Genomic DNA, 923,633 nt, shown 5'->3' with positions numbered 1-923,633 from the left:
GAAAATTGAATGCAATTTTGTACGTAGCCATCATGGTTGAATTAAAATCCCCGAACAATAATTGTTCGAATCATTCGTGGACCACGAATCGTGGTCAGGAATTCAAAATGGTCTTAAAGTCACTATTTTTGTTCTCCTTGCAGTGCACAATAATGGACCGAAACGATGATTTGGCTGGAAAAAAGTGATGCTTCTTTCTGGAAAAATAAATGATTGAAATTTAAATTTAAAATTGAACATTTGTGTTTGATGTTTTTTGTTGTTGCTTTCTTCGGCAAACATGTGGATCATGTAATTGCAAATAACTTTGCTGAAGCCACTATTGACGTTACTCTGCATTTGCACATTGTAATTTTTTTTAGTTATAACTTAATGTGGCCTAATGGTTATAAATCATTTTGCGGGCTCTAACTTTTTTATTTAATTTTTTTTCGTACAAATGGCGTTTGGAAAACTTTTATAGCAGGTTATTAGGCACATTTTTGCTGAACACACTATTGTAATAAATCTTGTCATTTAAAAGTTATCTGTAATATTGACTAAAATTTAGTTTATCTCAGAGCATTAATATCTCACAGAGTTTGATAGATTTGTTTTTCTGACACGGCAATTGAAAGGCTACCTCCCAATGCAAAGCTACAAAGACGTAATGACGTTATGAGAGTTATGATTGTATCTTATAACTTTTTTATATTACGATTGTTAAGAAAATTTTCCGTTTTGCGGTAACCGCCGAGTTCTACTGCTGCTGTCAAAGTTCTACCGCAGGCTTCGAAATCATTCTATCATTGAAGCAAACAATTCAATCATAGTATGCTTGAAAGCGAAAGCGCTATGAAAAACTCCAAGAAACAACAATCATCAAGACGGTATCCAAGGTATCATTGCATTGAAGCCTACTGATGATCTACCAGTGCAAATCAGTGATGTGTCAGCTGCGGTAGCTTTCCGTTGAACCGTAAAACGGAAAGTTTTCTCTGAAATTGCAATATTAGTAATTTGAACTTTGAAATGCATTTGGTACTCAACACGAATTTCGGATATTTTGTCCATTTTCCGAAATTTTTTCTATAGTGTGATTTAGCAAGGCTTATTTATTGCTGAATAATGTGTTTATCAATCGTTATTTTTGTCTCTTTTGGATCAACTGTTCTTATAATATACCGAAGCTGAATTAGGATTTTATAAAATACTTGTGGGCAGGGTCCGTCATTGATTTCGCAATTTTAAAAGAAGTTTTTACGCTCAACATCAAGAAAAATTGCACGAAAATATGTTCATTGTATTCTATTCTCCAACCGAAACACAGTGAACATATTTTCATCAAATAATTTACAATTTTGAACAGAAACACTGCTTTAAAAGTTTCGATGATGACGATGACGGATCGTTGAACGTTAATCATGTTTATGTAAAACATGTGGAAACTGCGAAGCAAGTTGAACGTTAGTTCATCTTCTGAATATCTTCTTATACATTTACATTTTGGTGGAACATTGGCTTTTCAACATGACGAAACATGTCTTGTTCAGCTCATTAGTAAGACAATCTTCACTAGTCGAATGAGAATATTTGGAAAAGATTTAGGGATTTAGGGCATTATAGGGAAAAATTTCTATTCAGCTGTCATTATCATTATTAAACAATAATGAAACATGCATGCTTATTTGTGGCTCTGAATTGTTAGTTGGGGAAACTCTACACCCAGATGTTGACAAAACCACATTGCCTCGTTATGGATGATGAGACGTATGTAAAAGCAGATTTCCGTCAGCTTCCGGGGCAAGCAATTTGCTCGTGTGGATAGCGGAGCACCCAATTCGTGACAACTGGAGCGGTCAATGGGTAGATGTACCTACAGGAATGCCTCCAAAAGCGTCTACTTGCTCTTCTGAGGTCACACGATGGTCCTACCATTTTCTGGCCGGATTTTGCCTCATGCCATTACTCGAAAGGTGTTTTGGAGTTGTACAAGGCTATGGAGATCAATTTCGTGCCGAACCATCTCATCCTCAATTGAATAAAACAAACTTGGGGAAATATTCTTAACTTGTGTTATTTTACTCCCTGAAAGTCTGAAGATGATCGGTTGAACGTGCAAATATTTGTGTCGCAATTTGATTCCGTACACCCTTTATGAGCCATTTCAGCTCAATTCCTTCCATTGATGGTAGATTTAAAACTCCGTGCAGTAGTCAACATTTAATACACTTTATTTAACGAGAACCAACATTTATCAACCAGACTTATTTACAGGAATTGATCACAAACTAAAGATTATTACATGATACGACACTCGAGACCTTCTTCTTTTTCTTTCTGGCGTTACATCCTAACTGGGACAAAGCCTGCTTCTCAAATTAGTGTTCTTATGAGCACTTCCACAGTTTCTTTGCCAATTGACCATTTATGCATGTGTATATCGTGTGGCAGGTACGAAAATACTCTTATGCCCTGGGAATCGAGAAAATTTCCTTTACGAAAAGATCCTCGACCAGCGGGATTCGAACGCACGACCATCAGCATGGTCATGCTGAATAGCTGCGCGTTTACCGCTACAGCTATCTGGGCCCCTCGAGATCTACTAAATGCAATTAAAATGCCCTAGAGATCATTCGTTCTTTGTAAAAGCTGAGGTTGTCCTAGATGCTTATTATATAACTCGCACTCAGTGGAATTAACAGTGCAGACCAAAAGGATTCTCCTATCTATTAATAATAAGGTATGCTACTCTCGAACACATTGTTCCATAGAATTTCCGAGGCTTACGTATGCATTCGCATTGCCTAGGGTTACCATCCGTCCTGATGAAGCAGGACATGTTCTGATTTTGAGCTTCTTTTTAGGTGTCCTGATTTATTTTTCATATTTCAAGTTTCGTCCTGCTTGGCGAACAACGTGAGATGTTGGAGTTATTTTGGAATTTAGGAAATCCTAATATGGAAGAGCAGCAAGAATTTTCAAACGCGATCTATCCAAAAATCTATGTTTAGTTCTGTGGTTCAGAAACCGACTTCAGCTGCATAGAAAGTTTGGGATGCGTTTTATACTGTATAACAACACCTACAAGACCTGAAGTCTTTTTACTACAATAAGGTAATCGAACAGGTTGTCGTATTTACATATGTTGTTTGAACATTGTATAAGTATTTTTCTTGCCTTCGCTGTTGTTAAATATTTTTTGTGAAAAGGTCACAAACTCAGGACTTATCAAAGCTGTCAGCTTGCTTACAGTTTTATAAGGGATGGTACACAAATTATGTCACGCTAAATTTCAACTTTTTCGACCACCTCCCCTCCCTTGTCACGTTTTTTGTATGAGTCCTCCGAAAATATTGTAAGGAGTTCTGTTTGATCTTTCGACCTTGACACTTGCTTTTGCCGGGGCGAGCGACGAGGGCAGGATCAAACATGTCGCGCGTCGGTCTCGTAAGTGAAAAAGTTGCGTGATCGGTGAGTTCGGTTGAAGAAAGTGAAAAAGTGCCGCGATCAGCTAGTTCTGTTTGATCTTTCGACCTTGACACTTGCTTTTGCCGGGGCGACTTGCTTTTGTGAGTGTCGACACAAACTCTGATTCATGATTTATTTATGTTTAACATTTTTTTTTTCAGAACACCCCTTATATACCTTTATTTTTGTAATTAAAAAAAACTTTGAATGGTTCGACACTACAAGTGTAGACTTGCGAAAGGTTCACTTTATTCAACAAACTTTGGATGGTTCGCCACTGTAAGTGTCGGCATAAGAATAAGAGTGTTCTATGATGTCCCAACCAATCGAGTTTTTTGTTTCTTTTCAAATGAGTAAAATATAATAACACATGCTTTCGTCCTGACAGCTGTAGAAATGTTACATTTAGGTATTTGTTCAACAAACTTTGAATGGTTCGTCACCTCAAGTGTCGGCATAATTTTCCTCTACATAGAAATTGTTCATATCAAATGAAAATATTATATTTACGTATAAGCATGTATATATCTCACAAATCATTGTTTATCATGGTCTAATCGCTTATCAAAGTGAATCCTATGACCCAACGATCCTCCCCATTAACAAACATCCCTCCCAGTAACCTTTGTGGAGATGCAGAGGCAAACACGGTCTCCAAAAAGCAAAGGTTACACACTAACATTCCTTCCCCCAATCCCACCTGACTGCAAGGACGTGGCCGGCGCCGTTATTGACCCTGTATAAATAGAGGCACTGAATTATGCACACTGAAGAAGATTATGGCCAATCCCAGTCGAACTTCTAGTTGATTCTTTGTGCATTTTCACTGACTTCGGTCAATCACGGAATAGCAACCATTGATATGTGTAGTCAGTCTAAGCTAAGCTAAGCTAAGCTGAGTCCTCCGAAAATATTGTAAGGCTTGTCACGCTTGGCTTGACCCCCTCCCCCCTTAGAGCGTGACGTAATTTGTACATGACCCCTAATAGACGAAAACATATGGTTGAATTAATACTGTACATAGGCTGGTATTTTGGGAGGCTGACCCATTTCGCATAAAGACGTTTCGTACGAAGCTGAGAAGTAGCTTTGTCATTATACGTACACGGCTGTGATATCTACCGTTTGAAATTGTGCACATTGTAACATTTATTTTCCTTTATTTTTCTTTCGTATATAGAGAAGATACAAAGGTTGTTTATCTTTATTTATTCGTTACGTGTTTGTTTTCATGTTATTATTCTCTTCTTTCTGTCTTCTCTCGGGAGCACTCTGCTTGCTCTTCTTCTTCTTCTCTCTAGCTTGTTCTTTGCTGAATTGGTATTTGATAAGTGCCAGAAGTGTTGAAAAATGTTTCAAACGTGGAACGTTCCTGTGGATTTATTTTTCTATTTTGTATTCGTTCGAAATGTTGATGATCAATCTCACAAGAACCTTCCGAGGTTGATTTCAATTTATCACTTTCAGATTTTAGGATCTTTTTGTTTTTGCTTGCATTGGTATTTCTTACATGTTTCTTGTTTGCTTTCTATGCTGTTCATTTTCTTGAAAGTGCGCCGCTATTGATGTCACGTACATTGTTCTTGTGTCTTTGTGTGTGTTAGTGTCGAATCAAAATTGCCAACCAGATCCAAATGAAAGTATGGAAATTGACACAGAAGAAAGGTGATTCAAAACAATAAAAAAAATCTCTTTATAACTTTCCTGCTTGGTTAATTACAAAAATGAAAAATGGATTTGAAGTGAAGAGTGATATTTGTAAGAGCACAAAATAAATATGAAATGGAATAAAGTCAAAAAAATGCTGAATCATCGAACGACATTACAAAACAAAACTGTGAACATGGGAAAGGTCAGGGAATGTGCGAGGAAAGAACAAAAACTGCTGTACCCGTTGGACAAAGTCAGCGCGCGGAGTAGCAGAAGAGAATGCTTTGGTAACAGGGTCGAATGTGTATGTAAGTTGACATGAAGGCGGTATTAGTAACTTAAATGGACAAGAAACAATAATCTTAGTTGGCTGAACATAAAATGGCGTCTGGACAAAGTTGGCTTTGACTGTTGGTGGCTGTGTTTGGTGTATCTTTTCCTATACTTCTCTCTCTTGAATTTTCGCTTTATTGCTGCCTGCTATGAGGTTGTTGTTGGTGTCTCTTCTTCTAGGATCGAGTGACATTCTTTCCTCCTACTGGCTACTGGCGTGTTCTATCCATGGATGGCTCTCAGTTTTCGCTCATTTGAGTAGTGTGATTGGTGAAAATGATAACGAACGACGTTCTGATTCGAGGTCACCATTGTAAATGTTCTTTGCTTTTTAAATCAAGGGGGCTATAATCATCGCAGTTGTTTTGCTATCCGACGTTCTCTGTCTCTGGATAAGGTTTTTGTGTTGTTCTTCTATTTTGCTTGGGATCATTTGAAAAGGTTAGTTTGTTCTGCTTTGAGCATTTCTGCTTCTGTTTAGATAAGGAGATTAAAACTAGTCTGCTTTACTATGTTTAAGATTAAAATTCTGTGAATAATATATTATGCTTCTTTTGTTTTTGCGATTCCACATTTGTTTTGTTTTGCAGTTCAACTGTTTTGGACCACGTTCGCTAAACTAGATTCATGTTCAAAAATGAAAATTGAAAAAGGGTTTGTAGTTGTGTGTATGCAATAGGTTATGTAAGTTGTATGTTGCTTCACGTAGACGTATCGTTTTAAAATTAAACCTTGTAAAAATTAAATAAAAATAGTGTGTGGAGGCTTTTGGATAATTTAAAATTAATGAATTATTTGAATAAGGGAAGTTTTCTATTCGTTATAAACGGTAGAAGGTGGAAATCGTTCATGGGGTTCTGATTTACCTTTTCTGGAAACAGTTAATTTTTGCTTATTTTGCTGGGCAGGTTTCTTCTTGTATGAACTAAAAATAAGGTAATTTTATCTAAAATAATTAAAATTTACGTTATCAAAATACAATATAAAATAAAAAATATATAATTAACATAATAACTTCTCAATATATATTTTTATACAAATATTTTTTCGCATTCTCTGATTTTCACGTTTTTTGCCTTTATTTCGTCTCGATTAGTTCTGTCAGTGTTTGATTTTCTTTTCTTTCCTTTATTAGTAGCTTCTTCACAATAATTGTTCCGATCTTTTTTTTTCATTTCTCGGTATAGCGCGTACAATTAAGAATAACATCTAAAAGTTAATATTTATTTAATTAGGTTATTTTTTCCGCCGAACGTACGCGCTGAGTCCGTCCTGACAGTAGACCATTCTCGCCCAAGGCAACCGCAAGTGCCACCAACTGAATCGAAACATTTAACCAACAATGGTGAACAAAAACAAAGTACAGGTTATGGCTAAGAAAGATAACGATTAAAAGGTAACGAAAAAGAAGTAACTGAAAATTACTAGCTACAAATAGATAAACAAAGGTTAACGAGCTTTAGTTTTTGACAAAAACAGAAATCAAACAAAGAGGACTTCAATATTGTAGCTGGCAACACTGGCGTAGTTGTCATCGGTGGGCACGGCCTGCTGCCGTTCAGACCATGATTTGCACGTGTTTCGAAAACCTTTCTAGATCCGTTTCTGTCGACCTGGAAAACTTGTTTACAACTAAATTTATCGATTCACTTTTACAATCGTATTTCTCGGTTACATATTTTGTTTTGAGTTTTAGAACGTACACAAAAAAAATATTAAAAATAATGATTGAATATTGCATAATTTTACTTTCTTTCACTTTTAGCGTTTTATTTGCTTCTCTCTTTACAGGTTTCGACCGTGATTTTGACAGAAAAACAAATAGTTATCGAACGTTCCTAGCACACTATTTGAAAAAGGGGTTGACGAGTCTGCGTTTTGTCCTTCCGATTCGCGTCTGGCGTCCTCCGACATCAGAGTTGACCCTCCGCGTTCGCGCTTCTCAGAGATCTTGGCTCCTGTGCAAAATGGGCGGCTCTGGACGATCATTGCCGCCATCGTTGTCTTTGCATTCTCCAAACGGAAACGTTCTTCTTCTTGTTTTGCTTCTGCTCCTGCTCCTCCTAATCCTTCTTCTAAATAATTTGAAATAATTTTCATTCAGTCTTTTCTCCCACTTTTTAATTTGCTTGTTTGCTTCGGTTGTGTATCGCTCCTCTCGTGCCTTCTTCACCGTCTCTTGTTCGCTTTCCCGCTTGACGCTCTCTTCCCGTTCCGCTTTTAGTGTGTTTGCGTGTGGTAATTATGCTGTTTTGTTTCCTGTCGAGTGTAAATTTTGTTTAAGGCAGCTTTTTGGGGCACCATTCCAGTGTTTTCTGGCAAATTGAAAGTTAAATACCAAGGCGACTCGATCCCAGATCATGCTCAGCCTGTTTGTGGCGTTTTATTGGAGCCGAAACGTCGGCCTTTTTGCCTTCTTCGTCGCTTCCGGTCGCATGATTTTGCTTTTATTCTCTTACAACAAGGTCTAGTTTGCATTGAACGATTTCTGCTATTCTTCTATGGTTGTTCTTTTTTTTATAAGTTTGCTTTGAAATAATGTGTTTGAAATCAACAAATAACAAAGTTAACTAAACAAAACTTGATTTTAACTCCACTATAGTTCCAGCGCTAGGTAAATATATTTAGGTATTAAAAAGAACACTGTTGCGTATTCTCTGAAACAACTATTGTTTTTTGGAAAATTCGTGAAGCTTGCCATACATCAGTTTTACAGTGTTGCCAGTTTTCAGTTTAAATGATTATTATAAAAATTAACGTCTTGAACATAAGAATAATAACGACGCTACGACAGCGGTGAGCATTACGTGTTTACCTACTGAGTTTTTGCCGTCACTCCGTGTTTACCGCAATAAGTGTTGCCAGATAGGTTTAGTGAGACTACTTTCGCTTCCGACGTTCCAAAAGCTATGCCGATTTGGTACCGATAGTTATCCGAATATGATGCCTAAACTGTTCTTCTTTTTGCCTAAAACTGAACTAATTTCGATTAGTCTTTTCAAAGTTTAAATTTTTCGTGTTTCACACTGTTGTTCTTCAGGTTTAACCCAAACGTTTGTTCAATCACTACCGAATTTGTGTGTTTTTTTTTCATGCCGCACCGAAAATTTCGAATTTTGTCGCGTATCACTTCTGTTATTTTCGTTTTTTTCCTGCTTCATAGTTCTCTTTTTGAAAGATTTTTGATAATCACTGGTTTTGTTTCTCGCGTTCCGTCAAGCCAAATTGATAAATCTCTTTCCATCCCGAAGAGCCTAAATCCTACACATTCAAATTTTACAAGTTTTTTTTTCTCTTTTATACAATTGTTTCTTTTCTTTAGTTAATCACATTTCACCATATTAATTTTTATATACTTTTTTAAATGTTTGTTAATCTTCTTTATTCAAAATAAATCACTAGTATGTTTCTTATATTTTTGCTTGTTTTCTTTTTTTTATAATTTTCGAGAACCATCCAAATTGAATTTTCTTCTAATTTTTTCCCGTTATTACTAAATACACGATTTCGCACTTTCCGAAAGTTTATTTACACTTCTGCTTTGCCAAAGAGTCACCAAAATAAAAGTTTGCAATGTTTCTTCGAAACGTCATTTTTTTCCGAACACGATCACTTCCAAAACGATTATTTTCCCTTTTTCCTGTAATTTTGTTTCCCCTTCCTATTTTCGACATAATTTTGAAGCACGGTTAAACTTTCAATCTAACTAAATTTATTCACTTTGAGTTTGATTTTTTTTTGCTTGTGGTTTTTTAATCATATTTTTTCTTATTACGACTTAGGCATTGTTATAAGCAATTAGAAAATATTGGTAATAGTGTGGCAAATAAACGCCGAAGGAAACGTTCGCTTCCATCGAAGACAAAAACGAAAACTTATCACGTTCGCTTATCTACCCCGTAGCCCTTTCCTACGATAGGTTGCATGTGTGGCGGTGTGTTCGTGTGTATCACAACGTGTCGCTCCGTCGGTGTGTATGTGTGTATTTATGTTAATGAGCTTGTAAGCTTGTGTTGGTTTCGATTCCGCATCAATTCGAAACCCAAAGAAATCGAAACGAGTTCCAAATCAAATCGGCCTAATACGAGTTTTATCTTTTAAAGGTTACTTTTGCGATTCATAATCTCAAAGTTCCGAATGTTTGAATAATTTTAAAATCCTACAACTGTGTTGATTACATTACCGTATTCATTTGCTTTATGCTGATTTTGTTTAAATTTCTATATCTTAAATATTAAGAATCATGAAAGTTCAGTCATTTTTACCGTTTTCTTATTATTGTTTTCTTGATGATTAGCAAAAGATATTTGTTGTTGCTTTCTATACAGTTTAATTAGCGATCTAATCGTGTTTTATTCCATTATTAAAAGAAACTGTTAATCGTATAGTAGTAGTACGTTTGCAATTTAGAGTGTAGCTACGATTGTATTGGTGAGAGCTTTTCGCATTGGTTTTCTTATTTTTTTTTTCCGAGAATTTTGATAAACCAATAATCGCTACATAATTGTTTACTTGCTTTTTGTTTGCTTGTTTTAGATAATTCTACTAGTATTAGTAAAAATCGTAGCCTGGGCGATGATGACTGCGTTTTCCATACCATCAACCGTTGATGTCGATCCAGTGTGTGTGTGTTTATGTAAATGAGTGTGTTAGTGAAAAATTCCATTCGAAGTGAGTTTGTGTAAGTGTTTTAGTTGTTGATACGAGTTGCTGACGTTGTTGGTTTAACTCCACACCGAGTAGGTGCTGTCGGTGTACCACTGCTCCCCACCGTTGGTTCCGAGGGGCTGTTGGGGCAAAGGTTGGCTGCCCCAGTTATTACCAAGATTCCCTAATGCTGCTGCTGCAGCCGCTCCGTAGCGCCGTTTGATATCCCCTTGATTTTGGTGACCTCCGTCGAACTTACGTTTACCGATTGCTGCTGCTCGGCGGGAACGGAATGGTCAAATACGAAACGTAATCGGAAATTTGTTTCAGTGTCGAAGAGCACAGTTGAGAGCGGATTGTGGTGGAAGAGAAAAACAGAGAAAAGGAGAGATGAATTATGGCTGTTAGAACTTTTTTTTTATTTCAGCGATTAGTATATCTCTTTAAATCTATCCTGATTTATATCCCTGCTGATTTCATTTTTTCAAATTGCAATTTATCGATCTTTACTGCTAACACTTCTTCGGAAGTTGCATTCGATTGACTGTTATAATTTTCCAAATCTAAGCTGACGCCGCGCTTCTTCTGTAAATTTCTCGGATATCAGCAGACAAATTACATGTTAGTCAGTTTACATTTATGCGCAGCTCAATCCAATCAAAGCCTTGTTCTTTTCAGCAGCTTGCCTTTAAGAACTGCAGGCAAATCTGTTCGGCAGCTCTAAACGTTTCAAGTTTTCATTTGAATTAATGACAACTCTGGCAAAATTGTTTGCTCCGTCTCGGAAATCTCGTCAATCTAATAAACCACACTCAATTCTGATACTCACATTCATTACTTTTTTGACGAAATCAGAACGGTAGAATAATAAGGACCTAAAGCTCTGGTCCAATTTTAGTACCAAATGCTTAAGTTTAGGCTAGAAACACATGATAACTCGATTTTTAAAGGTTTCTCGTTTGCTTAGGTCCAAAAAACATTTTATTACGATTTATGTGATTTTGTCACACCCCTTAGTTTAAACTCAAATGTTTGGTGTATTATGTTTTTCGTGTCTCTACAAGAATGTTAGATAACAACAACTTCTGTTGTTGTTAAAAAGTCAAACCCTTATAGCGTTTTTGACGGCTAACCGAGACTCAGCTAACAAATTATCCGGTTGCTTAGCAACGAAGCACAATTTACTGATACTCGGCTTTTATTTCCCGAGATCCCAGTAAATTTGTTTGCTGACTACTCGGCTGTGCAGATCTCGGTTAAAATTAACCGAGATTCGTCATTCTCAATTAAATGTGCACATAGTCAAATGTGTCAAGGTTCAAATTTGGACTCATTTTTTAAATTAAAGTTTAAATGTGATATAACGATTATTTGAGCTGAAAAAATCGCAAAAGTAATTTGTTATGTGTGTACTGGCCAAAAATATTTGCCAAAAAAATAATATTTGTACCGAATATATGTCGGATGTTTGTGTAACGTGCACTGACAATAAGGATGTGTACTCCGCTATAATTCTTTTGTTCTCTTCACTTTTACTGCGAGCCCTGTGTTGGTGCTGTCTCACTCTCGCTCACGAGAAATTTGAAAACAAGGCTCGTAGTGAAATTCAAAAATGTTGAAAAATGCAAAACTTAATTGGCAAATAATAGGCAAACGGCAAGCATTGGACAAATGTCTGAAATGCCAAATAGCCAAATATTTGTACAATACCTATAGTGTATACTGAAGAAGAAACTTTCGTCTTTTGCAAGAATGTATTCCCGGAGCCAAAAACTACTGTGAGATCTTCTTCAGTAATACCGTTTTGACTTATACAACTGTAAAATCAAATGTATCTGATAGGCATAAATTTGTTGATATTTGTGAAAATTTTAATTTCTTTGCCAAACCTAAGTGTTAGCTGTTGAGTGTGCCGATATATTTTTTTTATTTAAGCACTTGTGTAGTATTGTGTTTACTTAAAAGTATGAAAAATCATTTTGATTCAAATGCTGAACACTCTTTTCATTCTATCTCATATTCCGAACACCTTGATTCAAATTCCGAATAGCACGATACAGAGTCTATGAATGGAGAGTTCGAATATATATTTTTTTTAGGACTGCTCGCATAAATTATTAAGCTATTTTTTAGACTAAAACACATAGTTAAAAGAAGTAGCTATGGAAACATCTTGACAGACGAACGTAATGATTGCAAGCATATGCTGGAATAAGGGCGTAAGTCGCATGATCGATTTCTCTTCATCGATGCTCTCTTCTGTGAATAATGGTGACAAGATGCAAGCATTTTTCACCTCAGGACGCCAGATTGCTTCGCTGCCAAGCGGTCTGAAGTGAAAAAATGCTGAAAAATTTGCATCTTGTCAATATTATTCACAGAAGAGAGGATCGATGAAGAGAAATCGATCATGTGACTTATGCCCTTATTCCAGCACACTTTGGATTGAAAGTCGAAAGCATTACTTATATTGACAGTTTAACGATAAACTTGCGACGATCGACGCGCCACCATATTTCATACAACGGAGGCTATTAAAACTAACTTGGAGGTGGTGATTTGGAGGTTATTTGGCAAGTTGGAGGTTAAAATCACCTCCAAACACTAGCGATTTTGCGGTAAGATGTTGACGTTTGATCACGAATTGGGGTTTTTAGTTTTAACACTGAGGATGTTCCCATCTGACATTTCGGAAGGGACACGGAAAACAAAATATATCCAATATTTGAGTTTATACCAAGGGGTGTGACAAAACTTTGGTTTTTGGGTTTAATCATTTAAAAATTTAGTAAACAAACAGAAGAGATTCAAATCATTTAAAATTTAGTAAAACAACTTAAACATTTGGTACTAAAATTGGGACAGGGCTTTAGGACCCTATTTGCATGCTTCACAGATGATATTGGTTTTGACGGTCGAACATTTGAAGAAGTATTATGTATCCGGTAGAAATTAAGACCAACATTTATTTAAAATTATTGGCCCCGAGTGTCGCAGCTAATATGTGAATAGTGCGCTGTGTTCATAAAAATCGTAAGAATGCAGCGCCACATTAAAAAACTGATTTCAAAATGCGACGAGTTGAGGCGCGTCGCGAGTCTCACTGGCGCGATCCGGTCTGGTGGCGGTGCGACAATGGTATATCCGTGTAGAGGTCTTTCTTCAACCTTGTGGTAACATTGATTTTTTGATTTTCTTTATTATAGAGGCGTTCAGCCTCAGGCGGGTTCACCTCTTAAGTAACATTGAAAAAGTCATGGTAAAGGTTTCTGTATGCGATTTCTGTAATAGTTCATCACGAAACTTATTTCAGTTGCGTAATGACTCATAACACAATGCTATTTCATTACACAACTGTTTTAAGAAGTTTCAAAATAATGGTTAATGCATCCGATGATTTCTGATATTTTGAAGTGGTAATTTACGAAATTGTTTTGCAATATCTCATCGTAATAGGCTGTTTTTCATCACGCCAATCTGTCATGAAACGGTCTACTTCCCTGTATTGATTAATGCTGTATCGTTATAGTAGATTACGCAACAAATTGCAGAATAATGATTTTTACAGAACGAGTCGTAAATTGTAAAAAATCGAGTTCTGCAACGAGTTACGTACAACATTTTTTGCAATTTCGTATAAGACCACTTGAGGGTATCAGAAATTATATCGGAATGCATTCATCATTATTTTACAATTTCTGAAAAATGGTTGTGTTATGATTCATTACGCAACTCAAAACAGTTGCGTAGTGAGAAAGCGTTGCGTAATGAATCATTACAGCACTGGTTTCAGTTGCGTAATGACTATTCCCGCACAGCATACATAAGTGCAGGAAAGTAGGCTGTTCCATGACAGGTAGGCGTGAAGAAAAACAGCCTATTACGATGAGAAATTGCAAAAAAGTTATTACACAACTACTATTTTGCTTCTATACCGAATCTACAGTGACAATTACCACACAGTGTCGTGGGACCAAGCAGACAGATTCCAGTTTCCAGATCGTCATGAAATTTAGGACAAGATCGGTCAGTTGAATATTAGCCATCAAAGCAAAAATGTTGCATCTGTAGAACGTCTATTACAGTTGACAGATGACTACACCCATCAAGTGTAGAACTCACCAATAAATACTTTTTCTACAACAAGAAAAAATGAAATCAGCAGAGACTCCTTTCAATTGTTAGTAATATATAATTTAGTATTCCGTAATAGTACAAAGTTAGTATCTAGCTTTCAAATCCTATCATTTCGCTCATTAAATAATAACAAATCTGCCGCAAGCCCTATCCATTGACATATTCAACATTGAATTTCTCTAACCTCTTGGATTTTTTTTAAACAATGTGTCTCCTTGAATTACTCATTTGAAACAAAATCTCCCGTAATTAATGAAAAACAATAGTTTGACCAAGATAAACCGAAACTCAAGTCTTGATGGGAATTAACGAATTGGAAAACAAAAAAGAGTGCCTAAAGTAATCCCTATCTGCCTTTTCTGAAAGCTGCTTCCGTTTCGCGAGCGATTTCTTGCTTCTTTCGGCGCAACGTTTCTTGTGCCTCGACTAATCTTGCTCTCTAGCGAAACGACGAGTAACCGTGCCTGTCCGGGCCGTCTCCGCTGTACGATTGGAACTTGATTTTTTCTTGAGGTCATGTAAAAATCGGAAAATTGGAAACGATGAAAATCAAACATCTGATCAACACAAAGAAAATAAATAATGTGCGTTGTTTCACTGCCGAAGCTTCGTCTCGGTGTGTGTGTGTTGTTACGATCGAGCTAAATTTATAGTGTATAATGTCGTTTTGAAAGCGGATTTTCAAATTTCAAAATGTCGCTCGTCTTACGGCCGGTGTCCTCTACTGTCCTCAAGACGGATGAAAAGAAAAATACCTTTTATTTCCACAAAGAGAATTGGATACAGATATAAATGGGAAGCTAGAGAACAAAGATTTCTTACTACAACAAAACCGAAGACACTCAAAACTACTAAGTTGACGTCAATGGTAAACAATCAGAGTGAACATTTAAAACTAACACAAACAGGGATTCGTTTCCGGTGGGAATGTAAACATAAAACTATGATAAACTGGACAAGAAAATTTTGTAGGCACTTACCTGGAAAGAAGGACGGATCGTGTGTTCTTGACAAACTCGGTCTGTTTGTATTTTGGTTTTATTTTCGCTAATAGTTACATACAAATATGAAGGGATGTGGCCAATTGAGTTTAAAATAAAAACGAAAGAAAAACAACTGAGAGGAAACAAACTAAACAACGAAAACAAAATAGACCGGACAAAGACAGTCCCAAACTGAGGATCAACATTTATAGCGTACTGCATCCAAATCCAAAGTGAAAATAAAATCGTACTTTCTTTCTGACGACTATCATTCGTTGCACTTCGGAGCCGACTTGAAACGAATGCCACCGAATAAAGAAGAAATGTTGTGTCAAATTTGAAACAAAAAATACACATATATTTTGATTCACTTGTTGTTGTAGGCTAGTGCGCGTTTTGCTCACGTGGAAAATAGTTGAAAAAAATAAAATAAAGTAAATCCTTCTCGATCAATGCTAAAGTCGCACAAAAAGCTTTGTGTTTATTTTCATTTTTTTTATTAATCATCTTTATTTTATCTCTCTTTGTTATCTAACCTAAGTTTTGCGAAGTGTATGCATATGATTTATTTTCTCTTTTCTCTAAATAATAGGGGACACAAATAATAGAATAGAGGGGGACAAGGGAGTTACTTAAAACAAAGGAAAAATCCCTTCTCACTACTTATTACCGATACTATATAAACATGTTTAATTCTCCTTCCAGTTTCGTTAGATAGACCCTAATGGCTACTACGCTCAATTAATAAGGCATTTCGTTCTTTTTTGTTTGTTTGTGTACGCTACATATTTCCTAAACGTCAAAATTTTTCCCCTAATAAAAATTGCGCAAACGAATCGATTAGTATTTTTAGACGGTTGGCCGAAATTGTCAACTTGATTGGTCAACTTCCCTTTTTTTCGTGTTGGATAGGATCAGAACACTGACTGGTGGTGCGATTTTTTCAATTGACTGATTTGGTTGTTGTTTATTATTTTGACGGAAATGATCTGCTACTGGCGGATAAATAGAGACACGGTTGTTTGGTTTCCGAGCAACAGAAGAAACCACCCGGCGTTGCATTGGTTGCTCGGTTTTCACGGTTTTTAACGTGATGCTTGCGGAAACAAAATGAAGGAAAGCTGGCATGGCGGTGCAGGATTTTGGGTTCACCGAATGATGGATGCGTCTCTGTGGGTATGATCGTATGCGAGTGTTCGTGTGTGTTGGTGACGGAACAAATGAGCATGTGTTCTGCTGTTAGTCGGGTTATTAAAAAATGTTTGCTTCAATGTTGGCAATTTGGAAAATATATGCTTCATGTTAGACTAGAATCCATTGGATAAGCTTAGCACTGGGAAGATAGCGAGCGATTTCGGTAGATCGGCGCTCGATGGTTATTCACTAGAGCTAGAGAAGGATTACAACGAGTTGAGAGAGGAGATCTTACACTAGAATTTAGTCGATAATATTAATTTAATAACAAGAAAAACTAAAGAAAGTTCAACAAAAACGAAATAAGTGAAAACTGCAAAATAACTAGGGCGAAAACAGACTTAATAAATTCATATCTTCTCAATTTTCAGTTCTTCTCAACGTGTCGTTCTCGATTCATAGGGTAAAAAGAGATGTTGATATTTTTTGTTTTAAATACTAATCGATTCATCGTCAAAACAACTTGCTTCTAACATTGATCATTGCTTCATTCCTTTTTTCTTTACTGTAGCTTCATAGTACGGCCCTCGACACATAAAAATAAACAATTACACTATAGACTTGGACTACTAATTTGTGTGTGCATATGTGACACCTTACGCACTACGGGTTAACTTAAGTATAATCTACATATTTATTCTCATTCGATTTTTTTTTCTCGTTTGTATATTTTCAGTTATACAATGCTAAATTTGTGTTACAATAGATGATATATCAGGTTTACAAATGTGTTTTCTTCTATTCGCTAGTGTTAGAGTAAATAAACGTATAAAATGTAAAATATAAACGTTATTCTTAAAAGATAAAATTGCTCAAGAGTGCTGAAGTGACGCTCGGCAAAAGCCGCTTCGGAACGATGTCGGCTTACTTTATGGGCAAGCCGACGAGTCCAGTGAGCGTATTCGCGAACTCTCGCTTCGGCGATCCGATGCGCGAAACAAAAGTAAAATAAACGATAAACAAGTGCACGATCAGCGGCACAGTGTGCTATGATCGTGCCACCTTCCTGCCTCTTTTGTTCCATGCCGCCTGCTACGCTCAGACGGATTCTATCAACAATTTCCTTTGCTTCTACTACTGCACCTATACGATCCTCCTCATCGTGTACAAATATCAACAGACTCCTAACAACGTAACGCCTACAAAATACATCTCATTTCGCAATTGTTTCCTACTTTTGACTCTTTTGTTTGTGTCCTTTTAATGCTTGTTTTGCTTTTCATTTCCTTTATATCCTTTTCTGCTATTATCACTCGGTTAGTTGATTTTTTTTTCGATTTTTTTTCGTTTGTTTTCAAATTATAAAATTATCAGAGAAAAACAAAAAAAAGTAGAACAGAGAAATCAAAGCTGGCCGTCCTCACCTGGTATATTTGGTAGCGTTATGACGTGGCACCCAGCGCCCTTGAGAGTGAGACCCATCCCACAGACCACCACCGCCGCCCCGACTGGTACCGGAGCCCCCACGGTCCCTCGATGACCCAGCAGGACCCCCGGGCGGTTGCTGTTGCCACGGTGCCCAACGATTCGGCCACGTGCTGTGATTCCACGTCCATGACCAACCCCCTGTGTGATCAATTCGATTTGAGTGTGTATGTATGTGCGTGTTTGTGCGCGTGAGTTCATAGTTTCCATTGTTGATATCGTTGTTGTCGTCGTCGTCGGTGTCATTGAGTTTGGCAACGCGTTCATTCGGGTAACGCGACAATGACCGACAATACCCGAATCGTTTCGTTTTTTTATGGTTCGTGTTTTCATACGAACGGGCGTTCGGCAAATTCAGTTTGATAACGATTGATGGGTGGTAAGTGTTTGTGTGTGATTGAATTGCGTGATCGATTTGAGAACGCGCATCATCGGTACAATAGAAATGAAAATAAAAGAGAAAACATAAGAAAAAAGAAAAGCGAATAACGCGTTAGAAATTGTTAATTCCATTCATCAATGGATATAAATCATAAAAAATCCTAAAACTTAAAGTGAAAGTTCTTCTTTTCTTCTAAGGGCTAACCGGAACGTAATTATACATTAAATCGCCTAACAACTTGTTTCTCTATCGATAGACTTCTTAGTAAGGGTACATGTTTATTTTCGTTTCTTGTATGAAAATTGAGAAGAATTACTGAAAAGTATTGAGCAGCTCGGTGCAAATACCCCTAAGAACTCCGTTTCGTTATTTTTTCGTTTTATTAAGTTTCACTTTCTAGAAATTAGAGGGTGTCAGTTTTGAAACAGTTAGTTGCATGAAAAAGAGTGAAAGTTGCGTTACGTATGAACGATGTGTTAGGTTGAGTCGTTAATCCGATTTGATATATAATTAGCAAATGAAAAGATAAGACTGTTCTCCTAATGGGTTTCGTTGTTGGTAGATAAACACTGCAATCATGGCCAAAACAGAATATAAAACAGTTCCGAAACAATGAGTCAGAAAAAGATGTGATGAACAAAAGCCGAAACATTCAGAACGGGAGAGGTGTTAGAACGTTGAACAAGAACTGTTAGTACGAATTGATGCTGAAATAATTAAAGCGATGGAATAAAGCGTGTTGTGAATAACTAAAATAAGCGATAACTAAAAAGCATAAATAAGCAAATAAAAAGCGTTAAACATAAGCTACGGTGGCCACCTTTTAAAATACCTTTATTCCCTAGAACGGTCCTAGTAACTGATTAACTAAAGCAGAATGATACTGAAACCTAGACTAAATTCGAAAATAAAATACGAACAAACCAAGTAACCTTTTGCTCTCAAACAAGTTTCCGTAGTTTCGAACCGACCACGTTGTTCCTAGCGGCCGCCGCCGCAGCAGCAGCTGCTGCCGCCGCCACTGAATGGTGATGTGGATGATGATGGTGGTGGTGAGAGTACGAGTGATGATGATGATGATGGTGGTGAGACGGTCCACTACTACTGCCGGCACCTACGCCGCTACCACTGGGACCGCCTCCTCCGGGACCCGTATTGCTACCCTGACCGTGATGATGGTGGTGGCCGTGATGGCTTGACGAGGAACCCGCGACGGCAGCCGCTGCAGCGGCGGCAGCAGCTGCCGCAGCCGCGGCTGCCGTCGCCGCACTAGGCGGATAGTCAAAGTAATAATCGTCGCCTCGGTAGTAGTCATCGTAGAATGGCGGATCGGCGAAGCCACCGCTTCCGCCGCCGCGATGCGGATAATCCGCGTACCCGTAATAGTCGTAATCAAAATCTACGGTACCAGTTGCCGGATTGGTTTTACACGGTCAGAGCAACCCAAGCAGAAAACCCCGATCCGATTCGAAATGAGTGTGCCGGTTAGGTTTTCGAGTTTATACCGTGTTTTATGAGTTGCGAACAGATGGCGCAGCGGTCGGGGTTTGTGAGTCGCGTCGATGCCGCCATTTTGTGGTTGCGCGCGATTTTGAGTGTGTGCCAGCGAGGAAAAGAAGAGAAGATAGAACCAACAAATGCGCTCAATCAAAACATCATGAAGTGCGGTACGGGTTTTGTCTCGACGGTTGCCTAAACTGGGTCCTAGAAATGTAAATTTTGGGTTTTTTTGGTTTCAAAAGGTTTGTTTTTGGTGAATTTTGAATTTCGAACTACTTTCACGATGTTTTACTGGGGGTGACTTCAACTTGGTTGCATTTGTGCAGTACTATTGGTAAGCACTAGACTAGACTAGACATCATGTCAAAAGTGTGAATTGGAAATTTGGATTTCTCTTCTCCCACATGGTCACCGAAAGGGGGTACGGGGGGCGTACGGACGGGGGGTTTCGCTCGGTTTGTGGCCAATTCGGTGGTGAACTTTACCAGAAAATTATAAATAAATTAACAGAAGAGTACTGCTCTGAACGGATGACAAACGAAAAAATGTAAACTACTAGGGGTAGTAATGTTCTACGAGAACAACAAAATATGCCACAAAACATATAGGATGATAGCACAAATAGTTTAACGGTAAATGTTGCAGTCGGTTACAGGGTTTGACCTGCCGAGAATGGAAGGACACGATACTTACCGCGTGCGGGAGAATTGTTAATGTTTTAGCATTGATTTGTATGTCCGGAAGGGAAAGTTATGAGGCTTTTTTACTTTTAAATACTATTGCTGTGTGGAAGGTACCTTACTGTCATTAAGTGAATGACAAATTTGATTTGAGCAAACTTTGTAAAGTGGCAACCGAAACAACATCCAACATTGCAATTGGGTCCTAAACTGCCCATAACTGCATAACAGTCACATTCGACATTTTTGACAAATTGGAATTAATACCATGAAGCGTCATTAAATGATAAATACTTTCGTTCAACTTAATTAAATCTGTGATATTGTTCTAGAAAATTCGAAAAAAATAACAAGTTGTTTTGTAACATTGGTAATTATAACCGCATAACAGTCACATTGAGATTATAAATGTGCCTCGTAATGTAAAAGCAATGAAATTTCTATCAGAATTATTTTCTGACTATTCACCTAGGATGCGATATGAGTTGTACAAAATATCAGCCTCAAATAAGCACTTTTGAGTTCCCGGTTTTTTTTTTTAATTTTAGTTTCCTCCTATACTGCGATAAAATGCACACTTGATTTTCCATTTACTCAATGCCTACTTTTGTCGAATGTTACAAATATGCAATTATGGGCAGTAAAGCCCTGTCCCAATTTTAGTACCAAACGCTCAAGTTTAGGCCAAAAACACAAGGTTACTCATTTTTTAAATGGTTTTAGTTGGTTCAAGTCAAAAAAAAAACATTTTTCTCCGGTTCTTGGGATTTTGTCACACCCCTTGGAGCCCATTCACAAATTTCATAACTCTGAAGGGGGAGGGTGGGTGTGCTTAAGATGTTACAGCTCATATAAAATTTCAAAAATATTCATACAAAATGCGTTACAAGGGGGTGGGTGAGTGTCAAAAATGGTCATTTTTGGCGTTGTAAAATTTGTGAATAAACCCTTGGTTTTAACTTAAAATTTTGGGTGCATTTTGTTTTCCGTGTAGCATCCATCCGAAATGTCAGATAGGAACAACACCAGTGTTAAAAAAAGGTAATAGAGAAACCCCCGTGGCGTTTTTTCGGCTCAAACGTCAAACATGGTCCAAAGTGTCAGGGTTAAAATATGGACCCATTTTTTAAATTGAAGTTTAAATATGATGTAGCCATTATTTGAGCGGAAAAAATTTCCAAAGTAGTAGCGGTCTATCGAGTTATTCAACTATTTTAGGACCCTATTAATGAAAAAACGCTTTGTAGCATTCAAAAAACCCCACTGCCCAAGTGGATCAAAAGTGCCAAGAATAGGATCCGGCTCCCTATCATGTGTAACAGAGAAAAGCGTTTTGGATCATTAACATAACCAAAACGGCCTCCATGGAAAGCATAGCTAGCGCCACCGTAGCCTTGTGTGTTTGACAGAACAGCAATGCTATCACAACGTTAAATCCCATATACAGTGGCGCCTTTGTTTTGTTGCGGTGAGCACTTGCAAAAACTACCTTCAATAAGCCATTTTACGAGACAGTCGGTTGACTTTTTCTGGCGGGCTGCTCATTGTTATTGTTTTATAAACAAGCATGATATGTGAATTGCGCTGGTAATGTTTTTGTTGGTTGTGAAATTTTCGCCTTTTTCTGGCTATTTTTCTACGCGGTTACATGTCTGATGTTGCCAGTAAATAAAATAAATTCTTCCCTGGGGGTCATGCACAAATTACGTCACGCTCCAAGGGGGGGGGGGAGGTGGTCAAGCCAAGCGTGACAAGCCTTACAAAATTTTCGGCGGGCTCATACAAAAAGTGTGACAAAGGGGGGGGAGGGTGTCGAAAAAGTTGAAATTTAGCGTGACATAATTTGTGTACCATCCCCTGCCTGCTGATTTTAATTTTACTGGGAAAGATTGAAAATCTCGTTGAACGCCATTAATGAATGAGCTCCTCCTAAATGTGGCGCTAGAAGAAACGTAAATAAATGGGCCCGCCAGTAAGTTTCAAAGCTGGTAAACAAACAAAAAACGTATCATAAAATGGCTTATGATCCATTGGTATTCAATAAAGCGAAGTATGGACTTGAAAAGTAAAGCACTCAAGTAAAATATTTAGACAGCTGATTCAGAGTGAGCAAAATGTCTCTTTTAGTGGCTGAATAATTGAGCAACACATTTTCCGTGCGGAAAAGTGACAGTTCCATTTGATTTGCATGGCAGGCGTTACCGACGTTATGAAATCTGCTGTACTTCTCAGCAACTAACAGCTCAAGTACTTTTGATAGCGGAATCATTCCTTGACCGTTTCTCGTCCTACCCTTTTGCACAGTACTTATGACCAGCGCGTCAGCCATAAGGCAAGGACTGTTTTCAGCGACCGATAAAGTTGAATAAGTTGAAATTGTTACGAAACGCAGTACCAAGAGGTTATTGTCATACCTTGTGGTAACGACGTAAAATAATGGCACCAAATAATGCGAACAGTAATTAAAATGCTTTTCAACTGAAATTTAGGGATAATTGATTTATAACACTAGCTTGAATGACACTAGGCCGAACGACACTAGTCCGAATTGTACGTGCTCGAATATCCTTAGATCGAATATGAGCAGCTCGAATGCAACTGTCGTTGCAGCGAGAGAACAATATCTCTTTCGAAAGAGCAACAATTTCATCTGACCCTCTGTTAGTCGTAGCACCAAAGGTATAAGCCAATCTGACGTTTAATCACCTTTCTCTTTCATGCACACGCACGCATATGGATTGTTTTCATACGGAAACCGTTTCCGTATGAAAACTACAAACAAAAAATCCCATATGATCTTGTTGCTGGAAAGAGAAGGGTGAGAGAGCCTTATAGACCAATCCAATCTTCTTGGTTTGCTGTGAGAACTGTCAAAACATTACTTTTGTTTGTTGTAAGAATGTAAACATAAACAGAATTGCTGCCGAGCATTCACTTTCTTGTCGGACTGACAAGCTCAAGTGACGTCAAACAAACTTCGATACGTTTTCATTCTTAGAAAACGACTTGTGTAAGATTGATCGTGCGTTGGTATTCGTGGCACTTTGCTTGTAGACCTCTATACTACAAGGTGATAATTTTGGCCGATATTTGAAAGGAAAAAAAAACACTGATTAAATATAATATCATTCTCGCGAAGAATAAACTATGTTCATCATTCTGCCAAGTGGTATCCGGGCCAATGTTGCTATCAGGCTTGCGACATTCATGCAAGTGTCTTTCAGGAAAATCTGTGATAATTCTACATCATTACCCCGAAAGTTACTTTCACGAATGCCAGTAGCCGAAAGTAACATTAGCTCGAATGCCACTTGCTTGAATGCTGGCCCAATAGAGTAATTTACGGCTTCGTCTACTATCGGCATCCGAATTTCAAACGCCAAATACTCAATGTTTTCCTATCAAACCACAGCAATGAAAACATTCAGATGATTCCTTGTTCTGTCAGCTTGCCGCTAACGCGATTTGCGAGACTGAACAAACAATACCGCCAGAGATGTCATCAATTCAAATGGAGACACCTCAAAATGCTGCCGTACAGATTCGTCTGCAGTTCTTATGGGAAAGCTGCCGAAGAGAATGAGGCTGCCGACAGTAGTCACACTGACAAGTGATGTTCAAAGCGTTGTAAAAACGTTTCTTAAAAGCTTTTATCAAGTCTGTCGGTGTGAATCGATAGAGGATTGAGCAGCACATAAATGTAAACAAATAAAAACGTAATTTGTCTGCTGATATCCGAGAAAATTACAAAAGAAGCGCGGCATCGGCTTACCCTGCCGAGAATACGTAAATTCCCCTAGTAATTCTTCGTAAAAATACGGAAACTGCAAGAGACGTCCTCTGGTGAAGGTATCTTCAACTATGAGTCTCAGAATGTGGCGCAGCGTTGAGAATCCAGCCAAATTGACCGAAGCTGAACAGTGTCCAAGTAGAAGTAAGGGGTTTTGACTTCGCTAAGCTTGGACTTGGACACATTTTTCAGGAAAATCTCATATAGGTCAGTTTTTATCCATAGCTGATTATGATCTGACTCGACAAAATATAAAATGTTTCAACATCTAGGGCATTTAGCTAGAAATTAGGGGTCATGCACAAATTACGTCACGCTCCGAGGGGGGAAGGGGGTCAAGCCAAGCGTGACAAGCCTTACAAAAATTTCGGAGGACTCAAACAAAAAACGTGACAAAGAGGGGAGGGGTGGGTGGGGGGTAGGTGTTTCAAAAAAGTTGAAATTTAGCGTGACATAATTTGTGTACCATCCCTTACTGAAAATGCTAAACATATTGTGTCTACTGCAGATGAACCGTATCCCTTCAATGTTATTTACGTGGCCATCGTCGTTTTGAATAATCGAAAACGTGAACAACTAATTACTTCAATCTAGTCTATTTACCATGACTTTTCACCGAACATACAAATCAATTACCCCATTTGCGCATCTTGTATCTCGACCGAGAGTAACATTTTGCTTTGCTCTAACCGCTAGCCAAAAACGACTTCCCGTGTAAGCGACGAACCTCGAAGTTGTCCGAAGGTTCCCATCCGTTTCCTTTTTTCGGTTGAATAATGGCCTTATGGAAATTAAATGGCACGAAAATAGTCCACTCGTTCAAAACAAAGGAAACCCCCTTCCTTGTTGGGAGATTGGCGGACAGGAAACTTTGGCTGTGTAGGAAAACTTTGCTAAACTACTTTTACCGGAGCCGGAATTGCATGCTACGATCCCATATACCTGCACCACTAGCTAGAGAATGGATGTTAAGCTACGGAAGTTTCTACGGAAAGTTGCACTATTGCTACTGGATGGAGAGAAATTACACTGAACGCGTAACAATTGGGAATGACTTGTTGTGGTTAACGGGGGTGGGGGTCAAAGATGGAATGTGTGGTTAGATGAGAGGGTTATCCATTAAAAAAACATATATGAGGTAGTCTACATAAAACAAAGCCGAAACAAACTAAATGAAAGTTACAGTAATTACTATCGATCTGTTTTGCGTACGCTCGGTTTCTAGCTGCTGCTATTATTCTAGAGTTGTATTATTATTACGAGGGGATGCGCTCTGGAGTTTTGCCTACAGTTCAACGGAACAGGGGTAAAATCAGAAACCTTTTTTTTTTACCGCGGTTTTTGATTTTTAATTGATTCTATTTTTTTGCCGAGCTCTTCGCTCTTTTCAATATAGGTCAAAAATCCTGTTGTTCAGTGACGTGGGTGGTAAGGAGTGAGGCATAGTTTTGCCATATGATACGGTGGGGACAAGGTATTATGTGTGGAAAATTTTGAAATGTTTTCTTTTCGATTGGAGTGGGTTTTGTTTTTTCTCTGTTGATTTTTTTGATTCATTTTCAAGATAATAAACAACAACATTTTTACAGAATATGAACAGAAAAAAGTCAATTGAAAAATCATGCAGTGTCTTTCCTTTGATTCTTTTGATTTTTATTTGAGTCAATCATTTTTCTATTCTGACGTTGACTCTCGCGACGGAATCTCAAAACGGTTTTGGATAGAATACCTAGTAATATCATATATTTTTATCAGAGTGCGATAAAATTACCGACGAAATCAAATCCTACATGCACTGAAGGAAGAACTTAGAACAGTAAAATGGAAATAAAAACTAATTCGTAACAGAAAACGGAAATTTTCCTAACCAAGTTAAATGATAAAACACGAACGAAAAGAATTTGTAACTTTCCAATTTCCGGTGTAGAGAGAAGATACGTTTTGTCTGATTTCTGATTCGCTATACACTCTAGTCTGACTGTACTTAAGAATTCGATTGTCGAGATGCCACTTGGGCCACTTGCAATTTACATGTATAGGACTACACATAGATAATCTGGTTCAGTTGGTGGAATAACAATTCTGTTCCGTATTTTTCTCTAATTGTATCACAATTCATCTACATATCGGACACTCTGCCTTTCACGGGATAATCGTGAAACTGAGGCAGACAACGTTCATATATTGCAAACCGGGAAGAACGTAGGTAAGATAGAAAGAATAAAACGTGTTCACTTACCGTAGTCGCCACGGCTCATCGGACCACGCATTGGAGCTCCTCGGGGACCACTGGCGCCGCTTGGAATTCGCATCGGCGGCATTGCACTTGGCATCATACCGGCATGCTGGGGCGACATGCTGTAGGGAGGAACGAATTCACTAAATATTAGCATGGTTTTAGCTACTGTTCTATAACTTCGCCGAGCAGAGGGCAATGGAAAACGTGTATAACAGTTATATAAATTTAGATTGATTATTCGCCAAAAAAGGGGGAAAATCTTTTTATGTTTTTTTTTATCATTACCCAACAATTCCCATCCTGGACGTCAAAAACTGGTTCATGCGCCTTTCCCGGGCTCGAAGGATTTCCTCTTTCTTCTTCTTGTCGGACGGAGGTTTCGCTAGGGACACCTGTAAGCAAATGTATTTCCATTGTAGTCATCTCACCCTCGCGAAACGTGTTGAAAAAACTAACACAAACCTCCAAGTTAGAGCCTCCCAGATCCTTGCCGTCTAGCTCCTTCATCGCGTTGACCGCGTGGTCACGATCCTCGAAATGAATAAACGCGTAGTCTTTGATTTTCTTCACTCGTTCAACTTTGCCAAACTGTTCGAAACTTTCCTGTTGTAGAGAATCGATAGGAAAAAAACAAACAAACAAGCATTAAAACTTCTGATCACAATTCGGCACATCCGGCAACACTTACCTTCAACTTTTCTTCGCTGGTGTCCTGTGTCAGATTGCGCACGTATAATACTTTAACCTTGCTCATCGTCTGTTCATCTGGTTCTTCCTGGGGGTCCGCCCAGTCCACTATTATATCACAACCCCACACCTGAAAGAAGGGACAGCGAAACGTCAAAATTGAACAACCGATTTGGCAACACTTGGACTCACCTTTATCCTTCCGGTTCCGAGTCGCCGCTTCGCTAGCGAAGCCGCTTTGTGTGATTCGTACTCGAGGAAGCAGAATCCTCGGTTCTTCTTCTTGTCGTCCGGGGAGCTGTAGATTATCACTTCCATTAGGCCGGCTGTTCGGATTGTGTGTGCGTGGTGCGACAAAGCGGAGAAGCAACGCAAGTAAGGGCAAAAGTAAGAAAAGACATCATGTTAGTACTTTTCAAAGTTCGCTAAACTTCTAAATCCTTACAAAGCTAGATAACTGTTTCACACTAACTTAATTTTATCATACGATTGGTCAATCAGAACCAATTCAACTCACTGGATGCCGATTGCTTTATGTTTGTCAACATAATTTAGCCGGGTCCTGTTTATAACTAGAACGCAAGGAATCGAACAAAAGCTCAATTCATCGAAATTTAGTAACCGGTGTTAGTTTCGATTCTGAGGTCCGAAAAAAATACTGTATCAAATCCAATTTCAGTGCCAAACTGCTTTTGTTCCTGTTCTTCTGATTGTTGTGCAAGATTTTAGCCGAGTTTCCGGCAACACTGCCGTATGACAGTTATCACGTGTTTAACAATTAAGATCTAAGCACTCAATTTCAAAGGGGTTTCATCATTCCTGTTGCAAAGCACAAGTTGTAACACAATGGAGGAGTTGGGGGATCAGAGAGGATTGCAGAGGGTTGATTATTTACACTTCTGGGGCCGTTGTTTACAAACATAATTAATTTAAAATCGGTCGATGTTCGGACACTGGTAAGTGTGTTCCAACTTCAAATGGTGCTGTTTATATACACATAATCATTGGTTTACATGGGCCCTGGGATCCACCACTCCGAAGGATTACGCTAAAGGACATTCTCCAGTCATTACATATTCGAGAGATCAACTTCCACTCTTGTACTCGGTAAGGCCAATCACGCCAAATCGTTATCGTTCCCAATTGGTTCCAGATAGGCCGAAAATAGAATCCTGCGATATTCGCGGTGCGCGCACACACAAGTTTCTTACTGGTAATGTATTCAAGTTCTGATTTTTATACACAGCGGTACACAAACATTTATAGATAGAGAAAGTAAAAAGATAGGAAAGAGCAAATAGAGATTCTGGGGTTGGTGGTAGTGGTTGGTGTATGTAAATCCGATTGAAAGAGAGGCCTAATCATTTTGAAATGGATGCATTTTACATTGTACACCGTCCAATGGGAAATCGTTGGGAAGGCCATTCGATTTGACATTTTGGTCAAAATCAGCGATCGATTTGTCATGTCCACTGAGTAGCTGTCAAGGAGTTCCAAAATCAGCTGTGATTTACGACCTTTCGCGGGTGGGCCCTATTGGTCCAATCAGATGAGTAAACGAAGACGGTGTGTGTAGAAGGCGCTGACGTAATCGTTACTATTCCGATATCCAGTTTTGTCGTACTGTAGCTTGACAATTCGGATTTAAGTATGCCGGCAAAAATAGTCCAATCCAATCAGGTGTGTATGTGAATGGAAGTTTGGAATTTTGACAGTTTGTCGAATGGTCGGAAAGTTGGGGCGCACTGATTCTAGGCCAGACCAATGGGTTGATTTTTGTTGCTGTAAAGGGAAAGCCGAATTTGACCAATCCATGATGAATTTTACTCGGGTTTTTCTTCTTCTGGTTTTATTATAAATTTGAATTGGTTTTTAAAATTCGAATGAAGGGAGGGAACAAAAGTGCAAATTTGGCAATGATTTTGGATTTTTCAGTAAGTTTCCAACGTTTAATACAAATCTCTCTTCTTTTGGGGAAATTGTTGAGCTACAGAACCGTTGGTTTCAATTTTGCAATTTTCAATCGACGAGCCTTTGTTTTGAGATGTTGTTAGATTCCCGCTATTGTCTCAACGAAGATGTCTCCAAAAGTAATGTTATTCGTTGTTATGACATATTTCTGGAAACACCTTTGAATCGACATTACAAAACAATTTTGAGATGTAAATTTTGAGAACAAAAAACAAACCAATTCTCAGCAAACCAATCGAAACAATAATTCGGATGCGAATCAAAACAGAAAATTCATTTGGAAAAACCAATCGCACTTGATGCTCTTACGATGTACGAAACAAAACAATAATAATAATAAACAAAAGTGTGTTCTGTGACAGATAAGCCAATAAAATGCGTCAAATTCCAATCGCTAAAGTACGAGACAATACCAAATCACACTTGTCCACGAAGGTCGTCGGTTTTTCTATTGTACTTTTCGCTGTGGTTGAGCTTTCGGTTCCGAATCAAACTATTCTACTACACTGTAAATTTTCGTTCGTTTTTTTTTTCAAACTGCCAATCATCGTCGTGCAACTACGTAGGTTTTGTACTTTTTTTTTTATCGTTCCTGAAAATTTTCAGATGGGTGGTGGGCGTGGTCGTCGTCAAATTTAGATGCGTGTTGATAAATTTAGACAAACTTCCTACTCAATCGAGACAATAAGAAAACAACAATAAACAAAGGTTACAATGCTCAAATTTTGATGTTTTTTTTCTTTTTTTCAAACTTCTAACAATGTGTTGGTGGTAGTAGGTTGTTGATTTGCAGGATTTTGTATTGGACTTACGTGCGTATTTAGCAAATTCCTCTAACAACTCATCGCGATCTCTATTCTTAGGAATATTTCCGACAAAGAGCCGGTGATTGTTAAATGATATCGTTACACCAATCTTTTTGCCTTTCCGAATTTCATAATCATTCAGCTGGAATTGGAACGAGAGAGAGTTCAACAAACAAGGGAAGAGAGAGATTTTTGGGTTCAATGCATACTCATTATTTTGTTGTTTTTTTTTGGTGAATAATTATTTTGATTAATGATTTTTGGAGCTTTATGCGAAACTAAAAATGTGATGGGGAATGTCAAAATGAACTCAAAAATTGATGGAATATGGAGGAGCGATGAGGATGACGCTGATCTTGCTTAATTTGTTTGAGGTTGTGACGCACTTTGGATGACAGTTGGATTTGACGTTTGGATGGATGAAAGCGAAGTTGTCATGTATTTACTCTTGTGTTGCACTTTTTTTCGTTGTTTTTTTTTTCAATATTTTGAGAAATATTTTATTTTCTTTTGGAACAGATAATGACTGGAGATTATTGGTGATGAATTTAGTGTTTGTTTACATTGCTATCGGGCGTATTTTTGTGCAAGTGGTTGCGGTTAGAAACAGTATCTATCTATTGGCACCATTATTAGCGCACTTTCGGTGACGGAATACTGAACACGGCTGACACTATTCAAGTCTATGAAGTTCGGAACGTTGTAACGATGATAAATTAACAAACAAAGAATATGACATCAGGAACGAGGGAAATCGAGGTTAGGTGTAGCAAAATTAGATTTTTTTTCCGCCGTAGGCTGTGGTAAGTTTTATGAGGTGACATTTGATTGCATTCTAGTAAGCAAGTAGTGTATCGTGGTATTTTTTGATGATATATGAATTTTGAAGCCAATGAGGTTAGAACATAAATCTATTCTAAATCATAAACCTACTTTAAACTATAAATCTGTTGTTTAATATGTGACAGCAGAACATACAGGAAGATTTGTTTGACTGATCTTTCATTGCGGATGAAAGCATCAGTTTTCATCATACACTGAACGAAAACAACTGTTTAATTCATCAAACGATCGGTCATTGACCGAAACTGATGATGGTCAAAAATATAAACTAAACACAAAGTTGTAACAAAGAGTTTAAGATGGCAGCATCTGGTACTCGACCGCAGGAGATGTGCAATTACAGGAAAAGCGAAAAACAAAACTTAATCTGCAAGTGCACGCACTTCCCTCTCTAAAAAAATACGGGGGGTGCATCTTACTTTTGCAAGACAGGTGTTGAGCGCGGCCACCAACTGATTAAAATGTATTTAGCTTGCCGTTGGATGCAATTTTTGCAACAAAGAACACACCTTTCGCAATCGAAAGGGCGAATGCTGTACGAAAGAGAGCAGGAACAGAAAAAAAATGTTGCAACTAAATCTGCCTCGAGAACCAGTTTACAGATGTTTCCCCTTGGTGTATAGGGGGTACTTGAAGGCAATAAATTGCGCTTGAAAGTGGGAAGGGAAGAGAGAGAGAGAGCGAATGGCGATGAAGAAACAGATAAATTCGGTGGGAAACTGAGAAATTGGTGGTCCTCGATGCGTGAGAACCGCGAGCCAGTCCATTAGAGCGCTGTTCGATCCCTAACTGCCAAACTGGTGGCGTTCATATGTAGTGTAACCGAAAATCGACGCGTAAAGGTGCTTGACTTAAGTAGTTTGTATGTCAAATGACATTTTTGTGTAAATACAAGGTGATCATTAGAAGGTGTTACTGTTGGCGCGACGATATGGTCAATCATCCATCAAAGACCTTTTCACGTCGGGACATCTGTGTAAAAACAATGGATGCGATGAGCTTACGAGTCGTGCATGGAGTACATAAATGGGTTGACGGTGTGAGTGTGCGCAAATAGACGAGAAATGGGAGAAATTTACTGCATTCAACCGCCGTTACTGTAACGTTACGTTTCAAACCACGTGCAAGGGGTGTCAAGGGGATACACGCAAAAAGATTTGATGTGACGTGAGACGACGATGGCAGGAAATGACGACGACTGGGACGCAAACCGACTTCGCGATTAATTGTCTATCTATTGGTGAAGGATCGATTCCTGCTTGAGCTTAGAGTTGCCTATCAGTAGAGCTTTCGATTGGTTCATTGTTCTCAAGGTTTACTTACGCTCACATTGTTATTTAGCTAGACGCTCACACAAACCGCATGGTGCTCAGTAAGTGGCGACAGGTGGAAACAAATCCAACAAACTTAACCGTAAAATAACTTAACTTAAAATCAAAGGAACTAGAGAGACAAAGTAGTTGTAACACATAAGCGTAAACCGAAAAGTTCCAGTAAAGTCGCGCATTATCGTCGTGTAAGTTAAAAAAAATCAAACAATTTCGGGTTTAGCTTCGGTACGACTGACAGTGTGTGAGAGTGAAAGGAAAATAAACAATTCGAACGGTAGCCAATTGGGTGTTCGTGATTTTTACCTGTTAGTTTACCGAACTCGTCTAATATCTCCTCTTTGCCTTTTGATTTAGGTATGTTGCCTACAAAGAGGCGCAGATTCGGTACGCTTACGTTAATTTTCAAACATTTGCCGGACTTTATTTCATAGTTATCGAGCTGTGGGGAAGAAAATGGTACAAAATGGTGAAGAGAAAAAAATGAAAAAATAAAAACATAAGAAATGAACGAATGGATGAATGAAAGAACGTAAAAAGTATAAGGATAATGAATGGGAAGAATAATGATACTCGATTAGTTGCTTTTGTTTTTTTTTTGTCGGACGCCAATATGGGAGAGATAAATGGGTAGATCGTTTTGCTTTGGGAAGGAGGAGCAGGGGAAATTTTGATCAATTGTTTGTAAATTTTGACAGATGAGGATGGTGGAACTAAAGAAACAGAATATTTTTCTAGTAGAAAATAATTTATCAAACTGAAAAAGGAAAAAATGGTACTAATAGTCAACTACTGGAAAACCTAAGAATTTTAAAAGAAACTAACAAAATAATTGGAATAAAACATGCTCGTAAATAAAATAAAATCTGGTACGTCTACAGAAGAAGTCTTAGCTTGTGATTTGTGATTGTTTCGACTAACTGTCATGAGCTGAAACTTCTTGCAGCAGGTGCCAACTGTGGTAAAAAATTTCTGTTGCAATATACTTTTCCAGTCCCAATTGTTACGTAAGTACCCATCAGCTAGAGGAAAGAGCAATAGACGCTAGACGAAAGAGCCCATCCTCAAGAAATAATCATGACAAATGCTGATCTATCGCGGAAAGCCTTCATAAAGAATATGCAGGCTACACAAGTATCGTTTACATTGTAGTACGGTAAGCGACATACAGAAGCTTTCTCGCTGTGGATTTGTGTGCAACTCAATTTGATGTGCTTGTTTTGTATGATTGATGAATTCTAATCTACAGTATGGCCCATAAAAAATGCGAAAATCGTCATATCATGTGTCATGGTAGTTTTTACATAGAAAATGTGAATGAAACATAAATATTACTCATTACTTGTATTGTTTAATCTATTTAGACTCAGTTTTTCGCTTTGGACATGATTTTTATCTGTTACTTTCACCCTACCAGAGAGGAATTGGAAGCATACCTTCAAATTTTATCATGCGGACGTCGAGTTCAATATCTGTGTGATGAAAGCTTCTAAAACATCAACGATGGCGTGAGATTCTTCACAGGCCTTGTCTCATGCATACGCCCATATCAAATGAAAGAATTGGTTCATACCTGGGTAATTGGAGACTTAAACATATTTTCGAAAAAACGGCTCATTTTGGAGAGCTTTGATTGAACCTTCATATAAGTGTGATAAGCGGCTCCGTTCTGCTCAAAACCTATGAGTTAGTATTGATATAAGTTGTCTCTAACCGAAGGAACAAATTTCATCCTCAAAAATCCATTATAGGCTTCCGTATTTATTTTTCATTCAACCTTAACAAAAAATAAAGACATATCAAACCTATAAGACCCAAATGCCCTCAAAACTATGACCCTGGCAAAATATTTTATTGTGATCATGAAGAACACGTTCTCTGAGAACACCTCCATCCTCTGATACCAAACAAACTAAAATTTTCAACAATAAAGTGTGATTTTTGAAGGTGGAAAGTTTATCACCAGAGTATACGACAATCAGACGCTGTTTCTAGCTTTGGGCGGACAAAACCTTTGAATTAATTTGCTTTATTACATTATTTAGAACAGTAAGAAAAATATGACAAAAATTGTCCTGGATAGCGAAGTTGTGTCAGAATATACTACAATAATGAGAAATTACATTCACTATCAAAAATAATGAAAATATCGCTTGTAGATGTTATATTTACGTTCAAACAATTTTCGCATTTTTTTATGGGCCATACTGTAGCTTATAACGAGCGGGAATGACTGCGACAAGCAATCTCACTTTTTGGTAGGGGTGTAATAACGCATGTCAAACGTCATATCGTTCGATCCCTACCAAAAAGTGAAATTGCCTTTGGCAGCCACTAACGCTTTCATATTTGGGGAATACAGTGATACCTCCATGAGTCGATGTTCCATGACTCGATATCGACTCATGGAACCATACTAGAAACAAAATTTCATGGTTACTATGATGGTCCCTAAAAACAGCTTTCCAAAGGATTGCTGTTCCATGACTCGATATTTCCATGAGTCGATGGTCCCTTCAATATCGACTCATGGAGGTTTCACTGTATACGTATTCTCGGCAGTCTAAGCCAATGCCGCGCTTCTTTTGTAGTTTTTTTGGACATCAGCAGACAAATTACGTGTTTGTCTGTTTGTATTTATAAGCTGCTCAATCTTCTTTCGATTCACACCGACAGACTTGATAAAAGCTTTTTGAAAACGTTTTTACAACGCTTCGAACATCTCTTGTCAGTGTGTCTATTGTCGGCAGCCTCATTCTTTTCGGCAGATTTTCCATAAGAACTGCAGGCGAATCTGTTCTGCGGCTCCAAATCAATCGAATTTTGAGACGTGTTCTTCCTCCTATAGTAGTAATTTAGTAATTCTGGGAATCACCCATTAAGGTTTCGATCGGCCTTGCTCCAAACCAACACCAACTCAATTATAAACCTCTAAAATTCGACCTTCTGCGCTGCTGCCGTTCTTGCTTCCGATGCCACACCGCGTCCGTGCTGACTAAACTGCACTTCAGAGCAGCAAGCAAAACAGAAATTAGCAACAAAGCGAAACTGTGTGGAAAGTAGGTAGTAATTTATTTCCCCTGGGCCCAAAAGCCCCCGCCCCTCCGAATCCTTTCCGGGCAGAGCTTACAGCAAAAGTGGCAGCTGCTATCAATTTCTCCTTTTGACGGGAGCCTTGCTGCATCCTGCTCGTTCGGTTTGTTTGTTTGCTGCCCTGCTGAAGTAGCGGAAGCCAGCTGACTTGCCACAGGTCATTAATTTTGACCCCCACCCCCGCCTTTTTGGGGTGGAGAGCTCACGCGGAGAAAGGGTGAAAGACTTTTCCGCGAGTTGCCGTATGGGCAGAAAGAAAGTTGAACCTGCTGCTTGGCTCTACGAAAGGGGAGACAGATGTCCGTTTAACACGTAAAGCCATCAATCTACTCCACGTTGCAGTTTCCTGTGCGATTCCTCAAGTCCCGAGGATTATCGTACGAATTGATCATCGACCTTAATAGCAGAGGTCGTAATTGGAAAAGTTTGCACATTGCAAAACACCACAAATTGAGTTGCACAAGTCGTACCAGCTAGCGTAGATAGAGTTTACCAATTGTTTTGTGACTTGCAGAAGTTGAACGACACAAGGAAAAGGTCAAAGGGGGTGAAGCGTTCAACCGCGTCCAGGTACCGTTAGGTCTCCCTGGACAAAACCGACGAAGCGTAACTGATCGATGCAATAAAAAAAAAGCGAGGCACACGCTGCATCGATTCTGCAACACCACGTGCTGCCAAAGTGCAGTTATTCGAGTCCTTTTTTCGCGAACCTTCGCCGTCCTCGCCAATGCAATCGGTAGCAAATTGGCGGGTCCCACTGTTGCACATCCTGTTCTGCCGTAGTGCACCGTATTGTTGCTGATGAGCTTCCTAGAAAAGGCTGCCATCGGACTCGCCGGGTTTGTATGTGCAGGCTGTTTTTTTTTTACGAACACAACGACGAAGACACGGTAGCAATATTCCAGGTATCGGACGAAGATGGGATAGAGGAGACAGACCGAGGAAGAAAAGGTCGCGCGTCACGTGCCCTCGGGAAACGAACGGGACTTTTTGGTGTGGCGTGTGCCATCCTCGTTGTGAAGAGCACGCGTTTTGGCTGTCGCGCGCCACCAAGGTTATACCTTCCGAGCCGAGCCGATCCGATCTGATGATGATTACGACGGGACGGTCGGATGTCGGTCGGGTGATCGCCGGCTTTACACGAGTGAAAGGGGAATATGCATTTCGGGAATGCTGTTTGTGGAAAAATGAAAGGTGAACAATGCAATTTGTTGCTTTTGTCTACAAACTACTCCGTTGTTGTTGGTGTTGTTGATGTAAGGTAGCTAGTCGTTGCAAACGAGCCGTGAAGTGACAGGGGAATAACGGGGTTAATCACAGGTGAGCTGACTGAATGCTGTTTGTTTTTGAGTCCGTTTGTTATCAACAACCATCTGGTGCAGGAGCTGGCTGTACAGAGTCCTGCGTTTTGGGACATTTATGGCATGAATCAATCTGCTTGAGGAATAGAAGTATTCGCTAACTACGATAGGAACATGCTTGAGTTTGGAGAGCTCATGAAAGTAGATTTATTGAGAGAAATTAGATTGTAACTGTAGATTATCATTACCAAACATCAGATGTTAAATCATCATAATTGTTGTAGAAAAGTAAGAAATCGAAATAAGCAAGGTTCGACTTCTCTAGTTTGTTAATTCTGAAATCGATTGAATTCCGCACTAACATTGATTAAATTACGATCGTTTGATCTTATCCAGCTTTTTAGGAGCGCCAATGGCCGCCCAAAGTTAGCTCGATTTCTGGGAAGGATTGATCTGACGTTTGGCTAGGGTCGTTTGACAGCTGATAGATAAGTTTGATGATCGCTCAATCCCTACCAGAAGCGAGCTTACTAGTGGTGACCATTAGTGTTCTAAAATAGTTGGATAAAGTTATGAGTACCCCTCAACCAAAATCTAAGTGAAATAATAAAAAATAACAAATTCCAAAGTCAGATAGAGACCTACTTAATGCTAGTTCGGGAATCCATCGAAAGGATGAATCCCAACCATCGGCAACTGATGGCCTGAATAACCACGAAACACCAATCACCTCTACTCGGAAAACTGCGTCATATGTTAGCTTGAGTTGTTATAAAGACCATCCATGTGCTACCTAAAAATTACCCTTGCACCGTTCAAGTCTAATCTACCGAAAGATTTCCAAAGTAGGATTAACCAAGAATACGTTTTCTACTCCGCGTTACTCAACTTTCTACGTTTAACTGTTGAGAAATGGTTAGTTGCCCCTGAATATTAGAAGGCGACTACACCTTACTGTGCTAGTGAAACATTCGGTCGTTTCAACGATTACTCTTAAGAAGTATCTGTTAAATACAGGGTGCGGATAGGCCGAAACAGTTGAGTGGTAATGAGAAGAAAAGATGAAAGTATCTGTTTGGGTGAAGTTTCTTTTGTTTGTTTTTCCTTTTGTTTAAGAGAGGAAAAAAGTTGGGATCGGTAGGATCTTTTTCTTAAAGGAATGAGCTAGACAAGACTATACCTATACAAATGAACAGTAAGAAACAGTGGGGAAGCATCGGGAGTTGGGTTTTCAGGACTAGGGGAAAAGGGATTCATCAAGCATCTTACAAGAACGCACGCAATGGGGGCGCTCTAAACGAGTGGACTTACCTCCCGCACTGCATTGGAGGCGGCATCCCGTGAGGTGAAGGTGACGAACGCGTAGCCTCGATTCGTGCCGGTCATCGGGTCCATCATCAGGCGGAGGTCCCAGATTTTGCCGCACTTTTCGAACAGCGGTATCAGCTCATCTTCGTACATGTCTTTGGGTATTTTGCCGCAAAACACCTCGCACCCGTTGCCCGGGGTGCCACCTTCCCAGTTCGGAGGCGGACCGCCGTACTTTCGTTGTCCTGTTGTCGTTGGGAAACAAAGATGTGTTAGAAGACCGGAAGAAGGCCGGATGGTGTCCTGGATAGTTACCTGTGGTCACATCGAGTGTGTATCCTGTGCGTTCCAGAATGGCTTTGATCTTGTCCTCGTCCGGACCTTTCGCTTGTACTGTTATTGCAGGTGTGGGTAGTCCCTGTTGGCTGGCTCTGCTTTTCTGGCTGTAGTTAGATAGCAAGAAAACAATGAGAAAAGATTCTACAACTCCAGCCGTAGCAAACTTACCGGTAGGTTTTCATCACCCCACACAGGTAGGCCGATTTGTTGGATACATGCTCCAGGTTGGATTCTAGGAACTGGCTCAGTACGTTCAAGGCACCATCGACGGGAAACTCCTTCAGCGCGTCCAGGGCCCGCTCGTCCAGTTCGGTGTGAGCGAGCTTGCCGGTTTTGTAGATGTCATCTAGCTTGCCAGCGACCTGTTCGGGAAAGAAGGATGACACAAGTCGGTAATTAGTGAAAAACTATGAGGGTTATCATTGATGATTCGATCATTCATTGATTTATGTTTTTCCGTGTGTAATTTACCCAAATTTGAGTGTTTTTAGCGTGGTGTGTTTAACGTCATATTATCGTTCATATTGTATTGTATTTTTTGGTAAAACCCAGAATGCGATCGCAGCTCTATTTGGAGCAGCGAACTTATTTACACAGTGAGATAAAATTGCTCAGAACAAAGTATAAAAACCCTCTTGATTTCTTACACTACATGCAGCAAAACTAATGAGACTTCACAAAGATTATCAATATTCCTTGCCAAATTAGAGTAATACACATCACAATTGATAAAAATAAAACAGTTTTCAGTGAAATTTCGACATCAGAAATATAAATTTTACAAGTTGTGTAACATTTCATTGAAATTCGTCAATAATGACTTAGTGTGTAAGAGGTCAGTTTAGCCGCTTATTTACATTTGTTAAGGCCGCCCGGGGTCGTCACAGCCGCCGTTTCATTGTCTCGACTTTGACATAAGCTTCGCATCCAGACAATTCAGCATCACATAAGCAGGTGCGATAACAAGTTGCATAACTATCGAGCATGGTGGCAGGAGATAATGGTTTATGTGTGGTGTTGTGTTTTTGGTCGGACGATGACGTTTGAAGAGGAATGTTATGAACCGCGTAGTGCGATGGACGCGTTTTTTTTTCCGGACGGAAAGGTGTTCGTGTTGTCCGTACGCTGGATGATTGTTCCCAGTATCGTCGGGAGTATCCGTTTAGTGGTTCCTAGCCGAATAGTGCCGACCGACCCGCGGTTCGGGAACAAAATTAGTACTGATGAGTAGTGCAAAAGGGAAAAAACCGCCACTATTTTAGAAGAGCTAACCGTAAAGGAGTTGTTTGCCTCCTGGTGGTCAAGCCAAAAATTCTCAAAACCCATCGTATTTGCCACTCGGCTAAGGAAGGCAAAGTATCGTCCGTGTAGCTAATCGCTAAGGAGGACGAAGATAGGTGTGTACAAAGAGGCATACCACCTGTGGCAGAATTATGCAGAATCTGCTGGGACTGTCTACGACGAGTAGGCAGTTCGGTGTTTCTACACCAGTATCGCTAGGTGGGGTCCGACAAAGGAGTCAATCTCCTCCTTCTAGCTAAATATCAAGAACCGTCGCTTAGGCGGCGCATTGGCCCAAGAAGGAAAAGAAGAAGGAGAGAAGCTTTGTATAGTCCGTATACATTACTGAGAAGGTTAGGAAAACATGGAAAAATCTGCCGTAAAATCCTTGATTTGACAGGGCATCTTTGGGTGTGTCAAGAAGTGGGTTATTTTTGTTTAAACATCAGCTGTTTTTGCAAAGGCCAGACGTTATTTTTGCCGGATTTCACATTCTACCACTACGCGCATCCTGTGATAGATAGTCACGGAGATAGCAAGCTATTTGAGCACTGAAAGATGTCAAACCTGCGAACTCGCTGGAATATTGTCCTATTGAAAAGTTTTTAGCCAACAATGGTCAAACATTGTTACCGAAGGTATTAGAAAATGAGGGGACAGTGGACAAAAGTGTTAAAAAATGTCTGCCCAACAATTGCCGCAAAGCTTCTGACTGATTTCACGGAAAAAGTGTAGGCATTTGTTTCTTGTTATATTTTTCTGCACAGTACTTTTCAAATCTGTTGTTTCAATTTGTTACAGTAAAACCTCCATGAGTCGATGTTCCATGTCTTGATATAGACTTATGGAGCCATATGGAAAACAAAATTTAAGGTGATTATAAAGCGAGGCCAAACTTTGAATTTTCAAGTGCACAAGACTGAAAAATCTGGCAACAGTTTGCGTTGAAAACTAATCAAAATGCTTGCTTGCTGGTGGAGACCAATGGGATAAATTTTCAACGCTGAGCGCTCTTTGGTTCTCGAGTCTTGTGCTCTTGAAAATTTGAGCTGTGGCTTCATTCTATAATCACCTTAACGGTTGCTACAATGGTCTCCTCAATAAGCTTTCCACAGCATTTCTGTTCTATGACTCGATATTTCCATTAGTCGGTGCTGCCGTGAATCGCAAGTCAGTCTCATTTGCATTTTTGTCAAAATTGAGTTGAGTTAAGTTTTCAACATATTTTCCAATGCTCTTTGAGCTCCACTCATAAGATAATATGATTTGTTCGGAAAAATATTATAAAAAACAGCAAGTCAAATTGTCCCATATTGAAAAGTAATCGCATATCAGTCCCACTACAGATTTCCGCCCCGTGTAACACCAAAAAGAACCGTGCTTGGATCATCTCTATAATTTTCTCAGAAAGATATCAAAGTGAAAAGCAAATAGTAAAAGTTTCGTTGAGATCTGATCATGTTTCAATACTCTGGGATTTTTTGAATATTAGTATGGAAAACAAGTTTGGAAACTTCACAGCCCATTTTCTCAATGCCTACTTTTTACAGATGGGACTGACTTGCGATTCACGGCTGGATGGTCCCTTCAAATATCGATGTATATCGAGATACGGAATGAATCTAGTTGTGCTATGGGAATTTACGTATTCTCGGCAGTCTAAGTCGATGCCGCGCTTCTTTTGTAATTTTCTCGGACATCAGCAGACAAATTACTATCTATCGATCCACACCGACAGGATAGCTGATTGGAAACGTTTTTACAATGCTTCGTAGATGTCTTGTCAGTGTGACTATTGTTGGCAGCCTCATTTTCTTCGGCAGCTTTCCCATAAGAACTGCAGACAAATCTGTTCGGCAGCTCTAAATCAGCCGCATTTTGAGGCGTCAGCGAGAAGCTGCCAGAACAAAGACTCGTCTGAATGTTTTTATTGGTGTGTTTTGATAGAAAACTTTTTTTGTGTTTGGCGTTTAAAATTTGGTTGCCGATAATAGTCGAAGGGTGCCGAAGCCGTAAATCACCCTACTTGAAAATTGCTCGAATTGAGCAGGAGTTTCTTTATTTTTCGAAGGACTAACTTTATGGCCGTTAAAGTTGGACGAGGACTTTGAAAACAGGAAGCACAATCTGGATGACGATATTGAAAATTGCAGTGTCGCATCTGTACACACTAAAACTTATTCAGCAAGTTTTTCTGCAATGTGCCGATCTGAAATTTTTACCAATCAAAACTACAGAAATTCAGTAAAAATTCAATAAAATTGCAGCTGCATCTTCTTGTAACATTTACAGATAAGATTACGAAGGTCGGAATCGCACGGATAAAAACCTGATTCCCACACCATGATTTACAAGTCATGAAATTCATAAATTGGTTAGGCCGTGATATCAGGACGACAAATTATGGTTCCTGTAGGCGAATTTCAGCGCGAATTTTCTTCGAAGAAAAGAAAATTTTCTTCCTGGTGGATTATGGAAGAAAATTTCTTCTCTTCGAAGAAAATGTGCGCCAGAATTCACCTACTGGAGTCATAATCATGAAACGTAATATCCATAGCAACAACAAAAAGCGGTGCACTTTGCTTCAAGTCATTCGCATCCATCATCAACTATTCATCACGATAGATTGGTACTATGGTAAAGTACGTGGCTCTCAATCAGAAGGTTCTTGGTTTGAATCTTGCTTTTCCAAAATTTGTTTCTTCTTTTGTTTTCATTTTATCGGATTGACTGACCGAAATATAAATAGATCTGAAATGGATGCGCATTCGATGCATGATTACGAGCACTCAGCTGCAACTTGTGTCGCGTTACGACAATCTGACTCATGATATCGTGAGTCCAAATCATGGTGTATTTTCATAAGATGAAAACACACTGGAATCATGATATCCGGGTGCATAATCATGATTTTGGATTGTCATTTCTACCCGTGCGGGATCCCATTTCCTTTGTGAAATACTTATGATCGTGACATCATAGAAGCATAAGCGAGTCATGTGATTTGCACCGTCATTTTTGGATTGCGTTGGGGTTCTAGCATTTCATAATTTCAAGAAATCTTGAATAAACAAACTTGGTAGATATTTTTCAGTAATTTTAAACATATAACGATATCACAAAAAATACAATATTCCAGTGAAGATTTCAAGGAAGCGTCACTGATCTACAAAGCGACGAAAGCTTTCTTGTTTTGACTTGCTTGAATTAGGAAACATGTTCTAGTTCATGAAGTTCCCTTGGTATACCGAACGATAATGTGTTTATGCCAAGATAAATCAAGCAAAGCGCTTAGTCATCGTTCAAAGAGAGAGAGAGAGTAACCGAAGCTTGACTTTCAATGTCATTGACATTGATATCATTTCGTTTCCATCTATCCTGCTAATCCGATACGTGCGAATGCATCGCCCACTTACCTTTTTGTCGAGCCCGTATTCTAGCAGTTTGGTGTAGTCTTCTGTCCGTTCGCCATCGCCAGCTCCTTCCATTTTCTGGTTTGCCATTTCCTCGACCAGTTCACCATTACCTTCGGCCATTTCTGTAACAAAAAGCAGATAAGAGAAAACAATAATCAATCATTTAATCCTCGAACGGAGCGATATGAGTGCGTTTGCACTTAATCATTATATGTCATCGTACATTGCGTGTGCAGGAGAGGAGAACCCGCCCGCCAAGTAGCGAAACGCATTTGTTTCGTACACACAAAACTGCCGAAATTCAGTCCAGCCGAACGGACCGACGAACGAACAGAGGGAGGCATCGACGAGAGAATTAGCGGAGGAAGCAACAGTGCGTCACGCACCGTTTTTGCAGGGTGCGTTTTTTGAGCAAGGTCAGGTTCGGAAGCCTGAGTCCAGAGAGAGTGGTCAACCGGGCAAAGGCATCATGGTCAGCAGTTAAAAATCCGTGGGGTGCGTAAGCTAATGCGGTTGGACCGCGCCACGAACCGAAGAGAAAGAGAGAGTAGCGAGAGGTGGTCGGGTCGCTCTCACGCACTGTCCTCCTCGTTGAGCGAGAGAGGGTGGGATTCAAAAAGTCACGCTAGGTGACGGCAGCTTGAATTCGAATAATGGGAAGGGTGCTTTCCATTACGTAATCCCCTAAAAAGATACCGGACCGGATCGTCACTGAAACGGGAAGGGGTCAGACTGTTGCTGCCACCGTCAAATGCTTCCGGTCAAAATAGAACCGGACTAATAAAAATAACCACTCCTAATCGAGCGTCGGAATGGGAAGAATGGGATCGTGCGTTGATATGGGGTGCGTTGCGTTCGTGCGTTTATGTGCTGGTCGCATTTGAATCCATTCGGGAACGGCAGACGATTGACGACCAGTGCTATAAGTGCTCGGATGGTTTCGTGCGAATCTAGCTCAAGGTCGCGCCGCAAACGCGAGCTCGCTTGCAAACGCATACACGCATTGTGCGTTTAGTAGAAAAAAAATCGCACATCTACAAGCACCATCCATCGCAGAAAAAAATGTAAACATTATTAAAATATTAGCAGCTTCGCTAGTGCGTATAGCAGTGGAAGATGAATAAAATAAAATCGCGACTCGGCAATTTTTTTTCGCGAACATTGTGCGAAAATTAAAGAGACCGAATGTGAGTATGCGTTTTTTGTTTTCGCCACTTCCTCAGGTGCGTGCGTCTGCGTGTGACGCCAAAAATCAATGCGAAAGCCGAGAACGAAAGCGAGAGTAAGCATTTTGGCACTATGAACAAAGCAAGCGTGCGTTTCGCACTCTTCCACGCAGTCAGCATGGATAGCAAAAAAAAAAAACCGACGCAGCCGGGTATTGAATCACCGATCTGCGCGACCGGCGAAAGAAGCAAAGCAAGAAGACCGAAATGCTCACGCATAATCGCGGTCGCGGCTGCTGCACGTTTGTTTCTCGTCTCTTTTGGGAGCGGGTGCGTCTGGTTTCGCGAAATAAATCGCGAACCTGCGCGCGCGACCCCCGCACTCGCTCGCGTCTCCGCTCTCTCATCCAGCACGCACCGGGCGGTGCGTTAACGCAGCGTGGCCTCGAAATTTGCGGTAAAAAGTAGGTCACGATGCGTGTATTGGTCGTTCGCTCGGTCGGTTACTAGTCGATCGTCCGGCGACGTAGACGATTAGATGTAGGAAAGGCAAGCCCGAAATGTGCGTTTTTTTGCGAATGCGAATGCGTGTGGCCGCTTTTTTAGGAGGGGGACCTTGTATGCGTGAGTCGCTTCTTTTTGGCAGTTTGTTAGATTTCGCACACTGCAGGTTGGGCCCGTTGAAAGTGAAAACAGGCCCCACAGTGTTTGCAGTTACGGTGTCCCGAGTGGGTCGAAGTCGGCTCTAGATGCGGTTGAAGAATCAAGGAGAATTGGTTCAAGTCGAGATGGGTGTGCGAGTGAAGTGGAGGCGCGAATAGCTCCGGTGACACATTTGACCTACTTTTCGGTGGACGTGTTATCTATGGAAGAAATGCGAGACTTGTAAGTGAATCTAATGAAGATCCGCATGGCTACGCGAATAAGATATGACTCGATTGATTTCGGAAAAATAAAATATTATCGTCTCGGTTTGAAATTTAAAATTTTGAATGGATGGTGGATCTGACGCCGACTCTGGTGTGTTCTAAGCGTGAGTTCTTCGTTGGGCGCCATTTTCGGTCTTGGAATTTTGGGCAGCTCGGAACTTTGGAGTCGTCCTGTGAACAACTGCTATAAAGGATCAACAAAAAGCATAGTTTGGTGATAATGTGGCACGTATTTGTATACAAAATCGTGAAATTTTACAATTTTGAAGGGTGTTTTCGAATTTGTGACGTCATCGGGTCCTGCTACGCAATGTAGCGTTTGACCAACACTGCGAAGTGGATCTTCTGAAGATTCTAGAGGAATTGGAATCTAACGAAAACAGGATTTTCGCCGAAAAGTGCCATTTTGTCCACTTATGTTGGACACATGATATCACATCAAGTGACTACAAAATCATCAACAGTTTGATTACGTGATAAGGTGACGTATCGAAGAACGGAAAAATCAAGATTTAATGATAGGTTGCGATTTAGTTGGGACTATCTGGTGGTGGTGTTGGTGCTTATGGCAACATCTGTATCATACACATGTGCTTCCATTCAATTCGAGAACTCCCCCCGCGGCCCGGTGAGTTCTTTGTGGGGGTAGACCCCCGAAAAAAAGAAAACGGCCCACCTCATTCGGTGTATGTGTGCGCCACACAGTGTGTGAGGAAGAATTTCGCACACTCGTATCGCGAACCACGAAATTCGCAACCTTTTGCAATTTTCTTCCTTCGAGTTTCGGTACGTTTTGCAGCCGTGTTTCGCGCGTATACTCACACCACTGGCCCTAGGTCCAGCAGAACTGGACTTTTTGCCAAAATGGACTTGACGTTGATGGGTTCCTCGTTCGTCCGGGGAGGCTCGGTTGAAGAACATGTTCGCGTGTTTCTTCCCATTATACCGTTGTTTCATGTTTCGGAAACTTACTCCCGCACCAACACAGCTTCAGTCCGAACTCATACAGATGTGGCCGTTACACAGCCCCAAATTGGCATCAATCACCACCACCCTGCCGCCTCTTCCAACACATTCTCATCGGAAACCAGGAAAAAATCGCGCGGGGTCAACGACCTAAAGAGTCTAATGACCTTCGCTTACGCAGTATTCTGGCCCGAAATTCCGTCGTTATCCACCCAAATAGCCCTCCAGAACATCCACAATGTCAATTCCAGCCATTTTCAACCCATTTAACAAGAAAATTCTTACCAATTACGATGTAATCGCCTCGAATCCACTCTCACTCCAAATTTCTTCCACTTTTCGTGTGCAGGTGCATCCAGTGGACGTATTCTGCGTCAACCACCGCCAATTAGGACTACGTATCTTTTCCGGAAATAGCCGGAACTTGACACACACGTTTTCGACCTCTTAACTGCCCCGAACTTAAATCGCTCTATGCCAAACTATACTATTCTCGTCACTAGCAACTGGTGGACTCCATTACCGTAGTCGTCGTCGCCGTCGTCCCGTGAAACCAAGAGGAGAGTGTTTGAGCTCTAGTTTGAGTGTGGAAACTGCTGCTGACTGTGCTGTGCTGTGCCTTCTCTATTGATGTTGCTGGCTGATGATGAACAACGCGTTTGCTATGCTGCTGCTGCTCTACCGCCACCACGCGCGCCGTACAACACACGTATCTACTGTGAGCGGTGTTGTGCCACCGCGCTCACTGCCCTATTTAGGCAGGGCTGGGCGGCGGCGGTGGCGCAAGTCAACGAGGATGGGTAGCAGTGCCAACAGGAGAGGAAAGGAAAAACGGGATACGCGCCATACACACGCCTAGCGAAAGAAGAACAACGCAACTCCCGCAGACAAGAAGATTCCCACGTCGATTCGCGATTCGCGAGGTTCGCAAAAATTAATTACCTCCTCTCGTTCCCCTTTTCATCGAGCTACCTTGGTTCGCAGAAAATTGATTGATGTTTCGCGATGTGCTTTCTTTTAGGACCGATCGGGGCCCGGCTTCTCGGCTAACCTCAGGACCGACCTGCGGGAGGAATCTAATCTGCGAGCTGCAACCGAGGGCGTAAAGGTCAACTGCAGTTTGCGAAAGGTAAATGTTGATTGGGAGATTGGGCGGAGAAAATGTGAACACATGGGCATTTTGGGTCGAATTGCGATTAAACTTGAGGGTAGTTGAAGTTTTGACTTTTTTTTGGGTTTGAATCATGATCCATTTATGGTTCAAAGCTGCCTGGAAAGTTTTATTGAGATGAATGAGCCATTGTTGAATGACATTTAATACGAATGGGGTGACGCGTGCAGAATTTTTGGTGACATTTCACTGTGTAATATTATTTTTGGAATAGGAAGCCGTTCAATAGACTGCCTGTTTGCCATTTTAGCATCAGCATAAGGAGAAGTTCAATTGAAGTTACGACTTTAATCTTCAAGAGCACATGTTTAGCGAACTGGACAGCACTTCAGGCTGACAATTTAATCGATTGATTTATCGCTGGTGTTCTTGAATATTTCAGGCGTTGCTTCTTCCTAAAATGAAATCTATTATTTATGTTTTTAATGCACAACGCCTTTTTCACATCTTATAAACATAAACATAATTGATGGCTCTTGTAAAAAATATTGATTTGTCAATACCAACATCACAAATTTCAAGAGAATCTTGAGAAGTGCGACACAATTAGATTTTATAAGTAGAATGTATGAAATTTATGATAAATTTACTAAAAACGTATCGGCCGAAATTCGTAGCTGATATTTCTAAAGAATATTTAATTGAAATTACAGAAAAGTATTTGTCAAAAACCTTTCAGATTTTTTTCCATGAACTTTTCTAAGAGTTCTACATCAAACTTCTCTCCAAAAATTATAGTATAAACGTCTCAATTTTGACATCCATCGTTGGTGTGAAAAGTTAAATTGAATGTATGAACTTGTTGAAAAATGATATACAGTTGAATGTTGAAAAATCGGAAAATGATAACTTACCCTTTCAAATGAGTAATAAATTACTTCAATATTTTACGGAAAATACGTTACAATATCATGAAATCCTTCAGATTTACGTTAAACTGGACAGCTTCTTACAAAGATTCTGTACAACACATCATTTTCATCAGATCTTACCCACATTTAATTATTTTATCTTGGAAAGAGAACTGATAAGCCATGAAAACCAACTTTTACTATGGTTCTCTAACTCGATATCGCATCTCGAGATGCGAAATATCGAGCAAGGGAAAGATGACTGTATCTCCGACAATTGTTGGCTGGGTTTAAGCCGGAAAAGGATTGATGAATTAGAAAATTTTACTGTAGAAAACATCGATTACCTGACCGGGCTTGCCGAAGCTGAATGCGCGAACAGAACATCTTCCGGGTCTAGTGGCCGTTGATTCTGCTTCTGAGTGCTGTAAACTTTCGACATTTCTCGCGATGTCCGTTTCGTTTCCATCGTCAGTAGTAAATTGATTTTCCTGAACTCTTCTGCTACCGTCACCTCTCACAAACGACACGAGCGGTAGAATGAACATCGAGAAACACAAAAACTGTGGAACGAATGTCGTCTGACACGATCACAAATCATAAATTTTGCATAGATTTCAGAAATTTCCTATCATAAACAACAAGAATTATATAATCCTGCTTGTTTTGTAGAATGTGTCACACATACAGTGAAAGCAGCTTTTATTACGAAAAAAATAGCAATAAAAGGCGTCGCCATCGTGATCAACTACATTCATTTGACATTTTTCTTATGTACGTTCGTTTGACCGCTGGTATTGTGAATGCTGAAGGCAAAGGCTGTCGAATGTCGACGAAAACGTATCAACTACCGTGACTGCTTACAACACTGCTTCTGCATTTCTAATATGTATTTGTTATTGTCTTTGAAGCATCTTCCTCTTGCTGTTTCATGTCACTCTTAATGATGATTTCGAAAACATTGCATTGATGTTTTGGCAGATAAAACATCTTTTGGAAGAATTGAGGAAGAAGAACTTTAGCTCATCAAGTTCTTTAAGATGATGAATGATGTTCACGATAAAGTAGGGAAAAAGTTCGACTTGAACTTGTTCTGAACCAGTGAATGAATTGTCACCCAACACACAGCAACAAAGAAGTTGTCATCTCCTATTCTTGTTGCAACAATTTAATTCCGCAACATCAGTTTATCACCACTTGAACAGAATATGACAAAGATTGATCACCACGTACGCAGCGATTTTCTGGGCTTTGCATTGCAATTTTCGAGAACTTTTTCTGTGTTAGTAACCATTGGCACAATATCGAACAGCACGCCTAAAACGAATTTGGTTTTGTGTTCAAAATAAATAATCCATCGCGAATTGAAAAGGTTGCAACAATGTTGTGCCCTGTGATTGTCATGACTGTAGTATCCGGACACTTTCCGACTGCTTTCAGCCATCAGCCGATTCTCCACTTCGGCTGAAAATTCAACAGCCGTTTTCACCACCGTCATCCACAACAATCTTCACTAAACTGAAGTCTCGATTCGACGACCAGCCTGGAAGCTGTTTTCGCGCTCATTCAAGCTGTCAATAGTTACACTCAAATCAAAAAGTGCTCATATAGAACATGCACGCTAATATCAAACATGCACGCTAAAATCAAACATGCACGCTCAACTAAATTCAAGTTATATTTCAATTTAAAATCAATAAACCCGCTCTAGCTACCACAATGACAATTTTGCTTCTGATTGTATCCCAATCCGCAACAATATGGATAAACGGGTTGTGAGCGACTTGCTTTGTTGTTTGTTTTTCGTCTCCTTTGATGACAATTTGATTCATTGTTCTGAACTATCTAGTCGTTGATATTATTCGTTATGTTCTCTCATTCAGTGAAATAGTTTCGTTGAATGAATTGAAAATCTACTGGAAGTAAACTTTTGAGTTCACTCCAAATCCGAAATTTTGGTTGCTTGGGTAGTACCTTTTCCATCTACTATTTACAATTGGTTTTTCAAAATGTTCAAATTTATGGTCGTTTGACTGCTCCTGTCGAGTAAGTAAAGAAACTGCGTTTGGATTAACAAATTGATGGACCCCTCGGAGATTATTGTCAAAACTTTCATTGAGGACCCCTCAATTCTTGGTTCACTGAAACTGCCTAGTAAACAGTTTGGTTGGTACTAGTTTTGCTATACAATTCACTCGTATAAAATGCTTGGAAAGGCTATATACATAGCAAAGTGGAGGCCGTATTCGCAGTTCGCACGACTTTTTTAGACTATCCGTGGTCAGCAATACGAAATTTCGATGAAAATGAAAAAAAGTTTTCACCTAGTCTCCAAAACAGAGCAAGAGAGGAAAGAATATATTAGTTTTACATAGGTTCGCATCGGTATCGGTCAATGATCGGGAATGTTTCGCAAGTTGTACCAAGCTTGATAAACAGCAGCTGCGAAAGAGAGCCCCAAAGAGAGAGCGACGGTAATCTCCTTTTTTTCTCGCCTATTTACCATTGGCGGTAGGTGTTCTACTTCACTGGCATAATAAACAATATAGCAACAGTTTTCCCCAGATTTGGAGCTTGTTTAGATGGGTTGTATCATGCAATCTTACTTATACCCCGATATAAATCAATGCAGTAGCAATAGGTAATAAACAGACTCTCATCATGCGTTGCGGATCATGATTGTTACCGAGAGCGATAAGTGAGAGATACTCTCAATTTTCCCAGAATTCAACCCCTGGATATGTGGTTTACTGGGTGTCGTAAGCGTAAGCATAAAGCATAAGCATTGATGACCGTACAATTCGTAGCTGCTACTCCGTGATTGACCAGAGTAATCGAAGTTGCCAAGTATTCGAAGGAACCAAGAGACGTAGCTTCAAACATTAAAAAGTCAATAACGGCGCCAACCACGTCCTTACGGTTATCGGGGAAGGGTAGGAATGTTATTGGGACATCCATTGTTACTAGAGTCTGAGATTACCTCTGCATCTCCACGGTTGTCAAGGGAAGGAGTTTTGTCTGTAGGAAGGGGTCATAGCTGCATGATCTGGATTTATCTTGGTAAGTGATGGGATTCATGCAACCTCAGTTCGAAAAAAATCACCTATCAGTACGGTAAGTCGACACTTTTAGCGTCGAACCATTCAAAGATTATTTTGTATAATGGTAAAAATCAGGTGAAAGAAAAGATATAAGGTTTTAATGTTTTACAAGAGTGTAAATCGATGCAACATTCCCATCTTTGTCATGGTAAAAATACGTTTCATTATATTTTGAACATTGAAAATAAAAACATTAAACGAGCTCAAAAAACTGATCATTCATCCTAAACTGAGCAGCTGTAAGCTACTTTCATCAGCATACTCATTTCACAAAAAAAACAAAATATCACTTCGGCGACGCGAAAACCTGAACTTGATCCGCTGTCTGGCTCTCCAGTTTTACGTGGTTTACTGGGTATCATTGTTCAAAAATTTCCAAAACAACTCCTTCACAATAACATGTTTTTGATAGCGGTCGCCATATTGGATTTTATCGAAAAAAAAAAAACTGTATGCTGTTTACAAAGACCATTTTCAAAAGCTTTTGAATCATTGGAAAGCTGGAGCTAGTTTTACATAAAATATGTAAAAATCAGAGGAGTAAGATTTTTTTAAATCATAAATTATAATGGAGGGATAGAAAGAGGGTTGACTCGATATTGAGGCACGAAACATCTAGTTATAAAGAATTGACTTTTCCGCGTTTTTCGGGTATTTTTGAGTATTACGATTGATGCTAGTACTCATATCATATGTTGATTTATTTGACGTATGTCTATTGCATATGTGAGCAACGTTAACTATTTCTTTGAATTTTATAATTTTACCCGAATTATTTTCATGGTTATAGTATACCTATGTTGACAGGTATGCGTCTGTTTCAATTCAAAACTCTTCAGAGCAGGTCTGCCCAGCCTGTTTAAACCGCAGGCCACACCTTAGCAATAAAACTTGGTGGCGGGCCATTTGTTTTTGTATTCATCCAACAACCCAATTTCAATAAAATCAAACAAAAATCAGTCAATAAAAAGGTTATAGTAAAAAAAGACACACACGTTAGTGCTGGTGTGGACGATTTGCCCTTTGAAGGAATCACCACACTAGGCTACGGGCTAGTATGCTACACCCATTGGCACTGTCGGAGTACGTTTCTGGTGAAAAGTTTTCCGGACTGAAGCGGGAATCAAACCCACGCTACTTGAATCGATGCGGCTAAATGCTTGGTAACACTAACCGCACGACCACAAAGCCCACAAAAAATACAGTTTTTGGAAAATATCAAAATTATAATTGTTACTTGGCACCTTTTCTGAGGATTTGGTGAGGACTAAAGAATCGTTTAGTATTTTTTATGGGAATGAAGTCCAAGTTTTCATAAGAAAATTTTTCAGAATTCATTTAGAATCCAACCTGGCACTGAGAGTGCTGCCCAGGATTCAAAAAGAATCCTGTCCTTGATATCTTGAAAAAGCCACCCAAGACTTTGGGAAAAATTTTGGAAAGGATTGATTAAGGATTATGCGCAGGATTTTGTGTAGATTACGCTTAGAATTGACATAATGCTGCTGTTTTGTTATCTTGACCAGGGAACTGTGAAATTGCAGTCTAGTGTTTTACATGAATTCTGCTCAGAATTCTATTAGTCATTGTGAAAATTATGTGCCAGATTCTGTTTTTATTTCATCAAGGAAAATGCAAAAGATTTTGTATGCATCTTGTCTAATACTCTTGAGAATCTTGCACAAGGTTTCCATACAATTCATGTTAATAATTTTGGTAGAATAATGCCCTAGATTGTGCGAAATTTACTCTCAGGATTTTGTGAGATATTGTTGACTTATATGACCTTTAATTGGAAATTCGATTTATTTATCTAAACTGGGCTGTCTCATTAAGAACTTGGTAACATCAAACAAAATTAATATGCAGAGCAGTTCTAACGGATATTCAAATTCTGAAAAAAGTGCATTGAATCCAGCTACTAAACTAATTTTCAAAATTTGAAATTTTAGGTAAAGTTCATTTTGAAAGTAAAATAAAACGAAAGAAAATGAAAATAATTGAATAACTTGAGATTTAACTACAAGTTGGTAGAATAAGCAACAAACAGGGCAGATATGGAACGAATCCTCAAACTCTTCGCGGGCCGCACAAAATGAAGGTACGGGCCATACTTTGGGCAGCCCTGCCTTAGAGCAAATAGGTACATGGAGACACTTGGTTGTTCACGTTTGTTATCTATAGTGCGTTTCCAATGATAAAATAGTCATTATGCCCATGGAAAACCGTAATTTTAATGACTGAGGGGGGAATGGCTGGAAAAGCTTAACTGGTGTATTGTGGAACACTCTCTCTTAGAGCCAATTTTCGCTTTAAACCCTATTGAACTGGGTCAAATGTTTGAAAAAATGTTATTTAAGACCAATATTCTTCGCCATTATTTTGTAAAACTTTGGAACAAACGCATAGGAACGCATGATGGCTGATTCTTCTTTCTGGCGTTACGTCTCCACTGGGCCAGAGCCTGCATCTCAGCTTAGTGTACTTCCACAGTTATTAACTGAGAGCTTACTATGCCAATGACCAGTTTTGCATGTGTTTATCGTGTGGCAGGTACGAAGATACTCTATGCCCTGGGAAATCGAGAAAATTTCCAATCGAAAAGATTCTCGACCGGTGGGATTCGAACCCACGACCCTCAGCTTGGTCTTGCTGAATAGCTGCGCGTTTACCGCTACGGCTATCTGGGCCCCATATGATGATGGCTGATGATTGTTTCCAATTCGGCGTTTTCTTGTCTTTAGGCATATTTCGCCTAGTATTTGTCCACTAATCAAACTATCAAAACAAAGCCTTTCTTGTCTATTGACATTTTTCCTTTAATTGTTGTGCACTAATCAAACTTCCATAAGTTGATGTTCGATGTTTGAAATTACATAATTACTATGAAGATCCCCTCAAACAGCTTTCCAAAGCATTTCTGTTCCATATTTCCATGAGTCGATGGTTCCTTCAGTATCTACTCATGGAGCTTTGATTGTACCAATAGAAGGAAGAGCTCTATGGTCGGGCCTTAACTTGTTTTGACTCAAATTTTAGGCATTTTTTTTTGTTTTCCGTGCACCTTTCGAAATGTCAGATAGGAGCTACCCCAGTGTTGAAAAGCAAAACCCCTGTTGCGTTTCTGTCGACTAAGTGATCAAAAGTGTCAAGATTGATATTTTGACCCATTTTTTAAATTAAGGTTTATACAGTCAACTCTCCCTTACTCGATATCGAGTTAGAGAACCATAGTAAAAGTTGGTTTTCATGGCCGTCCCTTGGATCACATTTGTACTGGTTTTGAGTTCTATAACTCGATACCTCTCTAACTCGATGCTACCTTCAATATCGAGTCAGGGATTGTTGACTGTATATGATATAGCCGTTATTTTAACGGAAAAATTTGTCAGAGTAGTAGCAAAAACACGCCCTAGCGTGTTATATGATAAAAACAAGATGGTATTAAAAATTTTAGGACCCTATTTGATGCTGAAAACTAACAAATTTCGGAAAACCGTTCGATTTCGACGGTTTGATAGTTGCCAGAATCGAACCGTGGTACAATCAAACGGGCCCTGAATACCTTCTGAAAGTGATAAGGGTATTATAATCAATATTTCGCGTATTGAATGACAATGCTCAATACTTTCCCAGCACTAATAAGCCCCGAAAATCAGATGTTAACCGAAACATTCCCACATACCTTTGGTCGCCACTTCCATTTTGAGAATCCTTACTCGGATCGCTTCCTGTTCTCCAACCGTTTTTTCTACTCACACACCTCACAATTATCACACCAATTATCACCAGGGATCCCCACCAAACACCGTAACACTGGCACCAGCAGTTTTGGAATTTTCGGACCCTCCCTTTGGGAGAGGGGGGGAAGATTTGGTTTTTTGGGGAAGATTTTTTTGGAGGAAAATTTTCGCTCCTAGACAAACGCACACACGTCGTCGTCGCGTTGACAGTTCGATCCGAAATGAGCCCTCCGCCGAGTGCCATGGCGCACTATGATGTGTCCCGGTGCGATAAAAATGGGCTGAGCGGCCCACGTGGTTGGAAAGCGTGGATAACATACTATGCCTCAAATAAATTGAGTGTGGTGGATAAACATCATAATGCGACCGGAGGATTCCCAGACTGGAAGGGTGCCAGCCGTTTCCTATTTCCACATGAATTGCACTGAATAGTACGACGGTGCTGTTGTGGGAATATTTATAACTGCCGTAGCACATCATTTCACATAAAGGCATAACTATCCTATTTGGATTTTCCAACCGAACGCATGTTTTCATCGAATAACCCTTTTTTCCACAAAAAAAAAATCGTGAAATAAATGAGCGTCGTAACAAAAATTATGACCATTTGTATGCGAAAACAAACTTCGAACTTTGTGCGACATTTTCTCAATGCCTCAATTTTTCGTATGGGACGATTTCGCTTCTATAGGCAGATCAGTTCATCGGGCACTGAATACGATTGGCGTATTCTTCCGGGTTGCAGACAAAATCCTGGCCCCCTTCCAAGAAGCGGTAAATATGCTGCAAAATGTGGCATTTTGTATGCAAAAGTACGAGTAGACGACTGCCAGCAGCATCCACAAATCGATTCCTCCTAATTGGATTACAATTCATAAGTCTACAAACGGTTTCCGGTTTCTCAGATTTAATGCCATATAATTAATGCGGTTGAGTGTATAGCCAACTCCCAATCGAATCGGTTTGTTCCAACATTCGCAATTCTGATCAGGAAAATCACCTGCAACATCGTCTGGGCCAGAAGTTCGTCGGTTTCCGCGCTCGGAACTCACTCCCACAGTGACACCACCAACACATCCGAATCGAAGAAAAGCCGGCCGTCTTTCGGTGTTGGTGAAACCTGCGACAGGACCTTTCCAACAGATTTTCCCAAACCCCACTCGCCCATCATCCCACCGGCACCCGGAATGGGGTGGTTCGGTTTTCCCACAACCGAACCGAATCGGTCGGGAAAACCCCCGTCTAGACGGTCTCATCGTAGCAGGAAAACCATGCACTACCACATGGAAGCGCTGCAGCAAAAGCGCCTTCCGGACGACGTGAATGGTGTTGGTGCCAGACGACATACGCCAGACCGGACCAGACCTGACCGAACCGGGGGGAAAGGGTTTCCATGGAAAACCCGGCGAAAACAGCGAGCGCGGCAGACAAAATCAATATTGTTGATTACGGAGCTACGGAGCGCTACCGGGTTCGTTGGCGTAGTCACTGTAGGCTGTCGAGGTCGGGTTGTGCGACGGGTTTTGTTCCTGCTTCGATATCCTTGTTCCATTTTGCATTGTGGGGGGTGGAGAATTGGATCACAAAGGGAAATCAGTGTGAATTTTGTGAAGGGCTGTTTTTTGTGCAAAAAGCGATGGTCATGGAAAATGCAATAAATTTAGGGAGACGTCGATTGCATGCAAGTCTACCATCTTGTAGGAAAATTTAATTGCCTTTCACACGACTTTGATCGAATATTTCTTTACGAAAAAAGCGTTCTTATAATAAGTGCTTGAACAAAAAATGTTGCGGATGGCCTAAATTTTTTGGTTTCAGTTCAAACTTTATATGATTGTTTTTCAATAGTAAATGAATTGTTTATCAATAGTTTTTTTTTCTGCTAAACCAATTAATTTACTATTGAACTAACCTGATGAGTGTGAAGTCATATTCTTGTAACTATTGCACATTATTCATACTGATGCAGTTTCTTAAAGTTTGTCGAAAATCAATGGAGCTCTGAAGCTACCATGACAAAGAGAGGGTTAAAGTTCATAATCATTTTGATGTTCAATAGCTGAAGCACACAAAAATGTGTATGGAAATCTGATCAGAAGAAAATAGCAAGCCTATAACAAGCACATACCAATCTGAGGTACAATACTTCGACTTGTTTTTGACTTGCTTTTATATGGAAATGTATTAAGTATGGCGATCTGATACAGACCATGACCATATTATGCAATCATTACAGAGTTAGCTACTGATGAGCCATTCTTTTTGATTTTTTTATGAGGAAATATAATCAAAAGAGGAAATATCTAATTGCTAATCGGGATGCTTTCAGCACTTTTCACGAGGTCTATTCTTCTAATTTAAACCTTTCTTATAGATACTTTGTCACGTAACTTGTGCTTCACAAATTCATTGACTAAGTGCGCATAGTTTTCAATAAACGCAAATATATTTTTGTCATAAAATTCATTAAAAAATGTTGCTCAGACCTTGATAAAGGTTTGAAAATGGGAATAAAAATAAACAGTTTCTGCTTTAGCGTTAACGTTCAGCTTTCAATTTTTTTATTTTTCTTTGAAAATTCATGTTTTGGCCAGTTTTTATTAAATGATATAGATAAAACATTTTTTAATCAAATGTGCTGGATACAAAGTTTAAAAACAACTAAATTAGCTAAACGAGGTAGAACCGACTTGGAATCGGTTGAGTATTCATGAAGTTATGATAAAACAAAGATGATATTTTTAGTAAAATAAGGACAAAATGGTGAAAACTGCTTTCAACTACTCAACTCAATTTTTTCATTTTTCGACAATTTTGATGTTCCACGAGCTTTTCATAAACTTAAGTTTGAAGGATTGAATTATAACTTGAAAATTCGCCTTTAAGTTGTTCTTAATCTAAACATTTTTGGCTCAAACTTGGAGAAAAAGTTACACGTCTTCTCGATGAGAATCGAACTCACGACTCCTTGTTTACTAAATAGGGCGCGTTATCCATACACAAGCGGACTCATGGATGCAGAAGTTATCTAGTGAATAGGGAGTCCTATTTAAGTCGTGAGTTCGATTCTCACTGAGAAAACGTGTAACTTTTTCGCAAATCAATTTGTCCATTAAATCAAATTGCAAATTATATGTAATGTTAAGTTTTTGGGTATTTGCTCAACTTTCTACTCGGCTGATTAGCTGTAATCCACGAATCAAAATTAAAAAAGTCAAGCTTGCAGGTTTTCCTCATTATGTGATTTGAATTCAGAAGAACACAGATTTTTTTTGGTTTTAAGAACTGTCGAGAAATTAGTCACAACCTATTGGAAATTTACAACTCTACAACACTCAGAATCGGGAGAATCGGGAAATTGATCTCAAAGGGGTGGAAATGATGCTCGCTCGGAATGAGTAATAATCAATTGGTGAGACAGAGAAGACTCTTTGGCGTGGTGGAAATTCAAAATTTGATAATGTATTCAATTCTAGAACTTTTTGAGTGATGTTTAGAAAGATATTTTGAACTTTTCTAACCCGCTTTAAGATAGAAACACAGAGTAGTTTATATAGCTATACTTGAAAATTTAGAAAGACTTTTTAGCAAAATATCTCAGGAGTAATTGAAAGCAAAAGTGATCGATACAATCTCAAATGTCTGGCAAATGGGGTCCTAAAGCTTTTGATGAAACATTAATTTAATAAAAAAAAAACTTTACAACTCTACAACATTCAAATTTTGACAAAATCTTCTGGGGGGCTGAAGCAATGAATATTGGGGCAGAACATTCGATTTTTCAGTTTAGCTCTTTTCGCATCAATTTGGGCCAACCTTAACAACATTTTTGAATATTCAATGTTTCTGACTGTGTACTGACCGTTATTAACCAATTAAATTACATTAATTTTCGTCAGCAATATCCCTCTCAATGCCCATAGTGTTATCCCCGGTGGGCGGCCAACAACCTTTGAGATTATACGACTCCATAGTGTTGAATTGGTTTGTTGCGAAAAACCAATCTCCCCCCCCCCATGAGGAAGGACTTCAGGGCAACCCGATTCGGTCGATTTATATTACACGCGAGCAGCATCCTGTAAATTCCCAACTCCTAACTTTCCAAAGGGTGATGTTGGTAGTAGTCATAAATTAGGTTCAGAGTTTCGACGGAGACGACGTCGACGACGACGACGACGACATCATCATCAATGTCGTTCGTGTTAGGGGTAGGTTATGGGGCTGAAGTCGTCGTCATTGTCGGGTGACACAGCAAAAAATAAATTGTCATTTTATCTGCACATTAGTCCAGTTGTAAATTTGGTGTACAATTGGGCGTTTTAAACGTATAATACTAGCCGGCGACTACTGAAAATCTGAGTCTAGAAACTGATGAAACCGATTTGGTAAGGTAACAAGAAAGATGTAAGAGTTTGATCAGGACTTGAATCGTGATCCATGGACAAGCGCGTGAGAGTCGCTCTCATGATCCACTGCACATCCTAAGAATCTGTTTATCGTTTACTGCTACAACTCTGATTATATCGGAGGGATAACAGTGCAGGATAAAACTATCTAAACAAGCTCCAAACTGAATGGACACTATTGCTATAGGATGTTCGAGGATTGTTTACCATGCCAGTTAAGTAAAACACTTACCCCCCATGGGAAATGAGCGATAAAAATGGACATTTATCATCGCTCTCTCTCTCTCTTTGGGGCTCTCCTTCGCTGCTTCTGTTTATCAAGCTTGTTACAACTTGCAAAACATTGCCGATCATGGTGTTTTCCTACGCTCGCTGTGATCAAACTTCGAAATCAATTGAGAAGGAATTCTGATGTTTTCAATAGGTAGCAAAAAATCCGTTATTTTTCACTGTGTACCCTTGTCTGTCTCACTCGTTCCAACCGTTCGAATCGAACCTGCTTCCTAACCTGACTGGGACTGAATGGGTGGAAGTTTGGCAGTCTCATTTTGTATCAACAGGATACATTTATTTAAAAAACGGAAAATCCTGGCGAGCGACGGGGAGGGGACGCAATCCAGACGCACCGCATCAGACAGTGGAAAACATTTATCACGTGCGGGGGTGGAAGTGTCTGCTGGGAAATTTGGTGGGAGCGAGTTCGTTCACTGTGGCGGGAGAGTGCGTATGTTTGATTGTGTTTGTGTATGTTTATATGGGTTTGATGCACTCCGACCGGCGGCAGCGCGGAAAAATACAATGCCACTGGGATGGAAATTTTCCACTATGCGGGAATTAGGTGTAAAATGCGCTGTCGGGCCGGAACGCGTCTGTGCGATATATGCAAGATAAAAGGTATTCTAGTCAAATTTGATCATTTCATACGATATATCTATCATTTTTTGCGCTTGTAATGAGAAAACGTTTTCCAGTTTCCACATGACAAAATAACGGTGGTTTTGGCAACCTTAGGAGCAAGAGTCGTGTGGCAGAATGCGTCATGCTTAATGGTTGCTTAGAACAAAAAAATCACAGTTAAAATTGAGTTTTTCCTTCTGGGGCGCATATTACCCGTCTTCCCCATACAAAGGAATGGCCGGCACTGAGAAGTGCTAGGTTTGGGACGACATTAATGTATGGCCGGAAACCGATAAGATTTTCGATGGGGGAGCAGGGAGTGAAATAGTGCCAAAGGGCTCAATTTGGGACGAAGCGCCAAGCAATCGCTCCCGTCGCTATCGAACGGTGCATTGAATTTTGTGACACTAATTAATTGGATTTCCCTGGTGAAGCGCGGTAAATGAGCGGTTGATTGGCAGGTTGGAAGCTGACGCCGCGTTTTGGGGTGTTGGGCTCTGGTGGGAGAATCGGGAAATTGATCTCAAAGGGGTGGAAATGGTATTCGCTCGGAATGGGTAATAATCAATTTGTGAGACGGGCGAGACTCTTTGACGAGGTGGAAATTCAAAATTTGATAATGTATTTCATTCTAGAACTTTTTGAGAGATGTTTAGAAAGAAAAAGCAAAAGTGATCGATACAATCTCAAATGTCTGGCAAATAGGGTTTTAAAACATTTGTAAAACAGTGTTTTTATAAAAAACATGAAAAAGCGTGTTCTTGTTACTACTTTGGCGAGTTTTCCCAATCAAATAACGGCTACATCATACTTGAACATTTGGATCTTGACATTTTGGATCATGTTTGGCGTTCACTGAGTCGAGGAAAAGGCCACAGGTGCTTTACTTTTTAACACTGGGGTTGTTCCTATCGGACATTTCGGAAGGGGCACAGACAACAAAACACACTAATAATTTGAGTTTAAACCAGAGAATGTGACAAAATCTTAAGAAAAAACAGGAAAAACTCTTTTTTTTTATTTATTTTTGTTGAACTCGGGAAATTCCCGGATGAATCTAATTAAAAAAATTAGCACGTTCAATCTTAATTCAAAATCTTAGCTTTCTCACTATTTCCGTAAGACATTTTACTAATAAAATATTCTAAAGATTATAACAAATCTTCGATCTGTGTATTGCAACATCAATCATCAAATAATAAAATCGAATCTAGCATCGCACAATTTATTTTAAATTGTCCACTTTGAAAGTATTTACAGTGTGATCACAATATAGCTCTTATACTATGTTGGAGCATTATCAACAGCTTCTCCCTTCCCCTCCTTTTGGGACGTTTCACATCCTTCCACTTATACTTTTATCATAGATGCTTCCCAAAAACATTCTGGCATGTTAACGATATCAAACATGGCTACAACGGCTAGAAGAATTTCCGATTGGATTTACATCGGTAACTCATTACTCAGATGCCTGATTTGAATACAGTCTTTGGCAAAGTTATACCTGGTGAATGTATCTAACAGTCTCAGTGTAGCTCTAACCCTCAATGATTTTACCCATTTAGTCATAAAGACGTTAAGCATAACCCAGGTATCATTGGTAGCTGAGTAACAGTTTATTTAGCTGAAAAGGCTGTATAAACCGCATTTTAGCTGAATAAGCTGTTATTCAGCTCCCAATGTTACTTGGAAAGGATGTTAGGCACGTTTCTCCGAAAGTCAATTCTTCAAACAACAGATCTCCGAATGCCCATTTTGCTCGAATGCCAATTTCCCCGAATGAGTCGCTTTCCCGGAAAGTGATAAGGTTCAAAAAGGTGCAGGAATTATCTTCATCTGAAAGGGTGGTGAACTAGAAAGAACAAATAAAAGAAGGTCATTCTCGACTAAAATACTATCAAAGATGCAGAGGAGGGTGAAACTCAAAAGAACCACCAATCAAATAAAGAAGGGTGCATTTCAGACCACCCTGAAATGTATGAAGTTATGACAAATGTGAGTACCTTGAACTTTTCGGGGAACAGGGTTATTCGGGGAAACGGGATATTCGGGGAACTGGCATTCGAGGAACTGACGTTCTGGGAACCGACATTCGGAGAGAAGTAGCACAACCGCATAGAATACGTTTGGAATAATGGACGTATGGCATAAAACAACTCGTGTATGCCATTTGTCAAGTTTTTGATATTTGGCACCCATTGACAAATTATCGTTTTGTCTCAAGTTCCAAACATGACTCATATTCCGAGCAATGGCGATATCGAAGGTAAAAATTAGTATTTTCACAACATTTGAATGAAAAGAATTTGAATCATAGAATAATTGAACACCCTGTGAAAAAAATTGAATGATTTTCTTGAAAGTTTGCTATACATAGTCGAGTATTCGGAATATGAGTCATGTTCGGAATTTGAGACGAAACAATACATAACGCTGAAGGAGATGAGTGGGTGTCCCTGAGATGTTACAGGCAAAAATATAAACATATTTACAGCTATACAATGCTAAAAATTATTATAACATTATGGCTCGAACAGTTTAATATGAAAGAAGAGAAAACATAAAATTATTTAAGTGGCTTTTGCCTTCATTGAAAAAATTATAAATGTAAAACTTTGAAGAATAGCCTATGATTTCAAGAAAGAAGATTGACTGATGAGAAAAATATCAGTAATAACTGCATTATTTTCTGAAATGATGTGACGTAGATGAGCAGCCTAAATCAAATGAAGAAGATACATATGCTCTAAAATATCAGCAGTTCTAAAGTCAATAATACTCTCAACCAGATAGCTATGACAAACAGCCAGAAGAGAAAATCTTTGATGGAAGCAATAGTAGCTAGTTAAATGTGTATAACCATACACAAGAAGAAAGCATCAGACCATGTACAGTAAATTTTCCTTGTACTGTATCTTCTCAGCATTACATCCCTTTTGGGACAGATCCTACTTCCCAGTTAAGTGTTATAGGAGCGCTTCCACAGGTGACTAGGGGCTTCCTTTGATTTTTAGACGCGGACGTTATTACGGAGCTAAGGTACGCTCTGTACATTATCCGCATGACTTTAATCGTGCCCTCTTCTAGAATGTGATTGTCAGTGGATTTAAAACTATGAAGTGACTGTATTGCAATCGCTGAAAGAATTCCATTTTCCATTTCGAAAATTTTGCCTCTCGTCCAATTTGCCGAACGTCCATTATGTCTATCGTATTTATTCGTAGTAATCGTAGTAATTCCCATACAAACTTTGCATGATTTCACGTTAAAAGTGTATTATCATAAGCATGAAACGAGCTCACCACTTGCACAACTCGAACCGGACACAACGGAATGAAAAACCATGCACTGCTTAAGTAGCTATCCGAAGCTTCCGCTAACGAGGTTTCGACTGTTCATTGCTTATTTTAAGACGACGTGGTACATTCATTCATAGCAACATAAATCGTATCAACTGTCAGAAAATTGAGTCGAAAACAAGGCTGGTAAAAAAGTATCGGGGCAAAACAAACACCTTTGTCGAATTTAGTGAGAGCAATGTTATCAATGAGTGTTAACAGTTTGGATATATAAAAGGACTCTCATTTAACCATACTAGCGAGAAAACCTTTTCCGGGTTCGTCATTTTGCTCGAAAATTAGATTCTTCCACCTCCTTGAATATAAATCAATTTTTGCAAGAGAGAAACTTGAAGTCAAAATCCTACTGACAACTAAATTATACAGATTTCACTTAGTGTATAGTTTTTGTTTATGAAAAATGCTCATTCTCAGAGAATTTCTCCATTTCGTAGCATATGTTCATTATGCCTCTTATTCCCCTAATGATGTAGCTATTTAGTATGGATCAATTCCCACTTAGTAAAGTTATCAGTTTAACTTAAATATGTATAAATACTATAAAAAAAAACATTTTTTTTATATGGGACCATAAGCCACGTGGTCATTTATGAGAAAATTTGAAAAAAAAAGATTGCGTTGCATATGGACAGCCAGTATCGAGTGTTTAGCTTAACATTTACGTTGTGGAGTGTAACGTCTATTTAGTTTAGTACAAAAAATGTGGCTTGATTCAAAAAAAAAAAAAATGTTTGATTCAAAACATTTTGTTTGATTCAAAAAAAAAAAATGTTTGATTCAAAAATTTTTGTTTGACTATTACTAATATTTAGGTTAGATTTTGTAATCAAGCTCATATGAAAACGTTTTAAAATTTATCAATGCAATTAAATGTGCTTACCTAATAACATTAGCGTGAGGCCCGATTTAATGAAAAATTTAATTGTACGTTCTGTCAACTTTTCAGGTCCCATCCCCAGCAGAAATTGATAGCAAAATGATAAGAGTTATTATTACCTCGTAATCATCATTCGATAATTAAGTTTGTTGAAATTAACAGCCAGCATAAGCAGAATGAGAACTTAAGGCCCAAGTAAAATCAAAACAAATGTAGTAATTGAACAATCACTTTTCTAGAAACTAATCAGTAAATCAAAAAACGTAAAAGCACACAGCAGTTTTATTTCAAAAATAGAACAGCTGTGTGTTTTTACTTTTTTTTTGAATTGTCGATAGTTTTAGAGAAAACTGCCTTTTCAGTTGTGGCATTTAGTTCTATTTTACTTGGGCCTTCAATTTGTTCGGAATATCCAAATCGGGTAGGTGTACCATTATTCGTCACCGTTTGACACCTAATTTATCGATATATGGAGAGAGAGCTGTGTGATAACATATTTTGTTATTAAACTATTATCAAACATATCTGTCATGGATATTGAATGATAACACACTTTGTGATTATTCAGCCATCATTGATAATAAAACATCAAAACAATAACAGCGATAATAATTAAATCATATCCAAAAGTCTAATTTTCAATAATTTGTTGAAACGATTATAACAGTTGAAGACCAACCACAAAGTCAGTTTTTGGAAAAAAATAGATGATCATTTCAGAGAAAATTCCCTTATAACATTCCTGGTTGTGGAGTTGAGATGAGATAGAGGCGTTAGGTGATAAATCTCATTACGGTATGAATCAAATTTGTCAGCCCATTTCCGCAACAAGTTTTTTTTTGCTGAAATCACTTTCCAATCAAATTTTTTTGTTAATCTCTCGAAATATGGGCAAGGTTGAAAACAATAAGGAATAAAAATAACATTTTTGAAATTTGAAACGGTTGAGAAGCTTCTTCTATGGCAGTTTTCTGAAAGTCATATTCAAGTTTGTAGCAAATTTATAGAAAACATGCTTTAACCCTCTAATACCCAAATTTTTATTTTCGATTTAAATATTATTTTTCGTTATCTAAAATCATTCTAAACACGTTCTGGGCAATTATTTATTTTTATTCGCAAATTTTTGAATTTGGGTTTTTGATTTTTATAATTTTTATTTTTGAACATCCCTAACTTTTTTCATTTTTTCCTGAAGCCTTTTGTGATTGTTGATTTTTGGCAATAATAAAAATTTAAATTTTTGTGGTACTTTTAAAAATATTACATTTTTAATTTTTTTTCGGAGCGTATTTTATTTTCCGTGTAACTAACGAAAAAAACAGGTTTGAAATTATTTTGATACCACCTGGCTCTTCTTTTGTGATAGGTCGATCGTATAAAAATATAAAAGGTACGATTTTTTATATTACACGTTAAATTAACCCCGGGCATTTATAGGTTATATAAGAATACAATTTTTCAAACAATTTTCAAAAATACAAAAAAGTTTCAAAAGTCATAAAAAACTTTTCTTATATGCGTGTTATGAGTCAAGGTTTAAGCCAAAAATAAAATAATTTTGATTTCCGAGCTACGAAAAAATACACAAAATTCCAAAGTGTACCCCGTCTAAAGGCGGGGTTGGGTATTAGAGGGTTAAAGTGCTGATGAAAGTCTATTGATCAAGATACACCTGCCACGTCAGAACGCAGACCATTGAGGGGAATGGGGAGGAATAGGGCAATATTCAAACCTGAAAAGACGATAGATGGCTCTTTTCCAGTGTAAGGAAATCTGAAATCCTGATACAAAGAAAGCAACACGGAAGATGAACTGAACACAAAACAGTTTTATATTCACATTACGCTTGATTTCTAATCACTACTTTTGCGATCCAGCTTTCTAATTGCAAGTAATTTACGTTCGTAATTATTTTCAATGCGTTCTGAGAACTCTCTACTATTGAAAACTGAATTTTAAAAAAATTCGCTGGCGCCAACTGTTAGTATTTATAAACGATGTAAACAGTCGTTACCCTTTTGATGTTGCATTCAAAACTGGTCCACAGTAGACCGAATATACCACTGCATCTACGCCAATTCATGCGAGAAGGCATAGGAGCACGGTAATTTTATGGCAGAGAGGCTTGCTTTTGGTTAGCAGATTGCATCAGGCGTAAGGAAAGGCGTGCTATAATGATAGAATAATGGAAAAGTAAGGACATAGTTTTTTGTCCGTCTCTGGTTCTAAAAATACCATATCCTAGAGGGCTGCTAAAAAATCTTCAATTCTAGGTACAATGGAATGGAAACATACGAAAAGATGTAATTGAGAAGGTCTCATTTCTCAGAACCAATTTGGATACTGATACTTTCCAGAGGCAGTTACATTGTTAACGATTTCATCAGAAACGGGTGTCCGACGAAAAGATGTTATTCGGAAGCAACCTAATGAGAGTGTGCTCAGTTTGCGAAACCTAACAATGTTTTTAATTGAGTAGGTTTGTTAAACGTTTCTTCTGAGAAGAAGAAGAGCATCTCTCTTATAATTCGATGTATGAAACCGATTAGAATAGATTGTGATGTCAGTAATTCGCAATAAAAAGTGGATTTTCTCGCTGTAATGCTGTAATGTAAATATGCATTTTTCTGTCATTTTTCGAAAATAGTTCCGTTAAACCCTTGATAAAACCTTAGTTTCAGACAGCTGATACAAGCAGTTAAAATTTTTCGATATTTATGGGTTGATCTTTATAGTTGACAGTTTTCGATGTTTCGACCATTGGTTTGGGTCCTGATGGCCCTGATAAACCACAAACCGAAAAGTCGGAAGCTGTTCAAAATTCTTCTTTAAAACCATTGCAAATCCATTTACAGTAAAGTTCCGTCTCACTCAAAATTTTCCATCATTTCAGATTTCATCGCCACCCGACATTGTCTGAACTGTGTGTGCAACGGTGCAACCATATCGCTCGGAACCCCGCTAATCCTGGTCCCACACAAGTGCAACCAACAACGGTGCGACTGATAGCGACCCTCCGTAACGCATTCGACCCCGCGTTATCAAATGGCCTCGCGCGCTGCTTCAACCGCGAGCATTCGACGAGACATTATTGGCATCGTTGTCGCGCTTTCCAATGTTTGATTACAAACACAGCAGCATAATAATCGGCACCCTCGGCCCTGGACGGACACCCTTCTTCGTGTGAAAGGGACGCGTCACATCATCAACCCTAGGTGGACAACAATGACCCCGCGCGCGAAACTAGTTTTCCATCCTGTCAGGATGATTTTTTTCAGCCACGCCGAAAATTCCCATCCTATCCTGCGCCTTTGCCTGAAAAAGGGATTTAAAAGGGCCGAACAGGTTCATCGCAGCTGATTTGGGATTCCTAGAATTTGGGATGATGAAATGCATCCCGTGTGCGCGAAGCGAGCGATGCACACGAACCACAAAGGTAGCAATTTCTGCGTCTCGCGGTGTGTTGTTCTTATTACGGTTTTCTGGCGGTTTTGACGTTGATTTTTTCCCTTTTTTTCTTTGTAGGCATGTGTTCCGACCTTCGGTCCCGATCAAGATCAAGGACTTTGACGAGGTGGGAGGTTCGTATTTGGACGAATCGCTAGTTCATCTTCCGTCCGAGTAGGCGACGGAAACACGTGTTTTTGTTCTCGAAGGCGAAGCTTCTTCGCTCGGCAAAATGGGAAATAAGTAATGAAAGTCGTCGGGAGAGGAAGCCAAGACCACGACGACCAAGACGATGGTCGGGCCGCGACGCGCCACGCGATGATAGTATAAGTGCAGCGTATGTATTAATGCACTTTTTTCGCATTCCGACGACGGCGGCACACGAACTGCACACTGCAAGGGATGGTTGTCTCGTTCTAGCCGGAACGAGCTCGGATTCACACAAGCAGCCCGTTCGGTAGCATGGATCGCAGAAGGCGATGACGACGACGACCACGGCGATCGGCTCCGGTTGCACTTTTCACGGTTGCTTCGATTGCCGGCGCGCGAGGGGTGGCCGAAGGAACTTCGAGGAATTGCGAGAAAGAGCAAGTATCAATACGGCGACGACGAGTGCGAGGAAAAAACAAAATGGTGGACAAATTGCGGTCGGACTCGGTGCAAGAAATGTTGCAGCCGGGGAACGGAACCGGGAACTGCAATGTGCTGAAAGAATCGATGCGGAACTTTGACTCCGGGATAAGCTTCTCGGGGGGAAAGTTAAAGACAGTATTCCGGGTTGGGCTAATCCAATTAGACTGGGGACGAGGCCCCACACGCATACATAGCTATAGGCAGACGAAAGTCTCGGCCCGATACGGGTTCCCCTTGGCAACAGAGATCCAAAATTGACAAACCTGTGAGGGTAGGAAATCAAAACTGCTATAGATAAAGTACCTCTTTCTGCGGGAGATGTGCGAATCTTTATGTAATCGCTTCACTGGACGATCTGGGTTGCTATCGACGGATTCGACCGTGGATAGTTTCGCGAATGTACAGTTAGTTGCTCCAATTCAACCCAACAGCTCACACTATGCTTTAAACTTCACCACTGCCTGCCTGCCCGCACGCTTTCACTCTATCTCGAATATCACAAACGAATCTCAGTCGTCTCACTTTTGATTCATGATTTCGGCAGACGCTCTCGACTGTGTGGAAAACTGCACTGCCCGCGGAACACAAAACACTCACTGGTCGTATCGCTTCGATTCTAAATCATTGCACTCCGAATCCGAAATTGCCCTTCACTGTCGCGCTTCCGGTGAATCCGAACTAACTTTCGGTCGCTAAATAGCCGGCAGTGGTGCGAGAAACGCAAGGAGCGGGAGGAGGGATTCACCACCTTTCGCGGTAAGGTTCGATCACCTTTGTCTGTCCAAAATCTCACTCACTCACTCACCGCTTTGTTGCTCACCCGCGCGAACTACAGTCCCACTATTCAAACCAGAAATCAAATCGCCAAAAAAATCCAAGTCGGCGCGGCGCGTAGTGTAATGGCGGTCGCGCTACGTCACACTCTTTATTTTCCTCACTTATAACATTCACTGCTGTGCGACCCGTATCGGTGTCTACGGCCGACTTCTTGAACACTGACACTCTCGGTCCTAGAGAGACGGAGGGATCGGATTGCGGATCCTGAATCCGCTGGATTTGTTATGTTGCTTTTTTTATGCTGCTGCGAGGTCCCTCAGGATCCTAGGTAACGCGAGGAGGTTGGTTTGCTTTGATGGGTTGGAAGATATGGGAAAAAAAAATGTCTAGGACTAGAGCGGTCTTGAACCTGTAGTCCTGACGGTAACCAGTCGGCAGCAGCGCGTGTATGTCGTTTCACACCCGGTCGTCGCGGCTGCCATCCACTGCTGTGGTTCAAACTTTGTCAGAGTGGACAGAACCAGACGCACGAGACACACAGAGAGTTCCAACACACTTTACAGCACTCTACAGCAGCTACGGTACAACTGGCTACTGCTAGCCGAACTGTACACTTCTCACGGCACATACATCGCTGCGCTGCTGGTTGCTTCCGTAGGTCAGTGTATGTGCGAAATAAATAAACATAAAACTCGCCACCGAAGCACACAAACACAATGCAGGGAACCCACCAAGTTCCACCCAAGACTCGTTTTTCCGCGACCTCCCTACGAAAAAAAACTTCCTCCTCATTCCTCAACTCACTCGACAAGGAAGGCACAAAGACAGCTCGCTTCTCAGTCTACGAACCTGTCAAACTCACACACGTTCCCACTCGCACCAACCCCCCAAACCGTCACCCCCATCATACCCAACCTTGATCCTCACCTAGGACATCAACACCCCACAAACCAAGAAAAAAAATTCAACTCACTCACCCAAAAACCATTCAGCAGATCGCCGCAGTCTCAGTCGTGTTCAAACTCCTAACGCCGTTCCCGACAACTGCCTAACTTCCAAGTTCTTTCGCCCAGAAGACCACTATTCCATTCGCATCCCAAAACCCACGAGCTCACATTACAGCTCACACGACTACGACACTACGGAGCGCGTTGTTCTTCGACCATTCAACAATACATCGCCCAATGGCGCACACACCATCAAACCCCAGTCCCTGTACGTGTGCGACATTGCGATTTCCCCCCCTCGCTAAGGGGGGTGGTGGGTGCGGAGTGGAAAACCCATCCTTCGAAGAAGGAGGCACTCACTCTGCCGCGCACACACCGAAACCTTACAAACGCTCACACATCGAAAGTTATGCAAAAAGCCGAACCTCTCCGCGCGGTTTCCTTGTTCCCCTCATGAGGTACTCGAGTTGCTAAACCCGTTCGGATCTTGTGAGGGGACGGCAGTGACGGCGCGGGGGGTTGTTGCGAATTTTATGCGCTCCGTTCGCCGTTCTTTTCGCGCAGCGCATGCACCAACACACCGAGCGAACAGAACTCAGCATCGCGAATTTTTTTGCACACAGCTTGCAGGCGAGATGCGAACCCGATTAGGGGGTTGCGAAATTCTGGTCGAATCGTCGCCACCACTCGCGAGTGCACACGGTGTGCACTAGTGCGGACTTTTGCGACGTGTGCGAAATGCGATGAAGAATTGCATCGATTGCGTGCGTGTGGTGCCATTTGGAGCAATGCGATTGCGAGCAAACGACCAAGCAAGCGGTGGAATGGTTGTTTGTTTGGGCGGTTTTTGCAGTGAGCGCTGAACAGGTTCGATGTTGGGAGCAGTAGGCCGTGCGATGCCATGCGTCTCCATTGCGGGGGTATGGGAGTTCGTCTTCGCCTTCGGGAGACTTGAGCGCGTGATGGCTAGAAGACTCGTGAAATGTGGAAAGCGGTTCGGACGAATTTCAATCAATAGGTCATATGACAGTGATGATTATCAATGAAGTCAATTGAATCACTTAAGTATTAACGCACTTTTAGATGATCATATAAAGCGTTAACTTATGTTAAATTGGATTTAACCCGGAGACGGAGCTGTTCGAATCTAAGTCATGGTAAAGGTCCCTATCTGCGCTATCGTGTAGCAAGTTCAAAATTGTACATTATTTACCCAAACTATCTTCGAAAGCACTCCAAATAATTTGGTATCAGTTAAGAAGTAATTAGGATGTGGGAAATTATAGTGTACTTGAGAGTCAAGAAAATGCTTTTTGCAGTGCCATACTATCACATGTTTCACATAGCCAGAAATTTTATACTTGATAGAATGACACTTGAATGATGCAAACGATTTGAAAACTGGTCCATTTTTGGCTCATATTACAGTAACAAAATGGAACTAGATTTTTGGTTTCATGTCGGCTATGTAACTCAGCATTGTGCATGTTCCATAAGTCATTTTGCGAGTATTTTCAGCACTTCTGCAGCTGGATACACCTAACATGCCTTTAGAGAGCGCTTTTGAAGCATTCTTAAAAGCTGTCATACCTAACGTTATAGTTTTCGATGCCTTCTTAGAGTGGTACCATTGAATCGTAATATTGATCAAAATCCTTTTTATACACATTCTAGAAGTTTGAAACCCCGCCTTATCCCGGAAGCCTTCTTAATACTCTGGTATTTTTTTTTACAAAGTGGAATTATGATGTTACCGAACTTAGCAGTTTAAACACCAGAAAACCAATCAAATTCACATTCGAAGAAGAGCTTACATCCCAACTCCGGTTGAAACTGCAGTCTTCTGCATATCCAGAAAGCATTTCGTGTCCTTAAAATCCAAATACAATTGGATTACAAGATTAAGCATAAGTGTTTTTTTTTCAAGAAATGTAAAGAAATTTTCTTGCTGAAAAGGGTTAAGAACTTTTCTACGGATAGTTCCATTTGAAATTACATATGTTTTCAACTGTGTACTGCGATAAAAGAAAACTGTTTTTTATTATTTCTGACAAAAAAATTCCCCATGTAATGGGACAGTTGATTACTTTTCTTCTCAGGAGCATAGCATAATGCTTTGATTGACCTTATGATTTTTTGGGTTGATTTCCTTGAACACATAACCTTGAAATGCGTTGTATGAAGTGAAATTATTATGTTAGCAGTCCAGTAATAAAATTTTCATATTAATTTCAGTGGAAAAAATTATATCTTCAAGTAGCTGTCAGTTATCGGAATGTATCACATTATTAATATTGTATACCGCAGTGGCGCGGGAAGTGTATTAAACAGGTTCTAGATAGATTTGTTCAATATACATACAAACCCGATCAAGGTCGTACTTATTCTTATGAACGATTATAGACACGATAAGGTTTTTTTTATGGTTTTCTCATGCCTAATGAAGCGTAACATGGTTTGTGCATGACCCCCATGAGTTCTGGCTCGTTTGAAGAACGATTGAGAATATCTATAGCGAAATTCCTGGGAAACAAACTGTAAAATTTGTTACAAGAAACTTCTTGCACCGCATCAAAAAAAACGAATAGAGCAATCCTCTATGGCATTTCTGAATAAATCTAGGAATGGTTTTGAGAAAATCTACGATTAACCCAGTATATGGTCTGGGACAAATTGCCGAGAGCATTCCTGGAAGTAATTCTTGAGAAGTTTATGGAACATCCATAGAAAATTATCAGAATATTCTTGACGATTCTGTGGAAGAAGTAATGAATTAATCTAAGAGCAGTTGCACCGTGTTATACACAGCAGGAGAGTGCTGCTAACGATTTCTGAACATGCTATCACTCTTGATATAATCTAACAAAGCGTTGCTGAGTCTCTTGACGATGGCAAAACAATTCCTATAGAACGCCCACAGCATACTTTAAAAGTTCTTGGCTGATTGAGGATTGCCGTAGAAATTTTTGGAAGAAGTGCTTAGTTAATTTTTTGTTAAATAATTGGTCAAATTCCCACTAACATTTTGTGGTATAATTCGTAAAAATATTAAAAGTAGATTATAAAGTTCTTCCGAAAGATTTTATTTTTGTAGAATTGTTGAAGAAATATCAGCAAACAATTGAAGGAGTTTTCAAAAAATCATCTCTGAAGTTTTTTCAGCAATTATTCAATCGATACAAATTGTATGAAAAAAAAACAAATTCTTAAAATTGACGAGTTCCATCCAGAATGAGTCGAAAAAATAAAAATCGTGCTCGATAGTCTTCGACTTGGATTAAATTTTGCACATGATTTTGGTATGATAGAATAAGTGTTTTCCATAGAAAAAATTATCATTTTTACTCAAGAATAACTTTTGAAAATGGTCTATCAATGTTTGCATGCAACTTATTTGAAAAATTCTAACTCCGAAAATGTTGATTTTAGAGGAAAATGTTCTTTATAAAAGTTGTAGTGAACCGTTTGGACTATGAAAAAAAATATACACTGGAAAAATATTTTATGTTTTTTTCATTAAAAATTCAAAATAAAACATAAATTTTCAATTACGCAAAAACCCCATTTTTAATATTTTTTAAATTATCACTATCGAATCTTGATAGTATACAGATGTTTAGGAAAAAAATTTCATGATGGGGAAATTTTTAATAAAAATGTTTTTCTAAGAACAACTTTTGGCCGATTTTTAAAAATTTTATTTTTGGCAAAATTTATACGTTCTGATGATACAATAAGAATCTTGAAATGATTATAATGATTATATGGATAATTTCTCTAGAAGTAGCCATTTGAGAATTATATCGAGTTAAATGCAAAAAATAAAATTTAAATATTAAAATAGTGCATTCTTATTAATTATTCAAGGAAAATAAGTAAGTGGAAAGAAATAAGGTCTTTACTCAGGAAAACGCATTATTGTAGATGAAGAATGGCGAATAAATTATGAAAATGACCTATTTTAATATTTAAATAATATATTTTGCATAAAACTCGATGTAATTCGAAAATGGGTACCGTAAAACGGGGTAACTTTGATAATGCGGGTAACTTTGATAATGCGAGACTCTCAACATACTAAACGAAATAACAAAGTTCCTGTTAATCTGTTAAGCAAAACGAATGCAAAAGTAAAGAGTATAAGTATGACACTTCATGTTAAAGCTATTTCCGTTGGAATCAAGTACATTTGAGGATTTATATGCGTATATGGAAAATTTATAAGATTTTAGCAATTTTGAAATGCTCTCAAACAATCTGTTCTACGATCACTATTTGATGAAGTCATAATGAATTCGTCACTTATACTTGATAGCCTAGTTATAGTAGAACTCGAATTCTGTCTCAAAACTCTTAGCGAATACTATTTTTACAAACTGGGACCATTTTTGTAATCTAAGTCAGAAATTTCCATATAGCGTTAAACGCCTAAAGATATGCAACGCCCTACAAATGTTCTGTAATTTATTCGATTTTGTTCGAGTGATGCTCCATTATCAAAGTTACCCCAAAACAGAAAACCGACTTTCGATTATATGAAAAATTATATATCCATTAAGAATAAATCTTTTGGAAATCTATCAACTGGAATCGATAGTTAGGATACCAGTACTTGTTTTAAAAATAAGAATTAAAATTCTTTGAAACAGCATGCATAAATATTCAAGTTTTCTTCGAAAAAACTATCAAAGTTACCCCGTTTTACGGTACTTCTAGATATATAATTCATATAATCATTATAGTTCAGAATCATTTCAAGATACTTATTGTATCATCAGAACTTATTTATTTTGACAAAAAACCAAAATATTGAAAATCGACCAAAAGTTATTATTTGAAAAACTTTATTTTTTATCATTTCTCCATCATGAAATTTTGTCCCAAACATCTGTATACTATTAAGATTCTATTGTGAAAATTTAAAAATATTAAGAATGGGGTTTTTGAGTAAATTAAAATTAAAATTTTATTTTGGAATTTTTCATGAAAAAACATAAAATATTTTTTTAGTGTATATTTTTTTATTGTAGGCCAAACGTTTCACTACAATTTCTTCATAGAACATTTTTCTCTAAAATTAACAGTTTCAGAGTTAGAATTTTTCAAATAAGTTGCATGCCAAGATGTATAGGCCATTTTCATAAGTTATTATCGAGTCAAAATGATTTACTTTTCTATGAAAAACACTTTTTGTAACATACCAGAAACATGTGCAAAATTTACTACAAATCGAAGATGGTCAAGTTCTGTGACTGACCGATTTGACATGGAATTCGTCAAAACATGCCAGTCTTCTAAGAATTATGTTATTATTTTCTTTTGAGCGGAAACATACCCTGTACATATCGTTAGTAAGCTTGGAAACAGGAGAATTTGTTTATATGTAACTCAACTCAAAACTGACCAAATAGCACATACACCCTTTTGCATTTGGGTCCCTAAAATACAGTCACTTTCAATTTCCAGCCCAGAATTTCATAGGTTTGAAATTTTTTTAGCTTCACTGTGCACAAAATATTTGACAACGTTTGTCCTACCCATGGCTTCGAACGTGGACGCGCCTCTTGTACCCCGTAGGGTAAGCGTTCCTAAGTTCCATCTGTTAAACATGTAGGAAAACATGGAACAACAGAATAAAACAATACACTATTACAGGTGTTTCCAGCCTTTCTGGCTCGCGGAGCACTTTTTGAAATAAAATTGTTGCGCGGAGCACCGTCATCACTCTGTTTGAAACCCGGTTTTTTACTCGCTTAAATCGATTTTATAATTCGTACGAACATTAGGAAGTAAAAATTATATTGAACAAGCTTTCATTAAAATTTAAACTTTTGATTATAATCTTAAGAGATTTGTTTCGTTTGATTGAGTTTGTTTCTTATGCAAGGCCTTTAATATCCTTGGTTTTCCGTCAAATATTATAACATTTCAGGCCAGTAAAATTGCTTTGATAAGGAAATTTTTCGATTTTTTAGTTCACCAGAATTTCAACACAAACGGAAATATTGATAATTTTGATATAATTAATTCTGTGTAACTTCGATTATGAATGAAGTGTTATGTACCTCGAATATCAATAAACTTCCGACAAAACTTTGACAACCTGAAAGTTCCAATATATTCAGTCTGAGAAAATTGGACTTCTTCATCTTTAAGGATGTTTTTCCAAAGAAAAAGTCAATTTTACAGCTAATCTGTCTGAACCAAAAGCCATGCAAAATGTATCTGGAAAAAGACTTAGAATATTTTTAACCTTACATGTTCAATATTTTAGCCCACATGATGAACGTTTTCATAAAAATATCCGAAGTACATGAAAGCTCGATAATGCTTCAGATAACGACACTGTGTGTATATGACTCGTAAAAACTGTATTTTGTCATCCATCATAACACGTAGATAACATTAGAAGATAAATATGCAATAAAATGACCTCCAAATATTCAAGCGCACAAATCTAGAGAAAAAAGGTGAACTTAAATGAAAATTATATAAAATCTTGCTACTAACGTATTCTCACAATTAAGAGATATGAGATATTGTCAATCACATTTCGGCATAATCAGTACTTAGTTGATCTCTATTAGTGTTACCGTTTTGATTCATATTACGGACAGCTTCAAATTCCGGACACTCTCGTTTGTATGGGGAACATTTCACACGAAATGTTTCAATTTTTGCCGTCCAAAAGTTCTCATTTTCGAGGCTCGTTTTATTAGGTTTTTTTCCATAAATATCATTGCAAATTTATAATGCCCAACTACCTTAGACGTCTCTTAAGTGGTTGAACGATTTCAATTGATGATTTGACTGTTTCATTAATGATTATCATGAGCTGTCCGTAATTCGAATCAAAGCGTCCGGAATATGAGGCAAAAGTGAGGGAGCGTCCGGAATAAGAATCATGAAAAGCCCACTCGTTTTGATTTATTAAAATTATTCAAGTTGCGGACGCGTATTCTTTACCCACCATCCGAAAGTTAAGGGCTTCCGACGCTCGATAACGCTAAAAAATCATACAGAATGATTTATTTTGTATGGTCCAAGCTGGATTATACTTCACTGAGGCCTTAAGTGTCCGTAATATGAATCAAAACGGTATCTATTATTTGTTATTACAGCCGACTCTCCACAACTCGATGTTCTATATAGTGAGAGATCTATGTCGATGATTTTTACGGTCCCTTCAATCTGCATACATTTTCACTCTCCATATCTCGATATCATCCATATCTCGATATCTACCTATCTCGATGTGATTTTCTTTAACGATTTTCTCTCGGTATGTTGATATGCCCATTATCAAAGGTTACTAGACTAGATTTTAGTGATTCAAACCAATTCTCGATTACTTTTTCAAATCGACGTGAGTAGCTTTCATACAGTTTTGAGAAAGTTAATTAAGAAGGATCACAGCCTGTCTTCTAAAACTGTTTTCAAATGAATCCCCTTTTTAACATATTTTTACCGTGTACATCTCTTAAATTTTGCATGCAATCAGTTCAAACTGAAACACTCGGTAGATCCTATCGTTTCCCACAAAAATTGTATGACAAAAAATGATAAGCCGTTTCATTCAGTTGCTTACGACGATTTTGTACCAGTGCAAAATCGTGTTTTGTTTTGTTTCGTGGTTGTCACTTTTTTTTCTCCATACAACGGATCAGCGAAAGTAATAGTTAGGTTGCGAAAGTTGAAAATATTACTTACTCCGTTTTGAAATTAAACGCTCCAAAAGTGAGAAATCGAGTTGGTTGAGAGCGGAACGTATAGAATTTCGTCTGCGAAACACGTTGGACTGATAAAGTAAGTTTGTTAACTTTTATGACTTTAGTCTGTTTGAATAAGTTTCCGAGAATTTGCGAAGACGAAATGACATTTGATTGTTTTCAATTTTCCTGATAACGGAGTGATTTTCAATCTAGTATTAACGGAGGACATATAACGGAGTAGCAACTATTTAAGAATTGTACAGTCATCCATGCTCATGCACATTCCAAGTAACATTAGTAGCTGAACAATAGGTTTTTTCAGCTGAAATGTACCTGAGACCATTAAAATGTTTGTTAAATTTTATTTTTTGGCAAAAAGCTTAAGAGATTATGAAGGTCCAAGAAAAAAACTAAAGCTGAATAGAAAGACTGTATTCATGGCAGAATTTTTTAGAAAACTGTATAATACTATCCCAAGAATTAATGAAAAATTTACAAGTTATTTTCGTAATATATTCGACAACGAAATCTTTGAATTGTACGGAGACAAATCGATTAATTGTATTTATTGTAAATATAATTAATATTGTCATTAGGATCAAGGCATGCTCAACACACTCCCCTTTTGCCACTTAGCACAAATAGCTTCTACAAGCTAGTAACAACAATTTTCAACGATACACGATCGTAAATCACCTTGAAATCTAAGCAAACACAGCTCATACAAAAACAGCCAGTTTGGTGCATCGCTGCACCCGTTGAAGTGCATAGAACTGCTGCACCCACCCAGTGTAGTGTAGTGGTGTGACATAAACTCTAGTGCTCCGGCCTATCACTTCTGCCCGCATGATGAAATTTGTATTCTGGAAACGTAGATATTCAAATGGCAAAACTCCCGCTAGCAGCGGTGCAGTGGGTGCATAGTTGCATAAGTACCGCCGCAACCCGTTTGGGTGCACTCTCACCAATACCCACACGGCCAACATCCCCGACGACGGTCGATAGATGCAAGCCACTAGATTTGCAGGCCAGTAGTTGGCCTTGACTGGAATCTCCACCAGCAAGTCAGTCAGTTATCCAAGTAACCCACTCCCATAGGGCAACTCGACGGTCGCCTACGAGCTGCGATCGCATGACGAGGAGTGGTGAAAGAGTTGCCCATCCGCGAAGCGCGCTTGCAGCCTACCTACCTAGATCACGATAGGCACATCACGTGGTTCACACAAAGCTTCGGCTGCACTCACCGCTGGCCAATCTATAAATTGATTATTCTATCAGCGAACGCAGCGAGAATTGCAACTGGTAAAAAGAACAAAATCAAAACAAAGAACTCGGCACACGGCCGGCAGCAATTTGCCGTGTAGGGGAACATGGTCCAAGACGCACTGATGGGGTAAAATGGCTCAACTCATTAAATCATTCCTACAGCGTTTCCATTTGTATTTTTTGCCAAACGATGTTAACATATGTTTACCCAAGAGTTGCCGCTACAACCCATGAACATAAACTCATAGATTTTTCCTTAAATTCCCGGTGAAATTCAACATTTTTCACTTTTTTGCCTAAATATTAAGGTTTTTCGATGATTTTATTAACGAATAAGCGTTTCCATACCACAGAGCAAACTCATGGAGTAACATGGTTGCTTACTCCTAGTTCTCCATACTAAATGGCATTTTACCCCATCCATTCGGTCGTTTTGAACCATCCCCATTTTTTAACCAACTTTTCTAAACGATTTTAGACTATTAAAAACCTCAAATGTGGAAAATGTTTCCAATGTGGAAGCTAGCAAATATTGTAAAGTTACTGTTATGACTTAGAATGGTGTTAAATGTAGATCTAATTAAGAGAAAACGACACAAATCCTTAAAGAGGCATTTTGGACCATTTTGCCCTACTCTTGTTTGCTTTGCGATAACAGAGGCGGACCGATGTGCAGAGGGGTAACTGGAGCAAGTTCGTGATCATAATTTCAGATTTTAAATTATTGATTATAGTAACAATTATAGTAACATATATGGCCGAAATTGGTTCTGGTGGCCTATCTATATTGATCAACGCGATTTTCCATGCGTAAAAAGGTTCTCAGTAAATAATACGAATTGAATGTTTACACTTGACATATTGGAATTGAATATAAAGTTTTCCATTTATTGTTCAAAAACATGTCCTCATAAGCTGGCAAAACCGGGGCTGCAGATTAAGGAGACATCAAAAACACCTAAGAGGTATGATGAAATAGCAATAAAATGTTGGTTTAAGGATGTGTTCAACTCTTTCCATTTTAAATTAAAAAATATTTTTTTGTTATCAGTACAAAAACAGCCTTTGCACAAAATTTACCACGTTTTTTTTTGTTTATATCGAAGGCAGTATTGAATAACAAGTGTGTAGTCATTTTTTAAACAACTGCGATATTGAAAAAGGGTTCCATCCAACTACCCGCATGCCATCACCCCAAATTTTATTATCCTGAATGGGTTATTACCCCGAATGATTTCTCCTCGAATTGATGATTACTCCGAGTAGTTCAGAAGATAGTGCAGTAATTTGTTTTGCGATGCAAAATGTGAACATTACTGTAATATTGGTGATTGTTATCTACACATGATTTTGATCAGCGATTTTGATTTCATTTGAACCCAAGCCGTTCTTTAGATTTTCGTTGTTTAAATGATGATGGACTTTACATTTCCGATATTACACACCTCAACTTTCTTGGCACATTTGTTCCACATTTTGGTCATCTGAGTCACGTCCCGAGCCGTTCTTTCACTTTTCTTAAGCTTCCACTTCACTATTGGCCAAAATCTCTCGATGGGCCGGAACTGTGGGCAGTTGGGTGGATTTATGTTTTTAACGATAAAATCTTTGTTATAATCACGGTACCACTGGGTGACTTCCAGACTAAATCTGGCCAAAACTTCGCGAGACCTTTATGGGATTTAATATAAGGTAGTACGTGGTTTTTGAGGCATTCTTCCTTGTACAGCTTCGATTCCATCGTTTTATTCTTCACGAACTCTTTAGTCTTTGCTCCGCAGCTGCATATCCCTTGCTAAATCATCAGTTTTTTTTTGGCAAATTTGTCCATAAAAGCAAACTTATACTTCACAGGAACACCTCCTCGTGCCGTTGTTATGTAGAATTTTTGGCCAGGAAGCTGTTAGAAATCCATTTTGGCATAGGTTTCATCGTCGATGAACAGGCATTCTTGATACTTCGCCGAAACCTACTGGTACAATTTCCGAGCTCCGAGTTTTAGTAACGAAACTTTGCTTCAACGTTCTGTTTGGTTGCTTGCTGGCTCGATAAGAACTTTTGCTTACAAACGAATCCTTTGAACGGTACCCGCGAGCAGCAGCTTATTTCATTATCTGATAGTCCATCAGAGTTTGAGCACATCATACACGGTTAATTTGACGATTTTCAACGTTCTTGCGATTTTTTGTGGACCACTTTGGATTATCAACGAAAGATCGTGAAATTTATACCACTGAAAGTGGGCGCTTAGGTAAACAAACCGCTGTAAAATAATTCTTGCGTTGGTCACTTTCCGTGCTGTTGCAACACAATAAGTGATTCCGGATTATAACTGGACAGAACTTTACTGTTCTTTCTAAAATTTACGATACTTTTTAGTTATCAGTGGTAAAACTAGCCACTAATACTAACATATTTCGCATAACTTGTGATCTCGCCCTAAAAGCTATTGGTAACCGATTGTGTAGCTTGTTGTTACCGAGAAAGAGAAGTGATTTAAACGTTATTCAAATATACTTCGATGAAGAGAAGATCCTCCTCTATCTCCCAGTGGTGATAGTTTTTATTCCGATTTATTCATTTGATTAGAAACAAGGAGCTACACACTCTGCTACCAATGGCTTGTAGGGCGAGATTACAGGTTATGCGAGATATGAAACTGTTAATTCATCTGGATTTTTTTTTATTGATGTTAAAGCTACTGTAATTTATAAAATAAATGTTCCATTTTTTGAGCATAGGCTTCTCTTTTGATTTGCGTTGTAACAGTTAAGTCTTTTATAGGAAAGCTCTACAGCATTTAATTCGTCGTATCATTGTCATTTCTGTCGCAATCAGTTTTCGGATACGTTTCACAACTTACTGCTCACCGTGATATACTGAGCGGTCAAAATACAACACATCAACGCTAATAAAATGTTTTACAAGTTCAGCTCATACATATAAACAAATTCATTTTGACCGAACAATCATGACAGCTGCTCACAGTGCAGCGAAAACAACACAATCAAAGGAATCGTTTTCTATGCCGAGCATCGTGCACACATTGATGCGCACAAGCTTTTTTTCTCAGTACGACGGATTGAACTTTGTTTACGTTCTTAATTATACGCAATGAGGAAATTTCATAAAATTTCGTGAATTATAGAACTTATACGGTGTGTGATTGGAATGTAGGACATTGAAGAAGTACGAAGGTTTAGTAGTGAAAATAACCCGGCGAAGTCAGTCACACAGGGGGCGGGAAGAAACTTGTATCGTAAAGTGGTGTAACTGGTGTCGATCGCTAAGCATTTCTCTCAAATCGTATTCGTCCACGCGATTTAGGTAAAAAAGGGCAAAGTGTATAATTGAACTGAAGTTATTTATCGGAAAACAGTAGTTTTATTGCATTTTGGTTTATAAGTGTACGAACTGCAACAGCGTTCACAAAATTACACTTGAAAAATGAATCTATGTTGCAGGTAAGTTTGAATAACCATCGTAGTGGAACTTTTAAAGTTTGATACGACGAATAATGGCGCTTGAGACGAAGTAGAATGAAACCCTGCCACATTGAAACGACTTTCTACCGGTTGGTCTTTTGAACGCTGTCATTTAAAGATCTTTCCTTAAAAATTTAGTTATCCCCTCTAAAATCAACAACGGTATCATGATTTATTTTTAAATATGGACAAGTCTAATGTAACATTGCACTGGTCCATAGGTTTGAATATTTGAATTTGCCAAAACAATAGGTTGAATATTTGAATTTGCCAAAAGGATTGTTAACCCAAAAGGATCTTAAGCCAAATGGAGTGTAGGTCATATGGGTTGTTAGGTATTTCGTTAAGATGATCTGCATTACCACTTTCCTTGGTTTAAAAGAAGGGAAAGCACTGATAAAAGTATTAGCCATTTGAATCACTAGTTTGTATTTTTCACCTTAAATAGTCAGATGATATTTCGGCCTAACAACCCTTGCGGCCTAACAACATTTTCGGCCTAACAATACAATTCGGCCTTATGGCATTCGGACTAACAACCTGCATCCGCCGGTGATTGCTGAAAATTGGCTGTCTATAGAATCAGTTTGAGAAGTTAACATAAAATATCTAAAATATTGACCGGGAATTGAACTCTGATCTGGCGAGTGAGCGCTGCGCCTTATACTGCTCGATTATCTTACCACGCTGAGGGAAAAGAGTTCAATTTGCTACAAACTTTGTGATGGTACTTGAAATAAGTTGCTTAGCATTTTTGTGGATTTACGTTTATGGATATTATGCTATTCAAAGTACTGTGCAAAAGGATAAGAAGGATAAAAATAGTTAAGGAATGAATCCGCTACCGAATTTACTTGAGCAATACGCTGTTGATAAGTAGAGTCGATTTTGTAACTTTGGTAACACCTGCAATGTAAATCAAATGTAGATGTCACTTTTCCGAACGGAAAAATGTTCTGCTCAATGGACCAATGCACGAGTTCATTATTTGACGTTTGAGCGGTGCCGTGTTATTAACGTGACCATGGCAACGAGTGAATTCGGCACCGCTCAAACGTCAATTAAGTGAACTCGTGCATTGGTCCAGTATTCCGTAAGTGATAGTGACATTTCGCTCATACTGGATTAGTTGTCAAAGATTATAGGTTATAAGGAGAAATTTTACTTGAATATTTTACTTTTGAAGTTCATACTTCGCTTTAATGCGGAATTTTGTTGTGAAATGGATAAAATCTAAATCGACCGTTAATTATTTAGAGTCGAAATTTTCATCAAATCTTTTGCCTCTTCCTTAGCCGTGTGGTTTGAGTCTTCGGCTACAACGCAAAGCTGAAGGTGTCTGGGTTCGATTCTCGGTCGGTCCAGGATCTTTTCGTAACGGAAATTTTCTTGACTTCACTGCTACACGAACTACGAATGCGAAAATGGCAACTAAGGCAAAACTGTGGAAGTGCTCTTAGAACACTACGCTAAGTAGCCGGCTCTGTCCCAGTGGGGAGGTTATTGCCAAGAAGAAGTTTGGCCCCTTGGCGAACCAGGGATTCATAAATTTGTTTCAAACGAATGAATTACCATCTATTGTAACAACATTTTAATGAATGGGTATCAAACACGATCTCAAAAACTATGTAACGTAATGTTTTATTATACAATTACCCAGACAACTAGAATGTACGTATAACAAAATCACCTTTTGCTTATGCGATGCTTATATATGCAAAGTTTCAAGATGTTGTCAAGAAGCCTTAGTGTAAGGTGGGGCAAAAGTTCGACCTTAGTGGTATAATCAAAGTTTCCAGGAAAACAATAGCAGTTGAAACAAAACAAATACCATGCAGTGAACCGTCAACATATTGGCTATAATTTTACTGAACAAACTTGTGTCAAAATATTTACCCATTTTTAGTTATAACAGTTTCAAAATTAATTGTCTTATTCGAACTTTCGCCCCACCGGTGGGGCAAGAGTTCGAATCTAGCGTGGGGCAAAAGATCGCTGGCTTAAACACAAAATATCGATCCTTTTATGATAGGCATACTTTACACCAGCCGTAAACTTAAGTTTGACGAAAAATACACACTGAATTTTCTTTAAAAAATTTCCCAAAACCGGGTTAATTGTAATATATATTTAAAAATAGCAGTTTTTCACAAAACTATGTGGAAATGTAAAATTTAGGTGACAGTTTTCACACGATCAGACAAATTTAACTAAATTTGAAGATAATATGTGGATTTCATGCAATTTGCAATTTTTTCCGTGATTTTATACATGGGTCGAACTTTTGCCCCGCTGATTCGAACATTTGTCCCACTATTGGCCAAAAATTGTTTTCAAGCATCTATGCAAAAACTAATATACCTCAAAGCAACCTTATGATAGGCCTAGAAACGCCATTACATAAAATATTGAAAAAGATTTTATCTTCAATTGGTTCCATGCAACGAAAGTTTGACCAAACATTACAATATTCACGTCAAAAAACAACAAATACCCATAACTTTTCCAAATCTCAATCGATTTTTATGATATTTGGATTGAGTAAGAGACTTTACTTGAATAGCATTCGAACCACCATGACATTTATAAGATTTGTTTTTAATTGAGCAGGAAATCTTAAAAAGAAACTCTTACCCCACTCGAACTTTTGCCAGACTTTACTCTATACGTACAAAAGTAGAAACGACATGAGTGCATATTTTATATGACGAAAAATGGAATACAATGCGAGTGCATAGATTTTATTGCGAAGTAATCTATAACCTAATGCGACTTAACCTATAATAACAAACAAGATTTGGCAGTTGCTACGGATTGATTCGACTAATGAACTGGAAAAAGTAGTGTCTTATGGAAGGAAACTCGTCATTCAAACGATTTCGTCCACCATGTAGTGCGGGTATGATGCAACTTGTACAAATAAACGACTTTTCACGTCAATTCTTGTGCGACTTCTGATTGCCTGTGTACTCACTAATGGGTGGATCAAAACTCAATCAATACTAGTATGGCTCAAACCGTGTTTAGTAAACATAAGAGGATCAAAAAAGACCATTAAGGACAGACAATAATTTTGACCACGATTGACTCAAACTACTCCTGTGTGCGTCGGACGATGAAAAGTGCATTCTCGTTCGCGGTCGGTCGATTTGTGCACAATTGTAGACGACGACGACGACCGGCACTGGAATTGTGCGCGCCCGTACAAAATGAGGCCAAGTCAATATTAGCACTCATCACTTTGTCTATTTTCTTTTCCTACTAAACTGACAACGGCTCTCTGTGACGACGACGAAGAAGACTCGGACACGGATACGGACAGTTGCAACGGAATGCAGCTGCGCTCGTCGACTACGTGGCAACGTCTTCTAATTCGGTGCAATTCTTCATCTGACGGCGGGTTCTCGGGTGCAAGTTTTGCACCCAGTCCTTGCGGTCCGGGTGAATGCAAATGTGCAGCATGCATGCATGCATGCATGGACCGAATGCACTCCGAACCGGTCTTAGAAGCCGCACCCTATTTTTAATTCGTTTAGCACAGCGGCAGCGCACTGCGGAGACCCTGGAGGTGTTCAACGGGTGTATGGAGAGCGGGTTCGGTGTAGACAGTAGACTGAGTTTTGCATAGAGATAGGTTCGCTAATTCTAAGGAGCAGTTCTAGTGGTGCGGCTATGGGCGGGCTACAACTGAGGTGATGCTGTGGTCGGAGAACGGGGTAAGATCACGATGGCGCGACGATGATGATCCAACAGAACGTCGGCGATGAAGATTATGAGTTATCGCTTCGCTGGAAATGCCAACCCGGCAGCAGCACTGATGATAGTTCTAGACTGTTCGGTCATCATTGCATTGAGTGTAACTGGAAGATGCGGTTGACATTTACAACACGGAGTCGGGAAAGTATGTCATATGATCTTACGACACGGAAAAGTCGTTTGGGAGGAGGCAAATAGCTAGCGATAGTTCGCATCTAGAGTTTCAAGATCGTTAGAGGAGGTATACATGGTTTCATTTTCATTCAATTGGAAATGGATTGAGATTGCAATTGTTGAATTTGAAATTAGTTATTGAGAGCAACGACTGGACATTTGAAAAATATAGAATGTATTTTGACAAAAATCATGTCATTCGCATTCTAGTTCTCATCGTACCTTCGTGCTGTGCGTACACAAATTATCTCTGTCATGGTGCAAAAATTTGCCGCATGGATGCTAAATGCATGATTTGCTGAGTTTCTTTTCACGCTAAGTACGTCTATCCTGTGAAGGAAGATTGAAAACATATTTGTATGCGTAAGTTCTGAGGCAACCATAAGTCTAACTTTTGGGATTGCCCTTCACGTAGACGAATCGTCGAGGCTTGAACGCAACGTTTTTCAATCCCAGGCAGAATCTTTAACAATGCTCATTTTTCAGTAAAAGATCGCTTATTTGCCTTTTCAGTGCTCTGAGCAGCAAGTAAATTTGCTTCAAAATGAATTGCGGAAATTGACTCGCAATAAGTAAAAAATTTGTCATTGGTGGTTTTAACACGAAACATCGCTCATGGAATAATTCGAAAAGCAATTCTATCGGCACAATTTTTTTTGGTGAGTGTTCTTCAGGATAATTTTCAATTCAATACGCTGATAGCCCTACTTGTTTTTCCTCTTCTACAAGCCCTTCTACGATTGATTTGGTCTTAACCGGCTCTAGCCACATTTGTAGCTAACTGGTTACTCACGCTGATTTTGATTCTGATCATGTCCCTGTTAGATTGCAAATATCCCATGAAGCGATTCTCAATCCTTTCAGCTCCGCTTTCAATTGTTTATGAGCCGACTGGAATATATGTGAAACATACCTCGATAGTAGTCTTGATGTTAATTTTTTTTGCAATCAAAATATATATATATTGACAACACTCTCAAAACTTAAAGAAATTCCATTGTTTAAGTTGTTTTAATATATTATTCAAAATCTCAATATTAAGAATAATTAAAATCGTCTAAGGCTATTGAATTGATCGACCTTCACATAGTACTGTATTACACTCTCGCTCACATGCGCCCATCAATCGTCCAAACTCCCTCGCAATCACCAACAAGAAGAAAATCCCTTCCCAGACGAGTACCAAACAATGCATCCCTCCCTAAATAAAAAAAAAGAAACCTCAACCCAAAGTTGGGCCAAAACAAACAAAAGAATATCCTCCGCCACCATCCGGCACACCGACTCGGCCCTCTGACTCGGCACCGTTTCCCGAGCTCGCATTCATCCTAATCGTTTCGCCAAGTACCCGTTCTCGAGTTTCTAATTAAAGCAGAATTGCAGGACACGGCCGACGCATTCGTCTGCCTTCCATTCCATTCTATCATCAGCGGCGACGACGACGACCGACCGGTGAGTCTCAAGTGGCCCGTTCGTTCCCTGTACGAAGGCGAAGATGATGACGACGACGACAACGGCCCAAATGAAATCCATACCCAATCGAGTGAAATCGGACCGAGTTGCGCGCAAAATGACCCCTCCCCCTCGTTCTTACCTCCCCCGCTCATTCAGCTAGTGGAGTAAAACGATAAATTTGCATTCCCGATCGATGTCCCGAGAAGAGATGCACGACGACGGGCGACACAAAAGGCATGCGTGTGTCTGCGCGTTGAACAATCGTTTGACGCGCCTACTCTTCTGGTTCTAGGGCAACACTGATCCGCTGTTCTACTATACAATCAGGGCGACCGAGAACTTGATAAATCGGAAAGGACGGAACCGAGACACACAAAAAAGGTACCAACACAGCGAATTTCGCGAATTTATGCCGCAGTGACGAAGACGATGGATGGTCACTAGAGTGAGGTCGATCGGTGGTCGGTCTCACGGGTCTGTATGCGCGTGTGAGTCCACCGATGCAATGTGCGCTCGCGAGACAGTGTGAGTGGTCGAGATTTTGGCGGTGATTCGATTTGATAGTCTCGAATGAAAGGGGAATAGCCTTCCCGGGGAGGAAGTTTTTTTTTTGCTAGATGCGTTTCTTCGCTTTGGTTAGAATTGGAACTTGTCAGGATTTTACGGAGACGAAGGAAATCCTGATAGGCAATCAATGTGGTGGACTTTGGGATGGGATTTTTTTCATTTTGGGTTTGCTGGGTGAGTTTTATAGGGAGAGACGTTTTTTTCGGCAACACTAATAAGAAGTTTGATTGGAAACCAAGGGGTCCGAGGGGTGATAGGAGGTTTCGGGACTCAAATCATTATTATGTGTTTCTTGTTTCGGGATTTTCGCGTTTTGGACGGGTGAATGAACAGCCAGTTTTGAGTGTTTTAAATCGTTACTGTAGTGGATTTTCAGGTTGCGAGTTTTGCTGGCAGGTTGAGACAGTTTTGAATTCACGGTCATGGTCAAGCAGGATTGTGTTTATTTTGAACCCAGAAACGATGAGTTTGAGAAGACACGAAGAAGCTGTATTTGGATTCTTCATAAAATTTGATATCCTGTCGTTTTGCTCTATTACAGGCACACATATTTCAAGATACAGTCAATTTTTGACAATAAATTGAAATTTCAGTTTTACTGTTCTTTTAGAAATTTCATTTTGATTTCTGAATTTTTCTATGTAATTCACAGAACAATAATTGGGATGGGCGAGCGGCAAAATACGGATCAATTGTGTCTGGTTCGCGTATTGCGGTCACGAAAAGAGTATCGGTCATCTTTGTTAATGTTAACGTATTCATTTTTAACTGTATCTTTTTCGTTAACCAATGCAAATCCCTTGAACAATCCTTTCCCATACCCAAACTCCCAGTGTTTTCTTGTGGAAGTGCAGAGGACTCTTCGGCTTCTTTATGGAGGCAACACGTCAACATTTCACTCCCATCCCCAAATTGATCTACAATAGGGCGCAGCCGGTGCCGTTATTATTTGTTATAATAATTAGAACACCATCACTTGAAAGCTTGCATCCATTTGAAAGCATGAACGTAACAAATTTCGTTCCACCCTACTTCAGCTTTAACTTAAAATTTTCCAATAGAATTTCCGCAATTGGGCCATTTGCTCTTTACAAACTTTCAGGCAAATAGATTCTTGAATTAAAAAAACATGAAAATAAGCCCGTTAAATGTAGCTTAAATTAATCAGTTTTAAAGTTTGTCGTGTCAAACTTGTTTCCAGTCTGTATCTAACTTGTACATTCTCCTTTGTTATTTTGTTTTGTTTTGATCTAACCGATTTACAAATGATTTGTTTGAAACAATAATGATTTGGTTATTCCAATCCGGAACATGCTGTTTCAAATGAAGGTCCATTGTATAAGCATGATAACTTTGGGTTCGTCCATTAATTACGTGAGGAGTAATGGGGGGAGGGGGAGTTTGAGATTTCTTACACGCCATACAATATATTTTCAATTTCCATACAAAAAATCTTACCATGGGGGGAGGGGGGTTGAAAAATCCGAAAATTGTCTTACGTAATTAGTGGATCGCCCTTTTCTTTGTGTATATTAGTTGACAAGCTATGGGTGAAGTTACCTAAAGTGGAGTTATTATGCCAAATATCACAAAAAGTCACTGGAATAAATGTTCATTGCCCGAATGGTTGTTGAGTAGGGTGCGGCTTACTTTTCGAAACTTATCAAAACCAAAAGAATCATGTACTCTAGGGTGCGGTTTATTTGTTAAATGTTCTCAAAACCAAAAATTCGTGTGCTCTTCTGAATTTAAATCACATAAAAAGAGAAACTTCAGAATTCAAGTGACTTGAAGGTGAATCTTCTAGTTATAAAAAATGACCTTCAGTAAAGTAGACATAACTTTGTTATTTTTCAACCAATTTTAGCATCATTCCCTTCAGAATTGAATTTTAGAAAACTTTGTAGAATACCAAATTTATCTAAAATTAAAACTTTGTAATTTTAGTTAAAAACTACTCCAAATTTTTCTTCATTTTACTAAAAATTGCATCTTTGTTTGACCATAATTTTATAAATACTAAATCGATTCCAAAATTTGAAGCAAATTCAGTTGTTTTCAAACTGTTCATACAATAGATTTATCTTGAAAATTGTTTTGACCAAGTTCTCCAACAAAAACTGCAAAAAACATGATTTTTCATGAAAAATACCAGTTTTTTTTTTCAAATTTTTGAATAAATGAATGAATTGTCTTTATTAACGAGACTTTCAGCCGTTTTCAAAGTTTTGCCAGTTAAACATTATCTTTAAAGCTGAAACTAGTTTTTCTCATTTGTGGAACCTGATGATTTATAAACTCAAGTTTCATAGAAAAAATGGAAAAACTTAATTATAAAAGAAATTTAAACTTTTCCTTCAGAAATCATGCTTTTGTGCAGTTTTTGTTGAATAACTAAGTCAAAACTGTGTCGTATGGACAGTTTAAAAACAACTAAATTCGCTTCAAAAACATGTAAGAAGATTTGGAATCGATTGAGTATATATGAAGTTATGGTCAAACAAAGATGATTTTTTAGTAAAATGAGTAAAAATTTGGAGAAACTATTCTTGATATAGACTAGTTTCAATTTAAGACAAATTGGATATTCTCCAAACTTTCCATAAATTTAATTTTGGAGACAATGGTGCTGAAAGTTTAGAAATTGGTTGAAAAATAACAAAGTTATGGTGATTTCACTGAAGGCCATTTTTTATAACCTGAAAATTCACCTTAAATTCACCTAAATCTCAATATTTTTAGTTCAAACTTTGAGGTTTCTCTTTTAATGTGATTTCAATTCATTAGAGCATACGAATTTTAGGTTTTGAGAATTTTCGAAAAATAGGCCGTACCCTAATGTACTCCTCTTAATGCAATTCGCATAAAAAGAGACACCTCAGAGTTTAAATCAAAATTATTGAAATTTAGAGGTAGCGTAAGCGAATTGAAGGTGAATTTTCAAGTTATAAAATATGAACTTCAGTAAAGTCTACATAATTTTGTTATTTTTTAACCAAATTTAATACTTTTGGCATCATTCTATTCAAAATTGAATTTATGGGAGGTTTGTGGAACACCAAATTTGTCCATATTTAAAACTAGTATTAGTTAAAAGTAGTTTCTTTAAAATGTTTCCTCTTTTTACTAAAAAATCATCTTTGTTTGACTATAACGTCATGAGCACTCAATCGATTTTGAATCTTTCTGCATGATTTTTTCGTTATTTGTAAACTGCGTATACAAAATAATAAAACCAAAAACAAGGTTTTTTTTTTCTATCTTTATTAACGAGATTTTTAGCCCTGGGCTAGTTCATCTCGGGACCAACGGCTTTACTTCCCTTCCGAAGGAAGTCGTCACTGAGATTTTTAGTGACTATCTCGGGGATGGGATTCGATCCCAGGTCCTCGGCGTGAGAGGCGTGTGTGTGACTAAGTTCGGCGTGAGAGGCGTGTGTGTGACTAAGTTATTCAACCAAAATTATCCAAAAACATGATGTTTAAATGAAACAAATCAAATTTGTTTAGATTATGTATGTTTTATCGCCGTAAATTACATTTTTACTATTAAACTGAAGTCTATAAATCATCATTTTATAAATACCAGTAGAATAGTGTGTTTTTTAATCACACACAATTTTTTCATTACAAAGGCTTAACAATTAAGAAAAACAAATTTCTGCTATAGTTAATACTTTAACTTAAAAAAAAAGAAATTGGTATTATCGTTAAAATTTATGTTTTTGTACAGGTTTTTTAAGAGACCAAGTCAAAATCATTTTTTAGTAAAATGTACTGTATATAGTTTGAGAACAACTAAATTACCTTCAAAAGTGTGTTTAATAACTTTTTAATAAGACATTTTTTAGTAAATTGAGGAAAAATTTGAAGAACACTACTTTTACCTAATACTAGTTACCATTGTCCAGATATTGCGAATTTATCTTAATTTGTTCGATAGAAGCAGAAATGTTCTGATTTTTTTCATATGATTAACGGGTTTGCTTAGAAAGATGTTGCTTCTTATACAGGTCTATAGCTGGTAGATATCGTCATGAGCTTTAATACTGTTTTGAAAATTTGATAAAAAATGGATGAGTTATTTCTGAAAATATACAAGTGTATAAAAAAATTCCAAAAACAATTTTTATCCTTCAAACTTGGGGGTGTCTGAAAATTTTCAAACTGGTTTGCTAACAGTTTCTAAACATGCCTCGAATGTTTCCTTTTCGATACAGTTTAGCTGTTGATTTTACAAGTTAGATAATTTTAAAATAACGTAAATTGTTCAAACTATCAGACCCACAATTACATTAATGTTCAATTTTTGGAAATAAAAAATTATTCCAGAACAAACATGAGTTTTTGTTCTTGAACAACTTATGTGCGTTTACATTGTTTGAGTGCGCTACGGAAAGTCCAAGCAAGCGGTTTCGTTTTATGTGTCGCTGTCGAGTGTTTTCGCATTTTACTGGGCAGCTGTTTATTGCGCTGTCGAGTATGAAGTGTCAACTGGTGAGCTCGTTTCATGCATCTGTTTCAAATTTTAAGATTTTTATAATAAATGTTATGCGACATCTGGTTGTCTCGGGCGGATTGCCACTGGCAGAACTACCACGTTGATGCTGTGTACGATAAGCGAGGTTCTATCTCCACGGATGTGCAAAATGGAAAAGCGTGACTACTGATATATTAAAAGTTATTTAATTTAGGTTTACTAAATCAGGATGAAAGCGTTGCGTAACACCATGCAACTAAATATAATGATTGAATTTTAGTAATGAGGTCCAAAATCCACCTTTTACTAATACTCTCATTGAATATATTTGCAGCAAATCTCGCAAGATTCAAAATAATTTCCCATACATTCACTTAACTCCTCGTAAGTAACCATCAAGGTTCTGAAGGATGTGTGTAAATTACTTGATGATAAAGTAGCAATGAAGGCGGTCGCAATAAAACCATGAAAAAACAACAAATTTTCTCCGCAAATCTAACACGGTATTCTCACGATGATAATGATTGCAAATGAATGAAAGTTAAATGGTTTTGTTACTAATAGGTTAATTTTGTCTATTGCAATGGTCCGAATCGACAAATTAGCAGGAAAAAGTATGTTTTCGGTTTTTATTGATTTCAGGCGTATGACGTTTTCAGAGAAGTTTTTCGAAATTGAGTTTTGCATCTTCTATCAAGAAAACTCAATAGGGTGATCCCATTTAAGTTTTAATTTTGACTGAAATTTGTTTGTTTGAGGAAATTTTGTGATTACGCTCTTCTGCGAACTTTAAAAAACGTTTTTTTGAACAACTTTGTCCAAGACACTTTTGATCTAACTCTTCATTTGAGCTAATTCTTCTTAAATTATTAAATTAGGGTGGAACCGACAAATCAGTTTTTTTTTAGTCTAACTTTTTTGTTTTCAGTTTTACGTGGTCTCCAGAAGAGTTGTATAGGAAGTAATGAATGCTTTATATTACATTTTTTTCAATTCTTGTAATTTAGAAGTTATAAGCAAAAACTGTGAAGAATTTAGATATCCATTTATCATAGAGTTAGATATATAACATATTTAATTCAGCAGCATTTGAAAGACCATAAATTAGGCAATTTTGCTGCAAAAACTGTGAGGACGTCTTTTTTGTAAATCTAAAAAACATTTAAAAATTCGGAATGCACCTGTAACTCATAAAGATTTCATTGTTAACGGCGTTTAGAGAAAATAATTGCTTAACGTATAGGAGAAATCTCACAAAGCAGGCAACCTGTATAAATTATGGTGCATAGTTTAATACATACATAATGTGTTGTAATAGTATGGCGATGCATAGTTAACGCAATAATAATAATTGTAAAAATTAAACATATAAATCTGATTGTGTTTTTCGAGAAGTTTGACAGTCTGAAATGCTTTTCACAAATACCTCGTGAACACGAATTTGCTATTTCATGAAGAATATCAAACAATTGGTGACGGATTTCATTTAGTTATTTATGGAGGCATAGCAGTAAGAGTGTTTGGAGAAAACATAGAGAATCTGACGGCAATTGCAGCATAATGTGAACAATTATTTCATTTTGCAGATTTTACGGAAAATCTCGCAAAGATGCTGTCGGTTATTTTATCCATACTAGGGCCATGGATAATTTTCCCAGAGGCAACAAATGGTGGAATGCTTGAGAACGAAAATTCAATTTATTATTCAACAACAACTCAAAAATCACTGTAAAATCTTTAAGGCATATACGTCTTATCAATTTTGCATGCTTATTTTCCAAGAATTCATTTAAAATCTGCAGGTGTTCTTGTAAAAATAGAAGCTCAATGAATTCCTCATGAATTTCAACAACAAGTCTTTCCACGAATAATTCATTCGAAATTCCGTTGCACCTTATGATGCTGCAACATTTCCACTGAAAAATAGTTAAAGATAAGTACACCATCTCCTTCAAAAACTTGCAGAGATCTTGGCATTTTTTAAGAAAAAAAATCTTCTCTTTCTTCAACAAAAATTTGTCATGGAATTGAGCTAGAAGTAACTTTAGAATTGCGTTTGGAAAAAAAACAGTCATGCCGTTAAAAATTGTGTCCAACTTCTACTTTTATTTTTAGTACCAGTAAATCAAACATAAATTAGATTACCTTAAGTTTTTAGGGTTACATTGTTTGAAATACCATCTGATAATTGAAACGATATATACACATAAAATCTGATGGACATTACTTCTATAGTTTCCAGTAACGTGTCTATAAGGTCTACGATATAACTTTTTTCATTTACATAATTTCTGGTTTAAAAAAATTAATGCAATTCTGTCCACATGAGATTACAATCCTAACTTTACCTTACTAGATTTGATTTTTTTAGTGCAAACTAGAAAACGAAATTAACATCATCCCTAGTGATATGCGTTAAAATTCTTGGCATACTTTAGCCCTTATCTAGAAGAAGGTATCGAGCGTGATTGTTTTTATTTCAATTATTTTATGGCTTTAGCGGTCATGCGACTCAAAGCTAAACGGAGTCAATAGAAGCAAATGATGGAAATGAATAGGTGGATAGGCGTCACAAGGGAGCGACAAGATTGAAATTTAATTAGGTGGTGAAAGTTGAGCAAGCCATTTTAAAGTCAGAAAGCATCTAAGCGTCCTGTATTTTGCCTAGCTTCTCTAGTGGAAAAGGGTTGGCTCAAAGCTTTGAGCTTTGTTACCAACACAGGCCCTTATCCTTAAGAGATCTTGCCAGACTTTAGGTGAGATACTCGAAAAGTTTCTTCTTTCTCTATTTACGGGATTGGGAAAAAAAATGAAATTATTCACTGTTTCCAATCAAACCATTGCGTTGAAAATATCTTCTCAAATGAATGGGCAGGATTTTTTCTTGAAATTCGAAGGATATTCGTGGTAGTGATCTTTAAAAACAAATACGAAAAATATTTACGGATATCAGATAATATTTTTGAAGAGTTATTGTTGAATATTCCAACAGCTTTTGCAGAATTTCTAAAAAGATAATTGGAAAAGTTTTTTAGAATATCCAAAGAAGCTTGCAGAGGAGGAATCCTAATTTATATTTGTAAAACTTCTTTGCGGATTCTGGTACAACTTTTGATAAACCCAAAAGAATATTCAAACGGTTGTATAAAAAATACGACGATTCTCGGATATATCTTCAATGTAGGCATCTTAGGAAATATTTTTTGAAAAATATTGCTTGAGGTAATTTTTGTTGAAGTTTTCTCAACTTACTGGATTTTGGTCAGATCCTTGAGAATTTTATAGAAATTTTTTTTGGGTGTGTCTGTCGATTCATAAAAAAATTGAAAAGTTTTCATTAATTTTCGTTTAGAAACCAATAAGTTTGTAAAATTTTGAAGGGAGTCGCAACGGCAAAACAATAGGAACCACTAATGTAGGTGCTTGGTGGTGCTACAGTATGGCCCATAAAAAAATGCGAAAATAGTCATATCATGTTTTATGGTAGTTTTTACATAGAAAATGTGAATAAAACATAAATATTATTCATTACTTGTATTGCTTAATCTATTTAGACTCTGTTTTTCGCTTTGGATATGATTTTTATCTGTTATTTTCATCTTACCAGAGAGGAATTGGAAGCATACCTTCAAATTTTATCATGCGAACGTCGAGTTCAATATCAGTGTGATGAAAGCTTCTAAAACATCAACGATGGCGTGGGATTCTTCACAGGCCTTGTCTCCAGCAAACGCCCATATCAAATGACAGAATTAATTCATACCTGGGTAAATGGAGACTTAAAAAACGGCTGATTTTGCAGAGCTTTGATTGAACCTTCATAAAAGTAAAAGTGTGATAAGCGGCTCCGTTTTGCTTAAAACCTATGAGCTAGTATTGATATAAGTTGTCTCTAACCGATGCAAAAAAATTCTTCCTCTGTATTTATTTTTTATTCAACCTTAACAAAAAATAAAGGCATATCAAACCTATAAGACGCAAATGCCCTCAAAACTATCACCCTGGCAAAATATTTTATTGTGATCATGAAAAACACGTTCTCTAAGAACTCCTCCATCCTCTGATACCAAACAAACTGAAATTTTCAACAATAAAGTGTGATTTTTGATGGTGGAATGTTTATCATCATAGTATACGACAATCAGACGCTGTTTCTAGCTTTGGGCGGACAAAACCTTTGAACTTATTTGCTTTATAACATTATCTAGGACAGTAAGAAAAATATGACAAAAAATGTACTTGATAGCGAAGTTCTGTCAGAATATACTACATTAATCAGAAATTAAATTCACTATCAAAAACAATGAAACTAGCGCTTGTGGATGCTATATTCACGTTCAAACAATTTTCGCATTTTTTTATGGGCCATACTGTAGTTTCGATAGAAAGCATTGAAAAAGTTCTAGGAAAAGGATAAGCGTGGTTACACTCATTACGGTAATAATAATTATGGATTATTTCTTCTCTTCTTTCACCTCATATTACTGACATTTTATTCCAGCTTGTAGAGCATTAAAAGTTATTTATGAAACACTTTTTTCATTTAAGAACTTTCTTCATTTTTTTTTGCATAAGAGTATTGTGTGATAACGAAAATAAAAAAAAATTGAAAATATTTGGTACCTGAAACGATTCTCTCAGATATTTTCGCTGCATTTTCTGAGTTTTTTAAGAGATTACAATGATGAATACATAAACGTTTTGGTTACACTCATTACGGTAATAATAATTATGGATTATTTCTTCTCTTCTTTCACCTCATATTACTGACATTTTATTCCAGCTGGTAGAGCATTAAAAGTTATTTATGAAACACTTTTTTCATTTAAGAACTTTCTTCATTTTTTTGCATAAGAGTATTGTGTGATAACGAAAATTAAAAAAAAATTGAAAATATTTGGTACCTGAAACGATTCTCTCAGATATTTTCGCTGCATTTTCTGAGTTTTTTAAGAGATTACAATGATGAATACATAAACGTTTTTAATTCCAAAATTTGGCAATATTCCAGATTTTTCAAAAATTCACGGCTTGTTGCCAAAATCGATGAGACACTGTAAGTCACTATAAGTGTTACAGGCTGATGCAAATTTAGTTCTATCCGCCTCAATTTTAGATTTTCCGCACAGAATTTTTTTTACTAATATCGGAGAATTTTTAAGGATTTCGAGGAGCTTGTCCAAGAAGTTGTTTATTATTATTAACTTGGGTAAAGTCTCTCTAAAAAAAATTATTAACCTTTCCACCAATCAAACAACAAAAGAACAAAACGTTTAAAAAATATTCGGTTTGCCCTGATTGGTATAAAATATATAGTAATGATATCAAATGACATATTTATATGAATATTATTCCGAATGTTGTGAAATCCCATAATTTAGACCTAATTTTAAAATTTTGAATTTGTTTCAGGGATTTGTTGAGCGATTAAAAATTGAATTATGAAGATGTAAAAGACAAAAAATAAAAGTCAATTAAATTTTGATTCTGTTAGCAAAACATTCCAGAATCGTGGACTTTTTATTCAAAAGGTTTGAACTAGAGAAAATTCCAAACATCTGCTTGGAAATCAAAATCGCAATATTGCCACTCCAAAAAGCGAGGAAGCAATAAACCACGCCACGTGTTCGCACTTAAAAAGTTACATTCACTTACCTCTCTAGTGTTTTCGGTCGGCTGGTTGGTGTCCAAATTAGGTATAGGAGGCGATCGAAGCCCTCTTTTTAAGTGTGGTGTTAATCCGGGATCGGGTATCGGGTGGATAATTTCCTCAGGGTATGATTATGCCACGTTTTTTTTTCCTTGGTGGCAAGCTGGACTTCTTCGATGTCGGTGCGTCGAAATTGAGGTTTTCCGAATTTTCCAATTATTGCGGGAATTTTTCGTGTCCGGTGAAGCAGGGGTTAGCATGAATCGGTCCAGCCGTATTTCAGGTTTGTGTCTGTTCCGCAATCGAACTCGAGCCAATTTGCCAATTTACTTGACCTTCCGATGGGACTTTTGAGTTTTTAAACCAATGCCAATCTTAGCTATGTGCGAAAATTTGCTGCCAGCTTTTGACGACATTGGACACTGCGTTGCTGCGGCGGTACTCCTCGGTTATGCCGGATCCGGAAACGATTCCATTCACTACCGATTGTTTAAAGTTTCTTCTTCACACTACGACAGAGGGTTTTTAAATTCAATTGTTTTCCTTATGGACACTTTGCGAGGGCACTTAAATTTGTCACTTTAAATTTTCAATTTTCCCGATCACTTGAATCAATTCCACTGCTTTGTCTCGTAATATCGAACAGCGAAACAGCAAATGCACTCTTTGTTCGCTAGCTCTATCCCGTTCCGGGGTTGTGCCTTTCGCTTGCACTCCCACTCACATACACTTCGGTACAATCCTTTTTCCGCTTGTCGAGGTCGGGAAAATGCTTTTTCCAATAATCAACTGCAGCAGCTGCGCTTTTTATGTAATCACTTTCTTTGTTCCCACACTTTGCCGGGAGCTCCCGTTTTTTTTTGTCTTCCGGCAACTTTTCCGGAGCTCTTCTTCACTCGTTTAACTCGACTTAACGGATTATCTACGTAGGGGGTAAATAGTGTATTATCCAAAATGCTCTTCACACACTTCTGTCTGGCCTTAGCGCTAGCAAAAAATCTTATCCTAGGCACTAAGAAGCTAACAGAGCTTACGCGTCTAAATCGATGATCAACAGATCTAACAACTAAAAACCACAATAAAACTGCTTACTCCTAAGACAAAAAATCTACATTGACTTCAGCACTCTTGGGTCTGGTTTTACTGCCTAGAATCACACTCAGTCTTCTCTCCAGTCACATTTCTTCTAGCTTCTAGCTGTGGGCAAAAATCGCGGAAAAAATCACAGTCTCAGTGTCACAGTGTCGTCCTCACTGCCGGAGAAGGAGCTGCTGCCGGCTTTCCACCACGGTACACGATCGAAAAAATTTAGCCACACCTTTCCGAACCGAAATTTTGAACTCGAATGAGCCCGGATTCCTATATCTCGCTTCGCACTCTACTGCGCCGCGTCTCCTCTGCTTCTGCTGGCTCTCCCAACAACGTCTTCGTCGTCTCTTCGTTTCCTCGCGACCAACCAACAGCCCTAGATGCAAATTTTCACACTTCGCAAAAGGGTTCAGACAAAAAAGCGGGTCGCGTCGCGGCGAATGCAACAACTCAAGTAGCCACCAGAAAAAAAATCCTTGCCTACCGCACACAGGACACCTCGTCACGCTCTCTGGCAACTGCTGAGGAGTCGCGAGAAATGAACGTCTCTTCGGCTAAGGAACTCGAACGCGAAAGAAACGAGGGAGCCCGCTAGCTTCTACAGCTTCTCTCTGTGTGTGCGAGCGCGAACTAACACACATAAGTTCGTAGACGTCTTGGGTTGCGAACTTGATCGGGAGAATTTCCCAGCGAAGGCAACGACGGCACACAGTGGCGGAGAGCCGGACAAAACCTTGGAAAATAATATCAAATTTTCTTATGCAAAATAGTTTCCTTGTGTTTCACATGCTTCAACTAAGAAAGAGCCAAATTTTCAACCAAATCGAACAAAATTTGAGTCTTCAGGATTTTTTCAAAGTTAGCAGATGTGCAAACGTCACAAAAATAATGTACACAAAATTTCTTAATTTTGTATAAAATTATGATTTGTACAAAGATGAAACAAATGTGTCCAAAATTGATATTTCAAAATTGAGTTCTCACTTGGCGGTTCCTACTCCTAGCAATATTTTACTCTTACTTGTTTAGTTTTTCTTCGCAAACATGCTGTTTCTGTTTTTTTATCTGTATTAATGAAATTTTTGGCCTTGGGTAGTTCATCTCGGGAGAGCTATTACATTTTTTTTTCAATTTTTCATTAGTATCATTCAAAATATTACATTCTTTATTTTTATCTAGGTGTTCTATGTTACATAACACTACCATCCTAATTTGGTAAAACAACATTAAGATTTTATTAACATTTCGTTAACAACATATTACATTTTGTTTGTGGTAGCAGTGCAGAATTTTTTAGATGAGTTGATTTCACCTGCTTATAAGAGAAAAAAAAAAACATTTTCAATTAACTTTACCTTAATATATAACGCATTTATCGTGGAAATAGATGATTGCACGATTTTTGTTTAAAATAATTAATTATTTTATTTCACATTTGTTCCAATGTTTCAACATTGGATATTCTATGTACACTGATAGGCAAAATAAAGTGCCCACCTTACCAGTTTTCGAATTTCTCTCATTGATTTGGTTCAAAATAAAGTTAACTTTTCTTAAACCTTTTTTGATATTTTATTTTTGATATTCTTTTAAAGTTGCACTTACGAAAATTTGACAAAAAAAAAGAGTTTTACTCAGAGAAAAAGAAAATCAATTTGTATTAAAAAAAAAAACAGTGACAACAAAAAGTGCCCACTTCCTTCTTGGCCCCAGAAAAGATGATTTAAGAAAAATAAAAAGTAAAGGAGGTGCTTCGGCATGCTTTTCACCAGGTTTTGTAGGTGTTGTGGATCTAGTTCTTCCCAGGCGCACTCCAAGGCTTCAAAATAATTATTTTTGTTGATAACACCAGTTTTGTCAACCCTGGCATCGAGAATCGCCCACAAATTCTCGATGGGGTTGAGGTCTGGGCTCTGTGGAGGCCATTCCAGTGGTTTAATCCGACAAGACCGGAAGAAAGACTTGGTCTTCTTGGCAGTATGCTTCGGGTCGTTGTTCTAGAGAAATATGAATTTCTCTTCAAGGCCCGTTTGGATCAGCGAAACCTCCAGATTTTCCTGCAAGATGTTAATGTAGGAATCTGCCGTCATTATTCCGTCGAGGCTTCCTACTCCACTCCATGAAAAACACCCCCAGACCATCACATTTCCTCCTCCATGCTTCACCGCTCCTTGGATATGGCGCTCTGCACCACACATGAGCCCGCCGCTTTCGGTTAAACAGCTCGAGCTTCAGGAGCGCCACATCCAAGGAACGGTGACGCATGGAGGTGTGATGTGATGAAATGTGATGGTCTGGGGGTGTTTTCCATGGAGTGGAGTAGAAAGCCTTGTGAAAATGGACGGAATAATGACCGCAGATTCCTACATCAACATCTTACGGAAAAATCTGGAGGTTTCGCTGATCCAGACGGGCCTTGAAGAGATATTCATATTTCTCTAGAACAACGACCCGAAGCATACTGCCAAAAAGAAAAAGTCTTTCAGACATGGAGTTCTGATAATTAATCTGTGTAGTATAATTAAAAAGTGTACGATTTGACAGATAACTATTCTAACAATGTATGTTAGAAAATTAAAGTTTTTCAATTTTACAATTAAGCCTCCATGCAAAGCACTGTCGAATGTTTTTTCTATGTCTAGAAGAGCAAGACGAGTAGAATAGCCTTCAGATTTGTTGAAACGAATCAAATTTGTTACACGTAAAAGTAGATGGGTGTACGAAAGTCCATGGCGGAATCCGAACTGTTCATTGGCAAAAACTGAATTTTCCTTGATGTGGGCCATCATTCTGTTTAAAAAAAACCTTTTCAAAAAGTTTACTGATGGAGGAAAGCAAACTGATTGGACGATAGCTAGAAGGTTCTGCAGGATTTTTGTTTGGTTTTAAAATTGGTACAACCTTAGCATTTTTCCATTTGTCAGGAAAATATGCTAATTGAAAACATTTGTTAAATATATCAATTAAGAATGATGAGCTTTTAACTGGAAGTTTCTTGATGAGGATGTAGAAAATTCCATCATCGCCAGGTGCTTTCATATTTTTGAATTTTTTAATAATAGTTCTCACTTCTTCCAAATCATTCTCCCAGAAATTTTCGAAAACGTTCTCTTGATTGAGATTTTTTTCGAAGTCCTGAGTAACTTGATTTTCTATTGGACTAGTGAGTCCTAAATTAAAATTGTGCGCGCTTTCAAACTGCATGGCAAGTTTTCAAGCTTTTTCGCAATTAGTTAGTAATATTTGTTTTCCTTGTTCAATGTCTTTATATGCTCTTGAGTTTTTTTTTTTTAATTTTAGATAAATTCCGAAAGGACTTATAGCCACAATCCAATCGAGAAATTATGTTTTCAAATTTTTTGTTTCTTAATTGTGAAAATCGTTTTTCAATTTCTTCCTGCAGATCCTGCCATATGATTTGCCACGATATTTGCAACGGCGCATGAACATCATAGTTATAATGCTATGAATTGGTTAGGGCCTCAGAAGATACTTTTGTAGCCCTATTCACTAATATCGTGTGACTCTCAAAATTCATGATTTTTAATTTTGAACATCATAGCTATAATGCCATGCAATATGAGGTTCTGGTAACATGTGATTAGTCCAGAAATAGATCTGATAAGGCTTCATATTCACCCTTTGTAATCCTATCGACTCATGGAGGTTTCACTATGGAATGCATGTTTATTGAATACAGTGGGATTCCGTTTTTGGCATGCTCCATTTTTCGCACCCTCCGATTTTGGCACCAAAATGGATCCGTTTTTGGCAACATTCTTACAATATGGTTATTGGTCACGCAATCGCAAATTTTCATGATGTCATTAATCTCTACCAGTATCTCAACCAGAGACCAATCTTCTTTCTCAGGAATACTGTGTGACCAGCCCACTTGAGTCTGCCAGTAGGTGATTTACATGAAAACCACTTTTCTTCAAATTTGGAACAGCTCGTTTGAACAAGGTACAAGCACTGATAGAAGAGCGTTAGCGTTGTTACATTATACTCAGTAGATTGAGCACTAGCATAGGAGCAATGAAAAATCTATGACTCATACAGAGTTGTAATCTTAAATTTTGTCTTACCTTTTCATCTCATAGTTCTTATTATTATGGAATTACTTGCAATTTTATGAAAAAAATGCGTTGTTCTAGTGAATTTCGGAAGTATAAAACCACGATTCTGTTTTCACTCAAATTTTTTGACACGGCCGTTCAAAAATAAGCATCCATATTTTTTTTACGTACGTTACATATCCCCCGAGTAATTCATTGAAAGAATGTGTGTGTTTCATATCATCTGTTAGATTTGAAATGCGCCATTTAATACCACTCTCATAACTAATGCGAACACAGTCTTCTCTTATTCACGCGTTTTAAAATGTTTAACAACTTTATAGAAGACATGAAAAGTGTTAAGTAAAAGAATTACGAAATTTTAAACATAAAGTACACAAATTTGTATGAAAAATACTCGTTTAAAACCATTTTTCTTCATAACTTTTTTCTTAAACTTTTATTATTTTCCGTGTCTTTTACAAAGTTGTTAAACATATTAAAACGTGTGTTTTTGCTGAAAATTGTACCTCTCTATTTCTTAAAGTAAAGGAATTATCGGTCGAACTCATTTTAATAGAGCTTATTTGTTTGAAAGTAAAAACCCATGCAAAGACGCTTATAGACATAAGTTTTTATCAACTGCCGAAAGGGGAGATATGGTACTTTCATGATTTGTAAGAGTTGTCTGCGCCATTTTGCGTCGAAGGCAGTTATAGAGGCCTAAACTACCCCTTGAAAAAATAGTAATTCATCAATAACTTTGTTACTTCAAAAGATAGCGTGATAATATGTTCTGCAAAAACATGGGATTTTTCATGACAAACAACTTTGTAGAGAACGCAAAAATGTTAAAAATCTTGGAAAAAAGTTATGATAAAAAGTATGATTTTTAGGGACCATTCACATACAACAGCATATATCTCAAAAAGTATAAGATATAGAAAAAACGTGTCTTCGACAAAGTTGTTTCAAATTGCCAATTCTACAACTTTGCCGAAGACACCATATGTCTAACTGAATGTTTTGAAAAAATAGTTTTTCTATCTTACTGCTAGGTGGATTGATCACAAAACTTTTTGCATCAAAAGTTGCGCTTTAATATACCAAGAAACTTCTCTGAACAAACTATATCGCTAAAATCAACGGTTTGGGCGCTATTCAAAAAGTGCATGAAATCGAGAAAATAAAACGCAGTGCAGCGGGATCTATGGACTTTGAGCGACAATCCTAAAATTTATAGCTAACCTTATGGCATATGTAAATTCCTATCGGAATACTGAGCAAGACCCTGAGAATTCTAAGTGGGACAATGTGGATTCCTAAATTTTCGTTGATCATAAGGTAACATTTATCAATTTCAACTTCTAAAAAAACAATAAATACTTATTTCAAATATAACTCTTATTTGTGTATTCTTCAAAATTACGGGCCGCATTTATGGATCATGAGATGTAGTTGTTTATGCTTGCCCTATTGACTGCGGTTAATCATTATATATGATTTGTTTGTCAGATACGTACATTAAAGAAGTCATGCTAACTTACCAATTTTTGTCAAGTTTTACGAGAGGGCTTTAAAGTAAACTGATGTTCAACAATGAAAAAACTCATGCAGTTCTGTTAAATCCAAATATGTTTTATACAGAAATGGATTTTATTGTGTTTTCGTATTCTAACACAGTTTCAAAGAAATGTCCAGTTCTTGAATAAAGGTCACTTATACGATTATTGATTTCACAAGGCCCACTCATAAAGCGTGCGAGAAGCTTATAAAAAAAAATTTAAGATATAAAAAGTATGTAAAACGTATGTCACAATGAATATTACGGGGCTATACATTCATAGCATAGTCCAACCTAACGAAAATCGGCTACAAAGAGGACCTTGATAAAACTGACCAGAGCTAAGTAATATATTTTCAAAGTATATCAGTTAATCTGGAGGCAAACACCCTTAATATTTAAATAAAAAATAATTTTTAACATGACTTCCCGAGTCATATGTTGAACTTCTATCATTTGTAAACATTTGCTGAGGTTTATAAACTGGAAATCTGAGCAGGGGCCTAAAATAGCCGTAGCGGTAAATGCGCAGCTATTCAGCAAGACCAAACTGAGGTTCGTGGGTTCGAATCCCACCGGTCGAGGATCTTTTCGGGCTGGAAATTTTCTCGACTTCCCAGGGCATAGAATATCTTCGTACCTGCCGCACGATATACGCATGCACAAATGGTCATTGGCACAGTAAGCTCTCAGTTAATAACTGTGGAAGTGCTCATAAGAACACTAAGCTGAGAAGCAGGCTCTGTCCCAGTGGGGACGTAATGCCAGAAAGAAGAAGAAACTGGAAAACAACGCAAATTAAAACATTTTTGAGAAATTAAATTTTGTTCTCATTTGAGAGTTGCGTGAAAAAATTGTACCTTGAATTTTTCATTTTCTTAGTTTGTACTAGCTGATAACTTGATGGGCTACAATCAGTTTCGTTGAATCTACGCCGAATGGATAATCCTTCTCCACTGGGCTCGGTCCTGAGCCAATCGTTTCCAGTCGCCCTGAACGTTAAGTGCCCTTAAGTCCTCTTCAACTGCAAAAAGCCAACGTGTGCGCGGCCTACCACGAAATCGACGACCTCGTTCAGGTTCTCTACTGAATATTATTTTTGTTCGTTGTTCTTCCGGCATTCGTACCACGGGACCAGCCCAACGCAGCCTGCCGTGTTTTATGAGTTTGATAATATAATATAACTATAACTTCTCTATATACTTGGTACAACTCATGATTCATACGATGCCGCCAGATGCTATTTTCTTGTTTACCGCCGAGTATTGTTCGCAGCACTTTACGCTCAAAAACTCCAAATGCTTTCCGGTCGACCTCTTTTAACGTCTAGGGTTCATGGCCGTATAGAGCAACCGGCATTAGTGTCTGTCTTCTTCTTTCTGGCGTTACGTCCCAACTGGGACAAAGCCTGCTTCTCAGCTTAGTGTTCTTATGAGCACTTCCACAGTTATTAACTGAGAGCTTTCTTTGCCGATTGACCATTTTTGCATTTGTATATCGTGTGGCAGGTACGAAGATACTCTATGCCCTGGGAATCGAGGAAATTTCCTTTACGAAAAGATTCTCGACCAGCGGGATTCGAACCCACGACCCTCAGCATGGTCATTGGCGAATTTCGTTTTCGTATGCAGGCTACGTGACTTAAGCTGATTACGGAGCCCGTAAAAAGCCCTATTCGCAGCTGCAAGACGCCTTTTCACCTCGCGGGTAACATCATTATCGCAGGCACGAATGCCTCTTTTACGGATCGACGATCAATTCCGATTATATCGATATCGTCCGCAAAACCCAGGAGCATATGTGACCGGGTGACGATAATAGGCGAAGGGGTGAAAAAATGAACACAATGAACAAATGAACTTGTTACGCATGAACAACAAATTCCAATAATTTTTATTACGCACGGATGATTTAGAGCATAAATAAAAGTGTTTTTGTAGATACGGAGATAAATTGAAGTCAGAACCACGTTTGTGATATTGATGTAATTTTAGGCACGGAGGTGGTGAGGTTTTTCAATGAGGTGAATATCGTAATGATATGTTATCGAAACAGAAACCTTTAAAACTGTTTTCATTTATAGATGTATTTTCAGGACTGTGATAAGAAAATTTCAAAAATGTTTGTTTTGCTCGTGCTCTTTGGGTACATTCAGGAACCGGTGCCATGTGACCGGATATCCGAAATGGCCAGATAAAATGAGAAACAATGTCATTCGACCTTATTGCAGCTTTTTACTAATAGGAAGTACACAGTGAATAATTTTCTCACCGCCAATCTTGAAAAATCTACGTGAACCATCACTTCCGGAACGAATATATGTACTCCATTTGAATCCGAAATGACTCCGGAACCATGTAGCTAATCCCTTTTTTTTCTTGAAAATAATAAATCTTGATGAGCTTGTGGTTTGCTTGAGACAATGGATCCAAAATTGTTGGCCAAGTTATGATTTTTTAAAGTTCAGTTTCGATGAAAAGTCAGACGTTGGGGGTTTGAGAATTTAAGAAGTTTTTTCAACGTATTTTTTTCAATTTTGATATTACACTTTTAGATACAGATGTTCTATAAGGTGAAGATAAACCGAAGCCAAACCTCAAATTTTCAAGAGCACGGATCTGGAGAACCAAACATCCGTTTAAGCTGAAAACTTAATCGATTGGTCACTATATTATGATTTCGCTATAAGCGAAATCATAATATTCAAAGTAATGAAATTTATTTACATTTGAAGGTATTTCCAAATTTTAGTTAGAGAGGTTAAATTGCATGGGAAACTCAAACAAATCTCGTAGAGTTGGAGAGGTATAGATTCACAGAGTGATCAAAGTATGATTAATTGAAAGGACCGCGCATTCTATTGAGTTAGGGGGAATATCGAGTTACAGCATGTCGAATAAAGTAAAGTTAAGCAAAGGTATTAACATTTCAAAAGTAATAGAAACATGATACACGAATGTTTTTAAGTGTTCGTGTTAATACAAAATCTGTTTGCAACCCATTAGCATTGTTTTAGAAAACACCATTAGTTTAGAATAATTTTACATACAAAGGTATCGACCGTGATAATTATATATTGAAATTGTTTATCGGCACATCGGTCTATTTTGCTCGAAGTAAGAGGGAGCATGGAGAAGCAATGATCGATGGATAGGTACCGTAAGGGAACGGCGAGATAAATTGGAGTTTAGATAATAACACCAACTTCCAGCATATTCGTCTACTCTAGTTGAAATTATAGATTGTGTTTGGTTTACCGGTTTCATATGATTGTTTAATTTTTTGGGGTCCAACGCGTGGCCATAACCCACGGAAATATCTCAGGCTTCATAACTTTTCTAACTAACTACACAATTTATTTTTGAAACAACACCTTAATGAGATTATATTGTAGAGAAATGATATAAGTTTGTGTCACCGTTTTTGAGTATCTTATGTGTGTATCTGGTACCACTCTAGCCACAAAAGACCTCGAAAACTAAAAAAATGTATTGTTTGATATCTTGGAGACAACTTAATCGATTTGTATGATATTTTCAGAGAAGCTCTTTATTACCTGATATTATATAGCCCGCCTTTTATTTTTTGATTAACTGACTAGAAACAAAATGGCGACCACTGAAATTTGATATGGGAAATGTCGGTCCCCCAAGGAATATCGGAATTTCTTCAAAACCAGATGACTGATGGTCAATATCGACACAAATTCTGAAAATAGAGGAGCTTTTGGAGAACTTGCGAAAAATATTGAGAACCAAAAAAGTTTTCACGACATGAATATTTTTTGTGGAGAAAATACGAAGCTGCTGGTAGAGGGGTTAAGAATCAATCAATAAGTTGGGTACTATGACTGAAAATACGCATGATATGTAATAGTTAACACCAAACATGGAATCAGCATACCTAAAAAATAGTGAATGATCAAGTGTCCAGTCATTTTCGACGATTTTTGAGGTTTTTGTCTGACTTTCATATGAAGGCCCGCCACTGTGCGACGGCGACGACGAGGACCCTCGTCGTAAATCGCGAAGAATCCGCTCTATCGCTTGCTGGTGGTAGTTGGAAATGCTTCCGAAGGATCTTGCTTACTCGCTCACACCGAGCACCAACACACATCGACTGTAGAGGGTTATGCATTTGCATTGCATTGACGAGGGGGACATAAAACGCCGGGGTCACAGGTGTAGGGGTCTCGTTGTGGGGAGAAGGGAAATGCATCTCGCCGCGACGACGAACGACGGCCGACCGACGAACGAAACGGTGGTGAAAAGGTTTATGATGTGTTGGACTTGATGCTTGCATGCAGCTTGCGTTGGACGAGGAATGTTTGTTTTCCGGTGAATGTGTGTGGATTTTGCGAATCTTGCACGGATGGAACGATGGAGAACGGTTTGGTTGGATGCAGTTTCGCTGAACTGAGGTGGTTCTAAAAGCTTTGTGCAGATAATGAACCTTTAATCCACTGGTGTCTTTGTTGGAAGTGGATTATAGTGCACCTTGAATGCACCGATTTTTTTTGGCGAAAATGATTGTATTGTCAGTCAAAGTACCATGCGTCTCCGTTCAGCAGTTTATTCTTCGAATGGTTAATGTTCACAGAAATACAATTCTACCTCGTAAAATATCTTCTTCTTGTTTCCCACATTACGTCCCTACATGGACAGAGCCTGATTATCAGCTTAGTGTACTAAGTTCACTTCCTCAGCTATTAACTGAGAGCAATGTTACCATTTCCTTGTTCGTATATCGTGTGATAGGCACGATGATACTCTATGGCCTGAAAAGTCGAGAAAATTTCCTCCACGAATCCTCGACCGGTGGGATTCGAACCCACTAACTTCAGTTTCGTCTTGCTGAATTGTTGCACGTTTACCGGCTACGGCTATCTGGGTCACATTTTCCATACTACCGTCGCTGGAAGGAAAAAGAGGTCAAAACAATATCTGAAATAAGTCAACGAAGCTGATACTGTCTCTGAATTTCTAATAATTCTTGGGATTTTCAACTTATCAGTTTATGCAGCTTCCGGGAAACCATGTTTATATACAAGCTATCTTTTTCAACTCACACAAAAGTTATCTCGGTTTATCTGGTAGATCTGGTCGCACTCTTGTACTCACCGATAAAGGAATCCTCTATTGGTCTCAATTTGTTAAACTGCATTCCTTACGTTGAATCAAAATGAGGGGATCTGTTCGAATAGGCAAATCCCAGTTCAAGCCTTTTTCTATAAATAAGCCATCCAACCAGCCAATTGGCTTTTTTTATAACTTACTTGATACTTGATGGGTTACAATTCGCTACGATGAATCTAGGCCGGATGAATGAGAATTCTCCCTAGGGTTCGGTCCTTAGCCAATCGCTTCCAGTCGGCTTGAATGTTAAGTGCCCTATTTTACAAGGGGGGAAATCTGCAAACAGATCCCCCGAGAAGGAAAACCAGGGAATGTGGGGATGACGCACCAACGACGACTCACTAAAACCAGCCCATTCTCGCTGAATTGCTCAAGTGATGCAAAGAGTGCCCCGACATTACCCTTGGCCTCAGACCCTAATCTCTCCGGAACCACCTTACGGTATTTCTTCGGGGAGGGGCCAGTACATATAGCACAACACAGCAGAAGGAGCCTAGGCAAATTGCTTTTTCTAGCTGGCTTAAACAATGCTACAAGGGACCAGCCTCGGCAAAGCTAATCCTCTGCATAGGATTATATTGCCTTCCACATATAGCGAACATGCGATTTCTCACAACAATGAAACGCGGGAAATCGAACACGACACGCTCCGCTGTTTCCTCCACACCAGCACAATAGGGGCACACAGGAGATTCTGAGTGTCCGAACCTATGCCGGTACTGCCTATAGCAACCATGTCCTGACAGAAACTGCGTCAGGTGGAAGTTCACTACCCCATGGTTTCTTTCATACCAATCTGACACAATTGGTATCAGCTGATGGGTCCATCTACCTTTGGTGCAGTTATCCCATTCCAGCTGCCAACCTTTGAGCGTTGCCTCTTTACACGCGTTGCGGACTCCTTCTGGTACATTGACAATTTGAGTGACAATTAAAAGTTCGGCAGTCAAAACTTCGGCTAATGTTGGCGTCGGCATTCTAATTTAGTGCTTCGCCGACGCATAAGGAATGCCTTTGTCGGCGTAGCACTTCGGTAGAATGCCGATGCCGAACTTCGGCGAACTTTTGTTGGTGATATTTAATTTCTCTTATGAACTTCGGTCTAAAGCAGGGTTTCTCAACCGGTGGTCCGCGGACCCCCAGGGGGCCGTGACGACTTTCCAGGGGGTCCACGAAGCCATTGTAGAGTGTGCTCTTTGATCGATGAATAGATGTGAGTAGTCTCTAACTTAACTTGCTTTACTGGAGTTCATTATTACCAAATTGCAGGTTTTTGTGCGTCCTTTAACGTCATTGATAGCCAGGTATTTCCTTACCTGCGTTGCTTAAATACCATATCAGCTTCAACTTAGTATCTATGTAAGAATCCTGGCAATTTGTGTTTTTTCTTGCAAGATTTGATCAAAAATCTGCCAGAAATTATTCACTCTTTCCACTCAAAACATGGGCAACCTTAAATCTATCAGCAGAATTTTTTATTAGATTTTCCAATGATACCTTCAGTTGTTGCAAAGTTTTGTAGTAGTGTTTGGTGAAATTTGTAATTGTGGATGGTTTACTCATAAAAAATGGGTTTCTTTCCTAAAATATGAATAGCAACTTCCGGAGCTGATTTTTGGGGCCACCTATTTTTTTAACCCTGAGAGCGGCTTCCTTGGATTACTGGAAAAACTTTGTAAAATATCCAGCGAAATATTCAAAGATCCCTGAAGAATTCTCCAAAAAGCTCCGTTGTATGCAATTGATAAGCTGGCGGCAGGATTTCTGTTAGAAATAAATGATTATTTTTATTTGGTAAAATACGTTTTGGAGGCTAATTATTGGCCGTTTTCCATGCAACATTGGTAAAAATAAGAGGTTTATGATTAATTAAAACTTCGTCTGTATACTGAGATTCAGGTCTCCAATTTGTATTTTGTTCAGTCCAGAATTATACTTGCAGACTCCTGGCTTATTTCCTAGTGAAGCTTCCCACAGGATCATAGCCGAATTCTTGAATTACGGCGCATTGCTTGGGTTTGTCTGCCAAGTGTATCTATTGATTCACTTTGAGATCTTTGGCAGTTCTCCACTAATACAGTCGACATTGCATATGTCGAAGGGACCATCGAGATAGGAAGAGATCGAGAAAAAAGAACATATTTTCAATGAATACTAGATTGAAAATCTCTCCATTACCAGGAAAACCTAAAACTAACAGACGTCATTTCGTGTTCGCAAATTATTTGGCATCCCTAAAATCTAGTCTAGTAACTATTGATAAAGAGCATATCGACATACGGAGAGAAAACCGGAAACGATAATTACATCGAGATAGGGAGATATCGAGATATGGAGAGCAAAAATGCATGCAGATTAGGGATGGCACACAAATTATGTCACGGTAAATTCCAACTTATTTGACCCCCCCCCCCCTTTGTCACGTTTTTTGTATGAGTCCTCCGAAATTTTTGTAAGGCTTGTCACGTTTGGCTTGACCCCCTCCCCCCTTGGAGCGTGACGTAATTTGTGCATGACCCCTTAAAGGGACCGAAAAAATCATCGACATAGGGAGGAGATATGGGGCGATCCATGAATTACGTAAGACAATTTTGGCGGTTTTTCAAACCCCTCCTCCCCCATGGTATGATTTTTTGTATGTAAATTAAAAATAATTTGTATGGCGCGTAAAAAATCCCAATGTAGATGTAGAGTCGACTGTATTGTGAACAGAATCCAATTGATATTTTTAGTGCTTAACAAGATCATTCGCGATAATCCCGCAAGATACCGCTATTTCAGTCATTCAGTTTGGTTCCCATTTTGAGCTTTGTTCATTGGACTTACACTATGGGCTTCGGTTTCTAGACAATTTATTATTAGGGGTTGGCAAGATGTTTGTAGACCTTCTGAGGGGGCCGCAACTTCAAAAAGGTTGAGAACCACTGGTCTAAAGTTAATCTGAATGCACAATATCTTTGGTTGAAGCGTTGAATATCTTGATGATGAGCCAGATGGGCGTCATACCGGCGATGATGCACACGGCCTTTTTAGAAACCGTACTCTTATACATGTGATCCTATACGTGCTCTCCCACCACCAGGATGCTGCCCGTTCTTAGCGCTTCTGACCAGATTGATCCTTCATATCATGCTAGGAGCTTGCGTTTGCTGGCAATTTCAGCAGAGCTGTTAGACATCATCTTCGATAGCGCCGCTATAGCTGTAGATGCCCTTTTACAGGCATATTCAACGTGGCTAGCGAAGTGGAGCTTGTCTTCCATCATTACCCCAAGATGTCTGGGGGATCACTTGGACTCTATGGTGCAATCACCTACTGCGATAAGCGCTCGTTGCCCGAACTTGCGATTGTTGATCTGCACCACCTTAGTTTTGTGACGAGCCAGTCCTAGTTTCCTAGACTTTATCCATTTTTCAACTATGGAGATAGAGTACGCTGCTGTCAACTATACTTCCTCCATCGATTCACCATAGACCACTAGGGTGATATCGTCGGCGAAGCCAACCATCTTAACACCCGTCGGAAGGGGCAGCCTCAGTAGGTCATCGTACATCGCATTCCATAACAGCGGGCCCAGGATTGAACCTTGAGGTACTCCCGCGGTAATTTCAACGCTTTTCTGCCCCTCCTCTGTGTCATACAGTAGAATCCTACCATCAAAATAACTTTCTAGAAGCTTACATGACTACACCGGTACCTTGAGGCTGTAAAGTGCGTGTGGTATTGCTTCCCAGCCTTCGCTGTTGAACGCATTTTTCACATGCAGAATGACAACCACGCAGTAACGGATGCCGATCCTTTTGTGCTCTGCACGATCGATTGGATAGAGTCTAGAGTAGATTTACTTCTCCGGAATCCAAACTGGTTATTGGACAGGCCAACCACACTCTCCGTTTACGGTACTAGCCTGTTGAGGATCAACCTCTCCAATAACTTGTCCATCGTACCTAAGTAGTAGACAGATAGGTCTATATGCCGATGGGTCACCTGGTGATTTGCCTGCATTCCTATCGCTTCCATACATCCAGGAAGATTCCATGATCTATGCAGCGTTGCATCGTAGTTCTGAACATGTCCGGATCCGCATTCATTGCCGCTAAGACAACATTCGGGATACCATCGTGTCCCGGTGCCTTGATGGACACGAATGATTTCACAACTTCTGTCAGCTCTTCGTTCATCCCCTCGCCACTTCTCCATCATCTGCCGCATACGGTGCTGGGGGTCATGAGCTTGTGGGATGATGTGGGAGAAGTACATCGATTCTCGATCGCAGCATCTCGGGCCACTTTTCTTGGAGCGCTATGGCACCTTTGGCCTTAGTCATTACCAATTTGTAGGCGTCACCCCACGGTTTGCAATTGATTCGCACCACCGGTACACCGGCAGCCTGTTCTCTCTAGGAGGGGCTTTTCTCAGCATGGAAGCATCCCACGCTCGTCATATCACAGCAACTAGCTCTTCACCGTTTAGGTCCTGAGTCTTCCGTTCGCGCTTTAGGACTTCAGTGAATACTGCGCCGTCGAAGCGCGCTGTTTTCCAACCTCGGGCTTGGGTCGAGTTACATTGCACTGCCCTCCGCTCGCCTGGTATTATACTATAGCGAATCGATTGATGATCGCTATGAGTATTACCGTCATCAACGCGCCAGTTCATGGTACCTAAAAGGATAGGATTACAAAACGTCAAGTCGATAATCAATTCTGCACCATTTCTCACTGTACCCACATTTGCCAGCTCTACATTTAATGCAGCCAGGGATTCCAACAATAGTTGGCCTCTTTGGTTGATGCAGTGACTACCCCACTTCACTGCCCATGCACTAAAGTCGACAGCTATCACTACTGCCAATTAGCTAGTTCGGCTATCATGCTGTCGACCATATGGGAAAATTTCTCAATCGACTACCTTGAGGGCGCGTAACAACTACAATAGAACACTCTGTTGATTATTGAACTGCAATAGAACATCCCGTTGTATGGGCCTGTCGTCCCTATAGCTGCTAGCTGTTAAGACCTATCCGCCACCCAGTTCCCGTTGTTGGCTGGCATGGGTCCGATAGTAACACCACGTCGGTCTTCGTTTCAAAGACTAACTGCCAAAGCAGCTGCTGGGCTGCATCACAGTGGTTTAAATTCAACTGTGTTACTTCCGTTTTGGCTGCTTTGATACTCCGCTCGTGCCAGAACATTTGGGTTCACCCGTGAGATGTCTGTTGTCTGCTCTGTCGACACATAATAGGCACTTAGCGATTTGCTTACAATTGCTTGCCCTATGGCCTTCGGTGCCGTATTTTCTACACAGCTTACTTCGGTTTCGACCATTGCACTTCCTCGACTTATGGTCCTTCCCGAAACACTTGAAACAAACTTCAGAAGGCTGTTGTATGCTAAGCTGGCAAACCGACCAGCCTACTTTGAGTATGCCCAAGTTCTTCGCTTTGTTGGCCTTTGCAACCGGCAGGCTCATCGCCGCCACTTGAGTACCCTGCAGGTCCTGGACAGGTGAGGACTGGCTACGTCGATGTCACACTGCTCTTTGCGGGCAGGGCAGCCGAGACCTCCGCTGCATCGGTGACCTCATCCAGATTTTTACTCTGGAGAGTCGCTTTAGCAGTCAGGGATCTTACATCAAACTCGTCGCCAAGTACTTCTTGTGTCAGTTGCTTATGAACTGCGCCCTTTTGCTTGACGTCCTTCTTTAAGACTAGGATCATTTCATCAATCCTAGTCCGCATTATGCTCTGCACATCTGCGCCCAATGGCGATAACTTTTCCGTGCTTCGCATCGCCTTCAGAACCTCGGCGTGTTTCGCTTTCTTCGTTTTGATATCGAGGGCCTTGCCTAAATTCTTATGTTTTGCTGTTTTTGGTTTAACAATCTCCTTGGGCTCCGTTTTCGATTTTCCTCCTTTCTTTCTTTTTTCCCAACTCGTATCCACGGGTTGCTGTTGCCTTGCGCTTGTGGTTCCATAGTATCAGATATATTCGCGTTGCCTGTGAATTAAAACACTTCGGTCTGACACGCCTTAGTGTCTCTTTTGCTCATTCCACCTGGCGGTCACCATTGTTTTATCCATCAGCATGTTTTTTCTCGCGGTTGTTGCACATGGCGAGAGACTGCGCTGTTTTTTCCGCACACCTTTGACAGATTCATAGAGCCGTCGCATATCGTTCTGTTCCATAGCTTCTTGCGCCTGAGTAATTACTGCCTATGCATGATCTTTTTTCTCCCAGCGATAAATCGTTCAGCTGCCCTTGCTTCCTTGTACAGCTCTCTGCTCTGACGGGTACCAGACATCAACATCCGGCTTCTAATCACGTTCTTCTCATCTGTCATTCTCTGGCACTCCTCGTCGAACCAACCGTTCGTTGGTCTTCGTTGAGCAATACCCATACTTCTCGCGCTACTGTACTCACTGCTCCGTGGACTGGCTCTTACAGATCGTTGAGGTTGATGTTCTCGTTGATTTCGCTAATCCACTCGTCGAGCTGCTGATGGTAGTCCGCTACAACGCCATCTGCTGACAGATTGCCGATTTTTAGAACTCGAAACAGTTGATAACCGCTCGCGAATTTTGCTTACAACGAGATAGTGGTCCGAGTCGATATAAGGACCCATGAAAGTTCTAACATCGATGACGCCGGAAAAATGTCGGGCGTCCACCAGAACATGGTCAATTTGGTTGCAAAGTTCGCTCTTTTGGTGTCGCCATGCATGCATCCTTGCATGCAAGCATGGGAAAATTCACTCACTCACTCGAACGGTATTGATTAAAAATAGCAAAGTATCTACTGCCACCGAAAGTTCAGTGACAGCCGAACGCTACTAGGGTGAGCGTAATCCCGACGAATCGCAAACGATTAAGATAACCCGAAAATCAAAAGACTCACAGAGCGGAGAAAGAACTAATCCGCTCTTAACTGGGAGACACGTAAGAACGCGTTCACCATTCAATCACTGAATGTACGGATTTCGCGTTCACTGAATCTTTCCGTCGGGTGTATTTCCAGTCAGTGAGCGCTCATCAGCACTCAAATACAAATACCACTATAGCGGAATTGGAATATTAATAATCATTTGCTACTGCAATCGAATGCCTTCGGCACACGGAGTCGGTAGTGAATCATTCTGTTGCTGTTTTTGTCTAATGCAGCTCACAGACGCTCATACGGTTTGACCAACATTGACTCCGCCCCCCAGGTTGATGCTCATGTTGGTGCTATGTTTGACCGTGTGTGATGCTGCTTGACGAACCAATTTGACAGTTTGTGAAACCGATTTGACGGTTGACGAATCGGTCGGCCAAAATCAAACGAGTTTGATTTTGCTCAAACCACCGGTGGGCGGAGCCAAATGTTTGACGAACCGATCGTACCGTTTGTAGGGATGTTGCACGAACACCGACGTCATCATGTCAAATTGAAGCTTCGACGTCCCATGAACTACCGATGCAGATGGGTGGAAAGTCAAAATGCGTGAATTTACGTAGCGTCGGTGCCATAGTGATCTATCAAATGCGCGCTCTTGAGTTGTTTCTATATAGATAGTAAAATATCGTTTCCAACTATCTCTAACCGTTTTCTTTAGCAAATTCATCAAGGATTCTTTAATTATTCCTGAATCAATTTCTCCAGAAATATCTTCAGAGAATCCATCAGCAGTTTTACCTGTGATTCAAAAAAATCCATCCATGGATTGTATTTGGATTTGTACAACAGGGATTCCATCAAGAATTTTATCAGGAATTTCTCCAGGTAATTCTCTTGTAATATCTTTAGGAATTCTTCCAAAACTCCTTCATGATTCCACCAGGTGTTCCTCCAGAAATCCAATCAAGATTTTATCTAGTGATTTAACAAGAAATTTCTATAAGAATTCCTTTATAAATTCCTACCGAAAGTTTAACTGAAATTCCTCATGGGATTCTATCAGGTGTTCCTACAAAGATTCCATCAGTGATTCCTCTGAGAATGATGAGTTCTTCTTCTTCTTGGCGTTACGTCTTCACTGGGACAGAGCCTGCTTCTCAACTTAGAGTTCTGTTCTAGAGATTCTACAATTTTTAACTGAGAGCTTCCTTTGCCAAAGTTGTCATTTGCGCATTCATATATCGTGTGGCAGGTACGATGATACTCTATGTCTAGGGAAGTCAAGGAAATTTCCATTACGAAAAGATTCTGGACCGACCGGAAATTTAACCCAGAAACCTTCAGCATGGTGTTGCTTTGTAGCCGCGGACTCTGACCACTCGGCTAAGGAAGGCCTCTCGAATCAGGAGTTATTCTAGGGAATTAAACACAATTTCATCCAGGCATTCCATCAGGAGAACTTCTATAGATTCAATCATAAATTTCACGAAGGTTTCATTTAGCAGTTCCTTCAGGGTTTTTATCAGGACTAGCTCTAGGGACTCTAGTTCCCCTAGGAATACCATCAAGAATTCTTCTGGGTGTATCATCAGATGTTCGGCTAGGGATTCCATCAGGAATTCTTTTAGGGATTCCATCTGGAATTCCTCCAGAGATTCGATCAGGATTTTTTTCAGAGATTGCACCTAGAACTCAACTAGGGAGTTCATCAGAAGCTTCTCCAGGGATTCTATCAAGAGATATTTCAGAGATTTCATCTGGAATTCCTCCATGGACTCTATCCGTCGTTGCTCTAGTTCTAGGAGTTCTTCTCGGGATTTCAACAGGAATTCCTTCAAAGATTCCATACAAAGTTCCTTCAAGAATATCTTTACAAATTCTTTCAAGGATTCCTTCAGGTGTTCCCCAGGGATTTCATCAGGGGCTCCTGTATCTATATTATCTGTATTTATGTATCTGCATCTGGATTCTATCGGGAGTACCTTTAGGGCTTTCATCAGAGTTCTTCTGGAGATTTCATCGGGAGTTCCTCCAGGGATTCAAGAGTTCCTTCTGAGATTTCACCCGGAATTTTAAAAGAAATTAAATCAAATGTTCCTCGAGGAATCCCATCAATGTTTCTTCTAGAAATATTATGAGGAGTTCCTCTAGGGATTCTATCAGGAGTTCTATCTGGAAACTTATCAAGATTTCTACCAGGGATTTTATAAGGAGTTCCTAAAGGGATTCCATCAGAAGTCCCTCCAATGATTAGGAGTGTTTTCAAGAATATCTATAGATAGGAGTTTTTCCAAGGATTCCATTAGGAGTTCCTCCAAGGATGCCATCAGGAGTTCCTATAGGGATACTATCAGGAATACCTTTAGGGCTTCCATCAGATTTCTTCTGGGGATTGCATCAGGAGTTCCTCCAGAGTTCTTTTAGAGATTCCACCTGAATTGCCTCTAAACATTTAATCAGGATTTCCTCCAGAGATTATATCAGGAATTCCTTGAGGAATTCCATCAGGACTCCTTCTAGGGATATCATAAAGAATTCTTCTAGGTCCTTACAGGAGTTTCATCAGAAATTTCTTCAGGGATTCCATTAGGAGTTCCTTCAGCGATTGCAACTGGAATTTTTCCAGGGATTCCATCAGGAATATATCTAGCAATTCCATTAGAAGTTTCTCCTGGAATTTTTCCAGAGATTCTATCAGGAGTTCCTCTAGGGATTCCATCACTAGTTAATCTATGAATTTCATCAGAAATTCCTCCATCAGGAGCTCCTTCAATAATATATTTAGGATTTCCTCCAAGAAATTCCTCCAGGGTTTCTTCTGAGATTTCACCCGGAATTCTTCAAGAGATTCTATCAGGAGTTCCTCTATAGATTATATCAGGAATTCCTTCAGGAAACTTATCAGGAATTTCTCCAGAAATTTCATGTGGAGTTCATCTAGAGATTTCGTCGGGACTCCTGATTCTATCAGGAGTTCCTCTTACAATTTCTTTATATTCCTCCAGTAACAATTCCCTAACCTCAAATCTACCTGTCCCACAAATATAAATTCTAGAATTTCAGCAACAAATTTGCATGCAATGAGCAGAGAGTTGTTAGAAAGGACAATTTCAATAATTTACTCTTTGATTATTTTTTGATTTATATTCTAAATTTGTCGAAATAGTCATTTTTAGAATCATGGAACAGGTAGAAAATGAGGTTACGATTTGCCACTGATTCCTCCAAGGATTCCATCAAGAGTTCCTCTAGGGATTCTATCAGGAATTCCAATAGGGATTCTGTTAGGAGTACCTTTAGGGCTACCATTAGAGTTCTTCTGAGGATTTCATCACGAGTTCATCCAGGAATTCCATCAAGAGTTCCTTCAGAGATTCCAGCTAGCATTTCTTCCGAGATTCTATTAGGAGTTTCTCCAGAGTTTATATCAGGAGGTCACCTACGACTAACATCAGGATCTTCTAGGGATATCATAAGGAATTTCTCTAGGCATTCTATCAGGAGTTCCAGCAGGAATTATATCAGGAATTTCATCAGGAGTTCCTAAAGTAATTCCATAGGGAATTCTTCAAGGGATTTCGTCAGGAGTTCCTCCTATGATTTCATCTGGAGTTCCTGCAAGAATTCTTCATCTTCTTGGCATTAACGTCCCCACTGGGACGTAGCCGGCTTCTCAGCTTAGTGTTCTTATGAGCACTTCCACAGTTATTAACTAAGAGCTTTCTTTTCCAAAGTTGCCATTTTCGCATTCGTATATCGTGTGGCAGGTATGATTATACTCTATGCCCAGAGAAGTCAAGGAAATTTCCTTTATGAAAAGATCCTGGACCGACCAGGAATCGAACTCAGACACCTTCAGCATGGCGTTGCTTTGTAGCCGCGGACTCTAATCATTCGGATGGGATGCCTCCAAAAATTCTTCAAGGAATAAATATCTCCAAGGATACTCAAAGGTTATCAGGAATTCCTCCTAAGATTTTTCCGGAAATGTCTCAGGATTTTATCACCGGAATAACTCTACAGATTCCATCGGAAATATCTCAAAGAATTTCTCACATAATATCTTCAGAGATTCTGGGGGGTTTTCAGAAATTAATTCAGCAATTTTACCAAAAATTTCTTATAAACATTTCACAAGTAATTAGGGAATCCTCCCCACAGATAATTCTCCATGATTTCTATCAGGAAAATCTTCAAGGAATGAGCTGAAATTCTCATAGGGGTTCCACTAAAAATTCTTTTAGAAGCTTCGGCAATATTTTTCCGTTGATTTCACCGGAAATTCAAGAAAATCTTCTGAAAGTTCTTCCAAAACATTCTGGAAAAAACCCTTCGGTTCCTTCAGAGATTTCACCAGTATTTTATCTAACTATTTCTTCCGGAATGGTGTTTTTAAGAAATTTCGCCATGAGTTCTTCCAGGGTTAAGAATATCAATAGAGTTCGCTAGAAATTCTTTACCAGAAAAATCTAATACAGCTTCGCCAGAAGTTCTACCAGAAAATACTTCAATGATTTGACTAGGATTTTCCTTCTTCGAATTTTTCGGGATTATCAGAAATTCCTCTAGGGTATCAATAAAAAACCACAAGTTCAAATGACTTTTTTTTTCTGGAAAACCGCGAGAGAATCGACCAGCAATTCTACGAAGGGTTGAATTTCGAGTTGAATTCCTTGAAGTATTTTTTGAAAAATTTCTGGAAAAAATCATGGAATAGTTTATACTGAAATCATTGGAGGCATCACCAAAGAAAACACTGGAGAAATTCACTGGGGAAATTCCTTAATATATCTCCGTAAGAACTTTTAAAGCAATCCCTGAAGGAGTTTCTACAGGATTCTCTAAGGCAATTCCTGGTGGATTCCTTGGAAAAAAATCCTCCAAGATATACTGGAAGGAATTGATGGATAAATTCCTTTAGGAATCCTCGGAGAAATATCCGGTAGATTCTTGAAGTAATTCCTTCAAAAATCCGAGGACGAATGCCTTTGCATCCTTAAGGGATACAAAGAAAAATCTTTTAAGGAAACACTGGAAGAATTCATAAAATAATTTATTGAAGATTCCCTAAAAGAATCCCCTGAAAGTAAGAGGTTCCTCTCTCGAAAAATTGCAAGCGGAATTCCTGGTGAAATCCCGTGTGTGAAATTTTTTTTGAATTCTTTTGCAGTATTTCTTGCTGAATTCCCAAAAGCTTCCTGGTGGAATCTCAAGATGAATCCCTTAATGAATCCTTGGAGAAATTTTGGGTGGAATCACTGTAAGAGTTCCTGAAGTGAATCTCTACAGTTTTTGAAGAATTTCTAGCAAAAATCGCGTAGGAATCTCTGGAAGAATGTTTGCGTTAATCACTGAAAGATTTTTTGGAGGTATTCCTAGGGAAAGGTTTTTGATGCATAGGAGAAATTTCTGGTGGAATTATTGATGGAATTCCTGTAATAATTTCTTGAGCAATCTCTTTAAAAATTTCGTGAGGAATTCCTAGTAGAAGCGCAGGGAAAAAAATCCTTATATAATCTATATAGAATTTCTTGAAGTTTCGATGGAGGAATTCCTAAATACATCTGTGGAGGATATTTTGGAGCAATTCTTGAAGGAAGCATTGAATTAATAAATCCCTCGGAAGTTTTTGTGTAAATCTTTGAAGGACTCTGTAGAGAAAATTACAAGAAAGAATCGCTGAAGAAATTCCTGATGGTTGAATTTAAGGAGGAGTCCTAGGAGAAGCCCTGAAAAAAGTTCTGGTGAAATCCTTATGGGAATTTCAGGTGATAAATTTATTGAGAAGTATCTGAAATAATTCGTTATGTGATTCCTGAATAATGATATAACTTTTAGAGGAAATAAAGGAATCTTTGAAAAGTTGTGATAGCAATCTCCGGAAGAATTCTTGAAGTCAGCCTTGAAGTAAACTCTGAAAAAATACTGAAGAAATCACTTGAGGATTTTTTGATCTTTGAAGGAATTAGTAGAGGAAACCCTGAATAATTAGCGGAGGAATCTTTCAAGGAACCTCTGGAAGAAAGCCAGCCTGAAGAATTTTCCTCGGAGGAATTTCTGGGTAAATCTGTGGATAAATTTCTAGAGGAATTGTTGATGAAATTCTTGGTAGAATCTCAGGAAGACGTTCTGGTGGAATCCCTAGTATAATCAATAGTTTTGGAAAGACTTCAAAGTAGAATAACTAGAGGAATCCGCTAAAGACTCCGGATACAAACTTTTAAGAAATTACCCTAGCCATTCTCATATCGATGACTGCTCAGAATAATCCCCGATAGAGATCCCTCATATTATAGAGTTCTGCCGGAATACTTTCTGCGAATTGTAATTGTAATTTCTCCTCAATATCCATTTCTTCCGGTTTTTAAATTCTAAAGTTCTGCTCTTTCTCACAACGATTATTGCCATAGAAATATTCACCCACAGCCACAGAAATCGAAAAAAAAATAACAATAACATATTCACTAGGCTTGCCGAGAGCATTCAAAACATGCGAAGAAATATGGTGTTGCTGCAACAAACTTTGACAGTTGGTCAAACGGTTGCAGCAACATAAATCGGTTTGACTAACTTGGGGGCGGAGTCAATGTTGGTCAAACCGTCTGAGCGTCTGTGGGCTGCATAACTTGTCGCTCGGCAAAAAAATAGAAAGCGCATTGGAAATTGAAACGTTCAGCATGATTGGAGAAACGGCAAACTCGCTCTTGACTGCGTGTAGAAGTGAGCGAGGGAAACGCAACGATCGAGTGAGTGCTTTCCATGCCTGCTTCCATGCAAAGTAAATGCTATTGATGCCCATTCTCCTGGTGGCAGCAAAGTTTACTTAACGTAGACCGTTGTCGTTAGTAACGGAGTAAAGGCTCTCCGTACCAATGCAATGATAGGGCGGAAGAAGTCTTCTCTTCCGATCTGCGCATTAGCGTCGCCGATGAAAATTTTTTCACGTGTTTTGGGCATTCTACATAGGTCTTGTCGAGACATTCGTAAAACGCATCTTCACGTCATCGGGTTTGTCGTTTGTCGGTGCATACGCGTTCATCAGACTGTAGTTGAACCTGCCCCAAATCCTAAATACGCTGATCAGCCCGTTAATCGGCTTTCACCTCATAACATGTTTGCACACTTCATCAGCTTCCCGATCACTATGAAGCCGACTCCATGTTCAGCTTTATCGCCACTGCTGTACTAGATGTTATTGCAATTCACGAGCAGGTCATTTAAGTCGTCCATGTTCATTTAAGGTCCTGATATTCCAGGTTCCGAGTTTCCAGTCATAGTCCTTGTTTCCTCTTTACTCTAGCTGATGTTAGAAGGACAACAGTGTGCAAGCTGCACTGCCAGCTAAGTACGCAACCCTTAGCTGGCGGTTTTTGTCATCCTTTGTCCCGTGGAAGCGTGAGGTAGGAACTTGTGAGGACCAGAGCTGTTTTGGTCGCTTCCTGATTGTCAACTCACCGTTTTGCAGTTTCCATGTGTCTTCCTTCCCAGCAGTTGAAACAGATTTTTTCGGGATACTCTATGACTTCCAAAATGTTCTGGGGCGATCACCATTCTAAATTAGGCTTACAAAGTGTTATTATACATCATGTCTAGTTTTCTGTCAGCTGTGATAAACGAGCTCGTGGAAAGTTATCAAGCCGGCTTCTTAGACAGCCGATCTTTACAGTACGGCAAATTCTTTGAAAATATCATTTATACCTTATCCCAACAATGGTTAGCGTCCGCGGCTACAAAGCAAAGCCATGCTGAAGGTGTCTGGCTTCGAATCTCGGTCGGTACAGTATCTTTTCGTAATGGAAATTTCCTTGTATTCCCTGGGTATAAAATATCATACGATGTGCGAATGCAAAAATGGCAACTTTGGCAAAGAAAGCTCTCAGTTAATAACTGTGAAAGTGCTCATAAGAACACTAAGCTGAGAAGCAGGCTATGTCCCGGTGAGGACGTAATGCCGAGAAGAAGAAGAAGCTTATCCCAACGCATCAGCTTTTCATCGATTTCAACGCAGCTTACGATAGTATCGAGCACGTAAAGTTTTGGAAAATCATGGACGAGAGGAGGTTTCCCGGGAAGCTCACGAGACTAATACGAGCAACGATCTGAAAGGTGTGCAAAATTGTGTGAAGGTTTTAGGCGAACATTCCAGTTCGTTTGAAACTCGCCGGGGACTACGACAAGGTGATGGACTTTCGTGCCTGTGTTTTGATATTGCGCTAGAAGGTGCTATTCGGAGAGCTGGGCTTGACAGCCGGGGAACAATTTTCACGAGAACCAGTCAATTTGTTTGCTTCGTGGATGATATGGACATCGTCCGCCGATTATTTGAAATGGTGGCAAACTTGTACACCCGCCTGAAACGCGAGGCAGCAAAAGTTGGATTGGTGGTGAATGCAACCAAGACAAAGTACATGCTAGCTGGTGGGGCCAAGCGCAACAGGGCTCGCCTAGGTAGCAGTGTTACGATAGACTGGGATACATTCGAGGTGCTCGACGAGTTCGTCTACCTTGGATCCTTGCTGATGGCTGACAATTGCGTTAGCTGTGAAATAGGGAGGCGCATCATCAGTGGAAGTCGGGCCTCAAAAAAGATTCACACCCACACCAAATGTACCATGTACAAAACGCTCATAAGGCCGCATGAAACGAGGACGATGCTCGAGGAGGACTTGCAACCACTTGCAGTCTTCGAACGCGGGTGGTCTTTGGCGGTGTGTGGCGGCGAAGGATGAACCACGAGCTCGCCCAACTCTACGGTGAACCCAGTATCCAGAAGGTGGCCAAATCTGGAAGGATACGATGGACAGGGCATGTTGCAAGAATGCCGGACAGCAACCCTGAAAATATGGTGTTCGCTTCGGATTTGGTTGGCACAAGTAAGCGTGGAGCGCAGCGAACTACCATGCCCACACAGTTACGGATCACCCACAGTGACGGATCACTTTGGCGTTTAACATCGGCTAACTGGCTCAAGACATAAACGTTGACGTAAAACATATTTTTCCCAAGTTATACTATTTGTCTTCTACCATTTGCAATGTTACGCACAAAATTCAACCGCTAAATAACTGTGTATTTGACAAATGTTTAGTTTGTACCACACAGCTATCATTATATGGTCGTTCTCTGTAAGAAGTGCCGTCAGCATTCATAAGCTCCCACAGGTGGTAAAATTCAAATTTTATAGCATGTTTTATGCTCGTTTGCTTCGATTTAGTATGAATTCATCTTTGGAAAACATTTTTCTTGATTGTTGATTCTAAATACCGAATATATGCACTTCTAACTGGTGATCCATAATATGGACCGGGTAATGATTGTTTACCACAGTTATGGATCACTTCAAAAGAATGTAGATTTCTGACATTTTATGCATTGGATTCAACATTTTTAGACAATAGCATTAAGGATAAAACTAATAAAACATCAAGGTTTGTAAATTTCATTTTTCAGCAGACGAAAATGGGTGGAAAACTTGATGTAGAACGAAAACAGTTCATGTGTCAGTTACTACAATGCAGTATCACATAAAAGGGCATTTTACCCTTGTTTCCAGCTCCAATACTGCTATTTTTTGCAGTAATATATGACTCATTGTTAACTTTCGACATACCATGCAATACAGATGCATTAAGTTGAAAATCTCTTGATTTTGCGCACTGATCCGTAATATGTCACAATTTGATCCATAATATAAAAATTGATCCATAATATGGTTTTCAGGAACCGGTACAATTTTTAATTTTTATGCAATCCTTTGTAAATATTACACTCAAAACAGTTTACTAACCGAAGTTCCAATTTGAAACGATTAGATTCGTGCTTTTAAATTACATTTTTACGTTTTCCATGTCGTTGTATTGAATTTTATAGAATGGACTCCACACTATTTGATCCGTAACTGTGGGGTCATGGTAGTTAGGCGGAACAAGCGGGCAACGATTTGATAAATAAACGAATGAATGAAGTTTGCGATGAATTTTTTAAGCTTGAAATTTTTATAATAAATTGAATGAAACGCATACGTGTTTGATAATTAGAAAACTGGTTTACGCTCTATTTAGCCTCATCTGTCAACGTTATCTCAAGCTCGCGTCCACCCTAGTGCCACACTCATTGCATCCAATGAAAAATCCATTAACCCAACGCTCTTTTCTCGCGTACCGTCGCATAGTCATTACCAGCCGTCTAGCACACTTGCACATCTACCCATACAGCCACACGCACCTCTATCATCGTTCGTTGCAAATCGCTTCACTCACGTAAACTTGTGCAAAAATCGTTGCACATCTCATCCAACGGCACATCGGAGCTCCATCGGAATTTGAATTTACTCGTTCTGCCGAAGACGACGATGCGATGACGATGCCTCGCAGATGCCTCCCGAGCTCGGTTGCATGTGTGCTTGGTCTTTGCATCCGATGCATCGTGTGCGACTGCAGTGATGTTGGTTGGTGTATTATTACCGGTCACCATCAGTGCGATTTGAAAATTGTACCCCGACCGGCACCCACCACCCAACACCCAGCTGAGCAGCCCTCACCTTGCACACGGTGACAAGCTACCTACCTCCGAGCCGAACGCATTTCGTTTTGTGCTTCCGATTTTTGTCGCACACGGTGAGCCGGGAGTGCATGACAAACGGTTTAGATAGGGTAAAATATTATCGTGCCCTAGGGAAAGGAGAACCACCACTATATCCAAAAACTGCCAATAAAATAATTCTGAACAATCAATAGTTGGGTTGAAATTAGCGACTAAAAATTCTAAAATAGCATTTAAGAATATCTTTATCGCCGGAAATATCACAATCACAATCACATCAGTAATAAAACAAATCAAAATACAGCATTCAAGAATTAATTTTTGAAATCAGCACTACCATATTAGAAAACATTCAAAGAAAAATTGAAATGACACTTGAAATCTTATAGATAGCAATAAGTTTTTACAATTTTTATTGACAACCTGTAGATTCTAGAATTTTTTTTTCAAGGCCGTTTTTCGATTTTTGAGCACTTCGTTTCAATTTTCCATTGAATTCCTTTTTGTTTTTTAGTGCTAATTTTATTTTTTCAGCTTAAGTTATAATTTTTATTTGAATAATTTTGATTGATTTTCTATTCCTAGATAGTTTCCAATTTATTACCAACTCTTCAATTTTTATTTTAATCAATTTATCGTTGGACATAGCTCTCAATGCAATATGGTGATTTTTTCAGCACCAGTCGTACATTTATTTGATGAGTGCTATTTTGTTTTTTTATTGCTTAAAATATTCAGAAACACGGAGTTTTCCCCTTCTCTTAAAGTTTGTTGATTTGCCTGCTGATTAGATCGAGGGATCAATCGTGAATAGCGAATGACGATGAAGTTATATTCCGGTTGCATTGGGGACAGATGAAAGCTGTAAAAGATAGATCCCCGCACCCCACCCTGGTTGCAAGTGCAATTTATTACCGGCGCAAATGAAGCTATCGTGTCTGTACTAATACACGATTAGTTCGGTTCATATATTAACGAGAATTTCAGATCTAAGCAGTGATAGTAGGCACCAGAGTCGGATCAATGGAATGTAAACTTGCTGTTACGGTGTTCCTCGGACTTTTATTTTCAGAATAAATTATACAGCCCAATATTCTTTTCAACCTTTAGCTGCAGATTCTTCTTCTTTCTGAAATTACGTCTTTGCTAGAACGAAGCCTGCTTCTTAGCTTAGTGTTCTACGAGCACTTCCACAGTTAGATATTATTGCAGGTGCGACCATATTTTATGCCATGGGAAATAAAAAATCTATTGAAATTGAGAAGTTTCTGGACCGACCGGGAATCGTTACCAAACACGTTCAGCATGGCTTTGCTTTAAAGCCACGGACTTTACAGCCTAGGCTAAGGAAATCCCCTAAGCTGCATGTCTGGGCAAAATCGAAAAAAAAAACATCATAAAGCCTGTTCTGATGTTACCGCTTATCGATGGTTCAAGTAGACAAATCATATTTTAGTTGTTGTTATTACCAGAAGATTTAGTCCATCAAACCATTTCAAGTTGGTTTATCAAGTTTTTAGTAATCTGGGCGGATTAAAAAAAACAAACCTATTAATAAAATTCAGAGATATGCCTTTTTCGTCAAAAAAATCATAACTTTTGAACCACTTGACCGATTTGCATTTTTGTTGGACAAAACGTAAGCTAAAGATTTTGACTTTTAAAGAAAAATATAAAATTTAACAAAAGTTGGTTTTTTACGTAACAAAATCAATAATTTCCGTTTTTTGTGTTTTGAAGGCCTCGATAATAAAGGGGATATGGGTGTTCTATTTTTTTTTCTTGAAAGTTCTGAAAATTTTACGTTTACTGTAAAATTTTCAGCAAGGCATAATATTTATTTTTGCTCTATATTTTTTTTAATAAAAAAATCAGTCATTTTTTATCGACACACTCTTTAGGCGCATTAGATTTTTTTTTAAAAACGTCATAACTTTTGAACACCTCAACCGACTTTCAATCCTATTTTAATGAATGAAAGCTTAAAATTTCTGCTCTTAGAATTATATAAAACTTTGAAAATGATTTTTTTTTCAAGAAAAGATATAAAAATTTCATAAAAAACCAGAAATTATTATTGAAAATAAAAAATCTAATGCACTGAGACTTATAGAGTGTGCCGATAAAAAATGACTGATTTATTATTTTTGAAAAAATATATCTCAAAAAATAAAAAAAAAACATTCATTGCTGAAAATTCGACAGTCAACGTAAAATTTAGTGAACTTTCAAGAAAAAATGAGAACAGCTATAGCCTCTTTGGTTCCGAGGCCTTCAAAACACGAACAAACGGAAATTATTGATTTATTTACGTAAAAAACCCATTATTGTTAAATTTTATATTTTTCTTGAAAAGTCAAAATCTTTAGCTTACGTTTCGTCCAAGAAATTGCAAATCGGTCAAGCTGTTCAGAAGTTATGATTTTTAAAAATATATAAATTTTGCAAAATCGCGATTGTCCTGCTCACCCTATTTCTGAAATGGTCACCCTAATCAAAAATTCAAAAACACGTGTATCCTTATTTCGGATAAGGCACAAAATAGCAAATTTTCACAGAATTCGATGACCCAGTAGATCGGGTTTCCATGGAATGGCTGAATAATAAAAAAATATCTTCGTAATGCTTGTAATCACTCGAGCCTACAAAAGTCGATTTTAGACGTATGATGTCTTCAGAGAAGTTGTTCGTAATTGAGTTTTTTTGTCTTCCAAGAAAAAAAGTTGAATAGGGTGGCCTTTATCTAGGGTTTATTTTTGACTTAAACATTTTTGTTTGAGGAACTTCGTAGTTGTGCTCTTCCTAAAACTATTAGAAAATGTGCTTTTGAACAACTTTGTCAAAGACACTCTTCTTCTAGTCTAGTCTAGTTCTTCATTTTTGCTAAGTAAATTGATTCTGAAAGTTTTTACTTAGAGTGGGCCCGTTAAACCAGTTGTTTTTTCTTACTTTTTTGTTTTCAGTTTAACGTGAATGTGGTCTTCGGAAGAGTTGTAGAGAAAGTAATGATACACATTTTTGCTAAACATTGTAAGTTTGTAATTCCTGTGATTGAGAAGTTGTAAGCGAATTTAGGTAAAAACTACGAAATCTAGATGCCCATAACTCATGGAGTTGGTTCAAGAACGTCATTTTTGTAAATGTAGCCTGTAACTCTTTTGATTTCAAAGTTAACGGTGTGCTACTTTTATCAAAGTTGTAAGTTTTATCTAGATCTACAATTTTTCCATATGAAACTTTATAGAGAAATGGGAAACAAAAATTGTAGAACCTACAATATACTTCACATTAAAATTTTCTTCAGGTAGTAATAATAAAATTTTACTCATTAAAATTCTCCAAACCTGTACACCTATTGTTAACCTGGGCTTCTTCAATGATATTGGATTATTCCACCACTTCCACCGTTCTGTACCTCAGGACACTATTGTATGCATTCGGTACTAATAATAGCAGTTATAATGACAAAACACTTAAAGTATCTGAAGATACATTGGCACCATTTTTTTCATCTGTGAATTATATCACTGAGTACTGATAATATAATAATAAAATCACCAAACTACAGTCGACTCTCCACAACTCGATATTCTATAACTCGATATACTCTATAACTCGATGGATTTTTCGGTCCCTTCAAATTTCCATACATCGTGCTCTCCATAAGTCGATATTTCTATAACTCGATATCTCTACTAGTCGATGTCACGTGGGAGGTAATTTTCTCTCCATAACTCGATATATATTCAAAAATCATTCTTATTTGAGGAAACTAGGTCTAATCCACGTTTGGAGGTGAATAAATACTTGCAAGCTTTAATGAAAGTTGAAAAACATGAAAAAAGTGTTAGTGAAAATAAGGTGATTTTTCGAGCATTTCGAAAAAAGTCTTTAAATAACAGTTTGTAAAATACTATCAACAAAATAATATTGCTTTCTTACAGAAGTGATCATATATGTATTGGAAATACAGAAAAATTTTCCTTCGATTTTGTGATTTTTTGTATTGGTATATTCTATAACTCGATAATTCTATAAGTCGATGGTCCTTTGAATATCGAGTTATGGAGAGTCGACTGTACTTAAAGTTTACAACAGTAGTGAATTACCATAAGATGTAATTTTTCATAGATTTATATACAAGATGACCTACATTTCAATCGCACCATTATTTCTACATATTTTGTTTCACAAAATAGTGTATGGCTAGGTTGTAGATTTATTTAAAGTATACAACTTTGCCGAGAGCTACACGCCGATAAGTTTAAAATTTGGTGAGTAACAAGCGAATTTCGATTTTTTTTTTCAAAGTGTTTTTGAAGTGAATTTACTCAATTTACAAAAATTCGAACCAACTTGTTGAGATATTACATTTAAAAATTTCATAGTTTTTTACTTGAATTTGCTTATAACTTTGAATGGATTTGGATTGGATTTGGATTGGATTTGGATTGGATTTGGATTGGATTTGGATTGGATTTGGATTGGATTTGGATTGGATTTGGATTGGATTTGGATTGGATTTGGATTGGATTTGGATTGGATTTGGATTGGATTTGGATTGGATTTGGATTGGATTTGGATTGGATTTGGATTGGATTTGGATTGGATTTGGATTGGATTTGGATTGGATTTGGATTGGATTTGGATTGGATTTGGATTGGATTTGGATTGGATTTGGATTGGATTTGGATTGGATTTGGATTGGATTTGGATTGGATTTGGATTGGATTTGGATTGGATTTGGATTGGATTTGGATTGGATTTGGATTGGATTTGGATTGGATTTGGATTGGATTTGGATTGGATTTGGATTGGATTTGGATTGGATTTGGATTGGATTTGGATTGGATTTGGATTGGATTTGGATTGGATTTGGATTGGATTTGGATTGGATTTGGATTGGATTTGGATTGGATTTGGATTGGATTTGATTGGATTTGGATTGGATTTGGATTGGATTTGGATTGGATTTGGATTGGATTTGGATTGGATTTGGATTGGATTTGGATTGGATTTGGATTGGATTTGGATTGGATTTGGATTGGATTTGGATTGGATTTGGATTTGGATTTGGATTGGATTTGGATTGGATTTGGATTGGATTTGGATTGGATTTGGATTGGATTTGGATTGGATTTGGATTGGATTTGGATTGGATTTGGATTGGATTTGGATTGGATTTGGATTGGATTTGGATTGGATTTGGATTGGATTTGGATTGGATTTGGATTGGATTTGGATTGGATTTGGATTGGATTTGGATTGGATTTGGATTGGATTTGGATTGGATTTGGATTGGATTTGGATTGGATTTGGATTGGATTTGGATTGGATTTGGATTGGATTTGGATTGGATTTGGATTGGATTTGGATTGGATTTGGATTGGATTTGGATTGGATTTGGATTGGATTTGGATTGGATTTGGATTGGATTTGGATTGGATTTGGATTGGATTTGGATTGGATTTGGATTGGATTTGGATTGGATTTGGATTGGATTTGGATTGGATTTGGATTGGATTTGGATTGGATTTGGATTGGATTTGGATTGGATTTGGATTGGATTTGGATTGGATTTGGATTGGATTTGGATTGGATTTGGATTGGATTTGGATTGGATTTGGATTGGATTTGGATTGGATTTGGATTGGATTTGGATTGGATTTGGATTGGATTTGGATTGGATTTGGATTGGATTTGGATTGGATTTGGATTGGATTTGGATTGGATTTGGATTGGATTTGGATTGGATTTGGATTGGATTTGGATTGGATTTGGATTGGATTGGATTGGATTGGATTTGGATTTGGATTTTGGATTGGATTTGGATTGGATTTGGATTGGATTTGGATTGGATTTGGATTGGATTTGGATTGGATTTGGATTGGATTTGGATTGGATTTGGATTGGATTTGGATTGGATTTGGATGGATTTGGATTGGATTTGGATTGGATTTGGATTGGATTTGGATTGGATTTGGATTGGATTTGGATTGGATTTGGATTGGATTTGGATTGGATTTGGATTGGATTTGGATTGGATTTGGATTGGATTTGATTGGATTTGGATTGGATTTGGATTGGATTTGGATTGGATTTGGATTGGATTTGGATTGGATTTGGATTGGATTTGGATTGGATTTGGATTGGATTTGGATTGGATTTGGATTGGATTTGGATGGATTGGATTGGATTGGATTGGATTTGGATTGGATTTGGATTGGATTTGGATTGGATTTGGATTGGATTTGGATTGGATTTGGATTGGATTTGGATTGGATTTGGATTGGATTTGGATTGGATTTGGATTGGATTTGGATTGGATTGGATTGGATTGGATTGGATTTGGATTGGATTTGGATTGGATTTGGATTGGATTTGGATTGGATTTGGATTGGATTTGGATTGGATTTGGATTGGATTGGATTGGATTTGGATTGGATTTGGATTGGATTTGGATTGGATTTGGATTGGATTTGGATTGGATTTGGATTGGATTTGGATTGGATTTGGATTGGATTTGGATTGGATTTGGATTGGATTTGGATTGGATTTGGATTGGATTTGGATTGGATTTGGATTGGATTTGGATTGGATTTGGATTGGATTTGGATTGGATTTGGATTGGATTTGGATTGGATTTGGATTGGATTTGGATTGGATTTGGATTGGATTTGGATTGGATTTGGATGGATTGGATTGGATTTGGATTGGATTTGGATTGGATTTGGATTGGATTTGGATTGGATTTGGATTGGATTTGGATTGGATTTGGATTGGATTTGGATTGGATTTTGGATTGGATTGGATTGGATTTGGATTGGATTTGGATTGGATTTGGATTGGATTTGGATTGGATTTGGATTGGATTTGGATTGGATTTGGATTGGATTTGGATTGGATTTGGATTGGATTTGGATTGGATTTGGATTGGATTTGGATTGATTTGGATTGGATTTGGATTGGATTTGGATTGGATTTGGATTGGATTTGGATTGGATTTGGATTGGATTTGGATTGGATTTGGATTGGATTTGGATTGGATTTGGATTGGATTTGGATTGGATTTGGATTGGATTTGGATTGGATTTGGATTGGATTGGATTTGGATTGGATTTGGATTGGATTTGGATTGGATTTGGATTGGATTTGGATTGGATTTGGATTGGATTTGGATTGGATTTGGATTGGATTTGGATTGGATTTGGATTGGATTTGGATTGGATTTGGATTGGATTTGGATTGGATTTGGATTGGATTTGGATTGGATTTGGATTGGATTTGGATTGGATTTGGATTGGATTTGGATTGGATTTGGATTGGATTTGGATTGGATTTGGATTGGATTTGGATTGGATTTGGATTGGATTTGGATTGGATTTGGATTGGATTTGGATTGGATTTGGATTGGATTTGGATTGGATTTGGATTGGATTTTGGATTGGATTTGGATTGGATTTGGATTGGATTTGGATTGGATTTGGATTGGATTTGGATTGGATTTGGATTGGATTTGGATTGGATTTGGATTGGATTTGGATTGGATTTGGATTGGATTTGGATTGGATTTGGATTGGATTTGGATTGGATTTGGATTGGATTTGGATTGGATTTGGATTGGATTGGATTTGGATTGGATTTGGATTGGATTTGGATTGGATTTGGATTTGGATTGGATTTGGATTGGATTTGGATTGGATTTGGATTGGATGGATTTGGATTGGATTTGGATTGGATTTGGATTGGATTTGGATTGGATTTGGATTGGATTTGGATTGGATTTGGATTGGATTTGGATTGGATTTGGATTGGATTTGGATTGGATTTGGATTGGATTTGGATTGGATTTGGATTGGATTTGGATTGGATTTGGATTGGATTTGGATTGGATTTGGATTGGATTTGGATTGGATTTGGATTGGATTTGGATTGGATTTGGATTGGATTTGGATTGGATTTGGATTGGATTTGGATTGGATTTGGATTGGATTTGGATTGGATTTGGATTGGATTGGATTGGATTTGGATTGGATTTGGATTGGATTTGGATTGGATTTGGATTGGATTTGGATTGGATTTGGATTGGATTGGATTGGATTTGGATTGGATTTGGATTGGATTTGGATTGGATTGGATTTGGATTGGATTGATTGGATTTGGATTTGGATTGGATTGGATTGGATTGGATTTGGTGGATTGGATTGGATTTGGATTGGATTTGGATTTGGATTTGAATTTGGATTGGATTGGATTGGATTTGGATTGGATTTGGATTGGATTTGGATTGGCATTTGGATTGGATTTGGATTGGATTTGGATTGGATTTGGATTGGATTTGGATTGGATTTGGATTGGATTTGGATGGATTTGGATTGGATTTGGATTGGATTTGGATTGGATTTGGATGGATGGATGGATTGGATGATTTGGATTGGATTTGGATTGGATTTGGATTGGATTTGGATTGGATTTGATTGGATTTGGATTGGATTTGGATTGGATTTGGATTGGATTTGGATTGGATTTGGATTGGATTTGGATTGGATTTGGATTGGATTTGGATTGGATTTGGATTGGATTTGGATTGGATTTGGATTGGATTTGGATTGGATTTGGATTGGATTGGATTTGGATTGGATTTTGGATTGGATTTGGATTGGATTTGGATTGGATTTGGATTGGATTTGGATTGGATTTGGATTGGATTTGGATTGGATTTGGATTGGATTTGGATTGGATTTGGATTGGATTTGGATTTGGATTTGGATTTGGATTGGATTTGGATTGGATTTGGATTGGATTTGGATTGGATTTGGATTGGATTTGGATTGGATTGGATTGGATTTGGATTGGATTTGGATTGGATTTGGATTGGATTTGGATTGGATTGATTGGATTTGGATTGGATTTGGATTGGATTTGGATTGGATTTGGATTGGATTTGGACTGTCTTCTGTCTTATGTCTTCTGTCTTCTGTCTTCTGTCTTCTGTCTTCTGTCTTCTGTCCTGTTCTGTCTTCTGTCTTCTGTCTTCTGTCTTCTGTCTTCTGTCTTCTGTCTTCTTCTTCTGTCTTCTGTCTTCTGTCTTCTGTCTTCTGTTCTGTCTGTCTTCTGTCTTCTGTCTTCTGTCTTCTGTCTTCTGTCTTCTGTCTCTGTCTTCTGTCTTCCTGTCTTCTGTCTTCTGTCTTCTGTCTTCTGTCTTCTGTCTTCCTGTCTTCTGTCTTCTGTCTTCTGTCTTCTGTCTTCTGTCTTCTGTCTTCTGTCTTCTGTCTTCTGTCTTCTGTCTTCTGTCTTCTGTCTTCTGTCTTCTGTCTTCTGTCTTCTGTCTTCTGTCTTCTGTCTTCTGTCTTCTGTCTTCTGTCTTCTGTCTTCTGTCTTCTGTCTTCTGTCTTCTGTCTTCTGTCTTCTGTCTTCTGTCTTCTGTCTTCTGTCTTCTGTCTTCTGTCTTCTGTCTTCTGTCTTCTGTCTTCTGTCTTCTGTCTTCTGTCTTCTGTCTTCTGTCTTCTGTCTTCTGTCTTCTGTCTTCTGTCTTCTGTCTTCTGTCTTCTGTCTTCTGTCTTCTGTCTTCTGTCTTCTGTCTTTGTCTTGTCTTCTGTCTTCTGTCTTCTGTCTTCTGTTTCTGTCTTCTGTCTCTGTCTTCTGTCTTCTGTCTTCTGTCTTCTGTCTTCTGTCTTCTGTCTTCTGTCTTCTGTCTTCTGTCTTCTGTCTTCTGTCTTCTGTCTTCTGTCTTCTGTCTTCTTCTGTCTTCTGTCTTCTGTCTTCTGTCTTCTGTCTTCTGTCTTCTACTGAGACAATATAATAGTGTTAGCTTTTTCGATTATGATTTTTTTCTATAATAGTCTTGACAAATTTTGTAAGCAAGTTTCCTTGTGGTGAGAATGAGTAGGAATAGAAATTCTAGAAAATTGTGAAAATTATTCAAAGAATTACAGAGATAAATTTCTATTGGTAGTGTTGAAATTCAATAAGTTACGATGCCACTCTGGTACAAAAAGATGGAAAATTATAGCGTATGATAGGTATTGTTATTCTGATAGGACTTTTGGGGGAAGTTAGAACAGAACAACCGTTTTTTTCTTCACCGTCTGTTTCCTTTTCACCGTTTTTTCTCTCTTCTCTTAACTAATAACTGATGTAGCTAGATGAAATTAAACTTTGTCATTATAAGAACAATGCATGAACATAAACTTTGTAATACGAGAATGACAAAACCATTGTTGAGTTATTGAAAACAGAACAACAACAGATTAAGTTATTCTCTTTGTTATCTAAAGAAGGGTAAATATTGTTCTTTGATTTTAAGGCGAAGTAGGCCGTCATTGAAATTTGTACGCGTCGTTGATGATTGTTGCTAATTCATCTCACGATTTCAAATCAAAAAAAAAAATCAGTTGGTTTTGCACTGATACAGCTGAAAAAGTATCAGCATACTTTATGCATGTAAGCGCGTACAGAGATACTTTTTCAATCTAATATGAAACTATCAAGACTGAGTTTTATCACATTGAAATGCTAGCTGAAAAGGCATCATTGTTGCCAAAACGAATGACGGGCTACTTAGCCTTAATATAGAACTGAACAAATTTTCTGTTTTTTCGTATTCAAATTGTTGGGATCTGTCATATATCTAATAAAAATAACGAATTTTGTTACCAAATTATTTCAAATAGTTGTGATTTGAATACGAAAGGACAAAAAGCTTAATAACTTATCCTGGGCTTCATGACCGTGCGGTTGTCGACGTCAGTCGTTTGGGCGTATTGTAATTGTCTCGTGGGATTCCCGCTCTAGTCGGTCGACGAAAAATTCTGATATCTCATGAATTGCAAAATCAAAATTTGACAATCAGTAGTTCTTCCACTGGACCTACGCTAAGGCATTTAATTCGGAGAAAATTAAGAATATCGATCACTTATGGTTCACTGTAACAATCATGATCTGCAGTACATTATGAGAACCTATTTATCAACTACTGCTACAGCTATGATTGCATTGGAGGGTCAATACTGAATGGTAGAACCCTTCAAAACTAGATCCAAATCTGGGGGACACTATTGCTATTAGATCTTCGGGGATTATTTGTCATGTCACACCTACACCCAACGGTAAATGAACGAGAAACAGCAGAGAAGAGTTTTATCTCTGCTCTCTCTTTGGGGCTCTCGTTCGCAGCTGTTATTTATCAAGCTTGTTACAACTTGTGATACATTGCCATTCATGGACCGATGCATATAAGACGTTTTTCTTCGCTTGCTTCGATCGTGCTTCTAAATGAAATGAGAACGAATTCAACAGGTCGTAACTTAAAAACGGACACTACGATTTTTTGTTTTTATTTTTTTTTTTCAGGCATTCATGTAGATCGACGACACAGACTAGGTAATGAACGAACCATGCGCTATCTGAACTATTTCCTGCTTTCATGACTATGGGTGCAGCTCACCCTGCTATCGTCTAGCTCTGTACTAGTTACAACGACCAACAGACCAGTAGCCTAATCGCATCACCAATGTTAGGGTAGCATTTTTGCAAACCGCACACTAACTAGCGACTGCGGATCTGCGTGTGCGTCTAAAACTGCATCGAAGCTTCCTCCCAACGAGCGGAGTTCTGGAAATGTAGGGGCTCTGGTGACGTAAGCCGTGAAGCGAAAAAAAAGCTGCGATGTTTACGTACGGGAACCCGCATTCTGACAAACAACAGCAGAGGAATTTTTTCACTCGTCCTGTCATTCTAATCATAAACGTAAAGTTTTGGCTTAAATATTGCAATATTCATTCTTTAAATGTTTTATACCTGAAAGATTAAAAATAAACTGTTAGGTGGATTAATTCAATTTTTTATTGTCAATTTGACAAATTTAAGCTAGGAATGAGAAAAGTTAAAGGAAAACAACATTTGCGGATATTAAAACTTATTCAAATTCTCGTAAACAGTGTGTCAACAAATGATAATAATACTTGATCCACTTACCCCACCCCATTCAAAACTAGGGGTAAGTGTACTATGTCCAATATATTTGTATTTATTTATAAAAATCTCATATTTTTCATTGTGATTCATTCAATTAGAACTGAAATGCTCACCATGTGATGAAAAAACTAATAGTATTCGATTTAAGACAGAGATACAATGGATTTTTGATTGATAGAAAACAATTTCAAAATAAAGCATTTTTGCGGCTCACAAGTTTGCTTGTGTTAGTGTACGTGTAGTACCAGTTTTGCAATAGTATTAGTGTGGACGTAAGAATATAACCTAAAACGAAGCAATGGTGCAAAAAAAAATCAACATATTCAAGTATTTAAGCTTAATATGGACAAATAATCGACTTACCCCACTGATACACTTCCCCCACTGTACCTTAAAATTTTACAAAAATTGTTTAATTTTTACATGAAAAAAAAAATCAAAAATTTCCGTTTTTTCGTGTTTTGAAGGCCTTGGGAGTAAAGGGGCTATTGCTGTTCTAATTTTTTCTTGAAAGTTCAGAAAATTTTACGTTTACTGTAAAATTTTCAGCGAGGTATAATTTTTAGTTTTTGCGATATATTAAAAAAACAAGTCAGTCATTTTTTATCGACACACTCTGTAGGTCTCAGCGCATTAGATTTTTTATTTTTGAAAAAAAAATCATAACTTTTGAACAGCTCAACCGACTTCCAATCCTTTTTATGGCATGAAAGCTTAAGATGTCTGCTCTTAGAAAGATATAAAACTCTGAAAATAAGTTTTTTTTTACAAAAAATAAAACTAGAAATAATTATTCAAAATAAAAAAAATCTAATACGCTAGGACCTACAAAGTGTGCCGATAAAAAATGACTGATTTTTTATTTTTGTAAAAAATATATCTCAAAAAATAAAAAAAACATTGCTGAAAATTTAAATATATAAATAAAAATGGAGTGGTGTTTGTATGTCACGAAATGGCTGGAGAACGGGACAACCGATTTACACAACTCTTTCACTGTTGTTTACTTGAAGGGTTCCGACGTGTTCGTGCGACGAAAAAGTTTAGAGAAGTTTTCGGGAAATTTGGTAAAACGGGAGAGTACTAATATGCCATTTTGTATGGGAGGTATCATTGACATCTTCCAACAGCCTACTTGATGGCAAGACGAAGTTTGCCGGGACCACTAGTATCTAATAAAAATAACATATTTCATTACCAAATTATTTCAAATAGTTGTTATTTGAATACGGAAGGACAAAAAGTTTAATTACTTATCCTGGGCTTCGTGAACGTGCGGCTATCGACGTCAGTCGTTTGGGCGTTTTGTAATTGTCTCGTGGATTCGATTCCCGCTCTAGTCGGTCGACGAAAAATTCTGATATCTCAGGAATTGCAAAATCAAAATTTGACAATCAGTAGTACTTCCACTGGACGTACGCCAAGGAATTTAATTTAGAGAAAATTGAGAGTATCGCTCTCTGTAACAATCATGATCCGCAGTACCTCATGAGAACCTATTTATCATCTACTGCTACAGCTATGATTGTATTAGGGGGCTAATACTGAATGGTAACCCTTTAAAACAAGATCCAAACCTGGGGGACACTATTGCTATTAGATCTTCGGGGATTATTTGTCATGTCACACCTACATCCAACAGAAAATGAACGAGAAAACAGTAGAGAAGAGTTTTATCTCTGCTCTCTCTTTGGGACTCACGTTCGCAGCTGTTATTTATTAAGCTTGTTACAACTTGTGATACATTGCCATTCATGGACCGATGCATATAAGACGTTTTTCTTCGCTTGCTTCGATCGTGCTTCTAAATGAAATGAGAACGATTTCAACAGGTCGTAACTTAAAAACGGACCCTACGATTTTTTGTTTTTTATTTTTTTTTTTCCAGGCATTCATGTAGATCGACGACACAGACTAGGTAATGAACGAACCGTGCGCTATCTGAACTATTTCCTGCTTTCATGACTATGGGTGCAGCTCACCCTGCTATCGTCTAGCTCTGTACTAGTTACAACCACCAACAGACCAGTAGCCTAATCGCATCACCAATGTCAGGGTAGCATTTTTGCAAACCGCACACTAACTAGCGACTGCGGATCTGCGTGTGCGTCTAAAACTGCATCGAAGCTTCCTCCCAACGAACGGAGTTCTGGAAATGTAGGGGCTGCGGTGACGTAAGCCGTAAAGCGAAAAAAAAATACTGCGATGTTGACGTACGGGAACCCGCATTCTGACAAACAACAGCAGAGGAATTTTTTCGCTCGTCCTGTCATTCTAATCATTCCTTGTTTTTTTATGTTTCTCCCCTTGCTCACACTAATAGCCCTGTGGGTGAACATGCAATTTTCGGTGATTAGGAACCGGTGATGGTGGCTGTCGGGAGGGGGAACCGTAATTGCTACCTCAAAGGCAAAACATGCTAAGGAACTCCAGATTCAAACGAGGAGGGCATTCGATTGCGCCATATAAAATCAAAAGTTAAACAATAAACAATAATAATAAATCTTCGAGCTATTAAGGTGAAGATAAATCAAAACCAAACCTGAAATTTTCAAGAGCACAAATCTGAAAGACTAAATATCTGTTTAAGCTGAAAACTAAACCGATTGGTCGCTAGCTAATGGCGACCAATCGATTAAGTTTTCAGCTCAAACGGGTATTCGGTTCATCTGATTTATGTTTTTGAAAATTTAAAGTTTGGCTTCGATTCATTATCATCTTAAGATATGAGAGATATGCATATTTCGACCTCAACTGTAAGACCGTCTTCAGTATTTTGGCACTTATTGGAATCGATCATAGGTCAGCGGAGGAGGCCTTCGTGCCTCTAAAGCGGGAGACAGGTGGTTGTATGGGGATTGTTTGAAGATGTTGAAGAATTTGTTTACCTTGGAACACTTGGGACATGTGACAGCGACGTTTCCCGCGAAGTGAAAAGATGAATTGCGGCTGCGAATAGGACTTTTTACGGACTATGTAACCATCATAGGTCCCTCAACTTGCAAACAGAAACAAAATTCGCCCCGTATAAAACATTGATTCTTGAGGCAGACTGGAAAGCTTCCAGCATATTTTAACGTAAATGGCTGCGGAAAATACTTGGTGGAATTCTCGGAAATGGTGTGTGGCGCAGATGCATAAATCACGAGTATCAAGTGTATAAAGATGTGACTATTATTAAGCGTGTGAAATACGGCAGACTTCAGTGGGCTGGACACATAGTGTGAATGCTGGAAGAAAGGATTGCGAAAATAATATTCAGCAGGAAACCAGGTAGAGGTCGGCGACTTCGTAGAAGACTACGGCTGTATACAGTGGAAGAAGTCTTGGCGGCCCTTAACGTTTGAGGCAACTGGAGATGTACATATTACCCAAGATCAAAGGAGATGAAACTCTACAGTATTCCCGGCAATTTTGTGACGCTACAGCGACACCATGAAAAGCCCAAGCATTTCAAATTGTAGAATTCTGAGAAATAAGGAACCCCATTGAAATAGTGTTTAAACAATAAATTATTTTGAGTGTTGTGAAGTTCACAATGGTTAACACAATCGACTCCCTCATACATTATGAACCCTTTACATTATTATCTTACATACACAGACCACAACATTCAACAGCACCAGCAGCTAAGTATCCTGTTAGAGAAGCAAAAAACATAATTCTTGTCTTTGTTGCTTGCTCCTCGTTTGTGGGAATCCAGAGGACAAATTTTCGTACATAATTGTCTCCCCTCACCGAGTGTACAAACCACCCATTTCCGTTTCCCATTGAAAAGCAAAACCATACTGCCTTCCCATTGCAATTCTTCAGGATCATAATTCTCCCAAACCCGAAAAGATCCCGACCTTTGCTCGTGTCCCTGTTTGGTACCCTCATAGACCCACAAAAACTACAAAGTCAAAGATCCCACAAATCGGGGAAAAAATAGGATCCTGTACCTGCCACGGAACAAAAGTTAATTTGTTCTGACTCGCGGAACGACCCTTGCCAGGTTTTGTTGAGACCCTCGAGGATAACCTAACTCGCTACACAGATTATTCGCGAACCCGGCGCAGGCGAAAAAAAAAACTCGTTTGCGAAAAGATTTTCATCGCTTCGTGATACCCATAACCTGACCCAGGCCGCAAATTTCGGGACCCCTCATGCTCTCGGCCCGGAAAGTCGTTCCGGTTCAACGCACTGCTGCCTCTGCTGTGGGTAAGCGAATGTAAGAAAAAAAAATCGTGTGTGGTGTGGCGTAGGGTTACTATCCGTGCTCTTTTTAAAGTTAAGGCAGCAATTTAGAAACCGTGTGCTTTTATTTTTTGATCAATGGCATCAAGTGTACTATTTTGAGATATTAACTGGAGATTTACAATAACATTGTTCAACATATCCTGCAAACCCAGACAACAAGAAAACTGAGTTTGAAGTTCTATCAGCAATTTTTCGTTCCAAACAAATTGTATGAGGGCCAGTAAAACAAGCCAATCTCCTACGAATAATGTTTTTTTTTCCCTGTTGGACGAAAACATCACCTAAGAAATTCTTTTAGAAAGCTTGCGAACAGTATAATTTTCCAATGTTTTTAACTTAAAACCGGCAAAAAGGTCACTTAAACCCATCTGAACTTAAGCCCCTCAATTTTAGAAACTTTGTCCAAGCTTATGTGTTTTCAAACTGTTCCTTTTGACCATTTAAGCTTTTACGACTATGGTAGACTAAGGCATATACGCGCAGCTATTCAGTAAGGCCAAACTGAGGGTTGTGAGTATGAGCCACGCCGGTCGAGGATCTCTTCGTGAAGGCAATTTTCTCGATTTCCCAGGGCTTAGAGTATCTTTGTACCGTTTACATGATATAGGTGGATTAGGTGCATAATGGACACACGGGGCCAGATGGAATCCCCCGATCAACTCTGAGAACATCAAATCAAATCAACAGTGCATGAAATCTGTATTGCATTTGTAATGTTTGATGGTATAACAGTTTTTTTGTTTCAATTGTCCTTTGAAATTTAACATAAAATTGTCTCAGTTTCAAATTGGCATACAAGCAAGGCGGTGGGAGAAACTAAATTTTAGCAAAGTAGCAAACCCAGAATGGTTTTTTTAGCTCTTATGATTGAGGAAGAGCCCTTTTAAACATAGAACGGTTGACAGCCATTATGCATTTTATTACCGAACTGTTCCTTCAGTATTTTTTTTTTTTGAAAACATTTAGGAACGAAAATTTTGTAACTGAAAGGTCAAAACATATTCTGCGCCCAAAAATTAACCCATACAAGGGCGTAGCCAGGATTTCCGTCAAAATGTGATATCTGGAGTGACATTTTGTGAAATCCATTAAATTTCTGTATGTTTTTTCAAAGATGTTCAAAGATATTATCGGATAACGTCTTGAAAAGGAATACCTGGAATAATTTATAGAAGTATGCTTACAGTGATTGCTAGTAAAGCTATTAGAATAAAATTCTTAGCAATTGTTCTTGAGTAGGGTTTTGGTACCGGGAGTACCGGTACCGAAAGTACCGGTACTACCGACCATTTTTTGGTACCGAAATACCGGTATTGGAAAGCATTGAGTACCGGTATTTTCGGTACTATAGAAAAATTCAATAATCGTTTAAATCAATAAATGGTACGTAAGTTTGGTACAGTTCGTGGCCATGGTGAGTATAACATAAAGAATAATTCTAATTAGCATTTTCAGCACTAAGGATGATATATCTCCGTACATAAAATCTTTAGAAGCTTATTACTAACATTTTGTTACCGTTAAAACATGTTTTGGAACTTTAAAAAAACTGAAGGTTAAGTTATTGAATGGAAATGTTTCAGCATATCCTATGGTTACCAACAGGATTATTGAATTGTCAATTATCGAAAACATATAAAGCTGCTGATAGTAAATATCAAGCTTTCTAGACAGCTAGGAACAAGTATGAAGAAAGGCTTGAGGATAATGAAGCATTTAAACGTGCTTCAAGTAGGGCGCAAAGATTGATAGAAATTTTTCGGAATAATTTGTCTATTACGAGTATGTTCAAAGCGAAATATATGTTGATACTTAACGATGCATTGGCAACAATTCGAGCAACATCCGGATGGACCCAGAAAGAGTTATCTCCGTGTCTGTCACACACGTATCAGTTAAATATTGAACTTTGAATACACCTTGCTACTTTATGAATAAAAAGCAAGGTATGACATGGAAATAGGCAACAAATTATTCATTTCAAACGATTTTCCGCACCACATACAATATTACACAATTCATCTGCAACTTTTCGAATCTCCTATAAGACGGTCAACTGTGGATGGTTCAAGGACAAATTTGAATGAATATAAACCACCATGCCAAACAAAACATGAATTTCATCACATATTTTTAAGTATTTCACGACTTATAGTGCAAGGATGGTTTACTCGTTGTGTTTATTGAAAAATTTGAAAAAGTTGCATTTTTTTGTACAATACTGCAAAAAAAATCTTCTAGTACCGGTATTTTACCGGTACTACCGGTACTGAGAGTTACAGTACCGTAGAACCGGTACTCGTCAAAAGGGGTCGGTACTAGAAACCCTATTCTTGAGGAACGTCTTATGAAAGAATTTTTAGGAGAACTCCAGCAATAACATTAGGCGGAGTTAAAAAAAATGTCTCTTAAGTTTGGGACGAGTCCAAGAAGAGCTTTATGGAGACCATGAAGGATAAATTTAATAAAATTGTAAATTATCTGAGGAATTCTTGTGAACTTCTCAGATAAATCATTATTTATTTGTTTATTAAGAGTTAATTTTAAAAGAGGGAAAAACCTCTTTGAGTGCTTTCCTTTTGAAATCTTTCTCAAAGAGGCACAAAACCTTTTTTTTTTTCTTATGACGTTACAAAACAAAAACAAAACTAAAACTAGAGGCTCATACGGTAGAAAGAAAAAAACATAACGAAGCCATATACTGCAACATAATGTGGATTTGAGTGTGTATTGATATCTTGAAAAAAAGGGACGAGGGAGGGGGTTTAGGGTAAATGATCCCTTAGTTGTGAGCGTCCCTATAGTTGCGGTAGTGCCATTTACACTGATTCAATTGAATTAGCTGCAGATCCGACACCACCAATCGACGTATTGGCTTATTGGTACACGAAACAGCTGAAAACATCGTTCAAATAGCTCCAAAATGGATGAAATATCATCAAAACTGCTTATACTTTTGCTTTTTGTACCAAAAGTTGCGGTAAAGTGTTTCTATAATGGAGGATCTCATAAGAAAACGACGGATACCGCAACTATAGGAACACAAATTAAAAATTTACCTCAACTAAAGGAACAGTTTACCAATAGTAGAGGTCTGGGGGTGCGAACTAGATATCAACAAGCAGCCAGGCTGCTGTCAAGCTGAAATTTTCATCAAATTGATCCGAGTCTGCCTAGGAGTGTGCGGCCATTACTTCGTCACGCTTAAAAACGCTATGCATTTTATGGGACACTAAAACTATCAACTGTTACAAAAATGTTTGCTTCGTCTTATTGATGCATAAGTTTTCCAGAACTTTTGTGAAAGATATTTTAACTAACACATGGTCAGTAACTATCTGATTCAGCTGATTTATTGGACTTATTTCCTGCATCAAACGGCAGAAGCATTGTGTAAAATATTTGAAGTGTGCATCATGAAAATGGTTTCCTGCGAAAGAAGCAAATAATCAACAGTTAGCACTGGTAGAAAAAGTTGAGTTCAAATTGAATGACTAAAATTTTAGAGACCGCACACCTCAGGTTGAGGTATCATTTTTCACTGACATACTACGATTGAAGTACGATGAAATGAATTTTCTTATTTAGTGAATGATCATTACTTCCGATTACAACAATAATATGTACAATTATTCCGCTACTTGAATTTAGAGGGGATAATGAAGTTGAACAGTGCTTAATACCTCCACTATTGGAACATTTACCCTACTAAACATCATCTTGGGAACTGAAAATAAAAAAAAATACAGAAAAAACGAGTATCAAACAATACATGAGATCTCAATTAAAAATTGATATAAGAGTTTAAGTATAGGGTAGTAGTCTATTAAGGTAGAAGGTAATTGTTTTATTAGAATGTTTTCTGGAAAACATTTTTTTGAACTGAAAATGAAAATCCATTCTTATGAGTCCATGAATCAATATTATTCAAAGCACATTACATAAAATGTCTCATAACTTCTCTTTTTTTGCCGCAAATAGAAATAACATTATCATCTGAAAGCTGAAGCAAAAACAACCATTTGGAATAATTGATGCAATATCCATAGTGAACAAGTTGAATAAAAACAGACTCAAACTAAATCCTTGTAGAAGTCCAAAAAACTATGTCTTGATAATTTTGAGGATCCATTTTGCAAAAAAAAACAAACATGATTTTAAAAGAAAATAAATTCTAAATGAAATTGGTGATTAAATTTGGAATTTTTAGATGATTAATCTTTTCGAAAAGTAATTCAATAAGTACGGAATCATAGGCTCCAGAAACATCAAGATAAGTGGAAACTATATTCAGTTTTTTATTAAACGATAGTTGAATTTGTGAAACTAAAAGTGAAACACAATCACGAATACCACGACCTCTTCTAAATCCAAATTGAGAAGACGAAAAAATGCTTTTATTCTCTGCCCAATCGAGAAGATTTAGTATAATTTTTTCTAGAAGTTTTCGCAAATATAATAACAAACTTGTCGGTCTCCTACTATCAGCTAATGAAGGATCTCTACCAGGTTTAAGAATACTGATGACTTTGATGAAACGCCATTCATAGGGAATTATATTTTGAGATAAGAAATTATTATATATTGAAAGTAATTGAAGTTTTCCTTCATCAGGTAAATTTTTCAAAACAATAAATTTAATATTATCAATTTCTGTTCCTATTTTTAGTAATTATAATACAAAATTAAATTCAGCTTATGAAAGCGGATTACAAACTTCAGGAAAATGACTCCTATTTTTAAACTTGATGGATTGAGGAACAAAATCAGGGCAAATTTTAGATGCAATTTCCTCTATCCATTTTTCTGAATATTCCAAATCAGTAGGAACAGTTGAATCATAGTTTCTTAAATTTCTGGCAACTGACCACAAAGTGAATAATAATGTTTCCTGTAGGTGAATTCCAGCGAACGATTTCTTCGAAGAGAAGAAATTTTCTTCCATTACTCACCAGCAAGAAAATTTTCTTTTCTTTGAAGAAAATACGCGCCGGAATTCGCCAACTGATCTAGATTTTGGAGAACATTTTTCCAATAATTTCTTTTCTTGGATTAGTTAGTCTAATGAACAATGCTTCAGCTTTACAATACATAAAAAATAATGATTTCTGGAGCCTGATCTGCAATTTTTTTTTAAAGCATCTGATTTTGTTTTAAGGGCAATGGAACATTCATTATCCTATCAGAAACAAAAATTATTGTAATTTTCAATTGTGAGGAACATAAGAATCGTGTAATAATATACCGCGAGCTGGATTTTGAATGTTCATTAAAATTTGTAAATGATCGCTACTATTAGGGCCATCAATAGTTTTTCAAGAAGATTTAATTGACAAGCTATTAGAACAAAAAGAAGTATCAGTACAAGAATGAAGAATGATTAATTGGTGGTACAATAATCCTAGTAAAAGATCCATCATTGAGAATATGTATGTTTAATTCATCAATTAAATCCATAATTAATAAACCTCTACCATCTGTTTTCTCGCTACCTCAAGCAAAATTATGTGCATTAAAATCACCTAATATGTAAAATGGAGGAGGAATTTCATTTTAAATACTTCTAATTTGTGACAACGTAAATCTGACATTAGGTGGGATATAAAAACAAATAATAAAAAAAATCACAATTTTCTCTTTTAATAGAAACAGCAACGTATTCAATTTGCGAATGCAATGTTACATCTAAATACATAAATTCAATATCGTCGTGAATTCCAATAAGTACTTCTCCATATGAAGAATCCCTATCTCTCTGAATTATATTATATTTTGGAATACGAATGAATTTTGAAGTAGTTAGCCAAGTTTGATTTAGGCAAAACAAATATATATTATGACTGTTAATAAGTGCTTTTAATCTATCAATTTTGGGAATGATACCGCGGCAATTCCATTGTAAAATATTCATGTTATTAATACTTATAGAAGCCATTACGATGATTGTGAAGAAATGAGGGGTCCAAATGAATTCAATTTGTTTAAAAAAGAAACCAAAATAGGTAAACACATTTCGATTAACTTTTATCATAGATCACTTAAGGCCTTTTTGTGCGTCATCACAAAATGGCTTTTCAAAAATCATTAACATATTGCTAGATGAAATATAACTGATCATCACCTGATTTTATGGATAATTCATACGAAGAAAAATGCTTCAGGTGGTATTTCAATATTTAATCAACACTTTCAAATACAGCATTATCAATTTGGCGACAATATACTTAAGATTTATATTCTAAAAAAAATCTCCGATCTTATGCCGCATTTCATTGCCTCACACAACTACATTTGTAAATAGAAGATGCTTAGCTTTTCCATTGTAATTTTGGAGCAAGCAATTGTGTCTTAGATTTAATACAACACTTTCACTAAACAAATCTTTCATTCACTTTCCTTAAAGGAACACATTTCAAACGGGAATCAAATATTTATACAGTTTCATTATCCGCAACACTCAAAACTATTATGGCGGTGATTCTTACTTGCTGCAAATCGAACTCACCGCCGCACACTGAGACATGCCTGTGTTTATAGTCTAATATATCTAACATTTTTTTCTGTTCGAGTAATTTTCAGCTTCGAAAGGTTGGATAAAGTATATAAACTTAAAACTCATACGTTATTTGTTTGCAATTGTCTCAAATTACAGGAACGATCTATACGAAGCATAAAATCATACCAAGAGTTTATCAATTTGGATCACCCAAAATAATGACAAGCTCTACAGTGCAATGCGTTGAGACGCGTCTATCGTTGATCGTTGAGCGCAGTGATGTCAGAGTTGCTATTCGTAAAATCATAGAATTTAATGTGAATTCTCGCGTAACCTGTGATCTCGCCCTAAAAGCCATTGGTACTGAGTGCGTAGCTCCTTGTTTCTAAGCAAATGAATGGACCAGGATGAAAACTATCACCACTGGAGATAGAGGAGTATCTTCTCTTCATCGTTGCATTGTTGAATAACGCGTAAATCAATTCGTTTGCACGGTAACAACAAGCTACACACTCGGTTACCAATGACTTTTAGGGCGAGATCACAAATTACGCGACAATTGATCACAAAAATAATTAAAATTTTATTAAATCAGTGATCATGTGATGGAAAACTATTTGCATAATGATAAGTTTTTATGATACGCAGCAAATGTTTAGAAAACAAGCATATAACGATTGGTAAAAAGAATCTGTCACCAATTACTTGGCAACACGGTCATCTCTTGCAAACATAAACCGTACCGGTGCATAACCAAAATATGCGATAAATCCAATAGAAAACAGAGAAATTCCGTTGCCCTTCATTAAACTCTAATGTTTTCTTTAGATATGTACGATTGAAGAGTAGATTTTGATTTCCACTCAATATTCGTCAATCTACTAAATTTCCAATGTGTTTACATACAAATGTACTTAACACAAATGTTATATTTTTTGTTTGTTTGTTTTGAAAATGTACATGGAAAGGCGACACTACTACTATTACATCAATGATGATTGAAATGATTCTTTGAGTTACACGCCGCTTCACCTTAATCCCAAAAAAATGTATTATTTCCTCTAAATTGCCTAGAATTTAATTCTCAGATTTTTTCTTATGTTTTTCATCCGGCAAATTGTTTGAATTCTGACTATTATTATTGAATGTGTCTTCTTCTACTTTAGGATAGTATTTGTTGTTTTAAGATTACCATTTATAAAACAAACACCGAGACGTTAATACTTCCAGTGGACGATTTGTTCTTTGAAAGAAGCACCACACTAGACAACAATAGACTAGCATGCAACGCCCAGTGGCACATTCGAAATACATTTCTGATTAAAAATCAAATCGAACCCACACCCCTTGACTTGATTCGGCTAAATGCTTGGAAAGACTAACCGTACGTCCACGAAGCCCACAATGTAAAATAAATGAAAATCATATAATTTTCGTAGCGTGACCAATTGGGATTCGAACCCAGACACCTTCAGCATGGCTTTGCTTTGTAGCCGTGGACTCCAGCCACTCGGTTAAGGAAGGTCCTTTTGAGAGCTTTCTTTGCCAATTGAACATTTTTGCATGCGTATATTGTGTGACTAGGGCCTTCATTAGCCGAGTGGTTAGAGTCTGTGGCTACAAATCAAAGCAATGATTTGTGTCTAGGTACGATTCCCGGTCGGTCCAGGATCTTTTCGTAATCATGATTTCCGTGACTTCCCTGGTCACAGAGTATCATCGTACGTGCCACACGATATACGAATGCAAAAATGGCAAAGAAAGCTCTCAGTTAATAACTGTGGAAGTGCTCATACGAACACTAAGCAGAGAAGCAGGTTCTGTCCCAGTGAGGACGTTAATGCTAAAAAGAAGAAGATATTGTGTGACTGAAACGAAGATGCGCTATGTTCTGGGAAATTAAGGAAATCCTCGACCGATGGGATTCCAAAACCTACGCTTGACCTTACTGATTAGCTGCGCGTTTATCGCCACGGCTATTTGAGTGCCATTACCATCTATAGAAAAATCTTATTTGAAATTTAATAATTAACGTGTATTATTAAGCAGTACCATTTATATGATTGATACATTTGCAGAAACATGGTTTTATTGTAATTGAGAAAAATATGGTGGTTTTACTTAAATTAAATTTTGTTCATTATCGTCTTTGCAGACAGGGCAAATATGGTAACCCTAACACGATGCACACCTTTGGTTCCTCTTCTAAGTTGGACTTTTTTTTTTTGGCATCGACAATTTATGGCCAGCTCACTCACAGATTTTTTTCTGAGGGGGAGACAGCACCGTGGTGCAGTTTTTTAGGCAGAGGGACCCCGCGAATTCGCGAATTTTGTTTAGTCTGCTCGCTTTCGCGTCGCCACCTTCTGTTGCCGCTACCTGTTCGCTGGAAAGCAGGGTTGGGGTAGGCGAAAGAAAAAAAAACTGCACAACTCGAACGAGCAAGTGGTAAATAAAACCGCATGGTTTTGGGTGCGTGTTTTTTTCGCTTTGGCTTAGACCAACGAGCAAGAGGACGCAATGAGTGACAGCGGGGAAAATGCTTCATTTATTGCAGCAAGTAAAAAGATACTGGTGTTTAGGTACAGTTTTGGACGGCTGTCGAAAAGCGCAACGTGTTTGCGCTTCGCGGTCATCGATCGCAGATCGGGAGAATTTTGACTTTTGGCGTTCTGCATGTGTGCGCAGACGATGACGACGGGTGTGTTTATTTTCGCTGATGCACTTTCAAGGGTATTGGCATTAGGAGCGTAATTCGAGTAATCTTTAATAATTAATTACTTTAAACACTCCAACAGTTTGTAGATACAGGTCGGACTCGATTATCCGGAGACTCGATTATCCGGGGTTTCGATTATCCGGGATTCGATTATCCGGAATTTTAGACTCGATTATCCGGAATTTGATTTTTGATGTTCTTGTTTTTCAATTTGTATGTATAAATCTGAGATAATTTGGTATTGCAATAAACAACATGAATGGTTTTGCAGTTCTGAACGTATTTAAGAACATGGGGGTTTGAAAAAGTGTTTTTCGTGTATGCTGGTCTAAACATTTTTTTCTTGTAAAGACCCCTACTGTTCCTAGAAATAATTTCTGGCTACGCCACCGCATTTTATATGATAACAACAAAAAAAGATAATATTTAAGTTCTTTTATCGAAGATTTCAATTTTTTTCTTAGTGATTTGATTATCCGGAGGATTCGATTATCCGGAGTGAAAAAAAAATCGATACTCCGGATAATCGAGTCCGACCTGTAATATGATTTCTTTCAGTGATGACCTCCGAACTCATTTCAAATTAAGTCTTCATTTGGATTTCTTGCAGATCCTTATGGATGTTTTTTTTTGCAATAAGGGCTTGCATGTTTGCTTTTCCCCAAATGCCAGTTCCCCGAAAACCCCGTTTCCTCAAATAGCCCATTTCGAAAAAAGTTTTACACTCATAATTGCCATAGCTTTTTACATTTCAATTTAGTCATCTAATATCACCCTTCTTTATTTGATCGGTGGTTCCTTCGAGTTTTATCGTCCTCAGCATTATATGTAAGATGTGTTTAGTGGAGAATGACTGAATATTTCCTTTTTTGTTTGCTTGTCATTTTTTCTAGTTCACTACCCTATCACGAAGAACTATTCTTTACCATTTTTGAACTGCATCATCATCATGATTATAATCATCATCATAATCACCATTATCACCATCATCATCATCATCATCACCCTTTAACTTTCCTAAGACGGTGCTCATCCATCTGATTTCCCGTTGCCCATGAAAACATTTTGCATGCAAGTATGCTTGAAGCATTTGAATTTTTCCGAAATTTTGACATTCAACAGCAACTTAACTGGAAAATATTAAATCCATCAAACCAAAACTAAACATGCTTACATAGATCCAATAGAGTATACCCCATTAGACATAAAGACGTTAGGCATAAGGACGTTAGGCATAAGTATGTTAGGCATAATGGACGTTAGGCATAAAGACATTAGGCATAATGGATGTTAGGCATAAAATACGTCAAGCATAATGGACGTTTGGCATAAAACAACTTGAGTGTGTGTCATTCAAAACTCTTCTCATATCGAAAATTGTTCGGGTACATTTACAAATTCAATTGGAGATAGATGGGTGTCCTTAACATGTAACTGCTCATAAAAAATAGTGAAAAATTCATACAAGAAGTGTAACGAGGGGGTGAGTTAATTGGTTGATTATAAATAACTATTTTCGATGTTATGAAATTTTACAATGAATTCATTATCGCAAGATATAGAAGTAGATTGTTGTCGTGGTCATTGTTATCATTCTTATGTCCAGCACAATCCATTATTGTAAATATTCGTTTATGTTTGCGATGTTCAAGTAATTTTTATTTCTAGAGATGTTTAGTTTGGTGAGTATATGACATTTTTTGTTATATATCTTTAACATAATTACGTTAATTCTAAAGAAGGGAAATCTTCCATATAATTATTGATACTTATTATGCAAATGATTAACTTGAAGACAACAATCTAGAGTCAAGTCAAAAATTCATGTTATGATACGTGACATCATCTTCAACAATAATATTCTGATAGTTTGACGCCAAGAAAGGCGTTACATTCGCACTCCGAGTCTGCTCATCACATCACATTTTGAGCCACATATGTAAGCATTGCCAAAAGCTGCTTGAAAATATTTGGAATTCATCGAGTTTGAAAAGTAAAATATGATTTCAAAGTCAATTTAACAGTCAAGCTCAAATTTACCATAGCATAGTATTCAGCATTAAGTATGGCGTGCATTTTTGATGGAAATACTTACATCTACAATTCCAATAACTATTAGAACAGCAAGAATCCACAAAACAGAATATTATTGGAAGAATGTCTCTTTCTTCCAGTCATTAAGTTGACAGTATGAGTATAAAGAATAGCCTATGATTAAAGGAAGGAAAAATGTATGATGGAAGTAAAAAGAGCAATAATGTAATTAATTAGTGAATAAATATGACTCGAAAGAACAGTTCAATCATAAAAGAAGAAAAACATGCTGATTAAAACATTAGTAGCACAAACTCTAATAATTTTGTCGTCAGTATAATTATTTAGAACAGCCTTTAATTTAAAGAAGGGATAATCTCTGATGAAAAATTTGCCAATCATATGTGTACGACCGAATTCGAAAGATGAGTAGCAGTTACAGCGTCGTTCATATTCTTGGCATTACGCCCCAACCCAAGTTTTTAGTTAAATGTGCTAGGAGCACTTCCACAGTTATTAGTCAAAAGCTTTGCCAAAGTTGTCATCTTGCATTATTTGTGCACGATACACGATTTTACTTCATGGCCAAGGATCCTATTTCAATTTTCGTTTTGGAAATTATGCCTATCGTCCATTATGCCTAATGGCCATTATGCCGAACATCCATTATGCCAAACGTCCATTATGCCTATCGTATTTATGCCTATCGTACTTATGCCTAACGTCCTTATGCCTAACGTATTTATGCCTAACGTCGTGCACCCGATCCAATAACCTTATGCATTTCTTAAAACTTTGTTTTATAAATTGCATCGTCCATTCATTCTCTTTTTTTTCTTTTCAATCATTTCAGAAACCATTACCCAACGACCACAAAAAGCCATCCCAATCTACGGTACTCCATCTTGCATCTCTCCTCTAAACGCAATGCACATGTCGTTTTCCGAGACATGTGCCCCCTCGTGTCGCTGCACCGCAGCCCCTTTCCATCTTCAGAGCCACCACCCCCGATCGCCCAGAGCGCAACCCAACTGCAAGGGTAAGAAAACCCGAAAATCTCTTTCAGCCGTTCATGAACTCTCGGAATCGAGCCGAAGAAAAGAACTTAATGTACAGACCCCTTCATTGTCCAATCTCGCCAGAAAATTTCCGAACACGCATACAACCTTAGGGCAGAGCAGGCAGCGGTGTGGTCAGCGACAGAAAGTGAAGGTACTTGGTAAAAAGGCCAACTCAGTGTCCGAGAGGAAGCGCAAAGTAAAAATCTAAAATTTTAGAACCATAAAGCCGGCAGCAGGAAAGAAAAAAAAAAACAGCACCGGAGTAAATCAAAATTCGGTTTCTTCGCGCCGGTATTATTTTCCGCCACGAAGACGACGACGACCAAGACGTTTTCCTCCCCAGTTTTGGCGTGGACATGTCCAGCAGAACCAGCAGCAGCAAGGCACCGGCGAAACGCAATAGCACTTTTCAAACCAACATTGGGGGAAAAAGATGATAATATGAAATGTCTTACTTTTGGGCTGCAATATTACACTGCACAGTGGTACCGACCATAGGCCTGAAAATGTATTTTTGCAATTTCTCATCGTAATAGGCTGTTTTTCATCACGCCATTCTGTCATGAAACGGCCTAATTTCCTGCACTGAAGTATGCAGTGCGGGAATAGTCATTACCTAACTGAAACCAGGGCTGTAATGATTCATTACGCAACTGTTCTGAGTTGCGTAATGAATCGTAATACAACAATTTTTCAGAAATTGCAAAATAATGGTGAATGCATTCCGATATAATTTCTGATACCCTCAAATGGTCTTCTACGAAATTGCGATTTATACAGCACTCGTCGTTATTATCCTAGTCGGCAAGCCTCGTAAAATAAATTTACGACTCTCGCTGTAAAAATCATCATTCTGCAACGTGTTCCGTAAATTACTATTTTATTTAACTCGCATACGTTTTCGTCGATCAATTATGATCTCCAGAATGTACAAACATAACTTTTGTAGATGTTTCTGTTGGATATCATAATAGGGCCATGAACGATGGAGTTAAAGTCTTAATATTTTATATTGTGAAAAAATCAAATGATTTCTGTGTTCTGTATATTGTATATTCTGTATATTTCTGTATATTGACTCTGAAAATAAGCAACAAGTGAATTTTTAAACAATTAAATGTACAGTGCCTCACATATATGTTTATCACTGGTACATACTGAAGCCTTTTGTGACATCTTCAGTATCGGACATATAAAATGCACCTATGCCGTTTTTCCATACAAAATGGTCAACTTCAAAGGGCTATATCTCTGCCGTTTCTCAACCGATTCTTTTCATTTTTTCAGTGACGAACTACAAATTAACTCAATTTTTGATAACTATTGAAAAAGTTTTAAGAAAACTATTGATTCAAAAGTTGCAGATAGGTTGAATTTTGACATTAAAAATGCACTAAGACACGAAGTGGTGTAGCAAAAAAACTATGGGTCAAATCATCTTGGTTTCTCAGCGCATTTGTTCATTGAGTGATAAGGATCAAATGCGCCGAAGACAGCAAAATGGTACGACGTGTAGTTTGTCTGCTACATCACTTTTTGTCTTGGTGCATTTTTTATGTCAAAATTCAGCCTATCTGTAATTTTGAATCAATAGTTTTCTTAAAACTTTTTCAATAGTTATCAAAAATTGAGATAATTTGTAGTTCGTCAAAGAAAAAATGAAAAGAATCGGTTGAGAAACGGTCGAGATATAGCTCTCTGAAGTTGACTATTTTGTATGGGAAAACGGCTTTGGTGCATTTTATATGTCCGATACTGTAGGTGCTAGAAGTTAAGTGATTAGTAAGCATAAAAATAGAATTGTTCAATAATTACATCACTTCATTAGAAGTTGGGTTTTGAATATGTTCTTAACCACATTTAATCAAGCATCAGCCACTAAATGATAATGTTTGCCTAGAAAAATGAACAAGCTAAGCAATAGATTGCAGTGTTGCCAAATATGCAACGTGTGGCTGAATAATTAAAATTTCATGTTAATTCAAATAAAGTCAACAAAAAATGTCTATTTTGAAAAATAATTATCATATCTGATAGCAGGTTTTGTTGTCTAATAGGATAGCGAATGGATCGAAAAAAAATATTAAAATTTTTTTGTAACAATCAATGTTCTGACAACAATGCTCTCCATCGTTTGATTGTTTATTACTTGTTTAGATTTTAACCAGCCCAAAATGGTTTAGTTTTGAATTAAACCATTACAACGCAAGTTTTTAGGATTGGCTCAAAACACCTCTGGGAGTTTGATGTTTTCGACATAAATCAGGCATGAAAATTAATGAAATTATTCAAATCAAATGACCCATCGAGATAGGCAGAGATCGAGTAAAAGTGCAACTGTTTGAGGGATACTGGATTGGCCATTTACTAGGAATGTATGAAACATATGTTATTTTGTGATTATAAATTACTCTGAACCACAAAAATCTGGTCCTTTGATAACGGTCATAACGATACACAGAAGATCAATTCTTGCTGAAACCAGGCCGCCATCGGTACACATTGTTAGAATTCCAATTTAATGTTACTAATTGCTAGTAGGTATATGCTACAACTAGAGGGTGGTCGTTTCGGTTCGCGAAAAAGCCCCTTTTTCAATAGATCATAGGTATTTCTTCACGACATATCCTCATATTTCCTTTGAAACACATATCAAACTTAGTGACATCGTATAGCGGAAGGTTGTAGCTTTCATTTGGAAGCTGAAACACAATTTGGTGACCATTTTCCACATGGGCTTACGGACAAAAGGTCGAAAGCATAGCATAGCATAGCATAGCATAGACTGACTGTACATGTCAATGGTTTCTACTCCGTGATTGATCGGAACTGGTAATAATTACACTACGATCCAAATGAATAAACGATGGGAGTTTCCGCTTACTCTCGGAGTGCAATTTTAGCAGATCTAATATTATTGATCAATAACGGCGCCGGCCAAGTCCTTATAGTCAGTTGGGATGGGGAAGGAATGTTAGGGTGTAATGATTGTTGCTTCTAGAGACCGAGAATACCTCTGCATCTCCACAATCACCACGGGAAGGGTGTTTATTAGTGGAGTAGGAAAAGATCTGGGAGTCACCTTTGGTCGGTGATGCGATCTATGGATAAGGAGGAAAAATACGGTTTATACTTAAAGCTAGTTTTTAGTTTTGTCTCAAAAAGTTTTTGGTAGAAGATTTGAAATAAACGTCAACATCTGTAATGTCGAACCATTCAAAAGAAGTTTTTATTAATGGCGAAAAGAGAAAAATATATGCGTATATTTTAAATTATATGAAACAGGAATAATGTCGACACTTGTAGTGAAGAACCATACATAGTTTGTTTGAAAATTACAAAAAAGTATTACTGCACATTTATGCCTCAAGAAGAAAAGTCTTTGGTAGAAGTTTCAAAATAAACGTCGACATTCATAATGTCGAACAATTCAAAAAATATTTTAAGTAATGTCAAAAAGTTTCTATGTTAATTAGAATTGTATAAAACAGGCATAATGCCGACACTTGTAGTGACGAACCATACAAAGTTTGATTGAATATTACAAAAAAGTAACGTTTACATGAAAAAATGTGTTATCATAAGCATGAAACGAGCTCACCAGTTGGTAATCCATCCTCGACTGAATACGAATATCTTTTCGCACTCAAACAGCGCGAACAGCAAAACTTTTCGGCGCCTTGAAAACGAACCGTCTTGCTTGGGCTTTCCAAAACACGCGAACCGAAAACCGAACTCCCGGCGTCCCGAAAACGAAGCGTCTTGTTTAGGCTTTCCAAAACACTGCCCAGCAAAACCCGCGAACCGGAAACCGAATTCCCGGCGTCCCGAAAACGAAGCGTCTTGTTTGGGCTTTCCAAAACACTGCCCAGCAAAACCCACGAACCGAAAACCAAACTCCCGGCGTCCCGAAAACGAAGCGTTTTGTTTGGGCTTTCAAAAACACTGCCCACCAAAACCCGCGAACCGAAAATCAAACTCCCGGCGTCCCGAAAACGAAGCGTCTTGTTTGGGCTTTCCAAAACACTGCCCAGCAAAACCCACGAACCGAAAACCAAACTCCCGGCGTCCCGAAAACGAAGCGTTTTGTTTGGGCTTTCAAAAACACTGCCCACCAAAACCCGCGAACCGAAAATCAAACTCCCGGCGTCCCGAAAACGAAGCATCTTGTTTGGGCTTTCCAAAACACTGCCCAGCAAAACCCACGAACCGAAAACCGAACTCCCGGCGTCCCGAAAACGAAGCGTCTTACTTGGGCTTTCCAAAACACTGCCCAGCAAAACCCACGAACCGGAAACCGAACTCCCGGCGTCCCGAAAACGAAGCGTCTTACTTGGGCTTTCCAAAACACTGCCCAGCAAAATCCACGAACCGAAAACCAAACTCCCGGCGTCCCGAAAACGAAGCGTTTTGTTTGGGCTTTCAAAAACACTGCCCACCAAAACCCGCGAACCGAAAATCAAACTCCCGGCGTCCCGAAAACGAAGCATCTTGCTTGGGCTTTCCAAAACACTGCCCAGAAAAACCCGCGAACCGGAAACCGAACTCCCGGCGTCCCGAAAACGAAGCATCTTGTTTGGGCTTTCCAAAACACTGCCCAGCAAAACCCACCAACCGAAAACCGAACTCCCGGCGTCCCGAAAACGAAGCGTCTTACTTGGGCTTTCCAAAACACTGCCCAGCAAAACCCGCGAACCGGAAACCGAACTCCCGGCGTCCCGAAAACGAAGCGTTTTGTTTGGGCTTTCAAAAACACTGCCCACCAAAACCCGGGAACCGAAAATCAAACTCCCGGCGTCCCGAAAACGAAGCGTCTTGTTTGGGCTTTCCAAAACACTGCCCAGCAAAACCCGCGAACTGAAAACAAAACTCCCGGCGTCCCTAAAACGAAGCATCTTGCTTGGGCTTTCCAAAACACTGCCCAGAAAAACCCGCGAACCGGAAACCGAACTCCCGGCGTCCCGAAAACGAAGCATCTTGTTTGGGCTTTCCAAAACACTGCCCAGCAAAACCCACCAACCGAAAACCGAACTCCCGGCGTCCCGAAAACGAAGCGTCTTACTTGGGCTTTCCAAAACACTGTCCAGAAAAACCCGCGAACCGGAAACCGAACTCCCGGCGTCCCGAAAACGAAGCATCTTGTTTGGGCTTTCCAAAACACTGCCCACCAAAACCCACCAACCGAAAACCGAACTCCCGGCGTCCCGAAAACGAAGCGTCTTACTTGGGCTTTCCAAAACACTGCCCAGAAAAACCCGTGAACCGGAAACCGAACTCCCGGCGTCCCGAAAACGAAGCATCTTGTTTGGGCTTTCCAAAACACTGCCCAGCAAAACCCACCAACCGAAAACCGAACTCCCGGCGTCCCGAAAACGAAGCGTCTTACTTGGGCTTTCCAAAACACTGTCCAGAAAAACCCGCGAACCGGAAACCGAACTCCCGGCGTCCCGAAAACGAAGCGTTTTGTTTGGGCTTTTAAAAACACTGCCCACCAAAACCCGCGAACCGAAAATCAAACTCCCGGCGTCCCGAAAACGACGCGTCTTGTTTGGGCTTTCCAAAACACTGTCCAGCAAAACCCACGAACCGAAAACCGAACTCCCGGCGTCCCGAAAACGAAGCGTCTTACTTGGGCTTTCCAAAACACTGTCCAGAAAAACCCGCGAACCGGAAACCGAACTCCCGGCGTCCCGAAAACGAAGCATCTTGTTTGGGCTTTCCAAAACACTGCCCAGCAAAACCCACGAACCGAAAACCGAACTCCCGGCGTCCCGAAAACGAAGCGTCTTACTTGGGCTTTCCAAAACACTGTCCAGAAAAACCCGCGAACCGGAAACCGAACTCCCGGCGTCCCGAAAACGAAGCATCTTGTTTGGGCTTTCCAAAACACTGCCCAGCAAAACCCACGAACCGAAAACCGAACTCCCGGCGTCCCGAAAACGAAGCGTCTTACTTGGGCTTTCCAAAACACTGCCCAGCAAAACCCACGAACCGAAAACCAAACTCCCGGCGTCCCGAAAACGAAGCGTTTTGTTTGGGCTTTCAAAAACACTGCCCACCAAAACCCGCGAACCGAAAATCAAACTCCCGGCGTCCCGAAAACGAAGCGTCTTGTTTGGGCTTTCCAAAACACTGCCCAGCAAAACCCACGAACCGAAAACCAAACTCCCGGCGTCCCGAAAACGAAGCGTTTTGTTTGGGCTTTCAAAAACACTGCCCACCAAAACCCGCGAACCGAAAATCAAACTCCCGGCGTCCCGAAAACGAAGCGTCTTGTTTGGGCTTTCCAAAACACTGCCCAGCAAAACCCACGAACCGAAAACCAAACTCCCGGCGTCCCGAAAACGAAGCGTTTTGTTTGGGCTTTCAAAAACACTGCCCACCAAAACCCGCGAACCGAAAATCAAACTCCCGGCGTCCCGAAAACGAAGCATCTTGTTTGGGCTTTCCAAAACACTGCCCAGCAAAACCCACGAACCGGAAACCGAACTCCCGGCGTCCCGAAAACGAAGCGTCTTACTTGGGCTTTCCAAAACACTGCCCAGCAAAATCCACGAACCGAAAACCAAACTCCCGGCGTCCCGAAAACGAAGCGTTTTGTTTGGGCTTTCAAAAACACTGCCCACCAAAACCCGCGAACCGAAAATCAAACTCCCGGCGTCCCGAAAACGAAGCATCTTGCTTGGGCTTTCCAAAACACTGCCCAGAAAAACCCGCGAACCGGAAACCGAACTCCCGGCGTCCCGAAAACGAAGCATCTTGTTTGGGCTTTCCAAAACACTGCCCAGCAAAACCCACCAACCGAAAACCGAACTCCCGGCGTCCCGAAAACGAAGCGTCTTACTTGGGCTTTCCAAAACACTGCCCAGCAAAACCCGCGAACCGGAAACCGAACTCCCGGCGTCCCGAAAACGAAGCGTTTTGTTTGGGCTTTCAAAAACACTGCCCACCAAAACCCGGGAACCGAAAATCAAACTCCCGGCGTCCCGAAAACGAAGCGTCTTGTTTGGGCTTTCCAAAACACTGCCCAGCAAAACCCGCGAACTGAAAACAAAACTCCCGGCGTCCCTAAAACGAAGCATCTTGCTTGGGCTTTCCAAAACACTGCCCAGAAAAACCCGCGAACCGGAAACCGAACTCCCGGCGTCCCGAAAACGAAGCATCTTGTTTGGGCTTTCCAAAACACTGCCCAGCAAAACCCACCAACCGAAAACCGAACTCCCGGCGTCCCGAAAACGAAGCGTCTTACTTGGGCTTTCCAAAACACTGTCCAGAAAAACCCGCGAACCGGAAACCGAACTCCCGGCGTCCCGAAAACGAAGCATCTTGTTTGGGCTTTCCAAAACACTGCCCACCAAAACCCACCAACCGAAAACCGAACTCCCGGCGTCCCGAAAACGAAGCGTCTTACTTGGGCTTTCCAAAACACTGCCCAGAAAAACCCGTGAACCGGAAACCGAACTCCCGGCGTCCCGAAAACGAAGCATCTTGTTTGGGCTTTCCAAAACACTGCCCAGCAAAACCCACCAACCGAAAACCGAACTCCCGGCGTCCCGAAAACGAAGCGTCTTACTTGGGCTTTCCAAAACACTGTCCAGAAAAACCCGCGAACCGGAAACCGAACTCCCGGCGTCCCGAAAACGAAGCGTTTTGTTTGGGCTTTTAAAAACACTGCCCACCAAAACCCGCGAACCGAAAATCAAACTCCCGGCGTCCCGAAAACGACGCGTCTTGTTTGGGCTTTCCAAAACACTGTCCAGCAAAACCCACGAACCGAAAACCGAACTCCCGGCGTCCCGAAAACGAAGCGTCTTACTTGGGCTTTCCAAAACACTGTCCAGAAAAACCCGCGAACCGGAAACCGAACTCCCGGCGTCCCGAAAACGAAGCATCTTGTTTGGGCTTTCCAAAACACTGCCCAGCAAAACCCACGAACCGAAAACCGAACTCCCGGCGTCCCGAAAACGAAGCGTCTTACTTGGGCTTTCCAAAACACTGTCCAGAAAAACCCGCGAACCGGAAACCGAACTCCCGGCGTCCCGAAAACGAAGCATCTTGTTTGGGCTTTCCAAAACACTGCCCAGCAAAACCCACGAACCGAAAACCGAACTCCCGGCGTCCCGAAAACGAAGCGTCTTACTTGGGCTTTCCAAAACACTGCCCAGCAAAACCCGCGAACCGGAAACCGAACTCCCGGCGTCCCGAAAACGAAGCATCTTGTTTGGGCTTTCCAAAACACTGCCCACCAAAACCCACCAACCGAAAACCGAACTCCCGGCGTCCCGAAAACGAAGCGTCTTACTTGGGCTTTCTAAAACACTGCCCAGCAAAACCCGCGAACCGGAAACCGAACTCCCGGCGTCCCGAAAACGAAGCGTTTTGTTTGGGCTTTCAAAACCACTGCCCACCAAAACCCGCGAACCGAAAATCAAACTCCCGGCGTCCCGAAAAAGAAGCGTCTTGTTTGGGCTTTACAAAACACTCTGGGCTTACGGACAAAAGGTCGAAAGGACAAAAAGTCGAAGAACAAAAAAGGAGGGACAAAAGGTCGAAAACCTTTTTTCAAAGAAGGAAAAATTTCCCACCAAGCCAATCACATTCGACCTTTTGTTCTTTTGTCCATAAGCCCATGTGGAAAATAGCCTAATTGAATAGCTGAGAAGCAGGCTTTCCTAAATGGACGTAATTCCAATACTCAACAGGAGTATAATGTTAAGTTGAAAAATCTGGCGGCCATTTAGTATGTTGACACCATTATGGTTTTAAGCAGTTGAATGAATATTTCACCATGTTAGTACTCATCATGTTTAACTGTGCGGTCTCCGTTGTAAAAAAAAAATCAATCACTTTCATTACTAACTTCTCTGTATTGACCAAATTGGGACAAAGTCTGCTTCTCAGTAAGGGTATGCGATATGAGTATTTTCCATAGCGATACGAAACGAAACGATATGCGAAATTTTCAACACTAGCGAAACGAAACGAAAAATTGAAATATACCGTAAAATCTGAAACGAAATTGAAATCTTTACAGAAATGAAACGAAATTTTTCTGAATATTTTGCGAATTTTTTTGTCGTTGGTTATAATTTTGAGATACATACACGTAGGGCAACTTCTTGTATTTTGACTGTTTCATTCAATTTGTCAGGTAGGGAACTTTTTATGATCCAAAGGGCTTGAACATTCCGCTCGTTTTTTATCTCAATTAACGTGTATGCATCATACGTTGCGCCCCTAAGTTCCCAAAGATATTGCTGGAGGAACTTAACAAGGATTCCATGGTCGAGTTTGTTTAGGAGTTATGAAAAAAATTACTGGAAAAATCCCTAGATAAACTGTGGATTATTTTTTGGATAAATCATTCTATAAATGACTAGAAGAATAACAGTAAAAATCTATAGGAATGAAAATTATTAGGTAATTATTTGGAAATACGTCTAGAAATTTGAAATTACTAGACGTCAGTTTTCAAATATTGGAGAAACTTCTTCTTCTTTCTGGCGTTACGTCCTCACTGGGACAGAGCCTGCTTCTCAGCTTAGTGTTCTTTATGAGCACTTCCACAGTTATTAACTGAGAGCTTACTATGCCAATGACCATTTTTGCATGCGTATATCGTGTGGCAGGTACGATGATACTCTATGCCCTGGGAAGTCGAGAAAATTTCCAACCCGAAAAGATCCTCGACCGGTGGGATTCGAACCCACGACCCTCAGCTTGGTCTTGCTGAATAGCTGCGCGTTTACCGCTACGGCTATCTGGGCCCCAAGAAAAAGAACAATTTAGGAGCTAATTTCCAAGAAAGTCCCTTACATGTACAATCAGGATGATTGACCCCGTTTGGCATAAGGTCGTTTGGTATAAAGCCGTTTGCATAAAGTCGTTTGGCATAATGTTCGTTTGGCATAATGGCCATTTGGAATAATGGTCATTTGGTATAATGACCGTTTGGCATAATGATTGACTTAGAATGAATATCGGCAATTTCGAAGCTTTTACCGATATCAACACCACCGACCCCATTGCAAAAAAAAAAAAATCGTAGATTCTCAATAAGTGTGGTGGTCGTTCAGGTATATTCCAAGTTATGGATGTCAAAAATTGTAGAGAGCATAACTAAATAAAACTCGTGACGGGTCTGGTGGAAGATCTTTTCGGAATAATAATTTTCCCAACATCCCAGAACATAGAGTATCGTTGAGCTTGTTGCAATATACATGTTTGAAAATAGTAAATTGACAAAGAATGCTCGCAGATATTAATAAAGGGGATGCGCATAGAATATTTCTCTGCAGATCAAGCTCTGTCCCAGTTTGGACGTAACACTTGATCAAAATTACTTGGTAAAAGAAAGGGAAATTTATTTGTGGCAATAATTTTGAACGACTCAATATTTTAATTGTGAAAGTGAACATCAAAAACACTGTCTATTATCGAAAGAAGGAAAAATTTGTGATTGAAATAATATTTTTTTTCAGCATATCTCAAAAGGAGATCTTGTGTTTGCAAAAAGAAAAAAAATATGATGAAAATTGGTAGAACAAGAAGCCTTGCAAGAGTTGATAAACAAAAAAAAAAAGGTTAACATTTAGCTTAACTTAATAATAAAATTTAAAACATATAACTATAAAGAACAGACTATTATTAAAAGAAGGCAAAATAAATGAATAAACCAACAGAAGATTGGACGCCAAAAATTATTGCGGCATAATAAAATGAATTATCATTGCGTTCAGAATCATGGAAATGATTTTGCTACTTTTCCTTGAATGTGGCTTCTCCAAATGCCAGTTCCCCGAATGACCCTTTTCCCCAAAAAGTGGTGCAGTTTAAATAAGTGCTAGAATACCCTTCAGTGGCTGGATGGTGAACGAGGAAGAACGATAATAATCAAAAGAAGGAGGTATTCTGTCACTTTCAGCTATACACATGTTGGCAAAAATGCTGAGGACGATAAAACTTGAAAGAACCGCCAATTAAATAAAGAAAGGTGCATATCAGATGGCCAGTTCGTTCACCACCCTGAAATGTATAAAGTCACGACAATTTTGAGTACCACAAACTTTTCGGGAAAGTAGGCTATTCAAGGAAGGGGGATATTCGGGGAACTGGCTTTTGGGGTAATGGCATTCGGGGAACCGACATTCTGGGAAAAGTAGCACAACCCATCGAAGTGACTGCTGTAATCGATTTCTCTTTTCGCTGATATCTTAAGCAGATCAATGTTATCGATTGCCACCCTTTTGTTAGTTGGAAGCAAATAAATATCTAACATATATAGCTCCAAAGAACAGCCTATGTATAAGAGAACGTGAAATTTATTTAAATTTCAAATCAGTTCTTATACCTTTAATTATGGTTACATAATATTTAGAAATAAATAGAACGTTTGAAAGAAGGGTAAATTTGTGCTAAATATATCAACATCTTCAGTGCAAAAATCTATTCCGAAAGCGGAACTCCAAAAAGAGATTTAATAGTTTAAAGAAGGGTAATTTCTGGATAAATAATGAAATACTATTGGCAATAACTTTCCTAATATGCTTTAGTTTATTCAAGAGCATATGATTGTTGAATAAAGTGACATTTTGTATCAATTGACCCCACAACAAGCCTGATGTCATCAGAAAGATTCAATTGAAACGTAAAAACGAATGTCATCTTAAGAAATTCTTGGTTTCAGACTCGACTATTATGCCAAACGACCATTGTGCCAAACGACCATCATGCCAAACGACTTTATGCCAAATGACCATTATGCCAAACGGCTTTATGCCAAATAACTTTATGCCAAATGACCTACCACCATCAGGATAGCTCTGGAACTATGGACTTTGGAATTCTGAGTAATGCGTGAGGTTAACATAAGATCATTATGATGAAACATTAGAACGCTTACCCTATCATAATTTCAAACGGATCGAGATGCCAAATTAAACACTTACCTGTTATGAATTTTTCTCTAATTGATCGACAATTTTGTTTTTTTTTGCGTTTTCTCTGATTTAAATCACTTTTCAAAGAACCTGATAGGGTAAAAGCACCGGTTTTGGCCAGCCTAAGAGAAAATGTCAATTAAAATTATATGCAAGCTTTCAATCCATATTTTGTATATAACATATCGAAACTGAACTAAAACCATTTTTTTACTTTAAAAAATTCCGTTGGTTAATGTAGGCCACCAGACCCAGTTTCGATCAGAGACTTAACTTTGGTTCCTAAATTGGCCAATCGCATTGATTTCTCATAAGAGTGGCCAAATTAGGAGTACCCTGGCCAAATTAGGAGTACACGGTAGAAATCAGAATCCAAAATCATGATTATGCACCCGGATATCATGATTCCAGTGTGTTTTCATCTTATGAAAATACACCATGATTTGGACTCACGATATCATGAGTCAGATTGTCGTAATGCGGCACAAGTTGCAGCTGAGTGCTCAAAATCGTGTATCGAATGCTCGAAAATCATGATTCGCGCATCCATTTCGGATCTATTTATATTTCTATCAGTCAACCCGATAAAATGAAAACAAAAAAAAAAAACAAAATTTGGGAGAGCAAGATTCAAACCAAGAACCTTCTGATTGAGAGCCACGTACTTTACTACAGTACCAATCTATGCATCACGATTAAGGGTCATTCACCGATTTGTGTTGTCGCTCTGCATGTTGCGTTTATGAAGAATCTTGATGATGACTCCAGGAATCATGATTTGTCGTCCTTATATCATGGCCAAACCAATTTATGAATTTCATGACTTGTAAATCATGGTGTGGGAATCCGTGTATAAGAGTTAACATTATAATGACAATGAATTGTTTTTCTTATGTTTTGGATCAATTTGGACGAGTAAATGAATGTAGCTTTATCATGCGAATGTGATCTACTGAACACAAAAGGTTTTGGGCTGATTGGCTATGTAAAGTGCTACACTATGGCTACAATTGGCATATGACCAAAACCGGTGCATCCACCGTAATTTGGGAAGTGGAGTGACACAAGCCTAACGACTACTCGTCATTTATTTCTATTACTCGATAATTAAATAAAAAATAAACAAACGAAGCTTTAGTTTAAAAGCGATTGGCTCTATTTAGTACAAGTTAACATGTTTCGCTAATTAATTCACTAAATAAGGAAAAAATCCGTTATATTTCTTGTTCAAAAAGCACAATGTTAAAAGTGAATCGGTTTTCTGCATAAATGCAAATATAGCAACGATGAAAAAAAATCGATAAATGCAGATATGCCTTAATGAAAAATCAAGTCGAAATGATGTTTCAGAAAAAAATTTACCACAATGTTCAAACATCAGAATTTTGATAGGAGAACCAATAAACTTTTTGAATCTTATAGGGCTATTATACGGCTAATATAGGGCATGTTATCTGTATAATAGCATCCTATTTGATTACTTAGAAGTGCCTCATAGTTTTTTTTTTTTCATTTTCTATGTGTTAAAAAACCTGATGAGAGTTTTTAATGTGATAGGGGGAGATCTTCCAGTACCGGAAAACACTCAATACCCGACAAAGTCGGTAAACTGAGAAATCAAGTATAATCAAGATGGTGTATTAGAAGAAAAGAAAGCTATTATGAAGAGTAATGTTTGCTTAGAATAACACACTCTTGGAATATGTTTGCCTTTTAAAAAAGTAGAGATGTTTAAAAAAGTTTAAAAGTTGATGTATCGTCTTAAATTTGAGCCTTATTAGTAATACAGTGGGATTCCGTTTTTGGCACGCTCCGTTTTTGGCACCCCCCGATTTTGGCAACAAAATGGATCCGTTTTTGGCAACATTTTTCAATACCATTAAAATTTGTATTTTTCTGTAAATGTTGTTGTGTCGTTTGTTTTAGTCATTTGAAAAATCAATTCAGCTTCACGCTTACCGCATTCCAGAGTTCAATTTTCGCCGATATTTCTCAGAATATCACCAATTTCTAGGAGCACCGTATGAGCTTATTTAATTCTAGATGGCCGTATAGTCGTACCGTTTCATGAAGTCATTAATCTCTATGAGTATCTACTAGTATCAACTAGAGCTCCAACATCTTTTCTCGGGCATTCACGCTTTATGACCAGCCCACTTGAGTATGCCGGTAGACAATTGTAATTAGTAAAAGTCAGTTTTCTTAGATTTGGAACAGCTTTTCTTAACAAAGCAACATTGACATAAGAGGAACAAAAAGTATAAAAACACACAGAGTTTTCATCTACAATTTTGTTTCGCCATTTCAGCTCACTGTTATTTTTATTGTAGAATTACATGCATTGCTTATGTCGAACATACCATAGCAAAAGAAGCAAACCACTTGTTTAAGAAACGATCCAACATTGTATTCCAGTATTACTCATGCTAGAGTATACTACGTGCCATATCAAGATTTAATTCAAGTATGCCTGCCGCATGAAATTATCAAAATGTTCCTAACGAGATCCTGGTGACCCCTGGCTGGGTCTAGGGGTTGTCTAACTGGATTCTGGAGAGTCTTTACGTTTTTTGACTCCTATGTTTTTAATATGAGCTTCTGAGAATTTTCAGCGAATTCATAGAAAACTGAGCGAAATTTGGGAATTCTCAATCTCAGCGTCTTACTTTCCATAGTCATTTTTATAGTGAATATTTAAGAGTAAAGTTACCTTAGGCTTCTATAACAGTCTCCTACAAGATTCACTTTTCGGTGGCAAATGCAATGCTTCACAACGCCTACTTTCTGCTTGTAAATTTTGCGAAAATGAAGCCGAAATTAGATTATTTATACCGTTGTTATAAAAGAGGTATTTCTTTTTATGGCAATGTAAAAACCATATTAAAATAAGATTGTCGCCACTTATTTCTACTCAGTGAATCTACTAGTCATTTTCCTCAGAGTAATATTCCCTACGTCGTACATGATAACGATGTGTCTAGCTAGCTAATAGTAAGAGTGGCTACGGATCATTCTGGTTAGCAAAAGGCGAACTGAACGTCGCGAATAGTATTTATGTCCACTTCGAATAGATTAATTAATTGAAATGGGCATCAATTCTATCAATGACGCAATGGATCACATCCGATATATTAGTGCGTCTATGCCATATGAATTATGACGCGGCTTTAAGCAAAAAAATGCCAAAATGAGATACCACCACTGCAGGTTACGCCTTTGGTTTCCATCATATGGGCTAATGGATTATGCCCTCCCATCGCGGCAAGGTCGCATAACATACGGGTTCTATACCATTTTGTAAAAATTTTCAGAGGAATTTCACATCCATATTTAAAAGACAGTATACACCATCTTACACCAAAGGCTGCTCTTATATTATACAACGGACACACGGAACAACTATTCATTGAACATGAAGGATTTTTGTTTGGCGAAAAGATTCCTCCGACAGGGGCGAACCTCCATGAAATCGAACCTACACTCCGTAGTACAATACGCCTAAACGATTGATACCGCTAACTTCACGGCTACGAACCCACATTTCTATGGAAAATCCTTGCTTAGTCAATATTATGTTCCAGAAAAAAATAATAGTTTTATATTGGTACAGCAAATGATTTCAAAAATGTGTGCTCTTTGACTGTAGTCCATCATTCGATATCAGATGCCAGAGCATAAATTTAATTTAAAATAATCATTTTCAAATTATCGAATATTGTCAAATTTGACACTTGGGAATAAAATAGAAACCGTTTCTTTTTTAAGTTTATTTGACTAGAATCATTCAGTTTTGTAACACATATAACTTTTTTTTTTGTTATTACGCTTCCAATGAAATTTCTGTATTCTTACACTACTTTGAGGAATTGTTCTGTTCTTAAACAAAGGTCACTTATGCGATTATTGTTTATACATGAACTAGGTTTACAAATAATATACATAAAGTTTACAAAACATCATTGAAGATATTTCAGCGATAAAAGGTGTGTAGAACGCCTATCAAAATAAATATGACGGATCTTCAGATTTATAACATAGTCCTATCCTACGGAAATCTACTTTGAAATGGACCGTTCGTAAGTCTGGCCATCATTTGGTTCCAAAATTATGATGGAACAACGTCAAAATGGTATTTTTGAAAATAAAAAAATGGGTTCCGTTTTTGGCAACTGAAAATTTCGACTTTGTTGCCAAAAATGGAATCCCACTGTGATTTTGAATCTAGCAAAACAGTTTGGGTCACGCAAGCATGATCGAATATAATTATAATTTTTGTGTATCATATTTATACTAAATGTGGACAAACTGTCCCACAGTTTTGGACAGTTTCCCCCTTCGCGAGTGTTTTTAACAGCCAAAACATAATTGATTTGTGAATTTCTGAAGGTATGTTTCATCAACAATTGTTCAACATGCCTTATGACCACTTAAAACAAATGGTACCACTATGCAATGCGGCACGAGGGGCGGCGGGCACTTGAAGGGTTCGTAAGGAGCGAGACGCGGTGCGGCATTTGTACGCGAAAGGTGAAGCATCCGCTTGGCAAAAAAGGGAAAATTATTCAACGCACTGGAGATGGAGAAAATATATGATGCTCTGGCTGTTGTCCAAACGGTCAGTGAGGGGGAGCACGGGCAGGAGGATGAATGCGAAGACTGGCGATTTGGTCGTTGTCTTTTTGCTTTGTACTCTGTTCTATTGCCGTGGAATAAGTGCATGAGACTTGATCTAAATGTGTGTAATGCTGTACACAAAAGGAAATGGAAAAAGGAGATGACCATCATCGGTTTTATGAAGCGCAAAACGTGTCGGATGTGTTCTAAGCAGCAGCAGCAGCAGCAGCAGCAGCAGCGGAGACGATGAAATCTTTGGCAATCAAATAGCAGTTAAATAGCAGTTACTGGATTGAAAGTAATTTTTGTATCCAGACTATGATGTGATCATATTTATTTGAAGATTTGAAGTTCACTTTATATGTAATTAGTTAGATAATAAATTTTTTCATACAATTCTAGCAAAAAATATATATATATATATATATGTGGCTCGATATTTTCAAGCAAAACAACAAGCTACAAACTCGGTTTCCAGTGACTTTAGGACGCTTATTACACCAATAGGTTAAAGATATTTACTCCAGGAAGTTTGTAGATGAACTAGACCACCACCTACTTTGTACTCTGGTGACTAGAGCTTAGCATCACATCATTGCCGGGCATATTGTAAAGATCCATCTTCGTCGGTCTTGAACGATACAAAAAATTAAAACATCTATTTTACTCAATAAAACCAAAACGGGGATCATGACAAAACAAAATAATTCTCAAAATATAATAATCTAGATACCGGAAAAACGAAATGTTCATGTATTTAGAAAAAAGAGGTCTGAACTCCAAGATTTTTTATTTTTTGGAAATCTTTAGTTTGTACTCATTTTAGCCTGCTTAAGAAATATTCGTCAATATTGTGCGTAGCATATTAAAAATCACAATTTCCTGAAATAATAAAAATGACTAACTTACAAGCAGACAACAAAAGGCACACAGAAAAAAAGAAAGGTTTTATACCATTTATACCATACCCTCGAGTTTTGTTCTTTGATCTTCAGTCCTTTCGACTTTTTGTTTTCCGATCTATTGTCAATATCTCTTTCAGTCCGCATCATATATTTTCTAATCATTAGTTCAACTAGGAATCTATTTTTTGCTAAAATTCTGTTCATTCAAGACATATATAAAAATGTTTGGATTGAGAACGACGCTGAATTGAGTGCTGCCTTTAGGAAATCTTCAAACAATTCATAAAAAATACTGAAGTGATCATAGACTTAAGGAATGCGTCTTTGGGTAGAGAAACTGTCCTCTTTAGTCAGAATCTAGATAAAAAATCATCACTCACATTAATTGCAGTGGCATAATTTAACCACCCAACCTAGAAATTCCTCTTCCATTCACCTTAATCTAGGAAAAGAAGTTTTAAATGTCTTCCACAACTTATGCCTGCCAGTATTGCTTCGAGAATCCAGCACAGGCAGCGTCTTTCGTTTCCACAAGGAAAAGCACCCTTGAAAGTAGCAGCAACATCTAGCTCTCTAGGAAACCAGTTTTCCATTTGTTTTTGCATCTCAAAGAGTAAAAAAACAACTCATTTTAAAGGTTTGAACCTGAGTTCGAGTTAGAAAGCAAAAAAATATCCTCGCGTACAAACAGAAAGGATATTCCCGATGGTTGGTGTTGCTGCTGCTGCTAAACCGTTTCTTCGATTTGACCAGAGAAAAACGGGACCAACGTCGCTGTTGTTGTATTTGTAGAGATAGTTGCCCAATGGTGAAGTGTGGCGGAGGGGGAAGACAAAGCGGGGACACATTAGAGCCAAGGAAGGAGGGCAAAAAGAACTTGTACATATTAAAAAATTCAACCTCGGCAAGGAGTTACGGCTGCTGGCTGCTGCAGCAAGGAACAACAGAAGCGTAATTCCTGTTTTTATTCCCACAGATTCCTTCCCTTTCAGGTTTCGGGCGCACATTCAGGAATAATAAGATGACATCCAACTCCTTTTTTTTCTTGCCCTGCTGGCTGGTTGCGTTGTTGTTGTTGGACTGCTAAGCGATTCTGCTCGGCTAGGCGTTTAGGATTTTGGTGGACGCTGGTTAGTCGAATGTCCTTTTGTGGCTTTTGCTTTAGGAAGGGTATTGGGATTTTATGCGGTTTAAATCTGTTAAAAGTAATTATCCTTGCCTCAAAACTGAAGTATCTTGGTTTGACTGATGAATGCCAGTATCATAAAACTTCAACAAACCTATGACGAACTGAAAAAAGTAAGCGAAATCCATCAACTCTAAGGCTAAACGAGATTAATTTTGTATGGTTAAAACCGGCCGAATATAAGGTGAAAACAGTTCCAAATATATATTCGACCATAGACGGCACTATAGTCGATGAATTTCTTTTAGCATTGATTTAATGATTTTCCAACCAATATAGTAGTAGAGTACTTCACACTGAAGAAGTCTGTAAGTCGTAGACGAAATAGGCCTATCTGTCAAGATAATCGACATATTAGAGTTTAAAGGTATTTGCTCGCCTTACTAGTGATTTTCAGTTTTTTTTTGCAAGTGTGAAGTGAAGTGAAGTGTTTAAGTTCAATTATTGTTTCTCTCAATATAAGAGAAACTGCAATAAATCGTTTTTATTTTCGTTTAGAAAAAAAAGTGATACCTAGGTAATTGCTCCCAAAAACCGAAAACATTTCCGACGAAAAATGTCAATGGCTGGAGCTGGAATCGAACCCACACCTTATGATATGACGCGCTTGACTGCCTGATGACACTAACAACAAAGTCACATGAAGTCCAAGCTGCGAATCGATTTCTTGACTAGATAACGGATTCATATAAAGATTTCGGACGGATTGGGTAAAATATGATTGGTGAAGGAGACCCGAAAACAGCTAAATGATTGCTCCAGCGTTACATTTACTACTTTTCAAGTAACCATAAGCACTAATGGTAAGCCTAGATGCATATAGGCATAACAATAGCATTAGAAATAATGCTTACACGCTTAATAACAGCACTTCCACCCTATTACTGCATCATTAATGCTTCTATGCCTGATGCATACATGCATTAAATATGTACGATATTGGCATTATATTCGCATATATGGTATGTGTCAATGCTATACAGTGTTTTGAAAGGTAAACCAGGCGCTTAGTGTTTGCATGTACTGATAAGGGGGAGCAAAACATAAATCTTCACACTACCACAATCTCTGATATTATGACTGGGAAAAGCGATGATTCAAGTTGGTCTCTTTTCTCCACAACAGTATTCATTTGCTGTGACAATTATCGTAATCAAGATGAAAAAATGTTAGAAGTAAAGATACATACATACAGAGAAGTACTCGGAATCATTTTATATTATTTTTGTTTGTTATTAGTGATATCTATTTTCATTCAATCATTACTCTCGTGTATCATGTAACTACTTGGCCACGTACGCAAAAGTTCTCTGGCTACGCATATAATGCTGTTGTAATGCCGAATTATCGTGCTTACTGGTTACTTGGGTTACTCTACAACTCCTGCAGTCATCCTGTTAGTTGAAGGATTTCTCCATGGAGTCCGTCAGCAATTATTTAGTATTTTGTTCCGAGATTCCTGAAGATATTTCATCAAAAATGACCTCAGATAATCGTCCAGGAACTTAAGACTCTTTCGAAATCAACCTTCTGTAGGTATTTCGTCAACGATTTTCATGGATGGTGGCCTACATAATCCCGTAAAATACTTAAAGGATTTCTCAAGGAATTTTCAAGTATGACAAATAATTGAATTACAGAAAAAAGTAAACAGATGCCATAAGTTATTTCTACTTGAAGTTCTCCAGGAATGACACCAGAAATTGTCCTAGACATTATTGCGACATCTTCCATGGACGAGAACAGCTTTCCCGGAAAGCTCACGAGGCTGATAATAGCGACGAAAATTGTGTGCAAAATTGTGTGAAGGTTTCAGGAGAACAGGAGTTCGTTCAGATCCCTCCGGGGACTACGACAAGGTGATGGCCTTTCGTGCCTGTTGTTCAATATTGCGCTAGAAGGGAATCTATGGCAAAAGGTCGAAGAACAAAAGTTCGAATGACAAGAGGTAGAATGGATAAAAGGTTGAAGGGACAAAAGGTCGAATGGACAAAAGGTCGAATGACAAAAAATATCGAATGGACAAAAATTTAGGAAAAACAAAAGGCTATACTCTTTAGATAAAAAGCAAGTAATCAATAAATCAAGCACAAGCGCTACAGCTAAAATAGACGTGACGAAAACGCGCAGAAAGACCGTGCTGAGGATGGTTCAATTTCAGCAGGTCAACGATCTTTTCGGGGTGAAATTTTGTTAGATTTTTCAGGTCGTAGTGCATCCAGAGTTACTGTGTACGTGCTGTAGTCTTATGTGCTTTTTTCTTAGGGTAATTTGTCAATGCGTCTCACGCGCTCCGTCGCATGCGTTGCTCAAAAACAGCACAATAATTGGAATCTATGACATTTTGTCGAATGACATTTGGTCGAAGGACGTTTGGTCGAATGACATTTAGTCGAAAGTACATTTGGTCGAAGGGACATTTCGTCGAATGGACATTTGGTCGGAAAGCATTTAATTGCTTCAAGAAGCATATGATATTTGGTTCAAAGGAAATTTAGTCGAAAATTTGGTATTTGTTGAATGGAAAAATTGGTATTTGTTGAATTAACTTCAATTTATTTTGGGACTCCAGTTGACCATCCAGACTCCCCACAAAATCGATTGACCCCTGATGTTGTTGACGCAACATGATGTCATTTTCCTCATTCAGGCTTATTCTGCGAGTCGATAGAAGTCATCAACTCCACTATCAAACCCACAAGTTTGCCCAAGTAATGTAACTTAGCTTTAAGTAACAATCATAATAATAATTCACCATGAGTAGGAAACTATCTTGCAGGCACAACAATGATCGATGGACTTCGTCAAAATCGTTTCCTAAAAGCCATGGCCTCTCAAACTCGTCTTCATATTCTACGAATTTAAGTGCAAAAATTATTGTACAAATTGAGTGCAGACAATTTAACGTGATCATGCTCAATCGCATTAGGTCTGGTTCCCGCGTTTCAAATTGTTACCGACAGTCGTACACTATAAAACTTGATACGTAATAAAGCTTCCGAGCACTTACACTCGAAGTTGTCATAGGATAAAGATCATCAAATGGTATATAAAGAACGATGACATTTTAAAGAATAATAAATTCAACAATGTTTAATATTACAATAACCGAGCAACGAAGATGTTAAGGAGAAATTTTTGCAAATAATGATGATATTTTGAAAGAATAATTCAATATGTTTGAGTACCTAGAAACAATTACCTTTAAACTTCTGCAAAATATTGTAAAAAAAAAAAAAATTTCCGTCTTCCGATCCAAAATTGGATGAAGAATGAGTACATGTACAAGAATAATTAATTCTATATAGGCACAAATACATGCATGCTAACCACGCTCTAACGCGTACTTTAAAAAATTAGATAGATTCATCATTGACTTCTAATGAATAGTATGTTTGCCCAAAACAAACTTAAGATCATTAATTGTGCAAAGTATATCTGTTGTACCAAACGATTTTTCGAACAAAACAATACAAAATAATGTTTTAAAGTCATTCGACCAAACGTCCATTCGACCAAATGTCCCTTCGACCAAATGTACTTTCGACCAAATGTCATTCGACCAAACGTCATTCGACCAAATGTCTTTCGACAAAATGTCCCAAAGCCCAATAATTGATGGGAAGACAAAATTTGACAACGAGAATCAAAACTGTAACTTCCGGATCGCGCGTCTTCGACCGTATCGTGTGTAGACCATCTGGACACCTGCATAATAAGGTAAAAATAGCTGTAGAGACTCTTCGTTACTAAGCAGTTTTTGTACAACTTGGATACCGATGGCGAACGTTGCACCGAATAGCGTATGTGTTGAATCTTCCCTAGCGCGCGCTTTTAAAATTTTCGTGCAGCGCAGCACACTACGATTCTGATGCGTTGAAAGGCGGTTTGGTTGGAGACTCGTTAGCTCATTTATGTTCTCCTGGTAATTGTGTAACTCTAAGTGCATCGTTAAATGGTTCAAGGCTGGTTCCTTGCAACAATGTTCAAGGCAGCTGGGATAAGCAGTTTGCCTAGGGTTTTTTTTTCTGCTGCATGTGGTGAAGTGCTATATGCAATAGGCTCTTCTCGAAGTAATAGCATCAGGTGGTTCCGAAGAGAAATGAGTCTGAGCTTAAGAGTAATGTATGTGTTTTCTGAAAAACTGAATTCAGAGCATAGATTGGTGTGACATCACACCCGCAATCCTTGAATTATCTTCTCACGGTTCGGGTTGCAGATCATCTCCTAGTAAAAAGCATGATGTGCAAATACAAAAATGATCAAATTATCAGAAAAGCTCTCAGTAAATGCTTGAGTAGCTGAGAAGAAGACCCTACCCTAGTTGGGGCCTAATTCCAAAAGAGGATGATTATTTTTACCTGATGCTAATTTAAATCAGTCTAAACCAAAAGTCAGATAAAACTCTAATGCATAGCTCTGAAAACAGCAAAACTACAAAAGGAGGAAAATCCTTTGTTAGAAATGCAATTGAAATGCCCATAAACACTCTAAAGCATGAAGAACAGCCGATATTTATAAGATTTTTTTTTGCACGGATGCGTACCGTGCAAAAAAAGTTTTCAGTTCAAAATTTCAAAAACCGTGCAAAAAAGTAACACTATTTTGGTGGATAAAAATGTATGAAAACTTTTTTTGCACGGCCGTTTTAAAAAAAATCGTGCAAAAACAGAATCGGGTGTAATGTATAACTCCAAAAGAACAGCCAATGTTTAAAAGAAGGACAAATCTCTTAGGAAAATGTATCATTTAAGGTGAAGATGAATCGAAGCCAAACCTCAAATTTTCAAGAACACAAATCTGGAGAACCGAATACCCGTTTGAACTAAAAACTTAATCTATTGGTCACCACCAGCGAGTGACCAATCGAATAAGTTTTCAGCTTAAATGGATGTTTGGTTCTCCAGCTCACTGCTCTTGAAAATTTGAGGTTTGGCCTCGATTCATCTTCACTTTAAAAAGCTAATAATAATTACTCTATGCTTTGGAGTATCAAAATTATAACAACCGACGTTCCAAAAACTAATCTTTTGTTTGGAAAAATAATAGTCTTAATACAAATTATTGCTTCAAATGGTAATTCTAAAGAACAGCAAACATTTAAAAGAAGGAAAAACTTCAGATGAGAAGGGAGAAATTTGTGGTCATAATGTTAGCAACTGAGTGCACGATAATCTTTTCAACGGTACAATTTGGAGTCCATTCGATCTTTCGTCCATTCGTCCTTTTGTCCATTCGACCTTTTGTCCATTTGACTTTTTTTTTAATTCGACCTTTTGTCCATTCGACCTTTTGTCCCTTCGACCTTTTGTTCATTCGACCTTTTGCCTTCGACCTTATGTCATTCGACCTACTGTCCTTCGACCCTTTGTCCTATAACCCTAGAAGGTGTTATGCGGAGAGCCAGGCTCAACAGCCGTGGTACGATTTTTACGATATCCAGTCAATTTTTATGCTTCGCGGATACAGACATTGTTGAACATTTGAAAAGGCGACAAACAAGGACAACAAGGCAAAAAAGATGGACTGGTGGTGAATGTGACCAAGACAAAGTACATGCTAGCTGGTGGGGCCGAGCGCGACAGGGCGCCAAAATAGCAGTGTTACGATAGACGGGGATACGTTCGAGGTGGTCGACGAGTTCGTCTACCTTGCATCCTTGCTGACGGCTGACAATAACATTAGCCGTGAAATACGGAGGCGCATCATCAGTGGAAGTCGGGCCTACTATGGCAGAAGCTGCGGTCAAAAAAGATTAACACCGGCACCAAATGTACCATGTACAGAACGCTCTACGGCGAACCAAGTATCCAGTAGGTGACCAAAGCTGAAGGATACGATGGGTAGGGCATGTTGCAAGAATGCCGGACAGCAACCCTGCAAAGATGGTGCTCGCATCGGATCCGGTTGGTACAAGATGTTACGATACTCTCCACGAATTCAACCTATCGTATCCCTAACCTGAGGATTTTTTCAACACATTTTTAATAAAAATCATCCAAAGATTTACCCGAAAGTAAATCCAGAAATATTCCTGATAACACCTTAATATTAAAAAGACACCTACACGTTAATGCTTCCAGTGGACGATTATGTCCTTTGAAGGAAGCACCACACTAGACAACGGACTAGCATGCAACGCCCAGTGGCACAGTCGAAATACGTTCCTGACGAAAAGTTTTCCGGACTGAAGCGGGAATCGAACCCACACTCCTTGACTCGATGCGGCTAAATGCTTGGTATCACTAACCGCACGGCCACGAAGCCCACCTTAAAGTTTTCATTAAGGGTTTCCTTATTTTATTCTTACAGCATGCACACTACCAAGTTCTTCAATCAAGATACTTCTTCCAAATCGCTGAAATTCAAACAAATTAGCTTTATCAAGTTTAGTATAGAAACTCTTCTAAAATGCTTTAAGTTGTTTCCTCAGGAGTCGTCCATAAACCACATGGTCAATTAGGGTGGGATGGCGCTGGTTCTAGCCAATGCCCACGGTCTATACAAATTAAGAGTGAATTCAGGAAACCCCTCGTAGTAAATTATTGGGGAACTTCAAAACGATTTCGCAGGTAGGGTTACCATCCGTTCTGGTTTAGCAGGACATGTACTGATTTTGAGATTTTATTGGGGTGTCCTGATTTATTTTCCATATTTTAAGTTTTGTTCTGCTTTTTTTCTGCTTGCCAAACACCATGGAATATATATATCATTTAAATTCTATTTTGGAAGAGCTAATCTATCGCTATCAGAACGAAAGAGATCTTCGAAACTCTGATTATTTATTTTTGGACAATTTTTTTTCAGACGATAACCTTAACGATGCAAACCCAACTAACAATTCAGAGCCACAAACAAGCATGCATGTTTAATTATTGTTCAATAATGGTAATGATAGCTGAATAAAAATTTTGCTCTATCAAGAGCTGAGAAGGTGCTTTTTAAACACAAACTTAGGTCAATGTACAACGTTATGCATTAGAATGAACAAAAGTTGAATCGCCACTTATTAAACGTTTCCAAAGATTCTCATTCGACTAGTCAAGATTGTTTTACTAATGAGCTGAACAAGACATGTTTCCCCCAATTAAAAAACCAATATTCCACTAAACAAATGTATGTGTATAAAAGGATATTCAGAAGACGAACTAACGTTTTACTTGCGTCGCACTTCAGCTATTACCACATGTTTAACATAAGCATGAATAAGAGCTGAATAAGTATCTTATAAAATCCTGATTCAGCTTCAGTATATTATAAGAACAGTTGATCGAATAGAGGCCAAAATGACGATTAACAAACACATTGTTCAGTAATAAATAAGCCTTGTAAAAGCGATCACACTATAGCTAAATTTCAAAAATGGACAAAATATCCAAAATGCGTGTTGAGTTCCGAATGCATTTCAAAGGTTCTAACTTATGCTTTCTCAAAACTTTTTGAATAGTCGTTCAGAAAATAAACATGGTCAGCCTCCAGAAATGTAGGATTGTTTTGAAAAACAAACATTTGAGCTAAGTATTCCTAGTAGGAGCAAAGTACTGACAAACAAAGCGTGATATTGACTTGATTGACATAAAAGATCTGAAGACAACATCAATTTTTTTTTTTGTGTGTGTAGTTAATTTTAGATATCGTTTACAGATCTTTTAAATATTATTTCTCTCAGGGTATTATTACTTTCTGCTATCCATATTATAATTAGCTATTGCTAAGCTTTTTTCGCCTGCTCAGGATGTTGTTCCGTACAAGAAAAGTGGACATTTCTTTGACAGAATTGATTAAATAAATATCTATAGCGAGATACATTTAAAATGACATTTCTTCCCAACTGAATAGTGCGATCTAAGAAAAATGATTTACTTGGCCATTTCTGAAAAATATCCTCCGCGTCTAGATATTCGAACATTTTTCTATTCAGGCGCATAGTCTTCAAAACACTTCAAATGATTTAAATATATTCATAATAGGTTTATGAAAAATACAAATCAATAATATAATTAGTAAATACAAATATAATTTATAAAATAAATGAATTTCAATTTAAGTTAATGAATCATTAAAATTGAAGTTTTGAACAAACTAAAAATTATGAAATTAGATTAAGGTGAAGATGTATCGAAGCCAAACCTCAAATTTTCAAGAAGATAAATCTAGAGAACTAAACATCCGTTCAAGCTGAAAACTTAATCGATTGGTCACCACCAGCGTGTGACCAATCGATTAGGTTTTCAGCTCGAACCGCTGCGCAGTCTGGTTCTCTAGATTTGTGCTCTTGAAAATTTGAGGTTTGGCTTCGATGCATATTCACCTTAATCATTTCAGACTGATTTCACTTTGTGTAAATAAACATTATTTTTGACCATCATTGACATAAATTTTCTCACTGTGCGCTAAAAATAGCCGACTGAACTCAGCTTGGATCAGCACTGAACAGCAGCTGAATAATATGCTTGTTCAGTTGTTGATTAGCGTACCATGTGTTGATTAGACGATGTCGAATAGAAGTTCAAACAAGATCAATATTCAGCTATAAGAGGTTCATATTTTGCACTGGACGATTTACTCATCAATTCTAGGATGGCGCAGCTGGCAAGGCATACCGCTGACGATTGGAAGGTCTCGAGTTCGAATCCAGTATCCAGGCGATTTTTAAATATGGTTGTCATATCATGATAATTGTGTACACTACATTTTAATTGAAGCGCCTGAAAAATATTTTTGTTTTTTATTTGTTTTTAATTATTTTTGGACCAGTCGTATAAAAGCTGAACTTAATGCTTGCAAAACGTTTTAAAAGCTGAAAAATAAAGTTGGAATTCGACGACATGCTTTAAAGTTTCTCCAAATTTGTGTGAACAACGCCTGAACAAAGGTTGGCCATGAAAATTATTAAAATGTTATTAAACATGATGCTGAATAAAACTGCCATAATGGTGTTTCTTAAATGAGTGAATGTTAGTTGGGAAGGCCAGTGCTACCAGTATCCTTTTTAAGCAAATCTTGTGAACAAATTCAAATATCAAGGCTCATAATTTGGTAGATCCTCGCACTCTTCCTTCATTCAATGCAATAAAGGATGCTAGCTTTTTAAAAAATTCAGGTTTATTTTCAAAACCGACGACAGTTTTAGAAAAAATTGACACAATGTACATTATTTTCTCTTAATTAAGTATTTTGAATTCAATTTTGCACTGTAGTTGCAAATACTGTAAACTTAACTTCGAATATTATTGGAAGTGAAACAAATAGATTCCATGAAAAATGTTCAAACTTTTGGTGAAAACTCTAATTTATAAACTAGCAACACGGCCTGATTAGCTACAATGTGCCCTGTTGCAATTCAACTCAATGATATGAAAATAGTCCTTTGCCAAAACGACCAATGAGAAGTGATCTATTTTGACAGGCAATTGGTTTTATTTTTGTACTTGTACCTAACACGTCTTGTCTTAGGGTTTTTATGGCGTTTTTAGGGATTGTTTACTGCAGGAAACATAAATACAGTGGAGCGAAAATTTTCTCCTGCATCCACGAAGTTTGTGGTCACGACTCGAACTCTTTTCATTTATGTAATATTCCAGTGTTATGAATCGCGGTAGAAGATGTTCTGATCGGGAACCATATCTTTTCAATTTTGAAGAGACAAAGCATGGACTGTTCGGTGTAACCAAAAACTTGAAAAGATGGTGAGAAATTACCTGTGATGTGTACACCGTGAGAACAAAAGGAACATTCTATTTTTTCATTTATTTATTTAACTCTATGGATGTCTTATGATCTAATACTTCCAACATTTTTGAATTACATAGTAAAATAAATCATACAACGATTTTTTCATATTAAATTTTTCATTTTTACGCAACTCGTTCTATTCGTATTTGAGGTTCCCACGTATAACATTGTTCTAATCCTGCTTTGTGACGCCCTGTACCTGATATCCCTGAATTAAAAAAAACGAATGAAATTAAACCAAAGTGTGCTTTAAAAGCGAACTTTGTTGAAGAATATTTCTTATGGTATGTTCTTTCTATGTAGTGTTAGTTGACAATTAAATCAAACTTGCCAGCTGCCATTCGGTATTTCAAAATGGTGTAGCGGGATACCTCTCCGAATGACCAGTACGATTGAAAGGTCGTAAATAAAGAAATCAAAAAACAAAACCTCCCTTCCAAATACCTTGAGTAATACTTCAAGGTGCAAAAAGGGACAGGAAAATCTATTGTACGTTAAAAAGTAACTATCATTTGGCGCTTAATAGTGGGTGACTCATTTTCCTGAAATCCTTCACATGAAACGAACGTAGTTTTAAAAATGAACCAAAATTTTGAAGAAAGATTGTAAAAAAACATTTTCCTTACGAGTAACAATTGAAAATGATAAAAATTTAATAGTGAGTATCAAATCAAAGGCTTAATACATATTTTTTAAATGCAGCCTATTGAGCTGGGTATGATTTCTTTGAGATACAGCTATTTGAAGTTTGGTAAGTAAACTATAGTTGATGAATTTCAAGCAGTCCAATTTTGCTGACTATTCCACTTTTTTTTACGATGCTGCCAAAAATCGAAAACATAATTGATCAATCTCAAATTTTGAGAAATCGTTACTAAATGATACAGATGCGATATAAAAATTGATTTTTAGAGCATAACATTTTGAGGTTTTGTTCGGCCATGCGCCATTGTGCCATTGCCGAAACTACTTAATTTTACCTGGTGATGCACGACAGCCTAACATTTCGTACTCTACATAATAGCTCACACAACCATGTGATTTTGGAGAGATCCTTAACGAATGCTTATCAGAATCGCAAGAACTCTGTCAAAAGCTTTGATTACGCAGCGTAACAAAAATGACATTTTTGCGTGTCTTAAGGATCAAATTATGTGTCTCTAGCAGCAAAGAAAAAATACCATCTGTTGCGGTCAACGATCGTCATTGTATCGCAAGGTGTAACAATTCTAATAAATGGAAACAGCGAGCGAGAGCCCCAAAGAGATAAAATATAAAATAGATGATAAAATCCATTTTTCTCGCTTGTTTACCGTTGGGGGTAGGTGTTTTTCTTTACTGGCACGATAAAAAAAATCCACGAACTTCCAATAGCAATAGTGTCCCCCAGGCTTGGAGCATGTTTAGAGGGGTTTTATCATGCACTACTATCCCCCCAATCTGATCAAAGTTGTATCAGTATACGATAAACAGTCTCTAATAATGTGCAGCATGTTATGATAGTTACAGAGAGCGATACGTGAGAGATTCTCTCATTTTTCTCAGGATTCAATGCCATTCTCAGAAATGTTCCAGCGCGTCACAATTTTTAGCTACAGGTCGCCAAAATTGTATAAAACAGTGGTTTTATTGATGTTTACCTAAAATTTAAAGTAAAATTTATCAAACTCTAATGTTATCTAATCCACTAAACATGCAAAATATGACTTAAATTTTTATTTTAGATATAATTTGGTTGAAATTGCTCGATTAAATATAGATTTAACTATTTTATCAACATTCTTGCTGTCTTCATGTAATTTTGCATTTTGTTTCTCTCATATGAGAAAATACAATACTTTTTTAAACCATCAAAATAGTTATTTATGCAACAAGTTGATGAGTTCCCAAATGATGATTTTTTCAGCACGAGTTGTACATTTATCCAACGAGGCTCGCCGAGTTTATTTAAATTAGTTGTAGTTTGTTATTTGTAATTTTCAAGTAATTAGCTGTAATTTGTATTGTTTTAATAAAATATGGTGTTCTGTGAAAATGTCTATATTTCTCGTTTTAAACTTTAAATTGGGAGTGTGAATTCAGCAATGTTCGTATAACTGAATTCTTAACTAGATATCAGAAGATAACACCTGTAGTCTTTTTAAAGTTTGTAATGTGGTAAAAAGTTGTGTGATCAGTTGATTTACCACATTTACCAAAGTTAAATTTTCATGCAAAAAAATAAAATTTGTGAATAAAAACTTCACAACAAAAATTCTTAAGACAGATTTTGCGGTACAAAATCTATTAAATAGAGCAAGGTGGGAAGTTCTTGACCGAAAGTTGTTTTGGAGACGTCACTTGCGAATAATTCAGCAGATTCAAATTTTCTGGACTAACAAAGAGCTTCTGGAATACTTATTACCTTATTAGGAATAAAGCGTTTTTAAGAAAATGTAAAAAATCGTCATTTTAAATTTTGGCGGGAAGTTGTTAACCATTAGAATAAAATGTATGCATTGCAAACAAAAAAGTGTTTGAGAGCAAGAAACTCAGAAAGTATGTGAAGAACGGCTCAAACATGAAGCAAAATGTTATTATTTTTCTTATTTTATTTTGTTTTTTTTTTGTTAGTGTTGTCACTGTTGAAAGTTATTCAATTATTAGTCAAAAGTATACGATTAGATTTTTTTTATGTTTACATTAAACATGTTTTACGTTGATATTGTGTAGCGAGAAAATTCTGTTTGTATCGAGAGCAAACATGTCAAAAAAGTTCATACAAATTGAGTGAGAGTGACTCGAGAGTTCTCGAGAGTGAATACTGGATCACGACTGAGAAGAGCTCGTCAAAAGAATTGGGAGTTATTCTAAGCAACTAAAAGGTGAGTCGAGAATAAGTCAGAAATATATACATCAAAGAGTGATCGAGAATCAATTAAAAACAAATCAAGAATATGTCAAGAGGTAGTTGAGATTGGATCAAGAGTTACGTAAAAAAACATGGACTGAGTGTGGGGTGAAAAAAGAGTTATCAAGTGTAAGATGAGGCAAAAGAGAGGCTAATATCAGTCAAAAGTGTGGGCAGTAAGAATTGAGAGAGTCTAAAATAAGTCAAGAGTGTACGCAGTAGTAATATGAGGTATTGGTATGTTTTTTGAGATTTTATCAATAGTTAAAAAATATGTAACAGGTGGGCAACTATTCCCTACGGCTTTAGGACATTTCGTCGAATGACATTTGGTCGAATGACGTTTGGTCGAATGACATTTGGTCGAAAGTGCATTTGGTCGAAAGGACATTTAGTCGAATGGACATTTGGTCGAATGTCTTAAGAACACTTATTTTCGTCGAATGATGTTTAGTGGAACGGAAGTTTGGATGAAAGCTTATTTTGAAATGGTGTATTGGAAGATCATTTGGTAAAATTGATATTTGTTTTGCAAAGTTGATAAGATAACGTATTTTTTTTTTAAATAATCTGAATCATTAACTTTTGGGACATTTATTGTAGTCTTATTTTCAAATTTGATGATCATTTGTAATTTGAAGTTATGCCAAAATCAAAATACTGAGTTCTAGTGTATTTATTATTCTTCTAAAATATCATCATTCTTTTAAAAACTGCTCAACAAGTTATTTTATTACTCAATGATGTGAACATAATATTTTCTTCATTTATTATTCTTTTGAAATATTCTTCGTAATGAAGATCAGCTCATCTGATGGAAGCATTCGGAGAGAGAGCTCGGGATCTTTCTTTGCATTCCAGGTCTTGCAGCTCAATGGACGTGGGTAAGATTTTTGAATGCGGAAATCAGAATTAAAACGGCAGGAAAAACTTGCTTTGAAGAAAACCTTTATGGCGAAGTGAATGTTAGGTGTCGGTAACTCTACCTATGGTCAATTAGCTTATTGTGACTTCCAGCTTAATAACATTCCTCAAGCAAATATATGGTTTTGCTGACAAAGTTGAGGACCTCGAGTGAATAACAGAGTTTGCAGTAGAAGATTTGGATTATTGAAAATGAAAAAAAGTGCTGATTATTTGTACCGGGTAAGGAAAGATCAGTTGACTGAGGTGACAAAAGTTGGCTTGTTTCCATTTAAGATCAGCTTATCTTGAATCTCAGAACATACCTGGACAAGAAAGCAGCATGAAACATCAAACACGCAAGAGGTAGATTAATACGTTGGAAGAGCGTCCATCAAACTGAATATCAAAATTTTGCTAATGACATATAGATCGATGATACTTTTTCAATTTCTTGTTCAAGCGAAAAAATGCTACTCTAGACGGTAGTCAGACTAAACGTAAAACTTTGTTTCCATAGTATTTAGATTTGAGCACAATTTTTTCCATGAAATGTCAGTTCGACCAAATAGGGTTTCAATGCTAGTAATGGACCCCTTAGTAGCTGAAATTCATTCTAGACGCTTTCCCGCAATGATATCTCAGACGCATATACGTTTTGTGGAGTCTAACAACAAATTCAATGTCTTTACTTCATAGTACGTCTATGAAACATACAAAATCATTCGATTTTTCCAGCGAAATATGCATTTGAAAAACTGTTGTCCGAATGTCTATTCTGGACCCTCCCGGGGTCCATAATAGGATTGTTTACAAATTTGACGTTGCGTATTATGGACCCTCCATTTAATTCCCATGTAATCCGGCTCGCTGCCGACGAGCCTATTATGGACCCACTTGGAAATGCGTATTATGGACCCTCTTGGGTGGTTTCATTTACAAAACTGCTCAAATATCTGTATTTATGTGTCTCAAACCAAATATTTTGCCTGAAACTGCTGACTAACAATGTAATCGAAGTTCCCCCGGTGGATTTTCATAGGAATAAAGTTGCTTTGAGTGTTAATTTTATGTTTTTCTGTAGGGGCTCCATAATACGCAAAGGGTCCATAACCGGCATCGACTCCCTATCATATGCACAGAAAAAAAATATTTAATTTTCAATGTGATGTAAACTGAAGTCTACTGTAAAAATAAATCAAATTCGTGTGTTGTTACAGCATCATGTAAATTCAAATACATTCAATTTTCAATTAGAAATGGTTGAATATTACATGATCGTGTAAAGTTAAAGTGAATTCGATTGAAAAAATAATGGATTGGTCGTTGAAATTTAGGTTTATTTTGATGCTCCAAATATGTGTATGAAAATAAACTTAAATTTACAACATATTTTTAGCTGTGTGCTTTCTGTTGCAACTAAACCTTTTCGACCAAATGTACATTCGACGAAATGTCCGTTCGACCAAACGTCATTCGACTAAATGTCATTCGACCAAATGTCTTTCGACCAATTGTCATAGATTCATTCCCTACTTATGATGTTCAACTCCCAACTCAACACATTTTATGAAATTGATAAAATATATAGAATATTCCTTCAAAAAATCTCTTTGCAAAGCCACTATTCGTTTAGCAATAGCAGTTTCAAATATATTTAAGTGGTCATCAACTACCACGAACATCCTACTGTAGGCTACATTGTTTCTCATACTTTATAAAACCTTGAAAACCCCGTATTTTGTAATAGTTTGTACAATACGCTTATTCTCATTCCAGCCAAAATTATACTCTCAACGTTATCTATTGAAAATTGTTTGAAACAGATTGTATGCATTGACTATTTAAATAGGTTAAATTATTCAGACTTCCAAGAAAAATCCATTCTACCCGTAGGTGAATCAATCATTGTTTACGCCGTCACACTGTGTTAGAGCAGGATGGGCACTGGCGAAGCTGTAGTAAGATCATCATAATCGTCGTCATCGCCGCCGTCGTGGTGGATAATGTTGCACATATGTTTATTATTCCGATTACTTCGCACTGCCCTGTCTCCCTCTAGCGTTATCTATCGAGACGCGGCGCGAAGAACCACGGATAGAGGGGTTAGTTGGTCCTTTTGGGCGAGACAAGAAAGCAGGCAAGCAGGATGACCAACCCCGGGAGATCAAACGGACAAACGCTCAAACGGTCTTGTTCTTATTCGGTTCTCTGTATAAATAATGCGCGTTCCTCACTATGATTAATCGATTTGTGTTTCCCATCCTTGGCGCAGACTGACTGGCAGATCTACTGGCAGCTATCTGTAGGGTAGTTCTGCCGTAGTGTCATCTTTCTGCGTGCGCATCCTTTTTCTTGCGGAGTTCCTGCGGCGAGCGAGCAGAAGCAACGGTCATTTCATTGATGGAGATATGCGACTGACCCAACCCCTTTTGGACACCACCACGAAGACGACGACTAACTGCGCTCTGGAACTGGACACTCGTCGTCCTCATCGAAAAACGGGCTAAACTTCCGTTCGGGGATCATCGAGGCTCGCTGTCTCACATGCTCATGTGTCTGAATGATGCGAGGGGGTAATACGAGAGCTTTCCCAGAATCCTTGCCCGGTGAGGGGGACTCACAAAAGATCCTTGCCGCAGAACAGGTCAAAAAAACGAACAATCGGTCAGCATCCAGGATAATTTTCCCACTCGTTGAAATGGTAGGCAGTGGTTCTCAAATAACGAATGAGCTAATATTCTGTTGAAAGCAGGAATTGCAATCTAGTTTGAGTCATAGTAGTTGTAATAGTTCACGCAACGAGTTGCGAACAACATTTTTTGCACTTTCCTCAAAAGCCACATGAGGGATTTAGAAATTTTACCAAGAGATGTTCACTATTATTTAGCAATCTCTGAAAATTGTTCGTAGTGATTCATTACGACTGTGAATAATTGAATTGAAAAAGCACTGTCCAATACAAAAATCGAGAACCTCTGAAGTTATTGAAATTCTCACATAAAAAACTCAATCCGGAGAACACTTCCTTTTTTCCCGCAAACAATGCTAACATTATCCCATCGTCTACCTTGGGCGATGTACCCTGCCCTCTGAGACACCGGTCATGACCAGTGTCCATCGTTCCCCATACGAGATCGACGACAAAACAGAACAAACCATGGAAGAAATGTCGGCCCAGCGACGTGTCCTTTTGTTAGGCAGGAGACTTGAGAAGCAATGAAGACCACGGCGTTTTTTTTTGCTGTACTGCTATCCTGCTAACCCCGTCTAGCGTGGATGATTGAGAAGACTTCTCGTGCCCTTTTGGAGGGGAGATAGTTTTTTTTTCTGTAGCTCCTCCATGGGTTTGATCTAGTGCACCCTGACACTATTTTGGAACGGTGAGGTGAATGTTTGCGTCCAAAAAGTGGTCCTCAAGAGAACACGTGGCGCTTCTGCTGACCAGCCGGTGTGGATCGGGTCGCTACAGGTCAATCAGTTTAGGAACCGGGTCTCGATTGGGACAAGTTGTAACTTTTCGGCTTCTGTCACAATCCAATTTGGGCAAATTAGCGGTGGTTGGGTCTAGGATTTTGCGAGAGAAGGGAGATAGTTTTGTTTAGGTTTTTTTTTTTGATAATTGTAATTCGGAATGAGGGTTAGACTAGGACTAGGTCACTAGGAAGCGTGTTTTGGAACTAAGGGTACGTTGCCAAATATTCAAATTAGGGATAATTGAGATGTAAGGTGCTCATGATATTTTATTGGTATGAATACAAGTTGCTTGTGTATAACGTAGAAAAACTAATTTAATTTAGGAGCGTTGGTGCTTTGTGGGAGTGGGAGTTCGCCAATTAATTACGAAAAGTCATGCTGGGGGAACAAGGGGGTTGATCAAGTTATTTTATTTTATTTTTGTTTAGAAATAATCATAACCATTTACATATGGTTGAGAGCTTATCTTGGAATTCCTTGGATTATTCAACAATTTTCATTTTGTTGAAATATTCTTCCAGACCTTCAAGGCGTTAGGCTATAATTCCGAAATTATCTCCAAATTTATAGCTATCCTCAGACAGCTAATACAGTAATAACGAATTATATCAATTATAATTATATATATCATATCAATATTATATCAATTATAATTATATATATCATATCACGGATCCACAACATTTTGGTTTGATATACTGAAACGTGATATAATGAAACAATATTTTATGCCATACAATTTTTTTTTAAATACAAGAAAAACAATGCAAAAATCGAGTGGGACGAATAAAAAGCAAATAAAAAATGGTTCAAATAGTAAAGTATTGATTGTTTTAGGATAATCATTTAATGTTAAATGTATGAAAAGCATATAATTATCATAGCGTGATATAATCGAAAAGAAAACCGTGCTTAAATCGAGCGTGACAAAATGAAGCGCGATAAAGTTCAACAGTGATATAATCGAGAAACTACCGTAGTCCAAATTATTATGCTTCATAAGAAAACTATTGCCATTTCAAAAGGCAATTGTTTGCTAGAGTTCTTTCTCATGGCCCCATTGGGTACACATATAGGTCCTTACCATCGTCCTCAGTAAAAACAAATCTGATTTGATGAGAAGAATTAATGTAGATATTTTAAGATATACTTAAAAGGAATTCATGGGGAAGTATCTCACGTTACTCAGGCCCACAGGGGGACGTTCTTCCAAGGGTGAAATGGTTGGTGTTGATAGTTACTTCGAAATGAGCAATCAATTCGATGCTTTAGATAAATTTTGCGTTCATCAAATCGAAGCAGCTTTTACCCCAGGCTCTTTAACCTTTCTTGTGCATTAGGGTAATTTTTGGCCAATCGGCACGGTAAATGAGTTGTAACTTTCCAGAGAAAAAATATAGACATCTGAAATCTAGGAGCGGCGCTCATTATGCATTTCGGATAAAAAATGACCCATAACTTTGAAACGCTCTCAAAAATCCATTTTTGATTCGATTTAAATGTTCTTGCATTAATAAAAGTGCACGTATATAAGCAACTTTCCCCAGATTTTTTTTCACGAGTTGTGTTATAATTATGTTTTAAATTCTACACATTATGTTGTTCACATCTAGCCGTTCAAAACCAGGACATTAGGCAACGATTTGTCGTTTCGATTGTGTTGTTCATATATGGCCCTCTGTTAGTTTTCAACTTCTATTCATTTCTCTCATCGCTCGCTTGCGATTCTATCCATCATATTCTTTCATTACTGAGGGATTCCACGGAGGCATGCAAGTCGATTCTGATCGACCATTTCAAAAATATCTGAAACTTTGCACAGTTTTTCAGTTCCATCTAAATCGTCATTTTCCGATATCAAATCTTCAAGTTGAGTCACGACTAACTTTTCAAAAGGGTGTATGTGAAAATGGTTCAAAAATATTCAAAAAGCTGCACAGCAAAAATGGTTCGTTCGATTGTTAGACAACTAAAGAAACAAAGTTAGACAACTAAATAAAGATTCCAAAAAAAATACACACAGTAAAAAAATTTTTTTTTTGCATAAAAAAACATCATTTTTGTCACAAAAACTCAAATATCTCAAAACCCTATTGGAATACCAACGTAATTTTTTGAGGGAAAACGGTCCATTATATTAGCTATCTACCATAAAAATTTGATGGTTAGGTGGTTGATTGGTGATGGTTAGCCAATAAACAAAAAAGTTATGACATTTCAAATATTTCACAAATTTGACACTTAGTGATTTTTTTTTTTTTCATTGTTATTTTTTTTAGGACCGCAGTTTGTTGCTGAATTTTTTGTTAAGGGTACCACATGAGGTTAACAAGTTGTTTTCGTGATATTTTATTTAATTATTCATAACTATTATAGCATCTATTAGAAAGTTAGACGCGATCCAGTGTTGTGATCTAAAGTCTTGATAGTGTCATATTTTTTATTGTACGTAAATGAAGAAAAATTCTCTCAATAGTGTTGAAACCTTTTGATAAAAGAAACCTATAAGAAATCTAATATTGAAGACAAAAGCTACAAAAAAAGTTTTCTATACAGGTATACGGCTAGTTTACCTGCAAAAAGTTTACCTCGTAGAGAACAAGGCGGGTCTATACCCAGGTGATCTAGTATACGTAAAGCAGGTCGGTTTTCTCGGCGCTGGTTTTCTCCACAAAGTTAAAATCTGATTACATCTGGGTATAGACCCGCCTTGGTAGAGAATAGACTTTGTTAATCATATTTGGGAGAAAGCGAGTAACTTCAACAACATCAAAAACATGATAGGTACCTACCATGAACATACTCACGAAAAAGCTAAAAATATACTACCACTATGGTTATAAAAGATTTAATTGTAAAATTTTTCTTCAGTCAAGCAAACGACACCAAACTAGTCAGTAAAAACTTAAAAGTGATTTTGTTTATTAAAATCTAACGAGCAACATGAGTAGTCGCTTTCTCAACTGTTGCAGGCCGTTTGCAGAAAAAAAGTGTTCGAAAGAGCTACGAAATCTCACCGAAAGCACCATAGATAAACTGAAAGCGGCTGGTTATGCTCCAATGTCTACATTGAATACAAATTTACGCATTTGTACGTCCTGCCGTTTAAACGTTGACAAACGGGCAATCTGTGCATCATCGGTGGATCAGGTTGCAGGAAGTTCGAAAACAACAACAACTGAGGAATTACTAGATGCACCGACAACAACTGAGGAGTTACCAGAAATACCAAGTGCAGATAGTCTTGCCACGGTACCATCAGCGACATCTGTTTCAACAAATCAATCAGAAGATGAGTGCATCCAGAAGGTCAACATCGAACGCTTCAACGAAGGGATAGCTGGAATAAAAGTGACTCCGATTAAATGGACGAAGATGGGTTACGTCAATTATCCCGAAAAAAAATACCGTGAAATCAACGAAGCTGTACGAAGAAACCTCTTCAAATTAGGACCTGAGGATGTGGAAAATACAGACTACGATGAGGTAATTATGAATATGAAGGAAAGGTTCTCGAATCTAGCCACGACAAGGAAAGAAAAATTATTGATTTTGTCGATGCTGCCAAGCTCGTGGTCTATTCAAGACGCCATTGATGAGTTCAAAACCAATAGAAATACAGCAAAAGAGGCAAAACAATTCAAAAATAACTGTCTTGCAACCAAAAATGCTAGGTCGAGTACTTCATTAACAGATGAGACAAAAGAAAAAATAATTCAATATTTTGAAGACGATGAAGTAAGTAGAGCTATGCCTGGCCAAAAAGATTATATATCTGTAAAAAAAGATGGAAAGCGTCAAGCAATCCAAAAACGATTAATGATGACTACTTTGAAAGAAGCGTATACACGCTTCAAGGAAATTAACGAAAATATTAAGGTAGGTTTTTCCTCATTTGCAAGCCTTCGTCCAAGGCAATGCAAGCTTCTATCCAATTCAGGAACACATAATGTTTGTGTGTGCACAACACACGAAAATATTAACCTAATCTCACATAGTTTGAAAAGAATCAATTTATCAAAGGATATTAAAATGTTAACTGGTAGTCTTTTGTGTGAAAATACAACATCAAATTGCTATCTACGATCTTGTTCGGATTGTCCAGATTCTTCATCATTGGAAAATACTTTATTCACTGAGTTTGAAGAAAATTATATTGATCAGTTATCATTTGAGCAATGGGTGACCACGGATAGGTGTGACCTAGAAACTATTGTAAAACCTGTAGATGAGTTTGTGTCATTTTTTTGCTTGAAATTAGAAAGTTTAATTCCTCACGACTTTAATAAAACAGAGCAATCCCGCTTTTTAAAAAATACGAAAAATACATTACAAGATGGTGAATCTTTAGTCATTTGTGATTTTTCTGAAAACTATAGTTTTGTATTGCAAGATAAAGTGCAGTCCCATCACTGGAACGTACAACAAGCTACAATTCATCCATTCGTTATTTATTTCAATGGAAGTACGCAAATTGAACATTTTAGTTTTATTGTAATTTCCGAAGATTTAAGACACGACTCAGTATCTGTAAATTTGTTCATTGCCAAAATGATTAACTTTTTACGCGTTGATAAGGATAAAGAAATCAGAAAGATATATTTCATGTCTGATGGAGCAGCATCGCAGTACAAAAACCGTAAGAATTTTTCGAGCCTATGTCAATTTAAATCAAAGTACGGAATTGATGCAGAATGACATTTCTTTGCTACGTCACATGGCAAAGGTCCTTGTGATGCTATTGGAGGAACCATAAAGCGCATGGCCACAAGAGCAAGTTTAGCCAAAGAACGTGAGCATCCAATTAAAACTGCAAAAGAACTATTTGATTGGGCGAATCGCAGAAAAGAAGAAGATTTAACAAAATTATCATTTTGTTTTACTACTACTGAAGAGTACGAATTAACGGCATCAGAGCTCAGCGAGCAATATAATAACGCGAAAACGATCCAAGGAACCCAAAAATTTCACTGTTTCATTCCATTGTCAGAAAATAAAATTAAAGCAAAACTATACTCGAACTGTACTGATAATGATGCAAAAGTGTTCGATATTGTAAAAAAATTGAATAACAATAAATAAAAAAATAAGTGTTAATAAAATGTTTTCATGATCTCATAACGCATACCCAAATCCAAAACTTTTAAAGTTTATATATAACATTTAGAAACTCATCGATCATACTCTAAAAAAAAATATCCTGATAAAAAAAAAATATTTTCGTGTAATCTGTTAATTCATTTTAATTTATACATATATACATATACATATAATATTTATACATATACATAATATTTATACATATAATATACATAATACTAATGAATACATGAAAACGACTTGTTTAATTCACGCAAGGCCCTTAACAATAAAATCAGCAACAAACTGCGGTTCCCGTAATAATTTACACCGAAAAAAAAAATTTTTTTCTACTAAATGTGAAAATTGTGACATGTTTGAAATGTCATAACTTTTTTGTTTATTGGTTTACCACCACCAAATTTTTATGGTAGATAGCTAATATAATGGACCGTTTTCCCTCAAAAAATTACGTTGGTATTCCGATAGGGTTTTGAGATATTTGAGTTTTTGTGTCAAAAATTATGTTTTTTTAATGCAAAAAAATTTTTTTTTTACTGTGTGTATTTTTTTTTTTGGAATCTTTATTTAGTTGTCTAACTTTGTTTCTTTACTTGTCTAACAATCGAACGAACCGTTTTTGCTGTGCAGCTTTTTGAATATTTTTGAACCATTTTCACATACACGCTTTTGAAAAGTTAGTCGTGACTCAACTTGAAGATTTGATATCGGAAAATGACGATTTAGATGGAACTGGAAAACTGTGCAAAGTTTCAGCTCAATAGAAAAAAATGAATTAAAAAAATTACCAAATTTTGGTGCTGTTGCTTGGAATTACTCTACTTTCCTTGCTCCTTTCCACTTTTAGTAGTATCGCTTTCACCGATAAAAGCCAATATAAGTCATGCGGTGATTAAACTTTGGAAATAAAATCCAAATTACAAAAACTTCGGTGCGAATAAAGATTACTTGGGCGAATTAGGGGCAATAAGGGCGAATAAGGTACCGATCATAGTAATGTAGAGACCATAGAGTAAGTATATCTCAGTAAAAGATAGAGTTACCTGACCAGTGGATCACAACAGAGTTGTAACCGATTTTGTTATTGAGTTAGTGCGATTTCTTCTAATGTTATAATTTTGGCTGATTAGCAGTTAAAATAACAAAATATATAACACAATTTCCTCTACACTAAACAAAATTGAAACAAAATATGTTATAATTTAAACAAAAATGTAACTCATTATAACTATATAACACAAATATAACTCATTTTGTCATTATCGATTACTGAACTATAACAAAATTTATAATGTTCTTACATTAATTAAAGTACACGTGTATAAGCAACTTCCCCAGTTTTTTTCACGAGTTGTGTTATAATTACGTTTTAAATTTATTCATATTTGAAACAGCCTTTGTTATTATAACTGATTTTGTTTTAATTGTGTGACAATGTCCTTCATCAACTCAACGTGCATGAACAAAAATGAAACAAATTTTGGTATTTGTCTAAAATCTTGATATAATTGTGATACAATTTTGTTGTAAACCACTGGTCGGGTACTGAGCAAGTGCTGTAGCCTTATGTGCAGGAGCCACAAGATCCAAGATAAACTCTACTGTAATCCTTACAGCAAATTCTCAATACCTTCAGCAATTCAATCAGGAATTTTGAAAGCAGTTCCTCCAGGGATTCCTACAAGGATTATTCCAGGAATTTTTGCAGGGATATTTCATCAGGGATTGCGCGAAGAGTTTCTGAAGGAGTTTCTGTCGGAATGTGATTCCTCAATAGATTCCTCCAGTAAAATCTTTACTAGAATTTTTCCAACAATTTATCAAGGATTCCTCAGGGAACATTTCCAGGAATTACTTCTGGAACTCCTCCTGATATTTCTCTAAAATTTCCTTCAGACACCCGACCAGAATCACATAACAAAATAATTACATATTATAACAAAAGCTGTTAAAAATAAAAGAAGTTGATATAATTTTGTTATCGAGATGGATTTGTTCCTCAAGATGGCGGTATATGTTTTATAACAACTGGTTATATAATAAAATCATATCAGAGCAAAATTTTCTGTTATAATCTTGTTTCTTCTATCTGGTCAGGGACTCTTCTAAGGATTCCTCCAGGAATATTTCCACAGGGATTTGCAGAGATGTCTTCAAGGCCTTCTCCAAGTTATAATACGACAATTTCTCCAAGGATTACACCAGATAGTTCTCCAGTTATTTCCCAGAATTTTCTCTGGTAGTCCTCTCGAGATTCTTCTACAAACTATTCCTAAGATTTCCTCCAGGATCGCTCTAGAAATTCTCCTGGAGAAATTCATCTAGGGATTCTACAAGAAATGACTTCATGAATTCCTCTAGGAACTCCTCAAGCGTTTACTTTAGGAATCCTCTCAGGCTTACATCAAGTGAATCGCTACATGAATTATTTTGAGATTTTTTCAGGTAATCTTCCAGGGATTCCCCTTAAAATTTCTCCAGAGACTCTGTGAAAAAAAACCTAGATAAGCTACTGAAAAGATTCCCGGAGTAACCCCTAGAGAAACCTTTTTTTGTCCTTTGAAAGAAGCACCACACTAGACAACGGGCTATGGAAACCCAATTTCACAGTCGAAACGCATTCCTAACGAAAAATTTTCCGGATTGAAGTAGGAATCAAACCCGCTCTCCTTGGTCGATGCGGCTAAACGCTTTGTAACACTAGAGCAACCCCTTGAAATCCCCGGTTAAATTCCTGGAAGAATACCCTGATAAATTCCTGTAGGAGCCTATCGAAAAAATCCTGAGGAAATCTCTGAAGGAGTTCCTGAGAAAATCTCTGGAACATCAAATATGATTTTTGGCTATGCAGTCTTTATCTTTTCAACGGCTTTCACATTTCATTAAAATATGAGCAATTCTCGCTGAGACCGGCCCACTATTTACACTTGGTCTTTCAAAATGTTGAAATTTATGCTCATTCGAAAGCTCTTGTCGAGTAACTGAAGGAACTGCATTGGGTTGGTCAAATTGATGAACCCCTAGGTAGTTACAATCAAAACAGTTATTAAGGACCCCTCGAATTTTGTCAATTCTTGCCTCACTCAGATCGCCATAACTCGAAAATTTCTTCAACAACCCCTTCACAATAACATGGTTTTGGAAAGAGGAAACATAGGAGCTTCATATTGAATTTTCATGGTGTTCGCAACCACCGATTCTAAAAGTTTTTGTATCACTGGAAAGCTGAGCTAGTTTCACATAGAATATGAAAAAAACAGAGGTGTATGTTTTTTGATCAAAAGTTATGTGCGATTTTGTAGACCATTTCTTATCGGGCTGTTGTAATTTTGATGCATCTAACAGTGCGAAAACGCTTGCTGTGATGTATTTGAAATGTGAAAAATTATCTCTACAATGCTTAATATAAGATATTATATGTATTGGTTTAACAAAGGAGGGGTACAAAGAGAGGGAGGGTGTTAATATAGAAGCCCCCCCTTCTAGTATTGAAATATAATTATATCTTTTGTAATGATCATTCGATTCGGTATCGGGCCTTGGAGCGTGTGACCCCTATGAAGTATCTAGATTGAGAACAACAAGGTATGTGTGCCCCCCGGCTTCAATATTAACACCCTCTCTCTTTTCGTACCCCTCCCTTCTAGCACCAATACATATAATATCTTATGTTAAGCATTGTAGAGATAATTTTCCACATTTCAAATACATCACAGCAAGCGTAAATCGTTTCCGCACTGTTAGATGCATGAAAATGACACCAGCGCGATGAGAAACGGTCTATAAAAATCGCACATAACTTTTGATCAAATAAATATACACCTCTGTTTTTTTCATATTTTGTGTAAAACTAGCTCAGCTTTCCAGTGATGCAAAAACTTTTAGAATCGGTGGTTCCGAACACCATGAAAATTCAATATTTCTGATAAAATCCAATATGGCGGTCAAATTCAATATGGCCGACAAATATTTTTATTTTTCCAAATGAAGCTCCTATGTTTTCTCTTACCAAAACCATGTTATTGTTAAGGGGTTGTTGAAGAAATTTTCGAGTTATGGCGGTCTGAGTGAGGCAAGAATTGGCAAAATTCGAGGGGTCCTTAATAACTGTTTTGATTGTAACTACCTAGGGGTCCATCAATTCGACCATCCAACGTACTCGACAGGGGCTTTCGAATGAGCATAAATTTAAACATTTAAAAAGACCAAGTGTAAATAGTGGGCCAGTCTCAGCGAGAATTACTCATATGCAGTTGATTGTCTACCAGTTCATCCCTGGAACAATTTCTAGAGGAAATTATTTAGAGGTTTTTCTGAAGCATTTTTTTGTGAAATTGCTGAAGAAATCTCTGCAGGAATCACTGCACAAATTTTACTAGAGTAATCCCTGGATGAGCCTCTGGAGAATCTTGGGTAGGAATCTCTGAGGAGCTTCAGGAAGAATACCTGGAGGATCCTTGGAGGTAGCCCACGAAGAATCACTGTAGAGATTTTGCTGGTGAAATTTGTAGAGAAATTTCTAGAAAAACCTCTGTAGAGATACCTGAAACAATCCTTGGAGAAATCTCTGGAGGGTTCCATGAAGAGATTTTTCAAAAGGAATTAATTTCCTGATTTTCCAAAAGGAATTATTTTCCTAAAGAAATTTTTGTATAGATTTTCCTTAATTAATCCCTGAAGTAATTCTTAGGAAAATTTCTAACGAAATTTCTGTAGAATTTCATGGAAGAATCTCTGAAGGAATTTCAAGATGTACTCTCGAAGGAATCCCACAAGGATATTTTGGAGGTCCAGAACGAATCTCTGGAGAAATTCTTGGGGAATCCCTGGAGAAATCATTAGAATTATTCATGTCGCGATGTTACTCGTGGTAACTCTGAGAGAATTCCAGCAAGAAATTCTTGAAAAATTTGTAAGTTGTGGAACACCTGCAGAAATTCCAGATAGAATCCCTGGAGCGATCCGGGAAAAAATCCCGAAAGAAGTCTTCGAAATAATTCCTGGAAGAATCCTGAGAGCATTACTCGGAGTAAATTATGAAAAAATCACTTGAGAAATATTCTGAGTATCCTTGAAGAAATTTTCCTACTGTAACTTCTGGAAAAAACCTTGAAGATATGAAAACCGCTAATTGAATTTTAACATACTCTAATAATCCCTCCATAAAATTAAAAAGGTGTAGCCTTAAAGATATCTCTGCAGGAATCCTTGATTTTCTAGAGAAATCTCTTAAGGAATACCAGTAGAAATCGCTTGAAATAACTCTGGAGAAATTCCGGAGCTATCCTGAAAAAAATCCTTAAACGGATTTTCGAGGATTTCTGGGAGAAATTTCTAGAAGAATTCCAGTAAAAAAATGATTGGAGGAATCTATGAAGGAATCACTAGAGACATGTTTGCAGGAATTCTTTGCAAAATTTCTAAAGGAACCCATGTGCATATTTTTTTTAATCCTTGGACGAATCCCTGGAGAAGCTCCTAAAGGAAGATATTCCTGGAGCTCTATCGGAACCGGACTAGTGCGTTCTAAATTTAAATTATGCGCGCTTCCAAACTACATAGCAAGTATGTGAGTTTTTTGCGCAAATTATTGGTAATAATTTGTTTTCCTCTTTCAAGGCCGGAATTGGCTTCTGAGTTTTTTTAATGTTAACATTAAGATTACTATCGATGTATTCATAATATGAATTTCATATGTATTTCAGTGGACTCGACAATAATTGAGAGTTTTACTTTTAAGATTGAGAATCGCTCCATGGGATATTTGAAATGTAACAGCGATATGATCAGAACCAAAATCAGAGTGAGTAATCTGTTGGCTACAAAGGTGATTAGAGTCGGTTATACCAAATCAATCGTAGATCAGTTTCTAGAATAGGACAAACAAGTAGAGCTATCAGGGTGTTTAATTGAGAAATATCCTGAAGAGCATTCATCAAATAAAATTCTGCCGTTGGGCTTTTTGCGAGTCAATTTCCGCAAGTCAGTTTGAAGCAAACGAACAAGCTGCCCAGTGCATTAAAAAGGCGAATAGGCAGCTATGAAAGTCTAGCTACCAAGCTGTGTTTCAACAGAAACATCCATAATTTCAAAAACTTCGGTTTGAAATAACGAAAAAAGTTGATGTTTTATACACATATGAGTAATTATTGCAACTCCCTACTTGCTCCATCTGACCGATCATTACGATAAACAAAAGAGTTTGGATCTCATTTGTGTTTGGATCCAGGTTTCAAATAAATTTCAGTAATAACTGCTATATGTACGTTAGAAAATTAAATAGCTCGTCCTCTTCACCTTCGTTTTTTTTTTTATTTTCAGGTATTCTACTAACAACTCGAAGATTTATTATCAAAATTATCCAGAAACAGCATTTAACAGAAAGAAAGCATTTAATTTACCCCTGTCAATCATTTCTAGTCAACACAACAGATTTTTAGGTCTTTAGATTTCGAACGAAGACACTTAAGAAAAAATGTATTTAATGTTAATAGTGATTGTCGTATACCAAAAAATCACAATTTGTCTCGAAACTTAAATAATATGCACAATTTTGATGACACTTTGCTAAATTTCAAAATAATATGAAGATTTTAGGCAATTCATCAGTTTTTGCGTGGAATAATTTGTGGCTCAAACTTTTGATTCGCTGATTAGAACTTTTGTCCTACTATGGACCATGAATGGTATCCAAATATATAAAACTAATGCTCCTTTAAGCATTTTTCCGATAGGCCTAGTTACACCCATACATAATAAATCGAATTAGTCTTTTTTTATTCCATGCAACGGAAGTTCAACCGAAAATAACAATATTCATGTCTTGAACATACAAAAAGCTTCCTACTATCAATTGTTCAAAATTTACCTGCATGACATTTGAACCACCAAGACATTTATTATATTTGGTATGAATTGAGTTAGAAACATTATAAAAAATGTTTTGCTCTACTCGAGCTTTTGCCCCACCCTACTCTAATTGAATTGAAATGTGAATGAATGTATGGGGCCCAGATAGCCGTAGCGGTAAACGCGCAGCTATTCAGCAAGACCAAGCTGAGGGTCGTGGGTTCGAATCCCGCCGGTCGAGGATCTTTTCGGGTTGGAAATTTTCTCGACTTCCCAGGGCATAGAGTATCATCGTACCTGCCACACGATATACGCATGCAAAAATGGTCATTGGCATAGTAAGCTCTCAGTTAATAACTGTGGAAGTGCTCATAAGAACAATAAGCTGAGAAGCAGGCTTTGTCCCAGTGGGGACGTTACGCCAGAAAGAAGAAGAAGATGTATGTTATTACCATAGAAAACCATTTAATTTGGAAACTTCAAATCACATAAACAATTTAGACCTCTCAAAAAATTTCCAATACAATTCAAGAACTGCGCAAAAGTGCATCTGCAACCGTCGCAAAAAGCCGTTATAAAAATGCATATCCTTCCGCCCCAATGTACCCACCCTCTCCTACCGTCTCCTGTAGAAATAGATAAACCGGCTAGAGAAACGTCCCCTTCATCGTGGCGGTTGTTGTCAGCTGTATTGTCCCGCGATTTCCGGTCGTCGGACGTCGGGCAGTGGTTTTCTCACGGGTTCTCTGCCTGCATTGCATATTGACCGGACGGCGACAACGACAATAACGGACGGGAGTGATCAATGGACGACAAGACGGCGCACAGTGCTTCGAACGTATGGCACTTGGGGACAAAAGTCAGAACTGGATGTTTCATGCGGTTTTGCCCTACGAAGTTAAGGAGGAACTCGTTATTCACAAAAAAAAACTCATTATTGGCATGAATGACACATATTACGTCAGTAATAGCATAAGTGGCTTATACGTCACGTATTACATTTGACGCCATAGACACCACAGTGCTTGCTTTTGAATAAATGTTTAAAATAAAAACGCATGAAAAAGTACTTCACTGAACCAATAAATATCATAGAAAATATTAAAAACGTCACATACTCTCACGGTAATTGAAATCCGATTCACATTATATGTGTCCATTGATATTCATATAAGAAACACAAAACTCTCATTATGAAACTCCATAATATTCAATTACCAACACTGTGAAACGTATATGAATAAGCGTCATCTGTTCAACCCAATGAATGCCATGGGATTTGCAGATGTGAAAATCTAGTCATTGTACTAAATCATCAGCATTTTGGTGATGGCGAGATTAACCCTCAAAAAATCATCGTGGTGGATTTGGAAGTAAATTATATTCCAAAGCGATGTGAATCATACAATTATGGTTGGGATTGATGAAGAGTATACTCTATAATTAAAGGGTAAGTTAAAAATTCATAAATAAAAAATGCATGTAAATTAATTCTTTCCAACTTGATTTTACAGAAAATTTCAATTTTATTACAAGCTGAAGCAGAGCTAAAATAAGCGATTATCCAACGTAATTAATACATAGCTTATTCATACAAATGGCTATAATGTATAAAATAAACAGTTTTTCAAACTACGATTACATAGTTTATCATTTTTACTAAAAAAAACTAAAAAAAGAATCATCTCAAACTCATTATAATGTCTAATAAAAATCACTAACAATATCGATAACTGTCATCTGAATTTCACATAATATTCATTGTCGACATCCAATGGTTCGTATGATAAATTTGCATAAAATGTATGTGGTTTATCAGATGAATTTGATCAAATAGAAATCGAACAAGCTTATGTGATAAATTGATGAGCGTTATGTGAAAAGCAAGATGGAAAAAAAACTATATGTGTTTTCAGATAAATCTGACATGATTCCTTTGTTCAGTGTTAGTCGTTTGCATAAACGATGTATATAGTATGCGTAACCATAAAAGTGTCTCAATAACCAAATTTTTATAAAAAAAAAATTGAAGCACGGATTATTCCAACGAATAAAATGAAACTAAATAAAAAAGGTCATATGAATTTTATTTTTATTAGCAATTCAATTCATTTACCAGCAATTATTCATCCAAAAACAGATCAATCCAATCATTACTATTTTTTTTCAAAGAAAGTAAAAATGTCGAGGGTTTCTGTTTGATGGTTATTAGAAACAATTTGATACATAGGTTAGGAACGCGAGCTCTTCAGGTGTTGATTAGGTATATATAGGTTTTTTTTGAACATTCATTAAACGGTATGAGGGGCCTTCCCATGCCAGCCTTTGCAGTCGAACTGGAAACCTGTGTATCGTCAATTTTCTGAATGCGCTGAAGCTAAACTGGCTTTGCTAATCAGTCGGAATACCGTATGATCTTCCACATATAGTCCATTTTTGATGTATTTTGCAAACAATATAATTTACAAAACGTCTGGGAGAAAGAATTAGTGCCATAACAACTTGACATGAAATCTACAACATGATTTTTCTCGATTACGTGGATCGGCAGAATACCATTGCTTGAAACAATCTTTATTGATGACTGTGGCAGCATAACCTAAAAATCATAAAATGACATACAATCGGCAAACATATGCAGCTGGAATCACTTTCAAAATTCAAAAAATACTTCAAATTTTATTTTAAAGTGGATTTCAGAAAGGTACTTTGAGGTACTTTTTTGTATGGGCTAGAAGAAGATAGGAGTTTTAATTGTCTACTGTATAAAAGAGCTTATTCTCCAGAAGCATCTTTTTCTACAATTTTCAAAATATATCACAGAAAATTAGATGGAATGACTCCTTCATACTTGTTTCAACACAATCCATAATGATTTTCGCTTTGAAAATGTAATTAGGATGGGAATAAAGCGAATTAAAAAGCGATTGGATTGATACAAAAACAATGAATAACATATAACGATGAAACAACTTGTAAATACGTGGTGTTTTGGTTCGTTTTGATAAGCGCATGAACTTTCTAGTAGCTGTACTACACGCTCTAAACATATGTCAACATCATGGCCTACTTGATTATGTCGAATAAGAAAGTTGATTTTTTGACTTTTGTCCAAGGGACGAAGCACTGTGCGGCGGTGCATCTTCGCATTTGGCTCCGATCCGAATGCACATCTGCTTCTTGCTGCACTTACTGCAATTGCATCGGGCAGAAACAAGAGCAGGAGATTTTATCATTTGCGTTTATGCGCATGCATTCCGTTTTGAATGCGCCTTCTACGCCATATGCAGCAGGAAATGCAACCCCGGTGAATGTGGGGACTAGACCGGACTAAATCTGCATTTTTATTCGCTTCGATATTGAATGTTTTAGTTCGGGGCTTTGTCTTCTTGACAAGCATGAGCTGTTCAGAAATAACCGTTTGAAACACTCAAGTAATCTAAAATTCGAATATTGCGCTAAGGACTCGTTCCAGAAAGTTTACTTTTACTTAAGCAAATTCATTTTATGTAACTTCCTTACGTAGTGGTTTCTCTGATAGTGTTTTGCACTGTTGCTATGTAATTGAGGTGAAGATGAATCAAAGCCAAACTTAAAATTTTCCAGAGCACAAATCTAGAGAACTAGACAGCGGTGCAAGCTGAAAACTTGGTTGATTGGTTACTCGGCTGTAGTGACCTTGCCCTGAATGCCAGATATTCCTGGGCAAAACTATTCAGATCTACCACCGGAAATAATTATTCTTTAACACTTTAGGCATTCTTGTAATAATGATCATAAAATCTACAAGCATAATTTTTTATTTAGTGAAGATTCACCACATTATGTGCATTCTCAAAATCGTTTGAACTGTAGCTTGGGAATGAATACGCAGAGCTATAGTTCAACTTTTTTCTATGCTGTCCATTGATACAATAATTTTCAACAGTTTCCAAACCCATTGCACTTGGCAACAGCATTAGAAATAGATCTAGAAAGGCGAGTACATCTTCCAGATACACCAGTTCAAAGCATCCGAATTATGGTTTATTGTTAAATTTTCAGTTTGACAATTTTGAAAAGTATTCAACTAAATTGCAGTATTCATTCAACTGTACATTCAGCCTTTCAGTTCCATGGGAGCTGAGAATTCAGAAAACGTTGAACTTTCAAAGCAACAGAAAAAAAAACTTTGTACATCTGCAGATTTTGCCTTCGTGTAGCATCCTGCAGCAGGAAGAGAAAAGCCATACAATTGCCCACCGTATGCAATTGAAATGCAAAGTTGAATCACCTTTGCAGCAACCCTTCGAAATGAAATTTATTATTTAACGATCCATCCATACGCACATTTCCAGCGTATTTACACACATCCTGTAGCGGAAGCCATTCTTTCAAGTGGCTACCGATCGGACTTCTCGCAGGCCTGGACGGGGTCATTGCTCTTCTCGTGAAACCCAAAGGGGGTTTGCTGCTGCTGCTGCAGTAGAACCTTTGAGTCGATGGTGGGATTTTTTTCTTGAATTTCGCGAAATAAAATTGCACCCGGTGTTGCGTGGAGGAGAAAGAATTCGTGAGAGAGAAAGAAATCAATCTGCGATCGATTTCCCCTGAAGCCACGTTGCCGGAAGTGGTAACTTTCAACGAAAGGGTTCCAAACTTATGGTGACTGGGGTCCTTCTATTGTATATGGTTGTAGGACATTTCCCAGAAAGTCAAACCCCAGAACGACATTCCCCAGAATGACGTTCCCCTGAAACCCATTCCCCAGAATAGGACATTTCCCAGAAATCCATTTCCCTGAATGGGACATTCCCCAGAATCGTTTTTATACGTTTTTAAAGAGTGGGAAAAAAATTTGGTTATTTAGTTTTTTGTTTGTCGTTAAAATGTACCTACTGAATTAATTCGAATTCCCAGAAGCTTTGAATTCCGAACACAGACGTCAAATCAGCCAAAATATTATTTTGTCAAAATCATTATTATGGATCTCGAGCGAATAAAATCGGAATTGAGTTCAAAAAAAAAACCTTTCAAACGGCGAGTGTTTGCTTCCCTTGTCTCAGGCAAACCATCTAAGGGGCCGTCCATAAACCGCTTGGTCGTTTATGGGGGGGCATGGTTTGGCCAAAGGCATGGCCCTTACAAATTTCAAAACGTTTGTACGGACAAAAGATCACGAAGGGGGCAGGAGGTGCTTTGAAAATCCAAAATAAATGACTACGTGGTAGATGGGCAGACCTAACCAAAATATTAGAGGAAAAATGCTGTTTAACAATTTTACATCTACTTTACATGATTGTACTACTGTTATTTCCTTGAGTATCATTTCCCGAAATGCCACCTCTCCGAATGACTCATTTCCCCAAAAGACATTTCCCCGAATGACTCGTTTCCCCGAAAAGTGATGCAGTTCAAACAGGTGCAAGAATAGTCTTGAAGGACTGGGTGCTGAACTAGAATGAATGATAAGCAATAAAAAAAGAAGACAACATGGATTGTAACTAGAGTGTCCATTTCCCGGCCATTTTGCTCGTCCCGGGATTCGGGACAAAAATCTAAGCTTGTCCCGGGAAATCCCGGGATCCCGGGATTTTTCAAATTCAACAATACATTTTTTAAAAAGAATGACAAATTATGACAAATGCCAAGTATGACAATTCATATTTCATGTATGACTTTCTTATTCTGATGAAATTACTGACCAAAAATCGTAATAAAATAAAAAATTGACAACTTTTTTTTTAATTCTCTATAACACTTATTAATGGAAGTATGGTAAAAAATGGGGGCCCAGATAGCCGTAGTGGTAAACGTGCAGCTATTCAGCATGACCATGCTGATGGTCGTGGGTTCGAATTCCGCTGGTCGAGGATCTTTTCGAAAGGAAATTTTCTCGATTCCCAGGGCATAAGAGTATCTTCGTACCTGCCACACGATATACACATGCAAAAATGGTCAAGCGGCAAAGAAAGCTCTCAGTTAATAAGTGTGGAAGTGCTCATAAGAACACTAATCTGAGAAGCAGGCTTTGTCCCAGTAGGGACGTAACGCCAGAACGAAGAAGAAGAATGGTAAAAAATAAAGTCATAATAATTAAGCAATTTGTTTCAGACATTTGAAAACTTTAGAACAAAAGAAACAATTAAATATTATTGTAGGTATTATAGAAAATCATGCTGAAAGTTAATTACCGTCGGACGGGGCTACTTTGGACACTCACCTTTTTTATTTATTAGCAGCGTAAATATTAATCTGAGCAATTTTGTGTCTTCAGCACTTTTATTAACCCATATATGCTCTACCACTAGGCATGATTTTTTCTTGGAACAACATCAACAATAACAGGATAAACAAGAAAACATTTCAAAAAAGCTCGAATAAATATTCACAAGGTATAAAACATTGGCTATGCAAACAATTTGAATTTTACCAATGCCGTGGAAACTTATTGGGAGGATCACAAAACTATCGAATCATCATGTTTCATGAAAATCTTGTAATTTGTTTTGCTTAAAATTGTTGTTTTGTCAAAATAATTGATCAAAAGTCTAATTTTTGCGACTTTTGTTTTATTTTAATGTTTTGGTTTGTGTATTTTACAACATGAAAAAAATAAAATAAATGTTTGTTGAAGTTATTAGACATAAAACACACATATTTTAATACGTACCAATGCCAAATTCACAACATAATCTCTAAAAAACTATTTTTCGTCATATTTTACATGAATTTGTAGTACAGAACAGTCGTACCTTTCAAATGCTTAAATTAAACTATTTTTAAGCCAGCTCTAAACTGCTAAGAAAATAAAAGCATATTACAAAAGCAAACTTACTTCTTTACGATCTTGCAAAACTTTACTTCATAGATTGCGTTTTTAATGAAAATTACATACTGGTAATAAATTAGTTACCGGTTGATCCTTCTACATATCGTTCATATAACAGTAAGAATAGTAAAAAAAAAAGTTTTTGTACATAACTCATTGATCATCGCAGTACCTAGTAGTTACGTCGTTCGTTTATGTCAACTTGAAAATCGAGCATTCGTAACTGATAGTTCCATTTAAGAGGAAGTTGAAAATTTAAGTTTCATACTTCAAACTGAGAATAGTGAATGGCATGTTTCGTTGAAATTTGTTATATATGTGTAATTGATTCTAGCTTTGCGATTTTCTACATTAAGTTTATCAATGAAAAACGTTCAATAACATCCCAGCGGACGACAATCTATTGAATCAGTTTGAAAGTTATAAGGAAAAATCATTTCATTAGCAAATTGTGAAAATGTCCAAAGTAGCCCCTTTTTTGTCTTAAAGGACACACTTTTTTCGCTATTTAAGTATTTTTGTTATTTCTTGATGGATTTGCCTCATATTTTGCACATTTGGTACGTACATATACAACTTAAATATAGGCAAAAATTATCAATATCTATCCATAATTCTAAGAGTTACAAATCCTCAAAGTTAAAGAATGTGGAAATAATGTCAAAAGAAGCCCCGTTTGACGGTACTGAAATTTTTAAGCCAGCTCTAAACTGCTAAGAAAGTAAAGTAAGCAAAGTAAGCTATTTCCCCTCGTAGATTTTTGGTTTTTAAGGATTTGACTGCAATCTGAAAGTTTACTGTCGATTTGATGGATATACAATTGATTTATAATCAATCTTTGTTCGGTTATTCGCAAGTAAATGCTCGCGAACTTTTTGCCATTTCTTTTGTTATGTTTATCGAGCAGGCGAGTGCGAGCTTACTCACTCCAAGCCTGTTCGCGAGTCTGTCATGTTTGTTTTGTGTTGGTTTGCACTCGAGAGGTGCTTCGTGATGCGAACATTTTCACCACTGGTTGAAGAGAAAAGCATTAAAACTTTGCAACTAGACAAATAAAAATATGTGTTTTTTACTTAGTAAATTGACGTTTTCATTTAAATAAAACCCATTTATTTTCTTTTTCATGATGTTTTTTAATTTTATCAAACAATGCTTGATAGTGAGGAAAAATGTCATTGTTTTTCATTGAAATTTAGCGGCTTTCATCAAATGTTACGTACATTTCGGGATTCCCGGGATGTCAAAACTAATATCCCGGGAAACGGGAAATCCAGAAATTTGTCAAATCCCGGGATTTTTTGTCCCGGGATGTTCCGGGATGGACACTCTAATTATAACGTCATCCTCGTCTGATTACATCTTGCCAAAAATGCCGATGATGGAGAAACTGGAAAGAACCGCCAATGAAGTGAAGAAGGGTGCATATCAGATGACCGGTACGTTCATCACTTTGAAGCACAAAAAGTTATGACAATTTTAAGAGCCAAAAACTTTTCAGGAACTAGGCTATTCGGGGAAACGGGTTGTTCGGAGCACTGGCATTCTGGAACCTGGCGTTCAGGGAAACGACATTTGGGGATTCGACATTCGAGGAAAAGTAGCACAACCGTGTGAGGTAAGCTGCTCTTACATATGTCATACTATGTTTATGATCTAATTTGTCCCAAGCTATTGGATTTTTTTGTTTTCATAGTTATTCTTCCTTCTTTAAAAATTGATTGTTCTGTCTAATTGTATTTTCAAAGGGTAATTTGTATACAAAATAAATTTATGGAATTTGTTTTACTGCTTTCATAGAATATTCTTCCTTCTTTTGAACATATGCTGTTCTTCCTAGGTTTATTGTCTTCGTAATTATGTAGATTAATGGAATACAATTACACTAGAAAATTTCTTTTGCCTTTGGTAACTTCCTTTCATAGCACAACTAAAGCTACAAAAGATCGTAGTCTTTGTGCACTAGGATGACCCATATTAATCAGACTACAATAAAATACTGTAAACATTTGAACAGAGTTCATCAACTCTAAGGAAAGACTAAACGAATTATATTTCTGACCATAGGTGGCGCTGTATTGGATGAATTTCTAGAATTTTGGATTTAACGATTCTCCAGTCAAAAAATGAAAGACTGCATAAAAAATGTCGTTAAAAAATACGAAAATGTTTTACCTATGAAAACTATAATTTGGTTTTCCTCGAATTTTGCAGTTAAATGCGTTCACTATTTACTATTAACCATTTAACTGGATTACAACACCCCAAAAATCTCTTGTTATTTTATTTCTGGGGAATGTCCCATTCTGGGAAATGGTTTTCTGGGGAATGTCCCATTCTGGGGAATGGATTTTTGGGGAATGCCCCATTCTGGGGAATGGCGTTTTGGGGAAGGTCTTTCTGGGGAACGTCATTCTGGGAAATGTGGTACAATCCATTCCCTAGAATGGGACATTCCCCAGAAAAAAAAATTGTAGGAAATTTTTGGGCTGTTTAAATGTAGGTAAATGGTAAATAGTGAACACAAATAACTGGAAAATTTAAGGAAAATCAAATTTGAGTTTTCATAGCTAAAATTTTTGTTTTTTTTTTTTAACGACCAAACTGTCTGTTTGTTGCAGTTTTGTATTACCTAAATGAGAATCTTCAAATTAATAAATCAAGAAATTCCAGTTCATTACAGCGCCAACTATGGTCGGAAATGTTATTAGAACCGTTTGGACAATTTTCATATATTTGGATGTCTTTCTGCTTACAAACTTCAAGCTCGTAAAAACCCCACCTTAGAGTTGATGCATGCTGCTCCGTATCCATCCTCTAATTGATTAGAGTAGTTTGCTGTAAAAAGGAATTATCAAAGACAAAGGAAATTTTCTAGTGTATTTATATTTCATTATTCTTCATAATTACGAAGACCATAAACCTAGGAAGAACAGCCAATGTTCAAAAGAATGGAAAATATGCTATGGAGGCAAAAAAAAAAAAACAAATTCTATCAATTTATTTCGTTAATATAAAGAATATTACAGTAATACAAGTCACCTAAAATACAATCAGAAAGAACAGCCAATTTAAAAGAAGGCAGAATAACTATGAATACAAAACAAATAATTTATCGAATAGCTTGGGTAAAGTTTGATCATAAAATATAGTATAACATACATATGTAAGAGCAGTTTATCTAACAGTTTTGCTACTTTTCCAAGGATGTCGGTTCCCCGAACGCCAGTTCACCAAATACTCCGTTTTCCGAAATAGCCCAATTCCCCGAAAAGTTTTTAGCTCTCATGTCGTAACTTTTTGTGCTTCAAGGTGATGAACGAACCGGTCATCTGATATGCACCCTTCTTGACTGGATTGGTGATTCTTCCGAGTTTAACCGATCTTGGAATTTTTGGCAATGATCTTATAATCTCCTCCTTTTGATTGCTTATAAATCTTGCTAGTTCAGAACCCAGTCCCTAGTCTATTCTTGTACCTGTTTACACTGCATCGCTTTTCGAAGCAACGGGTCATTCGGGGAAATGGCTTTCAGTCCAACGGGCCATTCTGAGAGCTGGCATTCGGGGAAAAGTAACACAATCATGTTAAACAGCATTTTCTCCTTAAGATTTTGGTCGGGTCTGGCCATGAATCACGTAGTAATTTATTTAATATTTTCAAGACCACTTTCTTTGGCCAAAACCTTCTCACCCCATATATGACCAAATAACTTATGGGCGGCTTCTTAGATGGTTAGCCTGAGACAAGCAAACACTTAAAAGGTTTTTTGGGCTCAACTTGTATTCGCATGAGATCCATAATGATGATTTTAACGAAATAATATTTTGGGTGAATTGATGTCGATGTCCGGGATTCATAGCGTCTGGGAATTCAAATCAATTCGATAAGTACATGTTTTAACGACAAAAGACTAAATAAAACCAAAATTTATTTCTTCCCGCTTTTTAAAAATGTATTAAAACAATTCTGGGGAACGTCCTATTCTGGGGAATGGTTTTCTGGGGAATGTCTCATTCTGGGGAATGGATTTCTGGGGTATGTCTCATTCTGGGGAATGGGATTCTGGGGAATGTCATTCTGGGAAATGTCCTACAACCTGGCAAGGTAATAACTATGGAAGTGCTCCTAAGAACACTAAGCTAAGAAGCAGTCTCTGTCCTAGTGAGGACGTAATGCTAAAATGAAGAAGAAGAAGAAGAAGAAGAATAAGAAGAAGAAGAAGAAGAATGCTCTGGTGAGAATCAATCATTTGTCAAAACTGAATAAGCAGTTTTCTTCTGTTTGATCAACAAACCAAGAAATAAAAAGAAAGCCGGTAAAACTGCACTTACGACCTTTGCTTTATTTCTTAACCTCCACCAAAACATCTCATATTTTCACAAGATTTAATTTTGAAACCAATCATCATCAAGCCCCACCCTACTGCTTCATGTATAAAAGGCAATAAAGCTTAACCCCATGAAAGTTCTTAAAAATTGTATCGAAAGATCAAGGAAAACATAAAAAAAAGTACGTAAGATAAGACCTCAAGCTGTTGTAGGTACGCGCTGGAACATGAAAACAAGCAATAACGCAATTTACGCAGTGCACAAAGCAGGATTAATTGAGCAGAAAGAAAGCCACACTGGACGAGGCGAGCGGACATCAGAGAACTTCACACTGCAGTTCGTTGATGCAAGAAAAATAGCGCGCGAAAATGCAAGCGTCCCTTCGGACCATTGCACTCTCACTTGATTGCGTTCAATTGGTGAGTACCTACCGAAATGCTTGCATATGCAGTTTGTACTCACATGAGCACTAGGGTGGTTCAAATTACGAGAAAGATTGATGATTCAATCTTTCATATCTTTCTTACCATTTTTACAGTGAGGGGTTCTGTGGGTTCTGTGAAATTCTCACCACATTCGGTGGTATTTAAAGTTAGTCTTGAGACGATCTAGGTTTATATGTAAATTGCTATAGAGAAAATTAAAAAAGTTCAAAACTTGTTACTATTATAATGTGAATAAAAACATTGTTTAAAAATCAAAACTCATTCTTTAGAATATAGTAAACAAAGTTGCAGACGAGTAATTTTCAATCTGACGAATCAACTTGTTCACCATTATTCAGCTCCACATGGAATTTAAGCCCAGTAAGCCCTTCTGCAAAATTAAAACATAATAATAAAACGTTAAAAAAGAATGTGTTTCTTTAGTAACTTTCTTCATTGAAGCTCAAGTAATTGGAATTGACAATTCTAGCATCAACATGTTGAACATGAGTATAATTCTACAGGAGTAGGAAGTATTTTAGTAAGGTACCGCGGGGCAAGTGGGAACTAAAAAAACGATAGTTCAAACAAATTGTTCAATAAAATTTTCAAATGTCAATGTTTTTCAAATCCAACAACACAATCACATTTTGACAACATATTTGCTAGTGTGTGCATGAAACTGATCGAATAATTTAGAAATTGTGAAAACCTGGGAAGACAGTTTTAAAATGAGCCATAAATCGCAGTTACCTCGCTAAACGGGGCAAGTGGGACACATCCAGTTTCATGCGTCAATCTACATTAGTAAGTCAACCATTACAATAAGAGGATTGATCAATAAATGATTTTTATTTTTAAGTGCATATTTGATGTTCATAAAGGATCAACCATTAAATACGTAACGTTTTAGGATCGAAGCGTTTATTTGATAGTGTTATTATTAACTGAAAATTCCCCAATAAAAGCGTAAAGAGGAATTAAACATGTTCAAAATAAATCATTTATTAGTTGTTAATTTAAAAGTAGCACATAAACAATCAATAATTGACGAACTTATAAATATGTTTTGTTATTATTTACATGCATGGCAGAAAACCACTTAATGGAGAGGAATTGTTTTTCGTCACTACTACATTTGGTAGAAATAAAAAATAATGTTCAAATAAAACAGAAAAGTAATTATTCTCATGATGCATTTTGAATTTCATCTCTGTGTTTTTTCAGTTTTGAAGTCGTATTTCAAAAATAAAAAATAAATAAAAACATATAGAATAATTACACATTCCTTCTCCCTCTTATGCATTTACGTAAATTGAGAGTGATCTTTTTTGGTAAAAATCACTTGTTTGAATGTTTTAGTGCTACTCTCTAGGAATATGTACGAAACGTCTACGAAAAGTTTTGATTCTGGTTATTGTTTTGATAGGTCCCTCTTACCCCGGGTACGAAGATATTTTGGGGTAAGTTAGACCATCGAAAATTTCATATGAAATGATAACAAAATACCGGTTTATCGTTAGCAGCTTGTAATTATACCTAAAGTTGTAGTTTACTGATGATAATTGGATTTATAACAAATTATTTTTTTGCGAGTCAATGCAAGACGTGAAACGTGTCACAATTTAACATGCAAGTTGAAAATGGCACTGAATTGACAACTGTTACAGAACCACATGGTAATAAAAATAGCAATATTGTTTGTACTTAATACATTCCTTGTCATTGTATCTTCATCTTTCTAGAAGAATACCCCCATGAAAAACGTTTCCTAAGTGAGCTATGACGAAACGCCCCACTTACCCCGGATTCTTACTTGCCCCGGGGTACCTTATATTAATACATATTTTCATATAAATCTTCATTGTATTTGGGCCACATGTAAATCTTATCTAGACTGGCTTATGATTTGACAGACATCTATTTTCATCATAAGCCGTGTAAAAAGATGTTTTTGATATAATTTTCCAAATTTTTTTTTAATTTCAACCACCCTAATGGGTGCACGGTGGATTACCCATCACGTTTCGATGGATGACGGTGTGCTGGAGGAACGATCGGGAAGTATTGATGGGGGAAAAAATGCGTACGCGGTGCAGATGTGGGAACTTGCGCATGATGGTGTCCCACATGTGTGTGGCGTGATCCTTTCTTGCGCAGACCACGTGGTTTCGTTTGGCGAAAGTAATATAAAGTGCAGCTGCTTTTTAGTGTTCAATTTGTGTATGAAGCAAAAAAAAAATCTATTTTTCTTCTTGTCTAAATTATTTGATAGGCTCGGTCACTATAGGACTACTTCTTCTTTCGGTTGCATGGCATTTGCCTGAAAGTCGTTTGCCAGAATCAATTTGGCAGAAAGGAGTGTTTGCCAGAAAGACCATTTCCCAGAAAAAAAAGATATCACTACATTACAATGCTATGCATAGCAATAGATGGGTGAGTAAAATCCTTCAAATTTTATGATTTTCAGCATTCGATACCGTCAAGTCACCAGTCGTCTAGCGGCCCCCATTCACTGTGAACCAGGCTTTGTAAAATTTACCGATCATTGACACACGAGCGATAATTATATCCCATCTAGCCGCCTGCATTCACACAACACGCTTGACATTTATCGTTCGTGGAAAGTAATGAGCCACGAAAGAAATAAAAAAACAGAAACACGCCACTCACTGCTTGGCGCCGAACACAGTGTGTCACCACTTGTAACATTCACTAACACACTCTCTTTCTGATCAAGAAATAGAGGTGAATATTTTCGATATTCTAAGCTATGTTTGCAACCAAAGGAGTATTGGATGTTCCAATAGATTATAATTGCTCACATTTTTGATAGGTCTAGCGAATGTAAAAATTCAAATGTATTTTGCAGCCCGAGTAGCCTAGCTAGGGGGTGCGGTGGGTGCGGTCCGCACCGGGCCCCGATCTCCTGGGGGCCCAAAATTGCAGGGCGGATTTATCATAACATTAGAAGTTCGACATAGCTTGTTGGAAACTGACAATTTGTAAGATCCCAAAAAGATAATGAGCATGACAAGCATAATTTTTGGATTCCTCATTTTTAATACCGTTTTGATTCATATTACGGACACTTAAGGCCTCAATGAAGTATAACTTACCATAGAGCATATAATATAAATCATTTTGTATGATTCCTCAGCGTAATCGAGCGTCGGATAACCTTAACTTTCGAATGATGGTTGAAGAATACGCTTTTGCAACTTGAATAATTTTAAATAAATCAAAATGTGTGGCCTTTTGATGATTCTTATTGCGGACGCTTCCTCACTTTTGCCTCATATTCCGGACACTTTGATTCGAATTCCGGACAGCTCATAAAAATCATAAATAGGATAGTCAATAGTCAAATCATCAAGAGAAATCGTCAAACCACTAAAGAGACGTCTAAGGCAGATGGGCATTATAATTTTGCATACATCTTTATGGAAACAGCTTATTGAAACGAGCTTCTAAAATGAGAACTTTGGAACGGCAAAAAATGAAACATTTCGTGTGAAATGTTTCCCATACAAAGTAGAGTGTCCGGAATTTGAAGCTGTCCGTAATATGATTCAAAACGGTACTTAAGAACTAGGATTAGAGTGGGTCGTGGGGCCCGAGGGACCATGGCGTTGGGCCCTCACAGTTTACGGGCCTACACAAATATTTGTTTTGTAAGTTATTTTCCTTGATGTTGTTCAATCGATTGCACTCATGAGAAAACTGAGACTTCGATAAACGGTGTCGGTGGTGTAGTGGTAAGCGTGATTGCCTCTCACCCCAGTCGGTCGGGTATCCATTCCCGTCGACGCCGTCGGGAATTTCTGAGGCATAAATTCTCTGATCACGTCTTCCTTCGGAAGGGAAGTAAAGCCGTAGGTCCCGGCCCATGTGTTGATGGGTTCGATATGTATGGTCTCAGGTGTGTGTGGAGGCCTTCCTGAGCGTCCGATTTTTTGAAGGACGTGGTGGCGAAGGAAAAAAAATGTATCAGCCTTATCTCAAAATCATTCCTTTAGAAATTACTACAGATATTTCTCCAGAGAGTCTGCTATATATTATACCAATGACTTGTGGACATTGTTTTAGGAAGTATTTTGCTTATTCTTACAATAGTCACTTCCACTGAACACCTCAATGGCTGCTCCATGAGATTTATTGGTAATCGAAATTTCTTCAGGTATTATTTTTTGAATTATTCTAGAACACCAATCGAAAATTATCAAAATTTGTTGTCGGGAGACCTTAAATAATTCATAAGGATATTTCCTTAAAAATTTCTCCTGATAATTTATACGAAACTTTATCATGCATTTTACCAACATTTTTTATTTGTTAAACGTTTCGAGAGTTTTCGTCTGAAAATACGTGTAAATTCTTTCAATAATTCGCTTAGAAGTGCTTCAGGAATGTTTGCAGAAATTCTAACCGGATTTCTACAGAATTAGGATAAGCCATAAATCTAGGGGACTTTTTTCAGTGCTTGCATGTAGAAAGTCTACAGAATGTTTTGAGCAATGCTATCAGGATTTTTTCTATTAATTTCTGAAGAATTGATTCGGGCTTGAAATCACTATGATAAAACTAGTAATAATCTATCTGGCGTTCCTATATGAACGTCAATTCATTAAGGGATTTAAACAAATTGCCACAGAGATTCCGAATAGGTCTGTTCTATTTCTTTTTAAAGGATTCTTCAAGACTGCCAAGAATGCCAATCATTCTAGGAATTTATCAAGGTTTCAACCAAGAATTTCACTAAGGCGACCTTAACGACCGTAACGCGGGTAGATCACCTTTTCGAGGTGCGTTACGGGGTAAGATCTACCATATTGTACTGTTGTTGTATCTGTTCTTGTGAATACTTGTAAGTTAGGGTCGGAAGAGTATAAGAGAGTAACAAGCCACTAAGACCCACCTATTTGTCCTAGATGATGAAGAGGTCGAAGTGGAAAAATGGCTCAATCAGCATCTGAGGTTGGTTTCAACTCGCGAGACAATTTCTTTCCGAGTTCAAGAGTTTATCTTTCGATATCTAGGAGGGAAACGATTCCGAATCAGTGGAGTAGCAGACCTCTTAACTTCTAAAATAAGCTTTTTGTTTCAAGGAATCTAAATGTTTCATGGGATGAAACCTGTTCACAGTTTCAAAAAACGACTTTGAACCTTATAAGTAGATGCAATAATTTGATACGCTAGAGTATCGATGCACGGTCAAAATCAGTATCATTCAACCAGCTTAGCGGCCGAACCTGATTAAGGGGCGCGCTTTTGAGAGTTTATGGTGACAAACTGTTTTCTCCAAAAGGTATAAATAGTGGTATCTTTTTCTAAAGAGGCTCTATGCAAAATGGTAATGAATGATACTTGTATAAAAAACGACTACTTCATTATTTCTCAATAGTAATGGAGCAGAACGACATGCACTAAACAAAGGACACGGGTATACCACAAAAGATCAAAGAAAACTGGTCGCAGTGGTTCATCCCGAACAGAAACAGAAAAAAAGGCGACCTTCGGGAATTTTTCCCTGAAAACCACTGAAAGTATTTATTGGCGTACTTTTGGCCAAGCCCGTGGTTTTCGCAAGTATTTCTTAACCATTAACTGCAAGGATTCTTCTACGAATAATTTTACTTATTTCACATATACCCGTTGAGATTTATCTGCGATTTTTTTTTCTGGTATTTATCTTACACATTTGCGAGAATTCCTCTGATAAATGGAAATCTTTTGGGGTCGTCCTTCATTTTTTTTCAGTGAGCCCTTTTTGAATTCGTTCATTACTACAAGGAGTTCTTCAAGTGGTTGAAGCAGAAATTTTCACAGAACCACTTTAGTGGTTGTACCAGTTTTTTAAGCATTATTTTAAATATTCTTGCAATATTCAATTCTTCAAGAATTTAAGGAATTTTGACAGAGTTCAAGAAGTTCCAGATTTTTACTGCAGAAAAATCTGTGCATGTTTTATTTTTCAATGAATTGGAAAATTTGTCTAGGGATACCTTTATAAGTTTCGCTGGGAATTCCTCATAAAATAACATAACATAGCCTGTTAGATCTGCATAAAAACCTCAATAAAGAATTTATCAGTGATTTGCACAATACTAGAATTTCTGAAATTTGTCCAGCGATTTCATCAGATATATAGTAAATATGTTCCAAGAATTTTTCACGAGTCTTCAAGACGTTCGACTAGGAATAATACAATATACAGAAAGTTATCCAATAATATCTATAAAGACTTTTTTCCACAGAAACATATAGAAACTTCTGAGGCAATCGCTTCACGTATATTTTTTTTAATTCCACTAGACATAGCAATAAAAACTATTTCCTGGACGAAATTCTGGTTACGCCTTGGTATGGGTGATGTTTCACAGGCAGAGATTATTTTGATCATTTCACGCTATGACTGAGCCAGACGATTATAAAAATCGAATGCACATCGGATTTTTTCTCGCAAAAGATCAGTATTTGATCTATATTTTCATAATCGGAAGGTTTCAAAATATTTTATCTGTAAAATGTTTTCCATACATTTTGTATGGGCAATAATGCGTCGAAAACGGAGTTTTCATGGATTTTAGTATGAAAAATAGCTAAAAAGTGGAAAAAAAAATCAAAATTTCACCGATGAAATATTTATAAACTTTCCGATTATGAAAAAATAGCCCAAAAACTGAACTTTACCGAGAAAAATCCCGGTGTACATTCGATTTTTATAATCGTACGGTTCAGACATAGCGTGCATTTAATCACGACATTGTTTTTACAAATATTGGGTTTGAATTTGAAACTTGTAACCTTCTGAGTTATTGAATCGCCAAGTGGCTCGGTAGCTTAGTTGGTAAAACACTCGTCTGGCATACAAGAGTCGTAGGTTCGAATCTCACCTGAGCTCGTGAAATTTTCATGATGGCACTCATAATTCATCCATCTTTACCACGCGTAATGAGTTAATAAAAATAATAATTTATGTATTGGACGTTTTCGAAAAAATGTTGAAAGCACGTATGAGTTCGGCCCCCAAATCTGGCTCCACACCGGGTCCCAAAGACTCTAGCTACGCCACTGGAGCCCACAGACGCTCATTAGGTTTGACCAACATTGACTCCGCCCCCAAGAATTCCTCCAAGGATTCCACCAGGGAATACCTGCAGGGATTCCATAAGTAATACTGCAAAAGAATTCACCAAAACTTCTTACACGGCATTCCACCAGGAATTCCTTCAGAGATTTGGCTTGTAATTTTTGAGAAATTGCTCCACGTTTTTCTCTTAGAGAATCATTTTTTATTTATTTTATAAATTCTCCAATGTTTCCTTCAAAGTTTCTTTCTTGTATCCCTGAAGGAGGGAAAAGAAGAATTTCTAGTTCAACTCATCATGGAATTCCTGCTCGATTTTCTTGCGGAAATATTTGTGGTTTTCAGAGAAAAATGTTGAACTTTTTGGATTTTTTTTTGAGGAATTTTTGATATTCCTGAATAAATTTTAAAAAGGGAAATCCCAGTAAAACTATTGAAGTATTTTCTGGTAGAACATCTGGCTAAACTCTGATAGATTCTGCAGGAGAAAATTCTAGCGGAACTCTGGTGATTTCTTCTTCTTTCTGGCGTTACGTCCCCACTGGGACAGAGCCTGCTTCTCAGCTTAGTGTTCTTATGAACACATCCACAGTTATTAACTGAGAGCTTACTATGCCAATGACCATTTTTGCATGCGTATATCGTGTGGCAGGTACGATGATACTTTATGCCCTGGGAAGTCGAGAAAATTTCCAACCCGAAAAGATCCTCGACCGGTGGGATTCGAACCCACGACCAGTGCTGTAAACATTCGACACTTTGAGCGACGTTCGTTTCGTTGCCATGGTCAGCAGACACAGCAAGAGCGGTAGAATGAACGTCGACAAACACAAAAAAGTATCAATTGAATGTCGTCTGATACGAGAAAATTTGCATAAATCATAAGTTTTGCATAGAATTCAGACATCGGAACATAAAAAAATGGATAATTTGATCTTGTCTATTATGTCGAATGTGACACACATACAGTGAAAGCAGAACAGAAACAAACAACACCATAACGCTTCCTAACATAGCTATCGTGGCCAGTGGCATTCAATTGACATTTTTCTTTTCGACATTCGTTTGATCGTCCGTGTTGTGAATGTTTAAGCGAAGCGCTGCCGAATATCAGCGAAAACGTGTCGACTACCGTGATTGCTTACAACACTGCCCACGACCCTCAGCTTGGTCTTGCTGAATAGCTGCGCGTTTACCGCTACGGCTTTCTGGGTCCCAACTCTGGTGATATTCCCAGTGTTAACCCTGGAAGAGCTCATGGTGAAATTCCTTTAAAAATCTCCCTAAAAATCACTGGAGACATTCCGCAAGCAATTCCTCGGAGAAATCCGGGGAAAATCGCTTGAAGATTTCCAGGATTAATTTCTTAAGGAATTTGCGAAAGAATCTCTTAATGAATTCCGCGAGATATCCCTTGAAAAATTACGGAAGGAATCTCTTGAGGAATTTCCGGTGTTGAAACCTTTATTAGAAATTTCTGGCGAAATCCCTTGAGGAATTCCTGATAACTCTAAAGGTTCCTTGATTTTTTTGAGGAATTTCTAGAGGGATCTCTTGAAGAATTTCCTACGGAAAACCCTAGAAGAAAATTCTGGTAGAATCCGTTAACAAATTTCGGGAGGAGTCCGTGGTAAATAGCCAGATGGACCCCAGAACAACCCTAGAGGAATTCCTGAAGGAACCTTCAATAGAATTCTTGACAGAACTTCAAATGGAATCCCAGGAGGTGATCATGATGGAATCATGTAGGAATTCCAGGTACAATCTCTGAAGGAACTCTTAATGGAAACCCTGCAGGAACTCCTGATAAAATCCCTAGAAGAACTGCTGATGGAATCCCTAGAAGAACTTCTGATGTAACCCCTGAAGGAACTCTTAATGAAACTTCTGAAGGAACACAAATAGGAACTCATGATAAAATCGCTGGAGAGATATCTGATAATATACCTGGCGGAACTTTTTGTAAAGTCCCAAGAAGAAATCCTGATGTAATTCCTTTAGGAACCCCTGATATATTCTCTAGAGGAATTCCAGGTGCAATATACGAAGCAACTCCTGATTAAATCCCTAGAAAATCTTCTGAAAGAACCTCTGTAGGAATTCCAGGAGAAATTTATAAAGGAACTCCTCATGGAATCCTTGGAGGAACTATGGATGTAATCCTCAGATGAATTTCTGATGTTATCCCTGTAGGAATTCCTAATTGAATCCCTGGAGGAGCTCTAAATAATATCCCTAGAAAAACTCCTGTTTAAAGATTTTGGGGAACTACTGATGGGATTCCTACATAAACTTTTAATAGAATCTCTGGAGAAATTCCAGGTGGAATATCTTAAAGAACTGCTGTTTAAATCCCTGCAGTACCTCTTGATGAAATAACTAAAAGAACTCCTGATGTAATTCCTAGAAGAACTTCTGATGTAATCAGTAGAGGAATTCCAGATGGAATTTCTGAAGAAACTGATGTAATCTCTTGAGGAACTCCTGAAGGAGTCTCTATATATAGAACTCCTGTTGAAATTTTTGATAAGATTCCTGGAGAAATTCCTGATGGAAACCCTGAAGAAACTCTTTATGCTATCCCTAGAAGAACACCTGACGCATTTTCTTGAGGAACTCCTGATATAATATCTGGAGAAATTCCAGGTGGAATCTCCGAAGGAACTTCTGATGGAATCTCTAGATGAATCCCTTGTGATATCCCTAGAAGAAATCTTGATGCAATTTCTGGAGGAACTCCTGATGAAGTCCCCAGAAGAACTCTGACGGAAGCCCTAAAGGTATTCCTGATAGATTCCCTCTAGGAACTCCTGAATGAATCCTTGGTGGAATTCCAAAAGATATTCTTGAAGGAACCCCTGATGTAATCTCTATATGGTCTCCTGTTTAAATTTCTGATTAGATTTCTGGAGGAATTCCTGATAGTATCTTTGAAGGATCTCTTTAAGCAATCCCTAAAAGAGCTCCTGATGCGTTTCTTTGAGGAACTTCTGATTTAATCTCTGGAGGAATACCGTAAGGTATCTTTGAAGGAACTGATATCTTTTCAATAAATCCTGATGGAATTCCTCGAGGAACTCCTGATACAATCTTTAGAGGAACTCCTGATAGAATCTCTTGAGGAATTCCAGGTGAAATCTCAAAAGGAACTCTTGATGGAACCCCTGGAGAAACTATAGATGAAATCTCCAGTAGAACTCTGATGGAAGCCCTAAAGTTATTACTGATAGTATCCCTATAGGAACACCTGAAGGAATCACTGGAGGAGCTCCTGATGAAATCCTTGTAGAAATTTCTAAAGAAATTATTGAAGGAACTTCTGATGGAAGCAACGAAGGAGCTCCTGATGAAATCCCAGTAGAAATCCTGATAGAATCCCTGGAGGTATTCTTGGTGGAATCTCTGAAGGAACTCCTGATAGAATCCCTAGAGGAATTCTAGGTGTAATCCTTGAAGGAACTGATGAAGAGATCCCTAAAAAAACCAGATGGAATCCCTGAAGGAACTCCTGATAAAATACCTGATGGAAGAACATCTGATGAAATCCCCAGAAGAACTCTTGATGAAATCTCTAGATAAATTCATTTGGAAACTCTAGGAAAACTTTCGATGGAATTCATAAAGGAACTTCCGAAGGAATCCCTTGATAAACTTCCAATAGAATCCCTAGAGAGGCTCCTGTATGAAACCCTGCATGATTGAATCTTTAGAAGTACTCCTGATGGAATTTCTAGACGAACTTGTGTTTAAATCCCTAGAACAACTCCTGATCCCTAAAGGAAATCCCGATGGAATCTTTGAAGGAAATTTTTATGGAGTTCTTAGTGGAATCTCTGAAGGAACTCCTGATGGAATCCTTACAATAACTTCTGATGGAAACATTGAAGTTATCTTGATGAAATCCCTGGAAGAACTATTAAAGGAACTCCTGATGGAATCCCGTGTAGAATTCCAGGTTAACTTTTCAGAAGGAATTTCTAATGAAAACCTTACAGGAATTACTAGTTAAATCACTGTACAAAATCTCGATCAATTTTTTTTGGATGAACACCAGTTGGAATCATGGAAGAATTGCCGATTAAATCCGTGAAATAATTTTGGAAGAATTCCTATAGAAATTCCTGCAGCATTACCTGGAGGAATTCTTGGTGAAATTTCTGTTGGATCACTTGTAGGAATCTCTGGTAAAATTCCTGTAGTATTTTTTATTGAAGTGAAATCACAGGTGAATTTGCTATAGAAATAGGTTGTGGGTTGTGGGAAAACGCTAGTGAAATATACAGAAGCAACTCAAGCGCACACATTTGCTAGATCGCCGCGGCGTCGACGCTGAGTAAATTAACGCCTTTTGCTTTGCCACGCATCTGCATCGGTACTTCATGGGACGTCGAAGCTTCAATTTCACACTTTACTGCTACTGGAGGCGTAATCAATTTTCTCGAAAACATCCTTTTTGGGAATTTAGCAGAATTTGCTCAGACGGTTTGACCAACATTAACTCCGCCCTCAAGTTATACAAATCGATTCATGTTGATGTAATCGTACCGCCGACTGTCAAAGATCGTTACAGTAACACTAATGCTTAGTTTTACGATAGTTTTTCAAACTTTCATTCGGCTGGTTAGCCGTAAAACGATGAAATCACAAATAAAAAGAATAAAAAATAGTTTGGATACTTGTTGCAGGTAACCAGAACGGTGTTATCTGAATCATCCTCTTGGCATTAACGTCCCCACTGGGACAGAGCCGGCTACTCAGCGTAGTGTTCTTATGAGCACTTCCACAGCTATTAACTGAGAGCTTTCTTTGCCAAAGTTGCCATTCTCGCATTCGTATATCGTGTGGCAAATACGATGATACTCTATGCCCAGGGCAGTCAAGGAAATTTCCATTACGAAAAGATCCTGGACCGACCGGGAATCGAACCCAGACACATTCAGCATGGCTTTGCTTTGTAGCCGCGAACTCTAACCACTTGGCTAAGGAAGGCCCCAATCATACTCACTGTTCAAATCATCCCTGTGACAATGTATTGAAACACAACATGTAACGTATTCAATACAGCCGATAAGAATCTGTAATGCCATCTAGACAACTTACTAGAACCAGTTTGAAACTGAAGTCATAGAAAACTGCTTGCTTTGGATGCAACAAAATAACGACAATAATATGAAACATCTCAAAACAAGCTCCTGATGCTTCGGTGGTTTGAATTGTACTGCGATGCTATGCAGTACAATTCAAACCACCGAAGCATCAGGAGCTTGTTTTGAGATGTTTCATATTATTGTCGTTATTTTGTTGATAGCATTCACCCAAGGTCAAGAAGTCGATTTTGATGACAACACCTGTGGTTTCCAGTTGGCACCTCTGGAAGGTTTGATTAAAAATGGTTACAAATCTCGCCCCGGTGAATGGCCATGGCATGTAGCTCTATTCCATCGAACGTTGAGTGGAAATGAATTTGATTACCAATGTGGCGGAACTTTGGTGCACAAGTACCTTGTACTGACGGCAGCTCATTGTGTGACGCAGCGCTCGAGTAAGAAACCCTTGGCCCAAGGCGATATTCTGGTTAAGGTAGGAAGGTTCGATATATCGGAGCAACAGGAAGAGCAAGGCCGGGATCACGAGGTGGAGCAGGTTTTGCCACATCGAGACTACAAACCGTTGTCGTTCGAGAACGATATAGCGATTCTGAAATTAAAAGTGCCGGTGATCTTTACACTTCTTGTGCAACCGATCTGTCTCTGGAAACGAGATGACGGGATTATTCTGCCTAATGTATACAGAATGCCTGGAACCGTTGTAGGATGGGGACTAACGGAGAATAATACGGTCGCTTCAACGCTCAATCAAGCTCAAATGCCGGTGGTGTCTATTCACGAATGCTTGGAAAGTGATCGAAACTTTTTCGGGCGTTTGCTGAATGCGAAATCCTTTTGCGCGGGGTTCAAGAACGGAACTGGAGCTTGCAATGGGGACAGCGGAGGAGGAATGTATTTCCGGCACCAACGCCAGTGGTATCTTCGGGGTTTGGTGTCGTTTAGCAACATTATTGATACGAGAAAAATATGTAACTTAAAGCAATACATTGGATTTACCGATGTGGCTCAGTATTTGGAATGGATCTACGAGACTGCACCAATCAACGCCAATGACGATCCGATATTGGGACATCCGAATATACGATTGATCAATCAAGGAAAGTGTGGGGAAAATGAGTACACTTCTGAGTTCCCCGAAGAAAGCAAGGCCATTATCCGACAATATTTGTGGATGGCAGCCTTGCGGCATCCGTTTCAAAACCATGAACACGTTCCGTGTAACGGAGTGCTGATCAACAAGAACTACGTATTGACTACTGACTGCGTTGACTACTTGATAACACATTGCATATTTTGTTTCAGTGATGAAATCTCGGTCACATTGGGTGATTACAACACGGGTGAAGTTCAAGATTGTGCTTCACGAATCGACAACCAAGGCTACTGTTTGCCTCCTGTACAGACGACATCCATTGCTGAATTCTTCCGGAAAGACCGGCTTATTCTTGCGAGACTATCCACCCCAGCCATCATCGGTAGGCGTGATCATATCCAGGCTATTTGCCTTCCCGTTACTCCGGAACAGCGAGATCGCGTCCATCCACAGTACGTCCTGACTGGTTGGAAGGAATCAGGAACAGATTCCAAGCTGCTACAACGCGCCGTAGTTGATTTGATACAACTAAACGAGTGCCGTCAGGAGATGGCCAATGTGTCTTATGCCAGTGCGGAGGAAAAGAACGTAACCAAATCGATCATTTGCGTTCGAAACGTGGCAAATCCCACGAAAAGTCCTCAGTGTGAGGACTACCAACCGGGAACAGTGCTTCAGACCGTTGAAAAACAATCCAATCGATATTTCTTGTACGGAGTTCAAATTGGAATCTCGTACTGCACACAACCGGAAAGGTTTATCGCCATCGCGGAATATATGGAGTGGATTTTGGACAATATTAGACCATGAAATAAAATGCGAAAACGGTGCTCCATTTACCGTTACACTTCAACAATCTTTTTACGATCGAAATTCCGATTAACGATCATTTTAATAAATGATCAATATTTTAACAAATCATTGAACCAGTGATCCTCAGGTCTATTTTTTCAACCATTTTTATTTCTGATAGTGGATAGTTCTCATAATCATTTAGTTTCGTGTTCATGATAACTTTGGCAGTAGAACAGCTTCCCGAAGAAAAACTTGACGTAACTTATCAGATTTGAGAGATACAGATATCACGTGCGGTCATGATGTTCCGGTAAGTAGTTCAGTAGATTGAGGGCTTACATGCGGAATAATTGAGATCTGGAATTGCGCCACCAGCCTACGCTAGTTAGCATGAATCTTTTGTTTGTAGATTTATCAGGATCCTGACCACTTAACTAGATGGCGTCTTCAGGAAAGTTGTCCAGTAGCTCAGGAACTATTATTATTAGAGCCAGAAGATTTGAAATTTCCCCATCAGGCGGCGCCAGTAAGCATGAAACATTTGTTTTCTGATATCTCAGGAACCTGACCTCTTAAAGAGATGGCGTTTTGGGCAAAGTTGTTCAGTAGCTAAAAGGTTTGAGCCACAATATTCAGAATTTTGTCAGCAGGTGGCACTAGGGAGCATCAAACTTTTTTGTTGTGGATATTTCAGGAACCTGGCCACTTACACAGTGAACATTTTGGTTGGTATAACTTTTGTTATACATCATTCATAATTGTTATAATTTATAATAGTTATTAGTTGTCATAAGTCAATTAAATCGTATAGAATGCATGAAAAAGCTTTATACATACCAAAGTGGGGGCTATATGCGTACTTGGCACGACTTTTTCAGACTTTCTGCGACCAGAAATAAGATGCCTAAAAATTTGCATGTTTCATGTATAGCGACACTTGCTTTGTTGTTCTTTAAGGCCCATCGTCAGCAGATACCAAGTTTGGATGGCATTGCACTACTTACGACATGTTTTGCTGCCAACACAGATTGTCGTTTATGAATCGTATTGGGAATTTATATACAACTTGTGTTGACATTGATAACGCTTCATCTGGCATCTTGTGCGATTATGATTTTGGACGTACGAATATGTGATTTTGGATGCACATTTTTATACGATACGTGGTTCACTGGATAGAAGATTGTGTATTCATCAGATTTGTTCAGTAGCTTAAGAGCAATAATTATTTGAGCCATGAGAATCAAAATTTTGCCACCAGGTGGCGTCAATGAGTTTAAGAAATGGTGTCTTCGGCAAAGTTTTTTAGTTAGTCATGATCTTTGATTATTCATGCAAGAAAAATTCGGACTTCTGGCACCAAGCGGCGTTAATGAATTAATCTTAGAAATTCTTATTTATCTTTATTTAAGTGGCATTTTGCCCTTTTTGCTTAGAAATTTCGCCACTAACCAGCTCCATTGAGCATGCGATTTTTATCGTTGCATGTTTCAATCACGTGTGAGTCCTTGACCTACTGAACAACTTTGATGAAGACGCCTTCTTAGATAGATGGCGTCTTCGTCAAAGTTCGATCAGAATCCTGAGGTATCCGTATAAAAATACATGCTCACTAGCGCCGTATAGAGACGAAATCTCGAATCTCATGCCCCTCGTGCTATTAACCAACTCTGCCAAAGACATCATTTCTAAGAAGTCAGGATCCCAGAGCCAAAAAAAAAAAATTACCAAGTATATTTTTGAAACTCTTCACTACACATCTTATGCAACTACGCAGCTGTAACTCAGTTTAGTTCAAATACTAAGAGTTTTAGTGGTTTTAAGGTTACATATTTAAAATTACGTTTTTTTTTCTCAATTCTTAGACTCTTGAAGAGTTTAATAAAAAAAAACATAAATAACTAAATTCCCATGCCCTAATGGAAAAAAAAATCAGAATTCTGTCGAAGCAAATCTATCCCTTTGGGAGTTTATACAATTATGAGATTTTTAAGGTGTTGATCATGAATTACAGTAGTTAACCCCTTTACCGGAAGCTTCAATTATTAACTACAAAAAATATTCATATTGTGATAACCTTTTGATTTCTCGATATTTTGACGCCATTTTTTCATAAGCTATCAAAAAAACTCTTCTAGTTTTAGAATTCATGTCAATTTTGATGATCATAATCAATATGTTGAAGATATTTCGATGTTCCTTGTTCTTCATATAACATTTCATTGACGGCCATTTTGTTTTACGTCAAGCTTACTCAACTCTTAAAGGTAGATCGCACTAAGTATTGAAACTTCGATGAAGATCATAGACAAAAAGATGTGATACTGACGAAATTTCCATTGACAACGCTTTAAACGATCATTTCAAATTTTTGAGGTTTCATGTCTCACAACCAGAGGCGCATCATTTTCCTTCAAGTTTAACGTTTCTCACTAGTGCCACCTGCAGGTCTTGTTGCACATAATTGTATTTCTTGTATTGTATTTGTATATCCTCAAATTGATGAAATCCCTGGGTTTCCTATAAAACCATCTGACCATGCGTTTCATATGAGACCTGACTGTATTTTGCACATTCGTTTATTTTTATCAGTTTTTCCAGCGCAGCATCACAAATTATCGCGTTTTGCTTCCTCGAACGCAATAGATACCGCAATATGCATACTTTAAGTTTGTTTATGATTGGATTTAAAATACTTTCAAAAAATGTGATATTTTAAGTTATGCCGATGTTACTTGAGCAGTGTTGAAAGCTACCAAATAAGTTTAAAACCTACTTGAAAAATAAAATCAAAATGGAAGTGTAGTCTGGCCTTGCTGAACATTCTATTTTTCTATCTTGCTGATATTCTACTTAAACAGAGTTGCTACACGATCATTTGTGCGTCGGCAGACTATAGGGCAGGGAGTGGCCTAGCTAGCTTTCAAAGATTGTTTTAAGCATTCATATTCATAAAATTCTGTGACAGGGTAAACTTTCAGAATAATTCTTGGAGTCCAGTTTGAAACCAACCTTCTGTCAGCCAAGAATATATTTTGAAATCATTCGGAGAACTGGCCCTCAACAAATAATTTATTTTACTTTTAGTATTTATATTTATACAATATTGCACTAAGTTTCTTTCAGAGATCTTATCATTAATCATTTGAATATTTTATTTGCTACCCACAGTATATCTATATATAGAGGAACCTGTCCAAAATCTACTATGGAGTTTAAAAGGATTATGCCAAAGATCTGCCTAACTACCTTATGATGAATGAATTTAGCAATTATTCGATTAATACGTCAAAGCATTTGATAAAAGATTGTTTAACAAGGAATTTCTTCAATAATCACTCCAGGATCTATTTCCATAAATCGTTTCTCGAAGTACCTCGAATTTCTTCAATCAATTGTAAGCAGTACCTCAAACTAGTTTTTGGAATATTCCATCAATTGTTTCATGTGATCTAGCAAAGAGCTGGTCGAGAAGTTCATAGCGATTTCTAGAATTGTTTGTGTAAGATGACTCCTTCGGGAATTTTTCTGTATTTTTTTAGATTTTTTTATGCATTTCCTCTCGAATCGTTACAGAAAAATTTCGAAGAATTTCCGAGAAATCGCTCCAGCGATTCTTCAGAGTAAATTGTCTTTAGAAATTTTTGGATATTATCCTTGCCATTGATCGGTGTTAAGTCAGACTTGACCAAGTGATTTTTAACTATCTCATTCAAATGTATTCCTTGTATTCAGAATAAAAAAATATTTGCATTATTTGCCGTAATATTGACGAAATAACTGTACCAAAATTGCATTGGAAAGATCAAAATTATTTGAACTCTTGATTGATCTTTGCGAGGCCATAATATCATGTAGTCCGGTCTGTCTGAACACCGACCAATTTTCCTAGAAATATCATTTGAGCTTCTTCAAAGAAGCTTACAGGACACATCCAATAATTAAAATATATTTAATAATACGCTTGTCAATGTTTTCTGAGCATTCCTTCTCGGATTATTCCAAAAATTACTTAGTACTTACTTAGTATTTCTAGGAACGTTCCCTGCAGTTCTCTCGAGGACTTCCAAAAGCTTCGCCGAATTGTATATAATTTACACCGTCTTCAGCCAAAGGCTGCACAGACTGAACGATCACTAACATTAGGCAACGGACAACACGAAACACCCAAGCCCAGTGATGAATTTTTCGTTTGACGAAAACTTTCCACCGACTGGAGCGGGAATCGAACACACACCTCGTGGCACAATGCGCCTAAACGACTGACGCCGCAAACCGCATGACCAAGAAGCCTACAATAGTATAGTGATGGTATGAGTGAAATTTGAGGATGAACTTTTGAGGTAGCTTGCCCTTCCCTGATGGAAGTCCTGGCTACGCTCATGGTATTGTATGAAACACTTCCTTCAACTTGGGTGCACATTGAACATAGTTATCTCAAAATTTTATCTTTATCTTTTAATTTATTGTATCTGCATAGAATACCTCCTTATAATTGGGTTTTTAATAACAAAACAGCAGTATTGCCATCCATAGAAGGAATTTGAAAATTTCAATGGCCATTTCAAAAAGTTCTAAGTCCATGCTTAAATTTTTCCGAATATCTTGAACCTTGACAATGCATTTTGCAAAAAAAACATCATTATTCTTTTTTACAATCGATTTATTTTACGAATCCCGATAATAATCGTGAAAAGAGGTCAGGTTGTGCGAACAAATCACGCTAGGCCACGGAGAAGGAGAGGGGGGGGGGGGCTCATTCGTTTGTTCGATTAGAGATGAAATTAACTCACGAATTATTCAAATGAGTTGATTCTATCATTTTGCCCATCTCTAGCTCAAATGATTCGCTGTAACCATTATTAAGATTTGTTGACAATGATTTAATGTTAAAAAAATGTATCTTTATATATCTTCTATCTTCTGTATAAATAAAAATGGAATAGTGTTCGTGTGTCATGAAATGACATTAAATCGAGTCAACAGATATACACAAACTTTTTCACTAATATCTTCGATAAGGACTGCGACGTGTTCGTGAGTAGATAAAATTCAGGAAAGTCTCCGGAATGGTCGGGAAAACGAGAGAAAACGTATCTGTCATAGTATATGGTAGATTGCTGGGAGGGAGAAACTGATACGAAATTTATGTTCGTCAAGGTGAGCCTGTCACTGTGAGCCCGGATCTTAAACAATGGACTAACATGAAAAGACAAAAGCGCGAAATTGATCAAAACATAGTTTTGCATTTTATCAAATGTGACAATAAATCGATTCAGAAGCGAATCATGCTTATTCAAAAGTAATGTAACGATAGCGCCATTCTGATTGAATATAAAGTATTTATATACGTATCATTTTACTTTTCCCAATAAATACGGAAATGAAATGCATAGAAAACTTTGGCCGTTTTTCCATGTTTGTCCAAAAACATGGAAGGTACACAATAAAAGAAAACCAGCGATGTTCATCAAGTCTGCCGTTGTCGTTGGCAAGCTGGAGTTTTCTTGCAGTTTGAAAAAAACTTTGTGTCATATTTCGTGTGTAGCTGAGGGATGCGGTCTCAAACATTTTGGTCATTCAATTTGATCACAATATTTTCCACTTTGCTAACCGTTGTTTGTTTGCTTGTCTCGCAGGAAACCATTTTTAAGGTACACACTCAAAATACTTTACACAAAGCTGCTGCGGTTTGATATTGGCGATAAGTTCAATAAATCGATTTTATCGGATGGATTTTAACCCAATTGTTATCGAAATGATTCGACTCGTGAATCGTTGAATTTATGAATTTATTTTCAGCGTATGATCCAAGAAATGTGAATTATAAATTCCTAGGAAAGATTTAGGTTAGGAATATGTAATCCATAATTTGAATTAAATTTTACGTACATTTGGTGATTCACATCTGCTTTGCGGGTTTGATGATCTCGCTATTTATCATAATTCTTGATCGTAGTCTGTTTGGTGATAATTAATGCATTATAATAAATTTCAATTTATGACGATCAATTTCTTACCCTAACATAGGTTCAACAATATGATTGCCGATTGTTTACCCTAGGAAATTCTGATATTGCATGTGACCTGTAGTTTTAAGTAAATTCATTATTTTAATTTAGATTTAAGCGAATCCAAATCCTCACTAGCGATTAATTTACCTAGATTTAGCCAACTAATTATCAAATTTCAAAGAAAGAATATTATATTGAATTTATAGCACAAACAACGTGAGGTGTCTTCTCTAATGCCCTTGCTAGACCGATCTGTCAGAATAGACCTATTGTTCATGGTTCAGCTCCCTACGTGCGACGATCCTTCGCTTGGGGCATGGGTGTGTACTTCATGAACGAGGGGCTTGCGGATTGACTAGGCGCTCCTAACATTCCCCCCCTTGAATGCACGTAGGATCCTCCGAAAGTGTATTATTTGAAACGCCAACGTCGAGCACCGCAAGCTTAATCGCTGGTCGTTCATAGATGCCTCCACTTGGTGTTTGAACTGTTGCGCTTCTTACTTGACCATCCTTGGCTGTCGTGACTCCGATAACGCGTCCTCTTGGCCATTGGTTGCGTGGTAGCTTGGGGTCGACAATGATTACAATGTCATCGACCTTAATCGGCTCTACATTGCTGTGCCATTTGCTCCTTCGCGTTAACGTCGGAAGGTAATCGCGAAGCCACAACTTCCAGTATTTGTTGGCCATCACTTTAGAATGTTGCCAACCGTACTTTAGGGTTGACGGACTGTCATCGAATGGAATCCGTGGCTTTAGCCCATTCTGTGACCCTATCAGAAAATGGTTGGGCGTTAAAACAGGCGATTCATCGTCGTCCAGCGGGATTTCGGTCAGCGGACGAGAATTTACTATATTCTCCACCTCCATCATAGTATTTCTTAGGACTTCATCGCTTGGGAATCGATCGAACTGCAGTTTGTTCAAATTTTGTTTGACTGTTCTGATCATCCGTTCCCATGCTCCTCCCATATGTGGGGAGGCGGGTGGAATAAAAACCCATTCTGTTTTGGAGGTAGTGAATTCGGCTGCGAGCCGATCCTGAAGACTGTACATTTCCTGTTGTACTTCTTTGCTGGCACCTTGGAAATTTGTCCCTCGGTCACTGTAAATGACTGCTGGAACCCCCCTCCGTACCATGATGTTTCGCAGTGCCATAACGCATGAATCGGTGCTCAAAGTGTGGGCAATCTCTATGCAAATGGCGCGAGTCGTCAGGCATGTTCCCAGGACACCCCATCTTTTCTCAGTACGGCGGCCGACCACAACAAATAGTGGGCCGAAATAATCCACCCCCATGTAGACGAACGGAAGAGTGAAAGCAGCGAGACGTGCCTGTGGTAGATCTCCCATAGCTGGGGGTCGTGGCGCGGCTTGATCATTTCTGCATTGCTGGCACTGTTTGCGAACAGTGCGGTAGACACCTTTGAGTCGTGTGACATGAAACCGTTGACGAATTTCATTCATCGTAGTGGCGTGGTTTTGATGCAGGAACTTACGGTGAAAGTCCGCCACTATTAACATCGTGATGTGGTTCTTATGCGGTAGGATTATAGGATTCATCGCGTCGTAGTTTACGAACTTGCAGGCACTGGTGCGGCCGCGAACTCTAAGAATGCCGTATTCGTCCAAAAAGGGGCTTAATCGGCGAATCGAACTGCTTTTCGCTATTAGCTTTTTTATTCCTCTTGAGCTTTCCGATGAAAGAGCGAGAATTTCTTCGAAGTACGTGTTTCCTTGTGCTAGACGATATAAGAAGCGTTCAGCTTGAGCGAGCTCTGGCTGGGTTGATGGTCCTACAGTTAGCGGTTTTTTATTGACTCGGCTTCGCCAGTTTTCTATAACTCGGTAAAGATAAGCAGTTCTCTTCAGTAAGGTAGACCACTGAGAGTAATTTTCCGGTTTGATAATTGGATCTCCAAATTTTGAGTGCACCATCAGATGCGGACGAAGTTCTTCTTCGGTAGTACCGATGGTATCTGCTGCTACTGGCCACTCTTCTGATGGTTTACAAAGGAAGTCTGGCCCTGTAAACCAGCGGCTTGAAGGGCTTAAGTTGATCGTCTGCTTCCATTTAGTGCCGTCGTCTGCCACATTGTGTTTGGTTGGTATCCAGTGCCATTCATCTACGTTTGATGTTTCTAGTATTTCGCTGATCCGATGAGCAACGAATTGGCTGTATCGGCGATGATCCGAATTCAGCCAGCATAACACGTCCCTTGAATCAGTCCAGAGAAAACGCCTGGATATCTTGACCGAGAGAGATTGACGGACAGTTTCGCTCAGCCTGATGTCAATAATGCATGACTGTAGCTCGGAACGGGGTATTGAAAGAAATTTCAAAGGGGCGACTCTTGTTTTGCCTCCAACTAGCGAACACTCAATAGTCTGCCCTTCTTGAAACCTTAGATATACAACAGCGGCAAATCCATTTTCACTGGCGTCCATGAACGTATGAAGCTGGATATCTGTCCCGTCAGTTAGCGAGGTCAACGTGCGGTAGCAGCGTGGAATGCGGATGTCTGGTATACGAGGTAATGCTTTCAACCACTCCAACCATTTAGAGAATTGTGCATCTTCTATAATGTCGTCCCATCCAACAGAAGTTCTCCAAATTTCTTGAAGCAATATTTTCAGAAGCATCGTGAAGTGGGCGATGAGCCCTAAGGGGTCGAACAACATCATGAGCGTTCGTAAAACTTCACGTTTGGTCGGACGCCGCTCCCCTGACAGTAGATCCGAGTCGTGGCGAGGTGAAAGCTTGTATGTGAAGCAGTCTACGTTCGTATCCCACCACATACCGAGAACTTTTTCAGTCATGGTTTCTGAGCTGCTACTGAAGTCCTTCTCTTTCACTGTTGGTTCTTGTAAAGCTTGTAACACCTGCGATGAATTGGACAGCCAGTTGTGCATCTCAAAGCCGCCGCGCTGGTGGATTTCTCTGACATCCTTAGACACCTGTACGGCTTCTGATTCCGTTTCCACACTCATAAGCATGTCGTCCACATAATGGCAGTCGGTTATTGCTTGAACAGCTGCTGGATATTCTCTTGCGAATTGCTTAGCGTTGTGGTTTTTTACATGTTGTGCTATGCTCGGCGAACAGCACGCCCCGAATGACTGTACCTTCATGATGTAGACGCTTGGATCGGAATCGGTTTCCTTATGCTTCCAAAAGAATCGCTGGCAATGTTGGTCGTCCTCTCGCATTAGTACCTGATGGTACATCTCCCGAATATCGGCGCAAACAGCTATCTTGAATTCACGGAACTTGATGAGAATGGTAAGCAGAGATGACAGTTGATCTGGGCCTTTCAATAACACGGAGTTCAAGGACACTCCGTGAGCGGACGCTGCTGCGTCCCATACCAACCTTGTTTTACCCGGCTTGTTGGGATTCCAGACCGGAAACATCGGCAAATACCATACGCGAGATCGTGGAATTTCAAGCTCTTCAATAGAAAGTTTGCTGATATAATTCTTTGCAACGTAGTCGTCAATCTTCGATCTCAGAGCTTTGGCGAGGGAGGGGTCTTTTGTCATACGCCGATCCAGACATTTCCAGCGGTTCAAAGCCATTAATCTCGAATCAGGTAGCCTAACGCTGTCGTATTTCCACAATAAGCCACACTCATAGCGCCCGTTCTTCGGAATTGTAAGAGCTTGCAGTGGCGTTTGAGCTCGCTGGTCCTCTGATGACAATAGCTGTTTGTAGGGAGGTGTGACGCCCAGGCTATCCAGAGCAAAATATTGTTTCAACGCTGAATGTAGATCTTCATTACTTATACCGGAATGGCAAGCTTCTACACTGTGATAATTAACGTGATCGATCGACTTGATGTTGTTTGAACAGCAACCATACACTGTCCAACCGAGTCGCGTCTTGACGGCGATGGGTTCGTTGAAACTTCCTTCTCGACTTTTAATTACATGACCTAGAGTCGCATTATCAAGTCCTATCAAGAGACCTGGACTGATACTATGGTAGGACTCCAGCGGTATCCCCGCTAGGTGAGCGTAACGTTTCTGCAATTTGGATGCTTCCAATGTTTGTGGCCTAATTTTCAAGTTTCCGACAGTGCGTACGTCTGAAAGACTGTATTTCTTATCTGGACAATGCACCGCTGATATTTGAAGTCCCACTTGCTGCGACGATTTCTCGGTTCTACATGTATCACCTGTCCATCTCAAGCACAAAGGAATTGCTGTGCCTGTCAATCCTAGCTCGTTGGCCAGATTTTGTTCGACTAGTGTTAGTTCTGAACCATCGGCGACAAATGCGTATGTACGTATCGTTCTACGTGGTCCATGTAGCATGACGGGGAAAATTCGAAACAGAAAATCTGATTGCCCTTGATGTATGTTAATACTAGCAGTTTCCACTTGTGGTGAATTTTGTTGCGAAGTGTTGGATTCGCCGCTCACATGCCTAGAACCATGGAGAAGAGGATGGTGCAGGTAAGTACATCCGTTTACTCCGCATTGTTGCTTTGACCTGCAGTTTCCATTATGTTTTCGCAGACATTTCCGACATAACTTGTGCTCTTTAATAGTCGCCCACTTTGATTCGAAACTGAATTCGTTGAAGCGCTTACAGGCGTTCAACGTAGAGCAGGAGCCTCTGCAAGCGATGCAAACTTTTGAAATTTCAGCATCGGCGGGAGATTCCACAACTGACTTAATGGGTTGTTTGCTGGTCTCCGTATGATGATTCAAGAAACCTTCCTTTTTTGTACTTCGAATTTTCGGTGCTGTCGAAGGAGAAACCATGACAGCGCTAGCGTCTTCCGCGGTGCTGTACAACCAACTGCTGAAATCGATAAGGTTGGGAGTCGGGTTATTGCGGACGCACCTAGCCCAATCCAGCTTGAGTGTCGGTGGCAGACGATCCACTAGCTCCAGTCGCAGTGACGCGTTATACATAAAGTCCCCTATTTGGCACGCTTGCATGGTGGATACCAAGTTTTCAACTGCGAGGGCAAAATTGACTACGGTCTCCAGTTTATCCATGCTAGGGGCCGGCAGGGATTTAACTTTCTTGATTATGGATTGGATTATAGCCTCTGGTCTTCCATAAAGCATTTTAAGAGTTGCTATTACACCATCTACATTGGATGGGTGTAGCAGGCGGCATCTGACTGCTTCCAAAGCTTTATCTTTCAGACATTTTCTCAGTCTCAACATGTTTTCTTCGGGCGAGAATCCACACATCTGGGTTGATGTATTGAATACGGAAAGAAAGAGAGGCCAGTCTTCGGAATTGCCGCTGAATTCCGGTAGATCTCTCGAAATCGCTTGACGAGCAGCCAACTGGCTTCGATTCAGTATACACACCGTTTCATTTCCTACCGGATCGAGATGATGCGGATAAATCGTCGGATACTGTACCGGAGCTGACCGGTGCATCGGTGTAGAACCTTGCCGGGGCAGAAAGTTGTTGGTGGTCGACGCTGCTCCCAAATTCTGATCTGGCTGTCCGTACGTTAATCTGGCTGGACCGGGGATGCCAATGTTATCAATTGCTGCTCTGATGTCGTTTAGATTACCCATGCCGAATTGTGATTGCCTTGACTGACGAATTGGATGCCCTAGGTTCTCAACTTGTGGGTGTTGAGGTTCGTTAACGTTGCGAAGCTGCGTTCCTTGCAGATTTGCTCCTCGAGCGGTGTGCTCCGTGAACGGTACTGCGTTTTCCTGCATACGTCCTCCAGTTGTTAACTCTGCATCAACTCCGGAATCCAATTCTTCGCCACAGCCTTCTGTTGCGGCGATCCAATCTTCAATCTTCTCCAATTCGTTCGTATCTAGTACATCGCTGCTACACTCACTTTCTAACTCCATCATGTGATTGTACTTTTGGTCCAAATACTGCTGGTGGAACTTCTTTTCCTCTTCCAGTTTTTGAAGCTGCAGTTCGATTCGCCTACTCGTACCGTGGCTGCTGATAGACGCTTTGCTGGTGCGGCTGGGGGTGGATTATACTGAGAATTATCTACGAAAACGTTCGAAGCTGGATCTGATAATGCCTTAGTGGGAGCTTGCTGTAGTTGCCGGGGCCTCATACTGGCGCACACTTCGGTACGGCAATTGGAACACCACCACGTTAGTCCTTCTGGGCCTGACGACATTTTCACACACTCTAAGTGGTAATTCGCATTACAACCATTGCACTGAAGAAGATTGTCACTAATTTGATTGCCACACACTTGACAGCGGTCGAACCGATTCTCACGCGCGCGACGAAATGGGTTACGTCTATAGTGTCCATTTCCCGGCCATTTTGCTCGTCCCGGGATTCGGGACAAAAATCTATGCTTGTCCCGGGAAATCCCGGGATCCCGGGATTTATCAATTTTTCAATAAAACTAGCATTTCGGTTGAAATGGAACTTCAAATTTAACAATACAATGTTTATTCAATGAAATAAACAGATAATGTAACTTTTTAAAATAATATGGTAACTATAGCAAATCACATTTCAGATATTCTGATGAAGAAACCTAACAAACATCAAAACTTAACTTGACTAATTACGGTTTTGCTATGGATTTTTTCCAAATACTTATGAATGGAAGTATGATAAAAACTTAAGTCATAATATTAAAGCAATTTGCTTCAAACATTTGAAAAGCCATAAAAACTTTAGAACAAAAGAAACGATCAAAGATCATTGAGGGTATTGTAGATCATGCTAACAGTTAATTATTGAAAATTACTGACTGATGTCAGTGGCATCTGCATTTTGGTTAAAATTGAGTTGATATCAGTTTTCATTATATCTTCTAATGATCTTTAAGCTGCACTAACGAGAAATCACTTTTCGTTCAGTAAAATTAGGAAAGAAAACCAAGTCGAATTGTCCCATAATGAAAAGTAAACGCATGTCAATCCCACTGCAGATTTTCGCATCGTGTAACACAAAAATGAATCGAAAGATGACCAAACTTTATATTTTTCTTGGAAAGGTATCGGAGTGAAAAGCAAATTATGAAAGTTTCATTGGATTCGAAACAAGTTCCAATGTCCTGGAATTTTTTGAATATTTGTATGGAAAACGAAATTGAAAACTTCTCAGTCAATTTTCTCAATACCTACTTTTTACAGATGGTACCAACTTGCGGTTTGCGGCAGTTTAGGTGTACTTTCAAATTTTGTTATCTCAGCATAGGCTTATAAAAATGGCTAATGTTGAAAAGAAAAGCAATAAAACTTTGCAATTAGACAAATAAAAATATGTGTTTCTTACTTGGTAAATTGATCTTTTCATGAAAATAATTACTTGTTTATTCTCTTTGTTATTATGCTTTTCTACTTTATCAAATAAGGTTGATGGTGAGGAAAAATGTCATTGTTTTTCATTGAAATTTAATGGTTTTCATCAAAACCTACGTACATTTCGGGAATCCCGGGATTCTCGGGATATCAGAAATAAAATCCCGGGAAACGGGAAATCCCGAAATTTGTCAAATCTCGGGATTTTTTGTCCCGGGATGTCCCGGTATGGACACTCTAGTTACGTCTGACAAACTCGTTATTCGCGTTGGCTGCGCTAACCGGAGGGGAATTTAACACGGTATCGCCGGCCGGAGGATTACTACTACTTTTCTTAATCGCGCCGGTATTGGCGGGCTTGGCTTTATTGGTCTTATCATCAATTACCTGTTGTACGGGAGGGGGGACATTGGGGTTTACCACAAACTGCTCTACAGACGAACGATCGCGATCCGTGGTACCGGTAGCTCCAGCTACATTTGTCTGGACGGTGGACTGACCCCTTCTTGATCCGTGGCTCGACATTCCGACGCAATGGCAAATGAATTTATAAGATGTTATCGAAATGATTCGACTCGTGAATAGTTGAATTTATGAATTTATTTCCAGCGTATGATCCAAGAAATGCGAATTATAAATTCCTAGGAAAGATTTAGGTTAGGAATATGTAATCCATAATTTGAATTAAATTTTACGTACATTTGGTGATTCACATCTGCTTTGCGGGTTTGATGATCTCGCTATTTATCATAATTCTTGATCGTAGTCTGTTTGGTGATAATTAATGCATTATAATAAATTTCAATTTATGACGATCAATTTCTTACCCTAACATAGGTTCAACAATATGATTGCCGATTGTTTACCCTAGGAAATTCTGATATTGCATGTGACCTGTAGTTTTAAGTAAATTCATTATTTTAATTTAGATTTAAGCGAATCCAAATCCTCACTAGCGATTAATTTACCTAGATTTAGCCAACTAATTATCAAATTTCAAAGAAAGAATATTATATTGAACTTATAGCACAAACAACGTGAGGTGTCTTCTCTAATGCCCTTGCTAGACCGATCTGTCAGAATAGACCTATTGTTCATGGTTCAGCTCCCTACGTGCGACGATCCTTCGCTTGGGGCATGGGTGTGTACTTCATGAACGAGGGGCTTGCGGATTAACTAGGCGCTCCTAACACCAATGTTAGTTAGAAATATATTCAACAAAAAATGTAAAATATATACGCCTAAATAATACGCCAATTATAACGTTTCTTTAACAGCTAACACATTTGTGTTACATAAAATATACAACCTTTTTTAGCGTGACGTAATGATCATCGCACACTCCTAGGCATACTTGAATCATTTTTATGAAAATTTAAGCTTGACAGCAGCCTGGCTGCTTATTGATATCCAGTTCACACCCCCAGGTCAAAAGCCTACTTGATGGCAAGACGACGTTTGTCAGGACCTGGGAGGGAGGAACTGATACAAATTTTTTGTACGTCAAGGTAAGCCGAGATACTACTGTCACGAACTGTCACTGTGAGCCCAGATCTTAAAAAATGGACAAACATAGTAAAAACGCGTAATTGATCAAAACATATTTTTGCATTTCAAAAAAAAAAAAAAATGACAACAATCAGTAAAAATTCAATTCTTGCACACCCAAAAGCAATGTCACGAAAGAGCTTTTTAATTTCATCGAATATAAAGTATTGAAGCACGCATCTTTTTACTCTCTTCAAATCAAAATGGAAATTTAATGCATATTCTTCCATGTTTGTCCTGAAAGATCGAAGGTACAAAACAAAAGAAACTAGCGATTTTTCCCAAGCCTGCCTTGATTGCCTTTAGTGAGTGGGAGTTATCTTGCAGTTTGGAAAAGTGTTGTTCCATATTTCCTGTGTAGTGTCTGTGCCTCCTTCCTAAGTCAGGACCACTAGTCAAATCCCGAACACATTACTTTGCACGAGAAAGATTTTACTCAAAATGTTTTAAAATTTGTCGTTAAAAAGTGTCCAATTTCCTTAAGTGTTCGTAATATGAATCAAAATGGAATGTAATTACCGTTTTGACTCATATTCCGAACATTTCAGGCCAACACTGACTTCAAATACATCTGATTGGCATTAATTTGCTAATATTTGTGTAAATATTAATTTCTTCGCAAAGTCTAATTGTTAGCTGTTGGTAGTACCGATAATAATGTTGATTTAATTAGTTTTAGTATTGTTTTTAAGTTAAGTACCGTCGATGGGGGTGACAATGGGTCTAGGGGGTGAGATTGGGTCAAAACGGAAAAATATGTTTTGTGAAATATTTCAGCTAATAACGCTGATATTACTAAAATTAATAATTCATATGTAAGGGAACATATTATTACACATAATTCATAACAATATACATTTTTAGAAATAGTAGTTTTTGTGTACTACATCAATAAACTTGCATGTTGAAACTAGATAAAATTTACAACATTAAATTTCTCCTGTACAAAGTATCACGCATGTACTCAAGCCTCTATCGTTGTATTAGTAGAATGTTGAAAGTCTTTTCATTACACATCACAGGTATTTTCCGCAATCTGTTTGATTTTCCCACAAAAAATCATTTTTTTCGGTACGATGTCTAAAACATTGAAAATGGGGGTGAGATTGGGTCAAGCAAGAACGATAGTAAATGAAATTCCAAGTCCACTTTTTTGACATTTTACGGTGCCGGGTGTTCTCTTTTTTCATTAAGATGTGTTTATTCTTTCTAAATACAGCATCTCTGAAACATCAAACAAGTCTACTTGAGTATTCCGTGCATTGAATAACAATACAACGCATTTTGACAACTTCTCAAACCAGCAACTGTGTTTCGTGCGCAGCAACATCGTAAATTTTTATCAAAAGGGTGTTTTTTTCTAAATTTGATTATTTATCAGTGTTTTCATATTATAGAAACATCTCACGAAAGTACAAATGAGTTAGATCGCTGAAATACTGGGATTATGACGTCAACTTCTGCCTGAAATTTATTGATCGTGGAATGTCGCACCGAAATTTAACTATTTGCGAAGGTTTAAAATAATCACTGTTTCAGTACACCTTTGGGGAAACTGAATGGGCCTTATAGCAATGGGAATTAGACTTTGAAGATAATTTGAGGGAAAAACCAAGAAAATTTATGTAAACTTGACGATAAATGTTGGGTTTACATATTTTTTCTCATAGCTCTTCAATTTTCAGTATAATCTTTCTTTTAAGTGGGTTTATTATACTTTTGAAACATCAGATATCTTATTGTCTTGTTTGCATCGTTTTTTGTCAATATTTTTCAGTTGTGAATGGTTCTGAAATCATATTCTCAAAAACAAGTTATTTCAATTACAGTGACCCAATGTCACCCCCTCTATGGGGTGAGATTGGGTCATTTTTTATTCACTTGTGGTGCCGCTGTGAATAAATATTTGTCTTTAATTTTTTGAACAGTTGTTAATGTACCATCAAAGTACATACACAGCAAATTTGAAGTTTATTGGAGTTAAATTGCGATAGTTATTCAAAAAAAAATCGCACATATCCCTTTTTGACCCATTGTCACCCCCAACGACGGTATGGAACAACATTTTGATTCAAATTCCGAACAACACGAATAAATCTTATTCAAATAAATAAAGTTGCAAATAAATGTATCTGAGCTTGTTCTACTCGTCTCAAACTTGAGAATCATCACTACTCCCGCGGTATAAATGATATTGGAGACGTTAAAATTGAATTGACTGCCATATCCTTGTTATTTGGTGAAATATGTCAGCGAAACATTTCAACCAAATCGCCATACAAAATCCGAGTGTTCGGAATATGAGTCTGTTCGGAATTTGAGACGAAACGGTACATACAATAAAATTAGCTCCGTAGGATCTAAAAACGCTTGAGCCTGGAAATAAACCATATATTTTAGTAAGATTGTATGAAATTTGAAACTTGTGAAAAGGACGTAACCCAAAAGTTCGTCTCGCTAATTTATCAAAAATCGTTCTAGAAGCATAGATCAACTTTATGAATAAACTGTTCAAAATTTTGATGGAAAATTTTGTTTGATAACAACGATAAATTAAATTCCATGACAAGCTTTTGTAATATGTAACAAGTGTTCCCATTGCAACCCACCCGCGTTGCATTTCCATTGCTGTCCCTTTTCCCGTTTCGTAATTTGTTATTAATTTAACGCTTCACTGGTTGCCCTCTTCCTCACTTTTGCATGCAACTAATCGAATAGGTCAATGCCGCCTTATGCAAGCCTGTCGATGGCTTTCTGCAAAAATGCAGCCGTATGTTGTCGTTCGTTTATTTTTACGTCAGCTTCAAAAGACGGTCAAACTTGTGGGGCGAAAGCTGTTTTTCATCGACACAAGTGCCCCTTATTAACCATGCCTACTCCCAAGAACGATGACAGTGGAAGCAGCTTTCCGCGATCGGTTGATCGGTTTTTGTTTTTGTATCGAAATAGAATTCCGCACAAGGTGAAAATGTACCGTTAGAATAAATGCGTCGGTCACTGCGTTTTCGTTCTTTTTTATTTTTTGTTGGTATTGCTTTTAGCCGGAAATATTTATTTCCATTGAGCTAACATGCTGCACGCGTGAAACACGGGTAGAGGTGTGAGGGTTAATATGCACTATCGGTGCAAAACGAACCTTGTCAATTTATCTGGGATAAACAACTTTTGCCCCACTCTCCATTTGAACGTTTGCCCCTTCGGTAGAGTAAAAGTTCATTTAAGAAAATCAATTTCAAAAACTATTATACCTAATCAAAAATTAGTAAAGATTTTGACACGAGCTTGTTCAGTAAAATTATAGCCAATATGTTGAAGGTCCAGTGTGTGGCATATATTTCTTTTCAACTGTTATACTTTTTCTGGAAATATTGATTATTCCAATAAGGTCGAACTTTTGCCCCACCTGCCAACGCAACAGGGGTCCATACGAATCGTAGTGAAGCAAACGATGATGTAGCTTCTGACAACCGTTTACGCTACAAACCTCTCCTTTAAGGTAAAAAGGTGTAATACGCCCCCCTTAAGGTGAAGATGAATCGAAGCTAAACCTCAAATTTTCAAGAGCACGAATCTGGATAATCAAACATCCTTCTAAGCTGAAAACTGAATCGATTGGTCAATAGTTGGTGGTGATCAATCGATTATGTTTTCAGCTCAAAAAAAAGTTTGGTTCTCCAGATTCGTGCTCTTGAAAATTTTATGTTTGGCTTCGATTCATCTTCACCTTAAGGAAATACTGCTCTATCGCAGTAGCAAATTCATCACTTCTAAAGTTTTTTATGTCAAGGTATTCCTTATTTAGTTGGCCATGCTCTGCACGCAACTTTCTCTTTGTAGGTTGCTTCAAAGAAGCGTATAAGATGTTTATTTTTGTAAACGGTCACAATGTTTACGTTTCAAAACAACCGGGACAATATGCCCCTCCCATAGGAAAAGGTCCACAGCGTTGTAGAAATGTTTCCAAGGATAATTCCACTGCTTGCTAAGCTTAAAGGAGTCCATTAGCAGTCGTCTACCGGTAAAAGTTTTTGGAATAGGTACAATAGTAAAATGTGGGCTTCGTTTACTTATGATTTGCTCATCTCCAATAGGAGTAGAAGTACTGTGCTGGCCATGTGCATCCACAGACCTCACTGGCGAATGATGAGCTGGCTCGGATGGCTTCGACATCTCTCCAACGACGTCAACTCCAATATTACTGGTTGTCTTCATCTGTTTGTCGATTCAATCCTCAATACGTTTTCCAGTCAAATGGGTGGAGCGATGACTCCTGATGCTGACCACATCATCCTCCTCGTCCTGCTGTATCAGCAAACCATGTTTTCGCGCCAAGTACTGCTTGTCGCGCTCGATTTTCTCCTGAGTGGCCTGTTCATTCATCAACCTTTCACGATCTAGTTGTTCCTTCCGGGCTTCCTCTTCCAATCTTCTCTCTTCCTCTAATAGAGCCAGCTTTCGGGCTAACTGGGCTCTTATTATGCTTGAATTGCTGGAACGTAAACGCTGCAACTGAACGGCGGTTTTGGTGCAGAATAACGTAAAATTCAAGGCTCGCACGTAAATTGTTCTGGTGGTTCTATACTCACTTTGGTGCAAGTACGATGCAAATATTTTTCGCATTTTTGGCATTGTAAACTATGTTCCATCCCGACGAGCTGATCGCACGTGGGATACTCGTAATCAGCACCACGATCGGCAGCCACCTCTGACGTCATGAATCGGACTAGACGATTTGTTTGTTGATGATTGCTTTCTATTTCGCGAGCAATATCGCTCGTTGTTGCTACGCTTTCACCTCTGGGGTCGCAAATGCCGGTAACAAAACGTCATGTTGCTGCTTACTAGTCGTCGCCTTCGCCTTGGCTTTAGCTTGGGATCGTGTTTTCCTTGTCATATCGAAGATGTTCGGTAAATTCTTGAGTTTTTTTTTCTTTCTTTTGTTTTCAATTCTGGACAGCTCAAGCTACAGATTTTATTAATTAATTCACGCTCTCTTAGCATATTGCATCATTTAAAAATTAGTGTCCGAACAGATTTATCAGCGACAAATAGGTCGATTCGATTTGCTGGTTATGATCGACAATTCAATAAATTTAGATTCGGGTAGTTAAGAAATTAAATAAACTTACAATTACAGCCGATAACAAATTCAATTTGGCTATTTCATGATACAGTTATCTCTCCCTTACTCGATATTGAAGGGACCATCGAGTTAGGGAGGTATCGAGTTACAGAACACAAAATCAATGCAACTGCTATCCAAGGTACCATCGAGGTAGCCATGAAAACCAACTTTTATTATGGTTCTCTAACTCGATATTGAGATACGAAATATCGAGTAAGGGAGAGATGACTGTAGTGTACTTCGTCTAGTTTATGGTAGTACTGTATTGAGTTAGGAAGTGACATTAAACTAATTCATCTCTCTCCTCTGACGTTCGGCGTATTGGTGATTTTTGGGTCACTGATTTGGCTCTCTAACCGAGGGGCTTGTTGGTTACATGGTGTTTGACAAGAATGACTATTTATTTAGTAAAAGCGGTTTCAAAAGTATTGAAAATCTACCTCTAAAATGAGAAAGGTGTGCATTTAGGCACAAGTTTGATCATGGCTCAAAAATGCAACTCAATATAAATCACAAACAAAACGTTCGGAGAATGTTAGATGATGCGTGCATCGAGAGTGATGCCCGGTGACCCTGAACTCACCGGCTCGTGTTGTTTTATCAATCCGTCGCATAGATCAACGCCAAAAATATAGCTCTAAAGCTAAACCTAAACCACTCTCGAGCCACATATTGCTCGACGACCAGAGCAGCGAAGATCGCACAATGGTCGGGAAACAAAATAAAGTTTGGTCAAAACTTGTTATTTCGCCATAACCGAAGAGATAACCAATTTTAGTATGGTGTTTGATGTTTTGATTGTTTCAGAAGGGTTTGTTCACATATTACGCAACATTTTTGTACTATGCTTTTATGATCATGGTTTTATTTGGAATTTAATCAAATCTGATTGAACACATAAATTTTGTTTGTATGTAATAGAGCTTGATCGAAATATATACAAAGGGAAGATGAATATTTTGAAGTGATTTATCTGTGAATTTTATCATCTGAATTTTATGAATTTATATCTTTTCAGTGTAGAACAATAATTGTTTTTTTTCGCACAAATTTGATGGTTTTCAAAAGAGAGCTGTTTGAAAAATTCAAGGTTCTCAGATGTTTTTTTGCCAGATCTAAAATTTTCATAATAAAATATATGAAACTGTCGAAACCATTTTCGTAGTTTGGTCGCCTCTTTGTATGGAGTTCGACCATAGTGGAGCGCACCAGAAGGCGGGTGGGTAAAGCGAAAATGAACTGCAGCGCACGATGCTGATTGCTGACAGTTGCAATTAAAATTAGCGCACAAAACAAAAACATGCAATAGAACATTCGTCGGTATGTCGGTTTAGTTCATCGTTTGGTAATGGAAGGTACCTGGCGTTTCTGGGGTAGAGCACACCTATACAGTATTAGACAATATACATTTGAATTTATTTTTTCAATTTTTCTTACAAATTTATCAATTATTGTAGGCTAGATCTCAGTTTACAATCAATCGATTTCAAATAAAACTACGCAACATTTCAGACATAAATTTAGCTCCAATATATATTTTTACTTGACGATTTGACTACAGTGAGTTTTTTGACGAAAAATTATGAGTGATTCAGCTCAAAATGTGAAATAGTTACACAAATAGCGTCCTAAGCAAATTTGGTCCTCTCTCTTAAATCTACAACTTTGTTAAAAGTTTCATAAAGTGATCCATTTTTTATTATTATGCCAATTATCAAAGTTTGTTAAAATATCACTTCAGACAAACTAATATTGCCTCTGCATTCTTATAGGGAAAAATAAATTATTTGTTGAAATCCAAGTTATGTCTCAAATACTATAAAAATTTCATTATAATTGGTCCATTATTAACTTAGATCCCAAATTGACCATTTAATATGAAAAGTCTAAAAAAGTTGGAAACATATTGTTCAATACTGTAGCTCATCGTGGTTTTCACGGTTGATGTCGTCCGGCAGCAGAACTCCTCTCCGTCTCGTCTCTGTCTATTCGATTCATTTTTCTTCTAGCGTGATGTGAAATTTCTTATGTGCCGTGAGATGAGCGCACAACGCTGCAGACGAAATTGCATCGCATATGTGTGCATTGCGTTAGACGAAGCGTTTATAAATATTCCGGCGATGCGAGAAAGGCACGGTGCTTCACTTGTCTTTATTTTCAAGTAGAAAGCTCTTATTGACATTTGGAATAACATACAACATTTCTTTTGCCGTAGCAGTTCAGAACTTTTACAGGTGATCTTCTTATAAATAACTCGTTAGTTAACACAATTATGAATTTACATAACCTTATTTAACCTAAATGTATAACACATTCATCGTGCCAAAAGAAGATTGCAACGATTTTTGTCTAAAACTATTAATATTTTTTCCGACATTTGTTGCAATATTTCAACGATTAATACTGCACCAGGGAGGGAGCTTCAGAAACATTTTCAAAATTTTGTTTTAAATCTCTGCAGATCTTACTTCCTGGTATTATAACATCTATTCAGAATTGCTATTTGCTACAGCATACAACATGGCCGGCCTGAAAATTTGTTTGTAGATTAAAATCTTGTTCTCAACGCAAAGTTTCAATTATATGTGAATAATTGGATAAATACGGGATGCTTAACTTCATCTGACCAATTTTTTAAATCTTCTCTTATCGTGACTACATGTCTACTTGATGGTTTCAATAAAGAGCTTTTGGTTCATGGGGGAATATTATAAGTTAAGTTTTTTAAGCATTAAAAGAAATGTTTTATTTTTGCAAGTGTGTAGAAAAACTATCCAAACTTTCCTGCAATCTACTACAGATGACACGCAGGCTTCGTCTTTTGGTGGAGAGGCATGTGTCATCTGCTAACAAAGACTTTCGACGTCCCTAAGTCAGATGTGAAATTATTGTATGATATTGGTCCCCAAATGCTCCCTTAAGGAACACCAGCTCTTACTGGAAGGCTATTAGACTTGCACTTTTGATAATTAATCTGAAGTGTACGATTTGACAGATATCTTTGAATTATTCTAACAATGTATGTTGGAAAATTAAAGTTTTTTTTAACTTAAAAAACAATTTACACCGTCTTCAGCCAAAGACTGCACCAAGGTAACTGGAATGTTAGGTAAAGCAATCCAAGCAGTCAGTGGATACGGGGTGTGGTACACTGCAGGGAAGGTGAAAGTGACAGCTGGCGAGTTCGTGTACGTGATTTTGTTTTCATCCCCTTAGAAACGGAGGTTGCTAATGGATGTTTGTTTTTATCACAAAAGCAAACATATCTCGCGCGTCAGCCAGCAGTTCTCCTTTTAGCCGTGCATTTATTCTAACAAGAGAAGTAAGTTCTTCCAAATAAGTATGATGTGACATTATTTTACATATAAATCTTCTTATATTTTAGAACATGATACTTCCATGTTGGAAAGTTGGCTTCTAGAGCTGAAACAAAGACAGAGACCGAAGAATATTTTGGGAAAACTACTGCGGCCAATAGAAAAGACGTGGTAGCAATGGGAGCTCAATTTTATTGAACTCGTGGACTTTCTCGGATGCGAAAGAACAAAGACGAAGAGCACTTGCTTTATGGCGTGTATTTCTCTTGATGGCAAAACTGATTTTCGATGTGTATGGCATTGTTGTATTATATATTCAATTTGCAGTGCATTTGCTGTTAATTGGAAGTGCTACAATAATACCTGAATGCTCCCTGACTGGTACAGCCTGAGCAGATGTTAGAAGGAACTGTTGTTGTTTAATAAAACCGTATTTTTATTTGCGAATTCATGTGAATAAAAAAAATTACGAATAAAAATAAAACTTCCTTTAGTGCAAATCATAGGAGTAAGCTACTGAAAAAAAAAAATCACAACAAACCAGCCAGCTGTCATATGTGTTTCCAATATGGCGGACTAAGCGACTTCACACATTGAACTACCTCTTTTCTACATACCTTGGATTGCACTGCACGGACTGAACGATCACTAACATTAGGCAAAGGACAACCAGAGTTGCTCGCTGTCACTATCAATGCTTAAAATTTGCTGATTTGTACAGGCCGACTGCGATACAAATCGGATCATTCCACATCACATCAACATCATGCTGTCTACTCCATCGCCGGTGCATTGATGGCGATAGACTATGGATATCACTGATGGATTAAGTTTAGCTTTGAATTAAGCAGATAAAATGGCAATTTATCAGTACGATATTTTTGACAGTGTTGCAGATAGACTGAAACTATGTGTTGATCATTGAAAAACATTAATAGCATGGATAATGACCGCGTGATCACTCATTCTGCTGTGATTATGATCTAGAGTGTGATGTCGCATGATATGATTGATATTAAGCAACTCTGCGGACAACACGGAACACCCAGTAGCCCAGTGATGAATTTTTCGTTTGACGAAAAGTTTCCCCCGACTGGAGCGGGAATCGAACCCACACCTCGTGGCACAATAACGCCTAAACGACTGACGCCGCTAACCTCACGGCCAAGATGAAGCCTCAATGCCTCTATACCTCTATTTTTTCTTAACAATAACGGTAAATGAAGCACGGTGTGAGAGTGTGAGACACATCGCAGCCGCAGACGCCGCCGCTGCCTGGCTTTGGCTGGCAGAGGTCTTTGGACTTGCATGCGGTTATATAAATGCGGGCATTTGCAGGACATATTTCAAGCATGATGCGGGGGTGAAGCGATTCGATATTGGTCGCAGAATGTGTTTTTGTAAACAAGATTTTATTTTTGGCAAATTTGTTGCACTGTTTTTGCTGCAGTTTGTGCTAATTTGAGATAGACGGTTTTTACTTTGATTGATGCGTATATTGAACCCTTTCAGGATTGATGGTTCATATTGACCCAGCTTCTAAATGTGGTAGTTTAAAATTCAAAAACGTCAGGCCTTCACTTGTTATCTTTGCACAACAAATGTATACAAATAAAGTCTTTCGATATCATAAAGTCTAGAAAATTTGGAAAATGTTTGATCTTAGCGAAAGGAATGAATTCTATATTCATAATAAATATTTTCACTAAGTTCAACCCAACTAACCACTAGCCCACTAATTCGCCTTTTATACGGCAATTTTACGGCTATTACACGGCAAATACGAAGCGTGTCAGCTGTATAATAGCACTATATTAGCACGCAGGGCGAATGAAAGTGCTATTCGGTTACTTGGTAATAACAATTCATTGTACTTTTTTGAAACTATTTGAGTCATTACTAACTCATTTATATGCATATGTGACGTTCTAGGTCCGTCAAGTAATCCTTAAGTTCAGTCAAGATTCAAGGACTTATCAAGGCTCTCTCTGTTTCTTTTTTAACAGTATTTATTAAATCAATTTTACATATCCAAATCAACTTGAAGCTTTAATAATTTGATCTACTAAACCAACCAGGGCGTTGATGGTTTCATCGATAACTGTTATTATTCAATCAGCGCCGTATATAACTTTTATGATTCATTTTTATTCTCGTTGGAGATGGGGGTGTTTAAGAAACGATACCGAATGTTCACCAAAGTTCAAGGAAGTGTTGCATGTCATACAGTCTACCGATGCAACACCAGCGACCCAGTCACACCTGCAGTGAAACGTTCAATCAGTGCCGTCTCCCGAACGGAATCGTTATTCCAAAAACAAAACAAAAAACTGAAATGAAGGTTTATCGAGGTACGGGAAAATTTGTGATTAAAAAGATTTTATTCCAGCATATCTCGGAGATGACGCGTTTGCCTCAAAAAAAGTATATGTTGAATATTGGCAGGTTGTAAAGTAATTATCATTCTAACAACACATCAGGGAAAAATTGATAAAACAGCAAAATATAAAAATGGTTAACATTTACCTAGCTCTACTAAATAATAAATTTTAGACAGTATAAATATAAAGAACAGCTTATTTTTAAAAGAAGGCAAAAATTATAATTAAACCAATAGAAGAATGGACGCCAAAAATTATTGTGGCATAATAAAACGAAAAGACATAAAAAAGTGCGTTCAGAATCATCAAAGTGATTGTGCTACTTTTCCCAGAATGCCATTTTCCCGAATGACTGGTTTCCCCGAAAAGTGGTGACGAGAAAGAACGATCAACAGTCAAAATTAAGAAGTATTCTGTCATTCTCGGCTATACACATGTTGGCAAAAATGCTGAGAACGGTAAAACTCGAAAGAACTGCCAATTAAATAAAGAAGGGTGCATATTAGATGATCAGTTCGTTTACCACCCTGAAATGTATAAAGTTACGACAATTATGAGTGCTAAAAACTTTTCGGGGAAGTGGGCTAGTCGGAGAAACGGGATATTCGGGGAACTGGCGCTCGGGGAAACGACAGTAATCGATTTCTCTTTTCGCTGATAATTCAAGCAGGTCAATGTTATCGATTGCCGCCCTCTTGTCGGCCTATGCATAAAAGAAGGAGAAATTTATTGACATTTCAAATCAACAGTTTTCATACCTATAATTATGGTTGCATCATGTTTAGAAAAAAAAGAACTTTTGTAAATTTGTGCTAAATATTTAAACATCTTCAGTGCAAAAATTTGTTCCAATAGCGAAACTCAAAAGAGGGATTAATATTTGAAAGAAGTGTAATTTTTGGATAAATAATAAAATACTATTGGCAATAAATAAAAATGGAATGGTGTTTGTATGTCACGAAATGGTTCACGAACGGGTCAACGGATTTAAATGATTCTTTCTTAGTTTTGTTTGTCAAGGGTTCCGACGTGTTTGTGTGTATAAAAATCCCAGGATATTCACCGGGAAAGTTGAAAAAAACAAGCGCGAACGAAACTGTCATTTTATATGGGACGGTCAAAAGCGTTTTTCAACAGCCTACTTGATGGCAAGACGAAGTTTGCCGGGACCACTTATTGGCAATAATTTCCTAATATGCTAAAATTTATTCAAGAGTGAATGATTGTTGAATAAAGTGTCATTTTGTATCAATTGACTCCAAAACAAGCCTGATGTCATCAGAGAGATTCAATAGAAACTTAAAAACGAAAAATTGAGAAATTCTTGGTTTCAGACTCATTATGCCAAACGACTGTTATGCCAAACGACCATTATGCCAAACGAATTTATGCCAAATGACCATTATGCTAAACGACTTTATGCCAAACGGCTTTATGCCAAACGACTTTATGCCAAATGACCTACCACCCTTCCGGACTTCCCTTGCTTGGACGCCATCTTAGCCCTACCTCAACATTCAATCCGAGGTACCACTGATTTAAGCACAGCAGTCACAACTTTGTCTACCGATGTCTCAGTGGCAGCTCTTTTTGAGCACCTCAACCTGAGCCAAACTCCAGCGGAAGCTCATCGATTTCCCGGACTTCTTTTCCCACACCAACTCTACCAAAACCAACCAACTTTCTTCTTCAATGGAACATGATTGGTTTGTACAATAACCTCTCAAACCTCGAAATTATAGTTCACGATCTACCACCGTGGTGCTTAGCCCTGCAGGAAGTGAACAGTGTATCGGTCGAGTAACTCAATCGCACGCTTCGTGGCCGATTTCGTTGGACTATGCACCGTGGCAGTAACTTGAGACACTCAGTCGCCTTGGGTGTATGAACGTCCTTCCCTTTTGAGGTCCTCAGGCTCGAGTTGGACCTACCCGTTACCGGAATACGCCTCAAAGGGCCTATCAGGATTTTTGTTTTGAACATCTATCTTCCTTACGGGGTCCTTCCTAACCTCCATGAGCGGATTTTTCGAATCCTCGAAGTGATACCCGGATCTCCCCATCTAGTTGGCGATATGAACGCTCATCACCCTATTTGGAGCGGGCAGCGTTCCGATACCAGAGGAATTGCCCTACTACATATTTTCGAGGAACATGACCTTATTGTCGTCAACAACGGTGCAAATGCCTTCTTTAACGGGCATAGCCATCGACGTGGCGCAGTAAGACGCTACATCATCAACCGTTTTCAGTGGAGTGTTGACTCCGATTTGTACGGCAGTGATCACCATCCCATCCGTATAAGCTCCAGAACCTCCCCGCCGGCTTTGGCAGGTCGCCCCAGATGTATATAGGAGAAGGCAGACTGACTGACTGTGAGCTAACTTTCGCAATCTAATGTAGTACCGGTAAATTTGCTGGCCCAGATGGCATCGGTTAACCTCTCATCAAAAATCTTCCTCCTTCCGGCAAACTACAACTCCTGGATCTTATCAACAAAACATGGCTCATGGACACTTTTCCGTCAGAATGGAGCGAAAGCCTTATCATCCCCATACTAAAGACCAATAATGACTCCCGTGGCCCATCAAAATTCCGGCCAGTTGCTCTTACATGCTGTATGTCAAAGGTGATGGAGCGGATGGTGAACCGTCGACTGAAACAGTTCCTGGAATCTCATGACCAAGAGTTCACAACATGCTTTTAGAGCAGGGCACGGAACTTATCCTATTTTTCCCAACTAGGCTATGTCCTACATATAGCTTACTGAAGCGTCTTGCATACCGAGAACGTTCCCTAGATCTTTCGAAGGCTTTCGATCGGACATGGAGTCCACTAGTGCTTCGAGAACTGATTCAATGGAATTTATCGAGGCACATCATGCGTTTCGATCAGAATTTTCTACAAAAGCGTTCCTCCCGAGTCCTTGTTGGCGACTTCCTATCTGACTCATATCGGGAAGAAACCGGCGTTCCACAGGGTTCCGTGATAGCCGTCACCTTATTTCTGGTGGCAATGCACAGAGTATTTAGCGACCTTCCCGGTGGCATTTAGGCATTTGTATACGCAGACGATATCTTTCTTGTCATTTGCGGGCGTTGTTTGCCCTCGTCTTCACGATCAACGAGTCATCTTCGGTTTGAGAACCGGGCATACGCGGGTTTCACATAACATGGATGAATGTGGCCCTTTCAGACGGATGTGCTCTATTTGTGGCGTTCAAAACTCTGTCACTTTGTATGTGCATGTCCGCAATACGAATCAGCCCGAAGAACCTTCGGATTTTCGGGAAGTATCCGAAGCGCCCTGGGAAACGATGTGGCTACTGTGTCAACTTTAATAGGATTCTTGAAAGCTATCAACCTTGTTCTTCTTCTTGGTATAACGTCCTCACTGGGACAGAGCCTGCTTCTCAGCTTTGTGTTTATATGAGCACTTCCACAGTTGTTATTAACTGAGAGCTTTCTTTGCCAATATTGCCATTTTCGCATTCGTATATTGTGTGGTTGGCACGATGATACTCTATTCCCATGGCCATATGGAAGTCAAGGAAATTTCCTTCACAAAAAGATCCTGGACCGACCGGGAATCGAACCCAGATAGCTTTGTAGCCGCGGACTCTATCCAGTCGGCTAAGGAAGGCCCCGCTATCAACCTATACGGACTAATCTGCCTAATCTAATAAACCAACACTTCAAGCCAAAACCAAGAGCAACTTTATCATAGTTTTGCAGCTTTTTCGAGCTTCCGAATTTCAATATCACTAAGTAGATGTCCACCACCAATTTCAGCGGCTACACTCCAGTAGGTTATCATTTTTTCTCAAAACAGGGAGGGTTCGCATTTTGCGGTGCGAATTGTTTATTAGGATATTTCAAATAAACACTATCCGTTGGTGTTACATGTATGAAAACGACAGGACGACTGTCCAGCGAGTCAGCTAAAATAGTTTCACTCTATGTTTGGCGACACCCTTGGTTAGGATCACTTTCTACTTTTTTTAGAGGCACTATTCCGGTGACCTCTCCTGACGAGTGGTGAACTAGCAGTAAGTTAAAAAACAATATAATAAAAAAAACTTATACACTGAAGATTGTTGTCAAGCCCAAGCAGTAAACTTCCTTGGCTATATAGAGCAATACTGGACCTGCAACAACGGGTTGCTCAAGGTATCTAGAAGGGCGGTAGTTCAATGTGTGAAACTGCTCAATCTGCCATATTGGAAACTCATATGACGGTTGGCTTATTTATTGTGATAAATTAGACTAGGATGCCATGAAATTGAAACATTGTTTTACGGTAGATTCCAATCGCCTACAATGAGGTTATCAAACAGTTTTAATTGATCAATTCAATTTCACTTTGAACCATTGAAGTTTGTTTTCAGTCGCTTATTGCTATGATTTGCACTGAAGGAAGTATTATTTTTATTCGACATTCTTTTCATTTACATGATCACGTTGTTGTTGTTGTTGTTTGGTCATCCGTCCCGAAGGTCATCCGTCCCTTAATCGATTTACATGTACACGCAAATAAGAATACTCTTTGAGTATTCCAATATCTGTTCAGGATGTACCAGCCGTTAAGCGTTAAGTCACCGTGCGGCCTCCATTCACCGTGCACATATACAAATTCCTACTGAATATTCATACAATTTTAAAAATGATTCTTTTGTCAGCAAAATAAGATAAAACTGATGTAATGAAGTAGTTCTTGTTGCAGAGCATTTCAAAAAACCTAGTGTATGTAGTCTTAAAAATGTGAATTCTGTTTAATAATGGGATTTTTAACACTCTTAGTAGAAAAGCCAAAAATTCGCATTTTTCATTTTAACGTTAGAGTATCATTTTCTCATAATTTCAACAAGTTTTCGCTGTAGATACTTCAAGTAAGATGTATTTCATGGTGTGAACCATGAGATTTTATGCAAATTTTATTTTTATTGTGTTTCAGTTGAAACACAGATGCACGGTGAATGACCCTTTTCAATATTTATGGTTCCTATTACCGTGCATTAGTATAAAAGGCTTGAAATTATTGGGTAATATTGGATTTATTGTTATGTCATGATTTAAATATTTATTATTTAATTCTTAAGCGATTTCATAGGTTTGGACAATATAGTTAAACCTCCTATAACGATTTTAATAAAAAATGATGATTCAGTCATTTTTCAACTTTCTTTGACTTTTATTGTAAAACGAGATTTGAATACCCTTAAAATGAGTGTGCACACTACTAGTTGCTCTACCAACAACGTTTCTTTGAGATAAGAAATTAAATCATGATGAAAACTCTACGCACGGTAAATGGTGCACCAGCGTGCACGGTGAGTGGTGACATAGAACGGTAAGAGGCGACCGTAACATCACATTTGTAAACTTAGTTTTTGAGTAGCTTTTTGTAATGCATCGCAAATTTGAGATTTTTCCCAGAACTCTGGTTTAATTTTACGCTTCATATAGGTATTCTAGTTCGCTTTGAATGATTTGGTAAAATTATATAATTTTTTAAAAGTGCAGATTTTTTTAAAATGCACGATGAATAGTAGCTTGACGGTACAACAATGCCATACACATCGAAAATCAGCTGGAATATGTACAGCTCTTATCATCTATATGTTGAGCTTTGTCTGTGTTTTAGCTCTAGCGTAGCTAACCGAAGGAGCAAATGTCAACATCAAAAAACTGTTATAGACCTTCGTATTTATTTTTAATTAAAGCAAACAATTATTTTTAACTAAACTCTTACAAAAAATAAAGGCATATCAAACCTATAAGACGCAAATGCCTTCAAAACTATGACCCTGGCAAAATATTTCTTTGTGACCATGAAAAACACGTTCTCTAGGAACTCCTTCATCCTCTAATACCAAACAAACTAAAATTTTCAACAATAAAGTCTGATTTTTGAAGGTGGAAAATTCATCCCCAGAGTATACGACAATCAGACGCTGTTTCTAGCTTTGAGCGGACAAAACCTTTGAACTTCTGTGCTTTATTACATTATTTAAGGCAGTAAGAAAAATATGACAAAAATTGTCCTAGATAGCGAAGTTATGTCAGAATATACTAAAGTAATCAGAAATTACATTCACTCACAAAAACAATGCAAATAACGCTTGTAGATGTTAAATTCACGTTCAAACAATTTTCGCTTTTTTTTATGGGCCATAATGTATAATAATTAAATTAAGCTTCTAGGACGAACTTTTGAAGAAGGAAGGTTGTTCACCCATTAGTTATAATAATAATAACATTAGTTATAATAATAATAACTTCGATATTCTGGAACACTCCTAGAACTTTCCGAAGAACCTTTTTTTAACATTTTTAACAATTTCATGATACAGACGAACAGAAAAACTTAAATTCTCATGTAAAATGTGTGTTAAAAAATATCGTTAAGAAAGGGTTAATCAAATTGTACCATTCGTCATGTAGGCTACTGAATCATATAATAAAGAATCTTCAAATTCAAGTGATGGAAAATCATCCCCGCAAAACACAAATATTTTCGCCATCAACTGAGTTCATTCACCTCGCCTGCAGCCGTAGAGTGCAAACTGCAGATACGTTCTAATTTTCAGCCACCCATGTTAAGTGAACTTAACCAACACACATCCACCGCAAGTAATCGCCGCAACGAGTGCCACCAAAACTCACCCGGCAAGAAAACCTCCAACCATCCCGCCCCAAGTTCTAATGCCTAACACACGCGGTTTGGCTATCTTGCGTGTTTCTTCTTGTATTTACCCGAGACCTAAAAAGTCATCGTCACATCCAGCGCGCGCCAATGACCGCCAAATTGCGCGCCGATGCACTTGTGTGCGCAAACAGCAGTAGTGGCAGTGCCCACTTAAGCCGATGCACACACTCCCAATGCAAAGCGCGGCCAAAAATACGAGGAGAAACAAAAAAAAAAATGCTACAAGATACACATGCGCCGAACTTCAACTTGACACAAGTGCACAAGCGCATCGCACCGGCAGCCTATTTAGTGCGCATATATTAATTAAGAAATGAACCAACAAAATCATTCGAAATAACCTATAATTTGGAATAATATATAAATAATTAAAAAAAAGAACAATCAGAAATATCTTCTAGTCTTCTACTTATATACAAACTTAACCCTCTAATACCCAAATTTTTATTTTCGATTTAAGTATTATTTTTCGTTATCTAAAATCGTTCTAAACACGTTTTGGGCATTTATTTATTTTTATTCGCAAATTTTTAAATTTTGGTTTTTGATTTTTATAATTTTTATTTTTGAACATCCCTAGCTTTTTACATTTTTTCTTGGAGCCTTTTCTAGTTGTTGATTTTTGGCAATAATAAAAATTTTAATTGTTATGGTATTTTGAAAAATATGAATTTTTTAATTTTTTTTCGGAGCGTATTTTATTTTCCGTGTAATTAACGGAAAAACAGGTTTGAAATGATTTTAATACCACCAGGCTTTTCGTTTGTGACAGGTTAATCGTAGAAAAATATAAAAGGTACGATTTTTTATATTACACGTTAAATGAAGACCAGGCATTTGTAGGTTATATAGGAATGCAATTTTTCAAACAATTTCTAAAAATACAAAAAAGTTTCAAAAATCATAAAAAACTTTTCTTATATGCGTGTTATGAGTCAAGGTATAAGCCAAAAATAAAATCATTTTGATTTCCGAGCTACGAAAAAATACACAAAATTCCAAAGTGTACCCCGTCTAAAGGCGGGGTTGGGTATTAGAGGGTTAATGGTGTTTGCATTTCACGAAATGGCCTAATAACAAAGATAATTCCTTTTCTTAAAGTCACAGAAACGTTTTGCCCAGCGCACCCATCCATCTCCACGCGCAGTCAGTGTATGCAATTTTTCGGCTGCGGATTTGCGGAGCATTTTTTTTTATTGCGAAAACCAACACATCGAGGGATGAGAGTGTATTGCTTTTTTTTCGGTGCAAGTGCATTAGTTATCGGCTGCGTTCGCTTCAAGGGGGCAAGAGTCAATAAACTTTGGGTTCCATGCACCGAAATCTAATCAAACCCGAATTTGGATGCGTAGAAGCTAGCTCGGGATGAGGCGTTTCATTCATTTTTGTTTCAATATTTTCAAAATACTTGTGGATTTTGTTTTGAAAACAGCTTTAATTGTCCTCAATTTATATTTATATAATAATCACTATTTATTTCTTAAACAGTGTTCTAATTATATGCATCAATAAATAGTCGCTTACGTATAAAAGGCTATGATGTTTCATAAGGATGGTTTCATAGACACGTTTCCATGCTCACCGGGGATTTTTTTTAGCAGTTTTGAGTCTCAACGGCAATCAGAACTAAAATGTTTCTTCGATTATATTTTCAATCTTTCTCAAGAGTTAGAAACGAGCAATATTGAAAAAACAATAGAAACGTTGTCCGTAGAAGAAATATTTTAGTTCTGATAACCGTTGAGACTGAAAGCCGCTAAGAAAAACCCCGGTGCAACTTACAATAGCCGAAAGCATCCAGCTGTTTCCATGCTCTGGAAGATGTATGCCACTGCCGGAGCCATAGGGGGACCTCTTGGCGTCATTGGCGAGCCTACATTACATTAAATTCATTATTTCTTATATCTAGGTGTTCTGTGTTACTAGACAACACTATCATCCTAATTTGGTAACACAAATCTAAGATTTTATTAACATTTTGTTAACATCATATTACATTTCATTTGCCGTAGCAGTTCAGATTTTTTCACATGTGAGTTGATTTCACCTGCTTATAAGAGAAAAAAAAACGTTTTAATATACTTAACCTAACTTAACCTAAACATATAACGCATTAATCGTGGCAATAGAAGATTGTAACGATTTTTGCCTGAAATTATTTATTATTTTATTTGACATTTGTTCCAATGTTTCAACATTGGATATTCTATGTAACTCATTGGTACTATACAAGGGAGGAAGCCTCAGAATAATTTTCAAAATTTTATTTTGAATTCTCTGCAGAGATTTCTTCCTGGTATTACAACAGCTCGTCCATATTAGTACAGCATACAACATGGCTGGCCTGAAAATTTGTTTGAATATCAAAAGCTTGTTCTTAAGACAAAGTTTTGATTTTCTATTAATAAGGGGATAGAAGCATTTTACATATTTGTTACATTTGGCTTGAATGCCCTCAATGTGATTTTTGAAAGTTAAATTCTTATCTAGCATGAGCCCTAGATACTTAACTTCATCTGACCAATTTATTGGAACACCTCTCATCGTGACAACATGTCTATTTGAAGGTTTCAAATAAAGAGCTTTTGGTTTATGTGGGAATATTATTAGTTGAGTTTTGGAAGCATTAGAAGAAATCTTCCATTTTTGCAAGTATGAAGAAAAAATATCCAAACTTTTTTGCAAACGACTACAGAGGACACGCAGGCTTCGTCCTTTGGCGAAGAGGCCTGTGTCATCCGCAAACAAGGATTTTTGACATCCCTGAGGTAACTCAGGTAAGTCAGATGTGAAAATATTGTATAATATTGGTCCCAAAATGCTGCCTTGAGGAACACCAGCTCTTACAGGAAGTCTTTCAGATCTGGAGTTCTGATAATTAACCTGAAGTGTACGATTTGACAGATAACTTTGAATTATTCTAACAATGTATGTTGGAAAATTAAAGTTTTTTAATTTTACGATCAAACCTTCATGCCAAACACTGTCGAATGCTTTTTCTATGTCTAGAAGAGCAAGACCAGTAGAGTAGCCTTCAGATTTGTTGGAACGGATCAAATTTGTTACACGTAAAAGTTGATGAGTGGTCGAATGTCCATGGCGGAATCCGAACTGTTTATTGGCAAAAATTGAATTTTCGTTGATGTGGGCCATCATTCTGTTCGAAATAATCTTTTCAAAAAGTTTACTGATGGAGGAAAGCAAACTGATTGGACGATAGCTAGAAGCTTCTGCCGGATTTTTGTCTGGTTTTAAAATTGGAACAATCTTAGCATTTTTCCATTTGTCTGGAAAATATGCTAATTGAATAACATTTGTTAATTAGCGAGCCTTCATTTGTACTCCTCTTACTAAGAGCTTCTTATACTATCTTATCTCAGCATACCAACATGTCTCAGGCGGCTTCTCTGAGAATTTCATTCGTTTTTTTTTAACTTCGTCCAGAAGAAACTTGTTTTGAGACAAGTTGAGGTACCTATCTTTGAAAGCTTTTGGAAACATTCCTGAAATAATTACAAACCATTTTGCTAGATAATCTTTGCCAACTCCTGTTTTTTTTCTTAAAATCAATGTTGATAAACTAAAAAATCCTAAGAAAAGATATGTTTTTTTATTCTTTTTTGTTGAATTTTCTGTTTGTATACAAATTTCAGTCAATTCCTTTTGATGCAGGGGATTAGTAACGCCTACAAATAAATGCATCCACATAGATTCGGAAATCGGTAGCCAATCGGGATACACGTCGGAGTATTTAGTCACGGTGCTTCCCAGAGGTATTCGGCCATTTGGCCGAAAGCCGTTTGTCCAAATGCCGTTTGGCCGAACGCCATTTGGCCAAATGCCATCTGGCCGAACGGGTCGTTTGGCCGAATTACGAACAAAAAAAATCAAATTGCCTCATCGCTGAATGTGGCCCGATAACTAATTAATTTGTTGTTTTGTATGATGTAACTGGACGTCATGTTTATCACTATATAAGAGCTCCACGAACGATAAAATTGACCCATTAATTCAGGACAAGACTCTAAGCCGCGCAAGACTCTAAGCCGATAGTTGATTCGCATCTGGGTTACGAACAATGTGCTAGGGTTTCAAGTGCCTTTAATGATTTCATCAGAATTTTTTCCTTCTTTAAATTTTGGGATTTTTTTCAAGCTTTACTGGTTTCATCACTATCTACAATATATCAGATTATATTTCTATTGGGAAATTTGTCTTCTTTAAAAAATGAATAGTTTTCTGTAGTTATACTGATAAAACGATTATTTGCATTGCACTTGCTTAAATTTTCATAAGAGATTTATCCTTTTTTCTCATAGGTTGTTCTTTTAGGAGTGAAGTGTTTTTCATAGTTATTGGAATTGAGGTTTTTAATACATTCATAAAGAGTCCAAATAAAAAAAAATTGTTTTAGCACTACCCAAGTAACCAGTAAGCACGATAATGCGGCACGGTAACAGCATTATATGCGCATATAGGGTAATCATTTGATGCATGTCAGTTTTATATACGCATATAATGCTATTATAATGCCAGAAAAGGCGAAATAGCGTGCCATTATAGTGCCAAGATATAACCGTGCTTCTCTGCACCACTAATGCTGATATAAGACCACGTGAGAAACGTCAGTTGTTTTCGCCAGGTTTTTACACTGATAAAAATCCACACGCTCGATCTGTGTGTTTAAAATTATGGATCGATTCATGAACATCCATATCGATTTGCTATGATTTTCTTGCAAACTTCGTGTGTGTTACACATTAAATTCCTGTGTTTTGCTTCATGAATTGATTCATCAACCGACAATAGGGATTCCATATTTTTTCCACATAAGTTCCCGAAGCTTTCTCTTCAGATTCGTATGTGTCAACCTATGGACGCATAGATCATCACTCCAACACGGATTCAGTGTGTTTTGCTTATGGTTATCTTGTGTCATAATCATCATGTTCAAGTTGGTCGATTCATTGATTTGCGCAATGAGATTGTTATGATGAAATCCATGAGCTATGCTATCGATTTCCATGTTCAAAGCTTATAGATTGTTTGTGATCAACCCCTGGGATGCATAGTGAACTGAATTGCGGTTGGACCTCGTGTCGAACGACAGTCATCATCATGCTTCCAAAGAGAAGAAGCAAATTTTGAAGCTGAAAGTGTTAGATGAAAATTTGTGAATTCGATTTTTCTTTTATTAGTGAAGTTGACCGATGTACGAGAGTTCTACCTTTCTATAAGAAAACATTGATTATAATGTATAGTTTAGTAGAAAAATCGGATTCCACTAACAGATTTTCCTGGCTTTCAGTTTCGAAAAAAATGGAATATGCTTATCCCTGGCTTCCCAAATTATGGATTTGCGGCGCCCCGCTTGTTGCTAACTCACGGGTTTGAAAAAAAATCAAGAGAGCTTGCGACAAGCAGAGGAGCCTCAGATCCATATTTTGGGGAGCAAAAGTTTTTTTACCAAATTTCTTCTTTCAGTCCCTTGACATTTATGTTCTATCACACATGACTATCTAAAGCTACTACATTTCGAATTCAGTAAGCAAATCAGTTGGTTTTCATGATTTAATATTTGGAAATTCATGTTTGTTTCACATGACAACCTAATGTTGATACACATGCTATCATACCGTGAAATCAATGATGAAATCCATATGGCTACCACACTCAAATCATGTGGTTTTCCTCATTGCGCAAATCTATAAGTAAAACACACGACCTTGACGTGTAGATTTTTCTCAGTGTAGGGCGAATATGTTGTGCTTTCGCGTACGCAGCCAGAGAGCTTTCGCGTATGCGGCCAAGCAACTGGTACACGAGGTAAATAAACACTGAGAACAGCGTTGCAGTTGAAAATACTATATTAGAGGGTTAAATTAAATACACAACGCCACTTGATTTGTGCAGACTAAATTTGCATTTATTTCAAATATTTTGTGCATTCAATTTTACCATGGTACCATTTCGACAGTAAAAATTACTATATCATGGTTAAAAACTTGCTGCAAGCCAGAATCGAACCGAGGATCTTGCGATTGTCAAGCGCGAACGCTTACCGCTCGGCTATCGATGCGGTTGGAATGAGAGGGACCAAAACGCAAATAAAAAGCGTTCTTGATAGCTCAATCGTGATTGGAATAGTAAATTTAAGAACTTGTTCATGGTTCTCATTACTTCAACGCTTGTTTCAGTGAATGAATGAATGGAAACGGAAACCTCTAATAGTATGCAAAAAATGTAATAAAATGATACATGCACACTTAGATTAAATTACTGGGGTCGGTAAAATTTTACTGGGTTTTGGAACTACTGAAAAAGTCAGTAAAATGAAAACTGTCGCCACGCGTAATTGAAAAGCAAATTTCACCATGTTTTATTTTTTATCGATATATGATATAAAAAGAAAGCTCTCTGCAAAATTTCAGTGAAATATCTCTGTTTTTCGATTACTGACATTTTTTTTAGTTTACTGACCTTTTCGGTAGTTCCAAAACCAGTTATTTTTACCGAATAGATTGAGTGTGTAGTACTTATAGTACTTCTCCGTATCAGACATATTTGTTTTGGCAGTTTTCATCCTTTTGAGGACTTGCAATTGCCACATTTTGATCCTCGTTTTATGATGATGGAATTCCTCATTTTGCGTCTCGAACCTGCGACACCCGTATTGTTGAGTTGTTGTCCTGCTCCTTTGCTCCTACGGCCACATAAGATGAATAGTATTGAAAAGAAAAGTGACTAATTTAAACCATCCCTTTTCCCCGTCATAAAACCTGCAATTGTAGTAGTGAGAAGATTTATGTTTGACTCCCTCTCACCACTATATGCAAACACAAAGCACGAGGTATATCTGTCAAAACACTAGATGGCATTTAAACATGCCCTGTATTCGAATATAAAGCCAATATAGTGCTTATTTAATGCCTGTAGGCATCAGGCTTAGAAGCATTAATGATGCTGTAATAGGGTTTCTATGCAGCGGAAGTGCTGTTATAAGGTGTGTAAGCATTTGTGGTGCTATTATAATGCATGTACGCATCTATGATGCTGCTTAAGGGCTTATTATTAGTGCTTATGGTTGTTGGGTAGTGTTAAATTAGGTGAGATGTCATTCTCCTCCAAGATTAAGATAGCAACGTGTGAACTAAACTCTGCATTATGACTTGCGTATAGCGACTCGGTTAGCATAGAAATATGAAACATTTTATTCGGTATGGTTCGAAGGAACGAAGCAACACGATCCAGCTGAAGAACGATTAAGTTATAAACCGTTTTAGTTACTGTCAAAATCTGACTACAAACGCGATGCAAAAACCTCTGCTGGCAGCTATTTCTCTTGCAGGGAAGTGAATAATGTAGCGCAGTAAGCGCTTCACTAAAGAGCTAATTATTTCAATTTTAACGATGATTTATCCTTTATTTTAAAACAAGCTGAATCAATTCTTTGAAATTCATTACAAATGCATACTGACTGTAGTTCACTATTGTTTTCAATTACGGCCAAATCGCGTTCGAGCAAATGACCCGGAACCTCCCCGGACCGTTATCGTAAAATAAATCAAACAGCAAAAAATCTCCATCAAAACTGAGCTCAATAGTAGTACTCTATTGCTATTCTGCATTTCTAGAAAAAATTAAAAAAAATCAAGCCCGTTTTGAAATAACGCCCTTTTGATGATATAAGCCCAAAAATCCAAAAGAAATTATAGATATTGAATTGGATTTACTTTGACCTTGATTATCATATGGAATTTACCACAAAAACTTGATTCAAAGTTGATTTGTTTAGTTAATTTCAGTTCGGCTCAGATGGGTTTAAATAAGAAGATAAACAAAATTTCGAATTACACCTTTTTTAAGGCGTAACTATCAAAATCATTAATGTTCAATAGACTAAAAAAGCATTCTTGTACCGTTTATTGTGTGTAAATGTTATCTACGGCAAACCGTGATTACATATATTTGACGTGTTTCTCAAATAACTGATTTTCCATAGGCTCATGCGCCATGAGGCATTTAAAAATTGTGAAAATATCATTTTTTTTCCTTTGAAATCACCACTGTTTGGAATATGAGTAATGTTTGGAATTCGAGACAAAACGGTATAACGAATTGTTACCCACAATCAAAATTTGAAAGTTCAAAAGTTTTTATTGAGATAAACATGCGCTTTGTTATACAAAATGTACTCATGAGTTGCATTTAAAATTTATTGACACCGGAGTAGATGGGTTCCCCAAACTACCCTGAATATTGTGCTGAAAAAAAAAAATAGTTTAGGGACATGATAAAACTGCTTCAAGGCACTTGAGTCTATGAAAAATCAGTTATTTTTGAAACACTTTGAGTATATGTTACAACGATTTGTCGTAGAAATCATTCTAACAAGATAAACAGTATTAGAATGCCTTATTAGTTTGTTTAAAAATTAATGCTATTACGCCTTAAAATGGGCGTTACTCTAAACTTTGTTTATCATTTTATTCAAACCTATCTGAGCCGAACTAAGATTAACTTAAAAAAAAAAACAAATTTTGAATTAAGTTTTGATGGTAAATTCTATTTGATAATGAGCACATCTTCTATCCAACCAGCGATTTTTAGTAAAGTTACAATATGTTTTGAATGTATTTTTGTAATTATCAAGTCTGGCTATCATATGTAGAATATTTTAAAACCACAATAATCACTTGAACATATGACATGTTTAGGTATAGGAAGCCGAAGCTTTCAGTGTGCGATTTCGGAGATCCAACCCAAATCAAATTTTGTTTTCCATACCGTGACATATAAAATCACATTTACTCTACAAAAGATGAGCACTAGATGCGAATCTGGTCATTTTGAATGGTATGAGCATGGGCATGAGCATGATTGACCGCCCGCAGATGCTACTCCGCTATTGCAAGAACAGCTGTACTTACACAGGGTACCAACAGACACTACTCGGGATCATTGGCATCCTCAATGTGTAAGTACTGGTGCTCTCATTATTATAACAAACAATAACGGCGCCGGCTGCGTCCGAATGCAGGTCAATTTAGGGATGCGAGGGAAATGTTGACGTGATACTTGCTTTATGGAAGCCGAGGAGTCCTCTGCACTTCCACAAGTAGACACTGGGAGTTTGGATATTGGAAAGGAATGGGTAAAGGATTCGTTTTGGTAAACGATAAATATATAATTTGCAATGAATGCGCCTAACCGGACTTGCGATATTACTCGATAAAAGCATTGAACGCCGAACAAGTGTTCGTCGCCCGCTCCACAAGAGCAAGCGACAAGATCAAAGGATCAAACACTACTAACGCGATCCGCGATACTATTCATGTGGTACGCGAGCGACGCGCGACATGTTTGATACTGCCCTCGTCGCCCGCCGCCGCAGGAGCAAGCAACCAGGTCGAAGGATCAAACAATACTCCATTTTGAATGGTTTGGTCCATTAAGAATGCGAAAATCATTTGAATGTGAATTTAGTTTACACAAGCGTAATTTTCATTGCTTTCATGAGTAAATAGAATGCTGTGATATGTTCTGACATAACTTCACCATATTAAACAATTTTCGTAATATTTTGTTTACTAACCTAAATAATGCATTAGAGCAATGAATTTTGAAGGTTTTGATGTCAAAAAGTCAGAAAAAGTATTTGATCATCGCACACTCTGGTTCTAAACTTCATACATAATTGTTGAACATATCCATTTTTTTGTATCAGAAGATGGAGGAGGTCTGAGATAATGTGTTTTTTGTGTTTGCAATAAAATATTTTGCCAGGGTCATGATCATGGAGCAATTGTCACCCATAAGGCGGAATTTGATGCGTCTTTTTTTATTTTGAAGTTTAATAAAAAAAATTAAGAGGCCTATAAGCATTGATGGAGAAATTTGTTTCGTTAACTAGAGGAAACTTAGTTTAATTCCAGATCAAAGGTTTTTAGCAAAACTTATATGAAGCCTCAACCACTATGCAGAATGATCCGTTTTTATTTTCTAAAATATACATAAATCCATTCTATCATTTGACATGGGCGAATGTTTGAGACAATGCCTGTAAATATTCGTTTGGCGTTTAAGAAGCTTCCATTCCAAAGATATTGATCTCAAGAACTAACATTTATGTCTCGCTTTGATTTTCCATATAAAAACTACCATAACGCATGATATGACAATTTTCGCATATTTTATGGGCATAGTGTTCATGTAATCATTTTAGGTTCAGTTCCAGACTCCCATTTTGTTTCTATTTCAAAATACCATGCTTCATTACACAGGGTGTCCCAGAAAGTATGGGAATTTTTATAATGAAAATCATAATATTTTTTTTAAACAAATAAATATTTTTATATTTTTTATCTTTTCTTGGGGTATTTCAAATGCTGCCAAAGGAAATTTTGTTTGATAAAATATCCTTGTTACGTCCAGGGTTGACCAGGCCCTACGTTGTATATTTTAAGTCCCGAAGGGGCAGACGAATAACGAGACGGTCTTCTACTATTACGCTTGTTTGTTGCCCACCACCGAGATGCAGTGCTCCTGCTCGGAAGTCAAGGAAATTTCATTTACGAAAAGATCCTGGACCGACCGGGATTTTAACCCAGACACCTTCAGCGTGACTTGGCTTTGTAGCCGCGGACTCTAACCACTCGGCTAAGGATGGCCCCTTATCGTATCGGCTATTATAAATATATTTTTCAGATTTTTCGTGAACGTAGTTTATAAAGTAGTGCAAATTTGGTACAATAAAGTCACTCAGATATAACGCGATTTGTGCAAAACTGAAAAGAGAAGCTTCTAGGAATATGAAACCATCAACAAACAGGAAGCGAAAAAAATCTCTAAAAACTCAAAACCTTGTCTAGATAAGTAAGAATAAAATGTGTGAAAATCAGATTTTTATCTGCACTAGTCTCGAAATGGCAGTATGGTAAAGTCGTGCCCATACTTTCGGACACCCTCTATTAATCATTATATGAAACATAAACATTTAACAATGCCTTTTATCTCCTGCATATAGGTACTTTATATTGATAAAACTATTGGAGATAAAATTTCGACAAGTTTGGGCATTATGGACGTATAGGTGCTCCGGTATTCATTTACGGAAATCAAATTCATATTTTTAAGAATTAATAATCAATCTATAGTTGCATATAAATGCAAGTTTAAAGGAAATTGCAGAATCTCCAGAATTCAAATCAGAATCCTTTTCAGATTCTCATCGGAATTCTTTCAGTATTTTTACCTTTTTTTATTCACAGTAACTTTTGAGAGTTTTGATATTTTTGCTCCATTTTGTCACAAACATTCTTTGTTGATGTTGTTCATTGGTCGTCTAATTCCGGAGATAATCCAAATGACACATTGAACCAAGTGGGGAGCCATATCCTATTCTTGGCACTTTTTGAATCCCTTCGACAGTGGGGTTTTTAAAAGCTACTGAGCTCATATTTGGCCACAACATGCGTCGTATTGAAGCGCTCCTTATTATAAGGTTTCAGTCGATGTGTCTGAGAAAAACCCCCCATACCAAAATGAATCATGGAAGTGCATGTTACTTTTTTTTCTCATATTTTGTTTCTAAAGAGAACAGGGGAAAGGCACCCAGTACCGGATACCTAAGCCGCTAAATTCACAATTCAAAAACTATTGAGTTTAAACGGTCTCAGTGCCCATGTAAGATAAATATTATCGTTTTTGTAGCGTGCAAAAAAAAACTTTGAAAATATAAACATGAATTTTCACAATGCACCGGACACGAACTGTAAATGCCTCGAATTCTGTGAATTTGCACATCAATTAGAGTTTTCAAAATGGGATGATAAGCTTCTACTTGCATTACAGTACTACCGTGTTTGGAATATTTCTCAAAATTTCTCCATAGTAATTTCCATATGAACCTACATTGTCATTGGGCCACCTTTAAATCACCACCTAGAGAGCTGAAAATTTCACAGAACACTATTTTATGGTAAGGGTGGTAAGGAGCATATGGGAGATAGGATTTTCGAACATTTTTAAAATTTGAGTCGCCCTTATCTGCATACCATGATATACCGTCGTTGGGGGTGACAATGGGTCAAAAAGGGATATGTGCGATTTATTTTTTGAATAACTATCGCAATTTAACTCCAATAAACTTCAAATTTGGTGTGTATGTACTTTGATGGTACATTAACAACTGTTCAAAAAATTAAAGACAAATATTTATTCACAGCGGCACCACAAGTGAATGAAAAATGACCCAATCTCACCCCATAGAGGGGGTGACATTGGGTCACTGTAATTGAAATATCTGGTTTTTGAGAATATGATTTCAAAACCATTCACAACTGAAAAATATTGACAAAAAACGATGCAAACAAGACAAAAAGATATCTAAGATGTTTCACAAGTATGATAAACCCACTTAAAAGAAAGATTATGCTGAAAATTGAAGAGCTATGAGAAAAAATATGTAAATCCAACAAAGTTAACATAAATTTTCTTGGTTTTTTTCTCAAATTGTCTTCAAAGTCTCATCCCCATTGCTATAAAGCCCATTCAGTTTCCCCACTTAAAAGAAAGATTATGCTGAAAATTGAAGAGCTATGAGAAAAAATATGTAAATCCAACAAAGTTAACATAAATTTTCTTGGTTTTTTTCTCAAATTGTCTTCAAAGTCTCATCCCCATTGCTATAAAGCCCATTCAGTTTCCCCAAAGGTGTACTGAAACAGTGATTATTTTAAACCTTCGCAAATAAGTAAATTTTGGTGCGACATTCCACGATCAATAAATTTCAGGCAGAAGTTGACGTCATAATCCCCGTATTTCAGCGATCCAACTCATTTGTACTTCCATGAAATGTTTCTATAACATAAAAACACTGATAAATAATCAAATTTAAAAAAAAAACACCCTTTTGATAAAAATTTACGATGTTGCTGCGCACGAAACACAGTTGCTGGTTTGAGAAGTTGTCAAAATGCGTTGTATTGTTATTCAATGCACGGAATACTCAAGTAGACTTGTTTGATGTTTCAAAGATGCTGTATTTAGAAAGAATAAACACATCTTAATGAAAAAAGAGAACACCCGGCACCGTAAAATGTCAAAAAAGTGGACTTGGAATTTCATTTATTATCGTTCTTGCTTGACCCAATCTCACCCCCATTTTCAATGTTTTAGACATCGTACCGAAAAAAATGATTTTTTTGTGGGAAAATCAAACAGATTCCGGAAAATACCTGTGATGTGTAATGAAAAGACTTTCAACATTCTACTAATACAACGATAGAGCTTAGAGTACATGCGTGATACTTTGTACAGGAGAATTTTAATGTTGTAAATTTTATCTAGTTTCAACATGCAAGTTTATTGATGTAGTAAACAAAAACTACTATTTCTAAAAATGTATATTGTTATGAATTATGTGCAATAATATGTTCTCTAACATATGAATTATTAATTTTTGTAATATCAGCGTTATTAGCTGAAATATTTCACAAAACATATTTTTCCGTTTTGACCCAATCTCACCCCCTAGACTCATTGTCACCCCCATCGACGGTATATAATCAATGAAAATATAGTGCATTTTTAGACACTGGTGCAAAAGTTACAAAGATATCATGAAGCAAATCATGCTGTCCGAAACTGGGGGACAGAAGGTGCTAGACCAAAATTGTAGTTTGATCATATTTTATTCTAATATGGAACAAAACACATTCTCACTCTCATATTATGTTGGTTTTCGATTAAGCTTGCAAGATCCAAATTATTTTTCCATATTCAAAGCTATTATTATTTCAGTTCAAATTTCAGGCGATACTGTCAACTTTTTATCTTTTTTTTTTTTGTTTTTTTTTTTTAAAAAAAAAAAAGCTTGCATATTTCATTGATGTGTTGTTCTACGCAAACATAACTCTCCATTATAGCTTTTTTTTCTTCTAATACACCATTTTGATTGAACCATTATTTCCCAATGTTTCTAAGTTGTCCGGTATTGAGTGCTATCCCGTTCTGGGTGATCTCCCTCTATATTGAAAAGAATCAGTTTCGAATATTTCAGTATTGTATATCATATTATAATTTTCAGATTGCTAGAAAGCTACTTAACCGATTTAAATGAATTTTAAAAACAGCTCTTCAGTACCCATATTAGTCTATTTATTAATACTTAAAGCATAACTAAATTGCTTCAATACTCGTGCTGCCACCTATCCGTCACTGTTGTTAGCGCAGTGCCAACTGCCATCCACCAGTAGGTGTAGGTGGAGTACCTGTGAAAAAATATTCAAAAGCGACAGCACCAACACCGTTCACATCACCATGAAAGTTAGAGTCAGTTCAACTTATCGCCCATTCATTTCCTCCTGAACACAGCTAACAGTCACATGTAGCAAGTATTAGTCACTTGTTGAGCGGTTCGGTTCGGTTCAGTTGGCCAGTTCATTCATGTGGGTATCATATGTAGGACAGGGATACGGGTAGCGTTGACCGGCTCAACGAAACAAAACAGAGAAAAAAGCAACAACCGTAATCAAAACTACGCCACACGGAATGAACAATGAATGCGGTGTTTTGGTATGGAGCATTTCTGAGTCATCATTGATTGAATATTTTCGACTGTTGTGTGTATTGTCGATAGCTTGCACGAAAAACGCGAACTCGATTAATTTCTACTGCGGCAGCAATCGAAAAATTGACTGTTTCAACGATGAACGTATACTAAAATTCATAGCTTTATCCGGGTTGAAGAGAATCAATATCAAATTTTACTATTTATATATGACAACGTTTGAAATACAAATGATAATATTTTTTTTTGTTCAAATTAAAAATTTTACCATGATTCCATGTTTTGTTGTTAATAAATTATTCGAAAACTTAAAAGGATGATATTTCTACAACAAAATTTGCTATCATTTCATATTTCGTGTTTGGTGTGATATTGAATCTTATTATTTGATTAATTATTGAGTTAATAACTGGATGTGATTGTAAAATTTGTTCTTATTTTTACATTATTTTGTTATTCATTTCTACACGGGTAACCATATATTCTTAAGTGTCAAGAAAAATAGAGATTCCTGGCTAACTTCAGGGAATACTTCATAGACGATTCTTCGACATTTCCCCGAATGCAATTTCCTCGAATGACGTTTTCCCGAATTAAATATTTCCTCGTTTGTACCGTTTCCCCGAAAAATCGTAATGTAATTTACATACCGTAAAACGGGGTAACTTTGATAATGCGGGTAACTTTAATAGTGCGTAACCCACCACATACTAAACGAAATATCATAATTTCTGTTAATCAGTTAAGCAAAACGAATGGAAAACTAAAAAATATTAGTATGCCACTTCATGTAATAGCGGTTTTCATTTAAATCAAGAACATTTTAGGCTTTTTACACGAATTTAAAAAAAAATACAAAATTTTAGCATTTTTGAAACGTTTACAAACAATCTGTTCTACGATCACTATTTGATGTAGTTTTGAATAGTTGGCCACTTATCTTTGACAGCCTAGTTATAATAGAACTTGAATACGGTCTCAAATCTCTTAGCGAAAAGCATTTTCACAAACTGGGACCATTTTTGTAATCTAAGTCAGAAATTTCCATATAACGTTAAACGCCTAGAGGTATGCAATCCCGAGGAGGGAAGAATAACTCGCCAATAACTTATGCATACCATAAGTTGGTATCATACCACAATTAGGTATTGTTCAGTTATCAATACCTCATTTTGGTATTATAATGGTATTTGAAAAAAATGTTTAAAATTATTAAAAATACTTCATTTTGGTATTCGACAGCTATTGAGGACTGCTGGAGGTATTGAACTGGTATTGAAAAATTTCACTTCTATATGAAAATCCATCAAGTATTATTTAGGTATTACAATACCTGATCTAGTTATCAGTTTGGTATTTGAAGAATATGCAGAAGGTATTATTTGAGGTATTTTACCTCTTATGCAGGGCTTAATCATACCTCATTTAGGTTGTAAGTATTAGAAATTATCTGGTATGGAATACCTCAATTTGGTATTCAGTAGTTATTTTCTTCTGCTCGGGATGCCCTACAAATGTTCGTTATTCATTCAATTTTGTTCGAATCATACTCCATTATCAAAGTTACCCCAAAACAGAAAACCAACTTTCGATTATATGAAAAATTATATATCCATTCAAAATAAATCTTTTGTCAATTTATCGACTGTAATCGATAGCTAGGATGCCAGTACTTGTTTTAAAAATATAAATTGTAAATCTTTGAAACAGCATGCAAAAATATTCAAGTTTTCTTCGACAAAACTATCAAAGTTACCCCGTTTTACGCTACTGAAAACTATTCATGATCTTGCTGCCAAAAAGTATTTAACGTGCTAGCTCATGTAAGACTAGATGCAAATTGAATAGTTTGTTATAAAATCCATGTGTTTAAGGTATCAGATGTTCATAATGATGTGCCACGTGCATTTGACTCAACACAACTTAGATTTTTTTTTGTTATAGCCTGATGAAAAAAAGTGAGCACATGATAGGCACGCCATACAAAATTAACAAGGCAGTCTCTTTACTAGTCTAAACCTCAAATTTGATTGTATACATTCCTGTCGTAGCATATTCCATCCGGACCATTAGATCTCTTTTTTTCTCAAATTTGTTCGTGGTGGATAGGAATGACGTCGCCAAGTAGCTGTCAGATTTTGAAATAAATGACCTTCTTAAGGTGAAAATGAATCGAAGCCAAATCTCAAATTTTCAAGTGCACAAATCTGGAGAACCAAACATCCGTTTAAGCTGAAAACTTAATCGATTGGTCCCTAGCTGGCGGTGAATCAATCATAACTCAAGAACGAAACATCCAAGAAACAAAGTTTTTTTAATGAAAATAATGCAAATTTTCTCAGGAATAAAAAAAATATTACCTGGAAAAAGTTTTCCACAAAATTTTCCACCGTTGAGAAAATTCGTTAAGAAAGGCCGGAAAAACTATGCTCCTACTCGTGGAAAATTTTCAAAAAAATATTTTGGGAAGATAATTTCATAAGCTTTAATCGCTGACATTTTTGAAATGTACTTTTTTTCGTTTTTGAATTATGGCCAATTTTGTAAAAAATGTGCAAATGTGCCATTTTGAGCCTATTCTTTGAAAAATCCTAACTCAAGGAAGAAGCATCGTAGAAACAAAGTTTTTTTTTATGAAAATGAAAGCAAATTTTCTCAGGAATAAAAAAAATATATTAACTAGAAACAGTTTTCCACAAAATTTTCCACCGTTGAACAAATTCGTAAAGAAAAGCCGGAAAAACTATGTTCCAATTAGTGGAAAACTTTCAAAAATATATTTTTGAGAAGGTCATTTCATAAGCTTTAATCGCTGAAATATTTGAAATCTACTTTTTTTCGTTTTTGAGTTATGGCCAATTTTGTGGAAAATGACCATACAAGCCATTTCTTTGAAAACCCATATATCAATCGAAGCATCGGAAAAACAAAGATTTTTTATCAAAGCAATTGCAAATTTTCTAAAACATCTGAAAAAAGATATGGGATTGGTTTTAATTAAGTATAAGTCGGAATGGATGATATTTTTCATGATAAATTACACCGTTAAGAAAAACTGAAAAAAAAACTGTTTCTGCCTGAATTTTTCATTTTTAATTTTATTTATTCAACCGGGAAGATTGTTTTTGGTTGCTAACACGAGAAGATTTTCGTTTCTTTTTATTATTAAGAACAAAGCATGCTGTATTTTCTTGGTTTTCATGTGCATCTGAGAATTCACTAGCAAAAATGCTTCGTTCGTATTTTGGTATAAATGAATGAAGGGGAAAGTTAACTGTAGTTCAGAGGTTGTGTAAAATGACCGTTTTTGTGTGAAACTCGTAAATGAACTTTAAATGTGAAGATGCCTGGAAGCCAGACCTTGAATTTTCCAGAGCACAAATCTATAGAGAACCAGACAACTGTTTGGGCTGAAAATTTGATCGTTTGGTCACCATCAACAAGTGACCAATCAATCAAAATTTCAGAACAATCAGTTGTCTAGTCAGTGGTCTGACAAAAATCCTGGCTACGTTGATTATCTCACAGTGTGCTCAAAAATAGCTAGACGAAAAATGTGTTACCGTGATGCATCAATACCCGGACACTTAGGCAGCGACATATGTTTAAATACCATTTTCACTATGTATTATGGGTAAACAATTAAAGTTCTATTACTTAATGAATAGCTTTATAGCAAATATTTATGGGAGTGATACATTTTCCTTTAAAAATAACGATTACATAATGAAAATCGGTAGAATAATGAAGCAAATCTTGTCCTTAAATCCGGACACCTGCAGCAAGTGTTGTCTTAAAATCCGGACACTTTTGAATCGAAATCCGGACAATTGTTTCGCTTTTAAATTATTTGTGCAAAAATCACTAAAATTATGTTAGATTTCAATTACACACCATGTATCTTACAATTTGAAGTATTTATGCGACTCACAGTGCTTCAAATGCAGGAATGATGAGTGAAATTTGTATTTGAATTCCCTGCACTGCACTTCCTTATAGTTCAACGGTAGTAATAAAAAATCACACAGTTTTACTCCATACCGTGATGCATCATTACCCGGACACTTAAGCAACACCAAAAGTTCAATCGCTACTTTAAATACGTTTCTGCCAGATCTAGTATAAGTGTTACTATTATTCACATAGATACACGTCTAAACTTTGAATCATGGACAAAAAATATAATTAAAAATGCAAGTTAAACACGAAAAACGTTAAATTAATGAAGCATGTCGTGTTCTTAAATCCGGACACATGCACCGAAATGCCGGACGCTTTTGAATCGAAATCCGGACAGAAGCGTTTGGGTAGACAATGCATGTGAAAAACTAATTAAAGACACATAACTTAAACCTACAATCTTCAATATAATAGAATTTGATGTATTCGTATGCTTAAACATACATGGAAGGCCAAAACGTTGAGTAAAATTACTATTGTTTTACCTGCACTCCATGCCAACAGCCTGCATTTTGGGTTCACTGAAATGATCCTCAATATTTATACTTTTCCTGCGTAAATCTTTTGTCTGGTAATTAGTTACACTTTTTGTTCTGTTATTATACAGTTTTGTTTCAAGTTACATTAAAATGTTTTCCAAAAGCTCGATAAATATAAGGTTTTTACGAAACGTCCGGGTTTATGATCACTGGCCTATAAATCCGGACAGGGTTCGAGGCAGCCTATTTTCACATCACAAATGCTTTTTTGCACAAATGTTCCCACTTTTTCGTGCACTACACATTAAAACTATCATTCCGAACACTTTTCAGACACGGAAAATATTAAAATTGTATTATAAATTAGCTTCAACGTCAGTCGAGAGTAGCTGACGTTCTTGTCGAAAACTCTTCACTAATGGATTCGATGCTCTGGAGAAACGATGTTCAACTGGTGCTGCTTGTTTGTTTTTATGTTTTATATTTAATTGCAAAGGATTACTAGATGGAACAATGAATTAAAATGAAGAGCAATATTGAAAGCTATGAATGTAAATTACAAGCCTACATTTATTGTTTGATTTCATATTTAATTTGATAAATACAATCAGAGTGTCCGGATATTGGTACCGTCCGGATTTTGATTCACCACGGTAATTCGTTTCATTTTCATTCATGTTGCGTTCTGTAGTTGCTTTACTAGTTTTCCTTCACTATCACATTTGAAATATTTGTCCACTTCAATTTAACGAGGAGATATAATGTAATGTCCGGATTTGAAACATTTGGTTATAATCCCGGACACCCTCTTTTCACACCCCGCAGTACACATTTCCACCATATTCCATGACTGTAATGTTATTAAATAGAAAAAACTATCGTTTTATTTCTATTTGAGTTGAAATCACTTCACTATTAACGAAAAAACACATATTTTTCACGGATAAACACTCGACGTGCGTTTGTCAACACTACTACCGAATGAAATTGCGCTGCGAAGAAATGACGTCCAGCCAGAGCAGCGTAACTTGTTTTCATTTGATTAATTATTTGGCAATGGTTGCTAGATTAGAATAAACAGTAAAATGATCAGAAGTATCATAAACAGTTGATGTGATTAGAAATTGGCAGAACAACATTTAATTTTTCCTTTAATTAATAAACATTGTCAGAGTGTCCGGATATTGATTCATCACGGTATGCGTAAAGACGTACATAAATGTTGTGATCACTCAACATTGCGTCTCGTAAAGTTGTACGGAAGGCAGATAGGCAGAATCCGTCATCTATTAGTGAATCTTCAAGAGCAGTTTTTTCGTTCGAAATCGTTGAAATAACATGAAGATCTGTTCACTGTATTCTCTGCTGCAACCGAAACACTGTGAACACATTTTCGTGGAATGAATTTCAGTATTGAACAGTTAAACTGCTGTTAAAGTTACGATGATTACGATGGCGGATTCTTGAATGTTAACAGCAGTAGCAGTTCTATTTCGGAAAAAAAAATGTTTCTTGGCTTCCATCTGCTACATCGTCGGTGCATTGCCCATGAATGTATAGCAGGTTTCGAATTCTAATTCATAAAAAGAAACCTACCTGCATCGCCGACCCACAGTCCGGCCATGAATGAATTCGTGCAATTTAAGCCGATCCCACTTGTGTTGGTGCGGGTAGTTCAGCCAGGTCCCCGTTCCGTTTAGCCAGTTTCTATAGTAATGACTTAAGACTGACTGGCTGACTGACTGCACGAACGGCGGCGGTGGTGATTAACAAATAAACATTCCGTCGTCTGAGCCAGCCATATTCATTTCGGGCGTAGTCAAAAGTTGATCAAACAAGTGCATTGCGGATTTTAGTCACGGAAAATGGCTCAAATTTAAATTCGTTTCTTGATAAAACTAGTGTATATTGATAGTTTAAGGCACCGCGAGTGTTTTAAGGCACAGAAGATGTCGATTCTGTGGCGCTGCGGGGCGCTAATAGCGTTGGGAATTTTTGTGGGTGTGTTAGCCCAGTACGAGTGGCAACCGAGAGATGCGTTCGATGAAATTAAGGTGAAGTTTGATCGAGCCACGGGAGATAACTGCCCGATTCTGCATGTTAGCGATCTGTTCCTACCGGAGGAGACCGTTTCGCATCTACCGGATATCAAAGAGTTCGATCAGAATCCAATCTTCCCCAATCGAACGGCTCTCCTGTTGCTGCACAACATGGCGCTGACGAGGGGGTTCTTCTGGAGTTACATTCTTCAGAGCCGTTTCATTCGACCTGCCATCAACGATACGTACGATCCGGGCATGATGTACTATTTCTTATCTACCGTGGCGGACGTTTCGGCTAATCCATCGATCAACGCCTCGGCTGTGTACTTTTCGCCGAACACTTCATTCTCGTCGTCTTATCGAGGTTTCTTCAATAAAACGTTCCCCCGCTTCGCCCCCCGCACCTATCGTCTGGACGACTTTAACGATCCTATTCATCTGCACAAGATCTCCACAATGAACACGTTTGATGTGCGAGACTTGGGCGCCTTTTCGCCGGACTCCATATCGCACGATTACAGCACCGATTTCTACAAGATCAACGAATGGTACAAAGCGTGGCTTCCGGATATTGTGGAGAACCGTCACGACACGAAGACGACTTATCAGGTGGAAATCCGATATGCCAACAATACCAATGAGACGTTTACTTTCCATGGACCGCCAGGGGCAGATGAAGATCCCGGTCCGGTTCGGTTCACCCGGCCGTACTTTGACTGTGGACGGTCCAACAAGTGGTTGGTGTCCGCTGTGGTTCCCATTGCTGATATTTATCCGCGACACACGCAGTTCCGGCACATTGAATATCCCAAGTAAGTTGAGTTTTGGATGATTTGATTATGTCATTAATAAACACTTTATTTACACTTTCAAACTCACTGAGTGTGACAAGTTCTAATAACCTTACATTTATATTTATAAACATGCATTTCCCCGCATGATGGCGCTAGCTCTGAAAACATTGTTTTTTGATTTCCCTAAGCGACTATATCGTTCTGCAACTAGATCTTAGGATCTTCTATATTCTGATGAACTGATATTGATAAATATTGATGTTTCGGCAAAGTTGTTCATTGATCTAAAGTCTAAACAATGCATGTTTGCTTAGTTCAACAGCTTCAACAGTTCAACAGCTAGGAGGCGACAGTGAGCTACAAATGTTTCAAACTCGTATAACGCATGATTCAGAACAGCTAGAAAGTTGATGCTTTCGCCATAGTTATTTGCAGGGATGGGAAATGTACTGTAGCAAACATTTACCACCTCGACATTCACATTTTTCTACACGACCATCAAAATCCAAAGCAAACCATGACAGTTCAAAACAAAAAAATGTCACGGCTCTTCAAAACTGTAATCTTCTTCTTCCCAACGTTTTTCAAACCCGAATGCGAAATGACTCAAGCACAGTGGTGACGCGATTTTTGCGGTTTTCGGGGTTTTGCATTTTTGCTCGATAAAGGCAGCATTAAATTGAATTTGTTTATATGTATCGCAACGGAATGATTGTGCTCTTGCTATTAGCGCTAATAGATTTCAATTAGTTTAAAACACAAGCGAAATATTAGCGATTGAATTATTTAACATTTTTTCCAATCATTCACCTCGAGATGGCTGCCCGAAAACGGTCATAGAGGAGAGACAAAAACAGTCAAGCAGTGTGTGAACCGTTGGCAGCGAAACACCTGATGGTATTGATGCTGCTGCTGCTTTGTGTTTTGGTTGACTGGCAGAATCGATGAACTGTGGTAAATAGTGGTCACAGTTCCCAAGCCTGGTTATTTGATAGGCTTAGGACTATGTGCTGCATGCTTCATTAGCTCAATATTCTACCACTATGAGGCACTTATGAGCATGCATAGAAAATCAAAAGTTTAAATATTGGCCGATGCAGTTTCCATTGCCGATAGAAGGTTGTTGTTTTTGGTAAAGTTGTATGTTAGATCAAGCGCTTTACGCTTGCCTTACAAGTTCAAAATTGTGCCGCTAGGAGGCGCAAGTTATTATGAAATATTTTCAATTCATATCTCATGAAGCAGAACAGCTATTACGCCAATATTTTCATCAAAGTTGTTCGTTAAGTTCAGGATTACGTGCTGTGTACTCGGTTACCACGATATTCTGAGAGGTGCATATCGAAATGCTGAATTTAGTTGTAGGTATTTTCGACAAAATTATTCGTTGCGTCTGAGGTTATCTGGTTCATGTTTGAATAGGTTTGCATTTTGACCCAAAGATGAGAACGTTATATGTTAAGTAATATACAGTGGCCATCCGATTTTGGAAACATTCAGTTTAATTCGATACTGACTAACGAAAGTACAACTTTTTCGAAAGCACCATTCATGAAGATTGAATTAAAATATCAGATGCTCATGGGACTATTCCGAAGTAATAAGCATTTTTGTTGGCTTAAGGTGAAGATGAATCGAAGCAAAACCTAAAATTTTCAAAAGCACGAATCTGGAGAAAAAAAACATCCGTTTTTTTTAAGACTAAATCGATTGGTCACTGGCTGGAGGTGACCAATCGATCAAGTTTTCTGCTCAAACGAATGTTCAGTTCTGCACATTTTTGCTTTTGAAAATTTGAGTTTTGGCTTCGATTCATCTTCACCTTAACAAACAACTTTACTGAAAATACAAGCCTGCTATTTGATCTGCATCCTGAGATACATAGGTTTTGAATTTTATTGTTCGCCAGCACCGCCTAGTGGCAGTTTGTTGAGTGAGGTAGGCATATATCGTGTTGCCCTTGATTCAATGATCAACTTCACTGAAGTAATTATTTTTCTAAATCTTAAGCATCTTGAGGTACAGAACGTCATAAATCATAACTATTATATAGGCTCCACATAGTCATATTTTCTGAACTATCGTCGTCATGCCGTGAAATTTCCAACTTAAAAATTTCCATACTAGCCCTTTTCCTGCTGCATATCTTTACCTAATAAAGTATAATTATATAAAAAAAAAACTGTTTCTGATTTATAAACGTCCAAAGTTGCTGATATATTAGGACTTTTTTTTCAAAATTACCTTTCTTCTATTTTCTGTTCAAATTCCGCGAAATTATTGCCATTTAAATTGTTATAACTCCAAGACAAAGACAACGTACTTTCTTTAACAAAATCGCTCTGGAAATCTATTTTCCAAGATATTCGAAAACAAAAAAAAACATGCGCAAATCTAAAAACTCTTCACTACGCGCCAACGAGTGAATATAATTTACAAAACAGTTCTTGAAAGCAGTGTTGGGAATGGTAATAGTAGTAGGCTTGAATTTCCGCGAAAATCACGTGGCTCTCCCAGTACAGTAGTTCAAAAACGTGAATCTCATCAAGTAGCCTATGTTGGGTGCACGAATTTTCTAAATCATGAGTGTCATTGAAGGCTCTAAATGAGGGAAATGCAGCGGGAAATAGAACATTTTTCTACAGTAGTTTTGGGTTGCCCTTAGCAACGGGTGTTTTGCTATTTTCAAGGCATTTTGCCTACAGCAGCGATGGGCGTGAGTTTCACTGGCTTCGCTGACTGTGATTAGTTTTGCTTGGCTACTGTAGAGTGAATTTCAGATTTTTTCCCAACCCTGCTTGAAAGTACTCTGTCATATTGACTCCAGAACACAGTCAAATGGTTAATGAAGGAAAAAGTACAGAGGTTGTACCTCTTCATTGATGCTGAGCATGAGCTGATAATCTAAAGAGATTTAGTTTCATACACAATATTGCATTTAGAAAACCGATCAGCAACTAATACAAACAAACAAAATACAAAATGGAATTAGAACTACTACATTTTTATAGGTTTTCTCAGAGACTCCGTCCAGACACTTCTAAGCATTTCCATTAATGTTGTTGGGAATTCATGGGATCGCCAGGACTGGCCAAGTATCTGTTCATAATTCTAAAAAAAATCTAAGCATCAATAATTGATCCAGATATTTATCCAAGGTTTGCTTCTGCTAATACTTCAAATTTTCTTCATGAATTCAACAACATAAGTACTCCGTCCTTCAGGAATCAATGATTCCGATGTAAGCCAATCATGTTTTACCAAGTTTGTTCAATAATTCAACCAAATGCTTCTAATTTACTATTTTTGTTCAAAATTTTTCATCAGGATGATGACCAGGATTTAAACCAGGAATGTTACTTAGATTGCCTCCAAACTTTACTTCAGAAATTTCTCTAGAGTTTCCTTTAGGGATTCTATCAGTTGTTCCTCCATAAGCAAGGATTCATGAGTATAGAAAGTAGCACCATTCGTTGAAAATGCTTCATCGAAAAATGTTAATTTAAACTTTTACGAGGAGGGCCACTCCGGTAATATTACTTCACTGATCAATGTTACCCCATAGTTCGGTACACATTGAAGGATTAACAGCTAAATAAGTTATCAGCTGGATATTGATTATCTTATCTATTTGTAATTTATTTTGAAAATGGTGTCCATTTGAGGGAATTCTATTGGAATAAAGGTAAAAATGTATATATAATGAAAAATACCTAACAGTGCATTTATACTGTCAAACTTACTTGAATCGGTATTTAAAGTTTCTACACATGCAAATGACTAATTGATAAACGGATTATTGTTTAAAAGCTTCCTGAGGGGACCATCAAATTGTTCAAGAAGTATTGCCTTTTATATGGTTTCATGAGTTGATTCAAGGAGAAATTTAAATAGAACTATAAGTTCATAAGTAGATGGAAAACCGAATTTAGTACTATACCATTTAATTCCACTAGAGTTTGTATTCTTCGACAGATACGCGTATTTCGAACCCAACTGTAAGGCCGTATTTAGTGTCGTGTGCTAAACTCGACTTAAAATAATGTATCTTCTGGGAGATTTGATGGACATCAATTCGAGAAAAGGAATTTTAAAATAATAATACATTATGAAGTAAGTTTCAGATCCAGAAGATTGAAACTTAAAACTATTATCAATATGTTATGAAAAACAAAATATCTTTACGATCAGATTTTTAAATCACTTTCTGGTTATGTATACTGGCGTTCTGTAAAGACTCCCAAATAACTAACGCTATTTAAATTTATCAATTTAGAGTTAATTCTAAACCACTTCTCTTTTGTCCCTCCTTCCAGATACACCGCAGTCTCCGTCATAGAAATGGACTTTGAGCGTATAGACATAAATCAATGTCCCAAGGGTGAAGGTAACAAAGGCAAAAATAAGTTCGCCGATACGGCCCGATGTAAAAAAGAAACCACCGAGTGTGAACCTTTGGACGGGTGGGGATTCCGTCGGGGTGGCTATCAATGTCGCTGTAGACCTGGGTTCCGGTTACCTTCGGTGGTGCGTCGACCCTTCCTGGGAGAGATCCTGGAACGGGCAAGTGACGAGCAGTACTATAATGGGTTCGACTGTAAGCGCATTGGGTGGATTCACAAGACTCCGATCGATTGGTATCGACTGCCGCAGTACACGAGAGAGAAGTATTTGAACCATTACTATGAGTACAAGAATTACACGAAGGGTGCGACCTCGCTGCACTCCGAAAAGGTCAACGTGAATGAGGTGCTGAACTTCATTCTCGGAGTGACGGAAAATACCTGCAAGAACTTCCACTCGCAGGATTTGGTGCTGAATGGGGACGTGGCTTTCGGAGCGAAGACTCAGTTTGCGAACGAAGCCAAGATGGCGCTACGATTGGCGAACTTCATCAGTGCGTTCCTTCAGATATCCGACCCGTTGGAGGTGTACTCCGGCAAGCGGGTGGCTGATAAACCGTTGACCGAGGATCAGATGATGGGTGAAACGCTGTCGTTGGTGATGGGTAACTCGAGGATCTGGACGGCGGCGACCTATTGGGATAGAAGCAAGTTCACCAACCGAACGCTGTTCGCTCCGTTCGCGTACAAGACTCAGAAGAACTCGAGAAAGTTCAAGTTGGAGGACGTGGCCAGGATCAACAAGACCGGTGAGGACTACACTGAGTTACCCTACTTCAAACTGCTCAAGCAGAGGTGGGCAGCCAATTTCGATTCCCTGGAGAAGTACTACATGAAGATGCGCATCCGTCACAACGAGACCGGGGAGCATTCGCAGAAGTACGAGCACTATCCAAATTTCTACCACGCGGCCACGATGGACCACGGTTTCTGGACGGCTCCCAAGTTCGAGTGCAAGGGTTACGTGAAGAAGTGGCTCATAACCTACGCAGCACCCTTCTTCGGGTTCGACAGTCTGAAGGTGAAACTCGAGTTCAAGTAAGTATGATGATGGGAGCCAATCGTATGTATGAACGCACACGGTTGGCGGTTGCATTTCCTTTCCATTACATTTGCAATTGCGTCTCTCGTCCACCCGAGAAATTGGAAACCCGTTTGATTGAATGCACTTTTTTCTCACCTCTTCTTTTCCCTTGCGTCCGGCGCGCGATTATTGCGAAAAAAAATCAAAACAGGGGGATCGTTGCAGTCTCGATGAATATGCTACAGCTGGATATCAACCAGTGTCCGGATGATTATTACGTACCCAATGCATTCAAGAATACCCACAAATGCGACGAGAAGACTTCATACGTGAGTATACCGAGTTGTTTTCATTGCATTTCCAGTGCACTCCGGTTGGCGGTGGTCGTTCGTTAAAGCGGACGTAAGGGTATGCGATATGGATATTTTCCATGGCTTTACGAAGCGAAACGTTACACGGGTATTCTGCGATTGAAAAATAAAAAAAAAGCCAATTTTGATTTGTTCAGCGGAATTTGTTTTCTAATATTTTTGTTTTAACTTTTTTAACTTTTTAGATGTTTCATTCGTATAACCTTTATTGTTCATGAATGGATTATTTCACAGCGTATAAGAAAATAGTTGATTTTTTTCTTAAATAATTTCAAAAGTATAAACGGTTTTACTAAGGGGATGTAACTGATTGAAAATTTTAGAAAAAAAAATGTCTCGAAATATTAACGATCCATACGAAAAGTGTCCTAGCAGCTTTTTTTATTTCATAAAAACTTTCAATTTTACTGAAGACTATTTATTTCTTGGATTTCTTGGAATAATGTTGGAGAATTTACGTATTCTCGGCAGTTTGAGCCAACGACGCGTTTTTTTTTTGCAATTTTCTCGGATATCAGCAAACAAATTACGTGTTTGCTTGTGTAGATTTATGCGTTGCTCAATCCTCTATCAATTCACACGGACAGATTTGTTAAACACTTTTTGGAAACGTTTTTACAACGCTTCGAACATCTCTTGCCAGTGTGCCTATTATCGGCAGCCTCGTCTTCTTCGGCAGCTTTCCCATAAGTACAGCAGGCGAATCTCTTCGGCAACTCCAAATCAGCCGCATTTTGAGGCGTATTCATTTGAATTGATGACATCTGTAGCGAAATTGTTTGTTCGGTCTCGGAAATCTCGTCAGTGGAAAGCTGACATAGCAAAGAATCATCTGTATGTGTTCATTATTGTGTTTTAAAAGAAAAATACTGCGTATTTGGCGTTTGAAAGTTGATTGCCGATAACAATCGAATGGTGCCGAGACCGTAAATTACTCTACGACATGATAATTAGACGTTTAATAAATTTGTCCTTCCACTATCGCAACTCAACCTATCAAAAGGCTTTTCAATTCCGATAGGTTATGGGTCCATGTTAGGGGCGGCTGATCATCGTCCGAGTGTAAGAGAAGAACTCCAAGCTAAACTGCGCACTATGGTATTCCGAACATTTAGGGGGAATGGTCCTCCGGAAATCTAGGGTATTGGTGCCAGGCCCTGCTAGCCAGTCGTAAAAAAATCAAGCAACGAGAGAATACGAACCAGGACAATCGGCGAAGACCTCAGCGACGTGAAGGGAATAGCGGTTGGAAGCTCGGTACGTGGAACTGTAAATCTCTCAACTTCATTGGGAGCACACGCATATTCGACGACGTGCTGAAGGACCGTGGATTCAACATCGTAGCGTTGCAGGAAGTTTGTTGGAAGGGATCAAGGGTGCGAACGTTTGGAGGTAACCATACCATTTACCAGAGCTACGGCCACACACACGAGATGGGAACAGCTTTTATAGTGATGGGTGATAAGCAGAGGCTCGTGATCAGGTGGTGACCGATCAATGAGAGAATGTGCTAGTTGAGGCCCAAATGCCGGTTTTTCAACTTCAGCATAATAAACGTGCACAGCCCTCACTCCGGAAGCACTGATGATGATAAAAACGCTTTTTACGCGCAGCTCGAGCGCGAGTACGACAGCTGCCCAAGCCACGACGTCAAAATTATCATAGGAGATCTTAACGCTCAGGTTGACCAGGAGGAGGAATTCAGACCGACGATTGGAAACTTCAGCGCCCATCGGCTGACGAACGAAAACGGCCTACGAATAAATAGATTTCGCCGCCTCCAAGAATATGGCCATTCGTAGCACCTACTCCCAGCACAGCCTTCCATACCGATACACCTGGATATCACCACAGCAGACAGAATCACAAATCGACCTCGTTCTAATTGATGGACGGCACTTCTCCGACATTATCGACGTCAGGACCTATCGTGGCGCTAACATCGACTTTGACCACTATCTGGTGATGGTTAAACTGCGCCAGAAACTCTCCGTCGTTGACAACGTACGGTACCGACGGCCGCCCCGATATGACCTAGAACGGCTTGAGCGAACGGATGTCGCAACTGCGTACGCGCAGCACCTCGAGGCTGCATTACCGGAAGCGGGTGAGCTGTATAAGGGCCCTCTTGAGGACTGCTGGAGAACAGTGAAGGCAGTCATCAACAATGCAGCTGAGAGCAACGTCGGGTACGTGGGATGGAGTCGACGAAATGATTGGTTCGACGAGGAATGTAGGCAGATTCTGGAGGAAAAGAACGCAGCGTGGGTGGTCATGCTGCAGCAAAGGACCCGGCACAACGCGGAGCGTTATAGACAGAAACGGCAACAGCAGACCCGCTTCTTTCGGGAGAAAAAACGCCGCCTGGAGGAGACGTAGTGTGAAGAGATGGAACAGTTGTGCCGGTCTCAAGAAACACGTAAGTTCTATCAGAAGCCGCGAGCCGAGATGTGCAGGGATAAGGATTTTGACGGACGAACGTGAGGTGATCGAAAGGTGGAAGCAACTTTTCGACGAACACCTGAATGGCACTGATAACACAGGCAATGAAGGACGGGATAACAAAGGAAATGCCTTCGTCAGTACTAGTTCCCACTTTGAGGGAGGTTAAGGATGCCATTCACCAGCTCAAGAACAGTAAAGGTAAGGATGGTATCGGAGCTGAACTCATAAAGATGGGCCCGCAGAGGCTGGCCAATTATCTGCATCGGTTGATAGGCACAACTCGGGAAGCAGAACAGCTACCGGAGGCGTGGAAGGAAGGAGTAATATACCCCATCTACAAGAAAGGCGACATGTTAGATTGTGAGAACTTGCGAGCGATCACCATTCGGCCTACAAAGTGTTATCCCAGATCATCTTCCGTCGTCTGTCACTTGTAGTTAACGAGTTCATGGGAAGTTATCAAGACGACCGATCGACAACGAACCAAATCTTTACTGTGCGGTAAATCCTCCAAAAATGACGCATCACCTTTTCATCGATTTCAAGGCGGCATACGATAGTATCGACCGCGTAGAGCTATGGAAAATCATGGACGAGAACAGCTTTCCCTGGAAGCTCATGAGACTGATAAGAACGCCGATGGAAGATGTGCAAAATTGTGTGAACGTTTCAGGCGAACACTCCAGTTCGTTTGGATCCCGCCGGGGACTATGACAAGGTGCCTGTTGTTCAATATTGCGCTAGAAGATGTTATGCGGAGAGGCGGGCTGAACAGCAGGGGTATGATTTCTTCGAGATTCAGTCAATTTGTTTGCTTCGCGGGTGATATGGACATTGTCGGCCGAACATTTGAAAAGGTGGCAGACCTGTACATACGCCTGAAACGCGAGGCAGCAAAGGTTGGACTGGTGGTGAATGCGGCCAAGACAAAGTTCATGTTAGCTGGTGGGGCCGAGCGCGACAGGGCTCGCCTAGGAAGCAGGGTTACGATAGATAGGAATACGTTCGAGGTGGTCGACGAGTTCCTCTACCTTGGATCCTTGCTGACGGCTGACAATAACGTTAGCCGTGAAATACGGAGGCGCATCATCAGTGGAAGTCGGACCAAATGTACCATGTACAAAACCATGTCATAAGGCCGGTAGTCCTCTAGGGGTATGAAACGTGGACGATGCTCGAGGAGGACTTGCAAGCACTTGGAGTCTTCGAACATCGGGTGCTCAGGACGATCTTCGGTGGTGTGCAGGAAAACGGTGTGTGACGGCGAAGGATGAACCACGAGCTCGTCCAACTCTACGGCGAACCCAGTATCCAGAAGGTGGCCAAATGCTGGAAGGATACGATGGACAGGGCATATTGCAAGAATGCACCCGGCAAATATGGTGTTCGCTTCGAATCCGGTTGGTACAAGAAGGCGTGGAGCGCAGCGAGCTAGGTGGGCGGATCAAGTGCGCATCAATTTGGCATGCGTGTGGCAGAACCGAGGATGGAGAGATGCGGCCACGAACCGAGTATTGTGGCGTGAAATTATTGATTCAGTGATATCCGTTTAGATGTTAACTAAATAAATGGAAAATGCAAAAATGAGGTTATGGGCCCAGCAAAGCCAGAAGATTTTCAAGTAGTTTTACATTAACCGGAGATTTTTTGAAGAAGTAGTGAAGCTCTTGCCAAGATTATGAATCTTGGAGGCGCAGAGGCTGGAAGCGGGACAAGATCGGGATCAAGCGAAGCGGCTTTGGATTGCCGGGTCATGCGGACCGTCGGAAACAATGTGAAGACTTGACGGTGGAACAGCTGAATCGAAGAGAGAACTACGTAACGTGGGCATTCTCGAAGAGAAAGACCCTCATACGGAAAGACATGTGAAGCACGGTGGAGTTTCGTGAAGATGATATCGTGAATGACCCAAGCAATCAAATAGCACTTTAATTCACCGTGAGTGCTGATATAGTGCTATAAAGCAGCCGATATGCTCGACATTAGCCGTATAATACCTCTATAATGCCAAAAAGGTGAATTAGCGGGCTAGTGGTTACTTAAGGAAGGCACGAAGCTGATGGTGTTGTCGACCATCTACCTCAGTGTCGAGAAGATCAACTACAGCCTGGTGATTGACACTGTGGACGCAAAACAGGGTTAGGGAATACGGGTTAGGACGATAGCAATCGATTCAACTGCAATAAACCTAGCCATTACGCTGCGAAGAATCAAGAGAAGCCTATATATTCAAATCACAACAAGGGGCACACAATATGTGCAGTTTTTGCCATTGGTGACGTGCAGTAGGAAGAATGGTATGTGGACTCCGGAGCAACAGCAAGGTGTGTTTGGGAACGAGTTATGAAAGCAAGCGAAACTTGGCGTTTCAAAGTAGGACAGCGAACAACGGACGCATGTGCTCGAAGGCAAAAGGAGCTGTAAATTTGGAGTGCGTTGAAGGTTACTTTGCCGTGCAAGATGTGCTGGAGATTCTTAACTTGGCGGCCAACCTGCTATCCGTGGGTAGGATTTACGAGAAGGGACTGGGTGCTGTTCACCCAGAACGGATGCCAAGTGCTAACGCAAGACGGAGAAGTTGCAACCCACGGGAAGTCAACAGGGTGTACACCGTTATCGACTTGACGATGTGGCACAGTCGAATGTGGCACTTGAACAAGCAAGGTTTGAAGAAGCTCCAACAGTTGGCAGATGGAATCCAATTCAAGTATTCAAATGATTTGGAGTGTGTTGCCTGCATCCAGGGGAAGCACTTACGCGATTCATTTACCTGCAGTAGTAGTCGAGCTGAAGAAACACTAAAGTTGGTGCACACGGACTCATGAGTTTCATCGACGATGCGACAAGAAAGGTGGTGATCTACACGTTGGATCTACAATATTGGACAGAGTACGGAGCATGCTGAACGACGCAAATCTACCCAAAAGATTTTGGACCGAGACAGTCAACACGGTGGTTACCTCATGAACCGCAGTCCAACACGAGTGTTGGAAAGAAATAACTCCTGAGGAAGCATGGACAGGCAAGAAATCGTAACTGGGCCATTTGGAGATGTTTGGAGCAAGGGTGACGGTACACCAACCGAAGCAGAAGGAAGTTAGATGCGAAGTCGATCAAGTGCGTTTTTATGGGATACGCTGAAGGAACGAAGGGCTTCCGGGTGTACGACCCGAAGAGAGATAAGATTATCATCAGCTGGGACGTCATCATTGTCAACGAGGCAAGTATTAGTGTTTTGTTTCGTACAACATCCATACTCGCCGGAAAGGTTCGTAACAGACCAACCCGATTCAAGATATGAGCAATCCAACTTCGTACTGTGAGGTACTGACGCGACCGGACCAGGACCTATGGATAGAAGCTATGCGGTAGGCGACCAAAGCCCACGAGACCAACGGAACGTGGGAGCTTCAAGAGCTACCGAGGCGTCGATTGGCAGGTCGAGCGGTATAAGGCCCGCTTGGTTGTCAAGATATGTTCGCAGAGACCGGGCATCGATTTCAATATCGTTTACGCGGTACCTGATGGCGATGGCGGCCAAGCACGATTTGGAGATCGAACAGATGGACTCCGTAACTGCCTTTCTACAAGGCACATTGGGTGAAGAGAAAATTTACAAGAAGCAGCCGAAGGAATTTACCGTAGATCCAACGAAGGTCTGCAGACTGAAGAAGGCCATGTACCGGTTGAATCAATCATGCCGGGTATGGAACCTGTGGTTGGATGCGGTCGAAAGTGGATGCGTGCCTTTTCTTTAACCCTGAAGGCGAAAAATGCTGTTTTTGACTGTGTACGTGGACAATTTTTTCTGTTCAGCAGCAACAAGAAGCAAAAGATGGCCTTCAAGAAGTTCTTGTGTGAACGATTCCGTATGAGGGACCTTGGCGAGGTGAAGTACTGATTGGGCCTACGAATTATAAGAGATCGAGTTTGAGGTGAGTTGTATCTCGACCAAGAACTATATCGAAGGAATGTTGGAGGGATTCCAAATGGCGAATTGGTACGCCTTGTTCCTTATGATTTTTCCACGCACTTTTCCGATATTCAACAATGTGCTTTTAAGAGGTTCCCCTGAAAATTCACACGGTGATTTCTTCATTTGTTATTTCCATGATTTTGCAATGTTTTCTTCAAGAACTACTTTACCTGTTTTCGCTGAATACCTCCAGGGCTTCCCACGGGATTAAAAGATATTATTCAACCATTTTTCTTGAAGCCTTCTGATCTCATCAGAAGATTTATCGAATAATCTCTTTCAAATTTCAAATGTGAGCTTCGTAGCCGTGCGGTTAGTGTCACCAAGGCATTTAGCCGCATCGTGCTAAGGAGTGTGGGTTCGATTCCCGCCTCAGGCCGAAAAACTTTTCGACAGGAATGTTTTCCGACTGTGCCACTGGGTGTTGCATGTTAGTCCGTTGTCTAGTGTGGTGCTTCCTTCAAAGGGCAAATAGCATTAACGTGTAGTATTTAAAAAATAAAAAAAATGCTTAAAATAATCTTTTGAAGAATTCTGCAAACACTTTAGAAATTCTTCCACTATTTCTCCTGGCAAGACTTCTACTTACGTACTTTCAATTGTAAGTTGTATCATTCAGTTGTTCATTAAGGTGAAGATGAATCGAAGCCAAACTTCAAATTTTCAAGAGCACGGATCTGGAGAAACGAACATCCGTTCAAGTTGAAAACTTAATCGTTTGGTCACTAGCTGGTGGTGACCAATCGATAAGGTTTTCAGCTCAAACGGATGTTTGGTTCTCAAGATCCGTGCTCTCGAAAATTTGAACTTTGGCTTCGATTCATGTTCACCTTAATAATGTGATTTAGAGTTTTCTGGAATTAATGAGAATATCTTCAAGAAATAGTTCAAGAAATTCTAGGAGTCTCACCAAAACTGTCTGCAAGATCATCAAGCATGGATTCTGCAGCGAGTTCACAAAGAGTTTTTCCAACTTTGCCTTCGAGGTTCTTTCTAAAATTTCTCTCTAAATTGATCCTATGTTCAAATGTTCTTTCAATTACTCTTCCTTAAAAACTAAAAAACCTAAACTTAAACATTCCTTAAGTATTTTTTTGAGGGATTCCTTCAGAGAACCGCATTTTCCTCTGGCATGTCGCCATAGTATTTTTTTGAAAAATTCACCAGAGATTAATCCAAGTATTTCCCAGAGATTTGTTTTCTTTCGACAACTCTAGCGATTCTTCCGGGGGTTTAAAAAAACGATAGATTTATAAAAGGATTTTTTTCTCAAAAAATAGAGACATCAGGTTCTGGAGTTCACTTCATTTTTTTTTTCCAGTCGTTAATGTCTGGATTTTTCCATCAATACCATCTATAGTTGTATCAACTTTGCATTTTTGTTTTTCTTCACCAATCACTTTACGAATCATCTATCATATTCAATTTATATCAGATTTCCATATAATTTCTTGAACTGTTTGACGAAATTCCTGGCGATATATAGTACAGAAAAGCTAAGGAAAGATTTGTAGAACTTACTACAAAAATTATTGTTCTTGTTTTTTTTTTTGTTTATAATGGCGTTGAAACGGATGATTTTTTTAAATGTATTTGTACCTGAAGTATCACAAGGTTTTTTTTTTTTTAATTTCTTTATTAGTATCATTCCAAACATTACATTCATTTCTTATATCTAGGTGTTCTGTGTTATTTGACAACACTATCATCCTAATTTGGTAAAACAAATTTAAGATTTTATTAACATATTGTTAACAACATATTACATTTCATTTGCCGTAGCAGTTCAGGTTTTTTACAGGTGAGTTGATTTCACCTGCTTATAAGAGAAAAAAAACGTTTTTAATATACTTAACCTAACTTAACCTAAACATATAACGCATTAATCGTGGCAATAGAAGATTGTAACGATTTTTGCCTGAAATTATTAATGATTGTATTTGACATTTGTTCCAATGTTTCAACATTGGATATTCTATGTAACTCATTGGTACTATACCAGGGAGGAAGCTTCAGAATCATTTTCAAAATTTTATTTTGAATTCTCTGCAGAGCTTTCTTCCTGGTATTACAACAGCTAGTCCATATTGGTACAGCATACAACATGGCTGGCCTGAAAATTTGTTTGAATATCAAAAGCTTGTTCTTAAGACAAAGTTTTGATTTTCTATTAATAAGGGGATAGAGACATTTTACATATTTATTACATTTGGCTTGAATGCCCTCAATGTGATTTTTGAAAGTTAAATTCTTATCTAGCATGAGCCCTAGATACTTAACTTCATCTGACCAATTTATTGGAACCCCTCTCATCGTGACAACATGTCTACTTGAAGGTTTCAAATAAAGAGCTTTTGGTTTATGTGGGAATATTATTAGTTGAGTTTTGGAAGCATTAGGAGAAATCTTCCATTTTTGCAAGTATGAAGAAAAAATATCCAAACTTTTTTGCAATCGACTACAGATGACACGCAGGCTTCGACCTTTGGCGGAGAGGCCTGTGTCATCCGCAAACAAAGATTTTTGACATCCCTGAGGTAGCTCAGGTAAGTCAGATGTGAAAATATTGTATAATATTGGTCCCAAAATGCTGCCTTGAGGAACACCAGCTCTTACAGGAAGTCTTTCAGATCTGGAGTTCTGATAATTAACCTGAAGTGTACGATTTGACAGATAACTTTGAATTATTCTAACAATGTATGTTGGAAAATTAAAGTTTTTTAATTTTACAATCAAACCTTCATGCCAAACACTGTCGAATGCTTTTTCTATGTCTAGAAGAGCAAGACCAGTAGAATAGCCTTCAGATTTGTTGGAACGGATCAAATTTGTTACACGTAAAAGTTGATGAGTGGTCGAATGTCCATGGCGGAATCCGAACTGTTCATTGGCAAAAATTGAATTTTCGTTGATGTGGGCCATCATTCTGTTCAAAATAACCTTTTCAAAAAGTTTACTGATGGAGGAAAGCAAACTGATTGGACGATAGCTAGAAGCTTCTGCAGGATTTTTGTCTGGTTTTAAAATTGGAACAACCTTAGCATTTTTCCATTTGTCAGGAAAATATGCTAATTGAAAACATTTGTTAAATATATCAACTAAAAATGATAAGCTACTTTCTGGAAGTTTCTTGATGAGGATGTAGAAAATTCCATCATCGCCAGGAGCTTTCATGTTTTTGAATTTTTTAATAATAGTTCTCACTTCTTCCAAATCAGTCTCCCAGACATTTTCGAAAACGTTTTCTTGATTGAGAATATTTTCGAACTCCTGAGTAACTTCATTTTCAATTGGACTAGTAAGTCCTAAATTAAAATTGTGCGCACTTTCAAACTGCATAGCAAGTTTTTGAGCTTTTTCGCAATTAGTTAGTAATAATTTGTTTTCCTCTTTCAATGCCGGTATTGGCTTCTGAGGTTTTTTCAAGATTTTCGATAATTTCCAAAAGGGCTTAGAGCCAGGGTCCAATTGAGAAATTTTATTTTCAAAATTTTTGTTTCTTAATTGAGCAAAACGTTTCTTGATTTCTTTCTGCAAATCCTGCCATATAATTTTCATAGCAGGATCGCGAGTGCGTTGAAAATGCCTTCTCCTCACGTTTTTAAGACGGATCAAGAGTTTAAGATCATCGTCTATAATCACGGATTCAAATTTTACTTCACATTTTGGAATTGCAATGCTCCGGGCTTCAACAATGGAATTTGTTAAAGTTTCAAGAGCATTGTCAATATCAAGTTTAGTTTCTAAAGAAATGTTAACATCAAGATTAGAGTCAACATACGTTTTATATATATTCCAGTCGGCTCGTAAATAATTGAAAGTGGAGCTAATAGGATTGAGAATCGCTTCTTGGGATATTTGAAATGTAACAGGGACATGATCAGAATCAAAATCAGCATGAGTAATCAGTTGGCTACAAAGATGACTAGAGTCGGTTAAGACCAAATCAATCGTAGATGGATTTCTAGAAGAGGAAAAACATGTGGGGCTATCAGGGTATTGAATTGAGAAATATCCTGAAGAGCACTCATCATTAAATATAAAATAATAATATATAATAATAAATAAAATTCTGCCGTTGGAATTACTTTGAGAATTATTCCATGACCGATGTTTGGCATTAAAGTCACCAATGACAAAAAATTTTGACTTATTGCGAGTCAATTTACGCAAGTCAGTTTGGAGCAAATTAACTTGCTGTCCAGAGCATTGAAAAGGCAAATAGGCAGCTATGAAAGTATATTTACCAAACTGTGTTTCAACAGAAACACCTAAAGTTTCAAAAACTTTAGTTTCAAATGATGAAAACAGTTGATGTTTTATACGCCTGTGAATGATGATTGCAACTCCCCCACATGCCCCATCAAGTCGATCATTACGATAAACAAAAAAGTTAGGATCTCTTTTGAGTTTAGATCCAGGTTTTAAATACGTTTCGGTAATAACTGCTATATGCACGTTATTAACCGTAAGAAAATTAAACAGCTCGTCCTCTTTACCATTCAGAGAACGAGCATTCCAATTTAAAATATTTAAATTATTATTTGGATCCATTAGAAAAACGTAATCCAATAACAATTTGATTTGTAAATTTTACACCTACTTGGACTGCTTCAGTCATAGTGGTGGCTTTGAACATTGCATCAATCATTAGATTCAATTGTTCAGTTAGAAAATTAAAATCAGAGGCAGACATGTCATGTGATTTCCCATTGGAATTTCCGGTAGACGAAGAAGCGGAGTAGAAGTCACCTGTGACGGTAGGGTTTTTTCCATTTGATTTGAAACAAGTAGAATGGGTACCCATGGATCGAACAGGGGAGGAGTTCGAATTTCCTGCTACGATATCGGCAAAGGATTTACCGTGGGTAGATACATTCGAAATTGAAAGATTCGAACGGCTACCCGACGGATTAAAATTAGTTTGTGACTGAGCATGATTATGATCTTCTTGATGGGTATGATTCATGATCAAGCGATCGTTAACTGAAAAATGAGCATTGTTCGATACTCTACCAGGCAAATTCCGGAAACGACCGTTATCGTAACGGATATTATCTTTCATCTGCCTGGCACGAGCCTCAATGACCTTTTTGCGTGAAGGACAATTCCAAAAATTGGACTTATGGTTAGCCCCGCAATTACAACATATGAATTTGGTGGTATCTTCCTTCACTGGACAGACGTCTTTGGCGTGAGAAGAACCTCCGCAAATCATGCATTTAGCATCCATGCGACAATTTTTTGTACCATGACCCCACTTTTGGCACCGACGGCACTGAGTGGGGTTCTGGTAATTTCCTCCAGGTTTCTGGAAATGTTCCCATGTCACACGGACATCGAACATAAGTTTTGCTTTTTCTAAAGCTTTAATATTATTTAGTTCTTTTTTGTTAAAGTGAACTAAATAAAATTCTTGAGAAAGCCCTTTCCGAACAATGCCAGATTGGGTTCTCTTTTTCATAATGATTACTTGGACTGGGGAAAATCCAAGTAAATCATTTATTCCATTTTTGATCTCTTCAGGTGATTTATAGTCACTTGAGAGACCTTTCAAGACAACTTTGAACAAACGTTCAGTTTTGTCGTCATAAGTAAAAAATTTGTGCTTCTTCTCTTCAAGATGTCTGAGAAGAAGCTCACGATCTTTAAGAGTTTCCGGCAAAACGCGACAGTCTCCTTTCTTTGCGATTTGGAAGGAAACCTTGATTCCCCTAATGGAGTTCAAGATCTCCTGCCTAAATCCCCCAAATTCGGAACAACTGACCACGATAGGCGGCACTCTTTGCTTCCTCACTTGAATCAAAGAGCCTGGGCTAGAGGCTGCTTCGATTTGGTGTTCGGAAAATTTGTCTAGAGCATCGAACTGATTGCTCATTTCGATACAATTATTCATTTCACCCTTGGAAGAAAGTTCGCATTCCGGGGAAGCGTCCTTTCTTCCATTCTTGCCACGTGTAGTGACAGTTTTAAAACCCACTTTTTTGGAAGGAAGTAGTTAATTCAGAGATTCACCCTTCCTTTTGTTTGTTGTTGATACCATGTTTAATTAATAAACGAAAGAAGACGTGACCTTCGAAAGGTTTTTTCCCAAGACGGTGTCCAAGAAGGATTACCACCGCTAGCTTTCGCCAACGGGTCCAACGAAAAATCGAAGGCACGGGTCCAAACAAGGATCGTAAAGGGATCAATAGTAGAAAGAATAGTACTGAAAAGTACTGTTTTAGTAGCACTGAAAAGTACCGTTTTTAATTTTAGCACTGAAAAGTACTGTTTTTGTAGCACTGAAAAGTACTGTTTTATTGCTTTAGGTAGTTTTTAAGAAAACTTCCAAGAGCAGAGAGAATTCGTGTACGCACAGCACGAAGGTACGATGCGCACTGAAGTATCACAAGATGTTTTGCATGAACTCCAAGGGTTTATGATACTATGCCTATCAGATTGATGTAGAAACAATTTTTTTCAACTTGCAGAAATTCCATCAAACTTTTATGGAGGGACCATTTTCAACTATTGTGTTATAACTGTAGAAGTTTAACGGGAAATAATTGATTTTTAGGGTACATTTTCAAAAATGTCGAATGGCAAAATTCGTAATGTAAGATATAACTAAATAGCATAGTTTTCCATTACTTTGAAATTTGTTGAGGTTATTATTGATGGAACCACAGAAATCAGCAACCTTACGTAGGGTAGGTAGAAACACCGGTTTGGGCCATACGCCAGTTGTAGCCATAGTGGATTATACACCATTTTACATAGCCAATCAGCATGGAACCTTTTGTGTTCAGTAGATCACATTCATATGATAGAGCTACATTCATTTACTCGTCCAAATTGATTCAAAACATAAGAAAACAATTCATTTTCTTTATAATTTTAAGTTCCATACACCTAAATTGGCCAGGGCACTCCTAATTTGGCCACTCTCATGAGAAATCAATGCAATTGGCTAATTTAGGAACCGAAGTTAAATCTCTGGCCGAAACTGGTTCCGTTGGCCTATATTGACCAACGGGATTTTAAAAGCGAAAAAATGGTTTTATCTCAGTTTTGATATTATACACATATAATATGGATTGAAAGCTTGCATTTGACATATTTGTAGTATAAATACGGCTTCCCATTTAATTTTTATTGACATTTTCTCTTAGGGTGGCCAAAACCGGTGCTTTTACCCTATAGAAATTCTGCATGTTTTAAAAACTCCTAAAATTTCTGAAGATTTTTTAAGGTATTGTTTTTTGGAGTATGATTTTTTTTTGCAAAGTTCCTCAAGAAAACGTAATGCGAAGGAAGAAGAAATAAAAAATGTTAAAGTTGGTACAAACCTGGGAGGGAGGCACAGATACTACACACGTAATACGATACAACACTTTTCCAAATTGCAAGATAATTCCCGCTCACCAACGACAATCAAGGCAGGCTTGCGAAGAATCGCTAGTTTTCTTTTGTGGTGCACCTTCGATCTTTATGGACAAACTTGGGAAAAGGGCCATTGTTTTATGTGCATCTAATTTTAATTTTGATTAGAAAAGAATAAAAAGATGCGTGTTTCAATACTTTATATTCGATCAAATTAAAAGGTGCTATCGTGGCATTGCTTTTGGGTGTGCAGGAATTGATTTTCAACCGATTGTTGCCAACTTTGTTGAAATGCAAAAATATATTTTGATCAATTACGCGCTTTTCTCATGTTTGTCCATTCTTTAAGATCTGGGCTCACAGTGACAGTTCGTGACAGCAGAATCTCGGCTCTCTATGACGTACATAAATTTTGTATCGGTTTCTCCCTCCCAGGTACAAACAACAGACTGACAACGGAACTACGAAAAATAGGAGATTATTTAAAATCTTCTCACTAGAGGTGAATGAAGCTTTTAGGAATTCCGCTCTAGAATTGCACAAGAATTTAATCCTAGAATATGGATTCTGCCAATAATTGATAAAACTATTTCTAAAGAAATGATTTAAAGAAGATCCTTATAAAATTGTCTAAATAAATGCATATCCTCTTTTTAGTTTTTGTAATAAACCAACCTTCGATATTTTTTTTTAGGAATTTTATTTCACTTAACTTTTGAAGGAATGTCCAAGGGTGTTTGAATTTTACTACAAATTCTTTGGAAATTAGTTACATTTTTTGGAATTTCTTAAGAATTTAGAACACAATAAGTTGTCTTCGAAAATGCAGTTAAGAGTTTAACCATAAGTTTATTCATGCAAATTTACTTAATGTTTGTAATGAATCCATTGCCTAAAAAATCGTAAAATATTTTCATTGCATTCCATGGAAATTCAACGGAATTTTGTTTCGAACGCTATTTTGATGGAGCCATTCAAAATATCGCATACCCTCAGAGAGGAATAAAGAGAGACACAATCTTTGCTAGACGATGACGACGGCGGTCTTTTGTTCTTCCCTGCCGTGGTCTTCGGCCGTTTACGACTGCGATCTTTTGTTCTTGCTCCCCTCGGTTCGCGTATCGTACGCAGCAGCAAGCGAGATGAATTCTCTTCTGCCAAGGCCTACTTTTCGTCCACGATGACGACGACGAGAGCAAGATGCATCTAACACGCAAAACAAACAGAAGCCTGCTGCTGCGAAACTTGCCACTCTTCCGATACGTCGACGATGGCGTTGGAAGTGTTGGAAGAGATTGTTGAACCTTCCAGGAGCTTGTAGGAAGGGTTCTGAAATTCCAACACTGCCGTCATTCATGGATGGAAAGTGACGCCATCCATGAGCCTTCGGTTACAATGACGTGTGCACGCGAAGGACATTGACCTCGCTCAACACTTAATTCATAATCCACCCCTAATAGGAAATGCACTCGGCTGCTGCGCTGGAGAGCAAATTAAATCGAGACCAGGGGGCCGGCATGATGGCCATATTTTGTTGCCTCTTATCGAACGCAAGCAGTGCTCACCAATACTATTACACTATAAGCAATGCAGCTGGTGTAAATGTGGGAAAACGAACCTAGGCACACAAAATCTACGTATATTCTTCGTTATTGTTTCAATTCCAAAGTAAGTTTCATTTCTATTATCGTGAAAAGCGCAATGAAGTGTTGTTTTCCTTCTTGCAGTGTCGATTTTCATAATCAGAAGAACAATTATCACGGTGATAACATTTCGCATCATAAGTTTCCAACACATACCGATGCGAGGGATCGATGGCTAAATGCCATTGCTAACGCGGATAAAACCACTTATAAGAAAACCGAAGACTTGCAATGCACATTCTCACATACCAGCTTTGCGCAGTTTTTGTCTTGTTTGGCGCATTTTGTCCCATTTTCACTCATACGGAAGGTAAACATTCAACAAATATATGAGTGTGCGTGAGAATTGCAACTGGAGTATAAATTTATGCTCCCGATAAGAAGGCACAACAAGACCTGTCAAATACCATATTGAAAAACTATGATGTCATCCCTCTGATCGAGACTGATTGTTTAACCCCTTAATCTCTTCTTGCAGTGCGTTCCGATCCAGGGTCGTGAGTACGAGCTCGGTGGCTACAAATGCGAGTGCCTGCAGGGTTACGAATACCCGTACGAGGATCCGATCACCTACTTCGATGGGCAGCTGGTCGAGGCCGAGTTCCTCAACATTGTCAACGATGAAAAGAGTCGCTACGATACGTTTAAATGCCGCCTGGCCGGTGCTGCGGCCCTTCGAGTAGAGTTCACCATTCTGAGTGCGGTGCTGCTTCTGACTTGGATGATGTTCCGACGGTGGAGCCGGTAGGCGGTATCAGTAGGCCATGACGCGAGTTTTCGTACTTTTAGAAAAAGAGAGCGGGTCGAATTCTCAATTTTAACGAAATTTTCCGAATCATCGAGTGAATCACTCCCCCATCATTCCGGTTAGAGTCTTAAATGAAAAGTGTTCAAATAACATTCCGTCCAAACCGGAGGCCATTTGCCCTGGGATCCGTTGAGAATCTCCACCAATTTATTAGCTGTAAGAACCGAATGTATGTAGAAACGTAAGCCGTAAGCCGTCCAGGTGTAGAGCTTTGTACACGTTTTAGATCTAAGAATAAGGAAACGTTTTTTTTAACCAACCAGCAATGCCTTTTATGTAATGCGAAAATGTTGTTTCAAAAGTATTTTTGTTAGAATGACATCTTTGTACAATTTTAGATTAGTACCGAAGCGTAAATTACAGCAATTGAATAAATCATCTATTAAATGTTTAAAAGAACAATTGTTGTTCCTTTTTGTTGATGACAGTTTCATTATTCTCAACACTCTTCTATCGTTCCATGTATCTATATCAGCAGTGGCTGACCATTTGAAATTATATCAACAATGCTGAAGGGGACGACATATTTTAGCGTTAGCGTAGTTACGGTATACTTCGTAGATTGGATACTAGCAACATTTCTTTTTAATAATCTCATCCTGACTACTTTCAAGAACAAGGCAGGGGAGTATACCTTGTTCAAATCATAAACAAGAAAACTAAAAGCATGAATATCGCTATCAATGCTGAAGGGGACGACATATTTTGGCCATAAACTGGAAATGTCCCCAAAAGACGATGGCAAACCCGGTCACGGTGTTCCGGAACGGTTAACTATTTCAAACTGCATAAGGTTGCCCAATTGATGAACCGCTAGCTGGTTATAATCAATGTATACTGATCTGGGAAGTACTCAATTATCTATAAGATTTGTTGAGGGATGCCGTAAAGGAAACTGCTATCCTAATCCTGGAAAAAAGAATCGAAAGTTCAATATCAAAAAAGCCATAGATTTCTGCAAACTAATCTTATATTAGTAGCAATTCCCTTGAAGTTTTATTTAACTAAAATTTTGACTATCTGCATTCAAAGAATAGCCACCGTACAATTACTTTCCATGTCATGCCAAGCAAAGTCTTCACTTAAAATACCTGCAAGTTTTGTGTTTTTGGTATAGTCACAAGAAAGGCTGAGAAATTATTAGTCGTACGGTCAGTGACAAAAATTGGTAATCAAATGCTGGTAATTCACACAAAATGCCCAAATGCTCAATTTTAACCGGGATTTGCACTGCCAAGTATTGACCGTTGCACGAATTTATAGATTCTAATGAAATTGTTCTTGTGCTGGAGACAATTTGCACACTCATTAAAATCAGCAGGCGTATGGTTTGAAAGCTATGCATGACGTTGCAAATAAATTCAAAGCAGTCAAGTAGATTTGGTGAAAACTTCGTTATGGTTATATGTATTTGAAAGCATCCAGCAGAGCTGACCCGACTCGCAATAAACGAACGAAAACGGATCCAGTAGGTGAATTTCGGCGAACATTTTCTTCGAAGAGAAGAAATTTTCTTCCATTACTCACCAGCAAGAAAATTTTCTTTTCTTCGAAGAAAATACGCGCCGGAATTCGCCTACAGGTTTGAGTCAAATCAACTGTGACATTCCTACATTCAAAATGTCAGCCACACAGTTTCATCAAATTTAACTTCTAAAGCTAAGTATGCTGTTCCGCTCAAGAAAAGTAAAAATTTCTGCCCAAGAAATGGTCAAGAAATTTTCTACAGTGAGCTCCATTTGAATTGACATTTCTTTTCAACTGCGTACTGCGATCAAAGAAAAATGCTTTTCTTTGATCGCAATGGTCAAGAAATTTTCTACAGTGAGCTCCATTTGAATTGACATTTCTTTTCAACTGCTTACTGCGATCAAAGAAAAGTGCTTTTCTTGAGCATTTCTTGCAAGAAATTTCCCATGCGTCGAGATAGGCGATTTCTTTTCTGTTGAAGTGCATACTTCGCTTTATAGTGAAAAGTTTTTCCTTTAGGAAGCTATTGATTGCTTGATCTAAAATGCTAGAACAATCTAAATCGTCTACAGAATCAGACATGTTTCCCACAGATTAAGTATGTAATCAATTAGTGAATCGGCATTCCTCCTGACTGAAGATCTTTCAGCAACTTGATCTTATCGTTGTCACTCAATTACTCTACGTTGGGAAACGAACTCAACTCATCATTAAGAGGTGTAAATTCTCTACTGCGCACTGTAGCATTCTTTCGGTGGCATTTCTTCAATGTTCACAAATTTAATAACGCAGAAGAGGTAGGATGGGGTCTTTCTCGGATGTAACAGCTCATACAAGATTTGTAAAATGTTCATAAAAAAATCGTTATATGATGGTGTGCGGACGTCATTCTTTACGCACATAATCAAAACAAAGACGAAAAAGTTAGTATCGAAGCATGCTATTAAACTGATGTGTGAGGTGTGCAAATATTCACTGTGCAAAAATGTTCTACACAGTAGTCTAATAAGGTGCAAAATGCTCAATAATCGGCAAACAAATTTCATGAGATCTCATTAAATAAAAACCGAATATCAGTAAATCGTGCTTCGCAACTGAGCAACCTGTCATCTTATTACTGTATCTCGGTTCAAAATATCTAAGTGCTCGTGGAAAATATTTACGTGTGTTCAAGAAAGAGATTTCTTCAGGAATTATTTCAAAGATTTCTCATGGAATTTTACGCGAAATTCCTCCGAGACAATCTACAGTAATCTCTACAGCGATTTCTCCCGGGATTCAACTAGAGATGTCATCAGTGATTGCTGCAAGAAAAACTTTTGATCACTGCCAGGAGTTCCTAAATGGATTCCTCGCAGGGTTATTGCAGGGATTTCTTCTGGAAAATTTCCATGAGGGTTTTTCTTGGATTTTTACTTGGATTTTTCCAGAAATTTCTCTAATGATTCTACCAGGAATCCTTCCAGATATTCCTCCAGAAAATCTTCAAGAGATTTACCCTCATATTCTTTCAAAGATTCCTCCAGATACTCCTTCAAAGATTAATTCATCCCTGTCTAAAAGCCTTTCTCCAGGGGTTACACTAGAACAATCTCTTCAAGGATTAATCCAGATATTTCCCCCATGGATTCCTCCAAAGATACACGCAGTGATTTCCCCTTCTTCAGGGCTCCATGGATTCCTGCAATAATTGCTCCAGATATTCCATCAGGAATTTCTCCAGGGATTTTTTACTTCACGAATTGTTTTTAAAGATTCCTCTTAGAATTCCTTAAGGAATACGTGAACTGAGAGAGAGGAGACAGCTGGCTTATATTGCGAGCTCCCAAATGTCAAAGGAACCTGTCACCAACTGTCACTGGAAAACCCACACATTCGGAGGGCAGAACGTGAAAAAGCGTCAAAATTCAAGTAAACGTAATTGAAATTTCTAGGTGTTTTTCGATTATTTAACATTTTAAAAAGTAGAGTACCTAAATAAAGTTGTATGTTGGCTTACTGTTATTGATTTTTTGTATTCATTCAACATGAAGTAAAAATGATGTTGACCAAAATAAGTTCAGCTGACCGTTGTGCACTACCCAAGAATTGGAAAAAGAAGTCAAAGAAAACTAGAATACATACCAGCTATCAGTGAGCTGTCTCCTCTCTCTCTCTCAGTACGTGAATAACTCCAGGGAATTTTCCAGGTAACCTTCCATGGACTACCTCAGAAATTTCTTCAGAGATTCGTTTCAAGAGTTCCTTCGGAAATTACTCCAAAGATTAACCATGGAATCATGCTCCTGGAATTTTTATCAGAAAATCCTCTAAGAACTTCTCCAAGGATTACATTAGGAAAATCTCAACCTAGATTTCTCTAGAAAAATCCTTTCATGAATTTCTCCAGCTATTTTTCTAGAAATTTCTCCATGGATTCTTCCAAGGGTAATCCAGAAAGTTCTCTAAAAATATTTCTGCAGGGATTTTTTCAAAAATTCCTCCCGCATAATCTTCGCAGTGATTTTTTCAGGGATTCTCCATGGATTGCTTCAGAAGTTTCTCCAGGGATTCCTTCTGAGATGCCTCCAGGGATTCTATAAGTAATTTACCCACGTAATCTATAAAACATCCCTTAATTAATTAACCCAGATAATCTTTCATTGATCCATTTAGCAATTCACCCAGGTAATGCTTGAGAGATTCATACAGACATTTTTCAAGATACTCCTCCAGAGATTCTTCAAGAGATTTACCCAGCAATTTCTTCAGGAATTTCTCCAAGAATTACATCCTCAATGGAACAGAGCCTGCTTCTCAGCTTAGTGTTCAATAAGCACTTCCACAGATATTAACTGAGAGCTTTTTGTGTCAAAGTTTCCAATTTTTTGCATTCGTATCTCGTGTGGCAGGTACGATAAAGTAAAGGGAAGTAAAGGAAATTTCCATTACGAAAAGATCCTTGACTGGCCGGAAATCGAACCCAGACACCTTCAGCATGGCTTCGCTAACCACTCGGCTAAGGAAGGCCTCCAAAACATCTCTACATGAGTTCCTCTAAAAATTGTTCCAAAGATTTCTTAATTGTGGGCTTCGTGGCCGAGCGGTTAGCGGCTTCAGTTGTATCACGAAGCGTGGGTTCAATTCCCATTCCAGTCGGAGGAAACTTTTCGTCAAACGAAAAAAATTTCATTGGGCTACTGGGTGTTCCGCGTTGTCCGTTGCCTAATGTTAGTGATTGTTCAGTCTGTGCAGCCTTTGGCTGAAGACGGTGTAAATTGTCTGTTCTGAGGAATTACTCCTGTGATTTTCTCGGGTATTCATCCAGAGAGTCCCACAAGATTTTTTTAAAGGATTTTCCAAAGAATCTTCCAGGGATTAGGTAAGGTTTCCTCGAAGAATTCTTACAGATATTCTTCACAAATTACTTGAAGGGTTCCTCCATGTAATACTACGGAGATTTCTCCATTCTTTTTTCTTGTGAGGACCAAACATTCAGGGATCTCTATAGATTACTCTAAGGATTTCTTCATGAATTTTTTTTTGAGAGGTTCTTCCAGGGATGACTTAAAGAATTTCTCCAGTGATTCCTCCAAGGGCATTCCAAAAATTTCTTCAGTAAATGAGTTTCTGAAGCAATTCCTGGAAAAATTGTTGGAATCCCTGGAGGCACTCTTAGGGTAATTTCTAATTGAATCCTTGAAGGATTTCAGTACAGGAAGTTTTGGAGGCTAATAACGAATCTCTGGATAAATTTCTCGGGGAATTCCTGGAGAATTACTTGGATTTTCATGGAGAAGGTCCTGGGAAAATAATTAAAGAAATATTTTGAAGTATTTACTAGAATCCCTGAATGAATTCTTGGCGTAACCTCTAAAGAAATTCCTAGAAAAACCCGTAAAGAAATCTCCGGAATAATTTCTGGAGGAATCTCAAGAAGTCTATCTGGGGAAGTTTCTGCAAATATGCTTTGAAAAATGTATGTAGAAATTACTAAGGAAACAGCTTTAAGATCCCTGGAGGAATTTCTGGATAAATCCAAGAATTGTTGTGGAGATTTTCCTGGTGGAATCCTTGGAGGAGTCTCTGGTCAGATTTCTTGAGGAAGCTCTATAGGAATATCAGGAGAAAAAGTTTGAAGAAACCTCTGAAGGAATCCTTGAGAAATACTTGGACAAAGATTAGAACCTATGGAGGAATCACTGGCGAAACTCCTCGCAAAATCTCTAGAAGAATCCTTGTGGAGAGGAATCTTTACAGGAACATCTGATAGAAAGTCTGGAGGAATTGGTGGACGTATTCCTGAAGCCCTGTCGAAAACGGTTTCAACAACGTAGTAACGATCAAAAGTTCTTCTCGGAATTCTCGGATGAATCTTTGACGAAATTTCTAATGGAATTCCTGAAAAAATTGCTGTAGACATTACGATGGAGATTATCTTGTAGGTACAATCCCTGGATCCCTGAAGGAACCATCTAAGATAGTCATGGAGGAATTTCTCGAAGAGTATCTGTAGAAACCTGGTGGAAACATTGGAGATATTTCGGTAGGAACTCTTGATGGAAATTTTTGTTGAATGATGCCGATTGGTTATATTATCATATTTTTTTTCTGATTTGGCCTAACGGAAACAGCTATGGGTATTCCAATATTAGAATGTTATGTTTGTGAGACCAAGATCAGTGATGGAAAGTGGCATATATTTCTTCTGAACTGGAACAAAAACAAAACCAAAAGCTCCCGAGCGTCAGAGCGCTGGTTTAATCGCATCTGCCGTGCTCCCAAGTATTACTACACAGAAAGAAAAATCCTTGTAAATTTCAGCGTAAAATCATGCACATGAAGGGAATGCCAGGAGTGTCGCAAATTTACACGTAGCATCATGTAAAATTACAATAACATCATGTAAGTTTCCGCTACACATCGTATAATCTAGCATGGACTCTAACCGATTACGCGACAATTCGCGTAAATTTACATGATGTTGATGTAATTTTACATGATGCGTCATGTGAATTTGCGACAAATCTAGCATTCCCTTTATGTGCATTATTTTACGCTGAAAATTACATGGAGTTTTCTTTCTGTGTAGAGCACTTTAAAACAACAAACTCATATAAAAATCAAACAAATTAACTCGAAGGGGTCAAATTTATTGTGTTAGATCCAAGCCAGACGGTGGGTAGGAAAATGGTACACACGATCTTATAGTAACGCCAGTATTGAGAAATGCTTGATGGTCTGAATAAGAACAGGGTCTGAATTGAACCAGGTTCCCCTACAAACTGCGATCATTTTTTTTTCATAAATTCCGTCTAAATAGACCATGCTACTAGTTGCCGTTTTACCCAAGCATTGCAGAACTCATTCTCATTTGAATTTGAAGCACGATAACAGCAAGTGAATAAAAACATCACGTCTGTATCGGTTCGTGATCGGCAATGTTTCGCAAGTTGTAACAAGCTTGAAAAATAACAGCAGCGAACGATTTTTCTCGCTTATTGTATAAGGGGGTAAGATTTTTATTTTAAAGCTGTAGCAGTAGATATTAATCAGACTCTCATGATGTGTTGGAGATCATGATTGTTACAGAGAGCGATAAGTGAGAGATGCTCTAAATCTTCTCAGAATTCAATCCTTGGTTTGCCCCATTTTCAACCATTTTTTACTAGCTTCGGGGAATGGTTAGAATGCCCACAGGAATCTTAGGTGGGGGGGGGGGGTCAAAATCGCGTTCCAGCTCCATTTATGGTTCTTTTAGAAGGTTTTTAGTAAAGGCGTAAGTGGGGTTGGGTGGATTGCACTATTTTATGTAACCTCTCCAAATCCCCCATTTTGTAATATGGTTTTCCAAATCGAATTAAAATTCATCACCAATTCATCACCTAGACACCATTATGCTCATTATAACCTTCAATTAACATCAACATATAAAGTTTGGGAAAAGTGTAACAATGTCAAAGGTTATTATATAGGAGCTGGGTACAAAATTTTGTTCCTGAACCCTGTAAGGTATTTCTTATGGGGTTGAGGGCAGTGTCGAAGAGTATCTTTTTTTCTTCCTTCTGGCGTTGCGTCCTGACTGAACAGAGCCTGTTTCTCAGCTAAATGCTCTTTAAGACCCCTTATGAGCACATTCCCAGTCATTAGCTGAAAGCTTTCCTTGTGTTGCCACCCAACAATAGAAATTTTAATCGTTTATGACAGTTTGAGAAGGTTCTAAAATTTGTCTTTTACTTTGCTGAGCATTTTAACTTGGAAACTTGTAAAGATATTGATTATTTACCAAAACTATCGTAGAAAAATTCTTGTATACAGCTGTGAAAAGAATGATCGTGAAAAAAGGTTGAGTAAACATTCTAGACTTGAGAAGTAGGAGTTGTTTTTAATTACCCAGCCTTATGAAAACGTTGTTTCCAAAGTATTTTTGTTAGAATGACAATTTTGTACAATTTTGGATTTTAATGCCGAAGCGTAAATTACAGCAACTGAATAAATCATCTATTAAATGTTTAATAGAATAGTTTTTGTTCCTGCCTGATGATGACAGTCACATTATACCCAACACAAACATACACTCTCGCCTATCGCTCGAAATATTTGGCACCAGCTGACCATTTGGAATTAAATCGACGCTGCTGGAAGGGGTGAATTTCATGCCTGAAGAAATTTGTCCAACCCAACCCACCGAACTGAGGATGATGGTCGCGAGAACAACGTGGACACCGAGCATCTTTGTATCGCATCCTGAACCTTGACGGGCTTTTCCATTCTTCCCGTTGTTCAGATGAAGATGCTCTGGATGAAGAATATATCGCCTGAGGGGGTAGAATTAAAGCGTTCTCACGGAATCGGAAGGCCATCGGCGCAAAACCGCGAACCGTGTTTGCTTACTTTTGGGCTGAAGTTAAATAGCCGTCGAACACAAAAGGATGATTTTCCTTTTGCTATCCTGTCGTTACTTCCAATGATGCGATCAAAATATGTGCTTTGGAAAAAGAAGGTTGATTTGGAGTGATGGCGGTTATTGAAGGCATGATACTATGGGAAACTGACTCAAATAACCGAATTGTACTTTAATTTGCCCTGCGTGTACAGCTAACATACAGCTGACCCCTATGTTAGCCGTATAATAGTCCTATAAAATGGAAAATTCCGAATTCTAAATTACAAATCAAGCAACTTAAAATGGATTTAAATAGTTCGAAAACGATTAGGTTTAAATAAAATGGTTGAGGACGGCTAAAAACGAATGCATTTCAAACCATTTTCAGTCGTTTATTTTTTTACCCGTTCCTAGTCGTTCTAAGCCACATTAAGCCATATTAGGCCGTTTCAAGTCGTTATAAGCCGTTTTATTTCGGAACAATCTCTTCTTATTCGTGGAAACATAGCCAAATATGCTGCCGTAAGGTGACTTAGCCGTTATTTTTGAAAAATATTTATGTTTGGAAATTGTAAAGAAGAATTAGTCTAAACTGTAATTTTTAAGGTTCCACTTTTCTCGGGATACCTTACATCCCAGGTACGTCATCCCGTAGTTTAAAATTTATATCAAGAACTCAAAACAAGTCTCATCAATTATGCACTCGACGTGCCATTACCAATAAGCAACCGTAGCCAGGAGCGAGAAGGATCAAACAGCAACAGACAAAAGTGCCAGCCAGCAGGTCAGTCAACGCAGACTAGATAGTGCTCCGCCCCGAATTTCGCCTTTCAAAGACAAATGTTTGTTCCTTGCAATGGACAATAAAATTTTCCCTTTTTTTCTCTCGACAAAACGGTGTGAAATTCTTCTCTCTAGCAACACGGCTGTTTGCTTGCGTTTGGAGGTAGCTCGGCAGAAAACATCCAGCAGCACTAGGCGGAAGGCAACACGATATCCGCGATTTTGCATATGAAAGGTGTTTTATGCAATTCTGTTCGGTACTTCCTTCTTTTTAAACTACGGGGTGCACTGTGGGAATGTTCGGATGCTGCAATAGGTAGGTATGGTATCGGGGAGGCTAACTGTTGAAATTTGACCAACAGGATCGTGCAACTTTGTAAACTAATTATATATGTCGTTTTTCAGCATGCATTTAGAACTTAAATGCTAAAAAGCACATTGATTCACGGTTAGTTTGATGAGATAGAACAAGGAAAATTAGATCCGGGTGAAAAATAACGCTTTAGTAGAATCATGTTTCTCAGATCACTTTGAAGAGTTTTAAAATTTGCCCGAAGATTTTCTATACACAATTTTGTATTTATTCTGGTAAAATGAACGAAAGAATCAGTTGAATGAAGAATATTGCACAACAATCTTATTGGATTGTTTTTTACTACTAAATCCTATTAGATTGCATGTAACTTAAATGAAATCAAAAATAACCGTTTTCTATGGATTGCGTACAAGCATTCATAATATGCTCCATAAGAGCATGAAACTTGTACACAAGATAGCATGTATAGCCATCTATGTTTCGAATAGTATCTACACGCCTGCAAATTGCTTTGTATGCCAAGTACAATACGATTATGTAGGTTCTTTTTAAATAATTATAGATAGAAAAGTAATCGCTCTTAAGGGGCCGTCCATAAACCACGTGGTCATTTCTTATGGCACCCCTTCCTCCCTTGTGGTGTTTTGTCCATACCCAAGTTTTAACATTTGTAAGGATCGTAGTCTTGGGCCAGACACTCCCTCCTTCCCACATGGTTTTCTATGAACGAAATCAAAAGCTGTCAATTCGAAAACTAAAATAAACAGTAACTTATTTGAACTACTTGTTTCACCACCACCATCAGATTACACTCCTTAAATGTTCTCATGTACCGTTTTGTCTCAAATTCCGAACAGATTCATATTCTGAACACTCGGTTTTTGTATGGCGATGAGGTTGAAATGTTTCGCTGAAATATATCATCAAAATGGCAGGAAATGGCAGTCAATTACAATTCAGTTTAATCATATTCCAATCTATTTTATACCTTGGGAGTAGTGATGATCCTCTAGTTCGGGACCAGTAAAACTAGCTCAGATAAATTTATTTGCGAAATTATTCATTTTAATACGATTTATTCGAGTTGTTCGGAATTTGAATCAAGGTGTTCGGAATATGAGACAGAATGAACACAGTGTTGGCATTTGAATCAAAATGATGTTCCATACTTTTAGGTAAAAACAATACTGAACAAGTTTAAATAAATAATTTTATCAGTACACCCAACAGCTAACAGTAGGACATTGCGAAGAAACTAAAATTATCATAAATATTAGCAAATTTATGGCCACCAGGTGCATTTGAAATCATTTTTGGGCTTAAGTGTTCGGAATATGGGTCAAAACGGTATCAGCTCTCGTCTATTGAATAAACGATAAGATACTCCAAAATTGATAGCAAAATGGGATTGTTTTTATGAACATGGGGAAATCCTATGATTAATTATTTTCGATATATCAATAAAAAAAATTCAATTCGTCCTGAAATATTTAATGCAAGCGTTTTCAGAAATTTATGCTAGATCTACCCAATTTAGTTGCATCGGGAAGAAATATCCTTAACTTAAGAATCAATCTTAGGTGATACTTTCTGAATAATTGGCGATTTATTACAATTTTTACTGATTCATCCACGAATATCTACCATCTCTCTTGAAGTTATTTTTCGGGGATTATTCACCTTTTTCGGATTAAACAGATGATTCCATTTTAATTTATTTAGTGTTAACTAAACAGATAACATTGAATCAACAATTTCACGCCACAATACTCGGTTCATGACCGCATCTCTCCATCCCCGGTTCTGTTACACGCTTGCCAGATCGACGCGCACTTGATCCGCCCATCTAGCTCGCTGCGCTCCACGCCTTCTTGTACCGACCGGATCCGAAGCGAACACCATCTTTGCAGGGTTGCTGTCCGGCATTCTTGCAACATGTCCTGCTCATCGTATCCTTCCAACTTTGGCCACCTTCTGGATAATGGGTTCGCCGTAGAGCTGGGCAACCTCGTAGTTCATCCTTCGCCGCCACACACCGTTTTCCTGCACGCCGCCGAAGATCGTCATAAGCACCCGGCGTTCGAAGAGCCCAAGAACTTGCAAGAAGACTTAGTCCCCCGAGTACTCGGACGAGCAGATAGCAACCATGAAATCGTAGTGCCGGTGGATAACGAAGAGTTACCGCGGGACATCGTTTGTGCCGGACGACGAAAGTTACTTTCCGCTCTCAAAGATCACCATTCTAGTAAATGACAACCACAAGGCGTCTTCCAGTTACGTCAAGAAGACGCTGGGGTAAGTTCTATATCATTTTCCGGTTAGACATTTCCCGGAAAGCTATTCAAGTATAACTAAAATAATCAACGTCAAAGAAACTGATGTTGATGGTATTCCGTCATTTGGGGTGATATTGGGCCAGAAGGTGGACTACTATTTATACAACAAAATAATATCATAATCATGAAAACAATGTGTTTAATGAATTAAATTTAATGAGAAACTTTGGAATTTCCATTCATTCCAATGAATACGGCTGAACATTGACTTAAGTTTGTTTTTAAAAAGCATAATTTTAGCATGACTTTCTAAGCCTTTCAATGTTTTTAATGCCTTTATAGGCCATTTAACGCATTTCTAGACATTTTTAAACCATTTTAAATTGTTCTGAGACAATCTAAGGTGAATATGAATCGAAGCCAAACATCAAATTTTCAAGAGCACAAATATGGAGAACCGAACACCCGTTTTAGCTGAAAATTTAATCGAGATTGATCACCACCAGCTAGGGACCAATCGATTAAGTTTTCAGCTTAAACGGATGTTTAGTTCTCCAGATTTGTGCTCCTGAAAATTTGAAGTTTGGCTTCGATTCATCTTCACCCTAAGCCTAAGTGGCAAATTTCAAAAATCCTTTATAAATAGCCATTAGTTTGTCGCACTTAGTTTAGCTTAGCTTATTGACGTTCATGCTCATCATGAGATGAATGTATGTATGTATGTAGGTAGCCACCATCCTAGCTTCAGTCTTGCTCTGCATGCGGTTCCACTCAACAGTACAGTCAATTTTCATCATCAATCTGAATTCAACATACCATTGTATGAAGGGCCAAAATGGGGTGTGGCGGACCCGTAAGCAGAGACACTTACGCGAAACCGGGGGAAATGAGAATCTCTTTCAAATAATATGATCCAACGGAAAATATAATGAAATTTGCAATAGCTATCAAGTTTTCCACGGGATGGTTGGTTATAAGAAGAGCGCGTCAAATCCATTACAACTGTTGGGATAGAAGAACCCATCTACAAGGATGTTACGGTTACTAAAACCCTTGATTCTGGCTGGAACTCCACTCCATTGTCCAGCTGTATGTTGTATTAATCAATTAAATAGTCAATTAAATGGTTGTTATGCAATAAAATTAAATACAATAATTTAAAATATTAAAAATATAAGAAATCATGCAATAACTCGATGATTTGACCTAGGATCGTTAAATGCAAGATGAATAATATTTTGTAAGTCATTAATAATCATAATAAAAAAGTTTGAAAATAGAAATGATTATCTTGTTTGCGATGGTTTTGGAGCTATTGATTCGTTTAAGCACTACCTAGGTCCTAGATAAACATTGATAATATATGGTTATCTCCGAGCTCTTTTTGGAAAACATTTTAGGCTTGGTGGGCATATGTTAAGTGTTGTCGAGCATTGAGTACATTGTGATATAGTGGGCGCGATTTCCGCTCTATATTCGAAACTTTTCGTTAGGATTTTTCCCATCATGCCACTGGGTGTTACATGCAAAACCGTTATTTGGAGTTATTTAAAAGGTAAATTGGACAGTTGACAAGCCATGACAAGCTTTCTCTGCACTGTTCAAGGATACGAATACTGCATATAACTATAAAAATCTTCTCAAGAAAATTGTGCGATGCACTGATTGCTTGAAAATAGAATCAATATGCATGACAGATTTAGCAGTTAAAATAAAACGGCTTACGTTTTTAGGAGTTCCAACTTGAATGCTATTGAAGCAATATTATCTCTAGATTGAACTAGGCCATTAGAGTTGAAGGCACAGAGCAAAGATATTGACCAGAATATTTTTTTTTTCTTTTTGTTGGAAAAATTTATTTCATTTACAAAGCTCATATTCCTTAACTCCCCATTTTGCATTTTCGTCAAAAATGTGTGATTTTTAAGATTATCTCAGAAATTCGCATACGATGGCCTTCATTGTACATGGCTTTTGATATACAAGCCGGGAGAATGGTAAGACTGCATTTCGTTCAATAATTGACATACTAGAAGTTGCTCGAAATTTAAGTAGAATATGTTTTCATCCATTAATACCCCATTTTACGGTATGCGAAACTCGCGGGAAAAAGAGAATCTCCTTCCAACAGTAGAGTAAGGTGGGGCAAAAGTTCGACCTTAGTGGTATAATCAAAGTTTCCTGGAAAATAATAGCAGATGAAACAAAACAAATACCATACAGCGAACCTTCAACATATTGGCTATAACTTTGCTGAACAAACTTGTGTCAACATATTTACGCATTTTTAGTTATAACAGTTTCAAAATTGATTGTCTTAAACGAACTTTTGTCCCACCGGTGGGGCAAAAGTTCGAATCTAGTGTGGGGCAAAAGTTCGTTGGCTAAAACACAAAATATCAATACTTTTATGCCAGGCATACTTTATACCAGCCATAAACTTATGTTTGCCGAAAAATACACACTAAATTTTTATCAAAAAAATGCCCAAAACAGGGATAATTGTAATACACCCAAAAAATAGCAGTTTTTCGCAAAACTAAGTGAAAATGTAAAATTTTTGTGACATTTTTCGCACGAACAGGCAAATTTCGCTAAGTTTGAAGATAATATGTAGATATCAGGAAATTTGAAAATTTTTCCGTGGGTTTATACATGGGTCGAACTTTTGCCCCGCAGATTCGAACTTTTGCCCCGCTATGGGCCAAAAATAGATTCCAACTATTTATGGAAAAACTAATACACGTCAAAGCAACCTTATGATAGGCCTAGAAACGCCCTTACATAAAATATTGAAAAATATTTTATCTTCATTTGGTTGCATTTATCGAAAGTTTGTCCAAATATTACAATATTTACGTCGAAAAACAACAAATTGACATAACTTTTCCAAATCTCAATCGATTTTAATGATATTTGCAGTGAAAGCCTCTTACTTGAAAAGCATTCGAACCACCATGACATTTCTAAGTTTTGATTTGATTTGACTTAGAAATCTTAAAAAGAAACTCTTACCCCACTCGAACTTTTGCCCCACTTTACTCTATAATGTAAAGAATATAATAACGAGAATCGCAATGCTAATTTGGAAACTGTGTAATGAAACTAAACAGGTTAGAAAAGTTCTTATAAGCAGGTGAAATCAACTCACCTGTAAAAAAACTGAACTGCTGCGGCAAATGAAATGTAATATGTTGTTAACAAAATGTTAATTAAATCTTAAATTTGTTTTACCAAATTAGGATGATAGTGTTGTCAAATAACACAGAACACCTAGATATAAGAAATGAATGTAATGTTTGGAATGATACTAATAAAGAAAACTAATGAAAAAAAAAAAAGGTTAGAAAAGTACGGAAATAGATAAGTTGCATTAATACAGCAAATAATGCAAACACTTTGTTATTCTGAACGCTTTGAATACGTTTTCCTGAAATCATTAAAAATAAATTTAAAAAAATTTGTTCAACATAATGTACTATGATATAATATAGTTCAATTGAATATAACGAAAATACAAATGATATACAACACAACACAAATTAAATTCAAATCTAACTTAAAATACTTATAAGAGGATGACGTATTGTAGCCGGAAGAGTAACCCACGCTGACACTCGAATCAAATGTAATGTCACAGAGAACAGACATGGAGGCTCGAACAAAATTCCGTCAAATTCATGTGAAAAGGTTAGAGTCAATTATCAGCGCCGCCAACGCAGACAACGCGACATAGAAACTCGTTTCGACCACACGATGGCGCTAGTAAACGTCAACATACATTGGCACACAAAGCAACGCTAGCGACAAGTTGATGGTGACACTAGCGCCAAAGTGTAAAAAGCGGCAAAATTGAAGCTCCTATATTCTGATGACAGCGCCGCGTGTCAGGAGCATAACGACATACTTTAAAAGGTCCCGTACAAAGCTTTACACACGCTGACGATTAAAGATGAACGTCTGTTGGGCCCAGATAGCCGTAGCGGTAAACGCGCAGCTATTCAGCAAGACCAAGCTGAGGGTCGTGGGTTCGAATCCCACCAGTCGAGGATCTTTTCGGGTTGGAAATTTTCTCGACTTCCCAGGGCATAGAGTATCTTCGTACCTGCCACACGATATACGCATGCAAAAATGGTCATTGGCACAGTAAGCTCTCAGTTAATAACTGTGGAAGTGCTCATAAGAACACAGCTGAGAAGCAGGCTTTGTCCCAGTGGGGACGTAACGCCAGAAAGAAGAAGAAGTCTGTTCTCTGTGGTAATGTGTACTTCGCTACTTCAGTCAAGAATAACCAAAATAAGTCTCAATTCATATATGAATCATAGATGGTAAAGTAACCATAAATCTGCGGAGCTTGTATTCAAATTAATCATCAAAAACTGTATATAAATGAACCTGACGTCACGATTTCAATGCCGCCAATTGACTGTTTAACGATAAACTTGCGACGATCGACGCGCCACCATATTTCATACAACGGAGGTTATTAGAACTAACTTGGAGGTGATGATTTGAAGGTTATTTGGCAATTTGGAGGTTAAAATCACCTTCAAACACTAGCGATTTTGCGGTGGGATGTTGACGTTTGATCACGAAAAGAGACCAAGACGTTATATATGCTCGTTACACTCTAAAATGAAATCATCAAACACTCTGTCGATAGATTTTTATTCCACTATCTATTTAAAATCAGGAATAATGTACCAATTTATATCATCTGCATACAAATGATCGCCATAATGTTTCTCTTTACGCAACCCATCCGTCTGAAAGTCTAACCACTGTATCAAAATGTATTAAGTATATTATCAACCATTAAGTTTCAGGAAGCGTAGAATCTTTTGAGAGTGATGAAAGGAAACATGTCGACATCTGGTGATAGGTTATGGAAGTATAACTTAAGGTGACACGGAAGACCGTGTTATTATCCCTGTCTTTTGTCTCACTCTAACAATTATCATCAAAACTTTGCAGAAGCAAATCTCGAGTTTTAATGAACCGATGAAGCATAAAAATTAATTAGTTGCACACTATATTATAAAATTATTGCGATAAATTTTTCGAGATGGTGGAGTGGTAATTGATATTTGCTTCTTAAAATGGGTAGGGTGATTATGATGACGTCCCGCGCGGCCTTAACGGAATAGGATATCATCAGGCTGAGTGAGCTTTCAACGAAGACCAAACACATTTCATCTCCATCGTCTCGTTGTGTACGCCATCTGGCATATATGCAGCAGCTTATCCAACGCACACTTATACAAAATTCAATCAATGAACTCGACGATTGACTGTTTAACGATAAACTTGCGACGATCGACGCGCCACCATATTTCATATAACGGAGGGTATTAGAACTAACTTGGAGGTGATGCTTTGGAGGTTATTTGGCAATTTGGAGGTTAAAATCCCCTCCAAACACTAGCGATTTTGCGGTGGGATGTTGACATTTCTCGATTACTTTTTCAAATCGACGTAAGTAAGTTCTATACGGTTTTGAGAAAATTAATTCAGAAGATTCACAACCTGTCTTCTAAAACTGTTTTAAAATGAATCACCTTTTTAACATTTTTTCAACGTGTACATTGCTTAAATTTTGCATACAATGAGCTCGCGTTCAAAAACTATGGAGTTCCTATTATTTCACACAAAAATTTTATGACAAAATGATAAGCCGTTTCATTCAGTTACTTGCGACGTTTTTCTACCAGTGTAAAATCGGCTCAAGTAGTGTTTTGTTTTGATTCGTGGTTAAGTCACTTTGTCTCTCCATACAGCGGGGCGGCGAAAGTAGTGGTTAGGTTGCGAAAGTTGAAAATCTTACTTTCGTCGTTTTGTAAATCCGAAGATTAAACGTTCTAAAACTGAAAAAACGAGTTGGGTGAGAGCAAAACGTGTAGAATTTCGTCTGCGAAACACGTAGGATCGATAAAGTAGGTTTGTATACTTTTTTGACTTGAGTCTATATGAATAAGTTTTCGAGATTTGATGACGAATAGCGTCTCGTACCTCACCATCAAGAAAACCAGGGTGTTTTCGATTCTGAAAATGCCGTAGTGATCATGGTCATCTTCACCGTATCGATGATTGTAATTTATCTTAATTTCAAATTTGGAAAGAAGGATAGTGATGATTGATTAAATCGAGGGATTTTTATGGTATTCTACTGAGAAAGAGATGGTGATGGAGAAGTGACATCACTATCCAAGCAAAAGCACTGCTAATGAAATTTAAAGTTTTAAAATAACATCTACACTGATAGCATGAAGCGAACTCACCAACACTTCTTGTAAAATCATTCCACAACCGAGAGGTATTGATGCTAACGTTCGGGATTACCTTAGCAACGAAATCTATTCCTTCACCTGCAATAACACTCTCAAATACACAACTTTTCAAGCTTCCAATGTGCGGTAGAGCTTTTTTCCGGAGCACTTTTGTTCTCACTTATTCCATTTTTTTCGTAGCACTATCGCATAAATAACACTCAAATTCCATACCAATTTCACTACAGAATGTATCCACTACATTCTTTGAAATCCCATTTTATACCGTACAACATAATTCCGATAGAAATATAGCACCTTCATCGTAAACTCACTGAAACGCAAACACGCAAACTTGACTGCATAAATAAGCCCTTGCGTCACCGACAAACTCTTGTTTCTTTGTTGTACCAAAAATGATGTTTTCATTGATTGCACTCGCCATAATCGTGGAACATGGTGTAAGCATGGTTATAACATCATTATAACATATTTTATGAACCGTTTTTGATGTAGAAGAAACGGTGTGTTATTGTTTGCTTTCGATATATACTGTGGTGGCTGCAAGGACAGCATGGAGACTTGTGCATGTAGAGTTAGGAGTTCGATCCCAAGCGGTGGCTGGTACTATAATTGTGTAACGTTGGGAACAATTAATTGAAATACTTATGAATTGAGTTCCGGAAATAATATTTAATCGATAATACAGTGAAGCTGTAAAAAAAATGTTCAGCAGTTGTGAAATGGTTGGGAAAGTGCCTTCTGAAGATGTTACATAGCTACTTAACGTATAACTGTCGACATAGAGCCATGAGCGGTATGCATGAGAGCTGCCAACACAGCTTAAAAATAGCTTAGTTGATTCGCCAGATTTGTTGGTACAGCACATTCACTCAACATAAAGCCGTCTATATGTTGAGTAAATGTGCTGTACATACGAACGAAAGCCTTTAAGCTATGTTGGCAGCTCAAACAATCATAATGTTTTATTTGATTTGTTTAAAAACAAAATTCCATTTAAGCTCCATCTTACGTTATGCACAGCCTCGCTGTCAATTCACAAATATGAATTAATCTCTTTCTTCTTCTTCTTTTTCTTCTTGGCATTACGTCCTCACTGGGACAAAGCCTGCCTCTCAGCTTAGTGTTCTTATGAGCACTTTTACAGTTATTAACTGAGAGCTTACTTTGCCAATGTTGCCATTTTCGCATTCGTGTGGCAGGTACGATGATACTCTATGCCCAGGGAAGTCAAGGAAATTTTCATAACGAAAAAATCCTGATACGACCGGGAATTGAACCCAGACACCTTCAGTGCGGCTTTACTTTGTAGCTGCGGACTCTAACCACACGGCTAAGGAAGGCCGATGAATAAAATGATTTATAAATTTATTTAAGTTCAAAGTTCTTGTTCAGAAGAATAGATCAACATAGCAATATTTTAAAAAAGTAGTAACGATTACAGTCATCCCTCCATGAGTCGATGTTCCATTACTCGATATCGACTCATGGAACCATACTTAAAACATAAAATCATGGTTACTATGATGGTCCCTTCAAACAGCTTTCCAAAGAATAGCTGTTCTATGACTCGATATTTCCATGAGTCGATGGTCCCTTCAATATCGACTCATGGAGGTTTGACTGTATATCAAAAAGCTATTGCAATCTTGGAGCATCAATTTCAAGTAATGACTTATGGTTCTACATATGTGACCCTCTGTTGTCAAATTCAACCTGTCATCCAACGCTCATCGTTTCTCCGAGGAGAGGAACCGCTCCAGCACACATCTGTAAGAACTAATGAAAACACCCGTCGTCCTCTCGGACACATGCGCTCTCGCCGCAAAGCAGATCCTGTGGTGGAAAATTGCGATACACATCAACCGCACCACCCATTGAGAGTTGTACGCGCGCCGTGTTTGTGCGTTTTGGTCGTGTTTGTGGGACAGGTTGTAAACTGACTTTTGACAACTCGGTGGCTATCACTTTCTTCAGTGAGCCGCTCCCCAGGATTGTTTCTCATGTTTGACAGCGTATGAAATCACTTCACGCAGTAGAGATGATATGGGATGCTGTGGTATCATCTCCCGAGAAAGTGAAAAGCTGAATACTGGTCCCATGCTAATCCACCTAGTAGGACTGATTTTAGGGCCTAAACAGTCTTAATGATAAACGTGCAGCTATTCATCAAGACCCCCTGCATGATTGTGGGTTTGAATCCGGCAAGTTGAGGAACTTTTCTGGCTAAAAATCATCTCGACTTTCCAGGGCTTGCCACATGATATGCGAATGCAAAAATAATCAATTCAGCATTGGGGCTTATCTGCATTCGTCGATTTTTCTTCATCGTTGTTCCCTTCACACTATTGCAGAAAAAAAAAATATTTTCTTTCCGTAACATAGGTATTTGTGTGCTGTAGGATGAAGAATCACTATAGTTGGCACAGGTGATGGGATCCGTTAAGCAAAACTCGGATTTTGTTGTAGAGTTTGCTTCTAGATTTTCAGTCCGTTTTCGTGTACTAACTCCTGTCCTGTCCAACAAACTAACAATTGACATTTCAGTTTTTAGTTCGTATTCTCATCCAACTAGCATCACATGTGTGATGTGCAGAGTCTGTTTCTCTCAGTGGTGCGGAAAGTAGGTAGGACAGGTAGGACATGTACTAAGCACGAAATCACCTGGGTAGGTCAGTCAAAGGATTGTCCTACCCACGATTCAATAAAACAAAACATGAGATCAGCAGAAACACAATCAAGATTTTCCATTGTATTCTCATGTCTAGTAAAGTATGACATGGTTTGTACATGACCCCCAAAAGTTCTGACTAATGAGAAGAACGATTGAGGATATCTGTAATGAAAATCATGGAAAATTTACTGTAATAATTGCTACAAGAAACTTATTCAACCATTAGAAAAACAAATGGCGAAATTCTCTATGGCATTTCTGAATAAACCAATAAATGGTTTCTTAAATATATTGGCCGTAGATATATTAAATACCCAGTAAATGTTTAGGGACAACGTGCCGTGAGCATTCCTGGAAGTAATTCTTGAGAAGTTTCTGGAACATCCATAGATAATTATCAGAAGATTATTGAAGGATCTTTGAATGAAGTAATGGGTTAATCTAATATCAGTCTAATACCACCATGGTATAAACAGCACGCATGAGTGTCATGGTGCTTGCGATGTCTGTAAGTGCGTTATCTGTGTTATCTCTTGATATTATCTATCTCTTGACGATTTTCAGCGAAATTCCTATAGAACTCTTACAGCACACTGTCTAGAAGTTGTTGGTTGATTCAGAATTATCGTAGATTTTTTTAGAAGTAACACTTAGTTAATTCCTTATACATTATTTGATCAAATTCCTACTGATATTTTGCGGCATCATTCATAGAAATTATCCAGCGGATTATGCTGATTTTTCGAAAGATTTTATTTTTCAGAATTGTTCATGAAATTTCAGTGAAACATTTGTTGTTGTTTCTGCGCGATGAAGCATTTTTTAAGCATCTTCAGTTTCTCCTGAAAACTTTTGCGGATAGCCGGGTCATTTCGGTGCAAAACAAAATAAGACTCATATTCACAAAATTTTTGCTGTTCATCCATTTGTTGTCTTGAAATAAATGATAAAATTAGAACATCCACACTCGTAGTAAAGACAAGATTTCTCTTCTTTTAACGAAAAGTCTATAGAATATATATTTCCACCAAAATGGCCTCCTTTCCTTATTCTGCTTGCATTGAATCCTGATGCAGAATTGTACAGGCTCCAAAGAACTTTCAGACACTATAACAGGTTCAGCAGGCTCTTCAGAATTTTCGTCTCAGATTTCCCGATTAAAAACTTCATGAATAGGGTCCTAAAATTTTTAATGAAATCTTGTTTTTATATAATAAGACGAAAGAGTATGATCTTGCAACCACTTTAGCAATTTTTACTGTTCAAATAACGGTTATATCACATTTAAAATTAAATTACAAAAATAGGTTCAAATTTGAATCTTGACACTTTAGATCATGTTTGACATTCACTGAGTCGGCAAAAACGCCACAGGGGCTCATCTTTTTAACATTGGGATTGTTCCTATTTGACAATTCGGAAGGGACACGAAAAACAAAATACACCCAAAATTTGAGTTTGAACCAAAGGGTGTGACAAAGTCCCAGAAATCCGAAAAAAATGTTTTTTGGCCGTAAACCAACGAAAATCATACACAAATTGAGTAAACATGTGATTCTGGCCTATACTTAATCGTTTAGTACTAAAATTAGGACAGGGCTTTAGGGCCCTATTATCATAGTGATTTTATTTAATATTCTTTCTGGGTCTTCTACAGGGTTCTCTTCAGAAGTTTTTCTAAAGATTTCTCTACCATTTTTCCCAGAAAGAAATCCTATCAGTGATTTTTCAAAGTATGCTTAGAAGAATTTCTCCAGAATTTGCTCCAGGAAATCATTGAGAACTGCAAAGCTACTACCTCCAGAAATTTCCTCAGGTATTACTTTAATTTTTTTTTTAAGCTAGGAATTTTTCCAGCATTGCATTCAAGTATTGTGCAGTTTAAACAATAATTCCTTTAAAAAATCTCTAAAAATTATCATGCAATCTGCAAAAATTCATTTTTGTCTGCGCACCACTTAATAATACAACAATGTTTACAATATTTTCTCCGATTATTCCACAAATTTCTATAGAGTTTCTCTCCAATGTTTTTTCAGGAATTTCTTTATAAAATTCTGCAGAATACTTTCCCGAGATTCGATAGATTTTTTTTATCGCTTTAGCAAATTATCTAAGAAATCTTCTAAAACTTCTTTAAGATTCCAGGAGTTATTTCAGAGAATCTTGTTCACTAAGGGTGACTTTAAAACTCATTCAAGTTTTGTCAGAGGTTACTATATAAGTTTTGTTTTAGAACTAACTCACTGATTTATTTTTGAGAAAAATTTCCTTAGCATTTCCCTGGTGACATTCCTGGAAGTATTCCTGAAAAAAACTTTCGTTTTAACCGGGAATCTTGAAAAATTTCTCGAAGATTTTGATTCTTGAATATTTTTTAGAGAAGTATATTTCTGTTTCCAAATCCAGGTTAGTATAGAAATATTTGCTCTGATATTATGAAGAGTCAAACTTTCATCTCCTGCCTCCTTCATTTTGTTTTCTTGGTTCCTGTTTTGCCTTTCTTCAGTCTCTTTTTGGTTCCTTTTATATCTTTTTTTTTGGCAAGAGGCCTTCAATTTCCTATTTTTAAGGCACTCAGTCGCTACCAGCCCGACGAATAGCTTTCTAAGTCTTGTGATAGAGGCTGTCATGGAATTGAGGGGTTAGAAGCAAAATGATGTCAGTGACCTAATTTTGTGATAATCTGCTTTGAACATTTTTCAGCAATTTTTCATTCTATAAGAATAGTTGAGCGGAAAAGTCACCTGAATATATCGTTAGAACGCTTGGAAACAGAAGAATTTCCTCAACTCAACTCAACTCTATTTAAAACGGCCGAAATGTCACAAACACCGCTTTGTGTTTGAGCCCCTCAAATATAGTAACTTTCAATTTCCAGCCCAGGGTTAAAATTTTTCGTAGCTTCACAGCACACAAAAAAATGCTAATGTTTGTCCTACCCATGATTCCGAATGTGGACGCGCCTCTATATTATATGAAAGATTACAGCAGAAACTATCCGCTCAGAGAACGAGTGGGATGTAGGAAACTTCACCGAAAAAAATGATAGAAGCAGTGATCATTCTAAACATTACATACATTATTTCTTATATCTAGATGTTCTGTGTTATTACACAACACTATCATCCTAATTTGGTAAAACAAATCTAAGATTTTATTAACATTTTGTTAACAATATATTACATTTCATTTGCCGTAGCAGTTCAGATTTTTTACAGGTGAGCTTATAAGAGAAAAAAAAACGTTATAACGTCGGAATACGTTCACTCTTTTCTCATAAAAGTGACATTTGATATCAAATAAAGTTGATCAATCGATTTGGGGCAATTTTCAGGTTTTGATCTACCTCTGTATAAATTTGCATTACTTTAATCGGTTAACAACTATTATTATCGAAATTAGCATTGTAAATTTATGTTAATCCTATATGACTTCTACTTTTAGTGATAAAACGCCGTAGCCTCCCTCAAGTCTGATGGCAATGTACGCCTATGATGAAATGTATATGTTGTTTGGAAAATTTTAATAAAAGCTTAACTTGTCAAAGGCTATCTGGCAAATCTGATTGAGAATTCATCTGCTTGGTTGCGCTAGAAGCATAGTATCTTCAATCTTATGTATCTTAAGAACGTGATTAGCTCAAAGGTTGGTGTCTTAGGCATTTTGTTGCTGAATTTCAAGGCAATTCATACCAACTGTAGTCAAAAGAACCGTAACATCCCTCACCACCCCGAAACTGAACTGAGAATTTTCCACCCAACTCACTTCCAAAGTCGAGATAAGCGAGCAAGACCCAACCAATCAACAACATCCCATCGCACTCAGACTCACCAGTCCTTCGCAAAGCCAACCCCAACGAGTCCTGTCGGTCGACCGTCCATTCAGAAGAAGAATTGCAGTCCCATCGAACGGATCAGGCAGGAGACGGAACCGAAACCGCTCCCCTTGTTGTGCGCGAGAGCCGAGAGTCGCGACCAGTGAAAGATTGTAAGCAAGTGGAAGCAAGTGGAGTTTCGATAGACTGGATAGACGGTGTCTTTCGGGATAGGGCCTGTTGGAAGGTAAATTCCACCCGCCCCGTTTTGAAGTGTTGTAGTTCGGTTTCGGGAACTGTGTGTGGACAGTGGAAGCTTTAAGAAACGTGAAACGATATCCGGAAACTCAAAGGACTTTTGGATTTCAGTTTCACCATCGATTCGAGCTAGTAAGGTGTTGAAAGTGACACTGTCCAGTGGGGAGGAAAATTTTCGTGGAAAATCGACAAGCTGGATTTCGGTGAAACGGGATTGAAGATTTCGGCCAAGGACGAGGCGTGAAAGAATAAAAGCCAAAACTTAAATCGCGAAGTTTGAAAAAATTCGACTGTGTCGAACGTTGGAATCAATACTGGGCAGGGTAAAGTTTTTCCCAGTGCAAGGCGTGGAAGAAAAATCTGTTCGGATTTGGATGAAGGATTTTTAAGAGAAGACAGTGCTTCGGTTTCTGGATTATCCCTAATCCTAGCGTGTTCGTGTACCGTGTTTCAAACAGGGTAAGAATCGTTGGTCGTAAATGTTACAAAACCTTCGAAATTTTGCATCAAATTTTCCAATTTTCGAGGATGGTCCTCGGGTGTGTACGGTCTGTGCTTGTGTATGTGTGTTGAAAGTGGTGACACAAGAAGATTTTTCCCGAGGTACCCAGCCCTATTTTTCACATTCCAGCACATCAACAAACGGATGCAAAAGGTCGAAGATTTATGTTTAGTTTTTGGTTCACATCGAATCTCATTTTTCGACGTTTTTAAATATCAGTGCCTTTCCGTTGCAAAGTTTAAGTGAATCATGTTTCTAGCTGAGGAAAAGTTTCATAATATCGAAGAAAATCTGAAGAAATCAAAAGAAGGCGTGAACCGTGTGTGAGCGGAACTCGTATCGAGAGAACGGGAGAGATTTGAGCGGTTGCACAGTGGGACGAGTGCCCGAAATCGTGAACTATTTTCTGCACCGTGTTTTTATTGGTAAGGGTCGTCGGATGAAAATAAAAATAATATGGTGCTGATAGTGCATTTTGGTCGGAATGATTATCCAATATGGTGTCTTCGGTAAAGTTGTAAATTGATAAATTTGAAATAACAAATAATGAATACAAAAACTGTTTATCGGATCACCCTATCGAATTGCAGGGGTATTCTATAAAAATACTCCAAAATGACGATACATAGTACTACGCTTTCATCTATAATCATGAGTATCCAAACAAAGAGCATGGTTTATGATTAGCAACTAGTTTTTCTCTAATCAGACCGTATTTTTCTTGACATTTATAATTTTAAAACCCATTGCTTTTGAAAAAGTAATGTATTTCATATGTTTACATCACATGAAGATATCTGATATTGTATCCAGCGCAGGATTTGAACAGCGGGGGTTCGGGTCAAATCTCATGAAGGAAGCCCCAAATTTAACGCATTTTGTATTGTCACAAATTGGGGTGTTGGATTACAATTTTGAATGGTACGTGTTTTTCACTCTTCAAATTCAATGATTGGGTTTAATTGGAAAAAAATGCACTGCCCGAGTAGCACACATGTTATAATTGAGGCAGAATAACTCTTATATGACCAGATCTGGCCTGATATCGAGTCATGGAACATCGACTCAAGGAGTTTTCACTGTATTATCTTTACTATAGTCCATTTCCAAGAATGTTACTATCTAATGCATCTATGTTTTGATGATATGCAGTTTGTTTAGGTTATAATGTCCTAGAAATTTTTGACATCAGATATTAAGTTATAATAAATCGAGTTTCTCACTATTTCAATAGGCTAAAAGAAGTATTTCACCTAGAATGAAGGAGGTATGAGGTTATCGTTGAGAAAAAATATATTTTATATGGAAATCGATAAGATTGCAAACGAGAAGTTCACTCTTATCCATCTACTTTTCCTAGCCTTTTGCAGTCCCTTTAGTTTTCCACCCTGCTACTGGAGAATAAAGGAATCTTTTTGAATTTAATCGCTTTTAGGGATAGACAGAAAAAGACTGCTAGTTTTCGAACCATTTCCAAATAATTTCAAAGAAGATCAATGAAATTTCATATGAGATTGACTCTTTGAGTACAAGATTGCCTCTTTTCCAGATTCGTTCAGGAAAACAGAATTTTATTTGTGTGCCATGGATAAACTTAGTAAAACTTTTTGGAAACTTAATAAATACGACATATAAAAGAGAATGTAGGGTAAAACAACCGGTTTTGGCCAGCCTAAGAGAAAATGCCAATAAAAATTAAATGGGAAGCCGTATTTATACTACAAATATGTCAAATGCAAGCTTTCAACCCATATTAGGGGTCAAAACTGATATAAAACCATATTTTTGCTTTGAAAATCCCGTTGGTCAATATAGGCCAACGGAACCAGTTTCGGCCAGAGACTTAACTTCGGTTCCTAAATTGGCCAATTGCATTGACTTCTCATGGGAGTGGCCAAATTATGAGTGTCCTGGCCAAATTAAGTGTATGGGTGTAATAATAAGGAAAATGAATTGTTTTTCTTATGTTTTGAATTTGAACGAGTAAATGAAGGAAGCTCTATCCTATGAATGTGATCTACTGAACACGAAAGATTTCATGCTGATTGGCTATGTTAAACGGTGTATAATCCACTATGGATACAACTGACGTATGGCCAAAACCGGTACTTCTACCCTAAAAATATTGACTTCCGTATTACAACTATTCTCTGTTGATATTTTTGATAAGATTGCAGGTATGGGAATTCTGATGAAACTTTTTTTTATGAATCTACAGTATTGGACAAAACCATTTGCAACTGCTTCAAGTTTTCATACAAAATGACTAACTTTGGTAAGATAGATCTCAGATTATGGACCGCTTCAAATGAAATTTTCACAGAACACCAAACATAACTTGAATTTTATCATATATATTTTTGAATATTTTTTTTCCAATCACTAGTTATCTGAAGAGCGGTTCCACAGAAAATGACGACTTTTTTCCCAAATTTCATTTTTATATTTTTTTGATTTGGATGAAATTTTGCAAATGCTTTCTTTATGCCCAAAAATGCCTTATTGCATCAACGGTTCGCCATTTTGACTCTAGCCTTACTTTTGAGAAAGGTATAAGAACAAAAAATCCCTCATAATTTTCAAAAAATTATAACTTAGAAACGGTTTGTCCGATCAGTTTGGTGTCTTCCGAAAAGTTTTAGGTTATTGTTGGGTCTATCTGGAAAAAATATACACTGTAAAAAAAAAATGTAATTTTTTATATTTCGAAAATAAAGCTTAAAAATAAATTTTCTCATAAATCGTATTATTTTTTAAATGTTAAAGTAGACAAAAAATTAAGTCTTTTGCACAGTGGGTCAAGATGGAGAAATCATGGACAAAAAAGTTATGTTTTTTTAAAAAGAGGTTAATTTTTGAAAATGGTCATAATAAACTTTTATTATGTTTTTCAACTCGATTTTATGAAAGTACGCAAAGTTTACAACAAAAAAGGTATACGGGAAAATCAGGCTAACTTTAACCGTTTTAAAGATACAGCGATTTTAATACAAAATTATGATATAATTTTCAATTTTCGGTCATTTTCGAATGTTTTTCGAGGCTCATAAGCCTAGAAATGTGTTCATTGTCTGATAGAGCAGATAATTTTTGACTTAAATGTTCGAAAAAATATTGATTTGGTAATTTTTCATGGTATGAGGTGAAATAAAAAATGTGCCCTGTAAAAATGATTTATTTATTTTTTTAACGAAACACAACTTCAACATTCAATATTGTGATATTTTAATATGTAATTATCAAGAAAATATGGAACAAAATGTTAAAAGTTAATAAATAACAAATAACGAATATAAAGCAATCAATACGTGAAATGCATTTATATCGATTTAAGATAATGAAATATTTCCACTCGAAAACAAAAGCTTTATGAGTAGAGGAGTAACGTGCCCAGTTGTCTCACACAAATAACACAAATATACCAGATGTTTTCTTAAAGTACAGCACGTTGGAATATTTTTATGATCGGACAGAAACGTACCTAATAGTTAATTCAAGTACCCATGTTGGTATAAAAAAGAGCTGATGCAGCAAATGAAAATCAAGTGAAAAGTAAAAGATAGCTTAGAACAATGAAGTATAAAATGAACACCATCAACAAAGGTTGTGTAAATGTGTTTTCAAAAAAATGTTCAAAAAGTTACCGAAATCTCACGGAAAGTAATATTGCCAAATTAGTTGAACTAGGATTTGCAGATGAAAATCAGCTTAATAAACAATTTAAAATTTGCGATTCGTGCCGTTTACAATTGACCAAAAGAACAGCATTATCAAGCTGTGATGACTTATAAAGTAGTGAAGAGGAAGATGTTTGCATGGAAGAGGAAACAATATAAGCATCAGCAACTTCAATACAGTCAACGGATTCCAATATGAATATTCCTAGTCAGTAGTCATTGGAAGCAACGTCAGCAACTTCAATAGAATCAACGAACTCCAACTTGAATGTTTCTAGTAAGGAAACATTAGAAGAAGCGTCAGCAACATCGATTGAGACAACGGATTCCAACGTCCCTGAATACATCCAACAGTCTAGCTAAAGAACGTGAACATCCCATCAAAATGCCAAGGAATTATTTGATTGGGCTCAAAAGCGAAAGGAGGAGCAACTAACACAAATTTTCTTTTCTTATGCAACTACAACAGAGTATGAACATATCAAGGAGCAGCTTAATGAACAATATTCGAAAGCAATAACTATTCAGGGAACAAAAAAGTACGATTCATTTATTCCAGTTTCCGTAGATAAAATAGAAGTTAGGCAATTTTCAAACTGTAATGATAGTAAAAATATTGTAAACATTATGAAAAAGTAAGAAACCTGTATCAAAATAGTGCGTTCCATCATTGTATAAGAACATGAGATAAAATACTTTCAGAAAAAAAAATACAGTTAACTCTCCCTTACTTGATATTCCGTTTCACGATATCGAGTTAGAGAACCATAGTAAAAGTTGGTTTTCATGGCTAACTCGATGGTCCCTTGGATCGCAGTTGCATTGGTTTTGTATTCTGTAACTCGATACCTCCCTTACTCGATGGTCCCTTCAATATCGAGTAACGGAGAGATGACTGTATTCTTTATTTTATCAACTCGAAAAACATCTGAAAACAACCAAAAGTTGTGAATTTTCAGTAAATTTAATTTTAAAATAGCTGTATCTCGGAAACGCTAGCAATTAGCATAATTTTCTCATATACCTTTTTTGTTGCAAATTTTGCGTACTTCCATAAAATCAGGTCGAAAAGCATTCAAAAAGTTTATTGAGACCATATTGAAAAATCAACCTTTTTTTAAAAAATTGTCCATGATTTCTCCATCTTGACCAGTGATCTTGACTGTGTGAAAGACTCCATTTTTTGTCTACTTTAAAATATAACATTTTTTTTTACAGTGTATATTTTTTCCAGATAGTTCCAAGAATAACCTAAAACTTTGCGGAAGACATCAGACGGATCAGACAAATAGTTTCTGAGTTTTAATTTTTTGAAAATTGTTAAAGCTATTTTTCTTAGGCCCTTCTTAAAAGTGATGCTAGGGTAAAAATGGTGAACCGATGATGCAAATAGGCATTTTTGGGTATAAATAAAGCATATGACAAATTTCAGCTAAATCAAAATATACAAAAGTAAACCGACATTCGAATTCAAATGGAACCGCTCTGAAGTAAAATTTTTGAAGAAAAACTCAAGACTATTTATTTCAAAATCTGATAGCCCTACACAAAAAACTGTCCTCAGCAAACTTGTTCATCGTCTCAAAATCTACAACTTCGAAGTTATTTCTTAAATATGTTGAGTAATGTAAATTATAAAAAATCTCATAGTTAATTATTGACCAAGTTATAGGCCATTCCCGCCAAAGGAATCTGGCCTTCGAACGTCGGAGTCTCTCCGAGCTTGTAGGTTGAAGCGCCACTCTAGCGAGTAAAATCGTTACTGCTTTTGAACTCGTGATTAGAAAAAATATTCAAAAAAATATGTCAAAATTCAATTTATTTCTGAAGAACATTTCATTCAAATCGGTCCAAGAATGACGCATATATATTCGGTGTTCAAACAGACCGGGCTAGATGATATTTTGGCCTTGTAAAGATACATCAACGACTCCATTGATTCTTATTTTTTCGTTGCAACTTTGTTACATACTATTCATCAAAATAGGTAAGGGTCAATATAGCAATATAGGAACGAACCGTCAGATCTTAAGCAGCATTCTCAATATCTTATTGTAAATTTTCAGAAGCACGCAAGGAACCCCCATTATCCGATAAGAATACCGATTTACACTTCTCAGAAACTCACTATAAGAACAAAGGATTCCATAAAGAATCCTAAGGTTTAGAAAACTCATACACTTGTTTGAGATCACCAAGACCACGTAAGAAACATTTCTTTTATTTCACCCCGTATCCTTGATTAAAAATTTTTAGATGGCACTAAGTATACTTCAGCCTGACTTCCACTGGTATGGAATGTTAACTATTATAATTATGTTATTAACTGATATATGACCAAAATCACGTTGATGACTGTTGTTTTTCATGGCTTCATGTACTTTCAGCATAACACGGGTTTGGTGGTCTAATGGCTACCGCTTCTGCTTCAAATGCAAAAGGTCATGGGTTCAATCCCAGCCCTTTCCTTTTCCTCATACTTTGTAGTTGTATCTTTCACTTGCTTCTATCTTCCACTCTCAATCTACCACATTCATAGCAAATGCTAGAACCAGAGGCGGAAGAATCGCAAAAATCCGTTTCCCTATGCTTCCATTCTTTCATCATTATAGCACGCCTTTTCTTACGCCTGATACATAGGCAGTCTGCTAACCAAAGAGCAAAACTCTCTGTCATGCCTTCCATGTAACCCATACACTCCCGCATGAACTGGCGTAGATGCAGTCGGATTCCACGGTCTACGGTGGGCCAGTATAAGTGCAACATAATTTCTTCCCCCTTCCTCATTAGTCTGCATTCTGACGCGACAGGTGCAATTGTTGCCTAACAATAGAAGATCAAAAGCACTTATACACTGCGGGTGTCTGTTAGTCTCAAGTAGTCAGCATTTCTGGAATCGAAGGGCTCAACTGATCGCAGCTACCCTTATTGCTGGCCGTCGCTGCAGGTGCGGAATCCCGGAAATTTGTGACCGGCGACTGCCCACTTTTTGATTATTCACTTTTCCACTTTCCGGCCAAACGGTAGGGGGACATGGGGCAAGAAGGACACCCGGGGCAAAAGTGCCACCTCTTGTTTCACGTAGTTCAAATCAAGTTTTTGATGTTTAACACAGGATAAGTATAAATTGAGTACTAATTGAGGGTTGTGTAAATATTACAGTTAAAAATGTTTGGTACAAAAAATTAGAAAAATGTCTTTAACTCACCAACGCAAAATATGCGAAATATTATAAGAATGTAAGACTGGAAAACAAGGTTTGACTCCCAATAAATACAAAACATATTGATTTTTCCACACAGTATTGATGATTTTTAATTGTTTAATATAGCTGTGAGGATTTTTTTTTCGAAAAAGTCCTTTTGACATTAAATTTTACATATATAATAACAGTATGTCTTATGGGGCAAGAGGGACACCGCAATTTTCTCATATAAAATCAAATGAACTTTTATTTTTCTTGTTTAGTATTGCATTCAATCAATGTTTCCTGCTAAATAAAATCAAAATAAACCATCTTGGACATTCAAAATGGTTTCTGAAAATTTTTACTGTTATTGTTACAGTCAAATAAGATGAAAACTAAATTAATTTCGTAAAACTACTTTTTACCTATAAGTCAACTATTATCCCTCAGTTTTTATCTTTACTTACTATACAATTTATCGTTTAGGCGGGAAAATAATAATATACAAAATTTGTGGCATTTTGCTCTGGTGGTCTTCTTGCCCCATACGAGTGGCACTCTTGCCCCGTGCCTCGTTTGAAAACCTCATAAGAAGGGACATTTTCAAAAATCTCAAATCATCATGTGTTTCTTATATTTTTGAAATCTATCGATAACATCATTTAGAACAAGAAGTGAGCTTGCCCCTACACTGGAACAATCTTCAAAAATTGTGCTAATCAACCATGATTTGAACCAATATATCTTAAGGTGCCCCCAGCCCCCCTATTTGTCTCCTAGCTGCGGTGTGGTGCAAATTTTGCGGTCGCTCATGCACCTCTGTGTGTGTGCAATGTTGGTTTGCACGAACATTTCAGTCGGTGGTGTGCTAGTTGTCGATTGATGCGATGGTATGTGCGTGTGCGAAAAAGGCTTTTAGTTCAGGGGTGTTCTAATGGGAGGCACACTGCGACCTCTTTATTTCAGATGTTCCTTTACAAAGTGTTCATTCTCATGATAATATCTAATATACCTTAGCTCACCTATACTAAACGTAACACTCTAGAATATATCCGCAATGTTATAGTCCTTACTTATTTATTTAGCTCTCCAAAAAATTGTGTTAGATTTGATGTGTGTAATGACTTTGTTTTGTCAAAAATATTAAAATTGATCGCATTTTGATTGTTTTACGTGTTTCCAAATCGGAGAAAACTTTTCATAAGAGCGTAACAGCTTTGGAAACAACACGTTTCATCAAAGGTGGCGATCGCATTTGATGGGAGCATTCTAGTGGCGCTTTCAATCGAGTTCTTGCAGCACCAGGTGACCCATTTTCCTTCAGATCAGTTACCCGAGCAAAGCTTGAGATCAAATTGAAATCTATGTTTGATGTTTTGATGTTGCAGATTTTGCTAACTTAGTTTGTTGTCATTGTGGTCGTTTTAACAGTAAAATATCAAAACTGAAAGCAGAAAAATGCTATCATGGAGATCAAATTGAGAGCTCACTGAGATATACTTATTTTTGTTGGATATAGAATTAAGTCGGCAACAAGATAAGTACTATATTGATTTTTTTTTTGTTTTTATAATGTTGCACTAATAGATTTATAACTTTGTAAAATTATAACATTAACAAAAATAGTAAATTAACGAAAACAAAAATATGATGTCGAATATATCAAAGATTAATTGATATCAAATTATAATATCAACTCGATGCTGAAAACAGAACATGTTACCCAGTGAACCACGTATCGTATAAGGATGTGCGCCAAAAATCTCATATTCATACGTCAAAAATCAGAATCGCACAATATGTCAAATCAAAACGATTAAATGTTAACACAAATTGTATATAATTCTCCACTACGATTCATTGTCGACAAACTTTGTTGACAACAAACCATGCCGTAAATAGTATAATCTAGAATCGCATCAAGTTGTATAAACTGACAGATCATATATCAATGCAGATTAGCATCAAATGAAATCGCAATAACTTAGCAAAATTTGCCACCCGAGGCTGGTATCTTCTGGCGGTGGGCTTCAAAGAACAACAAAGCGTGTGTGCCTTATAGCAAACTTCCTTTCATGTAGGCATGTAGAGGTCTGTGGTGTAATGGTATGGTACCGGTTTAGAGATCCGGGTCTCGCTAGAAACTTTTTTTTTATTTTTATCGGAATTTTGTGTCGTCGTATTGCTGACCATGGAAAGTCTGAAAAAGTCGTGGGAAGTGCGTATATGGCCTCCACTTTGGTGTGTGTATATAGCGTTTTCATGCATTTTATACGAGTTTTCATGCATTTTATACGAGTGACATACAATGATGTATAGCAAAAAATATACCAACCAAAATGTTGACTGGGTATTGACTTGCTTTTGTTTGGGTAGCTGGCGAATTTTATAAACAGTTATTTACGTTTAAATATTGACCTTGGCAGATACACCAAATTTTGTATGAGACAGCAGCAGATACTTACTATCATAACAAATAACTTATGAGAGTACCTCAACAAGTTTCCATCCACTATTTGTATTAATCACTTTCTCGTTACTTGTTATGGAACCACTAAGAGGTAAATGTTACCTTAGATAACTGTAGACATTTTTGATAAATTTTAAACAGAATTTCAACAGTTTTGATAATCCGCACGGCTCAGCTCCATGAATGTTTGGATTGATCACCTATTTGGGAGTCCCGGAACCGTTAGAGGACTAATATAACTTTACATAACTGAATACTTTTTTTAAGCTTGTTCTCTATGGAGCTCTACAAATGTCTGCAGTTCTTTTAAATTAATGAAATGGGCACTCATTCGAGAATCATGGAACCTATTCCAGAACCTCTGTGTGACCAATGTTACTTTAGATACATGGCTTGAATCTATCAAATGTTTGAATTGGTACTTATCTAGAAACCCCAGAAACGGAACCACTAGGTTGCCAATGTTACCTTAGGTAACTGATTTTTTCTGTTAATTTCTCTTGGGATTCTACAAATTATGATATGCCACACGGATTAGTTCCATCAAATGTATGGTTTGGCACTTATCCAGGTATTCTGGGTCCTGCTATCGAGCCACTAGATGACAAATGTTACTCTAGATAGAAACAAATCTGAAAAGTTGGATATGTCGCATGATATGATTGCATCAAACGAATGTATAGACCACTTATCTGAGAATCCAGGAAACTTCCACAGAGCCAATAGGTGGCCATTGTTGCCTTAGATAATTGAAGGCACTTGTAATGAATTTTGTTTGAAATTCTGAAAAGTTTGATGGGTCACAATATGTTTCTATCGAATGAATTAAAAAAGAATCTGCCATGGGTACCAATTGAACAATACTTCCATACTCAGTTAACATCGTCTTGAACCAGTTTGTTATAAAATTCTGTAAATTTTGATGTGCCGCACGGCTTGATTCTACTAAAAACATACTCACTATTCCAGATGCCGTGGGAACCGTTCAATGGCTTCCAGAATCGGCCACTTAGTAACCAGTAGTGCCCTGAACAACTTTAAAATTGAATACTATTTTCTAGGAAATTTACACCAAATCCAATGTTTCACAAGTCACAAAAAAACATTTTGCAACAAATATACTTTTAAAAATCTAATCAAACTATTATCCCTTTAGCACCGGTTCTGAGTGGTCATGACGGGGTTGGTGGTCCAATGGCTACCGCTTCTGCATCATAAGCAGAAGGTCATGGGTTCAATCCCAGGAACGTCCCTTTCCTCGTACTTTGTAGTTGTATCTTTCACTTACTTCTATCTACCACGCTTAATATATCACAGTTGATCTATCACAATTCATAGCATTTGCTAAAACCCGAGACGGAAAAAAACCGCTTCCCTACGCTTCCTTTCTTCCATCACTATAGCACCTTTCCTTACGCCTGACACATAGGCAGTCTGCTAACCAAACAGCAAGCCTCTCTGCCATAAAAAAAACACCTCACCCCTTCACCCTTCTCGCATGAACTGGCGTAGATGCAGTGGTATATACGGTCTACCGTGGGAGCCAGTGTATGCATCATCAACTCCTTCCCCTTCCCCTCATTGGTCTGCATTCTGACGTGGCAGGCACCATTGTTACCTAAAAATAGAAGATCACCAGCACTTAAACACTGAGGGTGTCTGTTAATCCCAAGCAGTCATCTGGTTGGTTCCTTGTGTAAGTGCAGCTGATCTGGCGATACTGGAGTAGCATCCCCGGGCGGCCAATCAAGCACAAAGCAAACTCAAGCTCACCGGTTCTGAGTGGTCAATTCCAAACAAACCTAGATTTGCAAAGAGAATCAATAAAGTACATTTGAGAGCCTTGTACCTTGTACCTTGTACCTTGTATCTTGAATCTTGTACACTCCAGTTGATACGAGTAACTGACACTGAAGAAGGCTCCAACTGGTAGTTGAAATCAGTGCTGGGAATGATAATAGTAGTAGGCTTGAATTTCGCGAAAATCACGTGGCTCTCCCCAGTACAGTAGTTCAAAAACGTGAATCTTATCAAGTAGCCTATGTTGGGTGAATGAATTTTCTAAATCGTTAGTGTCATTGAAAGCTCCAAATGTGGGAATTGCAGCGGGAAATAGAACATTTTTCTACGGTAATTTTAGGTTGCCCTTAGCAACGGGTGTTTTGCAATTTTCAAGGCTTTTTGCCTACAGCAGCGGTGGACGTGAGTTTCACTGGCTTCACTGACTGTGATTGGCTTTGTTTGGCTACTTTAGAGTGAATTTCAGATTTATTCCCAACCATGGTAGAAATACGTGTATCTGTCAAATATAAGCAATTAAAATGTGGTACTTAGATCTACTTTTCTGATTCTCTTTATTGAGATTCTTCTCAAAGGGTTCGAATAAAATAATAAAAAGAGTCAAGAGAGGAATTCCACGGAGGCATGCAAGTCGATTCTGATCGACCATTTCAAAAATATCTGAAACTTTGCACAGTTTTTCAGTTCCATCTAAATCGTCATTTTCCGATATCAAATCTTCAAGTTGAGTCACGACTAACTTTTCAAAAGGGTGTATGTGAAAATGGGTCAAAAATATTCAAAAAGCTGCACAGCAAAAACGGTTCGTTCGATTGTTAGACAACTAAAGAAACAAAGTTAGACAACTAAATAAAGATTCCAAAAAAAAATACACACAGTAAAAAAAAAATGTTTTGCATTAAAAAACATCATTTTTGTCACAAAAACTCAAATATCTCAAAACCCTATCGGAATACCAACGTAATTTTTTGAGGGAAAACGGTCCATTATATTAACTATCTACCATAAAAATTTGGTGATGGTAAGCTAATAAACAAAAAAGTTATGACATTTCAAATATTTCACAAATTTGACACTTAGTGAATTTTTTTTTTTTCATTGTTAATTTTTTTTAGGACCGCAGTTTGTTGCTGATTTTTTTGTTAAGGGTACCACATGAGGTTAACAAGTTGTTTTCATGATATTTTATTTAATTATTCATAACTATTATAGCATCTATTAGAAAGTTAGACGCGATCCAGTGTTGTGATCTAAAGTCTTGATAGTGTCATATTTTTTACTGTACGTAACTGAAGAAAAATTCTCTCAATAGTAGATGAAAAAAACCGAATTTAGTACTATACCATTTAATTCCACTAGAGTTTGTATCCTTTGACAGATACGCGTATTTCGACCTCAACTGTAAGGCCGTCTTCAGTGTCGTGTACTAGACAAGTCGAGTCTAGTACACGACACTGAAGACGGCCTTACAGTTGAGGTCGAAATACGCGTATCTGTCAAAGGATACAAACTCTAGTGGAATTAAATGGTATAGTACTAAATTCGGTTTTTTTCATCTACTTATAGGTATTCTACTAAACAGCTCGAAGATTTATTACTCTCAATAGTGTTGAAACCTTTTGATAAAAGAAACCTATAAGAAATCTAATATTGAAGACAAAAGCTACAAAAAAAGTTTTCTATACAGGTATACGACTAGTATACCTGCAAAAAGTTTACCTCGTAGAGAACAAGGCGGGTCTATACCCAGGTGATCTAGTATACGTAAAGCAGGTCGGTTTTCTCGGCGCTGGTTTTCTCCACAAAGTTAAAATCTGATTACACCTGGGTGGAGCCTTGGTAGAGAATAGACTTTGTTAATCATATTTGGGAGAAAGCGAGTAACTTCAACAACATCAAAAACATGATAGGTACATACCATGAACATACTCACGAAAAAGCTAAAAATATACTACCACTATGGTTATAAAAGATTTAATTGTAAAATTTTTCTTCAGTCAAGCAAACGACACCAAACTAGTCAGTAAAAACTTAAAAGTGATTTTGTTTATTAAAATCTAACGAGCAACATGAGTAGTCGCTTTCTCAACTGTTGCAGGCCGTTTGCAGAAAAAAAGTGTTCGAAAGAGCTACGAAATCTCACCGAAAGCACCATAGATAAACTGAAAGCGGCTGGTTATGCTCCAATGTCTACATTGAATACAAATTTACGCATTTGTACGTCCTGCCGTTTAAACGTTGACAAACGGGCAATCTGTGCATCATCGGTGGATCAGGTTGCAGGAAGTTCGAAAACAACAACAACTGAGGAATTAATAGATGCACCGACAACAACTGAGGAGTTACCAGAAGTACCAAGTGCAGATAGTCTTGCCACGGTACCATCAGCGACATCTGTTTCAACAAATCAATCAGAAGATGAGTGCATCCAGAAGGTCAACATCGAACGCTTCAACGAAGGGATAGCTGGAATAAAAGTGACTCCGATTAAATGGACGAAGATGGGTTACGTCAATTATCCCGAGAAAAAATACCGTGAAATCAACGAAGCTGTACGAAGAAACCTCTTCAAATTAGGACCTGAGGATGTGGAAAATACAGACTACGATGAGGTAATTATGAATATGAAGGAAAGGTTCTCGAATCTAGCCACGACAAGGAAAGAAAAATTATTGATTTTGTCGATGCTGCCAAGCTCGTGGTCTATTCAAGACGCCATTGATGAGTTCAAAACCAATAGAAAAACAGCAAAAGAGGCAAAACAATTCAAAAATAACTGTCTTGCAACCAAAAATGCTAGGTCGAGTACTTCATTAACAGATGAGACAAAAGAAAAAAATAATTCAATATTTTGAAGACGATGAAGTAAGTAGAGCTATGCCTGGCCAAAAAGATTATGTATCTGTAAAAAAAGATGGAAAGCGTCAAGCAATCCAAAAACGATTAATGATGACTACTTTGAAAGAAGCGTATACACGCTTCAAGGAAATTAACGAAAATATTAAGGAAGGTTTTTCCTCATTTGCAAGCCTTCGTCCAAGGCAATGCAAGCTTCTATCCAATTCAGGAACACATAATGTTTGTGTGTGCACTAGAGTGATGCAAATTTTGAAGGTTTTGCTCCCCTATGCTTAAACGATGTCAATTATGATGAAAATGATCCTCCCAAAATTTGAAGTGATTCTGAAGAAATTTGGTTGTGCACACGCTATTTGAAGTTTATATGGAAATTACTATGGAAAAGGCAAACCTTTTGTGTTCAGTCCTCTAACTGCTCGTCATAATAATCTATGGAAAAGTGAACACACTCATCTCATGTGAAAACTTCCCAGCTACAACTTAGCCGAAGACCACATTTCGATGGGACGTAAGGACAATTTGTTATTTTTGATAACAAAGTCTGAATCATGCTGAGATAATCATTCAATTGCTTTCAGAGCAACACTGCGTTTTTGCTGTAGACAAGGATGGAAATCTAGTGAGCATGACAAAATCCATGATGCCTCGCGTTGTTCTTTATCCTGCGATCATAGCAACAACGATTAACTCTTTGTCGTCAAGTTATCACAACAAACTACGCTCCGCGAATAATGCATCGTATTGCACGTGTGCTAGCGATTAACTGTTCGCGAAAAAAAGTTTGATTATTTCGAGGATTTTTCCACTTTTACTCAATGATCTACCTCCATATATGTTGTTTGTGATTCTAAAACCATTCGGACATTGGTTGAGCGATAGATAATAGCGCGAATGCGGCATGATTCAAGTTGATCGCTACTTGTAACAACATCCGATAAACTCTTTGTCCCACGACAAACAGTGCATCGGATGCTTCATATATCTGCTCTACGCACGCGTAATGAGGTGTTGAAATCATGTTGCTGCGAGAGTAACGGCCCTCTTAGATTATTCCAATACTGTGTTGTTGATCGCTAGAGCCGATTTTTTTCCATCCTTGGCTGTAGAACATAGTAGCCTGGATTACTTTGATCTATTCTTCCCGCCAGGAGCACCACTGTTGCCTGCCGAACAGCTGGTGAAGCATGCTACATGCAAATCAACTTTATAATGATGAATAACAATTTATCCTGAGGTCCAATCAAAAAGTGGTCTTCGGCAAAGTTGTAGCTGGGAGGATTTCAAATAAGAAGAATTTGTTCACTTTTCCATAAAATATTATGACGAAGAGATAGAGGGCTGCACACACAAGATTGGCGTTTTCCATAGTAATCTCCATATAAACTTCAAATGGCGTGTGCACAGTCAAATTTCTTCCGAATCACTTCAAACTTTGGGAGGATGCTATTTACCATAATTGAAATCGTTTAAGTATAGGGGAGAAAACATTTCAAAATTTGCATCACTCTAGTGTGCACAACACATGAAAATATTAACCTAATCTTACATAGTTTGAAAAGAATCAATTTATCAAAGGATATTAAAATATTAACTGGTAGTCTTTTGTGTGAAAATACAACATCAAATTGCTATCTACGATCTTGTTCGGATTGTCCAGATTCTTCATCATTGGAAAATACTTTATTCGCTGAGTTTGAAGAAAATTATATTGATCAGTTATCATTTGAGCAATGGGTGACCACGGATAGGTGTGACCTAGAAACTATTGTAAAACCTGTAGATGAGTTTGTGTCATTTTTTGCTTGAAATTAGAAAGTTTAATTCCTCACGACTTTATTAAAACAGAGCAATCCCGCTTTTTAAAAAATACGAAAAATACATTACAAGATGGTGAATTTTTAGTCATTTGTGATTTTTCTGAAAACTATAGCTTTGTATTGCAAGATGAAGTGCAGTCCCATCACTGGAACGTACAACAAGCTACAATTCATCCATTCGTTATTTATTTCAATGGAAGTACGCAAATTGAACATTTTAGTTTTATTGTAATTTCCGAAGATTTAAGACACGACTCAGTATCTGTAAATTTGTTCATTGCCAAAATGATTAACTTTTTACGCGTTGATAAGAATAAAGAAATCAGAAAGATATATTTCATGTCTGATGGAGCAACATCGCAGTACAAAAACCGTAAGAATTTTCCGAGCCTATGTCAATTTAAATCAAAGTACGGAATTGATGCAGAATGGCATTTCTTTGCTACGTCACATGGAAAAGGTCCTTGTGATGCTATTGGAGGAACCATAAAGCGCAAGTTTAGCCAAAGAACGTGAGCATCCAATTAAAACTGCAAAAGAACTATTTGATTGGGTGAATCGCAGAAAAGAAGAAGATTTAACAAAATTATCATTTTGTTTTACTACTACTGAAGAGTACGAATTAACGGCATCAGAGCTCAGCGAGCAATATAATAACGCGAAAACGATCCAAAGAACCCAAAAATTTCTCTGTTTCATTCCATTGTCAGAAAATAAAATTAAAGCAAAACTATACTCGAACTGTACTGATAATGATGCAAAAGTGTTCGATATTGTAAAAAAAATGATTAACAATAAATAAATAAATAAGTATTAATAAAATGTTTTCATGATCTCATAACGCATACCCAAATCCAAAACTTTTAAAGTTTATATATAACATTTAGAAACTCATCGATCATACTCTAAAAAAAATATCCTGGTAAAAAAAATTTTATTTTCGTGTAATCTGTTAATTCATTTTAATTTATACATATATACATATATGTACATATAATATTTATACATATACATAATATTTATACATATAATATACATAATACTAATGAATACATGAAAACGACTTATTTAATTCACGCAAGGCCCTTAACAATAAAATCAGCAACAAACTGCGGTTCCCGTAATAATTTACACCGAAAAAATATTTTTTTTTTCTACTAAATGTGAAAGTTATGACATGTTTGAAATGTCATAACTTTTTTGTTTATTGGTTTACCATCACCAAATTTTTATGGTAGATAGCTAATATAATGGACCGTTTTCCCTCAAAAAATTACGTTGGTATTCCGATAGGGTTTTGAGATATGTGAGTGAGATATTTTTGTGTCAAAAATTATGTTATTTAATGCAAAAAAAAAATATATTTTTACAGTGTGTATTTTTTTTTTGAATCTTTATTTAGTTGTCTAACTTTGTTTCTTTAGTTGTCTAACAATCGAACGAACCGTTTTTGCTGTGCAGCTTTTTGAATATTTTTGAACCATTTTCACATACACCCTTTTGAAAAGTTAGTCGTGACTCAACTTGAAGATTTGATATCGGAAAATGACGATTTAGATGGAACTGGAAAACTGTGCAAAGTTTCAGCTCAATAGAAAAAAATGAATTAAAAAATTTACCAAATTTTGGTGCTGTTGCTTGGAATCACTCAAGATTTGTAGCTAGATTCACAAAATTAACGCTTGACGATAATTTTGAGTACAATTACATTGATATTAATCTACATTTCTGAAGAAAACCATCAATTAAAAAAGTTTGAAAAGTACAGCGCCATCTGTAGTGGAATTCTTAACTGAATGCTTTGGTAACTAGATGCACCATATTTTTGAAAAACATTATCCGAAGGCACCATAGGGATAAAAACACTTATTTTCACATACCTAGCTGAAAAAATTCCCGATTTTGAGACTCCGTCCCACTGTGAATTGCTCGGATTTGTGCCAAAAAGTGACACAGTCTCTCACAATCGTGCAGATTTCAAACACACACACTCACAAGCTTTAAGGATTTTCCATCTGCGAGACGAGGACGAGAGAACAATCCGAGAGAGAGCGAGCGGAAAACTCTGATAGCGACGAGATGACAGATCTGTCCGACGTTCGTCGTCGTCGAATGGCGATATGGAGGGATGCTGAGAAGTAGCCCATCATCACAAACGGTGGAAAAGCGATGGGAGCTTTCGGTAGACGGTGTGAAACACTGTGATCGAATTTTATAACTCAAACCCCTAAAGCTGAGGAGGACAATAAGGAGGTGCTGCTGATGAATGGGCCATGATCAAGTAAGAGCATATTCATGGAGTTGGTGGAAGCTGGAAGCGTTGAGGGAGTTGTTTGCTTTTGCGGCTTTGGTGGAATGGGAACGATGGGAACGATGGGGAGCAATGTTGGATAATAGAATTTTCGCAGCTTTTAATAATGTGGAAATAGGTTCCCGAAATGGGTGTTGTCAGTGGTAAGATGGTATATAAATTGATACTTCGTTGTTTTTTCTATTTCATAGCAAAGAGTAAGGTTTAAATTTTTATTAGAGATAATTCTCCGTAACATGAAGATGGATGACTATTGAATTCATGAAATCGATGTAATAGGACGATATTCAAAACTGAAAAGGCAATAGATGGCTCTTTTCCAGTGGTATTAAAACGAAATCCTGAAGCAAAAAAATAACACAAAGGAAAAGGAACTAAACAAAAAAAGTTAAATATTCATACAGTCAGGTCTCCTATTAGACACATGGTTGGGGGGCGTAATAGGAATCTGCGTTATAAGAGACCAAGGGCTTATATCACTTTGGGGGTGTTGTTGAATATCTCGTATGCCAAAAGAGATAGCACAGTACTGTCTTCGGCGAAGTTTTAATGCGTAGACGATCTACCTTTAGGAGTTGAGGATCATCCTTTTAGTTGAGAACTTGGCCGGAAGGGGCGATTTTTCTGATTTGCACAATATGAACCATGAGGGATAAGAATGCAAAATTTTGTAACATATGATTTCTCTAGATCCTGATGTTTTGGAAGGTTGGTGTCTTCGGAAGAGTTGTTCAGTAGCTCAAGGGCTGACATGCGGTGGTCATTCTGATACGGAATTGCGCCACCAGGCGGCGCTAGTGGGCATGGAGTTTTTGTTTTGCGCATAGCTCAGTTGCCTGACCACTTAGAAAGATGGCGTCTTCGGCAAAGTTGCTCAGAATCACAAGGGCTAACATTATTTGAACCGAAAGTTTCGAAAATTTGCCACTAGGCGGCGCTAGTGAGCAAAGAATTTTTGTTTTGCGGATAGCTCAGTAGCCTGACCACTTAGAAAGATGGCGTCTTCGGCAAAGTTGCTAAGTATCACAAGAGCTAACATTCAGTAGCCTTACCACAGTAGCCTTACCACTTAGAAAGCCCCGCCTAGTGGCAAAATTTTGAAACTTTCGGCTCAAATAATGTTAGCCCTTGTGATTCTGAGCAACTTTGTCGAAGACGCCATCTTTCTAAGTGGTCAGGCAACTTAGCTATGCGCAAAACAAAAACTCCATGCCCACTAGCGCCACCTGGTGGCGTAATTCCGTATCAGAATGACCACCGCATGTCAGCCCTTGAGCTACTGAACAACTCTTCCGAAGACACCAACCTTCCAAAACATCAGGATCTAGAGATATCATATGTTACAAAATTTTGCATTCTTATCCCTCATGGTTCATATAGTGCAAATCAGAAAAAGCGCCCCTTCCGGACAAGTTCTCAACTAAAAGGATGATCCTCAACTCCTAAAGGTAGATCGTCCTACGCACTCAAACTTCGCCGAAGACAGTACTGTGCTATCTCTTTTGGCATACGAGATATTCAACGACACCCCCAAAGTGATGAAATCCCATAAGCACTTGGTCTCCTATAACGTTCTGGTGTGTCTAATAGGAGTGAGCGTAATAGGAGTGCACGTTATAGGAACGCGTTTAATAGGAGACCCGACTGTATTACACTTGATTTCTAAACACTTCTTTTTCGATCCAGTTTACTAATTGCAAGTAATTTACGTTTTTAATTATTTTCCATTCGAGTACCATTCTTCCATGCGCTTGAAGTTTGGGAAATTTGAGAACCGAGCGTAGCGTGAACAGTGTGTGGAATATAAACATACCTAAGTGTCGCTGCTCGGCGGCCAGTAAGAGAAACTGAATGTTCAAAAGTTTGATGTCTGTACTTTTGGCAGCTTGCGCGAACTGTTAGTATTTAAGAACGATGTAAATAGTCGTTACCATATTTGCTCGTAAATAAGTGAACAAGTTCGATTTTTTCAAACCAAAATTTGCATCACTTCAAAATATTTCTACAGAGTTTCATACAATCAACTACCTTTTTCTTTCTGAAATTCAACTTCTAGTGTAATTTTTCGTACGGAATTGCTCAGTTCGTTTCCAAAATTTTCACAATTTTGTTCGATTTAGCGAACTATTGTAAATAATACAGAAATTCCTCATACGTACTGAATACAGCATTTTTTTTTTTTTCAACAAAGCGATCGATGGTATCGTCGGAAAAGTTGTAAAAGAGCTCAAGGGCAAAATTTTAGAGTAGATCCTGGGACTGTGATGTGAATCGTAGGTGATAGTGTGGAACTTGGTATTCCTGCGATGATTCTTAGATTCCAGTGCACTATGGGCCAGGGACGCAATCTGGCGGAACAAAATTAATAACTCGGTAACGAAGCATTTCAGCAATATTTTTTGTAACAACGAGGGCCATCTTCTGACATAAACGGATAGTTCGTAAATCTTCCGCATAGGTGGCGCAACAATATAACTTTTTACTGTGATGTTCTATAGATTTGACATGTTCGGCAAAGTTGTTCATTTTGATTAAATAAACAACTCTCTCAAAGACGTCACAATTCCACAGCCTACTGTTTTCAAGTTATTGACAAAATGAGGCCAAATTAGTGAAAACCCGGTTTTTATTTTTCGAACTTGATATTTTTTTTCAGAACCATGGTATACAATATTTGCGAAATATTAATCGCGTTATGACAAGAAAACCGTAGAAAAATGAAAAAATCTCAAAAATACCAATAAATACTTCTCTGAAATTTTTACATCCATTCCATCTAGTATTGATTTTTTTGCCAGAAATTTTGAACTTGCGATTTTTCGCGCTTTTGGAGATATTAAGGTTTAAAAATGGTTCTATTTTTCAAGTTTTTTCATTATTTTTTTTAATTTTTAATCGTCGTATTATTTAAGGGTTTCACCAGAGTTTGTGATTGTCTTATTTTTACCAGCAAAAAATATTATAGAACATGGTTCTGAAGGAAATTATCAAATTTGTTGAAAAAAAATCCAATCTGGTCTTTTTGGCCAATAACTTGAAAACAGTAGGCTGTGGAATTTTGACGTCTTCGAGAGAGTTGTTTATTTTATCAAAATAAACAACTTTGCCGAACATGTCACAGTAAAAAGTTAGATTGTGGTGCACCTATGCGGACGATTTACGAACTATCCGTTTATGTCAGTAGATGGTCCTCATTGTTACAAAAAAATTTGCCGAAGACACCAAATTCCGGGAACGCTTCGTTACCGAGTTATTGATTTTGTCCCGCCAGATTGCGTCCCTGGCCCATAGTGCAGTGTTGCTATTGGGATATTGCTCTTATGATTATGGTGCAGATTCTTAGATTCCAACCTAGTTCTGGAGTTTAAGTGTGGATCCTTTGGTAACAATGTAAATCTTTGGATTAAAGTGTTGATCTTAAGATTTCAATGTGGATCTTGGTACTACAGTGTGAATCCTGAGACTTTAGCCGGGATTCTGGTATTTCAATGTAGATCCTTTGATAACAGTGTAATTATTGGGATTGAACTATCCTTAGATTCCCGTGGATCATGGGTCATGGATTCCAATCGTCTAATGATGTTTCAGTTTGGATTCTAGTGTAAATTGTGTTACTGCATTGTGGATCCTAAGGCTTCTCATGTGGCCATTCCAGTGTGGTTTGTTGCATTTCAGTTTGGATTCTGGGACTGTAATGTGTCAGTGTGGATTTTGGGATTCCAGTATGATTAATGGAATATCAGTGGGAATTTTAGTATTCCAGTTTGGATCCTGGAATTGTAACGTGCGTCGCCGAGTTTCAGTGTGGAACCTGAGATTTCGGTTGAGATTTTTAGATTTCATTGAAGATCTTTAGATTTAAATGTGGATCTTGCGATTTCAGTTATTATCCTGGGATTGGAACTTGATTCATTGGTTTTCAAGGGAAATCCTGGGATTCCAGTGTGAATCCTAGGATTTCGAGGTGAATTCTCGAATTCCAGTGCATATCTCGGGATTCCAATATTGATCCTGGATTTCCGGTGTGGATTTTAGAAAGATTCTGGTCTTCCAGTGAGGGTTCTGGAATTCTAGTGGTGATGATTAAATGAAAATTTTAGGCTTCCAGTGGCATAACTGTTGAAATACTGTGAGAGTAAGGGTGGAATACCATGCAACTGTTATGGCAATACTGCAAAAAATGTGATCAAATAGTTTAAAAATACATTGGTAATCTTACGGGAATCCTGGGGTTCTTGTGAATATCCTGTTGAAATTCTATAGCAGTTCTGAGAGAAATAAGTGTGAGTTCGGAGGAAATCCTGTGAGAGTTATGTGGTAAACAATTAGAGAATCCAGTGAAAATACTTTGGGAATCATGTAAGAATTCCACAAGAGTCATGTGAGAATTCTCCGGGTGCTTTGTGTGAAACCTTAAGGGAATCTTTGCAAAATGGTGAAGAATTATAATATGGTAACGACTGAGTTTACATTGTTCTGAAATGTTAGCAGTTGGTGCAGCAAAAAGTACAGACAACAACCTTTCGAGCATTAAGTTCATATCAACTGACTGGCGACACTGTTGTTTGTATTTCACTCATTCAAAGTGCTACACTCAGTTTTCAAGTTTTTTAAATTTTCAACACAGGCTCATGGAAGTATGGTAGTTGAGAACTGTCCAATCGTATGGAAAATCATTAAAAATTTTAGTTTCTTGAAATTGAGAAACTGTATCAAAAAAGCGATAATTAGAAATAAAGCGTAAAGAGTATTGATAATACTCCATAAATTCGGTTTTACTTCCACTGAAAAACAGCTCAGTTGCCATCAGTTGCCTTTTGAATTTTGAATACCGCTCTATTGTGTAAACACGACGGATTCATCATTTCTCAATAATGATGGAGCAGAAAGGCATAGAAAGGACAGAAACAGTAAGAAAACATTTGAGAACTTTCAGAAACCGCTTGAAATCGTCCAGTTACCTCTGGAAATCGTTGAGGACCCCTGAAAACCCCTCTGGAACCATTTAAAATCCCTAAGAAACTCTAGAAAACCCTTAAGTTTTCCTGGAAACTGCAAGAAGCTTCTTGGGAGCCAACAAAAATTCCTCTGGAAGTCCCTTGTAAATCCTTTAGAACCTGAAAAATCTCTTTGTAGATCCTTGGGCATCGCTTCGGACTTCCAGACAGCGTTTGGAATCACTAACGATCTTAGAAAATCACAAAGAAAGATATAGTAGTAAACACTATCCTGTGGTATCCTATGGAATCCCTGTGGTTGACCAAAACATGATTAGTTGCACAGAGATTCAATTAATGGGGCTAGGAATTAGCTAGCATTCTCAATGTGCACAAATCGAGAGGCTGTCTGTTTTGCGTTGGGTTACACTCGTGAAATGCTCCGTGATGGGAACATTTCCATCTCTGCTAGAGACCGAATATACAACTGCATCTCCACAGTTTGCACGGAAATGAGGTTGTCTTCTTTGCATATATTGTTAGTAAGATAAGGAAAGGATTTAGGAGTCAGCTGAGGATGGTAATACAATCCATGATATATTTCAAATTACCCGGATTTGCTTTCCTCCATCAGTAAACTTTTTGAAAAGGTCATTTTGAACAGAATAATGGTCCACATCAATGAAAATTCTAATTTTGCCAATGAACAGTTCGGATTCCGCCATGGACGTTCGACCATTCATCAACTTTTACGTGTAACAAATTTGATCCGTTCCAACAAATCTAAAGGCTATTCTACTCGTCTTGCTCTTCTAGACATAGAAAAAGCATTCGACAGTGTTTGGCATGGAGGCTTGATCGTAAAATTAAAAAACTTTAATTTTCCAACATACATTGTTAGAATAATTCAAAGTTATCTATCAAATCGTACACTTCAGGTTAATTATCAGAACTCCAGATCTGAAAGACTTTCTGTAAGAGCTGGTGTTCTTCAAGGCAGCATTTTGGGACCAATATTATACAATATTTTCACATCTGACTTACCTGACTTACCTCTGGGGTGTCAAGAATCCTTGTTTGCGGATGACACAGGCCTCTCCGCCAAACGACGAAGACTGTGTGTCATCTGTAATAGACTGCAAAAACGTTTGGATTTTTTTCTTCATACTTGCAGAAATGGAAAATTTCTCCTAATGCTTCCAAAACTCAACTAATAATATTCCCACATAAACCAAAAGCTTTTTATTTGAAACCTTTAAGTAGACATGTTGTTACAATGAGAGAAACCTTCAATTAGACATGTTGGTCAGATGAAGTTAAGTACACTCCCGTGCAAATGTTTGGGTTCACCCCCTCAAAAACATACACAAGTGTTCTGTCCATATACCTGTGATTACACGTCCAATTGAATCTCTCTACGCCGCATTCGAAAGACAAATATTTATTCTTACTTCGTATGTATTTTTAAAAAAACATTAATTGAACTTTGCATACTAAATTTTTACTTAAAGTTGTGACATTTTTCAAAAAACATCTAATTTCCTCAGCATTGGATCGACCAAAATTTTAAATCAAAGTGTCATTAGAATCGTAATCTTATATTCTTTGAAGAGACCCCACGAAATTTTGGCGGAAAAATCTGGAAAGTATTCAAAATCAATAAACAGTCAGTCAAGTCATCGTGCAAAAGTTTGGGTTCACCCCTTAGTATGATGCAAATGGTGCAAAAATTTGGGTTCACCTTAGCCGCACGCACATCATTTTTGTCAATATCACTGCCATTTTTCAAACGATTTTAATAGTTTGAAGCTTATTTGCACGCAAATAATGGCGCGTACATGATTGGTTTGAGATTTCACAGATTTAAGTAAGTTCAGGTGAACCCAAACTTTTGCACGATGACTTGACTGACTGTTTCATTGATTTTGAATACTTTTCAGATTTATCCGCAAAAATTTCGTGATTGCTCTGCAAAGAATATAAGATTACGATTCTAATGACACCTTGTTTCAAAATTTTGGTCGATCCAATGCTGAGGAAATTATATATGTTTTTTTAGTGTGTTTTTTTGAAAAATGTCACAACTTTAAGTAAAAATTTAGTATACAAAGTTCAAAGAATGTTTTTGAAAAAATACATACGAAGTAAGAATAACTATTTGCCTTTGGAATGCGGCTTACAGAGTTTCAATTAGACTTGTAATCACAAAGATATGGGCTGAACACTTTTGCATGTTTTTTAGGGGGTGAACCCAAACTTATGCACGGGAGTGTATCTAGGGCTCATGCCAGATAAGAATTTAACTTAAAAAAATTACATTGAGGGCATTCAAGCCATATGTAACAAATATATAAAATATCTTTATCCACTTTTTAACAGAAAATCGAAACTTTGTCTTAAGTACAAGCTTTTGATCTTCAAACAAATTTTCAGGGCAGCCATGTTGTATGCTGTACAATGCGTTATATATTAAAGTTATGTTAGTTTTTTTTTCTCTTCTAATGAAATCAACTAACCTGTAAAAAATACTAAACTGCTACGACAAATAAAATGTAATATGTTGTTAACAAAATGTTAATGAATTTTCATTTAGTTTTACTAAATTAATATGACAGTGTTGCCTGACACAGAACACTCAGATGTAAGAAATGATTGTAATGTTAAAAATGATACTAATGAAAAAGTTTAAGAAGTGAAAGCATTCAAACATGAAACTCGACGGCAATCTATCGTTTTTCTACTTGGTCCTCTTGCGTAGCTAGAGCAAAATAAGACATAAACAGTAGCACTCATTCATTACTTATGAGCCCGAATTTTGTCTCGCAATTTGATACCCTCATAGCGAAGAAACTCATCTTCGAGACACGTCGTTCATCAATACGCGGGGCTCACCGGGAAGCAAAATGGGTCACCGAGGAGTGGATCAAGAGTAAATAAAAATGATATGATACAAATTACCCTCACCCTTGCAAATGTGTGTGTGTGTTTTGTCCTGCTGCTCCCACGAAGGGATCGGAAGGTGTTGTGTGCCTGTCCGTGACAGATGTATCCTGTCATAAAGGAAATCAATTGATTGCGTATGGAGCGAGGACTCGGTAAACAATTTACGATTGCTTTCAAGAGGACCAAGTAGATGGATGATGTTATTTCGTTGTACGACACGACATGTATCCAACTCGAGACAGAGAGAGAGATAGCTTCCAATTTATGAAGCCCCGAAATGAACCATGTCCTCACGATTGATTGAGATGTCGTAACAGGCTGCCCAACTTTGATGACAGCAAACTTTTAAATTAATGACACTATCCACATGCTTCTTTTCCCTGGCCCTTTCTCTCGGTTGAGCGACACTTTAACACGATAAATGTTCCTGGAAATCCTTGGTACCTTCACTTCATCAATCAAGCCACATCCTCTTATAATATGCTCTTTAAAACGGACGAAAAAGTTATCCTTCAACTGTCGAACCCTTCGCCGCCATCCTGTGCCGGAACCACCTTCACCTCGTGCTCCCAAAATGGTTGAAAAATATCTTCTTACCTAGATAAAGGCCACTTGGCTTACGGAAAACCGTTCCACAGTGGGGTGAATTTCAAATTAGACGGACAAAACCTTTTAAAAGCCCCCATCGGAAGACATTCAACCGCATTTTGAAATTTCACAAAATTGTTTTATTTAATTTTTCATATTTTTTATATTACTCGGGATGTTATTTAACAAAAAAAAAACCTCCCGAGCATACCTGCGAGCTAAAATACTTTTGACCACCTATTCCCAGTTTCGCCCCACTGTGCGTTCCATCCCAAAGAGTGGGTGCCAAAAGAAGTGAAAACTTGCCAAGAGGCTCCCGTTTTTAGACATCAGTTCGCAACTGTAGGCAAGTTGTCTCCTTCTAGTGGGGAAAAAAGTGACCATCGCTGATTGCAAAAGCGATCGCTGTCAAACTCCTCCGCTTTGACAAGATGTCTATCTCTGTGTTCAGTATATCTGTGCGCTGGATGCCTCTACTCGGTGAACATGGCGAAACGTGGCTGCTCGATAGAACAAGCTTATCATTGCCAAAATGCTGAATTCGGTTGGGTGGTGCGCCTCGAGAGGTCGACAAGTGGGGTCACTCGAGCAGATGCTATCTTTTATGTGTCATCACATGGAGTCCGAAATGGGATCATGTTTGGCTTGGGTTGTTCCGTTTTCGGGAGGTGCGTCTTTGACGATGGAGGTGAAGAGCGACTGAGATCTGAAGGACTTTCCAGCATCACAAGTTTTAAGACAATTGTCCAGAATTGGATGAGGAAACTATTTTGGTCATTAATGTTAGTGGCACCTTGGTGTGCAGTGCTTCAAGCTCTCTAGTACGAACTTTTCTTTATATTGTGTCATTGAGTCAACTAAGAATATGTCTCAATATGTTAAACAAGAATGATAAGCTAATTTATGGAAATTTCTTCACTAATATGGGGAAATTGCATCATTGTTAGGGCCGTTCTTATTTTTTTAATACACTTTTACATACACGTATTACACTTTTTTACCTTACATACAATTTCTTATCCTATGAATAATAAATATGTATTATTATATCCTATGAATATTATGATATCAATAAATATATTAAATATTAAATATGAGTCGTTCAATCATTCTCAAAGTGAACAAGAAGAATTACAATCATGATTTCATGGATTGTAATATACTATTTCTTGGAATCCAATTTTCTGGAAGATCGCTTCCTGTAATAGGGAAAACTTTACAATAATATATAAAATAAGCGATATCAAAAAAAAAAGCGTTTAAACAAGAGATGCATTGTTTGGAAAATCTATTCTTGAAGTGCAAATGAATCAAGCCACAACTTTTTAAGATCATGAACCTGGAGAACCGAACATCCGTTTGAGCTGAAAACTTGGTCATCACCAGCAAGTGATCAATCGATTAAGCTTTGAACTCAAACGGATGTTCGGTAATCTAGATTTGTGCTCTTGAAAATTAATTGCATCCTCTCCTTTTCCATCGTTTACCAGACTTCAAGCTTTGTTTTTCCTGTCTATATTAACGAAACTTTTGGCTCTGGGCTAATTCGAAATCATGAGAATCATAATAATATGACCCTTAATTTTCCGTATACAGGAGAACATAAATGAAATAGGAAATATCCTCAACCTGGTTATAGCAACGAGTAAATATTAATAACGGATTTGTTTGACAAATAAGGAAATCAAATGACCACCTACGTAAAATGGTTAGTTAAATAGAACATCTTCAATCTTTTCGTAACTTTTAATGCACATGATAGAGCTAAAAACAGTCTTGATAGTTTCTTTTTCAAATTGGTTGATATTATCTTTCTAGCAGGAGCAAAGCAGTGTTGCCAGATTGTTGAATCTAAAATAATCATATTTTGGTTTTGCAAACATTAATATCGTTCAAACTTTGATACCATATATTCTGAACTGCAAATTATCAATATGACAACGGCAAGGAAATTTATCAAGTGGATTTTTTGTACTTTTGATAACATGGTGCTTTTGGAACAATGAAAAATAGCTGAAAGGCAATTCGAAGTAATCAGAAATATAAACAGTTTTACCTTGTTTATAATGAAAATTAACGAAATTCTTAATAGGCTAATCTTATCGTCATTATTTGCCCACCAATTATCTTTAATTTTTACATATTTATTTAATGACTTGTTTTGAGGAATTTTCGATCATATTTTTTCGTGATATTTCGCGAATTTTGTGCATTTAAACATTTTTGTCGGTAACTATCATTTTGTTTTGCTGGCAACACTGTTCAAGTTTTGTGCATCATTGAAATTTATGCTATGCTCAAAAGTAGTATCTATCGAAATAAATTGGAAAAGCAGCATTTAATTGGTTAATATGGCCTAGTGATATCTATTTTCTCATAGTGGTCATCATGGTAGTCATATCTTCTGAAAAACCTTATTTGTCTCATATGCCCATTACATCCATAATACTAAGGCATTACTAGGTTTCAGAATTTTCCTATTTAATTTATATTCTTCTCTGTACGAAAATCATTGTGAAAAGCAGTATATATAATTTCACTCTATTTCAATTGGTGACCGAGGTTATTGGTTGGGTACGTTATGTCAGATCAAGAAGCTTTTCGTCTAGGGTTTTTTTTTTTAATAAAATTTATTTGTACTTCATTCCAACGAACCATTATTAAATATTTCACGGATTCGCTTTATATATCATGAATTGGATTTTATAAAACAATTTTTTTTTTTTTCAATGTTGACTCATTTGGTTCATCATTTTACCGTACAAATGTTTTTATGTTCGTTTAAAAATTACATAACCTTAAGGTCGCCGCGCAAATTTGTGTAACGCAAGAAGTCACGCGTTGTACTTTGTACAACATCCTTGGTTTTTCATATTCAACATGAAACATCTTGCTATCTTGATTCAATATAGAGAACCATCTTCGACAAAGTTGTTTAGGAGATCAAGGGCAGTTATTATTCAGTTTTGGAATTCCGCTAGTGTGTATGAAAATTTTGGTTTGCAAATATCTCAGGAGCCTGACCACTTAGAAAGATGACGTTTTTGGCAATTTTTTTCAGCAGCTCAAGTGCTATCTTTATTTGAACCCAGAAATTCGAGATTTTACTGCCAGACGGCACTAGTGAGCATGATACTTTTGTTTTGTCCAGAATCCAGAAATATCCGCAAATCAAAAGTTTCATACCCACTAGCGCCGCCTGATGGCAAAATCTCGAATTTCTTGCCTAGAATAATGATAGTCCTTGAGCTACCAAGCTATCAGCAAAACGAAAGTTTCATGATCACTAGCGCTGCCTGGTGACAACATTTTGAATCAACTTGCTCGAGCAATAAAACCCCTTGAATAACGGAACAACTTTGTTGAAAGTGCCATCTTTCTCAATGGACAGGCTTCTGAGATATCTGCAAAACAATAGTAAAAATTTTTTGCACACCAATGCCACCTAGCGGTCAAATTCCGAATTAAATGAAGTGCCATCGGATAGTGCTCCACCTCCAGAACGACTTAACTAAAGACCCCATGGTTAGACATTTTTTCGATTTTGAGATATATCAATTTTAAATAGTAGCCTACTCGATCCGTATATAGTGCGTGCATTATTATGCGACTACTATGTACATTTGCTAATTTTACCGCATTATAAAGGGCTATACTGTAAACAAAAACTGTTGAGTATTGTCAGTAAGAAGATTCTTGAAGAATAAATTTTGGTTTGGTATCGATAGATATATTTGTTGTGAAACGATAGCATATAAATGGCAGCTGTTGTACAAAGCAAAACAGCGCGACAGTCCGAAGGTTAAAGGCTCCCCCAAATCAACGCGATTATTTTCGCGTTGATTTGGGGGAACGATTTCGTTGTTGTGTCGCTGCAAGCACTCTCATATGAAACCATCTAGATATACTCGTCGAAAGTCGCCGCGAAATCGCTGTGGCTTAGACACGCTCATCCAACTATGTATGCAGCGAAATATTAGCCAAATTACGGAGATTTTTTGCCGCTGTCGCCGAAAATAATCGCGTTGATTTGGGGGAGCCTCAAAGGTGACTCATTCTTCAATGTACAGTTTGAAAGGTTCGAATCATCTGCTTCGATTTTTTTTTTTTTTTTTTTTTTTTTTTTTTTTTTTTTTTTTTTTAACTTCTTTATTAGTATCATTCCAAACATTACATTCATTTCTTATATCTAGGTGTTCTGTGTTATTAGACAACACTATCATCCTAATTTGGTTTAATTAACATTTTGTTAACAACATATTACATTTCAGTTGCCGTAGCAGTTCAGTTTTTTTTACAGGTGAGTTGATTTCACCTGATTATAAGAGAAAAAAAAAAGTTTTTAATATACTTAACCTAACTTAACCTAAACATATAACGCATTAATCGTGGCAATAGAAGATTGTAACGATTTTTGCCTGAAATTATTTATTATTTTATTTGACATTTGTTCCAATGTTTCAACATTGGATATTCTATGTAACTCATTGGTACTATACCAGGGAGGAAGTCTCAGAATCATTTTCAAAATTTTATTTTGAATTCTCTGCAGAGCTTTCTTCCTAGTATTACAACAGCTAGTCCATATTGGTACAGCATACAACATGGCTGGCCTGAAAATTTGTTTGAATATCAAGAGCTTGTTCTTAAGACAAAGTTTTGATTTTCTATTAATAAGGGGATATAGACATTTTACATATTTATTACATTTGGCTTGAATGCCCTCAATGTGATTTTTGAAAGTTAAATTCTTATCTAGCATGAGCCCTAGATACTTACAGTGGCTCAATTTCATTTTCGTACGGGGCACTGTTTTCATATCAAGTTGGTATAAAACTATTAAATGGTGCATGGACTTCGATATTCTTTATCAATAATGAAGGTTATAGGTGTCATCTATTGTTTGGCAATGACAAACTGTATTCATTTGCTTAAATCTTTGGAATAATGGAAAAGTATTGAGATTGTGTCTATAATTGACCCAATTCCATATTCGTACACCTAACAAAAAAGAAATATACAGCATTCAAAACTAATTTTTAATGGACTAGATGACTACTCAAGCTCTTCGTTGTGTTGTTCAGATGCAGTAGAATACATTTGGAAAATTTATAAACGGATATATTTGAAACTTAAGAAAATTTAAGAAAAATAACAGTTTTCCCATGTTTTTTGCTAAAATATTCGGTAAGTCGAACAATAAATTGCATTTTTTCATCATCACTTCCTTAAGAATGATAATTGCGAATATTGCACAAGTTTCAAAAAATTATAATCAGTTTTAGAGTAGCTAAGAGTGGATATCGACAACTTATACTTTTGAATCTTAGGTAATAAAATATTTATAACAAATCCTAAACCAAAAATTTTAGTCAATTTCTTTATGTTTGGCTCCTAAATGTATATACATAATCCATAGTTAATGTTCCTATCAAAACATTGCGTAATTATCATTTTTAATTTACATTTTACTACCAAACATGATTATAGAGATTTATAGAATAAATATTATTGACATAACCGCAACACAAACGTGTTTTTAAAATGATGAAAACAACAGGATATATTCCATTAAATAGTGTATCAATGCTTTCTGCTCATTCAAGTTATTTTGTATTTTCCTTATAAAATCAATAAATTGCAAAATAGAGTGCTATTTTGAATACAATTTAAATATTATTTCAAAGATAATTGAATATTACGATGACATCAATTATGTGGAGGTATGTACAGCGTAGTTTAGGGTACTTTATTGTAAAACGAAGTTCGTAGTTCAAATTATTTTTACAGACAAATTCGAAATTAACATTTACCTGTTGTTTAGAATGAAAATTTGGTTTACATTGATTAAAAATATCATTTTAGAAGAGTTTTGAACTTATGGCACAACAATTTTCTGAACTCAAAAGGGATAAAAACTGTTTATGATTTCTGTTAAGTGTATATATTTCAACTAAATTTCTATAAGAGCTTACGAGTATAATCTATAGATTGGATCCAATGACAAAAATAAACGTAATTGTTCGAATTATTGGATTTTATAGCAAAAATCATTGGAAAACTGGCATTTCTCATAATTTTACCTAAATTTTATATATGTCCACTAATAAATTGTCCAAATGTATTTCACTACATCTGAACATCATAACAAAGCACTTCAGTAATCAAATAGAGCTTCTAAATTTAGTTTTGAACGTTGTGCGTTAGAATTTTGGTAGGTGTACGAATATGGAATTGGGTGAATTTTAGACATCAATTCAATACTTTTCTATTAATCCAAAGATGAATGTAAATGGAAACATTTTGTGATTGGCAAACAATAGATGACACCTATTACCTTCAATGTGGATAAAGTATTTGTAGCTCAATACTTCATTTAATAGTTTTTTACTAACTTGATGTGGAATCAGTATCCTGTACGAATATGAAATTGGGCCACTGTAACTTCATCTGACCAATTTATTGGAATCCCTCTCATCGTGACAACATGTCTACTTGAAGGTTTCAAATAAAGAGCTTTTGGTTTATGTGGGAATATTATTAGTTGAGTTTTGGAAGCATTAGGAGAAATCTTCCATTTTTGCAAGTATGAAGAAAAAATATCCAAACTTTTTTGCAATCGACTACAGATGACACGCAGGCTTCGTCCTTTGGCGGAGAGGCCTGTGTCATCCGCAAATAAAGATTTTTGACATCCCTGAGGTAACTCAGGTAAGTCAGATGTGAAAATATTGTATAATATTGGTCCCAAAATGCTGCCTTGAGGAACACCAGCTCTTACAGGAAGTCTTTCAGATCTGGAGTTTTGATAATTAACCTGAAGTGTACGATTTGACAGATAACTTTGAATTATTCTAACAATGTATGTTGGAAAATTAAAGTTTTTCAATTTTACAATCAAACCTTCATGCCAAACACTGTCGAATGCTTTTTCTATGTCTAGAAGAGCAAGACCAGTAGAGTAGCCTTCAGATTTGTTGGAACGGATCAAATTTGTTACACGTAAAAGTTGATGAGTGGTCGAATGTCCATGACGGAATCCGAACTGTTCATTGTCAAAAATTGAATTTTCGTTGATGTGGGCCATCATTCTGTTCAAAATAACCTTTTCAAAAAGTTTACTGATGGAGGAGAGCAAACTGATTGGACGATAGCTAGAAGCTTCTGCAGGATTTTTGTCTGGTTTTAAAATTGGAACAACCTTAGCGTTTTTCCATTTGTCAGGAAAATATGCTAATTGAAAACATTTGTTAAATATATCAACTAAAAATGATAAGCTACTTTCTGGAAGTTTCTTGATGAGGATGTAGAAAATTCCATCATCTCCAGGAGCTTTCATGTTTTTGAATTTTTTAATAATAGTTCTCACTTCTTCCAAATCAGTCTCCCAGGAATTTTCGAAAACGTTCTCTTGATTGAGAATATTTTCGAACTCCTGAGTAACTTGATTTTCAATTGGACTAGTAAGTCCTAAATTAAAATTGTGCGCACTTTCAAACTGCATAGCAAGTTTTTGAGCTTTTTCGCAATTAGTTAGTAATAATTTGTTTTCCTCTTTCAATGCCGGTATTGGCTTCTGAGGTTTTTTCAAGATTTTAGATAATTTCCAAAAGGGCTTAGAGCCAGGGTCCAATTGAGAAATTTTATTTTCAAAATTTTTGTTTCTTAATTGAGCAAAACGTTTCTTGATTTCTTTCTGCAAATCCTGCCATATAATTTTCATAGCAGGATCGCGAGTGCGTTGAAATTGCCTTCTCCTCACGTTTTTAAGACGGATCAAGAGTTTAAGATCATCGTCTATAATCATGGATTCAAATTTTACTTCACATTTTGGAATTGCAATGCTCCGGGCTTCAACAATGGAATTTGTTAAAGTTTCAAGAGCATTGTCAATATCAAGTTTAGTTTCTAAAGAAATGTTAACATCAAGATTAGAGTCAACATACGTTTTATATATATTCCAGTCGGCTCGTAAATAATTGAAAGTGGAGCTGATAGGATTGAGAATCGCTTCTTGGGATATTTGAAATGTAACAGGGACATGATCAGAATCAAAATCAGCATGAGTAATCAGTTGGCTACAAAGATGACTAGAGTCGGTTAAGATCAAATCAATCGTAGATGGATTTCTAGAAGAGGAAAAACATGTGGGGCTATCAGGGTATTGAATTGAGAAATATCCTGAAGAGCACTCATCAAATAAAATTCTGCCGTTGGAATTACTTTGAGAATTATTCCATGACCGATGTTTGGCATTAAAGTCACCAATGACAAAAATTTTTGACTTATTGCGAGTCAATTTACGCAAGTCAGTTTGGAGCAAATTAACTTGCTGTCCAGAGCATTGAAAAGGCAAATAGGCAGCTATGAAAGTATATTTACCAAACTGTGTTTCAACAGAAACACCTAAAGTTTCAAAAACTTTAGTTTCAAATGATGAAAACAGTTGATGTTTTATACGCCTATGAATGATGATTGCAACTCCCCCACATGCCCCATCAAGTCTATCATTACGATAAACAAAAAAGTTAGGATCTCTTTTGAGTTTAGATCCAGGTTTTAAATACGTTTCGGTAATAACTGCTATATGCACGTTATGAACCGTAAGAAAATTAAACAGCTCGTCCTCTTAACCATTCAGAGAACGAGCATTCCAATTTAAAATATTTAAATTATTATTTGGATCCATTAGAAAAACGTAATCCAATAACAATTTGATTTGTAAATTTTACACCAACTTGGACTGCTTCAGTCATAGTGGTGGCTTTGAACATTGCATCAATCATTAGATTCAATTGTTCAGTTAGAAAATTAAAATCAGAGGCAGACATGTCATGTGATTTCCCATTAGAATTTCCGGTAGACGAAGAAGCGGAGTTACCTGTGGCGGTAGGGTTTTTTCCATTTGATTTGAAACAAGTAGAATGGGTACCCATGGATCGAACAGGGGAGGAGTTCGAATTTCCTGCTACGATATCGGCAAAGGATTTTCCGTGGGTAGATACATTCGAAATTGAAAGATTCGAACGGCTACCCGACGGATTAAAATTAGTTTGCGAATGAGCATGATTATGATCTTCCTGATGGGTATGATTCATGATCAAGCGATCGTTAACTGAAAAATGAGCATTGTTCAATACTCTACCAGGTAAATTCCGGAAACGACCGTTATCGTAACGGATATTATCTTTCATCTGCCTGGCACGAGCTTAAATGACCCTTTTGCGTGAAGGACAATTCCAAAAATTGGACTTATGGTTAGCCCCGCAATTACAGCATATGAATTTGGTGGTATCTTCCTTCACTGGACAGACGTCCTTAGCGTGAGAAGAACCTCCGCAAATCATGCATTTGGCATCCATGCGACAATTTTTTGTACCATGACCCCACTTTTGGCACCGACGGCACTGAGTGGGGTTCTGGTAATTTCCTCCAGGTTTCTGGAAATGTTCCCATGTCACACGGACATCGAACATAAGTTTTGCTTTTTCTTAAGCTTTAATATTATTTAGTTTTTTTTTTGTTAAAGTGAACTAAATAATATTCTTGAGAAAGCCCTTTCCGAACAATGCCAGATTGGGTTCTCTTTTTCATAATGATTACTTGGACTGGGGAAAATCCAAGTAAATCATTTATTCCATTTTTGATTTCTTCAGGTGACTTATAGTCACTTTAGAGACCTTTCAAGACAACTTTGAACAAACGTTCAGTTTTGTCGTCATAAATAAAAATTTGTGCTTCTTCTCTTCAAGATGTCTGAGAAGAAGTTCACGATCTTTAATAGTTTCCGGCAAAACGCGACAGTCTCCTTTCTTTGCGATTTGGAAGGAAACCTTGATTCCCCTAATGGAGTTCAAGATCTCCTGCCTAAATCCCGCAAATTCGGAACAACTAACCACGATAGGCGGCACTCTTTGCTTCCTCACTTGAATCAAAGAGCCTGGGCTAGAGGCTGCTTCGATTTGGTGTTCGGAAAATTTGTCTAGAGCATCGAACTGATTGCTCATTTCGATACAATTATTCATTTCACCCTTGGAAGAAAGTTCGCATTCCGGGGAAACGTCCTTTCTTCAATTCTTGCCACGTGTAGTGACAGTTTTAAAACTCACTTTTTTGGAAGGAAGTTGTGAATTCAGAGATTCACCCTTCCTTTTGTTTGTTGTTGATACCATGTTTAGTTAATAAACGAAAGAAGACGTGACCTTCGAGAGGTTTTTTCCCAAGACGGTGTCCAAGAAGGATTACCACCGCTAGCTTTCGCCAACGGGTCCAACGAAAAATCGAAGGCACGGGTCCAAACAAGGATCGTAAAGGGATCAATAGTAGAAAAATAGTACTGAAAAGTACTGTTTTGGTAGCACTGAAAAGTACCGTTTTTAATTTTAGCACTGAAAAGTACTGTTTATGTAGCACTGAAAAGTACTGATTTATTGCTTTAGGTAGTTTTTAAGAAAACTTCCAAGAGCAGAGAGAATTCGTGTACGCACAGCACGAAGGTACGATGCGCACTATCTGCTTCGAATGTTTAGCTTTAGTGGTCGGTCATGTACTAAGACAAAGGGTGATCTGGTAGAAAAGTATGATTCATCCCAGACAAACAGAATGTACATATAACGAAATCACCATTTACGCTATGCGATGCATACTCGTGCAAAGTTTTACGTATAAGATGTCGCGAAAAGGCCTTATACGTACAAAACTGGAGGCGATATATGTGCCTATATTATATGATTAAAAATATCATGCAACGCAAGTATGTAGATTTTATTGCGAACTAATCTGTATCATTATGCGACTTACTTGATTTGACAGCTGCTACGGATTGATCCGCTTTACTTTGTAAAAGTGTACGGGACGAAACGGGATATGTACTCATAAAATATCGTATTATGCGAGGAAACTCATCGATCAAACCATTTCGTCTACTTTAGCCGTAGCGATAAACGCGCAGTTATTCAGAAAGACCAAGCTGAGGGTCGTGGGTTCGAATCCCACCGGTCAAGGATCTTTTCGGGTTGGAAATATTCCCGACTTCCCAGGGCATAAAGTATCATCGTACCTGCCACACGATATACGCTTGCAAAATTGGTCATTGGCATAGTAAGCTCTCAGTTAATAACTGTGGAAGTGCTCATAAGAACACTAAGCTGAGAAGCAGGCTCTGTCCCAGTGGGGACGTAACGCCAGAAAGAAGAAGAAGAAATCTACCATGTAGTGCCGGTGTGATGCAACCTATAACTTAAACGACTTTGTTCGTAAGCTATTATGCGACTTCTGGTTGTCTAGGATATTGTTTGTTTTAGACTGTCTAATGACCAATTATCGGGATCTCAGATCTATTTGAAGCCGAGACTTTGTTTTGGACTAAACGATCACAATTGAAATGTGACAATCATAATTTGAATAGAAATCGAAGAGATAATCTATGTAACGATTGTGGGAAGTTTTTAGGGGCGCTACATTTTCGTGTTTTTTTTTGTCCAAAATATTAATATTCTCAACGAGAAATTGTCCTTCATTCACAGGCGTTTCTTTCGAAGCATGTCATTAAAACAAATAATAATGTCGCTTACACTTCTTTTGAATACTTGCCTTTCTCTTTAATAATACCGGCATATGATTTATTTGTCGAAAAAGCTGCTTCATACCCGCGAACCTTAGCTATGGCCTTGCAGTATGCAGTATATTTGCGCGTTTACCGTTACAAGTATTACGGCCCAGTTTTGCAAAATGACGCATGTTCATTTCTGGTGCATTTCGGTAAATAAGTTTCCAGGAAATGGATCATTCCGGAGAACGGTTTTCGAGAACTATCATTCCGAAAAATGGTTTTCAAATAAAAAAGATAGAATTGCTTGGATAAACATACCTAGAAGACACTTACAATGATCGTTATCTATTTTTTATATAGCAATGTTCGTCATAAAAACAGTTTTTGTCGATTATACGACGGGGTTGGTGGTCTGATGGCTACCGCTTCTGCTTCATAAGCAGAAGGTCATGAGTTCAATCCCAGGCCCGTCCCTTTCCTCGTAGTTTGTAGTTGTATATCTCTCACTTGCTTCTATCTTCCATTCTAAATCTATCACACTCAAATTATTCGTTCATAGCAAACGCTAGAACCGGGCAAGAAACCGTTTCCCTAACGCTTCCATTCTTCCACGTGCCTGCCTTTCCTTACGCCTGATTCATAGGCAGTCTGCTAACCACAAAAGCAAACCTCTCTGCCATGCCTTTCCCACAATCCAAACACTCCCGCATGAACTGGCGTAGATGCAGTGGTATATACGGTCTACGTGGGAGCCAGTATAATGCATCATCGATTCCTCCCCCTTCCCCACATTGGTCTGCATTCTGACGTGGCAGGCACCATTGTCGTCTAAAAATAGAAGACCACCAGCACTTATACACTGAGGATGCCTGTTGGTCCCAAGCAGTCATTCGGTTGGTTCCTTGTGTAGGTGCATCTGATCTGGCGATACTGGAGTAGCATCTACGGGCGGCCAATCAAGCTCAAGCTCAAGCTCAAGATTATACGCGGTTGTTATTATACGCAATATTTCAAAGCTAGTTTGAATAAAAAAAAATAAAATCTAACACTAAAAATAAGAGAGGGAAGACACAAAAATTGTTCCGCCATTATTATAATAGTTGTCAACTCTTGCTAAATAAGTCCCCTAAGGATTGTCAAAAATGTTCTCTTGATTGAGAATGCTATCGAAATCCTGAGTAATATGATTCTCTATTCTAGCCCAATAGAGAACACAGTTTAAGCGCTTTAAAGGAGCTAAGCTTATTTTTAGTCCTATACAATAGGGTATCAATGATCAGCAGGGTAATATTGATCGGAATGGTCCTTTTCGTAAAACGTTCAAATCATCACTTGCGTTGAAAACATTCCAAAACAATAATAATAGCGCTTCTTTTTCTTATTGGTAAACTTAAAAAATTGAGGTTTTCGTAAAATCAATTGTTTATGCGTTAATTTTTGAACTTCTCCCGACAATGATGTTTTGTTTTTGCATGTTTTTTTTAAACTGTCAGATATTCATGCCTCAAATAAAATAAGCAGAAAATACTCTTTTTACTAAAACTGGTGTTGCTGAGAAAGATTTTGATGGCAAAGCTTTTGTAAGTGTGGTTAATTTAGGAGAATTGACGAATTTCTGCTAAGGCTGAAGAATATTGTTAAGGAAATTGCGTAGTTTGAGCTGTAATTGATATTGAAATATTTCAAAAAGAAAATTATTTGCAGGAGTTCCGAACTATTTTTTTTAGCGCTATAAGCCAAGGTTATTTGCTTTCTGCTGTATAATCGTTGAATTGAAGCAACGAACGCTGCAAAAAAAAACAAAAACCTGTCAACGATAGAACGATTGGCGTTAATACAGCTGTAATGCAAACATTTTGCAGCTACAAATCTTAGCCGGCTATATTTCGTCTTTTAACGCTCTTGTTGCTTTTAAAAAGCTGTAACTCAACACTGTAAACATAAGCAACCTAAAGTCGTGGAATAAAAGTTCCCATCATTCGTCCGGCTGCTTTTATGCAATATGTTTTGTTATGCTGCATAATATATAAATAAGAAGCGCTTTGACGTTTGTTATACAGCGCACATTTCAGCATCAAGCTATATAGTAACAATATGTTGTGCAACTACCCAGCCTGTTGGATGTAAACATTGCATTTGACAATTTGGAAGCCCACACAATAGATACCTCAGCCAGCGCAGTTGCTGGCTAGTGTAGTGTGCTATTCCTATACCTAAAAAACAATGCGCTCTCGGGCTAGGCATTGGATATATATAGAAAGCGTTGTGTTTGGATGGGCATCTTATTCTTCCGAAAGAGGTGCACTTTGCGAAAAAGGACCACGTGATTATTGAGCTGAAATCGAATTCAGGTTAACTTCTGTGTTCATGAGTCCTCTCATGGCGTAGTGGTAACGCGCCCCAACTAGAGATCGGGGAGTTGTGAGTTCGATTCTCACTGAGAAGACGTGTAACTTTTTCGCAAATCTTCACATCAATTTGTCCATCTAACCCAATTGCAAACTATATGTAATGTTTAGCTTTTCGGTAGTTGTTATTGCATTTGACGTTTCACGCAGTTTTACAGCCTTTTTAGGTGGTGTAAGCGAAGTCATAAAATCTTATAACATCACTTTACTGTGTAACGTGAACTTTTTTTTTATGTAGAAGAAAACGGTGTTTTTCCTTTACTTTCGATATATACTGTGTTGGCAGCAAGGACAGCCTCGAGACTTGTGGATGCAGAGATCGTGAGTTCGATCCCAAGCGGTAGCGGGATTATCTAATTTTGTGTAACGTCGGGAACATTAAATTCAGATACTATGAATTGAGTTCTACAAGCTGTGAAACAGCTTGAACAATATTTAATCGATAATACAGTGAAGCTGTATAAAAATTATCCAACAGTTGTGAAATGGTTGAAAAGCGACTTCCGAAGATGCTGCTTGTCTTATAACAGACGAGACAAAGAATGTTAACATCTGCACTAAATGTAATTTGGATTTAGTTTGGCATAATAGTCGTTTGGCATAATTGTCGTTTAGAATAATGAGCCTGAAACCAAGGATTCCTTAAGATGACATTCGTTTTTACGTTTCTATTAAATCCCTCTGACAATAGCAGGCTTATTTTGGAGTCAATCGATACAAAAATGACATTTTACTCAACAATCATATGCTCTTGATTAAACAACTGTATATCAAGAAAACTATTGCCAATCATATTTTTTAATTTATCCAGAAATCACCCTTCTTTCAAATATGATTTCTTCTTTTAAATTGCGCTATTGAAATATTTTTTTGCACCGCTAAGAAAAACTGAAAAAAAACTGTTTCTGCCTTAATTTTTTACTACACTGAAAAGGGATTCTTTCTTTTCTATGGAACAAATAAGATAATTATTAATTTTTTTTTGTTTCAATTATTCAGTATATAACTTACATTTTCATCTTAATACTATCTATTTTTTCAACCGGGAAGATTGTCTTTGGTTGCCAACACCAGAAGATTTTCGTTTCTTTGTATTATTAAGAACTGCTGTATTTTCTTGGTTTTCATGTGCATCTGAGAATTCACTAGCAAAAATGCTTCTTTTGTCTTTTGGTATAAATGAATGATATTTTTTGTTCCAGGAATTGGAACAAGGTTAGAAAATCTTTCCTAAAGACATTTTTCAGCCTCTGAATAGTCATTTTCAGTTGCATAGATAAATTCCTAATCTTTTTTAAATTGGTTTTCACCTTTTGCGACACAGCCCAGTCGAAAAATTGTTTGGCGTTATTAATTTCTGCTGACTTTCTAATACTAGCATCTCTAGCCATTCGCTTAATATTGCCACCGATACCATCACAAGGACCTTTTCCATGTGAGGTTGGGAAAAAGAGCCATTCTGCTGTAATGTTAAAATCATTTTCATGGTTGCATACATTTTTGAAATTTGACTTTGTTTCTACTATGCTTCTTTCTTGAGTTATGGTTTTTCAAAGAAAAGGCTCAAAATGGCACAATTGCACATTTTTTACAAAACTGGCCATAACTCTAAAACGAAAAAAAAAGTATGTACATTTCAATAATTTCAACGATTAAAGCTTATAAAATTATCTTCTCAAATATATTTTTTTGAAAATTTTCCACGAGTTGGACATAGTTTTTCCAGCTTTTTTTTAGGAATTTTCTCAACAGTGGAAAATTTTGTGGAAAACTTTTTCCAGTTAATATTATTTTATTCCTGAGAAAATTTGCTTTCATTTTCATAAAAAAAACTTTGTTTCTACGATGCTTCGTTCTTGAGTTATGATTTTTCAAAGTTAGTAGTGTCAGAGGAAAACAAAAAATTCCAACTGAGTTTTCCGGGAAAATAAGCGACCCTGCATTTTTCTCATTTTTTTTATTCATATATTAATGAGCCCTGCCTGTGGAAAAAGTTTCATGAAAATCTGAGACCCTTTGGCCCACTTTGTACGGAAATAAAAAAAAATCCCCATATGTTAAATACTCGCTTGGGACCTTGCAAAACAGAATCAATCAGTTTATGTATTGATTGACTCTAAAACATGGTTTTAAAAAAACGTTGACTTTGTACCTATTAGCAGAGTTATTATTAGTCGCTTGATTCGACAGACTATCAGTGATGACGACAAACAATAAAAAGTTTTCGTTCACTGCCTCAGCGCAGCGCGACCAACAACGCTCAACTACCATCAACTAAGCTCCTAGTAACGACGAAAAATCTTTGCTATCCGACAGCATCTCAGATTTCAACTTGATACCTCTGCATATATTGCTCGGAAACATAAACACTTTAAGAATTTTTCCATCGATTCCTAGAGAGATTCTTTCAGAAATATATTAGGAATTTCAAGCAATCGCTCATAAACAATCTTCTAGCAATTTTGCTCAGAGGTTATCCCAATAAGTTTTTCAGCGATTCAAAATTTGTATGCTTTCCGAGATTCCACCAAGAAATACACAAATAGTCAAAGGCTGAATCCTTGAGAAATTTCCACAGAGGTTGATTTGAAAATTTCTCCGGGAATTTCCCAGAATTTCATCCAGACTTTCTCCGGACAAGTTTTCTACTAATTTCTCAACTTGTTACTACCTACTGTTGTTGGTCTTCCAAATATTCCTACAGGAATTTTTCCAAGAAACCCAACATAAGTTTTAGAAGAATTTCATTTCGGGATTCAACAGTAAATCGAAATCCTCCTGGAATCCAATTTAATCAGGAATACTTCCAGCCAGTTCTACAATTTTCTCCAGAAAACTTTACTGGTTACTTCTACAGAAAATAACTAGGGAGCTTCTTGAAAAAACTTTTCAGAGATTTTCCTTCTGATGCCTTAACTAACTACAGCTGGGATATCTGCACAAGATCAAAATTCAAACAAGAATGTCCAAGGACAATGATTTTCTAAGGACTCCCTAAGCAGTTATCCAGGTATTACTCCAGCAGAATCTTCCAAAAATTTCTCGAGCACTCTTTTTATTTCAGGAAAATCTCTTCCGATTATTCCTATACAAATTTCTCCACAGATTGCATAGTTGAGGGTACAAAAAAACACCTTTTGTGTACCCTCAACTATGGAGAATTTTCGAAGCATGTTCAACACTCGTTAGTACTTTGATGTAAGTACACACTTATAATCCCATAGTTGAAACTAATTCTTCAAACTTTAATGAAGGATGTTGCTGAAGAAACAAATCTCTTTTGAACTAATTTTGTTTGCAATTTTTGTATATATTTATCCCATTAATCCCATATGAAGCACAATAAAGGCAAACAAACTCATGGAGATATTCTTCTATCCATCAGATTGAATTGTTCTCTTCCGCAAATTTCATTAATGTAATTTTATGAATGAGTTTTCACTATGATGAGTTTGTAGCAACATTCCAGAACCATCGTGTTTGAAACATTTTTCAAAATTTCTCCATAGTAATTTCCATACATTGACTGTGGGCCACCTTCAAATCACCACCTGGAAAGCTGAAAATTTCACAAAACACAATTTTTATGGTAAGGATGGTAAGGAAGATATGCATAAAACATTTACCAAAATGGCGGAGCTCTATTCACAGCGTATGGGAGCATACGGTACTCTATTTAACGAATCTATAAAAATCAAACAGTCATATGGGCAAATTTATTTCCAATTGCTCCAAAATAATAAACGTCGTTTCCAACGTATTTTGACTAGAACAAATTATCGATACTACCATTGACCATTTAAGTAAGTGTACCATCAATATCACTCGATGTCAACTGAAGCAATTAACGCCATGATATGTTTTATTGCTAAAGTATGGGCAAAACATTCCCACAACATTTTTTTCTGACACGCTGACCGCTCCCTCACCCAATATGTACTACCTGGCACCAAACAAACTGGATCAATTTGTTGAAGTGCAAAAGTTCCACTCGGAATAATACCGTCATTTACGATGATTCGTCCTGTCTGTTTCCCCGTTTTACGACCCCATAAACACCCTTCATAACTCGTCAAAATTCATTCGTCGTTCCTCGGTGACGACGCCCTCCCCGTTCCGAAGGTGATATATGTCTTGTTGGCATTATGGTCCATCTGATTATGATGCAATGGGTGCGCCAAGGTGTGGAAGGTGTGTGAATACATTTTCACAAATCACTTCCGGGCTTGGAGACTACATGAGTATTGTTTTGATGTTAGTTATGAAGAAACAAGATAGGGAGGTGCAGAAAATGATAATTCGTTAAGAACATTTGGTGTTGGGGTCAGTTATGGGTATAAATTTAAACGTTTATGGCCAACTGATTACTCACGCTGATTTTGGTTGTGATCGTGTCCCTGTTACAATTTAAGTATCCTATGAAGCGATTTACAATCCTATCAGCTCAATATTCAATTATTTTTAACACGATAGTAATCTTAAAGCTCAAGTAAAAATGGAGCAAATGTCAAAAGTGAAAAAGTTTGTCGCCGGTAAAATCGACAAGCCGAAAAAAATAAAAACACACAGCTCATTTAATTCCAAAATAAAAAGTCTGTGTGTTTTTATTTTTTCCGATTTGTTGATTTCAAGGGCGAAAACTGCTTTTTCATTTTTGACATTTGTTTCGTTTTGACTTGCACCTTAATGTAAGCATTCCTTTGTAAATAAAACTTGATATTGACAATGCTCTCGAAACTATAACTAATTCCATTGTTGAAGCAAGAGACATTTTAATATCAAAATGTGAAGTAAAATTCGAATTCGTGATTATAGAAGATGATCTTAAACCACTGAACCGTCTTAAAAACGTGAGGAGAGGCGATTTTAACGCACTCGCGGTCCTGCTATGAAAATTATATGACAGGATCTTTACAAAGAAATTAAAAACAGTTTCCTAAATTAAGGAACAAAAATGTCTCAATTGGACCCAGGCTCTAAGTCCTTTTGGAAATAATCTTAAACCTTGATCATGTTTTTTGCTGTACCAATATGAACTAGCTGTTGTAAAAGGCATCAGAAAAAAAATCTGCAGAAGATTCAAAAGAAAATTTATAAAATGATTTCAAAGATCCCTCTTTGGTATGGTAGTAATGAAATACATACAATATTCAACGTTTTAAATAAATAACAAAATTATAAAAAAATTCGAATTTTATTTGAATAGAATTCGTGTTATATTCTATTGCCATGATAAATGCTTTGTATGTTAAGGTTAAGTTAATTTAAAAAATATGACACACGTCTCTTCGTTAGAGGACAAAACTTGCGTGCCATCTTCAATACAAAATTTGTTTTATTATGGCTTTAACGTCTAAGACTTTATGTACTTCCTTTGGATAGAATATGTTAGCTCACTATCAAAATCATCCCCCATCATAAGTTTTCCAAATCACACAGAACCATTACGTAACGGAAATAACATCCAATAAAAAAACGCACGCGGAAGCCTTCGTTCGCCGCTACCAGCAGTCGGCTCGCACGATAAAGACAGACCAGAAGCAAAATGATTGAGATGAAAATGGAAGGACAGGATGCGAACGACAGCAACTTTTTCTTACGTTTCGTTGGGTTTTCTTTTGTTTTTCTCTTCGGTCGGAAAGCTCTCGCTCTTCTCGCGATTGCGTTGGGGTACGCGCCGAAGCTTCTCTTTTTCCTTTCCAACGATACACAGTGGCCTAGATTTAAATCTGGGCAAAAGTATCACATTCCTAGCATCAAAAGTGGCCTAGATAACCGTAGCGGTAAACATGCAGCTATTCAGCAAGACCAAGCTGAGGGTCGTGGGTTCGAATTGTTCGAATCCCACCTGACGATGATTCTTTCAGGTTGGGATTTCCCTCGCCTTTCCGGGCATAGAATACCTGTCACACGATATACCCATGCAAAAATGGTCAACTGTCAAAGAAAGCTCTCAGTTAATTACTAAGGAAGTGCTGGTAAGAACATTTAGCTGATAAGCAGGCTTTGTCTCAGTTGGTACATAGAGAAAGTGTATCAGTTATGGCCATAATGATTCCCTATATGGTCATAAGTGAAATTTTGATAACTTTCACATTTTAAATCTTTTTGAATGTTTAAACATCAAGATGTATCTTACTACTATAACACACAAAATCTTGCAAAATGTGAAAACATTCAAGTAAACCCATATGGCGAAATTGGGAATCACTATGTCCATAACTGGTACACCTACTCTACCGCCAAAAAGAGGATGTCCGAAAAATAATATTCTGTTAATTCTTTTCTATGTGTTCCTAATCAACTGATATGTACTGTAGATGACGTTTAACTTTTTTTTCAACTAAAACATGTTTGAAAATTGGGTTTAAGCCAACTTTTAGGAAAACTGGACCTCTGTGTGACACCATCTAGCAAGAAGAACGACGACAGTTGCGGTGTCTACTCGTCTGTTGGGTCGTTACAAAATTAAGTACTTATGGCAAAGGGTGTAATAATCACTGTCGGCTTTGCAGAAGCATAGGTTACTGGCGATGGTGACGATAATGAGGTGTACTTTGGGGATGTTTGTTTTCGTATGTTTCTTTCTTTTATCAGATTTCCCTGTTCAGTAGATACCTACACAACTCTCGTTGAATTGTTTGGGGTTATTGTAATGGAGACGCGTGGTATCTCAACGCGCATGAACAATCCAATGATGGAATCGTGATTGAAATCAATGGTGCATATCGACATAAAAAGGGGCATCTGCTTTTGCAGCTAATTTGTGCTTACAAAAGCATTTCGTTTCCATTCATTGCCGAAAGCCAGTGACCAGGAAACCAGGTTCTTCTTCAAAACGAGTTTAGGTTGCAATATGGGTCAGCACTCTAGCCGGATGATATCTGGTTCTGGAAAATTCTATGCAGAGGAGTTCTACTAAATGAATCAACGGCACAAAAATGCCTTCGAAGAAAAAACTTGTTTTGGTTCATTTTTGGTTTTTCAATTGTTTACACATTTTTAACAGGTTGATTTGATTCTTAAGAAAAAAAAAACGCTTTTATTTAACTTATCCTAAGTATATAACGAATGAATCGTGGTACTATACCAGGGAGAGAGCTTCAGAATCATAATCAAAATTTTATTTTGAAACCTCTGCAGAGTTTTCTTCCTGCTATTACATCAGCTAAACAGCAAAAATCTTAAACTTACGTGATACGTGAAGTTTTATGATAATAATGTAAAACGAGTTATAACTGAGCCTTCCTTAGCCGAGTGGTTAGAGCCCGTGGCTACAAAGCAAAGCCATGCTGAAGGTGTCTGGGTTCGATTCCCGGTCGGTCCAGGATCTTTTGGTAATGGAAATTTCCTTGACTTTCCTGGGCATAGAGTATAATCGTACCTGCCACACGAATGCGAAAATGGCAACATTGGCAAAGAATGCTCTCAGTTAATAACTGTGGAAATGTTCATAAGAACACTACGCTGAGTAGCTGGCTCTGTCCCAGTGGGGACGTCATGCCAAGTAGAAGAGTTATAACTGAATATTCAACGATAAATAATGTTAACTGTCTCATTGCATTCGAAAACGCTTGCAAACTTGAGTGAAACTGAAACATTTCATGATCTTCTATCCAACATTTGCCAATATTGCATGCTTTCTTGCATCTAGAATGTGAAATTGCAAACAAAAATGCTCGGTTTACATGATTCTACGTAGAATATTCTGTCATTTATAATGCACATGGATGAATCAGCGGCTTGTCATTTGATATGCATTATTTATGATTGAATTTTCAGCGTAAAAATCATGTAAACCGAGCCGTTTTGCATGCAACATTCTTTAAGAGAAGACGTTTCATGTTCAATAGTAAGGATTTTGCTAGCAATGTTGGAATAATACACTCCCGTGCAAAAGTTTGGGTTCACCCCCTCAAAAACATACAAAAGTGTTCTGTCCATATCTCTGTGATTACACGTCCAATTGAAACTCTTTAAGCCGCATTCGAAAGGCAAAGAGTTATTCTTACTTCGTATGTATTTTTCAAAAAACATTTTTTGAATTTTGTATACTAATTTTTTACTTAAAATTGTGACATTTTTCAAAAAACTCTTTGAAAAATCATATTGAATTTCCTCAGCATTGGGTCGACCAAAATTTTAAATCAAAGTGTCATTAGAATCGTAATCTTATATTCTTTGAAAAGACCCCACGAAATTTTGGCGCAAAAATCTGGAAAGTAATCAAAATCGATGAAACAATCAGTCAAGTCATCGTGCAAAAGTTTGGGTTCACCCCTCAGTATGATCGTGCAAAAGTTTGGGTTCACCTGAGCCACACGCACATCATTTTTGTCAATATCTCTGCCATTTTTCAACCGATTTTAATAGTTTAAAGCTTTATTGAGCGCAAATAATGGCGTGTACATGATTGGTTTGAGATTTCACAGATTTAAGTCAGTTCAGGTGAACCCAAACTTTTGCACGATACACCATACTGAGGGGTGAACCCAAACTTTTGCACGATGACTTGACTGACTGTTTCATTGATTTTGAATACTTTCCAGATTTTTCCGCCAAAATTTCGTAGCGTTTCTTTAATGAATATAAGTTTACGATTCTAATGACTTTTTGATTGAAAATTTTAGTCGACCGAATTTCCCTGAGGAAATTAAATATGATTTTTCAGTGTGTTTTTTGAAAAATGTCACAACTTTAAGTAAAAATTTAGTATACAAAGTTCAAAGAATGTTTTTGGAAAAAACATACGAAGTAAGAATAACTCTTTGCCTTTCAAATGCGACTTAGAGAGTTTCAATTGGACGTGTAATCACAGAGATATGGACAGAACACTTTTGCATGTTTTTTAGGGGGTGAACCCAAACTTATGCACGGGAGTGTACATGAGGAATGGCTTTGCACGACTAAAGCTAAAATAACGTTACGTGTAAATCTAAGATTTTTTTTGGTGAGTAGTCAATATTGATACAGAATACAACATGACTGGAAATTTGTTTATTGTTTGAAGACCAAAAGCTTATTCTTAACAACCTAACAACAAGATTCACCACAGTAATAAAGTTTCGAGAGTTTCTTTGCAAATACCCAAGTAATCAAATAGCAATTTAATTATCTTTGCGGGTTAATATAGTACAATTATATAGCTGACGTACCATATATCAGCCGTATATTAGTCCTATGAGCCCACAATTGCTAATTAACGGTTCTATCCTGTTAGGCCGACAGGTCATTAGGCCGAAAATATCCGATAGTTTGAATGAATCTTTATGAAAATTTGCATTACCTAGCAGCCGTCGAATAAATTTTTAGCTCGAATGGATTATTAGTTGTTAAATCAGGATATTTTGCTTTACTTAGAAGTCCACAATATCCACTGGGAAATATTGCTTAGAAGAGCATTCATTGAGTAAAAGAAAGAAAAAAACGCTGATGAATGTGTTTGAAATAGAAATAAATGTTATTTCGGCCTAACGACTCTTTCGGTCTAACAACATTCGGTCCAACCTAACGACCCGCTCCCGTTAATATAACATAATTATATAGCTGAAGTACCGTATATCAGCCGTATAATAGTCCTATAAGCCCATAAACGGACTAAACGGGCAACATTTACTTGAATATTAATCGGCCACAGAGTGCATACTACCAAAGACAAATTAAAGACCCCCATGTCCCTTACAGTTGCCCAAAATTTTATGGCTCATAAGGTAATCTAGAATGCCGTTCAATGTGTACTGCGATCTGTCAAACTTGGGTACCTTTTGCACTACCGAGGGGCCAAATGCAGTATTAGAAGTAGTACCCAATCTGAGTTCGAGTGGGACGGACCTGATACTACTGCAAACGCTAGTAAAAGTCAAAAGTTTACAATATTTCTTGATTTTCTCAGGCTATTTAATTGATCAGTAAGCGAAGACTCCATGTCAAAAACCTTTTCACGACATTAAAAATGTTATACCTAATTATTATTCATTCTCGAATTGTGTCTCTAATTTCTCAAATTTTGGAAAAAAAGTTGTGTTTATTTCCTGGGGATTAGTCACAAAATGCTCCTCTGAGGAACAACTTTGATGAACTGTAGCACTAAATTATGAAGTACTGGAACATTTCTGAGTGCGGCAACGGATTCGGAAACCCAATCCCAAATTTACCGGAGACACATAATTTGATCTTTGAGACAAGCGAAAAGATTATTTTTGTTGTTGATCAGAACGTGTAGTATTAAACATTGAGTTTTTGCAGAAGTGTAAAAATTTTGCTTAGTTTCGTTGTCGTAGTGCTTTTTTGCCTCAATTTTTTTTATAAAGATCCTCGCAAGAGTTTTGATGGTAGCTGTGACAAATTTCATGCAAATTTATTGTAGAATTTTTAAAAACTGGTTGATTGGGAGTTCGGAAACATTGTAGAGAATATAAGAATACACAGCTGTATTGAAAATTTCATTAGTGGACTTCGTAAAGAGCCCCGACAGACAGCCCTAGCCATTTTCTCCGATATATTTAATTTAGTAAACCTCTCATACTCTTGTAAAACTTGAGGTGCATTGCGAGTAAGATCATTAATATACCTTTTGTTATTCTCTGAAGAAGTATGTAGATATTCTAGTCGGATTTTTTTGGGTTGACAATTTTTTTAAGATATAGTCATGTGGCTCCACCCCGAGCGCCATGACCCCGAATACCACAACCCCGTTACCAAGAATGGATCATTACTCCGAACGCAACTACCCTGAATAAGCCATTACTTCGATTTGTTCAGATTATATTGAAATAATTTGTTTTGTGAGTCAGAACTGTCAACAATACTATAATATGGGACTGATGACAGCTCGGATGTATGCGTCTTAAGATTTTATTTTTTTTTCTATATGGCATCCCCACACTCCCTGAGTTACGTACTGTAGAGTCTGGTTGTAGATTTCCCTGTTGTAAATAGTTAAATTTTGTTCATTATGATGATGGACGTCATAACTGCAAGTATTTCATCAGAAATTGACTTTTCTTCCTAAAATTGGTTGTTCTTTTGAGTTATCGCTGGGAAACTAGACACTTATACTTCTGGCAACTTATACTTCCATTCTATTTTTTTTTATCAAAACTGAAAGTTTATCAAGAGTCTTGTTGATCTGATAATTATCGGATGGCTTGCTCTTCAAAGTTTGGCTTTCATTGGTGTTACATTGATGTACAAGTTACTTTTCTATACAACAGTGAACTGATTTTTAAAGGAAAGTGCTTCGTGAAACCCAAGTAAGACGGTTCGTTTTTGCGTCGGCCGAGAAGTTTTCGTTTTTGCGTCCGCCGAGTAGTTTTTTTTTCTGTTTTCGCGCGTCTTGCTGGACAGTGTTTCATGAAGTAGGCTTACCCGTTACTCATTTAGCCTGTACGCTTTAGGCATGTTTCTGATCAAAATAAAGTGCTTTGGATCTCCCCTGTCAATTGATTGGAGCTCGATTCATGCTTCTTTTTCGCACTTTTATCGTGAAAACGGCATGAATGTTGCATTTATTTATTTGTTCATTAAATAATGCTTGGTACGACACTTCAAGTGTCGGCGTTCTATGATTCATATTTTACATAATACGTATTTGAGGACACATACATTGACGTCTGTTTGTAATTACAAAAAAAAAACTTTGAATAGTTCGACGTTTTTTTATTCCATAGACTTATAGAAGATTATTTCGGTTCATGTTCCATAAATCGATTGACTCACCAAACGCAACGAATTTGTTTTATGTTTTTTTTGCAGAAGAGTAAAATATAAGAAGACTTTATAAATGTATAACGTTTTAGATCAAGGCTACATGAATCGCATCACTTACCAAGGTGAATCCAGATTGCGTAGCTTCTGAATCCTTCTCACTAACAAAAAAATCTTCCCGTGACAACCATGTAGCTGCAGAGGTATACTCGGTCTTCAGTAACAATGGATGTCACACTAACAATCCATCCTCTCCCCGATGACCGTAAGGACGTGGCTGGCACCGTTATTGACTTTATAATATTTAGAATGCTCGAAATCATACATTGAAGATGGTAAGCTACTCCCAAGCTCCATCTGTTGGTTCCTTGTGCAATTTCGATTATTCTGGTCAATCACGGAGTAGCAAGTACGAACTGTACGGTCATCAATGCTCATACTCATGCCCATGCTCAACATTGAACCGATTGTTAATGGATTAGTCTTTTACAGGGTCCTATGGAACAAAGTTTGCAACGATTTACTTGCCCATTTAATATCGTCACTGAAAAAAAACATTTGGCGGTAGAACGAAACCTAAAGAACAGTGTGGAACAGACTGTCTTGTTAGAGATCTGATATTTATTAAGTTGAAGATGCATCGAAGCCCAACCTCGAATTTTCAAGAGCACAAATCTAAAGAGCCAGCCAACCGTTTGTGCTGAAAAATTAACTCACTGGTCACTCGCAAGGTTGCGACCAATCGATCAAATTTTCAGTGCGAACGATTGTGAGGTCTCAAGATTTGTGCTTTGAAAATTCGAGATTTGGCTTCAATGCATCTTAAGGTTATTTTGAGCATTTAAATGAAAATGAATTATATTAAAATATTAGATTTATCCTTCTTTTAACCTTCCAGTCATCGCATGGTTGACCACCGTCAGAACCACCACGCTGCTGTTGTGATCGAAAAGTGAGTTTTTTTTTTCATCAGTGTTGTACAAAATACAACAGCGCGACGACTGAAGTGTTGAAAAAAGTTATTCTTTAATGTATTGCATTTATGTGTCCAATTTAGAGTGCCGTAATTAATTGGGAAAAATGTCGGATCTAATACAAAAAACTATTGAGAAACATTTTTCTTCTACCATCTAAATGATTGCATTATGAAGCTCAGTGTCTATGCGACGTTCTATTCGTTCGGACGTGTTTCTACTCGCAAAGGTCGTTTTCGAAGTTTTTCGGGGTGAATAATATTAATAGACCATCTGATATCGTTAGCTGTGATTCCACGAGGAATTACATCTGTAAAAGCAGATCTACCAACGGATTCCAATCCGGAGGGATAGCAGCTATTGCAATATAGTGTGACCTTGAAATCGAATCAACTCATAGTGGACAGTTAGATAGACAAACATTGTGAAACAGAATAGCGCTCTGCAACAGTCGAGTGTGTGTGGTTATCATCACAATCATCAGTCATCGAAAGCTCTACACGAATAACGCATATCTCGGGCAGAAACGGTTGCTTACCTACTGGAGCTTAAGCATTTGTGCAAACAGGGCTCAACAAAATTATCGGATCAATTCCAAACTACCAAATTGTCTGTTAATTCACTTGTGGGGTAGATAGTTGGTGACAACTATCACTACTAAGTCTGGTATTTGGAGAAGATCTATCCACAGCATCGCAATTGCTTGCTAAGAGGGTGTTCAAGTGGCCAATGGCCACTTTTTACCATAATGGGGGATCGCGACCCCCAGGCAGAACAATACCTGGGTTTCTTGATCCGACTGACAAATTTGGTGAACTGACCATTCTTTTGATGGAGAAAGTCGGTGGTGGCATGATTTCGGATAATCCATTCATAATTGGAAAATCCATTGAAGAAGCTGCTGGAGATGAAATTGAAAAAGCCTACTCTGACGGGGATAATTATGTTATGCATGTCAGGAATTCCAGTCAACTCAAACGACTGCTAAAAATGAACCGATTAATTGATGGAACCGAAGTAACTGTTGTCCCTCACCCAGGTCTCAATAGGTGTAGATGTGTAATTGTATGCAAGGACCTTCTGCGAATGGATGAAAAGGACATCCTCGACTAATTGAAAAGCCAGAAAGTAGTTGATGTTCATCGAATTCTTCGGACTGTCGACAAGGAGAAAGTGAAAACTGCTACGCTGATCCTAACGTTATGCTCCACGACATATCCTGCTGCTATCAAAGTAGGGGCTTTAAGGGTTCCCACCAGGACCTACTATCTCCACCCCATGCTTTGTTACGGGTGCCTATCATACGGGCATACTAAGAAGCGATGCTCTGGTCCAACTCGATGTCAAAACTGTTCCGAAGATGCTCAACATGATGACTGCAAAAATCCTCCACACTGCAGAAATTGTTCTGAGAACCATCGACCCACAAGCCGTCAATGCAAAGTCTATCAGAAAGAAAACCTGATCATCAAAACCAAAACTGATATGAACCTCTCATTCCCGGAAGCTAGGAGAAGAGTTGAGGAACAGTACGGAAGAACATACGCTGGAGTTACGGCTCAAGATCGACTCGCAGTATCGCAAGCTAACGAAGAAGTTAAGACACTCATCGCTAAGAAAGACGCGGAAATTACGGCACTCCAACAACAAATGGAAAAAATGAAGGCTTTCATCAAATCCAAACTAATGGACAACCGGTCGCCCCCCGAAATCAACATTCCCGCCACAATCGACAACCCCATCACCTCGAGCAATCTGGCTACCAAAAGCAATACTAAAAGTGATCACGACAAGGCCCAGACAACAACCCAAACCTCTGGAAGAAGTACGGATCAAAAAGTGACTCAAGTACGGCAACAACTTAACCAAACATCGCGCAATTCTGCAAAAAGATCGAATCCAACACTAGTTTCATCCAAGGACATACCTGCTAAACAAACGGTAGTTGAATTAACAGAATTTGATATTTCGGATGAAGAACACGCTTCTATCGAAGCAATAATAGTAGAGGGCTCAGGTGATCATAATATGGAAACATCCGAGGCTGATCCACTCGAACTCTAAATCAATCACGGATATACAGCTCAACAATATACATCACTCTGACAACTATACCCGACCTACGACGAACTCTGCTATTTCCCGGAAACAATCGAATTGCAAACGGTTTGAGGGTGGGGAATGTGAAGTACCCCCCTCACTTTCTATTAAGAAAGCGTTGTCAGATAGGAAGACGATCCGGGACGCTCTACCCCAACCCGTCGACCGTCAACCTTCCACAACGGCCGTATCCAATGCCAGCACATGCTCCCACTGGACCTCGCCCAAATATCAGCATAACATGAGAGAAACAGTTCTGGAAAACCTCCCGTTAAATGCCGTCAGCAATGCCGCAATCTATGATCGTCTGCGCGGATTCGTGCAAAGTTCATCAAGCAGTCATTCAAATTCAACATCCTTCTACGCTGGTATCAACATAGCTCGCAGAGCAAGGCTTTCCACACCGGCCCTGACCGAGGATGTTCCAGAATTATCTGATGAGCCCTCGGCGGCAGCCGGTGTGGCTTGCCTACCTTTACAGGCAAGTATCAATGATTTTCGCATCCAGGATAGTTCCTGCTCTCCGCTTCTTTCAGAATCTTCCAGTGTTATATCGGAACCCATAGGCAACACTCCAAAACAATTATTGCTGCTACAGTGGAATGCTAGAGGTATCTGGAAGCGGCACGCTGAATTGTCTCAGTTAGTTCATCAAAATCCACCAGCGGTCATCAGTCTCCAAGAAATGTTTACTAAAACGACTGACAATCTACTGAAAAGCAAGTACAACTGGCAAACTATAAATCGCAACAAGCAAGGCGGCTGCGGAATAGCTGGAATAGGAGTGCTAAAAGAAATACCCCATAGCTTCGTCAACGTCAACTCTAATCTCCTCGTGTGCGTTTCCCGAATATCCTGGCCAATCGAAGTCTCAATCGTTTCAATCTACGTCCCCTGCTGCTCAGATGATCATCAGCTTATTGTAGACTTAAATCTACTTCTTAGGGACATAGAACCACCCTTCCTCTTCAGTGGTGATTTCAACGCTGCTCATGAGGCTTGGGGAGCACCTAAGTCAACCAAGAGGGGCCGACTGCTGTTGGAGTGGGCGGTAGACAATAATCTACATGTAATTAATACCGGGGCCTCCACGCACCTCAGTGATGTTCATGGCACTTTCTCGTCAATTGATCTTACCATCGCCTCCAACTGTCTCGTCCCCAAGCTGTTTTGGGACGTCCACGACAACTTTATGGGAAGCGATCATGCACCTATCATTGTCTCCACTAACTATCCAATTCCCAAGCATACGGTTCCAAAAAGGTGGCTGTATAAAGATGCGGATTGGGCTGCATATGAGAAACTCGTTGATATCAAATTTTCATCAATCTCAAGCCAATCGATTGAGCAAATTACGCAATCCATTATAGAAGCTGCGACTGTTACCATTCCAAAATCATCGGGAAAGGCAGGAAAAACTTCTCAAATATGGTGGACGAAAACTGCAAGTAAAGCAGTCAAAATACGGAGGAAAAAGTTACGAGCCTTGCGGAAACTCGATGATGGAGATCCAAAGAAAGAAGAAGCACTGAGACAATTTAAAAAAGCTAGATCCGAAGCCAGGAAAATCATTGAAGACGCTAAAGTTCAATCGTGGAACCAATTTTGTGAATCATTCACCCCTACCACTGGCTCGGCCAAAATTAGGCAAAACTTCAATAAACTCAGCGGCAAACGAAAAACAATTTCAAGCGGGCTATGTGTAAAAGGCCAATTTACAACAGATACTCGAAAAATTGCCAATGCATTTGCGGAAACTTTTGAGCACGCATCGGCGACCGACATGAACACTCCAAATCTTCAATCGGATTTCGCCGAATACCAAATTTTGTCCAATCCAGTAATAGATAAGCCATCCCAAGCAGCACAGTTTGTTTCAACTCAAGAATAAAATTATCTCTTGTAACTAACCAGAGCTGTCAATTGTTGAAAATATGACTTACAATTGCACTGAATAGCAACGCAAAAAGCGCAAGAGGCGGAGTCTGTTCGCAACATATTTAAGTTATATCGAAATTGCTTATTTGTTGCAAAACACTCAAAGGAAAAAAAATAAAACAAAAATATGAACGAGAATCGAACTTCTGACCTCAAGATCACCAATCTTCTCCTCTACTCACTACTCCACCAGCTCTTCGAACAATTGCTTCGCCAATGCACTATAAAAGCGACCACATGGCCCATTAATCAAAGCTTGTTGCTTATAACTTGAATGCGCCTTTCGGAATACAAGTTCATTACCGGCGAAATTAGGCCACGCCTGAAATAATCTGAACTTTTCACAAAAACTTCCGCGCAACACATGAGAAACAACTTTTAAACAAACAAACTGTTGCTAGACCATGTTTTCGTTGTTAGATGATACGTAAGGTGCAATTCAACCATATTGCAACTAGATTGAAACAAACAAATTTATAGCTGTCATACACGTAGTCTAAAATTGAAGGCAAGTTGCGGATGCTTTTATTGAAAGCAATTCGAAACATAACATTAAAACCGGCATTTTGGGAGAAGATTCAAGAGTTTGTTTGAAAAGTCGCTGAAAACATCTTGATAATTTTGACTTCATTGCTATTTGCAAGAGACATTTGCAGCAAATCTAGTCGTTTCAAGAATGTTGAATGTCAAACAAGGAGTGAAATGGATGTCCATTGGAACGGCAATGAAACTTTATGAGCCTCGATATTGATATGCAACCGAACTAGAACCAGATAAGTTACAGATGCTTTTATTGATACGCGATTGAAACCATTTTTGAAAAGTATCTCTTTGGAAGATGTTTCGCGTGCTACTTGGGATTTACAATGCAGGAGCTTCTCAACGCAATAGATAAATCCAAAGGGCATTCTGTCGGGGTCGATAATGTTGGGTATCCGATGGTAAAGCGTCTACCATTCAGCTGTAAAATCAAACTACTCGAACTATACAACCAGCTATGGAAAACAGGCACTTTTCCACAATCTTGGAGATCGGGAATAGTTATTCCCATACCAAAGGCTGGAGAAAAGCACAACTCAACAGAAGGATTTCGACCAATAACGGTTTTAAACTGCTTGGGCAAAATATATGAACGGATGATCAACCATCGCTTAGTAACCCATCTAGAGACAAACAAAATTCTTCATGATAGTCAATATGCGTTTCGAGCAGGCAAAGGAACATCGGTGTATTTTTCAGACCTGCGAGACATTCTTGAAAATGCAAAGGCAAACGATTTACATTGCGACATCGGTATCCTCGACCTGACAAAGGCGTTCGATCGAGTAAGCAGACCATACATTTTCAACGAACTTTGCAAAACAAACCCTGGGGAAAGAATGGTCAAATGTATAAGAGAATTCCTTGGTGATCGCATCTTCGAAGTTAGTATAAATGGACAACGATCTGAATCAAAATCCCAGCAAAATGGTGTCCCACAAGGGTCAGTTCTCTCCCCGACACTTTTTATACTCGCAATGAATTCCATTTTCTCTTGCGTTCCGAAGAAAATTGAAATATTGCTTTACGCTGATGACATTGTGTTAGTAGTAACTGGTAAATCAGCCAAACCTACCAGACAACGGCTCATTGAGGGAATTAAAGCTGTCGAGCATTGGGCTGAAACAAGAGGTTTTCTGCTTTCAGGCAAAAAATCTTCAATTCTCCACGTTTGCCAGCGCAAACATCACCATATGCGAGTATGGAATGTTGAACCCTTAATTCATAGCGGCACTATTCGCGTGGTACGCTACGCAAAAATCCTCGGAGTTACAATTGACCAACGCCGCAGCTTCTGTCGTCATGTAAGGGAGATTAAGGAAAGTCTTCGTAACAAAATAAACTTCCTAAAGGCAATTTCCAGAAAAGCTTCAAGAACTGTTCTTTTACGAATAGGAGAAGCTATATGTGTTTCAAAAATGCTTTATGGAATTGAAATCGTAGGTCTGCAAAACGTAAGTAAACTTGAAGGCATTTACAATAAAATCGTCCGAATAGCATCAGGAGTTTACCCTACCACACCCACGCAATCTGTATTGGCGGAAGCTGGATGTCTACCATTCAAATATAAAGCAGCACTAACGCTCACAGCACGAGCAGCTGGGATTACTAAAAAAAATGCCAATGTACAACTCTCGGTACTTCAGGATGCTGACAACGCAATGAGGACTATAACTGGATGTGGTATACCTCCTATAAGCAAACTACATAGACCGCACTGCAGACCATGGTTAGACAAAGTACCATCCATAGATTGGTCAATCAAAAGTGGATATATAGTAGGAAACTCCCCTACTATAGCCAGAAACCTCTTCTTCGAATTGGTTCGAACGAAGTACACACAACATAAGCACTTCTACACTGACGGGTCAGTCGCTGGTAACCGAACTGGATTCGGAATAGTAAGCGACAAAATCAATTTCGAAAGACAACTTCCTCCAGCATGCACTATTTTCTCAGCTGAGGCTGCCGCTTTGGCCAGGGCAATATTACTAGTGCCCAAAAAGTCACCGGCTATCATCGTAACGGACTCTGCAAGCTGTTTAGAAGCATTGCATAAAGGAGCATCGAAGCATCCCTTTATCCAACAAATCGAAAAAAACCTTGGAAAAAAGAAGATAGTTTTCGTCTGGGTTCCAGGACACGTCAACATTGTCGGAAATGAAGCCGCCGACGAAGCAGCCAAACGAGGACGGACCAGCCGACCACTAAAAGAAGGAACCCCGAAAGAAGATCTAATTAAATAGTTTAGAAATCTCGTTTATACAAAATTTTATGAAGCATGGCTGAATGAATCAACCGAAAATCAGCTTAGAGTCATTAAGCCTACTACTACAATATGGATCGACAGACCAGCTCGTGCAGAACAAAAATGTTTAACTAGGTGTCGTACAGGACACAGTCGGCTCACCAAAGGTCACATACTATAAAAGGTCCCCTCCAATCTGCAGCATGTGTCAAGAAGAGAACAGCATAGAACACATTCTAATCCATTGTAATCAGTTTAAAAGTCTCAGAGACAAAATAGGATTAGCTAAATCAATGAAAAACATTTTGAAGAATGAGAGAAAATCAGAAGGAAAGTTATTAGCGTTTCCAGAAGAGCGAAATTGTATGAATTATTGTAAATATTTAAATCTACTTTATGAGGCGATTGAATTCAATAATTTAAAGCCTCTATAATAAACGCAAAAAATAAATAAATTATGAAGCAATTCAATGCCCATTTTATACAAGAAATCATCTCTTTAGTTAATGTTCGAATCCTCTGAGCAGAATCTCAATAGAGAAACTTAAAAGTAGATGGAGTACCGTATACCTTTTAATTCCGCTCCTAAATGCTTATCTTTGACAGATACGCGTATTTCGACTACCACTTGCAGTCTTCTTCAGTGTCAGTTACTCTTATCCACAGTAGAATTAGGAACACGTCAATAAGACTCATATTGTGGTCTCATATGAGCCTAACAGCTTTCTAGAAACCCCTTCTTTCGAAGGGAATTAAGAGTATCAAGTGATGGATCTAGCTCCCTAGACCTGAAATTATCACAAACTAAATGAAGCAGCTTGCATAATTGAAAAAAAGGGTACCGTTTTGATTCATATTACGGACAGCTTCAAATTCCGGACACTCTATATTGTATGGGAAACATTTCAAACGAAATATTTCAATTTTTGCCGTGCAAAAGTTCTCACTTTCGAGGCACGTTTTAATGAGCATTTTGCAAAAATATCTATTAGAATTAACAATATCGAACTGCTTAAGACTACTCTTTAATGGTTCGACGAATCCAATTGATGATTTGACTTTTCTATCTATGATTTCCAAAGGCTGTCCGGAAATAAAATCTAAATGTCCGGAATATCAGGCAAAAGTATTGAAGCGTCCGGAATCAGAATCATGAAAATTCCACACATTTCTGTTTATTTAAAATTATTCAACTTTACTCAGCATTCAAAAGATAAGGGTTTGGAAAGTTCGATAACGTGGAGGAATCATACAGAATATTTTATTTCATATGGTTTGTAATAATTTATACTTCACTGAGGCCTTAAGTATCGGTAATATGAATCAAAACGGTATTTATCTTTAGTTAATAGCGAATCTTTTCAATTTAAAATCAAGCCAAATGGAATCCAAACCAACAGGAAACTAACTTTGATTTGTGAATTCAAACAAACTTGTTCCTAGAAAGAGGAAGCTTATACTTCCTTTGGAATGATTAGGGACTTCGAGGCACATTTTTTGTATGTACTTAAACGTGCTCTGCGAGCTCAAGGAACTGCAAGAGCATATCCTGCTGTTGTTCATTTTTGAAAATTATTGAAAATGAAAGTATTGGGTGATTGAAAAAAAAAAATGAACACAGTAAGATCATAAAGTGGTAATACTTTTCTACTACCCTGTCCTAATTTCCACGTTTTATGTAAGTTCTTCGGAGTGCATGACAATTAAAATTATCATAAAAGCGTATGTCATATGAATTTAACAGAAAATGTTTGCATTACATACTTGTTTCTCTGGTTAAATCAAACTTTTTCGCAAAAGGGTATATTGCTTTAATTTTTTTTCGTTTCAAAAATTCATAAAATGGGGCATTTGCGGTAAAAAATTCAGCCCAATTGGAGCTCTAGGAGCCAAGACCCAAGTCACCAAACTTGGTCATTTTGTATGGAAAACGATAAAATTACCTTTTTTGCCTGTCACTGTAGGTCTGTATAAGCGGCTAAATCTCTATATGAATTAGAAATTCTGTGGGAAGTGTAATCTTTTAAAATATCGTTTAAAATATATGCTTCTATTACAGCAATGAAGCTGCTTGAAGAAAGCTACTATAAATAGGTGTTGATTCATTTCGTAGGAAACATTTTCAATACTAGCATCCTACCAAAATTGTATTGCTGATTTTAACGTACTTTTCGATGAATTTTATGTACTGATAAAATGTTTCCATTTCACTCTCTGTGGAGTGTGCCCCTTTGACAGTGAAATGAGAATATAATTGAATTTCATGGCGATAACTACTGCCGGTTGAATCCGTTCCATTAAATGGTGGACTTAAGTCGGATCAAAAAATGTAGGTCATATTTACTTCCACTTACTATGGCAAAGCAATCAACGAATCCCGCTTTCCCGTAGGGAAACTGTCTCATTGTTCATCCAAAACTCTCATGTTTATTCTTTTGCGACACGTAAATTGAAAGTCCCAATTATTTTCATTTTACTTGATCATTTATTAAAAAAATAATCGAAAAAGACTCGCTTTGACTTTGAAAATTGATACATGTTCATTGAGATGTACTTATAAAGCAGTTACCCTATCTGCATATGATTGAAAGGATTGTCTTTCAATTATGCTCTGCAGCACTTCTGCTGCTCGTTTCGAATGTTTCGCAATATGAAGGGGCTATGGTTGAACGGCTGAAACTAGGTAAATCGACAATCACATTATGTCATACGTTTGATAGCATTTGCTTTTTCCTCATTTGTTACCTCTACTAAGTACTTTGTATTATAGCATCCACTCTACATCAAATTTTAATGGATACCAATAAAAATGAGACAACCTTTATCGTCTCATTGATATTACGTTCCTATTGAAACACAGAACTGCTCCTGAGCTTAGTGTTCTAGGGCCGCTTTCTAAGTTATTTACTGAGGTTCCCATTTTCACTTAACCAATTTCGAAGAACTCCAAGAGCTGGTATTCCGCAAGGCAGCATTTCTGGACCAATATTATACAATATATTCACATCTGACTTGCCTGGATTACCTCAGGGATGTCAAAAATCTTTGTTTGCGGACGACACAGGCCTCTTCGTCAAAGGACGAAGCCTGCGTATTATCTGAAGTAGATTGCAAAAAGTTTGAATATATATTCTTCATACTTGCAAAATTGTAAGATTAATCCTATTGTTCCCAAAACATAACTAATGATATTCCCACATAAACCAAAAGCACTTTATTTGAAACCTTCAAATAGATATGTTGTTACGATGAGAGGGGTTCCGACAAATTAGTCAGATGAAGTTAAGTATCTAGGACTTATGCAACTGCTACGACAAATGAAATGTAATATGTTGTTAACAAAATGCAAGATATGCATGGATTGGGCTTTTAGCCGCAGACTATACCACTAGACTAAGGAAGAACCCATGTAGAACAGCTCTTGATGGAGTCTGCTTCTTCTTGGATTTCAAATCTCGAAATTACTGTTATCCCCAGTTCCACCCTTTGGCCGCACCTCACTGTCTTCGTTCTTATCATCCCTTTTGCGAGCGCCACGTGCCATAGTAAGTGTGTATTTGTGCCGCTACAATTTATCGCTTGTTGTTACTATTCCCTATGTCGTACAATATTCTCCTACAACCATGCCAATACAGGAGACTTTCTCCAGCACTGGTGGTGAGGGGGTGCTTTTCTCTGAGCACTGTCAGAGGCGTGAATGTATTGATATGGATTTAGGTTACTGCTGGGTACCTTCCTCAAGCAAGGAGCAAGTAAACAAAAAGTGGCCAATTTGCTTACTGAAACACTTTGCTAAGTGCAATGGTGTAGGTATAGTGCTATTATTCCGCAGCCACTTTCGGCTGATATGTTTGGTAAGATGATTGCGAATTTTTTGGTCTGGAAGTGGTAGAACTGCAACTGAAACTAATTTTCAAAATTTAATTTCATTTTTTAATTGAAACTGTTGTTTATATTTTCAAATACGTGTTTAAATGTTTCTTTATGATAAACAGTAACAGATAATACTTCGAATTTTGAAATAAGGTTGTTTCTAAATAATGATAATGATACTAAATTTTTATTACAGCCGCCTTCACTTTTAATTACAACAAGCGTTCGCTGATAGTTAGAATGCCAATCACACATGGAGTAATTTTTCGTCTGTCATGATCTACGCTAGGTTCTCATTTGAAACATCTCCATCAATGAGGCACGTGTGAGCACATTTCCCATTTGAAGGCAAATATCACCAGCATCATCAACGTCTTCGCTGTCAAGCAGGCCTAGTATCTACTACATTTACGAGAAGAATAGACAAAAAAATCAACTTCCTTTCGTGCTCTAGTCAGACACAAAAAACGAGCTTCGCTAGAAGTAGGCAAAACACGTTTCCAAACCCCATTCGAAACTTTACCACCCGCATCACAAATCGTCTCAGAGCAGAAAGCTCTCTCTTTCTCATTTTCAACGTTCGGTATTGTAGACCCTCATGCATTGTCGTTTCGTGATGTGGTTCTCGAATCATCAAACGCGGACCATTAACATCAAATTATAAAGGAATAAACATACACATTTTAATCTAGCCAATTCAATTGAACTCTCAATCATCTTTGAAAAGGCATATGTTTTCCTGAACTCAACTCCTCTACCGGAAGCATAATTTTTAACCCACAAACAATATTGGATAACTTTTTCTATTCTTTGATATTTCTGCATTTTGTTTAAAAAAAAACTCTCCTTTTTGAGAATCTGTATCGATTTCAATCATAGGCTTCTGATTGTGGAGATATTCCAAAATTCCTTGGGGTACCGACAACTATTCATAACCCAGATAAATATCTCATGCCGCAGAATTTTTATCGTTTCAAATAATTTCAAATCTCAGCGTTACGTAATAGATGGACACTGCCTTCATGTGCCTGCCTAGGTGGATTTAGCTATAGGAAGGAAGAACTTCATATTCACCAAATCAAATAACTTATTTTACCGAGCACCATTTCTTTCCCATACACTCACATCACATGCACTCAACTTAAACCGTTCTTACCTGTCAGGCTTCTGATATAATAACTTGGCTAGCTAGACTTGCCTACTTAACAATTAACCAACGACTGACTTAATTTGGGCTTCAGTTTGGAGATATAACCTTAGTTTGTATCTGTAATCTGCAATGAGATAGATTATGAAACAATGGTTTTGTCAAGGGTTTCCAAGACCATATTATGGTTATACTCTTGGTGTATCGTGATAGATATCAGGCCTCACCCTCCATCTTCTGCGCTTTCGGCTTTAAGAAGATAGATGATTACTCTATAGCGTGATTGTATCACGGTCTACATTGGTATGAGGCACTGGATCGTCATGAAAGAATATGTGTTTGTACTCAAATAGTTCCCAACCAGTTTTATAGATTCGCGCCAAACCCACCTGCTCTAGTACTGCAATTGAGTGCTAGACGATAGTAGTAGTGCTAGAAATGAGTAGCATAGAATTTGATTTTATCATTGTAGTAGCTAGCTAAGTTTCTTAAAGTTAAATCGCAGAAATAAAATTATTCCAAATCAAGCTTTAGAAGAAGTAAGAAGTCCAGAAGAGTTGTAGTTTCAAAGTTATTTGCCCAATAAAATTTAGTTCAAAGTGTTGGAAATTTGATAAGTGAAGAGAAAGAAGTGGCTGTTAGCGACACCTCCGTGAGCTTTGTGCTAGTGCTAGTGCTTTCGCCGGTATTGCCGTCTCCCGCTGAGCATATTGGCTACTTGACAGCAATTGGCCGTTTTTCTCCAACGTTCCAATTCCAACGGAAATCGCGAACCTGCCCCAACAATATGTGACCCGACTAGTGGTGATGTGAATGTTACAAATGTTCAAAACCTAATGAGAGCACTCGTTTCAATGATTTGTTAATATTTGTTTTAGCATTTTGGTTGAAAAATTATAATTTATGTTTATGAAGACCTGTATTTGAATAAAGGTGGTGCTCCAATATTCCAGTAGTGATATTCTTTTCAATGAAGTTAAGTGAACCGCTGAAGAGCAAGCATGAGCCTGTTGTTGCTCAGCTTGATATTTTCGTCGGAGATTCTACGTTTTTCTGTTAAAATTGGAAAGGTTCTCGTTTCTCATATTGTGATTGTCATTATGCCTGTCATCGACCCAGTGATTTTACTTCTGCACTTTGAAGATTTTTTGTCATTGCGCTTTTTTGTAAAAATGTTACTTGTACATCCATTAGCCTTTCAGTCGTCGCGTGGTTTGCCACCGTCAGAACCACTGCGCAGCTGTTGTGAACGAAATGTGAGGTTTTTCCAGCGGTGTTGTACAAAATACAACAGCGTGACGACTGAAGTGTTAGTAATGTTTCTTTCATTTACTATTCTTGAGAGCTCAAGGTTCAAAGATATTGTTGAAGTTATGCCTACTCACGCTTTTTTTAGAGGTTTCGTCTTCTAACAATAAATAAAAACTGGCTGTTCTTAACTTGCTTCAATGATTAGTTTTTTACATCAAAGTTATTGTAATTTAAACAGATTTTTTTCTTTCTTTTAAACATATGATGTTCTATCAAATTATATCATGTATGGAGATGTGTGGTGTCTTCGGAAAAGTTTCTTCATATTTTCCAGACATATTTTTCAGTGACCAAATTTCTATCTCTTATGGTTCGCGATTTATGATTTTTTTTTGAAACAAATGGGTTAGGGTGGTATTAAAAAATCAGTTTTTCTTGTTAACTTTTTATACGATAATTTTTCGCAAAAACTTCGATCCGAGCTTTTTTTGATTTCGCAACTTTTTGCCCGAAAAGCTACTATTCTATCTCTTATGGTTACAGAGTTATCGTAGGTTTTCTTCAAAAAAAAAAATGACTGTTTTGAAATGCCGATATCTCTGAAAGGTGCAAACGGGTTCTCAATCGTTTGTCGCCATTAGTTTGGAAAGATTAGCATACTTTTGAAAGTAATGTGTTTTTAAACGAAAATCGTCCATAACTTGAAAAATAATCGAGATAGCTCTTTGGTAACTATTGATTTGTGTGATTTATGCTAACGTAAGAACACCACGACATTTCGTAACTGTTTACTCTATTTGATCTTGCTGCAATTTGTCTCTTCGTAACTCACATTTTGGGCCAGTCACACGCCTGGGCCATGAGAGACTTTTTTCGATAGATGGTACTGTCCCAAGCAAACAAAAGTTCGGTTATTACTTAAACGATGAACTCAAAAGTTCACTTCTAGTAGATTTTGAGTTCCAATCAAACTTTATCGCTGAATAAGAGAACATATGGGAAACTAATGGTACTTGATTCTCGAAAAAGTAACTCATACATATGTTAACAGCTGGAAAGTTCGTGACAAGTTTGAGTCGAACTTTTTCCCTACTTTATGGTCAATATTATTCCATTTAATCAACCTAAACGAACCTTATCTGTACTCAAGTTCGGTTAACTACTTAAGGTGATTATAGAACGAAGCCACACCTCAGATTTTCAAGAGCACAAGACTTGAGTTAAAAATTTATCCCATTGGTCACCACCAGCTAGCAAGTAATTTAATTGATTTTCAACGCAAACTGTTGTCAGATTCTCCAGTCTTGTGCACTTGAAAACTCAATGTTTGGCTTCGTTTTGTAATCACCTTACAACGTGAGCTGCTTGGGTGTGTGTGTGTGTTGGTGCGCTTGATTCCATTACTCTGCTCGTCATGCTCTACGGGCGGACCGGTTGGATGCCGTTCCCGACGGTGAAGCTAGCCTACTCTGATGGAAAGTTCCCCGACGGAGGAATATCTCTCGAAATCGGTAACGTTACGCGTTCTTCATACTCCGTTGTTGGCCTGTAGAGTGTTGAACTCAGCCCAGCGATTCCGGTTGGAGGATGGCTTCCGGTTCACTGGCGCTCCGACGGCTCAAGCCGGTGATACGCTCGTACTACTCACAGTAGTCCCCGACGGTGGATCTATCCTACTCCGACGAAGATTTCCCCGGCGGCGGAAGATCTTCCGAACCGATGCTATCCGGGCAGATGCCGAGGTCAATCCTGGGATTCTGGTGGCGGGAACTTTCCAGTTCACAGGCGCCCGACGACCGTTACCCGGTGCTGTTTCGCGATCTACTCAGCTAGTCCGCAATGGAGGATCTAGCCAACTCCAATCGCGCCCGATGGTCTTCTCTCATCAACAGACTGACTTGTAGAGTGCCGAGGTCGGTCTGACCATTCCGGTGGGCGGTTGGCTTCCGGTTTATCAGCGCCCTGACGACCCGACCTCGAGCGCTGTTCTCTGCGTCTCATTTCGCTGCTCTGATCGCAAATTGCGCTGTAAGCCAGACATTATTTGCATTACCATGTTGATCATCATATTCTAAAGATCAAGATCGCTTGTCATTCCGTGTACATCACCTTCTACGTATTCACCAAGAGCAGCTGCATACACTCAAGTCAAAATGGTCGAATCGATACAGATATTGCTCAAAGCAGCCGTGATTTGAGGACAGGGCTGTTAAATTTCATGACCGACTTGCGGCACTGACGAAACGGTTGTGCTACTTTTCTCCGACTGTCGGTTCCCCGAATCCGAATGTCGTTTTCCCGAATGTCGTTTCCCCGAACGCCAGTTCCCCAAATGTCAGTTCCCCGAATATTCCGTTTCCACGAATAACCCACTTCCCCGAAAAGTGTTTGGGATTCATTATTGTCATATCTTTATACATTTCGTACGTACTGGTCACCTAATATACACCCTTTTTTATTTGATTAGTGGTTCTTACGATTTTTGGGAACATGTGTATAGCCCAAATATCTCCTTCTTTTGATTGCTTATCGTTCTTTCTAATTCATCATCCTGCCGCTGAAAACTATTATTGCGCCTATTTGAACTGTTTCACTTTTCAGGAAACGGGTCATTCGGGGAACTGGCGTCTGGGGAACCGACAATCGGGGAAACGACATTCGGAGAAAAGTAGCACAATCGACAAAACGAGTCTACTCACTGTCACTAGACAAAGCTATATTTCATTCCTTGCTTAGCGCTTGCACGAGTCGGTTGACAGGATCCCGGTCTCATCGCACGGCACTTTTTGCAAAGTTTAGTTGGGCCTTTTTCCCCACCGCCCGCGTGGGTTTTTGGTTTATTTAGTGAGAAAAACAAGTCTCAGTTTTGTAAAGTGAGTGCTTAGGCGATCGCGCTTCGCGAAGGAAGCGAACTAGTGAAACTAGTGTCGTTCCACCGAAAAAAAAATCATCGCCCATCATCAACTCATCGGTGATTGATTTTTTCTCCCGCGCCGTGAACAACAACAAGGCAGAAGAACGACCCGGTCGGTTTGCTACCTACGGCGCGTGGACGTTCTCCTGCTGTAGAACGGATAAGTATACAATTTGTATTTGTATCTATTGAATTGCTTTCGCATTTCCGAACATACAGTGTTGAGTTCAAGGTTGTTTGTTGCTTCTCCTCTGTCTCTCTCCCAGTGCAATTTTGCCCGTATAGGGGAGTTGGGTACAAAATAGCCCACTGAGTGGTTAAGTTTTTTTTTCTTTTTTTTTTCTTTGTAATTTTGCTTTGCCCATTTAGGGGAAGTGTGTACAAAATAGTCCACTGATAAGTTTTTTTTTTGTTTTTTTTTATTATTATTATTTTTTTTTTTTTTGGTTGCGGTTGATTTTTAACCCGCATGGACGAATCGGATGGAGGCGATACGCCTCCTAAAGATCTCGTTGCTCGAACGCGGTTTTATCAACCGTCTTCGGCTGGGCCTTGGGTTGTCTATTTCCAGCGCAAAAATAAGATTTTGAATGTGCTCTCGATCTCTAGAGAGCTGACGCGTAAATATCCTGGGACCGTTATTCACCAAGTGAAGCAATCCAAGCTGCGTGTAACTGCACCTAGTTACAAAGCAGCTAATGAGATTGCTCAGCATGAGGCTTTTACTGTGGAATATTTTGTGTATATTTTGGCCAGAGAGGTTGAGGTGGAAGGGAAAATTATCGACGCGAGTCTGACATGTGATGACATTAAGACTGGCAAAGGCGTTTTTGAGAACCGGTCCATTCCTGATGTGGCTATACTGGATTGTAAGCAATTACAATCAGTTTCCATGGAAGGAAATAAGAAAGTGTTCTCGCCGTCAGCCTCGTTTCGTGTAACTTTTCCTGGTTCCGTTCTCCCGAAATATGTTTGCATTGATAGTGTTTTTTACCCAGTGCGCCTTTACGTGCCGAAGGTATTCAATTGTACCAACTGCAAACAGCTTGGTCATAGTGCTAGCTTTTGCGACAACAAGCCCCGTTGTGGCAAATGCAACCAAGCTCACTTGGAAGATGATTGCACACAGGAAGCTGAAAAATGCAGCTACTGTCGTGAGGATCTTCATGATTTGCAGAAGTGCCCGGCATACAAAAGGCGCATTCGAAATGAGAGTTGCTCCATTGTGAAGCGCTCCAATTAGACGTATGCGGAAATGGTGAAAGCTTTAAATCCGCCTGCAAAAGAGTCTTCATCAGCCATCCCAGTTGGTAACTCTTTTCAAGAGTTGTCTTCCGACGAAGCGAACGACGACGAAACCGATGGGGGATATTCTTCGGAGGTACACGCACCCGGAAAACGAAAGTCTCCATCTTCTCCGGGACTGCGCCGTAAGGTAATGAAATCTTCCCTCAAAAGTTTGCCGAATTCTAAAGGAGGTGGGGCAAATTTGAAATTGTCGAAGAAACAGGTCTTTGATGCTTCCGTTCCGTGTTGCAGCAAAGATCTTCCGCCCCCGCCTCCACCGATTAAATATACTTCGAAAACAAGCTCTAGACAAGATAGCAAGAAAAAAGCTACTGAAGTTCCTCGCTCTTCCTCGAAAACCCCCCGGGCCAAGCGAGGACTGATAACTTTTACGGCCCTTGTGGATCGCATATGTGATGCCCTCGGAGTTTCAGACTCATTCAGAGGCATACTCGACCTTTTTCTCCCCGCAATAGAAGAGTATGTCAGGGAATTGACTATCTCGTGGCCCCTCCTTGCTTCGATCATATCTTTCGATGGATAATTCATCGAGTGAGGTACAAGATATGATCACTGTGTTACAGTGGAACTGTCATAGTCTAAAACCTAAATTACACACATTTAAGTTTTTGCTTCACAATTCCGATTGTGATATATTTGCACTCTGTGAAACATGGCTTTCTTCTGAAGATGATCTTAACTTCTACGATTTTAACATTATACGCCAGGATCGAGATGATAATTACGGGGGTGTGCTTTTAGGGATCAAAAAGTGTCATTCATTCTACAGAATCCCCATCCCGACTCATCCAGGCATAGAAATCGTTGCTTGCCAAATAAACGTAAAGGGTAAAGATCTTTGCGTAGCTTCTGTTTATATTCCTCCAAGAGTATCAATAAACCGCCGTCATCTCTGGAATGCAGTCTCCATGCTCTCATCCCCAGTTTTAATACTGGGTGATATGAACTCACATGGTACTGGATGGGGCGAATCTTATGACGATTATAGAGCGGCTATTTTCTATGACTTATGCGACGATTTCAACTTGAACATTTTGAACACAGGTGAAGTGACACGTATTTCATCCGACGGCAAAGAAAGCCGCATTGACCTATCTTTGGGTTCAAGTTCGCTATCATTCGATTGCATGTGGAAGGTGATTGATGATCCCCATGGTAGTGATCACTTGCCCATAATAACTTCTATCAGAAATAATTGTGAAAGGTCAGAACAGTCAATTCAGGTTCCTTACGACCTCACTAGGAATATCGATTGGCAAAAATTTGCATCAGCGGTAACTTTTGGTATCGAAACATTCAACACACTCCAACCGTTGGATGAGTATCGATTCCTAACAGAATTGATTTATAAAAGTGCATTAGAATCCCAAAAACAACGAGTTCCAAGTGCATCCTTCAAAAGACGACCAGCCACACCTGGTTGGGATGATGAATGCACTCAGTTGTATCGAGAAAAATCTAATGCCTTCAAAGCATTTCGTAGATATGGTACCTCAGAACTTTATTTGAGTACTCGAAGCTCGAAAAAAGACTGAAGAATCTTATTAAAGCGAAGAAGCGTAGCTATTGGCGACGTTTTATCGATGGCCTCTCACGAGAAACTTCAATGACGACGCTTTGGAGAGTGGCTCGCAACATGCGAAACCGCTCATCCTCAAATGAGAGTGACGAATACTCCAATCGTTGGATATTCAACTTCGCAAAAAAGGTCTTCCAGACTCAGTTCCAGCCCATCCGCCTTTTTGGGAAACTCCAAGAGACGATTCTTTGGACAGACCATTCACTATGCTGGAATTTTCTATGGCTCTTCTTTCATCAAACAACTCCTCTCCGGGACGCGATATGATTAAGTTCAATCTTCTTAAAAATCTCCCCGATATCGCTAAAAGACGGTTGCTTGACCTGTTCAACTCATTCATGGAACACAACATTGTTCCACCTGAATGGAGACAGGTCAAAGTAATAGCTATTCAAAAGCCTGGGAAACCAGCGTCTGATCATAATTCGTACCGCCCGATTGCTATGTTATCATGTTTAAGGAAATTGTTAGAAAAAATGATCCTATCCCGACTCGATCACTGGGTCGAATCAAACAATATGCTTTAAAGTACTCAATTTGGCTTTCGCAAGGGCAAAGGAACAAATGATTGTCTAGCGTTGCTTTCATCAGATATTCAACTAGCCTTTGCTGACAAGGAGCAATTGGCTTCGGTTTTCTTGGATATTAAGGGCGCTTTTGACTCAGTTTCCATAGAAATATTGTCAGAAAACTTGCACAATAGTGGACTACCTGGAATATTGAATAATTTCTTGTACAATCTGTTGTCAGAAAAACACATGAGCTTCACTCTCGGTCAGCTGACAACTTCCAGAATTAGCTATATGGGCCTTCCCCAAGGCTCATGTCTGAGTCCCTTGCTTTATAATTTTTATGTTAAAGATATTGACAACTGTTTGGAAGAACCATGCACGCTTAGACAACTTGCAGATGATGCTGTGGTCTCTATGAAGGGCCCACGAGCAGAAATCCTGCAAAGACCATTGCAAAATTCCCTTGATAATCTATCCACTTGGGCTAGACATTTAGGGATCGAGTTTGCGCCGCAAAAAACTCAACTGGTTGTATTTTCAAGGAAGCGGAATCCAGCCCAACTAAAGCTTAAGCTTTTGGGAATAGACATCGACCAGTCTTTGACTTCAAAATACCTTGGGGTCTGGTTTGATTCAAAAGGCACTTGGCGAACCCATATTAGGTATTTAACGGAAAAATGCCAACAAAGGATCAATTTTTTACGAACAATTACCGGAACATGGTGGGGTGCTCACCCGGAAGACCTCATAAAACTCTATAAAACAACCATTCTCTCTGTTCTAGAGTACGGCTCTTTCTGTTTTCTCTCAGCAGCAAAATGCCACCTGATCAAATTGGAACGAATTCAATATCGTTGTTTGCGTATCGCCTTAGGGTGTATGCACTCGACACATAATGCGAGCCTAGAGGTTCTGGCAGGGGTTTTACCGCTACAAAACCGATTCTGGGAGCTCTCGCTAAGAATACTTATCAAGTGTGGAGTGAGCAACACACTCTTCATCGAAAACTTCGAAGAATTGCTCAAACTGAATACTCAGTCAAAATTCATGAGAGTTTATCTCTACTACATGTCATCTGACATTAGCCTTCCATGTTATAACCCTCCACGTGTACGCTTCACCAATGACAGTTCCTCTGTTGAATATGATCTGTCCATGAAACAAGCTATTCATGGAATTCCAGATCAACTTCGATGTATAACTATTCCACGTATCTTCAACGCAAAGTTCCAGAATGTCGATTCCTACAGGAGATATTTCACTGACGGGTCACGTATAAATGGATCCACTGGCGTCGGTGTCTTCAATGAGAATTCTTCCGCCTTCCGAAAACTTCAAGAACCTTGCACGGTTTATGTTGCTGAGCTGGCAGCAATCAACTTCGCTTTGGGGATGATCTCTAACATGCCCGCAGACCACTTCTTCATCTTCTCGGATAGTCTTAGTTCTATTGAGGCACCCCGATCGATGAAACCTGTAAAGCATGCATCTTACTTTCTTACAAAAATAAGAGAGCAGATGTGTGCACTGGTCGAAAGATCATATAAGATTACCTTTGTATGGGTCCCGTCACATTGCTTAATTTATGGCAATGAGAAGGCGGACTCTCTCGCAAAGGTGGGCGCTGAGGAAGGTGAGATTTATGATAGACGAATTTCACACGATGAATTTTTTCATTTAGTACGTCAAAGTTCTCTTCACGGTTGGCAAAGCGATTGGCTAAATGGCCAACTGGGACGGTGGTTACATTCCATAATTCCTAGAGTTTCTTTGCGAGCCTGGTGGAAAGGCCTGGACGTAAGTCGAGATTTCATTCGCGTGATGTCAAGGCTTATGTCCAACCATTACTCGCTAGATGCACATCTACACAGGATTAACCTCGCGCTGAGCAATATTTGTAACAGGTGTGGTTCCGGTTATGATGACATCGATCACGTAGTTTGGCAGTGCTCGGATATGGACGCCTCCAGAGCGCAACTTTTGGATACCCTTGCGGCCCGAGGTAGACAACCCTATGTTCCAGTTAGAGATGTGTTGGGAACCCGCGATCTTATTTACATGGTCGCAATTTACGATTTCCTTCGCTTGTGTTGCATAAAAGTTTAATTCTCTTGTGTTCTCTTCCCCAGTTTTTTTTTTTCTGTGTTTTGTCCCCTTTGTGTTGGATTGAGGATCCTGGCCATCCGGCAGTCGAATACCGGCAAGAAATCGCTACCAACGCTATGAAACGAAAATCAAGATGCCACGTTATACCTCCCGGATGAGCTGCTGAGAACCCTGATCCCAATCCCTACCATGTCCTTCCTTAAAAAATTGTGACCACTAACCTCGAGTTGCCACGAGTACCCTGGCTCCATCCCATATTAATGTTGAACTGAAAAAGCCAATTAATTGTATGTAATAAAAATACAAAAAATGAATTTCGGCTCCGTAAAGCGTCAAACGCATTTGAGCCTCAAATAAACGAAATAGATAAAAAGCTATATTTCATGAGCTCACTTCGTCAAGTCGCAATGACGGAGTTCTCACTAGAGCAATTTTAATGTTGTTTTGCTATTAAAATTTCTATCTCATTTTGAAGAATTTTTGAAAGTTAGTTTGTTTAATAAGTTAAGTGGATATTCTTCCATGATTCCAGTGATATAAATAACAATTATACCAGATAATGAACTAAACATTTTCAAGTTTACGATTTCGTAAAAAGTCGTAGCGACGGAAAAGAGCGGTTCCACGCCAAATCGGTAAACGATGAAACTCGACTACCTTGGATTCAAATGGAATTTTGCACATAGTTTCGATATAATAGAATAAGTTTTTTCCACTGGTGGAGAGACCATTTAAAATCAAGAGTAACTTCTGATAAGGGCGTAAGTATTTTTAGCGTCACCATTTTAAAAAAAATGTACCTCGGAAACCGTTTGTTATAGAGAAAAAGTGTCTGAGGAGGTATGGTAGACAATCAAATAGGCTTTGTTAAAAAAATACACTGAAAAAAAATACTTTTATTTTCATGAAAAAATCGAAATTAAACCTTAAATCACAAATTGCAAAAAATAGGTATCTTCAATTTTTTTCAAATTTTTTCTTTAAAATTTCAATGTAAAACCAGATGTTTTTAGCATAGTTTCAACATGGTGCAATCTAAAATCAAAAAGTTTTTCTAAGAGCAACTTTTGGTGCATTTCTGAAAATTCAATTTCTGGCCGTAGAAAAGACAATTCAAAATTGGGAATCTCCCTCCATTCCTTCAGTATGATGAAATATATAGATTTTGTTTTAAATTTATCTCAAATATATAAGAGCAGTTCTTTTTGACCGAACAATTATGATAGCTGCTCACAGTGCAGCGATAGCACCACAATCAAAAGAATCGTTTTCTCAACATCAACATCAGCACAAGTTTTTTTTGTTTCAATACGACGGATTGCGCCTTTACGTTATCAAAAATATGCGGTCGTTGAGAGAATTTTATAAAATTTCGTGAATTATAGAAGTATTACGGCGTGTGATTGGATTTACATCTTCAGTAAAAAAGTACGAAGATTATCCATTATGAAAATAAGTGCCCGGTGAAGGAAGTTATACAGGGGAACTGAATGAAATGTCGCGTGACTCAGTCTATCCCTAGATAGATTTCGATCGGTACGTCTTCGTCCATGCGATTTCGGTGAAGAAGTGCGAAAAAGATAAATGAACTGAAATAATTTACCGACATACAGTATTTTTATTGCATGTTATGTGTACAAGTTGACGAACTATAACAACTTTCCCAAAATTACACTTGGAAAATGAATCTATGTTGCTGGTTAGTTTGAATATTCACCGTAGTGGATCATTTTAAGTTTGATACGATGAATAATAGCGCATACGACGAAGTAGATCGAAACCCTACGTCCTGACCTTTCCTCTCGTCCGTCCTTCATCACCCCTAGGTCCTCGGGAAGATTAAGGAAATTCTTTAGAGTTAAACTAGCAGGATGTATTGACGATCGTGCCTCGCACCTCTTTCATAACACTTTCGTTTCATAGAACTTCGACAAAGGGGCCTTCCTTAGCCGAGTAGTTAGAGTCCGCGGCTACAAAGCAAAACCATGCTGAAGGTGTCTGGGTTCGATTCCCGGTCGGTCCACGAAATTTTCGTAAAGGAAGTTTCCTTGATTTCCTTGAGCATAGAGAATCATCGTACTTGCCACACGATGTACGAATGCGAGAATGGCAATTTTGGGAAAGAAAGCTTTCAGTTGATAACTGTGGAAGTGCTCATTATAACACTTAAGCTGAGAAGCAGGCTCTGTCCTAGTGAGGACGTAATGCCAAAAAGAAGAAGAAGAAAACTTCGGCAAGGCGATGGTCTTTTCTATCTTCACTCTCAATCAAATCATTAAATAAGTTTAACACCCTCTGCCACAGCAACTGAAACCATAGAATGTTTTTATGGGGAGCATCTGGAGCAGCAGCATTCAGCGATTCGCTCCCAAAGCATACTCGATTAGGTCCCGCAAGCCAACAGTCAGTTATAACACAAGGTGCTGACTGTCCGTCGTCAGTGTGGCAGCAGACGATTCGGCGACATCGCGCGGCTCTCCCGAAAATTGGTCGCACGTGAAACCACACGCTTAACTTCGGCTACACATTTGATGTGTATGTGTTACACAGTTTTCGGAAAATATATTGTCTTCTTATGAAATTTTAATTTTATTGATGATGATAGATCTACTAAAATTCAAAATGTCGAGTAAAGACAATAAAATTTCGACAACTCCGTAAAACTTACACTTCCAATGTATAACCGAAGTTCAGCGTGCAGGCCATGAAAGAGCGCGCTCGGTCGCCAGGACGGGAGGGGATCCTGCCTGATTTTCTCAAATCAACTCCACTCTCAACTGCTCCTCCAATCTTGGCGAATAAACTGTGCCACACATCAACATCACAATCAGCGAGAAGCTGGCACCAACAGTATCTTCCTTTCGACGGGTCGGATTTAGTGTTGCGAAAATGTTCGGTCTGATGTGGACATTTTCTCTCGACGGGTCGTGGCCTTTGTTTTTCTGGCGAGTGCAGTTTTTGATGAACAGTTTTGATTGAATCTACAATTTGTACAGCGGTTTACATATACTTCTTGTTGAAGAATCAAGTGATTTCTGTGTTGTCTGTTGAAACTTTTGTTGAAGTGATAAATGGTACAGTGAGTTTTATATGATTCGAAGTGAAACGGGTTTTCAAACGTATGAGTTCAAGTAACGGAATGTTAGTTTGGGTTGAATCAAAACGAGTTTTACTAAGCTTGTACAAAGTTTTCTGCTTGAAATCCATGATATCCTTCTTAAAAATTTGGAATTCAATGCAGAGTGTACGTATGTGGTGACGCCCTCCGCATACATTTACAACGGGACGACGACGGATCAAACCAGAAAACACCCCGTCCTTCTGTTGGATCCTTTTTGCATTACGACTGGCTACGAAATCGACGATGATGGCGGCGACGGAGACGATGGCTGAAGCTGTGATGATTACGTTGGAGCTGGAGTGTGTATCCGAGCCGTCGGCTTTTGGATGAGAACGAGACTCTCTCGGTTGTTTTACACTGTCAAGTTTAATTGCACACCAGTGAGAAACAGGCTATGTCTCAGTTGAAGTATTATTACCATTATTTGTTATTCAAATGTACAGTTTAAATGAATATACATATTCGCTTTTTGCTATTGTTCCAACGGCAGGATTTTAGTTGATGAGCACTCTTTAGAATATTTTTCAATACTATACCCTGATAGCCCTACTTGTCTTTCATTTTCTAGAAACTTTTCTATGACTCTTGTCAACTCTGCAGCCAACTGGTACTCAAGCCGACTTTAATTCTGATAATATCCCTGTTACATTTCAATTATCCCATGAAGCGATTCTCAATCTTACCAGTTCCACTTTCAAGTATCTAAGAGCATACATCACTAGTAATCTTGATGTTAACATTTTTTTACAAACAAAGCATGATATTGACAATGCTTTTGAAACATTAACAAATTCCATTGTTGAAGCCAGGGACATTGCAATACCAAAATTTGAAGGTAAAATTTGAATCCGTGATTATAGACGATGATCTTAAACTCTTGATTCGTCTTACAAACGTGAGGAGAAGGCACTTTTAATGCACTCGGGATCCTAAAAATTATATGGTAGGATCTGCCAACAGAAATTTAAAAACATTTTTTTATTTAGAAAATAACAATTTTGGAAATCAAATTTCTCAATTGCACCCATGCTCCAAGCCGTTTTTGATATAATCTAACATTTTGAAAAAAAAAAAAACTTAAATTCAAGCTTTCAAAAGGGAAAACAAATTATTACTAACCAATTGCGAAAAAGGTCAAAAACTTGCTATGCAGTTTGAAAGCGCACACAATTTTAATTTAGGACTTTGTAATCCAATTGAAAATCAAGTTACTTGGGGCTTCAAAAGCATTGAAGTTTTTGACAATTCCTGATAATTGACTGATTTGCAATAATTGAGAACAATAAAAAAAAATCAAAACTTTTAAAGCCCCTGGCTATGATGAAATTTTTATCATCCTAATCAAGAAACGTCCAGGTAGTAGCTTACAGTTCTTGATATATCAACCAACAAATGTTTTCAGTTGGCATATTTTCCTGATAAACGGGAAAATGCCAGGGTTGCACAAATTTTTAAAACAGACAAAAATCCCGCAGAAGCTTTCAGCTATCGTCCAATCAGCTTGCTCTCCTCTATCAGTAAACTTTTTGAAAAAGGACATTTCAAAAAGAATAATGATCCACACAAACGAAAATTCAACTTTTGCCAATCAAAATTTCGGGTTCCGACAGTGATATCCGATCAACTGTTACGTGTAACAAATTTGATTCGTTCCAACAAATCTGAAGGCTATTCTACTGGTCTTGCTCTTCTAGACATAGAAAAGCATTCGACGGTGTTTGACATGAAGGCTTGATTGTAAAATTAAAATACTTCAATTTTCCACTATACATTGTAAGAATAATGCAAAGTTATCTATCAAATTCTACACTTCAGGTTAACTATCAGAACTTCAAGCCTGAAAGGCTTCCTGGAAGAGCTGGATATAGGTATATGCTGGATTTTAAGAACCATCAGTTGGCTGCCAGAATATCAGATGGCTGTGTAAATTAATTTTAGCTTGTATTGCTCCCTGCATTTCTTCTCAGTAGGAATATTAACTGAGCAATAGAACACATTAGTGTGCGTGAATACATACCGAATTCAGCAGAAACAGGATATGGCCCGCGTGTGCCAATACTGTTTTTTGTTATGCTCTCCACAGCTTGGTGGAGAAAGGCTTCCTCCCTCTTGTGAGCGAGAGAAATTAGTCGATAAGGACCACCTGAGAGGATGCTGATATGATGACTGATCCCCATTAGGGCGATTCACATTTAAAAATGTTTAAAAATCCAATCTCCTTTATGCTTCTTTTCATCCTTACCATAAAAATTAGTGTTCTGTAAAATTTTCAGTTTTCTAGGTGGTGATTTAAAGGTGGCCCAAAGACAATGTAGGTTTATATGGAAATTACTATGAAGATATTTTGAGAAATTTTCCAAACTTGCTAGTACTATAATGTAAGTAGAAACTTATCATCCCATATTGAAAACTCATTCTTCAAACCTTAATGAAGGATGTTGCTGAAGAAATAAATCCCTTTTGAACTAATTTTGTTTGGTATTTTTGTACATGTTTGCAGGGCTATAATCCCATATTATGCGAAATAATAGCAAACAAACTCATGAATATCTCCAATCTCTTCTGCTATCAATCGGATTGAATATCTCTCTTCAGCAAATTTATTTATTATGGTTTGAAGAATAAGTTCTAACTATGGGATAATAAGTTTGTACTTACATTACAGTAGTAGCGTATTTGGAACATATCTCAAAATTTCTCCATAGTAATTTTCATATAAATCTACATTGTCCTTGGGCCACCTTTAAATCGCCACCTGAAAATTTCACAGAACACTATTTTCATGGTAAGGAGCATATGGAAGTTTGGATTCTCAAACATTTTAAAATTTTGAACCGCCCTAATCCCCATCCACCCATACCCGGTACTATATTTTGGAGTTGGTGAGAAAGAAGAACAAGATTTGCTTTTGTTTTCGCGGATTTGTGCTGTTACAGCTGCAGCTGACGCTGTCGGAGTATTGAAGGAAATGAGGACACTCCTGAATGCGTTAAGCCATGACATAGTTGGGATTATCCAGGCACCAGATGACTTATCCAATAAGGTATGGATGACATGTTTTAACAACTGAACCAAAGTCGATATTATAGGTAGCAGGTTTAGAGATTACATTGAAACAGGGTTCTAACTAGGCTCATTAAATCGTCTTCTTCTACGAACTGGATCTGAAGCGAACGTCATGTTTACAGGTTCGCATTCTTGCAACATGGAATGCACATTGTACCTATCCTTTCGAATTTATTTATTTATTTATTATCATCAATCAAAAGAAGACTACATGTTAACACTTAAATCTATATGCTTCTATATGTAATGATCGATAAAAGTAAGTTTTGAGTCTAAAATTACACCTTAAGTTAAAGATGAATCGAAGCCAAACTTCAAGTTTTCAAGAGCACGGATCTAGAGAACCAAACACCCGTTTGAGCTGAAAACTTAACTGATTGGTCACCACCAGCTAGTGACCAATCGATTAAGTTTTCAGCCTGGACGGATGTGCGGTTATGGGGGCCCGATAGCCGTAGCGGTAAACGCGCAGCTATTCAGCATGACCAAGCTGAGGGTCGTGGGTTCGAATCCCACCGGTCGAGGATCTTTTCGGGTTGGAAATTTTCTCGACTTCCCAGAGCATAGAGTATCTTCGTACCTGCCACACGATGTACACCTGCAAAAATGGTCATTGGCATAGTAAGCTCTCAGTTAATAACTGTGGAAGTGCTCATAAGAACACTAAGCTGAGAAGCAGGCTCTGTCCCAGTGGGGACGTAACGCCAGAAAGAAGAAGAAGAAGGATGTGCGGTTCTCCAGATTCGTGCTCTTGAAAATTTGAGGTTTGGCTTCGATTCATCTTTGCCTTAATCTCTGACTCTATCGCATTTTTCAACGATTTGATTTCCTAAAATCACGGTTTTTTCTTGTGTGTTTCGCTTTTTCCTAAAAGTAATTTAATTACATTTTTAACATTTAACTGAAGTTCTTCATTCTTCGAAAATATATATTTCACACAGCTAGATGTCAATGTCGTTGTCATACTTGATTTCCACGAATAACTTCATATCATCAGCATAGATAAAAACATTCATATGCTTAGGAATGTAGGAAATATCGTTTACATATAATATGAAAAGAAGAGGTCCTAGATGTGAGCACTGAGGAACTCCTGATGTAACATGGATAGAATTAGATTTTTTTTTACCATTATATCTCACTATTTGTTGTCGATGTGTTAAATACGACTGTATCCAGTTTAAAGATGATAAATCCAATCCTATTTTTTCTTACTTAAAGAGTAACATAGAGATGTCAATGCGGTCAAATGTCTTGCTGAAATCAGTATACAGAGCCTCTACATAGTTACCATTGTTCATTGCATTAAAAGTATAATTGGTGAAATTATAGCAATTCCACGATAATTACGAATATCAGTTTTCTTCCCTGATTTGTAAATAGGTACTAAGAATTATTTCTTCTAGATTTCTTCTGAACAGTGAAACAGTTATTATCATACACGCAGCAATATAGATATTGCATACATTCAAATAAAAAAAAACTGTATAACTCGGTTACAGGACGACAGACTGCATTGAATTCCGAGTGATTTACTGTTCCTGAATCAGAACTGGTCGTATATGGTGCTAGGCTGGATATACCTCTCTGAAAACTTGTCCGTCATATCTAGTAGACAGATAGGCCTGTACCGGTGCCTTATGAGATGTGAATGATTTTTCGACTTCTATCAGCTCTTCATTCATCTACGTGAACTATATGTAAAAAGTTGCCTATTTTCTGACGATCAATCAGTTGAGCCCACTGCGTAAAAAGACGTGCACTGCTTGCTATAGAAGTAGTCCGCAATCCAAATGCACAGATATGGGAAACAATCACTTTCTCATTCTCAATGAATTCCACACTGGTTCGTAACACAACATCAATCGCCAAGTCTGCTGAGCCAGACAGCATTGTTAGAACAATACAGCTACGTCTAGCCAGTCGTATCAAACGATATACAAGGCAGAGAAGTGTATTTCTGAATACTTCATCAATACTCCCCCCCTTTCCGACAGTATCTACAACGCCATCAACAGCAGTAGAACACGATCAGTATTGTAGTTGATCACTTGCTTTACTTTTGCTGGCTCTACGTCCTTCAGGACATGACCTGCGCCACAATGTTACGCCAACTAACTCGGTCCAAGGCTGCTATCCTCCAATTTCTCGATCGCCCCACACTTCCAAGATCCTGCTCCACTTGGTCAAACCACCTAGCTCGTTGCGCTCCCCTTCGTCTTGTACCGGCCGAATTTAAGGTGAACACCATTTTTGAGGGATTGTTGTCCGGCATTCTCACAACGTGTCCCGCCCATCGTATCCTTCCAGCTTTGGCGACTTTCTGGATACTGGGTTCACCGTAGAGTTGCGCAAGCTCGTGGTTCATTCTTCTCCTCCATACGCCGTTCTCACATACTCCGCCGAAGATCGTCCTAAGCACACGTCGTTCAAAAACTCCTAGCGCTTGCAGGTCCTCTCCGAGCATTGTCCACGTCTCATGCCCGTAGAGGACTACCGGTCTTATTAGCGTCTTGTACATGGTACACTTAGTACGGAAGTGAAGTTTACCAGACCGCAAGGTCTTGTTGAGTCCGTAGTTAGCACGACTTCCGGTAATGATACGTCTTCGAATTTCTCTGCTGCGGTTGTTATCCAACGTTATCAATGATCCGAGGTAGACAAATTCGTGCAGTTGATCACCGGCATGAATAGATCGTTCTTCGAAATTATCCTTTGCGTGAGTTAGCCTATTTTCTGCGATTCCATCCACAGACCGGTAATGGATATAGTGACCGTGTTGTTGTACATAAATTGTAAATAATCTTTAAATATGCACTCAGTGTTTTATGGACAAACTGTTTTACTATACTCACGGATCCGAGTAGCCGTTAGATCTATTCTCGGCGTTAACACGTGGCATATAAAATTATATCGATTATCTAACACAACAATTCGGACGACGTCTCTTGGACGTCATGACACATCTGGTCTCATTCATTACTAAACCGCTGAAAAAGAAGTCTTACGAAGTACACGTAAGAATCCCTGAAGTTGATCTTGAAGAAATAGCCGGAGATCTTGGAACAGTTGATGAAGCCATCTCTAGATGTATCCCTGGGAAAATTGAAAAATATCAGAGGGGGTTGTGTACAAGACACGACCGCTTGACGTTAACTACGCCATATTATTTGTTGCATGTTGATGGTTTCAATTCCGCGACGATCCATGATTTCTCCAGAATGTAGATTTTCTTGACTTTTCAGGCATGATATGCCATCGTGGCTACAAGTATCCTATACGATACATACTACTTCGTGTTGAAAAATGGGTTGATCAACATGCGTAGTTCGAATTTTGACCAACTTCGCCGCGTCGCAACTCGAGTTTCAATAGTGTGCATGATACACACGGTGGAAGGCATAGATGCGCGCTATAGCGAGTTGCGACGCGGCAAAGTTAGTCAAAAATCAAACTTCACTTTGGTTAACCCATTTTTCAACGCGAAGAAGTATAAGAATGACAAAATTGAGAATAATCGCTCTGAAGAGAATCGCTCTAAACGAACCTTGCGTCCTCCACATTATACGTCCGACCCAAACCAAAGTACCCTAATACACAGGTACTGGATTCCCGCAAATGCTTATGCATCACTGTGAAAAGAAAAAAAAAGCAAAAAAATAGTATTGACTGATGCGCTGTAAAGTTTCCAAAAACGCGCATTTGCCCAAAAATTCCACGCGGCGAATGGTCCAGGCAAGAAACAACCGCAATGTTATCTGCCATAAGAATGAAGCAAAAAGGAGCAAAACGGCGGTCGTTCTTTTCCTCAGGGGAACGCCGCGTGTCCTTTTGAGCAAATGCGCTAATAATGAAGTTTGTTTCACATTGTATGGGAGTATCGTTTCTACAATTAATTTTCCAGGAATTTGGACTTTAAACAAGTAGTTTAACATAGTTATGGTATAATTATATTATTCTCTTCGTTATCCACTACATAAAACTGGATGTAAAAAAGTTTGAAATAAATGTAGAGTGAGGTGGTCTTTGCTTCAAACCAGTTCCAAACGTAAGATTATCAATTTTTACATGTAAAGAATAGTTGAACTGAGCAAATTTTGCTGAAATATCGGACCACAGAATAGAAATAAAAACATTTCATTACTAACGCGAAAGTGTTGGTGAGCCAATTTTCGCGAATCCAGTATCGTGTATTAAATTACCTTGGTCCTAAACAGAACTGAGAAGCGTGTTCAAGAGCAAAACGAGAAAGACTCATCCAACCGTGTGTACAGTCTGACGGCAAAAAGAAGAATGAGCGAAGAAGTTCCGATAAATTTCCGGTGGGAAAAAATTGAAAATCTATTGATACTTAAATGGCTGAGGTATTAGCGTTCAAAACCTAACATAATTTCGTGCCGTAAGACGTAGTTAATGTCAAAAACCGTACAAATGTACATCTCATACATCAAAAGGAGGTTTAGACTGCAAAATGATGATACCATTTGCTTTGGGGTAATCGAGTTCAGTTTGCCTCCGTGTTTCGGGGTCCCGCCGCTTGTAAGTTGAAGTGCCGCGAATATGGAGCCGTGGGTTCGATCCTCACTGGAGCACGTGGTTTCTTTTCGGTGGTTTCTTTTCGCAGTTTCAATTTCAATTTGAACACGTGTTCTTCGTGTACACGTAAGCTAAAAATCCTTACAACAGCAAAATATTGACTACAATTTCCAAGAACTTGACAATTTAACCAAAGACAAATTAAAGACCTCCATGTCCCTTGCAATTGCCCAAAATTTTATGGCTCATAGAATGCTGTGCACGGAGAAAATGAAGTACTCAAAAGTGAGTTCATTCCACTCAATTCCGGGGGTTCGTGCGTTAACCTAATTTTGAGTTGATGGGGTAGAAGTTGTTTTCATTTGCAGCCATGCGAAAAAATACCTACTGGCTAAGTTCTTTTCACTCAATCGGCAGATCAAATAACTCAACTTCCAGTACTGTGCCACTTACTCAAATTTGAGGTAACGCACTAAGGTTCGGTTTTTGGGTTGTTTTGCTCTTCGCTCTCTGACAACAATAGAAGGAGCGAATGAAATAGGGAGAGAAAAATAACTCAAAAGTAAGTTAAAAAATACTCAAATATGGGTTTTCCGTTTTCTCCGTGTGGAAAATGTACTGCGATCTGTCAAACTTGCGTAGGGTAAAAGCACCAGTTTTGACCAGCCTAAGAGAAAATGTCAATAAAAATTAAATGGGAAGTCGTATTTATACTACAAATATGTCAAATGCAAGCTTTCAATCCATATTATGTGTGTAAAATATCAAAACTGAGATAAAACCATTTTTTCGCTTTCAAAATCCCGTTGGTCAATATAGGCTAACGGAACCAGTTTCGGCCAGAGATTTAACTTCGGTTCCTAAATTGGCCAATTGCATTGATTTTTCATGAGAGTGGCCAAATTAGGAGTGCCCTGGCTAAATTAGGTGTATGAAACTTAAAATTATAAAGAAAATGAATTGTTTTCCTTATGTTTTGAATCAATTTGGACGAGTAAATAAATGTAGCTCTATCATATGAATGTGATCTACTGAACACAAAAGGTTTCATGCTGATTGGCTATGTAAAATGGTGTATAATCCACTATGGCTACAACTGGCGTATGGCCAAAACCGGTGCTTCTACCGTACCTTTTGCACTACCGAGGGACCAAATGCAGTACTAGAAGTGGTACCCAACCTGAGCCCGAGAGGGACGGAACTGATTTAACTGTGCAACCTACAACAGTTAAATTAAAAGTTTTGATAACTCAAATTATTGTTTCAGTATATTTTGAAAAAACATCCAATGTTTTAAATAAGAGTAAATTTGTGATAGGTCGGTGATAAGAGGTCGTATTTTGGACCTCCTAAGGAAGTGATTTTAGTGTTTTGTCACAATTAATTAATTACACAGCGTAACCAAGTCAAAGAACATGCCAAATTGTAAAGAAAAACTTCCTCTACTGTCATGTACGATCCAAAAAACGTAGAAAATAATTGAATTGTGAAGCACAGGATTTCATTACTTTGGACACACCAATGTATTTTGGACCCTCAAAGTATATATTTTGGACCCCCGGTATTTTTTATCGCTTGGCGACAAAGTCTATGACACTGGTTGTATAATATGTTTGCTCATAGTCTAATCAATCGATTAACAATGGAAAACCGGAGAAATTCTACGCTTCTAGTCCAGGATTTTGAAAAAAGTGTTTGAAAAATGTCTGACAGCTTCAATTTCTGTGTGTTCTAACGGTTGCATGGATGAACAGATTAAATTAAATTAATTTAAGATAAAATAAACACATTTTCTATGTACAAATGGTTGATGAAAGTGCGGAATAGTCCTATCTTTCTAAATGGCATGCGAAGTGAGGTGGTCTTCATTGGCGTAAATAGGGATGGGCCAGGGGGGCCTAAACTTTGTTCATACTGAAGATTATTTTTAGACATGCTTCTAATTCGGCTATAAGTGTTTACGCAACATTTTTTGGCGTCTCACGTAGGTTATATGGACATTACATCAATTTTTTGTTTGTCTTTGTTAACGAGATTTTTAGCCCTGGGCTAGTTCATCTCGATACCAACAGATTTGCTACCAAGTCCAATGAAACAGCCGTTTGTTAGGTGATCTTTACTTACATCTTTGTCAATCTACTGTATAAAAACTAATTGTTTTCAAGCATGAGCTCATCTATTTTTCAGTAAATATGTATTTCGCAGTCGTACATTTATGTTTTAAGGCCGATCGGATTTATTTTTCGAATTTTAGTAGCTCAACATTGAACATTACTAAAGAGAGTGGAGCAAAAGTTCGAGTGGACCAGATTTTCTTTTTAAGATTTCTAGCTCCATTCAAATCGATGCTTTTAAATGCCACAGTGGTCAAGTAAGAGACTTTCACTACAAATATTATAAAAATTGATTAAGATTTGGAAAAAAATATATTTTTTGGTCAAACTTTCATTGTATGAAAATTAATAATGATCAAATCTACTTTGATTTTTTATTTAAGGGCGTTTTTAGGCATCATAAGGATACTGTGAGGTGTATTAGTTACTACATAATTGCTTGGAATCATTTATTGGCCCATAGTGTGGCAAAAGTTCTAATCAGCGGGGCAAAAGTTCGACCCATGTAAGTTCGCAGAGAAATTTACAAATTATCCCAAATTCATATACAGTCGAAGCTTGTTATAACGACATCGCAAGGGACCGTCGTAATAAAGAAATGTCGTTATAGAGAATAGTGATAACATTAAGATCGTTTTCTAGGGACTGGAAAAATGTCGCTATAGAGAGCTTTTGTCGCTATAAAAGTGGTCGTTATAACGAGCTTCGACTGTATTATATTTAAAATTAGCGAAATTGGTCCGATCGTGCGATAAAAGTCACCAACATTTCACATTTTCACTTAGTTTTGTAAAAAACTCCTATTATTGAGCTTTGGGCAATTTTATGATGAAAAATTAGTAAGTTATCTGTAAACATAAGTTTATGGCTGGTATAAAGTATGTCTGTCGTAAAAGTGTCGGTACTTACTGTATAGTAATTTCTTTTCAACTGCTATTGTTTTTATGAATTTTTTCTATCTTTATTAACGAGATTTTTAGCCCTGGGCTAGTTCATCTCGGGACCAACGGCTTTACTTCCCTTCCGAAGGAAGTCGTCACAGAATTTTTTTTTTTTTAGTGACTATCTCGGGGATGGGATTTGATCCCAGGTCCTCGGCGTGAGAGGCGTGTGTTCTAACCACTACACCAGGTCCGTCCCCTTATGAAAATTTTGATTATACCACTAATGTCGAACTATTGCCCTACCTTAGTCTGATTGGATATTAATAAATTCATAAGCAAAATACCTTCCATCCAGCTTTCTTCAAACAACTGTTATGGTACGAATTTGCTGACGACTGCTTTTTTTGAATACAAAAAAACCTTCAATTCTTCAATATGATACGTTAGCCAAGCAGTTTTTAACTCTAAGTTTATAACTCTAACAAAAAAGGTATTATTCAATCCCATGTTCGAATTTTGGTTTTGAGAGGCTTAGAGAAATGAATCGTTCGCTACAGAAATACTGAGCAACAATAATCCATATTTACAAACTAACAAGCGGTTTTTTCAAAGGCTTGGGTTTTTTTACTTGTCGGCTTCAAGAGGTTAGAATTTCACATTGCTCTTGAACCTCAATTGAACTGATACATTTAAATCTTTATCTTGTTTTATAAATTTTCAAAAATTCTAGATTAAATCTATTGGAAAGGTAAATCCTGAGTATAGTCTGCTTTTAAATCCTTGTATTCTGTTCGAGATCTATTAGATTGGGTTGAATACGTCATCTTGGTAATATAAAACGAAAAAAAAAAAGATTTTTAAATACGTTAACTATTTTTCCATAAAAGTAACATTTGGTAACAAAGAAAGTTGATCAATCGGTTTTGGACGATTTTCAGGTTTTGATCTACCTCTGTATGAAATTGCGCCACTATAATCGGTTCACAAATATTATCGAAACAAGCATTATTAAGTTATATAAATCCTTTACGATTTTTGTCTCTCATGAGAAGGGGCCGTGGCCCCCCTCAAGTCTGATGGCTATTTACGCCCATGGTGGTCTTTCATAAATTTGCTGAAAAATGACCCAGGGGGTCCAAAATATATAGGGGTCCAAAATATATATATCAAAAACGTTTTCTTTCAGCATGTTTTTAGCACTAGCACCGTAATTATTTTTAATTTCATCAAAGAAGTGGGCACCGGAACAGAAATGTTGCTTGACGATTGGATGCTGCAGCTAGGAAACGTGGTGTTTTCGGCCGTTGCAGTCTTTGAGAGCAGCAATAACAGCTTTGCTTCAATATCCGAAGGTTTCGGTAGTTTATTCGACCTTTTTCAAGGATTCTAAAACAAGAATACACGGACATCAAACACATTACAACACGATGGAACAACTACTGCAACAAGGAATTGACGTTGAGGATTCACAAATTACTGCTCTTGGAGAACGAACGACTTCGATGCACCAGAGTATTACAAAACAACATCGGTTTGACCTGTCAAAAGCTAAAATTGTAGACAGAAATGAAAACACACATTGCAATTTTTTGAAATGTGTCATATTGAACTTAATGACATTTAAACACACGAACACTCGCATACGCTCTTCATACACATTTTTCCCTCGAGAAACTTGCAGACGCTTTCCGGACTCATCAAAATATGAAAATATTACCCAATTGGAAAAATTTTCTCTCGGATTCTTGGGGTTTTCGAGGCAGAGTGCATATTGTTTTCCATATTTTTTCACAACCACACTAGGGCACCCATACCATTGAGTGTGATAACCACTATGCACAACCACAAAACACACACACAACAACAGATACTGCTAAAGATAAGCCACTAGCACAACATCAAATAAATATTAGCGTGGACTGCAATAAAGCTACCACGGGTTAGAAACGTAGGCAAAAAAATGGTGGAACTATAGGGCAAAGAGCGCAGGTTAGGTTTATAGCAAAAAGCCTCTCACGTTACAGTACTATACAAAAATATCGCCACACATGCAGTTAGTAAAAACATTATAAAACTAATATTGATTTTAGTAACAACATTATCTTGTACATAGTCAAAGCGGAAGCCATTCCAATTTCCTGTATGGACAAATTAATGTAGAGCACTACCATATATGTACAAGAGAACATGGTTCCTGATTTGCCAAGCCATTTGGATGTCAAAAATAGTTGTTATATTAGAGAGCCTAACTTCTTAAAACTCGTGATTAATTTTCTCTACATCTCAGAACAAAGAATACCTTTGAGCTTGCTGTGATATACGTATTTTAAAGTATTAGATTGATAGGGAAGTTAATAGTCATTTTAATTTTGGAAGAACCGTACATTATCGAATGAAGGAACATTTGTGATTGAAATTATATTTTTTCAGCGTATCAAAAACCGAAAAATTTGTTTATAAACAAAAATTATTAACGTTGAAGTTTAAGCGGGTAAAATATAAAAATGTATAACATATAGCTTCACTAAATATTGTATATTGATATAAAGAACAGCATATGTTTAAAAGAAGTGCAAAATTTATGATTAAAACAATTAGAAGATTGGACGCCAAAGATTATTGCATATTAATACGAAGGGATTTGAAAAATTGCGTTCAAAATTATCTGGGGCGCGAGCTGCAGTAATCGATATATTTTTTCGCTAATAACTTGAGCAGATCACTACTGTTGATTGACGCTACTTTATTAGTTGGAAACAAAAATATTATCTAAAAAAATAAACCTCCAAAAAACAACCTATGTATAAAAGAAGGTGAAATTTATTTAAATAATAAATCAACAGTTGTTATGGCTATGATAATGGTTATCGATGTTATCGATGGTTATCGCATATCGAAGGAACATCCAATGTTTGAAAGAAGGGTGAATTTGTGCTAAATATATTAATATCTGTAGTGTAACAATTTATTCCAAAAACGCAACTCAAAACATTAACTTATATTTCAAAGAAGATTAATTTCTGGATACATAATAAAATACTATGGCAATTTTTTTTCCTAATATGCTTTAGTTTATTAGAAGCTTATGATTATTGAATAAAGTGTAATGTTTGTGTCATTCGACTCCAAAATAAGCCTGATGTCGTCAGTGGGCTTCAAAAGAAACGTAAAAACGAATGTCATCTTAAGAAATCCTTGGTTTCAGACTCATTATGCCAAATTACTTTATGCCAAATAACCATTATGCCAAACAACTTTATGCCAAATGACCTACATCCCAAAAAGTTACCAAGTAAGTGAATATCCGCTTCTAAACAATAAAAACACTAAATAGCATATGAAGATTCCATTAATCGTCGATTGAGGCGATAAAATTACTTTGGGCAAACTTTACTTTTTTCAACCATCACACAATTAGCTGAAATCCCATAAGCCAAAGGTCTCCACCAACGCTGTAACGGGACTAGGGGCGGCCAAAACCTCGGATGTAATACTACCTCCGCTTAAGCGCCAGGCAAGTTTTATCTTGCCGCGAAGGAGCGAGTTGTCTCAAACAAAGAATCCCGACCCGGCTGCGAGACCTCAGGGCGAGTCCTTAATCGCGACCGTTGACCCACGACCGAAACATCCGTACACGACCTCCAACGAATAAAAACAAACTATCAAGAAACGATTTCAACACTTGAGGGTGGGTAGGTTTCCTTTGTAGGTTTTCCTACCCAGAGCCTATTCTACTCGTCCCGAAAACCGAAATCTGAAAATACCAGTTCTCTTTTATCTAAAAGTGCAAAAACTAAAATCTTGCCAAGGCTTGAAAATTCATTAGGTACCTATTTATTCAATTCACTTTTTGCTCATGGCTTTATAATCTTCATCTTAAAATGTAGGGGGTTAGTATTTACAATTTTAGGTAGCGCTTACTTGATCCTTTCCCATTGTCCTTATTCCTTATCCTTCCTTTCCTGATCCAACGAATCCTGTTCCTTTACACTCCGAATCCTTTCTCCGTTCCAATCTCCTCGATTCGAATTCCTTTTTGGTCGGGTAGCGTACACGTGCGTTCGTTTCAAATTCTCACGGCCCTCTAGCGGCCGCTAGCGAAGACAGTGCGTTACGTTCTGAGCGTCACAATCATGCTCGCTCTGTGACGTTCTCGGAAGCGTGGTGAATTTGAGGTTGTTGTTGTTGGCCGAAATAATTATGATGGTGGTCCTGGCTACGGCGATCTGTCACTCGCTACATCGACACGAGGCTGATTATGCTGCACTGGCACTATGCTCATCGGCCCAACGTACACCACGTCGATGAATACCGTCGACGGTGGAGGCTTTGGACTATTCGCCCCGTCCTAAGGGTGGACCTTCACTTGAAGGAAAGTTCTTCAAGCGAGACAGTATTTGGAGTTAGATTCTAACATTGTTTCTCATTGTATTACAAGAGTTACCTGATTGCACACACGCACGAAATTACCAGAACTAATCTAAACTTTTGTTCAGAGCACGTTTTCAAAAAAACTGTTCAATGGGAATTAATATTTATTTTAACAAACTTGGCAAATTTCTACTTCTACTAAATCTTACTTTTCAACTGCGTACACACCTTTCACTCTTAACTAGATTGTATAAAATCACTGATTGACTTTTAATTTTATATTTAACTTTTTGCAAAGAGCGTCTTAACTGTTCGACGGTTTAGATTAAAGAGGATGGCAATTTCAGAAATTTTGGGCTATTACCCTGTACCGGCGGTTCCCGAGTTCGTAAATGTTCGTCGTTTTTCGTGTACTTCCTTTAAGAACGCAAGTTTTCAGTTTTGATAAGGACTCTACTGTTGCATCGCAACTTGTGGAATCAGAGACTTGGTACGCGAAAAGTGGCTACACGGAAATAATATTGCATTTCGCACTGTTTTGGTTTTTGTAATTAAAGATTACATTAAAATACTGTAACCTCGTTACAACGCGATATCTATCTATTAGGTATCAATTACCGTCGTACATAAGAGGATAACTGTATAAAACTCTGCAAATATTCGAAAATGCAAAATAGGATATTAGACGGTTGCTTTATGAAAACATATCGCAAATCAACATCGCACATATATGCTCTCTGATTCGCTCAAAAAAGATTTTCTTCCGATAAACTTTGCAACAGAATGGCGTTGCAATCATTCAATGATGTTTATCCCTATGATCTTTCGATAAATGTGTAACCCATTTCATTATCTATTACAGGAAAATGAACACCGGTTTTAACAAATCACAGTAAATCCCAATAAGTCAGTCAAGAGAAAACTTCCTCTGACTCTAGCCCCTCTTCTGCGCACAAACCACATTCTGCGCACTTTGCCGAATGCTGTGACCGTTGTGACCCTACGCGAGCTCAAGTGGTCCCTACCATGATCCACCGGAAATGGAGCTCCGATCACAACCGACAGCGTCATCGACTTTCCTCGAATCAGCGGCAAAACCCGGACCGGCATCAATCGCTGTCGCTGTCTTCGTCGCCGTCGTCAGCCCAAAGGCATCAGTAACTGCCTTTGGACGATTCGTAGCCAGTTCTTGACAGCGGCTGACCGAAGTCCCACTGAAAAGACCTTACCACCCGAAACGCGGGGAATTTCTTCGGTTTTTTTTTATCCTACGATAATTAGCTCACTCTTCTGCTTCCATTCGGCATAGTGGACTCCAAGCTTTGTCGACGCTCAATCTAGATCGAAAATCAACGTTAGTGAAACCGGCGCCCAGTTTTTTATAATCTACGTATTGCGAAATTAGTGATTGCGGAACACGGAAACAGTTCAATAAAACTCAAAAGATATAGGAAATCGGAGAAGATTTTTAAAGTGCCGAAATCAACAGAAGAAGAAACAGAGATCCAGTATTGATTACACTTTCTTGACGAGAAGTTTTATAGTGAATGGGAAGTAACGACCTTAGCCGATACAGTTGATGCAGTTTATAAAATAATCAGTAAAAATAGCCCATAGAGTGTATAACTGAGAAGCACAGTTTGTGTTGTGGGGGAATTGTTATACTTAGTGAGTATATGTAAGAAAAAATCCCGAATCCCGAAAGTGAGACATCCGTGGTGAAGTAGTGAATTTGTTGAAACGCCAGTCGTATCGTTCGAAGAAATCAAAGAGGAAAACAGGAAGCGTTCGTGAAGGTTGTTACAGAAGAATACATTCTAAGAAGGTTTCGTGCTAAAACTAAAAGTTGGATATAAACCGTCAAAGGATAACCGTTTTTGATTCACCCTTCCAGTGGATAGTTGTTTGTTGTTGTTCATGTTATCACTGCATGGAAGCACTGCTATGGATGATTCAGGGCTTCCACCTTTCGAGGGGTAAGTGTTAATTTCAATAAATGTGTGGAATATGTTTGTTATATATTTATTTTGAATAATCAGCAATCATAAAGTATACTTACTTTACCAAGAATCAATACGTTTCACGAAGATAGTTAAGTCATTGGTTCCACTTTTCAGATGCACTACCCGCATGGCCATCAATTTCAATTTTTGTGACCCATCAGAGCAAATCAATAAGACGTTTTCTGTAGAACACGGTATGGTTTTCATTTTCCTAAAGTTTCAATGTATGACAACTGACAAGTACATCATATTAGTACGGTTCAACATTCGAAAAAGTTTGAAAATCAAATGTCCTTTATCAAGAAAGATATCATCCTTACGACGAAAATAATAATGGCCGAAAGACAGAAGTTTGTCGGACTATAATATCACATATAGCTGAATAATAGCTAGAAAATTCTCTTTCCACATCTGTCGGATTAAATTTCCTTTTCTTATTTTTTTTTTGTTTGAAGAATGAGTTCTCACTAATTTATACTAACTGTAATAAAAAAATAATTCTGATAGAAATTTCATTGCTACTACATCACGAGGTTTATGTTTAATCTCATTGCGCCTGTTCTGCAAACATTTGATTTCAAACCACCCAGCGTAGCACGTACCAGCCTAATTACTTTCGCCGGAAAATCATGTTCAGACTTTATCCGCCATAGCTTATTTCCTTTCACTGAATGGTACGCTGCCTTGAAATCAATAAACAGAAGGCGAGTCTGCAAGTTATACTCCAGGAATTTATTTATGATCATTCATTTGACGTTTTAGCAAGTCTAATAAATCTACGGTGTTTAGATCTTTAGCAACGCGTAATATTTATTCATCTTCATTTTTAGAGCATTCAATAAATAGGCTAAACGTTACCTTTCATCGCATGTAACAGTCTGAACCCAATTCAAGCAATAAATCTTACAGAAACTCAAATATTCTGTTTTGTTTTGAGCATGATCATGACAGATGTTCTCTCGCCATTCGCAAGATTTATCATATCCACTTGTGCAATTTACAATCAACCTCAAGATTGCCAGTAATTGACTACAATCTCCACAATCAACGTCCCCAAGCAAGCTCATCCCCCTTTGGGACCCGATGTTACACAAATCTTCGCAGCCACACCGAGATTGTTACAATCTACAAACAATGCTCAATTTATCCGCGCAAACTCTCCGATTCAAGTGAGAAATTTCAATCCTGCAGCAGCGCCATTCATCGCCACGCGGCTCGTAAAATTGATTCAATTACGTGCTGAATGCCATTCAGTTGACGAGGGTGATCTACACGTCACACCACAGCAGACTGCAGAACTGGATCGTCGTCGCACAGTGGTCCAAAGCTGACCAAAAGTTAGAAAAATAATAAATGTTGAGATTATATCATTTTCAGATTATTCGTTCAAAACTGACTGAATCTTAAACTTTGGATGTATTTTTAAAAATATTTTTAAAATTTGAAGTTTTTTATTTGATTCAGACCACAAAGCATTGAAGAATTGCAATTAAAATTTAGTTTTTTTAGAAGGTGTATATTACCCCATCTTTATTTACATTATGTTCGATAAACTATTGCTTGAGCATTTCTGCATCGAGAGAGGAAAATTTAAAGTATTGTTATTAACAAAGCAAACAGAGCGAATTACGCCAGAAAACCATCTGACTTTTTTAACATTGTCGTTATTAGTTTTTAAATAGATTTGGAAATAATCGTATTTCAGTACAATTTGATGTTGTTATTCATCTATGAAGTAAATGGACGAATTATGTTTCGAATGATCTCCAAAAAAAAATTTAAGTATTTTTTGACGATGAGCTATGGTGTTTGAACGATTTGAGCAAAATTTGTTCTTTAGGCTAACTTTTGTAAGAAGTGCAATCACTGTGTGTCGTCGTCTTGACCGTTTGCTCGTATTTCTTTACTTTTGAACAGACTGAGAGACGTTTGTGGCGCATTTGAGGCGTAATATTTGTCGCACTGTTTGACCTCCGCAGATCGCCTGGTTCTGATGGAGGACTGCGAGTGGAAAGGGATTCATTATCCAATTCAATTTTGCGCACTTCTAATCTACGGCGCTGAATGGTCTGATGATTGAGCGCTCTTCTCTGGGAAGGTAAACATTACTGAGAATTTGACGGTGAGACGATTCGTTTAGAAGTAGTTGTATCATAACATTTTTTATTTCAAATTCCTTTTCTTGATATCGTTTCAAATATAACGTTCGCTTTTTATATATAGCTGTTCTGTGTTAGATGACGCTATCATTCTTATGTGGTAAAACTTAATTAAGCTGTTATCAACTGTTTGTTAATTACAGATTACATTCCATAAATTTCAGAAATTCAGATTTTTTACTGATTTATCGAAACCAGATTATAAGATTAATACTGTTTTAGCTTCGCTTAGACTGTCTACACATATCCATGGTTGCTATTCCGTGATTGACCGAAGACAGTGAAGATGTACAAAGAATCAACTAGAAGTTCGGCTGCGATTGGTCACAATCTTCTTCAGTGTGCATAATTCAGTACCTCTATTTACTTACTTATTTGGCTTAACATCAATTATCTTGATAAATCCTCGCCAACAATAATTCGCCAATTCACTCGGTACATGGCCGCTTCTCTCCATCCCCAACTGTGACCCACGCTCTCCAGTAGACTGGCCCAGCTCAGTATGGGAGAAAAATAAAGTTGTATGATTCCACGGGGCACCCCCAGGATTATTTCTTGGGGTTAGAGGAAGCCTTTCTGAAAAATTCAGCTCATTTGGTCGTTCCATGAGCTGGCGCATTTGAATTGAAGTTAATATGGGATTTTCAGCTCAAACATATGAGCAACAGCACATCATCTACTTTTTGGTTCAGGAAAATTGATGATTGCGTTCAATTGGACCCAGAATGTCAAAAACACTACTTGATTTAATAGCGAAGAATATTGTAGAAGATTGTACCATGATCAAAATTAATAAAGTTGGTGTTTTAACCATTTGAAGTATATCATGCAATACTGCTTGTATTTCTTCAACATAGCTTGGAGGTAGCCACTAAGCGCATCAAAGCCACCTATGACGCTGAGCGAGCTGAAGCACATGTCGCATGCATATAAGTGACTTGTACGGGAGTGCTGATCTAAGCCTAACTTTCAACAACTGAAAGAGTATTGAAAATGAGATTAAATCCAGATACAACCTTCTGCAATTATGTTCATTAGGGTATCAAGTAGTGTATTTGTCATTCTGGGCTTACTTGAACGTGAACAATTAGTATACGGAACGAAACAGTGGCATAGGATCAATTTTCAATATATTTGAGACGAATATCCCATACAAACTTCAAATCGAATGCGCCAGCTGGTGGAGCAACCAATTGAGTTGAAATTTTGAGAGAGCGTTTCTCTTACCCTAAGGCTCATATCTAGGGGGTGCCTCGTTGAGTTTTACAACTTTTTTGTTTAAGGTGATTATAAAACGAAGCCAAACTGCGAATTTTCAAGTGCACAAGACTGGAGAATCTGACAACTGTTCGTGTTGAAAAACAATCAAAATACTTGCTGGCTGGTGGTGACCAATGGAATAAATTTTCAACGCGGAGCGCTGTATGGTTCTCAAGTCTTGTGCTCTTGAAAATTTGAGGTGTGGCTTCGTTCTATAATCACCTTAAGGGCCAGTCTACTCTCCAGGTCCTGGTGCACCTAGTCAATCCACCAATCTCGCTGCGCCCCACGCCTTCTTGGCATTCTTGCAATATGCCCTGCCCAGCGTATTCTTCCAGCTTTAGCTACCTTCACGATACTGGGTTCGCCGTAGAGTTGAGCGAGCTCGTGGTTCATCCTTCGCCGCCACACGCCGTTCTCCTGTACGCCGCCGAAGATCGTCCTTAGCACTCGGCGTTCGAAAACCCCAAGAGCTTGCAAGTCCTCCTCGAGCATAGTCCACGCCTCATGCCCATAGAGGACTACCGGTCTTATGAGCGTTTTGTACATCGTACATTTGGTGCGGGGGTGAATCTTTCTTGACCGCAGTTTCTTCTGGAGTCCATAGTAGGCACGACTTCCGCTGATGATGCGCCTTCGTATTTCCCGACTAACATTGTTGTCAGCCGTCAACAAGGATTCGAGGTAGACGAACTCGTCCACCACCTCGAAGGTATCTCCGTCTTTCGTAACACTGCTTCCTAGGCGGGTCCTGTCACGCTCAGTTCCGCCAACCAGCATGTACTTTGTTTTCGACGCATTCACCATTAGCCCGACTCTTGTTGCTTCGCGTTTTAGTCAGGTGAACAAATCTGCCACCGTTTCAAATTTTCTCCCAATAATATCCATGTCGTCCGTGAAGCAAACAAATTGTCCGGATCTCGTGAAAATCGTGCCTCGACTGTTAAGTCCGGCTCTCTGCATAACACCTTCAAGCGCAATATTGAACAACAGACACGAAAGTCCATCGCCCTGTCGTAGTCCCCGCCGAGACTCGAACGAACTGGAGTATTCGCCCGAGATCTTTACGCAGTTTTGCACACCGTCCATCGTTGCTCTGATCAATCTTGTGAGCTTCCCGGGAAAACTGTTCTCGTCCATGATTTTCCATAGCTCTACGCGGTCGATACTATCGTATGCCGCCTTGAAATCGATGAACAAATGGTGCGTAGGGACCTGGTACTCACGGCATTTCTGGAGGATTTGCCGCACGGAAAAGATCTGGTCCGTTGTCGAGCGGCCGTCGATGAAACCTGCTTGATAACATCCCACGAACTCGTTTGCTATAGGTGATAGACGACGGAAGAGAATCTGGGATAGCACTTTGTAGGCGACGTTTAGGATGGTGATTGCACGATAATTTGCACACTCCAGTTTGTCGCCCTTTTTGTAGATAGGGCATATAATGCCTTGCTTCCACTCCTCCGGTAGTTGTTCAGTTTCCCAGATTCTGACTATCAGCCGATGCAGACAAGCGGCCAACCTGCCCGGCCCATCTTGATGAGTTCAGCTCCGATATCATCTTTGCCAGCGGCCTTGTTGTTCTTGAGCTGTTGAATGGCATCCTTAACTTCCCCCATCGTGGAAGCTGGTTGATTTCCGCTGTCCGCTGTGCTGACGTAGCCATCGCCTTCGCTGTCCTGACCTTCTGTGTCTGTGTTCTCTGCGCCATTCAGGTGTTCATCGTAGTGCTGCTTCCACCTTTCGATCACCTCGCGTCCGTCCGTCAAGATGCTCCCATCCTTATCCCGGCATATCTCAGCTCGCGGCACGAAGCCTTTGCGGGATGTGTTGAGCTTCTGATAGAACTTCCGCGTTTCTTGAGAACGGTACAGCAACTCCATCTCTTGGCATTCCACCTCTTCCAGGCGGCGCTTTTTGTCTCGGAATAGGCGGGTTTGCTTTTTTCGCTTCAGTCTGTATCGTTCCACGTTTTGCCGCGTACCATGATGCAGCATTGCAGCCCGCGCTGCATTCTTCTCCCCTAAAACCTCCTGGCACTCTTTGTCGCACCAATCGTTTCTTGAGCTTCGTTCCACATATCCGACAATGCTTTCGGCAGCGTCGTTAATAGCTGCTTTGACTGTCCTCCAGCAGTCTTCAAGAGGGGCCCTATCGAGCTCGCCCTCATCCGGCAACGCTGCCTCAAGATGCTGCGCGTACGCATTGGCGACATCCGGTTGTTTCAGCCGCTCGGGGGCGGGCGTCGGTACCGTACATCATTGATGACGGATAGTTTTGGGCACAGTTTTACCATCATCAGGTAGTGGTCGGAGTCAATGTTAGCACCACGATAGGTTCTGACGTCGGTTATGTCGGAGAAGTGCCGTCCATCCATCAAAACGTGGTCGATTTGCGATTCTGTCTGCTGAGGTGATCTCCAGGTGTACCGATACGAGAGGCTGTGCTGGAAATAGAAATTCGGTGTAAAGTTATGCATGGTTAAAAGTGTACTGAATTATCGTTTCCTTAACATGTCAAACCAAATCAATCGGTTATCAAATGACAAAGTTATTCAATATTCACACACCGACATAAAAGATGACGCATTTTGTATGATGTCACATGGTGACTGATCTACTAGATATTAAACATATTTGGAATTGAACATTTGATTGAAAAATTTACTGAATTACTTACACTCTTACAAAAAATCAGGTAAATTTACGGCTTCTTGGATGCACATAAAATAAGCGAAATATTTGACATAAAATTACGTCTGTGCTTAAAATTACATGGCATCGAAAAGCCAAAAAAAATTACACGCCGAGACGAAAAAGTCTTTTGAACTGACTTTTACATTACGGCGTGTAATTTTGTACTAATCTTGTTGTTGTGCTGCCAAATAATTTATTAATTGATGGCTATGTCTGTAATCGGGTGCTAATAGTTCAAACTTCAAATCACTTACCTTTATGTTGCTTTGGACTTAGAAGTATAGAACTATACAACACACTGCCGACGGGCACCACATGCACGTTTTGTACACTCCTGCATTCTTCGCTGGAGTAATGAAGTTTTAAAATTTGAAGACGATTCCTAATCAATCGTGACAACTAGAGTGCCTGTAAATAAGAGTGACGTCATGTTCCAGTTTTGACAGGTCTCCTGCTCGATTGGAACGCGGATTTGTATGGAAATGACAGTTCGCCGCTGTTGTTTGTTTGACATTGACGCCACTCTTATCTAGATCCACTCTGGTGACAACTACAGTGTAAAATCATTCACACTATTAACCATTGCACTGCTGGATAAAATTTGCAAACTTCCCCATTCTAAAACACACTTGAAAATTCTAGCCAACAATCGGCTGGCGCGTTTGAATAAAACACTCTTCCATATCCTTGCCAAATAATTCACAAGTTTCCTGAACACAAATGCACTTTCCAACATAATCCAGCAATTAATAAGATAAGAGTAGGTAAACTTCAATACACCTTTAACTAATTGGTATTGTTTTCTCACTCAGAAACAGAAAAAAAAATCTCGCGACGTTCACTCCGGCCATGTTCGAAAACAAACTCAATGATTCGCATGATACTGACACAAAGGCCTTCGCCAAAGTCAAAGATCATGTAAATTGACGTCTTCTTAAATAGAAATCCCAGTCCAACGTTCATGTTTTACGGTTTGTAGTATGTGAGATTAGGAAATTGACACAAACGTTGTATGTTCTTGTAAATATAAATTGTTGTACTTAATTTTCGATTTCGTTTTAGGCAAGATTATGTTTAGGTTGGCAATTTTGAACTATAAATCAAAAGAAACATAAAATTGCGTTGTAAACGCGATTACGTTACAAAATATTTAAGTGCAAATTAAATTAGGTCACATGTGAATTTTATTTTTTTTAAGAGTGTATATGTTCCACTTGCCCCGTCCATCTACTAGCACATAAACTGCCCCTCTACGCTTACTTGCACCATGTTCTACAGGGTGTCCGCAAATTATCCGTACAAACTTTGAAGACATGGCTCTATACAATCAAGCATAATAAATTCAATATTCTTGCATAAAACCATGCAAGAATATTGAATTTATTATTGGCTATTGGCATACTTTATTCTTAAGAAACAAGTTTGACATATTTACGATTTCAAATAATTGCAAAACCAACCCAAATGTATTGAGGTGTCTTGAAGGGAGCTGTTTTCCGAGCTTGATGACGGAGAAGAAATTTCCATAGAATTCACTGGATTTGAACCGTACAAGTTTCTATTACCAGTCTAACGTGAAGCCACTAATCTGTAGCATACTTCAGATGATAATAGGACATTTAGATTCATTTCTTTTAGGTTTTAGGGTTAACTCATCTCCAGTATGACTAGCGGCCCTCAGGAAAATCGTCTCCGAAAAATTAAAATTTGCCTATCTCAGTAACAAGCAATTATTTCGAAATTTTTTAAAATTGTATTTTGTATTAACGTATAGATGTATTATAAAGTACATGGACTTTAATTTTTCATTGTTTTCAATGTGAGATCGTCTTTCCAATATTTTGATGTTCGGATAATTTGCGGACACCCTGTATGTAAACCTTATACACAGCGGGACAAATATGCGTTGAACGGCAGTCAACCATTATACTAAATAAAAAACACAGTTTTCAACAGACTAAAGGATCCATCTCCTCTCCCTTATTACCTCACCTAGCGTTGGGCGATTTTGAATCCATGTTCCGAAAATCGATGTTTGCTTTCCGATTAATCGATTTTTTGAATCGATGTTTGAACCACCTAAAATCGAGTGAATCGATTCTCTTCATTCGATTCTTTGATTCGATTAATTTTGTTGAAATCGTTAAATATTTCCTAGTGAGTTTGTGGAAAAGAAACCATATTTTGAACTTATCTTGAAGTAGTAAATCTGCTCGATTGATTTTCGAAACTGATTTGATTGAAAGATGTTGAAATTGAATGCAAAAGTATTTGGTTTCATTTCAAGCTTTCTAAATGTCATCCGATTCGAATCGATTCGTAAACATCGATTCAATTGATTCGATTAAATCGGTGAATCGATTCGGCAGTTCAAATGTGAATCGATTCAGTAACATCGATGTTCTGGATAAATTTGCCCAACGCTAACCTCACCACCAAACTAGTTAATCAAGCATCTTGATTATATGATATACTATTCATTGTGAAAAAGATGAAAATATTAAAACAGCAGTAAGTGTTACTGATTTGTACAAATGGTTTAAAAGAGCTCTATTTCATATCAATCGTTTTCAGCTTTAATTTGTACGAAATTTAACAATGAAATATGTAATTGAAGAAGAAGCTATGAGAAAGTGTTATGAATTATGTTATGTTTTTCAGGATGGTTGATTCGATCTCAACGGTAAAAAAAACCATTAATGAACGATTGGCGAATCTAATTCTCAGTTAATAAGTAACCGAAGAACTTTTATCTAAGAAGCTGGCTTTGTTCCAATTGGGGTGTAATTCCAGACAGAAGAAAAAGAAAATTCAACTATCCCAAACATGAAAAGAATCAGTTGTTCACTAGAATCAAACACACACTTAAATCAGAATGCCGATCTCAGCTGTGCAAATCTCGGTTAAAGGTCGTTTGGTGATATCTTAGTAAAAGTGACGTTTGGTGACGGCACCAAAATGTGCTGTTTTAAGCCAACTTGATTTTTTGCTGACATATTAGTAAAAATTGATTTGCTGAAATTCGCCGGTAAAATAATGAAAATAAGTTGAATTCAACTGAGTGTGTCCTTCACTGTACGAATGAGTGTCACATAGCATATTAAATCCACAAGATCACATAGGACAGTTATGTCCATTACAACATGTAATCTTATACATCTTTGTTATATCAACTTTCATTTGAAATTTGGCCTACCATCGAGCTTGAGAGAAAAAAAAACTGGCTTTTATCATGATTATACAGGTCGAACTCGATTATCCGGAGACTCGATTATCCGGGGACTCGATTATCCGGGATTCGATAATCCGGAATTTGTTTTTTCATTTTCTTGTTTTTCATTTTTTATGCATAATTCTGAGATAATTAGGTATTGCAATATACAATTTGAGTGCTTTTGCAGTTTAGAACGTATTTAAGAAAAGGGGGGTTTGCAAAAGTGTTTTTTTTGTGTATGCTGGTCAAAATTATTTTTTCTTGTAAAGACCCCTACGGTTCCTAGAAAAAATTTCTGGCTACGCCACCGCATCATATAAATAAAATAACAAAAATCTATATAAATAAAAATGGAATGGTGTTTGTATGTCACGAAATGGCTCACGAACGGGTAAACGGATTTGAATGATTATTTTTCCGTTTTGTTCGTCAAGTGTTCCGACGTGTTTGTGTGTATAAAAATCCCAGGATATTCACCGGGAAAGTCGGAAAAATGAGCGTGAAAGGAACTGTCATTTTGTATGGGACAATCCATAGCATTTTTCAACAGCCTACTTGATGGCAAGACGAAGTTTGCCGGGACCACTAGTAGGTAATATTTAAGTTCTTTTATCAAAAATTTCAATTTTTTTCATTGTGATTCGATTATCCGGAGTGAAAAAAAAATCGATACTCTGGATAATCGAGTCCGACCTGTATTTGAAAATGATGTTCTTCAATGCACAAAATTTTAAATTAAAAAAATGTTCGGGATCCCTCGGTGGATTTTTTTGGGGAACACGTCAAATGAAAGCTAAAAACCTATATTTTTGAATGGTGAAAGATTTAGCGATGCCTATTTTTTTGTGATAATATTGTTCTACCAGACACGCCGTGTGTTGTAAGATTAAACTAATTTTCATGCACACATTTGGCGCATCAAGATGAATACAAATTTCAACAACCATTCAATTACTATTAATTTACTTAAATTTTACACATCGTGTAAATTCAAGCATTTCTTGTTGAAAATCAGATGTATATTCATTGGAATTCACATAATGATGCAACAATACAACAATAATCTTATAAATCTTGCTGATAGATTGAAGAAGATTTTGCCATGGAATTAGGATTGAATTTTGAATTTCTTCAACCTCGTGAATACTTCCTCAAAAGAAGCCCCAAGAAAATTTTCGAGAATCTAGAATCTAGAAAGCTGACAAAATTTGCCAAGGATTAAGCTCGAAGCATGGTTGATATTTTCTATGGATTCCTCTATGCAGTGTTGGAGAAGTCACCCTAGGCCCCCTAGAAAAACTAGCTTTTACAATTTTGGATTCAATTTGGTAGATTATTGGTATGGTCCCTCAAATGGCGGTAAGCTACTTTCTGGAAATGTCTTGATCAGTGAATCAAATTGTCATCAAAACAGACGAAAAACAAACAACAAAGCAATCTCGCTCATAATCGTTTGTCCAAACTTTTGCGAATTGGGATACAATCAAAAGCAACATTTTTATGACAATCACAGGGCAACATTGTTGCAACCTTTTCAACTCGCGATTAATAAGTTATTTTAAACATAAAACTTAATTTGTTTCATGGATGCTGTTTGATAATGAGTCAATGTTTACCAAGACGGAGAAGGTTCTCACAAATTGCAATGCGAAGCCCAGAAAATCGCGCACGTAGTGATCGATCATTCAATGTCATATTCTGTTCAAAAGGTGTTAAACTTATGTTGCGGAATAAAATTGTTGCAACAAGAATAGGAGATGGCAATGTCTTTGTTGCTGCATGTTGAGTGACAATTAAATCACTGGTCTTGATGAAGATGAAAAAAAAACTTCATCATCGTCAGGGGCTTTCATAATTTTGAATATTTTAATGATAGTTCTCACTTATTCCAAATCATTCCCCCAAGAATAATTAAATTTATTAGGATGATTAAAAATGTTTCCGAAATATTGTACAACTTGGTTTTAAATTGAACCAATTATACCGAAATAGAAATTGTGCGCGCTTTCAAACTGCATTGCCAAGTTTTGGGTTTTTCGCTCTTGGTTAATAATATTATGTTTCCCTCTATCAACGTAAGATTCGGCTTTCAATGATTTATTCAAATTTAAGGTTAGTTTCAACACTCCAGAATGCAATTACGAGATCTTATTTTGAAAATGTTTATTAACTATAAATCTTTATCGGATTCAAGGTAAAACGTATGTAGTAGCTTTGAACTCCATTCTTCTTTGCTGCAGATTTTAGGGTTGGGTCTTCCGTTTTCCACGGACGGGAAACTCACCACCAAGACGGCATCACACCGAGTAGAAGTGCTGGCTGAAAGTGGGTGATGTTGTTGTCAGTTTTTCTCTCAGTTTTCCAAGTTCACACTGTATGTGTGAGCTAGTCAAACGGTGAGAGGAGAGAAAAAAAGAGAAAATCATCACTACAGAGTCAGATGGTTTGCTGAGAATTCTTTTTCCGCAGACAGAAACGCGCACGTTGGTATTGGTGCAGGTTAAGGACGAATAGCAGGAGAATGATTGCGAATGTTTTGTAATTACTTTACCAAAATTTCGGTACACGGGGTTCTTACTCTTTTGCTTGGCACTACGTCTCCACTGGCACAAAGCCTGGTTTCTCAGGTAAGGAGCTTGAACGCAGTCATTAACTGGGAGCTTTCTTTGTCAAAGCTGGCGCTATGCATTTGTTTTTCGTAAATTAGAATTTTTAATTATGAAGAAATCCTGGACCGTCATGGATGGTTGTATGTATTCTGGACATATTGAAAAACATGAAGTTTTTAAACTTAATTAATCTGAACGCAATTTGTACATGTACTGAGATGCTCAGCGTTTTGCTTAGACCGGTCTGTGGTTTGTATGCATCAATCGAGTCAATCTCAACTTCATATCACACACACCCCCGTTTGAAAACATTCTAGTGCAAGTTTTAATTAAACTGGTTCTTCTCTAGCGTTTGAATCAATATGTATGGTAATCGATGCAAGTATAATAGTTAATGATACTGGAAGAAGCTTCCCAAATCGTTTGCGATGGAATCAAATCGCAATCATTATGGTGGTGGTGTGATTGATTGTGATGATAAAATGTGGAATGTATTGGGGTTTGTTCATGAATTACACAGTGGGACAAAATTACCATTCTCAATGATCAAATTGTGTACTGAACTGAACTGAGATCAATAAGGGAGGCATCCCAATCTGTTTTCTAGGAATTTAAAACAGTATTTTCCAGCAATTTTATATAATTCAGGTATGTTCCGTTTTTATCAACACGATTAGTGATTTTCATTTGACAAAAACGGAACCGTTATAAAAACGGAATAATTTTTCTAGACTAAATATTTTACAAATCTGAACAGACAATTGCAGTTTTCCACAGAATTATACACATTTTTACCATGTGAATGCAGTTTTACTGACGAGGGACTGTGAGGAGCATTTATATTGTTCATTTGTGATGGAAGTTGATTGTGCACTCCAATAAATCGATATGATTCTGTTATAAATCATTGATAATTTTAGTTGCTTCGTTCAAAATTTCAATAAACGTAAATGTATAAATGTTTATTTCAAAAAATGGTGGACAAGAAGTGGGTCAAGCCGATCAACAGTTCTCAATTATCAGCCATCCCAGCAATTTTCTCTCTATCTAAGTAATTTTATTGTATGGAGATTCCAAAATGTTTCCGCTCACTCACGTCACAGATAATCTTAAGTTCATTCCTCAACATTGACAGAACGTATATTCCAATTGAACATTCTATGATGCCACGTTATAAACGAAAAGCAGAGGTCTCTGAAGCTGTCTTAAGGACATATACAACTAATAACAATTCCAGTTGTCGCTAGGACGTGGCCAGAGCAACTCTCAACTTTTGAAGGATGCGTCAATCTTGTTCAACAACTCATGCTAGGTTTAAAAACTCTAATTGACTAGCGGACAAGAAAAAGACAAACCTTATGGAATAGTACAGGATTTCACACCTACCATATGCCGTAGGTATTCAACACTAACATAATGTCAACAATTCAGCACTGAGACTATTGATAAATTTTGAACATTTCAATTGCTTCATTATAAGTTTTACATTTTCTATTCTAAGCATTTGATAAAATTAAAAAATGATTTGTGTGTTGATAAAAACGGAATAATTTGTTGACGAAATCGGAACATACCTGTGCTTCGTCTATTCTTATTATTAGAGCAAGATATTAATCAGATAGTATAACAAATAATGTTTGAAAATCAGTTTGTTTATATTGAGCATGAGCATGACCGTACAATTCGTAGTTGCTACGCCGTGATTGTCCAGAGCAATCGAAGTTGCACAGAGATTTAATTAATGGGGCTTGAGTTTATCTTACTGTTCTCAATGTGCGAAAATCGAAAGCTCAAAATTTATAAGTCAATAACGGTGCCGGCCACGTCTTTACGGTCATCGTTGAAGAGAAGGAAAACCATTGCACAGCAGTCCAGGAATCAGTTTTACGCGGAAAGATGCATTTTGAGCTTTAGAATAAAACATTAGACGAAAACGGCCTTCTACAAAGTTGTTTGTATTAGTTAAGCCCTTTGTTTGGTGTTATTGAAAATTAGGGTGGACCACATTTTCATAGAAATTGTGTTACTAACTTTCTTGTTTGAAGAAATTATATTATACATGCTTCAGCAAAGTTGTAGACCATTCAATTTCAAACAATTTTGCCGAGTAAAGTTAAGAGTTAAGAGATACAATTAAATTGACCGATTTAGAGCTTTTTCCCTATGGTAACATAGGGTGGTCCGAACAAAATTGGTTTTCTGGCTCTAGCGTTCTCAATTCAAATATCTCATCAAAGTAGTCTATGAAACACTTTTAGAGCTTTAAAAAATGCGTAATTTGGTGAGTGAAGAAACTTGCTATCTCCTTCCGTTTGGGAGTTATTGTTATTTTTCTCACAAAAATATGTCTACTTTGAAATTGAATATCTCTGATTGGGGCACACATAAAACATATCTGTTGACGGCATTCAAAAGACAAAATAAAATTGTATATTATATCAAAAAATTACGGATGTGTTATTTTTGTAACTCTAATAAAATGCCTTGAGAAACAAATGATTTTTATCACAAAAACTTTAATATCTTTTGAACTGTAATAGATAACAACAATCTTTTTGCATGTACATGTGGCGATGTATCGGCGAAAAATTCTCCCGGTAGTCGTAAAGTTGTTCCATACGTTGCTTCTGCGACGGAGGCTTGCAGGTCTTCTTTGAGGGCGGTTCTCATTCCGAGGAGTACTAATGGCAACGATTCCGTCCACTTGCTGTTATTGTGGCACATGATCGCGGCCTTGAGTTGTCGGTGGGTCCGTTCGATTTGCCCTTTGGCTTGGGGATGATACGGTGTCGTTTTCAGGTGGGTGATACCTAAAATCCTGGTTAGTTCTCGGAACAGCTCGGATTCGAACTGCCTTCCAAGATCGGTGGTCAGCTTAACTGGAACTCCAAATCGGACAATCCAGCTACTTACGAAGGCTTGCGCAACTGTAACTGCCGTCATGTTGGGAATTGGAATCACCTCAGGCCAACGCGTGAACTTGTCGATCATCGTCAGACAATACGCGTTTCCGTTGGAGGGTGGTAGCGGACTGATAAGGTCCATGTGGATGTGAGCGAACCTTTCGTCTGGGGTTGTGATTTGGACGATTGGCGCTCGGTTGCATCGACGAACCTTCGACTTCTGGCAGGCGATGCAACGAGTGACGAAAGTTTTGCAATCTCGTCTCATTGAAGGCCACACATAACGGTCGGAAACTAGGCGAGTGGTAGCACGTACGCCAGGGTGAGAGACGCTGTGAAGCTTTTTGATGATCGGGATTCTGAAATTTTTCGGCACAAACGGTCGGATTGCAGTTGTGGATATGTCGCAATACATCGGCGTCGTCGACAGTGGTGATTGTAGTGCCTTCAGAGCCAAAGATGTATTGGTGGGTGGAGTAGTGAGGAAAGCAGTAAGCTCGGGATCACTTCTTTGCTGCTTGGCCATAACTTCGAAGTCAATTGGCTCTTTGTTGTTGGTGATGGCTTCGACTCGGCTCAGCATGTCGGCAACCTTGTTTTCCTCGCCAGGAACATGCCGAATATCCGTCGTGTACTCGCTGATGAAGCTCAGGTGCCGTTGTTGAGTCGGGCTCGCTCGTTCGGGTCGCTGCCGGAATGCTGTAGTGAGAGGCTTGTGGTCCGTGTATATGCAGAACTCACGAGCGAGGAGGTGGTCTTTGAAATATTTCATACAACTCCCGATCGTAGGTGCTTGCTTTTTGCTTAGATGCACTCAACTTACGAGAGAAGTACGCAAGGGGTTGACGACCTTGTTCGGTGATTTGGTGTAGCACTGCGCCGATTGCAGTACCCGATGCATCGACTTCGAGTGCTAATTTGGCATCAGAACAGGGGTGAGCGAGAAGAGCTACGTTGGCCAGGTCTTGCTTGCATTGCGGCTATTGTAGTCTCATCCCACTTCAAAGGCGTCCTGTCGTTTCGGACATTTCCTTGGATCATGGCTTGGAGGATTTGTTGATTCACCGCTGCATGCGGAATGAAGCGGCGATAAAAGTTGGTTGTCCCCAGAAATCGCTTCAATTGTTTTGCAACGACTGGCTGGGGGAAGTTCAGATTGGTTTCGACCTTTTCTAGTGTAGGTTGAATGCCTTCTGAAGTGACAAGATGTGCTAGAAACGTTACATGGGATTGACCTATCTGGCACTTGCTAGCGTTGATGGTCAAGCCGTTTGCTCTGAGCCGCTCAAACACTAGCCGAAGATGCTACCTGCATTGTTCGATGTTATCGGATGCGATGCAAAGGTCATCGACAAATGGGAAAATAAAATCTAGATCGCCCAAAATGTCATGGCGATGCCTCTGCAGCGTTTGTCCGGCGTTCCGGAGCCCAAAAGCATGTACTTAAATTCGAACAACCCGAACGGCGTAGTAATCGCGGTTTTCGGAATGTCCTCGACTGTAACGGGGATCTGGTGGTAGGCCCGCAGCAGATCGATGCAAGAAAACACCTTTTTGTTGTGTAGGTTGTTGGAAAAATCCTGGAAAAATGCGGTATTGGGTACCGGTCGGGAATCGTAATGGCATTCAGGTTCCTGTAATCCCCACAAGGACGCCATTTCCCATTGGACTTCTTGACCATGTGTAGAGGGCTGGCCCAAGAACTCTTGGAAGGTTGGCAAATACCTTGCTCCATCAAAAACCTGAACTCAGCTTTCGCTTCATTCAGCTTAGCGAGTGGCAGTCGACGAGGACGGGAGAAAACGGGTGGCCCTGTGGTGATAATTTGGTGGACAGTGTTAGCCTTCGTAGGACGGTGGTTCATATTCAGGATGGTAATGTCCTGGAATATCAGCGAAAGGCGAGTTCACGTCGAAGGTGGTGATTGTTGGTTCGGAGACTGCGTTGATGTTGCTGATTTCCAGGCTGGTTTGATTGTCGATCAGTTTACCTCGCTTGAGATCCACCAGCAGATCGTAATGCCTCAAGAAGTCTGCTCCAATGATTGGCGACTTAACATCGGCAATGGTGAAGACCGAAACAAAGGGACGGCGGAGGCCAATATCGATAGTGAGACGTTTGGTGCCATATGTTTCGATTGTGCTTCCGTTCGCAGCGAAAAGTTGGTTGGATTTCACAGGGTGGAGGAGTTCGCGTGGAGACGGAGGAACAACAGAAATGTCGGCACCGGTGTCAATGAGATACTGCTGGGAGGTTTGCTGGTCGTGGACATGAATTCTTCGGATATTTATTATTTCGTTCAGGGCAATGCTGGTTATTTTAGGCAGATTTATTGGTTCGGGCGAAAACTCGGCCGTTAGTGAGAAAATTGATTTTTAACTTATATTATAATGACCGAAAATTGAAAATTATATCATAATTTTGTATTAAAATCGCTGTATCTTTAAAACGGTAAAAGTTAGCCTGATTTTTCCGTATACCTTTTTTGTTGTAAATTTTGCGTACTTTCATAAAATCGAGTTTAAAAATATTTAAAAAGTTTATTATGACCATTTTCAAAAATTCACCTATTTTCAAAAAATCAACTTTTTTGTCCATGATTTCTTCATCTTGACCCACTGTGCAAAAGACTTCATTTTTTGTCTACTTTAACATATAAAAAAAAATAAAAAAAAAACAAAAATACGATTTTTGAGAAAATTGATTTTTAAGCTTTATTTTCGATACATAAAAAATTACAACATTTTTTTTACAGTGTATATTTTTTTTCCAGATAGTCCCAACAATAACCTAAAACTTTGCGGAAGGCACCAAACTGATCGGACAAACCGTTTCTAAGTTATAATTTTTTGAAAATTATTAAGGATTTTTTCTTAGGCCCTTCTCAAAAGTAAGGCTAGAGTCAAAATGACGAGCCGATGATGCAAAAAGGCATTTTTGGGCATAAAGAAAGCATGTGCAAAATTTCATCATGTGCAGCATGTGCAAATCGTCATTTTCTGTGGAACCGCTCAAGAATAGTTTTTAGTGACAGGTTTTATAATTCATTCATAAAAAACGAAAAGTGTCAAAAGAAGGATTTTTTTTGTCATTCTCTACTAAACACATATTGCTCAAAATGCCGAGGACGGTGGAACTCGGGGGAACCGCCATTCAAGTAGAAAAGGGTGTTTATCAGATTATCGGTTCTTTCAGCGCCTCAGAATCTTTAAAATAATGATCATTTTGAGTGTCAACAATTTTTCGGGGAAATGGAATTTGGGGAGTTGGCGTTCGGGGAATTAAAATCCGGAGAAAAGTAGCATAACCAAATATGATCATTACTCCCTATGAATTTCTTTTTGTATGGATATCTCAGGCTACAGATTTTTCATGTTGGGTAATTCGATTTTCGAAACGATATGAGAGACTGTTGTGGAAAAAAATATGCAATTTGGTGCACCCATTTTTTCAGAAATGAGCATATATGTTTCCTGATACCACTCTTGCTGTATAAGGATCTTAAAAACTTCAAAACAAAAACATCGTATTATAATTTTTAGATTTGTTTGGAGATACTTCTGATCTTTATGGTTTTCAGAGATGCTTTTAATTCCCTGACATTGAATTGATCATATTCTATTTTGTAGATAAATTTTCTTAGAACAAAATAACGATCAAAGATATTTTATTTTGGGAGTGTCGGTCTCTCAAGGAACTACAAAATATCTTCAAAACCAGACGACCGATGATCAGTATCGACATATGTTTGGGAACATGTGGAAAAATGATGCAAAAATATCTGAAAACGAAAAAAATTGTACCGTTTCGAATATTTTTTGTTGTAGAAAAATGGAGTAGGTGGTAGAGGAGTTGATTGAGAAATGATCTTAAGAGAATATTTCTGAACTTTTGGAGTAAACCAGTCAAGCTAATTCTTCTAAAGATTTATCTTGAATTATACTATGGATCACTTTATTTTGCCTGGGAATATTCAAAATTTTCATCTAGCAGTTTCTTTGAAAGTCAGCAATCCCACTTTAAATCGAAATTTGGAAATTTTCCAAAGAAATTCTTTAAATTATCTTTGGAGATTTGATAAAATATCTTCTTTGTAACCTTCAAAACTTCTCTATAGATTTTCCCAAGAATTCCTAAAGATATTTTTGCACCAACTTTTCTAGTGATATTTTTGATAATTACTCTAAAAATAATTCTCACGTATCTTTTCAAACGGACCTATTCTGTCATTCTACGCCTACTTGCCCCATATTCTATGTAAACCTTAAGCGAGAGAGGCGAGAATCTCTTATTGCTACATTCTCTCGCTGTCCGGACAAATATGCATAGAACGGCCAAACGTAACAATAAGAGATTCTTTCCTCAGGCGGCATCCATTTATTACGTAACGCAAAAATTGAAAATTTTTTACCACCTCACCCCCCCCCCCCTTCTCCGTAACGCTTTTAGTATGAAAATTATTAAATTTTTGTATGAACCGTAACGCTAGAGCCTACTCCCTCCTTCCCCTAAATCGTTACGTAATTTGTGGACGGCGCCTCTCTCGCTTTATTTCGGTTATAACAGTGCAATACTAAAGCTTTTGGGAAGTTTTTCCTTATAGATAGAAAAATAATGTCCTTGGCTAGCATTTCATACAAAAATCATTCAGTTATCAATCAAAGAGAAAATCAGTGAAGGCTCTCAATGTTAGACAGGTCCTTTTGAAGCATTACGCGAGAATTCCTCCATGGATTGTTCTAGTAAAAACCGTCACCAGATATTTCTGCTGCATGTACTTCTGCGATCCTCCCTTGAGCTCTACTTTTCGTCGTAAGTCTACAGATTTTGATCTTTGTTGTTAACTTAACAGCTGAACATTGAGCTAAGCAATCCTAACCATAGCCGTTACAAAATAGAAATGAATAAACTTTTCACTATCATGGAACGAAAATGCGCAGTAGCATCAGAACCAAATTGGTATCAGCTAATCGACGCCAAAGGCAAAATCGCACATAATACCTGTGCAAAACAGATGATGCGAAATCAAATAAGTAAAACTGTAAAAGCAACAACTTATTGATTCTCTTGATTAGGACAATACTCAATCCAAGAACGGTCGTGTACAGGTCCTCTGCAATTACCACCACCTTAGTGCTGTGTAAGTTATGCTCTTCTTCTTATTCTACTTGACATACGTCTTAACTGAGACAGAGCCTGCTTCTCAGTTCACATTTATTTAGTTAACACCTAAACAGATAACACTGAATCAACAAATTCACGCCACAATACTCGGTTAGTGGCCGCATCTCTCCAAATCGATACTGAGTTCGCCGTAGAGTTGGGCGAGCTCGTGGTTCATCCTGCGCCGTCACTCACCGTTTTCCTGCACACCGCCAAAGATCATCCTAAGCACCCGATATTCGAAGACTCCAAGTGCTTGCAGGTCCTCCTCGAGCATCGTCCACGTTTCATGCCCGTAGAGGACTACCGGCCTTATAAGCGTTGTGTACATGGTACATTTGGCGCGAGAGTAAACCTTTTTTGACCACAGCTTCTCGTGGAGGCCATGCACGCCCAAAAAAGAATTCCGGACAACGTGAATTATCAAAAATACACCATGAACTACCGTCACGTTATCATGAACTTTCTCGAAACCAGACAACACATTCATCTTAACGTGATCTAGTTCACGGTGTATTTTTGCTTGTTCTCGTGTTCATGTTCGTGAACGGATTTTTTTCTGTCTAGTAGGCCCGAATTTCACTGATTATGTGCCTCCATGTTTCACGGCTAACGTTATTGTCAGCCGTCAGCAAGGATCCAAGGTAGACGAACTCGTCGACCACCTTGAATGTATCCCCGTCTATCGTAGCACTGCTAGGCAAGCCCTGTCGCGCTCGGTCCCACCAGCTAGCATGAACTTTGTCTTAATTGGTCATTAGAGTGATGCAAATTTTGAAATGTTAGCTCCCCTATGCTTAAACGATTTTAATTATGGTAAATAGCATCCTCCTAAAGTTTGAAGTGATTCGGAAGAAAATTGACTGTGCACACGCCATTTGAAGTTTATATGGAGATAACTATGGAAAACGCCAATATTTTGTGTTCAGCCCTCTACCTTTGCATCATAATATTTTATGGAAAAGTGAACAAATTCTTCTAATGTGAAATCCTCCCAGCTACAACTTTGCCGAAGTCCACTTTTTGATTGGACATCTGGATAAATTGTTATTCATCATCGTTAAGTGGGTTTGCATTTTACATGCTTAACCAACTGCTGAGCAGGCAACAGTGGTGCTCATGGCGGGAAGTATTCCAGGCTAATATGTTCTACAGCAAAAAAGCAGTGTTGCTCTGAAAGTAATAGAATGATCATCTCAGCGAGGTTTGAACTTTTGAATCAAGAATAATAAATTATCCAGACACCCAATCAAAATGTGGTCTTCAGCAAAGTTGTAGCTCGGAAGTTTGCACATGAGATGAGTGTGTTCAATTTTCCATAGATTATTATGACGAAAAGATAGAGGACTGAACACAAAAGGTTTGCCTTTTCCATAGTAATTTCCATATAAATTTCAAATAGCGTGTGCACAACCAAATTTCTTCCGAATCACCTCAAATTTTGGGAGGATCATTTTCATCATAATTGACATCGTTTAAGCATAGGGGAGCAAAAACTTCAAAATTTGCATCAGTCTATTGGTCATATTCACGCAAGGCGGGTGTACAGGGCTGTACCTTTTTCAAATATTCGGCCGACAATATGTCTATATCATCCGCGAAGCAAACAAATTGACTGGAGCTCGTAAAAATCGTACCTTGGCTGTTAAGCCCAGCTCTTCGCATAACACCTTCTAGCTCAATATTGAATAACAGGCACGAAAATCAATCACCTTGTCGTAGTCCCCGGCGGGATCCAAACGAATTGGAGTATTCGCCTGAAACCCTCAGACAGTTTTGCACACCTTCCATCGTCGTTCTTATCAGTCTCGTGAGCTTCCCGGGAAAGCTGCTCTCGTCCATGATTATCCATAGCGCTACGCGATCGATACTATCGTATGCCGCCTTGAAATTGATGAAAAGGTGATGCGTTGGGACCTGATATTCACGAAATTTTGGAGGATTTCCCGTACAGTAAAGATTTCGAGCGTTGTCGATCGGCCGTCAACGAAGCTGGCTTGATAACTTCCCACGAACTCGATTAATACGGGTGACAAACTATGATAATACTTTGTAGGCCGCATTTAGAATGGTGATCGCTCGGAAGTTCTTACAGTCTATATTGTCGCCTTTCTTATAGATGGGGCATATGACACCTTCCTTCCACTCCTCCGGTAGCTGTACTCTTTCCCAGATTGTGCCTATCAGCCAGTGCAGACAAATGGCCAGTATCTCCGACCTAATCTTTATGAGTTAAGCTCCTATACCATCCTAACCAGCAGCTTTATTATTCTTGAGCTGGTGAATGGCATCCTTAACCTTCCTCATCGTAGGGGCTGGTTGGTTTCCATCGCCCGCAGTACTGAAGAAGGCATTTCCTCCGTTGTCCCGTCCTTCATTGCCTGTGCTCTCAGCGCCATTCATGTGTTGAGCACTTTGACCAGTGCTGCTTCTTTTTTGCGAATACCTCACGCTCGTTCGTCAAAATGCTCCCATATTTATCCCTGCATTTAGCCAAGATAAAGGCTCGCAGCACGAAGCCGTTGCGGGATGCGTTGATCTTCTGATAGAACTTGCGTGTTTCTTGAGGCCGGCACAGCTGTTCCATCTCCTCGCACTCCGTCTCCTCAAGGCGGCGTTTTTTAACACAAAATAGGCGATTCTGCTGAACAGCCGTTTCCGTCTGTAACATTCCACGTTCTGCCGGGTCCCTTGCTGCAGCATGACCGCCCACACTGCATTCTTCTCCTCTAGAATCTGCCTACATTCCTCGTCGAACCAATCGTTCCGTTGACTCCGTCCCATGTACCCGAAGTTGGTCTCAGCTGCATTGTTGATGGCTGCTTTTACTGTTCTCCAGCTGTCCTCAAAAGGGGCTCCATCCAGCTCACCCTTTTCCGGTAATGCAGACTCGAGGTGCTGCGCGTACGCAGTTTAGACATCCGATGCTTAAGCCGCTCTAGGTCTGCTTCTCAGCTTGGTGTTCAATGAGCACTTCCACAGTTATTAACTGAGAGCTTTCTTTGCCAAAGATTCCATTTTCTCATTTGTATATCGTGTGGCAGGTACGACGATACTCTATTCCCGGGCAAGTCAAGGAAAGATCCTGAACCGACTGGGAATCGAGTTTAGCATGGCTTTGCATTGTAGCCGCGGACTCTAACCACTCGACTAAGGAAGTGTGTAAGTCAAGCGTGCTTTTCAAATTGTGTGCGTCTTCTTCTTCAAATGTATAAATTTATCGTTTATTTGATTAGTACACAGCCATCCCATGAAAAACCGATCTAGTGGGTCACTGAATTCCGTGAAAATTTGCTATTTTGTTCGTTATCCGAAATAAGGATACACGTGTTTTTGGATTTTTTGATTAGGGTGACCATTCTGAAATAGAGTGACCAGAAAAATCGCGATTATACAAAATTTTTATTTTTTTTAATAATTTTAACTTCTGAACCTTTCGACCGATTTTCAATCTTTTTGGACAAAATGAAAGCTAAAGATTTCGACTTTTCAGAAAAAAATTTTTTTACATGAAAAAATAATCAATAATTTTCGTTTTTTCGTGTTTTGAAGGCCTCGGGACCACAGGGGCTATTGCTGTTCTTATGTTTTCTTAAAAGTTCAAAAAAATTTATGTTTACCGTCAAATTTTCAGCGATGTATGTTTTTAAGTTCTTGAGATATATTTTTTTGAAAATAAAAAATCAGTAATTTTTCATCGGCACACACTGTAGGTCTCAGCGCATTAGATTTTTTATTTTTCAAAAAATCATAACTTTTGAACAGCTAAACCGATTTTCAATCTTTTTTATGGAAAGAAAGCTTAAGATTTCAACTATTCAGACAAAATTGAAAAAAAAAACTAAAAAATCTGAATATTTTTTTTACATGAAAAAATATAAAAATTTTAAGTTTTTTTTAAGAAATCTTAAGCTTTCAGCCCTCTAGCACGATGTAGGTAGCGCAACCCTGGTTAGGTGGCCTATGGAAGACTCTTCACCAACCAAGAAAGGCAAAAGTAGAGCAAACGGATTGATTTTACGGCAACAGACCCGGCAACGAATAAAGGACAACGATTGGAAAGTTGGATCTTGGAACGTGAGAACTTTGAATGAACCCGCGCGTGTTGGGCTCCTGGCTCGTGAACTGCGGAATGTCGGCGTGAACGTGGCAGCTATCCAGGAAATACGCTGGCCGAGAACCGGAGAACGCGAATTCCGAGCGGTGGACCCCATCGCCAACACTTCATTCAAGTACCACATCTACTACAGCGGTGGCGACAGAGCAGAACGTGGGGTTGGCTTCATAGTGATTGGGAAGCAGATGAAGCGAATTATCCGGTGGAAACCGGTAAGCGACCGAATCTGTGTGTTGAGAATGAAGGGCAAGTTCTTCAACTACAGCCTGATCAGCATATATGCGCCAACGAACGATAAGCCCGATGGCATGAAGGATGAGTTCTATGAGAGCCTGGATAAGACTCTCCGTAGTGCCCAAAACAAGACGTCAAGATAGTCATCGGCGACGCAAATGCGCAGATCGGGAAAGAAGATTTCTTCCGACCCGTCATTGGAACGGAAAGCCTTCATTCCGTTACCAATGATAATGGCCTGCGGCTAGTAACCTTCGCTGCTGCTAGAGGGATGGCAATCAGCAGTACATACTTCGCGCGAAAGAATATCCGCAAACACACCTGGCGACACCCGAGAGGCGATGCCTACTCCCAAATAGACCACGTGCTGGTTGATGGGCGACATTTCTCAGATGTTATTGATGTCAGGACCTTCCGAGGCTCATTATCTCGTTGTAGCTAAAATTCGGGCGCGGTTATCCAGCGTCACGAGTTCCACAACACACAGAACGCTACGCTTCAATATACAACGCTTGTCGACTGATGGGGTAGCTGCGCAGTACCGTCAGCGAGAAGCGTTGTAGACGAGAAGTTGGGAAGAGTCAACGTTGCTGGAGACGTCGACAGCCTGTGGGACCCTATCCACGAAGCTGTGACAAAAACGGCGCGGGAAGTGATCGGCACTGGTCAACGACGAAGACGGAACGACTGGTTCGATGAAGAGTGCCAGAGGGTGACAGACATGAAGAATGACGCCAGAAGCCGTATGCTTGTGGCCGGTACCCGACAGAACAGAGAGCGGTACAGGGCTGCGAGAGCCGAAGAAAAGCGAATCCACCGCAGAAAGAAAAGGCAGCACGAAGAAAGTGTGGTAGCTGACGCACAAGAAAGCATGAACCGGAATGATATGCGGAGATTTTATGCAACGGTCAATGGTGCGCGGCACAATACCATACCAGTGCCCGCCATGTGCAATGATCGAGAAGGGAATTTGCTGACCGATAAAACGGCGGTGGCTGCCAGGTGGAAGGAGCACTTTCAGCAATTGTTGAACGGTGAGAATGGAAATGTAGCGAGGAACAGGATGAACATAGATGATGACGATCAAGCTGTGGACCCACCGACCATAGGAGAGGTTAAAAAGGCTATCAGCGAGCTGAAGAACTGTAAGGCTGCTGGGAAGGACGAGATCCCGGTCGAGCTTCTCAAGCACGGAAGCGAGCAGCTTTACCAGTCGATCCACCGAGTACTTCTGAAGGTATGGGAGGACGAAGAATTGCCCACCGGCTGGTTGGATGGCCTCATCCGCCCTATCTACAAGAAAGGGCACAGACTGGAGTGTGCCAATTACAGAGGAATTGCCCTGCTGAATTCGGCGTACAAAATTCTGTCACGCATCCTGTTTAACAGACTGAGACCGCTCGAGGAGTCCTTCGTCGGCGAATACCAAGCTGGTTTTCGTAAGGGCCGTTCGACAACGGACCAGATGTTTAGCTTGCGAATGATTCTAGACAAGTTCCGGGAGTATAACTTGCAGACTCACCATCTGTTTATTGATTTCAAGGCGGCGTACGACTCAGTGAAAAGAAATGAGCTTTGGCAGATAATGTCTGAAAATGGTTTTCCGGCGAAGCTAATTAGGCTGATACGTGCTACGCTGGATGGTTCGAAATCAAGTGTTCGGATCGCAGACGAGGTGTCAACCTCGTTCGTGACGTTAGACGGATTGAAGCAGAGAGACGCACTTTCGAATTTACTATTCAACATTGCACTTGAGGGTGCTATTAGGAGATCTGGCGTGCAAAGAAATGGCACTATTATCACAAGGTCGCACATGCTCCTTGGCTTTGCGGACGATATAGACCTGATTGGAATCGATCGCAGGTCAGTGGAAGAGGCCTTCGTGCCTCTGAAGAGGGAGACAGCGAGGATAGGCCTGACCATCAATTCTACCAAGACGAAGTACATGGTTGCAGGTAGAGATAGAGTCAGGCATGGTGGTGTAAGTGCTGAGGTAGTGTTTGATGGGGATGTGTTTGAAGTTGTTGAAGAATTTGTTTACCTTGGAACACTTGTGACATGTGACAACGACGTTTCCCGCGAAGTGAAAAGACGTGTTGCGGCTGCGAATAGGGCCTTTTACGGACTACGTAACCAGCTTAGGTCCCGCAGCTTGCAAACCGAAACAAAATTCACCCTGTATAAAACATTGATTCTTCCGGTGGCTCTCTACGGGCACGAAGCGTGGACGTTGAAAGAGTCAGACCGGATAGCTCTCGGTGTTTTCGAGCGTAAAGTGCTGCGTACAATACTCGGTGGGAAACTCGAAAATGGTGTGTGGCGCAGACGCATGAATCATGAGTTGTATCAAGTGTACAAAGATGCGAATATTATCAAGCGTGTAAAATACGGCAGACTTCAGTGGGCTGGTCACTTAGTGCGAATGTCGGAAGAAAGAATTGCGAAAATAATATTCAGCAGGGAACCAGGTAGAGGTCGGCGGCTTCAAGGAAGACCACGAATACGCTGGCTGTACGCAGTGGAAGAGGACCTGGCGACCCTAAACGTTCGGGGCAACTGGAGAAGTTTCGCCCAAGACCGACGAAGATGGAGCTCTACAATACGCCCGGCAATGGCGTGATGCTACGCTGTAGCCATCAAGGTATCAAGGTAAGCTTTCATTCCATAAAAAATTCCATTGGAAATCGGTTAAACTGTTCAAAGGTTATGATTTTTCCAAAAATATTTTTTTATTTTCAAAAAAATATAACTCAAAAACTAAAAAACATACATCGCTGAAAATTTGACAGTAAACGTAAAATTTTCTGAACTTTCAAGAAAAAATAAGAACAGCAATAGCCTCTTTGGTCCCATGACCGTCAAAACACGAAAAAACGAAAATTATTGTTTGTTTTTTCATGTAAAACAACAATTTCGTGTCATTCGTACTATATTAAAGTCGTCTGGCTCGAGTTATCCCATTGGACTGCAGTTGACAAATCGGTTTATGAATACGGAATCATCTGCCTGTTGCCTACATCATCCATCACTCTTCCAATAGTGGCAGGCAACCAAATTTCATTATTAATTTCAATTTCATTCCAGCAAATAGTTTCCACCTAGATATATCAGACGCTTCCTACTTCTGACACCAGTTCAGCTTCCAGTTGATTGACAAATGCATTTAAGATAGCAGGAAATTGTGTTTTTTCGAGTTCCTGTTGTGCCCGAGTGCCTTTTATTGAAGTTGTTACACTCCTCTCAGCGAAACAAATGGAAAAAATGTGAATAGTCAGAACTGGATCCGAATGGTCTGTCGCGGCTGGAAAAATTGAAACGGAAATTTATTTGTTGTCTTTGAGTAATTCAATCAATTATAGATTAATTGCTGCCCCAAGCTATTGGCGAATTCTCGTGCCAAGCTGCACTTCACTGTTTATGGATTTATAGCCTCGATACTGAACGTTAACTAATTGGCTGCCATTATCTTTCTTCTTATTGCAGGTTTCCCGATGTAAACATTTTCTAGGCGCTGTTGTGTCAACGATTCGAAAGCGGACGATATGGTAAGATATCATTTCCATTGTACCGACAAAGTTATCATGTTTTCGTTCTTACTGTAAAGCTTTGGAAAGCAATTAGTTGTAAATGAAAATCGTTAAACAACTCATAAAATCTAAGCTGAAACATTATAACCTACTCTGAGCATTAAATGCTTAAAACTTAACCAATGTGGTTTCCTCGAGTCAGTGCTTAAGATGTGAAGGTGAAGAGCATTAAAAACATCCCAGTGAACACAAAATTCTATACGATAGCGAATGTACATTAGTGGAGACGACGGGTTGAATCTCCACAATCACCACGGGAATGGTATTTGTTAGGGAGGAAAAAGATCAGGGAGTCACCTTTGGTCGGTGATACAATCCATGAATACGGAAGAAAAGCACTGGTGAAATAACTTTCAAAAAATAACTGCTTCCCCTGCTTTTCCCCAGCAGTCCTAGTCCTTGCAAGACTAGCGCACCGTGCTATCTCCTTCAAGTTCCGGTTGTCATCCAGTACAACACTTCCCGCTGTGTCCCACAAATCAACCGGCGCACGTTGTCGTTTGTCGCCGTCATAATGATGCACTGTTACATTCACACCCTCCACTCTACATGCTACGCTAGGCCACCCACCACGAGGATAAGATAGCGCCCTACGACTACTGGGTGGGGAGCCAGCAACCTTTTTACGCAATTTACTCATCTGAAAGCCATCAACATATTGCCACTTTGGAACATCTTCGGCGGTATCACGGAAGCAGGGTGGGTACGGTAGTGGGTTGGAAGTCTTGCAGCCTTATCCTGCTGTGGAATCCAAGTAAAGAGGGGTTCGCGTGCCACTTTTAATGTCATTTTAATGCATCGCGATAAAAGTGAACGTGGCGCACTCGATGTGTTGTGGTGTTTTTAAGGTTCACTTGTCATTTTATCGTTTGATAGGTTACCTAGACCCAGCAACTTTATTCAGAAGTAAATTGATTAACGATGCATACAAAATATTTTATTTTCCCTTAAGCAATGTTGATGTTTTTAAAAAATATTTTTCTCAGAAAAATAGAATGGATGCTATCTGCATTCGAACATTTTCTCCGAAAAATCTAATAATTTACCAAAAATCACTAAATAATTAGTTAAGAATCGTGTAAAATATCCGTAGTGATTGTATTTTTTTTACAAGAGGGGAATCTGCAAATAGACCCCCTGAGAAGGGATGGGGATGCCGCACCAACGACGACCCACTAAAACCAGCCCAAGCGCTGAATTGCTCAAGTGATGTACAGAGTGCACCGACATTACTCTTGGCCTCAGATCCTCATCTCTCCGGAACCACCTTACGGTATTTCTTCGGGGAGGGGCCAGTTCATATAGCACAACACATATAGCAGAAGACTGACAAACTGCAGCTCCCATTCGACTTAAACAATGTTACAAGGGATCAGCCCCGGTATGGCTAATCCTCTGGCAGACAACTCTTTGTCGACGCGCTATAGATAGTTTCCTCCACACCAGCACAATTGGGGCACGCAGGAGATTCTGAGTGCCCGAACTGATGCAGGTACTGCCTATAGCAAATCATGTCCTGACCCAGTAAACATTTTGGCTGGTATATTTTTTGCTATACTTCATTCTATATGAATCAAATCACTCGTATAAAATGCATGAAAACGCTATATACACACCAAAGTGGAGGCCATATACGCACTTCCCACGACTTTTTCAGACTTTCCATGGTCAGCAATACGATGCCACAAAGTTCCGATAAAAATAAAAAAAAAGTTTCCAGTGAGACTCGAACACCAGACCTTTGGATCCCTAACCCAGTACCATACCACTACACCACAGACCGCTTCATGAATAAGGAGTGATTATTTGCCACTATGAAAGGAAGTTTGCTCTACAACTCACACGCTTTGTTGTTCTTTGATGCCCACCGCCAGAACCAGAAGATACCAACCTCGGGTGGTAAATTTCGCTAAGTTATTGCGATTTCATTTGATGCTGGTCTGCATTGATATATGATCTGTCAGTTTATACAACTTGGCGCGATTCTAGATTATACTATTTACGGCATGGTTTGTTGTGAACAAAGCTTGTCGACAATGAATCGTAGTGGAGAATTATATACAATTTGTGTTAACATTTATTCGTTATGATTTGGCATATTGTGCGATTCTGATTTTTGACGTATGAATATGAGATTTTTGGTACACATTCTTAAACGATACGTGGTTCACTGGGGACATAAACTGCGTCAGGTGGAAGGTGGAAGTCTGGTGGAAGTTCACTTCCCCATGATTTCTTTTATATCCATCTGACACATTTGGTATCAGCCGATGGTACCACCTACCTTTAGTGGAGTTATCCCATTCCTGCTGCCAACTTCTGAACATTGCCTCTTTAGACGTGTCGCGGACTCCTCCTTGGTTGAAGCATTGAACATCTCACTTGATAATGGGCCCAATGGACGTCATCCCGGCTATGATGCACACGGCCTCTTTAGAAACCGTTCGGTATGCGCTTGCTACTCTTAAGCACATGATCAAGTACGTGCTTTCCAACCGCTTTAGATTTCTGCCCGTTCTAAACGTTTTTGACTAGTTTGGTCCTCCATACCTTAGTATGGATAGCGCCACGCTTGCCAGGAGCTTGCGTTTGCAGGAGATCTTGAACTCCATTAGGGGAATCAAAGTTTCGCAAAGAAAGGAGACTGTCGCGTATTGCCGGAAACTCTTAAAGGTCGCGAACTTCTTGTCAAACATCTTGAAGAGAAGAAGCACAAATTTTCTCAAGTGACTATAAGTCACCTGAAGAGATCAAAATTGGAATAAATGATTTACTTGGATTTTCCCCGGTCCAAGTAATCATTATGAAAAAGAGAACCCAATGTGGCATTGTTCGGAAAAGGCTTTCTCAAGAATATTATTTAGTTCACTTTATCAAAAAAGAACTTAATAATATTAAAGCTTTAGAAAAAGCAAAACTTTTGTTCGATGTCCGTGTGACATGGGAAAATTTCCAGCAACCTGGAGGAAATTACCAGAACCCCACTCAGTGCCGTCGGTGCCAAAAGTGGGGTCATGGTACAAAAAATTGTCGCATGGATGCTAAATGCATGATAAGGACGTCTGTCCAGTGAAGGAAGATACCGCCAAGTTCATATGCTCTAATTGCGGGGCTAATCATAAGTCCAATTTTTGGAAGTGCCCTTCACGCCAGAGAGTCGTTGAGACTCGTGCCAGGCAGATGAAAGATAATATCCGTTACGATAACGGTCGTTTTCGGAATTTGCCTGGTATAGTATCGAACAATGTTCATTTTTCAGTTAACGATCGCTTGATTAGGAATCATACCCACCAGGAAGATCATAATCATGCTCATTCACAAACTAATTTTAATCCGACGGGTAGCCGTTCGAATCTTTTGATTTTGAATGTATCTACCCACGGTAAATCCTTTGCCGATATCGTAGCAGGTAATTTGAACTCCTCCCCTATTCGTGCTATGAGTATCCATTCTACTTGTTTCAAATCAAATGGAAAAAACCCTACCGTCTTAGGTGACTCCTACTCCGCTTCTTCGTCTACCGAAAATTCTAATGGGATAATGTACCCACTTCAAATGATATGTCTGCCTCTGATTTTAATTTTCTTACTAAATCTAATGATTGATGCAATGTTCAGAGCCTCCACTATGACTGAAGCAGTCCAAGTTGGTTGAAAATTTTCAAATTGTTATCGGATTACGTTTTTCTAATGGATTTAAATAATAATTTAAATATTTTAAATTGGAATGCTTGTTCTTTGAATGGTAAAGAGGACGAGCTGTTTAATTTTCTTATAGTTAATAACATGCGTATAGCAGTTATTACCGAAACGTATTAAAAACCAGGATCTAAACTCAAAATAAATCCTAACTTTTTTGTTTATCGTAATGATCGACTTGATAGGGCATGTGGGGGTGTTGCAATCATCATTCATAGGCATATAAAACATCAACTGTTTTGGTCATTTGAAACTAATGTTTTTGAAACTTTAGGTGTTTCTGTTGAAACACAGCTTGATAAATATTCTTTCATAGCTGCCTATTTGCCTTTTCAATGCTCTGGACAGCAAGTTAATTTGCTCCAAACTGACTTGCGAAAATTGACTTGCAATAAGTCAAAAATTGTTGTCATTGGTCATGGAATAATGCTCAAAGTAATTCCAACGGCACAATTTTATTTGATGAGTGCTCTTCAGGATATTTCTCAATTCAATACCCTGATAGCCCTACATGGTTTTCCTCTTCTAGAACCAGTCTTGGTCTTAACCGACTCTTGTCATTTTTGTAGCCAATTAGTTACTCATGCTGATTTTGATTCTGATCATGTCCCTGTAACATTTTAAATGTCCCATGAAGCGATTCTCAATCCAATCAGCTCTACTTTCAATTATTTTCGAGCCGACTGGAATATATATAAAACGTATATTGACTCTAATCTTGATGTCAACATTTCTTTAGAAACTAAACTTGATATTGACAATGCTCTTGAAAGTTTAACAAATTCCATTGTTGAAGCCAGGAGCATTGCAATTCCAAAATGTGAAGTAAAATTTGAATCCGTGATTATAGACGATGATCTTAAACTCTTGATCCGTCTTAAAAACGTGAGAAGAAGGCAATTTCAACGCACTCGTGATCCTACTATGAAAATTATATGGCAGGATTTGCAGAAAGAAATCACGAATCGTTCTGCACAATTAAGAAACAAAAATTTTGAAAATAAGATTTCTCAATTGGACCCTGGCTCTAAGCCCTTTTGGAAATTATCTAAAATTTTGAAAAAACCTCAGAAGCCAATACCGGCATTGAAAGAGGAAAACAAATTATTACTAACTAATTGTGAAAAAGCTCAAACAATTGCTAAGCAGTTTGAAAGTGCGCACAATTTTAATTTAGGACTATCTAGTCCAATTGAAAATCAAGTAACTCAGGACTTCGAAAATATTCTCAATCAAGAGAGCGTTTTCGAAAATGCCTGGGAGACTGATTTGGAAGAAGTGAGTACTATTATTAAAAAATTCAAAAATATGAAAGCTTCTGGCGATGATGGAATTTTCTACATCCTCATCAAGAAACTTCCAGAAAGTAGCTTATCATTTTTAGTTGATATATTGAACAAATGTTTTCAATTAGCATATTTTCCTGCCAAATGGAAAAATGCTAAGGTTGTTCCAATTTCAAAACCAGACAAAAATCCTGCAGAAGCTTCTAGCTATCGTCCAATCAGTTTGCTTTCCTCCATCAGTAAACTTTTTGAAAAGGTTATTTTGAACAGAATGATGGCGCACATCAACGAAAATTCAATTTTTGCCAATGAACAGTTCGGATTCCGCCATGGACATTCGACCACTCATCAACTTTTACGTGTAACAAATATGATCTGTTCTAACAAAACTGAAGGCTACTCTACTGGTCTTGCTCTTCTAGACATAGAAAAAGCATTCGACAGTGTTTGGCATGAAGGTTTGATTGTAAAATTAAAAAACTTTAATTTTCCAACATACATTGTTAGAATAATTCAAAGTTATCTGTCAAATCGTACACTTCAGGTTAATTATCAGAACTCCAGATCTGAAAGACTTCCTGTAAGAGCTGGTGTTCCCCAAGGCAGCATTTTGGGACCAATATTATACAATATTTTAACATCTGACTTACCTGAGTTACCTCAGGGATGTCAAAAATCTTTGTTTGCGGATGACACAGGCCTCTCCGCCAAAGGACGAAGCCTGCGTGTCATCTGTAGTCGATTGCAAAAAAGTTTGGGTATTTTTTCTTCATACTTGCAAAAATGAAAGATTTCTCCTAATGCTTCTAAAACTCAACTAATAGTATTCCCACATAAACCAAAAGCTCATTATTTGAAACCTTCAAGTAGACATGTTGTCACGTTGAGAGGGGTTCCAATAAATTGGTCAGATGAAGTTAAGTATCTAAGGCTCATGCTAGATAAGAATTTAACTTTCAAAAATCACATTGAGGGCATTCAAGCCAAATGTAACAAATATGTAAAATGTCTATATCCCCTTATTAATAGAAAATCAAAACTTTGTCTTAAGAATAAGCTTTTGATATTCAAACAAATTTTCAGGCCAGCCATGTTGTATGCTGTACCAATATGGACTAGCTGTTGTAATACCAGGAAGAAAGCTCTGCAGAGAATTCAAAATAAAATTTTGAAAATGATTCTTAGGCTTCCTCCCTGGTATAGTACCAATGAGGTACATAGAATATCCAAAGTTGAAACATTGGAACAAATGTCAAATAAAAAAATAATAATTTTAGGCAAAAATCGTTACAATCTTCTAGTGCCGTTACAATTGCCATCTGCGTTATATGTTTAAGTTAAGTTAGGTTAAGTATATTCAAAACGTTTTTTTCTCTTATAAGCAGGTGAAATCAACTCACCTGTAAAAAAATGAACTGCTACGGCAAATGAAATGTAATATGTTGTTAACAAAATGTTAATAAAATCTTAAATTTGTTTTACCAAATTAGGATGATAGTGTTGTCTAATAACACAGAACACCTAGATATGAGAAACAATGAATGTAATGTTTGGAATGATACAAATAAAGAAAAGAAAAAAAATGGGCTGATGAGTCCATAATTTGGCCAGGTTTTCTAACATGAGAGGCAAATTAGTGATTGACTCTATATTGCCTGAGTTCTGGTGCTATTTTGTTTGTATTTTGGACATAATAGAGGAAAAGCACTGATATATATCAATTTCCAGATTTTTCCACAGAATAGGCCAAAATGGTAAGAATGGGCCCGGAACTAGTGATGGGTCGAGAATGGGTGCTCTTCCCCTACATGCTTTTTTTCTTCTTCTTGGCATTACGTCCTCACTGGGACAGAGCTTGCTTCTCAGCTTAGTGTTTAATGAGCACTTCCACAGGGAAGTCAAGGAATTTTCCATTACGAAAAGATCCTGGACCGACTTGGAATCGAACCCAGGCACCTTCAGCTTAGCTTTAACCGCGAACTCTAACCACTCGGCTTAGGAACCCAGTAAACACAAACTCGTATAGGATAGCGCATAAGAGTACAAATGTGGAGGCGATGCAAAATGTACGTATATCGCCTCCACATTTGTACTCTTATACCCTTTCATATACGACTGTATGTTTACTGGGAAGGCCCCATACTTCTTATCTACATGAATCAATGAGCATCATTGATATCCTTTGTCAAAGGCGCTGGATTATATTTTAAGATTTAAGCTTTAGGCAACCGGATCTAACGCTTTAGTTATCCCACTTTATGTTAGTTTGTTATGTTTGAGTTCCTCGGATTCTGTTTGTTTTTAGTTTTAAACAATGTGGGATAGTCCCTTAGTTATCCTCATGTGTTGTCGTGCGATTTTGTTTTTAATCTTTTAACTGTCCCAGTGATATACTCTGGCAAGTAACTCTGTACAGATGCTAGACTTAAACCAAACTACTTTGTAGCTGTTTTCCAGACGAGCCCATCTGGCATGAACCTGCATACGGCACAAAATCCCTAAACAAAAGAAGGAATACAAATCTACATGAATTTAACTGATTCGATTGACAATAACTGAAAAATCAGTGTAGGACGAAAGCCGGATGGAGGGTCTTAAATGAGACCTGACTGTGCTATATTTAAAAATTATGAAAATATAATTTCTCCTGCATTATTCTATAGAGAATTATCAAATACACACAGACATGACATTCGTCAGCACTACAGCGAAGCATCAGTCACAAAAGTTTGAGGAATCCTCATTTCTCACATCTTACGCGTATTATGTAAGAGCTCCGTTGGTTTCGACTTTTATCAATCCTTATCACAGCGTGACATTGAGTGTATGTGTGCGCGAATACGACAGCAACGTCGCCGTTACTGTCGTTTTCTTAATTTTACGTGTGACTGCTTCGCCCATCACCACCCCCAGACGCAGAGTCCACCGTGAGATCGACAACAGAGCGAAAGCGCTTGGAAACCAGTTAGGTTCTCTTCTGAGAGAAGAGAGTCCTTGTTTTCAGATGAGAAAGAGCGTTAAACTTTATCCCCAAACATGGAAGCTCTATCAAAAGCTTTGAATCAGTTGGGTATCGGATATCAAATGGAAGCTTTTCATAGGTGGTAAGCGTGGTGAAAGTTCCTTGTGGAACTTCAGCTAAAATGGATAAAAAATATATTGATAGCTTAATTGGAAACGAACACCGACTTTGTTTTCAAAAATACTGAACTTCGAGCTTAATCTTCATAGTATGATTGAATTCATAAACTAAAGTATGTTATAAACTTACTAGAAATCATCAGACGATTTTAACACCAAGTTTCACTTTTGGGGGAATGAAACATCTATTTTTTCTAGTTTTTCGTTATGAAGCCTAATTTCATGTTATCTAATCGTCCGTATTTTCCTTTTTCTATTTTTAGGGCACAGCATGGCCTCAGAAGTATCATTCATCGAGAGGACATGCCAGCGCCATTCTAGCCCAGACACAGACCTTCTCGCACGTGGCCCCAGCGAATGCAACGACTCAGCAGACGATAGTAGAACGTTCGGTGCAGTGCCGGCGACCGCCCTCGCCAACCCGTTCGAAACCGACGAGGCAAGGTATCGCAGACACATTTTCACATGGTTGCACGACAAAAAGCGAATCCAATGGCGGCTCAGGTGCGGTCGGTGCAGACCTTTACGGTGGCCCAGTGGACGACCGGAGCTCGAACGCTCGACAAGCACAGTACACCTGCGTCGTCACCGACGCATCCTACGTCGACGAAACGTGCCCGGTAGCGGCAGAGCTACCGCTCTGTCTGTGGTGGCTGCTACTCGTAAAGGCAATCTTTTCTACACTAAACAGCCCTGGTCACTGCTGGTCAAGGTCACCCGCGGTAGGGTGGCCACTCGCCACTGCCGGCGACCAGGGAAGCATAAAAGCGCTTCGCCAAAGTTCTGCAGCAGCCCAGATAACAACAACAACCATGAATGCTTCCAATCAAGTAACACTAAACAGATTCATACGTTTAACGGTAACACTTTTGATAACACGAACTCTATTGTTAAGAAGACTAGTGCTTGCCACCGCCGTAGTGGCCCTGCTGTCCGACCGGAACCAGACGAACAAGATACAACCGAACGCTGCCATAGTAATCAGTACAGTAAGACGAAGACGCTGCCGTTTGCGACCGAACTGGCCACAGCCGTACGACTACTCCAACTGCTGCTGGTCATCCTCGTGTCGACATCCACTTCCGTATTCAGCGGCATCGGCATCAGCAACGACAGTAGTAGCAATCATTTCTCACTCAGTGCCACGTCAGCAGCTTGGCGACGACAAAGACGAAACCGGGAGCTACAGCCCCAGCAGCAACCTGGTGAGGCTGGTAGCTGCAGTCCCAGTAGTAGCAGTTATGAAAGGAGTTGCAGCGAAGACGGCGAAAACGACGACGATGCCAGAGAGGATTCCACCGGAGACGAACGGCTGCTTCGACGAAGAAGTGGCCGACGGGGATGGCATCGAATGCGGTCACCAGGTGCAGGCTGCACGGCGATCGCAACCGGCGGGGTTCAGAAAGTGGTCCGACTGTTCCTGCCAGCACTGCTCATTGTTAACATGTTCACGTTTCTCCATGGAGGTAAGTGATGCTGAATTATTTAAAAACTGATTTAATTTGCAAAAATGGCCAGTTGAACGATTTGATATAGATATAATCGGGAAGCTATTGACTTCTTGAAGAAGTGAGCTCTTTTTTGAACAAATAAACTGAAATATTCAATGGATGGAATATGTTAACAGAGCAAACTATACCGCAATTACAAACTGGCTTATAAGGGTCCATTTGTTAGCCCCGTGTATCCCGTTTCTCCAAGTGAATAGACAGTTGGCTTTTTAACGTCCCTTAACTGCTGCTTGGTCTGCTATCAATTACTTTTCGCCTGTTTCCACTCTAACCCTCAGTTTTCTTTAACGTTATCATCTGAACTGATGTAAACATTACTCTTGACTTCAATAAACTCGTAAAGCTAAATGACCTAAAGGCCCAAACGCAATGATAGCGGAACGGCAACGGAATGCGGAACCGGTTCGCCAGCATGAATCACACCATCTCGACTGAGCTGTCAACGAATGAAAGTGAACCAACACTGAGTCAATTAGTATGTCATAGTTCATGCTGGCGAACCGGTTCCGCATTCCGTTGCCGTTCCGCTATCATTGCGTTTGGGCTTTAAATCTCACTTCCGACAATTTTGTTTCAGAGAGTAGAATGTAGGAACTAGTGAAAACCAAAGCAACTTCTATACCAGTAACCGGTTTTAAAAGCACCGTAGAACGGGGTAACATTGATCAAAATGGTCCTTCTCGTAAAAAGATCGAATTCGTTGAAATATTATCAACCCCCTGAGGAAGACACAATCTCCGTGTTGAAACGTTGGATTGAAATAATTTTATCGTTTTAATCATTTCAAGACTGCGTAGCCGCAAATTCCACATTATTATGGATGATGGGCATCGTAGCCGTGCGGTTAGCGGCGTCAGTCGTTTAGACGTATTGTGCTACGGTGTGTGGGTTCGATTCCCGCCCCAGTCGGAGAAAACTTTTCGTCAAACGATAAATTCATCACTGGTCCACTGGTCGTTCCGTGTGCCCGTTGTCTAATGTTACATAATTATATTCAGTCTGAGCAGCCTATGGCTGAAGACGGTGTAAATTGTAAGAGTTGTCTGCGCCATTTTGCGCCGAAGCTAGTTATAGGGGTCTAAACTACCCCTTGAAAAAAGAGTAATTCATGAATAACTTTGTTACTTCAAAAGATAGCGTGATGATATGTTGAGCAAAAACACGGGGTTTTCCATGACAAACAACTTCGTAGAAAACACAAAAAAATTTAAAAATCTTGGAAAAAAGTTATGACAAATTATATGATTTTTAGGGGCCGGCTTATATCTCAAAAACTATAAGAGATAGAAAAATCGTGTCTTCGACAAAGTTGTTTCAAATGACCAATTCTACAACTTTGTCGAAGACACCATATGTCTATCTAAATGTTATTAAAAAATGTTTTTTCTATCTCACTGCTAGGTGGATTGATCACAAAACTTTTTGCATCAAAAGATACGCTTTAATATACCAAGAAACTTCTCCGAACAAACTTGTGACCAACCACTCTGTTTGCTCACTCGATTTTCAAAGCTCACCCTTATTCTCAGGTTAAGATTAAATAAATAAGAGGAACATGGAAAATAAAAGATTTAGACAGCTAGTAGGGTTTATCGCATATACAAGTTAAAATCGATATAAATATAAAATCATAAAAATACTAAATAAATAACTTAAATATATCATGCAATTTTAATAAGGCCAAGCGATTCTCAGCTAGGAAACTCAAGGCGGCAAACGGTTCATAGGAATTATATTCAGCCTACCCCCAAAAGACACACCAGCAATAACACCTTCACAATACTGGCAGTTTTTGGTAGCAGTTTTGGCGTTCGCCTATCGGGCAAGCTAAGGGACCGAAAAATGCCTATTCGCCGGTTCCTGGGTGGTCAAGCAGCATCAGCTCGGCCACTTGTACGAGTACTTCGCTGGAGAGAACATCTAACTCAAAAGCATTTCCGAGTTTTACTACAAAGTGTAGTGCCATATACCAATATATACGGCCATCAATAAGGCCACGTTATTCCATTGTCAAACGGAGTCCTTCTATCATCCACGAGGGCGAACCGCCGGCGATTAGTGTGGACATCGCGAAGTGACTGTCTAATGAGCCAGTAACCTCAAACCGACTCATAGCGATACGAAGCACATGTAGGTGCACCCCAACATCAATAACCCCCCTCCCCTGGGAAACCGACCATTGCGGAACCCCGAAGGATCGTCCAAGGCGATAACCGAGAACCCCCCCATTGGGTCAACCGACCACGAGTGGATCGCGAGGTAGCAACCAGCTATCAAGGACTCCAGCAGCTTCCAGTTTTCACCGACGGGCCCAACACTGACACCCACACAAATCCGTAAGTAGAGTGTACTTGGCAGGACTTTAGATAGGGCAGTCAGGGACGTTAGGGTAAAAACGAATAAATCGCCGTCGAAACGTTCATAGCTCTTGTTTTTCAATTTCCTCTTCCTTTGAGTTTACCTCGGCGTGAATGAGCCGACCCTGAGAATTGGGTTAGAGTTTCGTGCATTGAGCGGGCGTAACAGGGAAAAGTTACAAACTATTTCGCTAAATTCAACGGTTTGGGCGCTATTCAAAAAGAGCATGAAATCGACAAAATCCAACACAGTGCACTGTATTTTACAGCTATTCTTTCAGGGATTTTCACAGGCATGCTTCAAAAACTCCTTCAGTAGGAATTGCTTCAGCTTCAAGAATGCATACAGAGACACCTCCAAGCAGTGCCGTAGCGTGCGGTTGGCCAGATTGGCACCCGTCAAGCGCGCCAAAATAAGCATTTGAAAAAAAGAAAAAGCATATCTTACGGAAAAAAGTGTAAACATAAGACTGTAGAATTGGAGAAATTGAAGATTAATTTTTAACAGTGTATGATAGAATTTTTAAAGCAATGTTGCCAAGTTTTCAGATTTTCTGTAATACTCCAGATTTTAGAGTCTACATTTTACAAAAATCAGGAAGACCAAGATAAAAATTTGCAGTGAAATTGTAAGGTTCTCCGTATACGACGTATGAGAGTTTTCCAGATTAAATTTTTAAAATCAATCGGATTAAAAAAAAACAACAACCTGGCATTCCTGCTCAAAAGATTGCAGAATTCATAAGTTGAAAAGTCTCGTTAGAAGCTCGAAGTAAAATTATTGAAATGAATATGTTGAACATTTTCTGAAATATACCTTGTATAATTTTTAAAATCAAAATTTAAGCGATTAGTCTTTAAGCACTCTTCTTTTGTAAGGTTTTATAGCCGTTAGAACGGTTTTACACATAAATCTGATTTGTTATAATTTTATGACAATCAGTACAATTTTTACCATGAATAACTTTATAACGAAACAACGCGCCAAAATAGTGATGCTTACACGCTTTCCAACGCGTCGGCTCTACCCCATTTGGCATAAAGCCAATTGGCATAATGCCGTTTGACATAATGCCATTTAGCATAATGGCCATTTGGCATTATAGCCATTTAGGCATAATTTAAAATAAATTTTATTTTTCTCTCACATTTCAAAATGTTAATTTTAGTTTTCGAAATATGGATTTTTTTTTAATTTAACGTATACGTTATGTATCTCATAAGTCACTTCAACCCACAGAATTGTGCAGCTGTATTTTTCCAATTTACAGAAATTAAAATTACGCGTTAAATTCAAGTAAGGCTGATACAAATATCAATTTTTTTTATGTCCGAGACCACTTGGAAGGTACAAGGGGAGGGGGGATAAAAATAAATAAGGAACAAAATAAATGTAAACGAAAAAAAAAGTTTTTTTTTTAAATTTTATTTTTAAGATAGTTGCTAACATATTTTCAATCGTCATCTGGATCATTATTTAACCTGTTTTAACTTGAAAAATTAAAAAAAAACTGACTGTTGTCAAAAAAATGATGACCCTTTTTTTCTCCCCTTCAAAATTTTCGGATTTCGGTGACATAAAAGAAAATTAATATTTGTATCAGCCGAATAAATTTAAATTAACAAATTTCACCTTGAAAGAAGGGCATGAGCTGTTCTTTTTAGTATGTAGTTTAGCTAATCTTAACTTTTATGTTTCGCTATTTCGAATTGCTGGACGCTCTTAACGGTTTCGGTGGTATAGTGATAAGCGTGATAGCCTCTCACCCCTGTCGGTCTGGTATGAATCCTCGTCGACGCCGTCGGGTTTTTCTAAGACATACAAATTCTGATCACTTTTTCTTTCGGAAGAGAGATAAATTCGTTGGTCCCAGCCCATGTGCTGATGTGTTATGTATGGTATGTATGGTCCCAGGTGAGTGTGATTGTCTCTCTGGGCGTCGAGATTTTTAGGCTTTGATCCTAGACCCAGCCGACGTTATGCAAACAACTGATGCCGATCGCTGCTAGGTGACCAGAAAAATAAGTAGAAGTATTTTTTCGTCTTAAGTCCATAATTGCGACGTCTTCTACAAGTGATTCAATTCTATTAACTAGAGCCGTACACTCAGGCAAATGGACTATCGAAATACATAGGAACCACTTATAAACATTTGGCACAATAAATCGGGTTGAAGTTCATAGCTTTGCCTAATGAAACCAAACTTTGAAAACAAAATAATGTTATCGCGGCAACCTGGAATCGAACCAAGGACCTTGCGATCATTAGGCCTGTACGAACACTACGCGCCTTATCGACGCCTTGATGTGAGTCGATGCTGACACGATACATGAAGCGTTCGTATTGCAATAACCGTTCCACCTTTCATAAGGCAAAACGTATGCATTTCGATAGTCTAGTTCACAGCGTGTAGATGACATATATTGGATTTATCGAGTCCAAAGTTGAGAAAAAATAGCCAAATAGCCGTTATGCCAAATGGCCATTATACCAAACGGCATTACGCCAAATAGCATTATGCCAATGGGCATTATGCCAAATGGCATTATGCCAAATGGGGTAGAGCCGAAATTCATACATTTTGCCTTATGAAAGGTGGAACGATTATTGCAATGCGAGCGCTTTATGTACCGTTCTAGCATCAATCCACATCAAGGCATCGATAGGCGCGTGGTATACGCACGGGCCTACCGATCGTAAGGTTCCTGGTTCGATTCCAGGTTGCCGCGTAAAATTCCCCGAAAAGCTCGAGAAAGTAATGAAAAATGGAGCAAAGGAGCTCATATTGCTACGACTAATAAATATAGCCACTTGATTGATGTTGTTTTCATGAAATAGTCCAAATAAATTGTGAAGGTCCATTGTGGTATTTCACCAAACGCGGTTGTTCCTTTCCTGGACCATTCGCCGCGTGGAATTTTGGGCAAATGCGCGTTTTTGGAAACTTTACAATAGTCGCGCGGTGTATCATATCCAGCGCACTAGTCAATACCAACTGACAACAATTTTGTCATATAATCACGCATCTAAATTCTGGATTTTCGTCTAAACATCTCTTTGATGATCAGGCAATTCTTTTGAACAAGAAATTTTAGCTTTTCTCGAGCATCAAATTTTAATAGTCTTGAGTTTTATCATGGTACTTGCTCAGGCTTTAAGAAATGATTTTGAAGTCGCTTTAAATTTTTACGTTTAACGTAAACTTGTTTTAAGGCAAACAAAGACGAGTTTTCACTTTGACTAGGGGGCGCACAAATGGAGGTTTGCCAAGTGCGCCATGAGGCAACGCTACGGCTCTGCAGGAAACATCAGGTTATTTCTCCGTAGAATCCTTTGGGAATTCCTGCAGGTATCTGTCCAAGGATTCCACCATAAATTTCCACAGGAATACATCACAAGGATCCTCAATGAAGTCCTCAGAAACCTCCAGGATATATTTCTGGAATTCTACAGAAGTTCCCCTGATGCGTCTATCAGGATTTCCACCTGGAATTCCTCCAAGGACTTCCACCATAAACTTCTCCTCGGATTCCCTTCAGGATTCCATCGGGTTTTCTGCCAGAAATTTCCTCCAGAAGTCCTTTGGGTATTTCGTTAAAAAATATCTCGCAGGATTTCGTCTTGAAATTCCTCCAGGAATTCCTCATTCAGAATATCTTTTTGAGATTTCGATCAGAAATTCCTCCGTGGATTTCCTACAGGAATTCAATAGAGGATTTTTTTAAAGATTTTATTCGGGCATTCCTCCAGGAATTTACCTGTAGTTTTGCACCAGGAATTTCTACGATGATTTCCTACAGGATTTGCTCCAAAATTTTTCCAGGGATTTCATGCAGAAAGTCCTCCAGGAATATGCTCCAAAAATTCCTCTGGGGTTTACCTCCAGGAATTCCTCCGGAGATTTTATCCAGGGATAAATCTTGAGGTTTCTTCCAGGAATTCCTTCAGGGATTTCTTGCAGGAGCTCCTCTTAAGGCTTCCACAAGAAATTCCTTCGGGGATTTCCTCTAGAAATTCCTCCGAGGATTTTTTTTTCCAAAGAAATTTCCCAAGGATTTCCTCGAAAGATCCTCCGGAAATTGCTTCACAGTTGATCCGGGCATTCCTCCATAATTGTTTTCAGAGCTCCTCCAGAATAAGCTCCAGATTCCTTCGGTTTCTCCAGTAATTTCTTCGGAGTTTCGTCAGAAAATCTTTCAGATTTTTTTTTATGGGGATTCTTTCAGAGCTCCACCGGGAATTCCTTCAGAGTTTCTCCCAGAATTCTACCGTAGTTACAGGAATTTCTTCGGAGCTCCACAGGGAATTCCATCGGATTTCTTCCATGGATGCTCCAGAAATTTTCACGAAGTCTCTCCAAAAATTCCTCGAAGTTCGTCTAGAAATTCCTCGAAGTTCATCCAGAAATTTCTTTGCAGCTGCTTCAGTCATTTCTCCAATGTTCCTGCGTGATTTACTCCATAGCTCCTTCAGGAATATCTCCGAAGTTCCTCTTAAATTATTCCACAATTCCTATAGCAAATCCTTTGGAGTTCCTCCAGGAATTCTTTTGAAGGTTCTCGAAGTATTTCTTCATAGTTCCTTTTGAATTTTCTTCGGAGTTCCTCTAGGAATCCTTTCAGGTTTCCTCCGGAAATTTCTCTGGAGCTCAATTGGAAATCAATTCGGATTTCTGTCATAGTTCCTTCAGAGATTTTCCGTGAAGACCTTTGAAACATCACTGGTAATTCCTGTTGAAAATGAAAAAAAAATCACTAACAATCAGGCTATCCATTCCAACCGCAGGCTACTGACTACCGAATTTTCTCTGTAAATTCCTTCTAAGCTCCGCTACAAATTCCTTCGGAATTCCTCTAGGAATTCCTTTGTAGTTTATGCGAAGTTCGTCCAGGAATTTCCACACGAGTTGCTCCCAGATTCCCGCTAGCAGTTCCACCTGGAATTCCACAGGAGTTCCTTCAGGAATCCCGCTAGGTATTCCTACCGGGAATGCTCCAGGAATTCCCCCGGAAATTTCTCTAAAAATTTCTTCAGGAGTTCCTCCATTAATGTTTACAGAAGATCTCTCAAGAATTTGTGATGATTCCGTTCCCAGGAGTCCCTCCAAAATTTTCATCGGGACTTTCTTCAAGAGTTCCTTAAGCATTTCTCCCTGAATTCTTAAGTCAGTCTCCGAGAATGTTACGATAAGTTCCACCAGGACTTAAAAATGATTATGCAAGACGCCATGAATTCCTAAGTCTGCCAGAAATTCCTCCAAGAAATCTTTCATGTGCTTCGCCAGGAACTTTTTCGTAAATTTCACGATATTTTCCAATAAGCATTCCTTCCGGTAGTTATTACGTGAATTTCTACAGAAATTTATCCAGGGATCGATTTTGAATTTTGCTTTTTCCAAGAATTACCAACATTGTCTCAACATTATATGCAGCAGATGACCATCGCAGATTGGAGTTTATAGAAGATTTTTGCAAATGATGAAATGAACAGGTGGATATGCGTCGCAAGGGAGCCACAAGATTGAAATTTTACCGTCCGAAGATTCATACCTCACATGAGTGCTCCAAATTATATAATGAACGCAATTGTTGTGATTAATAAAAATATTATTCGCTTTATTTCATAAGTATGTTCAATTTAGCATGATGAACGAATTACTATAAAGAATCCCGAATTTCCATAGGAAATTGTCTACATTCAGGCATATTCCATGGTTCATGTTGTTATTAATTTTAAAATATATAAAAAAGTAAAAGACTTGTAAGAGTCTGGTCATCATTTCGGTTTCAGGGGTCATGATTTTAGTATGTAACGACATTTCCAATATTACCGAACATCGTTTACATAGGTGATCAATGTTACCCCATATCAGCTAAATCAAAAAATCGCTTTGAACATTTTTTCAGAACATGCATAAAACTTTTTAGAACAAAATACAGTATACAGTCACAAGCAATGGGTGCTAGTACTTGTTTTAAAACTGTAAAATTAGCAACATTTGCATTTTCGAATGAGATTTTTAAGAATTATTCAATAAACTGATCAATGTTACACCGGATTACAGTATGTCAAATTTCCCTTTCCTTGTAATGGAGAAGATGGGCATGGCAGGCAATGAAAACTGTCATGACTTTTTATGTCTGACTTCCTTTTAAATAGCTATTTCATCCAAAATAGTTTTTCATGAGCAATCGGAAAAAGAGTGGCAAAAGGCTCATTCACAAATTTCATAACGCTGGAGGGGTTGGTGAGTGTCCTCTTGATGTTACAGCTCATACACAATTTGTGGAATAGTCATACAAAAGGCGTTATGAAATATGTGAATAAACCCAAAGTAACTAACATGACAATTTTTAGTATGCAATCTACGAAATACTCCGTTACCACACAACGAAACGCAGGTTGTGTACCTGTAGGCGATACTTAATACATATGGAGAGAAGGCAATGTAAAGCACATGTTACAAAAATGTTGTCTTTGAGCACCGTAGCGTTCACATACTAATTCGTTCTATAATAAATTCCTTCAAGTATTTAATTTTAATATTCAAAATTGCCCTTCAAACTGTTTCAGGGAATCAATGATTTTCTGGGAGTGTTCATGAATGTTCCAAGAATTTATCCAATTTTGATTTCTTAGAATTCTAAATTGTTCAAGATGTAACTCCTGGATTCTGTGATGGATTTATTTCAAAATTTTACCAACTGCTCCATTCATTTGGACTATCTATAAGCTTTTTCGTTGAGATGCCATAAATGTAAGTTTTTGCACAGAATTTCTGGAGCGTTTGCTGTTTGTTTGAATATTGTGCAGAAGTAGTTTTATTAAATTGTTTTTGCTTCATTTTCCCTCCCGTTGTCGTGTTTGTATAGTCAGCCTTTAGTCCTGAGCCATTCGGATTCTTGTTTACGCATGGAGAAGCGACATGAAAATATATTAAATTAATAATCTCATTACGCGTGGTAAAGATGGACAAATTATGGGTGAAATTATGAAAAACAGCTCAATATAAGCGTCAATTTATGAAAATATATGTTGTAAATTTTCCATATGGAGATGAACCAGCCACGGGCTGAAAATCTCCCTAATAAAGCTAATAATAATAATAATAATATGTTGTAAATGAATGCACTTCTTGGAAATAACATACAGAGCTATGTTGTAGTCAATGTTGACAAATTGCAGCCCAAATGTCATCTCCAAGCATCTTTTGACATGATAGACAGAGAATGTTAATTATATAGATTGCGGTCGAATTTAAAAACGATAGCGATTTGATGGAAGATCCATTTTCCCGATTGAACGTTATTGAAGTGAAAAACATGAAATGTGCTTCCATCTATACGCGAACAAGAACCTTCTGAAGTGTCTCGACATTTTTCAGGTCTTGTATGTCATGTATTCTCTAGTATTTTAGTCATTTATGCTACTAGTCTGTAACAATGTAAATGATGTGTTCCAATCTATTCCAGTCTATTGTTCTGAACTATCCCAAAATATGAGTCAAGTTAAAAAGTCTTATCTTCCAAAGGTCGCGCTGGAATGTTAATCAATACAATTTCTAGGAGAGATGACTATCTATGTTGACAACTTGTAGTACCGATTCCAAGTTATAGATAATTATGAGAAGAATTATCAAATGAAAATGTACTGTAAATGTGTTCGGTATAGTCAGCGATGTGTTTTATGTTCGTCGTATTGTTATTGTTCTGAGGTCTTCTCAAAATGAGAATTCAATTGAATAATGTCTCAAATTAGTTTCCAGATTGGATAGGCTGTATTATCGGGCGGTTGAATATGTAGGGACTGAAAAGTTAAGTTGTTGTTGACAACAAAAATAGTATGCTGTCTAATTTTTCTACTTAGCTTGAGATGCGGTCCATCGCTGGTCCGTTGAGTCCAAGGGACGTTCCCGTGGCCGGTGTACCGAGAAATAGAATTAGAAAAGATATGTGATATCATCAAAGCGGTATATGCATAAACAATAACAAAGTGTCACATCTCAACTAATACAATAATACCTTAACTACAAATACAAAAACTACTTCTATGTTATTTCCACTATTACGCTCATGATAATTATGTTATGATCGTTAGAATAAAAACGCTAGAGGTTACTACTACATAACAGAAATACTACCCAAAGAACGCTACGTCGCCAGTGTTGGTGTGATAAACGCAAAGTAGTGCAAAAATGTTTAGAGAATTAAATAAGTTATAAATTACAGCATTTTGTTCAACAATATTATATTATATTATAAAAACAGTAAAAAATTAATCATTTCAGTAACAATAGCGCCATCAGTTTTCTAATTATTATACATATATCAATAACACTTCTAAACTATCTCTAATACCGCTACAACCTGCCTTACCAGATAACGCAATACCGTAGAATGCCGTAATTCACATTTTGGATTCTCAAAAATCGTAAATTATTATAAATAATAATTTTAATTAAAATTATGATGCATTACGATCATATACAAATAGCAGTATGGGCAAATTTCAAAATTTTTCCAAACCCTCTCTTTCCCATGGTAGCACAGGTGATCCGCCGATTTTCAACGAACGCGGGCTAAGCCGAATTGGTACGAGTAGCTCAATAATAGTTGGAATAAACTTATACGCTCATTTGTCTTATCAAACATCGAAATAACTGACCTAAGAGTCAAACTATTGAAAAACAATTAACTAACTATTGAAAAACAATAATTTTTTATTGTGGTTTTGAATAATATAATAATAATTATTTGAAACAACTTTTGTTTAAGCACTTTTTTAGAAACGCCATTTTGATAGTTAAATTGTCGAACAAAGCTGTGGGAAAGAAAGGGTTAAATTTCGACAAATATCGGACCAAATACGCGGATTTAAGTGATGCGCTGAATTGCGGTACCTTACGGTATTGCTAAGGTAATAATTACTACATTGTTAGTAAACCTGACATAAAAGTCTATTTTCAATTACCTGTGAGACCACCCGCACCCACTCTTCGCCTCGTGATCTACTGAAAAAGATGTATATTGAACTAATACTACTATTAGAAATAGTGCTACTGATGCAGGTGATCGTTGGTTTCCCAGTCTTGTTAGTGATTTGAGTGTTAGTAGAGACTGGTAGTAGGCCCTGCCAGTCCCTCCAGCATTACGCGTAGTTATCTGGTGTTAGATCATGCGACAGTAACTAAACTCATGCTGAAGGTGTGATAAATCAAGTGTAAAATATATTAAAGCATTCAAACAAATGTCATTATATAACTTAAAACTATTAGACTAGCTTACATTTTATAAGTTATATTTACGATTAATTTTCGCGATCAATATATTAGCATTAGAGTAATTTCACAATATCAACAATATGTAATTACTTGATAAATCACCGTCAATTCCCGGCAGGGAAAACAAAATACTTATATAACCATATATGATAATAATATAATAATAGAGAAAAAAAAACTACTAATTGAGCTTTAACACTTCACTTTTTGCAAAAAAATAAAATATTAAAATCACTAGTGAAGCGAGCAAATACCTTTAAACTCTAATATGTTGCTTATCTTGACAGATAGCCCTATTTCGTCTGCGGCTTACAGACTTCTTTAGTGTCGAGTGCTCGCTGAAGGAATTTCGTAAAACCCATAGTTTTTTATTTTTTTTGCTCATGATTTCTCCATCTTCATAACTTTTTTGTCCATGATTTCTCCATCTTGACCCACTGTACAAAAGACTCCATTTTTTGCCTACTTTAACATATCAAAAAATAAAAAAAATCAAAAATACGATTTTTGAGAAAATTGATTTTTAAGCTTTATTTTCGATATATAAAAAATTACATTTTTTTTACAGTGTATATTTTTTTCCAGATAGTCCCAACAATAACCTAAAACTTTGCAGAAGGCACCAAACTGATCGGACAAACCGTTTCTAAGTTATAATTTTTTGAAAATTATTAAGGATTTTTTTCTTAGGCCCTTCTCAAAAGTAAGGCTAGAGTCAAAATGGCGAGCCGATGATGCAAAAAGGCATTTTTGGGCATAAAGAAAGCATGTGCAAAATTTCATCCAAATCAAAAAATATAAAAATGAAATTTGGGAAAAAAGTCGTCATTTTCTGTGGAACCGCTTTCATGTCAAATGTGAGTACTTCGTGAAGCCCAAACAGGACAGTTCGGTTTTGCGTCGTCCGATAGATTTGGCTCAAGGTTTCGCGCGTGTTTTCGTCGCTGGAGATTTTTTTTTGTTTTGTTTTTTTTTTCTGTTTTGGAGCGTCTTGCTGGGTAGTGCTTCGTGAAGCCCAAGCAGGACAGTTTTTAGAAATGGAATAGTGAAAAGTGAAAAATGAAAAAGTGATTTGTTTGATTTGTGTCCTCAGTACTGTTGGTTTTTGGCTGCCCTAAGTTCACCGAACCATCCGGAAGTGACAGGCAGCACATAAATTTAGAGAATCAATCCGGTGAGTTTGTTCCAGTATGATACTTTTTCTTTTGTGAGCCTTCCGGATCGTTTTTGTCCGCGTCGTGGAACTTCTGATCGTTTCTTGAACGGAAAATGTTATTTTTGGAATTTGATAATTATGTTCAGATTGCGCATTCTGTCCGGATGGGTGTTACGCAACTAACAATCGGTTGTGGATGCTTTTTAACCGTTCGATGACCCTGGAGGGATCGATTCTGCTTTTCGTATAATTTTGAGCAGAAAAACCGACTGTGTTATCCTAGGGTGTTTAGTTCGAACGCGCTTCCTTTCGTTTTTCGATTATCTAAAAATACAGTACCACCCAGTACAGTTTTTCAATGGGCACAGTACAGTTTTTCAATAGGCGTGATTTTTTTTTTGTTTTTTACGCGTATCGTTATTTTATACAATCCGATGACCCTGGAGGGATCGGTTTTGTTTTTTACTGGTTATTGAGCAAAAATATTACTGCACAATCGACAAGCATTTCGCGAAATACTATTTATACTATAAATAAGCTATTGTTTTCTCTTTTGATTGCCGGCATTCAAAAGATTAATTTGAAAACGCTTAAACAACAAATATTTATGGTCTATCGCCAGCTTTCTAGGCGAATCCTGACAATATACCTTCCCCAACCTCCAACTCCGTAGCACTTATGAGGGTGTCGCTGAGTCGGTGGCCTCTCATTAAGTAAGTGCTACATCAACATTTCCTTCCCCTATCCCAAGTTACGGTAAAGATGGGCGTGGCCGGGAATAGCGATATTCATGCTTTTAGTATTCTTGTTTATGATTTGAACAAGGTATACTCCCCTGCCTTGTTCTTGAAAGTAGTCAGGATGAGATTATTAAAAAGAAACATGAATGTTGCTAGTATCCAATCTACGAAGTATACCGTAGCTACGCTAACGCTAACGCTAACGCTAGAATTTCTGGAGCGTTTGCTGTTGATTAACCAATTGTCTTGACCAAACTCCGGTACGAATTCATAAGTTCTGAAACTACTACCTTTCAGAACTTATGGATTCGTTGAAAAAACCGTTCGAGTCCCGCCGGGGGCTAAGACAAGGTGATAGACTTTCGTGTCTGTTGTTCAACATTGCGGGTATCATGCGGAGAAACGGGTTTAGCCGTTAAGCCGAGGCACGATTTTTCACACGATCCAATCAATTTGTTTGCTATGCTGGTTACATGGATATAATCGGAAGAACATTTGAAACGGTGGCAGAAATGTACACCTGCAAGCACTCGGAGTCTTCGAACGTCGGGTGCTTAGGACGATCTTTGGCGGTGTGCAGGAGAACGGAGTGTGGTGGCGAAGGATGAACCACGAGCTCGCTGGACGAATGCGTTAGGCGGGGCATATTGTAAGAATGCCGGACAACAACCCTGCAAAAATGTACAAGAAGGCGAGGATCGTAGCGGGCACGGTGGGGCTGACCAGGTGCTGAAAGATCTGGCGAATGTGGGCCGCAGCCGAGGTTGGGGGAGGCAGATGCGAACCGAGTTGTATGACGTGGAATTGTTGACGCGGTTTGATTGTAATATCAATGCCAACCAAAACATGTATGTAAATGTGTGTATTCCTAAGGAGTTCTTCTAGCAATTACTCCGAAGTTCCTCTGAACCTTCTCAGCAGTTCTTCCGGAAAAGTCTCCGGAGCTTTTTTCCAGGATTTTTCCATGATTCCACCTAAATGACCCCAATTCAGCCCAATTTAGCAATATTACACTATTATGAAGCGGAAGCTAAGCGCGAATGGAAGTATCGCCAAACCGTTGATGAACTGTGAACTAAATGGGATGAACTCGTCAAAAATATGGATGAAAATACTGTGCGCCAATTAATGAACCGTATTCGGGAAAAGTCCGACAATTTCTTGTAAAAGGTGATGCATATTTTTGTACTGTTTTTCCTTTGAAGCTCAGATGTAACGCAACATTTTCATTATTCCAATTTGTGCATGTTACAATTCTAATGGGCCATACCTTAGAATAGAATCAGGTAATTTAAATGATCATTTTATAAAACTAGAATCGCACTCCGACACCGGACTGCCACATGCCAGCAAGTCGTAAAGTTTGGCACTTTAAAATTCTACCGAAATATTGGCTATACAGTAGCAGCAAAATGAGTAACCGACAAACGGCGAAAATATTTTGGCTGCTACCGCAGTAGTAAACTTCGTGCCCTCCGAAACATTTCTCGTAGACTGTGGATATTGCCGTGCTGGGAAAGAATGGTAATAATTCGGAAAAAAAAAGGCGCCAACGCCAGCCACCAAACAACGCAGCCCATTAAAATGTCAAATATTTGCCTAAAATGGGTGCTCGCTTTTCCCTCCGCATATGTAGGAAAACTCCATGGTGAAATTTAAGGTAGCAGCGTTGGAATAGTCGGAATGAAAATAATGAAATAGCTGAAGACTCGTGCCACTCGCAGAGAAACAGCGCCTTCAGAAGAACACTCCGCTGTCTCAGTTCTGTGTTTCTGGGTATTTACATTTCACATGCAGGAAAGTTTTAAGGAATGGAGTCGAAATAACTTCAAACATTTTTCACTGTTACCAAGTTGAGGAATACATTAAATGCCGAAAAGAGCGACCATACGTTTGCTTAACCCAGAGGGAACAAACCCAAATGGTCTCGTTGGGAGACCAAAACGTCTCTTAGGTAGGCACCTAGCACTTTATTTATAGTCGAGCTTAGCTGTTCGGCACAGACGCATAAATCAATCTCATGGATAATGCTGCTCTTGCTTACACACTAGGATAACCCACATCGCATGCTTGCCCAAGTTTTGACTTGAGCAAAGTTCAACTGCGTGTCCGGAGAAAAGACTCCACCCTCAGTAAATTACATGTATCGCAGAAATGAGCCCTCAAAGTTGTTTCCAGAAATGAAAGCGCCTCTGCTTTGCTGCTCATACACCCAGTGACCCTCTATTTATTACCCTCTCATTATTATAACAAACAATAACGGCTCCTGGCTGCGTAACAATGCAGGTTTTTTTTTCGGGATGGGAGGGAAATGTTGACGTGTTACTTGCTTTTTTGAAAGCCGGGGAGTCGTCGGCACTTCCACAAGAAAACACTGGAAGTTTGGTTATGAGAAAGAATTCGTTTTGGTGAACGATAATAGTAGTTTAAGGAACAAGCTGCAGAATGATGATTTTTACAGCACGAGTCGTAAATTTTCGTAGGCTTGCCGAGTAGGATAATTACGACGAGTGCTGTAATAATTGAGTTCTGCAACGAGTTACGTACAATATTTTTTGCAATATCCTAGAAGACCACTTAAGGGTTTCAGAAATTATATTGTATTCACCATTTTTTTTACAATTTCTGAATTTTTTTTTGTGTTATGATTCATTACGCAACTCAAAACAGTTGCGTAATAAATCATTACAGCACTGGTTTCAGTTGCGTAATGACTACTCCCGCACTGCATACTTCAGTGCAGGAAAGTAGGCTGTTTCATGACAGATTGGCGTGATGAAAAACAGCCTATTACGATGAGAAATTGCAAAATATGTAATTTGAAATTGATAAGTGAGCATATATGCGGATGACCGTTGTATATTTTGCTGCTAGCTGGCGCTAGTGTGCATTAAAATTTAAAACTCATATATCTCAGGATGTGGACTATATGGCAGGCTGGCATTTTCAGTAAAGTTGTTGAATAATCCAAGAGCAATGTTTAGCATACCTGTTTAGTTCAGATTTGTATTACAAAAGGGCACTAATCAGCTTCAAATATTTCGAAACCATATTGAGGTATATGGATTCTTAACTTAATCGTTAAGACTGGTGCTTTCGGGAAAGATGTTCTTTAGTTTGTCAATATTGAATTAAATCGAGTTCATATATAGTTTCTCCAAAATCTAGCATTACGAAAATGTGATGGAGCAAATCAATACGTTAGGTTCCTTAAGCCGGAAATACGCAATTCAATGGATGGTAACTGAGTAGTCACTTATATACATTTTTTGCTGAACATTACTAAAGGATCTATGTACAAATGAGAGATTCTCTCCTCTCTCGCTCTCTTTCCATTATAACAGTTGAGTACTAAAGCTTTTGGGATGTTTTTCACTATAGATCGAAAGGTTATTTCCTTGACTTGCGTTCCATACAAAAAACGCAACAGAAGAGGTTGATGTAACTCAGTTATTGATTAAAGAGAAAGTAACCAAAGACAGCCTCTCAATGTTAGATAGGCCCTTTTAAAACGTTGTGAGAGATTTCCTGTTCGTTTAGAATGATTAATCAGTGATTATTGCTTAGACCGGCCCACTATTAACACTTGGTTTTTCAAATTGTTTAAATTTGTGCTCGTTCGTAAGCTCATGTCAAGTCCGTAAAGCAACTGCATTTGGATGGTCAAATTGATAGACCCCATTTTTTTAAGACACGGACACCGTCTTCAGCTATTTAGCAGCACAAACTGTAACTTAACACTAGACAACGGACAAGCATGCTCCATAGGCACAGCCGAGGAACACTCCTGATAAAAAGTTTTAATGGCTGAAGCGGGAATCGAGCCCACACCTCATGACACGATGCGCTTCAATGCCTGACGACATTAACCGCACGGACACGAAACCCACTCCATATTTATCAAATGTTGGCTCACTAAAACTTACATAACTCAGAAATTTGTTAGACAATCCCTTCACAATAACATGGTACTGGAAAGAGCAAACACAGGTGCTTCATTTGCGAAAAAAACATTTTTAGCGACCTCTTTCAAATGGACCGCCATATAGGATTAAGCAGAAAGCCTTAATTTTCATAGGTGTTCGCAATTACAGATTTGAAAAGTTTTTTCATCACCCTAAAGCCTAACCAGTTTCACGTAAAATATGTAAAAATCAGAGGGTTAAGTAGTTTTTTAAATAAAAGTTATGTGCAATTTTGTGAAAGTTTTTGTAGTGCTAAAGCAATCGACAGTTATATAATGGATCAACAGCGATTTACGCTTGCTGTGATGTATTTTAATTGTGAAAAACCATCATATGACCGCAAAATGCAGCAGTGCGATAAGAAATGTTCCAGCAAATCACGCAGAAATTTTGATGGTAAACATATACACCTCTAATTTTTACATATTTCATGTAAAATAGGCTTGGCTTTCCAATCATGCAAAAATTTCCTAAATCATTTTTTGCGAACACCATCAAAATGAGGGGGGTCTGTAGCCTTGAGGTTACGCTTTCGCTTCATAAGCGGAAGGTCATGGGTTAGATTCCCAGCCCCTCCACAAAAAACCCGTCCAGCCACCAGAAGACGCCTCACGGAGGACCGTGCTTTGGGGAGCACATCCATCCTCCGTCAGTATCAGATGGTGACTGAGACAAACTGACCCTCTTCGCAGGCAGCTAGCCTCACTAATAGCAGAGCTCTCTCCTACCTGCTCGGTGTGAGAGTAAAAGAGCAGGAGAGAGAGTGAAACTAGATGTAAATATAGATAAGTTGAAAATAGATCTGTATCGATAAAGAAGCTACAGATCAACTGAGTCCGGCACAGTAGTGGCCACGAGCACTGAGTGCCTATATATATATATATATATATATATATATATATATATATATATATATATATATATATATATATATATATATATATATATATATATATATATATATATAAATATATATATATATATATGTATATAAATATATATATATATATATATATATATATATATATATATATATATATATATATATATATATATATATATATATATATATATATATATATATATATATATATATATATATATAGTTTGGTGCTTCTATTTTCTCTTTTCAAAACTATGTTTTTGTTAAGGGATTGTCAAAGAAATTTCTGAGTTATATCAGTTTTAGTGAGCCAACATTTTTAAAAAATGGAGGACCAAGTGTAATTAATGAACCGGTCTCAGCGAAAATTGTTTTATGCAACGTTATGAGCCGTGACAAACCAGTTGAGAGCCACAAAATGTTGCACAAATGCGTCACGGTTGACCTTAATGTCATTTCCCCGAACGCCAATTCTCTAAATACCACTTCCCCAAATATCTTGTTTTACCGAATAATTCATTTACCCGAAAAGTAGCGCACTTGCCAAGGGCGAAAAGCCAATAAAGGTTAATAATAATAATAACTTCCCCGAGAAGTATTTCGCACTCAAAATTGTCATAATGGTTCAATTCTGTTGGGAAGAATGTCGTCAGACCGCAAGGGCCATTAGGCAGAAAGGGTCTTCAGGCCGAAAATGGTTGATAGTTCTAATGAGTGAAGTTGATTTGTAGAACGAATGGATTGTTAGCATTTCATCAAAATTATCTGCATTACCTTGAAGCTCACAATATTACTAGAAAGAACAGCCTTTATTGAAAAAAGGAAAAAACACTGATAAAAGTGTTATCCTTTTGTAATATCAGTTTGTATCTTCCACCTTGAATAGTCAAACGTCATTTCAGCCTGGCAGCTTTCGGCCTAACGACATTTTTCCTAATGGCCTTCTACCGTCATCACTTCGTACTCTTCAGGCTGGTCAATGATACACACTTAAACAGACCGCCAGTGGTCGGTAAAATAAATTACCGGAATAAATCGGTTATCAAGAAATTTACAGATTAATCGATTTCCTGGCCTGATTACCGACATTTGTGAATTGAAAAACGACACGTCAGTGATTTCTAACACGTTTAACGAACACGGTGAAATATTTTACCGATGAGTCTGTAAATCAGCTAAATTACCAAAGTCGGTGAAATTATTTACTGATGTTCGGTAAATATACTCATTGATTACCGAGCTCGGTAAACTTGCAGCAAGAAACGTCAAATCCGCCATATTACTCTTGTGGGCTCTTGTGTTTGAGGTAAATGTGTCTGTATCATAATAATTCGAGTGCTGATGGCGATTGTACATCATTTACGAAGAAAATAATGTGCAGATTACAAGCCGCCATGTAGTCAAGTAAGATAAGAGAAACAAAATCAGTCTCCTTCTTTACATAAACGAAACATTATGTTTCAGGTGGTGAGCAGATGGGCGGTTTTTAGTTCTGGATTACTACAGGAGCACCAACAATAAGCAACTAATTGAACGGTAATTGAACCTGAGAGGCAGAAAAAGTGAATTTTCAATCAGTGACATCAAGAGAGATACGAAAATAAAATAGAAACCATGTTACTTTTACGTTTTTCATTCTAAATGAGCATGTGGCACCAGATTGGAAAATACAAATCTATTGGTAATATTAATTATGAAAATACAGTTTTTCGGTAAAACGTATTACAAATCACACACTTTTTTCGGTAAATGTTACCGATTAGTCAGTAAATTTGACAGCTGCCGCTTCTACAGACGATTCGGTATATTTTTCGTTTACCGAATCAATTACCGACCACTCAGCTGTTGAGATTTCGGTAAACGAATTAACAAAGTCTGTAATTTGTTCTAAGTGTGTATACATCCGTTATGCATCCTTCTGAATTTGATTGAAGGCTCTTTTGAGTTTTACCGTTCTCAATATATTTGACAATATGTGTGACCAAATATTGCCTTCATTTTTGTTTGCGAATCGTTATTTCTAGTTCACCATTCTGTCGCAGAAGGCGATTTGTGCATGTTTTCAAACGGCATCACTTTTTGGGGAAACAGGTTATCCGGGGAAATGACGTTTGGGGAAAAGTAGTACAATCGTGCTTCTCGCGTAGTTTTGCATTGTAATGTAGAATCAGATAAGTTCTATCTTAATCGTATTGAACTTCTGGTTCTTGTGTAATCTGCATGGCCCGTTTCCGGAACTTCTTGTACTGGTAAACTAATCAATTCGTCTATAATTAGCATCTGAAGATAATTTGATCGTAAACTGAAACCGTGCACCCCCGCTAATTTGAGCGGCTCTTCATGCAAATCTTTGAGTTTCATCTTAAATTTGAACTTCTAGTTACTCTACAAACAACAGAAAATCGTATATCTTGTTGGCTGTTTTGTTTTGATCTTGCGTTCCGTTTCACAAATTTCCTTTTCACTTTACTCAATTCCATGAGCTGTATGGCGTTTGAGCCATGTTTTATCTGAACAATGTGCAGATTAGCTTGCACCCCGCTAATCTGCACATCGTTCAGATAAAAAATGGTAAAAATACAGATTAAATGCAGTCAAACCAACGGGGATACACGGTGTTATAATTTGCCACATTGACTTTTGATAAGGCTTTACTATAGATAGAAGGCTATAGATTACATGTGTTACAGATTGATGGACTCAAAATTCCACGTCTAGCAGGCAATTGTTAAACATTGCTTTTTTGAAATTGGCAAGATGAAACTGCTTGATTTTGGACATGTACCGCAAGGGCTGCCATCAAACACCAATTTTCCACTGGTCTGCATACGCAAGTTTAAAATTTTCAATACTCATTAGCACCTCAAAGTGGCAGAATTTTGAAATAATCGAACATACAACGCGCAGCCCTGAACCTATGAACATTTTTGTTGAAAACATTGGCTTAATCGCTGCTCTGCATCTGAAAATCTAACTAGAAAATATTTCATGCTCACTAGCGCCTCCAGAATGGCAGAATGTTTAACATGTTAGACATGCAACATATAGTCCTTGATCTAACGAATAACTTTTCCGAAAATACCAGCCTTCTATTAAAACTGCATCGGCCGGTATATAAGTTTAAAATATTCAATGCTCGCTAGCGTCTCCTAGTGGTACAATATTGAACTCACCTATGCATTTATCACATAGCCGAACGAACGAACAACTTTGCCGAAAACGGCTTTAGGACATTTGGTCGAATGACATTTGGTCGAATGACGTTTGGTCGAATGACATTTGGTCGAATGACATTTGGTCGAGAGTACATTTGGTCGAAAGGACATTTGGTCGAATGGACATTTGGTCGAATGGCTTGATTATAAGATTTGAGAACGAACTTAATTTGTTGCACAATAAATGAACATTGGGTCTTACTTTTGTTTTGGGTCGATGGTTAGACAAAATTTTTCATCAGAAGTCAATAACGAATCATTTTAAATGATAATTATTATTAACGTTTTACAACGAGGTTAGCATATGTACTAGTGTCTATATAGGATGAAGTATTCTTGTCATTATTCATTTTGTAGTAGTTAAAAGGTAATTGTGTCAAATGCCATAAAACTATTATTTTCATGTTTTTCGTATTATTGAGCTTTTTTGAATTTTCTTACAAATAGTACTCTATTCATTGCTAAATGTTGGAAGCATAATGATCTGTTGAATTTATTATTCTTTCAAAATATCACCATTCTCGTTTCCTTAATGTTTTGGCCATTCAGTTATTGAAAAATTAAGCAATGTAAAATTTATAATTCTTTAAAAATTTCATCGTTCTTTATATTAAACTGCTGACACACTTTCAGTGTGAGTGCGCGGAACGTTTATTTATTATCAAGTATTAGAGCGAGCCGTGGAAAATAAGTTGAAATGTGGGATCAGACTTTGTACGGTTGCGTATAGAACAACTTTGTCATCTTAAATTGTCAGCATATACTTCCATATGTAGAATACGAGGGACCAGTTTAGATTATCAAGCTATTAAGGAAACGCTTCGACGAAGAGCATCAAAAGTTTAGCAAGAGAGATACATTTTGCTTATCATAGTGAATAATTTAATGTGACTTCTATCTAAATTACATTCCTTGGGCATGTAGCTTTGATTACGCTGTTGATGACTTAGACTGATAATTAATTTTATCCGAAATAATCAAACAAGAGAAGATTGTATATCGTGATTGTGACGTGGCGAGTCGGCAGAGGTGACAAAAGTTTACTTTCTTTTATTTCAAATCAGCTCGTCGCGATTCATCTCAAAAAATGCTAGGATTCAATGGAATGCGGAACTCAACTGGAATTCCAAAATATCATTCATCGCATATTGTAGAGTTGATGTTTGTTCAATGAATTTCATCAAAGCAGATTTCTTGAACTCTATCCTGTTGCTCTAGAATATGCAACCTCCAGTAATAGCATGGACCATATATGCACTTTTTTCACTGGCCCTATCACTGTATATTAATATCAAAATAGCACTCTGTACGACAATCTGAAATATTGGACTAATTTTTTTACTGAATGTCTTTCCGTCCAAATGCTATATGTTTTTAAAGCAATTAAATTCTTCTCCACCAAATGTCCATTCGACGAAATATCCATTCGACGAAATGTCCATTCGACCAAATGTACTTTCGACCAAATGTCATTCGACCAAACGTCATTCGACCAAATGTCATAGATTCGCCGCAAACACCGTTTTTCTAGCTATTCGGTTTCATGATATATATATATATATATATATATATATGAGTTAAAAATATTTGTAGCTCACTAGCGCCTCCTACCCATAAAATATTGAATAAAGTGAACATTCAGTGTAGTCTTTAAATCAATCTTCCAAATAATCAAAAGATAGAACCATCCTAAGATCTAGTTAGAGAACGCCATAGTCACTTAGGGGAATCAGCAAATAATGTTTGGTAGTGTCTTCATGCAGTGAAATTTCCAACTAATCAATGCGTGATAGTGTGACCCTTTGCCTGTTGAAAATCTTCACCGAAGAATGTAGAGGAAACCCGCAAAGAGAGAGAGTTGATGAAACCAATTTTTCTCACTTATTTACCACTGAGGGTAGGTGTTTTACGTTACTGACAAGATAAAAAATCCCTGAACAACCTAAATCCATAGTGGCCCCAGGTTTGGAATTTGTTTAGATGGCATTGATTATGCACTGTCATCCACCAGATATTATCAGAGCTGTAGCAGTGGACGATAAACATACCGTCATGATGTGTTGCGGATCATGATTAATACATAGAGCGAAAAGTGAGAGATTCTCTCAATATTCTCAGGATTCAGTCTCCATTTTTAATAGAATGTATTGAATTCAGCCAATTCTGGAATCGAAATTACAGATGTTCTATTTTGATTTTGCACCCATTTTTTCACGAATCTGTGCTGAAATGTTCATGATCCTTGGAATCACATAAACATTAGTGTATGCTTATATCATTTTGGGAAAAGCTTTTGTGAAACAGCAGAAACACATTGTGATTCCATTTTGATTTCGCTCAGTGTACTTTATTTTGGCTCATTCAGATTCTCGGAAAACAAGTCATGGATGAGCATTCCCACAGAGCCACCGGAAAAAGAAACGATGGGCTAATTTTTGGGGTCGCCATTGCTGCCTAGCAGAGGTATTTTTAGATCAGAGATTTTCTGCTTTCTACCCTAAAAAAGCCGCTGGCTGTGTCGTCTTGTCGCCTTAGAGGAGGGCATTGGCATCGTTTCGGCTGGAAAATAAGATGTTAAACGGAGACCTGGTCGTTTCGGTATGGAAGAATTCAACATTATAAGATAATTGTTTGATGTCGGATTAGCAGAGATATTAGCAGTCTAGATGAATTTGTGATGGCAAAGTAAATAAAACTGTAGGGGGAAACAGGCAATTTTAAATATACTTCTTATTTGTTCTGGATTTATTGAGGACTTAATGATTTGCTTTACAATGAAGATCTGGTCAGCTTTCAACTCTCAACAAACTCGTTAACTACAGGTAAGAGACATAAACCATATTGTGATCGCTCGGTAGTTTCCAAACATCAACTTATGACCTTTATTGTAGATGGAACATTAATCCCTTTCGAGAGCTGTCCCTTTTCCATTGTTATGGCTATCAGCCATTACAAACTGACTGATGAACTGATGTAGATATTTGGTTCGATGTCTTGACTTAATCGCCATAGCTTTGAGCACCACCCAAGTGTTCATCACAATACTGCTTCCACCTTACGATAACCTCACGTTCATCCGTCAAGATGCTCGAATCCTTAAATAATCTGAACAACACGGCATGCGGCACAACATTTTTGTGTGATGCGTTCAGATTCTTAGAGAACTTTCGCGTTTTAAACACTCAGAGGTTTAGCGATGAAATAAAACTCAATAGCAAACGATAACTAGGCTTCTTTCATCCAATATATGTTCGCCTAACATTTTTTGTCTTCTTCCTCAACAAATTTCAAATCGGTTGAATCTCATCTAATTCCCAAAATTTAACTTCAACGCCTGGGATCTAATTTTCCCATGTCTATTTTCGGAATTTTTCATCTCGTGGCGTTAAACCAACAAGCTCTCAACTTTTTGCGTATGCCGTGGAAAGCCGAAGAGCTTTGCATGGTAATAAGCGACATGGCTTCAACTCTTCGTAGATACCATCGTAATAATCCATCATCAATTTCATTGCGCACGTCTCGCGCGTCTGTCACCGGGAGGCAAAAGTGTCTCAAAGCTCTGCTCCAGTCAGACAGGGAGCCATTCGAGTGAGACCGTTCTCCTATCAGTTATAGGTTTTTAGGCTCTAGGGTGCTGGCTGGTGTGTCACACAGACGACTTGGCCGAATTCATGATGAGGATAATTTTCCGCCACTTTGAACCTCATTATCGCGATTATTGCTGGAGCTGAACCACCCGCGCGTCGAAATGCAGAATGTGGCGTTGCACAGTGGTTCGGAGACGGTCGAAACCTCAAGATGCATGAAGCTGAAGATTGTAAAATAAAAAAAAAAAACTTTAATTTTCCAACATACATTGTTAGAATAATTTAAAGTTATCTGTCAAATCGTACACTTCAGGTTAATTATCAGAACTGCAGATCTGAAAGACTTCCTGTAAGAGCTGGTGTTCCACAAGGCAGCATTTTGGGACCAATCTTATACAATATTTTCACATCTGACTTACCTGAGTTATCTCAGGGATGTCAAAAATCCTTGTTTGCTGATGACACTGGCCTCTCCGTCAAAGGACGAAGCCTGCGTGTCATCTGTAGGAGATTGCAAAAGATTTCTCCTAATGCTACCAAAACTCAACTAATAATATTCCCACATAAACACTGAAGCCAAAAGCTCTTTATTTGAAACCTTCAAGTAGACATGTTGTCATGATGAGAGGGATCCCAATAAATTTGTCAGACGAAGTCTCTAGGGCTCATGCTAGATAAAAAATAACTATCATAAATCACATTGAGGACATTCAAGTCAAATGTAACAAATATATAAATTGTCTGTCTTCAATTATTTACAAAAAATTGAAACTTTGTCTTAAGAACAAGCTTTGATCTTTACACAAATTTTCAGGCCAGCCATGTTATATGGTGTACCAATATGAACTAGCTGTTGTAATACCAGGAAGAAAGCTCCCAATTTAAATAACAGTTTGAGATTTTGGCCGTCATTTTTTCAATATCGAGCCACTGTGCGTTTTCAGGGATAGAAAGAAACACACGCGGGTTGTAGGTCTGGCGCTCGGAACACGGAGAAGAGGCACTCCGACGACAAATGAGACTGTGATTAAATCCGAACGTCGCTGTTGTTGTTGATGCGGTGTGGGCTTTTGAGAGTTGCGAATGATTGCTCGGCCAGGTGTGAGAAGGAAAGAGGGGGTTGTCAAGTGATGGATTATGACATAACATTTGGGAAGGTCTTCTCCGGGGAGATCGTTTTAGATTGATTTATGAACTCGGTGGGGCTGACAAGTCTCGGTATCTGTCGTGTATTTTTCATGGCTGGACGACATTGATATGGCGACGAGTTTTGTTTGAGTCGGAGATGGAAGTTTAATTGACAATGTTCGGTATACACCGTCTTGGAAGATTTTCTTGATTCCTTCATAAGTATGTCTTTTTGAACATTGGATAGATTTCTTAGATCTAGTTGTCCTGTGCTAGGTAATCCTCTCAGTATTTTCTTCAGATCTATCTCAGATTCTCGTCAGAATCCAGGATCGTCTCAGGATTCTCAGGATTTTCATCAGAATTCGTGTCAAAATTCTCTCAAGCTTCCTATAAGAATCCTTCCAGAACTCTTGTCAGAACCATCTCAGAATTTTCTTCAGAACTGTCATCTAAATCTTCTCAAGATTCTCATCAGATTCCTCTCAGGATTTTGAACAGAATTCTTCCAAGATTCTCACACAAATCCTCTCACATTTATTATCGGAATCCTCTCAGAACTCTGATAAGAATCTTCGTCATTCGCCAGAATTCTAATAAAAAATCGATCAGGATTCTCATGAGGTCTATATCCTTCTAGAATGATTATCAGAATCTTTCTTGGGTTCTCATCAGAAATCTCATATGAATTTGCCCAAGATGTTTATCAAGTTATTCATCAGAACCCTTCCAAAATTCGCATAAAAATTCTCACAAGATTCTGCTTCACAAGAATCTTCACAGGATTCCCATCACTCCAATTAGGTCAAACTGATTCAAGCAATTACTAACATTTCGTTAACAACATGTCACATTTCATTCGTTGTAACAGTTCAAAATTCGTTCAAAATTATTCATAGCCAGCAGCAAGCATTTTTCGCAATAAGTGAAAAAAATATACTAGCAATACACGATAAATCAATTATGCTTCTTCTTCTTCTTCTTGGTATAACGTCCTCACTGGGACAGAGCCTGCTTCTCAGCTTAGTGTTCTTATGAGCACTTCCACAGTTATTAACTGAGAGCTTTCTTTGCCATTTTCGCGTTAGTATATCGTGTGGCAGGTACGATTATATTCTATGCGCGGAGAAGTCAAGAAAATTTCTCTTATGAAAAGATTCTGGACCGATCGGGAATCGAACCCTGACACCTTCGGCATGGCTTTGCTTTGTAGCCACGGACTCTAACCACTCGGCTAAGGAAGGCCCCTGAATTATGCTAATGAATACAATTTCTGTTGCACATTTTCAGCGCTCTTAAAATTGAAATTTTATTTTCCGCTCGAAATCCGTAATATTGCATAACATAACAACCTGTACCCATTGAAAAGATGAGCCTTGGGTGAAACAAAAATGAAGCCACTCCAAACCCCTCCACATTTCCCAATCACATTCACATGAATATCAATTCTCCGCGGTGCATCTTTCAACGAACACAATGCATCCTAATTGTGCAATTTCAATAGGCTCGGCTCAATAGCGGTGCCGAATTGCCAAAGGACATCATCGCACATCGAACAATGATGTTTGCTGATTGAGAGTGGTCCCCTTCCTTCCGCGCCATCTGGTCGTCCACCTGAACCCCGTGCCGATGCCAAACTGGACCATCCCGATCACAAGATAATAGCAAGTCTACATCAATCACATACCAGAATGAGCACGAATTCCATGACTTATGAGTTATTAGTTATGATGATTATGTTATCATTACATAATTGGCTGCCAATAAGCTTTTTCATTATGTTTTGCGATAAAAAAAATGCTGTTATTCATTGTTATTCAATGCCTACGCAATAACTTTTTGAGCTATTGAAACCTTTTTTTATACTTTAGTCTGTTATTTTGCAGGTGCTATTCATATAAAGTTATGGTATTTGTTTTTAGCATTTATTCGTTTGCCTTTTCTTGCTGCTCAGGATACTGGTTCCATTCAGATCGAAGTGAGGCTGACGCTGGTTAGGTTTTTGGCCCAATATGCAGTCTGTACAGTTATATGATGCGGTGGTGGTAGAGGAGAAAAGCAATCAATTGATTGGTAAATAATCATTTAATTAAGATGATGATTTAGTCCTCGATAGTTCCTATTGGGTGATGGTCGGTAAACATTTGAATTATTCAAAGCGGTTGATGAGGTCAGCGGGTTTGACCTAGAAAAGTGAGTGGGACACTTTCCGGGATGGCAGGAACAATACAATTTGGGACTTGTAGCGAACAATGTTGCATCGTTTTGTTTTTCCTAGCTTGTGAAAGATCAACTGAAATCACAAAATATTGCTCGTCGAACACCAATAACTTGAAGTTTGTTCAAAAGCTTTTACCAGTACAGACTTAAAAAATCCGACAATACTTTACTCAATTTCTTGCACTCTTTCATGCTGTTATTGTATATTAGACTGATCCTTAAACAAAAAAGTTGTAAAACTCAACGAGGCACGCCCTGGATATATGCCTTAGGATAAGAAAAAAGTTCTCTCAAAGTTTCAACTCAATTGTTTGCTCTACCAGCTGGGGCAACAAATTCGAAGTTTGTATGAAATATTCGTTTCAAATATATTGGTAATTGACCCTACGTCACTTTTTCGTTTCGTATACTAGTTGAACGCATTCGAACGAGCTCAGAATGACAAATTCACTAGGTGATACCCTTATAAACATAGTTGTAGAAAACTGTTTATGGATTTAAACTCATTTTCGTTAACCTTCCAGTTGTTGAAAATTAGGCTTAGATCCCGTGCAATCACATGTATGCATGCGCCTTGTGCCGCAGCTCGCCCAGCGTCATAGGGGGCTATGATGCGCTCAGTGGCCAGCACCAAGCTATGTTGAAGAAATTCTAAGAAGTGTTGCAAATCTATTTCAGTTAGTTAAAACACCAACTTTATCCATTTTTTATCATGATACAAACTTCTGCAATATTGTTCACTATGGTATCATACAGTGTTTTAAACGTTCTGCGTTCAATAGTACGTAATCACCAATTAACCTGAACCAAACAGTAGATGATGTGCTAGGTCCCATATGTTTGAGCTGAAAATCCCGTTTAAACTTCAATTCAATTGCGCCAGCTCATGGACCAACCAAATGAACTGAAATGTTTAGGAAGTCTTTCTTTAACCCTAAGGAATAACCTTGGTTTTGCTTCGTAGAATTCTTTAGTTTATTATATATGTAATATAGCATGCCTCTTACACGCACTCAAATGTTTCAATAATTCAATCACTGTGTGTTATAAGCAAAATATCACTTTTAACGATTATCAAAAACATAATTCATTGAACCAAATATCATAAACTTCTTAATGCAAGTCAATTTTTTTTACTAATAGTTTTTTTTATTCTGGCTTTACGTCCCAACTGGGACAAAGTCTGCTTCTCAGCTTAGTGTTATTATGAGCATTTCCACAGTTATTAACTGAGAGCTTTCTTTGCCGATTGACCATTTTTGCATGTGTATATCGTGTGGCAGGTACGAAGATACTTCATGCCCTGGGAATCGAAAAAATTTCCTTTACGAAAAGATCCTCAACCAGCGGGATTCGAACCCACGCCCCTCAGCATGGTCATGCTGAATAGCTGCGCGTTTACCGCTACGGCTATCTGGGCCCTTCAATGTACACTCCACAAAATGTTCGATCTATGAAATGTACATACAACTAAACGTTTTTCGATCAAATGTCAAAGATTTCACCGAATTGTTTTTCGACTTTCGACCAAACATACTTTCGATCGAATGTCATTCGACCAAATGTCAATTGATGAACTAACATCAGGCAAGTATTCTAAAATCAGCTACCTGCACAGTAAAAAATAATTTGTAATTTTACGTCGTTTTTGATGTTATTTTATCTGGATTACTTTAAATGATTTTTCCAGAAAAAATCTTTTAAAAAAATCTTAAGAACCTCTCAAAAAGTATTATTTATTTTACGTCCATCAACTCATCTGAAAGTTTTTTTTTAAGAAATCCAATAAAATTTCACAACGATTTTATTTGGAAGAGTCAGGTATTTTGTCCCGCAGTATGCTGTTCGATAGTGTGAAACAAAATTGTTCTAGAAAGTGTCAGTTTTCTACCGCTGTTTTGCCTAGTTTTCACGTGAAGTTCTCCGACTTTATGTACACACAATCAAGTCGGAACATTTCAAAAACCTAGCTGTAGAAGAATCAGGTAAATTTGTTGACTCGTTCTCAAACATTTCGTGACATACAAACACCATTCCATTTTTATTTATATAGATTAAAAGATTTCTCAAAAAAATTCTCATGGATTTATCCAAATATAGGTTTAAAAATTCCACACCTTCATGAAACGTTTAAAGATACATAAAAAAATCGTTCAGGTGTTTTACTTTGATTATTCCAATTAAACAGCCAATCCATGAAAAACCGATCTAGTGGGTCACTGAATTCCGTGAAAATTTGCTATTTTGTTCCTTATCCGAAATAAGGATACACGTGTTTTTGGATTTTTTGATTAAGGTGACCATTTCCGAAATAGGGTGACCAGAAAAATCGCGGCTTTGCAAAATTTGTATTTGAAAGGAAATCAGTTGAGCTGTTCAAAAGTTATGATTTTTTTTTTAAATAAAAAATCTAATGCGCCGGGACCTACAGTGTGTGCCGATACAAAAAAACTGATTTTTTACTTTAAAAAAATATATCTCAAACACTAAAAAACTTACATCGTTGAAAATTTGACGGTAAATGTAGAATTTCTGTTACTTTCAAGAAAACAAGAGAACAACAATAGCCCCTCTGGTCCCGAGGCTTTCAAGACACGAAAAAAAGGATCTTTTTTATTATTATTTTTTTTTATCGAAAAATTCTATGTTATTTTTTTGATAATTCAAATCCTTTAGCTTTCTTTTTGTTCAAGAAAATTGACAATTGGTCAAGCGGTTCAAAAGTTATGAGTGTCCTTTTAAATACAAATTTTGCAAAGTCGCGATTTTTCTGGTCACCCTTTTTCAGAAATGGTCACCTTAATCAAAAAATCCAAAAACACTTGTATCCTTATATCGGATAAGGAACAAAATACCAAATTTTTACGTGATTCGGTGACCCACTAGATCGGTTTTTCATGGAATGGCTGTATAGTAACATTGTCAGTCTTTTACAGGATTCACTTGGATGAACAAATAAAGAATTCCTACCGAGATGGCCCATCTGGAAATTCACATGCTCACAATTGCTTGTTAATTTCCTTACAGGACATTTACCACACAATTCCCTTCACGGGAAGAGTGGACGTCTGGCTATTTGGAAAGAAGTATTTCAAAAAATATAGTATGTTACACTGATGGCTCCCCTCTTGATGGTAGAGCTGGTGCAGGAGTTTATTCTCGTGAGCGAAGGCTGAATTAGTTTTACTCACTTGGTAGAAACTGCACCGTTTTTCAGTCGGAAATATTTGCTCTTTTGTGTGGAGTGCAATCAGTACTTCAACAGCGCGTAATGGGTAAAGTCATATACTTCTGTTCAAATAGTCAGGCTGCTATAAAAGCTCTCGCTTTGGCCAACTCAAGGTCGAAGCTTGTTATCGCTTGTTAGGCAGTCAACTCTGTAAACTTTGTATGGGTACCTGGCCATTCTTCCATCGCTGGAAATCAATTGGCTGATGAGCTAGCTCGCGATGGAGCATCGCATGACTTCATTGGCCCTGAGCCTGCTATTCCAATTTCGAAGTGCTGGGTGAAGCTTCAGATAAATTCTTGGGCGGCAACTCAGCACAAGCAATATTGGAATAGTTTGGAGTCATGTCGTCAAACAAAATTGTACAATACTGAGCCATCTCCAAGGGTGGCGAAGTATTTAACAAATCTGTCAAAGCAGAATTGCAGTCTCTTGGTCAGAGCGTTGACAGGCCACTGTCGACTCAACTATCACATAGCAAATATTCAGCGTGCTGACTCATTTGTGTGTGATAGTTGTGACTCCGATTATGGAACTTCGTATCACCTGATAAGTAACTGTCCAGTTTTTTCGCAAATGCGATTCCAATTACTTGGTAAACACTTATTAAGTGAAACTGAATTCAGAAGCTTGAATCTTCAGCACATTCTGTTATTCTTGACCCGCTGTGGTAATGAGCTATAGGCTCTCTTTACGCTCATGCGGTTTGCAGTGCCTTTTTTAGGGCGCTGTTCGAACCCATTGTTGTGTGGAGCTACATGCTCTCCTGATACCGAGTAGCGCAAGTAACGAATCTCCCGTAGAGCGCGCTTCCAGAATTTTCGTGAACCTCCGGCTAGCGTGGCACACTACGATTCTGATGCGTTGAAAGGTGGTTTGGTAGGAGACTCGTTAGTTGATTTTTGCAATTTCTCACCGTAATAGGCTGTTTTTCATCACGCCAACCCGTCATGGAATGGCCTACTTTCCCAATTGTCGAATGAGTTTATTACCTACCCGAAAAGCGTTTGGTAATGACTCATTACGCAATGCATTCAGTATATTATTATTAGGGCAAAATTAAAAATTCAAGAGAGTTCTTCTTACTGTGGCTCTGGAATCTACAGCTGGAAATTCAATGACTTCTCCTGCCGCTATTTGTACTGAACTCGAAACAGACGACGAGTGAGGTACTCGACGCAAATGTTGGAACATCAATGCTGTAGTGTAATTTCTCATAATCTAGCTGCTCTTTTTTTTTTGATACACTTAAGAACAGCTATCATTTAAAAGAAGGAAAAACTTCAGATGAGAAGGGAGAAATTTGTGGTCAAAATGTTAGCAACTGAGTGTACGATAATCTTTTCAACGTTACAATTTGGACCTTTCGTCCAATCGATCTTTTGTCCTACAACCGGTGCCGGCAAACTGCTGTGCCCAGATGGAGCGCTAGTTCGTCTCGTAATGGCTGTCTTTATATATTCGCTGTCGGTCCTGGAGCAGTGAGTGCAGTTGAATCACGACTCTCACTCGCGATCGATGCATCTAGCCCAGGCCTGCCCAACGTACGGCTTTTCGAAGATTATTCTTAAATTTGGCCCGTTGGCTATTCTACTAACCCTAAGTTAAATAGAGCATATCAAGACTAACCGTTTCAATTTGCAATTTAGTTTCAAGCTAACATTTTAGCTCGGAAACTGTTTATTTTGTGAATAATTTGAGTTCTTAATTTTAGAATCTGGGCATTCTGCAGCTAGATATAAGCACTGCCGATTTCAGTTTTTATAAAAGTTAAAATTGTTCTACTTATAAATCTGACTTAAGGTAATGATTTGAGGTTCATTATGAGAGAAAACACAAATATCAGATTAATATTATTGTGATTACATCAAAAATGTCATTGTAAAAAGGATAAATTTTCAAACAAAATTTTACTAAATCAAGGCTCAAATTTTCATCCTCATCGAAAGGTTACCATATAACACCATGTAGGATTTTGACAGAATCTTAAGCGAAAAAATTATGGAGTATTGAGCAGGTTTGTTTTTATAAACTGGTAAGCATTCACAACGTTTTCAAGAAAGGATTCCGGAATGATTATTGGGTGAGATTCTGAAGGAATCCTAGACACGATTCTTGTAAAATCCTGAAAATTCCAACCAAGATTTTCGTAAAAGCTTGTTCAGGGTTTTAAAACATTCTGGGCCATTCTGATAATACTAGGTCGGATTCTGGAAGAATTAAGAGTATGATTTTATAATATGCTGGGCATTATTCTCAAAGGGTTTTTCTCATTTCTGGTGTACTCAGATCTTTCAAAATATGCTGGAATTTATTGCATAATTTTAAATGGGCTTTCACGATATCTAGCAGGATGTTTCATTTGTTTTTAAATTTTTTCAAATGAAATTTGTTTCGTTCACCAATTTTTGTCATACTTCTTGAACTTCGTTTACTAACTTTTGTCATATTCACTGTGTTTATTTTATGAGAACATAACGAGTGATAAAAAAATTTGGAACTTAAGGCGATAATACATCGAAGCTAAGGCTCGAATTTTCAACAGCACAAATATGGGGAATTAAACAACCATTCAAGCTGAAAATTTGGTCGAATTGTCATCAGCTGGTGGTGTCAGACTTCATGCATATATTTGAGCGTCCAAAAATGTGGCTCGCCACACAATTTTTTATTTCTGAGATTTGGCCCGCGGTTCAAAAAGGATGGGCAGGCCTGATCTAGCCCAACATAACTCCTTCTCGACGTAATCGCTCGATCTTGTCCTCTCCTCTCCTATTTCCCGCTGCACATCCAGCTTGGCGTAATGCACTTTTGTAGCGGTGAGCATATTATGAGACATAATTGTACAGCTTGTTCAAATCAAGCCGGTTCGCAAAACAACGAGGGATTCGCTCGTTGAACATCTCCAAAATCCCTGATCTGTCAGACATGTCCGTATCCATCTTTGTGCAGAGTTAGAAGCAGCGAATCACATGCATGTTCATCTCCCTCGTCCACATGATTCGCTGCCGTCGGCCGTTATATAAGTTTGATAAGTTAAATAAGTATTTTATGAAGCGTCCTTTGAAATTTTTGGTTTATTTTCCAAAATAATCCTAGCAAATATCCTGAAGAATAGCAGTGTAAAATTGATGGAAATTCAATCAATTTTTAAAATCGCTTAAAAAGAAATCGTCATGAAAAAATTATATAATTGTAACTTATCAGAAGTAAAAACAACAAAAATAGCAAATATAAATGTAAACTTTCAAGCAATTGCTCTCTAGATCTTTGTCTTTGTTATCATGAATATATTTTGTAATGGTGTTATTCCTTTTCCTTCAATTCCATTACTAGTAGTTCTTCTAATATAAATAAAAAACATAATAATATGTGTAACAAATTTAATTTTTATGCAATTGATACATAATTTTGTTATTATCGACTGGTCGAGGTTTTTACTTTTCAAAGGCAAAAATAATTGGAGGAGTTTCTCTGAAATTCTTGTAGAGCTTCCAAAAAGATATCTCAAACGCTTGTCCTTCAAATCTTCATAGATTTGAATAAGCTAGTAGTAATCGAGCTCACAAAGAATTACCCAATAGTCATGAAAAAAAAACTGGTTGATGAAATACTCTAAGGAAAAACTTAATGAAATACTCTAAGGTTAAATTAGGACATTGAAAAAATTTCTAAACTATTGCATAAATAAATTGATGGAATAAATTTTGAAACAATCACTGAAGGAAGTTCTGGTCGAATAACATTGGAATTCGAAAGGCTCGCAGGATCTAGATTTTCTAGGCAAATATTCAGTAAAATAAGTCTAAAGGATAAGAAAAAAGAAGATAAGAAGGTGAGCAATGAACGTTGATACTCTTATATTTCAATACCACCATATTAGCTAGACTGCAGAAAAAAATCTCATTCAGCAACTCCTAAGCTTCACCTCATTTAAAATCCAACCATGTTTCGGCGATCGATTTCCTTCTAGCTCAATAATAAACAAACACCTCAACGCCTATCCACCCATTTGATCGGAAAAAAAACTTGGCACCTTTCACCTTTAAAATTTCATTCCCATTTCGCATGTATCATCGGGTTTCGGTGCAAATGAAACAAAAAAAAGAGGAAAAGATCCGACGCCCACTTCAAAACTCCTCCGAATCTGTTCTGACATTGCTCGACCAACCTCGAGAGAAGGAAAAAGGGGTCACCGGCAGCCTTATCACACCCTATTAATCTTCTGCAGCGAGGACCACTTTATGCGGGATGCTGTTAACTGCCAACAGAGTTTTTTTTTTGACTTCACTGTGCGTGGATTTATAAATTTGTGTGGAATAGAGCTGAGATCAGTTGAAAAGCAGAGTCATCGAAGTAGGTCGAAAATGCCTCAGACAGGTTTCCAAGCCTATAGGGGGATTGCTCATAGGACAGTGTTTTTTTTTCCTTAACGTACTATCTTTGGCAGACACCTCTCTCCAGGTGTGTGTAGTCATGTGGGTGGAATGAAAATTCCTTGCTAGTGGAGGCGAATTGCTACTGGTTGAAAGGCAAACACAAATGACATTTCACTTTGGTAGTGCGTGCGTAGTCCAAAAATGGGCCAGTATAATCCTGATGCAGTACGTGTCAATATGAAAATGGGTTTGTAAATCTTTTTGGCAACAGAGCCTGCTTCTCAGCTTAGTGTTTTTATGAGCACATATACAGTTATTACCTGAGAGCTTTATTTGCCAATTGACCATTTTTGCATGGTCGAACGAAGATACTCTGTACCCAGGGAAGTCGAGAGAATTTCTTTTACCAAAAGGTTCTTGACCTGTGGGATTCGAACCTACGACTCTCAGCATGGTCTTGCTGAATAGGTGCGTGTTTCCCGCCACTAAGACTGGACGCTCGTAGATCTGAAAACCGCAAATAGTCGTTGACGAATGAACCTGCCTCCAGGCACCGTTCATCATTGGTTCAGACACACATATTAATTGCTAAACGTCTCTCTTTTCAACGTCGAGTGAAAATGATTTGTGCAAACAGAAGCTCATCAACGTCGTCGTCGTCGCCATATTTGCCCCATTTTTCATATGCAGCACATTCACAGACATTGAATGTCCAGTATTAATTGAAATGGGTTACAAAATAACCCATCGTTTCACTCATCCCACCCATCCTCGAAGAAGCATGTGCTGGCTGTATAAGCTGACATGGACACATTTCACGTGACCACGTGATGCACTCAGGCCGTCGTCAGACCGGCATGAACCGAACGAAACTAAACTGGGGCGCGCTGTGCCTTTAGCCCACTGATGCTGTTGATGTAAATGGAAGCCCCGTTTCGGAGACTGACCAATGTGAACTTCATACCCCCAAATGCATGTCAGAGCAGAGGCATTCAGCAGCGATGGCACGTTTTGCTCAATGTTTCGTCGTTTTTCCTCCCCCTTTCAACGTTTGGTGGAAATGTAAGCTTGCTGCACATGAACGGCGCTTTTGTGCGCTTGAAGTTTTTCATTTTCCAACTCTCGAGAGGCTCTGTCTGTATGGAGCATACAGCTATCATCAACGTTCTAGGCCGTGAAAGGTCATTTGGAAGATAGTTTGCAATGGCATTCGTGGGCTGAACGTGCGCCGGCAGATAGTGGCAGAGCAGACAGGCATTCAGGATGATTGATAGCAGGGCTGGAACTGGTCCGGAAGTGCCTTTATCTGGGGCTGTGAGTTTTTTTTTGTAAATGGCCTCATCCTGTGATGGACGGGCGTTGTTCGGTGGTTTGGCTCGGTTTCAAGTTCATGTGCCCATATGCTTCGATGAATATGGTGAGAATTACGGATTGCTTGGTAGGATAACAAAGAACCGTGTTATTGGACAGGGTTGTTAAAAACGGTAGCTTTTTGTCACCTGTTTGGGTTTGAACTGAGATAAAAGTCGGGATCTAAGTTATTTATGAACCAATTTCAAATAGTTGTATCGAAAAACGTGCAACTGTTCAGCAAGACGATGAATACTGGAAATACTGACAAAATGTTGTAGATGGGCCCGAAAATATCACTTCGTCTTTATAACGAGCTTTGGGCCTTCCTTCGCCTGAATCTATGACATTTGGTCGAGAGACATTTGGTCGAACGGACATTTCGTCGAATGGACATTTGGTCGAATAGGTTCAGTTGCAACAGAAAGCATATGATATTTGGTCGAACCGACATTTCGTTGAAAGAATTGTGCTCGAATCTAAATACTATGAAAACAAAGTTTAACGTTTAGTCTGACTATCGTCGAGAGTAGTATTTTGTCACTTATACAAGAATGGTCGAATAATTGAAAAAGTATCAGCCATTTTACCAACAATTTACATGCGATTAGCTAAATTTTGGTATTCAATTTGATGGATGCTCTTCCAACGTATTAATCTACCTTTTGACGTTTCATGCTGCTTTCTCGTTCAGGTATGTTCTGAGATTGAAGATAAGCTGATCTTAAATTGAAACAAGCCGGTGCATAGCATTAGCACATTTTTCATTTTTATTAATCCAAAGCTTCTACTCCAAACCCTGTTATTCACTCGAAGTCATCAACATTGTCAGCAAAACCATATATTTGCTTGAGGAATGTTATTGAGCTGAAGTTCACTATAAGCGAAATGGCCATAAGTAGAGTTTCCGACACCTAACATTCACTTCGCCATAAAGGTTTTCTTTGAAGCAAATTTTTCCTGTCGTTTGAATTCTGATTTCCGCATTCAAAAATCTTACCCACGACCCGGAATGCAAATAAAGATCCCGAGCTCTCTCTGCAAATGCTCCCATCAGATTAGCTGATCTTCATTACGAAGAAAAGAATAATAAAAGAAGAACACATTATGTTCACATCGTTGAGTAATAAAATAACTTGTTGAGCAGTTTTCAAAGAATGAGGATATTTTAAAAGAATAATAAATTCACTAGAGCTAAGTATTTCATTTAATGCACAAAAAATTATTAAAAAGTTCATTTGGACAATCATTGAAATTTTAGATTTCCGCATAACTTCAAATTGTATGTATGTATGTATGTAGGTAGCCACCAATCCTTGCTTGAGTCTTGCTCTGCATGCGGCTCCACTCAACAGTAAGGTCAAATTTTATTACCAATCTGCATTCAACATATCGCTGTATGAAGGGCCAAAAGGGGGGTGGCGGACCCGTAAGTAGAAACACTTACGCGAAACCCGCGGGAAATAGAGAATCTCCTTCCAGCCATATGATCCAACAGATTGAGTATTAGAATTTGCATTACTTGTCGAGCTTTCCACGGAAAGGTTTGTTAGAAGAAGGGCGCGTCAAATCTTTCACAACTGTTGGAGAGAAAAGTACTAGACGTGAACGACTACCACTTTTCCTCCTGACTCCGATTGGCACTCCACTTCATTGTCCAGTTGTAATTTCAATGATGCCCTGATGCTCCCTCCCTTCCCAAATCATGAAAAATTCAATTATATTGATATGTTATATAGTAGATAAGATTATAATGTATATATATATAATAATATGATAATAAAATATGAAAATAAAATGGTAGTTACAATAAATTATGACGCAGTGAAACAGCATGCAGTATTATATCGGCCGACATATAATTTTCTTTTGAATATTTGTGCTACAGATGCTCCTAGGCTGGTCGACAGAAGAATGATAAGAATAAACAAATAATTTGAATAAAAATAAAAAAATCAGTGATATGTTAATAAAGTTTCCGGATACATCAAAAACAAAATTCCAGCTTCCATATGTTCATGGAGTACAAACAAAATAATAATACATCCGACGCTTCGTTTCATTCGCTATAGCCTACTGTATTAAACAAAGATAATTACATTAAAGTCATTTATAAGTAGCAGCATGTAGTGTAAGGATGTTACGGCACATTCTCCTAGATTTCGGCTGACACCCTACTACATCGTCCATCTGTGACTTCTCTGATGCCCTAATGCACCCTCTCAATACCCAGCATATAATAAATGAAATAACTATAATAAAATATATAGAATGGAATTTATAGTTGTATATGATATGAATATAGATGTATCAGAATTTCCATTCTTAAATTGTGATGAATTGAACCTCGTTAGGTAGTCTCCAGAGTAAGGACGAATTACAGTTTTCGGAATAGAACTGCTGAAATATTAATAGCAGTGATTATGTTAGTATCTCCGATGACTCCATGACGCTTCTGGAATTTCTGCCAATGAATTAGTATAACAAAACAATTATAAATAAGTAATTCGTGCACCTCCACTGGACTAGTAGTTATAAGGAATAAGAATTATCTGTTATTTTATGCGCCAAAGGAATTATTTGTATACCTATTTATTACCTATGAACAGTAGATATAGTACAACGCTACACAATATAACATAAAATAACATTACACACTAGTCCCTTGTATGAAACGACAACACTGTTGCTACTGATGTTACTTTCGTGCAACACCACTTCATATCCGAATTTCCCAATTGACGATTTATTGTTCCAAAAGGTCTCGTACAATAAACTACAATATTATATAACCATTATGATACTCCGTACATCCTACGTTTTGTTTTTAACGCTTTTCGTACCTAAGAGAAATACGGTTCAGAGCTTCAATTTTAACACTATTTAAATGCTCACACCTTCCTGCTGCTGCCCCTAAAATGTTTTATATATAGAGAGAAGAAATTATGAAATATAACTCCATAGAGGACCGTGTGCAATATGCAGCTTTAGTCTGTTTGCAGCTCCAACATCGATCCATCGATTATTCCTATTTTGTTCTCTATAAATTTAATAGAAATGAAATTTAATTCATTAGAAATTTGAATTTAACATACTAGTGTTAATATAATTCGGTTATGTAACGGTCATTATACTCTGTAGTTTCATCAGGTTAAACTGCAATAGATGTATAATTTACTGTTCACTGCTCGCAAACAAGACGAATATGTATTCTTACCAGTATATCCATCAGTTAATAGCGACTAAAATTATACATACTTGTTTATTTTAACATTTATTTTATGTTTATACATACAGACAAATGATAGCAACGACCTCCCATCCTCCCTCACATCATCCAAATCATTATGTATCTTTATTATTTTTAATATTTGTATTTATTTATTTTTTTTTTGAATTCAAAACTAATTATTGATTTTATTAATGTTTTTTCAATTATTTTAATTTCATATCAGGCAATAGCAATGTTTCATTCTATAACTATTTTTAAAGATTTGAATAATAAGTTAACAGTAGAAATAATCATCATATTTATTTATAACCTGCTATAAATTTCTCATAGAATTATTATGATGCTTCTCGTTGCTATCATTTCCCTCCACCATGTTTATTTTTATTATTATGATTATTCTTCTTTGATTTTTATAAACAACATTCAGTCGGCATGACAAGTTATTCTGAATTTTAATGCTACGACTGAACCTTGTTATAACTTTGGTTGGCATTAAGACTTTTTTTCGGCATATACACATTTACTAATCTACTTTATTGTACTACTTCAAAACTTCTAATTGGTTAACATATAAAAAATAACTAGACATTTATTATTAAGGAGTTCAGTTTATGATTTGCATTGTACAATGAAGATAATTGTAATTATTCTTTATATTCTTATATTATTTATAACAAGAAAATAATAAATTCCACTATGATCTTAATCTGAACCCCTTTGGGCGCTCTGCAACAATCTACTGGCTATAAAAGAAAAACCCACACAACACAATGACATCACTAAAATCACCAGTAAAACGAACAAACACTGCTAATCTAAAACATCCCATGCAAAAGTGAAGAGAAGAGTTTTCTATATTCTTAACTTGCGTTCAGCATCATACAGGCGTACCCGCAGTGATCGATCTCTCTTCGTCGAGTAAGGGTTAATACACGAAGTTCAATAGATTTTGGTAACACTGTGACAATGGATCAATCTAAATAGCAGTCTAAAACAGTCGCCCGGCCAAGTAATTAGTTAAAAGGAAAATCGACGAAGTGAAACCGATCACCACAGCCACGATACCGAACGCGAGATATTCTAATCATTCCTCGAAAGTAAACAAGTGTAGTTATTATTTCTAGTTAATTATATGATATTCAATTTCCTTGTATTTTTTAAATCGAACAATTTTATTTTCTTTTGACCAACTCAAACGACTGATGACTGCATGTCATTCTTGTACTAATGCTATGTGTTTATTATTAAAATTGAGTAATTATCTTTTTAAAACAGCTTTAATTTGTGTTATAAGTCAATGTCTATTTCTGCATGTGTTCTCATATATATATACATGTGCTTGTGTTATTTTGTCTTGTATGTATTTACAGTATTTGACAAAACACTCGCAACCTCCCCGGTCCCCACACGAAACGACCAACCCCGGCAAGCCAGACCCCAGCTATCCACGGACCGACCCGAATGAAACCCCCACAGAACACCAGGCACAACCCGAACCTCAACACATGCCTCCGACTGATCCCCCCAACCACGAGTTCAAAAGCATTAATGGTTTGACCAAAGCGACCCTTATTACGATTTTTTTTTTTATTGACATAACTCAACACGTTAACATAATAGCTTGATGATATTTTCAGCAAAGTTGTCTATTTTGACGCTATGAACAAGTTTGCTGAAGACAGTTTTTGTGTAGGGGTATTAAATTTCAAATTTCACTTCAGTCAAATTGCCACTACATCCAAACCCATAATCGGAAAAACCATTCAAAAATATGTGCCGAAATCCAATGCTCCGTGAAAATCTCACTTAATTCGGCCCACAAACAACCGAGATCAAACCTACCAAAACCGGCCATTCCGTATGGAAAACCGGAAAAGTTGCAAATGTTCTGTTCAATCCTGTATATGTGTTTATGTGTAATTTATGTGTGTATTTATTTTAGTATCTATGTTTTGTGTATTTTCAGAGTAATTTTCATTATTGATTATTTTGTATGTGTTTATGAGTGATTGAGTGTATTAGTGTTTCGTGTGAGTTATCATATGTTTTTGTGTATGTATATTTGTTTTCGTATCTTTTTATATGTATAATTCGTATTTGTGCATACTCATATGTGTTATTTTCCAATATGTTTATGCGTGTGTGTAAATTTTGTAGGTTTTTGTGTATGTTTTTTTTTTTTTTTTTGATACTTCTTCAATTATTTACTACATGTCTTGTTCGGTACTATCTTCCCCGTCAGAAATTTCGCTTTCATTGTTCCTATATATTTCCTCGGCTTTCTTTTTAATTTTATCTCTATCCTGAGCTATTTGACTCCACTCTTCTTCTGTTATTCCGTTGTACCTATTGAAATCCTGTTCTAATGATTTTTTCCACGTGAAGCTTGGTCTTCCATGTTTTTTCTTGTTAAATTTCAATTTCATCGCCATTTTGATAGGGTGTGTCTCTTCTCTCCGTTGAATATGTCCATAGTAACTAATCCGATTGACTCTGACTCTACGATTTATCGTTTTTCCTTTAAGTTCCTTCCGTACATTGAACTTACGCTCATCCGTTTTCCTGCATTGATTCCAAATGTCCTTCAGTATCTGCTTCTCATATTTTCCTAGTTGAACTCTGCTTCTTTTGGTCAGTGTAGCTGTTTTTGTCCCGTAAAGGATCGATGGTGCAATAACTGTGTTATATATTAATTTTCCAATTTCCCATGTTGGTTTAAATTTCTTGCAGAATTCTACAACCAATTTGGATACTTTTGCGGCATTAACACATCTTTGTTTGGTAGTTGCAGGTCTGTTCAAGGTATCTGTCAGCCATGCGCCAAGGTATCTCATTGATGTCTTTACATCATAGTTCCTCCCGTTAAGATTTATAGTGTTCGGAGGCCTTTTTGTTGCGTTGGGAGCTCTGATCAATATCTGACTCTTGTCGTTATTTATTTCCAGTCCTACCTCTCTTAAACTTTCCTCTAGTGCTATAAGTATCGTTTTTAGTCCTTCTTCATCTTTTGTTATAATAAGAATATCGTCTGCAAATATTAATATCAATGGTAGTTTAAGTGATCCTGTGTTCATCAAATTTAATTCCGGTACCTTTTCCTTAACCTTCCTAACTACGTTCTGCATTACAATGTTGAACAGAAAAGGTGAGAGTGGGCATCCTTGTTTAACCCCTTTCCCTCTATTACATTCTGTGGTGTATTGGTTTTGCCATCTTACTCTTATCTTTTCTTTTCGTATGCACTGCAATACCCTATCTATAAGGTGGGATGGTACATTCAATTTAGCCAATATGGATCTCAATTGCAGTAAACTTACATTGTCAAATGCTTTGCTGATATCTAAGGCTGCCACGTATAAGGGATTCCCTGCATTCCAGTATTCCTCTAGAATTCTTCTTGTTACGAACATATGGTCGTCCGTTGATCTTCCTTCTGTAAACGCTGCTTGATTGATGTCTGGCTCCCCGGTGAATTCTCTTAATCTCTGCTTTATCCATTTGGCGTACGGTTTATAAGCAACGTTACACAAGCTTATTCTTCTAAAATCTTGCACTCCTTTAGCCTTAGCATTTTTTGGAATTGGAACTTGAATCGTCTTCTCCATATCTTCGGGAAGATGATTTTCTATCCATACCCTTTTCCATATATCAGCCAGTTCCTGTTGCGTCTGTTTGTCGGCGTATTTCAGAAGTTCCATCCGAATGCCATCTGCTCCGGCCGATTTGCCGTTGCACTGCTGCTGCACAATCTGCATCATCTCCTCTTCCTTTGGTGGTACTGTCACGGGACAAGTATCATGTTCGTCCATCAGTTGAATTTCCTGTCCTTCGCTTTCTTTTAATGCTTCATTCCATTGGCTCATCGGGATGTACACATTCTTGTGTTTCTTACGTTTCAAAAACCCCTTGAGAAATTGGTAAGATTTCTTAATCCTTACCGCCACGTCAAAATCGTTCAACTCCTTATAGAACTTCTTTATTTTCCTCTCATTATGAGATCGTATTGCTGCTTGGAACTCCATTCTTCTGTCTTTGAGCTTCCATCTATATGGAAAAATATCCGGGTGTTTATTTGAGAGGTTTATCGCTGTTTTCAGTTTATTTAGCGCTGCCTTCCTAATGGGCGTTAGTGGTGCTCTTGCTGATCTCAATACTTCATTTGCTGCTTTTTTCATTTTTCCTGCTACTGCTTTGAAATCTAGCTCTATTGTGTTCCCTTTTTCCTGCCTTATTTCGTATTTTTTTAGTGCCTCCTGGTATTTTTCTTTAATGGTATCGTACTTCAAAACTGATGCATCTATTGGTATTTTCTTTTTACCCTTTTCCATATTCTCTTTCTCTCTGGTTCTTATACCTGTAACAATCATTTTGTGATCTGTATTTATTCCAGTCCAGTATCCCTTTATGAACCGTATTTCGATTTTCCCTTCTCTTGGTTTCAAAACATGATCAATTTGGCTTTCCTTTTTTCCACTTTTCCACGTTATATCTGTGTTTTTACCGATCACCGTTGACATGTTTTTTATCTTATGGATTGTTAGGAACATTTTAAATTCTTCGCCATTGTCATTATTATTACTAAATCCTAACCTATTTCCTATACATTCTGCGTCTTCTGGCATAACAGAGTCCTTTCCTATTTGGGCATTCCAATCACCCACCATTATAAGGTTTGATCTTAGATGGTCTTGGCTTATTAATTTCCCTAAACTCGAGTAGAATATGTATCCGTTTTTGTTTGGGCCATGAACATTTATCAAGATAATTTTCCTACCTTTTGATAACAAACTTATAGATAATCCATATTTCCCAATTTCTTTCCATTCCATCACATCTATTCCCTTGTCTTTTCTTATGAGTATCGCTAATCCTCTAGATTTGTTTTGTCCTTGCCCTCCTATCCTCCATTCATAATTACGAGTAGTAATCAGCTCAGCCTTAACGTTCACTTCTTGTAAAGCCGCTACATCTATATTGAAGGATTCTAACATATTATCGATTTCCTGTCGTTTTTCCAGTTTCGAGCATCCTCTTATATTTAATGTGGCGATTAACATTATACTTTCTTTAACTTCTTCGTTTTCCTCACCTCTTTCTCCTGTTGCTTTTACTCCCTTTGCTCTTGATTCTTCGCTTTCTATTACTTGTCCCTTTCTTGTTTCTCCTCTTTCTTCTGCTACGTGATTCCTATGCTTCTTGGTTCCTCCATCCATTGTATCTGAATTTTCCTGCACTCCTTCCTCGTCAACTCTTTCATTTTTAGCTCGCTTCCTATCATTTCTCTGTTTTGTTGATATCCTTGGATTTTCCTTTTTATCCCCTAGCTTTACATCCTTTGTGTTATTTTCCTTTCGCACTTGTTCATCGTTCACTATACTTAGAGGTTCCTCTGTCTTTCCTTGTACGTCCATCTGAATTCTTCCTCTGGTATTTTTATCTGTTTTTGCTTGTTTCTCTCTATCTAATCTTTCCTGACTGTCGTTTTCTTCCCACCCTTGCCTCTGGCTTCCATTTATTAACATTGATCTTTCTTCATTTGTTTTAATCTGTGTCGCGAGTTGTTCAAGTCTGTCTTCCCTTTCCTTACTTCTTTGTCTCCTTCTTTTTTCTTCTAAGTCTAGAATTTCTTCTTTTCTATTATCCGTTATGAAGTCTTTCGTTATTGCTCTATCCTTGTTAATTGGTTTATGTTTCTCTCAGATTTCCGCATAACTTCAAATTACAAATAAAATGGTGTATTAAATATAAAAATAAGATTACAGCAAATGTCCCATTCTTATTCAACAACAGTTAATGATTCAAATTATTCAAAAGAATACGTTATCTTATCAACTTTGCAAAAGAAATATAAATTTTATCAAATGATCTTTCAATGAACTATTTTAAAATAAGCTTTCAACCAAATTTTCGTTCAACTAAACATCATTCGACCAAAATAAGTGTTCTAAAGCCATTAGACCAAATGTCCATTCGACAAAATGTCCTTTCGACCAAATGTACTTTCGACCAAATTCCATTCGACCAAACGTCATTCGACCAAATGTCATTCGACGAAATATCCTAAAGCCGTTGAAAACCGTTCTTTTTTACTGTTTTTTATTTATAGTAGGGTACAAAAATGCTTGAAAAGCCTGGCCTAAAACCTTGAAAAAACTTTCCCTACTGCTCCTATGCCTCGATTTTTCCCGGAAAAAGAACACGCAACTTCACCGGGGGAGGGCTGTGCTCATCTACTTCGTCAGTCTCAGCCTGTAGCTGTTCTGCTAGTTCACTGTTGGAACCTAACGTCGCCAAAAACGCTGCTCACTTTGAGATTTCTATGGTGTTTCTGGGACTACTCGTTTTGTCCAATTGGTGGTTGAAAATCTCACCAGGGCTTTGCACAGCTTTTCGTTCTTCGTTGCTGCTTTTCGAGCTCCTGATTGACCAGTTGGATGCCAAGGTCGGTCCAGAACTGGTTTGTGACGATCGATGCTACTCGGCCTAGTACCCGACGGTGGAGCTAGCCTACTCCGACTACACCCTTCTGCATGCTTCGATACTGACCGGTGGAGTGCCGAAGCCGGTCCAACGATTCCGGTTGGAGGATGGCTTCCGGTTCACTGGTGCTCCATCGACTCAAACCGGTAATACGTTATGTACTACTCAGAATAGTCCCCGACCTGGGTTAGGATAGACCAACGAAGATTTCCCCGGCGGCGGAAGATCTCCCGAATCGTTGCTATCCGGGCAGATACCGAGGTCGGTCCTACGATTCCAGTGGAGGGAGACTTCCGGTTCACAGGCGCCCGGCGATCATCACCAAGCCTACTCCGACTCGACGTTGGTCGGCCAAGTGCCAGGGTCGATTCTGCAATTCCGGTTGGAGGATGACTTCCGGTTTGCAGGCACCCCAACGACTTATTACCGATACTACGCTACGTTCGCGCTACTCGATCTAGTCCACGACGGATGATCTAACCTACACCGATCGCGGTCCGGAGCTATCTGGTCTTCATGCCATCTTCTTTGCAGCGCAGACATAATCTGCGTTATCCCTCTGTTCACCGCAACCCAGCTGCTTTAATGCTGGCACATGTTCTGTACGATGTTTTTCGGATTTAGGAGGCATGCGGTTTCTGACATCATCTCGCTTCGTATATCGCTGAATCGAGGGCAATCGAATATAACATGCCTCAGTGTCTCCTCGATATTCGGATAGGCCGGACAATGTGGAGACTCTGCGTGTCCGAATCTGTGTAGATATTTCCAGAAGCATTAATGGGCTGACAAAAACTGGGTCAGGAAGAAGTTGACTTCCCAATGTTTTCTGGTCGTTCACAACGTCAACGACACGTTGGGAATGAGCCTGTGCGTCCGCCTTCCTTTCTCTGAGTTATTCTAGCTCTGCTGCCACTCGTCCATTGTATCCAAAAAGAAGATTGGAGTACCTTGTACTGGATACGAGTAACTCACACTGAAAAAGACTGCAAGTGGTAGTCGAAATACGCGTATCTGTCAAATATAAGCATTTATGGCGGCATTAAAAGGTACAAGGTACCGTAAAACGGGGTAGCTTTGATAGTTTTTTCGAAGAAAACTCGAATATTTATGCATGCTGTTTCAAAGAATTATAATTTATATTTTTAAAACAAGTACTAACAACCGATTGCAGTTGATAGATTGGATGTATCATTTTCAAGGATGGAAAAAAATCAGCTCTAACGACAAACAACACGGTATCTGAATGGTCCAAGAGGGCCGTCGCTCCTGCAGCAACATGATTTCAACACCTCGCCACGCGCGATTATCATAGATATATCGAGCATCCGATGAACTGTTTGTCGTAGGACAAAGGGTTTGTCAGATATTGTAACATGTTGCGATTAATGCGAACCAAATAAAAATTCATGGATAAACTCTCTCACATACCACACACGATTGACTTTCAGATTAAAAACGACATGCTAGGAGACAAATCGTGGAGTGTAATAAGAAAAATCCTCCAAAATTATGACTTTGATTCGCGAAAAATTGATCGTCAGCTCACAGGCCGAGCGATTCATTTTTCGCGGAGTGGAGTTTGTTGTGATGGCTTGACGACTAAGGGTTTGTCGTTGTTGCTATGATCGCATGACAAAGAACAACCACGATGCATCATTTGTTTTATCATGATCACTAGATTTCCATCCTTGATCATTTTTCAAATAGTCGAAAGTCGGTTTTTGACGTTAACTACGTCTTACGGCAATATACTGGGTGTCATTTGAAAATCTAAAATGTTGCGACCGTCACGAAATTATGTAAGATTTTAAATACTAATAACTCAGCTATTTATCGGTAGATTTTCAATATTGTCCCACCAATCGGTCGGAAATTTATACAACATTTTACTCAAATGAAGAAAACTTTTGATTTTTGACGATAGACTGTCGAAAATTGGGAAAATGTCTACCCCTTTCTTACGCAACCAAACTCATTCATATTGGCTTCCACGATTCCTTTGGGTTGGCTAGTGCACTATAAAAGCAGACCAATTTCTGCTTCTTCGCGCATTCTTCTTTTGACGTTAACTACGTCTTACGGCAATATACTGGGTGTCAATTAAAAATCTAAAATGTTTGGACCGTCACGATATTATGTTAGAATTTGAACTAAAGGAAGGCTGCAACTATGAAAATCGACTAAAATTCAAATGCAAAAAAATCACTTGGCGTAGTTAACGTCATGCGGTCGTGTCTTGTACACAACCCCCTCTGATTTTTGTTTTGGGGTAACTTTGACAATGGAGTATAATCGAATAAAATTGAATGCATTACGGAACATTTATAGGGCGTTGCATACCTTTAGGCGTTTAACGCTGTATGGAAATTTCTGACTTAGATTACAAAAATGGTCCCAGTTTGTTAAAGTGGGTGTTGCCAAGAGACTTGAGACCAAATTCATTTTGTAGTACAACTAGGCTGTCAAGGATAAGTGACGAACATATTATGACTTCATGAAATAGTGATCTTAGAGCAGATTGTTTGTGAGCGTTTAAAAAATGCTAAAATCTCATAATTTTTTATTTTTTGCAAATAAATCCTATAAAACGAAAATAGCTTTGACATGAAGTGTCATACAAATTGTCTTTATTTTTGCATTCGTTTCACTTAACTGATTAACAGAAAATTTGTTATTTCGCACTATCAAAGTTACCCGCTTTATCAAAGTTACCCCGTTTTACGGTACTCCAATCTACTTTTTAGTTTCTCTATTGCGATTCTGCTCAGAGGATTCGAATACATAAAAAAATCATTGTATCCAATCTGATCATATTCCTCACATTCCTTGGTTCCCTTAGCTGTTAGCATGCTATGTCCTCAGGCAGAGTGATGCAGATAGGGATCATTCCGGCGATAATGCACACTGCCTCCGACGATATAGTGCGGAATGCACTCGCTACGCGTATAGCCATGAACCGAAACGTAAATACCTGGCAGTTTCTCTCGATTGCGTTTGGTTCACAACGCTACAGCCCGAGCTGGGACTCCGTATCTCAATATGGACGACGATAAGGTCGCCAGAAGACGCCTCGTAGTGCCTCTTGGTCCTTCAATGTTGGGCATGATCCTAGCTACAGTGTTAACTGCTTTCGCTGCCTTTTCGCAGGCAAAGTCTACGTGGATGTTGAAGTCTAGCTTGTTGTTGACGATGCTTTAGATAGCGCTTCGATGAGATTGCGTATCCTCCGACGTTGATCTCGAACTACTGAACCGCCTTGCAGTTGCTGACCAGCACGACCTCCGTTTTATGATTAGGCCAACTGCAACTTGACTCCAATCATCCACGATTCAATGATGTCTATCGATTCCGCCATCATCATCTCCACCTTCTCCGCAGTCTCGCGAGTTATCGCAAGAACGACGTCTTTTGCGAACCCGATGATCTCGACTCCATTTGCCAGTGTCAAGGTTAGAACTCCATCGTACATCATATTCCACAGTGTTGAGCCAAGTATGGATGCCTGTGGAACCTACGCCGTTGCTTTGGTTGATATCCGTCCCTGGTTTGTGACGTAGACCAGTACCCGGTTCTGAAAGTAGCTTTGCAGAACTTTACACAGATACAGAGTACACACCCGCATTCTGTGTAGGGCTGCGGCGATAGCATCTCAACTGACACTGTTGAACGCGTTCTTATGTGTTCTTATGCGATGACCGTATGAATAGTATCCACCATCGAAGTCTTTTTACGGAATCCGAACTGCCTGGTTCGCCTTCCGTGTAGATCCACGTTTCTCAACAGGGCGTCCGCCACCCCCGACCATGTTAAAATCACGCTGAAACGAACACCTCACAGCGAGGCGTTTTTTCGCCATTACCAAGGTTGAGAAACATGCCGAGGATGACCTTCTTCAGAAGTTTACCGAGAGTTGTGGTTTTACCGGTTTTGGTAGCAACACCAGCTTTTGCATCTTCCATCTGTCTGGGAAGCAGCCTTCCACTAAACACTTCTGCAACATCTGGGAACGCCAGGATTGCTACCCTTAGCGCTACGTTAGGGATACCATCTGGACTGCTTTGTTAAGCTTCAATCCTTTCGCAACCGTTATCAGCTCGGCGTTAAAAACATGGATAAAGGCATTTTCTTCACCTACGTCAGCGCACTGTGTGGACGGCCACACTGTGAGAGCTTGCGTAGGAAAGAGACCGTCCACTATCGCTTTTAGTTTGTCGGGGCACATTTCGTCATCACTACTCAAAAAAGCGTTGCCCCAGAGATTTGCGTTAGATTCCCGGCACAGAAGCCACCCATCGTATATAGACGTTACCATCTTACGCTTTACACAGCATGCACCTGGGTGTCTTCAGACAGTCCCTGCCAACGTGACCTTTCTCACCACATTTCCTGCAGTGTTTGGATATGTCCGGGCCTTTGCAGTTTATTGCCCGGTGGCCGAAATCCATGCATCTGAAACATCTCTCCATCGAATTTGTCAGCTGTGACTGGTAATCGCATCGCCGCTATTTGCATACCATCGTACGCTTTCCTCAGCCGGATGGACTGCGGAGCTTCTTCCAGGTTGCATTGAAACAACAGTGCACACCTCACGTCGTCTTCTGTTGTGATCTCGTCCAGTTCTCTACATTCGGTCACAGCCTCCTGGGATAAGGCTTTCACACTTGTCTCGTTGCCCAGCGACTTAGCGAGGAACTCCAGGCAGGCCGCACTCTTGATCAACGTATGTTTTTTGAGTTCAAAGAGCATATCTCCTTTCTGAGTGCGCCTGGTTCTCACCACGGTTTCACCTAGCTCCTTCCCCATTCTCCTGAGAATCACCGCTTGTCTCAACGAAATGAGCATCGCCCTTGAACCTCTCTGGAGGTGACCGTCACTTTTCTTTCGTCTTCGGTTTCTTTCTTTTTCTCTTTCTCTTCTAACGTGCTGCATTCCTCTCCTTCTGGCTTTCCATGGTACACCATTCACTGCCGTTATTCTGTTCGCTGACTCTTTTTTAGATCTCCATGTACTCCTGGTGTATCCCTCGTTCTTTCCTCCGAGCGAGTGGTCGGATTGCTCCTAGGCGTCTCATGTGAAACGACTGTTGAATTCACCAGGATCAAAGCCTTTTCGGCTTCTTCCACTCTAATCTGCAATTCCTTCTGTTCGCATTCAGCGGCTGTAACGACATACTTGATGCTTCTGACCAACTGCTTGATCCTGAGGTGGATATTGTTTTTGGTCTTGACGAACTCATAAAGTTCGTTGACCTTTCTCTCCACCAGTGATGCATTTTGAACTGAACGCGAGCCAAAAGCGAACTGAACGCGTTCTAATTTTGCACGTGAACGCAGTAAACATTGAACTCTCGTGCAAGTTTTGAACGCTGCTCACGAACGGCCACTTCACTTCAAAATGCACAATGAAGCACAAAACATAAAGAAACTACTTCAAACTAGATTGAATTAATATTACGCATGATGTATGGAACCTGAAATGTTCCTTGACATCATTTGTAAATCTTTCTGCATTGAAAAGTGTTTTAAATCTGCCATGAAAACAATTTTCCTTTCGCGTTCATTTTCCAGCTCTTTCGGGTTCAAATTTTTGAACTGATCAATGTTCAAGCCTACTTGATCCCACGTTCAAAAATTTGAACTGGAACGCAAACTGAACGCGTTCAAATGCAACACTGCTCTCCACTTCCGATAGCTCCGACTTTTCATGTTGCCGAACGCCTTGAACAGTGCTACTCCCCGACTTTGGTGTGAACAGTTGATTAAGGATGCCTGCATCTTGCTGGATTTCAGGTGGCTCACTCAGTGTGCTGCATCTGCTAGTTCCAACCCGGAAAATAGCTATCCCTACCTCCTCGTGGTACTGGTCGGGGTACGAGTAACCTTAGGAAAGATCGGGTAACCAACCCCGGTGGGAATTTTGGGCGTATGCTGACAGGGAAGGGTGGAGAGGTTGCTTCTCAAAACTTGGAGCGTTTGTACTCCATGTTAGGAGCGGATCACAACAGCTTCTGTTCCCCATGTCAGGGACGGCTGAACACCTTCCGAGTACTAGAGTACAACTATAAGTTAAACTGCGCAATATGATCCTACGAACATTTAGGGGGAATGGTCCTCCGAAAATTGGGATTGGTGTGAGGCCCTGCAAGCCAACCGTAAAATCACATCAGCACAGGAACGTCAAGAAGAGAACACGGACCAGACCAATCGACAAAGACCACAGTGACGGAATTGGATTAGCGATTGGAAACTCGGTACGTAAAACTGAAAATCCTTTAACTTTATCGGAAGTATTCGCATAGTCTCAGATGTATTGAAGACCCGCGGTTTCAGCATCGTACCGTTGCAAGACGTGTGCTGGACAGGAGAAATGGTGCGAACGTATAGAGGTCATCATACCATCTACCAGAGCTGCGGCAACACACGTGAGCTGGGAGAAGCTTGAATAGTGGTGGGTGATATGCAAAGGCTCGTGATCGGGTGGTGGCCGATTCTTTAACTTCGGCATAATCAATGTACATAGCCCATGCTACGGAAGCACTGATGATGACAAGGACGCATTTTACGCGCATCTCGAACGCGAATATGACCGCTGCCCTATAGGACGTCCAGATTATCATTGGAGACCGCTCCCCAGGTAACCATAAGCCGTAAATCGGGCCCATGGCATTATATCAGCCGTAAATCACCATTTTGGCCCAATATACGGCTTATTGGTTACCTGGGTCAAGTTGGCCAGAGGAGAAGTTCAGACCGACGATTGGAAAGTTCAGCGCCCACCGGCTGATGAACGAGAACGGCCTACGACTGATAGATTTGGTCGCCTCCAAGAATATAGCCATTCGTAGCACCTATTTCCAGCACAGCCTTCCTTATCGGTACACCTGGAGATCACCTCAGCAGACAGAATCGAAAATCGTCCACGTTTTGATCAATGGACGGCACTTCTCCGACATAACCGACGTCAGAACGTATCGTGACGCTAACTTTGACTCCGTCCACTACCTGGTGATGGTGAAACTTTGCCCAAAACAATCTGTCATCAACGATGTACGGTACCGATGCCCGCCTCGGTACAATCTAGCGCGACTGAAACAACCGGATGTACGCACAGCATCTTGAGGCAGCGTTGCCGGATGAGGGCAAGCTCGATAAGGCCCCTCTTAAGGACTACTGGAGGACAGTCAAAGCAGCCATTAACGACGCTGCCGAAAGCACTGTCGGATATGTGGAACGGAGTTCAAGAAACGATTGGTTCGACGAGGAGTGCTAGGAGTTTTTAGAGGAGAAGAATGCAGCGCGGGCTGCAATGCTGCAGCATGGTACGCGGCAAAACGTGGAACGATACAGACTGAAGCGGAAACAGCAAACCCGCCTATTCCGGGACAAAAAGGAGGAAGAGGTGGAATGCCAAGAGATGGATTGCTATACCGTTCTCAGGAAACGCGGAAGTTCTATCAGAAGCTGAACACATCCCACAAAGGCTTCATGTCACGAGCTGAAATGTGCCGGGATAAGGATGGGATCATCATGACAGACGGACGCGAGGTGATCGAAAGGTGAAAGCAGCACTACAATGAACACCTAGATGGCACAGAAGGTCAGTACAGCGAAGGCGATGACTGCGTCAGCATAGCGGACAGTAGAAACCAACCAGCTCCCACGATGGGGGAAGTTAAGAATACCATTCAACAGCTCAAAAACAACAAGGCCGCTGGCAAGGATGGTAACGGAGCCGAACTCATCAAGATGGGCCCGGACAGGTTGGCCGTTTGTCTGCATCGGATGATAGTCAGAATCTGGGAAACGGAACAGCTACCGGAGGAGTGGAAGCAAGGCGTTATATGTCCTATCTACAAAAAGGGCGACAAACTGGAGTGTGAAAATTATCACTATCCTAAACGCCACCTACAAAGTGCTATCTCAGATTCTCTTCCGTTGTCTATTACCTATAGTAAACGAGTTCGTGGGAAGTTATCAAGCAGGTTTTATCGATGGCTGCTCTACAACAAACCAGAGCTTCTCCGTGCAATAAATCCTCCAGAAATGCCGTGCGTACCAGGTCCCTTGTAGAGCTATGGAAGATCATGCACGAGAACAGCTTTCCCGGGAAGCGTACTAGATTGATTAGAGCAATGATGGATGGAGTGCAAAACTGCGTGAAGATCTCGGGCAAACACTCCAGTTCGTTATAGTCTCGGCGGGGACTACGACAGGGCGATGGACTTTCGTGTCTGTTGGTCAATATTGCACTTGAGGTGTCATGCGGAGAGCCGAACTCAACAGTGAGCCACGATTTCACAAGATCTGGACAATTTGTTTGCTTCGCGGACGTTATGGATATTATTGGGAGAAAATTTAAAACGGTGGCTGATTTGTTCACCCGCCTGAAATGCGAAGCAACAAGAGTAGAGCGAGAGGCGAATGCGTCGAAAGTACAAAGTACATGCTGTTAGGCGGTACTGAGCGCGACAGGGCCCGCCTTTGAAACAGTGTTACGATAGACGGGGATACCTTAGAGGTGGTGGACGAGTTCGTCTACCTCCTTGCTGACACATGATGTATGTATCTCGATTCAAATCTTAGAACCTTTCAAATTTGATAACCTCAAATGCCCTCCTGACTGATGTCGACCCGCACTCTTGAAACCATAAATTTCACTGTCACTATCGTACCCGCCAAAACCGTCCTCAATTGGCTTCAGTCCGAGCAAAAAAAAAACATCCTGTTTTTAACACTTATGCCAGCGGAAAAAAATCATCCAGACACGCTTTGAAGCTTCTCAAGAAGCAGCCAGCAAGAAAGGATGTGGTTGGTGGCAAGTAACCAAGAATCAACCACCAAGACCAAAGAAAAAAACGACCTGCCACCTTCCGGAATCTAGAGTTGGAATTGGAACTCGTTGACCTTTTTCCGTGCCTGCTCTGGTTACAGAGCAGAGAGGGAGTCACGAAAAAGAGCTTTTCCGATTCTCGCAAGACATTTCAAGGTTCCACTCAGGATGATGCCGGGGAATCATTCCGATGCTGGATCATCTGTTTATGATGTCATCATGTGTTTGCGATGGTTCCAGTTGGGACACCAGCAGCTGAGATGATGTCCTTCAGCCGCGTGGGGCAACTCTCGCAATTCTCTCGTGCTTCCAGGGAGGAAAAATCGAGAGAATAAAGATCAACAGAGGGGGAGAGTGAGCTCCGAGAAAGCTTCCACCACACTCAAGCGAGAATGGTTGTTTGTATTGTTGCTAATGATAAGGGCACGCGTTGGTGACTTCTGGGAGGGAACTCACGGTTATTTTAACGTACTTTCCGATGACGAATTTTAGTGAGTGAAAGTGATGCTGCACTGGCATTTGGAATAAAAATATGTAGTTTTGATTTTTTGGCGTAACGTCTTTAGAAAATGCTCACGTCGATACCTTCTAAAAGTATGTACTGGGCGTTGCTAAAGGGGGTCATGTGATTGAAGAATGGGGGGTGTTGACGTGCCTCCCTTCTACTGCTTCTTGGCATTACGTCCTCACTGGGACAGATCCTGCTTCTCAGCTAACTGTTCTTATGAGCACTTCCACAGTTATTAACTGAGAGCTTTCTTTGCCAATGTTGCCATTTTCGCATTCGTATATCGTGTGGCAAGTACGATGATACTCTATGCCCAAGGAACTCAAGGAAATTTCCATTACGAAAATATCTTGGACCGAACGTGAATCGAACCCAGACACCTTCAACTTAGCTTCGCCTTGTAGACGCGGACTCTAGCCCCTCGGGTAAGGAAGGCCTCAATATAAAATCATGGTGTATAATCATAATCATCATAATCATGATTTTGGGATTCTTATCTCTACTCGTGTTGAACCAATTCAGTTTTATAAATTAACAAGTAATTTATATACATTGACCGCAGGTTTTGACATAAATTCCAGAACCCATACTATCATAATTAATTTCATTACATTAGGCACACTTCCTATACATACAGCTCATTGACTTGCTGAGCCCATTATTCACTTGTTACAAAAATTGTAACAATGTTGACGTCCCGTCCAGAGTAATCGCTCCCCCACGAACAGGTTATCCCCGCCGTCAGCAATAGCTTCCGGAGCAAAAAGTATCGTACCTATCACCTCATAAATTTAATTGCGACCATTAAACATCATTTTCAAAGTTTATCGCCCATCGCCATAAATAACCTCAAACGAGCTGGTGTAAATTGAGGCATTATTTACATGATTCGCGCATTTCCGTCCCTTGCTGAGGCTTGCTCGCACCCCGAGGGATGTGTGAACCTACAAGCGAGATTATACTTTGCGCGCCCTTCCATGGACAACTGCTGGCAGGCTACCGGTGTTAGGAATCGATAAATTCAAGCAATCTCTTGTGAAGTTGACTTCATACGAAGCATTAAAAGGTGCCTTCGTCTGGTAGTGATGGCTTCTGGATGGCCCGTGTATAACAACCATTTAATGGGCAAATGAAAAGGTGAACATTTGTACCAGTGTTTGCTTTTTTTCATCGCCAAGCGTCGATTTGATGTAACCAATCACCATATCCGATTCTGGTTCTGCATATTATTGAGTTTTGTGTTCTGGATAGCTCGTTAGAATATTTGTTCTACTGCATCCTGCCATACGTAAATGTACATCGATCCATGTCTTTGGATTTATTTTTGGATTTTTAGGAAGTCGAAACACAATTTTATTCGGCTTCTTTAGTTCACCAAAAATTGTTAAAGCAATCATTAGGATTTTTCCATTATTTAACCCCTCTACCGACAGATTCATTTTTTATCGCTAAAAAATCTTAAAATCGCGATAATTTTATTGTTTCTCGCTTGCACCATTTTTAACAAGACCTCAAAAAACTCTTCTAGCTTAAGAATCCGTGTCGATAATAATTATTAATGATCCAGTTTTGAAGATATTCCGATGTTCCTTGTAGGACCTATATTCTCCATAGAAAATGTCTCTGGTGGCTATTTTGTTTTTGGTCAACTTATCAAAAAAATAAAATGTGTACTACACAATGCTAGGTAATAAGGAGCTACTCTTGAAAATCATACAAATTGCTTCAGTATTCTTGTAGAAATCTGAAAATTATGATGAGTTTTTGTTTTTGAGTTTTCAAGATCTTTATTTGTCCAGTGTGGTACCAGTAACATAAATGCTCATTACTCAAAAATGGCTGCACCAAAGTGCTTCATTTTCTCACAACATACTCGCATTATTGTATTATTCCGTGAATATCTTCTTCTTCTTCTTGGCACTTATGTCCTCACTGGGACAGAGCCTGCTTCTCAGCGTAGTGTTACTGTTCTTAAGAGCACTTCCACAGTTATTAACTGAGAGCTTCCTTTGCCAAAGTTGCCATTTTACCATTCGTATTTCGTCTGGCAGGTACGATGATACTCTATGCCCAAGGAAGTCAAGGAAATTTCCATTACGAAAAGATACTGGGCCGACTGGGATTCGAACCCAGACACCTTGGCTTTGCTTTGTAGCCGCAGACTCTAACCATTCGGCTAAGGAAGGCCCCCTGAGGAGTGAATATCCAAATACGATAACAATTCTGAAGCCTGAGATTTTTATGGCTACGCGTCGGTCCCCCAAGAAATTTTGGAATATCTGTGGATCGACAATATCGACACATATTCTAAAACTAGAAAAGTGTTTTGAGAGCTTGTGAAAAAATAGTGCAAAAATATCGAGAAACAAAAAAGTTATAGCGATTTGAATATTTGAATATTTTGGGTTAAACAGTACTCAATTGAATTAATTTCGCACGATGGATTTGTTTGAAAGAATTATATTCCTACATTAAAAAAAGCATAAGTTAGATCTTTTTTTAAGTATAATAACATCTTTTTTATTTCTGGAGACGAGCCACCGCCCAAATGTCTCGATAATAAAAATATAATCCCTTATTTTCCCTTTCAAATTGCCAAGCTATATATTTTTGCGGAATAATGCATGCGAAATAATTAATGTTGCATTTGGTCTACCAATATCACATTGCAGAGGGATTCCACGGAGGCATGCAAGTCGATTCTGATCGACCATTTCAAAAATATCTGAAACTTTGCACAGTTTTTCAGTTCCATCTAAATCGTCATTTTCCGATATCAAATCTTCAAGTTGAGTCACGACTAACTTTTCAAAAGGGTGTATGTGAAAATGGTTCAAAAATATTCAAAAAGCTGCACAGCAAAAACGGTTCGTTCGATTGTTAGACAACTAAAGAAACAAAGTTAGACAACTAAATAAAGATTCCAAAAAAAATACACACAGTAAAAAAAAAATTTTTTTTGCATTAAAAAACATCATTTTTGTCACAAAAACTCAAATATCTCAAAACCCTATCGGAATACCAACGTAATTTTTTGAGGGAAAACGGTCCATTATATTAGCAATCTACCATAAAAATTTGGTGATGGTAATCCAATAAACAAAAAGTTATGACATTTCAAATATTTCACAAATTTGACACTTAGTGAAATTTTTTTTTTTTTTTATTGTTAATTTTTTTTAGGACCGCAGTTTGTCGCTGAATTTTTTGTTAAGGGTACCACATGAGGTTAACAAGTTGTTTTCATGTTATTTTATTTAATTATTCATAACTATTATAGCATCTATTAGAAAGTGAGACGCGATCCAGTGTTGTGATCTAAAGTCTTGATAGTGTCATATTTTTTATTGTACTTAACTGAAGAAAAATTCTCTCAATAGTGTTGATAAAAGAAACCTATAAAATATCTAATATTGAAGACAAAAGCTACAAAAAAAGTTTTCTATACAGGTATACGACTAGTTTACCTGCAAAAAGTTTACCTCGTAGAGAACAAGGCGGGTCTATACCCAGGTGATCTAGTATACGTAAAGCTGAGGGTCGTGGGTTCGAATCCCACCGGTCGAGGATCTTTTCGGGTTGGAAATTTTCTCGACTTCCCAGGGCATAGAGTATCTTCGTACCTGCCACACGATATACGCATGCAAAAATGGTCATTGGCAAAGTAAGCTCTCAGTTAATAACTGTGGAAGTGCTCATAAGAACACTAAGCTGAGAAGCAGGCTCTGTCCCAGTGGGGACGTAACGCCAGAAAGAAGAAGAAGAAGGTCGGTTTTCTCGGCGCTGGTTTTCTCCACAAAGTTAAAATCTGATTACACCTGGGTATAGACCCGCCTTGGTAGAGAATAGACTTTGTTAATCATATTTGGGAGAAAGCGAGTAACTTCAACAACATCAAAAACATGATAGGTACATACCTGGGAGGGAGGCACCGATACTACACACGAAATATGACACAACACTTTTCCAAATTGCAAGATAACTCCCGCTCACCAACGACAATCAAGGCAGGCTTGGGGTAAATCGCTAGTTTTCTTTTATTGTGTACCTTCGATTTTTCTGGACAAACTTGGAAAAAGGGCCATAGTTTTATGTGCATTCAATTTTAATTATGATTGGAAAACAGTAAAAGATGCGTGTTTCATCACTTTATATTCGATCAAATTAAAAGGTACTATCGTGGCATTGCTTTTGGGTGTTGCAGGAATTGATTTTCAACCGACTGTTGTCATCTTTGTTGGAATGCAAAAATTTGTTTTGATCGATTACGCGCTTTTATCAAGTTTGTCCATTCTTCAAGATCTGGGCTCACAGTGACAGTTCGTGACAGCAGAATCTCGGCTCACTATGACGTACATAAATTTTGTATCGGTTTCTCCCTCCCAGGTACATACCATGAACATACTCACGAAAAAGCTAAAAATATACTACCACTATGGTTATAAAAGATTTAATTGTAAAATGTTTCTTCAGTCAAGCAAACGACACCAAACTAGTCAGTAAAAACTTAAAAGTGATTTTGTTTATTAAAATCTAACGAGCAACATGAGTAGTCGCTTTCTCAACTGTTGCAGGCCGTTTGCAGAAAAAAAGTGTTCGAAAGAGCTACGAAATCTCACCGAAAGCACCATAGATAAACTGAAAGCGGCTGGTTATGCTCCAATGTCTACATTGAATACAAATTTACGCATTTGTACGTCCTGCCGTTTAAACGTTGACAAACGGGCAATCTGTACATCATCGGTGGATCAGGTTGCAGGAAGTTCGAAAACAACAACAACTGAGGAATTACTAGATGCACCGACAACAACTGAGGAGTTACCAGAAGTACCAAGTGCAGATAGTCTTGCCACGGTACCATCAGCGACATCTGTTTCAACAAATCAATCAGAAGATGATACATCCAGAAGGTCAACATCGAACGCTTCAACGAAGGGATAGCTGGAATAAAAGTGACTCCGATTAAATGGACGAAGATGGGTTACGTCAATTATCCCGAGAAAAAATACCGTGAAATCAACGAAGCTGTACGAAGAAACCTCTTCAAATTAGGACCTGAGGATGTGGAAAATACAGACTACGATGAGGTAATTATGAATATGAAGGAAAGGTTCTCGAATCTAGCCACGACAAGGAAAGAAAAATTATTGATTTTGTCGATGCTGCCAAGCTCGTGGTCTATTCAAGACGCCATTGATGAGTTCAAAACCAATAGAAATACAGCAAAAGAGGCAAAACAATTCAAAAATAACTGTCTTGCAACCAAAAATGCTAGGTCGAGTACTTCATTAACAGATGAGACAAAAGAAAAAATAATTCAATATTTTGAAGACGATGAAGTAAGTAGAGCTATGCCTGGCCAAAAAGATTATGTATTTGTAAAAAAAGATGGAAAGCGTCAAGCAATCCAAAAACGATTAATGATGACTACTTTGAAAGAAGCGTATACACGCTTCAAGGAAATTAACGAAAATATTATGGTAGGTTTTCCTCATTTGCAAGCCTTCGTCCAAGGCAATGCAAGCTTCTATCCAATTCAGGAACATATAATGTTTGTGTGTGCACAACACACGAAAATATTAACCTAATCTTACATAGTTTGAAAAGAATCAATTTATCAAAGGATATTAAAATGTTAACTGGTAGTCTTTTGTGTGAAAATACAACATCAAATTGCTATCTACGATCTTGTTCGGATTGTCCAGATTCTTCATCATTGGAAAATACTTTATTCGCTGAGTTTGAAGAAAATTATATTGATCAGTTATCATTTGAGCAATGGGTGACCACGGATAGGTGTGACCTAGAAACTATTGTAAAACCTGTAGATGAGTTTGTGTCATTTTTTTGCTTGAAATTAGAAAGTTTAATTCCTCACGACTTTATTAAAACAGAGCAATCCCGCTTTTTAAAAAATACGAAAAATACATTACAAGATGGTGAATTTTTAGTCATTTGTGATTTTTCTGAAAACTATAGCTTTGTATTGCAAGATGAAGTGCAGTCCCATCACTGGAACGTACAACAAGCTACAATTCATCCATTCGTTATTTATTTCAATGGAAGTACGCAAATTGAACATTTTAGTTTTATTGTAATTTCCGAAGATTTAGGACACGACTCAGTATCTGTAAATTTGTTCATTGCCAAAATGATTAACTTTTTACGCGTTGATAAGGATAAAGAAATCAGAAAGATATATTTCATGTCTGATGGAGCAGCATCGCAGTACAAAAACCGTAAGAATTTTTCGAGCCTATGTCAATTTAAATCAAAGTACGGAATTGATGCAGAATGGCATTTCTTTGCTACGTCACATGGCAAAGGTCCTTGTGATGCTATTGGAGGAACCATAAAGCGCATGGCCACAAGAGCAAGTTTAGCCAAAGAACGTGAGCATCCAATTAAAACTGCAAAAGAACTATTTGATTGGGCGAATCGCAGAAAAGAAGAAGATTTAACAAAATTATCATTTTGTTTTACTACTACTGAAGAGTACGAATTAACGGCATCAGAGCTCAGCGAGCAATATAATAACGCGAAAACGATCCAAGGAACCCAAAAATTTCACTGTTTCATTCCATTGTCAGAAAATAACATTAAAGCAAAACTATACTCGAACTGTACTGATAATGATGCAAAAGTGTTCGATATTGTAAAAAAATTGAATAACAATAAATAAATAAATAAGTGTTAATAAAATGTTTTCATGATCTCATAACGCATACCCAAATCCAAAACTTTTAAAGTTTATATATAACATTTAGAAACTCATCGATCATACTCTAAAAAAAATATCCTGGTAAAAAAAAAATTTATTTTCGTGTAATCTGTTAATTCATTTTAATTTATACATATATACATATACATATAATATTTATACATATACATAATATTTATACATATACATAATATTTATACATATAATATACATAATACTAATGAATACATGAAAACGACTTGTTTAATTCACGCAAGGCCCTTAACAATAAAATCAGCAACAAACTGCGGTTCCCGTAATAATTTACACCGAAAAAAAAATGTTTTTTACTAAATGTGAAAATTGTGACATGTTTGAAATGTCATAACATTTTTGTTTATTGGTTTACCATCACCATTTTTATGGTAGATAGCTAATATAATGGACCGTTTTCCCTCAAAAAATTACGTTGGTATTCCGATAGGGTTTTGAGATATTTGAGTTTTTGTGTCAAAAATTATGTTTTTTAATGCAAAAAAATTTTTTTTTACTGTTTGTATTTTTTTTGGAATCTTTATTTAGTTGTCTAACTTTGTTTCTTTAGTTGTCTAACAATCGAACGAACCGTTTTTGCTGTGCAGCTTTTTGAATATTTTTGAACCATTTTCACATACACTCTTTTGAAAAGTTAGTCGTGACTCAACTTGAAGATTTGATATCGGAAAATGACGATTTAGATGGAACTGGAAAACTGTGCAAAGTTTCAGCTCAATAGAAAAAAAAAAAGAATTAAAAAATTTACCAAATTTTGGTGCTGTTGCTTGGAATCACTCTGCACTAAAAATCAAACACTATAAAAATCTTAGATAAATCTGTATGCCCAATGAAACTAGATTACTATAATATTTGGCTTGTGTATTATGAAAAATTTAGGAAATGTGCACATTTGTCTGAAAATTTGATAAGGTGTAAGATCCACAATATTTTTGAGAACATAAAGCCAATCTACAAGCATTACATCTTGTACAAAACGAAATTATGAACTCGGTATGCGCGTAAACAATTTACAAAAAAAAATTCGAAGGTTCAATCAACAGCTCTTTTTTGCAAAGCATTTCATGAAGATCTGATACAAATTTTAGAAATGCATGCAATAATTCCTTCAGCAATTCCTCCATAGATTATCCAAGAGATCCTTCAGGAATCATTCAAATAAAAAAAATTGTTGAGAAAACGATCGTAAATTTTACCAAAGTCGCTGGACAAGTATTCTCTAAGTATAACTCTTTATATTTTGCCTCGAGTCCCTTCAATAATTACTCTATATTATGTTGAAAGTTGCTGTTAAGTAAACTTATTTTCCGATACTATCTTAGATATTTGTAAACTTCTTCAGGAATTCTCAGTGGAATTTCCGATGAACATTTATTTGGCCATGCTTCTCTTTTCAGATTCATTCAAGAGGTTTCAAGAATGATCAATAACCAGGCGATTCAATGAGAAATCACTCTACAGCTATTCCCCCAAACATAACATATTGATTTTCTGCTGGAACTATAACAAAGTTTGACCAATATTTGTTCCAATCGAATCTTTAGGAATAAATTTAGTGATACAAATATCCCGGTGATATTTTTCCATGGCTTCTCTAGAATTCGAACACGAGTTCCTCTTAGAATTTATCTACAATTTTATTAGTCAGACTTCAAGGAATTGACGGGATTGGTGGTCTGATGGCTACCGTTTCTGCTGCATAAGCAGAACATCATGGGTTCAATCCTAGGCCCGTCCCTTTCCTCGTACTTTGTAGTTGTATATCTCTCACATGCTTCTATCTTCCATTCTTAATCTATCACACTCAAACTATTCGTTCATAGCAAACGCTAGAACCAGAGACGGCCAAGAAACCGTTTCCCTAACGCTTCCATTCTTTCTCACGCCTGATACATAGGCAGTCTGCTAACCACAAAAGCAAACCTCTCTGCCATGCCCTTCCCCCAATCCACAAACTCCCGCATGAACTGGCGTAGATGCAGTCGGACTCCACGGTCTACAGTGGGCCAGAATAAGTGCGACATCATCCCCTCCCCCTTCCCCATATTGGTCTGCATTCTGACGTGGCAGGCACCATTGTTACCTAAAAATAGAAAATCACCAGCACTTTAACACTGAGGATGCCTGTTAGTCCCAAGCAGTCATTCGGTTGGTTCCTTGTATAAGTGCAGCTGATCTGGCGATACTGGAGTAGCAACCACGGGCGGCCAATCAAGCTCAAGCTCAAGCTCTATTAGTCAGGTTTCAAGGAATCAATTCCTGCTTCACTTGTTACTGCTTGGATTTATCTAATACTAGATCCAAAAATATTTCGAAAAGGTCTTCAAAATTTCTCCAAGCAATATAAAAGGAATTCCTTAAACTTTTATTTCCGAGATTCTCCATAGAGTTAAATCAAAAATTACTGCAAGGGATATTGTTACTTTAATTCCTGGATATGTCTCTGGAAAAAAACAGGATGTGATGTGATTCCTAGTCTGTTCTAGTCTACTCATAAATCAGAAAATCTTAATGTACTTCCTGAAAATAAAAAATCAAGGTTGTTATTACGGGGGGGATTCATAGACACATTCATAGAGGAGTACTTGAACAATTCTATAAGAAATCAATGAAGTATTCACGGAGGAATCTAAGTAAAACATATTGGTTAAACTCATGGAAAGCGAAACTTTTTATGAACTTTAAGATTTTCTTAAATAGGTAGGTCCATGATTCACTATTATTAAGGTTGTTTTTAGTCAAATTGTTTGAATCTTTATAATAAGAAGCATTTTTATACGACGCAAATTGTGGCCAGATGTGAGTCCAATAGCTTGAAAAAAGAAGCCTGCCGAAATGAATCAAAAGTGCCGGAAGTAAAGGCTTGCTATCAGTAGGAATATCTGAGAAAATTTCTAGAAAAAAAACTAGTGTTATTGCTGGAATAAACGCTAGAGAAATTTGTCCTAAAGTGTTCTTGGAGAAACTGATGAAAATTCTTGTAACGTTGAGAGCAATAAGTAAACAGATCAAATTCTTGTTATTTTTTGAAAATCAAACTGGACTCGTTTCTCAGTCAATAACTAAATAAATATGTAATTTTTTAAATTTACTTTGCTTTAATTTACTATAATTTACTATTGTGAATAAATATAGGATTCCGAACAATCATACTTGTTTTAAATGGTTAATAATGGGGTATCTCCCCATAAAACTTAAACTTTTAAACTAAGTACGCGCTTCGCTAATGGAATTTTACGATTGAATGGGTCAAGCTCTACAAGTATTGGGCTCAAGTGACGATAATAGTATTACTCTTCCACAAACTTAATCAGGAACTGGAAAAAAACTAAAAAAACTAAAACTCTACTAAATTCCTAGTCAAAAGTTTTCCAGAATAATGCGCAGGATTCTCTCAGAACTCTATACAAATTTAGGACACAGTTCTCCTACAACCCTTTAACAATCCCAGAAGAATTGTGACAGGACTTACTGTAAGTATGATTCTATCATTTTCTTAAGTTTGTTTAAGGGTTTCCCAAAATACTGCTCATAATAGCATAATTATCATGGGCAACACATAATTAATGATTTCATTATTTTTAATCACGGTGCATTTTCAAACAATCACAACTAATAATGATGATATTGGGATTCTTATTTCTACCCGTGTCGAGATTGTAAAGTTCCGATAGTGTTAAGCAGCTTACCAGAGTTCCGCAATGAATTTCTTGGCAACTTCAGAGAGAAGCTCCTGTGAGCTTCTTCAACAACTTGTAGCACGCCAGCCTACGCGTTTTTCGAGCTTTAAAGTAAGGTGGCTTACGCGCCACTCCTTTCGGAGACCACCTACCAGTTTAGGGCTTGCCCGGCCATAGAGACTCCCACGACTACGATCGAATTAACATACTTGTTTTTAATTATGAATCGTGGTTTACGGCTAACCAGCCGAGTGGAAGTTTAACAACTACCGAAAAGCTAAACATTACATATAATTTGCAATTGGATTAGATGGACAAATTGATGTGAAGATTTGCGAAAAAGTTACACGTCTTCTCAGTGAGAATCGAACTCACGACTCCCCTAAAAAACAATGCGCTCTCGGGCTAGGCATTGGATATATATAGAAAGCGTTGTGTTTGGATGGGCATCTAATTCTTCCGAAAGAGGTGCACTTTGCGAAAAAGGAACACGTGATTTTTGAGCTGAAATCGAATTCAGGTTAACTTCTGCGTTCATGAGTCCTCTCATGGCGTAGTGGTAACGCGCCCCAACTAGAGATCGGGGAGTCGTGAGTTCGATTCTCACTGAGAAGACGTGTAACTTTTTCGCAAATCTTCACATCAATTTGTCCATCTAATCCAATTGCAAATTATATGTAATGTTTAGCTTTTCGGTAGTACGAATTAACATGCAAAATCTTCACGCAAACATTTATTGACGACTCTTTACTATTCGACTTTCAACAACATAACCTTTTCCATACATTCCGCCTACATTTATTCTTCCCCCATAGCTCTACAACATATATACAGCATAACATAAATTCATTTGCCCATTTTATTCTCCCTCTCTTCGCTTCTTGATTACACTAGCCTAGGCCTACTCTCTGCTTTCCCTTCTATCTTTCTACCTTTCTCTTGTCGTCATGGGGTGTTCATGTGCAGATGTTCATCTATGGACAAATGCATGAGTTCCCTTCTTGACGTTTGAGCGGTGCCGTATTATTTATGCGACCATGGAAACCAGTGAATTCAGCACCGCTCAAACGTCAAATTAGTGAACTCGTGCATCGGTCCATTGGGTGTGCGTGTGTGCGTGCTCAGGGTGACTACCGGCGCAAGCGCGGGATCTAAGGGTAGCCACGTGAATTTCTTGTATAGCCATAGTATAGCCATACCGACTCATAGGCTATGGTAGCGGGTCAAATCTGAGCCATGCGCATGAACTTACTTATAATCATGCATGTTTTTCGTACTCACGGTTTGATCAAACTTTCGGAGGGTCGCTTACGGGTACCGCGGTCGGCCGATCATTCGTCAATACATTTCGAATCTTTTGATATTGTTGGATTATCACTGGTTCTAACGAAAGCATAAGAATGAGGATTGAATATAGAGGTGGCCTACAAATTTACCAAACTGATTTCTGGAGAAGGCCTATCCCGAAACTAAGAGTGGGCATCCCGACCAGTGGATTACAATAGAGTTGTATCAGATTTTGTTACTCAGTTAACGCGTTTTATATAACAAAATTTCCTCTACATTAAACAAAATTGAATCAAAATATGTTTTAACTTAAACAAAAATGTAACTGATTATGTGTTAAATTTAATAAAACGTTTTACGTCAATGAAGGCTTAGTATAAGTCCAAAACATTTATGGAGAGAAAGAAATGTTACTTATTTTTATCAATTTTTTCTAGCAAATTTCAACTCAAAAAAATAATTTGAATTACCGTTTTGTCTCATATTCCGAACACTTTAGGCCAACAGTGACTTCAAATGCATCTAATTGGTAAAAATTAGCTGAGAAATGAAAATGTAAATAAATTTCTCATTTCATCGCAAAGTCTAACTGTTAGCTGTTAGATGTACCGATAATGATGTTAATTTAATTAGTTTTAGTATTGTTTTTACGCAAAACAATGGAACAATAATTTGATTCAAATTCCGAGCACTCTGTTAATTCTGTCACATATTCCGAACACTTTGTTTCAAATTCCGAACAGCACGAATAAATCGTATTCAAATGAATAATTTCGCAAATAAATTTATCTGAGCTTGTTCTACTGGTCTCAACTAGAGAATCATAACTACTATGGCGGTATAAATTATATTGGAGACGGTTAAATTGAATTGCAATTGACTGCCATTTCCTTGTTATTTGGTGACATATTTCAAGGAAACATTTCAACCAAATCGCCATACAAAAACGGAGTGTTCGGAATATGAGTCTGTTGAATTTGAGACAAAACGGTACCTTTGTTTTTTGTTGTTGGCAATCTTAGTCTAAATCTGCGAACGTTTTATTCAATTTCACCCGACGTTTCGCACATTAGTTGTGGCTATTTTCAAAATACGAATGGTCACACGTTGGGAAGTGTATTTATGTTTCAATTACCAGTCAGAACCCACAAGAAACAAAGAGTTGAAACAAATTTATTTATTATGTTTACTATTTCTCTTCTTTTACAGGTAAGTCCATACAGTAACATCGATTTCTTAATTATGCGATCATTAAGGTAAGTATTACACAGCAAAATTAACAGAACACATTCATTTTCACTGCGAAAATCATTATGATCTTCACCTGATACTGATTTAATGTTTGTTTTTATGAATAAAAATATGAGTTTAGAAATTTCTGTAAGAATTTTCTAAAAATATCAAAACGGAGCTTGAAAACAATGGCTATTTAACTGAGTAGATTTGTCATGCTTCAAATGAATATATGTAGAAGAATCGAATAGAAGTTCTTATTTATGATCATTTTTATTTGATCTCAATTGTTTGATACATTTCTATTTTAAGTAAAAGGTAAAACATAGATTACTTTTTACAGTTTAACCATGAGTGTAAGTTATTGGAAAGAACTTAAACTGTAGTCTAAAACCGTCAAAAAATGTCTGTTGCGAATGTAAATCGGCAAAAAAAAACAACGTCATAGAACGCCAGTCTTCCATACACGATGGACCCGGTCCAGCTTCCACCGAACGATCCAAACAGATATAAGTAAACAAACCACTCACCCCCTTTTTTACGAGGCTGGGATTCTCTGCAGAGACTTATCGGCCGAGCACGTTTATTTTTCCAAGCCGAGATTTTCCAGTGACGACGCACCTTTTGCTGTGTCCACAACAGTCACATGGTTTTCCAGCACTCGTTCTCTCACAAACGGTTCTCTCCCTCTCGGGAACTCTCCCAGCTGCTGGACCAGCTGCTTCGGGAAAATGGGCGTGAGTTCCCGGAGCTCTCCAACTCCAAGCCGCGTTTGCGAAACATTCCGACCGAAAGCGTTTTCCCATCCGACGAGAGTTCAGTCGATTTTCGTCGGCCGAGCTGAAAACGTTGATTTTCCTCAAACTCACCTTTAACGCTGTATTGTTGTTAGCAATCACCAAGCTGTTGAAAAGCTAGAAGCAAAAATTCCTACTTGCAGAAAACGGAACCCGGCAGAGGAAGTAAAGGCACGCGCCGCACCTTCTCTATCTCTACCTACTCGCTAATTGCTTGAAGCTAACGCGCGCGCGATATCTATCTCTCCGGCAACTCGCTTTAGTGTCTATCGCCTAATTCAGTTTCGCTTGGAATCGCTTGGATATTTAGCGCGGTCTTGGAGGGATCCCGAGAGGCAGCCTCAGCGGCAAACGGCAAACCGGAAGTTTTATTCATCGAAGCGGAACTACTCAGTCAGTTGTTTGCTTCCTGTTTTCTTCTGTTGCGCGATTGTCAATTTCTTGGAGTTTTGGGCTGGAAGTGGACCGGGAGCCAGATACCAGGGAAGAATAAGAGAGAAGAAGTCGCTCTAGGCGTGTCCTCCGGTGTGAAACTATTTGTGAGAAAACGGTAACAAATTAGATGGGAGTGGGATATTGACGACGTCGGAGTAAAAGTGTCGATGGTGGATAGTTAAGCAAAAAAATCAATCCAAAAAGAATGGATAAAGTGCAATTCTAAAGTGCTCGAAAGTTATCTTGAAACATCCCAACGAGAAAAGAAAGGAGTACTTCCTCAAGAATAACACAGTGAGAAAAATTCTAAGTAATCCACAACTGCGCAACTGGTTAAGTGCAAGCCGCAGACAACCTGGACAAACAAATCGCCTTGTGAGGAGGCGTAACAGCATCAGAAAAACGGCAATTGCAAGCATCATAAAAACAAACCGTCAAGAGCTGTGATTTTCCCGCCCCCTCGAGTGAAAAACGCTTCGGATTCTTGGAACGAATCACTTGCACTGTTGGCAGACGACTATTCGAGGACGGGGACTTAGACCCAGCTGAGGAAATACGAGGAGAAGCAGGAAGGATTACCCGGCCGCTTGAATGTAAGATTTGTTGCTTTATATGATTTTTCAGCTGATCAAAGCAGCAGCCATCTGGAAAATGGGTTTTTCAGTTTGCGCCGCTATGTACGTGTGTGGTTTGGTTTGGTACCTTCTTGGGTGAGGATTCGGGTCGAAACCGACGGGCACTGGATATATCTGGGTGCTCAAGTGATGTCTCTTGATTGTTGGTTATTCTGGACGGGGAATGGAAGATCAGTGAGTTTGCAGTTTTCGGTATATTGGATACTAGATTTTCTAATGCAGAAGAACCATCCTTACGGATTTTATGATTACTCGTGATCACATACTTGAATGAGGTAACATTTTTTTATAGAACGAACCTGTACCGAGTGGTTCAAATACCGTATTCCGGGATCAAATTGATCACTGGGGAAAATTTTATCATGCCGCTAACACATAGCAATTTTTTCCAAGAATTCTGAATGCCTCGTAGGTGTCACATACTTTTTATGTCTTCTAGTTTATTGATGTCCGATGATGATTTCAAACTGTTTTATTGAAAAATAATTAGTTTTGCATAGAAATGTACACAGCTTTTGAAGATGTAATCAACTCTGGTTGAAAAGTCAGTACTAAACAATCCGCTGGAGCTAAGCCTACATGTAAACTTAAAATATTTTAAATGTGAACTGCTGAACTCAGTTTTAAAATCTTACGGCATTACAAGCAAATAATAAATCTTCGATCTGTTTAGTGGAAAACCCAGATTTGGTACTATACCACTAATTCCACTAGAGTTTGTATCTTTTGACAGATACACGTATTCGTCCTCAAGTATAAGGCCGTCTTCAGTGTCGTGTACTAGACTCGACTAAAGTCGTTATGGAAATGGTATTATCACGGTATTGAAAATATTATTTAAATTAAAACAATTTAAAATACCTCTTTGATGCATTCGAATGCTTGTGGTATTGAACTTCAATTGAGAAATGTAATTTCAATACGAACATTTTCCATATATTATTGCAGAACTGCATTACCTGATCTACTTATCAGTTTGGTTGTTATAAAACATGCATGAGATATTATTTGAGGTATTTTGCCTCGCATACCTCATTCAGGTAGCAAGTATTGAAAATTATTTGGTATGGAATACCTCACTTGATATTCAAAAGCAATTTTATTTTTATTTTAGTTATTTTATTAGGAATCTGCAGAATATCAAATTTGTATTTATAATTTTCACAAGTTTTTTAATAGATTTTCCCAAATATTCCATACAAACTCGTCAGAACCCTGAATGAAAGCAATAATGCAAAAAATATGCCAAACCGTTGACCTGTTCTATAGACTACTCGTGACATACAAACACTATTCCATTTTATTGTCCACATATCCAAACCTATATCTGGGTTTAGGGACATTTATTCAGAAATTTATCCAAAAATTCTATCTATTTTGCTTTTGATTTTTTAAAGAGTTTTTTTTTTTACTAAATATTTTTACAAGGCTTCTTGAAATAAATCTTACATACACGCAAGACAAATAACGCAAATTCATTCGACCTTTAAATTACAATCTTACACCAGTTCATCTTAGGATAACTCTATCAAAAATTCTTTTGAAAATTTGAAAGTATTCCTTTCATGAATCTTTGATAAATTTAACTAATAATATTTCCAGGCATTTATTTAGGCACGAATTTTCAGAGAAATTCCATCAGGGATTTTCGGAGTGTTCCTTTTTGAAATAATCTTTTGATTATTAATTTCTTAATCTTTTCTTCTTTTAATATTATATCTTTTGGAATATTTCAAGAATTACTCACGACATTACGACCTTGTTTGTTGACATTGTTCATGCAGAAAATTCTCTAAAAAAATTTAAAAGAATACAATGAAAGTTTTTTAAGAGTCTCAGAAATTCCCCTGAAATTACGTCAGGAAGAGACTCAGAGAAATTCCTCGAAATATTGCTTTTTGGATTCCATAAAATGTAGCTTTAGAAGCAGTTCTCAAAAGAAAAGCTTTTTTTTGTAGATTTTTAGGAGTTTCTGAGTGAATTCATGTAGAAATCTCAGAATGAACTTCTGATGGTCCTTCTTAACCTTTATGTTATCGACCTCCGACAAGGCATTTTCAAATAGCTGCCATTCCGTAAATTTTCATTCGATTTTTTTTAAACCACATTCGGTTTACTTTAAAAATGTTTTAGTTATTTGACATAAATGGACAATGCTGAGTTCGGAACCATGCCGGAGATATTCCGGGTTGTACTGGGGTCACGAGGGTGACTATTTTTTTATTTATTGCAGTTACAACACTGAAGTTTTTATGTAAAACATAAGATAATGATCGATTGTCATCATTTAAATAAAATTTTAATAAGTGGACCGTTCCGGAACATCGTAGCCGGTTCCTCCAGGGCCCGTTTGGGGACATTTCCGTTTTATGTCCATAACATTTCGAATTCAAAAAGATCGAGACGTCACACGGTTTGTTTTCGACTAAAAACCGAAATGTCTTCAAAGAGGCCCTAGCGGAACCTGTGTCAGGTGCTCTGGAGTGGCCAAATCTATTGACATTTAGTTTATTCTTCCTTTATTGACGAATTCAAGAAGAGCCATCCTTATCATAAAAATAGTGTTCTGTGAAATTTTCAGCTTTCTAGGTGATGATTTAAAGGTGGCCCATAGACAATGTAGGTTTATATGGAAATTACTATAGAGAAATATTGAGAAATGTTCCAATCACGCTAGTACTGTAATGTACTGTAAACTTATTATCCCATAGTAAAAATTCATTCTTCAAACTATAAAAAATATATTTAATAAAGAGAGAAATTGAATCCGACGGATAGCAGAAGAGATATTCTTGAGTCTGTTTGCTATTATTTAGCTTAATATTATAGCCCTGCAAACATGTGCAAAAAGCTCAAACGAAATTTTCTCAAAAGGGATTAGTTTCTTCAGCAACATCCTTTTTTAAGGTTTGAAGAATGAGTTTTCAATATACGTTGATAAGTTTCTACTAGCGTGTTTGGAACATTCCTCAAAATCTCTCCATAGTAATTTCCACATAAACCTACATTGTCTATGGGCCAGCTTTAAGGTGAAGATGAATCGAAGCCAAAGTTCAAATTTTCAAGAGCACAGATCTGGAGAACCAAACATCCATTTGAGCTGAAAATCTAATCAAATGGTCACCACCAGCTAGTGACCAATCGATTAAGTTTTCAGCTTAAACGGATGTTTGGTTCTTCAGATCCGTGCTCTTGAAAATTTGAACTTTGGCTTCGATTCATCGTCACCTTAAATCACCACCTAGAAAGTTGAAAATTTCATAGAACACTATTTTTATGGTAAGGATGGTAAGAAACATATGGGAGATTGGATTTTCAAACATTTTAAAAATTTGAATCGCCCTAATGGTCAGGTACCCATACAAGGTTTACAGAGTTCACTGAATTTAGTTCCTCAATTTGAGTTCGACATGCGATAACCAGCCTAGTCCCTGAGTTGGCCGTAGCAAGAGCTTTTAAAGCAGCCTGACTATCTGAAATATTTCTTCACAATTAGCCTAACGTCAACTCTTCTCGTGAAGGAAGCGGTGTGGAAAATTTCCTATAAGGAAAGAAACAAGCAAATGTGAGATCACTCGGAGCAAGGACAATTGTGTCCCCATTCACCAGAAGCGGACACATCCAAATCAAAAGAATTTCAAATGAACGGAGAGAATCCATGGAATTTGGTCACAACCAATTCCCAGTTTGTGAGAATCTATGACAAAAGGTCGAAAGGACAGAAGGTCGAAAGACAAAGGGTCGAAAGGACAAAAGGTCGAAGAACAAAAATGGAAGGACAAAAGGTTGAAAATCTTTTTTTCAAAGAAGGAAAAACTTCGACTTTTTGTCCTTTCGACGTTTTGTCTTTCGACCTTTTGTCCATGTACCGTTTGTGAATTATAAAAAATGCAAAATCTGCGAATTTACATTCATTTGAAAATATGAGAAGATGTAGCAATTATCAGATCATGATTTATTATCTGATACATATCAATACGTCAACTCGTGACTGATTCTGTTCGAGCAGATAACACTTCTTCTCTATCAGATACCGTAATCCGGGGGCAAATTGATCACTTTTTCACAACTTTTTGTCACGATTTCCTTTGGAATTCAAAAATTGTCAAACTTATTTCGGTATAATCAGTACTTCATTGATCTCTATCAGTTTATGAAATTGATTTTTTATGAAATAAAATTTAACATTTCATAAAATTAGTTTAAATATCAAAAAATGAAAATGACACATTGGGGCGAAATTGATCACTATATAATGAAGCATATTTTAGAATGTAAAATTTCCCTTTCTTCTAAATTTTGGTCTCCTGAAACTGAAAATGTCAAAACTCTCACAACTCGTATATATCATCATTTTATTGCAAAATTAAATTTTGTAAATCTGCATAATACGCCTAAATGTTTGCAATTTCCCTTTAAATAAGCACGTTATTCAACAATAAACGGTTATACGACAAAAAAAAACTATTCTTGTAATGCTGTACGATTTCAGAAATGAGTTCAGCACTTCACACTGAAGCTAACACAACATTTTTAACACTCAAAGTTTACATGCAGGCTTAGCACCAGCGGTTTGTTCAATACCAACATTTCCAACAGTATTGCTAACACCTTCTAATACTGTGAATATTTATATGCAAAACTAACCTTAATAAATATTAAATAGTTTAAAATCATCATTAGACATCTATAAATTAGAAAACATTGATTGTCTGTGATGGCAACGAAGTATTAAGCATCCTTGAAAGGAAATGCTATTTGGTACCGACCTGCTCAAAATCTCCCCAGTGATCAATTTGCCCCGGGGTTACGGTACCATGAAGGTTGGATCATTTTCTATAATAAGTAATTAAAGATTTGTACTACTCAAGTATTCCATCAGACTGAAACTTCTCAAATTGATAATTGACCTGCTCCAGATAATGTGATGAGTATCCAGCCCACAATCAGTGGATGGCCGTTTGTTACGCAGTGTATGACCACTCGTTTGAAATCATCCGTTGAGGATGATTCATCATGTGGTAAATATACAGAATGATAGACGTATTTTCTATTGACGTCACCAACAGAAATATCTATCGTGGCAGCACATACATCTCTGTTAGCTAACTAGAAATTAGTGTAGCAACGGTAGCGCTGTTTACGAGCACGCATGCACGACGGGGCATGCCACGCGAGTTTGCCATTTCATGTTTGCTGGAAGTAGCAAAAACTAAGCCCACAAGATTACCTAGATAAAATTTCCCCTTACGAAAGTAACGTTCTCGAATTAGCACCACTTCAGCTGTACCATTTTGCATGATTGTACCGTTTGATTCATATTACGGACACTAGAGGACTAATTGAAGTATAACTCATCCAAAAGCGAATAAAACAAATCATTCTGTATGAATCATTCGCATTATCGAACCTTCAAAACACTAAACTTTCAAATGGGGAGTGAAGACATAAATAATTTGAAATAAACATAAAAGTGTGTCCTTTTTTTGATTCTTATTCCAGACGGTCCCTTACTTTCCTCTTTTTTTTTCCAGACACATTGATTCGAATTCCGGACAGCTCATAAAAGTTGCTGATATTTTATGTTGAAGATTGATCTAACCGATTGATTAATTGAATCTAATTTGAAGGTTGATTTAACACTATCCACCGCAGCCATTACCCAAACTAGGCATGATTAAGTTATTTGCAATCTCAGCACGAAATAGATCAGCAGCGAAAAACCAGATCAGTATCTCTTAAAAGTCGTCAAAGGCGAAAAGCACAGAATACACTGTGTAAAACGCATAATGTGAAACCATAATAAGGTGGAAATTTAAACTAAGTTACAACGTATTAATAATCCCACCCTTATTTCGCCTCAGGCTTGAGACTAGACAAAAGCAGCCGACTATCTCGGAGAAACACAAAGTCGTCTGCACCATTGCTCCGGGTATAGCTGTTGCAGTTGTAACTGGATTGTAGAATGTAGAAAGAGAAGGTGGCTTAGAAGTACAGAATTTATGGAAAAATTAGATTTCAGACCGAATTCAAGTTCTTCTCTCTCTAGGCTGTTGATGATAAGTGACAAACTCTTCAAAACTTTAAAAAATAGTGATCGTAGAACATATTGTTTTTGAGCGTTTCAAAAATGTTAAAATCATCAATTTTCAATACTCAAATATTAAGCCTCAGATGCTCTCGATCACTATGAAAGTACTCTGAAAGATTTCTATAATATCAAAGAAACTCCGTCTTACGGTCCTTAAATATTAACAAACGTTTCTACTAATGATTTTTTGTTCAATAAATGCATTTTTTATATTATTTTACTATTGAATAATTCACAACATTTCAAAGATTCCAGAAATAGCACAAACTTGGAATGAAGCAGTTTTGACCACTAATCAGAATGAGTCACTGCTGTTTCTAACAATTCGGCGCTGCAGAAATTTTTATGGCAATATCTTGTTATTTGTTCAAAAAAGGGCAGATTTTGTAATTGGAATAGTAGTTGCCCCCCTCCTCAGTGCTTGTCCGGAAAGAATTAACATTCGGTACAAAGCTAAAAAAATGTTCAAAATTAAAAAAAATGGCGTCACAGTATAACTCTTAGAGAATTATGAGAATTCTTAAGTCAGGCTTCTAATAAAAACCCGAATAGAAGTCATGAAGAAAACAATATTTCGTCAAGAATCTACAACGGATAATGCAACGTAAATGCGAAAGATTTTCGGTATTATGAAAATTACAAGAGTCTCTCTAAATTTTGTTCCAGTAGGACTATGAGCAGTTCAAAATAAATTTATTCAGGACGGGCGATGGATACGCCAAAAAATCTGGTAAGAGGTTCGTTCTAGGTATTCCTCCAAAAAAAAATTTTTTTTTTGGGATCTCAATTCAAGGTTTACGTCAGAAAATTTTTATTTATTTTTCTCCAGCGGTTCTATTGATTTCGCTTGATCAGTAACTTCTGCAAGATTTCTTCTTCAGTAGGAATTTACCTGATGACCGCTATGTTAATTTTTCTTGAAATTTGTATGTATATTATTTTCAAGCTTCTCGAAATTTTTTCCCAAATAATATTCCACACAAACACGTCGGAAACTTAATCAATGCAATAGTAGCAGAATTATGCAAATCCGCTGACCCGATCTCTAGGCAATTCGTGACATGCAAACAGTTTTCCACTTTATTTATGTTATATTATACATTAATTATTATGTTATATTATATATTATATATTGTTGAAGGGACCTTCCTTAGCCGAGTGGTTAGAGTCCGCGGCTACAAAGCAAAGCCATGCTGAAGGTGTCTGGGTTCGATTCCCGGTCGGTCCAGGATCTTTTAGTAATGAAAATTTCCTTGATTTCCCTGGGCATAAAGTATCATCGTACCTGCCACACGTTAAACGAATGCGAAAATGGCATTTTCGGCATAGAAAGCTCTCAGTTAATAACTGTGAAAGTACTCATAAGAACACTAAACTGAGAAGCAGGCTCTGTCCCAGTGGGGACGTCAATGCCAAGAAGAAGAAGAAGATATATTGTTTACGAACCCGTTAAAAAATTATCCAAAGTTAACCTCGAGAAATAACCAAAGGAGTTTTTAAGACTTTTTTTTCAGTATTTCTTCTTATTTTAATTTTGGATTTTTCAAGAGTTTTATTAGCAATTTCACTAAATATTTTCACAAGGTTCGATTCAAATTTTACATAAACTTCGGAATAAGAACACAAATTATATAGACCTATCAATTACAATATTGCACCAATTCATCTAAGAATAACTCTATCAGAAATTCATTTGAAAATTTTTAAGTTTTCCGGTAGGAATCGTTTGTACTGTTCTGGGCACAAATGCCCAAAGAAACGACATCAGGGATCTTTGAAGTGTTCCGTTTTGAATTACTCCGAGAATTATTGATTTTTTAAGGGTCGTTTCTTGAAGCTATATCTTTTTGGATTCATGCAAGAATTGGGGCCAATAGTTGTGCATGGAGAAATTTCTCCGAGGGATTTTTGAAGAATACACCGAAAGTTTTGAAGAGTCTCACCTAAAAATTTATCCTGAAATTTTACTAAGGAATTCTTAAGAAGATCCTCAGGACATTATAATAGAGATTTCTCGGAATGAAATTCTGATGGACCTACTGAAAGTATGTTTGATGCACTTTCGGCTGTGTTGTACAGGTGCGTATAGGGTTAAGATCTACCAATGATCCCTAGTTCTGACCTGAGAGTTCTGACTACTTCAAACGAAGAGAAAAGGATTTTTAGACATTTAGGGTAGAAGCACCGGTTTTGGCCATACGCCAGTTGTAGCCATAGTGGATTATTCACCGTTTCACATAGGCAATCAGCATGAAACCTTTTGTGTTCATTAGATCACATTCATATTATACAGCTTCCTTCATTTACTCTTCCAAATTGTTTCGAAACATAAGAAAAACAATTGATTTTCCTAATAATTTTAACTCCAATACACCTAACTTGGCCTAACTCTCATGAAAAATCAATGCGATTGGCCAATTTAGGAACCGAAGTTAAATCTCTGGCCGAAACTGGTTCCATTGGCCTATAATGACCAACGGGATTTTCAAAGCGAAAAAATGGTTTTAGCTCAGTTTTGATATTTTACACACATAATATGGATTGAAAGCTTGCATTTGACATATTTGTAGTGTAAATACGGCTTCCATTTAATTTTTATTGACATTTTCTCTTAGGCTGGCCAAAACCGGTGCTTTTACCCTATTAGTCCTAGTTACACTCTGAACTTTGTTAAAGTCTCGGTTTTCCCAATTGCCGAAAATAATTTGGAGGTAAGGAAAAATACTTGTTCAATTATGATTCGTGGTTTACGGCTAACCAGCCAAGCGTACCAGGTAGTTTAACAACTATCGAAAAACTAAACATTACAAATGCTTTGCAATCGGATTAAATGGACAAATTGATGTGAAATTTGCGAAAAAGTTAAACGTCATAAATAGGGCGCTCTCGGGTTAGGCATTGCATATACAATAGAAAGCGTTGTGTTTGAATGGGCATCTAATTCTTCCGAAAGAGGTGCGCTTTGCGAAAATGCACACTATCCAAAGGTTCGCCTCTTTGTCAGTCAAAATCGGATACCTTGATAAAGTCAAGAAATGACATCGATATTGTCTATGCTTCCAAATATTAGAATCAAAAAGAATCCTTTACTGTCATCAAGATAGAAATGACAACTGTATTACTTTTCGACAGGGACAACGTAAAAAGACATGCGCAAAAAAAGTACATGGGATATAATGAAATATATCAAATATTGGGCGCAGTGGTTAAAGTTAAATTTGAATGGAAAAAAAACTTGCTGAAGCATTCAACAATGAATAAATGATTGACTCTTGTGTATACCATATATTGGGTGGTATTTGAAAAAATTGAACTTTTATATGAAATGTTTTTTTTTTGTAAACTTGACGGTTTACATAAATATGGAATGGTGTTTATATGTCACGAGTTGGTTTGAGAACGGATCAACAGACTGAAGGAGATTCTCACACTGTTGCTTTCGACAAGGAATGCGACATGCTGGTGAGTTAGAAAGTAATAAAAATCAATCGGTTAAAGGGACAAACAGGAAACACCAGATCTGACAGTTTTTGCAGGTCCACTTCACAGCTTAATGCATGGGAATACAACGTATACCGGGCCAACTAGTTCATAACAATTTCCTCTGTATTCCAGCACAAACTCCTCAAATTGTTGAAAAATACTTCATAAAATTTTTTACATTATTTATCTAGTAATTTCCTTAAAAACCTATCAGATATTTTTCGAAATACCATCAGAAATTTCTCCAGCACGAATTTATAATGGTTATTTTTTTATATTTTCATTTATACTCTGCAAATATTGCTTATAGGAAACTTACGCAATTTTTTAGAAAAAAATCTTTATTCAAAAGAGTTCAACAGAACAAGCAACATATATTGAACATATAAAATAAATAAAATAACATGTTGTTTTTAATCACGTTGTTTTAAATATTTATATATTCAATTGACAATAGTAAATTAATTTACTTGTCGAAGTTTTCAACGTACGCAGCGAAATTAATGTGAAATTACACATTTTTCCACTGTGTTGCCATTCAGAGTAAACAGTTTCAAAATTAAGAACCCATTGAAATACGATACACCAAAGCATAAATAGATCCAACATTCGTCATTCACACGATCTTCCAGTGCTCCTCCAGCTATATCTACATACGCTGCCATCACATGCTGCAACCGACCACAACGCACTCACTGATCCACCCACGATATCCAAAAATAGCTCCGCCAAAAATTCGGCTTCCTCAGCGAAAAAAAAAACAAGTGTAATCCGATACTACCTATTAGTACGTGATAGTGAATAACACGGCAGAAAAAAAAATCCTCATGGCACTCCCAAAGGCACACAGCTCTCAAATGACGGCATATTTAATGCTCCTAAGCTCTTTGTTCAATCCCTAAGCTCGGATGGAATTGGAAAATTGAAAGCTTTCCCATTTTCCCCGTAGTCGACAATGATGACGATGATGATGATGATGACAATGCCAACAATTTCGTCATTTAAATGCAAAACAGACTGCTGGCTGCTGCTTTGATCAGTGCGACCGACCGATTTTTGTGCGAGAAACAAGGAAACCATCCATACGCAGACCTTCGAGAGGGGACTGAAAGAAGGCTGTAAACTATTTTAAGTTGGTTTGGGTTGGGGCTGTTTTTCAAACAGAATCCGAAACAAACTTCTATTGAGTTTCACAGGATTTTTTTTGTATTTTTGTTTACGATATGTGCAAAATAAATTTGAGTTTTATACTTTAAACATTCGTATTTGGTAGCTCTATTTATCTATTGAATCATGATTTTATTTAAAATGCTAATCCCTCCCACACTTGCAGACCCAATATTAATCACAAGAAGCTACTGAAGCGGATCGAAGTTGCAAATTCTAAATTATCTGCCATCAGTTACGCTCTAGTAGTTGTTGGTAATGTTCATCAAATTAGCCTGCGTTATTTTCACCACAACCTCTAACGAAACGCGGAAAGCGAAGATCAAGGGTCGGGGGCATTGAGGCATTTTGAAATTAAATTTCAATTAAATTTTCGAGATGTGTTGAGAGAGTGAAATAGACGGAATACTTTAAAAGGGAGAGAAGCTGATCTTGAAAAATTGCTAAAAGAGTGGGATCGATGCTTAAAGTTTGCTGCAGTCATCTGTTACCCAGTGTAACGTATAGGAATGTGCGTCAAAATCACATAAATCGTCAAACATCAAAATCGCACAATTTGTAAAAGTAAAACGTAATGAATGTTAACACAACTTGCTTATAATTACCTACTATGAGCATGAGCGTGATCGACCGCCCGCTGTTGCTACTCAGTTATTGCAGGAACAGCTTGTACTTACACAGGAAACCAACAGACGCTAATCAGGATCAGTAACATTATCAATGTAGTCATACTGGTGCTTTCATTATTATAACAAACAATAATAGCGTCAGCTGTGTTAGAATGCCGGTCAAATTTGGTGATGGAACGGAAATTTTAACATGTTACTTGCATTATAGAAGCCGAGGAGTCCTCTGCACATCCACAAGACAACACTGGGAGTTTGCATATGGGAAAGGATGTTTAAGGGATTCGTTTTGGTAAAAGATAAAGATATAATTTTTAAATATATATTTTTTTCTTCTTATTCATAGCATCGCCAGCCAAAGGTGACTTGCAGATCTTTTTTTCTTCCTTAATAATAAACTCCCTTCCCGTTGTGACTGTGGAGATGCAGAGGTATTCTCGATGTCTAGAAGCAACAATTATGATGATAGTGGTGAATATGAAATACATTTAGGGGACTTCCTTAGCCAAGTGGTTAGAGTCCGCGGCTTCAAAGCAAAGTCATGCTGAAGGTGTCTGGGTTCGATTCCCGGTCGGTCCAGGATCTTTTCATAATGGAAATTTCTTTGACTACCCTGGGCATAGAGTATAATCGTACGTACACGAGATACGAATGCGAAAAATAGAACCTGTGGCAAAGAAAGCTCTCAGTTAATAACTGTGGAAGTGCTCATTCAACACCAAGCTGAGAAGCAGGCTATGTCCCAATGAGGACGTAATGTCAAGAAGAAAAATAATGAAATATATTTATACTCAATGCAATACGGTACTTTGTTTTTGCAAGCTATTTCAACGAATTTAAATTTTAATCCTTACACGACTATTTAAGAGATTTATTTTTCACTATGGATGCTTTGCCTTTGTGGTTCTTTTTATTTATGATGAGAGCTTTCACGAATCAATTTAAATGCACCTAAGTTGGATACTCCGGTTTACAAAGATTGTTTCACGCTACTTTCATATTCGTTGCGATGAAGTTTTTTGTTTATTTTTTTAATTTTTTAAAGGAACTCCCAAATCCTCCCGTTCTTCCGTTCATTGTCTCATACCGATCCGAAGTAAACTCCCATTCAGAGTCACAATTCCTACTACATCCACCGGTACAGTAAGTTAATTAAGATAATCTCCATTTTCCACCTTCCCTCCAACACGGAAGCAGATCCAGTGGAATAAATGTAAATAATATTTAATCCCAATAATGAGGTCCTGCGTCGACGCTGCTGTCGCGTTATTAAGTTCTTCAAAACGAAACGACCGTCGCTCGGAGAAAAACTTTTTCGACCGCCTTCCCGCTAAACATTGATTAACCGGGGGATGGCTTCTCGCTGGCTGCTTGCTGGCTTTCGGAATCTGTTCAGCGATTTTCGGCTCGTTTCTTGCACTCTGCGTGGCTATTTCCATAATCACCCTTGGATAAACAACTGGGCGAACACTGGTGGGTAGGACTGCGGAGTAGGAACACATACACCCACTTTGCACATAACCTATAGAAACAGAAACCTACGGAAGCTGGTTGTTGGTTTGGTTTGGGTGAAAAAACTTTTCCACCAAAGCATATAGAAATATTATAAATAGACTTTTGCGCCGAGATAATTTAGCTCAAACAATTCGATTTCTTATTTTAAACAACAAAAAAATGCTCTTAGAACTCATACTTGATGCACTGCAACAGAAATTCATCAAGAGATATCTACTAAAATGTATCCATTAGTTTCTTCAGAGTTTACTTAAGGAACTCCTACCTCTTACATTAGGATTTCTTTCAGAGATTGTTCCAAGGATTCCTCGTGGAATTCATCATAGAATTATTTACTTGTTGAAAAAATGCCTCAAAGTCGCCACTATTGAAAATATGTCGGTGCACAGGTCTAATTCTGAATGCTTTCACCCTCATTCGGATAGGCGGAGGTTTTTTTTCGTCCTCGAGGAACATCCTCAATGGATGAGAATTAATACGTTGAGGAAATTCCAAGCAGCAGAGTGTGCGGTGGAATCATGAAGACGAACCCCGACCAAGACTGGTGTGGCGGAAAATCGTTTTATGAATATATTAACCACCCGATGAGCGGTGGTCGGCTGCGTCGTGGTATTCTCCGTTCAAAGAAGTGGCAAAAACTTTCAGAAACAGTTTCCGAAGATTTCCGTTTTCGGAACATCATAATTATGGGAAGTGGTTTCCAGTGGCCCAAATGGCAACGTGTGGGTGCGCTCCGGTTGGGTGAACTGTCGGACAAAGTCCCCGCCAAGCCAATGTAGATTCCAATCTCAAGAGCTATGAATTCGGAAAATCGTAATCAAGACACGTACACATTGCCCAATGGCCGGGCTATTTTCTCTTCGAGTCGGTGCCAATAACCGCAATAAATGGACTTTCGGAGAAGCGAACGCAACAGCTTTATTCAAACCTAGATTGCCACTCACTCGGTCTAGCAGTTTTGGATAGAGCCAATGTCCGAGCGAAGCAAGACGATCTAAATTACCGTAATCGGCCATTATCGTTTGGGCCGAATAAATTAATAAGTTTATTAATAGCAGCAGTCTCTTGAGCATGGGCGCTCGTAGGAACAAGTTCAAAGAATGAGATTGATGGCTGCTGGGGAGTTTACTCGATTTATTTATTTTCGAAAGAAGTTTCTTGTGAGGCTAAAGATAGTTAATACAATTCCTTGAAACTATGCCAGAAAACCGTATTTTGAGACTCACAAGAAATTCAGATTCCTAAGAGAAATGTGTAATATGGATTTCTAAGAGAAATCTTATCCCATGGCAAAATATTTCGACGAAATTCGAAGGAATCTCTGGAGAGCTATCTGAAGAACTCGATACCCATTCAAGGAATACAGTACATAATATAATAGAGAGGATGTAATTTGTGGAGAAATTCCTAAATCCATACTATTTAGAATTTTCAAATACATTTCAAACAAGTTTTTTAAAGTATTGTAGAAAAGATCTTGAACAAAATGCCTTAAAAGTACTGAATATACTATTGAATAAATCTCAGTAGGATGCTCAAAAAATATTCTGATTAAATTGAAAATCTTCACATTGGGTACTGGGTGGACAGCTTTCAGTCATGAAAAAGCGTTGAATTTATATACTTCAAAAAGCTATCTCTATCAGAATCCAGTTAGACATTCCTTCTGAAAGAATTGTTTGCAGTATTCTGAAAGAAGTAGTCAAACGACTCCCTATTTAAATATGTGAAAAATTATCACAAACCCTAAGAAATCATGGAATTAATCCTTATAAATAAAGAAATGATCTCCTAAAGATTAAAAGAAATTTCTCCAGTTTCCTAGACAAAATTCTGTAGTAATGCTGATGATATCCAGTAAAATAACTCTGATGAGAATCTTGAGAAAACTTTGATGAGAATCCTGAAAGGATTCCGTTGAGAATCATGAGAGGATTCTGAAAAAAATACTGTGAAGGATTCTGGTGGGAATCCTGTTTGGATTTTGATGACATTCCAGAGAGGATTTTGTTTAGAATCCTGAAATGATTCTGATAAGAATCCTGAGAGGATTCTGATGGTTCTGATGTAAATCATGAGAGGATTCTGATGAGAATCCAAAGAGGATTCTGATCAGAATTCTGAGAAAATTTTGAGAGCATTCAGATGAGAATCCTGAGAGGCTACGATGCGAATTCCTACGGGGATTCAGATGATCCTAAGAAGATTCGGATTAAAATTCCGAGATGATTTTAATGAGAATCCTGCGAGGATTCTGATAAGAATTCTTAGAGGGTTCTGATGAGAATCCTTAGTGGATTCTAATGGGAATTTTGAGAGGATTCTGGTGAGAATCCAAAGAGGCTTTTGATGCGAATTCTGAAAGAATTTTAATAAGAATCCTAAAAGAAAATTGATGAGAATCGTGAGAGGATTCTGATGAGAATTCTGTGAGAACTCTGATAAGAATCATATTTTTTTTTGAGAATCCTGAGAAAATTCTGATGGGAATCCTTAGAAGAGAGAATTCTGAGAGGATTTCACTGAGAATCATGAGAGGATTCTATTGAGAATTCTGAGAAGATGTTGATGGGAATCCTGAGAGGATTCTGATGAGAATCCTGCGAGGATTCCCATGAGAATCCTGCGAGGATTCCAATTAGAATCATGAGAGGACTGATGGGTCAGAATTCCCAGCGTTCTGATGAGAACTCTTAGAGAATTCTGATGAGGATCGTGAGAAAATTCAGATGAGAATACTAAGAAGATTTTGAGAGGCTTCTGATGAGAATCCGGAGAGGATTCTGAAGAACGTTCTGAGAGGTTTCGGAATTAGAATCCTAAGAGGAGTCTGCTGAGAATTCAAAGAAGATTCTGATGAGAATCCTAAATGGATTCTGTTGAGAATTCTGAGAGGATTTCGTTGAGAATCCTGAGAGGATTCCGCTAAGAATCATGAGAGGATTCTATTGAGAATCCTGAGAGGATTCTGTTGAAAATCCTGAAATCCTGATGAGAACTCTTAGAGGATTCTGATGAGAATCGTGAGCAAATTCAGACGAGAATCCTAAGAATCCTGAGGGGATTCTGATGAGAATCCTGAAAGGATTCTGATGAGAATTCTTTGAGAGTTCTAATGAGAATCCTGAGGAGATTTTGTTGTGAATCCTGAGAGGATTCTGTTCAGAATTCTGAGAAGATATTGATGGAATCTTGAGAGGATTCTGATGAAAATCCTGAGAGGGTTCTTATTTGAATCCTTAGGAGATTCTGATGAGGATCCTTAGAGGATTCAGATGAGAATTCTGAGAGGATTCGGATGAGAATCCTGAGAGGATTCTGAAGAACGTTCTAAGATGTTTCGGAATTAGAATCCTTAGCGAATTCTGAGAGGATTCTGATGAGAATTCTGAGAGGATTCTGATGAGAATCCTGAGAGGATTCTGAGAGGATTCTGCTGAGAATCCTGAGAGGACTCGGATGAGTATCTTGAGAGAATTCTGATGAGAATGCTGAAAGGATTCTGATGAGAATCCTGAGAGGACTCTGTTGAGAATTCTGAGAGGATTCTGTTGAGAACCCTGCGAATATATTGATGGGAATCCTGAGAGGATTTCGCTGAGAACCATGAGAGGATTCTGTTGAGAATTCTGAGAGCATTCTGTTGAGAATTTTGAGAGAATTTTGATGAGAATCCTGAGACTATTCTGACGCGAACTCCTAGACGATTCTGATGAGAATCGTTGGAAAATTCAGACGAGAATCTTAAGAAGATTCTGAGAGGATTCTGTTGAGAATCCTGAGAGGATTCTGTTGAGAATCCTGAGAAGATTCTGTTGAGAATCCTGAGAGGATTCTGTTGAGAATCATGAGAGGATTCTGCTGAGAATTCAAAGAGGATTCTGATGAGAATCCTGAGAGCGTTCTGTTGAGAACTCTTAAAGGATTCTGTTGAGAATCGTGAGAAAATTCAAACGAGAATCCTAAGAAGATTTTGAGAGGATTCTGATGAGAATTCTGACAGAGTTGTAATGAGAATCCTGAGGAGATTTTGTTGAGAATCCTGAAAGGATTCTGTTGAGAATTCTGAGAAGATATTGATGGAAATTCTGATAGGATTCTGATGAAAATCCAGAGAGGATTCTGAAGAAAATTCTGAGATATTTTGAAATAAGAATCCTGAGAAGATTCTGATGAAAATCCTGAGAGGGTTCTACTTAGAATCCTGAGTAGATTATGATGAGGATCCTTAGTGGATTCAGACGAGAATCCTGAGAGGATTCCGTTGAGAATCCTGAGAGGATTCCGCTGAGAATCATGAGAGGATTCTGATGAGAATCGTGAGAGGATTCGGATGCGTATCCTGAGAGAATTCTGATGAGAATTCTGAGAGGATTCTGTTGAAAATCCTGAGAATATTTTGATTAGAATCCTGAGAGGATTCCACTAAGAATCATGAGAGGATTCTGTTGAGAATTCTAAGAGGATTTTGTTGAGAATCCTGAGAGGATTTTGATGAGAATCCGGAGAAGATTCTGAAGAACGTTCGGAGAGGTTTCGGGATTAGAACCCTTAGAGGATTCTGATGAGAATCCTTAGAGAGTTCTGATGAGAATACTGAGAGAATTCTGTTGAGAATCCTGAAAGGATTCTTTTGAAAATTCTGAGAGGATTTTGTTGAGAATCTTTAGAGGATTCTGTTGAGAAGATATTGATGGGAATCCTGATAGGATTCTGAAGAACATTCTGAGAGGTTTCGGAATTGAGAATCCTGAGGGTTTTCATGAGAATCTTGAAGATATTCTGGTAAGGATCCTTAGAGTATTCAGATGAGAATCTTGAGGAGATTCTGGTGAGAATCCTTAGAGTATTCAGATGAGAATTCTGAGAAGATTCGGATGAGAATCCTGAGAGGGTTTTGTAGAGAACCTTGAGAGGATTTCGCTAAGAATCATGAGAGGATTCTGTTGAAAATTCTGAGAGATTCTGAGAGGATTCTATTGAGAATCCTGTAAGGATTCTGAAGTAGATTCTGAGAGGTTTCGGAATTAGAATCCTGAGAGGATTCTTATGAGAATACTTAGAGAATTCTGATGGGAATGCTCAGAAGATTCTGATGAGAATCCTGAGAGAATTTTGCTGAGAATTCTGAGAAGATATTGATGGAAATCCTGATAGGATTCTGATGAGAATCCTGAGAGGATTCTGATGAGAATCCTTAGAGCATTCTGATGAGAATCCTGAGAGGATTCTGAGAGGATTCTGAAGAACATTCTGAGATATTTTGGAATTAGAATCCTTGGAGGATTCTGATGAAAATCCTGAGAGGGTTCTCATAAGAATCCTGAGGAGATTCTGTTGAGAATTCAGAGAGGATTCTGTTGAGAATTCTGAGAGGATTCTGTTGAGAATTCAGAGAGGATTCTGATGAGAACTCTAAGAGGGTTCTGAAGAGAATCGTGAGAAAGTTCAGACGAGAATCCTAAGAAGATTCTGAGAGGATTCTGATGAGAATCCTGAGAGGGTTCTAATTAGAATCCTGAGGAGATTCTGTTGAGAATCCTCATAGGATTCTGTTGAGAATTCTGAGAAGATATTGATGGAAATCCTGATGGGATTCTGATGAGAATCCGGAGAGAATTCTGAAGAACATTCTGAGATATTTCAGAATTAGAATCCCGAGAAGATTCTGATGAAAATCCTGAGAGGGGTCTTATGCGAATCCTGAGGAGATTCTGATGAGGATCCTTGGAGAATGCACATGAGAATTCTGAGAAGATTCGGATTAGAATCCTAAAAAGATTCCTCTGAGAATCATGAGAGGATTCTGTTGAGAATTCTGAGAGAATTTTGTGAGGATTCTGATGAGAACTTAGAGTGGATTCTGGTGAGAATGCTGAGAGAATTTTCAAGAGAATTCTGAGATGTTTCGGATGAGAGTCCTAAAAGGATTCTGATGTGGAGCCTGAGCAGTTTCGGATGAGTATCCTGAAAGGATTCTGATGAGAATTCTGAAAAGATTCTGATGAGAATTCTGCGAGGATTTGGATGGGAATCCTGAGAGGATTCTGTTGAGAATCCTGAGAAGATTTTATGAGAAAGCTGAGAGGATTCTGATAAAAATCTAGAAATCTGAGCTTCCCTTTGAAATTTTAATCAGAGTTCTTCTAGCATTCTTATCAAAATCCTTCAATGATTCTTATCAAAATCCTTCACTGATTGTAAAGTCGCCTATTAAGGGTTAAGGACGCTGTTGGTAGTTTAATGGTTAGCCCTTCTCATTCAATATTCAGTTGAACGCGTGAGCGTGAGCATTATTAATTGCTCATCCACCTGAGCGAGGGCATTGTAGCTATCCAGACTCCAGAACTGATACTTAGTGATAATCTGTCATCATAACTCTATTGATGTGTTGCAATATACTGCCTACCTTGAACTGCTATTTTATCCATGGTTAAATCGTTAGGAAATGATCACAATTGAGCGAAATTCCTGGAAATGGTTCATATTAAATGAACGTTAGAACAGAGGCGTTAAATTTCATTAGCCAAGCGCTTTGAGAGAGAGATATGGACATCAATCAGATGGATTCATTGGAATCTTCTGCAAATTGGAAATTTGCACACTGAGCTTATTTGAAGGATTCCAAAGAATTTTGCAGAAACGCCAACAACTGGTCTACATAAACTATCGTAGTTCTGGAAATTTTCAAGTTTTCAAAGATATTTTATCGGAATCCGTAAAACAAGGAAAGCTTGTGTGAATAGCAATTTCTTAAAATTTTATTCACGTTGGTTTCCAAAGTATGCTCAGAATAGTTCCCAAATTCCCCGACGCATTCGTTTGATGAAAAACCGAGACTCGTCTCAAAGTGCCGATAAAAGAGGTGGAAAACTTTTTCACACATTTTGTTTCCGAATTCAACGAGGATAGGACAATGGGATCAAACTCGAGTACCGAGTGTCGCCATCAGCCACAAAGTTTTAAATTTGTTTGTTACTGCTTCTGTGAGCGAGGGGGGAGAAATTTGGAGGCTAAGCAAAAAAGTCAACTACAAACTTTCCCGCTCAAGCTTTATGGGGGCGAAAACGCTATCTGCCTAAAATGCTTGGATCTTTGGATGGCACACTTGAGGCGGAATGACAAACCGGGAATGGGGGATGTTTTTTGCCCTTTTAGCATGAATCAGCAAATGTTCTTGTTTGAGTTTTTACGGGCGGTTGGAGCTCAACCAGGGGGAGCAGAGAGGGGGTAAAAGTGATATGTTAATTAAATTTGACACAAAACGGGTATCTTAAATTAGGCCCAAAAGAGCTTTCTGAGTGGAAGACAGTTCAAGGGGACGCCGAAGTTTTAGCTTTCTGATGAGGGCAAAAAAAAGTGGTCGAGATTTAGACTTTTGCAATCAAGTGGGGGAGGTTTTTCTTCCAAACAACAAAACCTTATTTCTTATGACTGTTGGATGATCAAATTTTGAGAAAAAGTTGTGTTATGAAATTTCTAGTTTCCTTTCAAAAATCAAAATCAGAGGGAGACATGTTACTAGAAGTAGATGCATTTTTGATTGATTTTTTGTTGGGATTTTCCTTTGATGAAGAAATGGAATAGAAATTACTCGCGACGACAAAAGCATAGGTATTTCCATTAGAATTGAAACAATTCGAATGGTTAAACTGGAGAAGAAAATTTAAAGATGAAACCAACAAATTTGAATAACCCAAGTGCTCTCTACATACAAGGTTTTCTCTCTCCCATTCACTTTTGTTTTATTTCGATAAACAACTTCTCTTGCATTAGGTGGGCGGGATCCACCCCATCGTACGTCACAGACAAACTGCACAATATGTGTTACCATGGGACCCACATCCCGCAGCTGCAGAAGGACTGATCTCATTGAAATCGATGCAGTTTTTTTATCTCGTAGCAATTTCCAGTCCAGATTCTACAGGAAAAGCTATGGTGTGTGATGATCCTATAGACATATAAGTTTCTTTGTTACCCATCAAGTGCTTTGCATGGTCATTCTACGTCGATAGGATGCACAGAGACTGAATAAAAATCGAAGCTTTATCAATTACGCTTCGGCTTGTGCTATACTTAAAAAAGAGAACAGACAAGTAAAAATATCCTTTTTCCCTCCGATAAACACAATTAATACTTTTTTTTATATTCCTCCCTCCATACAGCATCACGGCCTTGATGACAGAGTTTCATCTAAGAAGATTTCCTTCCTAGATAGACTTCAAGGTTTTAAATTTCCGAGCATCCACTTTCTAGCAGAAGGAGCAGGGGAAAAAAATGTTTCCAGCATGGTTGCATGCACCAAGTGGAAATCGGTAAAGTAGCATCGACAGACGTGGAAGATAGATACTGAGCGAGCGAGCAGGCCGACTGACAGTATCATTATCCCTGGGAAAACTACTTGTGTGCTATTTTCTAGCCGAACCACACACTAGCGTTGAGTTTGCGGCAAGCATGCAGACTGCTCTTCTGAAGGGCGGACAGGGGCGTGTTCAGGGCGATGGGAATCTAAAGAGATGTGGGAGGCCAAACAAGGGTAACGGTAATTGCGAAGCTATTCAACAAAACGATGCTAAGGGTCGTGGCTTAGAAACCTAACGCTTAAGGTTCTTTTTGGGTTGGGAAATTCCTCAGCTCCCTAGGACTCATCGTATCTACACATGCAAAAATAGTAAATTTGCAAAGAATGCTCTCAGCAAATAACAGTGCAAGTGCTCAAGGAACACTAAGCTGAGAAGCAGGCTCTATCCCTTTTGAAAAAATAATTATCATTTGCATTACTTAAACTTTATATCAGTCAAATGCATATGTAACTTGTATTATCAACTGCAAAAAAATTGAACACAACATTTATTCCAGGTCACCCAAGAACATTCAGAAACATATGCTTCCATCCCTTTATCCTTAACCCTTTAAACAAATAAACTGATATCATTGTTATGGATGTGTTGCATGAATGTTCTAAGTCCTCCAAGCACATTTTGGAACACAGGGCATTGAATCTATAGTCATGAAAAGTTTGGGGTTTTTAAGTACATCACAGACCCTACAAAACATTCATGCATTAATTGATTGGTCTACAAACTCAGGTCTACAAAGTCTCATAAGAACTCTCTCATGAAACTTCGCCAATAATATTCCGCCAATTCGCTCGGTTCATCTCTCCATCCTCGGCTGTGATCCACGCTCTCCAGGTCCTGGAACACCTGGTTGTTTCGACTGCATTTGAAGTGAACACAGTTTTATAGAGTTGTTGTCTACCAATCTGGAAACATGCATTGCCTAGCATACCCTTTAGAGGACTACCGGTCTCATGTAGTACGAAAGCTTATCCGAGATAGCACTTTATACATTGTAATTAGGATAGTGACTGCTCGATGTTTGAACACTTAAGTTTGTTGCCTTTTATGCAGATACGGCATATGAAGTCTTGCTGTCTTGCCTAAGGTAGCTGTTTTGTCCTCCAAATTATAAATATCAACCGATGCAGGCTAGCGTCAATCTCTATGTTTCCATCTTGATCAGTTCGGCTCCGATACCATCCTGTACGGCTTTCGATAGCCTCATTTATGGATACTTTGATTAGCCTTCGGTAGTCTCAAAAAGGACCCCATCGGAGGACGCCCTCATCCAACAGCGCTTCATCAAGATGCTGAGCGTATTCTACGAAGACATCTGGTTATTTCAGTCGCATTAGATTGTACCGACAATCGTTGCGTTTCAATATCCAACGCCTGTCAGCAGATGGTGTAGCAGCGGACTACCATCAAAAGCTCGACGAACGGATTAGCGAAATCGACGAAAGCGTTAACCTCAGTGATCTGTGGGAGTCAGTCCACGGAGCGGTAAGCACAGTAGCGCGAGAAGTGGTAGGCAGTGTTGCTCAGACTCATTTCCCCAAAAATAACATTTTCCGAGCTACGAAGCCACGAACTACTACAACCATGCTCTATCCTCCTAAGATAGAAAAGCAGATGGTTAAGCTTGAGTACTGCACACAAAATCGATCAATTTTGATCCTAGAGAGCCACAATTCAAGTTTCGGTGAAATGAGATGAGTGAGTGAGTGAGTGCGAATCATTTCACCGAAACTTGAATTGCGGCCCACCGAGATCGAGACTGTCGGATCCCATGTGCAACACTCAAGCCCAACCACCTCCCCCTCCATCTCAGGAATACAACGCACAGTTATAACAGTTCATGGCTTCACAATTCGAATTTCGGGGAAATGAATCTGATCAACACTGGTGGTAGGTACTGCTCAACGGAGACCAAAGAATGGTTGGTTCGACGAGGAGTGCCAGAGAATGACGAACGAGAAGAACTTGGCTAGAAGCCGGATGCTGGTGTCTGGTACCCGTCAGAGCAGAGAGCGGTACAAGGAAGCAAGGGCAGCCGAAAAACGGATCCATTGCAGAAAGAAAAAGGAGCATGAAGAGGCAGTAATTGCTCAGGCGCAAGAAGCTATGGAACAGAACAACATGTGACGGTTCTACGAGTCTGTAAATGGTGTGCGGAGAAAAATAGCGCCGTCTCCCGCCATGTGCAACGACCGCGAAGGAACCCAAGTAACACAACATGTCTCATATAAATCACAATGACTTCAATATGACTAATGAGAATGTTCTGTTTCATAGCGAAAAAACTGGAATTCATACTTATATATGACTGGAAAAGCGCAGGAGGTGGAGCTTGTGCAACATATTTTTGTTGTCAAAATTATGTATCATATGGGTTTAGGTATACATAATTATGTATTATACTTTGTCCAATAAACCATTAACGCAACAAAATACTGAGAACATTTGGTAGTGGAAATGCATTGGATGGTCGACAATGAAAAATGTAAAAGTGCAAACATTGACAAGCCTTCATTTTTGATTGCATAACTGTTATTGATTTATAACTATTATTTAACACTAAATTAATATGCGAATCAAAAATTATGGTGAAATATGCACTTTTGCTTCGAAAAAATCAATTCGCCCTTATAAATCGTTCAATATACATTTTCCGACATCAAGCCAAATAAATATTTCCAAAAAGGAATCATCACATTTTGCAAATTAGTTTGTTATTCTGTTTTCTACTAATACACTGAACTTTTACTGAACTATTACTTCTTATTTCAAAGCTTAGAAAAAAAATCTCATCGCTATGGTAAATATTCAAAATTAAATTCAAAAATTAAAGATGGTCCCCTTAGACACACTGCATGACGAGTGTTTTGGGAAAAGACAAACATTTCATTGCCAATTAGTTGCCATTGTTTCATTCAAGGCAGTGAACAGTTTTCAGGGACAACTATTGTGATCATAAATTTACAGTGTGATATAAGTTTGATAAATCCCTTGACTATGACAGCATAAATTGAAGTTGTAGCATGGAAGTTACTTCTCAAATCTCACGAACCGTTGTTTATTTGTACCCAAAATAAAATAGTCTAATCAGGTTATTACCAAAAACTATTCCGGCAAACTTTATGTTACAATTTTGTTGACGGAAAACTCCTATACCAAATGACTATGAAGTGTTTTCTAAGTATTTATATTTTTTCCTACATTTTTTCACAAAAACATGTAAGCTCTGCATGAACACAACTGTAAGCGAGTTAGGTAATTCCATTGAACCATTTTCGTACTAAACAGTGGCAAACAACCACCACACTCTATTCATTCATATAAATTGATAAATCGGTATTTAGAGCATACCTTAAAAATAATAATTTACTCAAAACATTTGCTTAAAAGCATTCAGTGAACACCATATGGCGAATTTCTTAGCCGGTAATGTATTATCCATGCTATCAAAAGTATTAAATGTCACTTTTGTTGCATTTGTTTTATAGACAACTAGAAAAACTTATATTTGACTAAAAATGAACATAATTTGTTTATTCAGAACATGTTTGAAAAGAGTATATATTATGACATACATGTAACATGAATATGACATATTGAGACTGTTTATTTGTCGTACATGTCTAAAACAACCGAAATAAGACATATAACCAAACACATGTTTTGATAAACATAAAAAGACAAATATAAAACATAATATGGTTGAAACATAGTAAACATAATTAGAACATTTTCAGCAAAATGGTAGATTTGTATTGCAAAACAAATTATATTCCTTAGTAGAACATCTCCATTCAAGTTCAATATTGAAAGGTTTAACTAAACAAAATAGCGACTTACGTGAGACATGACATGTTTCAAAAACTTTCTAGCAATCATTGTAGGACAAACTGTGTATTTTTAAAATTTGGATTTATGTTTTCGGTGTTACTTGGGAAACTTGCTGACGGATAAAACAATGGTGGCCGCCAGGTGGAAAGAGTACTTCGAGTCATTGTTGAACGGAGATAATGGAAGTGGATCAGAATTCAAATCGATGACGATGGACAGGCTGTGAAACCTCCAACGCTAGATGAGGTAAAAAAAAGCTATCAATGGGCTGAAGAACAACAAGGCTGCTGGGAAGAACGAGCTCCCGGCCGAACTTCTCAAACACGGAAGTGAGCAGCTGCACGAACTCCTTCACCGTATCATATTAAGGATATGGGAGGAAGAACAAATGCCTACTAGTGGTGAAAAGTTTGACGTGGTGGAAGAATTTGTGTATCTTGGAACACTAGTGACATGCGATAATGATGTTACCCGCGAGGTGAAAAGACGTATTGCAGCTGCGAGTCGGGCTTTCTACCGGCTCCGTAACCAGCTGAAGTCCCGTAGCCTGCAAACGAAAACAAAACTCGCGTTATACAAGACACTGATCCTTCCGGTTGTCCTATATGGCCATGAATAATGGACATTGAAGGAAGTCGACCGGAGAGCTTTCGGGGTGTTTGAACGTAAAGTGCTGCGAACAATACTCGGCGGTAAACTAGAAAACGGCATCTGGCGGCGTCGCATGAATCACTAGTTGTACCAAGTGTATAAAGAGGTGGATATTGTCAAGCGCATAAAACACGGCAGGCTGCGTTGGGCTGGTCACGTTGCCCGTATGCCGGAAGAACGACAAGCAAAGATAATATTCAACAGAGAACCCGGACGAGGCCGCCGACTTCGTGGCAGGCCGCGCACACGATGGCTTTTTGCGGTTGAGGAGGACTTAAGGGCACTTCACGTTCAGGGCGACTGGAAGCGATTGGCCCAGGACTGAGCCCAGTGGAGAAGACTCATCCATTCGGCGCAGATTCATCTTAGCGAATTGTAGCCCATCAAGTATCAAGTAAGTAAGATTGTACCGAAGCGGGCGCAGAGATCTCGACAATGGTTTTCACGATGATCCCCAAAAATACATCTCTCTAAATAGTTTCAGTCATCCAAGAGGTTTGTAATGATGACTCTACAGCGGTCTCCACCAAATAGTTCTTCACAAAAATCTCCAAAGAAGTTTCCACAGAGTGTATACAGAGATCACCGCTAAAGCCTCCACAGAGATCTTCAAAGATGTTTTCAAAGAGGTTTCTATTGATAGTTAAACGAGAAATTTACAACAATCGAAACGCCTCCATCTTTCATATAACGGAGAGTATTAGAACTAAGTTGGAGGTGATTTTGCATTTTGGAAGAAAACATCACCTCCAAACACTAGCAATATTACGATGGGATGTTGACGTTTGTTCACAAATAGAGGACTCCACAACGATCTTCACAGAGGTCTTCACATCGATCTTAATGATCGTTAAGGTGAAACATCTCGGAATGCAAAGATGGCTGGCAAAATGGCCGACTTGTGCACCTACTCACGTTTTCAAAGGCACAAAACTGGAGAAATAGTTGGCAAACGTTCCTGATCTTCTTATTTTAAGCTTTCTGCTAGTGCACAAAGCCAAAATAAAAAGTGCACTGTTGTGGGATGCTTTCTTCGCGAGATTTGTGCCTTTGAAGTTGTAGTGCAATCTTAGAAGTTGATTCCAAACTGTTTCACCTTAATAGGCCTTTTCATCTGACAGCTCCATGTATGCATTTGTTTACATCTGCCGCAGAGCGGTGCATACACGGGGCTGTCATTTCCGAAGAAGAACTGTCAAACAGCTTCCGAATCAGCTGATTTTAAACGTCTTGTCACAGCGAATATTTAGATCCATCCACAATAGGCCTTTCCATGTGTCAGATCCGTCTATGCATTTATTTACATCGGTGGAGGACCGGTGCTAACACGGGCCTGTCATTTTAATAGAAGAACTGTCAAAGTGCTTCCCAATCAGCTGATTTGAGACGTCATGTGAATAGGCCTATAACTTCATGTGCTTCATGGTTATACATGGTTATACACATGGTTATTCTTCCATAAGTTCTTCCGGAATCACTTCTAGCATGCTTCTGGCATTTGCATTGGATTTTTCAAGAAATCTTTGAGGGATCATTCTTTCGAGTTTGCTAAAAGCCTTCAATTTTTCAAATTTTCATACGAATATTTTCTCCGGAGTTATTTTTACTCTTCCGTAAAACCTTTTGAGATTCATCCGGAAATACCATATCATCCAGATATCATTCAAGGATACTACCGGAAGTTTTCCTGCGATTCTACCCTGAATCGTTATGTTATTCTTCCAGAAATAGCATTGGGATTCTTTAGACAATAATTCTAGGACTTTTCCGAATATCTTTCTGGAATACTTCTGAAAATCCATCTGGAAATTTCTTTGGAATTGTAGAAAGATTTTCAGAAGTATCCTGGGATAATTTGCGAAAGATAGAAGAGATTTCTGAATGAATTTCTAAGGGATTTCCGGAATAATTTCTTAAAGATATCAGTAAAAATCTGAAAGAGTCCAATGAGGATTTATGGAATAATTACAAATGTATTTTTGGATGTATTTCATAGTTATATCCGAAAGAATCTCAGAAATTATTCCGGAAGAATCCCTTTCAGGAAATTCCCAGGGTTTGTGTGACTAGGACATCCGGAAGAATTCTTGAGAATTTTCCGGAATAAATCCAGAGCAATGTTTGGAAGAACTACTCTATACGAAAGCACTTTAATCGAAATTTCCGGAACTATTTAAGAGTTCCTTTTATAAGAGTATGAGAAAAATTTAGAACTTTTAAAAAGCAACTTTCAGTAAATTCTCAGAGAGATTTCCGAAAGAATCTCAGTGGTATTTTTTCAAGAATTCTAGAGGGCTGTCCGGAAGAATTTCTGAAAATTTTCAAGGAAATTAGATAATAAATCACAAAAAAAATCTAAAAAAATTATCGAAAAAATACAGAGAGACTGTATCAGAATATTCCAAATTTTCCCAGAAAGGTTGCTCGAAAAACTAAAGCAGGATAACCGTTAGAATTGAAGAAGGATTTCTATAAAAAGGCCAGCAGTGAAAAAAATCTTAAAGAATTTCGTATGGATTTCCATAAAAAAGATTGTTAAACAAATCCCCGAGAGATATCTGGCAGAATTTCAACAGGATTTCCGGAAGTATTCCAATGGGGGTTTCCAGAAGAATCACAAGAATTTGAATGACGTAATCTGATAGAGAAAGAATAGATGTTTTACTATTGTTTAAGATGGATTTCCGGGAGAATTCCAGAGAAATCGGATTAATCTTGAGAGAGTCTAAGAGTCTCGCTGATGGATTTTCTAAAAAAAAAAACAGATGGTTTAATATAATAATTTTAGATGGATTTCTGGATGTAATCCTGTAACAAACTACGCAAGATTTCTGGAAAAATCTTCAAAAGATATTCAGAAGAATCCAAGATCTTTTCAGAGAATAACGTCCCTCTGGAAAGCAATCAAAGAAATATTTTCGGCAGAATTCCAGGGAAATTAGACGGATAGAAAGAAGAAAAGATTTCGATTAAAATCCTGAATAAATTTCCAGGATAATCCAAGAGAAAGTCCCAGGAAGATTTTCGGAAGAATCACAGAGATATAACTATAATAACTTCAGGAGCATTTCCGAAAGAAACTAAGAGGAATTTCCGACAGATTTTTGGAAGAATCCCACAGGATTTTTTGGAAGATTCCCTGAAAAAAAATGCAAGAAATTGCCAGAGGAATCTTTGTAATAATCCCAGAAAAAATTACGGAAGATTCCAGGAAGAATCTCAGTGAGATTTTCCAAGGAATCCCTGAAGAATTTTCAGAATTCCTTGATGAATCCCAACGTGAATCAATTTATAATCTTGGATGATCTTTCGAAAAAATAATTAATAATATTAATAAATAAACTTTAGTTATTCAGTGAATAATTTTATCTAAGTGTTATTTTTTCCGTGTAAGCGCTCGAGAAATGAATCTGGCCATGGTGCAACAATCGTGCCACATTCGATGAATCCTATGCAACAGAAATTGTCGGCGCTATCCGTCAAATCCAATTTGGTGAATATAACAACACAGCTAAAGTCACCTGTACGCCTCTACCGTAACCAGTCTGACGATGAAGGCGCCCTTTAAAAAAAAACAGGCAGTAAGCCCCTGGACGTGCCAAAAATTCTTGTGTTCTTCTGACTTTTACTGTGCGCCGTGTGTTGGTGTTGTCTCGCTCTCTCTCTCACGGGCAACTTGAAAACAGGATGCACAGTAAAAGTCAAACGTTTTATAGCTTGCACAGGCTCGTATGGTCATCTGTTGAGTGCCTAATGATACTTCAAATGCCTAACCACAGGTGGCACAAATCTGGACAAACATTTCAAAAGGACACATCGACATTGGTAGACATTGGCTTTGCAAGACGCTGTTGAGCTCAATTCAATTCGACCACGCTCACCAATACCACTATCAGGAAGAGCTAACACCAATCTTTCTAAAAGTGGTGTTAGTTTGCGTGGGCGTTCCAAAAAGGGCTCAACGGCAACGTTTCTTAAAAAAGGCTCAAGACCTCTTGGGCCCTTTTCAAATGTTTGTCCAGAAATGAGGTTCAATACGAATGCACGTATACACGGCGAAAACAGACTACCAAAAACAAGTCCTTGAAACTCAAATTTGGGTTAACCAGTGAGTAAATTATCACACAGCAACAAAACATTGTCATCTCTTATTCTTGTTACAACAGTTTTATACCGCAATAGCAGTTTGTCATCACTTGAACAGAATATGACAATGATTGGACACCACATGCGCAGCGATGTTCTGAGCTTCACATTGCAATTTTAGAGAACTTTCTCAGTGTTGGTAAACATTGCCACATTATCGAACAGTATCCATAAAACAAATTTGGTTTTGTGCTTAAAATAAATGATTGATCGTGGATTGGAAAAGTTCGATTGTATCTCAATTCGCAAAAGTTGGGACAAACGGTTGTGAACGAGTTTGCTTCGTTGTTTGTTTTTCGTCTGATGACAATTTGATTTACTGAGTAATTTTGTCTCTCTCGCAACAGCAATGTTGTCAAAAAAAGAATGAGACGCACCGACTCAGCGTCGAACGTTCGTGGAAAAAGCCAAATTAGGGTTCTTTCCAGTTTACCTGAATTTAAGTTAACCTACTACGGAGATTCCGAAAGCTAACGCTGGATAGAAATTGTTTTGTACTGAGTTGTTTTTGTCCAATGAAAACTATGCTAAATACCAGTTAACTCAAATTTGGGTTATCCCACGGAAGAGATGAATAGGGCGATATTCAAAACTATAAGGCAATACATGGCTCTTTTTCAGTGGTATCAAAAACGAAATACTGAACCAAAGAAAGTATCACGGAAGATGGACTAAATACAAAAAGTTATCCAGCTACCCCCGTCAATTTTATTATGATTAATGATTATGTTTAATGAATAAAATTTAAGAAGTCATGATAAATGATTGTGATTGATGATAAAGCCTAAATATGATTATTGATTAAATCTCAATTTAAGATGATTAATGATTATGATTAATCCTTACGTGCCTGATGTCATATTTGATCGAAATTTTCAATTTAAAAATAATACGTTTTGTTAATTATTATCTTCCTACCTTGATACCTTGATAATTACAACGTAGCCTCCCGCCATTGCCGGGCGTATTGTAGAGCTTCATCTTCGTCGGTTTTGGGCGCAACTTCTCCAGTTGCCCCGAACGTTTAGGGTCGCCGGGTCCTCTTCCTCTGCGTACAGCCAGCGTAGTCGTGGTCTTCCCCGAAGCCGCCGACTTCTACCTGGTTACCTGCTGAATATTATTTTCGCAATTCTTTCTTCCGACATTCGCACTAAGTGACCAGCCCACTGAAGTCTGCCGTATTTTACACGCTTGATAATATTCGCATCGTTGTACACTTGATACAACTCGTGATTCATGCGTCTGCGCCACACACCATTTTCGAGTTTCCCATCAAACACTACACTTCAGCACCTACACCACCATGCCTTACTCTATCTCTTCCTGCAACCATGTACTTCGTTTTGGTCAGGCCCATCCTCGCTGTCTCCCTCTTCAGAGGCACGAAAGCCTCTTCCACTGACCTGCAATAGATTCCAATTAAGGACTGTTCATTTTATAAAGTGGACACCTTGTTTATGCTATATCTTTTTTATTTATTAATGAAATCGTAAACGGTTTTCTGTATATCGTTCAACTATTATTCTACAATGTTATGAAAGTACAGAAACTTACAAAATGCTTTCGGTTGAAGAACTAAATAGTTTTTGCAAAAACTCCTAAGAAAAACTGTTCGTCAAGTTTAAGCATTATTTTTCGCATGAAAAAAATCCTAAATTCAACGAACAAATTGTATGTTGGTATCCTTTACTATTCAACTTATGGTAGAACTTTTAAAAACATCAATAATATTCCATCAGTTCCTGACGCTGAGTCACTTTAGTGATCTATTCCTTATGGTCAAATTTGCTGATACACCATCTTTTTACTACCAGCAAAAAAGTAAAGTAATAAGCGTGTTCAAAACTGGTTTAGATTACTATTGAACTATATATGTATAAAAATAAGCAAAATCTTGAGTTTTAACCGCATTCTTGGGTACCAAATTTACTCTTTTTGGTCGTTTTATTGAAAACTCCCATACTTTTAAAATTAAATACGCATGTTTATCGCTCTAGAGCAAACTGTAAGCGTTTTTCTCAAAATATTTTGATAGGTAGTCTCAGAATAACACATTCTGAAAAAAATACATGCAAAATAAATTTGATTTAATTCAAGCAGTTTTCCCAATCTTGATGATTGTCATTGTGCTTTGAGTGGTCTTCTGAAAATAAATTATTTGTTTTTCTATTGTGCTTAAAATATGACGTGGGGACTAAATCAGCAACTCTATGAAGGCGTAAGTTATTTTTATTATAAATACTATATTATTACTTTCGTCTGGACGTACTTTAAACCTTAAAATTCTACTCATATCAGTTCCATTTAAATTTAAGATATTTTTCTTTAAAAAAAAATTGATAAAAAATGATTTTATGATATCTGCAAAATTGCTTCTCCAAAAATAACTTGATATTTTTTAGCAAGCTTCTAGTTGATGATGCTTTCTAAGTACAACCATTTTTTGAAAATAAAAAATATAAATTGTCGAATTTTCCTGCCGATTTTTAATAATCCTTGATTTTGATAACCTCCAAAAATCGACCGTTCTAAACGTTGTGCCTTATGCCTTATTAGTGTGAAATCATATTATTTTGATAACTTTTTTATTACCACAGCATTGTACAATATTAGTCGAACGATGTACAGAAAACCGATTTCGATTTCATTGATAAATTAAAAAGATATTGCAAGTCCAAAGTGTCCACTTTATAAAATGAACAGTCCTTAGGTCTATATCATCCGCAAAGCCAAGGAGCATGTACGACCTTGTGATAGTAGTGCCATTTCTCTGCACGCCAGATCTCCTAATAGCACCCTCGAGTGCAATAATGAACAGTAATTTTGAAAGTGCGTCTCCCTGCTTCAACCTGTCTAACATCACGAACGAGGTTGACAACTCGTCTGCGATCCGAACACTTGATTTCGAACCATCCAGCGTAGCAAGTATCAGCCTAATTAGTTTCGCCGGAAAACCATGTTCAGACATTATCTGCCAAAGCTCATTTCTTTTCACTGAGTCGTACGCCGCCTTAAAATCCATAAACAGATGGTGAGTCTGCAAGTTATACTCCCGGAATTTGTCTAGGATCATTCGCAAGCCAAACACCTGGTCCGTTGTCGAACGGCCATTACGAAAACCAGCATGGTATTCATCGACGAAGGACTCCTCGAGCGGTCTAAGTTTGTTAAACAGGATACGCGACTGAATTTTGTACGCCGAACTCAGCAGGACAATTCATTTGTAATCGGTACACTTGTTGATTGGGTGTTAGAGGCCATCCAACTAACCGGTTGGCATCTCTTAGTCCTCCCATACCTTTAGAAGTCCTCGGTGGATCGACTGATAAAGCTGCTCACTTCCGTGTTTGAGAATTTCTACCGGTATCTCGTCCTTCCCAACAGCCTTACATGTCTTCAGCTCGCTAATAGTCTTTTTAATCTCACCAATGCTCGGTGGGTCCACAGCTTGATCGTCATCATCAATGATCATCCTGTTTCTTGCTTCATTTCCATGCTCGCCTTTCAACAACTGCTGAAAGTTCTCCTTCCACCTGGCAGCCACCACCGTTTTACCGGTTAGCAAATTCCCTCCTCGATCATTGCACATGGCGGGGTATTGTGCTGCGCTCCATTGACCGCTGCATAAATCTCCGTATTTCGTTCCCGTCCATGTTATCTTGAGCTTCAGCTTCCACAACTTCTCCGGTTCTCGCTGCCCTATACCGCCGGCCACAAGCATATGGCTTCTGGCGACATTCTTCACGTCCGTCACTCTCTGACACTCTTCTTCGAACCAGTCGTTTCATCTTCGTTTTTGCACGATGACTGTATACTGGTTTTGAATAGCTTTCAGATATTTCCGCTAAAATTGTCCATGAGCTCTCCAAAGATTATAAGATTGCGGTTCTAATGCCGTAGCAGTTGAAAATTTTGTTCGTTTTTTGTTCATCCCAATGGTTAAGAAATAAGCCATATTTTGTATTGCAATTTTCGAAAAATTTCACGATTTTAGGTGAACATTAAGTACACCAAATTCTACAAATGTTTCTGTCAAAATACCTCCGAAGTAAGATTAACTCATGGCCTTTTGAGTGAACTATGGAGAGTTTTAATTGGAATGTAATACCAGGGATATGGACAAAACACTTTTGTATGGTTTTAAGGGATGAACCCAAACTTTTGTACGGGAGTGTATATTCCTAATAAATGTGAAGACTGCAAATTCGATTGAATGGAAATGAAACCATAAAATGTTGCCTTGCCAGACTTACAGATGAATCCAACTTTTTTGTTATAATCGAGCACTCATATGATCTAGAAACAGCCCCTCCTCTAATCCTTACCCCTAAGAATCGCCACTGATCGCAAGTGTGTGCATTTGAGCAGCCATGATTGTGTACATGACGCTTCCCATGAGTAGTTATGTACCTGTATCTATCGTATCTCATCTGCCTGGTGCCTGGTGGTGTGTCTAGGTGCACATGTCCTTCACAGCAGCCGACACATCTAGAGCTACAACAGCACTTCACGGAGAAAGCGCAGCTCCACTGTGAGTGCACTGTGAGACCTATCCATTGCCATCCTGTTCTCTTTTTTTCTCGGAGAACGTGCTCCCCACCCTGGACGGGTGATGCCCGGATAGAGGTGGATTATAAAAAATAAGAACTAATTTGCTATCATATCTAATATATCCATTATTTTGTTATTAAAATATGACAATCATTATAACATGCCATTCTGGAAAAATTTGCAGATCATCTTATTAACAATTAATTGTTAAATAATTAATAACAAAATCGAGTATAATGGCAATTTTTTTGTTATTGAAATGAAAAAAACATATTTTGTTTACAAACTGAGTTATTTTATGTAAAATTGACTCTCATTTCAAACATACAACAAATATTTTTTTACATCAATTCCATTCAAATTTATTGGAAGAACTTGATATTCATTTGTCATTTTCCTTAACTCGGATTCTACACCCTGCAACTTTCGAGGTTCGTTGGAAAGACACGAAGCTGCACCGAGCACCGAGTAGCGGGAGTGCTTATTAGCTCCAGCAGTGAAGCCCCAGCAAATAATGATATCAAATTATAAAACCGATAAATCTTTGACCTGGTTTCTGCCCGATTTCAAGCTGTAATGGGATGCTTCTTAGGCGAATCGAATTATGTTTGCGGGAAGTTCGGTACATTTTGTGAGCTGGTAGCGCTACACTTTCATTCAGAGCGATTTCCTCACAGATAATTAGATTTTCATCTTTTTTTTTGGAAGGATGCATCAAGGGATATTAAGACAAATCAGCTAACTAATAGTATTTCGAGACATTTGACAATTGTAAGGTTGTTTTGACTATAGAAGCCTATAAATTTCTTGTGACGATGAGAAACTAATTGAAGATCAACAAATAATTATGGACATAGAAGACAGAAGATAGAAGATAGAAGATAGAAGATAGAAGATAGAAGATAGAAGATAGAAGATAGAAGATAGAAGATAGAAGATGGAAGATAGAAGATAGAAGATAGAAGATAGAAGATAGAAGATAGAAGATAGAAGATAGAAGATAGAAGATAGAAGATAGAAGATAGAAGATAGAAGATAGAAGATAGAAGATAGAAGATAGAAGATAGAAGATAGAAGATAGAAGATAGAAGATAGAAGATAGAAGATAGAAGATAGAAGATAGAAGATAGAAGATAGAAGATAGAAGATAGAAGATAGAAGATAGAAGATAGAAGATAGAAGATAGAAGATAGAAGATAGAAGATAGAAGATAGAAGATAGAAGATAGAAGATAGAAGATAGAAGATAGAAGATAGAAGATAGAAGATAGAAGATAGAAGATAGAAGATAGAAGATAGAAGATAGAAGATAGAAGATAGAAGATAGAAGATAGAAGATAGAAGATAGAAGATAGAAGATAGAAGATAGAAGATAGAAGATAGAAGATAGAAGATAGAAGATAGAAGATAGAAGATAGAAGATAGAAGATAGAAGATAGAAGATAGAAGATAGAAGATAGAAGATAGAAGATAGAAGATAGAAGATAGAAGATAGAAGATAGAAGATAGAAGATAGAAGATAGAAGATAGAAGATAGAAGATAGAAGATAGAAGATAGAAGATAGAAGATAGAAGATAGAAGATAGAAGATAGAAGATAGAAGATAGAAGATAGAAGATAGAAGATAGAAGATAGAAGATAGAAGATAGAAGATAGAAGATAGAAGATAGAAGATAGAAGATAGAAGATAGAAGATAGAAGATAGAAGATAGAAGATAGAAGATAGAAGATAGAAGATAGAAGATAGAAGATAGAAGATAGAAGATAGAAGATAGAAGATAGAAGATAGAAGATAGAAGATAGAAGATAGAAGATAGAAGATAGAAGATAGAAGATAGAAGATAGAAGATAGAAGATAGAAGATAGAAGATAGAAGATAGAAGATAGAAGATAGAAGATAGAAGATAGAAGATAGAAGATAGAAGATAGAAGATAGAAGATAGAAGATAGAAGATAGAAGATAGAAGATAGAAGATAGAAGATAGAAGATAGAAGATAGAAGATAGAAGATAGAAGATAGAAGATAGAAGATAGAAGATAGAAGATAGAAGATAGAAGATAGAAGATAGAAGATAGAAGATAGAAGATAGAAGATAGAAGATAGAAGATAGAAGATAGAAGATAGAAGATAGAAGATAGAAGATAGAAGATAGAAGATAGAAGATAGAAGATAGAAGATAGAAGATAGAAGATAGAAGATAGAAGATAGAAGATAGAAGATAGAAGATAGAAGATAGAAGATAGAAGATAGAAGATAGAAGATAGAAGATAGAAGATAGAAGATAGAAGATAGAAGATAGAAGATAGAAGATAGAAGATAGAAGATAGAAGATAGAAGATAGAAGATAGAAGATAGAAGATAGAAGATAGAAGATAGAAGATAGAAGATAGAAGATAGAAGATAGAAGATAGAAGATAGAAGATAGAAGAGGGAAGATAGAAGATAGAAGATAGAAGATAGAAGATAGAAGATAGAAGATAGAAGATAGAAGATAGAAGATAGAAGATAGAAGATAGAAGATAGAAGATAGAAGATAGAAGATAGAAGATAGAAGATAGAAGATAGAAGATAGAAGATAGAAGATAGAAGATAGAAAAAAGAAGAGCTTTATAAGAAAAGTAGAAAATTTTAAATATTTCTTTCGACTAGCTAGATTTGCCAAACACATATTTCAAGTGGGACGCAAAGCATTTATTGTCTTTGAAAAATATTAAAAATTCAGTAAACACGCGTGATTTGTGACCCTGAACCTAATCCTTGGGAACAAAAATCCTTACACAATCAATCAGTGACCAAATTTATGTGTCGTCTACCATCAACTTCAAACGAGAAACGCAAACAAACAAAACTCGAAAAGAAAACAACCCAAGAAAGGCCGGGACTGCGTTCGTTTTCCCTTAAAGTGCTCAATCGCGTTCGCCCGATGCGGGTCATGAATATTCGGAACTGTTGAAGGAAATATATGCGTTGTTGATATAAGCGGGAACTGCTGATGTGGATTTTCTGTACGCTCCCCCACCCCCTCCCACAGAAGTTCATCATTTATTCGAATGGGAAATTACTCGCCTAGAAAAAACACGTTCACCGAGCAAATTGTGGCCAAGTAGACTGTGTATAGGACGAAGAGTTTCCTTCTCCAACTATCGTAGGCGGTGTGCGATGAGATTCAGCAGCAACAGGACAATTGATAAATTGCCTTCTTTGTCGGTGAATTAGCAGACAGCAAGACGATGCTTGTCTGAGAAAATGTTCAGGGATTCAAGCTTGGAGCTTGTCGCCATTAAGTTGGAAATGGAGTGAGAAGTGAGTGTAGTCATTCTGTTGATTGAATGCGTATTAATGTTCGATATCTTTTGAGTAAATAGTTGAACGTTGGTTTTCAACTTATTGAGTCAAAAGTGTCGAACGAGATTTAAGACTTTTTAAAAACTGAATTGGAATCTCTGCAGTAGCAACAATGTGAGGCCTATTTGTTAGAACAATTACAGTAGCAACAATATTAGGCCTAACAATGATTTCAATTCTCGATAACAATTGTCGTGAGTATTTGGTATGAATTCGTATGACGTGAGGTCTATTGGCAAAATAGTTCTAAAACCAACTGTCAAAATATATAATAAATTTGACATTCGTTCAAACATGATCTGTTCTTGCGTAGAATGGTCCGAATATGTCGTGCTTTTTCTTTATTTTTATTGAATAATATCAAATATTTGTTATCATCTGGAGAGATGCGTTCTCTCTAAAACTAAATAAATCTAATAGTAATTTTATGTCAACAACTAATTACGTTCGGTTTGTTACAGAAATTATGGTTAATTCGAGCTAAAATTAACTGATACTAGGGTAAGTGTACCAGTTATGTACTTTTTCCGAATTGTTGATTATTCTTCGCCGGAATTAAATTTTTAATGTTTTCCAAAAGTTTATGAAGCATCTTGTTAAAACTGCAAGTTGAAAAATCCAAACAATTTAAAAACTTTCAAAATAATATGTTTTTTTATAAAGTTTATGAAAAATTGTTTAAAATTCATAAATACAGTCGACTCTCCACATCTCGATGTTCTACATCTCGATATCTCTCCCTATGTCGATGATTTCATAAGTCCCTTCAGTCTGCATACATTTTCACTCTCCATATCCTCCTCGATATCCTCCTTTTCTCGGTATCTCCATATCTCGATGTGTTTCTGTTGATTTTTCGTTCTCAATTTTCTCTCCATATGACGATATGACCATTATCGAAGGTTTCTAGACCAAAGTTTTGGGATTCAAAACAAATTAGGAGCACAAAATGACGTTTGTTTGTGTGTTACTTTCTTAGCAACGGAGTGTTTTTCAATCTAGTATTCATCAAAAATTTGTTCTTGGTCTCGATCCCTCCCTATCTCGATGGTCCCTTCGATATCGAGATTTGGAGAGGCGACTGTATATTAAAATTAAAAATGTTGATCAAATTTGACATCAGGCACGTAAGGGTTAATCATAATCACTTTTAATACTGAGTTTAATCATTAATCATAATCATTAATCATCTAAAACTATAATTTAATCATTAATCATATTCATTAATCATACTTTGGCTTAATAATCAATCACAATCATTAATCATGGCTTCAAAATTTTTAATCATTAATTATAATCATTAATCAAGATAAAATTGAATTTAATCAATAATCATTGAATTAATCATTGCGACCCGTTAATCATTAACGCTCTGTGTTTAATGTTGATATGAAATTTGTTGAAATTTCGAGACCATTGTCAATAGTTTGTTTTTGCAAATAAATTTATACATCAAGATAACTTTTAATATTAGCTTCATATAGAGGTGTATCCAAGTTCGCAACCATGGGTTGGACAATTATTGTAAATATTTTGTGCACAGTGATGCAAAGAGAAAATTCAACCCTGTGGATTCAACACAAAGGGTGCCAGTCGTTACCACAAGACTAAGAAAATTTTCCGTTTTTACTGGGTTGTTAGCGACGGGGTAGTTTAAAAAGAGGATATTGCCTGAAAAAATAGACCCAAGAGGAATAGAAAAAAGGCCAAAAAGAGTCCAAGCAGGAAGCAATAAAATAAAACGAAAGCTAATAGGAGGCAGGAGTTTGATTCTTTATACCATCAGAACGTATATTTCTCCAAGATCTAAGACTTGTTTTTAAGAATTCTTCGTTACATTATGACAAGTATTACTGCTCGTATCACTGTATGTGTTTTTTCATGATCTTCTCCAGAAATTATTTCAAATTTGTTCAGATATTACTTCGGAAATTGCTAAAGGAATACATTTAGCTCTTATTTCCCAAAGAATTTCTCCACGAATATTCCTAGGGAATTTCTGTAAGAATTTTGTTTAGAATACCTCAAGAATTCAGCTTGGGTTTGGACATCGAGTTCCATAAAAATTAAATATCTCCAAAGATTATTTCGGAAGTCATAAAAATTCCTCCAAAAAATCTTTGAGATATTTTTCAAGTACCGTAAAACGGGGTAACTTTGATAATGCGGGTAACTTTGATAGTGCGTAACACACCGCATACTAAATGAAATATCATAATTTCTGTTGATCAGTTAAGCAAAACTTATGCAAAACTAAAGAATATTAGTATGACACTTCATGTAAGAGCAGTTTTCATCTTAATCAAGATTATTTTAGGCTTTTTATACGAATTTAAAAAATTTACACAATTTTAGCATTTTCAAAACGCTTACAAACAATCTGTTCTACGATCACTATTTCATGTAGTTTTGAATAGTTGGCCACTTATCTTTGATAGCCTAGTTATCATAGAACCTGAATACGGTCTCAAATATCTTAGCGAAAAGCATATTCACAAACTGGGACCATTTTTGTAATCTAAGTCAGAAATTTCCATATAACGTTAAACGCCTATAGGTATGCAATGCCCTACAAATGTTCGTAATTCATTCAATTTTGTTCGAATCATACTCCATTATCAAAGTTACCCCAAAACAGAAAACCAACTTTCGATTATATGAAAAATTATATATCCATTCAAAATGAATATTTTGCCAATTTATCGACTGAAATCGATAGCTAGGATGCCAGTACTTGTTTTAAAAATATAAATTGTAAATCTTTGAAACAGCATGCAAAAATATTCAAGTTTTCTTCGAAAAAACTATCAAAGTTACCCCGTTTTACGGTACTAATTCCTCCAAAATTTTATCCAGTGACTCATCCATAGATTTCCCTGGGACATCCTCCAAAATTCTTGGTAAGAACATCTTCTAAAATTCAATCAATAACTGCTCCAGAAATTCCTTCACTAATTCTATCATATATTCTGAGGTAAGTCTTGAAAGTTTTTTTTTAGAATTTCTTCCAGGAATGTCCCCATAGAAATGCCGTGAGGTATTTCTGAAGAAAATCCCAAAGTAACCTCTAATAAAAACTGTATAAGTTTAAAGTCATCCTAAATGAACAAGGACCCCTGAAAAAACTCCTGGATTTTCGAGGAAGTTTTAGAAGATTTCGTAGATAAGTTATAAGCGTGCGGATTATTTTTCGAAATGTCTCAAAACCAAGAATTCGTGTGCTCTTCTAAATTAAAAGCACATAAATAGCGAAAACTTCAAATTTTGAGCCAAAAATATTAAGATTTAGAGGTGGCGCAAGCGACTTGAAGGTGAATTTTCAAGTTATGAAATATTACCTTCAGTAAAGTCTTCATAACTTTGTCATTTTCCGAACAATTTTGAAGCTTTTAGCATAATTCTTTTCAAAACTAATTTATGAAAAGTTTGAAGAATATCAAAATTGTCTGAAATCAAAACTAGTCTTAGTAAAAAGTATTTTTCTTCAAATTTTTCCTCTTTTTACTAAAAAAATATGTTTTGTTTGACCATAACTTTATGAATACTCATTCGATTCCAAATATTTTTACATGCTTTTGAAGTTTATTTCTTTTTCTACTGTGTATATAATGAATTTGATTATATAATGTTTTGACTTAGTTATTTACCGAAATCTACCCAAAAACATGATTTTAAATGAAAAAAGGACTTTTTTTGAATTTTTGATTATTTTTCGCCGGAATTACATTCTTACTGTTTTCCAAAAGTTCATACTTCATGCTTGTTAAAACTGCAAGTTAAAAAATCCAAACATTTAAAAAAAATAAAAAAAAAATATGTTTGTTATAAATTTTATGAAAAATTGCTTCAAATTCACAAATAATAAAACCCAATTTCAGCTTAAGTATTAACAATTTACTGACAAAAATTTGAAAAATATAATAAATTCCTTTGAAAGTCATATTTTTTGACCGTTTTTGTTAAATCAGTAAGTCAAAATATATTTTAAATAAATTTATAGTACCTACAATTTAAAACCTACTGAACTTGCTTCAAAAGCATGTAAAAAGATTTAGAATCGATTAAGTATTCATGAAGTTATGGTCAAAATGATTTTTGTAGTAAAAGAGAAGAAAAATTTTGAGGAAATTACTTTATACTAAGACTAGTTATGATGTAAGACAAGTTCGATATTCCACAAATTTAAATTTGAAAAAAAATGATGCTGAGAACTTCAAAATTGATTAAAAAATAACAAAGTTATGGCGACTTCACTGAAGGTCCTATTTCACAATTCGAAAATTCATCTTCAAGTCGCTTGCGCCATAAAATAAGCCGCACTGCTGAGTTAATCGAAAAAATCAATCGAATCTCAGGATAGTATTTCGAAGAATCTCGAAAGAAATTTTGCAGGAATAATTGGAGGAATTATTGGGAAAACTGCTGTAGTAAAAACTAAAATAGACTTTTAGGATTTCATGGGAATGTATTGAGAAACATTTTTCAAAATATTTGGTAAAACTTCAGGGGTAATATTTGGATGCTGTTGAAATCCCTCGAAAAAAAAAAATGAATTTGTTCGTAAATCCCCTCAAGGAATTCATGCGTCCTTGGGAGGAAACGTGGAAGAATTTTTAAAGAAATCCACATAAACAGGCGGAGGAATTCTTGTAGAATGCTTGTAAACAAAACCTTGAGATATTTTTTTAAAATTTAAACCCAGGCAGATTTTCTCGGGAGATATTCTGTGGAAATTCTGTGGAAAACTTTGGAAAATCTCCTTCAGAAACAACCGTAGAATTTGGTTGAAGGATTAATAAAAAAAAATCTGGAGCAAATTTTATGATAAATTTAATAAAAAAATCAAAATAATACCTGAGGAAAATAATGGAGGCAGTAGCTATGGAGTTCTTGTGGATTTCCTGCAGTAAATTCTGGAGAAATTCTTCTAAGTAGATTTGGAAAATTGCTGGAAGAAAGTATTCCGTATAAAATCACTATGATAATTTCTTATGCTTTTCCTCGGGGAATCTGGGACGAAAATCTTTATGAGCCTGTTCAACCCTATAAAGTCTCTGAAGATTTCTCTGGAGCCTGTACAATTTTCCCGGCACAGAATGGCGCTTACACTATTATCGAAGAATATTATCGAAGAACCATATTTTCACATCCGGCAGGCAGTCTTCTCATGAGTATTACCGATGTTCAACTTGGGTTCACATTTTTCTACCCGTGTTTAACAGCAAACGCAAAAAACTTGCGTTGCATATTAAACCCGGTACACTTGAACTTCAGTTGAACAGAGCTTTGAAACCTCGGTTCAAATCATGGTACAAAACAAACCGAAAGAAAGCAGTTCGAATGCACGCTAATAAAATTTAACTTGAACTTTATGATACTTCTCGTGACAAGAAATATAGCTTTAGGTAGAAAATTATAAGCGTGCGTACGAACTGACTAAAACCGAATGCAAGGCTAGTGTCCAAGCTGAAGGCTATAACGCTGCAGCGTTCCATTTTGTACACTGCTACAAACTAACTAAATTTCTATACCGTTGTTTGTTCACTAGCAACCAACGTCATGATGACATTGAACCTATGAAACTAAGGGAGCACTATAACTACTTCGTGTTAATATTCATTGCTTCTTTTCCTCTATTTTCTATACTCTCACTACCACAATTTGCTTTCCGACACTCAAATAGCACTAACAATCTGAGCAAACAACGCGATGCGACGGGAGAAAACAAAATCAAAACAAAACACACTGATTCTGCCTCGTTTAGGTACTGGTTCGTGAGCTGTTTCATTACACAGTATTTTTTCAGTAATTGTAAAATGATGATAAATTCATTCCGATATAATTTCTAATACCCTCAAGTGGTCTTCTACGAAATTGCAAAAAAAAATGTTGTACATAACTCGTTGCAGAACTCGATTTTTACAGCACTTGTCGTAAAAATCATCATTCTGCAACTTGTTCCGCAAACTACTATTCCATGTATTTTTACTACTCATCAAACAAGTGTTATAAAACCGAAATCGACCGATAGAGTGCTGTTGTTGTTGTTGTTGTTGTTTGAGAGGGACTTTAACCCGAAGGTCAGTCGTCCCCAGGCTTGAGAACTGTGATCACAACTTGCCACAGTTTATCGATTCTGCCAGTCAACCAAAACACAAAGCAGAAGCAGCATCAATACCATCAGGTGTTGCGCTGCCATCGGTTCACACACTGCTTGACTGCTTTTGTCTCTCCACTATGACCGTTTTCGGGCAGCCATCTCGAGGTGAATGATTGGAAAAAATGTAAAATAATTCAATCGCTAATATTTCGCTTGTGTTTTCAACTAATTGATATCTATTTGCGTTAACAGCAAGAGCACAATCATTCCGTTGCGATACATATAAACAAATTCAATTGTATGCTGCCTTTATCGAGCAAAAATGCAAAACCCCGAAAACCGGAAAAATCGTGTCACCACTGTGCTCGAGTCATTTCGCATTCGGGTTTGAAAAAACGTTACAAAGAAGAAGATTACAGTTTTGAAGAGCCGTGACATTTTTTTGTTTTGAACGGTCATGGTTTGCTTCGGATTTTGATGGTCGTGTAGAAATATGTGAATGTCGAGGTGGTAAATGTTTGCTACAGTACATTTCTCATCCCTGGTCGTCCCTCTCGATAGAAAGCGTCGGAGAAGCCCAAGCAATCGAGTTGGCTTTTTTTTCGTGTCATCGATGCGGTTCCCTTCTCTCCGTTTGCGCGCGATTTGTTGAGCAGTGGCGTAGTGTATGGTCCTTTGATGTGGAATCAAGGTCAATCGTGACCAGTTCACGTTGTGCGAGAGTGAAGGAATGTTCGTGTTCAGTCGAGGGTAAATTACCAACTGGTGAGCTCGTTTCATGCTTATGATTACATATTTATATTGAGGCAATGTTACGTTTTTGTATTTTTCAAACGAACTATGCATGGTTCGTTACTACAAGTGTCGGCATAAAAACCCTTATTCTGTTTTAAATGATGTCAATATATATGTACCTTTCTTTTCGCCATTACTAAAAATAGCCTTTGAATTGTTCGACATTATGCATGTCGACGTACTACGTTTAAGGTTTCTTCTATAAAATGTTCATAAATACTTCACAAATTTGCATCGAACTGCATTTAAATAGTGTTTTAAATTTGTTTTTTTTTTCAAAATTCTATCATTATCATTCTTGTATTTTTCAAACAAACTATGCATGGTACGTCAATTTCAAGTGTTAAAAACAGTGTATATAGACAACATAAACTCTTATTCTTATCAAATATAATTTAATAACAAATAGCTTTCTGTTTTTGTCATTATTATAATGAAACTTTGAAAAGTTCAACATTTTGAAAGTCGACATATTTTCTTAATCTTCTATCTTAAAATATAATTTCACCGCGAGACAAAATGCAAAAAATAGTTTTCAATAAAAGTTGTCTTCTCCCCCTTATCCATGAATTGCATCGCCAACCAAAGGTGACTCCCAGATCTTTTTCCTTCCTCACTAATAAACACCGTTCCCGTGGTGATTGTGGATATGCAGAGGTATTCTCGGTCTCTGGAAGCAAAAATTATTACACCCTAACATTCCTTCTCCATACCAACTGCCTGTAAGGACTTGACTGGCGTTATTGATCAATAATATGAGATCTGCTAAAATTGTACTTCGAGAATAAGCGTACACTCCCATCTCTTATTCATTTGGATCGTAGTGCAATTCTCACCAGTTTTAAAGCGAAGAATTGACATTTTCACTATTTTTACACACTTATCACATCAATGAACATCATTCTGGTGTAAAGTTACAAAAATACACAAACAAACAATGGACACCATTGGCACGTGAATCGAATATTTAAAACATCCTCTAGATAGGCTAGATTCAAAGGATTTTTTGTTGGATTTAAGATTCAGAATCTTGAAACCAATTTTGAATCAAAAGGGCAAAGAATAGGATACATCTTTCTGTCATTTGTTAATTCAAGTAGAAAACAAAATATACGAAATGAAATCTGTTGAGTGGATGCGTTATCATTCTCCTACTTCAATGGCCCCAATAAGACTCAATTATGTGTTGGTTTCATCCCAAGCTAATGCCCCCTAAGAGGCTCATTATACCTAATAGTGTGAGTTTTATTGACACTCAACACTGCATGCGCCATATCGTCCCTCGCATGAAAAGGAAAACTTTTATCCGCAAGAGCCCTCCCCTATTTCATACGGTTCTTGGAAAGCAAAATAATATTCAAGATTTATTAGGCTTCATTAAATTTCTTCACCTGATTGACTTTGACTAGCAAGCAGTGCTGTTTACGTCCCTGCTGTTGGTACAAGTAGGAGAAAAAAAAACTTTACCATACTAGACTTTCCCAACTAACTTTCCAACATCTTTGCAGCCGCTCCAGCAACTGCTGTCCAAGTTTCCAAGTTCAAGAGTCTGTGACCATAACGAAGCTTGTTTATTCCACAATCTGTTCCAGTGGAGAACTTTCACCGGCGGGCCCTGCACTCCGAGGACATTTGCACCAATGGCACACGTGTCCATATGTATATGCCGATGTGTAGGTTACGTGACATCCAGCCCTTTCATACCCGTTCAATCTTTTTTCTTGGCATTACGTCTCTACTGAGTGTTCTTAAGAGTAATTTCACAGTTATCAACTGAGAGTTCTATTGACCGAATGTGCCATTTGATGCTTTATGCCCAGCGATGTCAAGGAAATTTCCATTACGAAAAGATCCTGGACGGATCAGGAATCGAACCCAGTGTTGCCTTGCTTTCTACCTGTGGACTCCACCATAAGTCTAAGGAAGACCCTATTCATACTCGTTCCACCTACTTTTTCTGTTTGCCGGGCCTCACCGACCACAACGTGATTCGTTTCTTCCAAGAAGGGTGGACACCATTCCGACACCAAACAATTCGGTACGTCTTCCCTACGGGAATTGTTCGCGGTCGTTCCCATCGTCACCGATTGTCTGTCCGATCCGCCGCCATGAGAAGGGGCGGATTTTCGCGGAAAATATGCACCACAAGCCGAAAGCCAATAACATCATTCCAATAAATTACGGTCGGGTCCCCGGGTATTGATCTGGATTATGTGGTTCGATATCCCTCCCCTTACTCGGAAATTGTAATGCATCTCGGCGCTGGCTGTTTGTGGTGGTAGGCCATCTCCCTCACTCCAGTCTCCAGCTTTATTTATTGACGGTTGGACAGAATCGGTCTATCTTCTAAAAATAGCTACGAGAATTGGACGAGATAATATTTACAATTTCAATCGCACCGATGCGAATCGGATTGGTCCTTCCGCTCTGGGTAACGATTGGGGGTAGGGGGAAAAACCGGAAAGTAGCAGATGACCTTCGTGCCTTGGAGGGTTGGATTGTATCCTTTTTTTCTTCAATTTGTGGTCTGCTTTTTTCGATATGGACTTGTATCTTGGGATATAACTTGGCGCACTGCAATAATGTGGGCTCGTGAATCGTAATCAATGAAGTGTCTGGAATTAGGATGGAAATACAAATGCGGGGTTGATGACTATGGAAATACATTGGAGTCTCTTGGGAATCATAAAAATTTATGTTTCTTAGTTTCAATTAACCGTTCTTGTGAAAAATAGACATTCCTTCCTTCCTCCATTATTTTCAGGAATTTAAATTTCTTCAAATCGTTGCCTTATTCAATTTTTGTTAAATATTGATCTCTAAAAGAAAAGTACCGTTTTGTCTCAAATTCCGAACACTCGGCTTTTGTATGACCTTTTGGTTGAAATGTTTCGCTGAAATATGTCATCAAATTACAAGGAAATAGCAGTTAATTGCAATTCAATTTTAACGTCTCCAATATATTTTATACCGCGGGAGCAGTGATGATTCTCTAGTTTAAGATCAGTAGAACAAGATCAGATAAATTTATTTGCGAAATTATTTATTTAAATACGGTTTATTCGTGCTGTTCAGAATTTGAATCAAGGTGTTCGGAATATGAGACAGAATGAACTCAGTGTTCGGCATTTGAATCAGAATGTTGTTTCATACTTTTACGTAAAAACAATACTGAACAAGTTAAAATAAACAATTTTATCGTCACACCCAACAGCCAACAGTTAGACTTTGCGAAGATATTACATTTCTCACAAATATCAGCTAATTTATGCCAATAAGATACATTAGAAGTCACTATTGGCCTTAAGTGTTCGGAATATGAGTCAAAACGGTAGTTGAAAGACATCAAAACAAATAACCATATGTTTTTCAGGAAGTATCCAAACAACAAATTTCCCAACCTGTATTAATTTTTCTAAGCATTTCATTAAATTTTCCTTAGTTCACTACCTGATCATCTTCCAACCCATCAACGAACTCACGAGCCACAAATTACGTTTAATTACGACGACAGCTAAGCTTCACCATGCCTGTTCTGTTGAGCTCAAATTCCATGGTAACAAACAGCCCTCAAAATCCAGCCATTCCACCACTCCTATCTCTCCACCCATCGGAAGTCCTTCTCTGCAGTCTGTTTATTCCATTAAAGATGATTAATAATTCCAACCCCATCCGGGAAGAACCAACACCAGAAAGATCCGTCGCCATCGAAATCGACACCATCAAGATGCCACGTTGCTATTATAGGAGAATATGCGCCTTCGTCATATCTCAGAAGCTTCCAATAGAAATCATTATAGACTTGGAACTCTGAGAACTTGTACCAGATCATCCTATCGCAGGGTATTAAATTAACTCGCCTGGCAACAGGAACGGAAGGGAAATGTGAACTTGTCGAATGTTTCCGATCCGCTCGAACGCGTGTACTTCTCGATTCTTATTTACCAGACATCGCTGGCTGGTTGATGGATGAAAAAACGAAGCTCCCAGACAAGTACAGTGAAACGGAGGCAAATTGATCACTGAGGCGAATTTGATCAGTCAAGAACCGAATTACTTTCAGGGATGCTAAATTCGTTCGCATCAGAGAGATTCAATGTTTTCTAGTGTTTAGATGCTTATGAAGATTTCAAATTTTATAGTTTTTCAAAAATGTTAGTTTACTTAAACTAATTAAAAGTTTTCGAAAGGATGGGGTGGGTGGTCCAATGGCTACCGCTTCTGCTTCATAAGCAGTAGGTCATGGGTTCAATCCCAGGTCCTTCCCTTTTCTCATACTTGTAGTTGTATCTTTCACTTGCTTCTATCTTCCACTCTTAATATATCACAGTTGATCTATCACAGTTCATAGCATTTTGCTTGAACCTGAGACGGACATAAAGAAAACGTTTCCCGACGGTCCCACTCTTCTATCACTATAGTACGCTTTTTCTTACGCCTGATACATAGGCAGTCTGCTAACCAAACAGCAAGCCTCTCTGCCATAAATTTACTACCCCTACACCTTCCCTCATAAACTGGCATAGATGCAAGGGTATATCCGGTCTACTGTGGGAGCCAGTAATGCATCATCAATCTCCCTTCTCTTCATTATTCTGCTTTCTGAAGTAACAGTCGCCATTGTTGCCTAAAATAGAAGATCGCCAGCACTGAGGGTGTCTTTTAGTCCCAAGCACTTATTCGGTTGGATACTCGAGTAGCAACCACGGGCGGCCAATCAAGCACAAGCTCAAGAAAAAGTAACCACAGTTGTTGACAAAATGAGTACTCAAATATACACTTATTCTAAGTCTAGATCCAAGCTGATAGTATTCAAAATGAAATGTTAGCTTAATTCTTTATTCGTTATTTAATACATACAGATTCAAAATCTTTTTTTTTTTTTTTTGAAACGTACTTTTACAAGGGAAATTGCATATGTCTAAGCGTATTAGGTGGACTTCCGAAGCCTATTTAAACATTGACAGGAACAAATAACTAGTTGTGTAAGGTTAAACACAAATTTAATTTTATTCATTTCATTAAATCTCATATGCACCAAATTTATTTATAAATCAAATTAGGTTTATTATCCATTTTTTGCTATTAGGTGGCCAATCGCATCCAGATTGTCAATTTTTGGTTTTTCTTACTATATTATGAATTGTTGAAAGTTATTTACATAAAATCAATTGCATAGGACACATTCCACGCACATCTACGCCAAGATATCAAAATTTCAAACTCTGAAATATTTCCAAAGCTATGCAGAACATGAAAAACAATATGTTAAAGTGTATAGAAAACATAAATTTGATTGAAAATACCATAAAAAACATACCTGGAAAGTTATATAAACTTGATATAGTTTATTGGTGAGAAATTAAAACATTTAACAACATTTTTCAAAAGTCCTGTATCATAGTTTATCAAGTGTAATATGACTGTCTTATCCGTTAACTAGAAGGGTAATAGATGACATTGTTATTTGCGGGTTAAATTGTTTCAAACGAATTATTGTTTTTTTGAAAACGTATTTTTCAAATAGTCACATTATTATGGTGTCGCGTTACGAAAATTGCCTAATTTTTGACATCGTAAAATAAATACTTCTTTTAGAATTCTTACATTTTGAATTCTCTTCCTACTCGTCAAGATACGTGTTTCCATAAAAAAAATATCTGAAATCGGACCATTCTTCAAAAAGATACACTAGGTGCAAAGTTATGGTGTCGCGTTAGGTTAATTTTAACCGTAAATTTTCAGAATGAAACTACAAATTTCAAAATGCTTGTTCTCAGCAACGCTACAACCGATTTTCGAAATTTTTGGCTTTTGGTAGAAGGGAATAGTTATACTAGCTTTCAACGTTGCACACAAGAGTATTTTGGCTAAATCATGGCCAAAATTATGTTTTCCCCTAAATGATCTGCTCATACATTAATATGGACTAAAAAACTGTTGTAACTTAGTTAGGATTAATTCCGAACCGTTTATGGACAATAATCCACACATCAGTTAGTATTCGTATCGAAAAAAAATGCCGTTGAAGTCAAACAGTTTTTGAGTTCATTTTTGATGACCAATCGTTCGAATATTCTAGCAACAGATGGAAAACAGATTTGTACGCGCCTTTAGCTCGCCAAGAGGGTAAGCTATCGATGAATAATTAGAATTCAAACAGTTATTGGATATTCCAGCTCAACCATTTTTGTAGGTATGCTCAGAAATTCATTTTCAGATATTCTTTTTATTCTAAAAGAATACAATGCAATATCATAGAATCAAATTTTCTTTTAATGGAATAATAAAAGTGACTGGTATGTTTTATCTGAAACGCTTCCTCCATGCCTTTTGCAAAAAAAAATATGTATGCCTCATTTGTACAAACGATCTGATTTCAAGATATCACGAACGATTTATTTTGACTCTCGATATTTTGTAAATGTGAATTGCATCAACAAAATGAAACTTTAATGAAAAAATAGACGAATTTTCATTAGAATTCCTTCACTATTATGCGAAAATTCATCAAATTTTCACACACAACTTTCAATTCCATTGAGAATCCTTTAGATACCCGTCATTTCTGAAATTTTGGATCATAAATCTCGATGAAATGGACTTTTATGCGTATAATACACTGCCCATAACTGCATAACAGTCACATTCGACATTTTTGGAAATTTCGAGTTAATACCGGGGAGAGTCATCAAATAACAAATACTTTCGACCCACTTACTAAAATCTGTGAGATTGTTCTAGAAAATTCGAAAAAAATACCAAGTTGTTTTGTCACATTGGCAATTGTAACCGCATAACAGTCACATTGAGATTATACATGAGCTTTATAATGCAGTGGCAACGAAATTTCTATCAGAATTTTTTTCTGACTATTCACCCAATAAGCGATATGAGTTGTACAAAATTTCAGCCTCAAATAAACACTTTTGAATTCTTAGTGATTTTTTGAAATATCAGTTCCCTCCCATACTGCAATAAAATGCAAACTTGGTATCCCATTTACTCAACGCCTACTTTTGTCGAATGTTACAAATATGCAGTTATGGGCAGTACAGTCGATTTGTTTTTTTTTCAAATAATGGCGTGAATGAACGTTGTTTACTATTGTTGGATCAAATGTTGTGAAGATTTTTTTTTTTGCGTTGATGAATGTTTATTTTTATGAAAATAATGTAAAATTCAAGAATCATGTCCGGTATGATATTAACAAACATTCTAAAACATCCTGAAAGTTTGTTAGGATGCCTAAATTACATAATTACATCTCCAAACCAGAATTTACCATCAAAACTCGTACCAATTAGCTCATTTTAATGAATTAATTCAGTATCTTTTAAACATCAGGAAACTCCTTTTTAAATACGCCTCAAGTTTTACGCGAAATTCTTGATTTTTTTTCATTATTTCCAGAAATAAAGTTTTCTTTTTCAAATTTGAAGAACATATTCGTATTAAGGGAGCCGGAGTTCAGTACGAAGAGTAATTTTAAAAACTCACAATAATCGCATTGACAAGTGATGAATTTCATCCCGAAATGGAATCCCCCCAGTTTTTATTTTAGAGATTATTTTAGCACTAAAACCACGTTTGTTAGAAAATTTCTGTACATGAGTCAGTGTTGTACTTGTTTTCCTGTATTTAGTTGTTTGGCATTGACAACATTAAAGAGAACAGATAAAAAACAGGAATAATTATCCATTTCAACCGAAATTACGATATTTCTGAAAACCTATCAATGTAATGTTACTTCAAACTCTCTCATATTTTAATTACATTGTTTTATAAATCTTCCTTAGTCGAGTGGTTATAGTGCGCGGCTTCAGAACAAAGCCATGTTGAAGATGTCTGAGTTCGATTCCCGGTCGGTCCAGAATCTTTTCATACCTACCAAACGATATACGTATGCGAAAATGGCATAGAAAGCTCTCAGTTAATAACTGCGGAAGTACTCATTGAACACTAAGCTGAGAAGAAAGCTCTATCCCAGTAGGGACGTAATTTAAAGAAGAAGAAAACGAAGAAGATGTAGTTCAAAAGACTAGGAGATTTAAACCATGACACCATTGTGTCTCTTACAAAGCATTTCTGTTTATTTTAAAAATTTGCAAAATCTGATTTGGCGATGTCATGTGTAAAAACTGTGATAACGTTATTTGAGTGATTCCAAGCAACAGCACCAAAATTTGGTAAAATTTTTAATTCATTTTTTTCTATTGAGCTGAAACTTTGCACAGTTTTCCAGTTCCATCTAAATCGTCATTTTCCGATATCAAATCTTCAAGTTGAGTCACGACTAACTTTTCAAAAGGGTGTATGTGAAAATGGTTCAAAAATATTCAAAAAGCTGCACAGCAAAAACGGTTCGTTCGATTGTTAGACAACTAAAGAAACAAAGCTAGACAACTAAATAAAGATTCCAAAAAAAAAATACACACAGAAAATAAAAATTTTTGTTTTTGCATTAAAAAACATAATTTTTGACACAAAAACTCAAATATCTCAAAACCCTATCGTAATACCAACGTAATTTTTTGAGGGAGAACGGTCCATTATATTAGCTATCTACCATAAAAATTTGGTGATGGTAAACCAATAAACAAAAAAGTTATGACATTTCAAACATGTCATAATTTTCACATTTAGTAGAAAAAAAATTTACGGGAACCGCAGTTTGTTGCTGATTTTATTGTTAAGGGCCTTGCGTGAATTAAACAAGTCGTTTTCATATATTCATTAGTGTTATGTATATTATATGTATAAATATTATGTATATGTATAAATATTATATGTATATGTAGATACGTATAAATTAAAATGAATTAACAGATTACACGAAAATATTATTTTTTTTACCAGGATATTTTTTTTTAGAGTATGATCGATGAGTTTCTAAATGTTATATATAAACTTTAAAAGTTTTGGATTTGGGTATGCGTTATGAGATCATGAAAACATTTTACTAATACTTATTTATTTATTTATTGTTGTTCAATTTTTTTACAATATCGAACACTTTTGCATCATTATCAGTACAGTTCGAGTATAGTTTTGCTTTAATTTTATTTTCTGACAATGGAATGAAACAGTGAAATTTTTGGGTTCCTTGGATCGTTTTCGCGTTATTATATTGCTCGCTGAGCTCTGATGCCGTTAATTCGTACTCTTCAGTAGTAGTAAAACAAAATGATAATTTTGTTAAATCTTCTTCTTTTCTGCGATTCGCCCAATCAAATAGTTCTTTTGCAGTTTTAATTGGATGCTCACGTTCTTTGGCTAAACTTGCTCTTGTGGCCATGCGCTTTATGGTTCCTCCAATAGCATCACAAGGACCTTTGCCATGTGACGTAGCAAAGAAATGCCATTCTGCATCAATTCCGTACTTTGATTTAAATTGACATAGGCTCGAAAAATTCTTACAGTTTTTGTACTGCGATGCTGCTCCATCAGACATGAAATATATCTTTCTGATTTCTTTATCCTTATCAACGCGTTAAAAGTTAATCATTTTGGCAATGAACAAATTTACAGATACTGAGTCGTGTCTTAAATCTTCGGAAATTACAATAAAACTAAAATGTTCAATTTGCGTACTTCCATTGAAATAAATAACGAATGGATGAATTGTAGCTTGTTGTACGTTCCAGTGATGGGACTGCACTTCATCTTGCAATACAAAGCTATAGTTTTCAGAAAAATAACAAATGACTAAAAATTCACCATCTTGTAATGTATTTTTCGTATTTTTTAAAAAGCGGGATTGCTCTGTTTTAATAAAGTCGTGAGGAATTAAACTTTCTAATTTCAAGCAAAAAAATGACACAAACTCATCTACAGGTTTTACAATAGTTTCTAGGTCACACCTATCCGTGGTCACCCATTGCTCAAATGATAACTGATCAATATAATTTTCTTCAAACTCAGCGAATAAAGTATTTTCCAATGATGAAGAATCTGGACAATCCGAACAAGATCGTAGATAGCAATTTGATGTTGTATTTTCACACAAAAGACTACCAGTTAATATTTTAATATCCTTTGATAAATTGATTCTTTTCAAACTATGTAAGATTAGGTTAATATTTTCGTGTGTTGTGCACACGCAAACTTTATGTGTTCCTGAATTGGATAGAAGCTTGCATTGCCTTGGACGAAGGCTTGCAAATGAGGAAAAACCTACCTTAATATTTTCGTAAATTTCCTTGAAGCGCGTATACGCTTCTTTCAAAGTAGTCATCATTAATCGTTTTTGGATTGCTTGACGCTTTCCATCTTTTTTTACAGATACATAATCTTTTTGGCCAGGCATAGCTCTACTTACAGGGTGATTACTATTTCCTGTCAGTAAAATAAGTAATCATAGAAAAAAGATGGTTGTATGAATTTTAATTACCAGTGCATATCCAGTTTTGGACATCTTTAACATTTGTCTTCACTGTACATAGATAACATATTTATTTTTTAACCTTAATTTCCAGTCCCATGCGTTGCTTCAGAAGCATTACATTTAGTTCGCACGTTATTCAGAAGCATATATTTTAACCAAAATATACATATTTTTTTCTCTTAAATTTTCCATAATCAGTCTTATGCTATTCCCTAGTATGTCTGAAAGGTTGTGGTAACATACTGTTTCAATCAGGCAATTTTTTCAGCGGAGTTTAGTCAAAATTACATATTTGTGGAAAACGTGCGTGCCAGGTGTAATGCCTTTAATACAACACATATGACTTAAAACTAAGGTAAATGATAAAAGATTAAATCTTTACTTTGTCAAAACAAACTTTATAGATGTACAATACAGGAAGTACACTCGAAATTAAAATTCATACATACATCTTTCATCTACGATCATTTACTTTACTGACAGGAATTAGTAATCACCCTGTACTTCATCGTCTTCAAAATATTGAATTATTTTTTCTTTTGTCTCATCTGTTAATGAAGTACTCGACCTAGCATTTTTGGTTGCAAGACAGTTATTTTTGAATTGTTTTGCCTCTTTTACTGTATTTCTATTGGTTTTGAACTCATCAATGGCGTCTTGAATAGACCACGAGCTTGGCAGCATCGACAAAATCAATAATTTTTCTTTCCTTGTCGTGGCTAGATTCGAGAACCTTTCCTTCATATTCATAATTACCTCATCGTAGTCTGTATTTTCCACATCCTCAGGTCCTAATTTGAAGAGGTTTATTCGTACAGCTTCGTTGATTTCACGGTATTTTTTCTCGGGATAATTGACGTAACCCATCTTCGTCCATTTAATCGGAGTCACTTTTATTCCAGCTATCCCTTCGTTGAAGCGTTCGATGTTGACCTTCTGGATGCACTCATCTTCTTATTGACTTGTTGAAACAGATGTCGCTGATGGTACCGTGGCAAGACTATCTGCACTTGGTACTTCTGGTAACTCCTCAGTTGTTGTCGGTGCATCTAGTAATTCCTCAGTTGTTGTTGTTTTCGAACTTCCTGCAACCTGATCCACCGATGATGTACAGATTGCCCGTTTGTCAACGTTTAAACGGCAGGACGTACAAATGCGTAAATTTGTATTCAATGTAGACATTGGAGCATAACCAGCCGCTTTCAGTTTATCTATGGTGCTTTCGGTGAGATTTCGTAGCTCTTTCGAACACTTTTTTTCTGCAAACGGCCTGCAACAGTTGAGAAAGCGACTACTCATGTTGCTCGTTAGATTTTAATAAACAAAATCACTTTTAAGTTTTTACTGACTAGTTTGGTGTCGTTTGCTTGACTGAAGAAAAATTTTACAATTAAATCTTTTATAACCATAGTGGTAGTATATTTTTAGCTTTTTCGTGAGTATGTTCATGGTATGTACCTATCATGTTTTTGATGTAGTTGAAGTTACTCGCTTTCTCCCAAATATGATTAACAAAGTCTATTCTCTACCAAGGCGGGTCTATACCCAGATGTAATCAGATTTTAACTTTGTGGAGAAAACCAGCGCCGAAAAAACCGACCTGCTTTACGTATACTAGATCATCTGGGTATAGACCCGCCTTGTTCTCTACGAGGTAAACTTTTTGCAGGTAAACTAGTCGTATACCTGTATAGAAAACTTTTTTTGTAGCTTTTGTCTTCAATATTAGATTTCTTATAGGTTTCTTTTATCAAAAGGTTTCAACACTATTCAGAGAATTTTTCTTCAGTTACGTACAATAAAAAATATGACACTATCAAGACTTTAGATCACAACACTGGATCGCGTCTAACTTTCTAATAGATGCTATAATAGTTATGAATAATTAAATAAAATATCATGAAAACAACTTGTTAACCTCATGTGGTACCCTTAACAAAAAATTCAGCAACAAACTGCGGTCCTAAAAAAAATTAACAATGAAAAAAAAAAATCTCACTAAGTGTCAAATTTGTGAAATATTTGAAATGTCATAACATTTTTGTTTATTGGCTTACCATCACCAAATTTTTATGGTAGATAGCTAATATAATGGACCGTTTTCCCTCAAAAAATTACGTTGGTATTCCGATAGGGTTTTGAGATATTTGAGTTTTTGTGACAAAAATGATGTTTTTAATGCAAAAAAAAATTTGTTTTACTGTGTGTATTTTTTTGGAATCTTTATTTAGTTGTCTAACTTTGTTTCTTTAGTTGTCTAACAATCGAACGAACCGTTTTTGCTGTGCAGCTTTTTGAATATTTTTGAACCATTTTCACATACACCCTTTTGAAAAGTTAGTCGTGACTCAACTTGAAGATTTGATATCGGAAAATGACGATTTAGATGGAACTGAAAAACTGTGCAAAATTTCAGATATTTTTGAAATGGTCGATCAGAATCGACTTGCATGCCTCCGTGGAATCCCTCATTTATAAAATTTACAATTTTACTTAAGTCAGTAATGCAAATAAGAGAAAAATTTCACATCACATTGAACAAACGCATTAAGAACATGGACCTTAAAATATTAGATATAGAAGGTTATTGAAAAGCGGGCTAGAAATATTAGAAAAAAATGATAAATACTGATATTTTCAAAATGCTTCAAATTTCAAGTGCGGAAATATGCGGAAGAGTTTTATGCTGTAACTGATAGATAACATATGTAAGTTTCATACTGTGGTTGAAACTTTGCCGTATATTGCCGTATAAGGTTACTTTTTCAATACTGAAGTTTACGAAAAATGACTAAAACTTTGTTGTGCAAAATTGTCTTCAAAATAAACAAATAAAAAATATTTATGCAGAGGCTCTTCTTATCAGGCATTGCATTTTATCTCATCTTTCGATCATCTGAGCAAGATATGGATCAAATAAGAAGATATCATCTAGGGTTCTTTGATCATCTTTAAATGAAAATCTTTGGATCTTTTGATGCTCGATAAAATCTTTTCGACTCAGCAATCCACGTTTATACGGTGACAGCGTTTGAAAGAGGTGCAAAACAAAAGCAGTGAAAATTCGCAAACTCAACGAAAGTAAGAGAACTAGTATATTTGATGTATAAATATCTTTCATTTTAATAAATTTTTAGGTTCTGCGCAAAACGTACCAGCGAATCTAGCGACATATTGGGAATCTTAAACACCGTTTTCTCGTCAAAGACCGAAATCAAGCGTTCAAGGGCAATTATTGCGGGAGTATTTCAAGCGATTGGTGGTTGATCGCTATTTATAATAGCTGACCACCATTTTTTTATCAAATAAGTGATATATAAAAGATAACACCACTGATTATAGAATAGTCCAATGAAAAACAAAAATAAACAAAAAAGTAATATTTTATTTTTATAAATAAACGCAATTGTATGTCTATCATCAAAACGAGAGCTTTTTTGCTGTTTCATGTACAACAAACCGAGTACCGGATAGTCTGTACAGCACATTGTGCTTGACCATAGATCTTACTCATGAATTTGGAGAAAAACCAACTTTCACTTATCGATAGGTATATATGAGTGCTAATAAGTGAGTAATGGAAAACTTTTCTTCAAACTAAAAATTCTCCACTGGTCTATTCAGTGTTTTAAGTGTCTTCGGATGGAAGACAATCCAATTGTCTCAGGGAGCCCCTAGTACATTGGTAAAACGGGTTTATATTCATTACATTTTTGTCATCTCGAAAAGTTCCAACAGCCGACCGCAATTTACCCATGTAACAGTCCCTGTAGAGTAAGGTGGGGCAAAAGTTCGACCTTAGTGGTATAATCAAAGTTTCCAGGAAAACAATAGCAGTTAAAACAAAGCAAATACCATACAGTGAACCGTCAACATATTGGCTATAATTTTGCTGAACAAACTTGTGTCAAAATATTTACCCATTTTTAGTTATAACAGTTTCAAAATTGATTGTCTTTTTCGAACTTTTGCCCCACCGGTGGGGCAAAAGTTCGAATCTAGTGTGGGGCAAAAGTTCGCTGGGTAAAACACAAAATATCGATCCTTTTATGAAAGTCATACTTTACACCAGCCGTTAACTTAAGTTTGGCGAAAAATACACACTAAATTTTCATCAAAAAATTGCCCAAAACCGGGTTAATTGTAATATACTCAAAAATAGCAGTTTTTCACAAAACTATGTGGAAATCTAAAATTTTGGTGACATTTTTCACACGATCAGACAAATTTAACTGAATTTGAAAATTATAAGTGGATTTTAGGCAATTTGCTAATTTTTCCGTGATTTTATACATGGGTCGAACTTTTGCCCCACTATGGGCCAAAAATTGTTTTCAAGCATCTATGCAAAAACTAGAACACCTCAAAGCAACCTTATGATAGGCCTAGAAACGCCCTTACATAAAATATTGAAAAAGATTTTATCTTCAATTGGTTCCATGCAACGAAAGTTTGACCAAAAATTACAATATTTACGTCGAAAAACAACAAATAGCCATAACTTTTCCAAATCTCAATCGATTTTTATGATATTTGTATTGAAAGTCTCTTACTTGAATAGCATTCGAACCACCATGACATTGATAAGATTTGTTTTGAATTGAGCTGGAAATTTTAAAAGGAAACTCTTGCCCCACTCGAACTTTTACCCCACTTTACTCTACACATTTTTCGGTCATCAAATTTGTCGGAACACTCAATGATTAGCCTATTGTTTATCAATCAGTAGATAGCACGTTTTAAAAATAGCTCATTCCGGTGTCACAAAATGCTATGTTTCCACTCAAATCACGTTATTGGATACCAACAATTAGTTTTGAAACAGACATTTCATCATATCACCAAAGAGCTCAAGATCATCAAGATGGAAAGATGGTATGATTTCAATGCACTCTTGGATTGAGGATAATATCTTTTAACCATACGGAGATGATCTCTTCGATCAGATGAGATTGTAATGCCTGCTTCTTATATTCATAAACAAAAAGTTCAGTACAAAATATATGTTTATTTTGTAAAGAAAATTCACATCGAAACAATAATTCTGATCATATAATATAAAAAATTAAAACACCATTAAAAAACCTGCTTTTTTGAACTCTTTTAACATTTTTTCAAAGTTATTCGATGTATTTTCAATATAGCCACAACATGCGGCATACTATTAGCTATGTTTAAAAAATATAGCTGGGTCAAAAATCTCATTTTTTCAAAATCGAAATTATGGCCACGAATTTGTTCTAGGTGCTCCTCTGTGCGTTGGTGCCACCCCGCTGAAACCCGCCCCGTTTTTGTGAGATGTGGATATGTCTGTTTACGTTGTCTGGTAAACAACGTGGTTCTCCGGCGGATAATCCGGAATATCCGTAAAAATGGTCAATTCATGAAAATAATCCAAGACAGCTTGCTAACTCGTCAGAATTCCTTATTATAGATCGCAATAGATTATTTGGATTGTTCATGGACCTATGTGGTCACAATAACGGCCCCTGGAAGAACCTGAACATCCGTAAAAATGGTCATATCGTGAAAATTATCCTAGATCACTGCGGTTTTTTTTCCAAACATATCAGAAATCAATTACTAAAAATAACGGATGATTGGGATTGGTCATGGATTTAGGTGGCTACTATAAACCTCTCAAAAAGATCTGGAGCTACCGTATAAATGCTCATCTCGTAAAAATCAACTAGAACACACGTAATTTTTTTTAGATCTTACGGATGTCTTGTCATGACATTTTTTTATGTTGACATTCATAGCTTTTGTTGTTCAATAATGAAATTTATTAATTTTGCAAAAAACTTCAGTTGTCAAGGTGGCCTTTAGACATGAACAATTCAAATTATACGTGTATTACAAATTATATATGTTCTATAAGTATGATTTTTGACGTGTATGAAAAACAAAACGCACAATGGTTCAGGATGATTTTTACGACCAATTTTGCGAATCCTTCAAAGGAAGTTGTACTGGTTACTTATGTCTATGGGCAGTTCCGATAATCTATTACGTTATATAATAACGAACTTTGATGATTTTGCAAGAAACTGCAGCTGCTTAGGAAAATTTTATAAAATATTTATAAATTCATTAAAGTAGTTCCAAACATGTGTGAAGCTATCTTTTTACTGATCGGCACCTTTCTGATTTGTGTCGCTTCTTAAAACTATTTGATCAGCTTTGTGCAAAACAGAAAACTATTTGATCAGCTTTGTGCAAAAAAGAAAAAAAAACATATTTACCTCTGACAAGAACGCGGAAGGTTTTAGAGGAATGGCGCCTACGCCTAAGAGTGGTACAACTATTTCCTTTCAATCGAAGCTAAAACAATCGCTTGGAAAATTGAGGAATTAAATTTTATGAGTTAAAATGTATTCACAGTTTTACCTAATAATCTGATCTAATAACTCCTCTATGTGACAGAATCCCATGATATTCAGATCACTATTTTGATACCATAAACATCTTTAACAATTTTGCTATAACATGATCCTCAAAATACTATATGGATACGTTGTAATATCAAGTATAAGGTTCAATAACACCCCTGTGCGGCAAAATTCCGTATCCTTCAGACCACCATATAGCTTAATAGTAGAAAAAAAATCCAAATTTTATCGATAGAATATTTAAAAAAAATCTGATTATGAAAATGTAGACCAAATACTAATCTCTAGCGAGAAAAAAATTCGAAGTACATTCGATTTTAATAATGTCATGGTTCAGAAATAGCGTGCTATACTCTTAACGCAGACCCTAAATGTCCTCTATAACGTAGTTGGAAACATCATCTTAAAAAAAAGATCAAAGAAACGGTTAAAATATTAAACCCAAATAAAAACTGCAATTACCCCACTGTACAGCAGCTCTACAGATTTTTTGGCCCATCATTAGGATGCTATTATGGTCTTCTACAAATTCTACAATCATTACATCCATTAACTTCACTGTGTTATTGAGTTTCGGCTAGTTCCGACAATCATAATTGTTTGTTGTCGATTTTGCCGAAAGCATACTTTTCAAAGTACATACATCGTTGAAAGGTTTACATAATTTTATTTTACAGTCAAGTTTAATCACTCTACCTTGTGTCAAAATTCAAGATTATTCGCTCCGAAATCCGAAGGCACTGTACTAGAAACATTCTTAAAAAACACTGAAACATCTTAATATGTACTATTGCAGGGAATTTAGAAAAATGTCTAAGGTGACCTCAAGCGCCATCTACGCTTTTACTAAGAATGACATCCTCAAAAGGTTTCACAGAAACATTAAATTATTTTTAACCAGTGTCGGATCAAATTACTCCACTGTGAGGCAGAATATCTAATGTACTAATCAAATAACAATACTAGGTACACATTTTCTTGAATCCTAAAAACAACACTACAGATTTTGTGGATAAAAAAAATGCTTTTTGCGTAACGCGACACCATTTGCAGAACCCTGTTGAAAGATAAACGTAACGCGACGCTCATAAAATGAAACCACTAATATTCTACAATTATTCAATATTTCCTTCCAGTTTGAAGTCACACTCTGGTTCTTATCAATACATAGAAGAATTGCCTAGAACAAACCCGGATTGTAAAAATTATAGCAGAGCAGATATAGGCGATTATAGAGTGATATTTGAAAAAGTGCATTTTAGCGATGGTGTCGCGTTACAAAATGCAACAGCTTCTAGTTACTATATATGCAGTGTTTAGTCTCAAAATGAATGTCACAACATCGAATACATTTAATATGCAAAATGTAAAAGCTATTTAATCACATGGTCACAAGGCATATTTCCGAGAACATGCCTAATTTGATAATGAAAGTCGTTTCCTCGTGGTGTCGCGTTACGCTGGAATGCGTCATAGGCTAAAAAATTCAAGCGAATTTCTGATTTTATCACAATAAGTTCAACAACAAGCAAGCAGATCATAACAAAAAGTTCCAAAATATTGATCAATTTCCCTCTGTTTTACGGTACCTTAGGGAAGAGTGCTCGGAAGTAAGCGGTAAATATCCAATAAAATCTCGTTTTATTAAATATTAAATTTTCATCATGATGTTGCCGGTACTTACCTACATACTTGCATCTAGTTCCAAAAGTGTGAATTGGATTTTGTTGCTAAGGTCTTTCCGATAAACGAAATGAGGATGGGGTGTGAGGATTAAGAATGGGGTTTGAGGATTAAATTACTCTCAAATCAATTTTCCCTTCAGTAGGATATTGAAAATAATGATCCTTAGATCGAAAGTGGTCTTGCTTAACTAGTTAAGAAATGAGATGTATGGTTGAAATGAAGTGCATGGAAGTGCTCAAATTAATCATCTTTTGCTAGTGCCCTAAACAGAACCAGAAGTCGTTGAATGGAATTTTCTTGGGTAAATCCATTCGAAATAAAAAGATTCAAACGGTTACCCATCGGAAGAAAATAAGCTTGTCAATTAGCATGATTATAATGTACCTGATGGGTATGATTAATGAGCAAGCGATCGTTAACAGAAAAATGCGAATTATTGGAAATTTTGTCATGTTGAACTTCAATTTCTAGGAGAGCCAACCTTCTAGCTAGGCATTGCCATCTACAACATCTTGTCGTGCATAGCAGCTCGACTAGCTGTGACATCGATCCCTCCATGTACCGCTAACTTGGAGCACCACCTCCATGTAAGATATTGCTGTGTATAACAGTATGGCATATCGCGTGCCATTACATCGACCCCTCTATCGAACTCGTTATTGGAGGACCACCAAAATTAAGTATTGAAGCTCACAACACTATATCAAGCACGCCGGCTCGATACCTAACTAATCGTACCGCTAGCTTGGAGAGCCAACCTTCAAGCAAGGTGCTACCACCATGTCGAATACAGCATCTCGCGTGCCGTAGCAACGACCCTCTCTAACGAACTGCCCTCAAATAGTGTCGTAGTAACCCAAAACTCTGACGAGCTTGAGCACTAACGCTTCTGTGCTGCGATCATTGAATAGCAAACTTCTCGTACTGATCCAAACACGCCGCACTCTGCCCTTAGTTAATCCCGGGCTACCAAAAGATGATTAACATCTAACCTCTAATCGCACGACTGGTAATGCGCAGTATTGCCCCTGAACCTTGAACCATGAGTATGTTCAATCCTCAGACGAGTCAGCATTTTCATATCTCGAGGATTATGATTGTCTCGCCAATCTTCTGTTGTGTTCTGGATTCTGCGCAGGAAGGCCTCTCGGTTGTTGAACCACTCGGCTTGAACCACTACGCTACGAGATATTTGCTTCGCCCAGCGGGTAGCGTCACAGTATGACACGGTAGGTACCTCCTGTAGAGCACGACGACCCTGGTTTGCTAGTGTATCAGCAGTCTCATTGCCTGGGATACCCGTATGGCCTGGTACCCAGACGAAGGATATGTTCGTGAACCGTTGTGCTTCTATCAACCACGGACGACCAATCCGCCCATGCTCAATGGCGGAGAGACAGCTTGCGGAATTAGAGAAGATGACAGTATGAACCCCGTTAGCGAGCTTACAAGCCTGCAACAGGGCGTAGGCCGCAGCTGAGAAGATACCACATTGACCGGGTAGCCGGACGCAGTGGTTTACAACACACCCAGACACTCCATAACCGACCTCGTCAAGAATCAACGAGCCATCAGTGAAGAGGAAGAGTCTTCCACTATACTGGGCCGCAACTTCACCACATGCAGCCATGGCTTTGGCATCGCACTGCTCCTTCACACTCCAGTCGACCTTCGGAGCCGACTCATCAAAGGCCATTTGACACAATCGAGGCCTTGTGCACATAGTGGGTAAGTCGGTATCTGTTAGCCTGTGCCACCAGGAAGAGGAGAATCCTTGGTCCAACGCTTTGGAACGCGATGTACGATGGAGTATTAATGCTGGAGCTACCTAACGGAGTGGAAATCGTTGGATTCGCAGATGATGTCGTTCTAACGGTGACTGGCGAGACGTTGGAAGAGGTCAAAATGATGACGACGGAAGCGATTGACACGATTGAAGCGTGGATGACTGGAGTAAAACTGCAGATGGCTCATCATAAGACGGAGCTAGTACTGGTTAGCAACCTCAAAGCTGTTCAGAGGGTTGAAATCAACATCGGTAGACAAGACATTTCATCAAAACATGCCTTGAAGCATCTGGGGGTGATGGTAGATGACCGTCTAAACTTCAACGCTCTCGTGGACTACGCCTGCGAAAAGGCGTCGAAGGCGGTCAACACGATAGCGAGGATCATCTCGAACGTCGGAGGACCGAGCAGTAGTAAAAGGCGTCTCCTAGCGAGTGTAGCGGTCTCTATTCCAAGTCTGGGCCGCAGCGGTAAAAACCAAGCGTAATCGGAGGATGTTGAACAGCACATTCCGACTCATGGGCATACGAGTAGCGAGCGCCTATAGAACGATTTCATCGGAGGCATCTGCATCACCCTGGTCGAGGACGTGGAGTGTTATGAGCGAAGAGGCACCAGAAATGTGAGAAGGATCAGAACGGACTCGTTAGCTAAGTGGCAGCAAGAGTGGAACAACGCGGAGAAGGGAAGGTGGACTTACCGTCTAATTCCAAATGCATCACTGTGGGTTAATAGGAAGCACGGAGAAGTGAACTTCCATCTGACGCAGTTTCTGTCCGGACACGGCTATTTCCGGAAGTATCTGCATCGGTTTGGACATGCTTCTTCACCTTTGTGCCCGGAGTGCGAGAAAGTGGAGGAGACACCGGAGCACGTAGTCTTCGAATGTCTTAGGTTCGAAGAAGTGAGGAGGGACATGCGAGGAGTCACTGTCGATAACGTTGTCGAAGAGATGTGCCAAGTTGAAGGCATCTGGAACGCTGTCGATAGCACGGTATCGAGAATAACGTGAAGATCAGCAGTAGTAGCAGCAGCAGCAGCAGGAGAATCGGTCTCGGGAGAACTTCCATCGCCGGGAAATTCTTCGTCGGTGTAGGCTAGGTCCACCGCCGGGGACTAGTTGAGTAGACGTGTCATAGCGCCGATTTTAGGGTCGTTGGGGCACCAGTGAACCGAAAGCTAGTCTCCACCGGAATCGCTGGACTGACTTCGGCACCCTTCCGGTCGGCTCGAAACGTAGAAAAAGAAGAATCGGTCTCGGGAGAATTTTCACCGCCGGGGAATTCTTCGTCGGTGTAGACTAGGTCCACCGTCGGGGACTAGTCGAGTAGTGTACGTGCAGAGTAGTGTACAAACTGGAGCCGAAGGGCTCACAGGTACTCACAAATTGACGGGTCGCCAATGGGCGAAAATAGTAGATACTAATAAATTACTAACGTGAGGAGCCGAAGGGCTCAGCATGAGGCACAACGTTGAACGGTTTTAAAACTGCAAACAGGAGCCGAAGGGCTCAGCATGTAGAATAACAAATTGAAGAGGTGCGCTCAGCACGTTAGCCTCCCCTCCGAAATAATACTGGAAGGTAGTTCCGGAGGGTTATGGTACTAAACCTAGGAGAGTGTTTTTAGTGGGGAAGGCACTTTGTGGATCCCACACCGCGCCAAAAATTACACTGGCATGAGCATGAACATATACAGGCCAGTCTATGAAGATTTTTAAACTCCTAGTTACATGGAAAAAAACCAGGAAGAGGCCCTTTGAACCAGGAGGGTTACCTCTCTCGAGGGCTCGTAAAGCCTTGATTGCCTCTCTCAGTCACCACGTGGAGCAATAGCAACTTTTCTCACGTCACCAGCGAAGATTTTAACGTGCCTGAGCAATTCCTGTAGGCCTCATTGTACTGAGAGGCTAGGATTTTGAGGACTGACGCGTCCCCTCTGCTCCAGAGTTCCTAACCATATAGCATGCTTAGGACAATCAATGCCCTACCAACCTTAGTCAAAGTGCAGCGGGAGGCCTGGGATGAACGAGCACTAAGAGTTCGGAGAATGTTCAACTTAGCGTTGACAGACTTCTTAACTGCCATAGCGTGTTAGCAAACGTGAGTTTGTTATCGATAGTCACGCCCAGCAGTCTCATCTCGTGCACTGCCTCGATTGCCTGCTCGTCGATGCTAACGATGGGGAGACTTGTTCGATTGATGGTTGAAGCAAACGTGCATGAGCTTAGATTTCTCGGGGGAAATCATAAAGCCTACGCTATCTGCCCATCGGGCCACCGATTCCACAGCTTCTTACATTTTATGCCTAACTCGACTAGCGTATTTACCAAACACGACCAGGGTAATACCATCAGCGTACACAATAATGTGCGGATGGATATGCGTTCTTAAAAGCTGTTCATCGCAATGAGGAACAGCGTCACTGCGATGACAGTCCTTTGCGGGATGCTATGGACCGATGCACGAGTTCACTATCTGACGTTTGAGCGGTGTCGTGTTATTTACGTGACCATGACAACGAGTGAATTCGGCACCGCTCAAACGTCAAACTATTGAACTCGTGCATCGGTCCTTCTCTATCGTCTTCGTAGATGAAGTCGCGCCTGCGTTTCAAACCTTGAACGTTCGATTCCGTTGAAAGTTTTCCACGTAATTAAACATGCTCTCCTAGAAGTTCCATTTCTTAAGTGTATTGAAGATCGGAAGACTCCATGTCATATCGTAGCCCTTGGACAAATCGTGGAAGACTGCATCTACATGCATATCGGCCTCGGCCTTGTTCAATAAACGAGAAGAACTTCTCCGACCCATAGCCGCACCGAAATGCGTGTTGCTGTGGGTGAATCCGTTCATGCCTCTCCAACTCCGTTGACAAGCGTCGATTAACCGAGTTCGAGTGTCTTACCCATGCAACTAAGTAACGTTGTGACGTCCTCGGACGATGCGCACATACCATCTCAACACCCTGCTTCGTTGAACCTCTTCATGGTATTCAAACGGCATGACGTCCAAACGACTGACATTGGGTTCGGGAGACAATAGATGAAAGAGACTATTGAATGCTGATTCACCACAAGTGAGCTGAAGTGCTGATGATATCTATTCCAACCGAAAATCCCTGTGGTGGTTCAATTTTTCGGAAACCGTTCCCTCCAGTTGGCGTGGCCAACATATTAAAATTTCGTTTACCTCGGAGCGATGTCAGATCCCGGTATGAACGTGGCGAGCAAGGCCAAAGGTACCTCAGGTAAGCTGCACAAGACACCTCCTAGTACAAGTTCAGACAATAAAGAACCCCCTGAAGATCCATCTAAGCAGACCCATAATAAATGCACCAAGAGCGACATCGTTGCTAGTTCAAATCCCAATCTCTTAAATCCCCCCAATCTCGTGCACCAATGCAAACCTGTGGCTCGAACGGGTTGTGTGTTATGCGGTAACCCTGACGATGATTATATGGCGCAGTGCGATACTTGTGACGAGTGGTACCATTACTCGTGCGCGGGTGTTTCCGAGGACATCAAGAACTATAGTTGGACCTGCTTGAAGTGCGTGAATGCGAAGGCGACCAAAGGTGCAACTGTACGAAAGATGACGACTCGAGCTGCAGCGGCAAAAGGTGCAAAGAAGACGATTTCCAGGACAACGAAGAAAAAGAACGTTGAAGATTCCATCAAGAAGGATGTCGTGGAGGCTGAAGGGCGCGTAAAAGATGCAAAGTCAACGGTGGGTGCAAAGTTTAGCAAGGCCGCTTCCGTAACCTCGGGAGCGTCGCGAAAGTCGGCGAAGGCACGATTGGACGTTGAGCTACAGCAGATTGAGGCTGAAGAGGCATTAATGCGTGAAGAAATGCAACGAAAAAGAGAACTAGCGAAGAAGAAGTTTGAGGTTCTTAAAGAGATGGCCGACTTGGAAGGTAGTGGAGAATCCGCCGTCGATCAGCCGAATGCTGTTCATAAAGTGGAACATTGGTTGAAGCACCATGGCGAAGATCACACAAAAAGCAAGCGATTACCGAATAAGGAAGCAAGTTCGTCTGACTCCGACGACGAAGTAGTCACGGAAACGTCGAGCGAAGGAACCGGAAACGAATTGGATAGCGAAGATGAAACATCATCCGATAGTGAAGTTCGTTGCGACAGAGTGGAAGAGCGATCCGTCGGAGAGCTGGAAGCGCGCAGACGCTATGGGATGAAGATGACCACGACCAGCAAAAATGCGAAGTGTGGAAGCAGCAAACCGTCCGGTACAGAGCGGCAACAGTCTTTTCGGAGCGATAAGAGACTTTCTAAAGATGAATTAGCAGCACGTCAAGTCGTCCCCCGCGAGCTGCCGAAATTCAGCGGTAATCCAGAGGAATGGCCCATGTTCCTGTCGACGTTTGAAGACACCTCGACTATGTGTGGGTACACCGACGCCGAAAACATGATTCGGCTGAGAAATTGTTTGAAGGGAGATGCGTTCAATGCTGTTCGGAGTTTCTTAATGCGGCCTGAAACCGTAGGAAGGGCAATTCGTGCTTTGAAACTGAGGTTTGGCAGACCGGAGACCATCATCGAGTATTTGAAGGAGAAAATCATAGCGATGCCAGTCATTAGACCAGACGCAATGGACAAGCTGGTTGACTTTGCCCTGGAAGTGCAAAACCTTTGTGCCACCATAGAAGCTTGTGGTCAAAAGCAGTATATGTGCGATACGACACTACTGAAGGAGTTTGAGAAGAAGTTGCCGCCACAAATCAGACTTGACTGGGCGCGATACAAAAGGAAGCTGTCTAAAGTGAAGTTGTCTACCTTTAGTCGGTGGATATACAATCTAGCAGAGGATGTGAACGTGGTTTTCGAGCCGCAAAACCGTGGAAGTAAGGTTCAGGAATTTCGAGGACTTCGGAAGGAGAAATATGTGAATACCCACGCAGAAGTTGCCGTTAAGGATAGAAGTCAGCAAGTTTATCCAGTTCAGAACAGTCTGTCGGTGACTGTAACGAGTGGAGAGAGCAAGCCATGCCCGGCCTGCAAAGGCGATTGCAAATTTCTGGGAAAATGCAAGCGATTTCTAGATTTGTCGTATGAAGCGAGATGGGCGACAGTTCGTGGCTTCAATTTCTGCCGTAAGTGCCTTCGGCAGCACAGAGGTGGCTGTAATTCAGGAGAATGCGGAAAGAACGGGTGCACATTCAAGCATCATGTGCTGCTCCACAAAGATATGGCTGCACCAACCGCTTCCAGCAGTGGCGTGTCCAACAAAGGAGGATTTCTGAAGCAGAATGAGGAACGCACCGTTAATACTCACAAATCTGCAACGGGTCCGGGTTCGTTTCGCTATCTGCCTGTAACGTTGTTCGGCGATGGAATACAAGTAAATTGTTACGCCTTTTTAGACGACGGATCAGAGCTAACACTCATCGATCAGCAGCTTGCGGAAGACCTGAAGCTTTCTGGAACGGTTCTCCCGCTTTGTTTAAAGTGGACGGGAGGGACCCATCGCTACGAATCTGACTCACAGAGCATCAATGTTGAAATATCCGGACAGGATGGGAAACGGACTTTGCTTCAGGATGTAAGAACAGTTGAAGAGCTACAATTACCCTTCCAGTCACTGGATATGGACCATCTGGAAGAAAAGCACAAATATCTGCATGGACTGCCCGTGGAATCGTACCATAACGTTCGTCCACGAATACTGATTGGTTTGAAGCATGCGAACCTCATGCTGGTGCGCAAAAGTCGCGAAGGAAAGATGGGAGAGCCGATCGCCGTTAAAACCAATCTCGGCTGGACTGTATACGGTGGCTGGACATCACAAACCTTTTCGAGTACAGCCAGTCACACGTATCACATTTGTTCGTGCAATGAAAAGGATTCTGTTCATCTGAACCAGATGGTAAAAGACTACTTTTCCATCGATAGTTTAGTGATTCAGTCAAACCAGATCGAAAAGCTTTCTAAGGATGATGAACGAGCAATGTCTCTACTTGAATCTCAAACGTATTTCGACGGAGAGCGGTATGCAACAGGACTATTGTGGCGGTCTGATAAAATCCGTCTACCGGACAACAAAGCAGTTGCAGTTCGTCGTTGGAGATGCTTGGAGAAGCGCATGGGGAAAGATCCTGAGTTGTCAAGGACTTTGAACGATAAGATCGCGGAATACAGGTCAAAAAACTACATCCGTAAGCTGACGTCAGAGGAGTTGTCACAAAGACGCGAACGAATATGGTACCTGCCTATTTTTCCGGTGTACAACCCGAATAAACCAGGGAAGGTCAGGATTGTGTGGGATGCTGCTGCCGAAGCGTATGGTGTATCCTTGAACTCCGCACTACTGACCGGTCCTGATCAGTTGGCGTCACTAGTAGGTATACTGTACCAGTTTCGTGAGCATCGAATAGGCCTGTGTGCCGACATCCGAGAGATGTTTCACCAGGTCAGGATTGTTCCTGAAGACCAGCATTGTCAGCGATTTCTATGGCGCGATTGCGATGAGCATGGTGAGCCGAACACTTATATAATGCAGGTAATGACGTTCGGAGCAAGCTGTTCTCCTGCAACTGCTCAATTTGTGAAGAACAGGAACGCCGATAGATTCGAAGAAGAATCTCCAGCTGCGGTGGCGATCATCAAAAGGCGACACTATGTCGATGACATGGTATTTAGCGTTGAAACGGAAGCAGAAGCAGTCGAACTGGCTGAGTCAGTGCGTTTTATCCACATGCAGGGTGGATTTGAAATCCGCAATTGGGTTTCTAACTCTCCAATGGTGCTTTCAAAAATGAGCGGAGAAGTTACGTCAGAAAAGGACCTGAACATTACAGCCGAGCTAGCTAGTCAAAAAATCCTCGGAATGTGGTGGGATACACATGGCGATGTTTTCAAATTCAAGATCGGATGGACAAGATTCGACTCAGATCTGCTCCAGGGAAGTCGTTGCCCTACCAAACGGGAAATTCTTCGGACACTTATGACCATTTATGATCCTCTAGGCCTCATCGATCACTTCTTGATTCTGCTGAAAATTTTACTGCAAGAGGTGTGGCGCGCAAACGTTGATTGGGACGAACAAATTCCTGAAAACCTGTTCGACAAGTGGCGTGACTGGTTGCGAATGCTGACAGCGTTGGAGAAGCTGCGTATACCTAGATGCTATCGGAAAGTTGTTTCGTCGTTAAACACTGCTGCCGTTGAAATGCACATTTTTGTGGATGCAAGCGAAAGTGCCATGGCAGCGGTTGTATTCCTGCGATTCGTAGAAGATAACCAGGTGGAATGTTCTCTAGTTGCAGCTAAGACGCGCGTAGCACCGCTCAAATACACCTCCATTCCACGTCTGGAGCTGCAAGCTGCAGTTCTTGGCACTAGACTGGCGAAAAGCGTCTACGGCAACCTTACAATGACGATCACAAAGCGGACATTTTGGACAGACTCACGAAATGTTCTCTGTTGGTTACGAGCTGATCACAAACGATATAGTGCCTTCGTTGGATCCAGAATAAGTGAAATCCTAGATTCTACGGAGGCCCGCGAGTGGAGATGGGTCCCAACACGTTCAAACGTTGCGGATGACGGGACTAGATGGCAGAATCAACCAAACTTATCAGCGGAAAGCAGGTGGTTTAGGGGACCAGAATTCCTGATGCAAGCAGAAGAGAATTGGCCATCGCTTCAACAGACCCCGTTCATCACGGAGGAAGAGATGAGACCTAGTGTTCTACTTCACTTCAAAGTTCCTGAATCACCAATAGACGTGGGAAGATTTTCCTCTTGGCGACGATTATTAGCGGTAACCGGCTACGTCCTGCGTTTTTGTTCAAACCTTCAGCGCCGTCTCAGGAAGCATCCTGTGATGATTGGACCGTTGACACGTGAAGAACTTCGAAAAGCAGAACTTCATCATTATCGGCAAGCGCAACTAGATGTTTATAAGGACGAAGTATCAACTTTGGAGGCGAAAAACGACGCTGCCAAGCAAATTCCAAAGTCTAGTTCTCTCTACAAGTTGAGCCCATTCGTCGACGACTCCGGTGTATTGAGAATGAAGGGTAGAACTACAGTATGTGTATACTTGCACAGTGACGCAAAGAATCCTGTGATTCTACCGCCAAAGCATCCAGTAACATCGCTCATCTTAACCCATTACCACCAGAAGTATTTGCACCGTAATTACGAAATCGTAGTTAACGAAGTCCGTCAGAAATATAGCATCTTCCGCCTGAGGCAAGCTCTCGCCTTGACCCGAAGAAACTGCCAATAGTGCAAAAATCGAGACGCTGCTCCTCAACCGCCGGAAATGGCAGATCTACCGGCTGCCAGATTAGCCGCGTACACTAGGCCATTCGCACATGTAGGGGTGGATTTCTTTGGTCCAATTGAGGTATCTGTGGGTCGAAGTGTTGAGAAAAGATGGGGGGTTCTACTAACTTGTCTGACGGTAAGGGCCGTGCATATTGAGGTGGCTCACTCTTTGACAACCAGTTCCTGCATAATGGCTTTGAGGAACTTCACTGCACGTAGAGGTACGCCTGTCAGCTTTTACAGTGACAGAGGCACTAATTTTGTTGGTGCCAACCGAGAGATTTTGGAAACCGTTGAGAAGATCGACCAGAATCAGCTTATGCGTGAGTTTGTCACTTCCTCTACTGCTTGGCAATTCAATCCACCGGCTGCGCCCCACATGGGCGGTAGTTGGGAACGGCTCATCCAGTCGGTAAAACGAAACTTGTCAGAAATTCTCCATGCACGTCGACCAACCGATGAAGAACTGCGAAATGCGCTGACGGAAATAGAGGGTGTACTGAATGCACGCCCATTGACTCACGTGCCCATTGATGATGAAGCCGCACCGGCCTTAACCCCAAACCACTTCCTTTTGGGTTCAACAGATGGGTCGAAACCGTTGTCCCTGATTGATGCGGATACTGCGGCCTTACGACGAGGACATCCGACTTCGCAATGGTTAGCAAATCTTTTCTGGAAGCGCTGGATCAGGGATTATCTTCCCGACATAACACGACGTACTAAATGGCACGAGAAGGCTAAACCTCTACAAGTGGGCGACGTAGTAGTCATTGTGGACCATGAGCACCCCAGAAATTGTTGGCCTAAGGGACGGGTTATTGAAGTAAGTACCAATGGAGGACAAACGCGTAAGGCGACCGTTCAAACAGCCAATGGAATCTACGAGAGACCAACAGTTAAACTCGCAGTGTTGGATGTTCAGCGCGAGAAGAAGTAGGCTGGACCAAAGGACTTGGTCCGCGTACCGGGGGGGAGTGTGACGTCCTCGGACGATGCGCACATACCATCTCAACACCCTGCTTCGTTGAACCTCTTCATGGTATTCAAACGGCATGACGTCCAAACGACTGACATTGGGTTCGGGAGACAATAGATGAAAGAGACTATTGAATGCTGATTCACCACAAGTGAGCTGAAGTGCTGATGATATCTATTCCAACCGAAAATCCCTGTGGTGGTTCAATTTTTCGGAAACCGTTCCCTCCAGTTGGCGTGGCCAACAAACGTGATCGGTCTATATCGCTCTGTCAGCGTCTTATCCTTCCCTGGTTTGGGGATGGGACACCGGAGCCGCTACTGAGGGCCCATTCGAGCTCGTCCAAGACGAAATCTCTGTTGTAGTCTAATTCAAGACTACGGCGACTTTCGTCAGGGTAGCTCAACCCCGCTTCGGCAATCGACTGTTCGCCGACACCTTGGCGAATTGGTCAGCAAAAGCCCCAGTAACCTTACCCGTATCCTTAGTAAAGCTTCCCTTTATCCTGATCACTTTTTGTACATGCCTACTCTTACAACTACTGATGGCTTGGAGTTCATGATGTCCGCCCCAATTGGCGGCAATTTTTGCTTCCTCACTTGAATCAAAGAGCCAGGGTTAGAGGCTGCTTCGACTTGATGTTCGAAAAACCAAGCTTGATAATACTCCTCAACATCATTAGAGTTCGGCGAAACACTCTAGAGCAGCGTACTGCCTTTGCTTCTTTGTGTGGCACAGTGCGTTAAATGTATGGAGATGCGGGACAAAAACCAAAACTGGAAGATCAAGTCATTTGAACATCTGGATAAGGAAGAGAAAGTTGTTTCTGGTCAAAAGAGCTACAATTTGCATAAATGACATATACTATACGCATAATCGCAAAATTGTCCCATGCGCCAATTTCATTATTTTCCAAGAAAATCCTCATAATTTGTACTTTTATTGCTCATAATGATGCAAGAAGTTATTTGCAAATACGTCTCTACTCACTCGTAGCTGCAAAAATGACTTATACGCCTTCATGCAAAAATAAATGCATTATTTTAGTTTTTTTCAGTTTTTAATATACAATTTGAATAAAATCTTGGAAACTTCATTTAAAATATATTATTTAGGGCATGAACTTGCTCGAGTGTAATGTCTGGTTAAGCCGAGACCACATGGCGTTGCAAGATTTTCGGATTTTTTTTATCATAAATAACTCATGTTAATACTTGTGCTGGTTAAGGAGTGTACCTAAAAATAGTTAAAAATCTAGAAGATTTGCAGAGAGTTGCAGCTGTATCTATCAGACCTCTTAGAGGGCACTCTAAGAAACATATCTGTAAGTGATTGAGGATGGAACTCGGAACATTTTTTTGAATCGATAATCAAAGTTACGTTTTAGTATTTCATAAGTTTGATTTCATAGCCAACTCATCGCGCCTATTTCTCATATTAAAAGTTAACATTGATGTGCTTATACCATCAAATATACCTTATCAACCTTCAGCCATGTTCTCTTTTAGATTTTGATTGAATAGATTGGTTTCAACACTCTTTGTACTAGTTGAGAAGAATGCTGAAATCATGCGACAAAATTTAGTTTTTTCTGCTACTCTGACTACTGTCATTTTCGACGCTTGTTGTAGTAGTTTTAGTGCTTTTTATAGCTTATCAATAATTGTTTCAACAGCGGATGTTATCTATAAACACTTGTGGATACTTATTCGGTGATTAAAATAACTTGAAATTTGATTTTGATTTTTGAATGCTACGAAAAATGAGCGAGGAAGATCTCCCTTGGAATAAAGCGCGCATTTTGGTTGCAACCATAATCAATGAATAATAGACGAGGCCATCTGAGAGGTGACACGGTGACCAACAAAGATTACCACCGCTAGCTTTCACTAACGGGTCTTATAAAAAATCGAAGACACGGGTCCAAAAAGGATCGAAAAGGAATTAATAGGAATAAAAAAATAGTACTGAATAATGGACCAATGCACGAGTTCACTAATTTGACGCTTGAGCGGTGCCGAATTCACTAGTTGCCATGGTCACATAAATAACACGGCACCGCTCAAACGTCAAATAGTGAACGAGTGCATTGATCCATACTGTGTTTGTAACACTGAGAAATACGGTTTCTTTGTTTTACGTAGTTTTGAAAAAAAAACTTCGGTGAACAGAAAGAGATCGTGTACGAATAGTATGAGGCTATGATGAACAGCACAGTCACTGTTTTACTTCTTCATTGCTGTTGTAGACTAGCCACTCATCAAAACTGCAAATCACACAAAAGCAATTAAATGGGTCGTATAATGTGATTCATGGTTTAATTGAAATGAGCAATATTAATCAATTGAGTTATGTGCACCTGTAACAGTGCGAAAATTAAATTTAATTAATTTATTTGACGTTTTTCCATAGGCAAAATTTTAATGATTTCTGGTGATTCCTTTTTTTCTGTACAACTTGTTATTCTTTGGTAATAAGGGGCTTATTTATGTAGCAATTTAAACTCCTACGTTAATATATTCCCATGGACAATTCAAACAGCAAAAACCTTATCCGAAATCTTCATTACCTCCATTCGAACTCCCACGTTTTCCCACAACAGCCGCTAAATTCAATATTCACGCCCATAAATTGTTCGCTTTTTGCCACAGAAAGCCACATGTCCCACCGCAACTTGCCAGCCTTTGGTCCGAATCAGCAGATTACACAGCGAAACAAAAATGACATTTTTGCGTGTCTCAAGGATCAAATTATGTGTCTCTACTAGATTTGGTATTGCTGAATCTGATGCCGTTCTCAGAAATTTCCCAGCACGTCACAATTTTTAGCTACAGGTCGCCAAAGTTGTATAAAACATTGGTTTTATTGATGTATACCTAAAATTTGAAGTATATTTTATCAAACTTTTTTGTGATCTTATCCACCAAGCATGCAAAAGAGGACTTAAACTTTCGTTTTAAATATATTTTGGTTGAAATTTCACGATTAAATTTAGATTAAACCGATCTTTTTCAACATGCTTGCAGTCTCCATACAAAATTCTTCGTTTCTCTTATATGACAAAATACAATATTTTTCTAAACCATCAAAAAATAACTTTTCCACTTCAAAATTATTATGAACTTCGATGATCAGTATTGTTATACACATAAAGTTTGAATTCTGTGGCAAATTAAGCAAATAAATTGCCTTACAAGCTGGCAAACTTGCATGCAAGTTGGCTGAAACAGTCATTTTTTGCATTTTCAATAACCAATATCTCAAAAACTAGACGTGCTATGATATTTCTGTAAACGGCAATGGATTCAGCAACCCTTAATTAAGTAAATAGAGGTATTTTGATGCTGGAGACAAAAACGTGTTCCACAGTGTTATTCTTGTTGTTCAACCGTGGTTTCATACCTTTTTTTTTTGTTTCGAGATTGTGGTTTTACCGACTGAAAGGGACTTTTTTTATTTCCCACCGTGGACGGAAAACCAATTTAATTATCGAATTAAATGCTTTCTCACACAAACACGCGCTCCCCTGGCCCACAACATGGTCTTAACAGCGGAAAAAATGGAATAAAATGTGTCACTTGACAGAACGACAGGTGGAGGGAAACATCGCGCTGAAATAAAATAAAATAATTTCGATGTATGATTCTGACATGTTGATAATAAACGAGCATTGGCTTGCAGAAAAATATGAACCAAAACACTGATAATTTATTTTTCATATTGAAGTACAAAATTATTGTAGAATCCAGTACCAGGCAATTTAACGGGTAAAATTTCCCGTTTGTTCCCGTCTGTTTTCCGAACATCGGGTAAATATTAATCATGCTCAACAACAAGCAAATATTCTTCCTACCCACGTTGTATCAATTCTAACGGAACTATATGTTCGAATAGAAATGCCCATGGTAATTTCTAAGCCAATGATGTCGCAGGTTATTTCAGTTCCTTCGAATAAAATGGAAATACTCATACTTATGTCGTCAACGGCAAATGCTAACATAAAATAAACAGAAAATGTACCAATTTCTAGTAAGTAACATGTATTCCGCTGATTTTGATTTTAATAGAACATTTGAAACGAATGATTGTCCAGCTCCCGAAAAAATATTTCAAGCGCCTCTGTCCTTTAATCAGTTCTAAACCCTAACAGGGTGAAGTAAAAACACGCTTCAAATTTGACTCTACCAAGAATAAATTAAAACTTTATTGCCCGTAGCGCAAATAGCCAAGCTGTGCACAGTTTGCTTCCTCCACTAGTATGGTGATTCGCAAGTGAAGCACGGGGCAGCCGCTTTTAGCGGACCCGGATAGCCACATCGCGATGCCAGTAAACGCCTGGATCGAAGCTGCGGTCGAACGGCTAATTTACCAGGCGAGGGGTGAGGGGCGCAAACATGGCCGACCCAATGTCGATTGTTGTTGCTGCAAATGTTATACCGGATAATTAACGTAGTGGTTTATAGGGTGGTTGAACGATGTGTGCCCTGGGTCGTTATCGTTGGGACCATGTTCGGTTTCGGTACAATGCTTTTCGGATGCTGCTCATTGTTCATTTTTATTGTATGATATTGTAGTACAGGTCAAATTGAATTTTGTGAGTTCACTGAATCTGAATTACTAAACAGATACCTAGTGTGGTTGGGTAATTGATTTTGTTCGTAAATTAAATCAATTTGTAAAAAAGCTAATTTTGTTTTTTTTTTTCCTTAGATAGAGCCTGAGAAGCTTAGTGTTCTCATAAGCACTTCCATAGTTATTAACTGAGAGCTTTTTTTGCCAAAGTTGCCATTTTCGCATTTGTATATCGTGTGGCAGGTGCGATTATACTCTATGCCCAGGGAAGTCAAAGAAATTCCGTACCGAAGCATCCTGGATCGACCGGGAATCAAACCCAGACACTTTCAGCAAGGCTTTGCTTTGTAGCTGCAGACTCTGGCCACTAGGCTAAGAAGGCCCCATTTTCCATGATATTTTCTTTAAAAAATCTAATCAAATTAAAGATTATGAAATACAAGAACAGCATAATTACAACAACATATTAAGAGCACAACAAAACAAAAAAAAATTGAACTAAGCCGTGAAAAGCGTTTACACGACAGTACGTCCTTTTGGATACTTATTGATGATATCTTGTTCACAACTGATGGAACTGCTACCATGCGAATCTCAGATTTTATCTAAAGTAATAGACCTTCGTCCACCGAAGTCATGGATACTAAACACCAAGATATATCGATCACCCTTTTTTCCATCGCCTTTGAAGCAGAAGGATAGACGAAATTCCCACCAATCGGTAATTTTCTGCTGCGTTGGCAGACCAAGTGTGCCATTGGAAAGAAATGGCATCCCTGGGTCGTAACTTTCCCACCACAGTAGAGGACCATCACCGGATCGGAACAAGCTCACTCTCTGATGATGATGATGAACCCCGATTACGAGATACCAGTACGACCGTTCACGCCTACGTCATCATATCACTGAAAGACGTTAAAGACTTACCTGCTGCGTGAAGTGGGAAGCAAAGTGTCATCGTCTTTTTGTTCAAGCAATCCACATTGGGTAAGATAGCAAAAATAAATGGAAACATTTTTTCGACTTGGAAGATAATGTTATGCAAAAAAAGTGTTGTAGAAAAACATAAATATAATAAGGATTTTGTTATTTTTATTGTTCATGCTGTTCAAGTTAACAAATCAAGGCATTTTAGAAAGTTGTCTTAGTTAAACGTCGATCAACTTTGTCAAATTTACTTTTTTTAAGTCTAGTGTAACGCTTGTTGGCGTTTTCATTGGTTAAAAGTAGGCTGGGTTCTTAAGAAAGTGTTTTATTCCATGAATTTTTTACTTTAAATTCTACTAAAGTTACGTCTTCTACAAAGTTTTAGAAAAAAAAAATCGATAAGCGCATTTGAATAAAAAAAAAAAATGAATGATTTCATCCATTCTTTTATTTCGATCCTTCTTTTCGATATCCTGAAGAGAAGAAAAACGAGGATAACTAAATAATGCTAATTGGAGGTTTATCCGATATATTGTATTGTATTGTAATGTGGAGTACATTTGACTCTCAACAACTTGATATTCTATAACTACTATAACTTGGATTTTTCGGTCTCTTAAAATTTCCATACATCGTGCTCTCCATAAGTCGATATTTCTATAATTCGATATCTTCACTAGTCGATGTTACGTGAGAGGTAAATTTCTCTCCATAACTAACTAATCTCTATTGTTAAATCATTCTAAAAATGGTCTAATTGTTGTTTGGAAGTTCATAAATACATGTTGTTATAGAAGTTGAAATATATGAAAATTAAAAAAAATATATCAATCAGTTAAAGTATGGTGATTGTATTTGTTTTAAAAACGCGCTGTAAAAATAAGCATTTGTTTTGTATCTCAAAATTTCCGATTTTATCTTAAACATGATGGTACACTGAAACTAAGTCGCCATCGGCACATATTCTTAGAATTAGATGTTTTGGCACTGCTATAACATGCAGAAACTAGAGGTGAAGCATGTTGGATAACTCAAATTGGTGGAACTCTCGTGATTGAGCAAGGCAAACAGTTTTATAGAAAGTACATTTTTGATAAATCTCTGGTATTTCATCTCGTAGTATGACTTATAGTTTCTATGAAACATATTGCTCGATAGTCTTCAATTTGGCTAAAATTTTGCACATGTTTTTGGTATGGTAGAATAAGTGTTTTCCATAGAAAAAATGATCATTTTGACTCCAGTGTAACTTTTGAAAATAGCCTATAAATTTTTGCTTGCTACTTATTTGAAAAATTCTGACTCCGAAACTGTTGATTTTAGAGAAAAATGTTCTATTAAGAAGTTGTAGTGAATCGTTTGGACTATAAGAAAAAAATATACACTGAAAAAATATTTTTTTAATTTTCATAAAAAATTCAAAAATAAAACTTAAATTTAAAATTACACAAAAACCCCATTTTTAATATGTTTTAAATTTTCACCATAGAATCTTGATAGTGAACAGATGTTAGGGACAAAGTTTCATGATGGAGAAATTTTTAATAAAAAAGTTTTTCTTAGAACAACTTTTGGTCGATTTTCAAAATTTTGATATTTTGTCAAAATAAATACGTTCTGATGATACAGTAAGCATCTTGAAATGATTATAAGCCATAATGATTACATGTATAATTTCTCTAAAGCTAGCCATTTTCAAATTATATCGAGTTTAATATAAAAATATTATTTAAATATGAAAATAGGCCATTTACATTAGTTATTCGTGATTCTCCATAAAAAAAATAAGTGAGTGGAAATAAAAATGGTCATTACTCTCGAAAACGTATTATTATTAATAGAGAAACGCAAATAACTTATGAAAATGGCCTATTTTAATATTTAAACACTATTTTTTGCATTAAACTCGATGTAACTCGAAAATGGCTACTTCTAGAGAAATTATTCATAAAGTCATTATGGCTTATAATCATTTCCAGATGCTTATTGTATCATCAGAACGTATTAATTTTGACAAAAAATTAATATTTGGAAAATCGACCAAAAGTTGTTCTTAGTTGTGTTTCAAATAAGTTGCAAGCAAAAATTTATAGGTCATTTTCAAAAGTTACATTTGAGTCAGAATGATCAATTTTTCTGTGGAAAACACTTATTCTACCATACCAAAAACATGTGCAAAATTTTATCCAAATCGAAGATGGTCGAGTTCTGTGACTGACCGATTTGACATGGAATCCGTCATATGCGAAACAAAATGGCATCGTATGGAGGAAATATGCAGCTTTAATTCGATGTTAAGGAAATGGCGGTAATTTGAAATTGGACCGGCATCTTCAATTTTATCAGAGAACTCGTTTTTTATCATTATCGCATTACTCTTTTTAAATTCTTAGCACTCCACTGGAAAGCTGAGAAAAAAAATGAGTAAGAGCAGCTGCAAAATTTAGGTAATGAGCAAAACGAAGTGAAATATTTTCTTAAACATGTTCAGAAGCGCATCCGTGTTCGAAATCATGGGTAGGACAAACGTTGGCAAATATTTCATTCACAATTTTGCCATGGGCTGGAAATTGAAAGTTACTTCTTATATTTGTGGAAAAATTCTGCAAGAACTTTTTTAAGGATACCTCAAAATTCAACATAGATTTTACCAAGGAGAACCACAGCAATGAAATTCCTTCAACAATTCTTTGAGATTTTTTTCACGAGGGCCCTATCTCCTCCAAGATTTTATCCAGTAATTCATCCATCGATTTCCTTGGGACATCCACAAAGATTCCCGGTCAAAACGTCTTCTAAAATAAAACCAATAACTTCTTCAGAAATTTCTAGGAATTTGCTTTGAAATTGTCTATAAGGATTTAAATAATATTTGAACTAGGGGTTTTCTAAAGATACCTTCAACAAATGCTCCACAATTTTTTTTCGTCAATTTCTACAAAAATTCTTCCAGTGATTCTTTGAGATTTTCTCAAGTAAGTCTTGAAAGTTTTTTTTTTCAGGAATTCTTACAAGATGGTCCCCAGAAATATGCTAAGAAAAATTTTCTGAAAAATAAATTCGTGAGGTATTTAAAAAAAAATCCTAAAGTAGTCTCTGATGAAACTAGAAAAATTAATAATAAGAATAGTTTCAGAATATACCATAGATAATTTGGTAAGATTGTTGAAAAAATAAGCAATCGAAATTCAGGTTAGTATTCCGCAAAATTTTCTAAAGAAATTTCTTTAAAAACTTTTGACAGAATCTCTATATAAATTTGTTTAGGAATGATAAGAAAAAATGCTGTTGTATAAACTGGTGTGAAAACCTAAATAAACTTATGAAGATTGCATAGGAATTTTTTGAGAAACTTTCCAAGAAATGTTTGGTAAAACTGCAGGAGTAATACTTGGATGAAATTTTTCAAGCAATTTTATATTTATGGGAGGAACCGTGGATGAATTCTTGAAAAAAACACATGCACAGGCGAAGGAGTTCTTGCAAGGCTTCTTGAAAAAAAAAAAACCTTGAGCTATTTCATCACTCTGCAAGCTATTTCATTCACTCTGAAATAAACCATTGTGGATTTACTCGGAAGAAATTCTGTAGAAATCATTGGAAGATCTTCTTGAGTAGCAACTGGAGAATTGATTTGAAAGATTAGTGAATAATATCTGATAGACATTCTAGGATAGTTTTGAAAAAAATCAAAATAATACCTGAGGAAATTATCGGAGATAGTAGCTTTGAAGTTCTCGAGGATTCTCTGGAGTGAATTCTGGAGAAATTCTTGTAAGCATCCTTTGAAAATATGTCTGAAGAATTTCTGGGATAATTGGTAGATAAATCTCTAGAAGAATTTTTGGCGAGATTCCTATAGGATACCCTGGCAGTATTTTATATAAAATCACTATGATAATTCCCGAAGCTTTTCCTCGGGGAATATGAATCTGTTTAAAATATATAGTTTGCAGACCTTTCATTGAAAATAGAGCCTTCTTAAAGACTTGCATTAAAATAGCGACCATGTATTCAAAAAGAAAACTACTACCAGTCCTGTTTTAAAAACCATTCATTGCATAAACTTGGATAAATAAAATTGGATAATCATTTACATGAAAAATATGAAGCTCCATTATTTTTATGTTATTGCTTTTAAATAAACTTCGATAAAACCGACAAAACGACAAAAAACGTCATAATTTTCTCTATATTTTTTTGTGAATAATGGCACAAAATATCATTAGGAATTTGACCAAATCATTTTTCAGGAATTAACCTTTCGGTCGTCGCGCCAATTTTTGTAACGCGAGTAGTCGCGCGTTGTATTTTGTACAACACCCTTAGTTTTGCGAATATCTCAGGAGTCTGTCTATTTAGAAAGATGCCGTCTTCGGCAAAATTGTTCAGTAGCCCAAGGGCTATCATAATATTTGCCAAGAAATTTGGGATTTTGCCACTAGGTGGCACTATTGAGCATGAAACTTTTGTTTCGCAGACCTCAGGAACCTGACCACTTAGAAAGATGGCGTCTTCGACAAAGTTGTTCATTAACTCATGGACTATCATTGTTTGAGCTAGTTGATTTAACATTTTGCCACCAGGCGGCGCTAGTGAGCTTAAAACATTTGTTTCGCGAATATCTGAGGGGCCTGATCACTTAAAAAGATGGCGTCTTCGAGAGTTGTTCTTTCTTTGTTTAGTTCTTAAAGATCGAGATTTTGTATAATAATGATAGTCCCTGAGCTTCTGAACAACTTTGCCGAAGGTAACTGTCTGAAAAGTCAAGATCCTGCAGTATCCTCAAAACCAAAAAATCATGCTCACTAACGCCGCCTGGTGGCAATTATCCTATTTTTTGGCTCAAACCATGATAGCCCTTAAGCTACTGAACTGCTTTGCCGAAGACATTATCTTTCTAAGTGGTCAGGCTCCTGAGATATCTGCAAAAACAAAAGTTTCATGCTCACTAGCGCCGCGTAGTGGCAAAATTTTGAATCAACTAGTTCGAATAATAATAGTCCTTAACTTACCAAACAACTTTGCAGAAGACGCCATCCTTCTCAATGGTCAGGATCCTGAAATATCTGCAAAACAAAAGTAAAACTTCCATGCCCACTAGTGTCACCTTGCGGTCAAATTCCGTATTAAATGAGGTACCATCAGATAACGCTTCACCTCCAGAACAACTTTACTAAAGACCCCAAGTTTCTATATTATCTGGATTTTGAGATATACCGATTTCAAACTGTGGTTTACTCGAACCGTATATAGTGCGTTCATTATTATGTGACTTCCATGTACATTTGTTGATTTTACTGTATTTTAAAGGGCCATACTGTAAATAAAAACTGTCGAGTATTGCTCTTAAGAAGATTCTTGAGGAATACATTTTGGTTTGGTGTCGATAGATATCTTCTTTACAAAATGATAGCATATAAATCACAACTGTTGTACAAAGTACAACAGCGCGACAGCCCAAAGGTTAACGAAAAACTACTTCAAGAATTTCTACGTCAATTCTGAATTAGTCAAGAACTTCTAGAGAGTGTGCTGTGGGAGTTCTATAGGAATTGTTCTGAAAATCGTCCAAGAGATTCAGCAATGCTTTGATAGATTATATCAAGAGCGATAACACGTTCACAGCATCATCACACTCGTGCTGTGTATAACACGATACGACTGGTATTAGATAAATCTAATACTTTATTCAAAGATTTTTCAATAGTTTTCTGATAATTCTCTGTTCCAGAAACTTTGTCAAGAATTACTTCCAGGAATGCCCAGGTAATTTGTCCCAGAACATAAATAGGGTTGGTCGTAGGTATTTAAAAAATAACATCCATTGATTCATTCAGAAGTGCCCAAGAGAATCCATTAGATCGCTGGTTTTTTCTTTTAGTCGAGTGCAGAGTTATTATTTAGAGAAAAAAAATCTAGCGGCCATCTTGGATTTTGACTGAGCATTTACTTTCAGATGGCCGCCATTTCTGGTACCTTGATTCTTCGACATGTGTTTGAACTCAATGGACCAGTATTCATCGTTCTAATCCTTTTTTTATATTTTATTCGATCTAAAACCGTTGATGCATGGAAACTGGATTTTTCCTGTTAAAAATATCCTTGATTTGATTATGCATAAGTTTAGCCTTGAATGACTCACCTTATACATATGCAAAGATGGCCAACTTAAATAACTGAGAAGAGTTAAAAATGTCCTAAAAGTTTTCAATTTTCCTGTTTTTTTTTTCTCGGGAAATGGGAAATGAATTTGTTATTTCCCGAAAATTCCCAGGATCGCGGGAAATTCTAAAAAGCACGTGAAAATTGAGCAAATTTGACGATTTGTTTTATTCTTCGTATCCTATCCACGTTATATTTTATGCCAGCAGTTTACTAATTCGGGATTAAGTGGTAACTTTATGAAAAAAAAAAAAGAATTTCACTATATCATACAACAAGACTTGGTAAGTAGAAATTTATAAACGTAGATTTCAACTGTTTTCTGTCAGTCCATCATTGTGCCATCGTTCTGAACCTTGGATGCAATCGAAGATTTGCACCAAAATTTGAAGCGCGGCTGCAATCGTGATAAAAATGGACCGGTTTTCTAACCGACCTGCAACACAGATTCATTTTCCAAATGTAATTTTGTGAAAGCTTTTATGATTCGTCCACCTGTACACCAAAAATGTAATGAAACTACTGTATTCCGATAAATAACTTTAGTTCAATTATCCACTTTACACTTTTTCACCGAAATCGCATGGACGAACACGATTTGAGAGAAATGCTTAGCGATCGACATCAGTCACACCACTTTCCAACACAAGTTTCTTCCCGCCCCCGTGGGTGACTTACTTGGCCGAGCACTTATTTTCACTATGGAAAACCTTCGTACTTCTTCACTGAAGGATTTCATTCCAATCACACGCCGTAAAACTTCAATAAATCACCAAATTTTACGAAATTTCCTCAACCGCCGCGTATAATTGAGAACGTAAACAAAGTTCAATCCGTCGTACTGAGAAAAAAAAGCTTGTGCGCATCAATGTGTGCGCGACGCTCGACGTAAAATACGGTTCCTTTGAATGTGTTGTTTTCGCTGTACTGTGGGCAAATGCCATAATTGTACGGTCAAAAGGAATTGTGTTCATATGTTTGGGCTGAATTTTGATGACGAACAATTAATTTTAAAGGAAATTAGTATATTCCATCATGCTGAAGGAATGGAGCGAGATGCCCGTAGATCTATATATTCTCGTAAAACATTTTATTATAGCGTTGATATATTGTGTTTTGACCACTCAATACATCACAGTGAGCCGTAAGTTGTGAGACGAATCTGGAAACTGATTGCGACGGAGTTGGAAACGATACGACGGATTGAGAATACTGTAAGATGCATTTTCTTTGCATTATTTCCAAAAACAGATCAAGATTTATCAAAATGTTATTGTACAATGCTAAAGCCGTTTTGAGAAAGAATTGTTTGGCATCGGTTTATATCAGCATCATTCACTGCAATACTAGGAAAATTGCAGTTCTCACTGATCGATGCTTAATACGATGGATACTAGCACATCACCCTATGTTTATCGAAATTGTGAAAGAACCCAAGTCTAATGACAGGTTTTATTATTCAGATTTCTTCCACAAGGTTGCGCTGTGAGCATAAAACATTTCACTTTTTTACCAGTTTTGGCAGCAACACTTGACGGCATCACTACGTTAACATAAGACATAAGACAATTACATGGTTTCCAAATCATTATTGATAGATTGTAGAATGGATCCTGGAGACCAGTGTGGATTCTGGGATTCCAGTGTGAACTCTTAGATTTCAGAATGGTTCCTCGGTTTCCAGTGTTGATGCTAGTATTTCAGAGTGAATATTTTAATTCCAGTGTGATATAAACCGCAGAATTTCAGTGTCGGTCCTGGAATTCCGGTGTGGATCGTGGCTCTCACATGTAGATCCTGGTATTCAAATGTGGATTCCGGGATTCCAGTGTGGACCCTTTTGGATTCCATTGTAGATCCTGTAATTCCTGTGTAGATCAAAGGATTCCAGTGTAGATCCTGAGAGTCCAGTGGAGATCCTAGAACTTCATTGTGGATCCTGGGTCTCCGATGTGGATCCTGATATACAGTGTGGACTCTTTGATTCCAGTGTGGATCCTACGATTGTTATATGAATCGTAGCATTTTAGTGTGGATCCTGGTATTTCAGAGTGGATCCTTTGATTCCAATGTGGATCTTTGAAAAGTAGTGCTGAAGGTGTTTGGGTTCGATTCTCGATCGGTCCAGGATCTTTTCGTAATGGAAATTTCCTTGACTTCCCTGGGCATAGAGTATCATCGTATCTGCCACACGATATACGAATGCGAAAATGGCAACATTGACAAAGAAAGCTCTCAGTCAATAACTGAGGAAGTGCTCATAAGAACACTAAGCTGAGAAGCTGGCTCTGTCGCAGTGAGGACGTAATCCCAAGAAAAAGAAGAAGAACTGGGACTGTAATGTAGATCGTAAGATGACAGCGTAAATCTGGGCATTCCAGTGTGGATCTCAGAACTCCAGTATAGATCCTAGTATTCCAGCATGAATCTTGGGATTCCCATGTAGATCATGAGATTCCGGTGTGGATCCTTGGATTCCAGTGTGGATCCTTTATTCCAGCCTGGATTCTGGTGTGGATCCTTTTATAACAGTATAAATCTTAGAGTTAAAGTGTTGATCTTGTAATTTAAGTGTGGATCTTTGGATTATAGTGTGCATCTTATACTGAGCAATCTGGTATTTTGGTATGGATTATTTGACAACAGTGTAAATTTGTGAAATTGAAGTGTGGATCTTGGGATTTTAGTATGGATTCTAAGATTCCAGTGTAGATCCTGAGATTTCGTTGGATTTCAATGGAGATCCTGCGATTGTAATATGAATCGCAGTTTTTCAGTGGGTCTCTCAGGTATTTTAGGTCTCCAGAGTGGATCTTTAGATTCCCGTGTAGATCTTGGTATTCCAGTGTGGGTTCTGGAATATTAGTGTAAATCCTCGTGTTTCAGTATAAAACCTAGTATTCCAGTGTGGATCCTGGGATCTCAGTATGGACCTTGAGATTCTAGTAAGGATGTTTGTATTCCAGTGTGACCGCTGGGATTTCAGTGAGTACCCTGAGGTTTCAGTGTGGATCCTGGTGTTACAATATGCATCCTGGTATTCCAATATGGATCCTTAAATTGTAGCGTTGATCAGGGAATTCCAGAATGGATTCTCAGATCTCAGTGTGGGTCCTAGGATTCCAGTATTTCAGTATGAATTCTGGAATTCCAGTGTGGATCCTCAGGTTTCTGTGTCGATCCTGGTATTCTAGTATGGATCCTGGGATTTCAATATTGATCCTGGGTTCTCAGTGTGGAACCAGATATTCCAGTGTTTATTCTGTGGATCCTAGGTATCAGTGTGGATCCAGGGGCCCTAGTGTAAGTGTGATCCTAGGAAGTCAATGTTTCCAGTGCGGGTTCTGGAGTCTTAGTGTTACAATATGGATCCTTGTTTTCCAGAGTGGATTTCAAGATTGTAGCGTAGATCATAGGATTCTAATATTGATCCCATGATTTCAGTGTGGATCCAACAATTTCAGTATGGATCCTGGGTATGAAGTGTGGGTCCTGGGATTGTAGTGTAGATACTGGGATTCCAGTGTGATTCCTTGGAATTCAGTGTGGATCTTGGGTTTCCAGTGTAGATACTGGAATTCAAGTGTGGATCCTGGGATTCAAGTGTGGATCCTGGGATTTCAATGTGGATCATATGGTTCCAGTGTGCATCCTGAGATTCCAGTGTGTATACTGGGATACCAGTATGGATCTTGGGCTTCCAGTGTGCATTCTGATATTAGGATTTCAGTGTGAATCTTGGAATTTCAGAGTTACTAATGGAATTTTAGTGTGGATCCTGAGTTGCCAGTGTGAATTCGGATATTTTCGTATAAATCATGGTATTCCAATGTAGATCATGGGATTTAAGTGTGGATCTTAGGCATTCAGTATGAACCCCGGTAATCCTGTATGTATTCTAGTATTCCAGTGAGGAATCTGGTATTCCAGAGTGAATGATGGGAATCCAGTGTGGATTCTGGTGTTGAAGTCTGGATCCAAGTGGGGCTGTTTAAGTCTGGATCCAGTGTGGGCCATAGAATTCTATTTCCGACTGTATTACTTCATTAGGGATCCTTGTCTTCTTATTCGGGTATAAGGATTCCAGTGAGCTTTGTTATATTTTAGTGTGGATCCTGGGACTGTACTGTGGATCGTTAATCGTCAGTGTGAATCTTGAGATGAGCCAGCCATTGTCTTTGTCTTGCGTTGAAATTGAGACTGTTAAGTAAACAGAATCCATCAATATTGTTCATAAGGCTTATTCTATTCGCGAAATAGATACATCTAAAGAAACTCTATCATGTCTGGCATAAAATTTTTCTTGGACCTGGATATCGTTGAAAACTCATGCATTGAAAAATAACTTCTTTTCAAAAAAAAATTCAATATGTATCATATATTAAGATCTAGGGAGGAATTGGTTGATATGGCATTATATTCAATTGTACGATGGCCAATGTTCGAATATGAATTAACAAATATTTATTGAAATATAGCTTTCCGGATACTACTGGAATTCCAGAAAACATACAAAATTTTTCCGGGTAATATCGTTGCCCGGAAAATGCTTCCCGGCATTGGTAACTCTACGTGATCTGCTCGAATAGAATCTTAATGCTAAGACAAATCCCTAGGATCAAAGAACGTAGTTGTTTTTTTTTTTTTTTTGACGGAAGTCAAAGGTGAACAAACTCATTCAATTGCTTAAAACCAGGGCGTCAAAGTTCAAGATGATCGCCTGATTCTACACAGCCCCCAACACTGAATACTTATTTTCACTGGGGATTTATACAGTGAGTATTCCACAATTCTCCAGAAATTCAATATACCTCAAAGTTGTACTTTTCTGATCCTGCGTAATTTACATAGATAGATACAAACGCGTATTTTCCCATTTTTCTTTGATATCGCCATTTAGATGATGTATGTGGTCTTTTGATTCTGTTGCATGCTCCATTCGGGCGGGCAACCGAATCAAAACCAATCGTGTTCGGTTCGGTTCGCGTTATGCGAGTGCAAAAAGATATTCGTGTTCAGTCGAGAATAGATCACAAACTGGTGAGCTCGTTTCATGCTTATGATTACACAGGCAACATTGCTTTTATGTAATTTTGAAACAAACTATGGATGATTTGTCACTACAAGTGTCGGTCTGAAGGATTGTTCCTGTTTCATAAAATTTAAATATACAAATACTTTTTTTCTATTTTTTTAACGAGATTTTTAGCCATAAGCTCGGGACCTTACTTCCCTTTCTGATATAACTTTCTACTTCAAATGTGACTATCTCGAGGATGGGATTCAATCCAAGGTCCTCGACGTGAAAGGCGTGTGTTCTAACCATTACACCAGGTCCGTCCTCTATACAAATACTTTTGTTTTGTTGTCAGTACTAAATACAACCTCCAAATTGTTCGACATGATAAATGTCGACGTATTTTTTAGCACTTGTTTTATTTCTCCAATATGTATTTATCATCTCATTCTAAAATTTTGTAAAATACGTATATATATTAAAATTTGAAACAAAAAACCATTTTATGGGCCAATCTACTCTGATTCAATGAAAACGCCATAGCAAAAGCTACAATAAACTTACAAAGTTGGTTGGCTAAAACAAATTACTTATTTTGAAAGAAAAACAGTTAGAAAGAGTATTTCCATATTTTTTGGGACTGCCCTAATGTCTCATACTGTCGAAATGTATTCCTTATTATATGCTACAATTTTGCCCATGACCATTTTGTTCTGAAACATCATCTTCATAGTGAAAATATTTTTTTCCCTCCTAATTTTACAATTGGGCCCAATGTGCAATCAACGCACGAGTGAGTGATGGTGTCTGCTGCCTTCCGATATCCGGCTTTTTTTACGTTTGTTTTCTGTTTTTTTCACTTCTATTGAAGAAAGTTCTCTTCGGGCATAGCCACAATTGTGGTACGAATCAAGCAGCAGGGGAAGTCTCCCCTGTAATGGATGTTCTTAAAAGTTCCTATTGATTTGTGGTTCATCGCCGCTTCATTGGAGATGCCTTAGCGCCTGTGGGGGGTGTCGCCGACGACGATGATGAAAGTGGCTTTTTGTCACGCACCTCTGCAAATGGAAATTGCTTCCGGTTTCCTGCTTCCTTGTGGAGTCAGTAGATAGGATCTGATGTCGGTCTGCATGCTCAGATGTGAGAAAAAGCACTTGGAATGTTAGGAACTTATGGGTTGGCTTTCAATTGAGAAATTCAATTACTGAATCCTGCTGGAAGCTCTGGATCTCCTAACTACTGCAGCAACTATCATAAATTCATTTTAATTATTACTGTTATCTTAGGATTTCCGCACGTATCTGCCGCAATTCTGACCAGGATCAGTTTTATGTGCACCTCTCGAGCTTCAATGGAATTAGTTAGCGACTCGAAAGGTATCGGTGCGGCAGATGGCTTCAACTTTTGCCAATAAAGCTAAATTGCTTCTCGGGATGGCATTTCCCCCAAATGGATACCTAGGGGAGTAATTTATGAAGGAATCAAAGCATCGTTAATTGTATGCCGCAGTTTCCAGACGGAAGGACCACCAGACGGTTGGCGAGTCCGGTTCGGGATAGGTGAAACGATGTCGACGCTAGCTGTAGTAATTACTGCCCACAAGAAGCGAAATGAATCTTGTTCGGTGATAATAGCAAGCAAGCTTGCCCCCGTAGGGATCAACAACGGCAATTATCGAGAGATTTCGACAGAGAAGATTGTGTGGGTACAGGAGGTTTAATAAGAACAACCGTGGGATTGCGCAATGATGAATGTTCACCAATGCGGGTCAATTAATCACACCCACAGGTTGGAATTCATATTGCTGGTCTCATATTGATCCAAAAGATTTGGGATCATTTGGAGAAACGTTTGTAATCATTTGTTGGAAATCGGCGTAAATTAATCGGGGAACGGGAAATTTTTCATTTCAATACTCTTAATTAAAAACATAATGTAGTACTTCATAACGGTTCGAAATTTTGCTTAAAGCATTATGAGTTAATAGAAATTATTTTCATGATGAGACCAGACAGTTTTATTTTATTGGAAAATTATGACGGGACTCTTGAACAAATCGTGTTAAATGCTGATAACCTCACAAAATTTGAGAGAAAATTAAAAAGGGGTTTCTCACTTTTATACAGCAGATGCTTTTACAAATTTATATTGAGTATGTGTGTATATAGTAGGCACCCAGATAGCCGTAGCGGTAAACGCACAGTAAGACCAAGCTGAAGGTCGTGAGTTCGAATCCCGCCTGTCGAGGATCTTTTCGTAAAATATGAAGTGTAAAATTTTGTAAAATGTTGTCGGATTTCCAGGGCAGAGAATATCTTCGTATCTGCCACACGATATAAACATGCACTAATGGTCAATAGAGCGATATTTAAAACTGAAAAGTTGGGTTCTCTCTTTGGGGCTCTTCTTCGCTGCCTATTTATCAGGCTTGTTCAAACTTGCAAAACATTGCCGATCGTGGACCAATGAACCAATGTACGAGTTCACAAAATTGACGTTTGAGCGTTGCCGAGTTCACTCGTTGCCATGGTCACATAAATAACACGGCACCGCTCAAACGTCAAATAGTGAACCCGTGCGTGCGTCCATACAGATACGATATATTTCTTCGCTAGCTTTGATCGTGCTCGAAATCAATTGAGAATAAATTCTGCAATGCCTGGTTATGGCCATTTCCCTATTTCGCCATACGGGATAAGTCAATGGTATCAAAATTTGGAATTATTCTGTGGGTTCAAGTAATAAAACATTAATTATATCTTGATGGTTAAACATTCCAAATGTTCCAAAATATAGAAGTTTTTTTAAGTTTTACATATGGCGGAATTAGAAACCACTATGGACATAACTGGTACACTTTTCTTTGTGAATTATGGCATTTATTACAGAAAAAGAGAAGATTTCGTATGAAAATTGACAAGTATATGAATGACAAGTCCTTTCACTTCTCCAGGCCTATTGAGATAACCAAAATGGCCGCTACCGTATAGATAGAGCCACCGTAGTCATGTGAGTTTAATAGAACAGCATTAGTGACTTAGTGACATTTGAAAACACGAACATTCTCATATGCTCGTCATACACAGTTTGTTTTTGTTTTCCCTAGAGAAATACACATTCCAAACTCATCAAAATGCATATGGAAATATTACCCAATTTGAAATCCCAGACCCAGATTATGTTTGTTTTTCGAAACAGTGTGCATATTGTTTTCCTCTGAGTTTCACAAACACTGCTACACTTCGGCACTTATACAATTGAGCATGATAGCCACTATGCTGTCCCAATGTGCAATCCCATATAAGGTTGCAGAGCTGTTTTGATATGGTAAATGCCGGAATGGTTACTCTTAATGATACATATTACGATTATATTTATATTTTATATTATTTATTTTTTAAATTTGATTTTGTTCATACAAAAATCGTTAAAGAGGGGGGAAGGGGTCAAAATTTTCCAATTTTAGCGTTACGTAATAAATGGACGCTGCCTTATCGCGGCAATTAGACGAAAATTGCTATTTTTCAAGCAACCCGACAATTAATTGCAGCCTTTATCTGCGAGGAACAGATTTCGTGAACTGCAATAATTGTTGATCATTGTACTGGTTATTTCAATTAATAAATTGAAAAGCTAAGATCGATCCGATCATATGCACCGATTCAACCTTATCGGCTCTAAACTTGTCGCGATGATTATCACAAAGTAAATAACAAAAATGTTTGCCACCGACTGGATTCGAACCCATGTTCATGAACAAAAATATTTCAAAGCGTGCGAGCATCATAACCACTCGAACACGCCAGCTGAACAAAGGGAGAGAGAAATTTGGTATATAAAAGCTACATGAAGAAGCGAAGGACACTAAAAACAACGAAACATGAGCATAAAACAAGGAAGCCAACTTTTCGTTGCTGGTGATAATATAAATTCGCTGCTGCATAACGGCTGTGAAGACTCCGGGCGGCTTTGATTTCTCAGGTGTAAATTAAAGCTAAGTAGCCCGTCATTTGTTTCGGCAGCCATGCTGACATTGCAGCTGGCAATTTCAAATTAATAAATATTAGTCCACACGATAAATATTGGTTCAAAGAAGTATCACTATACGCGTTCACATGTGGAAAGTATACTGATACTTGTTCAGCTAAGACAGCGCAAAACCAAATGGTTATCTTTACTTACAAATCGTGAGGTTACTTGACATCAATCATCAACAACGCGTTCAAATTTCAATGATGATCTACATCGCCTTCCACCCCCCTTCGACCCCCCCCCCTTTGTCACGTTTTTTGTATGAGTCCTTCAAAAATTTTGTAAGACTTGTCACGCTTGGCTAGACCCCCTCCCCCCCTAATCTCTTCACAACCGGTCCTCTCAACTCGCTTTACAATATAAGTAAAAGGTGGCGGTCCTCACAACGCGCACTTACCCTATTTCTTGATCTCAGTGGTCCTCTCAACTCACTATTAGTCAATTTACAAGCGGTCCTCCCTACTCGTAAAAGGTGGCGGTCCTCACAACGCGCACTTACCTTATTTTGTCAAATAATTGATTGATAACCAGCAATCCATTTGAAATTTTGCTGTAAACCAGTAAACATTATTGCTGAACTCGTATCAGCAAACAGTTTTATCTGTCACCCGATAAATTTAAAACAAGAAAAAAATGTCTCCCTTAAAAAATGTTTACCCAAACAGTCATATATTTATGTATAGTTTTCGTAATATCGTATTTGGTAATTACTAAACATTCATTACCATATTGATGGTTTGATAAACATCAAAATGTTTATTTCTAGGTGGCAGCATTGCCGTTACGGTAGACGGTGTCCATTTCCCCCCCAGAACGCAGAAAATAGTGTTTATTTTTTTGTAAAAATAAATGTTTATGGCATGCAACGCATTCGTATTTTCTATTGTTTTCTATGACAACTTTTACAAATATTACCTAATTTTTTTCTTCAACCGGGATCTGGTGATCTGAAATTGCTGGAAAACAGCAAGAAATCCCATGAGATTACAAATAACCTAGTGCTGATTAATCAGTAAATTAAAATTCGCTTTGCTGAATGGTCAGTAACCCAGCTGTCATTTGGATGAGAATTTGCATTGCTGATCAGATCAGCAAATTTTATTTTGCTGGATCGATTGCTGAACTTACAGCACAAAACAATCAGCAAAAATTTGCTGATTTACAGCAATAAAAATTTGGTGCGTGGTTTGCTCCATCTCGGTTACACTAGATTTACGCAATGGGTTATTTTCGCAAGATAAAAAGGTTCGTTTTTTGCTTCGATCATGAACAACAATATCCTGCCACGGTCGCCAATGTATAACATCCAACTGTAGCTGGGAAATTCTTCATCACGCAGACCACCGCTTCGGAAAGGAGTACACATCTTCCTTTGTAATCTACTCCGGTGGATCGGTGATTAACGACTGGGTCGAGACGACACAACTCACTGTTGCCGTCTCGCCCTACACAAAATTGTTTTTATTTTACCGAATCATCCCTCGGCAAGTGTGCTCGATTTTGAATATTCTATTTTTAAGGTGACGGCTGTCAGTCTGAATTCAGTCATTTTGGGTACCGTCGTTGGGGGTGACAATGGATCAAAAAGGGATGTGTACGAATTGTTTATTGAATAACTATCGCAATTTAACTCCAATAAACTTCAAATTTGGTGTGTATGTACTTTGATGGTACATTAACAACTGTTCAAAACATTAAAGAAAAATATTTATTCACAGCGGCACCACAAGTGAATGAAAAATGACCCAATCTCACTCCATAGAGGGGGTGACATTGGGTCACTGTAATTGAAATAACTTGTTTTTGATAATATGGTTGCAAAACCATTCACAGCTGAAGAATATTGATGAAATACGATGCAAACAAGATGAAAAGATATCTAAGTTGTTTCACAAGTATGATAAACTCACTTAAAAGAACGATTATACCAATGAATTGAAGAGCTATGAGAAAAAATATGTAAATACAACATTCATCGTTAGGTTTACATAAATTTTCTATTTTTTTTCCCTCGAATTGTCTTCAAAGTCTCATCCCCATTGCCATGAAGCCTATTCAGTTTCCCCAAAGGTGTACTGAAACAGTGATTATTTTAATTCTTCGCAAATAGTTTAATTTCGGAGCGACATTCTACGATCAATACATTTCAGGCAGATGTTGACGTCATAATCACGATATTTCAGTGCACTGAAGCACTGCAGTGTTCCAACTCATTTGTACTTCCAGCAGATGTTTCTATAATATGAAAACACTGATAAATAATTAATTCAAAAAAAAAACAATCCATTTGATAAAATTTTACGATGTTGCTGCGCACGAAACACAGTAGCTGGATTGAGAAGTTGTCAAAATGCGTTGCATTGTTATTCAATGTACGGAATCCTGAAGTAGACTAGTTTGATGTTTCAGAGATGCTGTATTTAGAAAGAATAAACACATCTTAATGAAAAAGAGAACTACCGGCACCGTAAAATGTCAAAAAAGTGGACTAACAATTTCATTTACTGTCGTTCTTGCTTGACCCAATCTCACCCCCATTTTTGAAGTTTTGGACACCGTACCGAAAAAAATAAAATTTTTGTTGAAAAATCGAATAGATTCCGGAAAATACGTGTGAAGTGTAATGAAAAGACTTTAAACCTTCTACTAATATAACGGTAGAGGTTAAAGTACATGCGTGATACTTTGCACAGGAGAAACTTAATGTTGTAAATTTTATCTAATTTCAACATACAAGTTTATTGATATAGTAAACAAAAACTACTATTTCTAAAAATGTATTTTGTGATGAATTATGTGTAATAATATGTTCCCTAACATATGAATAATTAATTTTAGTAATATCACCGTTATAAGCTGAAATATTTCATAAATCATATTTTTCCGTTTTGACCCAATCTCACCCCCCAGACCCATTGTCACCCCCATCGACGGTAACTAAATATTTTACAAAAATCATATATTAACCTATTTTATAAAAATAAAAATAAAAATGGGTCCTACAAACATCATACGTTATAATTCCAAAACATAAATTTTCTGTATTTCCAAGTCTTTATTCATTTCAAAACCAGAAGGGGTCCATGTTTCCCTGTAAATTTATAAAATAGACATTGTGGTTCAGAGGGAAATTTGCCGCGGACCCCTAGGGGGCCATGAAGAGTTCTATGGGGGTCCGCGAAGCCATTGAGAGCAAGTGTAGTTTCTTGTGACGTAGACTTGAGGAGACATTAAGTTATAGAACGATCGACTTATTAGGAGCATTCTTCATCTTCTTTCTGGCATTTCGTCCCCACTGGAACAGAGCCTGCTTCTCAGCTTAGTGTTCTTATGAGCACTTCCACAGTTATTAACCGAGAGCTTACTGTGCCAATGACCATTTTTGAATGCGTATATCGTGTGGCAGGTACGAAGATACTCTATGCCCTGGGAAGTCGAGAAAATTTCCAACCCGAAAAGATCCTCGACCGGTGGGATTTGAACCCACGACCCTTAGCTTGGTCTTGCTGAATAGCTAATAAACTTAATTTGCAAATACCGATTCCATTGAGTTTCTTACGAAATAAAACACTTGAAGTCTGCAGATATTTTAAAGCAAATTGAAAAAGCATTTTGGAGCAAACATTTCTTATTTGTCATACAAAATCGCGCACTTCATTGCCATTTTAGGACCCTATCAGCTGTTTTCAAAACATTCGCAATGGAATAGAATTGAAGGCACTATTTCAATACTTCGAAAATTGCTATCAATTTGTCACCATTTTCATAAATTGTGAGATTGTTTCAGTTTTATTTGACAATGTTACCAAAATATTTCATTTAGATTCAAAAATAAATGATAAGTATACTTATTTGTGATAAAAAAAAGAAAATTAAGTGATCTTCTTGTGGAAAATATGGCTGATTATCTTGAAAATTCTTCATTTAAAGCCAAGTGTCTGGAATATGAGATAAACCGGTGCCTCTATAGAAAGTTCGAAAATATGCCCTTCCTAGTCAAATTTTAATTTTGTTCAAAATATCAATCCTGACCTGATAACAATCATATAAACTTCAGATTTTCAATCATTGTTCAGCTCGTAACCATATGATCATACATTATTCAATCAAACAATCCGGAAAAAAAAACAACCTCAAGCGCCTTCCACCTCCAACCACAGACAGATGGTAACGCGTGTTTCATCCCAGAAATCCAAGAAGTTCCACCAGCTGTCACTGACAAGTGTCGGTTATTTGCGAGTGCCTTATGGCACCCCTTCCGATATGCCCTTGGTCCTACCTACCGGAAATAAATTGCAAACGCAAGCAGACCTCAACAGTGGGTTACATAGAATAGAAAAAAAAGCACAAATTCCAAGCAAACAGATAGCACCTTCATACACTGTCGTGCAAAAGTTTGGGGTACTCCATGAAAGACATTCAAAAGCATTTTGTATATATCTCTGTAAAAACGCATTCAATTTAAATTCTCTTTGGCTCATTCGAAAGGAAACGAGCTACTTACTACGTAGGTATTTTGATGAAAACTTTTTTTTTTTAAATGTTGTTAACTAAATTCAACTTGTGATCTTTTTGAAAAGTTACACTGAAAAAACATTGTCAATTTTCTTACCATTATATCGACTAAAACTTCAAACCAGTACCGCATTAGAATCGTAATATTTTATTTTTTGATGAGCACTAACAAAATCTGAAAACTATTCATAATTATCGAAACTGTAATTCAAGTGATCTTACAGAAGTTTTGGGTCACCCCTCAGTGTGGTGTTTCGTTCGAAAGTTTATGTTCATTAGAACTTACTTGAAAAAAGTTCAAGCAAATTCAAGCAAATTTTTAGTGAACAAAACTAAAAAATGGTGATGTCAACACTCATATGAAGTACTTATTGCCTTTCCAATGAGCCAAAGATAGTTTCAGTTAGACGTATATTCACAGAGATATGAACAAAACATTTTTGTTTGATTTATAGGTGATGACCTCAAACCTTTGAACGGCAGTGTACATACATACCAATCGACTGTCGAATCGGTTCGGAATCTGTAAAATCCTCATCGCACACACACATTTCACAGTCGGGTCGTCGTGGTGTCGCAATCAGCAAATCCTTCAATTTACTGAGAACCATCAAATATTTACCCGGTAAAGCTGCCTAAAAAGTGCCTCGTTTGCTCTCTTGGTGGAACCGGGGGGGGAATCAGACGACGACGGAAGCGCCATCCTTGCTCCGGAAGCGAATCAAGAGGAGGAGCTAGATGGACTGACATTGACACATTTTGCCACCTTGGTGTGAACTTGTGTCGGTCCATGGTGAACGAGGATTCGATCGCAAGGGGGGAGCACCAGAAGAGCATTATCTGCTTTTTATGAAAGTTCAAAAATTAATTACTCTAGCTCCCGGGATAATCTGGCGGCTGAATCGTGTGGAGGTACATATACTCTTTTGTTCAGCAGTTTCAATATCTGGGCTATTGCGAAGGATGACCAGTTGAGCGTGAAAATAAGAAAACTGAAGAAATTAAATCCGTACAAGGGTGGGGTAACTATATCGGTTTTATAGAGAGGGGGAAGGCTGATACCATAGCTGAAGTGAAAACCGATAAAAAGACGATAATTGACCCATTGCAAACAAATAAAAAGTGAAATTGTGGAAAAAAACTCAAATTCTCAGGTAGGACTCGAACCCAAGACTCTTGTATGCTATACGAGCACTTTACCAACTAAGCTACTGAAACACTGGACGAGTCAACGAGGATTACAGGTTTCGCAATCAAATCCCAACGGCCAAAGTGGTGTTCCTTCATAACTGGACACCTTGCCCGCCAATTCTCAGTACCTGCAGTGCAATCTCAAAAAACGAAGGACGTCATATTTCAATCACTAAATGCTAATACAAGAATTTTACCTCAAAATAGAAAAATCATTGGCAAATGTTCCGTCGTATGAAAAATTCGATAAACAGAACTTATTCTTTGGGTTTTTATTCGATTCACAAAAAAATATGTAAAATTACAAATAAAGCAACAATACAAGTCGATGCTGTCAGTTTCCCAATTTGACCAAATTTTGTATCATCTCTCAGATCGGCAGCACCTAGCAGCCTATGTTACATTTTTGTCATCCTACCGAACTAGTCCAAAAAGGACGCCAAGGGAAGGCCAGAAACAGTACTCAGCCGCGGGAAGACGGATTGAGCGGATCCGTTCGACAATATGTGAATTTAATATCTTGAGCCAAGATTATCCTTTGATAGCCTGACGGAAACGATAAAGGTGAAGTTCGTATTTTTGCTCTCTTGAAAGCCGAACGTTTTTTTTTTTTAATGTGAGTTTCCCACCCAACACACTTCAAGCTAGATGGAGGCCGTGTTTGCAGGAAATTTCGTATTCCCTCAATATAACGTAGATGTCGTTTAGCATAACAACACTAATATGCTCGCAGAAAAAGGGGAAGAGTCTGGATTATGGTGGCTCCGAGGCGCCACCGCCCTCGGAGAGTAGCACCATTTTGTCCACCGACTATTGACGATTTTACGGACTGGTTGAGTTGAGCGACGCTTGACAGATGATGTGGATTTGAATTTCAGTGGACGTGCGCCGTGGTAAAAGTTTTTCGATTTTCTTGCCCGAGTGCATATGCTTCTATCTAGGTCAAGTAATGGAATCGTTTAGTTGCTTTATATTTCATGGAAGAATGCACTCAAGATAAAGAATGATGAAGGATAAGATATGATGTACAGTTTTGTGAATAATCCTTCTGATTTATATTTGGATGGTAGAAGAATGGCACCTCCCGATTCGGATCTCTTTTGAAGATCCCTTAAATCTAATTTATACATAAGAGTTTCCGTTAGAAAAGTCTTAAAGACGGATTTCCGCAGGGAAATTATAACAGGATTTCCGATGGGAAAAACAGGATTTCTGTAAGGAAATTCCTACAGAATTTCTGTTGGAAAACCCCAACAAGATTTCCGTTGAGAAATCCAATCAGGATTTCCGTTTTGAAATTTTATCAAGATTTCTTTTTCCGTTGGTAAGTTCTATCAGAATTTCCACTGAGAAATCCTTTCAGGCTTTCAACTGGGAAATTTTAATAGGTTTTCCGCTGGAAAATCCAGTCATGATTTCCACTGGGATATCCTATCAGGAGAAATCAGCTCAGAAATCAATAGTCCTCGTAATCGACACCAGTCTTCTGCAGGAATCCTTTCACCACATGTCTCGCTTTATATTCAATCGCATTGCCAGCCGCATCCCTTATTTTTCGAAAATGTGAAATGTTGGAAGTTCGTTTTGGTAAGAAAAAAGTCAGGTTAACATTTGAAGTCCGTATGTGAACGCTAAGTGGTTCCCCAACGGCCCTGAAGGTAGCAGTTGTAGATGATCCCGTGCGCGAAATCGAGCTCGCTTCTCTAGTGAAGAAAATATGCTTCTGTGCTGCCTATCAACGCGCACATTATAATTTGTTACTAGTGGCTTCTCGTACGCATGTTACGTGCACTAGAGCAGCGAGCTTTTTTTTTTTGCGATGTAATCTACACCTGATCTACACAGGGCCGTTGGGGGACCACTTAGCGTCCACGTACGGACTTCAAATTTTTACCTGATTTTTTTTTTCTTACCAAAACGAACACTTTACAATGGAGAACTTTTAACATTGCATATTTTCGAAAAATAAGGGACGACCTACGCATCATCCTTCAAACAAAATGCCCATTTTGATTTCAGGGGCCTCATTCCTTGCGGGCAGCTTGGCAAACGCCAGACCTTCCTCTCTGCCAAGAAACGTAGCTAGTCTCGCACAGGAGCCGTTCACATGGCTCGATCAGCTCATTAAACAGCCTGCACTTCCGTCCGCTAGGCCTCGACGACAACTCTCTCGGAATTTCACGTCTTACTGTGGTCGAAAGAGTGCATTTTCCGGTGCTTCAACCGAGTCTTCAACTTCTTTTGCATTCTTTTCTACATTTGCTTGGTTGATTTCTTCTATGGTAGTCGTCTGATCATTTCCCCCCTCTTGCTCGAGCGAGAGGTAGACATTCAACAGAACATTATCTTCTTGACTCATCATAGTTTACGGAAAGCACGGCTCATTAAACTTGACGTCTCGAGCAACTGTTACGTGTCGTGCCATCGGATCCCACGTGAATTGCTTCGTTTGTACACTGCACAGGCGTCAAAGAAAACAATTTTACATGCCTTTCCGACCATACCTTTCAGCACTCCTTTTTAGGCTATAATCTCCAATCCGCGTTGGCCGATATGCCCGACTCGACTATAGACCTATTCACATGACGTTCCAAAACAGCTGATCGGGAAGCTCTTTGACAGTTCTCCTATGAAAATGACAGCCTCGTGTATCCACCGGTCCTCCACCGATGTAAACAAATGCATAGACGGACCGGTCACATGAAAAGGCCTATGCCAAAGGTTTCCGCAACCCCCCGCGCAGTGACAGATAACGCAATTTTCACGTACCTACTTGCAACGTAAACAATGGGGCCATCCACCGCTGCCGGCACGATTTTTCACTATGGCAGATCCGAATTTTGTTTCGTTGTTGACGGATGCAAAACAACGAATGGCATGAAATGAAATAAGGGCGAATCTGATATTTTCGTCTGCCAATGGAAATAAATTTAATAAAATTATCAAGTTTAAGCACCAAGAACTTAAGAGCGCACCAATTTGTTCGCTGAAAAGATTAAATGACCTGTTAGTGCTTTATTTGGCGGGAAAGTAATTCATGAGAAATTACTCACAGTACAGCCTAACTGATTTTGTGGATCGCTTTTCTGCTCTCAAAAGAAATATTGTGGACCTCGTGGCCGTGCGGTTAGTGTTGTCAGGCATTTAAGCGCATCGTGTCATGGGATATGGGTTCGATTCCCGCTGCAGGCATTGAAACTTTCCATCAGGAATGTTTCTCGGCGGTGCCACTGGAGCATGCTTGTCCGTTGTCTAGTGTTAAGTTACAGTTTGTGCAGCTAAATGGCGGAAGACAGTGTCCTTGTCTTTTTATTTCAATAAGATCGAATCAAGTAAAAAAGTGATATTTTTTTTATTTGCAGATTTTTTTTCTATGCGGCTTTGAATCCTTTTTACCATACTCACCACCAGAGGTCTTAGTTTCAATCAAATAAGCCTATGAACTAATATACGATGATGTCACGCTGCAACTTCCAGCGAGAGGAAAAGCTTTACTGTATACAGAAAAATGTATAAAAATGTATGTATACAGTAAAACAAACGATTTGGTTGCACATTCATCCACGCATTGTTCATCCGGTGAACATTCGTGTTGATGCGGATGTCATTTTATGTAAACATATTTAGATCGAAAAAAAACGACAAGAAAAGAAGATCGTGGAAAAGTCCATTGGATGAACTATCCAGCTTTTCAAAAACCTGGCCGCCAAAAGTTAGCTCACTTTCTGGTAGGGATCCAACACGTTGACATTTGGTTTGGGTCCGGTCAACTGACTTGTCCACCGGGTTAATTTCTAATGATATTAGCGCTCGTATAAAGCTGGATAGTTCATCCAATAAGTTTATCTGATTGAAACTTAGATATCTGGGGGCGAGTGTGAGAAAAAAATAGTGTTCAAAACCGCAAAAGAAAATGTACTGCGAGTCAATATCTGGATATGATCTCAGATTGATTTCAAGCTTATCCAGACTTTTAAAAGCGCTAATGGCTGCCGCAAACAGGCTCGCTTTCTAGTAGGGATCGGTCGATTTGACGTTTGGCTTGAGTCGTTTTATATTGAGCGGACCCAAGCCAAACGTCAAATCGACCAATCCCTACCAGAAAGAAAAGTTGGCGGCAGCCATTAGCGCTCGTAAAAAGCTGGATAACTACAGTAAATTTTCCAAACTCGCTCGTGGGCCATACAAAATCTTCCCGATGGCCGTACAAATCCTTTCAGAGAATCGTAATTTGGTGATCACTCGTTTATAATGATATTCCAAATGCCAAGCAAAAATTGTAAAACTTTTTTTTATGTCCATCAGCATAATTCTAGTTTACGCCCTATTTTGAGCATACTCCACGATTTCATTGAGTTTGACAGTACCACAGACCAAAATTTTTCGGTACACTGACGTTGTACTGCAGCTGTCATGATGCTCCCGGGTTGGGTTTCCGATAGCTACCTCGCAATGATTGACCGTCACTTGCTCGAACGACAGCTCGAGATCATACAGGTTGCCTCGAAGATGTCCAACAACTTATCACTCTTTTTGTTCTTTACGGCTCCAGGGAACAAGACATCAATTCCAGCACTGGCCATCTTTCTGACGGACATAAGATTTTCTCGTAGCTCCGGGACATAAAGCACTTTCTTCAGATTGAAGTGCACACCTTTGTTGATTGTCGCGTTGATTTCTCCAATTTTTCTGCAAGCATTGCTTCTCCTTCCTTCGTGACCTTTATTTCCACACGATTGGTCATCTCCTGCAGCAAGACAAAAGTGGTCTTCTCGCCAACCCGCCAATTAAGCTTGAACAGGATTCGTCTATGCCTCTTCTCTGCTATGTTTTACGTAGCTTCAAGGCCAGCTTACAACATTCTTCTGCTCCGAATTTGCTTCCCACTGGCAAATTCATACTTCACCATGTGGTCACGGCGACCGCAGTTGTGGCATTTACGTAAAATTTCTGGAACTTCTTCGAATCGCACGTGAACGCTGCAGACTTGTCTTTAATTGACGGTCAGATTGCTACCTTTCTTCGGCCAACAGTCGCTGCTTGACAAGATCCAGGTTCAAGTCTTCATCAGTAACATTCTCCAAGACCAAGGAAGCGTCAAAAAGAGCTGCGACACCAGATCGCTTTCAGCCAAGGTTGCTACAGCCGTCTTCAATTTCCTCACGATTCCGTCTAATTCCTATAGAGGCGTCCGCATATCACCTTCTTTCTTCATCCGCAAATGATCCATCTGCTTCCACAGACTTCTTCGCATACACCGGTTCCTGACTAGTCCACATCTACATCATGGTCGCCTTCTCTTGAACGATTTCAACCGTTTAAATATCCCGGCATAAGACTGCCTTTTAAGGACAGGTCAACAGTTATAACACAGACGAAATTTCCATAGATCACTCATCTAACGATCATTTGCAATTCGCTATGTTAAAAATCTCACAACCAGAGGCACGCGCATCGTTTCTCTTAGTGTGACGTTTTACACTACCGCCATCTACAGGACTTGTTGCATGACACAGCATGTCGTGCAACATGCTCACCAGATGATTATGGTGTAAACTGGGCGATGGATTTTAAGGAAATTTGTTTTGAGTGTTACATCTGTTTGTCTGGATTATAACCAGAACTGAAATTCCACTTTGACCCAACAGAATTGCCAATTAATTGAATGGAAAATGAAAAAAAGTATTTGCAATACCGAAAACGCTGTCCAAAACTAAATGGTAGTAAAAGAAATGTCAACTAAAAGTTCAACAAATCCGACAAATTCTAACAACTGACGACCGAGTTATGTGAAGTCAAAACTAAACTTGGAGTAATAAAAAAACAATAAAAAAAATACGATAATAAAGAAAACAAAATGGAATTTAAAAAGTTGCGCAAAAGCCTTAGTTCAGAATTTTATTTAAGTTCGATTCTAGTTCATTATTCTAGGCAAACCCTAACTGCTTTGTTACGTCACGTCTAGTGTTAATCAATTTATAAGAGTGTCAATTATAGGGTTACACACCCTAGCGATACGTCTAACCTTGTTTCCTAGACGATGCTCCAACGACTAGTGTGAGAGCTTTATCATCGGGCTATAGGCATCCCCGAACTTCGTTGGAGATAGAGCTCTATGAACATCGGTCTATGCTTCACAATTGGCTTGACGAGTTGTCACGTGGTGATCCTCGACAAACACCACTCGAAGATTGGCCCGTTGGCTTCCACACGAAAGCTCTGGTCGGTGGTCCGTACTACCACCACTTGTCGAAGTGGGCCTGAGCTCAGTTGCGCGTTGTGTGGTCCTAGATAAGCCAGAATAAGCCTAGATTGACCGCTCACGTTGTTGGACCTGTAGTAATTCACTTTAATCCACCGAAAAATACATTGAAGCTTACTTAGGCTTACCAGATGGTATCCTTTGGGAGGACATGTCCTCCTTTTTGATCATTTGTCCTCCCGTCCTCCTTTTGGCTAAAAATGTCCTCCTTTTTCAAATTGATCGAATATTAAATTTCATGTCATTTAGTGTTTTGATTACTTATTCGTTAGAATCTGCAACCATCAGTCTTGAATAAGGATGAAGGATTAGTTACTTAGGATCTTATGTCAAGTTTAGATATTTTTTACGATTTTTCTACACTTTTGCGAATTTAAAAACTATGAATTTTAAAACAGTATTTTTGTTTTTTTTCTAGATAATGTTTGATAAGCCCTAAACAGAATTCACGGCTCTTGGTTTCGTCGCGACCTTTGGCTTTCTGTAATGAGTCGTTGTAGTGGGTTTAAAAGCTTTTAATGATCATAAATACATTTCGATTATCTTATATTAGAATCAAAATAGGATACATTTGTCAACCAAATTGAAATTCTTTGTTTTATCTTTAAAAAATGGATACTTGAAAAGAAAAGCAAGTTTTTTATGTATTTAACTAATATTTGGAATAATAAATCTTTTGAGTGATTTTCTATGGAAATCTTTCTCAAGAAGTTATAAAACCTTTTTATTATTTCAAAAATGTTATAATTTAACAATTAATTTCCAGGAGAATCCTTATTCTGTTAAAAAAAAAAAAAAAAATTGGTGTTACTACATGAATTTCGCGTTTGATTAATAAACCACAGATCAATAATCATGGCAATTCTAAGAACAGTACAACATAAATTTTCTTAGGTTGCTTTCAATTCAAGTTTTGTGTCGAAGGAAGTAGGAAACTGAGGTTTGTTTGGTTTTTATTATCGTTGTCTTAATTACAGTGATTTTTTGCCATAGACGAGTCAACTACTAAGATTTTTTCGGTGCAGAAACACTTTTTATGTTTTTCGAAGCTTTTTTCAATGAATTGATTTTCAAATAAATGATTCAATTGCCTCTAGCTTTCTCTCTATCTTAACTATTTTTATTTTTTCGTAAAATGGTATGGCAAAATTTTTAAATGTCCTCTTTTTTCAAAACCATTAAAGTAAAATGTCCTCCTTTCTTAAATATTCTTCTGGTAAGCCTAAGCTTACTTGACTGATTTGTCCTTCCTATTTCAAATAATTTTCTTAAAATTGTTCCAATTCCTAACGAACTTTTTGAATTCAGCTTAGATACAAAATATTACCAATCTCAGCAGCCTTCTTCGAAAGAATTATCAGGCGATCCTTAGAGGCGGTGTTGTCTAGTGGGATCAACGGTGGAATTGGTCTGGGTTTGGTTTTTAAAATTTTGGTCATTTTCCAGAATTGCATAACATAATCTGGGACAGAGCGGATCTTGTTTGAAAAATCTTCGTTTCAAAGGTCCATCATTCTGACCTTGATAATCTTTGATATGCGATTAACTTCGCTTTTAACGTGGGCAGACCAGTACGTTGGTACTGCCTAACTTTGGTAACTGGATCGATAGAAAGGGTGTTGCTTACCTGACCAGATGTTGGTTAATGCTGCTCACGGGCAACGGAGATGGCCTCTTCGATGCTCTGCAGCTGCCGATCAACATCTTCCATGGACGTCAGGGGAACCTCGTATGCGACCCCAGCCGACACGGTAGTAGTTGCGCCGGGTGACTCGATGTCGGTTGACCAGGGAATCAACTTTGGCCACCACCGGGTAGTGGTCCGAGCTGAGGTCCTGATGAACGACCGGCTGGGAGATGTTGCCGTCCATATTGGTCAGGAAGACATCGATGGTTGAGTGGGCCCCGTATCGGCTCAGGCGGGTGGGCGAATCCAGGCTCCAGGGTCATTTCTGTTCCGCCAGGTGTTTCCCCATGCTTCGTGCCTTGTGTTCAGGTCGCCAGCCAGGATGAACTGCCCCTGCCACCGAGTCAGCTTGATGAGATCTAGTTTTAGCGCCACCGTTGTTTCGTCATTGATGGTAGCTTGCATCGGGTAGAACACCAACGGCCCCGCTCCGGGTTTTACTCCTTAGGAAACAAGCGTTCACCCGTCTTCGGATCAGAAACCTCTATTTATCAGATAGCTGTAGCGACCTCTCCACAGTATGTCTGCTACCAGTTGCTGCTGCTGATACTGTTTTTCTTATTGCCGCAATGTGACTCGTTCAGCATCCGTCCACTGATTGACGTTGCTGTGACCTAGAATGCCGTATTTATTGCATTTTGTATTGCGTTCGTTTCGCAATTTCCCTCCTCTTCTACCCGTGGAGACCGCGAGAGGCGTGGCCTCGGATGCATGCGAATAGAAGAATGCGTGTTTTCTTTCTTGAAAGGGATATAATTGCTGCTTTGCTGCTAAGGAAGGCCCGTCGACAATTATATATGCCACAAATAGCCTCGTTAATTTCTTTCCTAAGCCATTAATTGACCTGCATTTTGGATTGGTTGGTGTCATCGTCTTCTTACAAGTACTCGTAATTTATTTCGTTTTTAATAATATTCATATGACAACAACACTTGGAAAACTTCTACTGTAAAACAACTATCTTATTATTTTTGTGAAAAAAAAACGAGAATCACGAGTCCAGGGGTAGGTAACGGCGTATGGATGGTACCTTTGAAATAGCAACCTAAAGGTCTGTAAATTCACCATTTTTTCGATTATGTTTCAGATTGCACCGAACCCCAAGGCCCCAGTCGGGATTAACTGCGTCATACGCCAACGAGTGAAGGATACAAATAGGTGCAAGTGACCATCCCGTGTTGTTGGTGCAAGACGAGGAGAACAGTTTCAGATAATCGCCATTTCTGTTTCCCGCTTCGAGAGCAAAAAGTAGGGCGACCCCGCCAGTGTAAAGCGAAACTTAATTGAGAGTATGCGGTCTGGACAGCGGGAAGGTCGGCGGTGCAGCTGCTGAATTTCATTAGTGAAATTGATTATCGAAAATTGATTTCCCGGCTTTCTCGGACAAGTGAGGGTGCCCCGTGATAGTCGTGTCTATTTTCGAATAGATATTATCCAGATTCAGGGTGGTTGGTGTTGTTCGAAGATAATTCCTGGTACGGATGCAGCAGAGCAAATGATAGCTAATGAGTTTGGCGGTGCGAGAGGAATTGTTGGGAGTGCTTGATTTCTAGCGATTCTAGGCGCAAAGGCTAGTGTTCTAAGCCGCCAACCGTCACAACCGCCACCGAGACTACGAGGGCTGCCTTTGCACGTTCCAGAAGCGCGGCAAAGTGCGGTAGTCCAGCTACATTGTTCACTATAGGCAGAACATCCCAAACCAGATAGTTGAATGAGTAACAGTGCAATGGTTGCGGTGGCCATCTGCTGTATTCTGGTACTGCTGGCAGTGTTCATCGTACTGATAATAGTGGTCGGGCAGACAATGGGCGAACCAAAGTGAGATAAGCTCCAACTGGGGCCAGGTCACTTCGCCGATGGATAGCCAAGGCCCCCCGGCTGTTAGAATTCGGATGGATTTTGTTCCACTAGTATCACAACTGCAACTAGCATCGATGGCCAACCGTTACTGAACGTGTCCAACATCTCCACCATCGAATCCAGTACGACCCTGGTACTTCCAAAACGGCGGTTAATCAACATCCTGACATCTCCCAACACTACAAGCAAGCCCAACGCAACCAAGGGCTCCACAAAGAGGTAGAAGAGACTCCCAGGCCTTAGTTCAAAACCAATACTGCAAAAAATGCAGTGAAATTCGGATATCGTAGTACAATCCTTTCCTAGAAAAATACAATCCAGAGGCAGCAAACACTCACTAAAACGAATGCACACGTACTTCCTACACTGTAAATAAGCTTGGCAAACTCCTCTAATCTTATCTTCTTCACAACTAGCCTAGCGAACAGCACAAATATGCACCAGCTAGATTCTCCTTCCTGCTATTGGCCCTATTGGAAATACAGTAGCCCAATGCTACTGTTGTCAAAACGTCTACCCTCCTTCACTCCTACCCTAATGCTTCCAACCTAAAAACTATTTCTCTTCCAAACTATCGGAAACACGCGTGAACACACAAACAAACACGCTCCCCAACAAACCTAAAAGAAAATAAACAACATACTTGTAGAGGACGGCAGAAAGCAAATACTACCACCAAAAACAACCAACAACATCTACAATAAACAAAACCACCGGAGGTATATAAAACAAAGCAAACATGGAATAAAATCATTCTCACCAATTCTTAACAGCCAAAAGGGGGCAACAAATAGAAAAAAAACAAAAACACACAGAAATACTTACACAAACTCACAATCTAGAATATAAAAAAAACATGATAAAATAAATCGTTCACGGAAAAAATAAAACAAAAACCACATAGGGTTAGTGACACATTAGCAAACAAACAAACAGAAAACACAATTTCGAAGCAAAATCGACAACAAACGTTGGGAGAAAACATATCGTGTGAACGAAACAAAAAAAAAAAAACACTAAACAACAAAACCAACTTAAGTAACAACCCGCTAAGAATGATGAATTTGTACCGTTGCGGAGAGTTTCATCATGGGAAGAGTACGGCTATTTTGCGGCCAACCTAAGTGTCCCCCGCGACAAAGTTTGTAATGTGGGCCACTTTTTTCGAGCCCTTGCACCGTATCGATTGCTTTCATACCGAGGATATTTTTTTGTCGTCGTGAAAAACTCGAGATAAAAAAAGAGAAGCCAATCGTTTTTTTTTAGGATAACGCGCGAATTTCCGATAAAAGTTCTTCCCAGGATTGTGAACACGTCACTAGAATCCGAAACCAGAGATTTTTTTTCCTAGGCTAGAAAGTAATGAGGTTTATTGACGAGTCAGGGCAGGAGATTGTTAAATTGAGTGAAAATTGAAATTATATACATGATATAAGGAGGATAGATGACCAGGGAGCAGAGTTTCGGACTCGTACGTTAGGTGGGACGGAAGCAACGGGAAAATGTGCCAAGTAAACGGGAGACGGTTGACGGAATGGTCGAGAGTGATGACGTTGCACGAGTTGCGAAATGTTGTCCGTTGGATAAGTTAACATAGTGAATTGTGTTAAGGTAAAACATAACAAGATGACTGTCGGTTGAAGTGAGTTACGGGGCTGCTGACACGGGTGGGAACTTTGTAAGGAGAAGCGATGAAGATGTAACAGTAGTGATTTTGAAAAAAAAATCGATGTTCGCTTCTCATTAGATTCTTGGTCAGATTCTGAGTCTCATCCCAAATTTTAAGCTTATTTTGTTTTAGCTCGTTTGTTGGGTACTCACTAAAGAAAAGTCCAGTGTGTTGAGCAAAGACCCCGAGAGCTGTCCGATCGATTTCTTTCCTATGCGAAAAACATGCGTGCTACTCCAATATTTGGTGTGCGTCTCCCATTCTAGTGCGAGTAACTCAAAGTAAAGTGCAGGAGAAAACCTGTTTGTGTGCGAGTCAAAGCAAAGCACAATCTCTTCTCTTTTAATCTCTTCGTGCCAGCACAAAAAATCACGCTATGAAAATTTTAGCAGGATATGCTTCGAAAGCTGACATGTTTAATAAGCGCTCTGCAAAATCTTGAAGTTGTGGATCTTAATATATTTGGTAGAGTCAAAAACATAAGGATGTAATAATTGAAGTTCTTATTGTTTAAGAGTTTTGACAGCTACATATTGGTGATATGAATTCAAGTAGAATTTTTGACGCGTGTACGAAACACAAAGGGCGAGAATGAGACAATTCGGTTCTACGAAGCCGATCACACAATTATGACTTGTACTGCTGGGGTGCAGTGCAGAAAAACTACTCCTGCACGACTGTTTCAAATTTAAGGTGCTGTTTGCAGCAGCGCGTGCAGCACCGAAAGACATTTGAGTTGCACGTTATCCCTACCTTCAACGTCTTTTTCCATCGTAAGTAACACCATTCATGAGGTAACGTCGATCAAAACTCCTAGGTGCTCCAGCGCATGATTCAATGCAATTTCATGCCCACCGACGTTGACCTTTATCCATAAGAGCGTCGTGCAGTTTCTGACGTGCAGCTCCGTTTTTTGATAGGCTATCTGCTGTTCGACTCTTATCGTACAGCTATTGATTGGGTCTATAGTCCACGTTCAAATCAAAGGATCCTTGAGGAATGAGGGGTCCGCTAGAAGTTTGTAAAGGTTTAAAGGGGGTCACGGCTCTGAAAAGGTTGGGAACCACTGCTCTAAAGATTCAATCATGAGCTCCGCGAAGGATTGCATCAGGAGTTCCATCAAGGTTTCTATTTGGAGATACTCCTCTATGGATTCCATGGGAAGTTCCTTTAGGGATACCATCGAAAGTTTCTCTAGACATTCCATTGGGGCTTTCGTCAGATGTTCTTCCAGGGATCCCATCTGGAATTTCTCGAGAGTTTCCATCAGGAGTTTTTACAGAGATCCCACCTGGAATTTCTCGAAAGATTCCATTAGGAGTTTTTACAGAGATTCCACCTGGAATTCCTCCAGGAATTTTATCAGAAGTTTATCTAGGGATTCCATCAGGAGTTCCTTCAAGAATGTCTTTAGAAATTCCTCCAGGGATTCTATCAGATTTTCTCCAGGGATTCCATCAGAAGTTCCCATAGGGATTGTATCAGGAGTCTCTTTGCGGTTTCCATCAGAGTCCTTCTGGAGATTATATCCAGGATTTCATCGAGTTTCTTCTTAGATTTTACCTGAAATTCCTCAAGAGATTCTATCAGCAGTTTCTCTAGAGATTAAATCAGGAGTTCTTCGAGGAATTTCATCAGGATTACTTCTAGGGATACCATAAGGAGTTCCTCTAGGGGTTCTTTCTGAAGTTTCATCAGAAATCTTATAAGAATTCCTCCAGGAATGTCATCATTAGTTCCTATAGGAATTCTACAGGAGTTCTTTAGGGGAATGCATCAGGACTCCCTCCAATGATCCCATCAGGAATTCCTCCAAGGAATCCACCAAGAGTTCCTCATAGGGATTCTATCAGGAGTGCCTATAGGGATTTTATCAGGTTTTCTGTGGATTTTATCAGGTTCCTCCAGGGATTCCTTAATAAGTTCTTACAGAGATTTCACCTGGACTTCCTCCAGAGATTATATCAGGAGTTCTTCGAGGAATTCTATCAGGATTTCTTTTAGGCATATCATAAATTCCTTCCTCTAAGGATTTTATCTGGAGTTCCATCAGAAATTATATCAGGTATTCCTCCAGGGATTTCATCAAGAGTTTCTTCAAAAATTCCATCTGAAGTTCCTTCAACAATATCTTCAGCAATTCATCCAAGGGTTCCATCAAAAGTTTCTCCAGGGATTTCGTCAGGATTTCTTGTACGGATTCTATCAAGAATACCTTAAGGGCTTTTATCAGAGTTCTCCTGGGGATTTCATCAAGAGTTCCTCAAGGGATTCTATCAAGCATTTCTTCAGATACTTCACCTAGAATTCCTCCATTCTATCAGAAGTTCCTCCGAAGATTACATCAGGAGTTCCTCGAGTAATTCCGTCAGAATTTCTTCTAGAGATACCATAAAGAGTTCCTCTAAGGATTCTATCAGGAGTTCCATCAATAATTCCTCCAGGGATTTCATCAGGTGTTCAATATTTATGCAATATTTCAGTAGTTCTACTAGAAATTCCATCAGAAGTTCCTCCAGATATGCCACCTGGAGTTCTTTCAGATATAATATCAGGAGTTCCTCGAGAAAATGCATCAGGATTTTTTTTAGGGATTTCATAAGGAGTGACTTCAGAGATTACATTAGGAATTCGGTCATGAATCTTATCAGGAACTCCACCATTAATTTCAATCGGACTTTCTATAGGCATTTTATCAGGAGGTCCTCTAGACGTTACATCAAAAGTTCCTCCAGAGATTCCATCTGGAACTCCTCCAGAGCTTCCATCTGGAACTCCTCCAGAGATTACATCAGAAGTTCTTCTAGGGATTAAATCAGGAGTTGTTCTGGGGATTACATCAGGAGTTTTTTAAGGATTCAATCTGGAGTTTCTCCAGGGATTTTATAAGCAGCTCCTTTAAATATTCCACCAGGTGTTCTATCAGAAGTTCCTCTAAGTCTTTCTACAGGAGTTCTTCTAGGGATTCCATCAGAAGTTCCTCAAGGGATTCCATCAGGAGTTCCAACTAGGAATTCCTTCAGGGATTCCATCAGGAGTTCCTTTTAAGATTCCATCTAGAATTTCTCTAGGGATTCCACCTAGTACTCCTCTATTCCATCAGGAGATTTTCTAAGGATTGGAGTTCCTCTAATGTTTCCATCAGGAGTTCCTTGAAAAATACTTTAGAAATTCCTCCAAGGATTCTATCAGGAATTCCTCCAGGGATTTCATCAGGAGTGCCTATAGAGATTCTATCAGAAGTTATTTGAGAGATTCCACCTGAAACTCCTCAAGGGATTACATCAGAAGTTCTTCTGGGGATTACATCAGGAGTTCCTCCAGGGATTGTATCAAAAGTTTCTCTATGGATTCCATCAGGAGGTCCCATAAGTCTTTTTGTGGAAGTTCTTCTAGGAATTTCATCAGAAGTTCCTCAAGGGGTTCCATCAGGAGATCCTATAGTGTTCCAATAAAAAATTTCTTCAGAGTTTCCACCAGAACTCCCTTAAAGGATTCCATCAGAATTTCTTCCAGAGATTTTAATACTAGTTTCTCCAGAGATTATATCTACTACAGGGGTTCTTTCAGAAGTTCCTCTAGCGATTCTATCAGTAGTTCCTACAGGGAGATTTCATCGGGAGTTCCATCAGGGATTCCATCTAGAATTCCTCCAGGGATTAAATCAGAATTTCCTCCAGGGATTCCATCTGTAACTCTTCTAGGGAATCAGGAGTTCCTTTAGCAATTCCATCAGAAGATTCTCCAGGGATTCCATCAGGAGTTCCTATAGGGATTCAATCGGAAGTTCTTCTAGGATTTACATCAGGAGTTACTTCAGGGAATCCATCATGAACACCTTCTGGGATTCCATCACAAGTTCTGTCAAGGATTCCATCAGGAATTCTTCAAAAGTTTCCTAAAGGAATTCCTCTAGAGTTATTCTGGGTTCCATGAGGCTATTTGTAACGGTGTACTCGGTTAATTTATAAAGGGATTCCATAGAATTTTCTTCCAGGGATTTCTCTAGAGAACTCTTCAAGAGTTCCTCCCTGAATTCTTCAAGGGATTTCTCCCGGAATGTCCCGGATTGCATCCAAAAATTCCTCTAGAAAATAATCTCTCTCTTGGAATTCTGCCCAAAATATCTCCAATAATTCTCGAGGGTTATCAGGAAATCATTAAGGGATTTTACTGAGAATTAATTATAAGAATTTCAACACCAGAATCCTTCAAAAGATTCCTTTGAAAGTCCTCGAAGATTCCTTGCAAAATTTATCAAAGGACTCCTCCCGAAATTCCTAAAGGAATTAATCTCGAAATTCCTTAAGATATTTATTCAAAAAATTTCCAATGTTTCGGGGTTATCAGAAATTTATCCAGGGATTTAACCAGAAATTTCTGATTAGGATTTCACCAGTAACTAGGGAATCCACCAGTATATTCTCCAGTGACTTTAAAGGGAGTTCTTCCTGGGATTCAAAAAAGGTATTCCTTCAGGGATTTCTCCAAGAATTCCTTCAATAATTCCATAAAAAAAACTCCAGGATTATCTTTAAGGATTCCAACTAAAAGTTACATGGATTCCATGGATATCTTCTAGAATACGTACAGGTAGTTCTCGAGGATTTCCATTAGATAAACCTTCAAGGATGTCAGCTGAAATTTTCACAGGGATTCCATTAGAAATTCTTTCAGTAACTTCATGAACATTTTTCCGGTGGTTTTACCGGGAATCCAAAAAATCCTCCAGAGCATCTTAGAGAACGTTCTGGAAAAAATCCTCTAAGGATTCCACCAAGATGTTCTCCTAGCATCCCTTAGCGAATTTCTCAGGGGATTTGAGCACAATTTCTCATAAAGATTACACCAGTCATTCCTTTAGAGGCTTCACCAGTTTCTCTAATTATTTCGCTAGTTATCCCAGCAGTTCTTCCAGGGTTTATACTGGGAATTTCACCAGAGTTTCACCAAAACTTCCAACAGAAAAAACAACAAGAGTTTCGTCAGAGGTTCTATCAGAAAATAATTCAAAGGTTTAACAAGGATTTTTCTTTATTCAGGATTATCAGAAATTCCTCCAGGGAATTAACCAAAAACTTCCCGAAGAGTCCACAAGTTTTTTTTCTGAAAAACCATCCATAATTCCGCGAGAGAATTCACCAGAATTTTCCATCTAAAATTCCGCGAAGGATTGAACTACAAATTCCTAATTTCTCTACTCGAATCATTCCATCACGAAGCTTCTACAAAATTATAAAAAAAAATATTATTCATCCAGGGATTGCACTGATATTTACTCAGAGGATTGAATAAAGAATTTCTCTGAATGCCTTCAGGTTGAATTCCTAAAGAGATTTGTACAAGATTTTGAAAAATTTCTTCGAAAATTCATGGGACAACTTCTTGAGAAATTCTTGGAGGAATCACCAAAAAATCATGGGAGAAATTTCCAGAGAATCAACTGGAGGAATTTCGAAACATATCTCTGGAAGAACTTTTAAAGCAATCTTTGAAAGAGTTCCTAAAGGATTCTCTAAGGTAGTTCTTAGTGGATTCCTTGTAAAAATTTCTGCCAGGAATACTAAAAGGATTTGACGGATAAATTATTTTAGGAATTCTCGGAATAATTTCTGGTAGATTCTTGAAATAATTCCTGAAGAAATCCATAGACGAATGCCTCGAAGGTTAACCTGGAGGAACCCCTCAAAAAATTGCAAGCGGAATCTCTAAATCCTAATTGGATCCCGTGGAGGAAGTTTTGTTGATTTTTTTGCCTTATTTCTTGTACAATTTCTTGAAGTAATTCCTTGATGAAACTTTGGAGAAATTCCTGGAGTAAATCTCTGCATGTATTTCTGTAGGAGTTTCTAAAGGAATTTCTAGAAAAAAAAATCGTGTATGAATCTCTGCAGCAATCCCTGGAAGATGGTTTGAATCAATTGCTGAAAAATTTTCTGGAGGAATTTGTGGTAGAATTCCTTGGGAATTTTGATAGAAAGTTTTCCAGGTGGTTATTCCTGATAGAGTTGTTGATGGAATTCTTGAAGTATTTTCTCAAGAGGGATTCCTTAAGCGCTCTCTTCGAAAATTTCTAGAGGAATTCCAGGAGGAATCGCAGGAAAAAGAATCTTAAAAAATCTGTTGAGGAATTCCGCTGAAGGAATTCTTTAGTGAATATCTGGAGGATTTCTGGGTGGAATTGTTGAAGGAAACATTGTAAGAATCCCTGAAGAAATCCTTTGGGGTGTTTTTGGAGAAATTGCTGAAAAAATCTGTAAAATAACGAACTTAAACTATAACGAACCAGCTGAAGAAACTTCTGGTGGAATTTAGAGAGGAATCCTAGGAGGAAGCCCTTACAAAAGCCCTGATGAAATCCCTGGGAGAACTTCTGGTGATGAAATTCTTGAGGAATCTCTGGAGAAGTTTCTTACATAATTCGTGATGTTATTATTATCCAGGAATCGATAATGCGTGATAGAATCTCTGGAACAAACTTTTAGAGGAATTCTTGAAGAAACCTTTGGAGTAATGGTTGTAGCAATCTCTGGATGAATTCTTGTAGGCAACCCTCTAGTAAGCCTGGAGGAAAAAGCCGGGAGAATTACTGAAGAAATTTCTTGAGGAGTTTTTTGGATTGATCGTTGAAGGAATCAGTGGCCGAAATCCTTAATCATTCCTCATGGATACCTGTGAAAACTCTAAAGTAGAATATCTAGAGGAAATAACTAAAAGATTCTGGGTAGAATGTTTGGAGAATCTTTGGAGAATAACCATTCAGAACAGTCCCCAACAGAGACTTCTCATAATTATAGGATAACAGTTAATGCTTTGTGAGATCTCTATGCCGTTCAGGACCTCATCGGTTTTACTGTGTCGCTTGGTAAGCCTGTATCGTTTTATGTTTTTCTCGCATACCATGCTGCAGAATTGCAGTTTGAGCACCATTTTCCTTCTGACACTTCTTGTTAAACCAATCGTTTCTTGAATTTGGTACCACGTATCCGATAGAGCTTTCGGCAGTGTCAAGAGAAGTCTCATCTAGCTCACTCTCATCCTGTAACACTGCTTCAAGATACTGCGGATATTAATCCATATTCTTGCTGTTTCAGTCACACTAGATTATGCCGAGGCGGGCGTCGGTACCGTACTTCGTTAATGACGGATAGGTATGGGCGAAGTTCTACCATCACCTGTTGCTGGACAGAGTCAACTTTAGCGCAACGATAGGTTCTGACTTCAGCTTTTTCTGAGAAGTAACGTCCATCGATCAAATCCAGGTGTATCGATACGGAAAGCTGTGCTAGAAATTTTTCTTCGTGCTATTCTTGTTCATACTTCTGAATTACGAACGAAAGAGTAAGAATGCAACAGACTGTTAAGAGCTAGAAGGGTTGGAAGATAACAAAACAGAAGTTTTCACAGAGGCATCAACATAGATCAATCGCAGTGGCCACAGAAATCTCCGCAGATGACTCTACACAAACCTGCGAAGAAATCTCCACAAGTTTTATTTGAAGTATTCACAGTTGTCTTCAGGAATCTCCACGGATATTATGAGTCTTCAGAAGTCTCATCACAATTGTGTAGATTATCTCGGAAATATTCACAGATGTCTTGACGGCAGCATGCGCAGAGCTCTCCACAGAAGTTATGACAGAAGTCTCGAGAAAGGTCCTTAAAGGTGCCTTCAGAGAATTTTCCACATTATTCAACAACAAAATCTGTTCGATATAAGATAAAACTGCTGAATATATTTGAGATGATTTATTGATTAGGTTTATCAACCATTTTTTGCTTGATTGCTTCGTTGGAAAACATTTTTTTGCAGAGCTACTGATAGAGATCTACAGGTACACACAATGTAGTGCGCACATGAAGTCTCCACTAATTATGTTTCCGAATTTGATTCGTCCAATGATCTACCGCACAGTAACCATCTCCGCGTAAATTGCCAGTTTGATTGAGTGTCTGGCACCGACTGCGACGGATTGACTGACTGCATCAAAATGGGAAGCGTCAGTCACGTGAAACGAATTGCTGGCTGGCTGGCTGCCCTGGCCTGGCAGACGTGTGTGGAAGCCGCACGGAATGAGGCTCTTCGACTGTCACTGAATGGGAAAAGCACTCTCTGAAATCAAATCTGCCCCATTTTCCCACCCTTCTCGGGACCCTCGTCATCCCGCGTGGGCTCGTGTGAGTGTGAATACAGCGTCAATTCCATCCACATTAAGGATACGCAGTATTTCGAATGATACTGTGTTCTCAAGAGAATCTTTGAGGTTTACATCGTTTTGGAGTGATTTTTCAAGGTTTCCCTTTATATCTAAAAAGATATACGAGGTTTATATTTCATAGGGCGTTGTGAAGGACAACCTTGAGATCAATTCAGAACCTCTATGGAACCTCTAAGGAGTTCTTGTTCACACTTTTGGAAATCTTTTAGGAATCTTTTGGAAACTTCTGATAACCTTATGTGATACTATTGAAAAGATCTAAAACCTTATTAAATAGATCCCCTTTGAGAACACTATGGAAACGTATAGAATCTCTGGAATTGTTTGGCAATTTTAGACTTTTCTATTGCTAGTTTTATGAATCATTGTCGTTCGATTTCCGCATCAGCAGTACTAGGAAATCCGTATATCGTTTGGTTTCGTATCGACATGGAAAAGTACGTATTGCAAACCCTTAACCCACATCCACCTGCTTCGAGGTGGGGGGGTGCGCTTCTTTTCACTTGACGGGATTTTATCTCGATTGAAGACGGTCGCACAGCACATGATGAAGAAGTGGTGGTAGGGGAGAAAGCATTGATGGCATTACAAGGCACGCGCACAGATGGAGCCTGTCCCGTTCACAACGCCGTGACGACGAGATACCGGACGGACGGACGAACGGAACTTCAGATCATGTTTTCACTGTTTGACAGCGCTGCGCTTCCTGTTCTGCTCTGACAAGCGACCGAAAGACCAACATATGTGAGCGTACTGCGCTTCAGACTTGTTCCCATACAATTCGAGCAGCTCAAGTCCTGAAGGAGTGATTCAAACATGCACCTACTTACCTGGCCGGTTGTAGAACATAAGGATGGTCGAAAGATAAAAGGTCGAAGAACTGAAATTTTTTTAGTTCAACTTCCTGAATTTTTTGTCCATATGAGCTGTCGGCCTTTCATCCATATGACATTCTGTCTATTCGATCTACTCTCCACTTTTTGTCTTTCGACCTTTTGTTCATTCGACTTTTTGTCACAGATTCACCTGACCGGCTTTTGCTCCCGACGTTCACTAGAATGATGATCAACTTGTCCAAACGGAACTGGGCTTTCGCTCCGGCAGAGTCTCTCGAAGAATCCTTCAGGATGTAGTTGGGTGGAGCTGTGTCATTCTTGTGAGGTGCTCCCCTGTGTCCTCCGCCCGGAAAAGAAAATGAAAAATGAATTCGATTGTGTCACGGCATGTGGCGCATTTGTTGTAAACTGCATATGGACCATGCGGAACGGAAGCGAAGAAGATGGTTTGGCTCCGCTCCGAACAAATTGGCCTTGTGACATATCAGCTGAACACTGCCGTTTGGCGAACTATGCGAAGGTGCTTTCCAGTTTCTGTGTCGCTTCCATCCTTTGCAAGATGATCAGTGTCAATCAGAAGTGTAATTTTCTTTTTCCTGCTGCACCGCGGTATGGTTTCATGGAAGGAGTACAAGTTCGATCGGAATAGGACAGGAATCAGGAACCAACTTTTACTTAGTTTTCAACTAATGCTGGCCTTCAAGAAATTCAAACAACAATTCAACTTTACAACAAATCCATTACGTCAAATTTTGCACACAAAATAGCCATCACTTCCATCTGGCACCAAATAATGATAATGGTAATAGCTATCCTTTCAACGATTCAATCATCAAATGGTTCAACCCCCACAAGTTTCGAAATCCATTTAGGAATTTATCCGCTGTCGAAAATGGACGTCGAGCATGGACGTAGCTAGAGGGGAAAAATTGCGATATAACAGATATTTGGATATCTCCAAGATTTTCTAAGCATTCACCTTCATGAAACAAATTTCCTGGAGAATTTTCTTTGAGAATTATGGAGCTCACCAAAAATATAGGCTCCTACCAAATATATCATCGAAAAATTTTTTATGATTCTTGCTAGGAAAATAAAAACTTCGCTGAAGAATTTAACAACAAATTTATCTAAGGATATGTTTGAGGGTTTTGGAGATTTTGGTTCATATGAAACTCTTGGAAGAGTTTTATATAAATTGCAAGCAATTTATACAGTGCTAATAAATGAATAAGAATACATTTAAATGAAATTCTGAAAGAATTTCCGGAAAAAAATATTCTAATACATGAAGCAATCCTTGGAAGATTTTCTCCTTAATGAATCTGGATAAACTCCTGGAGATGTCCTTACACACCAAGAGAGGTTCCTGGTCATTTGGCAGAACGTAATTTGGCCGAATGCCGTTTGGCCGAAAGGGTCATTTGGCCGAGTGCCATTCGGCTGAATGCCGTTTGGCCGAAATTGAAAACAACACTGAACTACAATTATCATTCATTTGTAGCGAATTTCAAAGAATTAATTCAGCTCCTTCTTTAGGAAGGATAAATAATCATTGATATACAAATAGTTAGCTCTTAAGTGCTAGTTCAAGAAACTGTCAGTGCTGAGAGGAGAACATTGTGAGCAACTATTCACTTCTCTGCTAGCGGTAATCTGAGAGAGAGGAGACAGCTGGCTTCGATTGCGAACTCCCAAAAGTCGATTGGACTCAAATTGCTATTGATTTTTTTTAATTTTATGATTTTTTTTGATAACAAATGGGAGGTGAAAATGGTTTTAACCCAATTTTTGCTCTCCGAACCATTGTGCCTAATCCAAACATGAGAAGAATAAATCAAAGAAGCCAAGAAAACAAGCCAGTTGTTAGTGAGCTGTCTTCTCTCTCTCAGGCGGTAATAGCTGCCAGTAGAGGTTTCCGCATCACGTTTGTTGTCAGCTTTTGACAGTAACTAACTTATTCGTCCAGTAACAAAAACTTATTCGTCCTTCTGCTGGATCAGGTTACTTCGATCCCTCGAATCGTACTTAGTAATATATTTCATAGTTCAAGCAACCACAGGTCCTTGGTTTCTCTTTTTACAACGGAGAAACCAAAGACCAAATAAAGACCTCCATGTTCCTTGCAGTTGCCCAAAGTTTTATGGCACATAAGGTAATAGAGCTAAATCTAGAATGCCGTGAAAAGTGTACTGCGATCTGTCAAACTTGGGTACCTTTTGCAGTATCAAGGAACCAAATGCACTACTAGAAGTAAGATAAGACGTGTCAGGTCAAAGTACAAAAACGAAACCAATTGCTTATCAAAAAAGACCACTTCTCATTGGTCGTTTTGGTAAAGGCCTACTTTCACATCGTTGAGTTGGATTACAACAGAGCACTTTATTGCTTGCCCGGCTATTGCTGTATTAGAGTTCTTATCAAAAGTTTGGATATTTTTCATGAAACCTTTTTGTTTCAAATCAATTTAAATTCGATGTTAAGTTAATCGAATGTGCTCCTACAATGCTAAAACAAGTAAAAAATACTAAAAATAGTGGTTTTCAATAAGAAGATGATTTTTCAAAAAGATAGCAACCTCTATTTGACTAAAGAAATAAAACGTACAAGAAACAACCAAATTATGAGCCTTGATAATTCAATTTGTTGACAAGATTTGCTTAACAAGGATACTGGTAGCACTGGCGTTTGTATCGTCAAGGTTATCGACTGGGGCAGTCTTAGTTGAACTGTCACGTCCTGTCCTAGGTGGTACCCATTTTGAACCCGACTACTATGTCTCTATTCGTCTATGGAGAAACAGTCAGCTTCTATGAAAAAAGTATTCACCTAGTCATGCGGTTTATTGCTATACGCAAGCAACGGTGCAGAATCCAGTTTACACGTTGCTATTTTAATCTTGGAGGAGAATTACATCTCACCTTAGTTAATCCTAGCGCTAAAAAATATGTTTTAAGGAAGTCTCTTTATGAACGTATTATAAGCCTTAATTCCAATAACTATGAATAATATTTTTCACTCGAAAGAACAGCCTATGGTAATATGAAGAAAAAATCTTGCAAGTGTAATGCAAATAGTCGTTTACAGAAGAACTGCAGATCAACGGGTCGATAATTCTCTTGAAGCACTTATTGAGCGACGAACCTGACGTCCGGTCACATAATAAAAATCAACAAATTAATTAAGGTACAGTGGGGGAAGTGTATCAGTGGGGTAAGTGGATCATTTGTCAATATTAAGCATAAATACTTGAATATGTTGAATGTTTTCGCACCATTGCTTCGTTTTAGGTTATATTCTTACGTCCACACTGATACTATTGCAAAACTAGTATTACACGCGCACTAACACAAGCAAACTTGTTAGTTGTAAAAATTGATTGATTTCAAAATTGTTTTCCATCAATCAAAAATCCATTGTATCTCTGTCTAAAATCGAATTCTATTAGTTTTTTCGACACATGGTGAGCATTCCTGTTCTATTTGAATGAATCACAATGAAAAATATGTGATTTTTATAAATAAATACAGATAAATTGTAATTGGTACACTTACCCCTACTTTTGAATGGGGTGGGGTAAGTGGATCAAGTATTATTATCATTTAATGGTAGACTGCTTACGAGAATTTTAATAAGTTTTAATATTCGCAAATGTTGTTTTCCTTTATTTTTTCATTCCCAGCTAAAATTTGTCAAATTGACCATAGAGAATTTGAATTAATCCACCTAAAAGTTTTTTTAACCTTTCTGGTATACAAAAATAAATAAAATAATAATAATTTAAAAACTCACACAAAACTTTTCGTGGTTTATCTAAGCTGATTTGCAAAAGTGCTAAATATACTAATTCTCCAATTGAAATTATATTGTCGTACCTTATCTGACCATATAAATTATTCTAGACAGATGATACAAACGTATTCATAAATAGAATAAAAAGATTTCAGTTTGTTATTCAAAAATAAATGCAACTAATATTTTCAAACTACGAGTGTTCATCGAAAACATCGTTCGGAATAATCCTACAATGCTTCTGTATAACTTATGTGTGTAAATGGATGAATTTTCTCCAAATTATTCTAGTTACAATGTTTTTTTGTTGTGCGAATTAGTGTAAACTAATGTATACATATTATCTAATATATTTTGATCAAATAAAGATACTTTTTAATTTTAAAGTATTGAAATGTATCATTACTAGCACTAATAATAAGAACGAGAGTAATATCATTCTTACTATACATAATTACATTACATTTGTTTTGAGAACAGATTTGTTTCTTTTGGTGATCCACTTACCCCACCATGGTGGGGCAAGTGGATCATTTGGCGCAAATTTTTAAGTCCCTCATACTCAATGCATAACAATCAGAAAAATCGAAATAATCAATGATTTGAAGTATATTAGTCCCTCATTTGTTATCCACAGAAAAAAGTTTGAATTACATTATTCACGTTAGCTGTACATAACAATGAAGTTGGCTATTGATTTTTCTGTATCCACTTACCCCACGGTACCTTAACTGATCAGTTACTGGGCCACACTTTTTTTGTTCTTAATTCGGCCAAACGAACCGTTCGGTCAGATGGCATTCGGCCAAATGGCGTTCGGCTAAATGGCGTTCGGACACATGGCCGGATACCACAAGAAAAATTAATATTATGGATCACGTGAAATTCATGTTTAGTAAAATACCAATAGCTTTTTACAGAAATGACGTAAATTTTATGATATTTGAACATAAAAATATGTCATTCTTGTCAAAATACGTCCAACGTGACTGATTTTTTTTTGTGATCCGATCACCTGTTCAATTTCTCTTCTGTCCAATTCTATATTTCTCAGTTCAGTTTGATATAACAAATAATTACGTCATTTGTAACTTTAATAGGATCCTTAAATATTTAATGAATTCATGTTTTTATTTAATAATACGGAAGAGCATGTACTTGCAACTAGTTTAGCAATTTTTTCAGTTCAAATAACGGCTATGACATATTCAAAGTTTGATTTCAAAAATGATTCCAAATATGAACCTTGATACTTTTGATCATCTTTGACATTCACTTTGTGGACAAAAATGCCACAGGAGTTTTAGTTTTAATACTGGGGTTGTTTCTATCTGACATTTCGGAAGCGACACGGAAAACAAAATATACCCAAAATTTCAATTTTAACCAAGGGGTGTGACAAAATCTCAAAAAACGTAAAAATAATGTTTTTGTACTTGAATTCTAAGAAACAATTTTCGTAGTATCGATGAGGAATCTTGGCATCAATCCTGCATCTTGCTGCGTATTAGGAAGAACGAGACCCATAATCTCTTTTATTTTGTGTCGATGGTTTCATGAAATATTCTTCTTCTTCTATCTGGCGTTACGTCCCAACTGGGACAAAGCCTGCTTCTCAGATTAGTGTTCTTATGAGCACTTCCACAGTTATTAACTGAGAGCTTTCTTTGCCGATTGACCATTTTTGCATGTGTATATCGTGTGGCAGGTACGAAGATACTCAATGCCCTGGGAATCGAGAAAATTTCCTTTACGAAAAGATCCTCGACCAGCGGGATTCAAACCCACCTACGCTACGGCTATCTGGGCCAACTTTCATGAAATATGTTAAAGACAATTTGGGCACAGAGAAATCTATCCTGGTAAACATTTTTTTTACTAGTTTGCTTGAACCGCATTTGAGCCTCAAGCGTTTAACGCTTTACGGAGCCAAAATTCATATTTGAATTTTTATTGTATATAATTAGTTGACTTTTTCTGATAATATAGGATGGACCAGGGTACTCATGGCAACTCGAGGTTAGTGGTCACAATTGGGTCCTAAAATGTTTAATAGAATCTTGTTTTTATTTAATGACACGAAAGAGCATGTTACTGCAACTATTTTAGCAATTTTTCCCGCTCAAATAACGGCTATATCATATTTAAACTTTAATTTTAAAATTGGGTCCATAAATGAACCTTGACACTTAAGATCATGTTTGACGTTCGCTTAATCGACAAAAACACCACAGGGCTTTTAGTTTTAACACTGGGGTTGTTCCTATCTGACATTTCGGAAGGGACACGGAAAGCAAAATACACCCAAAATTTGAGTTTAAGCCAAGGAGTGTGACAAAATCTAAAAAAAAATTTTTTGTGCTTAAACAAAAGAAAAACATTAAAATATTGAGTAAACATGTGTTTTTGACCTAAACTTAAGCGTTTGGCACTAAAATTGGGACAGGCCTTTAGGACCCTATTTTTGAAGGAAGGACATGGTAGGGATTGGGATCAGGGTTCTCAGCAGCTCAGTTGGTAGCAATTTCTTGTTGGTATCCGTCTGCCAGATGGCCAGGATCCTCAATCCAACTCAAAGGGAACAAACACAAAAAATAACTGGACAAGAGAGTACAAGAAAATTAAACATTTATATAAAACAAGCGAAGGAAATCGTAAATTACGACCATATAAATAAAATCGCGGGTGCCCAACACATCTCTAACTGAAACATAATGTTGTCTACCTCGAGCCGCAAGGGTCAAAAGCTTTGCTCTGGAGTTGTCCATATCCGGACATTGCCAAACTACGTGATGGATGTTATCATAACCGTAACCACACCTATTACAAATATTGCTTAGCGCGATGTTAATCCTGTGCATCTAGCGAGTAATGGTTGGACAAAAGTCTTGGCATCACGCGAACGAAATCTTGACTTACGTCCAAACCTCTCCACCAGGCTCGCAAGGAAACTCTAGTCTAGGAATTATGGAATATAACCACCGTCCCAGTTGGCCATTTAAGGGGCAGGATCCGTCATTGATTTCGGAATTTTCAAAAGCAGTTTTTTCATTCAAAATCAAGAAAACTTACAGGAGAATATGTTCACTGTATTCTATTCTCCGACCGAAAATCAGTGAACACATTTTCATCCAATATTTTTTTGCTTTGAACAGAAAAACTGCTTTTGAAGTTTTGATGATGACGATGATTACGATGACGGAGCGTTGATCGTTAACCAATCGCTTTGAAGAGAACTTTGACGTACTAAATGAAAAGAATCATCGCGTGAAATTCGTCTATCATATATCTCACCATCTCAGCGCCCACCTTTGCGAGAAGGTCCGCCTTCACATTGCCATAAATTAAGCAATGTGAGGAGACCCATACAAAGGTAATCTTATATGATCTTTCCACCATCTGTTCTCGTATTTTTGTAAGAAAGTACGATGCATGCTTTACAGGGCCAGTCTGGAGCAATGCGTTGAAAATATGTGGAATAATTATACATCGAAGTTGATATGGAATTTCATGAATTTCATGGACAAATCGTATTCAACAGAGGAACTGTCATTGGTAACGCGTACGCATACCATTGTAGACTTATGTCAGATGACATGTAGTAGAGATTAACTCTAGTGAATTTTGACTGCGTGTTCAGTTTGAGCATTTCTTTGAATTTTTCGAAAACGAGTGTGTTGCTCACTCTACACTTAATAAGTATTCTTAGCAAGAGCTCCCAGAAACGGTTCTGTAGTGGTAAAACCCCTGCTAGAAACTCCAGGCTCGCATTGTGAGTCGAGTACATACAAACTAGGGCAAAATGCAGACAATGATATTGACTTCGTTCCAACATAAGGTGAAGATGAACAGAAGGCAAACCTCATATTTTCAGGAAAAATAAATATCCATTTAAGCTGAAAACTTAATCGATTGGTCACCACCACAAGAATACCACCGGTTGAGTTTTTTGCGGCGCAAACTCGATCGCTTAATGTCTATAGAACAAGTGGATAGATTATCAAGGAAAGTTTGCAATGGTCTTTGCAAGATTTACGCTCGTGGGCCTTTAACAGAGACCACAGCATCATCCGCAAGTTGTCTAAGCGTACATGGTTCTTCCAAACAGTTGTCAATATCTTTCACATGAAATTTATAAAACAAGTGACTTCAGTCTTGGGGAAGGCTCATATAGCTAATTCTGGAAGTTGTCAGATGGCCGAGAGTTAGGCTGCTTTTCTGACAACAAATTGTACGGCTTTCTGACAATATTTCTATGTAAACTGACTCATAAGCGTCCTTAGTATAAAAAAAACTGAAGCCAGTTGTTCCTTGTCTGGAAAGGCTAATTGATTATCTAATGAAAGCAATGCTAGATAATCATTTGTTCCTTTATCCTCGCGAAAGCCAAATTGAGTACTGGCAAGCATCTTGTTTGATTCGACCCAGTGGTTGATTCGCGATAGGATCGTAACCACCATTCCAGTTGGCCGGGAGGGATCGTTTTTGCAAACAATTTCACTATACATAACAACATAGCGAGCGATATGAATTGTGATCAGACGCTGGTTTTCATTGATCTATCTCCATAAATGTGGAACAATGTTGTGCTCCGTGAATGAATTAAACGGGTCAAGCAACTTTCTTTTTGCAATATCAGATTGAACTTAATCATATCGCATTCCGGAGAATATTTCTTTGATGAAAGAAGAGCCATTGAAAATACCAGAATAGTGAATAGTCTATCCAAAAAATCGTCTCTCTGGATTTTTCAAAAAGGCGGATAAGCTGGAACCAGTGATGGAAAGTGGCGAACGCTTCATCTGAACTGGAACAAAAACAAATCCAAACGCTCCCGAGCGTCAGAGCGCTGGCTTACTCGCATCTGTCGACTCCCGAGTAACTGAAGCTAAAAGTGATTCGCGAACGTGTTCGGAGCTGCTCAGAGTCATATTGTGCTTTTGGGAAAAAAGCTGCTTACCCTCCGAGATTTATGGTTTTTAAGGGCTTTTGACTACAAACTAATAATTTACTATCGATATGATGGTTATACAATTAATTTGTCTGTCAAAACCATAATAAATCACACCTTTCTAGGTTACTCGCGAGTAAACGCTCGCGAGCTTGTTGCTACTTCTTTTGACATGTTCTCCCGCGGGAGACGGGTGCGGGCTTACTCACACCTAGCCATATCCCGAGTCTGTAATGATTGTTATGCGTTGGTATACACTCGTGAGCTGCTTCGTGATGCGAACTTTTCCAGCAGAATAATTTTAAAGGAAGATCTGAAAAGATATCCTATTAAAGTGAGATCCAACTTCGGTCAATCACAGATAAGCAACTATAATCAGTCTAAGCTGAGCTAATCTGATTCCCACCTTAAAAACTCCAAACAACCATTCAAATTCATACCAAAACGACTACGTCAAATTTTGCAGACAAAATTGTCATTATTCCCATCTGGCACCAAATAATGATAATGGTAACGGCTATCCTTTGAACGATTCAATCACCAAATGGTTCAACCCCCACAAGTTTCTAAATCAATTTAGGTAATCTTTCCACGAATCCGACATTGCGGGAATCTCCGTATAACTCCTTATCGCCTTCAATAATTCCCACCACCATTCGCATGTGTTGCCCGGAATCGCACTTTGCTCTCGATTTCGGAGCCAGCCGACCTAAAAAAAAGATTTGAAAAATTAACGACCACCACATTTTGTAGCTTCCGTGTGGCTGCAGAGGGCCGGCACAGCATCATACCAAAGCACGGCGACATATACAGCAAAAAAAAAGTAATATCACGTAATTTTAGCTGCTCGTCAATACCTTCGCAAATATGGTGTACAATTACATCTGTTTAACGTACAAAACCAGTCGCCGACAGTTGTAACTCGATGTCTAACAATCGATAGGAGCAGTTTGAGAAATTGACAAAAAGTTAACAAAATTCAATTGGAATATGACTCTGGATTTGGCTGGTGAGAACCCCACTACATACCTCTCGGTCATCTCACCACATTAAATTACTGCAACTTTTGTATTTCTACTTGAAATTGGTTTCATGCCATCTTCGTTGATTACAATTAAAATTGCAATTTGAGCGGAATATTGCTGTCATATCGATTTGATTAAATCCACTTACGTCTTATTATTGATGGTAACAATAACACCGCCGGATATACATTTATTTTTTTGCTGTGTACAAGAGCTGCTTAATTAAAAATGATCCCCATTTGGAGGGAGTGTGCTGTGGGAAGCTGCTTCTACTATTTGGAACAACTTTGCCAGAAGGGATGGGGGTGGCATCTGAGGAAACCACATAAAAGCCTCCAGCCTGACTTTGATATAAGCGACGTACGTACAAAGATGATGAAAAGACGCTTCAACCGCAGCGGATCGGTACAGAATGGGAACGACACCGATAAACGTATTTTGTACACTACCGGTTCTATGGTAAAAAGTTTGAACATATTTTTCGAGAAATACATCTGTTTGTCTGTGGTCGACACAAGCAGTGGCTAGAGCGGAGCTAGTGCCATCATTAATGTTTAATGAAAATAAAAATAATAATCAGAGGGCTGTCTATCTGCCTCTGCATCTGCTGCTCCTACTGCTATTTTTTTTTCTTTCCGGCATAACTTCCCAACTGTGAAAGAACCTGCTTTCAGTTTAGTGTTCTTGTGAGCTCTTCCACAGTTTTTAACCGAGAGCTTTCTTTGCCAATTGATTATTTTGCAAGTGTTTTATCGTGTGGCAAGTACGAAGATACTCTTTGCTCTGGGAGTCGAAACCGGTGGTATTCGAACCCACGACCATCAGCTTGGTCTTTTTGAATAGCTGCGCGTTTACCGCTTCGGCTATCTGGACCCCACCCTATGCTGTTCTTCTGATACTAAATAGTACAGAAAAAAGAAGAAGTCTCGTGTGCGGTTGGCGCCCAACGTGGTTTGTGGCTTCACGGTGAGAAACGGATGCTTCCCTAATGACGTTCATAATGATACCAATCATTATGATGAAGGCATTGCTTGCCAAAATGGAAGATACACTTGCGGTGGATACCGCGGAACAAGATTACGGTTTTGGATCAGCGTGTTCGGCGTTGCACTAATTAGTGAACGCTTAGGTGGGCGGAGATCAATTTACCTTCTACTAGAATGGCAACGACCTTCGCTAGTTGCGTAGTCCACAAAGTTATGGGAAGAATACGCGGTAGACGTTAAAGCGATCCGTTCAAGCTCAAGAAATTTCTCTCAAAACTATGAGCTTTTCCTACAAATATTTTCTAAAGTAACTTCTGACCAACTTGAAAGCCAAAATATAATTTAAACAACGCCACAACAGATACTTATTCGCATCTACATCTACATCTTTCTTTTCCGGAACCTCCATGCGGGACGTACCGACAAAAAAAAAACGAGGCCGGGGATATTTTGGTGTCCGCCTTGATGTACGGCTAACTGTCCATGACGAAACAGCCTGGCTTGACCAGCCACTCAAGGTACAGCTTCCGCACACGCAATTTGGCCACCGTGTTTTGCTTGTTAGTCCGGTTTGGCATCTTCCTGACCTTAAAAACACGTAGCCCAGCCCGCTTCATGGTCTGCTGGACGTACCACTTCGACGAACAAACCTTTTTGGCCACATCTCGGGTGAAAAGGTTCGGGTTATTCTTGAAGAACTGCCTTATCTTCCGCGCCTTCTCTGAGTAATCCGTTTTCGGGCTTAGGCCGCTTCCAGCGCGCCGCTCGATGGTCTTCGTCTCCTGGAACATCTTCACAACGCGGGGCACGGTGGAATGGTGAATTCCAAGTCTTTTGCCGATCTATCGGTGCGACTGATCAGGATTATCGATCACCGCGCTCAAAATTTGCTGGCGCAGCTCTTCTTATTTCGAATGCATATAGGCCTATTCAAATGACGTCTCAAATCAGCTGATCGGGAAGCACTTTGACATTTCTTGTATGAAAATGACAGGCCCGTGTTAGCACCGGTCCTCCACCGATGTAAACAAATGCATAGACGGATCTGTCACATGAAAAGGCCTATTGAAAACTACTTGACAGATCGCAAACATAAACATAACACTCTAAACAAGTATTACTCAAAATTTCATTAATTTTTACCCATGTAATAGATTATTGGCAAAATTCATAACAAGAATCTTAGAAGATTATTTTGTTCTGTATCAGACAACACTATCACCATTTATTACCATTTTGATATCAACTTATTACATTCAAATTGTTGTAGCATTTCAGAACGTTTACAGGTAAATTGAATTCAGCTCCATATAAATCGAAATGAACTTATTCGCTACTTTTCAAGTAAAAAAGCCAAAGTATTGTCCTTAATTTTTCCAGTTTGTTTCAAATCTTCATAAATAACTGAGCTAATAGGAAAACTTTCGATTCACATTTTGTTTTCCGCTTCTTTCGCAATAAGCAAAAAATATACATTTTGGCACCCAATGAAACATTTTCAAAAAGCGCTTATGAAAAGGACTCCTCTCTTACTCACTAAATAGAGCGTGCCATAAAAATTCGTTGCAGTTACAAACGATCGATGTTGCCTAGTCAACATTAATATCGCCAACTTCACGTTTTAAGCTATCGGCTTAAACGTTTTTGTCAACGTTTTAAATCCCCACCGCAATTCCTCCGTTCCCCTTCCATAATCGCTCAAGCGGTCCATCTCCGCTTGGCGGATGAAATCATTTTTTCCGCTTTTACTTTTTTCCGGTTTTTTCACGGGTTATCCATAAATTACGCGATGGTTCATGGATTATGGTCTTCGTCACGAAAAAATACCTGATTCATGAACGACCGCATACGGCCTTCAAACTGCACCCATACCAAGCTACCGCCCTGTATCCAACAATGGAACTTACCCCCATTTCAGTGATATACGCTGCTTTTCCTGCTTCGTCCATACAAAACCCCGTTGGGAAAAATTGAGCGATGCACTGCTCAAAACAACGGAAAGGAAGCAGATGAAAGCCGATATACTGCTGACTTAAACACAAAAGCATTCTGCCCTAGTTTTGGGGGCCGCTGTCCTTAGTGGATGATGTGTTTGTATGCGTTTAGCGAATGCAGCGCATGAGAAAAAAATGGCCGCGGAGCTCTTCTCCACACACAATTGACAGTTCACCAAAGGAGCGAGCTGATATCTGTGCTAGGGGGAGCCTATCTCGCGGTTCACACACTGAGTGTAAATACGGCTTGCAACGGCAGCGGCGTTCGTCATTTGCAGGAGCGCTTTGTTCGCACTCGGTAACCGTAAGCTTCCAGCTGGATTGGTTCTCGACAAGTTGAACTCTCCAGCTGAAGGGTTTCATGCAGCGATGCCAGATCTAGGGGAATTTGCGCAATTTTACGGAGTTGAATACCTTCTGCGGGTTCCGCAGTCGAAATCTAAGAAAACAATAATTTTGTTATGGAATTTGACGAAATATTTCAACGAACTTGAACTTAGAAACTGTTTTCAGAATATGATTAAAATGACACTTAACCTATTGCTCTGATAATCTGGCATCACTGGTTTCCTCCCGCGTCAGCCAACCTGCGTTGCCTTTGCGAGAAATAATCGAATCAAAAGCCCCAACCGACAGTCATCAACTGGTTGATTGAATATGCATTTGAAAGCGTTGTTTTATATCATAGAGAAAAGGATAAAAAATATATTGAAATGAGATGTAATGATAGTTAACGTTTTGAGATAATATATGTCGTTCCCCGTATTACAGATATACACGTTAGAGATTCACCTTTTTGCAGTAGGAACAACAGCAGGAAGAGAAAAACACACAGTCACTCACATTTAAACGAAACTCAGCCAAAACAGCAGACGGAATCACGTAGAAAAATAACCATACAATAAACAAACAAATTAACTGTTAAAAGTATTTACACAAAATGTTTACAGGAGAGATAAGTTGTTTAAAAATTGAAAATCCCGAAAAAAAATCTGATCGTTTAATGAAGTTTTAACGGAACAAACCCGAGAAAAGTGGCAGACGATTTCGATCAGTGTAACACCGCTGTCCGAAGTCGTCTAACCACGCGCAAAAAATGACTGATCAAAAAACCGAACTTAGGTCGAACCGTGTGTTAACCTTTATCGTTAGCAGGAAATAAATCCTCCTCCTCGTCCTCCACTCACCGCAACATGTGAATTCCGCAGGTTGCGCGAATGTAGACCGGAGGCAGAGAATGTTGCTAGATAAGTTGTTAAAAAATGTAATAAATTTTCTTTCTCTTGTTCTTTCAAACTAACGCCGTTACTTCCGTGCATTGGACAAACCAACAAATGCAAAAAAAAAAAATAATAGCGAAACAGTGTTTGCTCAATTTTCCAAACGTCTCAGACAGAAAAAAAACCTGCTCCTACAATTACAGTATGACTATAGTGTATCCAACCCAGTACTAATACTTGACACTTAGCACAAGTAGTAGTGTGTATGTGTAACTACTCTCTCCAAGTTTAGGTGTGCTAGTTGATAGAATGTTGTTAAATGAAATACAAAATTAAATAGAAGAAAAACATGAAATAAAAATGCGAAAGTGGTTGGCAGCACCACACTCTGTGTACATACAAGAAAACAAAATTGAAAAAGACGAAAGTTCTAAAAGAGAAAAGATTCCCCCGACAAACATAGCAGCAGAAGGTTACAACTCCGAAGAACAAACCATAGCCAACTAAATGTGAGGAATGTGTGTACTAGAGTCAGATAACAAAACACTAACAAAATTTGAAGCTTGAGACAAAATAAATTATGAATTTAAACAAAACAGAAAATGGTGCTTTTTTGAAAGAACTCAATCCCAAACTCAGGCGCGTTGGATTTCAATTCGAAATAACGCTGCACAATGCAACATTTCTCGAAAAAGTATGCCAATCAATGTCGTGTCATATTTTTGAACAAACTCTTGCAACATTCCTTGTCCTGAGATAATACCGTTAACCGCACGTCCACATAGCTTACAGAATCCAATGTTCCTGCGTGAATTTCATTACACCGTGAAGCGGACAGCAGGCATGTAACAATTTATTACTCAGTTGCTACCGAAAACCCACAAGATTTACGAACAGATCCTTTTACTCCAAGCGAACCAGGCAAATGATCCGTTGGTGATGGTCGGCAACAAGTAACACTGGGGTCTGGTTTAGTTGGATTTGTTACCTAATGGGCGTTGCCCAAGCAGGAGAAAATTCCTTAAGGAATAACAAATTGAGGGTTTCCTTAATAGATAATTTACTCAATAACTCAACAGAAAAAAAACACTTTTTTATAAAAATGTTTACTGTATTAAGATTATTTACAGAATATTTATCTGAGATCATTTTCCTATCATGTCCTAATTATATCGGGATCTATGGTAATTTTTAATATGATTTGTACCATCCTTTGTTATAACCAATCATTTGAATCCTGATTATTATAACTTTTTTTGTTGTAATGTACATAATCTATATGTAGGCCTGTTATAAAAATGATATCATATCATGAAATCGAGATTTTATTTTGTAATTGTAATTTCAACACCTGATTTGTTTGAAATAATACCTCTGGTTATTATAATTGTGATATTTATTTTGAAACGGGTACTGGTATGTAGCTCTAGATTGTGGTCCCGTTTGTCCCAACATCATCGTGGCAGAAACAGATGTTCGCTGCGTAACTTATCGTTTGATTTGTGGATTTTATTGGGTGTGACGGAGGATAATTGCCGGTTTGCTCGTAATGTTTGACAAAGGGGGACCTTGCTTAGACGAGAAACTCTGGCTTTGTATTGGATTGACACCACCGCCGGTTAGTCATATTTGGGACACAGAGACCAGATAATCATGCTACCGTTGGAAAGGGTGATGTTTGGCTTGAATGATGTAAATGGGTAAAAAATATATTTTGAAATATCTCAGCAAAAGTTTAGCATCCTCCTTGACAAATATTATTTCGAGATTTTGTGGACCCATATCAATCTGATTTTTCAGATTTGCGAAAAATGCGAGTAGGATCAACACAGAATCCTGAGAAGAATTCATATTATAATCCTGAGAATGATCGGTTTCAGAATCCCAAGAAAGATGCGTCTCACAATCTTGAGAAGATTCTCTCAAAATCCTGAGATGGATTCTCTCAGAATCCTGAGAAGGGTTCTCTCAGAATCCTGAGGAGGAATCTCTCAGAACCCTGAGGAGGATTCTCTCAGAATCCTGAGGAGGTTTCTCTCAGAATCCTGAGGAGGATTCTCTCAGAATCCTGAGGAGGATTCGTCTCAGAATCCTCAGAAGGATTCGTCTCAGAATCCTCAGAAGGATTCGTCTCAGAATCCTGAGAAGGATTCATCTCAGAATCCTGGGAAAGATTCTCTCAGAATCCTGAGAAAGATTCTCTCGGCATCCTGAGCGAGATTTTCTCAGTATCCTGAGAAAGATTTTCTCAGAATCCTAAGAAGGATTCTTTCAGAATCCTGGGAAAGATTCTATCAGAATCCTGAGAAAGATTTTCTCAGAATCCTGAGAAAGATTTTCTCAGAATCCTGAGAAGGATTCGTCTCAGAATCCTGAGGAGGAATCTCTCAGAATCACAAAAAAGATTCGTCTCAGAATCCTGAGAACGATTCAATCCAGAATCCTGAGAATATTACGTTTTAGAATCTTGAGAAGGATTCGTCTCAGAATCCTGAGAAGGATTCGTCTCAGAATTCTAAGAAGGATTCGTCTCAAAATCCTGAGGAGGATTCTCTCAGAATCCTGAGAAGTATTCGTCTGAGAAACCTGAGCTTGCTACGTCTCAGAATCCTGAGAAGGATTCAACCCAGAATCCTGAGAAGGATTTGCCTCAGGATTCTGAGAAGGATTTGCCTCACAATCTTAAAAAGGATTCGTCTCAGAATACTGAGCAGGATTCGTCTCAGAATTCTAAGAAGGATTCCTTTCAGAATCCTGAGAAGGATTCCTTTCAGAATCCTGAGAAGGATTCCTTTCAGAATCCTGAGAAATCTCAGAATCCTGAGAAGGATTAGTCTCAGAATCCTGAGAAGGATTAGTCTCAGAATCCTGATGAGGACTCGTCTCAGAATCCTGAGGGAGATTCGTCTCAGAATCCTGAGAAGGATTCGTCTTAGAATCCTGAGAAGGATTCGTCTCAGATTCCTGAGAAGGATTCATCTCAGAATCCTGAGAAGGATTCATCTCAGAATCTTGAGAATGATTATCACAGAATCCTGAGAAGGATTCTCTTACAATCCTGAGAAGGATTCGCTCAGAATCATGAGAAGGATTCCTCTCAGAATCCTGAGACGGATGCATCTCAGAATCCTGAGAAGGATTCGCTCAGAATCCTGTGAAGGATTCGCTCAGAATCCTGGGAAAGATTCGCTCAGAATCCTGTGAAGGATTCGCTCAGAATCCTGTGAAGGATTCGCTCAGAATCCTGTGAAGGATTCGTCTCAGAATCCTGTGAAGGATTCGCTCAGAATCCTGTGAACGATTCGCTCAGAATCCTGTGAAGGAATCGCTCAGAATCCTGTGAAGGATTCACTCAGAATCCTGTGAAGGATTTGCTCAGAATCCTGGGAAGGATTCTCTCAGAATCCTGAGCAGGATTTCCTCAGAATCCTGAGCAGGATTTCCTCAGAATCCTGAGCAGGATTTCCTCAGAATCCTGAGCAGGATTTCCTCAGAATCCTGAGCAGGATTTCCTCAGAATCCTGAGCAGGATTTCCTCAGAATCCTGTGCAGGATTCCCTCAGAATCCTGAGCAGGATTCCCTCAGGATTCTCGCAGGATTCTCTTAGAATCCTAAAAAGGATTCGTCTCTCAATCCTGAGAAAGATTCGTCTCAGAATCCTCAGAAAAATTCGTCTCAGAATCTTCCTAAAAAAATAAGTCTCGAAATCCTGAGAAGGATTCTATCAGAATACTACGAAGGATCGTCTCTCAATCCGGAGAAGGATTCATCTCAGAATCCTCAGAAAAAATTGTCTCGGAATCCTCAGAAAGATATGTCTCGGAATCCTGGAAAGGATTCTCTCAGAATACTGAGCAGGATTCTCTCAGAATTCTGAGGGAGTATTCTCTCAGAATATTGAAAAGGATTCTCTCAGAATCCTGAGGAGGATTCTCTCAGAATCCTGAGGAGGATTCTCTCAGAATCCTGAGGAGGAGGAGGATTCTCTCAGAATCCTGAGGAGGATTCTCTCAGAATCCTGAGGAGGATTCTCTCAGAATCCTGAGGAGGATTCTCTCAGAATCCTGAGGAGGATTCTCTCAGAATCCTGAGGAGGATTCTCTCAGAATCCTGAGGAGGATTCTCTCAGAATCCTGAGGAGGATTCTCTCAGAATCCTGAGGAGGATTCTCTCAGAATCCTGAGGAGGATTCTCTCAGAATGCTTAGGAGGATTCTCTCAGAATCCTGAGGAGGATTCTCTCAGAATCCTGAGGAGGGTTCTCTCAGAATCCTGAGAAGGATTTTCTCAGAATCCTAAGAAGGGTTCTCTCAGTATCCTGAGCTGGATTCTCTTAGAATCCTCAGAAGAATTCTCTCAGAATTCTGAGAAGCATTCTCTCAGAATTCTGAGAAGCATTCTCTCAGAATCTTAAGAAGAATTCTCTCAGAATCCTGAGAAGGATTCTTTAAGAATTTGAGCAGGATTCTTTCAGAATCTGTCTCAGATTCAAGTAACGAAAATGTTCGAACATTATGCCCATTATTTTAATTCGGATAGCTTTCAAGCATAACAAATATCCTTTCACATTTCAACGCCGGTTTCAAAATCGCAATTCACCTTCTATCTTCTTAGGCCTTCCGGTTAATATTCAATAATACACCTCTCAATTGATGGATGGGTCGTTTTGTGAAAAGGCATACATACCTCACACACTGTAAGCTCCAATAATAGCTGAACAATCTTCTCCGGAACAAACCGAACTCAAATAGAAACACCCACCAGTTACAGGAGAAGAACAGTCGTTTGTAGAATTGGAAACAACTACAACAGAAGAATAATTAATTTCGTTTGTCCGACAAATGAGTCCTGGGAGCTGGGACGATACGAAGAAAGTCACGCGCTCTCGCTTTCGTATCACAAAGATGTAGGTATTTGCCTATTAGGGCGGTTCCAACTTCGAATATGTATGTGAAAATCCCATCTGTCTTGCAATCTTTGGGATGAAAATGTAATTCTGTCAAATTTCGTAGAAGAGATTTAGAAAAGCTCTTCAAATCATGAGAATTTTTGTTTGTAAGTACAAAGTGATAATCTCAATTTTTTTTCAAATCATTGAGAAGAAAGTTGCTGTAGAGTGCAGAGAAATCCGACAGATACGTGAAAACTTATGTTTAGTTACATCCAACAAACCTGATGGCTATTGACTGTTTAACGAGTAACTTGCGACGATCGACGCGCCACCATAATCCATAAAACGGAGGGTATTAGAATTAACTTGGAGGTGATGATTTCACAATTTGGAGGTTAAAATCACCTCTAAACACTAGCGATTTTGCGGTGGGATGTTGACGTTTGATCACGAATTCTGGTCTTGCTCTTCTAGACATAGAAAAAGCATTCGACAGTGTTTGGCATGAAGGCTTGATTATAAAATTTAAAAAAAAAAACTTAAAAAAAATCCAACAAACATTGTTCGAATAATCCAAAGCTATCAGTCAAATCATACACTTCAGGTTGTATACCAGAACTCCATGTCTGAAAAACATTCCGTAAGAATTGGTGTTTCTCAAGGCAGCATTTTGAGACCAATATTACACAATACTTTACCACCTGAATTATCTGAGTTACCTCAGCGATGACAATTTTTTTTTGTTTGCGGATACCACAGGCCTCTCTGTCAAAGTGTTTTCCTACTACAGACGCCAAAAATGTTGATTTTTTATCTTTATACTTGCAAAAATGGAAGATTTCTCCTCATGACTGAAATCTGACAGAACTCTATTTTTATAATTTAGATGTCAAGGAAGATATGGACATGGTAGTTACAAACATTTTTGATTTTAGAACCACTCTAGTGCCTGAGTCCGAGTGTGAGTTCCAATTCTGCACGTTCATCCATGACGAGTCGTCGGCCGAGAAGCGTACTCTTCCAGCCAAGAACCTGGAACGCCTGGAGACGCCAAGGGGGCTATCAATTTTCCGCCGAGTTGACAGCCGACAGCAAAAACAACTTCAACTAGCTGTTAGGCCAGCACTACAGTGCTGCAGTGCCGCCCGGTCTCCCGAAGCAGTTACAAATAATCCACTTATCACAAGCGGAATAAATCCATTTTATGCACCATTGCACTTGATGGAAAAAGGAATGGGAAAACCGCCAGGGCCGAGTTTACACAGAACACAGAAGAACAAGTTGCTCCATCCTATGGTCGGAACGGACAATAAGTGAGTTTGCCGCAGTTAGTCTCCGTCGGGTAGTAAAGGGCTGTCTCCATGAGCGTTGTCGGTGAGCGTTACCTCCCCATTCATGGCTTATAAGACAATAAAATTAACTAGTTTATATAAAACATTAAATTAAAATCATACTTCTGCCAAAGATCATCAACAGTCTTGAACAGATCTTGTAAGAAATCAAAAAAAAACAAGTTCAAGAATATTGTTAGGACAAGAAACGAAAGGCTTCACATCGATTTCTGTAGCTCGATTTATTGTTTTAAAATTGAAAAATTACTCTTATTTGTTTAGTGATTGATTAACATTCGAGGAAATTACATTTCAGTGGCCCTTAGAATTCTGGACCGTCCTATTCCACTATCCAATTTTTTTTGTAGGTTATAGTTATTAGCTGAAGTTGTATCTCTACAACAACTTACGATTAGATCTAAGTTTTAGCATTAGATTTGTTTTTCTATTTCATCCCAATGACGTCTTACCACCAATGACATTTTATCAGGTCAATGGTGACAGCGCTTGATATAGGTTGCACAACTCGACGGTACCGGTAACAGTCTCCCCCTGCGTCTTCTGGGTTAGCACCTTGTCCATGTACATCGAGGACAGCTAACCTAGTCGTTGGTCGTTTGAAGATTCCTTGACGCGTTTGTACGGCTGCTTGGCGACCATCAGCCCCTTCGAATATCTGAGTAACCTTTCCTCGCACCCACTCACTGCGCTTACCGTCGTCAGCAACCAGGACAAGCTCGCCGACTTGTCTGGTTTCTTCAAACCATTTTGGTTGTCTTCGGATGACTGGTAGGTACTCTACCAGGAAGCGTTGCCAAAACTTGTCTAGTTGACATAGGATTCCTCTCCAAGTGTCGGGTAGATGTTTTTGGAATTCACCTACGCCACAGGTCTTGTATAAGCACCTTTCCGTGGATAATGAAGAACGACAAAAGCCCCAGAGGGTCAAACAGCAACATAACGCACCGAAGTACTACTTGTCGCTTGGTTGACCGGGTACTGTTACCTAAAATTTGCCTGACTTCTTCACTCATGGAGGTGGAGAAGCTCAACTCGTCGGAACTTGAAGACCACAGCATCCCGAGTACTCGATCCACATGCTCAGCAGATTCCAGGTAAATGTTTTTGCTGTCTTCCTTCACTGATTCACCAAGTGTTGCCGTGACACTTTCGCTGTTGAACCTCCAAATTCGTAGATGAAAGCCACCGTTATGATGAACCTGATGTACTTCTGCTGATACCTTCTTCGCCTCACTTTCACTGCCAAAACTGTCCAGATAGTCATCTACGTAGTGGCTCTTGAGTAGAGATGCCACTGTGTTGTAGATGTGTTCAGGTTTTCACGTACTGCGCCGATGCCAACGAGTACGTGGCACCAAACGTAGCGACATTCATTAGGTATATCACTGGTCCATCAGGATTTTCACTCAAGCGCAGGGAGTTTCTGTCGTCTGGTCCTATCCCGACCTGATGAAACATTTGTTCTATATCCGCACTGACGGCAACAGAATACAGCTGGAAGCGAAACAGTACAACTGGCAACAATGTAAGCTGGACCGGCCCTTTAAGCAAGACGCTATTTAACGAAAATCCAGAAACCTTCGCTGCTGCATCCCACACAATGTATACCTTTTCGGGCTTGTTTGGATTCGTCACTGCTCCTAAGGGTTAGAACCATATCCATCTGGGGTCCACAGCGTCTAGGTCGGCAGAAGTTGCGCGATGAGCGTACCCTTCTCGACGTATTCTTTTATATGACAATTAACATTCTCCTTCAGAGCATGTTGACGTTCCATCTTACGTTGGAGGCACTGATGTCTTCGCAAGGCCATGCCGTAACTGTCCGGTAACTCTATATCGTTTTCCTTCCACAGTAAACTTGTCTCGAAGTGGGTACCAACTCCCTTAGTTGTTGATTTCAACTCCCGAGCTCGTCTGTCTCCTGCACTGAGAAAATTTTTGAGATACTTTACTCCGTTTTCCTCAACGGCGAAGAACTGTTTTTACGGTCTCGTGTAATTCGTCGTCTTTCGTACAACCACAAATATGGAAGCTGAATCCTTCATTACTCTGCGGACCTTGCCGATCGTAAATGCATCAGCCTAGTGAAAGCATACGTTTTAGCGTTTGTTTCGGAATCGTCTTATCTTTGATTCATAACTGTGGTATGGGTTTCATTGCCCCACAGTTATGAATCCACGCTTCTGGGAATTTCCTACGGACGGAAAAAATATGATTAACCATATTACAATTGATTGTGATGCTGTACAGATGTATGGTTTACGTAGGTAAAATGTGTTCTGCACAATTGAAACGTTATTTGATGAGATATTCCCGTTTTAATCCAACTCTGATCCATATCTGTGTGCTATCCATAACTGTGGGGTGACTGTACTCGCTAAAAGTTTTGAGATCTACCAAGGCACGTCCTCGCTTAAAGCCTGCCCACATCAGCTTACTATCCGCTGGTAATTTACCAAAAAGCTCCTGCAACAGTGTTGGATTTGACAAAATAACCCTCTCATTCGCCGCTTCAATGTGATCGCATAGCTCTTAAATCGCCATCCCATATTCTATGAGCGATTCCAACTTGTCTCCTCGTATGCTGGGCATCGCTTTGATCTTCTGCAACAAAACGTTGATTTCCAACTCCGGACGCCCGTATCTAATACGCAACGTTTCAACTACTTGGGGTACCGATGCAGCGCGCTGCCGGAAACACTTAAACGACTTCGTACACTTTCTAGCGCACGCCCTTGCAAGCATCTTTGTAGGCGAAGCATATGCTCTCCATGTGTGTAGCCGCAAGTCCTCGTCGTATATTCGAAGTTGGAGATGAATATCGGCCATTCGGCTGTATCCCCAGAAAATGTAAGAAGATCCCGGGACAACGATTGACGAAAAGTTAGCTGCTGCTCTGTGGGCGGTTCGTCCATTCCTCTCTCTTGTTCATTCATTTCTGGAACCACTACTGGAGAAGGAGAAGCTCCGACATGAGATTGTTGCAGCAAAGGTTGCTGTGATAAATACTGCCGCACCAAAGGCTACCACATAATGTATTGCTGTGCTGATGATGCCTGTGCCAACGGCTGATGAAGCGAAGGTGGCTGCACTACATACTGCGGGGCTGAATACTGCTCCCCAACGGCCGTCGCATTGAAGACTCTTGCACTGATGACAGTTGCACTGAAAACTGATGTATAGGAGGCTAGTTTTTGTGCTTGAGGTTGCTGTATCGGGAGCTATTGTGCTGCAAGTTGCTGCACTGAAGAGTTCTGCATCAGAAGTTGCTGCACTGAAGTCTGCTGCACTGAAGTCTGCTGCACCGAAGGCTGCTGCATTAAAGGTTGCTGCACAGAAGGCTGCTGCACCGAAGATTGCTACACCGAAGGTTGTTGAATTGAAGGCTGCTGCAACTTCAGATGCAGAACTCTTCACCCAAGTAGCAAACATGTTATAATTGAGGATGAATAACTATTATATGACCAGATTTGGTCATATATCAGTTGATATGCCTTTATTATAACATGTGTGTTACTCGGGCAGTGCAGCAACCTGTAGTACAACAGCTCCCGATACTGTTACCGGTACCGTCGAGTTGTGCACCCTATCTCAACCGCTGTCACCATTGACCTGATAACATGTCACTGGTGGTAAGACGTCATTGGGATGGAATCAAAAAACAAAACTAAAGCGATCGATAGACAGCGTTGAGTGTTTCTTCTTAAGCTAATTTCTATAGATAAATAGTCAAACTATAATTAAAAACAACAGTTAGTGCTCAATATCAGTTTCCTAACCTAGTTACGAACTACTGGAAGTAATATTGTAACTTAATGCTTAAACTTAAATCTAATCGTAAGAACATCTCTACAACAACTTAGTAGCTAATAACTATAACCTACAAATAATTTGGACAGTTAAATAGGAAGGTCCAGAATTCTAAGGGCCACTGAAATGTAAGTTCCTCGAGTGATAATCAATCACTAAATCAATAAGAGTAATTTTTCAATTTTGAAACAATAAATCGAACTACAGAAATCGGTGTGAAGGCTTTCGTTTCCTGTCCTAACAAATATTGAACTCAATTTTACTCATAATTATAATAAGATGCTTCTTCAACTACAATTAAATAAAAAACAGGTAAAATAAAATCCATACATAACAAGTGCGGAGCTTGGAGATGATATATATTGGCGGATGATACAGTCGAAGTCGCTCATCCCTCCTCAATGCAAATACTTGATACACCCATGGATGCCTCCTAGCCCAACAGGTCACACTGGCCCTACAAAGCGACCGACTAAAGCATAAACTCGTTTGATTATCATGTTTCGTTCCATGTGAAGACTGGAGTGTGAACAAGAGTGTTTTACTACGATTTTCCTAGTAAATCGATTAGACGTGACAATAGAGCTACCAAAGCTATAAATCCCAGCGATGACGAACTAAATAGACGAGCAAAATTTTCGGTCAAATAAACACATTCAAATCACAGCTTAAACCAAATTCAACAATAATCCTTCGCTCGGAAACTTTCGAGATTAAAAACTACACTCACAACAGCCGGGATTTAATAGCTTCCCAGCCCCCCTCTACCGGGAAAACGGAGAAACACGATTATTTGCGCAACGAGAATTGCGGCTGCCGTCACTGTTTTCCAGCGATAATTTGTTCTCGAAATGCATTGTGCTGTGGACCCGATAGTGCTGCCATCTGGAATCATAGCCACCGACCGCCGCCGCTGCCGCTGCCTACATCTATGCAAAATGTGAGTTCTTTTCAAATGGCCGCTTTGTACGTTGGTAGTTTATTTGCATTGGATTTTCAGTTTTCCATCCCCTCTCTACTAGGGTGACAACAACAGAATCCAACACGAGAGGAACACAAATAGAGTACCATGGGTAACATTCAGCGTATTTTATTCATATTTATTCAAGCGCTTCAGGGAAAACCTCCAACCCGAACGGGGAAGATGCCCAGGAGGAGAAATGTTTCTTTTTATCCTTTCTAAAGCTGTGGTAACTCTTCCTTTCTTTGATCGGAGCTCGAGCGAAGAAAAGCGAATGAATGGCAACTTCCTTGTGGTGCTAGACTTGTAGAAGATTTAGGAGGACTTTGGGACGGTTGGGTTGTACGGGAACGATTGGATCGTGGTCATCCATTGCGGATCCCCGATCAATTATGTATTTTGATGCATTTCATCTGAAATTAAAGCATTCTGAGAACAGTTGATAATATGAGGGCACAATTCCAGTTTAGTTTTGCTCAATATTCGAAATAAATTCTCTGTTTGAATTTTCTCTCATCTCGAATAAATCATTGTGAAAACATACATTAACCCTTTGGCTACGGGGCTGCCACACAAAATTCAAAGTGCCCGTATTTGAGTATTACTCCATATTTTTTAATGAAATTTTGAGGATTGCTCCACTACTAGTTGTAGTGTTATAAGTAAGGGGGAGGTATAGCTCCGGAGTGTTGTGGACAAAGTTATTCTAGAACATCTCTGAGTCAAGTAGGGTAAAACCACATAAACTTCCTTTTAGAACTCATTTATCATTTGGAAACAAAATGTTTTCATGCAAAGTGCGAACAGACCCATTATTTGTAATAAGTTACGAAGGTTCAAGATATTTTTAAAATTAAAATTAACCTAAAGTAAGACTAAGCCCTCACGAATATTATAGCCTTAACAGACATGTCCACAAATTTTGATAAGAAATTGGATATTGGAAGTCATCCAAAGCATCCTGGAATTCAGGTCCTTATGATCTACTAAATCTACTACAGTCTATACTAACCTAATTCTCTTGAAACTTTCTCGTTCCTATCATCACCGGTTGAGGATATCTTTGTTATGAAAATCATAGATAAATTGACTGATCCCAGTAAATAACTGTGGAAGAAAAGATCCCAGTTAATAACTATGGAAGCTCTCATAAGAACAGGTTCTGCTGAGGAGCAGGTTCTGTCTCAATTGGGACGTAACGCCAGAAAGAAGATGAAACATCCGAATCACATTCCCAAAGCTTTGAAGATACCCTTCTGCGATATCAGATGTTAAAAACAAGTAAGAAACAGCCTCAAGAAACAATTTTTGCATTAAGAAAATTTTTATACAGCTGTTTTATTAAGCTGTTAGTTGCTCAATAGGGTTTTGTTCTTCTTCGTCGTAAGCGCTACTATTCGTCGTATCAAACTTTAAATGTTCCATTACGGCGGATATTCAAACTTACCTGCAACATAGATTCATTATCCAAGTGTAATTTTGTGAAAGCTGTTATGGTTGGTACACTTGTACACCAAAAATGCAATAAAACTACTGTATTTTGGTAAATAACTTCAGTTCAATTATCCACTTTGCACTTTTTCATCGAAATCGCATGGACGAACACGATTTGAGAGAAATGCTTAGCGATCGACTGAGCCACACCACTTTCCAACACAAGTTTCATCTCGCCCCCGTGGGTGACTTACTTCGCCGGGCACTTATTTTCACTATGGAAAACCTTCGTACTTCTTCACTGAAGGATTTCATTCCAATCACACGTCGTAAAACTTCAATAAATCACCAAATTTTTCGAAATTTCCTCAACCGCCGCGTATGATTGAGAATGTAAACAAAGTTCAATCCGTCGTACTGAGAAAAAAAAGCTTGTGTGCATCAATGTGTGCGCGACGCTCGACGTAAAAATACGATTCCTTTGATTGTGTTGTTTGCGCTGTACTGTGAGCAAATGCCAGAATTGTACGGTCAAAAGAAATTGTGTTCATATGTTCGGGCTGAATTTTGATGACGAAAAATTAATTTTAAAGGAAATTAGTATATTCCATCATGCTGAAGGAATGGAGGGAGATGCCCGTAGATCTATATTTTCTAGTAAAACATTTTATTATAGCGTTGATGTATTGTGTTTTAGCCACTCAATACATTAAAGTGAGCCGTAAGTTGTGAGACGAATCTGGAAACTGATTGCGACGGAGTTGAAAACGATACGACGGATTGAGAATACGGTAAGATGCATTTTCTTTGCATCATTTCCAAAAAGAGGTCAAGATTTATCAAAATGTTATTGTACAATGCTAAAGCCGTTTTGAGAAAGAATTGTTTGGCATCGGTTTGTATCAGCATCATTAACTGCAATACTGGGAAAATTGCAGTTCTCACTGATCAATGCTTAATACGATGGATACTAGCACATCACCCTAACACAGTGCAACAAAAATGACATTTTTGCGTATCTCAAGAATCAAATTATATGTCTCTAGTAGATTGGGGGTTGCTGAATCTGATACCGTTATCAGAAATGTTCCAGCACTTCACAATTTTTTAGCTATACAGTGACTCAATTTCATTTTCGTACGGGGCACTGTTTTCATATCAAGTTGGTATAAAACTATTAAATGGTGCATGGACTTCGATATACTTTATCAATAATGAAGGTTATAGGTGTCATCTATTGTTTGGCAATGACAAACTGTATTAATTTGCTTAAATCTTTGGAATAATGGAAAAGTAATGATATTGTGTCTATAATTGACCCAATTCCATATTCGTACACCTAACAAAAAAGAAATATACAGCATTCAAAACTAATTTTTAATGAACTAGATGATTACTTAAGCTCTTCGTTGTGTTGTTCAGATGCAGTAGAATACATTTGGAAAATTAATAAGCGGACATATTTGAAACTTAAGTAAATTTAAGAAAAATACCAGTTTTCCCATGTTTTTTGCTAAAATATTCGGTAAGTCGAACAATAAATTGCATTTTTTTCAACATCACTTCCTTAAGAATGATAACTGCGAATATTGCACAAGTTTCAAAAAATTATAATCAGTTTTAGAGTAGCTAGGAGTGGATATCGACAACTTATACTTTTGAATCATAGGTAATATAACATTTATAACAAATCCAAAACCAAAAATTTTTGTCAATTTCTTTATGTTTGGCTCCTAAATGTATATACATAATCCATAGTTAATGTGCCTATCAAAACATTGCGTAATTATCATTTTTAATTTACTTTTTACTACCAAACATGATTACAGAGATTTATAGAATATATATTATTGCCATAACCGCAACACAAACGTTTTTTAAAATGATGAAAACAACAGGATATATTCTATTAAATAATATATCAATGCTCTCTGCTCATTCAAGATATTTTGTATTTTCTTTATAAAATCAATAAATTGCAAAATAGGGTGCTATTTTGAATATAATTTGAATATTATTTCAGAGATAATTGAATATTACGATGTCATCAATTATGTGGAGGTATGTACAGCGTAGTTTGGGGTACTTCATTGTAAAACGAAGCTCGTAGTTCAAATTATTTTTACAAACAAATTCAAAATTAACATTTACCTGTTGTTTAGAATGAAAATTTGGTTTACATTGATTAAAAATATCATTTTAGAAGAGTTTTGAACTTATGGCACAACAGTTTTCTGAACTCAAAAGGGATAAAAATTGATTATGATATCTGTAAACTGTATATATTTCAACTAAGTTTCTATCAGAGCTTACGAGTATAATCTATAGATTGGATCAAATGACAAAAATAAACGTTATTGTTCGAATTATTGGATTTTATAGCAAAAATCATTGGAAAACTGGCATTTCTCATAATTTTACCTAAATTTCATATATGTCCACTAATAAATTGTCCAAATGTATTTCACTACATCTGAACATCATAATAAAGCACTTCAGTAATCAAATAGAGCTTCTAAATTTAGTTTTGAACGTTGTGCGTTTGAATTTTGGTAGGTGTACGAATATGGAATTGGGTGAATTTTAGACATCAATTCAATACTTTTCTATTAATCCAAAGATTAATGTAAATGGAAACATTTTGTGATTGGCAAACAATAGATGACACCTATTACCTTCAATGTGGATAAAGTATTTGTAGCTCAATACTTCATTTAATAGTTTTTTACTAACTTGATGTGGAAACAGTATCCTGTACGAATATGAAATTGGGCCACTGTAGGTCGCCAAAGTTGCATAAAACACTGGTTTTATTGATGTTTACATAAGACTTTTAGTATGATATATCAATCTTTTCTGAGATCTAATCCCCTAAGCATGCAAAATAGGACTTTAACTTTCATTTTAGAGATAATTTGGTTGAAATTGAACGATTAAATTTAGATTAAATCGATTTTTTTACCATGCTTGCAGCCTCCATACAAAATTCTTCATTTCTCTTATATGGCAAAATACAATACTTTTCGAAACTATCAAAAAATAACTTTTGAGCATCGAGAGTATTATGAACTTTGTTTATAATAGTTGTTACATTAGGACAGGTTCTCAACGACGCCTTGCAGAAAGGAGATCATATCGAGATGGCTTCGCTAGATCTAGCGAAGGCGTATAATAGAGCATGGACACCGGAAATCCTAAACCAATTAGTTACATGGAACGTTACCGGAAATATGCTAAATTTCATCAAGAACTTCCTTTCGGACCGTAGTTTCAGGGTCATAATTGGCAACTGTCAATCCAAACTGGTCAACGAGGAAACAGGCGTTCCTCAAGGCTCAGTAATCGCCGTGACGCTTTTCCTTGTAGGCATGAACAGCGTTTTCAAATTTCTACCGAAAGGGGTGTACATCTATGTGTACGCTGACGACATTTTAATCGTAGTCACCGGTAAACATCCAAAAGCTTTAAGAAGAAAGCTCCAAACAGCAGTGAACGCCATTGTACGCTGGACAAGCAAGGTTGGATTTGAACTCTCGGCCGAAAAATGCACCAGAACCCATATCTGTTCAGGGAATCATCCTGTGCTCCGAAAACCAATCATGATTGACGGGAAAGCCATTCCGACCAAGAAAGCGGTGAAAATTTTGGGAGTGACCTTCGATCGATACCTGAATTTCCGACAACACTTCGATCTAGTGAAAGAAAATTGTAAAAGCCGGGTTAACCTCATAAAAAGCATAGCGAACAAACGAACAAGAAGCGACAGAAAGATCCAAATGCGGGTATCCGATGCAATAATTTCCAGCCGTTTATTCTACGGAACGGAAATCACATGCCACGCATTCGAAGACTTAATTACCAGACTGGGGCCAGTATACAACAACACTATTCGCGCAATATCGGGTCTACTACCTTCTACTCCTGCCATGTCGGCATGTATCGAAGCTGGAGCACTTCCGTTTAAGTACAAAGCAGCCATCGCCATCAGTACGAAAGTAGTCAGCTTCCTCGAACGAACGAAAAGCAGAGCAGCAACGACCTACATCACCAACCAAGCAAACCAGTTACTCAACTTTACAGCCAATATTTCACTCCCCTTGGTAACCAAACGCAACCGGTTTGGAGCACAAAGTTGGCAAGCGAAGGAACCTTGTATTGACTCCTACATCAAGTCCAATCTTAATCGGGAATGCCTCCCAGAAGTAGCTCAAGCGCATTTCAGAAAACGGGTAAGGACTGAATACCCTTTTACTGAAACGCGTTACACGGACGGATCGAAGACTTCCGGAGCTAATAGCAGAAGGGTGGGTTTCGGAATCTACTCCACCTCCCTCGATGAAGCATATGGCCTTACTGAATACTGCTCAGTGTTTTCAGCGGAGGCAGCGGCGATATTCCAAGCTGCATCCCAACCATGCGATGGTCCATTATTAATCGTGACGGACTCAGCAAGTGCATTATCAGCACTCCAAACAACCACTAACACCCACCCCTGGATCCAAGCCACACAAGAGCTAATCTCAGAAAGTAGGCGCATAACCTTTATGTGGATTCCAGGTCATAAGGGCATAACTGGAAACGAAGAGGCTGACCGCTTGGCCAACCTTGGACGAAATGAACGACCATTGATACGAACTACGCCGGCTGAAGATATAAAACTGTGGCTTAAAAGGAAGATAAAGGATGCATGGGATTCTGAATGGGCACAAGAAAAAGAATGCTTTACACGAAAAATAAAAAACACTACCGATAGATGGCATGATCTGCCCAACAGATGGGACCAACGAGTCCTCTCGAGGATCAGAATTGGTCACACCCGAATCTCTTACAATTTTGGAGGTTCGACTGGTTTCCGGAAGCAATGCGAGATCTGCAGGGTCCACAATTCAGTAGAACATTTTATCTGCTGTTGCCCCTCCATGGAACATCTAAGGTTGAAATTCGGAATATACAGCATCAGATCAGCGCTACAAAATGAGCGTAATAGTGAATCCAGCCTTATAACTTTTCTCAAGAACGCGGGGATGTATAAGGCGATCTAAAAGGAATGGCGTACGAATACTTGATAAGAAGGCAATTAATCAAAGGTTTCACGCCATAAACATCATACGTAAAGCTCAATAACGTACAAAATATGTATTAAATAGAACAAAATAGTGGTGAACTCGCCTGGGGCGAAAAACCACTTTAATAAAGAAAAAAAAATAGTTGTTATACACATAAAGTTTGAATTCTGTGACAAATCAAGTGAATAAATTGCCATACAAGCTGGAAATCTTGCATGCAAGTTGGCTGAAATAGTCAAATTTTGCATTTTCAACAGTGAATATCTCAAAAACTAGACGTGCTAAGATATTTTTGAGAACGGCAATGGATTCAGCAAATCTTAATTTAGTAAATAGCAGTATTTTGGTACTTGAGACAAAAACGTGTTCCGCAGTGTAATTGACTTAGTAAACATTTAACTATTATTCAAGCCTTATTCGCCCATAAATGGAGAATCTATTCAACAACAACCATTTTATTAACGTAATTTAGTATATGTTTATTCAATGCCCTTACCTCGGCTGTTAAACAGTGGTAACATTATAAGTAAACTTTATCATGTTTATTCAACATTTAAGCCACCAGATGTACAGCAAACATCCAGGGATGCTTATTAGGCGTTTGTTCGACAGGATTTCATGACGTGTTATTTCTAAATTGTCGAAGAGAAGTTGTAGATGCCATTATTACTTATGATAACTAGTGTACAAAATAGAAGACTTTGTTCCGCATTAGTTCAACAACAACACATGTTGAATTCAGTCTGTTTAAGTGTTTTGTTCAACTGAATTAGGCATCATATTTATTTATAGAATGAATTGTATAAACGTGCAAAAAGAGGTTTGTTCGATGTTTCTTCAACATTTATTTTATAATAGAAACAGCAAAAATATTGGTAGTTAATTGCGCTCTCCATTGAATACTCATATCTTGATGCCTAGGAATCTGGCATTTCATTATTAAATTTCAATTAATCAAACATTGTTACGATGTCGGAGCTCGAAGTCTAGACCTCCCGATTTACAGGCGCATGCATCTCCACTGCTCCAACCAAGGTTATATAGATCAGCAGGTGAAGAGCAGTATTTAAAGAAAATAAGATAATCGAACAGATTGTCGTACATATGTTGTTTCAACACTATCTAAGTATTTTGCCTGCTTTCGGTGTATGTAAACATCATTGTTGAACATTGCTTGTGAAAAGATCTCAAACGCAAGCTTTATTACAGTTTATTTTTGGAATGATAGTGATCATTGTTATTACTCGTCATAAATCCGTGTTAGACAAACGCTGAACTAGCATTTCTGAATGTTCGATCGATAACTGGTGATGTAATTGTTGAATACACATTGTGAAGTCTTTTTAAAATGTTATTACTGTTTAACAGCCGAGGTAAGGTCATTGAATAGACATGTAATATATTACGTTAATCAAATGGTTTATTATTGAATAGATTCTCCATTTCTGGGCGAATGAAGCTTGAATAACAGTTTATTTTTACTAAGACAATTATTAATCAACCAATAGTTGAATAAGTCAGCTCTCAGAAACTTTTCTCAAGGAAGAAATTGTTTCTTGGTAAGTTGAACAATACTTGTGATCGAGAATTTAAATCCTAATCGGTAATAATGATTCTATCCACACTTCTGCAAAATTTGAACAACGATGAACCTACAACTATGTTTAATAGCTTTTATATTATGGGTGGTTGAAAAGTTGAATTCAAAGCTTCTCAAAGCAAACATATTATCACTGCCGTTTTGACCCATTTGAGTATTGTTGAAAAAGTGATGAAACAAGTGTTGCTAAAAATTGTAAAAACTTGTTATTCAATTGTATGTCGCATATGGAACAACAGAGTCCGGATCTATATAAACAACTCTTCTTAAATTATAATTGAGAAGCTGTTATACAACCAAACTAAATTATCAATCAACGTTACTTCAACTTTACGTCTACTTGCTATTAAAATTCCATAAAAGTTTGGAACTAAAACGCTGCTAAGGATATATGCAACATTTAATCATCACTTTATTCAACTTATACTTTTGTTCAACTACCACGTCTGATGTAAAGCTTTAGTTAAGCAGACAAGTTTATTAATCGCCTACAATTGTTTCTTGGGAGTACCAGTAGATCCAGTAGAGATTGTAAATATTGTCATCGAAGCAATTTAAAATTCATTGTATAACCAATAAGCTTGGCAACAATTATTTTTAACTATAACAGAGATTTGTGATCAAGTATTTTATTTGAATAATAAGTTAAGTTGCTTATAGAAATTGATGACCACAACTTCAGTATGTTCTGAAAACCTTGAGATTATTAATATTCATAGCAGTACACTCTTTGAGCCATATGAAGCTTTATGGATAGGAACGATAAAGTTTCAAGAGAATTGGGTTAGTACTATAGACTGTAGTAGATTTAGTAGATTATAAGGACCTGAATTCCAGGATAATTTGGATGACTTCCAATATTCAATTTCTTGTAAAAGTTTGTGGACACGACTGTTAAGGCTTAGTGAGTGCTTTAAACCAACAAACGTAGACATCAATCGCTAAAAATAACTTATGAACCTATGTTGATTATGGCAAAATTCCAGAATATTCTGGAGGCCTTAGTCTTACTTTAGGATAATTATAAATTTAAAAAATATCCTGAACCTTCGTAACTTATTACAAATATCGAGTCTGTTCATATTTTGAATGAAAACATTTCGTTTCCAAGTGATAAAGAGTCCTAATAGGAAGTTTATGTGGTTTTTACCTTACCTGACCCAGAGATGTTCTCGTATAACTTTGTCCACATGGGGGTCCGTAGCCTTTAGGTTACACTGTCGCTTCATAAGCGGAAGGTCATAGGTTCGATTCCCAGCCCCTCCACAAAAAACCCGTCCAGCCATCAGAAGACGCCGGACGGAGGGCCGTGCTTTGGGGAGCACATCCATCTTCCGTCAATATCAGATGGTGACTGGGACAAACTGACTCTCTTCGCAGGCAGCTAGCCTCGAAAAACGACTCAGGAGCACGGCAAACGAACCACCGCACCTGTGATTCCGGCACAGTAGTGGCCACGAGCACAGAGTGACTTTCAAATAAAACATAAGGAAAACAAAACGTTTACCCACAATACTTCACAATACCTTTCCATCACTTATTTATAAAACTACAACTAATAGTGAAGTAATCCTCAAAATTCCATTAAAAAATTTGGAGTAATGCTCGAGAAGTGTTTTCCCAAAAAACTTGCAAGTTTCTTCAATGAATGTTGAAAAGCTTCCATCGAGCTTGGAAGGCTTTCGCACGAAGCTTGGAAGGCTCTTCCAGGAAGCTTGGAAGGCTTCTTCAGGAAGCTTGAAGGGCTTTTCCCAGGGAGCTTGGAAGGATTATCCAAGAAAGCTTTGAAGTCTTCTCCCAGGAAGCTTGGAATGCTTTTCCCAAGAAGCTTGGAATGCTTAGCCTGGGAAGCTTGGAAGGTTTCTCCGAGAAAGCTTAGAAGGCTTCTTCTAGGAAGCTTTGAAGGCTTCTTCCAGGAAGCTTGGAAGGCTTCTTCCAGAAAACTTGGAAGGCTTCTTCCGAGAAGCCTGGAAGGCTTCTTCCGGGAAGCTTGGAAGGCTTCTTCCAGAAAGCTTGGAAAGCATCTCCCAAGAAGCTAGGAAGGCTCCTCACAGGAAGCTTGGAAGGCTTCTCCCAGGAAGCTAAGAAGCTGGTATTGCATATCCTGGAAAGATTAGAAGGCTTCTCCCAGAAAGCTTTAGAAGGCTTCTTCCAGGAAGCTTGAAAGGCTTCTCCAAGAAAGCTTCGAAGTCTTCTCCCAGGAAGCTTGTAAGCAGGGCAGACAATCGTTATCGTCTAATGGAACAAGTCGGCGACGAAACTAAAAGAAGCATCGTTATCGTCACTCAACCAGCGTCGGATGACGATTTGCCGCAGAGATCCGATCCCATAGGCTCGGCGTCATGACGAATAAATACGATTCGTTCATTACGGGAGCACTGAGCCGACTAAAAATATGAATCGTGTCTTCGACAGATTAAGAGTATTTTTTGAAAAAAATAAACAAAAACAAAATAACAAAACCCAGCTGGAATCGAACAAACGACCTCTGAATCGTCAACCCCAACCAACAGAGCTATTTAAGAGACATGAGGAGATCGAGTTCATTTGCCAATACAAGCAATCATGTGATGGCATTCTTTGGTTGGTGCGAAGTAAGCGAATATATAATAAACGCCTTCTTCTTGTGTGTGAGGGTAGCAAGCGAAATGGAGAAAATTTTGCTCGTTGACGATTTGGGATTGAAGTTAGTGGTGCATTTCTTTCGAAGACGAGACGACGACCTGCCAGAGTTATTATACTGGATGACGATGTCTTTTTTATTTCGTCATCGCACTGTGACGAATCTGACGATTGCCTGCCCTGCTTGGAAGGCTTCTCCAAGGAAGCTTTGAAGTCTTTTCCCACGAAGCTTGTAATGCTTATCCTGGAAAGCTTGAAAGGATTCTCCCAGAGAGCATGGAAGGCTTCTCCCAACAAGGCTATTACCAGGAAGCTTAGAAGTCTACTCACAGGGTGCTTGGAAAGCTTCACCCAGAAAGTTTGGAAGGGTTTTTCCAGGACGCATGAAAGCTTCTCCCAGGATGCCCACGAAACTTGGAAGGCTTCTCCCAGGAAGTTTGGAAGGCTTCTGCCAAAAAGATTGGAAGGCTTCTCCCAGAAAGCTTAGAAGGCTTCTTCCAGGAACCTTGGAAGGCTCTTCCAGGAAGCTTGAAAGGCTTCTCCCAGAAAGCATGGAAGGCTTCTTCCAGGAAGCTTGAAAGTCTTCTGTCAGGAAGCTTGGAAGGCTTCTCCAAAAAAGCTTTGAACTCTTCTCCCATCTTCTTCCATCTCCTGGTAAACTTGGAATGCTTTTCCCAGGAAGCTTGGAATGCTTATCCTGGGAAGCTTGGAAGGTTTCTCCCAGAAAGCTTAGAAGGCTTCTCCAAGAAAGCTAGGAAGGCTTCTTCCAGGAAGCTTGTAAGGCTTCTCCCAGAGAGCATGGATGGCTTCTCCCAGGAAGCTTGGAAAGCTGCTCCCAGGAAGCTTGGAATGCTTCTTCCAGAAAGCTTGGAAAGCTTCTCCCGAGAAGTTTGGAAGGCTCCTCACTGGAAGCTTGGAAGGTTTTTCCCAGAAAGCTTGGAAGGCTTCACTCAGGAAGCTTCGAAGGCTTGTCTCAGGAAGCTTGGAAGGCTTCTCCAAAGAAGCTTGGAAGACTTCTCCCCGGAAGCATAGAATGTTTCTCCCAGGAAGCTTGGAAGGTTTGTCCGAGAAAGCTTGCAAGGCTTCACTCAGGAAGCTTGGAAGGCTTGTCTCAGGAAGATTTGAAGGCTTCTTCCTGTTACCTTGGAAGGCTTCTCCCAGGAAGCATGGAAAGCTTCTTCCATGAAGCTTGGAAGGCTTCTCCCAAAAAGCTTGGAAGGCTTTTCCCAAGAAGCTTGAAAGGCTTCTCTCAAGAAGCTTGAAAGCTTATCCCATGATGTTTAGTAGTATGCTCCCAGGAAGCTTGGAAGGCCTCTCCCAGGAAGCTTGGATGGCTTTTCTCAGAAAGCTTGGAAGGCTTTTCACAGGAAGCTTGAAAGGCTTCTCTCAGGAACCTAAAAAGGCTTCTCCCAGGAAGCTTGGAAGGCTTCTTCCAAGAAGCTTGGGAAGCTTCTCGCAACAAGCTCCCAATAATGGATGGCTTCCCTCAGAAAGTTTGGAAGGCTTCTCCCAAGAAGCGTGGAAGACATCTCCCAGGAAGCTTGGAAGTTTTCTCTCAGCAAGCTTGGATGGATTCTCTCAGAAAGCTTGGAAGGCTTCTCCCAGGAAGCTTTGAAGACTTCACCAAAAAGCTTGGCAAGGTTTTTCTCATGTTTTAGAATCTTTTTTCAAGTGAGTTTGAAGAGCTTCTCGCATCTATTTTTGAAAGTTATTTCCCATTATTTTAGAAAACTTATACATAAATGTTTTGAGTATATCTTAAAAAAGCTTGTTAACTTCTCCTGAATCAATCAAATAGCAGGGATAGCTTCTTCCTAAATTTTGAATAGCTTCTTCTGTGAAACTTTTAGAGCTTCTCCCTAGAAGCTTTTCCTCAGCTTGGATAGCTTTGTCCAGAAAGCTTGGGTATCTTAATGCAAGAAGCTTGAAAGATTCTCATAAGACTTCTCCTCATAAACTTAGATAACACCAAAAGTTTAGAAAGTTTGCTGCTAAGAAGCTTCATCAAAAGCTCCCCTAAGAATCTTTAATGGCCCATTTCTTATGAACTTCCCAGTAGCTTGAAATGCTCTACAACGCCTTTTCATGAAACTTTTCAAATTTCACAATTATACATTGGTGGGCTGCAGAAAGGTGGTTCCTATATGTAAGTTCAATTTTTTTTATTAAATGGCATTTAGTGTTCCATTTCAACCGAGGCGGCAGATAATTCTCGGAAATTTCTCTCATGAAAGTTGTTTTCATTTTGCTGGAAAAATCATTGACAAAGATTCTATTTCTCTATTTCCAGGTAAGTCGAATGATAAGTGCACTCCATCCATTTACAAGAGTAAGTAGCATCCCTTTCACTCCATTCAATATGAAACGATACGATAGTTTCCTCCTAATTTATTTTAAAGTCCCCTGTCAAACTTTAAGCGGATGCTGTTTCTTCCACGTTAGGTGTATAGGCTAAATGAAAACGTGCAATGGAACACAAAATACTCGAGATCTCTATACAGCTCTACCATGACATGCAACAAATTCCGCCAAACACTTTGTAGAAACGTTTCGCAGCTGTTGCGTTCCCGTCGAATGCCAAAGTGAAAGGAAACCCGTCACACCGTTGATGTTTCTGACAAGGGCTGCTGGAGAAAATTTTAACAAAAAGACCCACTTGACACCCCCCCACCCACTTGGTCTACCGTTCTCAAATTGCTAAATTTTGTTACTGTTCTTTCACCCTTGGCGATTCCCCAAGGGCTCGAGGGGGCAAACTTATTGATTTCTTTATTAAAATTCTACTGCCGGGTTCTTTCAGGCGAGATGGGCTCAGAGACTCGTGCTCACATTCCTAGAGAGACTCACTGCGGCTAATTTGTTCGTCGTCAGATTGGAACACAAATTAATTTCTGAAAGTTTCTGCAACATTATATGGAAGGTTTCTTCCGGAGAATCTCGCAAAAACTGCACATTTTTTAAATTATTCTATCCATTGTCTAACGCATACAGATTTTTTTACGTATGACAATCTTCATAAGTTCAACCCTTTGAAGAATCCCTTAAAAGGTGGATTTCATTGTTCGCAAGCCAGAAAGGGCATTCTTCGTTGCGGTACTCACATTCCACAGTGTGGAATCCATTTTTTTTTACTTACTCAGAATCTCTGGGGAAGCATTCGAGAACATCGAAAGGAAATGTGAGCCCATCAAGCCCTTGGAGTGCGTAGCTACAAGAGAATGGTTTTCCCCATTGGGGATGTGTGGTTCGGGAAGGAGCGCAATTTACAGACGGAAGAACCGTGACTGACGACGGGTAATCGAGGTAAAGTGGCTTCTCGATTAGGTGCGTGGTGCCAACAACAAGGCGGTTTGATTGGGATTTTTTTTTTTTTTTTTGCGAACGTGTGCTGACTGGAACGAGCTTTCGAAGGTATCCACTTGTTCGTGTCGAAGATTATGATAACATCGTTGGTAACGATGATTGGGCAGGTTTGTGAAGTGCTATGGCTCAACTTGTATAGTGCAAGAAGGTATGGTGATAAGTTCATTAATATTTGATTTGGTATTGAGGAGCCTCTCTCATGAGAGTGGAAGTTTTGCTTTTCAAGTGTGGCTTTCGTTGATAATAAGAACGTATTCCTATGACATACTATTGTCAATGCCTTGGTATCCCTGTGACAAAAAAAAATCCGAACAAAAACTTTCCCAAATTTTCCCAGCAGATTTTTAAAGCTTCTGGAAAATAAAAAAAAACACTTTTTTTTAGCTTTTCACGAGAATCTCAAAAGCTTCTTCAATAAGAATCGAACGCTTTTTCAAAGAAACATTTATAGTTTTTCCCAAGAAGCTTAAAGCTGTAAATTCATCTTCCAGGAGCTTTGAAAACTTCATACAAAATGAAAGCTACTCTGAAATGGTTTGAAAAGATTTTTCCAATAAGCTTCAAATTCTCCTCCAGAAAAGCTATGAAAGCATCTCCTAACAAGATATGGAAGCTTCAACAAGGAATCATGAAATGCTTATTTCACAAAGTTTAAAAACCTTCTCCCCTCCAGAGAAGCTTTAAAAATATTGAAAAGGCTTCTCCCAAGAAGCTTGAAGGGCTTCTCCCAAGAAGCTTGAAAGGCTTCTCCCAAGAAGCTTGAAAGGCTTCTTCCAAAAAGCTTGAAAGTCTTTTCTCAAGTAGCTTTAAAGGCTTCTCCCAAGAAAATTTAAAGGCTTCTCCCAAGAAAATTTAAAGGCTTCTCCCAAGAAGATTAAAAGGCTTCTTCCAAGAAAATTGAAAGGCTTCTCCCAAGAAGCTTGAGAGGCTTCTCCCAAGAAGCTTGAAAGGCTTCTTCCAAGAAGCTCGAAAGGCTTCTTCCTAGAATCTTGAAAGGCTTCTTCCAAGAAGCTTGAAATGCTTCTTCCAAGAAGCTTAAAATGCTTCTTCCAAGAAGCTTGAAAGGCTTCTTCCAGGAAGCTTTAAAGGCTTCTTCCAAGAAGCTCGAAAGGCTTCTTCCAAGAAGCTTGAAAGGCTTCTTCCAAGAAGCTTGAAATGCTTCTTCCAAGAAGCTTGAAAGGCTTCTTCCAAGAAGCTTGAAAGGCTTCTTCCAAGAAGCTTGAGAGGCTTCTTCCAAGAAGCTTGAAAGGCTTCTTCCAAGAAAATTTAAAGGCTTCTTCCAAGAAGCTTGCAAGGCTTCTTCCAAGAAGCTCGAAAGGCTTCTTCCTAGAAGCTTGAGAGGCTTCTCCCAAGAAGCTTGAAAGGCTTCTTCCAAGAAGCTCGAAAGGCTTCTTCCTAGAATCTTGAAAGGCTTCTTCCAAGAAGCTTGAAAGGCTGCTTCCAGGAAGCTTTAAAGGCTTCTTCCAAGAAGCTTGAAAGGCTTCTTCCAAGAGCTTTTCCGAGAAGCTGGAAAGGATTCTTCCGAGAGGCTTAGAAGGCTTCTTCCAAGAAGCTTGAAAAACTTATTCCATGAAGCTTTCAAGGCTTCTTTAAACAAATTTAAAGGCTTTTTCCTAGAAGTTTGAAGGCTTATTTCAAGATTTTTTAAAGGTTTATTTCAAGAAAATTTAAAAGCTTTTTTCAAGAAGCTCGAAAAGTATTATTCTTGCAAAAAGCTTGAAAGGCTTCTCCCAATAAACTTGAAGAGCTTTTTACAAAAAGCTTCAAAGGCTTATTCCAAGAAGCTTGAAGGGCTTCTTCCAAAAATCTTGAAGGCTTCTTCCAAGAAGTTTTATAGGCTTCTTTCAAGAAAACTAAAAGGCATCTTCCAAGAAGCTTGCAAGGCTTCTTCCAAGAATCTAGGAATGGTTCTTTCAAGAAGCGTAAAAGGCTACTTCCATGAAGTTTGAAAGACTTTTCTCAGAAGGCTTGAAAAGCTTCTTCCAGGCAGCTTGAGAGGCTTTTTCCAAGAAGCTTAAAAGGATTCTTCTAAGCAGTTTGGAAGGCTTCACTCAAGAAGTTGGAAGGCTTTTCCTAACAAATATAGAAGGCGTATTTCTGAAAATTTAGAAAGCCTCTTCCAAGAAATTTGAAAAGTTCTTTTTTCTAGAAGTTGGATAGGCTTTTTAAGTATGTTTGGAAGGCTTCTTCCAAAAAGTTTGGAAGCCTCCATTCAAGAAGCCTTCCACTTTTCCTAACACATATAGAAGACTTTTTCCTTTTAATTTGGAAAGAATTTCTATAGGCTTCTTCAATAATTTTAAAAGGCTTCTTTCAAGAAGCCTGTTGAGCTTCGATCAAGAAGGTTTAAAATTCTTATAGAGAGGCTTGAAAATTGTGTTATTATTACTTCGTGAGTTTTTTTCAGGATGTAAAAAAGGTTTCCTATTAAAAATTTTGCAGGTTTTTTCTTTTATGGAGTTTTACAAGCTGCTGTTAACAAAAATGCCTACTGCCATTCTAGCTGACCATCACTTAACCCATTATTTTTCATTAAACATTAAATATTCATCACGACAAGGTTTCCATTTCACCGTCACATATTTGCAACACTCACTCTTTCATTCATGCACTCAGGGCTGGAGATCGGATGTCAGATACCGTCGCACAAAAAAAATAACACTCGTTTTTCGCACCTGTGGGCATTTTTGGTTACATTGTTTGCCAATGGTACAATGCCAACGCCAAACGACTGCATTATGTGTTCTCACCCAGCGAGGTATTAAATTTGAACGCTTTTCAGCTTTCTGATTTAAACGTGTTACGTGTTAAAATTTAATGACCCTCCGTGGTGTGTTTCGGATGATGCCCGGAAACTGTTTTGTTTTTACAATAGGCCAACCAACGCTCTTTTGTGAGTTCAGAGAAAAAAAGGTAAAAATGTAAAGGGTACTTAAAAACGTCCCTTATTTGATTTCGAAAAATAATGGATAAGCAATTTATCATCTTTGCTTTAAGAAATTACAAATGAAGACTGACTGAATCGACTCTGGACCTTTTTTGAACAATATATTTTTTTAAATATTGCACCACCATTTTTTTCCTTCTTTGAGTGAGCCTTCCCATGGCCTACCGTCAACGGAAAGGGTTCACACGCTGATGGTTTTCGCTGCATCACCTACCAGTTAGTGAGCTCCTCACGTACCCACCGTGTGAGCACAAACGTCGACACGCACAAAGCATATGATTCGAGTTTGCTCAGCAAACATTTGAAAGCTCGGGGTACGAAGGACCAAATAAAAAATTGCAACATCAGTTAAACAAACACACAAAAGACCCGGTTGGTTGAGGAGTGAGGCGTGTACGATTCCAAGCGAAAACCCCAGCCTTCCCGAGCAGAATCTAATTCCAAATACTTATCAAATTTATTTCAAATTTTGTTTCTCGTGACATAGTGATAACAGGTTTTGACAACCATTTCCTAGATTTATATTTGATATCATTTTGATGTTCCTGTCGTTATTTTATTTGATTCAATGAATGATAAAATATTAAATAACTAAATAATTGTGCCATCAAAATTTGTTATTCTTCTTCTTCTTGGCATTAACTTCCTCACAGGGACAGCGCCTGCTTCTCAGCTTAGTATTCTTATGAGCACTTCCACAGTTATTAACTGAGAGCATTCTTTGCCAAAGTTGCCAATTTCGCATTCGTATATCGTGTGGCAGGTACGATTATACTCTATGCCCAGGGAAGTCGAGGAAATTTCCATTACGAAAAGATCCTGGACCGACGGGGAATCGAACCCAGACACCTTCAGCATGGCTTTGCTTTGTAGCCGTGGACTCTAACCACTCGGTTAAGGAAGGAAATTTATTATTATTCTGTTTAAATTCATATAAATGTTTAATTTCATATTTACTCTTATTGACTCGATCAAAATATTATCATATTGAGTTTCCATATACGATGATACAACATCCAATTTAGTTTTCAATTGGTTCTCATCCCCTGCTCAGGTCCTCTACCGTGTACCAACCGACAATTTCATTGATGGCTAGGGCGGTTACACAATGCGTCGGAAAGGCGTGGTGGGAGGATTTCCGGAAGGATGGCAAAACGGCCCCGCTGCTCCCTTAATGTTTATTGAATGAACGTGAGACGCACGATTGTGTTAGCATATGAGTTTTCCGCCCATGACGGGTTGTTGATTGTTTCGATTGCCTGATTGGAATTCGTTAGCGCCGAGTTTGTATGTATCTAGACAGGAAGTTTATGGCTCAAACTGGAATTAATGGCGCGCTTTATTAAAAGTTGTTCGCACAAAATTGTACATGTTGAAATAATAACCTTTTAATTCTCGATAAATTGTCTTGCTTTAATATGAATAATATTAAATATCCACTCGAAGGTATTACACATGACAGATGGAACGCATCCACTTCATCTGTCATGCATGTCTGCAACTAGCCATCCGCCGTAAATCCGGTTGATATCGTCGCCTATCAAATGGCCAACATCCTACGTATGTATCGCATTTCAAGTGTCATGCTCCGTTCAAATAGTGGTATTCTAGCCCGCATGGTTTGTGTCGTGGCCGGATGATACTCTGCTGTGACGGAGCAGCTTAGGGCGGCAAACTAGTGTCCAGGAAGATGATGCTAATGATGCGTTATCCCATGTAGTGACACCGTTTTACTGACTGTACACGGAAAACGATATAGAGTGATGTGCTATTTCTCGTCATATTGAGATTTGATCAGTGAGAACCTGTTATTTTCCAAGTTTTAGGGTGAATGATGTCGATATAAACCAATGCAAAGCATTTCTTTCCCAAGATGGCTTTAGCATGAGGGAAATAATATTTTGGTGAATCATCGGGAATAATGCCATGATAGTATCACTTTCCATCGCCTTTATACGTCGTATGTATTTTTATTATGGTCACAATCATTTTTAATTCGTCTCACAACTAACGGTTTTTTGTGCTATAGTGAGTGATCAAAATACAACCCTTCAAAGTTATTATAAGGGATTAAATCCTGAGAAAATTAGGAGAATCTTTTACTTAAGATTTGCTGCACTTCATGAGAGATCGAGGAGATAGCCGTGAATAATAAAACCTCCTAAACAAGCTCCTGGGGGATGCTATTGCTATCGGATGTTCTAGGATTGATTATCGTGTTAATAAAATAAAACATCTACCCTTTAATCGTAGACAAGTGAGAAAATGGAATTTATCTTCGCTCTCTCTTTGGGGATCTCGTTTGCTGCTCACATTTATCAACATTGTAACAACTTGTGATACATTGCCGATTATGAACCGATACAGATGTTTCTTTGCTTGCTTTGATCGTGCTTCAAAATCAATTGAGAACGAGCTCTGGAATGCTTGACCTACATCGATTGGAGTACGGTGGAAGATTATCCGGATCGTTCCACAGAAGTATAAATTTTCTTTGAACGCGCTCTATCGCAAGAATTTGTGTCTTGTAGAAGGGACACCGAACGGGAACTGTAGAGACAGTAGAGAGTTCGTAGCGCGTAGATATCATTGAAATCAGCGGCATGATGACGAATGAATCCCGGTGTTTAAATGTCAATCGTTATCATTTTACGAGTTGGTATGCGTACGCTGTGACGTCCAATAACACTATTTTTGTAATTAGTGCCTATCTTTTATGATCTCCTTTTTCTTTCTTTCCTTCTATCACTCTTTAGCTACTTGTATGCATGCCCTTGACATCCTTTATGCAACCCCTTGACTCCACGTCTCCGGTAGCCGTCATGTCTCCCGGATTGTAACAATCAGCCGATGTAGACAAGTTACCAGGCCCATCGTGATGAGTTCTGTTCATGTACCATCCTTGTATTGTTATTCTTAAGCTGTTGAACAGCATACTTAACTTCCCTCAAAGTGGAAGCTGGTTGATTTCTATTGTGCAGCGTTCCGAGTTAGTCATTTCCTTCGCTGCCTTACAATTCCGTAACTGTGCCCGCAGAACCATTCAAATGGTTGTCGTAGTGCTGCTTCCACCTGTCAATTACTTAATCTCCGTCCGACAAAATGCTCCCATCTCTATACTTGTACATTTCGGCTCGCAGCATCTAGGCTTCTCATGTAAGGAACAGCAGTTTCAGTTCTTCATGTTCCATCTCCTCAAGGTGTCGTTTTTTTTTGCTCTTGGAACAGACGAATCTGCCTCTTCTGTTTCTGTCTATAATGCTTGGTTGAACCATTCGTTCTGTAGTCTCCGTCCAACGTACAATGCTCCTGCCTGAAATGTGGATGGCTGTTATGACTGTAGTCCAACAGCCCTCAAGAAGTGCGGTGTGGTGACAATCGTCTGCTTCAATCGCTGAAAGTCATACCGAGGCGGGTGTCGGTACCGTTTGTTTTTAACAACAGGAAGTTTTAAGCAAATTTTTATCAAAACCGGATAGTGGTCAGAGTCGATGTAAACATCACGATAGATTCTGACGTTTACATGAGCGGACACGGACACTCCCGTGAACTTTGTAATATAACGGAAAACAAAGGGATCTAGTGTATTGATCTAAATTGTTGGAATTATTGCGAAAATACGAAGATTCCATAGTATTTTCAGCACTTTTATCAACTTTCCTTTACTCAGGTGTATAATTTTGAAGTTGAACGAACTGGCGGCCATTTTGGATTTAGACGCCATCTTGGTTTTTAGCTGTTGAATGATTTTTTTTACAATCTCAGCGCTCATCATGCGGCCTCCGTTGAAAAAAAATCTTTCTTATCTTATCTCAGTTGTTCATTTCTATCAACGGTTTTAGACCAAATAAATAAAACAACAGGAATATTCTGTATGACGCTTTTTTGGTACCAGAATGATTCTTCAACATATCTTCGAGTTGAGGAATAGCATCCTCAACTCGAAGATATGTTGAAGAATCATTCTGGTACCAAAAAAGCGTCATACAGAAAATTCCTGATTAATTACCTGTTTTTATAGCTGAGAGACAGGCTCTGTTGCAATAGAGACGTAACGTTAGGAAAAAGAAAAACAATAAGAAGAGTATGCGTAACAGCAGCACTAAAATTCAACATGCTGAGTGCTTACAAGGTAAAAAACTTATTGTACTACTTAAAACCAATTGAGGTCAAAATCCAAAATGGCCGTCAGATTTTTTCACTAATTGATTCTCTTCTTCTTCAGTCGACTCAAAGAAAACGCCAACGGTCGAAAACTAGCTTCTTTGTTCTACAAAAAATATGTTTTCATTGATTGCACTCGTCATATACGTCAAAATTGTAGAATATCGTTGATTTCATTGGTTAAATACCATTGCTCACCTAGTTTTTGTAGTCTATCTTACTCATATTTTTTCTCAGCTTCCTGATAGAGATCTCAGAATTCAAAACGCACCGCTTGTTTTCAAAATGCACCGCTAATGGTGAAAAAAAGGTTATTCTAACAAAATTCAAGATGGCGGCCTAATTCAAAATGGCCGAATGGTGAATAAATACGGTTTTTCTAACAAAATTTAATATGGCTGCCAAATTCAAAATGGTTGCAAATTTTTTTAAGTCCGAGTGAAAGCTATATTTTCCCTCTATACGATGACACTAAGTTTGTTATTTATGTATTCCAAAGGAAATATGAGACATATCACGCGCAAAAATATCTAAGATATCCCAAAATCGGCTTTTTCGCAAACTGTTTGACTAGCTGGCGCACGAGAGGTTTTATCAAAAACTAACGATCAGTGACATAAAATTTGAATTCTTACGATAGGTGCCGATGGCGGCCTGGTTTCAGTGAGAATTGTTCTCTTCGGAACAAAACATTTATGAGAGTATGTTGTGAAAAAACGAAACACATATTTTGCTACGATTAATAGAACAACGGCCGTGAAATGCGACAGTAGGGGACTGTCTACTATGGGTACACTGATCCTAAATAGATTTGATCCCAAATATCTATTGATTCGTGACTGTTCAAAGTCACTGTTAGCCTTAAGTGCACGGAATATGAGTCAAAACGGTACAAACTTTTTTCACTGACTGTAAGTAGTTCATTAGCATACCGCGGCTCTGTCATCAAACCATAGATACTACTTCTGTTGATACGCACAGTACCCACTAAACTCAGAGCACATGACGGTGTTGAATAACAGTACAGGTACGACGCACACCCGCGGAGGTTTTTGTCTTTCACACGACGGATCCACCGTTAGTTCGCTTCCAGGAAAATCCATCAAGGTGCGATGGCACTTCTCATTTTCACACAGCACACGTCTATTTAGCTATCTATCGGGTAGGTTCTATGATGATGGGGAATGGGTTGATCTATCGACTGGCCTAGGGTGCCACTGACAATGATAACGACTGCCAGCAGGTGCTAGTAAATTTCCTACCTTCGCGATGAGGACATTCTATCGCTTCCCGTCAAGTAACGAATATCGTTGGATGTGAACTATTCTGTGTGCTATTTTTATAGATATCGCAATCTACGAGAACTTTAAGAATCGATATTGTAGAACTAGGACTACTCAAAGAAATACATTTAAGCTTTTTTTACGATTTTATTCTTCTGTTCATTTATGTATTCTGCTGTTTTATTTGTTTTAACTTTTCCAACTTTTTTTTAATATCTTGAAAAACTTTGTCTGGAAGCAAATTTAGTTTATTCATATTGAGTTATTTCTCAAAATATTTGTTTAGAAATTACTCCTGATAACTTTCTTAGAAATCATGTATAACTCCATAAATTTCTTCAAGAATATTTCAAAAAATCATATTTCTTAGCATTTTATTAATTAAATATTATCGCATACTAATAAAAAAAATACCTCTGAGGGCTTCTCCAGGAACTCGTTCCGAATTTTTTACAAAGGTTTCTCTAGTTACATCTCCAAGCATTGCCTTTAGCAGGAACTTAACAAGAAGTTCCTCAAGGAATTCTTCAAAGTAATTTGCCTGGAACGGTTATTGGCTACTATTCTAAGAATCTCCCCAGCGTCTTCAAAAAACCTCCTATAATTTATAAAACCCAAAACTAGTGATAGTTGAATCTTTGGTGCCATGCAACCTTTATGTACAGTGATTTCCATCTGTGTAGTACCTCTCATTAGAGGTTTACTGACGTGAGCTTCCAGATTCAGGTATGTTATCCTACACAATGTACAAACCACACTAAACCACAGCACTGGAACGGAGATGAACTTGGTATCGTTTGTCGACGTAGGTGCAGCCAATATGTGGGTGCAAATCGATTCCTTAGACTGGTGATTGGACTTTTTCCGTCGTACATATGGGAAAATGGTGCCAAATGCCACATTCTTCATTTTCTAGGTTTGAAATTGTAATATTTATTACAATCATAAACCCAAATTTTAAGGTTCAATCGGTCTCTTTACAATGTTTTCCAATTTACTGGTGATTATGTATATTTCAAACCATGAAAAATCCAAAAACTTTTAAATTTGTGGTAAAAAAAATTTATAAGCGCTTATTTCATTTTTTTTAATTGTAAAACGGCAACATTTTGGGAATCAGAACATTTTTTAATAAAGGAAGTACAAATGACGCATTTTTCCTATCCGTTCCCATGATCCGCTTTCTTTCCATCCCGGATTGCATCTCTTCTCTTCGGAATTTCGTTTTCTTGTGCACACGGGTGAACGAGCCTGATTGAATGCTAATTAAATTGCGTTCGATGGGTTACACTGATGGGGGCTGGCTGCTGGTTGCTCTGCTGATTCTATGACGTTGCCAATGACGCTGATGATGGTCGGACCCATTCCATGGTGAGGCCTTCCTGAAATAGGAACCATATCGTTCCTCAAGGACCACACCGCCCGCACCGCGCCCCCATCCCAAGGAACACACATGTTATAATTGATGCATATTAACTCTTATATGACTAGATTTTGTCATATAAGAGTTAATATGCATCAATTATAACATGTGTGTTACTCGGGATGGAGTGGGATCCAGTCGACCCGGGGAGTGATTGAAATTGAGGTTACATGCACTCGTCGTCTTCGTCCTTTTGCTCATCATCATCGGCGTAGATTGTGTGTGTAGCATGGGCGTAGCCATTGGGGGGAAGTGGGATCCGTTCCCCTACCTTTGACCGACCAAAAATAAGCAAACAAAAGTTCGGATAAAAGAGCATGTTTTGGCTTAATCAGCTCACTTTTTAAGTAATTAACAGAACTTTCTTCTTCTTGGCATTAACGTCTCCACTGCACATTGGTCCACGGAACGAAATTAAGTGGAATAAATTAATAACTTGAAAAATATAACAGATAGGGTTTTGGTGTCTTCTGAACATTGTTTTTTTCTGGTCAAGGCGCGTTATATGCAAAAGTGTCCTAAGCGCCAAATTTCATAGCTTTCGAAATTCGCTCTCAAACTTTTTTATTTTAAAAGATAGCGCAACAAAATGTTCTACAATATTGAAGATTATAGAAAATATGAAAACTTTGTGGAACTCATTTTTTTTCTATATCTGATAGTTTTAGAGGGTGTCCGGCCATTTGGCCGAATGCCGTTTGGCCGAATGCCGTTTGGCCGAACGCCATTTGGCCGAATGCCATTTGGCCGAAAGGGTCATTTGGCCGAATGCCGTTTGGCCGAATCATGAACAAAAAAATCAAATTGCTACAACGCCGATGTGTAGGATTTACAAGTGTGACCCAATAAATGATAAGCTAATTGATTTGTTGATTTTCATGATGTGACGGGAAGTCATGTTTGCCACAATATAAGAGCTCCAAGAGAATGATAACATCAATCCTTTAATTCCGGACGAAGTTGTGAACTCCACACTTCCCGTCAAGACATTGAGGTGAAGATTGATTCGCCACTGGATTACCAACGGTGTAAGTGTTTTTAATGATCTCATCAGATTTTTTTCCTTTTTTTAAACATAGGCTATTCTTTCTAGTTATACTGGTTTCATTACCCGACCAGAACCACATAACAAGATCATAACACATTTCTATCAGCCGCAGAAGTTGATGCAATTTTGTTATCGAGGTGGCTTTGTTCTCAACTTATTATATTTTCAATAACAGATTTATAACAAGATTTGTTATATTTTTGACATCGCATTTATAAGTTTGTTGCAAATAACATCCAATGTCATAAACAGTAACATAGTTTGCAATAATTTTGTTGTTTTGTTACATCCTTGCAACATATTATGTAATAATTTTAATATAATTGTATCAAGGTTTGTTATGTTTTAGATAAGTTTGGTGCAAATTTTGTTAGAATTTTTGTAATTTTAACTACTAACGGTACATGTTTTATAACAACTGGTGATATAAAAAAATCATATCAGGGGAACACATTATGTTATAATCTTGTTTCTTCCGTCTGGTCGGGTACTCTCTGCAATATTTAAGCTTATATTTTAATTGGGAATTTTTCCTTCTTCAAATCATCGGCAATTCTTTGTAGTTGTACTGGTGAAATGATTATATGCATTGCACTTGTTTTAATTTTCATAAGAGATTTTTCCTTCTTTTGATCATAGGCTGTTCTTTCAAGAGAGAAATATTTTTCATAGTTATTGGAATTAAAGCTTATAATACATTTTATTCAAAACAATGTTTTAGCTCGAGGGTAATTTAGATGAGATGTAATTTTCCTCCTAGATAAGGATTACAACATGAGAACTGAAGACTGCACCTTTGCTTGAGTATAGCAATAAACGACACGGTGAACACTAACGTCAAAGAAGCACACTGTTTCTCCGTTGTGAAAAAAAGAAGCCAAAACTTGTAGATATCAGAACTCACGGTGTACTATATTAAGAAGGTGATATATTCCGAAAACTGACAGCTACTTGACGACGTCATTCCTATCCAACTCAAACAAATTTGCGATAAAAATGATCTAGTGCTCCGGAAGGTATATGGTACGATAGGAGTGACGTCACATGTTCACAATCAAACTTGATATTTACATCAGTAAAGAGCCTGCCTTGTTAATTTTTATGCCGTGGTCAGAACTATGACTATGAGGGATCGAAGCAAGCCAATCCAGCAGAAGGACGAATAAATTTTAAACTGTTTTAGTTACTGTCAAAAACTAACTACAAACGCGATGCCAAAACATCTGCTGGTGGCTATTAACGCTAGCGTAGAATTGGACAACAGCCTGCATTTAGGATGTTCTTCTTTCAGCTCTGTCTGTTTCTTCAACTAACACTAAAAAGCTTATGTATATCAATGATGATGTATCCTTTTTTATGAAAGCTGAGTAAGTTCTTTGAAATTCATTATAAATCCATGCTAACTGTAGTTCACTTCGATTTTCAAATGGCGTTCGGCCAAATGACCCTTTCGGCCAAATGGCGTTCGGCCAAACGGCATTCGGCCAAATGGCATTCGGCCAAATGACCCGGAACCTAGAGAACTTTATAGTCAAAAATCGGTTCTTCCTCAATACTAACGAAATTTTTCAGGCCTACTATGTTCTGAAGTGTTTTAGATATGAGCAAAATACACATTTTCTCTGAAGACGTCATACCTCTTAAATTTTCATATGAAAAGATATAAGCGTTTTTGTAGTTTTTTCACCCACTTTTCCAAGCGTAACATTTCAAAATGGCGCAAGTGAAATCAAAAACTTTTCCCGTTACTTGAATAAGCATATCTTAGAGTGCATTTTAAGAAAATTTGGTGTTAATGATTTTTGATTTTCTCTAATAAATGTGTTCTGAATTATCCCTTAATTTTACTTAGAAAACAGATTTTCTTTACTTCTTGAGATTCTTATTCAATTACAGTCGAACATTTTGTAATACATTCAAAAATACTGAATCATTCTTAGCATGAACAAGAAGTTTGTAGATGTTTATCATGCCTATTTTTATTCATATCGTTAATAATTACAGAAATTTTCATTCTTTGCCATACAATACCGTCAATGGAAAGAAAACTCGACGAATTTAAATGAAGTCCTGCCAATATAAGCTGAAGCTTTCATTAGATTGGACAATGCCAAGACAGTTGCATTCCCTTTTTTTAAGTTTGTATAAGTGTTTTTTTAACTAGACAATACTTAACTATGTCAATTATATGCACTCGGCCTTCGTATGAAAAATAAACATTTGATTAAAATCTCAAAAATATTAAAAACTACTTATTTTCGTTTATTTATAACCTTTACTAATCCCTCATTTAAGGTGATTATAGAACGAAGCCACACCTCAAATGTTCAAGAGCACAAGACTTGAGAGCCAAACAGCGCTCTACGTTGAAAATTTATTCCATTGCTGGCCACCACCAGCAAGGAAGTAATTTGATTGATTTTCAACGCGAACTGTTGTCAGATTCTCCTGTCTTGTGCACTTGAAAATTCTAAGTTTGGCTTGGTTTTATGATCACCTTAAGCGGGGTACATACATTTATTTTTAGTAGCTTTGAACTCATTTATACTAAGTAGATAAAAAACCGAATTGAATACAACACCATTTAATTTCACCAGAGTTTGTATCCTTCGACAGATACGCGTATTTCGACCTCTTCAGTGTTGTGTACTAGTTCAAACTTATAAAAACCTAAAAAAAGGAAATGCAACTGCATTGGGATTGTCCAATCTAGTGAAAGCTTTAGCTTATATTGGCAGGACTTCATTTAAATTCGTCGAGTTTTCCTTCCATTGACGGTATTTTATGGCAAAGAACAAAAATCTCTGTAATTATTAACGATATGAATAAAAATAGGCATGATAAACATCTACAATCTTCTTGTTCATGCTAAGAATGATTCAGTTTGAATAAGAATCTCAAGAAGTAAAGAAAATCTGTTTTCTAAGTAAAATTAAGGGATAATTCAGCACACATTTATTAGAGAAAATCACCAAATTTTCTTAAAATGCACTTTAAAATATGCTTATTCAAGTAACGGGAAAAGTTTTTGATTTCACTTGCGCCATTTTGAAAAGTTACGCTTGGAAAAGTGGGTGAAAAACTACAAAAACGCTTGTATCTTTTCATATGAAAATTTTAGAGGTATGACGTCTTCAATCTAAAACTCTTCAGAACATAGTAGGCCTGAAAAATTGATATTTTATGATGAAGTATGATAAAGTTCTAAAGTGACCTATATCTCTAAAACTATCAGATATAGAAAAAAATGATGTTCTACTAAGTTTTCATATTTTCTATAATCTTCAATATTGTAGAACATTTTGTTGCGCTATCTTTTAAAATAAAAAAGTTTGAGAGCGAATTTCAAAAGCTATGAAATTTGGCGCTTAGGACACTTTTGCATATAACGCGCCTTGACCAGACAAACAAATTTTCAGAAGACACCAAAACCCTATCTCTTATATTTTTCAAGTTATTAATTTTTTCCACTTAATTTCGTTCCGTGGACCAATGTGCAGTGGGGACGTTAATGCCTAGAAGAAGCAAGTTCTGTTAATTACTCAAAAAGTGAGCTGATTAAAGCCTGCTTCTCAGCTTAGTGTTCTTATGAACACTTCCACAGCACACTGCGGAACTTTACTTCTTTCTTACTTGACAGTAAATATCATTCTCCCAGCAACATAAACTAACTTTATGTATACTTAACAGAACTTTACCGTTTACATTAAGTTCGTTTAGGTTGCTGGGGTTGCTGGGAGAATGATATTTACTGTCAAGTAAGAGAGAAGTAAAGTTCCGTAATGTTCGCTTAACCAGCGAAGAAGTTTCACTGAAACTAAATTTATACCAAAAGTGATCTTTCACTGCTAAGGTACAATCCGAACTATTGATAGCTAGGGTAGTTTACTACGAAGCATTGTTCAATTCATCAAAGTTTAGCAGTTTTATAAGTTTTAAGCATTCATATTTATATAAAATTGCGTCATGATGAAGTTTTTGGATGATTCCTGGGGCCAAACATAAAACCAAAATTATGCTAAAGTTTTTATTAGGAATCATTCAGACAAGTCGCCGAGCACACCTCCAGAAAAAAAATCTTAAACTCCCCGCCCCTTGGCCGATGGATATAAATTTTCCAACTAGACTTCTGCAAAAGATCTTACCTGTAATCATTTCAAGATCTTATAAACTGTGCTCTGTATAACTTGAGAGGAGATTACCAGTAATCTATCATGGAACTCAAAAGTTGTATGCCAAGTTATCTTATAACGAATTCATCCCAGAATTCTTCAAAGAATACATCAAAGAGTTTGAAAAGATACATCTCCAAATAATCCTCAGGATTTCCTCCTGGGATTCTTCTAGATGTTTCGATCCTTCATGGAATTTATTCAATAATCACTCCCGGGTTTGTTCCAGAAATCGTTCTTCTGAGTATCCGTATTTCTTAAAAGAGTTGTCAGTAATACCACAAACAATTTTTTTTTCGGAAATGCATCTTTGCATTCCTGCTAAAACTTCTGTAAAAGCATTATTTGTTTCAACAGTTCCTGTAAAGAACTTAATTAGAAGTTTATACACTCGTAAAATCGTTTACACAGAGTATGAGTTCACCGCAATCCGGGGTAACAACAATCAGTTTCATGGACATTTCTTTAAAAAAAATCATTAGGAGATGCAAGTGTTGCACGTTTCATATTTTAAAACAAGTATTGGCACCCATCGCATGTGACTACATACTGTATTCTGTTTATTGAACATTTTATAATTCCTCGAACGCCTAATTTCTAAAAGTAATTTTACATTCCTAATAGTAATTCGTTAATGTTACATATTTGACATACATACTTATGAAAGTTTTGACAAGGGAATTCTTTTTTTGAGTTGCCATTCTTAGTAACAATTGCATTTTCCTTGCATATGTCATTTGCAGAACTTATGTGAGACATGAATCTTTAGTAGTGTAATCCGTAATGATAGAAATCATAATTTCGATAAGTTGACAAATTTTTGAATGTACTATATTCAATTTTAACAAAAAAAAAAAAAATTTTATTAGCTCATGAATATAAGAAAGAGAAGTATCATGTTGATCTGAGCTCCGATTCATTGAACATATTGATTCCGATCATATTGACATATTGATTCCACTGATCAAATTACCAGTGGATTACAACAAAACTGTATCACAATTACATAATAATGTGCTACAAATAACAAATTTTGTTACATTTTTAATTTACTTTCATGTTTGAATTTATAACAAAATTTGTTCTGAAGAGGCACGCAAGTGGATGATGCGTTTTCTATTTGGCTGTCACGATTCATCTCGGTTCCGCGATATTTTCGTTTCGGCGGGTGAAGTATTGAAATGGGTGATAGTGCTATGCCACCCGGGAAGTGCTTTTAAGAAAATTGTTATTTTTTTAATGGCGTATAATATAGAATAAATGGTGGCTAAACCGCTCCGCTGACCAATATTTTAACGAATGTTTCTTTTGTTATGTTAAACAATGAAAAGTGATTACACCCGATTCTGTTTTTACACGGATTTTTTTTTACACGGCCGTGCAAAAAAAGTTTTCATACATTTTTTTCCACCAAAACCTTATTTTTGCATGAAACGTCGAGAAATGGTGTTACTTTTTTTGCACGGTTTTTGAAATTTTGAACTGAAAACTTTTTTTGCACGGTACGCATCCCCCGTGCAAAAACAGAATCGGGTGTATATGGGATTTGAATTTTGTGTACATCACGAGGAAAGCGGTCATTTCACAGCTCATCAATTGAGGAAGTTTTTTATATACTAAGAATAAAAATGTTCAAGTAATTTGGTGAGCTCGTTCCTTCTCTTACAGACGACTCACCACATCTCAATGTTCTACATCTCGTATATTTTTTAATTATTTACGACTACTAAGGGAAACAGGTTCTCGTATATTTTTAAATTATTTATGACTACTAAGGGAAACAGGTCAAAAAGAGTTTTCTTCTCGTTTCAGAGAACGAGTAGCTTTAGCCTAGGCCCTAGGCTTAACAGCCAGGATATGAGGAAGAAATACTCGTGTCCTATCCCAGAAAAGAAAAGAGACCACAAACGGAGTAGACATTTCTATTTTTAGTATGAACTTTATTAACAAGATATGCAGCCCGAGGCTGGCTAATCTCGAATATTAACATTCTTAGCAAAGTCATTTCCAACGATTTTATCTTCATCCCTGAATTTGAACGGTTGGTACGGTTTTTCCCGTTTCTTTTTCATTGAACAAAAAGAGCCCCGGCATGATACAAAAATTATGTCACGCTAAATTTCAACTTTTTCGACCAACTTCCCCCTCCTTTGTCCCATTTCTTGTATGGGTCCTCCAAAAAATTTTGTTAGGCTTGTCACGCATGGTCTGACCCCTTAGAGGGCCTTAGGACATTTGGTCGAAAGACATTTGGTCGAAAGACATTTGGTCGAACGACGTTCAGTTGAATGACATTTGGTCGAAAGTATCGCTCAGTTATTGAAATCTTAAATATTGTTAATTTTATGATTCTTTCAAAATGTCATCGTTCTTTGTATAACTACTGATCTTTATCCATTGACAACTTTAAAATTGACTGCTCACAATCTTTATAAACCTTCATTACCAAGTTTTACAGCGTGGCCATGGGTAAGAATTGGGAATGTCATTGGGAGACCAGACCTGATACAGTTGGTCATAGAAAAAAATTGGAAACGGTTTTGATGAAGTGCATCAAAAGTCTGTAAATAGGACACGTTTTTCTTCATTCTTTGGGCAAACATGTGGCTTTGATAACAGAGTCGATTGATAATAAGTTGATAATTATTTCAATCAAAAATAATCAAACAGGGAAATTGTCACGGCGTGTCTGGTAGAACAATATTATCACAAAAAAATAGGCATCGCTAAATCTTACACCATTCGGAAATATAGGTTTTCACAATACACAATTTAAGATTAATGTACTTTAAAGAACACAGATATAAAATTAAAAAAAATGTTCGGGATCCCTCGGTTGTTTTTTTTTTTTTTTTTTGAGCACACGTCAAATGGAAGCTTAAATTTTTTCGATTGGTGACAAATTTAGCGATGCCTATTTTTTTGTGATAAACCTTTCCCATACATACGCCGTGTTGTGTTTAGGTGTTAGGTGTTAGGTGTTTAGGTATCCAGTGTATTGCGAGACGTGAGACTAGTCGACTTAGGTGAAAAAAGTTGGCTTGCTTCCATTTGAGATCAGCTCGTCGTGATTCATTCGACTCGTAGAAGAAACCTGAATGATAAAAACGACATCAAGTAACGTTAAGAACGCAAGAGTTCAATCGGTTTTATGGGGGAGTCTGGGTGATCAACTGGAATCTAAAAAAATCGGTCGTTGCTTATTGAAGACTTGGAGCTTGATCAAAAAATATCAGTACACAAATGTTGACTTCTTATCTGTCCTAGCATAACCTCCAGTACAAGCACCTTACAAATGATTTAATAACTGTGTATATTAAAGTCAAAATGACACTCTGTTCGACCATTCGACCAAATGTTTTTTCGGCCAAACGTCATTCGACTAAATGTAATTCAACCAAATGTCACAGATTCCCCTTAGAACGTAAAGTAATATGTTCATGATACCTAAACTACTTGAACCCTTTTATCGGCAGCTTCGTTTTTTCACCACAAGAAATACTCAAACTCCGATAACTTTTTTTTGTTTTTCAAAATTTTTCACCCTTTTTTCATGGCTTTCAAAAAAAATGGTCATCTAGTTTTAAAGATTTTCAGATATTCTTTGGGGCTTCCCATATAAAATTGCTTTGGTCGCCATTTTTTTAAATAAAATGTGGACTAAACAAAACAAGATAATGTTTTTTGAAGTTTTCAAGATATTTTAGCGGTTGGAGTGGTACCAGAAACATAAATACTCGTTACTCAAAAACAGTTTCACCAATTTGTTTCATTATTGTACAACAGGCTCGCATCAAAGCATTGCGAATAACCGATCATAAGAAAAAATGTGTAGCCTGAGATATAAACGAGGGTTATGGCAACGCGACGGCCCCCAAGGAATTTCTGAATATCTCTGGATCCAGCTGATCAATGATCAATATACATACAGATTCTAAAAGAAAAAAATGAGAGCTTGTGAAAAAATGGTGCTAAAATATCTAAAAACAATAAAAATATCGTGATTTGAACATTTTTGGTGCAACAAGTGATCTGCTGGTAAAGGAATTAAAATTTCATCATCGTTCAAAAATTCATAGATATCTGATATATATTAAATTATTTTCATTCAGTATAAATTTGTAGATGGTAATTTATACATTTATTCAAAAAAACAAAATCTTTTATAGTTCAATAAGAACAATTTTTAATAATTTTAAAATATTTCAATCGAACGAAATTGGTGAAAAAAAAACAATTATCAAAATATATTCATGGAAAGTATGTCCCAAACGTATGTCAAAGTAAATTCACTAAAAATTTCATAATCACTCCCATTTTCTTCATATAGATTATAAAGAGATTGTACGGCTTGTAGTCTTTATGTTAACGGGGGGATATGGCTACGCGTTGGAATATCTCCGGAACCAGATGATCAATGATCAATATCGACACAGATTCTAAAACAAGAAGTTTTTTGAAAACTTGTGAAAAAATTGTACAAAAATATTAAAAAAAAAAATATAACGATTTGAATATTTTATTTTGAATTTATTTTGCGGTGAAAAATAAGGCTGCCTGTAGAGGGTTTTAATTAAAAATGAGGACACGTCCTCACAAAGGAAATAATATTGTCAGCCTATGTGTAACTCTAATACAAAACTATGTAGTTTAAACACAGGCTCCGCGTAAACGATGTTAAGAGTTTAGGGCTCCCTGCAGTAAAAGAAGTAATTAGATCCTGTCCCTCCAGTATAAGAAATAATAAGATCCTATGGCGTTCCCTGCAGAAGAACCTCCGGACAATTCTTTAAATTTAGATCAGAGCATTTTCGAAGAAATAAATCTAGAAGAGTTCTCAAAAAATATTTTAAAAATTCCTGTAGGGGCTCTGGAAACTTTCAGGGGTTAATTTAGATAAAAAATGAATTTGACAATAACTAAGTATTTCAATACATATGATTAAATTTTCTGCAGGAATCATATCCTAAACGTATCGCATTGGTTTGTCACAATTTTCTGCAATTATATCAGAATTATTACTTTGAGAAGTTACTGAAAAAAATTCCAGAATATTCTTAGGAAGAATTCTAAAGGAAACTCGTGGAATTTTTGAAGCATTCTTGGGGATAATTTACCTACAAATCTCTGGATTAAATTTCAAAGAAATGCTTTCAAAATATACTGAAAGCAATTCCAAGGAGAGATATTGAGGAAATAATTGGAGGAGTTTCTCTAGAAATTCATGGAGATATTCTTAATTGGACTCATGTAGGAATTTTGATGGTCTGACTGAGATTGATGGATTCTTGGTGTAGTTGTTGGTGTCAATTTCAGAACATCCTTTGAAGCATATCATTAAGTATTCCTGTGAGTTTGTATGAATAGTACAGTCACCCCACGCAGTTGAATCACCCACAATTTATGAATCAGCTGACTTCAAAAGACAAAATTATTATCAAACTTGTCACAAAACATCACAGAATTATTTTTACTGATAAGCAACTATGTGTAAAAAGAATTCTGTGATGTTTTGTGACAAGTTTGATAATAATTTTGTCTTTTGAAATCAGCTGATTCATAAATTGTGGGTGATTCAACTGCGTGGGGTCACTGTATTTTAGGCAACAATGGCAATTAACTTTTGAGGTCACTAGAAACTCCTCCTTATGAAAATTCTGGGTACGCTCATGGTGTGCAGGATTGTGATGCAGAGGCTTCTGTGCACAAGTGCCTCCGGACTATCGATTTTCGATGCTCTTATTTCAGCCTCCCTTTGATTTGAGTGGTGGGATCCGACACTTCTCCATTCCGCCAGGGCCAGGGATTCCCTAAAGTTTAAGGCGACTATCCCATGTGATATGTACAATAATTATTTGCGTTAATTCCATTACAACACAGCGAAACGAAGGTATGTTCCAATTGCAAAAATGTTGCCATGTACCGCAACGCATCACAGATTGGGAACTGCTACCCATCAACCGTGTAGGACACACAATGCCTTCCGATAAAATCCCAAGGAAACAGTGAATGAGATAAAGTCGTTCATTGCAGCCGACGGGACTCAACATTGGTGACTTTGGCTTCAAGTATTCCATTTTTTTTCTCTCTCTCTCTCTCTCTTCATGCTGTGTGGTGTAGCTTGCATTGAACAACATAAGTTTTTGCAGCGTCCTGTAAGAAAAAAGGACTTCGGATTGCTTTTGAGTTGGTGCTGCGTTAGGGAGTAAGCAGTCTCCATTATTGCAGTTAATCGCTCAATCTACTCAAAAGAACACTATAATTCTAACAAGCGACTTTTTGGACTGGATAATATGGATTCTATTTTTGGCAGAGATTGAGAGCTGCTATTGAGGAATGTATCAAATTTCAAACTTTTTATTATCAAATTCTTCTGCACGATACATTGAAACAGATTTTTCTGTTTGCATTTCATAATGTGAATATTATATGTTAAGCACTTGCAAAAGAAAATCCAAATGGTAGAACTATAGGCGAATTCCGAATTCATTCGAAGAAAATAAAACATTTTTTTTGCTAGTGAGTAATGGAAGAGAACTTCTTCTCTTCGAAGAAATTGTTCTCCGGAATTCGCCTACTTGACAGATGATGAGTTTGAATTTGCTAAGAATCTTATTGCGTAAGTGTCCGATTCCGGAGTGCACCATTATGAGGCCAATTTATTTGTAATTAAATTAAACCCGATGATTTTGAAAGGGCTCTGAAAAGACTTGTACATACAATGTCGGTTTTCTGAAGAAAACGAGTATTTCTTGGAATAATTATTCTCTTCCGAAATAATAAATTATTAACTAAGGATTAAACGTTAATCATGAGCAAACGATTGATTCTTAAACATTTGAAATCTAAATCAGAGTTATAAGTAAAATCTTACTCCAATTTAGTCGTAGTAAAACGTTTGAATTCCAATATGAATAATGCGAACAATAGAGGATCAACTACTCGAATGCTCCATTATCCCATGAAAAGAGGTCACAATATTCCATCAATTCAAATAAGTGATTCTTCACTACTAGACTACATTTGCTCACAAATGCCAGAGAAAAAAAAACAATCCCAATCGATTTTCCCTCGCTTTAGCTTACGGAATAAAAATAGGCAAAAAACTGGTTTGGGAAATTGGATTTTAGATAAAAATAATTCCTTTATTCGAAGAATCCGATCCCGGCAAAAGCACCCGATGAGAGATGGAATGGCACACAAGATCCCAGGCAAGAAGACTGAACAAATATAGCACCCCTCGGCCGGGTTGCACCGAACGCGCCAAGGGCACAGTGGTTCCATTTGTTCTATGAAGCGGTCATAAATCATTTTATGCCATATCTGCTGAAAAATAAAATCGGAAATGGATAAATCAATTATGTTTGGCAATAGATGATTGTAACAATCAGGCTTGATAATTCTCCTCAACATCATCAGAGTTCGGTGACTTACTCTAGAGCAGCGTGCTGCCTTTGCCTCTTTGCGAGGGAGCGAAAAAATGCTAAGCAGAGAGGCAACGAAAAATGAGCGAGGAAGATGCAGCGCAAAAAAAAACCGAGTAAAATTCCATCAAAAAAGGGTGCTCTCACAACTCCCCGAGGACTATCTGTTAGGGCGGCAGACTCGAGAGTTCGTTTGAAGTGTGAGTGATGGTGAGCATCGCACCGAGAGAGAGAGAGAGAGAGTGCCTGAAAAAATCCTCGCATTTCTCTGCACTCTCACTCGAATCGCTTGAGGATCTGTGCTGAAAATTTTGAGTTTATTTTTTTCTCCTCAGAAAAACGGCAAAATCGCCTCCTCTTTGCATCGCAGAGGAGTTTCTATCAAGCCTGGCAACAATCTAAGTAAAAATATTAATTATAATTGAACGCACGCCTCATAAGCTTAACGCAATTAACCGAACAGCCACAAAGCGAATACTCTTACAAGCAACCATCTTGAGAACCAAGATATTCCTCAAATTGTTACTTAACGTATTTCTCAAGTGATTTCTTCAATAATTTCTCTAGGGATTCCTCAAAAAATGAAAAGATTCTCGCAGAGTTCTCCCAGAAATTCCTCCAGGAATTTCTTTAGGGATTTTCCCCTGAATCCTCCAAACAATTCTCCGGGGATCCCATCTGAATTTCCTTTAAGGATTTCTACAGAAATTCTTTCATAAATTTCGCCCAGTGCCCCCGTTTGCTCTGTTCGTACGCTGTGCTCCGGTATGCTGGTCCAAGTTGCTGCTGTTGGCTGCTGGATATTGCTGTTACTGTCCGTCGACGCTCGCCAGGTTTAGCTACATTAGAAATAGTTTTTTCCCTGTTTTAACGCGTCTTGCTGGACAGTGCTTCGTGAGGCCCATGCAGGACGGTTCGTTTTTACGTCGGCCGAGAAGTTTTCGCGTCGGCCGAGCAGCTTTTTTTTCCTGTTTTCGCGCGTCTTGCTGGGCAGTGATTTGTGAAGCTCAAGCAGGACGGTTCGTTTTGCGTCGGCCGAGTATTTTTTCCCCTGTTTTCGCGCGTCTTGCTGGTCAGTACTTCGTCAAGCCCATGCAGGACGGTTCGTTTTTACGTCGGCCGAGTATTTTTGTTTCCTTTTTTCGGGCGTCTTGCTGGACAGTGCTTCGTGAAGCCCAAGCAAGACGGTTCGTTTTTGCGTCGTTCTCGCGCGTTTTTGCTTCGGCCGAGTAGTTTTTTTTTCCTGTTTCCTAGTGAAGCCCAAGCAGGGCGATAATAATATTTAGAATTCTCGAAATTATAAATTGAAGATGGTAAGCTACTCCCAAGTTCCATCTGTTGATTCCTTGTGCAATTTCGATTATTCTGGTCAATCATGGAGTAGCAACTACGAATTGTACGGTCATCAATGCTCATGCTCATAAGGAATTAATGGAGGCGTTCCTTCAGAAATTCCTCCAATATTTTTCCCAGCAATCCCTTCAGGAATTTTTTTACGAATTATTCAAGGAATTCCTTCAAAGATACCTTGGAAAATGACTTTTGAAGCTTCTTTGAAGATACCGCTATGAAGCAATTTAGGGTCGATTTCTTCACCCTCGCTTAGGCCTTAAACCTAGTTTAACTATATGGGTAAGCGTGGTTTACGGCTTAAGCGAAGGTGAAGAAATCGGCTCTTAGAGATTTTTCCTGAAATCCCTCCAGACGTTTCTACAGAAGTTCGTTCAGATGTTTCTCGAGCGATCCTCTAGAAATCCCTGCAAGAGTTTCTTTAGATTTTATCCTAAATTTCCTTCAGAGATTTTTTTTTTCATGAATTCCTCCAGGAATATTTCTCTAGATGTTTCTCAGGGGTTCCTGCCAAAATTTGTTCTAATTTTCTTGCATAATACCTTCAGAATTCTTCCAGGTGGTCTATCAAGGATTACTCTGAAAATTCCGCTAGGAAATAACTCATCATTTTTTTCCGGAATTCATCCAGTTGTTTCCTCGAATATTCCTTCAGATATTCTACCATGAATTGCTCCAGAAGTTTTTTCTTCTAAGTTTGCTCCAAGATGTAGGAATTACTCTAGAAATTCTTCCAAAGAGTTATACATGGATTCTCCCAAAAATTCCTTCTGGGATTTCTCCAGGGACTCTTACAAGGTACCCTTCAGGAAAATCTCAAGGTGTAGTTCAATAAATTTTTCAATTGATTTCTGCAACAATTCCTCAAAAAATGTCTCTAAAAAATAAAAGAAAAACCGAATTTAGTACTATACAATTTAATTCTGCTAGAGTTTGTATCCTTCAACATAATAGATATTCCACTAAACAGCTCGAAGATTTGTCATCAATATCTCTAAGGATTCCACCCACGGAGTTCTTTAGAAATGCCTACATGGATTTTTCCAGAAATTTTCCCAGAGATTTCCTCAGTAATTTTACAAGAGATTCTCCTAAAAACCATCCAATAATATTTTCGGGGATTTCCTTCCAATTTCCTCCGGGAATATCTTCAAAAATCTCTCGATGGATTCCTTCTAGAATTCATGGAGAGGTTCCTTCGAAAATTCGTCCAATAATTTCTTCACATATTTATGCAGGTATTTTCTCAGAAACTTGAAAAGGGATGCCTCGAGAAATCAATTCAGAAGTGTCTTCAAAGCCTCTATGAAACAATTTATAGATTTTCCCAGGAATCCCTCCAGATGTTTCTCCAGGGTTTCCTTCAGATGATTCTCAAAGGATTTCTCATTGAATCCCTACAAGAATTTCTCTATATAACATCGTATAATCGTCCCATTCACCTCTGGTTTCCTCTAGTATTTGTCTAGAATTCATCTTAAATCCTTTTTAAATTGTTCCACGGATTCCAGGAATTTCTCAAGGGGAAAATTCTCCAAGAATTCATCTAGAAATTCATCTAGTCATTTTCTCCAGATATTCCTCCTGGAACTCATAAGGAACACTTCCATGAACTCCGTCAGAATTTTCTCTAGGAAATGCTGTCAAGATTTTTTAAGGAAATTCTCTGAAGTTTCTGGACATATCACCTCAGAATTTCCCCCAGGAATTTGTAAGGGAGTGAGTTTCTTCCAAAAAATCTTCTCCCAAAGGGATTTCTCGAGTCAATTCTTATTCCTCCAAGAATTCCCCCCAAAGATTTTTCAAGGAAGTACTTCAGAATTGTGGACCAGTAAAACGGTAACCACTTCATCCACACCTGGTTTTTGGTACGGTAGTACCTGTGCGATTGCATCTACTTTGATCTATGCAAGAGAGAAGTGATTTCTCACGTGTGTCTGGTCCGAATCCGTACGCTGATATTACGTTTCGTTGCACTTACTCTACCGTCGTTTCCGTTAAGAAATCCCTCCAAGGATTTCTCCAGGAACTCCTAAAGGGATTCCTTCAAGAATTCCTCCAAGAATTCCTTCAGGGATGCAATCTTGTGATTCGGTAAATATCTAAAGTAGGCTTCTTGACTCCTGTAGAAATATCTGGATGAATTTTAGGAGATAAAATTCTTGGAGGAATTCCTGAAGAAATCCTTGGATCAACTTGGGGTCGAACCCTCGAAGGATTTTTTTTTAATCCTTGGAGAAATTCCTGAAACCTCTAAGGATTTATGGAGGAATCTTTTAAGAAATCCCTTAGGTGATTACTGGTAAAAGTTCTGGAAAAATCCTTGGAAGAATTTCAAGGAGCAAACAATCAAATTCGCATTCATTTAGGGATTCCTACCAAAAAAAAATTTGGTTTCTTGCAGAACACCTTCGAAGTTTCTTCAAAGATTTCTCTAAAGATTTCTCCAGGGATTCCTCCATGATTTTTCTTTCAAAAACTACTCTACCAGAAACTCTTGCAGATATTTATATATATGTAATGTTCCCAGTTCCCAGTTTCTTCAGATATTCCTCAAAAAATCCCACCAGATGATTCTTCCAGGAATTCCTCTAGGGATTTTTCCAGGAACTCGTACAAGAAACTTCCCAGGAATATTCCAAGTTTTCTAAGGAAATCCTTATGTGATTTCTCCTATACATAGTTTTCAATTCTTTAGGACATTTATCCATGAATCTCCCAATAAATTCTGAACAAACCCTGTAGGCATTCCTTGAGAAATCTCTACAGGGTTTCTTTCAGAAAAATTTCAAGAGATTCCTTTAAGGCGCAAGAGAAAATGGCACAAAAGTCCGAACTGAAAAAGCAATTTCCTCCTTTTAAAACAACAAATTGATAAAAATGAAAACACACAGCTTTTTTATTTGTCAAATAAAAGAGCTTTGTGTATTTATTTTCTTCGATTTGTCTATTTAAACAGAGAAAACTACTTTTTCAGTTTGGACTTTTGCACCATTTTTACTTGGGCCTTAAGAATTTCCCAAGATTTTCTTCCCAGATTCCTCTAGACATTTCTCTGGGGATTCTCTATGAGTTTCCTGGTACGAAATGTTTGGGGAAGTTTCTGGGAGATTTCATGGGGAATACCTGGAATAATTTGAGTAAAATTCTCTGCAAAAACTTCTAGAGTAATCCTTCTAAACTTCTAGAAGAATCAGTTGATAAATTAAAAAAGTAGCCCTGGAAAACATTTCGATGAATTTCTGGAGCAGCTCCTGGAAGAATTCTGAAGGTATTCTGCAAGAAACAATTTTTTGCAGGAAGCCTTGAGAAACATCTAGAGGAATCCTAGGAGGAACATCCGGAGGAATTCCTAGAAAAATCGATAAATACTTTCCTTACGAAATCTTTGAATCAATATTTAGAAGGATTTTTCCAAGACTGCCTGGAGAAATTTGATTAAGATCGCTATCTTCAGGATTTCTATATAAGGGTTCTTACAGAAATTCCCATAGAAATTCCTCCAAAGATTCCTGGAGGGATTTCTTCAAAAATTTCTTCAGGAATTCTTTCAAGGATTTTTCCAAAAGAACCTACAGGGATTTTTCCATGGATTCCTTCAGGAATCCTTCTGAAATTTGCACAGGAAATACCTCCAGGTATTTTTCCAGCATCCGTAAGGATATTTCGGGATAGTTTTTTAATTGTTGAATTAAATCTTTGAAAGAATTCTCGTCGGGAAATTTGTAAAGAAATTCTTCGAAAAAATCATAGAGAAATTTTTGGAGGAACCCCTTCAGAAGCTCCTGGAGATTTCTCTGTAGGAGTCGAAGAAGAAATCTCTTAAGGATTTCTCTGTAGGAGTTAAAGAAGGAGTCTTAAGGAGAAACGTCTGATGAACTTCTGAAGAAATCCCTTATAAATTCCTAGGGATTATTCTGAGGGAATCCTGGTCAAGCCTTGGAGGAATCCTAGAAAAAGTTCTGAAGGTATTCTTGGAGGAATCCCTTGGGGAATTCCTCAAAAAAATCTGGATAGATTACCTGAAAAATTCTTGAAGCAACCCTTCATACAAAATACTGAAGGAATTCCTTGAATGTTTCGTGGGGGAATACCTGGAAATATCTTTTGAGGAATCCATTGAGAAACTCATTTAAAACTCCTGCAGGAATCCCTGAAGGCATTACTAGGAAAATCCCTGGTACAGTGCTTGGAGAAATCACTAAAGAAGTTATTGGAGCTATGCTTGGAGAAATCCCATGAGCAATTCCTAAAACAAACCTTTGAGATATTCTTAGGAGGAATCCCTCGAGAATTTTTTAAAATTTCTTAAGTAACGCCTCGCGATATTCTTGGAGGAAAAAAATGTGGAAGATTTCTAAAGAAATCCTGAAAGAAACCCAAGAGAAATTCTTGCAAGTGTTTCTAGAGAATCCGTTCAGCAACATCTGAAGGATTCCCCGAAGAAACAATTGGAGGGATTTCTGGAAAAATCTTGAAATTTTAATATAGTGGCATCTTTGAAGACAGCTCTGGAACAAGTTTTCGAGGTATTTCTGAAGAAGTTTCTGGGAGAATCCCTGGATAAATCTCTTAAGGAATTCATAGAGTAACCTCTGAAGAAAATTCCTGGGAAAAATCTGTATGAATCATTGCAGGAATTATTGAAGAAATCCCTGTAAGAAATTCTAAGGGAAACCCCGAAGAAATCTTTGAAGGATTCTTGGGGTAACCCTTGGGATATTCTTGGATGAATCCCTTGGGATATTCCTGGAAAAATCCCTGTAGATCTTGCTGAAGACATCCCTAAAAAATCTCAATGTTTTTTTTAGGAATCTGTAGAGAAATTATTGGAGTAAATGTTTTAGAAATCACTCGGAAAATTCCTTAAGGAACACCTTGAGATATTTCTAGAGCGTAAGAGTCCTTGGAGAAACCCTTGAAGGAATTTCTGGAAAAATCGTTGGAGAGTTCTTTGGAAGAATTTCTAAAGTGATTCATGGAGGAGCAGAGGCAACTCTTTAAAAATTCATGGTGTCATAGCATCTTTTACAAAAATCAAACAACCTTGAAGGCTCGCTGTTAATTTATTTGCAAATATTTGCATTATTTCTCAATTTTTGTCCCATAAGTGGTACCACTGTTCCAAAGCTGGGTGACAAGAACGTACGGACAAAATCACTCACCCTCACCGTCGTTGTCGCGTCGCGTCCAAGTGGTTGGCGAAAGAGGATATTCGTTCGATTCTCACTCCGTCGCGTCGGAGTTTTCTCGAAAATTTATTGAACGATTTACCGTTCGAGGAAGTGCGATGAAACAGTGCGAATGAGATAGCCATGGACGAGAGAGAGAACGAATAACGAAAAAAAATAACATGGTGCAAATTTGAGCTCGCTTTCAATTTCGAGTGAAAATCACCTTAACGAGCGCGAATGATCATGAATAATTCCTCGATAAATTAACCTGAGAATGTGCCAAGTGAAAGTGATCCAAAAACGGCGGTACTCGCAGCGGTGTATTTAACCCTCCCGGCATGGCGTCAAAATTCATTTTTCTCGCACATCTCGATTCTGGGAAATAATTCCAGGCAAGCCACTCTTCTGTTTTTCTAGCGACTTCGAAGGTTTTATGCATGATTATAAATCCTCTTGCACGGTGTGTTTGAAACTGTTATTGACGGCAAAAAATGGACATCAATTCTACACCAACTATTTGAAACATGTAGAGTTGCTAAATGATTTAAATATTTGAAACCAATTTCAAGGGTTATTTTTTTAGCTACCGGAAGTAATAATGTTTTGTATAGCGCAAATTACATCTTCGACTGCAGGCTACCAGAACTTAGCAGAGAACTTTTCATCTCGCGGGTAACATCATTATCGCACGTCATTATAGTACGAAGTGAAGTATCCAACGACGCACGAAGCAGTCTAATCAGTTTCGTCGGAAAACCATGTTTTATCATTATCTGTCATAGCCCTTTTTTATCCACTGAATATTACGCTGCCATGAAATCAATAATGCAGACACATCAATGCTTCCAGTGGACAATTAGCTCTTTATTACCGGTTTCAGACACAGCGTGCCTCTGTATTTTCTAAAGTGAAGATGCAAACAAGATAATTTTATTAAATCCTTATACCGGAAGAGTTACCATTTGATTGATCAATTTTGCTGTGGATGACAGGAAGACTAACAGATTGCCACTTTCAGTAGGCTGAAATAAGGGATTATCATCAGTAAACATCATTCGAATCGAAGATGACGTCAAAATTGTTCTCCAAATCTGCTGTGATCCTTTTAAACTCACGTCGAGCTTTAAACATTGGCTTGTTATTCCGATACTTCAAGACACACAGACCCACAAACACGGCGAACAAATTGAGTTTCATTCGGCGTAATTGAATTACCATGCCGCAAATCTCGGCGGGAATCAGAAATCCTGCATGCATTAAAATTCAACCCACGTCGCTGATGAAGATCCCCCACCCCACCATATAGTCAGTCGGGTAGACCGGGTTGACGATGATGGAACGGGATTAACTCTCTTGTTTTGTCCTTTCAACATGATGTAGCACAGGTGACGTACGCAATTCTTGTCATGGTGCGTATGGAGAGACTGATAAAGAGGTTTTTTATGCGATTTGCTGTTCAACATTATGCGGAGGGTTCACTTTATGGTCTAGGAAGGAGATAAACTGTCAACAGTTTCATCAACGAGCGTAGGTGAGTCAGGTCATACCGTCTGATTAATTATTCATCAACATTGATTATGGTTGATTCCATATATGTACATAGTGTTTAACATTTTAGCTTTTTTTCTCACGACTATACTCCACAGCATCGTTTCACGAACTAAGATGATACGAATACTGTTTCTTATTGAGCGGCGTCCATAAATGAAACTTTATTATACTTAAAATATTTCGAAAAGAAAGCTTTTCTCCGATCCTGTGAAAACAAGAGAAATTAAATACAAATCATGTCCCCAGTGTTATTAATCAGTGTCGAATCCAACTTTTTAAATCTTTTAAATGTTTCTGGCAGCAGTTGTGTGGTACACACTCCGAAAAAATCATGTGATTTTACGTCTTTTGGATGCACATAAAAGAAGCGAGCCGAATGACGTGAATTCATGTCACATTTAAATACCATAGCGTCTGATTTGGGAAATGCCGATCATAGTGACATCGTTTTCGTGTCTTTTAACGTGTAAAATTACATTTTTGGTTCAATACATCTTTAAGGACACATTTTTGTGTCGTTTTATCATTTACACTACCCACCATAAGTATGGAATCGCGTATTGCAACACTCATACTGAATATTGCAGCACCTTGGAAAGTTTAGCATCCCCTAAAATGAATATTATCTCGTGATTTTGAAGTGCTAGATCAATGTATTTTTGAGGTCATCTTAAAAAAATACGTCTTTGAGACCCTGCGGCTAAACTTAAAAGTGCTGCAATACTCAGTATTGCAACGATTCCATACTTATGGTGGGTAGTGTACATCATGTGCCATTCAGTCATACTATGAATTACGTCCACAGTAATTTCCATTGTTTTTAAGGACATATCTCCTTGAGTACCAAAATGGCCTCTAATATGGCACCTTACTCCCCCCTTCACTTTCTGCTCCCTCCTAACACGCTTCTCACAGTGTTTTCGGGAGCGAAATTGATTATTTGATTATGATGATTATTTGAAGTTACTAACCTTATTGTAGAGGGGTGGTTTCTTAACTGAAAGCATGTTCGAATCCTCTGAGCAGAATCTCAAATAGAGAAACTTTAAAGTAGATGGAGTACCGTGTACCTTTTAATTCCGCTCCTAAATGCTTATCTTTGACAGATACGCGTATTTCGACTACCACTTGCAGTCTTCTTCAGTGTCAGTTACTCGTATCCACTGAAGAAATCGTCGCATCTCTCTACCTTAAATACTACTACAGATAAGTACCTACACAATCAAACTACCGAGGAAAAAATTTCGACAGGAGTATACCTGTGATGTCTTGGTCAAAAATTGAAAAGGGGGATAATAATAATTATACAAATCCCTAACTTCCATCATGTGTTTTTCACAAATTACCAGTTTTTGAATGCAAACTCGTAGTTCTTGCTGTGATTTGTGTTGTAAAATACCACGCACTACCGAATCACTTCTTCTTCACGCATCGACATATTGTTTGCTGGCTTTTCGGTGCTCGTTCTAAAACTCACTTTTTATCGTATTTCTACTCACCCTAGCAATTCAAAAATCTAATGCGATGCTTGAAACACTTTAATTTTTCACGTACAATGCTCCTGTGAGAAATAAATCACTAATATTCGTCAATTTGTGCTCGAAAACAGCACCGGAACGTGAATTCACTAAGCCAACATTGTTTATGAAACGAATGTGCCGCTCTCACTGATTGGAAGTGATGTCAGTTTTTATGTTTGGAATTGAAATTGTTTGGATGTTCATACACTTGCTATAACCACGTTTTTTTACAATTTCACAATACTCAAAAGGTGCACAATGTCACGAGTGTTGCAATTTAATAGCAAGAATGAATATAAGATATTATACAGTACAATTGACTGTAGAATTCAAATGCATACTGATGGCAACTTTCTCCGTCCGTGAGAAGCGAGAGAAGAGAGGAGAAAACTGCCAAAAAAGTAAACAACACACGCATGGTTTGGTCAAAAAACATGTTTTCAAATTAAATAAATTGTGATTTTGAGCTTTTATGAAGTTGTTGATGAATTCATATCGACAATAATACGTTTGTATGCAACGTGTACTAGTAATACTGCCTACATAATTCTGTGGATGGAGGTTTACATGGAACATGATGATTTATTTTTGGCCGACGCACACAACATTGTACTCCGCCTTGTTGGGTGGCTCAAGAGGGTGCTTTAGCGGGTGGCTCGAGTGGGTGGCAACATTATGTTTACGTACTCTATGAACTTTCACCTTAAGAGTGTAGTTTCGGCAATGGCTGGCACTGTGGGGCAAGGCGTCCCACAGGTCAGTCTTTCTACTTTTAATTTCATACGGTTACTGTTGCGCCTGTTAATGTTCCAGGATCCCGGAGAAGGTCCTGCGAGAGTTCATCCAAGACACATTACATAAAGCGCTTCCCCAGTGCCGTCTGTTGCCGATATTGGCAGAACTAGTGTAATGGTTTCGACACCAGCCGGTACTGTGGGACAAAGCGTCCCTCAGGCAAGTGATTATTTCATTTTTCCGTCGACAGAGGCTATCGCACATCCTCTTTCTCCCCAGACTCGCCACTCCGAAGAACATCGACCTCGTCATCATCAACACGATCAGCTACAAATAGTCACTCCGGCAGCTGCTTTGCCTTCCAGTGGAATATCCGGGTCTCAGGGCCAACATCAACGAGCTAAAACTGCTCATCTCCGACCTCGAACCATGCATCGTAGCTTTGCAGGAGACCAAGGGGAACCAGACTGTCGTTCCACCAGACTTCGTTGGCAGAAACTATACGTTGTTGCTACATTCGACGAACGCCAACTACTGGCAACACGGTGTAGGCTTTGCCATCCAAGAAAGCATTTACATACATTCGAACTTGCACATGTCGACTCCTTTCTACATCTCGTTGCTGCTCGTTTTCACCAATCCAGGCAACCGTAATGTCTGTGTATAGTGATTTCTGGGCTCGTGTACATACACGTTACATCTCACCAACACTACTTGAAGAATGCTGGTGGATAATATAAACAAAGATCAGCTGTTCCCAGCAAAATCAAACGGTAGTATTTTCAACCAGCAAATTTGCATATGTATTCGTGCCACCGCACAGTGGCCGCATCCCATACAAATGCTGGCCAAAAGTACAATTCTCATTCAAAACGTTCAAAAATGCTAATTATATGACAAAACATGACTTTTAGAGGTATTTTGATAGAAATAGTCGCTGAAACAGAAAATCGATATTTCCGGTACATTTGACATAATTACTTTAAAATAGCACATTTTTTTAATTCACGCAATGAAATCCGTATCCAAATCAAAATCAAATGAAACGTCATTATTTCGATGCCAATTTGAAGTTAAATATCGTGGGCAAGCTCGAGGTGGTTTTTGAATCTATTCAGGAGCTTATAATGGAGAAAAATGCAATATTTATATCAAGTAAAATGGTCCAATGGGCTGATTCGTAGTGTAACTAAAAAATATTTTTTCTTATCTTGGCGCAAAAAAGCGCAAGTTAAGCCATAGTACATCGAATACTATGGAATATTTGCCACACATTGAGGGGTAAGGGGTCATTTTAAAGCGTTTCCCAGATATCACCTTTGAAAAAATGCCTCATTTTTGAAGCAGCTCTATATTATACACTTCTTGACTTTCTCAAATAGTGAACATGTCAAATATGGTTCGAAATATCTTCAAAACATAGCCTTAGGTATATTCTTTCGAATGAGACCGGTTGAGAAAGATTTGGCCATGATTTAGTACAGAAACTGCAATTTCTATAGAACAACCTTAACGAAATTCGAAAAATCCAAAAGGGTCAATTTCAGCTGACATCTCTCCAGGTCACATGCTGTTAAAAATCCAAATATACACCGATCGATCTGAAACTTTGGGTCATTGTTATTCAATACTGAAGAAAGCAGGAAAAAATATTCCAGAAGGAATTTGCAAATTTCATTTTTTTGACTTTTGGCCAGCCTTAGGCCACTGTGCACCGCTCGGCGAGAGCTCAATGGACCAATGCACGAGTTCGGTTTTGACGTTTTAGCAGAGCCGTGTTAGTTATGTGACCATGGAAACGAGTGAATTTGGCACCGCTGTGGGATGTAGGAAGCTTCACCGAAAAAATAATTGCAGCAGCGATTAAGTTCATCCCGCGAGCTAGTGGCCGGATCGGTCCAAAAGTGGTAGCGTGATAGTGCCCCGAGGTAAAAGCGGCAATTCATCGGCGCAGAAAGTGTCTTCGGTCGCTCCGACGTCTTCAACAGCTCAACCGGGAACAGCCTGAAGCGTTGGCGAAATTCCAAGCTGCGAAAGCGGAGGCGCGAAAGGCGATTGAAGAAACGAAGGAGAAATCGTAGAAAAGCTTTTTTGGGAAGATATTCCCACACAGTACGACGCCCGAACTGTGGCGCACGGTTAACATACTGCAAGGAAATCAGCAGAGACGCTCCGTCGCTTTCAAATGGCCCAGAGTATTCGCGGACAACCCAGAAGAAGTAGCGTTAGAACTGGCGAAGTACTACGGCAAAAGGACGGTGACGTCTAGCTACCCTCCATCGTACTACGTTGATATCACCCTAGCCGAACTTATGTGGGGTCTCGACAAAGGTCGACATAATAGGGTACCCGCTGCTTCAACGTCTTCCCATGTCCGTGAAATTTGTACTTCTGGAACTTCTGAACAAAATCTGGCGCAGCGGCGAGCTTCCTGCCAGCTGGCGGAATGCCTTCGTTGTTCCGATTTCGAAACCGAACGGCCAATATTCCGGTCCTGCTGTCTTCCGTCCTGTCACAGGAGCTGGAGTCGAACGGAAGACGCGGTACCGACACCTACTTCGCCGTGCTGGAGAGGTCAATACCAGAGCTGCCACATATACAGATTTATCTGTATTACACAGATTTTTTATTCTGACACAGATTCAATTTGTATGGAACACAGATTTTCTTTCAAAAATGTTTTTATGGACACAGATTTTTTTGTATGAGACACAGATTTTCTAACCTGATGGATACAGATTTTCTTTCAAATCATCTGGCAACTCTGATCAATACCAAACGCCAACGAGCACTGTTTAATAGCGTCTCTGGATCTGTCGAAAGCATACGACACCATCTGGCGGCACGGTATACTTCGCACCCTGAAATCATGACGGATACACGATCGGATGATGAATCTACTGCAAAGCTTTCTCTCGGAGACACTTCAGGTGTTGGGTGGTTGCACATCCAGTGAACACAAGCTAGAAAATAGTGTGCCGCAAGGATCAGTGTTATCCGTAACGCTGCTCCTTGTGGCGATGCTACCCATATTTCTGGTACTGCCGGATGGAGTCGACATATTCTTGTACGCCGACGACATCCTCCTCATCGTTAGAAGGGCTAAAAACGAAAGGCTACACACAAAATTGCAGGCTGCTATTCTACTAAAGCCCTAATGCGCATCGGGAGCCGGCGCGGAACATCGTCGTTGACCAAGTTCCCGTCCCGAAAACCAACCGGGTGAGGGTCCTAGGTGTCACTCCGGATCGTACCTTGACGTTCAAACCACATTGCAATATGGTGAAGAAAGCATCTGAGTCACGTTTACAAATATTCCATATGATCGGGGCCAAACTACCGCGAGGCAATAGGATAAGTCTGCTGCAAGTTGGATCGACGTTTGTGGCAACAAAACAGACATACGGTGGTATAGGATTGGTGAGCCGAGGAGTACCAACAACATCGCAGATCCTCGCCCTAGCATATAATAAAATGGTCAGGTATGCATCTGGAGCATTTATCATCAGCCAGATAATTTTGGTTACGGCCGAAGAGGGCACCTTACCATTTGAACTGCTGGCGTTTCAGTGTATAGCGAGGAGAGCCATCCATATTCTAGCGAAGAACAGCCGAAACAACTTTCTTACCTTGATTCGGCTTGTTTCGGATTGTTTGGAGGAGCTCACAGTCACGACATTCCCTGTTGTCGGCCAACTTGTGAAACAAGGCGATCGTATGAGGAACGGACGGAAACCCTCGATTGTATGGAACGTTAAGAAAAATATTCGAGCCGGTGACCCACCGAAAGAAGTCCACCCAGTCGTCCAGCAACTTCTATCGACTCGATTCTACAACTCCATTGTCATCTACACCGACGGGTCAAAATGCGAAGGCACGGTAACAGCCGCATTTTACAATAATGGTATTTCCGGAATGTATCTTACACTACAGATAATACGACGATGAAAGAAAACGAAACGCCATCGATACTCTGACCTTTAGAGAAGCACTAGGTAACAGAAACAAAAAATTGCTGAAGTACTGTATGTTAAACTGTGAATGTATATTGAAAAATGTGATGAGTTAGTATATTTTTCTCTGACGCGAATGCACCCTTTTGGTATGAAAAAATACATATACTAGCTCAATCCAAACTACACTTCATACTCAATAAGATCATTGAAGCTTGCAATGAATACGATTGAGGGTATTTTTCTGGTGGGCTAGAAGCTTCGCAAAATCTTGTGATTCCTAGTTAACTCCTAAGTTTTCTGGAGTGCTCTGAAAATTCCAAGCAGGCTACTATAGATGTTTAGTGATATTTAAGTATTTCTGAAAAAAACTACGTAGATTCAGGGTTTCCAGCGGAATTTGAGAAGTGCTAGTGGAAGCCTGGGAATAATTCGGAGACTTGAGAATTTTCAGCAATATCGCAGTGAAAACTTGAGATTCTTACACCCAAAATAAATGGGATGGCGGATTTCCCTCCTAGCGTATTAGGTGCTAAATCCACCTATTGATGGTAAGATTCGCCTCCTAAGCGTAGACGGGCAAACCCGTCAATTGAAATCGAGTACAATGGACTTGAAAATTCGAGCGATCTAAATGTTTACACCCGACCCACACAATTGCACAACCAATCCGAAGCCGAATGATGGCATCGGAAACGCACATTTAGGCAAATGGTCACGCGGCAAATGGATGGTGGACATGTCTGAGGAATGGAATGAATATTGCAATATAAAACGCTTTATATATTGCTTTTGTCACTTCTCCCTTCAAGCCGTCGATAAGTGCGTGGAGTTAGTACTGGTTTATGAATCGGGAGGTCCTTGGTTCGATTCTGAATAAGCGCGAGTGTATATTTTGTTTTTATTTTTTGGTTCTTCAGGCAAATTTATGAAATTCAACCCGATTTCTTGTGGCGAATTATCATAATAGATTCCGGTCCCTGTATTTAGATAATCATTTTGCTTGAGTGACTATCGAAATAAGGTACCGTGTGACAAATGGGTAAAGGAAATCGTATAGAGAGGGTTCTTAAAAAAAAATAAAATGAATAAGATCTACTATACTTTTTAGATTGTTTCCTACTAAATCTATGTTATATTTAAATTTAATGTTTGTGCCAAAGTTCAAGGTAAATATTGAAAATTTTGGAAACTAGTGGGACAAGTGAAAATATTGTCGTTTTAAATGACTGAACTGAAACTAAAAAAATAACAGTCAGATCTGTGATTTCAAATGGCCTCTTTTGTTAGCGTATGAATACACAAAAAATCACACATTTGTTCTTTTTAAAACAATTTTCTTGAGTTAAGTTATTGATTTAGCAACAATGTTACTTTTATTAAAAGTAATAACATCATCGAAAATCAAACACCATTCTATTTTACCGATTTTCTACTACTCATTTTATATAAAGTTAAGTTATCTCTTTTCTCTTTTAATGTATTTATTGCCTTTATCGAGCGGATTTAACCCGGTCAAAAGTGTCAACATTCTTGTACCTACTGAATAAGTCATTATTTGAACTTAGTATCCAAACTCATGCGTCATCCGTTGAAGCCATTCAGAACATTACGATGTACATGTTTTTTTTTTAATATCTTTATTAGTATCATTCCAAATATTACATTCATTTCTTCTATCATCCTAATTTGGTAAAACAAATTTAAGATTTTATTTACATTATTTTGTTAACAACATACTACATCTCCCTGGCTCATCACCCGAAAGGCTTTGGGGTTTTACATATTTCGACATGTTCAATCCAACAAAAATAGTCCGGTTAAAAACCCCGTGTAACACCATCGTGACCTTCCCTTGTTAGCTACCCCATATACCCGATTACCCCAAGGCTCCGCCACAAGGAATTTGCCTTAGACACCAAAATATGAAAAACAAAAAAATAATAACAAAAACTGGATTCGAAACCGCAACCTTTGGATCCTCGATCATAAACCCTCACTACTCGCCCATCGCAGTTTCTTATGTATGGATTTCACTACATCACACAAGATGGAACCATCTTGTCACAGAGGACAACCTGCAAGAGGAGCAAAATACAACACCCGTTGGACAGCCAAGTGCGAGAAGGGGTGAGATGATATGTTCTATAAATATATTTAAAGTACCAACGCGGTGCTGCGGGAAATCCTTACTTATACCAGAGTCAAAATATATATGTTTGTATATCTATATTATCGGCAATGACTTATACATTTGCAGTGAAAATAGAATTTCATGCCGTGCGTGTTGGATTGGGTAATATATTAGGGAGAAACAAATAAACACACTTGACTATAACAGTCGGGCGCTTTATAAGCAGAATTTTGCTGATTGATTTACTTTTCATTTATTTACATTTTGGTCTCCTATTAGTCGCATGGTTGGGGACGGTATGAGACTCCTCGAAGTAGGAGACCCAGGGTTTGTGGGATTCGATTCATTTGACGATGTAATATTGTAATCAAACATCTAAGTGTGCATACAGCAAACTGGATTACCGTAATTCTTTCGCAATATTAGAAGTGGAACAATTATCACGACATGGATGTTTTATGTATCTTTTAAAAATTACTTATCAAAATAGAGGTCGTTGAAAAACCATGTGATCATTTAGCGGGGAGGGGGTATCTAGCCAAAGACCACGGTCCACCCATTTGTGTTTCAAAGAAAATTCCACCATCAACTAAACCTGAAAGGTTTCATTAGCAGTCGGATGGTTCAAATTTAAAAAAAAGTTTTAAAATTCAATATTTCATATCTTCTTTACCAACAACGATTAGAAGACGATTAAGATTTCTATGGAAATTACTATGACAAAATTTGAAAAAAATGTTCCCCACATGTTAGTACTGTAATGTTAATACAAAATTATCTCTAAGTGAAAACTAATTCCTCAAACAATAATAAGGAACACTACAGTAGAAACAAATCTTTTATGAGCTAATTTTGTTAGGGATTTTTGCAGAAGTTTGTCACACTATAATCTCACATTTCGCTTAATAATAGCAAACCAATTCATAAATATCTCTTCTCTCATTTTTCAAATTTCTGTTTCATTCATGAACAAAAGAAACACATGATCATTGGGCGAGCGGGGGGTTATTCGTCAAAACCACACAAAAGCACGAGGGGGGAGGAGGTGACTGAAAAGTCAGGAAAAATGTTCACGTGGGTTATGGACGACCCCTAAGAAAGATATGGGGATTGGAATTTGAAACTTTTTTTAAATTTTAAACCGCTCTTATTAGCAGTCATTTACATTTACCGTTATATATTTTTTTTTTTTTTGTAAAGAAGATGCAATAGTACCTAACTGGAATTTACAGAAATTACAATAAGGTTTAATTATCGCACTCAAAATTTTACACCAAAGCCAGATTTTCTATATTTTTGGAATTGATATACATAAAAAATAATTCTCAAAAAACTTATGTGCACAACATAATCGCAAAATAATGGTGAACACGTCACGAAATGATTTCTTATACCCTTAAGTGGATTTTTTGGTGTTGGTGTTCGTTCAGAGGTTTGCCAAGCCACATAACTGAATAAAACTCGTGAAGATCTTTCCCCAACAATATTTTTTTCTACATCCCTGAAAATAGGGTGTCTTTGAGCTTGTTGTGATATACATATTTGAAAATAGTAAATAGGCAAAGAATGTTCGCAGTTAATAATAAAGGGAACGCTCATAGAACATTCCGCCGTGGATCAAGCTCTGTCCCAGTTGGAACGAAACACTTGAAGAAAATTACTTAGTAAAAGAAGGAAAAATTTTGAAATTTTGAAAGTGTACATCAAAAACATTATCGAAAAAATGAAAAATTGATTAAAATAATGTTTTTTCAACATATCTCGAATGAATATCATGTGTGTTATAAAATTATTTATATAGAAATATTGGCAGGTTCTAAAGTAATGATCATTCTAAATGCGTTGCTTGCAAGAATTAATAAATCAGTAATATATAAAAATGTTTATGTCTTAGCTTTACTAATTTTTATCTAAGTGTAAAAGTCACGTAGGAAAGTGATTGAAGTGAAATTATGAAATCTAATTAAGGAAGATTGGATTGAACAAATGTGTAGTGAAAATAAATCACTTTGTTCAGCAGAGTGTGCTACTACAGCCTCGACAATCGAAAAAGTGTCACGCTGTCGGCCGGAAGGTGAAAAATTTGATGCAATTGATTTTGCTCAACACGTGTGTTTCCAAGGAAACTTACTGTGATGACTTGTTGGCTTACTAAGAGAATTTAATATTTTGTTTAATTGCTATGGCCTGCTATGATACGTACATGGTATATGAAACCTTGTGAAGACAAAACTTCTAAGAAGAAAGAGTGTGGTATGATCAGTTTACATATTTGATGTGAACAGAAAATGTTCATTTTTTTCTAATGCGTGGCATTATTTAGTCTACCGTTAACGGGTAATAAAGTTTTTGTTTATGAAAACTTGAGTTTGTATGTGTTTGATCGAAGGCACATTCAGGTAAAATAATAAAATATTCATGTGTCATTCATGTTGCCCCCAAATTTAGTTTCTGCTGCACAAGAATAAAAATAAACACACATGGTTTAAAATGTATTGGAAAATATGAAGTTGGTGCAGTCCCATATTGAAAAATAAAGGCATACCAGTCTCAATATGAACTTTTAATTTAAATTTCAGCTGCAAAACGTGAATTGTGTTCAAGTTTATTATTTTTTGCTGATCATTAGAAGCAAAATTAGTTAGCTATGCGGTTGTGTTAAATATGTCAGGAAGAAATGTAAGGGGTCGTCCATAAATGACGTAGCTATTTAGGGGGGAGGGGGATCTTTACGGGGCCCATATAGCCGTAGTGGTAAACGCGAAGCTATTCAGCAAGACCAAGCTGAGGGTCGTGGGTTCGAATCCCACCGGTCGAGGATCTTTTCGTGTTGGAAATTTTCTGGACTTCCCAATGCATTGAGTATCTTCGTTCCTGCCACACGATATACGCAAGCAAAAATGGTCATTGGCACAGTAAGCTCTCAGTTAATAACTGTGGAAGTGCTCATAAGAACACTGAGATGCAAGCTGAGATGCAGGCTCTGTCCTCTGTTTTGTTTGACTTATAAACTTGGTTTATAAAATAATGATTCAGCTTCAAAACATTCATCAAGATTGAAAAAAAATCTGAGAAATTTTAGATTTTCTTGATAAATGCAATCAAACCGATTTTTCAAAGCTTAAAATGGTTATGTAAATATTATATTATATTCGTGTCTTAATTGATAAATTTATAAACAAACAAAATCAAAGTTTAATAAATAAATTAAAAATCAATGCTTTAACTACTTGGAGTACATTGTTTTCTCATTTGTTAACAAGTCAAAAAGTCAGCCGTTTTCAAGACAATAAAATATGCTCTTTTCGGCAAATATTACATGAAACAAGATATTCATACCGTGTATTATGCATTCAATGTAGCAGGAGATCTCACTCAATCAACTCATCGATTTGTTTTGATGTATCAATGCTCTTGATGGAATAGCCTGAATATTAATGAGGACAACAGATTCGAGTGATATCTAAATTGCCCTATCATTCAATTTTATTGATAACTTGGTAATTTGATATTTTTTTATTATTTAACTGTTTCATTATAGGTTGTGTAGGTTTATTTTATTATGAAGAAAGATAATGAAGTTCAGCTGAAATATTAATAGAGATAAATAATTTGTATAATAATCGCTAAAATTTTCTAAACATTCCAAATATATCAAGTGTGATATTTTCTATATCTGATACTGATTGCCAAATGGATTTGAATTTGGATAATAATTCATTTCGAATTAATATATTTTATTGTTCATTTTCATTGAAATCTATTTCCTAACAAAGAATAATTTAAAAAAAATCCTCTAATAACGAAATTTCTGTTCTAACTAAAAATAAACTAGAAATATATTGTACCCTAACTCAACAATAACGAGCTTCATCAATCCAATCAATTTTTTCACATTTTCTATAGTAAACTTGTTTGTCTTGGTAACAACAGCAAAAGTAATACAATTTAGCCTATATGAAACTAGATACCAAAATAATGTAACAGGAACTGTGTTTATTTGAAACTGTTTTTCAAATTACTTTCGAGCGCTACTGTATATCATACTGTTAGATTAGATTATCCTTACATTTTAGTCAGTAATAAATATCAAATTTTGCATTGAACTTCTGAATTCTAATTTTTTGTTTCAACCCAATCACTGAGGAAAATTAATAAAAAATATAAGGGGGGGGCCTTCCTTAGCCGAGTGGTTAGAGTCCGCGGCTACAAAGCAAAACCATGCTGAAGGTGTCTGGGTTCGATTCCCGGTCGGTCCAGTATCTTTTCGTAAAGGAAATTTTCTGGACTTCCCTGGGCATAGAGTATCATCGTACCTGCCACACGATATACGAATGCGAAAATGGCAACTTTGGCATAGAAAGCTCTCAGTTAATAACTGTGGAAGTGCTCATAAGAACACTAAGCTGAGAAGCAGGCTCTGTCCCAGTGAGGACGTCAATGCCAAGAAAAAGAAGAAGGGGGGGGGGGTGCTTGATATGCAACGTATTTTCCAAGGGGAAGTATCAGTGAAAAATGCTACGTTATTATTATTATTAACTTTATTTACGAGACTTTCAGCCCGTGGCTGGTTCGTCTCGGAAATGCTACGTTATTTATAGACGGCCCCTAATAAATAATAATAATAGAAAATTATAAACATTTGTATGAAAGAAAAACTTCAAAGTTTGAGCGCTATTTTCTCAGTGCCTACTTTTTTCAATATGGGCCTTTATGGGCAGCATAAGTTGTTCTTAGGAAAACTTTCTTATCGAAAATGTCTCCATCATGAAATTTTGTCCTGAACAACTAATTCCTATCACAATTCATAGATAGTCAAAATTAAAAATGATAAAAAAAAAGATTATTGCGTTATATAAAAATGAAATTTTGTTTTCATATTTTTCATGATAAAAAAATCAATCATAAATCTCTTGACTTCTACAAACGGTTTACTACAATCTCCCCCACTGAACGTTCTATTCTAAAATCAACATATCGGTGCCATAATTCTTAAAATAAATTGCTTGCAAAAACTCATAGCCAATTTGCAGAAGTTGTTCTTGAGTCAAAATGATCGATTAATCTGTAGAAAACTCTTTAACTATTATACTAAAACCATGGTTAAAATTTAATCCCATATATGGGGCACGTTTTCTTATAATCGGCTCATTCTGGGTAGCATTCATCAGCATTGGACCGATATTTTTTTATCAATGTGAAAGTAGAACCGTGATCTTGTTTTCTTTGAATAGCACCAGCAAAAGATTCCACAGAGTTTTCATGTTTTAAAGACTATTCATTTTATAAAGAGGACACCTTGTTTATGCTATATCTTTTTTATCATGTATATAAAATCCCAGAGTTTTCTGTCTGTCAGTAACGCTTTGAAAGGTTTCATTGAGCAGCATACAACAGCAATTTAAGAGCACAACAACAGTCAATTAAGAGCACTGCAAAAGTCCATTTGAATGTTACAACATTACAATAGGGTCCTAAAGCCCTGTCCTAATTTTAGTGCCAAACGCTTACGTTCAGGTCAAAAACACATGTTTACTCAATTTTTTAATGTTTTTTCATTTGTTTAAGTACAAAAAACATTTTTTTATGTTTTTATAGATTTTGTCACACTCCTTGATTTGAACTCAAATTTTGGGTGTATTTTGTTTTCCGTGTCCCTTCCGAAATGTCAGATAGGAACAACCCCAGTGTTAAAACTAAAACCCCTGTGATATTTTTGTCGACTAAGCGAACGTCAAACATGATCTCAAGTGTCAAGGTTCATTTATGGATCCAATATTGAAATTAAAGTTTTAATATGATATATCCGTTATTTGAGCGAGAAAAATTGCTAAAGTAGTTGCAGTAATATGATCTTTCATGTTATTAAATGAAAACAAGATTTCATTATTTATTTTAGGACCCTATTGCAAATTGTGGAGCACTATAACAGCTATTGCACAGGGTGTTCTAGAGTTTTCCGGAGCTTTGTCCTTCCTAATTCGTATAAAAGTCACGATCTTTTTATCATTGTAGTTTTCCGGTTTTAAGAAACTTGGACGGTAATCAAAATGTAAACAAACCAACTTTATGCTGTTCGACCGCACTTAAATTCCGATGCAAGTTGAAAATGTGATTCATTACGGGTTTCGTCATTTCAATATAAGGTTCAAAAACAAATAAGATATATGCAAAGGAAAGATAAACATGAATGTGGGCCGAATATTCTAGCTTTTTTTTATTTACACAACCTTCTTGAGTCGATGTTTCATGGTTCGATATCGACTTATGAGGGCAAAATAATTTTTTTTTTATGGTAACTATAATGGTCCCCTAAAAGAGCTTTCCAAAGCATTCCTGTTCGATGACTCGATATATTCATTAGTCGATAGTCCCCTAATTACAATTCGATTCGTTTTAAATCGTTGACGATCGCCATCGCAGCACAAAGATCTATACAGAAATTGTAGCACTGGTTAATCGGGATTCAATAGAATATTCTAGAATTTTCAGTCAGATTCTTCTCTCTTATTTATAGAAGCTTCTGGAACTTTTGAAATATTTCACAACAGCATTTAAGGCTGTAATTATTTCAGATCAGAATAACGGCACTATAACAATGGAGTATGGTTAGAGCATAAATTTGGGCGATTTTGTGTTCATAAATATCATGCGTGTCTCAGCTTATTATTCATACACCAATGGCATATTTATCAACAGAGAAATTTCTCTGTCCATGTTATCATTTTGCAATTGATCATAAACATTATTAATCTTTGAAAGAGGTTTTTGCTTGAAAATTCTTATGGAACGTGACTAGCCACGCTGGGTTAGCTAGTTTATCAATGAAATCATAATCGGTTTTCTGTGCATCGTAATACTATTATTTTCCTCTTATATGGAAATATAAGATCTTACAAAGAAGAACAAAGAAGTTTCGACAAAAACTTCCTAGAAAAGATGTTCTTCAAACTTAAACAATATTTTTCACATACCAAAAATCCGAATTTTTATGAATGAATTGTGTTTTGGTATACTCAACTATTATACTTGGCTCCAATCTTTGACCATTCTAAACATTGTTCCTTATTCGTGTGAAATATAATTATTTTGATGGCTTTTTTGTTATAACACCATCGTGCAATAATATAATAGTCGAACGATACTGTATACAGAAAACCGATTACGATTTTATTGATATATTATAAAGATATAGCATGCACAAGGTGTCCACTTTATAAAATGAACAGTCCTTAAGTAAGTTCTACAATAGAGAATGTGGCTACTCTGGTAGGTGATAAATTATTATGAATATACATTAAACTTGTTCAACATACGATGATTAACGCTTTAAAGGAGACTTGACTGTATATCTTTATTTTGCTGGGGATAACACATGTTCACATGTTTATCAACAGCATGAGCAATCATGCATATGAAACGTAAAACCACATCGACTTTGGTTACTCATCAATTCAGTAGTAAGTTTGGAGCAGTAGATACATAATGTGCTAGTCGATCCGATGATTATGGTTCGAATCTGGTTTGCACCCTCTCGGTTTTTTGCGTATTTCTATACTTCCAATACATGCACTTAAAAGGCATATTTGTGGAAGTTTTATTTTTTAATACATGTGTTGGTGATGCACGCACATGAAAAAAAATACACATGCGACATCAACCAGTACCGATCCATGGTCATGAGCGTGAGAACCAAATACTATACCACAGCACTAAACCCGCTTGATGGTATGCGTGATTCAAAAAGCATATCAAGTTGTACTTCCCCATTTGTACCGTAAAAACTGCTCGACTCAATGACCGGATTATCTGCCTATCAATAGACGCTTAAAAACGTCATGTCGCTCAGAAGAACACTTTTCCGCCATCAATAGACGCAGAAAACGCCTATAATGACGGTTTCAACTTTTGGGTGTAGCGATAATCTCAGAATTCCTACACGCTAACATGAAAGTACTCATTAAATGGGTTTCTTGTACCCATTTTTATTCTCTGTATGGAGTTGTCAGAAAAAGGGTATTTTTCAATGACATAAAAAAAGGGTACTTAAACCACATTATGAAGTTTCCTTACTGTTGATATTAATGGGTAAATAGTGCCCATGATAGTTTGCAAGCAAAAGTGCCATTTTTCAATATCTGCCTTTAACCACTCGGTATTAGTGAAGAAATAAAACTGTTTGATCGATAATTACGGACGAAAAGATCGTACATGCTCTTTTTTTCGATACGTAAGTAATATTAGCGGATACATTCTAGTTAATCTAGTTAATCTATTATTAATCGTTTTTCTCGTTACAGATAATTGGATGACCACAAGGTAACTAGCAGAATTTATCGGCGATTTGCAACGATTCCCGTAGTGCTTGGACTGTATGCAAAATTGCCACCTTCATGCTGAATTTTCACTTCTCGTTGAATATGTTAAGAAGTATGAGAAATAAAAGTGGTACTAGGTCTTTCATTTTTTTTCTTTTCTTTATTATATGAAGATTTTGTTTAATCTAAAACACTTTCCATAACCTCAATCTGCAGCAACCCTCAAAATAATGGGGTTTTATTACCCATGTTCGCACAAGGCGTCAAGAGTGAAAAATACCCATTATTTGAAGTTCGAAGCGAATACTCTTTAATGGGTAAATAGACTTAACTCTTTTAATAAGTTAAGCCACTTTAGTTGGAAATGGGTACCATTTTACCCATTAATGGGTACTTCCATGCTAGCGTGTAGCTAGCTCTTTGACATCTGTCAATTTCTAATGAAATCCTAAGCGAGATCCAATCTGAATCCATGGTGGGATCCTGTGGATGTTTAGCGTCCTAGCATATTCCGATGGATCCCTTGCGAGACTTGAAGTTTCATATCGAGCTCTTGAGATTTCATAGCGAAATCCTGTAAATTTCTTATGATTTCATAAGGTAAGTTTATAACATATATTGAGCTCAACTTAAAAAATAACATTCAAATTAATTAAAATAATAAGAAGTTACCTATTTTATGTATTCGATGAAATTACGGGTCGCATTGCTGGCTCATGAGAACTTCAAGTGGAGTTGGGGTAGCAGGTTGAGCACCACTGTTCTATACCATTTTGTAATCATTTCTCTATGAACAATACATCCATGAAAAATGCTATACAAAGCTTGAGTCAATACTCTGTTTTGAAAAATACCATAACTTTTCATTGTATTTCTAATTGTAACATAGTTTTGAGAAAATGCCAAGTTCATGAATAAAGATCACTTATGCGATTACTGATGGGTGATGGAGAGGCATACATTTGGAGTAACACTGTTAACATGTTAATATGAAACTGATAGTTATTGATTATTGTTTTGAATTTGTATATTTTTAAGATCTTCAGAACATATTAAAAATGTTCATATTAAATTGTTTTGCTTTGGATTTGAAATAACTCTGATGATAAAATTAACATTAGGGAGCCGGATTCTTTTCTTGGCATTTTTATTCACTTCGGCAGTGAGGTTTTTGAAGCTACTGAGCTCATATTAAGCCACAATATGCGTCGTAATAAAGCGCTTCTTATTGTAAAGTTTCAGACAATTCGGTTGAGAAAAACCCCCCGTGCCAAAGTGAATTATGGAAGTGCCTATCTACTGAATTTACTGGCAGAGTGTAAATTATACCAGATCACGAAATTAGGACGAAAAGAACTTCAATATTAAGATGATGTTTTAGAACAGAAATGTTACTTAAAACATTATGTAACAATGGAAAACATATCTTCCACTTTTTTGCTCATTAAAGTAGCGATTTGGAGTATTCTAGAAAGTTGTTCTTTGTTTAATTTTGAGCAACTTTCCCGAAGACATCAATCAAGTCTATTGTAGTCCTTGCTATAGTTCAAATTTATTCAAAGCATGGTATGGACTTTTTTGTCCATACGGTTTTAATATCTAATTCTACAAAAGTTACGTTTTCTACAAACCAAAAATAAATAATTCTTTCTGCCAAAATGTATTGTTCAAAACATTTATTTTTGCGAAGAAGATCAAATTACATTTTAAGAACTTCAAAAATGAATCATAAGAAAATGGTTAAAATACCTTTTTTTTTCAGACCACCACTCCCTCCCTCTAGTGGTCTTTTATCCATGCAAAAATTTTAGAATTTGTAAAGACCGTGGTAATTTTTATTAAATTATATAAATTTCGTTTGCCATCATTTAATTAATTCCACGATTTTTTTTAAAGCAAATGTTGTGCTCATTAATAAGGTGGACACAGTTTAGCATCCCTTATTCATTTGGATCGAAGAGCAATTCTTACCAGTTATGGATAATCGCGGAGTAGCAACTATTGCACAATGGTCAATTTTAGACGTTCGATGTCTTCAGAGAAATCTTCTAAGAAAAAAGTTGAATGGGGTGGCCCTTATTTAAGTTTGTGACTGCGCTCTTCTGCAAACTTTCAGAAAATGTTATTTTGAATTACTTTGTCGAAGACACTTTTGATCTAACTCTTCATTTTAGCTAAGTAAAATGGTTTTAAAAGTTTTTACTTAGGGTGGACCCGAAAAATAAATTATTTTGGTCTAACTTTTTTATTTTCGATAATAATATATCAATACAACGTGAATGTCGTCTTCAGAAGAGTTGCAGAGGAAGCCAAACAACGAAAGTTTGTAATTCTTGTGATTTTAAAGTTATAAGAAAATTCAAGTGAAAAACTATGAAATCTTTAGATGCCCATAACTCATGGAGTTGGGGATGGACCTGGTGTAGTGGTAAGAACACACACCTCTCACGCCGAGGACCTGGGATCGAATCCCATCCCCAAGATGGGTAATTATTGTAAATTGAGAAAAGTCAATTCAAAATAACATTCAAAACTCGAAATTTGCCTGTAACTCACAAGATTTTGAAGTTAACGACTGTTGCTTTCAGAAAAGTTGTAGAATTTAACTATATCTACAACTTTCTCATACACCACTTTTTGGAGAAATGTGAAACAATTCTCCATAAAGTTCCATATGAAAAAAAAACAATTCTCCCTAAAGTTCCATATGAAAAAGTTGCAGATCTAGCAAAAATCTTGCAAAATTTTGCAGTGATACGAGTCCCGAGATGCGAAGTTGAGAGAAGTGAAACATGACACAGTTTGCTGGAGTAGGGAAAGGAATTATGAATGGATAAACGATTAATCCCTGGAAGTGCTTTTAAGATAATTTGCATCCCTGCTTTGAGTATTCTGCTGTGAAGGTTGTCTAGCATATTTGATCTCTAAATAAGTTTGAACTCTGATATTAGATGTTTTGGAGATATATTTTCGTTGATACTGTACAGTAGTTATTGAGAGTTGCTGTTCTCGCTCTACACGAAGCTGTTCAACCTTTTGAACGTTGTAAGCTTCTCTATCGTTAGTGCTTTTAGCTGTAAAAGGTAAGTCCAATTCTAAAATTAACAGAAGTATGTATTGGATAAGAGTGATCAATAATTATGACAAACAATCATATCCTGATCAATATTAAGGATCACTAGTTTAAACTGTTATAATTCAGTGTTAAGAATCAAGAATCAAGAAAAAAAATGTTCAAAGTTGAATTCATACTAAATCTAAGCGAATTCAATTTATATGCCATAATATTTGGGGCCTTCCTTAGCCGAGTGGCTAGAGTCCGCGGCTCCAAAGCAAAGCCATGTTAAAGGTGTCTGGGATAGATTCCCGGTCGGTCCAGGATCTTTTCGTAATGGAATTTCCTTGATTTCCCTGGGCATAGAGTATAATCGTACCTGCCACACGATATACGAATGCGAAAATGGCAACTTTGGCAAAGAAAGCTTTCAGTTAATAACTGTGGAAGTGCTGATAAGAACACTAAGCTGAGAAGCAGGCTCTATTCCAGTGAGGACGTATTGCCAAGAAGAAGAAGAATAAGAAGAATAATTTACCTGATTAATTGTTCACAAGCCGATGCATGTGAAATAAAACGCAAAAGGTTTTTGCGACTTCAAAAGTCTAAAATGGTCCATAAATAATCAAAAAATTATGTCATAACAAATTAAGTATTGTACCACTGTATTATAAAATAAGACCTGTATCAAAAACTTTTAAGTCACAAATATAACTGTCCCAAAAAATTTGAAACCATTTTGCCAACATACATTTTAAGCAAGAAACGGAGCTTCTACCTTATTTAAATTGTTTGTAGCATGGTCTCAAAGATAGATTGAAAATATTATCCCGAACTCTGAATTATCAGTAACCATCGTTTGTATGTCTTTCATGCAAGCAAAACATTAATATTGACATCTGATACTTGCATGGAAGCCAACCCTAGATTAAGGAAAATCCTATCTTCGAATTTATCCCATTTAACCTTCATTCATTCATACTCCCATTTCACACACGTAACCCAACCTGCCAACTCTGACTGGCAAACTCCACCTCATAACATAAATCCTGACTTCAAAGTGGGAAATATTTCGCATTTCATAAATTTCGACCCTCATCCTCGATCCCTCAAGGAAGCAAACATTCGACTAACATTCTTTTCTTCTCTCTCCTTCTCGTTTCAGGTGAGTGCCGTCCGTTCCATTAGTCCGGCTTGAAGTTACCTTTTTTTCTCACTAGCCAGTAGCGCACCAATGAGCACATCACCAACAGCATTCATACATACACACATCCACAAAACAAAAATTCGACATTGTTTCCTGCCTGCCATTCCTTCATTCTTGCGCCACAAAAGTATTCTGTGGACAAAAAAATCTCATTTCTTGTTCCACACCTCGACCATTGGCCGCTCATGACCATTACCCAAACGTCTCCACCCATGGCACAATGACAAAAACGGAACCAAAACCGCAACTTTGAGAATCCATTGGCTATAAACGTTTCATTAATTCATGCGAAAAATAACGTTACTTCGATAATGTAGTTGTAAAGTATATTTACACGTTTTTGAAACTGACTATTTAACACTATATGACAAAAAAATAACGGAACATTATATTTTGTTCAAACCAACGCCTGCTAAAAGCTGCGGTTTTGGGTCCGTTTTTGCCCACTGTGCATTGGTCACCATCATCATGATCAGCAATACTCTTGTTGGAACAACAACGACCACAGTGTCGACGGCGACGACAACTATCCAAATCGACATGTTCATTCTTGGGGCAGTACCGAGAAATCGAGGGAAAAAAATGAACGGAAAGGATAATGTTGGAGAGTAGCATACCTCATTATTAACAGATAGGAGAATTATTTTGGTCTGCACTGTTAACCCCCTTGAGTGCGCAGTGAAATAATAAGGTTCTCAGATAACTTCGGTTTTATAAGGCACGAATGCACCCTAGGGTATTTTAAATTGTATTCAGTAAGTCTTGTGTCACCATAAGTGTTGTATCGTGTAATTGTTAGTTTGTAATACATTCCTGTGAATATGTCGAGTTATTAAATATTGATATACGTTAAATAAAGTGTGTTAATTGTTGACTACTGGATGGAGTTTTGAATGTACCATCAACGGAAGGTATTGAGCTAGAAGGGCTCATAGAACACAAGAAACTCGATGTTGGGAGAGACCCCCATTACATACAGTCCACTAAACTAGGCTTTGGCCATATCCCAACATTATGGTCCTTCGAGCCGGATAGGACTAGGAACTGGACTCGGCCAGCAAAGGATAGCTGAAATTCCCAAGGAAAACGGGCTACTCGGAAACGAAGAAAACTCACATCAAGTGTGCGACTGGTGCAAGGATTGGAAGCAAGGATTGGAAAACTATGGTGGATCCAACTGACGAATGATGGTACTATAGTGCAACAGACATTTTACATCGACTATGGAGAATAGAATTTCAACTAGAATCAACTTCGCATGGACTGTTCCGCTGGTTAACGGACGACTGAACCAGGCTCCATAACTGGTTTTCCAGGTAAATTATTAATTGTTCAGTATATGTCCAGCCGGAGCGTAAAACTATAAATTGCTAACTCACCATTTTCGTATCCAATGCATTAATCGACGTCAACCGCATACATATGGAGTCTACACACCAATGTCCATTGGTATCATCGGAATTTATCATTGCTATGACGTCATCGCCTACTCGTGTTGGTTTATGGTAACGTTTGTTGACATCATTGGACCAAAAGCACGATCATCCAATAAACTTCGGAGATGCTCACTACCATCAAACTTTGGCAATCACCACCGATCCGAAGATACTTGGCAAATGGCAACTCAACACTGTACAGACGCACTACAACCCGTTTGGTCAGGTTTCATTTTCGTTTACTACTATGGTATGGAGCACATATGATGGTTTCAGCTTTGAAAATGGGAACTCAAGGATCGTGAGACATCAACACTATCATGAGCACACTCAGAACTCAATAGATCTCAATAACGGCAAGGACACTCGGTTTGGCTAGGCGAAGCATGGTACACGGAATCCAAATACGTACCTTTGGAAACAGGTTCAATACTCTAGTAGATGCAACGGGTATCTACAACGAGCACCTTCGAAATTTGGACACTAGGGGTGTCCATAGGATCCTATTTTCAAATATGATAAAAGGGCAATCAATGGCGATTGTACTTTACTCCGGCGGTGCAATGGTGCATCATGGTTTGGAATGCAGCATGGGCTGTAACTGCTGAAGGATAGCAATAATTCCAAATCACTGCAAATGGTTTCATCATGGACTGTGACTAAACTAGGAGGTCACGGTTCCACGAGTATGTGATGCGGCTCATCACTGCTCATCTCGGTATCAGATAGTGTCAAGGACGATACTATCCATTTGGTTCACGGCATCTAATGGTACTAGACGACAATTCCAGGTCAAGATTATGGAATCAAGACCGATGCTCTCCGAAAACCACGAATCGTCAATCAAAACCACTACGCACTTTCCGAACAACCGATATTTCTTCAAATCTTTTGGTGTGCAACATGGGACGGTAGAAGATCACCACGATGTCAACCGATTTTCCTGGATCGGGATTCGACGGCGGACAACCGATACGCACAGGAAATGCCCAATCAAGGGTCCACAGGTAAATACACTTAGTATATGCCCGCCGAAGCATGGGCCTACAGATATACACCATCCTTATCCTTAATCTTCTCGATCACGATTTCAACAACACCGACGCGGCGGCTAGATTTGGACTGGCATTGATTTGCACGTTTGGAGACTGGACCTCACCAAGGGCTATCTGAGATGATTTATCGACCAATACACTGCTGAGTTGCTACAACGGGTGGACACTACTGTTAATAGCTATTGACGCACTTCAACACGAATGATATTGCTGTGGCAAATACTCACCAAAACTAGACTACACAACCCGAGTTAGGTCATCCGCACACATTTGTAAGAAAGCTTCGGACTTCAGTGGTATTCTCAGAATGGAAACCAATAACTCACTACAACGTACGGTTACATGTTTGGAAGTGATCGTCAGATACCACATCTCAGTATACAGTGATCCATTCATCGCTGTGCTACATCATCTTGACCAAAATGCAACATAGGGGAAAGTGTTTCAAAACGCACCTATGGCTGAAGGCGAAATCAGCTGAGAAATATAAATCAACGTACACAGTAATCTTTTATGGTGGGTGAGATTAGGAATTAGGTTTGGCTGTCAGGAATTTACTATTATTCAGAAATGTGGACATTTCAGGGTGGGTGAGGATGTTGGAGAGTAGCATACCTCATTATTAACAGATAGGAGAATTATTTTGGTCTGCACTGTTAACCCCCTTGAGTGCGCAGTGAAATAATAAGGTTCTCAGATAACTTCGGTTTTATAAGGCACGAATGCACCCTAGGGTATTTTAAATTGTATTCAGTAAGTCTTGTGTCACCATAAGTGTTGTATCGTGTAATTGTTAGTTTGTAATACATTCCTGTGAATATGTCGAGTTATTAAATATTGATATACGTTAAATAAAGTGTGTTAATTGTTGACTACTGGATGGAGTTTTGAATGTACCATCAACGGAAGGTATTGAGCTAGAAGGGCTCATAGAACACAAGAAACTCGATGTTGGGAGAGACCCCCATTACATACAGTCCACTAAACTAGGCTTTGGCCATATCCCAACATTATGAATGGTCCTTCGAACCGGATTAAACTCCAGTAAACCGGACAAAGGAAACTGCCATCGCCGAGGATACGTGGCTTTGGCGCCAAACGGAATAAAGGATTCCAAGCTTTATTGTACATCTATACAATTGGCAGCCATAAGCCAAGGCTAGCTCCAACGTCTTTAATGTGAACAATTGCTCAAATTCTAACTGGATATAAGGAAGACTCAAGATGGCTAACTTTGGATCTATTTGGAATATCATCAAACACCAAACGCACTGAATTAGAATTGGAAACCGATCTACCACCAATACCCGTTTCTGGACTCTACGGATACTCGTCGGATTTTATCATCAACCTAGGCCCACTGTCTGGTTGCGCAGGTAAATACACCTAGTATATGTCCTGCCGAAAGTTCAATGTAGATACTTACACTCTTTCTACCGCTTTTCGATCATCAATGGAACGTATCTGAGCAATTCACGATGGACCACGGCATTGCACAGTGGCGCAAAATAACTGATCCAACGTTCACAACAACTACAGCAGAATCAGCTGTTGACGATTTTCTTCGCATGACGAACGATGCCAAAATTCAACAGACGATCCATGACGTCATCGAGGAGACATGGATCGAGTTACAGCTGACACATATTCAAGATCATTATCGGGCAATCAAAATATGTACCCAAACAAACTATGCCTGGTCATGACTACTTAGCTATCGTATTTGTTGGAGAACACACAATCTTGGATATACGGAATGGAAACTGGCCACCAACTATCAATTGTAACGGATACGGACAACCGTCTGACTTGGAATGCATCACTATCCCGTTTTCATCACAAACCACAATTCGAGATCACTTCTATCACTGTTTGGATGGATCGTACAGCACAACGGAGCCAAGTGGCTGCACCTACTTGGTCAGGTAAGCAGCTTACTGTATATGCCCAGCCGAGCTAGGCATGAGCAATTTCGTTACTCACACCAATAATACATTTTCGGGATCAACGACGTCATCAATCCACGCTCTCGAGATCGAACTCTTCTGGAAACCTGGTGAGAGCTGGCAACCGAATCTGTACACATGGTCAACAAGCATATGGGTGCGCACACCATGATCAAGCATTCGTTTTCACGGACTCGGAAAGAAGCTTCCACATCACCGTCCGTATTCGAGTCACCAATACCTACAGTGTAGGTCCTACACTTTCACTGGACACGCGATAGAACAAACGTACAAGCACTTGTTGGACGAATGGTTACCCAATAACAAGTATTGTGATTGGATCACCGGCATACATGGCGTTCACCCAACTATATATTGCCCAGGCACACTGGTTCCGGGACGAGGAATGTCCCAATTCTTTTACCACACATAGGGTGTGCGATCCAAGGTTCACGGATTCTATGGTGTACACACATCTGCTATTGGTTCACGGATTTTTATACGCTCATCCCACGTTCCCAAGGTTAATGCAGACACGGAATGTTCCAACTCCTTTCAAATTGGCTATAGGCAGACAAGGTTCCCTGTCTGGCGGTTCATGAAGAATGCCCATCATGGAGGAAGCGTATACACAGGGTATGCGCTGCGCATTTCTTCGGAATAACAAGTGCGCCCTAACCCATTTCACGATCACTAAGATGACACCACGGGTGTGCCATCTGATCGACCCAAGCCAAAAGCACAACGGGTGCAGAATGGCATTCTGAGGAAAGGATACAAAGGGTGTCCTTCATTCACCACACAATTCGAGCGCAAGGGTGCTCGAATTCAAACCCAGGATAGAACACAAGGGTGTTCTAAACCAAACCCAAGGATAGAGCACTAGGGTGTTCTAAACCACTCTCAAGGATTGAACGCAAGGGTGTTCAAACTCAACCCCACGGACGGAGCACAAGGGTGTTCTACCAATTACAAGGATTGGACACAAATGCGTTCAAAACCCAACCCAAGGATGGAGCACAAGGGTGTTCCACGCCAACTCTAATGATTGGACACAAGGGTGTTCAAAACCAAATTCAAGGATGGAGCACATGGGTGTTGCAAGCCAATTCAATGATTGAGCACAAGGGTGCTCAGGGTTAATCATAGTTTCACGTTCACTTGATCACCGAAACTCGCACGAACCTCATTCAGGAACGGTTATTATCCTGTGTTATCAACTATCGGCTCAATATACTCCTACACCACTCAAACGGCATTATCGAATAAACCCACGCGACGCACAAGGCATCCTGCACGGTCACCAAACACCAATAAATCGCGTTGAAGTGCAATCGGTTTGCACAATACGGACCAACTTCAACCGACGACCGAACGGAATCAACTAACGAGAAGTTATACTCTCAGTCAGGTAAGGCTGCAGTATATGTCTACCGAAGCTGGACATTACGATGATACTACATGACTCCCTCATTATCGGTTTTGTGATACCCGTCACTACGAGATACGACATCAATTATCAATAGGGATGAACATGTAGAGGATAACCACGACACGCTATACACCACCAAGCATTGCCGAAAGCGACGTGCATCACACGTGATCGACAATGGGAGCAGTGCGTGGTTAACTGTGCTGTATCAACGACTACAATCGCACGGTTAAGCTATCACCCAAGACAATAACGGTCGACTACAACACACCCAAAAGATTTGGATTCAATGTGATCTGTTCCCAAGCTTCGCATCGGATCCAACATAACAATCAAGACGACTGCATCGGGGCTATACAAACAAGGTGGCACTCTGCGCCTGGTAAAGGTAAGCAGATATACTTCGTATATGCCTAGCGAAGCTAGGATCACTCTTCAGGCACTACATAGTCATCTCTCTTTCCGATATTGCACGAGTCACATGGCACTACACATCTGTTGGGGGACTCACTTACGATGGCATTTTGGACTTCGGAACGTTTCGGAAACAGACCATACGTTGCATGAGACGTGAGAACCAACACTTTAAACCGTATGACGAAAGCATGAAGTTGACTGGAATCACATGTACCATTGCTACACGGAAGGCAGAAGGAGATCGAAATCCATTGATAAACGAGTATTGCATAACAATTTCGAGACCTTTGTTAGGATTTAACCATGGTTGTAATAGTATAGATTCACATGGTAGATGAGGTATATTTCAACTCAGTAACTCTGGTTTAGCTAGACGCTTAGTTTATTGATAGAATGTAGATCAGGGCAGGATTCTCTAACTCAGAAATTAGGAATTTCAGGGTGGGTGAGGATGTTTGGGAGTAAGCCCACCCACTCTTGCTACTTCACTGGTCAATAAAGCCTCTCCTCGGAGTATTTCTGCTCTCCTATAGAGTAAGACTAGTAATGACGTCATTCGCATGATCGTCACCCAATTCAGATCCTTACTCATCAGTAGGCTCTAGCTCTTAAGGTAGGACGGTAGGAGAAGAGCCAAATTGGATTTTAATGTGTTTTAAACTGTCGTGTTAGCTGTAGAAATCTAATTGTAGACCCTGTAAATATATGTGAATCGTAATGAATAATAAATAACTTTAAGTGTTGATAATATACGTGTTAAGTGTCGGACTATGTGTGTATTATTATGGACGAAAAGGAAGTTTTGGACCCCCAGGAAGGAATGGATAGGCCTCAAACCAGCAACCCAATTCCGCTTATGGCAGATCAATAAATTACCCCCTACTCGATGTTGGGAAGGGTCCGGTAACCCAACAGATAAGTATGATACACTTTTTACGATCCCAAAGGTTGGGATTTTAAGGCAAGGGAGCTTCATTTATCGGTGAGGGAGTTTTATGGTGTTGCTAGTAATAATCAATTCCTCGAACTCAAGCAAATAATTCGAAATTCAATTTCACGACCAAGTAATGAAGATTGTTAACGGTTGTAAACATTTTTTGATTATTACCAGCTCTAAATTGATAAGTGACCAAAAAGAAGTCCGGAATCAATGTCAGTTGCAAGGAAATCTACAGGAATTCGAATAGTGTGCAGTCTTCCCGAGCAGAGGCGGATAACTGGATGATATCAAAATGATAACCACTTTCATAATCACTGTTATCAATTTGATTTTCTGTTATCAATGATAACCGAATGATAACAAAATTGGTTATCAATGTATCCGTTACAGACATTATTGATAACAGGTGGATAACAAAATATGTTATCACACATCTTTCCCATAACATTTTAACAAAGTGTGTGTTGATAAACAAAGTTGACTTTTCGTCATGCAAAATTTTGTACAATTAATTGAAGCGTAAGTTTAATCCAAGATACTCATCTCTCAAAATTTGCCCGTGAATTATAATCATAAAATTGAAAAAAAAAATGATGTTGTGAATTTAGTTATCAACTTGAACTCAGTGATAACATAATTTACTATTACTTTGTTATTCGACAAACAAATTTGAGTTCTCATTTTTGTTATGTTGGCTGTTAATTCAGCCAAGATGATAACAAAATCAGTTATCAAATGATGATAACCAGGTAACAAGATTTGTTATCATTTTGCTATTCAACTTTGCTCGGGTTTCGATTCCGTTGCATGTTCCCATGAAATGAGGGACGGAATCAAGATCAATCGGGTCAGTTTTGCGTTGTGCGAGTGTGAAAAGATATTGCTGTACAGACGAAGATGAATTGGTAACTGGTGAGCTCGTTTCATGCTTGTGATAACATGTTTTTGTCATGGCAACATTACGTTTATGTAATTTTCAAACAAACACTGGATGGTGCGTCACTACAAGTGACCACATAAACCATTCCCAAGTAGCACGCGAAACTTCTTCCAAAGAGATACTTTCCAAAAATGGTTTCAATTGCGTATCAATAACAGCATATGTAACTTCGTCTTGCCATCAAGTAGGCTACAGAAAAACGCCATGCAATCTCCCGTACAAAATGGCAGTTTCGTTTTGTCTCATGTTTTCTGATTTACCCAGTGAAGTTCCTAAACTTTTGATACACTTGAACATATCGGAGTCCTGTACGAATGCAAAAGTGAAAGAATTATGCAAATCTGTTGACCCCTTCTCAAGCCAACTCGTAAAATACAAACACCATTAAGTATTTATTTATACATAAGATAAGATAGAATAGCCGTGGTGGATCAGAATCCGGACGGTATCAATAACAATAATTTATAATTGGTTGTAAGACAATTCAACTTGAACTTAACTCGAAGAAAACATATTCCAAACTGAGTTTGAAGGTTTGCTCTTGCTAAACCCATATTCGCCCAGCGTCATAAAAAATAGGGCAGAAGCCCCGAACGCCCAGCGACCTATAAATAGGACAGTACTTGTAGTGCAAATATCTTGAGAATTGATTATGAGGAAACTGACAAATTTGATCACAGGACTGCTGATTTCACTTGGTAAATGTTTAAATTCAGAATAAACTCACAAGGTGGCACACAGACTCATACAAATGTCGCATTGAGAAGCAACATATGAAACAATTTTATGGCGTACAAATATTTGCTTCTTTTGTATTTCAGTCCAGCGAAGAGATACAAAATTGGTGTCTTTGACAAAGTTGAACAACTAATTGAGAACTTTTCGCCCAACAGCTTATTAGTTTGGAAAACATTCACAAGGTAGTGCTGGTGGGCAAACTTATTATTTGCTTATATCTCAAATCATTGGTTTGAGATGCTAAGTTGGTGTCTTCAACAAAGTTGAACAACCTATTCGCCCCAAAATTGCATCTTTCCGCGTAAACCTGCTTTCTGGACCATAGTGCAGTGATTGAATACAAAGTTGGTGTCTTTGACAAAATTGAACAACTAAATGAGTTCCTTGCACAGTTATATAATGATTAAGTTGTAGGCAATTCCCACATAAGGAATGTTGCTGTTATAAGGTTTTTGACGTTTTGAAGTTTACATGTACACGACGAAACACGTCATTGTGTCGTGAAATTGAAACTGCAAAAATAAACCACGTGCTCCGATGGGGATCGAACCCACGACTCCCTATTCGCTAGATGGGCGTTTTAGCCTACAAGCTGCGGAGCCCCTTGAGAGACCCCGACGCTTGAAGATGAACTGAACTCGATTACCCCAAAGCACATGGCATTTAACAACATCTTTTTGAAGACTTTTCTGAAACATCTGAAATATTTTTTATTAGAAATTTTCGACGTAAGAGTTTGATTTATTTATGATATCAAGGGTGTAAATGCAGACAAACAGATGTAATACTTAGAATAAATCGTGACAAAAGCATAGTCACGAGAACATGTAGCCCAATGCTAAAATCACTGTGTTTGGCTGATGGGCCAACAGGTAGCGGTAATGTGTAAACGATCATGATCAAAAACGATGCGGTGGAATCGCCACCTGCCTTATATTTGAATCAACCGATAAAAGGAGATCGATGGACATCGATGAGAGTGTGACATCTATTTGTCTGGGGTGAAAGTGTGCATAATTGTACATGTACGGTTTTTTTTTCAATATTATTTTTTTGCCATTATTTTATTATTTATCGCTAGTTGTCCCTAAAAGCTTCATCTTGCCATGCTATCTCCCATACAATCAACAAAATGAAAAATGGAACACCCCTAGATGCTCAATACTGACCGAAGAACCATAGAAGATAAAGTCGATAGCCGTAATAAACTCATCATCATCGTCGCTGGCCATTCTCGGGGGCATTCGGGAGCGAATTTTCCCGGCAGCTGATGAAAATCTAAGTATCTTATCCCAAGTGAAACCACATGGAATTTGTAAGAGCCCTTCCGGTTCTACCGCTTTTTCTCTTCTCATCCCTAAAGCGTCTTGCCCATTTAAGCTCAACTGAGGATTTCGCAGAGAATCCACCGAATTAGTGCAATCCTTTCGTTCGATGAGGGAGCATAAAAGTTGGGTCGGTCCACAAATTGCGTGAACTTTACGGGCGGAAGCAAACCCGGAACGAAAGAGGGTGGTCTAGAGAAATTTGATTTTGGAATTTTTCGGTCTACTTCTTGCAACTGTTTAATGAAGTATGACGACAGAGACAGGGTGAGATCAGTTCTTTCCGAGATTGCGCTTTAACATGCTGGCGTGGATAGGATTAAACAGCTTTAAGTTAGCAGAATTCGTTAAGTTTTCATCCGAACATTAATGCAATAAGACTGTTCCTGAAGAATCCAGTAGGAAGTAATAAGTAATGAACCATTTTTATAACATTCTTTTCGTCCAACAAACCAATAGCTATTACACCAACCAGATGATTGAAACATAGCACCGCAGTAGCAATGGAAATGTTTTTCACAATATGAAATGAACCATCAGTTTCCAAGACATCACCGACGAAAGCTCGCTACCTTCTCTATTCACCCTAAACGGAAGCCCGTGTCGTAACAAATCATCGCTGCGTCACTTTCACCACAATATCTCCAAAATTGCTCACCGAAGGCTTCACTTCCACTGCAACTTCCTGGGAAACGGACTAACGAGTAAATATAGCAGAGGGGCCATAAACAAAGCGGAATTGCCTGAAACGGAAGTAAAAGAAACGTCTTTTACTGGTACTGTTTTACGAGTTTAGCACTAATCTGCTTGGTTCCTTGTGGTTTGTGACGTTGCAGTAAATGTAAATCCTGTATTTACTGTTCTCCTACTCCTGCGGAAAAAAAACTTATGAATAACTCTATGGAAGTAGCAACAGAATGGGAACGTATTTCCAGGATTGGGTAGCCGAAATTCGTTTACTGTAAACACTTCAATTTTCCACGTCGTCTTTGTGTCTGATTCACGTTTCTAGTCCGAATATTTATGGCTTTGTTTACGCAAAGCCATTTGCGGGTAGGGGGAGTAGGCAACGACCAGGCCGGAAATATTTGGAATTGGAGCGCCTGAGTTAGGAAGTTTATTAACGAAACAAAAGGACTTGAAGTAATATATCATAATCATTGGAAGTATTGCTTTAAAAAACTTGAATATTTTTAGGACAATAACTGAAACTGTTTTATTGAATATAAAACCGATCCCATGCAACTAAAGAGGTTACTAAAAAGCCGAAGAGATTTCTCAAAGAAGCTGTATCATTATTATTTTACAAGAATCTGCAAAACCTTCTGATAAGAAAGCTTTCAAAAAGAATTCACCAATGAAAGCTTCTCCAAACAGCTGAGAAAGCTGAGAAAGCTTCTTCAAGCTTCTCCAAATAGCTGAGAAAGCTTCTCTAAGAAGCTGAGAAAGCTTCTCCAAGAAGCTGAGAAAGCTTCTCCAATAAGCTGAGAAGGCTTCTCCAAGAAGCTGAGAAAGCTTCTCCTAGAATCTGAGAAAGCTTCTCCTAGAAGCTGAGAAAGCTTCTCCTAGACGCTGAGAAAGCTTCTCCTAGAAGCTGAGAAAGCTTCTCCTAGAAGCTGAGAAAGCTTCTCCTAGAAGCTGAGAAAGCTTCTCCTAGATGCTGAGAAAGCTTCTCCTAGAAGCTGAGAAAGCTTCTCCTAGAAGCTGACAAAGCTTCTCCTAGAAGCTGAGAAAGCTTCTCCTAGAAGCTGAGAAAGCTTCTCCTAGAAGCTGAGAAAGCTTCTCCTAGAAGCTGAGAAAGCTTCTCCTAGAAGCTGAGAAAGCTTCTCCTAGAAGCTGAGAAAGCTTCTCCTAGAAGCTGAGAAAGCTTCTCCTAGAAGCTGAGAAAGCTTCTCCTAGAAGCTGAGAAAGCTTCTCCTAGAAGCTGAGAAAGCTTCTCCTAGAAGCTGAGAAAGCTTCTCCTAGAAGCTGAGAAAGCTTCTCCTAGAAGCTGAGAAAGCTTCTCCTAGAAGCTGAGAAAGCTTCTCCTAGAAGCTGAGAAAGCTTCTCCTAGACGCTGAGAAAGCTTCTCCTAGAAGCTGAGAAAGCTTCTCCTAGAAGCTGAGAAAGCTTCTCCTAGAAGCTGAGAAAGCTTCTCCTAGATGCTGAGAAAGCTTCTCCTAGAAGCTGAGAAAGCTTCTCCTAGAAGCTGACAAAGCTTCTCCTAGAAGCTGAGAAAGCTTCTCCTAGAAGCTGAGAAAGCTTCTCCTAGAAGCAGAGAAAGCTTCTCCTAGAAGCTGAGAAAGCTTCTCCTAGAAGCTGAGAAAGCTTCTCCTAGAAGCTGAGAAAGCTTCTCCTAGAAGCTGAGAAAGCTTCTCCTAGAAGCTGAGAAAGCTTCTCCTAGAAGCTGAGAAAGCTTCTCCTAGAAGCTGAGAAAGCTTCTCCTAGAAGCTGAGAAAGCTTCTCCTAGAAGCTGAGAAAGCTTCTCCTAGACGCTGAGAAAGCTTCTTCTAGAAGCTGAGAAAGCTTCTCCTAGAAGCTGAGAAAGCTTCTCCTAGACGCTGAGAAAGCTTCTTCTAGAAGCTGAGAAAGCTTCTTCTAGAAGCTGAGAAAGCTTCTCCTAGAAGCTGAGAAAGCTTCTCCTAGATGCTGAGAAAGCTTCTCCTAGATGCTGAGAAAGCTTCTCCTAGAAGCTGAGAAAGCTTCTCCTAGAAGCTGAGAAAGCTTCTCCTAGAAGCTGAGAAAGCTTCTCCTAGAAGCTGAGAAAGCTTCTCCTAGAAGCTGAGAAAGCTTCTCCTAGAAGCTGAGAAAGCTTCTCCTAGAAGCTGAGAAAGCTTCTCCTAGAAGCTGAGAAAGCTTCTCCTAGAAGCTGAGAAAGCTTCTCTTAGAAGCTGAGAAAGCTTCTCCTAGAAGCTGAGAAAGCTTCTCCTAGAAGCTGAGAAAGCTTCTCCTAGAAGCTGAGAAAGCTTCTCCTAGAAGCTGAGAAAGCTTCTCCTAGAAGCTGAGAAAGCTTCTCCTAGAAGCTGAGAAAGCTTCTCCTAGAAGCTGAGAAAGCTTCTCCTAGAAGCTGAGAAAGCTTCTCCTAGAAGCTGAGAAAGCTTCTCCTAGAAGCTGAGAAAGCTTCTCCTAGAATCTGAGAAAGCTTCTCCTAGAATCTGAGAAAGCTTCTCCTAGAAGCTGAGAAAGCTTCTCCTAGAAGCTGAGAAAGCTTCTCCTAGATGCTGAGAAAGCTTCTCCTAGAAGCTGAGAAAGCTTCTCCTAGAAGCTGAGAAAGCTTCTCCTAGAAGCTGAGAAAGCTTCTCCTAGAAGCTGAGAAAGCTTCTCCTAGAAGCTGAGAAAGCTTCTCCTAGAAGCTGAGAAAGTTTCTCCTAGAAGCTGAGAAAGCTTCTCCCAGAAGCTGGAAAAGCTTCTCCCAGAAGCTGGAAAAGCTTCTACCAGAAGCTGGAAAAGCATCTACCAGAAGTTTGAAAAGCTTCTCCAAGAAGCTGAGAAAGCTTCTCCCAGAAGCTGGAAAAGCTTCTCCCAGAAGCTGGAAAAGCTTCTACCAGAAGCTGGAAAAGCATCTACCAGAAGCTGGAAAAGCATCTACCAGAAGTTTGAAAAGCTTCTACCAGAAGCTGGAAAAGCTTCTACCAGAAGCTGGAAAAGCTTCTACCAGAAGCTGGAAAAGCTTTTACCAGAAGCTGGAAAAGCTTCTACCAGAAGCTGGGAAAGCTTCTCCCAGAAGCTGGGAAAGCTTCTCCCAGAAGCTGAGAAATCTTCTCCCAGAAGCTGGGAAAGCTTCTCCCAGAAGCTGCAAAAGCTTCTCCCAGAAGCTGCAAAAGCTTCTCCCAGAAGCTGGAAAAGCTTCTCCCAGAAGCTGGAAAAGCTTCTCCCAGAAGCTGGAAAAGCTTCTCCCAGAAGCTAGAAAATCTTCTCCCAGAAGTTGAAAAAGCTTCTCTAGAAGTTGGAAAAGCTTCCCCCAGAAACTGGAAAAGGTTCTCCAAAAAGCTGAAGCTCTTTGAGAAGCTTTTCTTGGAAAAGCTGTTTCAGCTTATTCGAAAAGCTGCCCTAGTTTTAAATTGATACTTTCATCCCTCTTTTTCCATCTCTCGCGTGTAAAACTTGCATGCAGTCCGTAATTATGCTGGTCGAAAGATTTCATCTTCCCGCTCCAGTATTGAAACCATATCTTCACCAAGGTCACTCGAAAAGTACCACACAAATTGTTCCATTTCTGCTCCGAAAAAGTTCATTAATTTGGCACTCGATAAAGTTTCCCAGGGGGAGCTTGTCGGACCCATACGACTACTCTCGCTCACATCCTTCGCTTCCGCGCATCCTTCCGTCGCCGGTTCATAGCAGCTTACCGGTTTTAAGCATCGCAAAATGATTATTGCGAAACTTTTGCTCCGGAGGCTTTGCCGGATAAGTTTTTGTGCCACACTCCGGTACCGGAACATGAGTAGTAGTTTGGTAGGTAGGTGGAACGTTTACCGAATGTAAGGGAAGGCGGGGTAATATGCGTTACTTCAGGAAAGAAATCGACTTGGCTGTGAATTTCGTCGGAAAGGTTATTCTGATTATCGGTTTTTAGGGAAGTCCCATAAATAAATTCGCAATTACTTAAACAATAATTGCATTTATGCAATCATATATAAGAAATTCAATTTAAAAGAAGTAAAGCCACAGTCTACGATTTCGAAAACAGCGGGCCATCCAATTCTAAGTTTTTTTTGTGACAAAATCCAGGTATTTTCCAAATTCTCATGTTTTTTTTTGTGTGGAAGTTGTAAAAAGTTTTTCCGAGAGAGGAGTTAATTTTTTTTTTTTTTAATTTGACTAAATTGCATTTAATTTTAGGATTCTATGGCACTACCCCGAATGCCACTACCCCGAACGCCATTACCCCGAAAGCCATTACCCCGAATGGGTCATTACCCCGAACGCAACTACGCCGAATGGGTCACTACCCCGAACGCCATTACCCCGAATGCATAAAATTTGGAACTTATTCTAGTGAGAGAGTGGGGAGATAATTGTACGATTCCTTATGAGTAATTAACGAGTGGCTCAACAATTTATATTTCAAACATTAGAAGATATAAAAGCAGCTAGTTTTTTAGCTAATAATTTTTGAATACTAAGTTTTATTTCGATTTGTCCTCTAATTTTGGTGAGTTTCACACAGCCACATTGCAATGCTCTGAAGAACAGCCTATTTCAAAAAGAAGGGTGAATTTATTATGCAAAGGATAGCTATAATATGCACAAAATTAGGATGTAGTAAAGTTTCTTTTTGGACGTCGGAACCCACTTCCTTTACTCATTGTAGGTGTTGGGCTACAAGCATTAAGATCTCCTTAAAGAATTTGTTTCGTAAACGGTGGTAATGGAAGATCACCCTGAGATAATCGCTGCAAGTGTTCGTCTATGGAACCCGCTTAAAAACCAACCTGATAGACAACCGTTCCACTAAAGCAAGGAAACGTTAATACACTTGTACATGTTAGAAAAACGGCAGCCTTTGATTGCCGCTACAGTAAAAACTTTCGTTGGTTTGTGGGATCATTAATTTGAATTTCGATGAGACAATCACAATTTTTTTCCAAATCAGCACAATGAAGAAATGATGATGACGGCAAAGCGGTGAGCAAATTCATAAGAGACCTGTCTGTTTCAATACAAGAAGATGAAAGAAAGGGAAAATACTGATTAGAATTATAGGAGGATTCACTTGAGTGAATGCCTTCAGGATATATTCCTTCAAAAAAAGCTGTTCTATATGGAAATATTAATGACTAGCTTGTCCAACGAAAACTTGAAAGAACAGCCTATTTAAGAAAGAAGGGGAAATTTCTGGTGAAATGTTTGCAGCTATGACGTGAATTATCACTGTAACAACGTGATATGTAACAATATGATATGTCATATCATGCTATGACACAACATATATACACAAGAAAGGAAAATATTTGCTTTAAAACAAAATTGAAATATGGACACCACCAAGAAGTTCAAATATCTATGTTCACGCAGCTGTTCAGCAAGATCATATTAGGGTTATGGGTTCAAATTCCTCCAGTGGTGGATCTTATGCATTAAGCATTTCCTTGACGTTCTATGTCCAGGAACAATAGAACATGTATAATAATGGTAAGTTGACAAGGAGAGGTCTCAGTCAATAAACGGCTTATTTTATCAAAAGCCCATTCACAAATTTCGTAACGCTGGAGGGAACAAAAAATGTTGTCCATACAAAAAGTGGTACGAACGGGTGGGTAGGTGTCAAAAATAGAAATTTTTGGCGTTATGAAATTTGTAAATGAACCCTTGAACTGCGAAAGTGCCCACTGGGCTGATAAAAAGGTACCTCCGAAAGAATGAGAAGAGTTGTCAACAATATATTTCGAAAGAAGAGCTGACATGAAAAAGAAGGGGAAATATATGATGAACATTTTTCCAACGAATTTTACGCGCCATTAATTACCAGTTTTCATTAGAGTTGCATGTTTGCCCGCAAAACAATATATTTCATTCGAGGTAGTGGCGTTCGGGGTAATGACCCATTCGGGGTAATGGCTTTCGGGGTAGTGACCCATTCGGGGTAGTGGCATTCGGGGTAGTGGCGTTCGGGGTAGTGGCGTTCGGGGTAATGGGATGGAGCCAATTTTAGAGATATTACGGTGGCGCATTTATCCCCGATGGCGCATTTCACACCTAGTTCCCCTACTCATCACCATCATCAGGAGAAATAGTTTTCCAACTCGACATCCACCGCGCACCTTCGTTCTGGTTACAATTTATCGCTTTTGGGGCACATTTCCCTATGAAAGGGGAATCGGCTTGGAAATTTTACATTGTTCGAAAATTGTTCGCAGTAGTTTGCGCTCTCATTAGGTTCAAGGGGAGCGTGAGGGTGCTTAGACAGTTGATACGGCAGACGATCTTTCCAATTTGAAAACGTTCCGAAAAATAAACTCTTCGTGCAGTTTCAATTCCGCAAAACTGACAGATAGTTTTGATAGTACTTTTGCGAGTGCACTATGGAAATTAATGTCTCGTGTTCCGCCCTAGCATCACTCACGTTTCCAAGAAACATCTCGCACCGTTTTCGGTGCTAATTCGAGCACGCGTTCCTCAAAATTGTCGGATCGTGGGCAAGTAAATCGTCACGTTTGTTTCATCTCCTCTCTAATCCCCACTTGCCTCCCAAAACCCATCTGTTAAATGGAGCACGAAAAGAAAACATCATCCACATGGGCGTAGTCAGCTTCCCGAAGAGAATCTTTTCATTTTCTGGATGAGAAGCTTTCTATCTTCTGGAAAAGCTTTCCAGCTTTTGGAAGAGAAGCTTTCCAGCTTCTGGAAGAGAAGCTTTCCAGCTTCTGGAAGAGAAGCTTTCCAGCTTCTGGAAGAGAAGCTTTCCAGCTTCTGGAAGAGAAGTTTTCCAGCTTCCAAGACTGTGGAGAACTTAACATGGATAATCAAATGCCTTGAATCTTTTTTTCAAATATTATTGTATGCTGAGGATATGCTTCACTATTATTGTACCATGAGTGAAAGTTCTTTGCACCTACTTTTGGACTAAACGACGTATGAACTTCTGTCATGTGGCGAACTCATCAAGGGTGAAAAGCTACTCAAATAGAGCTTAATAATAATACCATGAGATTCTTAACATAATTTTCGGTCGGTCCCTCTCCAATTACGCCCATGATCATCCAGAACTACCCTCACTCACCCCACCCCCTTTGAGCCCCGTGTGGGTTGAACACTGGAAGTTCCATTTCCGATTTCGAATGAGATTATTTCCGGCTGTTCGGGGCCAAGTGCCTTCCTTCGCCATCCGTGTGGTGATCATCAAATCATGGCAGCCGCACCCGTATTCTGAGAGGACGAAGCCTGGGTGGGTTTTGTTGAAACTTTTTGAACTCACATGCCCCCATCATCATCATCATCATCATCATCATCATCATCAAATTCGTCGCCAGCATGAGTAGCAAACACCATTCCGGATGGCTTTCATGACCGCCGAGACAGTGATGGGTCACATCATCGCCGCAGACGATTTCTTCCAAGTGTCCAGCTGCGTTCTGCAATTTCCGACGAAGGTTGGGAAAAAGTTTTCTCTTGTCGGGATCCACTCCCGGGAGAGGTCTTTCCATCTTACCAATCCCTCCCCCCAACGGTGCCACGTGACTTTTGCATTTGTTTAAGACTAGCCATTAGTTTATGTCGGGTTTTGTGCTACGTAAGTAAGTGCTTCTCCATTTCAGACGAAATGCTAACGAATGCCTGTGTTATTGGTCACGTTGAAATGGTGGCTTCAACAAAAGCAGTTTGAAAACGGTTTCAGAGTTTCTAGTAATCCAATTGATAATAATAATGACCAGATGAATACCTGGTCAGATCCTCGGAAGAATCTCGCAATTGTGATTACAGAGAGAGCTTATTAGCTTATTATCGTGAAAGGAAATACCGTCAAACGGGGCTTCTTTTGACATTATTTCCACATTCTTTAACATTGAGGATTTGTAACTCTTAGAATTATCGATAGAAGTTGATAATTTTTGCCTATATTTAAGTTGTATATATACGTAACAAATGTGCAAAATATGAGGCAAATCCATCAAGAAATAACAAAAATGCTTGAATAGCGAAAAAAGTGTGTCCTTCAAGACAAAAAAGGGGCTACTTTGGACATTTTCACAATTTGCTAATGAAATGATTTTTCCTTATAACTTTCAAACTGATTGAATAGATTGTCGTTCACTGTGATGTTATTGAACGTTTTTCATTGATAAACTTAATGTAGAAAATTGCAAAGCTAGAATCAATTACACATATATAACAAATTTCAACGAAACATGCCATTCACTATTCTCAATTTGCAGTATGAAACTTAAATTTTCATCTTCCTCTTAAATGGAACTATCAGTTACGAATGTTCGATTTTCAAGTTGACATAAACGAACGATGTAATTACTAGGTACTGCGGTGATAAATGAGTTATGTACAAAAACTCTTTTTTTTTCTATTCTTACTGTTATATGAACAATATGTTGAAGGATCACATTAATACCGGTAACTAATTTAATACCATTAAGTAATTTTTATTAAAAACGCAACCTATGAAGTAAAGTTTAGCAAGATCGTAAAGAAGTAAGTTTGCTTTTGTAATATGCTTTTAGCTTCTTAGCAGTTTAGAGCTGGCTTAAGAGTAGTTTAATTTAAGCATTTGAAGGATGCAACTGTTCTGTATACAAATTCATGTAAAATATGACGAATAATAGTTTTTTTAGAGATTATATTGTAAATTTGGCATTGGTACGTATTGAAATATGTGTGTTTTATGTCTATTCACTTCTACGAACATTTATTTTATTTTTTGTTATGTTGTAAAATACACAAACCAAAACATTATAATAAAATAAAACTCGCAAAAATAAGACCTTTGATCAATTATTTTAATTAAACAACAATTTTAAGCAAAACAAATCACAAGATTTTCATGAAACATGACGATTTGATAGTTTTGTGATGCTTCCAATAAGTTTCCACGACATGGGTGAAATTCAAACAATGTTTGTATAGCCAATGTTTTATACCTTGTGAATATTTATTCGGGCTTTTTTGAAATGTTTTCTTGTTTATCCTGTTATTGTTGATGTTGTTCCAAGAAAAAAATCATGCCTAGTGGTAGAGCATATATTGGTTAATAAAAGTGCTGAAGACACAAAACTGCTCAGATTAATATTTACGCTGGTAATAAATACAAAAGGTGAGTGTCCAAAGTAGCCCCTGGAATCAAAAGTAGCCCCGTCCGACGGTATTTTGAATACAATTCACAGCGTAAGAGTCGTGGGTTTGAATTCCGCTGGCTGAGATATGACTATCTGAAATTGATCATTGGAAAACTTATGAGAAAACGGCTTTGGTGTCGTTTACATGTCCGATGCTGTATTTATGGTTCCAGCAATCAAATTTTTAAACTGAAAATTTCATAACTGAAAGAAGCTGAAAGAAAGTAGGTACTAAAGACTTGAAGCTAAAAAGAAACAGTTCCTATGTGTTTAAAATTATAAACTTAATACTAGCACTTTTAGCTGGAAGCAAGAAGCAAGTAAATAGACTCTAGAACACTTCTAAGAAATATAAAATATAAACTGAAATCAGATTCAATCAAATAGTAAATCGACGCTAGAAACAACTCTTAAAATCAAATAGGGTTTGGTTCTACTTCGTCGTAAGCGCTATTATTCGTCGTATCAAACTTTAAATGTTCCTCTACGGCGAATATTCCAACCTACCTGCAACAAACATTAATTTTCCTAGTGTTATTTTGTGGAAGCTGTTATGGTTCGTACAATTATACGTACACCAAAAATGCAATAAAACTACTGTATTTCGATAAATAACTTCAGCTCAATTATCCACTTTGCACTTTTTCACCGAAAACGCATGGACGAACAGGATTTGCGAGAAATGCTTAGCGATCGACTGAGTCACACCACCTGTCTTGGGAACTGTGACCACAATTTACCACAGTTCATCGATTCTGCCATTCCACCAAAACACAAAGCAGCAGCAGCATCAATACCATCAGGCGTTGCGCTGCCAACGGTTCACACACTGCTCGACTGTTTTTGTCTCTCCACTATGACCATTTTCGGGCAGCCATTCCAAGCTGAATGATTGAAAAAAGTGTTAAATCATTCAATCGCTAATATTTTGCTTGTGTTTTCAACTAATTGAAATCTATTAGCTCTAACAGAAAGACCACAATCATTCCGTTACGATACATATAAACAAGTTCAATTTCATACTGCCTTTATCGAGCAAAAATGCAAAACCCCGAAAACCGCAAAAATCGTGTCACCACTGTGCTCGAGTCATTTCGCATTCGTGGTTGAAAAACGTTAGGAAGAAGAAGATTACATTTTTGAAGAGCCGTGACATTTTTTTGTTTTGAACCGTCATGGTTTGCTTTGGATTTTGATGGTCGTGTAGAAAGATGTAAATGTAGAGGCGGTAAATGTTTGCTCCAGTACTTTTCTCATCCCTGCACACCACTATACGATAAAAGATTCTTTCCGCTCCCCTGTGTGATTTACTTCGCCAGGCACTTATTTTCATTATGGAAAGCATTCCTACTTCTTCACTGAAGGATTTCATTCCAATCATACGCCGTAAAAGTTCTATGATTCACAAAATTTTATGAAATTTTTTCAACGACCACGTAAAATTGAGAATGTAAACAAAGTTCAATCCGTCGTGCTCGGCGTTAAAAAAAACGGTTCCTTTGATTGGGTTGTTTTCGCTGAACTGTTAGCAAATGTCAAAATTGTTCAGTCAAAAGGAATTGTGTTTATATGTTTCAGCTGAATTTCTATGGTGAACAATGAATTTTAAAGGAAATTAGTATATTTCATCATGCTGTATGAATTGAGGGAGATGCTCGTAGCTCTATATATTCTAGTAAAACATTTTATAATAGCGTTGACATGTTGTATTTTGACTAGAGATGGGCAAAACTGTTCATTTCAGTGAACGGATCCGATCCGAATCACTCATTTTAGTGAACCAGATCTTTTGAATGGTTCAGTGGCTCACATATAAAAAGAGCAAATTGAACCAAGCGAACGGAAAAAAGAGCGGTTCTCTCCCTGTTGCGCGACATGTCTTTCGTATATTCCACTCTCTCATTCTTCCCCAGAATCTCACAAAACATTCGGTATATTCACCTACCCGGACAAAAAGAAAGTTATAAAATGTGATTTGCAACTCAAGTGGGCACTTTTTCTCTCAATCTTTCATTCTCCTGTATGCAAGGAGGCGGGGCTAATTAGTTGTATGGCTGTGTACTCTGAGAGTGAGGAGCTGCAGCAAACTGTGTTTGCATCTGTGCTGTGGCGCACACGTATCAAGCCTTAATGTAAAGCTGAGTAACGAACGAAGAAGAATAGGGGAAAGAATCGATTGGTTTTCACTTTTCGTCTGATCCGTGTTGATCGAATGAACCGACTCACACCAAAAAAGGGCCACGGATCACTCGTTCTTTTGAGTGATCCGGATCTTTTTAACGGCTCCGATTCTTTTTGCCCATCTCTAGTAGCCACCTGGTGAGTGAATCCCAAAAAAAATAACGTCAACTGATTAGAAGATGGCAGGTCCATGACCAAATTCTCCAACCATAATATCATTCTATTTTGTGTCGTTTTCAAGTTTATTTTTGTTCGACGCATCTGTCTTTAAAATAGGGCGCTGGGTGAGTTAATGCTAGAATCTAAAATCTATAATCGAGATAAAAGCAACAACCTAAATTTTTAAAACAAGAAACCATTCGCTAAAAGCAAGAAGTATTCTGAAGGCAAGAAGATACGAGCTAGATCATAGCAGCTAGGAAGTCAAAGCTGAAAGTCAGAAGTTAGAAACTAGATCAGGTCCGTCCCACTCGGGCTCAGATTTGGTACCACTTCTAGTACTGCATTTGGTCCCTCAATAGTGCAAATTTACCCAAGTTTGACAGATCGCAGTACACTTTGCACGGCATTCTAGATTACCTTATGAGCCATAAAATTTTTGGAAACTACAAGGGACATGGTGGTCTTTAATGTGTCTTTGACTAGATGCTAGAAAAAGTCAAAAGTTAGGAAAGAAAAGCTGAAATCTGGAAACTGGTATTTTGAATATTTCAGCCCAAAGCTTTAAGTCAGAAGCTACAAACTAAGGACTAAAATCTACTACCTTCTAGCTAGTTTTTTCATCTAGCTTTTAGTTCTAGCTACAAACATAGAATTATTTTTGTAAATTTTCGTCAAGTATGCCCGACATGCTCAAGTGAATAAAACTGTGTAAATTTAAAGCACAAATGACGTTATTTTCCGTCATATTGAACTCAATATTGTTCGGATCACAACTCTTCTGTCACATTGGATGTAATTTCACAAGAATGGCGTATTTTTAATTGCAAATACTATGAAGTTTACTTCATTTAGATCTTAAAGTTGAGTAATTTGTATTGCATGAAATATACGTCATGAGTAATGTTAGTTTTCTCCTAGTGTGAAGATTGTAGCCTATAGATTGGCTGTAACAATAATGTTAAAAACGAGAAGCTTACAGCTTCAACCTGCCAGCTTGAATCGAGAAGCTTGAAGCTATGCGTCAAAACTAGCTCGAAACGAAGATCAAAAGACTAAAATTTTATAAGTAGATGTCAGAGGTAATAAATAGAATCTCATTGCTAGAGTTAAGATGCTCAAAGCCATCAGCTAATGGCTACAAGTATGATGCAATATCGGAGCAACAAGAAGCCAGTGTTTAATAACTGGGAACTATGAGCTGAAAAAAGTTAAAGATAAGCTTAGCTTAGCTTAGCTTAGACTGACTACACATATCAATGGTTGCTATTCCGTGATTGACCGGAGTCAGTGAAAATGTACAAATAATCAACTAGAAGATCGGCTGGGATTGGCCATAATCTTCTTCAGTGTGCATAATTCAGTGCCTCTATTTATACATGGTCAATAACGGCGCCGGCCACGTCCTTGCAGTCAGGTGGGATTGGGGGAAGGAATGTTAGTGTGTAACCTTTGCTATTTGGAGACCGTGTTTGCCTCTGCATCTCCACAAAGGTTACTGGGAGGGATGTTTGTTAATGGGGAGGATCGTTGGGTCACAGGATTCACTTTGATAAGCGATTAGACCATGATAAATAATTATTGGTGAGATATAAACATGCTTATATGTAAATATTATTTTTTCATTTGATATGAACAATATCTATGTAGAGAAAAATTATGCCGACACTTGACGTGACGAACCTTTCAAAGTTTGTTGAATAAAGTGAACCTTTCGCAAGTCTACACTCGTAGTGTCGAACCATTCAAAGTTTTTTTTTAATTACAAAAATAAAGGTAAAAGGAAAAAGGTGTTTTGAAAAAAAAAATTAGACATTAATAATTTATGAATCAGAGTTTATGTCGACACTCACAGTGACGAACCTTTCATAGTTTGTTGGAAAATCATATTTACGTCTCACCGTTGTAACGATTAAAGGTGCAGTCATACATATTTTATAGATTAGAAATAGTAGCATGAAACGAGCTCACCAATTGATCCGTCATCCTTGAGCAGCAACAATCCACTTTCAGCTTCACTCATTTGATCGGCTATATAAAAGCACTCAGAGAAAATAGGCGCGTCACCCGAGACGGAAAACAACTGACGACTGCTCGGGCTTTCTTGCTGCACTGCCCAGGAGCAAGTGTCAACTTCGAAAGATCAAAAAGAACTAATCGAACGCGCCACTTTTTCACTTTACCCGACCGATCGCGCGACATGTTTGATCCTGCCCTCATCGCCGGCTCCCGTAGGAGCAAGCGTCAAGGTCGAAGGATCAAATACAACTCATGAGCTGAAAAAAAGTTAAAGATAAGAAACAAAAAGCAAAAAATTTAAAGAGTTTAGAGAAGCTATAAATCAAAGAAAAAAAAAGATATAAGCTAGATAAGTTTAAAATTTTCGAATAATGGGCTAGATGGTAGAATATAATAGCTAAAATCTTGACGTCAGGAACTAGAAGTTGCAAGCTAGAAGTAGAAAACTTAGAGGATAAAAATTAAGCAAAAGCTAGATAAAAGCTAAAAGTAATTATATTTTATAGGCTAGAAGACATAGGCTAAGCCGCAACAAACAAGATGAACCTAGTATACAGAAGATTTCAATGAGAACAAGTTTGAGCTTGAAGGATTAGTACAAAACAAGATTTAACCTGATGGTCCTCAATCACAACTGGAATAAAATGATAAATAAAAAAACATGTTAAAACTCCTCAAAGAAAGAAAAGCTATTTGAGTGAATCCTTCAAGTACACAAATATTATAAACATCTTAGTTTAAACAGCATGACATACACTGTAACAGTACTTTCTTCGTCCGCATCAAAGCCCAAGCCCGTGACCATTCGGCAAATGTTACCGCGATTAAATGTCACCTTGATCCATTAGGGCGAATCAAAATTCAAAAAAGTTTGTAAATCCAATCTCCCATAGATTCTTTACCATCCTTACGATAAATTAGTGTTCAGTGAAGTTGTCAGCTTGATGATCAGATGATTTAAAGGTGGCCCAAAGTCGATGTAGGTGTACATGGAAATTAATATGGAGATTTTTTTTAAATGTTCCAAACACGTCTGTACTGTAATGTAAGTGCAAACTTACTATCTCATAGTGAAAACTCATTCTAAAGGAAGTTGCTGAAGCATCAAATCCTTTTTGAGCTAATTTTGTTTCAGAATTTTGCAAAAGTTTGTCATCCAAGAACTTCCGGAAAGACAGTCCATAGGATTTGCAAGATCTATCAGCGTAATAACTGATAGTTAGAAGCGGTACTCGTTCAGCAGACTGTTATTAAGATCTATAAATTGTGAGTGTTCAATAGACGCTTGTTCCATTCAATAGCATCCTGGAATATATATCATGAGATCTACATCTGTCAGAAGTGACACATTGATAGATAGCCTACATTCAATGGAGTTCTTGCAGGATAAATACCATTAGGGGAAGACGGGGTAAGACCGCCCGCCTAAGCAATTTAATTCATAGGTAAAAATCAAGAATCTATTAATACATTTTCAATGCAGCATGTCATTTTTTGAAGCCTTGGGCATGATCAAAAAATATCACAGGTGTTGTAATTGAAAAATATTTTTATTCTTGAAGCTTGAAAAAGTTTTGTCTTATCACGATTATTTTTAGCGGCGGGGTAAAACCGCCCACCCACGGGGTAAAAGCGACCACCATGATTTTCTTACACAATTTTGCGAAAAAATATATAAGTGCCCTGTGATTCTATAAAATATAATGTTTTATGAATTCAACATTGATTGACATAAATATTGGATCATTTTTAGAGTGATTTTATTCAAAAAACTGGGATGTATACTTATCATCACCATAATACACCCACATTTGAAATTATCGGACAAAAATATGCGGATTTTGCTTGTTTTTCTACCAAAATGATTTTATTTTATTTGAATAGTAATGTACAACGTAGTTACAACATTTAGAATGATTAAGAAATTTTATTTGGTGTAAATTAGGGGTGGCGATCTTACCCCATCAACAGTGGTCGGTTTTACCCCGCTTGTGCAATTTTCATAACTAGGGGCTTATTTCAAAGCTAAATATTAACAATTCATATTTCACTTTACTGAACCATATTTCACATTTCTGTTAAAGCATGTTAATAACCATTACAAATTTACAAAAAAAAATCCCTTCCGAAATCCTTAAGTGAGCATCTGTTCAATTTAGATCAGATTCAATATCGACGAGCAGAAACTTTGTTTTTGATATTTATTATGAAAAATTTAATGTAAATATCATCCTAGATGGTTCGGAATGTCAAAAATAGAATGTTTATGGAAAGTGCTTGGTAAACTTTTAAGCAAACCGCCATTTTCATACCAAACTGGAGGTGGTCTGTCTTACCCCGGTGGGAGCTCTTACCCCGTCTTGCCTTACCAATATGCACAATATTGCGTTTGCTTCTAAATAAAAACTAAGTATACTTATACGAAAGGTTAAGAGTGATATGCCATAATTTAATACGATCCATAAACAACTGATTTTAAATGTAGATCATAGGGCCTATAGTTCATGGAGTTTTTGAGGATCGAGAACATCGGTACAAATCAAACGATACTCCGTTTAGTTGTGTTAATGTCTAAGGGTCTGTGTCATAATCAAGCCTTATTGATAGAGCACTGGTTGCGTTTATAAACCCTGAGGCCTATATGCGTTGGAGTCCTTGGAGGACCAAGAACATCCTTACAAATGAATGTGATACTCCGTTTAGTTACATGAAGGAATAAGATTTCACGTCATTATTAAAAAAAAAATGATGCTTAGGCCTGTATTTCGTTGAGTCCTTGGAGAACAAGAACATCGGTACTTATTCATAAAATGCCCCGTTTACTTATATAAATTGTTAGGGGTTGTAGCCATATTGAAAACCATCGAAAGATTGCTTATTACACCAGTAGATTAAAGGTATTTATTCCAGAAAGTTTTTGGATAAACTAGAACGCCTGTTGTACTCACTTAGTTACCAAAACGGAGATATTGACGATACAAATGGTCCTTTAAAATACTACACTCTACTAGGGTATTGTGAGATATTGCTCTACTTAGAAATTATGGATTGATCTCCATGTAGACTCATATACCCAAACTCAATGGAATACTTGGAAGACCTTAACTTGCACACGTTTTAGCCAGATCAAGAACCGAATAAATCAATAATATGCTTTGGATACTGGAAAAGCAAAAATCAAAGACTCCAAAAGGCAAATCTCGTTTTACTCATTGGTTCAATTTACGAACTCCCGATCCAGTTCGTAAATTGAGGTTACAGTGTAAAAACAAACAAAATCATGACTATTTCTTCAGCCGTCCGTAGGATTGAATTGCTCTCTTCATCAGTTGCCTGCATTCGAACCTTACAAGAATGAGTTTTTATTATGAGAAGATAAGTTTACACACCTGAGTTCTGTTTGATCTTTCGACCTTGACGCTTGCTTTTGCCGGAGCGAGCGACGAGGGCAGGATCAAACATGTCGCGCGTCGATCTCGTAAGTGAAAAAGTGGCGTGATCGGGGAGTTCGGTTGGAGTAAGTTAAAAAGTGCCGCGATCGGTTCGTTCTTTTTGATCTTTCGACGACCTTGACGCTTGCTCCTGGGCAGTGCGTCAAGAAAGCCCGAGCTGTCGTCCGTGTTTTTTTTTCGGGTCGCGCGCCTACTTTTTTTTTTTTTTTGAGTGCTAGCCGAGCAAACGAGTGAAGCTGAAAGTGGATTGTGGCTGCTCAGTCAAGTATAACGGATCAATCGGTGAGCTCGTTTCATGCTGCTATTTCTAATCTGTAAAATGTGTATGACTGCACATTTAATCGTTACAATGGTGGGATGTAAATGTGATGTTTCAACAAACTATGGATGGTTCGTCATTGTGAGTGTCGACACAAACTCTGATTCATGATTTATTTGTGTTTAACATTTTTTTTTTCAGAACACCCCTTATATACCTTTATTTTTGTAATTAAAAAAACTTTGAATGGTTCGACACTACAAGTGTAGACTTGCGAAAGGTTCACTTTATTCAACTTATTCAACAAACTTTGGATGGTTCGCCACTGTAAGTGTCGGCATAAGAATAAGAGTGTTCCATGATGTCCCAACCAATTGAGTCTTTTGTTTCTTTTCAAATAAGTAAAATATAATAACACATGCTTTCGTACTGACAGCTGTAGGAATGTTACATTTGGGTATTTGTTCAACAAACTTTGAATGGTTCGTCACCTCAAGTGTCGGCATAATTTTCCTCTACATAGAAATTATATGAACAATTATATTTACGTATAAGCATGTATATATCTCACAAATCATTGTTTATCATGGTCTAATCGCTTATCAAAGTGAATCCTTTGACCCAACGATCCTCCTCATTAACAAACATCCCTCCCAGTAACCTTTGTGGAGATGCAGAGGCAAACACGGTCTCCAAATAGCAAAGGTTACACACTAACATTCCTTCCCCCAATCCCACCTGACTGCAAGGACGTGGCCGGCGCCGTTATTGACCTTGTATAAATAGAGGCACTGAATTATGCACACTGAAGAAGATTATGGCCAATCCCAGCTGAACTTCTAGTTTATTCTTTGTGCATTTTCACTGACTTCGGTCAATCACGGAATACTCCACTGCACTGTGACGTCACGCATCAATTTTGACAGGTACTGGTCCTGTTGTTTACAGTTTGGACTTAGTACTTTTTTCGAATCATTCTTAATTTCGTGAAAGTTTGCTGCGAGGAGAGGTCAAATCCACTGCAGATACTCACGGATCGTATTATTCTATCTTCCTACCATGGAAAATCGTCACCATCAGCATGCTGGTGATAGAAATGCGAAGATGAAAATATTATGGAAAAAACGACTAAGTCCGAAACGTAAACAACAGGACCAGCAGCTGTCAAATAAGTGAGGTTAGGCTCGTAATATGCAGCGCTCTATAGCAACCATTGATATGTGTAGTCAGTCTAAGCTAAGCTAAGCTAAGCTAAGAAGATAAGTTTACACACCACTAAAAACCTACATAGTTTTTGGGCCTAACTTAAAATTTCTCAGAACACTATTTTTATCATTAGAATGATGAGAAAAACATGGAATATTGGATTTTTGGAATTTTGAACCGCCCTAGTGATCCCTAGTTACATTTTCCTCTCATTAGCAAACCAACTGTGGTTTCGGGCAACACCTGTTTCTCGGATGTCCGTTACTGTTTAATTAACCTTCGTTTATATCTAGCTCTAAGCCATTCGCCCATCAGTGCCAACTCACATTTCCAGAATCCGTACAATCCAAAGCGTGGGAGGGCATCAAATTAGCGACTAAGCTTCTTTGTTGATTCGCCATTCGCGCGTGGTGGTACCGGTGTCATTTTACATTGACCCACGCCGAAAAGTATGCTAAACCGTGTGCATAATTTACGTTCAGTTGTGTTGTTTACGTTTGGATAGAAGCACAGAACCTGCAGCTGGGTGCTTCAATTTGAGGCACTTTTGCGGAACCATTTGCATAATTAGGTCGCCGCATACGAGAACTCGACGGTGGTCTTCTAATGGAAAAGTTTTGGGACTAATTTTTCTGGAAAGGTTTTTGGAGAGGGTGGTGCCATCTAGATGTGAGCCGACCTTACACTGAGAAAGGTGATTCATCACCGGAGTGCGGTGTTGGACGCATCGGGTGACGCCTTTCCGTGGTAGACTTCATAAGCCCGATAATTTCTGTTCCAGACAGCAATTTGCAACTCTGGAAAGCTAGTTGGAATTTGAATTCCGCTATAAATTGTGTCCTTGCCACGCCCACTCGCATCGTCCACGATCTGTGGCTCATTTGCATCATTCAGGGGTAACTATAATTTTATGCGTATCATTCTTGCTGTTTCAGTGTACGAACACTATGGATGTGTGTATGTTTCAGTCATAATTAAATTTCACTGTCGTCTGCATAAAACCACTTTCAACTATAATATTACATGTGGGTGGCTGCTTCAGCTTCCGCTCTACCCTTTCTGAGCGACGTTGGGAAGGTGGAACCATTGATCTGTCATATGCACAATGAGATTCAATTGTTGAAAATTTCATATTGTATCTAAAACGTTGGAAACGATTTTAGATAAGTAGATGTAAAAACTGAGTGATGTAAAAACTGGGGCCCAGATAGCCGTAGCGGTAAACGCGCAGCTATTCAGCAAGACCAAGCTGAGGGTCGTGGGTTCGAATCCCACCGGTCGAGGATCTTTTCGGGTTGGAAATTTTCTCGACTTCCCAGGGCATAGAGTATAATCGTACCTGCCACACGATATACGCATGCAAAAATGGTCATCGGCATAGTAAGCTCTCAGTTAATAACTGTGGAAGTGCTCATAAGAACACTAAGCTGAGAAGCAGGCTCTGTCCCAGTAGGGACGTAACGCCAGAAAGAAGAAGAAGAAGATGTAAAAACTGAATTTAGTACTATACCATTTAATTCCACTAAAGTTTGTTTGTGACTCGAGTCTAGTACACGACACTGAAGACGGCCTTACAGTTGAGGTCGAAATACGCGTATCTGTCAAAGGATATAAACTCTAGTAGAATTAAATGGTATAGTACTAAATTCGGGTTTTTTTCATCTACTTATAGGTATTCTACTAAACAGCTCGTAGATTTATTATGACTTCAGATAAATAACTGTTCTTGGTAAGTTCACGAATCATTGGTTCTAACTAATTACCCGAGCAAAAATGAAAACTGATTCTTTTATTATGTTTAAAATTTTATTGATAATAATCAGCCATGTAAAGAATAATGAATTACATTTACCGTCATTACTAAATATGTGGCTAATGGGGCCGATTATAGAAGTCAAATTAATTAAGGAGTTGTTATTTTAAAATTAAAAACATTTTGAACTGTGAAACACGACTAAAGGTAATCAATTTCCTAAGGAAATTTGGCATGCCTTATGGTAATTCATTATGTATTTAGTAAGTTCATCTAGGGTAGATGTATGATGAATGCAATAGGTCAACAGTATGGATAAAAATCAGATTTTAACCGCGTTCATATAAGGTAAACATAACTTGTTTATTTTTATTTACTTGCGAAAAAGAATGATATAACCGTTTTGATACCAAATTGGATTAAAGCTTTTAAAAATTGGTTTAAAAAAGCTTTGTCTTTGTACCAATTATGGCAATAGTGTTCCTAGCATTTGACATAAAATTTTATAATTTTATTTGACATTTTAGCGGTGCCGTGTTATTAACGTGACCTGGGAGGGAGAAACCAATACAAAATTTCTGTACGTCAAAGTGAGCCGAGATTCCGCTGTCACGAACTGTCACTGTGAGCCCAGATCTCAAACATTGAACTAACATGAAAAAAGCGCGTAACTGATTAAAACACGTTTTCGTATTTCTTCAAAAGTGATAAAAATCGAATGAAAATCAATTCATGCACATAACGCAAGTTATTTCACGTGAGCACCATTTAATATGATTGAACATAAAGCATTGAAAAACGCTTCGTTCTACTTTTTCCAATGAAAATGAATATTTAGTGCATAGAAAACTGTGGCCCTTTTTTCATATTTGTCAAGAAAGATCGAAGGTGCACAACAAAAGGAAACTACTGAGTTCAAAATAAAGTTGTCTTATATTTCGTGTGTAGTATCGGTGCCTCCCTCCCAGAACGTGACCATAGCAACGAGTCCATGCACGAGTTCACTAAATTGAAGTTTGAGTGGTTCCGAATTCACTGGTTCCCATCGTCACATAACAAACTCGGCACCGCTAAAACGTCAAACAGTGAACTACTGACAATTTCTTTAATTCAGTGTTGCCAGTTTCACATACAAATTCCGTCACAACACCAGCTAAATTTGTTAATTTGTCGGTTGAAGCAGTTTTAGTGGATGAAAACATAAATATCGTAACGGTCATATAGCAAAATGCTAAGCTTGTGACATATGTGTGAGGCATTATCAAGGTTTAGTTGTTATCAAAAACAAACAGGTTTATCATTCCTGTGAATATCAGCCGTTATGTTCTAGTGAAACAATAAGAAAAATCTCTTTTTTTGCACACTCACTGTTGTCATAAATGTTTCGAAAACTTGAATAACTTACGGGCAGGGCCGAATTTACAAATGTGGAGGCCCGGGGCCTTTTTCCCAGAAAACAATTTTGATACTGTAGTATGTTCGCATTGGTTATGTCCCTTATGAAATTTATGCTTAACAATCTGGATAGGGTTTTAATGACCAGAAGTTGGATTTCAACTGCTTGAAAACCATCATAAGCGAAAATTGGGATTAATGGGTGTGAGTGACAAAAACCTATTTTTGAAAAAAAAAGGAGTTTTTCACACAGGCCCGGGGTCTTTTTTCCAGAAAACAATTTTGATACTCTAGTATGTTCGCATTGGTTATGTCCCTTATGAAATTTATGCTTAACAATCTGGATAGAGTTTTAATGACCAGAAGTTGGATTTCAACTGCTTGAAAACCATCATAAGCGAAAATTGGGATTAATGGGTGTGAGTGACAAAAACCTATTTTTGAAAAAAAAAAAAGAGTTTTTCAGTTTTCCAGCATCATTTTGTTCTTAATAAATTGTATGGAAGACAAAAAACGCACAAGCCTAACAATCTTTTAAGATAACACTCTAATTTAAAATTATAAACCTTTAATTTTCATAATCTTGGGACCATTTCATCGGTTTCTCATAATTCCTTAATATAATCGTATTTTGTGGGTGGCCCTAAACTGTGGGGCCATGGCCCCTTAGAACCCGTCAATACAATTATTGAGCTTATTTGAAACTACCTTGCTTACACGTGATCAAAACTAAATATGTCCAAGCACAAGAATATAAGTAGGAGAAGCGTGTTTGAAAGTAGCGAACATGTCAAAACAAAATGCTCACGAGCATCAGAGTGCTGATTTATTCACACTTTTCGTGCTGGCGAGTAAACGAAGCCTAACTGATACGTGAACGTGTTCGGAGCTGTTCAGACTGAATTGTGTGTCTGGAAAAAAAAAAGCTATTTCTGCTCCGAAATTTCAGGTTTTCAAGGGTTTTTAACAACAAACCTTAGATTATTGTCGATTTAATGGATATACAATCAAACCTCCATGGGTTGATATCTGAAGTAACCATCGACTCATGGAAACATCGAGTAGTGGGGCATATTTCTGCTGTTTGAGGGGACCATCGTAGTAACCATGAAATTTTGTTTCTAGTATGGTTTCATGAGCCGCTAACAAGCCATGGAACATCAACCCATGGAGGTTTCAGTGTACAATTGATTTATATGTCAAAACCCTAATAAATCACATATTGTTCGATTACTCGCGAGTAAATGTTCGCGAACTTTTTGCTATTCTACGAATTAAAAAAGCACATGTTTTTTTTTAAGATTGCATAATATGTTGTCACACAATTTATTGAAAATGATTAAAAATTAAAACAAATGCTAAGACCTTTACAACGGTTTGAAGTAGTGATGGGCAAAAAGAATCGGATCCGTTAAAAAGATCCGGATCAGTCAAAAGAACGAGTGATTTGTGGCTCTTTTTAAGTGAAAGTCGGTTCATTCGATCAGCACGGATCAGACGAAAAGTGACAAGGAAAAAGAATGAATCGATTATTTCCCTTATTCTTCTTCGTTCGTTTCTTGGCTTTACAATAAGGCTTACAATGTGCTTTGCGGGCCACAGCACAGATGCAAACACAGTTTGCTGCAGCTCCTCACTGTCAGAGTACACAGCCATACAACTAATTAGCCCCGCCTCCTTGCATACAGGAGAAAAAGAATTGAATCCTGAGAAAATTGAGAGGATCTCTCAAGTATCGCTCTCTGTAACTATCATAACATGCTGCACATTATGAGAGACTGTTTATCGTATACTACTACAACTTTGATCAGATTGGGGGGATAGTAGTGCATGATAAAACCCCTCTAAACATGCTCCAAGCCTGGGGGACACTATTGCTATTGGAAGTTCGTGGATTGTTTATCGTACCAGTAAAGAAAAACATCTATCCCCAACGGTAAACAAGCGAGAAAAATGGATTTTATCATCGCTCTCTCTATGGGGCTCTCGCTCGCTGCTTCCATTTATCAGACTTGTTACACCTTGCGATACAATGACGATAGTGGATCGCAACAGATGGGATGTTTTTCTTTGATCGTGCTTCATACTCAAATGCGCGAATTCGGCAATGCCTGCAGGAGAATTATAGATTGAGATATCTTCCTTTTGGTTCGGGTAGGTGAATCGACCGAGTGTATTGTGAGATTCTGGGGAAGACTGAGAGAGCGAAATATACGAAAGACATGTCGCGCAACAGGGAGAGAATTGCTCTTTTTTCCGTTCGCTTGGTTCAATTTGCTCTTCTTATGTGCGAGCCACTGAACCATTCAAAAGATCCGGTTCACTAAAATGAGTGATTTGGATCGGATCCGTTCACTGAAATGAGCCGTTTTTCCCATCTCTAGTTTGAAGTACGAGAGGAACCATTATTAGCAATAAAATTAACGTTTAAATTGCATAAAATTAAAAAATTATGTTTTTTTCGTTGAAAAAATGTGTTATACAATGTTTAAAATGACAAAATTAGCCATAACAGCATGTGAAAAGATTTGGAATCGGTTGAGTGTTCATGAAGTTATGGTAAAACAATGATGATTTGGAGAAACTGCTGTAAGACTATGTTTGATTTTGAACAGTTTTGATGTTCTAAAAATTTTTGAAAAATTAAATTTTGAAGACATAAAATTTTGAAGACATCAAAAATCATGAAAATTAGTTAAAAAAATAACATGGTTTGGAGGACTTCTTTAACTATAACTTGAAAACTAACCTTCAAGTCCCTGTGCCACCCCTATATCTTAATGTGTTTGGCTCAAACTTTGAGGTTTCTCTTTTTATGTGATTTAAATTCAGTAGAGTCTACGAATTTTTGATTTTAAATATTTTAAAAAATAGGCCGCACTAATCACGTTTCTTGAAAATGCAAATGTAGCTAGTAAGATATTTTTTGAAGATGAGCGGTTCCACAGAAAATGACAACTTTTTTCCCAAATTTCATTTCTATATATTTTGATTTGGATGAAATTTTGCACATGCTTTCTTTATGCCCAAAAATGCCTTTTTGCATCATCGGCTCGCCATTTTGACTCTAGGGGATTTTTTTTTTATTATCGGACAATTTGGGCCGAAGGTTCTCCGATTTGCATGAAATTTTCACCAGAGGTAGAGCTCGTGGATACATGACCATAAGTGAAATTCAAAAAAATTATAGTGGCCTATTTTCCCGGAAAACTCTAGATGAATTTTCACGATTTTTCTATATACCTCAAACTTTGAAAATTCATATCTCCTGAACTATGCATCGTAGAACAAAAGTTTTTGAGTGAAATCGAAAGGAAATTTTCTCAGCAATTTATTAAAATTATAAAAAGAAAAACATTTCTCAGAAAATTTTTCACCATGGAGAAAATTGTCGGAAAAATAGCGAAAAAACTATCGTCTGTATCATGAAAAATTTTCAAAAAAATATTTTTTGTTTCATCAATCTATACTCTAACTTTCGTCCATAGACGCCAAAGTGGTATCTTTTACCGTTTAGGCGACAGAACTGAAAAACCGATGACCACCCGCACGCTTCCCATAGAAAAATTCGTTCTATTGTGGCCCTCATAACCGTGCGCTAACAGCGGCAGTAATTTACACGCATTGTAAGAGTAACGCAGTAAACCATCCTTTCCTTTCCAGTCAGAAGAAGCTTTTCGTCAATCGGAGCACTCTCCTTTGGTCTTTTGGGTGTTTTGTATGTCCTTTTTTCGTAACCTTTACTATTGAGACCAACAGTCTTTAATTGAAAACGATCCTAACATTTAATAATATAGGTAATAGGAACTGACCCTCAGCAAGCATGAGAAAATTCACTCACTCACCCGAACGCCACCGATGAAAAATAGCAACAAATCTGCTGCTATCGAACATTAAGTGATAGCTGAACCGTCCTAGGCGGAGTGCAGCATGAAAGCGTCGAAACCGATTGTGTAAAAGCGACAATCGGAAGGAACGCGAAGAGAAGTGAATACCAATACACTTGTATCTGCGAGGCACGAGTTAATGCACTTAGCATCCATTCGCCGAATGCATTGAACTGACTGAGAGGATTCCTACTCACTGAATCATTCCGTGGTGTGGACTGCCAGTCAGTGAACGCTCATGAGCACTCAAACATGCCATTCGAACGGAATCAGAATGTAAACAATCATTCCTGGACAAACATTTCAAAAGGGCACATAGACATTGGTAAACATCGGCTTTGCAAGCCGCTGTTGAACCCAATTCAACTCGATCACGCTCACCAATACCACTATCAGGAAGAGCTAACACCAATCTATTTCATTGATGGCTGCTGTGGAATATTCCACTGCCAGTCAGCGTGCAGCCTCTACAGTTGGCGCCAACCCAACAGCGCGCCAGACTGTATTGAGAAGCGTACGCGCGTAATGAATAATTATTGTATGTTTTGTCTGGCCGTATCGTGCGCCTTTATAAGGCGCCCCATTGAATTTGTAAGAATGCAGTTTCTTTCGTTTCTCCACCGAGTAGGCATGCTGCCTCTCAGTGGTAATAAATCTGTTAAAGTGAAGCCGTTCACTTGATTTGCCGTCCGTTGTATCGTAAAAGACACAACGTAGGAAAGACGTCCTGGCCGAAACAACATATTAACAATATACTTATAAGTTTTCAAAGAAAGTGGATCTTGAGATTTGATCCTTCAAACGTTACCATAATGATTGATTGTAACAAGAACTTCCCGTGCGGCTTTCATAGAGGCTGTGAGCTTTAATACTAAATAACGTTGCTGATGAAGGGCACACAAAACACCCAACTGACCAATGGAGAGTGGTCCGATTGACGAAAAGCTTCTTCTGACTGGAAAGGAAAGGATGGTTTACTGTGTTACTCTTACAATGCGTGAAAATTACTGCCGCTGTTAGCGCACGGTTATGAGGCCCACAATAGAACAAATTTTCCTATGGGAAGCGTGCGGGCGGTCATCGGTTTTTCAGTTCTGTCGCCTAAACGGTAAAAGATACCATTTTGGCGTCTATGGACGAAAGTTAGAGTATAGATTGATAAAACAAAAAATATTTTTTTGAAAATTTTTCATGATACAGACGATAGTTTTTTCGCTATTTTTCCGACAATTTTCTCCATGGTGAAAAATTTTCCGAGAAATGTTTTTCTTTTTATATTTTTAATAGATTGTTGAGAAAATTTCCTTTCGATTTTACTAGAAAACTTTTGTTCTACGATGCATAGTTCAGGAGATATGAATGTTCAAAGTTTGAGGTATATAGAGAAATCGTGAAAATTCATCTAGAGTTTTCCGGGAAAATAGGCCACTATATTTTTTTTGAATTTCACTTTTGGTCATGTATCCACTAGCTCTACCTCTGGTGAAAATTTCGTGCAAATCGGAGAACCTCCGGCCCAAACCTGTCCAATAATTTAAAAAAATGCCCTCTAGCCTTACTTTTGAGAAGGGCCTAAGAAAAAAATCCTTAATAATTTTCAAAATATTATAACTTAGAAACGGTTTGTCCGATCAGTTTGGTGTCTTCCGCAATGATTTAGGTTATTGTTGGGACTATCTGGAAAAAATTAAACACTGTAAAAAAAATGTTGTAATTTTTTATATATCGAAAATAAAGCTTAAAAATCAATTTTCTCAAAAATCGTATATTTGATTTTCTTTATTTTTTTATATGTTAAAGTAGACAAAAAATGAAGTCTTTTGCACAGTGGGTCAAGATGGAGAAATCATGGACAAAAAAGTTATGATTTTTTGAAAAAAGGTGAATTTTTGAAAATGGTCATAATAAACTTTTTAAATATTTTTGAACTCGATTTTATGAAAGTACGCAAAATTTACAACAAAAAAGGAACACGGAAAAATCAGGCTAACTTTTACCGTTTTAAAGATACAGCACTTTAATACAAAATTATGATACAATTTTCAATTTTCGGTCATTATAATATAACTTAGAAACGGTTTGTCCGATCAGTTTGGTGTCTTCCGCAAAGTTTTGGGTTATTATTGGGACTATCTGGAAAAAAAATATACACCGTAAAAAAATTTATTTTTTTATATATCGAATATAAAGCTTAAAAATCAATTTTCTCAAAAATCGTATTTTTGATTTTTTTTTTTTTATATGTTAAAGTAGACAAAATATTAAGTCTTTTGCACAGTGGGTCAAGATGGAGAAATCATGGACAAAAAAGTAATGATTTTTTACAAAAAGTTTGATTTCTCAATATGGTCTAAATAAACTTTTTGAATGCTTTTCGACCCGATTTTATGAAAGTACGCAAAATTTTCAACAAAAAAGGTATATGAGAAAATTTTTCTTATTGCTACCGAAACATTTGAAAAGTTTATTATGACCATTTTCAACAAATTCACCTTTTTTAAAAAAAATCATTACTTTTTTGTCCATGATTTCTCCATCTTGATCCACTGTGCAAAAGACTTCATTTTTTGTCTACTTTAACATATAAAAATATAAAAATAAATCAAAAATACGATATTTGAGAAAATTGATTTTTAAGCTTTATATTCGATACTAGTGGTCCCGGCAAACTTCGTCTTGCCATCAAGTAGGCTGTTTAAAAACGCTATGGATCTTCCCATGTAAAATGACAGTTCCGTTCACTCTCGTTTTTCCTCACTTTTTCGGTGAATATTCTGCTATTTTTATACATACAAACACGTCGGAACCCTTGAGGAACAAAACGTAGAAATTATCATTCAAATACGTTGACCCGTTCGTAAGCCATTTCGTGACATACAAACACCACTCCATTTTTATTTATATAGATATAAAAAATTACAACATTTTTTTACAGTGTATATTTTTTCCAGATAGTCCCAACAATAACCTAAAACTTTGCGGAAGACACCAAACTGATCGGACAAACCGTTTCTAAGTTATATTATAATGACCGAAAATTGAAAATTATATCATAATTTTGTATTAAAATCGCTGTATCTTTAAAACGGTAAAAGTTAGCCTGATTTTTCCGTGTACCTTTTTTGTTGTAAATTTTGCGTACTTTCATAAAATCGAGTTTAAAAATATTTAAAAAGTTTATTATGACCATTTTCAAAAGTTCACTTTTTTTCAGAAAATCATAACTTTTTTGTCCATGATTTCTCCATCTTGACCCACTGTGCAAAAGACTTCATTTTTTGTCTACCTTAACAAATAAAAAAAATAAAAAAATCATAAATACGATTTTTGAGAAAATTGATTTTTAAGCTTTATTTTCGATATATAAAAAATTACAACATTTTTTTTACAGTATATATTTTTTTCCAGATAGTCCCAACAATAACCTAAAACATTGCGGAAGAAACTAAACAAATCGGACAAATAGTTTCTGAGTTTAAATTTTTTGAAAATTGTTAAGGCTTTTTTTCTTAAACCCTTCTCAAAAGTAACGCTAGGGTAAAAATGACGAACCGATGATGCAAATAGGCATTTTTGGGTTTAAAAAACGCATATGCCAAATCAAAAAATACAAAAGTAAACCGACATTCGAATTCAAATGGAACCGCTCAGATGTCTTATTTCTTAACATCGACCACCAATATAAACAATGTTAGATTATGTTTGAAATACCGTTTAAATTTATGACCCCTGAAACCAACTATGAAAATCAAGTTTTTAGAAGTGACTTACTTTTTGAGTTTTACTGAAAATACCTTAAACTGTGAAATAAGACTTAAGGTATGCAATTTCTCAGGTAAATTCAACATGCTTTATAGTAATTTGTTAATTTTGACAACATAATCGTTTTTAGCAATTCCATTTTTAGTAAGAATAACATTTGCCTTGTTTATATTATGTGAGGCTTTTATCTTCTGCAGTGTCATCTATACTCACGCATTGTTTCGAAAAACTTCCGCATGATCAAATCTTAATTTTTCTAAGCTTATGAATATAAGTAAGAAAAGCTTAATAATAAGTATCGAACATGTCTGCTGAACCAGAATAAAAACGAAACAAAATGCTCGCGAGCATAAGAGTGCTGATTTAATCGAATCTGTCGTGCTCGTGAGTAAACTCGGGAGGGCTACATTGATTTGTGAACGTGTTCGGAGCTGTTCAGAGTTAATTGCGCTTCTGAAAAAAAAAACTCTGACATTGCTGGCTTGCAAGGTTTTGCTACCAACTGGTGGTTTACTGCTGCCGATTTGATGGATGTACAATTGATATTGATGTGTCTGTAAAAACCATAAAAACTCACACCTTATTCGGTTACTCGCGAGTAGTTCGCGAACTTTTGTTTTTCTCTTTTGGTATATTCTCCCGAGCAGGTAGTACCAATATATCCGTGAGTCTGTCATGTTTGTTTAGCGTTGGTTTAGGTTCGTGAAGTGCTTCCACCACTGAGCACCATTTATTAATTGAAAATGTTTCAACGAAAAATTAAACTCTCTAAGAATTCCTCCTGTATTCAGAACCATGACGTTGCCGCTTTTTGTGCGCTTTTTTTTTTCACTAAGCAAGTTTAAAAGGATTGTTTTTGAAATTATATCCCAATTTCAGTAAAAAAAAACTATTATCTTTAGAACACATAATTTATATTGACAAAACTTCTGCAAGAAGTTTAAATTTCTTGTTTAGGAAAACTGACGGATCATTATAGGTAGTTATTTAAAAGATTTTTGAGACAAATTTAAACAAATCAGAGGGTTTTAAAAAAATCTGCAAATGTTAAAACCTAAACTTGCGAAAAATTATATTTCCTTGAAAAGATATGCCAAAAATTGTCCACTTTGGATTAAAACAAATTTATCAAAGTAGCTGGAACAATTTACTCCAAAATTAAATTAAAAAGTTTTGACTAGGCGAAATTTTTAGTGACAAACAAAGATTAAATTTAGTGTACAATCAATTCCAAAACTATTGTAAAAGAGTTGTTACCGTACATGTACGGTAACATCTTTTCTTTATATTTAGATGTGGGATGGTAGGGAATCTTCCATGTTAAGTTCGCTAACGTCCAATTCAAATCGAGAGATGGTGTGGGTACAATGAGGCACTCATTGGTAAGTGGGCAGCGAGCTTCATTTGTGTGGAGAGCCGGATATCGAAAATGAGCACCGCATTCGGGAATTCTGAGTGACCAATGAGACGAGGATGAGCGAGGAGTCGCTGAAGGAAATGGGGGAGTTTGTGTGAGGCAATAGACGGGACAACAGCCCAAGAACGTTATCTGTCGTATTGCGGCCCACGTGCCGTGGGCTGGCTCGAACGCCGTTCGGAAGAGTTTTATTACGGGAGTTCGCCACCGCAGATTACCTATCGGTTCTCCAGTTACTGCCGCCCATAAAGTGGTCACCGGAACACCGTCAGTTCCAGGCGCCAATCGGAGATTACCGATGGCAAGTCACCCCACCAGGAAAGACTGCTGCTGTGGCCACGACGGCCGAAGGCAACCGGACCAACCCTTGTGTGAATGTGATCATCAACGAGACCGCTATTGGGTCACCAAAAGCTGGAGTATCCAATCAGCCAACCCCCGCCCCCCTTTGGGGTAGATACTTGGGCTCATCAAGGAAAATCACCAACCACACCACACCATCAAGCTATGCCGCCGTCGGATGTATGTGAGTGTATTCCCACACAGCTTTAGCAGTCACTTCAATAACCTCAAAGCCTGTACCGTCGTCTCGGAGATTTTCATTAAAATAATACCAATGTAAGTTGCTTTCTTTTTGTTAGGCATCCCGCATTCGAAACCTCCCCTCCACTAAACGCCCTGGGACCCGGGAGTAAAAGAGGTCTTTTGTGCCCGACCCGGAAGCTGCCGTGGCTTTAGACCAGTCGCTTGGGGCTTAGGCGGTCTCCTTCTGGGCCCGAATATCACTCCCGGGGTCAAAAGACGTTTCAGAGTTGTTAGTTAAACTTTCCTCCGAAGAAATTGTAGAACAACATTGTATTTTTTTAGGATTCCTGCTCAAGATACTGAAATAAATTCTACTAGTATGTATTCAGTTTAATTTGTATCGAGTGAAAGATTTCTCTGAGAATTCTTCCAAGAAAAAGATTCGTTCCAAGGATTCGTTTAGAGCATTTTGCAAGATTCACTAAAGAATTTCCTCACGTTTATAGCATGACGACAGGAAAAAGTCCTTTATTTTCTACCGAATCGATGTCAGATGTCTTTTGTTGAAAATCTCGGATCATTAATTTGAAAATTACTTCAAATAAATAACTTGTCTAAGTTACTTTACGTATCATTTGATGTTTCTGATTATGCCTCGTACTTCTGTGTGATTTCATGATATCAAATTTCCAAAACTGTACAAAACTTTTATTGAATGGAGAATGTCATCATAATAACACATATACTCGCGCAAATGTTACTCTGACGCTTAACAAGAAGCCATGCGTCTGCTGAATGAAATGTTCATCCCCATAATGAAACTGACAGGGCACGTTTGCCGAATTTTCATGTGCACGGTTTTGGATTACGAATTAACTCATGAAGCAGCTTTCGTTCGTGGAGCTGGAGCTCAACCTTCAGTCGGTTTTCCGCCCAAAACTGGGGGACAGAAGGGGTTTGTCACAAAATTCATGGAAATATACGAAACAGGAAATTCCGGCTCTTTTGCCGTTATCGTGCACTCGCGAAATATATGACGGTCATTTGTTGCAACTCTGATGATGCAGCACCGCGCGGAGAATGTGTTGACCTGCATCAGCTTATCTGTATGTGCTTTCCTGTTTCTCTGCGGAGCAACTGTTCAACAATGAGTTACAAGGGTTTTAGTGTAATACACGTAGCCATAATTATGAACTAGTAGTAAATTACATTCCTAGAGATGTCGAGGCTTGATAACGATAGCTCAAAGGAACCATAATACAAAACAATTTCAATATTCACATTTCACTGTTGGGGAAATAAAAATCTCAAATAATTAATTTCTCGTACATGGCAATACTCATCATATGGTCGATACACAGATCATGTAATACGAACTACACCCCTATAGCACAGACAAACACACGTAATAATAAGTAGATGAAAAAACCGAATTTAGTACTATACCATTTAATTCCACTAGAGTTTGTATCCTTTGACAGATACGCGTATTTCGACCTCAACTGTAAGGCCGTCTTCAGTGTCGTGTACTAGACTCGACAAGTCGAGTCTAGTACACGACACTGAAGACGGCCTTACAGTTGAGGTCGAAATACGCGTATCTGTCAAAGGATACAAACTCTAGTGGAATTAAATGGTATAGTACTAAATTCGGTTTTTTCATCTACTTATAGGTATTCTACTAAACAGCTCGAAGATTTATTATCACACGTAATAATGATAAAATTTCCATCGACCACTCATTTAACGATCATCACTATATTTCAAATCTCACAATTAGAGGCGCACGAATCGATTTTCTTCGTGTTTGACGTTTCACACTACTGCCATCTGCAGAGATCTGCACGAAATAGTATTTGCTGCAACATGTTGTATTGTGAAATGGGCGATTTTAAAGAAATTTGTTCAAAGTTTCACGTCTGTTTGTCTGTGCCTGTAGATTCCGATACTTGTTATACTACGATGTTTGTCAAACGTGAAGTTTGCACAAAATGATCCCATGTCACATGTATGTCCGACTAAAAAGCAATTTCAGATGACAAAAGGATTAAATGATTCCAAATGGGGCCACTCCATTTGTCTGACTCCAACCGGTCATGTCATCAAACCAAGCGCCAGAACTATGCACTGGATTATTGTTGAGTTTGATATCACCATACCCGTTGATTGCAATTTATCTTCCTCTCTACATCATACATTTGTACCATAACTACGCTCATACAACATTCCAGTCCATTCCACGCGTATACAACGTCACGAAAAACAATAGCATCCGCTTCGCTGCAACTTGACTAATTGTTTGAAATTTCTCTTTTTCTCTTTAACTTTTTTTCTCGATTTTCAAACTTCCATACATCCACACACCACTTCTCTCGATTCGTGTGCACGTGAAACTTCGTAACCGCGAAATATTCCATCAAAAATCGGGACATCGCACAAATACATTCCTCCTGAAAACACCAACTGTATATGGTCTGCCAACACACTACCACTGCCACCTTGAAAAACCCCGAAACCAAACTGGCAACACTGCAGCGTCGGGTGCCGATTTCATTGTAGACGCTTCGGTCGGGGTCGCCGTTGCCAGTGCGTACTCGGACTCGCGATCCCGTATGGTGCAGTATTTGGAACCCCTGTCCAGACCTACCAAGGCACCAAGTAGGTTGCATTGATTTGACTTTTTTGTGCTAAATTACACACCCATACACACACGTACACAAACGTTTGCCCTTAAAAACGATAAACTAAAATGGCCCATAACCTCATCAATAACCTCCGTTCCACGTAAACAATAGAAACGCTGCAAACTGTCGCTCACGTTCTCCTACACTCTGTTTTCTCATTTGGTGCCAGTCCACTGACATCTTTGCCTCTCTATTTGCTGTTATTTCATCTAACTGTCACTGTGGTTGCCAAAGCGGCGTTGATGTTCGGCCAATCAAACCTGAGATATCTATGAAGCTACTCACATCCAGTTTGCCGGATAGTCCCCACTCAGAACGGGAAACCTTTGTTTGTTTTGTCAATGTTAAGCGTTACTCTGGTACACTTCATACGCGAATGTCACACTTTTTATACGATAATTAACACATCGATGTTAGTCTATTGTTCATCATGTAGAAGCTTATCATAATAATTTAAAGCAACAATGATAATATTGAAATTGCACTGTAGCTGATAAACTAGAAACGAATAATATCATCAGAGCATCTCAAGCAGCGCTACAAAATGGTATGTCAAATATAATATATATTTTGCAACTTGCCATACTATTAGTAACTCAGCTGGAGATGCTCTTATGGAGACACACATATCACAAAACAGCGTTTTACAGTTTGTGTTGTAGTGACAGTAGTTAGTAGGAAAGTAGTGTTGAGCTTTTAATGAACCTTATTTTTGCTTTATTTGCCAAATGGAAACAAACATACAGATTTTTCATTTATTTTAAAACTATGCTCTCGATTTTATTCAAATTGATATTTTTCAGTAACTTAAAATTGTAAAATTGCAATGTTCCAGAAAACAACAATATGCAATTGGAAGTAGGCCTTTGCCAGTGAGAAGTGTTTTTTTTTTTTGGCAGGCTATTGATTTCATACACTGCACATTGACTTAGCAGGCCTTGACTTAGATTTGATTTGCTTTTTCAAGGATATAACTATGCAAGGTACAACCAATTTGCCTGAAACGTGGGATAAAAACATAAATTCTCGCGGAACATTACTAAAGGACCTATCTAATATTGAGAGGCTCTCTTTGTTTACTTTCTCTTTCATTAATAACTGAGTCACATTAACCTCTTCTGTTGCGTTTTTTGTATGAAACGCTAGTCAAGGAAATTGACTTTCGATCTATAGTGAAAAACTTCCCAAAATCTTTAGTGTTCCACTGTTCTAATCGAAAGAGAACGAGAGAGGAGAGAATCTCTCATTTGTACATAGGTCCTTTAGTAATGTTCCGCGAGATTTCTCTTTTCATGAGCATATCAAACCGAGCACCATAATAAAAAAAACATAATCACAGTCAAATTCATCAAGAAAGTTTTTAACATTACATATTTTCCAAATTTAAATTCTAATCGTCTACACACGATACAATTTAATCGTGCGTAGACTACTCTTTGAACTTTGATCTACTATGACTCCAATTGGTGCAATAACCGAAACTGATGCATATATCCTACGTAATTTGATGTGTATTTTGTAAGGTTTCCATAAAATTGATTGATGATAACTGTGTGCATTGAAAATAGTAGTGAGGAAAGAGGACTCATTTTCGACCCATTTATACGATTTTAGCTAACTTTGTATGGAAATCCGATGATTGACACAGAATTCTTGCACGTCGAAATTAAGTGCTTATCCCCTACCGTAATCCGGGATAACATTGATCATTTTTTTTACCCTTTCTCAAAAAAATCATTTAAAGCAAATTTTGCAAGTTTCATGTTTTGAAACAAGTACTGGCACCCATCGCTTGTGACTGTATATTGTATTTTGTTCTTGAAAACTTTTAACTTTTGACCCTTACGAGTCATTCATTTTTTGAGTTATTTTAAAATTAAAAACGCCCGTAATCGCGGAATACTCCTAAAGGTAAACAATTTCCTAAGGATATTCTGCATTCTTTATAGTTATTCATTAATATCGTTAAATTGAGCTCTTTTCAATGTATTCGAATCCTCTGTGCAGAACCTGAATTGAGAAACAAAAAAGTAGATTGGAGTACCTTTTAATTCCGCCCTAATTGCTTATTCGTGGATACGAGTAACTGACACTAAAGAAGGCTGCAAGTGGCAGTCGAAATACGCGTATCTGTCAAAGATAAGCAATTAAGGTGAAATTAAAAGCTACAAGGTACTCCAATCTACTTTTTTGTTTTTCGATAAGATGAATATACGTACATACAACAAACCGACAACGGAATAGTTCATGGTGATGTCATATTTGAAGTATAATCCGTATTTCTCTTGCTTATGCTTTGCAGAACTCATAGGAAAAAAAAATCATTGTTTCGAAAAGTTGAGAAATTACGCATGGTCAAATTTAATTTCCGCAAAACTTTAATTTCCTTAAGCTCATAAACATAGAAAAAAGAAGGACCATTCATGTAATGAAAATCTTCCATCGATAAATGTTGATTCGAACTATTTACAAGAAGGGCCTTTCCGATCAGTGTTACTCCGCTGATCAATGTTACCTCGTTTTATGGCACTTCTTACTACTTTCTTGAAAGCTGTTGGGTGTGCAGATTAAAATATTGATTTATCATTTTTTACTATTTATTTTACGCAAATGTATAATACAACACTTTGCTCTAAAAGTAAGTTTTTACATTTAATTTAATGTGTGCTAAATAACTTCAGCAGAAATATTCTTTTCAGGGGTCTTCCTGAACCCTTCTACCGGCAGGTTCATTTTTTTAAACACAAAAAAAATCACCATTTTTTCACTCTTCTATTTTAAGAATCTGTATCAATATTGATCATGGTCATATAGTTTTGAATATATTCAGATGTTTCTTGGGGGACCGACAGTCGCCATATAAAATTTCTTTGACCGCCATTTTGTTATTAGTCATTTTATCAAAAAACCTAAGATGTGGGCTATACAATGTCAGATTATAAGGAGCTTCTCTGAAAAAATCATACAAATCGGTTGAGTTGTCTCCAAGAAATATAAAAACAACAAAATTTTGTTTTTTGAAGTCTTTAAGATCTTCATACGACCATATTGGTACCAGAAACAAACATGTTCATTACTCTTAACCGGTTGCACCAATTTGCTTCATTTTTCCACAATGGACTCTCATTAAAGTATTGTTCCGAACTACGAATAATCGATGATGAACTCAGATATTTACGTGAATTACGGCAAAACGTTGGTCCCTCAAGAAATTTCTGAATATCTCCAGATCCAGATGACCGATGATCAATATCGACACAGATTTTTGAAATAGAAGAGTTTTTTGAGCGCTTGTAAAAAAACGATGGAAAAATATAAAAAAAAAAACAAAAAAAATTATCGCTGGTTGAATATATTTTGTGGTAGACTGAAGGTGAATTGGGTTCGATTCCCGGCGAACCACTGAAGAAAATGCGTGAGCCTATTCTTGCTCAGTGTCAATGTTCTCATAGGAGATTCTCCGTTGTATTTTCGAAATAAGAAAAAATTTCTGATTGAAACTGTTAAAACAATTATTTCATTTATAGCTGCTATCATTTGGCCCAGTAACTTTTTTCTTTTAATCAATCTGTTCTTTCGGTTTTTGCAGTTATTGTTGGAGTCATGGCTACTTACAATCTCATGAGAGGTTTTATCCTCTTATAAATATTTTTTTATATTCGTGCTTCAATAAATAATTGCATGCATTCTCAATATGTTTTTCTTTTTCTAAATAAATGCTATTCTTTCAAATTCTGTCACGACCAATGTATCATAGACACTTCTCATATTATAACATTTGTATTACCTTTTTCAATCAGCAAAGCTTAATCTAACACCAATCCCTTATCTCAAGATAATACTAATGTGGCATCCAATGATCAATTATGAAACCATTCGACCTAATGACCCTTTCGGTCTAATCATTCGTTTGGCTTTTTTACTTCGGCCTAATGACCTAGCATATAGCAGTGCTTTCAAACAAACGGCCCACGGCACCTTTTTGCCTATTTAATTTAATACTCAATTTAAACACAAATTTCATGTTCTAAGAATAAGCGAATGCTGAGCAACTGCATTCTAAGCACTCATTTTTAGGAATTGGAATAAACGTTAGAACGGTTCTCTATAATAACCTACCTTAACATGGTTCTTTTGAGATTCGTTATGTCAAAACTCGAATTTTAATTTCTTAATTAGTGCAATTCAATGTGCAATACAATTGTTTGTTTTCAACTTCAAGGTCAAATCGGTCAAACAAATTCTCATTAAATAAGGCTGATACAAATATTAATTTTCTTTTATGTCACCCCCCCCCCCCTTCGAAAATCCGAAAATTTTGAAGGGGAGAAAAAAAAAAAGATTCATCATTTTTTTGACATCAGTTAGGTTTTTTCAATTTACAAGGTAAAAAACAAGTAAAATAATGATCCAGAGTTTAACAACTATCATTAAAAATAAAAATTCGAAAAAATAACTTTTTTTTTCATTTTTATTTTTTTGTTCCTTATTTATTTTTATCCCCCCCCTCGTACCTTCCAAGTGGTCTCGGACATAAAAGAAATTTAATATTTGTATCAGCCTAATAAGTTGAATTATCTCAAAATGCTTGGCTTAAGTTACACCAAATTATGGGAAGGATTTGAACTACATCCTGGTAAGCTTATTTAAAAAAAAATAAGATGATTTGTCACAAAATCTTGGGCAAAATTCTCACAAAATCCTTTTTTATCTTTATTAACGAGTTTTTTAGCCCTGGGCTAGGTCATCTCGGGACCAACGGCATTACTTCCCTTCCGAAGGAAGTCGTCACTATACCATTTTTGTCATAAGTGACAAACTCTTTTAACTAAATAGGATAACAATGTTTAATGGTTTATATTTATGCATATTTTTGTGGGCATGCATATATCGTTGGCTTCGTGGCCGTGCGGTTAGTGTTACCAAGCATTTAGCCGCATCGAGTCAAGGAGTATGGGTTAGTTTCCCGCTTCAGTCCGGAAAACTTTTCGTCAGGAACGTTTTTCGACTGTGCCACTGGGCGTTGCATGCTAGTCCGTTGTCTAGTGTGGTACTTCCTTCAAAGGTCAAATCTTCCACAGGAAGCATTAACGGCGAGTATTTTTCTTTTGTTCTTCGTTATACTTTTAACTTAAGATAAATAATTCAATTGGGTGGTCATAATTTTATTGATTTTGTGTTCTGAATTTAAAAGTGGTTGGTTAAGCAGTAAAACCCCACGCAAACTTTTTCAACGTTTCTACAGCCGTTAGAACTGTTTTACACATAAATCTAAAAATGACCGGTTTGTTGAGAAAAGGAAAGAATGTTTTTATATTAAATTATTGTTCATGAAAATTATAACAATCGATACCTCTCCTGCGCTTTTAAGCTAATTGAAAAGCAAAACTGTTCTTCAAGTACATAGTTTAAAAAAAAAAGTTCGCCGAATTCGTCATACACACTTTTCTTTAGTACCGTAAAACGGGGTATCTTTGATAAGGCGGGTAACTTTGATAGAGTGAAACCCACCATATACTAAAGGTAATATCATAATTTCTGATAATCAGTTAAGCAAAACGAATGCACAAGTAAAGGGTATTGGTATTACATTTTCTGTCAGAGCTATTTTTGCTGGAATTAAAAACAATTTAGGCTTTGTATTCAAACATTAAAAAATGATAAGATTTCAGCATTTTTGAAACGCTTTCAAGCAATCTATTCTACTATCACTTTTCGATGAAATTTTGGTCACTAATCCTTTATAGTAGAACTTGAATCCGGTCCCAAATCACTTAGCGAAAAGCATTTTTACAATTTGGGACCAGTTTTGTAATCAAAATCGCCTAGAGGTATGCAATTCCTTATAAAGTTGTCGTGATTCAATCAATTTTAATTGAAACACACTTATTTGTATTCCAAAAACGATTGATATATGTTGAATTTAATATCGAAAAATGAGAACTAAAAATTATGCATTCAAAAGTTTAGTTTTATACAAGTTCTCATAGACATATAGAAGTGTTTATCATGTTTGTGTCAACTAATACATATGTGTAGGTGATTAATTCGTATGAATTATGTGTTTTAATGCATAAAATCGAATCTCTTTCAACATTGTCCAAGTCATTTTCAACTAAAATTATATTCAACAGTAGGTTGGTTGTGGATCATGGACGATCACGATTTGAGAGAAATGCTTAGCGATAGACACCAGTCACACCACTTTATGATACAAGTTTCTTACCGCCCCACTGTGTGACTTACTTTGCCGAACAGTTTTTTTTACTATTGAAAACCCTCGTACTTCTTCACTGAAAGATTTCATTCCAATCACACGCCGTAAAAGTTCTATAACTCACGAAATCTTATGAAATTTCCTCAACGACCGCGTATAATTGAGAACGTAAACAAAGTTCAATACGTCGTACTGAGAAAAAAAAGCTGGTGCGCATCAATGTGTGCACGATACTCGGCGTAGAAAACGGTTCCTGCTTTGATTGTGTTGTTTTCGCTGCCATGATTGTTCGGTCAAAAGGAATTGTGTTTGAATGTTTGAGCTGAATTTTCAACAATGAATTTTATAAGAAATTAATATATTTCATCATACTGGAAAAATTGAGGGAGATGCCCGTAGATCTATATATTCTAGTAAAACAATTTATTATAGCGTTGCTATGTTGTATTTTAACCACTCACTATATCACAGTGAGCCGTAAGTTGTAAGACGAATCTGAAAACTGATAGCAACAGAAATGAAAACGATACGACGAATTGAGAATACGGCAAGATGCAATTTCATTGCATTATTTCCAATAAAAAAGATCAAGATTTATCAAAATCTTATTGTACAATGCGAAAGTCGTTTTGGCAAAAAAATGTTTGGCATCGGTTTGTGTCAGCATCATCCACAGCAATTCTGGGAAATTTTCAGGTTCTCACTGATCAAAGCTTAAAACGATAGATACTAGCACATCACCCTATGATTCGTGAGCCGAGTTAAGTGCTCATGCTTCCGCAAGAGCAACGGTCCTCTTTTTTCAATCCGTGATTTTTACTTTTGATACGCAGGAAACCAAAAATTAATAAAATATAGTAAATTAGGTACAGCTTTTAAGTTAAAACATGCTGCTCATTTGACAAAGTTATTTACGTCATCTAAAAATTGATATTGCGCTCAAAAATGACACTGACCCATCTTTCCCCGGGTTTTCCTTATAATATAAAACGAAGTAAAATTATATAAAAACCGAGACATTGTTTGTAATTTTTTCTTTACAATTTCTAAATTTAAAAAAAAATCGTCACATGTTCCAAGTTTTGAATTTTAGAAGAAGAATATGTTGCTTCCGAAAAGTACATAGCGTGAACTGAATTATTCTGCTTCTTCTTCTTCTTCTTTTGGCATTAACGTCCTCACTGGGACAGAGCCTGCTTCTCAACTTAGTGTTCTTAAGAGCACTTCCAAAGTTCCACAGATATTAACTCAGAGTTTTCTTTGCCAAAGTTGCCATTTTCGCATTCGTATATCGTGTGGCAGGTACGATTATGCTCTAGGCCCAGGGAAGTCAAGGAAATTTCCATTACGAAAAGATCCTGGACCGCCTGGGAATCGAACCCAGACACCTTCAGCATGGCTTTGCTTTATAGCCGCGGACTCTAACCACTCGGCAAAGGAAAGCCCCTTAAGCCACCAAAGTAGCTGGATTCTAAGCACACATTTTCAGGGATTTGAATAATCGTTAGAAATGTTTCTCATAAAAATCAAGCTTGAAAATACTCTTTTGAGATTCGTTATGTCCAAATTTAATTTCTTGTTGTGCTTGCTGCATTCTCTTAGTACCCATGTCATAATTCTGTCAGAACCTTTTCGAAGGCATAATCCTATGCAAAGCTCTTTCAAAATTCCAAGATTTTTTATAAAATCTTGTGCTCCATTCACGTAGAATACAGGGCTAGATTCTTACTAAATTTCTGAACTAGATTATGCAACCTTGTACATAATGGTGGGGCTCAAACGCAAAGGGGGGTAACATTTTGGTCGGTTTTAAGTCAAGAATACTGAAAATTCTACTGTTTTCAAGCTTTCCTTAAGTATTTTCGGTCCAACTGAAAAAAAAACAATTCGTAGAAAATTGACTTGATTTTTCAAGTCCCATTCGATTTGTATGGATTGAAAAATTGCCGAAAAAAACTTCAAACTCATTTTTCTCAAAAGCAGTTTTTTTTTGCTTCTAACCCTCCCAAACGTATCTTTTCATTTTATTTTTTTCAAAAGAATTTTTTTGATTGCCTGACTTTTTACAAAAAGTGATTTCTTTCTGCACTACACAAAATGTGGTCCGCCACAAAATATTGTTTCTGAAATTTGGCATGCGGTTCTAGAAGGTTAGGCAGGCTGTAGACCGGGCCTTTGTTAATTCTCTTTTGCCTTTTAATTTTGTCTCATAGTACGAAACCGAACACTTTCATTCTAAATAATTGGCATTCGTTCCCAGGGTCTAAGATAGATAATTTGAACACAATAAAATAAGGGTGTAATTAAACAACGTATTTAAAAATAAAAACAATCAGAGTGAAGACAGGCTCCAGGGGCGCTCAACCCATTGGGAGATTTGTGCCAGCTATTTCATGAAATTAAATGATAAATAACATGCTTTCATTAGGCTTCAGTCTTTTTTCATACTAAGAACTAATCGTACTGTAGTCACAACCAAATTTTGTGACACACTCAACTAAGTTGAATAAATTGACTCACTACACAAGTACACACTCAATGGCGATTCAACAAAATGTGATCGGATTAACCACGTTCAAACTCCATTTCGACACGTCCATTCTGGGCTGCAATTGCTTTCATCGTCGTTTCATTGAATTTGTGTGTGTCTCTCTGTCGCGACGAACGGTAAAAAGAAAAATCCAATTAACAGTTAACTGTAATCAGTTTAGTTCACGTTTTAGCATCAATGAAACAAGGTCGCTTCAGAACAGACAAAAAAAAACGATATCAAATCGCTCTCTGTGTCCATCTGTCCGTAGCCAGTCAGTGCTCGTCTCATCGCTTCACTATTTTCCTTTCAATGTTGCTATTGCTATGCTTCTGTATCATCATGCTTTCCCAGTGCATTCCATAAACCTACCCGACTCTATTTCCATTTACTCACGTACAGAGTTTCACCGGAAAACTAAATACTCTCCCTGTTGTGACCTCTATCCGACCAGACGGAAGAAACAAGATTATATTAGAATGTATTTCTCTTATATGATTTTTTGTTATATCTATAATTGTTATGAAACATGTTCCGTTAGTAGTTAAATTACAAAAGTTTCAACAAAATTTGCATAAATAATACGAGAACATAACAAATCCTGCTATTTATAATTATAAAAAAATATTATAGAATGTGTTTCAAGGATGTTGAAAAATAACGAAATTATTGCTGTTACTGTTCAAAACTTTCAAACCAGACGGAAGAAACAAGATTATAACATAATATGTTCCCCTGATTTGATGTTGAATTTAAAAAAAAATCTATAAGAAGGAAAAAAAAATATTATAATCTTGCTATGTGATTCTGGTTAGGATCAGATGTTAATTACAAAAATTAAACTCATTAATGCAATATCAAAAATATAACAAATGTTATTATGAATCTATTATAAAACTGTAACAGGTTAAACACAAAGCCATCTCATGAAATTAAAACAAATTTTGTAATTTTTAACATTTGTTGTTAGAAGTGTGTAATAACATTGTACTGCGATTCTGGTCGGGTACTGGCCCCAGCATAAACCAGTCCCAGTTCAAATCTCCCTCCTCATAAAACCAACCCAAACGCGGACAGGACTTGATAAGCTTTTTCCACTGACCATTTTGTTTTCTGCTCTTTTTTCTCTTTCTCATCTTTCCATTTCCCCACGGCTCTACAGAGTGTGATCAAACGTTCGTGTCCCGGAGTGGCGGTCCCTCGAATGGTACCTTCAGCGCCCCGATGCTCGCCAACCCGACGAACCATTCACGCCAGTGTCTGTACATCTTCCTAGCAGGTCCCGGCCAGCGAGTTGACGTCACCTTCACGTCGTTCAACCTAAGAGGATCGCCACCGGAGTAAGTATAGTGAGGTTTGCGATTTCGGCGATAGTTTTAACCCGTAAATACCAACAACGAACTAAATAAGCTATAAGTGCCATAACTGGGCGACTTTCTAATATTTACAGGTACAATTTTCTTCGAAATCAATGGAATTAGTTGTGCATCTCTCCTCTGTAACATCCCCAGTTTTCCTGGCATCAGAAAATCTTATCTCTATTTCATTTCATTTTTTTATAAATTCACTTATTAAGAAACGGTTTCAACTGATCAAAGATAAAAATTTTCAACTATTCATAATAAGTAATTCATGTTTTAACTATACAAATATCTTAAGGCCTCCAATATATTTGTAAGTTTGTGCCTCGAATCCTGAAAACTCAACAAAAGCTTTCATGTGGGGTAAGTTTTCTAAATAGATTTTATGCTATTCAAAGAACCTCAAAAATAACTTTTTGTATCATCGATGTCATCTAAACTACTTTGAAGATAGTCTTCGAGATCACACATGTTCTACCGTAATTTATATTCACTCTAAGCATACGGTAGACATGTGTTTATGCCCATAGTTCCTTGAAATAGTGCTAACAATCGTTTACTGTGTTACTGGGTTATAGTAGTTACACATTTTATAATACATTTTATTTATTTATTTTTTATTGATTTTGAAGGGCAAAACCGATCTGAAAAATCCTAAAATAATTACGGATCTTGCCCCCTTAAATGTCGCTTTTACTTTTGGAATAATTAAGCGGAATGTTTTGCATGTACGTGCACAGAAAAGGGACAACTCCGTTTAATATCCACGGCAGACGTTACCTCCAAATATCATTAACTACTAAGATCACGAGTACGTGCTAATTTACTTCAGAATGGTCATTGGTCATGCATTCGCAGCTTTTCATGAGGCCATTAATCTCCACCAGCATCTCAACTAGAGATTATTAACTTAGGCATTCATACTGAGTGACCAGACCACTTAAGTCTGCCAGTTGGTGATACACTAAAAAACACTGCTCTTCAGATTTGGAACAGCTTGTTTGAACAAAACACAAGCGCATAAGGGCAACAAAAAGTCTATGACTCACACTTTAAATTTTGTCTCACCTTTTTAGCTCACTGTTTATTTTGGAGTTGAAAACATTGTGTATTAAGAACAAACCGCAGTAATAGAAGCAAATTCAGCAAAATGTCGTGCTCATAATTTTTGAAGAATTTCATTAAATAAATTGCGTTATTCTAGTGAATTGCAGAAGTGTCAACATATAATCCATAAAAAAGTATATATTTTACTATATTGTATATTATTTTTTAAGAATACCAATGTTCCATTCAATACCGACACCAAAACGAATGCAAACACAGTCCAAACTAAACTTTAGTCTCAAAAATATCATTAAAGCGTGCGATAAAAACGATTGAGAGTATTTTGTTTGTGGTTTCAATGTGTATATTAATCTTTCTGCGAGCTTCATTCCTTATTTGTTGGAGATTCTTTAAGACGTTAGATCTAACGCTTCAGACGTTAGATTCATCCAGCCAACATACTAGAACGCTTAGATCTGGCTAATCCTTCATCCAGCCAACATACTTTTCACATGCAAAAAATACACTAAAATGTGCATAACTTTTTTGTTTCTCGATGGATTTTGTTGAAATTTTCAGAACTTCCCGAAAAACTCTTCTAGTTTATGGTCCAGGACACTTGGGAATATGGTCCACGTGGTTCCGGAGTTATTCCGGATTGTCTTGGGGTACCAAAATTGGCCACATCGTCCATTCAACGGATATCTCAAAACCCAGATGAACTAGAAGGTTGATGTCTTCGGCAAAGTTGTTCAGCAAACTAAGGGCTATCCGTCAGTAACAATCTTAATTGGGAATTTATCCGCTAGGTGGCGCTAGTTACAAATTTTCTTCAATCTTCTATATCTCAAGATCCTGATGAGCTAGAAGGTTGGTGTCTTCGGCAAAGTTGTTCATCAGACTAAGGGCTATCTGGCAATAACAAAATTAGTTGAGAATTTTTCCGCTAGGTGGCGCTAGTAACAAATTTTCTTCAATCTTCTATATCTAAAGATCCTGATGAGCTAGAAGGTTGGTGTCTTCGGCGAAGTTGTTCAGCAGACCCTAAGCTATCTGGCAGTAACAATCTTAATTGATAATTTATCCGATAGGTGGCGCCAGTTACAATTTTTCTTCAATCTTCTATATCTCAAGATACTGATGAGCTAAAAGGTTGGTGTCTTCGGCAAAGTTGTTCATCAGACTAAGGGCTATCTGACAATAACAAAATCAGTTAAGAATTTCTCCGCTAGGTGGCGCCAGTTACAATTTTTCTTCAATTTTCTTTATCTCAAGATCCTGATGAGCCTGAAGGTTGGTGTCTTCGGCAAAGGTGTTTAGCAGACTAAGAGCTATCTGGCAATAACAAAATTAGTTTAGATTTTCTCCGTTAGGTGGCACTAGGTACAAATTTTCTTCGATCTTCTATATTTTAAGATCCTGGAGAGCTAGAAGGTTGGAGTCTTCGGTAAAGTTGTGCAGCAGACCAAGATTTATCCGTCAGTAACAATCTTAATTGGGAATTTATCCGCTAGGTGGCGCTAGTTACAAATTTTCTTCAATCTTCTATATCTCAAGATCCTGGTGGGCTAGAAGGTTGGTGTCTTCGGCAAAGTTGTTTAGTAGACCAAGAGCTATCTGGTAGTGATTGGGAAATTATTCGCTAGTTTGCGCTAGTAACAAATTTTCTTCAATCTCCTATATCACGAGATATTGATAAGCTAGAGGTTTGGTGTTTTCGACATAGTTGTTCAGCAGATCAAGGATTTTTGGGCAGTTGCAAACCTTATTAAAAATTAATCCCCATTATATATCTCGAGATTCCGATAAGCTAGAAGGAAGGTGTCTTCCGTAAATTTGTTCAACAGATCAAGGTCTATTTAGCAGTGCAACATCCGGTTGAGAATTCATCCACTAGGTGTTGCTAGCAATAATGTTTAAATCTGTTATATATTGAGATCGTGAAGAGCTAGAAGGCTAGCGGTAAAAAATATTAATGATAATTCATCTGCTAGGTGGCGCCAATAACAGTATTTCTTTTCTATGTATTGAGAAAGTTTATATGTTCGGCAAAGTTTTTTTTTTTATTTTGGCATGGTTTGATTTTGACAACACGGGAATACATATGCAAAACAATGGATCATGGGTCAGTCAACAATCGTGCTAATCTCGAAATTTCTGTGAGCCGTCTTGAAACTTACCGTGTTCACGCTACCGCTGGAAGGTTGTTGTCTACAGTATATATTTCTAGACTGCGATGGTAGAATTTTTGCTATCCTTTAATCCTGATAAAATTCCTAATATTTTAAGAATATACTATCGGCTACGATTATCCCTATAGTTGAGCAAAATAATTAAAATCGTTTAATTTTTATTGAGAAAGATATTTCACTAGAAATTTCCCGAATATCAAAACGTTTGTTTGAAAAAGACGTTTGTGGGGATTTTTGTTTTTCTCCATTATGTACAACCGGTACTAAAAATATTTCTCTGAATATATTTTTAATATCGTGAAGTGTATAGTTTATCTGGCCAATTTTGCCGTACAAAATTATTCCATATAGCTTTTTGAGTTATATATATATATATATATATATATATATATATATATATATATATATATATATATATATATATATATATATATATATATATATATATATATATATATATATATATGTATATATATATATATATATATATATATATATATATATATATATATATATATATATATATATATATATATATATATATATATATATATATATAATATATATATGCACATAAATAAAAAAGCTATATGGATAAACTATACACGATATTAAAAATATATTCAGAGAAATGTTTTTAGTACCGGTTGTACATAATGGAGAAATATATATATATATATATATATATATATTTTTAATAACTCAAAACTCAAAAAAATCAACAAGTTTTGTTATCTGTGACATTATTTGTTATTACTTAAGCATTTACTTGTACTCAGACTGCTCTAACTTTAAACCTTAGCGGTGAGCATCAAGTTGAGCATTTAAACCGTTGTCTATAACATTTCCGTTGGATTGTTTTAAGGAAGATTTTTGTTGCTTGAAAAAATCCTAAAAGACCGATATTTTAGCGTACGAGGATCTTGGAATAAAATTCTTCCTCAAAAATATACGGCAGCGCCACTAAAACTCAAACCAACTTGATCCCTATTAGGTAGATTTCACCCATCCAATATTATTTGTCGAAAAACTAACCTTCCTGCTTATCATGTTGTTAAATTAGATAAGTTCTATGAAAATATCACTAATGAGTAAAATTGGAATCAATTGGATTACCAGCTCACAAAATTCAGAATATTGGAGAGGTTACTAGCACCATATAGCGAATGAATATTGGTTCAGTTTTCCATTTCAGAATGCCCTTGATGTATTGAACATCCAGTGTTGGTACATTGACACTCAAATCTCAACCATGAGGTTCTCCCACAAAAGCCAAATCTTTTGAGATATGCTTCGAAATTCTCACGAATGATTTTTGGATGCAAAATCACTTGCTCACGCTCATTCCGTCGAAAATATTCAATCATGAAATACATTGAGTGTCTGTCAAAACCCAATGTTATTGTTTACATTAGAAAGGTTCGTTATAATTCTAGCAGAAAAACTAGGAATTAGGACTCTACACAGAAAGAAAAATCCATGTAAATTTCAGCGAAAAATCATGCACATAAGGGAATGCCAGATATGTCGCAAATTTACATGACACATCGTGTAAAATTATATCAACATCGTGTAAATTTATGCGAATTGACGCGTAATCGGTTAGAGTCCATGCTAGATTACACGATGTTTAGCGGAAACTTACATGATGTTGATGTAATTTTACACGATGTGACGTGTAGATTTGCGACATATCTGGCATTCCCTTTATGTGCACGATTTTACGCTGAAATTTACACGAATTTTTCTTTCTGTGTATGTGGAAATGGACTCGGTATAGTCGTTAAAATATACGCTTAGGACTTGGGATACGACCCATCTAAGAGATAATCATTACAAATTTTAGTGACAACTTCCTTCTGAAGGGAAGTAAAGCCGTTGGTCCCGAGATAAACTAGCCCATAGCTCGTTATTTTTCTTGGCATTACGTTCTCACTAGGACAGAATCTGCTTCTCAGCTTAATGTTCAATGAGAACTTCCACAGTTATTAACTGAGAGCTTTCATTGCCAAAGTTGCCATTTTTAGTATTTGTACATCGAATGGCAGGTACGATGATACTCTATGCCCAGAGAAGTCAAGGGAATTTCTCTTACGAAAAGATCCTGGGTCTACGGGAATCGAACCCAGATGTCTTCAGAATGGCTTTGCTTTATAGCCGCGGACTCTAACCACTCGGTGAAGGGAGGCTCCACCAAAAAATCTCGTAAATAAAATGTAAGGCTTTGAATGAAAAAAAGCATATAAAACAAATTGATGATCCAACTTATGTATTGTGGCTGTTGAGCTGCGTAAGTTACAAATCAAACGGGAAAAATCTCGAACATAAAATTATGAGAATTTAAAATTTTCGCCACGATGTAAACAACTATGTCGAAGACAAACTGGAGCCACCCAACATTGATCTGATTGTTAACTTTTGATACATAAAATTGAAGATAATTTGTTACTAACGCCACTTAGCGGATAAATTCCCAATTAGATTAATTGCTGCCAGATAGCTTTTGATCTGCCGAACAACTTCGCCGAAGACACCAACCTTATAGCTCATCAAGATCTTTAGATATAGATGATTGAAGAAAAGTTGTAACTGGCGCCACCTAGTGGAGAAATCCTCAACTAATTTTGTTATTGCCTGATAGCCCTTAATCTGATGAACATCTTTGCCAAAGATACCAACCTTCTAGCTCATCAGGATCTTGAGATATAGAAGATTGAAGAAAATTTGTAATTAGCGCCACCAAGCGGATAAATTCCCAAATAAGATTGTTACTGACAAATAGCTTAGGGTCTGCTGAACAACTTCACCGAAGACACCAACCTTCTAGCTCATCAGGATCTTGAGATATAGAAGATTGAAGAAAAATTGTAACTGGCGCCACCTAGCGGATAAATTCCCAATTAAGATTGTTACTGACGGATAGCCCTTAGTTTGCTGAACAACTTTGCCGAAGACATCAACCTTCTAGCTCATCTGGGTTTTGAGATATCCGTTGAATGGACGATGTGGCCAATTTTGGTATCCCAAGACAATCCGGAATAACTCCGGAACCACGTGGACCATATTCCCAAGTGTCCTGGACCATAAACTAGAAGAGTTTTTCGGGAAGTTATGAAAATTTCAACAAAATCCATCGAGAATCAAAAAAGTTATGCACATTTTAGTGTAGTTTTTGCATGTGAAAAGTATGTTGGCTGGATGAAGGTTAAGAGATGTGTTTTATACAAGATTTTTAATCAAGAATACGGGTCTCAATATAAATAAAATGTTCCTTGCGAGCTGGGACTATGAATTTCCTATCTGAACCCTGGAGAATCCTTAGGGAGTTTTTAATTCATAAGGGACTTCTCAGAAATTTTAACGGATTCTTGAGAATTTCTGCAGATTCCTAGCGAACACTGAGGATTTCTTGCTGGATCCTGAGAATACATAATTGGTTGTTGAGGATTAAGTCCGAAATTTTGTGATTCCTAATAAGCTCTTAAATTTTCTATGGCATCCTGGTAACTCCTAGCTGGATAGTGTGGATTTATAGTGGTATTTTGAATATTTCTGGCAAAATCTTGTAGATTTTGGAGAGGTTTCCAGAGAAATTTGAGAAGTGCTAGTGGTAGCCTAAGAATAATGAATTTTTGAAAATTTTTATTGAAGACTTGAGAATTTTCGGAAATATCGCAGCAATATTCCTAACAAAATGCTTCAGAGCCCTAGCGTTTTCTTGTAGATTACTTTTTTTGATTAGTTGTTTATGTTTGCCCTTTTCATTGCAGTCAATCATTAATTATGAAATGCTTTACTTTATCAGAAACATAAATTAAAGGAGGGTATTCTAAACTTACCGAATATTGTAAAATTTTACGCTAAAGCCTTAAAGTTAAACTGATTTTCAATATTCATTAAATAAAAAAAAAAACTCATACCGTTTTGCAATACTCAGCGCATTTGTTTTGTAAATACGTCTTTGTATGAAAACAGTATTAATTTTTTTTTTTCGTATTCTTACACAGTTTTAGGAAAATGCTCAGTTCTTATATAAAGGTCACTTTTGCGATTATTTATTTTACTTGGTCCACTCATACAAATAGTGTACATAAAGCTTCTTAAAATCCTTAAAGACATTAAGGCGTAAAAAGTAAGTATGTAGAACGTTTGTCACAATTAACATCACGGCGCTATAGATTCATAGCATCATAGTACAATATTACGGAAAACTGCTTCGAAGGGTTCCGATTTTGGCACGGTTCCGTTTTTGGCAACTGAAAATTTCGACTTTGTTGCCAAAAACGGAATCCCACTGTATTTTTGAATGTTTTAACATCAAGAAACATCCTTTATCTTACTCCGAAAACACACAGAATTTTTCTAAATGTGAATAAATTCAAGTTATCATGTATGGCGAAATAGGGAACCACTATGGCCATAACTGGTACTCTTACTCTATCACCCATTTGTGATCAGTAGAAACCTCCTATGATAAGTAAAACAATAGTTACGAACAGTCTTCAAAAAATCTCACTCCAAGAGCTGCTAAGATTCAAAATCACCAGAGTAGGATTTATTCCGCGCGCATTTTTTGTTCAAAACCAGGCATGCAATGACTAATGCCACGTGTATGCGAGGATTGAATCCCAGGTTTCAATCCTTAATTGATTGTTTGCTGGCGAAAATATCTAGTCGGCATCAGTTTTAATTGGAAATGTCTGCCTGACAAAACAAATGTAATGTGAAAGATGTAAACATGAACAGTTGATTCTAGTGAACTATATCTGGAATATGACCTGCAGACCACGGCATAAAAATAAACAAGGCAGGCTCTTTACTGATGTTAACATCAAGTTTGATTGTAAACATGTGACGTCACTCCTATCGTACTATATACCTTCCGGACTACTAGATCATATTTTTCGTAAATTTGTTCGAGGTGGATAGGAATGACGTCGTCAAGTAGCTGTCAGTTTTCGGAATATATCACCTTCTTAATATAGTGCACCGTGCTGCAGACTACCGTCAATATCTGTTTGTCTCTTGATCTGCACGATTGCAACGCAACTCTCATGTAGACGGAACTTCTTGCTTCTAAACAGAGAGTATAAATAAGATTTTATTAGACGGTTAGACTGCCCATAAAAGCATAACTGTCCCATATTGATTTTCGAGCCAACACCTTTTTCATCGCAACATTCATGTTTTAATATACACTTCACTACGCATATGGAAATTTAAACAGTTTGTTTGAAAATGTTCTGGAAAAATATGAATTTGTTGTAGTCCCATATTGAAAAATAAAGGCATTACAGTCTCTATATGAACTTTGAACCCCCATAGCAACTACAAAACTGAAATTATGTTCAACTTTATATTTTTAACAGATCAATATAAGAAAAATGATTATTCTGTGGGGTGGAGCTAAATGAATATGGCATTCAAAAATTTACTAGAAAATTATAAACATTTGTATGAGAATGCAAACTTCAAACTTTGAGCGCTATTTTCTCAATGCCTACTAATTCCATATGGGACAGTTATGCCTTTATGGGCAGTAGAGTGCTGAAATGTGTCAAGCAGGAGTAAAGACATAGATGTGACGGACAAATCCTGAACTTAAGAATGTTTATCGATTTTGGTGATGACCGCCAGTAGGGCCAATTTTCAGATATGTGATGCTATTTAAACAAATACACAAGATTTAAACGTTTCTAATGGCCGATATAATTTCATTGCATTCCTTACTACACCGTCTCCCTTTTGGTAGATTACATTTCTTCTAATCCCCTATGAACTGTCTAACTTTCACATTCAAGACGGAGAGGATTTTATTTATAATCATTCGATTGATTGCCTATGAGCTCAATGACAGGGATTTAATCTTGGGATTGAATCCGTGAACAAATCGCGCATGCTCAGATTTAAAAAATCAGGATTCAAAACGATTCCGCTCATTGAGATGAATTCAAAGCATGCTTGTTTGAATCTTGGAGTAGAATGATGCTCTTGGAAGACTGGTTACGAAAAATAACGAAAAAAAGGTCAGATACAGTTTGCTACCATAATAAGGGGAAGATTGCTGAGGACGGAAACACCATGCTTTTGTTTGCACAACTGATTCCCTGGATTTGAAAGAAAATTGCACCTAAAATATTAGAAAGTCATCCAGTTATAGCATTTCTACCAAAATTAGATCGTCCTGGGCATTAACGGAGTGATTAACTCGGAGCAATATGTGAATCAAATGTGATCCCACCAAAAAACACATAAACTCAACATTTTGACTAAACGTACAGTTGCTTTTGTTTAGAGCTTAAATGGAATTCTTATATCAGAATTTCATTACCACGGTAACCCATCCTCAATCCAACGAACATCCCACATGTTAAAAATCGATGGTAATTGTTTTGCAAAGTTGCAATATGATGTTCAATCATTCATACAGACAGAACAGATTCGCTGAATGACCACCCACCACGTGACAATGGGTGTCCATGTCAGCAACTCGTTCTAATTGTCAAACAGCAAAAAAAAAAGACATCATCAAACACCGACCCAGATCACTTTCCATGTACGCGTAGGTATCGAAACAAAAAACGCAAAAAAATCATTCGTTATCAATCAATGTGTGTTAATTAATTGCCACGTCTCTCGCATCACACCACACACCTCACAAACCATAAACGAAAGTGTTCCCAAAATAAATCACCATTCACCCAAACCGACGAATCAATCAATCGGATAATTTATCTCACATATTTTTTTCACACTCAAATTGATGGTAGCCGGCTATGTTGAAACGCCAATCGTGCCAAGAACGCAATATGTAGTTGGTTTGACGTGCAATTTATCTACATGTTCCACACACACACCCAGAGCAACAACGTTCACACTCACAATCACAATCACGATCGTCACGAGTGCAATCACGTACTGATCACGTAGGTTAACAGCCATAACTGTCTTAAACAATAATTAAATAAAACCAATAAAAGCAAACAAATTGTACAAAAAACTTCTTCACTATCAATTTGGTGCGATCTTAAAAAAATGGAGTCTGCAAAAATCTTTGAACGCTACAAAGGCAGCGAATTTTTTTTTTTTCTCCACATAAAAGCCAATACAATTTTTTTTATTATTGTTTATTTTTTTATTTTGGAAATAAAACAATAAGCAGTGTTATTGAAATATATTAAAACTCATCAGATTTGTTAAAAAAAAAATCTGGAAAGTTTTGAACATTCAATGATTACGATAAAAGCGACAATCTTGATTCCACTTTTTACTTTTTTGTAGATCGCACCAATCAATAATTCGCAAGAACAACCATTGAAACAAAAGGTAATAGCTTCGTAACAAAAAGCAACAGTATCTCCGAAAGAGTGTATTTCCCGTTTCATTCAAAACGAAAACACGTCAGCTCCAATGGGTCATAAAGTTTGATTTACTGCCAAAACTTCCGTAATCGTCGTCATTGTCGTCGATGTAATCATCGTTGTTTCAACCCGCACTCCGATGGCGGAATTTCCGTGCCAAAATCGCGCGCGGCTTTCATCCATCGTTCACGTGAGCAATTTAACGCCAACTTTTCTCTCGTCCTGGCAGCACCTAATCGCGAAGGCATGTTCGTTATGGAATTTTTGGGCTCACAACGCCACGACCAATGTATTCAAATTTCCGGCTCGGTGCCGCCTGAAATGTACCGTGAAATTCTCGCCCAAAATGGTGACCGTCATATCAGCTTACATTTTTTGTGCGCGCTACGACAGATATAGAACTTGCAGAATGGATAGAAGGAGATTATGAGCTGAGAACGGTGGCGTTGAATTGAAATTAAGATTTTTTAGGAAATGTCTCCATGGTCTCCAGTTGATTCTTCCAATAATGGCAGATAACCGAGATTCCTTTGTTTGAAGATCCACTGAAACCTCCATTTACGCAATTTATTACAAATCATTACGTGAATAGAATTTGTTTTAGGAAAATTGAATTTTCATCCTCGAAATTCAGTTTGTATAAAATATTTACTTGAGTATGAATTACAGAGAGGTTATTGGTTACGGTTGTAGATCCGAAGACCTGTTATCAATAAAGTTCTTACATAACCTTCATCAGTAGGACACATATTCTGTGCATATGCACTTCTATTACGCTCTTGACGTTTTCCCGCTCTGTGCTATTGCACTCAGTTCAGTCTGCCAGTAGTGTTGCTTGCATGTTGAGCAGACTGCCATATCATCTTCCTCCGCTTCTCTGCTCTTCCGTCGTTCATCCTCTTCTTCACTTGCTTCCTTTTCCTCCTGACTTCCTCCGGCGACGGAGCTTTTCACCAGTACCGGTTGGGGAGACGTCCGCACTGATGGTTCCCCGACTACCGGCGGCTATCGCAGGGGAGATCTTCGTCTTTGTTCTTCGTCAGGCTGAATAGAGACATAGAGTGTCGAGGTCGGTCAAACGATTCCGGTAGGGAGTTGACTTCCAATTCATTAGCGCCCCGACGACCCGATGTCAGACACTGCTCTCTGCCTTCGCTTTCGTTTCGCTGCTCTTCCCTTCAGTTTCCCTGCAAGATAGATGTTATATCCACCATCATATTGTTCAGCAGATTCCAAAGGTTAGGATCGCTTACCATTTTGCTTACCATTCTGTCTGCATTGAAGTTCTGTCCAAAAGCAGCCGCGGCCGCCAATTTCCTCAGCTGTCTAGTGCCTCTCCGCTGATAGCTTTCGTTGTCTATTGTTTTATTGAAGATATTGTTGTATGCGCTTGCTACTCTCATGGCTATGAGCCGGAACGTACTGTTGAGCTTGTCCCGATTGCGCTTGGTTTGCTGTACTGCACCCCAGGCCGGAACTCCATATGTCAGTATCGACTATGATAGACTAGCCAGAAGACGCCTCCTACTGCTTTGCCACCATCTCACATGCATGTGATGCTACGACATGTCCCCCGATGGTAATCTCAGCGTATTGAACCGCTTTGCGATTGCTGACTTAGTACCTCCGTTTTATGGTAAGCTATCTTCAGCTTGACTCCATTCATCCAGTTCTCCAGCCTCCGTGACTAGCACTTCCTCTTCCTCCAGCGTTTCGCCTTTTACTGTTAGGACGACGTCATCAGCAAAGCCGACGATCTCGACGCCCATGGGTAACTCCAGTGATAGGACCCCGTCGCACATTCCATTTCGCAGCTTCGGGCCCAGGATGGGTCCTTGCGGAACTCCCGCCGTAACTTTTAAGTCCTTTAGGCCAGCGTCGGTTGCATACACCCGATTCTCGAAGTAGCTCTGCAGAATCCGGCGTAGATAGTCAGGAACCCGCATTATATGCAGCGTTGAGGCAATGGCCTCCCAACTGGCGCTACTGAACGTCTATCGTAACTACGGCGCAGTAACGAATTCCTGTTCGTTTTTAATTCGTGCCTTCTTGGCCCTCTCCAGGATCGTCCGAATTGCGTCTACCGTCGACTTTCCCTTCCAGAATCCGAACCTCCTTTCTGATAATCCGTTCTCGCCCTCCGTACATCTAGCCACACTGTTGAGGATGACCTATTCCAAGAGTTTGTCCAGTATATTCAGCAAGCATATAGGCCTGCATGATGATGGATCACCAGGTGGTTTTCCTGGCTTCGGTAGCAGCACCAGGTTCTGGATCGTCCAGGCATTTCTGCATCACCTTCCAAAAAAAAATCCAGGTACGCTACGATCGTCGCTTTAAGTGTCACATTCGGTATTCCATCCGGTCCGGGGGCCTTTTTAACATTCAATGCTTTCGCCGCTGCCACAAGCTCGTCATTGGAGACGTAACGATCTTCGGCATTTGCTTCTTCCTCTTCGACATACAGTATGATGGTTATCAGATCATACGTTGGGAAGAGACCCACGACAATAACCCTCAGCTTTTCAGCACACGTTTCAATCGGGATTGATGGACCCTTGACTTTCGTCATGTCCATTCTATAAGCTTCCCCCTAGAGGTTGGCGTCAGCTGCTCGACACAGACTTGCTCAGCGTTATTTCGCGATTGAAAGCAGCTCCAAGTTTAGGGCATCGCTGTCGGTGCAAAGTACCTCAACGAAATGAGATCTTTTTCGGAAGCCTTTGTCTGCCGGTCGCCAATTGTGTTTCTCTGCATTGCCGTAGTGTTCCGCTGGCCAATCCTGTAGTGTATCGCCTGGTGATCGCTATGGGTGTACTCTTCGCTTACCCTCCTGTTCATGTTGCCCGCCAGTGATGGGCTACGAAATGTTAAGTCGATGATCGACTCCCGTCCGTCTTTCCGATATGTGCTAATGGTGCCTTCGTTGTACAATCGTCTAGCGTTGTACGTCTAGCTTTGCTAGAGCCACCAGTAGGTCGTAACCTCTGGCATTGGTTACCCTGCTACCCAACTCCACGGCCCATGCATTGAAGTCGCGTCCAATCAGCACTGGTTTTCGACCAACTAGCTCGTCGGTCAACTCCTCCAACATCCAACTAAATTCTTCGATCGTCCATTTTGGAGGCGCGTAGCAGCTGCAAAAGTAGATTCCGTTGATTTTCGCAATCACGAAGCCCGCGTTTGAGCTGATAACCACTTCCTGGATAGGAAACCTACCTGTCACTTGTATCGCCACTGCGTCTGTGCTATTCGCCACCCAATTGGGGCGTTGCACTCCATGTGGTTCAGCTATTATCGCAACGTCGCACTTAGTTTCTATTGTCGACTGCCACAACAGTTGCTGTGCGGTGTCGCTGTGATTCAGGTTTTTCTGCGTTACCTCCATTACTGTTGGGCTGCGATCGCTTTTGTTACGCACGGCAACTGAAGCTGCCCGACTAATAGGTGTTTCCTTCCTCCGGTGAGCAGAGCAAGCACCTTGGCCGATTCTTTCAGTCTTTCTCAAATAAATAAATAAATAAATAGACCTCTTTCTTCACATTTCCTGCACATTTCGGTTCTATCCGAAGCCCATGCACTTGAAGCATCGCATCGGTGGCCTATCCGCTCGTGTGACGAGTCTTAGTGGTCATATCGACCGGCCAATTCTCATCTCTGTTGAAAATAAAACTACAAAAACAACAACCAGGCTTCCGTCCAACCGCAGGCTACTGACTGATAAGCCAGCTCGTCTCTCTTATTTTATGTCTGGGTACACTTATGTACATTATTATCCGCTACGCGTTATCTCTACAATTCTTACCCATAGACATCTCCACTGCAGGGTGTGTTATGTACCAGCTATCCAACACTCCTCCTCATCACACAACCTCCAAATCGCACATCTGCCAACGAGTTCTTTCCGTCGTCTAAGCTCCTTGTGGCACCGAGCTCCTCCTAGCTGCCAAACTCCTCCTAGCCTCGAGCTTCTCCTGTCCACCGAGCTCCTCATGACTTACGAGTTCCTCCAGCACTTCCAAGCTCATCCTCTCCGATCAACCAGCATCCGCTTCTTCAGCCTCGTTCTCAGCAACGTTGGCCTCCAACTCTTGGGCACTTAGTCTAAGCCACCTCCCGTCCAGGCTCTATCTCCTCAGTGATTATTTTACCTCAACGTCGAGGTGCTTCCTCGTGGTCAGATGCTGCTTGAAGCTGTCTCAGCGCCCCCCAGACATTCCTGGCTAACTTAAATGACTACAAACAAGGCTTCTGCTCAACCGCTACTGGCTGATACCGCTGCCAGCCAGCTCTCTCTTTTATTTCATATCTGGGTACACTTATTTACAATACTATCTGCTACACGTTACCTCTACAATTCATACCCATGGAGATGTCCACTGCAGGGTAATGTTCCTGTTCCCCGTGTCAACTGGTAGCCGAATCGTCGCTGTCAGTGTGCTGACATGCTGCATTGCTTACGCAGCTCTTCACTCATCTCATCCACGGTTGTTATCTCGTCCAGATATCTGCACTCAACAACTGCTTCCAACTGCTCTTACGTCCGTCTCGTTCCCCAAAGATTTCGCAACTAGCTCCTGATAGGCCGAGCTCTTGATCACTGGGCCACTATTCAGCTCAAACAGCATTTCCCCTTCTGGGTATGCCGCGTTCTAACCACGGTTTCTCCGAGCTCCTTCAGGTTCGGATCGTCCTTAACTTTTCGAAGGATATCTGCGTACGTTGCTTGGTCGCCTCCGCTTGTGACCACTCACGCTACGGGCGTCTTTTCGCGTTCTTCTTACCGTTTTATTTCTTCTCCACCTTATCTTTCTGTTTCTTTTTTATCTTTGGCGTTGACGACGGTTTGCCATCTGTCATCGTTCCCATCCTTTCACGGCACACCTTTTGCTTGCTCATTGCGCTGCTTTTTTGGGTCTTCCTCTTCTCTTGGTGACTCTTTGTCTCGCTTCTTTGTAGGTTTGTCACCTCATATCTTCGGGGTCCTAAGCTTGTCAGCTGCTGCTTGTGACGCATTGTGCACATTGTGACGGTCCTTGACGAACTTTTCTTAGCAAAAGCTAGAAACATTCACCATCCAATTGGGATTTGACTCTGAGGTTTTCATTCTCATGTCCTCTATAACTACTCCGGTTCGCTTGAGTTGTTGTTAAAGAGGAAAAAGAGGGGAAGAAACTCAATCACACCACATATAATCGGCTTTTAGAAAGAAGCCTATGTGTTCCCCGAAACTACCTCATGGTATTATACTTCGGGAGACGGGGCTTCAAATTTTAACCCTTCAGTCGTCGCGCGGTTTGCTACCGTCAGAACCACATGCTGTGTACAATAACCGAGGTTTTTTAACCACTGTTGTACAAAATACAACAGCGCGACGACTGAAGTGTTAACGCCGCCGTCATACATTAAGCTCTCCGCTTCTGTTTATTGCTTTCTTAAGCTAGCTCCCGTCCAGACAAAAACTGCATCAGGTGAAAAATTACTTCACCATGTGATCTTCTTATCCACATTGACAGACTTGGAATAAGCCAATGTGTCTATCTGCCAGTCGTAGCTTGATCCCACTGGTGTTGCCAGTTTCTGATGGTGTCAGCACAGAATAACACAGAATCGGACTTCTTCTGTGTGGCAGTCCATGTAGCACTCGCAATCTCCCTCGAGAATATGGCTGATAGGTACCATCCCTACTATCACACAGACTGCCTCCGATAAAATGGTGCGGTACGAACTTGAAATCCGCATAGCCATCAACCTATACGTACTGCTCAGACGAGATCGATTGCGATCGGTCTTCAGTACAGTCACCCATGCTGGACCTGCATATCTGATAATCGATGTTGTGACGCTCGCTTGCAGTTGCTTCTTGCTGCTTTTGATCGCAGAGTAGTTTGCCATGATCCGGTTTGGTTGGCGTCCAAACCGGATCATGGATTCCCTTCCGGAAGTCGAACATATTCGACAGCCCGTTCTCGCTTTCCGCATGCTTCGTAAGCCTGTTCAGGATTACTCTCTCGAGCAGTTTTCTGGACGTATCCAGCAAGCATATCGGCCTGTACTCTGAAGATTCGCCAAGCGGTTTACCCGGCATTGGTAGCAACACCAACTTTTGTCGCTTCCAGGAGTCTGGAGAGCTGCCATTGTCAATGCAGTTCTGCAGTGTGGTGCTGAACATATCGGGGTTCTCGAGAATCGATGTTTTCAGAGCCAGATTTGAGATTCCGTCTGGTCCTGGGGCTTTCTTTGTGCGCAAGGCGTTCGCCACACCGATCAACTCCTCATTTGTTACTCGATATTCTTCGTAGTCTCCATCCTTCACTCCGTAAGGAGTGGGCGACCAGGTTGTGGTTTCGTGCTGCAGGAACAGTCCGTCAATAATGACCTTCATTCTCTCCAGGCACTTTTCCGGTGGCATGGTTGGTCTTTTTAACCTCGCCATGGCTACTCTGTACACGTCGCCCACGGATTCGCGTTTGCTTTGTCGCAAAGTTCTTGAAGACAAGCTTTTTTTCTAAGCCTGATTTTGCTTTTAAGTGCGGATCTTGCCGCTCAGTACATTCCTCTCTTTCAGCGTTGTTGCAAGCCCGCTGCATCCTACTTCTGGCTCGGAAGCAGCTTTCACGTAGACCACCAGTAGGCTGGACGGCGACCGTTAGCTGATTTCCCAACTCTCGGCATGGTTGCATCGCACGCACGAATCCGTGCTGCCGTTAACTCGTCTGCACTGACGTTCAAAGTGATGTGTTCAAGTCTAAGCACTTCGACGAACCCGTCCTTCTTGAAGTTTGCCGTAAGAGTTCGCGGCTACAAAGCAAAGTCATGCTGAAGGTGTCTGGATTTGATTCCCGGTCGGTCCAGGATCTTTTCGTTATGGAAATTCCTTGACTTCCCTGGGCGTACCTGCCACACGATATACGAATGCGAAAATGGGAAATTTGTCAAAGAATGCTCTCAGTTAATAACTTTGGAAGTGTTCATAAGAACACTAAGCTGAAAAGCAGGCTCTGTCCCAGTGGAGACGTAATGCCAAGAAGAAGAAGGTGGGATTCGGTATGGCTGAGAGATGATAGCTACATCACACTTCATCTCCGCTACGGACTGCCACAGCAAATGCTGAGCAACCTCACAGTAGTTCAAGTTTATTTGCGCTATCTCCACTGTGACATGTTTGCAGACGATTGTTTAAAGGCCGAACATCCTGTGATGTGTTTGTTGTCCTCGTTGTTGACACAGATCAGACATTTCGGTGTTTTCTGGCAGTCTTGCGCCTTATGGCCTTCTTCTCCACACCTTCTACACAGTTTGCTTCTGTCTGGTCCATTGCAGAACCGTGCAATGTGACCAAACCCGAGATACTTAAAGCACGCTACCAGCTGAAAAGGTTCAGACACACTAATCGGACAAACAGACCAGCCCACTTTGATCTTGACTCTGAGGGCCTTTTTCGCTGCGTCAACAGGCAGCCTGACCGAGCCTACTTGCATCCCATTGGGGCCTTTTCTCATGCGAATTGTCATTAAAACGTTACCCAATGCACACTGCTGCTGCATGGCTAATTTCAGATCTTCCTCCGTTGAAATCTCGTCCATATTTTTACATTCGAGAGTCGCTTCTGAGCACACGGCTTTTACTCTCACATTATTCCCCATGGTTTTTACGGCGAGCTCTTTATAGAAAGAGCCGCTTGCCTTTGACTCCTTTCTTAACTCGAGGATCATCTTACCATTCAGGATACGTCTGACTTTTTGCACGTCTTCTCCTAGCTCTTTGAGATTCGGATTTGACCGCATAGCATGCAAAACCTCCATGTACGAATTGTCAATTGCATCAAGAATGAGCGCTTCGCCCTTGTTCCGCCCCTTAATGGACACACGATTTGCGGATGGGTTCTTTTTACTCTTACGGAGACGAACCAGCCATTGGCTGAAAGTCTCCTTAATAAAGATAAAATAAAAAAAAAAAATTACTCGTCTTCTATTTTTTTTCTTTCCGACCACTTACAACGGAGTTTGGCTGTTTTCCTCAATAGCTCAATAGTGAAAAAGGGCGGATTTGCCGCGCCTTCTCCGATATTATTTATACTCTCCATTCTTCAGGGTCCCCCTTCCAGATCGCTATCGTCAGCCTCCGTACGTAGTCACCTTTCATGATCCCATGGTTATCTATGGTTGACACGATCCCTTATGAGGATCGTGTTCAGAGCCGGATCAGCGAAGGTCGGGAATGGTCATCCGAGCCGGGAAGGGTTCTGAACATATTCAGAGGCCTGCCAAGGTTTTAACGAGACGGAGGCAGTCACGCCATGAGCCTATTCGTCGTTTCAAGTTGGTGTCACCCTTCCTTACTCGGGGAGTAGAATGACACGACTGTCAGCCTAATATCGCTGTCCAATCCAAAATCCTTGCCTTGTCCTATTTGAACGCCGTGACCAGTATACCGTAATCATGATTTTACTGGCATCCATCCTGATGTGCCGTTCGGCACTCCAGGGGGCTAAGGCACTTTGAAAGCGGTACCAAGTCGCTTGTTTAGAACTACTTGCAGATATGTGGTTTTTTGTAGAGATTCAACAGAGCGCATTGTTGAACCCCCACCACACCTTAGACAGACTCTGCTTGAGTTTCTTTTCAGATGGACAAGAAACTCGGCCACCTCCCGGAGGAAGTGGTCCTTGACGAACAGGATGAGTTCAAAGACTTTAACTTCACCTCCGTCAACCTCGAGTTTGAAGGTTGCTGCCCTCCTTGAGCAACGTTGTTGCTCGATTTCGGTGTGTACACTGTACTCTGAATCCCTAATCCTCCTTGTGGTCCTTGTGTGTCACATTACTTAGAGCTACTTCTATACGTCGGTAGATTCTTCGTGGTATGCACCGGCGATCGTGGCACCTTACCGCTTTTCTGGAACGCGATCGGCATTTTTTTTTGGAAATTCTCCATTTTAGTGCACAAACCCCCCCCCCCCCCCCCCTTCTAAGCGGCTATCCTCGCCCGTCGTAAGTAGTCGCCCATGGTTGTTGATCTGAAGTCCAGTACTTAACGGAGTTCTTAGATAACCCTAGTCAGCCGTTAGACTCAAAACTTAAAACAATGGATATGTTTGTTTGAGTCTGTTTGTGTATAAATCTTATTCATAAACCTCTGAAAGATCTCTGGTTACACCTGTACATACGAAGAACCATTATGTGTTTGGATAACCGCAAACAATGATTAGACTTCAAACTTGAATTCAAATAAATGAAGGATTCACTCATCAGCAATTTTATCTTCAAATCTACACAACGATATCACCGAAATTTTGCCAAAATTTCGGAAACAACATTTTTGTTACAAGCTGTTACCACTCAATGGAATTTTAAAATCAGATAAAAAAACACTTATGCTAAACTTTTCCCACAATAAATTCAAACTAAAAATAATAAACATTCATACCACATTCCACCCAAAAACTCATGAAACGACCACAATCTGAATAAATCATAAAAAACGAGAGAACGAGCTAACGTAAAGTGAAACCCACAAACGAACACCAAGCATTGCACCCAACTCCGCTCAGAGCAACTGTAACCAAACCTCGAATCAAGCGCTTTCGACGGTAATTGGCCTTACATATTTCCTTTGAAATACTCCGACCTCCAAACAATGTGGATCCCCAAACGAACTTTCAGTCAATATAATAACAATCTAGCTAGATGGGCGAACGAAACACAACAAAAAAAACCACCGTCAGCAAATCAAAATTTCATACTCTTCGAAACAGAAATCAAAAAACAAACAAAATCATAGCTCCGAGCGCTAACCACGAAAAACTTTGTTTCTTCCTGCTCGTCCTTTTTTATCATCGACAAAAAACATATCGCGTTCGCATCACCACCCACATACGCCGTGTCATCCCTACCGACCATATTCGCCACCGACAATTCGCGCCACAGCGGATCGGCAGTTGGTGAGCTTCCAGCGTAAGTACCACACCCATTTGCAAGCATCTCGCCCCTTTCGGAATTCGAAGGAGGAAAAATAGACGAATGAAAAATAGAAATCAAAAGGACTATATCGAATGAACGAACGACATTTTTTTCTATCTTGCCAGCATTTTCACTCTACCGACGACGAAAGGGAAGATCACATCGAGAGGACTGAGAGTTCTTTGTAAGAAGGGAATCATCTTCTTGAAGTGCTTACTATTTTTGAAGCTATCTATCAGCATACAACGCCGTTCGGATAAGTAGCAGAACATATCGATTTTCACGAAAAAAAATTGCATATAATGTTCATGCAACATTGGCATATTCTAGTTTTGTTCTATTGTCAAACAAAACTGTTACCACAATTTATTTTGTGAGGCTCTTCCGGAAAGAGAGATATAATTTAAAATTGTTTGAAATAATCACAATTTTAAACATTTGATTTTCTACTTGACATTGAGTTCGTAAATTTTATATCACTTATACAACCTCCATCCAATAAGCAAACATACGACAAACAAAACGAAATGTTTTTTTTTTCGAACAATTTTACCTAGTATCTCACTTTCCGAAAGGGGCTGCGAATATAGTTATTTATACAACAAGTTGAAAAATGAAGATTTTTTCAGCACGAGTCGTACATTTATCCAACGAGGCTCGCCGAGTTGGATAAATATGACGAGTACTGAAAAAATCGAGTTTTGCAACGAGTTGAATACAACAATTTTTGCAATGCCATTTCAATCGGATTGTTTCTAGGATCACAAACATATCACAAGAAAACCCACGTGGTCATCCATACACAGTAGGTACAGGCACCGTACTTTTCAATCAGGTAGGCTGTGATATACATACAGTAGGAGTCTGTCACAAAAATTTCACATTCCAATCATTAACAACATATTCTACATTGAAGGACAGAGCAGGTAAAATTCCACGAGAATTTTCAATTATTTCAAATCAAGCAACTATTCGTGCAAACTGCCTACGCAAACTGTAGCGTGAAACATTGGGTTAACTTGTAAGTAGGAAAGCTGACTTTACTACAGGCTCATCTACGCCCGCTGAACGTTCCGGTTTAAAATAACAATCCCATGAGTTGGATCCGGACCTCCCAACGGTGTAGAATTAGTAGTTGATTGGCAAGTTATTGAGATTATCTAGTGTCTATTAGATGGATACCGTTTGAAGAGACTCAGACATTTGAAACAGTACTGAAAAGTGCTACTTTTCAGCACCAAAATGAGTGCTGATAAGTAGCACTTTTCAGTACTGATTTTTTTGACAGGAAAAGTAGGCCATTATACCGTTTATCCTGTAGATGAAAAGTAGGATGATATACAACGGAATTGCAAAAAATAATTTTATTTTACACAAAAAAATAAAAAAAATTTGTTTTTTAAAAATTGAACATATTTGTGGTTTGTAGGAAAAAATTGACTCGATTTCGAGAATAAAACTAGAGCATACCAAAGGTTAAGCATAACCGCGATTAAGAAATATTCCGGTAGAATAATTCCCTTGTATTTTACTGATCTATTGTCGAAAAAAGGTTGAGCACAACTAAAAGAATTTCGACCACTGAAATGGTTTGACAAACAGTTAAGCTTTCAGTCCTCTCGATGTAATATCAAGTTTTGACATAGCTTCTTTCGCATTCATTTAAATCTCGCCCTAATGCTCATAAACTCGCATAACCACTGGCACCAAAAAGTGCATCGAATTAAAAAAGCTCACTGCACCGCACTCTACACATCTACCCACAAACACATGGTCATCCGCTTCACCTCTGCCGTAGACTGTAGATGAGCGTTCGCGCATGAATTGCATGAGTACAAACTATACTAGCTTTAGGTGTATATGCATGATACTTAGTAAAAATCACCATCCAGAACCGGAAATTATGCTGCCACGACAGGAACAAAAATGAACCTCGCAAACATCCTTTCTCTCACGTTATTTTTTTTAGACGTCATTCTTGCTGGAGGCAAAAATTAAATTGTGCAGCTCACCTTTTTTTCTATGCTTTCTGTACCGAAAATAAGGGGTTTCTCGAAAAACTTTTGCCCGCTGATGAGAATGCTTCGCTGCCTCCTAGAGTGACAATGGACCGTTTTCATTGGAATAAAATCCCGTATTTTATTTGAAGCTTTAGTATTGTACTTTCTAAAATTATGTCCTCAGTGCTTCTTACGATAGAAGTGGCTTTCTAATCAAGATAAGTTAATTTCCATAGTTTTGTTCTCATTGCCTCAAGCAGCTATTCGCTGTTTCGGATGCCTACAAGAAGGAGTCTCTGCTTTGTGTATTTTCGTAGTAGATACGATATTAGCGATCAAAAGTGAGGTTAGGTCGCAATAGTTTTTCAAATTAAAATTAAAATTTACGTTTTTTGATATTTTTCTTCCAAAGTTATCAATACAAATTTTGATTTAGGTGCACTAATCTCTATTCTAGAAGAGCACCATCTACACATTTTAGCTCTGCGCTAGATCACCAATTGAGTCAACTCAATTAAAGAAAATATCCTATAAAGGGATTTGCCAATGACTCTGTAGCTTCGAAAGTTGGTATGACATTAACACCTTATTGAATCTGATACAATGTGGTCTACATGTAGTTCAGGGTTGGATTTATTATTTCCACTATTGGAAACAATAAATCAAACCCTCATATGGACAAAATTGTCCTTGCTATAAGCAATTTCATGATTAGGCAGTATATGAAACAGTACCAAATGTTTAACTGATTGCTCTCTTCTTGAAGATGGAGCTGATGCTAGTGTTTGTTCTCGTTAGCTAGAGATGCTTCAGTTTTACTCATTTGGTAAACACTGCACCTGTACTGTGATTGTCCAGTTTTTGTGTAACTGCGACTCTTGATAAACCATTTTCACGTGAAACTGACTTCAGAAACTTGAATTTTCAAAAAATGTTATTGTTTTTTTTTATGTGGTAAAGATCTATAGACTCTCTATACGCACATGTGCTTGAAAGTAACTTTTTAGAGTGCTTCTTGAATCTATCATGATATGAGGCTACAATCCTTTTCCAAAGGAATATCTTTCCATCTTTCTTATCCCTTACGTATCGCATATGAGGAAATGATAAAGCAGGCTTAATTTCTACCGATGAGGCAAATAACAAAACAGACAAGGAACTTGCCCCTGCAGCCGGCATTCTGAGAATGTCTATCAAGGATCGTGTTGGTTAAACAATAGATAATCTAACAAAAAAAATCGGGAAATTCTTCGATAAATTCATGCAGGACTGTCCCAAAGGGTATTTTTCCTATATATCTCAGAATTTTCTCTATTTTAATTCAGGTTGTTCCACGAATTCATTCCGGAAATTCCACTACACTTCAAATGGTAGCAGTCCAGGTTTTTTACTTAATGATGCCCTGTGATTTCTTCAATCATAAGTTTTATCAAAAAACATTAACAAATAACTCCAGCAGTCTTTTAGGAATTATTTCAGTTATCTCAAGAATATCCATTGAAATTAATCTATAATGATTTATTTCTGCTATCTCTACATGAAGTTTTTAAGAAATCAACGATACGTCCTTCATTTTTCCATTCTGGATTCATCCAGGTTTTACTCCAGCTATTACTGCAGGAAATTCTTCCAGTTTTTTTTTTTAATTTCTTTATTAGTATCATTCCAAACATTACATTCATTTCTTATATCTAGGTGTTCTGTGTTATTAGACAACACTATCATCCTAATTTGGTAAAACAAATTTAAGATTTTATTAACATTTTGTTCACAACATATAACATTTCATTTGCCGTAGCAGCTCAGATTTTTTACAGGTGAGTTGATTTCACCTGCTTATAAGAGAAAAAAAAACGCTTTAAATATACTTCACCTAACTTAACCTAAACATATAACGCATTAATCGTGGCAATAGAAGATTGTAACGATTTTTGCCTGAAATTATTTATTATTTTATTTGACATTTGTTCCAATGTTTCAACATTGGATATTCTATGTAACTCATTGGTACTATACCAGGGAGGAAGCCTCAGAATCATTTTCAAAATTTTATTTTGAATTCTCTGCAGAGCTTTCTTCCTGGTATTACAACAGCTAGTCCATATTGGTACAGCATACAACATGGCTGGCCTGAAAATTTGTTTGAATATCAAAAGCTTGTTCTTAAGACAAAGTTTTGATTTTCTATTAATAAGGGGATAAAGACATTTTACATATTTATTACATTTGGCTTGAATGCCCTCAATGTGATTTTTGAAAGTTAAATTCTTATCAAGCATGAGCCCTAGATACTTAACTTAATCTGACCAATTTACTGGAATCCCTCTCATCGTGACAACATGTCTACTTGAAGGTTTCAAATAAAGAGCTTTTGATTTATGTGGGAATATTATTAGTTGAGTTTTGGAAGCATTAGGAGAAATCTTCCATTTTTGCAAGTATGAAGAAAAATTATCCAAACTTTTTTGCAATCGACTACAGATGACACGCAGGCTTCGACCTTTGGCGGAGAGGCCTGTGTCATCCGCAAACAAAGATTTTTGACATCCCTGAGGTAACTCAGGTAAGTCAGATGTGAAAATATTGTATAATATTGGTCCCAAAATGCTGCCTTGAGGAACACCAGCTCTTACAGGAAGTCTTTCAGATCTGGAGTTCTGATAATTAACCTGAAGTGTACGATTTGACAGATAACTTTGAATTATTCTAACAAAGTATGTTGGAAAATTAAAGTTTTTTAATTTTACGATCAAACCTTCATGCCAAACACTGTCGAATGCTTTTTCTATGTCTAGAAGAGCAAGACCAGTAGAATAGCCTTCAGATTTGTTGGAACGGATCAAATTTGTTACACGTAAAAGTTGATGAGTGGTCGAATGTCCATGGCGGAATCCGAACTGTTCATTGGCAAAAATTGAATTTTCGTTGATGTGGGCCATCATTCTGTTCAAAATAACCTTTTCAAAAAGTTTACTGATGGAGGAAAGCAAACTGATTGGACGATAGCTAGAAGCTTCTGCAGGATTTTTGTCTGGTTTTAAAATTGGGACAACCTTAGCATTTTTCCATTTGTCAGGAAAATATGCTAATTGAAAACATTTGTTAAATATATCAAGAAATGATAAGCTACTTTCTGGAAGTTTCTTGATGAGGATGTAGAAAATTCCATCATCGCCAGGAGCTTTCATATTTTTGAATTTTTTGATAATAGTTCTCACTTCTTCCAAATCAGTCTCCCAGGCATTTTCGAAAACGTTCTCTTGATTGAGAATGTTTTCGAACTCCTGAGTAACTTCATTTTCAATTGGACTAGTAAGTCCTAAATTAAAATTGTGCGCACTTTCAAACTGCATAGCAAGTTTTTGAGCTTTTTCGCAATTAGTTAGTAATAATTTGTTTTCCTCTTTCAATGCCGGTATAGGCTTCTGAGGTTTTAGATAGGTTTAGATAATTTCCAAAAGGGCTTAGAGCCAGGGTCCAATTGAGAAATTTTATTTTCAAAATTTTTGTTTCTTAAATCTGCAAAACGTTTCTTGATATCTTTCTGCAAACCCTGACATATAATTTTCATAGCAGGATTGCGAGTGCGTTGAAATTGCCTTCTCCTCACGTTTTTAAGACGGATCAAGAGTTTAAGATCATCGTCTATAATCACGGATTCAAATTTTACTTCACATTTTGGAATTGCAATGCTTCTGGCTTCAACAATGGAATTTGTTAAAGTTTCAAGAGCATTGTCAATATCAAGTTTAGTTTCTAAAGAAATGTTAACATCAAGATTGGAGTCAACATACGTTCCATATATATTCCAGTCGGCTCGTAAATAATTGAAAGTGGAGCTGATAGGATTTAGAATCGCTTCTTGGGATATTTGAAACGTAACAGGGACATGATCAGAATCAAAATCAGCATGAGTAACTAATGACTAGCGTCGGTTAAGACCAAGTCAATCGTAGATGGATTTCTAGAAGAGGAAAAACATGTAGGGCTATCAGGGTATTGAATTGAGAAATATCCTGAAGAGCACTCATCAAATAAAATTCTGCCGTTGGAATTACTCTGAGAATTATTCCATGACCGATGTTTGGCATTAAAGTCACCAATGACAAAAAAATTTGACTTATTGCGAGTCAATTTTCGCAAGTCAGTTTTGAGCAAATTAACTTGCTGTCTAGAGCATTGAAAAGGCAAATAGGCAGCTATGAAAGTATATTTACCAAACTGTGTTTCAACAGAAACACCAAAAGTTTCAAAAACTTTAGTTTCAAATGATGAAAACAGTTGGTGTTTTATACGCCTATGAATGATGATTGCAACTCCCCCACATGCTCCATCAAGTCGATCATTACGATAAACAAAAAAGTTAGGATCTCTTTTGAGTTTAGATCCAGGTTTTAAATACGTTTCGGTAATAACTGCTATATGCACGTTATTAACCGTAAGAAAATTAAACAGCTCGTCCTCTTTACCATTCAGAGAACGAGCATTCCAATTTAAAATATTTAAATTATTATTTGGATCCATTAGAAAAACGTAATCCAATAACAATATGATTTGTAAATTTTACACCTACTTGGACTGCTTCAGTCATAGTGGTGGCTTTGAACATTGCATCAATCATTAGATTCAATTGTTCAGTTAGAAAATTAAAATCAGAGGCAGACATGTCATGTGATTTCCCATTAGAATTTCCGGTAGACGAAGAAGCGGAGTTACCTGTGGCGGTAGGGTTTTTTCCATTTGATTTGAAACAAGTAGAATAGGTACCCATGGATCGAACAGGGGAGGAGTTCGAATTTCCTGCTACGACATCGGCAAAGGATTTACCGTGGGTAGATACATTCGAAATTGAAAGATTCGAACGGCTACCCGACGGATTAAAATTAGTTTGTGAATGAGCATGATTATGATTTTCCTGATGGGTATGATTCATGATCAAGCGATCGTTAACTGAAAAATGAGCATTGTTCAATACTCTACCAGGCAAATGCCGGAAACGACCGTTATCGTAAAGGATATTATCTTTCATCTGCCTGGCACGAGTCTCAATGACCCTTTTGCGTGAAGGGCATTCCCAAAAGTTAGCTTTATGAGGGCCCTTGCAATTGGCGCATTCAAACTTTCTGGTATCTTCTTTCACAGGACAGACGTCCTTAGCGTGAGAAGAACCTCCGCAAATCATGCATTTAGCATCCATGCGACAATTTTTTGTACCATGACCCCACTTTTGGCACCGACGGCACTGAGTGGGGTTCTGGTAATTTCCTCCAGGTTTCTGGAAATGTTCCCATGTCACACGGACATCGAACATAAGTTTGGCTTTTTCTAAAGCTTTAATATTATTTAGTTCTTTTTTGTTAAAGTGAACTAGACAAAATTCTTGAGAAAGCCCTTTCCGAACAATGCCAGATTGGGTTCTCTTTTTCATAATGATTACTTGGACTGGAGAAAATCCAAGTAAATCATTTATTCCATTTTTGATCACTTCAGGTGACTTATAGTCACTTGAGAGACCTTTCAAGACAACTTTGAACAAACGTTCAGTTTTGTCGTCATAAGTAAAAAAATTGTGCTTCTTCTCTTCAAGATGTCTGAGAAGAAGTTCACGATCTTTAAGAGTTTCCGGCAAAACGCGACAGTCTCCTTTCTTTGCGATTTGGAAGGAAACCTTGATTCCCCTAATGGAGTTCAAGATCTCCTGCCTAAATCCCCCAAATTCGGAACAACTGACCACGATAGGCGGCACTCTTTGCTTCCTCACTTGAATCAAAGAGTCTGGGCTAGAGGCTGCTTCGATTTGGTGTTCGGAAAATTTGTCTAGAGTATCGAACTGATTGCTCATTTCGATACAATTATTCATTTCACCCTTGGAAGAAAGTTCGCATTCCGGGGAAGCGTCCTTTCTTCCATTCTTGCCACGTGTAGTGACAGTTTTAAAACCCACTTTTTTGGAAGGAAGTAGTGAATTCAGAGATTCACCCTTCCTTTTGTTAGTTGTTGATACCATGTTTAGCTAATAAACGAAAGAAGACGTGACCTTCGAGAGGTTTTTTCCCAAGACGGTGTCCAAGAAGGATTATCACCGCTAGCTTTCGCCAACGGGTCCAACGAAAAATCGAAGGCACGGGTCCAAACAAGGATCGTAAAGGGATCAATAGTAGAAAAAGTAGTACTGAAAAGTACTGTTTTAGTATCACTGAAAAGTACCGTTTTTAATTTTAGCACTGAAAAGTACTGTTTTTGTAGCACTGAAAAGTACTGATTTATTGCTTTAGGTAGTTTTTAAGAAAACTTCCAAGAGCAGAGAGAATTCGTGTACGCACAGCACGAAGGTGCGATGCGCACTGATGAAATTCTTCCAGTAATACATGTAGCATTATCCTTAGTGATTTCACCAGTAGGCAAATGTCGGAGTATATTTTCTTCGTAAAATAGAATATTTTCTTGACAATGATTAAGGGAAGAAAATTTGTTTTCTTCGAAGAAATATTTCGCCGAATTCACCATCAGATTTAACTTTTATCAAGCATTCCAGCAGGTGCTATTTTACGCGCATTTAAAGGTGTTTCTTAAGGAATCCTTCCAAGTGTTTTGAAATTTTCTATGAAGTTCCAAACATATGTTTTCAATTATCTACATACTTTTTATTTCAAGATTTCCTTAGAGAGTGTTTGTCCTGAAATTCTTCTTGTGAATTTCGCTGGGGATTTTTCATAAATTTACAAAAAATAATATATTACAACATTTTATGCCATTTGCAGTGTTGTAAGCAATCACGGTTGTCAACACGTTTTCGCTGATATTCGGCAGTGCTTCCCTTAAACATTCACAGCACGAGCGATCAAACGAATGTCGGAAAGAAAAAATGTCAATTAAATGCCTTTGATCACGAAAGCTTCGATAGGAAGCGTTACAGTTTTGTTTGTTCCTGTTAGTTTTCGTAATAGACGCTGCTTTTACTGTATGTGTGCCAATTTCGACATGGCAAGCAAGATCAAGCTATTCATGTTGTTTATGATCCGACATGTCTGAATTCTATGCAAAACTTTGGATTTATGCTAATGTCATCGTGTCATACGACATTCAATTGACAGTTTTTTTGTGGTCCACGTTGTTCGTTCTACCGGTCATGCTGTGTGTGTAAGAGGTGACGGTAGCAGGCTATCGACATGATGGAGACACCATCTTCTATGGTGACAGAGGGCTCGATTGGTTTGTCAGATAGATCGGGCCCGGGACATCCTGTCTACTGCAAATCGCTGCAGTTGATATAGGGCATGTCCATTGCCTGGACGGTAGCGAATGAATGCAGAAACATTAAATGACTGCTGACCATGGCAACAAAACGAACGTCGCGAAAAGTGTCGAATGTTTACAGCACTGCTCATTTGCCTTCTGAAATTACACAAAAAAATACTACAAAGCTTTTTCAGTAGCCTGTACAAAATCTACTGCTACAATCATGAACTTTTCCCATGAATTATTCGTTTTTTTTTTCATGAAACTTCCAAGAGTGGAAATAACTATAAGATTACTTCAATGAATTGTTCCAGATATTTTTCTTCAATATATCATTTTCAATCTTCATTTTATTATAGCGTTGGTATGTTGTATTTTGACCACTCACTATATCACAGTGAGCAGTTAGTAGTGAGACGAATCTGAAAATTGATTGCGAGAAATTAAAACAATACGACGAATAGAGGAAACGGCAAGTAATAATTTCATTGCCTTATTTCCAATAAACGATCAAAATTTACCAAACTTTATTGTACAATGCGAAAGTCGTTTTGAGAAAAAATTGTTTGGCATCGGTTTGTATCAGCAGCATTCACTGCAAAACTGGGAAAATTTTATGATTATTTCTCACTGATCAATAATTCTTAATACGATGGATACTAGCACATCACCCTACCTTCTACAAAAAATTATCGAAAATATCTCTAAATACCCACAATAATATTATAAAAAGGAGGTAAGGAATCTTCTCCTCATACTTTTCTTGAATTCTACAAGAAGTCACTGCACGGTCGACTGTGATTTCTTTAAAAAAAATTCTCAAGAATCATCGAGGATTTTTTTTCTGATAAGTAATCCTTAATTACTTTTTTACGAATTCTGCCTGATTTCCCGTAGCGATTTCTTCAAAATCATTCGACATGAAATATCTGCCAATTCCAGATATTTATCTGTCAGGAAATAAGAAATCCGTGTAGGATATCACAAGATTTCCCTTGGAGTTTGCAGTAGGAATCCTTTGGAGGGTTTCTCAAGAAACTCCTCTAAAATTTCAACTTTAATTTCTGTATTAATCCTCAACTTTAATTTCTGTAGGGATTATTGGATTACAATTTAATCCAACGATGCATTTTCCAAATATCACTTGAAAATTTGTACATCGTTTCCTACAAGGATTTCTCCTAAAAATTTGCTTAGAAATTCTCCCAATTTTCTACAGAATTTCATCCATCAATGCTTTTGATCAAGAATTACTCGGAAATTTCTACAATAGTTTCTACAAAAAAATCTTTTATAATTGTTCTAAGAATTTCTCCAATCCTTTAGACCTTTCTTCATAAATTCGCTAAAGTATATTTTAACAATATTAAGAAGAAGTTCTCAGAAATTCTGAAAGAATTCCTGGAAGAATTCTTGGAGGTATTCTTCGTGGTATCTATAGTTTTTGTATTAATCGTTCGATAAATTTTGGCTGTAATTGTAGGATGAATTTATTTTTCCGGAATTTCTAGAGAAGTTTCAGAATAAATGAGTTCTTTTATAGATAAAAACTAGAATACTAAAAAAAGTTTCTGGCGAACACCACAAAGAAAATATATCAGCTACGGTGCTCCCCAGACCGTTATTTTCAGAAAAAAAGTCCATTAAATATGTGGTCAACAGCCGTTTTCTATGGTTAAGCTGCATGTCTAGACAAAATTACAAAACATATATAGGCCCTCTCTTGAAGTTACACCGTTTGAAGGTTCGAACTCAGAGGTAAACATTGATTTTTAACGGTTTTCTGTTTACGGCAATTAACCAAAAAAATTACAATCGAAACTAGGTTTCAAGTTAATTTGTTTAGATATTTGTAACCGTTGGGCGAGTTTTGAATCAAAAGATTGATTTAGAATTTCGTCACTGTATAGTTTCACCCTTTTTGAAGCTTGAAATTCGTAAACACTAATTTTAAATAGATGAAAGAGGCATTCTAACCGTATAAAATAAACCTGTTAAAACGTTCACATATTGTTAACTATAAACTGCAAACTGCATTTTGCTGTTTTTCACAATATAAGAAGACATTACGAGGCCAATTTTGAATTATTATTATTATTATTATTATTCAAGACTTATATAGCATAACAATATAAATAACTTAGTGAACTTGAGCTCTCACATTTAACATTTTTCAACTTCACTTTGCCTCAATGATTGCTTTAGAACCTTTAGCTTGCATTTGTGTGCAGCTATCCAGCTTTCTTTGCTGAATCGATCTCTTTGATCGAGTCAAATTGAACAGTATTATCAAAATCAATATAATTTCACTGTTATATGTGTGAACGAAAATTTAATGAAAGAACGGTAGCATCAATTGGAAAATCCTTACGAAAAGTATGGATGCGAAAGTTGAAAATCTTACTTACGCCGTTTTGTAAATCCTGAAAATAAACGTTCTAAAAATTAAAAATCGAACTGGTTTAGACCGGAACGTGTAGAATTTCGTCTACGAAACACGTAAGATTGACAAAGTAAGTTTGTTTGCTTTTCAGCTACAGATAATGATAAACTACGATTCCGCCACAGTGGCGGCCATGAGCACATAGTGCCTTTCAAATAAACATAAGAAATAAAAAAAACGCCTTTTTCATCTACTTTCCTACGATTCGGTGTATATTTCACCTTCTTCTGGGATTTCTATAATTATGTGCTGTAAAATAAATTTGTTGTAATTGTGTTCAATATTCATAAGTTTATTTAATATTTAATTTATTTAATATTTAATTTGTTTACCGGCATATCGGTCTGTCACCGTTCGATAGAACCTACTTGATCGCCAATCAGTATAAGGGCACTTGAAAGCTCCTTCCTTTTGGCTGTCTGGTAGTGTCATTCGAGCAACACGCCAAGCCGTTCCCATAGGGGACGTTAGCCACAAGGAAATTCTTTTTTGCAATTTCTCATCGTAAAAGGCTGTTTCTCATCACGCCAATCTGTTATGAAACGGCCTACTTTCCTGCACTGAAGTATGCAGTGCGGGAATAGTCATTACCTAACTGAAACCAGTGCTGTAATGATTCATTACGCAACGCTTTCTCATTACGAAACTGTCTTGAGTTGCGTAATGAATCAAAAAATGTTAGTGTATGCATTCCTATATAATTGCTGATACCCTCAAGTGGTTTTCTACGAAATTGCAAAAAATGTTGTACGTAACTCGTTGCAGAACTCGATTTTTACAGCACTCGTCGCAATTATCCTACTCGGCAAGCCTCGTAGGATAAATTTACGACTCGTGCTGTAAAAATCATCATTCTGCAACTTGTTCCGTAAACTACTATTCAAGTAATACTGTTTCATATGGTATGTCCACTTCAACATCCCTTACGGTACCTATCTATCTAGTTTTCATTGCTTTCTTCTCCTTGCTCCCTACTACTTTGAGCAAAAACCTACCGATATGCCGGTAAACAAATTAAATATAATTATCACGGTCGATACCTTTGTATGTATGTTAATTAATGCAACTTTTACACTTACTACATGCGTTTCGTTTTTGTCTTGGTTTTATCGCCCGTACATTACTACACTACACGCGCAAACCGAGAAAAGCTTTTATAGACAGCGTAGGTGCGAGCGAAAGTTGTTCGTCGCAGGCCTCTATACACTCTTCGAAAAAAAAACTTGTAAAAGTAAGTCCTGTTGGATGCACATAAAAGAACCAACAATACCAACAAAAAGTTTTATTGTAGCAGTGAAGACAAACAAAAACGAAACGCATGTAGAGAAATTCTATAGAAACTTTTCTATAGAAAACGACTGGTGAGCACAGATTTGATGGAGATTTTTTCTAGTAATAACGATCTGGGGAGCACCATGTTTGCAACAGATTTTCCCGAAAATATATAAATCTATCCGGAAAAAATGTATATAATGTCCACAATGGGATCATGCCAAGACAACCAGAAGTCGTACAAGCATTCACGTAAAAAGTTGTTTACTTGTACAAATTACATCACACCGTGTGTATGAAATAGTTTGATTACTGAGTTTCCTCGCATAAAATGCTGGTCTTTAATTTCATTAGTGCAAAGTCGAATCAATCAGTAGCAGCTATGGAAATAAGTCGCATAAGATTACAGAATACAAAGCAATAAAATCGGTACACTCGCTTAGTATAACAATTTTTATCATATAAATTATGCACATATATTTTTGTACGTATAAGTCCTTTTGACGACATCTTATACGGAAACTTTGCACATACAAGCATCGCGTAATGCAAAAGGTGATTTCGTTAAACGTACATTCTGGTTGTCTGGGAGGTGAAGTAGGAGTTCTTGCAAGAATCCTCCAAAAATATTAAAAAAAAATCATTGAAGTTTACGAGGAAAAGCGTTTTAAGCAAAAGTGTAGGAATACCAAACAATAACATATTACACCAAGAACCCCGATAGGATTTCTCTAAATACACCTTGAAAGATTTCATTAGAAATAGCATGTGAGAAATAATTTGGCATGGATCTCAATTACATTCCGTTGCGATCTCGAAAGGAACAGCTCGATCGAGCCAGAAATCTAGAATAGTTGTTACAAAAAAACCGAAGTAATCTTTCCATGAAATCAAACAAATATTCTACAAGGTTATGCTTATAATTACAGTTGAAACCTTCATCTATAATTCAAAAGGTTATTCATGATACGACCTTCGAGATATCAGGCACTCCCTAAAAAAAAGTCTAGTTTCACCCATTCAGTAGTATATTTTAGCCCCAAGTAGCTGCTCTTCCTTAGAAATCCACAATTAGCAAAGCATTATTCAATGAAGCAAGTCGAATTCTAGATTGACATGCTAACGTTTTTATTGCCCTCTTACGTACTTAATCGCAATAAATCGTTAATCCATTTCCTTTCCCAGTGCCAAAACATTCCCGTCAACAAATTTCTTAACCGTTTCTATCTGCGAATCTGGTGAAAACTTCCACTCGACTTTTTTTGTCCAATATAGATGTTAAGATTTTGTTTCTTTCAGACATTCCCAGACACTGATAACTATTGAAGACGTCGGATTAGCTTTGCATGGATCTTACATCGCAAAAAGTTAGAACCGTAGATAACAATCGAAGCGAGGGACCAAACAAGCAGAACCAAAGAAACACCATCTAACTTTCACCATTAATCATAGTCATATCTTGCGTCTGTTAACGCAACGACGATTTCATTATTTCATCAATTTTCATCCCATCATCTGACATCGGGATGGTCAGACTTATCACCTTTTTCTATGCTCTTTTTCGACTGTGTGCATCCGATTTTATAAAGCTACAGTAATTTTTGTCGCTTATCGCATTTAGATTAGGATAGCCTCTTTTTAGTGTCTATGTTGCATGAACTAAAAAAATCCTCTAAACCAAAAATAAATCCTTTTCTATGACGTGATCTTTTGAATCCTGGTAACATCGAAATGAAATTAGTAATTTATTTGGCAGATTCGATAGTTTGGTTGAGATCCTAGCTTAATCTTTTTCTAAAAGGAGAAAAGTTATGATGATTTAAATATTTTTGTGTTAAAAAAATGATGCTGCTGGTAGAAGGGTTAAAAGGTATAAATGAGTTCTATTCAAACTCAAGACCGAACTATCGACTGTGCCAAAAGAAATTCTCAACAATTTGCCCAATAATGCTCCATGGCATCAATAATAACCAGCATCCGCCATGTACGATTCTTTCTTCCCTCCCGCCCTCTAGCTGCGTCCATGAGTACATGGACGTGTACGCCGAAGTGCAGTCATCCGACCCGGCCGAACTGATCAACTCGCCCTTCGGTGGACGCTACTGTGGACCTATACCGCCACGTCGTCGTATTTCATTATATCGTGCTATTGCATTGTCATTTTATACGGATAAAAACTCGACAACACCTGATATATTCGAGGGTCGATATGCCTTTATTAATGAATGTAAGTCAAGGCGACCGAGAGCGTCCTTCGGCGAACTTGACTAACTTTTTCCTCCCATCTTCTGCTTTCAGCTGAATATGAGATTGGTCAGCCAGTAATTGGGTCGCCATGTTCCTATGTAATTAATTTTGCTCAGAAACGTACGGGTGCTATTATATCACCAACTTATCCAGGTGCCTATCCAAAAGATATGTCGTGCACATATCAGTTTATTGGAAAACCGAACCAGCGAGTGCGAATCGAGTTCCGTGACTTCGACCTGTTCTTCGGTGGACCGCAGTGAGTATATCGGCGGAAGTTGTATCCTTTTTTACTTTTTTCTTTTAATTTGATGCTACTGGTGTAAATTAATGTAGAAGAATTTGGGACAGTTTACATATTGCTATTACAATTCGATACAGCTAGACATAATTAGTTCGATATTGCTAGAAATATTTTCAGCATTTAGCTTTAATCCCTTTCAAAAAACCCATATGTTCAAAACACTTATTAAAAAAGTTCAACCTTCCTTCAATGCAAGTACCAGACTACCAAGGTTTCCAATTTTTGTTAAAATTTATTCAAATAACCTAAAAACTTGATGAAGATAAAAACCGAAATAATATTTTTTTTTTTTAAATTTAAGTAAATAGGTGTAGCGTTGTTTCGCCCTGTGAACTAATATGATGCTATTATAACGCTGACGTGCCCTATATTACTTATAAGCCCACAAATGCAAATTAGCGAACTAGTGGTTACTTAGGTACCATAAAACTTATTTATTTATTTATTTATTTCGTCAACCGACGTAGACTAGTACATTTTACATATACATATTTTTGTTTCATTTCTTAATACTAAAATTATGAAATTTATAAAAAATATTGAAAAAGAAAGTGTAGTGTAAGTAATGTTAATTTCATTTTGTTTTATTTTATGCGTTGCGATTTCTTATGGATTTGAAGTATGTTTTTAGATTTTGCCGAGACATGGTAAAGTCAATAGTTTCGCAATATTGATTGTAAATGGCCATCATTTGATTTAGAGGCCCGTTTTTGGCATAATTTGTTCGATGATGATTTGTCAAGAATAAGTTACGATTTCGTAGTTGCCTAGAAGGAGCGTAGAAATTTAATTTTGATAAGATTTCTGTCGAATCAATACGTTGCGAAACGATATCATTTACAAATGAAACTCTTGTGATTTCACGTCGCTCTTTCAAAGTTTGTATGTCAATAAGCATGCAGCGTGCTTTGTAGGGTGGAAGTGGAAATGATGTCCAACCTAATTTACGAAGAGCATATAGTAGAAATTGTTTTTGTACAGATTCTAATCTTTCCTCGTGTGTGATTGAGAAAGGAGACCATACAATGCTGCAGTATTCCATGATTGATCTTACATATGCAATATATAGAGTTTTAATTGTGTATGGGTCATGAAAGTTGTAGCAGAAGCGTTTTATGAACCCTAGCATGTTATTAGCCCTGTGAATTATTGTATTGTAGTGGTCTACGAAAGAAAGCTTAGAGTCTAAGATTACTCCTAAGTCCCTTACTCTTTCACATTTTTCTACATTTTGATTTCCTAATGAAATTGAAATTCGTGGTGTTGTTCTTTTTCTGCTAAATGATATTAGGTTGCATTTTTTTACATTCAGTTCTAATAGGCTTTTTTTGCACCATATGTAGAATTTTTCTATTTCATTGCGGAATACATTGATGTCTTCTTCATTTCTTATTTCCAGGTAGAGCTTCATGTCATCGGCATAAATTAACACTTTGAGTTTATTGAAAATGAAGGAAATGTCGTTTACATACATAATAAAAAGAAGAGGTCCCAAATGAGAGCCTTGAGGGACACCCGAAGTGACTTGAATTGGTTTTGATTTGTTTCCTTTGAATTTTATTATTTGTTGGCGGTCAGTTAAATACGATTCAAGCCATTTCAGCAGTCTTGGCTCGATTCCAATTTTTTTTAGTTTGAAAAGTAGCATTGGTATGTCAAGGCGATCAAATGCCTTGCTAAAGTCCGTATAAAGAGCTTCTACGTGGTTTCCATTATCCATTGCATTCAATGAATAGTCAACAAATTGAAGTAAATTTGTTGAGGTCGAGCGACCTTTAAAGAAGCCATGTTGTGTGTCAGTAATTCTATTTTTGATTTGAAGAAATAGTTTTTCGTTGACAATTGACTCGAAAAGTTTTGGAATACAAGAGATAATGGCTATACCACGATAATTACGTATGTCAGATTTTCGGCCAGATTTAAAGATAGGCACTAAAAAGGAGCTTTTCCATATTTTTGGGAAGATTCCGGATTCAAGGGATTTATTAAAAAGCCAAAACAATGGCGCTGTAAGTTCTTTTGTTAAATTTTCATAAATATTGGTGGAATCGTGTCAGGGCCGGGACCTTTTGAAGCGTCCAAATTCATTAAATCGTCTGAAATTTCCCGCACATTAATTTGATTCACACCAATATCTCTAAAAAATTCCGGGTAAAACGCAAAATAATTGCGATCGCGGTCTTCTTCCGAAAATGTAGTATAGATTTCTTGGAAAAAATTGCATATAGATTGCAATTTTTTTCTGAGTTGTCACCCACATTTTCATCAAGGTGCATAACGGATGGAAAATTGTCAGATTTTAGTTTTGTTTTTACGTAATTGAAGAAGTTCTTTGGACAGGACTTTATTTCAAGTTCAGTTTTTGAATTATATTCTTCAAAAGCACAAACAAAAACGCAAACTGAAAACGGATATCACGGAAATCTGTTATGACAAGTTATTGAAATTTCCTCCAAATGTGTCATAATAAAAACCAAGGTTACAGAGGTTGCAAAACAGAAGAAAACATTCCAACGTGTCACCGATGCCACGCCACGTGTTTCCATCCTCAAAGCTGAGATGAATCCCCTCCGAATGACTAATGAATGCTAGATGTGGAAAAGTTTCCCGATGAGAACAACAGCCAGCAGTGTGGAGTGGATAGAAAACAACTTTATTAGATCCGGGTTGGACAAGTAATTGGGTACCTAGTGAATGCTTTTGCATGTTTGCGTTGGGATTTTGATTGAAATGGGCAAAGTTATTCACATGTGGTGCTCCACCGATAGCTGGCTATCTGTCTGCCAAGACCCAAGAGGGGGTGCAGCTGTGGTTCAGAGCCATTGCTGTATAAGATTGGCATAAGGGGAAAACTTCTAACCGAGTCTTACAAGACTTCATAACAGTTTTGATTGCATTCGCCAAGCGGTGGCCTACATATTAATGCATGTAGAGGGTTTTCATAGTTGGCGTATTTTGATGCTGATGAATATTTCATCTTTACTGAAACGCAATCGCTCAAATAGAACTAGTTTCACGTATACCAGGATACCAGGTGATTTTAGTTCCTATGTATTCCACATCCAAATTTTATCTTTAAAATAAACTTCACTCTGAGATCCAAATTTATTTCAATTTATTATTGTCATTGTAAAAAAGTAAATCTCTCATCAATTATTCCTATCGAAGATTGTATCCATTTCAACATTATTGTTGAGTTCAAGATTCCTGTATGGAGCTGGTGAAGAAGATAGGGTTCAGAATATTCAAGTAAACCGTATAAAGGATGCATTCGATAGTTTCTGAAAAATATGGAAATTTTAGGAAATGATTGGCCGCCCGGTTTGCTACTCCAGTATCGCCAGATCAGCTGCACTTACACAAGGAACCAACCAGATGACTGCTTGGGACTAACAGGCATGCTCAGTGTGTAAGTGCTGGTGATCTTCTATTTTTAGGCAACAATGGTGCCTGCCATATCAAAATGCAGACCAATGAGGGGAAGGAATTTATGATACACTTATACTGGCCCACTGTAGTCCGTGGAGTCAGACTGCATCTACGCCAGTTCATACGAGAGTGTATGGGTTAGGGGTAATGTAATCTTATGGCAGGGCTGTTTGCTTTTGGTTAGCATACTGTGTAAGGAAAGGCATGCTAAAATGATAAAAGAATGAAAGCGTAGGGAAACGATTTCTAGTCCGTCTCTGGTTCTAGTGATTGCTGAAGAATACCGGGTGAGATCCCGTGTATATATCTATAGTATTGAGGACACCAAAAAATTCCAAAAAAGTAGTTTTTCATGAAAAAAAAAATCCATTCGGATGTGAGCTTGAGATTTTTTTTTTGAAAATTTGAGCATTTTCAGCCATTACGACCGTGCATTACCCCCTCCAGAATCATCCAGCCCCCCCAGAATTTTAGATGATAATTGAAAATAAAAATTAAAAAAAAAAAAACAATTTAACATGAAGCAAAATCTTCTGAATCAATGTACATGACTCTTGTTATGGACAATAATTTCTTCAGATATTAAGTTATTTTAGAGAAAATCTCGCTTGTTTTACGCAGCAACAGTGTGGCGGTTTTGTCTTCGGTGAATCACGCGACAACCGAAAGCTTAACCGTCCGGCTATCGAACTAGCTTCTCGCTAATAAGCGCAATTTTTTGCCATCTCCGTTGCAAAAAGTACGTTGATACAAAAAAAAATGTCAATATTCTGGATATTTGATTCCCATTTATTTTCTGAATAGTTCAAATATTGCTGTTAGGCATAAATCATCATATTTGCTGTTAGCATTCGGCTGTTAGCATAAATCAGCATATTCACTGCATTATGACACCTCATGTTTTTAAGGGTACCCTGCTCGATGAGATACCCTGATGATGATTTCCCTTATGAGAATTCACAAAAGAAATCCATACATTAACTTCAAATCGTAGGGAGCCGGATCCAATTCTTGGCGCTTTTGATTCCCTTCGGTAGTTATTCCAAAGTGTATCATGGAAGTGCCCAAGTAGCTCTGCTCCCTATAATGTCCGAAAAAAATAATTGATGAAATAGACAACTTTACGAAAATAATTTCTCAGACAATACATAGCGGGAATTTTTGTCAATAAATTAGACTAAACCTTCAAAGAATTTTGGAATGAGGAAGTTTTCCTCTATTGATTGATAGAAATAAAACCTGTAGGCGAATTCCGGCAAACAATTTCTTTGAAGAGAAGACATTTTTGTCCATTACTTACCAGCAAGAAAATTTTCTTTTGTTCGAAGAAAATACACGCTGCAATTCGCCTACTGATGTGAAAAAATGTTACAAAATCGATCATAGTGTTCTATTCCAGCAATAAATTCTCTCTTTGATTAAACTTTTAAAGTATTTTCGCATGAGTAAATTTATTGTATTGAATTATGATTTTTTAAGAAAACTTATTATTACATAAATTATTTGATTAATTTCCTAAAGATTTGTAGCAAAATTTTTCAAAAAATGTTTCGATATTATTTTATAGAATCTTAGTATATGGCAGTGCTTCGAAAAGCTCAAACAAGACGGTACGTTTTCGGGACGCCGGGAGTTGTGTTTCGTTTCGCGTGTCTGATGGGCAGTGCTTCGGAGAGCCCAAACAAGACGATTCGTTTTCGGGACGCCGGGAATTGTGTTTCGTTTGTCTGCTGGGCAGTGCTTCGAAAAGCCCAAACAAGACGGTACGTTTTCGGGACGCTGAGAAGTTCTACGGTTTGCGTTGTGTGAGTGCGAAAAGATATCCGTGTTAAATCAAGGATGGATTACCAACTGGTGAGCTCGTTTCATGCTTTTAATGACACATTTTCTCATGACAGCGTTAATTTTATGTAATATTCAAACAAACTTTGTATGGTTCGTCACTGCAAGTGTCGGCATTATGCCTGTTTTATAAAATTTCAATTAACATATATTTTCTCTCTTTAACATTACTAAAACATCTTTTGAATGGTTCGACATTTTGGATGTTGACGTATATTTTAAAACTCCTATCAAAATCTTTTCAGCTCGAGACAAAAATGTACAGCGTTATTCTTCTGTAATTTTCCAACAAACTATGTATGGTTCGTCATTACAAGTGTCGGCATCATTCCTGTTTCATATTATTTAAAATATATACATATTTTTTTCTCTTTTCGCTATTACGAAAAACATCTTTTGAATGGTTCGGCATTATGGATGCTGACGTATTTTTTTTTAAATCTTCTACCAAAAACTTCTCGAGACAAAATGCAAAATTAGCTTTAAGTCGTATTTTTCCTCCTTATCCATGGATCGCATCACTGACCATTGGTGACTCCCAGATCTTTTCCTCCCTCACTAATGAATACCCTTCCCGTGGTGATTGTGGAGATGCAGAGGTATTCTCGGTCTCTAGAAGCAACAATCATTACACCCTAACATTCCTTCTCCATCCCAACTGACTGTAAGGACTTAGCCGGCGCCGTTATTGATCAATAATATTAGAGCTGCTAAAATTGTACTTCGAGAATAAGCGGACACTCCCATCCCTTATTCATTTGGATCGTAGTGCAATTCTTACCAGTTCCGATCAATCACGGAGTAGCAACCATTGACATGTACAGTCAGTCTATGCTATGCTATGCTATGCTATGCTATTTTATAGAATCTTAGTATAATCAAATTTTGCAAGGAATATTGAAGGGTGGCTTCAGGAATCTTATGGAAATTAGTCAAACAATGTTGTGCGACCTGCAAAGCGAATCCCTCCTGGCGAGCATCCATTCCTTCTATGTCTACTTCTTATAAGCAAATTAATTCTGGAATATGTTCCCAGATTTACCTAAAAAATGTTAGTTAATCCTTCAAAAATTTCAGTTTGCCCTCGAAATTTCTCCAAAAAATCATTGATTCTGTCAAATCTAATACTGAGATATTTCGCTGGAAGTGCTACTAGAAATTCTTCTGTTCTTTAAAAGTTTTTCCCCAAATTTTAATACAAATTCTTCCGGGAATTTGAACAAAAGTGTTTAAGAAAAAAACACGCACAATTTTTGTGAAAAATTCTTCTGTTATTTTGTTTGTGTTAATTTTGCTTCAAATCCCCGGATTATTCAATATTTGAAATTGACCCCCAGGAAAATTTTTACTTCCTAAATTAGCATAGCAGTAGAGGTATCTGTATTGTGCGATACGAGGGTTAAATTTCTAAAGGCTTTCTGACAGAATTCTAGAAAAAAACTGAAATCAAGGAAGAATAGATTTCAAGGATAATTTATAAAGAAGATTCTGATGGAACTTCTTGAGAAATTTGTTCAATTTGTAAATTGATTAGAAAGGTTTAACTATCCTGTAATTTAACTCTATTTAAAAGATTATAAATGATCTTGCATTGTACCATTACCCATCTATTTCTATATCTAAATCTTTCCATACCCTAAAAAGCAACATTTAAAATAATCTAAAACAAAGTAAATTATAGGAGTTTAAAAAAATACAGAATTCTTATTTGTATGGTTTCTGAAAGTCCATCAGGAAATCTTTAACATATTATCAAAGTAATTCAAAAGTTTTCACTAAGATTTCAATTCATTAAAGTCTTACATTACGAATTTCACCACAATACATCTTCGGTAATGTCCTTAAAAAATACCAGCAATATTTTTGCGTCAATCTTCTACAGTAGTAGACCCTTCAAAAAAAAGTATGTTTGTAATTTCAAAAGGTAGGAAAAAATGGGGTTCTTTCTGCATCAATATGTTCACAATAGTATCGTGGAACTTCGGATTTCATATAAAATATTATTTAAGATTTTATTTACAAATAAAATTCCACCCGTTTTAACGCCAATTATTTTCTACTATAAACGACGAAGAAAAAAGAATAAGATTTTTGTAGTAAATCCTACAAGAACCACTAAAGTTTTTCTGTGAGGTACACTGCCGTGAATCGCAAGCCAGTCCCATATGTAAAAAGTAGGCATTGCGAAAATGGGCTGCGAAGTTTTCAAACTCGTTTACTAACTCCAACTTGTCTTTCTGTTTTTCCCTATTTTCTCTGAACAAATCGTACTATCTCATTAGGGCATTAGAAATAGCATTGAAAGATATGTTGAAAATTGAATTCAACTCAATTTTGACGAAAATACAAATGGGACTGACTTGCGATTCACGGCAATACATCTGTCATCAAATTCCCTAAATTCTGCAGTTTAATTGTTGAATTTTACGACAGAAATTTAGTATTTTTTCCCGAATTATATTTATGCTGCAATTAATAATTAGGAGGAGGAATTTGTAAAGCAATCCATAAAAATTTTGAGATATTCCTGGAGTAGTTCTTCGAACCAAAAAGGAAGAGTGGGTAAATGTTATTCTGTTATTTATGGAAGAATCCTGAGATAACCATTCGGAGTTTTTTCTAGAACCTGAAAGAATGCTTGGTAGAGCTCCTAGAGATTTTTTTTTTCGAGAAATTGAAGAATAAATTGCAAAATCTGATGAAAAATTTCTTTAAAAATTCCCAAATGAATTGTTAGTGCGGTTTAAAAAATCTCTAGTAAATACTTAGACGAATTTTTGGTATTTTTTTCCGGAGAATCTTAGGGACACAATAATATAATTCTCTAAGAAATCCCTGAACAAATCACTCGAGAAATCTTTAGGTATTCTCGCGGAAGAGTTTTTGAAAGAACACTTCAACGATTCCGCTAGGAATAATAGAATTCTTTAAACATTTATTAAAATTAATTTCGAGACAGTTTTGAAGAATGCAGGATGTTGCTTCTTGATATTGAAGAAATCTAAAAATTAATTGTTTATAAAAATGCATATAGATCTGCGGAGAACTTTTTTGAGAAATTGTAAATAACATTTTCCCAATTGATTTTTTGTTTTTGATTGCTCATGAAATTATTGAGGAATATTACGAGGATTTCTTAAAGTTATACCTAGAAGAATCAATCATTTTGTTCTCGGAAGTCTGGATAATTTTTGCTGCGATTTTTTAAACAATCCTGTAGAGGAACTTTAGGAAGAATTTCAAAAGAAAAGTTGTAAAAACTGTTGGCGAACTCTCTAAAGAACTCGTCGAATGAATCCTTGCTTGATGATCTTGAAGACGTTTTAAGTAAAACTCCTAGAATTTTTTGTACTATTTTTTATCTTAATAAAATTATTAATGAACAAAACTGGAGAATAATTTTAACTAACAATTGGAATTTATATGCAATGAGTACGTGGAGAACCTTCCAGAAGAAATGATTTAATGAATTTCTAAATGAATTTCTCTGGCGGAATTTTTCAAAAGATATTTTAAGCAATTCGATAGGGATTTTTCAAGAAATTTTCTGCTGAGATCAGATAGTCTGGGAATGCTTTTCTGAGAAAATCCCAGGAAGAACACAGTGAGTTCTTGAAGATATCACTGAAAAGTACGAAAAAAATCATGAAAAAATCCCGTAGGAATCTCTTTAAAGCACATGGTTGAACCTGAAATAAATCATGGGAAATCACAAAGGACATTCTTTGTGAGTTTTTTTTAGAAGCATTTAAGTATTTTGGCTGGATTACAAAAATAATGAATCTTTTCCGTAGCGAAAATTAAAATTTACAAACACTGATGTTCCTGACAAAATAGCAAATAAATAAAATCAATATAAGGACTGTTCATTTAAGAGAGTGGACACGTGTTTCTTACAGTAAACTGTTTATTTTCGAACAAATTCATGAGTTTACCTAAAATACATGGAAATCAACGTAATTTCGATCAAATTCACATACATTTGAACATTTATTGAGCATTGCTGGAGAATGCTCTTACTTTTCTTTTGATACCTCCCATAAAATTCTGCACAACTTTTTTCGGAACTTTTCGAACTGCTTTTTGAACTGCTGACCACATTTTCTTGAAAAAATCGAAGGAGATTGCTTTTCTTCCATCCTTCTTAAGATGCAGTTTGATTATTGCCCAATATGTTTCAATGAGGCGTAGTTCTGAGCAATTTGATGGATTCGATCATTTTTCTACAAATTCGAATTATTCCTTCTTGAGCATCTCCAAAGTAGCTGAAGCATAGTGAGCCGATGCTAGGTCTGGCAAAAACAATGGAGGCATGGTATGCTTTCAGTAGATGGGCAGAAGCCATTTTTTAATGCATTCAGTTCTGTAATTTTCGCCGTTGATTGAACCCGTCGTGAAATATGTAGTACTTTCATACCGCAGGAGCAAATTGCTTGCCATACCAAATCATTTTTCCCAAATTTTTCTGTTGGGATGTATCGTACGTCGTCAGGAATATCTGTTTTGGCCACAGCGTTGAAAAAAATCAATTTAGACACTTCGCGATTTAAGCCAAATCTCGGAACGGCAGTTTTTCTGTACACCATTTGTGCAGAAAAAATTGAGAGTCGCCATGTCAATTCGACCCATCGTTTAGAATTTATAATTTTTTATGTCAACTTTTGTCTGCTGTCAAAATAAACACTTGAGATCACACTGAAACAAAATTTCATTTGTTTTTATGGAATTTTTACACCAAAATGCTAATATTTAGGTGTCCACTTTCTTAAATGAACAGTCCTTAAATCTGTTAAAACAACGAAATTTATGATAATCTTGATTATTGCGACCGACATTACTTCTGTTAAACAAGTATTTACAAGGCCCCCCCTAGGCCCCCTCCAGAAAAAAATCCTAGCTACTCCAATGCATAATGCAATGCTAAATCACTCCGTAGCTCTCGGCAAGCATTGTTGGATACATTTACGTCTCATGTCTCATGCTACAAAAATCATCATTTTTGTTGCGTAAACTACTATTGTTATCTTTCGAATTGTTATTCAAACATATTCCTTGGAAATTATTTGGAATTATTTAACAAAGTGTTCCAGACATTCTTTCAACATTTCGTACAAACATAAAACTCTAAAGATATTCTTGGACGATCATGAAAGAATTCCATACAAATCTCAGATTCCTTGGTAATAGAAATTCTAGAAAAATCTTCTACCATAGAAACATTCCTCAAAATGTTCGAAGTAATCCCTGAAGAAAACACTGGCAACATCATGGCGAAATCTGTGGAATGATTTAAAATTCTAGGCCTATTTCTGAAGGAATTCACGGAAAATTTGTAATGGATTCCGCGGAGAGATTGCTAGGAAAGCCTTTGAAGAAATCCTTCAAGAATCAGGACTCCCAACTCGCCCAATGCCAACTCGCTATTGTATTCAAATCTAAAAATTGAGATAAAAAACCATTCTAAATTGTCTACCACTTTTTTTTGGTAATGCTGTAAGGTATTTGACAGAAATAGTAAAATAGTTATTTATGCAACAAGTTGCAGAATGATGATTTTTTCAGCACGAGTTGTACATTTATCCAACCAGGCTCACCGAGTTGGATAAATACAACGAGTGCTGAAAAAATCGAGTTTTGCAACGAATTGCATACAACATTTTTTGCTATTTCGAAAAATGCCGTTTCAACTCGATGAACTCTAAAAGCACAAACAAACATTGCAAGAGAACCCACATGGACATACAGCCATGCGTAGTTTCAATTCAGTATTTTTCAATCACGTAGGCTGTGACACAGTAATACCCATGAATGTCACAATTCTTCTCGTTCCCATCGGTATCATGCAGATCTATATTCCCTATTAGAGGAATGAACAGGTAAGAAAGCACAGTGACTACAAATGCTGGACGATCCGACCCCTCATCAGTATCGCGGAGCCTGATCGCACAACGGATGTAGATTCTAGTGAAGTGACTCGCCGTGTAAACCAAATGGAAAGTCACTTCGCTCGAGTCGAGAATTGTCACCTCGCTATACACGCTCGTTCAAATCTACTCAAAAGAGAGTAAGTTTGACTCACTTTTGAAGTTTCAAGTTAGCTGTCAAAAGTGAGTAACTTTATTTTATCAAAGTGAGTAACTTTTTACTCAACCATGAAAGAAAACGACCTTACTAACTTTTGAGTAAACACAAACATATTTGACTCACTTTGTAAACGTCAAAGACTTGTGAAAATTTCGCGCGCTCGAACTGTCAAATCCTCCGTTGTGGTGAAATTTCTTCAGTCGCCGTGATGCCGGACTGTTTTCAAAAACAGTCGAGATAAAAGCCGAGCCGGCAGAGCGCTTCGGAAGTCCAACCGACGAACTCCAGATTAGTGCTGCGATGTCAATAATCCTGATATCAAGTGAAGCGAGGTCGGATTGAAAATGACCAAGGTTTTGATCAAATAACCGCAAAAATATAAACTGTAAGTTTAACCGTCGTTCTTTTTATTGGACTAATTATCAATTCTTTACAGTCTAACCGGGAAGGCTACTGGATCGGTCAAACTACATCCTCCATGACTTTCATCAATGCCCCAGGATCCATTCCAGAGCAGCGAAAATTTCAACACAAATATCACAAATTTTTTACTTTTTATCATGTATTATTATTATGTATTATGTATGAGATAATGAATAAATGCTATGCTTTTTGTATATTTCTTCTGATTTTATAAATAACATAATACATTTATTTCCAAAATCATTATTTCCTGAAGTGAGTGACATCTACTCACTTTCGCAAATTTCAGATTAAACGAAGTGAGTAAGTGTTACTCCCATATTGACATTTGACTATGTTATTCTAAAGTGAGTAACGATGGTGTTACTCACTTTTGAGCAGTTCCACTTTGTTCCGAAGTGAGTCGAAATCTACTCACTTTTGAGTAGATCTGAACGAGCGTGTAGGCCACCGACAATTCTCACCTCACGCCAGACATAGAACAAACTCAAGAATCAGATGCAATTGTGCTTTTTCTGTGCGGCATGTAAGGCAAGACGAGTCGGTGAGGTGTCGACTCGTTTCCATTTCATTAACATTAGTCACATCACGTCACCCGAGGAGAGAACGACTCGTCTCGACTCACACGCCGCGCACAATAAGCATGGCATGAAGAGACTAGGACACTGGGTTGTTCGGTTGACGCCTACCAAAACAGTACTGAAAAGTGCTACTTTTCAGCACCGAAAAGAGTGCTGAAAAGTAGCACTTTTCAGCACTGTTTTATTTGGTAGGAAAAGTAGGCCGTTATGTTGATCAACTTCTCAATGAAAAGCTGATTGATTTGCAACGGAATTGCAAAAAATAGACTTTCAAAATTCTTGTTCTGAACGATTTATTATGATCTCTATATCAATAGCATCCACTATCTACACTAATAATATGATAAGTTCCAGTTAGTAGGAGTATGCGCTTGCTAATATTTGTTCTATTCACACCTATCACAGAACTAGTACCGTCAAACGGGGTAACTTGCAACAATTTTCAACTTCAAAGCTATATGGACGAAAAAATTGAGGATTCAGATGAGACAAAAACCATAATAGCTACGTAAAGAATACCACGCGGTATAAATTTTATCAGTATTTAGTTTTCTGGAATCACCTGATGTGGGGTAACATGCAACACACAATGGTACCTGAAGTACACTATTCAAAATTTATCCTATATTGTCTTATTATAGTCATTTAATAATTGTCTACAGTAAAAGCATGACAATTATCAGAAACAGGCTGTTTTTCTCTTAGAAAACTAATTATTATGAGTATTGAATCAATTTGATTGAAAGCTTTATTGGCATAGCAAAGGGTGTCCACACTGGAAAATTCTAGCACATTATAAGGCTTGACAGTTATTGGAAAACCATCAAAAAGTTTTAATGCAACTTTTTTACAAATACAATGGTACTTTAGGCTTTACTTCACATAACTTATTTTTTAGACATATTTTAATCAAAGCAACGTATAACATATTGATATGTACAATTAGTTTGACACAACTTTCATCATATTTCATGCAGAAAGTTCCCAATGACTGATCTGTAAGTTAATTTTATTTTGCAGATTTTCTAAATTATTCCTTATGTTCATGAAAAAACAGAAGGTTTTGACAAGGGTTTGGGTATCCTTTCTTTTTTGATGAGTTTGCTGGAGGTGAAAATCATAAATCTAATAATAATACGATTTATTTAAATTTTTTAAAAATTAATACAAACAGTGTATTGAATTGATTGAGGTACAAACATTTTAATTTTACTGTACAAATATTTGTTCAATTTTGCCTTTTCATGTGTTTTCGATGACAAACGGCAGGAAATATCAAACAATTGAGATCAAAATTGCTGTTGCAAGTTACCCCACAAGGGTAGTCAAAAACGTGTTTGAATTTTTATAGTGTTTAAAAAAAATTATCAAAACTTTTATGTTGTCAATTTGTACACTACTAAGTACTTAACTGATAGCAAATGCCTCGAATGACATATTTCTACCGTTTGTGTGGTACGAAGAACGTTTTTCAAGATTATTTTTATACAATCCAAATTTTAATATGATTTTCACCTCCAGCAAACTAATCAAAAAAGAAAGGATACCCAAACCCTTGTCAAAACCTTCTGTTGTATACCTAAGGTCAATAAACGGCGGAATAAATCACGAATACTTAGACCAAGATTATTTTTTTGTAAAACAGTAAGATTTAAAAAAAAGAGCTAGAAATAGATATTCAACAGACAGTTCATTACTATATTCATACCAGTAGCATCAACTATTCACTGCAATAAAATGTTAAATTTCCTTCTGTACATTAACACCTACTAAAATTTATTCCATCCTCAGCTGTCCATTCGACTACGTCCGGGTGTTCGACGGGCAGGACAACACTTCCGCCGTGATCGGGACGTACTGCGGCCAACAGAGGAACTTGGTCCTCTACTCGAGCGAGCAGTTTCTGTTCGTGCACTTTTCGACGCTGCAACGAACCGCCAACACGCAGAACCGTGGTTTTAAGGGAATTTTTGAATTTAGTGAAAGTTTTGTTAAATTAGATTTTATTCGTGAGTAAAGCGCATACTGGGAGTATGGTGAATTTGTTATAACCGGGAACCCTCATTTTCTGTTGCAGGAGAAAACGATGGAATGCATATACGAGGCTCCGAATGTGATCAGAAAATCTTATCGAAAAAAGAATCGACCGGATACGTATACTCGCCGAATTATCCTTTTCCGTATATACCGAAAGTAGTTTGTAGGTAAGATATCAAGCCGACCAATGTAACAGTAGAGTGGTTCAATAAGGAAAAAAGTTTGAAAATCATAACTTTCATATCTTTCTTACAATATCTATGATGAAAATAGAGTGCTTTTCTTGAAATCTCCACCGAAATCATCTTGAAAATTGTAAGGAAGATTTTAATTTTTTTTTTTTTTTTTTTTGTTATTTGAACCACCTTTATGTAGGCCGTCTATTTCCATCAATTCCACGCTTTTTCATCCACAGATATTTCGTTTACGGTATGCAAGACGCTCAGAACCTCGAACGGGTGAAGCTTGAGTTTTCGATTTTCGAAATTCCGAAAGGCGAACAGAAGGGCGAGTAAGTATATAACCGATGACTGGTTATTATCATCACTCAATCATCTTCTGCTCTATTGTACGGCTCGAGCGTTTCAGCCCATCCTTATCCTCAATCCTCCACTCGCGAACCACCCTCACATAAACACAATGAGTCGGAAAATTCGCCACGGGTGCTCCCAATTACTAGTAGCGACGAAGCCGACGATAGAGATAAATGAAGATTAGACTCTTACATCCGATTTTCAGCAAACGATAAAGACAGCTAATCAACCGGAAACAGATAAATTTGCCGAAATTGGTTCGCTTCTTAGCATGGGCGTAGCCAGGATTTTCGGTAGGGGTACATCTCAAGAGAAATGTTCTGGTTAAATGTTGGTCTCTTTACCGTGGCCAGTTAGAAAACCTGAGTTCCGTGTTGTACTTGACTGTTGGATTATATAAGGATTTCATGTAGTCTCTTAAAAAAAATCTCTAAAGAAGTTTCTATCAACACTCTATCTATATCCCCTACATTTCTCCGGGCACTTCTCATAAGGATTTCCCAGTTTTCAGTTGTTCAAGGATTTTTTTCAGGAATTCCACAATGTATTGTATCAAATCTGTTTTTGAAACACAAAGTATGAATTCATCAGATTTATTCTAAGATTTTTTGCAAAAATTCTTACATAAACTAAACCAAGGAGTTCTCAAAAAACTTCTAAGATTTTCATTAATAGGGTATTAGGGATTTTTCAACTCGGTATTTCTTTAGGGATTGTTTTACAAATACATACTACCAATGTTTGTTTCTCGAATCATTTCAAGATATTTTTTTTAGTGTTACCCATCGTGTATCTTGATGGCTACAGCGTAGCGTAACGCCATTGCAGGGCGTATTGTAGAGCTTCATCTGCGTCGTTCTCCACTTTTGCACTCGTACAGGACAGCACCCAGTTTCTTCACGACTATTGCTCGCACCAGGCTGGTTTCTTCGTATCACGGTCTTCTCTAGCGTACACCACTACACCAACTTCGAAAGTCACGGATCTTGTACGATCTTGATTAAAACTCGCTTCCTGTAGCCGCCTGGTGTTATCTATCTTCTATATATCGAACCTTGATACATCTCCCTCCCGAACATGAGCTTGAAAGGGCTTTCGTTCGTAGTAGCATGTTTCGTTGCACAGTACATTTCCAAAAAGGAGTATAACCGGTGAGTGACTGTCTTTTTCTGAAATGATGGATCAGAGGAATGCTTTGTCAAGGTCGACTTAACCGTGCGGTGATTCTCAGCCACCCCGTTGGAACACGGCACCATATAGCTGTCCGCAGATGTTTTAATCCTCGATCTATACAGAAATTGTTGAACTCATCCGAAAAAAAAAACGCCGTGCCGTTGTCTGTAACTAGAGTAGAAATGTGTCTAAAACATGATTTATATTCACTATTCCTTCGATGTCAGCGTGCGCACTGGGAACACCTCTATTCACTTGCTGTAGCTGTCCGCCATAACCGGAAAATCGGTACCTCTGAACTGGAAATGGTCAATATGGACTCGATCCCCAGAGGAACGTGTAAGTCTCCACGGTGCTATTGGATCCGTCCGCTCTGGTCGTAACTGGATACACAATTCGCATTTTCGTCCATTGTCCATTGACGACCACCAAAATTCTGACCGCACAAGGCTCTTCATCTTTACTATGCTCAAGTGAACCGAATGTAACTCCATCAGGATATCCTTCCGTAATTTGGTTGGAATTACGATGCGATAATTCCAAAGCTGAGCTTATCTCGCTTGGAATAAAACTTCTTGATCTCTTCTTCCAGGTTGTTCGATGACCAACCAGACTTCAAATACTTCACCCCACAGCTTACAGTCTTGTCACGATGGCTCTCGACCAGCAACTGCCTTCTTTCGACTAACGAACGAGTTTCTTGTTCCAAAAAATTCAAAAATATTATCGGCTCGTCTTCCGCAAAATCGTCATTAAACTCATCTTCATCTTCGATACTGGCCAACGGCAAACGAGAAAGAAAATGTGCCGAGATATTGTTCACACCTTTCACGTGCTAGATTTCATAGTCGAAGCAGGCCAAAAAACACAGCCTGTTTCAGGAACACTCTTTGTGCTGAACAATCCAATCAGCGGCTTGTGATCGGTCATCAGAATGAAATGTCGACCGGCCAAATAACTGTAACACTTCGTGACTCCGTAGTAAATGGCCAAAGTTGCATAATTGCCTTCGTGTTTCTTGAAAACTCTTGAAGCAAACGTTATCGGACGCTCACTTTTATCCGAAAAAATGTGAGTGATGACAGCTCCGATTCCTGCGTTTGATGCATCGCAGTACAGCTTAATCGGAAGATCTCGGTTGTAGTGAGCCAGCACCGTGTCTCTGACAATGAGATTCTTAGCTTCTTCGAACGCTTGCTGTAGCTTCTTAGTCCAGGAGAAACTAACACCTTCCTTCAGCAGCTCGTACAGAGGCTTAAGACTGTGTTCCAAATTGGAACAAAACTTGGCGTAGTAATTTACGAGTGGAACGGACCTCCTTAGCGTCCATTGATGGCTTCATGTTCAATATGGCCTTCATCTAATGTGAATCCGTATGCAAACCTTCCTTACCGATGCAATGGCCAAGTAAATCCACTTCTTCCTTGAAAAAATCACATTTTTCTTTATTTGGCAGCAATCCAGCGTCTTCGATCCGTTGCAAAACGTGATCCAGGTTCTGCAGATGTTCCTCTATAGTAGACCCGGTGACCATAACGTCGTCTAGGTAGTTGACAGTACCACAACAGCCTTGCAACACTCTCTCCATTGTAGCTTGAAACATGGAACAAGCAGTCTTCGTTCCAAATGACAAACGATTCGTATGGAACACGCCTCGATGTGTGCTCCACGACAAAAGATACTTGCTTTCCTCATCGACCTCAAGCTGGTAATAAGTATTCTTGATGTCCAGCTTTGAAAAGTGCTTACCTCCTTGCAAAGCTGCAAAAATCTCATCGATGATAGGTAACGGATGATGGTCGTCCTTCAGAAACGGATTGACTGTGACACGATAGTCAGTGCTAAGACGAATCGGTGGATCCTTCTACAGAACGGGTACTTGTGGCGTACCTCATTCCATATCCGCCGTGGTTGCTTTGGTAATGATGCCTGTGCGCTCCAAACGATCCAGCTCGGCTTCCACCTTTTCCTTCAAAGCTAATGCCATCTTCCTGGGTTTACAAAATCTTTGTACTGCTTCGTCCTTTAGTGGCAGATGGACCTTCATATCTTTCAAACAGCCAAGTTCTTCCGTGAAAACAGTTTCATGCTTGCACAAAATTGTCTCTAGCTTCTTGATCTTCAGACCCCAGTTAGACATGGTCTGTCGTCCCAGCATTAAGTGCCGGTCACCATCGAAAACGAAAATTTCCTCCTTGGAATCGTGGGCCTTGAAGCGTAGAGCTTTGAAGCAACACAGGCCTATGTTGGTAGCAAAGCTCAAAGCTTTGAGCCAACCCTTCTCCAGTAGAGGAGCTAGGTAGAATACAGGACGCTTCGATGCTTACTGACTTCAAAATGACTTGCTCAATTTTCACCAGCTAATTAAAATTTCAATCTTGTCGCTCCCTTGTGACGCCTATCCACCAATTCATTTCAATCATTTGTACCGTTTTGTCTCAAATCCCGAACAGACTCATCCCAGTTAACACATCATCTTATATGATGGGATATAAGAGTACAAATGTGGGGGTGATATACGTATATTTTGCATGCAGCCTAATGATGCATGTATGTATATCGCCTCCATAATTGTACTCTTGTGCGCTATCGTTTACGAGTTTGTGTTTACTGGGATATTCCGAACACTCGGATTTTGTATGGCGATTTGGTTGAAATGTTTCGCTGAAATATGTCACCAAATTACAAGGAAATGGCAGTCAATTGCAATTCAATTTTAATGTCTCCGATAAAATCTATACCGCAGCGGTAGTGATGATTCTCTAGCCTAAGACCAGTAGAACAAGCTCAGATAAATTTATTTGTAAAATTATCAATTTGAAAAGGATTTATTCGTGCTGTTCGGAATATGAGACAGAATGAACAGTGTTCGGCATTTGAATCAAAATGTTGTTCCATACTTTTACGTAAAAACAATACTAAAACTAATTAATTCAACATTATTATCGGTATACCCAACAGCTAGCAGTTAGACTTTGCGATGAAATTTAAATTTACACAAATATCAGCCAATTTATTCCAATCAGATGCGTTTGAAGTCACTGTTGGTCTTAAATGTTCGGAATATGAGTCAAAACGCTAAAAGAAATCTTCTGTAGACTCCATTTACCTTTAAGTCGCGTGACCGCTATAGCCATAAACAAGAATAATATAAAACAATCACGGTCGATACCTTCTCCTATGCTACAAAGCAAAGCCATGCTGAAGGTATCTGGGTTCGATTCCCAGTCGGTCCAGGATCTTTTCGTAATGGGAATTTTCTTGACTTCCCTGGGGATAGAGTACCATCGTGACTGACACACGATATATGAATGCGAAAATGGCAACTTTGGCAAAGAAAGCTCTCAATTAATAACTGTGGAAATGCTCATAAGAACACTAAGCTGAGAAGCAGGCTCTGTCCCAGTGAGGACGTTAATGTCAAGAACAAGAAGATATTTAACTTCACTTGATGAGCACTGGTGCGGTATTGCGCCGCGCGCCATTGACCATTGCATGAAATCTCCGCATGTCGTTCCGATTCATGCTATCTTGAGCTTCAGCTACCACACTTTCGTCATGCTGCCTTTTCTTTCTGCGGTGGATTCGCTTTTCTTCAGCTCTCGCTTTCATGTATCAGTCTCTGTTCAGTCGGGTACAGACCACATACATACGGCTTCTGGCGACATTCTTCACGTCAATCACTCTCCGGCACTCTTCATCGAACCAGTTTCTTCGTCTTCGTCGTTGACCAGTGCCAATCACTTCCCGCGCCGTTGTTGTCTCCGCTTCGTGGATGGGGTTCCGCAGGATAATGAAATCTTCAGAATCGTTGTTTCTCCCCAATTACTCGTCTTGCTGCTTGCAGTTGTGCAGCTAGAGCTACCCCATCAGTCGACAAGCATTGTATATGGAAGCGCAGAGTTCTGTATGTTCTGGAACTCGTGACGAAGAACTTGCCCTTCACTCTCAACACAAGAGATTCGGTCACATACCGGTTTCCACCGAATAGCTCGCTTCATCTGCTTCCTAATCACTATGAAGCCAACTCTACGTTCTGCTGTATAGCCCTCGCTCTAGTAGATGTGGTACTTGAATGAAGTGATGGCGATGGAATCAACTGTTCGGAATTCACTCTCCTGTTTTCGATTAGTGTTTTTCCTGAATAGCTGCCCCGTTCACGCCGACATTCCACAGTTCACGAGCCAAGAGCACAACACGCTCCGGTTCTCACGTTCCAAGATCTGACTTTCCAATCGTTGTCCTTCATTCGTTGCCGGGACTGTTGCCGTAAAATCAATCCGCTTGTGCCTTTCTTGGTTGGTGAAAAGTCTTCGGTAGGCCACCTAACCAGGGCTGCGCTACCTAAATCGTGCTAGATGGACTGCATCCTCGGTGTAGACACGATAAAGCATTGTCCATTTGTTCAAGGCTTTGAACCTGCGGCTCTGGTTCTCAATAGTTTCAAGTTCTTTCGGACATACTACTATGGTGAGCCGTCATGCACTAGCAGTGTGCTCTCGAAGATAAATATCTTCGGGGATTACTGTTGGTAACTTTTTTTATGATTCTGCCATAAATATTCCATGAATTCCATCAAAGATTCACCATCCTTGGTTGTTCAAAGGATTCCTAGATTTTTTTAAATCTTTAGTGATATATCAAAGAATTCCCTAGATAAATTCCTGCAGTAATCGCTAAAGGATTTTTACGTAATGCTTGGAGACATTCCTGGTATAATCTGAGTAGCATTAGAAAAATCCAAGGTTTTCTGCGAACTTCTTAAAGGAAGGCCAGAAACTAGTCGTAGTGAAATTCCTAGTATATCTGGAAACTGCGTAAAGCAAATTATTGAGAAAATCCCTAGAGTATGTTTAGTGGAATTCAAGTAGAAGTGCTTGTTAAAATCTCTCAATGACTCTCTTGGGGAATAGCCATTTTGGGGAAGACAATCACAAAGATGGAGAAAAATTATAAAATTTACACCACGCAGACTTGTGTAAAGGAAAGAATAAGGGAAGAAACTCTGGAATGAGATATGGGGTCTGATCTGTCTCAATTTTCCTTGAAAACTATGTTCTATGTAATTTTGCGTGAATTTGTTTCGTTAATGATGACACCATTATTGCTTTTGAGCTTATGATTGTAAAACATACTCGAAATATATGTTGAAATTCAAGTAACGTCTGAAGAACTGTAAAATTTTCATACAAGACGGTATTCCTAGTATATCTGGAAACTGCGTAAGACAAATTATTGAGAAAATCCCTAGAGTATGTTTAGTGGAATTCAAGTAGAAGTGCTTGTTAAAATCTCTCAATGACTCTCTTGGGGAATAGCCATTTTGGGGAAGACAATCACAAAGATGGAGAAAAATTATAAAATTTACACCACACAGACTTGGGTAAAGGAAAGAATAAGGGAAGAAACTCTGGAATGAAATATGGGGTCTGATCTGTCTCAATTTTCCTTGAAAACTATGTTCTATGTAATTTTGCGTGAATTTGTTTCGTTAATGATGACACCATTATTGCTTTTGAGCTTATGATTGTAAAACATACTCGAAATATATGTTGAAATTCAAGTAACGGAACAAATCAATCAGATCTAATCCTCTAAAACTGATTATTTTTGCAAAATAGAAAAAAAATCAAATGAATTGTCCTAAATTGCAATCTTTGAAACACAAAGTTCATTCCTGCCCGACCAGAACCACATAACAAAAATATAACACATTCCTATCAGCAGCAGTTTAAAATAACAGGAGTTGATAAAATTTTGTTATCAAGTTGGCTTTGTTATCAGCTTGTTACATTTTTAGTAAGACATTTATAACAACATTTGTTATAATTTTGACATCGCATTTATAAGTTTGTTGCAAATAACATCCGATGTCATAAACAGTAACATAGTTTGCAAGAATTTTGTTATTTTGTAATATCCTTGCAACACATTCTGTAATAATTTTGATATAATTGTAACAGGGTTTGTTATATTTTAGTTTCATTTGGTGCAAATTTTGTTAGAGTTTTTGTTATTTTAACTACTAACGGTACATGTTTTATAACAACTGGTGATATAAAAAAATCATATCAGGGGAACAAATTCTGTTATAATCTTGTTTCTTCCGTCTGGTCGGGTGTAGTGAAGCTAATACAATCAACAACCCTGCTCTACTCTGTCTACGTCCATGCTTCTTAAAGAGAATTGGCAACGATAGCGGCGTCGGCATCCGTCGGAAATAGCCCAAAGGAAGGAAGACAAACCATTTTTCCAAAACTAGTTTGAATTCCCTTTCCAAGTCCGGAAGCAGCGCGAGGCGTACAGACGGAACTAACGATGATTGAATGCTTTGTCTGCCCCGCATCCCACCGCCGAATCCAATCAATAAGTGACATAAATTGATGGAAATTACTCAGGCCCTGTTTCTTTTACTTTCAGTTCCAACTGCACGGATGGCTACCTTAAGGTCTACTTGAAGGGCCAGGAGGTAGCAGATGCGTACGATAAATTCGATCACGAGCTGTGCGGTAACGAGATTCCGCACGCGGTCATCAGCGACGGTCCTCGACTGGTGATGGTGTTCAGTTCCGGTGACTTTCAGGGGCGTGGTTTCAAGGCGAAGTATACCTTCGAAACGGAGTACAAAATACCGGGAACGGCCGCTCCGGACGGCACCTGCAGCTTTACGTATCGGAGCACTTCGCGCAAGAAGGGCGAGTTCAACAGCCCTCGGTACCCGTCGAACTATCCATCGGAGACGAACTGTTCGTACGTCTTTTTGGCAACTCCGAACGAGCAAGTCACGATAGTGTTCGATCACTTCAAGGTCAAAGCCGACGGTGCTAATACGACCTTTGGAGCGTACGGAGCTTCCGTGTGCTTCGAAGACTGGCTGGAAATGTACGTCCTGTACCGGGACGGATCGGATCGGTTCCTGGGGAGGTACTGTAGCCTAACGGCTCCAGGGCCGGTAGAAAGCCCACGTGGAGCGGTGGGCATACGGGTGGTGTTGCACACGGATCAGGAAAACGTGGCCAGCGGCTTCAAAGCACGGTACATATTCGAAACTGCCAAATCGGTGTTCGGTGACTGCGGGGGAAATTATTCCGGTGAAGACTCCGGCATCGTGGCGTCGCCGAACTTTCCCGCAAACTACGACGCTCCCAGCAAGGGGCTGGCTTCGCGCGCTTGCAATTGGTACATCACGGCACGGATAGGGTACAAGATCATGCTGTACTTCGACTACTTTGCCATCGAGGGAGAACCTGCTAGTGAGTATTCTGAATGTGTTGTAGGGTATTAGTTGTGCGAGTCACATGGCTTATGGGATTATTGAAGCTTCGGCAATAATGCGGAACGTAGGGAGATTAAGTGTATAACGGATACATTCCATCCTCCATTCCAGCTCGGGGTTGTGCAGCGGCCGTCCTACGCCTGTGGCTGTCACCGGACTCCGATATGCCTCCTATAGAGATGTGCGGAGAAAAGCCCGCCATGGAAAACTGGCAGTACGTAACCCAAGGCCAAACCGCACGAATCAGTTTCACCAGTGCGGATAAGGCCATTGGTGCACAGGTGAGTAACGTTGTAGTGGTAGATGTCTGTGGCCACGTCCTAACAACCAAATCTTCTCCTTGGCAGGGCTTCCGCATAATCTGGACCGAGGTGCAGGAAACTCCCGTGGGGTCAAGTTCTACGCTGTCGCTGCTGTGCGAATCGACGTACCACTGGCAGTGCCAGATTTCCGGCTTCTGCCTCTCGGATCGGTTGCGCTGCGATGGCGTCAAAAACTGCGGCGCCTCGGACAATAGCGATGAAATGCACTGTGAGTCGTGAGTGAGTCGAACGGATTTCAGTTCATTTTTTTCGCAGTATGATTTCCTTTTTATTTCAAGTATTTTATCAGTTCGAAACGTATCGGTTCCGTACGAAAAAATTGAAGTGAGAGATTTTCTGATCTGCAAGGCAAGACTCCATTTTACCTCTACACGAAGACAAAAACCTCCACGTTTTACGATTGATTTTCTGATCGATAGCTGTTCGTTGTTTGTTTGCACCCTTAGCATCTTCTCTAAATGGTTCTCGGACACAACCCTGCTATAAAAGTACCCGTCACAGTTCCTTAGTAAAACAGTATTTTTTTTTCGATCGGAACCTGCTGCAGAAGTTGTGCCAGCAACTAGAAAAATACTTTGAATAAAAGAAAACGTTCCCACTAAAGCGCTAAACTGGCGACTACTAACCTCACAAGTTAACCTTACATTGAAGTACCGACTGCATTTTGATGGAATATTATGTTAACCACTGTAACTGTTCATCTTTTTAAACAATTCCAAAGACCCTGATCGATAAGAAGTTTTGCACGTCTCATTTGTATGAAAAAGCACGATATGACAGTGAAAGACCATCGCAAAAGTATGATTTAACTTGATACTAAATAAATTTTCGATGAATACTGTGTTGCTTGCTGTTACAGATACTTTTCAACAGAATAGTTATCAATGATATTTGCCATGGTCTCTTACACCTTCAATAATTGTATGTTACATTTGTTTCGATCTCGCGTTGTTTATTTCTTCTATTGATATATCCTTGAATATCCTTCCTTTGATGTTTTCGATAATGAGCATACTTTTAAGAAAATCCCGAACCCCACCTAATCTACTGTTTTGCAAGCACTTCTAACAAGTGAGATGATATGCTAGCACAACAGTCGTTCTCAAGTCTTCTGAATGACAATACTCATCTGTTTCTTTTCTTCCATCTCTTCTTATTATCTTCTCTCCACCTGATCTTTTGAATGAACTGCCTTCACTTATCAAAACTCAACATCTACTCTACTCTGAACTGCCAAACGACTATACCACTTTTAATACCTCTGAACCTATCATTGTAATATCTACAAACATCATCCTTACTACAACCGGCTCCACAAAACAAGGTGAAGCATCTTCCAAACCTATTTCTACTGTGTGTTACATTTCGATGGCATTTATATGGATATTTTATGAACAATATTATCGTTATCGTTGAGAGAGCTATAAATAACCTCTACCACGAGCAGAAGATACCAATGGCACCTGATATCGTTTGTACCAACACGCACAACCCATCATTGACAGTATTTAACACCCACAACGTATTGACGGTTCCCAGTCAATGTAAGAAACACCACTTTGGAAAAAAAGAGCAATCAAAACACTGCTTTCTCACAGTTTTGCATGCCTTCTGTTAACTTCAAACACATACACTATGATTCAACTACAGCCTGACCCGCAGCCACCTTTTCAAACGGAAAGGAACTCATTCCAGTGACCCACTTTTCACTTAGCTTTTCAAATGAATCCACCTCAAACAAGTGAGTTTCTGCACCAATCTACAGCTTAAGGCTTTTTCATAACACTCTAGACATCAAGCTCTAAGTTCGCCACATTATTGCCAAATACAGATTCAATCTATTTTGGTGTCCTTAGTATTGAATCTGTACTTGGGTCATTTGTGATAGCTTGGAGTACAACACAATCATAACCTTCAATAGTTTCAAATAGTTCGATCACACACACATACGCACAAAAACTCATTCATACTCCTCTCCGTATACAAATCTGTTCAGACAAATGACTTTCAAACAATGTAAACTATTTCTAACCGTATTTTACCACGTTTATTATATGGAATATTTTAACAATGCAATTATTTTACAAAATGCAAATCAAAATCCTTTTTTTCCTTTAAGCTTATTCCTGATTGTTTCCTGTGTAAAATATTGTAAAATAACATGAAATGCAGACTTTTTATTTTTATTTAAATTTCACTTGAATTTTTTGGGTAAATTTGTTTTGTTATAATTTATGTTGATTGAGCTTTCTAAAGAAATGAACTCTGATTTATGCGTTTGACTCATCATATCTTGTAACCAAATGTCTAGCGACCAATAAACACAGCTTTCCTATTAATGTTATGACATTCATAAAAAATGTCACGACAATTGTATTGCTTTCCCAGTATAATCAAAAGCAACACGCACACTGACACATTGCCACCTAACACCGCGCTATTCGAATATGCAAACAATATATTCTAACCACCGCTAACCCAAAGACCCTAATTATAACGACATTTACTAACCGAATGTATTTATCCCTCGATGCTAACCCAACCTGACCTCGTCGCACGGAAACTAACCATTCCCTCCTACATGATGTCGAACCATCCCGGGAACTACCGAAACGCTACGCAAAACCGATCATTTGGAAACTTTCCCATCTCTTTCTGTCTCTGTTTCCGTCTCTGCGCGTTCTCGTTGCTGCACCACCACCACCACCACCACACAGGCACCATCATCATTCCCGAGGAGGATCACGGCGCTCTAATAATAAGCTGCATAGCCGCCGCCTCGTTCCTAATCTGTCTCCTCTGCACTCTCTGTCATCGAAAAAGAAAACGCAGACATCACAGACAGCTGGGGCTGCATAGGAACGCGGCCCACTACGACTCGACGACCAGCGCGACCGGGATCAGTAAGTATATGGGTTGGTATGGGTGGCTGGCGATAATCAAAGTAGAGGCTGTGCGTGTGCTCGGATTTAGCTGCCGTGCACCTAATTTCAGTAATCTAGTTGGCATCCACAGCGATCTCGTATCCGCATCTCTCCATCCTAGGATTTGCTTATAGCTCGTCAAATCGTTTTACACAAGGTTGAGGTGTTCATCAATATGCTGCTTCCACCTTTCGGTCATCTCAACATGCTCTCATCCTTACCTCCTCCACATCTCGGCTCAGGCACTGAGCCTCAGCGGGATGCGTTAAGCTTTCGATAAAACTTCCACGTTCCTTTGGAGTTGACGGATAATCTGTGCTGGGATTATCCGTCAACTCGCACTCCGCAGGCGGCGTTTTATCACCAAAAATGGCGATTCTGCTGTTTCCGTTTTCCTCTATAATGTTCCACGTGACAAAATGGTCTCCCGCGCTGTATTCTTTTCCTCCAAATTTGCTCGTACTCCACGTCGAACCAATCGTTCGCTTCGGCTGCATCGTTGATGGCTGCTTTTACTCACTGCTAGAATAACTCCACAAGAGGATCTCGATCCAACTCACGCTCTTACTGTATTGCAGCCTCAAGTTGCTGCACGTATGCAGTAGTGACATCCGGTTGCTTTAAACGTCCAAGTTCATCCCGAGGCGGCAGTCGATTCCATTAATGACAAATTTTAAAAGCAGTTTAAAGATTCATTCACGAATTTCAAAACGCCGAAAATGAACAGTTTTGACATCTACCCATCGCCTCATAACGCTTCTTGCATGGATATTCTACAAATTTGGTATACATTCGAAAGACACCCACACATTCCCTTGAGCCAAATTTAATTTGTGAATCGTCCATACCTACCTTTTATCTTGATGGCAAATGCATAGCGCCAGGCCATTGCCGGGCATATTGTAAATCTCCATCTTCGTCGATAGTTCTCAAGTTTCCCCGAACGTTTGATGTCGCCAGGTCCTCTTCCTCTCCGTACAGCCAGCGTTTTTGTGGTGTTCCATGAAATCGCCGACCTAAAGACACTTACACGTTAATGCTTCCAGTGGGCATTTATGCCCTTTGAAGCAAGCACCACACTAGACAACGGATTAGCATGCAACGCCCAGTGGCACAGTCGGAAAACATTCCTCACGAAAAGTTTACCGGCCTGAGGCGGGAATCGAACCCACACTCCCTAACACGATGCGGCTAAATGCCTGGTGACACTAACCGCACGGCTACGAAGCCCACCTCCATCTGTCAATATTATTTTCACAATTCTTTCTTTCGACATTCGCACTAAGTACATAACTATCCCAAAGTCTGCCGTATTTCACACACCTAATAACATTCACATGTTTCTACACTTGATAAAACCAGTGATTCTTGCGCCTGCGCCACTCATTATCGGCCCTCACTCAGATTGCTTCGATTTCACCCCCTCTCAATACGACATACCAAGTAGGGTTGCCAGCCGTTGAAATTGGGTGACTTCCAAGGATTTCGTGAACAGCTCAACCAGTTGATCACGAGTGCCGATGGGTTCGATGTTCAACATACCTCTCTTGACCAGGTCCCGGATGAAGTGATGCTTTTTTAGGTTCTTGACCATACACACACAGTCACGGTTGTCTTCGAAAATTGTCACTGGATTGGCTACAGCATGCAGGTTCTCCAGAATGCCACTGATCCACACGGCCTCTGCTGCCGCTGCGCTGGGAGTGACGCTTGAAGACAACGACACGGTAGATTACATCTTGCTGCTCCACGAAACAGTGCACCCATACACCTTGAAGACGGATCCGCTTACCGACTTTCGATTCTGCTTTGCTGTTTCATCGGAATTCAAGACCTAGCGATTTAGTCCCGCTCAAGTACCGCACCACTCGCTTTAGAGCATTTCAGTGCGCGGTCGAAGAATCCTGCTGGAACTGTCCAAAATAGCCGACAGGGTAGCACAGAGCATGATGTACCTCAGGCTACCGAGCAGTTCCCGATAGGGTTCACCGGCAGCAGGCCCACAGCGTGATAATTAGAGACCCTTCTTCATCGGAGTCCTTTCGGATTCAAGACCTTTTCGATGCTCGATTCCTGTGACAGCCACAGGAAACCTTCACTACGCTTGTAATTGATCCCTATCCCGAGGAAATGCCGCAACTCACCGCAGTCGGTCATTTGTAATACGAACGCAAGCTTCTTCTTGATCAAGCTGATGGTGCTCAGGTTTCTTCGGGCAATCTGCAATCTGGTTGGTAAACTTCTGGTTCTAACACCGTGACGACTGCTTCAAGCCGTACAGGGGCTTTTACAGCTTATACGCCATTCCCGGTGCTGCTGTCACACCGTCGGGGACGCATATGTAGATATGCTCCTTCAGCTCGTCATGAAAAGCGATCTTCAAGTCCATCTGGTAGAAGAAGTCCTCATGGACGCCCACCGCAAGAATGATTCTGATCGTCGCAAGCTTTGCAACCGGTGCATACGTTTCGTCGTAGTCCAGTCCCGGTCTCTGCTCGAAACTCTCGGCAACGATTCGAGCCTTGTATCGCACCGCCCGTCCGTCCTTGTCGTCCTTGATGAACACCTGGTTCTCCTCCATCGACTGCAGCTCGTCCTGAATGGCTTTCAACCACTCACCACTCGTTACGGTCGTCACGACTCAGAGCCTCCCGGCAGGAACATCTACTGCAGAGAAAAATGCGGCAGAGGTTGCTCGGAAAAAGTCAAGCAACTTAACTGGTACCTTGCGCTCCCGTTCTCTGCGCCTCGACGATTCGCCCTAGACATCGCGTCTATCTGTTTGCGAAGGGAGCGGTTTTCCCTTTTGCCCTCATTTCAGAAGCGTATGGGAAACAGTTCTCGTCGAAACGAACGTCACGAGCAATCACCACCTTTCTGGATTTTCTGTTCCAAAGGCGGTATCCGTTGGGGGCGTAACCGATCATGATGGCTTCCTGACTCTTGGCGTCCAATTTCTTCCGGAGTTAAGTTGGGACCCACGCGTATGCCTTGCAACCGAATACGCGCAACTTCGACAAATCCGGTTTGGATCCGATGCAGCATTCTGCCGCTTCACACCACATGGCTTTCAGCATCGACGAATCAATCAGCATGGTCCTCAGTTTTTCCACCAGTGAGCCTTTCTGCGTTGTAGAACCATACTCACGACCTTGATCCACGGTGAGCTACGATATCTTCAATCCAAACTGTGCGGTCACAAGGGCTTCGTACTTCTCGAAAACTTCCGACTTCCGTTTCATCAGGTAGATCATGACGAAGTGCGTCTAGTCGTCGATGAAAAAAGGATGGGACCGCAAACGTCCGAACGAATGCGCTCGGGGGCCGATTTGCTCGCGAACGGGTGCCAACGAAAGGTTCTCGACACTGCTTACCCTGGGCACAGGCAACGCATTCGATTCTGTCATGGTCCACGCCAGTTGCCAACTGAGACATGAAAAATGTTAAAAATTTAAGTAAAAAGTTATAAACGAAAATGTTTTTTAACAATTTTTTTCATACAAATTTGTGTACTTTAAGTTAAAAATTCGTAACTATTTTACAAGATTTTTAACATTTTTCATGTCTTCTACAAAGTTGTTAAACATCTTAAAACGCGTGTTTTTGCTGAAAATTGCACCTCTCTATCTCTTAAAGTAAAAGAATTATCAGTCGAATTCGTTTTAATAAGGCTTATTTGTTTGATAGTAAAAACCCATGCAAAGACGCTTATAGACAAAAGTTTTTATCAACTGCCGAAAGGGGAGATATGGTACTTTCATGATTTGTAAGAGTTGTCTGCGCCATTTTGCGCCGAAGCCAGTTATAGAGGCCTAAACTACCCCTTGAAAAAAGAGTAATTCATAAATAACTTTGTTACTTCAAAAGATAGGGTGATGATATGTTCAGCAAAAACACGGGTTTTTCTATGACAAACAACTTTGTAGAAAACACAAAAAAATGTTAAAAATCTTGGAAAAAAGTTATGATAAAAAATATGATTTCTAGGGGTCATTCACATTCAACGGCATGTATCTCAAAAAGTATAAGAGATAGAAAAATCGTGTCTTCGACAAAGTTGTTTCAAATTGCCAATTCTACAACTTTACCGAAGACACCATATGTCTATCTAAATGTTTTGAAAAAATAGTTTTTCTATCTCACTGCTAGGTGGATTGATCACAAAATTTTTTGTGTCAAAAGTTGTGCTTTAATATACCAAGAATCTTCTCCGAACAAACTATATCGCTAAAATCAACGGTTAGGGCGCTATTCAAAAAGCGCATGGAAACGAGAAAATAAAACACAGTGCCATGGTTTCCTAGACTACGAAATTCATGCCAACTCGACTGACGTGTCTCTAGGAAAACCTCATATTGCTTCGATTACACTTCTGATAAGCTTCCACGTTTCTTGAGAACCCCATCTCCTGGCATTCCACCTGTTTCATGCGACGCTTGTTATCACGGAACAGGCAGGTAATGTCTTGGCATCAGTTTGTGTCATTCTACGTTTTGCTACGTATGCGTTAATGACATCTGATCGCGCTAGAATGTACTGAGGCGGGCGTCGGTACCGTACATCGTTGATAATGAATAGTTTTGGGACTCATTTTCACGGCAAACTGATCTGTTTCCAATATCGAGTGACATCTCTAAGCACGCATTCAACAAAAGTCAACGACGAATTACATTCAGTATCAAATAGAGTAGCCTAGTTGTATATCATCTCCCCTTTCCAGGTTTGGGTTCCAGCAGGCGGCATCTGCAGGCCGGTGGTAGCCTTTCCGGCAGTTTACACGGCATCAACAATAGCGAACCGATGCAGATCCCGCCGGCACCACTGCCACCCGTTAGTGTACCGCCCCATGTGTGCATCAACGACACCCTGCTGGATCCGGACGACCTGAATGATGACCTGTTTGTGAACAGCTGCGACCGCTTCGACGACAACGGCGAGTGTGTATAGCGGTGAGCGAGACCGACGACGGCGAGGAGGCTACTTTACCAACGTTGCAGCATTTGCCGCTTCTGTCAGCACCTTTACCGGGGACAATACTGTTGCTCGTTTTATTACTATTACCCGTACGATTACTGCTCCTCGCTGTTTGCTATGCTGTGTTTCGGTAGCAGCAGTGCCACAAGTGCCGACAGCTCTCGTCGACTAACGAGCACCATTAGAAACAACATCAACGAAGACAGCAACTCCCCAGCAATCCGAAGCCACCAACTCATCAACGATGAATACGGAAACTATTACCAGCAAAGCTACTATCATAACAATCACCAGCACCAGCACCACTACCACCACCAACAACAACTACAGAAAGAACAACAAGATACGGCTATGGCAGGCACAGCAGTTGATAATTTGAAAATTATTTACTATTAGACGCCATTGTTCGTGGAATTCGTACGGCAACAGCAAGAGTTGTAATCGACTCATAGATCTTCTGCTATCGTTCGTACCCTAGCAAGCGAAGACAGAGCAGATAAACAAGGCATTAACAATAACGACACAAGGATAAAACTAACATTAGATAAACTAAATATTTTAATTAAAAGTGAACAAAAGGTAACAGTAAATCAATTTTTTATCCCAATTATGAATTAACACAATACTGTCGAGTAAATAATTCATAAACACACAAATCAAACGATAAAGGAATAAAAACATTACAAGTATAGTAAACAAGAAAAAACAAAGATTTCATAAATAATCGCAATACATTATATTTTAGTTTAGGGTTTCCAATGTGCAAAAGGAGAAATCGTTACAGAGCATAGTAGATCTATAACTGTAACATAGTTATTAACGTCATTGGGGTAACCGAAAAGAACTGTGGCGGTAGAAATGAAACAGAAACAGGAGGAGAGAGATAGAAAACCGCGGAAAAGGTGGTGAAGTTGTTTTATTTGTATAGTTCATTTTATAAGAAAATCCTTTTTAATAAAAACAAAAACCAATTGAGAAAAAACGCGTAAACGGATAACCAAAAACAAACACAAAAAAAAACTAGGAAATATTTAAAAATTACCGATTTACACTGTCACATTAAACATGGAAATGACAGACACGAACACACATAAGAACACATGACAACAAGCAAAACAACAAACATTCATTGATATTAGAGGAAAAAAGAAACAATCACACGTTCGTGAGAAAAATCGTAGAGACACTCTAAGTATGAAAGAAAATCATAAAACACACTCACACACAGACATGGGGCATTAATTTGTAGAGTAAGCAAATAAGGGAAAAGTTGTTTTTTATATATTTGTACGAAGTAGTTATTAGACATTGATACAGAAACAAATAACGATGTGTAGACTAATTAAAACGACTAAAACAGAAAAAAACGGGAGGGAGGGGAGAATCTGAGGCAAGAATACATGCATTAAAACATAAAGCTCAATTTTTTTCGGAAATAAAGTACTTGCGAACATGGTCTCAAGTTTTTTGTTTGTTATTATGGGTAAACAATTTTCTCGAAGTAATCGTTTCAATGTTTCTTTCAAGTAAGCGCATGGAATGAACTAACCACTGAAGTAGACAGAAACCAATTATGATCACTCAAGTTTACGCTTACCATGATCTTCCCTGTAATGCCATAACCAAACGAAGACGAACTTGGATAGAGAATGTGCAACTAGTCGAAATAATCAAGTTTTATATAACCCCCGTAACGTCACAGTGACCGTCAAAACAAATAGAGGGAAATTTAAATGAAGCCGTTAAACCCAAAGGAAGGCAAACAGAAAATAAAACGAAAACACAGCACACAGAAAGTGAGCCAATAAACAACAACTAACTGAACAAGTAAAGCATAACAATTAACCATGTAATAAATGTGTAAAGAAACCTAAAACAACTATTAATTTACCAGAAGCAGGAAAGTGAGGTTAACCAAGAATATTATTGCAAAAAAGTGAGCGTCCAAAGAATAGGTAACACACATACATAGATGACAACATGTATAGTAAACCAAACAGAAAATTACTTATACACAAACACATACATATGCGTTCGGAAGCAGGGCTGACACAAACAACAAACGTACGTCCTCGTCAGTATAAAGCAAAAGTAATACTCACAAAAAAAAAACCAAAAACACACGCAAAAGTAACACATTTCAGATACCTACATTGCAACTAAGGACAAACGGTAAAATAAAGCAACAACACACATATGCAAACTCGCAATGGAAGATAAATCAAATGCAAAGGAAAACAAACACGTCAAAGGGAACTGCGACTCCCCTCGGATATCTTCCAGTAGGGTTTGTATTATTTTGAGTAAAAAAAACACATTCTCACACATGGTCACAAACACTATCAGGTATCAGAAGGCCGGCTCCAGAGGCACGTTCCCCGCCATTTGGGAGATTTGTGCCATCGCCATATTTGAGCCTATTTCATCATCTACCCGAAGGGAGAGGCTAGGGAAGGGAAAGATGGGAGGAAATAGGAGTGGGGTCCCTTGAAGAGGGAAAATCGCATAAGCGAATTAAGAGCATGTAGCTCCATACCACAATGGGTTCGAACAGCGCCCTAAAAAGGGCACTGCAAAACGCATGAGCGTAAAGAGAACCTATAGCTCATTACCACAGCGGGTTGAGAATAACAGAAGGTCCTGAAGATTCAGGTAACTGAAATCAGTTTCACTTAATAAGTGTTTACCAAGTAATTGGAATCGCAAATACGCGAGAACTTGACAGTTACATATCAGGTGATAAGAAGTTCCATAATCGGAATCAGAACTATCACACACAAATGTATCAACACACTGAATATTTGCCATGTGATAGTTGAGTCAGCAGTGGCCAGTTAAGGTTGTAACCAAGCGACTGCAATTCTGCTTTGACAGATTTGTTAAATACTTAGCCACCTTTGGAGTGGCTCAGTAATGTACAGACATCCACTCGTCCCGCGAAAGGAGTTGTGAGGAACATTTCCTATAAGCAAAGTGACAAGCAATTTTGAGATCACTCGAAGCAAGGACAATTGTGTCCCAATTCACCGGAAGTGGGAACATCCAAATCACTAGGATTTCCAATGGACGGAGAAAATCCATGGAATTTGATCACAACCAATTCACAGTTTGTGGAGTATAACAAATGCAAAGTCTGCGAATTTACATTCTTATGTTCATATAGAGATGTAGGCGATTTCCTACAATAAGTAATCCAAGATTTGAACTACTTAAGCATTCCATCAGACTGGAGCTTCTCAAATTGATATCTGAGCTGCTCCAGATGATGTGATGAATATCAGCATCACTGCCCACAATCAGCAGAAGGCCTTTTCATAGGCAGTGAACGACAACTCGTTTGAAATCATCCATTGGGGATGGTTCATCATGTGGTAAATACACCACAAAACGAAAGACGTATTTTCTATTGAGGTCACATACAGAAACATAGATTGTGACAGCACATACATCTCTGGTTGTAAACTCAGAAATGAGTGTAACGACGTCAGCGCTATTAACGAGCACGCATGCACGAGGCATGGCACGCGAGTATGCCATTTCATGTTTCTGAAAGTAGCAAAAACTGGGTCCACTAGGTTACCTAGATAAAAGTTCACAAAAGTAAGGTTTTTGAACTAGCGCCACTTGAGCTGTACCATTTGCATGATTCTACAAAGATTGATCGATGCTGACATTTTATGCTGGAGATTGATCTAACTAAGCTATCCTAGCCGTAGCCACTACCCAAACTAGGCAGGATTAAGCTTTTTGCAATCTCAGCACGAAAAAGACCAGCAACGAAAAAACCAGATCGGTATCTGTTTGAAGTCGCCAAAGGCGAAAGAGCACAGAATACATTGTGTAAAACGCAAAATGCGAATCCATATAGGTGATAATTTAAATTAAATGTCAACATATTCATAATCCCACCCTTATTAAGCCTCAGGATAGAGACTGAAGAAGGGCAGCCGATTATCTCGGAGAAACACAAGGTCACCTGCACCATTGCTCCGGGTAGCACAGGAAGGACTCAATACTGTGGAGGGCGCCCTGGTACCCCACAGGCTCCGTTTGCGGTTAGGTTTTATTTAGACCCCCCTAACCATTCATTAGGCACGGTAAGCTTAAAGCCGTATGAATTAGGGGTCACCTGTGAGGTGGACTTTTACCACCGGAACAGGTAGTCCATAGTGTTAATTCTTAGCCAGTTGAAACAACCGCTACCGACACTACGCGGCTATCTAGGCTGATCGGGAAAAGGAAGTTAACATTGATGATTAACTCCTGACGTGCCCAAACAGCCTCCCCTCGGATATCTTCCAGTAGGGTTTGTATTATTTTGAGTAAAAAAAACACATTCTCACACATGGTCACAAACACTAACACAAATATCCACCAGAAAGGAAATCAACTGATTTGAAGCAGACCTGTTCAGGCTAGATTTACTCACAATCTGAACATTATGGTCTGGCACACCTCTAAGAGTAGCTTCAAAAGTATTCCAATCAAGTGTAATCTACTTCTCATCAACAAGTTTGGTTCGAGTCAACTTTATTTCAGAAACTATTTCTTAAATAAATGCTAGAAAAACTCTTTCAGCTCGTAACTCGTAACTCGTCCATACGATATTTCACTCGAATTGTAACAGCGAATATATTGGAAGAAATTTGGAAACAATTTTGAATTAGAATTGATTTGTTGATTTGATGATCCATCGTGCAGTGATTCGAAAAAATTGCTCACAGAAAAGTACCAAAACGTAGGAGCCGTCAAAGCAACTACAAGTGACTTCAATCGGAGTAATTGAACAGAACTAATGTGAAGATAATGAACTATTTCGAGATTTGGGCACTTAAAGTCTACAAATAGAACTTAGTACTCAAATCCCCATTTCATGCTAAAAAATGAAGTACCGATTCATTGAAGTTTTGACAAAATTAGAACAGCTGAATTGGCTCGGTAGTTTAGAAATCGATTTTTACTGAATTTTAGTTACAATCAAGCCCTGGAGAAGATCACAACAATTAGATCGAAACGTTGGGAATGATTTAAATAAAAATAAAGGCCATTTCATGCCTAAAAATCCAAAATGTTTAGTAAACTTTTTTTCAAAAACTCTTGGAAAATATTAACTAACGATTTTGCCACACTTACTCAGTGATTCTTATCACGATCGTAACCTCTGGTACACAATCACAAACATTCACTAATCAAACTCTCCACACAAACATACGCGCAAACGACAAAGTTATAGGTAAACAGCCCCCAAGATTTAAACACCTAGGATTGAATGTTTGTTAAACAGAAACGAAAAAGTGACAGAAACAGCGGAAATGGTAACTAAATCCTGTCGGAGAACTGAAGTCACAACTGCGGACATACAAAAATAAAACAACAAGCCAAATCCGAACAAACATTAAGGATTTGGACGGGTTTCTGTGTTTTAAATGTCAGTTTTTTAGCGCAACCCAATAAATAAACAATACACCCAAACTGACAGGGGCGCAGTAATCGAGGAGGCTTCGGAATCGTCGCGCACTGCAAAACAACGGCCCTGTACGCGTGTCAAGTTGATAATCACTGCCTAATAAAATAATACAAAAGTACATATTGAAAATTTTACTAAACAACAACACTAGCAAATGAAAACATTGAACGTATGAGATTACACAGTAGATTACAGATTTAACACAATGAAAGGGTCAACACAATGGTGTTTAAAAATGATCAAAACACACATGAAGATACCAACTAAATTCATAATCATGGAGTACTAGCACATACGAACACAATCACAAACCCATACTTACATATATTTGCGTGTGCAGGCAGCCCAAAAAGGAAACTGTTTAGCCAAACGTTTCAAAAAGTCTAGAAAAATTACAAAAAAAAAAAACAACTAGAAAAATACGAATAATTTTTATACAATCCTATTAAAATCAAAGAAGGCTTTCGGCAAACGATTCGTCGAAACGGTTTCCTTACCGAACATGATTCCAAAGCCAGCCTCGATTGTCGACCGATTGAAATCGTAATAACCTGGGAGTAATAACCATATGTAAGCCAATGAGTGGTAGTTGAATTTTTTGAAAACAAGTAACGCAACTAAAGCTGTATAAACGAAAGGCAACCTTCGGAGCGAAAACCGATCCCCGTACGATCCTGGATGGGGGAGACTGACCCTATTTCATTAGCAAAACCAAAGCAATTTACTTCCAGATCGTCCTCTTCCATCGGGCTTTAATCTGATACCAACCTAGAAACCCCAAAGACCCTAAACCAATGGCAATAATTTGTTTTGAATCAATATAAAACCGTGCGTGCACACAGGGTAGTTGTCTAGCGGGGACAATTAGTCATACAGTTTAGATTATAATTTTCAAATTTCCGTGCACGAAATTCCCACGTTCGAACATTTTCTCCCACCCTGTATGGAGGGGATCGAAGCTGAAAAAAACCTTCAAAAACGTGTACGCGCTCACATCACATGGCAAATCCACGTTTTTGTCAAACATCCAAAGCCAAGAAAACACAAACGAAAAGATCGCACCAAGTGTGGTCCGCCACGAACGCGCATTGTTGATGGATTTGTTGATAGAGGTATCGAATCCCGCCTTGAATCGGGCATAGGCAACGAATATGGAATAGAACCAACCACACATACATACATAAACACTCAAGCTACTTTTCGTAAACAAAAAGTGATTTTTTAAAACAGTCAAATGACTCGGAAAATGCGGACACGCCTGGTGCGATCGGTTGGCATCATCTAAAGGCAAAGAAAAATAAATGAAAACAAGTAAAAGTAATTCCTAATGTTGTTTGTTATAATAAAAAATAAACTGTTACATAAATTATAAAATAACAGCAAAAAATAATAAAAACGGAGAAAACATCTGGAAAATAGTAAAAAAAAAACTGAAAAATGTTAAGAGTATAGAACTCATTTTGATATTAATTAATAAATGAAGGAAGGGATGGAAAACTGTAATTTTAAGAATCAATAACGTGAGTTAACGAAAATATAAGATAATGATTTAAAAAAAGAAAAGTGTTTTTTCGACAAATACTTGCGTTTTATTTGCTACCGAAAGCTAAAACTGTTCTTGAATCGTTCCTCAGATGAATGTTTTCCCAGGTGCCCTTAAGAGTTTGTACTGTAGTGATACCATTAGATACATCTATCAGCTGCAACTTTTTCGAATACCATTTTACCATCGAGTAAGGAAGATTTGATTGTATTGCTGATTGTTTGTGCGGTTGAAACGCAAATATCAAATGCGGGAACACCAAACGCGGTCTTCTTAAATATGGATTACTTCGATACTCCTCTCTAATCCTCGATGCCTATTTGTAACTTCAGCGCCTTCAGTTTCAGGAGTGCCAATAGGTTTGGTAAAACCGTCGGCAGCTTGTTGTTTGGTGTTGACGTACTTTAGCTCGATCACACCATTCTCCAGCGAATCGTGCACGAAGTGATATCGTATATCCACGTGCTTCGTTCGATTATACGATCCGTTCTTGGCAACGCAGATCGCAGATTGATTGTCACACAGGATATCCATCTTACGCTTATCAAAAATCTGCTCCAGCATACCGTGCCACCACAACGCTTCTTGAATGGTCCTCTACATTGCCATGTACTCGGCCTCGCATGATAGCCCAACGGTCGGTTGATGCTTCACGTTCCAGGAAATGGCCCCACCTTGTAACAAGAATACATAGCCCGTCGTTGATTTCCTGGTGTCCACGTCTCCTCCCCAATCTGCATCTGTGTAGACGCCTATTTTGGAATTTCCATTATTCCGATAGCACAAACAATTGCTAGCGATACCTTGTAGATATCGGAAAATTCGTTTGACCGCCACCCAGTGCTTCCATCCTGGATTGCTGCTGTATTGGCTTACTGCATGAACAGCGTAGCTAATGTCGGGTCTCGAAACCTGGGAAAGGTACATCAAACTTCCGATGGCTTCATTCTTCATGTCGTCTTCTTCTTCCTTCGTTTTCGGACACATTGACTTGTCCAATCTCGATCCGGGTTCAAACGGCGTTGCTACGACATAGCAATATGCCATTTGCAACTTCTCCAGCATCGCTTCTATATAATTTTCCTGGTCGAGATACAACTCACCTTTAACTCGATCTCTTCTAATCCGCAGGCTCAAGCAGTACTGTGCCTCGCCGAGGTCCGTCATACGGAAACGTCCACACAGGAACTTCTTCAAGGCCATCTTCAGCTTCTTGTGGTTGCTGAACCACAGAAAATCGTCCACGTACACTATCAAAAACAGCATTGTGTCGCCTTCAATCTTGAAGTAAAGGCACGCATCCACTTTCGACCGTTCCAGACCAAATTCTCTAATGGCCGCATCCAGCTGCTGATTCCATACCCGGCTGGATTGCTTCAACTCGTGCATTGTCTTCTTCAGTCTGCAGACCATCTTTGAATCTACGGTGAATTCCTTGGGCTGTTCCACGTATATCTCCTCTTCACCCAATGTGCCTTGTAGAGAGGCAGTTGCGTCCATCTAATCGAACTCCAAATCGTGCTTGGGCGCCATCGCCATCAGGTACCGAATTGTTGAGTACCTCAAGACTGGTGCGTAAACGTCCTCGAAATCGATACCCGGTCTCTGCGAACATCCCTTGACAACCAAGCGAGCCTTATACCGCTCGATTTGCCCATCGATGCCTCGTTTGGTGGTAAACACCCACTTGTTCCGGATGGCCTTCCAGTCTTTCGGTAGTTCTTGAAGCTCCCACGTTCCATTGGTCTCGTGGGCTTTGATTTCCTGCCACATAGCTTCTATTCATAGGCCCCGGTCCGGTCGTTTCAGTACCTCACTGTACCAGGTTGGATCGCTCATTTCATGGATCGGGTTGGTCTGTTCGGAAACGTTTTGGCGAGTATTTGTGCTGTACGAAACGTAATCACTATGCTTGCCTGGACACCGGCGCTCCCGACCGCTGCGCTTAAACTCATGCACCACCTCTAGCTTAGGGTCCTATTTTATAAGTCGAGTCGATCAAAAACGACTCGACTGGAGTCACTGTCGACCAAAAATTTGACCACCTCCACCTCCCTTTTTGTATGAAGAATTTTAATTTTTTGTAAGAGCTGTAACGATTGAGCCAACTCTCCCCCTCCCCCTACAGCGTTACGTAATTTGTGGATGCCGCCAAATTAGATTCCATCCGCCAACTGTTGGAGCTTCTTCAAACCTTGCTTGTTTAGGTGCCCCATTCGCCTGTGCCACGCACTGTTCACTTCCCGTCGGTTGAGCCGATACAAACCTCCGCCACACACGATGCAAAAACGTCTCCGTCTTGGGTTAGTACTTGACATCCTTCCTGGGTGAACAGTACCTTGAAGCCCTTTTCGCAAATCTTACCCACGGATAGCAGGTTGGCCGCTAAGTCAGGTACCTCCAGCACATCTTTCTTTCTTTCTTCTTTCTTCTCGATTTGGCGCAGACCTATCACTCAAAAAAATCGAAACGTCAAGGCTACGTGAAAAATCACGTAGAACCTGGAAAATGAATTTTTCAAGAATTTACCTTACCTACGTAACAATCATTGGAACATAGATCAAAATGAAATGAACTGTCAATAGGTGCTACTAAAATTCCCTATCACTACTACGTGATGATCTCGTACGTAGAGTCTCGTTCATTTTGACAGCTGAATGTTGTGTTCATTCAGTATCCATCACCGAGAAAAATCAAACTAGTTTGAAACAACCAAAAATTTAGTTGTTTTTCAAACTAGAAATTTGGTTGTTTGTAATCATGAATTTGTTGTTACAAAGTCATAATATTTTTGAAATCAACCTTACGAATTATGATGTTTCAAACTAGATTTTTCATTTTGATTCAGCATTGATCTTGGTTGTATCAAATCAAAATTTTAGTTTATTTCAACCAAAACAAAGTTTGATTATGCCATAAGCTAGGTTGTTTATGTTTTCAGTGATTTCGTAAAATCAAACAGAAATGAAAGATTAAAACAATCTATGATGTTGTTTGAAACAGTAACCAACGATTTTTAGGATTTGAAATAAACCAAATATTCAGTTTGTTTTGTTATAGATTGGAGCGACCTGCTGCAAGACCGATCTTAAAAACTAGCCGTGAAGTGCATTAAAGTTCTGAACGATCAATTAATCAAATAATCAACAAATATTAGCAACAAATTACCAGTTCCACATATCTGTACGGGTAAGCATAATTTATTTATTTATCCAAGCAGTGTTTAAACATTACCACAACCCTTTCCGGGTGTACTGATCTTTATGTCACTGAATTCTATTACAGGATCTTTTTGCTGAAGTTCCTTAGGGAGAAGTTCCGTTCGTCTTTCTAAAGGAAAACTCAAAGGTAAAATCCGAAAAAATACATAGTGTAATGTAACTGCAACGGTGTATATATTTTACAGATAATATTTTCCGGAAACCTGCGCGTTCTCCCCCGGGGATTAATCACTTAATCGAAATCATAAAAGAGCAATGGACTGCTATATCATGCCATGGGTCAATGGAGTGATCAAGCGGACGACATGGATGATTAATAGCTATGTATTGAAAAAGCAAATAAAGTTATGTTTTCCGTAAACGTATTATTTTTGTTTCAATTTTTAAGTTTTCATTCAATGCAAAGCAAAATTTCCTACCGAGATTTTGGTAAAAACAAACAATTAACTTGTTTATTTCAAAATGAAATTTTGTTCTTTCAAACCACTTTTATTAGTTTGAAACAATCTAATATATTGGTTGTTTTAACCAGCTGTCAAATCAATCAACAAATTTCTAGTTTGTTTCAAACTAAACTTGGTTGAATCCAACTACATTTCCATTAAAAAAATTACCTTAAATTTTAGTTTGTTGCAACCAACGTACATAGTAAAATCGAACTAAGAATATGTTTGTGCAATTTTCAACCTAAGATTTTGGTTGAAACGAAGTGAAGTTTAGTTGTATCTACCAATTTTTTTTCTCCGTGATCCTACTGTGTGTCGGACGGATCGAAACCCGTAAACGACATTTTAACCGATCATTAATCCAACTTGGTGAAAAAGTAAGTAAATGTTTAAATTGTTAACACTTGAAGTCTGCTAATATTGATTTTGTTTTGTTTTGATTTGTTTTTCGTCATAAATCTTAATCGTAATTCACAGAAGCTGCAGCCAGGATGTTTCCGATAGTGACTACCGGACTTACGTGTAAAGTTCAAAATGACACAAATTTGCTCGAGCCTCCAATTTTCCATGAAATAACAACTATAGATTCATTCAATGGAGTTTTTAATAAGAACATCTCCCGCCCGCGTGCAAGAACCAGCTTCTCGGACCATCTCTACACTATGGAAGCATTGCACCAAATGTGAGAATTAAATATCATCAGTGCAATAAATAATGCAGTTAAGAAAATTATATCTGAGTTCAATTTACTTTGACTATCTTGAATTTGAAACAATTGATGAAAATCAACGAGAAACAACATGATGTGAACTATAATGTTTGATAAAATACACTGGAATGTCACCTACTCTCCACTAATGCAATTTGTAGAACGTACGAAGAAAACACGTAACAACTACCGGACACACCAGTGAAAGGGATGAAGCTCGCGAGTTCATGCGTTCATTCATCGTCACCTATAATTCACGTAAGTGCTACGTGAAAAGTGCGATGGAAAAAAACTACGTATGTTTTCACGTAGCCTTGACGTGTGGATTATTTTGAGTGTATCGGTCCATTTCAGCCAACATTTTGACATCATCGTATGTCATTTTTTAGACCAGGGGTTTTCAGCCTTTTTGGCTCGCGGAGCACTTTTTTAAATTAAATTGTTGCGCGGAGCACCTGTTCTTCATCAACACTCTGTTTAAAATTTGAACTTTCTACAAGCTTAAATCAATCCTATAATTCCTACGAAAATCGTGAAGTAAAATTTCAACATTTGTTTAAGCTGATAACGTGATCGATTGATCACTTGCTGTTGGTGACTATTTGATCTAGTTTCCATCTCAAATAGATGTTCGATTCTTCAGATTTGTGCTCGAGAAAATTTTAGGTTTAACTATTATTTATCTTCACTATAATTTTCAATTATCTTTCAAATCTGATCCAAAAATATTTTTTTTTTGATTTAAAAAACCTTTTTTAATTCAGACCCTAACTGTGGATATTAGACATCTAAAGGAAACTTTATTCGATTTTTTGTCAAATATTTCAAAATTCTTAGGCAAAGCAATTGTACCGCTTTCAGTACAACTGCCTAACAAAATTTTCGAATTTTTGTTTTTATTTCGAACATTTAAGCGAGTGTCTGTAGCGAAATAATTCTTTTTAAGCCTTTATAAATGTGTTTGCATGGATTGATCACAAGTTCAGCACTCACGGAATTAATCATAATGTTTATAAAATTCGTGTAATGTTCTTAATTTTGTATCATGGTATTTAAATTTTGATTATTATTGGAGTTGCATGTTCCTCAGATATTTTTCAACGAGGATAAGTATCCCGACAAAACTTTCATACCAAAAAAGTTTCAAAATATTATGTCGGGCGTGTTCCACACTAAATTCAAGAAAATACAATTTTGAAGCTAAAACTGTCCCATACAAATTTTCCCCGAAAAAATGTTATCAACCATTCAATTATAAAATGTTAGTCCAAATATTGAACGTTTTCGTAAGAATATCCGATGTTCCATTAATGATCGAGGATTTGACAGACTTGTTAAAACTTTGTTAAGTCATGCACCTTAACTTCGAAAGCAACATAAGGTGAAAATTAATTTAAACTTTTTCTAAATTTTCAAAAGCACAAATCTGCAGAACTAAACAGTGATATTAACCTTCGGGCTGTCGCGCTGTTGTACTTCAATGATTCCAGTCTGCCTTGTAGTTGCTATGGTTTTGGGAATTTATTTGATGCATCGATGAAGGTCAGTCTCTCATTAGCCATAACGTAACGAATCTTGTCTTGGCGAATCCTTTACGGGCAATTTTTGTCCGTCACTCTGCGCGTCTGTTTGCAGTGATAGCAATTAGTCGGATTCGTGCATGTCTGCTTGTCATGTTCAAGACCACAGTTTTCGCAGCGGTCATTCCTACTCTTACATGATTTTTGCCTGTGTCCATAGCGCCAGCACTTACTACACATTTTTATGGGGAAGATGTAAGCTTCCACCATCGCCGCTACCCCGTAAATAGCAACATTTTCAGGTAGTTCTTGTCCCGCAACAAAAATTTTGATTGTGTACGTCGGTATCAATTTTTCGTCCTTCATCCTTTTGATTCGTTCCACTTTCGTAATTTTCTTTTTGCCTCCGGTCTGGATGTTGTTTCATCGTCGGTCAGTGAAGGGGGGACATTCCTAACGATACCTACGGATTCCTTCAGCATGTTAGGTACGTATGTCTTGAATTTGAATTCTTCGGTCAGTAGTTTTGAATTAATCAAATCCTCTGCGTCTCTCGGTCGATTGAAAGAAATTCTGTATCGTCCTTGTCCTGCGAATTTCAATTCCTTGTAGTTTTTTATTCCAATATTATGAAGAGTTTTGGCCATTTCCATCGTGTGCACTGGTTTGTCATTTGGATTTTCCCTCTCAATGAAGAAAACTGTGTCTGTCGTATTCTTGATACAGTTTTCTCGGGTCGTGTACTTGTTTGTTTTCGGGTCCTTTTTCATATTCCTTCTGTTTTCCATTCCAGTTGCTTCATTCAGTTTGTCTGTTTCATTTTCTTCTGTCCCATCGACGTTCATTTTGTTTGTCAGATTGTTCGTCATTCGTTGTACCATTTCCGTTCCTTTGTCAACCTGACAGGTTTTTGCTTTTTGACTTTCGATAATTTCTTCCAACTTCCGTCTAACTCCACATTTCATTAATCCGTCTTTTATGTCGTTCTTACCTGGGAATGAGTCCTGGTTTACACCATCTTGGTCCTCAAACTCCAAAAACTCACTATCACTTGAGCTCATCCACTAAAACTTAACCTATATTTACACCACTTATCACTAAAATTAAACCTAACCTATTCTAGCTGATTATTTTTTTTTCTCTAAGATTTCTGAATTCAAAGATAATAAAAGTTAATGGATATATTAAAAAAACGCGAAACTTAAATAATCAATATAATCATGAACAATTCCACCACTTCAATCAAGAATATTAAAACTTTCTGTTTTTCCAAAAACCGCGTGTCCGCGAAACAAGCTCAAACAAGACCAGCTTCTACTTCCCGAAGTCCAGCACATCTTGCACGGCAACGTCACACCAAATTGACAGTTCCTTTCGCCTTCGAGCACATGCTTCCCTTGTTCGCTGTCCCAATATGAAACGCCAATAGGGTCCTAAAGCCCTGTCCCGATTTTAGTGCCAAATGCTTAAGTTTAGGCCAAAAACACATGTCTACTCAATTTTTCAATGTTTTCCGTTAGTGTAAGTCCAATAAATATTTTTTTATGTTATTTTAGATTTTGTCACACCCCTTGGCTTAAACTCAAATTTCGAGTGTATTTTGTTTTCCGGGTCCTTTCCGAAATGTCAGATAGGAACAACCCCAGTGTTAAAACGGAAACCCCTGTGGTGTTTTTGTCGACTAAGCTAACGTCAAACATGATCACAAGTGTCAAGGTTCATTTATGGACCCAATTTTTAAATTAAAGTTTTAACATGATATAGCCGTTATTTGAGCGGGAAAAATTGCTAAAGTAGTTGAAGTAACATGCTCTTTCGTGTTGTTAAATAAAAATTAGATTTTATCAAAAATTTTAGGACCCAATTCTTGCTTGCTTTCAAAGTTCGTTCCCACACACGCCATGTGGGTGGTTGCTCCGGAGTCGAAGTATCAATCTTGTTGCTTCACATCACCAATGGCAAACCACACAACGCAACATCTTTGACCAGAAGGTTCTTTAAGTTTTGCTTCTACTCTTGACTTCCAATACACGTATGAATGATGCAAGGTCAAAAGAACATGAATCAGTCATACATATAGCGGTAGTGAAGTGTTTTGCCTAAGGATATGAGAAAGGAGGGATTTTGGGTGGTGTTTTGTAAATAGCTCTGTGGAACAAGTTTGTTATTAGTTTAAAATTTAGTTAATCTGATTCACCTTGCAATCAGTAATAAGAATATTTACAAAAACATGATACTTAACTTTTCTCGGCCAATACGCTGCCATGTCTTTCCTCTCCAATGGATTTTTCCTCGTTGTAATGGCGGGTTAGATATGAAAACAAGGATAAAGAGAGAAGAAAAGTTAGTGATTGTTACATGCTTTATTGCTGTATTGGCCTACAATGAGATCATAGAAAATTCGCTCTTTGGATTCCCATGATAACAATCCCCATGCAGCTTACGAGAAACTCCATGGCAATGATCACTGTACGCCATGTGCGGCATTCAGGACATCTCAACAATACTGAGGACGACCAACAAAAAATGAATCCAAAAGAGCGAAAACCTCAATGTTTCAATGTAGGACAATTCAGCTTTAATGCATGTGAGAAGTTCTTGGTGATATTCTCACAACGGCCATTCAGAATGGTTCGACGGATGTAGATAAAAGATCATTATGATAAAATTAACGCGACGACATGTTAGTGAACTCAGAACGATTATTGTATTTGCAACTGTTAATTTCGATGTTAAACTTAGGGTCGGTTATTGTATATAACTTTTAAGATAAGCAGGAGTAAAGCACGAACGCGAAGTAATGACCTTCCATCCCATCTTCAAGTGCTCCCCACAAGCACAACACTTCATTCTGGCACTTTAGAACAGGGGTTTTCAGCCTTTTTGGCTCGCGGAGCACTTTTTTAAATTAAATTGTTGCGCGGAGCACCTGTTCTTCATCAACACTCTGTTTAAAATTTGAACTTTCTACAAGCTTAAATCAATCCTATAATTCCTACGAAAATCGTGAAGTAAAATTTCAACATTTGTTTAAGCTGATAACGTGATCGATTGATCACTTGCTGTTGGTGACTATTTGATCTAGTTTCCATCTCAAATAGATGTTCGATTCTTCAGATTTGTGCTCGAGAAAATTTTAGGTTTAACTATTATTTATCTTCACTATAATTTTCAATTATCTTTCAAATCTGATCCAAAAATATTTTTTTTTTTTATTTAAAAAACCTTTTTTAATTCAGACCTTAACTGTGGATATTAGACATCTAAAGGAAACTTTATTCGATTTTTTGTCAAATATTTCAAAATTCTTAGGCAAAGCAATTGTACCGCTTTCAGTACAACTGCCTAACAAAATTTTCGAATTTTTGTTTTTATTTCGAACATTTAAGCGAGTGTCTGTAGCGAAATAATTCTTTTTAAGCCTTTATAAATGTGTTTGCATGGATTGATCACAAGTTCAGCACTCACGGAATTAATCATAATGTTTATAAAATTCGTGTAATGTTCTTAATTTTGTATCATGGTATTTAAATTTTGATTATTATTGGAGTTGCATGTTCCTCAGATATTTTTCAACGAGGATAAGTATCCCGACAAAACTTTCATACCAAAAAAGTTTCAAAATATTATGTCGGGCGTGTTCCACACTAAATTCAAGAAAATACAATTTTGAAGCTAAAACTGTCCCATACAAATTTTCCCCGAAAAAATGTTATCAACCATTCAATTATAAAATGTTAGTCCAAATATTGAACGTTTTCGTAAGAATATCCGATGTTCCATTAATGATCGAGGATTTGACAGACTTGTTAAAACTTTGTTAAGTCATGCACCTTAACTTCGAAAGCAACACAAGGTGAAAATTAATTTAAAATTTTTCTAAATTTTCAAAAGCACAAATCTGCAGAACTAAACAGTGATATTAACCTTCGAGCTGTCGCGCTGTTGTACTTTGTACAACAGTTGTGATTGATATGCTATCATTTTGCAACAAAGATATCTATCGACACCAAACCAAAATGTATTCCTCAAGAATCTTCTTAAGAACAATACTCGACAGTTTTTGTTTACAGTATGACCCTTTATAATACGGTAAAATCAACAAATGTACATGGAAGTCGCATAATAATGAACACACTATACACGGTTCGAGTAAACCACAGTTTGAAATCGGTTTATCTCAAAATTCAGATAATATAGAAACTTGGGGTCTTCAGTAAAGTTGTTCTGGAGGTGAAGCGCTATCTTATGGTGCCTAATTTAATTCGAAATTTCACCGCTAGGTGGCACTAGTGGGCATGGAAGTTTTACTTTTGTTTTGCATATATTTTAGGATCCTGACCATTTAGAAGGATGGCGTCTTTGGCAAAGTTGTTAAGCAAGTTAAGGACTATTATTGTTCGAGCTAGTTGATTCAAAATTTTGCCACTAGGCGGCGCTAGTGAGCTTGAAACATTTGTTTGCAGATATCTCAGAAGCCTGGCCACTTAGAGAGATAGTGTCTTCGGCAAAGTAGTTCAGTAGCTCAAGAGCTATCATTATTAGAGCCAAGAAATAGGATACTTTGCCATCAGGCGGCGCTAATGAGCATGAAATTATTGTTTTACGGACACTGCAGGATCTTGACTTTTTAGACAGGCATCTTCGGCAAAGTTGTTCAGAAGCTCAGGGACTATCATTATTTTTCAAAATCTCGATCTTTAAGAATTAAACAAATAAAGAATTTGAGCCACTGAACAACTCTGCCGAAGACGCCATCTTTCTAAGTGATCAGGCTCTTGAGATATTTGTGAAACAAATGTTTTATGCTCACTATCGCCACCTGGTAGCAAAATTTTGAATCAACTAGCTCGAACAATGATAGTCCTTGAGTTACCGAACAACTTTGCCGAAGACGCCATCTTTCTAAGTGGTCAGGATCCTGAGATCTGCGAAACACAAGTTTCATGCAAAAATCCTGAATTTCTTGGCGAAAATAATGATAGCCCTTGAGCTACAGAACAATTTTGCCGAAGACGTCATCTTTCTAAGTGGTCAAAATCCTGGGATATTCACAAAACCAATGGTGTTGTACAAAGTACAACGCGCGACTACTCGCGTTACAAAAATTCGCGCGACGACCGAAAGGTTAAAAGAAAATTCTGGGTATGTTTTCTTTTTGTATAATTAAACTGTATTTTAAAGCAACACTTTGAGACATTGGTAAAATTTTTCAATACTGTCGCGGAGCACTTGCCTAAGCTTCGCGGAGCACCAAGTGCTCCGCGGAGCACGATATGAAAACCGCTGCTTTAGAACGTCCATGTTGTAACTTGTTCACACAAGAAATCTGCCTCGACCGAGTTGGCAGAACGCGCGCATACCCCTTTCTGAACCAAAGGACAGGGTATTTTCCTAAATCCCAAAATGTTATGATAAAATTATTTTCAACATAATGCGACATTTATCTAGAACAGCTGGCCTCAAAATAGCTACCATTAATGCTATTTTGCTTTATTTGTCACACAAATTATATTATATAATACACTAATATTAAATAATACACTTCATAGCCTCTTTTAGAGTTGGTCAACTAGTCACGTTCTAGTGTACAAGAGGTTTTGGGGGATGTGATGAAGGCAAAAGCACATACAGACAGACGTCAAACTTTCATCATTGTCCACGGACCACCTTTTTAAGGGTCGATTCAAATATATTGTAGGTGGTCAATCCACCACCGTAGCGCTCGCATCGTTTTCGTTCACGTTTGACGTTTACCCACTACCGTCATCTATTGGCGAGGTGTGGCTTCGTTTTATAATCACCTTAATTAAATAAATTAAATGAATCTGAATTGAACGCATTTCATTTAATTGTTGTGTTTGAACGATGTAAACTGATTGAACTCTCACTTGAACTACAGATAATTATCCATGGCTTGAGGCTGTGATATGCCTACGCGTGTAAATATACAGAGAAAAACATTTTCTACGAATCAGTAAATATTAGCAAGTGGTACAAAGGGTTATATTTCAAAATAGGCAACTCAGTATTCCTCCTACCTTTTAACAGCGTTGCTCAGACCAAATCCTGGAAATATTGCAGATCGTGTTCGTAGATCCGTTCGAGTACGTTGTCAATCTCCACATCAGGGAAGCGATCCGTCCACGACTTGATGTAGCCATCAAAGTTCGACTCGTACGTCTTCAGCTGTACGGCGCCATCCGCATTCAGCTCGGTGTTTGCCTGAACGAAGATCAGCCGTGGCTTCTTGTGCAGCAGCACAATATCGCGCCACTTGGCCCACGGATAAGGTCCCTCCTCGTTGACCTCCGAGTAGTGGTTGTACATCTTGGTGGCGCCAACAATGTCCCCGGTCGATTTGTAATACTGCAGTTTCAAGAGGAATTGTTCGATTGCCTTTTTGCCGACGGTTTCCACCTTGGAGCGATCAAACTTGAGAAGGAGATTCTTGCCAGGTTCGGTTTCCTCCACAGTCACCAAGCCTTCGCCTGCTTCCAAAAGGACCTTCATTATAACAAAGCGTGCCTGGTAATGGGCCTGCAGCCAGGCTTTTTGCGTTGGATTGTACAGCTCCATTGCAACTCCAACGCCTCCCCAAATCAAGAGCAGCCAGTTGACATAGATAATGTCCTCGATTTCCTTCTCATCGGTGTGACCGAAGATTTTCAGGATGTCGCGATTCAAGCTGAGGTACAATCCAACGGCTTCAGCACGACATTCCTCGTAGCTGGATCCCAGCGCTTTGAACTTTGAGTCATACGTTTCTCCGGGTTCATACCAGCTAGTGACTGCCTCTCCCGTCAGGGGATTCTTGACCTTCTCCCGGTCAAAGTTGAACTCACCCTTCTCGTTTACGCGCAACAGTTTACCACTGCCATGACCGAGCAGCTCATGCAGTCCAACCTGCACCTCAAAAGCAGATGCCTTGTAGCGCTTCATCAGTGCCTGGTCTTCCTCGGACAGGAACGGAATGGAGTCCGTTTTGTTGGTATTGGCCAACACGTTGCCCAGAGAAACGTTCTTGAAGCCCTCATCCTGACGGATTTCATCGTCTAGAAATAAATTGTAAATTGATAAGGTACCGTGGGGCAAGTAGGTAATGGAATTCGCATAGTTGAGATTCTTCAAATTCTAGAGACTTTAAATTGAAACAAATGAGGTCGTGTATATTCTTTAGCTTAACTCCCACCAAATATAAGCAGCATGATGAAATTATTTTTTATGAAAACTTAAAGAAAAATACACAGAAAAAGTTTTTGAAAAATGGCTCCTTACTTTTCACTTGCCCCAAAAGTGGGGCAAGTGAAAAGTTTACCGTTTTGAACAATAATTTCAAAAACAAACAGTTATATTTACGATTTCTATTAGCTTTAACATTTGTTAAGGCTTCCCAATGAACAATAACACAAGTAACATGTAAACAAAGGAAATGTTATTTTTTTCACTTGAATTTTCTTCTGTTCAGTTATGTTAGTTGAAATGATTCGACAACATTATAACTGCAACATTTCCAATGTTAGTTCTTACATTATAGGACAGCAATTGCATTTCTGCTCTGTAGAATTTCCATCGCACGTTATTTGTTTTTGAAAAAGTCGAAAATGACGTCGGATAACTCTTCGGGAGAAATCAAACGGAATCGTTCAATAACGTATTTAGAATCTTTTTTATGTGGATAGACCTATACCCCATTTTTATGTTTTGAACTAGCTTACATAGACATTCCACGAGATTTCCGTGTGTTCTCTAATATTGCAACTTTTCAGTCAACGTCTTCCTTTTAATTGGATGCCCGAAGTAGACATATTAATATTGTAATGTTTGCAACATCTTTTAGAGAAGTTCCATGATTTCTAATAGCTTTTAACGCTTGAGTATAGTGTTTCTTGAATTATTAGCACGTTATGTTTTTCTATGATAATTGCGAAGCATGTTTGCTTATGGCTACTTAAGTACAAAAACTCAAATTCAATCTCTAATGATAAACTTTTCACTTGCCCCACCTGATAAGCGTTAAACCGTCAATTTTCGGTCTTTAAATTTAGTTATTTTTAGGTCTACGTCGAATTAATTCTAAAACTTTTTTTATTGCAGTTTGAAACTGTCACAGAGGACAACTAAGAAGTGGTACAGGAAATTATTTTCCGCAACTTTTTTCCACTGAAAATATTAAAATAAGATTGTACGCCGCCAACTTGTTACGGAGTAACAGTTGACATGTTAACAATTTTTCGCTCTATTGTGCAAAAATGGCTGAAAAATCTCAGAAATCTCTTACCTATCGTAATGTTCTGAATGGCCTCAAAGGTTTACGCATGAGTTTAAAACGTTAATTCACATATTCAGTAAAATATATCAATTGTTTTCACTTACCCCATTTACCCACTTACCCCGCGGTACCTTAATTATAAAATTGGACTAAGTCGAATGCATCATGCCCTAAATCCCAGCAAACAGTTTTCAGGTATCAAGACCGGCTCCTGAGAACGTTCCCGCCAATGGACCAATGCACGAGTTTACTCGTTAACGTATGAGCGGTGCCATGTAGCAATTGCTGAGACCTTCCGTTAATAAATTTGCGAAGGAATCTATATGAAAATGACTGGAAGAAAAACATTAAAAAATCGACGTAGGGTTTCCTGGAAAAATCCCTTAGCGATTTTTTTCAGAAAACTCTAGAATGAACCTTTGAGAATTTTCATGTAAAAACTGTGGAAATCTTTAAAACATCTGCCAGAGTAACTACTGCAAAAATCGATGAAAGAGTTAATGGGAAAATCTCTGAAGCAAATCTTAGGATATCTTGGAAATCACTAGAGGTTGTTTTGTTGGATTGCCTGAAAAAACACTCTAAATAAATCCCTTCAATTATGTCTTAACAAACCTCTGGAGGAATATTTGAACGCATTCCTAAATGAGTTTGTGGGAAATCTCTAGATAAATTTATGGAGAAATGGTCAAGCAATTCAATTGAATTGAATTTAATGTCTCGAGCAGAGCTCCTTAAAGTATTCCATAAGAAATCTCTGGAAAAATGAATAGTAGAATTCCTGAAGCATTTTTTCGAAGAATTTGAAAAGTAATTTGCGCAAGTGTCTTCTAAAGTTAGCCTCTAGAATTATGTACCAGTGCAAGGAAAAAAGAAAAGTAGTGATTTTAGAGACCATTTTGTTAAAAAAAAAAGACAAGAGACCTTCAATTGATAATAGAGATTTTTATAGTTAAAATAAAATAGAGACCAAGACTATAAAAAGAGACTTGCTAACAGCCCTGAAGTCGCCGTCTTTGACGGTACCCAACAAGCGAAATGTTTTTATAGCCTTTGTCCTGGCGGATACCATTGTCTGAAAGTGTATCGTAAATTGATAATAAAACAATTGCAATAAGTCAAATCTCGCGTAACAATTCAAAAGGGCCAATCCTCAGATCGTTGACTCTGAGAAAATTCGATTTGAATATTATTCACCACATTTTCAATTCCTATTTTTCAGAATTCAAATCAATCAATGTAATTTCTTGCTAGTTGAGTGACGATTTACTATTACTACACGCTAATAATTGATTTTATTCTGAAAACTGACAAAAATGTGGAAAAAATGATGAGTTTAAATGCTTGGCCCATTTTCGATTTTCATCAAGGCATGGGCCTTTTTTATTTGCCAAAATAGAATTTTATTAGCGTGCTTGGCCCAAGGCTAGGCCTTTTCGGTTTTCAATGAATGAGCAAGAGAGAGTCATTGGCCTCTCACCATGCTAAGGCCAATGACAGTTTGCGAAATTTTCCGATTGTAGGCCCTCTTGATGGAGCGAGAACCAATCATTGGCCTTTTCGAGCGGGGGCCAATGAATGATTTGGAAAAAAGCGGTTATTGGCCGTTTTGAAAACCGAGTTTATAACGGTAAGATTTATGATTATGTTGACAATGTTTGCACAGTTTGTGGGTGTTGGGAGATGCTATCGAATGGTATCAAAACCCGATTTGTTTACAATTTGATTATTGGCCCTTTAGAATTGTTACGCGAGAAATACAATAATGTCGGTTAAGATTGATTGATTGATTTGACTTTATTAACGAGATTTTTAGCCCTGGGCTAGTTCATCTCGGGACCAACGGCTTAACTTCCCTTCCGAAGGAAGTTGTCACTATAACTTTTTTACGTCATAAGTGACTATGTCGGGGATGGGATTCGATCCCAGGTCCTCGGCGTGAGAGGCGAGTGTTCTAACCACTACACCAGGTCCGTCCCCATCGGTTAAGATTAGATTAGAGCTAAATGACTAAAACCTTAACTTACAGAATTGAGATTAAAATAAAAAGAGTCCGAGCAATGCCAAAAAATCACACTTACAGTTGGGAATGTTAATGCCACACGGGACGCCCGATCCGGCAAAGGTCAAAATGTCCAGCGAGGTGAAATCCGGCTTTAGATAATTGTCTTTCTCGTAGTCCTCTCCCCAAGGCAGCAGCTGGATGAAATTCTCTGCATTGCTGACCAACGTTCCGAACTTCGCCGACATCTCCTTATTAACCATGGCCACAAAGCCTTCGAACTCTCCTCGCTGACCGACCGGATCTCTGTACGTTTCGATGAACCCGATGTAGGTTTCGATGACCGGTCCCTTGTCCTTGATCCAGTACCGAGAGCCAGTCTTATGCGCATCCAAACTACCTTCGGTGAAGCTTTGAATGTAGCTATCGATCATTTGCTTCTGATTCTCATTGGCCGAATGCTTGTTGGCCTCCTCCAGGAAACCGGCCACTTTTCCCATTAGCTCTTTGTAATCACCTCGAGTGATCTTGAACAGACAATCCTTGTACTCGACGGGGTCCTTCGTCATCCCTTCCTTTTCGCCTTCCTCCGCCGAAGCCAATTTGATATTGTAAACCGTTTTCCCGTCTTCCAGGGTCTTAAAAGTACGACAGATGTACGCCTCGAACTTGTTCTCCTTCATCCACTCGCTAATCAGTTCCGTGTCCTCTTTGGTCACATTCGAGGAGAAGTACGTGGTAATTCCCTGATCGCACAGTCCCAAAGTCTTCGTCCGCTCAGTCAGCAGGAAGATTGACTTCTTTGTCTTCTCCCACAGACCTCCAACGGTACTTTCATCCGCCTTAAATGCCTTCGAGCTCTTCACGATCAACTCGAGCTTATCTTCCTCCAGATTGGGGACAATCTTGCTGTCGCCCATTCCCTTGTAGTTTCCAGCGTTGGCCAAAAACCCGCAAACGTACACCAAAAATGCCGTAAACTCATCCTCGCTAACGCCAGCCGCCAGGGCACTCTTTTTCAGCTCCTGCGAAGGTTCGGCGTTGAAAATCCGGTGCAGCAACGAGAAAATCAACGGCGATTCCGGACTGGACTGAACCAGCGCAATCAATCCACCCGCCCAGGAAGCCTGAAATCATTCGCGCAAGGGAAATAGCCACGTCAACCACACTTTATCATAAAGCAAATAGCACTTTATTGCTCACCTGGCTGAAATAATGCGCGTAAAGTTTCTCCTTCTCGGTCAGCGCTTTGAAAGCGGTGGAACATTCCAGCTCCACGATCGGTTGGCTGTTCGGGAGAACATGCTGGCTTTTATCCACGGTTTTCATCCTTGGAACTAATTTCGGCTTTGCTAGACTTGATAAGCACACAACACGATTGCTTTTTCTGAACTTTTCAACGATAAACTGTAAAAAAGTATCAATTTAAAGAAAGGAACGCCAAAGTTCAGTTAGTCCCTTGATGATGAGTTGACAAAAATACCGGCAGTTTGGGAGGTTTTGCAGCAAAATTTGACGCCAGTTTGACGTTTGCACAACGGATGAACGACTGGAGTTTCATTTTCGAGATCGTTTTAAAAGATGGGATTTTGTTCGGTCATCTCTCGTCCCAGGGCTGAAGCCAGTTGCAGTTGATATTTTAAATTAACAATCTTCAGCAAAAATCGATGGGCAAACTGCAAAATGACCGCTTTTGACACTACGATGCTTAATTCAGAGCTAAGCTATGCTGTTTCGCTCAAGAAAAAAAGCAACGGTTGCTAGAAAGATGAAACGTCAAATAGTGAACCCGTGCATAGGTCCATAGGGTCCTAAAATGTTTAATGAAATCTTGTTTTTATTTAATAACACGAAAGAGCATGTTACTACTGTCGTATTCTTTCAAAATAAAACATTATTTTTTTTTTATTCATGGCGTCACCAGCGGTTATATTTTCTCATTTTATTTTTTTTTTCACCTTGCGCAAACTGGACGCAAACCGTCCGCGTCGAAAATCGTTATTAGACTGAGGAGCATGCGCAACAACATCGACCAGTCTTATTGCGACGCATACCCCTGTCTCTTTTACTCATTCATTTCGCTTCATTCCATTCCATTCAGTATCAGCGTCGTAGCGTCAATCGACGTATTTCTCTTCTGCATCCATTCAGCTCAACCCCTCTGTCTCCGCATCCATTCTCGCTGTTCGCATACATTCTCGTGTTCATTTCGATCACTTGCGCTAGAAGCGAATGCAAAACTTACGATTACACTGAACGAAATGCTCTAGAATTAAAATATTCAAAGTTTTCTTTTAGCAGCGAACTTAAATATTTTGATTCCTTATGATAGAATTGTTATTCTTTTTTTTTCTTAATTTACTCTATAATACTACATTCGCTCTCCTCTCTACTCTTCATATAATTAATACATAAAGTGCCGTCATATAGCATTGCCAAAAAAGTGTTAATACATTTTTTTTAATAATATCTTTACAAGTTTTTAAGTTTAAAAAAAATCTATACGAGTATCCCAACATCTATGGAGTATCCCAACATTTTGTTACATAATTATTTCATCAAACCTTACATAATCATATATGAATCTAACTATTTCCAATAATTTGCATCTATTTTAAGTCTTGCACTCTTCGTTTTATCTTGTCAATCGTTTCTTCTTGGAATTTTATTATTTTGAATACTTTTTGATATTATTGATGTTTGAAACTGTCCTTGCGTGGACTTATTTAGTTGATGATAATATCTTATTATTTTGTTTCGTAATTTATTTAACTGGAAAATTTTTAACATTAATAATTACTTGTTCGAATATTTTATAAAATACTATAAGAAACATGATCATGATAATATGCAACTGTCGTATTTATATCACACTTTTATTTAGGTCATATAAGTTCAAATACCCAAAACATACTAATTGACAAATATTATCACCAGTTCAACCTATAAAACCATTATCGCCAAAAATTATCGGTTTCCGCATCAAATTGTAATTTCCGTGTTCTTTTCTTTTTACAATTTCCTACAATCAAATTTAATCAATAACTCGATTCTAGTTCTAAAAAAAATCCATTTTGTTATTACCTTTCATGTTTGTTTTATATCGAAGAAGATTTGTGTATTGAAAATAATTCCTGATTTTACGATTCAATGAATCCTTGACACAACTTTCTATTCAATTTTACAATATTGTTTCACAAAATTTTTTTTAATGTAAAATTGAAAACGTAAATTGTTAATTTCAACGCTACTGGAATGAAAACGTACCATTTATTGAATGAAACAAACTATTATTGTACAATAAAAACGTATTGGATACAATACAGCGTATTGTAATTTAATGTCGAAGCAACTTCATTCTTGTTTGTAGATACAATTTAATATTATGTAACAGATCACTGTTTGCTTTTTTTTAAATGGTTTTATACCTTACAATGTAGGTCATTCCTGTTTCCATGTTAAGCTTTTTTTTTCTGTGTGGCTTAACTGAAATTGATTGAATAATTATAACTATTCTATTTTAAATGCATAATACAATATTATCAAGTATAATGTTCTAACAGCAGTAAACATTGACCTTTAGTTTTGATAATAAAAAAACACTTCACTTGAGTATAATGTTATATTTCTTATTTGATTACCAGTAATCTGATATTGAAACATTGTATTACACCTTAAAATTACTTAGACAAGCTTTCCAGTTAGTAATTAATCTCATGTTCACAATAGACAAAGGAAAGATTAAAATTTCATAATCAATTTTCTATCTATGTTTTTAAATAGAGAATTGTTTTTAATGTCTCATATATTTTTATTTAAATTAACCTTTGATAATACACTCTCAAGAAAAAAAGTAAAAAACTAGAATCTCAATGTTCCTAACCATTCAAATTTTCAATGAAATATTTGAATAAGTACTTCTTTAGTGTCTTTTACGGAGACAGCTTTTTTTAACATTTCTATACATTGCAATAATATGTTTTAATTCAGATTAAACCTCAAGCAATCATTTTTTTTTTTTTTTTTTTTGAAACGAAAACTAGTACGTTATTATCGGAGTTGGTTCACTTTCTGAATTGTGAGCACTTGAAATTTTCGTTTTTTTAACATTTCTCGAATTTTAAAATATTAATTATTTTTTTTTTTAACTTACTATTCAATATAACTTTGATTTCTGAAAAAGGTCAACAACCATTACCCTTTTTTTTGACATATTCAAAATTAAAGGGTTTGCTACCCTTAATTTCCGTAATTCATTTAGTACTGGTAACACAACATCTCTTCTTACCACGGTTGAGTTTTCCTATGGTTAATAATTTGACATATTCTAGACTTGAAACTTGTAAAACACAAATCAAAAACAACAACATTATGTGTATATCAATGCAAGATCTTTAATAACAAATTTACAAATAAAACAAAGCCAGAAAATTTCTATTTAACTGCTAGTTGAATGAATTTTCATGTTCCAAATAACATTACCAATGTTTTCATCATGGATGGAGCACGAACAAGTTTTATATTTTCTATATCGCAATACTAGCTGGTTTTCATCACTTCGCTTAGATGGAGCTGACCAGGCTCCTCAAGAATCCCTCTTATAACAAAACCAGAGAACTTGCAATCAGCATTCTCAGCAACAAATTTTACATGTTCAATATCCTAATAAGTATTACTAACAGATTTTCATCACTTTTGTTGGATGTTCAGCGCTTCTGAATAATCTACAAGACCAGCAAAAATTTAAATCAACTTTCACAATAAACGCACAATAACACAATAAATAACAATCCCAATGAATCCTAATAAAATTCATCACATCTCTTGGCTTACGACCAATTTTCGCGAAAACAAATTTTACATGTTCTAAGCCTCAATGAGTAATACTAGCTGATTTTCATTATTTCTTTTGGATGGCGCTGACCAGGCTTCTGAAAAACTCATCAATTAGCAAAACCAGAAAACTTCCAACCAAATGTTACTACAAACGATTTTTTCACGTTCTATTTCTCAATAAGTGATACTGTCTGATTTTAACCACTTCTCTTGGGTGTAGCTGAAAATTCCGTCAAGTACCAAACCAGAAAATTTCAAATCAAGTTTCTCAACTAACGAATTTTACATGTTCTATGTTTAAATAGGAAATACTAGCTGGTTTCCATCACTTCTCTTGGATGGAGCTGACCAGGCTCCTGAAAAATTCCTTCAAGTGACAAAACCAGAAAATTTCTAATCAAGTTTCTCAACAAACGATATTTACATGTTCTCTATTTAAATAGGTAATACTAGCTGGTTTTCATCACTTTTCTTGGATGGAGCTGACCAGGCTCCTGAAAAGTTCCTTCAAGTGACAAAACCAGAAAATTTCTAATCGAGTTTCTCAACAAACGATTTTTACATGTTCTCTATTTAAATAGGTAATACTAGCTGGTTTTCATCACTTCTCTTTGTTACGCGCTTTTTTCATGTTAGTCCAATGTTTGAGATCTGGGCTCACAGTGACAGTTCGTGACAGCGGAATCTCGGCTCACTATGACGTACAGAAATTTTGTATTGGTTTCTCCCTCCCAGGAGCTGACCAGGCTCCTGAAAAGTTCCTTCAAGTGACAAAACCAGAAAATTTCTAATCGAGTTTCTCAACAAACGGTTTTTACATGTTCTCTATTTAAATAGGTAATACTAGCTGGTTTTCATCACTTTTCTTGGATGGAGCTGACCAGGCTCCTGGAAAATTCCATCAAGTGACAAAACCAGAAAATTTCTAATACATATTCACAACAACAAATTTTACATGTTCTATGTTTAAATAATACGAGCTGGTTTTCATCACTTCCCTTGGATGGAGCTGCCAGACTCCTGACAAATTTCTTCAAGTAACAAAACCAGAAATTTCCTAATCAATTTCACAATAATCGAATTTACATGTTCTATGTTTAAATAGGCAATACTAGCTGGTTTTCATCACTTCTCTTGGATGGAGCTGACCAGGCTCCTGAAAAATTCCTTCAAGTAACAAAACCAGAAAATTTCTAATCAAGTTTCTCAACAAACGATTTTTACATGTTCTCTATTTAAATAGGTGATACGAGCTGGTTTTCATCACTTCTCTTGGATGGAGCTGACCAGGCTCCTGGATAATTCCGTCTAGTGACAAAACCAGAAAATTTCTAAAAAAATTTCCTAACAAACGAATTTTACATGTTCTATATTCAGATAGGTAAAACTAGCTGGTTTTCATCACTTCTCTTGGATGGAGCTGACCGGGCTCCTGAAAAATATGTCCAGTAACACAACAAGAAAAACTTCAATCAACTTTCTCCACAAACGAATGAATTTTACTTGAACTATACCTAAATAAGTAAAACTAGCTGATTTTCATCACTTCTCTTGGATGAAGCTTACCAGGTTCCTGAAAATTTCACCAAGTTACAAAACCAGAAAATTTTTTATCAATTGTCTCAACAAACAAATTTTTCGTATTCTCTATTTAAATCGGAAATACTAGCTGGTTTTCATCACTTCATCACAATCTAGTAACATAACCAGGAAACCTCCAATCAACATCCTCAGCAAACCAAATATTAAGTTCTTTATCTCAAAGAATCACTTTTTTTATGGAGCTGACTAGGCTCCTGACAAATTCTTTAAGTAACAAAATCAGAAAACTTTCAATCAATTTTCCTTACAACAGATGTTTCATGCCCCATATCTCTGTAAGTAATACTAGTTGATTTTGATCGCTTCTCTTGAATGGAGATTACCAGACTCCTGGAAAATTCCGTTAAGCAACAAAACCAGAAAACTTCCAAGTAACTTTTTTTCAACGAAAGAATTTTACATGTTCTTTGTCTCAATTAATAATACTAGCTGATTTTGATCACTTCTTTTTTATTGAGCAGACTAGGTTTTTTTGAAAAATCCCTCAAGTAATAAAATCAGAGAACTTTCAATCAATTAACGAAACAAATCAATTTTAAAAGTTTCTCAATAATTAACACAAGCTGTTTTTCATCACTTTTCTTTGATCCGTCAACAAAATCAGAAAACTTCCAGTTAAAATTCTCAACAAACGAATTATGTTCTATACGAACATCTCACCAAGTCATACTATCTGATTGCTATCACTTCTCTTTGATACTGTTGTCCGGCCCCTTGAAAATCCATAATGAAAAATCCAGAAATCCAATCAACTTTCAAAACAAACAAATGTAACATGACCTACGGTTACGCACAATTCATTTTCTTGCAGATGACACAATATAATGAACGATAATAAGTTAAGTTGAATAAAGTCTCACACGGTTATTAATATTATCATTTTTTTTAGGGAGGCTTAACTTCCCTCTTTTATTTATTTTCATTCTCAGTTCTCTTTTCAAACTACCAGAGTTACTTATTGGTGGCAGTAGCCCACTCGCTCTGCATTTTAATTATGTCCTTCAAATCTCATATTTTCTCCGTATAGCATATGCAGAAATAATCTCATCTGAATTGTTAACAGTAGCCCACTCGCTCTGCTGATTCGATTATTTATTTCAACTATCTCGCTGTCTTATTAAGCATCATGCAGGAATCCGCTCATCTGCAGGGCTAGCAGTAGCCCACTCGCTCTGCTCTCTGTTTTCTCATCTTCATTTTCTGAAAGAACTATACAGGAATCCGCTCATCTGCATTACTAGCAGTTGCCCACTCGCTCTGCTGATTCAATTATTTATTTGAACTATCTCTCTCTCGCTCTCTTATTAAGCATCATTCAGGTATCCGCTCATCTGAAGTGCTAGCAGTAGCCCACTCGCTCTGCTTTCTGTTTGTTTATTTCTGAAAGAACTATGCAGGAATCCGCTCATCTGCATTACTAGCAGTAGCCCACTCGCTCTGCTGATTCAATTATTTATTTCTACTCACTTTCTCTTTTATTAAGCATCATGCAGGAATCCGCTCATCTGCAGTGCTAGCAGTAGCCCACTCCCCAAGTAACACCGAAAACATAAATCCAAATTTAAAAATACACAGTTTGTCCTACAATGATTGCTAGAAAGTTTTTGAAACATGTCATGTCTCACGTAAGTCGCTATTTTGTTTAGTTAAACCTTTCAATATTGAACTTGAATGGAGATGTTCTACTAAGGAATATAATTTGTTTTGCAATACAAATCTACCATTTTGCTGAAAATGTTCTAATTATGTTTACTATGTTTCAACCATATTATGTTTTATATTTGTCTTTTTATGTTTATCAAAACATGTGTTTGGTTATATGTCTTATTTCGGTTGTTTTAGACATGTACGACAAATAAACAGTCTCAATATGTCATATTCATGTTACATGTATGTCATAATATATACTCTTTTCAAACATGTTCTGAATAAACAAATTATGTTCATTTTTAGTCAAATATAAGTTTTTCTAGTTGTCTATAAAACAAATGCAACAAAAGTGACATTTAATACTTTTGATAGCATGGATAATACATTACCGGCTAAGAAATTCGCCATATGGTGTTCACTGAATGCTTTTAAGCAAATGTTTTGAGTAAATTATTATTTTTAAGGTATGCTCTAAATACCGATTTATCAATGTATATGAATGAATAGAGTGTGGTGGTTGTTTGCCACTGTTTAGTACGAAAATGGTTCAATGGAATTACCTAACTCGCTTACAGTTGTGTTCATGCAGAGCTTACATGTTTTTGTGAAAAATTGTAGGAAAAAATATAAATACTTAGAAAACACTTCATAGTCATTTGGTATAGGAGTTTTCCGTCAACAAAATTGTAACATAAAGTTTGCCGGAATAGTTTTTGGTAATAACCTGATTAGACTATTTTATTTTGGGTACAAATAAACAACGGTTCGTGAGATTTGAGAAGTAACTTCCATGCTACAACTTCAATTTATGCTGTCATAGTCAAGGGATTTATCAAACTTATATCACACTGTAAATTTATGATCACAATAGTTGTCCCTGAAAACTGTTCACTGCCTTGAATGAAACAATGGCAACTAATTGGCAATGAAATGTTTGTCTTTTCCCAAAACACTCGTCATGCAGTGTGTCTAAGGGGACCATCTTTAATTTTTGAATTTAATTTTGAATATTTACCATAGCGATGAGATTTTTTTTCTAAGCTTTGAAATAAGAAGTAATAGTTCAGTAAAAGTTCAGTGTATTAGTAGAAAACAGAATAACAAACTAATTTGCAAAATGTGATGATTCCTTTTTGGAAATATTTATTTGGCTTGATGTCGGAAAATGTATATTGAACGATTTATAAGGGCGAATTGATTTTTTCGAAGCAAAAGTGCATATTTCACCATAATTTTTGATTCGCATATTAATTTAGTGTTAAATAATAGTTATAAATCAATAACAGTTATGCAATCAAAAATGAAGGCTTGTCAATGTTTGCACTTTTACATTTTTCATTGTCGACCATCCAATGCATTTCCACTACCAAATGTTCTCAGTATTTTGTTGCGTTAATGGTTTATTGGACAAAGTATAATACATAATTATGTATACCTAAACCCATATGATACATAATTTTGACAACAAAAATATGTTGCACAAGCTCCACCTCCTGCGCTTTTCCAGTCATATATAAGTATGAATTCCAGTTTTTTCGCTATGAAACAGAACATTCTCATTAGTCATATTGAAGTCATTGTGATTTATATGAGACATGTTGTGTTACTTGGGTCGCTCTGCTCTTTATCACTTTTCTTTTTTTTTTTAATTATGCAGGAATCCGCTCATCTGCATTACTAGCAGTAGCCCACTCGCTCTGCTGATTCAATTATTTATTTCAACTATCTTTCTCTCTTATAAAGCATCATGCAGGAATCCACTCATCTGCAGTGCTAGCAGTAGCCCACTCGCTCTGCTCTCTTTCTTCTTATCCTCATTTCCTTAAAGAATTATGCAGGAATTCGCTCATCTGCTTTACAAGCAGTAGTCCACTCGCTCTGCTCTTTATCACTTTTCTTATATTTTTTTCTTTTTTTTTTAAATTATGCAGGAATCCACTCATCTGCATTGCTAGCAGTGACACACTCGCTCTGCTTTTTCAATACCTTCCCTTTTAAAGCAGCCTGTAAGAATCCGCTCATCTCAACATCATTGTTAGCAATAGCCCATTCACTCACCATTATGTTCTGATAACTTAATTTATTTTAACATTATTCTGCATTTGCTCGTCTGCAATGCTAGAAGAAGCCCATTTGCTAAAGCTGTTATTAATTTACTTTATTTTTTTTTATTTTCAGGATTCTCTCAAAGCAGATTCTCAAAATTTGCTGATATATGAATTGTCAATTTTAGTTCTGTTTTTCCACATAACGCAAAGACTGCAAAAGAGATTATGGAATATTTTCGTAAAATATGTATGCTAATATCTCACGATTCATGATGATTCAATTCCGTTTTATGTTGCACTGCGTTTAAGCAGAAACATAAGAACAATCAGAACAACATTTTATCGTACTTCCGTTTCAGCTGCGGCATGATTACCCCGAATATACTTTTAAGCTAGGTATGCTGTTCCGCTCAAGAAAAGTAAAAATTTCTGCTCAAGAAATGGTCAAGAAATTTCCTACAGTGAGCTCCATTTGAAATGACATTTCTTTTCAACTGCGTACTGCGATCAAAGAAAAATGCATCGAGATAGGCGATTACTTTTCTGTTGAAGTGCATACTTCGCTTTACTCTGTAAAAAAATATATTTTAGATTTTGGCAAAAAAAATCGATTTGCAAATCTTGTAATTTTTCTTTTGATTGCCAAATACTTTTCCACTGTTCTCACTGAGCATCTTAGGCAGCGTCCATTTATTACGTAACGCTAAAATTGGCAATTTTTGGACCCCCTCCCCCCCGTCCGTAACGCTTTTTGTATGAAAAATTTCAAATATTTGTATGAGTCGTAACGCTTGAGCCAACTCCCCCCTCCCCCCAGAGCGTTACGTAATTTATGGATGCCGCATTACCTCGAAATTTCAACCGCCATGTATCCGATCTGCTCCTCTGCTTTTTTTTTTGCTACACATTATCCATCCTAGAACATTCTCTTCGTATAAAAATAATCACGAATGCAACTCACAAAATAACCAATCAGATATTGGTGCTTACTCCTTTCACACAATGATATTGTCTACTAAAATTATTCACAACACTACCGACTGTGCCATGTCGTATTCTTTCAAAATAAAACATTAATTTTTTTTATTCATGGCGTCACCAGCGGTTATATTTTCTCATTTTATTTTTTTTTTCACCTTGCGCAAACTGGACGCAAACCGTCCGCGTCGAAAATCGTTATTAAACTGAGGAGCATGCGCAACAACATCGTCCAGTCTTACTGCGACGCATACCCCTGTCTCTTTTACTCATTCATTTCGCTTCATTCCATTCCATTCAGTATCAGCGTCGTAGCGTCAATCGACGTATTTCTCTTCTGCATCCATTCAGCTCAACCCCTCTGTCTCCGCATCCATTCTCGCTGTTCGCATACATTCTCGTGTTCATTTCGATCACTTGCGCTAGAAGCGAATGCAAAACTTACGATTACACTGAACGAAATGCTCTAGAATTAAAATAATCAGTTTTCTTTTAGCAGCGAACTTAAATATTTTGATTCCTTATGATAGAATTGTTATTCTTTTTTTTTCTTAATTTTCTCTATAATACTACAACTACAAATACTAATTACGAGGGGGTGGGTGGGTGTTGAAAATTGCTATTTTTGGCGTTATGAAAATTGTGAATAAACCCATATTGATTTTGTAGTGCGAAAGCATCCTGCCCCTCGTTACACTCTGGTTCTGGCACTGCATCTGTTTATGCGGGAAAATATACTCCAACTGCGCAACCAAGGTGATCTTCACGGTTCACGTTTTAATAAAATCTTGTTTTTATTATATAACACGAAAGAACATGATACTGCTACAACTTTAGCAATCTTTCCCGCTCAAATAACGGTTATATCATATTTGAACTTTAATTAAAAAAAAAAGGTTCATAAATGAACCTTGACACTTTTGATCATGTTTGACGTTCGCTTAGTCGACAAAAACATTACACACGATGGCACTAGTGAACGTCACCATACATTGGCATACAAAACAACGCTGTTTATTTTGTTCATGACCGCTAACAGTTGGCGCCAGTGTCAAAAAGTACAGACAACAACCTTTCGAACATTCAGTTTCTCGCACTGGCTGCCGAGCAGCGACACTGATGTTTGTATTCCACTCACAGATTGCGCTACGCTGGATGCTCAAATTTCTCAAACTTCCAACACAAACGCATGGGAGAATGGTAATCGAGAGCTGTCAAAACGTATGGAATATAATGAAAAACGTCAATTACTAGCAATTAGGAAACTGCATCGGAAAAGTAGTGATTAGAAATCAAGCGTAATGTGAATAGATAACTTTTTGTTCTTAGTTCATCTTTCATGGTGCTTTCACAGACAAACAGACGTAACACTTAGAACAAATCTCGATCCAAATCATAGTCACGAGGACATGTACGCCCAATGCTAAAATTAGTGTATTTGGCCGACGGGCCAACAGATGGCGGTAGTGTGTAAACGTCAAACGCGAACAAAAACGATGCGAGCGCTGCGGGTGGCGGATTGGCCACCTACCATATTTTTGAATCGACCGTTAAAAAGGTGATCGATGGACAAAGATGAGAGTGTGACGTCTGTTTGTCTGTGGTGCTTTCTTTGCTTCAAGATTTCGCTTTCATTACCACTGAAAAAGAGCCATCTATTGCCTTTTCAGTTTTTAATATCGCACTATTTTTTATGGTGACACTATATTCTAATGACAGCGTCGCGTAACAGGAGCATAACGACTTACTTTTAATTTACCAGTACAAAGCTTTACACACGGTAACGATGAAAGATGAACGTCTGTTCTCTGTGGTTTTAGTTTTAACACTGCTCGCATAGAGAATCACAGTTCCCCTTACATTCAAAACAATTAATCACTTTTATCTGTTAAGGTTAATGTACTCCGAACAGTTGGTTTTATGTTGAACTGTATTCAATCTAATGCTTAAGACGTTTAAAAATGGTTTGCGTGATGTATGCCAAACAGTAACAATAAAAGATACTGTCCAGATATTGTAAAATTATACGGAGTTTCAAATCTCCAAGAAATGGTAAAATTATTACTTGACATTCTGCGAAACGGTCATTATCGCAAAACACTAACACATTTACCTTTTACCGAATACAACCTATTTTTAACACTTTGGCAAACAGTGGTTCGCTTTAGTGTTTGTGAGCGAAGTACCTACAATATTTTCATCGTTTTGTTTGGTTTAGGAGTGAAAAAAAACTCGTGCGGAAATAAATTTTCAAGTGGCGGATCTTTATTTATCTTTAAGGTTTATGAGCTAGATCCCAAGTGACCCGTTTCATATACAGATCTCTCAGGTAAGAAGAATTTATTCCGTGTAACTTAGATTCAAGTTCTAACGGGCACCAATTTGTTGTTTCCAGGATGTGTTGTTGCAGCGACCTAGAAATGAAACCAACAAATTATTACCGTTACCGATCTTCCCGTAATCTTCTAGCTGAGAAATCGTGCTTCCAAGGCCCAGGATTGTGTGAGCAAGAACCCCCAGAGTTTGGAACGGTGAAAAAAGCAGAAAAAAGTGGTGAAATAGGAAACGCAATCTGTTTTACAGTGTGATTGCTCTAATATGAATAAAAATGCATAAAAGATCAAATTCATTCATCTTTCATTGATTAATCACAATAGGGATAATTCTTGGGTTAAATACTATACTTCACAATTAAACGATAATTACATATACAGTATTTGTTTTGATTTAAATTATAAAGTTCAACCATTCTCAACCTGTTTGGATTATTGTAGATTGATCAAAAAATCGAAGGTATGTGAACAGTTTGGCAGATTGTAATGAAAAAAATTTGTTCGACAAAATCGGCCTTTTTAAATGGTTACATAACTTAACCGCCTATTTCCCACATTGTTATTTGTGCAATTACCATTCCCCGAACTGTAAAACCCGTTTATGGTACTGTTGGTTTATTGTTATTTTTAATTTTACACCTAATTATACGAATACTGTTGTTAATTGTTGTGGATTGAATGGGAAACAGTAGATGTATGGTTCATAATTATGCGGGTGGGATTGTTCCTATGGACTTATCCACGGTCTTCTTTTATTGTCGATTTTCTTTTTCTTTTCCGCTCTGAATGAGGGCCGTGTTTACATAAAATGAAAAAAAAATTGAGTGGATGAATGCGCAGCGAAATCGTTTTTCTTTTTTGGAAGCACGGCCCGCAGTAAAGGTTTTCTTCCCGTTGGAAGTTGCAGCGTGACATCATCGTAGATTAGTTCATCTGACATTTTGGAAGGGGCACGGAAAACAAAATACACCCAATATTTAAGTTTAAGCCATGGTGTGACAAAATCTAAAAAATATATGTTTTTTGGACTTAAACAAACGAAAAACATTTGAAAATTGAGTAAACATGTGTTTTTGACCTAAACTTAAGCGTTTGTCTCTAAAATTGGGAAATGGCTTTAGGACCCTATTAAGCAGATTTTCCGGAGAGGATGAAGTTACGTGCGATGTGGAGTGACCTAAGTAATCAACTATGTCGGCGTTGAAGGACGACTCGTCGGAAACGTACTATTTCGATATTATACCTTTTTTGGATTATGTATTTAGATCATAGACCCTTTTTTCCAAAATGGCCAATTTAGGCGTTATGAATTACAGTCGGATGTGTTGATCTTCCATGAGCGTCGGTGCAACAATCGACCGATTTTTCAACCAATTTAGTCGGCTTTTGAACTGTAAAATGTTTAATAGGGCTGTCATTCGTCTCTTGCCGTTTGCTTAGGTTTTCCTTGTTAATATTCAAACCTGAGACGCATCTTCTTTTTCTGTGATTGCTGAGTTTTTTCTTATTCCACTTTGTGTTTATGCCAATCATGCGCAAGCCGTTCAAACTCTCACATGAACCTCTCAGCAAAAAATGATTGCGTTTGCATCACATCGAATCATTAGCCTTTTGAGTTAAACTTCATGCCAGCAACATAGGGCCCATTCACAAATTTCATAACGCTGAAGGGGGTGGGTGAGTGTCCTAGCGATGTTACGGCCCATACAAAAATTAAATGACATCCATATTAAAAGTGTTACAAGGGGGTGGGTGGGTGTCCAAAATGGCCATTTTCAGCGTTATGAAATAAATGAATGAGCCCATAGCATAGTGGACTCGTGCATGGACCAATGCACGAGTTCATTTTTTGACGTTTGAGCGGTGCCGTGTTATTTATGTGACCATGGCAACTAGTGAATACGGCACCGCTCAAACTTCAAATTAGTGAACTCGTGCATCGGTCCATAGGTCCATACCTAATTTTGGGTAAAGTAAACCCAAAAATTAGGGATAAAAATTTCTCAGTGACCTAGCTTTAGCCTTTTCTAAACATCTTGGCAACTGATTCGCGATAAGCCCTTTTCAAAACACCGTCAACTGTCAACCAAGTTAACGGCCGCACTGTTGTTTTTGATTGATGAACCGAAGCGCGTTTTCTCAAATGTAAACATAATTTTCCATTGTTTCGTCACTTTTTTCGAGTTCTATAAAGTGAATTTCTCCTGAAAACCAATAAAATCTTTAGTTAGAACCAACTCAGCATGAAAACCGAAACCGAACCGCACCACAATCCGGCCGACCCTTCCGGATTGTGTCGAACATGTATGCTGAGTGGCTCGCCAGAATCGCTGATAGCCGTCGGTTCCGAACTGGAAGAAGGTGCCCCGATTGCCAGCGTTATCGGAGAACTGACCGCCGTCCAGATCAAACAGAAGGATGGTCTCCCGGAAGCGGTCTGCGCCGAATGTGTGGCTGAATTGAAGCAGTTTGTGGAATTCATCCGGAAGGTACGGGTTTCCGATCGGAAGTTAAGGCGGTTGTTCAAAGGAGGGAATTCGGAGAGCGTTGCACAAGAAGAGGTGTATGTTAAGCAAGAAAGCGATTCTTGGAACTGTAAGGAGGAACTGATGGTGAATGATGAGACTGAGGAAGTTATCGAGGAGGTCATAGTCGATGAGGAATACCTGGAATTGGATGAGGACACGGTGTGGAAAGTTGAGGAGGAACCTAATCAAAGCACTACAACTGCCGGAGATAATTCCGAAATAGATTTCGTTGGATTTGACGATGCTGAGACAAAACCCCAGATTGATGTTCCCGATTTGACCACAAGGAAGCAAAAGCGAAAGCGGCTTTATCATAGGTATAACAAGAACCCCACGGATTACACTGTCCTGGATGAGGTTGAGCAGCAAATTTTCATCACTATAGAAGTATCGGAGGGCGATTTGATGTGCTGTTCGTGTTATAAAATCTTTGAGGACGAGGAAGAGTTCAAAGACCACTGCGAGGATCATCGCAAAAAAGCCAGGTTGAACGTTTTGAGGCCGCACGTTTGTGAAATTTGCTCTAAGAGGTACACAACGGCTCAAGGTTTGACTCTGCACATGAATCAATCGCGAAGCGTCGACAAAGTTTATGAGTGCATTCGATGCAAGTCTCGGTTCCTAAACTCCAAAACTCGTCGTCATCATGCTCACAACCATCCTCAAAAGGAGGTAATTCAATCGGCTGTAATTGCGCCTATAAGAATTCAGCCAAACCATCGCAAGGGAAGAATCTGCTGCGCCCAGGGCTGTGGAGAATCGTTCGCCACGGACGAAGCGCTTATCGAACATGCCCAAGAAGCTCATCGACTGAACAAGATGGCCTCAACCCTACCGGAATACCAAGACAAGCCGTTTGAGTGTCCAGTTTGCTATAAGAGGTTCTTCGATCAAGCAGCGTTGGTTTCGCATCAGAAACGAAAGTACAAGAATCCCGTCCGCCAATGTTCGATCTGCGGGGCGAAGGTTCCCGGGGCAGCGGCACTGGCCGCTCACGAACGAATGCACACGGGAATTAGGCCGTTCCCCTGTGGTTCATGTCCTAAATCGTTTGCAAGTACTGCCCTGCTGAAGGCGCATTCCCTCGTGCATCGCAAAGACAAGCCATTCATGTGTCCGACTTGTGGCAAAGGATTCAACCGGAAGGCCACCCTCCAGAAGCACGAGCTGATCCATGCCAATTTGTCGGTATTCGACTGCGACGTCTGTGGAAAGCCATTCCGAACCAAATCGAGACTGGACCTGCACACGAGAACTCACTCCGGATTCAAGCCGTATCCCTGCCGGTTTGTCTTACTGAATTCTTAATATGAAACTGGTTAACAGATATTCGATGCTATTTCACAGATATTGCGAAAAGGCCTTTGCCGACCATAGTAATCGTCATCGTCACGAAATGGGGCACACAGGCATCAAGCCATACAAGTGCTCGCAGTGTGACAAAACTTTCATCACGAAGCGACTTCAGGCGGAACATGAAAGGTCAAATCATGGTGAGTAGAAACTTGGTTTAAAACATCTATATTCATTGTAGCAATACGTGATCTTTCTATTACAGCTATTGCTACTGTCTACACGTGCAGTATTTGCATGGAATCGTATACCAACAGAGCATCTTTGACTAAGCATATGGCGCTGCACGACGATGAAGATGCCGCAGCCGTAACTAAGCTAGTAGGATAGTTATGCTTATTTTTTTTTTCGATAAAAATTGAATACGTGAATAACACCTTTGGTAGGTAGCAGAACATACTTTTCTTTATCCAACAAAAGAAATCTTTTCCATGACAATTATGATTTTTACTTGCATGCCTAACAGAGACGCGTCTACATTCAAAACCATGGGTAGGGTAGACATTTAATGTCCATGGAAGTCAAGAAATGTTTTTAACCCAATGTAATTCAGGACCGCATACTGAAAGTAACTGTTTTTTCAAGCCGGTCATTTTTACAAGACTGAGAAAGCTTCGAGATCATTAGTTAGGTCAACTTCTTGCTTTAGCTTTGATCACCGTTTACTTCGGTGATCTTTTTCGGTTTATTGGTGCTTTTCGGTGATGGTTAATAACTTCCATTGATAAATTTTTACGTTAGATTCTCGCTCCAGTCCATTTTTTGGATTGCATTTAGGTCCCATAACAACTGTGCAAAATTTCAGCTCGATCGGTGAAACAATATTTACGCGCCAGCCGTTCAAAATTTGTGTGGGATTTACTATGGGAAAACTTACTTTTGCACAGAAAAATCGCCAGAATTCTGAACACAGATCTCGATAGGTATTTCTACGATGAAAAACATTGCCGAGGACCGCAAAGCAATCCGATGCTTGTGAAAAAAGTTATTAAGGGGGCAGGATCCGTCATGAATTCTTGTGGCATCGATGATTATTTGGTTTAGTGTTAGTGAACATCGATTTGCATTGCAATTTCAGGCTGACACTGTTTTATTTCACAACATACCTGCATTTGCCAATGTTCACCGGATACCTCGAAAAGAATAATGTCATGGGATAATAAGCCATTTTTATGCACAAAACCTATTCAAATTTCTATAATCTGGTAATATGTTGCTCGGGGTGACAATCACATTTCTACTAAAACCATCTGCAGATGTTTTTTTCAATAACCAACACATGCACAAGACACCAGTAGTCGAAAATTTCAAACACATTTCCCACTATTTTTTAGCCTTTCATGTCTCGAAAATAACTTCAACTCCCGGAGAACACACATTATTTTCAAATTGAACTTAAATATTCCACTTTTCAGCCGAAACATCTCAGAAAACTGCACACTGATAAAAATCCACAATCCACACGCTCGATCTGTGTGTTTGAAATTATGGATCGATTCATGAACGTCCATATCGATTTGCTATGATTTTCTTGCAAACTTCGTGTGTGTTACACATTAAATTCCTTTGTTTTGCTTCATGAATTGATTCATCAACCGACAACAGGGATTCCATATTTTTTCCACATAAGTTCCCGAAGCTTTCTCTTCAGATTCGTATGTGTCAACCTATGGACGCATAGATCATCACTCCAACACGGATTAAGTGTGTTTTGCTTATGGTTATCTTGTGAAATAATCATCATGTTCAAGTTGGTCGATTCATTGATATGCGCAATGAGATTGTTATGATGAAATCCATGAGCTATGTTACCGATTTCCATGTTCAAAGCTTCTAAATTGTTTGTGATCAACCCATGGGATGCATAGTGAACTGAATTGCGGTTGGACCTCGTGTCGAACGACAGTCATCATCAAGCTTCCAAAGAGAAGAAGCAAATTTTGAAGCTGAAAGTGTTAGATGAAAATTTGTGAATTCGATTTTTCTTTTATTAGTGAAGTTGACCGATATACGAGAATTCTACCTTTCTATAAAAAAACATTGATTATAATGTATAGTTTAGTAGAAAAATCGGATTCCACTAACAGATTTTCCTGGCTTTCAGTTTCGAAAAAAAAAATGGAATATGCTTATCCCTGGCTATGGATTTGCGGCGTCCTGCTTGTTGCTGGCTCAGGGGTTTGAAAAAAAAAATCAAGAGAGCTTGCGACAAGCAGAGGAGCCTCGGATCCATATTTTGGGGAGCAAAAGTTCTTCTACCAAATTTCTTCTTTCAGTCCCATGACATTTATGTTCTATCACACATGACTATCTAAAGCTACTACATTTTGAATTCAATAAGCAAATCAGTTGGTTTTCATGATTTAATATTTGGAAATTCATGTTTGTTTCACATGACAACCTAATGTTGATACACATGTTATTATACCGTGAAATCAATGATGAAATGCATATGGCTACCACACTCAAATCATGTGGTTTTCCTCATTGCGCAAATCTATAAGTAAAACACACGACCTTGACGTGTAGATTTTTCTCAGTGTGCTTTTCAAAACATGAATCAATGGGACAAGCTTGATGTTGATATTGTCCATGCGTTTTACATCGCAACTTACTAAACAACTTGCGCATCAAGCAAAATGTACTAATAAAAACAATCGCATTTCATTTTCGACTTGTACAACAGTATACTCTCACTTCAGTTCGAACACACACCATGGAAAACATGATTCAGGGTGGCAAATAGAAGTAATGAACCATAGAAGAAGAATGTCGCTGGCGTCGCTGTCGGAACATCTTTTGCTGGCGGAGATAGGCGGGGCTATACATGTCAACGCGAAAATGTGTGCAGTTTGACAGTTATGTACCCAACATGTTTCTGAGCGAGAACAAAGGGAACACCAGCGACATTATTCTTCTATGGTTTATTATTTCTATTGGGTGGCATCATCAAAGCATGGCTGCCAGAATTATTTACCTATCTCTTCCTCTAAATGCAAGATGTTAACACACAATTTCCGAAAAAAACAGTGAAAATGTCATGGAATTGCGTATGGAAATCTTTTTCATTAATTTTATGATCTTTTCACTATGCCGATAGTGGAAAATCTTTCTTTTGTTACGTTGTACAGACAGGTATTTAAACTGAAAGTGATCATCATCGTACCATCTGGCAGCATTGCTCATCAGCTGTTATCCTGGTACCACCCAATTTCCTCCCATCGTTCTGTAAACAAACTAATCACAAGACTTAGCATGACTCTTTCTGGTTGGCACTGGAAAGGAATAAAAATGCTCCAGAATTGAAAATCCCGAAGATCTGCTATTAATCTTGAAGAATCGAATCAATTAGCTTGTGTGTGAAAATTATTCCGGTGATAACGTAAAGAAAAATTACCGCAGATGGATTTCAGAAGATTCTGAAAGAAGGTAAAACTGCGTTTTCATTGTGTTTCTTCTGTTGTAACAGATCGCGAGAAAAATTTAAGTTTTCCGTAATCGCTTATTTTTGTATTCTGGAACCCGCACCTGAGGACTATTCAAGTTTTACATAGACAGATCTAACGAAATATTAATTGCAAAAATTAAAGCAATCAAACTTGGTTTTTATATAACAATATAACACGAAAAAAACAACTAGTGGTTCGGCTGATAAAACAACTTTCTGAATAAGGCAGCATCCTATTATTACGTAACGCAAAAATTTAAAAGTTTTTTTTTTGTTCGGTTATCCAGATTTGTGCTCTTGAAAATTTGAGTTTTAGCTTCGATTCATCTTCACCTTAAAATGCTAAAAATGCATTTACTTAACGCAATTACAGGCTCACGTAGTTCTCTGTCGAAATTTCATAAGAAAATATTACATGAGGAAAGAAACTTACAGCATGCAGAAGAAGACCATTTTGTATACCAATCGGCATTCATTACCCAAGTAACCATAAGCACTAATAATAAGCCCTTAATCAGCATCATAGATGCGTACATGCATTATAATAGCACCACAAATGCTTACACACCTTATAACAGCACTTCCGCTGCATAGAAACCCTATTACAGCATCATTAATGCTTCTAAGCCTGATGCATACAGGCATTAAATAAGCACTATATTGGCTTTATATTCGAATACAGGGCATGTTTAAATGCCATCCAGTGTTTTGACAGATATACCACGTGCTTTGTGTTTGCATATAGTGGTAAGAGGGAGTCAAACATAAATCTTCTCACTACTACAATTGCAGGTTTTATGACGGGGAAAAGTGATGGTTTAAATTGGTCACTTTTCTTTCCAATACTATTCATCTTAAGTGGCCGTAGGAGCAAAGGAGCAGGACAACAACTCAACAATACGGGTGTCGCAGGTTCGAGACGCGAAATGAAGAATTTCATCATCATAAAACGAGGATCAAAATGTGGCAATTGCAAGTCCTCAAAAGGATAAAAACTACCAAAACGAATATGTCTGATACGGAGAAGTACTATCTGTATCATTTTATTACATTTTTTGCATACTATTAGAGGTTTCCGTTTTCATTCATTTGCTATTTACCTCGTGTACCAGTTGCTTGGCCGCATACGCGAAAGCTTTCTGGCTGCGTACGCTAAAGCACAAAATATTCGCCCTAAAAACCTGGCGAAAACAACTGACGTTTCTCACGTGGTCTTATATCAGCATTAGTGGTGCAGAGAAGCACGGTTATATCTAGGCACTATAATGGCACGCTATTTCGCCTTTTCCGGCATTATAATAGCATTATATGTGTATATAAAACTGACATGCATCAAATGATTACCCTATATGCGCATATAATGCTGTTACCGTGCCGCATTATCGTGCTTACTGGTTACTTGGGTACTATTAATTAATACAAAGTGCTCATGAATGCAATCACGCCTTCTATTTTAAATATAACTTCGCCCATTCTAAGTGCTCCTAAACAGCTTAATTCAGTTCACTCAAAAAAATAGAACTAAAAATATAACTCATATTGCCCAAGTAACCAGTAAGCACGATAATGCGGCGTGTGTGAACATTTTTGCGAAAATTGCGTTTACCTTACGCGTAAATTTGTCAACTTTTCGAAACAATGATTTCAATGGGTAAGGATGACACTACCGAAGATTCATGTCTCACATTCATTCCGAAAACGATATGAGCAAGGAAAATGCGGTTCTAACTAAAAATGGCATCGCTGAAAACGAATCCGTTGTCAAAAATTTTATTAATATTCTCAATTAGGCAACATTAACGAATTACTGTTAAGAACATAGAAATCCCTTAGGAAATTGCCTAACTTTTGGCGTATTCCGTGGTTCGAGGTGTTTTTAATTTTAAAATAATTCGAAAAGTAAATGATTTGTAAGCGTTTGGCCTTCATATTCGGCTTCGGGGGCCATGGTTTAAGTAAGTAACGTCATTTTCAATATTACCGAACGTTGTTTACATAGGTGATCAATGTTACCCCATATCAGCTAAATCAAAAAATCGATTAAAACATTTTTTTAAACATCCTTAATTCTTTCAAAAAGCAAAATACAATATGTAGTCACGAGTCATGGGTGGCAGTACTTGTTTTAAAAATATAAAATTTGCAACATTTGCATTTGGAAACGGAATACTTAAGAAATATTCAAAAAAATGATCAATGTTACCCCGGATTACGGTATATACAATATAATATACCAATGTAATTGCATACCAGTCCCATAATGTTCATCGGCTCGTTCGACAGCTACTAAAACACTCATTGCTATTAATGCACTGGTTGTGTCATTTGCTATTTATGTTCTTTGGTCGTAAAAATTTAGTTATTATAGTACAGTCAACTCTCCGTAACTCGATATTAAGGCGACTATCGAGTTAGGGAAATATCGTGTTAAAGAACACAAATCAGGGTAACTTTGGTTAAAGGGACCATCGAGGTATCCATGAAAACCCACATTTACTACACATTCTATAACTCGATATCGAGATACGGAATAGCGAGTTACGGATAGTATACTGTATGTCCATGGATCACCAGGTAAAAAAAAACATCGTATTGAATGATTTCTCAAAACACACGTTATGATGTGGAATGCGCTTACTGTCATGAGTCCCAGTCATGAGAGACCCAGATGATCATCTTTTGGATAATGCAGAAATGGAATCCGATGGAAATGATTCGAGATGTTCCAGAACAACCTAGCTAATCTGTTATATGGGAGATCCAGAATGACGAATCAAATTTTTCAGGCAACTTCTGTAAGCCTTGACCGCAGATCTAAAATACAGTGGCTCGTGGGATGTGCCGAGCCAAAGTCTTTCTGTATTTTCTCAATAAACAGATGAAGAAGACGATGTGGTTGCTGATTGTTTTTAAATGGAAATCTTGCTTTCGTTTTGAAAAGTTTTTATCAGGGTTCTGAATTATCGTATCAATGATGCGAAATCTACGATTTTTCGCACGTAAGGAGAATGCTTTTTCGCTTCCTCACGTGAATATCTTTTTTCGCTCACACTTATTTTCCCTAGATTAACGATGGAGGATAACCGAAAATCTTTCCAGTCCGGGGATAATTTCTTTTTCACCCCATCATATTTTCGCTCACCAACTTCTCCCGAGAATTATCACTATGTGGATAAACAAAAACTGGTGCCGCCGACGGGATTCGAACCTACAACATTGCTAAAAACAGCCGCGATGCGTGCACGCTATCCATGCTACCACATCAACTTGACGAAAGCAGCAGTTAATTTGATGCACAAAAGCAACTGCTGCGTGTGGCGATGGACACATGAAAAGTTCTCCATGGAGAGGAGAATGATAAAATAAAATTCTCACAGCAGTGGAGTTTGTCGTAACCTGCTGAGGATGGTAAGCATCCTCAGCCAAACCGTCGCAACACGTCCGTTGCTTTCAACTATGACCGATTAACTGACTCAATTTTTCTTCTGTGATCATTGCATAGTCAGCAGACCTCCCTATGACTGTGTTTGTGATCGTATCACTCGCGAACACACTCTCTCGTTCTGGTCTTTGCTGAAAGAGAGAGAGAGAAACAGAAACGGCTTCTTCCAACCAAAGTCTACACAGATTCGAATAACGCACCCACATCCAGCGTGATGCTCAATCGAGCGTTATTATTGAAATGGTCCTATTTTCAAATAATGCTTATCGACATCATTTATTTAAGATCAAATTTGAATGTATTTTTTTATAGCTTCAATATATTGAAACTTTAAGTATTATATAGAGCTATGAATCCATTACCACAATCCCTCTCACCTCTACTCTTCAACAAGATAAGTCACATACAATTTTGTAATATATTTTATTTGTTTCAAATTATTTTTTTTTTCTGTAACAGTACAATTTCAAACTAGATTTTTTTTACTTCTCTGGTTCTATGTCTTGACATTGATGCATAACACAAATTTAGGACAAAGGTAGTCCTTACCATAAAAACCATTAAGTTTTGTCTTATTGCGTTTAAAAATATACAAATTGTGCTACATAGCAAGCCCTGTTGATATTTCAAGAAAAAAGGAATTGAGAAATCAGAGTTAAAAGTTTACAAATTACTTTTAACAACACAAAACATTTCGCAAATTATATAAGTATTAAAAATTAAATAAGTATTGACGAAACAACTTATTCAGGTTACACTGATCAGCTGTTCGAAAAATTATGTAATTGATCCTGTATATATACCTTATACATATTGCCGTGAATGCTTGCAGCCGTGATCTCGTTTTCTTTGTAGAGTATTGCTACTTAACTTATTTTGTTTAAGATATGTATAGGCATTATGGATTAAAATTCCTTAGCAAACAATCAAGAAAATTTCTAAAGCATGCTCCATTTTAAATTCCTTTCTGCGTTCTGTGATCAAACAAAAGTGGTTTCTTGAACCATTCAGTGAAAAAACGATATTAGTGACTAGAGACTTTTTAAACGGTATTCAAATGAACAATTTAATTGTTTTGTTTTAGTTCTACACTTTTTTTATTTTCATCGTTCCGAAATATTTGTTTATAATGGACCATTCAAATCATCAAGACAACCGCTTTGAAATGCATAGAAAGATCCACCGTAGAACAGACAGAACAGACAGAAATACTGTCACAATGACAAATCCCATATACAGTGATGCCCTTGTCTTGATGCGATGAGTGCTGATCCAAATCCAATCCAAATCTAATTCAAATACAATTCAAATCCAATCCAAATCCAATCCAAATCCAATCCAATCCAAAGCCAATCCAAAGCCAATCCAAGCCAATCAAAATCCAATCCAAATTCAATCCAATCTAAAATCCAATCCAAATCCAAACCAAATCCAATCCAAATCCAATCCAAATCCAATCCAAATCCAATCCAAATTCAATCCAAATCCATTTCAAATCCAATCCAAATCCAATCCAAATCCAATCCAAATCCAATCCAAATCCAATCCAAATCCAATCCAAATCCAATCCAAATCCAATCCAAATCCAATCCAAATCCAATCCAAATCCAATCCAAATCCAATCCAAATCCAATCCAAATCCAATCCAAATCCAATCCAAATCCAATCCAAATCCAATCCAAATCCAATCCAAATCCAATCCAAATCCAATCAAATCCAATCCAAATCCAATCCAAATCCAATCCAAATCCAATCCAAATCCAATCCAAATCCAATCCAAATCCAATCCAAATCCAATCCAAATCCAATCCAAATCCAATCCAAATCCAATCCAAATCCAATCCAAATCCAATCCAAATTCAAAACCAATCCAAATCCAATTAAATCCAAAGCCAATCTAAATCCAATCCAAAGCCAATCCAAATACAATCCAAATTAATCCAATTCCAATCCAATCCAAATTCAAAACCAATCCAAATACAGTCCAAAACAAAATTTGAACCCACTTCATCCCAATCCAAATCCAATAGAATTTCAATCCAAGTCCAGTCTAAATGCAATTAAACCCAAAGCCAACACAAAATTGATCCAAATTCAATCTAAATCCATTAAAAATCCAATTCAAATCCAAGCCAAATTCAATCCAAGTCTAATCCAAACCAAATTCGATTAAATTTCAATCTTAATCAAATCCAAATCCGATCCAAATTCAAGCCAATGTCAAACCAAATCCAATCTAAATCCATTTTAATTTCAATCCAAATTAATTACAAATCCAATCTAAATCAGAAACAAATTTAAATCCAATCTAAAAGCGATCCAAATGCAATCTAAATTCAATCCAAACCAAATCTTATTCGCAAATCAAATACAAAATCAAATCCAATAGAACTTCAATCCAAGTTCATTCTAAATCCAATCCAAATCCAGCACAAATTCGATCCAAATCAGGTACAAATTAAAATTCAATCCAATCCAATTCCAATAGAACTTCAATCCAAGTCCAGTCTAAATCCAAAACCAATCCAAATACAGTCCAAATCTAAAACCAATCCAAATACAGTCCAAATTCAATTCAAATTTTATCTAGATCCTATTCGATTTCAATCCAAATCAAATACAAATTAATTCCTAATCTAATCCAAATCAAAAACACATTTAAATCCAATCTAAATGCGATCCAAATCAAATCCAAATCCAATCTAAGTGCAATCTAAATCTAATTCAAATCCAATCCAATTCAAATCCAATCTTATTCAATTTCAATCAAATTCCAATCCAAATCAGATACAAATTTGAATCCAATAGAACTTCAATCCACGTTTAGTCCAAATCTAATCCAATCCAAATCCAATAGAATTTCAATCCAAGTCCAGTCTTAATGAAATCAAATCCAAAGCCAATACAAATTTGATCGAAATTCAATCAAAATCCAATCAAAATCCAATTCAAATCCAATCCAAATTCAATCCAAATCTAATTCAAATCCGATTAAATTTCAATCTTAATCAAATCCAAATCCAATCCAAATTCAAGCTAATGTCAACCCAAATCCAATCTAAATCCAACTTAATTTCAATCCAAATTAATTCCAAATCTAATCTAAATCAGAAACGAATTTAAATCCAGTCTAAAAGCGATCCAATCCAAATTCAATCCAAAGCAAACCTTATTCACAAATCAGATACAAATTCAAATCCAATAGAACTTCAATCCAAGTTCATTCTAAATTCAATCCAAATCCAGCACAAATCCGATCCAAATCAAATACAAATTAAAATTAAATCCATTCCAATTCCAATAGAACTTCAATCCAAGTACAGTCTAAATCCAAAACCAATCCAAATACAGTCCAAATTCAATCCAAATTTAATTTAAATCCAATTCGATTTCAATCCAAATCAAATACAAATTAATTCCTAATCTAATCCAAATCAAAAACACATTTAAATCCAATCTAAATGCGATCCAAATCAAATCCAATCTAAGTGCAAACTAAATCTAATTCAAATCCAATCCAATTCAAATCCAATCTAATTCAATTTCAATCAAATTCCAATCCAAATCAGATACAAATTTGAATCCAATAGAACTTCAATCCACGTTCAGTTCAAATCTAATCCAATCCAAATCCAATAGAATTTCAATCCAAGTCTAGTCTAAATGAAATCAAATCCAAAGCCAATACAAATTTGATCGAAAGTCAATCTAAATCCAATCAAAATCCAATCTAATCCAAATCCGATTAAATTTCAATCTTAATCAAATCCAAATCCGATCGAAATTCATGCCAATTCCAATCCAAATCCAATCCAAATCAAAATCTATTCGATCCATACCTAATCCAAATCTATTCCTAATCAGAAACAAATTTAAATCCAGATACAAACACTCCAAATCTAATCTAAATTCAATCCAAATATAATCCGAATCGAATTCAAATCCTTAATCCGTTCCAAATTCAAGCCAAATTCAATCCGAATCCAATCCAATCCAAATCAGATATAAATTAAAATCCAATCCAAATCGAATAGCACTTCAATCCAAGTCCAGTCTAAATCCAATCCAACACAAATCCAATCCAAATCTAGTCCAATCCAAATTTAATTCTTATCCATTCCAAATCTCATCCAAAACAAAATTCAATTAATTTCGAATTCAAGTCCAATAAAAATCCCATACAAATTCATTTCAATCTGTAACTGAATCAGGTGTTGGTTCGACTGGTGAAACACTTCCGATTTTGTCAAACTAATTATAGCACCCTTTAACTCCAGTATTCACGAAATATTGATATGCTACGCACAAGATTATCTGTTGAATGTTAAAATAGCTTAATTTATTTTGAGACAACTTCTAAGAAATTGATATTTTTATTATATTTCATTAAATCTTTGTGGTTGAATTTCTTTACGGCTTATTTTACTTGATCTATTCTCGTTTTAGTTTTTTTTCTGTTCAATAAATTGTTTGAAGCATTGTATTTTCACTGGAAATTTTGGTTTATTTCATAATCTTACTCATTCAAATATTTTTTCATTGCAATTTGTTTCAATCAATTTTTTTGTGACCCCACCATAGGCCCGGTTTCCCCATTATTTTCTTTAGTCATATCATTTTTTTTCTTGGCTTCATATCATGTCAGTTTTGCTCACTCTTTTTTTTTAGCCACATCTATTTTTTGGCTTCATATCATCCGTTCTTATCTTTTTTTCTAGCCACATCTATTTTTTTAGCTTTTTTTTTTATCATGTCCTTATTATCCTCTTTTACTTTTCTCTTATTTCAGCCACATCTATTTTTTAGCGTCAAATCATGTTCGGTATTATCATACTTTTTTTCTAGCCACATCTATTTTTTTGGCTGTCCGTTTTCCTGTTTCTTTTTCTTTAAGCTCCGTCTATTTTTTTAGCTTCATATCATTTCCATTTCCATTCTATTTCCATTTTTAATCACATTTATTTTTTGTTTTTAGCCTTTACTCCATCTGTTCCTCAAGCACTTCATTTCATTTTTCTATTTAATTTGCAAATATAAACCAAATTTGCGATTCCGACTACTAAAAAGAATCCACACTGGTTCAGCTACCGGCTGCACCATGTCGTAACCTGCTGAGGATGGTAAGCATCCTCAGCCAAACCGTCGCAACACGTCTGTTGCTTTCAACTATGACCGATTAACTGACTCAATTTTTCTTCTGTGATCATTGCATAGTCAGCAGACCTCCCTATGACTGTGTTTGTGATCGTATCACTCGCGAACACACTCTCTCGTTCTGGTCTTTGCTGAAAGAGAGAGAGAGAGAAACAGAAACGGCTTCTTCCAACCAAAGTCTACACAGATTCGAATAACGCACCCACATCCAGCGTGATGCTCAATCGAGCGTTATTATTGAAATGGTCCTATTTTCAAATAATGCTTATCGACATCATTTATTTAAGATCAAATTTGAATGTATTTTTTTATAGCTTCAATATATTGAAACTTTAAGTATTATATAGAGCTATGAATCCATTACCACAGAGTTGTGCCATTATCTATTTTCGCTTTGTTTTGTAGACGGATAATTTCGCAAGGCAGCTTTTCGCTGAAAATTGTGGTGATGGAGAAATCCATTATCGTGAGAGTGAGTGAGAATTCGGAAGCTTGGTTTTTATTTTGCACACTTACAAGCAAGTACTCCTTAAGTCAATTTTACCAGTTATCGAAAAACGCAAAAATAAGTTTTAGTTCGATATTCCTGGGCACCAGCAAAGAATCATTACAAAATTTAAATAAAAAATGTAGAATTAACTTTATTTTATTTTTTTTTGTTGCTCATTTGTTTTTATTCCCCCCTTACCACCCAAATGGTTACCTACGGACATAAAAGAAGATTAATATTTGTATAAGCAAAAATGTGTAATGCATCGTAATTGAAAATACATAATTATGTGTGATATCCACTAATTTAAAAATATTTTCGAAACAACGTGAATACATGACATTTCTAATGTCGTAAGCAAGTATGTATTATATACAGTCAAACCTCCATATATATCTGAAGAAATCATAGACTCATGGAAACATCGAGTCATGGAACAGAAATGCTTTGGAAAGCTGTTTGAGCGAATCATCATAGTTACCATGACATTTTGTTTAAGTATGGTTCCATGAGTCGATATTAAGACATAGAACATCGACTCATGGAGGTTTCACTGTACAATTAATTTCCCTTTACTTCGCTACACATCAGTGAATAACTAGTAGTATCGAGAGTCCGAATGTAGTACTAGAAGTGGTACCTATTCTGAGCCCGATCACTATACGGACTTAGATGTGACTGTTATGCGAATATTTTCAAGATGGGACAACACAAATGGGGTTTGTTTTTGTACAAGTTAGGAACAAAGGCTACTTTTTTAAAAGTTTTTATCGATCTTCTGACGATGTTGAGTTGATTTATGCAAAAAAACGCAAATCCGTCAAAAGTCGACATGGGACTGTTATGCGATTATGGGCAGTACACTATTCGAAAATTTTGCCCGATTTTGTTATTATTGTTATTCCTTTACGTATTAATCAACGTCGCCTTGCCAAAAGGTTTTCATTGAATAACTGCCAATTGTTTATGGTGGTAGAGGGTTCATTGTAAAAAATGAACTGGCAGAAACATTCATATTATGTTTTTTTATATATTTCATCAATAGTAATTATATTTAATATTATAACATGATTAGAATGATGTGCCGAATGGTGAAATGTTGGTTATATATTCAACACAGATTCTGAAGTATCCTGTTTTTTATATAATGGGGGTATATTTTGTTATTTTGATTACGATTGCAACAGGGCTGGTAACGACTGTCGAGTAAGAGAGTTCCAGGCGTCTGTGGAGTCTTCGCAGCTGCCAGTAGCGTGGAGCAAGTGGAAAAGAGATTTAGAATCATATTTTGATGCAGAGAATATTGTTTCCCAGTACGAGAGAAGAGCAAAGTTATTGTATCTGGGAGGACCGGACTTGAGGGATATTTTTGATAATCCCTGATTCCTGAAACTGATAATGTCCCACATGTTTTGGTGGACCCGCCGTATTATGATGCGGTGATTTCCAAATTTGACGCTCATTTTGAGCAATTTCGTCGTCGAACTTATGAGCGACATCAATAGGGCGATATTCAAAACTGAAAAGGCAATAGATGGCTCTTTTTCAGTGGTAGT

General features: G+C 38.0%; 7 protein-coding genes and 1 long non-coding RNA gene across 50 annotated transcripts; 6 read left to right on the top strand and 2 right to left on the bottom strand.

Moving 5' to 3' along the window:
* Positions 1 to 4,852: 4,852 nt before the first annotated feature.
* On the bottom strand, positions 4,853 to 100,270 carry LOC5576362 (heterogeneous nuclear ribonucleoprotein R). 29 transcript variants are annotated; one of them, XM_021837595.1, is made up of 14 exons: positions 100,174 to 100,261; positions 98,606 to 99,522; positions 42,784 to 42,905; positions 38,255 to 38,448; positions 38,063 to 38,190; positions 37,751 to 37,992; positions 32,352 to 32,487; positions 27,290 to 27,423; positions 27,099 to 27,227; positions 26,873 to 27,013; positions 26,696 to 26,802; positions 26,411 to 26,550; positions 17,759 to 17,960; positions 4,853 to 10,354 (listed from the first exon to the last, which is right to left on the bottom strand). In XM_021837595.1, the coding sequence occupies exons 3-14, from the start codon at positions 42,901 to 42,903 to the stop codon at positions 10,342 to 10,344; spliced, it is 1,686 nt and encodes a 561-aa protein (XP_021693287.1). In that variant the 5' UTR covers positions 42,904 to 42,905; positions 98,606 to 99,522; positions 100,174 to 100,261; the 3' UTR covers positions 4,853 to 10,341. The 29 variants fall into 29 exon arrangements, with proteins under 29 accessions (XP_021693287.1, XP_021693286.1, XP_021693285.1 ...); XM_021837594.1 differs by having other exon boundaries at positions 98,606 to 100,267; XM_021837593.1 differs by lacking the exon at positions 32,352 to 32,487 and adding an exon at positions 29,881 to 30,016 and having other exon boundaries at positions 98,606 to 100,267.
* Positions 42,930 to 68,629, top strand: LOC110674085. The gene is made up of 4 exons (XR_002498634.1): positions 42,930 to 44,834; positions 46,194 to 46,767; positions 46,866 to 46,973; positions 67,146 to 68,629. It is a non-coding gene; the product is annotated as an uncharacterized LOC110674085 (long non-coding RNA).
* Positions 100,271 to 227,860: 127,590 nt separating the features above from the next.
* Positions 227,861 to 229,691, top strand: LOC5576363 (polyserase-2). The gene has a single exon (XM_001656051.2). The coding sequence runs from the start codon at positions 227,861 to 227,863 to the stop codon at positions 229,646 to 229,648; it is 1,788 nt and encodes a 595-aa protein (XP_001656101.2). The 3' UTR covers positions 229,649 to 229,691.
* Positions 229,692 to 282,810: 53,119 nt separating this feature from the next.
* On the top strand, positions 282,811 to 306,280 carry LOC5576364. The gene is made up of 4 exons (XM_001656052.2): positions 282,811 to 283,864; positions 288,163 to 289,287; positions 289,485 to 289,602; positions 305,552 to 306,280. Exons 1-4 carry the CDS (start codon positions 282,960 to 282,962, stop codon positions 305,819 to 305,821), a joined length of 2,418 nt encoding a protein of 805 aa, XP_001656102.1. The 5' UTR covers positions 282,811 to 282,959; the 3' UTR covers positions 305,822 to 306,280.
* Positions 306,281 to 330,441: 24,161 nt separating this feature from the next.
* On the top strand, positions 330,442 to 871,241 carry LOC5576365 (bone morphogenetic protein 1). 15 transcript variants are annotated; one of them, XR_002498632.1, is made up of 18 exons: positions 330,442 to 331,086; positions 424,828 to 425,941; positions 453,807 to 453,868; positions 462,299 to 463,501; positions 791,114 to 791,236; positions 801,172 to 801,349; positions 821,899 to 821,925; positions 836,901 to 837,112; positions 837,184 to 837,391; positions 851,587 to 851,804; positions 851,873 to 851,999; positions 852,248 to 852,343; positions 859,959 to 860,791; positions 860,926 to 861,095; positions 861,162 to 861,345; positions 862,462 to 862,681; positions 862,736 to 862,878; positions 863,855 to 863,940. XR_002498632.1 is itself a non-coding variant. In XM_021837558.1 (17 exons), exons 4-17 carry the CDS (start codon positions 462,307 to 462,309, stop codon positions 869,006 to 869,008), a joined length of 3,984 nt encoding a protein of 1,327 aa, XP_021693250.1. In that variant the 5' UTR covers positions 330,442 to 331,086; positions 424,828 to 425,941; positions 453,807 to 453,868; positions 462,299 to 462,306; the 3' UTR covers positions 869,009 to 871,241. The 15 variants fall into 15 exon arrangements, 13 of the variants coding, with proteins under 13 accessions (XP_021693250.1, XP_021693262.1, XP_021693261.1 ...); XR_002498631.1 differs by lacking the exon at positions 862,736 to 862,878; XM_021837558.1 differs by lacking the exons at positions 862,462 to 862,681; positions 862,736 to 862,878 and adding an exon at positions 868,782 to 871,241 and having other exon boundaries at positions 863,855 to 864,040.
* On the top strand, positions 533,878 to 646,335 carry LOC110674084. Its single transcript, XM_021837572.1, has 2 exons — positions 533,878 to 534,867; positions 644,549 to 646,335. The coding sequence occupies exon 2, from the start codon at positions 645,173 to 645,175 to the stop codon at positions 645,281 to 645,283; it is 111 nt and encodes a 36-aa protein (XP_021693264.1). The 5' UTR covers positions 533,878 to 534,867; positions 644,549 to 645,172; the 3' UTR covers positions 645,284 to 646,335.
* A 16,663-nt stretch (positions 871,242 to 887,904) lies between the features above and the next one.
* LOC5576366 (dipeptidyl peptidase 3) lies at positions 887,905 to 893,732 on the bottom strand. The gene is made up of 3 exons (XM_001656055.2): positions 893,419 to 893,732; positions 892,295 to 893,342; positions 887,905 to 888,996 (listed from the first exon to the last, which is right to left on the bottom strand). Exons 1-3 carry the CDS (start codon positions 893,542 to 893,544, stop codon positions 887,999 to 888,001), a joined length of 2,172 nt encoding a protein of 723 aa, XP_001656105.2. The 5' UTR covers positions 893,545 to 893,732; the 3' UTR covers positions 887,905 to 887,998.
* Positions 893,733 to 907,757: 14,025 nt separating this feature from the next.
* On the top strand, positions 907,758 to 909,938 carry LOC5576367 (zinc finger protein 2). The gene is made up of 3 exons (XM_001656056.2): positions 907,758 to 909,476; positions 909,538 to 909,683; positions 909,749 to 909,938. The coding sequence occupies exons 1-3, from the start codon at positions 907,906 to 907,908 to the stop codon at positions 909,871 to 909,873; spliced, it is 1,842 nt and encodes a 613-aa protein (XP_001656106.2). The 5' UTR covers positions 907,758 to 907,905; the 3' UTR covers positions 909,874 to 909,938.
* Positions 909,939 to 923,633: the final 13,695 nt, after the last annotated feature.

This window comes from Aedes aegypti, chromosome 1, assembly GCF_002204515.2.
Source record: "Aedes aegypti strain LVP_AGWG chromosome 1, AaegL5.0 Primary Assembly, whole genome shotgun sequence".
NCBI lineage: Eukaryota > Metazoa > Arthropoda > Insecta > Diptera > Culicidae > Aedes > Aedes aegypti.
The sequence above is the reverse complement of the archived record's forward strand: the minus strand, read 5'-3'. Positions and strand labels throughout refer to the sequence as shown.

Bases quoted from the DNA above. Each gene is read 5' to 3' on its own strand.
- LOC5576362 (XM_021837574.1), bottom strand. The intron at 27,228-27,289 runs GTGAGTCCAAGT...CCCTTCTTTCAG, and splicing joins TCGGAACCGGAAGGATAAAG to GTGTGGGGTTGTGATATAAT. The intron at 26,551-26,695 runs GTAATGATAAAA...GCTAATATTTAG, and splicing joins TCCAGGATGGGAATTGTTGG to TGAATTCGTTCCTCCCTACA.
- LOC5576363 (XM_001656051.2), top strand. From the start codon at position 227,861: ATGCTATGCAGTACAATTCAAACCACCGAAGCATCAGGAGCTTGTTTT.
- LOC5576364 (XM_001656052.2), top strand. From the start codon at position 282,960: ATGTCGATTCTGTGGCGCTGCGGGGCGCTAATAGCGTTGGGAATTTTT. The intron at 283,865-288,162 runs GTAAGTTGAGTT...CCCTCCTTCCAG, and splicing joins CGGCACATTGAATATCCCAA to ATACACCGCAGTCTCCGTCA. The intron at 289,603-305,551 runs GTGAGTATACCG...CTCTTCTTGCAG, and splicing joins GCGACGAGAAGACTTCATAC to TGCGTTCCGATCCAGGGTCG.
- LOC5576365 (XM_021837558.1), top strand. From the start codon at position 462,307: ATGGCCTCAGAAGTATCATTCATCGAGAGGACATGCCAGCGCCATTCT. The intron at 463,502-791,113 runs GTAAGTGATGCT...GCAACACTGCAG, and splicing joins GTTCACGTTTCTCCATGGAG to CGTCGGGTGCCGATTTCATT. The intron at 861,096-861,161 runs GTGAGTAACGTT...TCTCCTTGGCAG, and splicing joins ATAAGGCCATTGGTGCACAG to GGCTTCCGCATAATCTGGAC.
- LOC110674084 (XM_021837572.1), top strand. From the start codon at position 645,173: ATGAGTAACAGTGCAATGGTTGCGGTGGCCATCTGCTGTATTCTGGTA.
- LOC5576366 (XM_001656055.2), bottom strand. From the start codon at position 893,544: ATGAAAACCGTGGATAAAAGCCAGCATGTTCTCCCGAACAGCCAACCG. The intron at 893,343-893,418 runs GTGAGCAATAAA...GAATGATTTCAG, and splicing joins ACGCGCATTATTTCAGCCAG to GCTTCCTGGGCGGGTGGATT. The intron at 888,997-892,294 runs GTAAGTGTGATT...ATTTATTTCTAG, and splicing joins TGGCATTAACATTCCCAACT to ACGATGAAATCCGTCAGGAT.
- LOC5576367 (XM_001656056.2), top strand. From the start codon at position 907,906: ATGAAAACCGAAACCGAACCGCACCACAATCCGGCCGACCCTTCCGGA. The intron at 909,477-909,537 runs GTTTGTCTTACT...GCTATTTCACAG, and splicing joins TTCAAGCCGTATCCCTGCCG to ATATTGCGAAAAGGCCTTTG. The intron at 909,684-909,748 runs GTGAGTAGAAAC...TTTCTATTACAG, and splicing joins ACATGAAAGGTCAAATCATG to CTATTGCTACTGTCTACACG.